Source organism: Arctopsyche grandis, chromosome 8, assembly GCF_051622035.1.
Source record: "Arctopsyche grandis isolate Sample6627 chromosome 8, ASM5162203v2, whole genome shotgun sequence".
Taxonomy (NCBI): domain Eukaryota; kingdom Metazoa; phylum Arthropoda; class Insecta; order Trichoptera; family Hydropsychidae; genus Arctopsyche; species Arctopsyche grandis.
The window spans coordinates 1,684,316-2,837,748 of NC_135362.1; the positions used below are offsets into that span (position 1 = coordinate 1,684,316).

Genomic DNA, 1,153,433 nt, shown 5'->3' on the forward strand with positions numbered 1-1,153,433 from the left:
CTGGACGAAGCACTGGCGGTGCGTGTATCCCTTAATCACCAATAAACGCTGTGAAACGACTTTGGCCTTTTACTTGGATCCTCCACACACCCCTACGCAACGGTATGAATTCGCATTGTGTGAAAATGCTTGTATTAATCGTATTATTGTGATGTATCTGTATTAGTGCACTCATATTTACAAAACGACGCATTAGTGTAATGTATCGTTTTGTAAATTAACATTTTATTATATTTTATACTGGTGAATATTGCTCGATAAATTAATTATATTTTATTAATTTTGTAGTACTGTGGCGGCTCGCTTATACGACATGTGTTCCGACCAAGTCTTCATGGTCAGCTTTCGTGGCGTTACGACCAAAGGAGCCGTTTTGGAGGGAGATCGGCGCCGAGCGCGCGTCCCCGCCTCCTATTCGTTTTCCGCTTCGGTCGAGTGAACATCTCTGTTCGCTACCGAGTTTGTTCCCACCACCGAGTCCCGATCAGCTCAGCCTGGATCGGCAGACGATACTGGAAGTACAGCTTCAGTATACGTCCGGTGAGAAGTGAGGAAATCCTGGTCTTTCTTCGTCGAAGTCAGATCACGTAGTCACGTGAGGAGTGAGGTTATCATAACCTCTCGAACACGTGCGCGCTAATTTCACGACGGACTCCCCCCCCCCCCCCTGCTTATTCTCTGTATTTATACATATATAAAATACAGTCACCATACAAACAGAATTATAACCTGTTTTCATTATTACAATTTCCCCCCTTTTTCCACATCACGCATCCCACGCACATTACGAAGGAGAAAGGGACATAGCAGAGCAGCCGACATCAGCAGAGACCAGACCACCGACGACGAAGGAAGGCACCTTGAGGAAACCAGCCCCGCCCACGCTTACCACGAGCTTCTACAAAACCGACTTCCGGGGTGCTCTCGAGTTGAACATCCCTGGAGTCTGTACATTTGGTCCTTCGATTCCGTATGTCTTCAGAGCTGGTCTTCCAACGTCGTCGAATCCAGGTTGGTCGTAATTAGAATTTTTCTGTTGTTGTTGCTATTTTTTTTGGTCGTCAACGTCCATTTTGTTTTTTCCCGCGTCCATTTTTTCCTTTGTTTGATTTCGTCGCATTTCAATAATGGCGTCTTTGAGTACGCTTAAAAATACGCGGAAAAGAATTCGCGCTCGGTTAACGAGAAACGCGAATCAATTGGGGGACGATCTGAGCATCTTCAAGCTCAGAATCAGGCTCGAAACAATCAGACCATTACTGTCTGAATTCGAAGCGATCCAAGCTCAGATAAACGAGCTGGACCAAGAAGAGGCGCAGGCCTCCGAATCCGTCGTGGACCTATTTGATAGGGAGCATATGGCCGCCTTCGTGCGATGCACCGAAGCAATCAATTTGCGTGAGCCGCAATTGAGCGCTTCACCGTTAGATGGCGCTAACCTCACAATGTCACCTGTACCGCAATCAAATTCGGCAATAAAATTGCCCCGTTTGGAGTTGCCCACCTTCGAAGGCAACGTCCAAAATTGGCCGCTTTTTTCACAACGCTTCTTGGCCGCTATGGCCGGCGAGAGTTCGCAAATCGCTCGGTTCCAATACTTACTAGGAAGCCTAAAAGGAGAGCCCCAACGTTTAGTTGACGGCTTGGAATTAGCTTCAAATTCATTTACGAGCGCGTGGTCCATTTTGGATCAACGCTATAACAACAAAAAAATTGTTGTTCAGTATCACCTTCAGGCATTGCTTGAAGCCGAGCCAGTCGTGAGCAACAATCACGTCAGTCTGCGTCGTCTCATAGATGATGCCAACATGCATGTACGTGCGCTCGTTAACTTGGGCGTCCGGGTCGAGACCTGGAACGAGATTCTGGTGATGTTTATCACCAGAAAACTCGACCGGAGTACACTTCTGCAATGGGAGCTTCAGACTCCCAAGTATGAAGACTGCACGTTTAGCAAAATAATGCATTTTCTAACGTGCCAGTGCCAATCGATGGAAAATGCCGACTTCGTCTTAAAAGGCGAGTCGAATCCTCGACCAAGAACCATTACGAATCCGAAGGCAGCAGTTCTGCATGTGAGGAGGGAACGCCCCTCCTGCATCAGTTGCAGCGGAAGTCATTCTCTGCTAGCGTGTCCATCATTCCGCCAAATGAGCGGTGATGAGCGTAGGTCGAACGCCATAAAACGTCGACTATGTCTCAACTGCTTGAGGCCAGGGCACATAGTTCACGCGTGCCAAACAAAGCAGAGATGCTTCAAATGCGGTCATGCCCATCACACCATGTTACATGACTCAACTCCATACCAAACTTCGCCTTCAAATAAGGCCAAACATTATCGGAGCCCCAAGAAATCAGAGAACGCCAAACCCGTAAAATCATCGTTGGTTTTACACTCGGTGAGACGCGTATCGCCTTCTCACGCCCGAACTGTCCTGTTATCCACCGTGGAAGTACAAGTTCGCGGCGGAGATGGGCGTTCGCACAAGGTTCGAGCATTGTTAGATAACGGCTCCGAACTCAACCTCATCTCTGAAGACTTAAGAAGGCGACTCGCCTTAAAGTCGAAAAGGATGGACGTCAACCGGGTAGGAATAGGTTCAAATAGGACGTCCATTACTAGTGGCGCGGTAATTCGAATTCTACCGCGCATCCCCAATCAGGGCTCCAGTGTTGATCTCGATTGCGCAATCATGCCCGAGATCGCGAATCAACTTCCATCGCGCAACGTGTCCGAGATTCGGAGCCATTTGCCGCTTCATCTCCCCCTTGCCGATCCGTCATTCGATATTCCCGGTACAGTGGATATGGTGATAGGCAGCGACGCCTATCATGCGATGTTACGCAATGGCAAACGTACCATTTTAGTTCCCTCCAAGTCACGCGGTGACAGAGGAGGACGCATCGCGATGATGAATACAGCTTTCGGCTGGATATTGGGCGGCTCTCTAGAAGCGCCCACAGTTTCAAGCGATTCTCGGAATTGCCATCACACAACGGGTCGTGATCCGTTATCTTGTTTTGGCGCGAGACGTCCAGTCAAGACAGTTACGCGTCCCCTGGACGAATCGCGTATTTACGCGGAACGAAGATTCCGCTTGCCGAAGCGCAATGTACCCGCGCCCTTTAACCCTCACATCTTTCGACCTTCCCAACCCAGCTCCCATAACTCCTGGCCAGTTCCTAGTTGGCGCACCACTAGTTGCGCAACAGCAGGAGGATCTGGTCGATCAACCCGGTGCGAGGGTTCTACCACACCAGCACATGCAGCAGCGGCCCCTGGCAGACAGGGGCACAGGAGTAGGTCCTACTACTCCTCCATCAGCAACACCAAGCGAGCAGTCCGGCGAGTAGCTCGACTGCCAGTCGAGCAGCACTCAGTGAATTTGTGCAACGGTGTGGCGAACGTTCATAACGTCCCACATTAAAGTTGGCGCGTTGTTTGTATCTGTGTTGTGGATTCAGTTTATGTGTTTTAACTTAAGTTTTTGAGTTGCTTTTCTTTTATGCTTCTCTTGTTGGTTTGATTGGTGCTTTGTAATGGAGCTATCAGGATAGATTGGGACATGAAATTGGACGTTGAACAATATTGTTACCTAGCATTGGTGTTGGTTATTTGTTGGTGTTTTGGTTGTTTGTTTGTCTATTTTTTGTTTGTTTCTTGCCGGCTTAGTCAGCTGCTTATGTAGGATGGGAAACTGACGGTGGACTAATGTTATTTTGTTTGCTGACTGGGTTATTTTGTTGTGTTGTTTTTTATTTTGTTGTTATTTTTTTGCTTATTTGCTTGGTTTTTGTGTATTTCATTAGTCGCTTGTGCACCATTAATTCTTGTTTGTTTTGGAATTCGATCCTCTGACTTCCAACGGGGGGAGTATGTTCCGACCAAGTCTTCATGGTCAGCTTTCGTGGCGTTACGACCAAAGGAGCCGTTTTGGAGGGAGATCGGCGCCGAGCGCGCGTCCCCGCCTCCTATTCGTTTTCCGCTTCGGTCGAGTGAACATCTCTGTTCGCTACCGAGTTTGTTCCCACCACCGAGTCCCGATCAGCTCAGCCTGGATCGGCAGACGATACTGGAAGTACAGCTTCAGTATACGTCCGGTGAGAAGTGAGGAAATCCTGGTCTTTCTTCGTCGAAGTCAGATCACGTAGTCACGTGAGGAGTGAGGTTATCATAACCTCTCGAACACGTGCGCGCTAATTTCACGACGGACTCCCCCCCCCCCTGCTTATTCTCTGTATTTATACATATATAAAATACAGTCACCATACAAACAGAATTATAACCTGTTTTCATTATTACAATTTCCCCCCTTTTTCCACATCACGCATCCCACGCACATTACGAAGGAGAAAGGGACATAGCAGAGCAGCCGACATCAGCAGAGACCAGACCACCGACGACGAAGGAAGGCACCTTGAGGAAACCAGCCCCGCCCACGCTTACCACGAGCTTCTACAAAACCGACTTCCGGGGTGCTCTCGAGTTGAACATCCCTGGAGTCTGTACAACATGGTCGAGTTTGGTTGCCTTCCTGCGAGTGGGAACCAACTCGGCTGGGTTCGGAGAGCCACTACTCACTCTGCCTTTAGCTGTCATATAATAAACACGTGCATTAACATGCCAGTTGTCTCATTCGTTCATCCTCCATAGTACAACATATGAATGTACACATGTATATACAAATTTTGTTTTGAACTTTATCATTTGCATACATTTGTATGTTTATTGTTCGACATTATAATTGCACGATTTATTTAAATATTATATGAGTTATTGATAAATTTGGCCCAAATCAAATATGCAACTACAAATAGTTAAATAGGATAAATGCTGTGACACGATTTTGGCCTTTTACTTGAATCCTCCACCCACCCCTACGCAACAATATTATGCAATTAACATCGTATATGAAAGCGGCAGCTAGCATTCGGCAATAGCATACGCATACGCATACGCATACAATATTGCCTAGTTATGGAAATGGTACGCGTGTTATTGAAACAAGAAATGTATTCAAAAGGGCGCTGCTATTATTATAACATTTCTCTGCGAAAACCAATTAAATCGGCGGCTCCTTTTAGCGGGTCTACCTCACGGGACCGAAAGTGAAAAGGTCGAAAAAGCAAATATCGGAAGGCAAAGATCGAAAATCGAAATATCTTAAGTCGAAAGATAAAAAAAAGGGTGCATGGTAAACGGTACTATGTACATATGTATATATATTATATATCAGTGGCATGCGGTGAAATTATATGTATATATAATATATATACATATATATAATATGGGTCTACGTGACGAGACAGAATGTTAAATGGCAGAAAACGCAAATATCGGAAGGCAAAGATCGAAAATCGAAAGATCTTAAGTCGAAAGATAAAAAAAAAATGGTGCATGGTAAACGGTACATACTCACTTAATTTGCGCGAGCAGGATACAACAGGAACAAGAGAAACATGCTTTTCCTCCCGTATTTTGCGCGCGCACATTTTTTTTTGATCTTTCGACTTAAGATCTTTCGATTTTTGATCTTTGCCTTCCGATATTTGCGTTTTCTGTCATTTAACATTCTGTCTCGTCACGGTGACCGATATAATATATATCAGTGGCATGCGGTTAAATTATCTCTCTTTTTGTCATAAAGCCTTGTTTAAAGTGCACGCGCAGGATACGGGAGGAAAAGCCTCCTCTTATTCCTGTTGTATCCTGCTCGCGCAAATTAAGTGAGGATGTACGACGGGGGGGAGAAAGAGTTTTACCGCACGCCACTGATATATATATATACTAACCGTTTTTCATATATATGCATGATAAACGAATATTTTCGACATTTTCACGGTCACCCTGTAAGACAGGGAAGGTATGTTGACCGTATCCCGGTCTAACGAAACACGTGTTGTCTAGTTTGAAAGAGGATCATTTATTTTCGTTCAATTTGGTACAATGGTTATTGTATGTACGAAGAGGTTTCTTCGGAGATGTGATCTGTTTAAACTCCAGAGGCTCACTCTGCCGGTGGAGGTTGCTGCGCTGCTTTATAAACGTTTTGGGTTGAAGTGTGTCGTGTGCACATCTTTTGTTCTTGGTACTCGCGCTGCCCTAGTTATGCTGCGATCGTGGTTTTATGGGTTCATACGCCTGGACGTAGTTCGTGGTTTTTATGGGTTCAGTGAGTTCTTCCTTTGTTTCCAAAACACGTGTATAGAAACACGTGTCGACCTTTTGACGAGGCGAGCGTGTGCCATGCGTTAATGACTTTCCTGGATATGTGTCGCAGTGACCTGATGAGATCATTTCAGTTGTACTATATGCCTACAACCCCATTATGTATATAGCTTGTGTCACATTTTTTTTAAATATATTCATATTTATTGTATAAACATTTTAGACAGCGAAGCTAGGTATTTTCCCTGGTAAACGGATTATTGCTCAAATTGCGATCGCGCGCACGACAATCGTTGCCACAAAAATTGCGAATACGGAATATCTGGCACTCGAGTTCTCGTTTGTACAAAATTTCTTTTTTTGGTTTTTGGTTGCCAAATGTTCCTTGATCGAGATTTTAGTGACGTGCGCGAGATCGCTATTTGCGGAATAATCACCGAACCATTTTCCCTAGTAAATGAGTCATTAGAATTTGGTCGTATATTAGCGTGTTAAGTGAGCTATACCACTTTTTGTTCACTCAATTGCGCTCGCGCACTATATTAAACTTTAATATTTTTCGACGCATACATATTAATTAACACCGAGAGAGCCTGTCGACCCTTGTGTGTTCATAATAGCGCACACATTCATTACTAATCGATAGCAGTATTTGCTTTCAACGTCAGTTGGTAGTTTGTTAACATGTCAGTCATAGATCTGTTGATTTTCAGGTAAGCAACGAATATTTTTAGTTGTATTTTTAGTAAAAACTTCACATTAAAATGGAAAGCGCGAATCGTTTGATAGACAATTCTATTTCTAAGCGCCTGCTGCAAACATAACCCCATTTTTTTAGGTGGCCAACTACTAGTTCCAAAATATTGAACGTCACAGTAATTGGCCACATGCCAAATTTTTTTATTTTATTTGTATGCATTCATATAGTACTTAATATGCAATTCTGTTGTAATTTTAATTTGACGTCTTCACTTATAGTAGGATCTCGACTAGCCAGTTTTTTAAACTGACATTTTAATCTCTGTTATAAGAAAACCGATGAAGATCAAATGAAGAGGTAAAACGATAATACATCCAATATCAAATTATATATGACATTTCAGTAAGTCAACACTTTAGGTTAAGGTTTTATAATCAAGAATTAACAGTTGGTGTTTGGCCTCTGCCAATTACTGTACCATAAACTATACTGAACTTTTCATAAGTCATTGGCCGTGCTTAATTTGTTGACCACTAAAATTTTAATTTAAAAAGCAATAACTGACATTACTAAGTACCTTCTGTACCTTCTATACAGTTCCCTTTAACTATGAACTGATCATTTATGTATTATTTAAATCCTACTGGCCAATAACTATAGCCCTATATCATTTTCAAATAGTCTATATATTATTCTTGTAATCTTATAACTTATTTTACAGTGGAGTCTCGAATATCCAGGCATTTTTAACCAACACTGGAATACAGATAATGTTCAGAATGAGGATCAGATTGATAAAATGAATCACAAAAAAAGTAAGACTATATAAAAGAAGCATTGATATTGGATTATATTTGATATTCCAATAAATCAACTATTCCATTTAGATCTTATAATCAAGGCCACTGTTGGTATTTGGCCGCTGCCAATTACTATAACAAACATTTTATGTAGATGTATTCAAAAGTATATGACGGTTTGGTTGAACTTTTTCTAAGACATGTTTTTTTTTAATTTTTTCAGGCCTCAATGCTGCAAACTATTTTTAAAAAAATGCCACAATACAATGAAAATCAGCTTAAAAAAGCACTACAAGAAGTACAGATTGACGGTGCATCTCTAAGAGCTACTGCCAGAAAGTACAATATCCCTCGAGCTACTTTACAATTTAAATTGAAAAAGCCCACGGCGAGGAGTCGGCCCGGACCAGAACCCTTCCTAACAACAGAACTAGAAGACTCTTTAGTAAAATGGCACGAGGATATGGTCCGTAAAGGGTTTCCTAGGAAGAAAGAAGACATTATTGATTCTGTTCAAAAGTATTTGATCGACAAACCTTTGGAGACTCCCTTTAAAAATAATCGACCGGGTCGAGGATGGCTGCGAATTTTCTTGAAAAGACACCCCAACCTCACCGAAGCTCGTACGAGTCTTGGGATTACTGAAAACGACATACGGAGATGGTACCGGGATGTCATGGAATACTTGCGGGAAAATAGTTTCCAGGACACACTATTAGACCCTACGCGAATCTTCAACGCTGACGAGACTGTATTCCCGACTTGTTCAGACACTGGAAGAGTATTCGCGCCGACCGGATACAGAAATGCATATGCCAATGAAAACATCACCGTTTTGTTTACTTTTTCAGCAGACGGTAACGTCTGCCCTCCCTTATTGGTATATCCTTCCAAAAGCATATCGGAAGCAATTCCCAATTCCGTGCCTGATGACTGGTGGTTTGCTCAAAGCGAAACAGGCTCTGTTACTTCTGATGTTTTCAATGAGTTCATCACAAACATTTTCTCACCGTATTTGACGGAGCGAAATATCAAAAGACCAGTCATTCTATTCATAGACGGTCATAAAAACAACATAACTTATCAACTGAGTGTGCTGTGTAATGATTTGGAAATTATTTTGGTAGCTCTCTATCCGAATCCAATGAGGATTCTGATACAGCCTGCCGATTTGAGTGTTTTCAACGTCGCTGAAAAAATATGGAGCGATGCACTGAAAGAGTTTCAGGATGAAAATGCCGGAATAGTAGTGACGAAGGTCTCGTTGGCCGCTGTTCTAAAAATGTTCCTAGACAGTGCCGCACTGGATTCTTTTGTACACGCCTTCCAAGCGTCCGGACTATATCCTTTTGATGCAAACGCTGTGGATTATTCTGAATGCATTATACGGATAGGTTCTCCGGAGCTGACACTCGCAAGAGATCACATGTCGTTTGACGACTTTTCAAGAATCGTAGGTCAGGAAAAATTGCAAAAACTTGAAACTCTTGATATGGCGTTGGCGTGTTCTGATGACCTAGTTTTGTATAATCTGTGGAAATTCTTCAATCCAACTAACTCCAAAAATTATCTAACAGAGAATCAAACGCAGGTAAAGAGAAAAAAAAAGCATTATAATAATAGTAGATTAAGTAAAAAATACCAAGAAACAATTCATAGTTTGGAATGTCTAGCATCTATATCCAACACCAATATATAAGTACCAGCCGTAAATACAAAACATCCCTGCGAGGCCCAAATGGAAGAGAGAAGTTCGAAATTCCACTCATACATCACACACAATTATAAAAATAATGATGAGCGCAGGTTACCAGACAGATAAGTTCAAATATCTCCAATAACCTACGCTCACTGAGATGTAAAATATCACATTTAGGCACGTCAGCAACGATTTCATTTAGAAATCGGATAGTTCTTGGAATAGGAGCCATCCGATAAAGGACTGTGTGAGCAAGAGGTACAACCGTCAAATGATGATGTCTACCACGCACATAATTATTTATGCAAAGACGATCTGTCCAAATATTACTTAGTTACTGTGGTTCATTATTAAATCGAAAAAATGCTACAGTTGTTGCCCATTGTATAGTTATTAGCCAAATAATGTATTGCTATCGAATAGTAATGAATAAAAGCACCATTGAGAGCACAAGAGGATCTCATTTTTTATTTTCAATCCAAATTTCCAATAAGTATACACTGGTCAAGAACTGTAGCATTTCCTGAATAGGAAATAAGTCAATTACAGATATATTATTATAAGATGGAAGGCTTTGACTGTTGCCCGACCTGTGGAAACTAGGTTGAGTTTTTAAAAAGATCTTTATTTATGTTAATTATACAAGTATTATTGTATGCGAAAGAGGCCGTTGCTCGACTTCAGAGCAGTAGACTGGCTGAACTCCAGAGGCTCACGGGCGCCGGGGGCTGGTGCGATAGTTTATATATTGGTTGAGCAATGTCATCATGCTTTCGGGAGTTCCTACGGGCTCGAGGTTATTCTTTGTGTAGATGTGCCTCAAGGTTGCTTGCGGTATGATGAGATCATATGCTCTCGAGAGTTCATACAGACTCAAGGTTGTTTATCTAGATCGAGTTGAATTGTGTCTATGCCCTTGGTGCGAACGAAGTATGTATCTATTCTACAGGAAGGCGATGGTGCAATCGCACGGCTTGTGTTTTATGATTATCGACCTCAATTCGGAATAGTACAAGCTGTGCTATATTCCTACTTAATAAAAATTAAAAACTAATTTATAATCATTGTTATTTGAGTGAAGAAATCTTCCATGAACTATTTATCTTTTATAGGTTGGAGTAACACTTCAATGTCAGCAAGAAGAAATCAATCTAAAAAATGAGATAAAGTGTCGACTATGTCTCTCTTCTGTACCAGCCTTATCGTCTGTTTCCATATATGACAGTCCTCATTCATTGCAACAAATTTGGAGATGCTGTCAGTTACAGGCCAGTTAACTTGTTTTGCACTGCTGTCAATTATTTGTGTACAATGTATGTAATATATGTATATTGATTGTTTGTTTTATTTTATAGATGAAACAAGATGATTCGTTACCAGGTGCAATATGTTTGTCATGCGATTGCAAACTGGAATTCTTCACAAATTTCAAGAATGTTTGCATTCAAAGTGATAAAAATCGAAGAAAGAAATTGTCAACGGATATTAAGACGGAAGAAGTTTTACTAGATGATTTAATTTGGGAGGATAATATGATCTGTTCCCGTAACTCTGCAGCTAATGACAGTCAATCGAGCAATTTAGAACCGAAGAGAATCGCTGCATATGAAATCATAGATTCTTGTTGTTCCGAAAAGACAAAATACCCAAACATTGGTCCTTCCGCATGTAATAAAAATGATATTGGAGAAAATTTAGTGGTAATTTCATAATCTTTTCGCTTAAACTCATTGTAAACGTACATTTATATGTATTTTAATTGTTTGGTTTATCTTGTAGGTTGATGGGGATAATATTCAAAGCTGTTACGCTGAAAAAAACATGCAAATAATTGAAATTTCACCAAAAGAACATTCAACGGAAAATAGAAAATTTGAAATTGTTAATAATTTTGAAATCAAATGTGAATACTGTCAAGAAAAATTTTTTGATAGGTCCGAATTTAGATTGCACATTTTGATGCACTATGAAGAAAAATCAAAAAAAAAACACAACTGCAAAATCTGCTTAAAAGTATTTAAAAACAATCTAAGTCTCATACATCATATGAAACTTCACCCTGAAAAAATACAGCACAAATGTAACATTTGCTTACGGAATTTTTCACATAAACACATTTTATTAAAGCATAAAAAAATTCACATGGAGGGGAAAATATACACCTGCGACCTTTGCCTAAAATCTTTCGCATCTAAAATCTTCTTGGTGAAACATATGCGAATTCACACTGCCGAAAAAAAATGTAAAATCTGCCACAAATCGTTCACAAAATTATACAATTTGAAAATTCATATGGAAATTCACGCTAGAGATAAATCACATGATTGTAAAGTTTGCTTGAAGTCATTTACGAGTAAATTAAGATTTGTCAAGCATATGAATGCTCACAGTGAAAACAAGCCACACAATTGCTTAATTTGTAAAAAAACATTTTCATTGGAGTCCGAACTAGTCAAACACACAATTACGTGTGGGAAATTATTCAAATGTGACATTTGCTTGAAAGGTTTCAGATTCAAGCAAGTCTTAGTAAAGCATATGATCTCTCATACCGGGGAAAAACAGTACAAATGCGACATATGCTCAAAATCTTTTTCATACACATCGTCTCTAAACGCTCACATGGCCAGTCACACATTTGATAAGCCGTTTAAATGCGACGATTGCTCGAAATTTTTTAAATCCAAACCCAATCTAGTCAATCACATAAGAACTCACACGAATCTTCACAAATGTAGCATGTGCTCAAAATCGTTCACGGCCAAGTCCACCCTAGACCAACACATGAACACTCACACGGGGAAACAGCCGTACAGTTGTGACCTATGTCCAAAGTCGTTCATATACAAATCTAGCTTATTGCTCCATCGGAGACTCCACACTGGAGAAAACTTGCACAAGTGTACCATCTGTGCAAAATCTTTCACTGTAAGGTCAAAGTTGATTTTGCACATGAACATTGTACACGCAGGAATAAAATCGCACGAATGCAATGTTTGCTTTAAGTTTTTTCAATTTAAAGCCCATTTACTGGTACATATGAGGATTCACAGCGGCGACAAACCGTACAAGTGTGCCATCTGCTCAAAGTCATTCAGATACAAAGACATTCTAACTGATCATATGGACTCTCATAAAGATGAATCATATGAGTGTGGCGTTTGTTCGAAACACTTCACGTCAAACAGATCCTTGAAAATACATTCAAAAATCCACTTGATGAAACCACACAAGTGTGAAATGTGCTCAAAATCATTCATATACAAAAACAAACTAGCCAGACACATATCTACGCACAATAAACTCAAACTGTTGGTATGTGACATATGTCCAGAGTCTTTTTCGTCCAAAAGCAAAATGGTGACACATCTGAAAAAGCATGCTGTTAGAGAATCTTTCGAATGTGATGTGTGTTCGAAATCGTTTGCATGTAAAATCAACTTGCAGACGCATATGAAAATTCACTAGTCCAAATTTTTGCTAGATGAGCATATGACTGTTCATTCGAGGGAGAAATCTCACACTTGTGGTATATGTGTGAAATCTTTTGTATATAAAACTTGTTTGCGGACACATTTGAGTAAACATCATCATGACGTGGATTATATTATATAATAAATAATTATATTATATGACAAAGTACAAGCATTTGCAGCTGCAACCAATTATTAGAACTACATATGTATGTATATTAGACACCAATACATTGAGAAAATTACTAAATATTTCATGCATTTACAAAGCTTTTTCTAGAAAGAAAAATAAAAATTGATATCCTTAAATATTTTAATATATACTTACATACATATAAACCTTATATATTGTGTGAAATACATATTTAAAACATACATATACTGTATTATTTTGCATGAAGATATACGACTTGGATTTGTCTTGAGATATGCTCGGTTATTCTCCAACCCCTTTTCTTCTCGCTTGCTATTCAACTCGTTTGTTAGAAGTAAGCTAGAGTATAATGCGATTGTGTGGAATCCGCATGAAGCAAATTACTCTATAAGAAAGAGTATGGGTACTACTCATATGTCTACCTTACTCCTTTCCTTTTGGGCATGCTTGGGTATAATTCCCTTGAACTTCGGAGAAATTTCACATTAATTCGTTTCGTTCTCCGACTACTGCATGGTAATACGTCATGCCTGTTGTTGCTGGAACAGTTGGGACTTAATAACTATGTGCGCGGTAGACATCATCATTTGATGGTTGTACCTCCTGCTCGCACAGTTCTTTTTCGAATGGCTCCTATTCCAAGATCTATTCGACTTCTCAATGAAATCGTTGATGCCGTGCTGAATGCGATATTTTCCACCTAAGTGAGTGAAGATTGTCAGATATTGTTTTAACATATTTATCTGGTAACCTGCGCTCATCATTATTTTCTTAATTTGAATGTGATGTATGTGTGGAATCTTAATCTACTTTCTTCCATTTGGGCCTCGCTGTGGTTTTATTTTTATTTTATTTTACTTTTTCTTTTTCTTTCTCCTTATGTATATTTTTAGGTACTATTTTTTTTTTCATTGTGAAACTAAGAATAGGATTTGAGGATTTATTTATTTGATTTTTATACCTCTGTTTATTTATTATTTTTCTTGTTTTCTGTTTTATTTGTTATTGGATTGACGATGAAGTATGAATTTAATGTATGTTGCTTCGCGGAGTGAGCCATGTTCAGGCTTCTGAAGCTCACTGGTGTTGGTTCTGTTGATCAGGCAGTGCGACAGTTTCTGTTTCAGTTATATACGCGGTCGCGTGTAGTTGTCCTAGTCTAGGGTTGTTCTGCTTGATTAGAAGTGCTTTTCAGAGGGGTAACGGGGGACATATGCGTGACGGGGGAGTATGCGTGTGTATTGACATCGATAATGAATAAGTGCGCGATGCGATATATCCCTACACCAGTTTCCAAATTATTGACCAAAGCAGTAAACTCAAAAATATGAAATCTTTACTCAAAAAAAATATATTAATTGCGGAATAAATAAGTGTCACAATTATTAAACAGTTGAAAAGCAAAATTTGCGCAAATATTCGAAAGTGAAAGAGCAATCGTACAATGGACGTGTTTGAAGGTGTTATGTTGTGCGGAGGTGTCAACGCGGGCGGCGGCTGTCAGTCAGTGATGGTGCGGCTACGCTCGTGTTTGGGTCTGTCACTTTTTTCGCGGCTTTAGACCGGATTTAAAAGCGCGAACACGTCATGGGACTTCTGCTGTCGCGCTTCCGGGTGAGACGCCCCCCGCCACCCCCACCCCTCCCCACCCCTCCCCTCCCCATCCCAACCTCGCGTCCCCAGACGGGCTTCCTTTATTTTTAGCCGCTCCACTTTCCAACTACATCTACCCTTTCAAATGGATATTTCCTACTGACTGTTGTTGTTGTGCTGTATTGTATTGTATTGTATTGTATTGCACTGCATTAGATTGTATACGATTTGCATTAATAGCATTTTCGCAACGTGAGATATGAATCATTTATTTGTTGATGAAAAAAAATCGCACGAACGTTTCCTATACAATTATCATAATTTATTTCAGACGACAGAGAGGATGTCAACACGTTAATATATATGTTAAAAATATTATATTTTTTTATAAAATAACATTTATACGAACGACTGCTAAAATTTTGATTTTTCAAATGATAACAGATAAGAAATGTATGTAGTTTTAAAAGAAAACTAGTTTTTGGTCAAAATGTAGATGGAGATGTACTAGTTCTGATTATATATGTACATATGTATTGAAACATAAAGAGAACAATTAATGAACGGTCATTAACTTTTGTAGAAATTTCAAAATACCAGAATGGTATATAAATGATAATGAATGATGAGTAAACTAATGTTTTCAGTTGATGCTTTTTGACAAATGGTCCATGACGAATAATATAACTGATTAAATACAGACCTAAACAGTATTTTAAATCTGTATAATTCATTGAAAACTAATTCAAAGTTTCAAGGCTCAAATGCTAAAATGCTAGTCGTTTTATTTTTCGTTCGTCGCAATTGTTTTTTTAGTAAAAAGTGGCGTCATTTACTTCGATCAACCAAATTGATATAAATTCCGAATAAATTGTCGTATCAATTCGCTTTTTGAATTTTTGAATATCTAATAAATGATAAGCATAATAACTACATAGATTGATGATCGATTCGAAAGTAAACAAAATACTCGACAGGACTTTGATCAAAAAGTGATTCAACAACCGTCAATTTTCAGATTGCACAAGAAAGAATCGTTTTCATTATCGTGACACATTAGTGTAATATAATAATTGCAGTGAATGTCATTCGACATATGTATAAACATGATTGTAAACGTCTACGTACTTTCTGTCGAAAAATTGTACCGAGCGATGAATGCATCGTTGAATATCAATTTTGGAATAGCATTAGCACGAATTTTTTCCATTTCCATACAATTCCCGAACGAAACGCCGCACGCATAATTTATTCGATTGCATTTTCAGCGCAAAAAGACCACTTTTCAAGTGCTCGAAGAGTTGGAGAAGGAGATCCGGTCCATAGAGCAATATGGCTACAGCACGGAGGCGAAGAGGAGACGTGTCGTCGGCACTCTCATGGCCGTCTCGATAGGCCTTTATGTACTGTCTGTGATACTTTTTTACTTCTACTTTCGATTGACGAGCTGGAAGGAGATTTTATTATATGCGACACCTCTATTAGTGTTCCCGGTTGTGTAAGTTACATTAATATATATATATATATATGTATATAAGATTTTTGAACTCGATAAGGAAACTTTGCTTTGATCATTGAAAATAATATTTGCTACTTAAAAAGCGGATGTTCGCTACTTACACGTGTATTACAATGACCAAAATACGAAACGACAACGATCAACGCTTCTCTCTACTGGATTCCTTCCTTTTTACTCTTCGGCTTGCGACCTTCGACCTTTGCTTCGACTCTACGACCTGCCATCATTATTCATACGTAATACGGATTATATTAACAAAATACCAAAATACGAACCAGCTTTTGGTTAGGTTTTATTTATTTAAGATTACATTTCACTAATGAGACTATAATTTCACTAGTGAGAAACAAAAGTAAACACTTTTGACAATTGACAGTTGTCAATAGCGGAAGACTGCAATGTTGCCAATTTTTGTGTCTATTCTAATGCTAAAATCTATTTTTTCAAATGATCGTTTCATATTTTTTATTTTTCACTTTATAACGCCAAAATATTTTATTCGTTGCACAATACGAGATTGTTCAATGCACCGAAAATAATGCAAATTTTCAATGCACAAACATTTTTTTTAAGATGCAAAGTATTTTACTCAATGTACAGTTATAAATCGTAGCCAAAATAAATTTGAAATTTTTATTCAAAATAGGCACGCTTCATTTATAAAAATGAATAAAACACGGATAAATATGAATAAATTCGGTAATGAAGACATTAATTTATATTCATCAATGAATTGAAGAATTTTATATAGTGACATTTCTTCTTTCGAATATGATTGGTTTAGATATTTAATTTCGTGAAACAAATTCATCCCTTATATATATGTATGTATACATACATATGTTTCAGCGGTATTTTATACAAAATACAATTCCAAATAACCATTTGCACCAGTTTTACAAGTTTTATTCGTGAGTCGTTGATATTTGACAGTCAACTTCCTGCGTTCCTCGTAAATTATAATATTTTACAATCAGTATTGTTACTTCGATTAGAAAAATTAAGTTGAATATAGAATGCTTTATAAGTTCAAAGAATGTCAATTATTTTTTTTTTATATTTTCAATTTAATAATCAAAAAAGAAAAATGGGGGCGCCTCGCAGCGCCCCTTGTCTATGGCGCCCTAGGCACTTGCCTAGTCTGCTGCACCTTTGAGCCAGCCTTGGTTAGGCCTGTCTAATCTGCGGACATCGTTGAAAATCCTATTTAAATATTTGGAGTTACATATTTGATTTGCGCCAGATTTATCTATAACTCACTGATATTACATATATACATATTCACATATAATATTTAAATAAATCGTGCAATTATAATGTCGAACAATAAACATACAAATGTATGCAAATGGTAAAGTTCAAAACAAAATTTGTATATACATGTGTACATATGTTATACTACAAAATTAATAAAAGTGAATAAAATAGAATTAATTTATCGAGCAATATTCACCAGTATAAAATATAATAGAGTGTTGATTTACAAAACGACGAGTGCACTAATACAGATACGATACAATAATACGATTAATACAAGCATTTACACACAATGCGAATTCATACCGTTGCGTAGGGGTTGGTGGAGGATCCAAGTTAAAGGCCAAAGTCGTTTCACAGCGTTTATTGGTGATTAAGGAGATACACGCACTGGCAGTGCTCCGTCCAGAATGTCTAGATATGGTCTAAGTATCTCCTTATAAAGGACAGGTCGCTCAGGGCATCTTCGACGTCCGGTTACTTCCCCATTGTTTAGTCACTTCTTCGGCGTTGTCAGCTCTAAGAAATCCACGGGAATGCGACCGAGTTACCGCCGCTAAGTGCATTCGGGGGTCTCTCATTGTTAGCCGACTTGCACTTAAGCCTGGAGATAATCCTCGAAACCAATTATAACGGCGACTTCTTTTAGCATACGCTACAATACAAACATCATCCACAGTGACATCTATGGAGACGTTTTTGCAGCATTTTATTATAGAAATTATTAAAAGAAACGATCGACCTGGAGTCATAAACCAAGGTCTGGCCAGCAGCGGGACTCGAACCCATGACCACAGTCAAAACAGAACGCTAAAATGATTTGTGTTGCATTATTTTGCGTCCGATTGACCGTGTTTTATCAACCATGCATTACATTCTTCATCCAAATAATTTACTGTCGTAATAAGTTTCGGATATTCTTGGCAACCTGATTTTATTTATGGATGATGCTCAATTTACCATTAAGTTTATTTATAGTGCAAGTTGATTCGGGATAGTAATTGAAAAAGGAGATGTTCATTTAGCAATGGAAGTTTTCAATGCCGACCTGAGGATTTCCGGAAACCCAGTATGTACTGTCTGTTTACGTGTGGTTTGACGATGCCGAGTGACGTAATTATAGCGAGCCATTTTTAGATGGAGAGTGTTCGATTAATTAATCGCTTAAATGATAATGACTTTCACATCGGCTTACTTTCACTGGTGTTTTGCGCTCCGTGACAGTCGTCTCTTTTTTTTTATTCCGTATTGAAATTGAGTAACGGTATTGTTTGTGAATTTTTAGTGATGTTGGATTTTTTGCGTGGGATTATTGCACCCGTTACAAATGACCGATTGAAATTGCAACGTAGAGAGTTTAAGTGGTTTTTTGGAAAGACGTTCTTTCCTTCGATTCGTGCCTTCTCCTGTACTTTACTATTTCTATTAATCCAACAGTATTAACCCTTTGCCCGCGTCACCAAATTTAGCGAACATGCCCTGTACGCGGCTGCTTTTTTGCGGATTTTGTTATCTCGTTTTCGACTATAAATATAGGTTGTAATATTTTTTTGAATTTTACAACCTATATATATTTTTTTTGACTACTGCCATCTATTGAATTTGGTAAAGTATACATTTAGTAATATTTTCAACCAAGTTATAAAATTTTAACACAATAGACGGCTCTTATACCGGTTGGAACTTCCAAGACATCTATGCGTGTCTCGCGCGCTGAGGGCATGTTCGCTAGGACATGTATAGTAGTCGTACGCGGTGGAAAGGTTAATGCATATATTAAATATTATTTTTAGTATTGTACTTCTACGCGCCGGTCTTAGCCGATACTACGAATGGAAATTACACAAAAACAAATCAAAATTGATCGATATGAGAGCCGAAAAGAAAAAAATCTTAGAAGAAGTCATGGACAAAGAGACTTATAAGGTATTGCAATATATGGAAATATTTATTTTTAATTTTTATACATTTTTGATTCCGCTATATATAATTTTCTTTTTATTTTCAGTTCGCTAAACAAATTTTAGACAAATTTGGCGAACCAAAAGACACTGTTCTCGCGACAGAAACTCCTAAAAAATTACTCGTTCACGCACCATCAACCGCCTTAGGTACATATTCATATTACCCGGTTACATTACACGTTATGTTCGGTATAATTAAAGAAATATATATGTCTTGCAGTTTCAGTATCACCAGCTCAATTGCGACAGCGGCAAGTTGGAATGATTGCTAACGTAAACACGTTGAACGCTTCTAGTGCTCTAATGCCGAGAAGTCCGTACGGTCCGAATACACCGTCATATTCTAACGAACTCACCCCGATGAAGGTCGGTTATGAAGACAGCGTCGTCTTTAGAATGTAGATTGATGCAGTTTATAATTTGTTTTTTATTATTCACGATAGCGGAATCAATTGCCGAGGCCTGTATTGCCCGCCGGCGGAGGTGCTTTTGATCGTCTCGTAGACTATCTCGTCGGAGATGGTCCTGGAAGTCGATTTGCACTCATTTGCTCAAAGTGTATGGGACATAATGGTATGTGTTATACAGGGTGGAGACAATATTAGTAACTTGATGTTTGGTTTGTGTGTATATTTTCTGGTCCGTTTTGCAGGCATGGCGCTCCCTGAAGAATTTGAATATTTATCATATCGATGCGCTCATTGTCGGTGGTTGAATCCGGCGAGGAAGCAGAAGCCGAAAGCTCCTCCACTAGTCACTACGCCGATACGGACTCCGTCGGTTCCGATAAAAGGTTTTTTGCTTTATCTATGTATGTAGTAACAATAGACGAATTGTTATTTTTAGACGAATTTGACTGATTCGAACTCAGAATCGATCACTGATCCGTTTTCATAATCTAGAAAAAATCATGTCTGTGTCAGTGAATTTTGGGGATTTTTTGAACACCGTTAGTCCCGTCGAACTGAAACTTAGTATCGGTTACTGAAATTCTTATCGATACTATGTAGATTTTTTTCAAATTTTTAAGTTGACCGGAAATGGTATGTCCCCTTATACATAGGTGTTCTCTTTTTTTTTATTTTTCAATATAATTATCTCCCAAACCGCAAACCGAATCAGACTGAAAACTTTTCGCATGTATGTAATAGAAATTATAAATTTTATACACTAATATTTTTTGAATATTTTTACCTGAACCGGAAGTAGTACTTTCACTCTAGAGAATCGAGGTTTTTTTATGTTTTTCTCAGAAACCCTTTGGTTGATTGAACTGAAATTTCATATCTAGAAGTTTAACCCTTTGCCCGCGGCAATAAATATAGCGAACAAGCCCTGTACGTGGCACCTTTTTCGCGAATTTGGCAATCGAGTTTTCGACCTTAAATATAGATTTTAATATTTACTCAAGTAACCAGATATGTTAATTAACACATAAAGTATTATTTTAAACAATAAAATACATAATATATCTCGTAGTTTTGGCTTAATTGTCAAATAATCATTCTTCATACAATTGAGACGTATCGTCGCCATTGTTCAACAGACGTGACGTCACATAAACGTGGTTTCAGTATGTTTCCACAAAAAACTAATTTTGACTGGTATATATTCATTTTAAGCAAATTGAATAGATGGCATTCAACTCTCAGTAATATATTCAACCAATTTTGAACCTTAAAACAGTTGAGATAGGCACATATAAGGCTCAAAATCCCGTGCAAAGTTCAGAAATTCTATGGAAGACAGCCGCGCTACAGACTTGTCGCGCAAAGCTTCCATAGAAGACGGCAGCGGGCAAACGGTTAAGCTTAATACCAAGTTATATATAAAATGTGGTTAGCATCCGTCAACCGGAAGTGGCAGTTTACTCTTTTTCGATTTTTCTTCCACTATATTTTTCGACCCCTTAAACATGTGTAGTCTTCACGAAAAAATTCAAGTATAATTCTTGTATCAATGTGATGAAAATAAAAACAAATCACTTAATTAAATAAATTGGAAGTAGTATTTTTTTCCTCTTTAAATAAGTCAAAAATGTTGCGACCACACTATTCTTTCCACACCCCTGAATGTATCAAGCTGAAAATTTACATTTGTATTCTTTATGTACTAACTTAGAGCTGATTAGGTTTTGGCCAGAATTCGTAAACTGGAAGTAGTAATTTTTTTTAAAACAATATTTCATTATTTTATTTTGACCTTTTAAATTATTTTTATTTTCTTGATATTTTATGTGTATAATAATTATAGTGATTTTAAGTAATACAAAAATTTTGAACAAAATCCGACTATCAGAAGAATAACTTTTGTCTTGTGTGAGTTTCCTCATATTTGTGCTCAATTTGTATCGGAAATGCTCTCACAACCAGTATGTGTGAACTTTTATGTATTTTTAATCATCGAATTTTATTTTGCGACCTTCTTACATTCCTCAAATGCATAGATAAAGTCATGGGTTGGTCACTTCCGAATTTTTTAGTTTAGTTTTACAATTTCACGGTCGAATGCATGGTAGAATCGGTGTGTGCGGTCAGCTGGCCGATGTGCATTCCAGCGTTAAATCTAATGTGGTAATGCGATATTTATCTGTAATTGTATCGTGCGGTCATCTAGCATATATATGTATATGAATAAATATATTTTTATTATTGTAAATGAAATTAGCATAACTATATTTTATGTTTTTCAGAGAAAAATGTAAATAGCAGTTCCGACAGTGACTGCAGTTATGATGATAAAAAGATTGATAAAGGTATTTTTTTTTTATTATTTATTATATAATACTCCATCTGTTTTTTATATAATAAAATAATTTGAGAACTAAATTTTGACGATTTAAATGACGATCTTCAATGCTTCAAACTAAATTTATTTACTTTATATATGTACATATGTATGTATATACCAGGAAGGCCTAACAGGTAAACCCCAATGCGCCTTCCTGGTCAATTACAAACAATGCTGCATTTTTACATACCTCCTTTACGTTTCACATGGCTTTCGTGTTAGTGGTCATTTTTATCTCTTATCCGATCGTTTTCATACTTTGCCATATTGTTATTACATATAAAGGCGCTGAACTGCGAGACGCTGAAAAACTCGTAATTTTTTATGTCCATTTTATAAAATAATTTAATAATAATTTAATTTAATTTAATAAAATAATTTAAACGTCCATTTTATAAAATAAAAGTGCATTTAATAAAGCAATTTAAAAAAGTTTCTGTACATTACAAAAAAATTGTGCGCATTTCTAAGTGACGGATACAGATTGCATTAGAAAGTTTGCTTTGATCATTGAAAAAAATATTTGCTACTTAAAAAGTGGATGAAATGTGCATTAAAATGACAGATGAACTGTACCGGTAACGGTAATTGGACTATTCGTCACATTGGGGTGGTCACAAAGACAATTTTTGCCATGAAAATCGCGAATACACAATATTTGGCACTCAAGTTCTCGTTACTATGATAGTTATCGTTAGTATGATGGACTTTTCGGCTGCCAGGTGTTCCGTTATAGAGATTTTAGTGACTTTGTGACGAGTAATTTGTGACCAGTAATCACCGAACCACCGGTAACGTCGCGTATTTTGCTATTGACAACTGTCAACTGTCAAAAGTGTTTACTCTTGTTTCTCACTAGTTAAATTATAATCCCATTAGTGAAATGTAATCTTAAATAAATAAAACCAACCCTAACTTAACCTAACCAAACCATAAATAAATAAAACCTAACCAAGCGCTGGATTATATTAACAAAATACGGCAAAATACGAACCAGCGTTTGATTAGGTTTTATTTATTTATGGTTTGGTTAGGTTAGGTTAAGTTAGGGTTGGTTTTATTTATTTAAGATTATTTTTTACTTTTCTTTTTTTTGTATCTTAATTTTGTGCTTTTGCTATTTGTTATATCTATTAATTTTTTATTTTATTTTTTGTTTTCTCCCTCTCTTATTTTATTTTATTATTTATGCCATTGTGGCGCATTAGGTTCTTCCTGTAATGCCACAATGGTCAAAAACGTTAAATAAATAAATAAATTTCACTAATGAGATTATATAATTTCACTTGTGAGAAACAAAAGTAAACACTTTTGACAGTTGACAGTTGTCAATAGCGGAAGATTGCAACGTTGCCACTTTTTGTATCCATTCTAATGCTAAAATCTATTTTTTTTTAATGATCATTTCATATTGTTTAATGATCACTTTATAATGTCAAAATATTTTATTCGATGCACGATACGAGATTGTTTAATGCACCGAAAATAATGCACAAACTTTTTTTTTTTTTGAGATACAAAGTATTTTTCTCAATGTACAGTTAAAGGTCTGTTCATACCTAGTCGGCACGTACCGACTTCAGCAGGTATCCGGCCTTACGAAAAGTATTCTTTGGTACATTTTGTATGGGTATGTTCATATCAACCGTCACGTTTACGCCACGGCAGGCTTACAGCCGTACCCGACATTTCCTGTTCATACCTTACAGCAACATCCGTCAACGTATCGTATCCGTCTTTTTGGCCATCGTGGAGATATACACGCGAATTACGTGCCATGAGTCTGCCGCTTTGCTGTTTTGGACCAATTATCGATAGTGACCGTTGACAGCTGTTCAATCTTTCGACATGGTTTTGGCGCTGACAATGAATTTTTGACAATGCTTCCTTAAATTTTGTAGATTTTTTGGTGATTTATGTTTTTATTTTATCCAGTATTGTTTCAAATTGGTATCGGTTCATACGGAAATATTAAAAAAAAAATTGTCCATCATCCACAAGCTCCTTATACAGTGTCCAAAACTCTCCTTCGGTTTTTCTATTTTTTAACATGGGATGCACATCAAAACGCCTCCGTGCTTTTTTATTGCCTTCTTGAGCTTCTTCTTCCAACAACAACGCGATTATAAATAATTTTTCGTTCGATAAACGCCGAAACATTTTTGCTGACTTGTATTCTGACGCGTAGCTACGAATGCACGTGTGTGCATTCATATTGTAAGTACTCGACAATACGACGTAAGCAATATTGCGCCGTATCGTCATGGCCTGCAATGTATAAGTAAGCCGATTTTGCCTTGCACTCGGCCAAAGTGCTGTGAACGTGACGTGACCGCGACGTGTAGGTAGATATGAATAGAAATGTAATAAAATGACATATTTGAAACGGAGTCGTGCAGTGCTGAAGCCGTGCAGTGCTGTTAAGTATGAACAGACCTTAAATCGTACCCATTTTTATTGTACATAAGTCATACTCAAATAGTGGGTAGGAAGGTTTTCAGCCAATTTAATGGAGGAACCATTTCAAACATTGAAATCAGAAAAATTGGCAAACCCTGATAGGAAACAATCGACTTGGAGCATTACAGATAATAAACTCAGAATAAATTATTTTCAATCGAAGTCAACTCACGGGATCAAACCTGGCGACCTCTCAGTGCTAGGCAAAAGCTCAACTGAATTTGAATCAATGATTAATTGTTTTTGTTTTGTTTCCATTATTATATTTGCAGTCGACTCCGACACTGACGTTTCCGTAACTCAAGAGGAGGAGACCCAAGAAGAAGATGCTCAATCGACGGAGACGGAGACGGCCGACGTAGTTAAAAATGGCGAAGTCGTCAAAGACGAGTCGGCCACCGTCGATTGAACTCGTCGACGGAACATGCACGTGCGAAAATGCGAAGAGCAGCTAAAAAACTAATCTTCGATAACAATCGGCTAATATGAAATTTTTACTGCCTTGAATATTTACATGATAAATTTTATACGTACTTTTAGTTATTCCTATTTTTTAATTATTATTTCGTGGCTTTGGTTTTGAGGCTTTACAAATGTACATTTTGTATAATGAGTCATTTTTTTAAATGTTTAATTATTTATGCTTTCGCTTTACTAGTTTGTATAACCTACCTCATCGATCCGAAGCGCACGCATCCAGTGTACTTATCCTTGCTCGATCCGGTTCTGATCGCTAGTCTTTTTTTAAGTATTGCCTGTACTTATACAAGGACGTCGTGTACAGTTGTAAATTTTAAGGACCGGCTCTCGACTTTTGGCAATATTAATCGTATTTTATAGATATACATACATATATTTATGAATCTCAAACAATTTTTCGTGTGCCTTAAATGAAAATTATACTTGTTACCTTTTAGACAAATCAGTCAAAATAATCTTTTCGCTTCTCTTTTATACGGTACGTTTAATTTTTATACAATGAATGTTATTTATTATTAAAAAAAATGTATTTATATGAACGTTGAATGTGTCCGAGGCAGTCATGACAGATCCCTGTTGGTAAATTAGATTAAAATGTATTCGAAACAGAATCTTCAGGCTCGTCATAGCTGTTAGTGTCATCGCATGACTGCCTCGGTGTGTTTCGTTTTATTTCTGAATCAATTTAAAATCATATCTGAATGACGTTATCGCTGTGCAATTAGATATATGTACATACGGAATGCACTATGATTTTTTTAATTGTAAATTATCGTCAATTAGCGTAGCCGTTGGACGTTTTCGAGCTGAACATTTTTGCAATTGATTCGTAGTACACTCGGTAGTAGTGCCAAAACTGTTTTTATCCTATTTTAGAACGGCTTGTATGTATTCGGTCAATATTAATGATATATATATATTAAATATATGCCATGATATGGTCAACATTATAATATTATCATAATTTAATACTGACCGAATGATAAGAGCCGTTGTTTGTTTAAATCCAACCGATTTCGGGACGTTTTTAACTATAAAATATATTTATTTTACACTGTTCCGATTGACGTTCAGATCTTTTATACACGTGAATTGTGACAACGTTTTTGAATTATGCTATGCATTTAATTCACCTTATTTTAGAATGTGTAGACTAACTCTAAACGCTTTATATGTGTATGAATACGCGAACGTGTATAAAGTGCTTTAATTAAAAACAAAACATTGTTACACAATAATGCCATTTGTAAATCGGTTTTGTAATTTAATATATAATTATAATATAAATAATAAATTATTTGTTTTTAAAAAATACGCATATTATTGACTAGATATAAGTAAGAAGGTGAGTCGACGTCTATAATGTTTAAATATATGTAGTCGACTCGCTCTTGTGTCATATGTGAAGTTTACTATTTACATTTGTGTTCATTTTTTATGACACATGTCAGTTCTTTTTGGCTGTTGACGTCTTTCTCCAGTCCGATCTGACTGCCGTTCTCATTCACACAGTAGCAGTCATTCTTCCAGCATTGGATTGGATCCCAATTGCCGTTTGGACAGCACTTTGGCAGTTTGTGTGTACCGTTGGTCGACATCAGCAGATGCAAAGTCCGAGCGCAATCTATAACGTGTGAGGATTATTTTTTTGAGGTCACAACTTCGATTGTAATTTAAAGTATTTGTACAATACAATGCACTGTTGAATACTTACTGCAATTCATCTCGTCTGCTGCAGGACTCTTGATTTCGGCAGAATAGTTTTCAATTGGTTTATATTCAGGTGTTACGCATACTTTTCTGAAAGGTTTCAATATGTTTTACTTTTTAGTATTCGATATATTAGCTCAAAGATATTCTTTGCGATTCTGAGAACGTTGATATATCGGCTAATAGGGTTAAGATGTATAAGTTTGAGGCTTAAATGCGACTTGTGTGAGTCATATTTTAAGCTTAGGTATGTTTCTATACAATAGAAGCCGGGGTGCTGCAAATCAAATGACTTTTATAATGATAAAATAGATAATTAGTTGATAACTTCAAGGGTACAAAATTGGCGACGATGGTCTTTAAAGTCTATAATTTGCAATAATTCATCATCTACTTCTTACATTCTTCTCTGTTCAAAGCAATCTAATACATTTTTCTTACTCATTCATCCACATATAAGTATGTAGCTCGATTTTTTTAACTGAAATATGTTTATTTTATCTTTTAATTTATACCAGGAAGGCCTAACAGGTAACCCCAATGCACCTCCCTGGCCAGAAACGTTGTATATTTGATACAAATATTATTAGTATTATACAAAGTACATAAATACATATCAATTAATATCCACAGAGACATCTATGGTCAAATTTGTAAAGTTGCAGCATTTTATACAATTCAGCGAAATTCGAAATTGCTGAAAACTCGAGATTTGGGTAAGATAGCCAATTTGTTGGAACCGTTTCAATGAAAATCAGATAAATTGGCAAACTCTGATAGGAAACGATCGACCTGGAGTCACAAATCCAAGGTCTGGCCAGCGAAAACCAGTGGGATTTGAATCCGTGACCACTATATGCTAACCACTGCTGGTTTTAATAAATAATTTTCTATTTAAAGTTTCAAGTCTATTAAATACAGATGAGTAAAAATTAAAATTATCAGATAAACTGATGATGAGACGTGGCAATCCTTCAAGAACGCCTGAACAGAATCATTGGCCTCTTCGAATTTGTCTTATGATCATTAGCGAGATGCATAATTCTTGATATATAAACTTGAAACTGAGGCAAAGAATGACTTTAAAGTGTGACCAATATTATTTCTTCTATTATGAAACATAGAAGCATTAGAAAATTGACAAACTTAATCATTAGGTTCAAAGTAATCTTACACTTTACAATGAGAAAGAGCAAAGAACATACAAATAGGATTCGGTAGGTAATGTGCATCTTTGCTGAGAAATATCTATGAAAGATAAAGTATATATCTATACTCGTATTAGTGTTTATTTACCTGGTTCCGTTGATTTGAATCTTGGCGTAGTTTCCATCGGCTTGGCAGTTCGCCAATGGATATCCCAAATGTTCAAAACCTTCGTGCTTATTCTGCATTACCACCTTTAACATTTCATATCTTTCGTCCTCGCACGGTTTCAGATACTTATCTGGATTCGGTTGCATGTCACTGTTGTCTGGAAATATTACTAAAATTACATAAACAGCTTACAAGTAGACGGGACTTTGGAATCGATACACTTACAGCACGGTAATGTTGTCAATGATTGGACCTCTATGTCGATCATGACATCACTAGATAAAGCTCCCGTGTCCCGATGAATGCAGAAACATCTACTTTCAATGCACTGTATCCGGTCGAACGAACCGTCCGGGAGACATCTCGTTCCTCCGAATGTATCCGTGCCGACTAGTTCTTCCTTCTTGTCTAGTTTCCTGGAGCAAGCTGCAATGATAAAACAGTCACGAACAAAGTTACATGTTTTACTTGTCGCAATATGTTCGTTACAAATACTTACGACACATCATCCTTTGACCGATTGACTTTTCGTTGATGACTTCACCGAATATTCGCTTTCCTTCCGAATTTGTGCAGAAACATCTGAAGAAATCAGAACATGATATGAATGTTATATATGTATGTTTAGCTACTGAGAATAGATCTTGGTATGATAATTATAATAAATTGTTATTGTGATTTGAAATCTAATTGGTAGTTATAATATTTGATAGGTGCTATAATATTTAAAGAATAGATGTTTGGAGCTAGGTTTGATAGATATTTTTGTGATATTATACTCATACTGTATACTGCGCTACAGTGCTCAATCTATTTAGTGGTTTGTGTATTGATAAACTGCAGAACGTGCAGAATAGAGCAATGCGTGCAATTTTGAATGTGAGGAAACGTAAGAATGTAAGAAGTATTTTAGATGAATTGAAATGGTTGGACATTAGAAATATTCTTAAATTAAGCACTTTAAAATGTATATACATATAAGCTAGATAAGAATCTATTACCCAAATATTTTAATAATCATATAGTTGGGAATAGAGATATACATAATTATAAAACGAGAAATAGGAATAAATTAATTATAGGTAGAGTTAAGAAAGCTAAAACTGCAGGAGGTGTTTTTCACAGAGGTGTTCAAATGTATAATGCCCTTCCTGAAAGCATTAGAAGTGCTAATAACATTGATGCTTTCTTGAAGGGTGTTAATGGATACCTTTATGGAAGATGATTTGTAATTTTAGTTGTTATTTTGTGTTATATGCATTAGCAGTTTGCTATATAAATAAATAAATACGAATCTCTTGAAAGATTTATATATGTAATTTGTAAATGTGTGAGGTTATAAATGGCTCCAACTAAAAAATTAATCAAAAATGCAAAACTTTGGTTTCATACGCTAAACTCTTCGATCATATTTAATCAGAATTTTATAAGTTTTGCGTTTTTCTTAAAATAGCTCCGAAAAAAGACTATTAGTTGGTCAACGTTCAAGAGTGTACCGATTCGTAAATATATCAATCTCAACCAATACTAACGTTTGACCAGGTATGCATACTACAGGTCCAAAATTTCCTTCACTGTCACAAGTCGGCTTTTGCACCAAGAATCCAAGCGTGCCACTCTCCCTTTCTTCATCGTAAATATCTTGAGATTGGTGACAAAGAGAGTCCACTGCAAAATCAATCCAAAATTAGCAAACGCTCAATAAAAACGAAATGAACACCAAGCAAAACAATAAATCACTTCTCGTGCATCGCGGATCGTCAGGCAAATCCTCGCAGTACAATTCCGGTCCGCAAATGTTTCCCGACGGAGGAGTTCCGAGACCACCCCGTGTGCACAGATCGTTTTCAACTATAAAATATGTGTTTATTAGATACATTGTAATAGCACGGAATTAAAAACGGTGTTTTTAATACGCACATAAATTTGATATGCAATATGGACAACAATTGCAAAACGTCGGAGATAATATTCTCACTCCCGAATGTGTTGAGTTGCTTATGTCACAATCTGCTGAAGTTGCTTGACATTTACCGCTAGATACGAAGTCCTGTAAGATGGTGTGATTTTCATTTCGAAATTTGTAATTTAATTGAATGACAGGAAACAATCAGATGTTATCTAATTGTATGATAAAGTGTGATTCATAATGCATTAATTTAACCCTTTGTTGCCAAGGCATTTTGAAGTTTCCCTGTTCAGGGTTGCCAGATTGTAGATTTGATTACGCAATACTTCTTTCGAGGTATCCCTGTATTGTAATATTTTTAACTTCACAATTACTAATTTATAATATTTATTTCTTGATAGAATTTTCAAATATATTTTTTGTTTATGTTTTCTTACGCTAATAAATAAATATTTGGTTTATTTTTTATGATTTTTGTCAGGTTTCACTATGATGTTTGGTGTTTTCCAATATTCTGGGAAATATCCAGTAACATTGAGTTTATTAATATTCAAATAAAACTTTACAAACTAAATAACACAAAAAATATTTTCGACACCTGAACTGACTACTCTTACTCAGTAATTAGAAATGTTTCGTACTTGTAACATCATCAATGACTCGTTCGGCAGTTTGCAATCAACAATTTATCATAGTTTGGCAGCAAAGGGTTAATGAAAAGGTATAATATTGTTACTGTTTATTTTTAATATCTAAATCTTAAGAGAGCTGGACACCAGCGCCTTGTCCATACAAACGTATTAGACTTCTCCCTTCCTCAATTATGGCACTAGAGAAATTATTTTTTAATATGCTATGGATATCCACCATTGGGTTGCATCTATTGTTTTATTTGTTTTGATTAGTTATTTTTTATAGGAGCTAGGAGCCGCCAAACATCTATAAAATCGCCTCTTTTTTACACCCACGAAAAGAGTCCAGCGTGCTTATTTAACGGTCGATTTAAAAAAAATACGCGCACAGATGCATAGAAAATATCTTTCTCATACCGATGATGAAATTTTTTTAAAAATTGGTCCAGTTTCGGAGGAGGAAATTGGAGAATACGAAACCTCGATTTTGTCGATTTAAAATACGACAGTTGCGCTTATATATATATATATATATATATATATATATATATATATATATATATATATATATATATATATATATATATATATATATATATATATATATATATATATATATATATATATATATATATATATATATATATATATATATATATATATATATATATATATATATATATATATATATATATATATATATATATATATATATATATATATATATATATATATATATATATATATATATATATATATATATATATATATATATATATATATATATATATATACATATACATATACATATATACATATATATATATATATATATATATATATATATATATATATATATATATATATATATATATCGAAGAAAGGAACGGCAACAAAATTAAGGTTTCTGGTGTACAGCCCTCTTAATTAATAGTTAAATCAATTTAACTTTACCTCACAATAGTCAGAAGAACACAAGAGTGCTTTGGCAACTTGAGCTTCCGTAGAATGTAATTGAAGAATCACAATACCAATCAAAATGCATAGACTTCTAACCCTCAATGACTCCATGTTGAGAGAAGCATTAATTATAACCTATAGTAAATAATATTAAAAACACACCATTGAAAGATAAACGTCGTAGTTCAACAAACGGTAATGTTCTAGTAGATGTTTGCTCAATACTTGAATTATTAGTATGTATTTTAAACTATTACATTTCACAATAAATAAAGAAATGAAACGTGAACACTTTGTACAAACAAAACTTACGTGGATTGTTCAGGCTTAGTCGTCGTGCTCTCAGGGCTAATTAAAACTCTTGGAAAATTAATATGACATCAAACATGTTATCGCTCGATAAAAATAATCTTATCTTGAGAGAGGTATTCTGAAAAAAATGGCTTTGAACGAATCGCACAAACCATTGTGCAAAATGTAATAATACAATAGGTATATAAAACGTTATAAAGGTACATACATACGTGCAAAAGTAGATCAAGTCTTTACACTAGTTTGTATTTGTACAAGGTGTTGGAATTACATATTACACATCATATAAAATGCAGTACACTTTTCAAGTGTATTAGTGCATTAGTTTTTAATAGTTGGTCATACATGACTAATTGTAGGTATATTTCAGAACTATTTTTTTTATCTTATACCTACTAGAAAGCTGACGTAACGATTTTGATGAAATTATTCTTATTACACTTTTCTGGTTTAAAAAATAGATTGTAATAATTAGAGGTAGGATAGCCAAGGTGCCGCTCATTGTTCCATTGTTGTCAATCATTTGTAAAAAAGGTTCGGCGAACCTTTAAAAATGCATTTACAACATTTGAACAATACGCGGCACCTTCTGGGTCCGGGCTTTAGTAATAATTTTCAACTTTGGGAAATCCCATTTGGGCCCAAATGAACAAATTCAACCCCTTATGAACTAACGTGCCATTGCATAGCCCAGAGGTTGGCAAACTTATTAGTCAATAGAGCCAAATTTCAACAGCACAACGATTGAGATTTCTTTTAAGAGCCAAATTTCTTCAACTTAACTATATACATATGTAGGTAGGTACACTGTTTATTAAAATTAAAGTTTTAAATCTTAATTAAACTACAGGAACACTGAATAAAACTCGATATCATACTTAATAATAATCTTATTTATTAATAATAATTTTATTTTACTACCGCCATCTATGTATAAAATTAAAGATTACATAGAAGTCATCCAGATTTAAAATTTTCGAACTTCAAACGCGTCTTAAACGATATTTTATCTCTATCGTAATGGCGGAAGATCCATTTACTTATATTGATGACCAAAATGAGCAATATGGCAAAGTATGAAAACGATCGGATAAGAGGTAAATTGTCCTCTAAATTGTAATCGTAAGTGAAACATAAAGAAGGTTTGTAATAAAAATTAAATTGTAAGGTATCCATAAAATTAGATCATGACAATAATTGACAAACACCTAATGTAGACAATAGGGTTTGCTTCTTCTTGGAAATTGTTGTAGTAAGTCAGGTTTATATTTTAATATCACGCACGATTCTAGGTTTTCAACAATAAGACAACTTTTCAGTTTACTTTTGATAAGGTTCATGCTTGAAAAATATTGTTCACATGAATATGTAGAACCGAAAAGTGAAAGAATAGAAATGCTAGTTTTTTAAACCGACCATATGAGTCACGAATACTATTCCAGGTATCAAAAATCATCATGTCTTCCTTCTCCAGACCTATCAAAGCAGAACACTTGTGCTGTGAACTAAGTTCACATATTTTTTTCTCCAATATTTCCATATCGACACAAAGACGTTCAAATTTAGAGCGCCATAATTATTTGTTTTTTAAATCCACCAATTTCATTTCAAAGATTCCAATGTCAACATTAAAATGGAGAAAAATTTAAATCTGTTACAGTTGCATTAAGAGGTTTTTTACCAAGGAGCCGCAGTTTGCTGACCCCTGCTGTAGGCGAACTATCGTGAAAATGTAAATAAAATTCTGTATTTTTATTCTGTTATCGCAGACAGATTGAATTCAAATTTGACAATGAATGATTTTATCCTAAATACATACAACTCAAACTAAATAAGTAATACACCGTTGAATCTATGTCTGTCTGTTGAAAACCTATACGTACTGAAACATTATCAAAGATAAATGCAAAAAATTGATTAATATAAAAGCTGAAAATACCTGAATTAATATTATTACGTACACCGCCGAGTAAATGCAATCGGATTAGGCCGAGTAGCATCCCAGAAACTGTGTGACCATTATAATTGGTTTCGAGGATTATCTGCAGACTAAGTGCAAGTAAGCTAAACAATGGCCACCGAATTGGCGTAGTAAGCGGCACCCAGTCCCTTCTCAGAAGTGACCGATAGTGTGGGACTGAGTGTCGTGGAAATACATATCGGGGTACATGCCTAAACAATAGGGAAGTAACCGTACGTCGAAGATCTTTCCTTTATAAGGAGGTAATTAGGCGATATCGAGACATTCTGGACGAAGCACTGCCAGTGTGTGTATCTCCTTAATCACAAATAAATGCTGTGAAACGACTTTGGCGTTTTACTTGGATCCTCCACCCGCCGCTACGCAACAATATGAATCTAAAAATCAATTGATTTTTTCAAAATTTCGTATACCTTCAGCCTCTTTCATCTTTCAGATATTCATAATATAAAATGTACAAGCTAGCAGTAATTTTTGTCGATGACATAATTGTAAGTGTATTTTAAATAATTAAATTCATATTTATATTAAAGTACATTAAAAAATGTGCTATTTTACAAGTATCAGTTGAACAATCAAGTTGTGACAATAAAGTGTGATAAAGCGAGCTATGAGCACTGTTTGTATGTTGATAAGAGGTTCGTTCTGTATCGTAAAGACTCTCGAATCCCTAGTTGTTTTTCCGATAAGAAAAAGACCTGTATTTTTATTCTATCCTCTGTGTAATAAATTTTTAACATTTGTTTTAAAATTACTGTTTAATCATGGCATAGAGAAGAGGCTGATGTATGTACGCATTACGCTCGCTCATGTGCACTCAGCAAATATTTTGACACTCTTTCCGACGACTTCATTTCATATTTAATTTTAGAATCCAAAGCAGACATTGTGTACGATATGCATTTAGAATTTTAAGCAGTAGAATAATTTAAAATATTTTCAATTTTGCTGCCGCTAATGGGATGCGTTTTTCTTTATATGAATTCAATTAGATTTTTCGAAGAATATACTTAAAAATACAACAAATTACTATTATATTCATCTACATATTTTAAATATTATCATTATGTAATGAGGTATGTACATCAAATATAGCATTTCTACGGTGGAAACCTGGTGCTGCCTAGAGATAACAAAGACATTAAAAATGAGCAGTGATAATGATGTGGTTTCAAAAACATTAAAAGCTATTAACTTGTTCTTGTGCAGTAAATATATCAAAGTGTAATATTTATATGGTCAAAATGAGTATTAGAATATCTGTTAAAGCTTTATCTTATAGTCTAAAATGGTAATTGGACTATTCATCACATTGCGGTGGTCACAAAGACAATTTTTGCCATGAAAATCGCGAATAAACAATATTTTGCACTCAAGTTTTCGTTAGTATGATAGTTATCGTTAGTATCATGGACTTTTCGGCTGCCAGATGTTCCGTTATAGAGATTTTAGTGACTTTGTGACCAGTAATCACCGAACGGTCTAAAATATGTCTTTTTTATTTCAGTTCTTTCTTAGCCTTGGTAACTTTCTTGGATTATTTTAAAACATTCACATCGATTGTTTTCCAACCACTTCTTTTATTAAACCTATATCTCTATAGGGGATGAACGAATTAGACGACTGGCATGTTGATGCACGTGCTTTTATTATGAGAGCCAGAGACGGAGTGGGGTAGCCACTCTGAACACAGCCGAGTTGGTCCCAACTCGCAGGAAGGTGACCGAACTCGACCATGTCGTATAACGAGCCGCCAAAGAAGATTTAGAAATATTATTTTATTTTACATACATATATGTATACATATACCAGGAAGGCTTAACAGGTAAACCCCAATTCGCCTTCCTGTCCAATTACTAAAATCGCTATACAATTTTTAGAATAATTTTAACAAAGCATCATAGAGGCATCTATGGATAAATTTTGACAATTTTTTGATCAACTTACATTTTCGGACCAATTCGAAATTTTCGAGCCAGTTTTATACGAATCAGCGAAATTCGAGATGCCGAAAACTCGAAAATTGCGCGAAATGGGTTAAGGTTGCCAATTTATTGGAACCGTTTCAATGAAAATCAGATAAATTGGCCATCTCTGATAGGAAACGATCGACTTGGAGTCACAAACCAAGGTCTGGCCAACAGCTACTAGTGGGAATCGAACCGTGACCACTCCGTCTAAAGCATTATATGCAGTGCCGGTTTTAGGGGGGGGCTGGGTCGGGCGGCGCCCAAGGCCACCAAATAAGTTAGGACGCCGCATGATGCCCCAAAGGTGCTTTAAAATTTAAAATTAGAGCGCCAAAAGCCATACAAAATTTTATATTAGAGCGCGCAAGGCGAAAGTTTTTTCTAAGGGTGTTTAAAAAAAATTGCCCGAAGTTAATATGGAATTTCTAACAAAAAGAATTTACTATTCTTTTGACGTGACATTGGATTATTATTTTAAATTATTGTTAAAATAATAAACATTCTAAAAGAAAAATAAAATAATAGACATAATGAGAAATCAAGAATAAACTATTAATTTTAGTTTGCAGACATTCACAATGTTTATTAAACTATCGTTGTGCCCCGTTAAAATTTCAACGGGTGGTTTCCCCCCCCCCCTTGGCACTCCCCCCCGGCGCTCCCCGGCGCTTGAAATCAAAATCTGTTTTTTCGAAATCCCCATACTGTTCCCACGTTCTGCCATATACATACAAATATATGTACATATTTACATCGCGTGTCTTTATTTATATATATATATATATATATATATATATATATATATATATATATATATATATATATATATATATATAATATTATTATATAGGTATATACCTTAAATGTGAATCTTATATATGGATGTAAAATTTTAATTCTATACACCTAACAGTTTTGGTTGAAAAACGTCGAAGAAAAGTAAATTGATAAAATACCTAGTCCCGGTTGAAAAAAATATGGATGAAAGCAGGATACAAGAGGAACAGGTTGTTCCTCTTGTATCCCGTTCATGCACATTAAGTAAGCCTGTACGACAAAAAGAGAGAGAATTTCAGCGCACGCCACTGGTACATACATATTTGAAAACCCCTCAAGTTCAATCTGTTCAGAATTTGATCCCTAAATCCATAAAACAAAAGGTACGAGCAGTTTTGATCATCGTTGAGCACATTGGCTTTGCGTAGAGTTGCACCACAGTGCAAATTATAGGTCAAAAGTACCTATACAATGGGTCGTAAATCGGTCTTCATGGGTTTTCGTTTCGGAAGCGTGCTTCTTTCGCTTCTCGCATAACTTCCACCAGTTAATCGCAAAAAGCATATTCAAAATGTCGGACCGAAAATCGTTATCGATATAAAGTGCAAAGAGTTACATACATACGTCAAGGCTTTCAGACTAGTCACAGTGAATACAGACTGAAGACGCACTTTGTACTCTGTATAGAAAATAATGTTTTAAGTAGAGCACTCTGGCATTTCTCAGAAAATTACAATGACTACTTACAATAGTGTTTAAAATACCGATTTTGTTCTCAGGTGATAATTCATGAGTTATATGTGTTTTTATTTTTACTTTATCTAGCAGAACTTTTAACAATTTATCTTTAACCAGCAGAATAGACTAGTGGGTAGCATATAATGAATAGCAAATCCCACTAATTTCTCCTGGCCAGACCTTGGATTTGTGACTCTAAGTCTATCGTTTCCTATCAGACTTTTGCCAATTTATCCGATTTTCATTGAAACTGTTCCAACAAATTGGAAACCTTACCCCATTTTCTCGCAAAATCTCGTCTTTTCAGCAATCTCGAATTTCGCTGGATTGTATAAAATGCTGCAAATTTACAAATTTGACTTTATGGATGTTAATGTAAATGTCTTTAGAATTAGTCATCAAATTTAGTCATCTATGGTCAAATTTAGAAATTTGACCATAGATGTCTCTGTGGATATTAATTGATATGTATTTATGTACTTTGTATAATTCTAATAATATTTTAATGTTTCTGGCCAGGAAGGTGCATTGGGGTTACCTGTTAGGACTTCCTGTTATAAATTAAGATAACATAAAATAAAATCTACATACTTTGTAAGTTTTGTGAAGGTGAGAAAATTTGACCTCGAGATTTTGACTGATTTGAACTTGGTTTCTAGAAAATGGATGTATGTACATAATCCGATCACCATATCATTTACGTACCATACCACATTGAGTGGTATGGGACGCCACGTTCCTGGCTTGTAAACAGGGGGTGTTCCCCAAACCGAATTCGGGTGTAGTTGCACGTACAGAATGCATATGTTTGGGAGGTTGCGCGTGTATGCATATCCATATGCCACTGACAAGTTTCTCTTACGTTTATTTATAAATGGGATTCACCGTTATTGATAAATACAAGAATAAAATATCACCGAAAACACTTCAGGGGGTGATTTTTGGAACTGTGTACCATTTATATCGGCTAGAGTTTTTTCGCATGTTTAAAATTCTAACAAAAAAGACGTACCACGTACTACTCAGTGTGCTTTCGCCCTTAATTCGATTACAATGAAACTTTTTTCAAATATTTAAAAAGACCAAAAATGGTAAGTTTTTTCTATTTTCAAAAATCGCTAAATGGATTTCATTGAAACTTGTGTATATACATTAATGTGAATGTACAAAATAATAGGTATGGCTAATTTCAGAAATAGTATTTTTTTAATATTTTTATTTATTTAGTCTACTTTTACTTTTCCTCCATTACTATGTATATACTATTCGTAAAAAGTTGACTCAAAGTTGAAAATATCAAATAAAAGGTACCAACTTATTAATGATACTCCAATTATTTATGTTATATTTTATTGCAACTACATATGTACATACATACATTTATTAGATGCATACTTAAATGAATATAATAAGACGTTGTTAAGGTTAAGTAATTAAGAAATTAACAAGGTCGTTGGCCATTTAGATTTTGATTTATTTATTTAATTATTACATTTTATACCAGGAAGGCCTTACAGGTAAATCTCAATGCGCCTTCCTGGCCAATTAATATATATATATATATATATATATATATATATATATATATATATATATATATATATATATATATATATATATATATATATATATATATTTACAAAAAAAATAATACCAAAGTGACCCCAATGCATCACTGTGGTTAAATATATCTGTACATAGTTGGTAATATAAATAAAAATAATCAATATGTTGATTCAGCCCTAATATATTATTTTAATCCAAGTGCCCAACAACTGTAGTGTTTCCCCTAGTAGTATATTAATAATCGAATGATGCTTTCAGTTTAATATGAACTCTGTTATATGTATAGGTACATACATATGTATATGAAGACGGTAGATTAATACGAAAAAAATACAAGGAGTTTGAATTTGTAATGTCGTTCTACCGCTGTAAAAAATGTGTGATGCATTTCTCATGTAAGTAAGTAAGAATATAAGACGTACACATTTGTTCTATTCATCGGTATGAAAATATACCAGGAATTCTGAACGTTCAGAGTACTTGTTGCCACAGGTGTTTCCACCGTTTGTTTGCACAGACGCTCGGAACGGATGCTTTTTGCATGGGTCGGGTGTGATGATGTTCCGACAATCGTCTATTATCATCATCAAGGCATTTCACTCGACACGACGGTATAAAGGGTTAAATAAAACGTACAAAATGGTGGCGTACAAAGCTGTTACTTAACTTAGATTGGCAACATTGCGTGCATATATTGACAGTTTTATTACATCTTATGTCGCTGTAACTTTCTACAATACACCCAATGAAAGATTTATTAATTCGTAGATAAATTTGAAGGTTAAATCTGGGCTCATCTAAGGGTAGTTGGTGCCTGGGTGCAAATCCAAAATTTGCGCCCTCCCCCCCCAAAGATAAAAAAAAATAATAATAAAAAAAATCAAACATTGTTTATCACTTCGCTTATCATCAGAATATATATTTTATTTAATAGAGATAAAGTCGTTGTGCACGTAGTCGGATAGCAAACCATTGGTGTGATTTCAAACTAAATATATAATATATCCTTTTACTAAATCTAATATATAATTTCGAAAGAGACTTTGTATGTAAGTTTTGGTTCGTAAAATCCGTGACATTATCACTACAATACAAATTTTCTATGATGACGATATCGATATCGACAAACCAGCAGCGTGGTCTAGTGGTGAGTGTTGAATTCTTTCGTGCATTATGTCACGGGTTCGATTCCCACTAGAGTCGTTGTTGGCCAGACCCTGGTTTGTCGAGGTCAATCGTTTCTTCTCAGAATTTCCAATTTTTCTGATTTTCATTGAAACGGTTCCTGTAAAATTGGCTTTTCCTTCCAAATTTTCCGTTGCAAACCTTGAGTTATTGTTATATCTCAGGTTTCGCCTGATTTCTCACCATAGATGTCTCTGTGTTTGTTTATTGAATGTAAAAAATCGTATTGTTACATGAAAAATGTTATTGAACGTATTTATACGATTTTTCTAATATCTGACCATAGATGTTGGGTATTGTTTCGGTTTACATGTGTGTGTAATTGGCCAGTAAGGCGCATTGGGGTTTACCTAGTATAATATAAATAAAAATAAAATATCGATTTCGATTTCGATTCCTTTTTCAGTTCCGGATCCGGATTCCTTTTTCAGATCCGATTTGCGATCCCCTGTTTCGGTTTTGATTCCCGATCCCCGTTTCATTTCAGATTCCAATTAATTATTAATATACTTATTGTAACTTTATTTTAAATCATGTATCAATTTGTTTCCGAAACCACCCGTTGAAATTTCAACAGGCACAACACTAGTATTTTATATATGTAATTATATTTTAATTTACGAAATGTTTACGACACCCATCATATCGCGTCAAATTTTCGCTAACAGAAATAATAGATATAATATGAGGGGGGCGGCATCACAACGTGCGTATTTTTGTGTATGCACAAAAAGAACATTTCACCCTATTATTCAAAATTGAAGGGCTTTCGTAGTTATATATTTATATTATATCTTAAAGTAATATACTTATTAACTGGTCTAACTCTATAAATACTTAAATTATTGACAATTTAATTTTACTTTCAATCGAATTAGTTATTGAACGTGTATACATGTCAATGTGCATTACATTTCTGCCAACGCTGCTTTTTTTCCATACTTTTGCACACGAAACGTAGACTTTGGCAATGTTGCGAATTTATTAATTTTTGTTTAAACCTTTGTTTTGGCGTTTTGCCAACAAGTCCATTAGCCTTAAATACGTCGATAGGCGTTGTATTTTGAGTATGTAAAAAATAAACAAAAAATACTACCCTCTAAGCCTTTCCAGGCAGCATTGAAAAAAAATGCATTGAACATGGGTGGTGTAATCCGTGTCAAAGTTTATAAAGACTGGTTTACAACGGAATTTTTGAATTTATAACCATAGCAGAATTTCTCGATGTAAATCCCTAACTGCTGAGTATTTTAGATTGTGGCTTTGCATTTAAATTGTGAGCATTACATTTTAACAACAATGAAGAAGATGGAACTAGTTTTGGAAAAATATATTCATTAATAGACTTATTTTGTTTATTTTATAAATGTTGCAAGATATATTAGAGTCTAAACACACCTTTACAAAACTTGAAATCCTCGGTGGTAGTTATCTAGGGTTTATTTGGATTAGCTACAATTTTATACCTGCTTTCTAAATAATTCTAGTTGGAAATGTTGGCGAAATTTTCAGCGTGGCAGAATTTGCAACAGAAAAGACGTCAGCACTCAAAAGGATTAACGGAAGCTGTCGATATATTTTTTTTATATATATTTTTTTAAAATGGAGCTTGGCGCCCTTGGGATTTGGCGCCCGGGTGTTCTGCACCCTCAAATAACCCCTTAGAGCGGTCCTGGGTTAAATGTTCATCCTGCCACACTTAACAATGTGACAACCACACTCAGTATCCCCCATTTTGATCGATGTTTGATCGTTACACGAACTTACATATAAACTATCCAATGACAACATTTGTATTTTTCAGTATGGAATAAATTATTGTATCATGTTTATCGAAATTTTTCGATCTTACTTTTATAGTTATGCACCGGGGAAATTAATATATGTATGATCCAGTGTGTAAGATTCTTGCTGGAATCCGAGTAGACATCTTCAGGAGTTTCAGCAGCTGTCGTAAGCAGATTCGTCCATAAAGAGAGCAACTCCATGACAGTGCTTGTAAATACTATACTGTCGACGGATAGCTCTCTTCATTAACGAATTTTCGCCATGTTCTTCGGTTGTTCTTCGCGTTTGCAAAACGGCACCAAGCAGACACCACGGTTGTTTCACTTTCAGAACAATTCAATAGGTAGACTAGTTGAAAAATAAGTCACGAACGAAAAGAACACAATTTGGTATGAGAAACCGCACACTACATATTTCTAAACGCTCATTTGCATAATTATGGCGAATGCAGATTGTAACAGCGAAACGAATTTTCAGTATTTTTCTTTAGAAAATGCTTCACGTGTTACAGCGCTTTTCAAACATCACCCACAGGCGCTTTACACACTTGTCAAAAATGATAATTTTCATGCCCCATTGCGGGCAACTGGATACTGTTGCATGTTTATGTAATGTAATGACACGTTTTGTATTCGACCTGAAATGGAATATACATTTTAAAAAATCTGGAAGATCTCCCATTCTATCATGATAACATGTTGGATTTCTTCAATCTTCATAAATACATATATGAAGTAAATATATTTTTTGGATCGGGTGTGTACAGTTATTGGCCACTTTACAACTTTTTATGCCCTTGATGATGCTTAATACTATTTAGTACTAGTTTAGGCGTAAGTGAATTGTTTTAGTTCTAGTGGCTAATAACTATTCATAGTATGGAAGATGCTACAGGTTTCAGTCTGTAAGCCTAAATATGTATTATTTTATTTTATTTCATAGAACATGAATACTCGCCTTTATAGATCGTTCCAAAGCAACGAGTGCACTTATACGGATACAATCCAATCAATCAATATAGATAAGCATTTTTATACAATGCGAATTCATATAAACATCCACAGTGACATATATGGAGAAGTTTTTGCAGCATTTTATAATCAAATTGGAGAACCTCAAGACGCTGAATAACTTGAGATTAACAAGAGAGATTTTACAGGAACCGTTTCATTGAAAATTATAAAAAAATTGACAAACTCTGATAAGAAGCGATCGACCTGGAGTCACAAACCAAGGTCTAGCCAGTAGCGAGACTCTAGTGGGAGTCGAACCTGTGACCACTCTGCTCGAAAGCATAATATACTAACCACTATTCTACGGCGCTGGTATACCGTATAGCTATTGAAACATTTATTTTTAAAAATTTATTCGCCAACAAAATTTTATTCGTTATGTCGTAGAGAGAGTATGCGATTTCGTATGAAAGACAATTTGGATATCATTATCGTCCAAGTTCATATATAGAAATATTCAAAATTTGAAACGAAGTAAAGGTATGATGATGTGTCCATTTTGAGGATACCGTTTAAATTAAATTAAATTAGATTCGGACATTTGAGACGCGTCAAAGGGTAGGAGCGTACATCTATTCTAAGCGAGTGCATGCAGCATACAGTTTCTGGTCACGTGCCGCGGCGTTAGGGCCAACAAAAGCCATTATGGTCGACAATGGGTGACAAATGGCCGGTGTGGCAACTGTGGCCATTGTGGCCGCCGCAGCCTCCTCGCAAATTCATCACTCGCATAATATCGACGACAACACGACATGACACGACACGACACGACAAATACACAAATGTCAATTTCCAATTTCAAGCCGCTGAATTATTTATGCGCTTTCGAACGGCCATTTCTCTCCCGTCAATCTTTCGCCGCACCGAAGGAAAGATGGCCGCCGCACGGAAAGACAGAGAGATGCAAACGTCATCCATCAACGATTTTATTATTATTCAAATGGCTGAAAACGACCTATATGTGTTATATTACACGTTGAATGAGTGCATGTGAACGAACGTAGACGTATTCGTGATTATCCACTCAACATTCCCGAACAAGATGGCCGGCTACGTGCTAATTGGGCACTACAACAGATCAGACCAAACGGCAAACAAATGGACGCTTATTAGACGTAGCCGTCGAACATCAAAGCTAAAAGAAAAATCTATTTTATATTAGTGTTCCGACATCAAATGATTCCGTCTCAAGGGAAGAAAAAGAAACTTCGACGAACAAATTATAGGGATCATTTTGTTTTAGCAGATTCATATCGCTTGGCGATACTAGCGCCAATTTCCAATACCAATTTTGTATATTGAACTTAACAGTTCATATTCAAAACCAGATCCAATTCAATGTATAAATATATTTACAGTAAATCGGACTCAAACTACCATCAGATTATTGTAAGTTTATCACACAAATTTCAGCTTATACATAATATAATCAGGGGCGGCTTGTGACTTTAAAAACATATGAGGCTCGAGGAAACTGAAGCCGCCCCCCCTGCATATATATTTTTTTCAAAAAATCGAACATAATATATTTTTAGTTAACATTTTATGCAATAAAAATGACTTTTTTTAAGCAAATTGTTGACATCGTACATAATGTGTTCTAAAAAATAAAAATGTATTTAATAAAAACCATTTAATGGTGAACATGACATACATATTGTGGTTACACATGAACATACATACATATTGCAAAATATAGTCGAAATGTCGAAAAACATTGACGGTGTCGTGTATTTTTCAAATCACAGAAAATATAGACGACCGGGGCTGGCGTATTCTGCCCCAAAGAGGCCTTTACGCAGCCAACTAAGAGCCACTCTCTGTATTCGAAAATACGGATCATTACAGATACGGAAATATAGAAATACGGATCATACCTCGACTGACTTTCTACATTCTTCACACAGTAGCAGGCAAACCAAAGCTGGCGACCACGGGACCACGGCAGATAAACGATTGCCCCGGGCTGAATTACAAACCGGTTCTACTCAATGCACGATATAAAGAAGCATTTGTTGGCTCTTGATGAGTTACCCGTTGAGACACAAAATTTCTTTTATTTTTCAGTTGGGAGAAATGTGTATGGGGCAGTGCCCCATTTGCCCTTAAAGACGAGCCGCCTCTGAATATAATCAACTACACAACGTAATATAAAATCAAATGGAGTCTTGAGTCCGATTTATATTATATTTGATTGCTGTTTACCAAACTGATACATTTAGTCCAAAATAAAAAGTTCTATTTAGTTGGAACTTCCCATTATTGTCACAAATCTGCATTCGTTGATTGTTCAAAAAGTATATATGTATACATATTGAAAAAGTATTGTCTACATATATAGGAATGCGGGGCATCCGCTCTAAAATCGCCAGACAAACGAACGACAGATTAACAGAACGGCTGCTTTAAATGCAATTCTCGTCTTCTCGAATGATAGATTGCACATCAGATGACGGGTAACCTTTCTATGTGCACAGATGCAATTATTAAAATGGTAATTATTAAAATTGAGTTGGATCTTTCAGGCGAGTTTAATAAGGCAAGATTCGATAAGTTCCGAATCTGTGCACATCGAAAGGTTACTCGTCATCTGATGTGCAATCTATCATTCGAGAAAACGAGAATTACGTTTAAAGCTGCCGTTCTGTTAATCTGTCGTTCGTTTGTCTGGTGATTTTAGAGCGGATGCCCCGCATTCCTATATATGTAGACAATACTTTTTGCACATCGAAAGGTTACTCGTCATCTGATGTGCAATCTATCATTCGAGAAAACTAGAATTACGGTTAAAGCTGCCGTTCTGTTAATCTGTCGTTCGTTTGTTTGGCGATTTTAGAGCCGATGCACCAAACCCCATATATAGATATGTTCTGACGCCTTGGGGAACCGTATCAACCACTACAGTAAAAAATTATAAAATAAATATAAAACAACTGTAGAATTGGAACTCAAAAGTTTCACGCTCTGCTGGGAAACCGACTGAAGTGAACTGAAATTAAACTTTCCATGTATGTATGTAGCTTATCTAAAATTCAACAAAACGGTCGGCAAAGGTAAACATGAAGACAGTGTTTATACAAACATAACTACGATATTTAATTTTTTTTATTTTATAAAATACACAATAGAAAATGCGTTGAGAAATTTCATTACATTGACCCTTTGACGACCGCTACACCATGTTCATAAAACGTAAGAAGACTTTTGGCGGTTCAGAGCGTGTTTTAAAATTTAGTCTCGGACACTATTTGAGAAACACAACCCCGTCTAAAATCCAGATTGAACGAGCAAACACCGTTCTGACAAATTAAATGTGTAACTCTAACAGGCGATACACGATCTTGGATATGTTTACGCACGTTTCAATGGTCGCTTTAAACGGGTTCTTCGCATCTTAAAAAATTGTCGGTCAATTTACAAAATTTTGTGCGACACTTTCTACAAATAAATCGTTGTGAGAAAACACAATTGACGAAAGCATCAACGCAATAAAGTTGAAAAACTTTCCATACAATATATGTAGATGTGTCGCATTTCACGTTTCGGAAGTGTATATATGTATGTACCTAAATAGAGACATAAATGGATTTAGTTTTGTTAAAAGGAACCATTCATAGCAACTTCATGATCTTGTTTATACGAAAACTACCTAATTAAGTTAATGAGCAACATTAAATTGTTGCTTGTCTCGCCTACTATTAGAAAAAGTACTCATAATTTTGCACTTTTAAAAATAAAAATAATAAGTGGTTACCGTTTTTGAAAATTTCATCCTTTTGAAATCACACATATCGTATTGGACTACAACTTATGAACAAATTGTATGTATATGATATCCATGAAACTTTGTTTGAAACTTTTTATAAATTTTTAATTTCTTTTATTTTACCCATACAAATAAACTTTCTGTAAATATACATATATATACATATATGCAAGGTCCTATATGGCATTTTTCGTACATTTCATTTGTATTTTTATATTTATTTAAATCTACATATGTATTGGTGAGCCTGGTTTCACCAATTCTCGTTAAATGAACTCTCCGTTTCTATACTGTTTTATATAATTTGTATGTATGTATGTATAATTAATTAAACATTTTTCATATACTCCTAGTACAAAGCCTACGAGACAAGTATAGAAACGAGGAATTCATTTAACGATAATTGATGTTTCGCAGGGGTATGTACATACTTATGAAATCTACTGTGTATTAAACCCGAAATTAATGTATTTACTTTACGTACTGCAGCTTGGTAAAGCAGTCTCAAAGACTTAAGAAATTTTAGAAGTGACAAATTAACATTAATAAATATTATATATGTGTATATAAATATATAAATATAATTAACAATATTATCATCATTGGTTTCCGTTTTTATAAAAAGAAAATTTACACGTAGCGGGAAAGTATTCATCATCATCGCCATTCACAGTCATTCGCCATCCACTGTTGGATGAAGGCCTCTTCAACCCGTTTCCCTTCGTCTGTATTTTTAGCAACTCTCATCCATCTCATCCCACACATTTTTCTGATGTCATCCACCAATCTCCCCTGTGGCCTTCTTTGCACCCTTTACATTCTCTCAGGTACCATTCGAGCACTTATTTCGCCCATCTATCATCCGTGTCCTTACTCTCACCATTACATTAACCACCCGTTGTCTTTTTCAATCTTTCACGTGTTGCTTTTGTGTGAACGAGTTTAAAATACAACCACTCAAAAGCAATATTGATTCAATGCTTTAAATAAAGTTTCTGACAAATATGAGACATAATAAAAAACAATTTACTACACATTTCACGGAAAACATGTAACATGAAGTGATACATTTATGCTGCCACTTGTTATACTATATGACACTTAATTATTTTATAACTTGTTCGATTTGTTTGGATCGATTTAACTGGATCGGTTTTTTTGAACGGTTATCATTATTGAATTGCAGATAAAACCTTGTGAGTATGCGCTTTATTAACTTAACCGATTAGATTTTATTTTACTGTTCTTAGATAAGGTGCTAAAATTTGTTCTCGAATGTGCCGTTCAAACTAAAAAAGGAAAATTAGTATTGTTTCTGTGCATAATTGACATAGTAGGATAAGGAAAAACCTTCATGCCGAACGATAACGACTCTATAAAAGCGATATTTTCAACAAATTCTGCAAAACTATTATTCTATATATGAAAGTAGTTCATATTGTAGTGGTGGTTTTAATCGATTTTCGTATTCCATTGTAAAGAAAACTGCGTTTGTTAATTTCAAAGCGGCTTTTATCGTTTTCGTTGCGCTGATTATAATAATAATGCACAAGATAATAATCAAATAAATAAAACATGTCGAAATTCTTCAGTGCATTTTTCACTGGGTTGTCCTTGAAAATTTTGATCGAAAAATAAATTACCATTTCTTGTTAGATTTTTCATAGAAAGTCTTCATTTAAATTTCATTAAATTTTTCACTAAAATGCATCTTGTTTGAAAGAATTCGTAAAATTACTTCTGATGCCGATCAAAGTTTACAATTTGCGTCAAAAAAGACTACATGATTTTTTTTATATCTATGTATATATTTTAGTAATCGATTTAATGTATTATATACATATGTATACATATATATAATATATAGTAATCGATTGAATGTTGCTTTAAATCCTGCAAAATTGATTTAAATAAAATAAAATGAAGCCAGTAGTATATTTTTTTTATATAAACATTCAAATGCTATAATTTGAAAATGGTAACATTTGAAAACTCGCTAATGACCACAAATTTTAATAAAACATGTGTAAAAATAAAATCATGATTAAATATATCAATTGAGTCAAATATAGAAAAAATATCGACTTAAATTCGTATTAATTTTTTGAAACCGAATCTATGTTTTATTTTACTATTTTTTTTTTTTAATAAAATAAAATTAATACTAACCATTTTAATATAAACATTCATATTTAACTATGAGAAAATTATAACATTTGTAATAAATAGATTTTTTAAATATAGTGAACATTCATAATCAAATATGTATGTATATGTAGGTACAATAAGGTGAAGTCAATAAAATATCTAGATATCTAATATATGCATCATTTCGAAAGAGACTATGTATGTATGTAAGTTTTGGATCGTAGAATCCGTGACGTTAAATTTAATAGAAAACAAATGAATATTCAAATAAAATCAACTATTTACTATTAGATTAGCCATGTTTAAGCGATTTATATTAAAAATATCGAGCAAAGCCGGGTAAAATCACTAGTCTAATATATAGTAATTTTGAAAGAGACTTTGTATGTATGTAAGTTTTGGTTCGTAGAATCCGTGACGTTAAATTTAATAAAAAAATAAATGAATTTGAATAAAATAAAACTATTCAAATAAATTTAATAAAATGTTTACTATTAAATTAGCCATATTTAAGCGATTTATATTAAAAGTACCGAGTGAAGCCGGGTAAAACTACTAGTATTAAATAAAATATCAACTTTAAAAGGCAAATACCTATGCATGCATGCATAAGGGAAGAATTGAACCGTCATCAGCATAAATACGAATGGTTTAAGAATGGACATAATTTTATTGTATCTACAACATAGTAAATAGTAATACAAATAAGCGTCATAAAAGCAATATTAAAGTTTATCAACTTAGCGACATCACGTGAGAGGCAAGTTGAAAAGAGTCACACACACACACGTGGCGCCAAAACTATCAAAGATGGACGACTTACCGCCATTTCAGAGAGTTGCAAACGTGTAGTGTTTGAATAAAGGCGGGCGTCGGGAAAGTGTCGCCGCCCCTGTGCAGAGTTGAGTGAGTGTTCTCGCGCCGCCCCTGTCCTCTTTATAGAGCTCGGCACGCAGTGACGTCACGCAGAGACTCAGATAACAAGTGTACGGTGTGTACGGTGTGTACTAGCTGTAAGTGTACCTGTCGCCTTGCACGCCACTGCACTACACCGGCGACACCTGCCGCTGCCGAATGCTCAATAACACTGAACCACTCGACACCACACTCGAACACCACACGTGACAAAACACTTCTCTTCGACTCTTTTATCACACCGTATATACTCACCTGTTTACCTGTTTGTGTGTTGGTGTGTGTGTGTGTGTGTGTGCTTAATGATTGTGCTTTACTTGAGAAACAAGAGTGTATGAAAACAAGAGGGCGCCCATACAATGGGTTCCACTGTGAAAGATTTTCAGAGGTAATGGTGTTATCGCTTCTGTTTAAAATTATGATGACTCTCATCAGCGATATCGCTCGACTGGTTTAATGACTTGATACAATATCGCCAAACGATGAACAAAGTAAAGCCTTGTATATGTTTCAGTTGAAGTTTATCTTCCAGTTGTAATATATTTTAACTAGTTGGAATATATTCAGCATAACCAGTGCCGATTTTAAGGGGGGGCGGCGCCCAAAGGCGCTGAGTAAGTTAGGGCGCCGCACGATGCGCCAAGGCACTAGCGGATCCAGAAAATGGTCAAGGTGGGGGCCATTTTGGAATTGATTTTTATTTTCATCACATTGATACAAGATATATGCTTAAATTTTTTCGTGAAGATCACACATGTTTAAGAGGCCTGGACACCAGCGCCTTGTCCATATAAACGTATTAGACTTCTCCCTTCCTCAATTATGGCACTAGAGAAATTATTTTTTAATATGCTATGGATATCCACCATTGGGTTGCATCTATTGTTTTGTTTTTTTGATTAGTTATTTTTTATAGGAGCTAGGAGCCGCCAAACATCAATAAAATCGCCTCTTTTTTACACCCACGAAAAGAGTCCAGCGCGTTTATTTAACGGTCGATTTTTAAAAAAATACGCACATAGTTGCATAGAAAATATCTTTCTCATACCGAAGATGAATTTTTTTTTAAAATGGTCCACTTTCGGAGGAGAAAATAGGAGAATACGAAACCTCGATTTTGTCAATTTAAAATACGTTTTATCTAGTCGAAACGCAACTGTCGCATTCACTCAATATATACATTCACTCAATATATATGTATATCGAAGAAAGGAACGGCAAAAAAATTAAGGTTTCAGGTGTACAGCCCTCTTAAGGGTCGAAAAAAATAGTGGAAGAAAAATCGAAAAAGAGTAAACTGCCACTTCCGGTTGATGCATGCTTACCAAATTTTACACTTAACTTGGTATTAAGCTTTAACTTCTAGATATGAAATTTCAGTTCAACAAACCAAATGTTTCTGAGAAAAACATAAAAAAAACCTCGAATCTCAAAAGAGTAGTAAAAATATTTAAAAAATATTAAGGTATAAAATTTATAATTTATATTACATGTAAAATATTTCAATCTGATTCGGTTAGTGGTTTGGGAAATAATTGAATTCAAAAACTTAAAAAAAAGAGGATACCTATAAAGAGAGGTACCATTTTCGTTCAACTTAAAAATTTGAAAAAAATTTACGTCGTGTCGGTAAGAATTTCAGTAACCGATACTAAGTTTCAGTTCGATAGGACTAACGTTGTTCAAAAAATCACCAAAATACACCTGCACACAGACATTTTTTCTAGATCATGAAAACGTAATCAGTGATCAATTCCGAGTTCGAATCAGTCAAAATCTCGAGTTCTCGAGTAAATTATGACAATTTGAACAGCACGAACAGTTACTTTCATCCAGCATTCAACTAAGCCCCCCTACCTGAAAGGGTAGTGCAGATATGCAAAAACAATAAGGGGACTTGGAACTAAAATATATTCGTAAAAATATAAATATATTGTAAAAAATATGCATATTTAAATATGAAAAATCAAAATTATATATGAAATTGAATTCATCCAAGGCTGGGATTGAATTCATTCAATTCATTGAATTCAATTGAATTCATTCAAGGGGGTGCCATAGCACCCATGGCACCCCCTGGATCCGCCAGTGCGCCAAGGGCGATTTAAAATTTAAAATTATGTAGAGTGCCAAAGGATTTTTTCAAAACAGCATAATTTAGAAGTATTATTTTATTTTATTTTATTTTTTGCATAGATATATACCAGAAAGCCTTGACAGGAAGACCCCCAATGCGCCTTCCTGGACAATTAATTACAAACAATGCAGCATTTTTTTATTATTACATAAATCACTGTATTTCCAGAAGCTAAAGAACACGAAATAACAATTAATTAATTAATTAATACATAATTAATCCATTGAGATTAACCTAACCTAACCTAAACAGTCCCGGTTTTAGTGGGGAGCTGGGTCGGGCGGCGCCCAAAGGCGCTGAGTAAGTTAGGGCGCCGCTCAATGCGCCAAGGGCGCTTTAAAATTTAAAATTAGATTGCCAAAGGATTTTTTCAAAACGGCATAATTTAGAAGTATATTTTTATTTTATTTTATTTTTCGCATAGATATATACCAGGAAAACCTCAATGCGCCTTCCTGGACAATTAATTACATACACTGCAGCATTTTTTTTATTATTACATAAATCACTGTTTTTCCAGAAGCTAAAGAACACGAAATAACAATTAATTAATACAGAATTAATCCATTGATTTGATCCAGAATTAATGATTTGATCCAGAATTAATACATAATTTTTAAAAATTATACACACTATAAATACAGAAGATTTAAGGCGGTCGGTGGAGTAGTTCCATCCATCGAACATACAATGAAGAATGCAAATGAGAAGATGCAGCAGCAAGAAGACAATTAGGCGATAAAAATATAAGAAGACGTAGAGAGGCCGCTCTCATCCTGAGAATGGCTTCAAAGTGAGGCACATGCCCTTCCACAAATATTTGCCACGCGCTGCAGCTTCTGGGTAGCCCGAAGAGAGCACGGTAGCAGTTGTTGTATTGTACCTTTATCTTCCTCATCGTCTCCCACTTGTATCTGGTCCATAATTCACCAATATATGGACATAAATAATTGTCTCTTAACCTCTACACTGGAGTGGAAAAACCGTCTAGCCAGCATATTTGCCCTTACACAAATAGCTCTTCTTTGTCTTCCGATGTCACGGTCATCAGAGAGATCCTCCGTCAGCAGGTGTCCCAGATACTTGACTTCCCTAACGGTTTCAAGATTACGCCCATATAAAATAATGTTGGGGACGAAATGAGGACCTCGACCGTATCGGAAAATCAATACCATGGATTTACTCGTATTATACTGTATATTATGTTATGCAGCATAACGCGAGTAAACTTCCAGGAGAAGATCACCATGTCATCCGCATAGCTGATGTGGTTACTGCATATTCCTCGTATGAGGCAGCCAACTCCAGTCTGTCGAAGGCGATATGAAAGTTCATCCATGTACAGGTTGAATAAGCCAGGAGACATTGACCCACCCTATATAATAAAATAATCGAATCGGTTTCTACAAATGCGTAGCGAATAAGTGGTTAATTAACGAATACCGTTTATAAACAAGTGCTTCAACTTATTCTTATCTTACATATGCATTGGTACATACATACAAATATCGTTTTGTATGTATGTACAACTTCTCATATTTTTTTGCTTTTACTAATATGTCTTTCGAGCTAGAACAATTTGTACTTTCAACTTAATATTGCAATTACTCTACCTGATTTTTTTATAGAATAGCACTTTTTAACAGATTGAGAACCACAGGGGCAGACATTTGAACTGGATTGCTTCGAATGTGATAATGAATACGCACACCTCTGCTACCATTACCGTTAAATATTGGTAGGTTTCGACTTTTGTCACAGTTTTCAATTAGGTATATGCCTAATGTAGTAATTGATTGTCTAATTTGGGTAAACTGTTGTAATTTTTGTACCAAATCTCTTCTCAAGGATATTTCTTCATACGCAAAAAAAAACATAAATTAGCAAGGTAAAGTGCAATAGGTGCGAAGTATGCATTCTTTAAATATTTAAATGTATGCGACAAAATTGTGAAGCGTTTAATGATAATTTCAAAGTTTGTATAAGGACGGTGGAAAAACAAATATTCATGTGATTTGTTTATGGCCGTAATCGTCGCGATTACGGCCCGCGTATAACAATGTTGACACAGAAACGCGGCGCACATGACGACAACTAATAACTTAATATTTTAATTATGCCACTTGTTGACAATACGACGGAAAGCATATTACTCACTCACGAGTATCGGCGATTCGTTACTTGGTTTACGGACGGTCGTAAAGAGTCAATTCGAAGGGTGCATGGTGCGTGGCGCGCCATTTATGCGTGAGCGTTAATGTATTTCGTCTTGAAATCTATGCAGACGATTGCACGGCAATGTTTGCTTTGGAACTACAGTTAAAACTGTCATGTCTGATTGTGAGACAGACGCAGAATCAACACGCAATGCTAAAGCTTATCGTAAAATCGGAGAGGCAAATTTGACGCCATTTTAAATGTAATACAGTTGTTAGCTAGTGTATAATTGTTGGCCACTTGAACACAAATAACACACTAGCACCGGTTGGGCATTTAGTCGGAGATAGAACCACCATTGGTTGCACGAAAGGCTATATTTCTCAGTAACAGAATACTTTGCTTATGATTAATTAGAAAACTCTTGTTCCGTTTTTTCGAGAGTCTCTATTGCCTTGTTTCTAAAGTGTTCCAAAATTTGAATGATAGTTTCTAAGATGATTCAATACAAAATGCCTTCCCGCTTGTGATCTATTCAAAAGATGGACACTTTTTTTATAGTTCGACTATTTATAGACCTTCCCATTACCGTACAAATCAAGTTATGAAAAAAACATGGTTGACAATAGTGAACTATTTTTTGTGCATAAAGCATCGTCCGAATGCCGCCCTTGAGTCATAAGTAGTCTTCGGCGGTGGAGCGTGCTTTTTACAGGAAAGAGGGCGTTTTGCGGCTATTTTTGAGGAAACAGGGCAAAATACAAAGCTAGAGAGCAAAAAAAAATGAACAATGGTGTGCAGGGTCGCACCGGCCTATGGTCATAAGTAGAGTACGGACCCAAAGCGCGCCGCTCATTGTTCAATTGTTGTAAATGCTTTGTAAAAAAGGTTCGGAACACCTTTAACAATGCATTTACAACATTTGAGCAAAGAACGGCGCGCGTAAGTTATGACAAATTTATTACTTATATACAGAGATCGGGTGTCAGGATTCTTTTATGCACAACAAATGGTTCATTATTATCAATTACAAGTCATAAGTAAAGCGCGGCGCGACCGTGCTATTTTCTAGGAAAAAGGGCAAACTACGAATTTAGAGGGCAAAAAAAAGGTTGGTAGTTGAAATTGACAATGGTTGACACAGTCTCTAGTCATAAGTACAAAATTTTTGTATGAACCTAGGGCACATGTGCCCAAGGTGACACGTATACAAATTTTGCCTGCATGCGAACGATTTACAATTTTGTCAGTTTTATTTTATTTTACATAGATATATACATGGAAGGCCTAACAGGTAAAACCTAATGCGCCTTCCTAGACAATTAATTACAAACATTGCAGCATTTTTATTACATAAAGCGCTGTATTTCGAGAGGCTGAAGAACAATAAATTAACAATTAATTTATTAATGAATTAATCCATAGATATATCTATGGATTTAGACTTATTTTTTTTAATTTAGTACATAAATTTTTTATACATATATTGTACATAAATCAAATTCAGATATTTGTGACATAGCGGGTAGGATGGTTTTTGCCAATTTGATGGCAAACTCTGGTAGTAAATGATCGACTTGGAGTCACAAATATCCAAGTCTGACCAACAATATTAAAGATTAGCACGGGACCAAACCCGGTAACCTCTCGGTGATAAACATAAACGCAACCACCAAACTATACTGCTGGCTAATATATACAGAACTTCGTCAGCAAACGAAGAATAAGAAATAATGAAAATTCCAGAAATCTAGCGATGGCAATATAATCAATTTTATCAATAGACGTATGATTATGTACCTACATTCATATGTACGTATGCTTATGAGTTGTTATTTTCTGAAATGAATTTTATAAAATCCAGTTTAAGAAATATAATATACATATATTGACTGATGAAACCAGTTGAATATGAAGCAGATATAAAGCACTTGGCTTTAAATTAACAAAGATATCAAGATCATCAATAAATAATTGTTGCGTATTTTTGAGTACTTGCATTTTTTAAGGTTTTATTGAAATTTTAGGTTTCAGATTATTTTTAAAAGTATTTTCATTTATTATATTTTCAGTTGTATTTCTAAGTTCATTTACAAAAAATTACACAATTTTTGAAGATTTTTTTTCGTGATTAAAAATTTTTTGACACGCCTGACATTCAGATAATAAATATTTGGAAATTTTGGCGCGCGAACGTAAAAAGCTTCGCCACCAATGGCTAAGAACTTGATTTTTGAGAAGATTTATTACGTACATATGTATTTATATCTTGACAAACGTCAACACGTCTTTCAGTGCTTTATACAAGGGTTTTCTTATTGTAAACAATTTTTGACCTGTTTCTACCGAACCGATTTTCTTGAAATTTTATTACCTACTTATTAACAAATTTACAAAATCTTTGAACCGTCAGCGATAGAAAACAGTCATATTGTATAAATGGTATCTGTTTAGGTACTTGGTTACCATATCAATTAATCAGCACACATGATACATTATAAAAAAGTGAATATGTTTAAACTATTATTTAATTTTACTGAAACTTGTCCTTAAAAACAAGAAATAAATTAAATTATATGTAATTATATTCAAATTTACAATATATGTATGTAGCTCTTGTAAGATAAAGAGTTTTATTTGTCAATGTGACAATTTTATCTAAACTCCCATACCAAATGACGTAATATTTTTTGGCCATACTTATAGCCCTTGTAAATAGATATTACTATCAAAATACATACATACACAAAAAATAAGTATTTGTGTATATGTACATACATACATATGATGTAACATAATAATTCTCGGATTTAAAAAATAATATACTTTGAGTTTGAGTCAATGTAGATTATAGTAGAAACTGAAGAGCCGTGTGTTTTAAATAATATGCAAAGTTTTTGAGCAAGTTGTTTGGGCCAAAATGTAACAAGTGGCATTGAATATGAAAATAAGCTATTTGTGGATCAAGTATGTAAACGTGAACACGAGGGTCACTTCAATAGCTAGCACACGATTCTCAATGAAAAAACACACCGTAAAGAATATAATGTTGTTGATAACAATTAACGAAGCAAGGTGGGATGGGATGACATATTTTTGAATTATTTTTTTTAGTACAATATGTACTTTGCTATTCCTTCAGATTTTTATTGACTTGCCACATTATCTTATAATTAATAACATATTGTATGCAGCATCATTAGTCATAGCACTCAGTGCGTCGGTCTTTATGTCATTTATATATGTATTGTTATTAATGTTGATTTATTCAGACGTGAAATTTTAATAAATTTTCATGTCTTTTATTATTTTTTTATATAATTTTAACTTGTTAAGTTAATCAAATATATACTTAACTCTAAAATTATATATATATATATATATACTTAACTTACATTTATGCAATATCATTCACAGAGGTGTCTCCTCGCATCTCGCAAAAATGCATCCACGGTCTTAGAAGACCTGATACACTCAGGGAGGGCATTGTACATGACTACATGAGCACACCCCTGTGAAAGACCCCACCAGCTGTCTTCTTTTTTCTTACTCCATCTACAAATAAATTATTCTTATTTCTAGTGTAATAACGGATATCGCTATTTCTTATTATATAATCCTTAAAATACTAATGTAGGTAATAACTTATGAACAAAAGACAATGTACTAAGATTTAAACTATTTCTAATACTGATCCATCCCAATTCATCTAACATATGTACTTCTAATATTTTTATATCTACCAACATTCAAAATACCTCTCATCGCTTTATTTTGTAATTTTTGTATTTTTCCTAAAACTTGGCCATTAAACATGTTAAGCACAGTGGCACAATAAACCACGTGTGGCAAGACATTGTATTATAGACTAAAACTTTACTTTTTCGACTTAAAATATTTCTTAACCTATATAAAACACCACATTTTCTAGCCATTTTTTAATTTTATATTCAGCATATACCTTAAAATTCAATCTCGAGTGTATGAAATAAATATTTAAAGATAACAGAAATATCATTTAAGAAATAATTGCAATTTTCTAACATCATTTCCATAAGAATTGCAGATACGTTTTTGATATTGTTTTTTTGTTACAAATACGTTTTTCCTATTATATAATACTTAAAACACTGGCATCAAAATAAGAACATTCTATTAATACATACTAACTGTATTAAGTCAACGGCCTGAAGTTTCACTTTAAAAAAAAAGTAGATGTTTTAAAGTCACAATGGAAGTAAGGGCGAAATCACACACGGCGGGCCGTGGTACATGTTTTTTTTTAGATACTTTAAAGCGTGCGAAATAAATGGGCATCCCTTCATGCGATACCCAGTACATTCATGCGATGCCCGGTACACAGCGTCAAAAAAAAAGACCCCCTGGGTGTGTTCGGTAAAATTATATTATTGTATTTATCCTTACTTGACAGTGATCGATAACGGTTTTAAGACATATGTATAGGAGAACTTGTCAACGTACCACATACCCGATGCAGTGCAAACGATCGACAAGCGCCAGACAGACTGAACCACAGATTAACGACACGTGTACCTTATGCGTGCGCACTGCTCGCACTTACACTAAGCGAAATCTACCCGAAGTCCCGACATACCTACCCTGTATACGTTCTGTGCTTCTGATACTTAAGTTCCGAATTTTGCCTTATTAAACTCGCCTGAAAGATCCAATTCAATTTGAATAATTACCTTTTTAATAATTGCATCTGTGCACATCGAAAGGTTACTCGTCAACTAATGTGCAATCTATCATTCGTGAAGTCGATAATTGCGTTTAAAGCAGCCATCCAGTTAATCTGTGGTTCAGTCTATCTGGCGCTTGTCGACCGTTTGCACCAAACCCCACATACCACATCCCGCGCTGTGTGATTTCGCCCTAAAACTTTCGGCGTGCAAAGGACCAGAGACTACATCCGTAACACTTTCAAGTCGATAATAGTAATAAAATTTTACACTTTCAAACTTAATAAGTATGTCAATCAACTATTGAATATTATACAACTGTTATTATTACACAACTCAAGCGTTCGATACATCCGACCTGACATGCTAGAGATTGTCGAGCTGTCGCATACATATTTTAGTATCGTTGGAAGGCTGTCGACCTCTGCTTTATCGCAGTACCTATGTATACTCGAATGTACGTATACTACATATATATCACAATATAACAGAACCGGTCTATTGTTGAGGTCCTTTTGTGTTGGGTTTTGTTCCTGATTGGATAATTCGTACATAACATATGTATGTGTGTTGATTTCACGTTTTTAAGGCGACCCTTTCAAATGATTGATAGTGGATTTTGATAGTAGAATCGAGTGCGTGCGTTTGCCGGCCCCAGTATATTTTTGAATTCCATCAGCTCGACTCCTCGAAAAGTGAGTATTCTTCACTATCGAAAGTGAAATGACTAAATATATGTAAAAAAATAATAAATAAAATGGCGGCCATTTCACTGGCAACTAGTTGATCAGTGAAATTTAATGTTTATTTATTTATAATGTTTATTTTATGTATTCAATAAAATATTTAAAAATTCTCTACAGGTTTATATGAAAAATTTGAATTGTGTAAATTATTTTTAATTTAAACTATTATGTTCGATTGTTTTCCGATGAATGTTTGAGGTTATGCGCGTATTAAAGATTTGCGCGACACACGTCATGCTTTGGCAAAAACGTTTGATTACACCGGCATACCTGCCGCACATATGATATACTTTAAAACTTAAATTAACAATAATGCAAGATTTTTTTGTAGTAAAAATGAATGATATATCGGAAATATTTTTTATTAAATTTAATTTACAGTACTGATTTAAGCGCCAATCCAACTATATGTAAACGCTATTACAAGAACCTTTATATGACGGGTTGAAAACCAGACTGGTACAAGTGACATTTTTAAAAAAGTATATAATAATAGCATTTCACATATGCTATTATTTTAGCACTTAAACCAGCTTTTTTTTTTAAATGTCACTTGTACCAGTCTAGTTTTCAGCCCGTCATATGTACTCCATACAAATTCAGCCAACAAAATAACAAAATAACTTTTAAAAGCAGACTCATATTTGTTCTAGTCTCATTAAATAGAATTTTTAGTATAAATACGGAAATATTAGAATAGGTCATTTACACAGACAGATGGATAGACCGGTATCGAACCGTCGTTGGGTACTAGGCGCTGTGTTGTATGGATGGGTAGGCAACGTTTCAGACAGGCCGGATGAATCCTAACCGGTGGATACATCCGGCCCGTCTGAAACATTGCATACCCACCCATACAACACAGCACCTAGTAACCGGTGCAGACACGGTACCGGTCTAATACATCATGCCCGTGTAAAGGGGGACAGATTTTGACCAGGGCAGCATTATTTTGGAGCGAGGCAATTTGTCAATTGGTAACACATTATATCAATTGAATCATATCTAAAATCTAGCGGAAACATAACAAATATGTTCTCTTCTTCCATTCTCAACCTAAATATGTCCTTGAAACATTTTTATTTATTTATATAGCAAACTGCTAATACACATAACACAAAATAACAAAATAATAACAAAAAATTATAAATCATCTTCCACAAATGTATCCATTAACACCCTTCAAGAAAGCATCAATAAAACTATGAATGAAAACATCAATGAAACATGTACTATTTTTTTTTAATCAGTCAAAGGGAGAATTTTGGCTAGAACGCTAATATTAGATATCCATTGATTTGGTATTAGTAATTACAATTTATATACCGTTCTCTTTTTTTAAAAATAATTTTAATTTTATAAATTACTAGTTGTTTTACCCGGCTTCGCTCAGGATTTGTAATATAAATAAATTAAACATGGCGAATCTAATAGAAATATTCATTTGTTTTTTTTATTAAATTTATTTGAATCGAAAAAAAAATCGACTCCTCGTCATAGAAACTTTGACTTGTTTACGATTCCCAACCAAAGTTACTTATAAACATATATATTTACAAAGTCTCTTTCGAAATAATATATTAGATAGTAACTGTGTGAAAAATATAGTTCGGCTAAAAAATGCTTATTTTTTTCATTCGGCTCCCACGTGGCTCCAACTCTTAGATATGACTAAATTTGATTATATAGAAATTTAACTATAATTTTTTTTAATTATTTAATCTGATACCAACAAAGTATACCAACCCTTTTTAATCCTCTCAGACTCCGTACAGATATTTAATTCTTTATACACAAATAACACGTTATATAAATTTATTGCTAAAAAGTTTCATTTTAAGATTATTTTTAATATGACATTATTTTTGTTGTCAATTTACTTTTATATTGCTGATAAAGTGTCACCTGATATTACATATACGACCTGATAAATCAGAACACGAATTTCATTTATCGCACTCAACGTTATCCCAAAGTATAACGTTTAATCCACAACAACTTTTGCCAAATTATTTGTAATTGGAATGATACAAAATTCAATTACTGTTTATAGGCAATCATGGCGAATCTTTTGAAATCAAGCTTTACACTCTCTAACGCGTTCAACAGTAGCAAAATTCTCCTATGCAATGGAAGAATAGTCCAAGAAGGGAATAGAATCAACAATCAAAGGAACTATTGCTGTTCACCTTCCAAAAATGTCGGTTTCATCGGATTGGGCAACATGGGACATCATATGGCGTCACATCTCATGAATAAAGTAAATACATAAATCTCGAATACTTGTCCAGTATCAGATTGTTTATATTATATATTCTATTTTTTATTTTACAGGGATTTTCATTGACCGTGTTCGATGTTTCAAAAGACGCCACAGCTGCCGTAGTCAAGAAAGGAGCCAAAGGTGTTAATTCTTCATCAGAAGTCGCCAGTTCAGGAGCTGATTGCATTTTCACCATGTTACCCAATAATGAAATAGTTTTAAATGTGTACTGCGGAGAAAACGGTCTGATTTCTAAAGTAAAATTAATTATAGCCTTATCACTACACCTTATCTTATCTTGACTTCGAAGTAATTTATTTTACTGTTTAATATTTATTTTCAGGCAAAAAAGGGTGCTTTTTTAATTGATTCCAGCACTGTTGATCCTAGTGTTGCTAAGGAAATAAGTGTCGAAGCTGAATCTAAAGGAGTGCTTTTCGTTGACGCCCCAGTCTCCGGAGGTGTCGTCGGAGCTCAAAATGCCACACTCACATTCATGGTGGGAGGAAAAGAAGAGTATTACAAAAAAGCCATTCCTTATATTGAACCAATGAGTGCGAAAATCACCCACTGTGGAGACGTTGGAGCTGGATTGGTGGCCAAAATTTGCAATAACATGTTGTTGGCCATTTCTATGATCGGCACAGCCGAATGCTTCAACTTGGGAATTAAGTGAGATTAGAATGATTTATTTTTAGATGTCGTAAGTAATGTAATAAATTAAATTGTATTTTTCTTTATTGTAGACTTGGTCTTGATCCTAAAGTGATGATGGGAATCATCAACAGCTCCACTGGTCGTTGTTGGTCTTCTGAAATCAATAATCCTGTTCCGGGTTAGTATTATACATATATAATTGTTTATTTTGTATCTCTAAGCTTTGCACCGAATTTTATATATAAAATACTTCTTTTTCAGGGTTAATGGAAAAAGTTCCTGCCAGCAATAATTATCAAGGAGGTTTTCAATCGAAATTGATCTGCAAAGTAATTCATTTTAATATATCTTTTTACGCTAATTAATATGAATTTTGATGTATTATATTTACTTAAAATTTTAAGGATCTTGGTTTGGCAAATGCAATCGCAACAAAATCTCACACTCCAATCCTCATGGGCGGACTTTCCCAACAAATCTACTCTACATTGGTTAACCAAGGCTACGGAGATAAAGATTTTGCTGTCATTTATGAATTCTTACAGCAAAAGCAACCAAAATGAATGAAATAATTAAATGTTGGTGAATAGGAATATTAAAACCAATTTCAACATTACTATAATGTTGCTCTACAAAAATATTTTATGTTTATTTTATAGGGCATATTTTTTATATCTGATAAATATTGATATCTTCCATGTAAATAATAATATTTGTGTATAAATTAATTATATACATAGGTTTTTTATAATAAAATTGTACATAAACTTGCATATTGCCTTACTGAACTAATACTATTTTAATCGGCTTCAAAAAAAATTCAACTGTGGACCGACATCCATTAACCAACTACCATTTCAACATTGCATATCAAATTGTCTTTATAAAAGTTATACATACTATCAAATGTAGTTGTCGAGTTGTCGACGAGCCTTGTTCTTAAATTTTGCTTATCTTTCATTTATAAGTAAATTTACATCACCGAAACAGAACATTATCTAATTTGCAGAGTTTGAATTGCTGAACTGAATGACGAATATCGGTATTATAAAACTAATAAGGTGATCATTTGTACTGGTTTTATTTTACCAGTACAGTACTGGTTTTTTGAGATATCTGTCCTGGCAGAATCCTCAGGATTGGCCTGTTTATAAATACATATTGAAATCGATTTTTTTATTTTCATAAATGAGCATTCATGAGTTTATTAATGTTTTTAATATAACATTATTTTGACAAAAATGTCATGGTTTTGTCACATAACCTAAAAACATAAAAAAACGGTCACTAACGAAAACCACATGGTATTATTTTAATCGCTTTAACCAGGGCTGTGTAGTCGTTAAAAGAAACGACACCGATTTTTAAAATTAAAAATTAAATTCCTGTAGTATAATATTATATATTGAGCTCATGTAAATCACTAACTTTTAATTAAACGGTTTTTTTTTTCATTTAATATTTCGTGTTTCTTATTTATATTTTATATTACATATATTATTTATATTTACATGTAACTAACTGATAAAAAAATATACGCATTTGTTGTACGGATTTGTCAAATATCGGGCATCTTTTCAATTCGACCTAAACATGAGAAAAATACACATCTAAAAAGACTGTGACATTGAGTATAGGAATTAAATATTTATAGACATTATTTATTATTTGAATCGCTCGAATTTGTTAACGACTTCGAAACAAGCCGAAAAGTCACAACTCCATTCCGATTCCGATCCCCAACCTTGACTTTGACGCTTTTTTTATGTTTCTTCTTTTTGTTATTTGTCAAGCCGTAGAGGGCGCGCTCGACTCACTAAAGGTGAACATTCACAAAACAATGTATTGAGCGATAAGTAAGGTGACCATATGTCCCGTTTTGTATGCGCTGCGTTCGTCTCGTCGTTTTCGACTATATATAATATTACACTAGTGGTTTTACCCGGCTTCGCTCGGTATTTGTAATATAAACTTCTTAAAAATGACTAATCTTATAGTAAACATTTTATTAAATTTATTTGAATAGCTTTATTTTATATAAATTTATTTGAATACTCATTTGTTTTTTTTATTAAATTGACTGTCACGAACAAACAAACATATATACTAATTCTCTTTCAAAATTATATGTATACCAGAATCCGGCACCTGCGCCCTTGGAGCCGTCGGTGACTTTATTTGAATCGAAAAGAAAATATATCGTCATAAAAAATTGCCTGTTTAAAAAGTCACGAACCAACAATACATATATACATACGGTAATTGGACTATTCGTCACATTGGGGTGGTCACAAAGACAATTTTTGCCATGAAAATCGCGAATACACAATATTTGGCACTCAAGTTATCGTTACTATGATAGTTATCGTTAGTATGATGGACTTTTCGGCTGCCAGATGTTCCGTTATAGAGATTTTAGTGACTTTGTGACGAGTAATTTGTGACCAGTAATCACCGAACCATACATACATACAATACCGGTCTCCCTCACGGGACCGAAAGTGAAACGCCCGAAAACGCAAATATCGGAAGGCAAAGATCGAAAATCGAAAGATCAAAAAATAGGGTGCATGGTAAATGGTACTATGTATATATAATATATATGAGTGGCATGCGGTGAAATTATCTCTCTTTTTGTCATACAGCCAGTGGCGGCTCGTGGATAAGATATCTGGGGGTGCTGCGGTTGATTAAAAATAAAAAAAATGTTTATTTGGATTATATTTTACTATTAACAACAAAATTAAACATTATATGTATTTTATTTCATTAAAAAATTGATTCTTCTGTCTTTTTTCCATGAAAAAAGGTCTATCACCTTTTCGTTAAATTTTTCACTGTTCATAATCATTTTTTTTTCAATTGACAGCATAGACAAAGCCGTCAATCTTTCTTGAACCATTGTGTTTCTTATACATATATGTATGTATGTCTTTATTCTATTTATTGGTGAAAAACACCGTTCTGGCTCAGAGGTAGTTTTTAACTTTTTAAGTTTTCTTTAATTGAAAATGCATCGATATTACTAGATTGCAGCTTTTCTTGAAAACACAAAAGGTGCAGAAGAAAGGAGGAAAAGTTAGGAGCGTGTCGAGCGCGCGCGCGCACACGAAAAAAGAAATGTGTACTGTTGGGAGTGCAGTGCGGACCAAGCTTCTAGCTGCCCCCGCGCCCCTCCTTCGCCCACTCGGCATATTCCATCGAAAACCGTACTGCACAAAATCATAAATGATACCTCACTTTATGATATTAGTACCGCGATTTATGATCATTATTGGATGTATCGGTGTACGGGCGAGCTTTATACAAGCTTAAATAATATTGATATTTTTATATAATATACCTACATACATTTATGTATATAATAATATTAAATTTTTCTCAATTTCCTTGGGGGTGCTGCAGTACTGCAGTGCGTATGGACGAGCCGCCACTGCATACAGCCTTGTTTAATGTGCGCGCGCAGAACACGGGAGGAAAAGCCTGTTCCTCTTGTCCCTGTTGTATCCTGCTCGCGCAAATTAAGTGAGTATGTACGTGATTATGTACCGTTTACCATGCACCCTTTTTTTATCTTTCGACTTAAGATCTTTCGATTTTCGATCTTTGCCTTCCGATATTTACGTTTTCGGGCATTTCACTTTCGGGCCCGTGAGGGAGACCGATATAAATATATAGATGTATAACCCATTTATATTGTAGGAATCTCGTCATAGTCATCGTCATCGAAACATTCGAGAATATTCCGCAACAACAAACCACATTCCTTGCGGAACTCACATTCATCAAAGCAGTTACTGCGACGCAGAATACATTCCCGAAAACCAGACGTCGCACACCTGCAACCATTATATTAAACTCAAGCGGAACGCCCCTACCAGTCGAGTGGAACCAAAACGGTCGAAACACGCCGCCACCATTAAACTACATCGAGCGGAACGGCACCAATCATTCCAGAAAATTCTACGCCTCGACAAAAGTGCATTCCTCGTTTACGCATCAACAACCACTTCCATCAATCATTCCAGAAAATTCTACGCCTCGACAAAAGCAAATTCCTTTCTTACGCATCAACAAACCACCACCATCGATCAGGTGATTCCAGAAACACTATAAAAGGAGGTACAACCCAAACAACGCCAGTCGACCCACAGCAGCAAGAGTCGACCCACAGCAGCAAGCGTCGACATACAGCTCCTGACCAGCCACCACTACACTACGCGGACTTGGAAGATCAACCAGCCGGACGAGCACAACAGTGTTTCGTTAGGCCGGGATACGGTCAATACACATCGCTACCCCGCCTACATTGGTACTACCCCGACGTGATCTACGCAACCTTCTGATCATTCAACAGCGCTGTCAACACGTACCTACCCCGCCTACAATATGTAGATAACAATATTATAAGGATAACTACAAACATTATAAAGAGTATAAAATATTTTACTTTTATAATAATCAAAAACAGGGAACATACGAATCGGTTCGGCGATTATTGGTCACAAAGTCACTAAAATCTCTATAACGGAACATCTGGCAGCCGAAAACTCCATCATACTAACGAGAACTTGAGTGCCAAATATTGCGTATTCACGATTTTAATGGCAAAAATTGTCTTTATGATCACCGCAATGTAACTAATAATCTAATTACCATACGAATCAACACTGAGAAATATTATATGTCGGAAACAAGTCGGAAAGACGTTGCAAGATGAAATATTTTAAAAAATAACAAACTTTTTATCAACAAAATATCACAATATTAATTGTTAAATCTACCCACATACGACAAACTGCTAGAGACTCATCAAATGTGTATGTCAATGGCCACCTTAACTAGCACCACGCCACTACTCAGTAGTCAGTACTCACTACAAACTCAGCTAGACTCAGGCACTGTTCGACAGGACCTCGTGGTTTCGTCCGTTTGTCGCGTGATACTTCTCAGCAGATTCAAAATCAACAAGAGTATTTATATTATTGTAAACAATGAGTGAATTCGATAACACGGTTCAAGGGCGACATGCGATTGCTATATTGAAACGCATCTATAACTTTTACAAAGAAGATTTACTGTGTAACGTTCAACTGGTAGTCGGCGGCAACAGGTAATTATTATTCAAAATAGAAGAATAATTAATTTAGGAAATCACAATCACATTTATTCGCATGTGAATCGTACACGTGCTTAACAATACGAAACTTGTTTGAATCCCGTGTACATTTCTGCATAATGGGATCCATTGAGTCATCCGGGACGTTGTCCTGGACTTTGACCCATTTACGAAGAGATAGTATACCAGATTTGGTGCTTCTATAGGTAGGGTTATGGTATGGTAATATTATTTTCAGAGTTGATGGTGTTATCGCTTCTGTTTAAAATTATGTATGATGACTAGAGACCCGTATTTTGGGCTTCTATTTTTGTCAATTTTAGCATTTTAGCGTTTTAGGGCATTAAAAATGATCAATTTAGCATCTATTTTTATGAAGAGTTTAATTTTAAATATTTGGTCTAACCTGTCATGACACTGGTAAAAATGAAATGCTTATATAAATTTAAAATTTGAGTGATTTTTGTGTAAGACAACAGACATTCTTGAGTGTGCTTACTATTTTGACTATACCACTGACACATACAATTTTGTGTTTTATTTCAGATTTCCAGTACACAAACTGATATTAATGTCGAATAGTGATTTGTTAAAAACTAAACTAAATGATACGAATAGTGAAGTAATTGTGGAAGACAGTCATGAGATTCAAGTGGAGTCTGTAAAAAAGGCAATTAAGTATTTTTACCTGGGTGAAATTGGTAAGAAAAATTTCGTATACAATATATGTACATATGTATGTATAATAGCACACTCTCAAGATATAAATATTCAGTTTTAGATATGAAACTACACGAAGTAATAAACATAATAAAATTCTCCAAAATGATTCAAGCGGATGAACTCCAGGAATATTGCTTGGCATATCTCGAAAGAATGATAGATAGTGAAAATTTCCTTTTCATAGAAGAATATGCAAAACAAAATGGTTATTTGCGATTGCTTGAGCAGGCAAAGATTTACATTACAAACAATTATTTAGAGGTAATTCAAATTATGCGAATTTCGTTCATTTTCAGACAGCTGATTCATATTCGATATATTGTTTTATTTTTTTCAAATTAATTTGATTATGTTTTATCGTTTCAGATAATTCAAGGAGAAGAATTTCTCAATATAAGCTTTGATCGAATGAGTGAATTATTACAATCAGATGATTTAAAAGTGATAACAGAAGAACAGGTGTTTAACGGTTTGGCGTTATGGGTGCAAAAGGATTCTGACTGTCGAAAGAAGTATTTAAATACCTTGCTAAAACACATCAGATTGCCATTATTACCTATAGAGGTATTTACCATTTTAAAGGGCGAATGTACATCTGTATAATATAATAAAATCCAAAACAGTAGCAGCAGTGAGCACTTAATTTCTATTAATGTAAACATATTTTCAGTTTTTACTAAATGAAGTAAAGCCACTCTGCCTTGATTCAGTGTATTGCTCTCAGATATCGTGGGATATTTTGGAATGGTATCAAAAACCAGAAAAGAGATCGTATTTAACCTTGAATTCTAAACCTCGAAAAAGTACAAAACAAACTATGTTAATTGTGGGTGATGACTCTACTGAAGTAACTAGCATATAATTTGTGTTAATAATATATAATTAAAAATACTTTGTTCAAATTATGTATAACATCAAAATTATCGGTGAATTTTAGATTTCTGATGAAATTGAAACTTACAATCTCAATGTCGAAAAATGGTCTCCATATTATAATTTAAACAAGAAAATTACGTCTTTCGGAGCTGTGGTATTGGATCACAAATTAATAATGATTGGTGGTGAATTTTATGGTAAAACCACAAATAGGGTAATACATAATTTTTTAAACCATGTTCTATATCACATTATTTTTATACATATTATATTAAGTATAAAACCATAGGTATGTAGTTTGGATCTTGCCACGAAGCAAACTTCAGAATTGAAAGCTATTCAGAAAGAAAGAGAACGTTTTGCAGCTACAGTAGTCGATGGTCATGTTTTCATATTCGGTGGATATTACAATAATAATATAAACACACTGAACTCCGTTGAAAAGTTAGTTATTTTTTTGTAGCTCTCATAATATATCCATATAATGATAAAAAAATTTCATTGTGGCTTGTTTCAGATATGATTTGGTTTCGAATACATGGACTTATGTTGCCCCTATGTTGACGGCACGTTGCGAACATGACATATCAGTAATCGGGAATGAAATCTATGCCATAGGAGGATACGATGGTGTAAATTATTTAAATACAATGGAAGTCTATGACATACGAAGTAATAATTGGACTATCGCACCATCATTTATAGAAAAAAGATGCGCGCATGCCGTAAGGATATATACTTTTTACTTTATCTATGTACGTAGTAAAAATAGATGAAGTTTTGTGATCATGCGAAAATTCGAACTCGAGATGTTGACTGATTCGAACTCAGAATCGATTACTGATCACGTTTTCATGATCTAGAAAAAATGTGTGTGTGTCTGGATTTTTGGAGATTTGTTGAACAACATTAGTCCTATCGAACTGAAACTTAGTATTGGTTACTGAAATTCTTATCGAGATGACGCAAATTTTTAAGTTGACCAGAAATAGTACTTTCCCCTTATAGGTGTCCCCTTTTTCTTAAGTTTTTGAATTCAACTATCTCCCAAACCGCTAATTATAATAATAATAAAATTTTTTTTACATGGAATAGAAATTATAAATTCTGTAACCTTATATTTTTTAAATATTTTTACCTGAACCGGAAGTAGTACTTCTACTCTAGAGAATTGAGTTTTTTTATGTTTATCTCGGAAACCTTTTGGTTTACTGAACTGAGATTTCATATATACAAGTTTAAGCTTAATACCAAGTTATTTATAAAATTTGGTAAGCATCCCTTAACCGGAAGTGGCAGTTTACTCTTGTTCGATTTTCCTTCCACTATTTTTTTCGACCCCTAAAACATGTTTATTCTTCGCGAAAAAATTCAAGTATAATTCTTGTATCAATGTGATGAAAATCACTAAATTTAATAAACCGGAAGTGAGATTTTTTCCTCTTAGAAAGGTCAAAAATGTTGTCGCCTCGATTCTGTCCACACCCCTGAACGAATCAAGCTGAAAATTTATATTCGTATTCTTTATGTACTAACGACCTGCTAAAGTTTTGGTCACAATTCGTAAACCGGATGTACTATTTTTTTTAAAAACAATATTTCATTATTTTATTTTGACCTTTTAAATCATTTTAATTTTCTTGATATTTATTGTGAAGATCAAAAATCAAAAAGTCAAAAATGTTGTGCCCACTACTCTGTCCACACCCCTGAACATATCAAGCTGAACATTTATATTCGTATTCTTTATGTACTAACTTAGACCTGCTAAAGTTTTGGTCACAATTCGTAAACCGGAAGTAGTATTTTTTTTAAACAATATTTCATTGTTTTATTTTGATCTTTTAAATTATTTTAATCTTCTTGATATTTAATGTAAATAATACCAATAGTAATTTTAAATTTTTGAAGAATTTTTTTTATTTATCGTAAATGTTGTTCCTAATAATCTAGTCTTTTTAATTTATGTGAATGTCCAATTTTTCGACTGTCGACTTTACGCGTTTAGTAACGTTGAAATTCTTACAGAAAAGATGCATTTTTTGGTGCTAGTTTAGTATGCGGTCTACCTGCACATTTCTGCTTTAGTGTGGGATCTACCTTCACATTTTTACTTTAATATGCGGTCTCACTGTATCAGTTCTCGCGTGTGACACTGAGACTGAATAACAACCTAATCTTAAATTAATAGGGCCAACCTTAACTTAACCTTATCTATCCTGACCCTTAAATAAATAAGTGTTGGCTACTAAGATATGTTTTTTTTTGTGAAAATATTGATGAAATAAAACTTAAAAAACATCTTAGCAGCCAACACCTATTTATCGGTCAACAGGCAACACCGGTCACAAGTAGCCAACACCGGTCAGGATAGATTAGGTTAAGTTAAGGTTGGCCACACACAACTTGTTTGTCACACACATGTCCAATTTTCCGATTGTCAACTTAACGTATTCAGTGACGTTGAGATTCTTACAGAAAAGGTGCATTTTTTTTATACTTTCCAGGCTGTTGCATTGGGAGACTATATCTATATTATTGGAGGATTTGACAAAGGAACGTGTCCTAAATCAGTGGAGCGGTTTAATATAAAGTCTAAAATCTGGACACGTGTGGCTGACCTTCCCAAAGTATTGAATGGACACAGGGCAGTTGTTTTCAATGAAAAAATTGTTTGTGTTGGTGAGTTTCTAAATCGTTTTGATGTAGCAATGCTAGAAGTACATATATAATTTCAATTTTATATGGTACTAGTGTTTTATCCGGCTTCGCTCGGTATTTGTAATATAAATCGCTTAAACATGGCCAATATATTATAATAGTAAACATTTTATTATATTTATTTCAATAGTTTTAAATATTCATTTGTTTTTCATTAAATTGAACGTCACGGATTTTACAAACCGAATAAACAAACAAACATACTTACATACAAAGTCTCTTTCGAAATTATATATTAGATATTCGTTTTGTTTTCAGGGGGCCAAGGCTCTAGAGCAGTGCTGGAATACGATCCCAGCATTGACAAATGGACTGAACGTGAAAACATTTCAAAGTCACGAATTTTTTTTAATTTGTTATTCGCTCCATCAGAACTATTTATGTAAGAGTGGATAATTTTGATTTAGTATTAATTTTTAACTCTAATGTTAATAAAAGTTATGTATTTACATATATAAAATCCTTTTTTTCTATTTGCACTTGTTTTTATTAGATAACTGTTACCCTTCCTGTTCGTCTCAATCAATAAAAACAATTAGCAAAACTTCTAAGGTAACGTATTTACATAGGATATATAATACATATGTACAAGAAACTATTATTTTTAAATACAAATACTTGGGGGGGGGGGGGGTTGAGGGCCCTAAGGGTTAAATTATTTAACCTTTAAAGTGGGTTTTAATACTAATACTGTTGCGTGGACGTGAAGAGGGGTTTCCAGGATCGGAGAGAAAGACACATTATTGTTGTAGAAGTGGTTTATTCGTCTGTACTCGTCAGCTCTCTAGTTCCGAATGCTTTCCAGTTCGAGAGCGCCCAATATTTATACTCATCGGGCGCAATACATATACAGACATAAGCGAGAACCTATTGGTCAATGAGTCGCGCGATCCTATTGGCCCAGGATTCCATATACATTCTATTGAAGCCATTTTGGCGCAAACGAGAGATAAAATGATCAGCGCTAGTAAAGGTCCAAGAGTGCCACTCACCTAATATCTATGTTACAATACTATTTTCCATCTGGTGTAAGATGAAACTTGGGTAAAACGCATATGCTTTTCTTTTCACATCATAAAAATGTTATACTGTCTGCACGAAATGCTGTCTGATCGAGAGGCAGTGTCTCTTCATACAGTGGACAAAGTATGTATAATCCTATACTTATTTATGAATTAATAAAATAAATCATTCTGCAGCAGAATTAATACAAGTTATATTGGTCTTGCTGATATAAACATTGCTTTTGCTACCACTTCTGTAAAATCTTGATAAATTTAAAATTCTGGTAAGTTTAGCTTCAATAATTAGCAATATAAATAATACATTGTTAGTTGCTTTTTTTGAAATTCATATTTAAAATTGCAATTAAATTAATAATGTAATTGTATTTTCTTTATATATAATATGTATACATACATATATCTGAAGATCAATATTTTTTTATATAGAATATTTTTTCAATAAACACGACATCTATTATCAACATTTTGTATAAGTATTATTCAAGGCCAATTACGAACATCGATCACCAAACATTACAATCATCATAGAGACACCTACGAACAATTTTTTACAGCCTTTTTAAATATTAATAAATTAGGAGATATTGTTAAATCAAATTTTGCTAGAAATAGTACAAGATTGGAAAATCGTTCCACTGAATTACGAGGTGAATAACTAATACCCCCAATGCAACAAGCCTGCAAGTTGCAACAAATTGTATTTAGTCGAGACATTTTTAATATGGCATTGATCATAGGAGATATTCAACACAAAATTGATAATCTCTAATGTGAGAATATAAGGGATGCATTTTAAATAAATTCAGTAAAAATCATAATTACAGCAAATTCGCTTCTAATGTGTTTCATAAGTGGAGCGACTTTCCATTTATTTTCTTTTATATTATACACTTCCATCGTGTTTAATTTAGTTTTAGCATCATTCCCTCCAATAACATAAATTTCCGTTCCTATTATTGCTATTTCGTGATTACTACGGTAGTTTAACATGGAATCTACTAAAGTCCAAGTGTTGGAAACCGGATCATACCTGAAATTAAAAAAAAATTGGTAGCTTTTTGTCAATACGTAATTAAAATATCGCATTAAGGACTCTATGAATTTGTATTATACATACTAACCTTTCAACACTCATCATAACCCTGTCTTACTCCATAATTTTGTCCTTCCACAATTAACATCGTGTGTTTGATATAATTTCGCGGTTTTAAAATTATCCAAGGTAATGGCGAATTAATTTGATGGTTTTAAAACAATTCTATCATATCCCATACTATTTGACAAGATAATGAATCTGAATTTACTGTCCATTGTTTTCGTCGGATACGAGAGACAATATTCCTCGAGTTCATGCTCCTGAATAATTTTGGAAATATTGATTATGTTTACCACTTGATCTAGTTGCATGTCTGAAACAAAAATTTATGTCATGAGATATATGTACATATGTACACAGAGAGATATAATATTAATAGAAGTGGCTTTAGGTGTGCTTTTGATATCAAGTGACATTCTGTCCACGGACAGATCTTAATAATTTTAGCATCAGTCGTATTTGACGCTTGGTGCTCGACGTATGTCCGATAAAAACTTCTCTGTTTGTTTATATTACTCGCAAGATGGGCAAGCATCGGTAAAAATTGCACAATGCATTCAAAAACAAACAAATAAACAACATGGGATACATTTTTTTAAGTAAATTGATCCGATTGTATTCCGTGCGATGTAGGGTATTTATAAAGACGTACCGCGTAAAATTGACAACAATTATTTATTCGTAAGGGCCCCTCTATTCTTATTACATTTCTCTGTATGTACATATATCTAATATATAATTTTGAAAAGACTTTGTATGTATGTAACAGTCTTTGGAAACTTTGTAAACAAGTTAAACAAGTTTCCATGACGACATGGGGACGGGGGCGAAGGCCCGGGGCGCGCCAGGGGCGAAGTCCCATGGGGGGTGAAGGCCCCGGGTTGAACGCTGGATTGTAACTATAAGGGTGGAATCACACAGGGAAGAATGGCACGTCTTGTGCTTCGCACCCCGTTGTGGGGGTTCTCCTACATTTCTTCAAATATGGGACTATTACCGATCACTGTCAAGCAAGGATATATACAAGGATACAATTTTACCGAAAATACTCCAGGGGGTGATTTTGGTACGGTGTGTGCTGGGCGTGCCATGAATATGCGCTGAACATGCCACATTTTTTTCGCATGTTTAAAATGTGCCACGTTCCTTGCTGTGTTTTTACCCTAATACAAACTTGAATAACGATTTCCTCGAAATGTGGCTTAGGGCCTCATTAATCTGAAATTCAAAAAATTAAAATAAAACTAACAAAATGGGTGCTTAATCTGAGCTTTTGGACGAAAAAGTATGAAAAAAGATTGAGTGAAAATGTTCCCAATTCGAATTCGTGAATTGGGAAAAATTTTGCTTACTTCGTTGAATCATTCGACTTCGCGAATTTGGCGTTACATATATGTATGTACACGTTCAAAAACAAACATGTTAAAATATTTTACGTGAAATTTACTTTGTGAAAGATCTACCTATATTTCATAGTTACTACGATAACTATCATAGTAACGAGAACTTGAGTTCCAAATATTGTGTATTCGCGATTTTCATGACAAAAATTGTCTTTGTGACCACCCCAATGTGACGAATAGTCCAATTACCATTTCATTCGCGATCGATTTGTTGCCAATTTCTGCTAAATGTATGTACAACCATAAGTACGTATGTATGTATTCATAAAAATAAAAACCCTGTAAATAGAGACATCTATTTGTAAAAAATATATATATGTAAATACTCAAACTACTCGAAAGATGTCTCGAATATAAATATATATTTTAACAAAAATTGTGTGAATATTTTAACATACGCGTACACTTTTTGATTTGGGAAATGTTCATACTTGGAATAGCACGAGCAACAGTGTGGCCCACTTGAGTTTATTTATTTTAGCCAATTAAATGCATACATTTTATTCGAAACACTGTTAACAGTGCAAATATTTAGCCTAGCAGCATACTTTGAAACAAAACAGGTGTCCACTTCGATGACTGCTCTATCCAATTGATTCGTAATCAGTTTTCTTTGGAATTAAACACACTCGGGACGTGTTTTAATTTTAAAATATATTCGTGAATCGTAAAGAAAATCTTATTAAGTTCGGAATTGAATATTATTTATATATATGTACATATTATAGAAGCTACTATGGAGATCATTGGTTAAACACATAGATATAATATGAGTCATAAATCAATATTACATTCAGAATACGGGAGTAGTTTCAAAATTGATTTTTATAATTTATTATTACTCTCCAAATTGAGACGTGCTCCATTTAAAATCAAACAACGAACAAGAGTTTTTGGGTTTTAATTGGCGTTCACAAGAAGGGCTGTTAGACCAATGATGTGAAGCTCCATAGTGTCTTCGTTAACGAAATAGAGTATAATACTAATGGTTTATTTTTCAGACAATGAACTTAACTTTAATAGACTTATTTATATTCTGTGGTGGGTTTTTTATTACTTTGTACTTATATGGTTCAAGAACTTATGACCATTTTAAAAACAAAGATGTAAAATGTGTAAAACCTCCTTTGCCATTCTTTGGAAGCGGTATTTGGGTTTTTCTAGGAATAGAACATTTTCAGGATTTTATATTGAGATGTTACAACACATGTAAAGATGACAAGTAGGTTTTATTCCTCACAATAAATATCAATCTAGGCCATAGTGATAAATCGACAGTTGGTTTCTAATGTTAAGCCCAATCTTAGACAAAAAATACTATCATTTGACGGGCTGACAACCAGACTGTTACAAGTGACATTTAAAAAAAAATCTGGTTTAAGTGCTAAAATAATAGCATATATGAAATGCTAATATTTTAGCACTTAACCCAGCTTTTTTTAAAAATGTCACTTGTACCAGTACCGTCATTTGATTGTAATTTTAAGAGTTTAATTTCTACCTTAGCTGTCAACGTCATTATTGCGACGGCTTTTGTAGTAATGAAAGATAGTAACACACCTATGTAGTTATTTGAACATTTTTCCATATATTAAATAGATATTTGGGACTGTTTGAAGTGCAACGTCCCATAATTTTGATAAAAGATGTTGAAATACTGAAATTAGTAGGAATCGAAGATTTTGATTCTTTTCCTAATCATCGTAGCATTATATCTGAAGAAATCGATCCATTATTTGGAAGCGCTTTGATATCTCTAGAAGGTAAGTTCATTTTATTAATATAAAGTTCTTCATAAATATTATATTTGTTTGTGATTATTTTTTTTTTGTAATATTTTAAGATCAAAAATGGCGAAATATGCGTGCAACTCTAAGTCCAGCCTTTGCGAGCTCGAAAATGAAAAACATGTTTGTATTAGTAGAAGAAATTGCAAAAGAGTTTTCTAACTTTTATGTAGAACAGTCTAAAAATGCAGGTAAAATAATGGTCATAAAATCCTTTGATGACAATATTAATTGTATCTCAAAAACTCAATACTAATACTTTTAATAATAATTACAGTTGATAAAACTACTGAGATTGAAGCCAATGATTCTTTCATTAGATACACTAATGACGTTATAGCTACATGTGCATTTGGCATTAAAATGAACTCCATGAAAAATACAGATCATAAGTTTTACAAACTTGAAAAAATCGGTGGATGGTTGCTGATCAAATTTACACTTTTAATTTACTTTCCAATGCTAGCAAAGGTTAGTTTTCGGTTATTATTATTATGATTTTGAAAAAAAATTGCATTTAAAATGATCAAAAACTTGTATTTAGTTTTTCAAGATGAAGTTTTTCCCGAAAAAAGTAGTATCTTTCTTTAGAAATCTCTTACAATGTACGATGAAAAGTCGAGAAAAAATGGGCATAATTCGTTATGATCTCATTAACATATTGATGGAAGTTAAAACGGGATCCTTGAAACACGAAGAAAGTATAGACGAATCCTCTGAAGCTGGAATTGCAATAGTAGAAGAATCGATTATCGAGAACGAAGTCGTAACCAAAAGTAAGTATAATTATCAAAATACATATAAAATTCTTAGAATGAGAGCATGAGAGACTGAGAGACTACATGAAGTCTGTGTACACTTGCTGAAAAGAATCCTTGCTGAGTTTTTGTTGTGTAGTGTAGTATGATATTGTTACGTACACTGCCGAGTAAGTGCCATCGGATTAGGCCGAGTAGAATCCCAGAGACAGTGTGACCGTTATAATTGGTTTCGAGGATTATCTGCAGACTAAGTGCAAGTAGGCTAAACAATGGCCACCGAATTGGCCGCTATTGGTCCCTTCTCAGAAGTGACCGATAGTGTGGGTGTCGTGGGAATAAATATCCGGGTACATGCCTAAACAATAGGGAAGTAACCGGACGTCGAAGATGTCCTAAGAGACCTGCCCCTTATAAGGCGGTACTTAGGCGATATCAAGACATTCTGGACGGAGCACTGCCAGTGTGTGTATTTCCTTAATCATCTATAAATGCTGTGACACGACTTTGGCCTTTTACTTGGATCCTCCACCCACCCCTACGCAACAATATTTACTCCCTTGACTTCTATTCGATGACTTCTGATCTGCTTTATCCATCGGGTCCTTTCCAATCATTGATTGTTTTCTAGAATGGAATGATGATGAACTGGCAGCACAGGCTATGACATTTTTCCTGGGTGGATTTGAAACAACTTCTACGCTTATCATATTTTTCTTCTATGAAATGGCTCGCAACCCAGACATCCAAAAGAAGGTTCAGGAAGAAATTGACAACCTTATCAACGAGTCTAGTCATGGCATCGTTTACACTGACTTGATGCAGTTGAAATATTTAGATATGGCAGTTTCGGGTAACAAAAGTTTTATTAAATCAAATCAATATTATTTTTCATACAAAAGGGAAATGTTTATTGGTTTTTCATATTTAGAAACATTGAGAATGTGGCCTCCAATACTTATTACTGATAGAGTTTGTGCCAAAGATTATACACTGCCACCTGCTAATGATGCTAATGCCCAAAATTACCAGGTATATTCGTCATCATATTCAAAAGTATTACAGCACTTCTATAAAAACTTATTGCTTTTCAATAGATAAAGAAAGGCGAGAGTATTTGGATTCCAATTTATGGTTTCCATCATGATCCAAAGCACTTTCCAGAACCGGATTGTTTCAATCCAGAGAGATTCTCCGTTGAGAATAAATCAAATATTAATCCAATGACATATTTGCCATTCGGTATTGGACCAAGAAACTGTATAGGTACATACTTACATGATGCAACAGTTATTTAAAATTTCACAATATGTATGTAGATGTCTGTGAAATTATTTTTGCAGGATCTCGTTTCGCTTTATTGGTTGCAAAGTTAATTATTTTCCACACATTGGCAAAGTTTGAGATTGTGGTAACGAAAAATACTCAGATACCCATAATACTGACCAAGACTTCAACAAGCTTAATGAGTGATAAGGGCATGTATGTTGGATTGAAGCTTAGAAAATCTTAATTCTTACACACAATAGAATTATTTAAAAATAGTAGTGCATCATGAAAATGCACATGCAAAAAATACACGATGGTTTGATTTTTTTTATTATATATTAATTGCTTTTTATAAAATTGAGTGTAATTGATGATAGTAATGGTATTTTTATTTTTTATAAACTGCATTCCTCATTTCAAGCATTTTATTTACAGGCGGACCTCAACTTTCGCACATTCGACTTTCGCACAATTCGCTATTTCGCACATTTTTAAAAAATCGTTTTTTTTTTTTTTGGTGATAATGCAAAAATGTTTGTTTGCGTGCAATTGTTTCCCTCTCCTCCATTCCCTGTCGCACTATGAAATGCGTATGAACGAGCCCGTACTGTGAAAAGTGTTACATCCTGCACGGCATAATGATGGATGAAATGGAGAAATCTTTGTCTTATTGAATAAGTGACCAAAATCAAAAAACTTCAACAGTTCAAGCTAGAGCTCTTAGTTTGCATAAGGATTGGAAGGATAGACTAAAAGAAGATTCTAACACGGTGTTTCATGCAAGTCACGGCTGGTTTTCAAATTTTAAAACAAGATATTCTTTACACAATATTAAATTCACTGGAGAATCAGCTGATGCGGATGAAGATGCTGCAAAAGACTTTTTTTGTTCATTGTCCAAAATTATTGAAGATGGTGAATATTCCTCTAGTCAAATATTTAATGTAGATGAGACTGGTTTATTTTGGAAGCAGATGCCTAATCGTACATTCTTATCAAAGGAAGAATCAGTTGCCCCTGGTCATAAACCTTCTAAAAACCGATTGCTTCTTGGTGGAAATTTAGCTGGTGATTTAAAATTGATGCCAATGTTAATTTATCAAGCAGAAAATCCTAGAGCATTGAAAGGGAAAGATAAAAAATTGTTTCCAGTCATTTGGAAATCAAATAAAAAAGCCTGGGTTACTGCTTTAATATTTAAAGATTGGTTCACTTCACATTTCGTACCAGCAGTAAAGCAATATTGTGAAGTTAATAATTTACCATTTCAAATATTATTAATCTTAGATAATGCTACAGGACCCCCAAAATCTCTACAAAATTTATATCCAGAAATCAATGTTGTGTTTCTTCCCCCCAATACTACGTGTCTCATACAACCCATGGACCAAACAGTGATAGCTACGTTTAAACGATATTATATGAGGTCGATAATGAATCAGGCCATCAAGACAACTGACATGGAAGGTGGGCCCACATTAAAAGATTTCTGGAGGAATTATAACATATGGAACGCAATAAACAATATTGGAGACGCGTGGGCTGAAATAAAAGAGTCAACAATGAAAGGTTCATGGAGAAAACTATGCCCACAAATGATGGGTGATATAAATTTTGATGAAACTCCAGAAACTATCACACTTGAAATAGTCCTCTTAATGAACGAACTTAACCTAGATGTTAACATTGAAGATATTAATGAGATGATTGAATGTCATTCTGAACCCATGACCAATGAATTTCTAATGGACCGGCAAGAGAACGAGAATGATATACATATTGAAAGTGAGGAAGAAGAACCAGAAGAAATCATTAATACCTTAACTATAAAAAATATGAACGAAGCTTTTACGCGTCTCGAAAAGTTTTTGAACATTATGGAAGACTGTGATCCCAATGGAGAACGAATATCTCAAGTACGTAGGGCTATTCATAAGAGTACTGTCTGTTACAGAACTCTCTATGAAGAAAAAAAAAATGTCATATTCAACTAACTCTTGACAAGTTCATTACGAGATTATAATTTGCCGTGCCTGAATGCGATCTTTTCCACCTAAGTGAGTGTAGATTATCGGATGTTATTTTAACATATGTATCTGGCAGCCTGCGCTCATCATTATTCTCTTAATTTGAATGTGATGTATGTGTGAAATCTTAATCTACTCTCTTCCATTTGGGCGTCGCTGTGATATTTTTTTTACTATTTTTCTTTTGCAGAATGTAAAACTAAGAATAGGATTTGAGTATTTTATTTACGTATTATTTTTCTTTTGTTTTTATTTTTTATTTTATCGTGTTTTTCTGCTTTTGCTTTTTTGCTTTTTATTTTATGTATTTACTTTACTTTTTAATGTACATATATAAATAATTTTTATTTAATACATACATTTTTTGCTTTTTTTTTTACATCCCTCAACTTTCGAACATTTAACTTTCGCACACATTTTCAGGAACCAATTGTGTGCGAAAGTTGAGGTCCGCCTGTATAAACTGCGAATTTTCTGTCCCTGAAGTATTAGCAGAAAAGCATGATTATCAACTTACTTAACTTAAATAGATCAAATAGACATGTACTATGTAACGTATTTTTGATAGCATTTTGCTTAGATACATATGTGACCTATATACATACATATGTATCAGTGGCGTGCCGTGAAATTCTCCCTGTTTTTGTCGCACAGCCTTACTTACGTGTGCGCGAGCAGGATAAAAGGGGAACAGGTGACGTCATACTGAGTCCTCCCCCACACGTAAGTAAGGCTGTGTGACAAAAACAGAGAATTTCACCGCACGCCACTGCTATATACATATGTATCTTATCGGTCTCCGTGATGAGCCAGAATGTTAAATTACAGAAAAGACAAATATCGGAAGGCAAAGACCGTATTAATGTGCGCGCGCAGAATACCGGAGTAAAAGCCTGTTCCTCTTGTTCCTGTTGTACCCTGCTCGCGCAAATTAAGTGAATATGTACCGTTTACCATGCACCCTTTTTTATCTTTCGACTTAAGATCTTTCGACTTTAGATCTTTGCCTTCCGATATTTGTGTTTTCTGTAATTTAACATTCTGGCTCGTCACGTAGACCTGTATCTTATGGAGGTGTAATATTAATATTCTATTTCCCCATTCGTTGCAATATAATAATGTTACATATCATTAAATTGTGTGCAAAGCAATCTTCTTGCAAAACAGGAAAATAATTTATTATTATTAAAAATAAAAGAGGCATTTGTGTACCTACATATGTATGTATGTATGTAAAGCAGTCAAAATAAAATTATAATGTTACATTGTTACGTAAAGCAAAACATTATCATTTCAATATTACATTTATCAAAAGCGTTCAAAGAAGAATAAAGGGTACAACAACAATAACAAATATTTCAGAAGGTAATTTATTTTCGATAAAAGGTCAACCGTCCGATAACCTTTTTGCTTTAAAAGATTTAAATAAATATTATCAACATGCGCGACTTATCCATGTGCAAGCGTAAATAGACCAAAAAAATAATCAATGGGAAACAAAAACAAAACGTTTAACCAGTTTGTGGTAAAAATATTTTCGATTCTTGGAACGAAAATAATAAACTGTAACATCAATTACGTAGTGAACACTAATATTGACATTTATTATTATTTACAACATTATTATGTATAAATAGATTCAATGTTTACATATGCAACAGAAGGCTAAGCTGAATTATTTAAAAGGGGGGAATAATATATTTTTTTTAATTTTATCATCGCAAACAACACAGTTGTTATTGAAACATTACTTAGATTGAGAGGAGTTTATTCATCATTAGTTAATCTATTTATCAACCAATTATAGTTTTGCTGTGACGGCTACTCACCTCCATTGTTGAAAAGTGGAATGTAGATGAGGCACAAATCTTCTAAGACTACTATCTTTTTAGCTAATGAATAAAATTAAAAAAAAATAATAATGAAACAGATCAACTTATAGTAAAGAAAGTTTCAATTGTAAAAATTACTATTAAGTCATAGGCTGCCATTACCTACAGCCACTGCCCTTTGGGAGAAGTTAAATGGTGCATATTTTCGAGAAATTAGTAAATATGCACATTTTGAAGTGAAGAAAAATTACGTATTAATAGAAAAATTTGAGTGCGCGCATTACACACTCGTCGATCCAACCCGTTGACCCGTTAGAAATGATGAACGTATGTGTGTGTGTGTCTTCGTGGATGTGTATGTGTGTAAGCTTCTGCGTAGCGCATTATAAATCACGATACTTGTCCACGCGTCCGCCACAAACATACCCACATATGTACATACATATTATTCCTTATATTCAATAACTATTGCATACCTGATAGCATCACAATCTATATACATATATAAAATTGAATGTCTGTCTGTGTGTCTCGTATAGGCTCCTAAGCCACTCAATCGATTACAATGGAACTTTCAGTATTTGTTGTATACATGTCCGGGAAGCTTACTGTTAAAAAAACCTCATAATTATAATATTCGTAATTACGATTTTACCGACGCGAAAGTTTGAAGCGCAATTGTGTAGTCAATGTGTTCGTTGGTTACCATGTTTCCAGTTGGTTTATTACGACACGGCGTTGAAGAGACGTTAGTTGAGCTGCAACCACCACTTGAAAAGGGAACGGAAATTGCATGCCTTATTCTGGCATTGCAAGACATGCCGGGTTCAGCTAGTTATATATAAAATATTTCTATTTATGATTGTAAATCACTTTGTCCTGCATGTCCGTCATTACTGATATTTTTTCTTGTACCACCAACCATCAACCGCATACCACAGGTTGGGAACCGCTGCTGTAGATGATGATGATGATTAGAGGTAGGACCGGAAGCGTGCCGTTCTTTGTTTATTGTTCGTTGTGCATTGTTCATTTTTATGATGAACCTTTGTTAAAGGTTCGCCGAACCTTTTTTTATTGTACTTGTTCAGACTATGTCTGATGATCGGCTTTTGTGGCCTTACGACCCACGATTTGGCCGATATATTTTTGTGCTGGCCACCCTGACAGCGGTTGGCACACAAACTGACAGTTGTCAATAGCGGTTTGGCGCGTAAACACCCCGTTTTTACGGGGCGCACCTCGCCACCGAAATCACCAGCTAGAGGCTGGTGAGGGTTGTGACGATACTTGGAGACCAGCTCCAGTATCCGTCCGGTGTGCACCAGAGGAAGCTTGGTCTGTCTTCGTCCAGAAGGCAGACAACTGATCTACGCGTGGCTAACCTCAAAGGGCACGCGTGGTTACTTTGTTATTCCCCCCCCCTGCTTATTCTCTGTATTTATATATATATATAAAATACAGTCACCATACAAACAGAATTACAACCTGTTATCATTATTGTATAATTTCCCGCCTTTGTCCTGTATCACACTCCCTTACGCACACTGTACGAGAGAGAGAGAGAGAGAGATAGACATCAGCAGAGACCAGACCGCAGACGACGACCTGTAGATCCCTTGGAGGAGACCAGTCCCGCCCACGCTTACCACGAGCTTCTAAGAAACCGACTTTCGGGGGTGCTCTCGAGTTGAACATCCCTGGAGTCTGTACATTTGGTCCTTCGAAAGAGCCGGATTTCTTCCAGAGCTGGTCTGTCAACGTCGTCTAATCTAGGTTGGTCGTAATTAGCATTTTTCTGTTGTTGTTGTGATTTTTGGTCGCCATTTTGTTTCTTTTCCCGTGTCCATTGTTTATTTTTGTCGTGTCCAAAATGGAAGCACTTCGGAATACGCGGAAAAGCATTCGCGCTCGGTTAACGAGAAATGCGAACCATTTGGAGGGGGATCTGAGTATTTCCATGCTCCAAATCAGACTCGAGATAATTAAACCTCTGTTGTCTGATTTCGAATCGGTCCAAGCTCAGATTGACGAGCTGGACGAAGCGGAGGCTCGGGCCTCCGAGTCCGTCATTGACGAGTTCGAGACGGAATACTTAATCGCCCTCGAACGATGTATGGAAATGCTCAGATTGCGGGAGCTGCAACTGAGCGCGTCGCCGGTAGGTGGCGCTGCCGTCACGATTTCCGCTGTATCGCAATCAAATTCGGCAATAAAATTGCCCCGTTTGGAGTTGCCCACCTTCGAAGGCAACGTCCAAAATTGGCCCCTTTTCTCACAACGCTTCTTGGTCGCTATGGCCGGCGAAACTTCTCAACTCGCCCGTTTCCAATACTTGTTGGCAGTCCTAAAAGGAGAACCCAATCGCGTAGTCAGTGGCTTAGAGTTATCTGATGATTCCTTCTCCCGCGCTTGGTCCATTCTGGAGCAGCGCTACAACAATAAAAAAATTGTTGTTCAGTCCCACATTCGCGCAATATTGGACGCGGAACAAATTGCGTCCAATAGTTACGCAAGTTTGCATCGCTGCATAGACGATTTTAGCATGCACGTCCGTGCACTGGCCAACTTGGGCGTTCCGGTCGACACTTGGGACGACATTTTGGTCATGTGCATCACTAGGAAGCTCGATCGATACACGGTTCGACAATGGGAGCTTCAAGCGCCAAAACATGAGGAGTGCACATTCCACAAACTCATCGAATTTCTGACGCTTCAGTGCCAATCGATGGCAAATGCCGACTTCGTCTTAAAAGGCGAGTCGAATCCTCGACCAAGAACCATTACGAATCCGAAGGCAGCAGTTCTGCATGTGAGGAGGGAACGCCCCTCCTGCATCAGTTGCAGCGGAAGTCATTCTCTGCTAGCCTGTCCATCATTCCGCCAAATGAGCGGTGATGAGCGTAGGTCGAACGCCATAAAACGTCGACTATGTCTCAACTGCTTGAGGCCAGGGCACATAGTTCACGCGTGCCAAACAAAGCAGAGATGCTTCAAATGCGGTCATGCCCATCACACCATGTTACATGACTCAACTCCATACCAAACTTCGCCTTCAAATAAGGCCAAACATTATCGGAGCCCAAAGAAATCAGAGAACGCCAAACCCGTAAAATCATCGTTGGTTTTACACTCGGTGAGACGCGTATCGCCTTCTCACGCCCGAACTGTCCTGTTATCCACCGTGGAAGTACAAGTTCGCGGCGGAGATGGGCGTTCGCACAAGGTTCGAGCATTGTTAGATAACGGCTCCGAACTCAACCTCATCTCTGAAGACTTAAGAAGGCGACTCGCCTTAAAGTCGAAAAGGATGGACGTCAACCTGGTAGGAATAGGTTCAAATAGGACGTCCATTACTAGTGGCGCGGTAATTCGAATTCTACCGCGCATCCCCAATCAGGGCTCCAGTGTTGATCTCGATTGCGCAATCATGCCCGAGATCGCGAATCAACTTCCATCGCGCAACGTGTCCGAGATTCGGAGCCATTTGCCGCTTCATCTCCCCCTTGCCGATCCGTCATTCGATATTCCCGGTACAGTGGATATGGTGATAGGCAGCGACGCCTATCATGCGATGTTACGCAATGGCAAACGTACCATTTTAGTTCCCTCCGAGTCACGCGGTGACAGAGGAGGACGCATCGCGATGATGAATACAGCTTTCGGCTGGATATTGGGCGGCTCTCTAGAAGCGCCCACAGTTTCAAGCGATTCTCGGAATTGCCATCACACAACGGGTCGTGATCCGTTATCTTGTTTTGGCGCGAGACGTCCAGTCAAGACAGTTACGCGTCCTCTGGACGAATCGCGTATTTCCGCGGAACGAAGATTCCGCTTACCGAAGCGCAATGTACCCGCGCCCTTTGACCCTCACATCTTTCGACCTTCCCAACCCAGCTCCCATAACTCCTGGCCAGTTCCTAGTTGGCGCACCACTAGTTGCGCAACAGCAGGAGGATCTGGTCGATCAGCCCGGAGCGAGGGTGCTACCACACCAGCACATGCAGCAGCGGCCCCTGGCAGACAGGGGCACAGGAGTAGGTCCTACTACTCCTCCATCAGCAACACCAAGCGAGCAGTCCGGCGAGTAGCTCGACTGCCAGTCGAGCAGCACTCAGTGAATTTGTGCAACAGTGTGGCGAACGTTCAAAACGTCCCACATTAAAGTTGGAGTCTTTAATTTGTGTTGTGATTTAGTTAAATGTGTTTCCATTTAGTTTTTTTTTGTCTCCTGTTTGTTGATTGGTGTTGGTAGTGGAGCTATCAATGCATGTGGGACATGTAACGGCTTAACAATATTGTTACCTAGCACTGGTGTTGGTTTTTTGTTGTTTTTTGTTTGTTTGTTTGTTTACCTTGTTGGTTGTTTCTTGCGGGCTTAGTCAGCTGTTAATGTACAGCGGGACGATTGACGGTGGACGAACCTTTGTTTTGATTACTAATTGTGTATTGTTTGTCTTGTTTGTTGTGTTCTTTTGTTATCTCATTTGTCATGTTTCATTAGTCTCTTGATTAATTCATTTGTTTTGGAATCCGATCCTCTGGATTCCAACGGGGGGAGTATGTTCAGACTATGTCTGATGATCGGCTTTTGTGGCCTTACGACCCACGATTTGGCCGATATATTTTTGTGCTGGCCACCCTGACAGCGGTTGGCACACAAACTGACAGTTGTCAATAGCGGTTTGGCGCGTAAACACCCCGTTTTTACGGGGCGCACCTCGCCACCGAAATCACCAGCTAGAGGCTGGTGAGGGTTGTGACGATACTTGGAGACCAGCTCCAGTATCCGTCCGGTGTGCACCAGAGGAAGCTTGGTCTGTCTTCGTCCAGAAGGCAGACAACTGATCTACGCGTGGCTAACCTCAAAGGGCACGCGTGGTTACTTTGTTATTCCCCCCCCCCCCTGCTTATTCTCTGTATTTATATATATATATAAAATACAGTCACCATACAAACAGAATTACAACCTGTTATCATTATTGTATAATTTCCCGCCTTTGTCCTGTATCACACTCCCTTACGCACACTGTACGAGAGAGAGAGAGAGAGAGATAGACATCAGCAGAGACCAGACCGCAGACGACGACCTGTAGATCCCTTGGAGGAGACCAGTCCCGCCCACGCTTACCACGAGCTTCTAAGAAACCGACTTTCGGGGGTGCTCTCGAGTTGAACATCCCTGGAGTCTGTACAGTACTCTAGCTTTGTGAATAGACCCAAAACGCCGTGTTTCCTGGAAAAAGCACGCTCTCTATCCGCCCTTTAATGATGATTAAAGGGCGGATAGAGAGCGTGCTTTTTCCAGGAATCAGGGCGTTTTAGGTCTATTCACAAAGCTAGAGTGCAAAAAAAAGATTCGGCGAACCTTTAACAAAGCACCGCGAAATATTTAACAATGAACGGCACGCTTCCGGACCAATCTCTAATGATGATGATCAACTTACGAACGAGGTGCAAGAACGTATATAAGTCGACGAATACCTACATATATACATATGTACTAGGGGTTTTACCCGGCTTCGCTCGGTATTTGTAATATAAACCACTTAAACATGACTAATCTCATAGTAAACGTTTTATTAAATTTATTTTAATAATCTTATTTTATATAAATTTATTTGTTTTTTTTTTTATTAAATTGACTGTCACGAACAAACAAACATATTTACTAAGTTTCTTTCGAAATTATATGTATACCAGAATCCGGCGGCCCACCCCGGCGACCCTCGGGCCTTTGCCTCCGGGGCTTTCGAATCCTTTGAATCGAAAAAAAATCGAATGGCTACGTCCACACTACAGATATCTACACCCGATATTTAGGAATTTTTCCATAACCAGTTCCTAAATAGCAACCACAGGTTACAATATGTACTGTTGTTGTGAAAATGCAATATTGCAATAATAAAAAAAATAATCGAAAGCGTGCAATCTAATAAATAATTTCGAAAGAGACTTTGTATATATATATGTAACCTTGGTTGGTTGGTTCGTAAACAACAGGCGCGGCTCGTGCATAGGAACTGCGGCGCTGCAGCACCCCCAGAAAAATTACAAAAAAATCGCATTTACAACTTATATTTAGATATATTTGATATTCATTAATAATGATCATGTCAAATATCTAATCATTCTTATTTAAATTATATTCACAAGTTGTAAATGTATATAAATGTGATTTTTTTGTATTTTTCTGGGGGTGCTGTAGCGCCGCAGTTCCTATGCACGAGCCGCGCCTGTTGTTTACGTACCAACCAACCAAGGTTACATATATATATACAAAGTCTCTTTCGAAATTATTTATTAGATTGCACGCTTTCGATTATTTTTTTTATTATTGCAATATTGCATTTTCACAACAACAGTACATGGCCGTGATTGGAATACGCACGACTAAGCCAAACGTCACATTTAAAATGCGCGCTATTTGAAATGAAATGTACGCACGCGATTCATTGAAACACGACTGCGACGTAACTTTTGAATACATGTTACTAACAAATAAAATGTCGTTGGGAATGGGAACGTACGAATGACAGATCACAGATGAGCGATAAAAGCTGTTGCGAGATGACAGTTGGCGCGAGTGTGTAAGTGAGGGGGTGTGCCTGAGTGTGTGTGGAGCAGAGTCAGAGTACAGTACAGCACGGAGCAGACGTCACAATCTGTGGCTTGTATTGTAGCTCTTTTGATAAGGTTTTCGCCAACGATCTGGTCAGCGATCGAAGCAGTGGCGTGTGTCGTTCCGAATGTTCTAGTCGTGTGTTTCGATCCGTACTTTGACCGGCTCCAGATCTACACATCACGTGACATAACCTCGTTTCGTATCTCCCTCTCTTTCGCACACATGAACGGTGTACGGGAATTGCTGAAACAGATAGCTCACGGTAAATTCGTTTTGTATTTATTTTTACAAATCGGTAACGTAGCTCGCTGTGTCTGCATGTTGATTTGATCGATTGATTTGAAGTGCGTGCCTCTTGTTAGTTAGATTGGATATAAGTTTAGGGCTGCCAGTTTATTGATATCCAAACCGGGACATTTTAATTGTATTCCCCCCCCCCCCTGCTGGTTTTTTTGTATAAAGCGTAAACTATACAAAATACATTTAAAATCCTTCCATTTAGAAACTAGTGTTTCCTTTCTTTTTTTCCAGTTTGTTTAGTTATTTTAATATTAAATGAAATTAATTACATATTGCCAAAGAAGATTGAAAATCGCTTTTGTTGTTTTTTTAACCATAGATGTGGATCTTTTTGTAGTTTCATAACTGCGGAGGGTCGGTATTTCTGAATAATGAAAGGTCAATAAGCAGCTATCGAAAACTGGGATATTTGGCTGTCTCAAAAGGTCACTTAGGGACACCGGGACGAGAGGCTTGAAACTGGGACGCCTGGCAGCCCTATATAAGTGGGAATTTTTCCTCTTAGAAAAGTAAAAAATGTTGTGACCACGATTCTTTCCACACCCCTGAACGTATCAAGCTGAAAATTTGTATTTGTATTCCTTATGTACTAACTTGGAGCTGATAAGGTTTTGGCCAGAATTCGTAAACTGGGAGTAGTATTTTTTTTTAAATGTAACGACAGGTTTTACGCGCGCTGATCTGATCTCGCGGTGGTGATGCAGAGGGCGTTTACGTCGTTCTTCTTCCAAGGGTCGGGTTATATGGAAACGTGGACTAACCTTGGGATACAGTTATATATAGTCGGGGAGGTTCCTGACTGCAAATCGTCTCATTGATAACAGCTTCCTCGTGGTCGGGAAGCTGGCTCTGCGGTCCTCTCACGGCTGAGGTTTCTCCGGAAACGGCGTGAGGAATACAGGGGACGTTGGGCTGGTACTCTTGGGAGGGAGTGATGCTGTACTCGACCTCACAGCGGTTCTTCAGCAATATGGTGGATCTCTGGGCCCCGTCTCCCCCTGGAGACGTGCACAGGAGAGATCTTTCTTCGTCGGTCGATGCGCGCGCGCCTATAAGGCTTTTTCCTGTGTGGCCACTCGAAATAAAGGGCGAGTGTTGCCCTATGGGACGATGGGGAGAACGTCGCGTTACAAAAACAATATTTCATTATTTTATTTTGACCTTTTAAATTATTTTTATCTTCTTGATATTTAATGTGTATCATAATGATAGTGATTTTAAGTAATATAAAAATTTCGAACAAAATCCAACAGCCGGAAGTGGAACTTTTGACTTGTGTAAGTTTCCCTACATTTGCGCTCAATTTGTATCGAAAATGCTCTCACAACCGGTATGTGTGAATGTGTATGTATGTTTAATTGTCGAATTTTGTTTTGTGGCCTTCTTATATTCCTCAAATATATAGATAAAGTCATGGGTTGGTCACATTCGAATATTTTCAATTCTGTTCTATTAGTAAACAATTGCTAAACCAGTGGGCTACATTGTTTTACAAATTTTCAGGTTGGTTTGATTCCGGTTCTCAAATAGAAGTTCTGAGACGATTGAAAAGTTCATTGGGTCGATTAGTTTCGGTTCGAACTGGTTTGCATTTATGTTTCATCATAAAAGGCGCCTTTTATGTTTCATCATTTCATTGCGTATAAAACGTATAATAAAATGGCTCAAATTATTACTTTCATAATATTTCAATCTACACTATATCACACTGAACTATTTTATTCCTTACCACAGCTCGTCTTGTTAAATATGCTGAAAATCAAAATTTGAGCACCACTATGATAACATACGCTATTAATAAACGTATTTTTCCAAAACTAGTTCCATCTTCTTCGTTATTGTTAAAATGTAATGCTCACAATCTAAATGCGAAGCCACAAGGCGGGTAGTATTGTTGTTTATTTTTTATTACATACTCAAAATACAGCATTCAAAGGTTTAAGAAGCTCCATTATTTGATTTTTAAATGCTTTTTATTATTACGAAATTATGTTCACAATACATCTTTTATATCTAGTTTAATAGCTACTGATCTACTGATCATTTTCTATTTTACAGTTTAATTTAATTTGGTTAGTAATCATAGTATTATATTATTCTAATGTTAATGTACAGCATAATAGGAAAAAGAGCTCAAAAACCTATTTACAATTCTTATAAATGTTCATAATACATCTAATACATAATATTAATTAAAGACTCTAAAGTTGATGATCTAAAGCAGATTGTGGTGTTTAGGTAATCTGTGTTTTATACCTGAAGGGTATAGACACTTTGTTGAAATCACCGAGACTCTTCACAAGTGTGTTAGTATGGTTATTAGTGATTCTGTCATAGAAGAAGCTCCATTAGTATTCCAATAACTACACCAAAACAATTTAATGGAAGGTAACTTATTTTTATAACCAATAATGGTAACTCTGGTGTTGATCAGAATTTGACGTATACTCAATAGAGCGATTTCAAGCCGGTTCAGACCAATTGATACTGATTAAAGGTTCAAAAAAACCAACATGTTTTATTATTATGACAGCATATTTTATTCTTATGTATATGTCAATACGATTTACACGATTTCAGGTCCTGCGTCCAGTAAGGCCAGACTAGACATATTCAAACGAGCTCTACACAATGAAAAGCCGAACATCGCACTGGACAAATGCCTCTTGGTCTCCAAAGTGACCCGATATGAATTCGAACAGTCAGTATATTCAAGTTCTAAACTCAAAAATAATTAATATATCTCGTGAAACGGCGTCGTCGAGATTTGCAGAATAATATTGTCATTAGATAACGCGGGGGAGTGAAAATATAATACGATTCATATTTCAATGCGTTCATTTTGACCTCCTTATCTAAAGAATGAACGCTGTAACCGTTTCTCTAAATATACCAATCGATCATTAATTCTATATTTGAAGTTGTTTGTATTGCATTTAATTGATCGTTGTTTTTTTTTTTTTTGCAGAAACCGCCATCAAGGTTCGAGCAATACGCAAATCGAAGAGTTGATACGGCGTCGAGGCTCCGACTATGAAGCCCTCATCCACTATCATAAGATGCAGAAGGAGTTCGAACGTCGGGTTCAAACTGTTTTAACAAATTTGGGCGCCGATGTTAAAGTCGTCAATAGGTCAATATTAAAAAGAAAATTACACCTCAATTGACGTTTAAATTTGTATTTACCTTTTCGAATTTGTTCACAGACTTACATACAGTCCGTCTATGATCGATTGGTGTGACGTCGTCATACCTTGCGGTGGAGACGGCACGTTTCTTTTAGCGGCATCGAAAGTTAGAGATTCCCGGTAATTTAAAATTTTCATTTTAGATATATTTTTAAATTAATTCGTCCCAAATACCACTCCCATTTGTGATTATTGACCTAATAAATATGTAAAAGACGATATAGTTTAGAATAGGTCGCGACCCAGCTGACCTACTTAACAGACTAACACAGCTGGACAGAGAAAGTAGGATTAAAAATTAACGTAGACAAGACCAAACTAATGTTCAATAGTTATTGCATGCCTGATAGCATCTCATTAGATGACAAACCAGTAGAAGTAGTAAAAAATTATTTATATTTAGGTCAAATAATTTATATGTCCGGTAGTAAAGGTGAAGAGATAAAGAGACGTATGAAATTAGGATGGAGTGCATTTGGACGAATGAATGTTGTTTTTAAATCAAAAATGCCCTTCTGTCTGAAGAAAAAGATCTTCGATAAATGCGTTTTGCCAGTGATGGCGTATGGATGTCAAGCTAGGACACTGAACGCCAAGATGCTACACAAAGTTCAATGCACTCAAAGAAGTATGGAACGCTGAATGTTCGACATAACGAGGAAAGACAGGAAGCGGAACATGTAGATAGAGTAAAGAGATTGAAATGGCAATGGGCGGGCCACGTGGCTAGAAAAATGGACGAAAGATGGACAAAAGAAGTGCTTGAATGATAACCGAGGGAATGCAAAAGGGTAAAAAGAAGACCGCAGGGAAGATGGGTAGACGAAATTAGGAAAATGTGTGGGGTGAGATGGATGAGTGTGGCGCAAAACAAAAATGAGTGGAAGCTTGTTGGAGAGGACTTCATCCAGCAGTGGATGGTGAATGGCTGTAGATGATGATAATGATGAGGTTTTGTCGAAACGTACTGATTCGAGCGGTAAATGATTGTAAATTGAGTTAAAAAAAAGGTTTGTATGGGATGATGCAAAAGCGAGATAAAGAATGGACAGCGCATCACTCCATCTCATTCGCTTTCGAGCGATGAGCGCTTTAGAACAGTTCTATTTTATTTTATGTCTAGAACATTTCGTATTTTAATTTAAAATCATTTGCCGCTCGAATTGGTACGTTCAGATAATAAATAAAAAATATTTGAGGTGGAAAACCAACCTTTATAAATGTGATCATGTGAAAAATTAGCTATTTTTGTAAAACTTGCACATTCTTTTAAACGCTCACATCTCTTAAACAAGAGCAATCCAACACAAATTATTGTCATATTCGAATTCAGTGGGTCAAACTTAGTAACGATTGATTAGTCTCCGCTCCAGTAAGTAAAAACGGTCTAAATTATAACTTATACTATTGAACAGGCGATTCTTGTATGATTTTTAATTTCATATTGAAAACTGGCTCAAAGATCTTAATGAAATGACTCTTTTCGAACCTAAAAAACATGATTGAAATAGGTTTGACCTCGAGAAGACTCACATTTAGATCGAAGCAAAGTTTAATTGGTCTGTTTTTGTTTTGTTCTGCAGGAAGCCTGTTATAGGCTTTAATAGTGATCCCAGCCGAAGTGAAGGTCGTCTTTGCTTGCCGAAATGGTGCTCTCATGAACTCAAAGAAGCTTTGGAAGCGATTAAAAATGTTTGTTTTAAAATGTGACCACTTAACATAGACAATTTTATGTGTATTACATTCCGTTTTTACATCATCAGGGTAAATTTAAATGGTTACATCGCAGTCGAATCAGAACGACGCTGTCTAGTGATGAACGTCTTCGTTCGGGTATCCCGAACATTCCCATAGATTTGCACAAACCGATTCTTCCGAGGTAATTACAAGTTTGTGTATTTATTTAAGTCTAATGACGTGTACATTTATACATATTGTAAAAATAAATCCCCACTGTATATCGTTATCTCCATGTGCAGGTACAATGTTTGCGAAACAAACAACAACTTCTCACAGAACACCGAGATTGCGAATAATTCGTACGGAATTGAACCGTTGCGCGAGAGTGAAAATCCCAACCGGAACGATCGCGAAGAACATATAGATAGAAATAATCAACCTTGCATATTTAAACGAGTGCTTCCGTATCTCGCACTCAACGAGGTACTTTTTCGTATTATACACTTTTGCTTTTATATTTCATTATTCATTTAAAATGTTAACCCTTTGCTGCCACACAACGATATATTCTTGTTTGTAGTTTAGTTTAACACGGCCGAAAGCTTTGTTGATGAAGTATGAAAGGATACAAACTTTTCTTATCACTGGATAGGAATCGTTTGTATTTGTTTTATTAGAATATAATACTTGAGCATCATTATTATTAAAAATATTACAAATAATAAAATTTGTATTATATATCACAGCCATAAAATGGTTTAATCCTGAATACACACAAATAATTAAATGATTTAAATAAGCTACCATCAATAATATATAAAAAAAAAAATGTCTTACCTCGTAGAAAAACTATAATCGTGGAATTGTGAATAAGAACACTGCTGAGATGAATTTAAGTTCGAAAACGTAATGAACTATGAAATATTTCCATCTATCAAAGTTTTTTACAGTTTTAGGTCTTCGTCCATTACTAAATCTCAAAACCACCGCTAAGTGCTGTACCTTTTTGTGTTGTTCTGTAAGAAAGTTTGGGTATACACATTTTTTTTGATCTTCCATAGAAATTATACTTAATGTTTTAAATAACATATTGAAAATATATCGGAAATTAAAAAGAAATAATAATAATTGTTAGTTTTGAGGAAAAATACATTAATTAAAGAAAACCGTAAAAAGCCGGTTGATCGAGCTTAAAAATCCGGTTTTCTGTTCTATGAATACTGGTCAAAAAGCCGGTTTTTCGGTTTCTACGTCGAATAGACGATCTGTGCGGAAATTTTGGACAGGAACTTTCAAAACGCCTCGGCAGCAAGGGGTTATGGGTTGATGACATTCAAAATTTCACATAATCTTCAACAATTACAGGTTTTCATAGGTGAAAATGTGTCAGCACGCGTGAGTCACCTACAGTTGACCATCGACGAAAGTTCAAAGCCGACTCGCACCAAGTGTTCCGGTCTCTGTGTGAGCACCGGAACAGGCTCCACGTCTTGGCACTTGAGGTGAATAGAATCTCGAATAAAATGGCACGCACGCAAATGTCGTGTTGAACTTTGTAATTTTTTACATGCAGTTATCGGCAATTTTTCAGCATTAACTGTCTGCTGACCCAGACAGTTACGGAGCTGGTGAATTTGTGGTCGGAGAGAACAGGACGAGCTCCTCCTGCAACGGAAGAAGCTCAACTGTTAACCGAAGACTACAACAAAGGCCTCATATTTCCTCCGGGTATGTATTGAAATGGACGTTCAATCGAAGTTTTATTTGGTGATGTAATCATTCGTTTTCTTTTAGATGATAATATGTTGGCGTATACGGTGCGCGAATTGATCTCGGGCGATGTTTGGCCATCTCAAAAGGATCTGAGACCGAGGGGATTCGCAAACAACATCCTCGTGAAGAGTCGGTGCGTCGATGCAGGCTTGGTAATCGACGGTGGATTATCTTTTCCGTTCAATGATGGCACGGAAGCGTTCCTCGAAATAAATCCGGAAGATTCGCTTAAAACTATCGCTCTCGATGAATGATTTTTTTTGTTTGTTTATGTTTTGTTTTTGTACTAAGATAATGTTGACTTTTATTTTGTGATGTTTTGTATATTTTTTTTTTGTTATAAAATTATTCATTAGAAATTCGACTATTAGGTTTATTAATTTGAGTATCGCAATGCTTTAATGTAATATATGATAATTCTTATCTATGTGTAAATATTGACAAAAATACTGCAATGAAATTTATTTATTAAATTGGTGTTGTATTTATTTTTGACGATTTAGAGTCGCGTTTTGAATGGCTTGCCATTCAGATTGTTATTATATTTACGTTAGCAAACTGTCATTTTGTCAGTAATGTAATTCAATGTAGATTTTAAAAAAAGTAAGACATTTTGATCAAATTTGAAAGGGTTCGTAATAAGAATATATTGGCAATTTGTATTTTTAAGAATATGTTAGTAATTTGTATTCTACTCAACGCTGAGATTTGCATGATTATATATCTGCCCCTATCAAATAGTAAACTTGTATTCATTTCACAAAGAAAAATATATAATGCCTGCTCTTCACATTGGCCGAGTCTCGACAAAAGTTTTTGTCATAGTGTTGTTCGATCTTTCTCTATTTGTAATGATTTGTCAATAACGACATACCCAGAGTTTTCACTTACGGTGATGATAGAGAATCAGACTTGGTAGTAGAATTGGAAATGTGAAATGGGAAAAATTGTTTAATACAAAGAAATAATAATTGAATATTCTTAACGTTGTGTTTTTTAGCATTGCTAATATCGTTAAATAAACTGATTCAGGATCTTAGCTTAGTGGTTAGCGTATAATGCTAACTGAGACGTCACGAGTTAGAGCCCTGATCCAGTGTTGCTGGCAAGACCTTAGATATGTGACTCCAGGTCGACCGTTTCGAATCAAAGTTTGCCAATCTATCCGATTTCATTGTTGAAACAGTTCCAACCAAATTGGCCACCTACACTAATATGTCAACATTATATATGTACATACATATGTGGTATGAATCCTGGCAGATAGTGCTGTCAGGGACCACGTTTGGGATGTGGCGGGCGAGGTAAAGACCAAACACGTGCGTTTTTCAGTTATGTTGTGTATTATAACAATACAGGCGATGTGCAGGACCGCTAGGAGTGCAGGTCTAACTGCTACTGGCGTTTAAATCTCTGCCCCTTTCACCCCTTCCCCACGATCAGTCATCATCCCCATAACACACTCTATCTCAGCCTCTCGTCCAATCTCAACCCTACATATGTATATATAGTACTGTTGCGTAGGGGTGGGTGGAGGATCCAAGTAAAAGGCCAAATTCGTTTCACAGCATTTATTGGTGATTAAGGAGATACACACACTGGCAGTGCTCCGTCCAGAATGTCTTGATATGGTCTAAGTACCTCCTTACCTAAGGACAGGTCGCTCAGGGCATCTTCGACGTCCAGTTACTTCCCCATTGTTTAGTCACGTACTCGGATGTGCAATCCCATGGTTTGGCGTTATCAGTTCTAAGAACTCGTCGTAAATGCGACCGAGTGCCGCTAAGTGCATTCGGGAATCTCTCATTGTTAGCCGACTTGCACTTAAGCCTGGGGATAATCCTCGAAACCAATTATAACGGCGGCTCCTTTTAGCATACGCTACAGTACATATTGTTTCGTAGGGGTGGGTGGAGGATCCGAATGAAATACCAAAGTCGCTTTACAGCATTTGGATAATTAAGGAGGTCCACGCGCAGCCAGCGCTCGTTCCAGAATAATCTGATATGGCCTAAGTGCCTCCTTTTAAAGGCCAGGTTCCTCACCACAGCTCCTCGATCCTTTTGTTTATCTATTGTTTCGGCACGCTTTCGCGCTCAGTTCTGAGAATTCTACCCTATGGATAATCCCTAATGCTTTTAACCGGCGGCTCTTTCCTACGCTACAATATGTACAAAGATGGCCATAGGTGTCGCCTTGGGGGCAATCCCCTGATGACACCTTGGTAAAAATAAATAAATCTTATAGGGAAATTTTGGTAAGTGGTAATAAATGAAAATTCCTTAGCTCACTCGTTCAGTTTTATTAGCAACGTGTCAGTCCATTGGCAATAATACATATTTAAAATTTACATAGATAATTGATCCCAATACTATTATATACATATGTACATATGTTATACAGAAAAAAGTTTTTTAAACAAAGAACTTGATTAAATAAAATATAAGTATAATATACCTATATGTATGTATATGTGCATGTATTTATTTGTTTAAAAGATTAAAATTAGACCCTGGTGACTTTATAGGTTGCCTAACATAAAAACAAAACACAATGTTAACCGTTTGCCCGCGGCCGTCTTCTATGGAAGCTTTGCGCGACAAGTCTGTAGCGTGGCTGTCTTCCATAGAATTTCTAAACTTTGCAAGGGATTTTGAGCCTTATATGAGCCTATTTCAACTGTTTTAAGGTTCAAAATTGGTTGAATATATTACTGAGAGTTGAATGCCATCTATTCAATTTGCTTAAAATGAATATATACCAGTCAAAATTATTTTTTTTCTGGAACCATACTGAAACCTTGTTTATGTGACGTCACGTCTGTTGGAACAATGGCGACGATACGTCTCAATTGTATGAAGAATGATTATTTGACAATTAAGCCAAAACTACGAGATATATTATGTATTTTATTGTTTAAAATAATACTTTATGTGTGTTAATTAACATATCTGGTTACTAGAGTGAATATTAAAATCTGTATTTAAGGTCGAAAACTGGATTGCCAAAATCGCGAAAAAGGTGCCGCGTACAGGGCTTGTTCGCTATATTTATTGCCGCGGGAAAATGGTTAAAAATAACAAGATAGAGAACAATTCAACATTAATTGCTATCACATTGAGAAGGAATGCGATCGACACATTCCGGAGCCCACAAACGGAGCTAGTTAACTAATAAATAAGAACAACAATAAAAAGGAAAATGAATACAACCTATTCTAATATCTATCTGTACGTCATATTTAAAGTACTAACTTTTATTGTGTTATATATAATATATACGCTTTGATACATAACATATATACTCTTTAAATAGTCTATCGATATTCTACTTCTTATATACAATAACGTTCTATTATTGTTTTGTCACGTTATTTCATTTGTACAAATCTGCTGATTTTTTCTAGTATTGGTTATTCTTCATACATGTTTGCTCGACGGCGTCTCGCTCTTTCAACTGCGGCGGCTCGTTCTGCTAATTTTTGTTCGTCGGTTAACTTTTGTCGATGACGTCGCTGTCTTTCAGTCGCAGAAATACGGTGTGCTAATTGTTGCTCTTCGGACATTTTTTCTCGACGACGTTTCGCTCTTTCAGCCGCAGAGGTACGTTCTGCTAATTGCTGTTCTTCAGATAATGGTTTTCGACGACTTCGCTGTTTTTCAGCTGCAGAAGTAGACTGGGCTGAGGGTTGTTCTTTGGTTAACTTTTGTCGGCGACGTCGTTGTCTTTCAGCTGCAGAGACACGTTGTGATAATTGTTGTTCTTCAGTCAATTTTGCTCGACGACGTCTCGCTCTCTCCGCTGCAAAGGTACGTTGTGCTAATTGCTGTTCTTCGGATAAATTTTGTCGACGGCGTCTCGCTCTTTCAGCTTCAGAGATGCGTTGTTTTGATTGCTGTTCTTCGGATAAATTTTGTTGATAACGTCGCTTTCTTTCAGCCGCGGAGGTACGTTGTGCCAATTGTTGTTCTTCTGATAGCTTTTGTCGATATCGTCGCTGTCTTTCGGCCGCAGAGTTGCGTTGTGCCAGTTGCTGTTCTTCGGATAAATTTTGTAGCCGACATCGCTTTCTTTCGGCTGCAGAGTTACGATGTGCTAATTTTTGTCTTTCTGATAATTGTTGCCGATAGCGTCGCTGTCTTTTAGCTGCAGAAGTACTTTGTTCTATTTGTTGCTGTTTAGGTCGCTCGGGCCACAGGATCAAACACCAGGTAGACCGCCTCGGTTCGAATACGGGGGCCACATAGGAAGATGAAGGTACGTTTTCTTGGTGTTGCCGCATACTTTCTGCAAAAGTATTGTGTTGTTAAAACAGTTGCTTTTCTATTAGCACCCCAAAGATCAACTTTTTCATCCACTTACATACCATCAGCGCATTCAAGTCAACCATAAAAACTACATATATATTTTATTGTATGTAATGTCAAAATATAATATGACAATAAGTGGTATTATAATTCAAAATTGGGAATAAAACTTTCCATTAATCTTTTTTCAGCAATTCAAAAACTGACAAACAGTATTCCTATTGCTCTGGAATGGCTGTTCAAAGATTTTATTCGAAAAACTTGATTATACGTACTTGATTTTTTTATTTCATAAAACTGGTATTAACACGATGGTGGCCGCCGACTCATATTTGTATCATGTTGGGTGCGCAACGCTTACTGGCCGCTGGTACATATATGATTTATGACTGTGCAAACTGTATCAGTCCGCTGATATATTTTTGTATCAAGTTTTCGTCAATCGTTTGTGGCCGATGATATAATTTTGTATCACGTTTTTGTCAAAAACGAAAACGTGATACAAATATATATCAGCGGACTGAAAAATATATTCGCGCGGTCGTGAATCATAATGTATCAGCGGCCAGTAAGCATTGTGCACCCAACATGATACAAATATGAGTCAGCGACCACATAGTGTTAACCAGTTATTTTTTTATTTCGATTCACAAAAAGAAAATATTTCCGTTTTTAGTCCTTTGATATTTATTAGTATCCTTTTTGAAGAAATTTACTTCATTATTCTTGATATATAACTAAACAAAAGCTTTTAATATTATAAAACAATATTCTTTATGATTTTTAAATGATACTAACATTAAAAAGCTTTCATTTGAAAAAAGATATTAATTTATGCCTCGAAAATAAATTTACATACTATGTTATAAAAACTGAAAATTGTAAGCCAACCCATTCATCTCTTCATCATAACTCTTATTCCATCACTGATTTTGAAAAGAATTTTTTTCTTCATTTTTGTTCAATAAATAAATGTAGTTTAGATAATTGAGAAAAAAAATTCCCGACAGCTAAACGCAATTTTCTATTCCTTCAATAATCATCAATTCTTTTTCAATACTACCTGTATATATATATTAATCAGCAAACATTAGTACATGTTTACATATGTATGTATATGTAATAGAAAGCAACAAAATGAAAATGAGCGAAATATTATATTGGAATTTATATAATTGAAGTAAATCAGGGCTATCGCTAAATTAAAACAACTTTAAATTACATATTGAAATAACATTAATACATATTAAACTAAAAAAAACATAGATAAAAAATGACTGTTATTGAAAGAGATATGGTTCACAAATAATTGAGTCGACATTGAAAACTGTTATCAAGTGACGTATAAAGTTCAAAACAAGCAAATTTACTATCGATAATGAGACAAGACTATCTATTTGGCTAAAAAATTTATTTGTACAATATTTTCCCTGGATGAGATCTTACATGGAGCACAATATGAATTTTTTTGATAATTAATTTTAAGGTTCGATTCAGACTGCATCGAACACATTTCATATGAAGTTTTTGGTAATGTATGAAGTGAAATTTTTTCAATCACCTTTTGTTTCTGCTCTGTTATTATACGGAGTAGCTTCTTTTCTACATATCTATAAAATAAAACAAATATACCGTTTTAAATATTTTTACGGAACAATGAAGTCACTTTACTGGCGAGTTTATGTTTTCAAATTAAATAGATGTTTTGCTTAGAAGTATTGAATACCTGTTCTTTTACGTCGTTAGCAACAAGGGACTCTTCTTCCCACACCAAGTCCTCCAGGAAAATGTTTTCCATCTTGATATCTAAACGATCACTTAGCTTCAGTTTTGATGTTCTGTCATTTTGAAGGCAAACGTTCCGAAAAGTGCTGAGCAATTCCAGAGTGTTGTCACAGGACATGCATATCGTGTTTGGCATTTTATCATCTTTCTCAACCTGTAAACGAGTATGGTTTAGATATGATTAGGGTTACATTGTTTTTGGGTATTGATGTAAGATAAACATATTAAGAATTGAAAATATGGGACAATTTTAAGAAATTGAGAATACAAGACACGTTCTATAACCACCCATATATATGTATATATATGTATGTATTTAAAATTATGAAAACAAACTAACGCATATTAAAATCAATTAATTTCGAGTGCATATCAAAATACAGAATATCAATATTTGAAATTGTGCAAATCCAGAATATTCTAATTAAGAATAAGTTGTCATAGGAAGAGGGGCTGAAATCACCCACTCTACCCACTGGCTGGTCGTCCTTTTATTACTATCTTAACGAACGCCGAATTTCCAACATTATGATACTCTAAATTGGAATATTCTGCATTTGTACATGTTTTCACCGCCTACCCATTTTTGTGTCGACTTGTCCGGTTACCTCAATTGGCAACCAAATGACAAAGGTTAACCGACCTGCAGTTGACAGCAGGTCCAAATGCGTTGTGCCAATGGATGAAGATTGTCATGGATGGAGACGGTCGCAGCAGGACGAAGGCAAAGTCTGCACTCCATCGCGAAAAGCAACGCAATGCGAAACCGCTGCAAGAAACCACCTTTGCAAGACGTCAAAATGACGTTTACGTCTTCTTCTTCTTCTACTCTATATTTGGCCTAAAACACGCAGTTAACAGTTTATAGAATCTAATGAAAAATTAACAAACAATATTGAATTCAGAGCTGTAAAATCGTTAAAAAATCATGGCTCGGATTCTTACCTTTCTCCACAATTTGACTTCTACTTCTGCGATTTAAAAAATATATTTTTTCACATTTTTCTTCTTTTACATGTAAGACCATTTCCAGGCATGTATATAAATACATAGTCTTATTTTCATCCTCGAATACGATGAACGTGTAAATTATTGACTTTCTTATTATTTAGATTTTTTATTTATGAAGACACAAATACACGAAACCAATAAAGGTCTGTTCATACCTATCCAGCACGACCCGTATCCTGCAGGTGTCATGCAAGTGCCGATAGTATTCTTTAGTACATTCTATATGGACGCGCATGAATGCGTAATTGCGCATGCGCGAATGGAGTATGAATACGTCCATATAATGTACCAAAGAATACTATCCGCACTTGCATAATACCTGCAGGATACGGGTCGTGCTGGATAGGTATGAACAGACCTTAAAATGAACGCATTTATCAAATATCGGTTCTCTCCTTAATTTAGTAACTACGTACATAATAATAACGTTATTCAACCACTAATAATAATCTCTTAACGTATTACATTTATTCATAATTATTATTTTCTAGATTTATTCGAACCATTTTTCTGTACACTCTATTAAAAGTACATACTTTTTCAGAGTATTTTACTAGCTTTTATTGTGTTATATTTTTTATACCGGAGAAATGTTATATTAATAGAAGGGGCTTTAGGCGTCATATTGTTGTCGAGTGACGATTGTCCACAGACAATCCTAAATAATTTTAGCATCAGTCGTATATGATGCTTGGTGCTCGATGTATATCCGATAAAAACTTCTCTATTTGTTTATATTACTCGCAAGATGGGCAAGCATCGGTAAAAATTGCACAATGCATTCAAAAACACACAATAAACAACATGGGATACATTTTTATAAGTAAAATGATCCGATTGTATTCCGTGCGTTGTAGCGTATTTATAGAGATGTACCGCGTAATATTTACAACACTTATTTATTCGTAAGGACCAGTGCCGGTTTAAGGGGGGGCTGGGTCGGGCGGTGCCCGACGGCGCCAAATAAGTTAGGGCGCTGCACGATGAGCCAAAGGCGCTCAAAATTTAAAATTAGAGTGCCAAAAGCCATACAAAATTTTAGATTAGAGCGCTAAAGGCGAAATATTTTTCTGAGTGTTTAGAAAAAATTGCCCGAGGGCGCCATTGGGTGTAAGGTCAGCACTGGTAAGGACCCTTCTACTACTATTACATTTCTGTTTTATACGCTTTAATATATTTATGGACATTCTTTAAATAATCTATCGATATTCTACCTTGGATATACGATCCATTATTTTTTTTCACTTATTTCATTTATACAATGCTGCTGATTTTTTTTTCTAGTATTGGTTATTAGATAACTTTCAGTTAAAGAGACACGTTGTGATAATTTTTGTTCTTAGGTCATTTTCGCTTGACTAAATCTCGCTCTTTCAGCTTCAGAGATGCGTTGTACTAATTGCTGTTCTTTGGATAAATTTTGTTGAAAACTACGCTTTCTTTCAGAAGCAGAGTTACGAGGTGCTAATTTTTGTCTACCAGATTATTGTTGCCGATAGCAACGCTGTCTTTTAGCTGCAGAAGTACTTTGTTCTAATTTTTGTCTATACATACCTTTCTTTATACGGCTTTTCGCTATAACTTGTTGTGATATACATAGTTAAAATGTCAATTGCAGTTTGCTGCTGGTGCACTGCAGAATAGACAAAATGCAGACAAAATAATTTTTTTTTATTCATACTTAATTGACTTTCTCTAGGCTTACCAACTTTTCATCGGGCCCTGCTTTTAGGGACGAGAGTATAAATCTTAGAAAGTATCTAGTAGTTTGTTTTATTCTAGAAGTTAATTTTTACTGGTATGGGTGTATTTACTCTTGCATACATTAAAGAATAAAATGAAATCAATTATTATTAATAATGTTAAACTAAATCGAAATTTCCTCTGATCAGTAAAATATCCTCCAGATATGAATTTTAGGCATGAAAATGAACCGAACCGAAACGAAAAAAATATCGGTTCGGTTTTAGTTCCATTCAAGTCAATAAAACAAACGATATATTTTTTAGACTTTTATTAGAATTCATTGAATTTTTAAAACTCTATAACCATTATGGTTTATATAATCTTTCACCTCTTTCATAAAAATTTTCAACTCCTAATTTTCTTTGGTTTGATTTAATGTAAATTATCCGGTTGGCTTCCATTTTCGAATATAAGTCGACAATATGTATATTGCTGAGTTAATTTCCCCGCATTCAAAATAGGATTAAATGATTCACGCACTGAAAGATGAAAACCATAGTATTGCATTCGAGTTACGTACTCTTTTTCTTATGATTCTTCCCTCAGTGCGATCCTCATCATCTATGTACCTTAATTCAATGTCAATAACCCAGCCTTTTTCACCATGGGGAAAAATATAGGATGCGTCATTGCGTCTAACGTCGGAAACAGGATGCCAATTGGTTTAACTCTATTCTATTATATTTTTAATATATGTAAGTGAAAAGTGCTACAATTACAATGAAGAAACCAAATATAGACTTCACTGAGAGGATTAGTGAAAAAATCTAATAAAGTTTTTGGTGCTTTTTCTTCAGCTAAAAAAAAGCTTCAAATAGCTTTAGAGTGCATTCTATTGCTGGTGATACTGATAGCCACCTAGTTTTTGAATGTGAGAGTAGATTTTAATATTCAATATTAGCAAAATCACAGAAATCTTTTAGTCTTTCTGTTCTTACGGTGTCTATTCCGCGTCTGCGTGTAATGAATCATTCTGAGTATGAGAAAATTATCGATTCAAGATAAATTGATTGATGCTTAATACTCATTTTTTGTCTCCCTTCTACACATAGTTCTCCGGAAATTATAAGACAGAGACAAATACATAGTTCATTGTTTAATATTGCTGCAGTGTTTACCAGACTGTCTGGTCCAGACATCGACTTTTTGTTTATAGTTAATGTTAATTCTGGGTTGCAAACTTCTGTAGCAATTTAAAAAGTAGTAAACCGAGACATTCGGGACACTGGGACACGAGATTTAAAACTGGTGACAATCCCGATTAATCGGGACGCCTGACAACCCTACGTATATTGTTCCTCAGTCATGTTGGCTCGACGACGTCGTTCCCTTTCAGCTGCAGAGGCACGTTGTGCCAATAGTTGTTCCTCTGACATGTTGGCTCGACGACGTTGTTCCCTTTCAGCTGCAGAGGCACGTTGTGCCAATAATTGTTCCTCTGACATGTTGGCTCGACGACGTCGTTCCCTTTCAGCTGCAGAGGCACGTTGTGCCAATAGTAGCTCCTTTGTCATGTTGTCTCGGCGACGTTGTGCCCTTTCAGCTGCAGAGGCACGTTGTGCCAAAAGTAGTTCCTCTGTCATGTTGTTTCGGCGATGTTGTGCCCTTTCAGCTGCAGAGGCACGTTGTGCCAAAAGTACTTCTTCTGTCATATTGGCTCGACGACGTTGTAACCTTTCAGCTACAGACGCACGTTGTGCCAATAGTTGTTCCTTTTTCCTGTTGGCTCGACGACGTCGTTCCCTTTCAGCTGCAGAGGCACGTTGTGCCAATAGTTGTTCCTCTGTCATATTTGCTCGACGTCGTTTTTCCCTTTCAGCATTAGAGGCACGTTGTGCCAATAATTGTTCCTCTGTCATGTTGGCTCGACGACGTTGATCCCTTTCAGGTGCAGAAGCACTTTGTGGTAAACGATGTTCCTCAGTCATGTTTGCTCGACGTCGTCGTCGACTTTCCGCTGCAGAGGCACGGTATGCTAAAAGTTCTTCCTCAGTCATGTTTGCTTGACGTCGTCGCCGACTTTTAGCTGCAGAAGCACTTCGTGCTAAACGTCGTTCTTCAGACATGTTGGTTCGAAGTTGTTGACTTTCAGCTGTGGAAATATTACATGTTAATTGCTGCTCTTCAAATATATTCTCTTGAGAAAGCAGCACATTATTCTTTAATATTCGTTAATATAACTATTATCTGTGACCCGGCACTGAAAAAGGAATCCTGATTCGGAACTGAATAAGGGATCTGGATCCGGAACTGAAACAGGAATCCAGATCCAGATCTGAAAAAGAAATCGGGAACCGGAACTGAAAAAGGGATCCTAGTCTGGAAATGAAAAAAAAGGGACCGGGATCTGGAATTGAAACAGGAATCCGTATCCGGAACTAAAACGGGAATCGGGAATCGGTTCTGAAAAAGGAATTCGGATCCAGATCCGGAACTGAAAAAGAAATCGGGAAACAGAACTGAAAAAGGGATCCTAGTCCGGAAATGAAAAAAAAGAGAAACAGGAACCTTTTTTGAAAAAGAAACAGTAAATACGAGCATTCGGAAAAATATACGTTACGCATCTGTTGCTGTTATAAAATAAAGTAAGGCGAACCTTTCTAACAATTCGCATCATGGAATGAACAATTTCTTTTTGCCTAAAAATTTTAAACATACAAATTTATTTGTACGATATTTCCCTGGATGAGATCTTTCATGGAGCACAATATGAAATTTTTTAGTAAATTTAAAACAAAATTCACAGCTATGTGACTTTTTCCTATTTGGGAAATTCATTTTAAGGTTTGATCCGGACTGCATCTCATAAACACATTTCATAAGTTTTTAAAAACGTATCAAGTGAAATTTCAGTATCACCTTTTGTTTCCGCTTTGTTATCACACGGAGTAGCTTCTTTTCTACATATCTATAAAATAAAACAAAAAAATGATATCACTTTACTGGCGAGATTATGATTTCAAATTATATAGATGTTTTGCTTAAAAGTATTGAATACCTGTTCTTTTATTTCGTTAGTAATCGAACTCATTTCATATGTTATTTCATGAGTTTTTAGTAACGTATCAAGTGAAATTTCATTATCACCTTTTGTTTCCGCTCTATTATCACACGGAGTATCTTCTTCTCTACATATCTATAAAATAAAACAAACATACAATATATTTTTACATAAAAATTGGAAGTCACTTTACTGGCGAGTTTGTTTTCAATTAAATAGATGTTTTGATTGGAAGTATTCAATACCTGTTCTATTATGTCGTTACTAACAGGGGACTCTTCATCTTCCCATATCAAGTCTTCCAGGAAAATGCTTTCCGTCTTGATAACTAAACAATCACTTAATTTCAGTTTTGATGTTCTGTCATTTTGAATGCAAACGTCGCGAAAAGTACTAAGCAATTCCAGAGTGCAGTCACATGACAGACATATCATGTTTGGCATATTATCATCTTTCTCAGCCTGCGAATGAGTATGGTTTAGATATGATTAAGGTCACCATGTTTTTGGGAATTGTTGTAAGATAAACATATTAAGAATTGAAAATATGGGACAATTTTAAGAAATTGAGAATAGAAGACGCGTTCTATAACAACCCATATATACATATGTATTTAAAACGATGAGAACAAACTAAACCATAATAAAATTAATTAATTTCGTGGGCATATCAAAATACAGAATATCAATATTTCAAATTGTGCAAATTCAGAATATTCTAATTAAGAATAAGTTGTCAAAGGAAGAGGGGCTGAAATCACCCAGTCTACCCATTGGCTGATCTGCCTTTTATTACGATATTCTAAATTGGAATACTCTGCATTTGTACATGTTTTCACCGCCTACCCATTTTTGTGCCGACTTGTCCTGTTACCTCAATTGGCAACCAAATGACAAAGGTTAACCGACCTGCAGTTGGCAGCAGGTCCAAATGCGTTGTGCTAATGGATGAGAATTGTCATGGATGGAGACGGTCGCAGCAGGACGAAGGCAAAGTCTGCACTCCATTGCGAAAGGCAACGCAATGCGAAACCGCTACAAGAAACCACTCATGCAAGACGTCAAAATGACGTTTACATATTCTTCTTCTTCTTCTTCTACTCGATATTTGGCCTAAATCACGCAGTTAACAGTTTACAGAGTCAAATGAAAGCTTTAAACGGTTCGGTGATTACTGGTCACAAATAACTCGTCACAAAGTCACTAAAATCTCTATAGCGGAACATCTGGCAGCCGAAAAGTCCATCATACTAACGATAACTATCATAGTAATGAGAACTTGAGTGCCAAATATTGTGTATTCGCGATTTTCATGGCAAAAATTGTCTTTGTGACCACCCCAATGTGACGAATAGTCCAATTACCCTTAAAACAAACATTATTGAATTCGGACAATCGTTAAAAATCATGACTCTGATTCTAACCTTTCCTCACAATTTGATTTCTACTTTCACAAGGTAAAAATTGGGTCTTTGAATTTTAAGAAAAGGAGACGGCACAAATCCTATGTTCGAAGATAGTCGTCACTGAGGAAAATAATCCAGAACAATGACCAGAGATATTGGATCAACTGAAGAAGAAAAACAGGAATTGATAAAGAAGTGTGGCGGCTTTATGGCATGGCCGAGTTTCAGTCACCTTCCTGCGAGTTGGGACCAACTCGGCCGCGTTCAAAAGTTGTGTTCCGACCAAGTCTTCATGGTCAGCTTTCGTGGCGTTACGACCAAAGGAGCCGTTTTGGAGGGAGATCGGCGCCGAGCGCGCGTCCCCGCCTCCTATTCGTTTTCCGCGTCGGTCGAGTGAACATCTCTGTTCGCTACCGAGTTGGTTCCCACCACCGAGTCCCGATCAGCTCAGCCTTGATCGGCAGACGATACTGGAAGTACAGCTTCAGTATACGTCCGGTGAGAAGTGAGGAATTCCTGGTCTCTCTTCGTCGAAGTCAGATCACGTAGCCACGTGGTTGAGTGAGGTTATCATAACCTCTTGAACACGTGCGCGCTAATTTCAAGTCGGACTCCCCCCCCCCCCTTTTCTGTCCCCCCTGCTTGATCTCTGTATATACATATATATATAAAATACAGTCACCATACAAACAGAATTATAACCTGTTTTCATTACTATTCAATTTCCCGCCTTTGTCCCGTATCACCCTCACTTACGCACACTGTACGAGAGAGAGAGAGATATACATCGAGCCGAGCCGACAGCAGCAGAGACCAGACCGCAGACGACGACCTGTAGATCCCTTGGAGGAAACCAGCCCCGCCCACGCTTACCACGAGCTTCTACGAAACCGACTTCCGGGGTGCTCTCGAGTTGAACATCCCTGGAGTCTGTACATTTGGTCCTTCGATAGCCGAATCCTCCAGAGCTGGTCTGCCAACATCGTCTAGTCCAGGTTGGTCGTCATTTGCATTTTTCTGTTGTGGTTGCTATTTTTTTGGTCGCCAGCATCCATTTTGTTTTGTCCGTATCCATTGTCCTTTGTTTATTTTTTTTCTCTTCGCGTCCATTTTTTCCTTTGTTTGCTTTGCGTCGCAGTTCAATAATGGAGGCTTTGATTGCTCTTAAAAAGGCACGAAAAGGTATTCGAGCTAAATTAACTCGCAACGCGAATCTATTGGGGGACAATGTAAGCCTCATCGAGCTCAAGGCTAGATTCGAAATGATCAAACCACTATTGTCTGAATTTGAATCGGTCCAAGATCAGATAGACGAGCTGGACCAAGAAGAGGCGCAGGCCTCCGAGTCCGTCGTGGACATATTTGATAGGGAATATATGGCCGCCATCGTGCGATACACCGAAGCAATCAATTTACGGGAGCCGCAATTTAACGTTCCGCCATTAGATGTCGTTACATCCGCTGTCACACCTGTGCCGCAGTCACCGATACCGCAATCAAATACAGCAATCAAATTGCCCCAGTTGGAGTTGCCCACGTTTGAGGGCAACATCCAAAATTGGCCCCAATTCGCACAACGCTTCTTGGCCGCTATGGCCGGCGAGAATTCGCAAATCGCCCGCTTCCAATACTTGTTGGCAGTCCTGAAAGGAGAACCCAGTCGCGTAGTTAGTGGCCTAGAGTTAGCTGACGATGCCTTCTCCCGCGCGTGGTCCATTTTGGATCAACGCTATAACAATAAAAAAATTGTTATTCAACATCATCTTCAGGCATTATTTGAAGCCGAGCCAGTCGCGAGCAACCATCACGTCAGTTTGCGTCGTCTCATAGATGATGCTAACATGCATGTACGTGCGCTCGTTAACTTGGGCGTCCGGGTCGAGACCTGGAACGAGATTCTGGTGATGTTTATCACCAGAAAACTCGACCGGCACACACTTCAGCAATGGGAGCTTCAGGCTCCCAAGTATGAAGACTGCACGTTTGTCAACATGATGGACTTCCTAACGGGCCAGTGCCAAGCCGTGGCAAATGCCGACTTCGTTCTAAAGGGCGAGTCGAATGCCCAACCTCGAGTTGTCAGTGGCCAAAAGGCGGCCGCGTTACATGTGGGAGGGGAACACCCCTCCTGCATCAACTGTAGCGGAAGTCACTCGCTATTAGCATGCACATCTTTCCGCCGTATGAGCGGTGATGAGCGTAGGGCGGCCGCTATCAAACATAGGTTATGTCTGAACTGTCTGAGACCGGGTCACATGGTTCAAGCGTGCCGAACCAAACAAAGATGCGTGCGTTGCGGTCGGGCGCACCACACGCTCTTGCATGACGCAACGGCGTATCAGGCTTCACCTTCAAACAAGGTCAAAACTTCCCAGAGCCCCCAGAATTCGAAGTACGTCAAACCCGTAGAACCGTCAGCAGTTTTACATTCGGTGAGACACGCGACGCCTTCACATTCCCGCACCGTTTTGTTATGTACCGTAGAAGTACAAGCACGCGGTCGTGATGGGCAGTTGCATAAAGTGCGGGCTTTACTTGATAATGGCTCCGAGGTCAACATAATGTCCGAGGACTTAAGAAGGCGACTCGCCTTGAAGTCAAAAAAGATGGACGTCAACCTGCTGGGAGTAGGTTTAAATAGGACGTCCATCTCCTATGGCGCGGTAGTGCGTATACTACCGCGTCTCCCCAACCAGGGCGCCGGCATGGACATTGATTGCGCAATCATGTCCGACATCACGCATCAACTGCCATCGCGCAATGTGTCTGAGATACGGAGCCATTTGCCGCTTCATCTTCCCCTTGCTGATCCGTCATTTGACTCTCCCGGTACGGTTGATATGGTGATGGGTAGCGACATCTATCATGCCATATTGCGCAACGGAAGGCGCACCATTTCCATTCCTTCACGCGGTGACAGACAAGGAAGCATAACCATGCTAAACACCGCGTACGGTTGGATTTTAGGTGGTTCGATTGCCGCTCCCGCATCATCGAACAATGCACGTAGTTGCAATCTCTCACTCATGCGCTCCATCAGAGCATTCTGGGAACTAGAAGAACCGAACACCTCCAAGGTAGGGTTAGATGAGGGTCATCCCGCCGAGCAGTCATTCATACATGGGACTACTCGCGATTCTTCGGGTCGGTTTATGGTCAGACTGCCATTCAAGGCAGACAGTCACTTATTAGGCGATTCACGCACTGCGGCGGAAAAAAGATTCCGTGCGCTTAAGGGCAGATTTGCTCGTAACGAACAATTTCGCAATCGTTACGAGGCATTTCTGCAGGAATTTATCGATCTGGGGCATATGTCGGAGTGCAATTCAGAATCCGTCCCAAATTTCTATCTCCCTCACCACGCCGTCTCCAAAGAAAGCAGCCTCACTACAAAGCTACGCGTAGTGTTTGACGGGTCGGCAAAGTCATCTTCGGGAACATCTCTAAATGACGTTCTCCATGTCGGTCCACGAGTTCAGGACGACATATTCGACATTTTATTACGTTTTCGGCAGCACTCAGTTGCAGTGACTGCGGACATCGAAAAGATGTACCGACAAATCAGGGTACATCCAGATGACCAACCATTTCAACGCATTATCTGGGGTTTGGGTAAAGGGGCGCGAACGTATCAGCTAAACACTGTGACGTACGGCACTGCCTGTGCTTCATTCTTGGCAACCCGTTGTTTGAGGGCCTTAGCCGATGAACATAGGGCGGAATTTCCCGAAGCTTCCACAGTGTTAAGCAGAGACTTTTTCGTCGATGACTTGCTCTCGGGTGCCAGTAGCGTCCAGGAACTCACAAAACTGGCCGAGCAAATTAACTATATTCTGGCTCGGGCTGGTCTCCCTCTTCGAAAATGGGCTTCCAACACCACTGAACCCATCTCCATAATACCCGCTTCCGATCAGGGCACCGATCACTGCCATGTGATCAGCAAGGACGAGACATCCACTCTCGGATTGAACTGGCACACCAAATGTGACACGTTCGCTTTCCCCATCAATCTGAATACAAATGCGCAATTCACGAAACGGAATATACTAGCCCAAATAGCGCGGTTGTTTGACCCACTGGGCTTATTGGGCCCTACCATCGTTCTTGCAAAACAGTTAATGCAAGAACTATTCCGCGGGGGCCTCAATTGGGACGAGGCTATTCCCGAGAGATTAGCGTCCCAATGGGAGATTTTCATATCACAATTGCCCAAATTGAGGGACATAATGATTCCCAGACATGTTTTATTACCTAACCCGGTGAGCATTACGCTACTCGGGTTTTGCGATGCATCGCAAAAGGCATACGGCGCATGCATTTATGCGCTGTCCACCGACCGATTGGGACATCGCGTCTGTAGATTGTTTTGCGCAAAATCTCGAGTCGCCCCCTTAAAGACTTTGACTATTCCCAGATTGGAACTGTGCGGCGCCCATTTACTTCACACATTGGTAGAGCGAGTTAGAGTCGCAATCGCCGTTCCGATTGACGAGGTGATTTTATGGACTGATTCTACCATCGTGTTAGCTTGGCTCAAGGGTGAATCTTCACGTTGGACGACCTTTGTGTCCCATAGGGTAGCCAAAATCCAGTCAATGAGTGGAAAGCATTCCTGGAACCATATAAGTTCCCAGGACAATCCCGCTGATTCTTTGTCTCGAGGATTCATGCCCTCTGAATTACAAACCATGTCATTGTGGTGGAATGGACCCAAATGGATCCTCCAGGACAGGAACACATGGCCAAAGAGCCAGGTTCCCATTGAAGAGCCTCAAATAGAGGCTAAAGGGACGCGTGTAGCCCTAGTCGCTAGTACTAGTGACTGGGAGTTATTATCCCGATACTCTTCGTGGCACACGTTGACCAGAATTACTGCCTATTGCCTACGATTTATCGCGGCGTTGAGAAGAAGGGGGTCCATTAGTGGTCCACTATCGCGTACCGAACTAATCGCCGCGGAAACTAAAATCATCAAGCACGTTCAGTCGCGATTTTACAAAAGGGAAATTGCCCTACTCGAATCAGCGTTGCCAATTCCTAACAATCGCCTGAAGGCCTTACGACCTTTTTTGGATCCAGAAGGTGCCCTACGGGTGGGAGGGCGATTGAGCCACACTCATTGGCAGTTTGAGCGCAAGCACCCTCTGATTGTTCCAGCTAAAGCCCATATTACGGAGTTGCTAGTTAGAGCCGCTCATGAACAATTACTCCATGCAGGCACACAATTGGTGTCCGCCCACCTTCGAGAAAGGTATTGGCTAATCGGGGGGAGAAACACCGTTAGTCGCGAAATTCGAAGGTGCGTACGGTGCTCCCGGGTCATACCGAGACTTCAACAACCCATAATGGGAGATTTGCCAGCATTACGCACTGCCCCGGCACGTCCGTTCCTTAATTGTGGCGTAGATTACGCCGGCCCGATCCTCATCAAGGAGAAAGCGTCCCGAAATCGGTCTTTCCTGAAAGCCTACATCTGCATATTCGTTTGCCTTGCTACCAAGGCTGTTCATTTAGAGGTAGTGCAGAGTTTAACGTCCAGGGCATTTATCGACGCACTGAAGAGATTCATATCTCGGAGGGGGCTCGTGGCTGAGATCTGGTCCGATAACGCCACTAACTTTATAGGAACCGATAGAATGCTCACTAAACTGCTAGCATCAACCGCTCATAAGCAATCGCTACATTCATTTTGTTCTGAAAAGGGAATGAACTGGCGCTTCATTCCACCACGGGCTCCGCACTTTGGTGGGCTGTGGGAGGCCGCCGTAAAGTCAATGAAGCGCCACTTAAAACGCGTCATGGGTAGTACAACCGTAACGTACGAGTCTTTGAATACTCTAATAACACAAATAGAAGCCGTATTGAACTCGCGACCTTTGACCCCGTTGTCATCTGACCCTTCCGACCTAATTCCCCTCACTCCTGGTCATTTCCTAGTTGGTGGGCCACTGATTGCGCTACCTCAGGAAGATCTGGTCGATCAACCCTTAGCGAGGGTGTCAACTTACAAGCACCTGCAGCAGATGTTGCAGCATTTCTGGAAGAGATGGGCCCGAGAGTACGTCACGCTACTGCAGCAGCGCCACAAGAGTGGCTCCAGGGAGTCACCCAACTTGCAGCCGGGGGATATGGTGATAGTCGCCGAAGAAAACGCACCTCCCTTGGAATGGCCCATGGGACGGATCCTAGCCGTTCATCCTGGCCACGACGGAGTGGTGCGAGTCATCACCATTCGCACAGTAAAGGGAGTTATCAAAAGAGCAGCTCGGCGAGTTGCTCGACTGCCTGTTGAGCAACATTCGGTTAATTTGTGCAACGGAGTGGCGAGCGTTCATAACGTCCCACATTAAAGTTGGCGCGTTATTTGTATCTGTGTTGTGGATTCAGTTTATGTGTTTTAACTTAAGTTTTTGAGTTGCTTTTCTTTTATGCTTCTCTTGTTGGTTTGATTGGTGCTTTGTAATGGAGCTATCAGGATAGATTGGGACATATAACGGTTGAACAATATTGTTACCTAGCATTGGTGTTGGTTATTTGTTGGTGTTTTGGTTGTTTGTTTGTCTATTTTTTGTTTGTTTCTTGCCGGCTTAGTCAGCTGCTTATGTAGGATGGGAAACTGACGGTGGACTAATGTTATTTTGTTTGCTGACTGGGTTATTTTGTTGTGTTGTTTTTTATTTTGTTGTTATTTTTTTGCTTATTTGCTTGGTTTTTGTGTATTTCATTAGTCGCTTCTGCACCATTAATTCTTGTTTGTTTTGGAATTCGATCCTCTGACTTCCAACGGGGGGAGTATGTTCCGACCAAGTCTTCATGGTCAGCTTTCGTGGCGTTACGACCAAAGGAGCCGTTTTGGAGGGAGATCGGCGCCGAGCGCGCGTCCCCGCCTCCTATTCGTTTTCCGCGTCGGTCGAGTGAACATCTCTGTTCGCTACCGAGTTGGTTCCCACCACCGAGTCCCGATCAGCTCAGCCTTGATCGGCAGACGATACTGGAAGTACAGCTTCAGTATACGTCCGGTGAGAAGTGAGGAATTCCTGGTCTCTCTTCGTCGAAGTCAGATCACGTAGCCACGTGGTTGAGTGAGGTTATCATAACCTCTTGAACACGTGCGCGCTAATTTCAAGTCGGACTCCCCCCCCCCCCTTTTCTGTCCCCCCTGCTTGATCTCTGTATATACATATATATATAAAATACAGTCACCATACAAACAGAATTATAACCTGTTTTCATTACTATTCAATTTCCCGCCTTTGTCCCGTATCACCCTCACTTACGCACACTGTACGAGAGAGAGAGAGATATACATCGAGCCGAGCCGACAGCAGCAGAGACCAGACCGCAGACGACGACCTGTAGATCCCTTGGAGGAAACCAGCCCCGCCCACGCTTACCACGAGCTTCTACGAAACCGAATTCCGGGGTGCTCTCGAGTTGAACATCCCTGGAGTCTGTACAAGTTGCTACAGCACTTCTTTCTCGGCTGCCAAAATAAACACTCGTGCATCAACAAGCCAGTCGTCTCATTCGCCCTACCTGGTACCACCATAACTGGTGACCCCGACATCGAGCCACGCAGCCTTGATGATTTCAGCACGCCGAGCATCCCAGCCTCGTCAGCACCCCATCCCAAAGCGGAAAAGAAATCCTCCCGCCTTCGGCGCATCTCGCAGGCAATAACCGCGCAAACTACTTGGAATAATTATAATATTGTTTTTTTTGTCAGCAAAAAGCTAACACGGTTCACAGTACGCACTTTTCAGTTTTACTGAATAACCTAGTCACGTTATACATATGTATCTCAATCCCAGACTGGTTGATCCACTTAAAATATTTTTTGGAAAAGAATCTTTTTCCAACGAGGTCTCGAGGAAAAGATACAAGATCAGGCTGGCGAGTATCGTAATTCAAAATGAATTTCCTCAGATTGTTATCATTTTCTGTCAGCTCATTTGTTGTGTCCTCAGTCAGTCAGATATTTTTCTTAAAGAAGGAACTTGATAAATGTGGGATTTTTTGTAAGGATGTTTGGTGGGAAACAAGTAAAACGCAGCTTATACATACAAGAAGAAGCAGTTTATTCTTTTGTTAACAAATTATATGTGTTATCGCTAGCGTCTCCAGCGCAGAACTAACTAGCCAGCGTCTCCTGCGGATGCATGCCAGCCCTCCATCGCATACCACTCATATTAACCTTACATTACATACCACTCATTTCAACCATACATTACGTACCACTCATACAAATCCTACATTACGTATCACCCTTACCACCAGAAATGACTGAGGAAGAAGGGCTAGGATCGGTGGATTAAATCTCGGCAACAGCCTGCATTAAGTTCGCCATCTAAAGGTCTGTTCATACTTAAGAGCACTGCACGACTTCATTTCAAATATGTTATTTTATTACATTTGTAATGAACGGATTTACGCGCGTCTTTATGCAGAGGGCGTTATACGTCGTTATTCTTCCAAGAGTCGAGGTATGTAGAAACGTGGACTAACCTTGGGATAGTTATATATAGGTATATAGTCGGGGAGGTTCCTGACTGCAAGTCGTCTGCGTTGATAACAGCTTCCTGGCTCCGGAAGCTGGCTCTGCGGTCGGGTCACAGCAGCGGGAGGGGGGAGGCAGGAGACAAACTCCGTACTGCCTCGTGTGGACACAAGATGGCGATCTCTGGGCGTCTCTGAAGACGCTCGGCGGAGATGCTGGAGGAAGGTCCGTCCCGGATGGTGGCTGGCTGTCGAGAGAGCGCGTCTCGATACTTCTCGAGGGGTATGGTGTTTGGCGCGGTAAAGTAACTGGTGCCAACCTAAATATTACTACCGCTACCAACTGAAGGGACACTCGGGAGAACGTCGCGTTACATCCTCCCCCTCAAGTTCAGAGGGCAAGCGTCCGGTCTCTGAACTCGGATAGCGCCGAAGCCTAGCATTGTGCAACGGGCTTCGTACGAGGTCTTCCTCTGCGTCGCTTCGGCACGACCGGTGCCGGAACGTCAGCCTCCCTGGCCAGGTAGGGCGTCAGTTCCTTGACGTGGTATTTCCCCACCGTCTCCATGGGAGAGTCGATAGAGGACAAAAGAAAGGTAGTGGGACTCATCACCTTGCTGATCCTATATGGTCCATCGCGTACGGGGGCGAACTTAGCGCTCCGCCCCTTTTTGGCGTGACTGAGGATGTGGGTACGCAGCAACACCAGGTCACCGAGTTGGTAACTGGGGTGGGGCCTCCGGGTTTGATCGGCATACCGCTTGCTGTGGTCTTGCCGCTTCTCAATGGTTTCCTTGGCTTGTATCAAATCGTCGGCCAAGTTTTTCAAGTATGGCGTGATCTGGGGAACGTAATTATCCGCGGCCAGCACCGCGCGCAGGTCATGATGTACGTCCAGAGGCGACCTTAGCTCTCGGGCAAACGTGAGGTATGCAGGGGATTGGTTGGTTGCTTGCGTGATTGCACAATTCATTGCGAATCGGATGGAGGGCAAAGCGTGCGGCCAATGGGAATGCTGGTTCTTCACCAACATCGCGAGCTGAACCTTAAGGTCGCGGTTCTTCCTCTCCGCTGGGTTTCCTTCCAGGTGATATAGCGGCAGCAAGTTCTGTTTCACTCCAAAGGCAAACATGGCCTGTTGCATCACCTCTGCGACGAACTGTACTCCATTGTCGGATATGATTCGCCGTGGTAGTCCGTATCGAAGGAAAATTTCTTCTATTAACACTTTTGCGCACGCCTCCGCGGTTGCGACTGGGAGTGCGAACAGTTCGACCCACTTACTGGCCACGTTCTCTACCAGAAAAATCCAGCGCTCCCCCTGCTTGCCAGCAGGTAACGGACCGAAAAGGTCGATGGCTAGCACTTCAAAACGCTGAGCAGGTACGGGGGTTTGTAGTAGTCCGGTAGGTTTCAGGTTATCCGGTTTGTACCGTTGACATTCCACGCAGGTGCGGACGTAATCAGCGATGTACTTCCGCATTCCCGGAAAGTAATACCGCTGTTGCACCTTGCTGATGGTTCTCGCGGTTCCGGTGTGTCCAGCTGTAGGTGCGTCATGCAGCTCCTTCATTATCGTTCCGCGCATATTGACCGGCACCACTAGTTGAGGCTCCTCCACTTCTACATCGGGGTTGAGACGATAGAGAACGCCTTGAGTCAACAGGTAACCCCTCACCGTCCATCGGATTGCGGTCGCCGGGTCAATGTTCTCCATATCCCGAATGATCTTGGCAACTTCCGGGTCAGCTAGTTGTTCGGAGCGCAGGTCCGTGGCTCCTTGGCGCGGCAGGTCCAACGCGATTGCGCAAATTCCACAAGAATCGGTCGTAGTGGGGTCGCAATTTGGACGACTTAACGTGTCAGCTACTACGTTCGCCTTCCCCGGTGTATATTCGTACTGGAGATCAAACGCTTGTAGTTTAAGTGCCCAACGTACCAGGCGACCCGTCGGGGACTTGAGCGTCATCAGCCACCGCAATGGTTGGTGATCGCTGCCGTAGCCGCGAAATTTCTCCACGGACCACACCACGGCGAGAGCCTCTCTCTCTGTGGTGGAGTAGTTTGGTTCAGCGGGAATCAATAAGCGGCTCGCGTATTCGATGGGTCGCTCTTCAATTCCCTCTCCTTGCAGTAGGAAGGCTCCTAGTGCGTAATTACTGGCATCGGTTCGTAAAACGAACGGCTGTGAGTAGTCTGCTTGAGCTAACACAGGTGCGTGAGTTAACTGGTCCTTCAGTGTCTCGAACGCTTGCTGCTGCGCCGCACCCCACAAAAAGGGTCGGTCCTTCTTCGCCAATTGCGTAAGGGGTTGCGCAATGGCCGAGAACCCGTCGATGAACTTCCTGAACCACGAACACGTTTGCAGGAAGGTTCGCAGGTGTTTGATATTCGTCGGTGGCGGCATTTTTTTAATGGCTTCTACCTTTTCCAGGTCCGGGCGTATTCCTTCCGCCGAGATTATGTGTCCCAGGAACTTCACCTGTTCTCGCACGAACACGCACTTCTCACGATTCGCACGTAAATTAAATTGTCTCAGGCGCTCGAAGACGGCCTGCAGATCGTCCAAATGTTGCGTTAAAGTTTCGGACACGACGAGTAGATCGTCCAGGTACGCCAACAGCAAAACGTCGCGCTTCAGACCGGTCCGGAACCGGTCAATCAATCGCTGAAAGGTGGCCGGCGCGTTCTTCAACCCAAAGGGCATGCGGGTAAAACGGTAAGTGCCATACGGGGTGGTGGATGCCGTTTTGTCTCGATCGGCCTCCTCCACTTTCACCTGCCAGTATCCCGCCTTCAAGTCGATGGTGCTCAGGTAGCAGCCCTTTCTCGTTGACTGCACCAACTCGTCGATCAAGGGGAGGGGGTAGCTGTCTGTTCTGGTGATGGCGTTAATTCGCCGATAGTCCACGCAAAACCGGACGGATCCGTCCTTCTTGGGGATCAGCACTACGGGCGACGTCCATGCGGAGTCGCATTCTTCAACGATGCCGTCGACCAGCATCTTGTCTAGCTCCGCTTTCAGGATCTGTTTCTTTGCGGGCGTGAGACGGTACGGTGGAACAGAGATGGGAGCGCTCGTTCCGGTGTCAATTGTATGCGTCGCATATTCCGTGGGTGCTCCCCCTGGCATGAAAATGTCTTCATGCTGATGAACTGTGGCCTCTAACGATGAACGCTCGTCCGGGCTTAGCACAGCTCCTTCGTCGTCTCGGAGATGGCTGACGGCGGCACACTTCACGTCGGTGCGTCCGTGTTCGTACTCCATGGGGTAGCGGGTCGTTGGGTCACGTCCAAATCCCCACGTGCCATGTTCGTAGTCCATGAGAAGTCCTGCAGCCCTCACGAAGTCCATGCCCAGCAAGGTTTCTCCATTTCGGGCATCCGGGAATATCATGAAGGTGGTTGGGATTGTGCGATGTTTCAGCGACACCTGTAACTCGGCGAGAATCATCTTCCGGGGTCCGCGAACTCCATCGGCCAATTGGATGAGCATCTCTGAAGTATGGAGCACCTGTCCCTGTTGGATCAGCCATTGATGTACTCGGGAACTCGCGACGCTTCGACTGGCCCCGCTGTCGATGACGGTTCGTATCCGCTGGTTTCCGACGTATACGAATAAGACTTGCCGATTGGTTGGTTCCGGTATCTGGCGTGGAAACGTCGCCAGGGCGATGGTTGACAACGCGGCCCCGGTCTTCGTCTTGCACGTGGGACAATTGCTCTTCATCACACCTGGAGCCCCGCACCCGTAGCACGCGATCTGCTGTCTCGTCTGTGCCCCATTCTTCTTCCGACATTCTTCAACCGAATGTCCTCGGTTGTGACAGAAAGAGCACGTTGGTCGAAATCGCGGCCTTTGTTCACCCATTCGTTCCTTTCTCGTGAATGTTCGGTCACTTCCGGCCGCGGGCCTCTCCTTTGTGTCCAGCGCGGGTCTCGAACGGTGTGGAATGTCGTGGGTCGCCTTTGTTCTTGTTTCAGGTACCCCCGTTGGCGTTTCCGCCTCCATCTCTGCGATGGTGCGTGCGCGGAGAATCAATTCTTGGAAATTTGAAACCCTATCTCGGCTCAAACGGGTTCGTAAAAGGGGAGACAGTAGGCCGTATACTATGTCGAGCTGCATCTCTTCGGGGATGCTGTACGGCATTTTCGCGAACAACGCGCGTTTTTGATTGATGAAGAGGTCCGTTGATTCTCCTTCCTGTTGTCTCGTAGCGCTTATTTCGAGAAACAGTCGGTAAGCTGGTCTACGTTCGCCGTAGCTGCTTCGTAGCGCCTCTAGCGCCATGGACCAGGTGGGGATGGAAGGTTTCATACCAACCCACCAAATCGCTGCGTCTTTATCGAGTAGCATAGGCAAACCTCGAAGCACGTCCTCGTCTGGAATTCGGCAACAATGTTTATATGTCTCAATGGCATCAATGAAAGCTTCCACTGATTCCGATGAGTCGCCAGCAAATCGAGATTTGCAACTCGCGAAATTTCCCGCCGCGACCGGGGCAGGTGAAATGACGGGGGGGGGGGAACAGCTGCGGTTCGGGAAGCTATAAGTTGCTCCATCATCAGCTTCATCATTTCCAACAGCATTGCGCCGTCTACTGGAACTGGTGATGGGGGAGTCGACTGACCTTCCGGTGGGGAAGTCGATTGTGAAGAAGACGCGTCTGGGTCTACGTCCCCCGCGGAGCGCAGATTGTACGCTGCGGCCATCTTCGTGATGAGTCGTGAATGGACGAGCGACTTGCTCATCAGGCCCACTCGTTGGGCGCCAATGTAATGAACGGATTTACGCGCGTCTTTATACAGAGGGCGTTATACGTCGTTATTCTTCCAAGAGTCGAGGTATGTAGAAACGTGGACTAACCTTGGGATAGTTATATATAGGTATATAGTCGGGGAGGTTCCTGACTGCAAGTCGTCTGCGTTGATAACAGCTTCCTGGCTCCGGAAGCTGGCTCTGCGGTCGGGTCACAGCAGCGGGAGGGGGGAGGCAGGAGACAAACTCCGTACTGCCTCGTGTGGACACAAGATGGCGATCTCTGGGCGTCTCTGAAGACGCTCGGCGGAGATGCTGGAGGGAGGTCCGTCCCGGATGGTGGCTGGCTGTCGAGAGAGCGCGTCTCGATACTTCTCGAGAGGGGTATGGTGTTTGGCGCGGTAAAGTAACTAGTGCCAACCTAAAGATTACTACCGCTACCAACTGAAGGGACACTCGGGAGAACGTCGCGTTACACATTTCTATTAATGTGCACGCGCAGAATACGGGAGGAAAAGCATGTTCCTCTAGTTCCTGTTGTATCCTGCTCGCGCAAATTAAGTATGTACGTGAGTATGTACCGTTTACCATGCACCATTTTTTTTTATGTTTCGACTTAAGATCTTTCGATTTTCGATCTTTGCCTTCCGATATTTGCGTTGGGTCGTAAGGCCACGAACGCCGACCATCAGACAATTGGTCTGAACAGAAGTTTTCAGAATGTTTCGAATTAAGTCGGAAACCTTTTTTGAGCTTATATGTAGCATCATTTCCGGCACCTGAACATGAACAATGTAATGTTTTGCACAACATATGTACGCAGGTCGCTCAACCGTTGAACTTCCTCTAGTTCCAAAACCATGTCGAAAGATTGAACAGCTGTCAATTGTCAACTATCGATAATTGGCCCAAAACGGCAGACTCATGACACGTAATGCGCGTGAATATTTCCATGATGGCCAAAAAAAAACGGATACGATACGTTAAAGGATACTGCTGTAAAGTATGAATAACTTTTGATGGCTACTGCTGTTTGCCGTACGTTACGGATACGCTGCGACTTACATGAATAGACCCATACAAAATGTACCAAAGAATACTTTTCGTACGGCCGGATATTTGCTAATGTTGGTTCGTGCCAACTAGGTATGAACAGACCTTTACGGGGTCTGCGGACGCGGTAGTTACGCCACTGCAGAGCAAATTTCCGAGAAACACCATCGGTAGGATATAAAGTACCGGTATGGTGATATATTTGGCCTTGTATTCGAAAACAGAATGGCCCGTGCCCCAGCAGCGATCCAATATTTGCACCCATTGAAGCAAAGGCAAAGGATCTGTTGATTGATCTATAATTTTATAAAAACTTCTATCCGGATCTACATTAATCATCAAGTTTTTCAAATTCAATGGATATTCTGGAAAATTTATATAAGTTGTTCAAACTTCGCCTTTGCTACAATATTCGAGGAAATTTTCCATCACATGGTTTTTCATCAGATAAGTTTAGTGACAGACAAAATTGGCATTTAATAGTCATTTCACCACAACTATGTTCCATAAAGATTTCACAAATCACATTTCTATGATGCTGGTTTCTTCTGATTGCTCAACTCAGCTGACTTTCGGCGGTAGAGGCGTGTTGTTCTTCAGTCATGTTGGCTCGACGACGTTGTTCCCTTTCAGCTGCAGAGGCACGTTGTGCCAATAGTTGTTCCTCTGTCATGTTGGCTCGACGACGTTGTTCTCTTTCAGCTGCAGAGGCACGTTGTGCCAATAGTTGTTTCTCTGTCATGTTGGCTCGACGACGTCGTTCCCTTTCAGCTGCAGAAGCACGTTGTGCCAGTAGTTGTTCCTCAGTCATGTTGGCTCGACGACGTTGTTCCCTTTCAGCTTTAGAGGCACGTAGTGCCGATAGTTGTTCCTCTGTCATGTTGGCTCGACGACGTCGATCCCTTTCAGCTGCAGAGGCACGTTGTAACAACAGTAGTTCCTCTGTCATGTTGGCTCGACGACGTTTTTCCTTTTCAGCTGCAGACGCACGTTGTGCCAATAGTTGTTCCTCTGTCATGTTGGCTCGACGACTTTGTTCCTTTTCAGCTGCATAGGCACGTTGTGCCAATAGTTGTTCCTCTGTCAGGTTGGCTCGACGACGTTGTTCCCTTTCAGCGGCAGAGGCACGTTGTGCCAGTAGTTGGTTCTCGGTCATGTTTGCTCGACGTCGTCGTTGAATTTCAGCCGCAGAAGCACGTTGTGCCAACAGTTGTTCCTCAGTCATGTTTGCTCGACGACGTCGTTGACTTTCAGCTGCAGAAGCACGTTGTGGTAAAAGTTGCTCCTCAGTCATGTTTGCTCGATGACGTCGTTGACTTTCAGCCGCAGAAGCACGTTGTGCCAACAGTTGTTCCTCAGTCATGCTTGCTCGACGACGTCGTTGACTTTCAGCTGCAGAAGCACGTTGTGGTAAAAGTTGCTCCTCAGTCATGTTTGCTCGATAACGTCGTTGACTTTCAGCTGCGAAAGTACGTTGTGCTAAAAGTTGTTCCTCAGTCTTGTTTTCTTGACGTCGCCGCCGACTTTCAACTGCTGAGACACGTCGTGCTGCAAGATTTTTTTCAGTCAAATTGGCTCGACGTCGTTGACTTTCAGCTGTGGAAACATAACGTGCTAATTACAGCTCTTCAATTATATTTTCTTGAGGAAGCATGGTTAACAGTGTGTGTATAGTGCACACTGTTAACCATGCTCCATCATTAAATTTAATTAACCAGAATTGGGATTTCATCCGCTTATAAACGGTTTTTTCCACACCCCTGAACGTATCAAGCTGAAAATTTATATTTGTATTCTTTATGTACTAACTTAGAGTTGACGAGTTGATAAGGTTTTGGTCAGAACGCAATTTTATTAAATACATAAAACTTCTTTTTGACCGAATTCATTACACATGAAGATTAAATCCATCTCATTCATTGTATTGTGAGAGATTGGACGTTTGCAAATAAAATCAGTTGTGAACCGATTCAGTAATTAAAATATTAATTAAAAACCTTTCTTGAAAAAGAAACAGTAAATACGAGAATTCGGAAAAATATATGTTACAGATCTGTTTCTGAGATAAAATAGAGTATTCGATTCGATAGAGATTCGCATCGTGAGATGAACAATTTATTTTTGCCTAAAATTTTTAAACAAACAAATTTATTTGTACGATATTTCCCTGGATGAGATCTTTCATGGAGCACAATATGAAATTTTTTAGTAAATTTAAAACAAAAATCACATCTATGTGACTTTTTCCAATTTGGGAATTTCATTTTAAGGTTTGATCCGGACTGCATCTAACACATTTCATAAGTTTTTAAAAACGTATCAAATGAAATTTCAATATCACCTTTTGTTTCCGCTTTGTTATCACACGGAGTATCTTCTTCTCTACATATCTATAAAATAAAACAAAAAAATGATATCGCTTTACTGTCGAGTTTATGTTTTCAAATTATATAGATGTTTTGCTTAAAAGTATTGAATACCTGTTCTTTTATGTCGTTAGTAACAAAGGACTCTTCTTCTTCCCATATCAAGTCTTCCAAGAAAATGCTTTCTGTCTTGACATCTAAACAATCACTTAACTTCAGTTTTGATGTTCTGTCATTTTGAATGCAAACGTTGCGAAAAGTACTAAGCAATTCCAGATTGTACTCACAGGACAGACATATCTTGTTGGGCATATTATCATCTTTACCAGCCTGCAAATGAGTATGGTTTAGATATCATTAAGTATGTTTTTGGGAATTGATGTAATATATTAACTATGTTTTTGGGAATTGATGTAAGATAAACATATACAGAATTGAAAATATGGGACAATTTTAAGAAATTGAGAATAGAAGACGCGATCTATAACAACCCATATATACATATGTATGTATTTAAAACGATGAGAACAAACTAAACCATAATAAAATTAATTAATTTCGTGGGTGCATATCAAAATACAGAATATCAATATTTCAAATTGTGCAAATTCAGAATATTCTAATTAAGAATATGTCTAAGTAAGAGGGACTAAAATCACCCACTCTACCCATCGGCTGATCTGCCTTTTATTACGATATTCTAAATTGGAATACTCTGCAATTGTACATGTTTTCACCGCCTACCCATTTTTGTGCCGACTTGTCCTGTTACCTCAATTGGCAACCAAATGACAAAGGTTAACCGACCTGCAGTTGACAGCAGGTCCAAATGCGTTGTGCCAATGGATGAGGATTGTCATGGATGGAGACGGTCGCAGCAGGACGAAGGCAAAGTCTGCACTCCATCGCGAAGAGCAACGCGATACGAAACCTCTACAAGAAACCACCCCATGCAAAACGTCAAAATGACGTTTACGTCTTCTTCTTCTTCTACTCAATATTTGGCCTAAATCACGCACTTAACAGTTTACAGAGTCCAATGTAAAATTAACAAACAATATCGAATTCAGAGCTGTGGAATCGTTAAAAAATCATGAATCAGATCTTAGCCTTTACCACAATTTGACTTATATTTCTGTGATTTAAAAATATATATATATAGAATTAAAAAAAAAACATATATATATATATATATATATATATATATATATATATATATATATATATATATATATATATATATATATATATATATATATATATATATATATATATATATATATATATATATATATATATATATATATATATATATATATATATATATATATATATATATATATATATATATATATATATATATATATATATATATATATATATATATATTATATATATATATATATATATATATATATATATATATATATATATATATATATATATATATATATATATATATATATATATATATTTTCATAATTCTCTTATTTTATATGTAAGAAGATTTCTAGGAATGTATATAAATAAAGTCTTTAGTTTCATCAACCAATAAAATTAATGTGTAAAATATTGACTTTTTTATTATTTAGAATTTTTTATATATATGTACATCCACGAAACTAATAAATATACATTTGTTAAATATCGCTGCTCTCAAAATTTAGTAACTACGTGCATAGTAATAACGTCATTTAACCAGTAATTGTAATCACTTATTTCACTTATTCATAATAAAATAATTGTCTTCTAAATTACACAAAAACTGAAGCTACTTATTATTGGGTATCAGTGCTATAAAAAAACTACCTGTCTACTTTTCACTCGAATTTTAAATATTTTTTTAAAATTTGTGATGCGTTTTAATACATATTTTATTTAATTAAGTTAATAACATTTTATTCAATTATTGAACCCGAATAAAACTAAAATTAAAATGAATTGATTCAAGTGAGACCTTCATAAATACACCTATAGTTTGCTCATTTATGGTAAATGGATGATTGGGCAAATTGCAATCGCGCGCACGATTTCGTTGCCACAAACATTGCGAATACGAAATATCTGGTACTTTAATTCTCGTTAGTTAAATACTTATAAACCAACTATACAATTAAATACCAACTATAATCACTCTTATTTAGACAACGACTGGTCTCAAAATTTGTAAACACTAAGTTCAGCATAGACCCTGAAGAGTTAATAAACGAAAACCATGTGAAACGTATAAGAGGTTAGTAAAAATAGTATTTACATTACATAATCCCAGGTAGGTTGAAATAAAAGTGAGATTATCGTTGAGAAATGAAAAGGAATTCATATTAAAATCCCTAATTATTATTTTGAATAAAAATACCAATAATTTTATTTTACTACCGCCATCTATGTATAAAATTAATGACTACGAGACGTCACCGACATTAAAAAATTTTGATCTTGAAACGCTTCTTAAACGATATTTTATCTCTATCGTAATGGCGGAGGATCCATTTACTTATATTGATGACCAAAATGAGCAATATGGCAAAGTAGGAAAACGATCAGATAAGAGGCAAACTTTTTCCTGAATTTTAATCGTAAAGGAGGTATGTAATATGTAATAAAAATTTTAATATTCTCTGAAGCTAGATATCGGAACTACAAATTTATTTTTTCAAAGGCGGTACATTACAATTTAGGTTTGGGGAAAATAAACAACAGAAACAATCAAAGACAAGCCAACAAAATCCAAATGGACCCAAGGATGTTCCCCGGTGGTTTGGAGAAAATCCAAGCGACGAAAACTGTCCGAGCAGATGGTTAGGACTACTTTGGATCCTCTTTTTCTTTGCAGGTAGCGATCATCAGAGCTCACTCATTATGAATGGCTACCCTCCTTGACTTTTTCTGAATTCGCAAGTGTGTCACGTCTGTATGGTTTGGCTCTAGCGTGAGACTTCAAGTGGGTAACCAAATAACTTTTTTGAGCAAATGCCTTATCACAAATATCACATTTGTGCGACTTTACATTAGTATGGCATATTTTATGGGTCACGAGGTTAGATTTTTGAGAAAATGATTTCAAACAAATATCACACGTGTGGGGCTTTTCTCCAGTGTGGATTCTTTTATGAACCACAAGTTTGGAACTTGTGAAAAATGATTTTAAACATATGTCGCATTTATGCTGCTTTTCTCCAGTGTGAGATTTAGCGTGTGTGGACAGACGACTCTTGTGAGCAAATGATTTTGAACAAATTTCACATTTATGCTTCATTTCCCTAGTATGGTATCTTCTGTGGATTGCAAGGCAAGATTTGTCAGAAAATGGTTTTAAACAAATATCACATTCGTATGGCTTCTCTGCAATGTGGGTTTTGGTGTGCATAACAAAACTATTTCTGTGAATAAATAGTTTGGAACAAACATCACATTTGTATGGCTTTTCTCCAGTGTGAGATTTAGTGTGTGCAGCGAGACTACTTTTTTTAGTAAATAATTTTGAACAAACACTACATTTGTGCTTTTCCCCAGTGTGAGATCTCACATGCACAACAAGAAAACTTTTGTGACCATATGACTTGGAACATATATCACATTTGTACGGCTTTTCCCCAGTATGACATCTTTCATGGTATATAAGACAAGATTTGTCTGAAAACGATTTCAAGCAAATATCACATTTGTACGGCTTTTCCCCAGTGTGAATTCTTTTATGAATCACGAGGCTACTTTTTTGAGCAAATGATTTGATACAAACATCACATTTGTACGGTTTTTCCCCGGTATGAATTTTCATGTGTCTAACGAGATGACCTTTTTGAGAAAATGATTTTAAACAAATGTCACATTTGTGCGGCTTTTCCCCAGTATGAAATCTCTCATGGATCAACAAACAAGATCTCTTAGCAAATAATTTGAAACATGTGTCACATTTGAACGGTGTACGATTTTTTTGTTGTAGTCTTGATTTGGGCATGCGGCTAGACGTATCTTCGAAATTGAGATTTTCGTTCGATTTGGACTGTATCAAACATATTTCATAAGAAGTTTTAGATGATTTTTCCAATGTAGCTTCTTCTCCACGCATCTGTAAAATATAATAAACATGATAACTTCAAATGTGTGTTTTGCTTGATCAGAATCGTTTCATCAGGGCACTGGATACCCCTTCATTTACCTCATCAGCGATACGAGAATTGCTACAAGCTATCGATTGCGACTCGTTTTCCCAAACTAAATCTTCGAGGAAAATGTCTTCCGTCTTGATTCTCACACTTTCGTTTAGCCTCAGTTTTGATGTTTTGTCACTTTGAAGACAAACGTTTCGAAAAGTGCTGAGCAATTTCAGATTGTTGTCACACGAAAGACATATTGTTCCCGGCAACGATTCTTTTAGTTTAACCTGTAAATGTAAAAGGTTCAGAGACGATTCAGATGTTAATAGGCTAACCGAAAGGCATCCAAAATCTCCAAAATACAGTATAGGGAATCAATCATAGGTATCAAGTCATTGAAGAGTGAGTTCGATGGTTATTTAAGTCTGGAACCTGATGTGGATTCCGACATTAATGACGTCTATATCTGATCATCGGAAGGTACCTAATTGGAACATTTCAAATAGTAATGATGTAGCTCTTGAGCTGCTGGGGGAATCGAAGTCATCTTTGTTCATTCCATTAAGGCTGCGTATAATATCGAGGTCATCCTTTGTTCCCCTGGTATTTAGATTGCAGTTGTATGATGAGCTCATGTTTCTTTGCTTGTGCATGTACATATATATAGGTTGGACGAGGTTGATTTACGGTCTAAGTCATCGATTTATGATGCCTATGATTTACATACAATAGTGTACGACTGGGTTACTTGATTAAATCTTTTAAGGATTTTCACATTCAAACTATTTCGATATAAGCTTAAGTTAATCAAAGTGTACCGACCTGCAGCCGACAGCAGGTCCAAATGCGCTCCACCAATTCCGGTGTCAGTGAATAAGGATGAGGATTTCCATTAATGGAGATGGGCGGAGCAGGACGAAGGCAAAGTCTGCACTCCATTGCAAAAAACACTGAAAGAAACCGAAGGATTCGAGAAACGTCAAACTTGTTTTATTTTTCTTCTTCTTTTCCATTGTTGAGATTTGGTCGATATCACACACAGTTTACGACTATAGCAATCAGAATGAATTTGTGGTTCATTTAATTAACACCTTCAAAGTTAGAATTTCTATTATCTGCACAATATCCCTCCAACTCATTTGAATTCAATGCTGATTTCGTCATTATTTCCAATGTTTCTACGGCAATGTTAGGTAATTAAATCTAAAATTTTAGCTTGAACACCTTCTTTGCAATCAAAATATCTAATGAGGATCAGAAATAACTTTAAATCTTTATGGTTTGAAGAATCCGCGTAAATAGTAATAAGGCGTGTGTTAGTAATAAGGAGATTGCAAATGATGCTATATCTTTTTAACTATTGCCTCAGACATTTGTAAATTTAATTTGATAAATTGTTAAATCCGGGACATTTATCTATGCGGGACGCAGAGTTGGAATCCGGTACTGTCCCGGAAAATCCGGGACCAATGGTAGCCCTATACTAAGGTGAGTTGGATTTTAAAATTAAAAAGTAAGATCTTAGTGGTATAATTGATTATGTATCAATTTAAATTTTGTGCCATCAATGATACTCCCGATGACAACTAGTTTAGGGTTTCGTTGGAATCTAGTGGTCACCTACACATTATTCAAATGAAAGTTTGTGTACTTAATTATTTGTTATAACTAGTCACCGGAGCCTGAGGGGGCCGTGTATTGTTCAAAGGTTGTAAATGCATTGTTAAAGGTTTGCCGAACAATGGATAGCACTGTGACTATCCTACCTCTAGTTATAATTTATTATTTTTGTATAGCACTGGCGAAACGAGTGATTTTTAATAACATAAAATATGGGCGATTTGGGTGATGTTGTTGAGACCAAGCGATCAAGCGATCAAGCGACCAAGCGCATGGTTGACGCTGGTCGCTGTCTGTTCGTCGCGTGGTGTGACGTGTGGAGTGTGACGTAGCCTGCCCAGTGGAGGCCTCCGCGCCCCCTGCGCCTCCGCCCCGCCCTCACCATGTTGGTTCTATTCGAAACGCCGGCTGGCTACGCCATCTTCAAGGTTTGTATAGCTTTCGATTCGACCACGTGCTCTAACCTCAAAATCCGGCTTTCAATTCCAAAGCATTTTTATGTATTCCTAATGAAATTAATTCGCACTTTACACATCGAGCCTTATCATTTAAATATCTATTATTGTGTTTAAATCTCAATTATAGGCTTCCATTAGAAAGTTGGTACAATATTTCGAGGTTAGGAACGCGTCCTCCGTACTAAGTTTGATTGATGTTTATATTTACATTTTGTTTGTTTTCAGTTATTAGATGACAGTAAATTGTCCGAGGTTGACAATTTATATGAAGATTTCGCAACGCCTGAAAAAGCTAGTAAAATGTATGCACTTCTATTCCTTCCATATTCATTAAATTAATTAATTTTTAACACATACTTATTTCGACGTTTTTGTTTCAGTGTTAAATTAAAACATTTCAAAAAATTCGCCGATACAACTGAGGCTCTTTCCGCAACGACAGCCGCCATAGAAGGAAAACTTCCCAAGAGTCTAAAGAAATTCCTTCAAGGCCTTAAAAGCGACGACATACAAGACCAATTACTCGTGGCCGATTCGAAGCTCGGCAGCGCCATTAAAGATAAGCTCGACTTCCAATGCGTTTCCAACACGAACGTGCAAGAGCTGATGAGATGTATGCGGTCTCAGTTAGACAGTCTGTTGACTGGGCTCCCGAAGAAGGAAATGACGGCTATGGCTCTCGGTTTAGCTCACTCCCTATCTCGTTACAAGCTCAAGTTTTCACCGGACAAAATCGACACGATGATAGTCCAAGCTCAATGCTTATTAGATGATTTGGATAAAGAATTGAATAACTACATAATGAGGTGTAGAGAATGGTACGGCTGGCATTTCCCCGAACTCGGAAAAATTGTATCCGACAACATCACTTACGTAAAGACTGTCAAATTAGTCGGCACCAGAGATTATGCGATCAAAACAGATCTGTCCGATATATTGACCGAAGAAGATGAAGAGCGCGTCAAGGAAGCAGCTGAAGTATCGATGGGAACGGAAATATCTGAAGACGATATAACGAACATTCAAAATCTGTGTGACGAGATCATCTCGATCAACGAGTACAGAGCTCATCTCTCCGACTACCTCAAGGCTAGGATGATGGCTATGGCTCCAAATCTTTCAGTTTTGGTCGGTGAACACATCGGAGCCAGGCTCATATCCAAAGCTGGATCGTTGATGAATCTCGCCAAGCACCCGGCTTCCACTTTCCAAATCCTCGGAGCTGAGAAGGCTCTCTTCCGAGCGTTGAAAACTAGAAAGCAAACACCCAAGTACGGTATTATCTATCATGCACAACTCATCGGACAGTCAAGTACAAAGAATAAAGGAAAAATGTCGAGAATGTTGGCAGCCAAGGCTGCTTTGGCGACCAGGGTTGACGCTTTGGGTGAAGATGTCACCTTTGATCTTGGTGCTGAGCATAAAGTGAAATTGGAGGCGAGGCTCAAACTGCTCGAGGAAGGCAATTTCAGAATGATCAGCGGTAGTGGAAAGGCAAAGGCCAAGTTTGATAAATATCACGGAGTCAGGTATGACCACTGTCCTAATTTTATATGTATGTTGTTTAAATATTCAGAGTGTTTTTAATCTGTTTTATTTTACAGTGAGGTTAAACACTATCCAGCAGCAGCTGATTCGACGATTCCGAAGAAGCTAAAGCGAGAACATGAAGATGATGAAGTATGTTATACATATATTTTAACAATCTTTTGTAGTTATTCAATTGTTTTCATTTTTATTAATGTTATTTTTTTGTTTTTTCATTGAAGGAACCATCACAATCTGAGGAAGTTCCCAAGAAGAAAAAGAAGAAGTCAATGACTGGTGCGACTGATGAAGTGAAAGTAGAGGAACCAGAAGTAGAATCGCCTAATAAAAAGAAGAAGAAAGTTAAAGTAGAAGAATCAGTTGAAGAAGAATCACCTAAGAAGAAGAAGGTCAAAGTAGAGGAAGAAGCGACAGAGGCAGTCGAAGAAGAAACGCCAAAAAAGAAAAAGAAAAAAAATAAAACATGAATGAAGGATGTTTAGAATTAAAAAATTGTATAAATCTATGTGTTTTATGTAAGTTAAGATAATATGGAATTAAAGTTTATACTTTTATTCTTTTTAATATTTGTTTTATTTTGATTTGACAATATTCTCATTTTCCATTTCGACTTATGCCAATACCAAAGGGAGCACAATTAAATAAATATTTAATTTGATCTGTTAATTAATATCATTGGGTTTTTTTGGTCATGTAATTTGGACTTTTATAACTAGTAAAAAATGAAAACTCAGTGGCGGCTCGTGAGAACTCATAGGGGTTGTGGTAGTTCGTTGACCATACCGGTGATCAAATGCAGACAAAAAAAAATTAGCATGCATATGTACTATACTGGGAGGGCTGTGGCCCATATAAAATAGCCGCCACTGAAAACCGTCGATAATATTTCGACCGCTACACATTCAAATTAGAGCTAAGGTCTTATGTAGCAAATGACGCTTTCAATAATGATTGGTTTATTATTGGGAACAATTTGAATGTGCATTTAAAAGTTTCTAAACGATACAGAAAAAAAAAATTTGCTACATAAAAAACGGATGAAATGTGCATTAAAATGACAGATGAACTGAATACGAACCGGCAACGACGAACGCTTCTCTACTGGACTCCTTCATTTTTATCACTCTTCAGCTTGCGACCTTCGACACCTACAACCTTAGCTTCGAATCTACGACCTGACATCATTCATATTCATACGTAAACACTCAACAATTGACTGCAATGTTGGCACTTTTTGTATCTATTCTAATCATAGAAGTAGAATGCATAGAATGGTCATTGTTAACAAAAGTATGGTCTGAAAGCGAGCCATCGAAGAGAGAGACGAAGTTTAGCAAACAATGAACAAACTCTGCCGTGCAGAGTTTTTGTAGCAACATTTTTGGAGGCTGAGAGCGATTCTACTTCTATGATTCTAATGCTGAAATCCATTTTTTCGAATGATCTTTTCATATTTTTTAATGGTCACTTTATAATGCCAAAATATTTTATTCGATGATTGTTTACTGCACAAACATTTTTTTTAAGATACAAAGTATTTTTCTCTATGTACAAACGCACTTTTTATTACACTACTTCACTTAACTTAACCTAAAAATACTTCAATCGAGGCAATAAGGTACATTTCTTCAACACTATGGTGACCGCTGACTCATTTTTGTATCATGTTGGGTGCACAACGCTTACTGGATTCACGACTGCGCGAATATATTTTTCAGTCCACTGATATATATTCGTTTATCATCGGCAACAAAAGATTGACGCAAACGTGATACAAAAATATATCAGTGAACTAATACAGTTCGCGCAATCGTAAATCATATATGTACCAGCGGCCACTAAGCGTTGTGCACCCAACATGATACAAATATGAGTCAGTGACTGTCATAGTGTTAAAATATATTTTACAATAAGCTTGAGGCAAATATCGACACTGTAAATCATATTCATTTCACATCTCCATGATGAAAAGTAGTACATATAACCTTTACGGAAATAATTATTTCTATGCCAAGTCTATTTCATACAATTCTGTAAATGGATTGCACAGAATTTCTTTGGTCTACAGATACGTAGTAATTTAGGCCCATTTCTTTCATATTGAAAGTAAGTAAATGTAGAATAAGTAAATTTTCATATTGACAGTATGAAAAATAATAAAAAGGAAGAAAATAAAGTGCTGCAAGGCTTTTTTTATGCAAAAATGAATGGCACATTTATTGTTTAATTTCTGCATAAATGCTATTTCAATTTTATAATTATTCTTAAAACACTCTTATCAATATTATCATAATACAATATGATTATTCCATTATAATTAATATGCAGCATATTATCATCAATATATATTCTATTGTTTATTTAGGTAAACTTATGAATATCAATCGCTTACCTAACCTTTTCATTTATTTATTTATTTCAGTTTATTGTGAATTAAACACAAAAAAAAAATCATACCGCTTGAAATTGAAATTCTTCACTGGTTTTTTGACGAATACCGACATAACATAATACTATCTATATAAGGCAGTGCTTCTCGACCGGTATTTCAATTTGCACATCTAGAAAATAGTATTTATATAAATATGTATAAAACACAAATCAAATAAATGTTGAGAAGCACTGTTGTACGAAATCATGAAAAAAAAATTGACCTAACAGTGAAAAATTGCAATTTAGACCTCATTTAGAATTATTTTTTTATTTTTGTAATTTTATGGTACATTTGGGTGAATTTACAATACAGGTTTTAATATATAACCTTTAATACAAGACGTTGCAATCAAATCGTACGTAATTTCAAATAGTTGATGTTAAAATCTAGCAGATTTAAAAAAACATTATATACAGCCACCTTGTTTTTGATATATACAGAATTTTTTTTAATTTATTAGAATCAAGCGTAGATTTTGGATTGTTGAATCATTTATTCTATTGCTGAAATAAAAATCTATGAAAAATATTGAGAAACAACAAGATGGCTTAATATGAAATTTTTCATCAAATGCTTAAATATATTTTTTTGAAATTATGTACGACAAATCTGTAACATTTTGTATTTTATTTCATTTAGAAATCCTTGGCACGATTAAAATTATTGATACTGCTAAAAATTTATTTTTCCACGTGATCCAATATAAAAATACACTTTGAAAAATATGTCATCAGTCCATATCAATTATGTAACTAATATACTACTAATTTTTTTTTATTTAAAAAAAATACTAAGGAATTCAATTCGGGCATACAAACAGACTGATTCAACGTCGGAAATAAATAAAAATAAAAATTACATTTAAGATTACAATTACAATATGAAATATCACTCGATTATGTTTTTACCGTCCTTTAATACATTTGTTTTATTAAATCAAAGTTTTAAGTACATTGAAGTAGTATAATTTAACTATCGTGGATATGGCACCTTTTAGGCATTATTCAATTACATAAAAACAAAAACAAAAAACCAAAAATTTAAATTCTATTTAAGTACGGTGTAAAAAAAACATGCGTTATATAAATGGTTGCGATAAAAATGAGATAAATTCATACATATTAAAAATATTGCCGACGAAAATATAATGAAAAGTATATAAAACTAAAACTTTATAATATAATAATAATAATAATAAAATTCATTTGTACAATACGTTTAAAAATAAACCTTACAAAATAATCGTACATTTAATAAAAATTAATACCTTAAATACAATAATAATGATTTACAATAAAAAAAAAAGGAAAATAAAACAAGCCTAAAATCTATTCGATTTAAAACAATAAAAATAGAACACAATGAGTCTAAGTTTCATTCATCGTATTAAGAAAAAAATGTGTGTGGTCGTAAAATTGTATTATGCACGAGATTTCATTATATTTTATACCGTTATTAATTAAAACAACATATAAATACGAAGAACCATCATATATACAAATATATATATGAGTCACACTTTACGACAAATTATTCCTAATGAAAAAAGTATAAGAGAAGCTTAACGAGAAAACAAAAAAAACTGGAATGGAAAATTAATACGAATACGAGGAGTATTTATCAATATTTGGTAAAAAAAAAACAAAAACATAAGGCTTGTTTATATATAACGCCGTCAAATCATACAGAATAAAATATAAAAACAACGCGAATTCATATTAGCCGTATGATAAAAGTAATTGTTCATACAAAAACAGAAAAAATTTGTATATAATATTATAAAAATAACAAAAATAAAAATATATCTTGCATTCATAATAAGAGACAAATAAAATAAAATAAAAAAAGAAAGACGTGTATATAATAAGCTGCTCCTTGCGAAAAAGAAGTTAGTATTATGAAAATAAATAACAACCACTTAACAAAAGCATGGCATACTTGAAGAACTTAAAACGTATGAGTTTCATTCTAAAATAAACTAATTAAAAAAATCATCTTAATATATATATAAATATATACAATATACAGCCTATGCATCGGGCAAGAGTATAAATCGAGATAAGTATACACAATGAATGTAAATTAAAAACAATATTAAACGATTGCAATTCTTTTCCACGGTTGCGTTATAAACTGAACACTGTACTTTTGTCGAAACGAACCTGACGGGACAGTTTTCGATACTAACCGGCAACGTGTTAGTAAATAAACCATTCCCGATACTACTTTTGTACTAAATTACGTCTCATTCCATATAATTAGACAGTAGGCAGAGAAATACGCAACTGCTTTTAGCCAGAAAAACATGTATACACAGTCAAAGGTAAAAAATAAAAAACAGTTTAGTAAGATTGTACTTGACCCATAGGGCGAGCACGATATGCACATTGTGTATATTGCGCAGTGCATATTTATAATTACGTATTATCTACTAAAACATATTGAACGTCAACGTTTCATTATAACAAGTATTGTGTGAGAATCGTCGACCAATCAGAATCCAAATCCATATTACGTTTACTGCCTAGCTATATGGAATGAAGTATATCTGTAGCAAAAAATAAAAAAAACTTACTATCAATACGGTGGAAGACATTCTTAAAACCGTGAAATTATCCGAGTTCGGTACATATGTAAAAAAAAATTCAAACCATTTGAATGGCATATAATTAAATTTAAATTACTTAATAAAATAATATACACATACACATTTAAGTTGCCTGAGAATAAAACGAGGAATATTATTCAATATAATATTCTCCGCCTAGTTGGTTAATCGTAAAGCTGAGGATGTTATTTCATTTTTTAAATGGAACGGTGGCATTTCAAAAGGACGCATCCTTGACATCATCACAATTAAAAATCAATGGAACAATCATATTTAAACCGAATAATGTTCACTTACTTTTTAAGAATAATATATATATATATATAATAATAAAAAAAAATATCTAAAAGTTCTTAAACACTAAATTTTAATATAAAAATTGCAGTCTATATATATATTTATATATATATTGTTTTTTTTTTTACAATTTTTTTTCACATATCCCCACTGATCGTCTGATTGCATCCGCATCTACGTATGGTCACAATATAAATATTTGTTTCGTTTTAATCACCATTTTTTTTTAATTATTATCACACACTGCTTATCACTTTTTATTTTTTAATGATAAAAAGTCAATTCAGTCACGTACGGTACTGTGAAACCTGTCCGCGTGCATCACATTTTGAATAATTGATTTTTTTTAATACAGAAAAGTATCACTGGTTTAAAAATAATTTAATAGAATTAAAATCATCTGATATAAATTAAAAAAAAAAAAATTCATACAGATTTCACTGTAAACCGTGACCTATTTTATAAGAATATATATATTTTTGAAATTGATTCACTTCACTTTATATTTTTTTTCATTTCAATAATAAAAATCTCTATTTTTACAAAATATACTTCGATCTCTTTTTTTTTTCACATTTTTTTCTGTTTAAATTCTATAACGAATATACCTTCCTATACATGTTTATTTTTATTTATTTATAAAAGATATTTATTGAACAGTGTGGTGATGCGACAGTACGATCTGTTATAGGCGACAGTAATAACCATCGGATGCGTGATGAGGAATATTGTGTGCGATGTGAAGGGGGGGCGATCGTTATTGTGATGGTGGTGGTGGGGGACCAGGCGGCGCGTGTGACATACCAGCCGGTACCGAACCCTGAAAAATCAAAATCAAAACATTAGTTATATATAATACACAATATTTACAGCATATAATATCCGACAAGCTGGATTATAGTGATTATAAATGAGACCCTAAGCCGAACCGAACGGGTATTTTTTTCAGATCGGTAAAATTAATATATATATATATATACTTTGGGAATGATAGAATTAATGGGCAAACATACAGAAATGTATATAAAAAATGTTTTTGAAACTTTTAGAAATAATAATATCGATATCAAACAAATCTAGTCTGTTACAACAGATAATGGAGTTAATATGATCAAATTTGTTGACTTGTTAGAAACCGAATAGACGAAGAAAACCAGATTATTATTAATAATGAAAGAGATTATGAAGCACATATGCTACCTTCCATTGACAGCTGTTCTTTCCCTCATCTTATCGAAATAAAATGTGTGGCACATACTTTACAATTAGCAATCCAAAGATTCTGACGAATTGATAAGGTTTTGGTCAGAATTCGTAAACCGGAAAGTAGTAGTTTTTTAAAACAATATTTTATTATTTTATTTTAACCTTTTAAATTATTTTAATCTTCTTGATATTTAATGTGTATAATAATTATAGTGATTTTAAGAAATGAAAAAATTTCGAACAAAATTCGACAACTGCAAGTAGAACTTTTGTGGAATTTTCCCTACATTTGCGCCCAATTTGCATCGATAATGCTCTCGTAACCGGTATGTATGTCTAATTATCGAATTTTGTTTTGTGACCTTCTCATATCCCTCAAATACAAAGATAGTCATGGGTTGGTCATATCCATAAAATAACGGGTCCCTGGTTCATAATTGAATATGCATTACATTCTTCCGAATAGTGAAATATACAAACATATATTTGAAATTGAGAAAAAGCAGTAATTCAACAATCTGTCATACTGAAAATTTCACTGTTTCAGTACTAACTTATTACACACATATCGTATTACAATCTAATTTACATACACACTAATCCAAATTAGCATTATCATTGTTCAGACGAGTCGTAGCGCACACAAAGCGAATGTATGTAATTCGCATATTGAAATATACAGACTAGTGTTATCAATTACGTGTAATCGGTTTGTAGAATCACACTGTAAACTGTTTACTAACCGGCATTGTCGTGTAAGGTAGAGGATGTGAATGTGGGTGGGGGTGTGACAAAGGCAGCTGCTGTAATGGAGCACCGAGTTTGTTTGGACCGTCTTCCGCTTTCTCTTCCTCGCGTCGTTTCAAGCACGCTGCTTTGGGGTTTAAATTTCGTTCTAAAACAACAACAACAAAAATCAACAATAAAACACTCTACACACATTGAATAGTATTGACATATAATCGGTGAATATAATACCTCTAACTTGTTGTTCTAACGTCATGATGACTTCCACCGCCATATTGAGAATTCCAAGTTTGGTTTGCGGCTTATCACTCTTCAAATGCGTCATGCACATTCTTCCTAATTCCTTTAGCGCTTCGTTTATATCTCTTATCCGTATCCTGGACAAAAATATTACATTAAATATTACGCCGATGAACCGTCGAAGAATCCGGTACAAAAAAAAAAGAACTATAATTACGGTGCACGTGCAAATCAAGCAATATGTAAGTATATAATCATGCAACGAAAAATAAATAAAAACGTAATTGAAATATACTCAAATTGTGTAGATTTTCTTATTTATTGAGTATACAATATAAGCGTCCCAAGTAATCTCTCGTCTAGATCACACTGCTGCTTATAAATTGAAAAGTAAAAGCATAACAAAACGCACGTTAACGTGATAGAGTTAGTGACATATGTAAATACGAGATTACGTATTTCATTACAGGAATAAAATCAAATTGAACGAAAAAAAATGTATGTTATTAATAACGAAAATGTTCTAAAATGTGTCGTAAATTCGTACCTTTCTCTCGCGTTATTTGCCTGCCGTCTCTCTTTTTCTCTCTCGGCTTTTGCTCTTGGATCGAGATCACAATCCTCGCCCTCGTCCGCACTCGAACAACTGCGTAAATGTGCAAACCAAATAGTTTCGTTTAATACTATTGTAGTCGCTACGTAGAATTATCATATTAGCTAACCATCATTATTATTATTATATATCCCTTACTCGTATGTATTCCAAAAAATATTTCTAGACGATTCGCATAAATGAATAATAAAAAAAAAAAGAATAACTCATTTATCAGGTAAATAGATAGCCTATTCAATACTGATTGAATAAGTTAACTATTGAAGTTTCGGAAGCTTTATCTATATTAAAAAAAAATCATATATATAAAAGCAAATTAACCCTTTGAATGCTGAACAACGCCGATTAGCGTTTTGCCAACAAGTCCATGAGCCTGAAATACGCCTATCGGCGTTGTATTTTGAGTATGTAAAAAATAAACAAGAATACTACCTGCTAAGCCTTGACAAGCAGTATTGAAAAAAAATGTATTGAACATGGGTCGTGTAATCTGTGTCAATGTTTATAAAGACTGGTTTGCACCGGAATTTCTGAATTTATAACCATAGCAAAATTACCTGAAGGAAATCCCTAACTGCTGAGTATTTTAAATCGTGGCTTAGCATTTAGATTGTGAGCATTACATTTTAACAACATTGAAGAAGATGGAACTAGTTTTGGAAAAATACAATCATTAATAGACTTGTTTTGTTTTTTTTTTATTGTTACAAGATATATTAGAGAGTCTAAACACACCTTTACAAAACTCGAAATCCTCAGCGGTGGTTATCTAGGGTTTGTTTGGATTAGCTACAATTTTTATAACGGCTTTCTAAATAATTATAGTTGGAACTGTTGGCGAAATTTTCAGAGTGGCGGGCTTTCAACAGAAAATACGTCAGCACTCAAAGGGTTAAGACAATAAATAAATCAATATATACGGTGATGTATGTGTGTGATTTATATCAATGCTATTCAATATGTGACCAAAATATGAAATCAAAACTGCTAGCATGATTTTGCATCAGTCTTACGACCCAAAATCTTGCTTCATTCACGGCTTTTCAGTCACACATCAAATTGGTAATACATTCTCTTTATATTATAGTATATAGAACTGAATTGTTTCTACGCCAAATTTGTTTGCCAAATGTAAAACAGTTCTAATTATAAAAAAAGTAAAATTTCTAATTATTTTTATTTTATCTGAGCTATTTATTGTCTGCAATAAGCACCCCTGCGAGAAAATATCCACAATAAAAAAAATAATCTGGGACTGTTATAAACTTGACTGAAAATAGTTTCTTATTGCATTATAACGTACAATTTTAACTATTTAATATTTTTTTTTACTGTTTCTTTTTTCACAGGAGTCTGGGATGTTTGCTTGTCGGGTTTTTTGAAAAACATCGCTAGTAAATATATAAATAACAGCTGAAATATAACTTCACCTCACGGTTAAAGAGTTAAATTGTACGCTTATTAAACAACATAAAACAGATACATACAAATACTAATTGATGATGATTATGCTTATTAGAAAAATATGTATATCGCAATAATAGAAGAGAATGAACCTTTCAAACTATTATGTATTATCTACAGCTGAAATATTTCAAAATGTATGAATTGAAAAAATTAATCAACATACTCTACATATGTATGTGGAAATTTAAATATCATTATTAATGAAAAGGCATTACTTCCTGTTATGTGTATATAAATGTATGTATGTATTATTAAACTTAATAATTGATTGCTATCACACACTTTTCACTCACCTTAGAACGCTCGACGAAGGAGTGACAGAGAGAAAGAGAGGCGGCAGACTTTTTAAGGAGTTAAACAATAAATGTTTATATATAAATCAATATATATATAGACAAAAAATGAGGAACGATAATGAAACAATGATATGATGAAACGTTAAAAATGCAACATGATTGCAAAAAAAAAAATAAACTTCATCTCAATTTGATTATTATTATGATCTGGAAACAAAACATCAATGTTGCATTTTTTATTTATGCAAGTGCGTTAATCAATAGCACGAATCGTATATGAAGGTGAAAAACAACCTGTGGATTAATATATTTTAAATATATGAATTATTCAAAAAACATTGTTAAAAGTCAATTCCGTTGAAATTCCATGCACTTACATATCATACAATATAAAGCAATTATAATACGTATACCGGAAAAAAAGCGATACAAATCTACTTTAAATAAACGAAAATTAGGAAACTACTTTCATAAATCAAAATAACTAACAAATTATCAGATGCAAAAAATACAATGAACCGTTTAATGTTTACTATAATAGTGTTTGAGCAAGTTGTACCTGAATATGCACACCGAATAGTGTAATTACAGCCTGTAATACAAATATAGTTACTGAATGAGTAAAAAAAACGTGAATCTGTATATGTTACGAGCTGTAATCACATCAAAATGGTATTATTGTACTTCAATATGCACACCGAATAGTGTAATTACAGCCTGTAATACAAATATAGTTACTGAATGATTAAACAAAACGCAAATCTGTACATGTTACGAGCTGTAATCACAACAAAAAGGTATTAGTATCAAGCGGATGATTTGAAATAATAAATTTCATATAACCGAGTGTAATTACAACATGTAATATAAACGTTTACTTGGAACGGAATCCAATCACATTTTGTGCACATTACAAACTGTAATTACATTCGTTTAAAGATAAATATTATACCAAGTGATGATCGGGTAAAAAAAAAATACACCATACATAGATTTACAATAATGATCACATTTAAAATCAAATCAAATACACAATAAATTACATTCAATGGTATGTAATTTAACATTAAAAATGAATCTTTTTGATCATTATTAACTACGATACAACTTGCTCATATGATTGTATATTGGGAAATGAATCGATCGAAACAATCTACAGGTATTATTTTGACTATATATATATACTGTAAATTAAAAATAAACAGGAGTGATATGAGAGTGTACACAAACAACAAATGGGTGCATGCGGATGTTTAAGAAAACAAATGATCGAAAGGCATGCAACAATGTCGATACTGATTATATTCACCTCTCCCTGACGTTGTTCGCCTGCCGCCTCTCCTTCTCCCGAGCCGCTTTAGTGCTGGGATCTCCACCATCATCACCCTCATCGGCACTCGAGCAACTGCCACCATAACTATACAATGGGCCATAACAAACTGATCTTCGTTTCCAAAATACTTACACACTAAGACTCGACAGTAATATTACTTTAAAATCAATTATTCAATTTTCAAAAAAAAATCAGACCCAAAATGAGTTTGGCGAATCGACTTGAGAAGTTCAAAAATTTATTACAATTAATATGACACTTATTTGAACAGCAATATTCTTTGGAATGAGACTTTTATTAATTTAGTCAGCATTTTTAATTAAATTATTATCAATAGTGGAATCGGTAGGGATGAAAATATATACAATTTTTTTACAATCCGAATCTCTATTGACATCTGAAGTCTATTCTCCAAGTGAGTGATACATCAAAAGTTAATCAATTTCGTGTTAGCGAAACATTCATTAACCAATCTTTCTTAAATAAATACAATATTTAGCTTAGTAATAAAATGGATTGGCTTAAAGTAAAAGTTTTTTGTAAAATTATATTAAAATGAAATTCTTTTAGCTATGATTTCGTTTGTAACAATTTCCACTATAGTTAATTTAACAATGCTGACCAAATAAAAGGGGCGTTTAATAGAAAAATTACATTGAGTTATGCAATTTTTCCATTGCCCGTCCCAAATACAAGCCTAATGAAAAAATAATACGAAGAAAGCCTTACTATCTTCTTGATCGTTTGGGTGGTGGTGGTTGTGCTCGAGGAGTAGGTCCCGTCGACGACGACGAAGGCGCTGACGCTCCTGGTGGCGTACCTTCAACTACTTGTTTATTAAGTTCTGAACCTGACGAATCGGGTGGTTCTTTACGTTTTTCTGTAAAGGTTCAATAAAATCAAAATTAAATCCCACATAAGGCGATTCAACGATCACACATTTTAACTATTTATATAAAATAATTTGGAAAAAATAAATAACACTATATAATCTATTTTTGATATGTATGTATGTACATTCACGATGAGCTTACTAGAATTTGCTGAATGTAGCCTTTCAATTTTTACAGGTACATCAGTTACGGATTGTGATTGAAGATGATGAGCAGAAGGCACTACTCCGGGGTGAAGTCGACCTGTCACAAACATCAAATAATCTCATCATGTAAACTTTACTACGGCCAATATATCCTCAACGATTTTTTTGCTATCTAAATCATATTGGAATGGAGAAAGAAAAACACAAATATGTCTCGGCTTTAAAATAACCGTTGACCTGTCGTTTTAGAACTGAGCTGCATTAATTAAACGATCGAATATTGAAAATTACCAGCGGGATGAGGAGCAGAATGTAAAGGTGGCGGAGCTGTTAAATCTGGAGAATATTCGGCTCCTAATAATGAAAGTCCTATTTGTGATTCGGCGTGATTTCTTAATACGTTAATAGCGTCGTCCAGTCTCTCTTCCATACGTGTTCCCTGAAAAATAATTAAATAATTATTTTAAATATTAAAAAATATATATTTACATATTGGGTTACCAATTGAAAAAACTGATTAAATTTTAATGAGCAGTACAGTTTTAAAGTCATCGGAACGAATGCCAGTCAATGTTAATAGAAATTAATTGAATTGTGTAAAATGAAATTAAAAAAAATCATGCAAATTATGATATTGAGGGCGAATAAAAAGTAAATAATAAAATAAAAAAAAACAGCAAAGCGAATATACTTACTATAACTTCGGAATGATCTCTCAGGTACCCAATAGCATCATCGAGCCTCTGTTGTTCGGGGGCGGTGGACTTTAAAATAAATAAAAACAAAAAAACCATGCAGAAAAACGAAAAAGGAAAAACCAACAAAACATACTTCATATGTCTAACCCTTAAAATTAAATTATTCCGATAAACTTTTAATGAAAATATTTGATTTAAAAAATAAATCGTCGATTATTTAAAAAATCTTTAACATACGTTATAAAATTAACAAAAAAAGTATATATTAATAAATCATTTTAAAAGCCATGCATAATGTTCGTCCATTATGAGATGTTCAAAAATCAAATATTAAAACTTATCACAAAAAATGGCACTTTGTGATTTGTTTATATTTACGAAAATTATTAAGTAGCGAGCCTTCGATTAACGAAGCAACCGATACGGAGATATAACACGTATATAGAGAAACAGTAATGTGAAAAAAGTTTCTAAAAACAGGTTGCAAATCAATCAAAAGCTCGCTACAGCTGTATAAACTGATTCGGCAAATCAAAATGGAAAATTACCATTAAATGAGTAGAGGGGGGTTGTGAAAAGTGTCCAGGAGCACCATTACTCAGTACGAGACCGTTAACTAATTGTGGAGGTGCAGCAGGGGCTCCCGCCGCCGGAGACGATAAACCACCACCGACGACCCATTGTTGATTCTGAAATTCATAAATTAAATCATCAACCAATATATATAAACTGACACATGAAAGAAGCTTCCAATGTTTTTGCAAATCCTACTCCTTCTGAAGGAATCGAATTCAAAAAAGTTTTTCCATGCTTAAAACTTAACCTAACTCACACTTTTTAAGTGCAATAAACAACGTATACTAACTTGTGCTTGTGTATTGGCAGGTGAAGGCTGGTGTGAAGGTAAGTGTAAGTGTTTTACGTATTGCTGTTGATGATGGTGTTGCTGAAGTGGTGGCGGACTGTTTACAGGTGTGGACGGATTCGAGCCATACGAAGATATACTGTGTTCACCGCCTCCGCCGCTACCAGGGTATATCTAAAATCGAAACAAAAATTTATTAATAAATTCACGTTCACAATGGCAATCAAGTTGCATTGGCAGTTTAGTTCAGTCTTACGGCTTGCAGAGACGATTTAGTCAGGATATCAGGCGCTGGCGACGGTTGCCCGCCGCCTCTGAACGAAGACATCGGTGGTAGCGGTTGCTGTGGGGGAAGATCGCCGCCGAGCGCTTCGACCACTCCGTGTCCTGGAATTCCTGAAATTCAAAGCATGCGAAAGTTGTAATATGTGACATGCAAACGTATGCAAGGTTAAATCGATCACAATGTTTTCGGCTTATCAATGCATTCTACATGATTGATAAATCATATTCACTTTTCATCATACTGATTGATAGGCACATTGTAAATGTCACTGAGAATAAATATAGATGGAGAAGTGTAAAAGAAAAATAGCCATATTGGTTGCTAAGCTGTTACACGTATGAGAGTGAATATGATAAATTATGGAATTTATTTCAATGCGATCCTGTCAAAGGAGTATATTAAATTAACGTACAAAGCTAGACTTTTTCTCCGAATTTCGATTGCTTCAAATTTTTAATATGAAGATCAATGGTTTTGTGAGAACAAGCCTTCAAAAAATAAGAAAAGAAAAAAATAGCATTTACAAATTATTTCCAAGATTTCCTGATCACTTTGAGGCGATGAAGTTTAACAACGGACAAATACTAATTAGTTTTAAATTCAAGAAAATATAATGATATAAAATGGTGCTGTAAATTTAATTTAAAAAACTGTTTAAATGATTCAGAATCGAATTAGGTCTATTCTAATTTAGTATTTATCTGATAAAAGAGAGTCTACTGTGTTTTCCGAAACATGACTTGTATTGAAAATTAACCTGGTGACATTGTGTAAGGATCCTGTTGAAGGTATGAGTTTGGCGGCTGATATGCATGATAAGGGATCCACTCGTCCTGCGGAGGTCCTCCGTCTTGGCCGCCAGCTCCGCCGGCACTGTAATATCCTCCATGTTGGTAGCCCCCGTTGCCGCCTCCGGCTGCGGCACTCTTCGGTGAAGAATATCGTGAGGGGGAATCCTGACCGAATTCATCTGATCCATACTGAAAATTGCAATTACAAAAGCTGTTACAAATATGATTCTTTCGAATAATTCCTTACAATCGTCATAAATGATATAAATTAAAAAGATGCTATCGTAAAAAAAAGATAAAGATCACAAATATTATTGTGTCCTTCGCTTTTCTTTATATTCATATACGATACAAACGAAATTTAATAATATAGGCGTTTGGGTTACATTAGAATATAACAATAAAGAAAATAAATCTTTCAAAACATCCCTTATTCGTATTTGCTTACTAAGGGAAAGAAAAAAAAAACAATATAGAGCAAAACAAAATTCGGAGCACACATTTCTCCGATCAAGCACATATAACAAAATAAAACAAGGCACTAGATTTTTAATATAATATTCAATATATAGTTTGTGGCAAACAAAAACATTGAAGCAAATATACATATAAAAAATCATGAAGTGCCATATTTAGTACTACCCTACATACAAATTAATATGGCAACCAATACATGTAAGATTAATTTTTGGGGCAAACTTGTCAAGGCAAAGGCGAAACAAGTGTTTTCCATTGTTCGTTTAATTTCTATTAACGTGTATACGTAATGATAAACACATGTAAATTATAAAGTTAATTTTGAGGTTAAAAAATAATATTTTTATTGAGTCATGGGCAAACAATGTTATAAAGCTTACTTTTGCCCTAACATTAATTACTACGCATAAAAAATTTAATTATTCAATAAAATAAAAATGACACTTTTAATACAATTTTGAAGCTTGATAAGTGCTTGGAGTAAATATTTTTTAAAACGTGCGTTTGCTACAAAATCACTCAAATATACAAAAATTAAACATGTGATAAAAAAATTAAATATATGTATGTACGTAATTTAATTATGGTGTAATAAAAAAAAAAAAATAAAGAAGCAAATTTTTTGATCCAAAACGGTTTGCCCCAAAGTCACTTCACGGAAAAATGGCAAACACTTAATAGACAGAAAAATTTACCCCTCGTAAGTGCATATAATGCAAAAATAAACGAGGATCCCTTTCAGCGTGCGTCAGAACCTTATCCATGAAACTTTTATAGAAAAACGGAAACTGCTCCTGCATCAAACTTTGTATTCCAAAATCAACAGGCACACGTTCGTCAGCATTTTTCGCGACGTTTCTTTTTGAAGTAATCTTTTTCCTGGGCATCGACACACTCGTTTTTTTGACAGAACTTTTCGACGTGCTGGGATAAACTTTTTGAACATTCGCGGAAGGTGGAGTTCGTTTGGGTAGTTTCACAGGCCGGGATCGAGGATCGTCATTGTCTTCGCTGTCGGTGACGACGATGAGACCAGGCTCCATATTTCGATATGGACGACTTTTTACAACCTAACCGCGTTGTTGCAAATGACAAACTGACCTTTAAAAGATCGCAAATGGCGATAAGTGAACGTGAACAATACTCGAAAAAATAGGGTTTTTTAATACCTAGCCTGGGAATTTCCCGAAAGTGTCGACGTGTTGTGAAATACCGAAAACGAAAGGAAAAAAATGGTCAACTACATGAAGATTATTCGTGTTGCTCGAAAACTAATTGACTTCAAATTGATTTTACGTAAACAATTAACTAGCTTTAAAAACCCAATGGCCTTTTTTTTTTGACTAGTAACTTTATTTGAATTTTATCAGTTTTGATCACAATATCCATTCTATAGAATTAAAAAGTCACGTGTTCAAAAAAGCACTTCACGTCAAATTAAGAACCAACCGTCAGAAAAGCATTAAAAATTATTGTCCACATTAAATATTTACATTACAAAAATTGTGTATACCTGACAAATCTGAATCACTAATTAGTTTAGTAATTACTATGACGAAAACGAGAATCGATTCACAGCATATTCATTCGTGTTGGGGCAGGTCAAGGCTCAGATAAAACCCATCGACAGATCTGTACGAGCCCACCGATTCTCCCCCGTTCGAATTCACAACAAAGACCCAACCAACACGACCGATTGAACGCACGAAAGGAGAAGAGTCGGCTACCTGCGGCATCTCGATTATCCGGCTTCGAGATGCGGAAATTGATGATTAGTATGTATGTATACGTGTGTAAGTTTGGCAACGTGGATCGAGAGCTGGTGCAACAGCTGTCGTTCGCAGCAACCGACCCATGCGAGAAGAGGACGCGGACGACGACGCTTGACCCGGCCTAAACATTCAACGGCGAATTGAAAACAGTCTACTAATGCAAATCGAGCAATGGATAAAATGGAGCACACCGAGGGATCGGCTTGATCTCTTTTCAAACTAAAAAAAAGTACTGAATTTTTATATTGCGGTATGAAAAATTGAAAATTATGCACATGGAAAAAAGCGGACATAAAATGCCGTATATTTCTGTGTTTAGTGAATGAAATATAGTAAGACGGTTTAAAATCGCGAATTTTTCGGTGACCAGTTTTATCCGCTCACCTAATTTTCTATAGCACATGAAAAAATGATGAAGTTACGTATTTCGTTTACATGGTTATTTATAGGACTATACAAATTATTGAAATAAAACTTCTTTACGGACAGTAGTGAATTGCTTTGGTCAGAATCACAAGCTTTGTATGAAACTAATTTCCCCATGGGCGTCATTAGGAAGGGGGGGGGGGAGGCAGTCGCCCCCCATTAGATTTGAACGGGACTATCCACGTTTTATAATGTATTATTATAAATTAAAATACTAGAATACTAAACCAATAAACCAAATCTCTTAATAGATTTTTTAAAATTATTTTACCAGTAGTTTTATTGATGAAAATATGATTAAAAAAAATATTTTTTTATATAATACCCCCCCCATTCATTACTGGTCAAAATTTTCCCCTTTCCCTCTCTGTCCAGTGTGTGTGTAAATTTTTGCATAAGGAAGTTGTACTTCTGTAGTGTGAAGGCGCAAATGCACGGCATGCCTAGATTAACTCCACCTGTGAATGGGCGTGCCTTTATGTCATTGTAAATTCGTACGATATTATTTCGATAAGTTTCTCCTACATTTTTTCAAATTTGGGAATCACCGATATCGATCACGGTCAAACCTATGTAAATAAAAGACAAATATATCACCGAAAACACTCCAGGAGGTGAGTTTTGGCCTGGCTTAGTTCAAGCGTGCTAGCGTTTTTTTTACATGTGCAAAACTATCAAAAGAAAAAACACATGCCGCTTACTGCTCTGTGTCTGTGCCCTAACTTATTGATAAGTTACCAAATATTCTAGTTATTCCAATATCGAAGAAGTATGCTTTAATATATTTAGATAAAGTTAAAAATTGTCCTAATCCGGTACATATCGAATCGAATCGACTCTTCTTTAGGTCCAAAAAATATTCCAATACACAGATTTAGAATATTTTTTCCAAATCTAATATTTTATTTAAGTACATAAACTGGTTACAGAAATAGTCTTTTTTCGCACTTAATTAATAAGGTCGGGTAATCGCACGCCCCTTACTCTCGTCACGTATCGCTATCTCTCAACCCATCTAATCACGTTTAAATTAACACAGTCGTGTTTCATTTTCAATTCGCAAGCTTCAATTCTACCGTGCGCGACCTCACACGTGAATATTTGATTGGAAAGCGTCATTCAAGCGAATAGATCAAAGATGTTAGTATTGTTGCTGAGCGAGAGATAATCTCGACTTTATAGCGATTCAAAGGCTATGTACCCTCACAAATAGATGTAGTTCTAGGTCGAAAGCATTTTCGCACTTACATTGTCGATTGATCCGTAGAGAAGATACATAGCAACCCTCCTCGCGAATACGAGGCCAACCGGTATACGTATACTATAGCATACCCCGAAGTGAATTACCGTGTACTGATGAATATTTTATTGGCCGATAGCGTATACCTATCTATGGCGGGTGCAGTAGCGGTCAACCTTTTAGGCCGCACCGAAAATTCTCAAAGTGGCTCAGGTTCGAAAACGAAATCACGAAATGACCCATCACGAAACTGCGATCGATCACAATGATAATGTGTAATAATAATTTCACCTTCTGGCCCAATTAATAATTTAAAAATCCGCATCGCCGCGGCCGATTCTATTCTTATAATATATATAAACAGATACTTCGACTGGAAAAGGGACAGTATTTTTTTAATTATGATATGAAGTAGGCTAACGACTTGTCTTATTCGGTGAATAGTATTTAATTGGAAAATCAATAAAGAAAATATTCGATTATTAGAATTATAGATCCAAAACACGTCGACAGGGTTGCCCAATGATGTTATCTGAAATAAATGATTAAATAGCGACCAATTAACATTATAAAAAATCAAATATTGGATAAATTTATAAAATAATTTACCAATTCATTTTTTATTTTATATTTTGAGCGCATCGCTTAATCTTACGTATAATGTTAATAATCAGTTGAGACTTATTTTTAGCTGATTTAAAAATCAAATATTCCAATAATATAATACATATATAATCCTCCTTCTAATAGTAAATTACAAAAAATAGCTTTTTTTTGTAAGCTTTCATCGTTTGCCCAAAACTACTATATTTGTAAAAATTTTCCTTCTCGTACTAGACAGGAAGTATCCGGTAGATTAATCGAAATCGATTGGCAGAATATCAGTTCCTCGAAATACAGTAGTATAAATATGTAGGCTTCATTCAAATAATTGACAAAATTTATCATATCATTATTTCTACTTTATTTATACAATACTAGTGGTGCTAATCGGCTTCGCTCGGTAAATGGAAATTAAATGAAAACAATGAAAAAAATATTTTATTAAATTTATTTGAATCGAAAAAATGAATATTATTTAACGACCGACCAATCACAAACATCTTTGACCGATCCAGCCAATCAGAAACGACCTTGACGACAGCCAATCAGAAACAAATTACAGACGCCGTTTCGGTTTCATATATAAGATTGTTTTCTTTTTATTATTTTCAATTTTTTGTTTTATTTTATTTTTAATATTTTTCTTTTTATTATTTTCAAATTTTATTAGACGACAAGAAAAAAACTACAAACTGACTAATATTATTTTTATAATTTCAAACCGTTAGCTGACTTTCGTACAAACGAACAGTATGTACTTACTAGTAGCTAGAGAGAGGAAAGAGGACGTCCAACTTATGTTTTACGATTTAATTTCGGTAATGGCGTATGATACGCCACCCTCACCATCCACCCTCGACGTATACTCTCTCTTCCTCTCCCCCCACCCACCCCCTCCCGCGAACGAGCAAAAAGGTTTTCTTTATAGTGTATGTTCCGCCGCGCTTCACTTAGCAAAATTCGTATACTACGCCTATGTACGTACTATCCACATATTAAATATTACATGGCATTAATGTTTAAGTAAATATAAATTCGAAATTAATAAAAATAAAAACAAATTCACTCACATACACACATTACACATTCACAATGCAAGTGATGAATAATAATTAATTGACAGGGGTACCAAATAAAAATTCCATTTATCCTATATAGTTTCCAAACTATAACTGATGGGTCAGTCAATCTAAAATTCGGATCATCTGAAATCCGCGTGTGCAAAATTTCAAGAAAAAAATTGCGCATACAAAAATGTCACGCTAGATAATAAAACATATATTGTTAATTGAACTTACATATACTGTTAATTTCGTCCATTTTTAAGCTACGTGACCCGCACATTGTCATTTAAATCTCTTCACTACATCCACTATATGTACACCATAGAATTAAAAAAAAAGGAATTACGAATCAATTCATACATTTAATACGAAGTAAAAAAAATCACGAATGCACTCGTATTGCATATCTTGTTCAATATTTAACACTACCGCACGATGACGAGTTTACACACTAATTCGTTTATTGTTAGGTGTAATAAATATGGAATGCAAGACTAATTTAACTGACTAGATTTGACAATCTGTAACACAAACACACTGTAAGTAATTAATTGATTTGCATTAGGCGTTAGTTCGTTTGCTGTAATGGTGCGTTTACAACAAGCGAATGACCGAGCGCCGATCGCTTTCGAACCGAACTAACGAGCGCCGAACGCAAACGACTACAATCATCACCAGTATCTAGTCATTCGCCATCACCTGCTGGATGAAGGCCTCTCCACTCGTCTCTGTTTTGCGCAACTGTCATACATCTCACCCCACACATTTTCCTAATTTCGTCCATCCATCTTCCCTGCGGTCTTTCTTTTACCCTTTTGCATACTGTCGGGTACCATTCTAGCACTTCTTCTGTCCACATTCTTCTAGCCACGTGGCCCGCCCATTGTCATTTAAATATCTTCACTCTATCCAAATATCCACTACCTTTGTCACACTTCTCACCCACGTATTCCGTTTCCTGTCTTTCTTCGTTATGCCAAGCATACAACGTTCCACACTTCTTTGAGTGCATTGAACTTTGTGTAGCAACTTGGCGTTCAATCCCCAAGTTCCACATACATACGTCATCACTGGCACAACACATTGGTATGCGACAAACAACGAAGGCCTACCCCCAATTGGCGAAAAAGACGCGCTCGCTCCGATCGCAGACTGTGGCGAGTAGTGGGGGGGGGTGGGCCTTCGTAGACGAGATGCGACTTGAGGTCCTTTTATTTCTTCTATGAAACTACCGGACATGTCAATTCATTGATACAAAAATTCTATTGATAACTGGGTTACCTCGATAAAATAAACGAATTTTTGTTATTAATCTACAAGAATATTCGAAATATGTGGAAAAATAAGTGGAATTTTATTTCATTCTTTTAATTTAATATATTACCCCTATTAATTCAATTCAGATTCGTGTAAATATGAGTAAATACTAGTACGAACTTTTAGCGCGCAATTTTACCGATTTAAAATTCAGCACACTTCCAATGAACCCTTTCAAACGAAAAAAATAATAATGTGGCCAAAACACTATCCCAATAAACATGTTTCAATAGAAAATACTCTATATAAAATAGTATTAACAGTGGGAATAAATCCCAAGTGAAAATACGTACTTTTGACTTTTGATTTGAACCGGACGACTACTTAGAGAGATTTGAAAGCTGAAAAGATAAAATACCCGACTATAGATTCCAATATTCATTTTGAACAGGAAATAGACATTTAAATTCGTCATAATAAAATGATAATCACAATACCATGTATGTATGTACACATATAAAATAAATTAAAAACGAAAAACAACATCGACAAAAATTCATACTCCGAAAACAACAACTTGGAGAACAAATGACAATATTAATATATTAAAATAAAAAAAACACAAGTGCATAAAAAAGTGCAACCAACGTCGCATACAAAACGTAAAATGGAAACATCACATGCTAGGTGTGTTAAAAACAAAACAAAAGTGCAAAAACAAAAATTGTCAGTGCGAACAAACGAACGAACGCACGAACGAACGAACGAACAAACGAACGAAAAAGACACAAAAGCAATTCAAGACAAGACAAGACAAGACAAGGCGGGACGAGAGACAAGAGACAAGAGGAGGGAGGGAGAGAGGGAGGGTCGGTAGTCACCCAGTGTGGGGGCACGTCTGCGGGGGCGGCGGCGTCGGCAGCGGGGGCGTGGGGCAGCAGATGGGGCGCAGCGGTGTGGGGGCGAACGCCCGCTCGGCCCGCGCACCGGAAGTACGCAGCCTCTGGACCGTAGCCGTTGTTCGCCGGCGCCACCGCGTACTGCACACCAAGCAACACTAACATCAAACACCAACAGAAACACCTACCACTTACCGCCTACTTCCATTTCGGGAGGTAGGACCTGGCTGACTTTCAGCACCTCTTTTCCTAACCCAAAACACCTCACGACTCATTCCTTGACAATTGAGCTTAGATCAGTCGAAAATCATGCCAAGCGTACTACCAGTTACAGGCATTCGGCGAACTTGCGTGTGTATTTGAAATGCCAGTGGGGCTCACCTTTGAATGATGACCAACGCTGATCGGCGTTTTGTCAACAGGTACATGGGCCTGAAAAACGCCGACAGGCGTTATATTTTGAGCATGTACAAACTAAACACGAATACTACCCGCTAAACCTTTGCAGGTAGCATTGAAAAAAACTAGATCATGAAAACGTGATCAGTAATCGAATCAGTCAAAATTTCGAGTTCGAATTTTCGCATGATCACAAAACTTCATTGCATTTGTAAAAATGCATTGAACATGGGTCGTGTTAAGGTCTGTTCATACCTAGTCGGCACGTATCGGCAGCAGCAGGCAACCTGCAAGTACGGACGGTATTCTTTGGAACATTCTATATGGAAGCGTATGAATGCGTCCATATAGAATGTACCAAAGAGTACTGTCCATACTTGCAGGTTGCCTACTGCTGCCAATACGTGCCGACTAGGCATGAACAGACCTTAATCCGTGTCAATGTTTATAAGGACTGGTTTACACCGGAATTTCTGAATTTATAATCATAGCATAATATCTCAATGGAAATCCCTAACTGCCGAGTATTTTAAATTGTGGCTTGGCATTTAGATTGTGAGCATTACATTTTAACAACAATGAAGAAGATGAAACTAGTTTTGGATATATGCATTCATTGATAGACTTTTTTTGTTTACTTTATATTGTTGCAAGATATATTAGAGAGTCTAAACACACCTTTACAAAACTCGAAATCCTCGACGGTAGTTATCTAGGATTTGATTGGATTAGCTACAATTTTTATACCGGCTTTCTATTGGAAATGTTGGCGAAATTTTCAGCGTGGCGGGCTTTCAACAGAAAATACGTCACAGCTCAAAGGGTTAGTTCACAATCGCCGAATGCCGCAATCTGGGATCTGGCTCACTGCATTTTAAGTGACTTGAACGAAAGTCGAAAGATCGAAAAGAATGTATGCATGGTAAACGGTACTATATACAACCTGCTCTTCATATGTATACATGGTAAACGAACTATTTCACACATCATCATAAAAATTGCAATTTTTTTCGATTTTTCGACTTTCGTTCAAGTCACTTTCGATACAGTGACGGCCACCGCGCAATCTGCTACTGATCGGTCGTTATTACACGTGTGACTTTGTTTTGCCGTGTTCTAGCATGTTTGTCAGTTGTCTGCGTTGAAATGCGTCGTTTATTGCGATGGACTAAATTAGATGTTTCTCTAAAATTGGAATAACAATATCGCTTTTGCATATTTCAAGGGTTAAATAATCGAGTTCCAGCGTAGAAAATTTGCACAAAATCCAACCAGCATTAGCAATTCGAAACGAGCAGGTAATTTAAATGGGTCATTGTATAATGCATGTGCAAACTTTTCAGCGAAGAATATCGAATTAATGATGGATATCTCTGACATACACGTCTCATACAGCTTTCAAAACGAAATTACACAGTTCGAAGCATTTATCGTGCGATTGCGAAATACAGAAAATGTGCAATTTCACATATTATATTTGCATCGTATTATCGCAACAACTAAATAAAACATACGAATATTCAATTACATATATCCATAGAAAGTTCCACTTTTGAACTTTCGATTCAATTTATTATTCTAATTTATGCAAAATAGGTATATTAAGCCGCGTGCACAGTGAAGCGACTAGATTATTTTTTAATTTTGCCAGTGTCATTACTAGAGGTAGGACCGGAAGCGTACCGTTTATTGTTCAATTGTTGTAAATGCTTTGTAAAAAAGGTTCGGCAAACCTTTTTTACATTGCTTTTTTACTGCATTTACAACATTTGAACAATAAACGGCCACCTCAGGGTCCGGGCTTTAGTCATTACAGAATCACTCCAAGTCGTCACTATGGCTATTATGTACTTCAACAAACGCGTCGCGTCACTCTGCTCGCAGCCTTGGCAATCATATTTAAGTAACTATCACATTTAAACTGCTTGGAAAGACGACAATTTTTAAATAGTAAATTGGATTTACATAAGTATTAGACGAATCTAACCAAAGTCTTACCAATACACAGAAAATCAATCTGGCCTGTTCGGTTGTACAGTGTCTTATCTATATAAAACATTTTTATCTCACGATGACGTTTAGCACTGTTCGAAAAAAAAAATCTATGTGAAAAAAATCCTCTCTTATACATTTAAAAAGCTTGTCCAATAAAATTAATAGCATACGCCTTCGTGAGATAAAAATATTGCAATAATATGATTGTCTCGCACGCAATGCCTCTTATAATAGTAATTTAACACCTAAAAACCTGTCATCGTTAATCAAATTGAATGATTGAATAATGTTGTCAACAAAATACGTATTAAAACAAAATAAGACCACACAATGTTGCTGAATTTGATAAAAAAAAATATATATATACATGTACATTCGTGGGAAGTTTAGGTGAAAATTCAAAGAATTTTATGTAAACGACCACCCAAAAACAGAAGTGCATAAAATGGGATAAATTTAAAGGCAATTATGTCGAGAACGTGACGATTTACTTCAGAGACGTCTCATCCACGCCGAGGAAAACGGTTTTTGCAAAAAGAAACAATAACGAATGGGAACATTTAAAACTTGTACAACTGTTTTAATTGAGTTACACAAGTGTCATTAGGGTGTGTGCTAGAGGGGAAGAGGGGGAGGTCATTTGTAGAAGGGACTCTGGAAACAGATAACTTTGCGCGCAAATTACCATATTCGTAAATAATAAAGACGACGAGCATAATTTTAATGTTACTAAAACAAATATTGTAGTTTTCGCCGACAGAGTTTCGGATTTATTTCCGCGACTCATTTAGACGAAATAATGATATAAGTTTACACGAAACGACGAGGAGAAACGGAAAAAGTAACAAATATACGAAGAGGAAAAACCGAAGTCAAGAGGAGATATGAAATAAATATTACGGAAAGAAGTGGAAGGAGTCGCTTCAACCCTTTTGAGAATTCTCAAGGGAAAACTTTATCGGATATTAAACAAGCGCTGAGATTCTGAAACTATTCTCTTCCAATATTGCATTTTTTAAATCTATTATTAAAACATATGCGAGATAAAACTAAATAAAAGCTTTTAAACAGTATGTGAACATAAATGTGACGGCATGAAAACACTGTTCGCATTGCGTCGATCCACATCATTGCCAAAATTTGGTATTTTAACCTTATTTTGAATTGGAAATATATTTAAACAGTAAAAATTTAGACGTAAAAAAAAATAAGACATACAAAAATGAATCACAGGTTAAATTATTTGAAACATACGAAACCAAATTGTAATCTATCAAATGTAGGGACAATTCTTACCTACAAATCAATATCGATATAATACAAAGTTAATATAACGTAAATCTAGTGAAATAATATCGAAATCATACAAAGTTTTAAAATGAATAAAATAATAAATAAAAAGAAAAAACTAGAGACGAAGAGAGAATATTACATATAAGGCGAGCTTATAATAAGAGAGGCGAAATCTACACGTTAAAAGGCAGAATGATACAAGAATAATGCGAGAGGCAATAATTCTTAGGCAACAGACTATGGGGAGGAAAAGATGGGAAAAGCCTGTTCCGGGGGAAAACTTCTGCAAAAGTTTTGCAGCTAACAAACTACCGAGATAATGGCTACGGAGGGAAAGAGAATAACAATATAAAACTCGAGACATATACACACACACTCACACACATACACAATATAACAGGCATATATATTTAGGAGTTTATATATCGTTAAGTTAAAGTGGCGGTTAATCTCTCATTAACTAAGCGGACGTAATGCCATTTTATTCGCAGCTTATATGTAATATCGTCTCGAGTTTGCGGGTTATGCGCCAGTTTACCTCATTTATTGCCCGCACAATTCCACATAAAAACCAAAATTTTGATCCAACTTGACTACACTATAAAGAATATATGTATAAACAGTATTGTTCGAAGCTCGGATTCGCGTGACGTCACGATCAACGCAAAATCGTCAAGTTGTCAAATTTGAGCTTTTAACAATTAGAAAACAAATCCTTCATCACATACATATGGGGCAAAATATCGAAAGTAAAAAAAAGCAACACATCTCTGTACAGGCAAAACATTTTATAAGATAGTAGTCAACTTACATCAACGTGTTGACAACTTGTTGTCTGGGTTTTAAATTTAATGACATATTCTTTTAACATCAGATATTATAAACTTGAAACATAATAATAAAAAAGTTTTAGCAACAAATGTTCCTCACTAAATATTTAGTACACAATTTTGGTAGCAACATATTTCATTAGGCACACTCCTAATCGGGTTTCAATAAGTCACTTTTTTAAGTATAATATAAAGGTATATTCACATTCACATTCATAACAGCATTAGCCGACAAAATCTATTCATACTATACAGCAGTACATGTCACCGTAACGTATCAAGCAAAACCTTTGGCCACTGAGGAAATATTCACGCGCGACGTCATAGTGGCGAGTGCACGCGTACTAACGAAAGTGCGCATATGAATATTTTCGGAAACGTTATATTACGACAGTACTGACTCGACGATACGAGAAGAGCAATATTGCGCCGTATTGTCGCGCTTTGTAATGTATATGTAAGTCAATTTTGCCTTGCATCCGGCCAAAACAATTCCGAAATGTGAGTTGCTGTAGTATGAATAGAAGCCTTCGGTTACGTGAGCTGCTGTACTGCTGGATAGTGTGAATAGACCTTAAACCGTCCCATTCACGAAGGCCTACCCCCCACTCCCTGAAAAACATGCGCACACCAGTATAAAGTACTAACCGTTGCATTTGCACACCTTGACTTAGGAGTGGGGGGAGGGGGGGCGAGCCTTCGTAAAAGAAACCTCTAGAATCGTATTTGCTTTAAGTATAACATAAACAAATGCAACAAAAAGGATCCAATCCACTTAGTAATAGTAGACCACAAAGTAAATTAGTTCCATCTTGCAAAACTCCATGATAAACTCGATTTTGACATGTTTAATTACATCAGTTCTATGATTAAATCGGTCACAAAAAACCGAGCACAAAAATCGTGGTCACGAAAGAATACACTAGACTTTTTTGCTTTTCGGGTTTTTTGTGATCGATTTTCATCAATTACATTTATATGCGCTTAAAATTATCCTCTTAAAAAAAGTAAAAAAAAAAACTACACTCACCATGCCATTGTCCATTCCACCATAGGGAGACTGGAATCCTGACTTTTCTGTGACTGAAACAATAAAATAACAAACATTGATTACTATGTACATCGAATAAATACCCCAGATACGATAACAATCTTCCACCAAGCGGAGAGATAATCACTACACGCTCACAACAATAGGGTGAAACTTGAAATTAAGTACACACACATACATTAACAAGAGGGGGAGGTTTTGTCGTTGCAAAACGCACAGAGGAACCACTGGAGCATTATATCACATATATAATATAATATCAGCGCACACATCGATCACTCGCCGGAAGAATTGCGGTATAGCCAACAACAATGTGCGAAGGACAATTAATTGAATCCCCTACCGGAGTGTGTAGTCGCGAGGGGGTTAACTAGTAGTACCGGGCGAATCCACCGACTAGTTACAGACTCCATAATAATAGTAGTGAAAAAAAAATGTACCCACTCGTAATAAATATGTCAAATGAAAATATAAAGCGGCGGTTGGTGGGAATCGCACAATAGCTTGGGCTAAACGTCGTTACAGAATCGAGCGCGTGGAAGGAGCGTGCCGAAGGGGTCAAAACTACCCCTGCTCGTTTACTATAGCTGATGTCAATATCTAAGGCAGAATCTGACGGGATCCTGCAATTACAAGTTTTGAAGTGAAGCTTCAAATGGCATTACGGTGGTCATAACGAAAAATTAGTTTCTACAAATTTCTCCTACATTTCATTATTTCGACAGGTTTCTCCTACATTTCTTCAAATATGGGAATCACCGTTATCGATCACTATCAAACATATGTCAATACAAAGATCCAATATCATTTAAAACATTTCAGGGGGTGATTTTTGGCCTGGATGCCATAGCATAGATCAAACTTGCTATCGTTTTTTTACATGTACAACACTATCAAAGGAAAAAAAACAGGTGCTCCATACTACTATGTGTCTGCGCCCTAACAAATTTACTATTCGCAAAGTTGTGAAGTTTTGTTGCGAAAGAATTTTCCTCCAGTGATTTCCCGGCGCTTTAACAATTAAAAAAAATATGGACTATGATTTCCACATAGAACCATCTCGACAATTGAGATGGTTTCATCTCGCTACTATTTTCAACAATTTTCATTTCCTACATTTATTTTATAATATTCAATGTGTAACTACTAGTTAGTTATTTAAACACGATGCAATCTTTTTAATAACTAACTGGTGGTACTACCCGGCTTCACTAGATAAATGGAAATGCAGTCTAGTAGTGAGAATAATGAAAGAAATATTTATTTGTTTTTTTATTAAATTTATTTGAATCGAAAAATATTAATATAATATAAATACATATAAAAACGGACGCGATGTGAGTATGTGTGTGGGTATGTGATAGACCGTGGACACACAGCCAATCAGAGTCAAGTGGTCGAGGAGACGCGGGGCAGTGGGGGGGGGGCATCATGTGACGTCATACCGAGCGATTACAGGCATATGCGACGGGTGATACACACACACACACACACATTCATCCATCATTTCGAACGGGTTGGATCGGTGAGGGTGTAATGCGCGCACTTTTTATTACGATTAATATTACGTGCACGAGCGCGCCTATAAATTACCTTACATTATATTTATATACAAATAACTTTTAATTCGTGTCTCAATTCCTTTCCAAAACCACACGTTGAAATCAACGGGCACAACACTAGTATTATATAACGAGCGACCAACCAAAAACGTCTTTGACCAATCCAGCCAATCAGAAACAAATTAGACGCCGTTACGGTTTTATATATGACTAGCTGAACCCGGCATGCGTTGCTATTTGTCGGAAAAATGCACGCAGCGAACACATTTGACATTATTCAATTTTTATTTCTGTCACCGTAACAATGCACGTCGCGACGCGAAAACATTTGAAATTATTGCGTTGCAATGCCACTCATTTCCGTTTTTCTCGTTTCCGTTCCCGTTTTTGGGCAATTTTTTTTCACAGTAAGCCTCCCGGACATGCATACAACAAATCCTGAAAGTTACATCGTAATCGGTTGAGTGATTTAGAAGCCTATACGAGACATACAGACATTCATTTTTTAAATTTATAGATTACAATAATTAACCTCGCATATTTTGCATTATTTGAATTTAAAACATTTAAAAAAAATTAATTGGACGCTTGACGTCCAGAGCTCAGTGGCTGGCCGGTTCTTTTTATCACAGTAATGAAATTGTCAAATGGTAATAAAAGTTAATACTTCTTTCATGCGCCTTTTTATTTTATTACAATCTTTACCCTAGGGATATGGGACCCTGAGTTTCGTCAATGCGTCACTATGACCAACGGTGTACAATATATGCATACATACTACAAATAGCAATCAGCGAACGCGATCGAAATGAAAAATGTCGAATAGCGCGACTCGACGACTTGGGAAACGGACCTTAGCTTTTTTAGAACAGGTCTAGTCGTGGAAAAGGTTGACGACAGCCGTCACGCCGATCGACCGGTCGCTTTTTTGAAAAGGGGAATCTCCCGAATACGTATGTGGCCGTAGTTTTTCCCATGCCACTTATAAAATTGGGTCACGTCAAACGAGATTATGCGCGCGCGCGCGTGCGTGCCCTCTCTTACCCCATCCCCTCATCTCACTCGCTCGCTCGCCTACATAGCAAATGAACTCGCAAAATTATGCACCGTAATAGGAGGAAAACTTTTTTAGACACCTCTGTCTACCCCGGGGCGTAATTAGCGCCAATAACGGGAAACGGCCAAGTGACCGCGGCCGCGGCGACTGGCGAGAAAGTGGTCAAAGCCGTTTATGGTGGTTAGTGTTTGACCCCGTGACGGTTATGCAAAACCCTACTACATCCATTTGCGGCGGACTCTCGATCATCCGGATTACTAGTGAAAAACTTCAACTTTCAATTACAACAACTGTTATTCTTTTCTATATTTTCAGGAGGAATGTTGCCCTTGTCAAGTTTTTGTTTGCTTTATTTAGAGGTTTTATCTCGTGTCAGTCTATTCTGGCGGAGATTGGCCATCATGTTCTGGACTCGTCATCGTCCCCTATTTCATATTCCTCTGACAAGAACTGAGGCATATCTCAATTCACCATTTGTCACAACTCTCGTCATTTGCTGCACCGCTTCCTCAGTTAAGGAGGTCGCGACCAATTGGAATAGTTGAGTTAGTTGGATTAGTTAAGAATTTTTATCACGTTTATTTATTTTTCTCTTTCTTTTCTTCTATTTATGTATTTTTACTTGAATTTTCATGTACTTTCTTCCATTATTAATCTGTTTAGCACACTCGTCGCTTTGGAGCAATCTGTTAGACGAGTGTGCATGATTATTTGATGTATAATAAAAATAAAAAATAAATATATTAGGTGGACCAGAAAGAAATCGCGTATTTCATGACCTGTTCCGAGTGCAGTTTGTGTCTAGATACGCTGAGGTAAGCGTCTCTATAAGATTTTTTTTTAACATCAGACATTGTATGCTACTTTTTCTCGACCAAGGCTTGAATGCCAGCAAAATCGTTGATGAAGCGCTAAAATAGTACGTAGATGTCAATTTTGGTTTCACAGTTTGAAATCTAAAAGATGCACTTAAATCTGGACAACCCTCCAATTTCATGGTAACATATTGTGATCCCTGGTCCAGTCAGATCCTCGATTAATCATTGACGAATTATCGCAGAGAATCAAATCCCCATGGTCCACTGTATGTATAATTACATTGCGCATTGGCAAAAGGAATAGAATAGGAATTTGGACTTAATTGTGCAATTTCTTTCTGGTCCCTCTAATATTATTAAACGTGTAGTTTATTGTCTCAATGCCAAACTTTGTATTATTTCATTTATTTTTAAAAAGACGTATGTTTAGAAACTTTCCAACGATGTATTACAAAAATGCCTTCCAAACTTAAATCACTTTCAGATGATATAAGATTGAAAAGAATGAATCTATACACTTTGGAGACGAGAAGAATGAGAGGTGATCTAATTGAAGCCTATAAAATAATGACCATTACAAGTTTCATATGATAAGCCTTCTTACGTTTAACAATAACAATTCAAAAAGATATTTACTACAAAATAATTATAGAATCTTTCTTTTCAAATAGACTGGTTAAAGTTTGGATTAGTTTATCCAATGAATTAGTAACTTCTAGTAACTTGAATCTTTTTAAAAATAAACTTAATAAATGGGTTTTGTAATTCTTCCCAACTTTAAGTTACATTTATCTTTTATATTTTCTCTTGTTTATTTTATTTTCGTATATTTTGAATTGTTAATATTTTCTTTTCCATTTTCTTTGTCCATCGGCTTACCCAAATATTCTTAAATAAAACTACATACTTTGTACTCTCGCACAAACGCATCTGTTATAAGCATACGGGAACTGAACGAAAATCTTTCTTACACAAAAACCACTAGAGTTAGTACGTTTAGATAAAAAAAAAATATATTGGGATAGAAAACCAATCCTTATAAACGTGGTGAAATAAAAAAGTGGGCAAATAAACGCAAAATAGCACGGAGAAAAAATCCGTAAAAAAAAAAAATATATTTTTGACTTTTAAAATTCGCTAGACAATTAATTATAAGTATTTTAAAGCAATGAAATATTACAATTAATAGGAAAAATATCTATTGATTCCAATACTCACTTTGAGCGTAACAATCCTAAACTTTGAGTTAAAGACCGCAAAAGCTAAAAAACTGTAAAAATCGCGGATTTTTTTAAACGCTCATATCTCGTAAACGATCACCCACCAACAAAAATCAATATCATATTCGAATTCAGTGGGTCAAACTTAGTAAAGATTGGTTAGTCTCCGCTCTGGTAACTCAAAAACGTGATTTTTTGTTGCTCAGTGTAATCAGTCACGGATAAATCGTAATTTAACCATACGTATGTCTTATTTTATCAATAATAAAACACGTGTTGTTTTAAATGATTCAAAACAGTTTCAAAATTAATAAGAAATCGATAGTAGATTAGTATCGAAGATTGGGAACGCATTATACTAAACAGCGGTCTACAACCATTATGCAGTAGTGGTGCAATTGTAAAAAATTAAATATTAACCCTCCGAATGCTGACGAACGCCGATCGGAGTTTTGCCAACACGTCCATGGGCCTGAAAAACGCCGATAGGCATTGTATTTTGAGCATGTACAAGGTAAACAAGGATACTACCCACTAAGCCTTTACAGGTAGCATTTAAAAAAAATGGATTGAACATGTGTCGTGTAATCCGTGTCATTCATTTGTCATCTGAAGTTATAACTAAAGCCCGGACCAAGAGGGTGCCGCGTATTGTTCAAATGCTGTAAATGCAATGTTAAAGGTTTGCCGAACCTTTTTTACAAAGGATTTACAACAATGGAACAATGAGAGGCACCTTGGCTATCCTACCTCTAGCTATAACTAGTCACCGGAGCCTGAGGGGGCCGTGTATTGTTCAAAGGTTGTAAATGCATTGTTAAAGGTTTGCCGAACAATGGATACCACTGCGACTATCCTACCTCTAGTTATAACCATAGCAGAATTTCCCGGTGGAAATCCCTAACTGCTGAGTATTTAAGATTGTAGCTTGGCATTTACATTGTTAACATTACATTTTAACAACAATGAAGAACATGGAACTGGTTTTGGAAAAATACAATCATTAATAGACTTCTGTTGTTTATTTTACATTGTTGCAAGATATATTAGAGTCTAAACACACCTTTACAAAACTCGAAATCCTCGGCGGTAGTTATTTAGGGTTTGTTTGGATTAGTTACAATTTTTATACCTACTTTCTATTAGATTTCTAATAGATAACTCTAGTTGTAAAAGTTGGCGAAATTTTCAGCGTGGCGGACTTTCAACAGAAAAGACGCCAGCACTCAAAGGGTTAAGCAGCAGAAGAAGGGTGGGGGGGGGAATCAGCCGTTTCAAATTTTTGATACGAAAATTATAAGCCCATTTCACATTCATTGTAAAAGTTCAAACACTAGGACGTTCTAGTCATATAATTACACCCCCTCCCCCAATATTGAGAAAAAAAATTAGAAGATTCACCGTGCGTGACCTCGCATACATCCGATTTAATTTGATTAAATAAACACAAATTCAACTTAACTACATGGAACATTTCCTTGAATACTTTTTATAACATGTACGTGCCACCTGTAGTTCCCCTACGTGCCATTATTGGCATCAGCGAAAGATCTCAATGCATAATAGGTTGCCGATCGCCGTTCTAAGCCACATACATACATAGTTCTCAATCAAAATGAAAAGATAATTTTCAGATACGCGTGAAAATATATCGAACAGCTGCGTCCGTTGGAAACGAAAAATAAACACACTATCATTAACTTGACGTTTTTGAAGAAATTATGATTCGATAGATAATAACAAACGGCGATCTCGACACTGAAAGAATTACTGCTATCGAGAATCGTAAACAAGCAAATACTGCGTACGCTCATTTTGAGAAATTTCTTACAAAATATCAAGGCGTGTTTCCATACATTTTGACATTTAATTAAAAAAAATTGCATGCGCAGCATGCTTTATCCTTTCCTACAACAATAACCAAATACAAATTATACACGATAGAAGCTTTAAAACTTAATTGTAATTAGGTTCTCGGATCAACTACATACAATGTGTAATGTTTACATTAATTTCCGTGATCCAAACAAAGTTTGGACGAATTATTTATTTTTTTACATTGCCTGTTGAATGAACGCCATATGACGCCATTTTTTTATGTTATTCATTTACAAATTAAAACATTACTTCAAATGCCTTTAACGCGTGAGGCCACGTTCGACATTTCATTTCAATGAAACCTATAATCTTTAGACATTAAACACCCATGTTCATCTGTCGATTGAAATCGAAGATTGTTCATCAAAACCATACATACCGCTATACCGCGCCTTTGGCTACCATTGAACTCTAACCTCAAAACACAAGCGTAAAGGATGGTTATCGCAAATAAACCACACCAGTATTATCAATTTGAAACATCCTATACCCACAAGTATTAATTCTTTTGGAAATCACGAGGAGCAAACATTCATAATACATTTATTTAATAACATTTTATTATATTTCGAGTCATACGGACACTTTTGGGAATATTTCGAAACGCTATATTTTGGTAATATTGCGTTTTTCACATTTGTAGAAGACACATTAATCGGATTGTTTTCTGAAATTATATGAGAATTATGTAAAAAAAATTGATTGCCCAGTTCGGCACGTATGGTCCTGCTACAATTGGAATTCGATATATAGTCATAACGAGACTTAGACGGCCAGGATGCTTTAACCCACAAAAAATGGTTCACTACTGTTAATTTCTAAGCAAAACCATGCTATTTTGCTCTCTTGCTTTGAACACTAATGGAGCGGTCTTTTTTTATTGACAAGCATTTGCTGCATGCTCATTTCGATTAATGTTTGAATTTCAGCATGTACGAAAGACGAGATATTCATAGGGTTGCGCAGGTGACATTTCGATGTACATTGATGATTGGCAATTCTTAAAATGGAGTTGGATCTTTCTGGCAAGTTTAAAATGGCAAAAGCCGAGACAAAAGTATGAAATGAGCATGCGGCCACGTGGTTTGCAACCATTTGTAGCGGAGTGAAATTGACAATGGTGAACCCATTTTTTTGTACAAATAGAAACCGACCGCCGATCCTTATTCATAACTGACTGTCACAAAGTTAAAGTGTCTAGTTTGACATCTTTGAAGTACCTCCTACCTAAAACCTACTGTGGAGTATATCGCCACGATAAATTATCCAATCGAGGCAAAGTTAAGCAAAGCTCGCAAAGGCTAAAGGCGAAATCACACAGTGAAGAACGGCACGTCATGTGCTTGTCTCCCCGCTGACGGCGATCAAGCACAAGATGTGCTTGGGGTCGTTTCTTCAAATGTGGGATACACCGTTATCGACCACTGTCAAGCAATTATACAATTTTACCGATTGATTTCGGGACGGTGGGCGCCGGGCGTTCCATGAATATGAGCGAGGCACGGCCCAGTTTTTCGCATGTTAAAAGTATCTAAAAAAAAAATTCACGTGCCACGTGCACCGCTGTGTGTTTTCGCCCCAAGTCTACAGTTGAAGCTCTGCCGAGAAAAGAGCGAGCGGGTAAAAAATAGTTCGTAGCGGCCTCGCTGGGTCAACTGATCAGTTACGAGTTTCGAGCTGAGCGAGGTAATCATTGTGGTCTTGTAACTTTATATAAACTATATTTTTCATTTCCATCCCCACTCGTCTTTAGATCAGATATCAAACGCATCTCACCAAAGCCAGCACGTGGAAGCTATCCATACCGAATATTCCACCATAACAATAAACAAACACAGCGAAACACACCATGGAAGCTGGAGAGGATAGGGGGGGGGGAGGGAACGAGAGAGCGACAAAAAAGGGACACCGCCTAACCAACACCGGTAAAGCGGACGAATGAGTGTGTGTGTGTGTGTGGCCACCTTTATATCCCCCGATATCCACACACAGTATTAAATAAGAGACAAAACGTCCCGGGGGAATTACGCACTTAAGTTCATTAAACGCAAGGGCCAGTATCGCCGGGGTGCCGTAACGGTACAAGAGCGCGTGGCTGGCACGCGACAATGACCCTTCTGCCACAGCGCAGCGCGGCCTCCTATGGTCTGCACTGACACAGACCCGAACGGCAGGCAGCTGCTCTTTTCGAGTACAACTTTTATGGGTTAATTCGTGTTTTTTTTTTTTTGCTTTTTTTGCTTTTTGTGTGTGTGTAAGCCTCTTCCTCGCTTAGCTTACTCGAGAACTCGAATGGAGCTTGTGTGTATAATATAATAATATACGTACATTGTAGGTGAATGTGAGGATATTTTGCCTCCTGCTAAAGTGAGAAAGACGAAATCTTAATAAGTCGTTCTGGATTGTTTCAATGAATCGATTTCGCTGGACTTCAGTCCAAAGTTGATACAGAAAATATTTCTCAACGGTCAAATTGAAATTATACTACATATAAATGTAGAGGATTGCCCAAGTTAATTAGGGACGGGAATTTACCGGCGAGCTGAATTTTTTTGGCATATAATATATGACTAGAGAGAGGCTTTTGAGCGGAGCAATGTCCTTTGTGGACGGGGAAACTTGCCAATGGGGCCGTATTGGTAACACATTTTATAAACTTAATAACATCTAAAAGCTAGAGGAAATATAACAAACAACGTTCTCTTCTTCGACTATCAACCTAAACAAGTACATGGTCTTGTTGAATTTTGATCCTTGCGGTTCATAGAAAGTCCATTGATTTGATATTAATAATTCCAACCATAATAATGTTCCCTTCCTGTTTAAAAAAACAATTTTAATTAATAAATTATAATAATTACTTGAAATATATAAAGCAGTTGCCTAGATCTGCCCCTATTTTTTAACCATTGCACTGACCAGACTTAGGCGGCGAGGATGCTGTCATAAAATAACAATAGAACTCTCCATTGTCCGAGAAAGCAGGAGAGCAAATAAAAAAGGGTTGACAATTTTTTTACCCGTCGAAAATCGTGTCCGCCGGTTTCTTCTGATGGCTAGAGATAGGCGGCTGAGTTGCCGCCATAAAATAACAATATATCTCTCCATTGGCCGAGAGGACAGTGGAGAGATATATTGCAAAAAAATGGTTGACAATAGAAATTGACAATAGGGAACCACTTTTTTAGCCGTCGAGCATCTTTACCGCCGGCCCTTACTGATGACTAACCAGCCATGTATCTGGTAATGATTAAAGAGCGGCGGTCAGGTTTCCGCCATAAAATAACAGGAGCAAAAAAAAATGGCTGACAATATAGTGAACCATTTTTTTAGCCTTCGAGCAACCGCCGTCCCTTAGTAATGATTAGAGGTCGGAATCTGAAGGGGCCGGAAACGTGCCGCCTATTGTTCCATTGTTGTAAATCCTTTGTATAAAAGGTTCGGCAAACCTTTAACAATGCATTTACAATCTTTGAACAATAAACAGCCCCTTCAGATTCCGGGCTCTAGTAATGATGCCCAAAAATCGGCGTTGGGACAAGCTTTTTGCAAAAAAAAAAAAAAAAATAGTTCACTATTGTCGATGTTTTTTTCCTCTCTTGCTTTGTTAACTACTGGAGAGCACCAAGCAGACTCCGAAGACTAATGATGACCCACTGAAAAATTCCACAATCTCACAGTCCAGTCTGCCTCTGTTAAAACTATTGAAAATTATAAGCGAATAGTGTTTCTTCCTACTTACTTTTTGGAAATTAGCGTACCTATAAGTCATATAAAACTAGTGTTCGGATATGGACTGACAATCAAGATTATTGATGAGCATGATCCATGTGAAAAATATAAAGCGTAGTTCTGTCAGAGCAGGTTCAATTTCTACTTGTAACATTCGACCAATATATTCGGCTGTTCACAGCATGGAATATTTGTATTAGCCAGCTAAGGTGTTCTGACTAATATGAATCGAGTTAACTCAAGGCAAATTATGCCGCATTAACTCAAGACAAATTATGTCCAGAATACAATTCAGAACAACATTTAAGGAAAGTTTCAGACCATTGTAATAAATTACGACACAAAGACATCACCTAAGGAGTTAAAACGGCAACAACATAGGCCCTTTTAAAACCAAACAACATGAACACTTTCTCTTCTCGCGTCAATTTCCTTAAACAAAGTTGGTGTATAAGTCATGGATACGTATGTATGTACGATTGTGCGCAATCCTCGTTCATACCAAGACACGATCTCATACAATATTTTACACAACGACATAAAACACAAACAATGTCCACTGGATGAGTTGCGTTCTGACGTCTCCCCCACTGAGATGACGTGCGTCATCCGTAAACTAAACGCAGTCGCCATCTCCCTCTCTCTGTATCTATCTATCCATAACAAAAATAAAAAAAAACTTACAAAACAAAAATTCGACAGCACGTGAATCGTACGCGACACGAGAACGTACACGTGAATGGTACGGGAAAAAAATCCGTATAAATTATATCACTCTTGACGATGAGAACGCCAAACCGCTCCCGACCACGTGTACTTGTATACTTAAAAACCAAGTCTCGAAATATCATAGTGAATCATCGCGCAAGCTTTCATTCATAAGTTGGACTTCCTAAACACGCCAATTGGTAATGTGCAATAGCACAACGTAAGGCCATGAGGAAGCGCATGATCGTAATACCGAAATAGGACCGTTTGGAACCGGGCCCGTAAGAAGCGAATAGAAAAATACATATATACCTAATAAAGTGAAGTCGGTAGAGCATTCCGGATAGGATTGAGAGGTCCTGGATTCGCACCCTGGGGAAAGTCGAAAAAGTTTAATCACCGTTCAAGAAAGTAGGACCGCATAAGTACAACAAAACGTCACATGTTCACTAGGATTGATCACAGATTTACATAGTTCAGTGAAAAAAAAAGATCTAAAAATTAACATATTGTAACTACTAATTCGAAAGCTCAATTTTTGCAGATTTAAAATCTCAAAAAAATGTATTCATATCTTAAAAAACACATTTCCTATAATGTTTTTACAAATTATATTACACACAACTTCCCCCCTCTTTAATAAACCCCCATCCCCCTTTCCAAGGAGACCGAGAGACCAAAAAGCTGCCTTGCTACCCGTTTTCACAAAAAGGCCTGACCAAGATTATTGTCAAGTCTTTCGTAGGATCTCCGACTACGACATTTATCGTAAGAAGAGACCCTCCGAGAGAAAATATACGTCATAGTTAAAACACTGCCAACAAAACGTACAATATAATAACGAATCAAGAAAAAACCTGTATATATACTGTTTACTACGAATGTTTCCTGAATGAATACTTATTAAATTAATGAATTAATTAATTTTCCTATTGATGTTTTACATTGTATATACTTAGGTAGATATGTAGTTTTTACTTATAATAAACCCGATTAAATTTTCATCGGGTCTATCACTATATTAATCGAAATTGTTTACGTCACACCATATAAAATATACGTAACGGGAATTTTATTTATCGAGGTTTTGAACCAAACAATTAAATAAAAATATTAAAAGAATCAACCGTTAAAATTCAAACGGGCACACTAGTTCACATATAAAAATAAAATATACTATAATTCATACAAAAACTGATTCAATTTTAGAGTTTTTGAAAACCAGCACCGAACACAACAAGGATCACCCCACCTGAACAACTGTATTATGAGCAAAAATCCCATTATTGCTGAGCTATGAAAAATCGCCACAACAGACAAATTTCTACATGATTCTTTAATATGTACTACCATTAGTCGTTTATTAAACGATTTCGGTTAGCATATGATCGGTAATCATGTGGTTAATCGTATCGTAATTATTGGCAATCTGACAGTTTTTTAAAAGACGATGAAAAACCACCAAACAAAGATACCGACTAGCTCCAAACGCGCTCACCGAAATAAATTCCACACAGTTTGTAAAACGCAGCTCGTTTTAGGCTAAAATAATTAGCGATAAGATACGCAACAATTGAAAGCGAAAAAAAATACCACAAACACACAAATCACGTTAATCGGACACACAGATAAAACAATCCTTATTTCATAACATTCGATTGTTTCAAACGGAAGACGTAACACACGTGTAACTTTCATTTGCGTTAATGTCAAAGCCAAATCAAACCCAACCCCTACAATACGAATGTTTGGGAATTCTATGAAACATTATAAAAGCCTTAAAAAAACCGCAAAATAACATTACAGATACGTGATTTACTCACATTAAAATGAAACTGTCATTATATATTTCCTATATATTATAAATTATAATCGGCCTTGGGATTCAACGAGTATGTGGAAACGATAAGGACAATTGCATATTAGAAGTATCACTAAACTGATAAAAAAAAAACAAACCAAAAAATATCAACTATTTTAGCAGTAATATTGAGTAGAGAGTATTTAATACAGAAACCTTCCGAAATATTTATTAAATTTTCCAGTAAATTATATAAAATGCTAGTCTTCTTGAAAACAATATTAATCCATACATAGTGCGAGTTCATTCGTATCAATCTTATGTGATGGCGTGCAGTCTACTAGTGTCATTTACAACCTAAGATTATTTTATCCGTTATAAAAAAAATAGAAAAATTTAGTATCAAACTCAGAAAACGGCAATAAGATTGAATCTCGAAAGGGTCGAAATGTTTATACTATACTTTATTAGAAATACGTCATCAATTAGTTATTAAATTGACTTTCTTATTATTATCGTTATTTATTATCATTATTTTATTTGTTTTTAATCTACACCAGGAAGGCCTAACATGTAGCCCCAATGCGCTTTCATGGCTAGAAACATTGTAAATTTTGATATAAGTATTACACAAAGTAAATACATATCAATTAACACCCACAGAGACATCTATGGTCAAATTTGTAAATTTGCAGCATTTTAAAAGATTCAGCGAAATTCAATAAATACATATCAATTAACATTCACAAATACACCAATGGTCAGATTTGTAAATTTGCAGCATTTTATACAATTCAGCGAAATTCGAGATTTGCGAGAAAATTGGAAAGGTTGCCAATTTGTTGGGACCGTTTCAAATTAAAATCAGATAAATTAGCAAACTCTGATAGGAAACGATCGACCTGAAGTCACAAATCCTAGGTCTGGACAGCAGAAACCAGTGGGATTTGAACCCGTGACCACTCTATGCTAACCACTAGTCTATTCAGCTGGTTATTATATATTATTATATTTATTTATTGTATCATTCATATGCGTTATCTATATGTTACAGTGAAAGCATATTTCAAGTGAAAATATATTTTCACCAATTCAAGCAGTGAAAATGTATCAAACAATGAATTTACAACGTTTAACTCTATAAATTTAACCCTAACAACCCAATATTAAATGAATAGGGCCAACCCTGAAAATGTAACTGGTTATGATTTCACTGAAACGTCAGTAAAAATATATTTAAACTTGAAATATAATTTCACTCTATTCATTGCTCTATTCTCTATATCGTCTGGAATAAAATATATTATTATTATTATTATTAATTAATTAATATCCTAAACACTGTTATTGTATTAAGCGTACCTTCTACCATTTCTATCACTCAAACACAGATTACCTCCACCTGGTAATTACGAGTAAAATATAATTTAATTTATAAGAATATTTATTTATAAAAGAGCCGAACAAATAAAGCAATAAATGACTTTGCCTATGTGCAAATAATAATAATAAAAAAAAATAATGAAAATAACTTTAGAACCTGTTTGTGTATATGTGAATGAAAAAAAAGGTCGAAGTCCGTTGGTGGGGTTATAGCAAGGGGTTTGTTGAGCTTTCGAAGAAGATTTCATACGTTCATAGAACTCGTTTGTATATCCAGTTGTACTCAAACGGTGATACCGTTCGTAAATCGTCTGATAAGACAGCGCTTCGCAACCGACGTGTCGCGGACTCGGTATACGTATTACAATATTATACAAAAACGAAAAAAACGTTTCTAAATTACACATAATATTCTATTACGATTGAGTAAAATTCCGATTTCGGTCGATGATTTCACCAGTGTTTAAATGTACAAATCTGCATACATTTGCATTTCGACAAATCCCATTTATTAATTCATTCATTCATGGGACGCTCAAAATCTTGAAAATAAATTTAATTACACCATGTAATCACCTAGTAACATAATGTTTATGTTATTACAAGTTAATTACACTTGTCCATACATGCGGCTTAAAAAAACACGACTTTCCAAATAAGGCAAAACCCGTCCCAAAGTGGCGACACCTCGTACAGATGAGTCAAAAACTCAAGGTCAAACTTTTACAAGACAACAGGAGTACATATATATTTTTAATTACAGGTAAACCCATTTTTTGTACATGCATAAATACTAACAATTCCATAAACACATACCATATATGGACAAATTCAATAAACAGCAAATTTTTGCGAGAAATATATACATTTTTACAGTGTATGTTGGTGGGTCGCATATTTATAATCAAATTTGCGAGAACACGGGGATAGGTTGCTAATTTTGGTGGAACCGCTTCAACAATTAAAACATGTAAATTGACTACGAAGCTCTTTTTTCTGTAAATTGATGGTAAGCTCTGATACGAAGCGATCGACCTGGAGTCACATGCATATATCCAAGCTCTGGCTAGTAGCATCAGGCCGGGGATTGAACCCATGAACCCTACACGCTAACTACTGAGCTACGCTGTTGGCTATGAAATCAAAATAGACCAATTACTTTCATTTAATATATCGAAATATTGTATCATGTGAAAATCGACAATTTGCATTTCTTAAAACTTTCATCCGCCCAAGCGACGCCGGGTAATTCATAAAATATACTAAAAATCCCATACTTCTAAATATCTTGCAAAGTTTGATCTATATAACAATGCGACCTTGTATCTTTTAACAACGTCGAGCCATAGACTATGGAAACACACCTTTAGTAAAGATTATATTTTATTTTTTAATTTTAATTTATACCAGGGAGGCCTAGCAGATAACCCCAATACGCCTTCCTGGCTAGAAACATTTTACATTTGATACAAGTATTATTAGTATTATACAAACATCCACAGAGACATTTTATGGTCAAATTTGTAAATTTGCAGCATTTTATACAATTTGAGATTTGCGAGAAAATGGGTAGGGTTGCCCATTTGTAGGAATCGTTTCAATGAAAATCAGATAAATCGGCAAACTCCGATAAGAAACGATCGACAAACCCAAGGTCTGGCCAGCAGAAAACCAGTGGGATCTGAACCCGTGACCACTATGTTCAAAGCATTATATGCCAACCACTTCAATCAGAAAATCGAGCGCCGTACTACACCAGACTATATTCGGTTAGTACACATGTTTGGTGTTGTGTACGTATCCAGCAAGCTCTGGGATAGGGCGAGTTTCGCCGACACCCAGCACAATCAGAGTATCAGCGTATACCCAAGAGTTCCTCCAAACATACAAAGTGCAAAACAATCGAGCATCATCCCGACACGAGTGGACGAAATTACAGATACACACACTACACACGGACAAAAACGGCAGTAGCCATTTAAACAGGTTTGAGTGACCATCCACCATCGGCGAGCCGTTGCTTTCGCGAGAGAGCAGGTGGTGGTGTGCCGAGACCCAGAACTCGTACGTACATAGTAAGAGTTTCGGCACGGGATTCGCACGGCAAGGCCACCGCAGCATACCGTGACTAGTTAAATGACACCGGAGAGGTTAACATTCTGAGAGGGTGTTTCTGTGGGTGTCCACCGTTCGTAGGTGTTGGTGTTTACCTGTTGTCGGTGGCTCGGCTCGAGGCACCAGGTGCGACCGAGCTGACAGCCACCACCTGCCTGCCCTGCGCCGACCCAGAGAGCGAGAGAACCCGCCCCGACAAAACAAACCCAGATTTCAGCTCGACGCAGATTCGCCAGACCCACCCCGGACACAACAGGTAAAGAATGCTGCCATCCATCCCTCGACCACGTACATACTTGATTCCGGTTTAAAAGAGGTTATTCCGTGTTCAGATTACTACTACTACCGGATTTACTTCAATGTCAATAAACGAGACACCTTGTCCGTAGGTAGGTGTGTTTCGGGTTCGATTCGAATGTGTTTGAAGAAATGTGAACGATAAGCGAGTCTAATTAGAATCGAGGCACGTACAACACGAGGTTTATGTTATAATAATTAGTCACCGGAGCCTGAGGGGGCCGTGTATTGTTCAAAGGTTGTAAATGCATTGTTAAAGGTTTGCCGAACAATGGATAGCACTGTGACTATCCTACCTCTAATAATAATTAGAGGTCGGAATCTGAAGGGGCCGGAAACGTGCCGCCTATTGTTCCATTGTTGTAAATCCTTTGTAAAAATGGTTCGGCAAACCTTTAACAATGCATTTACAATCTTTGAACAATAAACAGCCCCTTCAGATTCCGGGCTCTAATAATAATATAGAGAGTAATAATACGTTTCTCAAACTTCTGGAGTGGTGGAGGTGCAATGCAATGCCTGGTTGTACGAAAAATGTTTCGTGTTTGATTTTATTCAGTTGAAAGCTAGTTTGAACTTCTAGCTAGAATGAGGTATAAGCGTGTGTAGTTCTTACGATTGCGGAATCAATTCGTATGGTATTCATCGAACATACTAATAAATCATACCACTTTTATGGTGGTTTGTACTAAGAATCGATGATTCAAATTCAATATAAGATCAAAGGTAAACATTAAACGTCTACCGGCAGTTTTAAGATCAGCTCTCAGATTTATAGTTTTTCCGAGCGAACTTTCCATAACAACATAAACGAAAATAAGAATATTAAATTGGTGTTTTCCAAACGACATTTGTCAGTGTACATATTAGTTAATCGCGAGATTGACAACATCATTTGTAATTAAATAGATCTAAAAAGCTTTTTTAATCGTGAATTATCATTTTTAAAAAAATGACGATTTTTATAAAATTTTCATCTCTGGAGCATTCTATTTATATTTAAACGGTTTAAATAACAGGCTAATTAAAAAAAAAGACCATAGTATAAAATTTTTATGATCAATTCGGTTATAGTTAGGAAAGTAATACATAAATAGACTAGTGGTTAGTATATAATGCTTCGAACACAGTGGTCACGGGTTCAAATCCCACTGGTTTCTCCTGGCCAGACCTTGGATTTGTGACTCCAGGTCGATCGTTTCCTATCAGAGTTTGACAATTTATCTGATTATCACTGAAACAGTTCCAACAAATTAACCATAACGACTAAATTCTAAACCAGGCGTTGTGAAGATCTCAATTCTAAGATCTCAACTTGAAAACCTTCACAACAGACGCAGTTGTACGTCAAAGCGAAACCCAACCTACACAAACACAAAAGTGAAATTTAAAAACCCACCAATTTGAAGCAGTGCACCCTCGCGACCTCGGGGTCCCACCGACCCCATAGTCACTTCCGCTCTTCCCCAACCCCCACCACGGTTAAAATCACTACAGAAACGACCCGAACACACATTAACAAAAAAAAAAAACAAACCCCACTATACGGTATCTCCCCCGCGAGAAGTAGAGACACGTATCGACCAATAGGAATCCGATAAAGAGAATAATATACACACACGTATGTATACATATATATATACACATATATAATACGAGGTACTTCACAAGTATATACAAATAAAATATTTCTGTCGAGGCAATTATTGTTGACGACGACGACCGTATTATATACATTATGCACAAATTACCGGGTCGACTTTATATCGCCGATAAGTGGATCGTATCTCGCGATCAATAAAACTTAACGAACGAGCTGGCGGTTTGAGGAGCGGTGTAAACTATCGCAACCCCCCCCCCCCCCCTCCCCCCCCCTAATATATACTTTATATATATTTATTTTGAAATTTCGCTACAGCGATCCATTGTTCTTCGCCTCTTGAAATAAACAGCTGACCATTTGCAGAGAACGTCGACATTATGTGGGGGGGGGGGGGAGAAAACACGAGCCGTATTGCAACTGTGGGACGCGAAAATGTCTTTGAAAATAGGATAATGATTTATCATTGTAAATATTTAGCTTTTGGTAGATGTGAAAAGCATGATCGGCGGATGTTTTGAGTGCAATTCGAACACATGTCCTTTGACTGATGAGTAAAGTATCTTTTCTCACAACACACAAATCAACCATTAAAATATAGCCACTACACATCCTAATAACAAGGCCTAAAATCGTATAAACAATCATACATAACCAGCAACGTCGACTAGTGGTTAGTATATATGCTTTCGAACATGTCGAACAAGTCACGGGTTCGAGTCCCACCGGTTGCTGCTGGCCAGACCTCAGTTTGTGACTCCAGGTCGATCGTTTCTTATCAGAGTTTGCCAAATTTTATCTGATTTTCATTGAAACGGCTCCGACGAATTGGCAACCTTTAGGGCGAAAACACACAGCGCGGGATGTGGTATGTCGACAAGTTCTCCTAAATTTCTTAAAACCGTTAACGATCACTGTCAAGCAAGGATAAATACAAGGACACAATATTACCGAACACACCCAGGGGGTCTTTTTTTGGACGCTGTGTACTGGGCATCCTATGAATTTATTCAAGGGATGCCAATTTTTTTCGCACGTATAAAAGTATATAAAAAAAGCCACGTACTACATTCCGCCGTGTGTTTTCGCCCTTACCCATTTCTCGCAATTTTCGAGTTTCAGCATCTCGAATTTCGCCGATTCGTATAAAAATGCTGCAAATTTGTAAATTCATAAATGTCTCAAAAATTTCGAGTTTTTCAGCATCTTGAAATTTGACGAATTATACAAAAAAAATGCTCCGAAAATGTAAGTTTATCACAAATTTATCCATAGCTTTCTCCAAATATGATGCTTTGTTAAAATTGTATATCGATGTTGATAACTGACCAGGAAGGTGTATTGGGGGTTACCTGTTAAACCTTCCTTGTATAAATAAATATATATATATATATATATATATATATATATATATATATATATATATATATATATATATATATATATATGTATATGTAGGTATGTAATAAATAAAATAGAATACAAGGCCCGTCAAACAAAAAGTAACTTTTACCACCGAGTTTTTGATTGCGAGTTGCAAAGGGGCGGTAGAAAGCCACGTTTGGATAGCAAACTATCGTCGCTTCGATCTGACAAAAGATTCCGATGTAATTTTTAATGAATAAACTCCTTTAGCGTCATGTCGAAGACATTAGCTTACTTCAATGTTAGCTAGTATTGGTATATCGCTAAAATATCAAAACGATCCAAAGAGTTGGGGAATGGTTCAAAATCAGATCACAATTTTTTAACTTGCAGGAATTTCATGGAACTTACAAAGTGAAGTTAATAAAAAACCATGTGAACTGTATAAGAGGTATGTAAAAAACAGAAAAAAGGACTCGCCTGATCTTTACATGGCCGTTGAGATTCGGAATATTTTCAACTCGATTCCAATACACGGCGTAACTTTCAATCCACCCAAAGCAAAACAAAATCACTCTCTCATCAGAAGAACACATTGCTAGGTTCACTTTCAATAACTTCCATCATCCGAGCCAAACAATGACCGAAGTGTTTAGCTAACCAACAGCGTGAAGCTCCATATTGTCTGCACAGACTTTGTCCACATAATCGGCGAAAGATCTCACACGGAAGCGGGTTCGAACATATAAAATTAGTCACTCATTCAAAGGACGACGATGATTCACCGGACAGTTTCCGGAATTTAATAAACTCGACACCCAACTTGGGTATACGTACACTTATTATTGTACACATATTTCGCTGGTATCTCTGGTTCCCCCTCACGTGCCTCATATATTTATATATATATATATACATATATATGTATATAATTGATAATGTCGTATTTATACGACGTACACGACCTGTGATACTGTGATACGGGAAATAGGTACTATTTTCATTGCAATCTAATTTCGTGTAAAAACACACATACATGCACACACTATTTATTGCATGCATTACTGTATCGATTCAATAAGATCATGTTTAGTTATGCGTAAGTACATTATCACCGGTTAGGACTTCCAAGGTCTAAAAATTGAATGGTACATATATAAAAATAACTCGTATGCGTATTTATTTCCCTCAAGTCGCACATGATTGTTGATTTCATTGTGCTGGTGCTTTAAATCGACGAAGTAGGGAAGATAGAACGATTGAGTTAAAGCTGTATTTAATCAGTCAATGATTTTGTAAGTAAAACTTCTTTGGCGAATTGCTTTTATGTCACGGAAGTTTCCGACGCTGAAACATTGCACAAAACTAGAAAAGGATCCTGCAAAGGCGCCACCAAGACTGCCCTCCACTTTTTTAAATAGCCTCACAAACCTGCGGCGTTTCTTAAAATGATGTCTATGTAGATTTTGCGTAAGGAAGTTTCACTTTTAAAGTGCAGTATTTATTTTATTCAATTTAAGCCAGAATCCGAACCCATAACCTATTTTTGAAATTTTATGGTTTTTCTAATATAATGTAATAATTGGTTTATATCAGTGGTTAAAGTATTACAGATAGGTTTTTGAGCTATTTTTCCTATTATGCTGTACATTAACATTAGAATAATATACCATGATTACTAACAAAATTAAATTAAAATTGTAGAATAGAAAATGATCAGTAGATCAGTGGCTATTAAAAAATATTGTGAGCATAATTTAGTAATAATAAAAAACATTTAAAAATCAAATATCAGTGGTTCTCAAATTCTCAAATGTCCTGCGGGCGCAACAAATTTTTCTTGGGTGTGATTTAAAATTAATGATGTTTTATTTACTTTTTTGATATTTTATTTACTTTCACGATATTTTTACTAATTATATATATAAAAAAAAACATATGCGCCATAAGCCATATTTATAAGCAATATCCATAACAGTGCACGTAAGACTAAATTTAATGTCAAAAACAACATCATCCAAACACTTTTATATTTATTTTATTATTTTATTTCAATCGATAATGTACATTCGCATTTACATATCATTCCCAAGCGACGAGTGTACAGATACAATACAATTAATACAAGCATGATTATACAATGCAAATTCATACAAATTGACGAACCTCAAGAAGCTGCATAACTTGAGATCGGAAAGGAAGTGCCAATTTTACAGGAACCGTCAGAAAAATTGGCAAACTCTGAAAGGAAACGCTCGACATGGAGTCACAAACCGAGTTCTGGCCAACAGCTACTAGTGGGAATCGAACCGTGACCACCACAATGTTCGAAAGCATATATGCTAACCACTAGCCCACGCTGCTGGTTATGTATGTTCGTTTATACGATTTTAGGCTTTGTTATTAGGATGTATAGTGGCTATATTGGCATGGTTGATTTGTGTGAAATGTTCGAAAGCATACCTAACGCAAATACGCTAACCACTAGTACACGCTGCTGGTTATATAAAAAAAAGTCTTTCTAAAATTTGTATGTAAGTATGTTTGTAAATATGTTAGTAGTATTTTTGTTTGAGAAATTCGTGAACAAAACAAAGTTTCTATGACGACGATTCGATATATATTATTTTTTTTGATTCAAATAAATTAAATAAAAAACAAATGAATATTTACTATTAGATTCGCCATGTTTACGCTGTTTATATTACAAACACTGAGCGAAGCCGGGTAAGACAACTAGTAAAGATATAAATAAGAGATACTTTTTTTTTCAGTTTTCTTAAAGATTTCATCCAAAAATACTGATAGAATATAATTTTTCATCTACCTTTTTACCTATTGAACACAATTTTTATATTTTCTATTTTTATTGAAATTTATGTCACCATGATGCCATTACGGATTTTAGCCTTGAACGACACCCATGGTATAAAGCGTGTAGGTTAGGACAGTTTTACCAATTCGATGAGGAACCGTTTCAACAACGAAATCAGATAAATAGGCATACTCTAATAGGAAACGACCGACTCGGAATCACAAATATCTAAGTCTGACCAGCAGCACTGTAGAACACATTCTCTTCAATTGAGGTCAACCATTGGCTCGAACCCGGGAACCTTTCGGTGGTTAGCAACGCAACCAACATTAAAAAAATCCTCCAATACAGACATAGCACATTACTCATTAATTTCATGATTAAATCGACAACGTTTAAGAAGATAATTGAACTTCGACACAACAGAGCTCAATATTAGGATCGGAAATTGTCAACAGCGACTAACTTTTTTTAATAATTTCGAACAAACCGAACTAAAACAATAAACCGAACATTTCTAAACTCAATACCACATTCGATTCGATCTTGCATATCGAATAAACACACACACACATCCGAACAAAGGTATGACGAGAGTCATACTTTGAGGAATTCCTTCGCGCTTAGGTATGTCGTGACGTAGACCTCATTGACGGAGACGACCGACAATGACATACCTAACAATAAAAAAAAATAAAATTAGTCAATAACAGCGAGATTAACATACGCTCGAGTGGACGATTTTGCTACAGATTACGACTGCAACATAATGAGCCTTTATCTGCCCGACTAGTTCGTATCGTATTTCGTTCAAAGCTACCCATACTTGATTTGGCAAAAATGATCCAAAATATACTAACAATACGAAAACATCTACACACCGAGTTGGGCTAATGAAAATTGGGCCCTTTTCGAATGAGCTTTCTATGCATAATGTCGAGGTCGACGGATTTACAAATAAAGTTTCCATACATAGGCATCTTGTCTAGGTCAGTGCACGTCATCATCATCATCATCATCATCATCATTTACAGCCCTCACCATCCACTGCTGGACGAACACTCCGCTTCCAATCGTTTCTGTTTTGCGCAACTCTCATCCATCTCACCTCACACATTTTCCTAATTTCGTCCACCCATCTTCCCTGCGGTCTTCTTTTTACCCTTTTGCATTCTATCGGGTATCATTCTAGCACTTCTTTTGCCCACCTTTCGTCCATTTTTCTAACCACGTGGCCCGCCCATTCCCATTTCAATCTTTTCACTCTATCCACTACCCTCGTCATACTTCTCACTAAGCTTCGGCGCGACCCTGCGCACCATTATTCATTTTTATGGTGAATCTTTTTTATTGCTCTCTAGCTTTGTAGTTTGCCATCTTTCCTGGAAAATAGCCCGAAAACTCCCCATTTTTTGTTCCAAAAGCACGCTCCACCGCCGAAGACTACTTCTCACCCACGTATTCCGTTTCCTATCCTTTCCTCGTTATGCCAATTATACAACGTTCCATACTTCTTTGAATTCATTGGACTTTGTGTAGCAACTTGGCGTTCAACATCCATACGTCATCACTGGCACAACACATTGATCGAAGATCTTTTTCATCAGGCAAAGTGGAATTTTTGATTCAAAAACCGCATTCATTCGTCCAGATGCACTCCATCCTAATTTCACACGTCTCTTTATTTCTTCTTCTATAGTCTATACTACCGGACATACCTATCATTTGACCTAAATACGTAAATTAGGTAGACCCTAAGGTTGGTTACCACAGACCGTTCCAGGTTTGCGACATTTTTCAGTGGTCCAAATGCACTCCATCCTGACTTCATACGTCTCTTTATTTCTTCTTGTTTACTGCCGGACATACATATCTATTAATTGACCTAAATACATACGTAATTAGGTTAACCATAAGGTTCGTTTCCGTAGTCCGAGACGCAATAGACCGTTCCAGGTTTGCGACAAACAACGGAGGCCTACCCCCACTCATCGGAAAAAAACGCGAACGCTCCGATCGTAGACTGTGGCGAGTGGTGGGGGTGGGCCTTCGTAGACGGGATGCGATTCGGGGTGTACCCGAGGTCCAGGAGTTTGGAGGTCCAGGTCCGGGTCGAGAGCAGCCGCCGGAACAGAAAGTGGTCCATTCGAGTCCGCACGCCCAAGGCCATTTCATAACCAACTTAACCGCTCAAGTGTCTTTCTCCTCCGACTCGCGTTCACACACACACATGCAGGTAAATTTTTGGATATGTGCACACTTTTTTCTTAGGAGATAATCTACTTTTTATGGCGAAGCGTGAGAATTTTACGTCTTACGCGACTCCTTGCTCCTATTCTCCTCGTATGGGCGGGTCGATATACTTTCGTCCAAATGTTTCTAATTGCATACATAATATGTATGTATGTACGTGTACGATAAATGAAAATATTCATTTATGCAATCAGTTCTATCAGAGTTGCAAAAATTAACGACTAAACTACTGCGATTAAAAATTGAGTGGATATTATTTTAAATTAAACATGATTTTTATGGTAATACATATCTCTCCGTATTCAATGCAAAAATGCTATCAAATCAATCATTAGTCTCATTTCAATGGTTTCGAATCGCGGAACTTTACCTAATGCAACCGATTTATGTGAGTAATTTTTTGACATTTGCAATATTTACTTTATCTATGTACAAAGTATCAATTGTGATTGTGAGAAAATTCAACTGCGAGATTTCGACCGATTTGTATTTAGTATCGACCATTGTCATGTTTTATGGTTTTAAAAAAAATGTACATGTGCCTGTATATTTTTTTTGGCCTGTATTTATTTTGTCGGTAACTTTGTTTGACTTGGTCAGTAAATAGATAATCAGTAATTTATTTTGTTGGTCATCAACTTATTGACCATTTATTGAAAAAAAATTTACTATTTAATTCAATTTGCCGTAATTTTTATAAAGACAATTTTATTTATAAACAAATCAAAAATTTATAAAAAAAAAAACAACGACACATCAATCATTAAGCAAATTTAAAAATATCTTTAAAAAATGACATGAAAAAAATTAAATTGCATGTAAACATTCACCAAGTTTAAAAGTTAAAACACCATTTATGTGGGTTGGTTCCATTAGGTAAAACTATTGTACAACCTTACGTATGCAGTGAAGCAACATTTTAAAAGACGTTTAATAAAATGCTTATTGCAAAATATATAAATAAAAAAGGCAAAGTAACTACATTCAAAATTGGGATTGATTAATATTTCCAATTGGACTTGTTACTGAAAATCACAAAAAAATAAAGAGTAGTGTGTTTTGGTATATATTTTAATCGAGTGTAAGAATCTCATTCAAAAGTACACTTTTTGGAAATACAATAGACAACAGATGGGACGAAACAAAAAGTACTTTTTAAACTGACAACGTATTTCTAAGCCCGTCAGACGAGACCAAATAAAATATGTCACAATATTTATTATATATTCATAGAGAGAGAGAAGTAATTAGACCATTCCGATAATATTAGAATCAGAATATCTTATATTTTACTTTGTTTGTTTACATATTGAATGTTTTGATGATCATTCCTTCAATATGTTCTAGGAGTCATAAAGCATAACTTATTCAAAGAAGTGAAATACAGATACATCCGTCTATACAAATACAAATTTGTCATATTGAAAGCCTGCATCGGAGCACTGGCAGCCGCCGAGCAATAAATTCGACACTATGGCAAAAGCTATGCAAATAGTCGCCGACATTAATTATAATTGTGCGGACTCGTCGATGGTATTTTACGTCAAATTAACAATCAACATTGACACAGTCGAAAAGTAAACACAACGACGACATATATAAGTACGAATTGGTGGTAATTGTCATCGAATCGACAGATCGGAAGATTGCACAGTACATACTGCATGGGGAGGAAAAGTGTCAAATGGAACATTGCACAATGTAAATAGTCGTCAGTATGGAGGAGAACATTGCGCAATGTCGCGTAAATGTATAATATATAATGCATATCGAGGAACGGGGATTGGAGAGTGTGGTGTGTGTGTGTGTGTGTGTGTGTGTGTGTGTGTGTGTGTGTGTGTGGGAGACCTAACCTACACGGAGTCGATCGTCTGCGAGGAGTGAGTAGTGAGTGGTGAGTGGTGAGTGGTGAGGAATGAGGAATGAGGAGTGAGTAGTGCGGAGTGTGGTGGAGAACAAGTCGAATTTGAGTGGCGTGTCAACGTCAGTGGCCGACGGGAGGGGAGGGGAGAGGAGGAGTGGGGCGGGGCGGGGGGCAGGCGTGTGTTCCGAGGAGCGACAGACGAGGACGTGGACGTGGACGTGGACGTGGATGTGAATGTGGACGAAGATGTGGAAGAAGACGAGGACGAGGATGTGTCCGTGGCGTGGGTGTGGGGCGGGGTGGGGCGGGGCGGGGCGGGTGAGACCAAAACAAAGGCGAGCGGCGGGGCGGCGGGGGCGGGGGCGCGGGGGAGTGAGTGGGGGGGCGGGGGGGCGCACGCGGCGGGGCTCCGACTGACCTGTTTGCTTGTTGGCGATCTTGTTAAAGCAGTTCTGGAACACCTCGTACAGGTGCATGGGCTCGTCATCGCTCGTCGCCATTTTGAGCCGGACTGCCGCGGCCGCCGAGGTGTTGCCACACTGCGCAGCTCGCCACTCGCCATCCGCCGCTCACCGCTCTACGCTCGCCACTCGCCTCGGTCTGCAGATTGCTCGGCGCCGCGTGTGGCAATACTGACTCCCGTTGCACAAGCGCGCGCTCTGCCTTGTGCAAATCTGCGTTCGTGCTAAATTTTCGCAGTCCCCCCCCCCCCCCATTATTTATTTATTTAGTGTGTTACGGTTTTATTGATTACAAAATTGATAGTGAAATACAATTATTAGAAGATTTTACCATTTTAAAATTTTCACATACGGTTCGGTGATTACTAGAGGTAGGACCGGAAGCGCGCCGTCTATTGTTCCATTATTGTAAATGCTTTGTAAAAAAGGTTCGGCAAACCTTGAACAATGCATTTACAACATGTGAACAATGAACAGTGCGCTCTGAGTCCGCTCTTTAGTGATTACTGGTCACAAAGGACTCGTCACAGAGTCACTAAAATCTCTATAACGTAACATCTGGCAGCCGAAAAGTCCATCATACTAACGAAAACTTGAGTGCCAAATATTGCGTATTCACGATTTTAATGGCAAAAATTGTCTTTATAACCACCGCAATGTGACTAATAATCCAATTATCAAACGCAGTCCCCCCCCCCACCCCCATTATTTATTTATTTAATTTGTTTGGCAAATTTACAGTTTTATTGATTACAAAATTGATAACAAAATGTATGTAATTATTATAAGATTTTACCATTTTAAATTAACAATAATAATGATAAGTTAATAATAAAAATAATAACCTAAATTATATGCAGTTATAACAATAATAAACTAATAATAATAATTAGATTCAAATTAAACAAATAAGTACTAAATTAAATAAGATAATTAGAAAAAACACAAAAATAAAAAATTATAAAAATATTAAAATTGAAATAGGAAATCGTAATATTGAAATGAAATTTTAGCGAGTGGATAATTTAAAATATATCCAAATTTATCGATTTAATATTTTAGCTAGCGATTTGTTCCTGTGAAGACGTCTGAAATAACAGTTCGGTGATTATTCCGCAAAAAGCGATTTCACGCACGTCACTAAAATCTCGGTCACGGAACATCTGGCACCCAAAAATTCCATTAATCCAAATGAAATATTTTACTAACGAGAACTCGAGTGGCAGATATTCCGTATTCGCTACTTTTGTGAAAATTGTCGTGCGCACGATCACAATTTGCGCAATAATCCGTTTACTAAAAAAAGTATAGTATTTTTGGTAGCTTTCGATTGATAAGAGTTTTTTGGTGCCAAATGTTTCGAGATCGAGATTTAAGTGATTTTTTGCGCGAGATCGCTTTTTGAGGAATAATCACCGAATCAAAAAAACAGCTCTAATAGAACACTCGTTGAGAAATTAAAACGCTCAGACCTCAAAATGCATTAAGAATAATGCAGTTGTAGTTTCATTTAGGAAGGTTGCAACGGGAAACGAACCTTATTTGATAATGACATATTTTATACCCAAAGAAACAAATCTCCATATGTATTGTAAAGAATAAGTTTTCATTTTAAAAACGAATGACCCCTCAGAATCAAATATAACATTTGCTGAATTCTGTATAAATGTTAAATTTTATATTTTTTCCAGAAAAAGTACCCCTTCCTTGAAAAATTCCATGTTTGTCTGTTTTTTACTATTGCCCAATAAATGTAATTTACAATTAATTTCACATGCGTAATGATATTTATTTTGAAAATTATATTCAAGAGATATAGATGCTGAAATTTAACACGATGTATTTGCTCAGATGTAAAAACAGTATTGGAGAAATCACTATATTTTATTTAAAATCTTCTTGTGATACTGATCTCAACATGTTTTAAATTTGAATTTTGAAAGCAAGACGACTTTTAATTTAAAACAATTGGTAATTGGATTTTTAGTCACATTGTGGTGGTCACAAAGAAAATTTTTGTCATTAAAATTGCGAATACGCAATATTTGGCACTCAAGTTCTCGTTAGTATGATGGACTTTTCGGCTGCCGGATGTTCCGCTATAGAGATTTTAGTGACTTTGTGACCAGTAATCACCGAACCAAAACAAATATAGACAAAATGATAATATGGGGGATGAAAGAATGAGATTACTGGCATGTTAATGCACGTGTTTTATTTATGACAGCTGAAGGCAGAGTGAGTAGCTAACTTCGAACACAATCGAGTTGGTCTCCACTCGCAGGAAGGTGACCAAACTCGACCATGTCGTATAGCGAGCCGCCACAATAAAATGATATTTCAATGTTGAAAACAACCTCACTAAAAAAGTATTTTTTCGCGCTCGTCTTTTGAAAACTTTGAAACATTTGTATTCGAAGCAATGTCTTTAAAGTTACGTTAAAGCAATTCGATCTATTTCGATACCAGTACATCGTATACATTAAGGTCTGTTCATACCTAGTCAGCACGTACCGACTTCAGCTGGTATCCGGCCGTACGGAAAGTATTCTTTGGTACATTTTGTATGGGTATATTCATACCAACCGTCACGTTTACGCCACGGCAGGCTTACAGCAGTACCCGACATATCCTGTTCATACCTTACAGCAACATCCGTCAACGTATCGTATCCGTTTTTTTGGCCATCGTGGAAATATACACTCGAATTACGTGTCACGAGTCTGCCGCTTTGCTGTTTTGGACCAATTATCGATAGTGACAGTTGAAAGCTGTTCAATCTTTCGACATGGTTTTGGCGCAAATATTTAAAAAATATTTTAAAAATTTTTACGGAAATATTTAAAAAAATTTTGTCCATCATCTACAAGCTCCTTATACAGTGTCCAAAACTCTCCTTCGGTTTTTCTATTTTTTAACATGGGATGCACATCAAAACGCCTCCGTGCTTTTTTATTGCCTTCTTGAGCTTCTTCTTCCAACAAAAACGCGATTATACATAATTTTTCGTTCGATAAACGCCGAAACATTTTTGCTGACTTGTATTCTGACGCGTAGCTACGAATGCACGTGTATGCATTCATATTGTAAGTACTCGACAATACGACGTAAGCAATATTGCGCCTGTAAGCGTGACGTGACCGCGACGTGTAGGTAGATATGAATAGAAATGTAATAAAATGACATATTTTAAACGGAGTCGTGCAGTGCTGTTAAGTATGAACAGACCTTTAATTGTATTCAGCTGGAATAGAAGTTAGTGGTATATCCATTTCATAATGTATAAACTTAATTAAGATTACACATTATGACTTTAAGTATTCTAAATTTTGGCGCACCGAGCAATCGCTCGAGTCATTCTAGCCACGATTTGGCACTGTAAATATACTAGCGTATTGTGAAACAAAATGAACGATAGAAACTCAGATGACGCAACGTCATTTGCCACTTACATAATCCGCATAAGTTTAAAACTCGCAAAAGTAACTAAACGGTAGCAGGACATAAAACAAAAGTTGACGAACGATTTAAAAATAGCGCGCGAATTTTAAACCGCGCGACAAATCGCCAAAAGGGAAAATGTGCAATTGACAATTGCACATTCTCGACAATTGGCGAGCCTGGTCTATAGTGTTTATGCGCATGTGAATGTGTATGTGTGTGTGTATGGGAGCAGCCAGAGGTTGCAGTGACGTTTGGCGCATAGTCAGGGTTCGGGGCTGAAGGCGCCTCGTCGCCAAGCGGATATGTTGTCGCTCAACTCGCACAACCAGGTGAGTTCCGGTCGGCTCTGTCGACTCCCTATCTCACTCCTATCTTCTATCTGGACTGTCATCGAACAATGTGACAATGTGACGTATTGCAGGTGGTGTGCGGCCTGAGCCAGGTGTCTCGACACCTCGCACTCTTCAAATCCAAAAAGCGCGCGGTCGGCGAGAGGAGAGCCGCCCCCGCGCCCGCCTCCGCCGCGCCGCCCCTCTCGCTGTGTCCGGAGAGTCTGGCGGAGGCGGCCCAGCGATGCAGCGGCCCGCTCTTCGCAGACATGCAGCGAGCGCTCTCGTCGCGGCACCCGAGCGAGCACCTGAGCGAGGCGTGCGACTCGGTGTCGCCGTGGTCCGTCTCGCACGTGTCCCTGCACTCGTTCGCTGATAACAAGAGGTATGGGGGATGGGGCCGGAGGTATTCGCCGCTGGCCAGCGCGCTCAGGGACGCCCTCCACCTCGTCGACAGGCAGCTGGCGAGGCGGGTTCACGTGCGAGGTTTCAAGACGGACAGGAGCGTGGTGGCCGAGATGGACCGCAACCCTTCCATGTGGCTCCGACTCAAGAAATCGATGGGTTTGTATACTATACTATACAATTAACTATACGCATACACTCAGTTGTATAATAAGAACGATTCAATTTGACCTGAACATATACACATACGAACTTACTTTTCAAATTCATCCACATATGTAAATGTGTACCAATAAAACAATTGCGACTTCGTTTAAGATTTGGGATTTGATACTCAAACTTGCTTTTGGCTAAATTCATCGGTTCTAAAGAGGATCAATTTATCAAGGTGACTCGTAGATTTGTGAGCAGCGTAATTCACAAAGGTCATTGAAATACACAGATAGAGGATTTTTCCTCATACAAACAAATTGTTTGATATATTTTGTGAAATTGAGTTATGGATTGCATTTTTTTTATTCTATTCGAATTCTATCCGAAAGGTATATGTAAGATTCATCTCTTTAAAGGAATACACGGTGCAGACGCTTAAACCTTTGAATGCTGACCAACGCCGATCGGCGTTTTGCCAACAAGTCCATGGGCCTGAAAAACGCCGATAGGCGTTGTATTTTGAGCATGTACAAAGTAAACTTGAATACTACCCGCTAAGCCTTTCCAGGTAGCATTGAAAATGGGTCGTATAATCCGTGTCAATGTTTATAAAGACTGGTTTACACCGGAATATGTACATTTATAATCATAGCAGAATTTCCCAATGGAAATCCCTAACTGCTGAGTATTTTAGATTGTAGCTTGGCATTTAGATTGTGAACAATACATTTGAACAACAATTAAGAAGACAGAACTAGTTTTGGAAAAATACATTCAATAATAAATAGATTTATTTTGTTTATTTTATATTGTTGCAAGATATATTTGAGAGTCTAAACACACCTTTACAAAACTTGAAATCCTCAGGGGTAGTGATCTAGGGTTTGTTTGATTTAGCGACAATTTTTATAACTGCTTCCTATTGGATTTCTAAATAATTCTAGTTGGAAATGTTGGCGAAATTTTCAACGTGGCAAACTTTCAATAGAAAAGACGTCAGCACTCAAAGGATTAATAAGACTCGATGCGCCGAAACGAACTGCCTTTTGGTCGCAGCGTTACCCATAATACCAACTTAAACATATGTACACTCAACCTATGCATGCCAACTTAATCATTTATACATGCACTCTTTTGGACTTCTAAACTCAATCTTACACAGTGCCGGTTTTAGGGGGGGGGCTGGTTCGGGCGGCACCCGAGGGCGCCAAATAAGATAGGGCGCCGCATGATGCGCCAAAGGCGCTTTAAAATTTAAAATTAGATCGCCAAAAGCCATATAAAATATTCGATTAGAGCGCCAAAGGCGAAAGTTTTTTCTAAGGATGTTTAGAAAAAATTTCCCTAGGGCGCCATTGGGTGTAAGGCCGGCACTGATCTTACATTCGTGTAATTAGTGAGAAAATCATTTTATTAATAAAAATCAATCAATACCTCAAGGTCGAATTTTCTCACCATCACAACAGTCGATATTTCGTATATGTATGTAGAAGAATTAACAATACAGTAATCTGTGACAATAAAAATAGTAGTTGGTATTTATTTCTCAAATAATAAACAGTTTTTATTTTCAAAATCTTTGAATATTCATTCTAAATTATGATTAAATATAAAATTGAACTTTCAATATAGTTCCAATATTTAAATTAAATTAAATGAACACATTCATAATTATAATAATCGTTTGATTTGACTTGAGTGATGCCTGATATATAATTGGTTAATAAGACAAATAAGACACAACTAGTCCAATATTGATGAATAAAATTACCATAATAATATATTTTAAAAATATTTTTTCCAAATCTAGAACTTTTTAGAATCGTTTTTAATCTTAACCCTTTGCCCGCGGCAATAAATATAGCGAACAAGCCCTGTACGCAGCCTTAAATACAGATTTTAATATTTACTCAAGTAACCAGATATGTTAATTAACACAAAGTATTATTTTAAACAATAAAATACATAATATATCTCGTAGTTTTGGCTTAATTGTCAAATAATCATTCTTCATACAATTGAGACGTATCGTCGCCATTGTTCCAACAGACGTGACGTCACATAAACGAGGTTTCAGTATGGTTCCACAAAAAAACTAATTTTGACTGGTTCATCTATTCATTTTAAGCAAATTGAATAGATGGCATTCAACTCTCAGTAATATATTCAACCAATTTTGAACCTTAAAACAGTTGAAATAGGCGCATATAAGGCTCAAAATCCCATGCAAAGTTCAGAAATTCTATGGAAGACAGCCGCGCTACAGACTTGTCGCGCAAAGCTTCCATAGAAGACGGCCGCGGGCAAACGGTTAAAATGCAGTACGATAGATAGAACTCCAGACATGTATTTATATTTATAGACGATCTGTTCGTTTTAAGTATTCCGTATGAATTCCAGGCATCGGTGCTACGAAACCAGGAGCTGTACCTTCAGATATTGTATCCCGCATAGAACGCATCATATTAAACGATGAAGGGCAACACATTAAACCAGAAGACAAAGACCGTGTCAAAATAGCCTTCGCAGAGGGTTACATGGCTGGTAAGATCGAAACGACCAGCAAATTCACATACAATATATGAAAATTTCTTCTATAAATATAAAATGTCTTTCAGGTGCAAGTCCCGAAAATCGGAAGGGCGCAAAGACGACAAAGTATTTAAAATTGGTGCAACAGTTCTTGACCATCATCATATTCCTCGCCATTTTTATCAGCCTTATGACTTCTGCCAGTGGATCGGCGTTCAGGTATTTCCGTCTCTTTATCTATTGTATTGATATTGGACAAATATGAATGTTTAGTTAAACTACGGCAGACCGAAGTGACCTTCGCTTAACATTCTGAAATGGGTGTTCTATACTTTGTATATTTTATATTCATCGGTCAAATTAATGTTTCAGAATTCAATTAGGCAATCAAGTCGAAGTAGATCCTGAAGAAATTTCTGTAACTTTTGAAGATGTGAAAGGTGCCGACGAGGCTAAGCAAGAATTGAAAGATGTGGTTAGTATTTTCATCATATATTTTGCTTAGAAGAAAAATTTCACATGAGAACTACTGATCTAGAAATAGGGCAAACGTTTGAAGTTTCCCTTTGAATCCCTTTTCACATCAACGGCAGCTGGAAACGTTTTATCGATGAAGTATGAGCTATTTTATCAGTTCAAATTGAAATTTGAGCAATGTTAAAGAACCATAGTGGTCTCATAAAAAACAGGTATGTTCTTAAAAGAATACAGTCTTTAGACCGAAATAGTGAAGAATTAATTACACAGAAATGTATGTAGACGTTTCGCCCTATCTTATTGAAGATTCGTATTTGAATTGCTTATTTAAAATAATCGTTTCAATTATTCCTGTGTAATTTTTCATTGCTTTAATGCGTGCTTTAAATACTTTCGTCTTTTTAGAATGTTCAAATGAAAAAAACTAATGTACAAATTTCTTTGCAAGTTAGACGGTAACCACAATAATAAATTTTATATACAATGTGTTAATTTTTTAAATGTTAATCAATTCATCAATAACTATTGTTATCGCCGATAAAATATCATCGCATGGGTTATGGCATATTATGCTATTAATTTTAATAAAATGAAATGGAATGTGTCAGCCCTGAGTTCGATCCGCACGTGGTCGTATTTTTTTTAAATATATTTAATTGTTTAGTATGAAAAAAAAATGGTAAAAACTACCTACATATAAGCAATAAACACCAATAGAATAATTAATTAATTTTCAATAGATGGCATGGTAGTAAACAGTATATATAGAAGTTTTTTTGTTGATCTGTTATTATATTCGTATTATATTGTACGTTTTGTTGGCAGTGTTTTAACTGTGACTATAATAGAAACGACTATTATAGTACGGCGAGCGTTTTCTTACACAGAATAGCGATATTATATATATGATATGATAAAATCAGAAACTACTGGACGGTATTCTTTCCAATGAATGGCGATTAAGTATATCTGTTTGATTTTAGGTTGAATTTTTAAAATCTCCAGATAAATTCTCATCATTAGGTGGAAAGTTACCTAAAGGTGTACTATTAGTAGGCCCTCCCGGCACGGGAAAGACTTTATTGGCACGTGCCGTCGCCGGAGAAGCCGGAGTTCCATTTTTCCATGCGGCCGGACCCGAATTCGACGAAGTCCTTGTCGGTCAGGGTGCCAGAAGAGTTCGGGATCTGTTCAGTGAGTCCGAATCCGTCAATCCTGATATGATGATTAATTTCCTACATACATATTTTCATTCGCCGTAACATTACAGAAGCGGCCAAAGAACGAGCGCCGTGTGTCGTCTTCATCGACGAGATAGATTCCGTCGGCGCCAAGCGTACTAACAGCATTCTTCATCCATATGCTAATCAAGTAATGAAAGATACCTTCGATGAATTCTTCCATTTGAATGAATGTGTGTGATTGACGGGCTTGTTTCTTTTTTATTTCAGACTATAAATCAGTTGTTGTCAGAGATGGATGGGTTTCATCAGAATGAAGGTGTGATAGTGCTCGGTGCGACCAATCGAAGGGACGATCTGGATCCGGCTTTACTGCGACCTGGTCGTTTCGACGTTGAGGTGAATGTTCCTACTCCGGACTATTCGGGACGTAAAGATATATTGCACATGTATTTGGAGAGGATATTGGTGAATACCGATGTAGATGTAGAACTCTTGGCCAGAGGCACCACTGGATTCACTGGAGCTGATCTGGAAAATTTGGTTAATCAAGCTGCTTTAAAGTGTGTTTTTTTTTTTTTTTTGGTACTTATTATTTAATTGTTTGTAGGTTATGTTGAATAATGAGGAATTGTTGTGTATTTTAGAGCTGCTATGGATGGAGCTAAGACAGTTACTATGAAATATTTAGAAGCTGCTAGAGATAAGGTTTTAATGGGACCTGAAAGAAAGTCAAGGTACTTTATTTCATACACATACTATATAGATAAGTAGAGCCCAATTGACACACTTTCAAGTATTGAATAGTAGAGAAAGAATTGGGAAGTAACAACTAGGTTTATGATTCTAAAGATCTATCACTCGGAATTCCTGTAATTCTCGAATCGTTAAACTGTTCTTCTTCTTCACGTGTTATGTCCTCCCAGAAAGTCGGCAACTAGATTTCCCATTCGCACTTTATGGCTGCTCGGAATAGTGCTTGGGTGCTGAGGCCGTACCACTGCCGAAGATTATTTAGCCAAGATATTCTCCACCTGCCCCGACTGTGTTGGCCTACGATTTTCCCCTGGATTATTAGGCGCAGGAGATCGTATTTCTCGTTCTGCATCACATGTCCAAACTATTCCAATTTACGCCTATTCACACTTTTGAGCACTTTGACATGCTTTCCCACCAGGGCCAGCACCTCGGCATTGGTACGACGCGCCATCCATGAGATTCTCAGCATCCTTCTATATGTCCACATCTCAAAGGCCTGTAGTTTTTTGCAAGTGGCATCTGTCACGGTCCATGCTTTTGTCCCACACAGAAGGATGCTGAAAACGCAGAAGTCTAAGTCGGAGTGCTATACTGAGATCACGTATAGCACTCTGACATTTATCATTTTTAAGAATGCAGCTCTTGCTTGCTCCACTCTGACGCGAATTTCCTGTTTACTTTCACAAGTTTCACCCAGATAGCATCCAAGCTATCTGAAACTATCTACTCTTTCCATCACGTTGTTGTCAATTTTTATTAGAGAGTTGGCCGTATTGTGCGTCGACTTTTTTTTTACATTCAGTGTCAACCCCGCTCTAGAGTTATGCACAAAAATTGCTTCCAAGTCGTTGAAGTTAGTGATTAGTGGTTAAATATACACATTGTTCTGTAATGTGTAAATCTTCTATAAACTTCTCCATACAACAAGCTCTATTACTTCTATAGATCGTTCTCATTTGTATCTGATTCCAGTAATATAAGGTTCCCTCTCCTAACACGATTTGCATTTGGGGGACTTGCATCTTCTATATATCTTATACTTCGATAATTAATTAATTTCACACAATCTAGGTTGCCAGACGAAGAGGCAAATTTAATAACGGCATATCATGAAGGAGGACATGCCGTCGTAGCGTACTTTACTAAGGTATATTTAACTCATTATGTAATAATACATAAACCAGTACATGTATAAAACGCTTGATCGATTCACAGGAGTCTCATCCTCTTCACAAAGTAACAATTATACCGAGAGGACCCTCACTAGGACACACCGCATATATTCCGGCTAGTGAACGGTACAAATTATATACATATGTATACAGAAAAAATCATTCGCTGATACATAATACAGTTTGATATATTATCGGAATTGTATTTCAGATATCATGTCACCAAACAGCAATTGTTGGCTATGATAGATACGATGATGGGTGGCAGAGCGGCCGAAGAGTTGATCTTCGGACCTGATAAAATCACTTCTGGTGTGTATTGTGATGTTGAATTTTCATTGTGTGTACATAATTTGATTGATTTTTTTTATGTAGGGGCTTCGTCCGATTTGAAACAGGCTACATCGATCGCTTCTAATATGGTTCGAGACTGGGGGATGAGCGAGAAGGTCGGTTTAAGAACGTTAGAGTCTTCCAGAGGCGCTTTCACGTCCGGTGAAACTCTCGGACCCAATACAAACGAAGCGGTGAGTTGAAAATTTTCATGTGTATATAATCATTGTCCTGTGTTATATTCACGTTGTGTTATTGTTAGGTGGATGTTGAGATTAAGAGAATTTTGACGGAGAGCTACGAGCGGGCTAAGAGTATATTGAAAACGCACTCGAAGGAACACAAGGCGTTGGCCGAGGCTCTGATGAAGTACGAGACCCTGAACGCTCAGGATATCAAAGCTATAATGGCCGGTGAGAAGCCGTTGGGCGAGTCGGCGCCGGTCAGGAGTAAGGAGACGATCCCTACTCCCGTAACGCCTGTACCTGCAGTAGTCGGTCCCGTGCCTGCATAATAATAATGAATTAAAGACACTAACTAAAAGATGTACATTAATAATATATTATATATTATTAGCAAAGAAACGCTTTAGAAGCAATTTTGTTATAATTTTAATTGTTTGGTTTAAATATATTAATGCCATGCTGAAAAGTTCAATTTTTGCTTTTTATTTATTTATTTACTTTATCTGAAGATTTTTGGAAACGGATGAAAAATTCAAATTATTAAAATAATTGAAATCATTGTTTTCATACATAACCTAAAAAGAGCTTCGTCAATGGTCGTTGGTGTGCAAATTTGATGTTTTTTTTTAAATGATGAATTTCTTTGATGTAAAGTTTTGTAGCTATTATTTAGTATGAACTTTTCTACTCTTCGAAAGCTAGCGATAGATTTTCAACGCCATGTTTAATAAGGGGGTTTACTGATTGCCCTTTAACCCTTTGTTGCTGACCAATGCCGATTGGCGTTTTGCCAACAAGTCAATGTGCCTCGAAAACGCCGATAGGCTTTGATTTTGAGCATGTATAAAGTAAACAAGAATACTATATAACCATAGCAAAATTACCCGAAGGAAATCCCTAACTGCTGAGTATTTTAAATTGTGGCTTGGAATTTAGATTGTGAGCATTACATTTTAACAACAATGAAGAAGATGGAACTAGTTTTGGAAAAATACATTCATTAATAGACTTTTTTGTTTATTTTATATTGTTTTAAGATATATTAGATAGTCTAAACACACCTTTACAAAACTCTAAATCCTCGACGGTAGTTATCTAGGATTTGTTTGGTTTAGCTACAATTTTTATACCAGTTTTCTATTGAATTGAATTGAAAGTGGAGGCGCCTTTGGCGCTCTAATCTAAAAATTTGTAGGGCCTTTGGCGCTCTAATATTAAATTTTAAAGCGCCTTTGGCGCGTCGAGCGGCGCCCGAACTTATTTAGCGCCGGCGAACGCGCGCCTATAAATTACCGTACACTATATTTATATATAACATATTGTGACGATCGGTTTGTTCGCGCTTAAAAAGGCTCCCACGTAGAGGGCGCGGAGGGCTAACAGGTGTCCTTCCAGGTGTGCGTGTTTAGGTAAACCGTTGACTGACCTGGGATATGTCGTAGGATCGTAGAGTTCTCCTGATTGGATGCTCGTCGTCTAAATGCAGTGCAGCAGTACCAACTGGCGATCGGGTCACGAAGTCTGTCTTCTAGCGTAGATAACGAGGTCCTTCTTCAAACCGCACGTGGTTTGAAGGCTGCGTAGAAGAGACGGGGGCAGGAGATGTGATCTCCACTACGTCCAGCGAGAGGGGTTACAATATAACTTAAATTTAATTCGTGTATCAACTCCTTTCCTAAGGCACCGGTTGAAATCAACGGGCACAAGACTAGTATTGTGCATATACAGATATAGTGCATAATGGGATGTAGTGTGAAAATTACATAAAGAAAATAGCAGGAAGCAAGTGTATAATGTATTAATTTATTTTCTAGTAAAGGTTTACACAAATAACAAAAAAAAAAGTAATCAAATACAACAATATATCATGTTATATATGTACAGCCGTTTATATAGTCTTGCCGTTATAATTATATATTATAATAATGTATAAAAGGAACAAATTTGTGCAATCGACACGAGTGCTGCCACACCGTCTTTTCAGCATATCAACTCCTAACAATACCCGTTAGAAATTACAAAAAAAAAATAAAATAATAAGAAACATACAACATACAACCTGTCGTTAAACGAATCAGCGACAGCAAAATTTTTTTACATCAAACCGTCCGTAATTTGGCAGCCACAATCATCTCACACTCAATCAAACTCTATTTACAATCGAACGGCAAAGCCTTCTTTCAAATACAACGATTTTTAACACAGATTTTGGCACGCATACGAAACGTATTCGACACACACACACACACACCAGGTACATTCAATACCTTCCATACTAAAATCCGAGATCGAAGCTACGTATAGTAAACATGTAAATTGCAACAATCTCCACACAACGATGACTGTACGTATCATAATAAAAAATATATATGTATAATATATATATATATATATAAATATATAAATTACCCCCCAAAACAAAAAAAAAAATACTTTCTAACTATAATATCTATACAAATTAATTTTAATAAATTCAATGAGCGTTAAAAAATGACACAATATATACATACGTATATAATGTGTCGTTATGTGCTGCAGCTTATTTATTTGCACATTTATTATTACAAAATAAGCTATTTTTCAACGGACAGTATGAAATTGTAGACCGTTTGATCTTCGAAAGCAGCGACGAGAGATATTGTGCTACTATTTGAAATGCCAGTGGGTTTTACTGATCGAAAAACGTGGTGGGAGGTCTTCAGCACCACTAGCCATATTATTCGTCAGCCCGTTGCGGCAAGTATCGGTTATGAAACAACCGTCATAATACTGTCTGTTAAAAGATAGCTCAAAACTCACAATGATTCGTTTTTAACAAGTGAACCATCGGAGACAATGGAAACATTCAAATGGAATATACAATGTTACAACCGATTTTTGAAATTGCTCATTTCATGAAAATATCAAGATTATTCGGTCATATATATATATATGAAAAATTTTCAAGATCATATTATGTAGTTATTAATTATTCAAATGAATCACTTTTGGCAAGTTAAGTTGAAATGAACTGAACATCACTATGGTTAATCGACAGATAATGTTATATAGTGAAATGTCATTTGGTTAACTTCCGAAAAAATATCACAGGAGGCGCCACTATCCGCATTGCTTAGTTCAAGAACTAAGCAATGACTTTTTACATATTTAAAGAAATTATTTTTGACAAATTCGTGAAAAAATCATTCTTTTTATATCGCTCATTTCATGAAATAAGCAAGACAATTCTTGCATATTTTATGAAATCGACACACACTTTTGAGAGATCAAAAATTCATGAACTATGCATTTTTTAGACATTTGAATGAAATGAGCAATTCCTGAATGAAGTGCAACATATACACATATATAAAATTTAGAAAAATTTACAACTAAATACATCCATCACATAAAATATGCACATTTCGATCCGCAAAAATACAATGACAAAAATTTACAATACATTTTCATCACATACATATACATATAATATAAAAAAGCCTAATATACATATCCCAGGATACGTTTCCGAATGCTGAAACGTCCGCGACCGTAAATTCCATAAATTCCGTACGTAAGGCAGACGATGAAGCGTTCGAATATTAATTTAACATATAATATATATGTATATACACTAGAGAATTTTATACGGGGATTTTTGGCCGCACGTAAATTGCATATATTCTACCGATTATGACAATTTTTTCGCGTACGCTCGCGCCCTCGCGGATATGTGTATCGGCTCCGACGGTCAGACAAGGGTTGCGTACGAGTCGGTGCGACGTCGCCGAATCCAATCGAAGCAAGAATCGAGCAGTTCCAGGAAGCATCAGTGATCCAACTCGATCGGAGGGTCCGGCTCGGCCGCCGGCTGAGCCCCACCCTCGACGTTCAGAGTAGGATCGGCAGTCGCCTCGGCTAAATTAGTCACCGACTTGCTCTTTAAACACTGAAAATCCACGTGTCGACTCTTGGCCTCTTCCTTCTCCCAAGACATGTGGATGAACGGACGTTGGACGTAGTTGTAGATTACTTCTTCGCGTCCGCAAGCTCGCTTCTTGATCTTCTCCTTGTACGTCGGATATCCTTCGACTCCTAGGCGTATCTTTTTCAGGCCGCGGTCTTTCATCACCTGCTTGGCCACGTCTCTGTTTTCTATGTAGCGGAAGAAGCGATACAGGGGAGTGGATAGGACCGTGTCTAGAGACTCGTCGCCGATCTGAGGTGGGTATTCTTTGTCCCAGTCGACGGAGTCCTCGTCGAGGAGTATCACCACGTGGCATTCCCTGTCGCCGAGCAGGGCTCGGTCCACCATCAGCGGCACGATCAGCTCTTCTAGGAAGCGTTCGAATTGACGCCGGGCCCCGTCGTTGCTCAGCTCGTGCAAGAGGCCACGGAGGTTCTGGCAGCGAATGGTTGAAGCGTCGAACGGTATAAGGAGGTAGTCACAGGCTTCTTTCAACTCTTGGACGGATACTGCTGGAGGACATCTCACAACGCCTGATAAAAAGATAAAACATTTAATTAGTAATCATGATTTTTATATATTGCACCATAGTAAATACATAATAAATAAATTAATATTTATACACATATTATTGTTCAATTTACATGGTCAAGCGATTTTAGAAAATTTTATGTTCGCACTGTAAACAACAACTACCCATAGTGTTCAAATGTTTTTGCAATGTATTTTATATTTGTCATTTAAAAAAAAAAAATCATCTTCTCTCCAATTTTCCTACTGAATAATCTCATTCCAAATTTTTTAGCATGGGGAGTAAATCATTGTCACTTTTGAAACGAAACGCTTTAACTTAGTGAGTAGCATAATAGCAGTAGAATAGCAGTGGCGACACCTATCGTTTTGTTTCGAAAGTTCAACTAATTCCTCTTGGCCTCTGACTTTCTGATGCGCGTTCGTATTCGCACAGATAGGGCGAAGGGGTGAGATGTGTCGAAGTAATCTAATATATAATTTCGAAAGAGACTTTGTAAGTATGTAAGGTTTGGGTGGTAGAATCAAGATAAAACCTGTATATATATTGTTTGTGTCGACACTTCCTCTTGGAAAATATACAATCATTTAGCGCCATCTATTGAATCTAATATATAATTTCGAAAGAGACTTTATAATTAAGGTTTGGGTGGTTGAATCAAGAAAAAACCTGTATATATATTGTTTGTATCGACACTTCCTTTTGGAAAATACATAAGCATTTAGCGCCATCTATTGAAAATTAATTTAATTTTAATAAATTAATTCATTTTTCTATTACTGTTTTATTTTTTTTATATGTAGGTAGGTAGGTAAAATATTTACTATTATATTAGCCATGTTTAAGCGGTTTATATTACAAATACCGAGCGAAGCCGGATAAAACAACTAATTTATATCATCATTCACAGCCATTCGCCATCCACTGTTGGATGAAGACCACTTCAACACGTTTCCATTTGCCTTTGTTTTGAGCAACTCTCATTCATCCCATCTCAAATATTTTTCTGATTTCATCCACCCTTCTCCCTTTCGCCTTTTTAAATTCTCTCGGGTACAATTCGAGCACTTCTTCCATTCGTTCTTCTAGTTACGTGACCCACTCATTGTATTTACTCTCACTATTACATCAACCACCTTTGTCATACTTTTAACCCACGTATTCCGTTTTCTAACTCGCCTCGTTATGCCAAGCATACACCGTTTCATACTTCTTTGAGTGCACTGGTTTATTAAAAACTCTATTTTTCTATGGTTTTTTCCTTTGTTTAAAAAATTTACCATATATTCTCAGCTATAAGACTCAATTTTTTCTTCTCTAGTTGTAGCCAACAATTCGGATAAAGTGTCGATTCTTCAATATGTAATAAGCTTTAATAAAAATTTCTAACAGCTGAAAGTATAGAGAAAAGATTGACTTGATTGTATCATTGCATTATATATTCTAGAAAATCTATGGACTTAATTTACCATATTAAAAACTCTTTTTTTCTATGCAAATACAGCAGGTTACCCAATAAGGTTAGAATCTACGTGTTAGTTGATGAATAATGCAAAAACTATCCCTCATGAATATTGAATACATACTTCACATGATTCACGGTTCAGCCGACAAAGAAAAAGTGCTTTTGCATTTATATACACGATACTAAAAAAATTGCATGAGGAAATTGTCTTTATTTAACATACTCATATCGCGTCCTCGAAGCGCAATAGTGATAAGTCCACGAATTGACTAAATTGAGTTATTAAATCAGTCTTGTTCCTGTATTTATATTCTAACAAAGCAAACTGGTGAAATTTCAAAATAAAGTCCATTTGTTAATTTGCAATACAATATACAAAAGTTCAATTTCAGATCACGCATCAATTCCTTTCCAAAAACTGCTCATAGAAATATCAACGGGCAAAAGATTAGTAGGAAATTAAAGCAAATAGAAAATGCTTTCAACTGATTTCATGAATTCATTCCCTTGCCCGGTGTTGCTGGTCAGACCTTGAATATACGTGACTCCAAGTAAATCGTTTCCTATCAGAGTTCGCCAATTTATCTGATTTTCATTGAAACAATTCCAATAAATTGGCAACTTATCCCCGTTTCTCGCAAATTCGAGGTTCTAGCATCTTGAATTTATCGATTATTATAAATATGCTACCCACTTACATACTAACAAAAATTTGTATTTGTAATTAAAAAATGGGTTTAATATTCAGGCAAAGAAGAAGTAATATAGAAGTATTGAGGATTTTATGAGGCTTCGCCATTATTTAGAAGAGAATAGCAAAAATAGCGATGGTCAGTCTGATAAAAATATGGAAGAACCGCTCTATTATAAGAACGAAAACCCTGAAAAAAGAGAAAGGGGCATTCCAGGTGTGTTCGAAATGTGGTGTTTCAAAACGGATGTGTGAAAAGCAAGCAAGAAGACAAAGGATTGGAGAATAACCTAGCATATCTCGAGACAAATAAATCCGAGTCAACGAAAGGAAATGTCAGCATATTGAAATAATAATCATATAAATCCTGGTAGATAGCGCTGTCCAGGACCACGGTTGGGTTATGGCGGGTCTAACTGCCACTGACGCTTTCATCCCTGATACTTTCATCTCCTCCCCACAATCAGTCATTATTCCCATAACATCCTCTTTCTTAGCCACAGCCCATATATTAGCTTCTCGTTCAATTCCAACTCGGATACCTATTTCAGATTCGATTTCGGATTCCTATTTCAATTCTGTTCCTATTACCGCCGTCAAAACCCGTCTCGTGAAGTCTCGTTTTTTCTGTCTACATTTATGGATTCGAGACGTGAACTATAAAGGCGGCAGATAGACAGAGAATCGAGACCTTCGAGATGTGGTCCTGGAAGCGGCTGTTGCGTGTGCCTTGGATTGACAGACGAACAAATGTGTCCAACCTTGAGGAAATAAAAATCAAGGATAGACTGTGCACAATTTGTCTGAGACGTGTGTTAAAGTTCTTCAGTCATATTGCAAGAAGAGGTGAAGAGAGCCTGGAAAAGTTGGTTGTGGTTGGTGGCGTGGAGGGCAGACGAGGCAGAGGCAGACCTCCCGCACGCTGGACTGACCAGATATCTACAGCGATGGGCTCTTCCATAGTGGCAAATCGTCGTCTGGCCGAATCCAGAAACGAATGGAAGCAACTAGTTAACCAGACATCGTGGTCACGATCCTCAGTGATGAGGCATATGACTTTAATATATATATATTGCAATTCTGATTCCTATTTCAGATCTGGTTATGACTTCGACTTCGATCTTCGAAGTGAATAGGGCCAACCCAACCTTTAGATAAATAAATGTTGGCTGCTGAGATATGTTTTTTTTAATAGATACTGACCCTAACAACCCAATTTTTATTTATTTATTTAATAGTTTTGGACCATTGTGGCATTACAAGAACCTAATGCGCCACAATGGCCTATATTTAACAAAGATATAAATACAAGTAAAAAACAGAAAAATTAGAAAGCAGAAAACATGGTAAAATAAAATAATAATAAAAAAAAAAGTAACAAAAGGAAATAATACATCATTCAGAGAGAAAAAAAATAACAAAAGTGTAAAAATTAAAAATAAAATCCACAAATCCCATTCTTTGTTTACACTGAACAAAATTAAAATAGTATATAAAAATATACAAAGAAGAAAGAAAAAGTAAAATAAAATAAAAATAAAATCACAGCGAGGCCCAAATGGAAGAGAGTAGATTAAGATTCCACTCATTCATCACATTCAAATTAAGAAAGTAATGATGAGCGCAGGTTACCAGATAAATATGTTAAGATAATATCCGATAATCTACGCTCCCCAAGGTGGAAAATATCACATTCAGGGACAGCAGCAACGATTTCATTGAGAAGTCGAATAGCTCTTGGAATAGGAGCCATTCGAAAAAGAAGTGTGCGAGCAGCAGGTACAACCATCAAATGATGATGTCTACCACGCACATAACTATTAGGGACATAAAGTCCCAACTGTTCCAGCAACAACGGGCATGACGTATTACCACGCAATAGCTGGAGAACGAAACGAATTAACGAGAAGATCTTAAATGATTAGGGCCAACCCTAATTAAACCTAACCCTTAAATAAATAAGTGTTGGCTGCTAAGATCTAAGGTGGGCGACGCGCTATCATCCAACTGTAAAAAATTATAATTTATTTGATTTTACTTGTGATTTAAATTATTTAACTTGATCACTTATTTAATAAATTAGTGATCATTAATCTTAATTTTTAACCGATCATTTCAGTTATTCCACCAAATAATTAGTTCCCTTTGTTTATATATGTTTATTAACCTTTGAAGGATTGGAGCGTTGAGATCGAACGAGTGTCCTGAACCGGGGTCGAGTAAGACCCAAGTATTTTTTAATCCAAATACAGCTTTTCTCAATACAAATGGATTCAATATATGTATATCTTATTAATCATTTTATACATCAACATAAAAAGTTTTAGTCCTATAGCATGTTTTTGATTATTTTTGTATTCAAAAATAACGACAAGTATGAACACGCAAACGCATATAGGTAAGGCTAACAGGCGACTACATGACTCAATAGCCACGCGCCAAAAGCGACGAAAACAATAGCTTACGAAAATATAGCCGTTTCTTTCTCTTGCATTGATTCATCGATCAACAAGAATATGCAAGCTAACAGTCAAAAACGTGACTTATCGCTACCGCCTTTAAATCATACTCTGGAACGTATAAATTTATTTTCTTACGATGTACCCTCTTTCTAAATCATACAAAATCTATTAAAATAAATTTCTTGTGGTTCATTTTAGGAATAAAATAAATATAGGGTGTATGTATAGCTTTGAAAAGCACATAGTTATTACGAAAAACGTAAAAATTGGGGCACTTGCAAACAATTGGGTGCTAGTTTAGTATGCGGTCTACCTCTAAATCAGTGCTACTCAAACTATGGTCCGCGGCCCAGTACTGGTCCGTGTACCAGTGGTAGCCGGTCCGTGCACAAAGTAAATAAAAAATAGCTTGTTATAATGTACATATTAATTAATTTGGAAGATAAACTAATTGATCTGACTACAAATGAAGAATTAAAAGTGTTTTGAAACCACAACTTCACTTGCGTCTTTTTAGATCAAATTGAAAGCAGAATTCTTCCCAGATATGTAAGAATATAGACTGAAACTCTTTTACCTTTACGAGACTGGTTTCTCAACCATTAGTTTAATAAAAACAAAATATCGTAATAGTGTAAATATTCATGATCTATTACGTGTGGAATTAATTGTCTTTGATAAAACCACGACTGGATAAGTTATCTAATAACTAACAAGCTCATTTCTCATTAGTTTTTTTTTTTTATTTTCATTTTTCATCTTTGTTTAAGTACATACAATATGATGTATAAATATTGTACTTCTTTGAATTCAACAAAATAAATTTTACTAATATTTAATATTATTTTTATTTATTATATGAACAAATTTTCACTCATATTCGTATATAACTTTTTTATTTAAAAATATGATGTTGGTCCGTGAGAATTACTGAAAAATATATGCTGGTCCGCTAATTGAAAAAGTTTGAGTAGCACTGCTCTAAATCGACTATTTTTTTTTATTTGTATCGTAGCTCTTTTCATTTAAGATTTAGTTAAGAGATATGTATCGTTGTTAATGTACAAATAAAATTTAATTTGTAATAATTGTGTATTTTTTTCGCTATAAATGTAACTTTTAATAAATGTAAGGGCCAACCTTAACTTAACTTAACCTATTCTGACCCTTAAATAAATAGGTGTTGGCTGCTAAGATATGTTTTTTTTTCTGAAATTTTATTTCATCAATACTTTCACAAAAAAAAAAAAAAAAAACATATCTTAGCAGCCGACACCTATTTATTCAAGGGTCAGGATAGGATAGGTTAGGTTAAGTTAAGATTGGCTCCATTCATTTAACACTTTGCCCGTGCCAATAAATATCATGAACAAGCTCTGTACGTGGCACCTTTTTCGCGAATTTGGCAATCGAGTTTTCGACCTTAAATACAAATTTTAATATTTACTCAAGTAACCAGATATGTTAATTAACACATAAAGTATTATTTTAAACAATAAAATACATAATATATTTCGTAGTTTTGGCTTAATTGTCAAATAATCATTCTTATACAATTGAGACGTATGGTTGCCATTGTTCAACAGATGTGACGTCACACAAACGAGGTTTCAGTATGGTTCCACAAAAAAACTAATTTTGACTGGTATATATTAATTTTAAGCAAATTGAATAGATGGCATTCAACTCTCAGTAATATATTCAACCAATTTTGAACCTTAAAACAGTTGAAATAGGCGCATATAAGGCTCAAAATCCCGTGCAAAGTTCAGAAATTTTATGGAAGACAGCCGCGCTATAGATTTGTCGCGTAAAGCTTCCATAGAAGACGGCCGCAGGCAAACGGTTAAGGGTCGACCTTAACTTAACTTAACCTATTCTGACCTCTGAATAAATAGGTGTTGGCTGCTAAGATGTTTTTTTTTTTAAGTTTTATACTTTCACCAAAAAAAACATATCTTAGCAGACACCTATTTATTTAAGGGTCAGGATAGGTTAGGTTAAGTTAAGGTTTGCCCTATTTATTTAAGATTAGGTTGTTGGGGTCGGTATTATTCAGTGTCAGTGTCAGTGTCACACGAGACAAAGTGAGACCGCATACTAAAGTAGATTAGTGCAGGTAGACCCAATTGTATGTGACTGTTCTTACCTAAACAAATAAATAAAAGAAATAAATGAATTGAAGAGGAAAAAAAATGGTGCAATAGATAGTCGAGTTGTGGTATAGTAGTACCGGTGCGATAGTAGTCGAGGAGCGCTCGGAAGAGTACAGCAGATATCCCATCGGCGACTTCGAACTCGCCCCGGCAGTTCTTCCGGGCGAACTCCAGGCCGGAGGTGAACATGCGGCCCAGCATGGTGTTGGGTTTGGCGGCCAGCAGCGCCACCGAGCACACGAACGGGGTGCCGTCCACGCTCAGCACCACTGTGTCCGCGGCTCCGGCTCCGACTCCGACTCCTGACCCCCCTCCAGCTCCCACTCCGCCCACTCCCACCCCTCCGAGAGTGCAGGCGGAGAGCGCGAGGGGGTGCGCCGGCGGGGGAGACAGCTCGGCCCGCGCCACCCTCCTCGCCCTCCTGGCCGAGCAGCCGCCCCCGCCGCCACCGCCCCCGCCGCCTCCACCCCCGCCACCCCCGCCACCCGCCCACTCGCGACTGCCCTCCGTGTCGCTGCTGCTCTCCTCGAGGCCCGACATGCCCGCCTGCACGGACTGCGCCCGCCGCCTCACCACTGACACCTTGCTGCAGCAGTGATTCATCCACCGTCTACCTTCTACCTTCTACCGTCGCGGCCGTTCTCGTCAATGGCCCACACACACCACCGACCACCGACCACCGACCCCACACTCGCAGTCGCACTGACGAGCCGATCGCACCGATTCCAGACAATGGCCGAAAGCGACACAAACAACAACTGACACTGCCCCTACCAACTACCACTACTACATTTAGCCACAAGTACGGCTCGATGTTTGCGTTTGTTTATATTTAACACCGAGAGGCTGCCGGGTTCGATCCCGTGCTAAGCTTTATAGGGGGGCTAATGTTTTTGGACCGTTTCCCAGCCTATGGAAATTCAGTTGAATTTTGAAGAGAATCTTTATTACTCGATTAATACAGGTGTCCGAGCCAAAAACCCTCATGGCCGTTGGTTGTCCTCTTACGGCTTCGGCTTTTGTTTTCTCTCTTTTACTCTGATCATCTGTCAGTCGCTCTAGAGTCTCCCGTGGGTCCGGCACCCGGTGATCCCGGCGCGGACCGCCAGATGCAGCGTCCCTCGTAAAAGCCGGCCTTGAACTAAGGCAGGCTGGCCCCGTGATCCACCCAAGCGATCACGGCGAGCGCTCATTGGCATCATAGAAGTCCTCCGAGGAGTATGGTTTATTCCATAGTGCACGGCCCGAGTGCACGCTCGACTTGAGCGTCGGGCGGGGCGGAGCGTGCAGCGTTCGTGTCAAACACATATAAACAGATGCGAGCGTCCTGAGTGGCAGGCCAGCGGCGCGGCGGCAACAGCATGCGTGTTTGCACGCAACGCTAAACGCTCCGCTGCACGCTTTTTCACTCAGGCCGTGCACTTAGTCGTACCACACCGACTATACTCGACCACGTGTTCGACCCAAGCCTCGAACACGGCGAGCTCTCAGACGCTCAGACGCTCGTGAGACTCCGACCGAGAAGGTCTTGGCGTGACTGGTCTACCCTTCCTGACCAGCCACAGCCTACTCGATCCACAGCCTCCGCCATAAAGGGGCACAGGCGCCGAGAAACTCCCCGGCGCGCCATCTATTCATAATAAAAACGAGATCATAACCGTTAATCTTTTGTATAATTCCCCCACCCCGCACCGTTCCAAAGCAAGCTGATCGAGACGACGACACATCCACAGCCACTGGTCACCCATACATATACACACAGTACAGCTCCTGCAGCTATTGTTCACGAGGAGTATGGCTCCGTGATCGACCCTTACTGATCACGGCGAGCTCTCATCACTGACATTCAATAGCGACTCGTGAGATTTCATAGTGGGGGGGGCTGCAGAGATTATTCAGGCTGTAGTAGCTCGTTAACCAAACCGGTGATCGAATGAAAACAAAAATAGCTTGAATATGTACTATACTGGGAGTTCTGCAGCCCACGTGGATGACAAAAATAGCATGCATTTGTACTGTACTGGGAGGGTTGCAACCCCGCAGCCCATACGGACGAGCCGCCACTGCTGGCATTTTAGAAGGCCTCCGAAGAGTTTGGCTTCTCCCGTAGTCGACCCGTACTGACTACGGTCAGCTCGTAACGGCCAACCGAGAAGGCCTGGCTCCGTGTACGACCCGAACTGAACACGGCGAGCGTGCTCATCCACAGCCTCAGCACTAAGGGGGCAGAGGCGCCGAGCGTACTCCCCAGCTCGGCATCATACAACAAGTTATCAATAAACGAGGTCATAACCTAACCGTGACTATTTTCTAATTACCCCACCCCGCACCGTTCCAGGACGAGCTGGTCGACAAGCCGACGACGGACACAGTCGCTGATTCATCCACACCCCTCCCCCCCCCCTGCAGCTATACGAAACAATATACATATTTCCCATACGGTGCTAAAAAAATTACCCATGCGCCGATGGTGTCGACTCTGTTGACATTTAGAAATTTGTGATTTTAAAGTCGGATAAATATGAATATTTAAAAAGGCCTCCACCATCAAATATACCAAACAGATTCAATTAGTAAAAAAAAAAAATAATAAAAGTATTGTCGACGTCAGTATGCAGTTCGAATTTGTTGAGGATACTCATTTTTTGCTTGTTACTCATATTAGCTTCATATTAATATTCATGTTAGCCTTCAAAATGGACAATAGAAAAAAGCCACTGTAGCTATAATACTCACGATTGCGTTGAAAACATAGGAGGATCCAAGAGGGAGGTGTTATACCCCCACCTTTTTTTTTTATTAATATCCACATTATGGATGCCTATAGAGACGAAAAAAATCTCTTATTTGCCAATTCGGACCAGAACTAATGCGCTCGTTAATTTATTTAGACACCATTCAGCTACCAAAACTGCTGTCCGTTTTTCATAACATTTTCATTGCCTCGTACAATTTTATCAATCAACATCTTACGTCTCATAAGTAGTTATTTGTTATTATTTTTTTTTAAATCATCAAAAAGGCAATTACCTGTTAAATTTTCCAGATATTTTTTTATTTCAAATAAAAAAAGACAAAGGGAAAATACTGTGACCGACGAGTGTATGAAAACTGTTGGATACTTAAATTTTAAGTTAAATAAAAAAAAACTTATTCCCTCAATAATGCTTTTGTTTACTGCTAAAAAATAGCAATATGTGAATTTGAAGTAAATTGTACTGTTTTAATACAAATTGGCAACTAATACAGTGTATCAACTATATTATTATGCTATTTTTATAATAATTTCAAAAATTAAAATTTTGAATGGAAAATTTAAAAAAAATTCTATAATGAGTATGGTACTAAAGTATGATACTTGGACCAAATTCATCAAACACGAAAATGTGTTTCTTCGATGTCAACATTGGCAGGTTTGTGACATTTTTATCTATTTTTACGAATTGTTTCGACTGGTATTGTAAATAATATTAAAATAGAATACATTTGAAGACGTGTTGTTTTATTAATGGTGTATTGTTTAATCAATATTTACTTTAAGGTTTCTAACCTCAAATTCGATGAATTATTCTGTGATAGTCAATTTGTGACATATGTAAGTAGGAGGGAAGAATATTTAAAAAATGTCCGATAGAAAGTGTGAGTTTGACGAGTTCCGGGATCCGGACTACATCGTCACTGTCAAGATCGAGAAGGACGATACCGAACCATCTCCTGAGAGAAGATCTGAAAAAATTAAGACAGTAGTCAAAAGGGAATTTCAAAATGAAATCGAAAACAAGCAAGAATCACTGTTAATTATAGACGAAAGGTTAAATTTAATGTTTATTTAGTCGTAGTACTCTCGGTGACATTTCATTGCAATATGTGACGAAATGATAATTATTTTTTCAGATTGTTAGAAGCGAGAAAATTATTTCATAGATTACGCTATGCAATAGTCAACAGTTTTTACAATTCGAAAAAGTTTGAATTGACTGACGATGACATCAAAAAGGAAGTTTCATTCCAGACTGACCCTGTAGCTAAATCAGAAGTAAGTTTTTTTGTAATTTTTAATTTTTGCATATTATATTATATTTATTCGATGAACTAATTGCAGATTCATTCTTTGCTGACCAACGATCAAAAGAGAATTCATCCGGCCGTTAAAGATATACTTTCAGAAAAATCGACTGACGATATGCTAGACTTACTCGCCCAAAGACCTCTACGTAAAAGATTTAAGCATGACGTAAATTTCTTCAATTCATATAATCAATCTATTCACAAATGGCATAAAAAATAAATACAAATTAATGTTATAGATTTCTGGACAGCATGTAACTATTGCGATGGACTCGAATGTAGAATCGCTGCGGCCGTCAAATGCAGAGCCGAATGGAATTAATACCTTTGACCTGACGATAAAGCAAGAGAGGCTTTCGAGTAGTGATAACGATGTCGTCAAATGTGAATTGAAAAAGCCGATGTATGTAGAGCCGAAAGGTTTAGATAATAACGTTTTAAAGATTGATTCCAGTAATAGAAATAAACAAAAGCAAAAGTTCAGAATCATCATAGGTAACGCATAGCATACATTCTTTAAATATATATAAATTTTGTATAAGTGCTATTGAGATTTAATATTTTAGGGAACACTTCCAAATACATTGAACCACATTCCGCACAAGAACGCATCACTCATCGTTGGCTGCTCTACGTACGAGGACCTCAGTCTGATCCGGACATCTCGCACATCTTAGACTATGTCACCGTTCAATTGCACGATTCTTATATTCCTCATAATATTATCAAAATAAAGTACGTTCGATTTTCAGTCGGCTTTCGATACTTTTGCCTTATTTTTTCATGTTTTAAAAGTAATGTTTCATCGATTGCAGGTCACATCCTTTTCATTTGTCACGTAGAGGTTGGGGCGAATTCCCAGTGAAGTTGAGGTTGCATTTTAAGAATGAAAAGCTCAATAAACCTGTTAATCTACTTCACAATTTAAAATTGGATAGATTGCATACCGGTTTACAAACATTAGGTAAGTTATTTCCGGAGATGGGATGGTGTTTTCGATTTTTTTTTTTGCCATAAAATTTCCATTCCTATTGGCTTTATTAAAACAAGTAGTTATCCTAATCGTCGTAGAAGTTTATTATTATTATTGCTAGGTGATTCTCCAACCCCTTGTCTTCTCGCTTGTTAGAAGTAAGCTAGAGTATAATGCGATTGTGTGGAATCCGCATGAAGCAAACTACTCTCTTATTATCGAAATAGTGCAAAAAGCATTTCTTCGTTTTCTATATAAGAAAGAGTATGAGTACTACCCATATCTCTATCCTACTCCTTTCCTTTTGGGCATGCTTGGGTATAATTCCCTTGAACTTGGGAGAAACGTCTCGTTAATTCGTTTCGTTCTCCAGCTACTGCGTGGTAATACGTCATGCCAGTTGTCGCTGGAACAGTTGGGATTATGTGCGTGGTAGATATCATCATTTGATGGTTGTACCTCCTGCTCGCACAGTTCTTTTTCGAATGGCTCCTATACCAAGAGCTATTCGACTTCTCAATGAAATCGTTGCTGCCGTCCCTGAATGCGATATTTTCCACTTCGCTGAGTGTAGATTATCGGATATTATTTTAACATATTTATGTGGTAACCTGCGCTCATCATTACTTTCTTAATTTGAATGTGATGTATGAGTGGAATTTTAATTTACTCTCTTCCATTTGGGCCTCGCAGGGATGTTTTGTGTTTGTAGCTTGTTCTTATTTATTGGAACAGGCTGCAAGTGCAAGATATTCCCTTATTTGTATTTTTTCTTATTTTAAATTTTAATTACTATAAAGTTTTTTATGATTGTGTTAAATGCTCTGGTCAAAAACGTTAAATAAATAAATAAATTTATGCAAAAAAATAATTACGAAAGTACTAATAAATTATCTCTATATTTTATTATCATAAGCTCATAATTTATAGTCGAAAGCTCACGTCTAGTGATCCAATATTGTTTGAATGCATTTTCCTCGACTTGATCGTACTCACATTGTACATATATTATCTATTTTAGGCGGTGAAACTGTCGTCGATGTTTGGCTTTACACCGACGAATCTATGCTTAGTAAAATTGGATCCGAAAGCGAAAAATCAACGGAAGAATATCAAAAAAATGGCACTCCTTATAAAACGATAGATCGGCCCAGTGATGAGGGTGCTCTAACGATGGATATAAAAACGGAAGGCTTTGACGATTGCATAAAAATAAAAGACGAACCGATGGACGTCGACGACGACTACGAAGATGGCGTTTTCAACGACGACGAAATGTTAGAATTCGATCCGAACAATTACGATAGTAAAACCTGTGATACGTTGTATAGTGATAGAGACTTGTTAGCCTTAAGTAGTAATAATTTCGTGCTCAAAAATCTGAGCAACGTCCGCTGCGACGAATCAAACTCAAATTCCGTAGACACAATTAGCCTAGTTTCGATTAAGAACAACGCATATTCTAATCCCGATGTGAAACTATTGAAAGACATCTATAACGATCATTGTTATTGTAATGGCACGAGCTATTCGGTAGACCTCTTGGATGCGTCGAAGGCTTCTTCGGTCGAAGCCAACACGATGCTAGAGCTGAACAGGACGATCGGTTTCGATCAGATCATACATTGGTACAATAATTTCAATCTGGGCTATGCACTAGACGACGATATTACACTCGGCATCGACAGAATAATCGAGTTGAATAAAGTCGTCGTCGAAAAGGTGTCTAATATCAAGGTCAAATCTGCTGACCTCAAGTTGAATTTGAAGAACATCACCGTCTTGAATAAAGTAATCGTGTCTTTTTATATGAAAGAGTTGTCTTCGATCGTGTGGAGTGGTGGCAAGGGAAGTCCTGACGATGTAGTCGGAATTGTCAACGTGCTGCGTGACGTGCATTCGTTTAATGAAATGTTTGTCAGTTTGAAAGTTGCCAAGAGTAGTGCTGTTGGTAAAGTCATAAGTAGCATTGAGAGTATGGTTCAGGATATGTCCAAGATAAGAGATGTTAGGTGCTTCGTGAATATGATGATGAAGAGGATGCCGATCGTTGATAAGTCGGCTCGCTCTACAGAGTTTCAGCAGTTGTTTCCGTATGCCGTTGAAAGTGTGGATAAATTCTTCTCGCTGCATCTAATCAAAAGGAGAAACTTACAGGTAATTTAACTTATCCACGTTAGATTATATTGACTTAAACATTTTAAATGCATATTCCCATATGGTATTATAAGAATGGTGTGTATTTAATTGATCGGTAATTTATTCAGCTTTTGATCAACAAAAATAAATAAATTGTCAGTAAATATCTCGAAATTATCAGTGAGTATTCTAAATGATCAGTACGCTGTGATCAGTTGTCATATACATTTGATTAGTTATTAAACTAAATAATCAGTTATTAAACCAAAATGATCAGATAATAAAATGAAACGGTGGATGATTATTATAAGATGATCAATAATATCAGTTAAAAATGATCATTTCATTTTGACAGCCAGAAAATCGTCAGTGTTGCCATGTCGCATTATGGATCCTAGTATAAAAAATCGGTAAACGAACTACTAGTCATATGTGAACCAGTCACAGGACAACCGGTCGCTCTAGATCGGTCACACCTGAAAATAAGTCACGAAAAAACTGGTCACACCCAAAAATTCGACCAATATTTAATTTTTGGGTGTGACTAGTTTTTTCGTGACCAATTTTCGGGTGTGACCAGTTTTAGTATGACGGGTGATCACGTGTGACCGATTTATAGCGACCGAAAATCCTGATGAATTTTGCCACTTAGCAATATTCTTTTAATAATCTCCCCCCTCTCCGTTTTCTTCTCTTCGGTCCTTTTCCTTCGCTCCAGATTCAGATCTCGCGTGTCTGTTGACGTTTACCCAACCTAACCTAATCTTAAATGAATAGGGCCAACCCTAACTTAACCTAACCTAACCTGACCCTTAAATAAATTAGTGTTGGCTGCTAAGATGCGTTTTTTTGTGAAAATATTGGTGAAATAAAACTTAAAAAAAAATAATGTATTTGGATGGATATTACGGTGTTTGGACTATGAGAAGAGTGGGAATGGACAGTAGCGGGGCGACGCGCTGTCATCCAACTGTCAAAAATTATAATTTCACTGAGAGAAAATCCTTTTTGATCAGTATTTAAATGAAATACTGATTTATTTACTGATAAAAAAGAATTATTCACTGAACACAAAAGAATAATTTACTGATCTTTTATTATATTCTATTGATCATTTAGAATAAGTTACTGATCAAGTTTATAATTGATTACCGATAAATTTTTCATTTTTTTACTGACCAATTTTGGAATTATAAATTAACCAAATAATTTTTTGCCTATAAGAATCGACTAATTTTAATCTTTCAGTGGACGAGAGCTAAAATGATCCATGAATTCATGAAAAAGTGTTTCAACACAAACGCTCCGTCGTCGATTTGGACTACTAAACAGATCCTCATCTTTGGACAGTACCACGGATATTTTCCCGTAAGAGAAGCTGACGCTTCAAACCCTTCAAACGACGATGTCCACATATTGAACGGCGACATCAAAACCGACGAGGAAAAGGTTGAGCTCAAAGAAACGTTCAGAAATTCTCTGGAGATCAATACGAAGACGGTGTATAGCGATTTTGAATCCAGCTCACACCGAGTGAAGAACGACCCGGCCGACCAAGCCCACGTCAGATCTAATAACACTCCATCGAACGATTTTTGCTACATATCGGACAGTTCCGACGATGAAATCGACATATGTGACGAACCTGATACATTAAATACCAGCCCGGAAAATAAAAAATCGAATAAAATACCCAAAACGGTATATGACATGTTGCCGATTGAAAATTCCGACGATAAAATTCTATGCCAATACATTGAACAGACGTGTTCGAAGCTGGGCATCGTTCTTCGGAATCAGAACATCGGTCATAATTATGTGTGCGGGTGAGTTGTCATACCACATATACATACGTTTGTTGGTTTGAAGTACACGTCTTGTATTGATGTGTTTGGTTTTATTTCAGTTTGGTTCACAAGTTGATTCTATCGGCCGCCAAGAGTTTCATCGAAGACGTCGTTCGAAGATCGCTCGCCGTAAAAACGACATCGTCGAAGACTGTCAACGACGTTAAAGAAAGTGTAGCCATGCTTGATCCGAGTCATCCGGGTGCTGAAGTAGTCCCAGAACATTCTGCCGAAGATAGTAAAGAAAATGTCGCAGACGAGTCGGCTTCGTGTAGTGTTCCGATAGTCGGTGGAAAAATATGGAAGTCGTAAGTATTGTACACATAACACTATTTAATAATAACAAAAAATCACGGTTTTTACTTACTGGAGCGGATACTAATCAATCGTTACTAAATTCGAATATGACAATGATTTTTGTTGGTTTCTTCTCGTTTATGAAATGTAAGAGTTTAAAAAAAAAAGTGCAATTTTTACAGGCTTTTTCAGTCTACAACTCAAAATATACATAGTATTGCTGTGCCAAAATGGAGTATTGGAATCAATTGTCAGATGTTTTTGCTATTGATTGTGATTTTTTATTGCTTTAAAATACTAAAAGTCAAGAATATATATATTCTTTTCTCAGGCTATCATGCATTTATTGCACCAGTTCTACATATATTTACAAAATTTGTTTGCAATCTTAGTATTTTATCTGAACTTACTAATTCGTGCTGTAAATGATTTTAAATTACAATTTAAAATGTTCTAGACGTGCGCTTATCGCTCGTAAGTGAGAGTGAGCGAGTGGGATGGAGTGATGCGCTCTATATTCTCGTTCTTGACATGTGCTTGTATGGTTATTATTCTTGGCTATATCCTAGTGTATTCCTATTAGGGGCGTTAGGCTTCAACTCATTGGAGTCTCGTTGTGTTATGTTTCTGGGAAAGCACTTTTTTAAGCTATTAAATGGGATAGTACACAATCCTCAGGTTGTTAATGAATTAAAGTTTTATGCACCTAGTAAGTTCAGGGACCTGAGGAATCGTGATTTGTTTTCTCCTCCTGTGGCTCGCACAAATATGCTGGCAACGTTTCCAATATCTAGAGCGATATATCTGCTCAACCGGGTTGCTGGTGAAATTGACCTCTTCAATGTAAACTGTGCTAAACTGGTTGAGTGGTTGTTGAGCAACGCCAGTGGTTGATTTTATCAATTATAAATGTCGAATGATTTTTATATCAAGGAAACAGGTTGTTATTATTATAATTAAGGTTATTATTATTACGATGTTATGATTGTATGACTGGCCACGGTGACGCGTTAGAGCTCTCTGTAATATCACTGTGGCTAATATGTATTATTTAACTCAATTTAAAATCATTTACCGCTCGAATTAGTGTTTTAGTTTAGATAATAAAAAAAAAAATTATTGAAATCTTTATAGACATGACTAAGTGGAAAATAAGCGAAATAAGCTTATAATATTACGGAAAAAAATGTGAATTATATTTTTTACTTTTAAAATTCGCTAGATATGTAATTAATTTTAAGTATTTTAAAGAAAGAAAAAAATCACAATCAATAGAAAAAACATCCTTCTATTGATTCCAATACTCACTTTTGGTACAGAAATATTCGATTTTTAGTTGAAGATTGCAAAAGCCGAAAATCCGTATAAAATTGCGCATTTTTTTAAACGCTTGTATAAGTTAGGGCGCCGCTCGATGCGCCAAAAGCGCTTTAAAATTAAAATTAGAGCGCCAAAGGCCCTACATTTGTACTCGGCAAATTCTATTCAAACAATTTACTGGAAAAAGCCAATCTTAAAATTAAGCTCACCGCGAGTATTATTAGCAATGAACTTATTAATTTAAAAGCCTTTCATTCATTGTATTAAATTTTATAAAACAGCACAATTTACAAGAATTATATCCAAACATTTGGGTTTCTATGCTTTTGCTGACACTGTCTGAACCTGTAGCAAGGTCCCAAGGCCGGGAAAAAGGAGGATCTCATAAACGAGAAGCCAACAAAAATCATTGCCATATTTGAATTTAGTGTGCAAACTTAATATATGTAGATTGATTATAAGTCTCTGCTCCGGTAATTTTTTTTTGTTGCTCAGTCTAATTGAATGATAATTCGATGTTTGATTTCAGAAGTGAATCTAATAATGTGTCGGATATTTCGCTGCGGCATATATTCGAAGCGTTGAAGTCTAGGAAGGAGTTTGATCTCGTGACGAACTTTGGTCTTGGACAAGAGTCATCTCATTATACGGGACAGTTGTGAACGTTTATTTTTTTATTTAATTTAAATTGAATATTATTGTTATTTATTTAAGTATTATTTAATGTGATAAATGTGTGTAGTGATGTAAATTTTTTAATATGAAAAAATATTTCGGTACCACGGTATATTTAGCATACGAATTTATTTTACAAACATTGCTAAGTATATTGCTCTTTCCTAAACGGTACCTAACAATTTTTTGTTATGAAATATTCGGGGTGGATCTGCCAATTACTTGCAAGCAAGTTACTGGAGCCCTTTCGGCCAGTAGCTGTCCAATACATATGTATGCATACCCACTTTTATACTGACCACTGTGAATACATAAAGATGTTAATTTTTTGATTATAACTTATTTCATTGATGATCGATTTTAAATTGTCATAAATTTTAATAAAATAAAAAAAATGATTGGGAAGGGGTACAGTTGAAAAATAAAAATTTTCACTAAACTTTATTATGTACTAAACTTTTACAAAAAATACTTTTACCTAAACAATCAGTCTAAACTTCCATAAAATGTCTATAAAAATAAATTATTTGTGACCAAACTGTGAAATAATTTTCTAAAGCAGATTATGGATCTGCCCGAGGCTGTCGTCATGGAATGACATTAATAAATAACCTGATTCTAGAAGTCAGTTTGAAGACGTACAGTCGTCGTCTTAGCTAGGGTTTGCATTGTAATACTGTTTTTACATGGTTTTATTTAGCTTGACATATTTCTACATATTTGTGTGGGTCAAAACTTGCGATCGAATTTTGACCTACTTTAGTTAATCTGATTTTCTTGAAGTTTTAAATCTTAAAAAGTCGTGTTATATAAGGAATTGCTGTATGGTAAATCGGACTCAAACTCGCATATAATATTTATCAACCGTTGACTTGAGTTCTATTTACCGCATATTTTCATCAAAGATTAAGCTCAGTACAATTCGATATGAGCTGTAACTATTGCTAGATCTTTGGTCTACTCCAAAATGGTGAAAGTACAGGTCTTAAAATGACGCAAGATGATTTTAAGATTCGTCTTTTATACATGTATAAGTTTTACGGCAGTGTAAATCTGCCATATCTAATTATGTACCTAACGATAATGAAAATACACCTTTTGGTACAAGCGTTAAAAAATAACACATTCAAGGCAGATTTTACAACAATTGGCATATTTGATTATTTGTCATAAGAAATAATTTATACGTACGCCTTCTAGACAATCTACACTAAATATTCTACTTGCACTCGAACTTCAATATGGAATCCAACTGCTTTTCAGCACCATCGATGTTTCTCTGTGAACTCATATACGATATTTGCTTTTTGAGATTGTCAATGAGGAGTGCTTGCTTCTTTACTGCCGTCTCATAGGCTTTTTCCTTCTTCTCCGCTGCTCTAATGCTCGAGATCGACTCTTCCATTTGCTTTCGAAATGTTTCCTGCGCCTCCTGCCGAATGAAACAATCGATATTTTAATAATTTCTAGCGAATTTGTATTATAAAATGATGTTTTTTGTATTGCAACCTTTTCATATTGCTTGCAAACGTTGATCGTTTCTTTGAGGGTAGCTATTTCTTTTGTAGCCCTTGATAATTTGACTTCTGCGTTCGAAATATCCTGGGCTGTCTGCTTTGTCGTCTTGATTAACGACTCGTGCTCATTTTTGACCGAGCGACTCTCCGTCTCATTAGCCTAGACGTGCAAAACAATCCCATCATTATAAAATGACAATTTTGATAGACAAATCAAATAAAAATCAAATTATAAAAAATTTCAATGAAACGAGTTTTGGTTTTTTTTTAGCCGTAGTGAGAGATAACAATACCTGAATTTTTGAATTTAAATTTAATATTTTTTCATCTTTCTTGATGTTTTGTGATTTCAGTGTGTTCAATTGTGCATTTAATTTCGTCTTCGTCTCCAAAAGTGCTTGGTTGTCTTTAAAAAGCTTATCACACTCTACCGTCTACATCAAAATGTATACAATTAATTGATTTTCCTTGACAAAATTAACAAAATAAACAAAGATTTAGGTCACTCGGCTGAAAAGTATATTGACAATTCATTATTTATAGTAACTGTTGTTATCTACCACTATTTGTCGTAAATGTTGCCTGTTATTGAAATTTCAAAACACTTATCGGCCGACTGACATTACACACTTAAATAAAACAAACATACTTTTTTCTTTAGACTATCCTGACAGCTTCTCATGTCTTCTTGTAAAGAATCGATCTTCATCTTCAAAGCTTTAACGCACTGATCGTTGATTTTAGAAACATTTTCTACCTGATGAATATCAGCGTACTTAGATTTCGCTCCGTTCTTTACATTATTCTGTACGACGAATTTGTTACTGAGAAGATTCCTAACGATATAATCGGATTCTTCCTGACGATCGATCATACCGTTTATTCCGTTCGTGTCGTTGGCCTCGTCGTTGTCTCCGTCGTCGAACGAGGAATCGTTCAGATCGTCCACGCTGGCGAAAGTCAACGACGATTTGTTCTTCTCTGACTCGCCAATGGGGAAAATGAATTTGCTCTTCACCTTGTTTTTAGTCTGTATGAATGCGTCGAAGGCTTCATTCCTGACGGAGCTGTCGTTCAGCATCACGTCTGTATCGGTGCAATTCTGTTTCGTGTCATCGAATGATTTGGAGTACTCAAAAGTTGCGCTTTCAAAATCGCTGCTAGATGCCTTTGCTTTTGAACTCGCTCTTCTCAATGTTTTGAATGATTTATTCTCATCGTCGCTTTCACTCTCTGATTCTATCTAAAAAGTCAATTAAAATTATAGTTCTTCATCATACATCATACAAGTAATTTAAAATGGTTTGAGCCAGCAGTATATCTCGGTAGTTGCGTTAATGCTAACCACCAAGAGGTTCCCGGATTCAATCCCTAGGTTGACATCGATTGAAAATAGTCTATTCGGAATTATTCCTACAGTGCTGTCGGTTAGACTTGGATATTTGTGACTCCAAGTCGATCTTTTCCTATCAGAATTTGCCAATTTATCTGATTTCATTATTGAAATGGTCTCCCATCAAATTGGCAAAACCATCCTATCCACTATTTGAATATGATTCCAAACTTATCCACATGTACAAACATAATACCATATATGTATATCGTTTGGTTTATCAATTATCCCTGGTATGGAAAAGAGTGAGAAATGTAAGAATTGGATTCAATACATCAGCTGATTATCCACTGTGAGTATTAGAGGGTGGATTTGAAATGAAGGGTGCTTTTTTATATCCGGATTGACATTAAATCTATATACATATAAATTTAATTGATTTATAATTCTAAATATTTCAATCTGAAAAGCTACCGAATTAATTATTTCCTGTATAACTTGATAATATAACAAAATATACCTGAATTCATAAAACAAAATTTTATCCCGGATACTTACATAAATCTATGTTTTAATATAAATATTTGTATTGTAAATTTACATAGTAATATTTAAACTCACCATAAGATCATCAGCAGTTTTCAGAAGAGCCAAAGCTTTTGACATCAACTGTTCATTGAGTATGCGGTATTCAGTGACTTTGTCGGTGAAATCTTTACCCAACATTTTGCTTATTTTTTTCTAAAATTAATAAAAAACCTAATAACATATTGTTTGTTATATTAGAATAATTTTCCAATTATTTATATGAACGTTGATGATTTTCGTTATTTACCTTGAAATTAAATTACAGCAACAACGAGCCCAAGGGCAATCAATGGGCAAGTGAATGTTGCGCTCTTCGGTTTCTATGGTAATATATCTTACAATGTATGTAATGTAATGTTGCCAGCGGCTAAAAGTGTGACATTTTCTCTTTCTAATTTTATTATGTCGAAATGCAATTGATTACGCCGAGAAAACGTGTGTAATAATGTGTTAATGCGATCGAGAGCAGAATTTGCATTGTACGCATATGCCTTTTGTTGCTTTGTTACATAGCAACGGCGGCGTGCTGACTCTGTATCACATCATTTCTGGAATGCTAATTGAGCCATAATTAAGTGCTAATTAACTCGACTTGTGTGTTGCAGTTTCTTTATCTTATATATAAATATATTTTTTTTACGCTAAACCAAGCATATTTATTACCAAACAACAGGATGTATGAAAACAGAATTGATAATAATAAAATACATTTATTAACAGATCATTTATCTTTTAAAACAAATTAGACTTTTAAATACATTGTTTGCTGCACTAGCAAAAACGTGTATCGAATTGACGAGTCCTTGTTAGAAGTTTTTAATTATAACCATTTTGTTATAAGTGCTGGTTGTTCAAGATATTTTCGCCAGTCAATTTTTATATACAAGGATAAACATTAGAAAATATATATTTTAAATAATATTTAGAGGAAATAAAGGGACTTATGAACTGAGGATGGAGTTCATTTGGACGAATGAATGCCGTTTTCAAATAAAAAATGCCACTGCCTGAAGAAAAAGACCTTCGTTCAATGTATTTTGCCAGTGATGATGTATATATGTGAAATTTGGACATTAAACGTCAAGATGCCACACAAAGTCCAATGTTCTCAAATAAGTACGGAAAGTTGTGTGCTTGGCATTACAAGGAAAGACAGGAAGTGAAATTCGTGGGTGAGATGTATGACAAGGGTAGTGGATATAGTGAATAGAGTAAAGAGATTGAAATGGCAATAGTTGGGCCGCGTAGCTAGAAGAATGGACTAAAGGTGGCCAAAAGAAGTGCTAGAATGGTACCCGAGAGAATGCAAAAGGGTAAAAGGTAGATCGCAGGGAAGATGGGCGGACGAAATTAGGAAGTTGTGTGGGGTGAGACTGATGGGAGTGGCGCAAAATATAAACGAGTGAAAGCGTTGTGGAGAGACCTTCATCCAGCAGTGGATGGTGAATGACTGTTGATGATGATGAAATAATTACATATTTTATATACAGAAGGTTTATCGGTAAAGAAATTGGATAACATATTTAAATGCGGTCGTGGAGTTATATTATCAAATCAAAATCCAAGTCGATCGTTTCCTATCAGAGTTTGCCAATTTATCTGATTTCATTGTTGAAACGGTTCCTCTATCAAATTGGCAAAATCCGTCCTACGCTATGTCACCAATATCTGAATTTGATTTATGTAAAAAATTATGTACAAGTTTAAATCCATAGATGTCTCTATGGATTAATTAATAGTTAATTTCGTGTTCTTTAGCATCTCAAAATTCAGCGATTTATGTAATAAAAAATGCTGTAATTGGCTAGGAAGGCGCATTGGAGTTTACCTGTTAGGCCTTCCTGGTGTATATCTATGTGAAAATAAAATAAAAATATAATGTGACTATTTTCAAGTAAATTAAATACAGATTATTTCATAAGCACATAAGCAGAGGTAGGCGTTCGGACGATGCTTTTCGCAGAAAAAATGATTCACTATTGTCAACCATGCTTTGTTGCTCTCTTGCTTTGTGAATTAATGGATAAGTCTGTTGTTATTTAAAGAGCACCAAGCCAACGCCAAAGTCTATAGATATGTTTACGTATAATTATAAGCATTGGCTGGCTTTGCTCGTGTGGAAGTAAAAACGGAACTATCAGAAAATTTTGTCGTGTAAGCTAAGATTACCATAAGATAATATACGAATCTTAATTGAAAACTTTCATATTGTAAGAGAACAAACATTCATCTGAAATTCTATTCTTTAGCGTATTTCTCGGGGTTCGGTGATTATTGGTCACAATGCGCTCGCCCAAAAGTCATTAAAATCTCTATAACGGAACATTTGGCAGCCGAAAAGTCCATCATACTAACGATAAGGGCGAAATCACAGATCGCGGTATGTGGGATGTGTAGAGACACGTATTTTGGGCATCTATTTTTGTCAATTTTAGCATTTTCATTTTGCATTTTAGCGTTTTAGAGCATAAAAATTTTTTAATTTTAGCATCTATTTTTATGAAGAGTTTAATTTTAAATAATAAAAAATTTCGATGAATTTTAATAAAATTTATATACATATATACAATTTAAAGACAACACAACAATTAAAAAATAATATAAAAAATCAAAAATGTTTTGGAATTAAAATTTCAATGAGAAAAACATGAATATAAAAATATAATACCAATTAAAATTTATTAAAACTCAACATGGAGCATATTTCTACAGATTCTTTTTTGAGATTTGTGCGACGATCGGTAACAATTATATTGTATTTACTAAAATACCTTTCAGCATCCACACTTTTGTCTACTATTTACAGTAGTAGACAAAATCAGTTGCTTGGTTTCGACAGGAAAAACACCGTCTATGGTAAACTGCAAGCTCTGTTTTATCCCCTCAATTTCTTTACATAATAAATGGGCAAAGGGATATGAAGACCCTTCTAATTTGTCTATTAATTTTATAAATTTTATGCAAATTTCACTTTTGTTTGTTATTTTAGCATATTTTACGAATTTAGCATCAATTAAGCATTAATAGCAAAATGCCTAAAATACGTGTCTCTAGGGATGTGGTATGTGCGACGTTTTTTTTTAGATAGTTTTAAACATATTTGAAGAATTTGTCGATACACCGTTATCGATCACTGTCAAGCAATTTTACCGAATTTTGGTATATGTATATCACTGTCAAGCAAGGATAAACACTAGTATAAAATTTCAACGAAACATCTTGTGTTTCGTTTTGAAATGTATATACCACATGATAACACGTACACCATATTTGTTCTGTATGTTAACTATCTAAAAAAAACGTCCCACATACCGCGCTGTGTGATTTCGCCCTAAGTATCATGCTAACAAGAACTCGAGCGCCAAATATTCCATATTCGCGATTTTCATGGCAAAATTGCCTTGTGACTAATAATCCAATTACCATTTCTCGGTTCTACTTTCATCATAAAAAATCTGATTACAGCGCATTAATTTTTCCTCAATGTTATTAAGTCCTTTTGTCCAGATCATCGTGTCATTGCAGAACTGCAATAAGTGTATTATATAATACATTAATTGTTTGTTTTTAGTCAGTGTTGCAGGTCGTGACTCATGATAGCGAGCTAGACGCAACTGTTTGCGCGCATCCCATACGATTGTATCGATTCGAACTTGTTTACTGTGTTGAACTCCATAGTTTCTCTGCGAAAATGCTCAGTGCAGCCTCGTTATGTATAGATTTGGCCGATTATCTGCCAGAAGTCGAAAGTGAGTATGCAAATCGATCTGAAAGAGTGAAAAAAGTCATGTAGAGACATTTGGTGCTGGAAGTGAGCGCCATTTGTTATTTGTTATTGTCAACAGCTGGGCGATAGCAGCGCCGTCTGCCAACACTGCACAGGTGACTGCGAACAGCTGTAGCGCGAGTTGCCAACCATCGGTTTCGTTGCGTGCCGTTTGACAGCTTTAGTGTTGAAGTTCATGAGTTTGGAGTCATTTATGTTGCGACGTTCTTTCCGATTGGCGTTTGTGTGCTGTTTCGTTTCAGTGGTTGATACACGCGTGGCTAATATTATGCTGCATTCGAATTTTCCTTTGAAAGTCATGGAAAAAACCAAGTTGGAGAAAAGTTTCAGTCGGCGAAGACTACATGTTAGCTTGGTTGTGATTATCTAAATATGTGATTCTTGATATTTGGTACATTTTAGCTGACCAATAGGAATCGTGTATTTGCCGTGAAATTTTAAATGTAGCGATGAAAATCTGGCGATAGTTTTATTTTATACTAGTGTTGTGCCCGTTGATTTCATCTATATCAAAAGCTGAGCTAAGGAATATGATATCTACGTCGTTAGAGAATTATATGGATGTGGATTTGTCACAGGTCTGTTTTTTGTTCTCGATTTATAATATACTAGTTGTTTTACCCGGCTTCGCTCAGTGTTTTTAATGTAAACAGCTTAAACATGGCGGATCTAATAGTAAATATTCTTTTGTTTTTTTATTAAATTTATTTGAATCGAAAAAAATATAATATTCAACCAATTGAATTGTCGTCATAGAAACTTTGTTTTGTTTACGAAGTTTCCATCCAAAAATACTTACATACAAAGATAAATTGTAACAATTAAATACGTTTAAAAGTATTCTAGTCGGACGTGGTTTCGGAGAGGAATTGATACACGAATTAAAAGTTATATGTTATATATAAATATGATGTAAGGCGCGTAATTTAATAAGTAATTTATAGGCGCGCGCAGGTATTAAGGTCTGTTCATACTTATCCAGCAAGAACCGGCAGCATCAGGTATTCTGTAAGTATGGACAGTATTCTTTGATACATTCTATATGGACGCATCCATACTCCATTCGCGTTTAATCGTAAAATGTTGAGTGAGCGCATTATACGCTCACCGATCCAACCCGTTCGATATGATGAATGAATGTGTGTGTCTTCGTGGATGTGTGTATGTGTTACCCGTTACTTGGCCTGACGTCGCACATGTCAAATGCTCCACACCCCCACTTCCCTGCGTCTCCCCGACCACTTTACTTTGATATGTTTCTGTGACTCTGCTTGGCTGTGTCTCCACGGTCCGTCACAAACATACATACACCCCGTCCGTTTTTATATATAAGTTTATAAACTGGAACAGACTAAAAATTGTAGGTTTAAATATCTAAGAAGTGTCATTCGTTGGCGAAAGTATGATGAAATTTCCCTGAATGTTGGGTTTTTGACATTTTATGTTATTATTTTTTTTGTTTTCAATTAATATTCCAAAAAATGATGTTCAAGTATATACACAAACGTGATGAAAAATGTCCACCACTTATAGTTCTCATATTATACGGAAAATATTTTTTTATTATTTTAAGTTCTTTGTCAATAGAAGTGCTAACCAGTATATATACCTATATATATTCGGCGTTTCATGCGAGGTTTGTACTGCTTTCCAGCGTTTTGTGCATCTTTATTTACATTTTGGACGCGTAGAACTTGTTTCGAGAGACGAGGTGATCGACCCCATTTTGCAGAATCGTACAGGAGATTCGAGCGAGTTTCAACGTGCATGTGCACATACAGACACAGACATCTATTCAAAATGATAATAATACCCCAATCGTCATTCGGAATTTGAGTAATCTTCGAATATTCACTTTTCATTATAAGCAACACTTAACAACAAGTGCGATAGAACGAACGATCCAATCGGCGAACATACATATATATTCAACGCAGTCGAAACGCGAACAAAAGATAGAAGAAAGAGCTTCTTCTGTGACGAGCAATAAAAGTGTGCGCGACCCCTGCCGTATCGCGCAACACAAACAAGAGCGTCCATGTTTCTGTTTTGACAGCTCTCGATCACATATCGAAACGAAACGTCTGAAAATGGCTCGCATAGTGCGAATATTGATGGAGTATGTTTGTAAATGGTCTATCGAAGGGATGAAAGGTGATAATTAGGGGTGAAAAGCATCGAAAGGGCGATCAATCGGGAGTTTGACGTAGCGCTAGAGAGGGACGGAGAGATGCGATGTGGCGGAGGTGAGGCGGGGGTAGGGTAGGGGAGGGGGTGTAGTGTCAGAGCGAGAACAGCTGACGGCTCAGTGTGCCGCTGCGAGTGGTCGGTGGCGGTCGTTTCGTGTGTCGGTGTTCGGATGATGGCGGCGCCGCGCGCCAGACTCAAGCGGCTGCGGCTGCGCCCCCGCTCCCGCCCTCACCCTCGCCCCCGCCGGCCGCACGCCCCCGATCTGCGCCCCCCGGCGGACACCCGCTTATAGCCCCGCCTGGTCGCCTTCGCCCCCCGCCGCTCCTGCGCCCCCCACGGTTAGTTCTTTGTCTCCGTTCTACCGCACGCTCACACCCACACACCCACACACCCATACACACACACTCACCCGTCGTGCCAAATCGAAAAAACTTTGACCAGGACATGGAGGTGTTGTGCGCTGTTACGGCCCGTTCCGCACACACACACACACACACCTCCAACGGTCCGTTTTCAATTTTCGATTTGGTCTGCGAAAATATCTGATTACAATTCGACTCCTTTTTATCACTGATTACTATTGTGTTATCCTTTTTAGTTGTTTATTTATTTTATTTTTCCACCTGTGTGCGTTCGCTCGCACACTTTGCAGTGTTGCGTTTAGGACTTCGGTTACAAAATGGCTGCCCTAAAATATCTGTTCTTTTGTTTTGGTTTTAAAACAGCTGTATTGACAAAATAGGTTTCAATATATATGTGTATATGTTTATAAAAAAAAAAAACAAACGGTTGCAACATTCTGGGTACAGTTAGTTGGACGATTTATCGCTCGTAGACTCTTGGTGATGGTAGGTAGTCGGTACAAGGTATTTAATTTCAGAAACCTTCGTTCACCCCGTCTCTTTTGTCTAATCTTTTTACCGCATGTTCTGGTCGTTGTCATTTTCACTCGTTCTAGTATCTCAGTTCTCATCCACGTGTTTAGCATAGTGTTTCGACGAGCATACCATGTTCCATACGCTTCCGATTGTTATAATTTATAAAAAAAAAAACAGTTGCAACATACTCGGTACAATTAGTTGGACGATTTATCGCTCGTAGACTCTTGGTGATGGTAGGTAGTCGGTGCAAGGTATTTAATTTCAGAAACCTTCGTTCACCCCGTCTCTTTTGTCTAATCTTTTTACCGCATGTTCCGGTCGTTGCCATTTTCACTCGTTCTGGTATCTCAGTTCTCATCCACGTGTTTAGCATAGTGTTTCGACGAGCATACCATGTTCCATACGCTTCCGATTGTTATAATTTATAAAAAAAAAACAGTTGCAACATACTCGGTACAATTAATTGGTACGATTTATCGCTCGTAGACTCTTGGTGATGGTAGGTAGTCGGTTGTAGGTATTTAATTTCAAAAACCTTCGTTTACCCCGTCTCTTTTGTCTAATCTTCTTACCGCATGTTCCGGCCGTTGCCATTTTATTATTATCTTTTCACTCGTTCTGGTATCTCAGTTCTCATCCACGTGTTTAGCGTAGTTTCGATGAGCATACCATGTTCCATACGCGTCTGATTGTTATAATTTATAACATGGTATGCTCATCGTGTCGATGAGAAACAGTATCTGATATATCATTTCGAAAGAGACTTTGTAACTAGGTATGTAGGGTTTGTTGGGAACATCGAAAACAAATCAAAGTTCCTATGACGACGATAACGATATCATTGAATATTATTATTTTTTCGATTCAAATAAATTTAATTAAAAAACAAACAAATATTTACTATTAGATTGTTTTGCCATGTTTGTATTACAAATACCGAGCCAAGCCGGGTAAAACCACTAGTTACTTTATAAATAAGGATAGTCAATTTCTATTGTTAACCTTTTTTTTGTTCTCTAGCTTTGTAGGGACAATAGTAATGAACCGTATTTCCTGGAAAATAGCACTGTCAAATCAATTGCATTGCTCGATCAAAGTTGGGCGATTTATTTGGCGATTAGTCGCAATAAAATCGCTAGCTACGATAACAAATCATATAAGCTGTTTTTACGGTCGATAAATCGGAAAGATTATCGTACCGTCTGCGTGTTCTTTGTGCACCACGTGCTCAAAACGTTTCTGTATACCAGTGGTAGCCACGGGAGCCGTGAACCTTTTTTTCGACTAATAAAGGACGAATACCAGTCATGAATTTGGTATTGTTCTTTTGAAAGAATAGTGAAAAAAAAGGTTCACGCCCAAAATATAAACTTCGCCAAAAATGGCTCTCGTGGCCATTACTGATTCATAAGATTTTTCATTGATTTATCGGTTTATTCCTTACGGCCTTTTAGGTATATAAGCCCACTTTAAAGGTCAATGAAGTCAACTAATAAAACCCTCTACATGAAGCCACCCTTCCCTCCCCCCAACTGAGAGATTCTTTCGTCCTTTTAGGTGCACACAAGCAGAATCGTACGTGGAACATGTTTTTTTTTTAGATAGTTTGCATATGCAAAAAAATCGCTAACACGCCTAATCTATGCCGTCGCGATCCTTGGTAAAACTCACCCAATGGAGTGTTTTCGGTGATATTTTATGCTTGTATAACGGTGATTTGTATAGGAGAAACTTGTCGAAATAATAAAATCATACCGAATTAACAATGATATTTATTTATTTATTTAATAGCAAATTGCTAATGAATTATTTCACAATTGACAATTTCAAACTTTAACAACTATATTATAAAACATAGTTAACAAAATTAACAAAACTATTAATTAGTAAACCTAAAATAATATAATATAATTAAACATAAAATTTATTAAACTTACGTATATAATTACATATATAATATGAAGAAACGCCCTTCCTAGCTGGAAACCACGAGCACATCTATGCCGCACGATTCAGTGTGTTTGCGCCTGTTCAAGCCTTTAAATAACTTAACTTAGGAATAGATTTGTATTATTTTTTTTTGTTTTTAATAAAAATCCTTTTTAATTTCGTATTTAAAAATATATATTATACAAAAACGAGGCATTGATTGAGCAGTATGACTCGAGTTTGACCATGTGAAAGTCAGTATGTATGTATATTATTATCATTGTGAAAACAAATGTTTCCACAATGATAATAATATACTTAGTGCGCATTGTAATCAACGTAGGTAAATATAATATACATAAAGTGCGTTCGAATGAATCATTTTACCTGCTAAAAGGAACCAACACGAATGATAAATATTTTTACGACCACTCAATAAGAAAATTGCCGCCCCTCATTTGCGCCGCCCTGGTGCCGCTCGTCCGCCTCGCACGGCCCTGCGCGTTCCGCATTGGCCTTGAAAGGCGTTTAAGGGTTGCGCCAAACATTCGCACGTCGATTAAAAACAAGCTCAAGTGTCAACGAAACAAAGTCAGCTGATCAAAACACACTCTTCGCCGACGACCTCGACTATTTATACGAAGTGTACCACACTGTGTGTACTATACACGAGCGATCAAAACACGCTTGTTTTTTTTTAGTTGTGTTTTGATAAATTACATATGCACGATATGATATGGAGCGGCTCTCGTCTTGTGTTACATCATTATTATAGCGTTTGTTTGTACAATTGTCAATGAGAAGGCGGTCGATAGTTCGCGGCTGGACCTTCGTCTGCGTCCGCTGGAGTATGCGGTCTACTCGCATATGTACACATGTACATGTACGCTCGGTTATCCAAGTTGAATTTAATCCGCGTGCGAAATGATGAACATGAATGTGATTATGTAATGGGTCTCCGATTCGTAACTCGTATGATTTTTATTGTGTGATATCATCTTTTTTTTCCGGCGTTGCATTTCCGCGTATTGTGTTTAATGTGTGCGGAAAATTTATCGCCGATTTGGAATGTTTGGAAAGAAACGCAAACGTTCGAGTGGACTGATTGCAGAATTGACGGGGTGTGATTGTATGTACATAGCAGTTTTGAATTTGATCGGATAAAACCGAATATGGAAATTGCGCTCACTATATAGAACCGGTTATTGCGAATATGTATAGAAAATTAGGTGCATGAAAAATGATCAAATGATTTTCGTGACCGGTATATTTTTATATATTTATCAGTTGGAGTGAGACGTCACTGGCACGTTCATCGATGACGTCACGCTTTTTCAAAAGTTGCGTTTGGTTTTGGCTCGTTTTGTTGTGACCTTTAAGAATCGAATTCCCTTATTTTTTTCGAATATTTAGATTTTGATTTAGTACTTCATACATATGTATACATTTTTATAGTTTAGTTGTTGGCAAGCTATATATTTCGAGAAAATTATATATTTTTCACAAAAAATTATTTACGGAGCATGAGAAAAGGTGTTATGAGTAAAGCGCGGACCCAGAGCGCGCCGTCTATTGTTCAATTATTGTAAATGCTTTATAAAAAAGATTCGGCAAGCCTTTAACAATGCATTTACAACAATGTTCACATGTAAATGCATTAACAATGCATTTACATGCATTAACAATGCGTTTACATGTGAACAATGAACGGCGCGCTCTGGGTCCGCTCTTTAGTTATGAGTAGAGATCGGCGTTAGATGGATGCTTTTCGCACAAAAAATGGTTGATTATTGTCGATTTCTTAGAAAAACCATGCTTTTTTGCTCTCTTGCTTTGAACACTAATGTATCGGACTATTTTTATTTGCAATTGCACCAAACCGTAGCCTAAGTCTAGTTATGAGCAAAGGCCGGCTAGTCGGAAATGGTTTTGAAAATAACAATAGACCGTTCATTAGAGAGCAAAAAAAGCCTGGTTTTTCTAAAGAAATTAATAATAGTGCCCCTTTTTTTCTGTCAGAAGCAACTAGCATTAGCCGAAGTCTGATTGTGAGCAGAGATCGGCGGCCAGGATTTTTTTCAGCACAAAAAATGGTTCACGATTGTCAATGTTTATAAAGACTGGTTGACACCGGTTTCTGAATTTATAACCAAGGCAGAATTTCCCGATGGAAATCCCCAACTGCCGATTATTTTAGATTGTGGCTTGGCATTTAGATTGTGAGCATTACATTTTAACAACAAAGAAGAAGATGCAACTAGTTTTGGAAAAAAAAATACATTCAATAATAGACTTATTTTGTTTATTTTATATTGTTGCAAGATATATTACTAAATTTAGAGGTAGGATAGTCACAGTGCTATACATTGTTCCATTGTTGTAAATCCTTTGTAAAAAAGGTTCGGCAAACCTTTAACAATGCATTTACAACCTTTGAACAATACGCGGCACCTTCTGGGTCCGGTGACTAAATATTAGATTCTAAACACACCTTTACAAAACTCGACATCCTCGGCGGTAGTAATCTGGGGTTTGTTTGGATTAGCTACAATTTTTACACCGGCTTTCTATTGGATTTCTAAATAATTCTAGTGGGAAATGCTGGCGAAATTTTCAGCGTGGCGGGCTTTCAATAGAAAAGACGTCAGCACTCAAAGGATTAATAAGACTAGATGCGCCGAAACGAAATGCCTTTTGGTCGCAGCTTAAGGTCGAAATACCAACTTAAACATATGTACACTCAACCTATGCCTGCTTTCTATTGGATTTCTAAATAATTCTAGTGGGAAATGTTGGCGAAATTTTCAGCGTGGCAGGCTTTCAACAGAAAAGACGTAACGAACAAATGGATGGATTTCAACAATAGTAAGAATCATCAGTAAGCCGTCCATTCAATTATTATTCAAGAAACACTATATGTAAAAGGAAAGGGTTACTTGGAAACGGAACGAGATCGAGAGAGAGAGACATATGCATATTGTGATCTCTTTATTGGCTTTGTTCGTCGGAAAATTCACCGTGTCGCCTAAATGGAGTGACACACGCTACCCGGAAGTGTCGACGGCCAACTCTCCTAAAAAAAATTAAAAAAAGAAAATGAAACATGCGAAAAGCGCCAAACATCATTCCACGACACGGCGATGACGTGAATCGCATCCTGATTTTTTGGACGGGATAATGCTCTCCCTTTGTGCGCGAGGGGGGTTGGCTGTCGGCCAGGTTTGCTCGCGCGAAATAGGTGCATTCGCACCCAAAAATAATGTGCATCAATTTGGGATGACCCGCGGTCGGTGCACGCGCCGCCTCTGGACTCCCCTCCCCTCTATCTCTCTTTCTCTTTGGTCAGTGTTGTGTTTCTCCGTCGCAAAGTGTTTGTGGCCAGCTCGGTCTCGCGATTGCATGTTACCCAGCGGTCATTTTGTGTGTATGTTTGCGAATGGAGACAGTCGTACGTGGTGAGTGAAACGGGGTTGTTTCATTTACGAAGGAAGGCTCACCCCCACTCCGCGCAAAGTTGCGCACGCCAGGATCGCACACTGAATGCTGCCTTTGCGCATCTTTCCGAGAAGTGGGGGTCGGTCTTCGTAAACGCATCGACCTCTCGAAATTGCTTACACTCTATACGTTCTATGCAAGTGTTTATTCAACCACTATTAACCAGGTGCACGCATTCGTGCACTGTGAGCACCGTTTGAAAAAACTGCGCGATCGAACTACCAGTGTGATGAAATAATCGTTCTATATATATTTTTTATTTATTTTAACAATCAATACAACAGCGGCTTGACATTGGTAGCCCCAATGCGTCTGTGTGGTTATTAAACAAATATATAATACAAGAATAACAAAGATATATAAAGCATGTAAGAAATATGTATGTATAATAAAAAACAAATAAATTATAGTAAGCAATAAAGTGTTCGACCAACTCAACATAACTGGCATTGAAGAGAAGTTAAGTAGTCGAACAGCTCTCGGGAGGGGCGAGTTCATGAGCATGTTTGTTTTGGCCCTAATGGGCAACAAGATGTCTTGTTTTCGTAAAACCCTATGATTTTCCGGGGCTAAAAATTTTAGCTTCTCCAAGATAGGAGGAGTGTGAATCTCTCCCCTTAATAATTTTATGAAATGCTTCCCAAGATGTCTTCGCTTTGCCATGGAGTTTGAAGCCCAAAGATCCCAAGACAAAGGCGCTAGGAAACAGATATGGATAAAATCCAAATGTCTTCATATATTATTGATGATTGAAAATCTTTTAGTAAGTTTTGATTTGATCTATCGAATTATTTTGGTCTGTAGAAAAGAGTTTTTCTCATTATGTGTGTTTACATTTTTAAAACAGAAGATGAAACAATTTGTAGTTCGTCATATTTAAAGGTAGGAAAACAATGAAAGGGTTGAAGTACATTTCGCTGACCGGATACTGTGCTAACGGACTTTTGGCTGAATTAAATTATTAATTCTTTAAATTTATTTTTTATATGAAAAAAAGATTTAAATTAATCCGAAACGATATTTTATTTTAATTTTATTTATCCCTTTTTCATATGAGAAATAAATTTAATCAGTTCATTCGGCCATATGTCAGTTCATAAATTTCATTCGGCCAAGTGTCCATTCAGTCAAATGTCCACGAATGAAAATTTATCAATTGAACGAAGTGTCTTTTCTTTTGGTAAATGGACTATTTCGCACATTAAGATCGCGAATACGGAATATCGAGTTGTCGTTAATATGATAGTTCGCGTGGATGGAATTTTCAGGAATGTTTCCTCGATCGAGATTTTAGTGACATGTGCGAGATCGCTTTTGCGGAATAATCACCATATCCTTTATTTTACTTTGCCATTTGATTGTCTTCTTCACGAGTGGTTGATTTGGACAATAATTAATTTAAATAGGCTAATAATAATACACGGTATAAAATATTGAATGCGGTAATTTTTTTTTAGTAAAATATAATGGTGTACGTGAATAAAAATCATAAACCAATAAGCAACAACATTGCAACAACTGCAGATTAGGAGGGTTTGCGTGCAACGGAAAACTAATAAGCACACGTATTTACCGTTTTAAGAGGGGGAGGGGGGATTTGATCTTTTCATGTATGTAGTACATATGTAGGTACTCATGTGATTTTTTTTCTTTATATTTATGCCACGAGCATCATACTAAGACCTCACTTGTTTCCAACGAGTCTTTGGGCCTGAATCATCGCTTTTTATTGAGTGCCGCCTTCCGAAAATCTAGAGTGAATCACCTGCTTATAGTTTCACCACCATTGCTGTATACGCGTGACGTCACACTCTGACAGGTCCTACATATGTATGTCGGAAGCGCAATCATAACAAACCACCCACCCACCCATCTCAGATCCACTATTGTGTGTGTCCAGTGTCATGTATTGCTCGATGTCTATTATCCCCAATCTATAATTACCTATGAAAGGGGGGGGGGGAGGGAAGGGGGTGTACAGCACGTTGAACTCGCCTATACGTATATACACACATTTGCAATCGGCTCATCTTTGTCCGCGCACTGATCTTGTTGGTTTTTTGTCAGTTTTGGAAGCTTTTTCTGCAGGGTGGGGTATGTGCAGTGGTGTAGTCGGGGCAGGTCGCCGCCCTGGAACTTCTTTTTGAGCCAGGTTGCCGCCCTGGCACTTCGATTGGTATGCAAATTGTTTTATGAGTAAAATTAAAAAATATTTTGGCTAATATTAATAACACTCGAGAAGAATAAGAGGCGACTTAATCGAAGTCTTTAAAATAATAAATAATCATCATAATTGTCTTATGTCCAAACTCATTGCGTTCAATGAAAACACTGATATTAGAGGTCACACTCTCAGACTCCAAAAAGAAAAATCGAACAAATTTATCAAATTGATTCCTACTTTTCAAACAGAGCGTTTAAAGTTTGGAATAATCATCCCAACAATGTAGTAAATTCTGAAAACCATAATATTTTTAAAAATAAGCAAGAAGTCTTTCTTAAACTTCGTAATTCTTCTTTTCCAATATCTTTTCTATTTTTTTGTTTTCTTTTAGTTATTATGTTACTTATTATTATCAGGTTTTTAGAAGATATAAAAAACATCATAATTTCAACAAGAATATTTGAGGGGTATAAAAGCAAAGGTGCGTATGTCCACACATAGGACATAATAGTACATAGGCACTTTTGCTTTTATACCCCTCATTTGTTAATTAGCATTTGATTTTTTTTATAAACATTTGAACTACCAATATTAGGATACATATTTGTTAAGTGATGAAAAAAGAGGGGGGGGGGGGCGTCATAAAAATTAAACACCGCCCTGTTTTTTTTTATTTAGCACTACACCACTGGGTATGTGTATGTGTGTATTCGTGCTCTGGGTATATTCATATGTATGCATCTGTCTCTGATGTGTTTGTGTGATGTAAAAAATCTACCTGTCATGATTTATTTGCGTGCAAAAAATATTTTTCGTTACAGGTGTTTGTGTGCGCGCGATTGTGTTTTTCCTGTTCGTCTTCGTATTTTGCTTTGTGTCGATTCTGTTGGTTTGTCGTTTCCTACTTTCTCTACTTTTCTTCTCGTGTTGAATTCAAGGTCTTCAAATGAGGCCATCGTCCTTTTTTCAGTTTAGTTTTTCATTACATTTTGTTCGTAGCATTTTTATCATTTACATATACATAGTATTCCATGTTTGATATAATTTAATAGATACAGAAAACCGCCACATGCAGCGTTTGGCAACATAGATGAAATTACGTACTTTAATGCTATGCAAATCTATAGTTTTCATTTTAAGAACATCTTCCAAACAATAACTTTTATTTACCAGCCCAAGCAACGCCATTCAGTTTGGATACTATTCCTCAAAGCTTGTATGATTAGTTACATGTCACTTTTAAGGTCCAAACATGTGAGTTTATTGTATGCTACAATATTTAGACGTTCGGTAGCCAGTAGTAAAGTACATATTTGCTTACTTATTTTGAGTCTGAAAAAAAAATGTACTGTCCGACATTTTTTTCTCTTGTTTCGTGGTAGAAACGTCTGGGGTGCAATGTTATGTATGTATATTGCCACTTTATAGAAGTGTTCGAGCTGATGGAGCTCGTCTCGAGCTCAATTCCAAAACTTTAACCCGCAACCGTATTAAGCGGTTCAAGGTCAAAGTTATTTAATGGGATTGTTTACACAAGCGAACGACCGCACATACACACGTAAGGTATGGATGTGGTTGATCATATGATACATAGTAATAGGTTGGGGGTGGTCGCTCTCGGGGCCAACGACACTTCTAAGTTTCCCCCGAAAGCGAAGGTACAAAGCAGCGAAAGACGTGCGCTGCACCCAGAAGAAAAGTGGAGGAGGAGTAGCTGCAGCAGCAGTAGGAGGATGAGGAGGAGGAGGAGGGAACGGTGAACAACCAGGCCAGACGGTGGAACAAGCTCTTTTTTGCACCGGAGCAAAGAGGAGATGGAGGTCGGCGAACCCTGGTGGGCGAAAGCAGTCTCTTAATTCGCGAGAGACAATCACGGAACGGGGGACGCGCAGATCGCCCGGAAAGCGCGTCCGGATTTTCAATCGAACCACTAACGAACGGTGCAAACTAAGTGGAACGACCACGCGTCCGTCTCTATCTGTCCGCTCGCCTCGCGATGAATCATCAAACGAGTTTCAATCCACATTATAGAAGAAAAAAAAACATCGAGATACTTTCAAATTTGAAACCGCATAAAAAAGGTTGACAGCCTCTGTTAGGTGTGAGGTGTGCGTGCAGACCAAAAGATTTGGGATTGAGCAAACAGTTTTTACTGTTTCATTCGTATCAAACGTTCTGAGGCTTTGTACAACTCTATACGCGAGTGACGTCACGTCATATGCTTTAGTGTTGAGCTGTGGCAAACCCAAAAGTGTAATGTCAAAGTACATACATATATTCACACGATACTACTATGTAAATACTTGCATAAGCCCTTTAGGTTTCGTAGAGCTTGTAGGCGTTGATATTACTCAAGTACACACTGCTTTAACTATCCACTACAATATCGTCACATTTACAGTAAAATGCATTAATGTATACCTATTTTATTTTATTTTTATTGTTACAAATCAATATACACTCGCCATTACAGATTTGCTCCAATGCGACGGGTGTACGTTAACGAAATACAGAATACATAAACAATCAGAAGTCAGAAATACTGTAATACATACATATACAATCAGAATATATAGCATATAACAATTAATCAGAAATAATAATCATAGAGACATCTATGGATTATTTTTAGATTTTTTTTGTATACAATTTTTATACATATAATAAATACGAAATTATAGAGATGTCTATAGAGATATCTATAGATTTCAGATTACTGTGTATAATTATTACAAATTATACACAGGCAGATTTTGTGACCAACAGGATTAGATCTAATACCAATTTTCAGGAACCGTTTCAGCAATGATCAGATAAAATTGGCAAAATCTGGCGAGGACTCGATCCTTTGACCTCAGTGGTGCTAAATATATACGCTACCACTAAGCCAAACTGCTGGCTAAACTATTTGTTGCATGTTTTAGTTTAATAGAAAGCGTCGATGGAATTCGAGCGCCCGATATACGCAATAGTCTTTCCCGTGTTACAGATTTGTATTAAGTAATATTTAAAATCAGTAATTAATAGTTTGTATAGACAGTATGACAACGCTGTCTACACATTCGAAAAGGCAGTTTCTGTGTTGCAAACCCTATCTATTCAAACCGAAGGTCGTCTTCCGCTTGTCGTATTTTGGACCTTCGTATCATAGCAAATATTAGAAACAATGTTTGGTTATGTGGAATATCTTATTCTACGTATTGTGCTTTTGTTTTGTCAAGTTTCAACAAGCTCAAAACCAATCACACTCGTGGGTCATACACCCAGTCTGTCGTGCAGTTGTAACCGAGAGAGTACAGTATGCATTATGTTCCGGATAACCCGCGAATCGAACAGATCTGACATCACGCGGCGCAGCATCGTGCGGAGTACAACTGCGGATCGACGCTAGTTTAGGACCTCCTAACCCATCACACCAGGTAATTTTCGCCAGTCGCTCGTTTTGAATTATGGACCGAAATTTGTACACACGGTCGGTTCGGGTTTTGGGGTGTCGTCAATAATATAGTAGAGTACGTTCGTTCGTTGGCGTTTAAAAGGTTGATACACCCTCAGTTCGTGCACAGTTCGTTCATCCTCTTTCTCTCTCCAGCCGTGTTTTTGGCTCTTGGATTGATTTTCAGTCGGTCAAAAAGTTCAACGCACACACATTGAATGAATGCCCTCTCTAAAACTGTGACCGTCGCTAACCCCCTACTTACCCGCCTCTCGCACACTTGGCCAATTTCGATTCAATTTCGCACACGTCATCGTTCGGTGGCTTGCTTGCAGAAAAAAAATGCTAATACGTTCGAGTACAATGACCACGGTGTCGATAAGTGCAATTATATATATATATATATATATATATATATATATATATATATATATATATATATATATATATATATATATATATATATATATATATATATATATATATATATATACATATATGCATTTATTAAGATTTTTTCGTTGATGTTATACAGCATCCCGTAGTTGTCGGTTTGTGGGCGAAAATGAACGGTACCCGCAGGTATCTATCTAATTTGCTTCCGCAATTTCAGACCTTAGAAAGTTTTCGCCGCTTTTTTTCGCCGTATGCCAGCTTTCCACTCGGTGTAATGATGATTTTGACGGTCGCTCAACCTGTATTGCTTGTTTTGGATTAAAGTTCAGTCTTTTCCAATTTCACCCATCGTCCGGTGAGTGGTTTTGTAAATTCTAATGTATGTATTTAAAACCGTTTAACTATTCACGATTTTTTTGTATTTCGCTTATCTTATAAGAAATCGTACGTGGTTTTCGAAAGACCTGAGTAGTTTGTCCTTACGGAATGTTATTTTTACGTTGTAGTTCAGTTTATTCAAATTTGAAAGATTAAACATACGCATATATATGTACAGTAGCGGTTACGAAAAGGTGTTCACCTCCAAAAAATCGATATTTTGTTGAATACATATATTATATGTTTTCTAATATATTTATTGTACATTCATATTTGAAATCAATGTATTTATGATATTTTTAAGTGATTCAAACTTAAGTATAATTATATATATTGAAATTATCATCATTCTTGTGATTTTGGGGAAAAAATTCGTAGTTCAATGAAAAATTTTTTTCTGCCAAACTAATTTATTTATCTAAAAAATTTAACTTAGATTATATTAAAAATTACAATAGCTATACAAAATACACAATTTAATATTTAGTTGGGCCTCCTTTATTTTTTAAGACTGCTTTTATTCTTCTAGGCATCGATTCTATCAGATTTTTTAGGTAATCATCCGATATTTCGTTATACCACACATTTTCCAGACTTGAATGCAGTTCTCGTTTGCTACTGGGCTTCTTATCATTGATTTTAGAACCCATTATGGTCCAGAGATTCTCGATAGGGTTCAGGTATTGACTATTATAAACATTATAAACATTATTTCCTGTTTTTAACTATTCGGTTCCCCTGAGGGTATTATTTTAAAATAAAACGAACATTCCTGCTGGCAGCTAAATGATGTCTTGCTTATAGGTTATAGGTTTCCTATAAGTTATAGGAAAAACAGTAATTGCAAACAGTCTTAATGAATGGGCATAGCAGTACTTAAATTCCATAAGTATTCATTGCAGTTATTTATTTTCAAAAGATGCGAGAACAATATCAGCTTCTTGACTGGCACTCGTCCTCATTAGTCGAAAAAAAGGGTTCACGTCCAAAATATAAACTACGCCTGAAAACAGCCTACTTGACGAACGCTGCTCTACTCTAAGGGATTCTATGATCAGTAGAGTACGGACCCAAAGCGCGCCGCTCATTGTTCAATTGTTGTAATTGCTTTGTAAAAAAGGTTCGCCAAACCTTTAACAATACATTTACAACATTTGAACAATGAACGGCACGCTGGTTATCCGGGCTTTAATGATCAGAATTCTCGACAGTGATTTTTAGGTTTTTGAGGCATTGTAATCCTGCCCTAAGGATCGTAGCCTACTGAATTACGCGCGGTGGTGTTTCATAACTTTTTTCTTGACCGCATCTCTCTCGATATTCCCATTTGAATACGTACTACGTGGTCGTAAATTCGGATCGCGCAAAATCTGCTATAAATTAAATACCTCGCACATACATAGTTGTCAGATACATATATTGTTTTGTTAACTCACGCGGTCTACTTTCATATTGTAATTCGGTTGTCGCCACCGCTTTGTGTTGTCCCACCGTAACGTGGATTGTCTCCAACACACGCACGTATACTAACACTCTTTCGGATCCGATAACGGCCTGCTTTTGTTATCCTGGGTATATATGTGCATATGCATACATTCGTATGTATGTGCTGTGGATCTCTTCTCAAGTTTGTATGTATGTATGTGCGGTGTTGTGGTATACGCGTCTATATATCTATAAAGAACGGGGCTTTGTCCGCTCGTTGTGTTATCTGCTGCTCTCGTCGAACCTGGGTCGTTTCTGGGTCTGCTCTCCGTCGTGTTAACGACCCGGCCCGTCAATGACGAGCCCTGCCATGTTGTCCCCCTCGGGTCGATTAGCTCGGACGACGATAATTCGTACTCTTGTCTTTCGGAATGGAGATTGGTGACGGTTGCATTTTTGAGCTCTTTTTTATTTAGCGAGAGGAGTCAGTCTGGACTGGATGTGAAACCAAACGTTTTGGTAAGTTCGTCAACTTGCGCTTGTCCTCTGATGTTTCGATGCGCTATCAGTGTATCGCTCGGTAGATGACGGATGAGGGTTGTCGCAGAGGGGAGAGGGGCTCAATGATGTTTCCAGTATCCCTTCTAACCTCCCTGTATCTTTTTTGGTAGCCTTTCTTCAGACATCCTCAAAATGCGCCTCCCTCAACTTAACTGATATGTCTTAATGGGGTCTTCCTCACGGAACCGAAAGTGAAAAGGTAGAAAAAGCAATTATCGGAAAGCAAAGATCGAAAATCGAAAGATCAAAAAAAAAAAGAGTACATGGTAAATGTATATCAGTGGCATGCGGTGAAATTATCTCTCTTTTTGTCATACAGCCTCGTTTAATATGCGCGCGCAGAAACGGAAGGAAAAGCCTGTTCCTGTTGTATCCTGCTCGCGCAAATTAAGTGAGGATGTACGACGGGGGGAGAAAGAGTTTTACCGCACGCCACTGATATACATATATACTAACCGTTTTTCATATGTATGCATGATAAACGAATATTTTCGACTTTTTCACGGTCACCCGTCTTAATACATGCAGGATTTGGGGCAAAACACATAGGGAAGAACGGCACGTCCTGTGCTTGGCTCCCCGCTGTGGGGGGTCTCCTACATTTCTTCAAATATGGGATACACCGTTATCGACCACTGTCAAGCAAGGATAAATACAAGGATTCACTTTTACCGAAAACACTCCAGGGGGTGATTTTGGGACGGCCCGTGCTGGGTGTGCCATGAATCTGTGCAAGGCACGCCACATTTTTTTCGCACGTTTAAAACTCTTAAAAAAACCATGTGCCACGTTCATCGCTGTGTGTTTTCGCCCTTGCGACTTAATTTTTCCCATCTTATAACATTCCTTGAGAAATGTAACTTCTACTGTCTAGATCTCGTTCTGAGACTTTGTATTTTAATCGAAATTTTCTCAAAACTTCCCTCCCCTTTCTCCCATTACTGCTTCTTTATTACATGTATGTATCTTCGCGTCACTCCATGTTTGACATTTTGTGACTTGTTGCTTCTAATTATAAACAAAACTGTTTCTAAACAGAGCATTGGAGCAGTCAAAACGTTCAAATGCGGAAGTGTTCCGCTCCAACTCTGCTCCGGCTTCAATGTGGTATTCCAGGCTCTGCTCCCGTTACGTATTCCGGATTAAATATATGCATTTTGAAACCAGTAACTGGAAGCTGTAATATGGCTCGTATACTAATTTGTCGAATGTTACTAGAGCAGTCAAATTTTAACGCTCCACTCAGCTCCAGTGTCTACCCAGAAGATTTTATCCCGTCGCGTCGTTCTTAGCTCGGTGGGTTTGTTTTAAAAAGGATTGTGTACATTTGACACCGTCGACTTTGTTTTTTTTTCGACCGCACAGGATGTCGGTGGTGGTTGTGGGGTGGTGGTGGGTGCACAATATTAATTTGTATTGTTTCCGTTTTTGTGTGGTGCTCCTTGTTTGGTTGGTGTCGTATCGTTTGCTCGGTTGCGGTCGAGATTCCATCAACTCGTCCGTTTTTAGATTCCGTAAATAACCGCACAAACTAAATACGTATTAAAATTTATCAAAAAAAGTGATGCTCCAAACGTCGAATGCTCCGCCGAGTTGAATTTCAGCCAGATGGTACCCACTGAGAGGTGTTTGTTTATATCAGTTTCTGATTTTACATATTATTGCTTATATCGATGCTCACTTCAGCTCGCCTTGAACATTCTAATACTCGGCGTGGATTAGATAACTCGATTATTTTAACCTTTAGATGTAATCGTTCTGGTTTAGACATCTGTCACACTGTGCGTCTGACTAGAACTGCTCGAACGAAATTAATTTGTATGTTTTTCAAGGTTGATAAAATCGGCTGATATGACTCGCCGTTTTATCCCGAAAACGCACGCTTGTAGTTTTGGTATGTTTCCAAAAGTTTCTCGCGGAATTTTGGTTCTTGGCAATGTTTGTTTGTTTTATTTTTTCGTCACTTCCTGGAATTTTCGGTTCATTCGATTTCGTGTCAGTTGTGTTTTTGTTATTGTTTATTTTCTGTGAATAGAAAAGTCTCGATTATTCTGCACGCTTGTATGACGTCACAGACGATGAAATTGGCTCATCTGTATGATGTCGCCTGATGGGTGGTGGATATTACATTCTAAAATGTGTTTATTTCGGGAATGCTTCCTGGGATTTCGAAGCGAGGTTTATTATGCCGAGTATATTCACGATTTTCCTACTCAGACTCACTCACACATCTCACTCACCTGCTATCCAAAACTTTTGTTATAAATTCGTGAAACATTTGGTCTTTTGAAAAACCTACTCTATGGATCTACGCAGCACTGACTCAGCCCACACTAAAAGTTATCGCACCGGTGTACTCCACACATTTCACAATGCGTTCGTATCTGACCAGCTGGAACTTATCGACGTAACCTTGAAACTTCTGTAAGGAGTGTCGTAAGTCCATACGAAGGAGTGTCCAGGGTTACCGTGTGCAAAAGTTTAATACGATTCTCTTATCGTGCTCCGTACTAGTCTTAAACGGGCCAATGTCGTCTTATCTACATATTGTACTTACATATGTAGTTCATCAAAGGTCTACATATTTGTGTGAGATTTTGCATATTGAATTGTAAAGTGTGCTAAACCTGAACCGAAGCTTTCGCGATGACTTGGTATAAAAAAAAACTTGTTATAGGACAGATATTGCAGATATTTAGGTAAAAAAACAAAAAAAAAGTTACATATAAGTAATGGAGCAAACACAGTAACTAACGAGTCATATTCAACAAGTGTCTGTGTAAGCATAACATCGTGCATAGAAGAATCCTCGATTTTCGAGGACTACACCATTCGTTTATGCAACTTAAAGTCTGACCCAAAACTTTTCAGCCACTTCAACCTGTTAGAATCTTTGATTGCTTATATCTGAAACTTTTAGTTAATTGGCTAAAGTGCTAGTATACTAGTTTCATAATAAACTGGCAGCAAAATAGTATGCTAACTTCAATTCAAACGTTTACAAAAATCATATTCGGTAGCTCGATTTGTCATTGGCCCTATTAGAATCACACTGCCATCCGATTATGTGCAAGTGACTCTGCACGAACTACTTTTTGGTTTAGTTCTCTTTTTTTTCATTTTTTTTTTGTTGCCATTTGCCAACTTGACACAGATTCGACAAAGCGCGTTTTGAAACTAGCACCGTTTTCGCAGCACATATTATTATTATGTTACGTCTTGTGAGGGAACACGCCTCGGTGGTATCCACCATTACACTCGATAGCACTTTTACAATCTAACTTGGCCCAGTTACTGAATTAGTATCAGGGCTGATCAACCGCGTCACACGCTGGGAATATTACCCAATCTTTGCATCCATAACATCCACTTTCCCCTCGTCCGTACGCACGTAGTCCATCGCGAGCTGGTTTGCCATATTAGAATGTATGCGTTTGAGACGGGTTTACGCTTGTTCTTTGGTTCAGGTGTCGACGCCTAAAGGTACGTTTGGTTTCGTGTCCGTTTTCGGACGAGACCGTCGCGATGACTCATGCTAATTGTAGATGGCGATCGTGCAATTATCCAGTTACATATTTCAGTTACTATGTTGGTGAATTGAGTCTATTCATACTATACAGCAGCGCACGTTCTGGCCGAGTGCAAGGCAAAATTGGCTGACATATTGCTTACGTCGTATCGTTGAATCAATATTGTCACAATATTGCCACTATAACGTCACAGTGGCCAAATAAAACCGATATTGCTTGATATGTTACGGTGACATGTACTGATGTATAGGATGAATAGATTATGTCAGCTACTGCTGTTACTTAATGTTACGTCTACGTCTCGTTAGACCTCTTGTTCGAAAACACAGCAATGCACGTGGCACGTGGTACTTTTAAATTAGATACTTTTAAACATGCGAAAAAATTGGGCTGTGCCTTGCACATATTCATAGAACTCCCAGCACGCCCCGCCCCAAAATTACCCTCTGAAGTGTTTTTGGTAAAATTGTATCCTTGTATTTATCTTTGCTTGTGAGTGATCGATAACGGTGTATTCCATATTTGAAGAAATGTAGGATATCACCCACAGGGGGGAGCCATGCACACGACGTGCCGTTCGTCCCTGTGTGATTTCGCCCTAAATCTGTCCATACAAAATGTACCAAAGAATACTTTTCGTACTGTTGGTACGTGCTGTGCTAGCATACATATGTACATATAAAGACCTTTAATGGTATTTTCCGTAACGCTTTATCATTATGCCCAACTTTATCGTGACACTATTTTGCCAAATGTTGTAGGAGACGGCGTCCTATACCGATTCCATGACTTTACGACTTTAGAAAATAAATCATTAACAATCATAAGTGGTGCAATTTGTGAAAATGGACTGCCAATGGGTACATGACTCAAAAAAGGTTGGGAATCGCTGGTCTATATGATTATGATTCAATTCAGATCAACTTCCTGTATATGATTCAAATTGTAGCCATCTCGATCGCTACTAAATCAAAATTTGAGACAATTCTGACAAAATTAATACATTTCAATTCGATCTGGAAATACAAAGCTAACACCTGTCAGTCGTTACCACCACTTACCATTTGTCGCTTGTATAATAATTGTATCACGTATAGACAAAGTCTACGAGCGATAATCGTCTCGATTAGTTGTACATCTATTTCCTCATTGCTATGTATGTAGATACATACATAAATATTATAGCTCAAGTCTCGAATGGGCTAACAATTGAATGGTATGACATGTACATACATATGTAGCTCTAAGACCTCTCATCTTTTGCAGTGTTTCGCTTTGACGATCATCATAGGACGATTCTCGTTAAATTGGCCAGAGCTTGATCGGCGATTGTGCGAACGGTTGCGCAATGCTTGAACCAACGTCAGTCAGTCAGTCAGCCTTGGTCTCTTTCCGCAGTTGGTGCTCTTAGTAAATATGGGTGTTAGTTCAGTTAGTCGGTTAGTAGTAGCCAGTTGGCATGTGGGCCCTTCGGTCCAACCTTGTCCCTATTTCTCGAATCTCTATGATCATTGTTTCCACCGTTGGGTTGTGCAACGTTCCACCGGCCAGTTGCCAACCGCATGCGAGCGCATATGTATATTTTGCACTTTAACCCGGTGAGCAGGAAGTGGCATCTCGTGTGAGAAGGTGTGTCGCAATTAGCAGATATGGAACGAGGTTGACAGGTAGCCAAAGGGCCACGTCGCGTTTGTGAAATCCTGAAAAAAAAATTTATTAGCGTCAGAGCTGTATTACTCGAACACTGTCAGATCCTTAGCATTTCAATATTGGTAGGTCAAAGTGGGATTGGATTGTGGATTAGGTTGAAGTACAATTTGTCATATGCCTTCTATCCACTATTAAGAATTAAGGTTTGTACAGAGTTTGATCTCGATATGTTAAAACAGGCGTGGAAATGTAATAAGGAACAAACTGATTATTCTGATGAATTTAACAAACTGGGTATTTCAATGCTTATGTGTGTACATATGTATGTAATTTTATTATCAGCATTAGATATCGGAATTGTGCGAACGTGTGCATATTTTATCTGTTGCTTACCAGCCGAGCGTTTTCTTTTGTGTAAAAAGCAGGTGATTTCACTTTAGCTCACTCGTCGAATAGGTCAATTTGCAATTTGTGAAAATCCATGGATGTGTTGTATTTTAGTTTTAAATCAATTCTTGTAGAAGACGTTCTTTTTTGGGGCTTTTGATTAATTTCGAGTACATACGTTCATGTGGTCTGAAGAAAAAGACCTTGGATCAGTGTATTTTGCCTGTGTTGATGTGTTGCTACACAAAGTCCAATGCACTCAAAAAAGGATTGAACGTTGTGTGCTTGGCGTAACGAGGAAATGAGGAATGAGTGGGTGAGAAGTATGACAAGGGTTGTGGATAAAGTGAAGAGATTAAAATGGACGTAAGGTGGACAAAATAAATGCTAGAATGGTACCCGAGAGAATGCAAAAGGGTAAAAGGAAGACCGCAGGGAAGATGGGTAGACGAAATTAGGAAAATATATGGAGTGAGATGGGTGAGAGTTGCGCAAAACAGAGACGATTCGAAGCGTGTTGGGGAGGCATTCATCCAGCAGTGGATGACAAATGGTTGTAGACGATGATGATGATGATGACATACATATGAGCCATTATATTTGGTAGAAGTCCACTTTTCTTCATTTCGAAAAATATCTCGCAAAACATTAAATATAATATTTTGCGTTTAACAATATTTCAAAACACCGGTAGCCTTTAATACGTTTATTCCGCTTTTCCGAAATTCTGGGCATATTGAATTAAAATATATGATAACAGTTTGTGAATGACGTCAAAAAGAAATATTGTTTTTGGAACTGAAAATTGGTCTTTTGCCACTTTCAAATAAAACGCCTCATATGTTGATGTTTCGTTTTATATTTTTGATTGTTTATTGTAGCATTAAATCACTATGTTGTGATTCGGAGTATGTATATATTTGCAATTATACGGTATTGAAAAAAATTGCACTTATCTTTCGATTTGCACGGTGTAAAAATCGTGCGAATTGAGGCATGAAATATTGCGGCAAAATATGTCGTAGTTTAGTCATTGAGATTATAAGTTCAATCGGACTTAAATATAAGCTTGTTCTGACGCATTTCGTACGTGGCGATCTCGCACACGACAACCGCTGATTTCTCGTTAGCGTGATAGATTACGCGAATATCTCTCGGTGGGTGGAATTTTCGAGTGCCGGATATTCCGTGTTCGGGATTTTCGTGACGTGCGAAATTGTCAACGAACCGAATGTGTCGATTGTCTCTCGCGTATCAATAACCATACAATGTGATGCTTTGTAATCATTGTATGCCATGCTTTGTAAGAATAATAATTAGTTGGCCTGGTATACAGGCAAACTATAGTCATTTCATTAGTACATATTTAATATAGTGTAGGTATGTATCACTGTTCGGTACAATTCGGTGACTTCAAATTTAATGATCACAAAGCATCACATTTTACGATTATCGACACATGTGAGATAATCGACGCATTCATTGCGATATTCACATTATTCTTTGAGATATTCACATTCTTTTTGCTGACTCTTTCAGTATTTTTAGGGCTAAGGTGAAGAAGCTAATCTGTGGTTGATTTGTTTCTTCACCTTTCATTGTTTTTGTTTTTCAAATATCATTCATTGTTTTTTTTAATTTTGATATATTTTTGTAATTTTTCTTTTTTGTTTTCTTGTATTACCATGTGGTGCTCACTGTACATGGAATATTATATGTTTATTTGTATTTATTATTATTTTTTTGTCTCACTATACTGCTTTCTTTTTTATATTTTACTCTGTATGTGTGCCAATTTAAATAAATAAGTTATACTTGAAATAGAAATATGTAAATTTAATTTGATGAATCAAACATTGACTTCACATGACATTCTTGAGAGTCTGAATGATCGAGCAGCTAATGAATTCGATACGCAATCTTAATATAATTTTCAATAAGCCTAATTTTGACCTATGACATGTTATTTGCCCTAGCGAAAATCACGGCCATTTTCGGCTGCGACGTGTACAACAACTCCGGCCAGCAACACGTTTCGCAATAATAAACGCTCGAAGCGATCCACATTATTGTACATTTTTCATTTTCGTACAACGAACGAACGGTAAATTTTCATTTTCACAATACTATACCGAATACGTATAAATAACAATTCATACAATAGTCAATTCGTACGTCGAAATATCATATACTCGGTGTAGAGACGGCTGAAGAAAACGAACACTCCCGTGACGCGATCGCGTGTTTATAAACTTTACCGTTATTGAGTGAGACACGTGTGTGTGCGTCTCGCTCTCGCGCGCGCGATTCGCGTATTGCGCCGTCTCGCTCGCACACTGACACTGATGCAGCACGCGGTTTGTTTATCCAGGACAGCTGATTCTCCGACGAGTTGTTAAGGCGCGCTCGCACTCTTCCGATTTATTATTTTTTGATTTTTGTTTGTTTGTTGCAATGCAGGTATGTATGTAATTGTCGAAGGTCGGTAACTTCGCATTGCGATTGTTGTTGCATCATGGAAAAATTGCGCTTTCACTTTTTGAACGAACGCGCTAATCGCTTCTAATTGAACGAAAAAAAATATATATGTAGGCTCACCTGGTCGGTCGTTCACGTTTTTTAATTTGATTTTAGATATTATGAAAGTGTTAGTGTTAAGTAGAACTTAGATCGATTTTATATATGTATGTACCTATATAATACTACTGAACCCGGCCCGTTCCCGTTTCTCGATGTGTTTCGATAAGTGAATGTTTCAGTTTCAAATTAATACTTAACCCTTACACACCCGACTTTTTATCTTTGGATGAAAAAAAAAATTTTTTTGTACATTGCAATTTACAAATGGTCAGTACAAATGTACAAATTATCTTACCAAAAATTTTAAGCAGTTTATAAAGTCTTGAGATGAAAAATAAATAGTAATAATAAATTTAACTTAATTTAAATAAACACAGAGATCGCAATGTCAAAATAACGCAAAAAAATGATTTCTTTGCAACAAAACTACGAAAACAAATCTGACAGACCGGGATCCGTGCGCTCGGGCCGTAACATCGTTGACAAACTGTCACGTTACTCAGTTCTCGTACGATTGATGGCAGCACTGTCAATGGTAACTGAATGAGTTAAATAATACGTAAACTAGATCACAAAAAACATTCAAATTACTGTACATTGCAATGTACACTGGGACTGTAAGGGTTAATAATCAAATTGAATTACAGTAATGATAATTTGGCGGAAAAACGCAGGCGGCGAACACGTTTGAAATTATTCAATTGTTTCTTTACTTTACCCTAATAGCGCAGGTGACGGCGCGAACACATTTGAAATGATTGCGTTGCAATGCCACTCATTCCTGTTTTCTCGTTCCCATTTATTTTTTACAGAAACCATCGCGGGCATGCACACAATAACTCTTGTAAGTTTCATCGCAATCGGTTGAATGGTATGGGAACGCATCCGTGACAGACAGAAAGACAGACAAAATTGATGTACATACATGATGGGCATTAAATGCCAAAATCCGAGTATGGAATATTGTACGCTTGGTAAAATAAACACAGAAACACAAGTATAATATGTGGTTACCAACAGAGAGATCCGACTATCAGATTAGAACTTTGATTGAAAAAAATCGCTAGTTATTATTTTGAATTTATATATATGTAGTACATAAATATGTTCATATTTGGGTAATCATTGCACTATGGTAAACAATTTAATATTGAAAAAATAATAGTTACCATAGTGGGGCGACTCAAGAGATTTGAATGACACTAGACACTATAGGGGGAGGTTGACGGATAAACATATTTTCATCAAATGCTTGTAGGTATACATTAATTTGATTTATAAAATACAACTTTTTTAACTTATTAAAATTATTTTGGTCTGTACATACTCGGATGGTACTAAAACCAGTTAAAATTATGGAAGAAAGGTCACAAGTGAGGTGGTTAGATGAGGTAAGGAAAATTTGTCAGGGCTTTTCTAGTTGTCGAAACAAAAAAAAGCTTTGGATTTTTCATATTTTATGACACTTGTGTTGGAGAGTAAACTTTTGACTCGTTGGCCATTTTTCTGTTGAATTGAATCTGCTTTCTCTATCAAAACATTCAAATCTATCAAATACTTCAAAGAAGAACCCGATCTAACCCAACTCGACTAAAGCTCCACCAAAGACACGCGAGATTCTAAAAAAAATATACATTCTAATAATTTCATCATCGAATGTTATGCGACTTGGTATTTGCGAATTTCGGCCATTGCCAATTTTTTTCCGTAAACAAAACCACGTGATTTTATTATGCAAAAATAAAGACAACACGCTATAGGAAATCGAGCTGCAACTGCGGTCAAAAGCAGAGTCATTCGAGATCGACTCCAAGGATTATCACGGCTGTCGTGGATCAACTACGTGGACAAGATGGACAATTACGCAGTCTCGTATCGAATCGCGATTTCTCCGATGGCTAGTTGAGTTATTAGCCAGTTGTTCGATCAATTTCTTTTTCCACGACATCGATCTCAACACTGCAGGTAATGGTGGAACGATCGGTGATCTGATAAAAGCACCTTCGGAGTTTTGGGGTTACACGAAAGCGGCGACAAAGGACTTGGCTGTTGACCGATTAGAGGGTAAATAATAAATAATGTAGGGCAGGGGAAATTTTATGCGCAAGCAAAAAACAAAGGGCGCAGGAAACCACGAAAATAAAGTTAAAGTAGTACCTACAAAAACGATAAAAAAAAGGAACCCGCGGGCAAACAAAAAACAGTTCCCGAAAACCTGTTCTCACTTTGAGAGTGAAAAAAAAAACTATTCTAAAAAGCAGACGCACTGAATGTGCGAGAACGGATTTACAATCATGCGATATACGCGTTAAAGTTTTATAATTCGTCATTGTGAACAATGGCCGAAAACTCATTAGGCAAACTGAAAGAACTACCATAAAAAAGAGCCGCAAAACATCAATTGAGTGTAATAATTAGAGGTAGGATAGCCAAGGTGCCGCTCATTGTTCCATTGTTGTAAATCCTTTGTAAAAAAGGTTCGGCAAACCTTTAACAATGCATTTACAACATTTGAACAATACGCGGCACCCTTTGGGTCCGGGCTTTAGTAATAAATAGTCACCGGAGCCTGAGGGGGCCGTGTATTGTTCAAAGGTTGTAAATGCATTGTTAAAGGTTTGCCGAACAATGGATAGCACTGTGACTATCCTACCTCTAGTAATAATACATATAAACTCGAAAGAAAAGGGCCAAATGATTTTTTTATGATAAAAGTCGTTGATGTAACTGACGTTGTTGCAAAGAGCATACTGCTCAAGTTGTGCTATTTGAAAGTTGTACCATTTGAGAAGACCCACCCCCACCCTACGGAAAAGATGCGCACGCTGGAATCGCGTATTGACTGGTGCTTTTGCGCACATTTTCTGAAGAGTGGGGGTGGACCTTCATCAATAGATTTTGCTTTGCTAGCAATGTCGATCATCTCTGAAAAGACTTCATCAAAGATGGAATTGAAATTTACGCATGCAATTCCCGTTTCCGAGTCGTGGTAATCTGACTTATCCAACGTTTTACTGCGGAAAAACGCAGGGGGCGGACACATTTGAAATTATTCAATTGTTTGTTTATTTTACCCTAACAACCCAGGTGGCGACGCGAACACATTTGATCGGTTGAATGGTATAGGAATGTGTACGTGACAGAAAAACAGACAGACAAACATTGATTTTTGCTAACCTTTTCTTACTTTCACTTACGATTACTATTAAGGAAAAATTTTGCCTCTTATCCGATCGTTTTCATACTTTGCTATATTGCTCATCAATATAAGTAAAGGTGTCATCCGCCATTACGATGGTGAAAAATAATCGTATTAGACCCGTTCAAAAATACTCCCACGAAGATCTGCCTGACGTTAATCGCCAAAAATGTTCGGTCGCATTGTTCGCCTACTGCGATCGCTTTGGTTTCCTCTTGCTGTATATCCCTTTTCGCCGTCATCTAGCTATGTCAGATTTTAATTGCTTAAACGCCTATAACTTTCTCTTTTTCACTCTATATTATAAAATTTGCTCTATAGATTCTCATTATCTCATATATATTTTTAGGTCACTCATATTGTTGTAAATGTTGATTGTGATATAATTATATACATATGTATATAGATTTAATTTCAAGTTAAAGTTTGGACCATTGCGCAACAATGGTCGAAAAATACAGATATATGAGAAAAATAAAAATATATACCAGTCAAAAAATACATTTATACATACATAATCATAAAAAAACAATATTATTATAATAATAGCCGATAAAGTAAAAAATATCAAATAATAGAATACAAATTAGGGAGTGTCTTGAACCTATAGCCAGCACCAATATATAAGAACCAGCCGCAACTACAAAACAACCCTGCGAGCCCCAAATGGAAGAGAGAAGATCAAAAATCAACGCATACAAAATAATGATGAGCGCAGGCTACCAGACAAATAGGCCAAAATACTCTCCGATCACTGAGGCGGAAAATATCACATTCAGGCTCTGTTTTATTACATTGAGCAGTCAGATAGCTCTTGGAATAGGAGCCATTCGATAAAGAACTGTGCGAGCAGGAGTTACAACCATCAAACGATGATGTCTACCACGCACATAATTGCTTTACATCTTCATTCAATTCTTAAACGCAGAGTCGTAGCACATTGAACTTTCATACCGAAATTTGTAGCCTTGATAGTTCGGACATCGGCCCTTTTAGAACCGAAACGTAGTCACAGCATGAAAGGTCTCATGCGCAATTACGAGATCAGTGGCGCACTACTAACAGTGAAACAGTCAATAAAAGGGTCACATAACATAATTAACAGAGGAGGCGTCGCGTGTGGGCGACACGTGTCTCCCCAGCACAAGACACAACACAACAAATCTAATTATCACGGTTATAATCAAAAAATGTGTCGGCCATTTTGCTCCCAACACTGACTGATCTGAGCTAATATGAACGTGCATATAATAAATGCAGGCAAAATTTTGCTGTGGGATGTGCAAAGAGCACGATTTTGCCACGTGTTCTTCTGTCGACTCGAATGCGTTACGAAACACACGCCGACAGGCAGAGATAGACGCAAACACTCGACCTAAAAATGAGTCGGAGCTCATCATCATCGTCATCATCATCATTGTCGTCGTCGTAGTCGTAGTCGTTGTTTCCTAGTGGCGTCCGTTCTTTTTACATAATAAACTGACTTTAATGAGTGCACAGATCTGTGTGTGTCTACCTACATACATACGCACATATATAAACGTGCCTAGTCTATGTATGATATACCTAATACAATGCCAGGAAAAAAAATTTCCATTTGCAAAAAAAAAAATTGGCAATGTTTAAACGTTGCTTACGCACGTTTAGGGTTCAACGTTCTTAATTTAAATGATCCTAATGTGAAATATTTTTTGAGCAATTTTAAATCTGATAATCTGGATGTCATGTTCTGATTCTACAGTATAAAGATGTTTGTTTATCCGTTATGTAAGTCTATAGTTTTCCATTTAGGTCGAACAAGTTTAGTTTCTCAAGGTACTTGTAATTTGTATCTTAGACAACTTTTGGAATGGGTCGGAGCTTTACAAATAACTTTTACTAATTACTAACCCCTTCTTAGTTCAGAATCGCGTTTGTCGTCTGACGAAGTTTAGGTTCCTATCCGATCGTTTTCAAACTTTGCCATTTTGCTCGGTTTGGTCATCATTATAAGTGGAAATGACGTCCGCCACTGCCATGGTGAAAAATAATCGTAGTAGACACGTTTGAAAATACTGCATCTTCGTTCACGGTGACGTCTATCGTCCACACTGTCCCATTTTTCCACACTGTTCTGATAGTTTTTTCCCTTTTTGCCCCCCTCTCGCTATGGCAGATTGAGCACTTTGCCATACTCATGATTTTTAATTGAAAAAAAAATTTAATTGACATTTTAAAAATCAATCGGATTGTGGAAAGGTCGGAGTCGCAGCCCTGAGATGAAATTTTGAAATTTCGAAATCGCATTCATTTATACATACAAGAGTTCGACTTGACGTAATTTCAATCTATTAAGTAGCAATGGTTACAAGACCAAGTTCACCGTTTTGGTTTTATAAAATAAATAGAAGAAGAAGAAGAAGCAAGACTAGGAAGTGCCGAAAGTGAAAGAAACGAGCGAGCCGTCAAACGGAAAACTCAAATGGAGCGAGTTTCATAACTCGAACACGGTCACGATTTGAAAGTAACTAAACCGTAGAACAAACCGCCATTTTGTCGCGGATTACGAAAATAGCAATAATAATAATGGTCATAATTGCAATTTGCTTCTCATTTCGCCTGTGTGCATTATTATGTTATACTAGTATTACATATATACACCAGCAGTCACATAAAACGGAACGCTTGTGAATTTTACGACTTCGAGGTCATTAAAGGATTATCCCTTTATGTGTAGGGTTTTTAACGACCAAATATTCTAAATATGATTGTTTTCAAAGATTTGAGTTCAGTTTAGTGTGGGTTTTCGAGGAGAAGGCATCAAATTCGAATTTTAACACGTCAACATGAAAAAACGAGCTCAGTTATCATTGCAGAAGAGTGTAAAAATCGCGACATTGGCGAGTTCAGGATTTTCCTTTCGGTCAATTTCCAAGAAAATGGGATGTTCTATATCGACTGTTTCGAGAATACTGATAAAAAAAAGAGAATCTGGAAGTTTTGATCGTAAGAAGGGGACCGAACTGAAAAGATGCACATCGGAGAGGCAAGACCGTGTAATAACCAGATTATCTTTACAGCAGCGATTCAAAACTGCTGTAGAAATAAGAACAGATGTATCTTCACAATTTTCCATGGAAATCAGCGACTCAACAGTAAGAAGGCGACTCAGAGAAGCTGGACTGTACTGTCGGAAAGCTGCAAAAAAACCACTACTAACCAAGAGAATGAAAAACAATCGATTGGAATGGGCGAAAGCACATGAAAATTGGAGTCCATCAGATTGGCAACGAGTGATACTTTCCGAAAAATCAAAGTTTAACCTCTATAGTCCTGATGGTTTTCCGTATGTCCGAAGGAAAGTTGGCGAAAGGTATAATGAAAATTGTACCCTTAAAACTGTTAAGCATCCTCCATGTCAAATGGTCTGGGGATGCTTTTCGTACCATAGCATTGGACAATTGGAGTTTCTACAAGGTGCCATCGATGGAAAAAAATATAAAAAAATTTTAGAAGAAAGCTTTGTCCCATCGATGGAAAACCACCTTTCATATACCGATGATATAATTTTTCAAGATGACTCTGCCCCTTGTCATCGAGCTAAATTGGTGAGTATTCATTTTATTTGATAGCATTGAATATAAATTATAAAATTTCAATCAAAAAACTGATTTTTTTTTTTTACTTTTTTTTTGGTTCGGGACTATTTACAAGAAATGGGTGTAAAGACACTACCATGGCCTGGCAATAGTCCCGATTTAAATCCAATCGAAAATTTATGGATGGGTATCAAGTACAGGATAAGGAAGAACAATGTTACTACTCTTAAATCGTTGAAAGAAATAATAGAAAAGATATGGTACGAAGACTTCCCAATCGAAAATTTAAAAACTTTAGTAGATTCCATGCCAAACCGAATAAAAGAAGTTATAAAATCGAAAGGAGCCGCTACAAAATATTAATTTCTTTTTTATAAGTTGTAAATAATAATATGTGACTGTTATAAAATTAAAAATGTATATGTATAGTGTTATTTTCATTTCAAATTTCATTTAACCGTGAAGTCAACGCACGGTCGTAAAATCTGCCCTCCATTAAATTTCTCCCCAACTCATTTTTGTCAACTTTTTTTTTTCACGTTTGGTATTACACGAATGCACTATGGTACAACCTATCATTTAAATGACTTTTGGTTTTGGTTTTATATAAGATTACCGAAATTTCACGCAAAAACGTGTTTCGCGTAAGCGTTCCGTTTTATGTGACTGCTGCTGTATGTACATATGCATACGAGCGAGATTGTTCAATGTCGAATGCATAATAATGAATATATCGTAATAATAATGGCGGTCGTTGAGTAACGGGCTTCCTTCGCCCGTAATCGAATCGTTACTCAACCGAATTATAATGCCTCGTTCATATAGTATGTATGTACGTGGTGTTTATTGATATGCACGTGTGTGTATTTTCGGGTGATTCCGGAAGTCGGAAAAGTGCGTGCTGCGTGCGTCATACTTACGAAAAATTGCGTGGTTGTGGGAAATTTAATTTTTCTCATACATGTATGTATGTTTCAACCTTAAAGGGTTTTGGATCCGTTATGGTTTCCGTTTGTTATTTTATTAATTTTACGAAAAATCACAAATTAAGTAAATTTTTGCCAGATTCGTGAAATCGGCAATGCCCGTGCTGATGAATTCACGAATTACGCAACGTGTTGCACATATTGTGAATTAGACAATATTCGATATGGAAATGTTTTATTAAGTAAGCTTTGTGATATTTTGTACCGTTTAGAATCATAGCGACATATGTATGTACGATGTAAATTCCATGCTATGTAGGTATGTACTTTAACCAGCAGAATAGACTAGTGGTTAGCATATAATGGTTCGAACAATGCGGTCACGTTTTCAAATCCCACTGGTTTCTGCAGGCCGCACCTTGGATTTGTGACTCCAGGTCAATCGTTTCCTGTCAAGAGTTCATCTGGTTTTCATTGAAACCAGATGAAAACGGCCAACAAATTGGCAACCTTACTCATTTTCTCGCAAATCTCCAGCAATCTCGAATTTCGCTGGTTTGTATAAAGTGCTGCAAATCTACAAATGTGACCATAATTATCTCGTGTGGATGTTAATTGATACGTATTTACTGAATTTCTCTGAATTGCTTAAAGATGCCTGCAAATTTACAAATTTTACCATATATGTCTATGTGGGGCTAATTGATTTGTATTTACTTTGTATATTAATAATAATACTTGTATCAAATGTACAAAAAATAAATAAATAAACAAGTATTTATATGGAGTCGACGACAGAGGGCCGCTAATCGTGAATACAGTCGGACGTATATGAGCCACTACTTATTCATAAATTTGTGAAATTTAGAAAGAGAAAGATGTACCTATACATATATAAGTATACATATATAGTCGCATTGCGATCGCCCAAAAGACAATTTTTGCCATGAAAATCGCGAATACGGAATATTTTGCACTCGAGGTCTCGTTAGTATGATAGTTGTCGTTAGTATGATGGGCTTTTCGGCTGCCAGATGTTACACTATAGAGATTTTAGTAACTTTTGGTCGAGTGCTTTGTGACCAATAATCATCGAACCATATAATTCGACTTAGTTAAATTAGTCGAATATTGATCTCGAGTAGAATGAATGCTAAGATCATTCCATTTACGAAGTCCCACCCCCCCACTCTTGTAAGAGATGCGCACGTTCTGAGCGTTGCTTTTGCGCACCTTTTTCGAGGAGTGGGGGTGGGCCTTCGTTAATAGAGAATGTGAGTTGCGTATATGCACATGTTACTATAAGAATTAAAATAAAATCTACTGAAGAAGCTCAAATGTTGTTCACTTATTGAGATTGTACACGTTTTTTACCATTTTTGGAATCGAGCCACGAACCCGCACCGTGCATAAAAGTGAAATTCAATAGGCAATGATTGTGATGTGCAATGTCGCGTTTTATTGCCGTGCTGTTTGTTACAAAGGCGATGAGACCTAGACCGAGGTCAACTATCAACTTGCCATTAAACCGTTTTATGGCGACGTGTAACTCGTTTGCTTCTCATCGATATCTCTTTTTTTTTATTATTATTTCACATTACGCACGAGTACTCGACTAGTTTGGAAATTATGAGATAACACGTACTAAACATGATCCACTTCATTTATTTTTAGGCTTAGTGCTATATTCCAACGTTCAAACTTGCTGCTTTACCCGAAGTGTATTCCTATTGCTTTCCCTTACTTTCGACATACTCATGTACCTATAGGCAGTGGTGTAGTGGTAAATAAAAAAGAACCAGGTCGGTGGTTAATTTTTACGACCCCACCCCGCTTTTTTCCTTACTAAAAAAAAATTGTATCCTAATATTGGTAGTCCAAATATTTATAAAAAAATCAAATAATAATTAACAAATATTCTTACTTGTTGAAATTATGATGTATTTTTTTTATATTTTATAAAAACTTCCATAATACATCCTCTTCAACATCTTTGATTTTGCAAAACTCGTGTATGTGTGTCAACAGCAACATTTGCTTTTAGCAATGCTAAAACCATGTAGAGTATGTATACATACATATGTCAAATATCAAATTTTAACATGTGAATTTAAAGATGACTATTCATTTAAGCTGAGTCCCCTCATTTTATGTATCCTCAAGTGCGTATGGTCAATAGTTCAAAGAATGGTTTCTTTCGAAGTTGTAGATGGTTTTAGATTCAATAAAGTTCATTAAACGTCTTGAATGTGCTCAGATTACTAATCGATTGTGGTCATCGAGTTTCAGAACGAGAGTCTGCTCACAATATTTGGAATAAAAAATTTTGTAAGAAATTTTAGTCAAAATATTTTTTAATTGTACTCGAAAAACAATGTTTATATCAATCAAAGTTGCCAGGGCGGTGATCTGGCTCAAAAAGAAGTACCAGGTCGACGACCTGGCCCGACTACACCACTGCCTATAGGGGATGTCCCATTTTTTTTTGTTTCCACTACATACGTACAATTTTGTTTGTCCAATATGAAAATCTACAGTTTTGAATTTAAAATCGCCAAATTTGCTATAAAGTCTCATGGGGTTCTAAGTTAATTGCTCGAAATATAAGTTCTTCGAATGTCAATTGCTCGAAAAAAACATTATGAAATATAGACTTATGTAAAAATATTCACACAAGTCAATAAAAAACACCACAAAGCAAAAATATATAAATAAATAGCAAATTTCGAGCAATTACATACGTTCGAATATTTACTGAATACCTTATGCAGTATAAATTTGCTCGTTGGTAGGGTCAAAATTTGCGTATTTTTTTTTTCAACTTTCATTGTACTGCTTTAACTTAACCCTTTGAGTGCCGAAGTAATTTCTGTTGAAATTTCGCCACGGTAAAAATTTTGCCCACGTTTCCAAATAGCATTATTTAGAAATCCAATAAAAAACACGTATAAAAATAGTAGATAATCCAAACAATACCTAGATCAGTACGGGATTTCGACTTTTGTAAAGATGTAGTTTTAAACTCTAATATATCTTGCAACAGTATTTTTCCATCTTCTTCATTTTTGTTAAAATGTAATGATTATTAAAATTAATAAAAATCGGTCGCGTGACATGTATTGGAAAAATACCGCTATAATTAATAAGTGATGCTTCTTCCAATAATCACCTATTCGGTTCAATCTGATCGTTCCCATGTGCAACAAGAGACCATGCCACAATCTAAAATAGTCAGTAGGGCAGTAGGGGATTTACATTATCGCGTGAGCCAGTTGTCGCGTGAGTGAAATTTTGTGCGCGTAACGCCGTTGAATGAAAGGTCCGCGAGCCAGTTGTCGCGGAACCTACTGTATGTATAAGTGGAAATATCAAAGTTGCTGCTTTGCAAAGGTTTGTCTATTTCATCATGTCTTATGATTAGACACCGGACCCACAGCGCGCCGTCCTTTGTTCAATTGTTGTAAATGCTTTGTTAAAGGTTCGCCGAACCTTTTTTTGTAAATAGAGCCAAACCGCCCCGATTCCTGGAAAAAGCATGGTCTTTATTCGTAGTCTTCTTATGATTATCATCGGAATTAACAATAGTTCCATTTATTGCGGTCATTCATACGTTTGTCGCAATACTCACTGTAAATCAGCAAACTTAGGCTTACTAATTATTGCTGTAACAAAGCGTTATTTTCACTCTATTCTGCAATGATATAAAGTAATCTTTAATTTATAGCAGTATTTTTTTCTTATCCTCACGAACAGACCCAACTCCATGTCAAAGCTGTCAGAATGTAAAAACTTATTATGAATCGTATTCGCAGTCTGTTTCGTAGCTATCGAACATAATTAATTCGTCGGTGAGTCACGGGATATTCTGGCATTCTTAGATTATGATTAATCTTATTACATTTGAACGTGTCTTTATTTCAATATAATTAACTGTGCGATAACATTGCTCTGTGTTTTATTACTTTATGCGATACGATTAAAATAGACATAACATAACATAATATCGTAGACCCAGAGAGATAGTGCCATAGAAATGTCACGATTATTCGTTGATATCAATCGTAATTATTTCACCGGAGAAAAAATTGAATTACATATTTGTATGTAGTACATATGTATGTATATGTATGTATTATCAGTGCCGTGCCAAATCAAAAAAACATAATTTACGGCAGCCATGTTTTTTACTTTATCTTTTTATTTTTCTACTGGCAATAATCATAATACGTACGTACATATAATATGTATTCTATTATATCATCTAATATGTATTCCATTGTATCATATAATATGTATTCTTATATAGTATATGCATTAATATGTACATACGTATGTGATTTATAGAGTCGAAGTCAAACGTTTAATGTTATCAAATTTTATGTAATCGATGTTGAATGACATCAGTATTGACGCTATTTTGTTCTTGTCGTTCATTGTTATCAAAGTCAATGTTGATTTTTTTTAATGTAATCAAAGTTAATTGTAATGGAGGTTCGATTTGATGTAATTAAAGTTTATTGCAATCGACACGCAGCGTTATCAATTTTAATCGACTCGATGTACTGTTATCGATTCGAATGGATCCAAGGTTTATTAATGTGATAAAATGTTAAATCGTAAAAAAAAAACGTAAAATCCACTCGCACATCAGGCAATGGACAGGTTAGGTTTGTGAGATAAATCGCAAATAGGGGAGGCTATGGGAAACCTTCCCAGTGTTTCACTCTTACTCAACGGCAGTGCTGGTTTTAGGGGGGGGGGGGCTGGGTCGGGTGGCACCCGAGGGCGCCAAATAAGTTAGGGCGCCGCTCGATGCGTCAAAGGCGCCTTAAAATTTAAAATTAGTGCGCCAAAATCCATACAAAATTTTAGATTAGATCGCCCAAGGCGAAATTTTTTTCTAAAGTTGTTTAGAAAAAAATGGCTCTATAAATTAAGGAACCCCAATGCGCATTCCTGGCCAATTATTAACAATTTATGTCAATTTAGAGAGCATCATAGAGACATCTATGGATAAATTTGCATTTTTGCAGCATTTTACAAGCCAGCGAAATTCGAGATGCTCAAAAAACTCCAACAAATTTGTGAGAATTTGTTGGATTTGTTGGATCCGTTTTAATGAAAATCAGATTAACTGGCAAACTCCGATAGGAAACGATCGACCGGGAGTCACATATTATACAAACTGTGTTGCCAACAGCAACCGGAGGAAATGAACCCGTGACCATTTGGTTCAAAAGCATTTCATGCTAACTTTTTTTACACTAATTTATTTTGAATGTCGATCAATATTTTTCATCTCTCACATACAGTGGAATGTGTACGAAATTAACTGTACGTGAGTTTACATACACAGTGACGCTAAAAGCGCGACGCGATGCGACCTGGCAAAAAAGAAACAACTGTTATCATTTGCTAGGGTTGAAACTACTTCGTTCTTAGCGTTATGAGACCAAGCACACGTGTTTATAATTACACCCGTCATTTTTGACGGGTCGGTTCGCCGTCGTAATTAGCACGAGATTTGATCGATCGCGCGCCGTCCTTTTCCCGGACTCGTTTCTTCAAAGTGTAACAAATTAATTTGTGTGTTTATATGCTAGTGGGCCACTTTCACTGTGACCTCAGAGCTCACTTCTCACTTCTTTTTTGCATAATTGCATTGCGGAAAAAATGTGCGTTTGCATGTGCGATTGAGTGGCGAGGTGAAAGCAAAGTAAATTATATAGGTTTCGTTAGTTAGTTGCAAAAGCGAGATTGCTCAAAAGGTACGTAGTTGAGTCGCGAATGTTACTCGTGGAAAATTAATTGCGAGAAAATTATGATTTTTCTCGAGTGCCGTTTCTTTAGCTCGCTCGATTCGAATATGTGTCACTTTCACTGTTCGTATCAGAACGAACGTCGATAAGTGATTCCAGTTTTGCGATCGATTCTAATGGTTGCATTATAATATCTATTGGCGTTGATGCTATTAGATGAGTGATTCTATTATGTGGAATTAAAATCTTTTTTTTTTTAATTTGAATTGGGTTTCACTTTTGACGTGCAAAAGCGTTATGCTGTCAGTTTGATTAGTGTCGCTTTTCGTTGTATGTATTTCAATAGAAAGTTCGCAGTGTATTGAGTTTTTAAAAAATGGCGTCAATCTAGAAAAGTCCAGTAAAAAATCAACGATCGACACTTTCTCGTTACTTTAATTGCTTTAAGCAATGCTCAGTGCTCGTTTCGGAGTAGGTATTGGTAATTTCCTGATCATGCCCAAGATATCCAAATTGTGGTATTTGATATTTGTTAGCTCTTTTGGAGATTTGAGATTTATATTATAGTAGTGTTGTGCCCGATGAAATATCATCATGGGTTATGGCATATTAAGTTATTAAATAATAAAAAAATAAAATAAACGTGTCGGATCTTTGGTTTTTCAAATTGTACCTTGTAGTGTAATTTTAGCCACACATACCTCAGTCCAAAGTCTTACGGTTTTTTTTTTAATTTCATTTTTAAAGATTTTAAAGATCTCACAGTTAATTCCTAATACTGCCTAAGTTAAAAGTGGGATGTCAGTTATTATTTTTTGTTTGTTTAATGTTTATTCATTAAATAAATATTTATTAAATAAATAAATAAAAACAAATATAACCATCTGTGTCAACAGAAAAAAAATATAATAGAGGCACCAAGTTTTCAAAAATTTGTCGAGTAGGAAAAACTGATATTTTTTTTGTATTTAAAATAATAACAAAAATTTTATTAAGAGGTAATAAAATTTTTTAAAAACATGCCTGTTTATTGCCCTTTCTTTTAAGATATCACTCATGCAGATGTCTTGCCAATTACCAGAATTAAGGTGTAAAACCTAATTGAGGGAGCGCGCCGAACAAAGGGCGTCATTCACATTCTATCTTCTAAAATACATAATTTGGAAAGAGACTTTGTATATATGTATGTAATCTTCGTTCGTTGGGTCGTAAATCTGTGACGTCATCGAACAAATAATTCGATTTTTCTCGATTCAAAGGCAGCCGCGGGGGCGCAGGCGCCGGATTCTGGTATACATATAATTTCGTATACATATAATTTTTTTATAAGAGTCTTACTATATATGTATGTATGTTTGTTTGTTCGTGACAGTAAATTTAATAAAAAAAAAACCAAATGAGTATTCAAATAAATGTTTACTGTTAGATTAGTTATGTTTAAGCGGTTTATATTACAAATACCGAGCGAAGCCGGGTAATACAGCTAGTGTCAAATAAAACAAAAATTTTGATAAAATCATTTATTGTTTGTGTTAAAATTTCGATTTAAAATACATACTAGAGTCCTTCGTCTCACTTCCATGATGGTAATTTTACAAATTTCGTCGCCTTGGGGGTGATCTGTAATAAAATAAAATAAATAAATAAAAATAAAACATGACGGCCTACCCCCACTCTTTACCAAAAGCAACAGTCAGTACACTATCCTTACTTCCTCGTAGTGGGGGTGGGCCTTCGTAAGTGGAACAAAACTGATTTGTTGAGATACATTCTTACACGTTCATAGGTATACCCAAAAAGGAGACCCGAGACCCGTTAGCTCACTTCCTGGAGGACAGGCCTTAACCGGGTCACATCCGGGTCAAGGCTCGCGCTGAACACACTCCACAGACCAGAGAGTACCTTACGCCCTTTTGCAATCGATACGATGCCTATTTTTCAATCGGGATGGGCGCGGTTTTGACGACATGCCTAATTTGGCCCACCAGCCTTTTACCAGCCCACTCCATACATACATGTGTACTTAAAGTCTGCCACTTTCGAATTGCTTTTTTTTTGTCTTCTTGCAGTATCGAACACTTTTTGACCCAGGTCGTGTTTGTTTTATTTATATTTCATGTTATATCTATACTCGAATCGAGCCGAGATGCTGGAGTGTCGTCGGTGCTTATCTGACCTGATTTTGGAATTGGGTCAGTGGGAATGACGTCGGTTTTCTAGGTTGAAAGGGAAAATTTCGCTCGTCACAAAGGGTCGTTTGCGCTGGGTCACCCTTTCCGTTTGGGTATACATTATATGTAGGTCAATCCACATGATACGGTTATATTTAAAATACTTTTTTAAAATTTAAATAAACTAACATATTGTATTGAATTTTTATGCGATAAAATATTCATAAGGGTTTCGTGAACAGCGACGTGTCGTGATAGCGAAAGAGTTGAATTATGTATACACACCTGTATAAGATTTATGTATGTATGGTGTATTGTTAAATTGGTGCGATAAAAATTCTTATCAACTACTTAAGAATGTTGCCCTTTATTACTGTTAAATGTAATTTTTCTACTGTTTATTGTGACTGGCAACTCAAGCAGAATGTTTACTATTAGGAGCGTGACGTCACCGCGGTGCGTAAGTGTTCTTAGGAAGTGTAAGTCTATTCTTAGAAACGGTTTAGTTAGTGGTTAGCATATTCTGCTTTCGAACAGAGTAGTCACGGTTCGATTCCCACTAGTAGCCGTTGGCCGGACCTTGGTTTGTGGCTCCAGGTCGATCGATTATTTTTCCAATTTTTCTGATTTTCATTGAAACTGTCTCTGTAAATTGGCATCTCCTTACGAATTTCTCTTGCAAATCTCAAGTCATTCAGCGTCTTGAGGTTCGCCAATTTTTATAATAAAATCTCTCCATAGATGTCACTATGTATGAAATTTTTGTATGAATTCGCATTGTATAAAATGCTTGTATTGTATCTGTATTAGTATACTCGTCACTTAGGGGCGATTCGATTAAAGGCGAGTTCGATTGAAATAAAATAAAATAAAATAAATTGGTCATCAAAGTGTTCGTTGAAGCAATTTACATAATAAAGAAATGTGGTTCTAATGCCGGACATGCAGAATTCGCCAAATATGCCAAACGGCTACCACCTTAAGACTGATATGGTACATTTTTCTGAGTATTTAGTTGTTCTCGGTACAACAAATAAATATTTGTTTAGGGCCGGGCCGCACCGTGCAACTTTGTCGGCCGACTTGTTGACGTAAGTTCACAGCATTATGGTGTGTCTTTCAATACCAGGTTGCAAACTTAGGAAACACGATTTTACTTTGATTGATTAATTTATAAACGTACGATCTTATCTAATTTTTATTCGCGGCAGATGAAGCCTATTTTTATGGGAAAAAATTTTTTGTTGTTGATAAAAATGAAGTTGTACTGGATTATAACCAAATTTGCAGCATTGTAAATGAATGCGCTAAAAAATGTTAGTGAATTTTTCTCACGAAATATTGCCCACGCGGTAAAATGTCCTCAAGTTGAAATGTTCACGTTGAAATGTCCGGACACGTTTAAATAGTATATTTACAATGTTTTCTGAGCTGACAGATCTACGATCGGATACTTTCTTTAGTTGTCACTCTACTTCTGTGTGATTTCAGTCTTTTAAGGCCTTGTTATAGAGAAAGTAAGGACTATTGATTGTGCTTTGCATTTATATGTCTATTTTGGTAAAAACCGCATACATACATACACATTGAAATGGCACCAATCGTATTATTTGCTTTACGTAATTTGATTAGATTCTTTGTATGTAGGATTTTGACACGTGTATGTCAATGGAATTTTTTTCTTGTTATTTTCACTGTAGGTACTAGTCGACGTAATATTTGCACTTGTAAGGTTAGAGAGAGAGAGCGAGTAAACGCGTCGTCATTTCTCTTTGCGTAATCTTGTTTCGTTTTGAACAGGAAATAATATTGATTTGAAAAAATGGCAGCAGTAGTAATAATAACAGTAATAAAATTAACAACAAACACACTTGCGCAAATGTTTCAGGTTTGCTCAATCGAATGCCTGAAAAGGATGATGAAAAGAAATAAACGTATCCCAACAGCTGGTCACACATATACCGAGGAGTTCAGTGTAAACACAGCATTGTAGCTTCTATGTCGACATACATATATATGAATATTTTTGCAGATTTGTTCTTCTGGAAGATGGCACAATGGGACGTGTTTGTTATAGTTCGCATGAAATTATATTATCGAATGTGTGAAACTTTCACGTTCGATGGAAGCGTTGAGAATCACTGGCGATTGTTTCGTCTGTATGCATATAATTGGTGTGTAAATTTTGATTCAAGTAGAGATAAGGCGAGTTAATTATTTCGGCTGGGCTGTTACTTGTTCGCGACAATGTTCCATAATGGTTTCCAGCTGAGTAGGGCGTTTCTTCGGGTCATTATTATTTCGACAAGTTTCTCCTACATTTCTTCGAATATAGGAATCACTGTCAAACCTATGTCAATACACGGATAAAATATCACTGAAAACACTCCAGGGGCCTAGGATTCTTGGCCTGGGTACCATGGCATACATGTGCAAAACTATCTAAGAAAAACGCGCTGCGTACTTCTTTGTGTGTCTGCGCCTTTATAAGCGTGATTTTTATGGTTATGATTTTTTGGGTTATAAGTAGGGATTGCAATACCGGTATATCGGTGTACCGGTTTACCGGTAAATTGGCAAAATTTCGTAGACTATTTTATCGCGAATATAGTACATATACAGGCATATTATTGCATCACATTAAAAATCGATATAAATGGCGTATTGTGGATTGTCTCGAATTTCTTTATTTTCATTATTGAATGTGGCAATTTCAAATTGATAAATACACTGGCAACACAGACTAACCAAATCGTAATAAATGTGATACGATTGTTTCAATTATGATTGAAACTTTCAAATGGTCCAAACTTTAAATAAGTAAATATTATTGTTTAAAAATAAATAATAAAATTTATTGATTACTAAGAATTTACTTTAATGCACCTGAGATTTATTTTTGATTATTTTGGATTCAATCTAGGTTTTTAGAAAAAATAACCACATACAATTATATAATCCACGAAAAAAAATTCTTTTCATTTACCGTTTGCCGGTTTATTTAAGTAGTGTTTGTAAGTCCAACTGAAGTTTATTTGCTAATAAATTCATCTTCGGCGCATTTTATTTTGTTATAAAGAATGTATATAAATAAATAATCACTTTATATTATATTATGGCATAGGATTGTGTGAGGATATATTATAAATAAATGTGTATATTAAAAATACGAAATACAATCCACTCAAAGAAGTATGGAACGCCGCATGCTCGGCGTAACAAGGATATATAGGATACGGAACACGTGGGCTAGAAGTATGACGAAATAGTGAAGAGAATGAAATGGCAATGGAAGAATGGACGAAAGTTATACAAAAGAAGTGTTTGAATGGTACCCGAGAGAATGTAAAGGGCCGAACGGAAGATTATAAATTAGAAGTGTGAGATATGAGTGAATTCCTCGCGCAATAGTTGAGCATTCGAAATAACAAGTGCGATTAGGGGCCGAACTTGCTCTTCAAACCTGGCCTGACCCGAATCTGACCCAAATACCGCTCGGCAACACGAGATTGACCCATTTTTTGCGGCTGCGGCGCATGTGCAGTCTCACAAGCAGTTCATTTTTCAACATGCACTTCACACCCCTCATTCGATTCGTCACCCTGTCCATAATCAAAGTACAATGCGTGTGTGTATTTCGCGATAAAAAACTGCCGAATTTCATATTTTTATCGCGCATATGGCGTAATCTTTGAATTAAATCTCTTTGTTCTTGCGTAATGGCGGCGCACTTGGTTTTTTTTTATGATTCACAGCTCGTATGGCGTTTGCCAGGTTTTCGAGACAGACAGCTTGGCGCGCGCTATACTCAGAAGAGATCGAATTGAATTATGTATGTGTGTACATATATATACATGATGTAAAATTTTCCACTGAGAGGTTTCTCCAGTCCTTATGGGTGTTGCCGAGTGTGTCATGTTTGAAAATTAATCACGACTTTGACTCAAATGTTGGAAATGACGTTCTGTCGAAAGTAAAATAAACTGTTTTGTCGGTGATAAGTCAGCTTTTGCCGAAAATTAATACGACATTGTGATTGTCCTTATGCGTCACATCTACGGTGCGTTTGCGATTTTGCTTCTTTTTTTGTTTGATTTGCTTTGGAAAACAAACGGGTGGATAGAAAAATGGTGTAACGAAATGTTGCATATACGAATGTGCGTTCTGATCAGCCCACCCACTCCTTTGTAACGCTGATTTGCGTTTAGTCATTCCGTGACGTTTGTTGACGTCGGGTTTACAAGTTGGTAGTTTCGCTTTGACCGTGCGCGATCTCACTGTTTTAAATTCACTTTTTACTAAACGAATATGTGAGATTTTCACAAGGCTTTTCTATGGTTCACTTCGCCAACGATTCAGTGTATATTCCGACAATCTTCCGATCGTTTTGAAACTTTGCCATTTAGCGCGGTTTGGTCAACGATGGAAAACTTAAATCGATTCCGATAGTTCGATGGTGAAAAATAATCGTAATAAATACGTTTAAATTTCCGTCATATGTTTTATATATGTATTTTATATATTATATGTTTGACAACCGTCTCGTTCTCCGACGAAAGGGTCTCTCAGACTGTATTCGTTGGGGGGGGGGGGGGCATCATATCGAGGGCTTTATTGGTTGACTTGATCGACCTTTATTGAAGTGGACTTATATATGTTTGACTTTCCGCTATCCTCTCGTTTTGTCAGATTTTAATTGTTTAAATATAGGCATTTATCTTTTTCGCACTATCTTATAAAATTTGCATTATAGGCTCTCGTTATCTCTCATATACATTTTTACTTCACTAATAGCATAGGTTATACAATGAATGTTAAAATGTTTATATTACAATTCGATATTTGTGTTATGACCAAACGCCGAGATTTCATTGTTGACTTTTACATATGTCTGATAGTCGAAGTTTGTTTACAACTCTCTGACTTTTATTAGCTTTACTTTTATTCACTCTGTTAGTTCAGTAAAATTCCTGCCCGTCAAAAATTTGGGATCTGATTTTGAACCACGTCCACTCTTTAGATCGCTTTGATATTTTGTCGAAATACGAAGGGGGAGGGGGGGGGGGATTAGCTAACATTGAAGTAAGCTAATGTCTTATTTATTTATTTATTTATTTTAAACAGACCATTGTGGCATAACAGGAATTCCTAAAGCGCCACAATGGTCAAAAAATATAACACAAAAAAGAAAAAAAACAAAATAACAATTAAACATAAACATAAATATGAAGCTAGAAGAGTTAAATCATTAACAAACTCTTTAAAAATTACATTGTGTCAGATCGAAGCGATGACATTAAGTGTCAGATCGAAGCGGTGACAGCTAGCTATCCAAACGCGGCTTTCTACCGCCCCTTCACAACTCACTTAACACTTGCCTTACTATTAAATGTGTGCTTTAAGTTAAAATAATGCAAAACCTTCGAGGTTAATTATTTTTATTAGCTATTAAAATCATTTTATCATGTATTAAACGTCGAATAATATGAAATAAGTGCAAGAAATTAAATAAATAACGGCTGAAGCAGAGCCGTCACTCCGAGGCGGATATCATTAGCGTGGTGCGTACTGAATTTCCCTTCTCTCTCTCTCGCATCTATGAGGCAAGTTTACAAGGGGCTTCTCGTGAATATAATTATATCAGTTGATATTGATGAAAGTTTTTATTTTGGAATGCCATAATTCGAATCATAGAGGTTTTGATGAGGAATATATAAAATATGATGACCCTATATTCAGTATATTTGGAGAAATGAAACAAAATATAATTTCTCATGCTTTTGACGAGTATAATCGAAGCATATGTTCAATGTATTTTTAATCAAAATATTGTAGTAACATTTGTGGACTTATATTTCAGTTATGATATTTTGGATTTTAAAAAAAAAAATTCAGTTCTGTTGATTAATCAGTTTTAACCAAAGGTCGGTTTTCGCTTAGTATACATATGTATGTATAATCATAATGAAAAAGTGCTATAAAAATATAACCTTTTAAACGACCGTTTCCAAACGAAACTTTTCGGGAAAGAATTAAATTTTCATACAAAACTCTCTCACAAAGCATTTAAAATTCTCAAACGGCCACCACCTGCCAGTAAATTTAAATTTCATTTGTAGACAAAGCTTTAAGTTGTTTATCGTTAATAAAAAACAGTCACGTTTAACACAACTGTATAAGATTGACCTTTAATCAAAGACTTTAAACATGTAAATGTTTATTCTGTATTATACACACGCAAGTGAAATAATATACGAATACTTATTCCGATAGCGATAATTCCTATCGGCCATTTCATCGAGATATATGTATGTATGTATATCAAAACCTGTACGTTTCTACTATCGTATTATGACGCAATGGGATATTTGTATTACCGGTAAATATGAAATGCGACTAGCACCTTGAACGTAAACCGGGTGATAAGTGCGTATGATTTAGCGTGACGGTTTTTTCCTACATATGTGGTTATTCACTGGTGATTTATCTGCGGGCGTGTCTCTCGTAGGATTTCCGCCTACCACATACACTACGAGAGGTAATTCCGAATGTCAAAACTGCAATTATATTTTGTTTCGAATCTTATCGATTCGCAGAAAGGCTCTAAAAAAGATAAGATTTTATGTAAACAGTCACTCTTTAGATTTATTACACAAATTTTTGAAAATACTTGTTAATTGTTCAATATTATCAATAATATCAATGCTAATTGTTCAATATTATCTCTGCGTCAGTAGGCATGTTTATAAACGCGATCATATGAAAAACCTGCCACGGAGTTAAGTGACATTTGCTACTTTTTAGATGTGTGGGTTTCAAGTTTTGACCTTTTGAGCGCGAGCCCGTTGTTTGGATTTATGCCGTCACGATAATACGTTTGATTGTTGTTTTCTTAAACAATTGTATAAATGCGTTTCTTCTTTCTTCCGCCATGTTATGGTTTTTTAAATATAATTATATTTAATTGTTTGTTTACTTTGTAGTGTGCCTGTAGTATGCGAGCTGTGCGCTTGTATGATTAATGTTCTGTTCATTGTCAATATTTTTGACAGGATTGAGCGTTTAACAATTATTCAAGTTTAACAAATTATGAAAATATTCTAAGCCGTATGTGCAATAATCTACCCGATATATCGATCGTAGACACTGCTATTCGTATTGTAGCTAGCAATTTTATTACGTTGAATTCAGATACATATGTACATATAAATTGTTTGAGACGTATTTTTTCGGACAAGGAACTAGATTTTAGTTAAGAAAAGCCTCAGAATTGTCAACAAAAACGTTTGGTCTTCGAAACACATACCTGTTTCCTACTACCTACCAATTTGTTAACTAGGAGCGATAGATTGCTCAATTAATTGCGAAAATATATTGCTCCGCTTTTAGGCCCTATGGTTGGAGTATTTATAGGAAAAAAACATTTCATTCGCTTCATATTCGTACATTTGAGTAATAAAACTTTGTCGCTATGGGGGAAATATTTCCGTTTCTAATCAATGTATTGTAGCTAGAATTTTTACCACGCTTAGTTGAAAGACAAATCACCCAACAATGTTTGAGCAGTTCGCACAAACATATAATGATCAAGATACAGTTGACCGAAGAATTGTTGAAAAATGTTTGTTTTTTGAAAGACGTGTCAATTACTATCTATTATTTTGTTACGAATTCGTAAACCGGAATTATTATTTTTTTTTAAAACAATATTTCATTATTTGATTTTGACCTTTTAAATTATTTTTATTTTCTTGATATTTAATGTGTCTAATACTGATAGTGATAGTGATATATATAAAAAAAATTGAACAAAATCCGACAACCGGAAGTAGAACTTTTGTCTCGTGCAAGTTTCCATACATTTGCGCTCAATTTGTATCGAAAATGCTGTCATAGCTATTAGTGTTTCATAATGCTGCCGGTATGTGTGAACGGTTCAATATAGAATTTTGTTTTGTGACCTTCTTATATTCCTCAAATACATAGATAAAATCATGTTACTACCTATTATTTTGTTGTTCTTATAATTTACTGAACAAAAGCTGAATAAATTACTGATCAATTATACATACACTTTACTTACGTCATCGCAACGGCGTTGCTTGATTGTATCCTACGTTTCATTCATATTATCAATAAAGTAATTGTCATTTGTTGAAAACCCTCACATGAGGCCACCATCCCGTATAAAATATCCAATAGAATAGCGTCTAAATGGTGCAATCGCAGATTGAGTGCGAAAGTGTAATAAATTTGACATTCGCACAGCTTTGAGGTTAACCAGAGGTGGCTCGCTCTTAGTCTGTCCCACGAGCATAGCAAGCGATTCCATCAGCTGATCAGTTTGTTTTTTATTTGGACGCGAGCCGCGTTGGCAGACACGCAGGCCGACATGTTGACATTGTGACGTCACGCGAGACTGACGTTTTTTGACGTGACGTATTCTCGCCTCATCTCGGTGCTGTCAGTCGAGGGGTACAAACGAATCGTCGTCATGCCAAGCTCGGAGTATATTTACCAGCTCGCGAGCATTTTGCCACTGCAATCGGCGACAATTTGTTTGCAGACTGCGGGACCATTGGCACATGGTCAATTTTGGCTCGAGAGTGCGAGCCCTTGAATTTTATCAACGCCCCGTTTATAAATAGACCCCGACGCGATAATGGATATTTTCCAATTTGCAAATTTGGTCGAAAATGAACAAGCAATTCTGAAAAAGATCTGCTGGTTAGTCGTTCGGAAGAGTGTATAGTGTGTGGGCAAAGCTTACGAGAGGTAAATCGTCTTGATAAGTTGTGCAACTGCTTGGAAGAATAGCTCACCAAAAATAATAGGAATAAACATGAGAAGTTTATTATTATTCTGGCGGTTGGAATTGCAATACCGGTTTATCGGTAAATCGTCAAAATTTCGTCATCGGTAAATTTAAAAATTTACCGGTAATTACTGGCTATTTAATCGCGAATTAAGTACATACATACATACATATATAGGCTTATTATTGCATAACATAACATTATAGGTAGAAATGACGTATTGTGGAATAGGTTGCCTGGATTTTGTTTATTTTCAGTATTTTATTCTTAATTATTTACCATTCAATCTAGGTTAACGTTTTAAGGAAAAGTTATCACATACAGCTATGTAATCCACGATTTTTTTTATTCATTTACCGGTAAATACCGGTACAAGGAAAAATTGACGGTAAATTACAATCACTAGGTCTAAATTAGGATACCACGAGATACTATAGTACATACATATGTCAAATTTAATGGTTTTAAGTTGGAAACTGTGGATTTGAGCTGCGGACAAACATCCATTCTTCTACCTATTATGCAAACAAGCGATAAATCATAGCGATAAGTAGTACAACTGTTTGAAAGAATCACACCCTAAGAAACAATGTTAGAAAATAAGCATTAGTCTAGAAAATAGGCATTAATTAGTCCTTCAAAGAACTGCAAAAGTTGTACGACTAGCAAGATGAATCACATTGGTACATTACTAGTGCCCAAGTTTACATTAAGAAACTTATGAAAACAAGCAATATCTTATTTATTTTTTAGTATATTCTTCGTTACGTGTCAATACCACAGACCTAACTTACTGTTATCTTAAAATCGTAGCTCGTTAAGAACTGTCTTTTAGTAGAGAAACAAGCTAACAACAACTTCTAGTGTGTACACAAAAGTTGGCCAGCAAAAAAAGTAGTATTAGAAATCCCCTCTCCACGTTCGTCGGTTACCAAACTGTCTAGTAGAAGGTCGCGATGTCTGCGTATTGCGTATCGCAACTATTAACTCAAAATTAGCATAATGCTAAAACTGAAGTTATTGTAAATTATGCAGGAAGTGTGTGCGCTAGCCAGTAGTTCTTTGTTCTGCTACTGGGTGCTAATCTGCGTCGCATTTGCTCAACACGCATTATCTATTATCTATGTATGTACTTGCTGCACGTGTTTCAGATGTTTCGTAGCATACAGTTGCTCATGTATGTCTCCTAGTCAATTCGTGTTTCCTTATATTTGTATGTATCTACATACATGCGATAAGGATGAGGTTTTCAAATTGTCCTGGAGCAGTGCTCCTTGGAACTTTTGGGTCTTTGCAAACACATCCATACATATGTTCATAATGTACATAAGCTCGATTTAAATCTTACGATTCATTTTGTTTGCTTTGACGGGTTGATGCCCTCATTTGAGGGCCGTTGAAGAAAAAATCTTTTTATGAATTTTTATGCTAGTAGGCAGTATAAGAATGAAAAGTCGTCTCTTTCGGAATTTCGTCGATGTCGACTGATTTTGTTTTGTTATCTTTGTTGAGAAACCCTGCCATGAGATACGATCAATATATGTGTGATAGTAGAAGCTTTTTTCTTTTGTCCACAGTTTCAACTGCATTTGGTTTCATCCTTTTAGCACTTTGGTGTTTATCGATTTTTTCACACCCCAATACACGAACGACCTTCACCCCTTGTCGTCAAATCCTTTTTCCTCCTCTTCCTCAACCTCTGGTCGTTCCTCCTCCTCCTCCCCCCATGAGGTTGGGTTTCGAGCTCGACAAACTGAGGAATCGAACCGTCCAAGACTAAAAATATCCAGATTGCGGTGGCCCACACGCAAACTATCAGTTACTAAACAAATTTGACACTCAGTCATTGTGTAGTAGGAGCAGGACAGCCCAAAAAAAAGCACACGATAGAAAGAGTCATGCGAGTTTGTTAACCCCAGCTAGTACTAATGGGACGTATGGTACAATTATTGGACGGAAAAAAATGATTCGATGTTTTTTTTTGCTAAAAAACTGGAATTAAATTGAATGAATTGATGTTTTATAGTCTATTAAAGTTAAGTTGAGCAACATTAAATTTAGAATTTTACGTGTACCATGTACGAGTAGGTATATATGTATGTATGCAGGCCCGAGCCTACCATATGTACAAATGTGTGCAACGCACACAGGCGGCCGAAAGAAATGAGAGTCGACAAAATTATATTCCTTAAAAAATACGAAACAAGACATCATACTTTTTAAAATGCATTTAGATTGTCTTGTTGTAAACTTGTAGATTGTTGTTGTAAGTTACAACTTGTAACACATCCGAACTATAATCCGGGGAAATAGCGGGATAGCAGGTATAACTTTGGTCCGCTTAGAGCTAGGTACATATTTTATGTTCTAATATCTTTGCGACTGCCAGATGTATTTCTTCAAGGATGTTGAGTATTGGTTGGTCATCGAAAGAACAATGTCCTAAATGTGGGATTTGGGGTAAAAACACTGCATTTTCACGAATGAACTTGAAAACGTTTAGGGCGAAAACACACAGCACGGAACGTGGCACGTGGAACATCGACAAGTTCTCTTACACTTCTTCAAATATGGGATGCACCATTATAGATCAAGCAAGGATAAATACAAGGATACAATTTTACCGAAAACGCTCCAGGGAGTCATTTTGGGACGGTGCGTGCTGGACGTTCCATGAATATGTGTAAGGCGCGGCCCATTTTTTTCGCACGTTTAAAACTATCTAAAAAAAAACATGTGCCACGTTCATCGCTGTGTGTTTTCGCCCTTAGTCTCTCTTGTCGTTTGGTTCTGATCAGAACTAAACGTTTTTGGTTTTTGTCTGTTTTTCTGGTTATTTTTTATCCCCGAATTAATATGATTTATACAAATGCTGATAAAATTAAAGAGCGGCCGATTTAAGTTTGCACACAGGCGGCTGAACTCGTAGGCCATATGAGGACGCGTATACTGTTTTAGTTCTAAAGAACTTAGTAGTAGTTGTTGTGTATGAAAGTATATAATAATTTATGCTTGTTTTTTTTTTTTGTTTCCAGATGCATAGTTGCGAATTGGTGGTGACCCCACCGGTCCAGGGTGCTGCCCTGCTGGTGGAGCTGGGCACCCTCATCATCGAAGGTCGCAACTCCAAGCCTGGCTTCACGTTCAGGACTGGTCAAAATGTGGAATCGAACAACGTCAGCGAAGATAGGAAGGAATCAGAAAGTTTTGCGAACTGCGACGTGGGCAGAGGCGCCTTGCCCAAGAGGCCAGCGACGAGCTCGTCCAACGCGGCTCATCTGTCTCCAGCGAAGAGGAACCGAGATCAGGAGGGTCAGCCAGAACCTGACGAGGACTCCAAAGCTGGTCTCGAAGAATTGCAAGCCAGACTGCCGAAAGGGTCGCACAAGAGATTACAATTCTACAATGAGGAGGCGGATCCTGGAAAGGTACACCCAACTTTTTTTTCACATCAGCTATTTATGTAGTTAGTGGCCATTGAGAGTGTCATTATTGAACGAATGTTTGTTTCAGATCGCATCAACTAGTAAGGTGGTGGAAAACTTGTCAGTGTACGAGATGAAAGCGAGACTTGCCAATGGTGGTCCTTTGCGTGGCCGTGCAGATGCGTTGTGGCGTGACCATACGCCATTGTGCATCGAGGTGTTGCTCGCACCAGATTGTGGAACATGTCGAGGTCCCCTTTTGCTGCTTGAACGATGGACTATGTCTGTCTATTCGAGAAGGTAATCTATCTGCACTCTCAACTACCAACAATTCTACATACTTTATCGAAGTGTATATATATAGATGTGTAGTTTCATTCCGCTACAAATCGCTGCAAAACACGCGGCTGCATGCTCATTTCGATTTTGGTATTTTTCGTTTCAACGAAATTTGCGACTGTTTGACCGCATGTTCACTCGAACTTTTATCGATGTCGAACGTATGGATGTCTCTTTCGCACGCATATATTTTACTGTTCGCACTTATGCGAACTCTGTCAGATTCCCAATACACCTCTCCACTCATCTTGTGATCCTGATACTTTTGTCTCGACTTTTGTCTTTTTAAACTTGCCAGAAAGATCCAACTCAATTTTAATAATTGACAACCATGAATGCACATCGGAATGTCATCTGCGCGACCCAATAAATATCTCGTCTTTCCTACATGCTTAAATTCGAACAGTCGCGAACTTCGTCGAGACGAAAAATACCGAAATCGAAATGAGCATGCAGCCGCGTATTTTGCAGCGATATGTAACAAACCCATGTAGTTTTGGTAGAGACAATTCATATAAGAGGTACGTCATGACCAGTCGATGCTTTTCGCACAAAAAATGGTTCACTATTGTCAACCATGCTTTTTTGCTCTCTTGCTTAGTATATTAATGGAGCGCTCTATTGTTACTTGAAAAGCACCCAGCCAACGCCGAAGACTAGTCATCAGTGGCATCGCTAGGGGTGGTGTCACCTAAAATATATATTTTTTTATGAATTATTAATATTTGTTAATTGTTATGACGAGAAGCTAAGCTCACGCGTTGTTTCTGGATTGCGTCTCCGCCTGACTGAATCAGTTAACCTACTTACCTTTAGGTTCATATACTGATTTCTCAGGAATTCGAACAAACGCCAATTATGGATCATATTTGATGTTATGTATGTATATGTAGCTGCACCAGACGAATTTCGCGGTAGCTGTATAAATACAGAGAGCTGTTATACATAGCTGATAAATACAGAATATGTCGAATTAGCGGTTTTCAATTTGAACAATTCGGTGCTACCCCAAAAATGGTATCACCTGGTGCAGACCGCACTCCCTGCATGGGCCTAGTGACGCTACTGATGAGATGTAATGTGTATAAACGTTTATCGCATTGCGGTTGTTTTGTTCAACATCTTCAGCTTAGCATATGTATCAGAATATACCAAATAAATTTTTCCTGTCTTGAGACCACCCATTTGAACGATGACTAATTTAACATCAACTTGCTCATGAAGTTGCTCGCTCAGTTAAAGTACTATCGTTAGAGTAACTACATATGTATGTATGTACATATGTATGCAGTTAATAGTAGACATTTTTTTATATTTACCTAACTTTGGGAAAATACTTTAAATCTTTTCAAAACAATTATGATTATGGACATTGCATGGTTGTTCGTATCCCATCGATCAAGTCAAACTTAATGGGGGGGGGGTATTACGCTATCAATACGGATCGTGATTCTAGTATCGCGGATTTTAACAGTTCTACAAAATGGTCTAATTGTTACCTTGATTGATTGAATTGTATTAAAATAAGCATAAATATTAAACTTTAATGATGTGCGTTTATTTGTGTCCACTTTTATTTACTCTGTTATTTTTAAATTTCAGGACACAAGACTCGTCCTGTCACATAACATCTCAGTGGTTATTAAACGCTGTAAGATCTCAACTGCACTTCTCACAAATATCCGCATGGAGTGCAAAGCTGAAAGAGGAGGAGTTGGTCAAAGTTCAAGAACACCAGGCCAAAGTAGCGAGAGACTTGTCACCGTCGGAACGTCAACGTAAACTCAGCCGAGAGACGTGTAACTTTAAAAAGTACGAGTCTAACTGTGACCACGTCGACGACGAGCCTTCGAAGGATACCAGCTGTGACAAACTGCGCAAACTGAACGTTTTATACAATCTTAAAATACCGGACGAGACGTTCATGTCGGTGACGTTCCAGTGCCAACCGCTGAAACACACGTTTCCAATAACCGACATTGGTCATAATGTCTACTTGGAAGTACGACTTGAGAGTCTGCCGAGGATTGAAGATATACCGTTGGTCAATTGCGTGTGTGGTTTGAGGAGTAGTGATGTGCCGAGCAGAAGGAAGAGTAGAGACGAGCCGACTTTTACCGAAGATCTGTTGGCGAAGAAGCTAGCCGTAGCTTGCAGTCTGGCTAATAAGATGTCGAAACATTTGAATTCATCTACAGATAGTGAGGATCTGAAGAATCGTTCCAAAGGGTCTGCTTTTTGTACCGATTCGGGTGTCATCAACTCCGACATGGGATGTACGAGCGGTATAAGTAGAAAGTTTCCTTTGTATTCGTCGCCAAATGTGACCGAATTCGGTTATCACTCATTGTCTTCCAGGGGTTCGACTCCAGAGCGGTCTGATCTGAACGATTCGGGATTCTTCAGTACGAAGCCGGAAGCAAAGTCAGAGACGACCGATTTGTCGGCGACTAACGACGATCCATATCAGTACACTGGAGTTTCGAACAATCAAGTGCCTTTGAACAAACTTATCAGTACAGATTATTTATTGGTCGATGACAGGATGCAGACCGCTTGCAGGCAGAAGGGAAAGCATCGGTGCAATTGCGACGACGAATCTGACCAAGGCGCCTCGAAGGACCAGAACTTGCAGAGTAATGTCGTTTTGTTTAATACTAGCAGAGAAGATTATTTAGGCACCGGCCAGAAAGTAGCATCGGACGAGAAGAAAATCAAAGAAATGACGAGATATTTGAGAAGGCAAAGGAAGGAGGCCAGATTGAGGCAGATGAAATCGAATCAAGAATCGTCTTCAGTCCAGTCGAAGAGTGAAAAGAAAGTACGCACATTCAGCTCTTCGGAAAACTCAGACGGAAGAAGCTCGCCGGAACTCGTCCACTACAATAGCATCTGTCATGGTTGTTTTTGTAAACATCAAGAGCAACAGAAGCATAGCTTCGAATGCACCGATAGTACTCCAAAGGATAATTTACAATGCACAAACAACGGCGAGAAGCATGCAGAGTCTAGCAGCAGCAGCAGCAGTAGCACAACGTCCATTCCGATTCTACAAGCGTCCAAATTCGATCATGTGAACCGATTCGGCTGTTTCAAAAGCACTTTGCGTGCACCTAGAGAGTTCTACTGTCTCAAACAACAGCAAAACATGTCCGACTATGCCAAGTTTTATAACAAATGCAACAACAACGAGAGTCCGCCGGACTTTCACCGATGCTATTGTACAGTGTCGAAGATCGCCGACGACGATTATCGTCCGTCGACTAAAAAATTGATCTCAAGCGCGACCCAAACGGACGATATGCTGTGTGAGTGCGGCAAATCCCTCGTTCCAAAGTGTTCCGAGTGCACCAACAACACACCTGACGACGTGTACTGGAAATCTTGCGAGGATAGTGCCCGTGTGACGATAAAGCGCTCCGACGCCAACCACAACCTGGCCGCCGTGAGTAAGTCTAATTTGCTGCTGGAAGCCATCGTGCGAGCTCAGAAGGATCGTGACGACGATTCTGACAAACTTAAAATGGGTCATGACAAGAAAGTGATCGATTACAATTGTGATAATAGTGTTAATATGTTAAATAATTGCGAGTGTGATAAAAATATAGTATATTCAGATAGTCTTAATGAACCTAGCTGTACAAAAGATTCGCTTTCTCCCTTAATCGATAGTGATAACGACGATATTTATAAAGATGCTACCAATACAATACAGAAAGGTGATGCAGGTGTTGCATCGCCGACAAGTACAGATCTCAGCGTTTTACTAGAAAATAATAATAGTGATTTTGAATCAAACTCACATATGAAATATCTCAGCCGCAAGGAGAAACCGCCCGACTACGACGACGCCAAGCAGGATTTTGTAATCAAAAAGCCAAAGCTCAAAAGATCATCTCAAACGATCGATAAAATAAATAGAATAATGTTAGATCGAAGCCGACAAAAAACACAAAATATATTTTTAAATAGCGAAAACGGGAACACTTTAGATCGGAAACCATCTAGCGGTGATACCGACGACAATAATACAACTTCACTGTCGAACGACGACAGTAAAGATGACGATCATATTATACTGTACGAGAAGGGCGACTACGGGAAGTTTGGAAAGATCGTCGAGAGCTCGTCCGACCGTGCTCTCATGGGAAAGCTGAGCGACATCAAAAAAGAAATGTTCAACTACAACGTGTCCGGATTGAGCTTCTCGACGAATCTGCTGGATCATTCAGCCGTGCCGTCTACATCGGAGATGGACAAGTTCAGGTATAGATTGGACTCTGCGGCTTCCATGGTCTTCCATTCTAGGACTGGATTGCCGTTGACGTCTAGTCCCGCTCCACTCAGACGAGGAAAATCGTGTTTCGACTATGACAGTTCCATCAACAGCGTGTCAGGAATCAAAAGGTAAATTTGTCCTTTCTTCAAACTCGGTAATCAAATTTAGATTAGTTATTCAATCAGTTTTTGGCAACATCTGATGGTTACTGGTGAATTGATTTCGAGCAATTTACCCAGGACTACTATAAATGAACTAAATAATATTGCTAGTGGTGTTTAAGTGAACGAGTATGAACCAATAAGCCCCACTGGCATTTCAAATAGTGTTCCCACACATTCATAAACTCAATTTTGAGCGCCAGAAACCGATTTTATGTTCGCCAAATGCTTTTTAACCAGTTAATAGTTCAAAATTTAATCAATTTTGTATATTTTTACAGCGCCTTGTATGGATTGAGTAATGGTGATTTGGAAACACCGGACCCGAATCCAGCTTGGTCGCCGGGATCTAGTCCGGGGTCGCCGAGCCACGCTCACACCGAAGCCTCCATCTTCAACTACAACGTCACACCAAAAACTTTAAACCAACCGTTGCCAGTTTTGAATAGGTCTAATAAATTCCGACACGGCACTAGTAGTGGACTGTTAGGTAAAGTTTTACATTTTTAATTTTCCATTTATGCTTAATAATACACATCTTTAGCATTATATATTTAATTCGTATCATTTTGATATTTTTGATTGTAGGAAGCTTTGAGGAATCTGTGTTGAATGGCAGATTAGAGCCAGCTGCAACTGTAGCCGGTTTCACGGCTGAAATTGGTGCATCCGGAGAGTTTTGTCCATCACACTTGACCGTTCCCGTTACCGTGTTCTTCTACTCTTTAGGCGACAACACCACATCGTCTCCTTATTTGGTAATTATGTAGTTAATCGCGACTACTTCTCATCAGATTATTCTAGTCCAGCGATTACAATAAAAATTAAATATGAATATACAAGTTGACAATAATACTCAATGCATCACATTTATCTTGGAACATACAAATAATATAGTGTTGCGTAGGGGTGGGTGGAGGATCCAAGTAAAAGGCCAAAGTCGTTTCACAGCATTTATTGGCGTTTAAGGAGATACACGCACTGGCAGTACTCTGTCCAGAATGTTTTGATATCGTCTAAGTACCGCCTTATAACGGATAGGTCGCTCAGGGCATCTTCGACGTCCGGTTACTTCCCTATTGTTTAGGCATGTACCCGGATATGTATTCCCACGCTATCGGTCACTTCTGAGAAGGGACCAATAGCGGCCAATTCGGTGGCCATTGTTTAGCCTACTTGCACTTAGTCTGGAGATAATCCTTGAAACCAATTATAACGGTCACACAGTCTCTGGGATGCTACTCGGCCTAATCCGATTGCACTTATATCGCTCGGTGACCGATCGGCGGTATACGTAACAATAGTATATCTACCTGAAAGAAACCCCACCTAATCACGACAATCGTGACGCAAGCTGGACTGAAGCACATCGCCGACGCCGTTGCCTTTGCAATTATTTTGACAGTTCACCGTTTCGTTTCAGGGACACATCAATTTAGGAAGAAAGGGCTACTGCGTACCGCGTGCCGGCACTATTCAAGTGACCCTCTTCAACCCGCACGGAACGGTGGTCAAGATGTTCGTTGTGATGTACAATTTGGAAGACATGCCACCTCATTCGCGTACGTTCTTACGGCAACGTACTCTATGGGGCGGCACGTGTCTCCGATACCTCATCCACCTCAGGTTATTATACACTTCATTTAAGTTAATATTTTCTTCCAGCTAAGAACCGAGCCACACTGGGTGATTTGCGAGTGATTTTGTTACCCAAGCGTAGTTGCTCGTGGTCACCCAACTTGGGCAACCAGAAGCGACCAAGAATCTACTCAAAAATACGACGATACAGTCAAAAGTGTTCATAGTTTTTTCACTACTGTGGCACCGCGCTGGTCATTCAAGCAATAGAATTACCATGACCAGACCAAACGCCGGCAACCCATCACGCTGTTTGGGTGACTTTATGGTGTGGGTAACCGGTGAGTTGCCTGGTGTGGCATGCTCTATTCAACTGTATACAACTGTATACATATGAAGGTGACTTTCAGGCTGAACATTTCTTCAAATATGGAATACAGCGTTATCGATCACTGTCAAGCAAGGATAAATACAAGCATACAATTTAACCGAAAAAGGTCCAGAGGGTTATTTTGGGGCGAGGCGTGTTGGGCGTCCCATGAATATGTATGTGCATGGCACGGCTCATTTTTTTCACACACCGTTGTGTGGTTTCGCCCTTACCCGGTATGGCATGATTTATAATTCTATATAAGCTTTATAATTCTATGTATATAAGCCAGCAGCATAGCTCGGTCGTTAAGCTTCTGCTTAGCGTCGAGACGCGCCGGGTTCGATTACAGGGCCGGGCCTCGAATGAAAATGAATTTTTTTCAGAGAATGCTGTTGGTTAGACCTGGATTTGTGACTTCAGGTTGATCGTTTCCTATCAGAGTTTGCCGATTTTCTCTGATTTCATTGTTGAAACGGTTCCCGGAAAAAATTGGCTAAAATCCCTCCTATACAATATGTCACCTATAATTTGTGATTAATTAATGTGCAATAAATAAGTTTGTGTACAAATTGATAGATGTCTCATTGATTTGCGAGTTCTTCAGTGTCTCGTTATTCAGTGACTTATATAAAAAAAATGCTGCATTGTAATTGTAATTAGTAATTGGCCAGGAAGGCGCATTGGGGTTTACCTGTAAGGCCTTCCTGGTATATATGTAAAAAAATAAGTGATGTGTGGTTGTTCTTGTGCGATATTCATGAACAACCATATCGTTCTCCGACGAAAAGTTCTCTTAGACTGTATTCGTCGGGGGGTGGTGGCCTCATGTTGGGGGCTTTAAGGGTCGAATTCCTTGACCTGTAAAGATGGCTTAGTAATTCTATATAACTGTATACATATGATTAACAAAGTCACCCACCAAGTTGCCTGCAACTTGCAGGGTGCCCGGGTGATTTGCAGGCTGCTAGTCACCCAGTGTGGCCTTTCTCTAAATGCAATTTGACAGAAACGAACAGAAACAGAAACAGAAACCTTTCCCTAACTTAATATTCAAATTTTAATTGTTTCTAAATATGTAATAAATATTTAAATACTAAATATATAAATACTAAATATGTACTATTTTGTACATATTTAAATACTAAATATATAAATACTAAATATGTACTAAGTATTGTTTGCGTATATTAATAACGCAAGTTGATGCTTCGGAATTGATTATATGCTCAAAAAACAACAAAATAGTTTGCCGTGATCTGATTATCAATTACTCTTGAAATTGAAGCAATTTTTGATGATGACGTTCCACTGACTAGTTTAAAGAAATGTTCTTAATATGTATTTTCGTTTTGTTTCGACAAAATGCCTGTTTAAACATATCGAGCAAATGTTTCAAAGTATGAATACTAATATCGAAGCATCTTGGATTCCAGATTCCTGTCGTCGAAATCTGGCAAAGTGTACCTGCACACGGACATCAGGATAATAGTGTCGCGCAAGGCGGACCTGGACACGGCAGCGGCTCACTCCCTGTCGTCGGCTCTGGTCGCCAACTCGAACAGCAACTGTGATAAAGGCGAGCTCGTCAGCAAGGGCCGTAAGTCCAAAGTGGAAACGGGCACGTTTCGCAAACGGACCATCGACGAAAAGTGCAATATCGAAGCTAGGAAGCTGAATCGGTCGAACGGGTGCTATGAGCTGTCGGCCCATTGCCCCGTCGACGACCTCACCAAGTTCAAAAGAGATCTCAATCAAAACAGGCAGACATTCCCGGTGAACAGTGCGCCCGGTCTACCCTCGGCCGTCACCAACGAGCTGTCGTACGAGCTGCGCAGCTTCACCTACGGACCCGACAATCCCAAATATTCGCCTCGATGATATGTACATTATTTGTGTTTCTGTTTCATGTGATACGATAGTCTCTCCTTTCGCTTGGTAATACATACATACAACATACATATTATATACCCCTAATACTGTCGAACCTGCAATACTAATCTGTCAAATACATCTGAAAATATACCAATCACGAGCACAAATGTACATATATATGAATTTTGTATCATTATGTGTGTCTAGTGGGGCGAAATAGTGTTGCGTCGCTTCACTATGCACGCGACCTCAATTTAAATAGATTCACTCCCCTATATACTATTGTGTATAAACAAGCTTCGGTAGATTGTGGCCGTTCATTTTAAAGCGCAACCTATAGCGATGAAGGTAACGTAATATTAAAATTCGTCAAAATCATAATGCGAGTGAGTTTAAATCAGGCCCAATCTTAGATTAAAACGTGTGGTAAATCGGACTTGATTATAGTCATGCAATTACACGAGTTTGTTTGAATTTAAGTTGATTTTGACAGCGGTCTAAGGATTGAGTCTGATTTACCAAAAGTGTAAGACTAAGAGTAGGCCTGCTTAAGCTGTCATCTGACGCGATGAAAAATTGATTTTACTTATTCTTCATTTCGATACGCAATCTATGGAGTAATATTCAAATCTGTCAAAATTGGACAATCGTAATTTGGTGAGATTTTATATCAGGCCCGATCCTAGATGAAAACATGTAAAATGGACTCAAACCCCCATCTGATTATAGTGATGTATTTATATGAGTGTGTGTTAGAATTATTATATATGTCAGTGTCATTTTGTCAATCACAATGTACAATTGAGTCCAATTTACTAAACTGACAATTCTAGGATCGGGTCTGTCCATGCTGTGTAAAGAATTGCTACCGAAATAATATAGTAATCTTGGACTATTTCATGGGTTGCGTTATAAAATGTATGATTTTTTTACCATATCCCATCATTGCGAACCGAAAAGGTCTGTAATTTGCACAGGCAATGTGATGTGTTGACGAAAATATATAAATCTACTTATGAAATATAATCAAAAGCACTAGAATAATAATATGCATAAATGAGAGCAATATTTATAACGAGAGTATTTGATATGATTTTCGACATTATGAATGTTATATTAAAAAATATAAAGTTTGATGCTTGAAATTTAGCAGCTATGGATATATTTATGTATGTATATGTATATATATTTATTATTTTTATAATTTACGACTTTGTGTAAAATATATTTTACCTGCGCACCGTATTTTTATTATTGTATATGTGACTTTTTTTTTTTGTTAAGTTAGTTATATATGAATATTTATATGTACATTGTATGTATTAAAATTTGTATATACAGTATAAACATATGTACGTACAGATGATATATACATACAACGTAAAAAATTCTTAGACGTTGTATAAATGAAATGGAATTAGAAAGAAAAAAGATAGAACTTTCGTCATGCTAAGATTTGGCTTAATATTATTACACTGAAAAATCTTTAAGAAACGTATTAACGTATATGATGGTTGATTTAATTTTTTAAATTAAAATTGCCTTTTGATCCACAAAAACTGGATATAATTCATGCATAGTAATTGTTAATTTGTTTCTTTTTTTATATACTGATTTTATTTTGTGTCAAATAAAGTTGTATTATTTTATTATTAAAATATTTGAAATTCGGAATTTATTTTATTTTATTTTCATTTTTGATGGATTATTTTTTACGGGAGGTCGTCTTCTTGTCTGAAACAAAGCCTGATCCTGGCTGAAACATGTGGTAAGTCAGATTCATACGAATGTGATTTCATTATCTATGAACAATCAGCTGTTAGATTGAGTCTGACTCACCATGATAGGTCTAGGAGCAGGCCTAATGTTATATCTATGAAATATATGTTTCAATTTACATTTTTGCAAACGATTAATTTAAATAAATTATTTATTGACATACAAGACAATCAGTTTTATCAACGGTTCGACGATAATTATAACCTAAAAATTGTATCAGTTCAAAAGCGAGCAGTATTTTGATTTAAAATGTATTAGATAGGCTATAATTTCAATCATGATACACACAGGTTGTGTCAAATAAGCAAAATATTGCAATTGGTATTTAATATAAAATAAAAGTATTAGCCGACTTAAATTATGATTGATGTTTTATTTCACTAACATAATTGTTTGAAAATGATCAAGAAAATATGATTCAATACTATATTTATGAATATATATATTGCTTATTTGAAACATTGTATATATGTATGTACATATGTGTGTATGTATGTATAAATTATACATATTTATATAGTCAAATATGCTATGTACATGCATACATATATATAATGTTTTCTCAGCAATAAGATATCAATTATAAATTCATATTCGTCGTTGTGTAAACATCTACATATATTTTTGTACAAAATAAATTAAATATGATATTTTAATTGTTTGTTAGTTCGGTAGGCTGTTTTAGTCGTTAGAAGCATGTTTGTGATTTACCAATTATTATTGTAATAATTACGCGGCTCGTTTGCCTTAAATTATATAACTTTGACTTCGTTTCCATGTTCTAATTAAACTGTCGTCCATTTGAACTCATCATAATCATTAGACCGATTGATCGTACAGTCGTCCAAACGCCACTATTTATTGAATAATACAAATATGCTATACTTTGTTTTATTTTTGATACATATCAAATTTTATTCAAGTCGACAACGTTCGGTATATAGTTTGGCGTCGATGGCGAGGGCAAAATTCAATTTTAATTACGTTTTCGCAATGTGTTTTGAAAATTTGCTCGCGGGATTGACGCCAGATTTGTGCACGGCACAACATTTTAAATCAAAAACTTACAATCAGTGAGAATTAACTTATAACACACTATAAATTGTTGTTTTAATATGTATATTTCGTTTATGTCTATATTCAATTATTCATCGTATAAATTATATCTACATATTATATATATATATACATATATGCACAGCTGTATCTATTATTATAATATAATACATATATAGTATTAAGAATATTTATCTATATACAAAGAAAAAAGTATAATACATATTTAAATATAACAAAAATATAGAATATTATTTTGACTATATAATATAATATATGTATAATATATTTATCGAATATAAAATGATGAAAAATTACTAAAAAAAGAAACAAATATATAAAAATAAAAATTGAATGAGTATCTCAATTAGTGTCTCAGTTGTACAAGAATCCTGAATTAATAAATGGAAAGTGAATAAATTCTATGTTGTTTCATTTATTACCATCTTGTGTTGGTGTGCAAATTAATCATAATAATGGAGATTTTGATAAGATGATAATTTATTTATTTTATGCATTTAGGGAGATGGCCACAAATAGCTTTTATTCCGTTGAAAAAATAATAAATATTGAAGAGTATTCAAAGGTAAGTGGAGTCAGGTCGAGGTACAAGAAAACACGCAGGCAGGTTCCAGGTCTTTATTGCTGCTCGTCCGGTGGAGGTCAGGATCCGAATGCCACCGTTCGAGAGCGCACCATACTTATAAATATTCAGCGCTCAGCGCATACACGTTATGACACGTAAACAAGTATAGTCATTGGTCAAGGAGTCGGGTGCAGCCTTTGGCCGCAACGCCCGACTCCACCATTGGTCGGCGTCACCATGACGTCACCGGTCTACGGGGCGTCTCTCTATGTAACGTTACAATATAGAAAAAAATGGCTGAAAATAAAGCACATGGAAAACAAAAAAAAACAAAGATGAAATACGCAATATTGGTGTCAGGCCCGGCCTGAGAGTATATCGCGCCCCTAGGCAGATTATTAATAATAATCGCTTTTATTCCAGACGATGAGGAGAATAGTGCAATCCCCAACGCCCATCTAAATAATATATAGATAATAAAAATAAGTATTGAAAAATAGTAAACAAAAAATAAATAAATAAATACATAAGTAAATATATTAATATTACTGATAATAAATAATAGTAATAATAATTTAATGTCTATTCAAGGCGGTCGGTGTAGCAGTTCCATCCATCGAACAAACAATGAAGAATGCAAATGAGAAGATGCAGCAGCAAGAAGACAATTAGGCGATAAAAATATACGAAGACGTAGAGAGGCCGCTCTCATCCTGAGAATGGCTTCAAAGTGAGGCATATGCCCTTCCACAAACATTTGCGACGCACTGCAGCTCCTAGGTAGCCCGAAAAGAGCACGGCAACAGTTGTTGTATTGTACTTTTATCTTCCTCATCGTCTCCCGCTTGTATCTGGTCCATAATTCACCAGTATAGAGGCTAGTACAAAAGGACATAAATAATTGTCTCTTAACCTCTACACTGGAGTGGAAAAATCGTCTAGCCAGCATATTTGCCCTTACACAAACGGCTCTTCTTTGTCTTTCGATGTCACGGTCATCAGATAGATCCTCCGTCAGCAAGTGTCCCAGGTACTTGACTTCCCTAACAGTTTCAAGATTACGTCCATCTAAAATAATGTTGGGGACGAAACGAGGACCTCGACCGTATCGGAAAATCAATATCATGGATTTACTCGTATTATACCGCATATTATGTTCTGCAGCATAACTCAAGCAAACTTCCAGGAGGCGATTCAGAGCTGACGGAGAAGGCGCCAAGATCACCATGTCATCCGCATAGCTGATGTGTTTACTGCATATTCCTCCTATGTGGCAACCAACTCCAGTCTGTCGAAGGCGATGTGAAAGTTCATCCATGTAAAGGTTGAATAAGCCAGGAGACATTGACCCACCCTGTCTAACCCCGCATTTCAAAGAAGCGGAATCAGAGTATGAATTCCCCCAGCGTACATGGCTGAACTGATTCCGGTGCCAGGATGCTAAAAACCTCACGATTTGACTTGGAGCTCCACTTTTTAAAAGTTTAGACCAAAGTAGATCATGATTCACTCGATCGAAGGCCTTGGATAAGTCTAGAAAACAGGCGTATACGGATATAATAAAAAATGAATAAAATTATAATTTGCAAAAGGAACATGCTATCGTGAAATATCTATATACATATATATAAAAATGAATGTCTGTGTGTGTGTGTCTCGAATAGGCTCCTAAACCACTGAACCGATTACGATGGAACTTTCAGGATCTGTTCTATGCATGTCTGGAAAGATTACTGTGAAAAAAACAGGAAAAAACGTCTTAATAATAATATTCGTAATTACGATTTTACTGACGCGAAAATACAGCTATCCCGCCTTCGAGTGTGACAATAATCGCGCCACGCCTACCTCGCACTTGAATGTACTAACCATTCAGGGCTTTACCACAAATACACAGCGGATGGCCCAAGTCAACAAATATATCTATACCTACATATATATAAAATTGAATGTCTGTGGAACGGGAACGGGAATTGCTCGCGTTATTGTGATCGCATTGCAACGCATGCCGGGTTCAACTAGTATTATATAAAAATCATAAAATTAAATTTATAAACTATATTTCATTTAATTTTATATTGAATTTTAAACTTTTACAGTATCATATTATATTATATTATATTGTAAGTAGACTTTTGTACATTTAAGTAATTTTCCAAACCCAAATTATCTATTTCTATTGATATCTCAATTGGTAATTGGTAATGGCATATGATAATAAAGATAAAATTAAGTTTAATATAAAATGTTTTATAACTTCAAAGAAAGAAAAAGCACGTGCCATATCTGCTGTAACCCTGAGCCGGCCCTGAAGTAATCTCTAATTTTCTCTATACTTTAAGGCAGCAGTTTCCAAACTTTATGCTACTACGCCTCCCTAAAAAAAATTTTTTTCCGCGCCCCCCTACCTTTTATTTTTTCATAGATATAATAATATAGACACGTTTTAAATAATAAACCTTTATTTAAAAAATAATACTGAACACTACAATAGACAGAATAATAAAAAGGTTTTGCTATAACATACATTTATACGAACACGTATATTTATTTTTATATTAAATTACTAATTAAACTACATCTAACACATGTTGTTTATTGGCACAAAGTTTATCAAATCTTGGGGGCAATATGGAGAGTGCCACTCGTAACTCCTTTTCGACTATTAACCTGGTTCGATATTTGGTTTTCATTGCAGCTAGTGCCGAAAAGCCCGTTTCGCATAAATAAGACGTTACAAACAGTGCCGGCCTTACACCCAATGGCGCCCTCGGGCAATTTTTTCTAAACACCCTTAGAAAAAAATTTCACCTTTGGCGCTCTAATCTAAAATTTTGTATGGCTTTTGGCGCTCTAATTTTAAAATTTAAAGCGCCTTTGACGCATCGAGCGGCGCCCTAACTTTCTTGGTGCCCTCGGGCGACGCCTGACCCAGCCCTCTCCTAAAACCGGCACTGGTTACAGATGGTAGAAGCACTTGCATTGCTTTGCAATACAAAGATTCATACTCTCCACTAAGATTCATCCAAAATTTAATTATGGTTTCATTTTGAAACTTTTGTTTTAGTGAGCTATCGCATGATAATTCTATCAATTTTTTTTTTGATGGTTGTCAGTTCGAATTCATCTTCTTCATTGTAGTTAAATGGATTCTGTATACACAAAAACTTTGAGAAATCAAGGTCTTTGAAATAATTGGAAAAATGCAGCACTTAACCATCCAAGTGCTCAGTAAAAAGATTTTTACTCGCTTCAATATTGGCTGTGGCCCAGAAATATTTGGAAAGTGAAAACATATCCAACTCATTCTTATTTAAATTTGATTTCCATAACATCAACTTTTTAATGAAAGCTTTTACTTTGTCTTTTTAAACAAGTGGATGTATTTGTAATCCCTGCATTGAATTATTTAAACCGCTCAATTTTCCAAAAATTTCAACCAAATAGGCAAGTTTAACAATAAAATTTTCGTTCGTCCACAAATGTGCCTCTTCATGTTAGTTTTTTTCGTGAAAGGTTTCTAATTAAATGTGTATATAAAAATGAAAGAAAAACAAAAATGAACATTCATGTAAAACTACGTAAAACTATTTTTATTTTAAATCTTTATATGCACAGGTTAAAGGGTGGATAAAATGTTATTAAATAAAATAAAACTCCTCAATAAATTTACGTTTCGATTAAAATTATTATTAATAAATACACGATTGTCGTCTTGGATTTATTTGTGCTAATTTGTCAGTAAACTCATTTTAGCCCGGAGCTAATACATATTTCAATTTGCTTTTCTCGTATTAACACGACGTAAAAAAATATAAAAGCTTTGATTAATTAATTCTTCATTGTTATGTTTAATATAAAATCCTAGCAGATGTAGCCGAGAATACAAAAATAATGGCGCTAAAGCCTTTAAGATAACATAATTATAATATGTATATACAAAAATAATTTATAAATATATGTAGCTTGTAAATTCGTAAAATTCACTATATTACATTTTGTTTAGGGGGAATGAAAACTGTTTTATATGAGAGTTAATGCTGGAAAAGAAATGTAAATAATTCATCTTTCATTCCATTCCATGACTTTTTATAGAGGCCTAAAGTAAAATAGACAATATGACAAAAATAAAAAGATAAACAAATTAAAAAAATTAGGTCTGCTAAATATATTGATATTTTTGATAAGAAAATATATAATACGATTCAACTGTCAGAATTTTCGGAATTTACCACTCAACTGGATACATATGTATGTACATACTACGTAGACATATATTATTTCTAAATGCACGCATAGTTAAAGAAATAGTGTAATTTAAAAAATAAAAAATCAATGATATCATTTTGGAATGCGTTTCCTGCTAAAAATTTTATATTCCAAAATATTTTAAGGAACGTTTTTATTTGTCTATTTTAGCTTCGGGTCCTAAAACATTCTGAAATATTATTAGCCTTGGTAAACAAAATCTTTACCGACTGAATCTTTGATTTCCAGCCATTAATAATATACATATGTCACATTTTATTAGCTAAGACAAACTTGTCCTTCACCTCTTTTAAACAATAAATTGACCATTTTGAAGAAAAATGAAACCACATTGTAGCCGCCCTTTAATTATTACATTTTAATAAATACACGATTGTCATCTTGGATTTCTTTGTGTCAATTTGTCGGTAAGCTAATGTTTTCCCGGAGCTAATACATTTTTCAATTTGCTCCTCTCAGATTAACACACGGGCCAAATTTCCGATTCCTTGGAATGAATTATTTTATTGAACTTTTTATAAGGAAATTAATAAAAAGCTTATTTATATATGTATTTAACTAGTGTTGTGCCCGATGAAATATCATCGCATGGGTTATGACTAGTCACCGGACCCAGAAGGTGCCGCGTATTGTTCAAAGGTTGTAAATGCATTGGACAACATAAATCAATCAACAAATGACTTTTCTTTAAATCACAGACATGATATTCCTTGCTATAAAGTATGTAAAACTTTACAAATAAAAATCATGAACTAAAATTATAATACTTTTTCAACTTGTCTATTTTAAATAATTCAGTAAAATTTATTCAACAGAATAAAATTGCTTTAACATAAAAAAAAAATGATAAACTAACCCATAGCCACGTTGAAAAGATTATAATTACTACAAGCACTAAAAAGTAGTACAAAAATGAAAATTGATGTATTTTATATTACATTCAAATTGCAGTCCAATTGAGTCACAGAAATGGACAAGTTGCGATTGGTGGTGTGAATTATGTAGAATGCACTTAATTAGCTAAAAAAATAAGTATCGATTTCAATAAATATTGTTGCCAAATGCATTTTTTTATTGGGTCCCTGTGTGCGACGTTAAAAATATGAAAGCTTTGAATAATTATTTCTGCATTGTGATGTTTAATACAAAATCATAGCAAATGTGGAAATTATGACGCCAAAGCCACAATATAATATATTATATATGTCTTAACATAATACGATTATAATATATGTATATAAAAAAATACACTGTCTTGTAATTTCGGTAAATTCAATATATGTATGTATTACATTTTTTCAGGGGAAAATAAAAGCCGGATTTATAGGTAAATATTTTTTTGAAAGAGAAACAAATTAAATAATTAGGGCATTATAATTACATCGTTTATTTGACATTTCGCCAATTATTTTAAACTGGTCGTTTACTGGGTCGTACTCCTGTACTGCTTCCGAATCATATCCCCCTGAAAAGACGGAGTCAAATTAAACAACCGATTTCAGGAAACAATTGATAAAAATATGTATGTAAGTGGAAACCAACCAAAACAAATTATCTTTCCTTTATAACATACTGCTTGAAAACAATAATTTTTTACAAGTGAATCTCTCATTGAAGTCCAGGTGTCACTTCGAGGATCATATCGTTCCACATTACTAAGATGAGAAGAGCCATCATATCCACCTATGCAATAGATGTAGTCATCAACTACGACCGCCTAAAAATTGCAATAAAACAAAATCAACAGACATAAGAACTTCTACCGGCTCGTGCAAAGGGTACTGCATCAACTTAGCCAATCGGGCTTTTGTGTGACAGGTAAATGGGAGTCACAACAAGACATTCCCCGATTGAATATTTTTGACAAAACGTACACAGACGAAGTAATAATAGGAATGTAATTAAAGACGTAATTATTGCTTATAAAGTGTTTTATTCTGGACTGTGGAGTCGTTATAAAAAAGCACGACTTTGATTCCGACTCCGATGTTAAAAAATTAAAAATGTAAAATTAAATTTATTACAATTTTTTCCCCACTTCTAAACTTTGGGTTGATTTCGAATACCAATACAAGATGCTGCATATACATATTATACATTGTACATATGAAGAGTAAGCTAATTTTTATTAATCATTTAATTACATACTTTTAATTAAGCTTTTTTACAATGTTTTATTTATGAATACACAATCGTGTGTTCTAATGTAAGTACATATATGATACTAATAAAAATTATGCATTGGTGTAGCGGATTTGTTAAATATCATATCTTTCCTCAATTTGACCTAAACATGAAAAAAAGACAAAGATATAAATTGTCTCGATATGTACATACATGTATTCACTCTTCACTCGTACTCATCTTAGTTAATAATTTAATATTTATATACATACATACATACATACTTGTAATAAATAAATTTAATATAATAATATTTAATTTATCAAATTTACAAGATAGTGTAATAATTTGTTTTTTCTATTTATTATAATTTTATGTTAAGACTTATTATTATAATTATATAATATATGTATGTATTATATTGTGGCTTTGACGCCATTATTTTTGTATCCCCGTCTACATTTTCTGCGTATTTTTTATTAAAGATCGCATTGCAAAATTAATTATTAAATAATGCATTCATATTTTTCTCCATCGTGTTAATCTGAGAAGAGCAAATTGAAAAATGTATTACATAGCTCCGGGAAAAAATAAGCTTACCGACAAATTGACACAGAGCTATCCAAGATGACAATCGTGTACATATTTTATAAATACATACATATAATATTTAAGGGCCTGTTACGTCGTGGTTTTTTTTTCTTATAAATAGTCAAATTCTTATAAAATGTACAAAAGTGATGAAAAACTGATTTCACAGAGGTAGGTGGTGGCAAATGGTAAAAGTGCAATTCTCCTTTCGCCAGCTCTGGATAAAGTTCTAATTGTGTTCACCAGAATTGTTGTCCAGTTTTTCAAATTCTATTTGGATACGTGCATTGACTCAGATTTCAATGAGATCATCTTTTATTAAATCGCTGTCGTCCTAATCTCGCAGCTATAATACATAAATATATACATTCGTTCTACTGAATTTTTTTTTTCAAATTTTTAAAGAAATTGAAACTCGTTTTATGTATGTATATGCGAGTTAAAGTTGGAAAGAAATGTAAACAATTAATCTTTTTGCATGATATTTTTATAGGGGTTGAAAGTTAAAATACACAATACCATACAAATAAAAAGAGAAACAAATTAAAAATTTAGTTATGCAATAATTGTATCATATTGAAATCATCGTATTGGCATTTCGCCGATTATTTTCCACTGGTCATTTGCTGGGTCGTAATTTTGTACTGCTCTCGAATTACTAAATCCCCCTGAAAAAGACGGAGTCAAATTAAACAGCCGATTTCTGGAAATAATTGATAAATATATGAATGTACATATGTAAGATTAACGTGTAGACCAACCAAAACAAATTATATTTCCATTGTAACATATTGCTTTAAAGACAATACATTTTACAAGCGAATCGCTCATTGAAGTCCAGGTGTCACTTCCAGGATGATATCTTTCAACATTACCAAGAAAAGAAGAACCATCATAGCCACCTATGCAATAGATGTAGTCTCAACTACGATCGCCTAAATTTGTCATGTCTATTGTGTCTGTGTCTGTGTACAAAAGTTTCAATTCAAATCCATTGAGCGGCTTAGAATATTAAAATGAAATAATATACCAACTTATATGAAGAGGCACTACTACTGGTTGATTTACAATTTTGAAAAATAATAACTTCATAACAGTTAGCATTTACATAAATGACTAACATAAAGTTTAACGATATAGTGAAGAGATTGAAATGGCAATAAGTGGGCCACGTGGCTTAAAGAATGGACGAAAGGTGGACAAAAAAGTGCTAGAATGGTACCCGAAAGAATGCAAAAGGGCACAATGGAGACCACAGGGAAGATAATTTGACGAAATTAGGAAAAAGTGTGGGGTGAGATGGACGAGAGTTATATACGTAAAATAGATACGAGCAGAAGCGTGTTTGAAAGACTTTCGAATGGTTGTAGATGATGATGAATTGTTGTAGATGAAGATGAATGGTTGTAGATGATGATGAATATTGTTGTAGATGATGATGATGATATATTAATATTTTGTATGTAGATAAAGTGTTATGAAATAGATAATTAAAGTTATTGCATACCTCATTAGTGCTATTTCCATTTAAATTAATTCCGCCAAACATAATTACTCTTTATTTAAATATTAAGGCCGAAAATTCCGTGATATTCATAGTAGTTTTAATTGATTTGCTCCATGAATTTGTCATTGAGATATACACTTCTATTAAATTCTATTAAAAAATATTTAACATTTTGTATTAATAAATAATTGAAAAAGTGAACAATGGAATGGAAAATACATTTACATTAGGATCACGACCCTTAAAATCAAAACTTTTTATGTATATTTCGGCATTCGGCATTCATTAAGCTCAAAGAAGATCTTTTTTCGGACATTTGGTGCCACTTTAACGTCTTGAACTCTGAGAGCCACTATAGTGGCTTTCGGATATTCGGCTGCCAGCTCGGAAAGCCAGTATAGTGACTTTGTTAAGCGGCTACTTTGGAGCTTTATTTTTAATATTCATTGGCAAATTTTTGAAGGTTTTATTTTACAATAGTGTACTTAAAGGATACGAGATGCTAGAAAATGTATAAATAGGATAATTACAGTAAAGGACTAGCGTCTATATTGTTTCTAAGAATATTTGCATTCTTTACCTGCTTCTACATTTTAGTGAGAAATAAATATTTTCTTGAAAAAAAAATATGATTCAGACTTACTGCTGAAAACTTATCTAATAAATATTTATCAATATCTTCTGTGTTTCGAGAGACTTGATTGTTGTCCCTACATAGTCTCTAAAAACGAATAACAATTCTTCTTTAAGTTCGTCGAGTTGCAAAATTTCGGCCAACTCCTATCCTCAATTCTGTAAAGAATTCACTCATAAAATTGAACAGCAGGAACAATTACAAAATTCGTCAATTGAGAAATTCGTTTATTCTCACCCAAAGTGCCAGTATACAGAAATTCGAAAACCTTGTCCACAGATTATTTTCTAATTCCATCGACGCAAATCTCCAAATCTCGTATATCCATATTTTGATCAAGTATTGTACTAAAGTAAAGGCTTGCACTGTACAAGATTGACTTGTAAGTGTGATATCTAAAATTGCATTACCAACTAATTTAAGCCGCTTCGTTAGTAGGTATATCCCGCGTATTATATAATAAATATAATTAATGCGTTGAAAGTTTTCACCTTTTCTGCAAAATAACCAAATCGATATTAGAAAACATTCCTTGCGTATAAAAATTAAAAAAAAAAAAAAAAATTACTTGAAATGTAACAGATAGGTTTGTGGGTGTGATATATAAAATTGCATTAAAAATTGAAACCCTAATAAAATAAATAATTATAGTATAATGTTTAATTTATATTATTAATATTAATAATAATAGTATACAGTTTAATTTATTTTATTTTAATAATAATAGTATAATGTTTAGTTTATTTTATTTGAATAATAATAGTGTTACGTACGCCGCGGATTGAGCGAATTGCACTTAGACCAACGGATATCTGTTATCGGTTAACTAAATGCATGCACTTACTTACAAAGATTATATCTGGACTCTAAGTGCATTTAGGCTAAACAATGACCGTTATTAGTTATTTCTCAGAATCGGTACGGGAAGACCCAATGTCTTGGAAATACGTAACTATACAACAGGTAAACAGATTAGGCGTCCTGAGAGATCTACCCTTTATAAGGCGGTACGTAGGCGATATAATTCATTCTGGCAGTGACACTGCGTGTATCTCCTTAATCATCAATAAATGCTGTGAAACGACTGTTGGCCTTTTACTTGGATCCTCCACCCACCCGTACGCAACAATAGTATAATGTTTGATTTATTTTATTTTTATTTTTTACATACGTACATATACATATACCAGGAAGCCTAACAGATCATATATGTACATATGTACATATACATATTTCAGGAAGCCCAATGCGCCTTCATAGACAATTAATTACAAACATTGCAGTTTTTTTATTACATAAATCGCTGTATTTAGAGAGATGAAGAGCCCAAATTAACAATTAACATCTATGGAATTAGACTTGTACATATGTACATTTTTACAACCATGCACAGACACAAACATTAGTGTTTTATATAGTAGATTATATATGTATTAACAAAATAAAATTCTTATATATATAAAAAAAAATCAATTTATTAGACTATCTTGTAATTTCGATAAATTCAGTATATGTATGTATGTATTACAGTTTGTTCAGGGGGAATGAAAGCTGTTTTATAGGTAAAATAGCTGTATTTCCCGGCTTCGCACGGTATTTGTAATATAAACCGCTTATACATGACTAATCTAATAGTACACATTTTATTAAAAAAATGTTTTTTTTATTTTTTTTCCTTCTCGGGCTTCGCCCACGGTGCTCCCTGAGCCTTTGCCTTCTAGGGCTTCGCCCTCGGCGTCCCCCTGAGCCTTTGCATGCGCTGCACCCCATGAGGCTGCGCTCCCTGTGGCTTCCCTGGCGGGGCCCCATGAGGATACACCCCTTGCGCCCCCGCGGGGACTTTGAATCCATTGAATCGTAAAAAATCAAATCGGCGCCTATGAATTGAAAAAAAAAATCGAATCATTTGTTGATTTTTCAAAAAATCGAATCATACGGTTGAACGAACGAACGAACCAAGGATACATGCATAAATACATATATACAAAGTCTCTTTCCAAATTATATATTAGATGTTTTTGTTACGGGGTCTAATGTAAAAGAAAAACGCAATACCATACAAATGAAAGAGAAACAAATTAAATAATCAGGGCATTATAATAATGTCGTTGTTTTGGCATTTCGTTGATTATTTTCCACTGGTCGTTTGCTGGGTCGTACTCCTGTACTGCTTTCGAATTTGAACCCCCTGAAAAAGACGGAGTCAAATTAAACAATCGATTTCAGGAAACAATTGATAAAGATATGTATGTAAGTGGAAACCAACCGAAACAAATTATCTTTCCGTTGTAACATACTGTTTGAAAATTAGCATTGTTTACAAGTGAATTGCTCATTGAAGTCCAGGTGTCACTTCGAGGATCATATCGTTCCACATTACTAAGATGAGAAGAGCCATCATGTCCACCTATGCAATAGATGTAGTCATCGAATACGACCGCCTAAAAATTGCAATAAAACAAAATTAACAGACATAAGAACTTAACATATGTACATACATTGTACATATGTAGAGTAAGCTGATTTTTATTAATCATTTAAGTACATACTTTTAATAAGCTTTTTTAAACCGCTTAAACAAGACTAATCTAATAGTAAACATTTTATTAAATTTATTTGAATAGTTTTATTTTATATATATTTATTTAAATACTTATTTGTTTTTTTTTTTATTAAATTGACTGTTACGAACAAACATATATATGTAGTAAGTCTCTTATGATGACGTCAGAACAATATACTGTCGATTATTAATTAAATTGACGAAAAATACATAGGTACATATGTACATACATACACAAACTTTAGTGTTTTATATAGTAGATTAATACATATTACGCATTGGGTAAACTGCGGCCCGGGCAAACTGCGGCCCGCTGAGTATTTTGGTGCTACCCGCGAGCAAAATTCAAAAAAAGTTTTCTTTTTTCTGATCGTAAAAAAATTTGTCGATTTGTTAAATGTTTTATCGTTTCTGACATAAGATACAATTCAAATTGGGGCCAAACTAGAACTTTAATGAGCAATTATCATCAATATTAGAACCAATCACATGGTACTCGATAGCTCTCGACGAAAGTAATGATCGAAAAGATACCGCAGAGTAATTAATTTTCATACGCCGATGTAACTCTAAATTTGAAATTATTGAAGAGCTTTTGTCATTGGAATCACTTAAAGATCAAACAACAGGAGCTGATATTTTTGAAAAAAATTTTAAAAAGTACAAGATGACAACTGTGCCATTCGTCAACTCATGCATGCCAAATTAACTATTCATACATGCATTATTTTAGGCTAGCAAACTAAATCTCACATATGTATTATGTAAAATTATTACGCAAAAAAATAAATGCAATGTAAAAGTGAAACCAAAGTTGGAGTCACTTGATTTTTTAACGATTCCAACTCCAGCGAAATAGCCACGACTCCATGACTCTGACTCTGCGCCTTTAGTATTGTTTGATTTTATTTCAACGCGAAAAAAGCTTTTTCTTATTTTGTTGGAATAAAAGTTTAAACTTACAGATAATAAACTTATCGCCCTTTTCATCGGTCTCAAAGTCTTCCATTTATTTGTTTTCGGGCTGAATGTTTTAACAGAATTTAGACGACTGCTACCATTATACCCACCAAATACATAAATGTCTTCTTTATAGACTACTGAGGTGTGATTATATCTACTATCATTCATGGGGGCAACTTTTTTCCAGCTGTTTTTAACGTAATCGTATCTGAAAACAAAGCGAGAATGATCATTACTAAAATTTTAAAATAGCACTAAAATTTATAGCAAAATTCACTCACTCTTCTACGAAGTTTGAAGCACCGAATCCGCCAATCACGAAGATTCGGTCACCAACTACAGCTGCTGTTGATTCCGATCTTTTACAATTCATTGCTGCTAATTTATTTAGTGTTCTTGTATGAATATTAAACGAGTGAACCTGTAAAAAAATAAATTTGTCATGCCTATTGGTCTGTGTGTACAAAAGTTTCAATTAAAGTAAATTGAGCGGTTTAGGAGATTAAAATAAAATAGTAGACCTACTTATACGAAGAGGTAAAACTTGTTTGACTTAAAATTTCGAAAAATAATTACTTTATTACGGTAAACAATTATGTACATGATTGACTAACAAAAATTTTAATTAACGGTGTTCAAATTATCTCTAACAATGCAATTTAAAAACAATAAAAACGAATCAGTGATTGATTCTGAGTATCAGTCAAAATCTCGAAGTTGCATTTTTATTTTTACGATTAGATAATAATACCATGTATGTAGATAAAGTGTTATGAAGTAGAAAATTGATATTATTGCATACCTCATTAGTGATATTTCCATTTGCATCCGTTCCGCCAAAAATAAATACATTTTTTTTAAATATTACTGCCGAAAAATTAATGATTTTAAGAGTAGTGTGAAATAATTCACTCCATGAATTAGTAATTGGGTTGTACATATCTATTATACCCGATATCTGAAACAGAGTATTTAGCATTTTGTAAAGATGTTAATTAATAAATGAAAAAGTGAACAATGGAATGGAAAATACATTTACTTCGGAATAATATCCCCCTAAAATCAAAACTTGTTTATGCATATTTCGGCATTTGGCATTCATCAACCTCAAAGAAGATCTCTTTTCGGCCATTTGGTGCCACCGTAAGGCATCCAACACAATTGAAAATGGAGATTCCGAATCGGATTCGCAACACAGTGACCTCACTTCTTCCAGTAAAAACTTTAAAAGCAAATGATATACGAATATTAAAACATCAGTCAACTCATATTAAGATGCAGGCAAAAATAAAAACCCAACCGGAACATCACAAAGGGGTAATCGAATATATTTCATCAGAGAATACAGATCTTTCTTCCTATTGTTCCAATCGTATTTAATCCACTTGTATAGTCCTTTGAACACCTTAGTTTCTGATGATTCTTGCAAATCATCGGATAAAAGCAATTGCTTCACATTCTCAACAGACAAGTTTAAGTATTTTTCGTGGCTTGTTATCTTAAAAAAATAAAAGTTGATTTTACAAAAACAAATACTTTTACGGAAATAAATATTTTCTTAATAAAATAATATATGGTCCAAACTTACTTTTGAAAAGTTATATAATAAATATTTGTCAATATCTTCTGTTTTTTGCGAGACTTGATTGTTGTCCCGACATACTGTCTCTAAAAACGAATAACAATTCTTCTTAAGTTCGTCAAGCTCCAAAATTTCGGCCAACTTTAAAATATTTGCCACCTGTTCTATTGTCATTTCTGAAAAAATTCGCTCATAAAATTGAACCGCAGGAATAATTAAAAAATTCGTCAATTGAGAAAATCGTTTATCCTCACCCAAAGTGCCCTTATACAGAAATTCGAAAACCTTTTCCACAGATTCTTTTCTTATTCCATCAACGCAAATCTCCAAATCTCGTATATCCATATTTTGATCAAGTTTTGCCCTAAAGTAAGGGCTTGCACTGTACAAGATTGACTTGTGAGTGTGATATCTAAAATTGCATTATAATTTAATCTAAGCCACTTCGTTAGTAGGAATATCCCGCGTATTATATAATAAAATAATTAATGCGTTGAAAATTCTCACCTTTTCTCCAAAATAATCAAATCGATGTCGGAAAACATTCCTTGCGTATAAAAATTTTGCATCGATTGCATGTGGGAGAATCCATATTGCATTTGTTTTTGATGATCGTTGTCGGTCATTTTCAAAATTGGGAATTGGCAAGCAAAATTACTAATTTACTAAAACGAAATAAGGAAGGGAAAAACTGAAAATTATAAGTTGCATGTGGGAAAACGCGTGTCGTATTTGTGTTTTAATATTACGTAGTATAATTCATAGCATAATTTTTATCAATGTTTTGTTATATAATGTGTAAAATCTAAATTTACTTCTACATATTTACGTGCTTACCTTTGAGTCTCCAAGTCCATAATATTTTGAATCCGCGTCCTTCGCGTTTTATATCAATTTATTGGTAAATACGATAAGAAAAATCTATCACGATCTAACTGATTTTTCAAACCTTAATTTATTTTTCAATTCGATACATAATTGGCAGATATCGGACACATATTTATCTAGATAATTTATTAAAAATTCAATAATTCAATTCAAAAATTCAATTCTATTGAATTTTTAGATTAGACATGTCGATAATGGAAAATGGCGAAGTCTGGGAAAATTTCAAAGATGGTGGCAGTAAAAAATACTATACATCTCCAAAAAACTGCACGTGCAGTTTTTGGAAATCATACATTGTTAATTGTCGCCATATTTTATTCGTGCGGGAGGAACGAAAAGTCGACGCATTTCCTGAGGAATGTTTTCATCAAAGATACAAAAATCAAGATATTGAAGTCGAATTGATTCGAATTCAGATGAAGAATTTCTCAGTAGTGATGGTGAAAATCAGAAACCTTTAAAGGACAATGGAAAGTTTAATATGACATTCAATGCCATTAAAAATTTAGCCGACATTATCTCACATCACGGTACGCCATCATTCTTAAATTATATGGAAGAGTTAAAAATGATAGACAATAATTTCCGAAATGGCTTATCAATCTTCAACCAAACTCAACATACCTTAAAAACCAGCGCACAAAATCAATCACAGATAGAAATCGATCGAGACACGGCAATGGAAAATTCACAAGAACTTAAATAATACAAATGCGTTTTATATGAGACCATCAATAAACCCAATATAAATTTTAAATTTAAGAATAAAATCAAAAGCAAGGGTAGTTCCAAAACAAAAACCAAGCAAACAACATTTAATCGAAAATTAAAATAAAAAGGTAATATTGCCATTTTTTACTAATAAATTTGTACTTTGATAAGATTTAATTTGTCCTTTGCTTTTTATTAATTTAATATTCGTTGTGTGTTCGTCTATTGGCAATTTGAACAATTAACAACTGACATTATTTTTTACAACTTTAGTCTAAATCACCAAAAATTGGATTTTTATTTATTTTTGATTTTTGTAAACTGTCTTTTATAAAACAAATATACTTGATTTATTATTGTAATATTTTATTTCTAAATTTAATCCTAAGTATATAAACTCCCAAAATATCAAGTCAAGATAAAGTTACATATGTACCTACATATGTACAAATGGTCAGTAATTTGTCCAAAATTTCACTGTGATATTATGGCAGCAGTGCAAAGAAGCATTAAATAAGTGAGATTGAATTGAATCTAGTCTTGAATACGGTTTTTGAACCGTTTTGTTGACTTTTAAAATGTCAACAAAACTGTCACTTTCGCTGTCAAATGTTGCGGTTTTAGATTATGTGCAACGGCCGAAGGAAAAGTTTCTTAATCGACTTTAAATTTCTAATTTATAATTTATTAATCTTAAATCCTAAATCTTATAATCTTCTTATGTACTATGTAATGTATGTACAAATAGCCAATAATTCGTCGATACTGTATGCACAAATAGCCACATCCATTTCTTAATCATTCCGCTAACTATCTATATAATTGTATGTATGTTCCTTTGACTTGAAATTTCTACTAGTGTTTTGCCCGTTGACATTTCATGTGGTTTTGAAAAACAATCAAAATTTATAAACAAAAATAAGAATTTTATTGAAAAAAAAATTACCAATATATGTAAGTAATACCGAAACAGGAACAAGAGCTAAGTTATTAATTTGAATATACATGCGTATACTGAATACATATTATTTTTTTTATTTATACCAGGAAGGCCTAACAGGTTACCCCAAAGCGCCTCCCTGGCCAGAAACATTGTACAAAGTAAATACATATCAATATATGGTCAAATATGAACCCGTGCCTTTGTTCAAAGCATTATATGCTAACCACTAGTCCGTTTTTTTGGCTTCGGATGAAAAGCTTTCCTACTTGTTCTAACATCACATCGTCATCGTCATCACCCAGCCTTGAAAATATTCCATCGATGACTTCAAATATCAAACTCCGTAGTCCTTTTCGTAAAAGTATTGATGCGAATAACAGTTGTGAAATACTAATACAAAATATTTAATCTATTTAATGAACCTGTCACATTAACTGTCACATTTTTAATACGATACTATTACATTATTTAAAAATAAAAATGTTATTCAAATTAATTTTTATACGAAAATGACAAATGACAATGCTTACTCGTCTTGCTTAGAGAATTTCCGTCATAGTTTTCGGAGACAAATTTAAACACTTCACAATTTTGTTCGATTTTTTCACCGCAAATATTATAAATTTATGACGAATAACGGACGACCAAAACTTCGACTTTTTAGTTACTGGGTAAGCAAGCAACAATTATGCAAGTTCATATCAAACAAAGATCAAGTAAAAATAAAAAAAAAAACAACAAATTGGGCAATATAAAAGATTTTTGAACAAAAGAAGGGTAACTTTTAACGAAGTGATGGCTAACGTACTTCACTGCTCGAGATAATCCATTAAAATATAAATATAATAAGTAGAGGTAGGACCGGAAGCGTGCTTTTTCTAGGAAACAGGGCGTTTTGGGTCTATTTTCCAGGAAACGGGGGAAACTACAAAGCTATAGAGCAGAAAAAACGGTTCACCATAAAAATGAAAAATGCACGGCGAACAATGAACAATGAACGGTGCAAAGTGCCGTCGGTCCTTGATAATAAGATAAATCTGCTCGTTATATAATATTTCCACTCGTGTATATTTGACCGTATTAGTAGAATGTACATTGTACTATTTATATACATATGTACATCAGTGGCGTATATTGGGTGTGTGCTAGGTGTGCGGCGCACACCCGTGAAAACCAAAGACCACATAAAGTAGTATTTTAATACAAAATAATGTGTTGTTGTATAAACAGGCATTGATGTGTATGGTGTATTTACCGCGTGCGCTAAATGTATGGTGTATGGTGTGGTGTGCAGTCTGCAGCGTGTTGTGTGATGTTAGATGTAGTTTGTGCGCCGCGACGAGAGAATACCTATGCCGTGCAGCAAATTGGTGGGTTTGGTTGGAGTGTGCAGGCGGATATTCGCTTGTATAGGTTTGTTCGCGATATTAAGACGTACGGTGTGCTACGACTTCAGAGCACCGCGCACCGCACCGCACCGCACCGCACCGCACCGCACCACTCGGCAATTGACCGAATGCGATGCGACACGTGGTCTCGTACTTTTTCGCACATTCGTATTTTTATGGTCATATCTCAGTCATACCTCTAATAACTAATAATGGCTAACAGTGTTCAAGACATTTTAACTATTCCGTTTTCAAATAGAAGTTTTGAGATAAAATTAAAAATAATTAAATATGGGAAACCGTGTCCGTCTCTTCCAAATTTATCCAGTTTGCATAAAGAAAAAACAAAAGTTTACACTAGACATTTTTGCGTTTCAAATTATAAAAAATTCGAATGGATTACAGGCTGTGAAATTCGATCCAAACTTTTCTGCTGGCCATGTTTATTGTTCTCCAAAGATATTAATGTGTGGAACAAAGAAGGATTTGCTGATCTCAACCATTTGACAGCAGCACTGAAGAAACACGAAGGATCGCAGGCACACGTTCAATCATTTCTTTCCATACAAATGTTTGGCAAACAACGAATCGACGTATTAATTGACAGTCAACGTAAAGCCGAAATAAGTCGACATAATGAACAAGTAAATGAAGTAGAGATGTTTTAAAACGAATTATTAACGCAATAATCTATCTAGGAAAACAAGAACTGTCCCTGCGAGGTCACGACGAGTCATGTAATTCCGTAAACAAAGGCAATTACATTGCATATCTAAATGCTCTTCGAGAATATGATTCTGTTTTAGATACTCATTTAAATACTGCTACTACCTTTCGTGGTACTTCTCCAAGTATACAAAATGACATAATCGAAGCAATCGCTCATGTTATTAAAGTTCATATAAAAAATGAAGTAGAGTCAGCAAGTTTTGTTGCTATTATTCTCGATGAAACTTCAGATATAATGACAAAATCACAGCTCTCAACAGTTTTACGTTTTGTATGTAAAGGCAATGTACATGAACGGTTTATTAGTTTTACAGACGTTAGTGCTGATAAAACATCTAATGGTCTATTCCGTCACGTGGTGAACATAGTTGAAGAATTTAAAATTCAAGACAAATTGGTTGGACAGACTTATGATGGAGCAAGTGTAATGAGTGGACACGTAAATGGTTTGCAATCCAAAGTCCTCAATGCTTATCCTTTTGCTCTTTTTACACACTGTTATGCTCATGTATTGAATTTAGTATTGCAGCAAGGTCTTTCTGATATTAAAGAAAGTAAATCATTTTTTCAAACTTTAAATGGATTGTCTACATACTTTTCAAAATCTTCCAAAAGAGTATTCGCTTTACAGGAATTTGTGACAAAAAGACTTCCCTCTGTAGCACCCACAAGGTGGAATTTTACATCTCGTTTAAGTAGCACAGTACAACAATACAGAAGTCAATTTACAGATTTTTTTCGACATGTTATAGAAAATTGTGAATTATGGGACACAGATACTGTTATAAAAGCACGAGGGTTTTTAGGCTTTTTAGAGGATTTTCAAACAATTAAACTTCTTCAAATTTTTTCAAAACTGTTTGGAATAACTGATGTTTTGTATAACATTCTTCAATCTAAATCTTCGGACGTTTTATATTGTTGTAAAAAAATTAATGATGTTTTGCAGCAACTGAAATACGAAAGGGATAATAATTTTGAAATGTTATGGAATAATTATTTAAATGAAAAAAATGATGATCATGATCGTAGGCCACAAAGATTAAAAAATTATTCAGAAGTAGAAGATAAAACTTCATTTCGTCAATTATATTTCAAAATAGTTGATAGCATAATCGCACAAGTCGAATGTAGATATTCTTCACTTTCCAAATTAGAATATTTCCACCTTCTTTGTAATGATAAATATGACGAATATAAAGAAAATTTTCCAAATGTTTTAATTAATAAATTAAAAGATTTTTATGGATCACTGTTTGATTATATTCGATTGAAAAACGAACTCATTGTGCTATATTCCAGCTCTGAATTTTCAGAGAAACCTGTTCATGAATTAATACAATTCATGACAAAAAATAACCTCAAATCTGGTTTTAAAGAGGTGTTTAAGCTGGGAGAATTAATATTAACGATACCAAGCAGTACAGCTTCAGCAGAACGTTCTTTTTCGGCGCTGAAAAGAATAAAAACTTGCTATAGAGGTACGCAAGGTCAAGATAGATTATGTGGCCTTAGCTTAATTTCAATAGAAAAAAAGTTATTGGTGGAATTAAAACAGAAAGACACATTCTATGCAGACGTGATTGAAAAGTTTATGTCTCAGAAACGTCGCATTGAACTTATGTATAAATAACTAATAAATTAAACATTTTTGTAATGCAAAACGAGTATTTTTTTTTAATTGCTAATTTTATACCCTATGCCCTACGGCATACACAGCACACCCGGTATTAACACCCACCGTCCGCCACTGATGTACATACAATACACATATGTACATATGAATGTTTTACATGTTTAGGTATTGGTTACAAAATGGACCGATGTATATCGAATATAATATATCGAAGATACATTAGTTTATCTAAAAAATATCTTAATTTCAATGAAACGATTCGTATCATATTTGTATAATATAGTATTGTTGTGCTCAAAGTGAGTATTGGAATCAATAGTCAGATGTTTTTCCTATTGATTGTGATATTTCATTGCTTTAAAATACTTATAATTAATTGTCTAGCGAATTTTAATAGTCAAAAATATATTTTTTTTACGGATTTTTTTTCCGAGCTATTTTATAATGGACCGAAAGAGAGACGGGGTTGAAAGTAACAGTTACTTTCGACCCCGAGTTATTTGTTACTTTCGACCCCAAACACGTTTTGCAACTTTGTGACCATTTGGATGAAATACCATCAATGATACGCGTAATTGGCTTATTATAATCGATAATAACATCATGTAAGTATTGATTACTATTAGTTCAATTAAGGATCTTGAGATTGAACCATTTTGTCACAAAAATACAAAAAATCAAAAAACTTACTTGTGTTCCAGAAAAACACAAATGTCGCTCGCCACACGTTTATTTTGGTTACCTGACAACTTGTTCACAGAATTTCCGTTAACCGAGGACGTGCTCCAGGCATTACGTATACGGCCATCTCTTTCTCAGACTGCCCGTTCACCGATATCTCGTTTACTGACGCAGCACTCCAGGCATTACGTATGTGGCCATCTCTTTCTCAGACTGTTCGTTCACAAATATAAAATAAGTCGTTCGCGGAACTCGAATAATTTTTTTCGGCTTTTCCCATAATTAAATTATTACACCGTTTACGATTCGCAGATGACTATTCAGCGCAATATCAATTTTTTCATAAAGTTTTAAATGCGTTTTCGAAAATAATTACTGTATTGAAATTGTCGGTCATGTCTACATGATAATTTCATAAATGAGAATAAATATATTTGATACTTTTGTGCCTTGAAAAATTACGCAAGCAGGGTTTGTCAACTAAGGCCGCAAACCAGGCAGAATTTTTTTTTCCAAATAGTTTTTTAGCTATCCAAACTTTTACGTATGCAGAGTTTCTAAACTAAGGTTCGCAAATCATTAAGGAAAAATAATAATTTAGATTTTAAACGGAACATTAAATATGTCGATGTCCGTCTGATCGGCTCTATGTTTAAACAATAAATAATCATGTAGTGGTATTGTAATTATTTTATATATACTTTCTATTCAATCTTTCATATGGAAATAATTATTTATATGTTTAGAACGAATTTTTAAAATTCTTTTTACATTTATTAAAAAAAATATTTGAATAATTTATTGTACGTAAAACTTTCTCGTATTAACACGACGTAAAATAATATGAAAGCTTTGAATAATTAATTCTTCATTGTGATGTTTAATAGAAAATCCTAGCAGATGTGGCCGAGAATACAAAAATAATGGCGCTAAAGCCTTTAAGATAACATAATTATAATATACACAAAAATAATTTATAAAATTATGTAGCTTGTAAATTCGTAAAATTCACTATATTACATTTTGTTTAGGGGGAATGAAAACTGTTTTATATGAGAGTTAATGCTGGAAAAGAAATGTAAATAATTCATCTTTCATTCCATTCCATGACTTTTATAGGGGCCTAAGGTAAAATAGACAATATGACAAAAATAAAAAGAGAAACAAATTAAAAAAATTAGGTCTGCTAAATATATTGGTATTTTTGATAAGAAAATATATAATACGATCCAACTGTCGGAATTTACCACTCAACTGGATACATACATACATACTACGTAGATACATATTATTTCTACATGCACGCATAGTTAAAGAAATAATGTAATTTATGTCAATGAAATAATGTCATTTTGAAATGCGTTTCCTGCTAAAAATTTTATATTCCAAAATATTTTAAGGAACGTTTTTATTTGTCTATTTTAGCTTCGGGTCCTAAAACATTCTGAAATATTATTAGCCTTGGTAAACAAAATCTTTACCGACTGAATCCTTGATTTCCAGCCATTAATAATATACATATGTCACATTTTATTAGCTAAGACAAACTTGGCCTTCACCTCCTTTAAACAAGAAATTGACCATTTTGAAGAAAAAAGAGACCACATTGTAGCCGCCCTTTAATTATTACATTTTAATAAATACACGATTGTCATCTTGCTCCTCTCAGATTAACACACGGGCCAAATGCCCGATTCCTTGGAATGAATTATTTTATAGAACTTTTTATAAGAAAATTAATAAAAAGCTTATTTATATATGTATTTAACTAGTGTTGTGCCCGATGAAATATCATTGCATGGGTTACGGCATATTAAGTTATCGAATAAAATAAAATGTTCGATTCGCATCGCGGTCTATTTTTATTATATACCTTTAAAATATAATTAATTAATATTTGTATTTAATTGTATAATATGAAAAAAATGGCTCAAAACCGCGTTAAATTAAATAACCGTTATGTATTTTTTATATGGCGTGACGTAAACAATTTCTAACCAGTAATATAGTGAACCTTAAGTTGAACTTGGTTCTAAAAGGAAAACTTTTTTTTATAAATTTGCTTCATTATTCACACTACTAAAGAAGCTATAATATATTTAATATCAAAACTCCGCAGATTTTTTTTTTAATTCGACAACATAAATCAATCAGCAAATGACTTTTCTTAAAATCACAGACATGATATTCCTTGCTATAAAGTATGTACAACTTTACAAATAAAAATCATTAACTAAAAACATAATTCTTCTTCAACATACATATCTACTTTAAATAATTCAGTAAAATTTATTCAAAAGAATAAAATGCTTTAACATAAAAAAAAAAATGATAAACTAACCCATAGCCACGTTGAAAATATTATAATTACTACAAGCACTAAAAAAGAAGTAAAATAAAGTAAAAATGAAAATGATGTATTTTATATAACATTCAAATTGCGGTCCAATTGAGTCACAAAAATGGATAAGTTGCGATTGATGGTGTGAATTATGTAGAATGCACTTAATTAGTTAAAATAAGTATCGATTTAAATAAATATTGTTGCCAAATGCATTTTTCTTATTAGGTCCCTGTATGCGACGTTAAAAAGTATGAAAGCATTGAATAATTCATTCTGCATTGTGATGTTTAATACAAAATCATAGCAAATGTGGAAGAGGATGCAAAAATAATGACGTTCAAACCACTATATGATATATTATTTATGTATTAACATTATAAAATTATTATATATAAAAAAATCAATTTATTACACCATCTTGTAGTTTCGGTAAATTCAATATATGTATTACATTTTGTTCAAGGGGAATGAAAGCCGCTTTATAGGTAAATGTTTTTGTTACGGGGTCTAATGTCAAAAAAATACGCAATACCATACAAATGAAAGAGAAACAAATTAAAAAATTAGGGCATTATAATGTGATCGATGTTTTGGCATTGCGCCAATTATTTTCCACTGGTCGTATGCTGGGTCGTACTCCTGTACTGCTCTCGAATTTTCTCCCCCTGAAAAAGACGGACTCAAATTAAAAAACCGATTTCAGGAAACAATTGATAAAAATCTGTATGTAAGTGGAAACCAACCAAAACAAATTATCTTTCCGTTAAAACATACTGCTTTTAAACCAAAATCTTTTACAAGTGAATCGCTCATTGAAGTCCAGGTGTCACTTAGAGGATCATATCGTTCCACATTACTAAGATAAGAAGAGCCATCACGTCCACCTACGCAATAGATGTAGTCATCAACTACGACCGCCTAAAAATTCAATAAAACAAAATTAACAGACATAAGAACTTCTACCGGCTCGTACGTAGGCATCACTGCATCACCTTAGCCAATCGGGTTTTTGTGTGACAGGTAAATGGGAGTCACAACAAAACATTCCCCGACTGAATATTCTTGACAAAACGTGCACAGACGAAGTGATAATAGGAATGTGATTAAAGACGTAATTATTGCTTATAAAGAGTTTCATTCAGGGCTGTGGAGTCGTTATAAAAAGCACGACTTTGATTCCGACTCCGATGTTAAAAAATTAAAAATGTAAAATTAAATTTTTTACAATTTTTTCCTCCTTTATTATGAATATATGTATATATATATATATATATATATATATATATATATATATATATATATATATATATATATATATATATATATATAAATATATATGTATATATATATGAATATATATATATATATATGAATATATGTATATATATATATATATATATATATATATATATATATATATATATATATATATATATATATATATATATATATATATCATCATTTACAGCCATTCGCCATCCACTGCTGGATGAAGGCCTCTCCAACACGCTTCCACTCGTCTCTGTTTTGCGCAACACTCATCCATCTCATTCCGCACATTTTCCTAATTTCGTTCACCCATCTTCCTTGCGGTCTTCCTTTTACTCTTTTGCCTTCTCTCGGGTACCATTCAAGCACTTCTTTTGTCCACCTTTCGTCCATCCTCCTAGCTACGTGACCCGCCCATTGCCATTTCAATCTCTTCACTCTATCCACTATGTCCACTACCCTTGTCATATTTCTCACCCACGTGTTCCGCTTTCTGTCTTTCCTCGTTATGCCAAGCATACAGCGTTCCATACTTCTTTGAGTGCATTGGATTTTATTTAGCATCTTGGCGTTCAGTGTCCAAGTTTCACATCCATACGTCATCACTGGCAAAACGCATTGATCAAAGATCCTTTTCTTCAGGCAGAGTGGCATTTTTGATTTAAAAACAGCATTCATCCGTCCAAATGCACTCCATCCTAATTTCATACGTCTCTTTATCTCTTCATTTTTACTACCAGACATGTCAATTATTTGACCTAAATATAAATAATTATTTACTACTTCTACTGGTTTATCATCTAAGGGGATGCTATCAGGCATGCAATAACTATTGAACATTAGTTTAGTCTTATCTACGTTAATTTTTAATCCTACTTTTCTACTTTCCCTGTCCAGCTGTGTTAGTCTGATAAGTAGGTCAGCTGAATCACGAGCTACTAAAACTATATCGTCTGCGAACCGAAGGTGACTCAAAAAGCGACCATTGATGTTTACTCCGGCTGTATCCCAATCCAAGTTCCTGAAAACTCCCTCAAGCACCGCATTGAATAACTTGGGCGAGATTGTATCTCCTTGTCTTACTCCTTTTCCTATGCTAAATCTATCTGTACCCGAAAAAATTTTAACCGAAGCTGTGGCATTCTTATATATTGCAGCTAACAGTCCCACATAGGGTTCCGGCACTCCCTGTGTTTGTAGAGCGTTAAGTACTGCATTATGACTAACTGTATCGAAGGCTTTCTCATAATCGACGAAACCTAGGCACAATGGCCGTTGATATTCGTTGGCGCGCTCGATTAGTTCGCCAACTACTTGGAGGTGGTACATTGTGCTGAAATTTGCCCTAAACCCTGCCTGCTCTATAGGTTGGTTCTCGTCGAGGATATTCTTCAGCCTATCTGTAATAACCTTCGTGAAGAGCTTGTAGGCCGCTGAAAGTAAACTAATGGGTCGGTAGTTCTTGATATCGCTTTTGTCGCCTTTTTTGTGTATTAAAATGATAGTTGCGTTATTCCATCCTTCTGGTATAGCTTGGTTCTGGATGCATTTGCTGAAAAGCCTAGCTAAGATATTAATTAGGGGGGGGCCGCCACATTTTAGTAAGTCAATGGGAATATTATCTTCCCCTGGGGTTTTACCGTTTTTTGCAGTTTTTAGCGCGGCCTCTACTTCGCTAGGCAATACTGCAGGAACCCTTTGGCCGTGTGTCAATTTCGGAGCGGGAAATTGACCGTTGTTGTTCTCGTAAAGTTTTGCATAGAACGTATAAACTCTGTCTATGATCTCTTCTCTATTCCTAATTATTACTCCGCTCTCTGATCTGATTGCGATCATTTGGTTTTTGCTTAAGAAAAGATCTTGTTTGCACTTTTTCAGGCTACGGTTATTCTTAATGGTATTTTCGATTAGCTTGCTGTTAAAATCCCTGACATCCCTGACTATTCTCTTCTTAATTTCCTTATTTACTAGATTGTATTCTTGCTTATTATTATCCCTATCTAACTTCCTTTTATTCTTAATTAGATTTTTGGTTTCCTCTGAAATTTTACTTAGCTTAATCTGTTTCCTGAGTCCAAATAATTTCTTACCTGTTGAGGCTAGAACCGAACTAATTACAGTGTTCAATTCCTCGATGTCTGCTTCTGGGTTTAATTTCCCGTATCGATTTCCAAGTTCGAGTTCGAATTCCTTTTTCCTAGACCTTAGTTGAGCGAAATCTGGAGAGTTACTGCATCCTTTTATTAATTTCCTACGTTCGCAATTTATATTAATGGCCATCCTGGCACGGACTAATCTGTGATCGCTACCTATATCTACTTTACTTAAAACACTAACGTCTTTAACGGAGTGCAGGACATTTGTTAGGATGAAATCGATTTCGTTTCTGTCTCCTTTAGGACTCTCCCAAGTCCACTTATTGTTGGTGTTTTTCCTGAAAAATGAATTAGTGATAAAGAGCCTGTTGTGTTCTGCGAATTCTATGAGGCGATCGCCTCTGTCGTTTCTTTGGCCGGTACCAAAATTGCCTACTGCTCTTTCTGTGTTTGCCTTTTGTCCTATTTTTGCGTTAAAGTCGCCCATGATTATTTTAAAGTGGTGGCGGCTATTATCGTATGCGCCCTGTAGTTTTTCGTAGAAGTCTTCTATTTCCTCGTCTGGGTGGCTAGATGTGGGGGCGTACACTTGGAAGATTTGACAAGTGTACCTGCTCGAGATTCTTAATACTACATAGCATATACGTTCCGATATGTCGTTTATTTCTATAATATTTCTTTCTATTCTCTTATTGATAAGAAACCCTACTCCTCCTATTCTACCATTTGGTAGCCCTCTCCAGTAGAGACAGTTACCACTTTTTAGGATTATTTGGTTTTCCTGTTTTCGTCTTACTTCGCTAAGTCCTACTAAATCCCATTTGATACTTTCTAATTCATTCTCTAATGCAAGCACACTTCCTTCACTCGATAACGTTCTTACATTGTACGTGGCTAAATACAGGTTTCTATTAGCTAAGCTATCATCCATTGTCACTCTTACCTTGTTGGAGGTTTGGATATTATTTTTCTCGCATTTATCCAAGATGTGTTGAGAAAAAGGCGGTACTTGAGAGAGATTTCCATTCAAGGAGTGAGTTCTTACCGCCATAGACTCTTCTCTGTGGTCAGCTTTGACAGATAGTCATCCTAGGTATCACTTGGATCACTTATGAATTATTACATGCCATTTAACAGGGTTACTTTGTAAGTGAAAGTAGTTAGTTATGATAATAATAGATTAGCAATTGTTATACTACTTTTTTACAGATCTTTATCGTGAGACGCCTCTTTGGAGACAACGGATTTATATATGTGTGAGTGCGGTTTGCAATTTAATATTTTAATAATAAATTTAGTAAAGAATATAAAATTACACGAATTACTTTGATATAATTTAAATATGAGAAAGAAATGATAGACAGTTGGGAAACACTGTTTCTGCTTGTTATTAAATAAAGTTCGTTAAAAATTTTGCTGGAAGCAATTATGTGGAAGATTTATTGCTTCTGTGGGACAAACTATTGACTGACGGGAAAGGACCTTATTTTTTGTATTCAGGTAGGGAGATATTACGAATATACCCCGGCCGTATTGGCTTTGCACAGATTTTAGACACAAACAAAAAAAAAAAAAAACTAATATGACAAAATTTTACGAATTCACTGATATAAATACGCTTTACGACCGATCTGCTGATTATTTTTACACTTAAATTATACTAGGATGCAATTAGTAAAATAAGTGAGCGGATGGTTAAGTTTTTAGATTTAATTTCGTGCAATAGCCGGGTTTAAGCGAGTAGTAGCGGGGAGAACGCAGAGCACGTCTTCCCCGCATGACACGATAGACCGAACTCATATATATATATATATATATATATATATATATATATATATATATATAAATATATATATATATATATATATATATATATATATATATATATATATATATATATATATATATATATATATGTATATATATATATATATATATATATATATATATATATATATATAAAACTATACGAGAACAACAACGGTCAATTTCCCGCTCCGGAATCGACACATGGCCAAAGGGTTCCTGCAGCAAAGTAGAGGCCGCGCTAAAAACTGCAAAGAACGGTAAAACCCCAGGGGAAGATAATATTCCCATTGACTTACTAAAATGTGGCGGCCCCCCCTAATTAATATCTTAGCTAGGCTTTTCAGCAAATGCGTCCAGAACCAAGCTATACCAGAAGGATGGAATATCGCAACTATCATTTTAATACACAAAAAAGGCGACAAAAGTAAAACTAAATTATAAATATGTACTATTGATCATTATTACGAAAAAAAAAAAATGCAATGTAAACGTGAAACCAAAGTCGGAGTCACTTGATTTTTTAACGATTCCAACTCCTGCGAAAAAGCCACGACTCTATGACTCTGACTCTGCACATCTGGTATTGTTTGTTTTTATTTGAACGCGAAAAATTATATATAAATTTTTGTTAGAATAAAAGTTTAAACTTACAGATAATGAACTCGTCGCCGTTTTCATCGGTCTCAAAGTCTTCCATCTATTTGTTTTCGTGCTGAATGTTTCAACAGAATTTAAACGACTGCTACCAGTATACCCACCAAATACATAAATGTCTTCTTTATAGACTACTGAGGTGTGATTATATCTACTATCATTCATGGGGGCAACTTTTTTCCAGCTGTTTTTAACGTAATCGTATCTGAAAACAAAGCGAGAATTATCATTACTAAAATTTTAAAATAGCATTAAATTTTATAGCAAAATTCACTCACTCTTCTACGGAGTTTGAAGCACCGAATCCGCCAATCACGAAGATTCGGTCACTAACTACAGCTGCTGTCGAAGCCGATCTTTTACATTTCATTGCTTCTAATTTATTTAGTTTTCTTGTAAGAAGTCTAATCGAGTAAACCTACAAAAAATTGTCATGTCAATTGAGTCTGTGTGTACAAAAGTTTCATTTAAAATCCATTGAGCGGTTTAGGAGATTAACATAAAATAATAGACTTACTTATACGAAAGGGTAATACTTAAAATTTTGAAAAATAATTACTTTATTACAGTTAGCAATTATGTACATGATTGACTTACAAAAAGTTTAATTAACGGTGTTTAAATTATCTTAAAACACACGCACATTTTTAAAAACCATTGAAAATGTAATCAATGTTTAATTCCGAGTACAGATAAGTACATTCAAAGTTTATTACAAATTCTCGAAGTTGCATTTTCTTACGATTATGTAAAAGTAATTTGTATGTAGATAAAGTGTTATGAAATAGAAAATTGATATTATTGCATACCTCATTAGTGACATTTCCATTTGTATCCCGTCCGCCAAATATAAATATTTTTTTTTTCAAAATAACTGAAGAAAATTGAGTGATTTTAATAGCAGTGTGAGATAATTCACTCCATGAATTTGTTATTGGGTTGTAAATATCTATTATACCCGATATCTGAAATGGAGTATTTCACATTTTGTGAACATGTTAATTAATAAATGAAAAAGTGAACAATGGAATGGAAAATACACTTACGTCACGATGAGATCCCCCAAAAATCAAAACTTTTTTATGTATATTTCGGCATTTGGCATTCATCAAGCTCAAAGAAGATCTCTTTTCGGGCATTTGGTGCCACCGTAAGGCATCCAACACAATTGAAAATGGAGATTCCGAATCGGATTCGCAACACAGTGACCTCACTTCTTCCAGTAAAAACTTTAAAAGCAAATGATATACGAATATTAAAACATCAGTCAACTCATATTAAGATGCAGGCAAAAATAAAAACCCAACCGAAACATCACAAAGGGGTAATCGAATATATTTCATCAGAGAATACAGATCTTTCTTCCTATTGTTCCAATCGTATTTATTCCACTTGGATAGTCCTTTGAACACCTGAGCTTCTGATGATTCTTGCAAATCATCGGATGAAAGCATTTGCTTCACATTCTCAACAGACAAGTTTAAGTACTTTTCGTGACTTGTTATCTTAAAATAAAAGTTAATTTTACAAAAACAAATATTTTTACGGAAATAAATATTTTCTTAAAAAAATAATATATGGGCGAGACTTACTTTTGAAAAGTTATATAATAAATATTTGTCAATATCTTCTGTTTTTTGTGATACTCGTTGGTTGTCCCGACATTCTGTCTTTAAAAACGAATAACAATTCTTCTTAAGGTCATCTAGTTGCAAAATTTCGGCCAACTTTAAAATATTTGCCACCTGTTCTATTGTCATTTCTGAAAAAAATCGCTCATAAAATTAAACCGCTGGCACAATTACAAAATTCGTCAATTGAGAAATTCGTTAATTCTCACCCAAAGTGCCCTTATACAGAAATTCGAAAACCTTGTCCACAGATTCTTTTCTAATTCCATCATCGCAAATCTTCAATTCTCGTATATCCATATTTTGATCAAGTTTTGCCCTAAAGTAAGGGCTTGCACTGTACAAGATTGATTTGTGGGTGTGATATCTAAAATTGCATTACAAATTAATTTAAGCCGCTTCGTTAGTACATATGTAGGTATATCCCGCGTGTTATATAATAAAATAATTAATGCGTTGAAAATTCTCACCTTTTCTTCAAAATAATCAAATCGATGTCGGAAAACATTCCTTGCGTATAAAAATTTTGCATCCATTGCATGTGGGAGAATCCATATTGCATTTGTTTTTGATGATTGTTGTCGCTCATTTTCAAAATTGGGAATTTGTAGGCAAAATTAGCAATTTACTAAAATGAAAAAAGGAAGGGGAAAAAACAAAGAGTTGAAATAATAAAAAAATAACAAAGTTGCAAGTGGGAAAACGCGTATCGCATTTGTGTTTAAATATTACGTAGTATAATACATTGCATAATATGAAATTAATACTCCAATACTATAAAATATTATCCTAAAAGTTGATTTATGATAACATATTGTACAGTTTTATTTTTTTAATGAAATTTCTATATACATATTTTAAGCATATGATTACATATTGTAGCATATATGTACTAAAAATTATTACATATTGTAGCATATACTACGCCGGTTAAGTGCAATTGGATTAAGCCGAGGTGCATCCCTGACACTGTGCGACCGTTATAATTGGTTTCAAGGATTACTAAGTGCATGTAGGCTAAACAATGGTCCCCGAGTTGGCCGTTATTGGTCCCGTCTCAGAAGTGACCGATACCGTGGTATCGTAGGACCGAATGTCGTGGGAATACATATCCGAGTACGTGACCAAAACAATAGGTAAACAAATCAGACGTCGAAGATGTCCTGAGAGACCTGCCCTTTATAAGGCGGTACTTTGGCGATATCAAGACATTCTGGACGGAGCACTGCCAGTGTGTGTAACTCCTTAATCACCAATAAATGCTGTGACACGACTTTGGCCTTTTACTTAAATCCTCCACCCACCCCTACGCAACAATATTATATTTGTCGAGCATCAAATAAATTAAATAGTTAACAAAATTTAAATGAATTAATAGAAATTTAAAATCGAATTATGATTTTTATGAATGTTTTGTTATATAATGTGTAAAATCTAAATTTACTTCTGCATATTTAAGTGCTTACCTTTGAGTCTCCAAGTCAACAATATTTTGAATCCGCTGTCGTTCGCGTTTTATATCAATTTATTGGTAAATACGATAAGAAAATATCTATCACGATCTAATTGATTTTTCGAAGCTTAATTTATTTTTAAATTTGATACATAATTGGCAGATATCGGACACATTTTTATCTAGATAATTTATTAAAAATTCAATAGCAGCCTTTGCTGCTATTGAATTTTTAATCATTTTGGGATGCGATTAAATAACGTCATTTTCTGTTATAAACCAAAATATTTTACAGATTTGATCACCTGTTGCAACCCTGCAAAGTAAAATCCAAGTTATTTGGTCCAAACTATTTAATCCAAGCTACTTGTATCGTGTCAACACGGAATAAGGTGGCCATCAAATTTCTTACAATTCTTATGTCGTAGCAAGACAGAATATGAAATTATATTTCTTAAGGATGTGACTATTTGTACATACAGTATCAACGAATTATTGGCTATTTGTACATGCAGTACATAAGTACATAAGAAGATTATTAGAATTAGGATTTAAGACTAATAAATTATAAGATTAGACATGTCGATGATGGAAAATGGCGAAGTCTGGGAAAATTTCAAAGATGGTGGCAGCATAAAATACTATACATCTCCAAAAAACTGCACGTGCAGTTTTTGGAAATCATACATTGTTCCTTGTCGCCATATTTTATTTGTGCGGGAGAAACGAAAAATCGAAGCATTTCCAGAGGAATGTTTTCAAAAAAGATGCAAAAATCAAGATATTGAAGTCGAATCACGAATTGATTCGAATTCAGATGAAGAATTTCTCAGTAGTGATAGTGAAAATCAGAAACCTTTAAAGGACAATGGAAAATTTAATATGAAATTCAATGCCATTAAAAATTTAAGAATAAAATCAAAAGCAAAAGCATCTTCGATACTTTATGCACAAATAGCCACATCAATTTCTTAATCATTCCTCTAACTATCTATATAATTGTATGTGTGTTCCTTTGATTTGAAATTTCTACTAGTATTTTGCCCGTTGACATTTCATATGTGGTTTTGAAAAAAAATCAAAATTTATAAACAAAAAATAAGAATTTTATTAGGAACAAGAGCTATATTATTAATTTGCATATACATACATGCGTATACTGAATACATATTATTATTTTTTTATTTATACCAGGAAGGCCTAACAGGTAACCCCAAAGCGCCTCCCTGGCCAGAAACATTGTACATTTGATACGAGTATTATTATACAAAGTAAATAAATATCAATTACATCCATACATCTATGGTCAAATATGAACCCGTGACCACTTTGTTCAAAGCATTATACCACACATTTTCCAGACTTGCAGTTTGCAGTTTCCAGAATGCAGTTTGTGTCTGCATGCTTGTACGTACATACTTGTATAATGCTCAAGTATGGCTACGCCAAATTAAAAACAGTCAAAATAAAATATAAGTGCTGACCGTTAAATATAAAATACCGATCAAACGATTTGGCCATGTATTATAATTACTGCCCGTTTGTCTACCAAACACTGCTTGTTTATTTTATTTACAGACCATACATACATGTAGTATAATAATTAATTTAATAACCTACAAAAGGCATTTGAAGCTGTCGGCTAATTAAATACCGCATATTCAAATTATTGTCTTAATCAAACACCAAACTTTTTGTGGCCTGTATTATTATTATTTAAAAAATGCAAATAATTGCCCATCAAACAAAATTCTTACGATATTAGAAAAATTTTCCTTTAAGTGACATTTTTGTGGGTATTGATGAATTTTCAGTGTAAATAATTTTCGTTGAATGTAATCACTTGGATTACATGAAATATTCTCTTATCACATATCAACATATGAAATCAACTTACTTTCAAAGAAAAGCATTATATTACCTCGGAGCACACACATATATAAGTAAATTTAGATTATATAACAAAATATTGACGAAAATTAGAATTCAATTAAAAATGCATTTTAATTTATTTTGCTTCACTCAATCAATTATGTTTATCAAAAAAATTCGATAATGAAACATACGTACATAGACGCTTCAATCAATCAATTATGTTTATTGAATACTTATGAAAAATAAATTAAAAATAGATAATGAAACATACATACATAGACGTTCACGAGCTATGAGAGCAGTTTCGTACGCACACAATAATATACCGGCTATGAGAGCATTTTCGATACAAATTGAGCGCAAATGTAGGGAAACTCACACAAGATATATGTTCTTCCAGTTGTGGGATTTTGTTTAAAATTTATTAGTATATAAATCACTATATATACATATGTATGTATATATTATACACTTAAATATTAAGAAGATAACAATAATTCAAAAGGTCTATCTCTAGATCTCGTAGTTCGGATTCCATTCCGTAGCATCCTTTAATTTAACAATAACGTTACAATTAGATCAAGCTTTGTAAAAATAAAGGACCGAAAATCCGAAAGAGAGACGGGGTTGAAAGTAACAGTTACTTTCGACCCCGAGTTATTTGTTACCTTCGACCCCAAACACGTTTTACAACTTTGTGACCATTTGGACGAAATACCGTCAATGATACGCTTAATTGGCTTATTATAATCGATAATAACATCATGTAAGTATTGATTACTATTAGTTCAATTAAGGATCTTGAGATTTAATCCATTTTGTTACAAAAATACAAAAAATCAAAAACCTAAAAACACAAATGTCACTCGCCACACGTTTATTTTGGTTACCTGACAACTCGTTCACAGAATTTCGTTAAAATAAGTCGTTCGCGGAACTTGAATATTCTTTTTCGGCTTTTTCCATAGTTAAATTATTACATCGTTTACGATTCGCAGAGGCAATTCTCGAAAAAATTGGACTATTCAGCGCAAAATCAATTTTTTCAATAAGTTTTAAATGCGTTTTCGAAAATAATTACTGTATTGAAATTGTCGGTCATATCTACATGATAATTTCATAAATGAGAATAAATTTATTTGATACTCTTTGTGCCTTGAAAAATTTCGCAAGCAGGGTTTGTCAACTAAGGCCGCAAAACTTTATTTTTTAGCAGGGTTTCTAAACCGGGCAGAATTTTTTTTTCCAAATAGTTTTTTAGCTATCCAAACTTTTACGTATGCAGAGTTTCTTAACTAAGGTTCGCAAATCGTCATTATGAACTTTGCTTTTGATAAAAAAAGGGAGAATCTTTGGTTTTCGATTTTTAAATAATGCATGTATAAATGATTAAGTTGGCATGCATGAGTTGAAGAATGCCACAGTTGTCATCTTGTACGTGTGACACTTAGACGAACACTATCGTTGTGGCGCTCCGCCGAGTAAACAACATTTTAGGCCGCCCAACGAATCTCATTTACTGTACCACCTTTGTCTTGTGACAAACAGATCTTACACATACACATGTATGTATGCAGTGACGGACTGGGACTGACCCAGGATTTAAAAAAATTCCCCCCCCCCCATATAACAAAATTTTCTTCTTTCCACCACGCTAAAAATCAAGGGTAAAAAATAAATAAAATTTAAAAAAAATGGGAATAAACAAATTTAGGTACAAGAAAAGTTGTACCTAAATTTTGTCCTAGGTAAATAGAATGCATCATAAAAGAATGCGGCATAAAAGCGGCTTTTATTTAGAGTTCCGCAAAAAATATTTCTTAAAAAGAGTAAAATCTTACGTATGGACGGATTCTAGACCAAGGTTCGCAAGCTCAAGGATTCTGCTATTCATATCTAAAATGAGCGCGTATACGTATGTATGTATTGACGTATTTATCGGACATTGATTTAAATTATCGTGCATTTCAACCAATTGAAAAAAGATACATTTGTTGTTCGTACTACTTAATCTTCGGGTCTGCATATTCACGCTTACCCTATTTAAAATATACGAATAATAACACTTATTCCATAATTTGAAATATTATATGCATTACTTCGTAACGTCTACGATAGTTCGTTTACGACCGTTGCTACACAGACCTGTCGTTCACAGCCATTTCTTTCGGAAAGGTTGCTCGAAAGCGGTACCCACACGGGAAAATTTGGCTATTGTCGCAACCCACTATGGACAACTCGCTACTGCGATACCCACTCAAACCGGGTTGACTTGTCGCCCGTCCCCACAAACTCTCGTATGCGCAGGTAACAAATTTGACTGAAATACTATTGTCCCAATCGCCCATCCCCACCTATCGCCTTCTACACAGCATTGAAAGTTCAACTGAAATACTTTTCGCACTCGCCGAAATTTTTCCCTAAGGCATACATATATGAACACGTGAATTTTTGTTTGTTTTATCGTCACTTGTTTGTGTGGTTTATAGTTAGCCGAGTATTTTTATGGTAGGATACTATAATACTAACATATGTACTTACTACTTTTTTATATTTTTTATTCGATTTTACATTCTAGTTGATTTTCAATTTTGTATTTTAAACAACAATTAGCGGTGAAATTAATATCAGCCAAATATCATCGTATCGTGTCCAGTGGCTCGGCATTTGGGGTGTCTGGAAGTAACCAGACTGATTAAAATATATTACATTGGAATACGATTATTTTTGTTTTTTCTTGTTGATTTCTCAGTGGTGCATTTTTATTTTTATACCTGCTATGACCGATAATTGTTCATCGTACGGCGGCCCATTTTTTTTCTTTGCAAAAGCTTATCTCAAGACAGATCTTTAAGGATGCAAACACAAACTTTATTTTAATTGAAATATGAATGTGCTTTTAATGAATGAAGAATTAGCTGAACCCGGCATTAGGGATCCCAATCGAATATTCGAATATTCCAGTATTCGAATTATTCGTCTGATTTTTCAGCCATTCGTTATTCGAATATTTCATCAACTGTTCGAATATGATTCGTGTGTATATTTTTTTATAAAATAAATACACAAAATCAATATGGAAAGACGATTATGAAGAAAATTAAATATGTAATGGAGATAAATGTGATGAAAATGAAGATAATGAGGAAGATGAAATGTCTACATGAGAAGAAATGGATTTTTATTTATTAAATACAGAAATGTTTGAAAAAAATCACTTTTCGATCGATAATAATCTCTACGAAATTTTAGAAAACATCAGAAAAATAAATCGAATATTTAAGAAGTCACCGGCGAAATATACATTTTTAGAAAAAATCATAATGAAAAAAGAAAATAAAAAATTGAAATTATTATTGGATGTAAAAACGAGGTGGAATTCAATGGCAACTATGATAAGACGATTTATTCAAGTTTACGAAAGTGTAAACATAGCACTAAAATAATATAATTTCAATACTGTTTCTAAGAATGAAATTGATATTTTGAAAATTTTAATTGATGTTCATACTCCCGTTGAAACCACAATCAAAGAATTAAACAAGAATAGTGCATATTTAATAACAGCAGAAGGAGTTTATAAATTTTTATGTTATCTTTTATGTGTGCATTTTAGTTTTATGTTTTTTTTTAATTTTCTTAAAATTATGTATTAATTGTAATATATTATATATAAATATAATGTAATTTATGATGAGTAAATATGTAATTACCTTTTTTTTAATTTTCAAATATATTCGAATATTCGAATAGCTCTTGATTTACTATTCAATATTCGAATAGTTGAAGTCGACGAATATTTGGGATCCCTACCCGGCATACGTTATAAAGTTATAATGCCACAATAACGCATGCCATTCCCGTTCCCGGTTCAACGATTCAAAAAAAATTCAACGATGTCGATATCGTAGTCATAGAAACTTTGATTTGTTTTCGATGTTCCCAACAAACCTTATGCACATAGTTACATAAAAAGTCTCTTCCCTGGGTACTATGTAGAACTCAAGTTATCAGTTTTGGTTCAATTTTCAACATTACATAATTGTCATCTTAAAAATAATATATACTAAATAACCTACTCAAAAAATAAAATAACTCGGTACCGGTATTAGCTTGAAAAATAAGATTAAATTCGAATTTTATACTTTTTGTTAGATTAAATGATCATTATTTTTCAAATGTATGTATTTATTCATATATATGTAAGTGGTCCACGGCATTTAAAATTATAAATGAAGTGATCCGTAAATTCCGAAAGGTTTACCATCGCTGCCCTTACTCAAGTGTAGGTATGCTGTGTTATTTTTAGTCACCAGAGCCTGAGGGGGCCGTGTATTGTTCAAAGGTTGTAAATTCATTGTTAAAGGTGTATCGAACAATGGATAGCACTGTGACTATCCTACCTCTAGTTATTTTACTTTACTTTATTACTGTATTAGTTCAGAGACAATTCTAAGAAATTTTAGGTAAACAAACCTTGCAACGAAGCACTTACATACTCGTTCGCTGTTCGCTGCAAATCTCGTCATGATAATATCATTTTGAAATTTTATGATAAAATGCAAGATTCAAACAGCAATCAAATCATATAAATTGATTAAATAATTCAAGTTCAAATGATAAAAGTTTGGAAATATAAAAAAGTGGATAAAATTGTATTACAATAAGTGATACTTACTTATTCATAGATCTGACACGAGTTTCAAAAAATATTTAACACTTCTTATACAAGTTATGTATATGCACTTACATTACTATTATTATAAAAATAAATTACAAATAAATTAATCACACAAGTAAGCCTGAACGTCGGCGGACGAAAATACTAAAAATAATGGAAACATTGGAACAATCATTGTTATGGTTTTTGATAGACTTTGGACATTTTGATAGATTTTGAACCAAATTTTGCTTCGAAAATTTGCAAATAATAAAATGTATACAAGTTTATAATTTTAAAAGTTATCGGTCATAGCAGGTATAAAAATAATGCAACACTGAGAAATCAACAAGAAAAAACAAAAATAATCGAATTCCAATGTAATATATTTTAATCAATGTTTAAAATACAAAATTGAAAATCAACTAGAATGTAAAATCGAATAAAAAATATAAAAAAGTAGTAAGTACATATGTTAGTATTATAGTATCCTACCATAAAAATACTCGGCTAACTATAAACCACACAAACTACTGACGAGAAAACAAACAAAAATTCACGTGTTCATATACATATGTATGCCTTTCGGCGAAAAATTTCGGCGAGTGCGAAAAGTATTTCAGTTGAACTTTCAATGCTGTGTATACGGCGATAGGTGGGAATGGGCGATTGGGACAATAGTATTTCAGTCAAATTTGCTACCTGCGCATACGAGAGTCAGTGGGTATCGCAGTGGCGGGTTGTCCATAGTGGGTTGCGACAATAGCCAAATTTTCCCGTGTGGGTACCGCTTTCGAGCAACCTCTCCGGTCACCATACAAGATAACTGTATTTTGTACATAGTTAAAAAGAATTACGTTTTTTTACCAATATACAGAAGAAATAACTAAGATAAAGTTACAAATAACGAAGTGATGATTAGAACAAACACGTATGTCGCAAAATTCACAAGCGTTCCGTTTTATGTGACTGCTGGTTTATATATATATATATATATATATATATATATATATATATATATATATATATATATATATATATATATATATACATATAATTCAATGACATCTGCAATACGATTAAAAAGTTTTTTTTTTATTTAAATAAGTAAATATTGGATACGGTTGAGAACCCCTGTCATTTATATTAATTTAATAACGCCCGCGATGTGTACGATAAAAAGTAGATTATTCATTTGAAATAAAGTAAATAAAAAGAAATAAAAAAGAATATAAACTAATTCAATGTAATCTGCAGTTCATACGCTTAGAAAGTTTTTTTTTTCAATTTAAATACATAAATATTGGATACGGTTGAGAACCCCTGACATTTATACTAATTCAATGACATCTTAAAATGATATTCAATGAGTCAAAATGACATTCGCTTAAAATGTAATTGTTCAATTTAAATAAGAATATGTTGGTACGGTTGAGAACACCTTTAATTTATAATAATTTAATAACACCCGCGATCTATACGATAAAAAGTACCATATACATCGATAAATATAATACAATAAAAAGTTACTTTTGCCATTAAAATAGGATAATTTAGGATTTTTGAACATTTTGTCGCTTGAACATTATTTCCGTTTACATTTTGTCGCGGGTACATTTTGTCGCGTGAACATTTTGTCGCGGGTACATTTTGTCAGTGCACTAATTTTCGGGTACATTTTGTCGTTGAACCGTATGTTTATATGTATATGTATATGTGTATGTACATATGTATATGTGAATATATATATATATATATATATATATATATATATATATATATATATATATATATATATATATATATATATATATATATATATCAGTGGCGTATATTGGGTGTGTGCTAGGTGTGCGGCGCACACCCGTGAAAACCAAAGACCACATAAAGTAGTATTTTAATACAAAATAATGTGTTGTTGTATAAACAGGCATTGATGTGTATGGTGTATTTACCGCGTGCGCTAAATGTATGGTGTATGGTGTGGTGTGCAGTCTGCAGCGTGTTGTGTGATGTTAGATGTAGTTTGTGCGCCGCGACGAGAGAATACCTATGCCGTGCAGCAAATTGGTGGGTTTGGTTGGAGTGTGCAGGCGGATATTCGCTTGTATAGGTTTGTTCGCGATATTAAGACGTACGGTGTGCTACGACTTCAGAGCACCGCGCACCGCACCGCACCGCACCGCACCGCACCGCACCACTCGGCAATTGACCGAATGCGATGCGACACGTGGTCTCGTACTTTTTCGCACATTCGTATTTTTATGGTCATATCTCAGTCATACCTCTAATAACTAATAATGGCTAACAGTGTTCAAGACATTTTAACTATTCCGTTTTCAAATAGAAGTTTTGAGATAAAATTAAAAATAATTAAATATGGGAAACCGTGTCCGTCTCTTCCAAATTTATCCAGTTTGCATAAAGAAAAAACAAAAGTTTACACTAGACATTTTTGCGTTTCAAATTATAAAAAATTCGAATGGATTACAGGCTGTGAAATTCGATCCAAACTTTTCTGCTGGCCATGTTTATTGTTCTCCAAAGATATTAATGTGTGGAACAAAGAAGGATTTGCTGATCTCAACCATTTGACAGCAGCACTGAAGAAACACGAAGGATCGCAGGCACACGTTCAATCATTTCTTTCCATACAAATGTTTGGCAAACAACGAATCGACGTATTAATTGACAGTCAACGTAAAGCCGAAATAAGTCGACATAATGAACAAGTAAATAAAAATAGAGATGTTTTAAAACGAATTATTAACGCAATAATCTATCTAGGAAAACAAGAACTGTCCCTGCGAGTTCACGACGAGTCATGTAATTCCGTAAACAAAGGCAATTACATTGAATATCTAAATGCTCTTCGAGAATATGATTCTGTTTTAGATACTCATTTAAATACTGCTACTACCTTTCGTGGTACTTCTCCAAGTATACAAAATGACATAATCGAAGCAATCGCTCATGTTATTAAAGTTCATATAAAAAATGAAGTAGAGTCAGCAAGTTTTGTTGCTATTATTCTCGATGAAACTTCAGATATAATGACAAAATCACAGCTCTCAACAGTTTTACGTTTTGTATGTAAAGGCAATGTACATGAACGGTTTATTAGTTTTACAGACGTTAGTGCTGATAAAACATCTAATGGTCTATTCCGTCACGTGGTGAACATAGTTGAAGAATTTAAAATTCAAGACAAATTGGTTGGACAGACTTATGATGGAGCAAGTGTAATGAGTGGACACGTAAATGGTTTGCAATCCAAAGTCCTCAATGCTTATCCTTTTGCTCTTTTTACACACTGTTATGCTCATGTATTGAATTTAGTATTGCAGCAAGGTCTTTCTGATATTAAAGAAAGTAAATCATTTTTTCAAACTTTAAATGGATTGTCTACATACTTTTCAAAATCTTCCAAAAGAGTATTCGCTTTACAGGAATTTGTGACAAAAAGACTTCCCTCTGTAGCACCCACAAGGTGGAATTTTACATCTCGTTTAAGTAGCACAGTACAACAATACAGAAGTCAATTTACAGATTTTTTTCGACATGTTATAGAAAATTGTGAATTATGGGACACAGATACTGTTATAAAAGCACGAGGGTTTTTAGGCTTTTTAGAGGATTTTCAAACAATTAAACTTCTTCAAATTTTTTCAAAACTGTTTGGAATAACTGATGTTTTGTATAACATTCTTCAATCTAAATCTTCGGACGTTTTATATTGTTGTAAAAAAATTAATGATGTTTTGCAGCAACTGAAATACGAAAGGGATAATAATTTTGAAATGTTATGGAATAATTATTTAAATGAAAAAAATGATGATCATGATCGTAGGCCACAAAGATTAAAAAATTATTCAGAAGTAGAAGATAAAACTTCATTTCGTCAATTATATTTCAAAATAGTTGATAGCATAATCGCACAAGTCGAATGTAGATATTCTTCACTTTCCAAATTAGAATATTTCCACCTTCTTTGTAATGATAAATATGACGAATATAAAGAAAATTTTCCAAATGTTTTAATTAATAAATTAAAAGATTTTTATGGATCACTGTTTGATTATATTCGATTGAAAAACGAACTCATTGTGCTATATTCCAGCTCTGAATTTTCAGAGAAACCTGTTCATGAATTAATACAATTCATGACAAAAAATAACCTCAAATCTGGTTTTAAAGAGGTGTTTAAGCTGGGAGAATTAATATTAACGATACCAAGCAGTACAGCTTCAGCAGAACGTTCTTTTTCGGCGCTGAAAAGAATAAAAACTTGCTATAGAGGTACGCAAGGTCAAGATAGATTATGTGGCCTTAGCTTAATTTCAATAGAAAAAAAGTTATTGGTGGAATTAAAACAGAAAGACACATTCTATGCAGACGTGATCGAAAAGTTTATGTCTCAGAAACGTCGCATTGAACTTATGTATAAATAACTAATAAATTAAACATTTTTGTAATGCAAAACGAGTATTTTTTTTTAATTGCTAATTTTATACCCTATGCCCTACGGCATACACAGCACACCCGGTATTAACACCCACCGTCCGCCACTGATATATATATATATATATATATATATATATATATATATATATATATATATATATATATATATATATATGGGTAGGTGTGTATGTATATATATGTATATATATGTATTTTTATATTTATGTATGTATGTATGTGTATTTGTGTATATATGGATGGTGTACATATATGTTTATATAATTGTCTTTGGCCAGGAAGGTGCATTGGGTTTACCTGTTAGGCCTTCTTGGTGTAAATTAAATAAAAAAAAATAAAAAAAAAATAAAACAAAATAAAATAAATAAATAAAATTGCTTTAACATAAAAAAATGATAAACTAACCCATAGGTGTGAAAGCCACGTTGAAAAGATTATAATTATTACAAGCACTAAAAAGTAGTACATAAATGAAAATTGATGTATTTTATATAACATTCAAATTGCAGTCCAATTGAGTCACAAAAATGGACAAAAATTGGTGGTGTGAATTATGTAGAATGCACTTAATTAGTTAAAATAAGTATCGATTTCAATAAATATTGTTGCCAAATGCATTTTTCTTATTAGGTCCCTGTATGCGACGTTAAAAAGTATGAAAGCATTGAATAATTCATTCTGCATTGTGATGTTTAATACAAAATCATAGCAAATGTGGAAGAGGATGCAAAAATAATGACTTCAAAACCACTATATGATATATTATATATGTATTAACATAATAAAGTTATTATATATAAAAAAAATCAATTTATTACACTATCTTGTAATTTCGGTAAATTCAATATATGTATTTCAGTTTGTTCAAGGGGAATGAGAGCCGCTTTATAGGTAAATGTTTTTGTTACGGGGTCCAATGTAAAAAAATACACAATACCATACAAATGAAAGATAAACAAATTAAAAAACTAGGGCATTATAACAGATTCGTTGTTTTGGCATTTTGCCAATTATTTTCCATTGGTCGTTTGCTGGGTCGTACTCCTGTACTGCATTCGAAATAAATCCCCCTTAAAAAGACGGAGTAAAATTAAACAACCGATTTCAGGAAACAATTGATAAAATATGTACATATGTAAGTGTAAACCAACCGAAACAAATTATCTTTCCGTTATAACATACTGCTTTAAAACCAAAATCTTTTACAAGTGAATCGCTCATTGAAGTCCAGGTGTCACTTCGTGGATCATATCGTTCCACATTACTAAGATGATAAGAGTCATCATCACGTCCACCTATGCAATAGATGTAGTCATCGACTACGACCGCCTAAAAATTGCAATAAAACAAAATTAACAGACATAAGAACTTCTACCGGCTTGTGCAAAGGGTACTGTATCACCTTAAACAATCGGGTTTTTGTGTGACAGGTAAATGGGAATCACGACAAAACATTCCCGGACTGAATATTCTTGACAAAACGTGCACAGACGAAGTAATAATAGGAATGTAATTAAAGACGTAATTATTGCTTATGAAAAGTTTCATTCAGGGCTGTGGAGTCGTTATAAAAAAAGCACAACTTTGATTCCGACTCCGATGCTAAAAAATTAAAAATGTAAAATTAAATTTTTTACAATTTTTTCCCCACTTCTTAACTTTGGGTTGATTTTAAATACCAATACAAGATGCTGCATATATGTATATATATATATATATATATATATTATACATTGTACATATGTAGAGTAAGCTGATTTTTATTAATCATTTAATTACATACTTTAAATTAAGCTTTTTTTCAATGTTTTATTTATGAATACACAATCGTGTGTTCTGATGTAAGTATATGATACTAATAAATATTACGCATTTGGTGTAGCGGATTTGTCAAATATCAGATCTATTGTCAATTTGACCTAAACATGAAAAAAGACAAATATAGAAATTGTCTCAGATACATGCATTCACTCTTCACTCGTAATCATCTTAGTTAATAGTTTAATATTTATATACATACATACATACATATGTATGTGTAAGATCTGGTTTTGAGAAGAAAAGGGCCGGGCAGTAAGTGAGACTCGATGGGCAGCATAAAATATTGTTTAATCGGCGGAGCGCCACAACGATAGTGTTCATCTTTAAGCGTCACACGTACAAGATGACAACTTTACCATTCTTCAACTCGTGCATGCCAACTTAATCATTCATACATGTTAATTATTTTAGGCACGAAAACTAAATTATAAATATGTACTATTTATCATTATTACGAAAAAAATAAATGCAATGTAAATGTGAAACCAAAGTCGGAGTCACTTGATTTTTTTTACGATTCCAACTACAGCGAAAAAGCCACGAATCTATGACTCTGACTCTGCACCTCTGGTATTGTTTGTTTTTATTTGAACGCGAAAAAAGCTTTTTCTGATATTGTTAGAATAAAAGTTTGAACTTACAGATAATGAACTTGTCGCCGTTTTCATCGGACTCAAAGTCTTCCATTTATTTGTTTTCGTGTTGAATGTTTCAACAGATTTTAAACAACTGCTACCTTTATACCCACCAAATACATAAATGTCGTCTTTATAGACTACTGAGGTGTGCTTCAATCTACTATCATTCATGGGGGCAACTTTTTTCCAGCTGTTTTTAACGTAATCGTATCTGAAAACATAGCGAGAATGATCATTACTAAAATTTTAAAATAGCACTAAAATTTATAGCAAAATTCACTCACTCTTCTACAGAGTTTGAAGCACCGTCTTCGCCAATCACGAAGATTCGGTCACCAACAAATAAAGCTGCTGTTGATTGCCATCTTTTACATTTCATTGCTGCTAATTTATTTAGTGTTCTTGTAAGAAGATTAAACGAGTAAACCTACAAAAAATGTCATGTCAATTGAGTCAGTGTGTACAAACGTTTCATTTAAAATCCATTGAGCGGTTTAGGAGATTAACATAAAATAGTAGTAGACCTACTTATACGAAAGGGTAATACTTAAAATTATGAAAAATAATTACTTTATTACAGTAAACAATTATGTACATGATTGACTAACAAAAAGTTTAATTAACAATGTTGAAATCATCTCTAAAAACACACGCACATTTTTAAAAACCACGAAAATGTAATCAATGTTTAATTCCGAGTACAGATAAGTACATTCAAAGTTTATTATAGATAAATCAAATACACGAGGTTGCATTTTCTTACGATTATGTAAAAGTAATTTGAAAGTAGATAAAGTGTTATGAAATAGAAAATTGATATCATTGCATACCTCATTAGTGTCAATTCCATTTGCATCCCATCCGCCAAATATCAATACTTTTTTTTTATGTATAACTGCCGAGAAATTAGTGATTTTAATAGTAGTGTGAAATAATTCACTCCATGCATTAGTTATTGGGTTGTACATATCTATTATACCCGATATCTGAAACAGAATATTAAACATTTTGTAAACACGTTAATTCATAAATGAAAAAGTGAACAATGGAATGGAAAATACACTTACATTACGATTACGTCCCCCAAAAATCAAAACTTGTTTATGTATATTTCGGCATTTGGCATTCGTCAAACTCGAAGAAGATCTCTTTTTGGGCATTTGGTGCCACCGTAAGGCATCCAACACAATTGAAAATGGAGATTCCGAATCGTATTCGCAACACAGTGACCTCACTTCTTCCAGTAAAAACTTTAAAAGCAAATGATATACGAATATTAAAACATCAGTCAACTCATATTAAGATGCAGGCAAAAATAAAAACCCAACCGAAACATCACAAAGGGGTAATCGAATATATTTCATCAGAGAATACAGATCTTTCTTCCTATTGTTCCAATCGTATTTAAGCCACTTCGATAGTCCTTTGAACACCTGTTCTTCTGATTTGCAAGATGTCATCAGTGATGACACTTGCAAATCATCGGATGACAGTAATTGCTTCACCTTATCAACAGACAAGTTTAAGTACTTTTCGTGACTTGTTATCTTAAAATAGAAGTTAATTTTACAAAATAATATATTTTTACGGAAATAAATATTTTCCTAAAAAAATAATATATAGTCCAGACTTACTTTTGAAAAGTTACATAATAAATATTTGTCAATATCTTCTGTTTTTTGTGAGACTTTTTTGTTGTCCCGACATACTGTCTCTAAAAACGAATAACAATTCTTCTTAAGTTCGTCAATCTGTAAAATTTCGGCCAATTTTAAAATATTTGCCACCTGTTCTATTGTCATTTCTGAAAAAAATCGTTAATATAAAATTGAACCGCAGGAACAATCACAAAATTCGTCAATTGAGAAATTCGTGAATTCTTACCCAAAGTGCCCTTATACAGAAATTCAAAAACCTTGTCCACAGATTCTTTTCTAATTCCATCAATGTAAATCTCCAACCCTCGTATATTCATATTTTGATCAAGTATTGACCTAAAGTAAGGACTTACACTGTACAAGATTGACTTGTGAGTGTGATATCTGAAATTGCATTACAAATTAATTTAAGCCGCTTCGTTAGTACAAAGGTATATCCCGCGTGTTATATAATAAAATAATTAATGCGTTGAAAATTCTCACCTTTTCTTCAAAATAATCAAATCGATGTCGGAAAACATTCCTTGCGTATAAAAATTTTGCATCCATTGCATGTGGGAGAATCCATATTGCATTTGTTTTTGATGATCGTTGTCCGTCATTTTCAAAATTGGGAATTGGCAAGCAAAATTAGCAATTTACTAAAACGAAAAAAGGAAGGGGAAAAATATAAAGTTATAAGTTGCAAGTGGGAAAACGCGTATCGCATTTGTGTTTAAATATTACTTATTATAATACAAAGCATAATATAAAATTAATACTCCAATACAATAAAATATTATCCTAAAAGTTGATTTGTGATAACATATTGTATAGTTTTATTTTATTAATGAATTTTTTATAAATTTTAAGCATATGAATTGATTACATATTATATTTGTTGAGCATCGAATAAATTAAATAATCGATTAAAATAAATTAAACGGCATTTAAAATTGAATTATGATTTTTATCAATGTTTTGTTATATAATGTGTATAATCTAAATTTACTTCTACATATTTAAGTGCTTACCTTTGAATCTCCAAGTCGACAATATTTTGAAGCCGCTGTCGTTCGCCTTTTATATCAATTTATTGGTAAATACGATAGGAAAATATCTATCACGATCCAACTGATAACGACTTTTTGATCCTCAATTTATTTTTCAATTTGATACATAATATTGGACACATATTTACCTAGATAATTTATTAAAAATTCGATAGCAGCAAAGAATCATTTTGGGATTCAATTGAATGACGTCATTTTCTGCTATTACCCAAAATATTTTACAGATTTGATCACCTGTTGCAACGCTGCAAAGTAACATCCAAGTTATTTGATCCAAACTATTTAGTCCAAGCTACTTGCATCGTGTCAATACGGTATAAGGCGGCCATTACAGACACTCACACAGAAACAGTCACACACACAATATTTTTTCTAGATCATGAAAACGTGATCAGTGGTCGATTCTGAGTTCGAATCAGTTAAAATATGCTTCAAATATCATTGCGGTTGAGCACAATATCTGCGACACAATACAGTTCATACCATTTCCATAATATTTTTGTAAAAATAATATTTTCAAATAAATTTCTGCCAGCACCGTAATCCCGGTATTCAGACTAGTTTCAGCACCGGGATTCACGGTACCAGAAAACACCGGGATCCCGGGATCCCGGTGCTCGGGATCCCGGAATTGGAAGCCTTAAAACCAACCAAAACAAATTATCTTGCCTTTATAACATATTACTTTAAAGCCAATATCTTTTACAAGGAAATCGCTCATTGAAGTCCAGGTGTCATTTCCAGGATGATATCTTTCAACATTACTAAGAAAAGAAGAACCATTATAGCCACCTATGCAATAGATGTATGTATGTAGTCGTCAAATACAACCACCTAAAAATTGCAAAAAAAATAAATTAACTAATATAAAGCGTCTTCGGGTTCGTGCAGAGGGGATTGTATCACTCCGACTCCGATTTTAAAAATTTTAAAACACAAAATTAAATTTTGTGCCCACTTCAAATATCTCTGGACCAGGTACCAAAACAGGTAATGTTCCGACTTAATTTGACGTATTGCAATAAGCTGTCGGTTCAATGCATTTGTTAGATGGTAACACTGATGAATCGAGCATGAATCGATTTTACTAAATAACTAAACTTTTTAAATTTAACTACATATTTTCTTTCAATATTTAATATATTTTCTACTTTATAAATCATGCCAAAATTCGAACTCGAGATTTTGACTGATTCGAACTTAAAATCGATCACTGATCACGTTTTCATGATCTAGAAAAAATGTGTGTGTGTCAGTGTATTTTGAGAATTTTTTAAACAACCTTCGTCCTATCGAACTGAAAAATGTGTATGAGTGTGTGTAGCTTTGTGTCTGTTAGTATGTGTCTGTGTATTTTGGGGAGTTTTTGAAACTTATCGTATCGGTTACTGAAATTCTTATCGAAACTATGTAAATATTTTTCAAATTTTTAAGTTGACCGGAAATGGTACCTCCCCTTATATGTAGGTATCCTCTTTTATTTAAGTTTTTGAATTCAATTATCTCCCAAACCGCTAACCAAATCGAACAAAATTTTTTTTACGTGTAATAGAAATTATAAATTTTATAACCTAATATTTTTTAAATATTTTTACCTGAACCGCAAAGTTATTTGACTCTAGGGAATCGAGGTTTTTTATGTTTTTCTCAGAAACCTTTTGATTTATTCAACTGAAATTTTATATCTAGAAGTTTAAGCTTAATACCAAGTTATGTAAGATATTTAGTAAGCATCCGTCATTCGGCAAGTGGCAGTTTACCCTTGTTCGATTTTTCTTCCACTATTTTTTTCTACTCCTTAAACATGTGTGCTCTCCACGAAAAAATAGTTCTGGTATCAATGTGATAAAAATAAAAAAAAATTACTAAATATAATAAACCAGAAGTGGTATTTTTTCCTCTTAGAAAGGTCAAAAATGTTGTGAACTGTGAAAAAAATGTGCCACTATTCTGTCCACACCATTGAAGTATAATGTATAGAATAGTCATTCCTAACAAAAGTATCGCTTAAAAGCGAGCCATCGAAGAGAGAGACGGAAAATCAGAAGAGAGACAAAAGAGCGAGGAAAAAAAATTCGTGGAAGTGATCGTCCCTTACAACAACTGGACAAAACAGCTGACATCTCCGGGCACACGGATTTTTTGTGGCAACATTTTTAGGGGCTGAGAGCAATTCTATGCATACATACTACTTCAATGTAGGTAAAGTAATAATTAAAGAGCGGATAGAGAGCGTGCTTTTTCCAGGAATCACAGCATTTTGGGTATATTCACAAAGCCAGAGTGCAATAAAAAAAGGTTCGGCGAACCTTTAACAAAGGTTCGTCATAAAAATGAACAATGCACAACGAACAATAAACAAAGAACGGCACGCTTCCGGTCCGACCTCTAGTAATAATAACTGTTTTTCAATGAGTGAGGCTGGTCCGAACATGTAGCACGTGCACATACAGATGTTCGGACTTTGTCGAACTAAACTACCACACAATTTCACTAGTAGAGCCTATTTCAAAGAGATCCTACTGCTACAGAGATCCTACTGCAACTGAGAAAAACAGCCGAAATCTCCGTCTGCACGGAGTTTTAGTAGCAACATTTTTGGAAGCTGAGAGCGCTTCTACCCATTCTACTTCAATGGTCCACACCCATGGACGTATCAAGCTGAAAATTTATATTTGTATTTTTTATGTACTAACTTAGAGCTGATAAGGTTTTGGTTAGAATTCGTAAACCGGAAGTAGTATTTTTTTAAAACAATATTTCATTATTTTATTGGTTGTGACTATTTGCAGGTACTATATCTGCGACAGGCGCAAAGCCTTCTGCGCATGCGCGAAGGCTTTGCTTCCGAAAGAACTTCCGAAAAATAATCCGATTATAATTTCTAACATTTAATGTATGTATGCTAGACTTGTTTAATCAATCGTTCATTATACATGAGGCAAATAAATTTCGATTTCAATTTTGCACCAGAAGAAGATCCACGAAAGGGAAAAGGATGGATACGAAATCCATTTTTGCCATGGAATGATGATATATCACCTAATTTGGAAGATAAACTAATTGATCTGACTGCAAATCAAGAATTAAAAAAAATGTTTTGAAACCACAACTTCACTTGCAGGCTTTTGGATCAAATTAAAAGTAGAATTCCCATATATTTCTGAACTTTCAGTGAAAACTCTTTTATCATTTGCATCAACTTACCTTTGCGAGACTGCTTTCTCAACCATGAGTATAATTAAAAAAAAAACATCGTAATAGTGTGGATATTTATGATCCATTGCGTGTGGTATTGTCTTCGATTAAACCACGACTGGATAAGTTATCTAATAACAAACAAGCTCATATGTATGTATGTCTCATTAGTTTTTTTTTATTTTAATTTTTTATCTTTATCTAAGTATATACATATTGTACTTCTTTGAATTCAATAAAATAAATTATTGTACTTCTTTGAATTCAATAGAATTCAATAAAAATAATTACTACTTAGATTTTATTTTATTTTTATTTGTTTACAAGTTTTCAACCATATACATATGTATATAACCTTTTTATTTTAAAATATGATGCCGGTCCGTGAGAATTTCTGAAAAATATATACTGGTCCGCTAGCTGAAAAAGTTTGAGTAGCACTGATGTAGGTATTATACGTTGTATATGATAATAATTTTCTAATAATTAATAATATTTGCTAATTTGGATTATATTTTTTACTCTACGTCACTTTACGAGTTCGAACTAAATTTTAAGAGGTTTAAAACAAAATTTTAACAATAAACACGCTGACAGTGACAGTTCATGCGCATGCGCAGAAGGCTTTGCGCATGTCGCAGATATAGTACCTGCAAATAGCCAATAATTCTCAGATATAGTACCTGCAAATAGCCAATAATTTGCAGATATAGTACCTGAAAATAGCCAAAACCTATTTATTGTTTATTATTTTTATTTTCTAGATATTTAATGTGTATAATTATTATAGTGATTTTAAGCAATAAAAAAATTCGAACAAAATCTGACAACTGGAAGTAGAACTTTTGTCTCGTGTAAGTTTCCCTACATTTGCGCTCAATTTGTATCGAAAACGCTCCCATAACCGGCATCGAATTTTGAAAATGGAGATTCTGAATCGAATTCGTAGCAAAGTGAACTGACTTCTTCCAGTAAAATCTTTAAAAACAAATGATATACGAACAGTATAACATCAGTCAATTCGTAATAAAATGCAGACAAAAAAATAAAAATTCCAACCGAAACAGCACAACGGGGTAATCAAATGCATTTCATCAGAGAATACAAATCTTTCTTCTACTTGACAAATTTAGACAGTACTTTCAATATCTGATCATCGGATATCAGCAATTGTTTCACATTCTCAACAGACAAATTTAATAACCTTTCGTGGTTTGATATTTTAACAATACAAGTTGATTTTATAAAAACAAATATTTTTACAGAAATAAATATTTTCCTGAAAAAGAAATATGATTCAGACTTACTTCTGAAAAGTTATCTAATAAATATATTCATAAATATCAATATCTTCTGTGTTTCATGAGACTTCATTGTTGTCCCGACATACTGTCTAAAAACGAATAACAATTCTTCTTTAGATCGTCGAGTTTCATAATTTCAGCCAACTTTACAATATTTACCACCTGTCCTATCCTAAATTCTGTAAAGAATTCATTAATAAAATTGAACCGCAGGAACAATTACAAAATTCGTCAATTGCGAAATTCGCACTCAAAGTGCCCTTATACAGAAATTCGAAAACCTTGTCCACAGATTCTTTTGACGCAAATCTCCAAATCTCGCATTTTCATATTTTGATCAAGTATTGTCCTAAAGTAAAGGCTTGCACTGTACAAGTGTGATATCTAAAATTGCATTACAAATTAATTTAAGCCGCTTCGTTAGTAGGTATATCCCGCGTATTATATAATAAATATGATTAATGTGTTGAAAGTTGTCACCTTTTCTGCAAAATAATCAAATCGATAACGGAAAACATTCCTTGTGTATAAAAATTTTGCATCCATTGTATTTGGGAGAATCCATATTGCATTTGTTTCCGATGATCGCAATCGCTCGTTTTCAAAATTAGGAATTTGCAAGAATTTACTAAAAAGAAAATAAAAACGGGGAAAAATAAAAATGTCGTAAATTGCAACCTATATAGTTGTCTTAGGACATAGCATAATTTAAAAATTAATACTCCAATACTATAAAATATTATCCTAAAAGTTGATTTATGCTAGCATATTGTAAGTTTTATTTTTTTAATGAAATTATCGTATATTTTAAGCATACGAATTGATTACATATTATATGTATTTGTTGAGGATCAAATAAATTAAATAATTGATTAACACAATTAAAATAAATTAATAGGCGTTTAAAATTAAAATAAAACACATTTTTTATATAATGTGTACAATCTAAATTTACTTGTATGTACATATGCCCCAGGATAATGTACATAAGTGTTTACCTTTTAGAGTCTCCAAAGTGGTTAGCGTTTTATAACCAATTTATTGGTAAAAATGATAAGAAAATATTATGTATCACGAACTGATAACGACTTTTCGAACCTTAATTTATTTTTCAATTGGATACATAATGTATAGATATCGACACACCTAGATAATTTATTAAAAATTCAATAACAGCAAAGAATCATGTCGATATGCGATTGAACGATTTCGATTTCTGCTATAGATCAAAATATTTTACAGGTTGGTCCAACATCAAGTTACTCGCCCATACTATTTGGTCCAAGCTACTTGCATCGAGTCAACACGGTATAAGGTGGTTTATAATTCCGCTTATTATCTATTATATACTATAATTGTATGTATCTTTCTTTGACTTGAAATTTCTACTAGTGTTTAGCCCGTTAACATTTCATATGTGGTTTTGAAAAACAATCAAAATTATAAACAAATAAAAAGGATTTTATCCAAAAAAATCTATTTATATAATTGTATGTAAGTTCCTTTTGCTTGAGTTTTAGTTGGCCTGAAGCCTAGTGTTTTGTCCGTTGACATTTCATGTGTGGTTTTGAAAAATAATAAAAATTTATAAACAAACAGGAACAAGAGTTATATTATTAATTTGCTTATACATATGTATGTAGAATACATATTAATAATAATAATTATAATAGCTTTTATTCCAGACGATAGGGAAAATAGTCGATCCCCATCGCCCATATAAATAATATATAGATAATAAATATATAATTTCGAAAGAGACTTTGTATGTAAGTATGTATGTAATGTTGGTTGTTAATCGAAAAAAAAATCAGTTTCGATATATATTTTTTTCGATTCGAGTAAATTTAATAAAAAAACAAATGAATATTTACTATTAGAATCGCCGTGTTTAAACTATTTATATTACAAATACTGAGCGAAGCCGGGTAAAACAACTAGTATAAAATAAATACAATATTATTTAAAAATAAAGTAAAAACAAAGAAAAATAAATAAATAATTAATAATAATAATAATATATAATAATAAGAATAATTAATTAATTAATCAATTTAATGTCTATTTAAGGCGGTCGGTGGAGTAGTTCCATCCATCGAACATACAGTGAAGAGTGCAAATGAGAAGATGCGGCAGCAAGAAGGCAATTAGACGATAAAAATACACGAAGACGTAGAGAGGCCGCCCTCATCCTAAGAATGGCCTCAAAGTGAGGCACATGCCCTTCCACAAACATTTGCGATGCGCTACAGCCCCTAGGTAGCAACTGAAGTTGTTATATTGTACCTTTATCTTCCTCATCGTCTCCCGCTTGTATCTGGTTCATAATTCTCCAGTATAGAAGCTATTACAAAAGGACATAAATAATTGTCTCTTAACCTCTACACTGGAGTGGTAAAACCGTCTTGCCAGCATATTTGCCCTTACACAAATACTCTTCTTTGTCTTTCGATGTCACGGTCATCAGAAGATCTTCCGTCAGCAGGTGTCCCAGGTACTTGACTTCCCTAACGATTTCAAGATTACGTCCATCTAAAATAATGTTGGGGACGAAATGAGGACCTCGAACGAATCGGAAAATCAATACCATGGATTTACCCGTATTATACCGCATATTATGTTCTGAAGCACAACTCGAGCAAACTTCTACGAGTAGGAGGCGATTCAGAGCTGACGGAGAAGGCGCCAAGATCACCATGTCATCCGCATAGCTGATGTGGTTACTGCATATTCCTCCTATGTGACAACCAACTCCAGTCTGTCGAAGACGATAGGAAAGTTCATGCATGTACAAGTTGAATAAGCCAGGACACATTGACCCACCGTACTTCAAAGAAGCGGTATCAGAGGGACACGGACAATTGGGCGCCCAGGACGATCGGTCGACCAGTGTTACTCGCCACTGCGACAACTGGACGACGAGACTGGCGGGCACTGCGTCAATTGGGCGCCCATCGCACTGGGCGATCGTCGACTGGGCGATGGCGACTGGGCGAGCTGGGCGCGTGGGCGACCGCCGACACGGCCCGCTGGTGAAGTGGTCGCCAAGCTTACGTAAACTCTGCGTTTTGCAAGGAACGACCGCGACCGTCTCCGTTATAGGAATTTCCGATGCACTGACAAATATTCTACCTACATACATATGCTTTATACCGCTTTATTTTTCGTTTCAGTTTTACCAATTTTTCGTAACAACACGAATCATACTATTATTTTTTTTCGCTATATTATATTACATTTGCTGGAATTTTATATTAAACGTACTTTTATAAATACATGTGTAGCACCTTTTCACAAAAAATAATTGTAAGATGACAAATCATATGTACCTACATATTCTCCAAAATAATATAAAAGAAAAATGATCGATTGAATCTTTCGCGCAGTGCTTTTAGTTTGTTTTCAAACGGACACACTTTTTTTTCTTTTAAATGTTATATTTCAGTTTTATCAATTGGATAAATTCACACTCTATTCTCAATTTTCTCAACACTGTATTAGTTATACATAATTACAAAATATTTTCTAGTAGCGATTCTCAAAGTTTTCAAGATTATATTTTTTTTCAATGTTGAAATACGTTTACGAAAAAAAAGCGCATACTTAAATTCGTTCGCGGAGCTCGAATAATTTTTTTCGGCTTTTCCCATAATTAAATTATTACATCGTTTACGATTCGCAGAGGCAATTCTCGAAAAAAATAGCTTTTTAAAGCAATTTTAAACATCTCCCGTTCTATGGTGATTGAGCCACAAAAAATCACGTTTTTTAGTTACCAGAGCGGAGACTAACCAATCTTTACTAACTTTGACCCACTGAATTCGAATATGATATTGATTTTTGCTGGTTGGTGATCGTTTACGAGATATGAGCGTTTAAAAAAATGCGCGATTTTTACAGTTTTTTGGCTTTTTATTTTTATTTTATTTTACATATATACCAGGAAGGCCTTACAGATAAACCCCAATGCGCCTTCCTGGCCAATTACAAATTTACAAATTACAATTCAGCATTTTTTTTTATATAAATCACTGAATTACGAGACACTGTAAAACTCGTAAATCAATGAGACATCTATTAATTTGTATACAAATTATAAGCCAATTTTAAAAATAAAATATCAGTGATCTTCGTTGAATATAAAATACTGATCAACCGATTTGGCCATCTGTTATAATTATTGCCCGTTTGTCTACTGACACTGCTTGTTTATTTTATTTACAGACCATATATGTAGTATAAATAGGCTACAAAAAGCATTTGAAGCTATCGGCTAATTAAATACCGCACATTCAAATTATTTTACTTTATCTATGTACGTAGTAACAATAAACGGAAATGGTACCTCCCCTTATAGGTATCCTCTTTTGTTTAAGTTTTTGAATCCAATTATCTCCCAAACCACTAATAGAATCGGACTGAATGTAATAGAAATTATAAATTTAATATCCTAATATTTTTTAAATATTTTTACCTGAACCGGAAGTAGTACATTTACTCTAGATAATCAAGATTTTTTTATGTTTTTATCAGAAACCTTTTAGTTTATTGAACTGAAATTTCATATCTAGAAGTTTAAGCGTAATAGCAAGTTATGTAAAGCATCCCTCAACCGGAAGTGGCAGTTTACTGTTGTTCGATTTTTCTTCCACTATTTTTTTCGATCCCTTAAACATGCGTGTTCTTCACGAAAAAATTCTGTTCTGAAAAAAAAGTATAATTCTGGTATCAATGTGATGAAAATAAAAAAATCACTAAATTTAATAAACCGGAAGTGGTATTTTTTCCTCTTAGAAAGGTCAAAAATGTTGTGGCCACCATTCTGTCCACACCTCTGAACGTATCAAGCTGAAAATTTATATTTTTAATTAAACACCAAACTTTGTGTTACCTGTATTTAGAGGTTGTGATCTCGCGACGAGATTTCTCGAGAAATTTTGATTCTCGTTTCTCGAGAATATTTCATTGTGAAATTTCGAGATTCTCATTTCTCGAGAATATTTTATTATGAAAATTCAAGATTCTCGTATCTCGAGAAATCGTTTATTAGAATCTTTTAAATAATAAGAATATTTTAGATTTATCACTCCATGTTTTGTTCAATGAACTGATTGATTTGTATACTCGTAAATAACTTTGTGAAGTATTGTAATATATGTATATATAGATGGATATTTGTCCGGTAATTTATTATTGGGTCATCATATAAGTACATATACACATGTCACAACGAAATCGCACCATTTTTAAGTTACATTTATGTGCATGTAGGTACTAGTTACTAGTGGGAAAGTATTCGGTTTCATACTCAATCCCGTTTTTCCCGTTTCCGTTCCCGTTTTTGGGCGATATTTTTTCACAGTAATCTTTCCGGACACGCATACAACAAATCCTGAAAGTTCCATCGTAATCGGTTCAGTGGTTTAGGAGCCTATTTGAGACACACACACAGACATTCAATTTTAATTGACATATATAGATTTATTCGTGTATTTTTTCCTTAAATATTAATCAATTTATAGTCAGTATTTTAATATGCACAGATGGTCAGTATTTTTATTATTTGTCCGGTATGTCCAATATTCTGCAACATAGCAACACTGGGAATTTTATAAAATTCGTTGTTACAAAATGTTATTTTTACTATTTTAAATTACTTTTGTATATTTTTATTTTCTTTTCATGCCTTCCTTCTTTTGTAATGTTTTTTTTCTATATAATTTACTTTTTCTATGCAAGGTTCTATTGTATCTCTCTATATATTTCTTTCATCATGTCTTTAATAAAGTTTTAAGCCCCTTGATATAATATATGTTACATATGTAGTGTTTGTGTCATTTTAATGTTGTCGATTTTATATGCTAAAAAAATCAATTCACTATATTAAAAATTATACTCGAGAATTCTCGATAATCTCGAGAAACTACGAGAAACAAATATTTCGAGAAAATGAGATTCTCAAATCTCGAGATTCAAATATTCCGAGAAAATGAGATTCTCGAATCTCGAGAATCAAAAAAAGTCGAGAAATCACAACCTCTACCTGTATTATTATTATTATTTAGAAAATGCAAATAAGCAAGCTCATCAAACAAAATTCTGACGATATTAGAAAATTTTTCTATTAAGTGGCAATTTTGCGAGAATCGATGAATTTTCATTGTAAATAATTGTCCAAATTCGTAATCTCTTGGTTTATATAAGACATCCGCTTATCACTTATATACCTACGCCAAAATACATATCAACATATAAAAATCAACTAACTTTCAAAGATAAGCACTTACATTACCTTGAAGCATACAAATATAGAAGTAAATTTAGATTATATAACAAAATATTGATGAAAATCACTTTTGTACGCACATTTCGAGAGCATTTTCGATACAAATTGGGCACAAATGTAGGGAAACTCACACAAGACATATGTATGTTCTTCCAGTTGTGGGATTTTGTTCAAAATTTTTTATTATTTTAAATCACTATACATGTATATATTATACACATTAAATATCAAAAAGATAACAATAATTTAAAAGGTCTAAATAAAATAATGAAATACTGTTTTAAAAAAAATTACTACTTCTGGTTTACGAATTCTCCACAAAACCTTATCACCTCTAAGTTAGTACATAAAGAATACGAATATAAATTTACAGCTTGATACATTTAGCGGTGTGGAAAAAATCATGTCGTCACATTTTTGACTAAGAGGAAAAATCCCACATTGATACAAGGATTGTACTTATTGTGAAGAATTCTCGTGAAGAGCAGACAGTTTAGGGGATCAAAAAAATAGTGGAAGAAAAATCGAACAAGGATAAACTGCCATTTCCGGTTGACGGGTGCTCACCAAATTTTATATGTAACTTGGTATTAAGCTTACACTTCTAGATATGAAGTCTCTGTTCAATACGGCGAAAAGTTTTCGAGAAAAACATAAAAAACCTCAATCTTCTGGAGTAAATAAGTACTACTTCCGGTTGAGGTAGAAGTATTTAAAATCTAAATTACATCTAAAAATTCAATCAGAATTGGTTATTGGTTCGGGAGATAATTGAATTAAAAAACTCAAAAAAGAGGACACCTATAAGGGAAGTTACCATTTCCGGTCAACTTAAAAATTTGAAAAAAAAACTACGTCGTATTGATAATAATACGCGCTTGCTGTAGTCACGCGCGAAGCATTGCATTTTTTTGCCTAAAGTCTCTATAGACTCTATTTTAGATTTTATATAATATTATTTACTGTTTTTTTATTTATTTATTTTTTTGGGAAAATTAACAGTTTATTAAATTAATTAAATTACATAAATTGATAAAAGAACATAATTATTTTAAGAAAAACCATTTAGAATTTTCGCATATACGTAAAAAAAAGAAAAATTTAAACATTTAAAATAAAAAACAAAAATAATAATACAGTAAGATAAAAAGAGAAAACAAAAAAAAATAGAAATAACAATATAATATTAATAACAAAATAATAAAAATAATAAAACGAAAACAGTATGATAGAAATAATAAAATAATATATAATAAAATCTCCCTCACGCCGAAATTTGCTTTCGCGTTTGCTCAAAGCAATAAATCTTATATTTTATTGGTCGACGAACTCTGGCTCCCAAAAATTCTAAAGTTATTTCTATACTGAATGCAAATAAAGTAACTGTTGGGGTTTTATACTCTTTAGTATTTTATATAATATTTTGATACTAAAAATATTCAATTGTAAACCACACTCACAATATATGCATATATAAATCCGTAGTCTCCAAAGAAACATTTCACGTTAAAGATCTGTATCATTCTTAACGAACTTTGTGTAATGGTACACATGATCCCTGTTCCTCAACTATCTTATAGTTTTTCATAGTAATTCATTTTAAATTAACCCTTGGAGCTTTATAATCTTTATTATATTTCATTATTAAAAAATTAAATGAAAAGCACATCCACATACATACATATATAAACCCGCTGTCTCAAAGAGGCTTTTCACGTTAAAGATCTTAAAAAGTAGTATAACAATTGTTAATCTATTATTATCATAACTAACGACCTACTCTATTAAATGGCATGCAATAACTCATAAGTGATCCAAGTAATACCTAGGATGACCATCCGAAAAAGCTGATCACAGAGAAGAGTCTACGGTCGGTATGACTCACTCCTTGAATGGAATTCTCTCTTAAGTACCGCCTTTTTCTCAACACATATTGGATAAATGCGAGAAAAATAATATCCAAACCTCCAACAAGGTAAGAGTGACGATGGATGATAGCTTAGCTAATAGAAATCTGTATTTAGCTACGTACAATGTAAGAACGTTATCGAGTGAAGGAAGTGTGCTTGCATTAGAGAATGAATTAAAAAATATCAAATGGAATATAGTAGGACTTAGTGAAGTAAGACGGAAACAGCAAAACTAAATAATCCTAAAAAGTGGTAACTGTCTCTACTGGAGAGAGCTACCAAATGGTAGAATAGGAGGAGTAAGGTTTCTTATCAATAAGATAATAGAAAAAAGTATATTAGAAATAAGCGACATATCGGAACGTATATGCTATGTAGTACTAAGAATCTCGAGCAGGTACACTTGTCAAATCTTCCCAGTGTACGCCCCCACATCTAGCCACTCAGACGAGGAAATAGAAGACTTCTACGAAAAACTGCAGGGCGCATACGATAAAAGCCGCCAAAGACAAATACAGAAAGAGCAGTAGGCATAATAATAATAAGCGAGAATACAATCTAGTAAATAAGGAAATTAAAAAGAGAATAGTCAGGGATGTCAGGGATTTTAACAGCAAGCTAATAGAAAATACCAATAATAAGAATAACCGTAGTGCAAACAGGATCTTTTCTTAGGCAAAAACCAAATGATCGCAATCAGATCTGAGAGCGGAGTAATAATTAGGAATAGAGAAGAAATCATAGACAGAGTTTACACGTTCTATGCAAAACTATACGAGAACGACAACGGTCAATTCCGCACTCTGGAATCGACACACGGCCAAAGGGTTCCTGCAGTATTGCCTAGCGAAGTAGAGGCCGCGCTAAAAACTGCAAAGAACGGTAAAAGCCCAGGGGAAGATAATATACCCACTGACTTGCTAAAATGTGGCGCCCCCCCCCTAATTAATATCTTAGCTAGGCTTTTCAGCAAACGCATCCAGAACCAAGCTATACCAGAAGGATGGAATAACGCAACTATCTATTTAATACACAAAAAGGCGACAAAAGCGATATCAAGAACTACCGACCCATTAGTTTACTTTCAGCGGTCTACAAGGTCTTCACGAAGGTTGTTACAGAAAGGCTGAAGAATATCCTCGACGAGAACCAACCTATAGAACAGGCAGGGTTAAGGGCAAATTTCAGCACAATGGACCACCTCCAAGTAGTTGGCGAACTAATCGAGCGCGCCAACGAATATCAACGGCCATTGTGCCTAGGTTTCGTCGATTATGAGAAAGCCTTCGATATAGTAATGCAGTACTTAACGCTCTACAAACACAGGGAGTGCCGAAACCCTATGTGGGACTGTTAGCTGCAATATATAAGAATGCCACAGCTTCGGTTAAATTTTTTTCAGGTACTGATAGATTTAGCATAGGAAAAGGAGTAAGACAAGGAGATACAATCTCGCCCAAGTTATTCAATGCGGTGCTTGAGGGAGTTTTCAGGAACTTGGATTGGGATACAGCCGGAGTAAGCATCAATGGTCGCTTCTTGAATCACTTTCGGTTCGCAGACAATATAGTTTTAGTAGCTCGTGATTCAGCTTACCTACTTATCAGACTAACACAGCTGGACAGGGAAAGTAGAAAAGTAGGATTAAAAATTAATGTAGATAAGACCAAACTAATGTTCAATAGTAATTGCATGCCTGATAGCATCCCATTAGATGATAAACCAGTAGAAGTAGTAAATAATTATTTATATTTAGGTCAAATAATTGACATGTCTGGTAGTAAAGATGAAGAGATAAAGATACGTAAGAAATTAGGTTGGAGTGCATTTGGACGGATGCATGCTGTTTTTAAATCAAAAATGCCACTCTGCCTGAAGAAAAGGATCTTTGATCAATGCGTTTTGCCATTGATGACGTATGGATGTGAAACTTGGACACTGAACGCCAAGATGCTAAATAAAATCCAATGCACTCAAAGAAGTATGGAACGCTGTATGCTTGGCATAACGAGGAAAGACAGAAAGCGGAACACGTGGGTGAGAAGTATGACAAGGGTAGTGGGCATAGTGAATAGAGTGAAGAGATTGAAATGGCAATGGGCGGGTCACGTAGCTAGGAGGATGGACGAAAGGTGGACAAAATAAGTGCTTGAATGGTACCCGAGAGAATGCAAAAGAGTTAAAGGAAGACCGCAAGGAAGATGGGTGAACGAAATTAGAAAAATGTGCGGAATGAGATGGATGAGTGTTGCGCAAAACAGAGACGAGTGGAAGCGTGTTGGAGAGGTCTTCATCCAGCAGTGGATGGCGAATGGCTGTAAATGATGAATGATGATATATATATATATATATATATATATATATATATATATATATATATATATATATATATATATATATATATATATTATATATATATATATATATATATATATATATATATATATATATATATATATATATATATATATATATATATATATATATATAAATATATATATATGATATATATATACATATACTATTGTCGATTTGGGTATCACTTTTGATCCTCAGCTCACCTTTCACAACCATATCAAAAAAGTCGCTGACGTTTCCTTTCGTCGACTTGGATTTGTTTTGAGATATGCAAGATTATTCTCCAATCCTTTGTCTTCTCGCTTGCTTTTCAATTCGCTTGTGAGAAGTAAGCTAGAGTATAATGCGATTGTGTGGAATCCGCATGAAGCAAATTACTCTCTGATGATTGAGAAAGTGCAAAAAGCATTTCTTCGTTTCCTATATAGGAAAGAATATGGGTATTACCCATATCTCTACCCCACTCCTTTCCTTTTGGGCATGCTTGGGTATAATTCCCTTGAACTTCGGAGAAACTTCTCATTAATTCGTTTCGTTCTCCTGCTCTTACGTGGTAATACGTCATGCCCGTTGTTGCTGGACCAGTTGGGGCTTTATGTCCCTATTCACTATGTGCGTGGTAGACATCATCATTTGCTGGCTGTACCTCCTGCCCGCACAGTCCTTTTTCGAATGGCTCCTATTCCAAGAGCTATCCGACTTCTTAATGAAATCGTTGCTGCCGAGACTGAATGTGATATTTTCCACCTTAGTGAGCGTAAATTGTCGGAAATTACTCTAACCCATTTATCTGGTAGTCTGCGCTCATCATTGTTTTCATGATTGATTGTGATTTATGAGTGAAATTTTGATTAACTCTCTTCCATTTGGGCCTTACAGGGATGTTTTGTATTTGTAGTTGTTTCTTACATATTTATTGAAACTGGCTGTAGGTGCAAGGCATTCCTTATGCTATATTTTATTTGATATTTTTACTTTATCTGTTATTATAAATGCTATTTTTTATGTATGTATGGATGTATTTATGTTTATGTTTAATTGTTATTTTGTTTTTTTTCTTTTTTGTGTTATATTTTTTGACCATTGTGGCGCTTTAGGAATTCCTGTTATGCCACAATGGTCTGTTTAAAATAAATAAATAAATAAATATATATATATATATATATATATATATATATATATATATATATATATATATATATATATAAATAAATAAATTAAAAAATTATTGCATTATAACATGATCGTTTTTTTTGCGTCTCGCTAATTATTTTCCAAACGTCGTTTGCTGGGTCGTACTTCTGTACTGCTTTCGATTGAGATCCCCCTGAAAAAGTTGGAGCCAAATTAAACAAAACAGAATTCAGGAAACAGTTGATTAAAATATGTATGTAAGTGTAAACCAAACAAAACAAATTATCTTTTCATTGTAAGATATTACTTGAAAAGCAGCATCTTTTACGAGTGAATTGGTCATTGAAGTCCAGGTGTCGCTTCCAGGATGATATCTTTCAACATTACTAATACAAGAAAAGCCATCATATCCACCAATGCAATAGATGTAGTCGTCGACTACGACCACCTAAAAATTGCATACATATATGTATTTTTATTTTATTTAAAAAGGCTCACCAACAATGTACATACATTACACAATATATTCTTTACATATTTATGATTCTGGTATATATGTAAATACATCACTTATAGGTGTGCACAACATTATTTAAGTATATTACAAATTATTTTTAAATGTTAAACAATTAATCTAGAATACAGTAGAACAAGTAAGACAACAATGATAATAATAATAATAATAATTCGATTACAATAATAATAATAATAATAACAATTTCTTCCTAAACATCATAATGGAATCACTAAAAATATCTTTATTACATCTTTCAGAGTTTACTTCATTATAGGTGCTACATAATCTTGCAATAGGTGCATTTAATCCGAGATTAGTATTCCAGACAGGGATATGGAAGGTTTTAGTTAAGGTGAATCTAGGGTATCTAAAGGGTATGGAAAGCGATATATGATTTACGATGTCAGTACTATCAATAATTAAATGCTTTGTGGAGGAACGTTAAATCAAGCAAGGTACGGCACGATTTTAGGGACTGCATTTTAAAAAAATTTAAACGTTGGTCATAAGGACATCTGTGTGATATTTCAGGAGAAGTAAATGCTAAGTGCTTCGTAAACGAGCGTTGAATTGATTCAATGCGCTGTGAATGACGGCTATAGAATGGGTTCCAAACTATACTAGCATACTCGATGTGACTTCGCACTAACGCATTGAGTAGTACAATTTTTGTTTCAACTGAGCGAAATTCGGTAGTATTACGTTTAAGAAAACCTAGCATTTGAAGGGATTTCCCAATAACATGATCCATGTGAGAAACAAAGGAAAGTCGCTGATCAATTAGGATCCCAAGGTCGTGGACTTCTTGCATTTCCTGTAGAAGTGCACCATTAATTGAATAGTCAAATTGTAAGGGTTTCTTTTTACGGGTAAATTTTATATATTTTTTATTTTATTTTACATATATACCAGGAAGGCCTTACAGGTAAATCCCAATGCGCCTTCCTGGCCAATTACAAATACAAATACAGCATTTTTATTATAAGTCGTTGAATTGCGAGACACTGAAAAAACTCGCAAATTAACGAGACATCTATGAATTGTACATAAATTTTTATTGTAGATCAATCAAATTTTTCAAATAGTGGTGACATAGTAGGTAGGAAGGATTTTTAGCCAATTTTTTTTCCGGGAACCGTTTCAACAATGAAATCAGAGAAAATTGGCAAACTCTGATAGGAAACGATCAACCTGGAGTCACAAATCCAGGTCTGACCAACAGCATACTCTGAAAAATTCATTTTCATTCAGGGATAGAACCCGGCACCTTCTTGACGGTAAGCAGAAGCTTAACGTCCGAGCTATGCTGCTGGCTTATATGATAACATTTGGTGATATTTATTATTATTTTATTATTTTTATTTTACATATATAACAGGAAGGCCTTACAGGTAAATCCCAATGCGCCTTCCTGGCCAATTACAAATACAAATGCAGCATTTTTATTATAAGTCGTTGAATTGCGAGACACTGAAAAAACTCGCAAATTAACGAGACATCTATGAATTGTACATAAATTTTTATTGTACATCAATCAAATTTCAAATAATGGTGACATAGTAGGTAGGAAGGATTTTTAGCCAATTTTTTTTTTCCGGGAACCGTTTCAACAATGAAATCAGAGAAAATTGGCAAACTCTGATAGGAAACGATCAACCTGGAGTCACAAGTCCAGGTCTGACCAACAGCATACTCTGAAAAATTCATTTTCATTCAGGGATTGAACCCGGCACCTTCTTGACGGTAAGCAGAAGCTTAACGTCCGAGCTATGCTGCTGGCTTCATATTTCAATATTTAAACTCATATTGTTTGATTCGCACCACGACCAGACTCTATTGAGATCTGATTGCAATTGTTTACATGATTTAGTCGAAGCGGTGATATATAGCTTTAGATCGTCTGCAAAGAGTGCAAACTTGGAGTGTTTGATAACCAAACTGATATCATTGATAAAAAGTAAGAATAGAATGGGAGCAAGATGGGATCCTTGCGGTACACCAGAGGTAGCATAACAAGTGTGTGATTTATAGCCGTTGGTCATTACTATTTGCGACCCATTACCAACGTAGGATTTAAGCCAATTTAGAAGAGATCCTTTTATACCAGCCGAATCTAGTTTGTTAATAAGTATATTGTGATCGATTTTATCAAAAGCACTTTTAAATGGCGTGCATTTCTAGACCTTTATCTATATATATATATATATATATATATATATATATATATATATATATATATATATATATATATATATATATATATATATATATATATATATATATATATATATATATATATATATATATATATATATATATATATATATATATATATATATATATATATATATATATATATATATATATATATATATAGGTATACTTACTCTTCTACGGAGTTTGAAGCACCAATTCCGCCAATCGCAAATATTCGGTCACCAACTACAGCTGCTGTTGAGTACGATCTTTCACAATTCATTGTTGCTAATTTAGTTGGTGTTCTTCTAAGAAGATTAAATGTGTGGACCTGTAAAAATAAATTTTTCATTTCTTTTGTGTCTATGTATACAAAAGATTCAATGAAAATACAATGAGTGGTTTAGGAGATTAAAATAAAATAATAGACCTACTTATACGAATTGAAGCTTATGGTCGCCTTAAAATTTTGAAAAATAATTAATTTATTACAGTTAACAATTACATGATTGAGTAACAAAAAGTATAATTAACGATGTTGAAATTATCTATATAAACACGCACACATTTTTAAAAACAATGAAAATGTAATCAATGTTTAATTCCGAGAACAGTACATTCGAAGTTTTTTATACATAAGTCAAATCCTCGAGGTTGCACTTTCTTACGATTATATAATAATACTTTGTATGTAGATAAAGTGCTATGAAATTACTGCATACCTCATTCGTGCATCTTCCATTTGCATCCTCTCCGCCAAATGTAAATACTTTTTTTTTAAATATTACTGCCGAAAAATTCTTATAAATATTAATAGTATTGTGAATTGATTGGCTCCATGCATTTGTTATTGGGTTGTACATATCTATTATACCCGATATCTGAAACAGAATATTTAACATTTTGTAAACATGTCAATTAATAAAAAAAAGTAAACAATGGAATGGAAAATACACTTACATTAAGATCATTTCCTCCTAAAATCAAAACTTGTTTATATATATTTCGGCATTTGGCATTCATCAAATGCAGAGAAGATCTCTTTTCGGGCATTTGGTGCCACTGTAAGGCATCCAACACCATTGACAATGGACATTCTGAGACGGATTCGCAACAAAGTGACCTCACTTCTTCCAGTAAAAACTTGGAAAGCAAATTATATACGAATATTAAAACATCAGTCAACTCATAATAAGATGGAGACAAAAATAAAATCCCTACCGAAACATCACAATGGGTTAATCGAATATATTTCATCAGGGAATACAGATCTTTTTTCCGATTGTTCCAATCTTATTTAATCCACTTGGAGAGTCCTCCGAACACCTGCTCTTCTGATGACACTTGCAAATCATCGGATGAAAGCAATTGCTTCACATTCTCAACAGACAAGTTTAAGTACCTTGCGTGGCTTGTTATCTTAAAATACAAGTTGATTATAAAAAAACAAATATTTTTACGGAAATAAATATTTTCATAAAAAATAAATATAAATAATATATAATTCAGACTTACTTCTGAAAAGTTATCTAATAAATATTTGTCAATATCTTCTGTGTTTTGTGAGACTTGATTATTGTCCCGATATACTGTCTCTAAAAACGAATAACAATTCTTCATAAGTTCGTCAAGCTGCAAAATTTCGGCTAACTTTAAAATATTTGCCACCTGTTCTATCCTCAATTCTGTAAAGAATTCACTCATAAAATTGATCCGCAGGAAAAATTACAAAATCCAGCAATTGAGAAATTTTGTTATTCTTACCCAAAGTGCCCTTATACAGAAATTCGAAAACCTTGTCCACAGATTCTTTTCTTATTCCATCAAAGCAAATCTCCAAATCTCGTATATCCATATTTTGATCAAGTTTTGCCCTAAAGTAAGGGCTTGCACTGTACAAGATTGACTTGTGGGTGTGATATCTAAAATTGCATTATAAACAAATTTAAGTCGTTTGGTTAGTACATCCCGAATATTATATATTAATATAGTTAATGCGTTGAAAGTTTTCACCTTTTCTTCAAAATAATCAAATCGATGTCGGAAAACATTCCTTGAGTATAAAAATTTTGCATCCATTGCATGTGGGAGAATCCATATTGCATTTGTTTTTGATGATCGTAGTCGTTCATTTTCAAAATTAGAAATTTGCAAGCAAAATTAGCAATTTACTAAAACAAAATAAGAAAGCGGAAAAACAAAAAGTTATAAGTTGCAAGTGGGAAAACGCATATCGCGTATTTGTGTTTAATTATTACGTAGTATAATACACAGCATAATTTAAAAATTAATATTACAATACTATAAAATATTATTGTAAAGGTCTGACCGCATTATGCGGCCGTCGACTGCTGCAGCACGACACGACATGGCATAGTTAATACATAATGCAACTCTGCTGTTAATACATAATGCAATGCAAAACCTGTGACACGCTGCCGTGTCGTGTCGCAGGTGCATACTACGGTCAGACCTTAAAAGTTGATTTATGATAGCATATTGTACAGTTTTTTTTAATGAAATTTCTATATATTTTAAGCATACGATTACATATTATATTTGTTGAGCATCAAATAAATTAAATAATTGATTGAATTGTGATTTTTTTAAATGTTTTGTTATAAAATGTGTATAATCTAAATTTACTTCTGCATATTTAAGTGCTTACCTTTGAGTCTCCAAGTCGACAATACGTTGGAGCCGCTGTCGTTCGCTTTTTATATCAATTTAGTGGATAATACGATAAGAAAATATCTATCACGATCCATGTGATAACGACTTTTTATACCTTAATTTATGTTTTTATTGGATCTATTATGTACGGATATCGACACATATTTACCTAGATAATTTATTAAAAATTCAATGACACCAAAGGATTATTTCGAGATGCGATTGAATGACGTCGTTTTCTGCTCTAACCAAAAATATTTTACAGGTTTGATCACCTGTTGCAACGCTGCAAGTAACATCCAAGTTACTCGCCCGAGATACTTGCATCGTGTTAACACGGTATAAGGTAGACATCAAATTTCCTACAACTTTTATCTCATAGCTAGACTGAATATTAAATTATATTTCTTAATCATTCCGCTAACTATCTACATATATAATTGTATGTATGTATGTTCCTTTGACTTGAAATTTCTACTAATTCATTTTTTTTATTCAATCAATCAAAGTACACTCGTCATTACAGATCACTCCAATGCGACGAGTATACTATACACATCAAGAAATTATATATATATATATATATATATATATATATATATATATATATATATATATATATATATATATATATATATATATATATATATATATATATATGTATATATTTTCAATACATAATCATTACATAATTCGAAACCATAAATGAAATATACGGCCAGACATTTTTATTTTACATACATATATACGGCGCAAGGACCATTGAATTAATTTTAACAATTAATTAAGTACAGAATAAAACCATTGAGATATTTATTGATTTTAGATATTGTGCACAATTATTACAATTTATACACATAATAAATATAGATGATTATTGAGATATCTATAGATTTAGATTTTGGGCATGATTTTTACAAATTATACACAATAATACATAAGATTTTTTGTGACAACAGGAAAGGATTTATTTGCCAATTTGAGGAACCGTTTCAACAATGATCAGATAAAATTGGCAAACTCTGATAGAGAAACGATCGATTTGGAGTCACAAAACCCCCAAATCTAACCAGCAGTTTTGGCGGATCGAACCAGTGATCGCATTAAGCCAAACTGCTGGCTAATGTTTTGCCCGTTCACATTTTATGTGTGGTTTTGAAAAATAATCAAAATGTATAATCAAATAAAAAGGATTTATTTTTAAAAAATCCCAATATAATACCCAAACAGGCACAAAAGCTATAATATAAATTTTCTCATACATATTATGTTCATATCAAACATAGATCAAGTAAATATAAAAAAAAATCAATAAATTGAGCAATAGAAAAGATTTTTGCACATAGCGAAGCATAACTTTTAACGAAGTGACATTTGACATACTACACTGCTTCAGGAAACCCATTAAAATATAAATACTTATAAAAAGATAAATCTGCTCGTTATATTTCCACTCGGGTAGATTTGACCGCTTCAGTAGAATGTATATACACGCATATGTATACATACAAATGTATGTTTGTACATTTGTAGTTATTTTTTTATTAAATGGACTGATGTCAAAAAATCTTTTAAAATTTATTATAAAGTACCCATTTTATATTATTTTCAATTAAAATTATCATCCTTATTTTATAATGATTTTTAAACAAAAATAATTCTGAAATCAATTTAAAACTGATAAATTATTATTTTTCGTGGTATTTCCTCAGTAACGATCTACAAAAAAATCTATATATTATAAAAGATAAAATACCCGACTATAGATTCCAATATTCATTTTGAACAGGAAATTAACAGATTTTGAGAAATCGACCGAACAACACCAAGATATAGAAAAATCGCGCGTTTTAAAAAACACATATACATATGTATCTCCGAATCTCGAGCCAATCAACACTTTTTATTACCAGATTCGTGTTTACTGGGCATAGATCTATAAGAAAAGTTATATCTCGTATCTCTGAACCTTTTTTCGTGTCGAACAGTGTTATCAATCGGAGTCGCTTCATAGCTTTTAAATTAAATGATCAGTAACTGCATCAGTAGTTGCATGAATTTGGAAAATTAGTTGCAAATATTTGTCCAAATTCGTAATCACTTGGATTACATGAGATGGATTATATGATTATACTCTTATCACATTATATGATTATGGATTATATGATTATACTCATCACATTATATGATTATATGACTATATGACTAAATACATATGAACATACATATGTACATATATATATGTAAATGTATATATATATATATATATATATATATATATATATATATATATATATATATATATATATATATATATATATATATATATATATATATATATATATGTACAGTGGCGGACTGGCCATACAAGCGAACATGCCCGATGGCATGGGGGCCCCACTATCTTTTAGAAAATATGGGCCCTCAGTAAAATTAAATAACTTTTTAACTACTTCACGTGTGTAAAAATTTATAGGATATTGCACTTTGGGACCTAAAGTTTGGATATTTCAACAAAACAAATTTCTTAGGACATACACAAACAACTAATACCAGCTTTAACAGCGCAAGGATCGGTTAACTTTTTTTATTAGGCTCGAAATGTAAGTTTCAACATTTACGTGGGCCCTTTTGCCGGGCCCATTTCCAACCTCAAGATTATGTATATACCAATATCTATGTAACGACTACCTACTGAAATAAAAATGGGAATAAACGAATTTCTGTGAATAATATAAACTGAATTGCTTAAAACAATTTTGATAGGACAATTCATTATCAACCAGCAATTTAAATTTACTTCATACTTTCAAAATAACATTTGATTATACATACTTCGACGATATAGTAAGTTTTAAATACACAATTTTAAATAGTGGAAGAAAAATCCGGTAAACTGCCAACAGGAGTAAACTGTCACTTTCGGTCAACGGGTGTTCACGAAATTTTATATGTATATCAAGCATTAGAAAATTAAAATTTTCATATTTTATAACTCAATAAGGTGTATGCAAAAAATATTTTCCATTTTTATTCCGATATAAAAAAGATTTTTTAAAAAAATATTCAATTTTGCATTCTTACCTAGGACAAGGGTTAAAACTAAATATACAATGTAATTTATGGATCTATTTGGCTTTTGCCATTTTTCTTGTACCTAAATTTGTTTATTCCATTTTTTAAAATTCCATTTATTTTTTACCCTTGATTTTAAGCGTGATGGAAAGAGGACAATTTTGTTATATGGGGGGGGGGGGGACAAATTTTTGTAACCCCGGGGGCCCCCTTTGACTCCTGGCATGCACTGATTTCAGTCCCAGTCCGCCACTGTATATGTATATATATGTATATATATATATATATATATATATATATATATATATATATATATATATATATATATATATATATATATACATATACATATATATTAACTGAATTAAATTAAAAATGCTTTTTAATTTATTTTACTTTTAACAATCAATTATTTCATTTTTAAAAAACCAATCAAAAATATAATTATTCACGTTTAAATTTCATAAAAAAATATTTTTACAAAATCTCATAAAATATTATTATAATATAGAAATTTCATAATTTTTTTTTATGATATGCATACGCATTTTTACATTGGTGTTCGCGTGCCAAAATTTTCAATTTTCGCTCGGAAATTCCCGACCAGTATGTGTATATGTATAAAGTAATAAAACTACGTTATTTTGGATTCAATACACGTATTTATCCAGTGTGAGTGTATTTGTTGATGTGATTGATTTATATTTGTCAATAATGATTAGAAAGCGTAGTGCTCTGGTGGGATTTGAGAACAATCTATTTGTTTGCATTAAATTAGATTGCTCGGATCGTATTTTTCAATCAAGAGCTTTGCCAACTCCGAGCTTTGAATAGTAAAAAAGACCTCTAGAAATACGTAGTCCACACTCTTCGGATTCTAAAACAATTTTTTATAAAAAATGAGTTTCTTTATGACAAAATTTTAATATTGTTTTTGACATATGAAATAGAAATATCTCAAAATAAAACAAAACGGTTGGCAATCACCTTTATACAAAACAAGTGGCGGTACTCGGCTTCGCTCGGTAAATGGATATGAAATGAAAACCATGAAAAAAATCTTTACCATTTTACATATTATGCAGTCTACCTTAGCATGCGATCTACCTTTGAATCGCAGTCGACTATTTTTTTTTATTTGTATCGTAACAACGACCTGTTTAATATAATTTTTGTTTTTTATAGGGCCAACCTTAACTTAACCTAACCTAACCTGACCATAGATGTAGAATAACCTAGATATGCCATTACATACAAATTTCGTTGGAAATCTTGTCACCACTAACTGAGGGGTGCGGGGGGTTTAACTAGCGGGGAAGTGGTGAAAAAAAAGGACGGGACCGTCCAGCAGTGGTTGGCAGTGGTGAGCAACCAGTTTATGTACATATGTACATCAGTGGCGTATATTGGGTGTGTGCTAGGTGTGCGGCGCACACCCGTGAAAACCAAAGACCACATAAAGTAGTATTTTAATACAAAATAATGTGTTGTTGTATAAACAGGCATTGATGTGTATGGTGTATTTACCGCGTGCGCTAAATGTATGGTGTATGGTGTGGTGTGCAGTCTGCAGCGTGTTGTGTGATGTTAGATGTAGTTTGTGCGCCGCGACGAGAGAATACCTATGCCGTGCAGCAAATTGGTGGGTTTGGTTGGAGTGTGCAGGCGGATATTCGCTTGTATAGGTTTGTTCGCGATATTAAGACGTACGGTGTGCTACGACTTCAGAGCACCGCGCACCGCACCGCACCGCACCGCACCGCACCGCACCACTCGGCAATTGACCGAATGCGATGCGACACGTGGTCTCGTACTTTTTCGCACATTCGTATTTTTATGGTCATATCTCAGTCATACCTCTAATAACTAATAATGGCTAACAGTGTTCAAGACATTTTAACTATTCCGTTTTCAAATAGAAGTTTTGAGATAAAATTAAAAATAATTAAATATGGGAAACCGTGTCCGTCTCTTCCAAATTTATCCAGTTTGCATAAAGAAAAAACAAAAGTTTACACTAGACATTTTTGCGTTTCAAATTATAAAAAATTCGAATGGATTACAGGCTGTGAAATTCGATCCAAACTTTTCTGCTGGCCATGTTTATTGTTCTCCAAAGATATTAATGTGTGGAACAAAGAAGGATTTGCTGATCTCAACCATTTGACAGCAGCACTGAAGAAACACGAAGGATCGCAGGCACACGTTCAATCATTTCTTTCCATACAAATGTTTGGCAAACAACGAATCGACGTATTAATTGACAGTCAACGTAAAGCCGAAATAAGTCGACATAATGAACAAGTAAATAAAAATAGAGATGTTTTAAAACGAATTATTAACGCAATAATCTATCTAGGAAAACAAGAACTGTCCCTGCGAGTTCACGACGAGTCATGTAATTCCGTAAACAAAGGCAATTACATTGAATATCTAAATGCTCTTCGAGAATATGATTCTGTTTTAGATACTCATTTAAATACTGCTACTACCTTTCGTGGTACTTCTCCAAGTATACAAAATGACATAATCGAAGCAATCGCTCATGTTATTAAAGTTCATATAAAAAATGAAGTAGAGTCAGCAAGTTTTGTTGCTATTATTCTCGATGAAACTTCAGATATAATGACAAAATCACAGCTCTCAACAGTTTTACGTTTTGTATGTAAAGGCAATGTACATGAACGGTTTATTAGTTTTACAGACGTTAGTGCTGATAAAACATCTAATGGTCTATTCCGTCACGTGGTGAACATAGTTGAAGAATTTAAAATTCAAGACAAATTGGTTGGACAGACTTATGATGGAGCAAGTGTAATGAGTGGACACGTAAATGGTTTGCAATCCAAAGTCCTCAATGCTTATCCTTTTGCTCTTTTTACACACTGTTATGCTCATGTATTGAATTTAGTATTGCAGCAAGGTCTTTCTGATATTAAAGAAAGTAAATCATTTTTTCAAACTTTAAATGGATTGTCTACATACTTTTCAAAATCTTCCAAAAGAGTATTCGCTTTACAGGAATTTGTGACAAAAAGACTTCCCTCTGTAGCACCCACAAGGTGGAATTTTACATCTCGTTTAAGTAGCACAGTACAACAATACAGAAGTCAATTTACAGATTTTTTTCGACATGTTATAGAAAATTGTGAATTATGGGACACAGATACTGTTATAAAAGCACGAGGGTTTTTAGGCTTTTTAGAGGATTTTCAAACAATTAAACTTCTTCAAATTTTTTCAAAACTGTTTGGAATAACTGATGTTTTGTATAACATTCTTCAATCTAAATCTTCGGACGTTTTATATTGTTGTAAAAAAATTAATGATGTTTTGCAGCAACTGAAATACGAAAGGGATAATAATTTTGAAATGTTATGGAATAATTATTTAAATGAAAAAAATGATGATCATGATCGTAGGCCACAAAGATTAAAAAATTATTCAGAAGTAGAAGATAAAACTTCATTTCGTCAATTATATTTCAAAATAGTTGATAGCATAATCGCACAAGTCGAATGTAGATATTCTTCACTTTCCAAATTAGAATATTTCCACCTTCTTTGTAATGATAAATATGACGAATATAAAGAAAATTTTCCAAATGTTTTAATTAATAAATTAAAAGATTTTTATGGATCACTGTTTGATTATATTCGATTGAAAAACGAACTCATTGTGCTATATTCCAGCTCTGAATTTTCAGAGAAACCTGTTCATGAATTAATACAATTCATGACAAAAAATAACCTCAAATCTGGTTTTAAAGAGGTGTTTAAGCTGGGAGAATTAATATTAACGATACCAAGCAGTACAGCTTCAGCAGAACGTTCTTTTTCGGCGCTGAAAAGAATAAAAACTTGCTATAGAGGTACGCAAGGTCAAGATAGATTATGTGGCCTTAGCTTAATTTCAATAGAAAAAAAGTTATTGGTGGAATTAAAACAGAAAGACACATTCTATGCAGACGTGATCGAAAAGTTTATGTCTCAGAAACGTCGCATTGAACTTATGTATAAATAACTAATAAATTAAACATTTTTGTAATGCAAAACGAGTATTTTTTTTTAATTGCTAATTTTATACCCTATGCCCTACGGCATACACAGCACACCCGGTATTAACACCCACCGTCCGCCACTGATGTACATGCACTGAAGTTTTATTTTTATTATAAATTCATTTTATTGGACACTCCGCGTGACAGTAAACCAAACCAAACTTCCACAAGGATCAATTTTAAAGCTGACACTTTAATATTTACTTCATTGTTTGTAGTTTTAAACTTAATGTCGATTTCTGAATTTCCTTCACCTGTGGCAGAGGTTGTCGACCGCTGTTCCCTCAGTGCATAGAAACCTACATACATCGCGCCAATATTTCATTATATGTTAAAATACTACTGTAATTGAAGACATTATATGTATATTAATTCTTACATATGATATGTGATGCCATCCGCCTTTTTATGTTTTCTTGAGTAATTGTAACACAATTTCACTAAACACGTTGGCATTTTCGAAAAATCTCAATCGACCTTCCCACTTAGAAGCTAACTAGCTACTGAGAGAGAGTGCATGGTCTGTACTATTTTTGTGTGTGTGCATGGTCCAACAGGGTGATCGGCTTAGAGCCTAAGGGCGTATTTATGGTATTCCATATCTATGAACCTGACCCTTAAATAAATAGGTGTTGGCTGCTAAGATATCTTTTTTTTAAGTTTTATTTCATCAATATTTTCCCAAATAAAAACATATCTTAGCAGCTAACACCAATTTATTTAAGGGTCAGGTTAGGTTAGGTTAAGTTAGGGTTGGCCCTATGCATTTAAGATTAGGTTGTTAGGGTCGGTATTATTCGGTCTCACTGTCACACGCGAGAACTGAGTCAGTGAGACCGTATATCAAAGTAAAAACGTGAATGTAGATCACATACTAAAGTAGATACATATGTGAAGGTAGACCGCATACTAAAGTGGCACCAAGAAATATTCATTTGGTTTTTTTTTATTAAATTTATTTGAATCGAATAAAATTAATTTTATTTAACGATCGACTAATCAGAAACGATTACAGTCGTTGCAGTTTTATATATAAGAATTGTTTTAATAGCTCAGTTCCAGGGCCGTGCCATGCTATTATATAGTGATGTGGCCGCAATATTTATTGAATAAAAATAAAATATGTACTATAAATAAATGATCTTCAAGATAAATTACGTTATGTATCCCAAATTCTATGAAACCTTAGCGTGTTTTAAATTATGTGTGCCAAAATAACTTAATTAATTTGTATCCGAATACAGTTGTAGCTCTGAGAATTTTATTAACACCCAGTGTTTATGTAGCTAGTGGGGAAAGAAGTTTTTCCAAATTAAAATTAATAAAATACTATTTAAGAAGTTCAATAAGCCAAACAAAACTTAGAAATCAGTCATTAGTTTATATTGAATCTACATTAGCTGCCACTCTAGACTACACATCCCTTTGAATTTGACGAATTTGCTAAAGCTAGAAGGGAAAAACTATAGTAGATTGTTGTGCTTGATTGTCGTAGTTGATATCATTATTTTTAAGTAGTATATATTTTCAAAATAAAAATAGTGTTTGTACATTTTGTGCAGTTTTTTTAAATCACAATTGAAGAATCGAAGACTTGCATCATACAGGTAGACTTGAGTATACCTGCCGCACGGCCCTGCTCAGTTCAATCAATTTTTTTAAGTACTTTTGGATGTATGTGGGTTTTTTTATTGAATATACATAATATGTATTATGTATTGGTCGTGAGGAAAAAAAATGATAATGGTCTGAAGCTCCATGGCGTGAAGCCTTCGAAAATGAATTTGAATTTAATGAAACATTAAATAAAGCTTGAGATTTTAAATGATATCCTAAAAAGAAATGTATACCCGAATGTTGAATAATTTCAGCTAAATCCGACTCTGTACAATTGCTCCCGTACAAATAAGATATTTTTCCGGGACAATAAATCCTACCTACCTTTTTAAATTCAGTCGCTCTCGGGATGTGCTTCTGTTAACAAGTCCTCGTCTACACATCGAGTTTAATTTAATATACATACATCTTATTAAATACAGTACTATTTGGGTATTGTAAATGTTGGATATGGAAGAAATGGAATGAGGTATTTAATAAACCAATTTTATTAAATTTATCTACCTATATATACATATTTCCTTTTTGCAATCAAATATTTTTAAAAATTTTCGTATTAGTACACTTTCATTATAATACTTTATTGGATTTTGAACGTGAATATTTTGTATCAAAGTGGACCAAGTCAACAAATCATATAAAATGTATCACGATTCATTATGTGCCACTGTAAATTTAATAAAAGCTTAATCTTATGATGTGATAACAAAATTGTGTTTAAAAATATTTCCAATACGTATATATATGTACATTCTAATAAAAAAAAACCACCTTTTAACCAAATCTTATATTACATTACTTATTTTTTATTTACATTACAATATTTGTATGGATTATGCATTTCTGTAAATGCTATATTTTGAACAAATTTCTGGAAACCTTCAGAAACACACCGAATTATGTACAGTACTATGTGCATATGTTACAGTGAAATTGTTATTGTCAGTGAAATTATAATTTGGGTGACTCAAGAATATAGTGAGTACGGATTTAACAATTTAATTACAAATTCACTTCTTAATATCAGTGATAATTAATTAAATTAATAATTATAATTCAATAAATTCAAAAATATTAACAATGTAGAGTGTTTAAATAACTTGAGGTTTATTGATTATTGAAACGAGTGTTTAGAAAATTTTGAAATAAGCAAATCGAAATCAGGCGTCGGCTGATTTAGATTTTGATTTTGATTTTTTGGCTGCGCGTCGAAATCGACCAATATGTGATTATTAAGAAGATGTTTCGGGTCAGTGGTATTTTCATTTTAAAACAGTCTTTTAATGAATGGTAATGTAACGTAGATATTCAGTGATTGGTGCTCGTCGACCACTGGTTTACTAGCGCAAATCACCTGATCTCGCGTTCACGTATAGACGAGCCGTATACAACAACCAATAGGGTCTTGCGACCCATCAACCAATGATCTCTCTGTACGGAAAGTACCCGATGGGTTTAAATATCCGGCGGTTTTGGTCCGTGCTTCATTCGGAGCTGGCAGGTATATAATAAACTATATAATAAACTATCTCTACCACTACTGATGCTTCTTTCACTCCGATCTTGGAAACCATTCTACACGTCCACGCTACATTAGTGTCAGACAAGTGAAATCTTAACCCGTTAACTCAAGTGGGTCACTTGAAATTGTCAAATGAGTCACTTGGTGACCGCGGGTCATACATATGTATGTAGGTTGCCGATGCCTTAAGAGGGCTGGACACCAGCGCCTTGTATTGACACAAACGTATTACACTTCTCCCTTCCTCAATTATGGCACTAGACAAATTATTTTTTTAATATGCTATGGATATCCACCATTGGCATGTTTCTGTGGTTTTATTTTTTTGATTGGTTATTTTTTATAGAAGCTAGGAACCGCCAAACATCTATAAAATCGCCTCTTTTTTACACCCACGAAAAGAGTCCAGCGTGCTAGTATAACGGTTGATTTTTAAAAAAATACGACCACACAAACATAGAACATATCTTTCTCATACTGATAATGATGTTTTTTTTTAAATTGGTCAAGTTCCGGTGGAGAAAACTGGAGAATACGAAACCTCGATTTTGTCGATTTAAAATAGGTATTATCTGGTCGAGGCGCAACTGTCGCATTCACTCAATATATATATCGAAGAAAGGAACGGCAAGAAAATTAAGGTTTCGGGTATCCAGCCAGCAAATTATAATAATGTCTTCTTCTATGTATTTCGACGATAATGTGTGTTTCATTCAGTTTGGGGTGAATTTAAAAGCGTCATTCGGGTCGTCGTAATCAGTAACGTTATTTTAATAGTATTTCAATAGCAAGTCATCATCATCATCGTCTACAGCCATTCGCCATTCACTGCTGGATGAAGGCCTCTCCAACACGCTTGTACTCGTCTCTGTTTTGCGCAACTCTCATGCATCTCACCCCGCACATTTTCTTAATTTCGTCTACCCATCTTCCCTGCGATCTTCCTTTTACCCTTTTGCATTCTCTTGGGTACCATTCAAGCAACTCCTTTTTTTTTGTTACATTTTATACCAGGAAGGCCTTACAATTAAAACCCCAATGCGCCTTCCTGGCCTATTACAACCAATACAGCATTTTTATTTTACAAGTCGCATATATGAATTGTACATAAATTTTATTGAACGTTAATCATACTCAAATAGCGGTGACATAGTAGGTAGAAAGGATTTTAGCCAATTTTTAATCGGGAACTTTTTTAACAATGAAATCAGAGAAAATTGGCAAACTCTGATAGGAAACGATCGACCAGGAGTCACAAATATCCAGGTCTGACCAGCAGCTATAGATATACTCAGAAAATTTCTTTTCAATTGAGGTCAGCTCATGGGATCGAACCCGGCGCCTCTCGGTGTTAGGCAGAAGCTTAACGATCGAGCTATGCTGCTGGCTTTTGTCCACCTTTCGTCCATTCTTCTAGCCACGTGCCATTTCAATCTCTTTACTCTATCCACTACATATGTCCACTACCCTTGTCATACTTCTTACCCACGTGTTCCGCTTCCTGTATTTACTCGTTATGCCGAGCCTACAGGGTTCCATACTTATTTAAGTGCATTGGACTTTGGGTAGCATCTTGTTCAAGTTTCACATACGTCATCACTGGCAAAACGCATTGATCGAAGCTGTTTTTACAAACCTCCTTTACGTTTTTATTCAGGTAGAGTGGCATTTTTTATTTAAAAACAACATTCATTCGTCCAAATAAATGCACTCCATCCTAATTTCAAACGTTTTTTTTATTTCTTCTTCTTTACTACCGGATATGTCAATTATTTGATCTAAATATAAATAATTATCAACTACTTCTACTAATATAAATTTATTACACTGTTCGACACGAAAAATGGTTCAGAGACGAGATATATGTGTTTTTTAAATGGTGCGATTTTTCTATATCTTGGTGTTTCGTTTATTTTATCGAGGTAAGCCAATTATCAATAGAATTTTTGTTATTAATCCACAAGAATAGTATGTGGAATTTTATTTAATTCTCATATAAAGACAATTTAATATATTATCCCTATTAATTCAATTCAGATTCGTGTAAATACGACTAAATAATAGTACGAGTTTTTAGCTCGAAATTTTACCGATTTAAAATTCAGCACACTTCCATTTTATTACTAGATTCGTGTTCACTGGGCATAGATCTATAAGAAAAGTCATATCTCGTCTCTGAACCAAAAAAAGCACTCATTTGTCGAACAGTGTTATTGAATCATAAAGCATCCTATAAAATAATCTTAAGTAGGTATTTCACTATCATTCAATTGTAAAAAATTATAATTTCACTAATAGGTCCCACTAAATATGTAATTTTCGTAGATAAAATATCCCAGTGAATGTTTAATTTGATATGAATTCACTGAAACGACAGTGTTATTATAATTTCACTTTAACATATATGTATACTGTAAATATGTACATAGATACCTACATATGTACAAAAATCTAAAAAAAAAGTTGTGTTAGTTCACTTATACAAACTAACCCATTCTCGAAAGGCGATAATTCAAATTGATAGCATAAAAGCCTTTCACTGATAACGCCGCCATTAGTATTATATTAATAAAGCAAACTCACCCCATCCTTTCAGACGAGTCAAGTGGATACACAATTTATCTTGAAGTGTAAACTAAACATCACTCAACATGGAGTGTAAAATCTTTATTTGCATCTTCGCCATTATGCGTTCAGTGCTTGCGAGCGGCAACCATTTGGCAAGCAATGCCGTCACATATAAGATGGCTTCCATCAGACGGCAAATGGACGCGAGTTCTTGCGGCTATGGTGGCAGGCTCGCAGATTGCGAACAATTGACGAATGCTTGGTTTGCCGTCGTCAACGACGAAGCTCTGCGATTTAATATCCTGGCTTCGGAAGTGGCGTGGAAGACGGCCGTCGGAAAAGATGACGATGAGACGGAAGGTGAGGCCGTCGCCATTGGTGCGGCGAGATCAAAATGGCGGGAATACGTTTGCGAGCAAGCCTCCACTTTTGTGGATTCCATATTGAACGGATCACAAAAACGTCAATTGTACTTGCTGTGCAGAGGAGTTTCGTTCACCTTTAAAGAGACAAAGTAACTATTTTCATTATGACCAATAATATTATATTATGCAACTTATGAAATTAACAACATTAAGGCAACTTATAATGAATTTTCACTGTATTTGTCAGTGTGTAAACTATATTAAACACTAGTTTTGTGTTTCCTCTACCTAACCTAATCTATCATATCGTTTCCTACCCCAACTAATATTATATAATAATTTTTTGTATCTTAATTTTTTGCTTTTTTTATTATTACTTACATACCTCCTTTACGTTTCACTTACGATTAAATTCAGGAAAAAGTTTGCCTCTTATCCGATCGTTTTCATACTTTGCCATATTGCTCATTTTGGTCATCAATATAAGTAAATGGATCCTCCGCCATTACGATGGTGCAAAAATATCGTGTAAGACGCGTCTGAAATTTTCCCGGCGAGATAGTAGGTGACGTTTATCCACCGTTTGTTTATTAGTTTTAAACATAGATGGCGGTAGTAAAATAAAATTATTGTTTTTTTTATTCAAAATAATAATTTTATATACAAATTATAGAAGAGGTATGTTTTTAAAAAACTTTTTTTTGTTGTATTTATTAATTTTTTATTTTATTTTTTGTTTTCTTCCTCTCTTATCTTATTTTATTATGTAGACCATTGTGGCGCATTAGGTTCTTCCTGTAATGCCATAATGGTCAAAAACGTTAAATAAATAAATAATATAAAAAATTCCATTATAATACTTATCAAATTTAAAAAAATATATTGTTTTTATAAACTACTAGCTGTATTACCCGGCTTCGCTCAGTGTTTATAATATAAACCGCTTAAACATGACTAAGCTAATTTAATTAAAAAAAAAAAAAAATTAAAAAAAAATTTAAAAATTAAAAAAAAAAATAAAAAATAAAATAAAAAAAAAATCAAAAAAAAAATTAAAAAAAAAATAAAAAAAAAATAAAAAAAAAATTAAAAAAAAATTTTTTAAAAAATCAAAAAAAAAAAATCAAAATTTTTTTTTGCCTTCTAGGGCTTCGCCCTCGGCGCCCCCCTGAGCCTTTGCCTTCTAGGGCTTCGCCCCTCCACGCCCCATGAGCAATTGCCGTTTAGGGCTTCGCCCCCCTTAGTTAATGCCTTTAGGGCTTCGCCCCTCCGCACCCCCATGATTAAATGCCGTCTAGGGCTTCGCCCCCCTTAGTTAATGCCTTTTAGGGCTTCGCCCCCCGCGCCCCCAAGATTAATTGCCGTTTAGGGCTTCGCCCCCCTTAGTTAATGCCTTTTAGGGCTTCGCCCCTCCGCGCCCCCATGATTAAATGCCGTCTAAGGCTTCGCTCCCATGATCAGTTGCCTTTTAGGGCTTCGCCCCCCACGCCCCCAAGATTAATTGCCGTTTAGGGCTTCGCCCCCCTTAGTTAATGCCTTTTAGGGCTTCGCCCCTCCGCGCCCCCATGATTAAATGCCGTCTAAGGCTTCGCCCCCATGATCAGTTGCCTTTTAGGGCTTCGCCCCCCGCGCCCCCAAGATTAATTGCCGTTTAGGGCTTCGCCCCCCTTAGTTAATGCCTTTTAGGGCTTCGCCCCTCCGCGCCCCCATGATTAAATGCCGTCTAAGGCTTCGCCCCCATGATCAGTTGCCTTTTAGGGCTTCGCCCCCCGCGCCCCCAAGATTAATTGCCGTTTAGGGCTTCGCCCCCCTTAGTTAATGCCTTTTAGGGCTTCGCCCCTCCGCGCCCCCATGATTAAATGCCGTCTAAGGCTTCGCCCCCATGATCAGTTGCCTTTTAGGGCTTCGCCCCTCCGCGCCCCCATGATTAATTGCCGTCTAGGGCTTCGCCCCCCTTAGTTAATGCCTATTAGGGCTTGCGCCCCATGAGGCTGGGCCCCCCGGGCCCCCTACGGGGCCCCACGGGGCTGCGCCCCTTGTGGCGCCCCCTTTTGAGCCCCATGGGGCTGCGCCCCATGAGGCTGGGCCCCCCGGGCCCCCTTCGGGGCCCCACGGGGCTGCGCCCCTTGTGGCGCCCCCTTTTGAGCCCCATGGGGCTACGCCCCATGAGGCTGGGCCCCCCGCGCCCCCTTCGGGGCTTCACGGGGCTGCGCCCCTTGTGGCACCCCCTTTTGAGCCCCATGGGGCTGCGCCCCATGAGGCTAGGCCCCCCGGGCCCCCACGGGGCTGCGCCCCTTGTGGCGCCCCCTTTTGAGCCCCATGGGACTGCGCCCCATGAGGCTGGGCCCCCCGGGCCCCCTTCGGGGCCCCACGGGGCTGCGCCCCTTGTGGCGCCCCCTTTTGAGCCCCATGGGGCTGCGCCCCATGAGGCTGGGCCCCCCCGGGGCCCCACGGGGCTGCGCCCCTCGTGGCGCCCCCTTTTGAGCCCCATGGGGCTGCGCCCCATGAGGCTGGGCCCCCCGGGCCCCCTTCGGGGCCCCACGGGGCTGCGCCCCATGAGGCTGGGCCCCCCGGGCCCCCTTCGGGGCCCCACGGGGCTGCGCCCCTTGTGGCGCCCCCTTTTGAGCCTCATGGGGCTGCGCCCCATGAGGCTGGGCCCCCCGGGCCCCCTTCGGGGCCCCACGGGGCTGCGCCCCTTGTGGCGCCCCCTTTTGAGCCCCATGGGGCTGCGCCCCATGAGGCTGGGCCCCCCGGGCCCCCTTCGGGGCCCCACGGGGCTGCGCCCCTTGTGGCGCCCCCTTTTGAGCCCCATGGGGCTGCGCCCCATGAGGCTGGGCCCCCCGGGCCCCCTTCGGGGCCCCACTGGGCTGCGCCCCTTGTGGCGCCCCCTTTTGAGCCCCACGGGGCTGCGCCCCTTGTGGCGCCCCTGGCGGGGCCCCATGAAACTACTCGCTTTGCGCCCCCGCGGGAGTGAATCCATTGAAACGAAAAAAACAAATCGGCGCCCATGGATCGAAAAAAAAAAAAAAATCGAATCACGTGTTCGATGACGTCACCGATCTACGGACGACGACGACGAAAACGACGAAAACGACGACGACCAAGGATATTTACATACAAAGTCTCTTTCCAAATTATAGATTAGATATATCAACAAAATTAATATTAAAATTTATAATAATTGATTTTATTTTTTAGGAAGTTAAATAAAGTATTAAATGAGATGCAAAATATATATACTACTTCAAAAATTTGTATTAATGTCAATGAAAATACAAAAAATCAAAGCAGTGCAGATAAAATTAAGCATTATTTATTAAAGGTATTTAATATAATTTTAAGCTACTTTAACAGTGTTTCGAATCTCTGGTGAATTATTCATAACTTTTTTTTTATTTTAATAAAACTTCATGGTTTAATATACATACATACATGATTTTGAACAGATACAGTTTGAATTGGAAAGTCAAAATCAAAATATACCCACGACAATTCTTGACAGTAAGTTTGAGAACAATTTCAATAGACCAAATAAGAAAAAAGCGTCAGATCTTGCTGTTTGGAAAGCTGCACTGCTATATAATAATAATGGTGATTTGAAAGATATGGCATGCTTTTCTGGAGAGCCTGATCTCGAAAGACTCATGGCCAACAGTAGAAGAGAAGATGTTCTCAAGTGGATCTGGCTTGTTTGGAGACAAGCCGTCGGTCCTCCGACGAAACCTTTATATACTGAAATGATAGATGTCGAAAACAAAGCTGCTCACAGAAAAGGTATTAGAATACTTTTGATAGTTGTATCAAAGTAAATATGATATAAATACATATCAAAGTAAATCTGGTGTATATATTATCTTAGGCTATGTAGATGTTGGTGAAGTGTGGCGGGAGGAATTGGAAATTGAAAACTTAAAACAGTTGACTGATGAATTGCTCGATGATGTCAAGGAATTGTACCAACTCTTGCATGCCGTAGCAAATTTTTTTATAAAGAAAAAGTATCGAATTGGTGATGAGAATGTCAAGAGTTATATTGAAGCTCATCTCACTGGTAATATGTGGGGACAGAATTGGGAAAATATACTGGATATGATATTGCCGCTGCCTAAGAATATGGATTTGAATTATATGATTCAAAGAAAAAATTGGACTTCGCATGATATGGTAGTGGAGAAAAGTTTATAAATGAATATGAAATGCTATGCCTTTTTAAATGTACTACATTTTTTTTTAGGTTAAGCGTGCCGAAGACTTTTATGTATCTTTAGGTTTTCCTTGTATGACTGAAAAGTTTTGGAAGTATTCATATTTTGGAAACGATGGTCGTAAATCATCCGAGGACGATGAAGTTAAGTGTCATGGAACTGCGGCTAATATGTTCCGGAAAAAAGACTACAGGTTTGGTTAGATCAGTACTGTGAATATTTTTTGTAGAATTGCTTTAGAAGATATATATGTACTTTCAGAATGATATATTGTGCTAATTTATCTGTGGAAGACTTTTATGTAATCCACCATGAGTTGGGACATATTCAATATTACATGGCATACAAAGATAACTTACCGACACTATTCCTGGTATGAAAATATGTACATATAATACAATTGGATTATTAATATTTTAGTATTAATGTTGTATATTTTTAAGGATGGAACTAACTCAGCATTCCAAGAGAGCATTGGAGATGCCGTAATGCTGGCCGTTATGGCACCACAACATTTACTAAGATTGGGGCTCATCGAAAATGAATCAGTATATATTTATCCAAATCGAATTAAGAACAGTGATAAAATACAATTTGACGATGTTTTACTGCTGAGACAAGGCTTGTCCAAAATTCCTCAAGTGCCGTTCGCTTACATTATCGACAAGTACCGATGGGAAACGTTCTCCGGACAGATAAAACCCCACGAATACAATGCACAGTTTTGGAAATACACAATGAAATACCAAGGATTGGCACCACCTAACGGATTACAGAGGGGTGAAGAATATTTCGACGTTGCTGCTAAATATCACATTCCCGATAACACTCCGTATGTGCGGTGGGTACACAGTGTGAACTTGGAAAAGTTTTGTTTGCAGGGATTTAATAACACATTCGAAGGTGATTTTTACAGATATTTCCTGAGTAGCTTTTTGCAAATGCAGATATTCAAAGGCATGTGTCAGTTGAGTCTGTTTGGCAGTGTTGACCCTCAACGGAAGTTGCCGATGCCATTGCACCGTTGCGATGTGTACGGTTCAAAAAAAATCGGTCCAAAGCTGAGGTACGTACATAGGCATAGTAGATATAATTTGCAGTTAAAATGTTATGTGTATCTAATTTTGGAAAATTTATGTTAAGGGAGGTGATGTCAAAAGGAAGCTCGGTGCTTTGGTCAGAAGCGTTATTCAATTTGACTGGAGAGAATACTATTTCATCTACAGCTTTTCTAGAGTATTTTGAGCCGTTGAAGATGCATCTTATTCAAATAATTGAAAAATATAATATACCCGTAGGTTGGTAAGGTTTATCCGATACTGAAAATATTGGTTTCTTAAGTATATTATTAAATATTTAATGATAAAATGTAATATGTATGTATATGTAGATATGAGAATAATATTAATGTGAATCCTTTTCACATTTAAATCAATGTCAAAAAATGAATTTAGCATTATAGCAAAATAAAATGTCTTACTGCAAATTACACCTTATGACTAGAGGTAGGATAGTCACAGTGCTATCGATTGTTCGGCAAACCTTTAACAATGCATTTACAACCTTTGAACAATACACGGCCCCCTCAGGTTCCGGTGACTACTTATGACACAAATACGCATAAAGGTCTGTTCATACCTATCCAGCACGACCCGAATCCTGCAAGTATCCTGCAAGTACGGACAGTATTCTTTAGTACATTATATATGGACGCGCATGAATGCGTCAATGCGCATGCGCGAATGGAGTATGAATACGTCCATATAATGTACCAAAGAATACTATCCGCACTTGCAGGACACCTGCAGGATACGGGTCTTGCTGGATAGGTATGAACAGACCTTAACACGCATAAAAATGTTAGTTTTAATCAATTATAATTGATATTTGGCACTCTATTAGTGTATTTGAAATGCCAATTGAAGTTTTTGGCTGGCCAGAGGTCTTTGACTGATTAACCAATTAATTTGCTAAAAAAAACTAGCTCAATATAACCTAATTTTTTTTATTAATTAGTTAAAGAATCTAACCTAAAATTAAATTATTTTTTTTAAGATCAGTGAACTACAAGATGACCATAATTAAATTAAATTGGTTTTTCAGACTTAAATGTGTAGATTATTGATTATTACAGATTAATGCCAAAGTCATATTTAATTTTTTAATTTTTAATAACAAAATTTTAATTACATATATATTATACAGTTATTGAATAAGTATAAATTTACAAATAGTACATAGTAAAAATACATCCAAAAAATATTACAAATAAATTTGGAAAGATGGCAGAGGCCACTGACTGTAGACGAATTTTTCTCCGTCGAGTATTATTATCAACAATCTTCCTTTTTGTCAAATCCTCCCGTTTCAGCACACTGAAATCTTCAGGTAATGTCGTGCATTGACTTTGGAACCAACGTCTGGCACCGGTTGCAGAATCACCCGCCAACATACATAATTCAAATTTAGACGACTTTTCATCAACAGCACTCTTTAACTCGGCATTATCATCAAGATTGATTAAAATCTGCCGCTCGTTGTACAATATAGTTTTCGAATAGATCATTTTGTTCTCCGTATTTCTAATGACAACATGAAAGTCAGCAAGATCTTTGGAAGTCTGAACGTACCAGCGAATCAATATGGAATCTTGCGAGCTGAAAATTTTGATAATTTATAATTAAATTAATACTCAAACATTATACTGTGTTGTGATGAAAGACTTACAAATGCACATCTCTGAATACCAGATCAGCTTCAATATTGTAATCGGCAGTAGAGCTAACAATGACACCGGTCTTCTTCTCCAACTTTTCTCTGACTGCTACATTTTCAATACAATTTAGACGGTCGTCCGTCACCGATAAGAATTGAGCATCTTTGAGGGTCAGTGGTAATGCACAGATTATATCTGAGTATATCAACTCTGAAGAGTCCTTTTTTGGTAAGCGGTTCAAGAAGTGTTTCAGCGGCCTGGTGAAGCAGTCGCAACTCAACGGATTGCCTAGAAGTATTCATACACAGTATGAAAATAAGCTGATCAAGCAAAAAACTTTGACTTATCTTACAAAAATTATGACTTACCTCCAAAATGTACCTGCAAATTTTTATTCTTCATTTTATCCACCAATTCGTCGTCAAAATATTCCAAAGTATTGTTGCGAACATCAAGAATAGTGAGATTGGGAGCTGCATGTAAGTGATTGATGGGTAATCTTAGCAGAGCATTGTTGGAAAGGTTTATAATGTTTATATTTGGGGGTAGTCTAAATAATTCTGAAAAAAAAACGTAAGAAAGCATTAGACGAGTTTGATATTAGCCCTAAACTTTCGCCGTCAAGAGATAACTAGTTTACATATGCCCGCAGAAGTCTATCGTATGTGCTTAGCCAAATGTTATATACGAGCCATTACTATTACGAATAATTTGCAGGTGATCACATAGCTGCAGAAGTTTAATGTGTGCTGGCCGATTAAATACATAACGTATTTTATAACATATACATATAATAAACTATCGGTATTAATGGACACACTATTGCCCACATTAATCTGTTATATCAAGGTGTAAGTATGTAATAAAACTTTTAAAAGCATACCTTTATCAGAAGTCAAATCATTCAAGCCATTATTCGACAGATCCAATAATCTCAACGAAGTCAAGTTACCTATAACATCTAAAAATGAAAAAAGCATATATGTATATAGTAAAATCTACAAATTTACTTTATTTTAAAATAAAATAATGTAATGCAACTACTCTTTCTGATGTCGTTCAAAATATTATTTGATATATTGAGAACTTGAAGCTTTTTTGTGCCGAACATTAAATCTGATGTTATAACTGGCATTACATTGTGACTCAAATCTATTTCTTTTAAGTTATAAGGAATATACGGATCGCTGGGGAACGATTTTCTACCGATGAAACTGATTTTATTATAGCTCAGATTCACCTGAAATTATACACATATGTTTATAAGTATTAAGCCTGAAATGTATATGTACATTTAAATGAAAACTAAAGCACTTACCCGGTCCAACGACAAGCAATCGTCTAACAATCCATTAGTTTTATTTTCGATTCTTTCGAGATGATTTTGCGATAAATCCAATGATCTATAATGATATTATTTCTATACATATGTATCTGGAAGACTTTATAAAAGTTAAAGAACTTACCTCAAAGAAACCAATCCAAAAAATGCTCCATTTGGAATATAATAAATGTTGTTATTTCGCAAAGAAAGGGCTAAAAGTTGAAGTAAACCATCGAAAGCTCTGATGCTGACGTTATTGATTTGATTATCCGACAGATCCAAATCAAAAACGATCGGCAGTCTACCGAATGCGGCTTTATTCAATGACGTGAGATTGTTTTTCTAAAAAAAAAAATGGTACATGTTATAAATTGTTATTTACATATGTATATAAATTGATACAAATAGTCAAAATGATATACATACGTACATTCAACTTAACGTATTGCAAAGAACTGAGCGGACTGAGAGCTTCCCACGGAGGTTTCGTCTGAGACGTACCAGTCAAAACCAAAGTTTGCAGGGTGAGTAAACCTCTAAAACTCTCAGAAAACAATCCACCAGACAGTGGATTATAACTTAAATCCAATTTCAGCAAAGCGTTCATAGTTGGCCAAGTGTTTGCTGGTATTTCAGATATGTTATTGTATGACAGATCAAATTCTCTAAAATTTTCAGTTAGTTATTGCATCATAGTAAACGTTGTATATTATTTATTTATTTATAGTAGTTTTGGACCATTGTGGCTTTACAGAAAGAACCTACATAATGCGCCACAATGGCCTACATTTGATTATGAAAAACAGAAATATATAAAATAAAAAGAAAAAATGCAAAAGCAGAAAAACATGATAAAATGAAAAAAAAAAAAAAAAAAAAACAGAAAACAAAAGAAAAATAATACATAAGAAAAAGAATAAAAGTGTAAAAATCAAAAATGAAATCCAAAAATCACATTCTTAGTTTCATATTAAACAAAAGAAAAATAGTACATAAAAATGTACATAAGGAGAAAGAAAAAGTAACATAAAATAAAACAATATATAAATAAAAATAAAATCACAACGAGGCCCAAATGGAAGAGAGTAGATTAAGATTCCACTCATACATCACATTCAAATTAAGAAATTAATTATAAGCGCAGGTTTCCAGATAAATATGTTAAAATAATATCCGATAATCTACGCTCACCAAGGTGGAAAATATCACATTCAGGGACGGCAGCAACGATGTCATTGAAAAGTCGAATAGCTCTTGGTATAGGAGCCATTCGAAAAATAACTGTGCGAGCAGGAGGTACAACCATCAAATGATGATGTCTACCACGCACATAATTATTAGGGACATAAAGTCCCAACTGTTCCAGCAACAACGGGCATGACGTATTACCACGCAGTAGCTGGAGAACGAAACGAGAAGTTTCTCCGAAGTTCAAGGAAATTATACCCAAGCATTCCCAAAAGGAAAGGAGGAGGATAGAGATATGGGTAGTACCCATACTCTTTCTTATAAAGAAAACGAAGAAATGCTTTTTGCACTTTTTCGATAATAAGAGAGTAGTTTGCTTCATGCGGATTCCACACAATCGCATTATACTCTAGCTTAATTCTAACAAGCGAGCTCAAAAGCAAGCGAGAAGACAAGGGGTTGGAGAATAACCTAGCATATCTCAAGACAAATCCAAGTCGACGAAAGGAAACGTCAGTGACTGTCTTGATGTGGTTGTGAAAGGTGAATTGAGGATCAAAAGTGATACCTAAGTCGACCATAGATTCCACACGCTTCAACAACACGGATCCAATGGAATATCCGTGACAATAGAGTGAATTTGCACGTCCATAACTCATAATGGCACATTTACTAGTATTCAGTTCAAGCCCTAAACTGGAACTGAACTCTAAAACAGCGTTAATATCCGCTTGAAGGAGAGAGGCTTGCCTCTCATCCTTAACAGTAAATAATAATTTAACGTCGTCTGCAAACAAGAGACATGAAGCATTGCGTAGTACTTTAGGGAGGTTATTAATAACTATAGTAAATAATAATATATAAACTACCATATTTACCCTAAACTGATAGGCATCATGAATATTTTTTGCAGCATATTATGACTAACATCCATGTTCCGACAACTCGCCAAGTTTGAAAGGGCTCCACGAGACACGTCTTTGAGTAAATTATGAGACAGGTCCAAGTTTAAAACGGTGGGTAAGGTGCCGAAAGTTGGAGGCTTTATTTGCTCCATCATATTGTGGCTCAAATTCAATAATCTAAATTTTTGGTTAAAATTTACAATGCATAAAATAATTTATATATGTACTACATGTGACAAAAATATATACCTCAAGGAAAATAAGGGTTGAAAAACTGCACTGGCTATTTCTTTTAGCTGATTGTGTGAAATATCTACTGTATGAAGTTCGTATAGTTTCGGAAAAGTGCTTTTGGGTATTGTCGTGATAGCGTTATATGAAACATTCAATATTTTCAAGCCGGTCATATTTTGAAGTGGTACCTGTTGAAAATTGAAAATTCAAGTCTCTCTTCCAATCTCATTATATATGAATATACATACATTATAAAGGAATCGAATCCATACTTGATTCAAAGCTGTCAATTGATTGAAGGACAGCAAAAATTCAGTCGCATAAGTCGTAATGTCAAACGCTCTCGGCACAATTTGCGTTAAATTATTATGCGACAAATCCAGCACTGTAATATTGGCACAGTTTTCAAATGATCCCACTTCAATTTTTGATAATGCATTATGCGAAATATTTATATTAGTTAAGTACAGATTTTTAAACGACTGCTTTTGTATTTCAGTAATTTGATTTTCAGACACATCTATTATCTAAAAATGTAAATAATATGACTAAAATTATGTCTACAATAATAATTTTGCATATAAAGGACTGTATTTAATTGGTCAGTAAGTTATAATATTAGTCGATGACTGTTTGCCTATTTGTCAAAATGATTCTAAAATCAAACTGACCGATTATTGTAATTTAAATAGTACACTGAGTAGCTGTTAATATTTACTCAAGTAACCAGATATGTTAATTAACACATACAGTAATATTTTAAACAATAAAATACATAATATATCTCGTAGTTTTGGATTAATTGTCAAATAATCATTCTTCATAATTGTATGAAGACGTGACGTCACATAAACGAGGTTTCAGTATGGTTCCACAAAAAACTAATTTTTGACTGGTATATATTCATTTTAAGCAAATTGAATAGATGGCATTCAACTCTCAGTAATATATTCAACCAATTTTGAACCTTAAAACAGTTGAAATAGGCACATATAAGGCTCAAAATCCCGTGCAAAGTTCAGAAATTCTATTGAAGACAGCCGCGCTACAGACTTGTCGCCCAAAGCCTCCATAGAAGACGGTTAAAGTTTATGACCATTTAATTTGTTGCTTAATAAAGATATTTAATACCTCCACATAATTCAATTCGCTGAACATTTGAAAGTCAATTTTCTTAATTTTGTTTCTTGCGAGATCTATCGTTCCGATGCGAGTCACCGATCCAAATGTACCTCGACCGACGTCTGAAATTTGATTGTCAGATAGATACAACCGTCTGCAATCGAACAATAGTTTAAATTATTATAATATAGAACAATCAACAATGAACAAATATAGAATCAATTACCTAAGGAATCGCATTCCACGGAAACTGTTTGTATCCAATCGTTTCAATTTGTTATGGTTCATATGTAATACTCTTAGAACTGCATTTCGAGCGAACATACCACTAAAATAAAATAAGGTTAAATAAAAATGAAGATAATATTATTAGCAATTGGAAAAAATGTGAGAAAGCTTCTTACCGTGGCAGCTCGGCGAGATGATTGTGAGAGACATTGCACCATGAAAGTTTTGTAAGATCGGCTATATGTGAACTGTCTAGCTTAGTTATATTATTGTAACTGAAATAAATTACAATTTTTATAATTTTAACTTTAAAATATACAATAAAAAAAATCAATAATGCAATACCTTATATCCAAGACTTCAACATCTCGAAGACCTTTGAATTGATTTTTTTTCAGTGCCACCAATTTGTTTCCATGAAGGTCTAACGTTTTTAATTTTCTCAAAGGCTGTAAGATATTATATATAATAAATTAAAATAACATCAGTATTAAATAAAGTAAAAACGACGGTGTATTTTGTGTAACAATTACTTGAAATGATTCCACAGTTAACTCGGTCAAATTTCCATTGATTAAATGAAGCCTTTCTAACTTTCCAACACTTGAACTATCGGCGAATATATCTTTATCTAAATTTTTAATAAAATGTTGATCAATGTATAATATTGTTAAATTTCCAAGAATCTGTAATTTTAAATACCACATTATTATAATATAACTTACAAATGAATGTCATTGTATATATTTATTGAAAATGAGCATACCTTGAATGCTTCCTTTGGAAAAACTTCAAGTTTTGAATGAATCAAATAAAAGTCTTGCAGCGTTTTGTTTACACCCATAAAAGTCTCTTCTTCTATTTTAGCAATGGGTGTGTTTTCTATTTTTAAAATCCTAACTTTAAGCTTGTGAAACAACGGTCCGTACAATCTCGCTATATAAAAAAACAACTAACATAAATACATATGTGAAATGTTAAATAAAATCATTAACAACACATTAAGACATGCTTCTAAAAAACTTCGATACGAACCTATGTTACAGTCACTTATAATGAGCTGTTCTATGGGCATTTTCAACGATGCTAGATTACTGAGACCAATGCTAAGAGTAGCAAGGCCGCTGTTCATGCAAGTCACATATAAGCCGGAGTCGGTTCCTTGGTCGCAAACGCAAGGATGCAATAATTTCATCTATAGAACGGTATAAAGAAATTAGTCACTATAGAATAATTGTAAATGATAGAATTTCAACAATATGTCACCTTTTCTGGAGTCGGGGGACATCTGTAGAGTGGTCCGGGTGGTATGTATTCGGCACAACATTGTGACTTCCAATAGAGCAGCACAAAAACAAATATTGACCACAGATGTTTTGTATAGAATAAACTCATTTTATTATGACCTTTATTTTATACCTACAATAAATCAACGGCACTTAGTAAACGGTCCGATGACCTTTACGTATATTTGTTTAGTGTGAATGTAGACGATTATTTTTCTTTCTATTGTATAAAATATATAAAATTAAAGATAGCCTTAAAATAAACATTTTAAATGAATACATTATATACGTATGTATGTATGAATGGGTTTGAAATATGACCGCTCGTCGACGTTTCTTTAGTAAAAGCCGTATAAAAACCTTGGTTTTCAACGATTGCTAAAATCCAATCATTGACAATATTTGATATACATAAAACCACAATAGAAACTTTCACTATTTTAAATTAATTATAAATCTTATATGACTAAGATAATAGAATCTTATAAGAATTATGGAATTATGAAAACGTTCAATTGTTACAAATAATCTAAGAATTATAGTCAAATTAGTATTTACATATTGAATCAGCCTCAAAGACAGCGTATGACAGTTCCTTGTGAAGAGAAAGTTCTTTACGAACAAGGCCATCAGTCAATAGCCAGCTGTACTGGTCTAGAACGCCTGTCAAGGAAACAAAACTGTCGTCTGTGCAATTTTTCAACATTTTCTTTATTTAAATAATGTTTTAGACATGTTTTCATTAAAAATCCTAAATGAAGGAAATACATTCATAATGAATTTATATATATAATTTTTTTTTAGATTTTAGACTTAACATCGAATTTGATTTATTAACGAACTTGTTACAGTTTCAATGCAATTCACAATTTGAGTGCTTTCTGAATTTCTCCTGTTGTCCCTGTAGACAAAAATGTCCTTTAAGAACTTTCCATCGATCATTAATTTTGTTTTTAACGGATATTTTTGTGTGAATTGGCCGTTCTGTCTTTTTAATAAAAATTGTCCTGTTTTTGAAAAAAAAATGCCTCGATATCGAGTTTGGGGGAAAATATTGAAATTTTTAGCTGTGTGACTAAATACGTGAAGGAGTTTCTTCAACAAAATTATTCATTATTAAATGGTCAAATGGGTAAACGAATTATTTCACAAATTGCGATCGAGCACACGGCAATCGTTGCCACGAAAAACGCGAATACGGAATATCTGGCACTCGAGTTCTGGGCTAAGAATCGAGACCCCCGAATTTACTAAGTAGTCGGTAACGGCACTCGGTCGCTTTCCGCTAGAGTTCTCAGAACTGACAGCACGAAACCGTGGGACTGAGTGCCTTGGACCGTGGGACTGCATATCCGGGTACGTGCCTAAACAGCCATACACCCGATTGCGCCCCCGGGCAATTTTTTCTAAACACCCTTAGAAAAAACTTTCGCTTTTGGCGCTCTAATCTAAAATTTTGAATGGCTTTTGGTGCTCTAATTTTAAATTTTAAAGCGCCTTTGGCGTATCGTGTGGCGCCCTAACTTATATAGCAACCTCGGGTGCCGCCCAACCCGGCCCCCCCTAAAACCAGCACTGTGCCTAAACAATGGGGAAGTAACCGGACGTCGAAGATGCAGTGAGTGACCTGCCCTTTATAAGCAGGCACTTGGGTCATATCAAGGCCCCCTCATAAAAACCCCCAGTGAGATCAAACTCACGTTTTATCAAAGGCCCATCGACATCCTGAAGATGGGTATAGGCTAAACTAGGATAGATATATATCTAAAACCATAACTATAAGTTAAGTTAACCAAACTACTAACATAGAAGTATAACCGCTAAAAACAGAATTAACCATACTAATCTGTAACAGTATCCAGTGGCGGCTCGTCCTAATGGGCTGCTGGGCTGCAGCCCCTCCTATAAAATTCTAAAATATATGTTTAATAATACATTTAATATTTTATTTATTAATGATATTTTTTTATTAGTTGGATGGACGAACTATTGGGGCCTTCGACAGAGTAAATATTACTTACAATATCACCCATATCCAAAAGGGTGATATTGTAAGTAATGTTGACCGTTTCGAAGACCCCACTAACTTGTATGGTGACAGATGAATTAAAATGTTGCTGTACTGGCTGTAAAGTTTTACAGCGCCGCCCTGAACGCCACGCAGCCCGGAGTCTCGGAACGAAAAAGAGAAAGAGCTATTTGCAACTGCAGATAGCTCTTTCTCTTTCACTCACTCTGTCGTTTTGGGCTGGATAGTCGGCAGCCTTCGCCTGTTAAACGACATTCATCTGTCAGTTTGTGTAAGATTTCGCGCGCTTGATCTTACATTTGATTAGTTGAATCGCACGATCACAGCTTTATTCGTTTTCGTTACTCTTAATTGGTTGTGTACGAGCCCTCATCAAATCTTCGGTGAGTCGTTTTCATTTCGATAACAGCAAACTTTTTTCAAATCTGCTTAATTTTTTCTCGTAATTTTTATTTAAATATATTAAGATTTTTTTTTCTTTCAAAAATGGAAGAAAAAAAGAATTCCTTTAACAGACCTTTAATGGTGTGAAGCGACTTTGGCCTTTTATTTGAATCCTCCACCCACCCCTACGCAACAATACTTTGTAATATCGAGAGTTTTATTATTTAAGTAGAAAACTAAATTAGCCAATGACCTTGGCATGTCCCACAACTATTAATTTTAAGTAGTAGTAATATTAATTTTGAAAATAAAGACGCTTGTTGTGTCGAAGAGCAGTGAGCGATGGTCGTGTTGTGTGGTGCTACGGTCACGAATGCAACTAGCTTTTTTGCAGTTTGACAGAAGGAGTGAGATGGTGATCGGTGGCCGCTGATTGCCGGTTGCCGATCGAAGAAATGGAGAACAGATGGGGTCGCGTCGACCCTGAAGGGGAAGAGAGCGAACGTCGCCACTTCCACGATGTCTTGTCGGCCTTCAAGAGCTACAAGTAACTTGACACCACATCCTTCACCACTGTCTTCGAAGGTTATGTATTCGACCGGCGTCTATTAACATGCTCGTATATTTGCAGAGGTCACGCTCTTAAACGCGTCTCCAAAACGGATAGGTTCATGTCGACCCTCTCGCATCGTCATCAAGAGTATTTGGAAAAATACAAAGAGGCTTTGAGTCAAATCAAAGAGTGCATACGTCAGAATGATATTGTTGTGAACAGTATAATAAGCGACGCAACGGCCATATTTATAAATGTGCCGAGTTCAAAGATTAGCTTGCCGGAACACAATGGTGATGATTTTGAGATGTCCGATAACGAAATTAACAATGGACAGGAATGTAAAAACATTTCCGACAAACCTAAAAATGAGGACATCGAGAAGGTTTCAATTTTAAATCCGTCGATTATGTAGGATTTTTTTTATTTTTTTATTATATTGTTTATATTATTTTTCAGGTACAGTCCGTGTTGAAACAGTTTGTCCGAGATTGGAGCTCCGACGGCGAGATCGAAAGAAATCAGTGCTACACACCGATTATAGACGTAATCCAAAAAGAATTTCCAGATCCGAGGTAAACCTTTTGATGATAATAAACGTTCACATTTCATTGAATCAAAATGCATATTTGTGATATTTTTTAGGGGTATTACAGTTTTGGTGCCCGGAGCCGGTCTCGGTCGTCTCGCGTACGAAATGGCAGTACGAGGCTACAGCTGCGAAGGCAATGAGTTTTCACTCTTCATGCTCTTCGCCAGTAATTTCGTTTTGAATAAGTGTCGTAAGGTGAAAATTTTTTTTGACCTTTAAATATTTCTTAATGCCCCTTCCCGCATCACCTCGTCAATTATTTGATGACATCCGCGTTGGTCTTCAGCGGATGCGGATTCTTAAATCTTCTTCTTCTCAATGCCTTGTCCGCATCTGGACGTTGGCGACCACCTCGTCGATTATTTGAAGATATCCGCATCGGTCTTCAGCGGCTAGGAACAGATCTTCGGCGTTCATATCGGTCCACATGCGCATGTTTCAAAGCCAAGACAGCTTTTTCTGCCAATGCATTTTTTGCCTTCTATTTTCCCCATGGTTATCAAACGGAGAAATTCGTATTTTGGACCCCGTATCATGTGTCCGAGGTGCTCCATCTTTCTCCGCTTGATGACAGAAATAAGTTTCCTGCCTCTCCCCATCATGCCGAGTAATGTCACAGTCCCATAACACAAAGTCAATACAAAGTAAAAACACAAAGATACACATATGTACAGAATCCAAAAAACATACATGTTTGGGTGCCACTTTAGTATGCGATCTACCTTCACGTTTTTTACTTTAATATGTGGTCTCAGTTCTCGCGTGTGACAGTGAGACTGAATAATACTGACCCTAAAAACCTAATCTTAAATGAATAAGGCCAATCCTAACTTAACCCAACATAACCTGACCTTAAATAAATAGGCGTTGGCAACTAAGATTTGTTTTTTGTTTGAAAATATTGATATAATAAAAGTAAAAAAAAAGATATCTTAGCAGCCAACACCTATATATTTAAGGGTCAGGTTAGGTTAGGTTAAGTTAGGTTCACATATCTACTTTAGTATGCGATCTACTTTCATGTTTTTACTTTAATATGCGGTCTCAGTTCTCGCGTGTGACTGAATAATACCAACCCTAACAACCTAATCTTAAATGAATAAGGCCAACCCTAACTTAACCTAACCTAACCTGATCCTTAAATAAATAGGCGTTGGCAACTAGGATATGTTTTTTGTGTGAAAATATTGATGAAATAAAAGTTAAAAAAAAAAATAGATGTCTCAGCAGCCAACACCTATATATATATATATCTATATATATATTTAAGGGTCAGATTAGGTTAGGTTAAGTTAGGGTTGGCCCTAAAAAAAACAAAAATTATAATAAACAGGTCGTTGCTATGATACAAATCGACTGCGATTCAAAGGTAGATCGCATGCTAAGGTTGACCGCATAGTAAAGTGGCACCCATGTTTGATTATATGAAATCTATTTCATGCGATTGCATTAGCAGGTCAATGGCCATAAAATATATCCATGGGCGCATCAGTACGTCAATAACTTGACTTGCGAGTCCCAAATTAGAGAGGTGAAGTTTCCCGACGTGGATCCGTACGAAATCGTCAATGCCGAGTTTTCGATGACTGCCGGAGACTTCCTCAAAGTGAGTGGTGTTCTTCCACTACCAATCAAACACATGCATTGTTGTCTTTTTTTGTTGTTATTGATTTGTTTCCTTTTAGGTGTACGTGGATCCCGACAAGTGGGACTGTGTCGCTACATGTTTCTTCATTGACTGCGCACCCAACGTGATTGTGTTCATCGAGACTATATTTAACGTATTGAAACCAGGGGGTATTTGGGTCAACCTCGGTCCGCTATTGTATCATTACAGGTCTCGATATACATATGTAGTATCCAATAGTCAATCGATACTTTCAGAATGCTCTCCTATATAAATAGTAAAGGCGTATTAAAGTCACAATGAGACCATGAATGTTTAAAGGCGAAAACACATTGAAATGAATGGCGCGGCACGTCTCCATGGCTTTCAGTCAAGAAAGGGCGTTCCCAGTTCATTGTTAATTCGTACGATCTTATTATTTCGACAAGTTTCTCTTACATTTCTTCAAATATGGGATTAACCGTTATCAATCAGTGTCAAGCTTATATCGATACAAATACAAAATATCGCCGAAAACACTCCAGGGGGTGATTTTTGGGACTGCATGCCTCAGGAATGGCTAGGCATGCTTGGATTGTTTTGCAAAAACAAAAAAAAACACGTGCCGTGTGCCTCTCAGTGTGGTTTCGCCCAAAGTCCCTGTTTAAGTAGTTCATATTATCATAATGTTAATGGCCTTTTTTAAGTTGACTTGGTTTGCCAAACTCGTTTTAAAAAACAATACTTCTACTTCTTATGTTATTTCACATCTTTCTTATATATTTATTTATATAATTTTAATACATACTTCTTTTTTTTTAATTTAATACATACTTAATTACAAAACTTCAAAACTACATATACACTAAACTTATATGCACTGTCCCTCACAGAGGTGTCTCCTCGCACTCGACTTCGACTTAAAGTTATTAATGAGGGTTTTATTTTAAGGGGAGTAGGGAGGGGCAATAGATTTGTAAATTTTAGGGGCGCCCACGAGTTTTGGGGACTTTATGCTTATGACTGTTCTTCGTGACTCGTCTGTCACACACGTCTTTGTATTGAAAGTAAGGATCGAAATACCGAAAGTACCGATAGCGTTAGTATCGGTATTTGACCGAAAATAAGCCCTTTGGTAATACCGGTATTAAAAAATTAAACACCGATAGTATCGATTTTTTTCAAATTCATACATTTTATTTGTCGAATACGATATCTACATGGCTAAAAACTACGAAAACGACCAATGCGCATATTTTTATGATTCATATTACATATATCTTTGTCTGTAAAATTGTTTTGATTTTTACTGTTTTCCGATACATATCGTTAAATACAATGGTCAGCAACATTTTCGGTATCGCGGCCTCCTTACAAAGTGTCTCAAGTTCGCAAACCTTTTCAATTTTAATTTGAATACAAAAATGCTTACTCCAAAGTGCTGATTATTCTAAATTATATAACGTGATAAAATATATTATTTGGTACATTTTTCAGTACGATTTATATGTGCATATACAATGATGACACGACAGTGACTATTTTTCTAATTAATGTATGGAAAAAATATACAATTTTTCTTTCAACAACAACTAATTCCCCAGCTGATGGTTGATTCGTTTGCATCTCTTTTTTTTTTTGTTGTGAAAATATTGATGAAATAAAACCAAAAAAAAAAAAGATCTTAGCAGCCAACACATTTAGTCAAGGGTCAGGTTAGGTTATGTTAAGTTAGGGTTGGCCCTATTCATTTAAGATTAGGTTGTTAGGGTCTAGGGTATTTTCTTCGCTGCTGACGATATTTTGATAGAAATGCTTCGAGAACATTATGGAGTGGCAGGAAAAAATTAAAATTATAATAAACAGGTCATTGCTACGATACAAATAAATAAAAATAGTCGACTGCGATTCAAAGTTGGATCACATGCTAAAGTAGCACCCAGTTTTGTTACCGAATATCATATATTTGAATGTGATCATCAACGTACATATGTATAAATGTATACATGTGTATGTACTAAGCTAATTTTATAATTCGACAAATTTTTGCCCCGGGCGTCATTTACTCTTGCTACGCCACTGTTCCCAGGTTTTAGAAGGAAGCTGGTCTGTCTTAGAAATAAACACTGACAAAATCATACTTGCAAATCTTAACTTTCAGCAAAAGGACATAACATATGGTAAACGGATTATTGCGCAAATTGCGATCGCGCGCACGACAATCGTTGCCAAAAAAATCGCGAATACGGAATATCTGGCACTCGAGTTCTCGAGAAACTCGATTGATGGAGTTTTTGGGTGCCAGATGTTCCGTAATCGAGATTTTAGCGACGTGCGCGAGATTGCTTTTTGCGGAATAATCATAGAACCATTATATACATATGTATATGTAGTCATGTGCATGTGATTAAGAAATTTTTAATATAAAATCAATTTAGAAGAAACCTCACTAGAAAAAAAATGGTAATTAGATTATTACGCACATTGCGATCGCCCAAAAGACACTTTTTGCCATGAAAATCGCGAATACGGAATATTTGGCACTCGAGTTCTCTTTAGTGTGATAGTTATCGTTAGTATGATAGACTTTTCGGCTGCCAGATGTTCCGTTATATAGATTTTAGTGACTTTTGGGCGAGCGCTTTGTGGGCAATAATCACCGAACCGTTCAATTCCAACCCTACATGTATATACTATTAAATGCCTTTCAATTTGTGAAAAAGTCAAAATTATTCGTGTTGAAATATTATGTTCAGTATTCCGTGCATTGACGTCTATTCATTTGATTCTGAGAGCATTCCGATCGACTTTGAAACATCCCATATAAATATCTTTGACTTAGAAGTGACGATGTTTGAATTCTTACAGCGACATGGCAAACGAAGATAGCGTGGAGCCGCCCTTTGATATTTTGTGTGATATAATCGAAAAGACTGGCTTCGTAATGGAGGTCAGTATTCGTTCAGTATAAGTACGCATCGAATATCAGTAAGCCAATATTAAAGTTGTCTATGTGCATTTCAGTTTCGCAAGACGGGTGTTAAGACAAGATACGCTCAAAACCCAAGATCGATGCTTCAGTACGAGTACGACTCTGTGTTTTTCGTTTGCAGGAAGCCCAACAAAATTAGAAATGCCTAGCATGTTTATATTAACTATTCGAAATTAAAATTTAATCTCAAGTTTATCATCAATTCCCCTTTTTGTTACTATTTATAATTATATTAATTTTATTAATTAAGGTTCTATTATGTAAATTTTTATACAATTTTATACCTTCGTTGACACACCGGTTTTTTTTTGGTGGAATGTATATAAATACTGTAATTTGATGTATTGTGAGAATACTCGAAATAATTTTACCTCTAGTTTATATATAAGTGTATATATGTATATATAAATAAATAATGATAATTAACATGTAAGTAAAGTGAGGTTAGGTTAGTATATATATATATATATATATATATATATATATATATATATATATATATATATATATATATGTATACATTTGTATATATAAATAAATAATGATAATTAACATGCAGGTTAAGTTAGATTAGGTATATTAATATTAATCAATAAATATTAATAATTAACATGTAAGTTAGGTTAGTTTAGGTATATTATTCAATAAATATTGATAATTAATATGTAAGTTAAGTTAGGTTAGATATATTAATAAATAAATATTGATAATTAACATGTAAGTTTGGTTAATCAACGTATGCTGTTGCATACACGCTTATTATACATTACCTATATTTTTTCAACGTATTTCTTTTAATAAATTACATAATATTAGGTATATTTTTGGTGTTTTTTTATATATTGTTTTAACACATTCTTGGATTTTCTAACCTGCATTTAAAACCTTTCAATTGGAGAACACGCATATGTACAAATGTGTGCAACGCACACAGGCGGCCGAAAGCAATGAGAATTGAAAAAATTATATTCCTTAAAAAATACGAAACAAGACATCGTTCTTTTTAAAATGCATTTACAAAGGTTGTCTTGTTGTATACTTGCGGATTGCTGTTGCAAGTTACAACTTGTAACACACCCAAACTGTAATTCTGGGAAATAATGGGATAGCAGTAGGGATCCCAGATATTCGTCGAATTCAACTATTCGAATATCGAATAGTAAATCAAGAGCTATTCGAATATATTCGAAAATTAAAAAAAAAAAAAATTATATGTATGTATGTACTAATCATAAATTACATTATATTTATATATGTAATACATTACAATTAGTAAAATATAATTTTAAGAAAATTAAAAAAAACGTAAAACTAAAATACACATACAATATGACATAAAAATTTATAAACTCCTGCTGTTATTAAAGATGCACTATTTTTGCTTGATTCTTTGATTGCGGTTTCAAAGGGAGTAAGAACATCAATCAAAATTTTCATAATACCAATTTCATTCTTAGAAACAGTATTGAAATTATATTCTTTTAGTGCTATGTTTACACTTTGGTAAACTTGAATAAATCGTCTTATCATAGTCGCCATCGAATTCCACCTCGTTTTTACATCCAATAATAATTTAAATTTTTTATTTTCTTTTTTCATTATGTTTTCTTCTAAAAATGTATATTTCGCTGGTGACTTCTTAAATATTCGTATTATTTTTCTGATATTTTCTAAAATTTCGTAGAGATTATTATCGATCGAAAAGTGATTTTCTTCAAACATTTCTGTATTTAATGAATAAAAATCCGTTTCTTCACATGCAGACATTTCATCTTCCTCATTATCTTAATTTTCATCACAATTATCTCCATTACATATTTAATTTTCTTCATAATCGTCTGCTTCTTCGTCATCACTCTTTTCATATTGATTTTGTGTATTTGTTTTATAAAAAAATATATACACGAATAATATTCGATTAGTCGATGAAATATTCGAATAACGAATGGCTGAAAAATCAATATGAAATCAATCGAATATTCGATTTGGATCACTTCGATCCGCATAGAGCTAGGTCTCTTATATTTTATTATCTGTGCGACATGTATTTCTTCAAGGATGTTGGGTATTGATTGGTCATCGAAAGAACAATGTCCTAGATGTGGGATTGGGGGTAAAAACACTATATTCTCACGAACGACCTTGAAAATTTTCAGTCTCTAGTCCTGTTAAGAGCTAAACGTTTCGGTTTTTCTGGTTAATTTTTATTGTGATTAAAATTTTCAACACTTATACCCCGGATTTATATGATTTATATTATAAAAATGCTGATGAAATTAAAGAGCGGCCTATTTAAGTTTGCACACAGGCGGCCGAACTCCTAGGCACGGCCCTGAATAGACATGTCCGGACATTTCATCACGGTGGCTTTTTATCGCCGTTACATCTCACTGACAGATTTCATGCAAATATTTTGTTCGAAAATTTTTGTTGCTGTATAATATAGTTAAAAAAAATAGTTGCATCCAAGTTATCCCTGCGATGAAATGTCCTAAAACCGACGTACCATAGTTTTAAAAGGGTTTTTTTATTATTTTATTTATTTATTTTTATTATTCATTTCTCTTCCGATCGCTTTAAAACTTTGCCATTTTGCGGGGCTTGGCTTCCGATAGAGATTTCAATTGTGTCGGTAGTGAAATATAATCGTAATAAACATATTTAAACATTCAAATATCTCGAGACGATGACGTCTTTCGACTACGTTCAGGTTGTTTCCCATGCATATGTAGGAATATAGCACAACTTGTACTATACGAAACTAGGTCGATAATATCACCTATTTCCCTCATTGAACTCAAGCTGTACAAATGACACCATCTCAAAGTCCAATTTTCTTATGATTAGAAGACTTCAGGTATAGACATGTATAGTCAATGCCCGCTTTAAAGGTCATTGAATTCGACCCATAAAGCCTTCAATACGAGGCCAACACCCCCCTATACAAGACTTCATGTATAGACAAAGTAAAAAGGTAATGGTATTGTAAAAGTTAGTTTATTGTTCTTGATACGTCGACCTGCTAGCTCCAAATGAAGCACTGACCAAAACCGCCTAATATAAATCCAGTAGGTACTCGGAGAGGTCATTGATCTATTTTAGAAGACCAAAATGAAAGTGTGAAGGATAGAAGAGAGACTGTTGCTCAAAATGGGGAAGAATGGTAGTGGGTGGTGAACGTCTGCAAATAATTTTACAATTTATCTCCTTTTTACAAGTTTTTATTTTTAATGATGATTGATCCTAAATTGAAAATGTTCGTAAAGTATACAGTGTTTTCAGTGGGGCTGGCTAACTGCTGTTGTTGATTACTGTTTTCATTCTTATAATGTGTGTATATATCTACTGGCATCAATCAAATTAAATAATGTTAATAAATATTACAAATAAAAATCAGCTATGAAAAGTTGATTTTATCACTTTATCAGTTTCGAAACTGTTATTCGAACGGAATGCATTACTCAATGCATCAAAATATGGCTTTTCCTTTGCGCAAATGTGATAAAATGTAAAGGCTGCAAACTAATTCGTATAGCGCCATCTATGTACGAAATTATAAACTATAAAGTCTATCAAAATAATATATAGATGAGGTTAATAAATTTGGTTCATAGCTCTGGTATAGTTTCAGTATAACGTTTTAATTTTACGACGGCATATTTAGCAGTGGTGACCCTTCCGGCATAAACTATGAGTTGATGAAGACTCGAAAAATGAACTCGTACCAAAGAATTAAGATTAGGAGTGGCGGTAGACGGTTTCATAAGCTCCTCCCACGAATCTCACGCGTATTTGTCCAGTAAACCGTCTACCCCCACTCCTAATCTTAATGCTTTGGTACGAGTTCATTTTTCGAGTCTTCATCTACTCGGAGTTTGTGCCGTAAGGTGGACCTATTTTGCAGGTTTTAAATATGAGAAACAAGTACATGTAATATATAGTGAAAGCCCGCCTTTACACGTGCAGGATGGATTAGACCGACAGCCGTGCCTGCGCCTGGTACTAGGCTCAGTGTTGTGTGGGTAGGTATGCATAATTTTACACGACCCGAATGAATAGAGGTAGGATAGCCAAGGTGCCGCTCATTGTTCAATTGTTGTAAATCCCTTGTAAAAAAGGTTCGGCAAACCTTTAACAATGAATTTACAACATGTGAACAATAGACGGCGCGCTCTGGGTCCGCGCTTTACGGATGAATCCACCGGTTGTGGATTCATCCGGGACGTGTGAAACAGTGCATACCCACCCATACAACACTGAGCCTAGTACCCGGCGCAGGCGCGGTGCTGGTTTAATCCACCATTCACGTGTAAAGGTGGCAAACAGTATTATTGATCAATAACACTGTTCGACAAATGACGACTTTTTTTTGGTTCAGAGACGAGATATGACTTTTCTTATAGATCTATGCCCAGTAAACACGAATCTGGTAATAAAAAATGTTGATTAGCTCGAAATTCGGAGATATATGTGTTTTTTAAATCGCGCGATTTTTCTATATCTTGGTGTTGTTCGGTCGATGTCTCAAAATCTGTCAATACTGAATATTGGAATCTATAGTCGGGTATTTTATCTTTCATTTTTAGTACTTTTCAGCTTTCAAATATCTCTAAGTAGTCGTCCAGTTCAAATCAAAAGTCAATAGTACGTAATTTCACTTGAGATTTTTTCCCACTATTAATACTATTTTATATCGAGTATTTTCTATTGAAACATGTTTATTGGGATAGTGTTCTAGCCACACTATTTTTTTCTTTAAAAGGGTTAATTGGACGTGTGCTGGATTTGAAATCGGTAAAATTGCGAGCTAAAAGCTCGTACTATTATTTACTCGTATTTACACGATTCTAAAATTGCGAGCTAAAAGCTCGTACTGTTATTTACTCGTATTTACACGATATCTTAATATAATTAATAGGGATAATATATTAAATTTTCTTTATATGAGAATTAAATAAAATTCCACTTAGAAAAATCATATTTCGACTATTCTTGTGGATTAATAACAAAAATTCTATTGATAACTGGCTTACCTCGATAAAATAAACGAATTTTTGTTATTAATCCACAAGAATACTCGAAATATGATTTTTCTAAGTGGAATTTTATTTAACTCTCATATAAAGAAAATTACTGGGCATAGATCTATAAGAAAAGTCATATCTCGTCTCTGAACCATTTTTCGTGTCGAACAGTATAATTATATACATCATATGTACATGTTGGATATGTACATTGATGGAGATTTTCTTGAAAAAATACTCAGTAGTGAGATAAAAACACTTAAAATATGTAGAAATATTAAAAAGAAATAGTTAAGAAATATCAGGTAGGATTGTTTTTATTTTTTTTTTAAATAAATAATGTAGGAGATCACATTACAATGCTATGGATTTGTTTATAAGTCCTCGTAGGGCGATCCGCAGCGCACGTTGTAGAACTGATCGCAGACTTGGAACTGCTCGTTGAAGAGTGTGCCGTTGGTGCACAGATTCGAGGAGACCAGCTTCTCTTGTATGCACAGATGGAACGACTGGAACGATAAATTCAATCCAATCAGTCCAAGTAAATGCTATCGTATGATACGATATGATTTGCGGTTTACCTGACAGCCAGACTCGATGTCTGCAAACAGTCCCCAGTGTCTTCCGAGGCACGAGAATGTGGTTTGAGGTACTTCGTGGTGGGTGGGATACAGTGGTGGGTCGTGGGGTAGGTGAAGATCGTGGTAAGCGTCATAAGGTTCGTGGTACGGGATTATGTAGTGTCCGCACAGCACGCTGGAAAATACTGTAATAAAAAATACAATTATAAAAAAATGTTTTTTAAAAACATACCTCTTCTATAATTTGTATATAAAATTATTATTTTGAATAAAAACACCAATATTTTTTTTTACTACCGCCATCTATGTATAAAATTAATGACTACCAAACGTCACCGAGATTAAAAATTTTCGGACTTCTTAAACGATATTTTATCTCTATCGTAATGGCGGAGGATTCATTTACTTATCTTGATGACCAAAATGAGCAATATGGCAAATTATGAAAACGATCGGATAAGAGGTAAAATTTTTCCTGAATTGTAATTGTAAGTGAAACGTAAAGGAGGTATGTAAAAATTGTTAGCATGTGGCGCCATAGTCTCGCCTATAGCACGCTTTCGTACAACACGTCTTCCTATAACACGTGCGGTGCTTCCCATATAACACGTTTTCTTATGACAAGTTCCATCAACTATGTATGTATGTACATCTAATATATAATTTCGAAAAATACTTTGTAACTACATATGTATGTAAGGTTTGTTGGGATCATCGAAAACAAATCAAAGCTACTATATACTTTTTTTCGATTCGAATAAATTTAATAAAAAAACAAATGAATATTTACTATTATATTAACCATGTTTAAGGGGTTTATATTTCAAATTACATTACAAATACTGAGCGAAGCCGGGTAAAACCACTAGTGTAATATATAGCTTGATTTTATTTGTATAATTTCTATATTATTGAAGTGTTACATATCTTGTAATGATAGTGGTTTCTTTCTAATACTTGGAGATGCTCGCTAGCTGTCTCTTTCGCAATTTCAGAAATAAGTCAGAAGTGCTTTGCCTGATTTTTTTTTAAATATAATATATTAGTCGAATGTCAATGTTTAAAAATATTGTACAGTTTGTAATCGGTTTAACCCTCCCTCACCGAAGTGGGGTATGCAAGTGCTCCAATTTTTACGTTTTTCATAATAACTATGTGGTTTTCAAAGCTATACGCCCTATATTTCTTGTATTCCTAGAATGCACTACAAAAAATTTCTTTTAATACATTTTGTATGATTTAGAAAAGGGGTGCATTGTAAAAAAATACATTTATACATTTCTACGTTCCAACGTATGATTTAAAGGCGGTAGCGATAAGTCACGTTTTTGACTGTTCGCTTGCATATTCTTGTTGATCGATGAATCAATGCAAGAGAAAGAGACAGCTATATTTTCGTAAGCTATTGTTTTCGGCGCGTCGCTATTGAGTCATGCAGTCGCCTGTTGGTATTACCTATGCGCGTTTGCGTGTTGATGCTTGTCGTTATTTTTTAATACAAAAATAGTCAAAAACATGCTATAGGGCTAAAACTTTTTTATGTTGATGTATAAAATGATTAATAAGATATATATTGAACCCATTTGTATTGAGAAAAGCTGTATTTTGATTAAAAAAATACTGGGGTCTTACTCGACCCGGTTCGGGACACTCGAAGCTCCGTCCTTCAAAGGTTAAAAGTATGAGTCAAATGAAAAATTATGGGGACAATTTTGTAAATGCGCATTTATCGTAAACATTTCATAAAATTTGTGAGTTAAAAAAAATATCATTTAAAAACATATATGTATATACATATATATATATATATATATAGGATCCGGATGTGAAGGATTCCATGTGAAAAGCGCAGATTCAGTCAGTACTATTTATTATAACATGTCGTCCGGCTTGTTCTCCAACAAGTGACCATAGCCACACGCATCCGGTCTCTCCCATGCATACCACACACACTTTATCCCTAGCAGTTTGGCCAACCACACATACGGCTCGTTTAAAAATCATTCCTATATATATAATATCGCTATCTGTCTCTACGAATCGTAAACAATGTATGCCGCGAATATCAAAAGGTTGCGTGGCGCTACTGGTTTCAATTGAGTTGGCCTGTGGTGCCCTTCGTTGGCTTGGTGCGTACGCACCATAATAAGAATTGACAAAAATGGGCCCATGGCGTGCAAAATTCGCCCATTATCGATGTGACACCGATTAGTCCGTCTAGCCGGCCGTGATTACATCGCCTTTTAATTTGTGGTCTTATACGCATTCGTACATATGTACATATGTAGGTATGAGCGTGTCGAAATTAATTCGGTTATGGCAATGGCGCCGAAAGAACGTCGATAGACCGTGTTGATTTTTTTCCACGATTATTTCTAATGATCTACTTGTCATATTATACATATGACCGGTAGCACGACGCGGTGGGCGATTAAACCGTTATGATTATTATTATCAAATACTAGAATGTAAATATTACTTATGGATATGTCGGGTGAAGCCGGGTAAGACCGCACGCGTTGAATCGTTTCATTTTAAACAATTCTCGTTATGGTATGCGTCGACTTCAAGTCCACTAATAAATTCAAATTTAATAATTTCTATATAAAAAACATGAATTTAAATTACATTATAAAAAAAATCGTTGAATATATATTTTGTACATATTTTGATGTGTTGTGGCCAAAGCCAATTGTCTCCTCCGTCTCAAATTTTTACTTTATTTTTATTAAATTGATTTGTTACTTACATTTCATATGAATGAACAATAATGTAATAAATTGGGTTACATGTCAATTTTTAGTAATTTTTTTTAATTCCTTGAATTTTTTATATTTAACCTTTGAAGGACGGAGCGTCGAGATCTAACGATTGTCCCGAACCGGGGTCGAGTAAGACCCCAGTATTTTTTAATCAAAAAGCAGCTTTTCTCAATACAAATGGGTTCAATATATATCTTATTAATCATTTTATACATCAACATAAAAAAGTTTTAGTCCTATAGCATGTTTTTGACTATTTTTGTATTATAAAATAACGACAACGTTTGTTCGCGTTCGGTTTTTTCGTGTGCGTATTTATCATTTGATCCATGTGTATATGTTTGTAGATAGTTCGGTCATTATTTTTTATTATTTAACTAGCTGAACCCGGCATGCGTTGCAATGCCAGAATAAGGCATGCAATTCCTATTTCAAGTGATGGTTGGAGCTTAACTAACCTCTCTTCAATGCCGTGTCGTCATAAACCAACTGGTAACGTGGTTACCAACGAACTCATTTCCTTGACTACACAATGGCGCTTCAATCTTTCGCGTCGGTAAAATCGTAATTATGAATATTATTATTAAGAGGTTTTTTCACAGTAAGCTTCCCGGATATGCATACAACAAATCGGTTGAGTGTTTTAGGAGCCTATACGAGACAGACAGACATATTATATTTAATTAATTTATTATATCCCTAAAACTCCATATATTGAAAGTCATTCACGCGAAATATTGTACTAACGAGGACTCAAGTGCCAGATGTTCCGTGATCGAGATTTTGATGACTTGCGCGAGATCGCTTTTTGCGGAATAATCCGTTTACCGTATGTACATAGATATACAGACAGCACATATGTACATATGTATAGGCATATAAAAAAAAGATAAAATATTCAGAAAGCTTCTCTTCGTGTCTAATTTTACCAATCTCTACTCTTCGTACATAAATATATACATACATATATACATATATATGTGTGTATAATTAAAATGAAAATATTAGCATATGTTTAGTTTTAAAATTGATTTTTATCTGACGGCGTCGCACGCGAGCTTGTTACGAATATACATACATACATACATATATATAAGTATGTACTTATTGAGTAACGAAAATTCGTGATTGATGAATTGAAGCTGTAATGTAACAATTCGTGATTCGGGCAAATAACTTTTAGTTTTTTTTTTTAAGTTTTAAAGATTACATGCGTGCCTCGAAGAATTCTCACACTTCCTTAAATGGAACGAAGTGGTTCATCTTAAGTGGATTATGCATTTGAGACGTAATGCTGTTGCATAAATGGTTGCACTGTATTTAATGAGTCAAGTGCTATGTCTCGTTTCAGCTAAATTGACAGTAGGCAAACCTCTAGCATACTTTATTTTTTATAAATCGGAACGTTTTGACTGAGCAATCGACAGGAATCGTGTATTTTTCATCTGACAAATTAACTAAAATATTCTATGAGTTTGAGTCGAAATTCTAAATTAAAGATGGCTGACTTTCAATGAAGTGGTTATCTAATATATAATTTTGAAAGATACTTTGTATATACATATATGTATATATGTATGTATGTAACCTTCTTTCGTAGACGACACATCCGATTTTTTTTTTCAATTCATAGGTACCGATTCGATTTTTTTCGATTCAAAGGATTCAAAGTCCCCGAGGGCGCAGCCGCCGAGGGCGAAGCCCTAGGAAGCGAAGCCTCTGGGAGCGAAGGCTTCGGGGGCGTAGGCGCCGGATTCTGGTATAAATATAATTTCGAAAGAGACAGTATATATGTTTGTTTGTTCCTGACAGTCAATTTAATAATAAAAAAAAACAAATGAGTATTCAAATAAAGTTATATAAAATAAAACTAATTAAATAAATTTAATTAATTTTTTACTATTAGATCAGTCATGTTTAAGCGGTTTATATTACAAATACCGAGCGAAGACGAGTAAAACCACTAGTAAACTAATAATCAAAGATCGGTGTTGAGACGATGCTTTTCGCAAAAAATGGTTCACTATTCGTAATAACTAGAGATCGGACTGGATGCGTGCCGTTCATTGTTAATTGTTCGCTGTGCTTTGTCCAATTTTATGAAGAACCTTTTTTTTTCACTCTAGCTTTGTAAATAGACCCAAAACGCCCTGATTTCTGGAAAAAGCATGCTTCTTATCCGCCATTTAGTAATAACTATAGCAAACCATGCGTTTTTGCTCTCTTGCTTTGTACATTAATGGAACGGTCTATTGTTATTGTAAAATGCACAAGTCAACGCCACAAGTCTAGTTTAAATCTATTCAAGTTATAAAATAGACGTCTGTCGTCAATTTCGATGGACTTTTATGATATTTTCCGTCATTTTTGGCGAGAAAATGGTTTTCAATAGTGTTTATATAATAATAGAAAGAGTGAAATACACAGATTACCTAAACACAATCTGCTTTAGATCGTCGACTTTTGAGAGTCTATCATTAATATTATGTGTTAGATGTATTATGAGCATTTATAAGAATTGTAAATAGATTTTTGGGCTATTTTTCCTATTATGCTGTACAACATTAGAATAATATAATACTGTGATTACTAACAAAATTAAATTAAAATTGTAAAAAAGAAAATGATCAGTGGATCATTAGCTATTAAAATAGATATAAGATGTATTGTGAACATAATTTAGTGATAGTAAAAAGCATTTAAAAATCAAAATACACATTTTTTTTCCTTCATTTTTGACAAATGCCAAGTTTAGTTAACCTATAAATTGCTTTGTTATTGAACTTTGACGGCAACTCTATATAATAATTATAAAAAAATATATATATTTTCAAACCAATTTGAAGAGTTTTTTGTAATTTTTTAAATAAATATAATATATCCGAAAATGAAAACGCCAGTATAGTATATTTTTTTAACCCGACCACAGCCCAGTACTTTCGCTAATATTAAACTTAATTTTTTTTTATACATTTAATAATATATTGAACAAATGTTTTCAGTAGAATTTGTCGTCTCTTTTGATGATAGATTCGTTTTAAATATCGGTTGGAAATTGTTTTAAACATATCCATTGTAAAAGTAATGCGCTCTACAGTAAATAGTACGTACATACATCATACATCAATAAACATATACATAATACATAATAATGAAAAATTAAAACTTACAAGCGATGACGAGAACGGCCAGTGGCGTCCCGACCATTTTGAATTGTCAATTATTAATTTATTAAATTTAAAAATATGTATTATTTGAGTGTAGCAGTGAGCACTGTCAATATCGAACTGATCGAATTGGCATCAAAAAGCCCCAAAAGTAACGTTCCCTTCTCTCGGTCTCCACCTCGATGGTGAGGGTAAGAATTCTTCCATTCAAAACAGTCAACTGTTTATTCCAAGTATGCAATCTGATATTAGAAGTGATAAATTATAATAATTCAAACTTAGACGGTTCGACGGTTGATATTTCGTTATTTTTTTTGTATTTACATACATAAATAGGACAAAAATTCAAACCATTCTTACCATGTACTTTGTTTACTTTATGATTATACATACTTATGTACATATATGGTACAGTCGAAGTGTATTTTCAGTTGTAATATATTCCTACTAGCGTTTTAGGTCATTCGTTTTTTTTTTACATAGATATATACCAGGCAGGCTTGACAGGTAGACCCCAATGAGCTTTCCTAAACAATTAATTACAAAAATTGCAGCATTTTTATTACACAAATCACTGTATTTCGAGAGGCCGAAGAACACGATATTAACAATTAATTAATTAATTAATCCATAGAGATGTTTATGGATTTAGACTTGTAGATATTTTTTTACATATCTATATATATATATAAAATTGAATGTCCTGTCTGTGTGTCTCGTATAGGCTCCTAAATCACTGAACCGATTACGATGGAACTTTCAGGATTTGTTGTATAAATGTCCGGGAAGATTGCGGCGAAAAAAAAACACCCAAAAACGGGAATGGAAACGGGAAAAACGGGAATGAGTGTCATTGCAACGCAATAATTTCAAATGTTTTCGTTTCGCGACCTGCGTTTTTAGGTAAAATAAACAAACAATTAAATTATTTCAAATGTGTTCACTGCCTGCGTTTTCCCGACAAATGGGAACTGGAACGAGAACGGGAAGGGGAACGGGAACGGTAACGGGAATGAGAACGGGAACGGTAATGGGAATTGCATGCGGTATTGTGGCATTGCAACGCATGCCGGGTTCTGCTATGTAGGATGATTTTTGCCAATTTTGAGTAACCGTTTCAACAATGAAAATCAGATAAATTGGCAAACTCTGATAAGAAACGATCGACCTGGAGTCACAAATCCAAGGTCTGGCCAGCAGACAGCAGACAGTGGGATTTGAATCTGTGACCACTTTGTTCAAAGCACTATATGCTAACCACTAGTCTATTCTGCTGGTTATTATAAACTCAATATCGAAATATGTAAATACAAAAATACCTTCATCAAACTTTAATATATTTATCATCCCTACATATTTTTCAATATTTCAAATACTTTTCTTAGAAATCATATATGCAAAACCGTTTTTTTAAATAAAATATTTGTTTTTTATAACCTCAATTTGTATACAGGACAAAACTGTCATGCTTTCGATAAAATCAGATAAATTGGCAAACTCTTACAGAAAACCGTGGACCTGGAGTCACAAATTCAAGTTCTGGCCAGCAGACAGTAGACAGTGGGATTTGAACCCGTGACCACTTTGTTCATAGCATTATATGCTAACCTCTAGTCTATTCTGCTGGCATACATATGATATTCAACCACCCCTACTTGCTCGTGGGTCTTCTATTACTTCCGCTTCATAGTTTTGAACCATGGCAAAAACTAATTGTTAACCAACAATAAAATTTTTGAAGGTTTACTATCCGACAGAGTTGCTGCTGTCCTTCTGATTTCCTATCGATTTTTTTCTATTGCTTTCCTTTTTTTCATAAATATACTTCTTCCCCCTATTTTCTTTGAATTGTGTTAAAAAACGTGTCCTCATCATCTGTGTATATGATTAGTTGTACGCTGATAGACATGAACGAATATAGTAATTGTTGATTCTGAAGATCAATTTTACAAATGCCATCATCTGCTTAAAATTTTGATAAAATTAATATTTGCAAATTTTAACTCATTGCCAAGAATATATAGTCATTGTTCGCGCATAGTATTGGTTGATTGCATAAGTTTGTGCCCGATTTTCATACAAAACAATATTTTTTTTTCATCTGACATTATAAAGAAACAAACCTTATTACTATTATTTAAAGGGTCTCTCAGACTGTATTGGTTTGGGGGGATGGTGGCCTCATGTAGAGGGCTTTATTGACCTTTAAAGTGGGCTTATTATTTAAAGTTGATTTGAAAATAAGTCGAATTATTCGTGTAAAATGTTTTTAGTCATTTAAAATACATATGTAGATGAATTGCCCGGAGTTTGCTTGGACGGATGAAAATTAGCTCATTATAGCTCATTGCTCATTGCTGATATTGCGAGGAGATGAGTCTCGTAATAGCTGAGTTCGGCCGTCGCTATAACAATGACTAGTATGCCGATATATTCATGCTCTATGTAAAATATATTGTTTTGTGTTTTGAAAGTTTCAGCAACACCTGAAATACAATCCTTTCTAATAAAAACACCGCGGATTATCATAAACAAAATGAACTGTGAAAACATTGTACATAATTTGTGACGCAACACTGGCGTTCTTTTTCTTATAAATGGTGGCCGATAAAGCACGTGCTACACAAGGTTTTTTCTCTTAGATATATTATATATTTATACATAAAAAAAAATCAAATCGAACCACTTCGAAGATTGTTTACGTTCCAAAACGCTCACCGAACTGGGTTAACATTCGTCCAAGCATTATTACACACTATACGTGCCACTGACAAAGCTCATAAATCCAACATTCTGTAATTTATACTAAAAACTTAATTATTGACTGACTGCACCAACATTGTCATAAATTAAAATTTGTGATCTTTTAGCAAACGCTTTGTTAGTTAAGTCTCACGCAAGAATTTATCTGCAGACAAGTCTTTGGCTATTTGTCGATCGTAGTTCGACGGATGAAAGTTAAAAGAAACAATTTAACTTTGAATGTGTGTTAGTGAATTCAAAATTACCCACAGCGCAGTGCACTAGAAGATCTATTGCATACCAGTAGAGAGGTCGCGGGTTCGAGTCCCGGCCAAATTTGTGTTTTGCGGTTATTTAAGCACAGATCGACCGTCTCCTGTTAGAATTTTCCGATTTTTCTAGCTTAATATTAAATTAGCCAGCAGCATAGCTCGGTCGTTAAGCTTCTGCCTAACATCAAGAGGCGCCTGATTCGATCCCATGAGCTGATCTCGATTGAAAAGAATTTTTCTGAGTATATCTCTAGTGCTGCTGGTCAGACCTGGATATTTGTGACTCCCGGTTGATCGTTTCCTATCAGAGTTTGCCAATTTTCTCTGATTTCATTGTTAAAACGGTTCCCGATTAAAAATTGGCTACAAATCCTTCCTACCTACTATGTCACCACTATTTGAGTATGATTAATGTACAATAAAATGTATGTACAATTCATAGATGTCTCGTTAATTTGCGACTTTTCAGTGTCTCTTAATTTAGCGACTTGTGTAAAAAAAATGCTGTATTGTTTGTAATTAGCCAGGAAGGCGCATTGGGGTTTACCTGTAAGGCTTTCCTGGTACAAAATGTAATAAAAAAAATAATCATTGTGACGGATCCAATAAAACAGTATCACCCTCTTATTTTCTCACAAGTTCAATTTATTAGCATCTCGAATTTATTGAATCTTATTACATTTTTTTAAATTTATACCAGGACGGCCTAACAGGTAACCCCAATGCGCCTTCCTGGCCAGAAACATTGATACAAGTTTTATTTGTATTTTAAAAAGTAATTAAATATCAATTAACACCCACAGAAACATCTATGTATGGTCAAATTTGTAAATTTTCAGCATTTTTGTTAAACAATTCTGCGAAATTCAGTAAATACATATCAATTAACATCCACATAGACAATTATGATCAAATTTGTAAATTTTGCAGCATTTTATACAATTCGAGATTGCTGAAAATGATTGCGAGATTTGCGAGAAAATGGGAAAGGTTGCCAATCTGTTGGAACCGTTTTAATGAAAATCAGATAAATTGGCAAACTCTAACAGGACCTGGAGTCACCATCCAAGGTCTGGCCAGCAGTACATAAGTAAGTCTATGAAATAAAGTCTAGAGCTCATCTCTTTTAAGGGTCTATCGCAAGGTCTTCGACAAATTTCCAGGTTTCGTTCCAAATTTAAACCAGAAACTAAAGCCTGGACATTTTTAAAAAAATACAATATGAAATTTCATACATTGCCGATAGCATACGAATTATGCAAAAGAACAAGAAAGGTGGGCGGGTATAATCCGAATCGTCAACGGAACGTGCTATACAATTATTCGAACTACATACATACATAAATACATATATAGGCATGTATATAAAGTTGAATGGTCAATATCCATCATGCAAAGATTACGGGTTGTCCATCCACAATTTATTCGTCGTCAAATTTGCACATTTTTTGCGATATTTTACTTTCAGATTCGCGCAAATCTGAAAGTATTTATAAATTAGGTACATTAAATACACATGTATATTCTGAGGCGGATTACTTGTATATGTATGTATATTATAAATGCTCGATTTAAATATATGCTAATAAAATTTGCATTCCTCGATATACATAAATGTATATATTGACGCAATTGTTTTTTTGGGTGAACTGTTGCAAAATACGGTCCGTGTGTGGAATTCGTGTCATAATTATGAAATTAATAATGCATAAAGATTGAGAAGTGGTGTTTATATTATGTATGACAAAATCGTGTCCTTCTAATACTAATTGTCGCCGTTTAATCGGTCTGTTTTTGCCATGGTAAAATTCGTCTGCATGTCTTGAATGTGCCGTTTCTGTACATAGTCACCTGTATTCATATACCAACTAACTGTACATTTTTATAAAATCCATTTTATTGTACGCATACATATATGTACATGTGTTTAGGTTCGGTGATTATTGGTCACAAAGCGCTCGCCCAAAAGTCACTAAAACCTCTATAACGGAACATCTGGCAGCCGAAAAGACCATCATACTGTAGCATATGCTAAAAGGAGCCGCTGTTATAATTGCTTTTCGAGGATTATCTCCAGGCTAAGTGCAAGTAGGCTAAACAGTGACCACCGAATTGGCTTAGTAACGGCACCCGGTCCCTTCTCAGAACTGACAGCGATAGCGTGGGACTGAGTTCCATGGGAATGCATATCCGGGTACGTGCCTAATCAATAGGGAAGTAACCGGACGTCGAAGATGCAGGGAGCGACCTGTCCTTTATAAACGGGTACTAAGGCGATATCAAGGGATTCTGTACGGAGCACGGGCAGTGCGTGTATCTCCTTAATCACCAATAAATGTTGTGAAGCGACTTTCGCCTTTTCATTTGGATCCTCCACCCACCCCTACGCAACAATACTAACAATAACATACTAACGAGAACTCGAGTGCCAAATATTCCATATTCGCGATTTTCATGGCGAAAATCGTCTTTTAGGCGATCGTGATGTGAGTAATAATCCAATTACCAAGTGTTTGATTTGAACTTATATATATGTAGAGATCGGACCGGAAACGTGCCGTTCATTGTTAATTTTAAGTTGTGCAATAAACAATTTTATGAAATTTGCTATTTAATTAACAAATTTCAAAAAATTTACTATTTAATTAACTTTTTTTTTATTTTACGATTTTTTTTCATAGCTTGTGTTTTAACATTTGGCACAACGTGAATTACAAAAAAATAAGAGGTTCAATTAATAAGAGGTTAAATTAATAAAGGAATTATATTTGTAATAGAGGCGAAACAGAGGTTTGTTTTTGTTCTTTATTTTTGTATTGTTTGTTTATGTATTGGATGGGCTGCAATAATGGTTCTCGGAGAGATGCACTAAATTGCACTGAATAGTAGCGCAGTTTCGAGAAGTCCTAATTTTCAAAGGCGCTCAAAAATAACTTACGCAATAGAATTCTTTGTATAATACTTATAATATTACTTTATATTATATAATACTTATATCAAAATGTACAATGTTTCTAGCCAGGAAGGTTTTAGTTTTTTATATTGCTTTTTCTTCAAGCATATATTTTAAATCTTAATTTGCGTTTATGTTTAGCACCGAGAGGTTCCGGGTTCGATCCCGAGCTCTTTAAATACTACTGGTCAGTCCATTGTTGAGTATTTTGTATGACTTTTTTACGGTTGTTGTCTTTGTAATGTTTCAGGATGTGGATTGTTTGAGTCGTTATGCTCGTTCTCGTATTGCTTGAATGGTGCTCTTCCCATTCTCAGAAGTCCTGGGTTTAGGTGTATTATGTATGCACAATAGATGTACAATCAGCAGCGTGAACTAGTGGTTAACATACAGGCTTTCGAAAATAGTGGCCACAGGTTCGAGTGCCACTAGAGTCCCGCTGCTGGCCAGACCTTGTGGTTTGTGACTCCAAGTCGATCGTTTCTTATCAGAGTTTGCCAATTTAACTGATTTTCATTGCAACGGTTCCTACAAATTGGCAAAAATCATTCCTACCCGCTATATCAGAAATCTCCGAAAGTAAAAAAATTATGTACAAGTCGAAATCTACAGATGTCTCAATGTATTAATTAATTAATTATTAATTTCGTGTCTTCAGCCAAATACAGCGATTTATGGTAATAAAAATGCTGCAATTTATTATACTTATATAAATAAAGAAAATCTATGCCGATTTAATACGTAGAAGTATTGAACAAGTTCATGTACGAATTTAAACTACCCTAGTTTATATTGCTTATACATATAAATTATACCATTCAAAGTTACTAGTCGTTGTTTAGATCAATTTTTTAGTTCTACATAGAGTGCGTTAAGACAATGTGAAAACTTTCACAATTGCGTTGCTGGAATAGAATTTTATTTTTGGACTTTTTTTCTAATCTCAAATCCATTTAATGAATTGTTTTTGTATAGATAAGTACCCACTATACATATACATACAAGGTATTGATGAATGAGTGACACAACTGGGTCAAATGTAGGACGGTTCAAAACTATATATAGACAATTGGGGATTGATCTATGTGCGTTTGAACCGACACAATTGACCGTAACAGTCGTTGTCAAACTTTTATCGCAAAACATTACTTTACAATTAAAAACAGTTTAGTCAATCGACCTCGCAATCTCACCTAATTGGGCTTGCGACTGCTAACATTTTCGACTCGGAAAACTCTTCAATTTTATATATGTACGTTTTATATGGTTTTAAGAGTTAGCAAAAAACCTTCAAAGCGAATTTATCCATTCAAATAAAATCTACGGTCTGCAGTCAGCAGTAGGTAAGTAGCCAGCAGTATGGCTTAATGGTAGCGTGTACATATGTTTAGCACCAAGTGATCAGTGGGTTCGATCCGCCATACTGCTGGTTAGATTTGGGGGTATTTGTGACTCTAAATCGATCGTTTCTTATCAGAGTTTGCCAATTTTATCTGATCATTGTTGAAACGGTTCCTCAAAATTGGCAAAAAATCATCTTTCCTGTTGTCACAAATCTTCTGAATTTATTGTGTGTATAATTTGTAAAAATTATGTACAAAATCTTAATCCAAACATGTCTCAATGGATTAATTTTGTAATTAATTGATTAATTAATTGTTATTTCGTGTTCTTCAGCTTCTGGAAATACAGTGATTTATGTAATAATAAAAAATGCTACATTGTTTGTAATTAATTGTCCAGGAAGGCGCGTTGGGTTCTTCCTGTCAAGCCTTCCTGACTAATTACAAACATTGCAGCATTTGTTTTATTATACAAGTCGCTGAATTACGAGACACTGAAAAACGAGCCATCTATGAATTGTACATTAATCAATCTCAAATAGTGGTGACATAGTAGGTAGGAAGGTTTTTAGCCAATTTTTAATAAGGAACCGTTTCAACGTTGAAATCAGAGAAAATTGGTAAATTCTGATAGGAAACGATCTACCTGGAGTCACAAATATCCAGATCTGACCAGCAGCACTACAGATATACTCAGAAAAATTATTTTCAATCGAGGTTAGCTCATGGGGTCGAACCCGGCGCCTCTCGACCGAGCTATGCTGCTGGTATATATCTATGTAAAAATAAAAATAAAATAAAATAAAAAAGTGAGGAAGTAGATAAGATACCTAATTGACATTTTATCATGGAAGCCCTCCAAAATTCTTCTAGGATTTAAATCAAAGTACTGCGGGTATTATACCAAATTTGGGAAACTTCAATTAAAACTGTGAACTGGTATAGTCGGCAAACATATAAAACTAGCGTTTTGTCCGTTGAAATTTCAACGGGTGGTTTCGGAAATAAATTGATTCATGATTAAAAATAAAGTTACAATACGTATACGTAATAATTAATCGGAATCGGAACTAAAACATAAATCGGGAATCGGAACTGAAACAGGGATCGGTATCTGGAACTGAAAATGGAGTCCGTATCCGAAACAAACCAGACCAGACAGCTTTACATAAAAGAACTATGTACAAAATTTTATACAGATACAAGTATCTCAATGCAAAAATTTCGACCAAATGTGGGCGAGTTTCCAAAGACTTTCGTAAATAAAGAATGAAAACATTTTTCCGAGCTCTAGAGGTTGACACATTGATTTTCAGTGGATTTTTACTATAGATAAAACCAAATTTTCGTGGGCGGGTCAATAGAAAGCCGCTGAGTGGTCGAATTAGCCACGAATAGTTACATATGTAGCCTTATATGTATACCTATATTACATATACACATTATGTTGCCTTGGGTTGTCAATCGCCACTGACACCTGTATAACAATAACCGATATATAACACATAACCGATCGCACGCTGCGATAATGTGACTTAAGCGCTGTCTTAATTAGTTCGGTTGTAAATGTGTATATACATAAATATATACAGCATGGTTCGTAAGACGCGTATCGAATTAATTCGTACCGAAATTATGTTGTGTATATTATGTTATTAAACTAACGTGTTCTTCCGGCCCTCGGGCAATCAAAGCTTGGAGCGATTAATTCACGCAGAACTGTGATTGATTGATCGAAACATAAAAAAGATGATAAATTATTTTTTTTAAGATTCGGACGTGTTATATTTGAAAAATATATAAGGAGTGTCAAAAACAAAAAAAAATGGAAAATTGTTTGAAACTTACCCAGAAGTTTTCTCATATGTACTTGATGCCCAGTTCATTCACGTAACTTCACCATAAGACAATTATCAGAATTACTCATCACGAAATAAATATGTACAGTTGCTTAGAAAGTGAATATTCAGAAGTTTATGTTGTTTTTTAATCTACCAATAATAGTGGCGTGTATTGAAAGGTGTTTCAGTAAGTTAAAAAAATGTTTAAAGCCTACAAAAGAAACTCTATCGGACAATCAAGACTGAATATACTGTCGCATTACTGGCCATTGAACATAAACAAGTATCAAAAATAGAACTTATTAGTGATTACGCAAATATATGATTAAGATTAAGCAAGAGAGAAAAAACTTTAAAATATGTGAGCTGATTTACTCTATTATTAGATAATGCATTAAAGTATAAATATAATAAGTAGAGGTAGGACTGAAAGCGTGCTTTTTCCAGGAAACAGTAAATTTTCAATAGATGACAGTAAATTTTCAGCCAAACGGAAAGATTGGCATCAATTAGTATATATATATATATATATATATATATATATATATATATATATATATATATATATATATATATATATATATATACATACATATGTAGAAGTTTTTTCTTTTGTTATTATATCTTCGTATGCGTTGTAGCAGTGACGTACATATGTATGTATGTCGAATCGAAACGACTATTATAGTACGGCGAGCGTTATCTCAGACAGACAGACAGACAGACAGGCAGATGGAATAGCGATAATGTACATATATTATGTGCAAATATGTAGTTTATTGTGTGCATATTTTTACTTTATCTATGTACGTAGTAGCAATAGATGAAGTTTGGTGATCATGTGAAAATTCGAACTCGAGATTTTGACTGGTTCGAACTCAGAATCGATCACTGATCATGTTTTCATGATCTAGAAAAAATGTGTGTCTATGTATTTTGGGGATTTTTTGAACACCGTTAGTCCTATCGAACTGAAACTTAGTATCGGTTACTGAAATTCTTATCGATACGACGTAAATTTTTAAGTTGACCGGAAATAGTACCTCCCCTTGTTGGTGTCCTCTTTTTTTAAATCTTAAGAGGGCTGGACACCAGCGCCTTGTCCATACAAACGTATTAGACTTCTCCCTTCCTCAATTATGGCACTAGAGAAATTATTTTTTAATATGCTATGGATATCCACCATTGAGTTGCATCTATCGTTTTATTTTTTTGATTAGTTATTTTTTATAGGTGCTAGGAGCCGCCAAACATCAATAAAATCGCCTCTTTTTTACACCCACGAAAAGAGTCCAGCGTGCTTATTTAACGGTCGATTTAAAAAAAAATACGCACATAGTTGCACAGAAAATATCTTTCTCATATCGATGATGATTTTTTTTTAAAATTGATCCAGTTTCGGAGGAGAAAATAGGAGAATACGAAACCTCGATTTTGTCAATTTAAAATACGTTTTATCTTGTCGAAGCGCAACTGTCACATTCACTCAATATATATATCGAAGAAAGGAACGGCAACAAAATTAAGGTTTCGGGTGTACAGCCCTCTTAAGGGTTACAGTTACGTATTTTTGCATGAGGGCCCAACATTTCTAGCTACGCCACTGACTTTGAGTATCGAAGCGAGAGCGGGCCCCCCCAAATCACCGGATGTGGAGAGGAATTAAACCAAGCTTAACATTACACCGAGGCATGTGGTCGTGATCGTGATTGGCAAAGATTAAAAGCGAATGTCAATCGAATTAATGAAGGATGTCAATCGGCTGGATCTGCTGAAAGGTCGCAGCCGTTCTACATAGTGGATCAAGGTGTTCTCGTGTGTCCCTTCGACACATCAGAGGGCGCCACTTACGCGAGATTTGGCAACCTGTCCAGATACGTATCGATACGCATTCCATATCTCAATCTAACAATTTATGGAGACACACCGTGGGGGGACCTTGGCGTCAGGTCGGCCAGGTCACGACTTCCCCCAGACCGAAATGTCCGATTTCAAAACAAGAAAGAAATTGGTCTGACTGATCTAAAACGCTGATGGAATACATAGTCCACTTGTTGGGCAACGTTTCAATTAGAGGCAAGAGTGCCCCCGTGGAGAGAGACCGTGTACTTTTCTATGCGCTTGATTGAATTAAGTGTGGTACCGACCGGTGCTAATAGTGTTTTAGCATTGGGACTCTTGTAGATAATGGCTTTCGACGAGGTAATCTAAGATTGTTCTGTTAATAATTATATTCTGAATTCAAAACAAAAAAAAATCCGTTCCAAATTCGACTTTCAATGCTGTTTTGAGGGTTATCTTATTCTATACATGCAAGATAGATTTTTTTTTTATTTATTTATTTATTTAAAGTTTGGACCGTTGTAGCATTACAGGAATTCCTAATGCGCCACAATGGTCAAAAATATAACAGAAAAGACAAGAAACAAAATAATAAATTAGACATAACAAAAACAAAACATATATATACACAAACAACTAAAAATAATAATTATTATTATTATATATCGTTTATCGTCTTGAATTCATTCTATGTTTACAAGGTTTTTGTATTTCGTAATATTCTTTCTCGATTATGATTTTCAAGTTATGAATTCCATAAGTCCTCACCAGATAGAGTTTTAAAATTTGTCATCCGGACTGACCGAAACCAATCACGACAAGCAAATAATACACCACCACCACGTCGATCTACTCTATCGCGACGATGCAGCCTCCAGGAAGAATCAAAAAGTTCAGCATCAAAAAATGATGAAGTCAACCATGTTTCCGTTAGTGCTACCATATCATCACAAATATGTAGTAGAAACGGCTGAATTAAACGCAGCCAGCTTTGTCCTGACACCTCGTGCATTTTGGTAATAAATTACCAATTTTCGGTCTCCCAGTTTGGCGCGTGACTTTCTTTGAGACAAGAAATGGCAGTTTTGATTGAGCCAACGGAGGTTGAGCCAATGGAGACGAAACGGAAGAGGAAGCAGAAGAAGAAGCCAACACATTCACAACAGAATCACGACTATCAGGACCATTTGAGCAGGCAGATGTAGGAGAAGAGGCAAACATCGACGTCACTGTTATTATTTTACATATATACCAGGAAGGTCTAACAGGTAAACCACAATGCGCCTTCCTGGCCAATTACAAACTATGCAGTAAGGTATTCTGGTTTAGGTTGTCCATCAGTGTAGTGTCTGGTCAAAAGGCCATTGTCGCAATTGGGATAGTCAAGGCACAAGGCTGGGAATAAACCAGCTGGAAATTCGCGAGCATAGGTAGATGCTGCGAAGCAATCAAGATAGCCTTGAAATTATGTTTTTCTTTTTTTTTTTATACCAGGTAAACCCCAATGCGCCTTCCTGGCCAATTACAAACTATGCAGCATTTTTATTACACAAACTTTTTTATTACGAAAACTCGAAATGATCGAGACATCTATGAATTGTACATAAATTTTATTGTACATTAATCATACTCAAATATTGGTGACATAGTAGGTCGGAAGGTTTTTAGCCAATTTTAATCGGAGACCGTTTCAACAATGAAATCAGAGAAAATTTGCCAACTCTGATAGGAAACGATCGACCGGGAGTCACAAATATCCAAGTCTGACCAGCATCACTACAGATATACTCAGAAAATTTCTTTTCAATCGAGGTCAGCTCATGGGATCGAATCCGGCGCCTCTTGATGTTAGGCAGATGCTTAAGAGGGCTGGACAGCAGCGCCTTGTCCATACAAACGTACTATACTTCTCCCTTCCTCAATTATGGCACTAGATAAATTATTTTTTAATATGCTATGGATATCCACCATTGGGGTGCATCTATCGTTTTATTTTATTGATTAATTATTTTTTATAGGAGCTAGGAGCCGCCAAACATCTATAAAATCGCCTCTTTTTTACACCCACGAAACGAGTCCAGCGTGCTTATTTAACGGTCGATTTTAAAAAAAATACGCCGATAGATGCACAGAAAGTATCTTTCTCATACCGATGATGAAATTTTTTTTTAAAATTGGTCCAGTTTTGGAGAAGAAAATAGGAGAATACGAAACCTCGATTTTGTCAATTTAAAATACGTTTTATCTGGTCGAAGCGCAACTGTCGCATTCACTCAATATATATATTGACATATATTGTCACATTCACTCAATATATACATACACTCGATATATATATCGAAGAAAGGAACGGTAACAAAATTAAGGTTTCGGGTGTACAGCCCTCTTAACGACCGAGTTATGCTGCTGGCTAATATACTAGTTGTTTATATACTACTTATATATGTATACATATATACTAGTTGTTTTACCGGCAACGCTCAGTTAGGTTCTTAGCATTAGGTTCTTCCTGTAGTGCCACAATGGTCCAAAACGTTAAATAAATACATATCTGTATTTGAGAAATCTTTCGCAATACACATATTTTTTTAATATGAGTAGTTTTAAGAAGTTCGGGGAAGCAGAATCCCGAAAGCGAAAAAATAGTCAAATTGTGAGTTCATCGAAATTGACTAAAGCTGACAAATTTATCAAAGCCTCTACTGACATAGTGGAATCAAATCCTTCAGCAGTTTTATCATAAAAACAAACTAGCTCTTCTTCGAGCAATGCAAATGTAATCGAACCAACAGTTACGGATAAAGGTCTGTTCATACCTATCCAGCACGAACTGGCAGCAGCAAGTATCCTGCAAGTACGGACCGTATTCTTTGGTACATTCTATATGCCAGCGGCGTGGTCTAGTGGTAAGTGTTGTATTCTCTCGTGCTAGAGGTGCCGATTTCGCTTCCTACTGGAGTCTCGTTGTTGGCCAGACCTTGGTTTGTCAAGGTCGGTCGTTTCATATCGGAATTTATCAATTTTTCTGATTTGAAACGATTCCTGTAAAATTGGCTTTCTTATCCAATTTTCTATTGCGAAAAACCTAGAGATATCTCTTAGGTTTCGTCAGATTTTCTCCATAGATGTCTCTATGGATGATTATTGAAATATATGTAAATATTTCGTATTATTTCAAAAAATAAATATTGTTATAATTCGTATTGTTTACGACGTTTATATTGTTTGACCATAGATGTCAGATGTTATTTCCATTTCTTTGTATGTTAATTTGTATGTATAATAATATATGTATTATATGATGTATCGATTCTTAATCTGTTTAGCACATTCGCCGCTTTGGAGCAATCTGTAAGGTGAATGTGCATGATTAATTGAAAAATGAAAATAAATAAATAAATATGGTCGCCAGTCGACGGACAAGACGACAGAAATTAGTAGGGCCAACTTGATGCAAATTGTTGCGGAAATTCAATCGACTGATCCTAGCCCTTCTTCCTCAGTCGTTTCTGGTGAAGTGGTCGATTCATTTCTGAGGTTCCTTCTTCAAAAAAAATATCCAACTGACCGGGGACAATACAAATGAGTTGACAGAAAATAATAGCAATCTGGGGAAATTCATATTGAATCACGATACTTGCCAACCTGATCTTGTATCTTTTCCTCGAGACCTCGTTGGAAAAAGATACTTTTCCAAAAAATATTTTAAGTGGTCTGGGATTGAGATAATGTGGCTAGTTTATTCAGTAAAACTGAATAGAGCGTACTGTGAACCGTGTTGGCTTTTTGTTGACAAAAAAAAAAAAACAATATTATAATTCTTCTTGGCTTGAAGGGATTCATGAAAAATCTCAAGTAAACACCAAATCTTTGCGGAAAAATCCAGAGACAATTGAAGAATATATCATTAGAATTGCAAAGTCATGTAAATTATTGGCGTCAGATCATATTAACATTGGCTAAAAGTAATTTGGCATTTCGAGGACATCAAGACAGTTTGATATTTTCTAACAATCCTAGTAATTTTCTATCTTTTACAATATTTTGGCAACCTATGATCCACTTTTGGAATCATTGATAGCTACACATAAAGCAGGTGACTTATTTGAGGATACAAAAATACAAAATGCGGAAGAACAGATTTTTCTACGTAAAAAAGGTATGTATTATTATTTTGGAAAGTTATTTTGTTGTAAGGTAATAATATGTGTATAAAGGGGGTGGGGTCCTGGAATTCACGTTACGCTACTGCGTATAGATCATATTAAAATAGCAGAAGCAAATGGATCAAAAATATAGTTCTGACTCCTAATCATTTTAAATAATCTATTTTTAAGAACAGTGAGTCAGTTTCAGTGCCGGAATTAAAACCAGAGCCATCGTGTGTTCACATATGTATGTATGTATTAAATAGGAACTGAAAATTACAACCTCAAAAAGGATGCGTATTTAAAAACAAGCCATATTTATAAATAAATTTTATTTTGATTTTTTATTATATAAAATACATCAATGTTTAAAAGATACAGTAAATTCAAATTAAAACTGTCTTTTCCACACATTCAATTTATCAAATTTCAATGTTCATTTGTTTCGTATGTAACTATATTTTTTTTATTTAAATTTAAACTAAACTCTACCAAAAAAGAGGAACAATAGAAAATCTCATTAAAAACTCACACAATGAGTTTCAAAATATACGAAACGTTTATTTATAATAAATGCATGTGTTTCTTCCTGATGTTTTATAAATTTTATCACGAATTATTATTGGCCAATAGTCAACTTTCCTACGTACATATATATAAATACATATTTTTAATTACAAAATTTGTTACATACATACATTAATACATATATATGTATATAGTTCGTTTTTTTATATTACATACATATATATATCTTATAATAAACTTGTTGCAAATAACGATAAAATAATGGATATTATCGCATAGCTCGTCGAAGCTGCTTTGCTTGCTTTGGTTGAATGGTCGTGGTGACCTATTTCGTTCTCCCTTTCCTTCTGTTTGATCTTCTGTTCCAGTCTCTGTTTGAGCAATTCCTCTTGTTGGGCTATGTTGACTGCCTGTTCCACAGTCCTCATCAGTGGGAAGTTGGTGTTGCTTCGTGGATGTATGACGATGGTCAAATCGCCATCTTGAACTTTGTAGGCAAAGTTGTCGTGTTTTGGCATTAGCTTATCTGCAGGATCATGAACTGAAAAAAAATACACAAATGAGCCTTTCATTATGAAGAATTGCATAAATTGATAGACTGTTTCTTTAATGAAACAAGTTGATTCAAAACTTTTATAAATCAAATAAACAACATATTACAGGAGACTCGAAACATTTAGTAGTATCGTAACGTGGAAACATGAGAGAAAGTATCCACTGTCTAAATGGATTCGTGGATGAACAATAGAGACCCCGGATTAGGCTAACGGGACTCAGTAAATGACCGAACAAAGGATACCCAGGAGTTCTCACAGACCTGGGCGAGTGACTCGCCGGGGTAGACCTTTAAGAGGGCTGTACACCCGAAACCTTAATTTTGTTGCCGTTCCTTTCTTCGATATATATATTAAGTGAATATATATATTGAGTGAATGCGACAATATATATCAATATATATATATATATATATATATATATATATATATATATATATATATATATATATATATATATATATATATATATATATATATATATATATATATATTGAGTGAATGCGACAGTTTCGCTTCGACCAGATAATACGTATTTCAAATCGACAAAATCGAGGTTTCGTATTCTCCAGTTTTCTCCTCCGAAACTGGACCAATTTAAAAAAATTTCATCATCGGTATGAAAAAGATATTTTCTATGTTTGTGTGCTCGTATTTTTTTTTAAATCAACTGTTAAATAAGCACGCTTTTCGTGGGTGTAAAAAAGGGGCGATTTTATAGATGTTTGGCCGCTCCTAGCTCCTATAAAAAATTAATAATCAAAAAAATAAAGCCACAGAAACATGCCTATGATGGATATCCATAGCATTTTAAAAATTTCTCTAGTGCCATAATTGAGGAATGGAGAAGTGTAATACGTTTGTATGGACAAGGCGCTGGTGTCCAGCCCTCTTAAGTGCCTAGACAATAGACACATTAATGGATCGAGGAAGCTGTGCTGGGCAACTCGTCTTTTATAAGGAGGTACACACCCATCCCTTACGCACGCACTCGCCCAGGTCTGTGATAACTCCAGCGTATCCATTGTTCGGGCACTTACTGAGTCCCGTTAGCCTAATCCGGGGTCTCTATTGTTCACCCACGAATGCACTTTCGCAGTGGATATTCTCTTTCAAGTTCCCATGTTACAGTATTATCTTCAGGATCGTTTGGTCCAACTGAAATCCTTTACGTGAAAAATTTTATGGAGATAATGATCAGATAAATCAATAACAGAGTAATAATGGATGAATACAGTGAATTAAATTTGTTTGCATACGATCTAACCAGTTTAGATGATTAACTAGAGGAGTTTTGGGTAGGTACAATTATGTAGTATCACATCAGCGTAAGAGAACCATAGCTGTGTATCTTTATTGACAGGTTATTAATCTGCATGGAGTTAAAGCAATTAATATGATTTCTTAAGTATATAGAGCATCAGACCCATGTGATGGAAACGTTAATTCTCTCCACTAAGAGGTCAGAATTATGATTTTCTCTGAACGCTCGAGGAAAACTTGCCAAAGAGGTTTTTAATAAAATACCGGCAGGTAAAGGACCGGTTGGACAACCCAATAGAAGTTTAAAGTTATAATCAAATAAATCGTCTCGAGTGTAGTACAGGCATCGTAACGTAGACCATATTTGGGTTAAGCAAGAAGAATATTGTAAGTACCGGTATTCATATCGAGTTCAGGCAGGACCTCCTTGAAGTACGGGTTTCTTCTCAACTCCTTCAAACTGTTATAGAAGTCGACAAAAGTATCTGGTTCTGGAGTACAATCTCCACGGAATTCGTCAGTGTCGATACTCCACACCATCACACCTCGCAACTTCCTGCTGACGGCGAACCTAAATGCAAAACGCACATTAAACACCACAAAAACCAGACAAATTCAAAAACCAAAAGCCGAACCAACCTGACTTTCTCAGCGATGGATCTCTGATTGTCGTAAGTGATCATTTTATCTCCATTGTAAGCGTATGGAGTCTTGGAGCGATCGTCCCAGGCTTGTACCCAACCTGATGTAGCATTATTCAGCTCTACACAAATCTGTACACAAAGCATAGAACTTACATAACTATTCAAACACATTTGAAAGTAATCCTGATGAAAGTATATGTACATACTTCATTGTATCCTACAAATCCTGCTTCTTTCGTATATGGTCCCTTAAATCCGGCAGGTTGGACTTTGGTGATACCCATTTGAGGAACTTCCGAGGGAGACACGTCGTCTAAAGCTGGCTGCTTCAAAAACGTACGTCCGTATAATGGAAGTCCCATGACCAACTTCTCAGGCGGTGCTCCCAATTTTAACATATAGTCTATTGTGAAAGCCTGAAAGTTTAATATTAAGAAGTCTTAGCTATATGAAATCTTTGTCATATTCGGCTTTATTCTATGCAGAGGTGTGTTCTTTCGTTAGTGTTGTTTTTAAGTCCCACTTTATATTATACATAGGTTTCTTACCACACTGAGTGTATCTGCTTCGTTTTCTCCGTACAGTGGAGCATTTGATCCGACGACTCCATCCCAGGATCCGTGGTAATCGTAGCACATCATGTGTATCAAATCCAAATATTTCGACAGTTGAACTACGTCGTAAGAGACATCTATCGTCTCTTTGCTGGCGCCCAGGGCAGCTGTCAGTATCATATTGTGTTTGCTCAATTCCGTTTTGAGTTCCTGGAATATGTGAATACATTAAACGATGATTGTTGAATTCAGGAACCTAAAGGTAATCGGCCTAGTTTTACTATAAAAAATCTTGGGATGCATTTTTACGTTTAAGTTTTGCCTTCGAACTTTGGTCCAAGCCCAATGATTAAAACGACGAAATTTTGATGTAAATGTGTAAAAGTAAAGCTGTGCGCTAAAATGCAAATGTTTAGTATATTATTATTCAAATGGCAAAAGTCAATTTTTTTATAGACACATCAGAAGAATTACGTAATAATAATATAACAGGAAACGTTGCATTTGAATAATCTGAATAAGGAAAATTAAAACATATATTACAAACTCACATATCAATATTGTAATTTGAAAAATTTAGCAACAGTCTTTTACTGACCGAAAAATAGATACATAATCAAACATTTTAAAGGTCCATTCATACTAGCACAGCACGTACCGTATTCTTCGATACATTTTGAATGGACACGTTCATGTCTAACGGAAGCAAGTAACAGTAGTAGCCGACAAAATCTATTTATACTATACAGCACCGTAATGTATCAAGCAAACCCAGTTTTCTTTGGCCACTGTGGAAATATTCACGCACGACGTGATGTCATAGTGGCGAGTGCACACGTACTAACGAAGGTGCGCATGCGCATATGAATATTTTCGGAAACGTCATATTATGATAACTTTGACTCGACGGTACAACGCAAACAATATTTCACCGTATCGTCGCGCTCTGTAATATATATGTAAGCCGATTTTGTCATGCACTCGGCCAAAACTTGTCTGAACGTGCTGGAACCGTGAGGTGCTGTATACTATGCATATAAACTGTCGTTTACGTCAGGTGCTGTATACTATGCATATAAACTCTCGTTTACGTTAGGTGCTGTATACTATGCATATAAACTGTCGTTTACGTGAGCTACTATGTTGTGCTGTAGTCGTGAACTGCCGGATAGTATAAATATACCTCAAATCGTTCCATTTACGAAGGCCTACCTTCACTCCCTGAAAAAGATGCGCACGCCAGTATAAAGTAATAAGTTATTACTTTATCTTTTGATCTGATCTGATCTTTTGTTATAACAAAAGATCGGCGTTCGATGGATGCTTTTCACACAAACATGGTTCACTATTGTCAATTTCTTAGAAAAACTATGCTTTTTTGCTCTCTGGCTTTGAATACTAATGCTATACGGCCTATTGTTATTTGAAAACCATTCATGGACCGTCGAAGACTAGTAATAACCAGATTTCGGTGACCAGGATGCTGTAACCCCCAAAAAATGGTTCAGTATTGTCAATTACTATTGTCAACCTTTTTTTTGCTCTCTTGCTTTGTAAGACAATAGTAATTGACAACAGTGAACCATTTTTTGTGGGTTAAAGCATCCTGGCCGCTTAAATCTAGTAATAACCATAGCATTTGCACACCTTGAATTAGAAGTGGGGGGTAGGCCTTCATAAAAGAACTTCTAGAAGTGTATTAGTTTTAGGTATAACACAAACAAATGCAAAATGGATCCAATCCACACAAAGAAAACTTAGTAATAGTACATTTAATGGGTCCACAGATGGCATATCTATATATCGAAAAGATCGCTTTATATGGTATTTGAATCATCAGTCAAAATTTCCAATTTCTCACGAATACAATGCTTTATCTATTTATTTTATAGATAAAGCAAAAAATAGACAAGTTTACACTACGAACTTTGTAGAAAGATCTTAATCTAATATATCTAATATATGTATATAATTTCGGAAGAGACTTTGTAACTATGTAAGGTTTGAATGGGAGCATCGAAAACAAATCAAAGTTTTTATGACGACGATATCTCGTTGAATATTATTTTTTTTTCAATTCAAATAAATTTAATAAAAAAATCAAATGAATGTTTACTATTAGATTAGCCATGTTTAAGCGGTTTATATAACAAATACCGAGCGAAGCCGGGTAAAACCACTAGTTACATATAATGAGACTAAAATTAAAATTAAATTAAAACATTTGGCACTCTAGTTTGTCGCTCAGATCGATAAATCATCTCAATAAGTTGTACAACTAGTTGGACGACGAATCGCATCGTCTGTGAACTCATTAACGGACTTTTAGATCAACTTGTATCATTAGAAATTGATACAAAATACAGAAATATAAAACAGCAATTAAGAAAAAAATCTCAATTTTCTGTGAACTACATACATACATGCATATGTACATATCGTGACAGGGAAAATGCACTCGAGATAGTTGCACTTTCGAGACATCCAAACTTTCAAAGATGCTCAAGGAGAACCAACTCAATAGAATTCCACAAAAAAGCGTCAAGGGGTATTTGAATATTATTTGAGGGTACCAGCCTTTTTTTGTGGAGTTCTATTGCGTAAGTTCTTTTCGAGCGCCTTTAAAAATTAGGACTTCTCGAAACTGCGCCACTATTCAGTGCAATTTAGTGCATCTTTCCGGGAACCGTACATATATAGCTTTATAGACAAAATACCTTGACTAAAGATACGAAATTTTCCTTATCCTTGGGACTTCCACCTCTCTTAGATGGATACTCCCAATCCAAGTCCAGACCGTCAAAGTTGTACTTCCTAGAAAAATCCACATTATCAATATGACCCTTCTGACTCTGCACAGACCATTTTCACACAAATTATGAACATATGTATGTACATACCTCAAAAAGGCAACAGCAGATGTTACAAAGATCTGACGCTGGACAGGATCTTCAGCCATTTTGGAGTAGTTGATGGAACCCTCGTTCCATCCTCCAATAGCCAGAGTGACCTTCAGGTGAGGATACCTCACCTTCATATTGGTCATCTTCTCGAAACCACCTTTGCCATAGTCGTCCTTCAAGTCTTGCCATGGATCTATTGAATATAAAAATACGCTTTTATGCACAAGAATGACTTGTGAAATTGACTTGAGGACTTTAAGACATACCCAAAGATTTTATGGTGTTGGAAGAGGAGTTCAATCCAGCGAAGGAATACACCATGTGGGTGCACAATGATGGATCCAGATCGTCCAAACCAAACTGTCCTTTTTCCGGCCTGTAGACCGCCCACGTCGCCACGTAGCACACCACGACTCGATCATGACTTGGTCCTTAAAAAGAAGTTAACACATTCAACTTAACGATGGTGTTCATATCGTGTTGCGGATCTAACGGATAGAATTGGACTTTATACATTTATAATGCGACCCACTTGCTTGTACAGTAAACTAGGAAGTGCAGAATTCAAAATTAAATTAGATACATTATTCATTGATCAAGATGCTGTAAGAAAATTAGCTTAATACATAGATCTACCATTTATTTTTATAAACAATAAACTTCTGACTTTTTATAATGAGAAAATAAATATCGAAAGTAATTCGCAACGAAGCAAGGTTAGTCATAAGTTCTTTAATGAATATACAATGATGATTTCAAAGTTCCAAATATGTTGTTGACAAAATTTGAGTCGCTTTATATACAACAGATATGCTCATATCAAAAATTAATTAATTAAATAAACGAATTTTTGTTATTAATCCACAAGAATAGTCGAAATACGATTTTTCTAAGTGGAATTTTATTTAATTCTCATATAAAGACAATTTAATATATTTTCTCTATTCAGATTCGTTTAAATACGAGTAAATACTAGTACGAGCTTTTAGCTCGCAATTTTACCGATTTAAAATTCAGCACACTTCCAATTAACCCTTTTAAACGAAAACAAAATAGTGTGGCCAGAACACTATCCCAATAAACATCTTTCAATAGAAAATACTCAATATAAAATAGTATTAACAGTGGGAAAAAATCCCACATGAAATTACGTATTTTTGACTTTTGATTTGAACTGGACGACTACTTAGAGAGATTTGAAAGCTGAAAAGTACTACAAATGAAAGATAAAATACCCTACTATAGATTTCAATATTCATTTGGAACAGGAAATTGACAGATTTTGAGACATCGACCGAACAACACGAAGATATAGAAAAATCGTATGATTAAAAAAACACAAATATCTCCGAATCTCGAGCCAATTAACATTTTTTATTACCAGATTCGTGTTCACTTGGGCATAGATCTATAAGAAAAGTCATATCTGTCTCTGAACCATTTTTCGTGTCGAACAGTGTAATCTAAGTGTGCAGAAGTCCAAAACGAAGTAGATGTCAATCCCAATAATTGTTACAATAAACAAGTGGTTCCTGAGAAAGCATAATTTTTATGTCTGCTCAATAAATAAAATACATATCGCTCACAAAAAAAAATTTATATATATAATATTTGTCACCTGAATTAGTCTCGTTTTAAACGTTAAAGTGAACGCACTGCTTTCATAGTTCTTAAGTGTATTTTGGTTTTAAAACTATGGAGTTTTCATCTACAGGTATGTACTATTTTTTTGCATAATTTTAGATTAATATTAATAACTATTTAGTAGTAGTATTTTTGATACAAAGTTAGAGAGTCATTTTTATCAATAATTTTAGATATTTTGTATTGTATTGGGCCAAAACTTTTTATATACGCATATGTTTGGGCTGGCATATTTTTTATATATTAATTATAAATTAAAGTATTCAACCCATATAAAATTATTTAAAAATAAAATGCAACTTTGTAATTTTCAACCAGTGTGCCAATTGTCAATTTCAACCAGTGTGCGGTGTATAAAAGTATGCAAAGAGAAAAAAATTATGAAATTAAATTAGAATCGCAAATAAAGAAAGGCGAAAGTTGCTTCAGTAATTCTCTATATATGTACATATTTTTTTTATTCAACCAATCATACACGCTTGTCTAACGGATTGCTCCGACGGGACGAGTGTGCTATATATAATAGATTAAGAATTATATATCAATTATTTAAACAAGTACAAGTACACTCATTTATTAAGCACGACATCTATGGTAAAACGATTAACAGCCGCAGAGACATCTATTGACAAATTTTTGCAGCATTTTCTAATCTGAATAACTCGAATTTTTGCGAAAGGGTTAGGACATGGTTGCCAATTTGTTGGAACCACTACAATTAATTCAGATAAATTGGCAAACTCTGATAGGAAACAAACGAACTTAGAGTCACATATTCAAGATATGACCAGCAGCATACGGGATAGAACCCGTGACCACACAATCGAACGCATTAATATGCTACCCATTGACTTATGCTGCTGGTTATATTTTTTATTTTTATTTTTATTTTATTAATTGAAAAATCAACAGACAGGATGTACAGAGATAGGTATAAAAAACACAAAAAGTAAATAAATAATATATGTAACACCCGAGTCCAATAATAGATTTTTACAAAAATGAAAAAGATAAATATAAGGAAAACAAATTAAAAAGTAAAGAATAAAGGCATGACAAAATATGTAGTACATTGCATAATTAAACTATAGTATTAAAATAATTGGAAAAGGTTATAAGATAGAATATAAGAAGAAATTGAAATTTACAAATATAAAAAACAAATGAAAAAGGTAAATACAAAATAAACAAATGAAATGGAAAGGAATGAAAGCTATAATATGATTAAATAGCACATTACATAACTAAACTAAAGTATAAAAATAATGGAAATATTGGAAAAATAGAATAGAAGAAAAAATGAATCAATCGGTCAAGATTCTCTTGATGTTAGACCTGAATTGATGTAGGGAAATACCAAACAGATCAACCTCATTCAGCTCTCCGTTAAACATACGATAAACGCGCTGCAGATAAAAATATTTTTGGGAATTAGTATTGAAAGGATCAAGTGAAAAGAGTGCAACGCGTCTAGGGTATCGAACTGGGATTCTGAAATTAACCTTATTCAGTAAATCAGAACAATCAAGGAAACCATTTATGAGCTTAAAGAAGAATATAGCATCAGAATGTCGTCGCCTGACAGAAAGATTGTTAAAAGAAAGGATTTTTAAAATGTCGGAAACAGTAGAATGGGTATAGGTAGGAAAAAGGTAGCGTAAGGATTTAATAAATTTAAGTTGAACTTTCTCAATACAATTAATATGGGATAAATAAAAAGGTGACCAGATAATTGAGGCAAATTCAAGGTGAGACCTTACAAAGGAAAAATAAAGTAATTTTAGTACGTAAGGATCATTAAAGGGTTTTGTTGAGCGGAGTAGGAATCCAAGAGATTTAAATGCTTTGTTGGTAATATGTGTGTATGTACATACATATGTATACAGCAAATCTGAACTCAAAAATTTCTGTTAGCACCTGTTATAATATTATAAAGCAGTTTGAGAACAGTAATAATAATTAAAATTTAAAGTAAAAAAAAATTAAAAGTAGAAGTATTCGAATCCCACGATATCTTTTAGAGATATGGCGTATGCCGTTAGTTTTGAATGAAACAATTATGTACATAAGTATGTATATTTTGAGAACCATTTATGTGCGGTTTTTCCCGTTTTCTTCAATGTGCGCAAATTTTCATATTATGTAATAATTTTCGCGAGTGCGATTTTTTCTAATTCGAACAGTTTTTCAACAAAATAAAGAATTTCAAATATAATATGTACATATATAACATAGCTCAGTAGTTAGCGTGTAATGATTTCAACTGAGGAGTCGTGGGTTCATTCCCTGGCCCGGTGTTACTGGCCAGATCTTGGATATATGTGACTACAAGTCGATAGTTTCGTATCAAGAGTTAGCCAATTTATCTGCTTTCATTGTCGAAACAGTTCCACTAAATTCTCAACTTATTCCCGTTTCTCGAAAATTTCAGTTTATATTATAGCATCTCGGATTTATTGATTATTATGAGAGATCGGCGTTGGATGAATGCTTTTCAAATAGCAATAAACCGCTCCATTAGTGTTCAAAGGAAGAGAGAAAAAAAACATGCGTCTTCTAAGAAATTGACATTAGTGAACAATTTTTTGCGCGAAAAGCATACATCGGACGCCGACCTTGGATTATTATACAATAAATATGCACTCAAAGAAGTATAGAACGCTGTATGCTCGGCATAACGAGGAAAAACAGGAAGCGGAATACGTGGGTGAGAAGTATGACAAGGGTAGTGGACTTAATGGATAGAGTAAAGAAATTGAAATGGCAATGGGCGGGCAACATGGTTAAAAGAATGGACGAAACGGTGGACAAAATAAGTACTAGAATGACACCCGAGAGAATGCAATAGGGTAAAAGGAAGACTGCAGGGATGATGGGTAGATGAAATTAGGAAAATGTGTGGGGTGATATACTTATATGGATGAGAGTTGCGCAAAACAGAGACAAATCCAGCAGTGGATGGCGAATAGCTGTAGATGATGAAGACGCTGATAATATACTTATATTGCATTTGAAATGCCAGTAGTGTTAATTAATTAGATTATTGTTTTTTTACTTTATCTATGTACGTAGTAACAATAGATGACGTTTTGTGATCATGCGAAAATTCGAACTCGAGATTTTGACTGATTTGAACTCAGAATCGATTACTGATCACGTTTTCATGATCTAGAAAAAATGTGTGTGTGTGTGTGTGTGTCTATGTATTTTGGGGATTTTTTGAACAGCGTTAGTCCTATCGAACCAAAACTTGGTATCAGGTACTAAAATTCTTATGGACATGACGAAAATTTTTTTCAAATTTTTAAGTTGACCGGAAATGGTACCTCCCTTTATAGGTGTCCTCTTTTTTTTTAAGTTTTTGAATTCAATTATCTCCCAAACCGCTAACTGAATCGGATTAAATTTTTTTTACATGTAATAGAAATAATAATATCTATAACCTTATATTTTTTAAATATTTTTATCTGAACCGGAAGTAGTAGTTTTACTCTAGAGAATCGAAGTTTTTTATGTTTCTCTCAGAAACCTTTTGGTTTATTGAACTGAAATATTATATCTAGAAGTTTAAGCGTAATAGCAAGTTATTTTTTTTGTATACTTGTATTGTTATTTTTGTATATCTATATGCATTTGCAAATTTAAAATTTGGCTATGCAAAGAAACTTTAGAAGTTGCACCGCAGCCGGTGGAAGCTGCATATAATTGTATTTCTAAAATGTTTGGAATTGTTAGTTCTTATGTACAAAAAAATGATACGAAAACATCCAGAGTTTCAATTTATTTTTTGATTCATACTTTATTACCGTTCTGATGTGCGATTTCGGTAGACCGCGTGATTTATCATCATTCAGATTTCAACCGACTGTCGCCTGCGGTCGTTTATAACTTTGTACGATTTGCGGTAAACATTGCAAATCTTTAGTACAAATCCAATACGAACTCATTTCACAAAAAAACCATAACAGGTGATGCGACACGTTAATAGAGAAAGTCATCTATTATAATATTTATCACAATGTTTTCGTGCAACAAATTACACGTATGCCGGTAATGAGCGTGTCTGCGACAAGTACGACAGTAATGTCTGCCGTGAAACGACCGTCGTCTAATTACTGAATTTTCCACGGCTCGCACACCGGAAAAGTAATCAGGCAGACGTTGAACGACCCCTGGAAAAGTTTGAGCATACGCGGGGTTTCCGATAGCAAGGAAACGAGGACCGTGACAATGGCAACGGCGATGACCCAATTGTCACGGTTGCGAGATCGCCAGATTCGCCTCTCAGGCCGTCGTAACAGTACTTGCGAAACAGGCCTTTTCAAACGGGAACCGTTACCATATATTATTGCTCATGGTATATGCAATTTTTGAGCAAAATGTGCCTTAAACCATCGTACGCCTTTTGCGTTAACGAATTGAGTGAATTTTTAGGCTCAGATTACTTTATCAATCAGGTGTGGTTAGCGTCGAATAGTCGTGACTCAATTAGTCGATTATGTATTATATATGCTCGGTATATACGGAGTGAATCGTCTCGAATAAGAGGTGATCAATTTTTCATAAAAGACCATATGCCGTTAAATTTGTCGGGAAATATCGGTTATATTTTTTAGTAAATGTCAACAATGCATACATATTGTTAATTCCAATTCAGATATGTAGGGCGTAACAATATTAATTCAAAGTTTTGTCGTTTAAAATGACGGAAACCAAAAATACTTGTACATTACTACAATGCCAATTTATAAAAAGAATATGTCACAGTGAAATTATAACAGCAGTGAAAATATATTTTCTCTGACAATTCGGTAAAATCATAACTAGTTACATTTTCAGGGTTGGTGTTATTCATTTAAGATTAGTTTGTTAGGGTTGGTATTATTTAAGGGTTAGGTTAAGTTGAGGTTGACCCTATTCATTTAAGATTGGGTTTTTAAGGTTGAATTTATAGAGTTAAACGTTGTAAATTCATTGTTTGATACATTTTCCCTGCTTGAATTGGTGAAAATATATGTTCACTGTAACATATATATACATACATAGTAAAAGATTACATATGTCAAGAAAAGCCATTCGTCAGATATGACGGGTAGTAATTTTTAAGCTTTTAAATGGTTACTCTCATTTTTTTTAAATAATCGTGTTAAAAGACCTGCATAAAATGCTAATTACTATTATACCATTTCTACGTCAAAATTGTTTTCAGGATATTATTATTTTTGTACTTTTAAAGTCGATAAATTTGATACAAGCTGTATTTGTAAATTTGATACATACTTAAATATTACAGACTTGCCCCTCTCATGTCGCGGACATTTCTTCAAAACTGGTTTTTCATCAACGATAAGACGCTCCAACTCCACTGACATACTTTCGCATTCGAAATTCACTATAAATATGACCAAAATACAAAATGGCGTGTGTTTTTAAAAAAAAAATCCATTAAAGTTATTAATTTATTATACAAATGTATGTACATTCGAGTGGTACATATTATATTAGCGAGGAGAGTTCAATGCGCGAGTACTATTCAAACCCACCGTTTGCACACGTACTGTTATTTTAGCAACACCGTGCTATAATAATGTCGTAACGCATTTATTAATTCGATGATGCATTAGAAAGGATACAAATCGAATTTAGGTTACGATTGGCGTAGATTTTTTTGAGCCAGTTTTGAAGAACGTGCGATTAAAAGCCGAAAACCTGACATACGAATGCGTTTTCATTTTTAAAGTTTATGCTAAGAAAAAATGTTTCTCCCCGTGTATACATACATGTCTGTTATAAAGGCAAAATTATCCAGGTGAGGAAGAAAAGATGATAAATACCATCCGTCACTTGTGACGTGAGCTTAAGCTTCATACAATGTATATTATACGGACAGAAATTTGGTTATAGATATGTTTGTACAAGGATACATATATTATATGTATCATATTTCCTGGAAATCATTTTTGTGTCAGCGTTTTGGAATTCCATCTAAATTTCAAATAGCCTCAGTAGGAACATTAATCCAAGGATGAAGGTGTATTTGAGGTTTATATTAATGATTCTTGCTCTATTAGTCTACATAAGTTATGTAGATATACATATCGTAACGGGAGCATTTCTCTTCAGTATTTATAAATCTGTTTTTCAGATGTTTTTACAGAATTTGTCCGTCATTTTTAACGGCAGCGTATTATAGAAAGAAGCTAGACAAGAAAAACAACAAGATTTCAGTAACTTCGAAGCGTATGTTACCTTGAGCACAATAAAACGTGATTTGAATTTGAATGTGATTTCAGAATCTAATATTCACATTTAACTACTGAATCAAGGACTTGGAATGAAATCGAAAACTATTACACTTTAAAGACTAAATTCCGACGGAATTCGAATTGTTTATAGTCGTTTTTAGCAGTAAAAGAAAATTAATTCCAAAATACGTACCCTTTTCATACAAAAGAATACGTGCTCGGAATGCCAACGTCATTCCTATAAATTTGAACAAAACAGATCCCAGACTAGATTGTAGGGACGTATTCATTCAAAGTCTCTCACGGATATAGATACCTATTTGAAATCTTAAATTTTTAAATGCTTTTTATTATTACTAAATCATGTTATAGCATCTTATATTCTTTTTAATAGCTACTGATCTACTGATCATTTTCTATTTTACAATTTTATTTTATTTTTCTTATAGTATTATACTATTCTAATGTTAATGTACAGCATAATAAGAAAAAGAGCTCATTATCATTTTTAACAAAACAGATTCCAGACTAGATTGTAGGGACGTATTCATTCAAAGTCTCTCACGGATATACCCATTTGAAATCTTTTTAATAATCAGGCCTTGAAAACAGACCCTAATAATTATAAATAAGCAGCAACCACCACAAAAATACAACCGCCCAGGGTCAAATCGAAAACAACACCAACCTGTCATGCTACTAACATCGACGGTCACAAGTGAAAGGCAAATCGCAGCAAAGGCGACCCCGGAAACGGCAGAAAAACCCGTCGGGAACATGATTAATCCACCGGGAATTGGTGCACACACAACGTGAACAACACGTCAACGGGAATCGTATGCACAAAACGTCGACATCCAGTGAAAAAACGTCGACAAACGAACCCGATCAACGGATGACACGACCGGTCGACGCAAAGTGAACGAGTCGAGAGACGCCCGAAACGCGATTTGACATTTACCGGTCGAGAATCGAACGAATGTGCAAGCAAAGTTGATCTTTACGCAAGCCGTTGATAAGGGTCGATGTCCGTCAGTGCGCGTTGAATGTGTAGCGGTTGGTGAAAGCGTGCGATTATGCGCTTTGCGCGAGAGTGCAATAGTGTCGATTTTTGCGTGATAAACAATCCCGCGTATTTTGATTCCGAAATTGAATTGCCGTCAGAGTTCATAATGTGCAACAATCGTTCTTTTGATTGTGTCTCTTTTCTGTTAAGAATGTTTTTTTGTGATTGAAATTGATGTATATTTTTGTGATTGAAACTGAATCTAATAAGACGAAAATTAACCCTCCCTCACCAAAGTGGGGAATGCAAGGGCCCCCATTTTTACGTTTTTCGCAATAACTATGTGGTTTTCAAAGCTATTCACCCTTTATTTCTTGTATTCCTCGAATGAACTACAATAAATTTATTCTCATAGAAGTTTCCGTCATTTTTGACGGAGGCTTTATTGCTGGAGTATAAGAATTTTTTCGAATAGGTGTCGATATTTATGCTGCATTTTGATGCAAAAACAAATGGTATCAAAGTAGCAAAAAATAGAAATGGCGTGCGTCATTTTAAACGCAAGAAAGTAAGAGCAGATGGTATTGAAACCAAAAAAAAATTGAACAGCAACATGCGAAATATGTATATATGTAGATGATTTTGCTAATAGAATAACAAGGAATATCACAGTGATTAAATTTAAAAAATAAACATGGTGTTTTAATTTCTTTTCCACTAATGGTTTTTTTTCCAATCAATCAGTCTACATTATATATTTTATATTTTCATAAAACATTACTACTTAATTATATGTAATTTTTTATTAAATTGACTCTTAACATTACTATTATTTCATTAAAAGTATATACAAGCCTGGCTTTGAATTCACGTCGAATTATTAGATTAAAATTTTATTTATATATATTATTTAAAAAACAAATTTTATTGTTTAATACCGGATCTTTATCTTTACATGTGATAATCAAAGCCATCTATCGGTCCGTAATAAAACTATTATACATATCTACATATGTAGTTTCAAAATATCAATATAAAATGAAAATAAACAGTGAACTAACCAGTTAAAAAAATATTGATCGGTCTAGTAATTATTACAAAATTACAAAATCATTACGACCGGACATACATATGTTATCATACATATGTAGGTTGAGTCATTTAATTCAAACGAAGTAAACAGACACATCACGAATTGACTAATCACCAATTTGTTCACCAAAATTATGACGAACCCTGCTTTCGAATCAATTATTCGTGTGATATGAACATGAAGGTTATTTTAATGATTGGGCATAAAAATAATGACGAATCCATCTCAAATTCGTGGTAAAATATTTTATCAATTTAAACATACACACATATAAATACATGTTATATTCAAGATAGACACCAATTAAAAATTACAAATGCATATTTATATAAACAAATACATATGTCATTGAAAATAAACTTTACATACCTCTGAGAACATTTTCCATATTTTATATGAAAGAAATGTGAAATGTCTTGAAAAACAACTTTGACAGCTGAGTGCGTTTGAGGTTATGTTACGTGAGTTTTTTAATTATATTTCTTTAGCACATACACATGTTAATTGACGTAAGTTCGACTTATTTATTATGCACAGACGATTCAATCATTTTGAAATTTGTCTTGTTTAGTAATAATTTCAATAAATGGCAACACGCGAACGCTCTCGCACTGCAAATACGTTTCACTGATATGTTTATAAGGTTATTTCTATTTTTTATTTTGATTTGATGACAGCTGATAACGTTTAGGCTATTCGTGAATGAGTCACACTGTTAATCGTAAATATATACGTATACTATAACAACTGTATACAATACGGGAAAACACCTGTACGAGGTACAGTGGCGTGCGGTGATTACAAGGTTTGTATTAGTGTTTTTTTTAAACAGTAATACACTAATATGTAACATATGTATAATTCTTTCTTTTTAATGTGCACCCCTTTTAACCACTTCATCGCTACACGTTTTTGTATATGTTACAGCGAAAGCATATTTCAAGTGAAAATATAGCATATTTCACTAGTATAAATATATTTTCATCAATTCAAGCAGTGAAAATGTATCAAACAATGAATTGACAACGTACAACAACGAATTTACAACCCTAACAACCCAATCTTAAATGAATAGGGCCAACCCTAACTTAACCTAACCTAAACTAACCCTTAAATAATACCAACCTAATCTTAAATGAATAAAACTAACCCTGAAAATGTAACTGGTTATGATTTAACTGAAATTTCTGTGAAAATATATTTTCCCTGCTGTTATAATTTCACTGTGACATATATACATTTATCGAAAATATTTGAAACAGATTTTTTTCCACCTTTATTATGTATTTTCAAAAACTATTCATAGATGTCGTTGTAAAGAAACCTAAATTAATGTAGCTTTATCGTTGTAGCAACTATGTATGAACCTACAGTCGGGCGCGTGGGAATTTCGAACCTGGCTCAAACACCCACCGGTGGGCGCACGGCGATGAAGTGGTTAAAAAAAATCTAAATTTAACCAGCAGAATAGACTATTTTTTAGCATATGTTCCTTTAAAGTGGTCACGGGGTCAAATCCCGCTGGCTTCTGCTGGCCAGACCTTGGATTTGTGAATCCAGGTCGATCGTTTCCTATCAAAGTTTGCCAATTTATCTGATTTTTATTGAATCGGCTCCAACAAATTGACAACCGTACACATTTTCTCACAAATCTCGAGTTTTCAGCAAACTCGAATTTCGTTGAATCGTATAAAATGCTGCAAATTTATAAATTTGACAATAGATGACTCTGTGGATGTTAATTGATATGTATTTATTTTGTTTAATACTAATAATACTAGTAGCAAATGTACAATGTTTCTGGTCAGGAAGACGCATTGGGGTTACCTGTTAGGTCTTCCTAGTATAAATTAATAACTGTTTCATTAGCATTTTGACTGTTGTATGTGTATGTTTATTTATTTTTTGGTTTTAGGGGTATCCCATTAGGCACATCACTTGTATATTTTCATAAAAAAAATAAAAATATATATACATATATAATAAAAGATAACAGGTCACCTTAAATCAACACTATGGCTAACTATGTACATATGAACACATCCAAACACATTATACAATGTAGGTGTACAGATATCAGATACAAACCGCAAGCATATATATGTATATGCTTACAAAAATCAACAAATTCGGACTGGCCGAATTGCTGATTTTATTGGAACCGTCACAATAGTTCAATTTCATAAATTGTCAAACTCTAAGTGGAGACGATTGACCTGGATTTAATATCCATCCTGATTTCGTCAGCAGTAATCATCGAGTAAATTGAATAAATTTTGCGATTCCGGCCTGGATTTGAACCCATGACCTCTCTTACTGTTAAAAAATCACTTGACTTGTGAGCAATGTACATATGTATGCTGTGGCTTAATATATATGAGCCGTTATATTTGAATATGGCTGAAGTCCAATTTTCAGTTCAAAAAATACTATTTCTGTTTGAATTAATTCAGAAATTGTCATCACTTATTTTAATTCGATGTGTCCAAAATCTCGGAAAAGCAGTCTAAGCTAATTACAGGCCATTAGTATTTTTAAATATTGTTAAACGCAAATCATTATATTTTAAGTTTTGTGAGATATTTCTCGAAATTAAGAAATGTCACTTTCAAATATACATATGTATGTACATAGAACATTATGCGTTTAAAAAAAGTCCACAAAAAGTATTGTTAATTACATTAAAAGTATTTACATATATACTTAAAACAAAACAATAATTTGAATAGGTATTTAATTTAATTTATTTGAATTCAATCAGACCGGAAACTGCTTACTCTCAAACTATTCAAATATACGAAACTGAAAGTGTTAATTTTATAGACTTATAATTAATAACAGGTATTGGGCGTATCAAAAAAAAAGACCATGTTTATAAAAATGTATTAAATGACCTTGTGTAGTAGATATAATGTTAATATTTATAATATGTGTGTATATACAAAATGCTGATGGGTGTGTAACCGTTTTTCTGCGATGATTTATTCAAATATGCGAAACATTCCGACAGGGCACTCAACCAGTTAACTGTGGCGACAAATTGTGGAATATGTAATGTGTGAAAAGCCGCAGCTAAGCTGAATAGGAAGAGTATAAAATCCACTTGTACAATTTAAAATGAATGACATAATGTGTATTAAATATGTCATTATGTATTATGTATTTAGGATAATTTATACAAACTAAATACAAGACCAAGTGTTGATTTTGCGTTATTTTGCGCGTGCTCGATATAAAGCTGCGAGATTTGTCTGCAGATAAATCGGCAGAGAAGTCTCTAGCGATTTGTCTGTCATGGCGGTTTCATAAAAACCTTGTCTGCTAACTGATAATTAAAGAGCGGACCCAGAGCGCATGTTGTAAACTCATTGTAAAAGGTTTGCCGAACCTTTTTTACAAAGCATTTACAATAATGGAACAATAGACGGCGCGTTTCCGGTCCTACCTCTACTGATAAGTAAAGCCCGGACCCAGAGCGTGCCGCGTATTGTTCAAATGTTGTAAATGCATTGTTAAAGGTTTGCCGAACCTTTTTTACAAAGGAACAATGAGCGGCCCCTTGGCTATCCTACCTCTACTGATAAGTTAGCAAGTTACAAGTTTTTGTTCGCAACAAAAAGAAATTGACACAAAATAACAGCTAATTATAAAAATATAAAAATCTGTTTAAATCGTGAAGGAAGAGGAAACTCAAAAAGGAAGTGAGACAAAAGGACTCTAGCATGCACAATAAATTGACATTTGAACATAAGCAATAAACAATTTTAACAAAATGTTTTCAAAACGGTGTATCCCATCTTCGTTATCGATCACTGTCAAGTAAGGCTACAATTTTACCGAAAATGGTCCTAATGGTCGTTTTGGTATAGATCACTGTCAAGCAAGGATAAATACTACCATACAATTTCAACGAAATAGGTATGAAACGACGCGTTCAACCGCGTGCCATGAACGTCACTTTTTTTCTATATGTTTAAAACTATCTAAAAAAAAACCACGTGCCACATGCACCGCTGTGTGATTTCGCCCTACTGCTCCCTCAATTGGGTTTTTATACCTTCCTTCTGATAATTGGCAAGATATATGCATGAGTGATATCTTAAAAGAAAGGGCAATAAGCAGGCATGTTTTTAAAAAGGTTTGACCTCTTAAGAAATATTTAGTTCTTTTTTTAAATGCAAAAAAAATATCAGTTTTTTCCCACTTGACAAATTTTTGAAAACTTATTGTGCCTCTAATAGTTTTTTTTGTTTACATAGATGATTGTATTTGTTTTTATTTGATTGAATAAACATTAAAAAAACAAAAAAAAGTGAGTAATATACCACTTTTAACTTGGGCAGTATTTATTTATTAGGAAAATTTACAGTTTATGTTATGTTACATAAATTGATAGTAAAAAAAAACATAATTAATATTAGTAATTAACTGTGATATTTTGGTGTTTTTATTAAAAATCTTTAAAAATAAACCATAAGACTTTGTACTGAGGTATGTGTGGCTTATAATGTTTTGAATTATATGAGCTATCAACCCTTTATGGCTTTGCACTTAGCTTCATAACACCCTGTATTTAAAATTTGTAACGGCGAAGCATTGATTTTTTGCCAATATTTGTCATAGAGACAATTCTCTCCTAAGAATTCAGAATTTTTGATTCAGCCTCTGATAACTGGCTTACCTCGACAAAATAAACGAATTTTTGTTATTAATCCACAAGAATAGTCGAAATATGATTTTTCTAAGTGGAATTTTATTTAATTCTCATATAAAGACAATTTAATATATTATCTCTATTAATTCAATTCAGATTCGTGTAAATACGAGTAAACAATAATTCGAGTTTTTAGCTCGCAATTTTACCGATTTAAAATTCAGCACACTTCCAATTAACCCATTTAAACGAAAACAAAAAATAGTATGGCCAGAACACTGTCCCAATAAACATGTTTCAATATAAAATAGTATTAACAGTGGGAAAAAATCCCAAGTGAAAATATGTACTTTAGACTTTTGATTTGAACTGGACGACTACTTAGAGAGATTTGAAAGCTGAAAAGTACTACAAATGAAAGATAAAATACCCGACTATAGATTCCAATATTCATTTTGAACAGGAAATTGACATTTTAAGAGATTGACCGAACAACACATATACATATCTCCGAATCTCGAGCCAATCAATATTTTTTACTACCAGATTTGTGTTCACTGGGCATAGATCTATAAGGACAGTCATATCTCGTCTCTGAAACATTTTTCGTATCGAACAGTATTATTTGAATTTCAAATATATTTTTGTTACGATTTACTCTAGAATCAGGGCTCTTCAAAAAGCACGGGCCCCAAGAATTTATATATATAAGTGATCATTATATGTATGTACTTATCTGTTGTAGGAATATAATGAAGAATAGTAGAAAAAAGAAATAGCATTTCCTTTTTCAATTTACTTCATTTTTAGATGGCGATGGTAAGTAAAATCTTTAGGCAGAACAAATAATACGATTTTTTTTATAGCTTAATATATTTATATAAAAAAAAAATAATATTCACACATAGAGTGAATACTATACTAGGCAGTATATTACTAGACGTATAGAAAGATATAGAAGAGACAGATTTTTTACACAATATGAATAAGTAAATGTTGTGGTAAAATCATAATTTAACAGAATGGATATCCTGGGCAGGCGGCTGCTGGTACTCCAGCTGGATATTGGCGAGTTGCGAATCCTGGAAGGGGTTCAGATCCTACACCCACGTTGCAGAAGGGATAGTTGGGGCAAGCTGCTGCTGGAACACCAGCTGGGTATCTGAAAACACAAACGTCAGTGTTAATTGCTTGCAGAATGAAAGTTTAGGCATTTTTGGACTGTCGATGAAACTTACTCGGTTCTGAAAGCAGTTAATGGAGCTGAGTGAGGTACGGCAGTAAGGTATTCTGGTTTAGGTTGTCCATCAGCGTAGTATCTGGCCAAAAGGGCATTGTCGCAATTGGGATAGTCAGGGCACAGGGCTGGGAATAAACCAGCTGGATATTCGCGAGCATAGCTAGATGCTGCGAAGCAGACGATCAGGAAAGCCTGGAAATTAATTTTTATTTTTAAAATTGTTTTTATTTTTATTTTATTACATTTTATACCAGGAAGGCCTTACAGGTAAACCCCAATGCGCCTTCAAGACATCTATGAATTTTACATAAATTTTACTGTACATTTATCATGCTCAAATACATAGTTGTGACATAGTAGGTAGGAAGGTTTTTAGCCAATTTTTTAATCAGGAACCGTTTCAACAATGAAATCAGAGAAAATTGGCAAACTCTGATAGGAAACGATCGACCTGGAGTCACAAATATCCAGGTCTGACCAGCAGCACTACAGATATACTCAGAAAAATTATTTTCAATCGAGGTCTCAACTCATGGGATCGAACCTGGCGCCTCTCAGTGTTAGATAGAAACTTAACGACGAGCTACGCTACTGGCTAATGATGAAATGCTTTACCATCACTTTAAATAAAAATATTTTATACAAATTCAAACCTACCGATAATAATTATGACTTTTTTCTATTTGGATCTATTTTAATTAAAATGTGAGTAAAACTGGGTTGACACGATGCGAGTAGCTCGGACTGAGTAGTTTAGACGTATAACAAAACTTTCAGAAACGTTTGGATCACCTGTTGCCACGCTGCGAGTAACGTTAAAATTACAAGCTACTTGGTCCAAGCTACTCGCATTGTGTCAACCCAGTTTTACCCCAATACAAAAATTTTACATTTCAATTTTTTAAGTTGCTAATGCGATAAGTTAAATCCCTAGAGTGATTTCACTGCATAATTTAGAATCCTTAACCCCCCCCCCCTCCTCCGTCCTAAAAAAAGTTTTTATTTCTAAGCTTTCTCAACAGCCACGAAATAATTAAGTAATTCACAAACTGGATTTTATTATTTAATAATTATTATATAATATATTTTATGATAAAATTAATTATAACCGTTCGCTTGTACAATTGAATTAAATTTTTCTAAAATATTATGCATTTTAAAATGTATAGTCATCTTTTGAAAACCTGACTCAATATTCGTAATCGATTTAAAATTGATACGAAATAGATTTATATTATATGTATTACATAGATAAAATCTAATATATTATTTCGAAAGAGACTTTGTATGTAAGTATGTTTGTATATAAGTATTTTTGGTTAGGAACATCGAAAAAAAAAAAAAAAAATTCTATGACGACGATTCGATATATACATACGTATGTATTTTTTTTTTATTCAAATATATTTAATAAAAAACAAATGAATATTTACTATTAGATTCGCCATGTTTAAGCTGTTTATAATAAAAAATACTGAGCGAAGCCGGGTAAAACAACTAGTGTATTTATAAAGCTGTCATATATGTATGTATGTATATATAATTATATTATTAGTTTTCATATATATCTATATATGTATTTTCATATATATGTATATGTATATGTATGTATGTACATACATACATAGTTTTGTTTTTTATTGTGTTTTATTTTATTTCCATCTTATTGTATACTTTTTTCTTTTTTTGTTTAGCCATCCATAGTGACGACTTGGAACTACTATGTAATGTCATTATGGCAAAATTGTAATAAATAAATAAAAAATGAATTTAAACAAAATAATAAATATTATAACATATAATGTTTACAAATTGAATCGATGTGAAAGTTTTAATTGTATTATTATTTTAATCAGACTATTTCCGATCTAGACAATGGTCTATGATTGTTTACACAATAAAAAAAAATACTTACAGCGACGAATTTCATGTTTGGTTGAGTTGCTTGTGTATCGATTGAGTGATCAATGTCGTATCTTCGGCTGTACTGTCCCATTTGGTCTAATGCTCGACCTATTTATACGTGAGATGCTGTGCACGTAAATTGAGCTATTTGATAGATAATGTTGAACGAAACATATCGCCAATAGAAGATCACCGGTGAGATCCAGCGGTACTCAAATGGTGGCCAGAAAATGTCACTTTTAGCTCACCCAAACTCGAAACTTCGAATAGAAAAGCTCCAAATTAATATAGACTAACTATTTTAGTGGCGTGTTTATATGTACATGCATATACCTACACACCCGGTCGACCCCCTATAATGTGAGCGATCTCGTTCACAGGGATCTCGTTCACAGCTTGCAGCTGAAGAGCCATTCATTGGGAAATATTCTTTGGGCTTGCTTCGCTGGTCTATAAAGACGCAAACACACTGAATCGTACGGCACGGGCACGTTCTTGGTCTCCTGTGATGAAAAACGTCTCACACCGCATGGGCTTTTTTTCGGCAAGTTTCTCCTACATTTCGTCAAATATGGGAATCAGCGTGATCGATCACTGTCAACACAAGCGTTTCTGCTTTGTTTGCCATAACATAGGTCAGGCGTGCTAGCGATTTTTTACGTGTGCAAAACTATCTAAAAAAAAAAACACGTACCTCTCTGGTGAATAGGGTCTACTAAATAGGGTGACCGTAAAAAAGTCGACAGTGAAAAAGTCGAAAATATTCGTTTTCTATGCATACATATGAAAAACGGTTAGTATATATGTATATGTATATCAGTGGCGTGCGGTAAAAGTCTCTCTCCCCCCGTCGTACATCCTCACTTAGTTTGCGCGAGCAAGATACAACAGGAACAAATGGAACAGGCTTCTCCTCCCGTATCCCGCGTGCGCACATTAAACAAGGCTGTATGACAAAAAGAGAGATAATTTCACCGCATGCCACTGATATTTATTAAATATACTTAATACCGTTTACCATGCACCCTTTTTTATCTTTCGACTTATGATCTTTCGATTTTCGATCTTTGCCTTCCGATATTTTCTTTTTCGACCTTTTCACTTTCGGTCCCGTGAGGTAGACCCGTCGAAATACGCAGCTGTGACTTTTAGGAATGTTGGTTTTTTTTTATTAAAATCAATTTTCATAACCACTTTATAGAACCATTGAATTTATTTATTTAGCGTACTTGGTGGAGGTGGCAAAGCCGAAAGACCCAAGGGGTTTGGCTTATATATAAATTAAAAGAGAAAAAAAAATAGAACAATAAAATGATGGATAAAAGAAAATTAAATAAAAGAAAGAAATGAAAATATTGGAAAAGAATTATAAAAAGCATTTTTGTAATAAAAATATTTTTATCCAATTTTCGGTATTTTAATTTGAACTTCTTTCAATCTTCAATCAATCTTACACATTCAATATTACACATTCAATCTTACAACTTTTCCTAATAAAAATGACAACTGTGACGCTTTTTTTTAAATTAATTTTCCACGAAGTTTGATTTTACTTTACATAATTAAAATTGGTCTTCATTTTGAAAATAATTCCTAAAATCAATTGAAACTGAAACTAAACACTTTATTCGCTAAAATAAAATAAAATAAAAATCCAAAAATCACCTCTACCTCTAATAATAATCAATTGTTATTGAACAGTGAATTTAAATAATCATTCAACGTTGCGCTTTCTCCGACAAAAATGTTCACGAATGCATCACATTTGGAAGTCAATTTCCAATCATTTAAATTTAAAATAGGATTTCATTCGCTTACGTACACTTTATTTCAAATTCAAGAATACAAACACAGAAATTTTGATTTATTTCGTAAACTGTAATTGATTACAAAATTATTCGACAGTCGCAACAAAAGCGTTGACAGTTTGAAAAGCTCCAGTTATCAAATTACAATTTGTACTGCAATCTCGAGCATCGCTTTAAAATAAATCAGATATAAATATGTATTCAAACGCGATAGAAAACGCACTACTTTAATATAGAATAACTGTCAATTATCGCACTCTTAATTGGAGTCGTTAAATCCAAATCAATCAAACGACATTTTTATTTACATCATTGCCGATTTGAATGGTTATTATCACCAACGAGAGGGCTCGGATTTTAAAGTCGTTCCGCGATCAAAACTAATGAATAATTAATGTATGAATATATAACTAATTAAATATTTGCCACTCCCTTCACTGCAAAATAAACTCGTTCAGTTGTCCAGGACGAGACGACCTCAAAGTTACATACGTCGATTATTATCAGGTATAGTCAAGTGAATCGCCAAAATTTAATTCAGTTTTTATAGGTAGGTTTTCATGGTGTCCGGACATGTACCCCCTGGAAATATACCCCCAGGACACATATCCTCGGTCAAAAACCCCCTGTCATTAACCCCCCGTACAAATAACCCCCGCCATGGATAAAAATTATTTTAAAAAAGTAATAAATAATTAATAATAAAAATAGTAATAAATAAGAATAAATTAAGCGTGGTAGAGCATATTTAATTTCAATTTATTGTTTGTTTGTGGTATAGCCCTGAATGGTCAGCACATTCGAGTGCGAGGTAGGCGCGGCGCGATTATTTTCACACTCGCGGCGTTAGGCGTTAATAAGTTGCCGTATTTATTTTGCCACCCCATTTTGCGCCCATTTTGCCACCCTCTCGCTATGTCAGATTTTAATTATTTAACGCCTATAACTTTTTATTTTTTCACTATATATTTTCATGGCAAAGATTACAGTAAATCAGTCCCGTGTTATATTTTTGTCGTATAGCCTTACTTAATGTGCACGAGCAGAATACAAGGGGAAGAGCCTGTCAGAGAAATGTAATAATAATAGAAGGGCACTTACGAATAAATAATTCTTGTCAATATTACGCGGTACGTCTCTATAAATATGCTACAACGCACGGAATACAATTGGATCAATTTACTTATAAAAGTGTATCCCATGTTGTTTATTATGTGCTTTTGAATGCATTGTGCAATTTTTACCGATGCTTGCCCATCTTGCGAGTAATATAAACAAACAGAGAAGTTTTTATCGGACATCCATCGAGCACCAAGCATCAAATACGACTGATGCTGAAATTATTTAGGATTGTCTGTGGACAATCGTCACTTGACAACAAAGCCACTTATATTAATATAACAACTCTCTGGTTCTACTTGCATCCTGCTCACGCACATTAAATAAGGCTGTACGACAAAAAGAGAGATAATTTAACCGCACACCACTGGTACCATATGTACATATAAAAACTTTGGAAGATACTCTTCTTCGAACAGTGGCCCATTCAGCTCATATTCTACACCAGCCTTCCTCAAGCATTCGATAGATAAAAAATTCGCGTGATGTTTTTTAAATTTAACATATTGAAATAAGGATAATATAATATTTTATTTATGATAATATAAAAAAAATCAAAATCATGTTTTGAAAATTATCGAGCGCTCCCATTCTCCCATTCGAGTCCCGATTTGTTGGTCAGTATGGAGTTGTTGGCCAGTGTAGAATTGTTAGCCAGTGTATAGTTGTTTTTAAGGTTATTGGTCGCCAGAACAATGACGATACACTACCCACAAATTGGAGACAAAACAATACATTGCTATCAGTTAATAGTGAACGGAAACAGCAACGAGGGCCCAAAAAGTTTTCGGTAATGTCACATGGCTCATAGTTTTTAAACCTTAAAATCAAAATGGCCAACAACTGTGCGTTCCCTGTAAAACCGTTATAACGGTAAACATAAATATGTAGATAACTCTTGTATAATTTTTTGAATATACATATGTATATTCTTAGAAGGGAGCCTAAAGTATGTTTTATTTATTAAATTGGCAATTCGATTTCCGCATTAATTTAAATTATTGCATCACACCTTAACCGAATTAATTAGGTTTAAAATCCGATCGCCAGAGTCTCAGTTGAAATCTCATGATACATGAAATTGAAACGAGTTTGTAACGGTATACAATTGCAGCGTTGCAATATACTGAAATATAATTCACTTTTTCATATTCGATAATTTATACACACATTCAGTTGAAAACGCATTATTTATCGTATACTTCTTTGTGACACTCGTTACACGTGTTATTTAGACGTGTCAATTACTCTAATTGTCTGAATATTGTCAACTCTAAACGATAAGTCAGGTGTCGGAGAGACCTCATATAAATTATATTTAAACGTGCATATTTATTATATATGGAATTTGTATTCATTCGAGTTCCAGATTCATAATTAATAATTATTATACACAGTAGGCGGCAGTAGCTATTATTTTAGAACGCTACTTCTTATGTAATTTATGTGAAATATTTGTATTTACATATGTATGTATGTACATATGTAAGTGCTATGTCTATTTTTTTTTTATTTAAGTGCAAACTTCTTTCAGCTTCTTTACTTCTTTAACTTCAAGTTATTTTTTTTTTAACTTGTATGAATGTTATCAACTCAACTGTTTCACCCATTTTATAATGAGGCGTACGCACTAAGCCAACGAAGGCAAACTTAGTTGGGACCAGTGACGTACAAAATATCGAAATAAAAATTAAATTAAATATCAAAATTAAAACTATATTTATTACATTAAAATTAAAATTAAATATCGAAAGTTAAAACAGAAAATGCACTATTTAAATAAATTTTCGAGATTGAGCTGAAATTAGATCATCAACAATCATATACAGGTAGTCCTCGACTTTTTTTTTTAATTTTTAAATGATTTTTATTACTACTAAATTATGTTCACAATACATTTTATATCAATTTTAATAGCTACTGATCTACTGACCATTTTTTATTTTAGAATTTTAATTTAATTTTGTTAGTAATCATAGTATTTTAGGAAAAAGAGCTCAAAAACCTATTTACAATTCTTATAAATACATCTAATACATACTATTATTCTAATTTTAATGTACAACATAATAGGAAAAAGAGCTCAAAAACCTATTTACAATTCTGATTTAAGATGTTTTGACTTACGATCGATATAAAATCAAAGATTCTCCGAAAATAATTTTTTAAAAGTCGCTCTTTAAAACATATTTCGTAAAAAAACGCCACTAGATTAGATTAATCATAATTTTGGAATACTGCCCTTTTTACATACCTCTTTTATACTTCACTTACGATTATAATTCAGGAAAAAATTTGCCTCTTATCCGATCGTTTTCATATTTTGCGATATTGCTCATTTTGGTCATCAATATAAGTAAATGTATCCTCCATCATTACTATGGAGAAAAAATATCGTTTTAGACGCGTTTGAAATTTGATTTTCTGAAAAGTGCCTGACGTTTATCCAGTTTTTAATTTTAAACATTTATAAAAAACTTTTTTTTTTGTTTATATTAGTGTAAATTCAAAATTATCTAAGACTTTTTCACTATCCAGACACTTTTCCCGGTAGTTTTTAATTGTCTGCTCTAACTTCGGCTTACTTTCACAATAAGGAATTCCTACATTTACCCTTTTATCAATAATAAAAAAAATCATCCATCGGCAATGGTTGACTTTTAAGCGCTTTTAACGATCCAATTTGAATAATATTTAAATTATTTTAATAGGATGGAATCAAACGAAGGATGTTGATTGCTGATATATGTATGTATGAATAAACATTTGATCCAGTTGTCCGGTCGTTATGTAAAAAAAAAATACAATATGATGGCCACCACGCCTCTCATGATGCTTCAAGCGAGGAAAAAAAGTAATCTTCTAATTCTGTATTAAATGTCAAGGCAGGCTAATTTTTTTCCTTCCTTTAACTGTCATTATAAATAAACGTGGACATATTTTATAAAATAGATCAACATTTGGTATTTTAATGCAACTCATGATGCAATTCCTGATGCGCGATGCGTGAGCGTGATTACAAGCAGGATTCAACGCGCCAAAGTGACGCTCACGCATCACGCAACTTGAGAAAACGTCAGATTCGACAAAAATACGACAAGGATAAGATTTGAAATGTCGCAATAAATAAAACAGTAGCATAGGTAATGCGACGTCCCACACGAATGTTCGATTTTGAAAAATCGCATGTTTTTTTTTGTCTCCGGCTTGCTCTGATTATCATATTGACACAATGCATTTTTTTTAATGTAATCAGACTACATTTTTGCCGATAGATCGATCAGCGACCGGTCGGCCTTGTCGTGCCAAGTCTTTCTTCGATGGTATGTGCCTTATCTGAACTTTTTTTTTGTCTATCATTGATTTGTAGGTGTTGCGAGACATCTACATAAGTGTCTTCCGTCTCTGGTAAGTCGATGCAAGATATTAAAACCGATCTATAACAGGAATAATACATATGTAGTATTCGGAATTACCAATAATTAATAAATAAATCATGATTAATAGAAATTTTATATCGAAAGAAAAAATCTAATATATGTACTTGCGTATTTAACTGTAAAACTTTTCCAAATTAATTCAAAACTCAAGGCAATTGCTTAGAAATTTCATCTTGTTCCGCATTCATTTAGTTAACGCGTGTAGTTTTTTTTATATGTAAAAATTATCTACGCATTATTTATATATTTTTTTTAATGACATATATATTGATTATTCGACACGTTCAGTTCACATGTTGACAATTTTCAATACGAAATTTCGTCCATACAAAGACAAAAGATAACAATGAATATTAATCAAAACAAATTTTAAATTACACATGTGTATTGTATTTCGTATGCCTAATAAAAAAGGAAGCAAACCTAACAGGAAAACAGATAATATTTGAGATGCAAATTTCAAACATGACATTTTGATTTTCTTTAGTTTAAATTAGCTCAGTTTTTTGCCAATGCATGGCAATTCTACACCTAGATTTTCGGTTACAAAATAATAATAATTAAAATGCTCCTGTTCATTACTTACTAGGTAATTGAATTTTAATTTTTATATTAGAATGTGTAGTATTTCAATTTACGTGGCCAATAACTATATACTATACACTGTCCAAAAACTGTAGAGTTGGCCCTATCTTTGAAACTGGAAAAACAAAACGGGTGAAATACGGTTTTTCTATTACATACATAGGTACATATGTTTCTTTTATATGCAATGTTTTATTATTATATATCTGGATTCTGGAGATATTAAAAAAATGATTTAAGTACAAATAATTTTTAGAACCAGAAAATATATTTTGTTGATTTTTATATATTGTGGAAACATGGCTTTGCCCTAGTTTGTACATATGTACAAATTTGTGCAACGCACACAGGCGGCCGAAAGAAATGAGAGTCGAAAAAAAAATATTTCTTAAAAAATACGATCAAAACATCGTCTTTTTTATTGTTTTTTTATTACATTTTATACCAGAAAGGCCTTACAAGTAAACCCCAATGCGCCTTCCTGGCCAATTACAAACAATACAACATTTTTATTATACAAGTCGCTGAATTACGAGAAACTGAAAACTAGCAAATTAACGAGGCATCTCTGAATTGTACATATGTACATTTTTATTGTACATTCATCATACTCAAATAGTGGTTCAACAGCGAAATCAGAGAAAATTGGCAAACTCTGATAGGAAACGATCAACCTGGAGTCACAAATATCCAGTTCTGACCAGCAGCACTACAGATATACTCAGAAAAATTATTTTCTTATACAGAAGCTTAACGATCGAGCTATGCTGCTGGCTAATGATGAAATGCTTTACCATCACTTTAAATAAAAACATTTTATACAAATTCAAACCTACTCAGAAAAATTATTTTCAATCGAGGTCAGCTCATGGGATCGAACCCAGCGCCTCTCGGTGCTAGGCAGAAGCTTAACGACCTAGCTTTGCTGCTGGCTGTCTTGTTGTATGCTTGTGGATTGCTGTTGCAAGTTACAACTTCTAATACACCTGAACTATAATTCGGCAAAATAACGGGATAGCAGGTATAGCTTCGATCCGCATAGAGCTAGGTCTTTCTATTATCTTTGCGACATGTATTTCTTCAAGGATGTTGAGTATTGGTTGGTCATTGAAAGAACAATGTCTTAGATGTGGAATTGGAGGTAAAAACACTATATTTTCATGAATGAACTTGAAAACGTTCAATCTCTTTTGTCGTCTGGTCCTGTTCAGAACTTAACGTTTTGGTTTTCTGGTTCATTTTTTTTGTGATTAAAATTTTCAACACTATAACCCCGAATTAATATAATTTATACAAATACTGATGAAATTAAAGAGCGGCCGATTTAAGTTTGCACACTGGTGGTCGAATTCCTAGGCGCGGCCCTGGAACAAGGTGATTTATATTTCCATGTTTTTATGTATCTATTTACAAACAAGCACTAAGAAATTATTCACGGAACCCGTTTAAATTTCTGTGGAACCCAGATTGAAATATTTATTAAAAAAAAATTATACATACAAATAACGACATAGCCGCGAATGAATGTGTTTGGATCCGAATATTAGCTGTCAAATATTAACATCAGTGAAATCCGTATGTTTTGAATGATGGATAATGTCTATGCATTCGGCGCTGAATGCATCGTCTTCATTCAAACCGAGTACACATTTCCACCTTCGTTTAATTTCTCTCACTGCAACAACCATTTTAAATGTTATCCTTTCAGGTTTGCGGGCTATGACGATGTCTTCACGAAGATCAATAACCTGGCCGACCCTCGCTATACCCTCACCCATTTCTTACCGATAATCTCCATGTTCGATTCTTACTTTGCCTCTGAGTTTATTCTGGTGACTTCCATCGGTGGATGGCTTAATTCGATGTTGAAATGGTCTGTTTTCTCACTAGCATATCGTATATTAGAAAAAAATGATTTTAATAATCGGATATGTTTTCAGGATGTTGATTGAGCATAGGCCATATTGGTGGGTACGAGAGACCCATTTCTACGGGCCAATACGTTCTAATAAGCCGTTGCTGAGATTGGGTCCACAGACGTGCGAAACGGGACCCGGATCTCCGAGCGGTCATGTAATGTTTGCTGCCATCGTCCTAGCATTGATCTCTTCTTGGATTTCAATTATACTCTCGCAGAAGCAAATTCTATCGTAAATATATTTTAAAGTTTTAGTATTATATTATATTTGATACGAAATTACTGTGATTTGTTTATGTTTTATAGAGTTTTTATGCAAAAGATAATCAAGAATGTTTTATGGGTAATCATTGGAGTTATACTAATCCTGGTTACAATTTCACGATTATTCATTGCTACACATTTTCCTCATCAATGTTTGATTGGCGCTATATTTGGTAATTGTAAAAATTAACATACTAATTTCATTGCTGTCGATGGTAAACAGAATCTGACGCAATTTGATTTCATACATACATATATATGAAATAAGTTATAATTTATTTTTTATTGTGTGCATATTTCAGGATTCCTCACTGTTTATTTCATTTCGACTTTTTGGATGGAACCTTTTATGGGAATCGACAATAATAAATTAGTCAAAGAAAATCCCAACTTGTATAGAAAACATCTTAAGCTAAATATTTTATTTAATCTGTCGAATGTTGTATTTTTGGTCGCAAGTCCGTTCGCTTTGTACTGGGGACAAAAACTCTATGGCTTCGACCCTCTTTGGAGTGTTAAATTGGTAGATATTTCAACCACATTATGAAATTGTACGGCAATCATTCAATTTTATATTGTGTTAATGATAAATTTCAGGCTTTTAAATGGTGTCCGGCTCCGGAATTCGTGCATTATGATACGACTCCGTTGTATTCCTTTGTAAAGGCTACTGGATCGGTCCTCGGATGGGTGTTGTGCTCTACGCCATCTATAAAAAGGTTATTTTCATTTAATAATGTACCATTAAATAAACAATGTACTAATTATTTAATGATTAATTAATATATCGTCTGATACAGCTACAGGTACGATTCCAAGAATCGATCGATGGTGCTTGCCGCCTTATGCGCGCTCGTATTTCAACAAGTTTTCGCACAATGGCAAGAGTCGATCTCCAGAGAGGATGCTGTTTACTTTTATTTGGCAAATTTTTTCGCCAATGCTGTGAGGCCACTGTTTTTCATCAGGATGCTTCCTTTGTTGACGACGGTCGGCCAAAAGATCAAGTCGAAGAATAGAAAGGGACCGATGAACGATGAGGCTTCTAATAAAAATAATTAACTTATAATAAAAACAACTGACTTATGATTTATTTTTAGTACAAAATTTATTCTGAATGTGTATCGATACTAGAATATAAATAGGGAATGTGAATCTGCAGAGGTGTACAGTTCATGACTTGAATTGCACGAGGCCCGATGTGATATTAACCAAAAATGGCTAAAATGTGAGGATATGTGACGATTGATTTTATTTATTATAAATTAGCTCGAAATTGCGCAAAATGAATTTGTATTATTTTTGTTAGTACGTGTACGTATTTTTTGTTTGACATTCCATGTTTGTACTTGATTTATTTTAAAATTCAGTATAACTTAGTGGATTTTCTGTGAGGATTTAATATATTTTATAATTTATTTTTCGTTTGAATTATAACCTAAAAATTTTAAAGTGCAGCTGTCATAGGATTTGGTCGCCATTTTTTTTATCTGCTATATACCAGCAATACTTGGAAACGAAACAATAAAAATTAACAGCCGAAATTTAAATTAAATATTAAATCTTGTCAAATACGACAGACTTTTATTTTCCGTTTTATCCCTTTAAGTTATGAAAAAATATATATGGACGTCTGAAGAATGTTTCTTACAGATTGAAAATGCGAAATATGCAACTTGGATTAGGTACGATAAAGGTAAGCGGATTATTGCGCAATTCGCGAATACGGAATATCTGGCACTCGAGTTCTCGTTAGTACATTATTTCGCGTGTAAAGCTTTCGATTGATGGAGTTTTTGGGTGCCAGATGTTCCGTGATCGAGACTTAAGTGGCGTGCGCGAAATCGCTTTTTGCAGAATAATCACCGAACCACAATAAAGATAGTAAGAATATCGGTAGTTGTGCGACGTACACTATCAAAAACCAATTATTACGCTTTGTTGCGACGGTTCGGTGATTACTAGTCAAATGTGAACCGGTCGCTCTAGATCGGTTACACGTGATCACCCGTCACACTAAAACTGGTCACATCCTAAAATCGGTCAACCAGTTTTCTCGTTACCGATTTTAGGGTGTGACCAGTTTTAGTGTGACGGGTGATAACGTGTGACCGATCTAGAGCGACCGGTTGTCCTGTGACTGATTCACATATGACTAGTAGTCCGTTTACCGTTGCGACATCACGCTTCGACCTACATTGTCATTATTCGCGTGCATTTGTGAAGTTAGTACATCGTTTTCATGAGAAATTTCATGTATTTTATGAATTACTAGTTGTTTTAACCGGCTTCGCTCAGTGTTTGTAATATAAACAGCGTAAACATGGCGAATCTAATAGTAAATATTCATTTATTTTTTTATTAAATTTATTTCAATCGAAAAAAAAATAAAATTCAACCAATCGAATCGTCGTCATAGAAACTTTGACGAAATTATATATTAGATTAAACTAAAATTTTATTTATTTTATTAAAGTTTCAATTAAATTAGGATGAGATTATAAAATTTGAATTAATCAGTAAAATATATTGCAATTTTCAAGCCAGGTATTGTTTTTAAATTTCTTTTTTAATTTTGCATTCTCGTCTAAAATATTGCCAAATGGGTCTACGATAGGGCTGCCATACGTCCCCGTTGACAGGGACATGTCCCAGTTTCGAGGTCTGTGTCCCGGTGTCCCAGTCCGAGAGTCATTTGTCCCCGTCAATTTCAAAATTTAGACATTTAAAAAAATTATTCAATTATTTATTAATATCTATCGAACAAGACCTTTTGAACCAAGAAATCTCAGGATGCACTCTCTATACTGTGGTCCTAAAAGGAAAGACGTTTACACGTCAAAAATTGTACCCACTTAATATCTAATATGGATACGCGCGCGCATATTGGCAACACTGACAACGAGAGCGGCGGATGCCCACTGCCGGCCACTGCCCAATTTCGCCAGCTGGCAACACCGACAATGACACTGACAAGTACGAAGCGCGCGCAGTTCGTTTACTGTCTGCTGATAATATCCGTTTGTTCTGTTTGTTTCTGATCGAAGAGGACTGATATTTTGATGTAAGTTTTTCAATACATAGATATATAATAATTTTCAATAATAGTAAATATCTAGGTAATCAAGCAACCCAGGCATACAATAAACTGAAAAAACACATGGACATTACGACGACACAAGTAGAAGCATTTGAAAAAGATGTAGAGAATTTTTACAACGTTGGAATTAATTATTTGGCAAAGTGGTCAGTTCCACTGGCGAAATATGATGTTTTTTCATGGATGCTTCTCCATGAAGTACCCGAATGGGAACATGTTGAAAAAACTATTGCTTATTTAAGTGAAATGGGAATATTGTTCACGGATTCAATCTATGAGGAAGTAAAGTATATGAAGTCATTTATCGAAAATAAAAAAGCCGAAGAATGGAAAACGAAAGATGTGCATGATAAATGGTTATACTATTTCAAAAAAACTGAAGAGACAAAAAGAAAAGCTAATCTACTGAAAATGTGCCAATACTTGTTCGCCATCCCACCGCACAATGCACATGTTGAACGTGTGTTCTCATTAATTAAAACTCAATGGACAGATGAGCGCAATTCGCTTTCTATTGACACAGTAAAAAGCATAATTCAATGTACTTTAAATTATAAAATGTCATGCATTGAATTCTATAATGATATAAAAGGGGAAAAAGAGTTACTTCAAAAAACGAAAACATCGGAAAAATATGATTGGGCAAAGAAGAGCGATGATAATGAAGTCACGGAAATCAGAGAAGAGTGAAGGCGATAGAAGAATAGGCTACTGTACATGAAATATAATGTTAATGTAAGGTTTCATTTAGTTAAATTTATTTGAATCGTCCAATTATCAATATTTATTTATTTTAGATTTGGTACAGACGCTTCCACAAAAAAACCTATTATCAATCTTAAAATTTTTCTTTCAATTCAATTTTTGTTTAGTTCCAATTACTTGTTGAAATGTTGTATATTTTTTTTATAATACAGCTATGAATATCGATAAAAATGTTTTGTTTTGTTTGTTTTTTTTTTATTTTTTTTTAGGGGGTTGTCCCCGTCGGTGTTCCGACACTTATGGCAGCCCTAGTCTACGAGGATGAAAGGAATGAAATGTCGGTATGGTTTAATGCACGACTATTCAATGTGAAGCCCGTAAAGGAAGTAAAGTAGTAGCCACTAACATGATCCAGTCGGTCCCAACTCACAGAATGACGACCAAAATTCGACTTTTGTGGGCTAATAGGGTTCCCATATATCTTATCATTAAATGTCAATTTCATTTGATGCTCGTTTTCATACGCTGTTTCTTAATTGTTTACTAACCGAAATAGTGTTTCTAGATTCAGGGATTTCATAATGAAATTGGAATTGGATTATAGGAATCGCATATTGCATCACTTAACATCAGTTATAGGAAGCGTCTTGCGTGTCATCCAAATCCTTTGGCGTATGGTGTGCTAAAGAAGAAATTAATGAATAGATTTAAAAAACAGCTTTTGATAAATAATAATTAAGTCCTATATAAAGGACAGTGTAACCAAATGAGAGATATTGTCCACACGATAAAGCACCAATCAAAACAAGTAATAAAATTCGAAGACTGATCTTAGGTAAAAAATAAAATATTGAAATGCATTAATTTCTTAGATTTTAATATAGATATCATCTATCGACAGTGATGATGCAGTGAAACGTAATAATTGCGAAGGGTGCGTCGTTAAACTACATAAGAATTGGAGTATCCACATAATTCAGTTGTATATATTTTTAATTCCGTTAAGCTAAGTATTAATGTAATTTCTTCTACTGAGGAGAAATATTATTTATACATATCGCAACGGAGATGCAAAAATTCAAGAACTTTTAAACGGCGGGACAGTTGGAAATCAAAATATCAACGCGGTATTATTAATTTTAAAATTGTCTTAAATGTATATCTGAATATGTACATAAATTTCCAATTTTGAAATATTTCTTGGCATTTTGCTGTACCGTAAGATATATATAAAAAAAAAATAGTTTCATGGAGTAAATAATTTATTTATTTGTCGTTTTCCATGTGACGTTATCGAGGAGTGCCAATTTGTCGTCCACGAGTTTTCAACTGCTACGGCCTCGTCTCGATCGAATCGGCGAAGGACACGTCAACGGTTAAACGCTCATCTTTCACAGAGTGATATGGAATAAAGTCGCTACAAGTGCGAGAGTGAGTGTTGCCAGGTGGCAGGGCGAAGTGGCGGCAGTGGAGTGGCAGCGAAGTAACAGTGAAGTGAAGTGAAGTGGAGTGGCAACCCCGACTCGAAAGCCGTCCGCGTTGTCGGCCATGTCGGAGCGCGGTCGGCGTGGAGGGGGCGGCCGGGGGCGTTCGTTGGCGGGCGGCTGCGGGCGGGGCGCGGGCCACTGATCGGCCCCCCGCTCGGCTCCCCTCCCCTCCCCCCGCCCCACCCCACCGCACCCCTCGCCCGGCGCGGGTGAGGCGGAGCCCTACTGAGAGCGGAAGCGGAAGCGACACCACCACACAACCACACAACCACACATCCACCACACCACTACACCACTACACCACTACACCACTACACCATGAGCAAGCTGTCGTTCCGGGCGCGCGCGCTCGACGCGGCGCGCCCCATGCCCGTCTTCCTCGCGGAGCACCTGCCTGACCTGCCCGACCACTCGGCCATCAGCCGCGCCGTGCCCGCCATGCCCACCGGCATGGAGAAGGACGAGGAGTGTGTGAGTGCCCCCCCCGCCCCCCCCGCCCCCCACCCTCACCCCACGACCCCCCCCCCGACCCCCGCACCCCTCCGCCTCCTCTCACCCCCCCCCGCCCCGCCCCCGCGCAGCTGTCAGGCGGCGGGGCGCGGCAGTGGTGCCAACTGTTCCCCCTCGCAAACAAAAAACACACCGATGACTCACTACTGATAAACAATACCCACATGCCTGATGCTGCTACTACGACTACATCCACAACCACAACCAAAATATCAATTAATGCTTGTAAACAAATCGGCCACGCTTCGTTTCAATATGCATACACACGCAAAGTGGAATGTTTCATTCTTGTTTTCGGCCTAAATATATATATATATATACGCGTGTAAACAAATACTTGGATGAAAACAAATGAACGCGCGCTTTTTTTTTTCGAAGTTCGTTTGTTTCGAGCGCCATTTTTTTATTTAAATTCTGAAACGAATGCGCGCGTGTATGTAAATACGTCGATGTAAATGAAATTTCATCGTATACTGTGCTTGCGCATTTTGAAATATCTAGTATGTACAATGCAGAAGAAAATAAATGTGCAATTTCACGTTGACTCGGATGTAAAATGCAAAATCAGAAGTAGCCTTTATTTATTTCGTTTCATGTTGACAGATAGATAAATATCAATGTCGAATGTGTGTTGTTGAAAAGATCGGAAAAGTGAAAGAAATTTATATAAAATACTAGTGGTGCTACCCGGCTTTGCTCGGCAATGAAATGAAAACCATGAAAAAAACTTCATTTGTTTTTTTTTTTTTTTAACTAAATTTATTAGAATCGTAAAAAAATAATATTACTTAACGACCGACCAATCACAGACGTCTTTGACCAATCCAGCCAATCAGAAACGACTTATAAACACATTTCAGTTATATATAACGATTAGTACGAATTATTTGAATCAACCCTTTGAGTGCAGAATAAAGTCATGTAATTTATTAATTATATATTAAAATCAATCAAATAGTAATAGTCAAGTTAATAGTCATTCTCTGCTACATTTATAATCGCCTTCAGAATTAAATAGAAATTAATGAAAGTTGAATGAAAAGTCTACTCTATTTCTCGTATATATTCACATTGTAATAGTATTCAGATATATCCATGTAGTAATAGTATTCAGATATATCCACATATATATAGTAGCAGTATTCAGATATATCCACATCTCACACGTAAAAGCTGCGTTTTTTCATAAAGACGTAGGATAAATCTGTACCTCACATTTGAGAACCGTACACACTTCACACCCAAAGAGCTAAATATAAAATGTTTAATTTAAACTTAAAAATACTTCACTTACATGTAGATAAGAACAAAACTAAGTTTTAAGATTTTTTTGCAATAAAACCTATTAAATAGTAAATATTTATTGTTAGATTCTATATATAGTATTGCAATTCTGACAAAAATTTTCGATTGAGCTAATTTCACTCCATTTTCGGTTAATTTTATATTACATTAAACCTGAATGGGACATTAATTTGGAAAAAATTTGATTCATGTCATTAAAATGACCGTAAATACGAAAACCACAAATCGTCAAGTTCATTGGCCCTATATAGACAAATTCTTTCGGTGTTCCTTGAAAATTATATTTACAATTTATACAATCGGTGACTGATGCCTTTTTTATTATGTATCTACATATTCTAAAAACGTTAACATTAAAGATTGATAATTTTTTTTAATAAATACCTTGTCTTAAACCGCTATTGATGGACCGATTGCCGAATGTTTCAGGAGCATCATCTGCAGCGAGCCATATGTGCGGGACTAATAATTCCCACACCAGAAGTCACCGACATGGCGGACGCCGCCGCTTATGATCGTCTCTACCCCTCCGACTATCGCATGCCGAGGCAATTAATACACATGCAACGTGAGTATCGACGAAACAAATCGTATAATGCAATACGCGTACAACATTCGATGATTCGATTTCGTTTGTGTGCAGCTTTAGGATTAGAGCAAGAAGTTCCGGATTACGATATGGATTCCGAAGACGAGCATTGGCTGAGAAGACAGCATGCGGCAGCTAACGGAAGAGCTTCTGAATTGACAGGCACTTTTTTTGTGTTTTTGCTGTATTCCATACGTTCGGTTAACGAGTGATGTTTTGTAGTAATGTCTTGTTTGTCGATTATTACAGAGATAAAGTTCGAGGAGACGATAGAGAAGTTGGAACGCGGTTCCGGTCAGACTGTGGTGACGCTGAGGGAAGCGCGAGCTCTCGTCGGAAGAACGGGCCTAGCCGATCACATCTTGCTAGCGGTTTATGATTATTGGCTCAACAAACGCCTGGCGACGCAACAGCCGCTGTTGTTGGCCGTGCGTACGGAGCCGAGACCTGGCGCGCCTCAGGCGAGTCCGTATCTCGCCTTCCGTCGGCGAACCGAGAAGATGCAAACACGCAAGAATAGGTTCGACAAATTGTACTGGGTTTTTTTCATTTTAACCCTTTCCGGACACAAAATCTTTTTTGGCTTGTATTCTGAAACTCTTCCCCTTCTCTAGGGTGACAAATCTTCGGTGCATTGGTTACGCTCCTTGTCTATACGTCTATATATATATATATTTTCTGTCTTAATTTATTATATATCACTGCTTACGATAAAAATTTCAAGTTAAATATTATCTTGAGTGGTTGTAAGGTTAATATGCAAACATACATAGGTACGTATGTGTGGTTCTGTTCTGCAAATATTTCTGTATGCAATCGTCATGCATAGTAGAATGTTGATTGAAATGAAACTATTGAATATTACAGTAGAGCTAACAGTGCAGTGTTTTCCAACTTGCGGGTATGCAAAACATATTAGAAAAACTTACCGATCACCAGTTCTGATCTTCTTGCGCGCAAATTGTTAATTATTTTCGATTCTTTGACCCTTCGAATGCTGACCAACGCCGATCGGCGTTTCACGGAACTAAAAAGCGCCGATGGGCGTTGTTTTTTGTGTATGTAAAAGATAAGCAATAATACTACCTGCTATGTCTTTCCAGTTAGCATTGAAAAAAAATGCACTGAACATGGGTCGTGTAATCCATGTCAATGTTTATAAAGACTGGTTTACGCCGGAATTTCTGAATTTATAACCATAGCAGAATTTCTCGATGGAAATTCCTAACTGCTGAGTATTTTAGATTGTGGCTTGGCATTTAGATTGTGAGCAGTACATTTTAACAACAATGAAGAAGATGCAACTACTTTTGGAAAAGTACATCCATTGATAGACTTCTTCTGTTTATTTTATATTGTTGCAAGATATATTAGATAGTCTAAACACACCTTTACAAAACACGAAATTATCTAGGGTAGTGATCTAAGGTTTGTTTGGATTAGCTACAATTCTTATACCTGCTTTCTATTGGATTTCTAAATAATTCTAGGCGGGCTTTCAACAGAAGACGTCAGCACTCAAAGGGTTAACTAAGCGTTTCCTATACCTATGCGATCATGTTGAATATCGACAAAGACAGTCGATAAAATGGAAATATTGTAAACTGAATGATTGCCTCAAGTAGATTGGCAGTACGTATGCCTGAAAGATTTCTATGGCTCGTATTTAGAATCGACGAGCGTTATTTACTTACAGAATCGACCACAGTTTTTTCTATTATAGTCGATTCGATATAGCGTGATATTTATGTCAACCAAGCATGCTGTCACATTCGGGCAATATTTTGTAACACTAAGGACGTAAATAATTTCTTTATTTTTCTTATTTAACTAGATTGTGTTATTACAGTATAATTCAATGCAAGGTTTTTAATAATATTACTGTAAGTTTTGCTGTCCATAACATGACATTGACAATTACTTTTATCGTCTAAAAAATATAAATTTCCATTCATATAAACTATATAAATATTCCATAAATAAATGAATAATATCAACAACTTACGTATTTTATATTAAAATTGTATTTATGTAAATATTTCAAAATACGAAACAAACTCAAAACTAACAAAAAATGAAAAACAAATTCTACTGACCGCTCTTCTTGACCAAAATGCAATGCGAAACTGAAATGAAATGTGATAGGACATCGCGGGTCGAGTAGGGGGTGAACGTAATAGCATTTACATTTTACGTAAGTCTGTATATGACTATAAGTATGTAAAGCAAGGATTTAAATATATACGAGCTCTGTAATCACAGCTGTGGGGAGATATTTAGGGGCTGAATAAATTTTGAAATATTCGAATGGATCAGTGAATAAAAATACCTTTTATCTTCTTTTCAATTGTATGATTCAAAAATATAAAAATTTTTTATTTCGATACTTATATTTATATTTTTAAAATGCTTGAAAATCTATTATAATATATGTATTTATATTGGTGAATATATATATGTAAGTAGACGACTCTTCTGTAGTGCATTATAGATAAAAAAGTCGATCGAATGTAGCTCTACGACCGGAAAGGGATAGCTTGATTTATTTGTTCAATTGTGCGTTTTTATACTAACCCTTTTTTTCCCCATTTATTTTTGTGCAGGAAAAACGACGAGAGCTCGTACGAAAAGATGGTGAAATTACGGCGAGAGCTGACGACAGTGATGTCGATATTAGACCTAATCCGACAGCGAGAGTCTCTGAAACGAGAGGGTGTCCGTGTGGCCACCTCGTTGCTCGAAAAGCGTTATGGAGCGAGAGACTTCAGCGGACATTTGCTGGCCGAAGCCACCGCTGCCAGGTATATACATAAATATATAATAAATGTGGTTTCGATCGGTCGAATCGACTCGATTTTGACTCGGTTTGATGAATTTTCAGAGCTGCCGTTGCGCCTACGTTATTAGTACCTCCTTTCTCCACTCACCATCGTCCTCCGGTGGACTCGGCTGCCAGACAGGTAATGTCACGCATATTATGATATTTAATTAATAAAAATGGGGTCGAATTCTATATTCTATAAATGTGCGTATTTGATTTCAGAGAGAGAAAAGACAGTACAAAAGGCGGAAACACCGACACCATTCTACTCTCGTCCAGTCTCATACGGTCCATCACGGTAATCTTAACTTCTGCTTATAAAATAATTTATAAATTTATATAATTGTTTATATTGAATTGAAAAATATGTTTACGCTTTGTATTCATCGTGTTTCAGGTGCGTCAGGGTCGAGTAGTTCGTCCGAAGTGGAGACGGGTGAAACGAGTACAATTTTACCACTCGACACTTCGGGTCCGTTCACCTTTCGGCGAAAGCCTGGTTGCCAATATCACATGGTGCGTTTTGCTCTTCGTCGATTGTTTTCGACCGTTTTTCTGCCGATTTTTGTGTATTTATTTTAATCATTGCTATTGTTTTTATTATATAGCCCAAGAGTTACGATGCGTCAGAACAGGTTCCGTGGATGATGGATAGCAGTAAAGAAAATACGTATCCTGGCCAACCAGAGGCGAAACAGAGGTTCTTTATTTTTGTATTGTTTGTTTATGTATTGGATGGGCTGTAAGTATAGAAAATGGTTCCCGGAAAGATGCACTAAATTGCACTGAATAGTACCGCAGTTTCGAGAAGTCCTAATTTTCAAAGGTGCTCAAAAATAACTTACGCAATAGAATTCCACAAAAATAGGTTAACACCCTTGGATAACATGCAAATACCTCTTGACGCTTTTTTGTAGAATTCTATTGCGTTAGTTCTCGTTTAGCATCTTTGAAAGTTTGGATTTCTCGAGGTGCAACTATCTCGAGTGCATTTTTCCGGTCACTATAGATAATATATACATATATGGGATTGTCTTTTTAAATGAAGATGAAGTGTAGTATTCTATAAGACATGTTTGAACTGATGGAAGGTATGAGCATACTGTATTTTTTATTCAAATATATGTATAATGTATGTATGTAAATCAACAAATTCAAATTGTCGCTCTACAATGAAGCCCTGAAAATACAAAATTCATCTTTCATTTATTTAGTAATAATCTGTGGAAGTGAATTTGTTTTGTCAGATTATTTTCAGTGTATGAATAATTTTACTGTCGTACTAATGGTGGTGATTAATGTGATTTTCAGATATGTATTGGCGTCCATCAACTATCCGAAGCCTCGTTGTTTGGGCTTTGTGCGTCGGAGGATGGGTCGTGGTGGTCGAGTCATTCTCGACCGGCTCAGCGGCCCCAACTCGGACGAGCGGCTCTGGGAATCGCTGGGCTACACGGTGACCGACTCCCAAGACCTCCGGTCGGCCCCCGAGTCGCCCGTCTCGTGCCACAACCGCTACAGTCATTCCACAAAGCCTAACAACACCAACCCGCTGCTTAGTAAAGTCGAATGCGAAACGTCGCGATCGCCCGACCTCAGGTTGAACAGAGCGTCCCAGTCGGAAGTGAGATTGAAAGCGGACGCGAGCAGTAGACACTTTACGGGTGACGTGACTTTAAAGATTGAGGACATGGAATACAGTGATAGTGATAAACTCTCGAGGCTGGATCTGCCCGACATCGTTTCCAACGTTGACGGGTCGACCAGCGACAGTGATAGCTTAAGTTCTTGTGACGGACACGATTATTACGATAGCAAATTTAGTTTTAAGGGTAGCGGCGGCGCTTCCCTCGATCGGGGCAGGGCGTTCAGGAGATTCAGGAACAAGCGGCTCCGATTGCGGGAAGCGAGAAAAGCGACCTCAAGCATGTACCAGGAGGATATGAAGGTGATGACCGAGCTTCTCGTCGCGCGCCACTTGAAGATGTGCGAGCAGCGAGTGCCTGACATAAGCTCGTCGTGTGTCGACAATTTCCTCAAGGATGTGTGGGGCGATAGGTGCGTTGTTGGAGGATTGTGTACATTTATATATGTAATTAGAAAGGGTACGAGAGAATATCCAAATATTTATATGTATTTACAACGTTAAAGTTATCGGTTTTAATTATTAGCAATGATGAATTTTAAAAATATTCTTTGTGAGTGGTGAATTTTTGATGTATTCTACATAAAATGGTTGATTTAAAATCAGATTGATAGTCATTAATTAACTGATTGGCAGACCGACTGGAGGGGCCCACTATTTTCAATTTTAGTTTAGTCTAGTCAAGTTTATCGACCATTTATTATTTAATTGCCAATACATTTTTGTTGAAATGAATGTATGTAGTATTGTGAGTTGAAATCATTATTATGTAATTTGTCATTGTAATTTTTAGTATCAACTATTACCAGTATCAGTTTTTCAAAGTTTACACTATGATTGTTCCATTTCGTGTTATATTATGAAAAATAAAGTTACCTTCAATTTTTCCAGGTTACACTTTAAGCCCAAACCGCCAGATCCCGACATCGATTTACCATCGGCGACGACGAATCGCGACGAAGACGTTGAGCAGTTGAACGAGCACTCGTCGATAGCGGTGCATGTGCGCCTCGCGCTCCCCGACTTCCACCAGCCCCCGTCGGATTTGCTCTTCAACGACGCGTCGCCTTTCGTCACGTCCGAGTTCACCTTGGCCGACATCTACGGCGACTCCATAATAAACCCCAACCCTGACTTCGATCTGAGCATGAACGTTGACGAACAACGCTCCAAATCACCGACGGGTTGCAACGACGTTGGCTGGAGTCAAACCAATGGACCGATCAAGCTAGACAAGACTTTCAACAATAGCATGGATGTGGCGGAAAACAGCACATTCAAGGCGGAACTGTCGGAGAACTCGAGCTCGAATCACACTAGCGTTTTTTTATCATCCGAAGGAGGTCCACCGTCGGCGGCCAGCGTCAACTCTGACATAGTCACATTCTGCTCGGCGGAAGAATCCAACCACGAGGCGACGAACGGCGTGATCTCCGAATGCAACGATTCCAACGGCAGCGACAAACTTCGACAGGTCCAAAAGAAAAACGGCAACGGTCTAGCGAACAAATCAAAACCCATCGTAAACTCCATAGAGAATAGCTGTATAGCGACGCCAACTGTAATCAAAGTAGAACCTCTATTAAACAACCAGAAGGTGTATTGCGAGAGACCAGCGAGTCCTTCGTTTCCATCACTGTCGGCTTCGCCTCAACCCCGTTTAATTTCGACATCGCATCCGACCACCATCCTCTCGTTGGACAAAACTGGCAATTCAATCGTTCAGCTCCGACAGTCCAAAGTCAAACAGGTGCTCAAAAGCGTGCTGACTACGGACGGAGCTGATGGTAAAGTGCGGACACCTTTAATCGTCACTCAAGGGGGTAGTCCCGTACGGAAGGCCGGCGATGCGTTACGCGTGCGAGGAGTCGAAGACGTGGTGACAGCGTCGGGACAACAGCAACAGCTGGTCACGCTCGCGATGACCGATTCGTTCAAACTGAGGGTGCACGGCCATTTGCCAGGCGGCGCTACCGGAACTGCTGGCAGTTCCACTCACGATCTGTTGGGTCTCGTGCATCAGAAAACCCTACCGTCTACCACTTTACCTAGAGACGGTAAACAATAGCGAATATTTTTTAGATTCTGCTTGTTCCGGCTCGAGGTGCTAATTATCTCGTTGTACTTTTCAGGAATACCTGGTGGCGCTCGTCGTGCCGTTGTTCAGGTGGCTGGCGGGGCGGGGCGAGCTGTGAGAGTGGTTCATGCGAGACCTTTATCCGTGTCGCAGAGATCACGGCTGTCGATTGCGCCAGGAAATTTGCAACTTCGCGGTCTCACCAACCTGTTTCAGCTGCAAATGAGACCGGCGCCGCACAGAAGAACGTAAGCTCGCATACTTGCTGATCTTTTAGTCGATGCTTATATTTGTCATACGATAGGGAATGCTCGAAAATTTTACTCGTATTTATTGTATACTAGAGAGGTCCGTTTTTGATCATAAATAATGCAAGAGATCTTTTTCCAGTTTTGTTCTGATAATAAATTTATTTGTCGTTCAAAACTTCTCAATTTGGAATACATACATATTAGTTAAATAAGCAGTTTATTTAACGCTTTACGCTTTTAGAGGTTAAGTTAGAGGTCTAGTCTGATTCAACTACTTACGTATTTAAATCTAAATCATTGTTATCATTGTTAATTGTACACTTATATAGTCAAGACGCATTGCCGATTCAGAGTATTCAACAAATATCTAATCGGTAACAGTAATGTTGTCACTGATGAGCATATACATATATACTTATATAGTAAATAATTAAATAATTATTTATATTTAGGTGAAATAATAGACATGTTCCGTAGTAAAGAAGAAGAAATAAAGTGACGTATGAAATTAGGATGGAGTGCATTTGGACGAATGAATGTTGTTTTTAAGTCAAAAATGTCACTCTGCCTGAAGAAAAAGATCTTCGATCAATGCGTTTTGCCAGTGATGACGTATGTATGCGGAACTTGGACATTGAACGCCAAGATGCTACACAAAGTCCAATGCACTCAAAGGAGTATGGAACGCTGTATGCTTGGCATAACAAGGAAAGACAGGAAGCGGAATATGTGGGTGAGAGTAGTGGACATAGTGGATTGAGTTAGGAAATTGAAATGGCAATGGGCGGGCCACATGGTTTAAAAAATGGACGAAAGGTGGACAAAAGAAGTGCTAGAATGGCATCCGAAAGAATGCAAAAGGGTAAAAGGAAGACTGCAGGGAAAATGGGTAGATGAAATTAGGAAAATGTGTGGGGTGAGATGGATGAGGATTGCGCAAAACATAGACGAATGGAAGCGTGTGGGAGAGACATTCATCTAGCAGTGGATGGTGAGTGGCTGTAGATGATGATGATATACTTATATTGCATTTGAAATGCCAGTAGTGCTTACTGATTAGACAGTATGGAGTGAGATATGTATATTTTGATGTGACAACTTTTATTGTTTCTTCTTTATATACTTGTGTTGTTATTTTTGTATATATGTATTTTCAAACTTTAATTTTGTCTTTGCAGCGAAACTTTAGAAGTTGCACCGCAGCCGGTGGAAGCCGCAAGCGTAGGTAGTGCTGCGGCGGGAGCAGGCGGAGATGCGGGTCCAGCTCCGTCTGGTCCGGCTCCTGCTGCTGGTCCTCCGCCGCCGCCAGGGAAACCGCCACCACCTCCGCCTCCACCACGCAAAGGACAATCATCGTTACCCATGGAAGTCACGTGATGCAGGGCCCCAGCGCATTAGCGATTTTACCCCCACCACCGAAACTTTAGCCAATCTACACATCACAATATTTTTAGAAATATCTTTCTGTATTTAAATACGCAATGCGTCTGAAATGAATGTGAGCGGCGCACTCGAAGCCGTTAAACTTTATTTTCCAATAGAGTGAGAGCCGCCAATAGTCGGTGCAGATGTGAACCTCGCATGCAAGCGAACGCGTCGACCGACTCTTCGTTTCGAGTGCGTCGATTTGTTGTACTCGATATGTAATTCGTTCAATTTTGCAATGAGACTAATTCTATTCAAACGAGTCTTGCTGAATTTATTGCTCTATTATATATTTTTATTTTATTTTTAAGATCTCAACGCTTTTCTGAATTCGTTTTTGTTTTCTTTTTTTTAATAATATATCGTAATCGCACTGGTGAATTCACCTGTGATGTAAAACGGCAATGTCCTCCATGATAAGTGGTTTTAATATTTTTTTATCACATTTTTTTAAGTTTTGTACTAATTTTTTTATCAAAGTATTATCAAATTTTAGATGGACATTGCTCGATATCATTTTTATTATTTGTGATTTTTTGAACAGTAAACGCGTACATACATGTATACAAAATCTTCAATTTGTGCCGCAACTTATGGTAGTAAAGTTAACACTGAGAGTCGTCATATCATCGGTTGCGTTTCATATTGAAGGCAGCGTATACATTTATATTATTATATTTATATATATTCAAAGATGACTTTTAGCAATATGTGCAAAGTAAAAATGTAATAAAACGAATACATAAATAAATAAATGTTGATCAGAGATAAAAAAAAAAAAAATTAGCAATAGATTTTCCCGCGACACATGTAAAATTGTACGTAGGGAAACCAAAAAATTGCCAAGTGGTTATATAATGTCATTGTAGCATGCTTTACACATGTAACTAGTGTAAGGGGAAAATGATACGGATAGTTTTTCCATGTTTCTTGCTCTTATTATACGCCCTACGCTAAATACATACATATATTATATATAAATATTTTTAAGCCGATTTTCGCTCCTTATTAAACAAAAATTATATATGTATAGCTGGTTGCGCATAATATTTATATACGTATATTTTTCAATATTGATTTTTTTTCATCCATTCATTATACGACGGCCTGTCGGATAAGTTACACTTGATTACTTCACGATATGTGTTTATTATTTGTTGGGTCATTTGAAAGTGTTGACCGTGGTGCCTATTTTAAGTCACTTTATAACACTCTATTTAATAGTAGTCTTTTGTGTTGAAATGAAGATAAAACTTTCAATGTAATTTATTTGTAATTTGGTCAATGCAATTTTTGACCGGTTAACCATTTACTAATTTATTACCGCTGGTATTATAATGCTTTGGTTATGTATTACTTAAGCAGTATGCCATGTCGGTTATAAAAGTACAACTTCATTGTGACTTCTCCACATACGGTCGATATATTATGACCAAATACGCGGTAATTTGAATTTCTCATTTTGCTATGTTGAAGTCGGATATCCAATATATATTTTTGTTTTATTTCTTACAAATAGAAGTTGAACATTGTACGATATATCTACCATTTATTTTAGAGGTTATAAATCGGTCATCGTGCTATTGGCCGATTATACTGACCGGTTCTTTTACGTTGACGGTCCCGTATGCTTTTTTTTTTTTTAATATTGTGAGAAAATTAAGTCGAACGTCTCCGACGGCCTCTCCTAATGTTATATATTTATATTATATTAAAACCGTATCATCTTTTCCGCTGGAAATTATAATATGTATATGAAAAATAATATCTACTATATATATACTAATAATAATTGTGATGTATTTTGTATTCTCTGAAGTGGCAGGTGGATCAAAGGGTTAATCTTAATGTTTGCGTTATGAATACTATCTAATAATGAATAATAATGTGAACCTGCACTTTCTTGTGGGCTTGTTTCTTCTTGAATTTGGTAAAACAAAATTTGTTATCGCACGGTGCATATTATATTTATTTATTTGCACGTACGTATCACGTACGTGTGCACGCGTGCGGTCAACGAACAAAAACAAAAAAAATGCGAAAAACGAAAATGGTTTAAAAAAAATGTGATTACGCTTAGAGTCGATGTGTATTCATTATTAACAATTGCTGTTTACAAGGTATAACAATATAATGGTCATAATTTAATTACTATTTAATTGATTATCATATATAGAGCGAGGATGTTGTTTTTTTTTTCTTGATGATATAAATAGAAAGAGAGAGAGTGACGAGATGGGGGGTTTTCAATAATTATGTATGTAAATATATATTATATATATATAAATATGTATTTAAATACGCATTTTCGCACACACACACACACACACACATCCGTGTGTGTGTGCATGTGTATATTTAAATATGTATGTATGTATATATTTTGTGCGCGTACGTATGTGTGTACACGTATTTATTTAATCGTCGTCGTCGCCGCCTTTTGTGAAGGTGGCGAGCGTTCGTTCGCTCTCGTCGTCATCATCATCATCATCGTCGTCGGCCGATGATTCTAAAACTCTAGACGCCGCCGTCTGTTGTATATCGTTCGAGGTGTTCCCCTCAAATGGAGACATGCTGAGGCCGATCGGCGCTGCCGTCGTACAGTTGTAAATATTTCACGTTGTTGTGATGGCGGCGGCGCTGTCGTGATCCGATAAGTGATAAAAATAATAAATATAAAGACAGACTCGTCTCGTTTCATTCGTTCCGTTGCCGTTCGCCCGTCTCCACTCCGCCTAGAGTCTTCGGTGTGTGTGGGCCCCGTCTGCCGGAACGAGCCTCCCCGTGAATGTTTCGCACGTTTGTGATGTGCTCATTCCGGCCGGTTGCGTTTCCTACTGAAGACTCTGCTATCCATCTCCTGTGAATTTTCCGTATTTGTCAGTCCTTGCCGATGTTTTACCCTGTCGCATTTTCAACCGTCGTCTCTGTGTGATTGTCAAATGGTTTGCATATAGTGTTAGTTTTGACATTTTAATTATAAAGCATTAAACTTGCAGTATATGTACACTAGTTGACAGTGCAGCAGTTTTTTTGTATTTTTTTTTACACCATATAGGGAGAAAGGTTAAGTATTAGATGTAATCAAAATTATGGAGAAGAGGGGAGTTTGAACGCTTGGTTTACCCCCCCCCCCCCCTTAAAACGAAGTAAAATATCTATATATTATTGTCTACCTTAAGAGGGCTGTACACCCGAAACTGGACCAATTTTTAAAAAAATTTCATTATCGGTATGAGAAAGATACTTTCTGTGCATCTATCGGCGTATTTTTTTTAAAATCGACCATTAAATAAGCACGCTGGACTCGTTTCGTGGGTTTAAAAAAGAGGCGATTTTATAGATGATTGGCGGCTCCTAGCTCCTATAAAAAATAATTAATCAAAAAAATAAAACGATAGATGCAACCCCAATGGTGGATATCCATAGCATATTAAAAAATAATTTCTCTACTGCCATAATTGAGGAAGGGAGAAGTATAGTACGTTTGTATGGACAAGGCGCTGCTGTCCAGCCCTCTTAACCCTTTGAATGCTGACTGACGCCTATCGGCGTTTTGCCAACAAGTCCATGAGCCTGAAATACGCCGATAGGCGTTGTTTTTTGAGTATGTAAAAAATAAACAAGAATACTGCCCGCTAAGCCTTTCCAGGTAACATTGAAGAAAAATGCATTGAACATGGTGTAATCCATGTCAATGTTTATAAAGACTGGTTTACGCCGGAATTTCTGAATTTATAACCATATTTTCATCAGAATTTCTCGATGGAAATCCCTAACTGCTGAGTATTTTAGATTGTGAGGATTACATTTTAACAACAATGAAGATGGAACTAGTTTTGGAAAAATACATTCATTAATAGATTTATTTTGTTTATTTTATATTGTTTCAATATAAAGGTAAAGTATGGTGAATACGAGATTTAAAAGTGCCTAGTTTTTTTTGAAATTCTATTTATCGAGGTTTCACTGTGTTGGCTGCACTGTGGCAATCCAGAACACAAATCAAATAATTTATGTGTTAGCAAATGTATCCTGGTCTGGGTAAGTTGCAATTTGGCAATTTTCACCGTGTTGACTTCATCGACGTAATTAATTGTTAATTTCAAAGGTAAAAAGCGAGTAATGCTATTGATTAGAATTATTTTAAAGCTAATACATATTAAGTAATGCTATTGATTAGTATATATATTAGCAAAAACAGTAATGGACACACAAGGCTCCCACTTACAAGTTTAGTTGTATACTGCATGTGTCAGTTTCAGATTTGTGATATTCCTGGATAGTATTACGTTTGGATGTTTTGCTAAATTGAGCTAAACCTAAAGTATTTTTACAAGGTTTTTATTAATTTCATTACATTTAACCTTATAGGTATAACTTTAAAAAAAAATTGTAGGACCTAAATGTTAAAATAAATCAATGGCAACACTTTCACTAAGTGTTTGCTTCTGAAAGTCGCTAATTATTTGCAAGAGTATTTAAATAACTTATGCTACGTTCTTTGGCGTTGGATGAAAATTACGAGTATTTTATTTTTCAGGAAAAGAAGAAATTGCATTTCAGGTTAGTGTTGACTTTGTTTTTTTAATAACTAAAAATTGGATTGTTTTTTCCGTGAAATTAAAGCCAACTTGTTATCACTGGGTATCATTTATATCCTCCACGAAATCTTTCACACTTTTTAGTAAAATTTTATTCGTGAACAATCAAAGCCGTCGCGATACCTATTATGATATGTTAATTAGGTTTTATTATATTTATGTGTGCTAAATTAAACTCATTCCAACGAGATAAGTATGTAAAGTATTAATCATATAGTAACTCTTCGAGTTATAAAAACACTAGTTTTTGACCATTTATACTTCAATGTTAATAATTGTAAGTGAAAGTAAGAAGAGGCATGTAAAAAAATAAGAGGCTTACGAGATTATTGAATATTTTTTGTGCCTACGGAGGTGCTCTGGTTTACTACTAATCGATACCAATGTATATAATATAAAAAAATAATGGCCGACAATTAGTATTTCACTATATGAGAATCGGAAAACGGATTATATCGCGCACATGACAATTGTTGCCACGAAAATCGCGAATACGGAATATTTGGCACCAGAGTTTTCGTTAGTATGATAGCTCGCATGTGTGCCTGTCGATGGATGGAATTTTCGGGTGCCGTATGTTCCATGATCGAGATTTTAGTGACGTGTGCGAGATCGATTTGTGCGGAATAATCACCGAAACATGAAAATCAATTAAAAAAAGCCTTCATATAGTAATCAAGTCAAAAGTATGTATGTATGCGCATATATGTACATACATATACATATAATTGCTTCGACTTCAGACGCCGTCGTTCACCATAAGAACAATTGGTGAATGAATAATTTATTTTGTACTATCTGAGCCCGGCATGCGTTGCAATGCCAGAATAAGGCATGCGTTTCCCGTTTCAAATGATGGTCGGAGCTCTACTAGCGTTTCTTCAACGCCGTGTCGTCATAAACAGATATAAAATATCCAGCAGCATAGCTCGGTCGTTAAGCTTCTGCTTAACACCGAGAGGCGCCGGGTTTGATCCCATGAGTTGACCTCGATTGAAAATATTTTTTCTGAATACATCTGTAGTGCTGCTGGTCAGACTTGGATATTTGTGACTCCAGGTCGATCGTTTCCTATCAGAGTTTGCCAATTTTCTCTGATTTCATTGTTGAAACGGTTCCCGTTTAAAATTGGCTAAAAATCCTTCCTACCTACTATGTCACCACTATTTTAGTACGATTTATGTACAATTCATAGATGTCTCGTTAATTTGCGAGTTTTTCAGTGTCGTAATTCAACGACTGCATTGTAATTGTAATTGGCCCGGAAGGCGCATTGGGGCTTACCTGTAAGGCCTTCCGGGTATATGTACATATATGTAAAATAAATAAATAAACCAACTGGTAACGTGGTTACCAACGAACACATTTCGTGACGAGCGATCGTGTCAAGGAGAAGTGGGGGGGGGGGGGGGGGTTGTGTGGAACGTCTGATATTGCGCACCTGATTGGAACGGGTAACGTCAGCGTCAGATGCGCGGAGCATACACGTATTCACAAAGACACACACACACGTTCATTCATTATTTCGACGCAGGTGAACGGGGAGCGTTTTAATACGTGCGCGCGCCTATGAATTACCCATATTTACACTATATTTTTATATAAAACTTGCTGAAGACAGCATACGTTGCAATGCCTGAATAAGGCATGCAATTCCCGTTCCCGTTTCAAGTGATGGTTGGAGCTCAGCTAACGTCTCTTCAACGCCTTGTCGTCATAAACCAACTGGTAACATGGTTACCAACGAACACATTTCTTTGACTACACAATGGCGCTTCAATCGTTATGTAAAATCTTAATTACGAATATTATTATTGAGAGGTTTTTTTTTTCACATAAGCTTACTGTTTTTTTCACAGCTTAGGAGTCTATACGAGACAGACAAACAGACATTCAATTTTATATATGTTACACCGAATCCGTGAAATTGTCTATTACACGCATTCAACAAGAGAATTGGCGAATGCGTCAAAAATGCAAGCATGTTGCCCAGTTCACGGATTCCGTAAATTCTTTGGCGAATGCGTGTATTCGGCAAGAATTTGTCTGCTCAAAGCATGGAGTCGGCAAATAGACAGCAGCGCACCGGTGTTGTTTTTTAGAACTGGACAGCGTGGACAAGTGTCAAAGTGACAGCTGAATGAGGATGTTTAATTTACATATTATTATGTATAATATGACTACATACATATGTTTCGATCATCTCATATGACTTATACATAAATTAATGCCATTTTTATACATTTTGATCAATATTTAAACAGTGAAACATATGTATGTAGTCATATTATACATAATAATATGTAAATTTAACATCCTTATTCAGCTGTCACTTTGATACTTGGTTATAATATAACACGCTGTCCAGTTCACGCATTCGGCAAAGAATTTACGGAATCCGTGAACTGGGCAACGTGCTTGCATTTTTCACGCATTCGGCAATTCTCTTGCCGAATGCTTGTAATAGACAATTTCATAGATTCGGTGTAACATATACATATATATTATAGATTTAAATCGATAGCTCTACAATGAAGACTAATAAAGAAGGATATAGAATGTGACGTCACACGCTTTGTCAGTAGATCTTATTTTTTTTAGAAGATCAACTGGTGCCGATAGTGAGCTTGTTTAATTTCAGCCTTGAAAATGTTGCTGCAAGATTTAGCATCGCAACAAAGGAGTGCAATTTTTTTTTTTGTATGTTTCTATTATATTGGTGGTGTTTGTTGTCTCGAGTCGACGAGGCATGGTAACAAGAAGCGAGTAGGTGTAAATCACGTTCAACACTGTATAGAAGTTACCGAATCGAATCCTGGTTTGCGGATGCACACACCGTTAGAACAATTTCACCTGTTTGCGGCCGCGCGCAGGTGTGCTGTGAACGACAATGAGTCTTATCTCGGTGTTGGTGGACAGGGGAGCTCAATTTCGATCGAGTTCAGCTCCTATTCCTCTTTGCAGATTGTGTCCAAGTGCTGATAAGTTGTGTCATCATCGAGATAGGTGATTTGTTAATGGAAAAACCATCATTTTCACCGGTCTCTTGTGATGCAACTTTCATTTTCTGTATTGAATACGCTTTTTTCTAGCGTACACTTTTATTCCTTCTTGGATGCAATTTGAGCACTTCCTTTGTCAATTCATATCATTTTTGATCACGTTTTTCATGGTTCGGTGATTATTCGGCAAAAAGCGATCTCGCGCAAGTAAGTAAAATCTCGATCACGGAACATCTGGCATCCAAAAACTCCATCAATCGAAAGCTAACCATGCGAAATATTGTATTAACGAGAACTTGAGTGCCAGATGTTCCGTGATCGAGATTGCGCGAGATCGCTTTTTGCGGAATAATCCATTTACCGTTTTTCATATATGTACATGTGTACCAACTAGCCAAATTATTTGAAAATGTTTCTTGAGCGGATGGAAGTTGAAAAAAAACAGCTTTCCAAAACGTAGCTACATCCAAGTTACATAGAGTGCTATGAGAGTCTACGAAATTTGTCGATGTCTTTGATTTTCATAAGCATTAGTCTTTATTTAGTAGATAGATTTGCCATTTCTATGACAGTTAGTAATTTATGATGGTTCACGTGTGTGATATCACTTCAGTAGTGGGAGCCAAGGCTTGCCCGAATAGACCTCACGCGAATCCATTGACTTGACTGGTGATTTTTGCATTGTGCGTAAATCCTTATAAACTCTTCAAATTAACCTAAGGTTTACTATATGTTTTAGCAGTTTAGCTACATGTGTAGGCATTTGGCAAGAAAATTACATATAATAAGCAGACTTAGACATTGACTTGGTGCTCGTCAAATAACATTAGACCTCTCAATTACCGTACAAAGCAAGAGTATGATGAAAAAATGAAGCGCATGCGAGTGGTGCCTTACCTTGTGGGAAATATAGTGTTAAAGACAGAAAACCAAAACGTTTAGTTTTGAACAGGACCAGACGACACGAGAGACTGAACGTTTTCAAGTTCATTCATGAAAATATAGTGGTTTTACCCCCAATCCCACATCTAGAACATTTTTCTTTCATTTTGATTGTGAGCATTACATTTTAACAACAATGAAGAAGATGGAACTATGTAGGTTTGGAAAAATACATTCATTAATAGACTTCTTTTGTTTATTTTATATTGTTGCAAGATGTATAAGAGTCTAAACACACGTTTACAAAACTTGAAGTCCTCGGTGGTAGTTATCTAGGGTTTGTTTGGATTACCTTCAATTTATATACCTGCTTTCTATTGGATTTCTAAATAATTCTAGTTGGAAATGTTGGCGAAATTTTCAGCGTGGCGGGCTTTCAACAGAAAAGACGTCAGCACTCAAAGGGGTGAGGAATATATTTTTTCTACTCTCATTTTTTTCGGCTGCCTGTATGCGTTGCACACATTTGTACATATGTAAGTCGCGGCCCTGGTTACTTCTATGTATATACCAGAGAAATGTTATTATATTAATAGAAGTGGCTTTAGACGTCATATTGCTGTCAAGTGACGATTGTCCACAGACAATCCTAAATAATTTTAGCATCAGTCGTATTTGAAGCTTGTTGCTTGACGTATGTCCGATAAAAACTTCTCTGTTTATTTATATTACTCAAGCATCGGTAAAAATTGCACAATGTATTGAAAAACACGCAGTAAACAACATGGGATACATTTTTATAAGTAAATTGATCCGATTGTATTCCGTGCATTGTAGCGTATTTATAGAGACGTACCGCGTAATATTGAAAACAATTATTTATTCGTAAGGGCCTTTCTATTATTATTACATTTCTCTGGTATATACATAATATTTCGAGTGACACTTCTACAGTTGTATGAAGCGTTTCTATCGTCTTCCGAGGAGTTCAATTGGATTGAACACCTCTGGTCCTGTTCCATCTCCACCTCGACAGCCACTTTCCAGCGAGCTGGTGCCAGCAGCTGGCCAGTCCATCGGTGGACGAGCTAGCGCGTATACCGGGTTCCTCCTCCTACGTACCTTTGAGGTAACATTTACAACAAAAAAAAAATAATTCAATTACTTCAACAACCCCTTCTGAACCCTTCAATTACACAAGTCCCTCGACCGCAACAGTCGCAACCGCGTACCACTTTGTGTGCCTACCCACTAGGATTGTCGCGACAGGAAGACACTAATACAACAAACCGGTAACCGGTAGGTAAGACTTGAGACAGAAGTATACAGAGACGCTCCTCCACTCGGGAGAGCCACTCCTTAAAATCCTCGTATTTCAGACACTCAAGGCTCAAAAGAGAAAGGACTCGGCGATTTATCATTACCATCGTTTTCATTGTTGTATTTTTCTCGTTTTTTTTCCCCCTTCATTTGTGTCATTCTTCGGTGCCGGCTGGTGACAGTCGTGGTGCAGATTCCTCGTCCGTGTCCAGAGACGAATCACGGTAAAAAAGAGGCGTAAAAGTCATCGGACTGGTTGATCGTTTGAAAATGATTTCAGTCCGTTCCGAGAGTGGAAGCGGCGATCGCGCGTTTGTCGACAAACCAGCTTCTTTTGCGATTGTACCTTATTTGTGGCGACGACGACGCCTTTCTAAATTTGTATACTTGTGTATACACTTACCCGTTGTTTTTCTGAGTGGTACTGTACCAAGATTCGTATGTACCGTGTCGTGATTCCTCCTTTGAAGATATTTGCACAACGTGTGTGTATTTGTGTTGGTTAAGCCACCGCGCTGAAACATCCTACCACTCTTGTATGTATTTCATTTCAATAGGCTTTGTAGTAGGCAAACTCTAAATCTAGACACTTATTTGTCAACAAACTTTGTAACAAACATCTAGCATACACAAATTTAAAATTAAGCAATTCATTACGGCCAGAACGTCAATATATACTGATCAATAGAAATCGCGTATTTTCCTCCCTATTGTTTTTTTTTTTAATGCAATTTGCTTAATATTTCAATTTTTCTTTGTATTATAATATACTGTATAAATTTTTGGCGATAAATTGAGTGTATTATATATTTTTCTTTTAAATATTTCATAATAAAAAAAAAGAAATAAAACACTCGTGTCCAATTGACTATATGTATTTATCAAAGTGACTCATATTCGCGTCAGGTTTTAAAAAAATGCACTAGTTCATATCAAATTACACATTTCATAAAAAAAAAGTAAGTAATAGATAACTATTTCAGTTTGAACATATCTACAGGGGTATGCGGTGCATGCGGGCCTTTTGAATTTATGTTTTTTAATATAAATACTAGACATTTTTTAAATAAAAGTCTTGGAAGTCAAGTTATAACTTTGTTAAGAAGTGGGCTTAATGCAACAGTGTCTATTAATAAACAGTTTTTGGATTTGTAAATTTCAAAATATAATTCTATGGAAAGTGAATTCGCTGAAGTGTACACTTCTTTTTTTGTATTTCACTTTGCCGGTTACTGTCGTTAGTGTAGAACGAACTGAACAAAAAAATGAATAAAAGACCATAAAATAAATTAGATAAGCCAACTCGGACTCAGTGAATTAGCAATATTTTCAATTGAACATGAAAAAGCTTCTAAAATGTCTTTGAAAAAACATGAACATAATTGCAGAATTTTCGACTTTTGAAGGCGAAGAAAAGGAATATTTAAATTATACGAGCTAATTATCAACTTAATTTTAATAAATAAAAACTACTACTGGGGGGGGGGTCTTTTGCTAACATTTGCTTGTAGCCCCTGTTTACATGTAACATAATACGATATTCTATTGCCGTAAATTTATATTTATACGTTTAATGAAAACACTAACGATTAAAGCTTAATTCATAATTAATATGTTTTTAAAATTAGTATGATATACATATATACAAATGTAAGTAAATAAAATTGGTTAAAGTCTACATGCAAAGAAGGGACCAAGTCGAAAACTTACAATTGTTTTAGCAATTTTATCAATACGTCTAATCCAAAGAGGGAGAAGTGTTCAATTCTTTAATAGTGGCTAACCTGCTTTTGAAATTATACATTGTTCAATTCAACAATCGACACGTAACCTTGGAAGCAGACTGTAAAAACAGTTTTAGCTCATTTATTGCATTAAGATTTATGGAAAAAACTATTTAGCATCATTATGAACTAATAGGTACGCTAACATACATTTTTGAATACCATTTTTTACGTAAATAATTGAATTGCATATAATTTCATATGTGAAATAGTTAATAAAGCGCTATCTTTTTTGTCTATCGCATGCAAATAGGCTACGTCAGACGCAGATAAAATATACAATTGACACTTGGTTTAATTATGGGCTTTTTAATGAAAGGAATAATAAAATTTATTTCAAACATATTTACAAATATACGATAACTAACACATATCAATATATTCGACTTCATCCGGTCCAAAAGCTTTGGCTGTTTCTATTGTCAGTTGAACAAAATATGTTAATTAATATTAGATTGGAGTTTATTTACTATACATTATATGTATTCGCAAATAATTCGTTTTCATACATTCATAACTTTTTAGTTCAGTGATATTGAATATTTTATATTTAGATTATATAAAATACTAGTGGTTTTACCCAGCTTCGCTCCGTATTTGTAATATAAACCGCTTAAACATGACTAATCTAATAGTAAACATTTATTTGAATAGTTTTATTTTATATAAGTTTATTTGAATACTGATTTGTTTTTTTTATTAAATTGACTGTCACGAACAAAAAAACATATGTATATACTGTCTCTTTCGAAATTATATGTATACCAGAATCCGGCGTCTGCGCCCCCGGCGGCTGCATCCTCGGTGGCTGCGAATCCTTTGAATCAAAAAAAATCGAATCGGCGCCTATGAATCGAAAAAAAATCGAATTTTTCGTCTTTACATACATAAATATATGCATACATACATATATGCAAAGTCTCTTTCCAAATTATATATTAGATACCTCTATACATTTTACTATGGTGAATTTAGCACGAGAGAAACGCCCGAAAATGGCTGAACTTTCAAAGGTCAATCAGTTGCCGAGTCCAAATAATCATTTACTTCATACATATAGTTTTTAATGTTCGTTTAATGAAATCAATTTTATCCCCCAGAAGTGTATTTTATTATGTTAATTCTATTGAGAATGTTTTAAGAAACAAATAAGTTTGTGTATGGTGAAATTGGAAAAAAAAAACGAGAGGGGGAAATATGCTTCTTTTTACTAGTGCGAATTGTGAAATAAAATACGCCGTTGTGAGATAAAATCACTATGTACACAGATATACATTTGACTACCAAAATCTTTGCTCAGATTAACATTTTTACCTACATAATAAAAAAATTGCTTTGATAAGTTTAAATTAAATTAAATTTCGTATTATCGGGGTTATTTAATTGCTCTAAATAAAATACAATTGAGTTATATAAATATCAGTACTTTATTTAAAAGTATATGCTTGTGTGGTGCAAATTTTGAATTGACATAATCTGATAACGTTTGAAAATCTTCGACGACAGTTCGACGTTTGGTCGTAAGCTCGCGAAATTCGGCCAAAGTTGAACCCGTTCTTTTTTTTTTGTTGTTGTTTTGAATTGTCGGCCAACCGGTTTCGTACGGCTGGCCGTCCGTGTTTATTCTTGCAATTTCAATTAAAGTTTATTATTTGGTTGAACAGTGAGACAGAGGCGGCCAACCGGGTCGGTGGTGCGCGTCCTTCACTCACCTCCCCTTAGACGACCCCTGCTGGACCTTCGCACCGAGAGGAGAGACACCAGACCGGTGAGTTTTGCACACTCGACTCGCTAATAATAATAAACTACCATGTTTATGTACGGACTCACTTCAAAAACGAGGTAATCGCGGTACACAGTAATGACCGTGTTTGCTTATGATTTTATCCGTCATTAAAAATTACCCACAATTGTACGAGAGGTATATTTAAAAAGAGGAATGTCAAGTACGTGTGCAATTGTACGAATGCGATTTGTCTCATTGGGAAATTCCATGATTACTCTATGCGAAATTATGGTTGGTTATCTTGGCCTTTGGTGATTGGACTGCCTGTCGGAACGGTTATATTTGGACCAAATTAGACTACGTGCATATTGGGGTGACGCGATATGAAACGACCGACTTTAATCGAACAATGGGGCAAACATATATTTATTTCTACATATGTATATATGTATATGCCAGGAAGGCCTAGTAGGTAAACCCCAATGCCCCTTCCTAGACAATTAATTACAAATATTGCAGCATTATGCAACATAAATCGCTATATTTTTACTCTTCTTAGTTCGGAATCGATTTTGTCGTGTGACGAAGTTTGGGTTCTTATCCGATCGTTTTCAAACTTTGCCATTTTGCTCGGTTCGGTCATCAATATAAGTGGAAATGACGTCCGCCATTACGATGGTGAAAAATAATCGCAATAGTTTATTGTCGGACGTCTATTGTCCACATTGCTGGATTTATCCACACTATTCCGATCGTTTTTTTCCCTTTTCGCCACCCCCTCGCTATGTCAGATTATTATTGTATAAACGCCTGTAACTTTTTCTTTTTTCACTCTATATTTTGTACACTACAATTGAAAATACTGCATCTTCGTTCACGATGACGTTTATCGTCCACACTGTTCTGATCGTTTTTTCCCTTTTCGCCCCCCTCTCGCTATGACAGATTGAGTACTTTGCCATACTCATGATCAAAGTTTACGGAGAGAATTGGTGATTTCTCAATTAGGTTTTTTTTTTGAATGGCTGAAGAACACAACATTAACAATTAATTAATCCTTAGAGACATCCATGAATTCAGACTTAATGGGATACTTAATAGGAATCTCAGGATATTGTACATAAATCAAATTCAGATATTTGTGACATAGCGGGTAGGATGGTTTTTGTCAATTTGATGGAGGAACCGTTTCAACAATGAAATTAGCGATGCGGTGCAAACAATCGAAAAGCGCCAGACAGACTGAACCACAGATTAACGACACGTGTACCTTATGCGTGCGCACTGCTCGCACTTACACTAAGCGAAATCTACCAGAAGTCCCGACATACCTACCTGTATACGTTCTGTGCTTCTGATACTTTAGTTCCGAATTTTTCCTTATTAAATTATTAAAAACTCGCCAGAAAGATCCAACTCAATTTTAATTATTATCATTTTAATAATTGCATCTGTGCACATCGAAAGGTTACTCGTCATCTTATGTGCAATTTTTCATTCGTGAAGTCGAGAATTGCGTTTAAAGCAGCCATCCAGTTAATCTGTGGTTCAATCTGTCTGGCGCTTTTCGATCGTTTGCACCAAACCCTGAAATTAGATAAATTGGCAAACTCTGATAGGAAATGATTGACTTCGAGTCACAAATATCCTAGTCTGACCAGCAGCATTAAAGATTAGCACGGAATCGAACCCGGTAACCTCTCGGTGCTAAACATAAACGCAACCACCGAGCCATACTGCTGGCCAAGTATATGTATATGTATAGACGAGCCTGATACGACAGAAAGCGATGAATTTTCATCGAGCTACTTATGTATTTAGAGACGCTTATAGAAGAAGGAAAAACTATCTAATAAATGTTACCTCATTTACGCAATGCAAATAGATTTAAATTCAAATAAATTCATCACTATTATGTATAAGTAAAAAATATCCAATAAAAACCAAACAATGGAGCTTTGATAAGAAAGGCCGCGTGCATAGTGACGTGACGCAACGCGACACGACAGTTAATGACGCCATCGATGTTTGACGCTACAACGATGATATGTAGTCCTTTGTTTGAATTTGATCGATAGTGAGTTTTCACATTGATATTTTAAACGGTTACAAATGTGAAATTATACTCAAACTTCCGACTAATTGTACTGTAGTCGATAATATTTATTTATTTATTTTTAATCTATACCAGGAAGGCCTAAAAGGTAACCCCAATGCGCCTTCCTGATCTGAAACATTGTACATTTGATCAATCTATTGACACCCACAGAGACATCTATGGTTAATTTTGTAAATTTACAGCATTTTATACAATTCGAGATTGCGGAAAACTCGAGATTTGCGAGAAAATGGGTATGGTTCCCAATTTGTTGGAACCGTTTTAATGAAAATCAGATAAATTGGTAAACATTGATAGGAAACGATCGACCTGGAGTCACAAATCCAAGGTATGGCCAGCAGAAACCAGTGGGATTTGAACCCGTGACCACTCTGTTCAATGCATTGTATGCTAATCACTAGTCTATTCTGCTGGTTATATAAAATAATATATATTTATTAGTACTTTCAATGCAGGTGTGGTTTTTAAGGTACAAATGTACGTACATATATATGCGGTTGACAATCAGCTGATTTATTGAGTCCGTTAAATTGACAGCTCTAGGAACAGGCCTGTGTTGGCTATCAAAGTCACTAACGCAGCAGCTTTGAATACTCAAACGTACATATTTCCAAGAATGTGTATCCAGGATATGTTAATTAACCTTCCCGGCTTAACACGTTATCGAAGAATTATTCAGTTATCATTATTAAGCATAAAAATTGCATGACACATTCTCTCATACGATCGCGATTTTTTGCTGAAAAATGTATGTAAATTCACACTGAAAAAAAAAATCATGCAAATGCTAGTGCGCTGTTAAAGTCACGAAACCGTTATTTTGCATCGCTCTCACTCCGACAATACACTAATCAAAGACTCTGTAATAATATTGTGCAAATAATATTTTTTTGTACCCAAAGCCCATCTTTTATATTTGCGCATAAAATAATTTCGTTTTGGTTTTTTTTTTACCGTCTATGCAAATTTTCCGCATTACTCTGCAAGAAATTCTTTTAGACAATTGATTATTCATTCTGTAAATATTTATAAATGCATAATACGTCGTATTATTGTTTCGTCGGAGACAATGTGCACAACTCTCTTCCTCCACATATATTAAATTATATCTACAATATAGGTTGCGGTGAATGTGAGTAAAATGTATGCACAAAGCGGCCATTATGTGTGCACTTTCGAGCATGCTTCCATTTGCGCGAGGCGCCGTGTAAATTAAGTTCACTTCATAATATATAGTCGATACGTGTAGTGGACTAAGCACAATGACTATTAACTACATATGTACATATGTAGATAAAAGACTTTGCATTTAAGAAATCAAAGAATCGTTTAAAACTTCCCCCTTTCAACCCACCACTTGAATTTGCATTACAAGTTGCAAGTTTAGCGTTTTGTATGTTAATATGTGGGATTTAGTTTTCCTACCTAGAATAATACATGTATGAACGATTGGGTTGGCATGCATGGATTGAGGAATGGTTAAGTTGTCATCTTGTCATGTGGCGCATTAGGTTCTTCCTGTAATGCCACAGTAGTCCAAAACTATAAATAAATAAAATCTTGTATGTATGTGCTTATCCAAATACGATTTCTCCGGCTTCTTTATAAGGAGCAATATGGGTTTTATCCATATTTATTTCATTCAGGATTTGTCATGGGTATGGTCGGATACACTTCTCTTGAACACAGGAGGAATGTTGCCCTCGTCAAGTTTTTGTTTTCTGTATTTAGAGGTTTTATCTCATGTCAGTCTATTCTGGCCTTCATGATCCGGAGAGTTTGATCTGGACCCGCCATCGTCTCCTATTTCATATTCCTCTGGCAAAAACTGTGGCATATTTTAATTCTCCCATTCCTCGAGGCCTCCGTTTCTCAAATTCACTGAATGGTACTGTTGCGTAGAGGTGGGTGGAAGATCCAAGTAAAAGGCCAAAGTCGTTTCACAGCATTTATTGATGATTAAGGAGATACACGCACTGGCAGTGCTCCGTCCAGAATGTCTTGATATGGTCTAAGTACCTCCTTATAAAGGACAGGTCGCTCAGGGCGTCTTCGACGTCCGGTTACTTCCCCATTGTTTAGTCATGTACTCGGATGTGCAGTTCCACGCTTTGGCGTTGTCAGGTCTAAGAACTCCACGGGAATGGGACCGAGTGCCGCTATCGCCGCTAAGTGCATTTGGGGGTCTCTCACTGTTTAGCCGACTTGCACTTAAGCCTGGAGATAATCCTCGAAACCAATTATAACGGCGGCTCCTTTTAGCATACGCTACAGTACCATTGACATTTGTCATATCTCTTTTCATTCGCTGCACCGCTTACTCGGTTACGGGGGTTGCAACCAACTAGAGCAGTTAATAGTTGATAATTTCAATTGTTAACTGTTGACTTGGCTGTTATATTATTATTTATTTTAAGAATTCAACCAGATCCTACATATGTATGTATGTATATACATATTACATTTTTTGTTTTGGTTTTGTGTTTATTATTGCTTTGCTATACAATGCGCTGTTGCCGAAATTTTTTTATTGAGAAACATTTGCACTCAATTATTCGTGTTTTTTTACTATAAAAACAGACGGCTTTGACCATGTGTACGATAGAAATTTTAATTAATATATGAAACAACCGTGTAAATGAATCTGCTTATGGGAAATCGTGTGAAGTGAAACAAATAGTGTTTGGCGAGAATGAGCTCTACTTATACATATGTACGTATATTAGTTCAAAACTATTTATATTATTCGAAGTTACGCTGTATTGAAGATCGGTAATAAATATGTTTAATCCAAGATGCTATAAATTATAAAAAAAATGTTTTAAGTTTGCGTATCAGTAACCAACAATTTGCCATTGGTACGTATGTATGTACATTCTCTTTAGAGATTTGAGCTATTGATGTCCGCTAATTGTTCCGAGGCAACGTAGGGTTTATGATTGATATGATTAGTGTTGTTTTTAGAAAGAAACTTGGTTTAGGTAGGTCACGACAGTGTTGCCAGGGTCACGTAGCACACAAAGCAAACGCTCGCTGGTAGGAAAAAAAGAAAGTTAAAACGGCAACGGAACAGTTGGAAACAGAAACAGTTACGGCACTGCTCCGGTGGATCAACTGATGAAAACGAGAACTCGTCATGTGGAAAGCTTTTCATAAATTGGTAGTTCGTCCAAATAGTTGAAAATGCATGCGTGTGCATATTTATCCATAACTCGTTCGACCTTGAGCCTGTATAATATTATTCCAAATGCAACGTGCAACTCTTCCATGCGTGATGGACGAGTTTCCACTCTACATCGTCCGGAACGTACAATTTGTTAATTGTATGAAATTATCATACGCGTAGGTCATGCTATGATCAAACGCAGAAAGAGTTTCCAAGAAGCACTGCATTGCTGAAAGACAACGAGGAACCCACGGCGGGTGTGTCAGTTCATACGGCATGGACTTGGTGAACCTGTTTGAATTGACACAGAATAGTGTAGTGATGTCTGATGATGATAAAATCTATGCTTGTAATAAAAGCGACGAGATTGAAATAGGAACAGCTGGGGTCAGAAAGTTATCTGGGGTACATTTTTAGGATTAAAGTGGGTTCCGATAGTTCTCTTGGAAGAACCTTAACTAGATTTAGGGCTTTGACCCAATATTGGATGAGGGAGTTGAAGAAGAGGAATAAGTAAGCTAGTGAGTGGAGTGGTTACCAGTAGACATCAATCCAGAGTACAATAGAAAGGGGTGCGTTATATACGGAGGTAGAATGCTTGGAATAAGGAAAATAAATTGAAAGAGAAACAGTTGAAGGGGGGGGGGGGGGGCAAACTGAGCATTTGCCCAAGGGCAATAACTGACGGAGTCATCTGATATAAATGGAATGGACCTCGCAATGGCCTTCAGGTAGATGAGAAGATTCGGAGAGGTGGTAGTAGTAGTGGTTAGCAGATTTATAGTAAAATAAACATAACTACATAAGATAATATGTTATAGTTACGAAGAGATAGAATACATGTATGCTTCGAGTAATGAAAAGGGATCGGAAGTTAGTGTTACGAAGTGTAAACTATGTAGGTTGTTGCCATAGCAAAGTGAGTAGTATACTAGATGGGTAAAGAAATGCTTGAATTGTATCTGAAAATAAGTCGACAAGTCCTTCATTCAGCTATGTAAGATCAACGATATCACTTCTACTTTTGTCTGGTCCAGATCCCTTTATGTTTTTATGAAGTTGTGAATTAGATCTTCTATATTTTTATCCACTCTTGCTTGTGCTTTTTTTCACTGCTTCATCCCGCATATCTACTGCTCATGTTTCAGACTTATTTTTATTTTATTTTTTTATTTGATTATATACATATGTATATACCATGAAGGCCTAACATGTAAACCCCAATGCGCCTTCCTGGACAAGTATAAACAATGCAGCATTTTAATTACATAAGTCGCTGAATTACGAGACACTGAAAACTCGAAATTAATGAGACATCTATGAATTGTACATAAATTTTAAAGTGGTGACATAGTAGGTAGGAAGGTTTTTAAACAATTGAATGCAGAAACCGTTTCAACAATGAAATCAGCAAACTCTAGCAAACGATAGGAAGTGATCGACTGAAATATTCAAGTCTGACCAGCAGCATTACAGATATACTCAGAATAAATTCTTTTCAATCGAGGTCAACTCATGGGATCGAACTCGGCGCCTCTGGGTGTTAGGCAAAAGCCCAACCACCGAGCGATGCTGCTGGCTATGGCTATGAATATAATATCTTAGTTAACCAATAGAAATCGCTCATTTTTCCCTACTGGCAAGCTAAATGTGTCAACATACTACATAGTCAGCAGTACGGCTCGGTGGTTGGGTTTATGTTTAGCACCGAGAGATTACTGCTGGTTAGACTTGGATATTTGTGACTCCAAGTCGATCGTTTCTGATTTCGAACCATTTTTCGTGTCGAACAGTGATATTGATTCTGATTTTGAGACCTATTAAAACCAGCTTAACTATAAAAGTTATGATTTTAATTCTAACTGTCTGTTATGATTTATCAAAGTCATAATCCTATGCAAAAAGCAGTCGACGAATCCATCGCCAGCTCAACATTATTTAGTAGAGCAAAAGTTTCATAACAACCGGTAACCGGTCCGGATTTTTTCCGTTCAAAATTTACCGGAATCGATCGACGCAAGCGAGCCGAATGTGTTACAGATGAAAATCATCGTCATCGAAGTCTCGCCTTTTCTTAACACTCCATTTACATACATATTGGCAAAACGAATTGCACGTTGCCAAGGGAAAATATTTATACCCAATGCAGTATATAATGGGTAGATACGGCAATGTACGTCCATATGTATGTGTATACTTTCCGTCAGATATAAACTGGTTGAAGTCAACTCGGGGCAATCACCCGCTGTAAATTGTGCTGTAAAATGTGTATACCTTTGCCGTGCTTACATACCTCAACTCTTCACAATCTCGAGCGAAACATGGGTTTTCGACTTGACTTGATCGACTTCTATTTTCATCTTTCCTGTTTCTGTATGTCGTGCATTTCTTCCACCTGTCGAGCAATTAGAAGATCAGCGTCGTTCGGAATTACTGTCGACATTGCTTTCGTTCCATCTGACATATCTCGGATGAGGTGTAACCAGTTTGTTAGATAAGGAAACGTTCCGGCTGCTTCTATATACATACATATTTATAGAGCTATCAATGAGAAACTGTCAGCTATGCCCAAAAGTGATGAAAAAAGTCACTGCTGTGATAAAAATAGGTTATTATGAACATGCTTTGTAAAACTTCTTTGAGTGCTGACGTCTTTTCTGTTGAAAGCCCGCAATGCTGAAAATTTCGCCAAAATTGTAGCGAACCCAAACAAACCCTAGATAACTACCGCCGAGGATTTCGAGTTTTGTAAAGGTGTGTTTAGACTCTCTAATATATCTTGCAACAATATAAAATACACAAAAGAAGTCTATTAATTAATGTATTTTTCCAAAACTAGTTCCATCTTCTCCATTGTTGTTAAAATGTAATGCTCACAATCTAAATGCCAGGCCACAATCTAAAATACTCGGCGGCTAGGGATTTCCATCGGGAAATTCTGCTATGGTTACAAATTCAGAAATTCCGGCGTAAACCAGTCTTTATAAACATTGACACGGATTACACGACCCATGTTCAATGCATTTCTTTCAATGCTACCTGGTAAGGCTTAGCGGGTAGTATTCTTGTTTACTTTTTACATCCTCAAAATACAACGCCTATCGGATTTTTCCAGGCCCGTGGACTTGTTGGCAAAACGCCGATCGGCGTTGGTCAGCATTTAAAGGGTTAACACATTTAACGGTAGATAATCAACGTCAATACAGTTGAAATGCTGAAACCATTTCACGAAACTAATCCATCCCTGTCTTCTCATAGGGAAGCTCTATATAAATCTAAAGAGCGGACCAACTTTGCGCAGTTTATTGTTCATTGTTCGCCGTGCTTTTTTCATTTGATGAACCTTTTTTTATGCTCTCTAGTAGTTTGCCCTGTTTCCTGGAAAAAGCACGCTTCCGGTCCTACCTCTATATATAAAAAAACGACCTCATCTATAATAAAACGACCCTTCGGACCGTTTTGACGAACGACCCCTCGGACCGAATTTTACCGAAAATGGTGCGAAGGGTCGTTTTGTTATAGATCACTGTCAAGCAAATATTAATACTACCATATAATTTCAACGACGAACGGTCGAATGTATCCTTTTCAAAGGGCTATACCCAGAGAAATGCTATTTTATTAATAGAAGTGGCTTTAGGGGTCATATTGTTGTCAAGTGATGATTGTCCACAGACAATCGTAAATAATTTTAGCATCAGTCGTATTTGATGCTTGGTGCTCGACGTATGTCCGATAAAAACTTCTCTGTTTGTTTATATTACTCGCAAGATGGGCAAATAGTGTGGCTAGAACACTATCCCAATAAACATGTTTCAATAGAAAATACTCAATATAAAATAGTATTAACAGAGGGAAAAAATCCCAAGTGAAAATACGTACTTTTGACTATTGATTTGAACTGGACGACTACTTATAGAGATTTGAAAGCTGAAAAGTACTACAAATGAAAGATAAAATACCCGACTATAGATTCCAATATTCATTTTGAACAGAAAGTTGACAGATTTTGAGACATCGACCGAACAACACCAAGATATAGAAAAATCGCGCGATTTAAAAAACACATATATCTCAGAATCTCGAGCCAATCAACATTTTTTATTACCAGATTCGTGTTCACTTGGCATAGATCTATAATAAAAGTCATATCTCGTTTCTGAACCATTTTTCGTGTCGAACAGTGTTATTATTACATTTCTCTGACTATACCACGTACGCATCCCACAAACCCGACATTTTTTCTATATGTTTGTGATTTCGCCCTTATGCTATTGCACATATGTTATCAATAGACTACTGATAGAGAGCGTGCTTTTTCCAGGAATCGGAGCGATTTGGCTCTATTTATAAAGCTAGAGTGCAAAAAAAGCTTTCGGCGAACCTTTAACAAAGCATTTACAACAATTGAACAATAAACGGCGCGCTTTGGATCCGGAGTCTAGCTATCAAACATAATTTTTGGCATATGTGTGTTCGCTATGAAAAGCCACAGTTTCCAAGTGAGCACCATAAAATTTGGTATACTCGTGGTACCCACGGTACGGTACATAGTCCATACAAATGTACTATAAAAGAGTCATTGATTTTGAACTCTCAAATGTGTGTGATGTGGTAATAGTCATCATAGTGTGTCGCACTCAAAGTCCGTTGGTTTTGAACCCACCCGTTATCGTGTGCTCTCTTTCTGTCGCAACGTGACCTCATACATCCATCTCGCTTTGTCGCCTTCTATCGCCGCTTGCATCCTTCACACCGGTCGCTCTCTCTTTCTGTAACTTCTATTACGGAAACTTTCTATGAACTAATGATTCCATTGGATGTTGTGATGTGATTTCGTTTACAGTTCCAACGCAGTGACTCTCAATACGCTCTATCGAAGCAAATTAATATTCTCGAAAAAAAACAACAATTGAATATATCTAGTATTTTGTAAAAATTTCATTAATCGACCTGTGCGTTAGAGATAAATAATACATTAGATTGTGTCCGGAATTCTAATTTTACCATAACGACACGTACGGCCATTTACAAATAATGGATTTCCGACAAAAATTGATGAACGGAGCGATAGCAGCCATTATTATTACGTTTCGGAAGTGCTGCCTGATATTTTGGTCATTTTTAAGCAAGTGTGCCGTATTAAAACTGACTGTAATACTGTTAAGTAATACTGATTTTCATCTGATTAATCTTCCACTCTTGAAACGACGAAGAAAGTCTTTTATGTGTCTAATCATTGGGTTATCCGTTCTGTAATAGTGTGCTTATACTTCTGTCCTTAAAATGTTTTTAGGTTAGGTAAGGTTGTGTTTGGAATCTTTTTATTTCGTTCTTACGTTTGGGGCTATATTTTATTGAAGATGAATGCTTTTTATATATATCTTACTTCTGAAAAGCTTTTCATAATTAATTACGTTAGGTTATGATTGCTATTTCTCGGGCTGAGCAACAAACTACTTTAAATTTTGGTAGGTTAGATATAATATTTTGAATGGAAAATTTTATTGAAATTCAAGCTAGATATGCTACTTTTCAAAAGTATGTATTATAGTCTTTCACTCTCGAAACGATGAAGAATGTCTTTCATGTGTCTAATCATTGGGTTATCCGTTCTGTAATCGTGTGCTTATACTTCTGTCCTTAAAATGTGTTTAGGTTAGGTTAGGTTGTGTTTTTGGAATCTTTTTAATTCGTTCTTACGTTTGGAGCTATATATTCCTGAAGGTGAGAGATTTTTATATCTATCTTACTTCTGAAAAGCTTTTCATAATTCATTACGTTAGGTTATGATTGCTATTTATCGAGCTGAGCAACAAACTACTTTAAATTCGGTTAGGTTAGATATTTTTAATGGAAAATTTTATTGAAATTCAAGCTAGATTGGTTAGTTTTCAAAATATGCATTATAGTAGGTTAGTTTTGGTTAATTTACATTTTTAAAGTGTAAAGTATTTTTTCTGTGCATCTAAATTATATATGTAGAATGCGTGAGTCATTTTTTAGGTTAGGTTCAATAGTATTCACGCTGAATAGTTTACATATATTTAATATTGCAAATGAAATGAACACCCAGTTTATTGTTTCTGATCAAGCATGTATCATATGAAGTTGTGTGTGACATGTCATCACGTCGATCTAACTGTAAAATCCTGAATGTCGGTTAAGTTTGGTAGTGTTTCAAATTAAGATCCGGGAACTGACATCTAATGAAACTAACAAAACATTTGTAAAAAATGTGTGTAGCACTTTAAGTAACCATGTGTTTAATTTTCGGTGTAACCGATGTTCTTGGGAGCGATCGCTGAACCAGTATTCGTGTATGTAAAACTGGATTTTGTGTTTTTCATGTTAGGTTAGATTCATGTAATACTAATTAAAATTTCCAGGTTATGTTATCTTGGATGTGTTTTGAAGTAAGGATATGTTTGTTATTTTCAGGTTAAGTTTTGTATAATCTATGTATGTTGATATCAAAACAAACATTATTTAACACGTATTAGATTCCATAACTAAAAAACAACGACATGTATAGTATACCTCACACACAACTATCTAATTTGCATTTAATACATAATCGAAGAAGGATGTGTGCGTGTGTGCGTGTGTGTGTGTGAAAATAGAAAGCACGCACAGTGAAATTTTCGATATTAAAAAATTGCGTAAGGTTTTGAAAATCAAAAGTGTCATTTCCAGCAAGCGGCTGCCTGCTGATTTCACTGAATATGTGTTCAAGGGCTCGTTTGGTCATGGCCGTAAATTTGCCTCCGCTCCGACTGGTTCTCGCCGTATTAAAATACAGTTGTGATTCGTTTTGGCCATTTTCGACCAGTTTAGCATGCTAATCGATGACAAGCGGGACTTGGCTAGAAATTCTTCACCGGCTAATTTCATTTTCTTACCATTATTTGGTCACCGATTGTTACCGCAACTTTTTTTCTCTTTCTCACCGCTCGCTCGCACGTTGTCGTAAACTACCGGCTAATTTTCACACGTGATGTGAAAAAGTTTTGCGAGTGAAGAGCGTTCTATCTTTGTCTTCATTTTGTTGTGACTTTTTTAATGCACGTTTGATCTATTCACATTTAAACTTTAGAGCAGTGATTCCCAACCGGCACCGGTCCGTGAAAAATACATTTATTGAAAATACATTAACGTGAACAATTCCGGGCAAACACTAGAACAATTCCGGGTAATCCAGCTTCTACTACATGCATATATAGTTTTTGGGTCTACCTAAAGTGAAAAGGTCGAAAAAGCAAATATTGGAAGGCAAAGATCGAAAATCGAAAGATCTTAAGTCGAAAGATCAAAAAAACAGGGTGCATGGTAAACGGTACTATGTATATATAATATATATGAGTGGCACGCGGTGAAATTATCTCTCTTTTTGTCATACAGCCTTGTTTAATGTGCGCGCGTAGGATACGGGAGGAAAAGCATGTTCCTCTTGTTCCTCTTGAATCCTGCTCGCGCAAATTAAGTAAGGATGTACCTCGGGGGTAGAGAGAGTTTTACCGCACGTCACTGATATATATACTAACCGTTTTTCATATGCATGGTAAACGAACATTTTCGACTTTTTCACGTTCACCCATAGTTTTTCTCTTGCATTACTGGTCTGTAACATATTTATCCTATTCTCAGTGTTTTGAAGATTGAGAAACAAAGCTTTAGAGCATTTGTGATGTTTTAGTGATTATTTCGCACATGGAGATTTTGCACACGTCACTTAAACTTCGATCATGGAATATCTATCACTCAAAAATTCCACTCACCGAGAGGCATGCACGTGAACTATCACACTAACGAGAATTCCAGTGCCAGATATTCCGCATTCACGATTTTCATAGCAAAAATTGTCGTATGCGAGGATGCCATGTGCGAAATTTTCCGTTTGCCATTTGTTATATAATAAATTGTTTTCTGGACTCACTTCTATTGGGATGTATTGTTTACTTAGTTACTCTACATGATCGGAAAAATGCACTCGAGATAGTTGTACTTTCTACAAACTTTCAAAGATGCTCAAGAAGAACTAACGCAATAGAATTCGACAAAAAAGCGTCAAGGGGTAGTTGTATGTTATCCGAGGGTGCTGAATTTTTTAAATTATATTGCGTAAGTTCTTTTTGAGCACCTTTGAAAATTAGGACTTCTTGAAACTGCTATTCAGTGCAATTTAGTCTATCTTTCCGGTAACCATAGGCAACGTGTGTATATTTTTTTTATATTTAGAGGAAGAAGACTCATATTGATTAGTTAATATTTATTATTAAGAATTTTGTTTTATGAATGTTACCTGGGTGGAGCCCGTCTTTAATTTTGGTTTTCAAGTTGAGATTAGAACGTAATTATACATTGTTTTTGCTAAATAATGTTCCGCTCACTTTTACTTTACTTCCCTTTTCGCTTTTTGCTATTCCTTTTTTTACTCTTTCATACTTTCTTCTCATTTCTTCTTTCATCATGTTCATCTATTTATAGCTTTTTAACTTACTTTTTGAAAGTTTCAATCAAATTCTAAAAAAAAAGTATAAAAAACAATATAACCTAAAATATTACAACCTAAAAATCTTCAGGAACATATGAAGAAAATGAAGTAGCTGACCACATTTTTGTTGATAGGCAGTCAATACTCCATCATACATATAATACAGTAATGACAGTATAATTTAATCGAATCATTATGGAAACGATTCCAAAATGGCGACACTTCTTCCCCGTTCTTCGCGTTTTCTCCGGTGATAATTTGCGGCCATGGCGCCAACGGTATATCTTCGTCGGCCATTCGCTGGGCTTTTTAATTAGTGGTGTTCTTCGCCCCCACCTCCCCCATTTCCTCTGACCATAAACGGTCGAGCCGCGGAAGTGAATGCTTTGAAAGAGAAAACTGACCTTGCTGGTCATTATTATTATATACCACCAGGTGGTAAACGCGCACGACTCGGATCGATGGGTCAACTATTTGAACCGTTCGGTACGTTAGACGAAAATGAGCAATGAGATCAAATCTGAAATACAGTCATCGAGACGGCCACCACTCAACAAACGATCAATTTATCATTTTGTGACTGTTGATGTAACTGTTGTCTTACTAGGTCTGATTGGTGTCAATTCCACTTGAGAAATACAATATACAAATTGGTTTAATTAAATTTGCTATGATTGCTTTTGCAAAGCATGTAATTATTATCGTCGGCAATTAACGTATGAAAAAAAAAAACATTTGCAAAAAAGTTGTCAGACTTGAATTTGTTCAATCGATGTTTTTTCTTCAGTCTTCCGCAGACGATTTGCATTATTTTTAAATATTCTAACTTAAATGATTTTTTAATCAAATATTTAGTATGGATAGGTACATATGTCAGATTTTAAAGATTTTCAATCAGTACTTCTGAAAGGATTTTTTTCATAGACATTTCTAACCATGTTGATTTGGATTTGAACTATAAGAAAAAAAATTAAATAAAAAAATATAATTTAACTAAAAATTTCTTAAATTATTAAAATATGCAGCTTGTGACCTCTAGATGTGAGTGATAATTGCGTATTTAATTCAATTGCATCAGTAATACTAACTTACGATATCTGTAAGGAGGTGTGACAATGCACATTTTTAATCGACGATAAGTGACACACCATGCATTTATGTATAAGTAGTTTGTATGGCAAAACATCGTGATGTATAATTTACAGCCTGTTTTTTTCCATTTTTGTTAGCTTTACTGTACTCTGCGAACAAAGGAATACGATATATTGATCCAAGTATCTATCTACCAGTGGCGTACCGTAAAAATCTTCCCGTTTTTGTATCAAGTCGGGATAGTGTACTCGTATTTATATATAGCACACCCGGTTGACCCCCTACGGCTCTTGACACCCGGAATTTCCTCACGCATCAATTTCCGTGTTTTTATTCTTTTAAACACTTTAAACTCTTGTTGATCTTGTTTGCATTACAAAACTGCGATAATCTGTATGTATGTATGTAGTATTTGTGAATCAAATTGATACAGCCTATAAGCATAATTTTAAACTGCAGTTCAAAAAGATAGATCTGATCAAAATACTGATTTATCACAATGCTATTTTCAAAAACATACAATATGCCTACAAACAGAGATATGTAATAATAATATAAGTGACTTTAGGCGTTATACTGTTGTAAGATTGCGGTATGGCTATCGCCATACTTAATTAGTTTCCACCACAATTGTGTTTGGTGTGCATTATGCAACTTTTAACCCATCTTGTGAGTAATATGAACAAATGTTTATCAGACATGTGTCGAACATCATACACTAAACAAAACTGTGGCGGAAAATAATTAATTATGGCGATAGCCATACGGCAATAGCCACTTCTTACATTTCTCTACTTACAAATGCAAACTAAATATATAGGATGTGACTCGGTTGATCAGAACTTACAGAAAACTGAATCACATTGTCTGTGTAATATTTTTCTGGTACACTATTACATAAAGTTGGCGGACGTTTTGCTTGTTTTTTTTTACTATGACAGCTCTAATTCAAAAATTAACACTCTCAGTGCTCATTATTTAACCTTATCTCGCTCTGAATCAATTTGTGACGCAACTGTTCACCATTGTGGACGACGAGGATAACATGCGATGCAATTTTAAAAGCGAAACCACTCTATTTGTTATGCGCATGCGTGCCATGAATTATTTATTAATTTAATCAAAAATCACGCACTCTGCTTTGCACAGTTTCATATGAGATTCCTCCTCCTTTTTTGTATTATTTAGTTTTTTTTTTGTTTTGCAACTTTCGATGGCCACAACAAAACAAAAACATCCGCGACCTTGACTACACATGACCTGCTACAAATTGGCTCGTTTGCATTTCCCTATCTTCATTTTATACATATGTATATCTGATGAAATCGACCCAACTCAACCTTTTTCACTGTGTCCAAATCTCGCATACTCATCAGATGAGTCTTCGTCCATTTCTTTCCTTTTTTTTGTATGTAGTTTTGACCGACTTTTGAGCGTTTATTGGCGTAAAAAATAAATTGCTTGCTTACTTATTCAAATATACATACCCACACAAGACAGACAGAGATCACGTATGATGATTTGGCTTTGAGCGTTTTAGTCGGCGGGTTTGTACCGCTCGTTTATTACCGTTAAGTGTTTGCGACAATATCTTGTCTGCTGGCGAGATAGTTGCTCTGCAAATATGGGTCGTGCTCTGTGATCTGTGGTAGCTTTGCTGCACTTCCACTCCAAAAGATTTCACGGTAAAAAGCTTAACAGTGTTGTTTTACCTTAACTGATACTAATTGATCTTCGGATTCTTTCAATTATTCTATGGATCTCAGCAAATCCAGCCGTGCTTTTTTCTATACTCATTCACATGTGCTATATTTGCTGGTGGTTAGATAATTTTAAGCACCAAGAGATCCGGGCGTCTCAAGTGCTCATTAAAGTCCACTGAGTACTCTTGGGTCGTGTAAAAATGTTTACGCACATCGCTGTTGGCAAAAGATATTGAAGAGTTCAGTAAGGAAGCGGTTGCTGGGATGTCAATTGTATCCTACGATACATATGTATGTAGTAGTGTGACCAAAGAATCTCAATTGAGATGATTTAGCTGAGATAGCACATCTAGTTGATTCCAAGATATCCAAAAGAGTGTGATCTATGAATTCCAGGCGTCATTTTTGTCGATTGAGATGCTGTAGATAGGATGTCGTTTTTGCTGTAGGCTTCTATGTACAGATAGTATTCTAGATGTCTTAAAGTGTCGTAGATATCAACAGGAGTATGACACAGAAATCCCAAAAGCAATTTTATCCAATTGAAATGCTGTAGCCAAGGTGCTATTTCTGTTCCAGGATTCCAGGTGTATGCAAGTCTTAAATATGTATTTGTAGGAATGTGACCCAAGAGTTTCAGACTTCACTATCTTCTTGTGATGTACCTACACATGCTTTCCTCGCATCCCTGGTGCAAATTTGATTGTTATTGGTCTTCTTATAGTTTTGAAACATTGTTAGAAACTTATTGGTATTGTTTCTTCTGTGCTATACCTGTCAAGAAAACTTATTGTGTGAAGTTTCATGACTTCCTTCAAACCTATGTAGCTCCACACTCGGCGTTTTCCCCCACAACGCTGGACACTTTCAGTGAGCACTGTTGAATTCACAAATCCAGTTCCATCGCTTCGAATTCGAATGTCAGTTCTTGACTATTTGGCATGATCTCACGACCATCTTCTGGGATCATTGCACTTGCGAGGACCTGATGTTTTCACGTAGCAATGCGCGTCCTCACTTCATGGTCGACCAAGTAATACACTCCTCACTGTCATCGAGCGGGAAGTTGCATAACAAACAACTACATATGTACATACACATGAACAACCGGTTTCGCCAAATTTCGCACGCTCTCGGAAAAAATTTGGTTAAAAATTAACCATAATTGTACCCGCTGGGTGTGGTCGGACACTCCTCTAACTAACGTGCATACACATATGTATACAAGTATAGCAACAATAAGCCTAATTTTAGAAATGAGCCAATTCCGCTCTTAATCACAAAGGAGATTTAGTTGTGTTTTTGCAGCGATGCAAATTTGATGATCTGTGTGTGGGTGCTGTTGTTGCAAATTGTTGTCGCTCGGACAAGTGTGGTTCTGGCTCGAGGAAGACACGAGTGCAGCATCAGCTCCGGTGACGTCACACTTTCAAGGTTGGCAGCTTTTTTGCTGCTCGGTGGCTTGTTGTACAACAAAAGTGTAATAATCCGGCGAGCAATTGCGCTATGTGTTATGGCCACTGCTGTACAATACCTGTGAATATTATTATCATACGAATATATTATATATGTATGTACATCCGTATTTTATTTAGTGATGAATTCAAAACAGAAGTCGTCATTCATGAAGGCCTACCCCCACTCCATGGAAAAGATGCGCATAAACCATGTTCAGTACATGATCCTAGCACGCGCATTATCTCTGTGGAATGAGGTGCGCCATCATATATGACACCAGAGGCGTCGTTTCAGCTTTTCCCAGGGGGGGGGGGGGGACAAAATTTTTGACCTGTAAGGAATGACTTTCTAGGGGGGGAGGTGTATTATATTAAGAAGATGAGTGTATATGAATTTTAACTTTTTCTTTTAATAATTTTTTTATTTATATATTTTTATCAATAAAATTAATAGTAAAATAATTTTAAAGGATAAACGAGTTTTACACATATCTTTCAAAGCAAGACAAACAACAAAACAAAATATATTCGGGAGTTAACATTTTTTTTTCATTTTTTTGACAGTGTTCTAAAGAATTTCAATAGTATATTTTTGTTGGTTTAGTATTTTAATTCAAATTCATAATAATATTGTAGCGCAGGCAAAAAAAGAGCCGCCGTTTAAATTGGATCCGAGGATTATCTCCCTCCGTTTAAAGTGCATTCGAGGGGAACAATGGAGACCCCCGGATTGGGCCGAGTAGCATCTCCGCTATTTCCCAGAATCCGGACGAGCATGAGACGGTGCGTGCCTGAGACCGTGCCACCATACGTGATGAAACAATAAGTAAACAAACATGTCGAAGAAGATGCATTGAGCGACCTGCCCTTTATAAGCTGGTACTTAGGCCAAATCAGATCATTCTGGAAGGAGCACTGGTGGTGTGTGAAACTCCTTAATCACCCAAAAAATGCTGTGAAGCGATTTTGGCCTTTCATTCGGATCCTCTACCCACCCCTACGCAACAATAAATTAAACAACGTGGATATTCACGTTCAAATCTATGGGGGGGGGGGGCAACTGTTCCAAACCCAGCCCTCCCCAAATGACGCCCCTGCATGAAACGATCTCTAACCATCTTAAATAATAACGATAAAAATAAGAAATGGAAATAGATGATAGCATAAAAAATTCGTTGCTTTATTTTAATTTATTAAGAGTACTCCCAAATTTTATCATGTCATGTTTCGTATAAAATGTTTTTCCAAGACTTCTCAGTTGGTAGTAACCGAACCTAACCTAACAAGATGTCGCTTAAGTATCACACTTCAAGTAATTTGAAGCAGTAATTTGATTACATTTACTTTTGACAGATTATGCCATTATTTGTACCGCTGTATATCATCTCGATGTAGGTGTGTATCTTGTTATTTTGCTATCTAAACATCCAATTTATTGTGTGAGAACTGGGACATAACCGACGAGCGACCTCTTTGTCAGACTCTAGCAGTGCACGACTTCTAAGTACAGATTGAGCTGCGGTTGCCATTTCATGTCAACTATTTATCCACAAAAAAAAACTAAAAAAAATTACTCTCCCCTTTGATGATTCTGGTCGCGTTTAAAATTTCTAGGTCAGATATATGTATGTATATACTAAGTGCGTTTAATTCTATTATAGTATGTTACTTAGCGATAGCGAGACAATGCAACACACCTGACCGAGGTTTATTACTATTACGAACTCTCATTAGCGACTCGAGACACGTGCATGATATATAAATATATTGTACAACTACGTGTACTATGAACGACGGCGCTTTGAATTATTTATAAATTTAATTGCGCATAGTATCGTATTATTATTGGATTAAAAAAAGTTTCTAATAATCGCTCGTCTCTTTTGCGAATTTCGGCGCGGCCGCGAAGCCGGCTATTATGGCCAAAATAATTGCGCGCGTTATTCGCGAAACACAAACGTCAAAACAACAATGGTGTTCTCTTTTTCGCTCAAATGAGTTCTCGTTAAAAATTATATTTCGTCAAACAATATAAATAGTGAAAGTGCGTTTTCAAATTGTATTGAGTGTGTACGCACACTCGCACACTTAAAATGAGTATTGGTCGTTGGGTTTTTCGCTTAAGGCCAACGATAAGTCCGTCCGTAAATTGGTCGCCAAAATGTACGGAGAAATCAAAATGGCGTCTTTGTTTACTTTCCGATTTAAGGTTAATTCATACTGGATTGACCTTAAACACAGCACAGACCGGCAACTGCACACGTAAACAGCAGTACGAAAAGTATTCTTTGGTACATTTGATATTTATTTATTTTTTACAATTTCGCCATAGTGACATTACAGATTAGCTCCAGGTCGTCACTATGGCTAATTTATTACAAGACATTGAAAACTCATAATTAATGAGACATTTAAATACATAATTATTACATACATACACATGTAAATCGAAACAATACCCGATATCTACATGTGGTCAGATATTACAAACATCGTATAAATATGATTCATAACATTTTTCATGTAACAATACGATTTTTTAAATTTTGATAAACAACCACAGAGACATCTATGGTGAGAAATAATTTCATTTCATTCACAAAATTCATTTGTTTTTTTTTTTATTAAATTTATTTGAATCGAAAAAAATATATATTAAACGATATCGATATCGTCGTCGTAGAAACTTTGATTTGTTTTCGATGCTCCCACCCAAACCTTACATACAAAGTCTCTTTCGAAATTATATATCAGATTCATTCATCCATCAAATCGGAAAATGTATGCTAAGATGCCATTTTGATTTTGTTTGTATGAAGATTTTTATGAAGATGCCATTTTGATTTCTTGTAATTTAATAGATTAAAATTAAACATTGTTCATTTGAAGGCATCAAATGGACATTATTTCAGTGGTAGTGCTCTTTTGTATAAATATTTAGAAAAGTAAAAAACCGTTCAAATTCGTTTATTTTAAAAATATCAGCTTCGGCGCACAAAAAATATCTCAAATACATTTTTGAAAAATCAACCGTGAAGCCAAAAAAATTGAGAAACACTAAATCATTTATTCAATGACAAGTCAAATTTTTCTTCAACTTAGTGTAAAATGAATTGTTTTATATATGCTACTATATAAATCACGACCTGTTAAAGTTATTGCGACGGCCTCACACCAATTACATTATTTTCGACGCGTTGAACTGATAAAACTCATACGCGATTGAAAGTCTTAGACATAGTCACAACGTTACAACTGTCAATTGTTTGTGACAGCAAAAAGTTCCAAATTACTTATATAAAATATTTATGTGTTCATTTTTTACTTTATAAGTATAATATATAATAATTTACTTACCTATATGATTTCGTACTTTCACCGTCTATGTACATAAGTACAGGGCGGCGCCTAGGAATTCGGCCGCCCGTGTGCAAACTTAAATCGGCCGCTCTTTAATTTTATCAGCATTCGTATAAATCATATTAATTCGGGGTATAGTGTTGAAAAATTTAATCAAAATAAAAATTAACCTGAAAAACAGACTGAAAACCAAAATTTTTAGTTCTGAACAGGACCAGACGACAAGAGAGACTGGACGTTTTCAAGTTCATTCATGAAAATATATTGTGTTTTTACCCCCAATTCCAAATCTAGGACGTGGTTCTTTCGATGACCAACCAATAATCAATATCATTGAAGAAATACATTTGGCAAGCTACAAAGGTAATAATATTAGAATATATAATTTCGAAAGAGACTTTGTATATATGTAACCTTGGTTGGTTGGTTCGTAGACAACACATTCGATTTCGATTCATAGCCGCCAATTCGATTCAAAGGATTCGAAAGCCCCGGGGGCGAAGTCCTCGGAGGCGAAGTCCTGAGGGGCGACAGGGGGCTGCCAAATTTTGATATACATATAATTTCGAAAGAGACTTAGTTTATATGTTTGTCTGTTCGTGACGTGTTCGTCAATTTAATAAAAAAACAAATGAATATTCAAATAAATTTATATAAAATAAAACAATTTAAATAAATTTAATAAAATGTTTACTGTTAGATTAGTCATGTTTAAGCGGTTTATATTACAAATACCGAGTGAAGCCGAGTAAAACCACTAGTAGAACATAAAAAACCTAGCTCTACGCGGACCTGCTATATTTCCCCCTCATTTCATTCGGCCGCCTTTATATTTGGGCCGCCTGTGTGCGTTGCACACATTCGCACATATGGTAGGCGCGGCCCTGCATATGTGCATTAGCCGCAACATTCAACATTCAGTCTCGTTCTTCGACGAAAGGGTCTCTTAAACTGTATTCGTTGGGGGGGGGGGGCTCATGTTGAGGGCTTTAAGGGTCAAATTCCTTGATCTTTAAAGCGCGCGTTAACATTCAATCGGGGAAAACTTTTATAAATAAGCGTATCAGTAATATGAGCGCTTTTTATATCATATTTCAGACAACTGTCAAAGTCAAATATACGCCATTGTACAGCTTACGTTAGTTACGCATAAGGTATACATATGTAGGTTATTTTGATGTAATTTGGATCATTTGGGTCATAGCCAGCAGCATAGCTCGGTCGTTAAGCTTCTGCCTAGCACCGAGAGAGGCGCCGGGTTCGATCCCGTGAGTTGACCTCGATTGAAAATAATTTATTTTGAGTATATATGTAGTGCTGCTGGTCAGACTTGGATATTTGTGACTCCAGGTCGATCGTTTCCTATCCCAGTTTGCCAATTTTTCTGATTTCATTGTTGAAACGGTTCCCGATTAAATTGGCTAAAAACTTTTCTACCTACTATGTCACCACTATTCGAGTATGATTAATGTACAATTCATAGATGTCTCGTTAATTTCCAGTTTTCAGTGTCTCGTAATTCAGCGACTTGTGTAGTAAAAATGCTGCATCGTTTGTAATTGGCCAGGAAAGCGCATTGGGGCTTTCCCGTTAGGCCTTCCTGGTATATATGTAAAAAAAATATATACATACATATATATTTTAAACGATGCATTCGTTTCGCGTGCATTGTTCATTTATTGGAATGGTTAACATATGTGTATAATAATACAATTGCCGATAAACGATCGAAGATTGTCGAAACTATTAGAGAGGTATTCGGCACCATTTGATCGAGCGCCATTTTATTTTTTGTTTCATATCATAGATACCTAATGACGAGTGCATTTATTGCCCAGTTTGCGCAACGACGATTACGATACCGTCTGAAAATCTGTTGCAATTATGCAATGGCAATTGGACGGCGTGTGCCCCGAAAGAAAGAAAAAAGTGCAGCCGCCATTTTGTTACCGTTCGTTGCACCGAAAGCGATCGATTCGCGGCCATAGCCACATACATACATAGAATGACAGTTCCAGAGCGTTTTCAAAACGGTGCGATTTCACCGCACAATAATGGCTCGACTAAAACAATAGACCACGTCCGGTTTACATCCAGGTCGAAAGCGCGATGCAATCAAAGTGCAACGATTGAAATTGCTGCAATTCCTCCATTCAGCCGTGATATAATAATAAATTGCTAATTTTACAACACGAGACGACGGCCTGTGACTTTTGATGATTTCTTGAGATTGTTCACGACGAATTGTTCTCACTAGAATGCACCCGGGAAATGTATTTAGATATTGTTAATAGGAAGCTATGGAAATCGTTACCGTTAGTGGTCATTTTGAATTTTTATATTAAATAATAAGAACCATGTGAAGTTTTCAGAACCTTTTTGCGTCATTGATGGTGTTTACCAGTGGTGTAGTCGGGCTAGGTCGCCGCTTTGGTACTTCTTTTTGAGCCGGGTCGCCGACCTGGCACTTTGATTGATATAAAATTGTTTTTCGAGTACAATTAAAAAATATTTTGACTAAAATGTCACATAAAATTTTGTATTCCAAATATTGTGAGCAGACTCTCGTTCTAACACTCGATGACCACAATCGATTAGTAATCTGAGCACATTCAAAACTTAAAGGAAGTTAAATGAAATTTATTGGCTTTTTTTTATCTAAAACCACCTAAAAATTCAAAAGAAAACATTATTTGAACTATTGGCCATACACACTTGAGGATAGATAAAATGACGGAACTCAGCTTAAATGAATAGTCATGTCTAAATTCACCTGTTAAAATTTGATTTTTTGACATATGTACATATGTACATACATGGTTTTAGCATTGCTAAAAGCAAATGTTGCTGTTGACACACGAACACGGGTTTTGCAAAATCAAAGATGTTGAAGAGGATGCATTATGGAAGTTTTTATAAAATATAAAAAATACATCATAATTTCAACAAGCAAGAATATTTGTTAATTATTATTTGATTTTTTTTATAAATATTTGGACTACCAATATTAGGATACAACTTTTTTTAGAAAGGAAAAAAGCGGGGGGGGGGGGGGTCGTAAAAATTAAACACCGACCTGGTTCTTTTTTATTTAGCACTACACCACTGGTGTTTACTGATTGCGATGTATTATTTTACAGTCAATTGGTATGTGATAAAGTGACCAATACACTGGTCAACAACTAATGTTTACCCCATATTTTGCAAAATTGATGAATTAGTTAAAATTGTGACCGATCCATTGATTCGGCTCATCCATCACCGATTTCATGTATTCGGCAAAGTTATCACTAGAGGTAAGATAGCCAAGGGGCCGCTCATTGTTCCATTGTTGTAAATCCTTTGTAAAAACGGTTCGGCAAACCTTTAACAATGCATTTACAACGTTTGAACAAAACACGGCCCCCTCAGGCTCCGGTGACTAGTTATCACAATCACTTTGTAGTTTGAGCCCTATTTATGATATGTTTTCGTCTAGGATCTGGCCTGATATTTGAGACAAAATGGCGTCGCTCTTGAACTTAACTAATTTGACGAATGCTATCAAACAAAATGGCGGATTCTTTGAATATTTTTGGGGGTATTGGGTGTAATTTTGCCGCTGCGAGTGCTAGGTGTCTCCGAGTGCGAGTAATTCGAGCGTTTCTTGAACTTTTGTCCCATTTGGAGCGGGACCGGTCATGTCGTGACCAAACAATGGGTGTTTTCCGAACCCCATTGTGTGTTGCAAATGTGATTGCCGCGCATTCTAGGCACGTTCCACGGTTTTGTTTATCGGCCATGTTGTTCGAGTTACCTCTGCTCCCCCTCTTTCTCTCTCTCTCTTCCTCAAAAGGATTACCACCGTGCTTAATTTAGTGAACGATTACGCTTCTTTAGATGTGCTCGGTTTATAAACAAACCGCATCTCTTCATTGACAGATTGACATCAATCGTTGAATAGAATACGAGGTGTCAATGAATTGACACACACGTGTTATCTGCGTAGTTAGTTAATATACATATACATACATAGATATCTTGAATAAAATAGAAATCTCTTTTACCTTTTTGAATATTATAATATTTATTTTAATTAATATTTTTTTTGTATTTCAGAGTGTCAGGCTTCTTCCAATTTAAAACTTCCAACACCTTATAGACTTGGAGAAAAAGGCCTGAAAAAAGTGAGTCCGATACCTTTCATTATAAATACAAACTCACATTGATTTAACATTAAATATTTGAATCCTACTTGTAAAACCGGTTCGACGACAGCATGCTAACCGGTTAACCGGTTCGCGGTTCACAGCTCATCACAGATATTACTCGGTTGATTATAACGAAACGCAGAACCAATTCGCAACAAGCAACTGTTCGATTAACCGGTTCGCATAAAAATATATTTAAAATGTGGCCGTTTGTTACTTTACTTTTACTAAAAATTTGGCAATTCAACGGATTTTACTTATACTTGCTAACCGGTTCGTCAAAAAAGTATGATCGGAATGAAATCAATCGTTCAACGTCCAATATGATTACTTTGGTTGACGGGTTCAATGCAAAAATGTCTTTAAAACGGTTGCTAATTTAGTTTAAATAAAAACTGACGAATAGACCGCATTTCGAATTGACCGCAGTTTTTATTTAGTTTAAATAAAAACTGACGAATTGTAATCATTTTCCAACTAAATGATAAATGGATTGTAGGCGACTAACCGGTTCAACACCTTAAATGTGTTGAAAATCAACAGATTATAAGTGCAAACCATTTTTTAATTAAAGTTCATGATCTGTGACTTGAATCGATGTATTTTATTGAAATTCTAGACCGATTTACAAAATATCAGATTAACCGGTTCGAAAATTTTTTCATATAGAATTTTTCTCACAGAAAACTCTTACAAATGAATTTGGCTTATCCATACATTCTAAAGGCAAAGACACACAGAGGTACGCGGTATATTTTTTTTTTGCATAAATTTGCAGATGTAAATTTGTGTGGCTATTATTTTATTGTTTGGTTTTTACTGGCTTTTGAATTCGTCCGCAAAACATATTGAGAGATTAGGCAATTTCATATTTTCTTTAAATTTAGAGTATCGTCTTCTAATCAAAGTTACAGTATTGTTATGTGTACTCGTATTTCAAAATCGTTATTCTCGTGTAAGTCGAAAACATGACGGTTTATGAGAATTTTTATAAATCGAAAAATTTATAAATATTTTAAGCGCCTTTTCTTTTACGGCGCCTGTGTGTGCCAAACACTTCGCACATGCCACGAGCCGGCTCTAGCATTTATATATGCAATAATTCTGAAATATGCAGGAGATATATCAATAAATATTTGACTAGTTTTGATGTCTGATGACCAAAGGGCGGATAGGAAGCGTGCTTTTTCCAGGAATCAGGGCGTTTTGGGTCTATTTACAAAGCTAGAGTGCAAAAAAAAGGTTCTTCATAAAATTGGACAAAGGATAGCGAACAATTAACAATGAATGGCACGCTTCCGGTCCGATCTCTACTGATGACCAGACTTCAGTGACCAGGATGCTTTTACTGAATGGTTCACTATTGTCAACCTTTTCTTTGCTCTCTTGCTTTGTAGGACAATACTAATTGACAATAGTGAACCATTTTTTGTGGGTAAAAGCATCCTGACCTGTCTGCTGTTGACCCACTGGAAAATTCTCCGATTCCCGCCGACTCTTCCAAGTCAGTTGAAACTGTGAACACTTATCACTTACACTTACATCACTAACCACTTACAAGAATAGAAAACGCAATTGAAGGAATGTAAACTATTACAAAGCCACGTAGTATATGTATATGCATACTGACTATTAGCAGAGAAGGACGTTTCGTAAGCAAGCGGCATGTATTATCCGTCTGTACGAGTTCGGTTTGAATTGTGACCGTTTTCTGACATTTTATTCGCGTGAAAGTCACCAAGTCATCATCGTATGCATACCTTTTTAGATATAAGACGGGGCGTGATCGGAATAAGCCTCAGCACTTACTTTCCACTTGGTACACAATCGGAATCGAGCCCGAAACTATGCAAATTGCAACATCATCCGTAGATTCCTACACGACTGAATTATGTAGCTACGTGCACACCGAATCGTACGCCATGCGCGTGCTCGTGGTTTCCATCGGTGAAGGGCGTTTCGTCAATTATATGTGTATATATTTTTTTAATTATTCAATCGATCATGTACAGTACAGTCATACAGATCGTTCCAAAGCGACGAGTGTACTTAAACAGTTCAAGAAACATACTAAAGAGCCAGCAGCATAGCTCAGTCGTTAAGCTTGTGCCTAGCACCGAGAATTACCGGGTTCGGCATCCCATGAATTTTTCTGAGTATATGTGTAATGCTGCTGGTGAGACTTGGATATTTGTGACTCCAGGTCAATCGTTTCCTATCAGAGTTTGCCAACTCTCTCTGATTTCATTGTTGAAACGGTTCCCGATAAAAAAATGAGTATGATTAATGAACAATAAAATGTATGTACAATTCAAAGATGTCTCGCTAATTTCCAGTTTTCAGTGTCTCGTAATTCAGCGACTTGTATAATAAAAATGCTACATTGTTTGTAATTGGCCAGGAAGGCGCATTGTGGTTTACCTGTTAGGCTTCTTGGTATATATTAAAAAAATATATAAATACATAATTATTATTATATAAGACAGGTATTTATACAATACGATAAATACAAGAATTTATACAAATGTGAATACAAAACATATATACATACATGTATATGGAGAAATTTTTTGCATCATTTTTATTATAAATATGTAGATACCGGCGAACCTCAAGACACTGAATATCTTGAGATTTGTAAGAGAGATGGGCAAGGGGATGCCAATTTTACAGGAACCGTTTCAATGAAAATCTGTAATTGGCAAACTCTGGTAAGAAACGATCGATCTGGAGTCACGAACCAAGGCCTGGTCAGCAGTGGGACTCGAACCTGTGACCATTCTGCTCGAAAGCATAATATTCTAACCACTAGTCTACGCTGCTGGTTGAGTTGATTGTTAATTCGTACGATCTTATTATTTCGACAGGTTTCCCATACAGCGTATACACTCGCATAAATATATACAAACATAGCATTTTTTGCTCTTCATAATTTTGAAACGTCTGTATATTGATATGCATTTATTTAGATACTTTGAGAGCTTAACATTTTAATATGATTAAAATCGCAAGCCTCTCGGCCCAAAACTCAATTCGACATTGGCCTCTTTAAATCAGAATCAGACTCAGATATTTCCTAAGAACCTGCGATTGTTTTTTTTGAAAACGTGCAAAATTGCACTTCCCGTCAATGCGGCGAAAAAGCGCTCGGCTTGCGTTCCGGTCGGCAACGTGTTAGTTAACACCGTACGTGTCGATAATGAAGGTCGTCAAAATAAATAAATATTTGATGATACAACACACACACACACACACCTTAAATGGAAAATGAACACTTCTTCTTCAGTTTCAGTTTCACTTTTGAATAACACACAGACGGACACTTCCGTTTGTAAATATTATTATTTTATCATATAAATATTCGCATACAAATCGCAATATTCGGTGTACATACATATGCATTTGCGATAGTGGAAGTAGCCTCGAAATTATAAGGAAGTGCTTATAAATTATATATTGATCTAACATTTGAATTTGACTAATAGTTAATGAAGTTTTATGTAATTTATTTGTTTTGTATCTCACCGAGGGTCTTCCACTCTTGGTTTGAAGTTCCTATATTTGTGGATTGGGAATTAATTCTGCTCGTCTTTATGTACATACGTATGCATACAGTATTTTGTATTGAATTTTCCTGTATGTACTTACATGGTTTTATTTAAATAAATAAATGTATACATAGATCAATGGTTCTTGTGTGAAACTAGTGTTGTGCCTGTTGATCTCAACGGGTGGTTTCGGATAGGAATTGATACACGAATTAAAATAAGTTATATGTTATATATAAATATAATGTAAGGCAATTTAGAGGCGCACGTTATAATAGAAAAAGTGCGCGCATTACACGCTCGTCGATCCAACCCGTTCACCTGTTCGAAATGATGAATGAATGTGTGTGTTTGTATATGTGTACGCTCCCGCGCATGCTTAGGCGCATCCGACGCTTAAGTTACCCGTCGCTCGGCCTGACTTCGCTCAGCGCTCAATATCATGAGTTAGTTGTTGGTTGACGCGTCTGCCACATACCCACATACATCGCGTCCATTTTTATATATAATATTTTACTACAGTAGTAATCTAATAGGAGTGATTTAAAACAAAAGCTTTTTTATACTCTTCATTTGTAGGGGGAGAACAACTCTAAGTGAAGAGGATAAAAGGGAGGACTTAGTTCAGAATTTAAGCAAAATCGTCTAGTAGCCGCATGCCTTAGTTGCATTTTTGAATCATTTACGTATATAGAGATGTTATCGTATATATGTAGATAATTGTATATAGCAAGTTATACAATGTCCATTCAACAAACTACATATGTGTTTCAATTATGACTATAATCTTGTAATCTTTCCCGTATTTATATGCACGTACGATTTACGTGAAGTAAACTTAACGTGTGAACGCACCCGGAATAGCTATGACGATTATGTATGCACGTACGATCAGATAAGACACTGGCTTATCTCTGCCACTTTGAACTGAATACTGTTTTACAAATCCATCTCTCGCCGCTTTCTGTGGGGCTTTTTCAACTCTCGTTTTGGTCTCACGCCTTTCTGGGCTTGGTGCTCGACAGGTTTCATTCAAGGCCGCCACATTCGTCTGTCCTTCTGTCCTTGAAACGGTTCAGTTTTTGTCTCTCACTGGTGTTTGGTCGCTTTTCGACGCTTTGTTCAGGTTTCTTGCTTTTTGGGTGCTGATGATGGACTGGTTTCACTTAAGGTCGTTGCACTTGACTGTCTTTCTGTCCTTCTGTAATCATGTTTTAGTCCTCACTCATTATTGTTTGATGCTCTCGCAATTTGGATTTTTTTCTTTTGAAGGTCTCTTTTAATTAGGGTTGTCAGATTTCATGCAAGTTAAACCGGGACACCCCCCCCTCCAAAAAAATAATCAGATCTTTGACTTTTCTGTAGACAATCTTTGACTTTGCTATAGGCAATAATTGCTATAGTAATAGCCACCTGGTTTTTGAATGTAAGAGTAGACTTTTATATTCAATAGTGTGCGAAAATTATCGATTTAAGATAAATTGATTGATGCCTAATACACATTTTTTGTCTCCCTTCTACACATAGTAAGACAGAGACAAATATGTAGTTCATTGTTGAATATTGCTGCAGTGTTTACCAGACTGTCTGTTCCAGACATCTACTTTTTTTTATAGTTTATGTTAATTGTGGGTTAAAAACTTCTGTAGATATTTAAAAAGTAGTAAACCCGGAAATTTGGGTGTCCCGACAAGTTTGTTCGGGACACCGGGACACGAGACTTAAAACTGGTGACAATCCCGATTAATCGGGACGCCTGACAACCCTATTTTAAATACCCCTTGTTTTATGATCTTCGAGTCATTTTAGTCCTCCGAGTGTCGAAAACTTTCTCTGGTGAACCCTCAACGTCAACCTTCAATGAATTTGGAGTACTCGTTGTTTTGTGCTAGTACTGATAGACTTATTTCCTTTCAAGGATACGTTCACGTCTTCGGGGAGTTTCGCTTTGCTCCTTCATAACATAAATTTTGTGTCGTTTTTCCAAGATTTGTTGTGTTCGTTTTTGATTTCGGTGCTGATGATGGACTGGTTTCTTTCAAGGTCGCCTTAATTGTCTGTCCTTCTGAAGTCCGTGGTTGTTCTTCGCGTGCCGTTCCATTCGTCGGCCTTCGGAATGCTAACTCGCCAGTTGGTTTCTATTGAAAATTCGCTTTCTACTCGCTGAAAGCGCAAAAAAGTGCACGCGAGCTAACTTTGTATCTACCTACACCCAAACGACCAGATCCTCGTTGGTCCGAATAAGCGGTTCGATCCAATAGTTAATCGGATAAGGTGGTGACGGAGTGTTACAGAACTATGACCCATCTCAGACTTGACGCAACTTTAGTCTGATGTGGTACATGGGAACTGTTTCGGGGAACAAAAGAGTGTTTCGCATTTTTTGGGACAAACAATTACAATATTGAAATGCTGACACGTGGGAAAGTTTATCAAAACACAATATGCTTCTACTGCTAACTAATATGCTTTTTTTTAATCTGATGTGTGGTACAGTCTTCTAGTTACAACCTACATACATACACATTACAGCCTACTGCAGTAGCATTCTAGGTAGAGCCATTGTTCTATACAGAGATTAGGTCAGCAGGGTTGATTGCTATTTTTATGAAGTATGCAGTTTTAAGAAAAAAACACAAAATATCACTTTGAATAAACTGCTGTGCTCGAAACTGAATATGTTTATCTACATAGATAGTTCTCGAATTGAGAAGTGCACTCTAGACACTTCTCAATACAAAGAACACCGGCAAATGAATGTAGTCCAATTGGCAACAAGCTATCCAACATTTTTCTCTTCTTATTGATTAATCTACAAGTCTTTTTTCTCAGTATTTAGGTCTAAAACATACAGTATTATTATCCCTCTAATGATTACTAGTAAAAATCCATTAAGTCTGCCTTTTCCCCTACTTGTATTTCCAAGTGTCCTGTATTTTCAAGAACTTCTATTATTCTTCTATAAATTCTAGTCTATTTTGGATCAGCTGAGATGTTCATTCTTGACATTTCCCAACACAAAGGTCTCTTCTTTTCTCAATCATAAACGACCAGATCTACTTGATCATTTTTAAGTTTTTGCTTTTTTAAAAGATGGGACTTAAATCTAGACAAGATGTGAAAATAAACCTTAGTTAGTAAAAAATTTAGTTGAAAAGTTCGATAACTTTCACTTGGCCTCTGACGTTTTGCTTCGAAGGGTGAGGGGTGAGAGTCGTGGAGGAGAAGGGGAATGTCTCGAGGCAAAGATAATAAATGCGTTTTTAGCATGACCTTCATTTGCACATGATTTCAATTTTGCATCCCTATTATCTTGGTGTGATCAGAGTCCTATTTCATCTGCCAATTTCCTTTGCTGTCACATTCATCCGTAGAATATACTCTAGCTAGTTCAGTTGATGAGTTTTCAATGAAGGGGAAAAAGGGAAAAAAATGAATCAACAAGGAAAAAAGCCACACAATAGTTATATTCTGTAATATTGATGTACGTATTATATAATGGAATACATTCTACTTGTTAAAAATAAATAATTAAGTTTGGATACAAAACAAAGACTCTTTTATAAGTTGTTTTTTTCAATTCGTTTTCCTCAATTAAAAATCCTTTCGTGTCAGTCTAACGACCAGGATCATAGATACGAGAAATAAATTATACAGACACAATGTTCATTATTGATTGTTATATGAAACACATGAATATTTATCGCATGGACTCGTGATCATCGTGAATATACGTAAATCAAGGATTGCACATATTTATCGATTGAAAAATTGATTATAATAATACAAAACACAGCGGGAAGCTTGCATATAAATCACTAGAATCATGACGTGTAATTTACGAGCTCGATTTCCCCAAAAGATCCATCTGATTTTTATCAACAGGATATCTCAAACCGGTCGGGTTGATAGACGAGGTCATCCAGAGTAAATAATATGTAAAAAGAATACTTCTTTTCATACTATACAGCAGCGTACGTTATGGCAAGCTTTGGCCGAGGCAAGGCAAAATTGGCTTACATATGTACACATTACAGAGAGTAACGATACGGCGTAATCTTGCTTGCGTCGTATCGTTGAGTCAATATTGTCACAATGTGACGTTTCCGAAAAATATTCATATGCGCATGCGCACTTTCATTAGTACATGTCTGTTACTAAGAGTTGGCGCGTTCTCGTACTTGCACAGAAGCACACAAAAAGACAGAGCGTCTTTTTATTATTGCTTTTTATTTTATTATAATGCAGTGTGACTGCATGCTATACACCTATTCACCGACACAACACAAGCGCATTTGTTTGCGCCAACTCCCGGTAACAGACCTGTACGTATGCACTCGCTACTATTTCCACAGCGGCTAAATAAAACTGGTTTTGCTTTGTAAGTTACGGTGACATGTACTGCTATATAATATGAATAGATTTTGTCAGCTACTGCTGTTACATCTACGCCACGTACACATTATGGAACATATTATATATGTGTTTTTTTTTTTTGTGTATTATTTTCATTTTTGATTTTTCAATTTATTAATTCTCAATTTTTCAATTTTTAATTTTTATGTACAATTTTTTAAATGTTTTATTTTATTTGTTTTTCTATTATTGTTGTTTTATTTTTTCTTATGTATTTGATCTTTTATGTATTGTCTGGCCACAGTGTCATATTGGGGTGACCTGTAAAGACTCTGTGGTATACTTGTATATTAAAATAAATAAATAAATAAATATGAATGTTTCCATATAGAATGTACCAAATAATACTCTTCAAACTGCCGATTACGTGCGTTGATGGTCTGTGTTGTGCCAGTATGAAAAAAACTTTATTTAAAAAAATTTTGTGGTTCTAATTTTAAACTGTAAATTTACACTGCGAGCAAACAAAGCAACCCACATCTTTATGCTTGCTCAAAAAGAATGATAATATGTAAAAAATCGACATTGACACAACAAACTACAAAAGTAAAGCTATTTGACAGAAAACCTTTAAATCTAAAATACTTGACAGAAGTAAACATATGTATTATATACTGCTTAATAAATAGGTTAGGTTAGAGGTAGAGAGATGGTAAGGAGAAAGAAGAGGCAGAAGGTTCCTAAACTTATCCTAATTCCTAATTCCTAACTTTAGTTTCGTGTAACTTTCATTACACGCAATTCACCGAAAAAGTTGGGAAAACGAGTCGTGACATATTGCAAGTTTGGTAGAACGAGTAGAGTAGTAAAATTTCCAGCTATCCCAAATCGATTTGTTTTGTTTCCCCAATTTAAACCGATTTCCATTAAAAAACAACGTATACTATTCTATAAACTGAATAGTTTCTAAACAGTACACAATGAAGCGATTGTACAATATCGACGTATCGTTTCGCGTCGCGTCGAGTCGCGCCAAGGTGCCAAATCGATTGATAGATTTTTCTTGGCATTGAAATATGTGCATATATTAAATGCCAAAATCTTTTTTGTTGCATCAAGAACGGAATTATACTTGGTAATTGATGTTTTCACTAGTGGAACACGAATCCATAAGACTATGACCGTTTTTTTTTTGTTTGAAATTTTGCTTTCTATGAGGATGAATCATTCGATTGTTAAGCTGTTGAATAAATTTGTTTCTTTCATAGTGCTGTCATTCTTGAGGCGTGTATCTTTGGATTATCTTAAATTGGTCCGGCATAATTAGTTTAATACTATACAATAAAAGCTGAAAAGATTTGGAGCTCGAAATTTAAGGTTATAATGAGGTCGGTAAAGTAGGCTGCATTGTTACCATGACTCTAGCTATGCATGTAATTTATTAAACTACATATGTATATTTAAATCAACAGGTGAGTTTTTTTCAGGTTTAGAGTGGAAGTATCCAAGTGGTTAGGCTGTCAGGGATCAAAATTATGAAGCATGTTGCTTTTCAATGCCAAAATGGTGTCAATTTCATATTTGACACGAAAATTGACATTGAAAAAAATGACAATAATTGTTTGTTTAAAGTCAATAAAGAATAGGAAGAGCGTTTCGAATTTGCCGTCATATTTACATACTAAATTTAATTTAGCTTGGCAGTAAATCACGTTTGAATCGTTTCTTTTCATTGGTCGACGAGCTTTGCTATATTTTTTTAGCAAACGCTAATACGTGATAGCTATTTTTATGTTTTTTTTATTATATAAATTTTGGGGTTTACCTGTTAGGCCAGGAAGGCCTAACAGGTAAACCCCAATGCGCATTCCTGGCCAATTACAAACAATGCAGTATTTTTATTACACAAGTCGCTGCATTTCGAGACACTGAACGAGACATCTATGAATTTTAACTTGTACATAAATTTTATTGTGCATTAATAATACTTAAAAAGTGGCGACATAGTAGGTAGGAAAGTTTTCGGCAATTTAATCGAGGAACCGTTTGAACAATGAAATCAGAAAAAATGGCAATCTCTGATAAGAAACGATCGCCTTGGAGTCACAAACATCCAAGTCTGACCAGCAGCATTACAGATATACTCAAAATAAATTATTTTCAATCAACTCACGGGATCAAACCCGGTGCCTCTTCTTGCTAGTCAAAAGCCCAACCACTGAGGCATGCTACTGGCTATGGCTATGAATATAATATCTAAATTAACCACTAGAAATCGCTCATTTTCCCTACTGGTAAGCTAAATGTTTCCACATACTAAAGAAGCCAGCAGTACGGCTCTGTGGTTAAACATAAAGTTTAGCACCGAGAGATTACTGGGTTCGTTCCCGTGCTAATCTTTAATACTGCTGGTTAGACTTGGATATTTGTGACTCCAGGTCGATCGCTTCTTATCAGATTTTGCCAATTTATCTGATTTTCATTGTTGAAACGGTTCCTCAGATTGGCAAAAATCATCCTACCTGCTGTCACATATATCCGAATTTGATTTATGTACAATATGTACAAGTCTAAATCCATAGATGTCTCAATTGATTAATTAATTAATTAATTGTTAATTTCGTGTTCCCCAGCCTCTCGAAATACAGTGATTTGTGTAATAAAAATGCTGCAATGTTTATTATTAATTGTCTGGAAAGGCGCATTGGTGTCTACCTGTCAGGCCTTCCTGGTATCTATGTAAAAATAAGAATAAAATAAAATATTTAATTTCAGTAGGCTTTTAAAAGATACGCGATTACTATTAATATAAGGTGGGTGGTCACTAGTAGAGGTAGGATCGAAAGCGTGCCGTTCTTTTTTTATTGTTCGCCGTGCATTGTTCATTTTATGATGAACCTTTTTTTTGCACTCTAGCTTTGTAGTTTGCTCTATTTCATGGAAAATAGACCCAAAATGCCCTTTTTCCTGGAAAAGGCACGCTTCCGGTCCTACCTCTAGTCATTAGGGCAATCCCAAATAACAATACACGTTCCAACAGTGTTACCATACAATACAAGCTAATATTAACCATAAGTACATATATTGTCCCAATGACCATAGCTGTTGTTCGGAATATCTTAGTTTACCAATAGGGATGGCGCATTTAGTGAAATGAAATATAGGCATCTTCTGTTTACGAACTTGGACCTGTTTTTGGTTGCAATTTTGTTTTGTTGCCATTGAATTTTATTACTGTAGTAAATTTATAACAAGGTTGAGGGACAAATTAGTATCGTTTATATCTTTGTCTTTGCAACTTGGAGCAATTTCTCTCAAATAGACAGATGTGACAACTTTAGTTTTTCAGATCCAAGCTCACTGACGAATCATCCTTATTTTTCTTCCAATTAGATTTGCTCACAATTAAAGTTTTGATCTAGTTTAGACACGTAGTAACGGAAACGTGTCGTGAAAGGATTAGGGATGTGATGTAACAGTAATGACGGACGCTTTTGAGTCCCCAATCTCAGACGTTGGCCAGAGATGCGGTCTAAACGTCCCAGGGTCCAGCCATTATCCAATTGTGTGCGACTTGGGACACACATCCACGTCAGGACAATTCTCTTTTTAACCTCGTTTGTTCGAAGCCGCCAGCCTCACCCGGGGGACAATCTCTACAATTTTGTGGAGCACGTGTTGTGCACTATCTGGCAAAGGTGACCAAGAAAACGACCTAAGGTCATTAGCGGACTGTGATTGGTCGATAAAATTTTAAGTTCACACGTTAGAACGGTGTCAACACGGTGTCAATCCCCCCGTGAAATAATCGATAGCTTTTATTGTGATTATTCATATTTTATTACAGCCGTGACCTGAAGGCTCATTCATTTGACAGTTGAAAGAACTGTCTTGTTGATATGAAAATGACGAATGTATGTACATACATAGGTGAACCGGTTTGATTGTTGACAAATCATTATTTGTATCAAATACATACAATAAGTCAGCACTAAATTTCATCTTAGAAGAAAATTCATTTTTTCATACCTCCTATTAGCTTCACTTACGATTACAATTCAGGAAAATATTTGCCTCTTATCCGATCGTTTTCATACTTTGCCATATTGCTCATTTTGGTCATCAATATAAGTAAATGTAAACCGCCATTACGATGGAGAAAAAATATCGTTTTAGACGCGTTTGAAATTTGAATTTCTGAAAAGTGCCTGACGTTTATCCAGTTTTTAGTTTTAAACATAGATGGCGGCAGTAAAATAAAATTATTGGTATTTTTATTCAAAATAATAATGACTAGCCTCTTATTACTTCGCTTTCGATTATTTCGTCTGACGAAATTTGGGTTCTTGTCCGATCGTTTTCAAATACTGCCATTTTATCGGTTTGGTCATCAGAATGTGGAAATCAAATCCGCCATAACGATTTTGATCTAGACCGCCTAGACTAGGACACAAGACGCACGTACAAACACAGACACGCAAAGTGCTCAACGACGAGCATCTCGCGTGAAACTAAATGAAACACCTTGTGCGTCCACGTTCGTCTGTGAGCGCCTTGCATGTCTTTACCTATCGCATCCTTAGTTAGAACGCAAAATAATACGTAAATTTGCTGGGCAAAGTTTAAAGTAAACCACTCACTGAGCAATTTGTCAATTTATTGCCCAACTAATTTCCCGATTGATTGACCAGTTTTCTGGGCAACTAAAATTGATGAGCCTTTCTTCATTTCAAAATACAATCAGTCATATGAAAAAGAGTAGTTCAAAGCTAGACACAGTAAGGACGCAGACACACAGAGTGGTATGTTTTTTTTATAGTTTTGCATATTCATAAAAAAAACGCTAGTACGCCTGATCTATGACCTGAAGTGTTTTTGTATTGACACAGGTTTGACAATGATCCCATATTTGAAGAAATGTAGAAGAAACTTATTGAAATAATAAGATCGTACGAGGTAGCAATGACATAAGACACGCCTATTCATAGCCGGAGTCTATCTAGGCATGCCGTGCCGTACGATTCTGTGTGTCTGCGCTTTAACCACTTAATCCCCACGCGTTTGTAGAAACCGATTTAATTATTTTATTATATGTGCTTAGTGCCAACCCTTGACACTACTTCTTGAATATATAGCTTTCAAATCTCTCTAAGTAGTCGTCCAGTTCAAATCTAAAGTCAAAAGTACGTATTTTCACTTGGGATTTTTTCCCACTGTTAATACTATTTTATATTGTTTATTTTCTATTGAAACATGTTTATTGGGATAGTGCTATGACCACACTGAAGTGTGCTGAATTGTACCACCATTTATAAATGATTGTATTTCATGAAATTTGTTTTTGCAAGTGTAATTATATAGTATTTGTATGGTAAGGAATGTGAATACAGGATAGACGCAATAGATCAAAGCTCAAAACAGCTCAAAGTTTAATATATTTATCTGCTATTTTGTCATACTTCATACTCATTGATAAATGGTTTTAATAAAAACACAAAATTTCAAAGTACATATAATACATTTTTATTTTTGTACATATAATACAATACTAATTAAATCTCCTTTCAAAATAAATTTAATGATATTCTTGTGCTTGTTTTGAGGAACATAGATTTTTAAAATTTCGTTCAAATCATGTAAGATGTACCCTTAAGTCTGGAGCTGCATTCAATCTATTTCTATATTTGTTATTATTAAAATATATGAAGAGAAAGCTATCTCAACCAGTTCAGTGCTAGTAAACGGCGACAGAATTTTAAGCGCTATGTCAGAAAATTGTTCCGGGGTAAAAACGGGAAAAAAACCTCTTAATAATAATATTCGTAATTACGATTTTATAGACGCGAAAGTATGAAGCGACAGTGTGTAGTTAAGGAAATGCGTACGTTGGTAACCAACTTGCGCGCACACATGCCAACCCATACATTACGTACCACTCATACCAACCTTACATTACGTACCACTCATAACAATCCAACATATATATAAACATCAATGTTTGTCTGTCTGTCACGTATGCGTTCCGATAATTTAATATAATTTAATTTGATTATTAAGTATTAATTTGAAATTGAAACATTCACTTATCGAAACGCATCGAGAAACGGGAACGGGGGCGGGAATTGCATGCGTTATTGTACGATGAAACTTTCAGGATTTATTGTATGCATGTTCGGGAAGCTGTGCAAATAAATCGGCCAAAAACGGGAACGGGAATTGCATGCGTTATTGTGGCATTGCAACGCATGCCGGGTTCAGCTAGTTAATTATTTAAAAATTATTTCTATTTTTATGATTGTAAATTATTCATTCCTGCATTTTCCGCCATTACTGATTTTTTTTCGAGTACCACCAACCATCAACCGCGTACCACAGGTTGGGAACCGCTGATATATGTAATATTATATGAACGTCTATGCTATATATTTATGTATCTATGTATGTATTTGAACCATTCAAACTATATGCATGTATGAACACGGACTATTATTGACGTTCTCAAATTGCAAAGATGATGATCAGCGTATGGTGTGGCGCAAGAAGTTGACCTCCTCTCGGCACATCATATAATAATACACTCACCTCAAACTCGCTTATCATCCATGGTGTCGAAGCGGTCAAGGTGACTTCCACAAACACAAATAGACAATCTTCAAAACCAATTATTTGTATGCTTTGTGCTTTTGAACGGAAACTAAGCGTACCTACATACATATTTTATAAATAATAAAAAGCTTATAGAAATAGAGAAGTCGACTCTGTCGGATAGCAAACCTTCAAAAGTATTTATTGTTGGTTTTTATTATTACGAAATTATATTCACAATACATCTTATATGTATTTTACAATTTTAATTTAATTTTGTTAGTAATCAAAGTATTATATTATTCTAATGCTAATATATGGCATAAAGGAAAAATTGCTCAAAAACCTATTTACAATTATTGTTATAAATGCTCATAATACATCTATTACATAATATTAATTAAAGACTCTCTAAAGTCGACGATCTAAAGCAGATTGTGTTTAGGTATTCTGTGTGTTATGCCTGAAGGGTATAGACATTTTGTTGTAATCACCGAGACTCTTCACAAGTGTGTTAGTATGGTTATTAGTGATTCTGTCATAGAATCTACTGGTTAGTTTGTTAGTAATGTCTGTAACAAACGGAATATTATTTATGGCATGCAGTTTTTTCTAGTTAGTATATATGGGTGTATTATAAATTATTTTTAGGGATATATTTTGTATTGTTTGGAGCTTGGAAAAGTTAGTATTCGAGGCGTTATTCCATACAGGTGAAGCATAGGTTAATAATGGTAATATGAGCGCGCGATATAATTCTATTTTATTTTGAGTTGATAAAGAACTATGGCGATTAAATATTGGGTATATTGAGGATATACCCCGCATCGCCTTGCATTTCGCTCCCTCAATATGAGGTGCCCATCTCATTATTTTATCGAACGTCAATTAGTTTTTGCCATGGTTCAAAACTATGAAGCGGATGTAATAGAAGACCCACGAGCAATTAGGGGGTGGTTGAATATCATATGTATGCCAGGAGAATAGACTAGTGGTTAGTATATAATGCTTTGAACAAAGTGGTCACGGGTTCAAATCCCGCTAGTGTCTGCTGGCCAGACCTTGGATTTTTGACTCCAGGTAGATCGTTTCCTATCAGAGTTTGCCAATTTATGCCAATAATTTGCAAAATCTCGAGTTTTCAGCAATCTCGAATTTCGCTGAATTGTAAAAAATGCTGCAAATTTACAAATTTAACCATAGACGTCTCCGTGGATGTTAATTGATATGTAGGTATGATACTAATAATACTTGTATCAAATGTACTGGCCAGGAAGGGGCATTGGGGTTACCTGTTAGGTATTCCTGGTATAAATTAAATATAAATAAATATTTTTGTAACAACTTATTTTGACATTTTGTGTACGAATTTTTCTATTACTAATGTAATAAACTATTCAACTTTTAGTGTTTATTTTTCGGATCGAAGAGAGTCAATGGAATGATGTTTCTATTCTTTAATTTGATTCCTGAATTGCTCAATATGTAGTTATATCTTCTATTTTTATTATTACTGGTTTTATATTAGTTTCACTTCGTCTCACGGTATGGAAACACTTCCTAATCTCTTCCGATCGCTTTGAAACTTACCATTTTGTAAGGTTTAGCTCCCGATAGAATTTCAACTGTTTCGCTAAGACGTTAGAGAATTTTAATCGGCATCAACATGTTCAAAGTTCCAGATATTTTCGAGAAGGTGACAGCCGTCGTGGACGATGTTTTGACTTTCCGCCCCCCACTCGTATAACTTTAACTTTTTCACACTATCTTATAAAAATTGCATTATAGGCTCTCACTATCTAGCATAGATATTTTTACTTCACTATTAGATTATATAATGAATGAAAAAAAGTTTGTATTATAATGTCGATATGCATGTTATGGACAAACGGCCGCTCGTATTCCGCTTATATGTATTTACGTCTCGCTGCTCGTTGTGGTCTATAATTGTTTTTAATTCAAATAGATTTTTTTTTAAATTTTTAATTGTAAAATTTCGATGAAATCGAAAGTAAAAGATGACATCTTGGGCGACAAAAGATATGCAGTTAAAATCGTATAAATAGCACTTTTATAATACAACGTTGAAGTCACATTGAAATGAAAGATAGAAGAGGCTTGTAAAAATAGACTAAATTTCATCAAAAAATCTTATTCAATTGCAAAAAAGTCTTAGCTGTAACAAAACTAAAAGGTTTAGTTCATTGTTCAATAATATTTTGGGTCCTTGAAAGGCCAAAACAATATATGTGATTCAGCTCGTCCATACGGGCTGCACAGCTGCAGCCCTCCTGGTATAGTACACGCATGCTATTTTTATTATTACTAGCCTCTTCTTACTTTCGATTTTTTCGTCTCATGAAATTTGGTTTCTTATTCGATCGTGTTCAAACTTTGCCATTTTGTTCGTTTTGGTCATCAATATATGTGGAAATGAAGTCCGCCATTACGATGGTGAAAAATAATCGTAATAGACACGTTTGAAAATACTCCATGATCTTTCTCGGTGACGTCTATTGTCCACATTGACATATTTGTCCACACTGTTCCGATAGTTTTTCCCCTTTCGCCACCCTCTCACTATGTCAGATTTTAATTGTTTAAACGCCTATAACTTTTTCTTTTTTCACTCTATTTTATAATATTTGCTTTATAGGTTCTCATTGTCTCTAATATTTATATGTACATACATATATCTATATATTTTTAGTTTTATCTGTCATTGTCCCAGTATAGTACATATGCATGCTATTTTTGTTTGCATTTGGTCAACGAGCTACTACAGCCCACTTTATCTCTGCAGCCCCTCCTACTGGGAATTTTCATGAGCCGCCACTGATATACTAGCCTATGAGCGATAAATCGTCTAGATAAGTTGTACAACTAGATGGAAGTTATATGAAATCATTTGTAGGTCAAAAACAATCGACTTATACTTAATGACTGCAGGAAAAGGCCGAATATGGTACCCAGAACTTTCGCTGTGTCTACCAACGTATCTATTGCACTTTCAGACAATGTCTTGGGGCTTGTAGTTGTTTTCGAGCAAATTTCAAGTAACCGGTTCAGACTTCTGATGGAATCTACTCGGCTTGAGAACACCTTGACCAGGCCATGTTATGGTGGGGATTTATAGATGTGTATAGAAGTATATAGTAGTTGGTGCTGCCACTGCATGACCGACAATTGAGCTGTCATTAGTTGATCTGGCGACCGGCGACTCAATAGAGGCTATATCCGCTCCAGTGTTGCATTATTATTGTCGTCGTCGACGGAGATCTGTCGCCGAATCTGCTCGTTTTTAGACCGCAGATTATCTGGACGCAGAAAAAAAGTAGGTAACCTCGAAATTTTGTAGACGAAGAGGCGTGAGCGAGCGTTTGAACTCCAAATCCATTCAAACTTGACGAAGGTTAAGCTGCGGTATTAACTGGAGTAACAGTTTGCGTTTTACTTGTGTTGGTTTGCTCCGTGTCATGGGAAGGACAGTGCAGTGTATTGGGAAGCATTCTGGACAGGACAGAAACTAAAGAAGATCAATACAAAAGTGAGTAGAAGGTGTTCATTTTGTATTATCAATATGGTGTATGAAGGGTGCGGAGATGTCTTGGGAAGTATTATATTATAGTTTATTTATTCATAAACAGACAAAATGAAGGAGGGAGTGCATACATACAAAATATGGTGCTTAGTTTGGTGTCTGTTCGATCATGTCAAGTATTTTGTGGAGAAACTTTCCGTAATATTCTGGAAAGGTGCGAAAGTTAAGAAGAAAGCAAGTATAGAATCGTATTAACACTTGCCGCACTGTGATGGATAGCTAGTGACCAGGACGTATATTTTATTTTATTTCTCCAAATATACTGAATGAAGAGACTTTATATTTTATATAATCACCATCAAAGCCTTTATGATTCGAATTATGTCATTTCTAAATAAAAACATTTATCAATACCAACAGAATTTATTATTTTCGCCTCACAGATGCAAGAGAGAGGCAAGCATTCAGTGCGATGCACTCAACGGGCAGTTTGTGAATGATATCCGGCATGGAATGACAGCTCTGTTTCAGCCGTTATTTTATTAATTATATTATTAACATTATTCAACGTTTTAATACATGATAAAACGATTATTACAATAATTACCCTCGCTGAATTTGTATTATTTTAACTTAAAACACACATTTTCAATTGGACGCTTGGAGTCCAACACAATTGCAAGCGGATTTTGACAGTGTTAATGTCTTGAAAGTATTAGGAAGCAGTGTTCTGGAGAGAACGATGTAATGTTATATGTAGGATTTGGTTTTTAAACCTTGGCATGCTTGGGTCGAGTGTATGTTTGAGTTGGTATACTGAGTAACGCCGTGACTAAATGACAGTTCGTTTCGGCGCATCCAGTAATAAATATGGTTTAAAGTGCTAAACGAGTCTTATTGGCCTGTACCACGTGTCCCTTAATTTCGAAACTTTTGATATTTATGAAATATTTAGAATAAATTTCAAAGATGGGAAGTACATATATGTAACATTGTATGGACTTTCTAAATTGATCAAAATTAATCAAACTATACTTCTCATTCCATCTCGCAGTCTTACTAACTTCTCAATTTTGTTCTTTAAACGTCGTAGTTGCCTCGAATTTGGTAATGAATTTTTATTACTTTTGGATAACTGTCGACAACCTTAATTAGAATTGGGTCAATTTGATTCCATATTCATTCGTCGATACCTGTCAATATGAATAATGGAAAAAATGGACCAATTTTTACATTATTCAAAAGTTCATATCATTTCAACGGCACGAATGAAACAAGTAGGATCCATTTAAATTGACTTTGAATTGTCAACTGTCATTGTTAAAGCAAAACAATGAACCTTTGCTTGGAGCATCGCGTTTCCACAAGAATTGACATCTCACTTGACCTTTTTTTGATAAATTCAAGTCTGAAAGTCAGCCGCCTTGAAAAAATGTATTGCAGGCCGTTTCAGACGTTGCACAAAAAACCTTGGTCTTTATTATACCATCAATTATCGCTATATGTATACCACAGCACTGTGATGGTGTCCATGAGTAAACAAAACGGTTTACATCCGCTAATTGTGATAAACTATCTATCGTCTGTTGCCACGATAGCGTTGGGTTTTTTTCTCCCCATTTCAGAATCATAGTATTGTATATCAGAGGTGTATTCCCTTATCAATGCTCCAATGATGTGTGTATGTAATTACCAGTTTCCGAAATGGTTTAATTCGAGGAACTGTCGTATTTCACACGAACAAATGATTAAGTTGGCGTGATTGCGTCGAGTTTACATTGTACATACGAGTATGTTTAAGTTGGTATGCTGCATGCTGCAAGTCTCAATGGACCGTACCACGTGTCCCTTCAGAATTGAATCCTGCATAAATACATATGTATGTGAATTTTTATAACTTACCGCTTGCTTATCCCATTATGAACAGCAAGAAGATCTTCTCGTTCACGTTACAATAAGATAAATATAATTATGTAATTGTGGAGGGATCGTGACTGGTTTTAATGTTGTATCTATTATCCGATTGACGTACATACATACATGTGTGTTATGATGATGTTTTTTAATTGCTTATTTTACTTCTCGGTACGTATGGGTGTTATATTCTATTTTCGTTACGTGCAGACTACCTACATATAAGTGAAACGTATATTTTTTAATCATTTGTTATGAATTCTGAGAATCAATTTGCAAAAGTCGAGTTGTAAAATAATGCATCCGGCTGGTAGTTTTATTAGTTTTGTTTATTTCTCTCGTAAAGATTTTTAGATGGTTTTAAATTGTTTGGATAAGGTTTCAAATTATGAAACCCTTTTCAAAAATCATAATAATTTTATTACTTGAGTGATGAAAGAATAATGCGTTTAGTTCGCAGAATTTTGATTGCAAAATTAATGTATCTTTATTGTAAAGTTGCACATTTGATTTTGAAATTGAGATAAAGTTTGTTTAACAAACAATTATCTCCGGTTTAGTATCTTCTTGTTACCTTCTGAAGCAAACTTAATTAATTTCAAGTATTACTTCAAATTATTATGGTACTCTTAAATGTTGGATTAAAAATGAATTCGCTAGTAAAGCAATTTGGAAAAAATTCTCTCCACTTGTAGTATTTTTCCATTGACCTTGAGAAAAAAACAGGTATTTGAAACAATACGCAACGATAGAAGGCTTATTCATACTGTCACAGCACAGACCGGCAACTGCATATAAACAGCATGTCCATAAGCTTAAAATGCGTATCAAACAGATTGAACTTGTATGCATGTGGACTTTCAAGTTGACTTATGCTAGGAACATACTCGAAAGTGCGGCACGGGACGTGTACGTGGATTCCAGCTATGAGAGGCGTATTCTCATGTCATTATTAAAAGTCTGTTTATACCAGCACAGACCGGCAACTGAACGTAAACATCCGTACGAAAAGTATTCTTTGGTACATTCTATATGGAAATATCCGTAATGTGTACATGGCGTAGACTTAACAGCAGTAGCCAACAAAATCTATTCATATTATACAACAGTACATGTCACCGTAACGTATCAAGCAAAGCCGGGTTTCTTTGGCTACTGTGGAAATGTTCACGCACAAGCACATAGCGGGTGCACGCGTACTAACGAAAGTGCGCATGTGCATATGAATATTTTAGGAAACGTCATATTGGGAAAATATTTAACCAACAGCGTGGCTCGGTAGTTGCGTTGGTATTAAGCACCAGGAGGTCGCCGAGTTCGATCCCGTGAGCTGACCTCGATTGAAAAGAATTTATTCTGAATATAATCTTAAATGCTGCTGGTCAGACTTGGATATTTGTGACTCCAAGTCGATCGTTTCCTATCAGAGTTTGCCAATTGATCTGATTTCATTGTTGAAGCGGTTCCTCCATCAAATTGGCAAAAACCATCTTCCCACTCTGTCACCACTATTTGAATAAGATTTCAAAAATGTATTATCTATAACATGGATGTCTCGCTAATTCTTATATATATATATATATATATATATATATATATATATATATATATATATATATATATATATATATATATATATATATATATATATATATATATATATATATATATATATATATATATATATATATATATATATATATATATATATATATATATATATATATATATATATATATATATATATATATATATATATATATATATATATATATATATATATATATATATATATATATATATATATATATATATATATATATATATATATATATATATATATATATATATATATATATATATATATATATATATATATGTATATAGTATTTGTATTATGCTTATATGTCTGGTCATAGTGACGCGTTAATGTATTATGTTATGTTATTGTGGCAAAAATATGTAAATAAATAAATATTGGCAATATTGATGATACGACGCAAGCTTGTGTTGTGTCAGTGAATAGGTACATATATAGCATGTTGTCACACTGCATTAATAAAATAAAACAAGCAATAACAAAAAGATGCTCTGTCCCTTTCGCGTGCGTCTGTGTGAGTACGAGAACGCGCCAACTGTCAGCAACAGACCTGTACTAACGAAAGTGCGCATGCACATATGAATATTTTTGGAATCGTCATATTGTGATACTATTGACTCGACGATACGGCGCAAGCAATATTACGCCGTAACACTTATACGCGTAAACTTTTTGTAAGTTGTAAATGTAGAAAAATAGATTTTATATTCAATATGTGTTGATATAATGTTTACGTTGTCAAACTTTTCAAAACAATCGTTTATACACATGTCGTGACGTACTTCCTGTACGAATACCAAACCGTGCAGAAATTATAGAAGTTTACACTTAAAATCTAGAGTGAAAAAGAAAAAGTTATAGGTGGTTAAGCAAATAAAATCTGAAAAAGCTAGAGGACATCGAACAGCAAGCAGATCGAAGTAGGCGAACAATGCGACCGAACATTTCGGGCGATTAACGTCAGGCATATCTCCGTGGGACAATTTTCAAACATATCTAATACGATATTTTTTCACCATTTATATTTACTTATATTGATGACCAAAATGAGCAATATGGCAAAGTATGAAAACGATTGGATAAGAGGCAACATTTTTCCTTAATAGTAATCGTAAGGCGAAGTAAGAAGAGGTATGTAATATGTAAAAATAGTTCGATTTGATAATGTTTTTAAAAATTTCCATCACATTTTTCTTAGTTACTTATTTTAAGTTGAATTGTCTGTTATTTTCAGTATGGCGTTTTCTCATTGCCTCATTTGAGGAACAAAATTAATTAATTTTAATTTGTAACAAAAATAAATTACAGCAGTAACATCTCCTCATCATCGGAGATGCTTGATTGATCAATTGATTTTGAAAAAAAAGGCTAAATTGATCAATCAGCGATTGTAAAATGTGCACACGCGATGTAATTATAATATAACGACACGCATATCTCGAATGCATACCAACTCTCATTTTATTGCCATCATCATACATACATACAACAATACTTTCAATCGACTAAATGTTATCAGCACAGTGTGCAAGGCCCTGTTCGAATCATCAAATGAGAGGTGTAATTTTGAAAATCATCACTCTCGTCTCGGTCTGTCTTCGCCGAGACGAATAATCATGACAATGCGCTCAATTACCATTTTCTCACATTAGAAACGGGAACTGTTTCGTGTCAATTTTGCTTCTTTTTTTTATTTTCTTCTTCTTATTGAAGTGTGCGACAAATCCGTCGATTTTCTCACGAGAATCAAAAGAAGTGTTTTGCGCAATCTTTTTCGCTATTTATTTCTCACCGTTTTCTGCGTCGATCGGTTATAATATTTCCTGTTTGGTTATCCAACGCGGTTTATTAATGCCAATCTACTACGCTGATTGTAAAAATAATAAATGCATAGGAAGTGTGCGAGTGTTGGTTTTTGCGAAAAACGTGATTTTTGACATTTATCGCGTTTGTTTTGTGATTGTCTCCTCGTTCCGAGAAATCAGCGTAAAAATAATGATTAGAAGTGAACTACTATAATAGTAAACAAGTTTTATTTTTATTAATAATACTGAAATAACAACCATTCGAACAGGTTCTTTCAAAGAATGGATTTTTAAGTGCGTTTGAAGTTTTGTTATGTATGTTCACACGAGGCAAAATTTTACAGGAAAACTTTCAATGCTTGGAAAAAACGTATTCGTTTACATATTTACCAAAACAAAACAAACTTGATGTAAAATAAAAAAAAAACACGATTCGAACATATCTTCAACCGAGGCCGTAACACAATACTAGATTTGACAACGACGTTTCAGTGAAATCATAACCATTTACATTTTCAGGGTTGGTTTTATTTATTTAAGATTAGATTGGTAATTATTTAAAGGTTAGGTTAAGTAAGGGTTGGCCTTATTCATTTAAGATTGGGTTGTTAGGGTTAAATTTATAGAGTTAAACGTTGTGAATTAATTGTTTGATACATGTTCACTGCTTGAATTGGTGAAAATATATTTTCACTTGAAATATGCTTTCACTGTAACATATATAAATATGTATTTACCAGGAAGCCCAAACAGGTAAACTCCAATGCGCCTTCCTAGCCAATAGGGATTGCAATACCGGTTTACCGGTTAACCGGTAAATCGACACAATTTCGCGATCGATAAATACCGGTAAGTTTTAAAGTTTACCGGTAATTACCGGTGACTGTTTTATCGCAAATTAAGTATATAAACACGCATTTAATTGCATAATATTACATTAAATGTCAATGCAAATGGCGTATTGTTGATTAAGTTTTCTGGAATTTGTTTATTTTCGGTATTAAATGTGGTAATATTAAATTGATAAATTCACTGGCAACACAGACCAACCAAATCGTTAAGATGGTTGTTTCAAATTATGATCGAAACTTTCAAATGGTCCAAACTTTAAATAAATATGTAAATATGATTGGTTAAAAATAAATAAATAAAATATATTAATTATTAAATTTTAAAAATATATTTTTTTATTTATTTATTGTTATGAATTTACTTTTAATTTTTTTACTTTTAAAAGCATTTATGACATTATTTATCTGTGGTATTATTTTTAATTATTTATGATTCAATCCAGGGTAACGTTTTTAGGAAAAGTAACCACATTTAGTTACATATGTAGTCCACTTTTTTTTTTCATTTACCGGTATATAAAAGTATACTGATAGTAGGAAAAATCATTTACCGGCTTATGAAATTTGACGGTAAATTACAATCCTTACGTCGATATACAATTTTTTTTAACAAAGTATCATAAATACATCTATTGGTAAATTTTCTGATAAACTAACATTTTGGGAGCATTTCTTTTTATATAAATCGTTAAATTTCGAGATGCTGGTTGCCCATTTGACAATCAGAAAAATTGGCAAACTCTGATAAGAAACGATCGGCCCAGAGTCACAAACCAAGGTCTGGCCAGCAGCAACCAGTGGGACTCGAAACCGTGACCACTATTTTCGAAAGCATATATGCTAACCACTAGTTCATGCTTCGGTGGGTGCTTTTCAAATGACAATAGACCTCTCTATTAGTGTTCAAAGCAAGAGAGCAAAATGGATGGTTTTTTTAAGAAATTGACAATGATGAATAGTCTTCGGCGGTGGAGCGTGCTTTTTCCAGGAAAGAGGGGGTTTTGGGACTATTTTCCAGGAAACAGGGCAAACTACAAAGCTAGAGAGCAAAAAAAAGGTTACCATAAAAATGAACGATGGTGCGTAGGGTCGCGTCGGCCTATGATGATGAACCATTTTTTATGCGAAAAGCATCCATCGAACGCCGATCTTTGATCATCATGTCTAGTGTATGGTTTTTTTCTCTCTTTGGTGCTTATATATTTTAGTGTTATCTATTCTCTCCGCAATTTCTCTTCTTTTTGGAGTTGTAAAATTTTGTAAAATATGGTCTAAATTACATACTTTCGATATTTTTGATCATTTGTGACGTTCTATGTATTGGGTGTAAAATGCTAGATTTACATTTACATTCGAACTTGTCTCTATTTCAATGTTCTGCGTTGTAAATCTAGTTATCCACTGGCAGCGGTGTTCCACTTGCCTATAAGTGGTAGTTACAACAACATAGCACTGACCAAAGAAGGGTAATGCGCATTATTGACCAAAAAATGGGGCGGATGAGCGAAGGTCAAAGTGGTGAAAACAAGTCGCAATATGGGCGGATCGAGTGCCACCGATTGGGTGCAACTGCCTCTGCGATTAACCACATGGCTTTAGATATCAAATTTGCACTCGTTGCAACTTCACAACAATTAGAACGCAACACTATTTGTTGTGGCAATCGCAGCATCGGCTGGGGCAGACGTGCTCGGGCTGTAGTTTGACCCAGACGTACATACCAAGTACATATCTTGAGTGTGGTGATAAAACGCGTCGATGCAAGGGCCAGGCGCTTACGCTCTTACGCCGATTGTCTCTAGTTAGTATTTTTCATTACTATAATACTCAATTATCAATCCAATTTGTAGCTCAGCATCCAAAAAGGTCAATTCGAAAAAAAAGTTAGTGGAAATGACGGTGGATTGAAACGAGATCTACTACTGTGTTTGCCTGAAACTTGTATCAGGGAAGCAGAATAACGTATTGGATGTAAAGTTCATATGTAATTTGGGAAAAGATAAGACAGATTTTTGCAAATAGATATTTTTTTCAATACCTACCGTCATTCACAATCACATCAATGTTATTGTTACTTAATTTGACAGCTGGCTGTAGATCCATTCCGGAAAAAAATAAGTGATTTGGCTGATATTGATTTGGTTTGAGTGACAGTGTAGCTCACTAGTTAAGCGATCTATTCGGTTTATCGTTGATACGAGAATGTCTATCGCTGCTGTCAGATTCTGTATAGGTACAAAATCCTCCTGTTAGGATTGTCCAATTTATCTAACTTAATAGTTGTGACGGTTCCAATAAAATCGGCCCACTCCTACCTTTCGCAAATTCAACTATTCCGAATTTGTTGATTGTTGCAAGCTTACATTTGCTTGCCGTTTGTAATCAATATCTGTATATCTACATTGTATAATTTCGATTTGTACGTGTGTCTATCTATGGCGACCTGTCATGTCGTTATGGCTAATTGATTTTAAACATGTCATGTTTTTCGAGTTCCAACCAAGGAACCAAACGATTAATTCAAATGCCTACTGTCAGCATTTGGACAGTTTGAACTAATCCATCATCCAGAAATATCCAGAGTTTTCCAATAGATACCTTTCTACTAGCGTTTCCCCTTTTGGTACGTGCGCATAGCTTGGCTCAGCCAGCTGAATTGAGAACTTTCAAATTTTACAGAGTTTACAAACTAATACTGAGGTATTTTCATATACATATCTACATTCTTCGTTACTTCCACCTCTGAGAAACTTCATATCTGTTGTCTGCACTCTTGACCTGGCGTTGACCAAACTGGATCTGAAATTGATTCATTAGACACAACTCGTTATCTCGTATCAAGTGCTCGGTGAGTTTTTGATACTAGTTGTTGGCTTATTGTATCGATTAGATTCAAGTGGCCAATGACTATACCCCGATCGAGAATTTTTTTCTTATATCGATCAAAATTTCAACCAGGCACTAATAATTTCGCCTATTCGAAATATTTATAATTTTCTGTATGTAAGTAAGTATATTTAGTCTTAAGTTGACTTAGAATTTTAAACATAATTAACATATTTTTTATGCGTTTTGTTAGCTGTGCAGGCGCGTTAAAACGCCGTCGTAATTTAAACATGGCCGTCAAACTTAAGGAGGTTATGTACGCTCTAATTTGCATAAATGTAATATAATGGTAAAAAAAAACTACACGTCGCAGCTAAACAAACAAAATGAACATGCATATAATAGTAATGAAAAAAACACATGCCTCTTTCAGTTCTCTGAATTGGAATTGAATTACTGTAATTTGTGTTATCGTTGGCAAAGGTCTCGAGCGTCTGCACAGTTTGTTAGTAAGTAGCGCTTACTTGTTCGTTTGTTTGTGAACTTTCTACTTTTCCGAGCGCGAATGCAACTGTCGATTTCATGAGTCATGAGTCGTGTGACTTTGAAAATACGTGTGTACATGATCGTTTGTGAATAATCGAGCTAGGACTGTTGCAGCGAAACGACATATTTTATTCGCCATGAGCGGATCGCTTGGTAACCATTTTGCAAATTTTCCTTCTAAAAATCTATTCAGAGCTAATCCGTGAAAGTCAATTTACTTAATGTTTTTCGATTCTGAGAAAATGTTTTTAATTTTCCTCGTTTATTTAAGTAAATATTTTTAAATTAATTCATTTTATGTAAAAAAAAAAGCAATGTCAAATAACTTGTGATCATTTTTACAGTGTTTTTATCCCGCGACGGCTTAGTTTGTCTTACAATTCGCATTAAAAAACATATTGAATAAGTATAAAATTATGGTTTTGATTCGTTTTCCACAAAGTGAAATTAGTTGATTACTTAACTTCGCATTGGCTCCGATTTCGTCTTTCAAAACCTAGTATTTTTATTTGCCAATCTATAAACTATTTTGTAATAATTTAACCGATTGAAATACTTAAAAAAAAATCAATTTCTAGCATTGATGATCATCTTAAGTGAAGGTTATGTTTATCCGTAAATTACAAGCACTTGTTAAAAGTCGACAAATTGTAAGAACACAAGTCGACATTGTTGTAAGAATCGAATCGAGTTTCCTCAGAGATGAACTTGCTTGTATTGTAGTCCATACACATCTGTACATTCGTAATTGAAATTTTTGATTTGCATTCGAGTGCAATGACTCTTTTGAACGTATCTGTATACGACGCCCGTAGCGCGCATAATATCGCAGATGACTAAATCACAAACATTTACATTCAGAACAATGCAATACGTAGAGTAGTAGCGGTGAAATGGCACGATTAACAATGGAAACTTTCATTATGAATTAATTGGGTTCAAGTTTAATCGTATTCGATTATATAAAATTCGTGTCTGTGTATTTTTATAATTTTAAGCATTGCATATTATACATGTCAATATATTCATATATTTCAAGGAATAATACATGTATATATCAATCATTCAGTGTAATTTTAATAATAAACATGATTTTGTCGAATATATCTAATCAATGTTTCACAAAACTATGGCTCAGTCAAATATAGACTAAAAAAGTCACAATTAAAATTTTCGCCCATTATTTTTAACTTTATTTTAGTTGATGATATTGTTTTATACAAAGTTAGTGTTAGTGGATGCAAAAAGGACAAGTGTAATTCCGAAAGTTTCACTCGGAATATTTTCGAGAATGTTTGTTTTACATTTAAATCATTCTTCTCATCTTTCAAATGGCAAATAAGAACCAACCAATAAAAATACTATTTTGACTAACACAACTTTGTAAATCTTTAACAGTAATATGAATAGTATAATTTCGAATCTGTATCACCAATTTTTTTACGTTAGTTACGATGGACAGCATAAATTGGATCTTATCTGCAGAATTTCAATTTTTTTAGTTACCAATCTACGTATAAGTGTAAGCATGGTAATTATAGCTAGTATATTATATTGCATCATATAAAATGATTTATTTATGCGAACAAACTACGTCGCTCATAATAAGTTTAAAAAAATATATAGTAATAATAATATCGACTAATGTATGGGAACTTTACGCTTACTCATACACATACAAAGCGTGTGTGGTGTCAGGCTGTGCTTTGAACGGGTGCGCCAATATTCAAATGACCGTTCGTTTGTAATCGATTTTGCATCGAATGCACTCTGATTTACGGTCTATAATCGCGTGTGACTTGGTCAAAGCGGCGTGCTTTTTTTATTGTCGCGAAGTGACGTTTGATTTGCGCACGCTAAATTTATCCTTCAATAACTGCGCGATAAGGGTCATAATTGCATGTATAACGAGAATAGTCAAGCGTAGCAAGCGCCGATTAATCTGACGCGCATTTTAAATTAGGCCGTATTGCATATATACATACAGCTTATTTTCGATTGTTCGCATTATCAAAACTTTTTATTTTGTTCTGTTGTCTATTTGACGTTAGTTTGAATGATTTTAATGATGTTTTTAGATCATTTAAATACACTTAATTACATGCTCCAGTTAACTATTATGATTCTTTTTTTATTACGTGAAAAGCTTGTGTAAGTAATTTTTTTCAAAAAAAAGCTTTACTGAAAATTTATAGGAATATTTTCCTTTTGAGTGTTTAGTAGTGATAGAGCTTTAAGTTTTATTTGCATAAATAGCTTATTAATTAATACAATTTTGATTGTTTCAGCTGGGAGGATGTCGACGTTGCTGTTTTGGCAGGGACGAGGAGGACGAGGAGTGAACGGAGCTGCTGCAGGAGCAAATGGAAATGGACCTGCTGGCCGAGCTTGGCTCCATGCACCTGAATTATTACTAAAAGGACATGTTGCTTACCTCGTTAAGGTAAATTCATACAATATTATATGTACATTTCATCATATTTTTAACATTTAGATTTCTGTTATCAAGTCAGTGGGTGTCTATTCCAATGGGCGGATGCCCGCTATCACCGTACAGATTTTTATTGTAAATACATAAATTAAATGAAATCCAAATGTTTTGTTTTCAGTTCTTGGGTTCGACGGCCGTTGAGCAGCCGAAGGGCATCGAAGTAGTCAAAGAGGCAATTAGGAGGTTACAATTTACACAACAATTGCGCAAGTCAGAACCTGGTGCAAAGACCAAAAAGGTTGAAATTACAATTTCAGTGGATGGTGTAGCTATACAGGTAAAAACTGATTCATATATGTAACTACTTTGATATAGAAGACAGATGTTAGTATCAAAAACATACGTAGAATCAGACTAAATGACCACACCAGACAACTAGATACCACCGGACTAGTTAAATACCATTAGTTATTTATTTATATAATTTTAGGTAGTTAGCTTATTTAATACAACTTCTATTTTTAATCAAATATTATACATACCCAGTTACTTAACTTATAAAATTATATATATATATATATATATATATATATATATATATATATATATATATATATATATATATATATATATACTAAACTTATATGCACTGTCTCCTTGCACCTCGCAACAATGCATCCACGGTCTTAGAAGACCTGACACACTCAGGAAGGGCTTTTTTTTATATGAGCACACCTCTGTGAAAGACACCATCAGCTGTCTTCTTTTTCCTTACTCTACCTACAACTAAATTGTTCTAGTATAATAACTATGGATATCACTATTACTTAGGTAATAACTTATGATCTAACTTATAAACAAAAGACAATGTACTACGATGCAAACTATTTCTAATACTCATCCATCCCAATTCATCTAACATACTTCTAATACTTTTTAATCCAACATTCAAAATACCTCTCATAGTTTTATTTTGTATTTTTCCTAAATCTTAGCCATTACACATGTTAAGCACAATAAACCACATGCGGCAAGATAATTGTGTAATAGACTAAAACTTTACTTTTTTACTTAAAAAATTTCTTAACCTATATACATACATACATAAAACACCAAATTTTCTAGCCATTTTTTAAATTATATATTCAGCATGTACCTTAAAATTCAGTCTAGAGTCTACGTAAATTAACTATTTCAATAAGTGTATCATCAATCTTAACTTCATTAAATACACTTTTACTATTCAACCACATCATTTTTGTTTCATTTACATTTAGCTTTAATTTATTTTCACACAACCAATCACTTACATAATTTAATTCTTTACATATTTAAAATTTCAGACATTACATCAACATTATTATCTATTATATAATATACTATAATATAAATAATAAGGGTCCCAATTTAGACCCTTGCGGCACTCCATAAGGTGTTTCTAATTCAACAGATAACACCTTATCGATTTTTACTATTTGCCGTCTATTATTTAAATATGACTTAAGCCATTGATTCTTAACTTATATACTTTATCTAATAAAATACTCCTATCTATTGTCTCAAATGCTCGTTTAAAATCTTAAATTTTATTTTTCCATCATTAAATATGCATTTATTGTGATTTCAGGAACCACGTACAAATAATATACTTCACCAGTTCCCCTTACATAGGATATCATATTGCGCCGACGATAAAGGAGCCAAGAAATTCTTCTCATTCATAGCAAAAGGTGACGCTTCGTCGGCGCCGAGCTCAGTCAACGGCGACTCCGACTCCAATCACAACTCCTCAATCACGAACGGCTCCACAAATGAAACGCACGAGTGTTTCGTCTTCATATCCAACAAATTAGCAGCCGAAATCACACTCACCATAGGACAAGCGTTCGATTTGGCATACAGGTACTGTACTACATCCATCAAAGAATGATATTATGTTAAGTCATATGTATGTATTTAAATTTGTGTTCATTTTAGACGGTTTTTGACTGAGAGAGGAAGTGCAGCAGATGCGGCAAGAGCACGTGCCCAAGCTACAGAATTCCAGGCTCGCACTAGAGAATTAGCTACTTTATTAGGTAACGTTGCCAACGACCAGCTGTCGGCTTGGCTCACAAGGAAAAACATAAAAAATGCCACCGATTGGCAACCTACTGGAGCTGATTTGGGTAAATTAGTTCATCTTTTCTTATTATAATGTTGTAAACGATTTATTATTGATGTTTGATATTTTCATTTTAGGATTGGATATTAACACTCCACCAAATTCACCCCAAGATAATTCAATTATACCGGCTACGCCGCCACTTTATTCTTCTAGGTATTGATTTTTTATTGTGATTGAGTGATATAAAGATAATTTATACCATTTGGAATGCTCTCCTATAATAATGATTAATTAAATTTTAAAAGTTTGGGTTGAATTTCATAAGTCTGGGATACAAAGTTTCTTATAGATCTGTCAGTTTTAAAAACGGACTCAAATAACAGCTGTTGTGACGTGAAGTTGTTGCAATTATGACCACCATGTTCGCATGGCGTTGCAGTCAGTAACGCTTAGTATATATGTAATATTGTGACGTCAGACTATGATGACTTATGTTACAACAGCTGGTATTCGAGTCCAATTAGAACAGCTGGTCTCCAGCTATACTACATACAGCCTAGTAAAGGAGAAGTTGTTGACTTGTCTAGGGCCAAAATCAAACTGAATTTTAGGTTTCGAGTAAAATAAATACAGCAAGTCAGGGCAGAATCTGCTATTCGACTTGAAATGTTATTATTTGGATTCGTCAGTTCCGTCTTTATTTCATAGCTGTCTAATTTTGCAAACCAGACATCAGATCGTTGCAAAATTCTTTTGGATCTTTTTACAAGCCTCTTATTATTACATAACATCTTGTACAAATAGCTCAAGTTTCACTGACAAACATTTGACAGTTGGTTTCTAGACATAATACTGGATCTATCTTGATCTTACTCGTTTTAGTTTTTAAAACATCTGTATCTATAGGTACATACTGTATATATAAACATAGGGTTGCCAGATTTCTTCCGAGTCAAACCGGGAAAAAATCAACAATATTAGACCACTTAGTTTTTTCCTCTCCCCGTGATTTTGGTTCACTTGGGCTGCCATGTAGCTTCTACTTAATTTTTAATTTATATTACATAAGAAAATAAAATCAACAAATTTTGACATTAATTATTTATTAATTTGAACAAGAACAGTCAAAAAATTAAACGAAAATATAGACGCAGGAATAAAAACAAGTTTAAACATCAATTTTTATATTTTTACAAGGCTTTTATTAGCTTCACTTCGCCCTTTAGTACACCTACATTTTTCCGATCGGTTTGTTTTTTTTTTCATTGGATTTGGCCCTCTGCAAGCCTATTTTTAAGTACATAATCATACATTTGGAAACAATTGTAATCATAGTTTTCAATGCGCTGTAGAATACTTTAAAATACATCAATTGAAAGTACATATATCTCTTTCGTCAGTCCATTGAATCTCTATTAACAAGAATATTCTCTCCACGCTACCATTATGCCCTGGAATGGAGAAAATATACTCACACATGGGATATTGTTCGGGAAATTCTATTTTTATTTGCGAAAATATAACTACCCATTTTTCTACAGCTATTTTTCCATTCCAATTTTTTTTTTTTTTTTTTTTTAAATACATATGTATATGTATATTATTTATTTTATTGTCACAAATCAATACACACTCGCCATTACAGATTTGCTCCAATGCGACGGGTGTACGTTAATGAAATACATAAACAATCAGAAATCAGAAATACAGTAATACATACATATACAATCAGAATATATAGAATATAACAATTAATCAGAAATAATAATCATAGTGACATCTATGGATTTCAGATTACTGTATATAATTAATACAAATTATACACAGGCAGATTTTTGTGACAACAGGATTAGATTTTTTAATACCAATTTTCAGGAACCGTTTCAGCAATGATCAGATAAAATTGGCAAACTCTGATAGAGAAACGATCGATTTGGAGTCACTAAACCCCCAAATCTAACCAGCAGTGGCGAGGACACGAACCTATGACCTCAGTGATGCTAAATATATACGCTATCATTAAGCCAAACTGCTGGCTTTTTGGACATTTTCATTCCCTTTTTAATATATTTTTAATGAAACAAATTGATTGAACAAATACGAGTATGTGTCATTTGTTATAATATTTTTCGTATCCAAATATGCAACTGTTTTTTCAATATCTAGCCATTGTGCTATTTTTTTTCCAAGCTCATCCAGGAAAACGGAATATTTTTTTAATGGTATTGTCCATTGTTTCAAATAATCTGTCAATGTTTCTTTGTTACTTCTTTATTAAATCCATCAATCTGTCCCTTTGAAATTGCTTAAAAAATATGTATAATAGAAATATTTGAAAACTGGGATTTTTGGGCGTCCCAAAAGATTCCTTCGGGACACTGGGACACAAGACTTAAAACCGGTGACAATCCTGATTAACCGGGACGCCTGGCAACCCTATATAAACATCGTTTAAAAGGGAGAGCATTTAGATGTCGTAAAATTAATTCATAGAATTATTTGTGTATTATTATTATATTTTATGTATTTTTTTCCAGTAATCATATAACAGATTTGATGAATGATAGTGTAGATCTGTCAACGCCCAACAAAAATCCATCAGTCGGAACTAAATTAGAAGGACTTTTGCTGAACTCCGATTCAGATAGTGGTTAGTCAAAAAGCTAAGATATAAATAAAATATTTATTTTGACACGTAATATTATATGAATTGCATTTTTTTATTTCAGATTTTGATCCACGTGCAGCTGAAAGTGATCCACCAGCGATTGCCCTTAGTCCAAACAGGTCTAAGCCAACAGCGTTACAAAACGGCACAAGTCCACCTCCTCTATGTAACTATTTTCAAATTAAACTTAACTTTCTGCTATATTGACTCGAGAGGTTTCCCCAATGCATCACTATATCTAAACATGATATACAGTCGCGCTCAAATAAAACGCAACACTAAAGTAAAACGTGTTTTTTAGTGAAATTTTGGTTATCTTGCGCAAAAACAATACCGAAAGTTATTAAAATGGTAGATTATATCAAAGTACGTCAGCTAAACACCAATCGTTAAAAAAAGGTCACAAAAATGGGTTGGGGACAATTTTAACGGGAGACAGGTTTTCCAACCAAGCGCTTTCTTCACGGTTGAATACGATTTGAGATAAAAACATTAGCTTGTATAAACATTTTTAATTTTATTTCAGTTACATATTACCATTTACAAATTATAAAAAATAAATTAATATTTTTTTATACCTCCTTTTGATTCTATCATTGCTTTTTTCCACTAAGCATTAAACCTATTAAATAATTTAAAATCTCGATTGAAAAATCTTCATACCACACTTTTTCTATTGTTTCTTTTAATGATTTGAAACAAGATACATTGCTTCTGCTTATTCTATATTTGATAGCCATCTATAAGTTTTCAATTGGATTTAAATCGGGACTATTCCCAGTCCATGGTAGCGTCTTGACTCCCAATTCTAATTATAAAATATAAAAAAAATATATTATGAAATAATCTTATCCATATTATGTACATACATTGTAGATTAGTTACATTGCAATAATCTGCATAGTTATATGATTAATTAAAAATTTAATAAATTTTCAGTGGCACCTCCTCCAAAAGTGGCTAAAAGGCAGAACCTTCCGCAGACCAACGGCAATTCCGTACCTATTGTGCAACAAAATGGTAGCGATCTGTTTGGTTCCAGCCCGTTCTCCCCAATGACTGGTCAGAGTCCATCCATCGTCAACCACAACACTTCAGGATCGTCTCCTAACTACAATCTGAGCGATTTCAACACTCAAGCGTCCATATTCCCGCCGAGCGTACCGTTGAATGGAGGCTTCTCGAACGGAACTTCTGGAATGGTAGGCTTTGACCCGTTCGACACGGGAAAGTTCAACTTGAACGGTGGTGGAAACTACAACGGAATGACGAATGGATTCAGCAATCCCATGGGGAATGGATTCAGCAACGTCGTAACGAACAATGGGTTCGGAAGTACATCCCCGTTCGCCGAGAAACAAAACGGCTCGGTGATACTCGACAGCAGCTTCACCGGATTCTTGGATAAAAGAATCACAGAAATGAAGGTTAATATAATTTTTTTAACACTTTTATTGCCTTAAAGGCAAAACCTATCAAATGGAAGCTGCGGTTATTGGTCACTTTGATTTTAAAATAAAGAAAATAAGAACCATCTGACATTTTTCACCGTTCCTTGGACTACCATAACTCTGTTCATGTAGTTTATACTGATTTCCAGAAAGCCTTTGATAAGCTAAATCGTATCATATTATTGAAGAAAATGCCTGCTTATGGCTTTCTTGACAGGTTGGTGCAATTTTTCAAATCATATCTCATGAATCGTCAACAGTTTGTCGTCTTTGGTACCTCTCGCTCCCGTATCTATGTCGCTGGCTCAGGAGTTCCCCAACGCTCTAACCTCGGACCCTTGCTCTTTAATTTATTTGTCAATGATATTGGTAAGCACTTGATCAGTTGTCGTTTTTCACTATATGCGGATGATTTAAAGCTCTATTTGAGTATAGATTCTGAACGTTCTTGCGAGCTTTTACAAGAGGATTTAAATGCTCTTCATGCTGGGTCGTTAACTAACCGATTGCCTCTTAATGTCTCCAAATGTAAGGTAATGTGTTACTCTAGATCTAGTAACTGTGAATTGAATCTACTGTTGATCTTGGGGTTGCTTTTCAGAGTGACCTAAGGTTCTCCAATCACATTGATTCTGTGTGTTGCTCAGCTGCAAGGATGCTAGGGTTTTTTTTTTCGCAATTCTCGGCATTTACATAATCCGATTGTTCTGAGGCTGCTGTACAATGCTCTGGTGAGAAGTATCATGGAGTACGCCTTTATGATCTGAAGTCCTTCAGCCAAAACTCAGTCTATTAAACTTGAACTTATAACCAAAGACGCTTTCTCCGACTTCTTTATAAGGAGCAATATGGGATTTACTCATATTTATTTCCTTCAAGATTTGTCATGGGTATGGTCGGCTACACTTCTCTTGAACACAGGAGGAATGTTGCCCTCATCAGGTTCTTGATTTCTATATTGAGGTTTTATCTCATGTCAGTCTATTCTGGTGGAGATTGACCTTCATTCTCCGGAGAGTTTGATCTGGACTCGCCATCGTCCCCTATTTCATATTCCTCTGGCAAGAACTGTGGCATATTTTAATTCTCCCATTCCTAGAGGCTTCCGCTTCTTAAATTCACTGGATGGTGCCATTGACATGTGTCATATCTCTTTACATTCGCTGCACCGCTTCCTCGGTTACGGGGTCGCGACCAACTAGAGCAATTAATAGTTGACAATTTCAATTGTAAACTGTTGACGGTTGTTATATTTTTATTTATTTTATCTTTGAGGATCTTTTATGTCACCATTCACTACTGATTGATATTGAAATTAGCGTTAATGTATTGAATTATTTTGTTTCGAGGGGCCAATAACTATACACTGGTCAACGATTGTACAATTTTCCCTATTATAATTCGACTTTTATTAAAATTTAATGATTATGTTTTCAGGACGGATTCAGCAGAGGTCTTGTCATTGGCAACGAAGATTTTTCAGTAGAATCACTGGACCCGCTTAGAAAGAATTGATCATGTATACAGAATGCTTTGAATGCTATTTTATTGTGATAATAATCAGACACTACACAATAGATAAAAAAAAATTTAAAAATGATTAATTAAGTTTGCAATAGTAGAATAATCAAGTGTGTAATGTATCGGAGCGCGTTCCGTTATGGAACGCACTGTTATGATGACGCTGATATCAATAGTGAGCGTCAATTGTCAATGACTTTGACCATTTTACATAGTATTTTGTCTCTGCAAAAATTGTGCCCCACGCGTCTGTACAACCTAGTTGTCTAAATTGAGCCAGTTTCATTAAGATAATTGCATAAATGCGGACTTAACCTAACCCAACTATAGCAAATTGTGATAGCAACACTCCATGATAGTTAATTGGTTTACATTAAACGTTTATTACTATATTTAATAAGGTCTGTACAACATGATACGGGCAGGTACTTTGATATGATATACAAAGGGTTCCATAATTACATTTGAAAATACATATTGCGTGTAAGTGAGGAAAATTTTATATATTTCGTTTCATTCAGTTTTATACAGGCAATGCTAATATGCATACATATATAGGAAATTCTTAATTTCAAGCTTTACATATCAAATATGCAAACAAAATTGTATGACAGTGATTTCATAAGTATGCATTTGATTTATGATGTAAATATTTCAATGGTGAAATTGAATTGTCAAACATATGTATATTAATGTTTGAACATCAACCATCTAGCTTTATAATAATCATTTAAACATCTTAATAATGAAATGAAAGTAAGCGTTTTTTTTATTTCAGTACACAAACGAAGCTGGCTCAATTTTGCTATGACCATGGATTTGATGATGAATTTTAATGCAACAAAAGACAGTGTGCTTTCTAGATTGCGGAGTAAAATGTAAATTAAATACGTACATTCCAATCTATATATATATAGGAAAAATTAAATATTGTATATTTATATGCTAGATTAATTATTAAGTTTGTGCGAGGAAATTGAAAAAAAAAATGAATGTCTCTTTATAAATATACGTTCAAAAGCCAATTACATATATATGTATATTTAGAAATATATACGAAATGTTTACTTATTGTCATTTAAAATTGAAATATTGTTTGCGAATTGGCTACGCTTAGAACGAGGTGGTGTTAACGGAAGGCCATTTATTTGACAAGCCGCAGCGAGGCTAGGGGGTTTTAGATCTGATGAAAAAGCTGTTGAGACGGTAAAATATATAATACAAACAAGACAACTTTCATTATATCATATACATATATTATATTATTATTATATAAATAATATTTGTAACCGTTTCAGTATTTGAAAGTGTATCGGTTTTTGAAATGAGTATGATTTAAATAGGATTATAGTGTGTCATTATTATTGTTATTATATATGTATATGTATACCTTCTTTTCGTTGTTGTATAAAATGAAAGACACGAAGTTCGCTGATGATAATAATAATGATGTGCATGTATGATACATAAATTAGCGTTTAAGTAATAGCCAAATGTATTGTATGATAAAGTAATAAAATTTAAAAAAATAATGGGATTATTGTAAAATTTTAAATATTATATATATATACATATATATATATATGTATACAAGTAAATGAACGATAGATATGTATGTATATGCATATATATTTTTACATTATTACAAAGTGAAAGTGTTATTTTCTATACATGATAAATGAAATATATGTTTATATTGATACAATGACGTTTTACTTTATTTGTTTTTGATTTTTCTACTTCTGAATGAGTGCAGATCGAAATTTCAGTCATCTGTGGGATCTGGTTAATGCTAGTTGATGATCTAGTAACGAGAAATTGTTGAAAGTGAAACAGTTGGGTGAGAATTGAGGGGATTTAGTGTAGATTAAAATAGTACCAACAACAACATGAGATCAAATAGATTAGGGATTGCAATTTACCAAATTTCAAATATCATTTATCGGTAAATGGTAAATAATTTCTCCCATTACTGGTATACCGGATTTTACTGGTAAATGAAAAAAAGTGGATTACATAACTATAAACCTCCAGTGAATAATGTAATATAAGTACATAAATTTCATTCGTAATAATTAATAATCATAGTTGAAACAACCGTTTTATCGCATTTATTACGACTTGGTTGGTCTGTGTTGCCACTCTTAAGCATGCGTCAGTGTAGCCACTCTTGATTTCAGTGTAGCCAATTTTATTATAAAATGGTCACTCAGTGTATCGAATTTGATTATAAAATGCTGCAAAAATTTCTCCATAGATGTCACTGTGGATGTTTGTATGAATTCGCATTGTATAAAATGCTTATGCATATGTATATTGATTGTGTTGTAATTATGTTTAAATGCACTAGTCGCTTCGGAGCGATCTGTAAAGGCGAGTGTTCATTTTTTATGAAAATAAAAAATAATAATCATAATAGAAACAATCGTCTGATCGCATTTCTTACGACTTGGTCGTTCAGTGCTGCCACTCTTAAGCATGCATCAGTATAACCACTCTTACAAATGCATCAGTGTTGCTACAAGAGAACGATTATAGTAAAAATGCTTTTTAGACTATAAGCTTCATCCCGCACAACTTTTTTGTCATTTTTGGACATTTAATACTGAAAATAAATAAATACTACACTACCTAATCAACAATACGCCATTTGCATCAAATTTTAATGCAATATTATGCCTGAACATGTTCCCAATTCGCTATGAAATAATTTCTGGTATTACCGATGACGAAATTTTGGCGATTTAGCGATAAGTTGGTAAACAGGTATTGCAATCCGTATTCTAGATATGGTAAACGGACAATCGTTGCCATGGCACTCGAATTCTCATTAATGTGATAGTTTGCGTGGATGACTCTCGGTGGGTGGAATTTCGAGTGCCAGATATTCTGTGATCGAAATTTTAGTGACGTGTGCAAGATCGATACAATGGTGTTTTTAAGTTTTGAAGACTTGGACTACATTAGTTAAAGAAATGAAACGATTACATTTTGTATAAGTATTGTTTGTTTTTTTTTTATTATTTATCATAATATCTTCAACATCATAAATAAGTCCAAGAACAACAATTTTCAAATTACGATTTGATTATACACGCATTTTTAAATAATCTGTTTGTTGCCTTCAATATATATGTAATTATAAAACAAGTAAGATTCTCAAACCGTTGCAGCGATTCACTTAAAAATATTCAAAATTAAATCAAATCGATAAAAAAATAATGCTCTTTTATTCGTCGACAATTCAAACGAATACGTATACAAATATATGATACAACAAAATAAATATTCATTTTTTAATACATACCATTTCAAAAGGAATATTATTCAATAATATACAATAGTATAAGATGAGAATAGAATGTTACGAATTAAATAAATCTACATACAAGCAAACTTTTCCAACGGATCGACGAAGATGGCAAAAAAATGGCAACGTTCAAAAATTAACCCCTTCCACTGCTTTATATGTCATTTATTTGTATTTAACACTTACATTCTAAAATTTTCATATATATATTTCATAATATTAAAAGGACTTTACATACATTTCATATACACAACTTTGCGAAACGTTCAACATAATAATATTAATAATAATAATAATAAACAACTTTTAAATATAATATAATATAACAAAATCAACAATATTTGGATATTACTAATAAAAATAACACTAAATAATGATAAAAATAATCATCAAATCTCAATTCTATACAACATTACAGACGTACTAAATAAAATACTGATAAATACGTAATATATAGTAATTAAAAAAGCAAGTATTTTCAATGAATACTTCAGAAGAACTGATTTGTAAAATTTTAATATACATTTTTCACAAGAAAAGCACGAGTAGAATATTGTCGATGTTATTATGTTTATATATTTGTATATAATTTATTTAAATATACGTAGTATGTGTGTGCAAATTTTGCCGATAAATAAAATGCCGTCATTTCAAGGGATTGGAGAAAATGCGTACGGAGAGATTTTCCTTGGTTTCTGACACGTATATAAATTAAATACTGCATTTTTTTTTTTTGGATGGATGAGGTCACTTAAACGGTGAATCTGGTTTCCGAGCCGTCGGCGAGCGTCAGTGTGGCCTGCCGAGGACCCGACCAAGTCAGACGAGCTAGCCGAGCTGGACTGAGCCGAGCCGCATCGGCCAACGGCGCAGTGCTGTAACACTTGACGCACCTGGTCTGCGGAGCTCCGAGACCGAACATACCTAGATAAAAAAAAAACCAATGACAATTGTATGTTGCTGATGAATTTGAATTTGAAATCATAGTTAAGCGTACCAGTGGTGGTCTGCCAGAAGCTGAGACGATTCTCATTGCAAGAGTAGGTGACGAGGTGTTTTCCGTCGACGCTGAAAGCACATGCGCTGACCGGTGCTTGGTGAGCCGTCAGAAGTTGGCAACGTCCATGTCTCAGCTCGTATAGAGCCACTTGACCGCTGTGGCTTCCGACTGTAATCAGATCATCATCAGTTTGTACTCAATGCATGTGTATAAGATAAAATATTAGAGGTGCTACTTTAGTATGCAGTCTACCTTTGAATCACAGTCGACTATTTTTTTTTTATTTGTATCGTAGCAACAACCTGTTAATAACAATTTTTGTTTTTTCCTGCCGCCCCATAATGTTGTCGAAGCATAACTACCAAAATATCGTCAGCAGCGAAGAAAATACCGACTCTTAAAAACCTAATCTTCAATGAATAGGGCAAACCCTAACTTAACCTAACCTAACCTGACCCTTAAATAAATAGTTGTTTTTTTTTTCATCCATATTTTCAACATATTGTTGCGTACACACACTGGCAGTGCTCCGTCCAGAATGTCTTGATATCGCCTAAGTACTGCCTTATAACGGATAGGTCGCTCAGGGCATCTTCAACGTCCAGTTACTTCCCTATTGTTTAGGCATGTACCCGGATATGTATTCCTACGACACTCAGTCCCACGCTATCGGTCACTTCTTAGAAGGGACCAATAGCGGCCAATTCGGTGGCCATTGTTTAGCCTACTTGCACTTAGTCTGGAGATAATCCTTGAAACCAATTATAACGGTCATACAGTCTCTGGGATACTACTCGGCCTAATCCGATTGCACTTACTCGGCGTTGTACGTAACAATATCTTAGCAGCCAACACCTATTTATTTAAGTGTCAGGTTTGGTTAGGTTAAGATAGGATTAGCCAATTCGTTTAAGATTAGATTGTTAGGGTCGGTATTATTCAGTCTCAGACAGTGAGACCGCATATTAAAGTAAAAACGTGAAGGTAGATCGCATACTAATGTGGCACCTTATTACATATCTAAATATACAAACCGGAAATTCTTCTCGTAGCTGGACAATGAGATACTTGATTATACCGGCATATGGCCGGGAATACGTCACAAAGGCCTTTGCTCTTCAGATGAGACTGGTCTACGCAGTGCAACACTATATCCATTACCTAAACAAATAAATAAACATCAAATATCTCGAAACCATTATTTTTCATATTATATTGTCGAACTTAAACAGACCTCTACTAAAAGCTCTTGAACTTCTGGCAGCTGCCGATCGACGAGCAACTCTATTCCTCGCAGTACTTCAGCACGAGATCGGTGAAGAGCACCACCTCCACCGGGTGCAGCATTAGCGTTTCCGCCTGCAGCTCCTCCTCCTTGAGCGTTGTTTGAACCACCGCCGCTTCCACCACCACCGACAGTTTGTTGAGCAGCCGAACGAGCCACTTCCCGGGCCATTGTCGTGATGAAAGCAGCAGGTCTACACATCAAATCAAATCATTAATAAATTATATATGTATATATCACATTGAAAATAAACACTAGAGTCAGAACAACCTGGCAGTTGCGATGAGGGTGAGAGCGTGTCGAGCCGTCCGGCACGAGTCTGCTTGAGGAGTCAACGGCAAACCGTAGGTCATCGATGGCACTAATTTATCAGCGTCACAGCACATATCCAATAGTCCTAGAGAATTCAGATTTAATTGTAATAGTTGTAGCATGAGGGCTAACTATGTATATACATTTCTTCAGCATGAAATACTATTTATGGGTATTTGCTTACTGGTACAAAGAACACTGTTCGACAAGAAAAATGGTTCAGAGACGAGATATAACTTTTCTTATAGATCTATGCCAGTAAACACGAATCTGGTAATAAAAAATGTTGATTGGATCCAGATTCGGAAATATGTGTTTTTTAAATCGCGCAATTTTTCTATATCTTGGTGTTGTTCGGTCGATGTCTCAAAATTTGTCAATTTCCTGTTCAAAATGAATATTGAAATCTATAATCGGGTATTTTATCTTTCATTTGTAGTACTTTTCAGCTTTCAAATCTCTCTAAGTAGTCGTCCAGTTCAAATCAAAAGTCAAAAGTACGTATTTTCACTTGGGATTTTTTCCCACTGTTAATACTATTTTATATTGAGTTTTTTCTATTGAAACATGTTTATTGGGATAGTTTTCTGGCCACACTATTTTTTGTTTTCGTTTAAAAGGGTTAATTGGACGTGTGCTGAATTTTAAATCGGTGAAATTGCGAGCTAAAAGCTCGTACTAGTATTTACTCGTATTTACACGAATCTGAATTGAATTAATAGGGATAATATATTAAATTGTCTTTATATGAGAATTAAATAAAATTCCACTTAGAAAAATCATATTTCGACTATTCTTGTGGATTAATAACAAAAATTCTATTGATAACTGGCTTACGTCGATAAAATAAACGAATGTCTATACGAGACAGACAGACAAACACACAAACAGCGAAACAAACATTCAATTTTATATATATATATATATATACATAGATATGATATAATATATTGTATATTATTTCTTACCGAGCAGCACTTTACTGACATCTAAGTAGGGCTCCCAAACGGTGAATCCGCGTCCGAGTAAATCGACCGCGGCCCTTCTCAATGGCGTATGAGCCGGCAGCCGAGTGCTTCCCGGAGCCAGGACCAAGTGTGCCAAAGCCAGAGCAGTCAATCGGGATAGACTTCCGTGTCCGACGCCAAAACCTACAAGAGTTGAGGGGCGGCGTTAAAGTTTGAATGAATGAATATTCTGGTGATATATATGAAATGCAAAGGAAAACATAAAACCTATAAACGTATGAAACATAAAAGAAAGAAAATAACAGGGAATATGCAATCACCTTCGACTACAGAATTTTTACGACGGACATCATCGCCGGTGCGTCTCTTATTATTGGCCGCTCCTGGGTTAGTATATAAACAAAATTAAAATTCAAAAACATAATAAATGTCAAATCAAAAGCAAGACATACATACACACACACACACACACTCGATAATAACAAGCATTTGGATAAAAATATATACACATATAGGTGCGGGACGGGTCGTACAAATCATACACATTTAGCGGTCGGCAAAACAAAAAGATGATAATGTCGGATTCAAATAATTCGTAAAGTACCCTCGCTGGTTATGTCTTGTCCAAACTCGGCTCCAATCACTCCTAACAGTACGACGGCTGTGGTCTGCTTTCGTTTTAGTTCGGCCATTGAATATGGTTTTCTGATGGCTTCCTCTTCTTCCTCGTCTTCCAATTCTTCCATCTGAAAAAAAAAAAACGCTGTATTAACTACTATAATATTCAAAATAACACTATATACACATGTATATTTAGGAATGGTAATACTGAGAGGGGGAAAAACCCTTAATTGAGGGTTGGTAGTATAAAATTGAGCTTAAAAAATATATTATTTATTTATTTGGAAAATTTACAGTTTATTAAGTTACATAGATTGATAGTAAAAAAAATATAATTATGTTAAGTAAACCATTAATAATTTTCACATATAGGTAAAAAAAAGAAAAGCTCAAACATTTAAAATAAGAAAAGAGTAGGAAAATAAAGCACATGGAAATAAGGAACATGGAAAGTACACAGAATAAAATATAGCAATGTAATAAAAATAAGATAAATTGTAAAACGTAAATAGAAATTGGCAATTGATGAGTACGTAGTGATAGACGTGTAGATATCCAGAAGCATAACTATCAGCAGTTATGCGTATATGAATATAAATATACACATACATACTTGCATCCATAGAAGCGATACGGAATTACCGAGCAAACCATCACTCGTGATACCAATTGAGTTAAAATAAAATTAATAAAGCGAATTATATAGTTTTTTGGCAAGTATTTGTTCATAATATAATAATAAACAATGATTTAGATGACAATTGACAATAGAATTGAAAATAAAGTGCGTTTAGAAATATAAGAAAGAACCAATAATTAATAATGAAAACAAAAACCATAATATATGGGCAGAATTGATAGAGTGCGTAAAGATAGACGTATAAGCCTACATGCGTAGGTAAGCATAGACATATGTATACAAATGAACATGCATCAATAATTATAAACAAAGATATAGAACTATTGTTCAAATAATAATCATTGATGGCAGTAAATGAATCTGAACATATATTAACAAAGTGAAATATGGAATTAACCAGTTTATATTCTTTAACAATAATATTAATATTAAGACAATAATCAATAATAGAAGTGAAACTATAGTTATAAATAGAGCAAAAAGTATGGAAGAAATTACAGTAAAAAATGTAATTGCATGTACAAGTATATGTAATTATAAATGAAGATATAGAATCAATTATCAAACAACAATTATTGATGATAGCAATTGAATTGAAATAAGTATTAGTAAAATAAAATATGGAATTAGTTAGTGTATATTCTTTGATAATAATATTTATATTCAAATAATTATTATTAATAAAAGTGAAAATATAGTAAAAAATATGGTGGAAAATACAGTAAAAAATAAAGTAAGAAATGTAGATATAAAATATAGAGAAGAGAATAACAGGATCGGTAAATATAATTATCACATAAAAGAGAAGGTAAGAAAAATATAAATAAAAAATTATAATTGATTGCTTATTCATTGAAAAAATATTTATGTAATCTTTTTTAGGTCGTCCAAAGTCTTTATGTGTAGAATCTTTGAAGTGGAGTTTTTTCTTAAAAGTATGTTTGAATTTCTTACCCAGACGTATTGAAACCCCTTATCTTTAGCATAGGATTTTGTTTTGGTCAAAAGTTGTTTATTGGCAATGGTTAATTGATCATTTATGTAGATTTTGGTATTATCAACACCAACACCTATATCATTAACTGTGAGATTCTTGTGTTTACGGGTAGTCGCAACAAAGTCTTCTTTAATATATCTATTGATTAAGCTCACTACAAGTAGTTTATCCGAAGTGCGGGTGGGAACTCTTGTGATATAATTAATTTCTGATTTTGGAATATTACAATTTACAGTTTTGGAGATCGAGTCAAAAATATTAAAGACGTTTTCATTATTTTTACAAGGGATTCCTTTTATTTCAACATTGTTGAGCCTTAATCTCTGTTCATTGCTTGCGATTTTATTTTGTAATACATCAACAATATTCTGAAGTGACTCAATGTCTTTCACTTTATCCTCTACTGCACTTATCCTACTTTCGGCCTCAATAATCTTTGAACTGTTAAATTCACATGTTGCTTTGAGGTCGCTAATATCAGTTTTTATCGTTTTTATGTCCTCTGCAAGCGACGGCAGGCATGATATGTTACGTTTGATATCAAGGATCTCCTTAAGTAGTGTACCCAATGACGGCGAAGGTGACTCGGTCAAAGACTGAGGACTTTGTGGATTACGGCATCGTGGACACTTCCATGTAGCCCTTTTAGTAGCTCCCAATCTATTGTAGCCGCCTTCAGTAATTTTGGCACAATTAAAATCGTAATGCCTCTTACAATTAGCACATTGAACACCATTAGAAAATTGCGTTTCACAAGATGCACAACACTGCATGATTGCCAAATTGAATTGAACTAAAGGTTGACAATCTATGAAATTCACTGTGCGAACGAGAATGTATGGACTACCCACTTGAAACTTGAATTTATATTTTTTGTAATTATTATGAGTATATTGAGTATATTTTATAAGTACGAATTAAAAATAGCACAATAGGAACAAACTTTGTTGACAGATTATTTTTTTTTTTTTTTTTTTTTTTAAGACCGTTTAGGTACTTTAATTAAATATTATTTATGGAAGAGCTAATAACGGTGCGAATGCGTCATCGATCGACAACGAACGACGGCGAACTGATTATTTCAGTGTTTATAAAATAAGATTATTTTTTCATAATATTTTAGTTGCAGAGCACTATTTTTATAAAAATGAATAGTATTAGGGATTGCAATCCACCGTAATATTCTCCGGTTTACCGGTTTTTAATGGTAAATGAGAAAAAAATTGCACGGATTAGATAACTGTATATGGTTACTTTACGTAAAAAAAAAGGTTAACTTAGATTGAATCAAGAATAATTAAAAATAAATCTCAAATGAACAATGTCATATAAATACATAAAGTCCATTCGTAATAACCAGCGGCGTGGACTGGTGGTTAACATATTATGCTTTCGAGCAGAGTGGTCACGGGTTCGAGTCTCGCTAAAGTCCCGCTGCTGGCTAGACCTTGATTTGTGACTCTAGAGTTTGTTTGGATTAGCTTCAGTTTTATATACCTGCTTTCCATTAGATTCCTAAGTAAATCTATTTGGAAATTTTGGCGAAATTATCAACGTGGCGGGCTTTCAACAAAAAAGACGTCAGCATTCACATGGAAAAAATAGCAAACGTTCTCTATATACAAAAAAAAATGATGTTTTTTTTTAAATATCTTTACTTTCGAATATAAATCAAATTCGATTTACTTTGTAATGATGTGATTGATTTATTAATCTTAGTTGACACTGTATATCGATTGCTCGGTGCACAGATACAGATCTATTTTATCTTTCCATTCTATTGTAATTTGAAAGTATCTAAAACAAAAACACGTCCCACTCGGTGTGTTTTCGCCCTTATTATTGCCATCAAAATTCTGTATTATGTTGTATGTATGTATAATCCATTGATTGGATTCATTTCGATTATCATTTGAATGTAATTTTGTTATTCTCATAACAAACATGTTTAAATTTAACATATATTCACTCATTTATGCAATTATATTGTGTGTCCAATCACTACTCCATAAAACTTGAAATAATTCCTACCAGTTTTGAAATATTGCACGTTAAAAAACATACTTTTAACATACTTTTATAACCTTTTCCAATTATTTTAATACTATAGTTTAATTATGCAATGTACTACATATTTTGTCATGCCTTTATTCTTTACTTTTTAATTTGTTTTCCTTATATTTATCTTTTTCATTTTTGTAAAAATCTATTATTGGACTCGGGTGTTACATATATTATTTATTTACTTTTTGTGTTTTTTATACCTATCTCTGTACATCCTGTCTGTTGATTTTTCAATTAATAAAATAAAATAAAATAAAATAAAAATAAAAATACTTTAAAAGGTAGATAAATTTTCAACTGGTATACATACATATATAAATTATGTACCTTATAGAAAAAACTTGAACTATCTCAGAGCATCTACAAACTTAAATGTCTCAAAACATAAAAAAACTGGATCTAGTGATCTAGGGTTTGTTTTGCTTAGCTACAATTTTTATACCCGCTTTCTATTGGATGCCAAAATAATTCTAGTTGGGATTACAAATCTTTATTTTGAACACTCACTTTATCTTGGGTCTGCTGCGGAGCCGTAACTTGAGAATTGATCGATTCACTCTGCGTATAGCACGGCAAATACTGTGCCCAACTGTCGACGAGCGCCTTACGACCTTTCGGCGCCAATCTGTCGCACAAAAACACGTTAGAAACATTCTCAGACATAAAACGCCACAACAGAACGAATCCGGCACACGAACCGGGCAAGTTCGGCGAGCAGCAGAGCTTGCGCCGCTTCTCTCACTTCCAAACACTGATGCTGCCAACGGCGAGCCATCATCTCCACTTGAGGCCTCTTGAAATTCTTAGATCCTACAATCAAACACTTGTATTATAACATATCCAAGGATAAATACTTCTGTGCAATATAATATTGCAATAACTAACCGGCACTGATCAACTTATCGGGTAATAGGACGCAGTGGAGTGTAGCTAATAGTGACCATCCTTGTTTTATGTGAGCTTGTTGTTGACCGAAGGCTTCCTCCCGCTCTTCTTCGCCTTTGGACCAGGATGAGACCGACGCTCTGCCAGATGTTCTGAAAGTCGAAGGTCGATTCACCTCGAAGTCGTATTGGGTTGTGTTTTAATTATTTATTTAAGCTCACCTGTGCATCTTTCGGTTGAACTCTTGCTCAGGAATGAATGTCGCATTGTTCATAGACATGAGGGTGTTCGCCAAGGCTATGATAGTCAGCAAGTGATTAGACGTAAGAGTCGTACTCAACTCCCAGTGTAAACGAGCTGTGAATATCCTGAAAATGGTCAAATGTTAATGGCCGTATAAAAATGTATAAGACATTCAATGGATGGTTCTAGATTCAAGATTTAAGTTTGATTTGAAATTAGGAATTTAACTAAAGTAGTCTTAGTATATAAGGAGTAATACTGAGGCAAAGAACACTAACCTGGTGAGCATTTCCTGCCGGACCATTTCAGGAGGTAGAGACGCCGAACTGAACCCGGTCTGTGGCGGGATCTCTGTTGGGATTGTATCAGGAGCCAGAGCGTTCTGCCAAGTCGGCAACTGAACCGACATCTGTCCACCTTTCGACAGCACACCGAAGCTGACTGGTACCTATGTATGTAAAATCCAACTATTTATTTATTTATTTTTTACCAGGAAAACTCCAATGCGTCTTCCTGGCCAATTATAAAAATCCATAAACAATTTATAGAGCAACTAGCTGAACCTGGCATGCGTTCTAATGCCACAACAACGCATGCAATTCCCGTTCCCGGTTTTGGGCGGTTTTTTTTTTACAGAAACCATCACGGGCATGCACACAATAACTCATGCAAGTTTCATCGCAATCGGTTGAATGGTATAGGAACGCATACGTGACAGACAGACATTGATTTTTACATACATACATACATACATGTATGTTTACTTGAGGTGTGCGTGCATTCGCACGGCACATTTCAGGTATTATGTTCTAACGCATGCGCGCTTTATGTGTTCATGCGTTGTTGTTTATTTTGTACTTGGTTATGTACAGTGAGGTTTTTTTATTAGAACAGTGATGTGCAGTTGTTCTTTTGCGATATTAATGAACAACCGTCTCGTTCTCCGACGAAAGGGTCTCTTAGACTGTATTCATTGGGGGGGGGGGAGGTGGCCTCATGTTGAGGGCATTAAGGGTCAAATTACTTGACCTATTAAAGCGGGCTTAGTATGTATATATATAGATTTTACAGAGCATCGTAGAGACATCTATGGATAAATTTGAAAAACATTTTTGTATTTTTGAAGTATTTTATAAATAAGCAAAATCGATATGCTGAAAACTCGAATTTTGCGAGAAATAAAGACAAGGTTGTCAATTTGTTGGAACCGTTTCAATAAAATCAGATAAATTAACAAACTCTGCTAGGAAACGATCGACCTGGACTCTGGGCAGCAGCACCGGCCAGAGATTGACCTTTCACTTGAAATGCATTCAACTGAATGTGACCATTCAGTTGAAAGCATTACACGCTGACCACTGATCTATGCTGCTGGTCAGTAATGATATGCATCAAACAAGTGTATATATAGTTAATATAAGTAATATACCATAGGTCTGAGTAGGCCCAGCTTAGTCTCGCAAACTCGATCCAAATCAGGATCCAAGCCCCACGCGTGCAGGAGGGAGAGTAGTATTTGAGCTATTTCCATGGAGTGGCTCGGTTCGACATTGGCTCCGGTGCGTCGACTGCTTCCTGAACCTTGAGCGTCCAGGTTGTTTGCTGTAACACAATTCAAATTTAATCAATCAAGTTCTACAGCTCTGTGAAGAGGAAAAATTTAGAAAATAGGGGATGAATCCAGTGAACGGCAGCTATGACATTTTAAGTTGTTTAGAGGAAAAAAATAGCTGAAAGCAGGGTTCTACCCGCCATCTACTTGACGCAAGTTACAATCCCCACTACTGAAGTTATGTATATCACACGAGATTTATAAATCAAGCTGATTTGATTCAATTTGGCGCTAATCGAAACCCCCATCACTGACGTCAAGTATGGCTTAACATACGATTCAAGCACGGCTTAACCCTTTTGAGTGCTGACGTTTTTTTTGTTGAAAGCCCGCCACGCTGAAAACTTCGCCAACATATTCAACTAGAATTACTTAGAAATCCAATAGAAAGCCGGTATAAAAATTGTAGCTAATCCAAACAAACCCTAGATAACTACCGCCGAGGATTTCGAGTTTTGTAAAGGTGTGTTTAGACACTGTAATATACCTTGCAACAATATAAAATAAAAAAAGTCTATTAATGAATGTATTTTTCCAAAACTAGTTCCAACTTCTTCATTGTTGTTAAAATGTAATGCTCATAATCTAAATGCCAAGCCACAATTTAAAATACTCGGCAGCTAGGGATTTCCATCGGGAAATTTTGCTATGGTTATAAATTCAGAAATTCCGGTGTAAACCAGTCTTTATAAACATTAACAAATGTTCAATACATTTTTTTTTCAATGCTACCTGGAAATGCTTAGCGGGTAGTATTCTTGTTTACTCTATACATGCTCAAAATACAACCCATATCGGCGTGTTTCAGGCCCATGGACTTGTTGGCAAAACGCCGATCGGCGTTGGTCAGCATTCAAAGGGTTAAATTTCACTTTCATTCGATGTTTTATCGCATTGTGTGCAAAAACGATGCTCCACTAGCATTTCAAATAACCGAAGTGTTGCCAGTGTAATAAAAATAAAGCGCGTTACACACAGACAGGGGGGCAAGTTTTGAATCTAGTTACTAGCATGCGAGTCATCGTCAAAACGGCTTTATATAGTGCGAGCTTTTGGAAGCAGCTCGCATGCTCCTAGCAAGTAACTGGTGCGTTCTCCAGCTCATGCTCCAAGCTCCTAAACGAATTGCGGAAACAATTTGAGCGATTGATAAATATAACGTTCCAAGGTTTGTCAATGATGACCGCATTCTGTTCCCTGGTGAAAGCTCGGGTACGTGACTTTTGGACAGAAACATGCGTGAGCGGTTTGTCACAGTTTTACGCGGCAATGGCAAGGTGAATCGGCTCAATGTCAATTTTACGTCAAATGCCTCAAATTTCAACTGAACTTATCGAAGATTGCGAGCTGATGAAAGCGAGAGAAGAGTCTAGGATAGAAAGCGGCAAAAATGCAAAGTAGAACACAATACGTTTGAATAGTATGAGAAGGACATTTAAGTGGTCCTGTTTTTTTTTTATTCAAATACCCACAGTTTATATACGAAAGAAATACGGAAAATTGAGTCAGTGGTGGTTCGTTTGCACAATAGACAGCACACACACTTGCCAGACCATGAAGTTTGTGGTTAGTATTTTTATTTAATTGATGTTCTTTTGGTTAGAAGTGGATTTATATTGATGTTGATTTTCAGGTGGCTTTGCTCATTATTGGACATGTGCTCTATGCTGATGCTCTTTATAGGATACCGCCAAAGACTAGTCAAAAATATCCGATCGATGTTGGAGTAAGTATTATAGAATAATGAATTTTCGTAGGATACATGGATTTGAATTTTGAAAAAATGTTGAATGGAACATACTTTTTAAAGTGAAAACTTCTTTACGCGCGTTAGAGTTTATGAAACAGATCACGTTACGAAACGTTGCACGCCATCCTCTGCACCATTGAGTTAGAGTGGCTCCCTTATCCTTGATATTTACCTCAAAAACCTAACATATTTCTTATCCAGAATATTTAACAAGCTAATTATGTGTAATTATATGTTCGTCAATTTTTTATCAAAAAAACCAAATTGGCAATTTTGTTAAAACTTTTTATATCCCGTATTTCCTTGACATTCACTTGAAAAACCTAACTTATTTCTTATCCGGCGGATTTAACAAGCTAATTATGTGTAATTGTATATTTGACAATTTTTTTCTCAAAAAACCAAATTAGCAATTTATCCAACACTTTTCATATCCCCTATTTCCTTGACATTCACCTCAAAAGCCTAACTTATTTCTTATCCGGCGTATTTAACAAGCTAATTATGTATAATCGTATATTCGTCAATTTTTTCTCAAAAAACCAAACTGGCAATTTTGCCGAAACTGTTTACATCCCCTATATTTCCAGTCTAAAAATTATAATGAAATGAAATATGTGTTCTTTTTATTTATGGATCATAATTTAACTCGCATATAAACTAGCGAAAATTTGTATTCCAAAAAATTTGTAAAATTTTGCCGCCAATTCACACAATCGCTAAAAAGTCTGAAAATGGCCATAGCCATAAGTTTTGATTCCAAAAAGTACACATTCTCCAATCATACAAACAAAAAAAAAAAAACAGAACTACATATTTATTAGCTTCACTTGGTTTTTCATATAAATTCAACAAAAAATAAAGTAGGCAATAAAAAAAAAAAACACCATTTTCACATTCACATCAAAAGAACGTGCCCGAATTGAAAATTTCCGTTTGTACATTCCGTCACACGTCGAAAACCGAGCACGTCTCCGCGAGGTCGAGGTCAAGAACTTTCTGCAACCACTCACTCACACACTCACACCCAATTCGAATTTCAGCTCACGAGCTCCGAACAGAGACCATCAGCCCTGAACTCGATCCGGCGATACAACGAGGAAAAGTCAATGTACGACCGACTGAAGAAGATAGCCTACAAGCCACAGACGATACTACGCTACTATTACCATCCACGGGAGGCCATGAGATTCGACTACCAGGCTTTGGTGCCGCAAACGAACGACTACACACCCGTCATCTACAATCCCGGACTATGGAGAGGCAATCACGGCTACGGCTTCAACGAATGGGGCGGCCAAGGAATTGTATAACGCAATATTAAAATAAACCATTATTTATAACTGCTTGTATTATATTACATACGTCTGTTAGAATCTGCACCGTGTCCTTTGAAGCCGACGCTTTCGGCCTTCGCTTGAAGTTTCGTCTGCACGTTTTCGGCTCCCTCCTTCATCTTGGCGAGGATACCTGAACGAAAAGTTCAACGGTTGTAATATCAAATTAACGAAACTCACCGGCTCTTAGGTTTAGTACAGACCGTGTTTGTCTTTCTCTTTGAGAATGCGTTCCATGTCGCCGGCTTTGTCTTTCACCCTACCGAAGAAGTCTATCCCGTGAAAGACATGTTGCAAAATTCGAACAATGCCACAATGTATTTTAAAGCAACGGAGACAATCAATTAGCGTATAATCAAAAGCGGTTCTGACCTGATAGCTTCTTGGCGGCGTCAGGACTCGCCGATTGGGTGAGAGCTGCCGCTTTGTTGTACTCGGCACTTGTTAACAATCCTGCTGCCTGAATAGACAATATAATAATATATATTATATACAGTCGAAGTGTATTTTCAGTTGTAATATATTCCGACTGGCGATTTAGGTCATACATATTCGAATACAATTCAACTAGTAAATTATATCGCTACAAGCACGAATACACTTTCAACAATGTGCGCCAGTTGTAATATAACAGTTGAGTTTTGACAGCTCTGATGTTCAAAACAAAAATGGGACTTTCCAACTCAATTTATGAATCAAGTGACGTTTTCACAAAAACCTAACCTCTCCATCTAGTCTGGTACCAACTTATAGTTGAACTGTATTTTCAGTTGTAATATATTTTTTTACCAGTTGGAATATAATTCGCCATATGAATCAACTTATACGAGTTAGACGGAATATATTTCACATAATAAAATATGAATACATAATTTGATTTTCATTTTGGTCAACATGGTAAAGTTCTAGTAATTCATGGTGAGTAACTTCATATACATATGTATACTTACTTCCAAACTGGCGGGACTCATCGCCGAATATTCTTCGCTGAGCAGTTCAACGATCAAACCTTCGATGTCGAAGAACAATATATGACTTTCAGGATCTAAAAACAAAACTCATAATAATCATACATTCAGTGGGTGAAAATGTAGACTATTAGACAGAGACACACCTTTCGGATTCGCACGATGCGGCTGAATGGCGAGCGGAGCCCGACGATTGCGGGAAGCCAAGCCGGCCCCACCCAGAGCTCGTCCGGCCTGCTGCAACTGCTGCAGCTGATGCAGACCACGTTGAGTCGCGTGACGAATCGCCGAGAGATTCCGATGCCTCAAACCCCTAAAATGTACAATGTTAATAAAACCACAAACACAACTATGTATATATAAATTCCCGCAAAGAGCTAACCTGAAGAAGTGAACGGCAGGGTTGGCGAGACCATGGGAATCTCCACCGCCGGCCAAGGTACCGGCTTCTATGGCAGCCTCGTCGCAAGCTATGAGAACCTCCTCGGCGATCATGCCTGAAATCAACACACCAATATTGAGATTATAATATGCTAATTTTATTATTATAAGAATGGAAATACAGAAAAATATATAAACATGACATAAAAATTCTTAACTGCACAAACTAACTCAACTGTTCTAATTGGTCGCGACATCCGTAACAGAGGAAGTGGTGCAGGAAATGACGAGAGATGTGACAAATGTCAATGGCACCATCCCGTGAGTTTAAGAGAAGGAGGCCGTGACGAATGGGAGAGTTAAGATATGCCGCAGTTCTTGTCAGAGGAATGTGAAAATGGACGTATGTCGAAAATGGCATATTCTTATTGATCGATGAATCAATGCGAGAAAGAGACAGCTATATTTTCGTAAGAAGATATTGTATTTGTCGCTTTTGGCGCATGGCTATTGAGTCATGTAGTCGCCTGTTGGCCTTACCTATGTGCGTTTGCATGTCGATGCTTGTCATTATTTTTTAATACAAAAATAGTCAAAAACATGCTATAGGACTAAAACTTTTTTATGTTGATGTATAAAAAGATTAATAAGATATATATTGAACCCATTTGTATTGATCATTTGCAAAAGCTGTATTTAAAATACTGGGGTCTTACTTGACCCCGGTTCGGGACACTCGCTCGATCTCGACGCCCCGCCTTCAAAGGTTAATAGTATATAATATGTTGAATGTTTGTACTGACCGTGAAGAACTCGATCTAGATGTCCCGTGTCCATTTGCCAAACATAGACACTTCCATCGGAGCATGCGATGACCATGAAGTCATCCAGCGGTCGCCATTTGATGGATACAATGGGGAATAAGTGTCGGGATGCAAGAGTTACGCATTTCCTTTCGCTTAAACCTAAATGAAAAACGGTTCATTATTTCATTGGTATACACATATGTGGGATTTAGTTTTATAACCTAAAAAAATGCGTGCATGAATGATTAAGTTCGCATGCATGAGTAGAATGAATGACGAGGTTGGTAGCATGTGTCGTAACAGTTTAGACCATTTCAGCGCTCCACCGAGTAAACAATGTTTTAAACGACGAGTCTTCTGACAACCAGATCCTACACATATATGTATATAACAAGCCTATATATACGTTAAAAGTGGACTCGACAAGATTGGTAAACGGAAAATTTCGCACGTGGCAATCTAGCACACGACATTGTTGTCTCGTGCTAGCTCATTGTTGAAAATCTCGAATACAGAATATCTGACACTCGAATTTTCATTAGCGTGATAATTCGTGTGGGTGACTCTCGGTGGGTGTAGTTTCGAGTACCAGATGTTCCGTGTTCGAGATCGCCATGTGTGAAATTGTTACCGAACCGACAAGATTATTAAGTATAAAATTTCACTTCATAATAGGCATTAAATAGCCTACAATAAATAGCCAAGTCAGGCTAACAGGTCTATGCAAGCAATTCAACTATGTTTTGACTTTCAATTTCAACTCGAAAGTTGTTTGTCGAAAATGTATATCTACTCACTCAATAAACACACGCTGTGATCCGACGCAACTGAGCAGATGCATTTTTGTATCCTCGCCTGCAAAGTAAGCACGTTTAAGCATATAAATAGTGCATTTTTCATATTGTAAAAAATTATAATATTCTAAACATACACTGCAAGCGTCCGGTGGCACCAGCAACTGCTGAACTTCTCCAGCATGCACGCAAAATCTATGCAACAAAGTTCCGGCGTACAAATCCCACAGACATACGGCAAAGTCAACACCCCCAGATAGTAAATGAGATTTATCATATCTATAATATAGAAAAAAAGCTTAGTAAATCTTAAAAAAAATAATAATATTATTTAAGGAATTTATCATATTCCATTACCGTTGATGAATATGATGAGGATACAACAAGCAGTTGACTCTTCCACTGTGGCCGAGCAATAGCTGATGGGGCGGCCAATCTAGAAAAAATAAAGTCGAAGATCAAAACAAAATGGCGGAGCTTCTAGTTTCGAACGCTAGTAAAAGTTTCGACTTTTAACATACCGTGAAACTGTTGATGGGTGCCGTGCAGCAGTTGCAGCATTACGGTGTGCGTGGCTGGTACGATGACAATAGAGCCGTCTTCTCTGCCGACGACCAACCGACTCTGTCCGGCGAGGTATACGGAAGCAGTCAATTTGATTTCTGTATAAAAAATAAAACATTACATAACTATATACATACATACTATTAAGTGAACTTGCCAAAGTCAAATACATCATTCGTTCATCTGCAGTATTGATGTCAGTCAAGCCCAGCATGACATAACTTGTATCACCACATAAATAACGCCACATGCAAGCGATTTACTTGCGTCTGTGTAGACGTGTACTCGCCTAGTTCCTTATACATGTTTTCCAGCATATCAAAATGATTGAACGTATGTGCATTCATTTTGTACCTTCATTGTCAATTTTCAACCTAACTAGTAGGAACACACTCAAAAGTGCGGCAAGAGATGTGTACGTGGACTCCAGCTGTGAGAGGCGTATCCTCATGACTTTACTAAAGGTCTCTTTATACTAGCATAGCACAGATCGGCAACTGCACGTAAACAACAGTACGAAAAATGTTCTTTATTACCTTCTATATGCACATATTCATATGTAATGTAGTGTAGACGTAACCGACACTATCTATTAACTAGTGTTGTGTCCGTTGATATTTCAATTGGTGGTTTTGGGAAAAGAATTGATACGTGCATTAACTAAAAGTTGGATGTATAATAATAATAATAACAAACAACAACAGTTGTAATCGAAATCGAAAATAAAATCGATATAATGGCTCTTGATAATTGTAATATTTGTTTACACACATACACCCAGCCGGCCGGCAATTTTTTCTAAACACCCTCAGAAACAAATTTCGCCTATGGCGCTCTAATCTAAAATTTTGTATGGCTTTTGGCGCTCTAATTTTAAATTTTAAAGCGCCTTTGACGCATCGAGCGGTGCCCTATCTTATTTGGCGCCTTCAGGTTATAAGTTATTAGGATTGCTAGCAGTTTTAAAAAATAGGACAGGATTGCTAGCCTGTTGGTACCGTTTCCAATGAACTCTGATAGGAAACGATCGACCTTAGAGTCACACATCTAAGGTATGGCCAGCAACAAATCCAGGAATAGAACCCGTGACCACACAATCGAAAGCATTACTTGCTAACCACTGATCTATGTTGCTATTATTATTAAAATATAAATCAAAACTTGAATCACCAGTCATATAATTTTTGTGAAATTTTTCGCTACTGAACAAATCATTTGAATACCTGTTTCGTCAATGTGATTCAATTGATCTAAAATTCCGACTGGTCCTGGATTCATCTCGGCCCACGCCAGATTCAAGCTGATGTTTATCGTAGCAGCAATGGCTGTAAAAAACACATATAAATGAGTACTTGTTATGAGCTTCATGAAAGTTCCAATTCATAACTTGAATACCTGGGGGCCTTTGAGGCGGCGGAGTAGACGGCTGAGCTTCCGGTACAACCCACACTGACACGACACCTTCGGAATCACCGCGGAGGAGCAGAAGACGACGGCCCTTACCGGCAGCCGTTGGGCCGCTACCTCCACCGCACATCTTCATCGCAGGTGGACATGAAAGAGTCTACAAAGCAAGATCCATATAAATTTTACATCAGACTATTTAAACTATTTAAAAGTTTTGGACCATTGTGGCATTACAGGAAGAACCTAATGCGCCACAATGGCCTACATAAGATAATTTATAAAGTAATAAAAATACAAAGAAGGGAATGTCTTGCACCTGCAGCCTGTTTAGCTACAAATACACAACAATCCTGCGAGGCCCAAATGGAAGAAAGTAGATTAAAATCCCACTCATACATCACATTCAAATTATGAAAATAATGATGAGCGCAGACTACCAGACAAATAGGTTAAAATAATATCCGATAATCTACGCTCACCAAGTTGGAAAATATCGCATTCAGGCACATCAGCAACGATTTCATTGAGAAGTCGAATAGCTCTTGGAATAGGAGCCATTCAAAAAAGAACTGTGCGAGCAGGAGGTACAATCATCAAATGATGATGTCTACCATGCACATACTTATTAGGGACATAAAGTCTGAACTGTTCCAGTGACAACGGGCATGACGTATTACCACGTAGTAGCTGGAGAACGAAACGAATTAATGAGAAGTTTCTGCGAAGTTCAAGGGAATTATACCCAAGCATGCCCAAACGGAAAGGAGTAGGGCAGAGATATGGATAATACTCATACTCTTTCCTATAAAGGAAACGAACAAATGCTTCTTGCACTTTTTCGATCATCAGAGAGTAATTTGCTTCGGGCGGATTCCACACAATCGCATTATACTCTCGCTTACTTCTTACAAGCGAGTTGAAAAGCAAGCGAGAAAACAGAGGGTTCGAGAATAACCTAGCATATCTCAAGACAAATCCAAGTCGACGAAAAGAAACGTCAGCGACTGTCTTGATGTGGTTGTGAAAGGTGATTTGAGGATCAAAAGTGATACCCAAATCGACCATAGATTCCACACGCTTCAACAAGACGGATCCAATGAAATATCCGTGACAATAGAGCGAATGCGCACGTCCATAACTCATAATGGCACATTTACTAATATTAAGTTCAAGTCCTAAACTGGAACTGAAATCTAAGACAGTGTTAATATCTCCTTGAAGGAGAGAGGCTTGCCTCTCATTCTTAACAGCAAAGAATAATTTAACGTCGTCTGCAAACAAGAGACGACATAAAGCATTGCGTAACACTCTAGGGAGGTTATTATTAACTATTGTAAATATATTATATTATATTTACCTTATCTCCAGGTTGAGCTAGTAGACCATACAGGACGGGATTGTCCGTATCCACAGAGGGACTGTGAAAGCCTTGGTTGTCGGCGATGCTACTACGGAACGAAATAGAATATATTCAAAACAGAACATAAAGATATATGATATAACAAAACGCGTACGAAAACAATATACGACGTACATAGTAGTAGTGAAGCTGTTTTGTTATTTACTGTTTTTTTTTGTATAGGATGAAGGCTGGTAAGTTGTGGTTTTACCATTGCTGAACGAACACTTTATACTGGATCTCATTTATGTACATATGCTTCCGATCATCTCCTACCTACCATTTTATTTTATTTAAGAGCATTTTTATTTTAGTTTAACATCGCGATAAACTGAATAGAATATACAATGTTCATAGTCACCGTTACGAGTGTGTGTTAAATCGGACAAAAACCACAATCTGATTTGATCGGAAGTCTTACCCGCCTTCACCTTATCAAGCTCTTATCAAAAAGCGTTGACGTTAAGCTCACCACCATTTAAAGCTTATGATATAATATATTTAATATAATGTACTAATTAATCAGGGAAGTTTTAGTTTAGAAGCGTGCTGTTATTATAATATGAATATATTTGAAATGTAATATATAAGTATAGTGAATTTACAAGGATTGTACGACAGCTTTACTCGGCTTGGCTCTAACTGGACCAATATTGAAATATAATACACAATTAGGTAGTTTAAGTATTCAGAATTCGCCGTCAAGTCTGTTTGTGACCAATCGGAGAAGTTGAGCTGAGATCAAAAACATGGTCAAGTTTGTAGTTGAAATTTTCCAGTATAAATTATATGTTTCATTTGAAATTTTAATGTATGCAAATCAACCATTATGTGATATATAGAAAAGCGACCATCTTGTTTTTTTTTTTAGGTTATGTTAAAAATCACAGTTCTGGACATTTGTTGACGAATATAGAATTTATAACAGTTGTTATAATTCGAAAGTAGCCCAAATGTTTATACAGACATTGGTCCTTTTAGAATCAAGCAACAGGATTAATTGATTATACAATTACAATATACGGGATAGATTGAGGCCGTCACATAAGAGCGACACAGTCAATAACGGGCCCAATAGTAGACGATAAACATATGGCAAATCAGATTCAAACATATGATTTTGAAGTCTTCTAGTAATGATGAATCTACGATCGAGCCCGCCTGACGGCACAGCAACAGCCTCATATAAGACTACAAAGTATATATGTATACGTGGGATAAACAATAGGTGCAAATGACGACAATGAAATGATTGATGAAGTTGAGAGACACATGCAGAAGCTAAATAAATATTCACTATTTGAGGAATTCAATATTATATAGCTACGTTTACACTGATGGTATTACTGCCAGTCTGTATCGGTGAGCTTACGATTGAAATTTGAAGTGCCAGTGGGTCTATTTGATTATTTAATCTAAGATTCGTTTCTGATGCTTGCGAGCGTGATATAGAACATTCGCTGGGGACTCATGGAACATTCAGTGCCACTGTTGCAGCCATCAAAAACGAACTTTTGCCCAATATTTATTAATTCATGTACTAGATACTGTTTATGTTTCCGTAGATTGGTAGTAGTACTGACCGTGTGAACGGAACCTGAACGTATGATTTTATTTCACTTATACGGCAAGCAAAAGCACAGTAAAGCAATGCATTATTTATTAGTGTTCTGACCTACTGACGGCGCGGCCCTTCAGCTTGCTATAAAAAGGAAATTAACAAAATAGATAAAAAATAGTGAGCGATTTAAAAGAAACTATCATACCTATTTTCAAGTTTGCAATTCAAAGTTTCGGCACGTTCCAATATAAATTTAAAAAAAAAAAGTGCGAAACATTGAAAATTGCACATAATAAAGTTAATACATTTTATTACATGCTGAAAGTGTATTGTTTTTTATTATTTTAATAATTAAAATACATTAGGAATGCATATAAAAATATATATTAACACGTCAACTGTATTTCTAGCTTAATTAAAAACTGGCGTATAAAAACTGGAACACTATGTAAGCTTAGTAACTGTTGAGTTATTCATATTGTTAATAATAATAGTTCATGTTAATCAAAAAATCATTAATCAATCAAATTATGTTTAAAAACAAGAGCGGCAAAATTCATGCATAAGAATTTTTAAATAATCACATATATCGACGATCAAAAAACATTGTCAAGATAAATGCAGCGTTTATCAACGTATTCAGTTCCTATATATATATAGGTTTTTCATTCCAAATTGACCTTTTTCATTTCAAATTCTTTCAATTGACATTGAAAAGTATTTAAAAAGTAAATCACATATCAATTTGAAATGAAAAAGGGTCAGTTTGGAATTAAAAACCTGTATATTACATACATAAGTTATGAACGATTTAAAAAAAATTAAATAGACTTTGAAAAACATTGCCCGCTATGAATATTTAAGCGTTTTCGATAAACTAATCTTTGCATAGTATTATTGACTCGCACTGAAGCTGTCACTTTGACTCTCATTTTACATCTAGCCCAAATTTATAGCAGTCAAATTGAGAACTAGACTTTAGACTGCTAGTATATATTGCAAATATTTTAATAGTTTATCGAAAAGTTACTAAAACATTCGTCCCACAAGTATTATTATTATAATGAAAAAAAAACGGAATGGCGATACGGATAAAACAATGATTTATGTGAGTGCAGAAAATCAAGAAAAAAATTCCGACAACCGAGTGTCTCCGTAATTTCCGTCGCAAATAATTTCTATCACAATTTAAAGATCCTTACTTTGCCGGAAGCTTATACATGTATCCCTTGCCTTCGTCGGACCAAACTAGGATCCTGTCCGGAGATAGGAAGTCGCCGGACATCCAACGCTCGCCGACGGGAGCGTTGATGGAACACAGCACGGAGAAGTCACCTGCAAAAAAATCAACTCATAAACGTATTGTAGATTTTCAAATAAGCCAATGGACTCTGCCGGGTTTATTTTAAGACCTGCGTCGTATATCTGACAGTATTTGGCGCAGACGACGAGGACCGTTCGCTGGTTGTGAGCGCAGCAGTTCAACGACAGCGCGTTGAGGCATCGGATCTGCTTAGATTCGTTCTCATATATGGGCTCGGCTGATTTGTTTTCGTGGCCTAGCAAAGACCAGACTTTAACAGTTCCGGTGATTGTTATCGCCAGTACGACATCGTCTTTCCTTGAAGATGGCCGTAGAACCTGAATATAAAAGAAACAGTGAGAGAAAGAAAACATACATGTTACAGTCCAAATGTTCACTCCAGTCCGTTCATGAACATACTACATAGTTTGCTCAAACAGGAACTATTATTTTTAGTTTGAGTGCCACAATATGCGTCCACGAGCTACGCGACGATTCACTGTCAAAGCTTGGGACTACCCCTCAATACATCATCGCTGTCGAATCTGCTATTCACTTCGAGCAGAACTCGGTATCAGATTCAGGCCAGCACCACATACATCAGAGCGGATGGATCACAACCGCAAAAATTTCATATTTTGTATTTGAATTTATTTTTTTATAAGATTATAATTTTTCTTTGTATCGTTAGCACTAGGGGTGAGCACAGTAGGGGCCCTACGATATGGTCGTGTTTGCGACTACTTAACTTCACATTAAACAGTCGTGTTTAAAACATACCGACATTTCATTCCTTTTGCACCCATAGGTGTCGCATAAAACTTTAGACATAAGTATTTAGAAGGGAAATCCTATGAAAACCACATTACAAAGTTGCTATAAATCCCATTTCCATTTATTTTTTTGAAAATTGCAACCCATGGTAAGCATACATACATAGAGGATGAGGACAAACGATTGAAAATACTTAAACTTATACTAATATATTGTGCATGAATAAACTAGTTCGTTTGACAATTTTTTTTTTTTTGTATACTACATATGTATTTATTTATAGTTAGTTTTGGACCATTGTGGCATTACAGGTAGAACATAATGCGCCACAATGGCCTACATTTGATAAAGAAAAACAAAAATAAAATACATAAAATAAGAAGCAAAATTGCAAAGGCAGAAAAAACATGTATATGTAACTGGCTAAATTGATTTGCGTATGAACAAACTAGTATGTTCATGAACGAACAAAATAAGGATTTTGAAATAAGAAATAATAATAACCAATAAGAATTTCGATTAAATTGAGTTAATCAACCGTTTTCGAGTGTAAAAAGGTGATTTAGCTGGGTCTCGAATTCTAAAAAACTCATTTAGGTGATCAAACAATCAGAATGTTCTCTGCAAATTTATTAATAATAAAATAAATTTAAAACTTATTCACATGTATGAACCCAATCTTTTCGTTTTTGAAGTTGAACACACTCCATCTTCCGAGTATTAATGATATAAGCTCTCGATCAATATTAACTGAATGGCTAACCCGTCAAACGATAGTTAGTGCTTAAACATTTAATTCTTATTGAAATTTTGACTTTTGTAGATATCTCTACATATATGTAAATTTTCAGAGTAATGAAAGTACGACAATTGTATTACCCAACACATTTGTACGCAAATGTAATTACTAAGCCGTACATTCTCCCTCTAATTAGTAAATTGCCTGTATGACATCCCATACCACGTTTATATTTCATGTCAACCAAAAGTCAACAAATATGAAAGTGGACACATTTATTCGATCGCTACTGTATACACGATTAATACAACGTCAATTTCAAAACATTCAAAACACTTACATGAAGAGCTGATATCCAATCTGGATGAACTTTAGAACTGAGCGAGAACAAAATCTCCAACGAGAACGGATCCATGATCAGAATTTCAGCATAGTATCCGTTACAGAATAAGCGTAGATCGTCAGAGTTGCACATATGATAGGCCTGCATGACAAACAAGACAGACAGTTGATAAAACGCCGAACGCCGTCGATATCGTATCACATATCGTCGAAACGAACCTGAATATTAGTATGAACTTGAGGTAGTTTGACGTGTTCCCGACATTTGCCGTCGATCAGATCCCACGTGCACATCTCCCCGGCCTCCGACGAGCTCACTATGAAGTTGTTATCCTGAAAGTACGAATTGAAATGCTAAAATCCGTCCGACGCGTGTTTGGCTTACGGTTCGACGTGATGTATTCTATTGACTTGGATTACGGAAGCTCTGGATAAGCAGAGCACCGGCGCCGAGTGGCCGACCAGCAGACACCGCGGAGTCATCTTCAGCGTGTCGGGGTCCACCTGCCATATGCATATCTGTCCGTCGTAGCAACCAGTGACGAGCGTTTTCTGGTCCCGCGACAGGAACACGGACGAGATGCAGTGGGTGGGTGCGTTCTTGCCCCACAGCACGACTGGCACCACCAGGTTAGTGCCCGGCATTTTTAAAGTGCACTGAAATAATACCAATTTGAACATATATCATTATACGAACGCATCTTTGAACATTTCGTGAAGTCTATTGTGGAAAGAAACGGTGCTACTTTAGTATGCGATCTACCTTTGAATCGCAGTTGACTATTTTTTTTTTATTTGTATCGTAGCAACGAAATGTTAATTACAATTTTTGTTTTTTCATGCCGCCCCATAATGTTGTCGGAGCATTTCTATCAAAATATTGTCAGCAGATACATATCTCTTAACCAAATCTTAAATGAATAGGGCCAACCCTAATTTAACCTAACCTAACCTGACCCTTAAATAAATAGATGTTAAAACATATCTTTCTAAGATATGTTTTTTTGTGAAAATATTGATGAAATTAAACTTAAAAAAAAGATATCTTAGCAGCCAACACCTATTTATTTAACCGTTTGCCCGCGACCGTCTTCTATGGAAGCTTTGCGCGACAAATCTGTAGCGCGGCTGTCTTCCATAGAATTTCTGAACTTTGCACGGGATTTTGAGCCTTATATACGCCTATTTCAACTGTTTTAAGGTTCAAAATTGGTTGAATATATTACTGAGAGTTGAATGCCATCTATTCAATTTGCTTAAAATGAATATATACCAGTCAAAATTAGTTGTTTGTGGAACCATACTGAAACCTCGTTTATGTGACGTCACCTCTGTTGAACAATGGCGACCATACGTCTCAATTGTATGACGATTATTTAACAATTAAGCCAAAACTACGAGATATATTATATATTTTATTGTTTAAAATAATACTTTATGTGTTAATTAACATATCTGGTTACTTGAGTAAATATTAAAATCTGTATTTAAGGTCGAAAGCTCGATTGCCAAATTTGCGAAAAAGGTGCCGCGTACAGGGCTTGTTCGCTATATTTATTGCCGCGGGCAAAGGGTTAAGGGTCAGGATAGGTTAGGTTAAGTAAAAATTGGCCCTGTTCATTATTCAGTGTCAGTGTCACGCGCGAGAACTGAGACTGTATATTAAAGTAAAAACGCGAAGGTAGATCGCACACTAAGGTAGATATGTGAAGGTAGACCGCATACTAAAGTAGACCCGAAGAAACTTTATCGAAAGCGAGACGGTTTTATCCTGTATGGTTAGTGAGTGTATAGTGAGGTAATAAAAAACAAATATTTTATTTAATAAAACGGTTTTGCATATTTGATTTCTAAGAGTATTTGAAATATTGAAAAATATGTAGGAATATCGATAGATATGTATATTAAAGTTTGATGAAGGTATTTTTATTGTATTTACATATTTCGATATTGAATTTGTAATAACCAGCAGAATAGACTAGTGGTTAGTATATAGTGCATTGAACAGAGTGGTCACGGGTTCAAATCCCACTGGTTTCTGCTGGCCAGACCTTCGATTTGTGACTCCAGGTCGATCGTTTCCAATCAGAGTTTGCCAATTTATCTGATTTTCATTGAAACGGTTCCAACAACTTATCCATTTTCTCGCAAAATCTCGAGTTTTCAGCAATCTCGAATTTCACTGAACAAAATGCTGCAAATTTACAAATTTGACCATAAATGTCTCTGTGGATGTTAATTGATGTGTATTTACTGAATTGCTCAAAATATTGCAAATTTACAAATTTGAACGTAGATGTCTCTGTGGATATTAATTGATATGTATTTATGTGTTTCTTTATGTATAATACTAATAATGTTTGTACCAAATGTACAACGTTTCTGGCCAGGAAGGCCTTCCTGGTATAAATTAAAAGATAAAATAAAATAATATATTTTTTTAATAATAGCTATAACAATTTTTTTGAAAGATCAATGAAAAATTTTGCCTTTAAAACATTTCAAGGTCGTATTAATTTATTTTTTAAGGCTTAATAAAATTACAAGTATTACACAATACTCGAGGTTACAATTTTTTGATTTTTTTGAAATTATTCTTGGAAGCATTTATTTGATATGTCTAAGCGTTCGTAAACAAGCAATGAAAAGTTTTATTGAGCGGCTATTACGAAAATCCATTAACTGACATATGTGTCATTTAAAATTAAGATATGAATGCTATTAATTACACATTTTCACTATATGTACGTATTCGGAGAGAATTAGCGTTCTAGGTGTGTTTAAACTTAATAAAAAATGTATATAATATAATAAAATTAAAAAAAATCTAACGACAAGCTGTTATTTAAAAAAACACATTCACTCATGTATGCATTGTGAATATTGCGGAATTATTTTCAATCATATTTTTTATATAAAAAAAAATGAATTATTGATATTTTTGTACGTAAATGTAAAAAAATACCTACATACACGTACTACAAAATTTGATCTTGAAATGTATCGCAACGACGAAACAAATTTATTGCATGCGCGCAAAGTCGTCAAAAACGAGGGTAGGAGAGTAAGAGTAAGAGTAAGAGTAGGAGTAAGTTGGACGTTGGCAATTCGATCGATGAGGCGAAAGAATGCGTCGAAAAGACATTGAAAAGAACAATAAAGCGTGTGATGTGTGACATAAGTGGCTTCCGCTTCGAGATGCGATTCAACGGCGGCCAACGGAACGAATCGTTATGTCAAATTGATTTATGGGCAGAGTGTAGAGTGTAGTGGAAACAATGGGCCCCTCGTTGTGAGGGCGAGGCGAGGGGCGTGGGGGGCGGGCGGGGTGGGGCGACGGGGCGCGCGCTCACCGGGGCTGGCGGGCGGGGCGGGGTGGGGGCGGAGGCGCGGGGGGCGACGCGAGGACGAGTCGGGGAGCAGCGCCAGGGAGACTGAGCGCTCTGCGCGCCCGCTCTCCGCTCGGTCACTTGACAACCGGCGCGGCAACTTCACCACATCAAACATATTGACATTCGACTTGCGCGCCGCCTCTTTTGCACGCTCTGCAACTTCCTTGTGCGTCTTACTTTTCTCATTTTATTTATTTGCCGCGTCCTCGCATGCGCGTTGTAGTAGGTAATATTGAATGATTTTGGAAATTTCAAACAGTAATCTAAATGTTATGCCCACTGTGTGTATAAAAATGCTTGTGTAAGTATGTGTGGGCAAGGCCGTCGAGAATGAAACCGGCCCCTGGGAAACATTGATGTCTGGGACGCCTCGTGGACAAGGTTAGCAATGCAGCATGTAAAGGCGTTACAGATGCTCTGGAATATCGGAGCGGTATGTCTTGCGGCGACCGATGGTGACGCAGACCGTAGCGTGTGTAGGAACATTCACCGTCAGGTCGAAGCGCATTGGCTACGTCCACACTACCGATATCTACACCCGATATTTAGGATTTTTTCCATAACCAGTTCTTAAATAGCAACCACAGGTTGCAATATGGGAACTGGATATGGAAAAATTCATAAATATCGGGTGTAGATATCGGTAGTGTGGACGTAGCCATTCAGTACGCCGCACGTCGAACCAAATTATGTTCGTTCGCCGCACGGTCCACTACAAGACATACCGCTCCGATATTCCAGAGCGTCTGTAGCGCCCTTTAGGGTAACACATTTTGAGAGGCATCAAACGAAGAAAGTAAACTAAAATCATAATATGAGGAGCTCCGCATTTGTACAACTCGAGTGAAATAGGTGATATCATCGACCTAGTTTCGTAATAGTACAAGTTGTGTTATATTCCTACATTGCGATCACACGCACGACAATCCTCGCCACAAAAATTGCGAATACGGAATATCTGGGACTCGAGTTCTCGTTTGTACAGTATTTCGCGAGGGTAGTTTTCGATTGATGGATTTTTTGGGGGAGCTAGATGTTCCGCGATCGATATTTAAGTGACGTGCGCGAGATCGCTAAGTGAGTGCATATTAATTATTTTTATTATAATTTTTTTTTTTCGTTTCTATAATATTTTTAGAAGAGGCGCTATTTTGAATTTCGCCTAAGGGTTGCACGTTGCTGACTGGCTGATTAGTCACATTGCGATCGCCCAAAAGACAATTTTTTCCATGAAAATCGCGAATATGGAATTTTTGGCAGTCTAGTTCTCGTTAGTATGATATATAGTTATTGTCCGAGCCAAAAACCCACATGGCCTATCGTTCACATGAAGCCAAAACAAGAAGCCAAAAACCCACATGGCCTATCGTTCACATGGCATGGCATATCGTTCAGTTATCGTTAAGGTCTGACTGCAATATGCGTCAAACGAACGATCCGACACTTCACAACACTGTGCGACAATATTAGGTAAACCCCACTTGAACAACAGCGATGCGACACTACGCAGTAAATTATGTCAATCATTCGTTCGGTACCTCGGGACAAGATGGACGAAACGGACGCTATTATAGTATCTTTGATATGCGAGGAAGAAGAACAATCGAGAAAAACTAAAAGATTATTACTACATGCTATTTCAAAGTCACGATATGAAGAAGTAGAATAATTATCGCAAGGCAACCCCCACTCAACGACCTTGCATCACGTCGCGAACGACACCTTGCGTCAAATTTGGTCGAAAAGTCAATGTCTCATACAATTTCACACAGACAATATTTGGTCGCGTACTGTTGTGTCGGATCATTCGGGTGTCGCATAGTGCGGTCAGCAGTGGCGGCTCGTGAGAATTCATAGAGGGGGGGCTGCAGAGATTAATCGGGCTCGTTGACCATACCGGTGATCAAATGCAGACAAAAATAGCATGCATTTGTACAATACTGGGAGGTCTGCAGCCGTGCAGCCCATATGGACGGTAAAAATAGCATGCATTTGTACTATAGACGAGCCGCCACCGGCGGTCAGCCTTCAGTATGATGGACTTTTCAGCTGCAAGATGTTTTGTTATAGAGATTTTAGTGATTTTTGGGCAAGCGCTCTGTTATTGTATATCTATGCATGAACATAAAGATGAAAAGAAAGAAAACAAAAGAGCATGGCGGTTCGCAAGGGTGTTAGGAGTGAATCGTAGGTTGTGCGATGCCGCAGTGTAGATCGGTCGTGTGGCGGCAGTGCGACGCGGCTGTGTCCGTGTGTGGACGTGCGTCAGACCGGCTCGCGTGTGGTGCGGTGCAGTGTAGTTTCGTGACACCCGGCTCGGCACCGACATCGACACCGACACCAACACCGACAACGACAACGACAACGACAACGACAACGACAACGCGACGACACTCGTCTCAACGTCACTTGCACTCGTCTCGACCGGTCCGGTCCATCTTTTCTCCCTCGGGAAGAGAGCGGCCGCCGCCATGAACAAGACGTGCGCGCGTTGCAGCAAAACCGTCTACCCCACTGAAGAACTCAAGTGCCTCGACAAGGTGACCACTCTTCTCTCTCGCTCGCACTCACACCCCCACCCACTCCCCCAACCCGTCTCGCTCCCGCACACGTGTTGCTTCTCATCATCTCCATCTCGGTCTCGTGCAGCTGCAATCCGTGCATTACCCTTGGCAATTGCCATTTGCCATTTGCCATTTACCATTTACCATTTACCATTTACCAGTTGGCAACAATGCCCACCAATGCCTTCACTTTTATTATATCCTTTTCCTTTTTATTTACATTTTTTTTACCATTATTATTTTGATCCTGTGATTTTCCTCGAAACCTACATACATACGTATCACTTGCGCAAACTTTTTACTATTTTCATTCATTTTTTTATTTGTATACTCTGTCTCTTTCTAACACACACACACATGTTTCGGGTTATTCATTCATATATTTCATTCATGACGAAATACACTGCTCGATTCTTATTTATTATTTATACAAATATAGTACGTATTATCCAGGGTTGTCGATTCGACATTTTCTCACAGTTTGACTTTGACTTAAACCTTTGAATGCTGACCGACGCTGATCGCCGTTTTGCCAACAAATCCATGAGCCTGAAATGCGCCGATAGGCGTTGTATTTTGAGCATGTATAGAGTAAACAAGAATACTACCGGCTAAGCCTTTTCAGGTAGCATTGAATAAAAAATGCATTAAATTTGTATTAACCATTGAAGTAGAATGGGTAGAAGCGCTCTCAGCTTCCAAAAATGTTGCTACAAAAACTCCGCGCAGACGGAGATTTCGGCTGTTTTGCTCAGTTGTTTGTTAAGCTCTGTAGCAGTAGGATCTCTTTGAAATAGGCTCTACTAGTGAAATTGTGTTGTAGTATTAGTTCGACAAAGTTCGAACATGTGTATGTGCACGTGCTAGATGTTCGGACCAGCCTCACTCATTGAAAAACAGGGCCGTACACCGTATTCTTTTTTAAAACTAATTATTACTTTGTCTACATTGAAGTAGTATGCGTAGAATTGCTCTCAGCCCCTAAAAATGTTGCCACAAAAAATCCGTGTGCCCGGAGATATCAGCTGTTTTGTCCAGTTGTTGTAAGGGACGATCACTTCCACGAATTTTTTTCCTCACTCTTTGTCTCTCTTCTGACTTTACGTCTCTCTCTTCGATAGCTCGCTTTTAAGCGATACTTTTGTTAGGAATGACTATTCTATACATTATACTTCAATGGTATTAACCCTTTGAATGGTGATTAGATTACATTTGTATTAACCAACGCCGATCGGCGTTTTGCTAACAAGTCAATAGGCGTGAAAAACGCCGATAGGCGTTTTATTTTGAGCATGTAGAAAGTAAACGAGAATACCACCCGCTAAGCATTGGAAAAAAAATGCATTGAACATGGGTCGTGTAATCCGTGTCGATGTTTATAAAGACTGGTTTACACGGGAATTTCTGGATTTATAACTACGATTCAAAGCTTGCGCCCCTGTCTGTGTGTAACGCGCTTTATTTTTATTACACTGGCAACACTTTGGTTATTTGAAATGCTAGTGGATCATCGTTTTTGCACACAATGCGAGAAGACATCGAGTTGAAAGTGAAAGTTAACCCTTTGAATGCTGACCAACGCCGATCGGCGTTTTGCCAACAAATCCATGAGCCTGAAATGCGCCGATAGGCGTTGTATTTTGAGCATGTATAGAGTAAACAAGAATACTACCTGCTAAGCCTTTCCAGGTAGCATTGAATAAAAAATGCATTGAACAGGGGTCGTGTAATCCGTGTCATTCAACGTTTATAAAGACTGGTTTACACCGGAATTTCTGAATTTATAACCACAGCAGAATTTATAACCCTAGCTGCCGATCCCGCTCAAAATTTTAGTCAATTTTGGAAATTAAATAATGAAAATAAACAAATTCCAGACTACATAATCCACAATACGCCATTTGCATCTACTTTTGATGCAATATTATGCCTGTAGGTATATTTGATTCTATCTAATAATCTGTTGTTGCCATTGAAAAAGGATTCAAAGGTTGAAAAAGTATACAATTAAAGGTTGTCAATATTCATACATTTCAATTTCACATTAACCATTTGAATGCTGACCAACGCTGATCGGCGTTTTGTGTACAATAAGTCCATGAGTTGCATTTTGAGTATGTAAAAAATACACACGAATACTACCCGCTAAGCCTTTCCAGGTAGCATTGCAAAAATATGCATTAAACAGCATTGTAAAAAATGCTCTCGAGATGCATTCGAGAGACATTCAAACTTTCAAAGATGCTCAAGGAGAACTAACGCAATACAATTCCACAAAAAAGCTTCAAGGGGTAGTTGAATGTTATCCAAAGGTGCTGACCTTTTTTTGTCAAATTCTATTGCGTAAGTACTTTTTGAGCGCCTTTGAAAATTGGGACTTCTCGAAACTGCGCTACTATTAAGTGCAATTTAGTGCATCTTTCCGAGAACCGGATTGAAAATGGGTCGTGTGTAATCCGATCCAAAAAGATTCCATTCTTGACCAAACTGCGCAAAATGGCAAAGTTTCAAAACGATCAGAAGGCTGTAAGACATTGATGCTACTTTAGTATGCGGTCTACCTTAGCATGCGATCTACCTTTGAATCGCAGTCGACTGTTTTTTTACATACCTCTTAGCTTGCAAACGATTTGGTCGGGAGGCAAAGCTTGGTTTTTTATCCGATCGTTTTCAAACTTTGCCATTTTGTTTATTTGTATCATAGCAATGTTGCCGCATAATGTTGTCGAGGCATTTCTATCAAAATATCGTCAGCAGCGAAGAAAATACCGACCCTAAGAACCTGATCTTAAATAAATACGGCCAACCCTAACTTAACCTAACCTAACCTGACCCTTAAATAAATAGGTGTTGGCTGCTAATAGTAGTTAAGCGTTTGATTTAAATAAAAAAAATTCACTCTGACTAAAGAAAAAGATCTTTGATCAATACGATTTACCAGGGATGACGTATGGATGTGAAAAACTTGGACTTTGAATGCCAAGATGCTACAGAATGTCCAATACACTCAAAGAAGTATGGAACACTGTATGATCAGCATAACGAGGAAAGACAGGAAGCAGAATACTTGGAAGTATGACAAGGGTAGTGGATATAGTAGATAGAATAAAGAGATTGAAAAGGCAATGGGTGGGTCACGTGCCTAGAAGAATGGACGAAAGGTGAGGAAAATAAGTGCTAGAATGGTACCCGAGTGAATGCAAAAGGGTAAAAGAAAGACCGTAGAGAAGATGGGTAGACGAAATTAGGAAAATATGTGGGGTGAGATGGATGAGAGTTGTGCAAAACAGAAACGAAGCGTGTAGGAGAGGCCTTCATCCAGCAGTGGATGGTGAGCGACTGTAGATGATGATGACATGCAACTAATAAAATTTTCTCAATTTAACCTGAACATGAGAAAAAGTCAAATGTATCTCAGATTTGCATATTTTTTATAATTAAAACACAAATTGAATTATTTCATTATGAAATGTATGTATTTAACTTATCTGATATATCGTCCAGCTTTGTATGTTTTGAGATAATCAAATTTTTAGTTGTAAATGCCTCGGATAATTCAACTTTTTGCTATACGGTAATTTATGTATACCAGTTCATTGAAAATGTATCAACCTTTTAAAGTACGTTTTTTAAAGTGTAATATTCCGAAACTGGTAGGAATTATATCAAGTTTTATGAAGGAGTGATTGGACATACAATATAATTGCATAAATAACCGTCTGAATGTGGATATGTTACATTTAAGCATGAATAAAAGTTGCACCATATATTTTCTTGAAATGTTTATTATGAGAATGATAATATTACATTCAAATGATAAAAAAATCGAAAAGAATCCAATCAATGGATTTTACATACATACAACATAATACAGAAACACACCGAGTGGGACGTGGCACGTGGTTTTTTTTTTAGATGCTTTCAAATTACAATACGTAGAATGGGAAAGATAAAAAAGTGAAAACAAATTTAATCTAATCAATAATAAAGCATATAAGTATAGTATGTATGTAGCGAATTAATAATGGATCTGAAGATAATGTAAAAGATATACTCAGATACTGATTGTATTGTAAAAGGCCCCCGATTGAAATGAAAGTCACATAGACAAGTGTTATTCAAACTGGAGAGGAACGTCGTGTCCTATTGGAAAGACCTTCACGACAGAGATTTACCGAGTGTTAAAATCAAATATCAAACCCACACGACGAATTCATACATCTTTAAAATCACAATACATGCAATTTTGTGAATGCAATACATGTTCGAGATAGTGAATACAAAAAACCATGCGATAAATATAACATTTCACTGATTAGATTGCGTGCTAAAAACAATATGGTGCATTGAAAAAAAATCTGTCGTATCCAAACGGTAAACTTTGACACTAGCGTTTGATTGATATTACATATGTATTTAACCCAGATCTAAATTCCAATGAAAGTAAATGCATAATATTCATTGTCGTTGCATTTCAATGTATGTACATATGTATATATGTTGAAATTTAGGGTGGGTCAGATTAACACTGAGATGTGTCAATTTTCAGCCAATTTGGTCTCCGAGGCCGTATCGAGGAGGCGGCCACTTTCACCCGGGCTCAGTGGACCGAAATTCGCGTTTAGAATCTTAATCAGCTCATTACGGTGAATAGAAAACGACTGTTGTTCTGTTCTATGATTTGTATGCGTCAGGATCGAAGGAAGTTTGGATTTTTTGCTTATTGTTGAGTATTTTTACGGTTGTTGTCTTTGTAATGTATCAGGATGTGGTTTGTTTGAGTCGTTATGCTCGTTCTTGTCTAGTTTGAATGGTGCCCTTCCTATTCTCAGAAGTATTCGGCTTGGGTGTACTATGTATGCACATTGTGTGTACAACCAGCAGCGTGGACTAGTGGTTGGCATGGTTCGGTGATTATTGGTCACAAAGCGTTCGCCCAAAAGCCACTGAAATCTATATAACGGAACATCTGGCAGCTGATTTCTATCGATAACTATTATAATAACGAGAGCTCGAGTGCCAAATATTCCGTATTCGCGATTTTCATGGCAAAAGTTGTCTTTTGGGCGATCGTGATGTGACTAATAATCCAATTACCGGTTAGCATATATGCTTTCGAACAGTGGTCACGGGTTCGAGTCCCGCTGCTGGCCAGACCTTGTGGTTTGTGACTCCAGGTCGATCGTTTCCTGTTAAAGTTTTCCGATTTTCTGTTAAACTGTTCCTGTAAATTGGCATCTCCTTTCCCATCTCTCTTGCTAATCCAGAGTTATTCAGCGTTTTGAGGTTCGCCAAGGTTTTAGCATCTCGAAATTCGCCGATTCGTAAAAAATGCTGGAAATTTTTCCATAAATTTGACGGTTTATTTATTTTATATAATGCTTTGAAAATGTAAGTTTATCAAAAATTTGTCACAATTTATACATAGATGTCTCTATGATGCTTTGTTAAAATTATTCTAAAAATTGTATATCCATGTTTGTAATTATCGAAAGGAAGGAAGGGCTTACTTGTTAGGCCTTCTTGGTATATATGTGTGTAGTTAGTTCCTGTTTGCGTGATTTCCATTATTCCGAAGAGTAGAAAATCAAAAAACTGAAAACCGAATTCAAAAACTGTATCATAGAAGTAGAAAGCCTTACTGGTAACCGAAAAAATATCTAGAGAGGATATTGGCATACTAAATAGGACCTTTTCTAGAGATCTCCTTTATGTTAATATGGCCTAAATATCTTCACGTAATTCAACTTTCGACATTTCTCACACGAAATTGTCTCGTGCCCGTTCGGTCGATGACGTCATGTCAACTAATGTCATTTTGAATATTTTTTCGCCCTTCCGTGAGTGGAAGCAATCTAGGTATTCGTTTAGTTTAACGGATCCACGGTCAAAAACCAAACCAAAAACGCTTCGCTTAGGCTTTCGAGTATGGAGCCGCTAAACTTGACAAGTACCTCAATTTTCATCTCATTTCAGCTAACTTCACAGTAGAATACGCAATTCTTATCGTTCAGCCAAAACTTTCTGACCGATAGGAATAAAGATCTAGAAATAAGGTCTGGCCAACGGTAAATGGATTATTTCAAATGCTAATTAACTTTTCAAGTTAATTAGCATTTGATTTGATTTTATTATAAACTAGCTGAACCCGGCAATGCGTTGCAATGCCACAATAACGCGTGCAATTCCCGTTCCCGTTCCACAGACATTCAATTTTATATATATAGGTATATTTGTTGACGTGGGCCATCCGCAGTGTGTTTGTGGTACAGCCCTGAATGGTCAATACATTCGAGTGCGAGGTAGGCGTGGCGCGATTATTTCACACTCGCGGCGTGATGCGTTGAAGGCGGGATATCTTTACTTTCGCGTCAGTAAAATCGTAATTACGAATATTATTATTATTAAGAGGTTTCTTCCCACAGTAATCTTCCCGGATATGCATACAACAAATCCTGAAAGTTCCATCGTAATCGGTTCAGTGGTTTAGGAGCCTATTCGACACACACACACACACACACACACACACAGACATTATTATATTTATTTATTTAATTTATTATTTTAAAATAATAACAACAATAAAATGACCAGTGTGACCTGACAGGTTGCCTCAAAGCGTCACACCGGTCTTACAAAAAAAAAAGAAAAATATAAAGAAAAAGCAATAAAAATTCCAATCATTCATCTCATTCAAATAGTCTCGTATTGAATCTCAAGAAACTAACCAGCTCATCAACATGACAGTTGAACAGGTCAAAATGCTCATCAATCACATTAAGGAACCGGATAGCCTCCACCAGTGACGAGTTCTTGAAAGTAGACGTTCTTGCAAAGATAGGTTGAAAGAGTCGTCGATTACGCAGCGCTCTACCGGTCTCAGGAGCCCAAAACTTAAGCTCTGATAAAATCGAAGGATTGTCAACAACTCAATTTAAAACTCCAAAGAAGTATTTGGAAATGGCAACAATCCTTCTAGAAGCCAAAGAATTAAAGCCCAAGGTACCTTGCAGAAACGCTGTGGTAAACAAATACGGATAATACCCATACTTTTTCAAGTATAGGTATCGTAGAAATTTCTTCTGGACTCTTTCTATCAATAGAGATAATTAAATTTCAGTAGGACTCCAAATTACAGACCCAAACTCCAATATGCTCCGGACAAGCGAACAATAAAGTAATAATATATATATGAAAAAAGCGGGGGGGGGGGGGAAGAGTGTTGTAAAAATTAAACACCGCCCTGGTACTTTTTTTTATTTAGCACTACACACCACTGGATATACATACTCGGAATAAATTCTTTTCAATCGAGGTCAACTCACGGGGTCGAACCCGGCGCCTCTCAGTGGTAGACAAAAGCCCAACCACCGAGCCATGCTGTCGGTTATGTCAAACAACATTTTGTCGTGGATCGACATGGCATCGATGACGTCACGAATCCGATACGGCACGTGCCATTCCGAGAGAAGACCTTGTCCTATAGATGGCGGTGTCGATAACACGCCTAAAATAGAACCGATCTGACCTCATCCCGCCGCTGACACTTTTTTTCCATGGGTTGCGTTTTAAAGTGTACGAGCGGGGGAGGGGGCGCAGCCAATTAGAGTGTCGCTTTGTATGCGGACTTTCACCTTCGCATGCGGCCGGCCATGCGACGTAGACCCTTTCCCTTTCTACCGTTTGTCGTATACGATATCGGATATGATTTATATGCTTTCGGAATTAAAACCGAAAAAAGTGGACTAAGTCTGATTTGTTATTCGCGTATTCGATACGCATCGGACAGACGTTGCGCGGGCGTTTCGGTCGACGTGTCTTTCCTACCAAATTGGCTTAATTATTCGCTTAGGCCGGGTTTTATGTGTTAACGTATATATATATATATGTGTGTGTGTGTGTGTGTGGATGAGTGAGAGACAAGTTGTTGAGATGATAAAAGTGTTGCGAAATGATAAATGTTGTCGGTCGGAATGCGTATATTCGCATTCTTCGAACGGTGAGAGTTGTGATGTAAATGTTGGGTCATGTTTATGGTCTTGTTTTGTCCATGGGTGTGATGCTGTTTGTTCCGATGTTTTTTTTTTTGGAACGATTGAGGTCTTTAATTGGTTCTGTGGTGGAAAGATGCTAAAATAGACGATTGCGCACACGAAAAATCCGCATTTGGACTAATGAAATTGGACGTTTGGAAATATGTATGACTCTCCTTGTCTGCTTTTAGGCGGAAATGTCTGTTCATTTTTTGCCATTTGGAAGTTTGCGAATTCGATAACTCACCTCTATTTTCACACACGCACGTACATTAGCGTGAATCACAATTAAAATAACAATAACACTCGAAAAAACCGCCATGTCGTAATGAAGTTTTCAATTCGTACGCAATTTAATAAAATAATAAAACCGCATCGCTTCCTCTTCGGTGTGAAATTCTACGAAAAATGATTTGATAATGTTTGTTTTAATTTTTCTTTATTAATATTACGACTACTGCCGTGGTGAAGTGCCCTGCTTCGTCCAGTTTGTAGAATCGTGTTGTCTTGTAATGTATTATTAGAGTGGGAATTGACTATTTTTTCGATCAAATTTTAATGGAAGCTAAGAGTTTATTTACTTTTGTTTTATTAAGTTTATTTTCATTCATAATTCGCCTGCAACTTACATACCAGCGGCGTGGATTAATGGTTGACATATTATCCTTTCGAGCGGAGTGGCCTTGGGTTCGAGTCCCACTGGAGTCCCGCTGCTGACCAGACCGTGGTTTGTGAATTGAGGTCGATCGTTTCTGTAAAATTGGCATCTCCTTTCCTATCTCTCTTGCTTATCTCAAGTTATTCAGCATCTTGAGGTTCGCCTTTGATTATGATTATGAAATGCTTCAAAAATTGATCCATTGATGTCGCTGTGGATGTTTGTATGAATTCGCATTATGTAAAATGCTAGTGGCTATCATATTATGTTTCGAGCAGAGCGGTGACGGGTTCGAGTCCCACTAGAGTTGTCCCACTGTTGGCCACACCTTGATTTTTACTCTGGTTCGATCGTGTCTTATCAGAGTTTGCCAATTTTTCTGATTTTCATTGAAACTGTTCTTGTATATTGGCATATCCTTTCCTATCTCTCTTACTAATCTCGAGTTATTTAGCGTCTTGAGGTTCGCCAATTTGATTATAAAATGCTTCAAAAATTTCTCCATAGATGTCACTGTATGTTTATATGAATTAGCTTTGTATAAAATGCTTATGTACATATATGATTGTATTGTATCTGTATACGTGCATTCGTCGCTTTGGAGCGATCTGTAAAGGCGAGTGTTCATATTCTATGAAATAAAATAGAATAATACGTTGTATAATACGTCAAATATTATGTCAATATTATGTTATAATATTATGTAATAATACGTCAAACTTACATCACTCCAGCTGGAGGTTTGAGTTGGTTTACTGTGTTTTCTTCTGAAGCAGTATAGATCAGTGAGATTGAGAGCCTATTATGGCACTAAAAATTGCTTTCACTGGTACTTTACGGTGTTTCTTCTTATATTTAGACATACATATCTATAAAACCGCTGATGTCAGTTATGCAGTTACCGTAAAATCTCATATAAGATATTATACAAGACTGATTTACGGACTGGGATGCATACTTTTGTACCATACTTTCTGAACAACAGAAGGGAGCAGGTTTGTAAATGTAAGAGCATCCGAAACATGCACCCAAAACTTTTTTATTATAGACTGATTGCTCTGCCTACTGAGCTACTGCCGCGGCCGCACGCTGACCTTTGCTTTTTTTTTTGTTCGTATGTGGAATTGTGGTACTTTTTACATACCTCCTTTATTCCTGGTACAGATATTTTAGTGTAGCATTGTGACGATCCGGAACGGCGTACCGGCGCCGACGCCCGCATGATGTCACCTCCTCCTCCTCCTCCTCTCGCATTTAACTCGATTATCGTCGACCAGGGGCTTCCCTGCTCTGGGTCGCCGTCCCAATGTCCATTTTTTAATTATAGACACTGACACCCACTGGCGACAGATAGCGTTTTCCGTTTTGATGCGATAGAACGTTGCAAATTTCGACCGTGAAATGGTTGCATCGCTGAAAGGAAACGTGAGCCATTTTCAGCTTCCGGTGATGCGGATTGAAATTCAGCTCTGGCAGCTGCTGTGAAAGCGTCAACTGGAAGTGGTTATCGAAGATTGGATGAATGTTGGCAGTTGCGATGATTAGGCTCGTTTATTAACCGTGCCGAGTTCTGTGATATGAAATGTTCTGGGTAATACCCAAAACCCACTGGGTGGGGTACCATTCTGCAGAGTTCAGCTGCCTTCTGAAAGAATCGACGATCATGATTATGTCAACGGTAATTAGTGTATGTCATCAGTGTTTTGCCCGTTGATATATCAACGGTTTGAAGGGGTTTGAGGTTGCTTCTGTAAGTTGCTTTTTTTTCCTGAAAGTAAACAAGGGTGCGTGTATTGCCAGACGATTCTCGATCTGGAGTGCAAGTACAGCTGCCATCTTTAGATAGCATCTGAAGAACTCGTGTAGTCGTTTGTTGGTTTGTGGTCGTTGCAAAAACAATGGCGTATCCTCGAGGGCGTTATTCGACTCTGGGAAATGACTCTTGTAAATACATTATTTGTCCATTTCCTGTACTGATCGGCTCTCGCTTGCGAAACGTCCTACACGAAACGCATCAGTTCACCCGTATCTTTGTTGTCTTCGTCTGGGTTCTATGCCCTGCCACTCGGTTCCAAAACGACCGTTGTCAAACTGTCTAGTTTGGAGAAAGTCCGTTTGTCTATTCTTCACGCATACGTATGTTTGCAGTTGATAAGAAGTTTATGGCTTTTACATGTGTGTGAAGATATTGAGCTTAATTTGGGCCGTCGAACTGACTGCTAAAGCAGCTTAGAAAACATATAGTCAATCAGCCTCAAACCATCGACCGATGAAATTAACTTTTCAGTGACTTCAATCAACTGTTGGTTTTATTCCTATTTAACACATGCTTTCGGTTGGTTTTTGAGAAAGAAATTTGGTCCGGCCGCATCGTCTCTACTGGCTTAACTAGGAGAGGGAAACAGAGGTCAATGCTATGCATAGCGTTTTTAAAGTGTAAAAACTTCTATAGCAGCTATAGTGAAATTATGCAGGAAATCGTCATTATTATGACGATTCGGCACTATTGGGCTAAGGCGCAACACACAGAACGGTACGCGGCAATCGCATCGTCTCTACCGGTTCGGCGATTATTCCGCACAAAGCGATCTCGCGCACGCGGATTATTGTACTAACGAGAACTCGAGTGCCAGATGTTCCGTAATCGAGATCGCTTTTTGCGGAATAATCCGTTTACCGTCTCTACAATTTTCAAGAATTAAATATGAGAGGGAGACAGATCAATGCTATGCATAGCGCTTTTAATATGTAAAAACTTCTATAGCAGCTATAGCGAAACCATGCAGAAAATCGTCATTACTAAAGGCCGGATCTACAGCGCGCCGTTTATTGTTCAATTGTTGTAAATGCTATTGTTCAATTGTTGTAAAAGGTTCGCCCAACCCTTTTTTTGTACTCTAGCTTTGTAAATATAGCCAAACCGCCCCGATTCCTGGAAAAAGCACTGCGTCTATCCGCAGTCTAGTCATTACTAGAGGTAGGATAGTCACAGTGCTATCCATTGTTCCATTGTTGTAAATCCTTTGTAAAAAAGGTTCGGCAAACCTTTAACAATGCATTTACAATCTTTGAACAATACGCGGCACCTTCTGGGTCCGGTGACTAGTCATTACGCATGCGCACTGCTGTATTAGGCCGCGGACACACCGAGTTGTACGCGTCACTTGTTTTTTTAGATAGTTTTGCACATGTAATAAAACTTAGCTAGCACGCCTGATCTACGCTTTGGCAATCCAGGCCAAAAATCACCCCCTGATTGTTTTCGGTGATATTTTTTATCGACATAGTGATCGATAACGCTGATTGCCATACATATTTGAAGACACTTGTCGAAATAAATCATTCATATTGCGAGCGGTTATGAAATTGCGAGATTGCGCAACTGGCGTCGAAAGATTCGTCGAAATTTAGAAAGGAGAATATATTTTCGCATCAATTATTTCGTATGACAACAATAAACGAGATGCGGAAGCGTCGTTTTTTGCATTATTCATTTCGCCCACAGGGGTGTAGTGTGCGATGCGAACGCGATGGCATCTGGTTTTTTGTTGGTCCTCCGATTGGACGGCCCTCTCTCGCTTCGTGTCCATTTGAATTCATCATCATCATCGTCAGCTGTTTGTGAATCACCATGCGTTTTTATATATATATATATATATATATATATATATATATATATATATATACCATAATTCAAGGGGCCTCAATTGCTCGGTGGATGGTACTTTTCGGCGAAATGGTGCTTTTCCAATTGGCGTCACGCCACTGTCGCTCTCTATCGAAAATCATCAGTGATCAGTGTGTGCTTGCTTTCCTCTGACCTTTTGATTGATGTTCGATCGGCGAATGTGTGCTTTATGTAGTCCGGTGGGTCAGGATTTCCGTACGTGGCAAATTTTACAATTCAATCCCTTCATGTTGAGTGCAAATTTCAATAAAGGAAGGACTACGAAGTTTCTTTGCACTCTTGTTGCTCAAACTGTTTTTACTGTTGTTCAACATTTGCTGCCTCCTTACACACTTGTTCCTTAAAATTCTTTTGCTCACACTTTCGTTGCTCGAATTATGTTCGCTCTCGTTGCTTAAACTTTTACTCGAAATTATACTTTGACAATTTTTGTTGCCTTCACATTTATGTTGAGGAAACTTTTGCTGCTTTTCCATTATTTTGAGAAAAATTGACATGTTATTATTAAGGATAGGTGCGACCGTGCTATTTTCCATAAAAGAGGGCAAACTACAAAGCTAGGGAGCAAAAAAAAAAAAGGTTGGCCATAGAAATTGACAATGGTGAGCTCATTTTTGCACGCTGATCTGTAGTTATTATATTCTGCATTTTCGTTATCTTTCCTTTATATTATCGTTTTCCTATTACCTATTCCTTTATATTATCGTTCCTTAACTTTTTTGTTTACCCTCCCGTTGAAAAAAAACTTTTGCAAATTATTGCTCTTTTATTGCATTATACCCTTGCCAAATTTTTGCTGAAACTTTTGTTGCTTTTATGTATACTGTTTTTGAGAACTTTGGCAGATATCTTATGTTACGCAAATTTTAGTTGCCTTTGCACTTACGTTGCCTGAAATTTGATGCCTTTGTATTCTCGTTGCTCAACTTTTTTGTGTTTACCCCCCTATTGAACAAATTTGGCAAATTATTGCTCTTTTATTGCATTATATCTTTGTCAAATTTTGTTGCGTTTATACTGTTTTTGAGCAATTTAGCAGATCTTGTGTTAATAAGCAAACTTTAGTTGCCTAAAATTTATTGCCTTTAATTCTCGTTGCTCGACTTTTTTTGTGTTTACCCCCCTATTGAAAAGATTTGGCAAATTATTTCTCTATTGTTGCATTATATCCATTACAACTTTTTTGTGTTAACCTCCTCTATCAAACAAATTTGGCGAATTATTTTACTTTTGTCGTGCAAACTTATACACTTTATTGAGCAGCTACATATTTTACATTTTCTTTGCCTTTATATTCTCGTTGTTTAACTTTTTTGTGTTTACCCCCCCCCCCCTATTGAACAAATTGCTCTTTCGTTGCACTTGTAAAATTTTGTTGGCTTCACATTTTTGCTGAAAATTTTGTTGCTTTTATACTCTTTTTCAGAAAATTTGGCAAATTGTTTTCCTTGAGTTGTGCAAACATTTGTTGCCTTTACACTTTCGTTGCTGAAACTTTGTTGCCTTTACATTTTTGTTGCTCTAATTTTGGCGACTGTACAACATTCTCGTTGCTCAACTTATTTTTGTGTACACTCCCGTTGAACAAATTTGGAAAATTACTGCTCATTTGTTGCATTATATCCTTGTCAACTTTTGTTGCTTTTACATTATTTTTGAGCAAATTTGGCAGATTATTTTCCTTATGTCGTGCAAACATTTGTTGCCTTTGTATGTTCGTTGCTCAAACTGTATTGCCTTTACATTTTTGTTGCTCAACTTTATTGTGCTTACACTCCCGTTGAACAAATTCGGCAAATTTTTAGTCTGTTGCTGCGCAACCTTTGTTGCATTATACCCGTATCAAATTTTGTTGCCTCCTCATTCTTGTTGAGTTAATTATACTATACATACTTATGTTTCGCAATCTTTGTTGCCTTTATTATCTTCTACCTTACTACCTACTACCTTTTGAAAAACGGCAACCTATCACATCCTTCATATTGTTGTCTCTTTAACATTTAGTTGCCTTGGTAAGCCTTTTTGCGCATACTGTCTGACCATCATTTTGACATATACACTCGTTCCATACCTTCCTGACCTCCAACATTACAATACGATGATAAAAATCGACCAAAACTGAATATAGAATTATTCATATCATTGTAATCAAAAAGTACACCGCAACCGAAATTCGATGTAATCATTGCATGCAAATATTATCAAATTTTAAAGGTTGCGGTTGTGACACACCCTGTCTTAATAAAGCGATAAGATTGTGCCTGTTTATTTTAAAAAGGAAAGTTATACAACGAATCTAAATTAAGGCAAACTTGAATATATTATAGCGCATACCCGTTTGGTATGTAATGTATAATGTAATATACGACACGCATACAGCTACCGAGAAACGAACAATGCATACATAAGGTGACAGAATCGGTGAATCTCGGATGAATCAGCACAGCACATATGTAGATGTCATAGGAAGTAGTAGTATTCTATACTTTATACTCATCTGTGTATGTATTAATATATAAATACAGATTTTTTGTATATTAATCAATAAGCCAAAATACATCTATGGACAAATTAGATAATAGTAATAATTCGAGAAATACAAGTGCATAGTATATTTTTACTATATCAATAAATTTGAGATGCTATACGCTCGAATTTGCGAGAAACAGGATAGGTTGCCGATTTTGGCGGAACCGTTTCAACACTGAAATCAGATAAATTGGCAAACTCTTGTAGGAAACGATCGAGCTGGAGTCATATATCCAAGGTCTGAGCAGCAGCGTGGACTAGTGGTTAGAATGTTATGTTTCGAGCAGGGTGGTCACGGGTTCGAGTCCCACTTAAGTCCCGCTGCTGGCCAGATCTTGGTTTGTGAATAGATGCGCACGTCGCGATCGTACATTTTCTCAGGAGTGGGGGTGGGCCTTTGTAAACGAAACAAGCTTTATGTGCAAGTGCAGCTTTCTTTATAAATGAAACAACATTTCAATCGTTCCATATTAGATAACTTGATGAATGATCTCTTGACCATTTCGAGGAATCGTTTCGGATTAGTGAGTCGAATAGGAGGAATGAAAAAAAAAAGTGTAACGTTCGCCGTCGTGTGTAATTGGTTGTGATTGTCCGAAATTTGTAGACGGGCGTATGGTTAGTCTACTATTATACTACATGTGTATGCATGTCCTACGTTCAGCGTAAATTGTGGAGAATAATGGTCCCGTCTCTAAATGTGTGTTTCCTTCGGGATGTGCACCGATGAATCATAAAAGCAATAACATGTGTCGTCTGCATGTTGAGAAGCGGCAGAGGAGCAAAAACATACAAATCAAATACAAAAGAGGGGAATGCTCACATCTACTTGTATAAATGCTACTGGTGGTAATTATCTGTTGCCTTTCCTCGTGTGCTGGAATGGCCATTTTCAAATGGTAGGCCAGACTCCAGTGTTCAGCTGCTAACTGATTATATGACATTTAATGTGTCGTTATTACACTTAACCCTTTGAATGCTGATCAACGCCGATCGACGTTTTGCCAACCGAGTCCATGAGCCTGAAACACGCCGATGGGCGTTGTATTTTGAGCGGTAAACGGACTACTAGTCATATGTGAACCAGTCACAGGACAACCGGTCGCTCTAGATCGGTCACACGTGATCACCCGTCACACTAAAACTGGTCACACCCTAAAATCGGTCACAAGAAAACTGGTTGACCGATTTTAGGGTGTGACCAGTTTTAGTATGACGGGTGATCACGTGTGACCGATCTAGAGCGATCGGTTGTCCTGTGACCGGTTCACATTTGACTAGTAATCACCGAACCATTTTGAGTATATACAAAGTATACAAAAATACTGCCCCCTAAGCCTTTCCAGGTAGCATTGAAAAAATGCATTGGACATGGGTCGTGTAATCCGTGTAAATTATTATTAATTGTTTTTTTTTTTTTAATTTATACCACGAATGCTTAGGGCCTTCGCGCCTCCGTCGCACTGGGGGCTTCGCCCCCCGACGCCCAGAGGGCCTCCCGCGCTCCGGGGTCGTCCGACCCGGCCACCGTGGCTGGAGGACACTCGGCGAATGCGACAACGCTTGACGCCCCCCCCCCCTCCCCCACTACCACGCTTCCCGGGGTCTCGATTACTCGGCTGTGATTGGTTCCCCATACTGGTTTATCGTCCGTCACAAACTTTCATACATACATATTTAGCGACAGTCGGTTTTTATATATATTTATATTATTATCTAGCGAAGTTTAAGTAAAAATTATTTTTTTTACACATTTTATCAGTTTTTTTATTTTTCTACATTTTCAAGGATTGGTTTTCTATCTCAATATTTATTATTTTTTTTATTGATATGTTCTACGCTCATTGCTCAAGACTAAAATCCTTTATTGCTTTAAAACACGTATTATTAATTAATTATCTAGTGAATTTTAAAAGTCAAAAATATACTTTTTTTACAAATTTCTTCTCTAACTATTATGTATTGGGTCAGTTTTATATTTCACTACGTTTACAAGGATTGGTTTTCAATCTCAATATTTTTTTATTTATCTAAAGCGTACTAATTTGAGCGGTAAATGTCGCATTTTGGTCACAATGAAGCTGAAGTCTTTTATAAAACGTATGTCTATTTAGAGTTTTTCTATATGGTTTCTATGAGTCCTTGAAAGACCCTCTACTTACTACGCCTTCGAGCGATAAGTTGTGCAACTAATTACCACCACTAAAATTCAATAATGCTATATTTATGTTAGGAACAATGAATGCATTTAAACCTGCAAACCATGTAGTTGTCGGACCTCTACGTATCCAAAATCGTCACCTCGTCTGTCCATATCCAGTGTTAAAAGTGATGCCCGTATACGTAACGTTCTAGAAAACGACTGTTGCTTTGTACCATCTGTTTATCTCGACTGTTACATAATTAGATTTTTTTCTCTCCGTAATGTGTGTCAGCGCTTGGGTTTATTTGTCTTAATGTAAAATATGCATATTGCGTTTACGATAATTTTATTGTTTTTGCCCGCAGGTATGGCACAAAGGATGTTTCAAATGTCAAGAATGCGGCATGACCCTCAACATGAGGACGTACAAAGGATATGGAAAGTTACCCTATTGCGAATCGTAAGTGAAAATAAAAATACATTCTTTGAGTAGTCTAATCTTCAATGTCAGGACTACTCTGAAAAGAAAACATAACAAACTAGTGGTTGCGTATTGTGCTTTCGAGCAGATTTTATTTTTATTTTTACATTGATATATACCAGGAAGACCCCAATTCGCCTTCCTGGAAAATTAATTACAAAAAATAAAAAAACATTTTTTATTATTACATAAATCACTGTGTTTCCAGAAGCTGAAGAATTAATTACAGAATTAATCCATTGAGACATTTATGGATTTTAGATTTGTACATAATTTTTCAAATTGTACATACAATAAATACAGAAGATTTGTGACAACAGGAAAGATGATTTTTTGTCAATTTTAAGGAACCGTTTCAACAATGATCGGATACAATTGGCAAACTCTGATAAGAAACGATCGATTTGGAGTCACAAATACGATTTGGAGTCACACTGATCACTTGGTGCTAAACATACACGCTACCATTAAGCCACACTGCTGGCTAAAAATATGTTTATGTTCACGGGAGTCCCACTAGAGTCCCGCTGCTAGCCAGACCTTGGTTTGTGACTCCAGGTTGATCGTTTCTTATCAGAGTTTGCTAATTTTTCTGATTTTCATTGAAACGGTTCCTGTAAATTGGCATCTCCTTTCCTATCTCGTTTGCTAATCTCGAGTTATTCAGCGTCTTGAGGTTTGCCAATTTGATTATAAAATGCTGCAAAAATTTCTCCATAGATGTCACTGGATGTTTATATGAATTCGCTTTGTATGAAATGCTTATGTATATGATTGTATTGTATCTGTATAAGTGCACTCGTTGCTTTGGAGCGATCGGTAAAGGCGATTGTTCATATTCTATGAAATAAAATAAAATAATATACTGTATCGGACTCAAACTTACATCACTTCAGCTGAAGGTTTGAGTTAATTTACTGTTTTTTCTTCTGAAGTAGTATAGATCAGTGAGATTGGGAGCCTGTTATGGCACTAAAAATGTCTGTCACTGATACTTAGATACGGTTTTACTTAGATTTTGTTTTAAATAAAGTTTTTTTTTTTTACGAATTTAACCTTTTCTTATGATACATCTGAAGACTTTCAATGTAATGTTTATTTAATAAAAAAAAAAATATGTTCCAGCTAATGTTTACGTTTTAAGGTTTAAAATATAGTTCTATTTCTACTGACGCATGGTATAAGTTGAAAACGGTTTACATTCATATGTAAACTGTTATATCTGTAAACAGTTTTGCATATTTTTTTCCGTTTGAAATTTGAATGTGCTCTAACAGGGCCAATGTCAGATTGTGATTCATGATAGAAACGGAAAATGAAACTGAATGTTTTTTTTTGCAATAGCGTTATGTCATTTTGACTGGTGCAAAACTCAATACAAATCCCGTCTTCTTACATGAGGTCCGATCTCACATGACTGAGGATCGTGACCAACATGGACTTTCGGAGTGCTGCGCACCATCGTCTTTCAGTTATCGCATTCCTTGGATAATATTTCGGCCTATACCGGTCAGCTCTCGTATCGCATAGTACGTGCTCAGCTTCTTTTTCTTGGAACACTGCCCAGAACTATAATATTTTCCATACTTTCTGGTCCTTTCCGGACGTGTCAAACTAAAGTCTTTCCTTGATGTCCAGCTTTTGAAGTATTGAGACGTGTGTACGATGTTCAGTCAATAGTCCTCTCCAGAACCAAGTCCCAAAGGAGTCAATTCATTTTCTTTCTCCTTGAGGATCCACATCTCCGCTTATATGGCCTATTTAGCTTTCTGGATTATTCTCTTAACCTTTTTACAAGCCTCATATTAGGATGCTTTCGTTTTTTTTTCGTAGTGCCTCATTATAGCAGTCGTGCGTCTCATTCATAAGGATTGTGACCATGAAGTTTTTTTCCTGATTAGTTGTATCCATTTATTTCTGGATTTGGCCACATGGAGGGCTTGTAGAAGCCTATAGAAGAGCCTGTCGCTGCTCGTATTTGGTCGGTTCAGCGTGTCTAGGATATACCTCTTCGTCTTCGTGTTATGTATCTGAAGAATTGGAGAATGCGTCTCTGGCACGTGGACATTCTGTCTTTGATCTTGATTTCCTCAAGAATTCGTTCGCATATCGGTCCACTGGATTCTTAGCATGTTCTTCCAACACATCTCAAAAGCGTCCATTCTTCTTCTATCTGCTGACTTCATTTTCCAGGTCTCGGCTCCATATTTTATTTTATTTTATTTCATAGAACAAACACTCGCCTTTGCAGATCGCTCCAAGGCGACTAGTGCATTTATACATATACAATACAATCAATCAATATATTATACATAAGCATTTTATATAATGCGAATTCATACAAACATTCACAGTGACATCTATGGAGAAATTTTTGCAGCATTTTATAATCAAATTGGCGAAATTCAAGACGCTGAATAACTTGAGATTAGCAAGGAGATGCCAATTTTACAGGAATCGTTTCAATGAAAATCAGAAAAATTGGCCAACTCTGATAAGAAACGATCGACCTAGAGTCACAATCCAAGATCTGGCTAGTAGCGGGACTCGAATCCGTAACCACTCTGCTCGAAAGCATAATATGCTTACCACTGGTCCATGCCGCTGGCTATAGACAGACATATAGGAAAAATAATACTTATATACTAGACTTTTGTATATATGTATCATTAGCAAATCTTAAATTGTTTATTTTTACCAGGGAACTGGCATTAAATTTTATATATAAAATACAAAGTTGAAATGAGACCGAAATTTAATATGTAACTGAAGATCTTAATGTAAGAAATCCTGTACCATTTATACATAGTATATAAATATTTTAAAATACATCCAGAGATGAAATGATTGGAAACTGAAGAATCTTCGTCTATATTTTATCATACAACCTCTCGGGGAACCACTTTCTGGAAGATCTGATACCGATCTCTACAGAACCTTAGAACCATTGACTAAATTCCTAAACAACTTTTCACAGGGAGGTTAAAATTAATAGAATAAAAAATGGTTCATTACTTCTGACTCCTTGGACCCAGTCCTTAGTAGCCATCGTTAATTTCCACAGTTTGGACTATGATGTACAAAAATTTATGAAATTTCTAAATACATGTGTATATTCTTGAGTTCTCTTATTTGTGTTTTTTTTTTGTCCTATTTATAACTGCTCCATTGTTCAATATTGTTTTCAGACACGTTCCGAAGGTGAAACCCACAACAATGGCCGAAACGCCCGAATTAAAGAGGATAGCTGAAAATACGAAAATACAATCGAACGTTAAATACCATGCTGATTTTGAAAAATCAAAAGGAAAGTTCACTCAGGTATAGACTCATAAATTTCTCAAATCATTAATTCTTCTTTGGTACGCACTAAAAATGGAAGTTTTATTTAAAAGCATAGTGAAAGATATGTCTGTATTTTATAGTTGTCTCGGTAGATGTAAAATATAAATAAAATTGTGCATATGCATGGTTTGTATTTATTATTCTATTGAACGTGTCACATAGTGTGGCTTACATCGATTCACATATTCTATGCATTAATTTATAAATATCCAATGTTGCCGAGTCCACATATTATATGGGATTTAAACAATCAAATTGCGAACGTTTTGTATATATATATATATTTTTTTTTTTGAACGTTCCTGATATTGTGACAAACTTTTTTATATATATACTTTAACACATGTACAAACTAGTAGATGTCATATATATAATATAATATGTGTGTGTGTGTTGTTTAAAGGTTGCCGACGATCCAGAAACGCTCCGCATAAAAGCCAATTCGAAGATAATTAGCAATGTTGCATACCACGGAGACTTGGAAAAGAAAGCAGCGATGGAAAAGCAGAGGATAATTGCAGACAATGGTGAACTTATAGGTATCATGGATGTTCCGACGTTGTAAATTAACGTTTAAGTATATACATTTTGCTTGAATACCCGTATTGCTAGGTTCAATCTTGCTTCTTGTGATGTTTGTGAGGTTGTTTTTTTATTCACATACATGTATACGACGAAAATGCATTCGTTACGTTAACTAATTTTAATAATTTGAATTGTACTCAATGTTAATGGATTTTCGTTGTATGCTGAAGGTATGTATAATATATAATATGTTTACAATCATCATATCACGATTGCACTGGTCATCTATATTGTGTTGTGTGTTTACAAGGTGGATTATCTAACATGGGATTTGCATTTTGTGTTAACTTTATGGGATTTTAAAATAAGCACGACGGTTCGCATGCTAATTTTTTATACAAGTCTGGACAAAACATATATATGGTAAACTCTACTGGCATTACAGTTAGTTTGATGGCTGATTTTGGAATTATCAATGATTTTATAGCTGATGTTCTACCTGTTATGACTACCGTTCGACATAAATTTTGCTACCTCTTCTTTATTTTTTAAATTGATATTTTACCATGATGCCATTACGGGTTTTGTCCCAGAGCCATACCTATGGTATTAAAATTCTACATATGAATTTATAGAGTATAAATTCAAAATTGTATTCATATAGTGGTGGCTAATAGTAGGTAGGATGGTTTTGCCAATTTGATGAGGGACCGTTTCAACAATGAAATCAGATAAATTGGCAAACTGTGATGGGAAACGATCGATTTGGAGTCACAAAGCCTGACCAGCAGCACTGAAGAAATAATCGGAATAAACTCTTCAATCGAGGTCAACGCCGGGCTTGAACCCGGGAACCTCTCGGTGGTTACCATTAACGCAGCCACTAAGCTATACTGCTGTTTTCTTATTTTTGTGTGGCATGAACTACATATGTATTGTTTTTTTTAGACAGCTGTCTCTTGACACTGTCACGGCTGAAGTTCGAATGAGGAAATCAAAATGCCGAATCTATATATATAAAATTGAATGTCGGTTTGTTTGTCTGTCTGTCTCGTATAGGCTCCTAAACCACTCAACGGATTACGATGGAACTTTAAGGATTTGTTGTATGCATGTCCGGGAAGCTTACTGTGAAAAAAAAAACCTCAACAATTAATTACAAACCTCAAACATTATTAACCGACGCGAAAGTTTGAAGCGCCATTGTGTAGTCAAGGAAATGTGTTCGTTGGTAACCACGTTACCGGTTGGTTTATGACGATACGGCGTTGAAGAGACGTTAGTTGAGCTCCAACCATCACTTGAAACAGTAACATGAATTGCATGCCTTATTCTGGCATTGCAACGCATGCCGGTTTCAGCCAGTATTTAATAAAAAACTTGACTTTTCTAGGTCAGACGCTGGCATACTACTACATTCACGTTCTTGTGGATATGAGTTCGGGAAGTTTCATATTGCCTTTATAAACGTATACGACATTTGATTATTAATTGGGGAGGTATCTCCCAACTCAATAATGATTTAATGGATCAGCTGGGATGTTTCCAGCTTCGGGAAGTAGATTCAATCGATCCTAGGGTGGAACCCTCCCAGTCGTGGAGGTAGTTTTATTTTTGTACGTAGAATATTTACATACATGCTTAAAAGCAGTAGATTTTTTGTAAAGCTGAGGTATAAAACCGGTTCTTATCGAGCCGTCATCTATTGGACAAGGTGTAGAATACGGCTATGCTAGTAATTTTTATTCGCTAAACTGTCATTTTCACTCGTCTTAGGTCTTTAGACTCTCTTTCCATCATCACTGAAAATTGCTCTTCAAATATATAGATGTACCTATGTATATAGAAATACATAGTTTTTCTAGGTCCAACGATGTATCTAATTACTATGGGGAACTACCAGATGCCGAAATTAAATATTTTTTCGGTCTATGATCGGAATCAACGCCGGTGGTGTATTTTCTATAATACATTTGTCTTTCAATTTGAATGCACACAGACTTGCCGACGACGGACAATTATCACCTGCAAATCGACAGCTATGCCTCGGAAATGCTGCCTCCTTCAATTCCACCGCCTGCGATTCCGGCAATACAACAGCATCAGTCGAATTACTCGTCTCAGATGAGCTCGCCGAAGATGCCGCCGACGATGCAGCAACAGCAACAGATCCAGTCGAACGTCCAAAACTCGAACGAAGTCCACTACAGGCCGACGAGCGTGCAGAAGAAGAACGACTACCTCAATAGCAACAATTACAATCCTCAGTCGTACGCCAACCACAACCAGCCGCAGTACAACGTGAACCCGGCACCGAACGTTCAGATCTCCAGCTATGCGGCGAATGTGCCGCAGAACTCGATCTACGACGAGTACGACAACCAGAACGTCGACACTGGCATGCAGCAGAGGAACTACACGCACAGTTATGGAGAACAGTATGGGTATCAGGATAGAAACGTGATGCAACAGCAACAACAACAGCAACAGCAGCATCAGAGGATCGGCAGGATCGCCGACTATGATCCGATCAGCGATGGACCTCGCAACTCGCCGTTACCTCCGAGACAAGGAGCCACCGTCGTCTACAGTAGTGCGCCTCAGCAGCAGCAGCAGCACAACTATCATCATCAGCATCAACAACAGCAACAGCAGCAACAACAACAACAACAACAACAGCAACAACAGCAGCAACAACAACAACAACAACAACAGCATCATCAAGCCAATAACGGTAGAATAGGTGAGGTTTATATAACGACATAATGCATGAATCATATATATTAATAAAGGTATCTATTTTATATATATATATATATATATATAAATTTAATTGCCTTGATATATTATATACATATATACTGAAGTAGTTTCAAAAGTTTAATACATTTTTTGGTGTATTTGCAATCGAAGAATTATTTCAAACGATTTCAATTTCATTCTAATAAAATGTTGTATTCAAAAGCTCAAGCTTTGTTCATAGTGTCGAAAAATACTACAAAATTTATTTTGGAACATATTGACTAAAAAAGTAAACTAGGCTTCAAATAATTTTCCAATAGCATATAATCCGGTCCTACTTTTATCGATGATAGTCCTTCTATAGCATTAATTTAAGTTGGTTTTATCGCGTCGCGCTAATATGTACCTAAATTCAACATTACTTTGTATCGTTATCACTAGGGGGAGAGTACTGTAGGGGCCCTACGACATGGTCGAGTTTGAGTCACCATCTTGTAATTTGGGACCGATTTGACCATGTTGTTGAGCTACTTTACTTCCTTCCCGCCTGTCATATTAAATAGTCGTGTCTACAACAATTCCGTTGTCTGACTCCCAACGTTGTAATGTTCTTAATATAGAAATCAAAATGTTCAATTTAAAGACTAATAGGAAGCTACATTTGACAGCTTCGTGATCTGTGCTTTTGAACTTATAAATAATATTGTGAGTGGTGGTCAGATACAAAGCGAATGCTTCGGATTAATTATTTTATTATAGTATTTTGTTACATACGTATATTATAATAGTGTAATGCGACATTATGCCGATTTTGTATTACTTTTTAAACTACTTTACTCAAAATGATTGTTTTTATGTCAACATGTACATATATTAACTAACACCCATTGTATTGCTTTGTGTGTGTGTGTGCTTTGTTTAATGGCTTTGAACAATTAATAAGGTAGATCATGATGAGTTTTGTATGTAGGTATAACCCTTTGGATGCCAAACGATGATATATCGTTATGGGATTAATATTTTTTCACGGCTGTAAAATAAATTACACGTCAAACGTCAAAACGACATTTAATGTCATTTAACATCTCTAAAATAGCTCTCATGACAGAATCAGCATTCGCCCGGCAAATCAAACGTCAAACGGGTTACCAGTAACAAAAATAAAATTTGACAGTTCCATTTTCACTAGGTAATCTTAATATCTTAGCAGCCAACACTTATTTATTTAAGGGTTAGGTTAACTTAGGGTTGGCCTTGTTCATTTAAGATTAGGTTGTTGGGGTCGATATTTATTCTTGTCACTGGCAACCCAACTGGCATTCTTTTTATTTGCCGGTTATATTCGGTTAAGCTCAGCTCAACTGAAATTAAAAATAAATAGGCGAGTTAAAAACCATATGCTCTTGACTGCTGGAACAACAAAAAAATGACACAGCTGAAGAAGGGTCTTTTATCTCCGACTTGGTACTCAAAAGACGATCGAAATGTTTCGGTGAAGGGTTTAATGTGTTTGTGCGCGTTTCAGGTGGACATCACAATTCTAATTCAGGCTCTAGATACATCGGTTCTGTAGCCGACATGGATCCGTTGAACGATGTGTATAGCTCGATCGCCGGACAGCCGCCACCCCAGCAGCAGCATCAGCAACAGATGAAGGGAAATTTAAACAGCGGTATCCCGGGGGTGAGTGTCCAGTGCGCCGATTGGAGCAAATCAGATATTGTATTGTGTGATTTTAATGCCTTTACATGTTTCAGAGGGTTTACATGGCGATGTATGACTACGATGCGACCGATTCGGACGAGGTGTCGTTCCGAGAGGGCGATCTGATCACGAACGTGTCCTCAATAGACGAGGGGTGGATGACGGGTCGCGTGCAGCGCACCGGACACACGGGAATGTTGCCGGCGAACTACGTCGAAATAGCACAAATCTAATCATATACATACATATATACATAATGCGTGACCTGAATCTATTCAATTTTCAAATGTATCATACGTGACGACAAAATTCTAAAGTTCAATTTAATGGAAAAAAAATATACATCAGCTTTATGTTCTTAATAATATTTTGTGTATTCGACGTAGTGTGGTGAATATATAATATTATATATTTTTATATACATATATTAATTATGTACGGAAATCAGTGCCTAATCTTACCAGTTTTGCCTTATATGAAAAAAAGGTTGTTAAAATGAAAGTATGTGGATCTTAAATAGTAATTTTTCAATATACGTATATATATATATATATATATATATATATATATATATATATATATATATATATATATATATATATGTTTACATATGTATATTAAATATAAATGTAGGAATACATTACGAGAGTATTTTTTATATATATTTTTTTATAATATTATTATTATTAAAAATGAATTTGTTAAACGATCGTCAAATGTCACAATGTGATGCCGTCACTGTAGAATAACTAGTTATGATGATGAGTGGAGGTTCAAATTTGGAGTATGTGGAAGGGGACTCGGTATTAGAGATGATCTGTCATTCTATGGTTGTTGCGGCCTCACACAATGTAAAATATATTTCAAACGACATTTGAGAATTTTGAGAGTGAATGTTGAATCATGATTTAATAATGTAAATACATGTATATGTATATCTTTATATATATTAATTTGATTATTATTTATTGGTTAATTTTCTTTGAAAAATATATACAAAAAAGAAAACAATATAAGTAAAAAAAATAAACGAACTTTAACCGGGACCATTCATTCATTCATTCATTCATTCAGCTATTGCATTTTTTTAATCTAATTTTTCGTATTAAAAAAATCATTCCTATTTCTTTTAATTTCATTCCATTTTAAATCCGCAGTATATTATAATACTGAGAGCTTCCAATTAATAATTATATTATATCAATATATGAAAGTGGCCTAAGGATATATATGCGATGTAATATTTTTATACTGTGTGTGTATCTTATTATATACAAATAATAATTAAATAACATTTTCACACTTATTATAAAGATTTTCTTCATTTTATATCTGCATTTGTTTAAAAATATTTTTGATAATAAATGTATATGAGATATTTTTGTATGCAAAATGCCAAAATGTATTTTTCTCTCTTTCTTTCTGTAAAATATAACTATTTTTTTTCAAATTAGTTTACGTAATGTTTTTTAATTCTCGTTAATTTTATTTCCTCTATAAATAGAATGTTTTATTAATTTTATTCACCGTTGATCATCAGCATGATGCCTTCGAGGCGTGTGAAACTAGCCGTATTGAGGACATGTTGTTAAACTACGAGGAAAACAAGTGCTCTATCCTTATGTTTTATGTTGACAATTAATTTCTAATTAAAAGTTTGACCCTCTTGAGCCAACTTGTTCGTAGATAGCAAAACATGTTTCCCCGCTACGTTGTTATTATATATAACATTCAAATCGTGAACCTTAAATGTTTGCTTTATTTATCGCAAATATGTTGTATTTTGCAGTTTGGAAATTCCCAACTTATATCTACTGTACTATGTTATTAAAAAACGATATCTATACATCTGATAATAACACGATTGAGCCAATATCAATATTGTTGCTTGTTTGTAATCTATTTTTATAAACAATAAATGTAATTTTCATGAAATGTGTCTTACTTTATTGCATTCCCACTATCCTTATCCTCGTCACTTTCAGGCTGGGGCTGTAGCTTGTTGATGGACGTTCACAACTATCCAAATATATATTTGAATTTATATAAATGCAGTCCATTTGGGGTTTCATCTATCAAAAATATCAACATTTGACATCTTTAAGTCAAAATTAGCAACGGGTTTTGGTTCGGTGATTATTCCGCACAAAGCGATCTCGCAAACGTCACTAAAATCTCAATCACGGAACATCTGGCACCCGAAAATTCCATCCATCGAGAGTTACCCACATGAACTATCATACTAACGAGAACTCAGTATTTTATTTTATTTTTTACATAGATATATTCTAGGAAGGCCCCAATGCGCCTTCCTAGACAATTAATTACAAACAATGCAGCATTTTATTATTACATAAATCACTGTATTTCCAGAAGCTGAAGAACACGAAATAACAATTAATTAATTAATTACAGAATTAATCCATTGAGACATCTGTGGATTTAGAAAGATGATTTTTTGCCAATTTTGAGGAACCGTTTCAACAATGATCAGATAAAATTGGCAAACTCTGTTAAGAAACGATAGATTTGGAGTCACAAATACCCCCAAATCTAACCAGCAGTATGGAGGATCAAACCCACTAATCACTTGGTGTTAAACATACTGCTAAGCCATACTGCTGGCTAAAAGTGACATATTCGCGTATTTACCGTTCTTTTTCTATGCTTAAAAACTTTTAGTCCGGTCAAATTAGACCAAAAAGTAAGCGTGAAGGTACATAAATTCACAACAAGCTGAAAATGAGTAAAATTGTTCAAAACATAATTATAAATGACATGTCAAAACTCGTCATCATTCTGATACCTGGAAAAAAATTTACCTGAGGTCAAAGGTCAAAAATGTGGGTTTTTCACGATTTTCAGCAAAACGGTAAGTTTTATCATAAAATTACCTCAGACAAAAATTGTAGATCATAAAATGTATTAATACTTTTTTTCCCAAGAGCCACCGTTTCTGAGGTATAACGATTCAAAAAGTTGTAATCGTCATAATATACATTAGTACGCCACGTTTATTCCAGCGCATGAGTATTACTGCAGCATTTCAAGATGAAATAGAGAAATATTTTGAATATGAATTGGCTCCCTACCCTTTATCTTTGTTTGATGACATCGGGGTGCGTAAAACACAGAAGTCTGCTATTTACGATTGTTTTCAAAAGGTAAATATTGATATTAACAACACTAATACGACGTACATCATTGACGGAGGATACTACATACTACACCGCGTTGTGTGGGATAGCGAAGAAACATTCAACGTTATTTTAGATAAATATGTTCCGTACGTACGTCAACATTGCACGAGAAATATTAAACCTACCTACCTGCTACCTGCTTAGATAAGTATCGATATGGATGTTTCGTTAAAAACACTCGAAATAAAAAACAAGTGCAATTAGCTTGCCTTCCTCCAACCTCAGCTGCTGCTCATCAACATCTTTTTCGGGTATATTACCAAGTTCAAGTGTGGCTTGGTTATCAGCTAGACCCAAAAGACTGGGGTTGGAAGTTGGTCAACAATACATTAGAATCAATTCACACTTTACTCCCACCTGCGCCGGAAAAACTGCTTAGAACTATTTTTTGCAACTGTAAAAAGGGATGCAGTGCTAAATGTGGTTGCAAAAAACTTGGACTGTTTTGTTCTCTCGCATGTACAAATTGTCAAGGCTGGTCGTGTTCTAATGTTGAATCACCAACAGTAGAGGATTCGTTTGATATCAACGAGGAGACATGCGATACATCACTTTTTGCGCAATTTACTTACACCCAGAATGAAGAAGAAGAAGAAGAGGAAGATCAAGAAGAAGAACAAGAAGAAGTATTTGAAGATTATGAATAAATTCCAAAATTCAAAGTTCCAAAATTCAAATCTTCTAATTATTTCATTATAAAATTATTTAAAAACACATTGAAAAAAGTTTGTGACCACTATATCGTTGTATACAATGACGCACATGATGCAGCGTACAATGATGCAGCGCACACAACACAAATTTGTGCTCTACTAATACGAAGTTTTTGGTCACAATTTTACCGGTTTAAAATTCACCACACATCCAATTAACCCTTTTAAACGAAATCAAAAAATAGTGTGGCCAGAACACTATCCTAATAAACATGTTTCAATAGAAAATACTCAATATAATATAGTATTAACAGTGGGAAAAAATCACAAGTGAAAATACGTCATTTTGACTTTTGATTTGAACTGGACGACTATTTAGAGAGATTTGAAAGCTGAAAAGTACTACAAATGAAAGATAAAATACCCGACTCTAGATTCCAATATTCATTTTGAACAGAAAATTAACAGATTTTGAGAAATCGACCGAACAACACCAAGATATAGAAAAATCGCGCGATTTAAAAAACACATATATCTCCGAATCTCGAGCCAATCAACACTTTACTACCAGATTCGTGTTCACTGGGCATAGATCTATAAGAAAAGTTATATCCCGTCTCTGAAACATTTTAAAAGTCGTCATTTGTCGAACAGTGTTATTATCATTATGCATTCTTGAATTAAATATCTAAGCTTTGCAACTACATTAGGGCGGTAGAAGTAGTTGGAAAAGATTTATATCTAGGTCAAATCATTAACATGTCCGGTAATAAAGAAGAGGAAATACAGAGATATATAAAATTACGGTAATTGGATTATTAGTCACATTGCGGTGGTCACAAAGATAATTTTTGCCATTAAAATCGCGAATACGCAATATTTGGCACTCAAGTTCTCGTTAGTATGATGGACTTTTCAGCTGCCAGATGTTCCGTTATAAGATGTAAATCCTATACTATAATATGTATAAACATTTATTAAACACGACATCTATTGTCAAACGATTAACAGCCATAGAGACATATATAGACAAATTTTTGCAGCCTTTTCTAATCAGCTAAAATCGAGATGCTGAATAACTCGAATTTTTGCGAAAGGGGTGGGACAGAGTTGTCAATTTGTTGGAACCGTTTCAATGAAAAATCAGATAAATTGGCAAACTCTGATAGGAAACGATCGACCTTGAAGTCAAACATCCAAGGTCTGACTAGCAGCATACGGTATAGAACTCGTGACCACACAATTGAAAGCTTTACACGCTGGCCAGTGATCTACGCTGCTGGTTATAAGTAACTAATTGATTTACCCGGCTTCACTCAGTATTTGTAATATAAACAACTTAAACATGGAAAATCTAATAGTAAATATTTATTTATTTTTTTATTAAATTTATTTGAATCGAAAAAAATATATATCGAATCAAAACCATATCGAATTGTCGTCATAGAAATTTTGATTTGTTTTCGATGTTACCAACCAACATTACATACTTACAAAGTCTCTTTTGAAATTATATATTAGATGATATGCATCAAACAAGGGTATAAATAGTTATCATAAGTAATTATATTGATGACCAAACCGAGTAAAATGGCAAAGTTTGAAAACGATCGGATAAGAACCCAAACTTCGTCAGACGACAAAATCAATTCTGAACTAAGAAAAGGTTAGTAAAAAAAGGGTACTACTTTAGTATGCGGTCTACCTTCACATATCTACTTTAGTATGCGATCTACCGTCACATTTGTAATTTAATATGCGGTCTCAGTTCCCGCATGTGACACTGATACTGAATAATACCGACCCTAACAACCTAATCTTAAATGAATAGGGCCAACCTTAACTTAACCTAACCTATCCTGACCCTTAAGGTCTGACCGCACCATGCGTCTGCGACACGAACGGCGGTGTGCGGCCAAATATTGTTTGTATGAAATTGTATGAGATATAACGCACTATGCGTCACGCGACAGAGTTGCCTTTTGTATCAACTTTGCCGTGTTGTGTCGTATTGCAGCAGTCGACGGCCGTATAGTGCGGTCAGACCTTTAAATAAATAGTTGTTGGCTGCTAAGATTTTTTTTTTTTTGTTTTATTTCATCAATATTTTCACAAAAAAACACCGCATACTAAAGTAGCACCTAAAAAGGTATACCGTAGGTCTGAGTAGGATCGTATAGATCCAAATCAGTATCCAAGCCCCAAGTCACACATTCAAGGTCTGGCCAGCAGCAAACAGGATAAAACCTATGATAATGGAACACATGTATGAACAAAATTAATTGTAAATAGGTTTTTGAGCTATTTTTCCTATTATGCTGTACATTAACATTAGAATAATATAATACTATGATTACTAACCAAATTATATTAAATTGTAAAATAGAAAATGATCAGTAGCTATTAAAATAGATATAAGATGTATTGTGAAAATAATTTCGTAATAATAAAAAGCATTTAAAAATCAAATGAACAAAATTGGAAAAAAAGGCAATTTGACTATAATATAATTTGACTATATATAATTTGCTAGATTATTCTCCAACCCCTTGTCTTCTCGCTTGCTTTTCAACTCGCTTGTTAGAAGTAAGCTAGAGTATAATGCAATTGTGTGGAATCCGCATGAAGCAAACTACTCTCTTATTATCGAAAAAGTGCAAAAAGCATTTCTTCGTTTTCTTTATAAGAAAGAGTATGGGTACTACCCATATCTCTATCCTACTCATTTCCTTTTGGGCATGCTTGTGTATAATTCCCATGAACTTCGGAGAAACTTCTTGTTAATTCGTTTCGTTCTCCAGCTATTGCGTGGTAATACGTCATGCCCGTTGTTGCTGGAACAGTTGGGACTTTATGTCCCTAATAATTATGTGCGTGGTAGACAACATCATTTGATGGTTGTACCTGCTGCTCACACAGTTCTTTTTCGAATGGCTCCTATTCCAAGAGCTATTCGACTTCTCAATGAAATCGTTGCTGCTGTCCCTGAATGTGATATTTTCCACCTTGGGGAGCGTAGATTATCGGATATTATTTTAACATATTTATCTGGTAACCTGCGCTCATCATTACTTTCTTAATTTGAATGTGATGTATGAGTAGAATCTTAATCTACTCTGTTCCATTTGGGCCTCGCTGTGATTTTATTTTTTATTCATATTTTGTTTTATTTTATTTTATTTTTTCTTTCTACTTTGTACATTTTTATATACTGAAGAGTATTCAGAGGTAAGTGGAGTCAGGTCGAGGTACAAGAAAACACGCAGGCAGGTTCCAAGTCTTTATTAGCTGCTCGTCAGGTGGAGGCCAGGATCCGAATGCCACCGATCGAGAGCGTACCATACTTATATCATAGAGCGCTCAGCGCATACACGTATTATCATTGGTCAAGGAGTCTGGCGCAGCCATTGGCCGCAACGCCCGACTCCACCATTGGTCGGCGTCACCATGACGTCATCGGTCTACGGGCGTCTCTCTATGTAACGTTACAATACTATTTTAATTTTGTTCAGTGTAAACAAAGAATGGGATTTATGGATTTTATTTTTGATTTTTACACTTTTGTTATTTTTTTTTTCTCTCTGAATGATGTATTATTTTCCTTTTGTTACTTTTTTTTTATTATTTTATTTTACCATGTTTTCTGCTTTTGCTTTTTTCCTTTATTTACAGTTTACTTGTTTTTATATCATGTTTTTATATATTTTTCAAATGTAGGCCATTGTGGCGCATTAGGTTCTTTCTGTAATGCCACAATGGTCCAAAACTATTAAATAAATAAATAAAAAACTATAATTTAATAAATTCAGCCAGACTGTGGAAAAATAGAGTAAAAGTCGGAGTTACGTTTATTTAATGACTCTGATAAATAGTTTTTCCAAAAGTGGGAATCATTTTCAAGTTAAGAATCGTATTGAACCGTTTTCGATATAGAATATCCACTTTGTCGAGTATTTTTTCGCTCCCGTTTTGAAACTTGACCATTTACGTGTGATTTATTGAGTTATGAACGACGGCGTCCGAACAAAACCCAATTAGTGGTGGCTTTTAGCGGGGGCGAAAGGCCTGACCACCCCTCGGGATGGCTCCGGTCCGCTCCGGTCCATTGTCGTCCACTCTGATTGCATTATCGCTAGATTGATACGCACAGACCTGAAATTGTCCGCCGACCTGAAATACTATGCTTACTTTAGCTACGTATGAAAATATCAAAGGGTGCCCCCCATTTTTTCATTTTAATTTCCACGCTTTATATTTTTTACTAGCTGAACCCGGCATGCGTTGCAATGCCACAATAAGGAGTGCAATTCCCTTCCCGTTCTCGTTCCCATTCCACAGACATTCAATTTTATAATTTTATATTAGCCAGCAGCATAGCTCGGTCGTTAAGCTTCTGCTTAGCGTCAATAAGGTGCCGGTTTCGATCCCTGGGCCGGGCCTCGAATGAAAATGAATTTTTCAGAGTATGCTGTTGGTCAGACCTGGATTTGTGACTCCAGGTTGATCGTTTCCTATCAGAGTTTGCCAATTTTCTCTGATTTCCTTCCTACCTACTATGTCACCACTATTTGAAGTTTGATTGATGTACAATAGAATTTATGTACAATTCATAGATGTCTCGTTAATTTGCGAGTTTTTCAGTGTCTTGTAATTCAACGACTTGTAATAAAAATGCTGCATTTGAATTTGTAATTGTAATTTGTAATTGGCCAGGAAGGCGCATTGGGATTTACCTGTAAGGCCTTCCTGGTATATATGTAAAAAATAAATAAATATAGGTATAGGTAAAAGTCGGAATTCTCGACAGGGCGGACCAGAGAAATGTAATATTAATAGAAGTGGCTTTAGGTGTTCTTTTGTTGACAAGTGACATTCTGTCCACGGACAGATCTAAATAATTTTAGCATCAGTTGTGTTTGACGCTTGGTGCTCGACGTATGTCCGATAAAAACTTCTCTGTTTGTTTATATTACTCGCAATATGGGCAAGTATCGGTAAAAATTGCACAATACGTTCAAAAACACACAATAAACAACATGGGATACATTTTTATAAGTAAATTTATCCGATTTTATTCCGTGCGATGTAGCGTATTTATAGATACGTACCGCGTAAAATTGACAACAATTATTTATTCGTAAGGGCCCCTTTATTCTTATTACATCTCTCTGAGACGGACCTCTAGGCTCGGAGCGAGGCTCGGACGACCCGCTCCTTCCTGTGATTGGCTACTCTTTGCGATGCCAATAGTATTGCCGTGCCCTGAATTAACTCGACTTTTACTTGATGAAATACTCCGACATATACTGGCTGGTTCGCATATAATTTCGGACGGTTGGGCAGCGTACGGAAATATTCTACATATTCCACAAATTCATCTAAATATGAATCAAAACGGGCACGCGTTGTGCCAAATTGACGCTTCATCTTTCTTTTCACACGCATCCACATATTTTCCACATTTTGCGTATGTCATTATTTGGATCTATCATATGGATCCACGAAATTATCCTAGTGAACCACTTTTACCGGAATTCGGTAAAAGTGAACCTAGCTGAACTAGCTGAATCCGGCATGCGTTGCAATGCCACAATAAGGAGTGTGAATCAATGTCCATCAATCGTCCATCAGTCGAAATTCACTCGCGCGAAATATTGTACTAACGAGAACTCGAGTGTCAGATGTTCCGTGGTCGAGATTTTAGTGATGTGTGCGAGATCGTTTTTTGCGGAATAATCCGTTTACCGGATCTTCCTATGTACATATGTGGCAACTAAATAACGAAACTTTAAAATGATTGCTAATCACCAAGTATAATTTTAACCAGTCTTGTGTAGAATTTTATTAGAGCTTTCGAGAAAATGAATTCAGTGTTTGTTTTTAATAATTGAAATGGTTCGGTGATTATTGGTCACAAATCGCTCGCCCAAAATTTACTAAAATCTCTATAACGGAACATCTGGCAGCCGAAAAGTCCATCACACTAACGATAACTATCATACTAGCGAGAACTCGAATGCCAAATATTCCGTATTCTCAATAATCCAATTACCAATTGAAATACATATATAGAAATATTTTTTTGTAGAAAAGTGATCCTGATTTTGAATTTGAAAAAATGGCCACCTTAATTTGTTTACACAAAATATAAGAGGTATGTATGTACACACATACGTCATAATAGATTTGGGGAATATCATGATAACGGTCATTTTAAAACCCGTTAAGTGTAAAGGTTTCATTTGTGTTCCCTTTTCGCCAGACGCTTTCAAAATTGATTATGACACAATTATGAAGCGCGCTTGAAAGATGGGGGGAGCTTTCCGCCCACTTGTCATCCCCCGAACCACCCTCAAGTGGACTATAAATGGGGCAGCCGGCAGCAGAAAGATCACAGTCGACCCACGACCACAACAGCTCGTAGTCAACAAGCTTAACTTTAAAGTGAGGTAACATAATATAATTTCTATACATTGTTTGAGATATTAATGTACTTATTTATTTGGGCGCAGTTCTTTAGCAAAGATGGTGTTCGGACAAAGAGTAATGCTGAAAACGACGGTTTGTCTTCTGATGGCTTGTCTGCTTGTGCTAGCCTTCACATCAGGCACTGAAGCCACCTACAGAAAACCTCCATTCAACGGATCCATATTCGGAAAGAGGGGTAGCCCTGGAGGTTAGAAAACTTTATACAATATTACTTGTTTAAGTATGTTGTTGGTTATAAATGGTAATATATTTTTTACATTTTTACAGAATACGACACAGCTGGAAAAGCCTTGTCCGCAATGTGCGAAATCGCAAACGAGGCTTGCCAATCTTGGTTTCCCAACCAAGAAAACAAGTGAAACGACACATCAGCAACGATCCCGGCTCTCCAACATCATTTAAATAACAAACTTCAAAACGATACACTTTTATTTAGCACTAATTAACATTGTATTTAATCTTGTGGCTGGAAATTATTGTGATTTAAAATTTGTTGAGGGGGAGTATACAATATTATTATATAAAACCACCGGCTAAGTTTATAAAGGATCAACGAGCAATCACGGCTGAAGCGACAATATGATTCCGTATTATTTAAAATGAATAATTGTAAGCTATGTATAAAAAATGTAAATCCCTCGTATATGTTATTTTTTTATTTGTTTATGATTTTTTTTAATGGTCGCATTTTTTGCGATTGGTATAAATTGATGCTCTTTAGTTGTACTAAAATAAAATAAAGGAATCGAATAAAATAGTTTCAATTTGACAGATGTTTTTATGATTTGTTTAGAAACGATTATTTTATATATATAATATGTTGTATTATTTATAAATATGGGTTTATTGACATTCAAATAAATAATATGCATAATAATTGAAACATTTTAATTTTTATACATGTTCCTGATAATATTTTAAGCTACATATACATATATAAAAAATGACCCCTTACACGAAAACCATGTGAACTGTATAAGAGGTAAGTAAAAAATATAAAACAAGGAAAAGTCCAGTCTTTTGTTTGAATTCAGATTTTCATAACACCTACTGCATACAATCGGCAAATACAAATAAATTACTTTTATGAATTTCATTGTTAAAGTGAATATTTCATTAATTTACTTATAGATAGTATGTAGACAAATAAGGTGGTAATTTTGACGTCAATTTATTAAAATTATGTTCAAATACGACTATATTTGAAGAAATAATAAATGTAAATACCTATGGTACGTGATAACAACCTTTTTATTGATTATTTTTTAATGTAATTACGGATTATTGCGCAAACGACATTCGTTGCCACGAAAATCGCGAATGCGGAATATATGGCACTTGAGTTTTCATTAGTATGATAGTTTACTTGGGTGAGTCTCGATGGATGGAATTTTCGGGTACCAGATGTTCCAAGGTCGAGATTTTAGTGACGTTTGCGAGATCGTTTTGTGCGGAATAATCACCGAACCGTAATTACAATCAGATTTCACTGCACACGTTGGCATTTTCGAAAAATAGCAGAAAAAACAATCTCACTACGGTCAAAGAACGACTACTGGGGCTTATTGCTACCTTGGTTTGTACGGCATACGTTGGATTACTTCTTTTGGGTCCAAATTCGGTGAGTGAGGGCGCATCTGTACTTATTATTAGTCTTTGGCGATGGATGGATTCTTTTCGCACAAAAATGATTCACTTTTGTTAATTTCTTATAAAAACCATGTTTTTTTGCTCTCTTGCTTTATATACTGATGGAGCGCTCTATTCTTATTTGCAAAAGCATCCGAGACTCGCCGCCCTTTACTTATTATATTATACATTACATTTACATACTTATCGATGGTATTTATATGTATATAATGTTAGTAAACTTCCAATTAAGAGTGTACATATGTATAAGAGTACGATTTCAAGCACACAATACTTTAAATACAAGTCGTCAAATATTATAGACCAGGTTAATTATGATGATTTCTCCATTTTCATACGTACATATGTATTAGAGATTATTATTAAATATTTAAAAAACGATACAACTAAACACATTAATCAAATATATGCTTTATTTGTTTGATTTTATCATATTATTATATGTATAATACAATAGTTCTAATGAAATATTAAAAATATTATTTTGTAATTTTTAAGTTGTAATTATAATACAAGCCTGTTAAAATAGCTCATATATATATATATATATATATATATATAAAAAAAAGCTAATATAGCTAGCTAAGGCTCTAGCCTGGGTACCCAGAATTAGAAGGTGGGGGGCGACGAGCTGGGCATACATTTGTATACATATGTTACAGTTGAAGTGTATTTCCAGTTGTAATACATTTAGACTAGTTGAAATATATTCCATCTAACCTGGTATAGTTGAAGTGTATTTATAGTAGTAATATATTTTGACTCATTTGAATATATTCCATCTACATAACCAACGTAAATTGATTCCTATGGCGAATTACATTCTATCTGGTCAAAATATTACAACTGAAAATACAGTTCAACTATAAGTTGGTTCCAGGTTAGATTGAGAGGTTAGGTTTTCGTGAAAACGTCACTCGACTAGTAAATTGAGTTGGAAAGTCACATATTTGTTTAGAACACATTCTTAGATGTATCGTAATACTTATTTGTAATATCTACCAAATATTATTGAATTGCATTATAAAGCATTTGTAAAAACATCAGAATTGTCAAAACTCAACTGTTATATTACAACTGGCGCACATTGTTGAAAGTGTATTTGAGCTTGTGGAGATATAATTTACTAGTTGAATTGTATTCGAATATGAATGACCTAAAACGCCAGTTGGAATATATGTATTACAACTGAAAATACATTTTGAAAATACATATGTATGTATGTATGTATCTAAATACATCCATACTAAAGAATTTACAAAAAAATTCTACTGAGTGAAGGGAATATTATTGACTAAATACATTGATTTTGGTTTTTAAATGCTTTTTATTATTACTAAATTATGTTCACAATACATCTTATATCGATTTTAATAGCTACTGTTCTACTGATCATTTTCTATTTTACAATTTTAATTTAATTTTGTTAGTAATCATAGTATTATAGAAAAAAGAGCTCAAAAACCTATTTACAATTCTTATAAATGCTCATAACACATCTAATACATAATATTAATTAAAGACTCTCTAAGGTCGATGACCTAAAGCAGATTGCATTTAAGTAATCTGTGGACTAAATAAATGGACCTGGATTTGCACTTTAAAAACAGATATGAACCAAAATATTCAGAAATTGCACGAAATCAACAAAAAATAAATTTGATGGTTTAAAAAAAGATTAAAAGTAAAATACAATGTGCAATTTCGAAAAAAAAAGTAATGAAATAACCCACTAAATTTTATAATGAACGTTTCAGTTGGGTAAAAAAACTTTCAGATTATTATGAAAACGGAAAATAGGTTTTTCTGTTTTTATTCGGCTTCAGATAATAATGACAAATTCCCTTGTGACGCATTTCTATAATATTTATAATAAATTGAATACACAAAAATTAAAATGTTTTCCAAAAATCCTAGCTTGGAGGCCCATTTCCAGATAAGGGCATGTCTTAAAATATAAAAATATTATTATATTATAATTATGACACATTCCCAAGTGAAATAGTATTGATCTCGACGGCCAATTTCTCTCAGACGTACAACTAACACAATCAGCGAACCAATTCCAAGCCATGATAGAATCCATTCCCCGGAGAACACCGCCGAGTATAAAACGACATCTCCGCACCACCATAGTCACAGTCGATCAAAGGCCTCCTCAGCAAGTGGAGATTACAGTTCTAACTCCACTACCAGATTCTTCTATCTCAACAAAACTACAATGTTCGCTGACAGAATCATGCTGAAGACGACTGTGTGCCTTCTGCTGGTGGCGTTGCTCGTGCTAACGCTATCTTCGGAAGCCGAGGCCACATACAGGAAACCACCCTTCAATGGATCGATCTTTGGGAAACGTGGAAATCCAGCGGGTGAGAATTTGTCAATGATTAATGGTCGATGGAAAACTATCAATCTTACACGTTGTACTTTTTTATTTTATTTAGATTTTGATACAGTCGGTAAAGCTCTGTCGGCCATGTGTGAAATTGCGAACGAGGCGTGCCAATCTTGGTTTCCCAGCCAAGACAATAACTGAACGGATTTATTATTGACGACGATTCTGGATCCTCGATGAAAAATATATTGAATCGACTGACATTTATTGTACTTCTATTTTTATTTATAACAATTCAATAACAAGCTAATATTTTACATTTTGTTTTACAATTGTTTAGCATGTTTCATTAATTTTAATATAATATTTCATGTGAATATATTGTTTCCTTTGTTTTTCATTATTTAATACAAATAAAAATATAACAAAAATACCATGTAGATTGTTTTTTTTATTATTTTACATACAAATTCTTCTTTCTTGGTTTATATGATACTGTTACGTACACCGCCGAGTAGTTGCAATCGGATTAGGCCGAGTAGCATCCCAGAGACTGTGTGACCGTTATAATTGGTTTCAAGGATTATCTCTAGACTCTAAGTGCATGTAAGCTAAAAAATGGCCACCGAAGTGGCCGCTATTAGTCCCTTTGCAGAAGTGACCGATACCGTGGGACTGGGTGTTGTGGGAATACATATCCGGGGACATACCTAAACAATAGGGAAGTAACCGGACGTTGAAGATGCCTTGAGCAACCGACCCGTTATAAAGCGGTACTTAGGCGATATCAAGACATTCTGAACGAAGCACTGCCAGTGCGTGTATCTTCTTAATCACCAATAAATGCTGTGAAACGACTTTGGCCTTTTAATTGGATCCTCCACCCACCCCTACGCAACAATACGGTCAATGTTCACGATAAATTCGGTTATTATTAACAACTATTGATTAATGTGATCAATAATAATCATAATAAATGTTTAAGCAAATCTAATATAACTAAAACTTTCATGGAACGATTTCCTTGTGCTCAACCAGGGTTGCCAGATTTTCAAAATCACAGATCGAGATATTCACTATTTCGAACGATCAAAAAAAAAGTTAAAGAATTAATGAAGAAATTAAGAAAAAAATATTTGAAATTAAATTATAATGTACATATATAAATAAGTACATACATTCATATATAAATTATACATACACTATAAGTATATATGTATGTATGTAGAAGAGAACATATAAAAAGTAGTCACTTAATAATCCACAGGAATCAGAAACAGTTAATAAAATATATTGGATACAATTACAGGAATTACATTTTGTTTTAAATGCAAAAAATTATGCAATCGTTTTATTAAAAGTTTTTTAAAATATGTTCGCCAGCTTTGCTTGATAAAAATGTTCTAACGTCATTACAATTGCATTAATTCAGCTTCTACGGTTTCTATCAATAATCTGTTTCTCTCCATTCTCCAGATTGTATTCATTAGACTAAATATTATTTCGCAAATTGCAATGGAATGTAGAATTGAGAGGATGTGGGCCACAATTTTATATATATTATCGCAAGCGGAATGATCTTTAAAAAATATTATCCATCTCTCATACATTGCTTTTTTTCGTTTGCTTCAGTAAAAATTTGTTTAATAAACAGACATCTTTAGAGAAGGTCAACATTTCTAATAATATAAAATAATTTTGCTAATTCTTCAAATAGGGACGTCTGACAACCCTGTGCCAACTGTAATCAACGGCACCAATAATATAAAGATCATTTATTATACTGAATTATTATTTCAATTATGAAACGTAAATGTACTCATTATTAATGTTTAAATATTATAATATTTTCTTATCCGGTAGTCTTATATGAACAATTTTTTTTTTTTATTCGAGGACATTAACACAAAATTAGATTATTTTATGGATTTTTGTTTAAAACAGCGTTAAAAACGACGCACTCTAATCAGAAAATATCTAATAATTAAAGAATGATCTCTGACTTGACCCGTCGATTATTTACAATATTCATTTTTACTAAACAACAGTTATATCGTGACTTAATAGCGCACTTGACGCATATCCAATCCTTTATACAATAAATAAATCGGTAAGTGTAAATTTGTATGAATCGATTTTTTTGCGATATGTAATAAAAACACTTTCAAACGAAATCATTGATATTAATACGAGCTTTTTTTTATTCGTGTGAATATAAATATGAAGTTAGACGTAGTTTTACGCAAATGACCTAACCTCACTTAATACCCTTTAAGCATATAAGCTTATTTTGAAAGCGGTGGAAGTCCAATTTTCAGTTCCAAAAACACTATTTCCGTTTGACTTCATTCACAAATTATTACCACTTCTTTTAATTCGATACATCCAGAATCTCGGAAAAGCAGAATAAACAGGCCAGGTAGTTTTAAATATTGTTAAACGACAAACATTAAATATCAAGTAGATAAAAATAATTTAAATGGTCAAAATAAAATAATTAACATTTGTGATAAGTGAAAAATGTTGTGACCACACAATTTTTTCACACCCCTGAACGTATTGTTGCGTAGGGGTGGGTGGAGGATTCAAATAAAAGGCCAAAGTCGCTTCACAGCATTTATTAGGTGATTAAGGAGATCCACACACCGCCAGTGCTCCGTCCAGAATCCCTTGGTATGGCCTAAGTACCTGCTTATAAAGGGCATGTCGCTCAGTGCATCTTCCTCGACACGTTTGTTTACCTATTGTTATAGTCACGTACTAGATACGCAGTCCCAGGTCTCGCGCTGTCAGTTCTGAGAACTCTAGCGGGAAATGACCGAATGAGGTTACCGACCACTAAGTCCATTCGGGGGTCTCTATTGTTAGCCGACAGTACTTTAACCTGGAGACAATCCTCAAAAACCAATTATAACGGCGGCTCCTTTTAGAATATGCTACAGCATCAAGCTGAAAATTTATATTTGTATTCTTTATGTACTAAGAGTTGATAAGGTTTTCGCCAGAATTCATAAACCGGAAGTAGTCATTTTTTTTTAAAAAAATATTTCATTATTTTATTTGATGTCTATAATATTTATAGTGATTTTAAGTAATCCGACAACCGGAAGTAGAACTTTTGTCTTGTGTAAGTTTCCCTACACATGCGCTCAATTTGTATCGAAAATAGTTTCTCATAACCGGTATGTGTGAAAGTGTATGTATGTTTAATTATCGAATTTTGTTTTGTGACCTTCTTATATTCCTCAAATACATAGATAAAGTCATGGGTTGGTCACAAGTAATGTTTTCTAATATAAAGATTCATGAAGCTTTGTATGTCAAAAGTGACTCGTGAAGGTATGATATATTATTAGAAATTATGCCAAATTAAAATATTCCTAAAGCACTTAGATGTCAATAAAATAATTTCAATAATAAACAACAAAAAAACTAAAAACAACCATGAGATAGATAACGATGTATTATATTATAATTTGCGCAGCAAAAAATAGCAAATTGGAAATTCCTATCAATTTATATTACTATGCACTGTATAATAATATAAATACATTATGCTAAATAATGACATTGAAATTTTGATTTGCATATATGTAAATATGTACGTACTGAAAAGTTATATGATGTTTCTATTGATTCTGACCGAACTCTGGTTCAATCGTAATTCATGCCAGTTTCCAAATGATTTATCAACAATATTATGTTATATTAAAATGTAACGTAATACATTACTGCTGTACTACCAATCTAGACATGCAAATTTATCAATTGCTTTTGATCATGCAGTGATATATTAAATTAATGTAGCCGAAGCGCGATTCAAATGTAGTGTGTGCTATGCAATGGTGAGTAATATATGTTGTGTTTGTATAACATTGTAAGTATTTAAGATCATTGGAATTGGATCACTAATATAGGTTTTATAGGTTCAAACAGAAGCCAATGCCTAGGAATGACATATCACATAATTTTGCAGTCAAGTTGTCTTCCACAAATTTACTTTTCATTATATTTTATATGCTTAAGAAATATAGTGCGATTAAATTATGTATATACAGTAGTGTAGTGTCGGAGTGCTGAAATTTTTCGAATTTAATTGATTTTTCAAAACATTTTTACTAATTACTAACCTCTTCTTAGTTCAGAATCGATTTTGTCGTCTGATGAAGTTTGGGTTCTTATCCGATCGTTTTCAAACTTTGCCATTTTGCTCGGTTTGGTCATCAATATAAGTGGAAGTGGCGTCCGCCATTACCATAGTGAGAAATAATCGTAATAGACACGTTTGAAAATACTGCATCTTCGTTCACGGTGACGTCTATCGTCTACACGGTCCCATTTGTCCACACTGTTCTGATCGTTTTTTCCCTTTTCGCCCCCCCTCTCACTATGGCAGATTGAGCACTTTGCCATACTCATGATCAAGGTTTACGGAGAGAATTGGTGATTTCTTAATTAGATTTTTTATATATTGTCTTAATTTTATAAACAAAATATAGAAGAGGTTATTAATTTTTGAAATTTTGTGATAGTAAAAACATATAAATATTAGATATTATAAAGGTTTTTTTAATAATAAATTTAATATTTGTATAATGTAGCGAAAAAAAGGCGTCTATTAGGAGACTGTTTTAGATCAAGGAAGTATAGATGAGTGTTGGAGAGGACGATAAGCACTGTGTTTATTTAATATGTATTGTAAAGTAGTGATTTCAACAGGTGGCTTTCAACTGTGTTCACATAATGATAAATTCAATAAGAAAAATATCCTATGTATGTGCCGATGCGGTGCAAACGATCGACAAACGCCAGACAGACTGAACTACAGATTAACGACACGTGTACCTTATGCGTGCGCACTGCACGCACTTACACTAAACGAAATCTATCCGAAGTCCCGACATATCTACCCTGCATACGTTCTGTGCTTCTGATACTTTAGTTCCGAATTTTTCCTTATTAAACTCGCCAGAAAGATCCAACTCAATTTTAATAATTGCATCTGTGCACATTGAAAGGCTACTTGTCATCTGATGTGCAATCTATCATTCGTGAAGTCGACAATTGCGTTTAAAGCAGCCATCCAGTTAATCTGTGGTTCAGTCTGTCTGGCGCTTGTCGATCGTTTGCACCAAACCCGTATGTGCATGCCTGGTTGGGATATAACTTAAGCTAATATCTTCTAAATGTCATAAATTTTCAGAATACGATGAAGCAGGACGCTACTGTATATATTGTGATCTTTGCTATCGTCTTTCAAGCGACTAGTGCCCAGACTACATACAATATTCTTGGTAACCTGTACAAAGTCATTGTCGACCAGGAGATCACCGATATTCCTCAGCCTCAATACATACAATACGCAAACGAAATCAGAATCATAAATCGTTACATTTACTACATGAAAGATTTCACAAAGACGAACGATCCTACCGTTAGCCATACAAGGAAAATGACTAAGCGTTACAATGCACCGAAAGTGTTCATGAACAGATTCGGTGATATAATGGACGTACAAGAAGGTCGTATTTATTTCACATACAGAGAAAAATCTTACGAGGTATTTCTATACATCCCATTGTATTAATTAAGTTAATATTTACAAAATGTATTTGTCTTATTATTATTATTCCAGGTGATTACCAAAGACAACTGTAAAACGACGTACATAACCGGCAGCTATCAAAATAGTATATGCTTTCTAATGTGTAAAACGTCTTCCGAAGGGAATCAGCAGAGGTATCTGTTTGGATACGATTCTTCGAAACCCAATTTAGTGGAGAATCGAGTGAAGACGGAGGAGTTGAATCTTTTGGGTGATGATTTGATCACTGTTGATTTTAACGACAAAACAGGCAACATTGCTTTAGCGGCGAAGACAAGTAACGGATGGAAGTTGATGGTGTTGGAGTACACGAAAGGAAACGAGTCTGGAGATGAAGCCGTAATTACGTCTACGGTAGAAGTGATCACAACCGAACCAGTACCGAAGACTACGACCGCTACGACTGAAAATACACCCACTACGACTACAACTACGGCTGAGAAGATAGCTGAAACATCTTCTTTAGCCTGGAACTACGACGACATAGAAGTGACCACGAGAAGGACGACAGCTCGTCCTACTGTAACGTTTACAAATTCCTCAAATGCTCAAAGTAATGTTGGAGTAGTCAATGACGACTTTCACGAAGTTTTGGAAGGAATTATAAATAAAATAATGAGAGCGCACGAGTTCAACGTGAACCGTCACACAGGCCTTTACAAAAATCGCAACAAAATGCTGGAGAGGATTTTAGAAACGCGTCAAATTAAGGTGAACAGTTTACAGACGAAAGACATCACTCAAAATTACATTGATGAATTCAAAAAGGTTGTGACAGTGAACGGAAACACTCTGGAGAAAGTCCATGTTAATAGTCACAAAGGTAAAATAATTGTATATCTAATCTATAATGTTATATCTAAATACACTGTTCGACACGTAATATGACTTTTCTTATAGATATATGCCCAGTAAACACGAATCTGGTAATAAAAAATGTTGATTGGCTCGAGATTCGGAGATATACATATGTGTTTTTAAATCGCGCGATTTTTCTATATCTTGGTGTTGTTCGGTCGATGTCTCAAAATCCGTCAATTTCCTGTTCAAAATGAATATTGGAATCTATATTCGAGTATTTTATCTTTCATTTGTAGTACTTTTCAGTTTTCAAATCTCTCTTAAGTATGTAGTCGTCCAGTTCAAATCAAAAGTCAAAAGTACGTATTTTCACTTGGGATTTTTTCTCACTGTTAATGCTATTTTATATTGAGTTTTTTCTTTTGAAACATGTTTATTGGGATAGTGTTCTGACTACACTATTTTTTGTTTTCGTTTAAAAGGGTTAATTGAAAGTGCTGAACTTTAAATCGTTAAAATTGCGAGGAAAAAGCTCGTACTAGTATTTACCCGTATTTACACGAATCTGAATTGAATTAGTAGGGATAATATATTAAATTATCTTTATATGAGAATTAAATAAAATTGCACTAAGAAAAATCATATTTCGACTATTCTTGTGGATTAATAACAAAAATTCGTTTATTTTATCGAGGTAAGCCAGTTATTAATAGAACTTTTGGCGAAGGCTCCGGTTATTTATCCAGTTATTTTTTTCCTTTAATCTAATGATATATAATTTCGAAAGAGACTTTGCATATATGTAACATTGATTGGTTGGCAACGATACATTAGATTTTTTTTCAAAGATTCAAAGGATTTGAAGTCCCTGGGGGCGCAGGCGCCGGATTCCGGTATACATATAATTTCGAAAGAGACAGTATATATGTTTGTTTGTTTGTGACAGTCAATTTAATAAAAAAAAAAAACAAATTAATATTCAAATAAATTTATATACAATGAAACTATTCAAATAAATTTAATAAAATGTTTACTGTTAGATTAGTCATGTTTAAGCGGTTTATATTACAAATACCGAGCGAAGCCGGGTAAAACTACCAGTATTTAATAAAAATATTTAAATATTTTTATTAAATACTAATACTAGTATTTAATAAAAATATTAATACTAGTATTTAATAAAAATATTAATACTAGTATTTAATAAAAATATTTGACGATCGATGTTTGTAATTGGCCTTGAATAATACTTGTACAATGTTGACCATAGATGTCGGTCAGTAGAAATGGGTGTATATCTGTACAAATAAATAATTATTAAACGTTGTTTTACTATTTTTCAGAACCGACAGTTGGAGACAAAAATAGAATAAAAGAGTTGGAGGATGAGGTGCAAAAATATAAAAAGGAGGCAGAAAGATACCGAAGAATGATTATGACGTCATCAAGAGTGGACATTGCAGAAGAAGATAGACAAGATTCAACAGGTTTCTCTCTGTCCAATATACCCTCATTACAATTCATATCAGCGTTTGAGCTGCCGACAGAAAAGAATCAGTGGTATGACTACTCGTGTATAAAAAATGAAATGTTAAGATCCCAAAAAGCGGAGACCGATGACGATGACGGTGATATTAGATTCGAATATAGTAGGTAATTTTATAAAATAATATATACTTACCCAATTTTTCATCATATTCAGCAAATTATATACATATAGCTTATCATATTTTAAATTATATTTACATATATTAAAATCACATTGTACATTTTATTATATATTTACCTACATACATATTTGTTATTCCTTGACGTGACAATTGATTGAATTTGTTCTAACCGGTGTACCAGATATCTGCTACTTTCTCTTTATACAATTCAAGGTTTTTAGTGATTAGGTTAAATTGATCACATTTCTATTTTAACTTCAACCGGGCTATTTAAGTAAGGTACGATTTAACCGCGCATTGAGAAAAATACTTTGTATCTTAAAATAAATGTTTGTGCATTAAATAATTGCATTATTTTTGGTGCATTAAACAATCTCGTATTGTGCATTGAATAAGATATTTTGACATTATACCTATAAAGTGACCATTAAAAAATATGACACGATCATTCGAAAAAATAGATTTTAGCATTAGAATAAAAAGTGGCAAGTTGCAGTCTTCTGCTATTGACAACTGTCAAAAGTGTTTACCTTTGTTTACGTATTACATATGAATGATGATGTCAGGTCGTAGAGTCGAAGCGAAGGTCGCAAGCCGAAGAGTAAAAAATTAGGAATCCAGTAGAGAGAAGCGTTGGTCGTTGTCGGTTCGTATTTTGGCCATTGTAATACACATTTAAGTAACAAACATCCGCTTTTTAAGTAGCAAATATTTTTTTCAATGATCGAAACAAAGTTTCTACTGCAATCTGTATCCGTCATTTGGAAATGTACACAATTTTTTGTAATGTACAAATTTTTTTTTAAATGCACATTTATTTTATAAAATGGACGTTTAAATTGTTTCCTTTAAGTAGATGTTAAATTAATACGCTACCCGATTTCATTTAACGCAGTCCATTAGAAATCCTAAAAATTAACTTAACCTAACCTGATCCATTAGATATATACTCGTAAAATGTAAAATTAAAAATAAAATTCAATATATTCGTGTTTTTGAAAATCACAGTAATTTACAAGGAATAAAATAAAAATAAATACGAGCACGGATAAAAAATATTTATTTGCGATACAAAATATTAATCTAAGAAAATTAAATTAGCTATCTAAACAATGAGGTATTAACGTAGACAGGCTTACACAAAAATATTAAATAAAAAAAATGCAATCAATTTTTTATTTGGTATAATGTATGTATATAATATGTATCTAGACATTTTTTTTAATTTTTAATTATCCTTTTTATTATTATAAAAATTAAGCAAGTCATATTTTTTTGAACCGGATGAAGCAATAAACAAACTAAAAAATCAAAACTAGATAAACTATAGATTCAGCATCATTAAAGTGATTCGAATAGACATTGTTGGTTTAAAGTAATTATAAAACACAAAATATCAACAGTAATTTGTCCAGAAATGTAACCTTCTTAATACAAATATATGTATGTACACATAAATAAAATATACACACACAGAGTGTAAAATTGTCTGAAATATTAGCAGGCACATTTAAAATATATAATATAGATCAAACGACAACGTTGTCTAAAACCAGTCAAATGCAAACTTTTTATGCAATACACATTAAAAAAGCTCGGACATTTTACACTCTGCATTTATTAATATGCAAAATAAATCGATAAATATACATATGTATTAATAAATGTGATAAGTTTACACAGTGAGCATAATAAAAACATTTTATGAGAGTTAAGAGCGTAATATTACTTTAAATTTATATGCATCTACGACACAGTCGCCATTGAGTTCGGTATAAAATTATTTACAAAAATATATAACGGGTCAACAACACCAGAAATTAACCGACAAGACCCGTAACTAAGCCTTAACTGTACAATAAATATTATAATACATATACATATATATATATTAAAAAAAAACATAGCCTCACTCCCGTTGATTTCAACTCTCACTAATACAATATAATCGATATTAATATACAAAATGTAATAAAATCGACCGATTGAATGAAAGTTTACCAAAAGCACCAATAAATTCATAACGGTGGAACTTTTCAAACCCTATTATACCAACGTTCCGTCAGCATGTTTCTCCCCGACAAAGACCCTCAACGTGTCGAGGAATTCGAACATGGCCGACGAGAAGGCCACGTCTAACACATACTGCGGAATCCATCCTGAAAACACAAAGGACGTTTTTTTAAATATACACATTTGTACAGTTGAATATCCTTTCGGAGACAAAAACATATAAAAATGTACAAAAATACTATGCTATGAATAAAATTACATTAACCCTCCCTCACCGGAGTGGGGTATGCAAGTGTCCCAATTTTTACGTTTTTCGTAATAACTATGTGGTTTTCAAAGCTATACACCTTATATTTCTTGTATTCCTAGAATGAACTACAAGAAATTCATTTTAATAGATTTTGTATGATTTAGAAAAGGGGTACATCGTAAAAAAATACATTTTTACGTTCGAAAGTATGATTTAAAGGCGGTAGCGATAAGTCATGTTTTTGACTGTTCGCTTGCATATTCGTGTTGATCGATGAATCAATGCGAGAGAAAGAGACAGCTATATTTTTGTAAGCTATTGTTTTCGTCGCTTTTGGCGCATGGCTATGAGTCATGCAGCCGCCTGTTGGCCTTACCTATGTGCGTTTGCATGTCGATGCTTGTCGTTATTTCTGAATACAAAAATAGTAAAAAACTTGCTATAGGACTAAAACTTTTTTATGTTGATGTATAGAATGGTTAATAAGATATATATTGAACGCAATTATATTGAGAAAAGCTGTATTTTGATTAAAAAATACTGGGATCTTACTCGACCCCAGTTCGGGACACTCGTTCGATCCCGACGCTCCGTCCTTCAAAGGTTAAAAAATGAATGGATATAACATGAAAGCAAAATACTAGGACTTGAGATAAACAGACGGGAAACTAAAGTTATGATGGTAGATCGTCATGGTAAGGATCTTGAAGTTTTACACGAGTTTATCTACATATCTTTATTGGACGACAAGGGGAGTGTGATACTGATATAAAAAGGTGGCGATAAGCTCCATGTTGAAACTGAGCAAAATTTGGAAAGCCCGGGGCATCCAAATTAGTTTTTTGGTCTTCCTCGTAGTTCTATACGGAGTGGAGATATGGACGGTGCAAGCTCGAGAAAGCTGGTCACGGGTTCGAGTCCCACTGGTTGCTGCTGGCCAGACCTTGGTTTATGATTCCAGGTCGATCGTTTCCTATCAGAGTTTGCCAATTTATCTGATTTTCATTGAAACGGTTCCAACAGATTGGGAACTTTTATCCATTTCTCGCAATTTTCGAGCTTTTCATCATTTCGAGATTTGACGATCTATATAAAAAAAAGTGCACCGAAAATGTGTAAGTTTATCAAAAACTTATACACAGATGTCTCTATGTTGCTTTGTTAAAATTGTATATCGATGTTTTTAATTGGCTAGGAAGGCGCATTGGGGTTTACCTGTTAGGCCTTCCTGGTATATAAACATATGTATGTACAATGTAAAATAGAGTAAATAAATGAAATATATGATAAATAAACAAACCTTTGAGATCGCATCCCATCAACCACTGAACTTTACATTTCGCTCTGTCGCCGGTATGCATCGGTGCAACCGGTTGAATGGCCCAACAGCTAATCTTATTTTCTCCTCTGAAAAAAATAAAGCTTGTTTTTGTACCAAATCAATCAAAAAAAATTAATATATAGCACAGATAGTGATTAAAACAAATTGAAATTATAAAATGTTTTACAATTGTTTAATTTTTAAAGTTTTTCTTTGACAGCTGTAACCAGAGAAATGTTATAATAATAGAAGTGGCTTTAGGCGTTATATTATTGTTAAGTGAAGATTGTCCAAAGACAATCCTAAATAATATTAGCATCAGTCGTATTTGATGCTTGGTGGTCGACGTATTTCCGATAAAAACTTCTCTGGGCAAGTGCATCGTTAAAAGTTGCACGATGCATTAAAAAAACACACAACAAACAACTTTTTTTTTTTTTTTTTTTTTTTTTTTTTTTTTTTTTTTTTTTGGGTGCCATCTTATCGATTCCCGATAAATCATCACCAGCGATATCGTTGCTCTTCAGATCATGTACGGGCACTACGGAATCATCACTCCGTCCCCAAAATTGTGAATTGGGCTTCTGAATCTCTCACATTCAGAACACCAATTCGTGAGGCTTTTTTCGCTTTAAACGCCTCTGCTGGTGAGTTGTGTCCAATAGCTGCAGCGCTTCTATGTTAGGGTGACGGTGCAGTCTCAACTCGTGCCTCCCGGCGCATTCTCGGATGACTTCTTTTACTTTTTTGATTTTAAGGTCCTTGTGGATCTCTTCATTTGTGACGAAGCGATATGCATCGGTGATAATCCTCAAAAACTGGTTTTGACATCTTTGCATTTTTTCGATATTGGATGGCTTACTGCATCCCCACAGTTGTATGCCATATGTCCATATTGGCTTCACGATTGCCTGGTATATCAGTTTTTTGCATTGTAGGTCTAATTTGGAGTGTCTTCCTATTAGCCAATGCATTTCTCTTTGTTTAATTCGAATCTGTTCTATTTTTTTTTTAATGTGATGCCTCCACGTAAGCCTTGAGTCAAGATGCAGTCTTGGATTCCGTTTATGAAAGTCTGAGTGCTGACACTATTTCGTCGCAGTGCAAATGTGACCTGCATTGATTTTAGCTCGTTGAGTTTCATTTTCCAGTCCTTGGTCCATTTGCTGATCTTGTCCAGTGCACGCTGCAGGCGTTCAAATGCTTCCTCCTGTGACTCGCTCGATGACATAATGACTGTGTCATCTGCAAATGTTCCAATGAATGTCTCTTCGCTTGTCGGGATGTCAGCAGTGTATATCAGGTACAGTATAGGCCCTATTAAGCTTCCCTGTGGTACTCCTGCAGAGGCTGTGAAAAAGTTAGAGAATGCCTCCTCATGAGCAACTCTGAATTTGCGTCCGGATAAGTATGATTCCAGTAATTTGACATAATTTCCAGGTAATGACTTGCTGATTTTGTGGATAAGTCCTTCGTGCCATACCCTGTCGAAGGCCTGTGAGACATCAAGAAATACAGCCGGACAATACTTTTTTTCCTCTAGCGATTGCTCTATTTTTGAAATAACACGGTGCACTTGATCGATGGTAGAATGTTTCGACCTAAATCCAAATTGGAAGTCGGGAACATCGATTAAGGGCTTGAGTCTTTTTAATAATAGTTTTTCGAATAGCTTAGAGATCGCAGGCAACAAGGATATTGGTCTGTATGATGTTACTTGTTCGGGTGACTTTTCTGGTTTCTTCAACATTATGATTTGAGCAGTTTTGAAGCACTCTGGCACATGCCTGAGCCGGAAACATGCATTGTATAAGTATGTTAGCATTATAATAGCCTTTTTCGAAAGTTCCTTGAATAGTCCCGGTGAGATTTCGTCAATTCCAGGTGCCTTTTTAGGATTTATGTTGTCATCTATTTCTTTAGCTACTTCCATAGGGGTGACAGTTTTGATTAGTTGCTGTGGTTGATACATTGGTGTATAATCAGCATCAGATTGAATATTGTGTGGTTGGAATACTGTCTCTAAGTGTTGTGCAAACAGCTCAGCTTTTTCTTTGTTGCTTCTTATCCACTCTCCTTGCGCATTTTTCAGAGGTGGTATTTGTAGAATTGGTCGTTTGAATTTCCTAGTTGCTTTCCATAGTGAGTGATTTTTATCAGCTGCAGGGCCCAAACCTTCCAAATATTTTTCAAAACAATTTTGTTTATGCTCTTTAATAAGTCGGTTAACTTTGTTACTTATGTGGTTAAATTCTCTTTTGTCTGCAATATTTCTGGTTCTTTGCCATATTCGTCTTGTTCTACGTCTTTCTTTTATCAATTGTCTAATTTCCATGGGGTAATTAATGATTTGGTCTGGTTTTTCTTTTGGTACAGGTGTAGCTTCTTTCGCAGCCTCTCGTACATAGTCAATAAAATTTTGAGTGTGTAGTTCGAGATCTTCTATAGTTTTAAGTTTCACTATTAAATTTATTGATTGGTCTAGTTTTTTCCTGAACATATCCCAGTTAGTGCGTTTATTTGTCAGGTTCTGTCTCCTTATTCTTTTAATTACCAGTGTGCTCAGTGTCATTAGCACTGGTGTGTGATCAGAAGTAAGGTCCTCTATTCCTTCGACCTGTGGTTTGGGGCTATTCCTTTGGATATAAAAAAGTCAATTAAATCTGGTACCTTTTTACTGTCGGTCGGCCAGAAGGTTGGTTTTTGTGAGGAATGATACTCGCACGAGGAGCTCTGAATCGCGTATAGAAGGTTGTTTCCTTTACCAGGAGTTATAAGTCGTGATCCCCAAGCTGTATGTTTAACGTTGTAGTCTCCTCCAATAATAAATCTTGGCCCAAGGGAATTAAAGATGTTTATAAATTGGTATTTTGTGATGGTATGCTTTGGAGGACAATATGCTGCAGCAATATTTAAGTCAGCATTGCCATATTTAATTGTGATGATAGTAGCTTGCATGAATGGTTCTCTGATATCTTTTTGTTCGAAGTGCTGGATATTTTTTTTGATTAAAATAGCAGTACCACCGCGAGCTCGTTCACTAGGATGTGTTGTCCAATAAGCCGAGTATCCGTTTATCTTTATGTAACTTCTTTGTGAAAAGTGTGTTTCTGATATTAGTGCTAGATCGATGTTGTTTGTCTTTAGAAACACTTCAAGTTCATGGACTCTCTGATTGAGTCCGTTTGCATTCCATGTTAATATGCGTAGGGAATTATCTGTCATTTTTATTATGTTTACTTGGTGATTTGCACTGATTTTCAATTTTTTCCACTCTGGTTATGAGCCAGTTGAGTTGGTGTTTTATTTCAGTTTGAAAGTCACATAGCAACTGCATCATGCCACCGATGGTAGGTTCAGTTGATTTATTTTCCTGCCCGATATCTTGTTTGCTTTTGTCTGCTTGGGACTTAGCTGCTTCACTATATGTTTTGTCCACAGTTGTTTGTTTATCAACAACTTCAATTTGATTTTGTTGTACGCGTTGTGTTACTGTTACCTTTTTGGGTTGTGATGCTTTTATCTTTTTTTTATAGACCTCACACCCCCTGTAGCTAGCTGGATGTCCTTGCTGGCCACACAGGGCATAAGTTGGGGGAACATTTTTCTGCTTGTTGCATTTTGTTGTGTGATGGTCTGCGGCACATTTGACGCATTTAGGTTGTCGATTGCAAAAATTTTTTGTATGCCCAAGTTGTTGACAGTTTGTACACTGAGGGATGTCTTTTACTTTCATTGGTGGTTCAATTGTTACTCTGCAATGTAGAAGTTCTTTAATACCATATACTTCTTTACAGTTTTCTTTTGGCACCAGGTCTACAAAAAATAGTGGGAAATGTTTTATTTGTCTTTCACCATCGGTTGTAAATTTCTTCATAATATTTGCCACATTGGCCACTTCGTATCCTTTATCTTTGAAAGAATCTTTTATTTCATTAACGTCTGTTGATGGCGGTAAACCTCTAACAACCACTCTATAGCACCTTTCATTCTTGAGTTGATAGGTGTGGTACTCTAGATTGTGAAGGGGGTTTTCGTTGTCTTTACATTCACGTTGTTTTAAATCATTTAGTGTTTTTTTGATTTTGCGATAATCTTCTTCGGTTTGTGTAGTGATTTTGATACTATTATTTGAAATTAATTTAAATTGACATTGAATGGGTGGTGTTTCTGTTGTTGATAATAGATGAGCTCTAAACTTATTGAAGTCAATAACATTGCTCACATAAATAGGCGGTGGAAGTGGTTGTTTGTTAGGTTTATTGGTTTGCTGTTTTTGTGTTTCTTTCAGGTTATTTTGCGGGGAAGATAATACTTTATCTATTTTTCTTTTTTTACTTCTTTTCTCTGCATTTTGGCTAAGTTCATTTTCAAGTTCTTCTTCATCCGTGTGGTAGTCTTTATTCATATTGTCAAGACTTTTGCTCCTATTTAGAATAGATGTAGAAGGCCTGGATTTTTTTTCCATTATTTCAATTCTTTTCTTTAAATCGGTTATAGTTATCTCATATTGTTTGCATCTGATTTCATATTGTTGGCATAGATGTGTAAGTTGATCATACGGATCGTACTGCTGCGCCAGAGGCACTGGATTATCTGTGTTCATTTTTCAGAACGGGTGCAAAACTGTGCCGCGCCGGTAACAGCGCGGCAACAGTTTGATTTTGTTGTTGTATATTCACTTATTATATTATATTATTGCAACTTTAAATTTTATTATAATAATTATTATATATTTATAAAATTTATAAATGTTATATCGAACGCGATAAGGCGATAACGCACATCGACCGATTGCAACCGTGTACGACGACGAACAAACAACATGGGAGACATTTTTATAAGTAAATTGATTATTTAAGTAACATATTGTAGGCGGGGTAGCGATGTGTTGACCGTATCCCAGCCTAACGAAACACTGTTGTGCTTGTTTTATTAAGTTTTATTGTTTGCCTATGGTTGTACAAAGGTATTATATTTGGGCAAAAGAATGTCGTTCAGCGGTCTCTGGATATGGTAGAGTGTCGCTGGCTCGGCATTCAGCTATGTTCAGAAGGTCTCTGGATGCGGCAGTGTGTTGCTGGCTCGTTGTTCGGCTATGTTCGGAAGGTCTCTGGATACGGCAGTGTGTTGCTGGCTCGTTCGGCTGGTTGATCTTCCAAGTCCGCGTAGTGTAGTGGTGGCAGGTCAGGAGCTGGATGTCGACTGGTCTGCTGCTGTGTGTCGACGCTTGCTGCTGTGGGTCGACTGGCGTTGTTTGGGTTGTACCTCCTTTTATAGTGTTTCTGGAATCACCTGACCCATGGTGGTGGTTTGTTGATGCGTAAGCGAGGAATTTGCTTTTGTCAATGGGGTGGACTTTTCTGGAACGATTGGCGCCGTTCCGCTCGATGTAGTTTAATGGTGGCGGCGTGTTTCGACCGTTTTGGTTCTGCTCGACTGGTAGGGGCGTTCCGCTTGAGTTTAATATAATGGCAGCAGGTGTGCGTCGTCTGGGTTTCGTTCCGCTCGAGTGTGAAGGGTGGATCATTCTCGAAGGATTTGGCGATTGATTCCAAGAAGTGCACGGGTTGTTTACGTGTGTGAGTTCTGCAAGGAATGTGGTTTGTTGTTGTGGAATATTCTCGAATGTTTCGATGACGATAACGATGACGAGATTCCTACAATATTATTCAATTAACATCTTAGTTTGACAGTTTTTAAAAGAGTCATGGCGATCGCCTGCATTCTACATAACATTTCAGGGGTGGCACCAGAGAAATGTAAAAAATATTTTTAAATAAATGTAAAAACATTTCTCTTGGTGGCGCCGAATACTCAATTATATTAATAACCAATTATTTAAGTTTAATTGATATAAACATCTTTGATTTTATAGTATACCTATTTTTGTTGAAACTATACATTACACGTTAATTTAAGAGTTCCCAAGGACAGACAAATACAAAAAAGTGGATAAAAATAATCCGCCAACTGAGACGTACCGCGTAATATCGAAACTAATTATTTATTCGTAATGGCGTTTCTATTATTATAACATTTATCTGGCTGTAATCTATTATATGTACATATTCTAGTAGAATTTATCATAGAACGCTACACAATTGCAGAATGCAAACAAATCCTTGAATTTCATTATTTTATTCGGTCAATGAAGTGGACGGTTATTTCTTTCGGGCCATGTGAAAATTATATTATGGTTACTTTTTCATTTCAGGCCATCTCCATGGCAATAATCCACAGTCAATTCACGCTCTCAATGCTAACATTGAAACTAGCTAACATTGAAATCTAATATACAATTTCGAAATAGACTTTGTAAGGTTTAATGTAACTATGTATGTATGTAAGGTTTGGTTGGGAGCATCGAAAACAGAAAGTTTCTATGACGACGATATTGATATCGTTGAATATATATATTTTTCGATTCAAATAAATTCAATAAAAAAACAAACGAATGTTTACTATTAGATTAGCCATTGCAAATACCGAGCGAGGTCTACATATATTTTCGAAAAAGTGATTAAAAACATCAAGAAAAAGGTGACTTTAGATGATGTGCTACTCAACATGATCCATAACGGAGTAAATATTATATACGTCTTGTCATAATTCTTTGTAATTGCATTCATAAAAACAAATCTTACACCTATTACTGAAACAGCCTATTTTTGTATATTATGTAAGACGACAAATTATCATAGATTGGATTTAAAAAAAAATATATATATATATACAATACTATCTTAACACATTGATGCATCAGGTCATGTGAGTCAAAAAATCGATTAATCTTATTAAATCTGAAAGTCATCTGTTTGATTACATTAAATAAGTATGATTGATATCATTTTTCTACCAATACATTGTTGCAGCTCATTTTTGATAGTAAATATCAAAATCTACATATCTTCTATACACTGGGGTAATAATTGCGCATGCGCACGCAACACACTGAAACAAATGTATACAAAAATAGCATACATATGTACTATACTGGGAGGACTGCAGCCCATATGGACGAGCCGCCACTGGTATGTTCGCAATTGATTAACAAAGGAGCAATAAGTTTAATAATGCGATTTTGAATTATTACACAACTATGTATGTACATATATGTACAAAACTTTATTCAAACCAAGCTGGGTATGTTCCAGTGGCGGCTCGCGAGAATTCAAAGTAGGGTCTGCACAGCTGAATCGGGCTGTAATGGTTCGTTGACCATACCGGTGACCAAATGTATACAAAAATAGCAAACATATGTACTATACTGGGAGGGCTGCAGCCCGCAGCCTATATGGACGAGCCGGCACTGGTATGTTCGTAATTGATTAACAAAGGGACAATACATTGAATGATGTGATTTTGAATTATTAGCTAACTATGTATGTAGAAAACTTAATTCAAACTGAGCTGGGTATGTTCCAGTGGCGGCTCGTGAGAATTCAAACTAGGGTTTGCAGAGAGGAATCGGGCTGTAGTAGTACATTGACCATACCGGTGACCAAATGTGTACAAAAATAGCATGCATATGTACTATACTGGGAGGGCTGCAGCCCAAATGGATGAGCCGTCACTGGTATGTTCGTAATTGATTAACAACGACACAATAAGTTGAAAGATGCGATTTTGAATTATTACACAACTATGTATATGGTTGTATGTACAAAACTTAATTCAAAAAGCTTTGTATGTTCCAGTGGCGGCTCGTGAGAATTCAAAGTAGGGTTTGCAGAGAGGAATCGGGCTGTAGTGGCTGGTTGACCATACCGGTGACCAAATGTATACAAAAATAGCATACATATGTACTATACTGGGAGGGCTGCAACCCACAGCCCATATGGACGAGCCGCCACTGGTATGTTCGTAATTGATTAACAAAGGCTCGAATGTTGAGAATTTGTATATGAATAGCCGTATTCTTATACACACATTTGATTTAGAAAGTTCCATCAGTTACCTGATATACTTCTTAGTTGGCGGATAGCCTGGATATTCCACCGACGTGCCACAGCTGATGAACCTGTCCCCAATGCGCGTATTACGTCTAAGGTTGACAAAATCCCGGGGTTTTATAGCGCCTCCGCCCCCTCCGGCCGTCAGCTGATATGTAATATCAGTTTCGTGGTCTATTCTCTGAAAATCACACAAACTCCGGTCGATCTGTCCATATCGAGTAAGTACATTTTTGAATAACGGTATACCTGTATCAGTTTACTCTCCAGGATCGTGGGATTCCACTTGCTCACCTCCTCGATTCTTTGGGTGAACTCTTCGTACAGAAATTCGGCGGGACATTCTACGTAGCCCTGAAATATAATAACAATGTTAAAAATACAAACCATGACTGTGAACACACTCGCTTGTCAAATACAAACTGTGACGTAGACTAGAATTAGCAAATATGTACATATGTAAAATCAACATATTATTTTTCGACACGGAACTTCTAAATAATATGTCACCTTTGAAATTGCCTTAAGTTTGTATCTCTCTATCGCATATACATATATAATCTATCGTTACTAAGTTTGATCCACTGAATTTGAATATAATATATGAATGTTTAAAAAATGGGCAATTGTTAACAGTATTTTGGCGATTGAAATCTTTAACTCGAAATCTAGTCTTGCTGTCCTAAAAGTGAGTATCGGAATCAATAGTTGCATGTTTTTATATTGATTGTGATTTTTTATTGTTTCAAAATACTTATAATTAATTTTCTAGCGAATTTTAAAATTTAAAAAATATATATTTTTTTCATATATTATGCATTAATGGGCCAGTTTTATATTTTACTACGTTTACAAGGATTGGTTTTCTATCTTAATATATATATTTTTTTTAATCTAAACTTACTAATTCAAGCGGAAATGATTTTAAATTACAAACTTTATGAGATATTCTAGGCGGAGCGCTCGCTTGAGAGTGAGGTCAAATTAAATTATTTAAATTAAATGTTGAATTAAATGTCATTTGAATTAAATCTGAGATCCTCGCATATTGTATTAAAGCCGTTTTAAAGGTCAACAAAGTCAGCCTATAAATTATCACCACCCCTCAACGAATACAGTCTGAAAGACTCTTTCATTGAAGAAGGAGACAGTTGAAAATAATATGATGCATAAAAATTACACTTAAGGGCGAAATCACACAGGAAGGAACACGGCACATGATATTTTTTACACACCTTTACACATACGAAAAAAATGTGGTATGTGGTAGTACATATTCATGGCACGCCCAGCAATCACAGTCCCATAATCACCCCCTGTAGTGTTTTCGGTAAAAAATTATCCTTGCTTGACATTGAGCGATAAGAGTGTATCCCATACTTCAAGAAATGTAGGAGAAAGCCCACAGCGGGGAGCCAAGCACACGACGTGCCGTTCTTCCCTTTGTGATTTCGCCCCAAATCGTCGGATGGAGCAATAATGAACAGAATAACCAGTTTTCCTGTTGATTACAGTCAGCATCAACAGATCAAGAACAATAAACTATTCCCTGTACCATATAATAGTGACACCAATGAAATAAACGAATCTTTGTAAAGCGGTGACCCTGATATTTTCATTTCAGCTGGAAATCTTAGGCTAAGGCGTATGTAGTTCTACACAGTAGTATCTTTGATGAATTCTCACCGTCAACAGGAAGAGGTTTCCGTACTTGTCCGAGTTCATCGTCTGTACGACATCTTCACTCTGGGTGCCCCTTTTGTATTCGTTCCAACGGAGAGAAGACAACAGCGACAGAACATTCTCCAGACAATCTCCGGCTTTTTTGCGGTACTCCTCATCCTGAAAATACACCAAAAAAAATAAAAAATTATAGACACATAAAATCAGTCACCGATTACATCTTCACAATCGACTCACACTCAATACGACGGGATTGAACGCTTTAGGCTGAGACCAAGGAAACAAAGTGTGCAACCATTTTTCGATGCGAGATCCTTTCTTTTCTTTCATCTTTTCTATTACGGCTGCATTGTTTCGGTCTTCGTTGAAAGCCTCGCCCTCTTTCAAATCAATCTCCACTTCCTCGGTGCCGACTTTGATTATATTCGACATGTTGGTCAAATGTCGAGCATTGATTACGTTAAAAAAGCATTCTTTGTACGCGACGAAGATAAGGAGATATTAATCGCGACGACTAATCGGTACGACCGCATGTGAAGCAACTGGTTTGTAAACGCCGGAAAAGAGTGATATAATTGAATGCAACGCTCGCGTGCCCACCACAACTTCTCAAACTTTACACGGCAATAATATATCATATTAAATCAACTCTTTTAATACTAATTTCGAACAAATTTTGACGCTATATTTATTTTATTTACTGTCGGCGAAAATTGTCAAATTTAAAGCTGTCTTTATGCGGGCACTCAATTTTTGGAGGCGTCGGAAGCGCAGGGAGGCGAAGCCCCCAGGGCGTCGGTGATGCACAAAATGTATCACTTCGTAATTCGTGCATCAATTTATTTCCGAAATCACCCATTTCGCTTTCGATTCTGGTTTCTAGAGGTGCACAAACACACACACACACACACACACACACACACACACACACACACACACACACACACACACACACACATTAATTCATCATTTCGAACGGGTTAGATTGCTAAGTGTATAATGTGCCACTTTTTATTGCGATTAATATTACGTGCGCGTGCGCCTATAAATTACCTTACATTATACTTATATTATAACATATAACTGTATTTTTATTCGTTTTTCAATTCCTTTTCGAAACCACCCGTTGAAATCAATGGGCACAACACTAGTAATATATATAAAAACGGACGCAATGTGGGTATGTATGTGGCAGACCGTGGACACACAACCAATCAGAGTCAAGTGGTCGAGGAGACGCGAGGAAGCGTGGTAGCGGGGAAGTGGGGGGGGGTGGAGCGTCATGTGACGTCAGACTGAGCGACCACCCGAAAACTGAAAGGCTGAAACCACCCGTTGAAGTCAACGGGCACGACACTAGTAAACTAATAAATACTACCTCTTTTTTCGAAAAAATGGGATTCTTTCCATGCACCTCTCAAAATAGCTTGGGATTTAAAGGGTTAAATACAAAAAAATTCAACAGTTCAATAAAATCCTGCAACATCAATACTTAATTGATCTAAACTTTGTATTTATACAAATGAAAGTACTACAGAATGTCGATTTAGCTCAAGTTCAAAGTTCAAATTACGCTTAAGTAGTATAGCAGTTAACAAGCTAAGAAGAGATATGTAAAAATGAGGACGAATCGACAATTGGTCAGTTTGTATTTATAGAAATATTAGTGGTTTTACCCGGCTTCGCTCGGTATTTGTAATATAAACATGGCCAATCTAATCTAATAGTAAACATTTTATTAAATTTCATTTGTTTTTTTATCAAATTGAACGTCACGAATTCTACGAATCAATAATAGTTACATTGGTAATACAAAGTCTCTTTCGAAATTATATATTAGACTAGATGTAGTTGTCAAAAGCGTTAAGAAACTCAGTGATAAGAAAAACTCTCATACATATGTATGTTAAAACATAATATCGCTATTCTGTGTGTCTGTGTATGTATCTGCGATAACGCTCGCCGTACTATAATAGTCGTTCCGATTCGACATATATATGTACGTCACAGCTAAGCCACTGTCAACAAAATGTAAGAATATAATATCGAAAGTAAAAATTTCTATATATACTGTTTGCTACCGATGTTTCCTCTAGGCAAATTAGTCTCTGAGCATTTACTGCCTGCCATCTATTGAAAATTTATTTAATTAATTTTTCTATTAGTGTTTTATATTGTTTATACATATGTAGGTAGGTAGGTACTTTTTATATTAAACTAGCTGAACCCGGCATTCGTTGCAATGCCCGAATAAGGCATGCAATTCCCGTTCCCGTTCTCGTTTCAAGTGATAGTTGGAGCTCTACTAACGTCTCTTCAACGCAGTGTCGTCATAAACCAACTGGTAACGTGGTTACCAACAAACACATTTCCTTGACTACAAAATGGCGCTTCAAACTTTCGCGTTGGTGAAATCGTAATTACGATTATTGTTATTAAGAGGTTTTTCCCGGTTTTTTTTTCACAGTAAGCTTCCTGGACATACATAAAACAAATTCTGAAAGTTCCGTCGTAATCGGTTGAGTGGTTTAGGAGCCTATACGAGACACTCAGACAAACAGACATTCAATTTTATATATACATATATGTAGGGTTGGAATTGAACGAAAGGCTGATGTATGGGCTATGGCTGAGAAAGGGTTATGTTAAATGTTACGACTGATTGTGAGAAGGGGATGAAGAGGGGTAGGGATGTAACGGTTAGTCGCAGTTGGACCTGTGCTCCGCGCGGTTGGTCGTTGGAGCGGAGGTTGGTTAAGCCTCCGCACGTATCATCTTAATAAACAACATGACTGAAAACGCACGAAAAAACCGCCACATCCCAACCGTGGTCCTTAACAGCGTCATCTGTCAGGATTCTCTGCCACATACATATATATCGGAATGATTTTTAAACGAGCCGAGCCGTATGTGTGGTTGGCCAAACTGCTAGGGATAAAGTGTGTGTGGTATGCATGGGAGAGACCGGATGCGTGTTGTTATGGTCACTTGTTGGAGAACAAGCCCGACGACATGTTATAATAAATAGTTCTGACTGAATCTGCGCGTTTCACTTGGAATCCTTCACATCCGGATCCCATATATATATATATATATATTAAATTAAATATATTTAAAAGGTATTCGAAAAAAATACGACCGCGTGCGGATCAAACACAGTACCGACACATTTCTTTTAATTTTTTTTTAAATTTAATAACTTAATGTGCTATAACCCATGCGATGATATTTCATCGGCTACAACACTAGTCCTATCATAATATTGCATTTGCTAGTCTTGGGGTAAACTGCAAACAACGAATCACTTGACGGTCAAAAGTTAACATTCGTTGGTGAGGATTTTGAGGATTCTAGCTGTTTAGACGTTAGTATACAATTATTAAGCAGCAATAACCTGAACGGAGGCGGTCAGCGGATGATTCAATATTTTCCTGCCGAATATGGGACTGCCGCTAGGACTGTCCCGAGGGCTGTAGTAGTCGGCAATGCTGTTCACGTCACTAATGGCTCCGATCCGTCTGCCTCGCGATACAACCGGTTGATCTATAAACAGAATCCATTTCGAATGAATTAGACATCAGATCGAATACATCAAAGGATAAACGTTCAAAGGAAACGAACCGACTGATTCGAAGATCTCCCTGGCCTGCAACTCGGAAGGCAGCACTTTGCAGTCGAGGAACCAAGCTTCGCTCCAACACAGCGAGAATGAAGCCAGAACTAGAAACACCTCGAACACCGGCTGAGCTGTCTTTGTCCACTGAAACGACATATTGCGAGATCGTAAACAAAACAAAAAAAAAAAATAACATATGTATATATCGGTAGAATAAGCACTTACGTCAAACATAAACACTTTGGCGATGAGAAACGCACACGTACCACTCGTCGTCAGCTGAAATGTGATTGAAAATCGACGTAAATGAAACGTTTGAATGTTTTTATTAATGCAAATGTTGGAAACCTATGACCTGATACAGGTTAAAGTTTACTGTAATTAATTATGATATTTTGTCCAGTCACAGAGCGTACAGTTGACATGTGATAAGCCGTCCAGAGATTACATTGATCTGACTGTTGTCAATGTTCAATGTAATCAATCACCGTACAAAATGTTGCACAGGAAAAATATATGTAGATACAATGTAATTAAAAAGCATATTCTTCACGTTAGAAAGTGTTGAGTCGTTGAAAATCGAATGACTACAAATAAAATGTTTATTTTTTTACTTAATGTGAATAACTTTAATGAATAGAATCGCTAAATAGCGTGTATTTGTGACAATAGTGGTTCATCAATACCCAATGTATGCAGAATTGAGAATAGAGATGGCAATTTATCGTCAAATTCCATTTACCAGTGAATGGTAAATAGTTATTTCCGGGTATAGGGTTTACCCGTTTTTTACCGGTAGATTAGATAACTATATGTGGTTACTTTTCTTGAAAACGTTAACCCAGATTGAACCATGAATAATTAAAAATAAATCTCAAATGAATAATGTCATATAAATATTAGGTATTCCCTGAATTAATGTCATTTTTGTAATATGCAATTTTCACTCGGTCTCTTTCGGTTAGTTGGCAAGTGAAGACGTGTCTTGTGTTATTTTTTTCTTCTTCTGGATTCGTTGCGTTCCTTTTGAACGAAAAATATCTTTTGTACCCCATACACAAAAAATTATTATTTTGAATAAAAATAACAATAATTTTATTTTACTACCGCCATTTATGTATAAAACTAAAGACTACATAGACGTCACCCAGATTTCAAATTTGCAAACTTCAAACGCGTCTTAAGCGATATTTTATTTACTTATATTGATGACCAAAATGAGCAATATGGCAAAATATGAAAACGATCGGATAAGAGGCAAATTTTTTCCTGAATTGTAATCGTAAGTGAAACGTAAAGGAGGTTTGTAATAAAAATGATAAGAGACGTGTCCATCAGAAGCTCATTTAAGGAGCAGTATGTTATTGTTGTTTCATGCGAAGTGACGTAAAGGCTTCAAAATTCATTTGCGACATATACGGAGATAACTGGATGTAAGGAAGTGCCAATGTTGGTTTAAGAAATTTCAATCAGGCAATCTCAGCTTGGATGACGAGCCTCGAAGTGGACGGTGCATTCAAGAGGATTAAGCATCTCTAAAGGCGGATAACGAAGCAAATTCAATTTTGACTCTTGATGAATTATCGCAAATCCAATGTTGACTCTTGATGAATTATAAATAATTAAAAACTTTAGGTTTAGGTAAAAACGACATAAATTCCAGGACGACCTAATACATAAAGTCCATTCGTAATAACCAGCGGCGTGGACTGGTGGATAGCATATTATGCTTTCAAGCAAAGTGGTCACAGATTCGAGTCCCACTTAAGTCCCGCTGCTGGCCACACCTTGATTTGTAACTCCAGGTTTTAATACATGCGCGCGCCTATAAATTACCTTACACTATATTAATATATAACACTAGCTGAACCTAATTGCCAGAATAAGGCATGCAATTCCCGTTCCCGTTTCAAGTGATGGTTGGAGCTCAACTAACGTCTCTTCAACGCCGTGTCGCCATAAACCAACTGGTAACGTGATTACCAACGAACGCATTTCCTTGACTATACAATGGCGCTTCAAACTTTCGCGTCTGTGAAATTTTAATTGCGAATATTATTATTAAGAGGTTTTTTTCTCGTTTTTTTTTCACGGTATGCTTCCCGGACATGCTTACAACAAATCCTGAAAGTTCCATCGTAATCGGTTGAGTGATTTACGAACCTATACGAGACAGACAGACAAAAAAACAGACATTCAATTTTATATATACATATATATAGATAAAACTTTATTTTAATTCGTGTATAAATCCCTTTCCGAAGCCCCACGGTGAAATCAACGGGCACAACACTAACAACACTAGTCTACTGATAAAAGTCTGCCGATTGCCAAAATAATCAAAATTATTTGTGCTACATATATACGTACATACATATGTAGATGTAAAATTTAGTTATGTAAATTATTTTAATTATCACTAATATAAAATATCTTATTAATGAATATAACAAAACGGAAATTCACGTCAGTCAAAAATAAACGTGACCTTTGATATGTGATTAGTTCGGTGTTTTTGTTTTCAACAGTAAAGGTATGTAGATCGCAATTTTAACCCTCAAACGTGATACAGATTGCTATAAAATAGCATACAGATTGTACCTATGAATTATTTTCTACATCTATATGCATACATATTTGCATTCACGTGTTGAAATACCACTATCTGAAAACAGTTACGATGTTAGTATTAAATATTGACACACGGTTTACATGCGAAGCGAACTTGAAGCAGAGTAAAAGATTGTTATTAATGACAATATGTATACTCACTGCAACCACGAACCAGTGGTTCAGATGAATGGCTGCGTAGGCAAGCAACAATATCACAAATCTAAATACGGCCACGCCGACCACATCGATCAGCGAAGTGGGAAAAGTATAAGCGAGCACTTGAGTCTTCCACATGTTCCATATGGAGTCACCGGTTAGCTGAAACGAAAGCGAGCATGTATGTTGTGATATTAAAATGCACACTGAATGACATTTTCCGTTGGAGTCATCTTTACCATGACGCATATCAACCAGATCAGCGAAGTGAACAGCATGTCGAAAGTGCAATAGAGGCAGAAGAACCGTCGTACTGAGGACATTCGTCCATTTCTCCGCCAGCCAGCGGCTGCTTCTTGTGAAGCCACCAAGTTGATGGAATGACTGTGACCTGAAATTCAATAATTTTTTTTTTAATTCAAATCCCAATTAATTTAGAATGTCTAGAAAGTTGTTTATAACATTTTATTTAATTTAACAGGAAAATAAAGAAATAAATTAATAAAAAACATCATTGACACTATGGTGGCCGCCGACTCATATTTGTATCATGTTGGTTGCACGACGCTTACTGCCCGCTGATACATATATGATTCACGACTGCGCCAAATGTTTCAGTCCGCTGATATATTTTTGTATCACGATTTCGTCGATCGTTTGTGGCCGATGATATAATTTTGTACAATTCACGACTTTCAAGTCCGCTGATATATTTATTTTATGACGAAAACGTGATACAAAATTGTATCATCGGCCACAAACGATTGAGGGAAACGTGATACAAAAATATGTATATCAGCGGACTGAAACAGTTGGCGCAGTCGTGAATCATATATGTATCAGTGGCCAGTAAGCGTTGTGCACCAAACATGATACAAATATGATTCAGTGGCCACCATAGTGTAAATGAGTCGAAAGACCCGTATTTTTAGCATTTTGATACAAATTAACAGTGCATTGATGCAAATTTGAGCAAATGTATTTTTCAGGGCTGTCGAGTCGGCGTTGTTAATTATATGGCCATATCAAGGCGAACAGATTGGAAGACACGGGACGAACGCTTATTAAACGTCAGGAAGGTTTACGGGCCCCGTTTTTAAAACGCGTTGTATACGATATTTTATCTCCAACGTAATGGCAGACGATACATTAACGTGTATTGATGACCAAAATTAGCAATATGGCAAAGTATGAAAACGATCGGATAAGAGATAAAAATGACACGAAAGCCATGGGAAAAGTAAAGGAAGTATGTAAAAAAAACTAGCCGATTCTGATTTTATTTCCAGAGACGTTAGAAAAATTGGCCTATTCGTCGCATTGGTTGGTGAAATTACGACTCTATTCAGTTGGATTTAGATGGACATTTTTTTAACGACTGAAAAATAGATTTTTCGCTAAAATTAAAAAAAAAATAGATGCTAAAAATACAGATTTTTAGAACAATGTCTGCTGAACCTATTTTTACTTTATCTTTGTACGTAGTAACAATAGATGAAGTTTTGTGATCATGCAAAAATTCGAACTCGAGATTTTGACTGATTCGAACTCAGAATCGATCACTGATCACGTTTTCATGATCTAGAAAAAATGTGCGAGTGATTTTCGTAGCGGTGGTTATCCTGGTAGCAATTCACATTTCGGATGTAACCCATTTACCATGTAAGGGGTCGAAAAAAATAGTGGAAGAAAAATAGAACAAGAGTAAATTGCCACTTCCGGTTGAGCGATATAATGAGCGAATATAGTGAGCGATTTTCGTAGCAGCGGTTATCCTGGTAGCGATTCACATTAGGGATATAATCACCGAACACCCTTAAACACGTGTGCTCATCATGAGAAAGTTCAAGTATAAGCCTTGTATTAATGTGATGAAAATAAAAAAAAAAACATTAAATTTAATAAACCGGAAGTGGGATTTTCTCCTCTTAGAAAAGTCAAAAATGTTGAGACCATACGTTTTTTTCCACACCCATGAACGAATCAAGCTGAAAATTTATATTTGTATTCATTATGTACTAACTTAGAGTTGATAAGGTTTTGGTCAGAATTCGTAAACCGGAAGTAATATTTTTTTTTAAAATAATATTTCATTATTTTATTTTGACCTTTTACATTATTTTTATTTTCTTGATATTTAATTTGTATAATATTTATAGTGATTTTAATCAATGAAAAAAATTTGAACAAAATCCGACAACCGGTAGTAAAACATTTTGTCTTGAGTAAGATTCCTTGTATTTGCGCTCAATTTGTATCGAAAATGCTCCCATAGCCGGTACGTGTGAACGTGTATGTATGTTTAATTATCGAATTTTGTTTTATGACCCTTATATTCCTCAAATATAATACATAGATAAAGTCATAGGTTGGTCACACCGGAATTTTTTTTCTTGCAAAGCATATTCACGTCCAGAGAAATCTCAAGGATTCGGAAACTCGTCTTTAGACATTAAAGATGCATTTACAAATCTCAATGATTTATTTTTGGCTTCGGCTGTGAGCAGGCTTCGCAATAAAAAATACAGGTTCCATCTATGTATATACATAGTCACCGATGAAGTTCAGATAGAAGAATATCTGCTGAAAGACACTCTCTAATACCACCAACAATTGTCACGTGAAATGCTAAGAATACTTTCCAGACGCAGTTATAATGAGTAAACAATTCAATAATCGATCTTACTTAACAGTGGCCGGTGTTGTGAGAATGACGAGGAACTACCATAGAGATTTTGAGCAGCTTCATACAATACATCGGGATCCATTTTTAAATCTGATCTGAAAAATATCAACAGACATATTAAGATTTAACGTGTTAACAATATGAACGTAAAATGCATAGATTCCAGCTGATAAAGAACACGATATTGGTTGCTTATCAAATATCGGCATTAATCATCAATGCAACAGTAACTAAGTTTTTGAATGATTCATAACATTTTGTACTAGCTTATAAATGCGATGATTTTTTTTCTATTCTTAAATATAAAATAGATCAAATTATTAATTTGAAAATAATATAATACAATACAATGACCCTTATGGGTATATGACCCGCGAGATACAGCACATAGATAAGACTAGTTGTTTAGAATGTATTGGAATAATATGATATGTATTTCAGTTCTCAAACAAAGACACATGCTATGAAAAATATTAACAATTTGCATAAAATAAAATGATAAATTATTTAAATAGTTCAATTTCAAAAATTAGTAACATTACTATGTAATAATACTAATCGAGTCGGATTACATTGTATTCATATTTTCATTGTATAAATAATAAAGATGTATATTGATGTAATTATGTATAAGAATTCAGCATATGCACGTTTATGTATACACACAGAAGATATTAAAATTAAATAATATGTATTTCCACATTTTCATACAAATATACATACATACATATATATACAAGATTGAAATCGATCAAACCAAAGTAAATAGAAAATAAATAAGGTAAGTGGGGAGTAAATCACTCACAGGAACGACGCACCAGTAGTGAATATAATCGGGCGAAATATAGCGGGATAGTTTGGTGGTCTATTTGTGTATGGTATCTTGTAAATAACGATGGTGGCCACACAAAAGAAGGTGCGTTAGAATCGAGCTAGGCATCGTTTGAGAAGTCCTGGCTTCTGATTCGAGGAGTTTTGGTGGGCTGTCATGGGGGCGCACTGGCGGGGGGCGGAGATCCCCTCGTCGAAATGCTGGAGCGTTCAATCGGTTGCTGTCACTGTGAAGCCCCCCACACTCGGCCCCGCACCTGTACGTAAACAACTGTCAAAGTGATTGTTGGCCGTAGGGTGTTGATTGCCGACCAAGTGCGAGGGATTTTTCTTATTTTATTTATGCATTTGAGCGTTTATTTTAGTATTAAAAATCTCCAGGTGTTTTATTTTAATATTATCATATTGTGATTAAGTAGTATCTGGGATATAGTTAGTTTTAAAAAATAAAAAAAGTATATCCTTTTCAACGGGTCTGAGAATACTTTTTAGATGAAGGCAGCATGGCCTGGGCATCGGGGGGGACAGCCATGGCTCTAGCCCAGGGGCCCGGCGCCGAGATCAAATGAAACTTGGAAACAATCGAGAAACCTAAAAACAATCAAGATCATGACTTTTATTTGAAACTTGTGAAAATATGTGATAACATAACATTTATCAGGTGATCCTCAATCTTATTACTCCTTAACGTGTATTGTGAAAAATATTGATGAAATGACTTTTAATTTCAATTTTGAAACATATTTGGAGGGGGGGTTTAGGATCTGACCGCACTATGCGTCTGCGACATGAACGGCAGCGTGCGGCCAAATATTGTTTGTATGAAATTGTATGAGTTGAGTTTTGTATCAACTTTGCCGTATTTTGTCGTGCTGCAGCAGTTGACGGCCGTATAGTGCGGTCAGACCTCTAAGCTTGCTAGCCTAAAGATCCGGTTTGGGATGTGTGGGCCATGGAAGCAAATAATATAAATAAATTGGCGGGCCATGGGAGTAAATATATATTTAAAAAAAAAAAATTATATATTATCTTCACTTTACTTCAATCAAATTGGATTCTCTAATTGCCATAATTGAATTAAAATAATCTAAATTCCGTAATTCATTAAATTAAAGAAAATAATATGTAGGCGGGGTACGATGTGTTGACCGTATCCCGGCCTAACGAAACACTGTTGTGCTAGTTTTATAAAGTTTTATTGTTTGCCTATGGTTGTACAAAGGTATGGTATTTGTGGGCAAAAGTATGTCGTTCAGCGGTCTCTGGATATGGTAGAGTGTCGCTGGCTCAGCATTCAGCTATGTACGGAAGGTCTCTGGATACGGCAGTGTGTTGCTGGCTCGTCCGGCTGGTTGATCTTCCAAGTCCGCGTAGTGTAGTGGTGGCTGGTCAGGAGCTGTATGTTGACTGGTCTGCTGCTGTGTGTCGACGCTTGCTGCTGTGGGTCGACTGGTCTGGTGCTGTGTGTCGACGCTTGCTGTTGTGGGTCGACTGGTCTGGTGCTGTGTGTCGACGCTTGCTGTTGTGGGTCGACTGGTCTGGTGCTGTGTGTCGACGCTTGCTGTTGTGGGTCGACTGGCGTGGTTTGGGTTGTACCTCCTTTTATAGTGTTTTTGGAATGCTTGGTGGAAGTGGTTATTGACGCGTACGAAAGGAATTTTGTTTTCGTCGAGGCGTCGAATTTTCTGGAATGCTTGATGGAAGTGGTTATTGACGCGTACGAGAGGAATTTTGTTTTCGTCGAGGCGTCGAATTTTCTGGAATGCTTGGCGCCTTTCCGCTCGATGTATTTTAATGGTGGCGGCGTGTTTCGACCGTTTTGGTTCCACTCGACTGGTAGGGGCGTTCCGCCTGAGTTTAATATAATGACTGCAGGTGCATGTCGTCTGGGTTTCGGGAATGTAGTTTGTTGTTGCGGAATATTCTCGAAGGTTTCGATGACGATGACGACGACGAGATTCCTACATGGCTCTCCGGTGAGTGTTAACGATGTGTGTGATTTTGTGGGAATCTTGATGTGTTGGAGTCTATTGACTCGATGGCGTCGTTGTTTGTCCGGTTGTGCTGGAGAAAGTTGTCTCGACAGCGGGTCTTGTGTTGCATGCCGGTCCAAGTCTTGTTCTCTACCAGGTTGCTTATTTTGGGCGAGCTGCGTTGGTAGTGAAGGTTTGCGATGGCTTGGATGGTGCTGTTGTGCAGGCTGCTGTGTTCTGCGTGGAGTCATTCGCGTGACTGTTTTGCTGGTTGTGCTGGAGTTAGTTGTCTCGGCAGCGGGTCTTGCGTGAAGAACGTTGGTTGACGAAGTGCGTTGAGTGCTAGTCTTCGTTGGTTGTGCTGGAGTTAGTTGTCTCGACAGCGGATCTTGCGTGAAGAACGTTGGTTGACGAAGTGCGTTGAGTGCTGGTCTTCGTTGGTTGTGCTGGAGTTAGTTGTCTCGACAGCGGATCTTGCGTGAAGAACGTTGGTTGACGAAGTGCGTTGAGTGCTGGTCTTCGTTGGTTGTGCTGGAGTTAGTTGTCTCGACAGCGGATCTTGCGTGAAGAACGTTGGTTGACGAAGTGCGTTGAGTGCTGGCCTTCGTTGGTTGTGCTGGAGTTAGTTGTCTCGACAGCGGCTGTGTTGTGTTGGAGCTAGTTGGCTCAGTGGCGATTTGTTTCGCCGTTTGTGCTGGAGTGGGTTGACTCAACAGCGGGTTGTGTTAGTAGCTGGTCCATATGTACTTTCACACCATGTTACTGTTTCGGTCGTTACAATGGTAGTGAAGGTTTGTGTCGGTCTGGACGGTGCTGTTGTGCAGGCTGCGGCGTCCTGCATGGGCTCATCGAGGTGATGAATCATCGAAGGTGTGATGAGCGGTGCTGGCGGATCAACAGTAGTGGATCCATTTGGTTGTTGTCTCCGGGTTGCGTCTTGTTGTGGCGAAAGCTGCGGAGTTGTTTGACATGGTCACTAGTTGTGGGGACATGTAGCGGACTGCGTTTGAAGTCTGCGTTGAGGGTTGCGTTGTAGACTGCGTTGCGTGAAGTCTGCGGTTGCATGAAGCTTGCGGTTGCGTGAAGCTTGTGGTTGCTCGAAGCTTGCGGTTGCGTGAAGGCTTCTGGCTGTTGCCTTGTCGTGGCGTTTGTTGGCTGCTTTGTAGGCTGCGCTGTGGGCTGCTATGTAGGCTGCGATGTGGGCTGCTATGTAGGCTGCGATGTGGGTTGCTATGTAGGCTGCGATGTGGGCTGCTATGTAGGCTGCGCTGTGGGCTGCTATGTAGGCTGCGGTGTGGGCTGCTATGTAGGCTGCGCTGTGGGCTGCTATGTAGGCTGCGATGTGGGCTGCTATGTAGGCTGCGATGTGGGCTGCTATGTAGGCTGCGATGTGGGCTGATATGTAGGCTGCAATGTGGGCTGCTATGTAGGCTGCGATGTGGGCTGCTATGTAGGCTGCGATGTGGGTTGCTATGTAGGCTGCGCTGTGGGCTGCTATGTAGGCTGCGATGTGGGCTGCTATGTAGGCTGCGCTGTTGACTGCTGTCGTGGCGGCTGTTGGTTGTTGTGGAGGCTGCACTGTGGGCTGCCGTGTTGACTGCGCTGTTGACTGCTATGAAGGCTGCGTAGTTCTAAGATGGGGTCACCAATGTAGGCGGGGTACGATGTGTTGACCGTATCCCGGCCTAACGAAACACTGTTGTGCTAGTTTTATAAAGTTTTATTGTTTGCCTATGGTTGTACAAAGGTATGGTATTTGTGGGCAAAAGTATGTCGTTCAGCGGTCTCTGGATATGGTAGAGTGTCGCTGGCTCAGCATTCAGCTATGTACGGAAGGTCTCTGGATACGGCAGTGTGTTGCTGGCTCGTCCGGCTGGTTGATCTTCCAAGTCCGCGTAGTGTAGTGGTGGCTGGTCAGGAGCTGTATGTTGACTGGTCTGCTGCTGTGTGTCGACGCTTGCTGCTGTGGGTCGACTGGTCTGGTGCTGTGTGTCGACGCTTGCTGTTGTGGGTCGACTGGTCTGGTGCTGTGTGTCGACGCTTGCTGTTGTGGGTCGACTGGTCTGGTGCTGTGTGTCGACGCTTGCTGTTGTGGGTCGACTGGCGTGGTTTGGGTTGTACCTCCTTTTATAGTGTTTTTGGAATGCTTGGTGGAAGTGGTTATTGACGCGTACGAAAGGAATTTTGTTTTCGTCGAGGCGTCGAATTTTCTGGAATGCTTGATGGAAGTGGTTATTGACGCGTACGAGAGGAATTTTGTTTTCGTCGAGGCGTCGAATTTTCTGGAATGCTTGGCGCCTTTCCGCTCGATGTATTTTAATGGTGGCGGCGTGTTTCGACCGTTTTGGTTCCACTCGACTGGTAGGGGCGTTCCGCCTGAGTTTAATATAATAACTGCAGGTGCATGTCGTCTGGGTTTCGGGAATGTAGTTTGTTGTTGCGGAATATTCTCGAAGGTTTCGATGACGATGACGACGACGAGATTCCTACAAATAAATAAAGGAGATATGTAAAAAGAGTCGAAGTTGGTTGATTTTTTATGACTCCGACTCTGCTTGACTCTAACTCCACAGCCCTACAATTTATTGATAAATATGTCGAACGATTATTTTTAAGCTCGCTGAAGATCGATGAAGTCGACCCATAAAGGTAAACAGACTATTTCGCAAAAAGTGATCTCGCACACGTCACTAAAATCTCGATCACGGAACATCTGACACTCGAGTTCTTGTTAGTACAATATTTCGTGTGGTTAGATTTCCATATATGGAGTTTTTGGGTGCCAGATATTCCGTGATCGAGGTTTTAGTGACGTACGCGAGATCGCATTTTGCGGAATAATCACCGAACCACTCATAAGGCCCCCAACATAAGGCCACCCTCCCTTAACGAATATAGTATGAGAGACCCTTTCATCGGAGGTTCGATGATTACATTGCAAAAGTGAATCGCTACCAGGATAACCGCTGCTACGAAAATCGCGTGCGCGGATCTCACGAAAATTCAGCGTACAGAAACATTCGCGCAATATCATTTGCGTAGTTATCCTGGTAGCAATTCACTTTTACGATGTAACTCGTTTACCCACGCAAATACGTGCATACAATACGAATTTAAAATAAATAAAGAAAAACCAATATACATAAATAAAAAACAATTATAATAAATTTAAAAAAATGACGCGTGGTTCGAAATATCTAGAGAAATGAGAATTCGCTGCGTCATGTTGTTTTGTAACAATAAATTTTAAATGAATATACTAAAACAATTCAAACTGAGTACTTTTTGACAATATGCTAGCGAGCATTGCTCAAATCAAACGCCACCATTATATGTACATAAGTGTGTAAAACTTTTATTATTATTATCGCTTTTAAAACGGTAAATTCAAAATATTAAGAGTATGGCTATTATTTTATTGCTATTTATAAACCTTACGACTTAATTGCATAGTAATCATGATAAAAAGTTTATTTTTTTTAACTAAAATAAAAATCTGAATCAAAACTATTTCTGAACTTTAAAATCCTAGTAGTGATTTTAAAACATATTCAAGGTTTTAAAATTTAAATACAAATGTATTGACAAAATATTTTATTCAACCGTAGAGACATAATATAACAAAAAGGAATATATTAAAATATTTCAATCAAAATTAAGTACATTATTATATTACTATATCTATGTATGTATATTAAAAATCACACGAGAAATTAACTTAATCTGATGTAACATGTATAATATCTTAAATAAGTACAAATATATTATAATTTAATTTAAGATCTTGTTGCATTGGCTACACGGTTATCAGGTGGGGGCTGACCACAGCAGCATGAAGACACGGCTCCGATGGAAGCCAGAATTAAGCACAAGCCGTCCATGGTGGTTACAGCACCACCGATCATTTCCCTCAAATTTCCACCTCCCCATCCAGGATCAGTGCAGAGTAGAGTCAACAAAGCTCCGCATGACAAAAGTGATAGGATTGATATCACAATATAACCTGAACAAAATTTACAATACATTACAACACCAAAACCACAGAAATGTATATGTATGCTAAGATATGAAGAGATCACCAACCAGATATGTAATTTCTGTTTGGAAGTAGTCTATCAGTGCGAGTTCTAAGTCCGAGCAAGCCGAGAAGGAAACAAGTAAAGCCCGATAATACGCTTATGTCTAAGTAGTACTGTCGTCCCACCTGAAATTTAAAATTATTGTTAACATATGAAGTATTGATTTTATTAGTGATTGATGGAATCTATAAACTTACCGTATACATCATGTAAAAGCTCAAAGCTGCTGCAAGACCTCCGCAGAGAGCAAGCATTGCAGCTGCCAATACCAAAGTGGCACACCCAGGAGTTGCACTCCACCTCTTGCTAGAAAATACAGTGCCATCTGAATAAATAGAACTGACGCTCCTTCTTGATATCATTCTATAAAGCAGATCAAAGTTATTTATTATACATGTTTACATTAAAATAATAGGCAAATTTAATAAAAATAATTACCTGGGTGATATAATTGCCGTGCTTCTTGTATTTAACATCTGCTGATTATAATTATCTCTGATTTTATTAAAATCTTTATTGGCTTCCATGTCGTAACTTCTATTTGATTCTCTGCTAATATCGAAACTTCGTTCCCTCACGTAGAAGTTGGGTGGGCCTTGTTTTCTGGGACTCATTTCATTGGGGTTTACGATTCCATAGTTCAACCTTTGTTGAGCTCTAGGACTTATGGACGAGTTTAAGTTTGTATTCCTCCTGGGAAGGGGAGGAGAAGCCAAATTGGCGCAACTCTTAGATGAGTTCAAAATCTGCTTTGGAGTGCTTGAAAGTATGGGTTTTGATGGAGTGACCATGACATTTCTGGAATTCATTTGAGACCTCAATGACGGTGAACTAGTGCACGATTTGAGTGGACTATGAGTCAGTACTTTTTTAGGAGTTGCTAAAAGTTCGTGAAGCTTTTGAGTAGCTTCTAGATTCTTGCGCGACATTCCTGGTGATGTTAAATGAAACGTGGGAGGACTTGCTTGATTGTTTACGTTCGCAACTATTCCATCCTCATCGTCGGAAGGTATTATAGCATATCTATGAATTTTTCCATTAACAGCTCGTACTATTTCTGTAGGGATTTCTTTGCACTCATCCTCGCTGTCTTTGTCCACATTGTATTCCACTGGTTCAGTTTCTATAATTCTCTTCTTTGAAGGTGAATAGTCATCGTAGTCATCTGGTATTTCAGCATACCTGTGCTTTAAAACCCTACTGCTTATCACCGTCTCTTCTTCCGCGTTACTATCAGTTCCGTCTTCTGATTTTGTCTGTCTAACTTTATACATTTCTAATTCTTCACCGCGACTATAAGCACTTTCATTCATCGAAGTATTCATTGCGTTTCTTCCGTTACGTTTGGTGGAAGTTTTCGCTTTTTGGTTTTCGATTCTGATCAAAATGTGTCTGGAAGGCTTTGGTCCTGGTTTTGGAGGTGGTTCTGCTTCGTTCTGTTGACTAGTATTGGCATAAGTTTTGGCGTGGACATTCCGTAAAGGGTTGTCCGAAATGTCTGTCCTGACTCTTTGGTTTCCGATCTGGCTGCGGTACTCTTGGTGTGGAAGAACTTTCCTCGGAGAATTGGCACCGAGCGGTGGGATTCTTTTGCTCCTCAGAGACGCACTCTTCGAATGGGGAGATGTGGTGATTCTGGGTGATACACATGGTGTTTGCTGAGTGTAAACTACTTCGCTCTGAGCACAAAATGCGGGATTTGAATAATATTTGTAGGTGATTTTAGGTGAATCCATGGTGAATGTTTATAAAATGAAGTTTGGATCTGTAATAAAAGCGAATAAACTTAACAGTCGAATGAAACTCAACATTCAGTGAAGCAGACTTTGTTTCTTTAGGGGTGTGCTTTGAACCATAACTATGGAGCAGTGACTCTTAATTTTCTAGTAACAATATCACTTTAAAGTAGCAAGTATTTCTATTTGTATATTACTTTAATTTTACTGCATAATAATTATAATAATTCATAATAATTCTTTGTGAATTTAAAGCGGCTACAAGCACATAAAAAAATATGATCATATTAAGTAGTATTCAATAACGACTAATTTTATTTTATTGGAATATCTTTGGAATGAGCAAGAAATATGCATTTAAAAAGTTAACTATCACTATAATTGCTAATTTAGTTACATAAATAATGTAATTAATGAGATTTAAAATTTATTAAATTACGCAATAAAAGAAATTACGTTTTGATACGCCTTTTAAGTTTTATCACTTAAAATATTCATAATAATATGAAAGATCACTCACAGATTCAATGTCAGACTGGATTCATGACAATACCAGACGATGGAAGACCAGGATCGTGCTTTAGAGTTGGTTTCCAACGGAAGAAGTGATGTAACCGCCACAATTTCAAACGCAGTGTGTTTACAATGGAGGATACAGGGGGAAATCGGAAGTACCCACCAATAAAGCCAGTGGCGTGCGTATGCATTTTTTTAATATGAATAATTCTGGAGGACCAAATTTTAGATTTGATTTAATTAACTTAATAATATTTGGAAAGGCGGAAAAACAGGGTTGCCGAAAGGGGAAAAATTAAATTAACAAATGACTACATTAAAAAAAAACTAACCAAAAACTGACTGAAACCAATAATATAATTTTAGAAAGGCTTTTTCAATTAAAAAATAAGCTTTCTATCAACTTAAGACAGTCTTGATTTGATATTTTTTTTATATCTTAAATGTACGTAAATAGCCAGCAGTATGGCTTTGTGGTTGCGTTTATGTTTAGCACCGAGAGATTACTGGGTTCGCTCCCGTGCTAATCTTTAATATTGCTGGTTAGACTTGAATATTTGTGACTCCAAGTCGAGCGTTTCTTATCAGAGTTTGCCAATTTATCTGATTTCATTTTTGAAACGGTTTCTCCATCAAATTGGCAAAAAATATCCTACCTGCTATGTCACAAATATCTGAATTTGATTTATGTACAATATGTAACAATCTACATATATACAAGTCTAAATCCATTGATGTCTCAATGGATTAATTCATCAATTAATTGTTAATTTCGTGTTCTTCAGCCTCTCGAAATATTGTGATTTGTGTTATAAAAATGCTGCAATCTTTGTAATTAATTGTCTACGAAGGCGCATTGGGGGTCTATCTGTCAGGTCTTCCTGTTATATATCTATGTAAAAATAAAATAAAATTAGCGGTTTTTTTCTGCCTGCGGCACATGCTTTTTATCTTCATAATTATAAGCATGTACAAAAAGGAGAATACTTTATTTAAAACATTCTAAAATAAACCTCCTCCCTACAAGGAGAGCCTAAAATGATTATTTTTCTAGGATCCTAGTTCGCTTTCAATGTTACTGAGCTAATGTACCCAAGGGTTTAGTTCTATCGTTAAAATAATAGTAATAATTAGTCACCGGAGCCTGAGGGGGCCGTGTATTGTTCAAAGGTTGTAAATGCATTGTTAGAGGTTTGCCGAACAATGGATAGCACTGTGTCTATCCATTGTTCTATCCTACCTCTAGTATCCTACCTATCCTACCTCTAGTAATAACAAAAACAAGAACAGAAAAATAAAAGTATTTGTTTAAAAAAAATAGTTAAATCAACTTGAATTCAATAATAAAACCCATCGTCATTTCTAAAATTAATGAAAATTGTAAAAAATGGAAGTTGATCTAAAAATCATCTAAATCGTGTCAGAAGCTATAGCAATGAACGTCAATTTGTATGGAAAATAAGAATTCACGCACCGCCACTGTTTGATAACGGCCAAACGTTAACTTGTGGGGAGTTTTTTCTATAGGGGCGCGTGCGCAGCTGCCATATATGCTATCTCGTTCTTAGCCATATAATTCATATAATGATATTTCATTCTCACAGTTTAAATAGTGCATTTTGTGTATCGCCATTTCTTCAACACACCTGAGAGGTCGCGTGCCCCAGCACATGGCAGATAGTACACAAAAATTATTTAAAAAAAAAATACGTACAATGAACGTATCTCAAATACCAATATCAGATTTTGATTGATAACAATTTTGTACCATTAGCAAATATTTAATTTTATTGAGTATTTTAGAAATGATGCTTCTCTGGTGGTATCGTATTGTTTGCTTGAGAGTTCATAATCAAAGATCAAAGTTGGGACATTTTTTTTGCACAAAATGGCTCACTATTGTTAATTACTATTGTCAATCATGTATTTTTGCTCTCTTGCTTTGTAAACTAATGGAGCGGTCTATTTTTAATTGACAAGCACTAAGCCAATGCTCAAGACTAGTTATAATGGGTACAGTTTTCTTAGAAATGGTAAATTTCTTAGAAAAACTACCAGTGTTAAAAGCAAGAGGGAAAAAATGCTTGTAAAAATATTTCTAAGAAATTGACAATAGAGCGTGAAGCCGAACCCACGTGTAGCTGATCTTTATTATTATTTTTTTTTACAATTTCGCCATAGTGACATTACAGATTAGCTCCGGGTCGTCACTATGGCTAATTTATTACAAGACATTGAAAACTCATAATTAACGAGACATCTAAATACATAATTATTACATACATACACATGTAAATCGAAACAATACCGGACATTATGATCAGATATTACAAACATCGTATAAATACGATTAATAACATTTAACATCCACATTGACATCTTTGGAGAAATTTTTGCAGCATTTTATAACCAAATTGGCGAACCTCAAGACGCTGAATAACTTGAGATTAGCGAAAGAGATAGGAAAGGAGATGCCAATTTTACAGGAACCGTTTCAATGAAAATCAGAAAAATTGGCAAACTGTGAAACGATCGAACTGGAGTCACAAAACCAAGGTCTGGCCAGCAGCGGGACTCTAGTGGGCTTGGAACCCGTGACCACTCTGCTCGAAAGCATAATATGCTAACCACTAGTCCACTCCTTTAAAATCTAATTGGCCAATAACTACTCACTGATCGACATATTCCTATATGTATGTACATGTCTGGTTTTATAAATTGGTATTATTATAGTTTTGCTCCATCAGCTTAATCGTGAAGATTTAATTATGTTTTTTTTAGATTAAGATCTATCAGGGCAGTTTTGTTTTAGTGGCCAATAACTGTAGCTTTTTGCTCGGTAGTATTTACATAAATATAAATATACACTTATCTTTTGTAGTGTGTAAATAAATTTACTAAAAGTCTAAAAGTGATGAAACAATTGAAGTTATCATTTGCCCTTGTATAATATGTATGTTTTTGTAAATATAGATTGTTGCAGACATACACATGTACATCATTAGTGTTTAATGTGTCTATTTATTTATATATAGATGACGATAATATGTCTCTACATAACTCGTATTATTTATACATATTTGACTGATAACTGAATAAATGGGTAATTATGAAATTATTTTAAGACATGTAATGTTTTCGTTGACAATAAATATACCTAAGGGGGCTTACACGCGATGTATGTAGATAAGTCAGGTGAACATAAAAGTGAACCTATTAAAATTACTAGTTTTATATATTCTTTGTTATAATAAAACTGCAATATGAGACAAATCTAGAATAATGCACTGGTTGTTGGTTTTGGTGAGTGGGGGTGGGCCATGGTAAGTGAAACATTTACTGTAGTTTAAGCAGTTCCTGCATCAAATTGACAAAAACCATCCTACCCACTATGTCAACACTATTTTAACGTGCTGATTGTGTGCTGACGTCTTTTCTGTTGAAAGCTCCAACATTTCCAACTAGAATTGTTTAGAAATCCTATAGAAAGCAGGCATAATAAAAATTGTAGCTAATCCAAAAAAACCCTAGATCACTACCGCCGAGGATTTCGAGTTTTGTAAAGGTTTCTTTAGACTCTGTAATATATCTTACAACAATATAAAATAAACAAAAGAAGTCTATTAAATGAATGTAGTTTTCCAAAACTAGTTCCATCTTCTTTATTGTTTGTTGTTAAATGTAATGCTCACAATCTAAATTCCAAGCCACAATCTAAAATATTCAGCAGTTCCATCGGGAAATTTTGCTATGGTTATAAATTCAGAAACTCCGGTGTAAACCAGTCTTAATAAACGTTGACAAATGAATGACTCGGATTATATGACCCATGTTCAATGCATTTTTTATTTTCAATGATACCCGGAAAGACTCAGTGGGTAGTGTCCTTGTTTACTTTGGACACCCTCAAAATACAACGCCTATCGGCGTTTTTAAGGGTCATGGACTTGTTGAGAAAACGCCGATCGGCGTTCGTCAGCATTCAAAGGGTTAATAGACGTTGACAAATGAATGACACAGATTACACGAACCATGTTCAATGCATTTTTTCTCAATGCTACCTGGAAAGGCTTTAGCGGTTAGTATGTTTGTTTACTTTGTACATGCTCAAAATACAACGCTTATCGGCGTTTATAAGGCTCATAGACTTGTTGGGAAAACGCCGATCGGCGTTGGTCAACATTCAAAGGGTTAACAAGTGAAAGTGACTATACGATGTATGTACATATGTATATATTGTAAGTTCTTACTACTTGCATATAATGTAACCCTCATAATGATTAGTTAATCATGCCTATTATTGGAACTGTCACTTTTTTAAGAAGACCTCGACTACATACATATATTTAACTTACCATTTCTATAGTTGTATATTAACATAATTATGCACGTAGGTGTATAAACGTCGTCGTACAAAACAAGTCCCCATTACGACACACTTGAAATATTCAATATCTGGAAGTGCTTTCTTCGAATCCGAACACTCTGCGTCGGAGTGCGTTGAACTTGCTCCATGACCCCACACTTGGAGCGAGCTGATGCTGCACCAGGAGCAGCGGCGATCGACCTTTCAACCGGTTTCCTCGCCTCGAGCTTCTGCTAGCCCACCGGTTAGAAAGTCCAATTTCACTCGCCACAAAATAAAGGAGAGTCGTAAATTTTAACCGAACCGAAAATGACCGTTAAAATGTTTTGATACAAGGCTTTCGATTAGGCTAAATTTCACTTCGAAACAACTCTGCGGATAAAAAATAAACACAGCAGACGGATATACATACATACATAGTAAATGCGGGTACAGAGATAATAAAACACGTAATTTTGCGGTTTAATCACACGCATAATTTGTGCGTATTCTACCTCGCAAAGGGAGAAAGTGATCTGACGAGCAGCTGTTTTTGACCGTTATTTCATGGGCTGTTATAAAGCAGATCATGACAATTTCATTCGTCAAGTATTAAATACACCTTTAAATGTTTTCTATGATACCACGCCTTTACTGTTTATTTAGAAAGCTTGCAAAAAAGACATGTCTAATTTTTCCGGTCTAGTACTCCATCAAGTGTATATGTATGTTGTACTTGAAACGTTATGATGCTGAGCTTGTGAAAGTTCGATGAATTGATGAGTTACATTATTATAGCTTAATAGCGAGTATCAATCAAGCCATTTTTATTATTATATGAAGTAGTTTAATCCAGAATGGGTAAATTCGTAGTAAAGAGCTGTTTCCGGACTCTGCGACAGCATCCAGCAGCAGCGTTTGTAAGGGCGAAAACACACACCGATGAACGTGGCACATGTTTTTTTTACGTGCCTTGCACAGATTCATGGCACGCCGTCCCAAAATTACCCCCTGGATTGTTTTCGCTAAAATTATATCCTTGCTTGACAGTGATCGATAACGGTGTATCCCATATTTGAATAAATATAGGAGAACTTGTCGAAGTTCCACGTGCCACGTTCCTTGCTGTGTGTTTTTGCCCTGAACCATCTCGCGTTTTGAGACCCTTCTTTTTCCCCTGCGATATTTTTTTCATTATAAACATTCTTATATATAAGCCCACATTAGAGGTCAATGAAGTCAACCAATAAAACCCTCTACATGAGGCCACCCCCCCTCCCTTCAATGAATACAGTCTGAAAGACCCTTTTGTCGACGAACGAGACGGTTGACCGGCAATAGCACTAGAGTAACTGCACATCACTGTTCTATTAAAAAATGAGGTTTGTAAAAAGGAAACACTGCAGTATAACTCTAAAAAAAAATTTATAGAGAAAAAAAGAAAAATGTACAAAAAACATTCTTATCTTGATTTATCATTATATTATAGCATGTAATGCTTTCAATTGTGTAGACACGGGTTTTGGAGTATTTCATCAGGTAAAAGTCAAGTTTATTCACGGCATGGTAATACTTGAGTCCTCGCAAAAAGCAGCAAATCACATGAAGGAGCGGGTCCGCCTTGTCTAGAAACCCGACTTTTACCAACATTTTCAACACTTCATATGTATATCAGTGGCGTATATTGGGTGTGTGCTAGGTGTGCGGCGCACACCCGTGAAAACCAAGTAGTATTTTAATACAAAATAATGTGTTGTTGTATAAGCAGGCATTGATGTGTATGGTGTATTTACCGCGTGCGCTAAATGTATGGTGTATGGTGTGGTGTGCAGTCTGCAGCGTGTTGTGTGATGTTAGATGTAGTTTGTGCGCCGCGACGAGAGAATACCTATGCCGTGCAGCAAATTGGTGGGTTTGGTTGGAGTGTGCAGGCGGATATTCGCTTGTATAGGTTTGTTCGCGATATTAAGACGTACGGTGTGCTACGACTTCAGAGCACCGCGCACCGCACCGCACCGCACCGCACCGCACCACTCGGCAATTGACCGAATGCGATGCGGCACGTGGTCTCGTATTTTTTCGCACATTCGTATTTTTATGGTCATATTATTACCTCTAATAACTAATAATGGCTAACAGTGTTCAAGACATTTTAACTATTCCGTTTTCAAATAGAAGTTTTGAGATAAAATTAAAAATAATTAAAGATGGGAAACCGTGTCCGTCTCTTCCAAATTTATCCAGTTTGCATAAAGAAAAAACAAAAGTTTACACTAGACATTTTTGCGTTTCAAATTATAAAAAATTCGTATGGATTACAGGCTGTGAAATTCGATCCAAACTTTTCTGCTGGCCATGTTTATTGTTCTCCAAAGATATTAATGTGTGGAACAAAGAAGGATTTGCTGATCTCAACCATTTGACAGCAGCACTGAAGAAACACAAAGGATCGCAGGCACACGTTCAATCATTTCTTTCCATACAAATGTTTGGCAAACAACGAATCGACGTATTAATTGACAGTCAACGTAAAGCCGAAATAAGTCGACATAATGAACAAGTAAATAAAAATAGAGATGTTTTAAAACGAATTATTAACGCAATAATCTATCTAGGAAAACAAGAACTGTCCCTGCGAGGTCACGACGAGTCATGTAATTCCGTAAACAAAGGCAATTACATTGAATATCTAAATGCTCTTCGAGAATATGATTCTGTTTTAGATACTCTAAATACTGCTACTACCTTTCGTGGTACTTCTCCAAGTATACAAAATGACATAATCGAAGCAATCTCTCATGTTATTAAAGTTCATATAAAAAATGAAGTAGAGTCAGCAAGTTTTGTTGCTATTATTCTCGATGAAACTTCAGATATAATGACAAAATCACAGCTCTCAACAGTTTTACGTTTTGTATGTAAAGGCAATGTACATGAACGGTTTATTAGTTTTACAGACGTTAGTGCTGATAAAACATCTAATGGTCTATTCTAATGGTGAACATAGTTGAAGAATTTAAAATTCAAGACAAATTGGTTGGACAGACTTATGATGGAGCAAGTGTAATGAGTGGACACGTAAATGGTTTGCAATCCAAAGTCCTCAATGCTTATCCTTTTGCTCTTTTTACACACTGTTATGCTCATGTATTGAATTTAGTATTGCAGCAAGGTCTTTCTGATATTAAAGAAAGTAAATCATTTTTTCAAACTTTAAATGGATTGTCTACATACTTTTCAAAATCTTCCAAAAGAGTATTCGCTTTACAGGAATTTGTGACAAAAAGACTTCCCTCTGTAGCACCCACAAGGTGGAATTTTACATCTCGTTTAAGTAGCACAGTACAACAATACAGAAGTCAATTTACATATTTTTTTTCGACATGTTATAGAAAATTGTGAATTATGGGACACAGATACTGTTATAAAAGCACGAGGGTTTTTAGGCTTTTTAGAGGATTTTCAAACAATTAAACTTCTTCAATTTTTTTCAAAACTGTTTGGAATAACTGATGTTTTGTATAACATTCTTCAATCTAAATCTTCGGACGTTTTATATTGTTGTAAAAAAATTAATGATGTTTTGCAGCAACTGAAATACGAAAGGTATAATAATTTTGAAATGTTATGGAATAATTATTTAAATGAAAAAAATGATGATCATGATCGTGGCCACAAAGATTAAAAAATTATTCAGAAGTAGAAGATAAAACTTCATTTCGTCAATTATATTTCAAAATAGTTGATAGCATAATCGCACAAGTCGAATGTAGATATTCTTCACTTTCCAAATTAGAATATTTCCACCTTCTTTGTAATGATAAATATGACGAATATAAAGAAAATTTTCCAAATGTTTTAATTAATAAATTAAAAGATTTTTATGGATCACTGTTTGATTATATTCGATTGAAAAACGAACTCATTGTGCTATATTCCAGCTCTGAATTTTCAGAGAAACCTGTTCATGAATTAATACAATTCATGACAAAAAATAACCTCGAATCTGGTTTTAAAGAGGTGTTTAAGCTGGGAGAATTAATATTAACGATACCAAGCAGTACAGCTTCAGCAGAACGGTCTTTTTCGGCGCTGAAAAGAATAAAAACTTGCTATAGAGGTACGCAAGGTCAAGATAGATTATGTGGCCTTAGCTTAATTTCAATAGAAAAAAAGTTATTGGTGGAATTAAAACAGAAAGACACATTCTATGCAGACGTGATTGAAAAGTTTATGTCTCAGAAACGTCGCATTGAACTTATGTATAAATAACTAATAAATTAAACATTTTTGTAATGCAAAACGAGTATTTTTTTTTAATTGCTAATTTTATACCCTACGCCCTACGGCATACACAGCACACCCGGTATTAACACCCACCGTCCGCCACTGATGTATATGTATTTCTCACAAGGTAAGATTTTTGCACTACTCTAATGCACTTCATTTTTCTATTAATATGATTTATACAAATGCTAATAAAATTAAAGAGCGGCCGATTTAAGTTTGCACAAATGGGGACCGAACTCCTAGGCACGGCCCTGCATATATTGACACCTGAATACTTATTTGAACTGAAAATTAAAAGTAGTTTTACGAACTATTGGCTCAAATACAATAGTTAGTTAAAATACAATTTGTTAAGGTACGGTTTTCAAATCAAACAAATGGTTTTAAAAAGGTTAGGAATCGCTGTTCTAGTACATAGCCGTCTAGCTTGTACGACGCGTGTACGTATACATATCACCGTCATTTTGCATGTACATACATAATATATAATCATTTTGATGAATGTTCACATGTATTGTGCAATTTTCGAGGCATTCGAGATGCGCTCACGTTTTCATGCATTGAAACCATTGTTTAGAGCAGTACAATGACGTTCTAGTGGCAGCTAATTATCCACATTCTATACTGAAAGTGTATTTAGAATATTGAGGTTTTTCTGTTATTTTTTTATGAACCAAGTATCGAATGACTTAAGTGTCTGTGCGATGTGGGACGCTTTAGAAGTGTCACACAGTGTCGTGGAAAAAAATAGAAATTGTTTTAAATTAACATAAATATCCCAGTGTGCGAGCGTGGTGTGGCTTTCACGGCCACCACGCGGACGACCGCAACAACTCTTCGGTTATTAAATCACACGATCTGGTCTGGTCTGGTCTGGTGTGGTCGAAGAGAGGAAGTTCCCAGAGACCGGTTCTCGCTTTGCAGAACTGCTTTTAACGCACGTGCATTACTACATCGCAATAATAATTGTTGTCACTCTTCCGTTTCCCGCGCGAGCACTTTTGAAACGGTCATGAAGATTCGACACCGAAAAACGAGAAAAATACTAACTATTTTTTTTACAAGTCGTGTAGAAATGTATGGTTTTGCCAAATTTGGAAGTGTTGTTTCAAAACAATCGGTTTTGAGGAGGGTGTGTTGAAGTTTTCGCAGGAAGGAGACACCGCAATGGTACTTATTTTATTACGGCAACAGCGTTCACCTCGCTGTAGACAGATGTTATCAATGCTTCAATTCTATAAACATTAAAGGTCTTTATTGTGAGTATAAGTTTTCAAGTTTATCTTCGCAGGTGGTCCTCAATATTGAATGTGTCAATGTTGTGATTGTTTGATGTTTTATGTAGATTAGATATCACACGACAAATTATGTCAAGTTGTTGTGAAATAGTATTGACGTTTAAACTTTCCGCTGAAATTATCAGTAATTTTACAGTACCATTATTAAGAGATAAGTAAAGTTCGCTTGCGATAACTCGAGTCGACAAACGCACAACAATTGCATATGCTATTTTACTCGAAGAAAACTCAGTAGGGGTTCTATTGTAGATGATTCTATTTATGCAGAGTGGTTCAGACATTTGTTAAATAGAATCCTGTTGGGTTTTTGACGTTTAGTGTAGAATAATTGCCACTTAGCATACAATTAATAGGTGACCGGAAAAATGCACTCGAGATACATATGTATGTAGTTGCACTCTGAGACATCCAAACTTTAAAACATGCTCAAGGAGAACTAACGCAATAGAATTCCACAAAAAACATCAAGGGGTATTTGTATGTTATCCGAGGGTGCCTTTGAATCTTTTTTTGTGGAATTCTATTGCGTAAGTTATTTTTGAGCGCCTTTGAAAATTAGGACTTCTTGAAACTGCGCCACTATTCAGTGCAATTTAGTGCATCTTTCCGGGAACCCAATTAATAATACCCCTACTAACACAATGCTCAATTTCCTCAGAAAGATTCCTAAGCATAATCAAATAAGTCGCTTGCATTTCCAACATATTGAAACAATTTGTGCAAATGTACGCTTGTACCAGGTTGACACGATACGAGTGCACTCAGATCAAGTCCACTAGTTTGGTCATTCGGACGTTACTCGTATCGTTGCAACGTCCGAATAACGTATGACAAATATCCGAGTGATAAAATTAGCGTACTCGATCTGAGTACACTCGTATCGTGTCAACCCGGTATTAGTACATTTTGATGACATATTTCTATTTAAGAAGACCCAATATTTCGTTTTGTTCTTCAGCTACTACGTGGTAACAAGTCATGCCCGTCGTTGCTGGAACAGTTGGGACTTTATGTCCCTAATAATCATGTGTGTGGTAGACATCATCATTTGATCATCATCAGCTCGCACAGTTATTTTTCGAATGTCTCCTATTCCAAGAGCTATTCGACTTCTCAACGAAATCGTTGCTGATATTTTCCACCATAGTGAGCGTAGATTATCGCATATTATTCTAAACAATTTGTCTGGTAGCTTGCGTTCATCAATATTTTCATAATTGAATGTGATGTATGAGTGGAATTTTGATCTTCTCTCTACCATTTGAGCCTCGCAGGGATATTTTGTATTTGCGACTGCTTCTTATACATACATATATTGGTGCTTGCTATAGGTTTATTACATTTATTACTATTTATTACATCCAAGTCGGAATTTTAGTTTAGGATTAAAAAGGGCGCGTACGGGGTAGAGAGAGTAGGACCGTTTCGCACTCCTTCTACTCTCAATTACAGTGCTAATATCATGAGAAAATATCGGCGTTAGGACGATGAGTTCACTATTGTCAACCATGCTTTCTAGAATAATCTAGGGGGTCTATTGTTATTTGACAGCCAGCCAACGTCGAAGATTCATGAACAGAACTGCACCATCGTCACATAAAAATATATATGTATATATAAAAAAAATGTTTTTTAAAAACTAACCTCTTCTAAATTTTGTTTATAAAATTAAGACAATATATAAAAAACCTAATTAAGAAATCACCAATTCTCTCCGTAAACTTTGACCACGAGTATGGCAAAGTGCTCAATCTGCTATAGCGAGAGACGTCACCGTGAACGAAGATGCAGTATTTTCAAACGTGTCTATTACGATTATTTTTCACCATGGTAATGGCGGACGTCATTGCCACTTATATTGATGACCAAACCGAGCAAAATGGCAAAGTTTGAAAACAATCGTATAAGAACCCAAACTTCGTCAAATGACAAGATCCAATTTCAATGATCTTAAATACTCACAATGTTATACGAACACATTATATATATTACTCACCATTGCATTGCACATACTACATTTGAATCGCGCCTCGGCTACATTAATTTAATATATCACTGCATGATCAAAAGCAATTGATAAATTTGCATGCCTAAGAACAGTAGTACAGCAGCAGTGTACTACGAGTAAAATGGCAAAGTTTGAAAACGATCGGATAATAACCCAAACTTCGTCAGACGACAAAATCGATTCTGAACTAAGAAGAGGTTAGTAATAATTGGTAAAAATCAGCGTTGGGACGATGAATTTAGCACAGAAAATGGTTCACTAATATCAACCATGCTTTCTACCGTAATGTAGGGGTCTATTGTTATTTGACGAGCAGCCAGCCAACGCCGAAGACTACTCATGAACAAAACTGCACCATCGTCACATAAAAAGTTTCAATTCAAAAAAAGGTTTTGTATCTAGCGCAACGTACTAAAATCGAAGCATCACTTATCTAGACATTATAATGTATTAATTGCTCAATTCGAGTCACGTCTTACAAAGTGTGTGCATAAAATAATCACGGAGCGGATTTAGATATTTAGCTTAGCAACACCTGGAACGACTTGCACTCTCTCTTTCTCTGCACAACAAAGGAACGAGATCGTGACTCAACTCAAAGTGCCACCCTCGCCTCCAGCTAAGAGTAACTGAGTGCAACCAGTGTTACCCAGTCGTTGCACCAACGACCACAATCTAACTCTGGTGCCACGAGGAAATTGCCTTCTAAATCTGTCTGCTCTTGACACACAAGTGATATGTGCTAGTGGTGGTGGTGGTGGTGGTGGTGGTAGTGCAAAAAATCCTCATTGCAATTGAAACGTGAGTCTAATTCGACTATTTTAAACAGCATCAATCAGATCAGTCTCCTTCTTAGGCGAGCATAGCTCCTACTACTCGGCACATTGTTTGACCTTTTCATGACTTAACTTAAAATGTCATCTATAAACCGCCTACTTGGTTGTGCACTTTTCTCGTTGGAAGTGTCTTCTATTTTGTATCAGGGTCAAATGTTTCAATATTGTAAGGCCTGTGTATCAAATAACGCGAAAAGGTCACGCCGTGTAAAGGTGATTTGTGTGATCAATTTTTCATCTAAAAAGCGATTAATTAATACAAATTTTTCATCTCACTCGCTTACAAGTGCTTGATGGGATTTATGTGTTTTTAACAATAGATAGCTTCTGTGGGACAAGGTCTGACATCCAAAAATATGATGATAAGCTATGAAACTTGCATGAAAGTGGAAAATTATATTTTTATGTCATTTTTTTTACTGCACTTCTGATGTGAGAGAATACATAAATGTCAAAATAATGCCAATAAGTAGTTCAAATTTCTCAATACTAGTTAGATCTAATATATAATTTGGAAAGAGACTTTGTATGTACATATGTAACCTTCGTTCTTTGTATGTAAGTCCCCGGGAGCGAATACTCCGGGGGCGCAGGCTCCGGGGACGCAGGCGCCGTATTCTGGTATACATATAATTTCGAAATATGTTTGTTTGTTCGTGACAGTCAATTTAATAAAAAAAACAAATGAGTATTCAAATAAATTTATATAAAATAAAACTATTCAAATAAATTTAATAAAATGTTTACTATTAGATTAGTCATGTTTAAGCGGTTTATATTACAAATACCGAGCGAAACCGGGTAAAACCACTAGTTTCATATAAATCAAACTTATATTAACCTGTTAATTGTTCAATTGACTGTTAATTGTCCACTCGGTACACTTGTCTGCCGTAGGGTCACTAGCTACGATATTTGTATCTATTCTTGTAGATTTTTTTTGTTGGATAAAAGATTATTTTATCGAATATACTTTTATATAACACTAGCCCACGTTGCCCAGCATTGACTGGCATTTCTGATTTTCCATTAGAAAAAAATCATTGAAAAGGCTCTTCGAAACCCGTTTAAGATATAAATTAGAGTGCCGTGTTATACTAAATTTGGCGATCTTAAGTTTAAAATTGTGGAATGTATAGTGGACATATGTACATATATAAATATGTAGGCATACAGAAAATAATTTAACCCTAATCCGGATTAGGTGCATTAGGTGATTAGGTGCATTAGAGGCATGTGGATTAATCCTAATCCACATGCCTCTTAGAATTTCAATAACTCAATTATAGAAAAACATTGGTTAATATCCTTCTAATACTTTATTTCTTCTAACCTTTATTGACTAATTACCTTAAATATTTATTATAATAAAACATTGTATACGTTCGTTAGAAAAAAATAAAACAAATTTTTGCAACGCCACCTGATACAAGAGTCCATTAGACCCACTAAGGCATTGAGTACTATAAAATTATGCATTTTCTAAGTTCTGCTGCATTTAATTGAATTCAATGATAAAAATAGTAAAAATGAATGAAGAAAAAAAACAAAATTATATTGTTTCAGATATTTGGGATAAAATAAACGAATATTTTATATCGATATATAAGAATATTTTATATCGATAAATAACCTTATATTCGATCATCAATTAATTTCATTCATATAATTATGAGTCGGAATGAGCTTTTGAATGTGAATTTCGACAGTATGTTATTAAAAACCCGATAAATTTGGAATAAAATTTGGTTATTTAATTATGCAAGTTTACCATCAAAAGATTGCATGAAGAAAAATACTAAGAAGGTTGATTATCGCGGATCTAACGTGAGACAGTATTTTAATTTAAATAGATAAATAGCTTTTATTTTTAATGATAAAAATAAAATAATATCCCTATAGTATAGAACTAATTCATATCTAAGTCTAAATTTACACATCTTTTCCAAGCTGCCATATATTATTTTGAATTAAAACACATTTTATTTAATCAATATATGTAAATCATATCATGACTTTTATCCATTTGCGTTAGAAAATTGTAGTATCCGTAATAAGGTTAAAACAAAAAATCTGTTTTGATAATGTGAAGTGTTTGGCAATTCATTGTTTGCTCGAATCAGACAAAAATCTGTACGGCAGACAAATTTTTCGATAGATTGATGCGATTTTTAGTCAAATTCTACTATACACAAAGATATGTCATAATCATCTAATTTTTATCAAATGAAGCAGCTTTATAAGCTACCACTGCATCTACATAGTATGCTTATATTAATTCCCACTTACCATCAACTTTCTTCATTATTGTCTAGAATCAGAAGTAGAATAAAAATATTCATCAAAACGTTTGAAATGACTAAAATTGTAATGGATAAAGAAAGATATATCTGAAGTGCGTGGGGTTGTAACCCAGAATATAAAAGTGTTGGAGAGGCCTTCAACCACTAGTTGATGATAGGTGGCAACAAATATAATGATAATTATCAGAAATACACTGATAGTTATCAAAAAGTAAGGGTTTTGCACATAGGTTTGATTACAGAACATGGTCCTTCAAGCCGGATCTCTCACTGTATATACTACAATATAAAGACACTTATGTTCCATTTGCTACACATATGCACTAAATCCATGTCACGACAAGGATGGCCAGTGTTTTTCGTGTACCACTGGCACACTTGACCGTTGAACCGTGAATAGAATGGTCAATCGGCGTGTGTCGTCGATCGTGCATTGTCATTTTGTCAAGGAAGTGATCTTGAAGGACAAACGCAAATCACTTCCCGTGCGCCAAATTCAACTTTCTTTCGACATTTAATGACAATTTGTCTTGTCTTGTATGTGCAAAAAATAAAAACAGAAGTAGCGTTTTAACAGCTCGAACAATCCGCTACCTATAACGGTCGCTCATTTTTCTGGTGGTACAATCTAATTAATCATCGACGGGTCCCATCATTAGGCGATATTCTCGAAATTTGGCACAGTGACCTTTTGGTCACACTTTTAAATTAGCAAAATCGACACATAGCACAAATTAATTTCAATCCGAAGAAAGCACGGCACAGATTCTACTGTGAAAGAAGTTAGAAAGTTTTCGAATAAGAAACACTGAAAATGTAGACATTTTATTAGCAAAATATACATATATTTAGACAGACGAATCATTGAGATTTTGTAATATTTTTTGTAAGTAATGATTTGTCAAATTAGAATGTAAAATCTATACAAATTTTCTGACACAATCTTTCATATTATAGTTAATGCCGGGAACATACAGTTGTTTTACCCGGCTTCGCTCAGTATTTGTAATATAAATCTAATTGAATAAAAAAAAAAAATAACATTCAACCAATCGAATCGTCTTTATAGAAACTTTGACTTGTTTTCGATTCCCAACCAAAAATACTTACAAACTTATACCAACACGCAAAAACTACAAATTATGAAAAAGCCAATTTGCCGAAACTTTGAAAGGCCGTGTGTAGGGTATTGAAACTACTTTAAATAATATTTTATTAGTTTATTACCTGGTCTTCGTCCATAGCTAAATCTGAAAGCCAACACTAAGTGCTGTACCTTTTTTTGTTGTTCAAAGTAATATACGCCTATTCAAGAAGATAGTTTGAATATACACATTTATTTTGATCGTTCATTGAAATTTTAAATTCATAATTGTTAGTTTTGAGGAAAAAAACATTAATTAAAGAAAACCTTAAAAAGCTGGTTGATCGAGCTAAAAAAGCCGGTTTTCGGTTTTTTGAAAAATGGTCAAAAAGCCGGCTTTTCAGTGTCGGATTAAACCGGCTTGGAAGCCCTAATGCCGAGCATACACCGTTGCATACTTCTTTGAGTGCATTATAGATATAATGGATTTAAATGTGAACCACCTACATATATTACATATATTCTAATTCATTTGGCTTGAAATTTGGATATCGATTGGCAAACTTCAGTCACATTTGAAGCAGCTAATATGCCAGTACTAGACATATTCTCGACTAATACTGGTATACCTTTTCAAAATGTACCAGTCGTGATTTGAATCGAGGATAATATGAACTGGAATATGTACTCGTATATATGTATGTACATATGTATGTATATCAGATCGATAACATCATAGGTAGGTAATACTTTTTTCCTGTGACAAAAACAAAGGTGACCATGTCAGCCGGTTAGTTCGATATAACTGAATCTACGGAACTAACTGGACTTGATCAAGTTGACCAAGAACAGGTCTAGCTCGCTACGTCCACCGTTACGCGTGCTCTAATGACGATTAATTAATTAATGGTGCATGACTCGTCTGCGATTTATGGACAAAACCTTTCATAACCTTGTCCACCTTATGTGTACAATCATAGCTTAGCTATTATATACTATAAAATGGTACTTAAAGACGAAATGGCGCAACTGGAAGTCAAATACAACGATGGAACTCGTTAGATCACCTTGAAATAATTCATCTTGGAATCTTAGATGAGCCCTTGGACTCTTGGGGTCTGTGACTTTTGACCTGCATGTTGTGTTTTCCATTTCAATTCTGCTCCTTCTTGTCTTCAATGGACCTCACAGCATAGCAGCAGCAGCTCTTTTCTAATATATGCACAAATGTACACTAGTAACCAGGTGCACGCATTCGTGCACTTGATACAATCTGAGCACCGTCTAAAAAACATCGCAATGTCACATATGTATATATGTAGGTATACGAACAATCAGTGTGATGCCACTTGGCATACTGCACATGCGCTTTGTAGGTGTAACGTCTGTACGAACAGTGTGATGAAATAAGCATTTTATATAATATGTTACAGTGAAATCATATTTCAAGTGATAATATATTTTCAGCAATTCAAGCAGTGAAAAAGTATCAAACAATGAATTTACAACGTTTAACTGTATAAATTTAACCCTAACAACCCAATCTTAAATAAATAGGGCCAACCCTTACTTAACCTAACCTATCCTAACCCTTAAATAATACCAACCCTAAAAATCTAATCTTAAGTGAATAAAACCAACTCTGAAAATGTAACTGGTTATGATTTCACTGAAACGTCAGTGAAAATATGTTTTTACCTGAAACATAATTTCACTGTGACATATACGAGTATGTACATATTAGGATATATGAAACTTTCCTGCGTCATCATTAAATGAGCTCTAAATCTAACTTTATTATATAATAATAACCAGCAGAATAGTGGTTAGCATATAACGCCGTGAACAGAGTGGTCACGGGTTCAAATCCCACTGGTTTCTACTGGCCAGACCTTGGATTTGTGATTCCAGGTCGATCGTTTCCTATCAGAGTTTGCCAATTTATCTGATTTTCATTGAAACGGTTCCAACAAATTGGTAATCTTATCGATTTTCTCGCAGAATTTCGGGTTTTCAGCAATCTCGAATTTCATTGAATAGTTTAAAAATGCTGCAAATTTACAAATCTGATCATAAATGTCTCTCTGTATGTTAATTGATATGTATTTACTTTGTATTATAATACATAGTATCAAACGTACAATGTTTCTGGCCAGGAAGGTGCATTGGGGTTACCTGTTAGTCCTTCCTGGTATAAATTACGATTCAATTCGTGAAGGACCTTCACTACAGGGACACGTGGTATAAGCTAATGAAACTCGTTTAGCCCTTTAAACCAAATGTATTGGTCGATGCGCCGAAACGAACTATCGTTGCGGTCGCGGCGTTATGCAGCATACCAACTTAAGCATACACTCGACCCAAGCATGCCAATTTGATCATTTATGGTTTATGCAAAGAGATGTCCCGAGATCTAAATTTGTTAACTTAAAACATTACTGATCTTTGTAGCGAGATGATCTGAAGGTCGACGACTCAAAATAGTAAGGTGACACGTGTGACACTAATTTCTGGTTTTTTATAGTCAATGTCGGAGCAACAACCACAGGACAACCAAACTCTGGGTCATCGCAGACCTTGTCCTCAAACGAGCGGTCACTTTAACAGGTTCTCCCGTTTGCAAAAACCGGGTTTTTGTCAACTGATGGATCGGCGAAGAAAGACACAATGGCGACTCATTCTTCGCGCCACTAATGAATAGAATCATTAATAAAGCGGGACAAAAAAAGGACAAACCATTTGTTTTCAAGCGCTTTTGTGGCCGAAAATGTTTGCAGTGCAAAAAAAATTTAACCGCGACCGTTATCGATGAATTTCAAAAACAGTCCACGGCTTCAACGGTCATTTGTTTTGCCGTCAAAAGAAGTACACCTTGGCATGGTAATTTAATGATGAGCATACATAATACGTACATATAACTTACTGGCAGTTAATAATAATCATTTTTGACTGTTCAATGTCACGTTGAGTAAATCGCTCGGGGACTTGACAACTTTATGTAATCTTGTTACAATAACTGAATATATTACACATCTCAGCATATGAAAGAAATTAGAAGTATTGCTCGAAGCTAATTTGATACAATTTCGCCATATTTTTGCAATAATGGGTTGCTTATGGAAGTATTTCAAGTCCTTGACAACGTTTTATGTAATATACAATTAAAATACGATCAGGATATATTCCTAAATGTATCATTTGGTCCAAATTTCTTTTCGACAGAATCAATCTGAAGTTTTCGTGTGTGGACTTTTGGCCGAATGGACACTTGGCCGACGGACGCTAGGCTGAACGGACATTAAACCGATGGATTTTTGACTGAACGGACATTTGGCTGACGGGCTTTCGGCCGAACGGTCATTATGCTGGTTATTTTTTTATTTAAAAATACATGGGGAAGGCGGCAAAGTCGATAGACCCACGGGGTTTGACTTAATATCCATATATATATATATATATATATATATATATATATATATATATATATATATATATATATATATATATATATATATATATATATATAATTGAATGTCCGTTTGTCTGTCTGTCTCGTATAGGCTCCTAAACCACTTAACCGATTATGATGAAACTTTTAGGATTTGTTGTATGCATGTCCGGGAAGCTTACTGTGAAAAAAAACGGGAAAAATCCTCCTAATAATAATATTCGTAATTACGACTTTACAGACGCGAAAGTTTGGGGTGCCATTGTGTAATCAAGGAAATGTGTTCGTTGGTAACCCACGTTACCAGTTGGTTTATGACGACACGGCTTTGAAGAGACGCAAGTTGAGCTCCAACCATCACTTCAAACGGGAACAGGAACGGGAATTGCATGCGTTATTGTGGCATTGCAACGCATGCCTGGTTCAACTAGTATATAATAAAATTAAAACAAAAATATTCATAAAAATAATAAGATAGAAGTAAACATGAAAAAAAAATACGAAATAAGTGAAAATACCAGAAGATAAAAAATAATAAAAATATCTGATTGATTCGATTGATAAAAAAGCGTCAGATATTCCATGATCGAGATATTAGTGACTTTTCCTGAACTTTCTGGAACAGAATCTGTGCTAGTGCAAAGCCACTTCTTGAATTTTTTTGAATTATCCTGTACAGTATTACAGTTTTCAATTTAGAGCCACCAAATTTGGTGTACTTTCTTGTAACTTACATCATGTGATTGTAGGTCAGGTGACTTACATATATACAAAATATTCTGAAAAGGTTCAAATATTCAAATTTTTGTTTTACTAATTCCTTGAAAATCGAATTTGTTCGAATTATATGATGTTTGATCAATGTTAGGTTGGTATTTGTGTGTTCAGCTTATCGATGTTGGTAGATAGATAGATAAGCAATGATGTGCTCGTTTATATAGTGGTAGAATTGGGTAATTTCATTCCATAAAATAGTCACCCCACCTAATTTTTAGACAGAATTAGGTGGGGTGAGAAATTTCCAAGAACTTTTTCAATAATGTAGGATAGTAAATATGTACATCCTAATCTACAAAAAATAATGTATGTACAAGATAAATTTCAACAATGGTTGAAAATGTTGCCAATTAAAGTACACCAGGGCCAATTGTATTTAACATTCGCATTGGAAAGGTGTAACTGTATCGGATTTTGATCCAAACAGTTACAGATTGAGACGGGCTGAAATTTTTCGATGCCGTTATTGTTATTATGAAAGTTCACGCTTTATTACGACGAATTTTTGATAGTACGAAATTGTTCCACATTATTTACGATGCTATTTCGCCAAATTGCCGACATATTTTCACATTATTATTATTGTATTTTGCATACGTGCACAGTAAAGTACACGCAAATCTCGTAATGGGAATAGCGTGACCACGCTGCGATTCTCATGCAATAATTTTTAAACGTACGCAACTCTTCGTTTTATGAAACACACACACACTTCATGGTCACACGATTTCAATCGAATTTTATTTAGCACCTCCGACTTTTGACAATTTATTGTTTTTTTAGCTTTTAAGTAGCGTCATTTAGTGAGATGATGGAACTTTTTTAAGCTGACCGTGAATACATGCAGTGGTGTAGTGCTAAATAAAAAAGTACCAGGTCGGTGTTAAATTTTTACGACCCCCCCCCCCGCTATTTTCGTTACTAAAAAAATATGTATCCTAATATTGGTAGTACAAATATTTATAAAAAATCAAATGCTAATTAGCTTGAAAAGTCAATCAAAGTGGTCTGAATAAGGCTTATTATTTTTTGCAATATAATAAAATATGCAGTTCTGAAAATTTTGTTAGATGTTTCGATTTTTCAAAGGGTTGTTGTTGGGCTGTTTTTAAAATATTTTCTGCACTCAAATGAGCATTTGAGTGAAGATACGGTTGCAGTTACCAAATGTTAAAACGAGAGTCTGCTCACAATATTTGGAATACAAAATTATTATTTAATTGTACTCGAAAAACAATTTTTATATCAAAGTACCAGGGCGGCGACCTGGCCCGACTACACCACTGAATACATGTATCTATGTACATACATACCATACATATGTTGATGATCCATGTTTTTGATAGTTTAAATGACAACTATCAAACGAGCGTCTAATTCCTTTAGAGTAGACTGCTCTTTTCTCAATGAAGGTAGTATTTATTTATTTATTTTGGCACACATCTAATATATAATTTCGAAAGAACTACTTTGTAAGTTTGTATCTTTGGTTAGGAACTTCGAAAACAAAACAAAGTTTCTACGACGACAATTCAATTGGTTGAGTATTATATTTTTTTAGATTCAAATAAATTTAATACAAAAAATAAATGAAGATTTTTTTTCACGGTTTTCATTTCATTTTCATTTACTAAGCGAAGCCGGGTATCACTACTAGTCCTATATAAATCTATGTAATTTGTATTTTTTTGGTGAAATCATACAAAATCAGATAAAATCAGCAATCGACATTCACAGCTGGAATCTATCTAGGCATGCCATGCCGTACGATTCTAAACGTGTGCGCCTTAAAAGTTTTTCTTTATCCATAAATGTTCTATGTCAAAACGATAGTCGTCTTTCCTTTGACTGATGCTTCAAAACTTTCGGATTTTCCGTGTGAACTTGGTCTTATTACATATAACGATATAACCTACATAAATCTATTGTCTTTCTTTCATTATAAAACTTAACGTGAAATGTGTGCTACTAATTGATTGATTGATTGATTGAAATAACATTTAACTATTAGAGTAATTTTAAAGAATATCCTTGAACAAGTATTTTGTAATCATAAATGTAAACCTACATACAGGTTTATTTATATTGGACCTCCAGCACATTCTCCCCTCGTACACAATCTTCTAAATGGGATCATTCTAAAAGAAAGGACAACTGATTTATTATATTTAGGATATTCCAAAATTACGAAGATGTTTGAGAGGTGAGTCATATCTGTATGGATATACGTAAGCTCTCAAAAGCGTATTGTCGTAGATCCTTTATTTATTTTACGTTTAAGTTTGGCCCATTGTGGCATTACAGGAGTCCCTAATGTGCCACAATGTTCGAAAAAATAAAAATATATATGTACATATATACACAGAGAAAGAATACATTTATACATAATCATAAAAAACAATATCATTATAATAAAAGCAGATAAAGTAAAAAAAATCAAATAATAAAATACAAAGTAGGGAATCTCTTGCACCTATAGCTAGCACAAATATATAAGAACCAGCCGCAAATACAAAACATTCCTGCGAGGCCCAAATGGAAAAGAGAAGATCAAAATTCTACTCATACATCACGTTCAATTATGAAAATAATGATGAGTGCAGGCTACCATAAAAATAGGTTTCATTAATTTCCGATAACCTACGCTCACTGAGGTGGAAAATATCACATTCAGGCCCAGCAGCAACGATTTCATTGAGAATTCGGATAGCTTTTGGTATAGGAGCCATTCGACAAAGAACTGTGCGGGCAGCAGGAACAACCAACAAATGATGATGTGTACCACGCACATAAATATGAGGGATATAAAGTCTCAACTGTTCAAGCAACGACGGGCACGACGCATTATCACGTAGGATCTGGAGAACAAAATGAATTAGTGAGAAGTTTCTCGGAAGTTCAAGGGAATTATAACCAAGCATGCCCAATAGGAAAGGAGTAGGGTAGAGATATGGCTAATACCCATACTCTTTCCTATACAGGAAACGAAGAAATGCTTTTTACACTTTATGAATCATTAGAGAGTAATTTATAACGACGATTAGGCTTTTGTTGATAATATGTATGTACATTGGAATCGAACGATCCGAGCAAAAACCTAGACCGTAGCTGAAAACCAGGGATGCAATAGTTGCTCGATAAATCGCTCGTGGCATTGCCTGCTATGGTAATTACCATAGCATGAAATTTGCCGAGAGACTTATCAGTAGATTAATTGCCTTGTCTTTGGTCTCCCTGATTTCTAACCCAAAGCTAATAATGATTTCGTCTCGCACTAGCACTAGGACTTGAGTTACGTATCCTGCATCACTCATGCTGCTGCTACTATGATTAGGGCTGCCAGATTTATTCTCTTCTTTTTTTATTGCTTTTTTTTAAACAAGGATGTGGATCTACGATGAGATTGAGATTCGTGCATTTTTTGCAATTTCATAACTGCGGGACTTTGGTATTTCTGATCAATGAAAAGTCAATAAGCAGCTATCGAAAAGCGGGACATTTGAATGTCCCGAAAGATCCCTTCGAGACGCCGGGACGAGATGCTTGAAACCGGAATACCGGAACGCCTGGCAGCCCTAAGACCCGGGCCACACCGGGCAACTTTGTCGACCGACTAGTTGCGCGACGAGAAAAACTGTATGGAAATGTGAGCGACAAATAAGCTGACGGGTGTGGCATATCCCATCTAACTGCATACATTGGTCTGGTCACACTAAAAAAACTCGCTCGCAAGTTGCACTGTGTGGCCCGGCTCTAACTATGATCCACTGGGATAATTGAATTCTACTATACATAGGCCGACTTCAAAAATGCTGTATTTTGCTCCTCATCTCCGCGCTCCAGTTCCAGGCTCCGCTCCAAATCTTCTCAGTAAAAACAAATAGCGAAATATCTTAATCGACAGAGACGTAACGTCTTTCAGTTCCGGTGGTTGGACTTCTCACGCGGATCGAACCGTTCGGTTCGGAGCGTGATCGGACCCGTTCGTGTCCAATTAGTAAAACTTTGTCGGCGAGACCATTGTTCTGGGAGGACCGCCGAGCCATGGCATGGGATGGTGGGCTGATGATGGTGATGACGAAATGCCGTGGGACGCCCGCACTCCCGGACTTGCGACACGACTCCGACACGGCAAAAACGTGACGCAATCGGGCGTGATGATAACCAACTGCACACAAGTAACAATACATGCACACAATGTGCTTCGGTTACTTTCGATCGGCGAGAAAGACCTTGCAAACCCGTGGATAGCATGGGTGCCCATTAAGTTTCTGTGTGTGTGTATCCAAGTGGGCGCGATGAACTTTTAGACATGGGCGATAAGTTCAAACGACAAGGCGCTAATGTATTTGCGATAATCCTGTAATCCTGATAATCCTGTAGATATCCACTGCCTCCAGGATGGGGGCTAACCTTGCTTCTAGCCCAGGCGTCCTGTAATAGGTGAGCTAATGCAGGTACATAATATAAGCCCACTTTATAGGTCAATGAAGTCAACCAATGAAGCCCTCTATATGCACACACACGGGTCTACCTCACGGCACCAAAAGTGAAAAGTTCGAAAAAGCAAATATCGGAAGGCAAAGATCGAAAATCGAAAGATCAAAAAAAAGTGTGCATGGTAAACGGTACTATGTATATATAATATATACATATGTATATCAGTGGCATGCGGTGAAATTATCTGTCTTTTTGTCATACAGAATTGTTTAATGTGCGCGCGCAGGATACGGGAGGAAAAGCCTATTCCTCTAGATCCTGTTGTATCCTGCTCGCGCAAATTAAGTGAGGATGTACGACGTGGGGGGGGGGGGGGGGAGAGAGTTTTACCGCACGCCACTGATGAAAAACGGTTAATATATATATATATATATATATATATATATATATATATATATATATATATATATATATATATATATATATTGCTGTCGGTTCCCTCATCACTGAGGATCGTGACTATGATGTGCGGTCAACCAGCTGCCTCCATTCAGTTCTAAATTCGGCCAGGCGAAGACTTGCTACCGTGGAAGCGCCCGTCGCTGCAGATACTTGGTCAGTCCAGCGTGCGGGGGATCTGCCTCTGGCTCTTCTGCCTTCGACGCTACCAACCACAACCAACCGCTCCAGGCTCTCCTCACCTCTTCGTGCAATGTGGCCGAAGAACTGCAATATACGTTTCAGGCATATTGTTGACAATCTATCCTTGATTTTCAATTCTTCAAGAATAGACACATTCGTGCGTTTGTCGGTCCAAGGCACGCGCAGTAGCCGTCTCCAGGACCACATCTCGAAGGCATCGATTCTCCGTCTATCCGCCGCCTTCATGGTCCACGTCTCGACACCATAAAGGCAGACAGAAAAAACGAGACTCTTCACGAGACGGATTTTGACAGCAGTTGTAATGGCTCTATTCTTCCAAATCTTCGTTAGTTGTGACATTGCCGATTTTGCTAATGTAATCCGGCGCCGTATTTCCAATTCGCTGCCGCCGTTGTTAGATATGAGTGACCCCAGATAGACAAAATTATCAACCACATCTATACCGTTTAAAGCTGAGTTGTTGTTTTGCAGCTGTTGGTGACGGTCAATTATCATAATTTTTGTTTTGGGGCGGTTTATCTGGAGGCCAAGCACATTACTCTCTGTCTCAACACGACGGATCAGTTCGGCCATTTCTTCATGATTATTAGCTATGAGCGTTGTGTCATCCGCATACCGAAGATTGGATAGTTTTTTTCCACCAATGGACACTCCACCCTTCCAACCATCCAGTGCTCTACGCATTATATACTCTCCATATATATTAAATAGGTCTGGAGATAATATACACCCTTGCCTTACTCCACGTTGTACTCGAAAATTTGTCGAGTTTAGCGAATTGATTCGAACTACTGCATTGTTATCATTATACAAGTTATGTATTATCTTTACAAGATGCATGGGGACTCCCATGTCCAGTAGAACTTTCCACAGATAGTCCCAGTTCACAAAGTCAAAAGCTTTTTTATAGTCTATAAAACAAAGAACGGCTGGAGTTTGAAACTCCCGACATTTTTCAATGAGTTGACGTATATTCAGTATTTGTTCCCTCGTCCCTTTGCCTTTTACAAACCCTGCTTGTTCGTTCGGTATTTGCCATCCAAGGTAACTGCTCAAACGATCTTTAATTATATACAGCAATACTTTACTAGAGTGCGATATTAAGGCTAAGGTCCTGTAATTCTCGCATTTTTTTGTAGATCCTTTCTTGTGTAAGGGAATGAATATTGAATTGACCCAATCTTTCGGCCATACTCCGTTTACCCAGATCTTGTTGCACATATTACATAGCGCCTTTATCGCAGTTTCACCAAGCTCTTTCAGAAGTTCAGCTTGTATACCATCGCTGCCAGGAGACTTTTTACATTTCAGTTTCTTTATGGCATTTACAACTTCAGATGTCAAGATGTCAGGCTCCCTGACATCATCAATTAGGGAAACAATTGAGGTCGACGAACTACCACTGTACAATTCCGAACAGTATTCTTTCCATCGGTTGAGTATCACATCAATATCTGTAAGCGTGTTTCCAAATTGATCATCTATTGTCCAAGTTTTGGGTGAAAATTTTTGAGTGACGATTTTTACTTTGTGAAAAATATCCCTTGCCTGATTCTTTAATGCGTGTTTTTCTATCTCCTCACATATGTCATTTATATATTTAGCTTTATCCCGCCTACAACTCCTTTGAATATCTTTATGTAATATTGCATACCTTTCAAGATATTCTGTCGATGTTATGCCAGTTTGTTTAAGTCTTTTACGTTCTTTTATCTTAACCCAAGTTGAATCAGAGATAAAAGACTTACGATGTTCATTTTGCGGTGTTTGATGTTTTCTGGCATACCGAATTATGAGATCTTTAAAAATTTTCCAAGACTCTTCTACATCTTCATTAGGATTTATTTGGAATTCTGCATCTTTTTCTCTGATTACATTGCCAAAATTAATTACATCATCATTGGTGAGTTAAATTGCTTTATTTTGATGTCTTTTAATCATTTTCAATTTCAGTCGAAATTTAGCAACAAGTAAGTTATGGTCCGATCCGCAATCTGCACCTGGATATGTTTTGACGTTATGTATCGATGATTTCCATCTAGAATTTGTTAATACATAATCGATTTGGTTGCGGTGACGATCCCCAGGAGATATCCAAGTGTACAATCGCCTAGGATGATGTTGAAACCAAGTATTCATAATGGACATTTTATTTTCAATGCAGAAACTTATAAGTTTCTCTCCTCTCTCATTTTGAATACCCAATCCATATTTACCTACTATGTTATCAATGTTGCTATTATTACCGACTTTGGCATTAAAATCACCAAGAATGATGGTCATTTCTTTGTTTGAGATATTTGACAATGTATCGAGTAGTGAAGCATAGAACGCATTTATTTTAATATCTTCGGCATCTGCAGTAGGAGCATATATTTGAAGGATGTTTAGTTTATACGGATGCGTGTTGAGTTTTAAGTGTATAAGTCTGTCACTTATGGGGTTGTAGCCAATTAGTGCACTGGTTAATTTAGATGCTAAGATCACCGCGACACCGCTATGTGACGAATCTTGGTTACCAGAAAAATATATCGTATTTCCATTTGAAGTTTTATAATGGCCGTTGTTCTTCCAGTGCGTTTCCGAGATTCCGAGTATATCTAGCCCATGACTGTACATCTCTTTCTCAACAACCAGTGTTTTCCCAGGATTCAGGAGTCCTCTAACGTTCCAAGTACCTATTTTGGATTTGTTCCGTAAAGTTTCTCCAGTCGCATATTTTCCACATGATGCCTGGTGAGTCACATGCATGTGGCCAGTAGCCAATTTCACACCGTGAGACCTGGAACCTCGAAGGCGCCGGGTGTCAGCCGGAGAGTCAGACTTCTTCACACTTTTATTTTTGTACATCATAGTTATCTTGGGAGAATACTGCAATATATATATATATATATATATATATATATATATATATATATATATATATATATATATATATATATATATATATATAATATTAACCGTTTTTCATATGTGTGCAATATAAACGAATATTTTCGACTTTTTCACGGTCACGGTAAGGCTGCCAGGCGTCCCGGTATTCCGGGTTTGTCCCCAGTGGTGTCACCCTCATGGTTTCCATGGGTTTCCGGAAACCCGTTATTTAATCTAAAAATTCATATAATTTTGTCAAAAATTATACAAATCTTGATTTTATTATCTTAATCTTGTAAAAGTGCATTGGACGAAAAAAGAGATGTATATATGTACATAATTTCAAAATAAATAAATGAAAAAAAAAATGGAAACCCGTTGTTCCGAAATTGGGGTGACACCACTGTTTGTCCCGGTATTCCGGGTTTGTCCCGGTTTCAAGTCTCTCGTCCCGGCGTCCCGAAGGGAACTTTTTTGGACAGCCAAATATCCCAGTTTTCGATAGCTGCTTATTGACCTTTCATTGTTCAGAAATACCGACCCCCCGCAGTTATGAAACTGCAAAAAAATTCACGAATTTCAATCGCACCGTTATTAAAAAGCAAGAAAAGCGAGATTTAGAAAATCTTTTTTTTTTTCAATCTTTGGTAATATATAATTAATACTAAAGGAAATACTAGTTTATAAAAGGAAGGATCTTAAATGTGATTTGTTAAGTTTTTTATCATTCTTGTAATATCGTTGGCCGTCACTGGATCGAAAGTGACTTGATCGAAAGTCAAAAAACCAAGTTTTTCCACGATTTTTATAACAATATGTGAAATAGTCTTTTACCATGCATACATATGAAGAGTGGGTAGTATTACCATACATATTAAGTACCGTTTACCATGCATACATTTTTTGCTTTTCGACTTTCGATGCAGTGACCCTGACCCTTGTAATATCTGTGCCTGGGGGGGGGGGGGATACAATTAAAATGTCCCGGTTTGAATATCAATAAATCTGGCAGCTCTATTCTGGAATCAACTATTAGTTGAATAGTAGCATCCAAGGGAACATATGTAGGTTCCCAAAACACTGAAAGAAACTCTATTACTTTTAGTGACTTTTCCTGGGCTTTCTGGAACAGAATCGGCACTGGTGCAAAGCCACCTCTTGATGTAATGTAATGAGAATGTTCCGATTAATTGCAGGTATCGTGGACCGAGATCCAATCTAGACTAGACAGATTTGTGGAATTTTGTTGGCATCTTCATAGATCAGGCTCAGTTCCAAAGTTTTTTTTGTGATAAATTGTATTAGATCACTTTTGTGATTAAATTTTTTCTATAAGTGTAGCATTGATATCCTAGATCTTAATACATCAAAGTAGACCCAATTACGCCATTGGGTCTGAGCTAAAGTTTTAGCATCCTGGATTTCAGCAAATATGAAAAATCATCAACATAAATAGTGTATTGGACTTTAACTCGATACACAGTCTCAAAATAGATAAAAAAAATCCATTACAATACGTGTGTGTGCTCAGCTGTGGAAGTTCATAGATATGTACGTAGTTGCTAATAAAAATACATCACATCACGCTCGAACTAAATGGTTCTGATTAAAAAGCGTATACGCAACAGTGTTTAGATGGATTTTCAAAGGCGTTTTTTTTTTCAATCAGACACGCAAATGGTGTTTGTTATCGTCTTATTTATAATTAATGTGGCAGTTTAGCAGAACTCGAGTTGAGTTATTGGACGGATTAGTAAAACAAAAAACAGTAATATTAATGCTCGAAACGTTTTAGGCAACGTTCCAGATTAATATTAATAAAAATCATGTACAATACAAAGCTTACCTTTTCGCTCCCCTTTAACAATACATGGTCGATAATTTAAGTTCTTGGGCAGATGTCAACGCACTTTTCCACAGCGGATGCGATTAAAACGATCGTGCATTTCAGAAAGCATTGATATTCAGAAAGGGCGAAAGTTGTAAACGTCTAAAATGGGCACAGACTGTGTGCCGTGAATTAGAAATGAGATGCACAATTCTGCATTCGATCACGATGCTATGTTCGTTTCCTCTGGAAGCCATGTTTTTTCACAAACGTCAACATTCAAATCAAACGACTCGGTACAAAATAACAGTGCAGTTTACGACCATGTTTCAACTACTTATTGTTTGATAGCGAGGACCTTAGGGTCATACATAAATTACTTGGCACGATGATTTGAGATGTTTTTGACCTACCTTCCTCCAGCGTACGCTCATTTGCGACAACAGGGCCGCGCCTAGGAGTTCGGCCGCCTGTGTTCCAACTAAAATCGGCTGCTCTTTAATTTTATCAGCATTTGTATAAATTATATTAAGCCAGCAGCATAGCTCGGTCGTTAAGCTTCTGCCTAACACCGAGAGGCGCCGGGTTCGATCCCATGAGCTGAACTCGATTGAAAAGAATTATGTAGTGCTGCTGGTCAGACCTGGATATTTGTGACTCCAGGTCGATCGTTTCCTATCAGAGTTTGCCAATTTTCTCTGATTTCATTGTTGAAACGGTTCAGTGTCTCGTAATTCAGCGACTTGTATAATAAAAATGCTATATTGTTTGTAATTGGCCAAGAAAGCGCATTGGAGTTTACCTGTAAAGCCTTCCTGGTATAAAATGTAATAAAAAATAAATAAATAAAAATATTAATTCGGGGTAAAGTCATGAAAATTTTAATTATAACAAAAATTAACCAGAAAAACAGACAGAAAACCAAAACTTTTAGCTCTGAACAGGACCAGACGGCAAGAGAGACTGAGGTTCATTCTTGAAAATATAGTGTTTTTACAACAACAGTATCCCAAATCTAAACATTGATATATGTTTTTGAGGAAGTCACAGCGAAATTCAAAATCGAAAAAAGTAACAATCGAATTCATGATCATGCTCATCATTATTTATGGACATATATAATAACATCGACAAAAACCGCGCATCGTGATAAAAAGCCATCGTGAACGTATTTTTTTATTCTTCATTTTATTTGTTCTCCTTTCAATTTCAATTATTTGTTGCAATATGATGTCGACGAAAAATTCAAGGTTGTCGATGATGCGACCCGATGACCCGTTCACGACCCATCATTGAAATATATGAATCGGAGACCATGTGCTACTCTCGATTGAATTCTGTTCATTACTCATTAGTATGATTGGGATGAGGAGGGGGGGGGGGGGATATATAGTAATTGGGAGAGCCGGCTCGTGGCGTGTGTGAAGTGTATGGCATACACAGGCGTCGTAAAATAAAGGCGCCTCAGATTTTCGAAAAATGTTATAAATACTGCGATGACCAAAGAAAGAAACATTAATACACAAAATTTTTCACGTCAGAATAACGATCTGATATATTATATTTAGAAACCATCTTAGCAACAGTTAAAAGCTTTTGTTATTTTCAATTTTTTTTACAACATTACAAAATATTGTTAGATTTCTATTTTCCTTGGTGTGTGTATTGTGTATTTTTTATTTTATATTGCAATTTATTTTTGTAGTTTATTGTGTATTTGAATATTTTTCTTAGACGCCAAAGGCGTAAAAATTCATGAGCCGGCTTTAGTCATTGGACATATACACTAATATAATATCGCTATTCTCTCTCTGTGTGTGTATCTGCGATAACGCTTGGCGTACTATAATATAATAGTCGTTTCGATTCGACATACATATGTACGTCACAGCTAAAACACTGCCAACAAAGTGTACGAATATAATAACGAAAGAAAAAAACTTCTATATATGTACATATATACATATACTGTTTGCTACCAACGTTTCCTCTAGGCAAGTCTCTGAGCATTTAGCGCCATCTATTGAAGACTAATTTAATTAATTATTTTTTATATTGGTGTTTTATATTGTTTATATGTACAATTAAATATAAATATATTTAAAAGGTATTTGAAAAAATTTCAACCGGTGCGGATTAAACAAGGGACCGACACACTTCTTTCAATTTTTTATTTATTTAATAACATAATATGCCAATACTAGGGTTTTCAGGCGTTCCGATTAATCGGAATTGTCACCAGTTTTAAGTCTCGTGTCCCGGTGTCCCGAACAAACCTCTCGGGACGGCCAAATGTACCGGTTTACTACTTTTTAAATTCCTACAGAAGTTTTTAATTTAAATTATGTAACATAAACTATGAAAAAATTATGTAACATAAACTATGAACAAAATGTCGATGACAGATGAACGAAATAGACTTTCTGTGGATACTATTGAAAGTATTCTAAAATGCATTGAAAACTATGATTTAAATTGTTGCCAATTAATGTATGATTATCTAATTACAAACAAAATACTCTCGCAAAAGGCTAAAATCTAATGAAAAGTATAAAAAAATATAGATTTTAGAAACCTATTTATTACAAAAATTGTATTTTTTTAAATTTTTTATGACTGTTTTCGTTCCTATTTAAGTAATTAATATAAAGGGGGGGGTGGTGTCCCGGTTTGACTTGCATGAAATCTGACAACCCTAGCCAATACCCATGCGATGATATTTCATCGGGTACCCAAGCATACACTAATGTCAATTAACTGCATAATAATGGGAATTGACAGCTAAATTATTTCAAAGTTCTAAAGTTTTTTTGACATTCTAATATTTATAAAACGACTATTGCTATATTTATATTTATAAAACGACTATCCTCTCTTCAAATAGAGTAAAATCCTGGCGAGCTGTGAGCAGGAACATCATCGAGGGAATAAAAGGTTCTTAGTAGCGTCAGTTGGCCAATAACTGTAAACTGGTGTTTCAACTGCGATCTATTTTTTTACAAGGTTTTTTCTTAGTTTTTTATGCTCACACCTAGACTTGTTGAACTGAAACTCAACAAGTCTACCGTTGAACTTTATCCGAGTTGATAGATAGGGCACGCCTCGTTTCATGACAATGACTTTCCTCTCTTTAGTAAGTATCAGTAAGTAGGCATTGTACATGACTAAATGTGTATATATGTACGTGAAATATTGAGTCAAGGTGATAGTCAAGAAACCCCGTCAGACAAAACGAAGGTCGCCGCATTGAATCCGGCAACGAAACGCGCTAATATCGATAGACAATAGTTTTATTTGGATTATTGTATGTGTATAATTTTTGCGGGGTAAAAAATCGATGACGCTTTGCAAATTTTTTTTGCAGTTACAATACAAGGAAGTTAAAAATGGTATGATGTCATCAAGTATCGGATATCGTGGATCGCAAAGTGTGAGATGAGTTTTATTTTTTGCGCCCTGTTTGTTAAAAGTCACGAAAAAATTTCAATTTAAAAATGATCTTGTGGATGTTCTTTTATTTTTCGCCTTTGTTGGGTTTTTAATTAATGCGTGAATATATACAAAGTTCTCATGTTTTTTGGCTTCAGTGTTAATGTTACAAGGACAATGTATTGAAGGAGCATCAAAATGTAATGCAATCAGATAAATGCGTCATACAGTGACCATATTTTTTTGGAGAAAATGAAGGATATGTTGAAGCTTAATAAAATATATATGTGAAATGTTGAAGCTTGGCTATGAATAAAAAAAAAACCATTCCTCATCTAACATTTCATTAAAAAAGATTTTCAAAATCATAGGACATTTTTCCAGTTATTTTATACAATACGATTATAATGGCTTAAAATAGTTTTAAAATTATGTCTAAAGCTGGTAGAAGAGTTAGTCATCGTGTTTTGCTGCAACCAAGCAGATGTTTATATTGAACCTTTGCATCGTCACATTTTCTTTCAATTGTTCCACTCTCATTATATAAATGTAGAAATGTGAATAAATTTGTATTAATATCACTTCAATATACGTACATATGTACATATATTGGAAGACAATCAACACCACTGCTTATGCAGTTGTTAGATATGTGGGCAGCACAAGTAATGCCTATCAATTTATGGCTACTTGATTCTTGCATTTTAAAGAAAACATTATTTTTTTCTTTTCTCTGAGAACCACCAAAAATGCAGTTGGTATTGTCAGCACACAAAGCATTCATTAAAAATTGTGATTGTTTGACGCAATTTTTTGAGGGTGTGCCGTCGAGGTATTAAAAGGGACAAAATAAAGGACAAAGGGACAGGTCAAAATAAAGGACAAAAGACAAAATAAAAGGACAGATCAGGGAAATAAAGGACCGTCCTCTTAAGTAAATGACGAATGGTCAGCGTAGTCAGATAGAAAGTTCATTTTGAAATCGAGAAACCGATGTGACTTTTTTAAGTGTACACACATAAATCTTGACCCAAGAACATGGAGCCTCTATTGGTCATGGAGGACTACCTTTTTGCTGTTTTTATCTATATTTATTATACCTTACAAAGACGAGATATTCCATGACCACGCTTCGCATTCGTCCACTTTGAATGACAATGCAGGATTGTCAAATTTACCTATTAAAGTGACGATTGAATATTTATGACATCAATGTAAGTCGATCGTTTTCTGTCAGCGTTTGCCAATTTAAATGATTCAATTGGCGTTACAGTTCCTTTAGAAGTTGACTCATACCTTCCTATCATTGAAATCATTTTCTGATTACACTGTTCGACACGGAAAATGGTTCAGAGACGAGATATGACTTTTCTTTTAGATCTATGCCTAGTGAACACGAATTTAGTAATAAAAAATGTTGATTGGCTCGAGATTCGGAGATATATGTGTTTTATAAACCGCGCGATTTTTCTATATCTTGGTGTTGTTCGGTCGATGTCTCAAAATTTGTCAATTTCCTGTTCAAAATGAATATTGGAATCTATAGTCGGGTATTTTATCTTTCATTTGTAGTACTTTTCAGCTTTCAAATCTCTCCAAGTAGTCGTCCAGTTCAAATCAAAAGTCAAAAGTACGTATTTTCACTTGGGATTTTTTCCCACTGTTAATACTATTTTATATTGAGTTTTTTCTATTCATCTAAGTCATCATTTGTCGAACAGTGTTATATTTCAATTTGACAATGGTACATGTGAATTTACATGTTTGGCCATAGTGCCGATTTTGATCTACCTCTCATGGCACTATGGTAAATATGAAACAAAAAACGTGTTCGTTTATAATGTTTTCCAAATAAAATGATGTCGAAATGAACTTTATCGTTACAAACATGTTAACTGTTGAAAGTCTCTTGATTAGCGGAAATGTCGAAAAGTTTATAGTCATCACTGATAAATCATTAGATTCTGCAATAATCTAGTTCTACTGTGTTGTAATTATGGGGCTGGTAATCGTAGTAGGTTTTGCAAATAACAATAGACCGTTCCATTAGTGTTCAAAGCAAGAGAGCAAACATGAGTGGTTTTCGTATGAAATTAATAATACTGACCCTTTTTTGTGCTAAAAGCAACTGATGTTAGTCCAGTTGTTATAGTTATTAGCTAGATGAGAAGCTTTACCAATCCATTTTTTACCTTCTATTTTTCCCATAGTTATCAAACGGAGAAATTCGTATTTTGGACCCCGTATCATGTGTCCGAGGTACTCCATCTTTCTCCGCTTGATGACAGAAACAAGTTCCCTGCCTCTCCCTATCATGCCGAGGACAGCTTCATTTTATATTTTTTTGGTCCACGGGATCTTCAGCATACGCCTGTAGCTGGTCCACATCTCAAAAGCGTAGATGCGGCTGATCATCTTGGTCTTCAGAGTCCACGTTTCACATCCATGTAGTAACACTGTCCATACGTAGCTTTTCGCGAATCTCAAATGCGTACGAAGATTGAGATGCTTGTTTGTAAGCGCCGCCTTCATTTTGATAAATGCTGTTCTAGCCATCTCGATTTTCATCTGGGTCCATCTTTTCATTCAGCCAGGTACCCAGGTATTTCAATCTTTTCTCTTTCTAATACCTCTCCATCCAACGTTAGATCACCGGTGTCTATTTGCATTATATCTACTATCCTAAATAATTAGCTAGAAGTATTATAGAGTTTGAAAGCATTTTATTGTAGTTCCAATTTGCAAATATCGTCGTCCAGATGTCTGTATCTAGCTGGCCGATCATTATCTGATAAAAAAAGTTAATCGGCCTCTCTATTGTGACTAATTCACCAAGCTCAAGTATACCGAACAGTGTGCCAGTACTCTAGCAAAAATTGGACCAATTAATTAAATTGGATAGGTGTAGGTGTTGCAATACTAAAATTTCAAACGGAAACTAAATTTAGTCTTTCAACAATATGAAGAACTATCTTGAATTGGGTGCATTAGCGGGAAACTTTTTTTGCAATGCATTTCTTGGAGTTCACTCCCGTGTGTTTGTAGCAGTCATTTATCTCCTGAGACTATTTTGAGTGACAGCTGTTGCTGGAGATATTTTTATTTTTAAAATGCTTGTCTATCAAAGGGGGCCACGATAAATTAGTTCTTCGTTTAAATTAACTGTTACCTCTTCAGTGATCAGTGTATTAATAAACGTTTGAAAAGCATTAAATTTTATGTAAAAGGTGAGGGAAATGCAAAAGTTTTTGGTCAGCGTATAGTTATTGGCCACTTGAACTATATAATAAAGAAGTTTTTTTGTATAAATCGTCAAATTTCGAGATGCTGAAAACATCCGAGACATTTATGGACAAATTTGCAGCATTTTTATATGAATCAGCGAAAATCGAGATGCTGAAAACGAGAATTGGGTAAAGATTGCCAATTTGTTGGAACCGTTTCAATCAAAATTAGATAAATAGGTAAACTTTGATAGGAAACGATCGACCTGGAGTCACAAACGAAGGTCTGGCCAGCGGCAATTAGTGGGACTCGAACCCGTGACCACCATGTTTGATAGTATATATGCAGTGGTGTCACCCCAATTTTGGAGCAACGGGTTTCCAATTATTTTTCGATTTATATACATATGTATATATTTTGAAAAACGGTCTTTTCTCTTTACCTGCTGACTGTAACTGACTGTGAAATTTAATGTGAAGTTGTAAATAAAAATAAAAAATTAAAAGAAATGTATCGGTTCTGTGTTCGATCCGCACGTGGTCGAATTTTTTCAAATACCTTTTAAATGTATTTATATTTAATTGTTTAATATGAAAAGAAATGTTAAAAACTACCTACCTACCCACATTTAAACAATATAAAACGCCAATAGAAACATTAATTCACTCATTAATATTAATGAAATAAATTTTCAATAGATGGTGCTAAATGCTAAATGACTTTGCGCCGTCTATTAGCCTAGAGGAAACATTGATAGCAAACAGTATATGTATGTATATACAAGTTTTTTCGTTTGTTATTATAATCGTATTATATTCGTACGTTTTTTTGAAACACGAACAGAATAACGCTATTATATATACATATGTTAGACTGCGGAGAGCGAGCGTGCCATTTCCAGGAATCGGGGCGGTTTGGCTCTATTTACAAAGCTAGAGTGCAAAAAAAAGGTTCGGTAAACCTTTAACAAAGCATTTACAACAATTGAACAATTAACGGCGCGCTTTGGGTCCGCACTCTAATATATGTCTAGCTGAACCCGGCATGCGTTGCAATGCCACAATAACGCATGCAATTCCTGTTCCCGTTCCCATTCTCGTTGCGTTCCCGTTCCCAATTGTGAGAAAAATGCAGGCAGCGAAAACATTTGAAATTATTCAATTGTTTTTTTTTTTTTATTTTACACTAACAACGCAGGTCGCCACGCGAAAACATTTGAAATTATTTTGTTGCAATGCCACTCATTCCCGGTTTTCGAGTTTCCGTTCCCGTTTTTGGGCGATATTTTTTTACAGTAAACTTTCCGGACATGCATACAGCAAATCCTGAAAGTTTCATCGTAATCGGTTGAGTGGTTTAGGAGCCTATACGAGACACAGAGACAAACAGACATTTATGTTTATTACATACCTCTTCTTATTATATATATGTATATCTATGTATGCAGTGGTGGACTGGGACTGAAATCAATGCATGCCAGGAGTCAAAGGGGGCCCACCCAGGGTTAAAAATAATGCCCCCCTATGCCCCCCCCCCAAATTACGTCCCTGAAAAAAATGCACAATATTTTCAATTAATGTTAATCGAAAATCGGGATTTTGGGAAGGGGGCCCCTATCCTATATTTCTATTTACATGGATGTGTCTAGATTAGGAATAGATTTTATATTCGGAAACTGTTTAAAATTGTGTATTTAAATCTTACTATATTATCGAAGTATAATCAAATGTTATTTTGAAAGTATGAAGTAAATTTAAATCGCTGGTTGATGATGAATCGTCCTATCAAAATTGTCTTAAGCAATTCAGTTTATATTATTCACGAAAATTTGTTTATTCCCATTTTTATTAAAGTAGATAGTTGTTACATAGGTATTGGTATATACATAATCTTGAGGTTGGAAATGAGCCAGGCAAAATGGCCCACGCAAATGTTGAAACTTACATTTCGAGCCTAATAAAAAAGTTAACCGATCCTTGGGCTGTTAAAGCAGGTATTAGTTGTTTGTGTGCATATATCGTAAGAAATTTGTTTTGTTGAAATACCCAAACTTTAGTTCCCAAAGTGCAATATCCTATAAATTTTTACACACGTGAAATACATAGTTAAAAAGTTATTTAATTTTACTGAGGGCCCATATTTTCTAACAGATAGTGGGGCCCACATGCCATCGGGCATGTTCGCTTGTATGGCCAGTTCGCCACTGTATGTATGTATATAGATACTTAAAATCACAGCAGGTAAGAAACAGGTTAAGTTTGTGAGGTAAGGAGAAGAAGATGGAGAGGTGGTAAGGAAGGATGCCCTCCTCATCGTACTACATAATTTAGTTACGTGGAATATTTCAGCTTTACAAATTTTTGTGACCGCGTCATCGAGTAATGTCATAGGATATTTATTTTTTAGCTTTAAACACAAACACCTGTGACGTTTTCTTTATTCTTCACTATCAATAACGCGAAGAGAATGACAGGAAAGCTTCAACAATAGCTTTAGCAAAAAAATATTATTGAATTATGTAGTTCGATATTTCTTCGCGGTATATGAAACGCCCCATTATATATTTGTTTCAAAACACAAAACATTCATATTATTATGTATTTGTTAATGGATTACGTTGTTACGGCCAAAGACATTTTGTATGCCATATGCAAATGCTAATTTCAAAATGGCGGGTTGTTTTTGACCGTTAGGCAGCAGTTGAAGGTTGAAGGATTTTCAAAATTTAGTTCGAGGGTCTGCAGAAGACGATGGCGAGGGTCGCAGGAAGTTGGTATCTGGTTGGTAATGATCTCGCCGTTCGTTCGGCCGTTGAACGAAAACGAAACCGGCCGTTGCGCCCCTCCTACGACACCTCAACTTTTTCTGCATCGGCACCACTCTGCCGATTGACATTTCACGACGGGCAATTTTGTTCGCGATCGTGACATATGTACGTATGTATGTATGTCGGTATATGCGAAAATGCGAAACAGCTAGCAGCGACTGTTGGATTTTAAATTGTTACAATTTCGCGGTGCATTTGTTCTTGGCAAATCGGTGAAGGATATGGAAATAAATCATGTGATATTTTTATTAGTAACTGTAATGTATTGTACTGTTTTTATTATAACTAGCCTCTTATTAGCTCGCTTTTGATTTTTCGTCTGAAAAAATTTGGTTTCTTATACGATCGTTTTTAAACAAAACTTCTATTTGATAACTGGCTTACCTCGATAAAATAAACGAATTTTTGTTATTAATCCGCAAGAATAGTTGAAATATGATTTTTCTAAGTGGAATTTTATTTAATTCTCATATAAAGACAATTTAATATATATCATCCCTATTAATTCAATTCAGATTCGTGTAAATACGAGTAAATACTAGTACGAGCTTTTAGCTCGAAATTTTGCCGATTTAAAATTCACCACGCTTCCAATTAAGCCTTTTAAACGAAAACAAAAAATAGTGCGACCAGAATACTATCTCAATAAACATGTTTCAATAGAAAATACTCAATATAAAATAGTATTAATAGTGGGAAAAAATCCCAAGTGAAAATACGTACTTTTGACTTTTGATTTGAACTGGGCGACTACTTAGATAGATTTGAAAGCTGAAAAGTACTACAAATGAAAGATAAAATACCCGATTATAGATTCCAATATTCATTTTGAACAGAAAATTGACAGATTTTGAGACATTGGCCGAACAACACCAAGATATAGAAAAGTCGCGCGATTTAAAAAACACATATATCTCCGAATCTCAAACCATCAACATTTTTTATTACTAGATTCGTGTTCACTGGGCATAGATAAGAAAAGTCATATCTCGTATCTGAACCATTTTTCGTGTCGAACAGTGTAATTTTGTGAAAAAATGACCAAAATCTCATCATCACCGCCCTAATTATTTTAATCTCAACGAAGAGCTTAAAATAATTAGATATTTTTGGATTTCGGAAATTCACTCTTTATTAAGTGCACAAATGTGTGCACCAGGCCACTAGTGTACACACATTCTGTTAGTCACATTTTCTACAACCCTCATTGTATTATAACTAGTGGCCTGTGTGCACATACTTGTAAAATATCGCAATTCGGATCAACGGAATTTGATTGGCCGACATAACAAAATAATAAATTAAAAACGCGATTTTTTGTTTAATTAATTACATTTTAAATAATATAAATGTGAACTAAGAGACATGCATGCGCAAAGCCCACACTATGCCGCATCTCTTTCCACGATATACAAATCCAAGGGGAGAAAGAGAGACGGAGCATGTTAATGGACATTCACACGCACGTTTTTTTAGATACTTTTAGACATGCGGAAAAAAAATTATTCATATTCATGGCACGCCCGGCACACATCTTCCCAAAATCACCCCCTGGAGTGTTTTCGGTAAAAATTTATCTTTGCTTGACAGTGATCGATAATGGTGTATCCCATATTTGAAGGTATTTCATATTTGAATCTTTTCTTGACCGTAAAATAAATAAATAAATAAATGACTAATATGTAAGAGAACTCCCACAGCGAGGAGTCAAGAACACGACGTGCCGTTCTTCCCTGTGTGATTTCGTCTTATGCCACATCTTATTCTACGATATATGATTCCAAGGGGAGACAGAGAGACGGAGCATGTTAACGGACATTCACACGGACGCACGTGCATTAGATAATTAGGGCAAAAACATACAGCGATGAACGGCACCCCGCGTGCATGGCTCCTCACCGTGGGTGGTCTCCTACATTTCTTCAAATATGGGATACACCGTTATCGATCACTGTCAAGCAACGATAAATACAAGCATACAATTTGACCGAAAAAGGTCAAAGGGGAGGGGGCGTGCCGGTCATTCCACGAATGGCCGGCACGTAAAGGTAAGTAAAAGTGAGTAAAGGGTGAGTAAAGGGCTGAAGACAACCCTCGACCATTGTACTCGTTCCTCGTAAATTCATCACTTCTGTGACACCTTCATTATGACTCCTTCGTTTTCACATGATATGTAATAAATCTAAAGAACAAACGACTAACCAGTAGAGATAAGACACACCTAATTTTGTGCAAGTGCACCATTGATTAATGACATACGTAGTTAATAAATAACACTATTATATCCACCACACCCATGCACTGACTAACCAAGATTGTCTTCAACACATTCATTGTTTGCTAAAGAGTATATAAACTCAATATTGTTAGAATTTAAGTTAGTCCGTAATCAACTCTTGTACCGAATATTAAAATAAATTATTTTTTTACTCAACCGTTCGTCTGCAATTTTTTATTCGTGCCATGAACGTGACATTTTTTCTACATGTTTAAAAAACTATCTAAAAAAAACCACGTGCCACATTCACCGCTGTCTGATTTCGCCCTTATTATATTCGACGATAACATACCCCTCCCTCCGATTTTACATAATGTGTAGATGACCCATTATTAATTTTGTTGCCTTTTTCCAGTAAAAAAAATAAATTTATCCATTCCAGCCGGCAGCATAGCTAGGTCGTTAAGCTTCTGCCTAATACCGAAAGGCACCGGGTTCGATCCCACGAGCTGACCTCGAATGAAAAGAATTTTTCTGAGTATATCTGTAGTGCTGCTAGTCAGACCTGGATATTTGTTTACCTGTAGAATGTTTTTGTGCTCTCGATGATGCTGCTTTTCAACACTAACTGACAGTAAGCAGTGTGGACTAGTGGTTAGCATATATGCTTTCGAACATAGTGGTCACGGGTTCGAGTCCCGCTGGTTGCTGCTGGCCAGACCTTGGGTTGTGACTCCAGGTCGATCGTTTTCTATCAGAGTTTGTGAATTTCTCTGATTTCATTGTTGAAAAGGTTCCCGATTAAAATTGGCTAAAAACCTTCCTACCTACTATTTGAGCATGATTAATGTACAATAAAATGTATGTACAATTCATAAATGTCTCGTTAATTTGCGAATTTTCAATGTCTCGTAATTCGGTGACTTGTGTATTAAAAATGCTGCATTGTTTGTAATTGGCCAGGAAGGCGCATTGGGGTTTACCTGTAAGGCCTTCCTGGTATAAAATGTAATCTTCTATATATGTAAAAATTAATGTGTGTGTCTCGAATAGGCTCCTAAATCACTGAACCGATTACGATGGAATTTTCAGGATTTGTTGTAAATGTCAGGGAAGATTACTGTGAAAAAAAAAACGGGAACGGAAACGGAAGAAAACGGGAATGAGTGTCATTGCAACGCAATAATTTCAAATGTGTTCGCTGCCTGCGTTTTTCCGACAAATGGGAACGGGAACGAGAGTGGGAACGAGAACGGGAACGGGAACGGGAAATGCATGCGTTATTATGGCATTGCAACGCATGCCAGGTTCAGCTAGTAAAACATAAAATAATGCACCTTCATTCTATCCGCAAACAAAATGGCGACCCGATCTGATCCACGAAAACTGAATTGTTTCATTGTTTGACAGCCGATTTTTCAACGGTGGTTCGCGTTGCAACCGTCCCGTCCCACACATTCAGAGCCACTGATCGAACGGCATTCCTCGTGTTCTCCAGTGCATTAACATTTGTAAACAGTCAGTTCTTGCCTGAGCGTTGCCGTGAGGAGTCGTCATTAGTTTCCGCTGTCGTTGTTGCTTTGTCTGTTTCCAACACACCTGCGTGTGCTTCACAACTGTGCCATCGTTGTGTGATAATTAGTTTCAATTTCTAACATTGTTCTTGATTCTTGTGCTGGAGATAGCCGTACATACCGGACACAAGTTGCATCGTTGCATGTTGACTTTGGTGAGTACGGCCATCGATTTTTATTTGTACATGTGTTCCAGAGGAAGTGTGTGTGTGTGTGTGTGTGTGTGTGTGTGTGTGTGTGTGTGTGTGTGCGTTGATTGATGATCACTGGGATGTTGCAGTGTTGTTTATTTGGGGTGTGGATGGGAATGGCGGCTGCTGATCGACTTCGTATTAATAATAAAAAACTTTTAATTATCTAAAGCATAATAATATTCTGTGTGATCTGGGTTCAAATTGATATTCGGTTCCTGTTTTTATTTTTAATTAAAAATTGTTTCAAAAGTGACATCCCTAGCTGCTACTTACATAGTTTAGGGATGCCACATTTTAGCAGTTTAAAAAGCCGCCCTTTCTGAAATTTTTATATATATTATTTTTGTTTTATAATATAGTATTATATGTAGACTGATTTTTAAAATTACATTTTTATATTGTAAGTTTATTCCGAACACACAAATATCTTGAAATGTATTTGAAATACAGACACATTTTATTGAAAGATATGATCTAACTGTGAATTTGTGGTTTGTTTATGAACGACAATTTAAAATATTTTTCTTTGGTTGCCGCCTTCCTTGCTTATGTTTCTGGTAGTCAGGGTTGCCAGATGTCCTTTTTTGAGATTCTCTTAAGTTTAATTAAAGAAGTGTAATGTATAAAATATGTTTAAAATACTTAATTTTTGGAAAAAAATCTCTATTGAAATAATATTGATTTTCCGGAGCAGTTATGTGATTTTTTTTTACTAGGTTTATATTAGCTTTGATTTTTAAATGCATTTTATTATTTTCTTTTTTATATATTTTAATAGCTAGTGATCTACTGATCATTTTCTATTTTACAATTTTAATTTAATTTTGTTAGTAATCATAGTATTATATTATTCTAATGTTAATTTACAGCATAATAGGAAAAAAAGCTCAAAAACCTATTTACAATTATTATAAATGCTCGTATACATCTAATACATAATATTAATTAAAGACTCTCTATAGTTGACGATTTAAATATTATACATATATTAGCTTCACTTCGTCTGTTAGTATGGACAAACTTCCTACACTTTTCAATTTTGTTTTATTTTAAAAATGTCTTAAAATGTTTTAAAAATAAATATATGAAAAAAAAATTAAATTAACATTCTCAGTTCCGGTGCACATTACAATATACATTAACTTTATCGCCTATAATTTGATGCTATTTTCGATTTATTTTCACTGGTTGTTTTCGTGTACCACACTGTACACTACATATATGATTGAGTTTTGTCAGTGTTTTCATGTAACGTGCAAGAATTGGAGTGAAAACACACTGAGTGGTATGGAATATGACGTTTTTGGCTCCACGATGTGACAGTGGGTGTTCCCGAATCGAATTCGGGTGTAGTTACACGTGCAGAGTGCATACGTTTCTCCTTTATTCTTCAAATATGGGATTCACTGTCAAGCAAGGAAAAAATATCACCGAAAACACTCTAGGGGGTGATTTTTGGGACTGTATACCATGTATATGGGCTAGGGGTGCTGAGTTTATTCGTATGTTTTAAAATATCTAAAAAAAAAAAGCACGTACCACGTACCTCTCCGTGTATTTTCGCCCTTATGCTATAGGACAATTCGCCGCCTGGTCACACCGCTCCTGGTACGCCATGTCTATTTTCATTTTTTTGTTGTCAAAATGTCGATTATATAACATGCCGTATTTTCCACAAATAAATTTAGAAAAATATTTTTCATGCCTCTTCAATGTACTAAATAAAAAAAATCTAAATTCAATGTATCTCAATTGAAAACTGTAGGTTTGCATAGCAAATACTAACAAATCGTTATATTTTATATTATTTAATTAAAACGTGAAATGCGCCACAGGCGAAAGTATTTGCATACGAAATGTAATGCGCTGATTTATTTTTATAAGCACTACTGATATATGTACATATCTAATTTAAGTAAAAATATAATTTTATATGTATGTCTAAATTTACATACATTTAAAGCGTTATTCGTGTTAAAAAATGTTTTTTTTTTTCAAAAACAAAGAAAACTTGTTGCATTACTAATGCATTTACATAAATAATGGATTCATAATTAATAGAATCAATGAACTATTTTTTTGCTCATATTATTTTTGTTGATGTTTATCTTTACGAATTATTTAAATGATTACAAAAATATGTTATAAAAACCGTGATTTTATGCATAGTTATGTAATTGTAGTATAATAACAAAAACATTACATATTTTATCACACTCGATAAGTTTGTGTTCAAAGTTTATCGACACGTACATATGTATGTACATGTACGTGCATACATTTACTCGCATATACAATGTAAAATAATATAATACACACATTCACCGACTTCTCACATTGACCAGACCACTAGATTCACTTTTATACTTACCTGAGACGAATCAGGACTATAAATAGAAAATGTGTCTCACAGAATTACAAGCAAAATATATTATTGTCGAATTTAACGATCGTCATTACTGAAATTTCGCACAAATAAATACCCATTTCATAGGATGTGTGTGTGTAATCGTTGAAATTGCGAGGGAAAAACCGAATTTTTCTCGATTATAGGATTTAATAACGTTTTAATGTTTCATAATAAATATTTTTAATGATTATTGCCTTGCATAAAAACGTGTAGGATTTATTGTTTGTGGAAACCTTGCCCCCTTCTTGATCGTGCCGAAAAGATGACGTTGAATAATAATTTTTCTCACGATTATTATTTGATGATTTTATTTTACGTGCATCATGTGTGCGATCAAGATGAGTATTTTTATATTATTATAATACAATGCCAGGAGTATTTTAATTTAGTACACACTCAATATGAGGGCTCTCAGGAAAATCTCACAGCTCGACTCGTGAACCAAATACATATGTATACATACATACGTATATATAAATACATACTATAGTTACGTTCGTGTATCCACTTTTAAAAAGTTAACTTGTAGTGTCAACAACTACTGCCTACTCGATCAAGTCGCGCCTCCCACCGCTTTATACGTTCAAATTTCAAACTTTCCTGGCAAGTTTGAAATTTGAACGTCTATTTATATTATAGAAAAAAGTGGGGGGAATCTTTTTTAACTTTTGACTCTCCCTTTTTTTTACGCCACTGATTGGATACGTATGTAGATCATCATCTACAGCCACTCACCGTCCACTGCTGGATAAAGACCTCTCCAACAGGCTTCCAATTGTCTCTGTTTTGTGGAACTCCCATCCATCTCATCCCACACATTTTCCTAATTTCGTCTACCCATCTTCCTTTTTCTCTTTTGAATTCTCTCGGGTACCATTCTAGCACTTCTTTTGTCCATTCTTTTCGGACCGCCCATTGCCATTTCAATCTCTTTACTCTATCCACTATACCCACTACCCTTGTTATACTTCTCATTCACTTATTCCGCTACCTGTTTTTCCTCGTTATACCGAGCATACAGCGTTCCATACTTCTTTGAGTACATTGGACCACACTATTTATTTTAGAAAAATAGCCAAATTTATATTTATGAAGACTCACCCCTACACCATGGAAATGATGTGCAGAATCGTGGCCATTGCCTTTGCAAAACTCTTCCAAATGGTGGGGGTGGGTCTTCGTAAATGGAATTGATATTTACTAACAATCGTTCAATTGTCATTGCTTTCAAACTTTTCCATCACGTAGTAATTTTATATTCAAGACGCTTTTAGAGTGTAGCAAAATACATAAAACGCTTTATTCAATCATACATACATATGTACATATGTATTTTGATTTCGTGTACCGGTCGATATTACAGTTACCGATATTACCGACTGGGATGAATTCGTTATTGCCTTGTCTTTTTGGTCATTTGAGATGAAAAGTGTCTGGTTTTGAATGCTTCGGCTGGGTCAAACTCGTGTGTCTTCATAATGTAACTCATCTACGGTCTTTTAGAAAGGAATTCGTTCACGTAACTGCCGTGAAAATGGTTTGTCTTACGTTTTTCTTTTCGTAACGCTCTTGATGATTTACATTTCACCTTGCCAGCTGTCCGTCCACTCGTATGTCAATTTCACTGCTAGTCTTTTCAATTATGAACGCTTTTTGATTCGTCAGACCGACGTGCGCTGCCAAATCTCAATGTTGACTTATTTATCGGGGCAATGTTGGAATGCTTATTGTCAATTTTGACATTATTCATAGTTACAGACCCGCATTGTGGGGCATTATATGGGTATTGTCCTTGCTAGACCTTCGCATGATCTCATCATAATCTATTCCTATCTGTAATATGTATGTACATACATTGACATATAGTTTTGTACCTAACAATATATGTAGAAACATTCTACATAGCTTCTTAGTTAGAGTTTATATAAAATATTCCAATATTGAACACAAATCCTTTTTGAACGAGCTCAGTTCTTCAACAGGGAAGTTGAGAACTCCTAATCTTTTGAAACACACACAATTTACATATGTACATATATTCACATTACATTTCCCCTCTTTTGTTTAAGATGTCTTTTTCTGCATGAGACTTAAAAATATAATGAAATGGTTTAAATGGTCAACTATAGTCGATTCGATGTAGAAGAACCGAGCATGCTGTCCCATTCGTGCGATGTGTTGTAACATTGTAAGGACGTAAAATAATTTCTTTATTTTTTTTTAAACTATTTCTTATTTATCTATATTATATTATTATAATATAATTTAATGCAAGGTCTTTAATAATATTACTGTAAGTCTTGCTGTCAATAACATGACGTTGACAATTACTTTTATTGTCTATAAAATATAAATTACCATTAATACGTATTCCATAAATAAATTAATAATATCAACGACTTACTTTTTTATAACAAAATTTTATTAATGTAAATATTTCAAAATACGAACTCAAAACTAATAAAAAATAAAAGTAATATTCTACCGACCGCTACACGCACGAACAATGTTGTTTTTACTGACCAAAATGCAGTTCGAAACTGAAACGAAATGTAATTGGTCATCGTATGTAGGTCGAGTGGAGGTTGACCATTCTATTTTTGACATTTATCTTCATAAAAAAACATTAAAATCTCAATGAAGTTTAGGTAAAGTCTTATTGAACCCTGATTGAAGACTGTGGACCTCAAACATGATTGTTTCTGATATTTTTGATAACAAGGCAATATTTTGTCATTTTTATGTTTTTCTTGCGTACGTGAAACGAGTTTTTACTCCTTTTTCGCGATTAAATGTCACATACCGCATTATCTCTTGGGAAGTCAGTAGATCAGATTTCAAGGCAAGATTCGCATTTTGAATTCAATACTATGCGTGAACTTACCAAATTGCGCGTGGGTAGATTTTTTGCAGTGGAAAAACACTGGTAATATCCCAAAACGAAAATTCATAATTGGAAGAAAGAGAAAGTGACATTGGCGTGCACATTACAATGTTATATCACTCGAAATTTTTCATTTTCGTAATATCCCAAAGCAATTACTGGCTAGATATTGTTAAGACCTTATATGTATTTTATCCATTATCTTCTAATAATCTGAAATGAAAAAAATAAATAAAAAACAATTACTTGGAGTATACCTGTGCGTAATCATAGGAACAGGTATAAAAATACCCTTCCGACCTTTCGAGATATACATATCTACCTTCAAAGTACCTGATTCTTAGAAAAGAAACACGCTCAAGCCATGGAGTTCAAGTTTTGATTTATAAATTATTCAACGAATAGCTGTATGTATATGTGTATATGTTCATCTTTATCCAGACTATGATTAGTGCCTACAATATTATGTATTTAATTTCTGAATATTTTATAAGACTGGTTTTCGGGGTCTGAGATTGTTTTGTAACCGTTGTAATAAAATACGTACTTTTTTGGTTGTGTAAAGAGTAAAATATATGCCTATATAAGTTATAAGACGTATTGGTTGGAGTAAGAACTTTCTGACAATATCTTGAGATTTCATCTCCAGGTGAATCTGTTCTGGAACATCTCAAGTCCTCTTAACTACTACATAATTCCACGTCATTAAAATTCCTAGACCTTAACGTATACCTTTGGGTTTTGCATTGAATGCTTTTTTTTAAAGATACGTTCTTCTGGCACCCTCAACCAGGGCAACAGAGATTTGTTATACTCCCTCTATTTTAAGCCTTTCTTCTTTTTCACAAATAACATATTTGATCGTGTTCCAAAGCTTTGAGCAGAATGTTCGTTTCTGTGGAGTTTTCAATTTAATTGCCATTTACAATTTTATCAATAGAGATGGAATAACTTATTTTTTAGTAGTTGTAGAATAGATGCCACAAGTACTACAGTTTTTTTACCTCTATCAGTTCCTTAGCTGGAATCTATGTAGCTCTAAATTTAAATGGTTTCAAATTTATGTTGGGACGTTGATCAAACAAGCTTGTAAGGTAATATGATGCTTTAAAAAGTAATTAAAATTTTTTTTTTTTAAAAACTAGGCTTTTCTATGTTTTGTATATAAAAATATAAATCTTGTAAAATATCGCAGATCGGTCAGCGACGGCAAAGTTTCAAAACGATCGGAACACTGTAGGAATGGATACTGCATCGTCAGCGAAGTGAAACATAGAAAAGTCTAGTAAAAATAGGAGCATGTCTTGAATCCAAACACTACACACAATAAGATTAACCGAGTTATATTGAGACTGCTACTGATTCGAAAGATGACGAAACTACGAACAAAGAAAGCGACAAAGGTCAAAATTCAATGGCGCATTAGTTTTGCTCTTCGTCAGAAACTGTTGGGTACCATTTTCCCACGTGCAGAGACGCCTAGTCGATGCTCCAGTTAGCCAGTTCTGTTATTCAAGCGATATTTACATTCGATAAGGACAAACCGAGAAGTGGGACACGCACAAGTGAAGAACACACGGCTTTAATATCAAAAGCAACTGCTCTATCGAGATATCTATGTAATTTACGACTGATCGTCACGTTCTCAACGTCTCGCTGGATTTATCTCCACGATCGGACCGTTGATGTAACCTTGGCTCGAATGTTACATACAGCGGTCCCGAAGAATGTTACATCCAGCGAGTCAATGTCCTCGAGAAGAATTCTAACGACAATGATAAGAACATATTATTCATCGGCTATATTATATGAATACCTAATGCTAATGCGTTGGGTTTTGTGTCCAATACTAGCGGGATCAACCGGATCTTGTCAAGTGTCGACAATGCTTGAATGTATTTGTTGGTTCAGCTGCGGTGACTCTGCTTTCGACGTGCTGTACCAATAATAATTGCCGTGGTGCAGACAAACGGAAGTTCGCTTCCACCAGTGTGGGTTTCAATCGTTTAATTTATGGTATTTGAAAACCTTGAACTCTCACATGCTGGCAAAATCGTGTGTGTTCATTATAGTTTTCTTTTATAAATGTCTATCAATCAAACGACTTGTGGCAGTGTACGTCACGGTTGCCAGCTGAAGATGACATGTTTATAAGTACTTATTGTTTGCTCTATTCTAGTTACATTCAACTTTTCTTGTTTTCTTTATCAAATGAGGATCATCATCTGCTGCATTCAAAAGTATTTGATCTACTCCTACCTAAACCCACTCAAAATCTTTTCGAATATACATACATAGAATAGACTCACTCGAGCTTGTCCTTTATTCCAACCTTTGAGACCTAGCATTAGATCACTTTATCAATCTTTTGGAACATCTAAAATGATTCTATCAGTGGCGGCTCGTGAGAATTCATAGAGGGGGGGCTGCAGAGATTAATCGGACTGTAGTAGTTCTTTGACCATACCGGTGATTAAATGCAGACAAAAATAGCATGCATATGTACTATACTGGGAGGGCTGCAGCCCTACAGCCCATATGAACGGCAAAAATAGCATGAATTTGTAGTATACTGGGAGGGCTGTAGCCCCGCAGCCCATATAGACGAGCCACCACTGCAGTGTCTATAATTATGCCGAACACGTTTTGGGATAATAGCATTTTTTAGATTTACTTCCAGTCCTTTTAATCATCCTTCATTTTTTACTATTCCTACATATCCTGCATCTAATCTGTTCTACAATTGTACTCAAGTTCGTCCACTTCACTTTCCTTCTTTTATTTAGCATATTTTTGGGTACCATCCGGTATTTTATATTATAATATTATTCTTCATGTTTAGCTACACCCAATTCTAAAGCAGAAAATGCTCCCCTTCAATTCAATCTTGTCTAAATGGTATGCTTAAAATCTAGCTAGGTATTATTGATCGGACTATAGTCACATGTAGCTATAACCTCCCCCTCATTCATAGAAAATGTCAATGAGTATCAATTCAATGTAATGTTCAGTTGTATTGAACTCGTACTTGAGTCATTTTGAACATCGAAATATTAACATTAAGTTGAAATATCGAAAAATTCCTACACAAGTTGATGGAAAAACTACTTATTACATTGCTTATATTGAGCTTGGGATTTGGGTTTTTCATTTTGAAGACATTTTTTCTTATTGTGTTATGCTTTCGCTAATGTACTTGCAACGAAATTCATTTAGTTCGATCAAACAATATAAATTTGACGGAACCGTTTTAAATTAACAATCGGCGAAACCGGAGCAGTGGAGCATTTAAAATTTTAGCACTTTGCTCAACTCGAGCTCTGCACAGTACCAATAATGCTATACATACTTCAGTCTTTAAATATTTGGGATTCATGTGTTTTGGGTATTGTATTTTTCTCTTTTTGAATAAAAAAATCATGTAATATAATACAATTTTAATTTTTTAACATAACTTTACAGAAAATGGTCTATAATAAATACTCTACAATGCAAAATCAAGAATTCCTTGTACGTATCGTTTCTTCATTACTTTTCACATCCAATTAACTTCTGGGCTTCGTTCTAAAACAATACATACATACATATATCATTATCATTGGGATACAATCATTCAGAATGCAACTATGAGAAAAACCCATAAGAGGATTGCGCTTCCAATTCATCTCCCCCTTCTATAGAATCGTTTATTATTCATATAATACCGTTATTCTGTGTGTCTGTGTAAGATAACGCTCGCCGGACTATAAGGGCGAAATCACACAGTGGTGAATGTGGCATGTGGTTTTTTTTTTAGATAGTTTTAAACATATAGAAAAAATGTGACGTTCATGGCACGCATATGCATGGCACACGGTGGAACACATCGTCTCAAAACGACACTTTCGACCTATGTCGTTGAAATTGTACGGTAGTATTTATAATTGCTTGACAGTGATCTATACCAAAATGACCCTTAGGACCATTTTCGGTAAAATTGTATCCTTGCTTGACAGTGATCGATGACATTGACGTCACATTTTTTCTATATGTTTAAAACTATCTAAAAAAATCCACTGTGTGATTTCACCCTAATAGTCATTTCGAATCGACATATGTACGCCACAGTTAAAACAAAAAGTACGAATATAATAACATATCAACAAAAAACTTATTATTGAAAAACTGCATAGTATTAACAATGGTGGATTTTATGGATTAAATGGTTGTTGAAAGTGAAAGCTCTCAATTGAGGGTTGTAATAAATGAAATTTAAAGTAAAAATACCTGAATTAGTTTATAAATCAACATCAACGAATCAACTGAAGTTTTGCACCCGGGTTCCGATTGTCCATTTTGCACCTGAGACCCTTGAGAGACAGCTCTCTTGCCCCATCCAGGTGTAAACGTCAGTTGTGCCGTACATATGGCTGCCAAGCACAGCAACAGGGCGAAACTTGTGTAACGAAGCATTTTGTTTTCTGAAATAATGTAATGATTAATACATAGGAAACAATCGATTATATCGAATTTTTGTTTGTATTTACCTTGTTAGGAAAAGTAGTGTTGTTTGGAGGCTTGCTGCAACTGATACACCATCGAATTGGTCCATGTCTTTTATAGTAGCAGGATCTTATACGTGTGATTAATTATTGTAGCATTGAAAGGGTTTCTCGACGGAAATTAATAAGAAGCCAAAAGCATCTATTCGATTGTCTATTTTTAAATGTAAACCTGGTCTGGACAATCTTTTCACAATTCTGAACTAGGGCTTCCAAGCCGGCTTACACCGAGACCATTTTTCATAAAACCGAAAACCGGCTTTTTTCGCTCGATCAACCAACCGGCTTCAACCTTAAAAGGCTTAATGTTTTTTTCCTCAAAACTAACAATTACGAATTTCAAATTTCTATGAATAATAAAAAAAAAAAGTGTATATCAAAAATTTCTTAGGGAATAGGCGTATATTTCTTTGAACAACAAAAAAAGGGACAGCACTTAGCGTTGGTTTTTTTGATTTCAGTAATGAATGAATACCAGGTCAAAAACCAATAAAATATTATTGAAAGTAGTTTCAATAACCTACACAAGGCTTTTCAGAATTTCGGCTAATTGAGTTTTCTATAATTTGTAGTTTTTGCGCGTTCATGTATAAAAGTATAGAAAACGTTATAGTTAGTTGTTATGAATTCGTTTCTGAAAATTGGAATTCAAATTCATCTCCATAGTGTTCTTATTCACTATTCCACGATTACAGATTATTTTTCTACGAGGTAAGACATTATTTTTTTAATACATTCTTGAGAGTAGCTTATTTAAATCATTTTATTATTTTTGCGTATACAGGATCTGCCATTTTATGGCTGTGATATATGTACATATAATACAAATTTTATTATTTTTAATATTTATAACAATAATATATAATAATGATCTTATGAAAGTTCATAATGTTTATAACCCAATTCAATCTATACGCAATTATTTTTTTGCATAATATTATATAATATAATATAATAATTAAATATAATTAAAAAAATCTTAATTTTCTGAAACCGGTGAAAACCGGTCAACCGGTTTTTTCTTGCGGACGGTTTTTTGGAACCCCTTATTATGAACATTTTGTCGTTGAACTTTCTGTCCGGGGACGTTTTGTCGTGGAGCTCTGGTGTAGATACGCTCACAATCTAACAGTCTGGTGACAGCTACCTCTGTCACCAGATGTAGCTGTAATGTAGTACCAGATGTACATACATATATACATATGTACATAATATACCACTCAAAATTTATCAAGCGTCACACATTTCCTCCATGTGATAAGAAAGCATATGCTGCTTGCATGGGATAAGCACGTAATCGCATAACACACATATAATGCAATTCCAAAAGTAGACGATTAGCAGTTGCTCGCGTGACCCAGTACGCCCACGCTCAGCCAGAACAATGTTTGGATTACATTGATTTAAAAGGCCCGACCGTGCGATTTGCGTTTTTATTCGCGAGAAACGAGAACGAAAGTGAAACAGAAGAAAGTGACGGCGGCCGCAAAGTCCAAAAAACGGACAAACAGGAAAACGTCCAAAATGGCATTTTGGCCATTTTTCTAACGTACGATTATAAGTGTCAAAGAAGAGAGAAAGCGGCTCCGGAGCAAAAAAAAAAAGAAGCAATAAAAGATTAGAATTTCAAATTCGACTCGGAAAACCGCAAAATTGAAAATTTGCGGTCTGCGTATTAGTTTTTGAAGCCAATGGCTTGAGTTCAACCAAATGACCGACCTTGAAAAGCAATTGATTTGATTTTTGGACGAGGTAAACTAGACATACTGCCCCAGGGCTCGAAGGATTGGTAGGGGCTCAGGAGGCTCTTGCCCATGTACCACTTGTCTTACAGAACTTAATTGTAATGGGTGGGACTTCGTGAGCTGGCAGGTGTAAGTGTTGCGCAAAACCCATAAGTTGTACTCAAAATGTTATGATGAATCAGATTGAGAGCTAATGTAATAGCACTTGATTAGTCCAAATCCAATATTCTAAATTCTTGTTCTCATTTCCATTCCAAGGTTATATATCTGTGTTTACATATTTTTGTTTAAATTCATGTGAAGCTAATTTTGGCATCTTCTGCTTTTTCAACTTCTAAACCTTGTTTCAGTTAACATACTCAAGATTTTGTTTCTTATTTGTTCGTTACGAAACTCCAATTACACTTTATTGGTCAGTTAAAATGTTCTGGCCAAAAGGAATCTTTTTATAATACTTTTCTTCCCACTGTCAAGCTAACTGAAGTGAAGTAGAAACTAATCTCGCTACTAACAATAATTGTTTTTCGAAAAATGTATTTTTTTGACCCCAAAGCTCTTTTTCAAATCAGCTAATTGTTTTAGTTGAATTTTATCTACATAGTTGTTCAACTACTGTGTTTAAAACTGATTAGGTGCTATGTAAAATCATACACAGTCATAATAAATATTTAATACTTAGACAAAATTATGCCTAAATCTACTAAGATTGGACTTTTACTTCTATACTACTGGAGTCAGGCCCAGCCCGAGAGTATACGGCGCCCCTAGACAGATTGATTACAGCGCTCCCCCCCCCCTTTAATTTTCAAACAATAAATTTCATGAAAGTTCTTGAAATTTTATGTTGTAAAATAATATATTAATTAAGACAAAAACAAAAAAAAATAATTTAAATTTTTTAATCAAAATAGGCACGACTTATGTATAAAAATTAATAAAATAATACAGATAACTATGAATAAATTCGGTAATGAAGACATTACCGTATTTTATTCAACAATGAATTAAAGAATTTTATAGTGACATTTCTTCTTTATAGTGAATTTTATAGTGATATTTAATTTCATGAAGTAAAACCATCCCTGATGTACATATATATTTATGTACATATGTTTCAGTAGTATTTTACAATTCCAAATTACCATTTCTACCGACGACAGTTTGCTGTTTTACAAGTTTTATTCGTTAGTCGTTGATATTTGACAGTCAACTTCCTGCGTTCCTCGTAAATTATTATATTTTACAATCAGTATCGTAACTTTGAGTAGAAAATTTAAGTTGAATATACATAGAATGTTAAGTTCAAAGAAAGCCAAATTATTTTTTCAAATTAATAATCAAAAAAGAGAACAATGGGGGCGCCTCGCAGCGCCTCTTGTCTATGGCGCCCTAGGCACTTGCCTAGTCTGCTGTACCTTTGAACCGCCCCTGACAGGAGTTTACGTTTTAAGAACTAACCCTTTTCCAAGCACGTCATAGGCTATGACGTGCTTGAACCGTAGCATCGATATGGCGATATAAGTGCTAGCGATTCTCGAGATGCTTGAAACCATCGATTTTTTACTTAACTTTCCATATTTTTATTGAAATCGATGACCCAATCATTTTTATTTTTCATATATACCTAGGGCGAGAACTCTGAATATATTACATATCATTTTTCAATAAAAATATATCTTTTAGAAGAAGAATAATAAGCTCTTCGCTGGAGTGTTCAATATGAGGTAAAGCAAACATATGTATACTGAACTATAGAAACCATGTCTCATAAGCGTCTTTTTTTTTGTCGATGATTCATTTAAAGTTTTAGGAAACACTCGAGCGTATATCCATGTTTGGACCATAAGAAGTTATGGAGTCATAAATACGGAGTCACGCTGCCAGCCACGAAAGCAAATGGCAGTAGAGATCACCGATTAAAAACGTTTGAGCATTGACGAAACGTTGTGCAGTAAGCAGATTTCCGATAAGCAGGCGAAGGTTGAATGCAACACTGTCTTGGGGCGAAATTTTCAGAACCTTTTATTATTGTATCGTATATATTGCTGTCAGCGTGGTTTTGAAGTATAACTGGAGTCGAACTGCTTTCGCAAGCTGCAACAAACACAACAATGGCCAATAACAAAGCAGTTGACCAATGAACTGGCTCATTGCTCACTGGGTTCTGGCAACCTATACCCACACTGAGCAATTTTCAATTTTTGATGAATTGGTCGTTGCTGAAACTGTTGCTGCTGCTGCTGCTACTGTTGCTACTTCTACTACTACCACCACTTTCGATTTCTCACAGCGAAACCGAATATGAGTGAAACTCGTGAGAACTGGCTCGACGAGCAGACCAGAGCACTTTTTTCGAGTAAAACAAATAAATAAATGGAAATTAGAAGCGTGTTGTGTATACGACGCGTGTTGTGCTGTCATTGTCTTCATGTTTTTTCTTTAAGTGTTATGCATGTACTCCTTTTGGAATTAATTCAGCCATTGTATCCATGCGACAATGGTGCACGCTGGATATTTATTTTGGTACATCTCGAGTGTTTGCTATCTCGACAGTCGAGCTATTGTCTGGCTTGATGATGGGTGTTTTTTTGTATTATCTGTCAATGTCAACGTATCATGACGGTTTCGGATTTAATATTCCTAGTAATATCCGTGATTATGTTAGATTCCGTTTCATTAACAAAGGCCCACCCCCACTTCTCGGTAAAGGTGCGTAGAATCAAGTATCAGAGTGTGCTAATTTATCTGATTTCATTGTTGAAATGGTTCCTCCATCAAATTGGCAAAAATCATTGCTAAGTCACAAATGTAAAATGTATGTACATGTTTACTAAATCCATAGATGTCTCTGGATTAATTCATTGATTAATTTCGTGTTCTTCAGCCTCTCGAAATACAGCAATTTATGTAATAAAAAATGCTGCAATTTTTTAATTCATTGTCTAGGTTTTACCTGTAAAATAATAATAATATAAAATCGGTGCTGTATGGCTAACTTTGGAATTGATTTTGTTCGTTCATGGTATCATTCGAGAATCATTTCTTAACCCTTTGAATGATGACCTGTGCCGATCGGTGTTTTGCCAAAAAGTCCATGGGCCTGAAACACGCCGATAGGCGTTATACTTTGAGCATGTACAACCAAAAGTACTACCTGCTAAGCCTTTTCAGGTAGCATTGAAAAAAAAACTGCATTGCACATGGCTCGTGTAATCCGTGTCATTCATTTGTCAACGTTTATAAAGACTGGTTTACACTGGAGTTTCTGAATTTTAACCGTAGCAGAATTACCCGATGGAAATCCCTAACTGCTGAGTATTTTAGATTGTGGCTTGGCATTTAGATTATGAGCATTACATTTTAACAACAATGCAGAAGATGGAACTAGTTTTGGAAAACTACATTCATTTAATAGACTTGTTTTGTTTATTTTATATTGTTGTAAGATATATTAGAGAGTCTAAACACACCTTTAGAAAACTCGAAATCCTCGGCGGTAGTGATCTAGTTTTTTTTTGAATTAGCTACAATTTTTACTAACCTCTTCTTAGTTCGGAAACGTTTTTGTCGTGTGACGAAGTTTGGGTTCTTATCAGATCGTTTTGAAACTTTGCTATTTTGCTATTTTTAAATGACGTCTGTCATAACTAGTCACCGGACCCAGAAGGTGCCGCGTATTGTTCAAAGGTTGTAAATGCATTGTTAAAGGTTTTGCCGAACCTTTTTTCCAAAGGATTTACAACAATGGAACAATGGATAGCACTGTGACTATCCGGTGTCTAGTCATAACTAGTCATCGGAGCCTGAGGGGGCCGTGTATTGTTCAAAGGTTGTAAATGCATTGTTAAAGGTTTGCCGAACAATGGATAGCACTGTGACTATCCTACCTCTAGTCATAACGATGGTTAAAAATAATCATATTAGACACGTTTGAAAATACTGTATCTTCATTCACGGTGACGTCTATTGTCCACACTGTTCTGATCGTTTTTTCCCTTTTCGCCCCCCTCTCGCTATGGCATGATATTCAAGTTTTACGGAGAGAATTGGTGATTTCTCAATTAGGTTTTTTTATATACATTTATTTTTTATATATCTTAATATTATTATACATGCTTTCTTTTGGATTTATAAATAATTCTAGTTGGTAATGTTGGCAAAATTTTCAGCGTGGCGGGCTTTCAACAGAAAAGATGTCAGCACACAGAGGGTTAAAAATATATTTAAATTTGATATTAAAAAATTTAGTTCACTCTTTTGCAATTTTTTTATATCGAGGCAGTTGCGATAAAGTGACAGTTCAATCTAAGATGTCCTAGTGTGAGTGTCGGATGTTAGTTATGAAACTGAAAAAAATATATAATACTTTTCCGTCATCTTATCAGATGCATCGACGCTTAACCTCAATATCCTTGTAATTGGTAATTAACAAGACTACTTTTTTATTTCGATGCGCATATAAAAAAGTAAACTCTCACTAATAACAAAACCACGCATGCAAAATATGACATTTAACATCGAGACCGGAATGGAAATGAAGAGAAAACATACTAGATTCGGAAGTCTTGGACAGTTCAGTCGCATGCGAAATTTAGCACGTTGCATTATTAGATATTAGCACGTGTAAAGATTTCACTCCGGTTTGCATAATACGAGGTGTCTACAACGTGTGTAAAATTAGTCTCAAGTCATGTTTTTACATCACAAAAACAAAACTGTTCGGACGATATACGCGTATTGTCGAACAATGTCGACACGGCCCGCGTGTCACAATCATGCAAATTTTACAAATACGTACACATGCTTTTCATTTTACTTTTTTTCCATTTTAATTTTTGTGTAACGAATGCATACATCATGCGTGAACACTTTTCTGGGGGAAAAAAATCATCTCATATACGCCACGGTTAAAAGAGCGTGTCCGAAAAATTGCTACTTCTGATTGTGAGGTCTTATGTAAGGCTAATGTGCAAGGAAGTGCATTTACGTGTGTAAGTATGCTCGCGTATAATTCATTGTGTAAAGAGGAAATTATCCAATTTAACATGGTGGGCCTCGTGTGTGCGACCGCCTTTATAATTGTACGGGAAACGATGCAATCGTTGGCCGGCGTTCAGTTATTGGCCGCTCGTATTTTGATTGTGACATTAATGATAATGTTTTTGTGCTCTCGATGATGCTGCTTTTCAACACTAACTGATAGTAAGCAGCGTGGACTAGTGGTTAGCATATATGCTTTCGAAGCGTGACCACTATGGTCACGGGTTCGAGTCCCACTGGTTGCTGCTGGCCAGACCTTGGTTTGTGACTCAAGGTCGATCTTTTCCTATCAGAGTTTGCCAATTTATCTGATTCTTATTGAAACAGTTCCAACAAATTGTCAATCAGCATGTCGAATTTCGCTGATTCGTATAAGATCAGGGTTGTAGAATAGCTGGTGCGCACCGGTACGGCGTCCCGCCACCTTTTATCGGCACCGGTACGCGACCCGCCATAAAAATGACAAAAATCAAAATAGTATTAAATTTTAATTTTTTCGAAAAGTTTTACCACTTTTGCAATATTATTCACCCAAGCTCGATGACACGGAGCGCTCTCGTGCATAAAAATTCTGTCAGGATCAAGGATACCACCAGGCTTAATGTGAGGCACCAGGTCTTTAGCACATTTAAATATTGGCAAAATCGGGCGTACCGGCACCTAAAAATTTAGATTATCCATAGATGTCTGTACGATACTTTGTTAAAATTATTCTAAAAATCGTATATTGTAATTTGAATACTCTCCCAAATACTCACCCCACACGTATTATTGCTAGCATACATATGTCTATTTGAAACACACGTCTTTACAAATCTCAACATTACTCTATTTTTCTACTAATGATAATTGTCAACCCCACAAAGTTCTTTATTACGAACGTATGTTTGTCTTTCCAGATTTCAAATTAGTATTGTCTTAACCCCACGCACATTATTGCAACAATGTGTATTCGAAACACACGTCTTTACTCAATTCTCAATGTTTTTCTATTTTTTAAAGTAGTGATAATTGTCAACCCCACAGTTCTTTATTGCAAACGCATGCTCTTTTCAGATTTAAAATTACTAGATATTGTTTTAACTCCACTTTTAACCTTTGCCATGGTCTTACGACCATTATTTATTGACTTCTCCCCTCGCATACTTATTACTTAAACCCTGTAATTCACACATATGTAAAGACTTAAGTTTTATTACTTCTTCCTCCATATTGTTATTAAAATACTTTTATAGGGGATGGTACGAATGAGACGATTGGCATGTTGATGCGCGTGCTTTTATTATGGCAGCCGAAGACGGAGTGAGGTAGCAACTCTGAACACGGCCGAGTTGGTCCCAACTCGCAGGAAGGTGACCGAACTCGACCATGTCATATAGCGAGCCGCCACACTTTGTTTCATAATTAAACTCAAGTTATATTCAGATTTAGATATATGTATCCATGCTCTGTGATTGGTTGATTTCCAACCAGCACATTGAATAAATACCGCTGTCAACCCTTCATTTATTTACTTGTGGTAGCACTTCGAGACTAGTTACTTGTAATACAAACTTGTACATTAATCTCGTTTATACTTACTGCTATTTAAAGAATATAATCATTTGACAGAATCTGTGACTATAATATGCTTGTAATTGGCCAGGAAGGCGCATTGGAGCTTACCTGTTAGGCCTTCCTGGTATATACATATATGTATAAGTGTGAAAAAATAAAAACAATACGCTTGGATATCATAACACGATGGCTTGACCATCACTGGAAGTTTAATTAGAAAAGATAATTATAGCTATAAAAATCCCCCTCTCTCTTTACTTTGTTTGCCGATAAGTCCTGCTTCTGTAATATAATTCGAAATTTTAAATATGTATTGGTCTAGGTATAGACTTTCTACTTTTCAATACACGATTAGTGTTATTATTCAAATTAAAGAAAATATATACCGGAAAGTCATTAATAGTGTATATAGTAAAAAGGAAACCGGCGTAATCTGACACATACAATATTCATTAGCGAATTTATGCTCGCATAAAGTGTTATTTATACGCGAATAAAAAATGAAGAAGAAAGCATTTTACGTCATTCGATCAAAAAGAAGAGAAAACTTTTGACAGGTTGCGTTCGAATTAGCGATGTAAAAAAAGCGACATTATGGCGCAACGTAAACATTGTGCGATAACGCTTAACGAAAACGAGAATGATGACACATTATTTTTTCGATACAATAAACCCGTACTTGTATGCTCGTAAAAAGTTATGCTTACGGCCGCAACGGCCACTGATTTTATTGTCATAAATAAGTAACAAAACTTTTATCGAGCATGACTTTTTGAGAATAAATTTTGATGACTTCCTTATTAATTACTATAGATATGGTTGAATACATGCGTATCAGATTGATAATCATTTGGTTTTGAGAGGCCAAAGGACACCCACTGAATATTCCTTCCTGTTTCTGTTTACGTGTGAAACAACAGAATCATTTCAACCAAGTGGCATAGGGCATAGGTGGTCCTATGCCATTCCAAAACCATATAATCATTTCTATGTTGAGTCATCACGATTCTTGATGTATCAGTACCAGGGTCAATAGTATATTCGAGGCCCAATCCGTATTGAAAAAATATGTACTCAATTAATCATTATCCCACTGTTAATGCTATTTTATATTGAGTATTTTCTATTGAAAGATGTTTATTGGGATAGTGTTCTGGCCACACTATTTTTTGTTTTCGTTTAAAAGGGTTAATTGGAAGTGTGCCGAATTTTGAATCGGTAAAATTGCAATAAAGATATAGAAAAATCGCGCGATTTAAAAAACAAATATACCTCCGAATTTCGAGCCAATCCACATTTTTATTACCAGATTCGTGTTCACTGGGCATAGCTCTATAAGAAAAGTCATATCTCATCTCTGAACCAAAAAAAAATCGTCATTTGTCGAACAGTGTTATTTAGAAACCCAATAGAAAGCAGATTTAAAAATTGTAGCTAATCCAAATAAACCCTAGATAACTACCACCGAGGATTTCGAGTTTTGTAAAGGTGTGTTTAGACTCTCTAATATATCTTGCAACAATATAAAATAAACAAAACAAGTCTATTAAATGAATGTAGTTTTCCAAAACTAGTTCCATCTTCATTATTGTTGTTTACATGTAATGCTCACAATCTAAATGCCAAGCCACAATCTAAAATACTGCATAAAATAAATGCAGTTAGGGATTTCCATCGGGTAATTCTGCTACGGTTATAAATTCAGAAATTCCGGTGTAAACCAGTCTTTATAAACGTTGACAGATGAATGACACGGATTACACGACCCATGTGCAATGCAGTTTTTTTCAATGCTACCTGGAAAGGCTTAGCAGGTAGTACTTTTGTTTGTACATGCTCGATATACAACGCCTATCGCCGTTTTGCTGGCCCATGGACATTATTGGTCATCATTCAAAGGGCTAAGTGTAATAACGACATATTAAATGCGATGCGGTGCAAACGATCGACAAGCGCTAGACAGACTGAACCACAGATTAACGACACGTGTACCTTATATGCGTGCGCACTGCTCGCACTTACACTAAGCGAAATCTACCCGAAGTCCTGACATACCCATCTTGTATACGTTCTGTGCTTCTGATACTTTAGTTCCGAATTTTGCCTTATTAAACTCGCCAGAAAGATCCAACTCAATTTTAATAATTACCATTTTAATAATTGCATCTGCGCACATCGAAAGGTTACTCATCATCTGTTGTGCAATTTTTCATTCGTGAAGTCGAGAATTGCGTTTAAAGCAGCCATCCAGTTAATCTGTGGTTCAGTCTGTCTGGCGCTTTTCGATCGTTTGCACCAAACCCATTAAATGTCATATAATCAGTTGGCAGCTGAATACTGGAGTCTGGCCTACCATGATTTCATACTGACTGATCTTTCTCGGAATAGGCCTGTCTTGTCTGTTAATGTCATTCAAACGTACACATTTTGATCTAATTTGTTCATTTGGCAAATTGTGAATTCGAAGAATCAATTTTTTCTTGTAATCATAATCAGACAATGTAAAATCGTTTTATCATTATATACCTACCTATGTCATTTTGGTTACACCAGTTATTATTTTTTTTGCAACGACATACCAAAGGTGTGTTTAATTTGAAATTGTCACGACCATTGTTTTTTAGACACATATAAATTATCCATTCCATCACGATTCCTTCCAGTTGTTAAAAAAAAATTAGAACAATTTTCCCCACATAACGAGTATTATATTGCATGACAGTTGAAATAAAAATTGGTTTTTAAATATAAATATAGATTGATTTTTAAATATAGAGTCGTCCTATAATTTAAGCAACCGTTAAAAATCGCTATAATATTCTGCAAAGGTCATGCATATCTCTAATTGGGATTGATTGAATGATTGTCATGGGTCAATTGTTTTTGATTGGAATAGGACCGTTGCTAGTTTAATCATCACCATATCGGAAGAGTTAAAACCGTTACTCGTGTGATCTACATATTATTGTACTGAGACTAATCATTGTTTTGTTTTGATTCCAGATGATCCATGCAGAACTGTTGATCCTTCGAATATGAACGAATAGACGTGGGCTATCTAAACTTGTGAACATGGAGCACATTTATACCATTAAAGTGAAAAGAAAATTCGATCCTCGTGACCAGTACCCTTCGGAGCGGCGATACTCTGCCTCAACTGTCTTCGGCTTTGCCTGGGTTCACTTAGCATTAGGATTCACAGCTTTTCTTTTAGCATGCCTGGCTCTGTACAATCCATCCACTGTTAAAACTCTGGTTGTAGACATACCACAAATACACCGCAATGCGCAGAACGAGCCGCAGATAGTGCACGAGAAGATAACCCTTCAATTGTCAAATGATACTTTGGAAATTGCCACCGTTGAGAATACAATAGTTGACAATGACGTGGACTTATCTTCAGATAAGTCTACTAGTGTTGATTTTACCAATGATTATATACCGTCTTTGGTAATAGCTCCGGCTTTGTTGGCTTTGGGTGGTTTTGTAGCTGGATTTGCTGCCATTGTAGCTTCCCGCAGATGGTATATCGATCACAGCATCACCTGGTTCTTTTTATCTTCGGTATTGTCTACTGTACTTTCGCTGACTAGTGTTTGTATTATAGCGGCTTGGGTGGCTGATACTAGTGAGATCGGCATGAGCCTCTGCGACTATTTCTCTGATGGTAACTTGTTCGGTAAGGTTCACATTGAGGCAGACACTGTATCAAATAGTGAATCTGAGAATTCTACACTTTTCTACGTGATCAAAGTGCCGATGGATGACTTGAAAGCGCACAAGATTCCGCTGCTCGGCGAAGAAAGCAATCAGAGTAAGACTAGGAAGGTTTTATCTATCAATATTCTGATTGCAGCTTGTGTGGAATTGCTCTGGTCTTTGTTGAGCTTGAAGATAGCTTGGAGTGGTATGAGGTCTGATTATCCTGATGATGAAGCTTTAAATAACAGAAGGAATGGTGGAACAATGCATGTCATTACTGAGATCAAAGGTAATAATACGAAGCATCTTCCAAAGAACACAAAAATATTGCCTCCTCAGCCGGACTTGATTGAACACTATCCAAAGAACAACAAGATAAAAAAATTCTTTCAGACTCAACAAGAAAACGGTGGATTCTTCTTACGTACAAATCAAACTGAAAACGGTGGTCTGACGGTGATTGGTGAAAAGAATGATAATTTTCCTCAACGGGAAAGCAATGCCGAGTACAAAGAAAGAATGATGAACTTTCTGAACAAGTGTGCAGCCAGTGGAGGCTTGGACCAAATTAGCTTATCTCCGTCGGATATTGAAAACATTCCATATGGAGATGAAGAGCCGACTGTTATCGGGAAAGTCTTGGACCAGAATGGTATTGAGCGGAAGCTCACTACTATAAACTGGGGAGATAGACACGACTACACTGTATACGATCAAAATACGCTCGATCTTGAAAAAGTCTTGAGAGCTCGACTGCAGACAAGCATGCAGAAGTCAAACGAAGCTCAACGTGAGTTGGTCTTACCAGATATGGACTCGTTGGAGATGAACGACAATGCCGATGATAATGAGAGATTTTATCGTGCAACGATTTCAGAACACACCGACACCGATAACGAAGAGTCAAAAGAGTTGAATTGAACGTAACGACAGTTCGTCTTCAAACTTTGTACAAAATATACCATCATTGATGGTGTATGTTAATTATATGAATTTTTTTTAAATATTTTATTCATATTATACATTTGTAATTGAAGAACGAAATCCACCAATTAATTATAAACGTGAAAGTAAGGGAGACGCTATGATAGTCGTCGGCTATTGTATAGTTGTTGGTCATTTGCATTTTAAATTTAAACCATTTGACATTACCGAGAACCCTTTTTCGTACAATACTTTTGTCGCTTCCGTTCATTACTAACTGATAGCAATATAGCAATTGGCTTTCGTGTATTGTTTTGATTCAAATGGCTAACAACTGTAACAATTCCTTACCTGTTTTGTAAATGTAAATTGGATGCGTAAACATAATCGAATAGCAAGCATCGAATTTTAATCTAGAATTGTGTCAACTAAAATATTTAATAAAAACTAGTCTATTTTTAATCTAAGTTACGCATTTTTCATTTCGTTTGATTTTTAGGTTATATATATTTTTTGAAAATCTTGTATTATTTTACAAGTATTATGATATAATTGGCATTGTACGAAAAGTTCTATTGGGGAATTTACATATACAAGTGTGTGGCAATTTGAAATAAATTGTAGAGTTAGTGCATATTACCTTAAACGTTTTAACTTAAATATTTTGCATGATATTGGATGTTTGGCGTAAATTTCCCTTTATTTTAATTATTCTTTTTTGCGTAATGCATATTTACCGTTATTATTTTAAAATTCAAGGACACATTGTATCATACACTTATACATAGAATGATTTGTATACATATATAGGAAAAAATTGCACTGAATAGCTTGTTTATTTTAACGGTAAATATTTTTATTATATAAGTACATAAACGTATATTAGGATTAATACCAATAAATACTAAGCATAAAAATGTGAACTGATAGTCAATTAATAATGTATTTTTTATGAATTATAAATAAAAAATTTCCTATTTTTTATGTTTCATTTATTTTGATACAATTTATGCTTACATGCAGTAAATCTCTTTCAGGTTATGAAATTCTTATTTACCTGCATTTAGGATTTCGATTAATTTTGGCTGTTAGTAGTTTTTAGGCCTCTCGAGTTAACCTGTTAAAGCTAAATTCATCGTTTGAAGAAACATTAACCAATGCAATGGTGTTAAGCTTTATATTTAGTGGTATACGGGGGGGGGGGGGGGGACGGGGGGACGTTTATATTTAAAATGTATATTTTACATTTCTAATCGACTATTGAATGAATTCGCGACGCTGGACAATGACCAAATTGAACAAGCGTCTCCACAAAAAATGTAGAGCAAAAGACGACCCTTGTACGTGTCACAACAACCTTAATGCACCAGATGTTTTACTTGTTCAAAATTACACTGGGCTTATCGTCTTATCCAACACTCATCTATACTTCCTTGATCTACACATGTACATATAATTGGCTGCACGCAGTCTCCGCATACACTCACATACAACTTCTATAAACATATAAATATATAGAATTAGAAGTGTTAGATCAATTTCAAAGGGCAAATTATAATAATTATAATAGAAAAAAAAATAGTTCTTGTTTTTGAATCTTACATGGAACTTGAGCATCAATTTGACGCTTTTGTTATACGTTTTTCGTACTTTTGTAAACATTTGGCCTTCTTATTAATCTTTTAAACGGCGACTAATTTCAAATGTCAATCTTTCATTACTTTTTCTAATACACATACCAACAAGTTGAATCAATAACAATTAGCGTATTACAAGCATATACTAAACTTTACATATGTACTATTTCTCTACTCAGACCAGATTGCAAAGAAAATGAGTGGTATTTTTGATTTTTAAATGCTTTTTATTATTACTAAATTATGTATGTTCACAATACATCTATTTTAATAGCTACTGATCTACTGATCATTTTCTATTTTACAATTTTAAATTAATTTTGTTAGTAATCATTATTATAATGTTAATATGTCCAGCGTAATAGAAAAAAGAGCTCAAAAACATATTGACAATTCTTATAAATGCTCATAATACATCTAATACATAATATTAATTAAAGACTCTCTAAAGTCGATGACCTAAAGCAGATCGTGTTTAGGTAATCTGTGTGTTATATACCTGAAGGGTATAGACATTTTGTTGTAATCACCGAGACTCTTCACAAGTGGGTTAGTATGGTTATTAGTGATTATGTGATAGAATCTACTGGTTAGTTTGTTAGCAATGTCTGTAACAAATGGAATATTATATATGGCATGCAGTTTTTTCAAGTTAGTATATATGTGTGTATTATAAATTATTTTTAGGGATTTATTATGTATAACTTGGAGCTTGGAAAGGTTAGTATTCGAGGCGTTATTCCATACAGGTGAAGCATAGGTTAATAATGGTAATATGAGCGCGCGATATAATTTTATTTTATTTTGAGTTGATAAAGAACTATGGCGATTAAACATTGGATATATTGAGGATATACCCCGCATCGCCTTGCATTTCGCTCCCTCAATGTGAGGTGCCCATCTCATTCTTTTATCGAACGTTACTCCTAAATATTTTATTACTGACTGCCATTTCAGACTTTCTCGAAAATGAGTGGTATGAATAGTGTCGCTTTGCATATAATTTATAAACCATTTATTTATCTACACAAGCTGCTAGGATCACAAATATTCATCGTGGCAAGAGACAGAATCGAACCTAAGACAAAATGGCTCATACCATATGTGATATTACATATTGTAATATCTACATATGTAACGATCAAGACTGCCTTGAATTCTTCAGTAGAATACAGCAAAATATCTTCAATAACAATGCTATTCTATAAAATGTCGTAAATTGTCTCAGCAGTCGATTCAACCACTACGTGGATATTAGATATTTATAATTATAAACAAACGGTTAAATTGATTGAGATGTATGACCGTTTGCATGCCAACATGTTGCATATAAAATTTTACATAGTAAATGTCGCACTTCACGTTGCGTATTGTATTTTGATGTGTGCTATATTGATTTGCCCCCTCTGTTACGAAGGCTCAGTCGAATATGGGGGTTACATATTCATGATGCTTTTGAAGGTCGACGTGACGTTAGTACTATTCGTGATGATGAATCTGTTGGTGCTGTTTCAAATGAGGCTCTTGAATTGTCGGCTCGCTTCCAAGTACGCCATAATCTTAAAATCCAACCCGTTCTTCGTTCAAAATTTTAGCCCGACTATGCATGGAAATGTTAACGTCAAATCGATGAAGAGAAAATTCTTTAAACTGGCCATGCTATTGAAAATGTATTACACTTGAATAGAATTCATGAAAGGTTTTGTATTGAAGTGTCTTACCATATTTTAAAGTTATGCTTTTTCTATATAACTACATATTTTGTAGATTAGATGATGTTGTTACCCGTTGAAGTATTCATTGGTTTTGTTACGTCTGTAAATCACTTGATACTAAACATCTTCTCAGTGGTAAGTATATATATAAAATTAAAAGTATTATGAAAGTTACTCGTACGCAGGAACTTTTTGACTTTTTAATATAAATTACACTGAGCAACAAAAAATCACGTTTTTGAGTTACCAGAGCAGAGACTAACCAATTGTTTTTTAAGTTTGACCCACTGAATTCGAATATGATAATGATTTTTTTTGTTTGGGTCTCCTTTACGAGATATGAGATTCAATTTACAATAATTTGTTTTGTATAGTCAGACCTAACTGGTTGTCATCGTTCTAGATTTACTCCAATTCATATGAATAAATATATTAATTTTATCTTTACTTTATACCAGGAAGGACTGACAGGTAGCTCTAATGCGCTTTCCTGGCCAGAAACATCGTACATTTGATACAAATAATATTAGTATGATACAAAGTAGATAAATACATATCAATTATTATCCACAGAGACATTTATGGTCAAATTTGTGAATTTGTAGTATTTTGTATAATTCAGCAAAATTCGAGATTGCTAAAACTCGGGATTTTGTGAGGAAATGCCAATTTGTTGGAACCGTTTCAATGAAAATCAGATCAATTGGCAAACTCTGATAGGAAACGATCGACCTGGAGTCACAAATCCAAGGTCTGGCCAGCAGAAACCAGTGGGATTTGAACCCGTGACCACCCCGTTCAAAGCATTATATTCAAACCACTCGTTTATTCTGCTGATTAAATCAAATAACAATAGCATGAATTTATTAATAATGCATATTTACTGTTGTCTATCACATGAATATATTTGATAGCTTACTATCAAATTCTGAAAAAAATTATATATATTTTAACCCTAGTACGGATACTAAAATTTTCTAACACAAATGGATACGTATATCGGCCTGATTTTTAAATGTTTTATTGTTGATTTATGGTTTTATATGAGGAATAATTGAGTAAAAAAATATTATTTAATTTTGATTTTTAAATGCTTTTTATTATTACGAAATTATGTTCACAATACATCTTATATCTATTTTAATAGCTACTGATCTACTGATCACTTTCTATTTTACAATTAAATTTAATTTGGTTAGTAATCATAGTATTATTTTATTCTAATGTTAATCTACAGCATGATAGAAAAAAGAGCTCAAAAACCTATGTACAATCCTTAATTGAATGTAATAAAATGCAACAGAACTTTGAAAATAGATAATCCCATTGTAAGTGCCCTACGCCATAAAATGTTTTATTACAATTAATAAATATGGTGATTTGTAAATAAAGGAAGTAGAAGCTTATTAACCATTTTTTTCTATAATTAAATTTTTAAGAGGTGAGCGAGTCGATTAGACCCATCTTTTCCGGATTAGGGTTAAATATGACTTGTCCAAGATTTCAGGACAAACCTTAGTTAGCTCTTATGGAGGACGTTAGGACCAGGGATTTTGAAAATATAATAGTAGATTTACTATTGAAGTAGTGTAATTTGAAAACCACTCATATGCAAGCTATGTACAAACATATGTTGTTAAAATCATACATAGTAAAATTCAATTATCGTAAAAAGGTTCAAATTAATTTGATTGTATTTATTTAATAATTTTAATTTTCCATTAGAATTAATTAACTAGTGTTGTAATTTGTAATTATAGTTATATAATTTACGGAGCTTCTGTATTGTGTTAAGTATATAAATTGGTGCAGCATGACAGTTAACGTTGGATATCATGTAATTTTTAAACCGTTTATATACTTACATGAGCTGCTGGGATGTCAAATATTCAACATGACAGGAAGAAATGTGATAGAGCGAAAAACAAAATGGACGATGTTATATATCGTTCTTCATGTGATTGCTTCCGTTTATTCAGCCGCAAGCATCGTTGAGATATTCTGCATTAAATATGTTGACTTACCATTGTTGTCGAGAGTCTTCTACATCATGTCACATGTTAACGTTGTAGTAGTATCAGTTTATACGTGGTTGGTAGACATAATCTTTAATTATTGTGAAACAGTCAAACTGATTGATTCTATCAATCGTGTTAAAGCCGAAATATCCATCGTCAAATGCTATACATTCAATGTTGCATTACACTCGGCATATTGCATTTCTATGTTTTTCATATTCATTACCTCTTCGTTTTTCACTGAATGGTTTGGGTTCGTCAGCTATATATATGTAATGTTTTTGAAAGATGATATAGCGTTCGTTCGATTGATGATGATGAACCTGTTGGTGTTGTTTCAAATGAGGCATTTGAACGATCAACTCGGCTTTAAATTGAACGTAACTTTGGAGACCAATATATTCATGAAACAAAATAAAGGGAAAGATATAACAATCCAAGACGTCAGTATACAATTTGTGCAGAAAGAATTTTTTAAGTTGGGTGATATCATGGATAATATATTATGGTTGAACAATATTCAAGTTAGTTATTCGTTACATAGTAGAAGATAATTTTTAAAATTATGAAGTTAATACATCAATGATTTTGTTCATGTAGCTAATTCTATCACCGCTGAACATATTTATTGGTTTTGTTACGTCTGTAAATGAATTAATTGTGGCCATTGATTCGATAGTGAGTGTTAAATATAATATAATCATATACATGTGTATTTATACAGTGCCGGCCTTACACGCAATTGTGCAATTGTTCCCATAGAAAAAAATTATAAAAATTGGATTACCATCCTCCTTTTTCCGGGTTTAGGACCTTGCTACAGTTTCTTGTAATATAATTCTTGTAAATTATGCTGTTTTATAAAATTTATTACAATGAGTGGATTAATTTTACCTTGAACTGTATTTGAAAGAAGGGCTTTTCAATTGATAACTTTTCATTGCTAATAATATCAGATTTTGAATTCTCGGCGAGTTTAATTTGAAGATCGGCTCTTTCCAGTAGATTGTTTACAAAATACAAAAACCCCCACATCTTTGAATATTCGTTTAACTGCTTAAACCTAAGATATTTTTTTAGGAATATAATTACACGTTATCAGTTAGAATCTTCCATAAATATATTATAGCAGAAAATAGTGTAAAAAATCTTTGGAGAATATCGAAAAAAGTATGCGATGTTACAAAAGATTTCGCAGCGTCGTATAGATTTGAATTGTGGCTGCCACTGGAAAACGTTAATTATAATACAAAAAGGAATGCGCCTTCACCCAATGAATATAATTTGCCGAGTACAAATGTTGAGTTTAGAAAGTAGAGGTGCCTTTGGCGCTATAATCTAAAATTTTGTAGGGCCGTTGGCGCTCTAATTTTAAATTTTAAAGCGCCTTTGGCGCATCGAGCGGCGCTCCAAATAATTTTGCGCCCTCGGGCGCCACCCGACCCAGCCCCCTCCTAAAACCGGCACTGTATTTATATTCATATACATATATCCAGGGCTTTCTTTGTTTTGTAACAGCGTTCTGGCATCTTTTTTCATAGTATTTTTAATGTTTCAAAAGCAATTACATAATGATAATTCACATTTACATATGTAATTCGTTTAAATAATAACAAATTATGTCTTTAAATATAATATTTTCTTTAGTTAAACCTTCTATTCTTTTAAAAAACCCTGTATATATGTATGTACATAAATGTTACATACAATTTGTGAAATGGCTCATTTGATGAACGTCGAAAGCCCGTTGTATTTTTCATGAATTTGTCAAAAGTATCTTTTTGAAAGAGCAATTTCATAAATGTTTGTAACATACACATTTATAATATGTATGTATATACGTATCAGTTTAATATGTGCATTAAATTAATTTCCAGGGGATTATAAGCTTGACTCATATTTTGCTATGGGCCACTCATGATGTGTCGTTTGTTGTCGGAATAGCGACTTTATCCGAATGTTTAAAATATGAAGCTCATCGTACTGAAATGATATTGTTGAAGAAAATGTTGCAACAATCAAGTATGTACCTTTAAAGATACTGCTAAATATAGTAAATATACATATCATATACATATATAGTTTTTTTTAATTTATTTAAGGCGATGTTTCAAACAGTGACATTAAACATTTTCTGAACTATCTGAAAGATAGAAAATTTATTATACCCGCTGGCGGTTTTTTTATATTGGACTATTCTTTTTTGTTTGATTATTTTGGTGCATTTGTTACATATACGATCATAATGTTGCAATTGGCTATGTGAATGCATTGATATTAGTATTAAAATGTACATATGTGTTAATTTTATGTTTTAAACTCACGAAGGCGTGTTTTAAAAATTCTATAGAGACGGTTTTAAATTTTTATTTTATTTTATTTTATCGTTACAATCAATATACACTCGTCATTACAGATCGCTCCAATGCGACGAGTGTACGATAACGGTCAGAAATACAATAATACATATACAATCAGAATACATAGCATATAACAATTAATCAGTACAGAAATAATAATCATAGAGACATCTATGGATTATTTTTAGATTTTTGTGTACAATTATTATTACAATTTTTATACATATAATAAACACGAAATTATAGAGATGTCTATAGAGATATCTATAGATTTCAGATTACTGTGCATAATTTTTACAAATTATACACACAGATTATGTGACAACAGGAAATGATCTAATAACAAATTTCAGGAACCGTTTCAACAATGATCAGATAAAATTAGCAAACTCTGATAAAGAAACGATCGATTTGAAGTCACAAAACCCACAAACCTAACCAGCAGTTTGACGAGGACACGAACCTTCGACCTCAGTGGTGCTAAATATATACGCTACCAGTAAGCCAAACTGCTGGCAAAATGTATGTATAGGAAATATGTTTGTACTTTGTAACTGTTTTAGTGACTAATAATTGTAAATATTTTATACTAGTGGTTTTACCCGCCTTCGCTCGGTATTTGTAATATAAACTGCTGAAACATGGCTAATCTAATAGTAAACATGTTATTAAATTTATTTGAATTTTCATTTGTTTTTTTTTTAATTATTAAATTTAACGTCACGGATTCTACCACCCAAACCTTACATACAAAGTCTCTTTCGAAATTATATTTTACTAGTGGTTTTACCAGGCTTCGCTCGGTATTTGTAATATAAACCGCTTAAGCATGGCTAGTCTAATGGTTAACATTTTATTAAATTTATTTGTTTTTTTATTTAATTTAACGTTACGAATTCTACCACCCAAACCTTACATACACACATACAAAGTCTCTTTCGAAATTATATATTAGATATATTGATTACAATCATGGAGACTTTTTTTGTGGGAAGTAAATTCGCTCCCTTTACTATGTAGTAATCTTGACATAAAATACGCCTTCATGAGAAAACATGTGAATGTTTACATTTGTAAATATGAATATGTGTATTAATATTTTAATATCAACTACATATATGAAACATACGTAATAAAAAAGTTAAAAATGAATGTCCTTGTTTGAATTTTGACTCCTACAACTTCAAAAATCGTCTAAGGTACAGAGTGGACACTGAAAGAATGAAGGGTTCGATAAAGTGATAACTTGTTTATTTTTATTTTCTTTTCTACAGGTTATAGAGCATTCCTTGGAGATTAAAATGGTTACGTATAATGCCCAGAAACGAGTAAAACTTATTGGGTTTTTCTATTCCAGTGAAAGATCAATTACACTGTTCGACACGAAAAATGGTTCAGAGACGAGATATTACTTTTCTTATAGATCTATGCCCAGTGAACACGAATCTGGTAATAAAAAATGTTGATTGGCTCGAGATTCGGAGAGATATGTGTTTTTTAAATCGCGCGATTTTTCTATATCTTCGTGTTGTTCGGTCGATGTCTCAAAATCTGTCAATTTTCTGTACAAAATGAATATTGGAATCTATAGTCGGGTATTTTATCTTTCATTTGTAGTCCTTTTCAGCTTTCAAATCTCTCTAAGTAGTCGTCCAGTTCAAATTAAAAGTCAAAAGTACGTATTTTCACTTAAATCGGTAAAATTATGAGCTAAAATCTCTTACTATTATTTACTCGGATTTACACGAATCTGAATCGAATTAATAGGGATAATATATTAAATTGTCTTTATATGAGAATTAAATAAAATGACGTCCGCCATTACGATGGTGAAAAATAATCGTAATAGACACGTTTGAAAATACTCGCGTCATATTTCTTGGTGACGTCTATCGTCCACATTTATCGCCCTCTTCTTATTTCTAAGCGCCTCAGTGGTGCTTAATATATACGCTACCATTAAGCCAAACTGCTGTCTAATTATGTACGGCAATTTTCCTGCGTAACGAATTTTCGTGCGACAGGTGATCCGCGCGAGCGATTTTCGTAGCGATTCACATTTGGGATGTAATCACCGAACTGTAAAGTTTATCGTCGCCCAAATTTCTTGCGCACACTTTTCACTAGCCCGCTCGTCTTTCACCCAGTTGTCGCGTACCATAATCATATGTAAACAAAAAATTGTTTGTATTAATTTGTAAAATAAATTTCACATCGTGCTCGTATTATAATTTACGCTGATGTAAATTATAATACGCTGAATAAATTAACTAGCCATAGTTAAATCATACTAATGTAATTGATAAACATAATATGTATATTTATATATACTTACGTCAATTCTCTCGGAGACGATACACACACGCACAGAGAATTTCCACAAAATGAAAGAAAACGTTGCATATAATGCAATTTTCAAACCTTTCATCTACTTGCACGAACTGTTGGCTTGTCAAGTATTCAATATGAACGAGAGAAATGTAATCGAGAGAAAAACAAGATGGACAATATTATACGTATCGATCCACGTGATTGCGTCCATTTTAGTCTCCGGATCCACTGCAATGAATTATTTCATAAAACATAACTATTTATCGTTGATGGCGAAATACTTCCACACCACTTCATATATTAACGTGATGATTTTGGCCGTTTTGACTTGGCTATTGGACTTCCTATTCAATTATGAAGAATTTTCGAAATTGATTTGCACGATCAATCGAGTGAACGCTGATATATCCTTCAATACATTCTACATCTTGAACATCGCTCTCCACGTGTCGTCTTGCATTCTAATGTTTTTCATATTCGTCACCACCTCGGTGGATTCGGGATGGTTCAAACCTGTCTGCTATTTGTACGTCATGTTCTTGAAGGTCGACGTGAGCTTGATTCGATTTGCGGTGATGAATCTGTTGGTGTTGTTTCAAATGAGACATCTGAACGATCAGCTCGGCTCCAGGTTGAACGTGACTTTGGAAACTAGTCTGTTTATGAATCGCAGAAGTGAACGGCGAACTGGGTTCGAAGATGTCAGTGTGAAAGCTACGCAGAAAGAATTTTTTAAATTGGCCGATACCATGGACAGTATATCGTCGTTGTACAAAATTCATGTTAGTTTTATAAATTCAGGGTCGGCGCGTCGTGTTTTTCTCTCGTGTGTGCAATTAATGTTTGAAAATGTATCTTTTAAGCGCCCCTTTCTTTAGAGCGCCTGCGTGCATCGCACACTTCGCACACGCCACACGTCGATCCTATTTATAATGGTTGTGGCTATTTGCAGGTACCATATCTGAGAATTATTGGCTATGCGCAGAAGGCTTTGCGCCTGTCGCAGATATAGTACCTGCAAATAGCCAATAATTTGCCGATATATTACCTGCAATTAGCCAATTATTCGCAGATATAGTACCTGTAAATAGCTAATAATTTGCAGATAAAGTACCTGCAAATAGCCACAACCATTTATAATATATGCACATACATTTATTGTTTTATAATTTATGTTTATAATAGATTGCTTCGTTTTTGAACAGTTAATTTTATCACCAGTCGACATCTTCATCGGTTTTGTTACATCTATCAATAATTTAATAGCAGCTTTCAGTTCTATTGTAATTTTTCTATTCAATATATATGTATGTATTACGTATATGTATAATTTATATTTTTTGTTATTACTTTTCAGGAATTTTTAAAATGCAGTCGTATTGTATTTTGGACTATTCACGATTTATCGATCATTCTTGGAATTACTACGTTATGCGAATGTCTCAAATATGAATCTCATCGTACGGAATTGATTTTGTTGAAAAAAGTGCTTCAACAATCAGGTAAATGCAATTATGTTTAATATAATAATATAAATGTTATAATATGAATAGTATTCGATATTAATTTTTAGGCGATGAAATCAACTATGATGCCAAATTGTTCTTAAACTATTTGTATGAAAGAAAATTTTTAATAACGGTTACAGATTTTGTAACATTGGATTATAAGTTTTTGTTTGAATTTGTCGGAGCCGTTGTCTCATACACAATCATTCTAATGCAATTCCCCGAAGGTCAACGTCATTTAACATAAGCTATTTTCAAGAACATTTTAAATCTTTATTGTTGAGTATAATAAATAAATCCGAAATTTTGAAATTTCCATACAAAAACATAACATAAAATGCATATTAATAAAAATTGAGGTTCAGAATTCAATGACTGGCATTCAGATTTTATCTGTCTAAAATAAATGTTATAAATCTTTGTCATTATATAGGTTTTTCATTACATATTGACCCTTTTTCATTTCAAATTAAACCTTTTTCATATAAAATTTACCCTTTTTCATTTCAAATTGACATTAAAAAATTGACATGATAACTTAATCATTTATAGATGCACTCTTCTGGGTTTGAATTCTTAGGTAATCCTACACATATACAAAATAAATCATATTTCCGAAAAATAGTAATACTCATACAGGTTTTTCATTCCAAATTGACCCTTTTTACTAGTTTCAAATTTTCATTGAAAAGTGGTCAATTTTAAATGAAAAAGGTTTGATTTGAAATGAAAAAGTGTCAATTTTTAATGAAAAAAGGTCAATTTGGAATGAAAAACCGGTATGAGTATTACTATTTTTTGAAAATATGATTTATATTGTATATACATACATACATATGTATTTTACCAAAGTATTCAAATCCAGAATAGTGCAATGTATGTATGATGAAGTTAGCATCTTTGGGTAGATTGTACGCTTAAGTTAGTATTTTTTGTAACGCCGCGACCAAAATACAGTTGGTTTCGGCGCATCGAGAAATAAACATGGTTTAAAGCGTTAAACGAATCTCATCGACTACTTGCACCACGTTTAGGCATTAATAATACATCAATTAATATTTAATAATAAATATTGCCTACAAATTAATAATAAAAATATCTTAAACTCATTTTGCAAGCATATAAATATATTTTTTGTGCACACTTTCACTAAATCAAGTGAAACAGTAAAAAGTATATCAGCGATCAAACATTGATCGCTGATTTACTGTATCATTCATTGACATCATTATAATCTGCAATGTATTTAATTCCCCGCAATACATATATAAAATAAATTAGAGAATTTCGCACTTCTTCTTCTTCGTTTTTGGCTTAATTGAAGCGGCTTGGATTGCTTCGTCGAATACATTCTCTACTCCTTCCTGAAGTCAAATAAGAAGCTAAATAAGTATTATATCAAAATTTATTTATTTAAACAGATATTTTTTAATTTAATTATTTTATTTTATTTGTTTAAACAGATATGCACAGTGCTTTTATATCCGGAAGGGCTTACTTTACAAATTTATCTGAAATATTTGTGCATGGTAGAAAGAAATGCCCCGGAGACTTTTTCATAAATTGTATTTATTTAATTGTGAGTCAAAAATAGGCCATCTCGAAATAAAAACACTGTACTGTACATGGATTCTCAATTAATTTAATACAAAACTGACCTGCGTTAAAGCCGAACATTCAACATATTTAACTGCATTTAATTTTTTGGCCATCTTCTCCCCCTCTTTGGATTGAATGCATTTATCTTTACTATTTTTCAAATTTTTTTTTTCTTCACTGGGATCGTTCCTTAGATCCGTCTTAGTGCCCACTATTATAAATGGAGTTCCAGAACTGTAATGTGTGATCTCTGGTACCCACTGTGGCATATATTTGTTATCATTTTCAATGCCTTATTTGAATGGGTAAAATTTAGCATTTTACATTTGAAATGTTCGGAACCTGATGGTGAAACACCGTATTTTTCAATAAAATTTTCTTGATCTTTGACAAACTTTGTTCAACGATGCTCCAATGACATAAACCCATCCTAAAAGTCCTTCTTCTCAAAATTTGCATATAGACATATATAGTATTATGTGTACTATAGTTTTTGGTATAAGTTAGAAAAACGACTTTTCCCACAATAAATTAAAATTTTTCCTGTTTTTTTGTTTACTTAGTTCTTTCTAAATAAATCAAAAGTATTCTACCTTTATCATTTGACCCTTGGGATGATAAGTAGACTTTTCTATAGACAAAATGGACTTTGCCTAATTTAATAGAGAATAATCAATCAAATTCTATTGTTTTATATAATTTTGAATATATGAATAGTTTTAATTGACATTTACATACTTATATGGACATTATACAACCATGTCAGGTTCAGAACATTTCGAAAGTGACAAAGAGGCTCACCCGACTTTTAACACTTTCAAAATTAAGTGAACTTATGACGCTGAAGCAGATTAGAAACACATCCGTGTGCCGATAACTCAACGGTCTTAATACATCGTAATCTGATTGCCCTAAAATGAGATACAAATTTAAATCTTTTAATTACAAGTCATTTCTAATTTAGTCATTAAGGGCGAAATCACACAGGGAAGAACGGCACGTCGTGTGCTTGGCTCCCCGCTGTGGGGGTTCTCCTACATTTCTTCAAATATGGGATACACCGTTATCGACCACTGTCAAGCAAGGATAAAATTTTGCCGAAAACACCCCAGGGGGTGATTTTGCAAACACCCCAGGGGGGGTTTTTGGAAAGTTGCACTAAATTGCACTGAATAGTAGCGCAGTTTCGAGAAGTCCTAATTTTCAAAGGTGTTCAAAAAGAACTCCACAAAAAAATTCAATAGAATTCCACAAAAAAATGTCACGAATGCACCTCGTTCCTTTTGATTTAGTTTTTATTACCAATTGCTCTGCAGCCTCTTGACATTTGGTATGTTAGGGTGGAACGTTCTCGACTCTGTCACAGTTCTGGTTGATTTGGTTCTCCGTATGTTGTGGCGTTTTAATGTTGTTTGGTTTTTCAGCTGCAAGATGACGTCAATGGTTGAGCGTGGAAATCTACATATCCTCGGTCGGAATAGATGGTTCGATTTGATTGGGATAAATCGGGATTCCTACAGACCTATTCATTTAAGATAAGGTTGTTAGGGTCGGTATTATTCAGCCTCACTGTCAGACATGAGAGAACTGAGACAGTGAGACCGCATATTAAAGTAAAAACGTGAAGGTAGATCGCATACTAAAGTAGATATGTGAAGGTAGACCGTATATTCAAGTGGCACCATGGAGTGTATGTATAATGATTTGTTCAGGCTAGAGGCTTATCGCAGCATAAATAAGTTGGAAATTAATGTAGCAAAATGCTCCTGCATAACCTTCACCAGAAAACTATGTCCAGTTGACTTTCCTCATTCAATCAACGGACATAGACTCACAAGGGTATCGGAAATTAGGGATTTGGGAGTCTTTTTAAACTCTGATCTATCCTTTAGTAAACATATTGAAAATGTTGTAGCTCGAGCGTCGAAGGCCCTCGGGTTCGTCATCCGGTCCTCCAAATGCTTTACTTCTATTAAATCATACAAAATATTATATTGTGCATACGTAAGAAGTATTGTTGAGTTTGCATCCCAAGTTTGGAACCCAGAGTACTCTGGTGCAAGAGACAGATTGGAGCGCATTCAGAAGAGATTCTTGAGGTACATCAGTAGCCGTTTTGGATTATCCTATACTTCCTATGAAGATGCTTGTAGGTGTCAGCATCTACTTCCACTTGTCATAAGAAGGGAGATAGCTGACATCTCAACAATTTTGAACATCCTTAACGGCTCGATCGACTGTCCTCAATTATTGAGCAGACTATCATTGCGTGTGCCAAAAAGAATGACTAGATGTAATGAGCTCCTTTACATACCTAATACTTTTTCTAATTATGGAAGAAGCTCATTCATCTGGCGTGCAAGCTCCACCGTCAACACACTAATTTTAACAATTTCTATGTTTGACTTATTTAATATTAATGCTATACAAGCTAGAGTGATTATTGCTAATTTGTTTTTCGATGATTAATTTTATTGAAAATTTACGATTGTGATTATGAATTTTTATTTTGATGTATTTAATTGTCTTTTTGTTTTTTGTTATATATTATATTATTTTTATTATTTCATAATTTTTATCATATTATTATTCTTATTATTTCGATATTTTTATTATACTGTTATTTCTATTTTTTTTCTTTTTGTTTTCTCTAACTATCTTACTCTATTATCATTTTTGTTTCTTATTTTAAATGTTTGAGCTTTTCTTTTTTTTTACCTATATGTGAAAATTATTAATGGTTTACTTAACATAATTATGTTTTTTTACTATAAATCTATGTAACTTAATAAACTGTAAATTTTCCAAATAAATAAATAAATAAATAATGAATCATGATAGTTTAAATTCAATATATATGTATGTAGGTAAATATGCATACCTGCCGTATCATGCAAGATGAGGTTGAATTGCTTTCCTGCAATCGTCACCATCACGTCATATGTATCGAAAACAGTTGGAACGTATTCATCTACTGGAAATTTATTTTTGGTATATCTCATCAACAGTTTCGTTTTGCCGACTGCACCGTCTCCTACTAGCACACATTTGATTGTCCAATTCAACATTTTCGATGTTTTTTTTAGGTTATGTCAATTTTACATATTCTGGAGTTGATTTGATTATGAAACACACGTGATCTTAAACTATCCCTAATTATAAAAAAAAAACCGGTAAAACAACATGATTTTGTATAGAATTTTATATGAGGTAGCTATCTATGGTTATGACAAACTTGTTTGTCTGAAAACTTTCAAGGAATCGTAACAATTTCGATGGACAAGACTAAGTATAATAGACGAATAATTAATATGTAAAAGTCACAAATGTATAATTAATAGTTTCATTAATTTTATGAATATCCAGAAATTCTTCTTGTTTGTTTAATAATTGTACTGTATTGCACTATGCTACACTATGAAAATTGATAATTCTGCACCTTTTGTCTAATTGCTGTTGTTTATCTTATCATCTTCTTAATCTTATCGTTTTGATATTCATCGTTACATATACATACATATATACGTTGGTATAATGCATTGATATAATATATGATGAATCAATCTTTAAAAAGCTTCACGTCAGTATATTACATATACATAATACGTATGTAAGTAATACAATTGAGTTAAAAATATTTACATATCTATTGAAAATATTAACTATTATATTATAGCTAGTCATGTTACCCTATATCCATTTAAATGGATATAATATGTAATTATATGAAGAAATTAAATGAACATTACACATATACATTCATACATACATATATACATATATATATATATATGTACAAGTTGTATGTAGGCATTGCAAAAATACCGGAATTTCTGATACCGGTATTTCTTTTTTAATTAATACATTTTTAATATTAAAAAAAATTGCTTTCGACACACTGAGTACCGCTTGCATGTTTCAACATGTTTATTGAAAAATACGTCAAAGCCAAACATTGAAATATACAGGATATTCGGGTACAAAACTGTGAAGTTGGTACGTCCCAGGTGTATAAAGGATTATAATGTTTCGTAGAAACTAGTGTTTTTTGTGTGATTTTGTTTTTTTTGTGCAATTCCGACAAAAGCTTATCAGATACAAACGAAGTTTCAACCATCTATTGGGGAATTAGTTATTGTTGAAAGACGAATTATATATTTTTCCATACAATAATTAGAAAAATAGTCCCAGTCGTGTCATCATTGTATATATATATATTTTATACATATATATCGTACTGAAAATGTACCAAATAATAAATGTATTTTATCACATTTTCAATGTATGGACTTAATTGAAAAAAAAACCGCACTTTATAGTAAATTTTTTTTATTCAAATTAAAATTAGAAATGTTTGCGAACTTGAGACACATTGTAAGGGGGCCGTTTTTAAATAGGTTTTTGAGCTCTTTTTCCTATTATGCTGTACATTATTAACACTAGAATAATATAATACTATGATTACTAACCAAATTAAATTAAATTGTAAAATAGAAAATGATCAGTAGATCAGTAGCTATTTAAATAGATATAAGATGTATTGTGAGCATAATTTCGTAATAATAAAAAGCATTTAAAAATCAAAATCAAAATCAAGGGGCCCTCGATACCGAACATTGTATTTAACTATATGTATTGGAAAACAGTAAAAATTAAATCAATTTTACAGACGTGTGGCGTGATAAAATAAAAAGAGATCGAAAACAATTTATAGAATAATAACTCGCTAATATCGCGTATGAAAAATATATACGCATCGGTCGTTTTCCTAGATTTTAGCCACGGAGATATCATTTTCAACAAATAAAATGTACGAATTTTAAAAAAATCGATAATATCAGTATTTATTTTTTAAATACCGGTATTACCAAAGGCTTATTTTCAGTCAAATACCGATACTACCGGTCTTTATCCAGAAGTAGATGGTGAATGGTTGCGAATGGTAATGATACATGACTGTTACTTTCATATTTACTAAAATCTTATACATCGATTTTTGTAGTGCTAATTCTGGGAAATTGAAGGCAAAATTCGTTATCAGTAAACTAACGATCATATCAGATCTTATCATACATAGCAAAATATATATTATACACCATATAACGTGTTTCCAACAAGTAATTTTAATCTGTAGACTTGACTACATCCAAAAGTAAGCACCTGGTAAAAAGACACCATCATTTTTTAAATATTAATTATATTAATAAATCCTTCAATATAGCAATATTCTAATATTGCTTATTTGCAAGTACATATGTATATAATAATTTAAGCGGTAATACTATATTTATATAGAATGACTTAATTTAAAAAAAAAATGATATTTAAATTGTAATTGGATTATTCGTCACATTGCGGTGGTCACAAAGACAATTTTTGCTATGAAAATCGTGAATACACAATATTTGGCACTCAACTTCTCGTTAGTATGATGGCCTTTTCGGCTGCCTGGTGTTCCGTTATAGAGATTTTACTGACTTTGTGACGAGTCCTTTGTGACCAGTAATCACCGAACCATTTAAACATTTATACCCATTTTTCGCAATTCATCTTTCTGCTGTTATTACATATTTTACATTTATTTAAAGCAAATTCGTTGTTATCAAACAATATCATTTTGAAAATGAACGACTACGAGCATCATGCACAAATGCAATACGGATTCTCCCACATGCAATGGATGCAAATTTTTTACACTCAAAGAATGTATTGTGATGTTGATTTGATTATTAGGAACAAAAGGTGACAGTTTTCCAAGAATAAATTATTGTAAAATTATTAACTGAGCGATTTTAATTCAATTTGAAATGCGATTTCAGGTATTCAACGCATAAATGCATTCTGCATATGGCAAGTGCATTGTTTAGACAAAAATTAGAACAAAATACGCGGGAATTAGTGATGGATTGTGAGGGAATTCGGCAAAAATCTTTGGTCAAGGCTATTGAGTTTTTATATAAGGGCACTTTGGGTGAAAAAAAAAAGATTTTTTTAAATGATTAGTATTTTTATTAGTATTAGTATTCCATCTGATGTTGTATTATTTTGGTTTTTTTTTACAGAATTAAGAATTGACGAGGTGGCCAACATTGTGAAGTTGGCAGAATTGTGGCAGCTAAATGAGCTTAAAAATTATTGTTACTCATTTTTAGATAGAGTTTGTCGAGAAAGCAGAACAGTTTCGCAAAGATTCGAAACAATTGACAACTATTTCTTGAATAATTTTTCAAAAGTACTTTTAAAATTTTATTTTTGTTCAGAAAAAAAATACTTGTCTCTGTTTTTGCTAAAATAACTTATAAGTTCAGTTTTAATTTTTAAGATAGTAAATCATGAACGGTTCCTAAGCCTGCCTGTTGATAATATGGAACGATTGTTGCTATCCAACGACTTACAAGTGTCATCAGAAGAACAGGCATTCAAAGGACTATCTCAGTGGATAAAACATGATTGGGTCAATAGAAGGAATTATCTGTATCCACTGTTGAAATGCATTAGATTACCCTTTTGTTCTATTTCGGTTGGTATTTTTATTTTTTAATCTGTATCTGATAAGTCGATTGTACAGTTTTAATGTTTGTGTTTTATTTACTTTAAAGTTTCTACTGGAAGAAGTGACGTCACTTTGTTGCAAATCTATTGAAGAAAATCAATTTTCAATACTGTTGGACGCCCTAAAGTGGCATCAAATGCCAGAAAAGAGATCTTCTTTGACTTTGATGAATTCTCAATCCCGAAATAAAAATAATCAAGTTTTGATTTTAGGAGGAGACTCTCCCAATGTATTTACATCATATCATATATATAATATCACTATTCTGTATGTCTGTGTGGGTGTATCTGAGATAACGCTCGCTGTACTATAATAGTCGTTTCGATTCGACATACATACATATGTACGTCACAGATAAACCACTAAACCAACAAAACGTTCGAATATAATACGAATATACAAATAACAAAAGAAAAAACTTCAATATATACTGATCGCTACTAATGTTTTCTCTAGGCTGAGAATTGCCGTCTATTGAATATTTATTTAATTAATTAATTTTTCTATCGGTATATTGTATATTGTTTATATGTAGATAGGTAGGTAGTTTTATCTTTTTTTTTCATATTAAACCGTTAAATAAAATATATAGTGTGCGGATTTAACACAGGACCCACACATTTCTTTTATTTTTTTTTATTTAATAACTTAATATGGCAACACCCATGTGATGATATTTCATCGGGTACAACACTAGTATATTATAATATTATTTTTCTTTATAATTTTCTTATTATAATATTATTTGTTTAATAACATATATACATACATACATTGTATGTATGGTAGAGAATCCTGACAGATGACGCTGTTCAGGACCACGGTTGGGATGTGGCGGTTTAGGTTAATATCAAAGACGTGCGTTTTCAGTCATGTGCGGAGGTTTAGCGACCAACCGCACGGAGCGCAGGTTCAACTGCGACTAACCGTTACATCTCTACCCCTTTCCATCCCCTTCTCACAATCAGTCGTAACATACCCTTTCTCAGCCATAGCCCATACATCAGCCTTTCAATTCCAACCCTATATGTATGTGTTAATTGTTGAATGACTTGTTTCAGATATCTGGTTTAATCGAAGCATATAATCCAACGACAAATTTATGGACGGATTTCTTTAAAACTGATATAAAAAATACACTGTTTTCAGCAGAAATATTTCAGAACACTATTTTTTTGTTTGGTGGATGGAATTTCAATGAAAAGAACATTAATAAAGTATGTATAAACGTACAAAGTTTGGGTGTAGAAATAGGATAAATGTTACTTTTAATGAAAAAGCTTTTCTAAAGACTGTTGTTAGACGTGAAATTAGATGAAAATGTTTTCGATACATATTTACAGGTATACTCAATAAATCTGCTCACAAAACAATTGTCTGAATTGTCACCAATGAAAGAAAAAAGGAGCAATTCAACAGCAGCTATAGTTAATCAACGAATCTTTGTTATTGGTGGAAGTAATAGTGTCGTAAATGCAATGAACACCGTAGAAGAGTGAGTAAATTAGATGATCTTTTACTAATTATTTGCAATGATTTTTTACATGCACTTCATATTGAAATTTGTTTTTATTTTACATTTCATTTCAGGTATAATTATGTTGAAAACAAATGGAATAGTGCTGCCTCCATGAATGTTAAAAGATATAATCATGCTTCTGTAGTTTATAACGATAACATTTATGTTTTCGGTGGGCATAATGGTAAAGATATTTTAAATTCAGTTGAAGTATATAACACGAAAACAAAAAAATGGAAGATATTAAAGCCGATGGAATCCAAGAGAAAGGAGCTAGCTGTAATCGTATAATTTTATTTATAAAATAAACATAACAATTGGTATGTTGAGATTATAATTACGTTTTAAAATTATTTTAGGCTGTTGTTATCAATGATTCAATCTATTGCATAGGTGGGTCGAATAGTTATTCTACGATTTCTGAAGTAGAAAGATATGATCCGAGGAGTAATACCTGGACTAAAGTGAAGAATTCGCCTAAAAACGATCATGAGCTTCGGGCAATTAGTCACAATGGGAAGATTATTTGTTTCGGTGAGTTCGCTTATGTTTGTTCAATTTTTGTATATGTATAATCTAAATTATTTCCTGTATTTCATTATTTAATTCAACATTACTCTTTAAGGGGGAGAATTCTCAAGATCAGTGCAGGAGTACGACCCTGAAAACGACCAGTGGAGAATAATCGGTGATATGCCGAAAAAGCGACCATTTTATAATGCGTTGATTGCGGATCTAAATCTATGAGCTTTTTTTATTTAGTGCAATTTACAGCCAATTTATCCTTTATATTGATTTATTAACCAAATAAATATTCATAACTGAGAATGAGCTTTTTTAAATTTCTATAAATGTTGGAAATGATAGTTCAAAAATTAATTTAAATTAACATATGTAAATTACGCGTTAAAATAGGCTATGAATGAAATTTTGATAATTCCAATTAATTACACTGAGCAACAAAAAAAAAATTACTAGAGCGGAGACTAACCAATCTTTACTAAGATTGGCCCACTGAATTCGAATATGATATTGATTTTTGTTGGTTATTGATCGTTAACAAGATATGAGCGTTTAAAAAAATGTGCGATTTTTACTGTTTTGCGGTCATTAACTCAAAATCTAGTATTGCTGTGCTCAAAATGAGTATTGGAATCAATAGTCAGATATTTTTCCTATTGATTGTGATATTTCATTGCTTTGAAATACTTATAAATAATTGTCTAGCTAACTTTAAAACGCAATTTTTTAATTTCACCACGTTTATAAGGATTGGTTTTCTATCTCAATATATTTTTTTTTATCTAAACAGACTAACTCAAGCGGTAATTGCAATTTAAATGCTTTCGTTGTGTATACGTTTGTAACGCGAAATGTGTTGGTGCAAACGAGATGGCTGTACGCCGTGAGGTGGATTACATGCCATCTCGCCAAAAAAGTTAGTAAAGATTGGCTAGTCTCCGCTATGGTATCTCAAAAAAGTGATTTTTTGTTGCTCAGTGTTATTATATAGTTCCGGAGCATGTACATATTTGACAAATCTAATTTTGTCTGTTCATAAATATATAATTTACCTATTAACTATTTTTATATTAGGTAGTAGCAGAGGTAGCTCGTCTTTAAGAGCAACCGGGGCACTGCTCCACACACATTTCTCCCAACCAAAAAATAAAATAAATTTAGTTTATTTGGTGACTCATCAATAGTTAACAAATGATTCTATAGGAATCTCGTCGTCGTCATCGTCATCGAAACCTTCGAGAATATTCCGCAACAACAAACTACATTCCCGAAACCCAGACGATATGCACCTGCAGTCGTTATATTAAACTCAGGCGGAACGCCCCTACCAGTCGAGTGGAACCAAAACGGTCGAAACACGCCGCCACCATTAAAATACATCGAGCGGAAAGGCGCCAAGCATTCCAGAAAATTCGACGCCTCGACGAAAACAAAATTCCTCTCGTACGCGTCAATAACCACTTCCATCAAGCATTCCAGAAAATTCGACGCCTCGACGAAAACAAAATTCCTTTCGTACGCGTCAATAACCACTTCCACCAAGCATTCCAAAAACACTATAAAAGGAGGTACAACCCAAACCACGCCAGTCGACCCAGAGCAGCAAGAGTCGACACACAGCAGCAGACCAGTCAACATACAGCTCCTGACCAGCCACCACTACACTACGCGGACTTGGAAGATCAACCAGCCGGACGAGCCAGCAACACACTGCCGTATCCAGAGACCTTCCGTACATAGCTGAATGCTGAGCCAGCGACACTCTACCATATCCAGAGACCGCTGAACGACATACTTTTGCCCACAAATACCATACCTTTGTACAACCATAGGCAAACAATAAAACTTTATAAAACTAGCACAACAGTGTTTCGTTAGGCCGGGATACGGTCAACACACATGTACCCCGCCTACATTGGTACTACCCCGACGTGATCTACGCAACCTTCAGATCATCCAACAGCGCTGTCAACACATCGCTACCCCGCCTACATTGGTGACCCCATCTTTGAACCACACAACAGTGTTTCGTTAGGCCGGGATACGGTCAACACATCGTACCCCGCCTACATTGGTGACCCCATCTTTGAACTACGCAGCCTTCATAGCAGTCAACAGCGCAGTCAACATCGCAGCCCACAGCGCAGCCTACATAGCAGCCTACATCGCAGCCTTCATAGCTGTCAACAGCGCAGTCAACACGGCAGCCCACAGTGCAGCCTCCACAACAACCAACAGCCGCCACGACAGCAGTCAACAGCGCAGCCTACATAGCAGCCCACATCGCAGCCTACATAGCAGCCCACATCGCAGCCTACATAGCAGCCCACATCGCAGCCTACATAGCAGCCCACAGCGCAGCCTACAAAGCAACAGTAACATGGTGTGAAAGTACATATGGACCAGCTACCAACACAACCCGCTGTTGAGTCAACACACTCCAGCACAACCGGCGAAACAAATCGCCACTGAGCCAACTAGCTCCAACACAACACAGCCGCTGTCGAGACAACTAACTCCAGCACAATCAGCACAACGCCTGCACAACAACATCGTCCAGACCACCAACCTTCACTATCAACGTAGCCTAGACAGAATAAGCAACATGGTAGAAAAGAACAACTCGGACTGGTACGCAAAACGAGACCCGCTGGCGAGACAACCGACTCCAGCACAACCATCGAAGACCAGCACTCAACGCACTTCGCTAACCAACAGTCTCCACACAAATTCCGCTGTCGAGACAACTAACTCCAGCACAACCAACGAAGACCAGCACTCAACGCACTTCGTCAACCAACGTTCTTCACGCAAGATCCGCTGTCGAGACAACTAACTCCAGCACAACCAACGAAGACCAGCACTCAACGCACTTCGTCAACCAACGTTCTTCACGAAAGATCCGCTGTCGAGACAACTAACTCCAGCACAACCAACGAAGACCAGCACTCAACGCACTTCGTCAACCAACGTTCTTCACGCAAGATCCGCTGTCGAGACAACTAACTCCAGCACAACCAACGAAGACCAGCACTCAACGCACTTCGTCAACCAACGTTCTTCACGCAAGACCCGCTGCCGAGACAACTAACTTCAGCACAACCAGCAAAACAGTCACGCGAATGACTCCACGCAGAACACAGCAGCCTGCACAACAGCACCATCCAAGCCATCACAAACCTTCACTACCAACGCAGCTCGCCCAAAATAAGCAACCTGGTAGAGAACAAGACTTGGACCGGCATGCAACACAAGACCCGCTGTTGAGACAACTTTCTCCAGCACAACCGGACGAACAACGACGCCATCGAGTCAATAGACTCCAACACATCAAGATTCCCACAAAATCACACACATCGTTAACACTCACCGGAGAGCCATGTAGGAATCTCGTCGTCGTCATCGTCATCGAAACCTTCGAGAATATTCCGCAACAACAAACTACATTCCCGAAACCCAGACGATATGCACCTGCAGTCGTTATATTAAACTCAGGCGGAACGCCCCTACCAGTCGAGTGGAACCAAAACGGTCGAAACACGCCGCCACCATTAAAATACATCGAGCGGAAAGGCGCCAAGCATTCCAGAAAATTCGACGCCTCGACGAAAACAAAATTCCTCTCGTACGCGTCAATAACCACTTCCATCAAGCATTCCAGAAAATTCGACGCCTCGACGAAAACAAAATTCCTTTCGTACGCGTCAATAACCACTTCCACCAAGCATTCCAAAAACACTATAAAAGGAGGTACAACCCAAACCACGCCAGTCGACCCAGAGCAGCAAGAGTCGACACACAGCAGCAGACCAGTCAACATACAGCTCCTGACCAGCCACCACTACACTACGCGGACTTGGAAGATCAACCAGCCGGACGAGCCAGCAACACACTGCCGTATCCAGAGACCTTCCGTACATAGCTGAATGCTGAGCCAGCGACACTCTACCATATCCAGAGACCGCTGAACGACATACTTTTGCCCACAAATACCATACCTTTGTACAACCATAGGCAAACAATAAAACTTTATAAAACTAGCACAACAGTGTTTCGTTAGGCCGGGATACGGTCAACACACATGTACCCCGCCTACATTGGTACTACCCCGACGTGATCTACGCAACCTTCAGATCATCCAACAGCGCTGTCAACACATCGCTACCCCGCCTACATTGGTGACCCCATCTTTGAACCACACAACAGTGTTTCGTTAGGCCGGGATACGGTCAACACATCGTACCCCGCCTACAATTCTTTATCCCGCTCAACACGCGTTGAGCAAAATAGGCTCATAATTCAGTTCGGGGCAGTCGCTTATCTGCTGTGGTCCTGTGCTCGCCAGCTTCAGTTTACATGCTACTCTGGCACTTGCTAGAGGCACTGTGTAGAATGTAGACAGTCAATCGAAGCGGAGAAAAAGATCCGTATTACCATATACAGAAGGTCGCTTTTAGTTTGCTGCGTTAAAGTCTCTTTGGAGCAGAATACGTCTGCCCCGGTCGTTTATATTGTTACGTATACTAAAAAGAGCCGCCGAGTAATTGCGATCGGATTAGGCCGGGTAGCGTCCTGAGAGACCGTGTGACCGGTGTAAGTGGTTTTAAGGATTAGCGACAAGCTAAGTGCATGTAGGCTAAACAATGGCGACTGGGTTGGCTGGTATTGGTCCTTTCGCAGAATTGACCTGTACCGTGGGAGCGAATGTCGGGGGAAGACATATCCGTACGTGACCATAACAATAGGTAAACAAATTAGACGTCAAAGATGTCCTGAGAGATCTATCCCTTATAAGGCGATACTTAGGCGATATCATATCATTCTGGACTGAGCACTGCCAGTGCGTGTATCTCCTTAATCATCAATAAATGCTGTGAAACGACTGTTGGCCTTTTATTTGGATCCTCCACCCACCCCTACGCAACAATATTCTCTATACGATTCGAAAAATACACGACACCTTCAACGTTTTTCGACATTTCAACTATATTTTAGAAGGTATGCTAAAATTGTCAATCACAATATGACAATTTTATCATTAAATATTTTTTATTTATAAATTTTTTTGCTTTTTCAGAACACATAGTGAACGAAGTCGATAATTTGTTAATAAAAATCATTTTCTTTACATACAATGTCATTAAAAATATATAAATTTCATTTTTTGAAAAAAAAAATATGTAGGAGGAAGGGGGGGGGATTAAGTCTTCTCGTTCCCCACCTGTTTTTAAAGTCACGAGCCGCCCCTGAGTATTAGTAACATAACTAGAGGTAGGATAGCCACAGTGCTATCCATTGTTCCATTGTTGTAAATCCTTTGTAAAAAAGGTTCGGCAAACCTTTAACAATGCATTTACAACCTTTGAACAATACGCGGCACCTTCTGGGTCCGGTGACTAAACATAACAGGTCATCTCAATATATCACTATGGCTATACATATAAGCACCAATTTAGTTTCAATCGAATTGAATTATATGTTTATTTGTCATTTCGATGAAATTTCGATGTAGATACTAGATAATAGATAATAATCATTTTTCGATGTAGATACTAGAAAAACCATTAAAAAAATAATAAAATGGAACGTTTGTTATAAGAGTTTTAGTCTTAAACGACCATCTATGAATATTTTATATTATGCATACAAACACCGATTTCATTTTGTACTAATGTGTTATTTGTTTGATTATGTAATAAATGTTCATGTCAATAACATTCACTCAATGAAATTCATTATTTAATTATTCGACTGATAAAATCAATAATCACAATAAGTGCTGTCATTTTAATATGAATAACAACCAAAAAATTGATGATAAATTCATTGGAATAATGGAAAACGCCGCATACCATGCAATCTTTAAACCTTTCATTTATCTACACGAACTATTGGGTTCTCAAGTATTCAACTTAAGAGAAGGAAATGTAATTTATAGAAAAACCAAATGGATTATGTTATACATTTCATTCCACGTAACTGCGTCCATTTACGTTTCTGGAAGCACCGCGTTGAATTTTTTCACAGAATATAAGTATCTATCGTCTGTAACGAAACTTTTCCATAGTTTATCATATACGGTGGCGGGGCTTATGGGCGTTTTAACGTGGATATTAGACATCTTATTTAATTACAATGAATTTGTAAAATTGATCGGTATGATCAATGGAGTGAATGCTGACCTACCTGTTAAAAAATGCTACATATTGAATACGGTTTTACATGCCACATATTGCACTGTGGTATTTCTCATATTCAACACTTCCAAGACTTACTCAGGGTTGTTTGAATTTGCTAGTTACTTTTATATAGTGATTTTGAAGATTTATCTTGAATTTATTCGATTTATAATGATAAACCTAGTGGTATTGTTTCAAATGAGATATTTGAACAACCAGCTCAGCTGCAAGTTGAACATAACTTTTGATTCTAATTTATTCATGAATCGGAGTGAATATGAAGGAAATAAACAGCCGGCTATATTTAAAGACACCGATATAAAATGTGTGCAGAAAGAGTTTTTTAAATTGGCCGATATTTTGAATAGTGTGGCGTCATTGTATAAAATTCACGTTAGTTTCAACTTAAAAATTCTAAAGAATTGAAATCGATATTTTTTACATATATCATATATATAAATGATAATATAAATGATTGTGTTTTTTTTTAATACTAATATGTAGTTAGTGCTATCACCTTTGGACTTATTCATCGGCATCGTTACCGGTATTAATCATTTAGTAGCGGCTATCGATAAAATGGTTAGTAAATTTGTTATTTCTAAAATGTATCATACATATTTGTAAGCATTTAAATTTATTTTCAGAACGTCTTAAGCTTTAGTAATAATATGTTATGGGGTTTTCATGATATGTCGTTAATTATTGGTATAACGACCCTGTGCGAATGTTACAAATATGAATCTCATCGTATGGAAATGATTTTGTTAAAAAAAATGCTTCAACAGTCAGGTAAATGCAATTGTTTTCAATATAATAATATAAATTGTATAAAATGAATATTATTGAATATTAATTTTTAGGCGATGAGATTAATTATGATATTAAATTATTTTTAAACTATTTGCAAGATAGAAAATTTTTAATATCAGCTAGAAATTTTGTGACTTTGGATTATAAATTTTTATTTGAATTTTTTGGAGCCATTGTCTCATACACACTGATTATAATGCAATTTCCTGAAGGTCAACGTTATATTTGATAAAATATTATATGTACAATGAATAATTATAAAATATTATAAGTACATAATTGACAAATATAAACAAATTGCTTATTTTTTAAAACTTTTCATTGCATGCAATTTTAAAACCCTTCATATACCTACATACATGCACTCGTGGCTTCTCAAATATTCAATATTAAGAGGGCTGGACACCAGCGCCTTGTCCATACAAACGTATTACACTTCTCACTTCCTCAATTATGGCATTAGAGAAATTGTTTTTTAATATGTTATGGATATTCACCATAGGCATGTTTCTGTGTTTTTATTTTTTTTGATAAGTTATTTTTTATAGGAGCTAGGAGCCACTAAACAACAGAAAATATCTTTCTCATACCGATGATGAAATTTTTTTTTAAATTGGTCCAGTTTCGGAGGAGAAAACTGGAGAATACGAAACCTCGATTTTGTCGATTTAAAATAGGTATTATTTATTTATTTATTTATTAATAGTTTTGGACCATTGTGGCATTACAGGAAGAACCTAAGGCGCCACAATGGCCTACATTTAACAAAGATATAAATAAAAGTAAAAAACAGAAAAATTAGAAAGCAGAAAACATGGTAAAATAAAATAATAATAAAAAAGTAACAAAAGGAAAATAATAATATAATTAAAATAGTACATAATGTACAAAGGAGAAAAAAAAAGTAAAATAAATCAAACAAAATATGAATAAAAAATAAAATCACAGCGAGGCCCAAATGGAAGAGAGTAGATTAAGATTCCACTCATACATCACATTCAAATTAAGAAAGTAATGATGAGCGCAGGTTACCAGATAAATATGTTAAAATAACATCCGATAATCTACGCTCCCCAAGGTGGAAAATATCACATTCGATGAATATATCGAAGAATATATGTACATATATATCGAAGAAAGGAACGGCAACAAAATTTCGGGTATACAGCCCTCTTAAGAACAAAAATAACATTATATAATGAACAATGGTAGGATGAGCAATGACAGTCATAGTCCATTTGTTTTCTCTGACCCGTTTTGACTCCGGCTTGCCGTTCCCACGAAATGGTATCATCGGCCTTTATTGTGTCGCAGATTTTGTGCTCAACTGCAATGATAGTTGTAGCATATTTTGACTGATTCGAACTCAGAATCGATCACTGATCACGTTTTCACGTGTTTCTCTGTGAGTGTCTGTATGTGTGTCTGTGCGTCAGTGTATTTTGGGGATTTTTTGAACACTATTCTTCCTATCGAACTGAAATTTAGTATCGGTTACTGAAATTATTATCGATACCACGTAAATTTTTTTTCAAATTTTCAAGTTGACCGGAAATGGATCCTCCTATTACTCTTTTCTTCTCTTCTCTTTTTTACTAGCCTCTTTTCAGCTTGCTTTCGATTTTTTCGTCTGACAATATTTGGGTTCTTATCCACACTCTTCTGTTTCCATGAATAATTACTAGACGGTACAAACTATTTGCAAAAAACGAATCAATGAATCAAAGTGATGCTTTTTACTTTATTTGATTACATTAATGAATGTCTTTTAATTAATCTTAGAAATCTAGAAATTAATGTGAACCGAAAATTTAAAGAATGTAGCCAAACTCTCAAAACAAGAAAGCCAATATGAGGAGTATTTTTTTCGTAAAACATCGGGAGAGTTTCCAAATGCAATTGAACGGTTTTGAAATATGAAAATATGCAATTGAACATTTTTTTCCTTTTTTTTGTTATACATTTGATTTCCCGGGATCCCGGGATCGGAAATTCCTAGCAGCGCAATCCCGGTGCTGAAGTAATCTTCCGGGATTGGAAGCACTAGTACGTATGTAATAATAAAATTACAAATTCAATTCTCAATGTCAGTGAATTTGTAATTCAAACTCTAATGCACTATGCAATAGTGCACGTCGTACTACCAACCCTAACTCAACCTAACCTTAAATAAAAAAAATCGATTCTAACTTCACCTAACCTTATATTATATTATGTGATTGCTTACTTTTCTCGTCCCACACACGCAGAATAAAAGAAAAATTTTCTTCTTTCCATCACGCTAAAAATCAAGGTTTTTACCCTTAAATAAAAATTTTCAAAAATGCACGAATCAAAAATTAAAAGTGCAATTATAATCAAATGTTATTTTGGAAGTATGAAATAAATCGCTGGTTGATGATGAATCGTCATATCAAAATTATTTTAAGCAATACTGTTGCGAATTGCTTAAAACAATTTTGATAGGATATATAGATAACCATGAGGTTAGAAATGGGCCCGCGCAAAAGGGCCCACGCAACTGTTGAAAACTTACATTTCGACCCTTATAAAAAAAATTAACCAATCCTTGGGCTGTAAAAGCAGGTATTAGTTTTTTGTGTATATCGTAAGAAATTTGTTTTGTTGAAATACCTAAAGTGCAATATCCTGTTAATATTTACACACGTAAAATGGAATAGTTAAAAAGTTATTTAATTTTACCGGGGCCCACTTGCCATTAGGCAATGTCAAATAATCAATTATTGGAAGGAGGTTGGCTCGATTTATATGTTAGGTTAGTTAAGTTAATTTTGATTTATAATTATTAATCAAATTTACTGGTAAGGATTAATAATAACCAGATTTATCACATTGACCGTAATATATTCATATTATAATTAAAGAGCGGACCCAGAGCGCGCCGTTCATTGTTGACATGTTGTAAATGCATTGTTAAAGGTTTGCCGAACCTTTTTTACAAAGCATTTACAATAATGGAACAATAGACGGCGCGCTTCCGGTCCTACCTCTAATTATAATATATCATCATCTCTATAGCCATTCACCATCCACTGCTGAAGGCCTCTCCAACACGCATTCCCTCGTCTCTGTTTTGCGCAACTCTAATCCATCTAACCCCACCTATTTTCATGATTTCGTCTACCCATCTTTCCTGCGGTCTTCCTTTTAACCTTTTGCATTTTCTCGGGTAATATTCGTTTGTCCACCTTTCGTCCATTCTTCTAGCCACATTCTTCATGGCCCGTCCATTGCCATTTCAATATCTTTACTCTATCCACTATGTTCACTACCCTTTGTCACACTTTTTCTCCACATGTTCGGTGTTCCGCTTCCTGTCTTTCCTCATAATGCCAATATATATATTGCTCAATTAATCATTTTTCGATGTACATACTGGAAAAACCATAAAAAAAAATAATAAAATGGAACGTTTGTTATAAGAGTTTTTTTCTTAAACGACCATCTATTAATATTTTATATTATGCATACAAATACCGATTTAATTTGTACTAATGTGTAATTTATTTGATTATATAGTAAATGACTATTGTCAACAACATTCACTAAATTAATTTCATTATTTAATTAGTCAACTGATAAGATCAATAATCACAATAAGTGTTGTCATTTTAATATGAATAACAACCAAAAAATTAATGAAAACTTCATTGGAATAATGGAAAACGCCGCATACCATGCAATATTTAAACCTTTCATTTATCTACACGAACTATTGGGTTCTCAAGTATTCAACTTAAGAGAAGGAAATGTATTTTATAGAAAATCCAAATGGATTATGTTATACATTTCATTCCACGTAACTGCATCCATTTACGTTTCTGGAAGCAGTGCGTTGAATTTCTTCACAGAATATAAGTATCTATCGTCTGTAACGAAACTTTTCTATAGTTTATCATATACGGTGGCGGGGCTTATGAGCGTTTCAACGTGGATATTAGACATCCTATTTAATTACAATGAATTGGTAAAGTTGATCGGTATGATCAATGGAGTGAATGCTGACATACCTGTTAAAAAATGCTACATATTGAATACGGTTTTACATGCCACATATTGCATTGTGGTATTTCTCATGTTCAACACTTCCAAGACTTACTCAGGGTTGTTTGAATTTGCTAATTATTTTTATATAGTGGTTTCGAAGATTTATATTGAATTTATTCGATTTATGATGATAAACCTAGTGGTATTGTTTCAAATGAGATATTTGAACAACCAGCTCAGCTGCAAGTTGAACATAACTTTTGAGTCTAATTTATTCATGAATCAAGGAAATAAACTGGCGGCTATATTTAAAGACACTGATATAAAATGTGTGCAGAAAGAGTTTTTTAAATTGGCCGATATTTTTGATAGTGTGGAGTCATTGTATAAAATTCACGTTAGTTTCACTGTGAATGTTAAAGAAATGAAATCGATATTTTTTTACATATAAATGAGTGTTTTTTTTTTGTAATACATACTTATAGTTAGTGCTATCACCATTGGACATATTCATCGGCATCGTTACCAGTATTAATCATTTAATGGCGGCTATCGATGAAATGGTTAGTAAATTTGTTATTTCTAAAATGTATCATATTTGTAAGTATTTAAATTTATTTTCAGAATGTCTTAAGCTTTAGTAATACTATATTATGGGGTTTCCATGATTTGTCGTTAATTGTTGGTATAACGACCCTGTGCGAATGTTACAAATATGAATCTCATCGTATGGAAATGATTTTGTTAAAAAAAATGCTTCAACAGTCAGGTAAATGCAATTGTTTTCAATATAATAATATAAATTGTATAAAATGAATATTATTGAATATTAATTTTTAGGCGATGAGATTAATTATGATATTAAATTATTTTTAAACTATTTGCAAGATAGAAAATTTTTAATATCAGCTAGAAATTTTGTGACTTTGGATTATAAATTTTTATTTGAATTTTTTGGAGCCATTGTCTCATACACACTGATTATAATGCAATTTACTGAAGGTCAACGTTATATTTGATAAAATATTATATTTACAATGAATAATTAACTGTATGTTACATTACGAAACAAAAGCTTGGACATGTACTACAAAGAATTGACAAATATAAACAAATTGCTTATTTTTTAATTACGTATGTATATAATATTATATGAAATCATTGACGGTTATTGAAATTTATATTTAGTATATTCATAAATAATAAAAGTTTTATAATTATCAATTATTCGTATGTACATACATATGTACATACGAATGCATATACCTTCGATAGTTAGCACTTATTTAATTTGTAAGAAAATGTAATTTATTAAATGTATTAGCGAATGCATTGTGTTTTCTAACAATAAAAAATTGCTGCAATTTGTTAATTGAATGTATGTATAGTTTTTGAATATATTAACTTAATCGACTACAATTTTTATATTACTTGAAATCACTATCAGTATTATACACAATAAATATCAAAAAGATTAAAATAATTTAAGAGGTCAAAAAAAAAATAATGAAATATTGTTTTAAAAAAAAATACTACTTCCAATTTACGAATTCTGACCAAAACATTATCAGCTCTAAGTTAGTACATAAAGAATACACATATAAATTTTTAGCTTAATACATTCAGGGGTGTAGACAGAATCAAGGCCACAACATTTTTGACCTTTCTAAGAGGAAAAAATCCCACTTCCGGTTTATTAAAATTAGTGATTTTTATTTTCATCACATTGATACAAGAATTATACTTGAATTTTTTCGTGAAGAACACACATGTTTAAGAGGTCGAAAAAAATAGTGGAAGGAAAATCAAACAAGAGAAAACTACCGCTTCCGGTTGACGGATGCTTACCAAATTTTATAAATAACTTGGTATTAAGTTTAAACTTCTAGATATGAAATTTCAGTTCAATAAACTAAAAGGTTTCTGAGAAAAACATAAAAACCTCGATTCTCTAGAGTAAAAGTACTACTTCCGGTTCAGATAAAAAGATGGTTATAAAAATTATTACTTCTATCACCGATTTAGTTAGCGGTTTGGGAGATAATTGAATTCAAAAACTTAAAAAAAAGAGGATACCTACATATGTGTGTATAAGGGGAGGTACCATTTCCGGTCAACTTAATAATTTGAAAAAAATTTACGTCGTGACGATAAAAATTTCAGTATCCGTTACTAAGTTTCAGTTCGGTAGGACTAACGGTGTTCAAAAAATCCCCAAAATACACAGGCCCATAGAAACACACATTTTTTCTAGATCATGAAAACGTGATCAATCAGTAGAGACACGTGTCTTGGGCATTTATTTTTGTCAATTTTAGCATTTTCATTTTGCATTTTAGCCTTTTAGGGCATCTATTTTTATGAAGAGTTTAATTTTAAATAATAAAAAATTTCGATGAATTTTAATAAAATGTATGTACATACATATATACAATTTAAAGACAACACAACAATTAAAAAATAATAGAAAAATTCAAAAATGTTTTGGAATTAAAATTTAAATGAAAAAAACAAAAATATAATATCAATTAAAATTTATTAAAACTCAACATGGAGCATATTTCCACAGACTATTTTTTGAGAATTGTGCGACGATCGGTAACAATTATATTGTATTTACTAAAATACCTTTCAGCATCCACATTTTTGTCTACTATTTACAGTAGTAGACAAAAGCAGTTGCTTGGGTTCGACAGGAAAAATACCGTCTATGGCAGGCCAGGGCAAACTTTTTGGATGAAGGGCCACATTAGAAATTAAAAATACTATTTTTAGATATACAATATTTATTATCGTGAAAGGAATTAAAACATTTTTTTTTTAAATTTCATACCAAACAACAATTTAATTTGACGAATGAAACTGTTTTACATTTTTAACAGTTTTTTTAATTTCCGCAAATTTGTAGTTTCTTATAATTCTTAAAAATGCTTGTAAATTTTCATCTATGATGCTTGATTGTAAAGATTTTTTTTTGATATTGATGATTGAAAATGTTTGTTTACATATTTAGGTTGATCAAAAAACCACCAACAGTTTTTGAGCAAAATCTCTAAGTTTGTCGAATTTTTCCGTATTTTTTTTAAGGGCGTTGTAAAATTTGCAAATTTCTTCATAACGGTGTATGTAATTCCCTTAAATCAGCATCCCACTGTAAATATATAATCTTAATTTATAAGTCCGTCGATACACTATCAATATATATTGCAATTGATCTCGTATAATTGCCAAGCCTATCTCAATTTTTCGGAAATCGCCAAATCTTCATGGAAACTCACCACTTATATCGTTGATAATTTCACCATAGTCTTCAAATGTATTTTCTGGTATCTTCAGCAATTTCATGGTTAAAAAGTGGTCTACCGTAGTGGTCTACGGTCGTAGTTTTAATTTAAATGCATTCAAACTTTTCACCATATCATGGACATATAAATTTTCCCCTTGGAACACTGTGATGAAAGTATTTAAATGTGTCACGATGTCCAAAGTAAAAGCAAAATCACACAGCCAGTCATTATCAGTTAATTTGGGAAAGTCGATAATATTTTTCATTTCTAAAAATAGAACGATATCTTCTTTTGTATTTCATACTTGCCGAAGTATTTTTCCTAGGCTAAGCCATCGAATATGATTATGATAAATAATATCTGTGAAATCAGATTTAATAACTTGAAGAAAAGCAATGAATTGTCTGTTTCAAGCCACTCGATCGTATTAAATTTACAAGTTTAATAATATAAGATGTCACATGTTCAACTTTTAACACATTTTTGCACAATACTTGTTGATGTATAATACAATGAATAATAATTAAATTGTAATCAGGACAATTTCCGCAAATTTATCCTGGATTTTCTTTAATGGTCCAATATTTTTACCGGTCAAACTTGGTGTTCCATCAGTTGTTATTTTTTTAAGCAATTAACAACTTTTTCAAAAATATCAGCTCCTGTTGTTTGATCTTTAAGTGATTCCAATGACAAAAGCTCTTCAATAATTTCAAATTGAGCTTTATCCGCTTATGAAAATTAATAACTGTGCGGTATCTTTTCGATCATTACTTTCGTCGAGAGCTATCGAGTACCTTGTGATCGACTCTAATATTGATGATAATTGCTTATTAAAATTTGTATTCTAGTTTGGCCCAAATTCGAATTCTATCTTATGTCAGAAACGATAAAACATTTAACAAATCAACAAAAAATTTTTAGATCAGAAAAAAGTAAACTGTTTTGAATTTTGCTCGCGGGCCGCACCAAAATACTCGGCGGGCCGCAGTTTGCCCAGGCCTGGTCTATGGTAAACTGCAAGCTCTGTTTTATCCCCTCAATTTCTTCACATAATAAATGGGCAAAGGGATAGGAAGACCCCTCTAAATTGTCTATTAATTTTATACATTTTATGCAAATTTCACTTTTGTTTGTTATTTTAGCACCTATTCGCATATTTTACGAATTTAGCATCTATAAGCATCTATTCCGAATTTTAGCATCAATTAAGTATTAATAGCAAAATGCCCAAAATACGTGTCTCTAGTGATCAGTGGTCGATTCTGAGTTCGAATCACACTTCTGACCCACGTATTCCGCTTCCTGTCTTTCCTCATAATGCCATATTGATCATATTGCTCAATTAATCATTTTTCGATGTAGATACAAGAAAAAACCATAAAAAAATGGAACGTATGCTATAAGAGTTTTAGTCTCAAACGACCATATATTAATAATTTATATTATGCATACAAAGACCGATTTCATTTGTACTAATGTGTTATGTAATAAATGACTCAAGTCGACAACATTCACTAAATGAATTTCATTATTTAGTTATTCGACTGATAAAATCAATAATCAAAATAAGTGTCGTCATTTTAATATGAATGACATACAAAAAAAATCTCGAGTTTGAATTTTTGCATGACCACAAAACTTCATCTATTGTTACTACGTACATATATAAAGTAATTAATGATAATTTTATTGGAACAATGGAAAACGCTGCATACGATGCAATCTTTAAACCTTTCATTTATCTACACGAACTATTGGGTTCTCAAGTATTCAACTTAAGAGAAGGAAATGTAATTTATAGAAAAACCAAATGGATTATGTTATATATTTCATTCCACGTAACTGCATCAATTTATGTAACTGGAAACACTGCGTTGAATTTTTTCACAGAATATAAGTATCTATCGTCTGTAACGAAACTTTTCCATAGTTTAACATATATGATGGTGGGGCTTTTAAGCGTTTCAACGTGGATAGTACACATCTTATTTAATTACAAAGAATTGGTAAAATTGATTGGTATGATCAATAGAGTGAATGCTGACATACCTGTTAAAAAATGCTACATATTGAATACTGTTTTACATGCCACATATTGCACTTTGGTATTTCTCATATACAGCACTTCTAAGACTTACTCAGGGTTGTTTGAATTTGTTAGTTATTTTTATATAGTGGTTTTGAAGATTTATATTGAATTTATTCGACTTATGATGATAAACCTAGTGGTATTATTTCAAATGAGATATTTGAACAATCAGCTCAGCTGCAAATTGAACATAACTTTTGAGTCTAATTTATTCATGAATCAAGAAAACAAACGGCGGGCAATATTAGAAGACACAAATATAAAATGTGTGCTGAAAGAGTTTTTCAAATTGGCCGATATTTTGGATAGTGTGGCGTCATTGTATAAAATTCACGTTAGTTTCACTTTAAATGTTAAATAAATGATATTGATATTTTTTTACATATAAATGATTGTTTTTTTTTGTAATACATACATATTTATAGTTAGTGCTTTCACCTTTGGACATATTCATCGCCATCGTTACCACTATGAATCATTTAATAGCGGCTATCGATAAAATGGTTAGTAAATTTGTTATTTCTTAAATGTATCATACATATTTGTAAGCATTTAAATTTATTTTCAGAACGTCTTAAGCTTTAGTAATACTATATTATGGAGTATACATGATTTGTCGTTTATTATTGGTATAACGACCCTGTGCGAATGTAACAAATATGAATCTCATCGTATGCAAATGATTTTGTTAAAAAAAATGCTTCAACAGTCAGGTAAATGCAATTGTTTTCAATATAATAATATAAATTGTATAAAATGGATATTATTTTATATTAATTTTTAGGCGATGAGATTAATTATGATATTAAATTATTTTTAAACTATTTACAAGATAGAAAATTTTTAATATCAGCTAGAAATTTTGTGACTTTGGATTATAAATTTTTATTTGAATTTTTTGGAGCCATTGTCTCATACACACTGATTATAATGCAATTTACTGAAGGTCAACGTTATATTTGATTAAATATTATATTTACAATGAATAATTAAGTGTATGTTACATTACGAAACAAAAGCTTGGACATGTACTACAAAGAATTGACAAATATAAACAAATTGTTTATCTTTTAATTACGTATATATATAATATTATATGAAATCTTTGATGATTGTTGAAATTTATATTTAGTTTATTCATAAATTATAAAAGTTTTATAATTATTAATTATAAGTAGTACATACATATGTACATACAAATGTATATATATACCTTCAATAGTTAGCACTTATTTAATTTGTAAGAACATGTTATTTATTAAATGTATTTGCGAAAATTCTGTTGTATTTCAGTTCTGTTGTATTTCATCTGATAAGATCTTTGACACGCACTTTATCATAAATAATTGAGTATAATCTAATAGCACAAATCAATTAGTCTTGAATGATGTAACTGTTGAATAAATAAATAAACAAAATACGAATATCATCAGACGAAATTTGATATTTGTATAATTGGTGTTAGTTCAGTCATATACGTAAACATGATCGATTTTTAGTCCATGTTCAAAACAACGATATCCTACAATTTTTGAAGTATTTGACTCAAAGATAATTTGCAATCTTGGCCGGCAGTTTTTTAAATTTTCCTTGGATTGTGAATATGTACCTACATACATACATATATATTCATTTGAATTTGTATCATCTGTTATTTCTAACACTATTCTAATTTTGCAATCAACATAATGTAATATCTTTATGTTCACTTATATTAATTAACTACTTTAGTTGATTCCATTAGTATATTAGGGAAAGAAAATCGAAATTTAGATAAAATTAAACATTGACTTTCCACAAATGGGAGGTAATGTCAAAAAAATACTGAATCGTTAGCGAGGTGAAAGATAGAAGAAGCTTGTAATGACTCATGTTCCCGACAAAAACTTTTCATTGCATGCAATTTTCAAACCCTTCATATACCTTCATGAGCTCGTGGCATCTCAAATATTCAATATTAAGAACAAAAATGACATTGAACCAAAAAATATAACGTATTTAATATATTCATCATTTCACATAATCATTTATTTATACAATGCAAAAACATTGATATTTACTGACTTTGTGGAAGATGTTTCAATGTCTTTTTTAAGTAAGACATTCTATGGCATGGAATTCGTAACCTTATTTATATTGATTATACCAACGTGGGTAATAGACTTTTTATTCAATTATAAAGAATTGGTGCAATTAATGAAAAATTTCAATCATGTCAAAGCTGATATTTCACTTGAAGAATTATACACAATGAATATAAAAATTCATTCATTCTGTTTTGCAATCATTTTATTTCTATTTTTTTTTTATATTCTATTCGTGAGACGTTTCGACATAACTTGTCATGCTTATTTAATTTTACTTAAAATTGACATCACCATAGTGAGATTTGTGATGATGAGTCTGTTAGTATTGTTTCAAATGAGATTTTTAAATGATCAACTGTGTTATAAATATGATTTAACAGTACAAACCAATCCATTTATGAAACAAAATAAACGAAAAGCTCTCTTCAAAGATGTTACTATCAGAAGTACGCAAAAAGAATTTTTTAAATTGACTGAAATCATGGATACCGTACTATCTTTGTATAAAATTCATGTCAGCATCTACATACATATACATATACTGATTTTATTGTAATAGTACTTTTAAAATTTACCATTAACTGTTATCTGTCTTGTTAGTTATTGGTATCGCCGATATTTGCATTTATTGATATCGTAGCTTCCGTCAATTTTTCCATTTTAAGATTTGGTTTACAAGTAGGTATCAGTTTTCCTTTTTACATTAAGGTTTTTTTACATTTAATGTAAGTAGAACTATTTTCAGGAATATTTCAAAACTATCTTTTCATTTGTGTGGTTGGTTCACGATATCCTCTTGGTATTCGTTATATTGTGTGTAAGTGAATATCTCAATTATGAATCTCATAGAACCCAGGTTATATTGATTAAATTGATGCTTCTCCAGTCAGGTATTTGTCACATTATACATGTATTAATGTCATACGCATTCTTGTGTTGGTTTTAAATTGAAAACATTTTAATTTTAGATGACTTGCCGAAAGATGATGCTATATTGTTTTTAAATTATCTTAGAGAACGGAGATTTTCAATATCGGCTTGCAATTTTTTTCCATTGGATTTTTCATTCTTGTTTCAGTTTGTCGGAGCTATTGCTTCCTATACTATTATCACAATACAATTTACATACTTTTATGACAATTAAAAAAGAGATTTTCAGTTTTTCTACTATGTTATTAAATATATAAACAATAAAGGATTTAGAAAGAATTTTTTGAATTAACTGATACGTTGTATTTAGTACATACTATCTATATTTAAAGTTCATGATGGTATTTACATACTGGTATAATTATAATAACATTTTATAATTTATCATTAATTGTTCATTCAAAACTATGAATAAAAGACTAATAAAAATATACATAAAATGTTTTATTGAATTTAATTGATATGATGTATAAAGTACCTATCTATCTACCAATGTACTATCGCTATTTAAAATTCATAGTGGTATTTACATACTGGTTTCATTTTAATAGTAATTTAATTTTAATTTTATTTATTTTTATTTTAATCATTAAGTGTTTTTTCATTTATGAACGTAATGAAAATAAACCAAAAATGTTACATTTTTTTAAGTGTACAGTGAAATTATAATTTCACTTGTGAGACTATAATTTCAAGCTAAGACTCAATCAGTGAGTAGGTACGTATATAATAATAAAATTACAAATTCACTCCTCAATGTCAGTGAATTTGTAATTCGAACACGGAGACCCTGGCCAGACCGCTCAACCTGCGAACGACTTGGTTGACAGGGATTGTTGCTTTGAAGTTGCATAATGACTGATCCCATACAAATTGTATCGGGCCACGTTCTGCAACATATCGGTCTCTCGGGTAATAAAGTCCGTTGAAGGTTGATATCAGTTGCAGCTGGACATGGATTTTATGACCTGAGCGACCGACACGATCCTTCAAAATGTATAGTGTTGTATTGGAGTGTGCCACACTCAGCGACATTGGCTGCGACTCCATATTGAAAAAACTTGTCAACGCACTCCGATTCATGCAAATTTCGAACTATGTAGACGAACGTTTTACCAACGAGAATTATGTATATAATAAAATGGATTCAACACCACACCGTGAGCAATCTACGATATGCCTCTATTGTATGAATGCTCAATCTATGAGATAATTTCTCAATTAACAATTGCTCAATATATGAGGTAATTGAACTAAAATTTGATTCAGATATAATTTATTGCACGTAATTATGTTAGCTTCAAATATCTTCGCGGCGCTACTCAGATAACTATTTGAGAAACGGATTTTGTAACGACTTTGAAATTTTTTATCCTATGAACTTTCAAATAACAATCGATACAACTAAAAGTTATATCAATTGATATGTTTCAACAAAATAAAAATCTATTTTAAATATACATATATGTAAATACTTGAAAGAAAATAATCAATAGAACGTAATACTAGTTAGTAAAAATATAACGTTCGTGTTTAAAATAAAGATACCAAAAGTTTGTTAGATCTATCGAGTACAATAAAGATTAATTTGAAATAACAACAATATAACAATGGAATTTGCCGGAGATCGAGGAAGAAGAGTCGAACTACAAATAGTTGGAAATTAAAAACTAATTTTTATGGTTATTGTGTTTACCTTTTAAGGTCTGTTCATACCTATCCAGCACGACCCGTATCCTGCAGGTGTCTTGCAAGTGCGGATAGTATTCTTTGGTACATTATATGGACGTATTCATACTTCATTCGCGCATGCGCATTTACGCATTCATGCGCGTCTATATAGAATGTACCAAAGAATACTATCCGCACTTGCATGACACCTGCAGGACACGGGTCGTGCTGGATAGGTATGAACAGAAAATTAAAATTAAAAATATTTTATTTTTATTTTTACTTAAAAACATTAAAAAAAAACAAAATTAAAGAAAAACGTTTCGAGTTTACGGTATTAACACCTAAAAATTTTCGAGTGCTAAAGGTTGATATGCCAACACTCATGCGATGATATTTCATCGGGTACAACACTAGTCATATACCTATGTATATCATGGCCCCCACATCCCAATCCGGGCCCCTGGGCTAGCATGCTTACCCCCCCCCAAAATTTAAATATTGAAATTAAAAATCATAAATATTTTCCACAATACACATTAAGGAGTAATAAGATTGAGGATCACCTGATAAATGATAACATATATTTTTGCAAGTTTCAAATAAAAGTCACGGTGAAAAAATAACAGCTAAGGTATCACCGAAAATTTACTACTTGAACATAACTACCAAGTACGAAGATGAAAGACACTTCTCAAATTCGTAACAAATTAAATAAAAATGAATCTCAGTGCTGGGCCCCGGGCTAGAGCCATGGCTGTCCCCTGATGCTGTGGCCATAACCCATATATATGTATTTTTATATCATATTGAGTCATATAACTAGTAAAAGTAATCAGTTATGTTCTATTCCATCTGATAAAATCTTTGACATGCACTTGAGCATGACTAATTTAGTATAGTCTAATAGCACAAACCAATTAGTCTTGAATTATGTAACTGTTGAATAAATAAATAAACAAAATATGAATATCATCGGACGAAATTATTATTTGTATAATTGGTGTTGGTTTAGTCTAATACTAAATTTTACAAATTGATTAAAATCGATTTTTACACCACGTTCAAAACAACTGTATCCTACTATTTTTTAAGTATTTGAACTAAAGATAATTTGCAATCTTGGCCGGCAGATTTTTAATTTTCCTTGGATTGTGTATATTTACCTACATATATATTCATTTGAATTGGTAGCATCTGTTGTTTCTAATACTATTATAGTTTTGCAATCAACATAAATGAATTGCAATAGGACTTTGACTGCTTCAGCGAAAATGCAATTTTTCTCCTTTATGTTCACTTATATTAATTAACTATAGTTGATTCCATTAGTATAATAAGGAAATAAAATCTAAATTCAGATAAATGGTGATGTCAAAAAATACTGAATCGTTAGCGAAGTGAAAGATAGAAGAGGCTTGTAATGACTCATGTTACCGAAAAAAACTTTTCATTGCATGCAATTTTCAAACCCTGCATATACCTACATGAGCTCGTGGCAACTCAAATATTCAATATTAAGAACAAAAATAACATTGAACCAAAAAATAAAACGTATTTATTATATGTACTATTTCACATAATCATTTCTTTATACACTACAAGAACATTGATAATGATTTACTTAGTGGAAGATGTTTCAATGTCTTTTTTAAGTAAGTCGTTCTATGGCATGGAATTTGTAACCACATCTATATTGACTATACCAACGTGGGTAATAGACGCTTTATTCAATTATAAAGAATTGGTGCAATTAATGAAAAATTTCAACCATGTCAAAGCTGATATTTCACTTGAAGATTTTTGCAAAATGAATATAATATTTCATTCATTCTGTTTTGTAATAATTCTAGTTCTATTTTTTATTTACATTTCATTTGTGAGAAGTTTCGAGATAGCTTCTCTTGTTTATTTAATGTTACTTAAAATTGACATCACCCTAGTGAGATTTGTGATGATGAGTCTGTTAGTATTGTTTCAAATGAGATTTTTGAACGATCAACTGTGTTATAAATATGATTTAACAGTACAAACCAATCCATTTATGAAACAAAATAAACGAAAAGCTCTCTTCAAAGATGTTACTATCAGAAGTACGCAAAAAGAATTTTTTAAATTGACTGAAATCATGGATACCGTACTATCTTTGTATAAAATTCATGTCAGCATCTACATACATATACATATACTGATTTTATTGTAATAATAATTTTGTATAGTTTATCATTAACTGTTATCTTTCTTGTTAGTTATTGGTATCGCCGTTATTTGCATTTATTGATATCGTGGCTTCCGTCAATTTTTCCATTTTAAGAATTGGTTTACAAGTAGGTATCAGTTTTCCTTTTTACATTAAATTTTTTTTACATTTAATGCATGTAGAACTATTTTCAGGAATATTTCAAAACAATCTTTTCATTTGTGTGGTTGATTCACGATATCTTCTTGGTATTCGTTATATTGTGTGTTAGTGAATATCTCAATTATGAATCTCATAGAACCCAGGTTATATTGATTAAATTGATGCTGCTCCAGTCAGGTATTTATCACATCATGTATTAATATCAAACGCATTCTTGTGTTGGTCTTGAATTTAATTAATTTTTATTTTAGATGACTTGCATAACGATGATGCTATATTGTTTTTGAATTATCTAAGTGAACGGAGATTTTCAATATCTGCTTGCAATTTTTTTACTTTGGATTTCTCATTCTTGTTTCAGTTTATCGGAGCCATTGCTTCCTATACTATTATCACATTGCAATTTACATTCTTTTAAGATAATTAAAAATAGGACTTTAAGTTTTATGTACTATTAAATATTTAAACATTAAAGGATTTGTAAAGAATTTTTTGAATTAACTGATATGTTATATTTAGTACCTACTATCTATGGTATTCACATACTGGTATAATTATAATGAAATGTAATTTTATAAATTATAATTAATTGTTCATTCATAATAATGAATAAAAAAGTAATGAAAATATACCTAAAATGTTTTATGCCTAATGTATATACATATTACAGTTGAAGTATACACTTCAAGTTGGAATAAATTCCGTCTAACCTTCACAAGTTGATTCATATGGCGAATTACATTCTAACTGGTCAAAATATATTGCAATTGAAAATACAGTTCTATTATAAGTAAGATGGAGAGGTTAAGTCTTCGTGAAAATGTCATTCGACTAGTAAATTGGTTTTGAAAGCCCCTTTTTTATATTGAACACATTCTTAGAGCTATCGCAATATGGTACTCATTACCTTTTTTCGTAATACCTAGCAAATATAATATTAATGCATTATCGGTTTCTAAAGCCTTTCTAAAAACATCAAAGCCATCAAAACTCAACTGCTATATTACAACTGACGAACATTGTTGAAAGTGTGTAGGCGGGGTACGATGTGTTGACCGTATCCCGGCCTAACGAAACACTGTTGTGTGGTTCAAAGATGGGGTCACCAATGTAGGCGGGGTAGCGATGTGTTGACAGCGCTGTTGGATGATCAGAAGGTTGCGTAGATCACGTCGGAGTAGTACCAATGTAGGCGGGGTACGATGTGTTGACCTTATCCCGGCCTAACGAAACACTGTTGTGCTAGTTTTATAAAGTTTTATTGTTTGCCTATGGTTGTACAAAGGTATGGTATTTGTGGGCAAAAGTATGTCGTTCAGCGGTCTCTGGATATGGTAGAGTGTCGCTGGCTCGGCATTCAGCTATGTACGGAAGGTCTCTGGATACGGCAGTGTGTTGCTGGCTCGTCCGGCTGGTTGATCTTCCAAGTCCGCGTAGTGTAGTGGTGGCTGGTCAGGAGCTGTATGTTGACTGGTCTGCTGCTGTGTGTCGACGCTTGCTGCTGTGGGTCGACTGGCGTTGTTTGGGTTGGACCTCCTTTTATAGTGTTTTTGGAATGCTTGGTGGAAGTGGTTATTGACGCGTACGAAAGGAATTTTGTTTTCGTCGAGGCGTCGAATTTTCTGGAATGCTTGATGGAAGTGGTTATTGACGCGTACGAGAGGAATTTTGTTTTCGTCGAGGCGTCGAATTTTCTGGAATGCTTGGCGCCTTTCCGCTCGATGTATTTTAATGGTGGCGGCGTGCTTCGACCGTTTTGGTTCCACTCGACTGGTAGGGGCGTTCCGCTTGAGTTTAATATAACGACTACAGGTGCATGTCGTCTGGGTTTCGGGAATGTAGTTTGTTGTTGCGGAATATTCTCGAATGTTTCGATGACGATGACGACGACGAGATTCCTACATGGCTCTCCGGTGAGTGTTAACGATGTGTGTGATTTTGTGGGAATCTTGATGTGTTGGAGTCTATTGACTCGATGGCGTCGTTGTTTGTCCGGTTGTGCTGGAGAAAGTTGTCTCGACAGCGGGTCTTGTGTTGCATGCCGGTCCAAGTCTTGTTCTCTACCAGGTTGCTTATTTTGGGCGAGCTGCGTTGGTAGTGAAGGTTTGTGATGGCTTGGATGGTGCTGTTGTGCAGGCTGCTGTGTTCTGCGTGGAGTCATTCGCGTGACTGTTTTGCTGGTTGTGCTGGAGTTAGTTGTCTCGGCAGCGGGTCTTGCGTGAAGAACGTTGGTTGACGAAGTGCGTTGAGTGCTGGTCTTCGTTGGTTGTGCTGGAGTTAGTTGTCTCGACAGCGGATCTTGCGTGAAGAACGTTGGTTGACGAAGTGCGTTGAGTGCTGGTCTTCGTTGGTTGTGCTGGAGTTAGTTGTCTCGACAGCGGATCTTGCTTGAAGAACGTTGGTTGACGAAGTGCGTTGAGTGCTGGTCTTCGTTGGTTGTGCTGGAGTTAGTTGTCTCGACAGCGGATCTTGCGTGAAGAACGTTGGTTGACGAAGTGCGTTGAGTGCTGGTCTTCGTTGGTTGTGCTGGAGTTAGTTGTCTCGGCAGCGGGTCTTGCGTGAAGAACGTTGGTTGACGAAGTGCGTTGAGTGCTGGTCTTCGTTGGTTGTGCTGGAGTTAGTTGTCTCGGCAGCGGGTCTTGCGTGAAGAACGTTGGTTGAAGAAGTGCGTTGAGTGCTGGTCTTCGTTGGTTGTGCTGGAGTTAGTTGTCTCGACAGCGGATCTTGCGTGAAGAACGTTGGTTGACGAAGTGCGTTGAGTGCTGGTCTTCGTTGGTTGTGCTGGAGTTAGTTGTCTCGACAGCGGATCTTGCGTGAAGAACGTTGGTTGACGAAGTGCGTTGAGTGCTGGTCTTCGTTGGTTGTGCTGGAGTTAGTTGTCTCGACAGCGGATCTTGCGTGAAGAACGTTGGTTGACGAAGTGCGTTGAGTGCTGGTCTTCGTTGGTTGTGCTGGAGTCGGTTGTCTCGACAGCGGGTCTCTTTTTGCGTACCAGTCCGAGTTGTTCTTTTCTACCATGTTGCTTATTCTGTCTAGGCTACGTTGATAGTGAAGGTTGGTGGTCTGGACGATGTTGTTGTGCAGGCGTTGTGCTGATTGTGCTGGAGTTAGTTGTCTCGACAGCGGCTGTGTTGTGTTGGAGCTAGTTGGCTCAGTGGCGATTTGTTTCGCCGGTTGTGCTGGAGTGGGTTGACTCAACAGCGGGTTGTGTTGGTAGCTGGTCCATATGTACTTTCACACCATGTTACTGTTGCGGTCGTTACAATGGTAGTGAAGGTTTGTGTCGGTCTGGACGGTGCTGTTGTGCAGGCTGCGGCGTCCTGCATGGGCTCATCGAGGTGATGAATCATCGAAGGTGTGATGAGCGGTGCTGGCGGATCAACAGTAGTGGATCCATTTGGTTGTTGTCTCCGGGTTGCGTCTTGTTGTGGCGAAAGCTGCGGAGTTGTTTGACATGGTCACTAGTTGTGGGGACATGTAGCGGACTGCGTTTGAAGTCTGCGTTGAGGGTTGCGTTGTAGACTGCGTTGAAGGCTGCGGTTGCGTGAAGTCTGCGGTTGCTATGAAGTCTGCGGTTGCTATGTAGGCTGCGAGGTGGGCTGCTATGTAGGCTGCGATGTGGGCTGCTATGTAGGCTGCGATGTGGGCTGCTATGTAGGCTGCGATGTGGGCTGATATGTAGGCTGCAATGTGGGCTGCTATGTAGGCTGCGATGTGGGCTGCTATGTAGGCTGCGATGTGGGTTGCTATGTAGGCTGCGCTGTGGGCTGCTATGTAGGCTGCGATGTGGGCTGCTATGTAGGCTGCGCTGTTGACTGCTGTCGTGGCGGCTGTTGGTTGTTGTGGAGGCTGCACTGTGGGCTGCCGTGTTGACTGCGCTGTTGACTGCTATGAAAGCTGCGTAGTTCAAAGATGGGGTCACCAATGTAGGCGGGGTACGATGTGTTGACCGTATCCCGGCCTAACGAAACACTGTTGTGTGGTTCAAAGATGGGGTCACCAATGTAGGCGGGGTAGCGATGTGTTGACAGCGCTGTTGGATGATCAGAAGGTTGCGTAGATCACGTCGGAGTAGTACCAATGTAGGCGGGGTACGATGTGTTGACCTTATCCCGGCCTAACGAAACACTGTTGTGCTAGTTTTATAAAGTTTTATTGTTTGCCTATGGTTGTACAAAGGTATGGTATTTGTGGGCAAAAGTATGTCGTTCAGCGGTCTCTGGATATGGTAGAGTGTCGCTGGCTCGGCATTCAGCTATGTACGGAAGGTCTCTGGATACGGCAGTGTGTTGCTGGCTCGTCCGGCTGGTTGATCTTCCAAGTCCGCGTAGTGTAGTGGTGGCTGGTCAGGAGCTGTATGTTGACTGGTCTGCTGCTGTGTGTCGACGCTTGCTGCTGTGGGTCGACTGGCGTTGTTTGGGTTGGACCTCCTTTTATAGTGTTTTTGGAATGCTTGGTGGAAGTGGTTATTGACGCGTACGAAAGGAATTTTGTTTTCGTCGAGGCGTCGAATTTTCTGGAATGCTTGATGGAAGTGGTTATTGACGCGTACGAGAGGAATTTTGTTTTCGTCGAGGCGTCGAATTTTCTGGAATGCTTGGCGCCTTTCCGCTCGATGTATTTTAATGGTGGCGGCGTGCTTCGACCGTTTTGGTTCCACTCGACTGGTAGGGGCGTTCCGCTTGAGTTTAATATAACGACTACAGGTGCATGTCGTCTGGGTTTCGGGAATGTAGTTTGTTGTTGCGGAATATTCTCGAATGTTTCGATGACGATGACGACGACGAGATTCCTACAAGTGTATTTGCGCTTGTGGAGATATGATTTACTGGTTGAATTGCATTCGATTTTGAATGACCATATTAAAATTAAAAACCGTCAGTTGGGATATATGTACATATTAAAATTGAAAATACACTTCGACTGTAACATCTAATTAACAATTAATTATACTGTCCAAGTTTTCCTGACAATTCAATCAATATCGATATATCCAGTCATAAAAAAAATACAAATTCAAACAAATTGAAAACACATTGGTATTCAATTTTTATTTTTATATAATATTTAAAGTTTCACGTTTTTATTAGAATTTATTAGATAATGTTGTTAATAATATTGACAAATCAGTGTTGTGTTGTGTATGTAATAACATAAAACTAGAATTTGGTTTAATTTACCGCCATCTATTGAAAATTGGTGTTGTATATTGTTTACATGTACATAGATAGGCTAAATATGAATATTAAATTAAATATATTTAAAAGGTATTTGAAAAAAGTTCGACCGAGTGCGGATCGAACACCGGGCCGACACATTTTTTTAATTTTTTTTATTTGATAACTTAACTCTTAGCAATCTAATGCCGCCATAGCGGTGGCATTGAGGTTTGCCTTTTTAAGGTCTATTCATACCTAGTCGGCATGAACCGACTTCAGCAGGTATCCGGCCGTACGAAAAGCATTCTTTGGTACATTTTGTATGGGTCTGTTCATGTTATCCGTCACGTATGGCAAACCGCAGTAGCCAACATTTTATGTTCATACCTTTACAGCAGCATTCCGTTAACGTGTCGTATCAGTCTTTTTGGCCATCGTGTAGATATACACGCGCATTACGTGCCATGAGTTGAGCATGAGAATAATAAAATAAAGCTAGAATTTAAGAATTATTTTAGTTGGGATTAATTATTCCAGCAGTTCACATTTAATTGAATAAAAAAACTGGCTTTACCGCCTCCCCCCTCTTAAAAATAAAATAAAATTTTTGGCATTGTTTTTAAAAACAACTATACCTTAATTACATTTCAAGTCATAATCGCTAAGAAAGTGCTCTATTGAAAAGCAAACTAAATTAAATTAATTACTATATAAGCAATACTAATTGCGCAAGCTCTCCCAAAAATATTAATCAAAAATCAATAATCATAATATTAATTTGCACATACATACATATGTTAGATTAGTGTAGTTTCAATTATTTATTTTGTTCGTTGTGTGTCCTCTAGCACCATTTAAATGGAGTGCAATATAAATAATAGAGCTTTTAATGTTATTTATAAACCGTTTATACTCCTTCACGAGATGATGGCATCCCAAATATTCAACATCAGAGGGAATTCAATAGAACCAAAGAGCAAATGGTTTATAATATATATGCTCCTTCATGTTACAATTGCTTTGTACATTACATCTATAAAATTTCTGGAAAATATCTATTTTCAAGATTTTGTTGCAACAATTACTATGATATTTTTTGGCATATCATACTTATTAACTGCAACTATAACAATTTCTACGTGGCTGTTAGATATTCTATATAATTATAAAAAAACGAAAGAATTGATCGCATTATTTAATAATGTCAACGTAGAAATATTTCCAACCAAATTATATGCAATTAATGTCGGATTGCACACCACTTTCTGCTTATTGATGTTTTTTTTAATAACTAATTCCTACTGTGTTCAGAAAAGTTTGGATAAGAGTGTATATGTATACGCTATGTTTTTGAAAATTGACATTACTATTGTAAGACTTTTGACGATGATCATGTTGATGCTGCTGCAAATGAGGTTTTTAAATGATCAACTGTGTTCTAAATTTGATTTGACAATACAAAACAACCCATTCGTACAACGAGGCGAAAGGAAAGTCACATTTGAATATGTTAGTATCAAATCAACGCATAAGGAATTTTTTAAATTGGCTCATATGATGAACTTGGTGTTGTCTTTATACAAAATTCAGGTACATTTGTTTTCTATGCTCTTAGACCAATGGGATATTTTGAGCTCATTTTATTCTTATTGTACATAAAGTTACTGATCTTACCGATGGATGTTTTCGTTGGATTCATACTCTCTGTTCATCAGTTCATAGTACACATACATTCTTTGGTGAGTGGACTCAATTGAGATAGGGATGAATGTCAATTCAATATTTTTCTAATTTAATATTGAAACATATTTTTGTATTGTGTTCGTTTATTAGCCTACATATATTTATATCGTTTACTTGATTTATTTAGAACTAATGGAAGATACTAGACTATGTACATATGTATTATAGCCAAAGAGACAGAATAATAGACTAGTGGTTAGCATTAAATGCTTCGAACAAAGTGTCACGGGTTCAAATCCCACTGGTTTCCATTGGTCAGACCTTGGATTCGTGACTCCAGGTTGATCGTTTCCTATCAGAGTTTGTCAATTTATCTGATTTGTATTGAAACGGTTCCAACAAATTGGCAATTCTGTCCTATTTCTCTCAAACTTTGAGGCTATAGCTTCTCATGATTTTTTGATATTTAAAAATGCTACGAAAATTTATCCAGATATGTCTTTTTGATGATTGTATTTAATGTTTGGTGAGTAATGTTTGTAATTAGCCTTTAATAGCGCTTATGTACAATATTGATAATAGATACCGTGTTAATAAAATGGCAACCTTACCCATTTTCTTGCAAATCTCGAGTTTTCAGCAATAAAATGTCGCAAATTTACAAATTTGACCATATATGTATGTCTCTGTGGATGTTAATTGATATTTATTTACTTTGTATAATACTAATAATACTTTTATCAAATGTACAATGTTTGTGGCCAGGAAGGCGCATTGGGTTTACCTGTTAGGTCTTTCTGGTATAAATTTAAAAAAAAATCGCCGTATTATAATAGTCGTTTCGATTCGACATACATATGTATGTATGTACATTACAGCTAAAACATTGCCAATAAAACGTACAATATAATATACGAATACAATAACGAAAAAAAAATACTTCTATATATACTGTTTGCTACCAATGTTTCCTCTGGGCTGATAGATGGTGCTGAGCATTTAGCGCCATCTATTGAAAATTTATTTATTTTTTCTATTGGTGTTTTATTTTGTTTATATTTAGGTAGGTAGGTAGTTTTTACCATTTTCTTTCATATTAAACAATTAAATATAAATATTTAAAATATATTTGAAAAAAGTTTGACCGCGTGCGGATAGAGCACAGGACCGGCACATTTCTTTTATTTTTTTTTATTTACTACCATAACTCCCATGCGTTGATATTTCATCGGGTACAACACTAGTGTACATACATATATTTTACAAATAAATTTTGTTTTAATTAAAATACTTAAATTTTAAATTCGATGATTGTACCTTATTTATAATAGTGATTGTACTTTAGACGGGAAGGAAAAATGCTATGTACATATGTATTTTCCACAATGGACTTGCGCAGTATCAAGTAAACGCTAACTAAAAAGTTTCAATTATTCGAACATACTATAAAAAGTATTCAAAGGACCTGTTTGTTTCATTCATCACCACTATATTTGATATTTCCTTATGAATGTATTTTTCTCATGAAATATTGTAAATAATATCATTTGATTTTTCAGAAGTCATTAAGTACGATTTATAGCACGATATGGTGTGTTCACGATTTAATTTTTCTAATAACTATTATGACGCTGTGCGAATATTTAAAGCACGAATCCCATCGAACAAAATTAATATTGCTAAAACTGATGTTGGTTAAATCGGGTACGTTTGCTAAATCATAATTATATATTGTGTTATTTGTTTTAAGATTAATTAAAATTACTTTCTGTTAGAGCACGTTCAAAACAACGATATTCGATTGTTTTTGAAGTATTTGGATGAAGAACACTTTGTAATCTCTGCCAGCAGATTTTTCACTTTGGATTATTCGTGGTTATTTGAATTCGTGGCGTCTGTCGCTTCATATACTATTATAATATTTCAATTCTCTTCAATACATTGATTGTTTATAATATTTCAATTCTCTTCAACAATTGATTCCATTAAATTTTAATATATTTGCCTCTTAATGTCTCCAAATGTAAGGTAATGTGTTACTCTAGATTTATGTAGATCTATGCCTGATCGTACCTTATAAACGTAAGCATTCATAGATCCATAGTATTTCATTAAACATTAAGTTCATAATATTTTCTAAATTCACACTATTCCTAAATTTAGTGCCCCCCCCTATGCTCCCCCCCAAATGACGTCCCTGACAGTGGCATATTTTAATTCTTCCATTCCTCGAGGCCTCCGTTTCTCAAATTCACTGGATGGTGCCATTGACATTTGTCATTCGTTTTATATTGAATACATTTTAATTTTAGATGACTTGCCGAAAGATGATGCTATATTGTTTTTAAATAATCTAAGAGAACGGAGATTTTCAATATCGGCTTGCAATTTTTTCCCATTGGATTTTTCATTCTTGTTTCAGTTTGTCGGAGCGATTGCTTCCTATACTATTTTCACAATACAATTTACATACATTTATGACAATTAAAAATGAGATTTTCAATTTTTGTTTTCGTTTTATGTCCTATTAAATCTTTAAACAATAAAGGATTTGGAACGAATTTTTTAAATTAACCGATATGTTGTATTTAGTACATACTATCCCTATTTAAAATTCATGTTGGTATTTACATACTAGTATAATTATTATAACATGTAATCATATAAATTATAATTAATTGTTCATTCATAACTATGAATAAAAAAGTAATGAAAATATACCTAAATTTTTTTATGCCTTGAAATGTATATATTACATTTTTACATTTGAAGTATACACCTCAAGTTGGAATAAATTCCGTCAGCTTTATCACAAAAAACTTCATCAGCTCTAAGTTAGTACATAAAGAATATAAATATAAATTTTCAGCTCGATACGTTTAGGGGTGTGGACAGAATAGTGGGCACAACATTTTTGACCTTCGAATAAGAGTAAACTGCCACTTCCGGTTGAGGGATGCTTACCAAATTTTATATATAACTTGGTATTCAGCTTAAACTTGTTTATATATATATATATATATATATATATATATATATATATATATATATATATATATATATATATATATATACATATACAGAGTTTACACGTTCTATGCAAATCTATACGAGAACAACAACGGTCAATTCCCCGCTCTGGAATCGACACACGGCCAAAGGGTTCCTGCAGTATTGCCTAGCGAAGTAGAGGCCGCGCTAAAAACTGCAAAGAACGGTAAAACTCCAGGAGAAGATAATATTCCCATTGACTTACTAAAATGTGGCGGCTCCCCCCCTAAATAATATCTTAGCTAGGCTTTTCAGCAAATGCATCCAGAACCAAGCTATACCAGAAGGATGGAATAACGCAACTATCATCTTAATACACAAAAAAGGTGATAAAAGCGATATCAAGAACTACCGACCCATTAGTTTACTTTCAGCGGTCTACAAGCTTTTCACGAAGGTTATTACAGAAAGGCTGAAGAATATCCTCGACGAGAACCAACCTATAGAACAGGCAGGATTTAGGGCAAATTTCAGCACAATGGACCACCTCCAAGTAGTTGGCGAACTAATCGAACGCGCCAACGAATATCAACGGCCACTGTGCCTAGGTTTCGTCGATTATGAGAAAGCCTTCGATACAGTGAGCCACAATGCAGTACTTAACGCTCTACAAAAACAGGGAGTACCGGAACCCTATGTGGGGCTGTTAGCTGCAATAAATAAGAATGCCACAGCTTCGGTTAAAATTTTTTCAGGTACAGATAGATTTAGCATAGGAAAAGGAGTAAGACAAGGAGATACAATCTCGCCCAAGTTATTCAATGCGGTGCTTGAGGGAGTTTTCAGGAACTTGGAGTGGGACACAGCCGGAGTAAGCATCAACGGTCGTTTCTTGAGTCACCTTCGGTTCGCAGACGATGTAGTTTTAAAAGCTCGTGATGCAGCTGAACTACTTAACAGACTAACACAGCTGGACAGGGAAAGTAGAAAAGTAGGATTAAAAATTAACGTAGATAAGACCAAACTAATGTTCAATAGTTATTGCATGCCTGATAGCATCCCATTAGATGATAAACCAGTAGAAGTAGTAAATAATTATTTATATTTAGGTCAAATAATTGACATGTCTGGTAGTAAAGATGAAGAGATAAAGAGACGTATGAAATTAGGATGGAGTGCATTTGGACGGATGAATGCTGTTTTTAAATCAAAAATGCCACTCTGCCTGAAGAAAAAGATCTTTGATCAATGTGTTTTGCCAGTGATGACGTATGGATGTGAAACTTGGACACTGAACACCAAGATGCTACATAAAATCCAATGCACTCAAAGAAGTATGGAGCGCTGTATGCTTGGCATAACGAGGAAAGACAGAAAGCGGAACACGTGGGTGAGAAGTATGACAAGAGTAGTGGACATAGTGGATAGAGTGAAGAGATTGAAATGGCAATGGGCGGGTCACGTAGCTAGGAGGATGGACGAAAGGTGGACAAAAGAAGTGCTTGAATGGTACCCGAGAGAATGCAAAAGGGTAAAAGGAAGACCGCAAGGAAGATGGGTGAACGAAATTAGGAAAATGTGCGGGGTGAGCTGGATGAGTGTTGCGCAAAACAGAGACGGGTGGAAGCGTGTTGGAGAGGCCTTCATCCAGCAGTGGATGGCGAGTGGCTGTAAATGATGATGATGATATATACATATATTAAATTTCAATTCAATAATCCAAAAGGTTTCTGAGAAAAACCTCGATTCTCTAGAGTAAAAATACTACTTCTGGTTCAGATAAAAATATTTAAAAAATACAAGGTTATAGAAATTATTATTTTTATTACATGTACAAAAATTAAGTCCGATTTAGTCAGCGATTTGGGAGATAATTGAATTCAAAAACTTAAAAAAAGAGGACACCTATGTATAAGGGGAGGTACCATTTCCGATCAATTTAAAAATTTGAAAAAAAATTACGTCGTATCGATAAGACTTTCAGAACCATTTATGTTTTAGAACCTCTCGGTGCTAAATAAAAACGCAACCACCGAGTCATACTGCTGGCTAATATACAATTAATTAATCAATATCGATAGTTCCTGTCATACATACATACATATATGCGCAGAGTGCCTAAAATTATTTAGTTCATTCTTTGTGTTTCCTTTAGTATGACATGTATAACTCGTCGCTTTGGAGCAATCTGTTAGACGAGTGCGCTTGATTAATTGATGTTGTATAATAAAAATAAATAAATATAAGATGGAGCGCAATCAAAATAATATAGTAAATTTAGCTTTTAGCGTTATTTATAAACCGTTTATATTTCTTCACGAGATGATGGGATGCCAAATATTTAATATCATAGGGAATTCATTAGAACCACAAAACAAATGGATTGTAATATATGTGCTGCTTCAAGCGGCAATTACTTCGTACCTAATATTTGAAAGTATACTAGATATACTCGATTCTTTTGAAACAATCGCAATGATATTTTACTTGACATATTATTTATTAATGACAATTCTTATAATTTTAACATGGCTATTAGATATTCTATGTAATTTTAAAAATACCAAAGAATTAATCACAATATTTAATCACGTCAATGCGGAAATATTTCCATCCAAATTATATGCAATCAACTTCGCATTGCACACTACGTACTGTGTAGTGATATTATGTTTATTTGCTTTAAACGTCTATGTTGTAAAAGGTTTGGAATTTAGAGCATATATATATGTTTTGTTTTTGAAAGTCGATATAAGTCTTGTAAGACTTATAATGATGGTCGTGCTGGTGTTGTATCAAATGAAGTTTTTAAACGACCAACTCTGTTCTAAATTTAATTTGACCGTAGAAAATAGTCCATTTGTTCGCCAAACGGAAAGAAAAGACATCACATTTGATAATGTCACTGTTAAATCAATCCAAAAGGAATTTTTTAAATTGGCTGATGTCATGAGTTTGATGTTTTCCTTATACAAAATTCAGGTGAATTCGTTTTCCACGGCTTCCAACATATTCACAGATATTTTTTTTATTTATTAATTAGTTTAATTGTATATTATAATAACAGTTATTTATCTTACCAATGGATATCTTCATCGGATTGATTCTGTCTATCAATCAATTAATACAAAACATACATTCTATGGTGAGTAAACACACTCAATGAGTTGGGGATGAATATTAGTATTATTTTACCTCAGTTTGATTTTTAATCACATATTTGTATTATATATTGGTTTATCATCTAGTTTTAATAATAATAATCATAATAAGAGCCGATTTTAGATGAATAGTTAGTATTTTTAGCACTAGTGTGAGATACTTCAAAAATGCTTGTTTAATAGCCTGTTTTAAATAGAGTTTAATTTTTCAGAATATGATAAGATTGAGTCATAGCCTATTGTGGTGTGGTCATGATTTACTATTCCTAATAATTATAATGACGATATGCGAATATTTAAAGTACGAGTCTCATCGAATGAAATTGATATTACTAAAATTGACATTGGTTCAATCAGGTACATAAACCAGATTGTAATTCTTATGACATTAAAGTGATTTTCAAATAACCAAATTTATTTTTAGAACACATTCGAAACAACGATATCCTATTGTTTTTGAAGTATTTAGATGACCAACAATTTTTTATCTCAGCTGGCAGTTTCTTCACTTTAGATTATATATTCTTATTTGAGTTTGTATCGGCTGTTGCTTCTTACGCTATTATAATGTTGCAGTCTTCTTAAATGAATTAATAGATAATTAAATAAATAAATAAATAGATAATCCAAGTAAAAGAAACATTATTATTATTGACAATACAAATTATGTAAATTAAATAATGATGACTTAGCAGGTAACAGGTAAAGGTTATTTTTATATTAAAAACATATATGTATCTACATTTTTAATCCATAAATGTTCTAATTTAATTACTTACAACTTGTTTCATTCATTTTACTAATCAAATACTTATACACTTCCTCTGTTGTCAATAATGATGATTAAATTACTTAGACAGGGTGTTATATTCAAATTTATGGATTAAAAACACCCTATTGAAAAGTGCAGTCAGAAAAGCCATGAATATTCGAAACAACGATATTTTCTAGAATAGCGTTGAATTCTGTGCAATTTTTGCTCGCTTGTCAAACATTCAACTTGAGAAGAAATACAATACTAGAATGGAAAAGCAAATGGATTTTATTACATGTCATACTTTATGTGATCTTCTCTATTTATGCCTCCGGAAAATTCATATAAAAAGAGTCTTCTAACTTCCAACGGGTCAATTTTGTCTAAATTCTTAGACACCATAACTTATATAATCGAAACCATTGGAGCAATATCAACATGGCTTTTGGGTGTTTTTGTAAATTATAAAGACATTAGATTGAATTAAATTTTGCTGACGCTAAAATACCGTTCAAAAGATTGCTTGTATTAAAAATTGCATTTCATATTATCACTTATTTTGTCATGTTTTTGTTATTCTTATTATATGTTTTGTTCGGTAGCGGCCTTGTGACCGGTAGTGACCGGGTTTATGTAACAACATTTATGTAATGTAACTAAAAATTGACCTATCGATGTTGAGATTTTTGATAATGATTCTGTTGGTGTTGTTTCAAATGAGATTCTTGAATGATCGGTTGCGATCTACGTATGTAGGTTTAACTGTTTGATGTTTATGAGAACTAAAATACGGAGGAAGGTATTTGGAGATATTCATGTTAACATTAGAATAATATAATACTATGATTACCAACCAAATTAAATTAAAATTGTAAAGTAGAAAATGATCAGTAGATTAGTAGCTATTAAAATAGATATAAGATATATCTTAGAACATAATTTCGTAATAATAATAAAAAGCATTTAAAAATCAAAATAATACACAATTTTAGGTGAATTAAATTTTATTTCGATCAAGACGAGCTTTTTTTACTACGTAATAAGTCTTCTTTCGCATTTTCGAAAACATTTTTTTTTATAAATATGAAATTTGATAATCCCCGAGATTTCTTAATATGAATTTCGAGATTTAGAAATATGAAATTTGAGAATTACGAGTATGATTTAAAATTCAACACAAAAACACTCCACTTCACTTGTTTCAATTGTCGATCACTCTTTTATTTTATTTAAATTTAATTCACAAGTTATGTACGCACGAGCGTCGCCCGTGATCAGAAATTTTTTTTCAATAATGAAATTATAATGAAAAAGTGTTTTGTAATGAATGTTTGTGCATTCTAAATATTGTGCGAAGAAATGAAGATGAATATGGAGCTTGAACTTATGGCGTTAAGATGTCATGTCAATTTAGAAGGTGCGTTTCGTCTTTGAATATATAAAAAAAATATGTAATAACTTTGGATATACATATATATTTAAATATTCTTTTTTTTTTGTATTAGAAAAGGTTTACGAGGTTTCGAGAGGACTACATGTATTTATCCGTAAGCATTTATATTTGTTTAAATTTTTTATTTATTCTTTTTTTATTTATGTACATAAATTACATACTTATCAATCATTTTATCTTCATCAGAATTGTTTAAGTTTTAATTAAGGATTTGGAGGATTATAATCAATGTATATATTTTGCATAATAAATAATGAAATTTGAAAATAGCGAAAACTTAGGTATACTAAAATGTATGTTTACTAATTATTTTAATAAAATTTAACATTTTAATGAAAATAGAATATTTACAAAATATATATTTTTAACAGAATTAAACATACACAAGTTATTGCATTAATTGTAGTCGAATCGATCTAGCATGAGACTTACGTATGTACGTAAAATGTACATGCAATCGCATTCACCCCCCCACTCGATCCGCGATGGCCAATTACAATTCGTTTCAGTTTCGCATTGCATTTTGGTCGGTAGAATTTAACTTTTATTTTGTTAGTTTTGAGTTGGTTTTTCGTTTTTTGAAATATTTACATTAATAAATTTTTTGTTAATATTATTAATGGAAATTTATATTTTTTAGACGATGAAATTAATTGTCGTGGGCGAGGGCAAAGCCCCACAGGGCAAAGGCTCAGGGGGCGCCGAGGGCGAAGTCTAAAAAGGCAAAGGCTCTGGGAGCGCCGAGGGCGAAGCCCTAAAAGGCAAAGGCTCAGGGGGCGCCGAGGACGAAGCCCTACAGAACAAAGGCTCTGGGGGGCGTTGAGGGCGAAGCCTAAAAAGGCAAAGGCTCTGGGGGCGCCGAGGGCGAAGCCCTACAGGGCAAAGGCTCTGGGGGGCGCCGAGGGCCAAGCCCTACAGGGCAAAGGCTCAGGGGGCGCCGAGGGCGAAGCCTAAAAAGGCAAAGGCTCTGGGGGTGCCGAGGGCGAAGCCCTACAAGGCAAAGGCTCAGGGGGCGCCGAGGGCGAAGCCCTACAGAACAAATACTCAGGGGGCGCCTAGGGCGCAGCCTAAAAAGGCAAAGGCTCTGGGGGGCGCCGAGGGCGAATCCCTACAGGGCAAAGGCTCTGGGGGGCGCCGAGGGCGAAGCCCTACAGGGTAAAGGCTCAGGGGGCACCAAGGGCGAAGCCTAAAAAGGCAAAGGCTCTGGGGGTGCCGTGGGCAAAGCCTAAAATTGCAAAGGCCCTGGGGGCGCCGAGGGCGAAGCGCTACAGGGTAAACGCTCTGGGGGGCGCGGAGGGTGAAGCCCTACAGGGCAAAAGCTCTGATGGGCGCTGACGGCGAAGCCCTAGAGGGCAAAGACTCAGGGGGTGCCGAGGGCGCAGCCTAAAAAGGCAAAGGCTCTGGGGGGCGCCGAGGGCGAAGCCCTACAGGGTAAAGGTTCTGGGGGCGCCAAGGGCGAAGCCTAAAAAGGCAAAGGCTCTGGGGGCGCCGAGGGCAAAGCCTAAAAAGTCAAAGGCCCTGGGGGCGCTGAGGGTGAAGCGCTTCAGGCCAAACGCTCCGGGGGGCGCCGAGGGTAAAGCCCTACAGGGCAAAGGCTCTGGGGGGCGCCGAGGGCGAAGCCCTACAGGGCAAAGGCTCAGGGAGTGCCGAGGGCGCAGCCTAAAAAGGCAAAGGCTATGGGGGCACCGAGGGCGAAGCTCTACAGGGCAAAGGTTCTGGGGGGCGCCGAAAAAGCCGGGCAAAAATTTTTTTTGTATAGGTATAAAAAAAGCTTAGTTACCTACCTCTGTCCAAAGAAATCACAGTTGGAAAGCATGTGTAAAAAAACGGAGATTACAGTCTCCCGCTGTCAAGCAACAATTCGCTTGTTTAAGAAAGTTTGAGAACTATATATGCTTTCCAACTGTATGAAATCAATATATGCTTTTCCTAAATATTAGGATATGGAATTATTACCATAAAAATATTTTTTATTCTACTAGAAAATATTCGTTTTAACTTAAAGTAAAGTTTTCTTTATTAAAAATGTAAGATTGGGAACCAGTGATACAATTATAAAAATTTTAGAAAACTTAAAAATTATATTGGTAAGTTTTTTAAGCCACTGAATTCGAATACGATAATGATTTTTGTTGGTTGATGATCGTTTACGAGATATGAGCGTTTAAAAAAATGCGCGTTTTTTACACTTTTTTGGCTTTTGCGGTCTTTAACTCAAAATCTAGTATCGTTGTGTTCAAAGTTAGTATTGGAATCAATAGTCAGATGTTTTTTCTATTGATTGTGATTTTTTACTGTTTTAAAAAACTTATAATTAATTGTCTAGCGAATTTTAAAAGTCAAAATATATATATTTTTTACGGATTTTTTCTCCGTGCTATTTTGCGTTTATTTGCCCACTTTTTTATTTCACCACGTTTATAAAAATTGGTTTTCTATCCCAATATTTTTTTATTTATTTAAACGTACTAACTCGAGCGGTTTTTGCGTAAGAAAGACTTTCGTTCAGTTCCCGTATGCGTATAACAGAAGCGTTTGTGCAAGCGAGAGCAAGCGAGATGGCAAGTCCATCGCTTACGCGCGTGTGGTGGGACTCTCGTTCCAAAATTCCAATATCAGTCAGCAATAAGAATATTCATACTTGTTTTATTTAATAGCTGCCATTGTTTCTTATTCAATTATCTCATTTTAATTATCCAAAAACGAAGAAGTTTTACAACTGCGAATTGATATCACAACATAATAACATAGCTAAAAATAATGAGTATAATAAAATTCAAACCAATTATATTATGTTTACACAACGAAATTGAATTCATGGTAAACATTTCGAGTGATTAAAATTAAATTTAACCATTGCATTGTTGACTTCTAATCGATAAACTCTATTTATGTTACAAGTATATTGCTACATGTATTTGAGCTACTGAAACCGCCAAATATCTTTGTACATTCTAGAAAATGGCAACACATTATGTTGTCAAAAATGATTATGCAATACATGCAATATTTAGACCTTTCGTGTACTTGCACGATATACTCGCTTCTCAAGTATTCACCGTAAGGGACAGCATACTAGAACCGAAGGCAAAATGGTTCAAATTTTACACTGTAATACACATCATTGTGTCTACATACTACACGTTCAAAGCTGCTCTGAAATATTTAACAGGAAATATTACAAAATCAATAATACCGAATATATTCTATGGTAATTCTTACTTAATGAAGTTTTTCATAGCTGTTTCTATCTGGATATTGAATTTATGTTGTAATTATGAAAAAACCGTGGAATTGATTAAAAGAATCAACGACATCAATGCCAAGATATCTTCTAATAAGTGTTACACATTTAATGTAGTATTACACATGTTCTTTTCCTTTTTGATGTTCGTTATGTACATTATCTCTGTATTGCTAGTGATAAAGTCGGGACCATCAGTGTATTTGTATTTTATGTTTTTGTTAGTCGACTTGATATTAGTTCGACTATTGGTGATGAATCTATCAGTGTTGTTACAAATGAAATTTTTTAATGATCAACTCTGTTCTAAATTCAACATAAAAACACAAACAAATCCGTTTATACGCCGATGTCAACCACGTGGTTTTATATTTAGAGATGTAAATATAGAATCAGTTCAAGTGCAGTTTTTAAAATTGGCCGAAGTCATGGATGGAGTGTTATTGTTAAACAAAATTCAAGTTAGTTTTAAATAATCATTAAAAATACATTTATTTATATTACACACATATATAATTGTTTTGTTATAATTGCAGTTAGTATTATCACCGTTGGATAAGTTTATTGGTATTGCTACATATATAAGTTACTTCATCTTAATGGCTGACACTAAAGTAAGTATTTTAAATGTAAATGATTGACACGTAGATGAATTTTGTGTATAATTTTGATATGAAAAATAAAAATAAAATATATTTGGCGAAACTGTCATTAATATTGTTCGTGGTTTTTTTCTTAGCAATATTACAAACTAAGCCTAATGTTATTGTGGATCGCACATCATACGATTTCTATCATTTTATTAACGACTGGATGTGAATTTTTAAAACACGAGTCTCACCAAACGGAGATAATATTGATAAAGTTAATGTTGCTTCAATATGGTATACACATACATAATTTAATATTAGAAACTGTATATTATGCTAAACTTCATATGAATAATTCGTTTTTTTTGTTGTTTTATATTTTTAGATCATATAAAAAACAATGATATAATTTTGTTTTTAAAATTTTTGCGTCAAAAGAAATTTTTGGTACGGGTCAGTAATTTTTTGATTTTAGATTATACTTTTTTGTTGGAATTCATTGCAGGTGTTGCTTCATATACAATTATTATATTGCAATTTTCTTAAAATACATTTTTATTTCAAATTTATATAAATATTTTATATACATATCATATGTATTGTCTTTTGTCATTGAAAAATTATGTTCGATTCTCAAATACATGTATAAAATATTTGAACTACGAGTCTATTTTTTATTTCTATTTATATTGATAGGTCCCTTTTAAGATTTAATATATTTACTATACTACTACATATACATATATACATACATACATATATATATATATATATATATATATATATATATATATATATATATATATATATATATATATATATATGTATGTATGTATATATGTATATGTAGTAGTATAGTAAATATATTAAATCTTAAAAGGGACCTATCAATATAAATAGAAATAAAAAATAGACTCGTAGTTATATATATATATATATATATATATATATATATATATATATATATATATATATATATATATATATATATATATATATATATATATATATATATATATATATAATATATATATATATATATATATATATATATATATATATATATACATTTTATTTTATATCAATTAATCATGCACACTCGCCTAAAAGATTGCTCCAAAGCGAAGAGTGCAGAGAAATGTTATAACAATAGAAAGGCCCTTACGAATAAATAAATTTTATCAATATTACGCGGTACGTATCCCATGTAAAATGATTAATTTACATAGATGGCATATTCAGAAAAATTTGGACCAAAATGATGGTTGACACTATCTTGCCCCGAGCCCTTCAATTATCTTGAATGTTGCCCTCATCAAGTTGTTGTTTTCTATATTTAGAGGTTTTATCTCAAGCCAGTCTATTCTGGCGGTGATTGGCCTCAATGCTCCGGAGAGTTTGATCTGGTCGTGCCATCGTCCCTTATTTCATATTCCTCTGGCAAGAGCTGTGGCATATTTTAATTCTCCTTTCGTCGAGGCCCCCGTTTCTTAAATTCACTGGATGGTGTCATTGACATTTGTCATATCTGTTTTCATTCGTTGCACCGCTTTCTCGGCTACGGGTGTCGCAACTTTTCTTCTGTAATTCAAATTTTTTTTCTTCTGTTCTTAATCTGTTTAGCATACTCGTCCAGAGGTTGACACTATCTTGCCCCGAGCCCTTCAATTGTAGCCGATATGTACATATATTTTATGACTCCCACAATAGAATATGTAGTACAGCTTTCAGACTCGGTATCTGAATATTCATGGTTTTTATTATAACACGAAGACTAAAAAATGATACGATTGTCGTCAAAATTTGTTGATGAAAAAATTCCTCATTTTTGGTATAAATATGTGTGTACCTACATCATCGACAAAAATAAATACAAAGTTAACGTAAAACAGTTCAAATTCTATTTACTAATTCTTATTAATTATTTAAATAAAAAATTCAAATCGAATAAATGTACTTCTATTATTAAACATATGTGAAAAATCGATATCCATTAGAACATTGAGATAATTAAATTGAACATTCTAAAACATTGAATATCCACAGTCATTGTCAAAGTCAAAGTCAAAAGATGCACGCCAGTGAGAAAAACTTTTCACTGCATGCACTTTTCAAACCCTTCATATACCTACACGAAATATTGGCATCTCAAATATTTAACATTACCAAAAAAAATACCATTGAACCAAAAAGAATAACGTATTTTATATATTTACTATTCCACATAATCATTTCTGCATACGTTGGGAGCAAATTATCACTGGTGTACTTCGCCAAAGACATTTCAATGTCTTTATTGCGCAAGATCTTCTATAGCATGGCCTATGCAAGCACTATGGTATTGAGTATACTTACATGGATAATAGACGCTTTATTCAATTATACAGAATTAGTGCAACTAATGAAAAATTTCAATTGTGTCAAAGCCGATGTACCACTATATGAGTTTTATAAGATGAATGTCAAGTTTCATTTGTTCTGCTTCATATTAATGGTTGTTATATTTTTTTATTCCATTACATTCATAAGATATTTCGGCGTAACCAGTTATATTTATTTGATGTTTCTGAAAATTGACATCACTATAGTGAGATTTGTCATGATGAATCTGTTAATATTGTTTCAAATGAGATTTTTGAACAATCAACTGTGTCATAAATATAATTTAACAGTACAAACTCATCCATTTATGGTTCAAAATCAACAAAAGGCAGTATATAAAGATGTATCAGTTAAAAATACACGGAAAGAGTTTTTCAAACTGACTAACATAATGGATACCGTACTGTCTTTGTATAAAATTCATGTTAGCATCTATATATACATATGTAAATTGACTTAATTGTAATAATATTATTCATGATTAACGGTCACATTTATTATTAGTTATTGGTATCACCGGTATATACATTCATTGATATCGTGACTTCATTGAATTACTTCATCTTAAATTTTGGTTCACAAGTTAGTAGTACTTTCATATTTATTTTATATGGATACATAAATATAAAGTTTGTAATTATATATGTATAATTCATTTGGTATTATTTTTCAGGAATATTCCAATACTATCTTTTCTTGTCTGTGGTTGATTCATGATGGACTTTTGATTTTCGTCTTAACGCATATGTGCGAATGTCTCAATTATGAATGTCATAGAACTCGGGTTATAATGATAAAGTTGATGCTAATTCAGTCAAGTTCGTATTCAAATCATAATATATAACATTAACATACTTTTGTTCGATTTAATTTATTTTTATTTCAGACGATTTGAAGAATAAAGACGTCATATCCTTCTTAAATTCTCTAAGTGAGCAGAAATTTTCAATATCAGCTTGCAATTTTTTTACGTTGGATTATTCATTCTTAATTCAATTTATCGGAGCTATTGCATCCTATTCTATAATCATATTGCAATTTCCATAATATGTATGTATATTGAAAATGCGTTTGCTTGTAAATTTACCGTAAATTGAAATTAAAATAATCGTATGATTGATTAAATGGTTTAATATTATCACATATCAAATATATTATTTTAAATTCAATATAACCGATTTTCCTTGTAATTTTTTTTTTAGTCTTTTAATTTATACCAGGAAGGCCTAGCAGGTAACCTTAATGCGCCTTCCTGGTCAGAAACATTGTACATTGGATACAAATATTATTAGTATTATACAAAGTACATATCAATTAATATCCACAAAGACATATATGGTCAAATTTGTAAATTTGCAGCATTTTATACAATTCAGCGAAATTCGAGATAGCCAAAAACTGTAACTGACTACGATATTTGTCGTAGCTAGTCTTATCTATTAGTATGAATGTCTTTTTATCTTTAATTTATTCCAGGAAGGCCTAACAGGTAGCACTAATGCACCCATGGCTAGAAACGCTGTACATTTGATACAAATATTATTAGTATTATACAAAGTAAATAGATACATATCAATACAGAGACATCTATGGTCAAATTTATAAATTTGCAACATTTTAACCAATTCAGTGAAATTCGTGATGGCCGAAAACTCAAGCTTTTGCGAGAAAATGGATAAGGTTGCCAATTTGATGGAACCGTTTCAATGAAAATCAGATAAATTGGCAAACTCTGATAGGAAACGATCGACCTGGAGTCACAAATCCAAGGTCTGGCCAGCAGAAACCAGTGGGATTTGAACCCGTGGCCAGTCTTTTAAAAGCATTACCTATATATGCTAACCATTCGTATATTCTGCTGGTTACTTTTCGTTGAAAAAAACCCTACGATAGACAAATTTCTAAAAAATGTTTCTCGATTTGTCTGCAGACAAATCGAAATCCGAGAATTTCGCTGAAAAGCTAAAAACTCGAGATTTTGGGAGAAAATAGGTAAGGTTGCCTATTTGTTGGAACCGTTACAATGAAAATCAGATAAATTATCAAACTCTGATAGGAAACGATCGACCTGGAGTCACAAATCCAAGGTCTGGCCAACAGAAATCAATGGGATTTGAACTCGTGACCACTGTGTTCAATGCATTATATGCTAACCACTAGTCATTATACGTTTGTACATTTAAAAATATTATTCTTAGAACTGTATCGTTCCTTGCATGACTGACAAAAAGGTTCATAAAACAAAGAATCGCTTGTCAAGGAAAGAGCCGCATCGTCCATATGTGCGAATTTTGCTAATCACACAAAAAACATCTCCGATTCCCTTTCATTATTACTAGATGTGAAACAAAAATCTAAAAGGCGAACAAAATAGCAATTGTTTCTACATGTTTTGCCAGATGTTATCACGGCCGCCATTTGTATTGTTTTGTATTTTGTACTGAGAAACGATTTTCGAATGCAAACCTATACAACAAGGGTGTGGCAAATACACAATAGAATATGTAGTACAGCTTTCAGACTCGGTATCTGAATATTCATGGTTTTTATTATAACACGAAGACTAAAAAATGATACGATTGTCGTCAAAATTTGTTGATGAAAAAATTCCTCATTTTTGGTATAAATATGTGTGTACCTACATCATCGACAAAAATAAATACAAAGTTAACGTAAAACAGTTCAAATTCTATTTACTAATTCTTATTAATTATTTAAATAAAAAATTCAAATCGAATAAATGTACTTCTATTATTAAACATATGTGAAAAATCGATATCCATTAGAACATTGAGATAATTAAATTGAACATTCTAAAACATTGAATATCCACAGTCATTGTCAAAGTCAAAGTCAAAAGATGCACGCCAGTGAGAAAAACTTTTCACTGCATGCACTTTTCAAACCCTTCATATACCTACACGAAATATTGGCATCTCAAATATTTAACATTACCAAAAAAAATACCATTGAACCAAAAAGAATAACGTATTTTATATATTTACTATTCCACATAATCATTTCTGCATACGTTGGGAGCAAATTATCACTGGTGTACTTCGCCAAAGACATTTCAATGTCTTTATTGCGCAAGATCTTCTATAGCATGGCCTATGCAAGCACTATGGTATTGAGTATACTTACATGGATAATAGACGCTTTATTCAATTATACAGAATTAGTGCAACTAATGAAAAATTTCAATTGTGTCAAAGCCGATGTACCACTATATGAGTTTTATAAGATGAATGTCAAGTTTCATTTGTTCTGCTTCATATTAATGGTTGTTATATTTTTTTATTCCATTACATTCATAAGATATTTCGGCGTAACCAGTTATATTTATTTGATGTTTCTGAAAATTGACATCACTATAGTGAGATTTGTCATGATGAATCTGTTAATATTGTTTCAAATGAGATTTTTGAACAATCAACTGTGTCATAAATATAATTTAACAGTACAAACTCATCCATTTATGGTTCAAAATCAACAAAAGGCAGTATATAAAGATGTATCAGTTAAAAATACACGGAAAGAGTTTTTCAAACTGACTAACATAATGGATACCGTACTGTCTTTGTATAAAATTCATGTTAGCATCTATATATACATATGTAAATTGACTTAATTGTAATAATATTATTCATGATTAACGGTCACATTTATTATTAGTTATTGGTATCACCGGTATATACATTCATTGATATCGTGACTTCATTGAATTACTTCATCTTAAATTTTGGTTCACAAGTTAGTAGTACTTTCATATTTATTTTATATGGATACATAAATATAAAGTTTGTAATTATATATGTATAATTCATTTGGTATTATTTTTCAGGAATATTCCAATACTATCTTTTCTTGTCTGTGGTTGATTCATGATGGACTTTTGATTTTCGTCTTAACGCATATGTGCGAATGTCTCAATTATGAATGTCATAGAACTCGGGTTATAATGATAAAGTTGATGCTAATTCAGTCAAGTTCGTATTCAAATCATAATATATAACATTAACATACTTTTGTTCGATTTAATTTATTTTTATTTCAGACGATTTGAAGAATAAAGACGTCATATCCTTCTTAAATTCTCTAAGTGAGCAGAAATTTTCAATATCAGCTTGCAATTTTTTTACGTTGGATTATTCATTCTTAATTCAATTTATCGGAGCTATTGCATCCTATTCTATAATCATATTGCAATTTCCATAATATGTATGTATATTGAAAATGCGTTTGCTTGTAAATTTACCGTAAATTGAAATTAAAATAATCGTATGATTGATTAAATGGTTTAATATTATCACATATCAAATATATTATTTTAAATTCAATATAACCGATTTTCCTTGTAATTTTTTTTTTAGTCTTTTAATTTATACCAGGAAGGCCTAGCAGGTAACCTTAATGCGCCTTCCTGGTCAGAAACATTGTACATTGGATACAAATATTATTAGTATTATACAAAGTACATATCAATTAATATCCACAAAGACATATATGGTCAAATTTGTAAATTTGCAGCATTTTATACAATTCAGCGAAATTCGAGATAGCCAAAAACTGTAACTGACTACGATATTTGTCGTAGCTAGTCTTATCTATTAGTATGAATGTCTTTTTATCTTTAATTTATTCCAGGAAGGCCTAACAGGTAGCACTAATGCACCCATGGCTAGAAACGCTGTACATTTGATACAAATATTATTAGTATTATACAAAGTAAATAGATACATATCAATACAGAGACATCTATGGTCAAATTTATAAATTTGCAACATTTTAACCAATTCAGTGAAATTCGTGATGGCCGAAAACTCAAGCTTTTGCGAGAAAATGGATAAGGTTGCCAATTTGATGGAACCGTTTCAATGAAAATCAGATAAATTGGCAAACTCTGATAGGAAACGATCGACCTGGAGTCACAAATCCAAGGTCTGGCCAGCAGAAACCAGTGGGATTTGAACCCGTGGCCAGTCTTTTAAAAGCATTACCTATATATGCTAACCATTCGTATATTCTGCTGGTTACTTTTCGTTGAAAAAAACCCTACGATAGACAAATTTCTAAAAAATGTTTCTCGATTTGTCTGCAGACAAATCGAAATCCGAGAATTTCGCTGAAAAGCTAAAAACTCGAGATTTTGGGAGAAAATAGGTAAGGTTGCCTATTTGTTGGAACCGTTACAATGAAAATCAGATAAATTATCAAACTCTGATAGGAAACGATCGACCTGGAGTCACAAATCCAAGGTCTGGCCAACAGAAATCAATGGGATTTGAACTCGTGACCACTGTGTTCAATGCATTATATGCTAACCACTAGTCATTATACGTTTGTACATTTAAAAATATTATTCTTAGAACTGTATCGTTCCTTGCATGACTGACAAAAAGGTTCATAAAACAAAGAATCGCTTGTCAAGGAAAGAGCCGCATCGTCCATATGTGCGAATTTTGCTAATCACACAAAAAACATCTCCGATTCCCTTTCATTATTACTAGATGTGAAACAAAAATCTAAAAGGCGAACAAAATAGCAATTGTTTCTACATGTTTTGCCAGATGTTATCACGGCCGCCATTTGTATTGTTTTGTATTTTGTACTGAGAAACGATTTTCGAATGCAAACCTATACAACAAGGGTGTGGCCGTAGACAAGAAAAGTGAAATTTTGTTTACGAGGTATAATTCTTAGAATTAGTTTGAAGCTTACAATATTTTAACTCCACTAAGATGACGTTTTGTTGGCGAAAACGCACGTGCACCGCATGAGCACCCCTGTCATATTATCAAATATCAAATATCATAGTTCTTTTTCGAATGGCTCCTATTCCAAGAGCTATTCGACTTCTTAATGAAATCGTTGCTGCTGAGACTGAATGTGATATTTTCCACCTTAGTGAGCGTAAATTGTCGGAAATTACTCTAACCCATTTATCTGGTAGTCTGCGTTCATCATTGTTTTCATGATTGATTGTGATTTATGAGTGAAATTTTGAATAACTCTCTTCCATTTGGGCCTTACAGGGATGTTTTGTATTTGTAGTTGTTTCTTACATATTTATTGAAACTGGCTGTAGGTGCAAGGCATTCCTTATGCTATATTTTTTTATTTGATATTTTTACTTTATCTGTTATTATTAAATGCTATTTTTGATGTTTATGTATGGATGTATTTATGTTTATGTTCAAATGTATTTTTTTTATGTATAATTGATGAGTATATTATTTTCGTTATGTATTAATTGTTTTTTGTTTTTTTTTTGTGTTATATTTTTTGACCATTGTGGCGCTTTAGGAATTCCTGTTGTGCCTCGATGGTCTGTTTAGAATAAAATAAATAAATAATATCAAAGAAGTTTATTAATTACAAATTTCTCCGAGCTCCTCGAGGCGGGCCTGTACAAGGAATCTTAATAAACTATGACATACATATGTACATACAAATGTATATACATAATAGTCTTTAAATCAGTAGATTGATTTATAATTATGGGTCAGTACATAAATTGAGCCCTTAAATAATTTATGTTTGTAATTATAAAAAACACTGAAAAGAATGATGTAATGATGGTTAAAATATGCAATTACATTAATAACTATATCTATAGTAATCTAATCTACAGTAAAATCCTTTTTTTGTAAATGTAATGACTAACTACATTAGTACACACATGTGCGTTTATTTATGTATATTTTACTCGATTATTTGTCATTTTCATTTGTATTAAAAGCAACAAGCTATATGTATACACAAATCTACTAAAACGTTCACATGCTTGATCGAATTGGTCGTTTCTGGTCTGTCTGAGAAAAATATATAAAGTAATGAAATCTGTGACTAAACATCATACTAACCAAAATATTGCATACAATACAATTTTCAAACCATTTATATACTTGCACGAACTTTTGGCTTGTCAATCGTTTTATATGACCAGAAATGGAGCTAAACCAAAAGGAATTTGGACAAAATTATACACACTGATTCACATAATCGTTTCCATCTACGCTGCAGTCACCTCGTTCGCAAATTTTGTCATCTATACTGACATAGTTTCAGTAATATCAAAGTTATTCTATGGCATATCTTATTTAATCGGTACTATCACTGCAGTTTTCTTCTGGTCATCGGATATGTTTTTCTATTATAATAATACAATTGAACTGACGAAGAAGATAAACCGTGTCAATGCTGTAATATTAATCCGGAAACTATACATGATTAATTTTACATGTCATATTATCTTTTGCAGTTTAGTATTAGTTTTGTTCACGTTTTCTGTATTCTGCGTCAGAGAGTTTGGAGCGATAAATTATTTGTATTTGATCTCATTGAGACTTGACATTACATTGGTGCGATTTATCATGACTTTTGTGGTGGTATTGTTTCAAATGAGATCTCTGAATGGACAGCTACAATCTAAATTCGATTTGAAAATACAAATCAGTCCATTTGTGCTGCAAAACGAGCGAAAAACGACAGTTGAGAACGTTACCATCAAATCAGTACATAAAGAGTTTTTAAAATTGGCTGACATTATGGAGAGAACATTATCATTGTATAATATACCTGTTAGTTATTTGAGTTGTTAAATAGTTAGTAAATACGTATATACATACATATGTAGATAATAAAATACTTGTTTTTATACGATTTCAGATATTGTTGACGTCATTAGATAAATTCACCGGATCGGTTACATTTATAAATTACTTGATTCAAGGCTTCATTTCCCAAGTACCTAATATATTATATGTATTTCATAATATGGAATTTATGCTATATTTGATTGTCTTTCCAGGAATATGTTGCATTAAGTCTAGCACTGGTGTGGTTCCTTCACGATGTATTTTACATTTTCATTTTGACTACTTTGTGTGAGTATTTAAGGTATGAATCACACTTTACTGAAAGATCTCTGGTGAAATTAATGTTGCTACAATTAGGTTTGTGTTATATTATCAATAACTAATGTTGTATTACATAATATGATCCTACATACATGGTGTTTATTTTAGATGATGATCAGCTCGAAGATATTACGTTGTTTCTAAACTTTTTGCATGGTAAAAAGTTTTCAATAATGGCTAGTCATTTTCTGATATTTGACTATTCATTCGTATTTGATTTTGTTGGAATTCTAGCGTCATATACTATTATAACATTGTAACTTTCAATGCAGTCAAATGTCGTTTTATTCCATTTACTATTACCGTACCTATGTATGTACTGCATATGTACTATATATACATAGTACAAAGTGATTAGCATTTAAAACTATGTATGTATAGTTTTAAATACAGATTCATCAAATCTGATTTCATGATACTCTTACAAATTCATTTTTTTCTTCTCTTTATTCAAATTTTAATTCATTTGAGCAATGTTAAGTATTTTATGTATATATGTACATATGTACATATGTACATATGTTCCAAAACTATACAAACTTGACAAATGATTAAATTTAGGAATGAAAGCAATACATTGCCTATTAATTATTTGCAATTAAACTAAGTAAGTACAAATATGTACGTTAATTACGGGGTGTGTTCAAAAAGGTCTCGGAAAATGAAAATCAAAAACGGGAAACTGAATTAATTGCTGTGTTCCGTTTAAATTTAAAATAAAGAAAATTTCCATACGATATGTCTCCTACTTATTTATAAGTATTTCCATTAAAAAGTATAATTGATTCTAAGAATGTTTCTCTTCGCGCAACATCTTGCTTAGATTTAGCTTACCTTTTCGTATGTCTAGGATAATAAATGCCCTAAGATAAGTCTGGGCTATCATTTTTCACTATAATCTTTGATGCTTTCTTAGCCCATATTTAAAAATTCAATTCATATGCATGTACACATAGTGGTTTTATTTTGTGTGACATACAGCCCTGTTTAATAAGTTTTTTTTTAATAATTTGAATCAAACTTTTTCCAACGTAATTTAGCAATCCAAGATGAACATGAATCCTTGTTCGAAAATCTAATGGTAATCTAAATTGAATAACACATCATATGTTATATTTTTAGCCAGCAGTATGGCTTAATGATAGCGTGTATGTTTAGCACCAAGTGATCAGTGGGTTCGATCCGCCATACTGCTGGTTAGATTTGGGGGTATTTGTGACTCCAAATCAATCGTTTCTAATCAGAGTTTGCCAATTTATCTGATCATTGTTGAAACGGTTCCTCAAAATTGGCAAAAAATCATCTTTCCTGTTGTCAAAAATGTTCTGTATTTATTGTGTGTATAATTTGTAAAAATTATGTACAAAATAGATGTCTCAATGGATTAATTATGTAATTAATTAATTAATTAATTGTTATTTCGTGCTCTTCAGCTTCTGGAAATACAGTGATTTATGTAATAATAAAATGCTGCATTGTTTGTAATTAATTGTCCAGGATGGCGCATTGGGGTCTTCCTGTTAAGCCTTCTTGGTATATATCTATGTTAAATAAAATAATATACCAACGTATAGTCTGTCTGAGAACTTTGTTGAACCTCGTACATATTTATTTATTTATTCTTAACATACCATTGTGGCATTACAGGAATTCCTAATACGCCACAATGGTCAAAAAATATAACACAAAAAAAAAAACAAAATAACAATTAAGCATAAATTAATCCATAACGAAAATAATATACTAATCAATCATACATAAAAAATACATTTATAAATACATTTAAACATAAACATAAATACATCCATACATAAACATAAAAAATAGCATTTAATAATAACAGATAACGTAAAAATATCAAATATAAAATATAACATAAGGAATGCCTTGCACCTACAGCCAGTTCCAACAAATAAGAAACAACTACATATACAAAACATCCCTGTGAGGCCCAAATGGAAGAGAGTTAATCAAAATTACACTCATAAATCATTATCAATTATGAAAACAATATTATATGTACATATTATATGAACGACGTTAATGTACTAATATTACGTATGTAAATACGATTTAAAATTCGTTCAAATGGGATTTTTAAATTAAAAATAATCAATAAAACATATTAGAGAGTCATTTATAATAATGAAGTCACGCTAAGCTTGTTATATTTCAAATATCATTCGAAAAATGACGTTCAAATATAAAAATCTCGTTCTAGACAACGACATAGCATATCAAGCAGTTTTTAAACCTTTTTTAAAACTACACGAACTTCTCGCTTCACAAATATTCAACATAAGAAGAAATGCAACTGAGCCAAAAAGCAGATGGTTAATATTGTACGTATCGATTCACGTTATCCTGTCGGTTTTTTCTACGTATAAAACAGCTATGAAAAGTAACATGTATACATTGTCAAAATCGTTCTACGTCGTTTCTTATATAAACGAAGCTATCGTAGCCATCTCCACCTGGTTTATAGATACTCTTTTTGGCTACGGAGAAGTCATAGAATTGATCGAAAGAATAAATAGAGTTGAAGCTACCATTTGTCTCAAAAGATTAAAAATATTGAATATTGTATTTCACATTACTTTTTGCGCGCTCAATCTTGTAATATTAGTATTTTCTGTGTGGTCGAAGGGCGGATTTGAAGTAGCAAATTATTCCAGTGTGATGTTTCTTAAAGTCGATATAACATTGGTGCGTTTTCTGATGATGATTCTGTTGGTGATGTTTCAAATGAGGTTTTTCAATGATCAGTTGTGCTCAAAATTAAATTTAACGACACACTTTCGTATTTTTACTCACCGAAACGAACAAAATGACACGTCCAAGGATGTGGATTTTAAAACGATACAAAGAGAATTTTTTAAATTGGCTGATATCATGGATAGAATATTGTCACTGCATAAAATACATGTGAGTATCGTTTTATATGCAATCTAATTTTGTAATCATATACATATACTGATTGAATCTTTTTAACTAGCTATTGCTGATATTGTCGAATACATTTGCCAACGTTGTTACGTCAATTAATTTCTTAATTAATAATATCTATTCAAAAGTAAGTTGCATGCATAATAGCTTTTAAATAGATATTTCACTGTTTCATACTAATCGTAGTCTTTTTTTCAGAGCTATTTAAAAATTCTACATACTCTGATGTGGTTTTTACATGACACGTGGTTTATTTTATTACTAACGACAGCTTGTGAGTGTTTAAAGAAAGAAGCTCATCGCACTGAAATAATATTGATAAAGTCTGCTTTGATACACGATGTATGTAAGTATTAAGATTAGCATTCACGGAGAGATCTGTTGACAGATAAGTCTGTCGTAGAGTCACTGACTACGATAATTGTCGTAGCTAGTCTTATCTATTGGTATGCATGTCTTTTTTTATCTTTAATTTATACCAGGAACGCCTAACAGGTAGCCCCAATGCACCTCCCTGGCCAGAAACGCTGTACATTTGATACAAATATTACACTGTTCGACAAGTGACGACTTTTTTTTGGTTTAGAGACGAGATATGACTTTGCTTATAGATCTATGTACATACATATGTCCAGTGAACACGAATCTTTAGCTCGCAATTTTACCGATTAAAAATTCAGCACACTTCCAATTCCCCCTTTTAAACGAAAACAAAAAATAGTGTGGCCAGAACACTATCCCAATAAACATTTGTTTCAATAGAAAATTCACAATATAAAATAGTATTAACAGTGGAAAAAAATCCCAAGTGAAAATACGTATTTTTGACTTGTGATTTGAACTGAATGACTACTAAAGATTTGAAAGCTGAAATCATATCTCATCTCTGAACCATTTTTCGTGTCGAACAGTGTTATTAGTATTATACAAAGTACATAAATATATATCAATTAATATCTACATAGATATTTATGGTCAAATTTGTAAATTTGCAGCATTTTAACTAATTCAGCGAAATTCGTGATTGCTGAAAACTCAAGATTTTGAGAGAAAATGGGTAAGGTTGCCAATTTGATAGAACCATTTCAAAAAAAATCATATAAATTGGCAAACTCTGATAAGAAACGATTGACCTGGAGTCACAAATCCAAGGTCTGGCCAGCAGAAACCAGTGGGATTTGAACCCGTGGCCACTTCTGTTCAAAGCATTACCTATATATGGTAACCATTCGTCTATTCTGCTGGTTACTTTTTCGTTGAAAAAAACCCTACGATAGACAAATTTCTAAAAAATGTTTCTCGATTTATCTGCAGACAAATCTCTACGTGAATGTTTCATGTATTTAATTTCGTGGTTTTATTGAACATATTAATTTCAAAACTATTTCTTATGTTTAGATATAAAAAACAATGCGATGTTTGTTTTCTTATTATATTTGAACGAACGAAAGTTTGTAATATCTGCCAACAACTTTGTGACATTGGATTATTCGTATTTGTTCGATTTCGTAGCAGCTGTCACTTCGTATACTATTGTTGTAATGCAATTTGACGAAAAAAAAATGTTGTATAATTTTAACATATGAAAAAATTTGTATTATAGTAATTATTTATGAAATCATGGAAATGTTTTATAAATCAAACATTGTAATGGTGAATAAATGAAATTTGCACACACTTTATTGTTCATATTATGATATTAATCATTTTTTGGCCAAAATTGATAGCAATAATAAGGTAAAATCAGACATGAGAACGAAGAAAATTCTGTGTATTTCTGGTTGGAATTAAAACCAAATATCTACAATCATATGTATGTACATACATACATACATACTCATATGTATGTAGATCTAGATCTATCCTCGATCGTACCTTTCCTTATCTTGCTGGTAGCTCTGAATTGAACTGGTTTGAATACACTGTTGATCTTGGGGTTGCTTTTCAGAGTGACCCAAGGTTCTCCAATCACATTGCTCAGCCTCAAGGATGCTAGGGTTTGTTTTTCGTGATTCCCGACATTTCCATAATCCTACTGTTCTGAGGCTGCCATACAATGCTCTGGTGAGAAGTATCATGGGGTACGCCTCTTTGATCTGGAGTCCTTCAGCCAAAATTCAATCTATTAAACTTGAACTTATCCAAAGACGCTTTCTCTGGTTTCTTTATAAGCAGCAATATGGGATTTACCCAAATTTATTTCCTTAGAGATTTGTGATGGGTATGATCGGCTACACTTCTCTTGAACACAGGAGGAATGTTGCCCTCATCGAGTTCTTGTTTTCTATATTTAGAGGTTTTATCTCATGCCAGTCTATTCTGGCGGAGATTACCTTCATACTCCGGAGAGTTTGGTCTGGACCCGCCATCGTCCCCTATTTCATATTCCTCTGGCAAAAACTGTGGCATATTTTAATTCTCCCATTCTCGAGGCCTCCGTTTCTTAAATTCACTGGATGGTGCCATTGACATTTGTCATATCTCTTTTCATTCTCTGCACCGCTTCCTCGGTTACGGGGGTCACCAGCAGTTAATAGTTGACAATTTTAATTGTTAACTGTTGCCTTGGCTGTTATATATTTTTTTTTCTTCTGTAATTCATGTATTTTTTATTTTGTTTTTAATCTATTTAGCACACTCGTCACTTTAGAACAATCTGTTAGGCGAGTGTGCGTGATTACTTGATATAGATTGAAATAAAAATAAAATATGTACATATATGTATATGCAACATAGATCAAGCTGTTCAATCTAAGAATTCGTCAGTGAATCTACAGTTACAAAAAAATACATTTTATAATGACAGTCCATTATAAAAATACTCAACATAACAACTTCGTAATTGGATTAAGTAAAAATATTATACATCAAATGCTTATTTAGCTTATGATAACAAACATAAATATGGTTAAAATAGCACAACTGTTTCAAGTCTTATATTAAATTTAAAAATAATCAATACAGTGTATTAAAAAACCATTTATATAATATTAATGAAGTAACGTTGAAGGCTCAATTTCAGGCATCATTTGAAAAATGACGATGAAATATAAAAGTCTCGTTTTACATAATGATGTAGCATATCAAGCAGTTTTCAAACCTTTTTTAACCCTGCACGAATTGCTCGCATCTCAAATATTCAATTTAAGACGAAATGCAACCGTACCAAAGAACAAACGGTTCCTAGTATACGTATTGATTCATGTTGCTCTATCGGGGTACTGCTCATGTAAAATCGCTCATAACATTCTAGCATCTAACATGCCCATTATGTCAAAATCGTTCTTTGCCTTGGCTTATATAAATGAAACTGTCGTGGCTATCTCTACGTGGCTTTTAGATGCTTTTTTTGGCTACAGAGAAGTCATAGAGTTGATTGGACGAATCAACAGAGTTGGAGCTACCATTTGTCTCAAAAGATTCAAAGTATTGAACAAAGTGTTTCACATTACTTTTTGTGTATTCAATCTTGCGATATTTGTATTTTCAGTGTGCTTGAAAGGCGAATTTGAACTTGTGAATTATTACTGTGTTATTTTTTTAAAAGTAGACGTAGTTTTGGTGCGATTTTTAATGATGTTTCTGTTGTTGTTATTTCAAATGAAGTTTTTCAATGATCAGCTGTGTTCTAAGTTGAATTTAAAAATATATAATAATATTTTTTCTCGTCGAAACAAACGAAATGAAACGTCAAAGGATGTGGACTTCAAATCAATACACAGAGAATTTCTTAAATTGGCAGATATTATGGAAAGAATATTGTCATTGTATAAAATCCATGTCGGTATTGTTTGATATACACATACATTTGATATTATATTAATAAATTTGTTGAATTGTATTTAATTATATAGCTATGGTTGATATTGTCAAATACATTCGTAAACGTTGTTACATCTGTAAATTTCATAATTATAAATATTGATTCAAAAGTAAGTTGTATGCAAAAGTCAAGTATTAAATATATATTATATGTATTCTGCTTATGGTTTTAGATTAATCACATTACTTTTCCAGAGTTATATTAATGTTTTACATACTATAATATGGTTGTTACATGATACGTGGTTTATTATATTAATAACGACAGTTTGCGAATGCTTAAAGAAAGAAGCTCATCATACTAAAGTAATATTGATAAAATCTGCATTGATGCAAGATATATGTAAGTGTTTAGGTAAGCATTCATGGAGAGATTTGTAGTCTTTGGCTGATAAACAAATAGTTATATGTAGTTTTGTCTTTCGATTTGTCTGCCGACAGATCTTTACTTGAATGCTCTCCTTATTTGAGTTTGTTTATCGTCTTCTCAATAATATTATTTTTAAGACTGAATGTTCTTTTTAGATACAAAAAATACTGATATTCACGCATTTTTGTCGTATTTGAATGGACAGAACTTTATAGTATCCAACAACTTCATCAATCTGGACTATTCGTATTTGTTTGATTTCATAGCGGCAGTCACTTCGTATACTATTATTGTTACGCAATTTAATGACAAATGTTACCTCACAATTTAAGCATATGAAAAAAAATAATAATCACTTGTAATAGAAGAAAGCTTAAGTATACATATGTTTAATATATGTATTTATATAATTTAATTGACTTTCATCTTCATTGAGATGCTCTTTGCACGTGAATCTGCTCAAGAAGTATGATCTGGAATCCTTACACTAAATCTCTATCTATGAAACTTGATCTTATCCAAAGACGATTTCTCAGACTGCTTTATGAGGAGCAATATGGGATTTACCCATACTTATTTCCTTCACAATTCGTCATGGGTATGGTCGGCTACACTTCTCTTGACCACAGGAGGAGTGTTGCCCTCATCAAGTTCTTGTTTTCCATATTTAGAGGCTGTATCTCCTGTCCGTCTATCCTGGCTGAGTTGGGCCTTCATGCTCCAGAGAGTGTGATATGGACCCGCCATCGTCCCCTTTTTCACACTCCTTTGGCCAGAACTGTGGCTTTTAGTTATTCTCCGATTCCTCGTGGCCTCCGTTTCTTATATTCACTGGATGGTGCCATTGACATTTGTCACGTCTCTCTTCATTCTCTGCAACACTTCCTAAGTAATGGAAGTCGTGACCATTTAGAAAGGTTGAGTTAGTTTATTAAATTATGATTTTATTAAGAATTCTTTTTTTCTATGTCATGTTTTTTTTAGTTATCTTTTATTTATTGAATTTGTATATTTGTATATATAATTTGTTTATTTAACTTGAAGTTTTTCCTTTTGTACTTCTTAATCTTTCGTCGCTTTGGAGCAATCAGTTAGACGAGCGTGCTTGATTAATTGATGTTGTAAAAAATAAAAAAATAAAAAAAAAATACAATTACTTATGGTCATTTTTTTTTCGATTTATATACATTTTTTTTCGTCCAAGGCACTATTTCGTCAAAATTTAAATTTAAATTTAAATTAATATATGTAAATTTCAATTTTTACATAATAATGACTTGGATGAAATTTTTTCTTATATATTATTTGAATGTTACAATATTTCAAATGATTATTTATATAATTCCACTAGCTGTTATATTTGAATTCAATAATGTACATAATTTGATTTTTTTACGTTACTAATTTTAATTTTTGACACTTCAAATAAGTGTTCGCAGTCTTACAAAGAGCTTGAAACTTAAAATCTCAAATATAAAGTGAAATGAATTTTAAAAACATAAAATTTTACCATATGTATATAGGATCCGGATGTGAAGGATTCCAAGCGAAACGCGCAGATTAAGTCAGAAGTATTTATTGTACATGATGTCGTCGGGCTTGTTCTCCAACAAGTGACCATAACAACACGCATCCAGTCTCTCATGCATACCACACACACACTTTATCCCTAGCAGTTTGACCAACCACACATACGGCTCGGCTAGTTTAAAAATCATTCCTATATGTATATACATAAAATAACCTTTAGAAGCATAAAACATGCAAATATGTATGTATACTTTTTATAAGATACTAAAATATTGTTGCGTAGGGGTGGGTGGAGGATTCAAGTAAAAAGACAAAGTCGTTTCACAGCATTTATTGATGATTAAGTAGATACAGGCACTGGCAGTGCTCAGTCCAGAATGACTTGATATCGCCTACGTATCGCCTTATAAGGGATAGATCTCTCAGGACATCTTTGACGTCTAATTTGTCTACCTATTTTTATGGTCACGTACGGATATGTCTTCCCACGACATTCGGTCCCACGGTACAGGTCAATTCTGAGAAGGGACCAATAACAGCCAACTCGGTCGCCATTGTTTAGCCTACATGCACTTGGGTCTAGATATAATCCTCGAAACCAATTATAAACGGTCACATAGTCTCTGGGATTCTATTCGGCTTAATCCAATTACACTTACGTGATGTACGTAACAATATTAATATTTTAAATTAATGAATTAATTTAAAAAATGTAGATAATTTATGAATTATATTATTTACAAATTGGTGTAAATCTACATCTATTTGTTATCAAGCTTCTCTTTGACTTTTACTGTAGGAAGAATGATTCCAAGTGCAGACCGCAAAGTCATTGAACAGCGAACAGCTAATTTTGCTTGTGCATACCGGAAAAAAGGTCTTTTATCTTTACCTGCAATGTAATCGACTACGAACTTTTCGAAGTTGTAACCGGGGAAAACAATTATCAAAAACGATTTGTATAATATTTGAAAACAATTATAAAAAGGTTTCCAGAAACCTTTGATTTTTAACCAAACCATTAGGGTGACACCACTGTTTATGGATTTATACAAAAATGCAAATTGTATATAATATTTGTAATATATACAAATCTTTAATCAGTTGATTGAATTATATGTAGATTTTTATTAGTTTATCATGCACACTATAAAATAAGGAATTAAGTATAATAAAAAGATGGGGGAGATAATATAATAAATATTACAGTGGTTGAAATACATATTTCATTTCGTCAAAAGTTTTTATTACTCTCCAGTGAACCCTTTTGCATAATCTAAACTAGTATTTCTAATATACTCGTACGTATTTGATTTACTATACTCAGTTATACGTCCATTTCATCTACAATATTCATTAAAACCTTTATGAAATCCTAATAGGGTTCAGTATTCAATGTCCATTTGAGAAAAATGTGTATATAAAAGAATGAAGCTCGTCTGCAAACATCATACTATACAATATTCAAAATTTCTGGTCGATATGAGAAAAATATACAATAGAAAGAAACCCGTTAATAAACAGCAAAATATTGCATACGATATAATATTCAAACCATTTATATACCTGCACGAGTTGTTAGCTTGTCAATCTTTTAATATGAATATAAATGGAGTTAAACCAAAAGGAATTTGGACAAAATTGTATACATTTATTATTATAATATTATCCATACGCGTTGGAGCCGATGCTACAGCAAGATTTTTCTGCCCCGGGACAACTCTTTCAACGTTATTTAAGCTGTTCAATGCTTCGTTTTTTATGTGTGACATTGTTATTGCAAGTTGGAAGTGGTTCATGGATATGTTTTTCAATTACAAGCGTACAATTGCATTGATGAAGAAAATCAACCGTGTCAATGTTGTAATATCAGCCCGCAAACTCTACATGATTAATGTTACATGTCATATGATCATTATTGCACTTTTGTTTAGCATGTTCCTATTTTCTAAAGCGCTCATCAGTACGTTTGACAAGATCACTTATTTGTATATAATCTATTTAAAAGTCGAAATTACATTGATGCGATATATCATGATTTTTGTGGTGGTATTGTTTCAAATGAGATCTCTGAACGGACAGCTACAATCTAAATTCGATTTGAATATAAGAATTAATCCATTTGTACCACAAAACTAGCGAAAAATAATAACTAATAACGTTAACATCAAATCAGTGCATAAAGAGTTTTTAAAATTGGCTGACATTGTGGATAGCGCATTATCATTGCACAATACACAAGTTAGTTCGTCACAGTTTGTTAATAAATTATATATTGATTAAGAAATAAAGTTGTTTTTTATTATATGATTGCAGGTATTGTTGATAATATTAGAAAAATTCCTTGGATCGGTTACATTTACAACTTATTTGATTCAAAGCTACGTTTCTAGAGTAATATATTATAATTCATAAGGGCATGTACATATGTTATTTAATCAATATTTGATTTTTGATTTCTTACGTAGGCATATTTAATGTTGATTTTGGCATCGATGTGGTTCATTCACGATTTTCTTTATATTTCAATTATGACTACCTTGTGTGAGTATTTAAAATATGAATCGCATTATACTGAAAGAATTCTGTTGAAATTAATGTTGCTGCCAGTAGGTTTGTACATTTTATTATATTACATAAGTAATTTTATATTGAATTATATGAATTAATATGAAATTATTATTTTAGATGATATTCAGCTCAAAGACGTTAAACTGTTTCTGAAATTATTGCACAGAAAAAAGTTCTCAATAATGGCTTGCAATTTCCTAGTTTTTGATTATCCGTTTGTATATCAATTTATTGCAAATCTAGCCAATTATACCATTGTAATATTGCAGTATTAGAATTATGTTGTATGATTTAATATGTCATGTCTTATAATTATTATATAAAACGAAGTGTGTATTTATTATAACAGGGTTATTATATTGTCCATTTCAATATATTTAATGTCTTAGGATTAGTTTATGATATCGGGAAGGTTTTGAATAGGTACATATAGGTACACAAGTCATTATATATAATCATCTACCGGTCGAATTAAAACGTTCAGAAAAAAAAAATAAATATTGAGATTGAAAACCAATCCTTGCAAATGTAGTGAAATACAGAACTGGTCCAATAAATACATGATATTTCGAGAAAATAATGTGTAAAAAATATATACACATGTTTTTGACTTCTAAAATTCGCTAGATAATTAGTTATACGAATTTTAAAGCAAAAAAATTCACAATCAATATAGAAAAAATATGACTATTGATTCCTATACTCAATTTTGGCACAGAAATGCTAAAATTTGAATTAAAAACTGCAAAAGACAAAAATCTGGGGAAATTCGATTGTGTTTTTAGGATTAATCAAGTTACCTTCCAAATAAAAATTCAATATTCATAATTATTAATTGATTATTGCTTAAATAAAGTGCAACCAAAAACTCTTTCTTTATTGATATAACACTTTCTTTATTGATATGAACTAAATAAATAGTTGACGTGTGTTCAAGTGATTTGAAAATATTCATCACTATTATTTATACACTTAAAGTGATACAATGATACACATTAAATGTATCATTTTTATCTATAACTTTAAACGCTTCTTTACGTGTGTCTTGTTTTAAAAAGCTTTCTTTCTCGTTATGATCGAATTCTAATTTAAAATAATATATATAATATCGGTCTCCGTGACGAGCCAGAATGTTAAATTACAGAAAACACAAATATCGGAAGGCAAAGATCGAAAATCGAAAGATCTTAAGTCGAAAGATAAAAAAAAAGGATGCATGATAAACGGTAAATACTCACTTAATTTGCGCGAGCAGGGTACAACAGGAACAAGAGGAACAGGCTTTTCCTCCCGTATTAATGTGTGCGTGCAGAATACGGGAGGGAGAAAAGCCTGTTCCTCTTGTTCCTGTTGTATCCTGCTCGCGCAAATTAAATGAGTATGTACGTGAGTATGTACCGTTTACCATGCACCCTTTTTTATCTTTCGACTTGAGATCTTTCGATTTTCGATCTTTGCCTTCCGATATTTGCGTTTTCGGGCGTTTTACATTCGGGTCCGTGAGGTAGACAAAATTTAAATTAATCATTAACTATTATGTTAAATTGAATTTAATAATTCATAGGAATCAATAAAGGAATAGCCAGCAACATGTCTCGCTGGTTGTGCTTTTGCCTAGCACCGAGAGGTCATCGGATTCGACCCCGTGAGTTGATCTCAATTGAAAATAATTTATTCTGAGTATATTATCTGTAATGCCGCTGGTCAGACTTGAATATTTGTGTCTCTAATTTGATTGTTTCCCATCAGAGTATGCCAATTTTTCTGAATTTCATTGTTGAAACGGTTCCTCCATTAAATTGGCTAAAAACCACCCTACACACTGTCACCACTATTTGAGCATGATTTATGTACAATAAAATGTATGTACAAATTAAAAATTCATTGATGTCTCATTAATTTTGAGTTTTTCAGTGACTTATGTAATAAAAATGATGCATTGTTTGTAATTGACCAGGAAGGCGCATTGGGGCTAACCTTTTGGGTCTTTTTGGTATATATTTATATGTAAATAAAATAACACTTATTGAAAAAAAATCAATAATCCTTGTTGTATCCATTTATTTTGAAAGATACATACATTTGGGGGTTTTGTGACTCCAAATCGATCGTTTCTCTATCAGAGTTTGCCAATTTTATCTGATCATTGCTGAAACGGTTCCTGAAAATTGGTATTAAAAAATCTAATCCTGTTGTCACAAAAATCTGCCTGTGTATAATTTGTATTAATTATACACAGTAATCTGAAATCCATAGATGTCACTATGATTATTATTTCTGATTAATTGTTATATTCTATATATTCTGATTGTATTTGTATGTATTACTGTATTTCTGATTTCTGATTGTTTATGTATTTCATTAACGTACACCCGTCGCATTGGAGCAAATCTGTAATGGCGAGTGTGTATTGATTTGTGACAATAAAATAAAATAAAATAAAATAAAAATGAAACAACATTGTCATGAATTTGCGTACCATTTTATTTTCCTTAACGAACTACTGGCTTCTGAAATATTTAAAATGAATAAAAATAAAGTCTCGACAAATGGCAAATTAATAAGGGCTCAATGATTAACCAAATTTAATGTTTGTTTCTTATGAAAACTACTTATTAATTTTAATAACGATATAAAATTTTTTAATAATACAATAGGTATGATACAACAATATTTGACAACCCATCGTGAATATGAATGCAAATACAAGGTTTAAAAATCAATAAAAAAAAATGAAAAGATTTTATCATCACAATTTTAATATTTTTTAATCAATCAAGTAATAATAAAAGCATTTTCATGTTATGTAAAATAAAATCATGATACTCCACAATAAAACACTCATCCACGAAACACCCCACTCACAATGAAAAACTCATTTCTAAAATGAAACCTGAAACCAAAAAAAATTCTATCGGCGAAATCAACATTGCGTTTCATGTGATATTTAAACCTTTCATATATCTGCATGAGGCGATGGGTTCTCAAATAATTAAAATCCATCAAAAAAATGTAGAACCAAAAAGAAAATGGTTTTTACTATTAGTTTTGTTTCACGTGGTGTACACGTTGTACATCACGATATTAATTGTATATCAATATATGGTTAGTGACAAATTACTATTCTCGAAATTATTCTACAGCATAACTTTCATAATTGTTGCATGTATGGCTATTTTATCATGGCTACAAGATGTGCAAACTTACCATTACAAGTATGCTATTGCATTGATGCATAAATTCAACCGGGTTAATGCTGAGATATATATCTTCAAGTGTTATGCTATAAACTTTGCTCTTCACTTCGCCTTTTGCTTGCTGATCATTTTGATATTTGCAGCCTCTTTGATGTATGTTAGAGGATTCGGAATAAAAAGTTATATGTATTTAGTGTTTTTAAAAGTTGATTTAGCGTTTGCCCGACTCTTCACTATGTTTTTGCTGGTATCGTTGCAAATGAGATCTTTGAACAATCAACTGAGTTTTAATTTGAATGAACAGACTCAAATACCATGCATTGATCGAAATCAACAAAAAGAACTGGAATGTTTCAATATTATATCGATATGGAAAGAATTTTGCAAATTGTCTGATATTATGAATGATATTTTATCAATGCACAAAGCGTATGTTAGTATGGAATTATAAATATGTACATATAATTACAATTCATTCCGAATAATTAGGCAGTATATTTCGATTCACATTGGTAGATGATCGCACACGGTGTCACGACAAATCACTCACGGACCTTACGTACAACGACGACATTACGCGACATCAACGACATTACGCACACGAGATATCGCTCACGTGATAAATCGCTCACGGACATTGCACTCACAGATCAATCACTTGCGTGGCATTTCGCCCACGCGACAAATCGCTCACGAACAATACATTAACAGGTAAATCACTCACGTGACAAATCGCTCACGCGACATTACACTCGAACTCGTACGAAATTATTCGTACTTACAAAATCGCTATTTTTTACACAATAATTATTCCAAAACTCAATCAAACGTGTCGTGATGAATTAACACACTATCCTATCTTAATAAAATATACCCAAACCAGTTAAATCTCAATTTATTCACAAAATACAGAGTTTATTATAAGAATTTTTTTATTATTCGTATTAATAAAGATTTTCGTTAAGTTACAACTATTTTTTAAATTGTTTTTATCCTTGTTATATTCCGTATTGTTTATTATATAAAGTCGTGGGTTGGTCACATCCATTTTTTTTTACTTCTAGTGCCCGAAATTTATACTATATATATATGTACAAATATGACCAGTAGAGTATGTACGTGTATTTTTTGCCCACTGCCTAATTATCAGGATTGAGAAGTAAACTATTTCGTATATTAGTAGTATTAATATAATAATAATCATATTAATTTTTTTTTCCTAGCTGTTTTTGTCACCTATCAATTCATTTATCTCTAACGTTGTATCAATCAACCTTGTGTTGGTGAAACTGAATTCAAAAGTAAGTATTATAATTACTAGAGGTAACATTCCCTTTATGAAGGCCCACTCCCACTTTACGGAAATGATGCGCATGCTAGGATTGTGTATTGATTATTGCTCTTGCGCATCTTTCCCAAAGAGTGGGGGTGGGTCATTGTAAATAGAAGAATCTTTATTATGTGTACTGCCAGTTTGAAGCATTCGCCATCGATATTGATAAATTAAACTGATAGTTTTTATATTAAAATCGATACATATGTTTGGATATTTCAGGAATATTCAAAGTTGAGCTTTTCAACAATGTGGCTAGTGCACGACATAATTTTCATCGTAATGCTAACTAGCGTGTGTGAATATTTGAAGTACGAATCTCACCGCACTAGAGTTATTATGTCAAAATCTATTTTGTCACGATTAGGTGATGTGTGATTTAAATCATAAATAATATTTCTTCAAATCTGTGTTGTTGTATTTATTAAGATTTTTTTTATGTTTTTAGACAATGATCGGAACCCCATACTGGATGATGTCAAGTTCTTTCTTCAATATTTCAGCCAAACGGATTTTTTGGTATCAACTAGTTTTCTAACTTTAGATTATCATTATTTATTTGAATTCGTAGCAGCCGTTGTTGCATATACTATTATTATATTGTAATGTATTTTTTGTGAATTAAATGGTGTTTCTTACGACTTTTTTTTTGTATAAAATTGGTAAATTTGATATATTTTATTTGAGATAATTTAAAAAAAATTGATTTTGTTTATCCTTACTTTGTATTTTATACATACATATATTTTTTACTTGCTCAACACTCATTCTAAATACATGTATGTATTTAAGATGCTCCGTTTTGATTTTAAATATAAATAGTAATTCTAACTACACAATGTTCAATAGCGATTCGGTGCAAACGATCGAAAAGCGCCAGACAGACTGAACCACAGATTAACTGTACGTGTACCTTATGCGTGCGCACTGCTCGCACTTACACTAAGCGAAATCTACCCGAAGTTCCGACATACTTACCCTGTATACGTTCTGTGCTTCTGATACTTTAGTTCCGAATTTTTCCTTATTAAATTATTAAAAATTCGCCTGAAAGATCCAACTCAATTTTAATACTTACCATTTTAATAATTGCATCTGTGCACATCGAAAGGTTACTCGTCATTTGATGTGCAGTCTATCATTCATGAAGTCGAGAATTGCGTTTAAAGCAGCCATCCAGTTAATCTGTGGTTCAATCTGTCTGGCGCTTTTCGATCGTTTGCACTAAACCCGTTCAATAGTTATAGTTATTGCGTGCCTGATAGCAATTCATTAGATGATAAAATAGTAGAAGTAGTAAATAATTATTTATATTTAGGTCAAATATTAGACATTTCCGGTAGTAAAGAGACGTATGAAATTAGGATGGAGTGCATTTGGACGAATGAATGTTGTGTTAAATAAAAAATGTCACTCTGCCTGAAGAAAAAGATTTTCGATCATTGCGTTTTGCCAGTGATGACTTATGGATGTGAAACTTGGACATTGAACGCCAAGATGCTACATAAAGTCCAACGCACCGAGCATACACAGTATGGAATAATGTATGCTCGTCTGAACGAGGAAAGACAGGAAGCGGAATACGTGAGTGAGAAGTATGACAAGGGTAGTGGACATAATTGATAAAGTAAAGAGATTGAAATGACAATGGGTGGGCCACGTGTCAAGAAGAATGGATGAAAAGTAGAAAAAATAAGTGCTAGAATGGTTTCCAAGAGAATTTAAATGAGTGAAAGGAAGACCGTAGGGAAGATGGGTAGACGAAATTAGAAAAATGTGTGGGGTAATAATGGATGACAGTTGCGCAAAACAGAGACGAGTGGAAGTATGTTGGAGACGCCTTCATCCAGCGGTGGATGGTAAGTGGGTGTAGATTATGATGATGAATAATTCTAAACAACTTTACACGAGAGTTTTCTGTCACAAATTGACTTGTAAATAAAATATAATGTTATTTAAAAAAAATCTAGAAAATGCATATACATATGTACTGTACAAAGCACAAAATAATATCATATATGTATTGTATCTGAATATATTAATTAAATTTGCTACATTCAGTATGTATAAAAAAAGGAAAATAAATAAATGAATAATAAAGAAACAAAAAAATATGAGCTTTGATTTTTTAATGCTTTTTATTATTACGAAATTATGTTCACAATACATCTTATATCTATTTTAATAGCTACTGATCTACCGATCATTTCCTATTTTACAATTTTAATTTAATTTGGTTAGTACTCATAGTATTATATTATTTTAATGTTAATGTACAGCATAATAAGAAAAAGAGCTCAAAAACTGAGCTTAATGATGATTAAATTTATTTATTTTGACTGAAATATTGACAAATTCAAATCAATTAATCAATTGGATAATTCTAAAAGCATTTTTGGTTTGCTGTCAATTGAATTTATATGTACTAATGGAGATTGATTGACTGCTTAATAGTGATTCTAATCTAATATTCTTTTATTCTAACAGAAAAAGCACAACAAAATGGAAAAAAGCCAAGACAGTCTAATCAGCTTATTCATAGTTTTCATATGCATATGTTCTTCAACGTTTGTTAGAAGGATTGGACTCACTAGTTACATGTACATTGTGTTCTTGAAAGTCGACTTGACGTTTATAAGACTCTTGATGATGTATATTTTGGTGATGTTCCAAATGAGAACTCTGAACGAACGACTGTGCTCTCAGTACAATGTAACTGTTTCAACTAATGTTTTGGTTGATGGAAATCGACAGAGTGATATGTTTGTCGGTTGTAGTGTTAAATCTGTACAGGAAGAATTTTTCAAAATAGCCGACATTATGGAGAGAATCACATATTTGCACAAAGTTTATGTCAGTATACAGTAATATAACGTTCATATGTTCATATATGTGTATATATATAAATTAAAACTGTTTTAAATAATTGATTTTTAATCAGCTTTTACTTGCTGCTATAAATATGTTCATTACTAATGTCATATCAGTGAACCTTTTCATCGTAGCTGTTGACCGTAAAGTATGTGATATTCGTGTACATAAATTCAACTTTCATATTCTAGTTTATTCATTTGTTATTAATTTATATGAATCTTTAGGAATATCATAAATTAAGCCTCGCCACACTCTAGGCAATTCATGATTTGATTTTCATTATATTGATAACGAGCGTGTGCGAGTATCTAAAGTACGAGTCTCATCGTACTGGAATTATATTGACAAAATCCATGCTGATTCAATCAAGTGTGTATATTGATAATATGTCAGATGATTTGAATAAATATTATATATGTACATAAATACATTAAATCTTTTTTCAGATGATACTTGTCTTCAAAATGATATTAAATTGTTTCTCAATTATTTGTGCGATAAAAAATTTTTGATATCGGTGAACAGTATTATAACTGTAATGCAGTTTAATTCAATTCAAACCTAAATCAGTCAAATATCAATGGATATGGTCCATTTCTACACCAAAATCGATACTTTTAAGCATCGTTTTTCAACACTATCACTTGGATTGAGTTAAATTTTTCTTTATTTAATTTAAAATTAACGCTCTTGGAACAGGACCCATACATTCGAATACTATTAAATATTCACAGATCTGTAAAATAAAAGCTTTGGTGTAAGCAAAGCTCTGAAATGAGACTATCCTATTTTATATAACCAGCAGCATGGTCTAGTGGTGAATGTTGAATTATTTCGTACTTGATGTTACGAGTTCGATTGCCCGCTAAGTCTCATTATTGGCCAGACCTTGAGAGACCAGACCAGTCTAGGTCGATCGTTTCTTATCAGAATTTGTCAATTTTTCTGATTTTCATTGAAACGATTCCTGTAAAATTGGCGTTTCCTTCCCAATTTTCTGTTGCCAACCTTTAGTTATTGTTATATCGCCATATTGCTCACCATAGATGTCTCTGTGGTTGTTTATCTAATATAAAATTCGTATTGTTACATGAAAGCTATTCATCGTTATTTATCGTATTGTTGCGTAGGGGTGGGTGGAGGATCCAAGTAAAAGGCCAACAGTCGTTTCACAGCATTTATTGATGATTAAGGAGATACACGCAGTGTCACTGCTAAGTCCAGAATGAATTATATCGCCTACGTACCACCTTATAAAGGGTAGATCTCTCAGGACGCCTAATCTGTTTACCTGTTGTATAGTCACGTATTCGGATATGTATTTCCAAGACATTGGGTCTTCCCGTATCGATTCTGAGAACTAACTAATAACGGTCATTGTTTAGCCTAAATGCACTTAGAGTCCAGATATAATCTTTGGAAGTAAGTGCATGCATTTAGTTAACCGATAACAGATATCCGTTGGTCTAAGTACAACTCGCTCAATCCACGGCGTACGTAACAGTATTAATACGATGTTTGTAATATATGTATACTGACCATAGATGTCAGATATTTAGATTTACATGTATCTATGTAATAATTATGTGGACCAGGAAGGCGCATTTGGGGATTACCTGTTAAGCCTTCCTGGTATATCTGTATATATGTATGTGAAAATATGTATGTAAAATAAAAAAAAAATTATTATAATGTCGCACGAAGCCATTTACCACTCTTTATTATATCAGATGACTCAAAATTATTCAAGGGTAATGTAGCCTATCTGGTACTCGTTGTAAAGCAATACGAGTATACATATGTATAACAGATTTTCTAAATTAATGACTTTGCGTTGACAAGTGTAACAAGTATTTAAAAGAATAATATGTCTAGTGCTTTAAAGAACATCTATTTCATTATCGTTAATAGTGATCAAAAAAAATATTCAATTGCGCAATTGGTTAACGTTCATTTATTAGAGTACTATATAAAAAAAACAGTCGTGTTCTAGAAAATTATTTCAGGATGAAAAACTTTGCATATGATGCTTTATATAAACCATTCATATACCTGCATGAAGTGTTAGCTTCTCAAGTATTCAGCGTGAAACAAAACAGGATAGTGCCAAAGAACAAATTCACCATTATATATGCATCACTTTTTGCAATCATATCGGCGTATATTTCCGGCAGTGTTTTACATAAATTTTCTAAAAATAACAAATTAACGATAATCTCTAATGTTTTCTACTGCTTATCATATCTGTTAGGAACCACTATGGGCATTTTAATGTGGCTGATAGACGTGCAATTCAATTATAAAAAGACTGAAAAACTAATGAGAAAAATCAATCAATTGAAATTTAAGACAAATTTGATCAAACTCTACTCGTTGAATGTTACATTTCACATTGTTTCCTGTTTGGTGATTTGTTTTATGTTTGTAACCGTTTTAGTTAATGTACGATATTCCAGTTTTATCAACTATTTTTATATATTATATTTGAAAATTGATATCACGTATGTGAGATTTATGATGATGAACATCTTAGTATTGTTCCAAATGAGGATTTTAAATGATCAGCTGCGATGTAAGTTCAATTTAGCGATACACACTAACATTTATATGAATCAGGAAAAAAGACGAATCGTTTTCGGAAATGTTACTATAAAATCAATACAGAAAGAATTCTTCAAATTGGCCAGCATCATGGATAGTATAATGTCGTTGAATAAATTTCATGTAAGTTTTAAAATGTATTTATGATTAATTTAGAACACAAAGGTAACATGTCCATAATATTTAGTAAAGCATACAGATGAATTTTTTTTTGTATATGATATTCAGTGGCTTATCCAGGAAATTTGCAGGGTGGGGCTATTTCTAATTTTTATCAAAAATACACTTTATTTTCAAAAATAAGACGTATATTCAGTTATATTATTAAAATAGAAGGAATATTGATAAATACATACATGTGTATTATAAGGGTGACCGTGAAAAAGTGGAAAATATTCGTTTATCATGCATACATATGAAAAACGGTTAGTATATATATCAGTGGCGTGCGGTAAAAGTCTTTCTCCCCCTGTCGTACATCCTCACTTAATTTGCGCGAGCAGGATACAACAGGAACAAGAGGAACAGGCTTTTTCTCCCGTATCTACGCACGCACATTAAACAAGGCTGTATGACAAAAAGAGAGATAATTTCACCGCATGCCACTCATATATATATATATATATTATATATACATAGTACCGTTTACCATGCACCCTTTTTTTGAACTTTCGACTAAAGATCTTTCGATTTTCGATCTTTCCCTTCCGATATTTGCGTTTTAAACCTTTTCACTTTCCGTCCCGTGAGGTAAACCCGTATTATAAATATACATATATTAAAAAAAATTAAATATCCCCGTTTAAAGGCCGTAGCCGTCTACGCGACCGGTGCTTGTTTCCCATCAAGCTTGTATTATGCTGCGCACGGACCAAACCAACGACGATTTTGGGCCGACGTTTTAACCAGCAGGATAAAACCAGTAGCGTACAAAATATCGAAATAAAAATTAAATTTAAAAATTGAAATTAAATATCAAAATTAAAACTATTATTATTATATTAAAATTAAATTCAAATATCAAAATAAAATTATAATCAATATATTAAAATTAAAATAAAATATTGAAAGTTAAAACAGAACATGCCCAATTTGAATAAATTTTCGAGATTGACCTAAAATTAGATCATCAACAATCACATACAGGTAATCCTCGACTTTTGTTTGTCGAAGATGTTTTGACTTACGAAGATACGCACTAAGATCGAAAAAAATCAAAGAATTATTATTTTTACTTCCCCGTATTGCGCAGTTACTGAGAATATCTCATGTATTAGTATGGGTGACCAAGCGATCGTCGCAATCCGGTGCGTTGTCGGTACATCAATCGAAATTTTTGTCTTCAATTGTTTCTCTCGTCGAAATAAATCAATTAATTAAATCCATCTCAGAGGTAAAATTTATCGGATAATGTGTGATTATTAATTTTATTTTGACGAAAGAAAAAAAACCCTTTGACAAATCACCGACAGTTTTTTTGTTAAATGTTTCATCGACGACTTTTAATAAGAAATAACAACAAGGCTTTTTTCGCTCGTAATCAGAGAAATTATAATATTTCTCTGGTTGTAATGCGTATCGTCGTAATTCAAAACATTGTTGTAATTCAAAAAATCAGCGTTGATCTAATTTTAGCTCAATCTCGCTCTTTAGCTTAATTTTGATATTCAATTTCAATTTTTTAATTTAATTTTTATTTCGATATTTTGTACGTTAATGGTTTTAAAAGTTGGCCCAAAATCGTCGTTGGTTAAATGTTTCCAACGGCCGAAACACAGTAGTATATCGTGACGACTTATAAGAAACAATAACAAGGTTTTTTTTCGCTCGTAATCAGAGAAATTATATTATTTCTCTGGTTGTAATGCGTATCGTCGTAATTTAAAACATTGTTGTAATTCAAAACATCAACGATGATCTAATTTCAGCTCAATCTCGCTCTTTGGCTTAATTTTAAAATTTAATTTCAATTTTTTAATTTAATTTTTATTTCGATATTTTGTACGCTACTGGTTTTAAAAGTTGGCCCAAAATCGTCGTTGGTTTGGTGCGTACAGACCATTACCGTGGTTATGATTATTATATCTCTACAAATCTTATACGCATGCGCACAAGTGAGCTGCCACTCTTGCGTATGCGCATGAATGAGACGACTCTACAGTCGTCTCGCTCGCGCGACAATTGCTCTGGAAGCAAAATCTCCTTTTGCGTATGTATGGACTTGATTCACTTTTTATGTATGGGCTTTCGCTTGATTCGTTGATTGATATTTCGTACTTTACGTCCTAAATTATTATTTATTATGACCTTAAATATACATAAATTGCCAAAGTAACAATGCAAGTGGATTTATCGCCGTTGTTAATTATAATTGCAATTGTTTAGTTAAAAATGCACTAAAAAGGACATTTGATTCTCTACCATATAATGAAGAAGGGATTATTGTTAAGAGCCCAAAACCCACACCAATATTGAATATTCATTCAAAAACGAAATCATATCAAAGACATTTTAATAAATATAAATATGACAATGTTTAGAAGAATAAAATAAAACTAAAAAAAATAAACTGATCGTGTTTTGGACACCATCCTCTGGTTGGAAAGTCACCGCACACCACTGATATGTATATTTTTTTCATATATGTACATGCATACATAGATATGTAGTCGAAAAAGGTACATATAAATATAACAAATACAAGAAATATTAAAAAAAAAAGCTATTGTATGCGGACATAAAATAAAATATTGTTGCCTTTGCTTTCTTAGGGTGTGTTTTAATTTATTTAAAATATTAGCAAAACATTCCAATTATATATTTTTATATTCTATATTCTACATATGCAGATATCATTATCACTTATGAATTCATTCATGAGTTTCATCACGTCTGTACATTATTTAATACTAAGCTTCTATGAAAAAGTAAGTACATTGTGTTATAATTCACTTAATTTCATAAACATACATACATGTATTACAATTATTTTACGTATATTTTTTAGCAATATTCATTGTTGGCCATTAGTTTTCTTTGGTGCTTTCATGAAATAGTTTTTATCGGAGTATTAACAAGCTTGTGCGAATACCTAAAGTATGAATCACACTCGACAGAGCTATTGCTGATCAAATATATGTTGTTACAATTGGGTATGACCATTTTTGACATTTATAATACAAATCATTTAAGTCGGGAAAGTTGATAAAAAAGTATATATTTTTAGATGATGTGCAGAATAATGAAGTGAAGCTGTTCCTGCAATATTTGGATCACAGAAAGTTCCTCATATCAGCTAATGATTTTTTAATACTGAATTATTCGTACTTGATGGATTTCATAGGAGCTGCTGCTTCTTATATTATTATTATATTATAATTCTGAAGCCTTCAAAATGTAGGCTTCAGAATGAAATCACCAGGTTGGTTTTTAAAGGTTAATTTAGGAAACATGGTAAATTTAACTCAAACCTCCAGATAATTGTCAATCTAGCAAAGGGTTATCCTTTTAAAAACCTCAACCCAAACATTTTTACTAGCCCGAGAATATTTTTCTGATTTTTAAAATAAATAATTATTATATCCATGAATTATTATTACATTTAATAAACTATATAAAGTTGGTTTTATATGGCCTTAGCAACTAAATATTCCTGGACTCATCCAAGCTAAAATTATTAAATGGTAATACTGTTACGTACACCGCGTAAGTGCAATTGGATTAAGCCGAGTAGCATCCCAGAGGCTGTGTGACCGTTATAATTGGTTTCAAGGATTATCTCCAGGCTTAACAATGAGATACCCCCGAATGCACTTAGCAGGGGTAGCGGATACTCGGTCGCATTCCTGTAAAGTTCTCAGAACCCACAGCGGTAGCGTGGGACACTTCCGTGGCACATCTAGTATGTGACCATAACAATAGTTAAACAAATCGGACGTAGATGATGCTCTGAGAGACCTGCCTCTTATAAGGTGGTACTTAGGCGATATCAAGACATTCTGGACGGAGCACTGCCAGTGCGTGTATCTCTTTAATCACCAATAAATGCTGTGACACGACTTTGGCCTTTTACTTGGATCCTCCACCCACCCCTACGCAACAATACTAATAAATATTCATATTGATAATGCACATATGTACATATGTATGTATTCGAAGTGTTATTTTATTATAGACACATTGGGTTCCCTGCGAAATATCAATTTTCGTTAAATGAACTTTCAGTTTCTATACTTGTCTCATCGGCTTGGTATTAGAAAGGAAGAGTTCATTTAACGATATAATAATAATAACATACCTAATATATATGTAAGTATGTATACCATGAGTATATAGTATATGACAAGAAATTATAGATTAATATGTTTTATAAAGATAATTTTCATCACACGTTTATTATTAATAATAAATATCTGGAACAAGTAAATGAAACAGAAAGACTTTGCAAAAAATATACAATGTACCCACTAATTCGAAGTTTTTCTTTGACGTTGGTAATGTTTATCCCATATATTACATAAGTACTTTTTTTCGCTGTTGTTTGTCTTGTGTTTTGTTTATTTTTCATTATAAAGATGTTTTCATTACATTAGTAATGTTAATAAAAAAATTTCATAAAAATCAACCTATCAATTTTTAGGGAAATGACAATATACTATTAATTCCATTAATATTGATACTATTTTCATTACAACTGTGTCGTTAAGTACTTTTTTCCCAATATTTTCAGCTTATTAAGTAGGCAGATGTTTGAAAATGAAACACGTGAAGGGAAAATGTCCAAACAAAGAGAAAAACTTTGCCTTAAACGCAATATACAATCCATTCATTTACTTACATGAACTACTAGCTTCTCAAATATTCTCCGTAAACCAAAATACCATAAAACCAAAGAAAATATATATCATAGTGTATGTATTGTTACATGTGACCCTGTCTGCGTATTTAACTGGATTTTTGATTGTTAAACTTTTCAAAACTGGCAAAATGGGCATATTAGTAAATTTATTCCATTTTATGTCTATCCTGGTGACAGGAGCCTTCGCCATTTCAATGTGGTTAAAAGACTCAATATTTAATTATAAGGCTACAGACGAATTGATTAGAAAAATCAATATAATCAATAGGAAAACAAACCTGACCAATTTCTATTGGTTGAACGTTTCGTTACACCTTATATTCACAGTGTTGATGTTCTGTATATTTTTAATATATGGATCTTATGTGAGCTATTTCAAACTAGCTTGCTATTTATACTTGATGTATTTGAAAGTTGACATTACTCTGGCCAGATTTTTAATGTTGAACCTATTGGTACTGTTTCAAATGAAGATTTTAAATAATCAATTGCGCTGTAGATTTAATATAAAATTAAAAACGAACATATATGTAAATCAAAATAAACAAAGTTCAATATCTACTAATTTTAATATAAAATCAATACAGAAAGAATATTTCAAATTAGCCGATGTCATGGATGGTATCTTGTCGGTGTACAATTATCAGGTTAGTTTTACAATCACTGCATTATTTTAAGTATACACACATATACATAAGATTCATTTCTTGGAGACGTGTTAAGGGTGGCTAATAACTCGTTTAATGTTTTAAACTATATTTATTTCTCTATGCACCAAAACGAACTGCCGTGGTGCTAAATAATATATCAAATTAAACATACATTGGGTCATCCAAGCGGTACCGTCACAAATCGCTCACGGACATTACAATCACAGATAAATCACTCTTTCAAACTTTCCGAACATAAATTTTATGGTATTCTATTTACATATTATTTATATCGAACACATGATTGACGACACATTTCTTTTATTTCATAATTAACAACAATTAAAAAAATAATTGCAACTGAACGAAAATCCAGATTAATTCGAAGAATTAAAGAAATCTTATAATAAACTGTACTTTGTTAATAAATTGAGATTAATTTTTTTTATCTGTGGTAGGATAGTGTGTTCATTCATCACAATACGTTTATTTGAGTTTTGGAATAATTCTTGTGTAAATAATAACGATTTTTTGCGTACGAATAATTACGTGAGCGTAATGTTGCGTGATCGATTTGTCGCGAGAGTGATTTATCTGTGAGTGCGATGTCCGTTCGTAACATGTCGTGCACGTAATGTCCTCGAGTGTAAGGTCCGTGAGCGATTTGTCGTGACACCGACCCAAGTATGCTAAATTAATAATTTCTACATACTCTTCTGGTTTTCAAAAACGAAAACTTAAATACATACATCAAATGCTGACTGATTACTTTATTACTGTATTAAAGGTATTGTTGATTCCTTTGAATTCATTCCTGAGTCTTCTTACTACTATATTTTATTTAATATTGTTATACTACAGTCCGAAAGTGAGTGATATATTTTTTTCAATACCTACATATATAAATAAAGAACATTGATAAAATAAAATAAAATTTTCTTCAGGATTATTTTCAAATGATTTACGTTTCACTTTGGTGTTTCCATGAAATATTATTTTTGAGTATGCTGACGAGCATGTGCGAGTATTTAAAATATGAATCTCATATGACAGAGATGATCTTAATCAAAACTATGCTGCTACAATCAGGTGTGTGCTCATTTTCTTGCAGATAAAATACATTCCATATGAAAATATAAAAAATAATTCATAATGTTTTAGACGATGTGAAAAATGACGATATAAAGCTATTTTTGACGTATTTGTATCATCGTAAATTTTTAATATCGGCCTTCAATTTTGTCGCTTTGGATTATTCGTTCTTGTTTGGATTTGTTGCAGTTTTGGCTTCGTACACTAATATTATGTTGCAATACGAAGAATAATCGTGATGTTGTAGTTAATAAATATTATATATTATACATGTATGAATAACCATTTCATTGATTAGGTAACTGTAAAGTGTGCATACATTTATTTAATTATTAATTTATTTAGTTACTTGTTATTTTATAATTTTGACCATGTAATTAATATGATTTATAAATTTTGGATTAAAAATCTTGAATAGGAATAATTGGAGAAAATAAACTATTTTTTTTTTATTTATTCATATGTATTTCAAATATCTGAAGAAATATGTAGAGAAAATTTAGCAACATATGCGTGGTAAGTGGATTCGAATTATTAATGTTTTATGAGCATTTATAAGAATTGTAAATAGGTTTTTGGGATCTCTTTCTTATTATGCTGTACATTAACATTAGAATAATATAATACTATGATTACTAACAAAATTAAATTAAAATTGTAAAATAGAAAATGATCAGTAGATAAGTAGCTATTAAAATAGTTATAAGATGTATTGTGAACATATAATCATATATATAAAGACGGTAATCTGTGTGTGTGTGGGTGTGTGTGTGTGTGGGTGTATGTGTGTGTCCTAACTCTCGCCGAACATAATGAATCAACCAGTATGGGGAACAAATTTTTATTTCTTCATATTTTTCATTTTTTTCATTTTTTCAGTTTTTTCATTTTTTTCAGTTTTTTCATTTTTTTCAGTTTTTCAGTTTTTTCATTTTTTTCATTTTTTCAGTTTTTTCATTTTTTCAGATTTTCATTTTTTTCATTTTTTCAGTTTATTCATTTTTTCAGTTTTTTCATTTTTTTCATTTTTTTCATTTTTTCAATTTTTTAATTTTTTTTCATTTTTTCAGTTTTTTAATTTTTTTCATTTTTTCAGTTTTTTCATTTTTTCAGTTTTTCAGTTTCCCAGTTTTTTCAGGCCCCGGGGTGCCGAAGGCATCGGGGGCGCTGGGGGCGCCGGAGGCATCGGCGGCGCTGGGGGCGAAGCCCCCAGGGTGCTGGAGGCATCGGGGGCGCTGGGGGCGAAGCCCCCGGGGTGCCGAAGGCATCGGCGGCACTGGGGGCGAAGCCCCCGGGGTGCCAGAGGCATCGGGGGCGCTGGGGGCGAAGCCCCCGGGGTGCCGAAAGCATTGGGGGCGCCGGAGGCGTCGGCGGCGCTGGGGGCGCTGGGTGCGGTGCGGCTGCCGGAGGCCGAACACAAAATGTAATTCGTAATTCGTAATTTGTCATTCGTAATTCGTGCATCAATTTCTTTCCGAAACCAGTCGATTCAATATCTCTAACTTTATTTTTATTCGAGTTTCAATTCCTTTTCGAAACCACCCGTTGAAATCAACGGGTCCAACACTAGTTAAGTAATAATAAAGAGCATTTAAAAATTAAAATCAAAAATATTTTATATATATTACATGTATCTAAAGAAAATAAATAAAAATATTTTAATTGCTTTAAAGCACATCTATAAACGCCAGTGGCGTAGCGTGAATTCCAGGCGCCCCCCCGCAAAATATTTTAAGGCGCCCCCCCCCCCCCCACATATTCATATTATTTCCTTACAGCAAAATAACTTTCCAAATTAATAATTCATACCTTTTTTACGTAGAAAAACTTTTTTCTGGACTCATTGGCAAACACGACTATTTTGTTAAAATATAATACTAACCATTGCTAATATGTACGTTAAGACGATGTTGTGACATAGTTGACCTTAAGTAATTTTTAATAAGTTTCAACTTGTGAACGAGCGCTCTGTAGTGGCTACAGTTACCGGAAGCGTGAGGAACAAGATGATTTAAATGACGAATTTAAATTATAAAAATTACAAATGCAGAGCTTTGCCAAATTATGAACACGTTGATCTTCTTTATTTTTACAAGGTTTATTTTCTTTTAAGCACGAACGAAAATCAAGTATCTGATCAGGCAATGATTTGTCAAAATCATTGACATATTAGTTGGCTAGAGACATAGCTTCATGATATACATATGTAAATATATGTAAATCGTCATCTGATAATTGTTTTGCAGGAAAGCGAACTTTGAAACAAACTTTGTAACGTGATACGAACCTTCATTTGCACTTAGGTTACGTTTAGTGCCGCATTAAAAATTGTTCAAAATTTATTTTAATGGATCCTGGAATCGTATATCATGACTAAGTTCATCGAAATGCTTTTAGATTCAATTTTGGCTTCAACCCTAATATTGTTGAAATTGTTACGAATCCTTCAAATTTATTTCTAAAATTACTGATCTCGCAATATGCATCAGTGCTAAGTCTAATCATAGACTGAGCATTGATATCATCAGCGTTTTTTGATTGAAGGAACTTTGAAATAAAGTTGAGAAACTGATGAAATTTTTCATGAAGCACGAGTAGGAGAATAAATTCGAAACGTTCCATTTTCTTTTTTAGTCACTTTTCTTTTGATTGTTCATCATTTCTTTTCCTTTTTAAAATTATTTCTGTAAGAAATTTTAAAACATCTGTACATACATATATGTACCTACATATATATCCGAAGTGCATTAATATAGTCTAATCTGGACGACCAACGAGCAGTGCATAATCTGTTTAAAGTAACTGATGATGAATTTTCCTTAAAACCTTCCCACCTGTTAATGTTGACAGCTAAAAATTTATAAATTTATAAATTTTTACGTTTTTACGCCTCATATAATTTTATTTTATTGTTTTAACACGTTGTTTTAACAAAAATATATACAAGAATAAGAGAGAATTGTCAGCTATATGTAAATACAGAGGTTTTTAAAAAAATAGCAGAGGTTTTTAAAAAAATTATTGCAAAGAAATTACAGAACAAATTAAAAAATCTGCAAAAAAGGCACGCCGCTTTGCGGCGCCCCCCCGCATTGCGGGGTCTGCAGGCGCGGTAGTTACGCCACTGATAAACGCAAATTAATTATTTTAAATAAAATTAATATCCTAGAATTTTCAAATCAAAAGATTTTGATTTCATTACATACGCATGTGATTGAAATACACATAAAATTAGTAATAATATTCAAAATTGATAACGAATTATATTCAACTATATAGATAGAAACAAAGAGTTGAATTAGCGAGAATTGGTGTAACCAGGTCCACCGAAATACATACATACATAATAATAACATACCTAATTATATATATAAGCATATACATATGTACATATGTATACCATGTGTATATAGTGTATGACAAGAAATTATAAGTAAATATTATATCTAATATATATGTAATTTGGAAAAAGACTTTGTATATATATATATATGTATCCTTGGTTCGTTGGTTCGTCGTCGTCCGTAGATTGGTGACGTCATCGAACACGTGATTTGATTTTTTTTTTCGATTCATAGGCGCCGATGTATATATATATATATATATATATATATATATATATATATATATATATATATATATATATATATATATATATATATATATATATATATATATATATATATATATATATATATATATATATATATATATATATATATATATATATATATATATATATATATATATATATATATATATATATATATATATATATATATATATATATATATATATATATATATATATATATATATATATATATATATATGATAATGAATATCTGGAAAAAGTAAATGGAACCGAGAGAACTTTACTTTGCAAAAATATATGTACAATGTCCCAAAAATTAAGAAGAAGTTTTTCTTTTACTTTGGTAATTTTTATCCCATACATTACATATACATACATATACTAAGTAATTTTTTTCGCTGTTGTTTGTCTCGTGTTTTGTTTATTTTTCATTACATTAGTAATGTTAATAAAAATGTTTTCATTAGAAAACCTTTTTAGCATGGCAGTTTATTTTTCGGTTATTCATTTTATTGGTAATCGTTATAATTATCAATCAATCAATTATAAGTGGAAATGATAATTTACTATTCATTCCATTAATACTGATACGAGTTTCATTACAACTGTGTCGTTAATTATTTTCTCCCAATATTTTCAGCATATTAAGTAATTGGATGTTTGAAAATGAAACAGGTGAAGCGAAAATGTCCAAACGAAAAGAAGAACTTTGCCTTAAACGCAATATACTATCCATTCATTTACTTACATGAACTACTAGCTTCTCAAATATTCTCCGTGAACCAAAATACCATCAAACCAAAGAAAATTTATATCATAGTGTATGTATTGTTACATGTGACAATGTCTGCGTATTTAACTGGATTGTTGGTTGTTAAACTATTCAAAACAAGCAACTTAGGCCTATTAGTAAGTTTGTTCCATGTTATGTCTAATCTGGTGGCAGGTGCCTTTGCCATTTCAATGTGGTTAAAAGACTCAATATTTAACTATAAGGCTACAGACGAATTGATTAGAAAAATCAATGTAATCAATAGGAAAACAAACCTGACCAATTTCTATTGGTTAAACGTTTCTTTACACCTTATATTCACAGTGTTGATGTTCTGTATATTTTTAATATCTGGATCTTATTTGGGCTATTTCAAACTAGCTTCCTATTTATATTTGATGTATTTGAAAGTTGACATTACTCTGGCCAGATTTTTAATGTTGAACCTATTGGTACTGTTTCAAATGAAGATTTTAAATAATCAATTGCGCTGTAAATTTAATATAAAATTACAAACGAACATATACGTAAATCAAAATAAACACAGTTCAATATCTACTAATTTTAATATAAAATCAATACAGAAAGAATATTTCAAATTAGCCAATGTCATGGATGGTATCTTGTCGGTGTACAATTATCAGGTTAGTTTTACAACCACTGCATTATTTTAAGTATACACATATTCACATAGGAGTTAAGGGGGGCCAATAACTCATTCAATGTTTTAAACTATATTTATTTCTCTATGCACCAAATCGAACTGTCGTGGTGCTACATAATATATCAACTTAAACATGATATATCAACTTAAACATGACCCAAGCAAGCCAACTTAATAACTTCTACACATACTCTTCTGGGTTTCAAAAACTAAAACTTAAATACATACATCAAATTCTGACTGATTTTTTTATTTCTGTATTAAAGATATTGTTGATTCCTTTGAATTCACTCCTGAGTCTTCTTACCACTATATTTTATTTAATATTATTATTCTACAGTCTGAAAGTGAGTGATATATTTTTTTTCAATACCCACATATATAAATAAGGAACATTGATAAAATAAAATAAAATTTTCTTCAGGATTATTTTCAAATGATTTACGTTTCACTTTGGTGTTTTCATGAAGTATTATTTTTGAGTATGCTGACGAGCATGTGCGAGTATTTAAAATATGAATCTCATGTGACAGAGATGATCTTAATCAAAACTATGCTGCTACAATCAGGTGTGTGCTCATTTTATTGCAGATAAAATACATTCCATATGAAAATATAAAAAATAATTCATTCTGTTTTAGACGATGTGAAAAATGACGATATAAAGTTATTTTTAAATTATTTGTATCATCGTAAATTTTTAATATCGGCCTACAATTTTGTCGCTTTGGATTATTCGTTCTTGTTCGGATTTGTTGCAGTTTTGGCTTCGTACACTATTATTATGTTGCAATTCAAAGCATAACAGTGATGTTGCAGTTAATAAATATTATATATTATACATATATGTATAACCATTTCATTGATAAGTTAACTGTAAAGTGTGCATTTTAATAGTAACTCGTTATTCTATAATTTTGACCATGTAATTAATATGATTTATAATTTTTGGATTAAGAATCTTGAATAGAAATAATTGGAGTAAAAAAGAAAGTGTTCTGTTTTTTTTTATTTATTCATATGTATTTTAAAAATTTGACTACATAGAAAAAATTTTGCAACATATGCGTGGTAAGTGGATTCGAATTATTATTAATTTTGATTTTAGCGGATCAGTTAATCTAAAAGTGAAACTTAAAACTAAAGAAGATCTCGAACTACACACTCTATGAACTCTCTACGAGAAACTGTCAAAGAAGCTAGACTTGGCCCAAAAGAAAAACAGGAGTAAGTAATTTATTACCCCATGGAAATTAGAGAATTGATTAACCAGTAGCGTGGTCTAGTGGTGAATGTTGAATTATCTCGTACTTAATGTTACGAGTTCGATTCCCGCTGTCTCGCTATTGGCCAGACCTTGCTTTTTCAAGGTCGATTCATTTCTTATCAGAATTTGCCAATTTTTCTGATTTTCATTGAAACGATTCCTGTAAAATTGGCTTTTCCTTCCCAATTTTCTGTTGCGAACCTTTAGTTATTGTTATATCTTAGGTTTCGCCATATTGCTCACCATAGATGTGTCTGTGGTTGTTTATCAAATATAAAATTCGTATTGTTACATGAAAGTTATTCATCCTTATTTATCGTATTAATACGATATTTGAAATATCTGACGATAGATGTCAGATATTGCTTAGTTTTACATGTATCTATGTAATAATTATGTGAACCAGGAAGGCGCATTTGGAGTTTACCTGTTAAGCCTTCCTGGTATATTTGTATGTAAAAATATGTATGTAAAATAAAATAAAATAAAATAAAATAAAATAAAGAAAGATGTTTTTTTTTAGACAAGACAATTTTAATAATTACCATTTTAATGATTGCATCTGTGCACATCGAAAGGTTACTCGTCATCTGATGTGCAATCTATCATTCGTGAAGTCGAGAATTGCGTTAAAGCAGCCATCCATTTAATCTGTGTTTCAGTCTGTCTGGCGATTGTCGATCAAACCCATTTCTTGATGTCTCGCAAGCCTTCGAATGGGTATGGCACGATGGACTTATCTACAAAATCAGAAAGTCGTTACCTGGAAATTATTGCAAAAAACTTGAGTCATACTTATCTGAACGCAAATTCATAATCGCCCATGAGGAGGCATATTCTGGCTTTTTCACAGCCATTGCAGGAGTACCGCAGGGAAGTAAGATGGGACCTATTCTGTACCTGTATACACTGCTGACATCTCAATAAGAAAAGAAAAAAAATCCGGGATTAACATCTCTAAAAAAAAATATCTTCGATCAACGTTATTTACCAGTGATGACGTATAGATGTGAAACTTGGATATTGAACGCCAAGATGTCACACAAAGTCCGACGCACTCAAAGAATAATGGAACGCTATATGCTTGGCATAACGAGGAAAGACACGAAGTGGAACACGTGGGTGAGAAGTATGACAAGGGTAGTGGACATAGTGGATAGAGTAAAGAGATTGGAATGGAAATGGGCCGGCAACGTGGCTAGAAAAATGGACAAATGGTGCACAAAAGAGGTGCTAAAATGGTACCTGAGAGAATGCAAAAGGGTAAAATAAAGACCGCAGGGAAGATGGGTAGACGAAATGATTAAAATGTGTGTGGTGAGATGGGGGTGATGTGTGTGTATATACATATGTACATACTTGGGCAATGTTGGGTATACTAATTGTTATTGTAATTGGCTATTGTAAGTAATACTAATGCTTTATAAATATTGGTATTAATGTATTATATCAACATTGAGTAAAAAAAATAAAAGCAATCAATTATAGCGGAATAAAAAAAAATTAATTACATTAATATCAATTTCATTCAATTTGTGCTATTAATTTCTTCTTATACGCCATTGCTTCTTGAGTTTATATAGCAAGTAGATGCTTGAGAATGAAACTCGTGAAAGAAAAAATTCCAAACAAAATGAACAATTTTGCTGTGTACGCAATATACAAACCATGCATTTACTTGCACGAGCTATTAGGTTCTCAAATATTTGTTGTAAAACAAAACTCTATCAAACCAAAGAAAAAATATATTGTAGTATGCATATTGTTACATGTGATCCTCTCCGTGTACACAAGTGTAAATATGGCATTTTTCTTTCTCGCAAGTAGCGAAATTAGCGTATTAACAAAACTGTTCTATGTTTCAACCAATTTTGCGATAGGAACTGTAACAATATCGATGTATTTAAAAGATTTAATGTTTAATTATAAAGCTACAAAAAAAATGATTAAACAAATCAATGCAATCAATAGCAAAACATCTCTGACTTACGAGTATCTCTACCGGCTGAACGTTACGTTACATATTGTATACACAGTGATAATGTTCTCTTTATTTTTAACATCTCTATCTTATTTCAAATACTTCAAACTAGTCTTCTATTTATATTTAATGTATTTAAAAGTCGACATTTCTTTGGTGAGATTTTTGATGTTGAACCTATTGGTATGGTTTCAAATAAGGATTTTAAATGATCAACTGCGCTGCAAATTTAATATAAAATTAAAAACAAACATATTTATAAATCAAAATCGACACAGTCCAATATTGACTACTTTCAGCATCAAATCAATACAGAAAGAATATTTCAAACTGGCAGACGTTATGGACAGCACATTGTTGGTGTATAATTTTCCGGCTAGTTTCACAACCGTTGCATTGTATTAATTAATACATATATCAAATACTTACAGATTATTTTATGGTTATGTTAAAGATATCTTTGACTCCGTTGAATTCATTCCTGAGCCTTCTTACTACTACATATTATCTAATAACTATATGCTGCAGTTTTAATGTGAGTGTCATACATATGTATATTTTTAATACATCCATATTTAAAAAAAGAATATTAATGAAATTACACAAAATTTTCTTCAGGAAAATTTTGAAATGGTTTACGTTTTTCTTTGGTGCTTTCATGAAATATTATATTTGAGTATGATGTCGAGCATCTGCGAGTATTTAAGATACGAATCTCATATGACAGAGATGATCCTAATCAAAGCTGTGCTACTGCAATCAGGTGTGTGTGCTTATTTTGTGCCACATATAATACATTTAATATAAAAAAATAATCCATTCTGTTTTAGAGGATGTGAAAAATGAGGATATAAAGCTATTTTTAAACTATTTGCGCCATCGGAAGTTTCTAATATCGACCTACAACTTTGTCGCTTTGGACTATTCGTTCTTGTTTGAATTTGTTGCGGCTTTGGCTTCGTATACCATTATTTTGTTGCAATTTAAATTTTAAATACAATAATAATGTTATGTTTTTACTTTATCTATGTACGTAGTAACAATAGATTTGAAGTTTTGTGATCAAGCGAAAATTCTAACTCGACATTTTGACTGATTCGATCACTGATCACGTTTTCATGATCTAGAAAAAATGTGTGTGTCTGTGTATTTTGAGGATTTTTTGAACACCGTTAGTCCTATCGAATTGAAACTTAATATCGGTTGCCAAAATATTTATCGATACAACGTAATTTTTTTTCAAATTTTTAAGTTGAGAAATTTTTGAGTATGATTTTATCCGAGCTAATGCTGGGGAGGAAGGGCACGGATAATTTAAAAACACGGATAATCAGAATCATCAAATTTTGACTTGGTTTCGAATATAGTATCATATTTACAACACAAATTTTTGTTTCATAATTTTAATACTAATTATTTATTAAGTAAATCGCTCATAGTTAAGCAGATAAGTGGCCGTTAGTAGTTAGTAATAGGTTTGTACCGTTTTATGACTAATGTAACCACTGGTATCTTTTTCATTTGTAGTGTCACTCTTATTTTCTTCCTCTTGAGAAACAGAAGAAACGATATCTGCATCATCCATGCGTTTAAAACCTGGATCGCTTAAATCATGATTGAGCCACTCAATATTTTTCATACCCACGTTTTCAAAACATTTTAAATTTTACAATAATCCACATATTTCAGAGGTGTATCATTTGTTTCATTCCCTTCAGAATCCACTAAAAGTTTCTACGTCAGGAAGAATCTTTCTCCATGATTGAACAAGTGTTACTGGCTTTAATTTTGACCAAGATTGTGTTTTGTCATTTTTTCCAGAAATTGATCAGGTTGTAATCTTCCTCAACAAGTTTTTTCAGAAGACTTTGACGATAACGACGTTTCATTGATGATATAACTCTTTGGTCCATGGGCTGAATCAAAGATGTCACATTAGGGAGCAAAAATTTTCTAACCATAAGTTTTCAATATACTTTCGTTCAGATGAGAAGGAGCATTATCTATAACAATACTGCTTTCTATGGCAATCCTTTATTTATTGAAATATCTTGCACCTCTGGAACCCATTTCTTTTTGAACCAATCTTCAAAAATCTCCCTGTTCATCCATGCTCCTTTCTGACTATACTAAGGTTTCTTTGCTTTCCCAATCATCAAAAGTTTCATTTCATGAGTTCCTGGTGCGTTCCTGCAACACATGACAGTTATTCTTTCGTTGGACGATTTACATACATACATATGTATGTCCAGGTGCGGACTTTTCTCTCATTGAAGCCAGCGTTTTTGTCGGCAACCACTTCCAGTACAGGTCTGTTTCATCTGCATAATATATTTGATCGGGTTGTAAATATTCTCGAAATTCTATGCAGAATTCATCAGTAATTGAAAATAATTAAACATGCGTATGTTACAAAAAAATTTGCTCTGAATACACGCACTTCTTTGCTGATCAAAAGCGACTGAAAGAATTAACGCAAAAGTAAAAGACATTTAAAAAGGGGACGAAAATCATTTCTGTGTGACATCATTTGTTTCAAATAACCACGTGTTTAAAAAATTAAATAATAAAAAAAAAAATCTATATTTTTCAAGCACAGATAATCCACGCCCGGATAATCGAGAGTTTACCGTAAATACATTTAACAAAGCCAATAATCACTTTCGTCTATTGCTAGTAATACTAATACTTTATAAGTATTGGAATTAATGTATTATATTTACATTGAGTAAAAAAATTAAAAGCAATCAATTATAGCGGAATAAAAAAAAATGTCATTACATTAATATCAATTTCATTCAATTTGTGCTATTAATTTCTTCTTATACGCCATTGCTTCTTAAGTTTATATGGCAAGTAGATGCTTGAGTATGAAACTCGTGAAAGAAAAAATTCCAAACAAAAAGAACAATTATGCTCTGTACGCAATATACAAACCATGCATTTATTTGCACGAGCTTTTAGCTTCTCAAATATTTGTTGTAAAAGAAAACACTATCAAACCAAAGCAAAAATATATCGTAGTATGCATATTGTTACATGTGATCCTCTCCATGTATGCATCTCTAGAGATGGCGCTTCACTTTCTCGCAAGTAGCGATATTACCATATTAACAAAACTGTTCTATGTTTCAACCAATTTGGCGATAGGAACTGTAACCGTATCGATGTATTTAAAAGATTTAATGTTTAATTATAAAGCCACAGAAAAATTGATTAGACAAATCAATGCAATCGATAGCAAAACATCTCTGACTTATCTCTACCGGTTGAACGTTACGTTACATATTGTATACACAGTGTTAATGCTCTCTTTATTTTTAACATCTCTATCTTACCTATCTTATTTCGAATATTTCAAACTAGTCTTCTATGTATATTTAATGTATTTAAAAGTCGACATTTCTTTGGTGAGATTTTTGATGTTGAACCTATTGGTATGGTTTCAAATAAGGATTTTAAATGATCAACTGCGCTGTAAATTTCATATAAAATTAAAAACAAATATATTTATAAATCAAAATCGACACAGTCCAATATTGACCACTTTCAGCATTAAATCAATACAGAAAGAATATTTCAAACTGGCTGACGTTATGGACAGCATATTGTTGGTGTATAATTTTCCGGCTAGTTTCACAACCATTGCATTGTATTAAGTATACATAATATATCAAATATGTACTTACAGATTATTTAATGGTTATTTTAAAGATATCTTTGACTCCGTTGAATTCATTCCTGAGTCTTCTTACTAGTACATATTATTTGATAACTATATGCTGTGGTTTTAATGTGAGTGTCATACACAGAGAAATGTTTTAATAATAGAAGTGCCTGTGCGAATAAATATAGTGTTGCAATAGTACGCGGTAAGTCCCCATAACTACGCTACAACTCACGGAATATAATCAGGGTCATCGCATATTCACTACAGAAATTAAAGCTTTATTTTGAAATAGATTTATTTACAATTTGAGTATATGGTGGTGTTGGGCGTTAGTGGCCAATCCGTTTCTTTTCTCAGTTGGCGATTCAGATTGTTTTTATCCACTTTTTTGTATTTGTCTGTCCTTGGGAACTCTTAAATTATATATATAATTCTTAAATGTATAGTTTCAAAAAAAAAATGTATAATATAAAATGTACGATGTTTATATTAATTAAACTTAAATAATTGGTTACACTCGAGCCAATCAACATTTTTTATTACCAGATTCGTGATCACTGGACCATAGATCAATAAGAAAACTCATATATTGTCTCTGAACCAAAAAAAGTAGTCATTTGTCAAACAGTGTAACCAATTATTTAAGTTTAATTAATATAAACATCGTTCATTTTATATTACACATATTTTCCTCACTTGACAACAATATAACGCCTAAAGCCACTTCTATTATTATAACATTTCTTTGGTCATACATATGTATGTACATTTTTAATACATCCATATTAAAATAAAGAATATTAATGAAATTACACAAAATTTTCTTCAGGACAAATTTGAAATGGTTTACGTTTCGCTTTGGTGTTTTCATGAAATATTATATTTGAGTATGATATCGAGCATATGCGAGTATTTAAGACACGAATCTCATATGACAGAGATGATCCTAATCAAAGTTGTGCTACTGCAATCAGGTGTGTATGCTTATTTTATTGCAGATATAATACATTTAACATAAAAAATAATCCATTCTGTTTTAGAGGATGTGAAACATAAGGATATAAAGCTATTTTTAAACTATTTGTGCCATCGGAAGTTTCTAATATCGACCTACAACTTTGTCGCTTTGGACTATTCGTTCTTGTTTGAATTTGTTGCGGCTTTGGCTTCGTATACCATTATTTTGTTGCAATTTAAAATTTAAATATGTACAATAATAATGTTGCAAAAAATAAATGTATGTATGTTTTTACTTTATCTACATATGTACGTAGTAAGAATAGATTTGAAGTTTTGTGATCATGCAAAATATCGAACTCGAGATTTTGACTGATATGAACTCGTTCGAACGAATGATCTAGAAAAAAATGTGCGTATATTTTAGGGATTTTTTTGAACACCGCTCGTCTAATCGAAATGAAACTTAGTATCGGTAACTGAAATTTTTAATATTTTTAAGTTGACCGGAAATGGTACCTCTTCTTATACATATTTATGTGATTACATAGGTGTCCTTTTTTTTAAGTTTTTAAATCCAATTATCTCCCAATCCGCTAAGCGAATCAGACGTGTAATAGAAATTATAAATATTCTATCCTAATATTTTTTAATATAGTAGTACTTTTGCTCTAGAGAGTTTTTTTTATATATTTTTATCAGAAAGCTTTTAGTTTATTGAACTGAAATTTCAATTTTATGACATTAGAATCGTATTATTATATTTATACGTATTAAGGTGTGTTCATACCTATCCAGTACGACCCGTATCCTGCAGGTGTCATGCAAGTGCGGATAGTATTCTTTGGTACATTATATGGAAGTATTCATACTCCATTCGCGCATGCGCATTTACGCATTCATGCGCGTCCATATAGAATGTACTAAAGAATACTATCCGCACTTGCATGACACCTGCAGGATACGGGTCGTGCTTGATAGGTATGAACAGACCTTTATACATGAGCGATATTGGGTTACCCAATTATTATGTTGTAACTACTACATAATTACTAATGTACATATTAATTATATAATTAAATACATTTTAAAATAAACATTACTAATACTAATACTTAACTAGTCAATATCTATAACCATTTTAATTACTATAACAAATAGGCAATCAAATATTGAAGAATCAAAATAAGATAATCATTTATATAAATAGTCAATTATAATTAAGCTATTATATTTAAGACACTTCAAAACCCAATTCTCTTAAGTTCATTTAGTTGGTACATAATTGTTTTGAAATGGAACATGTACAAGGAAAATGTACTAACAAAGACAATAATTTTGCTTTGCATGCAATATACAAACCATTCATATACTTACACCAACTATTAGCTTCTCAAATATTCGTCGTGAATGAAAATACAATCGAACCAAATAAAATATACAAAACAGTACATGTATTGATACATGTGACACTTTCCGCATATTTAACCGGAAGTATTGTATTTGAGTATTTCGCATATGCCCAAACAGATGAATTAACAAAATTTTTCTATGCCACAGCCAATCTATTGATAGTAGTCGTCGCCATTTCAATGTGGCTAAAAGATTCGATGTTTAATTATAAAGCTACAGTCAAATTAATGACACAAATAAATAAAACCAATGTCAAAACATCTCTGACCAATTTATACCGGTTGAACGTCATTTTCCATACAATATTCTCAGTATTGGAATGCTTTACGTTTATTATAGCTGGGTTTAATGTGAAACAACTCGGTCTCTCTTATTATTTATATTTGATGTATTTGAAAATTGATATAACGCTGGTGAGACTTTTAATGTTGTACCTATTGGTATTGTATCAAATGAGGATTTTAAATGATCAATTGTGTTGTAAATTCAATTTAAAAATAAAAACAAACGTATATGTAAATCAAAATGATCGTGGTCCAATATTAACTACCTTTGATATCAAATCTATACAGAAAGAATATATCAAATTGGCCGATATTATGGGCAGCATATCTTCAATGTATAGTTTTCAGGTTAGTTTCAAAACTATTGTATCATATTAATTAGAATATTGACTGATTGTTTTGTTTTAAAGCAATCGTTAACTCCATTGTATTCGTTCATGTGTATCCTTACATCTACAAACTTCTTGATAATAACATGCTACAATTTGAATGTGAGTGTTTTACATTTTTTTAAACTAATTAAAATAAAGAATATTAATAAAACTATACAATACATTTAGAACTATTTTAAATTGGCTTACATATTACTGTGGTGTATTCGTGAAACACTATTTCTGTGTATACTGACAAGTATTTGCGAGCGTTTAAAGTACGAATCTCACTTGACGAAGACGATTCTTACCAAAATTATGCTGCTCCAGTCAGGTGTGTCCTTTTTTTATTGCATAAAACAATGTCACCCATATGATAATTAAAACAATTTGTTTTGTTTCAGATGATGTGAAAAATGAAGATGTAAAATTATTTTTAAATTATTTACATGATAGTACATTTTTAATATCGGCCAGCGGGTTTATCACTTTGGATTATTCATTCTTGTTTGAATTTGTTGGGGCTATAGCTTCGTATAGTATTATTATGTTGCAATTTACAACAAAATAATTATATTGTATATAATTAGTAGTAAATTGTTATTTAAAATGATTTATTTTCACAAATTCACTATTATGCCGATTAATTGTCAGTTGAAAGTAAAAAAAAATATTTATTAAAATTTTCATGTACGCATGTAGATAGTATTGTTGCGTAGGGGTTGGTGGAGGATCCAAGTAAAAGGCCAAAGCCGTGTCACAGCTTTTATTGATGATTAAGAGGGCTGTACACCTGAAATCTTAATTTTGTTGCCGTTCCTTTCTTCGATATATATATTGAATGCATGTACATATATATTGAGTGAATGCGACAATATATATCAATATATATATATTGAGTGAATGCGACAGTTGCGCTTCCACCAGATAATACGTATTTTAAATCGACAAAATCGAGGTTTCGTATTCTCCTATTTCCTCCTCCAAAACTGGACCAATTTTTAAAAAAGTTTCATCATCAGTATGAGAAAGATATTTTCTGTGCAACTATTGGCGTATTTTTTTTTTAATCGACCGTTAAATAAGCACGCTGGACTATTTACGTGGGTGTAAAAAAGAGGCGATTTTATAGATGTTTGGCGGCTCCTAGCTCCTATAAAAAATAATTAATCAAAAAAGTAAAACGATAGATGCACCCCAATGGTGGATATCCATAGAATATTAAAAAATAATTTCTCTGGTGCCATAATTGAGGAAGGGAGAAGTATAGTACGTTTGTATGGACAAGGCGCTGGTGTCCAGCCCTCTTATGGAGATACACGCCCTGGCAGTGCTCAGTCCAGAATGTCTTGATTTCGCCTGAGTACCGCCTTATAAGGGGCAGGTCACTCAGGACATCTTCAACGTCTGATTTGTTTACCTATTGTTATGGTCACGTACTTGGGTATGTATTCCTACGACATTCGGTCCCACGGTACCATGGTATCGGTTACTTCTGAGAAGGGCCATTGTTTAGCCTACATGCTCTTAGAGTCTAGATATAATCCTTGAAACCAATTATAACGGTCACACAGTCTCTGGGATGCTACCCGGCCTAATCCGATTGCAACTAACCGGCGGCTCTTTTTAGTATACGTAACAGTATCTTAAGGTTTTTACCTTACTAATTGTGAACTACATATGGGCATATGTAATATATTAATTCGATTATATCTATGGATAATTTCAGAATCGAAAATGTCCATTATGGACCTGAATATATTAAGTTCTTTGGCCTTTGAAATGTGCTATTATATAGGACCTATATTATAGGTGATGTCGAATATACATATGTATCTAATATAAATAAAAGTATTATTCCTAAAAAGTTAATTTTCATTTCTCTTCTACATATATTAATGCGAAGTTATTAATACAAATATCATTGCTAATTCATTGTTATCAGTCAATAATTGATTGATTATGAAAATTAAAAGCCCTTCAAAATGCTAAGAAACCACAATAAAATATTCATTAAATTCTAATTTTATTTTCCGATATTAGGTTATTGTTATTAAGACACTTCCCAATCCCAACCCAATCACCCAAAGTTCGTTTAGTGTATAAGTGTTTTAAAATGAAATACTCTAGTGAAAAATGTACAAAGGAAAATAATAATTTTGCTTTTCACGCAATATACAAACCATTTATTTATTTACACGAATTTTTAGCTTCGCAAATATTCGTCGTGAGCGAAAATACTATCAAACCAAAAAATATATATACCATCTTATATGTATTATTACATGTGATTATATCAGCATATGTAATATGCAATCAAGTATATGGTATTCTTACATATGACAAAACAATCACGTTTAAACATATACTATTTATAGTATCTCTTTTGGTGAGAGGATTCGTTGGAATTTCAGCCTGGCTTAAAGATTCTATCTTCAATTATAAACCGACAGTCGAATTGATGACAAAAATCAACGCAATCAATTTCAAAACATCTCTGACGAATTTCTATTGGTTGAACGTTACGTTGCACACAGTATTATCTGTGTTAATAATCATGATGTTTTTCACATATGCATTTTATAAGAAATATATCGATTTTCCGTTCTTCATATATTTCCTGTACTGGAAAGTTGACACAACGCTGGTGAGATATTTGATGTTGAACTTATTGGTTTGGTTTCAAATGAAGATTTTAAATGATCAACTACGCTGTAAATATAATTTAAAATTAAAAACAAATATATATATGAAACAAAATCGACCCAGTGATGTATCAACTTCTCTCAGTATTAAATCAATACAGAAAGAATATTTCAAACTAGCCGACGTTATGGATGGAATATTGTCGTTGTATAATTCGCAGGTTATTTTAAAAACTATTATATTATTTTAATTACATGTTTATAATACTAACTGATTACTTTACACTTGTATTGAAGCCATGGCTAACTCCAATGAATTCGTTCACGGGTTTCGTTTGGTCTTTAAATTTCATGATAATGATATATTTCAGTTCGAATGTAAGTGTCTTAATATTTAATTCCTTAATACCCAATATAATAGAAAATATTAATAAAAACATGTTTTCTTCAGGACTATTTGTTGATATTTTTCTTTTCGTTGTGGTGGTTTCGTGAAACATTTATCATGCTTTTACTGACTAGCATATCCGAGTATTTAAAATATGAATCTCACTTGACAGAGATAATCTTGATAAAAACTATGCTGCTGCAATCAGGTATACATTTATTTTTTATACATTAAATATAATACAACCTAAGATATAAGAAACAATTCATTTTGTTTTAGACGATGTGAAAAATGAAGATATAAAACTATTTTTAAATTATTTGTTACACCGCAAATTTTTAATATCCGCCAACAATTTTGTGCCTTTGGATTATTCGTTCTTGTTTGATTTTTTTGGAGCCGTTGCTTCATATACTATTATTATGTTGCAATAATGTTGCTAATATTAAATTTATTTTATCACAATTCCACACAAATATATGAAACGGCGATTCTTTTTCTGAATTACATGTTTGCATCATACAATTTCTCGATTTGGTTCAGTATTTGTATTTGCTTGATTTTATTGATGTTATTGCTTCATATATTATATTATTGAAGTAATATAATGTGCATATATGTATTTATTTAATTCTTAACATTTTACATTATTTATATAATATCTCTAATTCTTCTTGTTAATGCCTTGTCCGCATCCGGACGTTGGCGACTACCTCGTCGATTATTTGAATATATCCGCATCGGTCTTCAGCGGCTCGGAACACCTCTTCGGCGCTCATATCGGTCCACATGCGCATTTTTTTCCTTCTATTTTCCCCATGGTTATCAAACGGAGAAATTCATATTTTGGACCCCGTATCATGTGTCCGAGGTACTCCATCTTTCTCCGCTTGATGACAGAAACAAGTTCCCTGCCTCTCCCCATCATGCCGAGGACAGCTTCGTTTTATATCTTTTTGGTCCACGGAATCTTCAGCATACGCCTATAGACCCACATCTCAAAAGCTTCAATGCGGCTGATCATCAGATTTCATCATCAGGTTTTCAGAGTCCACGTCTCACATCCGTGTAGTAATACTGTCCAGACGTAGCTCTTCGCGAATCTCAACCGCGTATGAAGATTGAGATGCTTGTTTGTAAGCGCCGCCTTCATTTTTACAAATGCTGTTCTAGCCATCTCGATGCGGATTCTTAGATCTTCATCTGGGTCCATCTTTCATTCAGCCAGGTACCCAGGTATTTGAATCTTTTTACTCTTTCTATCACCTCTCCATCCAAGGTTAGATTCCCGGTGTCTGTTTGCATTCTATCTACTATCATAAATTTTGTCTTTTTTAGATGTATGCGCAGACCTCTTCGATTGCTTTCTTGATGTACACGGTCTAGAGATCTTTGCAGGTCTGCTAAATTTTCAGCGACTAGTGCCGTGTTATCAGCATATGTTATATTGGTGATCGTCTCGCCGCCCACCTTGATGCCCTCCGCCTCTTGGAGAGCATCATGGAAGATGGATTCGGTGTAGGTGTTAAAAAGAGTAGGTGATAGGATGCATCCTTGCCTGACGCCCCGTTCTATAGGAATCTTATCAGTGAATTGATCATCGACACGTACTACTGCAGTTTACGGACTTCTCTGCATCTTTGGAGTAGTGTTTTCATACAGAAAAGGGCCGAATATAATAGAAGATATGATATTAACTCAATATGAATTTAAGTTTAAGGTTTTTTTCTTTTAGTCATGGAAAATTTTAGGCACTTCACAAATGCCACGAGTGGGCTCTATTATACATACATATATGTATATATGTGTTTACAAATGTATATTGATTAAATAAGTTATTATTTATTTATTGATATTGAAGTTTTTGTTCAACAATTATCTTTGAAAGCTTTTATGGTGTCTATGAAACATTTAAAATTTTATTATATTTCACGCTAATCAATATCGATTATTACGCATAGTCATTGAAACTCCAATTCTCACAGGTTCAGTCCTTAAGGCTAGTACACAAAATGACCCGAGAACAAAAAATATGTGCAAAAAGCGAGAACAACATTGCCTTGTGTGCCATTTTTAAACCTTTTATATACCTACACGAATTAATGGCTTCGCAAATATTCAACTGGAGCGAAAACACGATAAAACCAAAGAAGATATATTTTTTGTTGTATGTAACGTTGCACATATCCTTGACAGTATACCTCACCGATCGGGTCATATTATCTATCATTAAAAATAAAGACACACCTAAGCTTTTGAAAGTTTTCTACACATTGTCTCATTCGGTAGAATTAGTGTTAAGCATTGCAATGTGGGTAATTGATTCGCTATTCCATTATAAAACCACAGTTCAATTTATGAGAAAAATCAATGAGATGAATATCAAGATTGGTCTTACCAAATTCTATATGTTGAATGTTGCTATGCATGTTATAGTCTGCCTGTTAATGTCCATAATATATCTAATTACGTTATTTTCTGGGAACAAATTAGGAGGGCAAATGTTTGTTTTTTCATATTTGTATTTGATGTATTTGAAAGTTGACTTAACTTTAGTAAGATTATTGACAATGAACATCTTGGTGTTGTTTCAAATGAGGATTTTGAACAATAAACTGCGTCATCTACTTAATGTAACCATTGAAACTAATGTGTATGTGAGACAACAGCATCAAACAGCAGTATCATCATCAGAGAGTGTTAAATCAATTCTGAAAGAATTTTTTAAATTGGCCGACGTTGTAGAAGTCATTCAGTCACTGTCATATTATGTAAGTTTTGAAATATATATATATATATATATATATATATATATATATATATATATATATATATATATATATATATATATATATATATATATATATATATATATATATATATTATACAAAGTGTGGTGAAAAATAGAGCAAATGGTAAGTAGTATTCAGATGTACATAATTCCATACAACGGTCAATTTTGAAAGATTTCTTGAAAATAATACAGTTTAGATTGGTTCCTTTGTTGGCCTAAAATATAGAACCATCAAATTCAGTACAATCTCATGGTACTCTAACTTACCATATAAATACATATGTATAAATATCTGTAGACTTTGAAAGTCCAGTTTTTACCTTTATTAATAATGATTACAATCAAATAGACGAATTAATGTAGTAGATCTTCATTATAAACCATTGAATATGGTGTCGTATGGTATCGTTTAGTACCATTATGGAAAATTTGAAGTCCACCAAAAGTCAAAATATGCGTTTTTGTAAATCAAATATACGCCTAGAAACCTAGCGACTCATGAATATTTATGTACATCTATTAGTGTTGTAAAATGAATGATATTTTGCAATTTGCATCTACTATTTGATCACGCTTTGTGTTCTTACATAAATCGTAGTATTCGTGGTGCTTAATTTGTTTTCTTTTTTCATACATATAATAACAGTTACCAGTAATGCTTGTAAATACATTAATGAGTATAGTCACATCTTTGAACTTCCTAATACTTAGCCTTAATATGAAAGTAAGTGTGTGACTTTTTTGTTTAATAAATTTTTATACAGCAAAGTGAATAATTAAATATGTAATAATTTTCTTTTAGCAACACCGAAACATAGCAGTTGTTTTATGTTGGCTCCTTCATGATATTTTTTTAATGGGCATGTTTTCAAGTGTGTGCGAATTTTTAAAGTGCGAATCGCACTCGACGGAAATATTATTAATAAAATCTATGTTGCGACAGACAGGTACGTGCGTTTGTTGTTTTATAAAATATTCAATAAATACATACCAAAATCAAAGATAAAATTTATTTTTAGATAATGTGCAAAATAACGAATTGAAATCGGTTTTAAACTTATTGAATCGTAGAAAATTTTTAATATCAGTTGGTAATTTTGTAACTTTAGATTATTCATACATGTTTGAATTTATCGGAGCTGTTGCATCATACACTATTATTATACTGCAGTTTTACTAATACTGAGTGTTTAATTTTTTTTTAAATGAGAAAAGTTCAGAAGATTATGCATTAATAGGTACAGTATATTTCAAAAATTTTGTATACTTATATTTTATTTACGTATACAAGGTCTCAATTTTGTTTCGGGAATCATAATACCATTATAGATAATTTATATGATTCAATTATTTGATATATTATACCTGTTAGGGGTAACGAAATTTGACTAGTATTTGTATAAGCCTTTTTTTTATTACAGAAAAACCTTTCCACACAGATCTTCAATATAAATAGGGAGACCATACGTCCCGTTTTGGCCGGTTCAGTCCCGTTTTTTACGTGCTTTGCGTTTGTCTCGTCATATTCGTAAAATTGTTTGATTTTTCTCCCGTTTAGTCACATTAATTTTACCTTATATATTTATATTATAATACTTTTTTTATTTATAATATTTTTTCTTGTTTTTCCGCATCAATTTGTTTCCCAAAAACAAATATTATTATATAAATATACATTTAAAGATAATATTTGCTTGCGGGCCACAAAAATGCTGGGATTCTTACTACGATTTGGTAAACCTTTCCAGAGTGCATCTCTCTATTACGTAACATTCTAGAATTTTCTTCCATTATATGGAGTTCTACTCATATGACTCATTCATTGAAGATTGGGAGAATCCAAAAACGGTTTCTCAGATATCTTTATATGAAATTATATGGTTATTATCATTGGCTATATCCTAGTGCATTCCTATTAGGCTCGTTAGGCTTCAACTCATTGGATTCTCGCCGTGTTATGTTTCTGGGTGGTTGTGGAGCAACGCCCGTGGTTGATTTTATCAATTAAAAATGTCAATGATTTATCCATCAAAACATAACAGGTAGTAATTATTATGATTAAGGTTATTGTTACTATGATTGTGTGATTAGAGTAATCTGTAATGTCACTGTGGCTAATATGTTAAAAAATAAAATAAAATATTCATTTTAAAGTAACATTTAAATATTTTGTTACATGTTTCTGAATAAAAATCACTTTTTGCTATTATTTTCATAAAAAATAAATTTAAATAACTTTAAAATACAATATTATATTATATTTAATTTATCTTATTTTATTTTATTATTTTAAAGAAATGAAAGTTGTGATGAAAAATATATTACTTATCAAAAGAAGATTTTGATGAAAATTTTCAGTTGTTCATAATATTTGCTGTTTTTTTCTGTTTTCTTTGTTTTTATTTGTTGACTTTAGATGTTTCAGAAAAAATACAGTCTGCATAAAATGTTATATACTGTCTGAAATAAATATACATTCTGAAAAAAAATCATAATTCCTTGCAAAAATTAAAAAAAAAATTGGACGTGCAACACATTTATTTTTTATAGGGGGGGGACATTTTTGTAACTTGTACAATGTACATCTCAATATAATCAATTATTTAATTATAAATTATAGCTAAATATAAAATTATAATACTACCTCATTATCCCTTCAGTTGGCAAAAATGCTTTAGGTTATGGTTAAAATGGTTAGGTTGGCATCCTACTAACCGAACCAACCCCCCCCCCCCCCCCCCCACTCCCCGGAGTTAGATCCCGGCGCGCGCCAGATGAAGCGCTCTCTTCTCGGAAGACTTCCTTCGGAGACGATCAAGTTCCGATCTCCCGTCCCAGATGCTCTTCTCACCGGACTTCCAGCGGCTACAGTCAAGAACTCTCTCCTGTCCCATCATCATCTTGAGAATAGACCCACGAGCATTCGAGCCCAGTAGTACAATTCCTGGAGCTCCCGCCCTCTTCGTACGCAGCTGCCAGAAGCCGTCTACGTAGAGGAAGAACCTCACTACAGCCTGTTCTCCAGCTTACAGCTGTCTGCGATAGTTATGTATATATAATTGGCAACAAGATATCATGCTTTCGTAAATCCCAATGATTTTCCGGGGCCAAAAATTTCAGCTTCTCTAGGATAGCGGGATTGTGAATCTATGTAATTTTACGAAATGTTTCCCAAAAAATAAATCTCTTCTCTTTGCCAGGGAGTTGAAAACCAAGGATTCCAAGACAAAGGCACTCAGGAACAGATATGGATAAAATCCAAATGTCTTTAGATATAAAAATCTCCTTTGGAATCGTTCCAACATTAGAGAGTAGAGGTTGATAGGGAGACCATATAAACATTAGAGTCAGACTCGAGCACACTGCGAACTAATGTACAATATAAGAGACGAATGGCAGTGAGCCCTAGATCAAACGAATTACGGATTACGAATCCAAGGATTTTTGTTGCCCTATCATTGATATTACCAATGTGGATATTGAAACTTCAATTATTTTCGAAGACGATTCCCAGATCAGATATAAATAATTCTCTCTGAAGTATAGAATCATGAAATTTGTACGGATACTTAATGGGAGAACGTGAACGAGAGTAAGAAATGAAATGAAATTATATTTTTCTATTCATTGTGGTGGTTTCGTGAAACATTAATCATAATAATAATTCACGCTAATCAATATCGGTTATTAAGTTTAAGTTGACCGGAAATGGTACCTCGTCTTATTGGCGTCTTCTTTTTTTAAGTTTTTTTTTATTTTGATGCAAAGTTACATACATATAGTGCTATAATTACTTACATATGTACATAGATAAGTATGCTTGTCATAGCTTCAACTTGTTTCGAAACCTTGCTCTGCTGAAATAAATCCGTACATGACTACACATGCTGCAATCTTAAAAATTTTGAAGATTGCAGAAGATGCTACGAAATCCAAAACACTCATTCAGAAAACAAAATATCTATGATAGATCTTTGTATTCAGGGAATATATGAATATATAAACTTTGGTATAGTTTTTTAGTTTATTTCATACACATATGTTAAGTAATACAAACACAAAAACATTTATTTATTTTGATAGAATTGAAATATAATAATAGTATATGAAGCAATAGCTCCGATCAAAGTAAACAGCATCGGATAATCCAAAGCTATAAAACTGTATAGTGATATGGAATACTTTTTGTGATTCAAATGCTCTAAAAGTAATTTTATGTCTCTGGTGTTTTCACAGTCGTCTAAAATAAAGTAAATATTATGGTTAGCATGATTTAAGTTTTTTTTATTAAAAATACACACCCATACATACCTGTATGTGACAACATAGATTTTGTCAAAATAATCTTTGTCATGTGCGATTCGTACTTCAAAAGTTCGCATACACTTGTTATCGTGCTTAAAATAAATATGTCATGTATGACCCAAATAAAAAAATATGTCATGCATACAACAAAACTCAAATGAGAATATATCTAAAAAAAAGGAAAAAAAATCATACATAAAATAAGAACGGTTGGTTGAAATATAATATACATATCGCACACTGGCGAGAATAACGTCACAACTGATAAACCCTTGATATTATAAATATTTTGGAATTCAAGTTCTCAATAATGATTTAATAATAGCGAAATCCATTTTGACAATTTCCAAAAGCCAGAATTCAATTCTCAATAAATGATTACTTGTAATATCTTAATCATTATTATAAAGTTCAAAGTTTATTTTTTATATTAAAAGTGACAAGTGCATTGTAGGAATCTAGCACGACCAATTTAGTACGCGGGACAGATGTGTTGACCGTGTCCCGGTCTAAGAAAACACCGTTTGTGTTTGTAAGAGGATCGTTTATTTTCGTTCAATTGTTACAATGGTTATTGTATGTACAAAGAGGTTGTTGCTTCGGAGAAGTGATCTGGTTGAACTCCAGGGGTTCACTCTGGTGTTTGCGGCTGCTGTGTCACTTTAAATACGTTTTGGGTTGGAGCGTGCCGTGTGCATTTGCTTTGTCTTCGTTTCCAGAACACGTGTGACCTATTTTCAAGGCGCGTGCTCTGGGGTCAGCGTTCCAGGACGGCGTTCGTTTGAGAATGCGAGCGTGCCATGCGTTAATGACTTTCACGTGTTTGGGTATCCTGATTACATCACTGTTGGGTTTCGGTCGTTTTTACGATCGAGTGATGAACTCTTTCTTCTGGAATGGTCGAAGGGTCGTTGCCCTTGAGTTATGCATGTTTGAACAGGATCAATGATGCAATCACTGATTTTGATTCGTATTAGCACAAGTCGTGCTGGATTCCTACAGCATGAAGAAGAAAAACCATTTTCTAGTTATTGAATCATTATAATAAATCCTCCAGTCAAACACTATAAATATGCATTTTTATTTGTGACTTCATGCAAAATTAAAATAATAATGCATAGTAAAATAATGCAATTAATTTACTAGAATTATATTTTAAATATAATAATGCTTGTGTTTGTTGAATGAATGTTTGTAATATTTAAAAATGTCAACGGAAAAACTTATCTATGTATGCAGTTGTCGAATTCATAAGAAAATGGCAATATAAGTAAACTATATATTATATTACATATGTATGTACATACATTCGTAATATGTAATGAAAATGAATGTTAATTTTTGTGGTTTTTGGTATTTGAATTTCAGATATTGAACTTTTAATAAATAAATTTTAATAAATAAATAATTAATAAATAAATTTTAATAAATAAATAATTAATAAATAAATTTTAATAAATAAATAATTAATAAATAAATTTTAATAAATAAATAATTAATAAATAAAAAAATAATTAATAAAAAAATATATATATTTGAAAAACATACATTTGTACTTACTTTAAAACAAATATTTATTATTAAGAAATATGTACTGGTGACGATGCTCATAAACGAAATTAAAGGTATTAATAACATCTGTTGAAAATCAAAACACAATAAAACTATTTCATTTAGTACGAAAGAACTATGAATTGAAAAACTAACTTGAAATTGATATAATGATAATACTCGATCCATGATATCGACCAGTTTAAAAAATTCTTTCTGTATTGATTTAACCCTGACAGTTTTTCCCAATACAGCTTTTCGTTGAATTTTTACAAGACTCTTTTTAGTTATTTTCACATACGGACTAAGTTCAAACGTCATATCGAATTTGAAACACAGTTGTTCATTCAAAATTCTCATTTGGAACAACACTACGATCATAATCATCACAAATCTGATCAACAACAAGTCGACTTTCAAAATCGTCACAAACATATAGGAAGTAATCCCAATTTCCCATTTGTGCACAACACTACTGATGAATAACAAAAATATCGACACCAAAGAAGTAGTGTGAAGCATCACATTTAACAAGTAGCATTTCATTAAAGATGGTGTAACTTTCACACGGTTGATTTCTTTCATCAACTCAATGGTTGCATTATAATTGAACAGTATGTCCATCAGCCATGTTAAAACAATCACAAACGTCACCACCAAATAAGATATCGAGAAGAAAATCTTGGGTAACAATGACACCATGTGTCTAAGTGAAATATAGTATATTGTGACTCTGGTGGACATGTACACGGATGTTAACACATGAATGATCACATATAGAAGAGTCCATTTGTTCTTTGGTTTGATGGTGTTTCCTTCGGCGTTGAATATTTGAGAAGCAAGTAGTTCATGAAGATAAATGAACGGTTTGTATATTGCATGATATGCAAAGTTGTGATTGCTTTGCTCATGTGTGTGCTTCATTTTTACGAAGTCTTTATACTAAAAAAAACTTATATATTCAATATTGATTTTATGGTTAATTATAATTTGTAATAATATTTATTTTAATATTAGAACTTTTGTTTATTCGTACAAACACTAATTAAATAATTGATTTTATATTGAAATGTACATATATACAGTACAAGTTACAAAATTGCTAATTGATATTAAATTTTCAATCACCAATATTCAATTAGCAGACATTTCCATATTCAATATGACAATGATCAATAATAAATTAAAATATATTTAATTAAGTGATTAAATTAAATTTCACATGAAACAACAACAGCACTGCTTCGTTCGCAATACAATAAAAATATTTCATTTTCACAGTCTTTATTAAACAAATTTAAAACTCCCTTTCTTTCGCTCGTCTTTGAATATGGAAATGTCTGCTAATTGAATATTGGTGATTGAAAATTTAATATCAATTAGCAATTTTGTAACTTTTACAATGTACATTTCAATATAAAATCAATTATTTAATTAGTCTTTGTCCGAATAGACAAAAGTTATTATATTTAAGTAAATATTAATATAAATTATAGCTGAAAATAAAATCAATATGGAATATTTACGCGTTTTTAGTCAAAGACTTTTTTTTTGTTAAATGAAGCACACACATAGTCTTTATACAAATAAACAAAAGTTCTAATATTTAAATTAAATATTATTACAAATTATAATTAACCATAAAATCAATATTGAATATATAAGTTTTTTTAGTATAAAGACTTCGTAAAAATGAAGCACACACATGAGCAAAGCAATCACAACTTTGCATATCATGCAATATACAAACCGTTTATTCACCTTCATGAACTACTAGCTTCTCAAATATTCAACGCCAAAGGAAACACCATCAAACCAAAGAAGAAATGGACTCTATTATATGTGATCATTCATGTGATATTATCTGTGTACGTCTCCATCAAAATCACAATACACTATATTTCACTTAGACATATGGTGCCATTATTACCTAAGATCTTCTTCTCGATATCTTATTTGATGATGACGTTCGTGGCTGTTGTAACATGGCTGATGGACATACTATTCAATTATAATGCAACCGTTGAGTTGATGAAACGAATCAACCATGTGAAAGCTACACCATCTTTAATGAAATGCTATTCGTTCAATGTTATGCTTCACACTGTTTCTTTAGTGTCGATATTTTTGATATTCATCAGCAGTGTTTTGCGCAATAGGGAAATTGGGATTATTTCCTATAGGTATATGACGATTTTGACAGTTGACTTGTTATTGATAAGATTTTTGATGATTATGATTGTAGTATTGTCCCAAATGAGAATTTTGAATGAGCGATTGTGTTTTAAATTCGATGTGACGTTTGAACTTAATCCGTATGTGAAAAGAATTCAACGAAAAGCTGTATTGGGAACTGTCAGGGTTAAATCAATACAAAGAGAATTCTTCAAACTGGCCGATATCATGGATCGAGTATTATCATTATATCAATTTCAAGTTAGTTTTTCAATTCCTATATAGTTCTTACATACTAAATGAAATAGTTTTACTGTGTTTTAATTTTCAACAGATGTTATTAATACCTTTAATTTCGTTTATGAGCATCGTCACCTGTATATATTTCTTAATAATGAATATTTGTTTAAAAGTAAGTACAAAATGTATGTTTTTCAAAATTTATTATTTTTTGATTTATTAATTATTTATTTATTAAGGTTTATTTATTAAAAGTTCAATATCTGAAATTTAAATACCAAAAACCACAAAAATTAACATTCATTTTCATAACATATGTAATATTATATAATATATAGTTTAGTTATATTGCCATTTTCTTATGAATTTGACAAGTGCATACTTAGATAAGTTTTTTCGTTGACATTTTTATATATTACAAACATTCATTCAACAAAAACAAGCATTATTATAGTTAAAATATAATTGTAGTAAATTAATAGCATTATTTTTCTATGGATTATTATTATAATGTTGCATAAAATCACAAATAAAAATGCATATTTATAGTGTTTGACTGGAGGATTTATTATAATGATTCAATAACTAGAAAATGGTTTTTCTTCTTCATGCACATGTCACCTTTAATATAAAAAATAAATTTTGAACTTTATCATAATGATTAAAATATTAAAAGTAATCATTTATTGAAAATTGTATTCTGGCTTTTGGAAATTGTCAAAATGGATTTAGCTATTATTAAATCATTATTGAGAACTCGAATTCCAAAATATACAAAATATTTATAATATCAAGGGTATTTCAGTTGTAACGTTATTCTCGCCAGTGTGCGATATTTATGTACATATATTATATTTCAACCAACCATTCTTATTTTATGTCCAATTTTTACTATTTTTTTAGAAATATTCTCATTTGAGTTTCGTTGTATTTTGGGTCATGCATGACATATTTATTATAAGCACGATAACGAGTGTATGCGAACATTTGAAGTACGAATCGCACATGACAAAGATTATTTTGACAAAATCTATGTTGTCACATACAGGTATGTATGAATTTGTATTTTAAAAAAAAATAAAAAAACTCAAATCATGCCAACCATATTATTTACTTTATTTTAGACGATTGTGAAAACGTCAGAGAAATAAAATTACTCTTAGAGTATTTGTACCATAGAGAGTATTCAATATCACCATACAGTTTTATAGCTTTGGATTATCCAATGTTGTTTACTTTGATCGGAGCAATTGCTTCGTATACTATTATTATGTTTCAATTCTATCAAAATGAATAAATGCTTTTGTCTTTGTATTACTTATGTGCATGCATATACATATGTATAAAATGTTTAATGAAATAAACTTAGGAACTATACCAAAGTTTTTATATTCATATATTCCTCAAAGATATAGATCAAATCTTGGATTGGTCACATCCTATTTTTTTATATTTATATTACACAATACGGATACAAAGCATGATTTCACTTTTTACAAAGAACTTCTTAAAAGAGGTATAAAAGTAATGCCAAATTTTACGAATCCATCTTAAAAGAAACAATAAAACAAATCACAGCGTTACGCTTCGAATTTTACGATTTATATTTTGGTTATACAAAATATGAATACATTCTTTGAAAAAAGTGTCATATATGATAAGAATTTTTGTGTTTTTTATATCATTTTTGGTTTTGAGCTTCAGTATGGTTTCTGAATTTGTAGTTTCACATTCTGAACTATTGAATCCGGAATTATGGACTTTATTTTCTTAAATTCAATGAAATAAAATACCATATTTTCGGTTTTAGTCAGATTTGCACTTTGTGATGTTTAATAGTGTATTTTTTTGTTGTAAAATAAACAATTATATAAAGATACATATGTACATATATAGTTTCGTTAAATCAATCGGTCACTCTGGACTAGTGCTTTCAATCACGGAAGGTTACTTCAGCCCTGGGATTGCGATGCTGAGAATTTTCTATCCCGGGATCCCAGTGCTAGCACCGGGAAATCAAATGTATAAGAAAAAAAATGTTCAATTGCATATTTTCATATTTCAAAAACGTTCAATTGCATTTTACAAACTCTCCAGATGTTTCATGCAAAATATACCCCCATATTGGCGTTCTTGTTTTGAGAGTAAGGCTACATTATTTTTTAATAAAACACATCATATAATGTAATTAAATAAAGTGAAAAACATCACTTTGATTCATTGATTCTTTTTTTACAAATAGTTTGTACCGTGTAGTAATTATTCAACGAAACAATCCACCTAATATAAAAACTGCAATTACATTGACTTTATGTAAAAAAAATATCACACATATGAATTTTATTCAATAATTAATTTTTATATAGTTTATAGTACTACATGTCGAAGAGTTGGACATATAAATATTATAATAAAATTTACTTATAATAATTTATTGATAATCTTCGTACAATTAACAAGACAAAACAGAATCGAAACGGTCAGAGCAAACAAATGGACCATGACTGTCATTTTTCATCACACCATTGCTCATATTATATAATGTTGCTTTGTGTTTTTTCCCTTATTATTTTTGTAAAACTAATATTTTTAAAGAATTTTCAGCTAGCACCGTAATCCCGGTATTCAGACTAGTTTCAGCACCGGGATTAAGGTTACTAGAAAACACCGGGATCCCGGGATTAGAATCCATAAGCTTTTTTCTAGCTATGCCACTGATTAAAATATGAAAACAACACTAATTGACAGTAAATTGATTTATTGCTATCAGTTAAAATAAACAGCATCAACAAAGAAGGTACAAATGTACTCCAAAATGTCTGTTTTAAAAAATTAAAGGTTTCTGTTTCTGTTTTAAAAATTCAAATTTCATTAATTACAATGCATTCTTGATTACTTTCATATTGAATATTGAAATTGCTGCTGATTGAAATTTTTTATAGCAATCAGCAAATTTGTAACCTATATTACATCCTCAATATAAAATCAATTATTTATAGTAGTCTTTATACAAATAAACAAAAGTTCTAATATTAAAATAAATATTATTACAAATTATAATTAAACATAAAATCAATATTGAATATATACGTTTTTTTAGTATAAAGACTTCGTAAACATGAAGCACACACATGAGGAAAGCATTTACAACTTTGCATATCATGCAATATACAAACCTTTCATTTATCTTCATGAACTATTAGCATCTCAAATATTCATCGCCGAAAGAAACACCATCAAACCAAAGAACAAATGTACTCTTCTATATGTGTTAATTCATGTGATTATATCTGTGTATGTCTCTGTCAGAGTCACTATCTATTATTTCTCAAGCAGACACTTGGTATCATTGCTGCCGAAGATCTTCTTCTCGATAGCTTATCTAATGCTAACATTTGTGGCTGTTGTAACATGGCTGATGGACACACTATTCAATTATATTGCAACTGTCGAACTGATGAGTAAAATTAACCGAGTGAAAGTCACACCGTCTTTAATTAAATGTTACTCGTTGAATGTGATGCATCACACTGCTTCTTTGGTGACGATATTTTTGATGTTCATCAGCAGTGTTTTTCACAAACAGGAAATTGAGATTATTTCCTATATATATGTAACGATTTTGAAAGTAGACTTGATATTGATAAGATTCTTCATGGTTATTATCGTAGTATTGTTCCAAATGAGAATTTTGAATGAACGATTGTGTTTTAAATACGATGTGACGTTTAAAATTAATCCTTATGTGAAAAGAATTCAACGTAAAGCTGTATTCGGAACTGTTAGGCTTAAATCAATACAGAAAGAATTTTTTAAACTGGCCGATATCATGGATCGAGTATTATCATTATATCAATTTCAAGTTAGTCACATAATTCACAATTTTTCTTTTTATATTAAATTAAATCGTTTGATTGTGCTTTAATTTTCAACAGATGTTATTAATACCTTTCATTTCATTTATGAGCATCGTCACCTGTGCACATTTCTTAATAATAAATATTTATGTAAAAGTAAGTATGCACATACATATGTATTATATATGATTTTTGAAATTTATTACATAATTATACATATTTATAAGCGAAATAGTCCCCTTTCACTCAACCATTCTTGCTTTATATACATATGTACTTGTTTATTTTAGAAATATTATAATTTGAGTCTCCTTATATTTTGGATCTTGCATGAAATATTTCTTTTGGGTACGATCACGAGTGTATGTGAATATCTAAAGTATGAATCGCACATGACAAAGATTATTTTGACAAAATCTATGTTATTATGTACAGGTATGTATCAATGTTAATTTTTAATCTATAAATAAAAAAAAATATTCATCTCGTATATAATCGCTTTATATATTTACTTTATTTTAGACGACTGTGAAAACACCAGAGACATAAAATTACTTTTAGAGTATTTGAATCACAGAAAGTATTCCATATCACCATACAGTATTATAGCTTTGGATTATCCGATGTTGTTTACTTTGATCGGAGCTATTGCTTCGTATACTATTATTATTTTTCAATTCTATTAAAATTAATAAATGTTTTTGTGTTTGTATTACTTATATGTATGTAGTGTTGGGATTGAACGAAAGGCTGATGTATGGGCTATGGCTGAGAAAGGGTATGTTACGACCGATTGTAGAGGGGGGATGGAAAAGTGGCAGAGGGCGCGAAAGGACCGCTATTTTACAGTTAGTAGAAGTTAACCTTCCACTGGGGGCGGTTGGTCGTTAAACCACCGCGTGGTGTCGTTTTAATAAACAACATGACTGAAAACGCACGTGTTTGATCTTCAATTCCACCGCCACATCCCATCGTGGTCCTGAATAGCGTCATCTATTCAGGAATTCCACCCACAATTGGGGGCTCGTCCGGGATTAGGCGGCAGTTTGAAGACCACGTGCTACAATGTATCGGAGGAGGAGGCCGACATCTGGTCGTAGGACGTCGAGAGGGGTTCGGGAGAGGGCGATAGAAGAGCCAGTCGCCAGCCGAGCCAAGCTGACTTTCCAAGACATGGAGGGCGCCGTCCCCATTTTCACCGGAAACGACGACTATCCGGTAGAAAAGTGGGTGGCGCAGATCGAAGAAGTCGCACACTCGGCAGGTTGGGGCAGCATGGAAAAGCTGCTGTTTGGGAAACGCCTGGTCAAGGGGGTGGCCGAGAGGTTCCTTCGCATACAAGATGGGGTCTATTCGTGGGAGAAACTCAAAAGCGCATTACTGGAGGAGTTCGCTCGGATGGTGAGTGGGGCGTCAGTCCATAGGAGGCTGTCCAAGTCGCAGAAAACGTCAGAGGAATCGGTCAACGAGTACTTTTACCGGATGCGGGAGATGGCGAGCGTGGGTTCGATCGAGGATCGCGACCTCATGGAATACGTCATCGACGGGATCCCTGGCAGGTCTTCTATGAAGGGGATGCTGCATGGTGCCCGCAATTTGAAGGAGTTCAGGGACAAGTTGAGCGCCTTCGAAGGGCTGGTGGAAAAGGTAAAGGCAGAAGAAGCAGCCGCAACCGTAGCCACGGCCAAAGCAGTGCCCGCACCCTCAACTGGAGGCGGCTGGAGACCCAAGGCAAGGACGCCGGCACTGATCGACACAGGCAGTGAAGACAACCTCGCCGGCGAGAACTTCGTACATCGATGCGGCATCATCACTAGTGAAAGTGTTCCTGTGGTAAGAGACCAATGTAACAGCTCCGGTGCCATTCGTAGAAAAGCTGCGGAAGGAGTAAGGAGGGCTGATTCGGACTTGAAGGATGGAGAGCAAGAAAAAATCAAAGTGGAACGCGATAAAACGTCAAAACCACGAGTTCCGATCGAGGTTAAGTTGGAACAGAGTCTGCGGAGGGAAAAAGAAGAACGGGCTTCACAAGAGATGTCTGCTCATGCAGAACCCAACGATTCCTGTTCAAGCGAGGCTGATGGAACATCAAACATGTCACATGGTCAGATGGTGAGGACCCCCTTAGAGCCTCCAGCGTCGCCGTCTCGAGCTCATCTGGACTATTCTTCAGTGCGACCGAACACAGAAAATCGATCATCAACCACAGATTCAATTAGGATGAAGAATGATGAAAGTAAGCATCGCAAACCATGTGGAATAGACGTTTCCAATAATGAAGAGGACGGTGTAGACATGAGTGATCGAAGTGAGGACACGGGTAATGGAGGCCTGGACATGGGTGATGGAAGTATGGACGGTGATGGTTTGCATATTGGAAGGCTTTGGGACAACGGAGACATGGCGTTTTCAAATAAAGATGAACCGCCCGATGGTCAATTCAGTAAAGGGTCTCATGGTCATTCGAAGAATCCTAAAGATGAAGATGAAGAAAATGGGAAATATAAAGAAAAAGATATGGATAAATCACCAGAAGAAATAAGAGACCCAGCCAAAATTTCAACACCAAAGGACAATGTATTCACTTTCAAGCTTGGTCGTAGTCAGATTGATGTTACTATAATGGAAAAGAAAATAAGACCATGGATTAAGAAAGGAGTTTTTGGATATATCGGTGAACCAGGAACGATATTGGTCAACTTCATATGTGGCAAGATACCATATGGAAAGCCGTGGGGCGACGGGAGGTCCATCGCGGACAACATCATCGGACAGCCGCGTGGAATCGCGACTGGCATCGGATAGTGTTTAGGTTGTGCCGATTGAAGTGAAGTGTGTGTCAGTGAATTAGAGAATAAGTGGAGTACCCGGAGGGGTTTTAGTTAAGCCTTACTTGATATTTGATTATTGTTTTATTTTGTTAGTAGTTAAGATTTGAAATATTGCTAATGTTTTATTGATTATTCTAGTGTTTTCATGTTTTGGCGAGTGTTTGGTATGTTGAATAATGTTTTAATTTGGTTACATGCCTAGAAGAATATGAGATAATTGTATTGAAATGTAATTCTAGTGATGTTTTAAAATGTGATTTGTTTCCGATGTAAAGGTGTTAATTTTATTGCTATGTATTTACTGTAATGATTTTAAAATGTGATTTGTTTCCGATGTGAAGGTGTTGATTTTAATGCTATGTATTTTTTGTAATGATTTTAAATTGCAATTGTGATGATTTATGTGTAACTTTAATTGTGATGATCTGTGTGTAACTTTTTTGAAGATTGAAACGTGAAAAATTGATATGATACTGAAATATGTTTAAGGTTACTGTGGAGTAAGTTTGAGATTATTGTGGAGTATGTTGAAGACTACTGTGAAGTATGTCTGGGATTATTGAGAAGTATGTCTGAAAATTATGTGTAATATGATTGAGGAATGGCCCGGCAGGTGAGAGAAACCTGAGGGCAGATTTGTGGTCAGGAAAGGCCGAGTTGTAGTGTTGGGATTGAACGAAAGGCTGATGTATGGGCTATGGCTGAGAAAGGGTATGTTACGACCGATTGTAGAGGGGGGATGGAAAAGTGGCAGAGGGCGCGAAAGGACCGCTATTTTACAGTTAGTAGAAGTTAACCTTCCACTGGGGGCGGTTGGTCGTTAAACCACCGCGTGGTGTCGTTTTAATAAACAACATGACTGAAAACGCACGTGTTTGATCTTCAATTCCACCGCCACATCCCATCGTGGTCCTGAATAGCGTCATCTATTCAGGAATTCCACCCACATGTATGTATGTGCAAAATTTTTAATGAAATAAACTTAGGAACTATACCAAAGTTTATATATTTATATATTCCCCAATTTTTTTCATTTTTATATTACACAATACGGACACAGAGTAGGATTTCACTTTTTTCAAAGAACTTATTGTTCTTAAAAGAGTATAAAAATAATAACAAATTTTACGAATCCATATCACAAGAAATAATAGAACGACTCACAACGTTAAGCTTTATATTTTATATTTATTAATATTTTGGTTATACAAACTATGACTATATTCTTTAAAAAAAGTGTCGAGCACGATTAAAATTTTCGTGTTTTTTATATCATTTTTGGTTTTGAGCTTCAGTATCGTTTCTGAATGTGTAGTTTCACATTCTGTACTATTGAATCCGGAACTATGGGCTTTATTTTCAGCTATATTTTCTTAAATTCAATGAAATCCAATACCATATTTTCGGATTCAGTCAGGTTTGCACTTTATGATGTTTAATAGTGTATTTTTTGTTGTAAAGTAAACAATTATATAAACATATGTACATATGTGTATAGTTTAGTTAAATCAATCGGTTTCGGTTTCGTTAAATCAATCAAAATGTTTTTAAAACAAGTAAGTGTTTTTTGTATTTGCATTACTCACTTATAAATATTGTTGTAATAAAATGTATTATTGTTATAAAATGTATTAAGGAACTATGTACATATATGATTTAGAATTTTCTTTTCTAAATTTTTTTTTTTTGTGGTGATTATATGTAAATATATAATGGCTAGTATTTTTCGGGTCAAAGTTTTAATATGATTTTGGTCAGAATTTATATTACACTGGTCAGAATTTTTGCTGAACGGTCAGAATATATATTACGTGGTCAGAATTCACAGGTCTGTTCATACCTATCCAGCACGACCCGAATCCTGCAAGTATCCTGCAAGTACGGACAGTATTCGGTAGTACATTCTATATGGACGCGCATGAATGCGTAAATGCGCATGCACGAATGGAGTATGAATACGTCCATATAATGTACCAAAGAATACTATCCGCACTTGCAGGACACCTGCAGGATACGGGTGTTGGATAGGTATGAACAGACCTTACATCGTTCAGAATATAAGTGGTCAGAATAAATATAAGATGGTCAGAATTTACATATATTCCATGGTTGCAATTTCAATTGAACTGATCAGAACTTATATTAAATGGTCAGAATTTTGTTCACACATGGTCAGAATACATTTTTTCGGTTGGCAATAGCGCTGCCGAAACAATAACACATCATACGAGATGTCATTAGGCTGTCAAGAGTGTGCATCATAACCTACAATGTCAAAATTGTTCTCAGAAATTAATTATGTATTAAATATTTTTATAACATACCTCTGAATGCATTTCTTTAAATGTGATGCAGTAATTAAAAAAAATGTATTTAATGCATATTTTTATGGGTTCGGTGATTACTGGTCACAAAGTCACTAAAATCTCTATAACGGAACATCTGGCAGCCGAAAAGTCCATCTTACTAACGATATCCATCATACTAACGAGAACTTGAGTGCCAAATATTGCGTATTCACGATTTCAATTGCAAAAATTGTCTTTGTGACCACCGCAATGTGACTAATAATCCAATTACCATTTTTATGATAAGTTTCCTATTAAATTTTATTTTTGTGATTGGCAACATTTTTCACATTTCGATACCTATCAAAAGATACCAAAAATATATTATTTTGAATTTGCATTCGCATATTTTCTCGTAATGAATACTTATTTTATATATGTACTATCACCATTAATGGTAAATGTTAATTATAATTATTTATTATTTTTTATTCTGGTCGTGCTACGTTGTAATAATGACCGTCCTAAATTTTTATTCGGTAAACGGACTACTAGTCACATGTGAACCAGTCACAGGACACCCGGTCGCTCTAGATCGGTCACACGTGATCACCCGTCACACTAAAACTGGTCACGAAAAAATTGGTCACACCCTAAAACTGGTCACGAGAAAACTGGTCACACCCGAAAATTAGTCACGAAAAAACTGGTCACATCCAAAAATTCGACCAATTTTTAATCACCGAACCGTATAATATTTTAATAAGAAGAGGTATGTAAAAAATAGCGGGTATTTATTAATTTCCAATTTACAAATTCGATATCTTATCATATCCATTTTATCATATCTCACGGATAATAAAATATTTTCAACAGTAATCTTTGCTTTTTCGACTTGAAAACATTCAAATAATATATCTACATATTGTATATATACATATGTGTATTTAAGTTATTAAAATTGAATCTTTATATTCTAAATTTCATTGTTTATAGTGGTAGCAAATGTCTGGAAATAATTCTACCCTTACTGTGATAAATTCCAAATGCCGAAATGTAAATGAACAAGTTGTAATTGTAGGAGGATACGATTATAGTGTAAGTATAATATATATTATTTTGAATTTATCATTTATTAACCATTTATATATAATATCGTTATTATGTGTGTCTGTCTATGTATCTGAGATAACGCTCGGCGTACTATAATAGTCGTTTCGATTCGACATATGTACATAATATGTACGTTACAGCTAAACCAATGCCAAAAAAACGTACGAATATAATAACAAAATAAAAAACTTCTTTATATATATATATATATATATATATATATATATATATATATATATATATATATATATATATATATATATATATATATAGGATCCGGATGTGAAGGATTCCAAGTGAAACGCAGATTAAGTCAGAACTATGTATTTATTAACACATGTTATCTTCGGGCTCGTTCTCCAACAAGTGACCATAACAACACGCATCCGGTCTTTCCCAGGCATACCACACACACTCTATCTCGGCTCGTTTAAAAATCAATTCTACATTCGGTCATTCCTGACTGTCATTCGCCCTCGGATGACATTCTTCGTCTTTTATACTTTTACAGCATTTCATCTCACATTCTTTTACATTTCATCTTCTACTCTATACAATGTATCATCTTACATTCTTTTAAAACATTTCCTCTATCATCCTCAACAATGTTTCATCTCACATTCTTTTACATTTCATTTTCCACTCTATACAATGTATCATCTTACATTCTTTTAAAACATTTCCTCTATCATCCTCAACAATGTTTCATCTCACATTCTTTTACATTTCATTTTCCACTCTATACAATGTATCATCTTACATTCTTTTAAAACATTTCCTCTATCATCCTCAACAATGTTTAATCTTCCATTCCATAAAATCATCTTATATTCTCCTAAACATGCTTTCAATTGTCACAATTACAATTTAAATCACAATTACAATCATCATCACAATTACAATCATCATCACAACTACATTTCAATACACTTATACATCAATCATTTCACAATTTACATAACAATTACAATTATAACAAATTAATCGTTACACATTTCACTACAAATCAATTTTTTCATTTCAACACAATTCAATCTTCAATAAAGTTACACATAACAATTAAAGTTACACATAAATCATCACAATTACAATTTAAAATTATGTCAAGCAATACAAAACATTAAAATCAATACCTTTACAATGACAAGTTAAATCTTTACATCGGAAACAATCACATTTTATAACATTACTAGAATTAGCAATAAAACATTAAAATCAATACCTTTACAATGACAGGTTAAATCTTTACACCGGAAACAATCACATTTTAAAACATTACTAGAATTAGCAATAAACATTAAAATCAATACCTTTACTATGACAGGTTAAATCTTTACATCGGAAACAATCACATTTCAAAACATTACTAGAATTAGCAATAAAACATTAAAATCAATACCTTTACTATGACAGGTTAAATCTTTACATCGGAAACAATCACATTTCAAAACATTACTAGAATTAGCAATAAAACATTAAAATCAATACCTTTACAATGACAGGTTAAATCTTTACATCGGAAACAATCACATTTTAAAACATTACTAGAATTACATTTCAATACAGTTATCTTATATTCTTCTAAGCATGTAACCAAATTAAAACATGATTCAATATACAAAGCACTTCCCAAAAATACTAGAATAAGCAATAAAACATTACACTTTTCAATCATCAAATTACAAGTAAGGCTTAACTAAAAACCCTCCAGGCATTTCACTTATTCTCTAATTCACAAACGCACACTTCACTTCCATCGGTGCAACTTAAATTCTATCCAATGCCCTCGGCGATTCTCTGTGACTGTCCGAGGAATCTGCCGTCACCCCACAGATATTCTGCTAGTAATTTACCATAAATGAAGTCAACACATATTGGTTCTAGCTCACTGATACATCCAGTAAGTCTTTTCTCAATCCATGGTTCTATTTTCTTTTCCATTGAATTAACATCAATCCGACTACGACCGAGCTTGAAAGTGAATACAGTGTCCTTCGGTGTTGAAATTTTGACTGGGTCTCTTAATCCTTCTTGTGATTTAGCCATATCTTTCTCTTTGTCTTTATGTTTCTCCTCTTCTTTATTCTCATCTTCAGAATTCTTCAAATGACTATAATCCTTAGATCCTTTTCTAAATTGATCATCGGGTGGTTGATCTGTATTTGAAGACGGTATGTCTCCGTAGTCCCAAAGTCTTCCTCTTTGCAAACCATCACCGTCCATACTTCCATCAGCCAGGTTCACACCTCCATCAGCCATGTTCGCATCGTCCTCTTCATCATTGGAAACAATGAGTTTTCTTTGAGCAGACATCTCTCGTGAAGCCCGTTGCTGCAAAGGTCTTTTTCTGTGCAAACCATCACTGTTCACACTTACATCGGCCATGTTTACATCTCCATCGGCCATGTTCGCCTCGTCCTCTTGTGTTGGAATACTGACTGGTTCTCTTATTTCTTCTTGTATTGGAATACTGACTGGTTCTCTTATTTCTTCTTGTATTGGAATACTGACTGGTTCTCTTATTTCTTCTTGTATTGTCAAGACAGTCTTTGTTTTGGTGCTGTTACATTGAGCTGATATGTGCCCAAACTCGTTACAATTGAAACAACGAGTTCCTCTCGTCTTAAACCTACAGTCGGCTGCTAAGTGACCACGTCCACTACAATTGTAGCATCGTGAACTCAGTCTTTCTCGGTTTTCACGGTTTCTCACGGGCCCCGTCACCCTGGGTTCGTCGTCCTCTCTAATTTTCTCGCACTGCGTAATTCGCGTCTTCAGCTCCTTAATAGATCCAGCCCAGCTCAGAATCAATTTTTCGTACTTATCAAACCCAAGTCCACCAATTATGTACGCGATAATCGCCTCTTCCTCAATAAAACTACACTTGGCTGCAATCCCCTTCATCCGGTAGATATAGCTTAAACTGTCTTCTGCTTTTCCCTTTTTCTCTAACCTCAGTTCTCTGTGCACGTCCGCACTATTCAACTGATGGCCAAACTCTCTGGTCAATCGTTCTTTTAATATCGCCCACGTGATTATGCCCGTTTCCGAGTCCAAGAAGTTCTTGGCAGTTCCTTCACACAGCATCCGCCCATACACCAACTGTTGTGTCTCCGTCCAGCCGAGGATTTGCGCGTTTTCTTCGAGGCGCTCAATCCACACTGCAATAGGGCTATTTCTGCCGTTATATTTCGGCAGACCGAAATCAACCTCCAGATCTCGGAAATTGAACTGTGGTATCTCCCTCGTCGTCGTTGCCACTGGCGTCGTCTTTCTCGTCGTGGATATCATCATCGTCGTGTGGCGTGTTCGCTGACGTGACGTCACCGACGTCACGGGCTTCCGCATTCTCGTCATCGCGCGCGCGTCCTAACCTCAACTGTCAAAACTCCGCGTCGTCGTCTGACCGCTTCTGGCTGTCACTCGAAATGTCTTCAGGCATCCCGGACAAAGCCCCCAAATATAGGATCCGGATGTGAAGGATTCCAAGTGAAACGCAGATTAAGTCAGAACTATGTATTTATTAACACATGTTATCTTCGGGCTCGTTCTCCAACAAGTGACCATAACAACACGCATCCGGTCTTTCCCAGGCATACCACACACACTCTATCTCGGCTCGTTTAAAAATCAATTCTACATATATATATATATATATATATATATATATATATATATATATATATATATATATATATATATATATATATATATATATATATATATATATATATATATGTATATATATATATATATATATATATATATATATTGTGGCGGCTCGCTTATACGACATGGTCGAGTTTGGTTGCCTTCCTGCGAGTGGGGACCAACCCGGCTGGGTTCGGAGAGCTACTACTCACTCTGTCTTCAGCTGTCATATAATAAACACGTGCATTAACATGCCAGTCGTCTCATTCGTTCATCCTCCATACTGGTGACCCCCGACATCGAGCCACGCAGCCTCGATCAATTTCAACATGCCGCTCATCCCTGCCTCGCCGAGCCAGGCGGGGAAGCTACCCGCCGCGCCCCCATCGTCATCAACACGCCCATGACAATAAACGAGCAGACACGGCTACCTACCTACCTACCTACCTACCGACGTCCAGCCACAACGTCGATGACAGGTGCTTAAAAAAATGGGGGAGCGAATGAGACGACGATCTTGACAGCTGGATGTGGAGTCATGCGCGATCCACTACACATAGAACGGTCATCCAGCACCACAAGACATACACCACCTCAGCACCATCATCATCATCATCATCATCAAGGCCCCGTCCGTCCCCACGAGCGTCGTCACGCCGAGACGGGCGGTAGCGCTACAACACCTCCACGAGCCACAACGACTCACAGTCCAGCTCGGAGTATCATCAACCACATCGATGCCCCTGCCGCCCCCGCCGCCCCACCAACCGACATCAGCCTCGGAAGAGCGGCGCCGCCGCAGCATCGCATCGCGCGACCATCGGACCACCCACCGTCCTGCTCGCGACGTCACCGCCCTCGAATCTACCGACCATTCAGGGCGGTACACCTATGTACACAGCGGATGACCCACGTCAACATTTTTTTTTCTCCCCACGTAATAATTTTTTCTCTTTGTGTAACAATAATTTTTTTTCTTTTGTAAAATTTGTTTCTTTGTAATTTTGGTATCGCTGATGCTGGGGGGGGGAGTGATGTGGTGGCTCGCTTATACGACATGGTCGAGTTTGGTTGCCTTCCTGCGAGTGGGGACCAACCCGGCTGGGTTCGGAGAGCTACTACTCACTCTGTCTTCAGCTGTCATATAATAAACACGTGCATTAACATGCCAGTCGTCTCATTCGTTCATCCTCCATAATATATATATATATATATATATATATATATATATATATATATATATATATATATATATATATATATATACATATACTGTTTGCTACCAATGTTTCTTCTAGGCAAATAGACAGCGTTAAGGCTCTGACCATATACCGCCATCTATTGAAAATTTAATTAATTAAACCTTTGAATGCTGATCAACGCCGATTGGCGTTCATGTCCATGGGCCTGCAAAACGCCGATAGGCGTTGTATGTTGAGCATGTACAAAGTAAACAAGAATACTACCTGCTAAACCTTTAAAGGTGGCATTGAAAAAAATGCATTGAACATGAGTCATATAATCCGTGTCATTCATTTGACAAATGACATTTATAGAGACTCGTTTACACCGAAATTTCTGAATTTAGTACAACACTAGTATGTACATACATATATAAACTGTTAATTGAACTGTTTTTTTCTATAGATATCTAGTCTAATTGAAGTGTACAATCCAAAGACGAATTTATGGACCGAATTCTTTACAATTACAACAAACAATTCAGTTTTTTCGGCAGTATTATATAAAAATAGCGTATTTATGTTTGGTGGGTGGGATGAAAAAGATCAAGACAACAGTGATAAGGTAAAAAAATATGGCAATTTTCTATATTGTAATATTCGCTTTGTCGATTTCTAATTTCAACCTATTTTTACAAACCTCCTTTACGTTTCACGATTACAATTCAGGAAAAAATTTGGCTCTTATCCAATTGTTTTCATACTTCGTCATAATGCTCATTTCGGTCATCAATATAAGTAAATGGATCCTCCGCCATTACGATAGAGATAAAATATCGTTTAAGACGCGTTTGAATTTTGCAAATTTTAAATCTGGGTGACGTCTATGTAGTCTTTAGTTTTATACATATGTAGATGGTGGTAGTAAAATAAAATTATCGGTATTTTTATTCAAAATAATAATTTATATATCTTAATATTATATACAAAAATAAAAAAGAGGTTTGTTTTTAAAAAACTTTTTTTTACAAGGATATTTTTTGATTAGAAATCACGAAAATTGAATTATAAATTATATTTCGAGTGGTTTTATTATTTCACAAAATCGCTCGTAATCTTTACAGGTTTACTCATTTGACCTACTGACAAAAATGACAAAAGAACTGGCTCCGATGATACAAAAGAGGAAAGATGCTACAGCAGCTGTAGTCGGTAATCGAATTTTCGTAATGGGGGGATATATTGATAGAAAAACAACAAACACTGTAGAAGAGTGAGTGCTTCTTGTTACCATTTCCTCAGCAATTACCATATTGTATTTGGAATGTTTATATTGATTTTTCTAGTTTCGTTTCAGATACGATTGCGTTAAAAACTGCTGGAAAAAAGTTCACCCTATGAATGATAAAAGATTCAATCACGCCTGTTTAGTCTACAAAGAAGACATTTTTGTATTCGGCGGGGATGATGATGATGATGTCTTGAATTCGGTTGAAGTATATAACACAAGAACTAATCAATGGACTATTTTGAGTCCGATGAAAAGCCGGAGATCATCATTTGCCGTAAGCTTGAACTTTCATCTACATATAAAATGATCGCATGTATGTAGCATACAATAGATTTTGTCACATATAAATAATAGCAGATTAAATATCATTTCACATGTAACCTTTTCCACTTTGGCTATTTTTTCCCAAAACCAAGCAGCAGCTCTGGTTAAAATTTAGATTTTTAAATGAAATAAAAATAAGAATTTTGGTTCGTTTTCTATGATATATACTATCTGATAATTCGTGTGACAACTACTGACGGAATTTATTTTGGTACACTTCGCTTAAAAATATTTGCTTTGAAAAAATAAAAAAAAAAGAATTTGGATTCTATATTCAACTTAATGTTCCTACTTGAAGAAACAATACTGATTGAAAAATATTATAATTTACGAGGAACGCAGGGTGTTGACTGTCAAATATCAACGACTCACGAATAAAACTTGTAAAACAGCAAACTGTCGTCGGTACAAATGGTAATTTGGAATTGTATTTTATATAAAATACCGCTGAAACAAATGTATTAAATATAATAATAAATTAAATATAAATAATAAATTAAAAATATGTAAAAGGTATTTGAAAAAAATACGACCATGTGCGGATCGAACACATGACCGACACATTTCTTTTAATTTTTTTTTATTTAATAACTTGATATACCACAATCCATGCGATGATATTTCATCGGGCACAACACTAGTGTATATATAATTATGTACATACATATATAAAAATATTGACACAAATTTTAGGCGGTCGTTGTTGACGATTCCATCTACTGCATAAGCGGGGCGAATGGTTTTATGTCTACTATTGATAATGTTGAACGATATGATCCTGGGAGTGATACCTGGACTGAAGTGAGCGCCTTACCTGATAAAGGTTTTGGACATAGTGCCATCTGTCACAACGGAAAGATAATTTGTTTCGGTGATTTTTTTACACTTACGTTTGTTAAACACCTGAAACTACTCTAAATTATTCAATACAACAATTTGATTTAACTTTTTCAGGTGGAGTTTGGTCAAAAACAGTGCAAGAGTACGACCCCGCAAACGACCAGTGGAGAATCATCGGTGAAATGCCAAATTTTCGAAAATATTATAACGCCTTCGTTACGGATCTAATGCTATGAATAGCTTCTTCATTGATTTTTATAAACTTTTTCTCTGAAAGTCACTTATAATGTTTTTTTTTTTTGATTTATGTGCATTCAAATACAATTTTTTTTATTTAATAACTTTATTATGTACATATGTACATACATACATAAAAATATAGACACACATGCAAAGTTTCATAGTTTCAAGTATATTTCGACTGCCAATTATTCATAAGATTTATAGTAATTTAGGTCTGTTTGTTTATATGTGTTTTATTAAATAATTGCATGTGACTGTTTTTACCTCAATAAATAAATAAATATTTATAACTCATAAAGATTTTTGATTTTGAAATATTCAGTTATCATACTACAATTTGCTGATGATATATTAGTAGTTTGAGTTTCACAAGTTAAGTGGTTCATTTATATATTACATATGACATATTTTCAATTTTATTATGTACATCTTAATATATAATTTCAAAAGAGAATTTGTAACTTTTAGACCTTTGAATATTCAAATAAATTTAAATAAAATAAAACCATTCAAATAAATTTAACAAAATGTTTACTACTACATAGATTGGCTATGTTTACGCGGTTTATATTAGAAACACCGAGCGAAGCCGGGTAAAAACACTAGTATGTATATATTTTAAATATTGATATCACACAATATAGACATTTCTACGATTTTCGACAAAAATTCAAAATAAAATACGTTAAATAAAGTTACAAAAAAAATCACATACATATATACATAACCAAACTTTTTCTTTGGATGTTTCCATAAACGGATTTCATTTCATTTCGAAAAAAAAATTCATCTATTGTTACTATGTACATAGATAAAGTAAAAATATAGTTCTAAAACTATCCCTAAATTGCATAAACTAGTTATATTAACAGAATATTGATTAAACGTTCCAGTTTTATACACATAAATATAACATAATCATACTTTATACTAAGTAAACATCAATTAATGAATTGAGATATTAAAAAATCGATTTTCATCAATTCCGTAATTGGAACGGTTATTCAACGATGAAAAGCTCACAAAAAATACGTTTTAACTCTGTTTCGATTGCCATATACAAACCATTTATATACCTTCATGAAGTTTTAGCTTCTCAAATATTCATTGTAAATGAAATTAATATCAAACCAAAACATAAACTCATTCTATTATATGTAATGCTACATGTCGGTGCCTCGGCGTACGCTTTCGTGGAAGATATTCGTTCATATTTAACAATTGAAAATTTATCCACGATTTCAATAATATCTTATTCTATGTCTTATTTCACAGCAACCTTATTAGCTATTTCAATGTGGTTCATCGATACGCTTTTTAATTATAAGGCTACAATAGAATTGTTGCAAAAAATCAGTCGGCTCAATGTAAAGACTCATCGTAAAATATATGTTATGAATGTAATCTTTCACACAGCATTGTGCCTGTTAATGTGTATCATATTTGTACATAATTTGTTGATCGGCAGCACATTTGGTATTTCTTGCTATGTGTATTTGATGTATTTGAAAGTCGATATAACACTACTAAGATTTTTGATGATTATTATCTTAGTACTGTATCAAATGAGATTTATGAACGAGCAATTGCGTTATAAATACAGAATTACTTTAGAAAATAATCTAAATAATATAAAACACAATCAACATCAATATGTATTTGGAAATGTCTGTGTGAAATCAATACAAAAAGAATTTTTTAAACTGGCCGATATTATGGATAGTGTTCAATCATTATATAAATATCAAGTAAGTTCTAATATAAAATATACATAATGTTAATTTTTACATTATTAAATGTTTTACTCTTAAATAGGTGTTATTGATAGTCATTAACTCTTTCATGGCTATCGTTTCTTCTGTCAACTTTGTCATTTTATCCATCATCGAGAAAGTGAGTGCATTCATTTTCATTCTAGCGCTGATATATGTACATATAAAGTAGATAATTTGACTAAATGTGTCTTAATTTGCTTAAGGTTATTAATCAAACGGATGTGTTACATTCAACATTGTGGTGCATTCACGACTTATATTTTATGATAGCAGTAACGACTATATGTGAATATTTAAAGCGCGAATCACACATGACAAAAGTGATATTAATAAAATATTCGCTTTTGAATTCAGGTATGCGCATTTGAATCAGTTACCGTATATGAAAAAAACTGGTAACTTCAAATGTTTATTTCAGGTGATATGCAACAGAAAGATGCAAATTTGTTTTTGAATTATTTGCAATTTAAGAAATTTGCAATAACAGCAGATAACTTCTTTACTTTAGATTATAATTTCTTGTTTGAATTCCTCGGAGCAATTGCATCTTATTTAATTATCGTTTTACAATCAAATTAATATAAAATGTTTAAATGTGTGCTTTTGTTCAGAGAGATGGTCGTTATCAAACATTCACTGATGACTCATATATATGTACATATGTCCATATATCATGCAAAACTGTATTATTTTAAAATACACATTACTAGAGACACGTATTTTGGGCATTTTGCCATAAATGCTCAATAGATGCCAAAATTCGGAATAGATGCTAATAGATGCTAAATTCGTAAATATGCGAATAGATGCTAAAATAACAAACAAGAGTGAAATGAGCATAAAATTTATAAAATTAATAGACAATATAGCAGGGTCTTCCTATCCCTTTGCCCATTTATTATGTGAAGAAATTGAGGGGATAAAACAGAGCTTGCAGTTTACCATAGACGGTGTTTTTCCTATCGAAACCCAGAAACTGCTTTTGTCTACTACTGAACTGAACAAAAGAAGACAGTTGGAGCTGTGTATCCAAAATGCTGCTCAAAAAAGCGTCTTAAAACTAGACTCGCACTCAAGACTTAATGAGACAAATCTATTCCTCCAAACATTGAGTAAATTATTCAATCCATCTGTGGCAGGTTCAAAATCTAATATTAATGTTAAAGAAACAGTTTTGTTCTTTAGAAAGCTGCCATTGTTTAATGTATTAACAGAGCCTCAATGTTTGAAAGGATATCAGCACTTTTTTAGTCAATTAATGAATATAAAAAGTGGATCCACGCCGGATATATTGCTATTATTGATGGCAACAAAAAATAAATATGAAGAGTTTGGTTGTGCAGCTCTAAAATCTATTCGGTGTCCCGTCAATAGTGTGGATGCTGAAAGGTATTTTAGTAAATACAATATAATTGTTACCGATCGCACAAATCTCAAAAAATAATCTGTAGAAATATGCTCCATGTTGAGTTTTAATAAATTTTAATTGGTATTATATTCATATTTTTTGTCTTTGTATTTTTATATTCATGTTTTTTCTTTGTAATTTTAATTAAAAAACATTTTTGAATTTTTATATTATTTTTTAATTGTTTTGTTATCTTTAAATTGTACATATGTATATAAATTTCATTAAAATTCATCGAAATTGTTTATTATTTAAAATTAAACTCTTCATAAAAATAGATTCTAAATAGAGGCTAAAATTTAACATTTTAATGCCCTAAAACGCTAAAATGCAAAATGAAAATGCTAAAGTTGACAAAAATTAATAACAATACATTATTTTGTTTTTAATTCCGTTTCTTTTATACTAGTGCTTCCGATCCAGGAATATTTCCTCAGCACAGGGATTGTGGTGCTGGGAATTAACGATCTCGGTATCCCGGTACCAGGGCCGCTCTAAGGGGTGATTTGAGGGTGCAGAACACCCGGGTGCCAAACTCTCAAAGGGGGTGCAGCTCCTCGAAAAAAAAATATCGACAGCTTCCGTTAAACAAAAATTGAAATAAATTTGTAACGTCGCCAAAGTCCACATTTTGTTTGCAAAAGTGTGAAAAAAAAGCAGACTTGGAAAATGAATCAAAGTTTCTCTTTCAAAATCTTGATAATTTGTTTTCGAATGAAATAACTTCGTCTAACATCGAAACAATTGTGTTTCCTGCCGCACTCAAGGGGCCAAAGAGCCGCGGTTTTCCGACCCCTGCCATACCAAGTAGGTATAAACTACCCCATAAATTACATAGCGTGGTTATTTTAACAGAAAATTGATTAAGTGTTCCAGTTTTATACATATACACAGTGGCGGCTCGTCCTAATGGGCTGCCGGGCTGCAGACCCTCCTATAAAATTCTAAGATATATGTTTAATAATACATTTAATATTTTATTTATTAATGATATTTTTTTTATTAGTTGGATGGACGAACTATTGGGGCCTTCGACAGAGTAAATATTACTTACAATATCACCCATATCCAAAAGGGTGATATTGTAAGTAATGTTGACCGTTTCGAAGACCCCACTAACTTGTATGGTGACAGATGAATTAAAATGTTGCTGTACTGGCTGTAAAGTGTTACAGCGCCGCGCTGAACGCTGCGCAGCCCGGAGTTTCGGAACGAGAAAGAGAAAGAGCTATTTGCAACTGCAGATAGCTCTTTCTCTTTCACTCACTCTGCCGTTTTGGGCTGGACAGTCGGCAGCCTTCGCCTGTTAAACGACATTCATCTGTCAGTTTGTTTAAGATTTCGCGCGATTGATCTTACATTTGATTAGTTGAATCGCACGATCACAGCTTTATTCGTTTTCGTTACTCTTAATTGGTTGTGTACGAGCCCTCATCAAATCTTCGGTGAGTCATTTTCATTTTGATAACAGCAAACTTTTTTCAAATCTGTTAAACTTTTTCTCATAATTTTTATTTAAATATATTAAGATTTTTTTTCTTTTAAAAATGGAAGAACAAAAGATTTTATATCACAGCCTGCAACTAGTAGATCTTTTAGTTACTCGCGAAAATTTAATCCAGACATTTATAAAAAATACAATTGGTTAACGAGATGTACAGAAAAAAACGCGTTATTTTGTTATCCGTGTCTTTTGTTTAGAAGCGAGTCGCCAGGCGAAGCATCTTGGACGAAAACAGGAGTTATTGACTTAAAAAATTTTTCGGGGTTTTTTAAGTTTTTCGGGGGCTTCTAGAATATTCACAAAATTTCGACAATTCTTTAAAAAAACATTTTCAAACTTCTTCGGTTTTTAAAGGGACATCAAAAACTATTCAAAATGAACTTTGAGATTGTATTTTGAACGTGTGTAGGGAACAAATAAGTGCTGAAATAAAAAAAAGCAACTTATCTAGCTGCTATGGCAGATGAAACAACCGATGTATCGATGCATTATCAACAGGTTAATGTTTTTCGTTACGAATTAGGGGGTTAAGTTTTTGAAAGGTTTTGGGGTTTTTTTTAATCCGCGTCGCGAAACCAGCAAGAACGATTTTTTTTTAGCAATCTTACTGGAGTACCTCCGTATTTTCGAAATCTTCATCGCGTTTGGACGCACCCCTTTAATGGGTGGTGAATTTTGCTAGTTTTTTTTTCAATAATACTTAAATCCACATGTAAGTGGTCGTACGCCAAAAATTGTGCTTATTTTGTCCTGTTATGACATGATAGAATAATTATGGTGACATTTTTTAGACATCTTTTCAGTGCAGCCCCGCCACTAAAAATTATCACGAGCCGCCACTGCATATACCTATAACATAATCATACCTTATGCTAAGTAAACATCAATTAGTGAATTGAGGTATTAAAAAATCAATTTTCATGAATTCCGTCATTGAAATGGCTATTCAACGATGGAAAGCTCACATAAAATACGTTTTAATTCTGCTTCGATTGCCATATACAAACCATTTATATACCTTCATGAAGTTCTAGCTTCTCAAATATTCATTGCAAATGAAAATAAGATCAAACCAAAACATAAACTCATACTATTATATGTAATGCTACATGTCGTTGCCTCGGTGTATGTCTACGTGGAAGATATTTGTTTGTATTTGACAGATGAAAATACGTCCACGATGTCAATAATATGTTATTGTGTGTCTTATTTCACAGAAACTTTATTAGCTATTTCAATGTGGTTAATCGATACGCTTTTCAATTATAAGGCTACAATAGAATTGTTGATAAACATCAATCGTCTCAATGTAAAGACTCATAGTAAAATATATGTTTTGAATGTAATCTTTCACACAGCATTGTGCCTGTTAATGTGTATTATTTTTGTACATAATTTGTTGACCGATAATCAATTTGATGTTTCTTGCTACATGTATTTAATGTACTTGAAAGTCGATATAACATTATTAAGATTTTTGATGATTATTATCTTAGTACTGTATCAAATGAGAAATATCAACGATCAATTGCGTTATAAATACAGTATCATTTTAGAAAATAATCAGTATAATATGAAACATCAACATCGATATGTATTTGGAAATGTCTGTGTGAAATCAATACAAAAAGAATTTTTTAAACTGGCAGATATTATGGATAGCGTTCAATCGTTATATAAATATCAAGTAAGTTTTAATATGAAATATCCATAATGTTAATTTTTACATTATTAAATGTTTTGCTCTTAAATAGGTGTTATTGATAGTCATTAACTCTTTCTTGGCTGTCATTTCTTCCGCCAACTATGTCATTTTAGCCATCATGAAGGAAGTGAGTACATTAACTTTAATTCTAGCGTTGATATAGATATGTATAGTAGATAATATAATCAAATGTGTCTTAATTTACTTAAGGGTATTAATCGATCAGATGCATTATATTCAACATTATGGTGCATTCACGACTTATATTTTATGATATCAGTAACGACTATATGTGAATACTTAAAGCGTGAATCACACATGACTAAAGTGATATTAATCAAATATACGCTTTTGAATTCAGGTATGCGCATTAGAATCAGTTACCTGTGTATGAAACAAACTGAAAAAAATTTCAAATGTTTATTTCAGGTGATATGCAACAGAAGGATGCAAATTTGTTTTTGAATTATTTTGAATTTGAGAAATTTGCAGTAACAGCAGATAACTTCTTTACTTTAGATTATAATTTCTTGTTTGAATTCCTCGGAGCTATCGCATCGTATTCAATTATCGTTTTGCAATTAAATTAATATAAAATGTTTGATTCTGTGCTTTTTTCAGAGAAATGATCGTTAGCAAACATTCACTGATGAGTAGAGACCCGTATTTTGGGTATCTATTTTTGTCAATTTTAGCATTTTCATTTTGCATTTTAGCGTTTTAGGGCATTAAAAATGTCCAATTTAGCATCTATTTTTATTAAGTGCTAAATTTTAAATAATAAAAAATTTCGATGAATTTTAATAAAATTTATATACATATATACAATTTAAAGACAACACAACCATTAAAAAATAATAGAAAAATTCTAAAATATTTTGAAATTAAAATTACAATAAAAACATAGATAAAGTAAAAACATGAATATAAAAATAAAAAGACAAAAAATACGAATATAAAAATATAATACCAATTAAAATTGATTAAAACTTAACATGGAGCATATTTCTACAGATTCTTTTTTGAGATTCGAGCGACGATCGGTAACATTTATATTGTATTTACTAAAATATCTTTCAGCATCCACACTATTGACGGGACACCAAATAGATTTTAGAGCGGCACAATCAAACTCTTCATATTTAATTTTTGTTGTCATCAATAATAGCAATATATCCGGCGTGGATTAACTTTTTATATTCTCTATTAAGTGTCTAAAAAGTGTTGATATCCTTCCAAACATTGAGGCTCTGTTAATACATTAAACAATGGCAGGTTTTTAAAAAACAAAACTGTTTCTTTAACATTATTAGATTTTGAACCTGCCACATATGGATTGAATAGCTTTCTCAATGTTCGGAGGAATAGATTTGTCTCATTTTGTCTTGAGTGCGAGTCTAGTTTTAAGACGCTTTTTGGATACACAGCTCCAACTGTCTTCTTTTATTTACAGTAGTAGACAAAAGCAGTTGCTTGGTTTGGACAGGAAAAACACCGTCTATGGTAAACTGCAAGCTCTGTTTTATCCCCTCAATTTCTTCACATAATAAATTGGCAAAGGGATAGGAAGACCCTTCTAAATTGTCTATTGATTTTATAAATTTTATGCAAATTTCACTTTTGTTTGTTATTTTAGCATCTATTCGCATATTTTACGAATTTGGCATCTATTAGCATGTATTCCGAATTTTAGCATCAATTAAGCATTAATACCAAAATACGTGTCTCTACTTATTAGCTATTTCAATGTGGTTAATTTTGGACACTTTGCTATTAATTAAACATCAATAGCAAAATACGGGTCTCTACTGATGAGTCATACATACATATATATGTAAATCATGCATTATTTTTAATTATTTTAAAATACATATTACCTATTTGTTAATTGACCAAAAACAATAAAATAAAAAGTAATAACAATATCTTATTTTATTTTTAATTCTATTTCTTTATGGAAATACATATGTATTTCCATAAAGCGATACACAATTAAGTTTCCAATTATATACTTAAGAACAAATTAGTAAAACGATAAACATATCCATTTGTATTGTATGTCAATAGTTCCTTCGCTTAAACTATAAATATTTCATTATGTGTACTATATAATTATTACATCAATGTTTCAGTATCCATTGATGGATTAAAACATTTCAAAAATTTACTATTATTCATTTTTGACGGTGACTTCGCGAAAATGAATGATATACAAGAAACATGTTCAAATGAACACAACTTTGCTTTGAATGCAATATTCAAACCATTCATTTACCTGCACGAAGTCTTAGCCTCTCAAACATTTAACGTTGACAACAACATAATCAAAGCAAAGAGCAAATTAATATTCTTGTATGTAATGTTACATATAATTACCTGTGTATACATTTGTATCGATTACATGTTGTGGAATTTGGAAAATAACTTAACAATACTGAAGACAGTATGCTTTTCCTTGACCTATGTATTTACGATTATTGTATCAGTTTTGATGTGGCTAAAAGACACATTTTTTAATTACAAAGCTACAGTGAAACTGATGGAAACGGTCAATAGTTTGAATGTTAAAACACCACTAAAAGAAATCTACGTTTTGAATATCTCGTTACATATATTAATATGTCTGATTTTGTGCTCAATATTCACACTCGTAGCCATTGGAGGTATGTTTTCGCTAAGAAACTTTTACGAGTTTATAATTTATGCGAAAATTGACACAACATATTTGAGATATTCTGTGATTATCATCTTGGTCATCTTTCAAATGAGAATATTGAACGATCAACTCTGTAACAAGTATGGCATAACGCTAAAAACTAATCGATTCGGGTTTCAGAATAAACATCGAGATACATTTAGAAGTGTCAGTGTTAAATCAATACAGAAAGAATTTTTTAAATTGGCTGAAATTATGCATTCCATACAATCTTTATATGGAATTTATGTTAGTCTCATATGTTTAGTATTATTTAATTTAATTTTGTAAGTATTTTGTTATAATTAAAATTTTTGTGTTTAAAACAGATAACAGTATCAATCATGAATTCTTTTATCAACATTGTTGCCTCTACAATATAATCTTCACATTTCTCAAAATGTAACGACATTTTTTAATCATTTAACAGATTAGTGATTTAATATGCAATATAATATTAAATGTAAATTTATTTACTTCAGATTTATTTTTTATATTTGGCTATCACTATATCATGTAGCTTTCACGACATCTACTTGATAATTGTTTTAACGAGTTTGTGCGAATATTTAAGGCATGAACATCACTCGACCAAAGTAATATTGAGTAAAGCTTTGATTTTACAAACAAGTGTGTGAATTTTTATATTTAATATATTATATTTTTAACAAATTAAATAATTTTTACATGTATACATATATCTTTACAGACGATGTGGATGATATAAAATTATTTTTCAACTATTTGTGCGACGCAGATTTTTCAATATCAGCGAATAATCTTTTGACTCTGGATTATTACTTCATGTTGGAGTTCACTGCAGCTATTGCTACGTATACAATCATTATATGTCAATCTTCTTATGATTAAGGTTGTCAGATTTCTGGGACAATTACCCTCTCCGCCCCCCTCCCAATAATATTAGACCAAATTTTTTAAATTTATATTAAGTAATAAAACAAAATAAAATTTAGAAATTTTAATATTAATTATTTATTAATAAGAAGAAAAACAATCATAAATATTTTAAATTATATTTTTTTTATAATTTTCACTAGATTTGGCGTTTAGCAAGAGTTTTCTGTAAATTTGCACTCTCTCTTCGGCGTTTTTACGAAAAAGCTAAAAAATAATAATGTAGAAATAAAGCACATCGTGTAATATTCCGTATCGAGTTAGATAAACCGGTCTCCGTCACGAGCCCGAATGTGAAACACCCGAAAACGCAAATATCGGAAGGCAAAGATCGAAAATCGAAAGATCTTAAGTCGAAATATCAAAAAAAGGGTGCATGGTAAACGGTACATACTCACTTAATTTGTGCGAGCAGGATACAACAGGAACAAGGGGAACAGGCTTTTCCTCCCGTATTAATGTGCGCGCGCAGAAAACACAAATATCGGAATTTGTGTTTTCGGGCGTTTCACATTCGGGCCCGTGAGATAGACCCATAAGCATATTTTATGCTTTCACAAGTTAACGAAATGTATTGTAACGTACGCCGCGGATTAAGCGAATAGAATCCCAGAGACTGTGTGACCGTTCAAAGATTATCTGTAACGGATATCTGTTAACGGATTAACTAAATGCATACCGTGCGACTGGTATAAGTGGGTTTTAAGGATTAGCGACAAGCTAAGTGCACGAAAGAATGATTGCACTTCTCATACCGTGGGAATACATATCCGAATACGTGACTATACAGTAGGTGAACAGATTAGACGTCCTGAGAGATCTACCCGTTATAAGGCGGTACGTAGGCGATATCAGGTCATTCTGGACTGAACACTGGCAATACGTGTATCTCCTTAATCATCAATAAATGCTGTGAAACGACTGTTGGCCTTTTACTTGGATCCTCCACCCACCCCTACGCAACAGTATTATGAACATTTCAAGGTGCATAGAAACTGTATTATTGTCGATATTTTTATCAACCAAATAAATATATTTAAGTAAACATGTATTTGGCTAATGTTTTATTCTCTTTCCGTTAATTTTACTTTTATATTAATTTACATTACATTGGAAAAAAATATCAAACGTGCTTATTTCTATCTACAAATGAGTGTGTACCTTGGATAGTAAATTTTCACATTTTTTATACACCTCAAATCACTCAAATGATACACCTCAGACTCAAATCACCAGCAGCGTGATCTAGTGGTAATTGTTGTATTCTCTCGTGCTAGGGGTCACGAGTTCGCTTCCCACTGGAGTCTCGTTGCTGGCCAGACTTTGGTTTGTCGAGGTCGGTCGATTTTTATCAGAATTTGTCAAGTTTTCTGATTTGAAACGATTCCTGTAAAATTGGCTTTCTTATCCAATTTTCTATTGCGAAAACCTTGAGTTATTATTATCTCTTAGGTTTCGCCACATTTTCTCCATAGGTGTCTCTATGGATGATTATTGAAATATAAATATTTCGTATTGTTACATAATAAATAATGTTATTATTCGTATTGTTTACGATGTTTATAATGTCTGAACATAGATGGCAGGTGTTGTTTCGATTTGTTTGTATGTTTAATTATGTATTTAATAATATACATATGTATTATATAATTTATTGATTTTTAATCTGTTTAGCACATTTGCCGCTTTTGAGCAATCTGTTTGGCGAGTGTGCATGATTAAATAAATAAAATAAAAAAATAACATATTTACTTACATATCTCATCTAAAATACGTTTTCAGTAATAATAATTTTAATTATTTTTTAGTAGCTATCAACCTTTTTATTTTAAAATTTGTACATAGTAACAACACATACATATGTACATACATAAGCATGTAGGGATAATTTAGGTATAAAATCCATGTCTACACTATATACAAATTTGCACAAAGAATATATAGGGCGGGTTAAAGGTTTTGGATCGTTTCCCGGCCTATGGAAATTCAGTTGTATTTTGAAGAGGATCTTTATTGCTCGATTGATACAAGTGTATTTGTATGTACGGCGAATTACGTAGGTGATTCGCTGGAACGAGCCAGGCCGAGTTCCTGAAGCTCGCTGGCATCTGGGGACGATGCGCTGGTTTATAAAGGTGTTGCTTGTAGTTTATAAAGGTGTTGCTGGTTTATAAAGGTGTTGCTTAAGTTGCGTGTAGCTGGGCTGGTGAGATCACGTTCTGGAAGATTCCAACAGGCTCGAGGTCTTCCTTTGTGTTCTATGTTTGATGCGTAGTTGCTTAGCTCCTTGGGATTTCCCATGTACTCATGATTGCGTATCTGGAGTGAGTCGAATTGCCTTTATGGGTAAGCTGGACGAAGTATTTCGGCCACGGCTGACTTTCTTGTACGAGAACAGGATGCGGTGATGTCATTTGTACAGATTAAGTTCGATGAGGGAAATAGGTGATATAATCGACCTAGTTTCGTATGGTACAAGTCGTGGTATATCCCTACAAATATATGCGTATTTGTTTGAGTTGGATTCCAATAAGATTTTTTTTATCCGGCCCTCGATAAATTTCAAAATTCTGAACCGGGCCATTTCACAAAAAGGTTGGGGACCCCAGTTTTAATAAATTAAAAGCTGGAAAGTGTATGTATTGTCATTGAAGACATTTACATAGCAACGATTATTTTTTTTTTTATATAATTATGGCTTTTACCAAGTCAATATGCATTAGTGAATTGAAAAATTAAAAAAACAATTATGAATCATTTGTTTATCGAGACGTTTGACCCACAATGAAAGGCTCACAAGAAAATCGTTCAAACTTTGCTTTGAAAGCAATATACAGGCCTTTTATATACATACCTTCATGAAATATTCAATGTAGACAAAAATAAAGTTAAGCCGAAAAATAAATTGGCTCTGTTATATGTACATAATCTTACATGTTATTACTTCCGTATACGTCTCTAGGCTAGCCGTACTATTTGACATATTCGAGATATTTGACATTCAAAAACTCGACAATGATATCGAAAGTGTGTTACATCATGTCTAAGCTAATAGTGATGACAATAGCGATTTCAATGTGGCTAATGGATTTTATTTTTAATTACAAAGCTACAGTGGAATTGATGAGAAAAATCAATCTACTGAATGATAACGTTTTTCGCAAAGTTTATGCTTTGAATATAATATCTCACACGGTATCGTGTCTGTTAATATTTGTCTTATTTGTAAACTCATTATTGGTTGGCTCGAAGTTGGGTGATTCTTTCTATTTACTTTTGATACATTTGAAAGTTGACACAACACTAGTAAGATTTTTGATGATTCCTATAATAGTTCTGTTTGAAATGAGGATTCTGAACGATCAACTGCGTTATAAATATAACATAAAGTTAAATACTAATCTATATGATACGAAATATAATCAACCTGAACGTGTATTGGGAAATGTCAGTGTTAAATCAATACAGAAGGATTTTTTTTAATTGGCTGTTAATGTTATGGATAGCGTACAATCATTATATAAATATCGAGTATGTTCCTTTAAATAACATTTAAGTAATTTAATATTTTTATTAATAATTATAAGTATGGCATTTTAACACTAGATATTATCATCAGTTTTGAATTTCTTTGTGGAAGTCCTTTCTTATCTAATTTTTTTCATTCTATCCATCACCGATAAGGTAAGTGCACTCATTTTTTTATTCAATTTAGAAAATATAATGAAATATATTTAAATTATATTCAGGTGTATATCCGATCGGTTTTGGGAACATTCTGGTTTATTCATGGTCTTTTTTTTATAATTGTGGCCACAACTGTGACGAAAGTGATATTAATCAAATCTATGCTTTTAAATTCAGGTGTTTACTTTGTTGATCAATAATCTGTATATAAAATATACTATGGTGATATTAAATGCATTTTTTTTATTTTACAGAAGATATTCAAAATAAGGATGTAAAATTATTTTTCAATTATTTGGAAAATGGGAAATTTGTGATTACCGCAGATAACTTTTTAACTTTGAATTATTCTTTCTTGTTTGAATTATTCGCTGCTATTGCATCGTATTCGATTTCCATCTTGCAATTTGTTTAAGTTTAATTTAATATTTAGACGTTCAATCTTTCAAAAATATTTTTTTTTTCATTAAATTTATCAAAACAGTTTTTTTTGAAGGGCGCCAGATTGGGAAAAATATCATATATGTATATAATATCGCTATTCTGTGTGTTTATCTGCGATATCGCTCGCCGTACTATAACAGTCGTTTCAATTCGACATACATATGTATGTACGTCAGAACTAAAACACTGCCAGCAAAATGTACAAATACATATAATAATGAAAAAAAAAACTTCGACCAATGTTTTTGCTACCAATGTTTCCTCTAGGCAAGTCTCTGAACATTTAGCGCCATCTATTGAAAATTTATATAATAAATGAATGAATGAATTAATTTTTCTATTATTGTTTTATATTGTATTATTGTTTTATATTGTAGATAGGAAGGTAGTTTTTACCATTTTTTTTTCATATTAAACAATTAAATATAAATATTAAATTAAATATACATACTTTAGAGGTATTTGAAAAACATTCGACCGCATTCGGATCGAATACAGGATCGACACATTTTTTTTTTAATAACTTTATATGCCAACACCCATGCGATGATATTTCATCGAATACAACACTAGTTTTATACATAATATTAGACATATTATTTAGATATTATTATAATAAAATACTCTGTATTCTCCAATATTATACTAAAACAATTACTCAATTACATATGTAGCTTCTCATATATTCAACACTGTCAATAACACAATCAAACCAAAGAGTAAATATATCTTGTTATATGTAATATTTAAACCTTGTGACAGCCCCAAGGCACTGGCCGTAAAACCATCGGTTGGCTAGCGCTTCACGGGAAGCAATCACTTCCTTCCCGGCCGTCGAAATAAATAGTTGTGCATTACTAAATATGTAGTTGTACCAACACAGTTGTCTCATTCGCCCTACCCCTCCATACACCCAAGAAAGTATGGAACTATGTATGCTCAGCATAACGAGGAGAGGTAGAACATGTGGGTGAGAGGTATGACAAGGGTACTTGATATAGCAGAGAGAGTGAAGATATTGAAATGGCAATGGGCGGGTCACGTGCCTAGAAGTGTACGAAGGGTGGAAAAGAAATGCTGAAACGGTACCCGAGATAATGTAAAAGAGTGAAAGGAAGATGAGTGAACGAAACTAGAAGAATGTGTAGGGTGAGATGGATGAGAATTGCACAAAACAGAGACAAATGGTAGCGTATTGGAGAGGTCTTCATCCAGCAGTGGATGTTGAATGGCTGTAAATAATGATGATGATATGTAATGCTATATTTAATTGATTGTGTTTACACCTCCACAGATAAGACACTGATAAGGTTTCAATTGTGCCAATACCAATACCGATTTCAGTAGGAATTATGAAAACAATTACTAATTGTTTCATTTAAATTTGGGAATGGCTTTTGATATTCTAAGTCTACATAAGTTTTAAGTTTTGTTAACTTATTTAAGTCTGTAAGTCATTAAAAAATAAATAAAATGCTCTAGTACACATATGTTTATATTTAGACAAGCAGAATAGACTAGTGATGCATATAATGTTTTGAACAAAGTGGTCACGGGTTCAAATCCCATTTCTGGTTTCTGCTGGCCAGACCGTGGATTTGTGACTCCAATTTGATCGTTTCCTATTAGATTTTGCCAATTTATCTGATTTTCACTGAAACGATTCCAACAAATTGGCAACCTTACCAATTTTCTCTGAATTGTATAAAATGTCGCAACCTACTGAATTTTATAGAATGCTGCAAATTTACAAATTTGACGATAGATGTCTCTGTGGATGTTAATCGATATGTATATAATTTGTATAATAATACTTGTATCAAATGTACAATATTTCTGGCCAGAAGGGCGTATTGGGGTTACCTGTTAGGCTTTCCTGGTATGAATTAAATAAATAAATAAATTTAAATGAGTTAATTGAAACGACTAGGAATTCTAATGATTTTCATAACGAAAAAAAACATCGTAAAAAAGCGTCTTTAAAAAAAACAGCTCGGTTACATAATTTAATTTCTTCAAAACATATTATTTTTGACAGGTGGTGAATTGACCTCGGCTAAAATAAATGATTTCCAATTACGTTATTTTATATGTAATTAAAACTATTTAATAAATTGAAAGCATTCGTTGTCCAGTGTCACATAGATAATTAGTTGATTAGAAAACGCATTAGAATGAAGTCCATTCTTGAGTTCTAATCTACATAATAAGACAAAGTCAAAAAAATGAAACGTACACACGAAAAATGTATAAGAGTGAAAGATAACTTTGCATATCATGCAATATTCGAACCATTCATTTATTTTCACGAACTACTAGCTTCTCAAATATTCAACGTTGACAAAGATACGATCAAACCAAAGAGGAAATACTTTATGTTATATGTAATGTTACATGTTATTTCTTCAGGGTATCTCTCAGTCAAAGCCATTATGCAGTATTTTACTTTTTTTATATAAACTTCAATGCTGTCAAAATTGTGCTATTGCTCATCATTTCTTATCACATCCATAATGGCTATTTCAATGTGGTTGATAGATATGCTATGTAATTATAAAGCTACATTGGAATTGATGAATAAAATCAATAGATTGAATGTGAAAATATCGCTCACTAAATTCTGCGTTTTCAATGTCACATTTCACATAGTATTGTGCCTGTTGGTGTTTTTCATGTTTTTATTGTCTCTGTCAGCTGGATTGGAATCTTCGCTTGGAATTTGCTACATGTATTTGGTTGTTATGAAAGTGGACACATCGTTTCTGAGATTTGTTTTGATTACTATCATTGTACTGTTTCAAATTAGGATTTTGAATAATAAATTACGTTGTAAATTCGGCTTATCTGTAGGAAACAGTATACATATGGAAATAAATCGATATGGGAATACCTTCAGTGTTAAATCAATACATAAGGAATTTTTTAAATTGATTGAAGTAATGGATGCCATACAATCATTATATAAATATCAAGTTAGTTTCATTTGCATATTTTTTAATTCATTTTATGAATACTGCATACTTTATAATTATGTATCAATTTAACTTTAAAATAGATAACATTATCTCTTATAAATTCTTTCATGAGGATTCTTATGTTTATAAATGTCATAATAAACACAATAATAAACTTCAATAGCAAAGTAAGTGCTTTATTTTGAAATTGAACATGGTTTATAGTAAAATAAATATATAACATACATTATAAATAAAAATTTATTTACTTCAGCTGCATATGTATCAATTGGCTTTCTATCTGTTGTGTAGCATTCACTCTACATTGTTTTTAATTGTTTTTACGAGTGTGTGCGAATATTTGAAGCATGAATATCATTCTACTAAAGTAATACTAACCAAAGCTATGATTTTGCAAACGGGTGGGTACATTTTAATATTTTTTATTACATATACATATCATATTTAGCCCATAGTTTTTGAATGCAAAAATATAATATTAAACACATATATTTTTACAGAGGATGTGAAAGACATAAAATTATTTTTGAGCTATTTATTTGACAACGCAGTTTTAATATCTGCCAACAAATTTGTCACTTTGGACAATTTTTTTATGTTTGAACTCATTGGAGCTCTTTCATCTTATACAATTATTATATTACAGTTTGATCAATGAGAGTACCAGGTAACCATTTTTCATATCTTATTTCACATAAGTTTAAATACCTTTAATAAAATGTTTAAACATTCGGGCTGCCAAGAGGGGGGGGGGGGAAAGCTGGGGTTAAAGTTACCTCGATAAAATAAACGAATTTTTGTTATTAATCCACAAGAATAGTCGAAATATGATTTTTCTAAGTGAAATTTTATTTAATTGTCATATAAAGTTAATTTAATATATTATACGTATTAATTCAATTCAGATTCGTGTAAATACTAGTACGAGCTTTTTGCTCGCAATTTTACCGATTTAAAATTCAGCACACTTCCAATTAACCCTTTTAAACAAAAACAAAAAATAGTGTGGCCAGAACACTATCCCAATAAACATGTTTCAATAGAAAAAACTCAATATAAAATAGTATTAACAGTAAGAAAAAATCCCAAGTGAAAATACGTACCTTTGACTTTTGATTTGAACTGGACGACTACTTAGATGGATTTGAAAGCTGAAAAGTACTACAAATGAAAGATAAAATATAAAGATAATATATAAACCCGACTATAACAAATATAGATTCCAATATTCATTTTGAATAGGAAATTGACAGATTTTGAGACATCGACCGAATAACACCAAGATATAGAAAAATTGCGCGATTTAAAAAACATATATATCTCCGAGTCTCGAGCCAATCAACATTATTTATTACCAGATTCGTGTTTACTGGGCATATATCTATAAGAAAAGTCATATCTCGTCTCTGAAACAAAAAAAAATCGTCATTTGTCGAACAGTGTAATTACACATATGAGCGCAATTTTGTGACAAATGTCTAGTCCCGGTTCTGCCGGGTAGATTATTCATGTGACATGCCACAATTACTATGTTAGAAATCAATATCAATCATCATTGAAAGCTGTTTGCTGTTAGCTGTTTATTCGAAAATAAATATTGAGCCACGAAAAGCCTATTCTTATAAATAAATTCATTAAGATAAGTTCACGAAAATGTTACAAGTACATGAAAGGTCACCAAATGCTGTAGGCAACTTTGCATATCATACAATATTCAAACCTTTCATATACCTTCACGAGCTGCTAGCTTCTCAAATATTCAACGCAGACAAAAACACAATAAAACCAAAGAAAAAATACATTATGTTGTATGTAATTTTTCACATGATCACTTCTGCATACGTCACTTACAGTCTGGTATTAGAATATTTCACATTCGTTCAGGCCACAGTGCTGTCAAAGATGTGTCACTGCTCGTCGTATTTGATCGCGGCAATAGTCGCCATTTCCATGTGGCTAATGGATTTGATATCCAACTACAAACCCACATTAGAATTGATGGATAGAATCAACAGATTGGGTGTAAAAACGTCCGCTACTAAATTTTATATTCTGAATGTAACTTTTCACACAGGATTGTGCATATTGATGTTGTCGATGTTGGTGACTTCCATGTTATCCGGAAGGAAGTTTAGAATTTTGACCTATTTGTATTTGATGTATATGAAAGTTGACATTACACTGTTGAGGTTTCTGATGGTAGCCATGTTGGTATTGTACCAAATTAGGGTTTTGAACGATCAACTTTGTTTTAAATTCAATATTAAATCAGAAACTAATCTATATGCGAAAAAAAACCGAAATATACATAAAGATCAGTTTGAAAGTCTCAACGTTAAATCAATACATAGAGAATTTTATAAATTGGCCGATGTTTTCGACAGCGTCCAAACATTGTATAAGTTTCAAGTAAGTTTTGCCATATATAGAATTTGAGGCATTCTCTATTTTCACTGGTGACTTAATGTTTTGTACTTCAGATATCACTATCACTTCTTAACTCTTTCATGAGCATCATTACGTCTGCGAATTCTGTTATAGTAACACTAAATAATAAAGTAAGAGTATTTTTCATTTTATTTGTACTGAAATACAATATGTACTCAAATAGATATTTGCGTTTTTCAGCTGTATTATCAATTGGTCTTGATTTTATTGTGGCCTATTCACGATATGTTTTTCATATGTGTACTGACAAGTGTGTGCGAATATTTAAAATATGAATTGCACTTGACAAAAGTAATATTGACCAAATGTATGCTTGTAAAACCAAGTATGTATAAATCATTAATAAATAGATAACACTGTTCGATACGAAAAATGGTTCAGAGACGAGATATGACTTTTCTTATAGATTTTTTTATAATTATCATATAAAGACAATTTAATATATTATCCCTATTAATACAATTCAGATTCGTGTAAATACGAGTAAATACTAGTACGAGCTTTTAGCTCGAAATTTTACCGATTTAAAATTCAGCACACTTCCAATTAACCCTTTCAAACGCAAAAAAAAAAAAATAGTGTGGCCAGAACACTATCCCAATAAACATGTTACAATAGAAAATACTCAATATAAAATAGTATTAACAGTGGGAAAAAATCCCAAGTGAAAATACGTCCTTTTGACTTTTGATTTGAATTTGACAACTACTTAGAGATATTTGAAAGCTGATAAGTACTGCAAATAAAAGATAAAACACCCGACTATAGAATTCAATATTCATTTTGACAGGAAATTGACAGATTTTGAGACATCGCCCAAACAACACCAAGATATAGAAAAATCGCGCGATTTAAAAAACACATATATGTATCTCTGAATCTCGAGCCAATCAACATTTTTTATTTCGTGTTCACTGGGTATAGATCTATAAGAAAAGTTATATCTCGTCTCTGAACCAAAAAAAAAGTCGTCATCTGTCAAACAGTTTAATTAAAAAAATACAGTGTAATGTATTGTAGATTTAAATTTGAAGGTATCTATGTAGCTTAGCTTTAAACTATAAATTAAATTATATATAACTTATAACTGAATTATATGGTAAATATTTAATTGTTTATTGCAGATGATATTCAAAACAGGGACATAAAGTTACTTTTGAAATATTTGAAGAGCAGGACATTTTTAATAACGGCCAATAACTTCTTGATTTTGGATTATTTATTCATATTTGAATTCGTCGGGGCTATTGCATCATATTCAATTATTATGCTACAATTTGGCTAGCTAAAATGTGTTTATTTGCATACTTATGATTTTTTTAACAAAGTTAGCAATAGTGATGCATCAGGAAAACCAGTATTGTCACTATGTCAAAAATTGCATTAAAATGAAATAAACTTAGTTCAACTATTTATTGTATTTCTATTTTTTTAAACAAAATTTACAAGTACATGTAGATGTAATGAACGCGAAACAACATCGACAGTGTAAACTAAAACATAATAATAAAAAAATATTTATGTATATAACAACATGAAAATTTACATTGTATAATATAATACTGATACTTTTTAGTTATTTATTAAAATCGCTAATATTTTAAACAACACACACGCCCGCGAAGATCATTCAATACAGCCCTCCCTCCTATAACACGAATATAATTTTCATGTTGTAGGAATACGTGTTATAAGAGGGATGACTGTACATTTTATTTTTACAAATACATACAAACACATACAAACATAAAACTCATGAATTAAACATTTGAAACAGTGTCGTAGTGTTGGCGCACCGACATCTCAGCGCAAACTCAGCGCAACGACAATTCAGCGCAAAATCAATTTTTTCAATAAGTTTTAAATTGGTTGAAATGCACGATATGGTCACCCATTGAAATGCACGATAATTTAAATCAATGGTCGATAAATACGTCAATACATACATACGTATACGCGTACATTTTAGATATGAATAGCAGAACCCATGTATGTAGATGGTCTTGCGAACCTTGGTCTAGAATCCATTCATACGTAAGACTTTTTGGTGTGTATCCTGGTGTGGAAACTCTTTTTAAGAAATATTTTTTGCGGAACTTAGTTGAGAAACCCCGAATACGTAGGATTTTAAAACATAATTTTTGGGGAAAAAATCGAAAACCAAATAAACTTTAAAACTTATTGAAAAAATTGATTTTGCGCCGAATTTTCGTTGCGCTGAATTGTCGTTGCGCTGAATTGTCGTTGTGCTGAATAGTCCATGCGCTGAATTGTCATTGCGCTGAGTTGTCTTGTTACCTGACAACTCGTTCACAGATTTTCCGTAAACCGAGGATGCGCTCCATGCATTACGTATACGGCCATCTCTTTCTCACTCCGTCTGTTCACCAAGATCTCGTTTACTATGCCATTACGTATGCAGCCATCTCTTTCACAGATAGTCTGTTATCGGTGAACAGACTATCTGTGAAAGAGATGGCTGCATACGTAATGGCATAGTAAACGAGATCTTGGTGAACAGACGGAGTGAGAAAGAGATGGCCGTATACGTAATGCATGGAGCGCATCCTCGGTTTACGGAAAATCTGTGTACAAGTTGTCGTGTCACCGAGTTGTCTGCGCCAAAATGCCGGCGCTAAGTTGGTTTGCGCTGATTTGTCGTGCCACCGAAACAGTGTCGTAGTGTTATGGGAAAATACGCTGTAGGGATTCGTGTTATATAAAAGACTACAGGCAAATACACATGCATGGTTGTACACTGAATATAATCATCGCTGGGTTTTGGTTACATAGTGTAGCATTTTTTTTATATACATACATCATAAAAGTGGGATATTTTTTAAACAAAAATCAAAATGTTCTTTCATTGATCTTCAAATAAAAACAATTCAAACTCATGTTGCTCTACACCATCCAAAATTTACATAATTTGATTACAATACACGCTAAGATTACATTACATGCTACAGTGTGTCGGGTTAATGTGCTGGCTCGGCTGCCATAAGGTGAGAAAAGACTCATGTCTTCGTAGTTGGTGTTCCAGCCTATGATGGGCTCGTCTCTGTTCTGAACCCTCAGCCACAACTCTAAGGGCTTGAAGTACTTGACCAAAGACTCGGGAGATATTCTTGACGATCGTCCTCTGGTTAGTTTTCTGATGACTTCCGAGGCCGGACGAGAGGAGCCCGTTTGCAACACCTCGCTACAAAAATTGGGAATAAAACATAAATGAATAATGTCGAAGACTTGATTCACTGTGAATTTGACAATGACCTGAGGAGACGTCCAGCCTCTCGACTGCGATGTAGGTCACATTCGTGCAATGGGCCATTGTGGTTTGCTGCCGAGCATAAATTGTCGAATATTTGAAATTCTAGCACTGTTGCCAAAAAATACTTGATATATTCCTGGAAATAGAGTGTGTAAAACAAATGCGTAGAAAAGGTTAGGTTAGATTCGGTTAGGTTAGGTTACGCTACCTGATCAGATATGACGTGGTACTTTGAACCGGGATCAAAATCAGCTTCAGATCTTGGGATAGGAGGAATGACTCCCTGAAATTTATTAAATGTTAAAAATATTTTGGATATGTTATAAATAAATTGACAAATTGAAGATTTCATAACCTGATATCTCAATTTAAGCTCCCACCATCTTGAATTCATATTAGTGACGCCATCTTGAAACACCTGCCATCTCCACTGAAAAATGTTTTTTTTCGGATTTTTGTGTAAATATATATGTAAGTAAGTATATACTGGAGTGAAAATAAGCAAATAAGAATGAATATATTTTAAAGTTATTGATTTGAAATATTTCTACCACTCTCTCCCTCCCACATTAGAATAACAAACAGTTTAAATAAATAAAAAAATGAAAATAACTACCTGATCAACCATGTAAGCAAATGGCAAATAAGCTATCTTTTCAAGAGCCATTGTAAGTAAAAAGTTCATCGTCACCTCGTAATTATCATTTGTTCTGTAATAAAAAATACATTAGAATGTATAAACAATCAAAAAAATCATACAATATATCTACAAATGATTGAAAATCATCAAACCTATTATTATAAATTCCAATCCTCTGCAAATGAGGTATATTATATACGGATAAAGTCATTGCATTTGCAACAGCTTCGTGAAATGCTGCAATACAAATAAAATTAATACAATGATTTTTTTAAACATTAATCTTAATTTTTTTGTTAATTAACCTGGATTAGCTCCATCTCTGAATAGGTGAATCTGATCCGAGTATTGAAGGTAATATTGAATATGTGCCATTTCATGATGAGTCGATATCAAATCTTGCATCGTTATCTCTGTGCATTGTTTTATTCTAAAAGTTACACACAATATGTTATAATTAAGCTTCGCTTAATTAACATGAATATAAAAAAAAACACGTTTGCATTAATTTATGCTAAATCATAACCTATAATCCATTCTGTTGCAAAAATCCCAGGCACTTGCCGTACATTGTACACTCCTATCTGAGGGTCTGGAGAGCATGGAGGCTCTCCAGAATTCAGGAGGCATTGATTTTAATCCCATTGATGCATAAAACTCTTCGGCAAGTTGAAACATTCTGCAATAATGAAAGACAAAACCATAACCTCAAAATTTTCAATCTTTTTAGCTTAAAATTAAAACTTCATTCCAAACAGCGTAATGATTCATACATTTTTTGCTATTATTCAATTTTAATATCAATACATATTTACATGTGTATATACATTGTATAATAGTATTTACATATATCATACCAGTAGTACATACAAGGTATCACTTTAAATATCAACGTTTCACTGTTTTATTCTGTATGAATTATTTCATATTTTACAATAATTACAAAGTAAAACAACAAACTAATACATGTGCATTTTTTTTTGTTATCTACCATTGTTCTGAAAAGTATTTTGTTAAGACAGACAACGATGAAGATTTTTTTGGATGGATGTGGTGTTAAATTAAGCATCGTAGTGTTTTTTTTTTAACTAAATTGAGTATAGCAATACAAGCAATTACCTCAAAGGTGTAAATCCTTGCCGTAATAGCTCCGGACTCACATCTAAGTTTGGCGTCTGTGGAAATGGAAGCACAATATCAGAGATAGACTTCCAGTTTTGTGCCCACATATTACCTATAAACAAATTAATTCAATTTAATAATTGAAGAGTAAGCATGTCTTATACAATAACTGAATATAAACAGATAGTAGACGACTTGATTACATCTGCCACCTTAATTAAAATTTTTACATATATGTAGACCTAGTAGGCCATTTAAGATGTTTACCGCAGGGACGTCATTTCAGCTTTTTCTTAGGGGTGGCAGCCAAAAATTGGTCAAGTTGATTTTTTTTTATATCGGAATAAAAATGGAAAATATTCTTTGCATACACCTCATTGAGTTTTAAAATATAAAAAAAATAAGCTTATTTTTGAAAAAATAATTATCAAAATATTATGTAAAAAGTCAAAAAATCTTCAAATGGTCAGCAAAACTCGTCCATCAAACTGTGTCACTAAAAAAACTATCAATTAACTTTCTACCGACTGTCTACTTTATCTATGTACATACATATGTATGTACATAATAACAATATTGTATTTTCGGTTCCGTTAATTCTACGAAGGGAAGTCATAAACAAATTACCGTTTCAGTTGTAAATAAAATAAGGTGGACCTTTCTAACAATTCGCTCCACAGGTCGAACAATTTCTAAGAATTTTACCCAAGGAATACCATTTAACAAAACAAAATATGACCTTTTTTTCCATAGCTTTATTGCAGCGATTCTATTTCTGGCCCTGTCTATGCTACTCAAAAGTAACATAACATAACAATTATATTATTTCATTAATCGTTAAATTCTTACTGTTTTCTAAATTCACACCATTCCAAAACTAAGGCATGGCAACTGCCATGGCATGCCCCCCCCAAATGACGTCTCTGGTTTACCGGTTGATTTGGGCCTTAATTAAGGTAGCAGATATAGTCAAGCAATAAAATGGTAATGTATTGGACATATAGAAAGACAAATTGACGATTAATTAATGAAAGAAGTTTAATTTTCAGCCAAGAGAGTATATATTTTAAAAGAAAATATGAAAAGAAAAATAGACAGTGGATTAATGTTTTGAGGAAAAAGTGTAGAATATAGCAGGTAGGCAGGAATGGAAGAGGATTATAGTGAATTTCAGCTATAAATGGTAAATCTGAATACCGAGTAGGTGCGCTGGGATAGGACCATCTGGTCGTACACTTTGTTCTCCGTATCTAACAACGAGTTTTCTTCTGACATAAGTAAACAGTTGCTTGTATAGGGGTTGAAGTTGGTTGTAAACCTCTTGTAGGTTGTCCTGAAAAGATTGCTCTTCGTATTGGGATCTCATCTGATCACCGGCGTCGGTGAAACCTGAGTGGATCATTGGAAATCAAACATTAATATCAATTTCAACAAGCATATGTAGTACAATTGTATTTATAATGTACCGTTCAATCTTGCAGCTTGATTGGCGAGCTGAACGTATCTCATAAACTTATTCTTCAATTTTGGTCCCGTTTTTTCACGGAAACTTCTCCAAACGTATACTAGTTCCCTTTCGATCCTCGAATGAGCCAAAATTCTGGATATTTCTGGATCTAGCTGCATGTCACAATAGCTCTGTTCTTTACTGTCGTACTGCTGTGGGGGATACTGTCCATGAACACTGTACTGATTGTAACTCGAATCCTGACCGTAAATGTTTGAACTTCTCGTGTTCTTTGTATCGTACGTTTGAGAATATCCTGTGTAGGGTCTGTTTTGGTCCGATTCGGTTGTGCCTATTAGTGGTGTACTATGACTAAACGGACATATCTTTGCTGAATTAAACGTCTCTTTCATTTCTGATATCAGTTGATTGATCTGAATGGTATTAGATTTTATGAAGTGGAATTAATATGATAAAGTTAAAGTGAATTTTACAGAAAAAAAGTACTTCTACAGTTTATTTGAACCTCGGCATATTTGTCATCGGGCAGTGCTGCCCTCGAGGATAAGACAATTTTAGACAGCTGACGACGAGCTGATGGATCTGAAAGCTGCTTCCAGCTGAAGGACGCTGCTTTGCGCCATGAAAGCCTCTCTAGCTTATTACCAAGCGTTAACTCTTCGAGCATTCGTCTCCGATTAGTATCGGTGATGTTCGTTACAAACTTCCATTGAGCTGTTGTCACTCTAATGATCAAAGCAATCATATATTAGCATTAAAATACGCGTATATAACTTTAAACACCAGTGTATTTCATGAACCTGTAACACATTCCAGCTGCTTCTCTGTCGTAGTCTCGGAGAAACTGCATTGCTTCTCCCAAATTTGACACAGTTCCCTGAATACATTGATTATTATTATGTACTCGTGTAATCATATCATACACATAAATACTATTATAATTTCTATAAATTTTAAATTGCAATAAATAGAGAAAAAGTGGATTGTAGTGGATTTTAGTGCTTATACTAATCATAGAAAAGTGATAACAATTTTTCATCTAAACATTAACACTTGATTAGATATTAATTAATTTAGTTTCTACAGGACATAGGCTCAATTAAAAATTGGCTTTGAATGCCTCTAAAGTAATATGGTAGTTACCAAATCATAGAATAGCGTTTTAAATGTCAAAAATTTGGGGGTCTACCTCACGGGACCGAAAGTGAAACGCCCGAAAACGCAAATATCGGAAGGCAAAGATCAAAAATCGAAAGATCTTAAGTCGAAAGATCAAAAAAAAAATGATGCATGGTAAACGGTACATACTGACGTACATCCTCACTTAATTTGCGCGAGCAGGATACAACAGGAACAAGAGGAACAGGCTTTTCCTCCCGTATCCTGCGCGCGCACATTAAACAAGGCTGTATGACAAAAAGATAGATAATTTCACCGCATGCCACTCATATATATTATATATATACATAGTACCGTTTACCATGCACCCTTTTTTTTTGATCTTTCGACTTAAGATCTTTCGATTTTCGATCTTTACCTTCCGATATTTGCGTTTTCGGGCGTTTCACTTTCGGTCCCGTGAGAGAGACCGAAAATTTGGATATGACCACAGGAGGATGTAATCTCTGTTGGATTTGTTTTCAATTAGATATAGTATTTTAAATATACTAATTATAACATATATTTAATAGTAAAATATAAGTATAAATAAAAATAAAAATGATCGTCCGGCTTACAGTCTACACTTGTCATTAAAAAGTGATTATAATTTTTCATAAAAGCATTCTCAATAGGTTTTATTGATTTATTTAGTTTCTAGAGGATATGAGCTCGTCATAATTTCCATCAAATGCCAAAAAAATAGTATAATAGTGACAAAATCTTGGAATAGACAGTCAAGTGTCAAAAATTTGAATATGACCGACGTTGAATGTCATCCCCGTGAGTGATTTGTTTCCAACACGCGATTATTCAAAGCGTGCTTCGGCTTATTATATTGATATTATCTTATTCAGATGAGAATCTTTTGTTTATTGCGCGATTACGAGCACGTGCCCGGTTGCAATTTGCAAACATGGCCACGTAAGTAGCACTCGTTTTTATTTCTCGATGGCACACTAATGTCACGCAGGACGTCCTCTGGCTGGTCACCCAAGCGTGGTGCGTCCTTGTGGACTTCCTGATGATGATGATGATGCCTTCTAATTGGGCCAATTTGGCACCTCGACCTCGGTGGCTTTACCACCTGTGACTTATGCTTAGTTTAATCATCGGAATGGAGTTAATTCTTCAAAAGAGTTTCAAAGTGTGAATTTTGGTTGATTAATACATTCTGATTATTTTATATTAATGTGTACTTATATATTAGCAGTGTTGTTATTCAGCAGGTTTCCAAAAGCTTCCGGAAACCTTTTGATTAAAATTTACGGAAACGGAAACTTGGTGTTGAAAACCTTTATGAAAAACTTACATAGATACAAGTTAAATAGTAGCGCATTTATAAATCTTGAGTTGAATTGTTATTAATTTGGTATCCTAGAACTATACAGCCCTAATGATTTAATGAAAAATTGCACTCTATGAGAACCCCATTAACCATAATCCATAAATTTAAAGTAATATCTAAATATATTTCGATATTATTATAATATACATGCAATTTAAAAACTCATAATTTTTGTTTTCATGTTAATAATATCAGGATTATAGGAATATAATAGACTAGTGTTGTGCCCGATGGAATATCATTGTCGAAATCCCGGGATCCCGACGTTTTCTGGTACCGTGAATCCTGGTGCTGAAACTAGTCTCAATACCGGGATTACAGTGCTGTTAGAAATTTATTTAAACAACGTTATATTAGGTCATCCGCTCGAAAATGTTGTTTTTTATACGGATTTTTGAGAATCAATTGTGCTGAAAAAACCTGCCGGGATTGGATGCAATAGTTATGGAAAATTAAGCTATTAAAAAAATAAAAGAAATGTTTCGGTTCTGTATTCGATCCGCACGCGTTCGAATTTATTAATTTATTATTAATTAATATTTTTTTCAAATACCTTTTAAATATATTTAATTTAATATTTGTATTTAATTGTTTAGTAAAACTGCCTACATATAAACAATATAAAACACCAATAGAAAAATTAATAAATCAATTAAATAAATAAATTTTCAATAGATGGCGCTAAATGCTCTGATACTAATTTGCCCAGAGGAAACATTGGTAGGAAACATATGTATAGATGTTTTTTGTTTATCTGTTATATATTCGTACTATATTCATATTATATTCGTACGTTTTGATGGCAGTGTTTTAACTCTGACGTACAGATATCGAATCGAAACCATTATTATAGTACATTATTATAGTTATCTTACACATACACACAGAATAGCGATATTATATGTATATAAATGATTTGTTATAACAAAAGGTATATACAAGTGCACATATTTCTCATGTTATTATTTCCTAGTAATTTTCATTTGTTGTACAAAAATTCAAATTTTATGTAAATATGTATGTGTTTCATTGTTTTGGAGCAGTGAAATGATTTTCATTATTTTTGTGCAAAAGAAGTACACGCTAAAATGCTATTAACTTAAATGAAACATGAAAATATTTAAAAAAAAAAAAAAAAAAAAAAAAAAAATATATATATATATATATATATATATATATATATATATATATATATATATATATATATATATATATATATATGTATATGTATATATGTATGTAGATGCTAAAAATAGGATCATTACTCATATATTTAAATATGCACAAACACAAGAGTCTAATTATCTCGAAACGAAATATGCATATATGACAGGCTACTGTCATTACAATCGACCCGTATGTAAATTTATAATAAAGCAGTAGCTGAATAGTTTAACTAAAATAGTTTTTAGAAGATTTTAGTTGAAAACCCATTGCTATATGGCGTTTTAAAGAAATTGTAGGAGATAAAACGTAAAATAAGCGTAAGTAAGTAAGAAAGGTTTAAATTGCGCCAAATCTACGCGAAAGTTTCCTATTAATCACCGCTGGGAGGCGCGCACGTATTCACGCGATATTGCGTAAATGGAGCGTAAAAACCGAGTCGTTTTTCTACTAGTAGGTTTTTAAAAAGTGCAACGGATATCTACTCAATGCACAAGTAGAGTTCGAAAGTTAATGACCAAATGCAGAAAGCCGTCGGATTTGCAATGAAAATGTACAAAAATCATTGCACAGTGAATCTGCTCTTAATAAATTAAGAGAAAAATTTATTTTTACATCTATAATGTGTAGATCAACAAATAATATGTAGATCAACCGGATGGTGTATTGAAGATTCGAACCAGTTGTAACGAACATTTCGTAAGCGTTGTATTTAACGGTTCGATTGTCATTCAACAGGAAACAGGAAGAGGATTGGTCAAGATTTTCAGTCGAATTATTATTCCGTTTAGGAGAAATCTACACCGAATAAATAAGTGGACGTCGTTATGAAACGTTTCCAAGTCTAAAATAATGATATTGCATTACTTGGTATTATTGTAAACAATTGAGGGTATCTGAATTAGTGTAAAATATACCGGAAGTGGTTGATGACTGTTTGCTTAATACAATATATTGTATTTATTTATTACATTTTATACCAGGAAGGCCTTACAGGTAAACCCCAATGCGCCTTGCAAACAATGCCGCATTTTTATTACAAACGTCGCTGAATTACAAGACACTGAAAACTCGCGAATTAACGAGACATCTATGAATTGTACTCAAATGGTCAAGTCATAGTAGATAGGAAGAGTTTTAGCCAATTTAATCGGGAAACGTTTCAACAATGAAATCAGAAAAATTGGCAAAATCTGATAGGAAACGATCGACCTGGAGTCACAAATATCCAAGTCTGACCAGCAGCACTACAGATATACTCGGAAAAATTCTTTTCAATCGAGGTCAGCTCATGCGATTGAACCCAGCGCCTCTCGGTGTTAGGCAGAAGCTTAAAGACCTATGTAGCTATGCTGCTGGCTAAATGTATATTGTATATAGCTCGGTGGGTACCATTTAATGGATATTGAAGAAACTATTCGATTTTGTTAACGATTATGAAATCCAAATCAGCCATCTTTAATTTATGAGATGAGTCACTATTATTAAATCTTAATTCGTTTAGTTACGTTATGAATTTATGATGTGTAATATATGTATGTATGTACATACGTAGTTGGTCAAAGTGACACATTAAGGAAATCTATCATTTTTCAAGTTGAAAATTGTAATAAAATAAAATCCATTAGGTTTAATTTATAGCAACTCATTATAATAGCCGTTATATTTGGAATTTGTCCAATTTTCAGTTCCAAAAACACTATTTTCTTTTGACTTAATTCACAAATTGTTATCACTTATTTTAATTCGATATGTCCAGAATCTCGTAAAAGCAGAATAAGCGTATTATATGCGACCAGTATTTTACATTTTTTTTAACATTATATTTCATATTTTACAGGATATTTCTCCAAATGAAGAAAAGTGGACTTATGCCACTTTCAATTATAACGGCTCATATGCCCATAATTGAAAGTGGCAATGTAAATAAATAAAATAAAATAAAAATATTGTATTATATTTCGATTCTTTATGATCTTGAAAAGGTTTTGAATCGTTCTGCTTTTTAATTATATTTTTTTATGATTTATATACATTCGTACATGGCATGTTCCAGTTAAAAAAATATTACTGATGACTTTTATGTAAATATGATTTTTTAAGGTAGGTATACATATAAAATTATAATAAAATCGAAATTATAAAAAGATTTTTAGCGCTATGAATGAATGATTATATAATATTAGAACTGAAACTAGGATCTGGATCCGGAACTGAGAAAGTAATTGGAATCTGAAACTGAAACAGGAATCCGGATCCGGAACTAAAACAAGAATTCGGATCTGGAACTGAAAAAGGAATCAGGAATCGGAACTAAAATAAGGAATTCGGTCCCGTAACTGAAAAGAAATCGGGATCTGGAACTGAAAAAGGAATCGAAATCGAAAACGGAATCAAAATCGATATCGATATCGTCTTCACAGAAAACTTGATTTTTTCGATAACGTCACGGATTCTACGAACCAAAACTTACATACATACAAAGTCTCTCTCGAAATTATATTTTAGATAATATGTATATTATTATAACATTTCTTCTTCAAAAAAATAATTTAATTATATTTCTTCAAAACACATGAAATTCGATAGTAAGAAACTCACCGCTGAAAGTTATAATAAGATTTTTAAATTCGTTTAAGTGATGATATTCAAAAGATTCGATTTGAATAAAATTTTTGGTCATCAATCATCATATGACGGGTTAAACAACTATTTGCAGTTTTTAAATGATAATTTGCACATTTTTATATGACAGCAGATATTTTGGAGAAGAAAACTATGAATTTGATTTTGAACCTTATTTGATACAATTTGTTAATCTAAATTTTAACTACATATAATAGTATATACAAATATGTATGTTGTATGGAAAGTAGTGCATTTGAATAGTAAACATATGTACATACCTGTTGAAAATAGTCTTCACATCTTGCGAAGCGTAACAGGATTATAAAGAATATTATACATAAATAATCACAATCTAAACGAGCCATGTTGATACAAACGATTCCTTATTACTTGTGTTTTGAAAGTTTCAGACACATTTTTCGCATATAGCCCTTTCGTAACACCTCTCAACACTAAATTATGGTATGAAATATAGATCGAAACGATTCCAATGATTTGGCAACGGTATTGTCTCGACGTTAAGTAAGGCAGTGCTTCACGACCGGCACAGACCCAAAGACTGAATGTTCTTTTCTCAGTGTAGCGTGAAGAGAGTGTTGAGAACACTTGGAACGTTATATGGGGGGATATTCAGATAAAGGAACTTCTTTTTTGACCATCGACCGTAACGATTAAACAACAACAACAAAGCATATAACACCTCTGATGATGTATCTGCTGTTGGAACGTGGGTGTCTCAATAGATTTGAGAGTTCTGGTTACTCAATGGAGTTTTGGCTACTGTTTGAGATCATTTCGATTCCTCGAGGCTATTGATGTTGGTTTCTATAGTGTTTTTTGAGTACCGAATGCTTTAAGGGCAAAAACGCACTGAGTGGTATGAGACGTCACGTGTCCTCGACTTCCCGCTCTGAATGTAAACGGATTTGGATTATTCGTCCCATTGCGGTGGTCACAAAGACAATTTTTGCTATTTAAATCGCGAATACACAATATTTGGCACTCAAGTTCTTGTTAGTATGATAGTTATCTTTAGTATGATGGACTTTTCGGCTGCCAGATGTTCCGTTATAGAGATTTTAGTGACTTAGTGACCAGTGCTTTGTGACCAGTAATCACCGAACCCTGTCAACAGTGGGTGTTCCCCAAACGGGTGTAGTTGCACGTGCGGAATTCATATGTTTGGGAGGTCACACGTGTATGCATATCCTTATTTATTTATTTATTTTTTACAGTTTCGCCACATTTTTACAGATTAGCTCCAGGTTGTCACTGTGGCTAATTTATTACAAGACATTGAAAACTCATAATTAACGAGACATCTAAATACATACACATGTAAATCGAAACAATACCTGGCATCTATGGTCAGATATTACAAACATCGTATAAATACGATGAATAACATTTTTCATGTAACAATACGATTTTTTACATTCGATAAGCAACCACAGAGACATCTATGGTGAGAAATCTAGCGAAACCTGAGATATAACAATAGCTCAAGATTTGCAACAGAAAATTGGGAAGGAAAAGCCAATTTTACAGGAACCGTTTCAATGAAAATCAGAAAAATTGGCAAATTCTGATAAGAAATGATCGACCTCGACAAACCAAAGTCTGGCCAACAACGAGACTCTTAGTGGGAATCGAACCCGTGACGTTGAGCACGAAAGAATTCAATACTCACCACTAGACCACGCTGCTGCTTATGCAATCGACAAGTTCTACATTCTTCAAATATGGGATTCACCGTTATCGATCACTGTCAAGCAAGGATAAAATATCAACGAAAACACTCCAGGGGGTGATTTTTGGGACTGTGTACCATGTATGTGGGATAGGGGTGCATGTTTAAAAGTATCACTCAGTGTGTTGTCGCCTTGATTGTCAAAAAGAGAGGTCTCCAATGTGTTGGTAATGATTGAGTGCTGTGAAAGTCAAGGAATTGGATCTCACGACATTATTGCACCACTTTTTCTGTTTTCTTTTTAGTGTATGAGTTGATGTTTTTTATGTGATAAAAGACTTTATCAAAGAAAAAGTTGGATCTTTGAATTTCCGCTGTACGATTTACTCTTATGATGCAATTTTAAAATGTTGTACAACGTAATGAATATACATATACATATGTATATTAAGCATACATGGTTATAATAAAATATTATTATCTTCATTTTTCAATTCGTGCATACATACATATGTATATGTATATGAAGACAATTTGAATAAGAAAAATAATAATTCAGTATTAATTATATTTACTGTTTTTTGCCACTTGCCTTTCTTTTTTTGTTACTAATTACTAACCTCTTCTTAGTTCAGAATCGATTTTGTCGTCTGACGAATTTTGGGTTCTTATCCGATCTAATTAAATAATAAACAAATACATGTATATTTAAATATTGTATTGTAAGAATTGGGTAGGCATATTAGTGGTGTCACTTTATTATGCGGTCTACCTCCACATATCTACTTTAGTATGCGATCTACCTTCTCATATTTACTTTAATATGCGGTCTCACTGTCTCAGTTCTCGCGTGTGACAGTGAGACTGAATAATACCGACCCTAACAACCTAATCTTAAATTAATAAGGCCAACCCTAACATAACCTTACCTAACCTGACCTTTAAATAAATAGGTGTTGGCTGCTAAGATACATATATATTTTTTTTTTTGGAAATATTGATGAAATAAAACTTAAAAAAACATATATTAGCAGGCAACATCTATTTATTTAAGGGTCAGGTTAGGTTAGGTTAAGTTAGGTTTGGCCCTTAAATTGACATTGAGTTGATTGATAATTGCTTGTTCTTATTATTATTATTATCATTTATTGTGTGTGTGTGTGTGTGTGTGTGTGTGTGTGTGTGTGTGTGTGTGTGTGTGTGTGTGTGTGTGTGTGTGTGTGTGTGCATGTTTGTACACGTATAATCATGCATACATGTATGTTTACTTGAAGTGTGCGTGGATTCGCACGGCACATTTCAGGTATTGTTTCCTAACGCATGCGCGCTTTATGTGTTCATGCGTTGTTGTTTATTTTGTACTTGGTTATGTACAGTGTGGTTTTTTTTAATAGAATGTGCAGTGATGTGCGGTTGTTCTTGTGCGATATTCATGAGCAACCGTCTCGTTCTCCGACGAAAGGGTCTCTTAGACTATATTCGTTGGGGGGGGGGGGGGTGGCCTCATGTTGAGGGCTTTAAGGATCAAATTCATTGACCTTTAAAGCGGGCTTAGAATTATTATTTATTATTATTATTATTATTTATATATTTATTTTTCTTTACTATTTTTCAATAATGCTTTTATTATCTATATATTATACATATATGTATATTATTTATATGGGCGTTGGAGATTGTACTATTCTCCCTATTATTTTAAGTTATATTTAAGATTAGGTTGTTAGGGTCGGTATTTTCTTCGCTGCTGTCGATATTTTGATAGAAATGCTTCGACAACATTATGGGGCGGCAGGAATAAACAAAAATTATAATAAACAGATCGTTGCTACGATACAAATAAAAAAAATACTCGACTGCGATTCAAAGGTAGATCGCATGCTAAGGTAGACCGCATACTAAAGTAGCACCGACTAATTCCAACCCGACGTGTTATATACATATGTGTATAGGTATATGTATAGTAAATCTCGCTTATTTTTATTATCTGTCGAATCTATTCTTCAGCCAGGATCTGTGTCGAACTTTTCCACACACGTCGCATACAAAAAAAGAGACACGAGATTGTGTGGAGACGTGATGATATGGTTCACGAAGCATAACGTCTAGTGGTGACACGACGCGGGTGAACAACAATAAGCCACGACGTGTCCTCTTTAAAGCAGGCCTTTCAAACCCACCTACCGGAAAAAACACACCAAGGATCAAGTTTCAGCTTTGGAAAGTGGCTGAAACAAGGGGCAGAGTCCATTTGCGACTCGGACATTGCACGCTAAGATGAAAATATGATGTTTTGGCGTTCGTCTTCTGATTCGATTCGGGCTTGGGTGGGTTTGAGAGGCCCTGGAAATTTTCACGACATTGTCGTATGATGTTTGATCGTTTTAATGTTTAGAGACCGATTGTCGAAGAGAAAAGCCTCCGACCAAACTGTCGTCACGCAACCGTACGTGCAAAAATACCCGTTATCAATTAAAAACCTAGCGTTACGTTACGAATAGATGTGTAAAAGTTAAAGAAAAAGAATATATCTTCGAAAATGGAAAGGAAAAACAATGTTGTATGTGTGTGTGTGTGTGTGTTTTAGCACTTGCTGAAAAAGTTAAGTGGGCGAAACTAAGTGCTGGTAAAATGATGATGAATACCTCATACCATGTATATGTAACTGTATTGTAGTTTTTTTTCAATTTATTTTAATAATATTTGTTCATCCTTTTCCCCTAGTATTTTCTGGTTTAAAAGTTCATTTTGCTATACATATGTATTTTGTAACAATACTGTTTGACACGAAAAATGGTTCAGAGACGAGATATGACTTTTCTTATAGATCTATGCCCAGCAAACACGAATCTGGTAATAAAAAATGTTGATTGGCTTGAGATTCGGAGATATGTATATATGTTTTTTAAATCGCGCGATTTTTCTCTATCTTGGTGTTGTTCGGTCGATGTCTCAAAATCTGTCAATTTCCTGTTCAAAATGAATATTGAAATCTATAGTCGGGTATTTTATCTTTCATTTGTAGTACTTTTTAGCTTTCAAATATCTCTAAGTAGTCGTCCAGTTTAAATCAAAAGTCAAAAGTACGTATTTTCACTTGGGATTTTTTCCCACTGTTAATACTATTTTATATTGAGTTTTTCTATTGAAACATGTTTATTGGGATAGTGTTCTGGCCACACTATTTTTTGTTTTCGTTTAAAAGGGTTAATTGGAAGTGTGCTGAATTTTAAATCGGTAAAATTGCGAGCAAAAAGCTCGTACTAGTATTTACTCGTATTTACACGAATCTGAATTGAATTAATATAAGTATAATATATTAAATTATCTTTATATGAGAATTAAATAAAATTCCACTAAGAAAAATCATATTTTGACTATTCTTGTGGATTAATAACAAAAATTCGTTTATTTTATCGAGGTAAGCCAGTTATCAATAGATCTCGTCTCTGGACCAAAAAAAGTCGTCATTTGTCGAATAGTGCAAATAATAAAAAAAAACCAGTGTCTATCAATAGCGAAGATTTATCGTATTGTTATACATGTTTTACACTACAAATTGAACATTTTACAAATCAAATTGAACATTTAACAAATCAAATTAAACATTTTACAAAATCGGGTTAGTAAATAAAGTAAAATAAAGGGTTAGTTCAGGATGAAGGGATTTGATCTTTTGGACTGGCCTGCACAGTCACCAGACCTTAATCCGATAGAGTATTTATGGTCAATTATGAAAAAGAACATAAGTGAACATGAATGCTCATCAAAAATTGATTTAATAAATAAAATAAATGAAGAATGGGCCAAAATCCCCTCATCCATGTACCAACAACACTATGTTGAAAGCATGCCTAAAAAGGTCCTTGCAGTGAGCCTTGCCAAAGGAGGACCCACAACATATTAAATATAATCTATCTAATGCATTTTTAATTAATCCCAATCCTTATTTTATTTAAAATTCCGTTTATTTAAAAATTTTGAGAGATTTTCAGGGATGCTTCAGACTTTTTTCCAAGTCTGTATATGTACATATATATGTACATACATACACCAATTCATACACTAATGCTTAAAAATATCATACTTAACTTCAAACCAAACTTGATTTATTTAAACTTGAATCTTTAAGAAAACTGCAATAAGATAATTGAGTATGATGCAATAGCTGCGATGAATTCAAATAAGAACGAATAGTCCAAAGTCAAAAAGTTATATACTGTTATTGAAAATTTCCCAAGTTGCAAATAATTCAAAAATAATTTAGCATCCTTGTGTTGCACATCGTCTGCAAAAAACATTAAAAAATAACATCATGTTTCATATAGTACTTACTGGTATCTGATTAAAAATGAACAAAATATATACCTGCATGCAAAAGTGTAGATTTGATTAGTATCACTTCGGTCAAGTGTGACTCATGCTTTAAATATTCACATATAGTTGTCACCAAAATCATGAAAAACACGTCGTGAATGCACCATGATGTTATGAAGACTAATTTACAATACATCTGAGGTAAATTAAAAGCATTTGATTTTACATTTGGGCTTATTTTCAACGTTTGAATGATAAAAGTATCAACCTACTTTCTTGGGAATATTTAAAATGAGAGCATTGCCAATAGTAAGGACGGCCATGAACGAATTCATAAGTGATAATAACACCTGTTTAATCACAAAAACTTTAATATATGGCGGTGAATGCTTTAAATATCATAAAACAAAACTTACTTGGTGTTTGTATAATGAATGTACGCTATCCATAACATCGGCCAATTTTAAAAATTCTTTATGTATTGATTTGATACAGATATTTCCAAAGTCATCTTGACTATGACTATGTTTAGTATTTTGTATTTTAGTTTTTAGCTTTATACTGTATTTGTAACACAGCTGTTCGTTTAGGATTTTCATTTGATATAGTATTATGATAGTAATCATTAAAAATCTTATCAGTGCTATGTCAACTTTTAAATACATCAAATACAAGTAGTAAAAATATCCAAATTTAACACCACTCAACAGATTATCTGTTAATATAAAAATAATCAAAAAGCACGACAACGTATGTAAGACCATATTTAGAGCGTAAACTTTGCGATTTGATTTAATATTGAGTAGATTAATTTTTTGAATCAATTCTATTGTAGGTTTATAATTATAAAGCATGTCGATAAACCACGTTGAAATTGCCAGTATCGTTGCAATTGCATAAGACATACAATAACACACTTTCGTGATCGTGGACCAATCTTTGACTGCTAAATATTTCAGAATGACATCACGAGAGTTATATACTGAAATAACAACATGTAGCATTACATATAGCAATATTGATTTATTTTTTGGTCTGATCTTGTTTTTGTTGATATTGAATATTTGCGACGCTCTAGCACTTCATGAAGATACAAAAATGGTTTGTATATTGCGTCGAAAGCAAAGTTTAAATGTATTTCTTGTGAGCCTTTCATGGTAGCCCAGCCGTTTATATAAAGTGATGATTTAGATGGGTTTTACCAAATTTTCAATTCACTAATGGGTGTTGTCATAGTATACGCCATGACTACATAACAAAATAAAAGCGTTCAACCATTGTATTAATGGATTAAAATAGCTAGACAATATGTATTTACATATTATCAATTTTGACAGAACTGTCTATCATGTTTGAAATTTCAAATGCCGATTACTTCAACCACTCACAACTTATTGTAAACTTATTTAGAAATATGTAGATCCAGAGGTCAAAGCGTTGATATTTGAAATAATAACAGTGCCGGCCTTACACCCAATGGCGCCCTCGGGCAATTTTTTCTAAACACCCTTAGACAAAAATTCGCCTTTGGCGCTCTAATCTAAAACTTTATATGGCTTTTGGTGCTCTAAATTTAAATTTTAAAGCGCTTTCGGCGCATAAAGCGGCGCCCTAACTTACTTGGCGCCCTGGGGCGAGGCCCGACCCCCCCCTAAAACTGGCACTAAATAATAATATATATAAAAACGGATGCTATCTATGTATGTTTGTGGTGGTGGACGCGTCGACCAGTATGGAGATTTCAAAAAATATATATGTTGTGTCTAGAGATATTTAATAAAATAAATGCGAATGATGCGCACAACCAAAAAGCGTGAAGTGGTCCACGTGGACTAAAACATTTGACCAATTAGAGCAATGACGATACATTTTGACCAATGGATGCACTATAAGCATCCGCTGATGTGGCGTGACGACCAATCTTGTTAAGGAGACTTGGGGAAGTGGGGTAGCGGGGGAAGTGGGAGGGGGGGTATGTAGAGCGTCTTACATGTGCTCCTGATATTAAGCACCTGACTGCGCTGCACTCAGATGCACTGCGTGGGAGCGTACACACATAAACATATCCACAAACACACACACACATTAATTCATCATTTCGAACGGGTGAACAGGTTGGATCGGTGAGCGTGTAATGCGCGCACTCAACATTTTACTATTAATACGGGCGCGTGCCTATATATTACCTTACATTATATTTATATATAACATATAACTTTATTTGAATTCGTGTATCAATTGCTTTTCGAAATCAACGGGCACAACATTAGTTTTAAATAGTAGTTGAAAACTAATACTTTTATTCGTATTTTTGTGAAAAAATATGATTACCTTATATTTACATACATATGTATGTATGGTAAACGGATTATTCGGCAAAAAGCGATCTCCCGCAAGTCACTAAAATCTCTATCACGGAACATCTAGCACTCGAGTTCTCGTTAGTACAATATTTCGCGCGATTGATGACGTTTTTGGGTGCCAGATGTTCCGTGATCGAGATTTTAGTGATTTGCACGAGATCGCTTTTTGCGGAATAATTACCGTATGTATATGTTACAGTCAAAGTGTATTTTCAGTTGTAAAATATTTCAACTAGCGTTTTAGGTCATTAATATTCGAATACAGTTCAACTAGTAAATAATATCGCTAATATACTTTCAATAACACTGTTCGACACGAAAAATGGTTCAGAGACGAGATATGACTTTTCTTATAGATCTATGCCCAGTAAACACGAATCTGGTAATAAAAAATGTTGATTGCCTCGAGATTCGGAGATATATGTATGTGTTTTTTAAATCGCGCGATTTTTCTATATCTTGGTGTTGTTCGGTCAATGTCTCAAAATCTGTCAATTTCCTATTCAAAATGAATATTGGAATCTATAGTCAGGGAATTTATCTTTCATTTGTAGTACTTTTTAGCTTTCAAATCTCTCTAAGTAGTCGTCCAGTTCAAATCAAAAGTCAAAAGTATGTATTTTCACATGAGATTTTTTCCCACTGTTAAGAGGGCTGGACAGCAGCGCCTTGTCCATACAAACGTACTATACTTCTCCCTTCCTCAATTATGGCACTAGAGAAATTATTTTTTAATATGCCATGGATATCCACCATTGGGGTGCATCTATCGTTTTATTTTTTTGATTAATTATTTTTTATATGAGCTAGGAGCCGCCAAACATCTATAAAATCGCCTCTTTTTTACACCCACGAAACGAGTCCAGCGTGCTTATTTAACGGTCGATTTAAAAAAAAATACACCGATAGATGCACAGAAAGTATCTTTCTCATACCGATGATGAATTTTTTTTTTAAATTGGACCAGTTTTGGAGGAGAAAATAGGAGAATACGAAACCTCGATTTTGTCAATTCAAAATACGTTTTATCTGGTCGAAGCGCAACTGTCGCATTCACTCAATATATATATATTGATATATATTGTCGCATTCAGTCAATATATACATACACTCAATATATATATCGAAGAAAGGAACGGTAACAAAATTAAGGTTTCGGGTGTACAGCCCTCTTAATACTATTTTATATTGAGACAGTTAATACCCACTGTTAATACTATTTTATATTTTATATTACAGCACAGCGCCAGTTATAATATAACAGTTGAGTTTTGACAGCTCTGATGTTTTATTAATGCTTTAAAATTGAATAATGCGTTAATATTTGCTAGGTATTACGAATAAAGGTAATGAGTACCGTATTACGATAACTCTAAAAATGTGTTCCAAATAAAAATGTGACTTTCTAACTCAATTTACTAGCCGAGTGACGTTTTCACGAAAACCTAACCTGGTACTTATAGTTGAACTGTACTTTCAGTTGTAATATATTTTGACCAGTTGAAATGTAATTCGCCATATGAATCAACTTACGTGTGTTAGATGGAATGTATTCCAACTATTCAAAATATACATATATACCAGCAGTTTGGCTTAATGGTAGCGTATATATTTAGCACCATTGCGATCGATGATTCGACTCACCAAACTGCTGCATTCGACTCACCAAATCTTTTCTCTATCAGAGTTTGCCAATTTTATCTGATCATTGTTGAAACGATTCCTGAAAATTGGTAATAGATAATTTCCTGTTGTCACACAAATCTGTGTGTATAATTTGTAGAAATTACGCACAGAAATCTGAAATCTATAGATGTCTCTATAATTTCGTGTGTATTATGTGTATAAAAATTGTAATAATAATCTAAAAATAATCAATATGTATCTATGATTATTATTTCTGTACTTGATTCATTATTGTATTCGATGTTTATTGAACGTACTGTATACGTTTTCTGACCGTTCTCGTACACTCGTCGCATTGGAGCGATCTGTAATGACGAGTGTATATTGATTGTAATAAAAAATAAAAAATAAAAAAATATCACAGCTGAAAATACACTTCAGCTATAACGCTAGTTGGTATCAAGTTAGATGGAATATATTTCCAACTAGTCAAAATATATTACAATTGGAAGACACACTTCAAATGTAATCGGTTTTCTTATTCGGAAGTCAACGACGGGTAAAAAAACTACAAAGTTTCAATATATATATATGTATATGTTTATTTTCGAGAGGTATCATTATTTTAAAATACACATTTATGTATTTTGAATCTTCAAAATACACATGTATTTACAAATAAATATATTTTTGTGTATAATCACAGCGAACCGTCATTTTTTTCTTTTTTTTTTATATTCATCCTCTACGACAAACAATGTGAACATACAATTTGAAGCTACACGTTGAAAAGCACTCCATGTATATATATGTAATATATAAATAATAAATATATATACATATATACATATGTGATACAAACGGAATAATTTGCGAATGCATTACATATGTGTATATGAAATTTTTTAATAATATTTTCATATATAATATAACATTTTTTTTTGGTGTATGTAGTAGTACAAGATCACAAACTATTTATATTTTATTAAGTAATAATAAAATATAAAATTAACTATGTATTAATCAACTACCTGTTCTAAACGGCCTACAGTTTTAACTCAGTTAGAGTTACTTACTTTGCATATACGTTGGGAATGCACTTAAGATGAGCATTTACGTGGAGATTTATCTACAGACAAATCGGCAAACAAGTTTCCAGCAATTCGTCTGTCGTAGCAACTTGCCGACATATTTATAAGGGTTCACAACACAATACAATCTGTAGGGTGATCCTAGTTGATAGTGATAGTCTTTCAACGGCTCAAAATATTGTTATACAATGAACCAGTTATTTATGCATAATCTTATTACTTATTTAAACAAGATGTTTAGAAATTAAATCGAGAAAAACTGTGATAAACTAAAATCTCTCTGTAAATACCCACCTTTCTGAACGTTCAACAACTTACATAAGTTTTGCTTTACTTTAAGCATAATGAATGAATATGTTTGTTTATTTCTTGTCTATTACACGTTCAAAGATATGGTGAATTCAATATTTTTGTATTTCAAATAAAAAGTGGAAGTATTAAAAATATTGAACGTTTCGAATGATTCAATGCGTTTTTACACTATTTATATATAAATAAACAAAGCCAAATATTGGCTACAAACATTTACAACATCTAAATATTCATTACAATTACAACAGTGTGTGTTTGCGTATAGAGTATGCACTTTATAGAGTCGCATTTACGATTGACTTGTCAAATTATGAAAGCTCAGCGCGACTCCATCATCAGTTCATACGCAATTATAAGTAAGTATGTTATAATATAATATATACACTCTCATAACGTATTACATATGTAAAGCCTCAATCGCCTAAGTAATAAACATGGATAGAATGTTACTGCGTGTAAATAATATGCGTTTTGTTACATCAGATACTCGCGGACTCTGGACGGACACTAACAATGGTGAACTATGTATATGTGTACATTCGACCTGTTCGCAATGTTTTAAAATACTGATTTATTATTGACAATGTGCGTATACACTAATATTGCATAATAGAGTTGCAGTTTTAGAGGCTCACGTACAAAAACTCCCGGGCAACGCCGTGCAAATGTACTTTCTGCTGTACAATTCAATAGTTTTCAATATGGAACGGCCAAATTTGATGTATACTATTTTACGGTGCCCTTAATTAGACCTTAGATGTGTTTTTAAAGAGCTTGGAGTCCAGGGTTGAAAGGCTCCCATACAAAAACACTCAGGCAAATGGGTTTGTCTGTTTGTTGGTTTGATTTTAATAATAAGAGAGTGATTAATAGTAATAGAGAATTGATTTAGAAGGATTTAAAACTCTTTGAAGGCTTATTTTCCAAATTTTATCAAATAAAAAACGAAAACCAAAGGAAAATCATTCACCGAGCAAAGCTCGGAAATGCTCGGCGACACCGACTAGTTATATTTTATTTTATATCAATTAATCATACACAGATTGCTCCAAAGCGACGAGTTTGCTAAACAGATTAAGAACAAAAGACAGAATACATGAATTACAGAAGAAGAAAAAAATATGACATTAAAAATTCTTACAATAAATAAAAATATAACAGCCAAGTCAACAATTAACAATTGAAATTGTCAACTATTAACTGCTCTAGTTGTTCGCGACCCCCGTAACCGAGGAAGCGGTGCAGCGAATGAAAAGAGATATGACAAATGTCAATGGCGCCATCCAGTGCCACAGTTATTGCCAGAAGAATATAAAAGAGGGTACGATGGTGAGTCCAGATCAAACTCTCCGGAGCATGAAGGCCAATCTCTGTCAGAATAGTCAGACATGAGATAAAACCTCTAAATATAGAAAACTTTTTGTTCATGGTTTATCTACCACAGCTCATTTTAAGCCTAAAATATACGTATACTAATGGATTCTGGAGAGCTATTAAAATAGTTCAATTATTTGACTGTAGTGCCCGGCATACCATAATCCAAAATTTGTTAAAAACGCTTTATTATAATTCGAATTGCTTAAGATAATGGTCACTGTTTATATAATTTTTGACCTTAGCAACGTGTTATTACATGTACATGTATATATATACTTTTACCCGGTTAATGCCGGTCATATCTACTATTATAGTTATATATCTATACATGTACATAGATTATGCACATTCACCGCATACGCACATTGCCCTTAATTAAAATTAATAATTATATATACAATATACATTACATATTATGTGTGTGGTGTTTAAACTATGATAAACTATGTATTTAGCGATCTTCAGACTTTTGTTTTAGAAATTTTTCTCTGCTATTTAAAACGTATAAAATCAACTAGTAGTGAGTGTTTTACTATTTTTGCGGTATTGCTAAATTTCAATACATTTATGTATATAAAAAAAAGACTTTAAAGAGAGAGAGAGTGTGAGAAAGAGAGAGTATTAAAAAATGTTTAAAGTGATATGCTTTTCTGTAGTGTAGTGTAGTGTGTAATGACGATTAACAATATTGTATTCTTTTTATTTATATATAATAATAATATCTTGTTACATAATAAATAGAGTACTATACATTTATTTTTTCTTCTAACATATAGTCAACCACATTTTCAATATATATATATATATACATATATATTATATGTCACTGAACGCTATTATCAAATATACATCAATTATAATATAATATGTATAAAATAATAATGCGGACTCTTTATTTCCATTTTCTTTTAATTTAAACGTCAAAAATATATACAATCCCTAACGTTCATTTTACATCATATATATATAATATAAATATTATGTATCCCGCTATACGCTAGAATTCTAAGACACAATATCAAAGCGTTTTTGTTTAAAAAAGAACAAATGGCTATAAACAGCGGACGAATTTAACATTGGACATTATATTTTTTTCGTACTTTATGTCTACGCACATAGTATGTATATCACATTAGACATAAACTAACAAGACATATTTTTTTCTTTTAAAGCTGCACCTGATCAGCAACATCACCTACGGGAACAAATCGCATTTTTTTTTAGATCAAAAACAGTATATTTCACGAAATCGTACTCAATCTGCAATCCAAGAGTCATATACAGCTCTCATGAGCAGAACTGCGGCTAGGGATTGCAGTATCGAAGATACTGATACCGGTAGTATCAGTATTTGACCGAGAATAAGCCTTTGGTAATACCGATAGTATCGATTTTGGTATATTTTATTTGTCGAAAACGATCGATGTGTATATATTTTGCATACGCGATATTGAGCGAGTTATTGTTTTCTATCTCTTTTTGTTTTATAACGCCACACGTCTGTAAAATTGTATTAATTACTACTGTTTTACGATACATATCGTTAAATACAATGCTCGGCAACAGTTTCAACATATGTCTAAGTTCGCAAACCTTTTCGATTTCTTACTAAAAATGAATTATCGATAATACCGGTATCGGAAATTCCGGTATTTTTACAGTCCTTAACTGCGGCCTTTAAAGCTTATAAAATGATTATGTCATTGTAAATGTTGAGTCAACAAATAAATTAATTAAACTGTATAAGGTCTGTTCATACCTATCCAGCACGACCCGTAACCTGCAGGTGTCATGCAAGTGCGGATAGTATTCTTTGGTACATTATATGGACGTATTCATACTCCATTCGCGCATGCGCATTTACGCATTCATGCGCGTCCATATAGAATATACCAAAGAATACTATCCGCACTTGCATGACACCTGCAGGATACAGGTCGTGCTGGATAGGTATGAACAGAGCTATAAGCGTCGAGTCAAGAAAAGTTTGAATTGTTTACAAAATTGTTGAGTTCATGACAAAAAAAACTGTTATTGAACTTGTTTATATAAGTAGATTTTGTATGCGAATTTGATATATGAAAAATATAGCATGCTACTATCTACCTACATAAAGGTTAGCAATTGCTTTTGATGACTGTAAATGTAAAGGTTTGTTTCTATTTAGTAAGATGATAATCCGCATCACTGCGCCATAAACCTTCTAGCGTTACTGGAGCATTTTTTTAAAACTATAACCATTTTTTTCCACTGTGAACATTCAGGCACACGGCATTTCTGGTGAATATTATGGCATACTGCGACCAGAGAGATGTAATAAGAATAGAGGGGCCCTTACGAATAAATAATTGTTGTCAATTTTACGCGGTACGTATCTATAAATACGCTACATCGCACGGAATACAATCGGATCAATTTACTTATAAAAATGTATCCCATGTTGTTTATTGTGTGTTTTTGAATGTAATGTGCAATTTTTACCGATGCTTGCCCATCTTGCGAGTAATATAAACGAACAGACAAGTTTTTATCGGACATACGTCGAGCACCATGCGTCATATACGACTGATGCTAAATTATTTAGATCTGTCCGTGGACAGAATGTCACTTGACAACAAAAGAACACCCAAAGCCACTTCTATTAATATTACATTTCTCTGACTGCGACCCAACATCGCACCAAATTAAAACAAACCTTAACACATATCCTATAAGCGAATAACTAAAAGATTTATTTTAAAATATATGACCAGAACTATTTCACGAATTGATTTTGCGTTGATTCGACTCGTGAAATAGACTCATTTCATAATATGTTCACTGACAAAAATTTGAATAATGTAAGATGCGGTTTGCTCCCGGTAAAGTCGGTGCCAATGTTTTATAGAACAATATGCATTTGCAAAAAACCTACTGCTCGAAATCGTTTCGTCGTTTTGGTGTTAGTCAGGAATATGATGAAAATACTCATCGCAAAGGTAGAAAAAGTGGTTTACTTTATTTTTATCTTTTTAATAATTTAATTGACTAGATTTGTGGACCATTTTAATTTTTTTTCTTAGGGACTCTGATGCGTACGCTTAAAACTCACACAACATTCAAAAACGGTTTCAATTGTGATCGTATAATATATCATATGTAATATAAACTTCCTGCAAGTTCAGACAAGCGTATAAACAATGTCAAAAAGTTGTATGGGATATTCCAAAATATGTACATATGTAACATATGTAATTCAAAATATTTTAAGCTCGAGATCGTCTCGATAGATTTTTACTCTTCATCAAATAAGTAGTGTATTTATTAGCAAATAGCAAATTAATACAATATTCTAATATTTAAAATGAGTAACTTTTTACCAATTTGACTACATATAAAGGTCTGCTCATACCTATCCAGCACGACCCGTATCCTGCAGGTGTCATGCAAGTGCGGATAGTATTCTTTGGTACATTATATGGACGTATTCATACTCCATTCGCGCATGCGCATTTACGCATTCATGCGCGTCCATATAGAATGTACCAAAGAATACTATCCGCACTTGCATGACACCTGCAGGATACGCGTCGTGCTGGATAGGTATGAACAGACCTTAACTCTCCAATGAATATTTCTTCGCTACATCAGCCCATGGCTTGGGTTCGATTTAACATACGCTTTCATTTACTAGGTAATAGAAACTGACCTGTTAGTAACAAAATCATCGCAACGACCTCGATTCATCCCAAACAACAATAAATTGACTTTTATACATATACATATTTGTCTCCAGCTTTAACAGGATTTAAGAATTATATAATATCTATATTAACAATTTAAATTTATTGTACACGATTACAAAAACATTCAATAATATATATTTAATAATACACTTTTTTTAATTTATTGTACTAATTGTCATTTAACACGTACATAGGTATAATAATAATAATAATATATATTATAAAAGCTTCTCTAATAATAATATAAAATAAATAATATATTACTCTAATTTCTCGTAAATACGTAAAAATTTGGCACCAGTGCCTGATGATGATGATATTGATAGTATAATAGTAGGATTTGTGCTAACATCTCGGAAAGAACCTCAAGAAACTTTTGTTACGTTCCTGCGGCGGGGAATTCAACATCGGAGCTTGATTTTTGTGAGTGATATTTATCTGAAAACCATCAAATATTACACATCAAATATAAATCAAACATCTAATATTCCAAACACAAAAGCAAACAATACCTGACATGGTGGTTGCATCCACGGTTCACCATCTATTTGCATCGGCAATGTTTTTCTAGTAATTATCGTGACCGATTTGCATTGTGCTAAACGTTGACCTGAAGATCTCAGACCTGAAACGAACCCCAAAGTAAAATAAAAATCTACCGCATATATCTAAAAGTTAATATTGAAATACTGACCCGTTCTCACTTGCCCCATATGAAGACAGTTCTCCAAGCCGATGACTTCTATCATCTTATCTCCGATATCTGAAATACAAATAACGTATTAACGTATCAATTGAGACGCATTTATAATGTGAATTATGATTTTGATTACCTTGGACAGCTTGAGCTAAGCAAACTTCTTGTCCGGCGTTGGTTCTTGAGCGCGAACGGGATCGAGGTCTCCTCGGAGGTGGATCGCCCCAGAGATTTGATCCGCCATGTGCAAAAGGAATGTTTAGAAGTGCAATACCTTGAAGTCTGGACCCTTTCGATAAGTCAATGGAAACTCCGTCACACTGCAAGTACACGGAGTGACATCAGTCGGCGACAACTTTGAATTATGCATATTATATATGTGTTATATTATAATAATACAAACCACGATGTCGATGTGTTCTTGAAGATTTTTACAAGACGCGGCAAATTGTTCCGTGGTTGCATATTCAAAGTACCAAAGTTTGTTTTTCATCCGTGAGCTGAATTTGTTGGGATTTTTCTCACGCTCCACGTGGAACTTCACGCAGATTGCGGCATCCTTTAAAATTTACGTTGATGTGAAACTGTATTAAATTACTATTTATATACATAATTAGTTACATATTGTAAATGTATAATAGCTTTACTTACTACACCGATAGAAAAATAGTTGTTGATTATGTTGTACGGGGCCGTGGATGGAGCGATGCCAGGACATGACTCTGATGGAGTAGAAGGCACTTCACTCTGAAAATAAGTCGTTTTCATTTACAATTTGCTGAGGTTTATGTATTGAAAATTGATGCTATGAAAATAATATATGAAATATTTTCAACCGACGTACATAACCTTAAAATTAAATTGTATTACTAAACTAATTATCATCAAACTTGACTGGCACTTACTTATAAAAGTATTTTCAGTAGTGTTTATGTTTGAAAATACTTCTAAATTGGCTCACATTCATATAAATGTTCCAATTAATTAAAAAAATCAAATGTTTAAATATTCAATTGCCACAATGTTTTTGTAAATCTAAATTCACTCACGGCATCAGCATTTATGACGTCGATCTGCCACCGATCTAACATAACAACACTAGATTTTTCAATCCTATCCAGAATTTTGTGAAGCGACTCTCCTTCGTATCCTCCACCCCAACGGAGACAACGAGCCAAGTCATTTCCGGTACCTAGCGGGATAACACCAACCGCCGGTTGAATCTCTAGTTGAATCTTATCTATGAAAAGCATAACCTTCATATAATATCAGTGCCTCAAATTCTATAATGAACATTGTCATCTAATTGAAATTACCCATAGTCTCCAAAACCCATCCGACGGTTCCGTCTCCTCCGCAACAAATTACCCTAAAGTTTTGAACGTCTTTGAACATGGAAAGACCTAAAAAGATTAAAATGAACTTATAACCCAATATGATATCATATCATACAATATAAAATATAAAACATATTATTTCAAACCTTGAGTTGGACCACCTTTGCTGAGATCATGCACCTGTCTCGGATTGAGTATATATTGGAATTTTCGCATGATTCTTGCACCCTGTCTTCCACCACTCTTCGGATTGACGAACACTAAGAGTGGACAGCTTCCTTGGGGTACGGTGCATACTTGGAACGTTGACGGTGAGGGCCGGAGTGCTGAAGTCGTCGCCGAAGTAAGCGGCATGGAATATGATGACACCATACTACAATTGACCTGTTTGCAATGCAAAAGCATTATGAATTACACACATTAGATCAATTTTAGTAGTTGATGTTTGAATTTTTACCTCTGAAGGAGTTGGGGGAGGTAGAGAGCGTTGCCGATCTAGAACACGAGGACAGAGAGCAGTTGGGGGCAGTATATGTATAGCATGAGTACCCAAAGTGCATTCGTTCTTTATTCCACCGCAACACCTGTTGTGAACCTGAAAGATAAACCTTCACTAAGGTAATTCTGGAGATAATGAACCACAAACTTGAAATGACTCATAATCTTTACACGTAGTAAGCTCGTATTATATATCTGCGTTATTGTTGATGATATTCTTTTGTACATTTTAGCTTCTTCATGCACTAGCAACTTCATAGTGTCGTAATAAATGAGGTAAAATTTACTGTAGAGTACACTCACCAATATTTGACACCATCGGCACCGCATGCCAGATATCCCATTGATGCCTTTAACAGGTGCCCGACATCTTGCACAACGACCTCGACAGTTTCCCTCTACCCAGTGATGTCTTATTCCAGTGCCAGCACCAGCTTGACCAGCACTCCTGACTCCGGCATGCGTCTGTATGCAGTTTGACGGAGCCCGCTGCACGCAACGCTCATGCACAGTGTACTTGCAGAAAATGCAACACAGTCCCTTTTTACCCAAGCCGACAAGCTTACTCAGGCAAAGGTTACAATAGGCAGGCCTGTTGAAGTGCTTCAAGCGCCAAGCATGCTCTCCATCTCCGGCAACACTTGTATCAAGTCCGAGCAAAACCAACAACGGAATAGTCGTTAAGCTGAAAAGATAATTTGGAAGCATATATTAGACTATTGTTATTCATATCAAACAAGTTGGTATGTTATGATATCAGATTTAAGCTAAAATAGTCATATTACCCTCCTCGTTTCCATTCTTCAAGTGAAACTGTACCGTCAGCATCATAGTCTATTTCGATCATCATTTCCTTTAATATCTAAAATATACAAAACGTCTACTTATTTAAAATAAAATATCTGGAATATCTTGCTCGATTAAGGGGGATAAGCTTACATTTTTTAAAATTCATGTTAATTAATTTATTAAGCTTTTCATTTATTTTCAATATTAGAATTTTATCTCTGATAACAAAGCAAGTAGATAAAGGCTGTCAGGCAACATTATTTAAGTTCATAGGGATTTGAGCTCAGAAATGTAGCCTCCTTAATGAGTTTTGCCAAAGTTGACATCTATTTTAATGGATTTTTTTAGACAAAATTTGTTTTTTTTAGAAGTTGTTGGGCCAGTTTTCGAGATAAAATTGACAAATTTATCTTTGGCACAGGATATAAGGTTTAATAGTTTAAATCTTATACTACATATATAAGATATGTGTATAGAATACTTATAATTTTGAGAATGATTTATTTTTAAAATGAAACAAAATAATTTGAATTCAAGTATTATTGTTTTAACATTATAATACAATACCGGTCTCAGTTCAGATACGTCCCATCCAAGATATTCAGCCACGGCCATCATTTGGTTCACTATGCAGTCCATCTCGTTGGTGTCGAGGACTCCGTTGGCGTCCGTGTCGTACAATCTGAACATGACTACGAAATGAAATCATCTGTTATGTATTTGATATTTTACATTAAAATTAGATATTTGAATATATTGTATGCGTTCATACATTCCAATTTGTCTTCTGGTCTTCCAGCTTCTAATAATGATAAATAGCATACTATGTCTTTCAATGATATTCTCACGGTGTGTACATCCAATGTGGACGACTTTCTGACAAAATTTTTGATATCTGAAATATAATTACATTAAAAGCTATTTACTATCGTATTTATAGTAGAACTAGTGTTGTGCCCGATAAAATATCATCGCATGACTTATGGCATAGTAAGCCAGAGAAATGTAATAATAATAGAAGGGCCCTTACGAATGAATAATTGTTGTCAATATTACGCGGTACGTCTCTATAAATACGCTACAACGCATGGAATACAATCGGTTTCAATTTACCTATAAAAATTTATCCCGTGTTTTCTATTGTGTGTTTTTGAATGCATTGTGCAATTTTTACCGATGCTTGCCCATAAACAAACAGAGAAGTTTTTATCGGACATACGTCGAGCACCAAGCATCAAATACGACTGATGCTAACATTATTTAGGATTGTCTGTGGATAATCGTCACTTGACAACAATATGACGCCTAAAGCCACTTCTATTAATATAAAATTTCTCTGTATTAAGCTATTTATTAAAAAAAAAATGAAAAGAAATGTGGCGTCCTGTATTTGATCCGCACGCAGTCGTATTTTTTCAAATAACTTTTAAATATATTTAATTTAATATTAATATTTAATTGTTTAATATGAAAAAAAATGCAAAAACTACCTACCTACATATAAATAAACAATATAAAACACCAATAGAAAAATTAATTAATTAAATAAATTTTCAATAGATGGCGCTAAATGCTTAGATACTTATTAGTCTAGAGAAAACATTGGTAGCAAACAGTATATATAGAAGTTTTTTTGTTGATCTGTTATTATGTTCGTATTATATTCGTACGTTTTGTTGGCAGTGTATTTATGTGTGTCGAATCGAAACGACTATTATAGTACGGCAAGCGTTATCTCACACAGACACACACACAGAATCGTGCTATTATAAATGTATATGAATTTATAAAAGGGCATGAAAGTTTAAATTATGTATTTTCACACATTATATCAATTGACAATTTTATGTAATAATTTGGCAACTCTCATATAGGTTTTTTTTTATATTTATAGTTTTATATAATTGAGGTTGAATAAATAACATTGTAAAATTAGATATATTTATCCCGTTGAATAGTGTTTTTAAGTTTTAAGAATATAATTCATTGAACTGAAGACTGAGTATGTAAATTGAAATTAAACTAAAATAAATTCTTAATCTATAAATCTACCCAGTAGCGACTTAAACTGAAGCTGGAGATCACGGGATAACGGCAGATAAGCAACTGCCCCGAACTGAATTACGAACCGCCTCTGATTACCACGTGGTGAACGGAATAAAGAAACACTTGTTGCCTGTTGACGAGTCACAACAATACACAAAAATTATTTTCATTTTTGATTAGGAGAAATGTGTGCGAGGCGTGCCCCAATTAACCTTAAAAACGAGCCACCCCTGCATCCACACTTATTTATTATTGACGATGAATGTTTGTTTGTTTATTCACTATGAAATATCTATCGAGCGACGCTGGGCAAACCGGCTATTCATCGATATAAATATTATAATCAGTATATTTATATATTTCCCATACAAATTCAAAATTCAAAATGGCCGCCGTGTATATATAACCGCTTTGACGGTTTATTTTAGGCCTTAGGGCGTAGTTAATTAAAATTTCCGCAGCCATACTTGTGTAATTGCGTAAATACAAATATACGTATTACGTATGTATGTATATATTTATAAGACGACGATTCCTTGAATTTCATTCTAATAAATTAGCAATTCCTCGAATAATAAAATCAGTCGTATATTTATAATTCGCTGAATGAGCCATTTGTTTAAAAATAGCTCAAGTTTCTAAGAATGAGTCATAGATTGAGCCAATAGTGAAAATTGCTTGTATAAAATAATCAAGTATTATATACAAAATACATGTACAAATGAAATTACCTTCATATTTTCCATTATTAACTAGTAAGGAGTTGTTGGACTTCCTCGATGAGTTCCTAGACATTTGACTATGGTTTGGACTGCAGTCTGTCTTTTTACTATCTATCACATCCTGGCACGAGTAGCTGGTCTGCATCACTGTCAACACGGGATGAACGCTTCCTGAGAAGATCATATCGACCATTGATATCGTAAATCGAAACCATCGCAAGCGAAGTTTCCAAACCAAGATATTATACCAGTTCGGGATCTCGACACAGCATCCGAGGAGTCGCTGCGATGATGAGTCAGGTGTAAACGCTCCGTGAGACCCTGGAGTCGACCGACGAAACCCGAGGAGTGAGGAGTCGTAGACGACTTCTCGGGTTCGCCACCAGGGGAAATACCAGTCGTCTCCGCGTTTGAAGGTCGACGCACAAACGATAAGAAGAGATGTCTGAAATAATGCAAATGTTAGTCTGATCAATACTATAATTCATTCCGTAAACCTAGGCAATGGGCAAAATGTGAGTGTATAAGTATACATCCAGCAGAACAGACTAGTGGTTAGCATATAATACTTTGAACAAAGTGGTCACGGGTTCAAATCCCACTGGTTTTTGCTGGCCAGACCTTGGATTTGTGACTCCAGGTCGATCGTTTCCTATCAGATTTTGCCGATTTATCTAATTTTCATCGAAACGGTTCCAACAAATTAGCAACCTTACCTATTTTCTCGCAAATTTCAAGTTTAAAGCAATCTCAAATTTCGCTGGATTGTATAAAATGCTGCAAATTTACAGATTTGACCATAGATGTTAATTGATATGTATTTACTTTGTATAATACTAATAGTGCTTGTATCAAATGTACAATGTTTATGGCCAGGAAGACGCATTGGGGCTACTTGTTAGGCCATCCTGGTATAAATTAAACATAAAATAAAAAATAAAATGTATATGGGCCAGTGGTGTCGCGTTTTTTTCGCATGTTTAAAAGTATCTAAAAAAAAAACACGTAACACTCAGTTTGTTTTCGCCCTTCTGATCGTCAAAAAATAGTATACCTTTGTTAAAAATAGTTATACCTTTTATTAAAAACAAATAAGCTTAGACCAGATATAAAACCTACAGAGTCTAATATGTTTTTTTTTTTTTGAAAAGTTCTTCAGCTTCCACTTGGCCAAAGCTAGCATCACTCTGGCAAAAAAAACAGTTTTGAATAATTTATTTAATAGCACTGATCAACAAAAAATTACGTTTTTGAGTTACCAGAGTGGAGACTAATCAATCTTTACTAAGTTTGACTCACTAAATTCGAATATGATAATGATTTTTGTTGGTTAGTAATCGTTTACGATATGAGTTATTGCTGGTTGAGTTAGTACGTTTTGATAAAAAAATATATTGAGATAGCAAACCGATCCTTATGAACGTGGTGAATTAAAAAAACTGGACAAATAAACGCAAAATAGCACGGAGAAAAAATCCGTAAAAAAAACATTTTTGACTTTTAAAATTCGCTAGACAATTAATTATAAGTATTTTAAAACAAAAACAAATCACAATCAATAGAAAAAACATCTGACTATTGATTCCAATACTCACTTTGAGCACATCAATACAACATATATTTTGAGTTAAAGACCGCAAAATCCAAAAAACTATAAGTATTTTTTTAAACGATCACTAACCAACAAAAATCATTATCACATTCAAATTTAGTGGGTCAAACTTACTAAAAATTGGTTAGTCTCCGCTCTGGTAATTTTTTTTGTTGCTCAGTGTAATTAGATGTCGTCGAAGTTGGATATCATTTTAGTAGCAGTCCGTGATGATATGTACGCACTGCGCAATATGCATTCGTACTTCGCACGTTCATTGTGCATATTTGGTATTGCACTCGCTTATATATGTATACGAGCTACAAGCGTTCACAAAAGATATGCTCAGATGTCTTCTGATCAATAGAAATCGCATATCTTTTCGCTTACTACTGTGTGGATTGAATTGTGGTTGAGTTGTCGAAACTTTTCAATCAACTCGTGCGTTTTGTTTTTGGAATATTTACAGTGTTGTTGCTCGATTTTTCTGATTGGTTCCGCGACTACTTCAACATGTCCTTTCTAATAAAAGCAAAAAGGGAAAGAAAAAACCCACAATCAATCTCACTGGAGTAGACTTGCAGCCCCAGGGAGATATAAAGGGCATACACCCTCAGACATGATCGATGATGAGGAAAATAAGCTCGAGAGCGCATATAAATAGAGCAAAACCAATGAAACAAAAGCCCTGTGAAGATTATCTATGGAGGAAAATATAAAAAGAAACTCGCTTTGAAGCTATATATTTTTTATTTATTTTTGGTTTGTCTTTGAAGGTACAAATAGTAATTGAAAAATTGTGATGTAAGAGCGTTGGACTTTTTGAACCCACTACATTTTAGTTATGAATTCAATTATATAGGCGAACCATTATTTTTCTGCTTACCGGACTACGACAAAATACTCAATCGCTTATTTTTTCCAATCAAATAGTAGTACTAGGGATTGCAATTTGCCATCAAATTTAATTTACCGGCAAACGGTAAATAATTTCTTCTATTATCGGTAAACAAATAACTATTTGAGGCTATTTTTCCTAAAAACGGTAACCAACATACATATATAGATTGAACCGTAAATAATTTAAAATAAATCTCAGGTAAATAATGTCATATCGTATATAATAATTGTCTATTGCGTTGAGGTTGTGTGAATGTTCGTTTACATGTTCCGTCTCTCTTTCTCCCCTTGGAATCGTATATCGTGGAGAGAGACGCGGCATATCACTTCGTTTACATGATTGGCCGACAAAAACTTAATCAAAAACTTAAAAAAATAATTTAATTTTAATTATGTACACACAGCCCACTAGTAATACATAAAGTCCATTTGAAATAATTAATAATCATAATTGAAACAACTGCCTGATCGCGTTTATTACGACTTGGTTGGTCTGTGTTGCCACTCTTAAATACGCATGAGTGTAGCCACTCTTACGAATGCATCAGTGGTGTTACAAGAGAACTGTCAAACTGATCACTGTCAAGGCTCACCGTACGCTACAACTTATTACAATGAGTAACTATTAAATTGCAATAGAATGTAACGCTGTATGCTTGGCACAACTAAGAAAGACAGGAAGCGGAATACATGGCTGAGAAGTATGACAAGGGTAGTTTACATATATAGTGGATATAGTGAAGAGATTGAAATGGCTATGGGCAGACAATGCGGTTAGAATAATGAATTAAAGGTGGACAAAAGAAGTGCTAGAATGGTACCCGAGAGAATATAAAAGGTTAAAAACAAGACCGCAGGAAAGATGTGTAGACGAAATTAGGAAAATGTGTGAATGAGAGTTGCGTAAAATAGAGACGAGTGGAAGCATGTTGGAGAGGCCTTCATCCAGCAGTAGATGGTGAATGGTTGTAGAGATGATGATATCTTATTAGTATAGAGCGAGCGGCGAGAATCTAGAGAATCCGAAGTCCAAAAATGCTTTTTGGACCAAAAACTTAATCGTTTTGAACATTTAATACTGAAAATAAACAAATTCCAGACTTCTTTATCCACAATACACCATTCGCATAGATTTTCAATGCAATTTATCTGCACATACTTCGCGATAAAATAATTTCTGGTAATCACCGTTGGTAAAATTTTGGCGATTTACCGGCAAATCGGTAAACCAGTATTGCAATCCCTAAGTATTACCCTTTTTTGACCATCATCATTAGACACCGGATAGTCACAGTGCCCTCCATTGTTCCATTGTTGTAAATCCTTTGTAAAAAAGGTTCGGCAAACCTTAAACAATGCATTTACAACCTTTGAACAATACGCGGCACCTTCTGGGTCCGGTGACTAATCATCATACAATGGACAATGGTTACAATAACGAGCCAATTTCTAAAGAACCATTCCGACAATTAACCACTTCGTCGCCGTGCGCCCACCGGTGGGCACTAGAGCTAGGTTCGAAATCACCACGCACCCGCTAAATTAATATCGGTTTCTCTACAACGACATCTATGGAACGCGAAAGAAAGAACTACTGAACGTCCAAATGTGCTAGAAAGAAAACACACTGTTTTCGTTACCTTTTTGGTAACCATTGCAGTTAATATCATTGTTGACTATGCAAGTATGTATGTAAATATGGTGTGACCGTCACCGGACCGAATGTTAAAAAGTCGAAAATGTTCGTTTACCATGCATACATATGAAATACGGTTAGTATATATATGTACATATATCAGTGGCGTACGGTAAAAGTCTCTCTCCCCCCCGTCGTACATCCTCAATTAATTTGCGCGAGAAGGATACAACAGGAACTAGAGGAACAGGCTTTTCCTCCCGTATCCTGCGCGCGCACATTAAATAAGGCTGTGTGACAAAAAAAGAGATAATTTAACCGCATGCCACTCATATATATTATATATACATAGTACTGATTACCATGTACCCTTTTTTTTGATCTTTCGACTTAAAGATCTTTCGATTTTCGATCTTTGCCTTCCGATATTTGTTTTTTCGGGCTTTTCACTTTCGGTCCCGTTTATATGAAATATGCATACAAGAAAAAATATTTATAAATAAGAAAAAGAACATGTAAGTATGTATAGTAGGTTATATCTTGGGAAAATAGCAGATGCTGTACAAAACGTCGATAAATAATCTAATCCGATAATATTTTGCGCTTGGGAAAATATTTATTTTTTGTTAGGTAGGTAGTAGGTATATGTACATATACATATATATATATATATATATATATATATATATATATATATATATATATATATATATATATATATATATATATATATATATATATATATATATATATATATATATATATATATATATATATATATATATATATATATATAGGTGGGTAAGAAAATGGGTCAATCCTTCGAAGTGACGACTCTCTCGGCCGTTTCAGTCAATGGGGAACTAACTCATCATGGTGTTTACGTTTCACGGTATTTTTAGCGACAAATATCATGGGAAACGCGATACCTGTAGGAGCACTCCGAGTAAACACAACTGGCACAACTAATGGGTTTCGAACAACCTTCGCTGGATTTGCACTAAGCTGGATATATTGCACGTAAGCGCATTAAGACGGAAGAGTGGACCAAGTCCTACACAATTCTAGTACCCTCGTTTCGTTCCAAACATCTTTAATTTAATTTTTAGTATTATTTGATGATTTAGGCAAGGAACGGAGGGAAATTTTGAAAACGTCGAGCAAAAGAAAGGAAGAATTGGAAACTCTCCATAACTTTTCAATTAAGCTGGCCGGAGAAGGCTTTCGAGTAAAGAACCGGCAGAGAGATATTTGGGAAGAGCAATTGATGAAACTTAGTTAAAAAGGGTGAAATTCGGTTTAATATTGTAAAGTGGGATCAGAATAAAATCTTCTGAAGGAGATGTTAATACTTCAACAGTTTAGGGGCGAAAACATACTGAAAGGCACGTGTTTTTTTAGATAGTGTTGCGTAGGGGGTGGGGGTGGAGGATCCAAATAAAATGCGAAAGTCGCTTCACAGCATTTATTGGTTGATTAAGGAGATGCACGCACAGTCAGTGCTCCGTCCGGAATGCCTTGGTATGGCCTAAGTACCTGCTTATAAAAGGCAGGTTGCTCCCTGCATCTTTTACGTCCGGTTTGTTTACCTATTTTTATATTCACGTACCAGCTATGCATTTCCGCGGTGCGCAGTCTCACGCTGTCAGTTCTGAGAAGGGACCGGGTGCCGTTACTACGCCAATTCGGTGGTCATTGTTTAGCCTACTTGCAATTAGCCTGAAGATAACCCTCGAAACCAATTATAATGGTCGTACAGTCTCTGGGATGCTACTTGGCCTAATTCGATTGCACTTTCTCGGTGGCGTACGTTACAATTTGTTTGAATTTGTACACAGTTAGCCATAGTGTAGATTTAGTGGATGGTCTTGAAAAAAAAATATAATAGATGTGTGACAAAACTATTAACTTGCGAAAAATTTCTGCACACTTCATTGGACAGCAGAGTGGATGCATACATTTACCTAGTCACGTACCGGATATGCAGTCCCACGGTCTCGCGCTCTCAGTTCTGAGAATTCTAGCGAGAGTGCCGTTACCGACCACTAAGTCAATTGGGGGGCTCCAATGTTAGCCGACTGCACTTAAGCCTGGAGATAATCCTCGAAAACCAATTAAAACGGCGGCTCCTTTTCGCATATGCTACAATAGTTTTGAAGGTGTAAAAATAACGCTAGCACGCATAATGTTTCCTGCGGGTTTCCACCGAGTCCAAAAATCACCCCCCTGGATATATTATCCATTTATTGACAGTGATCGATAAAGGTGACTCCCATATTTGAAGAAATCGTACGAATTAAGAATGAACTGAAGGAACGGTGACCTCAGCTGGAAGCCACGAGATCTAAAAAAACCACGTGCCGCGTGCCCCTCAGTGTGTTTTAGTCCTGAAGATACTGGGCAAATATTTTTTATTGTGGATCGCTTGCATACAGCAGCGTATATATCATATGTTTATTTACACATTTATCTATTCCTCTTCTCTCATATTTACATATGTACATCCACTTGAATGGAACACGTGATAGAAATAACATATTCAAACATATTTGTTTGAGTTAACTCTAATTGCAGAAGCACTTTTCCAAAGGAATTCGCGATATGAATTGGCTACATACCAATTAAACCAATTATTCATACATACAAACATATAAAGGATGTTTCATAAGAGGTTTGTTTTTTGAATTGGCAACACTTTTTTCAGTTACCAATTTTACAGTTGACAGCTGATTTGTGCTCAGTTTGGTTTGCCATTTCATCATGAATAGACTAACGCCAGAGCAACGCTTGCAAATTGTGAAAATTTATTTGGAAAATTGTGGTTCGTGAAAATTACCGTGCTACGCAAACTATGTCCATTTTACGGTCGTGAATTTGCCTCCAAGATCGTGTGATTAAATACCATTGGATTATTTTCTGTGAGGATATGTGAAGTCGCTAATCAACGCCGATAAACCAGAGACGATGGACGATTTGGAAGCCTTCGCCGCGTTATTGCCGATATACAGCTCTAGCTGCCGGAAAAAGTGGTCGAAAATTAGACTTCCAGATTGCGCTTTATTCCTGCCTAATATAATTGCCTGATATCATATTTAAACACAAATGGAATAGCATAATCTTTTAATAATGACAATACCACGGCCATTACCATGATTTTGAGTTCTATACCTCTAAAAAAACACCCTTTACATTATGTTGTATTTAAGCTAAACATCACTATTGAAACAGTAAAAACTAAAATTAGAAGTGGGTAAGCCACTTTGAGAAGCAGCAGTATCGTACTTGAAGCAGTAATGAGAAAATTTTGGAAGACTTCTGAAGTGTTCCGAAGTTTGACTTGGTTCACTCTTCTATGCGATAGGCAGCTAACTTCGATTGTATAAGCGCACAATGGTACGCCGAAATAGAGTTCACTTTTGCAACTTTAAAACGTACCCAATTAAGCGAGTCGGTGGGTGGTTGGGTGGGAGTGTCGAAGGGGTGGGGATGGGGGGGACCGTTTTAGATTTACGAGGAACTGGATTTAGAGCACTCGCCACCAAGTTTTCGCGATATATCGATCGATGACGTCACGCCGTGGGGAGGGTTGGAGATGTGGGCGGTTTTGGACCAAAACTCTCCGTGGGCGGAATATATCTGACACATCTCCCGACCAACCCTCTGAAATCTTAAAATAGTATCCGGATAGTTTCTGGGGGGGTCCTCTATCATTAGATCGCTCTCGATGTGGGGAGGATTGCGGTGAAAGTGTTGGGTTACTATCTGAGAGTTTGGAATTATTAACGAGCTGGGTGCGAAGGAGTTCAAACCTTGATAGTTCATCGGGAGTTTTGACGTCCAGGAACGTGTCCAGGAATCGACGGAAGCCCTCATAGTCGATGTCCTGTGGAAGAAAAAAAAACATTAATATTTCGCTTATTATTTCATTCATTTCCTTTGATTTCAGAACACATTTTTAATGAGATAGACCTACTCCCTTAACCCTTTGAATGCTGACCAACGCTGATCGGCGTTTTGCCAACAAGTCTATGAGCCTGAAATACGCCGATAGGCGTTCTTTTTTGAGTATGTAAAAAATAAACAAGAATACTACAAACTAAGCCTTTCCAGGTAGCATTGAAAAAAAATGCATTGAACATGGGTCGTGTAATCCGTGTCAGTTTTTATAAAGACTGGTTTACACCGGAATTTCTGAATTTATAACCATAGCAGAATTTCCCGATGAAAATTCCTAACTGCTGAATATTTTAGATTGTGGCTTGGCATTTAGATCGTGAGCATTACATTTAAACAACAATGAAGAAGATGGAACTAGTTTTGGAAAAATACATTCATTAATAGACTTCCTTTGTTTATTTTATATTGTTGCGTAGGGGTGGGTGGAGGATCCAAGTAAAAGGCCAACAGTCGTCTCACAGCATTTATTGATGATTAAGGAGTTACACACACTGTCACTGCTCCGTCCAGAATGACCTGATATCGCCTACGTACCGCCTTATAAGGGGTAGATCTCTCAGGGCGCCTAATCTGTTTACCTGTTGTATAGTCACGTATTCGGATATGTATTTCCACGACATTGGGTCTTCCCGTACCGATTCTGAGAAATAACTAATAACGGTCATTGTTTAGCCTAAATGCACTTAGAGTCCAGATATAATCATGGAAGTAAGTGCAAGCACTTACATAGTTAATCCGATAACAGATAACCCTTGAACGGTCACATAGTCTCTGGGATTCTATTCGCTTAATCCGCGGCGTACGTAACAATATATTAGAGAGTCTAAACACACCTTTACAAAACTTGAAATCCTCGGTGGTAGTTATCTAGGGTAGTGAGTGATCTAGGGTTTGTTTGGATTTGCTACAATTTTTATACCTGCTTTCTATTGGATTTCTAGATAATTCTAGTTGGAAATGTTTGCGAAATATTGAGCGTTAGCGTCAGCGTTTCACCGACAGCACTCAAAGGGTTAAAGGCGGTCGGTGGAGTAGCTCCATTCATCTAAGATTTTTTATTTTTATTTTTTACATACATATATACAAATATACCAGGAAGGCCTAACAGGTAAACCCCAATGCACCCTCCTGGTCAATTACAAACAATTCAACATTTTTATTACATAAGTCGCTGAATTACGAGACACTGAAAACTCGAAATTCACGAGACATCTGCATATTAAAAAATAAATTCTCTAGTGCCATAATTGAGGAAGGGAGAAGTCTAATACGTTTGTATGGACAAGGCGCTGGGATCCAGCCTCTTAAGCATACACTCGGCCAACTTAATAATTTATACAAGCACCCACCCTTCTGGGTTTGAAAACTAGATATTTTGTCTGAAATTTATGTTCATATTAAAAGTTCATTTGAAAAAGCCATCAGGTAAATGTGCAGACTTTCACGAACTTCTCAATAGGTATAAATTGAACTTGATAAAAGACATTCTAAGGCTTTCACTTCGCAGCAGTTAACATTTGGAAACTTTTCCCCCAACAATACACATTCATATTTGAATTGAGAAAGCGATTCGCTTTTACGAAGTTCGCAAGCGCTCCGAGCCGCGCCCCACACATTCATAAATATATAATTGGCACCCTTGCAGAAACCGCACACACAGCGACACAACGCGACGTGAAACAACGCGACACGAAAAGCCGTGACAAATTACTATCATTGCATTTTTATTTGCATCGTAAATTATGATAAAAGATCGCCATCTGTGTACAGAGTTTTTGTCACGGAGGGCCTAACGTCAAGAGGGGCCTTAAAATGGCTGTATACCCGAAACCTTAATTTTGTTGCCGTTCCTTTCTTGGATATATATATTGAGTGAATGCGACAATATGTATCAATATATATAGATATATATATATATATATATATATATATATATATATATATATATATATATATATATATATATATATATATATATATATATATATATATATATTGAGTGAATGTGACAGTTGCGCTTCGACCAGATAATACAAAATCGAGGTTTCGTATTCTCCAGTTTTCTCCTCCGAAACTGGACCAATTTAAAAAAACATTTCATCATCGGTATAAGAAAGATATTTTCTATGTTTGTGTGCTCGTATTTTTTTTAAGAATCAACCGTTAAATAAGCACGCTGGACTCTTTTCATGGGTGTAAAAAAGAGGCGATTTTATAGATGTTTGGCGGTTCGTAGCTCCTATAAAAAATAGCTAATCAAAAAAATAAAACCACAGAAACATGCCTATGGTGGATATCCATAGCATATTAAAAAATAATTTCTCTAGTGCCATAATTGAGGAAGGGAGAAGTGTAATACGTTTGTATGGAGAAGGCGCTGGTGTCCAACCCTCTTAATTAAGACGTTCGACTTAATCAAGATCGAGACAAAACAGTTTCCATGTGCGCTCAGTCTTACCAATTTGCTTGTATGCACGTTTCAATCGTAACAACTTCAAAGGCGACCATTGAACTTTCTGACAGTTGCAAAATACGACCCCTCTCGTTGAAGACGCAATTTTCGCACGAACCACTTAAAAACAGCCGCGCACAACAATAAGTGAACCGGCTGTTCGCACAAAAGGCAATCGCGGGGAAGAGGAGGAGACGGGGGATTAAAAAGGGATCACGTCGGCGATCGTGCTGATTGTGGCCAAAAATACTGCCCCATACCCATACTTGATTCCGTATTTTAAGCGCGCTTGAACACACCGGATTCTATATCGGAATTGTAATCTTACAAAGGTGCAAGGCCGTCGTCATGACGTCTTATGGTATCCCAACTTAGCCAGCCTTAGGTTGCGTTTATGTTTAGCACCGAGAGGTTCCAGGTTCGATCCTGTGCTAATCTTTAATACTGCTGGTCAGACTCGGACATTTGTGACTCCATGTCGTTCGTTTCTTATCAGAGTTTGCCAATTTATCTGATTTCATTATTGAAATGGTTCCTCAAATTGGCAAATATCCTACCCGCTATGTTACAAATATCTGAATTTCATTTATGTACAATATGTAAAAAAATATGTACAAGTATTTATTAATTAATTAATTTTTAATTTCGTTTTCTTCAGCCTCTCGAAATATAGCGATTTATATAATAAAAAATGATTTTAATTAATTGTCTAAGAATTGGCGCATTGGGTCTACCTGTTAGGCCTTTCCGGTATATTTTATGTAATGCTGCTGGTCAGACTTGGATATTTGTGACTCCGGGTCGATCGTTTCCTATCAGAGTTTGGCAATTTTTTCTGATTTCATTGTTGAAACGGTTCCTGATTAAAAATTGGCTAAAAATCCTTCCTACCCACTATGTCACCACTATTTGAGTATGATTAATGTAAATATTACAATAAAAATGTATGTACAATTCATAGATGTCTCGTTAATTGTCGAGTTTAAGTCGGAAGGTTTTTACCCTATTTAGGGTAAAAACCTTCCTACCTACTATGTCACCACTAAATGATTATATAAAATATGATTAGCCAGCAGTTTGGCTTAGTGGTAGCGTATATATTTAGCACCAACGAGGTCAAAGGTTCGAGTCCTCGCCACTGTTGGTTAGATTTGGGGGTTTTGTGACTCCAAATCGATCGTTTCTCTATCAGAGTTTGCCAATTTTATCTGATCATTGCTGAAACGGTTCCTGAAAATTGGTATTAGATCGAATCCTGTTGTCACAAAAATCTGCCTGTGTATAATTTGTAATAATTATACACATTAATCTGAAATCTATAGATATCTCTATAGACATCTCTATAATTTCGAATTTATTATATGTATAAAAATTGTATACAAAAAAAAATCTAAAAATAATTCATAGATTTCTCTATGATTATTATTTCTGATTAATTGTTATATGCTATATATTCTGATTGTATATGTATGTATTATTGTATTTCTGATTGTTTATGTATTCTGTATTTCGTTAACGTACACCCGTCGCATTGGAGCAAATCTGTAATGGCGAGTGTATATTGATTTGTAACAATAAAATATGAAAATAAATAAAAATGAATATAAATGAATGTCTATGTGTGTCTCGAATAGGCTCCTAAGCCGGGAATGAGTGTAATTGCAACGCAATAATTTCAAACGCTGCCTGCGTTTTTCCGACAAATGGGAACGGGAACGAGAATGGGAACGGGAGCGGGAATTGCATTATTATGGCATTGCAGCCCATGAATGGTTCAGCTAGTGTACAATAAAAATTTATGTTCAAATTCATAGATGTCTCGTTAATTTCGAGTATTCAGTCTCATAATTCAGCGACGTATGTAATAAAAATGCTGCATTGTTCGTAATTGACCAGGAAGGCGAATTGGAGTTTACCTGTTAGACCTTCCTGGTATATTTTTATATATGTATGTATGTAAAAATAAAAATAAATATATGAGGGGGTGAGAGGGAGCTTTAAAGATTTTTCTTTAACTTTCATACACGCACAAGTAATGCCGGGCAAAGTTTAAAAATGCCCAGGTTATTTTTAAATTAGTCATTTACTCATGTTTTATTGAAAAATTTGTGAAAGATTGGACCGTGACGGAGATTGGTACCGTTACCTTATTTTTTTATTTTTTTTTTTTTATTTCATACCAGGAAGGCATTACAGGTGCGCCTTCCTGGCCAAATTACAAACAATACAGCATTTTTTATTATATAAGTCGCTAAATTACGAGACACTGACTTAAACTCGACAATTAACGAGACATCTATGAATTGTACATACATTTTTATTGTAATATTTACATTAATCATACTCAAATAGTGGTGACATAGTGGGTAGGAAGGATTTTTAGCCAATTTTTATTCGGGAATCGTTTCAACAATGAAATCAGAGAAAATTGGCAAACTCTGATAGGAAACGATCAACCAGGAGTCACAAATCCTGGTCTGACCAGCAGCATTACAGATATACTCAGAAAAATTCTTTTCAATCGAGGTCAGCTCAAGGGATCGAACTCGGCGCCTCTCAGTGTTAAGCAGAAGCTTAACGACCGAGCCACGCTGCTGGCTCGATATTTTAATAATGTACTGAAACGATCAAAGTGTAACATGAAAACCTGCAGGTGTAAATTTTATTGCATTATTATTAAATTTATAGCATAAATGATTTCGCCGTTCATTTTCGATAAAAAATCTAAATGCGGACGAACGCCGTAAAGCGCGCGAAAATGCGTCGCAGGCGAACGCCTTTAACGGCCATTGCCACGCTCTCGTGACTCTCTCCCCTTTCCTCTCTCCCCGAATCCCATTCCATCTCTTTATTACGACCCTCTCACTATTTTCAGAGATGTGTAAAATTTATGACGCGGCGTCGAGATTACGACGCCTTAATAGAGACGCGATTCCCGCGCTATCGTGAGACGTCATAAAGGGAAAAGATTTTATGGGATGGGGTGGGTGAAGATTTTCATCATGGACGCTCGTAGGATTCAGTTTAGTGCTGTGACGTCAGAGCGCATCCTTTAAATCGGCGACCGTGATGAAATCCTTTCCTTTCGTTCGGTTGAATGCCTTTATCGCATTTTTTATTGCAATGTTTGTTTTAAGCTTTGTATATGGAAAGGGTGGTGCAGTTTCCACTCCCATATTAAAAAATGCTGTACTTTTCGAAAAACTAATGGAAATAAAAATATTTTTATATTTAAAAATATGTGATACTATGCATTTTGTATTTCATTTAATGTATTTTTACCATTATTATGTTTATCATATTTAAAAAATATATATGTTTGTATGTACATTATTATATCCCCGATTCATGGCCACGCTGTTCTACAGCGGTTTCCAAACTTTATGCTACAACGCCTCCCTAAAAAAACTTTTTTTCCGTCCCTCCCTACCTTTAATTTTTTAATAGATATAATAATATAGACACGTTTTAAATAATAAACCTTTATTTAAAAAAAAATACTGAACACTACAATAGACAGAATAATAAAAAGGTTTTGCTACAACATAAATTTATACGAACACGTATAATTATTTTTATATTAAACTACATATAACACATCAAAATTTAATGCGAAGGATGTTGTTGTTTATTGGCACAAAGTTTATCAAATCTTGGGGGCAATATGGCGAGTGCCACTCGTAACTCCTTTTCGACTATTAACCTGGCTCGATATTTGGTTTTCATTGCAGCTAGTGCCGAAAAGCCCGTTTCGCATAAACAAGACATTACAAACGGTAGAAGTACTTGCATTGCTTTGCAATACAAAGATTCATACTCTCCACTAATATTCATCCAAAATTTAATTATGACTTAATTATGAAACTTTTGTTTTAGTGAGCTATCGCATTATAATTCTATCAATTTTTCTTTTTTGATGGTTGTCAGTTCGAATTCGTCTTCTTCATTGTAGTTAAATGGATTCTGTATCCACAAAAACTTTGAAATATCAAGGTCTTTGAAATAATTGGAAAAATGCAGCACTAAGCCATCCAAGTGGTCAGTAAAAAGAATTTTACTTGCTTCGATATTGGCTGTGGCCCAGAAATCTTTGAAAAGTGAAAACGAAAACATATCCAACTCATTCTTTTGTAAATTTGATTTCCATAACTTCAACTTTTTAATGAAAGCTTTTACTTTGTCTTTTTGAACAAGTGGATGTATTCGTGATCCCTGCATTGATTTATTTAAGCCGCTCAATTTTCCAAAAATTTCAACCAAATACATAGGCAAGTTTAACAATAAAGTCCACAAATGTGCCTCTTCAAGTTGGTTTTCTTCAAGAAAGGTTGCTATTTCTTCTTTGAGTTCAAACACCCTTTGAATCATTTTTGCACGAGATAGCGAACTTCACAATAATACAAAAGTGAGGTATAATTAGCTTCCATATCAGCAAACAGCTTTGCAAACTGCACATTGCGCCTTTGCAAACAGAGCGTTTGCAAAGGATAATTTTTTTTAGGAATTAAATGTATATATAAAAATGAAAGAAAAATAAAAAATAAACATTCATGCATTGAATTTTTACTGCTAAACTACGATATGAAGTTTTATTTATTTGTAGATATTATGGTATGAAAATTATTTTTTTATTAAAAAGTTTTGGTGCCTCCCCTTGGAAAACCGCTGGATTAGAACGAACAAATTTAATAAATCATTTCGAGGTACCAGTGGCGTAACTACCGCGCCCGCAGACCCCGCAATGCGGGGGGGCGCCGAGGCTTGGGGGGCGCCGCAAAGCGGCGTGCCTTTTTTGCAGATTTTTTAATTTGTTCTGTAATTTCTTTGCAATAATTTTTTTAAAAACCTCTGTTATTTTTTAACCTATTTGCATTTTGTTTTATTGTATTTACATATAGCTGACAATTCTCTCTTATTCTTGTATATATTTTTGTTAAAACAATAAAATAAAATTATATGAGGCGTAAAAACGTAAAAATTTATAAATTTTTAGCTGTCAACATTAACAGGTGGGAAGTTTTTAAGGAAAATTCATCATCAGTTACTTTAAACAGATTATGCACTGCTTGTTGGTCGTCCAGATTAGACTGTATTAATGCACTTCGATATATATACATATATGTACAGATGTTTTAAAATTTCTTAGTGACTAAAAAAGAAAATGGAAAGTTTCGAATTTATTCTCCTACTCGTGCTTCTTCAAAAATTCTTCGGTTTCTCAACTTTGTTTCAAAGTTCCTTCAATCAAAAAACGCTGATGATATCAGTGCTCAGTCTATGATTAGACTGAGCACTGATGCATATTGCGAGATCAGTAATTTTAGCAATAAATTTGAAGGATTCGTAACAATTTCAACAATATTAGGGTTGAAGCCAAAATTGAATCTAAAAGCATTTTGATGAACTTAGTCATGATATACGATTCCAGGATCCATTAAGAGAAATTTTGAACAATTTTTAATGCGGCACTAAACGTAACCTAAGTGCAAATGAAGGTTCGTATCACGTTATTTAAACATTGTTTCAAAGTTCGCTTTCCTGCAAAACAATTATCAGATGACGATTTACATATATGTACATATGTTGATATGTATATTTTGACAAATCATTGCGAGATCAGATACTTGATTTCCGTGCGTGCTTAAAAGAAAATAAACCTTGTAAAAATAAAGAAGATCAACGTGTTCATAATTTGGCAAAGCTCTTCATTTGTAATTTTTATAATTTAAATTCGTCATTTAAATCATCTTGTTCCTCACGCTTCCGGTAACTGTAGCCACTACGGAGCGCTCGTTCACAAGTTGAAACTTATTAAAAATTACTTAAGGTCAACTATGTCACAACATCGTCTTAAAGAATTAGAAATTATTAGTATTAAATTTTGACAAAATAGTCGTGTTTGCCAATGAGTCCAGAAAAAAGTTTTTCTACGTAAAAAAAGGTATGAATTATTAATTTGGAAAGTTATTTTGCTGTAACGAAATAATATGAATATATGGGGGGGGAGGGGGCGCCTTAAAACAATTTGCGGGGGGGCGCCTGGAATTCACGCTACGCCACTGCGAGGTACCACATTTTATTTTTATTTCAAATATGCCATGCCATGCAGGGCCACTGAGAGGGGGGGGGGGGAAGCTGAGGTTAAAGCTCCAGGGCTCGGACTACTTGAGGGGCCACGAGTTGGGACGTTCGACTGATCCATATTGATATTTTATCTCTTTAATGCTAAATGTTTATTATTTTTCGATCCGCGCATTCTTGGTGTCCATGTGAAATCGTACCTGTTATATCATACTTTCTTATTCGATTATTTCAAAAAATAGAATTTAACATGTACATAGGTATTTTTCTAATAGCCATAAGAATTTTTATTTTTGGTTTGTCATAAGGCACGGAATTATTTTTCCAGGACCCGGGATTCCTCTCGGTGGCCCTGGTGCCATGACAGGTTGCCTCAAGACTACATTATGACTATGTTTAAAATAAATATAGGTTTCCGTTGTGTGCATCGTGAGAAATCCGAAATTCGCAAAATTTGAAACACGTTTGGCCATAGCGCATAGGAAATGTGTCACTCCAGGCTAACGCACGTGGATATTCGTTCGTATATTCATATGTTCGTGTGTGTAGGATTTGATTTGTGAAGGGGCACGTGGTAAAGGCCAGTGAAATTTATTAAGTGCTTTAAACATGTTAATTATTCGATGCGCCGAAACGAACTGTATGTTTGCTGTGGTGTTGCGCAGCATACCAACTTAAATATATGTACACTCGATGCAAGCATGCCAACTTAATAATTTATACGTACTTGTAATACAATCAGGTCCAAAAATAATAGTAGTCCGCCAGATGTTAGGGAAACAATTAATTTGGGTAGGTTCCCAAACAATTTATTAGTTAATACAGGGAAAGGTCTCACTTCGTCGACACAGTTACACAATGTGTAGTATTTACGAGTAGGTAAGTGCGTAGTGGCTGTTTAATATTCCGGTCGTAGTTGAATAAAGTTTGAACGACGCCGGAAGTGACGTAAATGCGTTACGGAAGGGATTAAGGGAGAGTCAAAGGCACTAAACAAACGACACGTCAGTTAAATTAATTAACGCGGTGTCAATTAAACCAGCTCGGACAGACCGTAGCCAACAACATGAACATTCTCCAGTCAAATTTCGAAATACATGTCGTTTCCCGAACTTGTAAACCTTGTAAATCCACTTTTAGGCGACGTTTTTGATACGTCAGCTTTTGTCATGTGCGGATTTTTCATGTGCGTAGTTTTTTATAGTCGCATTTTTAGTAGAACGGTTCGGTGATTACTGGTCACAAAGTCACTAAAATCTCTATAACGGAACATCTGGCAGCCGAAAAGTCCATCATACTAACGATAGCTATCACAATAACGAGAACTTGAGTGCCAAATATTGCGTATTCGCGATTTCAATGGCAAAAATTGTCTTTGTGACCACCGGAATGTGACTAATAATCCAAATACCGTGTAGAACCAACTATTTTGGCATGCTCCAAAACTTATTCAGCAAATTTATCTTAATATCGTATATAATTTTAGCATGTGGGCTCACTGTACATGAAATATTATATTTTTATTTGTATTTATTATTTTTTTGTCTCACTATACTGCTTTTTTGTTTATATATTACTAGCTTTATTACCCGGCTTCGCTCGGTGTTTGTAATATAAACCACTTAACCCTTTGACTGCTACAACAACGATAAATCGTTGTTTTGAAATCGGCGAAGATTGTTACGACGATCGTTGTTGTCGTCATTAATTGTCGTATTTCAATACTTTCTTTGAGCCGCCAGCGCATCAGTGGCACGAAACATTTTTTTTATATTCGTATTTATATTTATTTTTCAATCAAGCTTTATAAATATTTATCAATTTTTTAAATAAAAGCTCTTCAATTTCGGATTCATCATCAAAGTAAATTTTGGGTTCGTTGTCAATGTCATATAAGGAGTTATTACTTAGGAATTGATTATTGTCGATAAATTCATTTTCAGAATCAGTAGAGCTGCTGATTTCCTCGGCGAGGAGCTATTATTTCGCTTTCGTCACTTTCACTGTCCGATATCATTTTGCAGAGTTAAAATAAATGGCAAAAAACAATAGAAATCCGCTTTCAATTATATAGGTCACGAGACGTCACGAATTCGTGCAATCAATCAAATGCAACTGAAATGCATACAAAATGTTTATGATACATGTTGAAAAATTATTTGATTATTAGAAACTTCGCATCCTTGTGTGTCTCGCTCACATGTACACAATTAAAACCAAGAAAGAAAGAGAGAAAGACCGCTACCTGTTTCGAATATATCGCATGTTGTAAGGATACATCGATGTCTAAAGATAGATTATTGAAAAAAATAAAGCGTCGGAAAACAATCGTCAAAACTTATTTAGTGTATATATGTATGTAGGTATCTCTTTCGCACGCACGCATGTAAAAGCAAGACAGAAAGAGAGAGCACGAGTCCACAACTGCTTCTTAAAAATGTATATAAAGTATTTTAAAAATTACGCGCGTTCGGCGAAGTAAGTATGTAAAAAAAAAATATAATTTTTTTTTTTCAAAATAATTACAAATGCTAGCATTTTTCGCTTGGACATTGAAAAACCTCGTAGCAGCCAAAGGGTTAAGCATGGCTCATCAAATAGTAAACATTTTATTAAATTTATTTGAATAGTTTTATTTTATATAAATTTATTTGAATACTCATTTGTTTTTTTTATTAAATTGACTGTCACGAACAAACAAACATATATACTGTCTCTTTCGAAATGATATGTATACCAGAATCCGGCGCCTGCGCCCCCAGAGCTTTCGCCCCGTAAGGCCTCGCCCCGTAAGACTTTGCCCCTCTAGGGCTTCGCCCCCAGGGACTTCGAATCCTTTAAATCGAAAAAAATCGAATCGACGCCTATGAATCGAAAAAAATATATATAGAATGTGTCGTCTACGAACCAACGAACGACGGTTACATATATATATATATATAAAGTCTCTTTCGAAATTATGTATTAGATGAATAAAAATAAATAAAATAAGAAAATACATATGCGTCAAACCTCAAACCTTTCGACAGGGAACAGGACGTTCCACTAATTATGTATATTCACACACACACATTCGTACCTACATACGTACATATTGTACAAAAACAGGGAACCAATCTAAAATTTGAAAAGGTCCCTCGAGGTGTGACGCAACCGTTCGGGCCCCAATGAATAGATTTGTAAGATGACGTGCGCGGGGGCGGTTTATACAGTTGAATAAAACACGCTGTTTAAAGGACTCCCAGGGGTTTCAACGGGGTCCCTTTCATCCCCGGGTCCCCTCTATTTAAAGGTCGACGCGCGCGCGTGTTTACGTCATTTCGCGTTATATAGCCGCCATTGTTACGGCCGGCCATATTGTCGTGGCCGTAATTCGTAATAAGCGACCACCAGAGACAATGGACCGCTCCTTCCGATCATCCGGGAGCTCTTCATTGTCTATGGAACTCAACCCGAAACGCCCACTCTTTTCGTTCGGTGTCCGTCTTCCACGTCTCGGACAAATGATCCGTATAACGACGACACTGACGACTTAAACAGATCGGGGTGGGATGATAGGATGAAAAACTAAGAAGGGGGTAGCAAAGGGGTTTATAAAAGGGTGCCTTTCAATTGCAATGCATATATATATATAGACAGAATAGGGCGGGATAATTAAGCAATTAATAATTTCATTGAAAATTAAATATTCACTAGATAATAAAGCCTCGGCGTTTAGTTACTGTTTATTTGTAAAGAGGTCATCGGTTCAAATCCCGGCCTTAAATTTGATTACGAGTAAGTTATAAAATCCAGATCGATCGTCTCCTTTTTTTTTTTGATTTTTCCAATTTATTTAACTAAATTGTTGTGACGGTTCCAATAAAATCAGCATCCCCTTCCTCTCTCTCTCTCTCTCTCAACTTGTTGATTGTTGGAAGCATACGCATGTTTATTTTATTTTATTTTATTTAAATTGGCACACATACAGAATAATATATAAACAAGAAAGCAGTATAGTGAGACAAAAAAATAATAAATACAAATAAAAATATAATATTCCATGTACAGTGGTAATATAAGAAACTAAAAAAGAAAAATTACAAAAACATATCAAAATTGAAAAAAAAACAATGAATAACAATGAAGGTGAAGAAGCAAATCAACCACATATTAGCTTAGCCCTAAAAATACTGTCAAAGAGTCAGCAAAAAGATCGGGACAATCATCTAAACCAGCGTTTCCCAACCTTTTTTGACTCTTGTACCACTTGGTAGTACATAACGCTAAATTGTACCACCATTTAAAAATGATTTTGTCTTATTTATTTGGAATTCTGTTTTTATATGCTATAATTTGAAAGTTCAATCAAGTTCTCCTTTTCCTTGGTAGCTGTCCGAAAATGTTCATTATCAAAGGGGTTTGAAATCAAATTCTTTCCTTCTTAAGGTTTGGGGAAGCACTGCGTAAAAGACGATTTCAGTTCTATTAAATACTCAATTATTTTTTTACGTATATCCCGAGACATACGACTCTTGTTTTCAGATAATAAATTATGTAAAGTTTCAAATACTTCAGTTTGATCATTTTCGATACATAAATTCCAAAACTCTAATTTTCTAATCATATGTACTTTCAATTTTATCTACAACATTAAAGATTATTATCGAACTGTTCTCAAGTGTCAAATTCAAGTTATTTATTATTTAAAAATGCACTCCAAAATGCCGGATCTGAGGAAAACGTACCGATTGCCAGATTATCGATCATCGACTGTACATATTGACGTCGACTATGACTAATTAAGATAATGTTTATTAATTACTAGTTATTTTACCCGGCTTCGCTCAGTATTTGTAATATAAACAGCTTAAACATGGCGAATCTAATAGTAAATATTCAATTGTTTTTTTATTAAATTAATTTGAATCGAAAAAAATATGGTATTCAACCAATTGAATTGTCGTCATGGAAATTTTATTTTGTTTTCGAAGTTCCAAAACAAAGATACAAACTTACAAAGTTTATTTCGAAATTACATATTAGATATAAAACATATTTCTATTTTTATGATTGTTAATCATTCATTCCTGCATGTCCGCCATTACTGATTTTTTTTCGCGTACCACCAACCATCAACCGCGTACCACCAAGTGGTACGCGTACCACAGGTTCGGAAACGCTGATATAAACCATCATAAAGACGGCATATACGTGCGATTGCACCATTAAAAGAAGTGTTATTACGACAAATTGGTGGATAAAAAAGATTTTTCATCTGGTGAATCGGGCATTAACGTTAAAATTAATTTCGTTCAACACACATGTGTCAAGGATACCATTAGCAATCTTGTATAAAATTAACAAATCAGAAACCCTTCTGCGCTGAGACAAACCTGCGATCTTGAAAAAAGAGAGTCTGTCATTATAAGATGGTAACAATTTAACAAGATCAGTCTTATGGGATAAATGGCGCAGAAAACGCTTCTGAATTGTCTCTAAATGATCTACATGTGTATGTCAGATTGGTAATAAGGCAGATAAATTAAATTAAATTTTATTATTTATTTTTACGAACATATATAAGGCCTAACAGCTAAAACCCAACGCGCCTTCCTGGCCAATTACAAACATCGATATACATTTTTTTGAATTAACAAAGCAACCTAGAGATATCTATGAATACATTTTGACAATTTTTTGATATATTTATACTCTAGGAACATTTTTTCCAAGATGCTGAAAAATTTGAAATTCGCGAGACATTTATGGACAAATTTGGCAGCATTTTTATACGAATCACCGAAATTTGAGATTATGAAAAATTTAAAATTGCGGGAAATGGACAAAGATAAATTGGCAAACTCTGATAAGAAACGATCGACCTGGAGTCGCAAACCAAGATCTGGCCAGCAGCGGGACTCAATCACGTGACCACTCTGCTCGAAAGCATAATATGCTAACCACTAGTTTATGCCACTGGTAATATATGTATGTATATATATGTACATATATTGCCATGACCAACCATACCCTTGGATTTTTGCGTGCGCCCAGTGGAATAACGTGGTTTCAAGTGTCAACATGTCTGCAGAAGCGCCCGTCGTTCTCTCTGCTAGTGCTTGTTTGTTTTATATCATCATCATCATCATCTACAGTTTTACTTTTACCCTTTTACATTTACTCGGGTACCATTCAAGCACTTCTTGTGTCCATTTTTCATCCATTCTTCTAGCCTCGTAGTCCGCCCATTGCCGATTCAATCTCTTTACTCTATCCATTATGTCCACTACCCTTGCCATACTTCCCAGCCGTGTATTCCGCTTCCTGTCTTTATTAGTTGTGCCAAGCATACAGCGTTCTATACTATTGCAATTTATTAGTTACTCATTGTAATAAGTTGTAGGGTGCAGCTAGCCTTCTGACAGTTTGACAGTTCTCTTGTAGCACCACTGATGCATTCGTAAGAGTGACTACACTGATGCGTATTTAAGAGTGGCAACACAGACCAACCAAGTCGTAATAAACGCGATCAGACAGTTGTTTCAATTAAGTTATTAATTATTGCGAATTAACTTTAAGTACATAGTACGTGTTCCGCTTCTTATCTTTCCTCGTTATGCCGAACATGCAAGAGTCGTAAAATAACGTTGTAACTGCATTCGCGGACAACGTTATTCCACATTTACATATTGTTTTGTTTACAGTTTGGTAAAATTTTGATTTTTGCGCGTGTATGAATATATATCTTTCGATTTAAAAGAAACGTTCGTTTTTCTTAAATACTGTAGATTACAACTTTTGTTAGTTACCACCTTATTCGTGGCACGTATTCAATTAATAAAAAAGGGGATTCATGCATAATAAACTGGCATTATTGAGAGTATGCTGTATAAAGTAATAACTTTGCATTATATATCATTGAAGTGGATGCAAAAGTTTTATCGTGTTATTTTGCCCAAGTTTTTGACAAGATTTTGGAACAATCTTTATATTGTATGAAACTTTCTGTCGATACTTATCCTTTTATCTCTTTGCGCATTATAAGATAAAAAATTTGCATTACATACTCGATTAGGTTCGATTATACGGGATTGCCGCCGTTCCGAAAGTTCCCTCGCATTTTTCTATGGGCTTTCGAACAAAAGAGGGCCGAAACTTTCGGGACAAATTTCACGTACAGTTTGGGCGCTTCTGTCGAAATTGTTCTGGCGAAACTTTATATATATATATTTTATAAATATTGGATTGGAATCGATCGTGTGAAACGACCCTCATGCATACATATAGAGAAAATGAAGTGAGCCACACGGCTTATCCTCCTGTCTATCTGCGATTGGACAGAGTGAGTGACGGGTTCATTACCGAGAGTTATCTTGATTGATATATCTCCACCCGTACGTTTGAATATGAATATACAATCGATACTGGATTATATTTTGAGTGTATAATTTATGTTGAATGCTTATATTATGATACATCATCGAGATTGATCAAGCCTTTCTGTTGAAATAAGGAAAAGTTAAAAATGTCAGTATATTAATGATAAGTTTTTGACCATTTTTCAAAAAACTAAAAACCGGCTTTTTTGTCTCGATCAACCGGATTTTTAAGGTTTCCTTTAATTAATGTTTTTTTCCTCAAAACTAACAATTATGAATTTCAAATTTATGAAAGATCAAAAAAAATGTGTATATCCAAACTTTTTAGGGAATAGGTGCATATTTCTTTGGACAACAAAAAAAGAACGACACTTAGCGGTGGCTTTGAGATATAGTATGGACGAAGACCAGGTATAATAACATCTATATATGTACATATATAAAAATGAATGTCTGCCGGGGAGTCTCGAATCGGCTCATAAGCCACTGAACTGATTACTATGGAACTTTCAGGATTTGTTGTATGCATGTCCGGGAAGATTACTGTGAAAAAAAAATCAACCAAAAACGAGAACGGAAACGGGAAAAACGGGATTGAGTGTCTTTGCAACGCAATAATTTCAAATGTTTTCATGTTGCGACCTGCGTTGTTAGCTAAAATAAAAAAAAAACAATTGAATTATTTCAAATTTGCTCGTTGCCTGCGTTTTTCCGACAAATGAGAACGGGAATTGTTATTGTGGTTTCTGTAACATAATTTCTCAAAATATAGGTTCCTCTACTGCAAAGACAACTTAAACAAAATCAGAGAGTTGAAAACAAAGATTAACGAGCAGAAAAACGTCAAAGCTTTACCGTTAGCGTTTTGGCCATACCACGCATATCGAATTATTAAAATTATAATATAAACATTTTAACATTCATTACATAACATATTAATGAAGTAAAAATATAAATGAGAGCCTATAATGCAAATTTTATCAAATATATGTAGTGTGAAAATGATAAAGTTATAAGCGTTTAAACAATTAAAATCTAACAAAACGAGTCAGAAAGAAAGTCAAAAGCCAAAGCCGGTTATTGGCAGTGGATGATTTATCACATTTTACAAAATTTCTGGGTTCTTAAACGTGTTTATTACGAATTTATTTCACCATCGACTAATTGAAATCTCTATCGGCGGCCAAACCTCGCAAAATGGCAAAGTTTCAAAGCGATCAGTAGAGTGTAGGCAGATTGTCAGACCAATTGACGAATTGAAACTAAATAAAACCCTGTTAAAATAATATAATATACTGGTGGCCTTGGTGTACTAAATAATAAGTGAATTTTCAAAATCCACAAAGTGAAAAGATCACTCACCCCGAGCTATGTAATTATAGAACTGTTTGTATTTCATCTTTGAAACTCAATCAACGAACTGCTCAATACGGTGACGCACAAGAGAATTACAAAAACAAATAAAATATAACAAAATAATACGTCAGCGCATGCGCATTGTCGGTATAACGTCTGTCTGGACCAACAATCGTCAGCCACTTCAGCGTGAAGCGTGTCGAAATAAGCCTTTATATAATAGGATAAAAGAATAGACAACTGCATATATTACAAAAAAAGCTTTAGTTCAGAGCAAAAAACCTCAAATCTAAAATTAGACGTTTGAAAATAGACAACAGCCACGTTATTTGAATATCGAAGCCGATTCGACACGACTTAGCTGTAATGCCTGGTTCGAAATTGATACTCGCCACTAATAGGTAGGGTCGATTAGGTCGGATACGAAGCTCCTGGGTACAACTGCGATGTAAATTGAATTACAATTCGCTAATGGCTTTTGCATATATTAATTGGTGGCGTTTCACCCCCTGCTTGACTGCCTCGCGTAACAATTACTACGCTACGCTCCATCGTTCGAGCGTAACATTCGACCAATCTCTCTCTCTCTCTTCCTCCATTACGATTTATGACGCTCGATTTACTCCTTGTCTCCTGCAAATCAAACTAAACGAGGTAAATTAGTGGTTATCGAATTCTCGTACTGTACTCTACACATGTACATTATATTGAAACGTGGGAAAATGAGAGATAGAGAGTACACACTGTCTAATTGCATTCGTAGGTGAACAACAGATACCCCCGGATTAGGCTAACGGGATCAGAATGACAGTTTTGAAGTGTGTTCCCAGTCATTAAATTAGATCGCAACATAAAATTCCAATTAAACGGGAAAAAAATAAATGAAATGTTACTATTGTAACATACGCCGCCAATCGGATTAGGCCGAGTAGCATCTCAGAGACTGTGCGACCGTTATATTTGATTTCCAGACTAAGTGCAAGTTGGCTAAACAATGGATGGACGGTTGATAGCGGCACCCAGCCACTTCCCACTAGAATTATTATTAGATAAAGCGATAGCGTGGAACTGAGTGGTACATGCCTAAGCAATAGGGAAGTAACCGGACGTCGAAGATGCAGGGAGTGGCCTGTCCTTTATAAACGGTTACTTAGGCGATATCAAGGCATTCTGGACGGAGCACTGGCGGTGCGTGTATCTATTGAATCATCAATAAATGCTGTGAAGTGACTGTGGTCTTTTATTTGAATCCTCCACCCACCCCTACGCAACACTATAATGTACAATTAGCACATTTTATACTGGCACACTTGGTATGATTAGTCTTGTCAATTACGACTAAGTAGTGTTCTTTTGAACTGACTCCAAGGTGGATGTGTGTCGATCCGTCAAATCGTCCGCCATTTTGGAGGATTGAACCTCGTAAATATGAATAATTACCACGCAATAAAATTTTTATACCATCATCATGACTTTGATTCGTCCTGAGGGACGTTACAAACATCGGTCGTGAAGACACGGCATCTTATCGATGACTTGGCCCCTTGACCATGTGGCGATCATCGGACAATCGGATCTAACCTGCAGCTTCCATAAGACCATCCCAAACATTGGTCCCACGAACCGGATAGCGACTTACGACCGTTTCCCGATTTGTGGCGGACCACGTGGAGCTCAACAAAGGATACGCTGGAGTTCTCATAGAGTGGGTGTGACTTGCCAGACACAATTAACAGACAATAGACACATTCATGGATCGGGGAAGGAATTCTGTGCAACTCGTTCTTTATAGAGGTACACACGGTATATCAGATTATTCTGGAGTGAGCGTTAGTTACGTGTGGACCTCCTGAATCCTTGATTAAATGCTGTGAAGCGACTTGAACCCACCCCTTTAGCAATATGATATATATATATATATATATATATATATATATATATATATATATATATATATATATATATATATATATATATATATATATATAGGATCCGGATGTGAAGGATTCCAAGTGAAACGCAGATTAAGTCAGAACTATGTATTTGGACATGTTATCTTCGGGCTTGTTCTCCAACAAGTGACCATAACAACACGCATCCGGTCTTTCCCAGGCATACCACACACACTCTATCTCGGCTCGTTTAAAAATCAATTCTACATTCGGTCATTCCTGACTGTCATTCGCCCTCGGATGACATTCTTCGTCTTTTATATTTTTACAGCATTTCATCTCACATTCTTTTACATTTCATCTTCTACTCTATACAATGTATCATCTTACATTCTTTTAAAACATTTCCTCTATCATCCTCAACAATGTTTCATCTCACATTCTTTTACATTTCATTTTCCACTCTATACAATGTATCATCTTACATTCTTTTAAAACATTTCCTCTATCATCCTCAACAATGTTTCATCTCACATTCTTTTACATTTCATTTTCCACTCTATACAATGTATCATCTTACATTCTTTTAAAACATTTCCTCTATCATCCTCAACAATGTTTAATCTTCCATTCCATAAAATCATCTTATATTCTCCTAAACATGCTTTCAATTGTCACAATTACAATTTAAATCACAATTACAATCATCATCACAATTACAATCATCATCACAACTACATTTCAATACACTTATACATCAATCATTTCACAATTTACATAACAATTACAATTATAACAAATTAATCGTTACACATTTCACTACAAATCAATTTTTTCATTTCAACACAATTCAATCTTCAATAAAGTTACACATAACAATTAAAGTTACACATAAATCATCACAATTACAATTTAAAATTATGTCAAGCAATACAAAACATTAAAATCAATACCTTTACAATGACAAGTTAAATCTTTACATCGGAAACAATCACATTTTATAACATTACTAGAATTAGCAATAAAACATTAAAATCAATACCTTTACAATGACAGGTTAAATCTTTACACCGGAAACAATCACATTTTAAAACATTACTAGAATTAGCAATAAACATTAAAATCAATACCTTTACTATGACAGGTTAAATCTTTACATCGGAAACAATCACATTTTATAACATTACTAGAATTAGCAATAAAACATTAAAATCAATACCTTTACTATGACAGGTTAAATCTTTACATCGGAAACAATCACATTTTAAAACATTACTAGAATTACATTTCAATACAGTTATCTTATATTCTTCTAAGCATGTAACCAAATTAAAACATGATTCAATGTACCAAGCACTTCCCAAAAAATACTAGAATAAGCAATAAAACATTACACTTTTCAATCATCAAATTACAAGTAAGGCTTAACTAAAAACCCTCCAGGCATTTCACTTATTCTCTAATTCACAAACGCACACTTCACTTCCATCGGTGCAACTTAAATTCTATCCAATGCCCTCGGCGATTCTCTGTGACTGTCCGAGGAATCTGCCGTCACCCCACAGATATTCTGCTAGTAATTTACCATAAATGAAGTCAACACATATTGGTTCTGGCTCACTGATACATTCAATAAGTCTTTTATCAATCCATGGTTCTATTTTCTTTTCCATTGAATTAACATCAATCCGACTACGACCGAGCTTGAAAGTGAATACAGTGTCTTTTGGTGTTGAAATTTTGACTGGGTCCCTTAATCCTTCTTGTGATTTAGCCATATCTTTCTCTTTGTCTTTATGTTTTTCCTTTTCTTTATTCTCATCTTCAGAATTCTTCAAATGACTATAATCCTTAGATCCTTTTCCAAATTGATCATCGGGTGGTTCATCCGTATTTGAAAACGGTATGTCTCCGTAGTCCCAAAGTCTTCCTCTTTGCAAACCATCACCGTCCATACTTCCATCAGCCAGGTTCACACCTCCATCAGCCATGTTCGCATCGTCCTCTTCATCATTGGAAACAATGAGTTCTCTTTGAGCAGACATCTCTCGTGAAGCCCGTTGCTGCAAAGGTCTTTTTCTGTGCAAACCATCACTGTTCACACTTACATCGGCCATGTTTACATCTCCATCAGCCATGTTCGCCTCGTCCTCTTGTGTTAGAATACTGACTGGTTCTCTTATTTCTTCTTGTATTGGAATACTGACTGGTTCTCTTATTTCTTCTTGTATTGTCAAGACAGTCTTTGTTTTGGTGCTGTTACATTGAGCTGATATGTGCCCAAACTCGTTACAATTGAAACAACGAGTTCCTCTCGTCTTAAACCTACAGTCGGCTGCTAAATGACCACGTCCACCACAATTGTAGCATCGTGAACTCAGTCTTTCTCGGTTTTCACGGTTTCTCACGGGCCCCGTCACCCTGGGTTCGTCGTCTGGTGTTTCACCGGCCCCACTTGAATCGGAGTCAATGGGCTCTGCTTGAGCAAGCATTTCTCGTTCTTCAAAGACGAGCTCTTCGTCATCCCACTGGAACTCTTCTATCAGCTTCTGCTTAAGGATAGTCCATGATATAATTATCCCTTCTGAATCCAGGAACATTCTCGCTGTTCCTACGCAATATATTCTCCCGTAGACCAGTTGCTCCAGGGGCGTCCAGTGGAAGAACTTCGCAAATTCTTCCATGTGCTCAATCCACCGGCTGATTGGCACACCGCCAATCCCCTTAAACCGTGGCGCGTAAGTCTCGAATTTGTCTCTGTCAAAATATGGCACTTCGTCTTCTTCTTCCTCTTCATCGTCGTCGTCATCATCTTCGTCTAAGTCCGCGAACCTCTGCATCTCCACGACAGTTAGCCGACGTAAAACTGACGCTGACATTGGCGCTATCGTCTTGGATATCATCATCGTCGTGTGGCGTGTTCGCTGACGTGACGTCACCGACGTCACGGGCTTCCGCATTCTCGTCATCGCGCGCGCGTCCTAACCTCAACTGTCAAAACTCCGCGTCGTCGTCTGACCGCTTCTGGCTGTCACTCGAAATGTCTTCAGGCATCCCGGACGAGCCCCCAAATATAGGATCCGGATGTGAAGGATTCCAAGTGAAACGCAGATTAAGTCAGAACTATGTATTTGGACATGTTATCTTCGGGCTTGTTCTCCAACAAGTGACCATAACAACACGCATCCGGTCTTTCCCAGGCATACCACACACACTCTATCTCGGCTCGTTTAAAAATCAATTCTACATATATATATATATATATATATATATATATATATATATATATATATATTTATTTATTTTAAACAGACCATTGTGGCATAACAGGAATTCCTAAAGCGCCACAATGGTCAAAAAATATAGCACAAAAAAGAAAAAAAAAACAAAATAACAATTAAACATAAACATAAATACATTTATACATAAACATAAAAAATAGCATTTATAATAACAGATAAAGTAAAAATATCAAATAAAATATAGCATAAAGAATGCCTTGCACCTACAGCCAGTTTCAATAAATATGTAAGAAACATCTACAAATACAAAACATCCCTGTAAGGCCCAAATGGAAGAGAGTTAATCAAAATTTCACTCATAAATCACAATCAATCATGAAAACAATGATGAGCGCAGACTACCAGATAAATGGGTTAGAGTAATTTCCGACAATTTACGCTCACTAAGGTGGAAAATATCACATTCAGTCTCGGCAGCAACGATTTCATTAAGAAGTCGGATAGCTCTTGGAATAGGAGCCATTCGAAAAAGGACTGTGCGGGCAGGAGGTACAGCCAGCAAATGATATATATATATATATATATATATATATATATATATATATATATATATATATATATATATATATATATATATATATATAAATATATATATATATATATATATATATATATATATATATATATATATATATATATATAAAGAGACGTGACCGATGTGGATATGTGACTATGTGTATGGCATACGCGTGGACACACAACCAATCAGAGCAAAGTATTCGAGACACGGGGTAACGTGGTAGTGGGGAAGTGAGGGAGTAGGGGTGTGGAGCGTAACTTATAGGCACGCTCGCGTGCCTATAAGTTACCTTACTAAATATTTATATTATAACATATAGCTTTATTTTAATTCGTGAATCAATTCCTTTCCGAAACCACCCGTTGAAATCCACGGGCAGAACCTAGTCATAAGGTAATTTCAGTAGACTGGGAGGCTTCCACTCACGGTGTCGATTTCATTTCTTTTTTATTTGTTTATTGGTTTCCATGATTTTATTACGGGTTTTGCCCCTGGGCTACATCTTTGATATGATATTAATACATATGTATTTAAATTTATAGATTACAAATTTTTGAAATCATATTCAAACAGTGGTGACGTAATGGATAGGATGATTATTCCCAATTTGATGGAGGAACTCTTTCTACAATGAAGATCAAATAAATTGGAAAACTCTGATAGGAAGCTGGGAGTCAGAAATATTTTATTTTATTTTTATTTTACACTAGGAAGGCCTCACAGGTAACCCCAATGCACCTTCCTGGCCAGAAACATTATACATTTGATAAAAGTATTATTAGTAGTATTCAACGTAAATTCATATCAATCAATATCCACAGAGGAATTTATGGTCAAATTTGTAAAATGGCATCATTTTTATACAATTCAGCGAAATTCGAGATTGCTGAAAACTCAAGATTTGCGAGAAATGGGTAACGTTGCGAATTTGTTGGAACCGTTTCAATGAAAATTGACAAATTCTAATAAAAATACGATCGATCTGGGGTCACAAATCCCAGGTCTGGCTAGCTAGTGGAATTTGAACCCGTGACCACTTTGTTCATTATATGCTAACTTTGCTATTTAAGTATCCAAATATCGAAGTCTGACCAGCAGTACCACAGATTATACTCTGAATAAATTATTTTCAATGGAGGTCAGCTCACGGGATCGAAACCGGTGACCACTCGGTGCTTAGCATTGACGCAATTTAGTGAAAATCCTTGACGATGCAAAAATTTGCAGTAGTTTGCACCACTTGAATGGACCTATGGACCTATACAGAGATTTATTTAGACTATTTTTTATGTGGACTGCTAGTAGCTCATGAGGATGGCAACATTTATTTATATCCAGAAATAAAGCCACACACATCTTTCCAACTATAAATTTCGACTATAAAACATCCAGCAGTTCTCTCTACTAGAATGGACCCACTTAGACTAATAAACAAACGGTATAACCTTTCTACGGCCTTATTTCAAGACGATATCAATATATGTATTTAACTCGACTAGCAACCCTTTGCTGGGGAGATTTCTACTTTCCACAGCATTTCCATACAGTATAGGTAAATAGTGTACGTCACAGTTCTTTAACCTTTATACGGCACACATTATCATTCGAAACTATTGAATAAAACATCAGCGCAATTGCATAGTGCGAAAAGATACGAACCTGCACAACGAAAAGGTCAAAGTGATAGTTTTCAAGGCCGTGACACTTTTCCGTTTAACCCTCCGTATTTGAACGGGTCGAATTTATACCCCTAGGGCAGGGCAGGGCAGGTAATTTATTCGGGCCGCTATCGGTTAAACGTCTGGCACAACCCTGATTATAAAGACAACCTATCTCCATCGACCCCCTTCCCCCTCTCACCCCTACCTCCCTCCAAGCCATTTTGAACCCTTTGAAATCGACCCCTTTAATGAAATCATCAGTCATATCGAACTTCAATATGTTACATATTGCGTCTTTAGAGCTCATATATAATAGCTGTGACCTAAGACCCAATTAATTGCCTGGGGCCTCGTTTTAAAATAGGACGCCATTTTGAATTCATTTAAAGTTATCTTGAGTACAATGTGGATTCGAAGTAGTGGTTTTTTAGCTGAAGTCAGGGTCGAATTTCAAACTAAGAGTAGCAGAAACACTATTTCTACGTTGTCTCATGTTAGGTTTAATTAAGGACAGGTCTTATATTTTACAAATTTGATAAAAAACGAAAGCAAGAATGAAACTGAATTGTGGAATTATCACATTTGTTTACAGGTTCTAAGGACGCGATATGTGCCATTCTACCGTACCTTATGTATATGTTATGGCATTTATGTGTGTTTTATTAAAAATTCCGCCATTAATAAGACACAGTGGCGCCACTGTCGCTATATATCACCGTCGTGACATAATATTTATGTAGATATGTCATATGTATGTACATACATAAGTATAATATGTAAAAAATTCTTTGACATTTCGGGAATGTTTAATATGAAAATTTCATCAATTCCGCCAGCTCACCTTCGACGGGAATTTCTAATTACGTATTATATAAATCTAAGCGGGAATCGTGGGGTATTTTACTCGGGGCTGCCACTTTATATAATACCCTACATTTATTTTTTTTAATATGACAGTTTTTATGTTGAAACTTATTTATGTACTTATATTCATCTTTTATATTAAATTCTCAATTTTCGCATAAGTTATACTGAAAATATAACTGCTCATTTATCAGACTAGATATCATTCGGATCAGTGGACGCCTCTTTTTGTGATACAGTGCAACTCTCAATGTCACGTAGCATTGAAAGTATAAAACGATTCTCAAAAGTAATTTTGTTTCGACTTCATAATATATTTATTTATGTTTGTAGGAGTTCCCAATGCGCCACAATTGTCGAAATTGTAACAGAGAGAAAAAAATACATATAAAACAATAAGCATTATATAATAATAATAGCAGATAAAGTAAATAAACAGAATATACATCGAGCACCAATATATGTACATATAAGAACCAGCCATAAATACAAAACATCCCCGCGTGGCCCAAATCGAAGAACGTATCACATAAAATTAAGAAAATAATGATGAGCGCAGGCTACCAGACAAATACGTTAAGATAATCTCCAATAATACTCTCTGTGGTGAAAAATATCACATTCAGACACAGTAGCAACGATTTGATTAAGAAGTCAGGTAAGTATTGGAATAGGATCCATCCAATAAAGTGCTGTGCGGGTAGGATGTGGAACCATCAAATGATTATGTAAGTTCATACATACATACATACATACATATATGTACATACTCTTTCTATGAATGCAAGTATATATGTACATATGAATCACGTTTGTCCTACATTCCGTTTCTTTAGAATATCAAGAATGGTTCATATTTCAAATCAATCATATTTCAGAATTATTGTTTTTTAAAGTTCTAAAAATCAGGCTAAATTGTATAATTGAGAAAATTTATACCTGCCGGAATCGAAAGGTGTATTCCGTTTACTCGATGATTACCATTGTCATCAAAGTTTATTGCTGATGGCAAGATCTGGATGTATATTATAAGTAAAGATCGACCGTCTTCTGTTTAAAGCTTTCCAATTTATGTCTTGTCTTGTAATGTCTTGTAATATCTTGTAATGTCTTGTTATGTCTTGTAAGTCGCTGAATTACAAGACATTGAAAACTCGAAATAAATTTTATTGTACATTACTCATGCTCAAACAGCGGTGACATACATAGTAGATAGGGAGGGTTTTAGCCAACTTTTAATCGAGGAACCGTTTCAACAATGAATTAGAAAAAATTGACAAACTCTGAATAGGAAACAATCGACCTGGAGTCACAAATATCCAAGGCTGACCAGCAGCGTTACAGATATACTCAGAATAAATTCTTTTAAATCGAGGTTTACTCACGGAATCGAACCCGGCGCCTCTCGGTGATAGGCAAAAGCCCAACCACCGATCCACGCTATCAAAAAAGGTTCCCGATCACTAATTCAGATCAAGAACGTATTTTTTCGACAAGTTTGGACTCCGCCCCACCCCACCCCACCCACCCACACCGTAATCGGCAGGTCTGACGAAAGCTCTCGCAAGATGCTTTTGTACACTCGTACGACCTGTTGATAGCGTCAATTTGCGAAACGGTTAATCACATAACATCCCCGCACCAACACGTTCGCGATTCTTCAATGCGGAATTAACGACGGGGAAAAATCGCCAGCAGCACTAGAGTTCCAGCAGCCACTTAAAGGTCGAGTATGACGTCACGGTTGGCTATCCCCACCCTCCCAATCATCCCCCTCGAGCCGTAATACCATCCCCCCACCCTATCCCGACGGTATTCCATAACATAAACATCCCAAAGGGCAAAGGGCACAAACATTAGGGCAGATTACCGAACGACGGGAGTGGTATGGTGGTGATATTCGAAAAGGACCGAATTACACACGCGCGCGTACGTAAATAAAATGAGTTAAGTCGCGAAATTTTGCTGCAAAGTCGAAACTTTCAAAGTCAAGCCCAACTTTCGTAACGCTCGCTCTTATTGTATTAGTGCGAGTGGCGCTCGAGCTATTATTGGCGGAGATAAATTCGATCTGGGTCTCTATCTAAAATGAAATATGTAGTATCACATTCTTACGGAATACCGATCTAAAGATAGACATTTAAAAAACTCTACTTTATAAAGTCTACATATAACTTATAACTTAGAGCCTATGTAAGTTATAAGCCTAACCATACTAAACTATAGTAGCACACTTGTGAAGAGTCTCGGTGATTACAACAAAATGTCTATACCCTTCAGGTATAACACACAGATTACCTAAACACAATCTGCTTTAGGTCATCGACTTTAGAGAGTCTTTAATTATTATTATGAGCATTTATAACGATTGTAAATAGGTTTTTAAGCTCTTTTTACATACCTCTTATACAGTTCACGTGGTTTTCGTGTTAGTGGTAATTTTTCCTATTACGCTGTACATATTAACATTAGAATAATATAATACTATGATTACTAAAAAAATTAAATTAAAATTGTAAAATAGAAAATGATCAGTAGATCAGTAGCTATTAAAATAGATATAAGATGTATTGTGAATATAATTTAGAAATAATAAAAGCATTTAAAAATCAAAAATCAAAGTTATAAGCTTAAGTCTTGGGCTGTAGATGGTTTTTGGAAAGTATCGGAGTCTCGGGTCAAGGATTACCATATGGAAACGCTCAAGCAATGCCGATCAATCTTATTTAGTCTTAGGTGAAAAATTACCATACAGAAACCTTCGGGAAACGCTGTACAATCTGTTTATCTTACTCTAACTCAGAGTCTGAGGTCAAGGATTCCTGTACTATGACGCTCGAGCAATGCCGGTCAATTTCTTTAATTTTTAAAATGTCTCGTTTGCTCTAACGTACATTAGAATATAGACTGTTTTTAGAAGAGATTTGAGTCTGAGGTAAAAAATTTCTAGTCTAATTTAGACTGTAGTCGTTTTTTAGGAAGGGATCGGAGTCTGGGGTCAAAAATTTCCATACGAAAATGCTTAAGAAACTTCAGGCAATCTGCTTGTCTGTTAAAATATATCGAGTTACTCTAACTTAGGCTGTGGTCGGTTTTTGGAAAGGAACTGAGCCTGGGGTCGAGAATTCCTGTATTATAGCGACCAAGCAATGCCGATCAATCTTTGTTTGACGTTTAAAATGTCTCGTTTGCTCTAACTTAGGATGTTGACTGTTGTTATGCATTGCATCGGAGTCTGGGGTCAAGAGTACCTGTAATATAATGCTACAACAATGCCGGTCAATCTGTTTGACTTTTAAAAATGTCTCGTTTACTCTGACTTAAGTTGTGGATGGTTTTTAAAAGGAATCAGAGTCTATAGTCAATAGTTCTCCATACTAAATTTGCTTCTCCATACTGGAAAAACTACATTGTTTTTGAAACTTTGATACGCCCCAGTAATGCTAGGAAACTTGACGTTTTTTTAATGAAAAACTATAGATTTTAATTTGGAACTACCAAATTTTGTATACATACATTTCACCATACTCTAACTTGAACCGTAAACGGTTTTTAAAAGGCAACAGTCCTCCAAACAAAACTTTCCAGATATTTTCCATTTCATTTCTGAATTAATCGATGCCAAATTGAAATTTCAAATCAAGCATAAAATGTATGATCAATTCAATGAAGGTTGGTCGCATCGCGTCGCCCCACTGCGCATGCATGACATTTGCCCGATAAGTTGTCCGCAAAGCTTAGCCTCAAAATAAGCCCTCAAAGCAGATAACTTCATAATGGGTTTATTAAATTAGTTGATAGGAAACTTTTAATCCAATATAAATGAATATTAAATGTACATATTACGGTTTTGAGATATTGCTGAATTTGCCGGTGTATAACCTTCTGTGAAATGGACTACATTAATAATAAACTATATTGATTCACTAACATTACATATCCAAACCCAACAGCCACAATCAACTGATGAATTGGAAAACATAAGGCCACTGTCCCAATTATGCAAATTTACCATAACTGTCTCAATAAAAGATCGAACCTCATAAGATTGCCCTGAATAATATTTTATATCACCAAATAAGGACCATTGAACTCAAATATGATGAAAATTTACCATGACTGTCTCAAATAAACGATCGATCCTAATAAGATTGAATTATACTGAATACTTTTTTTATAACACCAAATAGGGTCCATTGCACTCAAATATGATGAAAAAAGTGCAGAATATGAAAAATTATATACTTAATTTTCCGACAAATAAATAGTAGCTTGAACTAAAATATATTTTTTTCAAACGACTACCCAAATTAATGCAAAGATTGTAAAATTTTATTATATTTTGAATTAGCCAATATATAAAAATGTCAAAAATAAACAAATTTTCTTACTTTTAGTACGGAAAAATTAGAGTTTTCCACGAAAATTGGTCAATTTTAGTCTATTTTACAAATACATATATAAAAGTTTGTTATATAAATAAATTATTTAAATTAAGTATGTACTGTTATGTACCTCGCTTATCAATGTAGTTCCCACAATAATCACATTCATACACGTGAGTAACAAGTTCATTAAAATTCCTGTAAAGGGATCGTCAGATACGATAGGAGTGCCGGACTTTGCCCAACCCAAGAGATAAAGAAATCATTTATATAGATCACGATTCGATCACATTAGTCAGTCATCAGCATCGAGACTCTGAAAGTGGTAGTCATCACCATCGAGACTCCGAAAGTGACAAATGATTAATATCAACCCCGCAAGTGACGGTCAGCACAGCAGCAGAAAAAAGTGAACCAAAGTTAATTAGTGAAACAAAGTTCTACGTATCTCATTTTAAATTCATTATCGTTCCATAATTAAATCTGTAGTTTTCGAATATACATATCTACCAATAACATAAATGTAACGTCTTTGTCATAATAAAGAAATTTTGGTTTGTTTACCAAGTAATTAAAAAAATATATAAACTGCATTTTGGAACATGACAGTACATATGATTTTTATTTTACATAGATATATACCAGGAAGACCCCAATGCGCCTTCGTGGACAATTAATTACAAATAATGCAGCATTTTATTATTACACAAATCACTGTATTTCCAGAAGCTGAAGAGCACGAATCAACAATTAATTAAATAATTAATTACAGAACTAATCCATTGAGACATCTATGGATTTAGATTTTGTATATATTTTTTACAAATTATACACACAATAAATACAGAAGATTTGTGACAACAGGAAAGGATTATTTTTGCCAATTTGAGGAACCGTTTCAACAATGATCAGATAAAATTGGTAAACAAACTCTGATAAGAAACGATCGATTTGGAGTCACAAATACCCCCAAATCTAACCAGCAGTATGGCAGATCGACCCCACTGATCACTTGGTGCTAAACATACACGCTACCATTAAGCCAGTATATATATATATATATATATATATATATATATATATATATATATATATATGTATATATATACTGGCTTAATGGTAGCGTGTATGTTTAGCACCAAGTGATCAGTGGGGTCGATATATATATATATATATATATATATATATATATATATATATATATATATATATATATATATATATATATATATATATATATATATATATATATATATATATATATATATATATATATATATATATATATATATATATATATATATATATATATATATATATATATATATATAGATTCAGAACAACTAGAATGAATTAACGCCTAGCGAGCACATATGCATATATGTACATACATACATATGGATACATACAGAGTGTTCCGAAACTAACGACCCTTGTCTGACACACACCCCACACCCGAATTTAATAGAATTCATACGTCGCGAAATGTATCATCGTCGGAATATATTATTATACAAAGTTGGCGTATAATCCCCATAGGGGCGTTTGAGTGGTGGTTATCGCCACTCTTCTCCCCCGCCCACCACCCCCAACCCTGCCATCATCGGGGGATAATTTCAATTAGAGTTACGCAGTCCTTTCACCCGGTCATAATTGGATTTCGAGGAAGGACGACACTTTGGAGAGTGTCGAGTTCGATACACGGCGATTATGTCGATGATACGATAGCTTAACTTGTCTCCCAATTGACCGTCGGTAATTTAATCCACTCCGAGTTGTTCGACGGTATTATTTGGCAGGACTTTTGATCGAATTTTGCAAGAGTTTGTTTTGGCGGGAGAATCCATCACCCACGTGGTCAAAATAGTGGTGATTCATTCATCTCTATGCATCGTTGTACGTACTGATAGCCAGGTGCATGAATTCGTGCATTTTATAATAATTTGTATATAAAATTATTATTTTGAATAAAAATACCAATATTTTTTTTTACTACCGCCATCTATGTTTAAAACTAAAAACTGGATAGACGTCAGGCACTTTAGAAATTCAAATTTCAAACGCGTCTTACGTGATATTTTTGCACCATCGTAATGGCGGAGGATCCATTTAATTATATTGACCTAAGTAGTGGTTTGTGTATTGATAAACTGCAGAAAGTGCAGAATAGAGCAATGCGTGCAATTTTTAATGTGAGGAAACGTAAGAATATAAGAAGTATGTTAGATGAATTGAAATGGTTGGACATTAGAAATAGTCTTAAAGTAAGCACTTTAAAGTTTATATATAAGCTAGATAAGAAACTATTACCCAAATATTTTAATAATCATATAGTTAAGAATAGAGATATACATAATTATAAAACGAGAAATAGGAATAAATTAATTATAGGTAGAGTTAAGAAAGCTAAAACTGCAGGAGGTGTTTTTCACAGAGGTGTTCAAATGTATAATGCCCTTCCTGAAAGCATTCTTCTTCTTCTTGTTAATGCCTTGTCCGCATCCGGACGTTGGCGACCACCTCGTCGATTATTTGAATATATCCGCATCGGTCTTCAGCGTCTCGGAACAGATCTTCGGCACTCATATCGGTCCACATGCGCATGTTTCGAAGCCAGGATAACTTTTTCCTGCCAATCCATTTTTTTCCTTCTATTTTTCCCATGGTTATCAAACGGAGAAATTCGTATTTTGGACCCAGTATCATGTGTCCGAGGTACTCCATCTTTCTCCGCTTGATGACAGAAACAAGTTCCCTGCCTCTCCCCATCATGCCGAGGACAGCTTCGTTTGATATCTTTTTGGTCCACGGAATCTTCAGCATACGCCTATAGACCCACATCTCAAAAGCTTCAATGCGGCTGATCATCTCGGTTTTCAAAGTCCACGTCTCACATCCGTGTAGTAATACTGTCCAGACGTAGCTCTTCGCGAATCTCAACCGCGTATGAAGATTGAGATGCTTGTTTGTAAGCGCCGCCTTCATTTTTACAAATGCTGTTCTATCCATCTCGATGCGGATTCTTAGATCTTCATCTGGGTCCATCTCTTCATTCAGCCAGGTACCCAGGTATTTGAATCTTTTTACTCTTTCTATCACCTCTCCATCCAAGGTTAGATTCCCGGTGTCTGTTTGCATTCTATCTACTATCATAAATTTTGTCTTCTTTAGATTTATGCGCAGACCTCTTCGATTGCTTTCTTGATGTACACGGTCTAGAGATCTTTGCAGGTCTGCTAAATTTTCAGCGACTAGTGCCGTGTCATCAGCATATCTTATATTGGTGATCGTCTCGCCGCCCACCTTGATGCCCTCCGCCTCTTGGAGAGCATCGTGGAAGATGGATTCGGTGTAGGTGTTAAAAAGAGTAACTGAAAGCATTAGAAGTTCTAATAACATTGATGCTTTCTTAAAGGGTGTTAATGGATACCTTTATGGAAGATGATTTATAATTTTATTTTAAATCATTTTTTTGATTTATATTGTATTAGCAGTTTGCTATATAAATAAAAAAATATTGATGAGCAAAATGAGCAATATGGCAAAGTATGAAAACGATCGGATAAGAGGCAATTTTTTTCATGAATTGTAATCGTAAGTGAAACGTAAAGGAGGTATGTAATATAAAATACATATAATATACACCTAAGAGGAGCGACACGTTGCGAAATTTTCACCCGTAGTCTTGCCAGACACCGCCATATTGTAAACGAGAATATATTAATTTAAGAGACGCCATGTTGTATGAAGTATGGCGGAAACTCAACGCTCGCAACGGGATATTCATAATTGAAAAACGGGACACGGAAAATGAGCGGAGTAGGTGACAAATTGACAATTTGTCATCCGACGGTTATCTTCATTCCCTTTTTCGCGACGTTTCTAACCACAACACTGTTCTCTACCCCCACCCCCCCTCATCCCCCTTCTCGGGTATTATTCAGGGCGATTTGTCGACTCGGTTGTAAAATAATTACAGTTCCATTTGTCGCCTTTCTTATCAACCGACGATTTTCTTTCCACCACCCCCCCCCCCCCCACACAATTTCGTTTCAGACTTTCCAAGTTTATGAGTCGTCGATAAGTATTCGCAATAACTACTACTAAAGGTATTTAAAGCTTTAATTTACGTAAAAATCAATTTCGGCTCCCGTAAAATTTATAGTAAAAGCGTTTACTGACGATCGTTCGTTTTTATTACTAAAGCGTATAAAACCGTAACTCGTATACGTTAACCACTCATATGATAAAAGTGGTCACGAAAAACCCGAACACGAAAATAGCGGTCACTGAAAATTGCGAAAGATGTCAGAATCAAGAATCAATGACTCACTATCAACGTTTACTCTAATTACTTTATTATTTATTTATTTATTTTTTACATGTATACCAGGAAGGCCTTTCAGGTAACCCCAATGCGCCTTCCTGGCCAATTACAAACATTGCAGCATTTTTTTTTATTATACAAGTCGCTGAATTACGAGACACTGAAAAGCTCGCAAATTAACGAGACGTCTATGAATTGTACATAAATTTTATTGTATTACATTAATCGATCTCAAATAGCGGTGACATATTAGGTAGAAAGAATATTTAGCCAATTTTACCGGGAACCGTTTCAACAATGAAATCAGAGAAAATTGGCAAACTCTGATAGGAAACGATCGACCTGGAGTCACAAATATCCAGGTCTGACCAGCAGCACTACAGATGTACTCAGAAAAATTCTTTTCAATCGAGGTCAGCTCATGGGATCGAACCCGGCGCCTCTCGGCACTAAGCAGAAGCTTAACGACCTAGCTATGCTGCTGGCTATATGTATATATTTAGTAACAATAGATGAAATTTTGTGATCATGCTTAAATTCAAACTGACTGATTTGAACTGAGAATCGACCATTGATGCGAAACTTTTCACTTTCACTTTGATAAGACTAACGGTGTTCAAAAAATCACCAAAACACACACACACACACATTTTTTCTATGTCATGAAAACTTGATCAGTGATCGATTCTGAGTTCGAATCAGTCAAAATCTCGAGCTCGAACTTTCGCATGATCATAAAACTTCATCTATTGTTACTACGTACATATATAAAGGAAAAACAATCAAAATCGTAATATAAGCTAAAATTTCAAAAACAAATTTTAGTCCAACTGTACAAATAAATTTGCATTTCTACCCCCTTCCATTTTAATTCCACCTTCTTTGAAGACATAAAAATGAAAAAAAAACTTATCCATTGAAAATACATTTCCCACTAATCTCCACTCTACTGAATCATCTTCATCTCCATCCGCAAAATCGCGAATAATTTTCCACCTTTCATTGCAAACTGCAAACATTACTTCATACCGTGTTACAGTAGTCATGTCACACGTTACAAACACGTTACGTCACTGTTCTTCGATGGCATCTCTCGTACGTACCCGAAAATACATCATGTCTCGACCTTGATCTATCCGATGCTGGAAAACATCCATTTTTCTCACACGGTCAAGAAAAAAATATATTATTATTATTAATCATATTTTCTCTAGCATGAAAATCGCTCCATCAAAACGCATAAAAACAAACACACCGCGAGCGCGAGCCGGCTTCTAAATTTACGAATTCCAGCTTTAGAAAGAGAGGAAAAATAAATATAGATATACATACATATGTATAATATACTTTATAGGATACGAGGCTCCTGGAATCCCTGCAAAATGTATACAAGTAAGATAAATTGTTACATGCGCCAGGGTCGGTATACAAGCGGTGTACACAATTTCGCGTGTTCAGTTTTATGATGTAGTTGTGGAGATTACGAATTGATTTATGCCAGTGTATGAGTTGCAAATTAGCACAATGGGATGTCATAGCCCTCCCTTAATCCCTCCCAACGCCTTCCCCTCGTGAAAAGGACAAAGTTCGCGGTTCGTTGAAGAGAAACAGAATGAGAGGCGGTGGTATAAATCAGCGGGAATAATGGGCGACAATTTGCGAGCTCATGAAAGGGAAAATTGTATGGTAAGGGTCCGGGGTCAATTTTCACGTATCAATCACGAGACACTTGTTTTAGTAGCGGGAGGGTTGGACCAAAATCTTATCCCCTTTCGAGGGTGCAATAGACCCTTCGTATAATTTTTTTAGGACTATATATGTAGGTCGCAAGTGGACAAAGGTTATACCTATGAATTTATATGGGTCGAAATACTATTGAACGGGCTTACGAAACGCGTTTTTATTGTTTGTCAAATTTACAGTTAGATCAATACACACACACAAATTCAAAAAAGTAAAGATCCAGTTACTAATTTTAATGTGCCTACAATTTTTCACACATGAGCCGTTATAATTAAGTCCACTTTTCTTTATTTTGAGAAATAATTCGCAAAACATTAAATAAAATAATTGCGTTAACAATATTGTAGCATATGCTTAAAGGAGCCGCCGTTATAATTGGTTTTCGAGGATTATCTCCGAGCTTAAGTGCTGTCGGCTAACAATGGAGACCCCCGAATGGACTTAGTGGTCGATAACGGGACCCAGCCACTTCCCGCTAGAGCTCTCAGAACTGACAGCTCTAAAGCGTGGGACTGCATATCTGGTACGTGACTATAACAATAGGTAAACAAACGTGACGTGACAAGGAATATGCGCTGAGCAACCTGCCCTTCATAAGCAGGTACTTAGGCCATACCAAGCGATTCTGGACGGAGCACTGGCAGTGCATGGATTTCATTAATCACCCAATAAATGCTGTGAAGCGACTTTGGCCTTTTCTTTGGATCCTCCATCCACCCCTATGCAACAATATTTAAAACTACTGATGGCCTGCAATACGTTTATTCTCCTTTTCCAAAATTCTGAACATATCGAATTAAAAAAATTTATGACAATTTGTGAATTAAGTCAAGCAAGGTAGTGTTTTTGGAACTGAAAATTGGGCTTCCGCCACTATCAAATATAACGGCTCATTTAATGTTTTACACATTTTTTCCGTAATATCATGAGCTAATTTCGCTAATTTTTCACTTTATCGCGTTTATAAAGATTGGTTTTAGCCAAAATCTATAGAAAAAACATTCGACTATTGACTCAAATACTCACTTTTGGCACAACAATACAAAATTTTGAATTAAATAGTGCAAAAGCCAAAAATCTGTAATTGCACATATTTTTTAACGCTCACATCTCTTAAACGAGATTAAACCAACAAAATATTGCAATAAGATATTTGCGATAAGGAATACCTGAGATTGGTATCAGTACAATGTACTGGTACACTCCAATGTCACGACAACTGGCTCACGAACCTTTCACTCAAAGGCGTTACGCGCACGAAATTTCACTCACGTGACAACTGGCTCACGGGCATTACTGAAAGTACCGATACTGGTGGTATCACTATTTGACCGAAAACAAGCCTTTGGAACTACCGGTACTAAAAACTAAATAAATTCTTTTGAAAATCCGCAAACTTGTCAAAATAGCCAGTTGTCGCGTGAGTGAAATTTTGTGCGCGTAACGCCGTTGAGCGAAAGGTCCGTGAGCCAGTTGTCGCGGAACCATACACTCCCTGTTCAATCCCTGGCTGTGCTGCTGGCCAGACCTTGGAAATATCAGAGCTTGCCAACTAAACTGATTTCATTGAAAAAGATCCAATAAATTTGCAACCGAAGCAATCGAAACTTTGGGAAATAATCGACCTTGGAGTCCCACATCCAAGATCAATTGTAAAGCAGTAAGCAGCACAGCCAGGGATTGAACCCGTGACCACACACAATTGAAAGCTTTACACGATACCCATTGATTTATATAGATAGTCAGATCAATGGTTATATAAATGGATTATTTAATAAAAAAAATACAGAATAAGTTCACCCTCATATTCAAAGGAAGGGATGAAAGTGCACGGATAAAAATCAGTGCCGACACGACTGCGGTATTATTCAATATTCAAAGGTTTCAATTTCTTTCCTTTTTTAGGATATATGTTCTTATATCTAACATACATACATACATAAACCCCTTTTTGGAACCCAAACCCCATTTTGAAGATCCGAGCCAAATCCTTTCCCTTCCCAGAAACCAATATTCTTTATTAGCTTTGCCCGAGGCGAAAATACATATTGGTTTTTTTTTCTATTATTATTTACATTTACATTTTGGTCGGCCGCATTGTATACACGCGATATACATATTCTATCATAATAACAATAATAATGATGATTTAATATTAATATTATTTAGTTACTCACTCCATCTGGACTCTGTCCTCTCGATGCGCAGAATTCTTCCAACACCTGTTGGAGCGGATGACTTGAATCTGAAAACATCCATTGTTTATAATATTACATTAATAAATTCCGTTTTTATATTAAACTACAGTTTGTAAAGTGTGTTTTTGTATTAAATTCAAAACGCTTACATTCAGCTAAGTCTTGTAATTGTTGAAACTCTTCTGGCGAAAGTTTGTCCCACCTCATAGCCATATCTATCATCAGCTGAAACAAAAATCAAAGCTATTTATAATATAAGCTTAACAGAAAAATCATATGGTATATTGGACTCATCCTAGACTGTTGCTATTAATTTATCAAATACATATATATTAATCGTGCTGTCCTAATAGATCAATAGTCTGACTTTATTAATTTATCCAATATATATATATATATATAGTATATTAATCGACTGTTCCAAAGACTCAATAGCATTGACTGATCATTCGATCGGGTTTTCTTAATTGTTACTCTTTTCAATTCACTTCAATTAAGCATACCATTCGTTTAATACAATCAGTCGTTGTAGATTTGACTGTTCTATGAGCAGACCTGTTAAATGAAGTAAAATGATCGATCGAATAGTTTAAAGCGTGCGTGATTTTGCGAGTGTCCGAGCATGTTTGATGCTTTTGTTGAGTTAAAAACCCACTGGACGCTTTCATTGATTGATTTCTTGGCGAATTTTCAAACACGCTTTTAAATATAATACATAAAATTGTATATGTATGTACTATATATATATATATATATATATATATATATATATATATATATATATATATATATATATATATATATATATATATATATATATATATATATATATATATATATATATATATATATATATATATATATATATATATATATATATATATATATATATATATATATATATATATATATATATATATATATATATATATATATATATATATATATATATATATATATATATATATATATATATATATATATATATAATATATGTAATATATTATAAAAATACCTGGTGTAGTGTTTGTCAAACCCTTACAATGCAGGGCGTCATACTTTAACATTTGATATCATTTGGATTTTTTTTAAAAGTGATTATATCAAATAACGAAAATTTTGCTCCTAGTTCTTAAAGCAAAAATATTTGTTATTTTTTGTTAAAACGTTTGAATTTAAAACAGTTCAATAATAAGGTACATAACGGCATTAATAACTGGAATGAATGAATTCTACACAAATCTTGCATAAGAAAAAAGTGTAAAAATTCCATACACGAATAAGTCGACAAGATAAGTTTACAAAACATTCCGAATTAAGTTAAACCAATTTGGCACGGTGTCTCTTAAAACCTTTTACTTGTAAAATTCGACTTGTTACACTGAGCAACAAAAAATCACGCTTTTTACTTACCGGAGCGAAAAATAATCTATCTTTACTAAGTTCAATCCACTGAATTCGAATATGACAATATATTTTGTCGGTTTACTCTCGTGTAAGAGGTATGGGCGTTAAAAAATATGTGCAATTTTTACAGATTTTTGGCTTTTACACTATCTAATTCAAAGTCTAGTATTGCTGTGCTAAAAGTGAGTTTTGGAATAAACAGTCAGATGTTTTTTCTATAGATATTGGTTAAAACCAATCTTTACAAACGTGGAAAAGTGAAAAATTCGCAAAATCAGCTCATGATATTACGGAAAAAAATGTGTAAAAAAATATATGTGCCGTTATTTATTTCTAAAAAACGAAAACATATCAAAGACATAGTAAATATGGCAATGTTTGGATGAATAAAATGTAATTTAAAAAATAAACTGATCGTGTTTTGGACAGCATCCTCTGGTTGAAAAGTGACTATATATGTATACTATATATGTATATGTATATATTTTATTTATTTCCAGAGTCAGACTTCGGGAATTTGTCCCCCTCTCCCCCTCATCAGTCCTGAGACTCGCGTATCTACAATTCCTACGTACATACGTTCACATCGGATTATTTCAATACGAGTATAAATACACAGAATCGAAGTCTATAGGATCTAAATTCGTCGAGCGAAATTTAATCATTTGAAGTTGCAGCGAATAAAATAGAAACTTGAATGAAATTTTCTCTATATCGAACTTCAAAGTGTTGCTAAGCATAACGTAAACACCAATACTTTGATTTTTTTATACTTTATTTCTATTTTTTGCCCACGCGTCGATATAAAATGTCTAACTAATAGATATATTTCGGATTAGGCGTCCGATGATAAATTTAGACAAACCTTATTATTATAGAACGCGCTCTATTTCCGGACCCAGTCAGTAAAGAAAACGGTAAAAAATAGCTTTTCCGATACTGAATTTAATCTCTTACGTACAGTGAACCCAATCGACCCGATGCGAAGACTGTATATACATATGTACATGTTATTGAATTCGGTCGAAGTTTTAAAAGGAAATACTAGGAAATATATTCAAAACCTGGATATTTTTAAAAATAAAATGGCACTTAATACATTTTCAAGTTTAAAAACTTACATATTTTATTTTATTTCATGAACTTTCGCCTTTATACATTTCCGTAACCATTTTTCGATTCATCGTCGCTAAAAAAGTTGATTGCACTTGACAAAGTATTTTATAATATCATTAATATTTATATATACAATATGGCTTATGCGGTGACGTTTAATATGATCAGAGTTTTATCTTATCAATATAATGAACGATTAATGTGATCAACTCATGTGGTATAATCCACTTATATGAAATGTTATCAAATGAAAAATGCTAATCAAATCGTATTGCAATCAACGCTTCACATCGTCATAAAAATTAACTTTAATCAAATTTTATTGTGATCAACGCTAAATTTAATTAACGCTAATGTAATCAACACGCAAGTGTGTAATTTAATCGAAATTAATTATTATAATCACAATTAGCGTACGCCTCATTTAATTTAATCACGCAATGACCACTTAATATGATCAAGACATTATGTAATTGAATTTAGATATAATGTAAAAAAATGTTTATGCAATGTTTTATCTATTTTTAATTCTAATTTATTATATTAACCTAATAATGTAGTAATAATCTTTTACAATAACCGTGAAAGAGACATCTAACGTATTGAATTAAAACAGCACACATTTTTAGTTACTTCTCTTGTAACGATTCAATTACAGAATCGCTCCTAAAGAAGTTTACTCTTCAAAAGAATAAATATCCGTATAATTAGGCAGTATTTAGGTGAAATTTGTAACTCAATTCCTATTTAAGCAGCGTTCAATGATGACAGGTGTGTATCTTACTAGCTTCAAAATCAGATCACAAAAATTTACTAAAATCAGATCACAAAAATTTGTGATCTGATTTTGAACCACTTCCACTGTTTAGATCGCTTCGATATTTAACCGAAATACGGAGTTTATGTCTCCAACATGAAGATAGAGGAGTTTAATCAATAACGAACTCATAAAAAAATTACATTGAAATCTTGTGTCAGATCGAAGCGATGACAGCCAGCTATCCAAACGTAGCTTTCTACCGGGGTTAGCTAGCATTTTAGTAAGCTATTGTCTCCAATATGAAGTTAGAGGAGTTTAATCAATAACGAACTCATAAAAAATTACATTTAAATCTTGTGTCAGATTGAAGCGATGACGGCTAGCTATCCAAACGCAGCTTTCTACCGGCCCTTCGCAACTCACATGTTAAAATTTTGAACTTTTTACAAGCCTCTTCTATATGCATTTCACTTCGCTCATTGGTCTGACAACATATGTACATATATTATATCCTACATTCTTCCGATAGTTTTGAAACTTTGCCATTTTGCGCGATTAGGTCAACAATAGATATTCAAATCAATTCCGCCAGTAGGATGGTGAAAGATAATCGTAATAGACACGTTTAAAAACTATGCTACAATTTTGACCATCTCGACGTCTTACGGTGAGTAGCCATATATATTTTCCTTTCCGCCACCCTCTCGTTTTGTCAGACGCCTATAACTTTTTCTTTTTCACACTATATCTTATAAAATTTGCATTACGAGGTTCTCATTATCTCTTATATATTTTTTTACTTCACTCATAGTGTTAATAATAAATGTTAAAATGTATATATTACAATGGTGAAAAATCGATATTCTTGTTATGGCCAAATGCCTCAGGCCCAACTGTTATTGTGACATCTCGCTGTACGAATCGGTCGATCTTTTTGTTGTTGTTTTTTTCATTTATATATTGTCTTAATTTTATATACAAAATATAGAAGAGCCTTGTTTTAAAAAAAACTTTTTTTATTATTAATTATTTTTGATTTTTTATTTCACTCTCATTTACTATGTATGCACCACGCAATATACACGTGCAGTGCACATTGTGCACGGATACGTTCCAGCGACAAACATACATACTTATGACTTTCCGCAAGTTGAATCATTATATAATTTTTAGCATTATTTCCGACACGGCCTGTATACAACACAAACACACTCAGTTATGAAGTGATACTAATATCGGCGTATTGTCCCGCATTGCGCACTCGTATTAAATTATTATTTGCCAAGTATTTCGGAATAACCTTATCAGCGCGAGTGGATTTAACCATACTTACTTACACATCATACATACCTATAAAATAAATACCCACGAAATAAATACACGTTTATTTGTTGTGCTATTTATTTCGAGCGATGATTAAAACCCGAACGTTTTCCAACCCTTCAGATTCGCATATGAGGATGTTTAATCAACTCTGAGCATATACACACACACACATACAATGTCAATACGTGCTATTTGCGACTTGGTTCCAAAAAGGCCAATGTCGAAATTTAATATGTGTCTGTTTGCGCCTCCTCGTTCACTTGTAACATATACTTAGGTTTCAAAATCGAGGTCGTATCTTTTAGACTTTACATACATATGTATGTACATATATATTATATTTGCAATCTTATGTCATATTGACTTAAATATACTTCAAATATAACAAATAATAATTCAACAATAATATTCAATTATAGCAAATAATCTTATACTTCAAATGAAATCAAATCAGTAAATAAAATATTATACTAGTGTTTTTACCCGGCGTCACTCGGTATTTGTAATATAAACCGTTTAAACGTGGCCAATCTCATAGTAAACATTGTATTAAATTTATTTGAATAGTTCTATTTTGTTTAAATTTATTTGTTTTTTTAATAAATTTAACATCGTGGATGCTGCCACCCAAACCTTATATAGTTACAAAGTCTCTTTCGAAATTATATATATATATATATATATATACAGTGGCGGACTGGCCATACAAGCGAACATGCCCGATGGCACGTGGGCCCCACTATCTCTTAGAAAATATGGGCCCTCAGTAAAATTAAATAACTTTTTAACTATTTAACGTGTGTAAAAATTTATAGGATATTGCACTTTGGGACCTAAAGTTTAGGTATTTCAACAAAACAAATTTCTTACGATATACAAAAACAACTAATACCTGCTTTAACAGCCCAAGGATCGGTTAACTTTTTTTATTAGTCTCGAAATGTAAGTTTCAACATTTGCGTGGGCCCTTTTGCCGGGCCTATTTTCAACGTCAATACTATGTATATAACAATACCTATGTAACAACTACCTACTGAAATAAAAATGGTAACAAAACAAATAAAAAAAAATAATATAAACTGAATTGCTTAAAACAATTTTGATAGGACGATTCATCATCAACCAGCGATTTAAATTTACTTCATACTTTCAAAATAACATTTGCTTATACTTCGACGATATATGTAGTAAGATTTAAATACACAATTTTAAACAGTTTCCGAATATAAAATCTATTCCTAATATAGACACATCCATGTAAATAGAAATACAGGATAGGGGCCCCCTCCCCAAAAATTAATTGAAAATATTATGCATTTTTTTCAGGGACGTAATTTGGGGGGGGGGCATAGGGGGTAACTAATAAAATAATCGCTAAAGTGAAAGTGAAAAGACAGTCGGTAGAAATTAAGTTGATAAATTGATAGTTTTTTAGTGACTCAGTTTGATGATCGATTTTTTTTGACCATGTGAAGATTTTTGGAAAAAAATTTTCGCCTGCGGCGCTTTTTTCACTTTTTACATAATATTTTTTTATAATTATTTTTTCAAAAATAATCTTATTTTTTTCATATTTTATTAGTCAATAAGGTGTATGCAAAGAATATTTTCCATTTTTATTCCGATATAAAAAGATTTTTTGAAAAAAAGTTCAATTTGAGCAATCTTTGCCTGCCCAAGAAAAAGCTGAAATGGCGTCCCTGATTCTTTTATGATGCATTCTAATTACCTAGGAAAAGAGTTAAAACGAAATATACAATGTAATTTATGGATCTATTTTGCTTCTGCCATTTTTCTTTTACCTACATTTGTTTATTCCCATTTTTGGAAAAAAAAAATTTTCCCTTGATTTTTAGCGTGATGAAAAGAAGAAAATTTTATTATATGGGGGGGGGGAGACAAATTTTTTTAACCCTGGGGGGGCCCCTTTGACTCCTGGCATGCACTGATTTCAGTCCCAGTCCGCCACTGTATATATATATATATATATACTAGTGTTTTTACTCGGCGTCGCTCGGTATTTGTAATATAATCCGCTTAAACGTGGCTAATCTAATAGTAAACATTTTATTAAATTTATTTGAATAGTTTTATTTTATTTAAATTTATTTGGATATTCATTTGTTTTTTTTTATATTAAATCGAACGTCACGGATTCTACAAACCAAACAAACATACATACATACAAAGTCTCTTTCGAAATTATATATTAGATGTCTACATATGTACATACATTATTTACTTATTTATTTACTATTGTTGCTACCCGGCTTCGGTCGGTAAATGGAAATGACATCTGTAGAGAAAATTTTGCAGCATTTTATTATAGAAATTGGCGAAACTCAAGACGTTGAATAACTTGAGATTTGCAAGAGTGATCGGAAAGGAGATGCTAATTTACAGAAACCGTTTCAATGAAAATCAGAAAAATTGGCAAACTCTGATAGGAAAAGATCGACCTGGAGTCACAAATCAAGATCTGGCCAACAGTTACTAGTGGGAATCGAACCGTGACCACTCTGTTCGGTAGCATAATACAAATACTATAATATATGTATGTATATAAGAAAATTTGCGAGACATCTATATTAATAAATGATTGAAATCATATTCAAATAGTGGTGACATAGTGAGTAGGATGGTTGTTGCCAATTTGATGGAGGAACCGCTCCAACAATCAAATCATATAAATTGGCAAACCTATCAGGAAACGATTTATGTACTTGAAGTAACAAACATCCAAGCCTGACCAGCAGCACTAAAGATTATACTGAAAATAAATTCTTTTCAATCGCGGTCAACACGCGGGATCAAATCTGGCGACCTCTCGGTGCTTAGTATCAACGCAACCACTGAGCCATGTTGCTGGTTATTTTATTTCACATAGATATATACCAGGAAGGCTTGACAGGATGACCCCAATGCGCCTTCCCGGACAATTAATTACAAACAATGCCGCATTTTTATTACATAAATCACTGTATTTCGAGAAGCTGAAGAACACGGAATTAACATTCAATTAAATTGATAAAATAATTAATCCATTGAGATAACATAGGAAGATTTTTTTGCCAATTTTAAGGAACCGTTTTAACAATGATCAGAAAAATTGGCAAACTCTGATTATACATATGAATAAATCGTGTCGGTTATTGCTGTTACCAATACGCCACGCACATATTACGAAACATAATGTTACGCGATCGGATGTAATTGCGATCGGATTAGGCCGGGTAGCGTCCTGAGACACCGTGTGACCGGGATAAGTGATTTTAAGGATTAGCGACAGGCTAAGTGCAAGTAAGCTAAACAATGATTGCACTTCCCAGAATTGACCTGTACCTTGGGAGCGAATGTCGTGGGAAGACATATCCGTACGTGACTATAACAATAGGTAAACAAATTAGACGTCGAAGATGTCCTGAGAGATCTATCCCTTATAAGGCGATACTTAGGCGATATCAGGTCATTCTGGACTGAGCACTGCCAGTGCGTGTATCTCCTTAATCATCAATAAATGCTGTGAAATGACTGTTGGCCTTTTACTTGGATCCTCCACCCACCCCTACGCATCAATATGATATTAGGTATTGTTGATTCATTTTTAGTTAGAAAATCATATACATTATTTCATTTAAACGCGAAATCGGATTCAAAGTCACTCGATTTCTTACACATATGTACATCATCATCATCATCATTTACAGCCATTCGCCATCCACGGGCCTCTCTAAGACGCTTCCATTCGTCTCTGTTTTGCGCAACTCTCATCCATCTCACCCCGCACATTTTCCTAATTTCGTCCACCCATCTTCTCTGCGGTCTTCCTTTTACCCTTTTGCATTCTCTCGGGTACCATTCAAGCACTTACTTTGTCCACCTTTCGTCCATTCTTCTAGCCACGTGACCCGCCCATTGCCATTTCAATCTTTTCACTCTATCCACCATGTCCACTACCCTTGTCATACTTCTCACCCACGTGCTCCACTTTCTGTCTTTCCTCGTAATGCCCCGCATACAACGTTCCATACTTCTTTGAGTGCATTGGATTTTTTGTAACATATTAGCGTTCAGTGTCCAAGTTTCACATCCATACGTCATCACTGGCAAAACGCATTAATCGAAGATCTTTTTCTTCAGACAGAGTGGCATTTTTGATTTAAAAATAACATTCATTCGTCCAAATGCAATCCATCCTAATTTCATACGTCTGTTTATCTCTTCATCTGTACATATACAAAATTCGATGGACATGCCTAAAAATATCCACTCTTCGGGATTAAACGTGCGTACGTACATACATAATTAGTTTAATTAGTGGAAAACAACATTACAGGAGTGGATTGTAAATTACTCATCCCGCCAGAGACTTGATTAAGCCGGCTAATTTAGTCTCGGCGCTCGTGTACATAAACTTAATATAAAGTCACGGTTTAACCGCTTAATTTAAAAGTTTGGCCACTTTAATACGAGCCGAGTATACTCTAACGTATTTACGTACTATACATGCATACATACAAATGTATATAAACGAATGCGTGATAATGCGTCGTTTACATCGGCGTGTCGCAGATAACGCAAATGCTAATATTGATTATAATATTATACTTTCATTGTCTATTGTGCGATATCGTTCCCCCTTTGTCGTTTTGCTTATAAAAAGAAGTACCGTATAAATGTTTTAATTGAGCCTTTCATTATGCAAATTAAATAAGTAAAGTTTTTTTCCCACAAATTCTATTGTATCACTAAACATGGAAACTATAATATATATATATATCGGACTAGTGGTATTACCCGGCTTCCCTCGGTGTTTGTAATATAAACCGCTTAAACATGGCTTGTGTATGTAATAGTAAACATTGTATTAAATTTATTTGAATGGTTTTATTTTTTTATTACTAGCCTCTTCTTATTTTGATTTTCAATAATTTAAAACCACCAAATTTATATAAATTTTGTAGTATTATGTTGATTTAAAAGCATCCTACATAAAAGTCGAGACCCATTTCATTGTAATTTTTAGGTCAGAAACAGGTATGTTGAAAAATAAACAAGATTTGCTCATTTAATTAATAAAAATGTGGGATTTAGCTTTATAACCCATAAAAAAGCATGTATAAATGATTTAGTTGGCATGCATGAGTAGAATGAGTGATGAGGTTGGTAGCATGTAATGTGACAGATAGACTGTTGTTGTGCCCCGCCGAGTAAATAATGCTTAAAACTGCTCAACGAGTCTCATTTTACTCTACCACCTATGTATCCTGACAACCAGATCCTAATTACATACATACATACATACATATAAGAAAAATAAGTAAAAAATCCAGACGATTTAAAACGAATGGCCGCCAAGTTTGCCATTTTATTTTAAATTAGAAATTACATCTTTAAGAAAATAAAAAAATAGCGTTGAATAGAAAAAATCCTTTTCTAATTAGTGAATGTTTTAAAAGTTTGGTTTTTTCTATCAAAAAAGGAGGAAAAAAATATATTGTAAAATGCTAGTTCGACTTGCGTGGGTTAGCATTCTTGAGAGTGGCGCATTCAGCAAACGAAGATAAACTACTTCCAATAGCAAACTAATTGCGTATTCCCAACCCGTTCGTCCCCACCAACCCCATTCCAACTCCATTCCCATGGACGGACAGACGGACTTTTGCATAATTGCGCAATTGTCGCACACCTCCGCGAAATAAAGAAAGCGGCTGATTGATGGCCTCAGAAACGCCGACAGAAGGAGACAAAGGCAAATTAAATTCACCAGAAAGGGTGGCTGGCAGGGAAGGTGTTAACGTGGCGTGAAATCGCCTGACAAATCGACCGGAACGTTTTAGACAGGTGTCGCCGCAGTTCGCAATTCGTATTACGCGCTTGACGTGACCGCTAATCGAGTCTCCACTCTCAATTCAATACATTCATATGAGAACTATTCAGTTTTTTTTTCGAATCACCTTAAGATTGAAGTCTTCTCTACTCACAAAATTCAACTTCAAAATCAAGGTTGAAAATTTTTTTACTAAAAAAAAATTTGGTTCAAATATCTATTTTATCAGAGCGTGGGATAGTGTTTAGGATATTATGCTTTCGAGCAGAGTGATCACGGTTCCCACTAGTAGCTGTCGGCCAGCCCTTTGGTTTGTGACTTCAGATCGATCGTTTCCTATCAGAGTTTGCCAATTTTTCTGATTTTCATTGAAACGGTTCCTGTAAATCGGCGTCTCCTTTCCAAATATCTCTTGCAAATCTCAAGTTATTCAGCGTCTTGAGTTTCGCCAATTTCTATTATAAAAATGCTGCAAAAGTTTATCCATAAATGTCACTGTCGATGATGTTCGCATTGTATAAAATGCTTGTACTAATTTATTTTTATATTTTATCTGTAATACATTTACATAGTACACTAGAAGCCTTGGAGCGATCTGTAAAAGCGAGTACACATGTTCGATTAAAAATAAATAAGTGCATGAAATGAAAAAATCACGACTGTGCCCAGAGCCTTTAATAATAAATAACGCGGCACGTGTTTTTTTGTAAATTATTTTTTTTTCATTTACTTCTTTCTGCTTCCAACTGGAAAGGGCGTAAATTCAGTTCATTGTTAATTCGTACGATCTAATTATTTCGACAAGTTTCTCCTAAATTTCTTCAAACATGGGAATCACCATTATCGACCCATGTTAAACCTACATCAATCCAGGGGTGATTTTTGAACTGGGTGCCATAGGAAAGACTATGCGTGCTAGCGTTTTTTTACATCTGCAAAACTATGTAAAAATACGTGCCGCGGGTCTTTCTTGCATTATTGTGAACCATATATGTATGTACATACATATGTGCCAGTTTTGGGGCAATCAGAGCCCTAAATTGAAGGGCTCTCATGCAAAGACGCTCGCGCAGTATTGAACAAGTATTTTTGTCCGATTATTTCAATATATAACAAATTTGGAATAATATCTCACAATATTACAAATTGGGCCGTGGCCAATTTGTGGATCTGTACTCAAGGTGTTTTGTACGAACTTTCACCTTTGCAAGAAATGCCGATTTATATATATAAATTTAATATAAATTGATTCAAAATTTACTGAAACATTATTCAAATACTGCACACACGGCTGTTTATAACGTAGCATAGATAAACTCAATCGGAAAACACTCCCGTGTGCGATTAGCTTTGCAATTTCCTCGGCTCACTTCCGGTTCAAGTGAGTCGCGATCGCATTTTCATACAAGTTAGACTGTATAGTGTGTTCAGTCCAAGTTCGGCGAATTTAAATTCAGGTCGTTTCGTTTAAAATTTCAATTTGAAAGGCGCATAATTAGCCTCATTGTCCCACGATGTCTCCGCGGCTAATTGGACAAGCTTGCCGAATCGATATCAATTCACTCTTTTTACAAAGTATAGTGGGTTTCAATCGCATGGACTAAATCTGAAGATGGTCGTGTAGGTGTTGGCTTATTATATACATACATATTTATTCTGTTTTCAAACCCAGATGAGTGCATTTATACATTATGAAGTTGGCATTCTTAGATTGAGTTTATGTTTAACACTTTTCACACTGTGATGGATAGCGAGTGACCAGAACATTTTTTTATTTTATTCCTCCAAATATACTGAATGCAGGGTCTTTTTATTTTATTTTTTTTATTATACATATACATATGTATATACCATGAAGGCCTAACAATTACAAACAATGTGGCATTTTTATTACATTTTTACTGAAGACTCCAAATTAACGACATATCTATGAATTTTAACTTGTAAATAAATTTTATAGTACAATGATCATATTCAAATAGTGGTGACATAGTAATGTCATAGTTTAATTGAGGAACCGTTTCAACAATGAAATCAGAAAAATTGGCAAACTCTGATAGGAAACGATCGACCTGGAATTACAAATCATGGTCTGGCCAGCAGCAACCATTGGTGCTCGATCCATTGATCAGCGTGTAAAAAACACCAATAGATCGCTCCATTGGTTTTCAAAGTAAAAGAGGAAAAGAGCACGGTTGAAAATTTTTGTGCGAAAAGCATCGACCAATATTTGCTCATCACTCGTGAAGAAGTTAACGAAAGAAAATTTAAAAAAAATCAGAACAACAATCCATAAACGACCAAACGATGTGAGAGGCCTATTACGATTTTGGAACTCCAATCGAGCACAAGTTCGAGATCTGTCTCCGTTCCACTATCAGCGGTCGTTAATCTGTTGGCATTAAGTCGACAGCTTATGAAGTCGTAAAAATAATGCGTTATCTCTTGTGGTGGCTCCTAGAGCACCTTATCGCACAATCACGGCTCGAGTGCCACTCGTTGGCGATAACGAACAGTCTCCAGAATCCCAACTATCGAAGGCTCGAGATGAAACCCCGCAAAACTCGAGCAAACTCGAATCTCAATTGGAGAGTTGATGCCTAATGGAAATTCACACCATATCACGTATATGTATTTACATATACATATACAGAGTGTGTTTAATCCATGAACAGATCAAAAAATAAGTTCTAAAACTGTCAATATTTACACTATAAATACATAGGTATATATGTATAAGTCGGACGAGTTTTGATGACGTGTGTAAATTCGCACGAACGTAACAACTAGGTTTTGTTTATCGGTTTACTGGAAAACCCGGCAAATTTCATGTAATAATACATTTACATTAAAAATACTGTGCTATGGATTCTACCAATGTAAATATTTTAAAATGAAAGATATAAAGAAATGCAAAAAATGTATTACAGATATTTTTAAAATATACTATCATCATTGTTTACCATCAGTCGTTTACCATCTACAACTGCATGTTCATTCCAACATCACACTTCCGCTCTTCTCTGTTCTGCACTTAACCTTTGAATGCTGATCAACGCCGATCGGCGTTTTGCCAACAAGTCCATCAGCCTGGAAAACGCTGATATGCGTTGTATTTTGAGCATGTACAAAGTTAACAAGAATACTACCCGCTAAGCCTTCCCAGGTAGCATTGAAAAAAAAATGCATTGAACATGGGTCGTGTAATCCGTGTCAATGTCTATAAAGACTGGTTTACACCGGAATTTCTAAATTTTTAACCATAGCAGAATTTCCCGATGGAAATCCCTAACTGTTGGGTATTTTAGATTGTGGCTTGGCATTTAGATTGTGAGCATTACATTTTAACAACAATGAAGAAGATGTAACTAGTTTTGGAAAAATGCATTCATTAATAGACTTCTTTTGTTTATTTTATATTGTTGCAAGTTATATTAAAGTGTCTAAACACACCTTTACAAAATTCGAAATACTCGACGGTAGTTATCTAGGGTTTGTTTGGATTAGCTACAATTTTTATAACTGTTTTCTATTGGATTTCTAAATAATTCTAGTTGGAAATGTTGGCGAAATTTTCAGCGTGGCGGGCTTTCAATAGAAAAGACGTCAGCACTCATAGGATTAATTACAAATGTTTTCCATATTCCCATTCCACTTTTATAAGGCGCAGACAAACATAATCGTGCGGCACGGCATGCCTATGTCGACTGCAGCTGTGCATAGGCGTGTCTTATGTCATTGTTAATTCGTACAATCTTATTATTTCGACAAGTTTCCCCTACTTTTTTTCAAACATCACTGTTTCATCCATTTTTCAAACATCACTGAGAATCACCGTTATCGATCACTGTCAAATATATGTCAATACAAGGAAAATATATCAACGAAAACACTTGGTGGTGAATTTTAGCCTGGCATAGATCAGGCATGCTATCGTTTTTGCAAAGCTTTTCTATGTTTATTCTTTATACATACATACATAAAAAATGTTGATTAAAATACTAATTTGGAGTCAGTCCGCTGTAGGAAAACACTTAAAGTTAATTTAGTTAAGAATACACCCAGTTAAGGTAAAACGCACTTGCTGTCCGTTTCACCCCATCTCGACCAATAGCATTTCGCACGTATAATGATCTATTGTATGTACGAAATACTATAGGTCTAGAGGCGGTGTAAGAGACAAGATGTACGTTTTTCCTAAGTGTCTTTCTACAACGGACCAACTATAGTAGGCAATTTCATCACAGAACCTAAAAAAATAAGCCGGGTAAAACCTAGTGGTTTTACCCGGCTTCGCTCGGTATTTTTAATATAAACCGCTTAAGCATGACTAATCTTATAGTAAATATTTTATTAAATTTATTTGAATAGCTTTATTTTATATAAATTTATTTGAATATTCATTTTTTTTTTTATGAAATTGACTGTCACGAACAAACAAACTTATATAATAAGACTCTTTCGAAATTATATGTATACCAGAATCTGGCGCCTGTCATCGAAACTTTGACTCGTTTTCGTTTCCCATTCAACTATATGTAGTTACAAAGTCTCTTTCGAAATTATATATTAGATACTCATCCAAACCGATGATCATTGAAGACCTCTCATTTGTTAGTAAAACTAAATAAAACTTGAAGACCTCTCATTTGTTAGTAAAATATACTGCGAATTTGGTTCACATTTCAGATCCAAACAGAAAAGTTTGAAAAGTTTATTCGATTTCATCGATAGTTTCTTGGCACATCGGGATTTGTTTATTTTATCCACTCCACATTCATTATTACAATTTCATTATTTCCTTACTTTCCATTTCATCCTACCCATATCGATAGACAACAGAAGACAACTAAAGACATATCCTTCCCATGATAATACAAACCAGACAACAACAAAAAAATAAAGAAAGGCCACGAAAAAGTTCTCAAAACAACGAGGTTCCACTTTCCCTCAAGTTTCGCAGTATCTATTGCGACATAGCATTAGCACTTTTATACGCATAAACTTTAAGGATTGATCTATAAATACCATTCGAGAATACGCACCGTTGAAATGAATGATAAAATACACCCGGGGTTCACACTCTCAACTTATCAGCAACAACACCGAGTTTCAATTTCCCAAGTGTCCCGACCCGAGAGTTTCCTACGTATACGATATTCGAGTGTGACGCACGCTACATACATATGTACATATGTATATGCATATAAATCACACAGCACACGTGTCCTAACAAATTTCTTTCGAGATCGAACGCATCGACATGTTTCCATAACATCCACATGAGACTGGTAACTATACGAGTAGGTATACCTGGGTGGGTATGTGAAACTCCCACTGGTGAATCTATATTTGCCATACTCTCGCCGAATCATAATTATCGTAATACGCGCGATTGCGTAAACATCCAGTTCAAAATACGCTCTCGTTCCAAAACAAAAATAATAATATTTGAATGGGGGAATCTTGAGTTGATAGTTGGAAATGAAAGCTTTGTCTTTCTAAGAATTGAAAAATGAGTTTCAATATCAAAGTGTAATATTTAGAATCACAGAAAACTTCGACTTTAGTTAAACTTGCAATACTTTTTATTACTAGTTATTTTGCTTATATATTAATGGATTTTTTGGTCAATATTAACCCTTTGAGTGTTGACGTTTTTTCTGTTGAAAGACGGCCACGCTGAAAATTTCGCCAACATTTCCAACTAGAATTATTTAGAAATTCAATAGAAAGCAGGTATATAAATTGTAGCTAAACCAAACAAACCCTAGATAACTACCGTCGAGGATTTCGAGTTTTGTAAAGGTGTGCTTAGACTCTTTAATATAACTTGCAACAATATAAAATAAACAAAAGAAGTCTATTAATGAATGCATTTTTCCAAGACTAGTTCCATCTTTTTCATTGTTGTTAAAATGTAATGCTCACAATCTTAATACCAAGCCACAATCTAAAATACTCAGCAGTTAGGGATTTCCATCGCGAAATTTTGCTAACATATTCAACATTAATGTTTTCAGATTTTCACCTTTAAAAAGTTTGATATAACAATGAATGTTATTCGATCATAACACTGTTAGACATGAAAAATGGTTCAGAGACGAGATATGACTTTTCTAAAAGATCGATGCCCAGTGAACATGAATCTGGTAACAAAAATTCTATTGATAACTGGCTTGCCTCGATAAAATAAACGAATTTTTGTTTTTAATCCACAAGAATAGTAGAAATATAATTTTTCTAAGTGGAATTTTATTTAATTCTTATATAAAGACAATTCAATATATTATTCCTATTAATTCAATTCAGATTCGTGTAAATACGAGCACGAGCTTTAAGCTCGCAATTTTACCGATTTAAAATTCAGCACACTTCCAATTAATCCTTTTAAACGAAAACAAAAAATAATGTGGCCAGAACACTATCCCAATAAATATGTTTTAATAGAAAATACTCAATATAAAATAGTATTAACAGTGGGAAAAAATCCCAAGTGAAAATACGGACTTTTGACTTTTGATTTAAACTGGACGACTACTTATACAGATTTGAAAGCTAAAAATTACTACAAGTGAAAGATAAAATACCCGACTATAGTTCCAATATTCATTTTGAACAGGAAATTGACAGATTTTGAGACATCGACCGAACAACACCAAGATATAGAAAAATCGCGCGATTTAAAAAACACATATGTATATCTCCGAACCTCGAGTCAATCAACATTTTTTATTACATATTCGTGTTCACTGACCATAAATCTATAAGAAAAATTATATTTCGTCTCTGAACCAAAAAAAAGTCGTCATTTGTCGAACAGAACAAAATACGTTCGGTAATATTTCTGCTTTCAGAAACGGCACATACATATGTATAAGTACATATGTACATATACATATGTATATATAATTTCCATATTTCTATCTACTTTAGTTCGGAGCTCGCGTTTTAACACTTGGCGGTGCTCGAACGACCGAGAAAAATAAATATTTACGAAAACCGTTTTTGCAGCCGGTTAGTTTACGACCGGACCGGTTAAGAGTCCATGTCGGTTCATCAGTCTATTTCGATGACCCCTTCGACACCTAAAAACCCATAAACACTTGTGTAACTCCAATTAAACCCCCGGACACTAAAGAGTTTACGATTACTGCTGTTACGTTATCCTCGCATATGAACATACATATGTACGTGCAATTTACGTACTCGAGTATTATTCCACACATTAGTTAACGTTTAAAAATTTGATACACACTTTATGTATGGCAGTGACGTCAGTACAAAAATCCAGTTTCAAAGATTCATTCGAATATGGCCGAAAATACGTATGACGATATACATATGTATACATAAGTTTAATATAGTTATTCAAAAGCTATGTAATATTTAATTTATTTGACTAGCCAATATATCCAGCTATGCGCGGGTTACCTATTCTTCGGATATATTACAAGAAATTCACATGGTAAGTTAAAATGAAAAGTCGGCTATGCAAGTTTGATTAAATTTGATTTGATTATTGACAATTTTAGTGGACTTGTTACTCACGAATGAATGAATGTGAGAAAGTGAATTTGATTGTTGTGGGAACTACATTGATAAGCGAGGTACATAACAATACCTATTAGGTAAAAAAAGCAATTTGTCAAATTAAAAATGTTCAATTAAAAAATAGCATGCGTCGCAGGTAAAATGTTTTTACGGATGTTTGAGAAAGCCTGGTGTAGAATATGAGTTTAATGGGCCACTGTTGGAAGAAGAGTATCTTCAAAAGTCTTCATATGTACATACATACATATATTGTTTGTATTCATAATAGATTGACATCTTTATGAGTGATAAGTCAGGGTTTCTCAAATTAATCATTACTGATTTATTTGATACGTTCGCTGAATTCAAATATTCTCATCAAAATGACACGCAAGGCTAAACAATTTTTAAATTTACGAAAGGGTGTGGAAATATTGAATTTTTCAAGAGAAGGATGTCATGAAAGCGAGCTGACTTCCCATGCCCTCCCGCTCATTTCGAGCCCTGCATATACATGTGTATATATATACCAGAAAGGCCTAACACTTAATCCCCAATGCGCCTTTCTGATCATTTATGTATAATCATCAATAAACAATTTATAGACCATCATGCAGGATTTTATTAATATTTATTGCATAAAAATCTAATGCTGTGAGAAATAGAACAAGGTTGCCAATTTGTTTATTTTATTTTATTTCAATTAATCATGCACACTCGCCTAACAGATTGCTCCAAAGCGGCGAGTGTGCTAACAGATTAAGACTCGATAAATTATATATTACATATCTTAAATACATGATTATTACATACATACACATGTAAATCGAAAAAACACCTAACATCTATGGTCAGACATTACAAAAATCGTAAACAATACGATCAATAACATTTTTCATGTAACAATACGAATTTTTACATTCAATAATCATCCACAGAAACATTTATGTAGAAAAATCTGGCGAAACCTGAGCTATAACAATAAATCAAGGTTTGCAATAGAACATTGGATAGGAACAGCCAATTTTACAGGAACCGTTTCAAAGAAAATAATAAAAATAGGCAAATCTGATAAGAAACGATCGACCTCGACAAACCAAGGTTTGGCCCAACAACGAGACTCTAGTGGGAATCGAACCCGTGACACCTTGCACGAAAGAATACAACACTCACCATTAAACCACGCTGCTGGTTGTTAGAAACGTTTCAATGAAATCTGATAAATTTTCAAACTCTGATACGAAAAAGAAGGACCTGGAGTCACATATGCAGCTAGGGACTGAACATGTGACCACTCAGTTTAAAGTACTACACGCTAATCACTGATCCATGCTGCTGGTTTTATGAATGATTGCATCGTCCGCGCTGAACCAGTCTAACACTGAGTATCGCAAACATATGGATGCCATCACATTCGTCTATTTTTGAACCATTCTAATTTTTGGTTAGACTATAATATGTACATTCAGCGAGTTCTTTTACTTCTCTGATACATCGAGTTTCTTAGAGTGAAATTTTCGGAAAAAGAAGCCGAAGAATTGCCTCGCGACACAGCCAAAACAGAATGGTTCACTTGACTTGAGACAGAATTAGTACCCAACGTCGATAAGTCACAATAGCAGTCGAAATAAATACTCATTATATTGGAATTGGTTTACTTTCGCGCTTAACGATTTGTCCGTACTGTGGAAAACCCATTTTTCTTAATAAACGTCACCGCGGCTGTCTTCGAGCGAGTAAAAAGGGATTTTCCGAATTACCCCGAGAACGAGAGAGATGGGTAGGATCAATTCGTCAAATTTACCCCCCCCCCCCTCCCCCACCTCTCTTTCCGTTGCAAAAACGCTCTTCTGTGAAAATTCGCGGCGGGGAAAAATCGCCATTCTGCAGCGCGAAATTGTCAGCGTGAAAGTTTAACGACGCCATTAAATTCACTACGCTTTCAAGTCGAGCTTTATGGTTTTCCAGCGATTTTCATACGCCTCGAGCGTCATACAAGCTCGAATGTATGATATTATATTATAAAAAAAAATTGTATATAATCCGGTCGTTGACGTGTTAAAAGACCACCGTTGAATAAACGATATTATCATTTATGTTTTTCCGAATATTATTTATCGAGCTGCAGCTCGAGATAAAATTTAAATTTTTTGAAAATGTTCTTGATAATAAATTTCCTAACTAAATAAAACCAACAGAAAAGACTAGTGGTTAGCATATAATTCTTTGAACAAAGTGGTCATTGGTTCAAATCCCACTGGTTTCTGCTGGCCAGACTTTGGTTTGTGACTCCAGGTCGATCGTTTCCTATCAGAGTTTACCAATTTATTTATTTTTTACCTATACATATACCAGGAAGGCCTGACAGGTAACCCCAATGCACCTTCCTGGCCAATTACAAACATTGTAGCTTTTTTTTTATTATGCAAGTCGCTGAATTGTACATAAATTTTATTGTACATTAATTAATCTCAAATAGTGGTGACATAGTAGGTAGGAAAGATATTTGCCAATTTTACCGGGAACCGTTTCAACAATGAAATCAGATTGGAGCCACAAATATCCATGTCTGACCAGCAGCACTACAGATATACAAAATTATTTTCAATCGAGGTCAGCTCATGGGATCGAACCCGGCGCCTCTCGACGCTAAGCAGAAGCTTAACAATCGAGCTATGCTGCTGGCATCTGATTTTCATTAAAACGGTTCCAGCAAATTGACATTTATGGCCCATTTTCTTACAAATCTCGAGTTTTCAGCAACCTTGAATTTCAATGATTTGTATAAAATGCTGCAAATTTACAAATCTGACCATAGATGTCTCTATGGATTTTAATTGATATGTATTTGTACCTTGTATAATAATACAAATGTACAATGTTTCTGGCCGGGGAGACACATTGGGGTCAGTGGCGTAGCTAGAAATTTTGGGCCCTGATGCAAATATTACGCAAGGGCCCCTTGATATTTTTTTTAAATACGAAATGAAATATGTTTATGTACATATTTTACATAATAAATATTTATATAATAGAGAAAATAATAAAATATTTTAGAAATAATCTCACCAACTTTAATTTTTCTTTCTTGCTTTCATAATCACGAATTAAATTTTTACTTCTAATTTTGCCGCTTATTTATGTTCAATGGCCAACAATGCAAAATTATTTTGTCTTGATTGTTCGATAGAGTTTCTTTCGTTGTTTTTAATCATTTTTAATTTACTGAAAGATCTTTCAATTCTCGCCACTGTTATTGGTAAAGCAAAAAATAGCATAAACACTACATAAACTTCCGAATTTTCACTTTCCAAACAACTTTATTTTGTTATAAGTAAATATGAAAATTGTTTTATGGTCATGTTTTCAGTGAAATTGTTTTTCAATTTCTCGAAAATCACAACACTTGAAAAACGTAACACAAATTTAAAAACTTACCTATGTACTTAATAGTATTGATATTTAAATTTGTAACAATAATAGCTCTATAGTTATCCTGTTTACTCAAAATCATAAGAAATTTTATATGAAGTTCAGTAAATGGTCGTAATAAATTATAGTATGTACATATTGTTGATGTTTAAATTATACCATTAAATTGATTATCTTTATTAATTTTTTTTTCTTTAATACTTTACTGAATAAATTCCCTAATTTTTTTTAAATAAATATAAAAGATGATATTAATAATTTAAAATAAAATAATAAAGAATCTAAATCCCCCCCTAAAAATAATATTCTAAATATTATTCTCATAAATATATTTATGGTATCCGGTAAAATTGTTCGAAAACCAATTGGTGGAATGGTATATTGCTCGAAAACGAAATGTACATAAGGTGACCATATTTCCCAGGACTCGAAATGGGACGCTCAATATATGTTGCACGTCCAAAAGTTTTATAATGCTTCCCTCAACTAACCATTAAATATTGTCAAAGATTTATAATTGTTTTCAGAATGTACAATTCTTGTGTACAGGGAAAATAGAAACAAGATAATATTTTACGTTCATGCGCCGCAAGCTGATTTTTTTCTGAAACGTGTAATAAAGTAACAAATAAAATTACTAAATTTTGATTTCTTTAATTTTCATTTTTGTTAAACAATATAATTTTTACTAGTACGCACATTTCTTTAAAGAAAATGAAACAATATAAAATGTTTAATATAATATAATATTTTATATTTCCGTTATTAAAAAAATATTATCACGAAAATAATAGCATAAAGCGATTTTTTTATCTGAAACATGTAAAATGACTAATATAACAAAATATTTAATTTTAACTTTAAAATTAATATATTGTATGTACATATGTATGTATATACATATGTACACAAATGAATATTTATATAATAATATTTGTTTTTGGTAAACAAATTCGTTTGAAGGAACAAGGAAATATAAAATATGTATGTATTATAAAATCCTTCTGTACATCAGTACAATTTTACTAACGGACACGGGACGAACGCAAAGTACGTAAAAAACGGAACGTTTGGTCACCTTAATTATACTTAACCAGCAACATGTGGTCAGCGTGTAATGCTTTCAACTAATTGATCATGAGTTCATTGTCTGGCTTGGTGTTGCTGACCAGGGAATGAACCCATTAGACATATGTGACCTCAGATCGATCGTTTTTATATGAATTCATTGAAACTGTTCCAAAAAATTGGCAACCTTTCCTATATTTCGCAAAAATTTGAGTTTACAATATCCTCGAATTTGCTGACATATAAAATGCTGTAAAATGTTTACTAAATTTGTACATAAGATGCTCTGTAAAAATAATCTCTGGTAACCAGCAGCGTGGACTAGTGGTTAGCATATTATGCTTTCGAGCGGAGTGGTCACGGTTCGATTCCCACTAGTGGCTGTTGGCCAGACATTGGATTGTGACTCCAGGTCGATCGTTTCCATTCAAAGTTTGGCAATTTTTATAATTTTCATTGCAACGGTCCCTGTAAATTGAAATTTCCTCTCCAATCTCTCTTGCAAATCTGAAGATTCGGCAATTTCTATAATAAAATGCGACAAAAAATGTATCCATAGATGTCCATAAAATATACATCCATATACAAATGTATAAAATAAAATAAGCAAAAGTTTGAAAAAAAAACAACGAAAAAAATCCAAGGTCACGCACGTTAAAAGTGTTAACTTTTAATATCCGATATATTCCCCAAAGAGACAAAGCATTGAAGCACTGTTTATATACAATATTGAACGTTTCAACTGATATACAATAGATTCTATACATGTATATTGAATGTCAAAACAATCCATTGACACATTAAACCCCTACAATCTTCGCATTGAACTTTAAACGGATCGATTTTATACACAGCGGCAATAAAAATCAAACGCCAGTAATAAATTTTGTTTTTATTTTTACTACGGGCGGAAAATTCGTGATGGCTTTCGCTTGCGAAAAAAAATCGGCCTAGTTGTTTGATGTTTCCAAAATTTTTGTTTGCGCAGAAGGAAATACGTGGCCTCTCGGATAAATATTGATACATATTTATAGTATACAGGACGTCTTGATAGTGTCGTACATGAAATAATTTCCAATCACAAAACTCTATGATCCCAAAATCGCATTTGGTAAAATATTTTTCTGTACGGAAAAATATTCTCAGAAACCTAGAGACTTTTTTATTGTGGGAACTGTAACTACCTTTAGATTTCGCTAATCTAGATCATTAACTATGAAAAACTACTTTTGTGCCCGTTGATTTCAACGGGTGGCTTTGGAAAGGAATTGATACACAAATTAAAATATACATAGTTGACTAATATATAATTTCGAAAGAGACTTTGTAAAGTTTGATGTATGTATGTATGTAAGGTTTGGTTGGTGGTGGCGATATTGATATTTCCTGTTTTGGATTCATTAATCAGTTCCATATTCGGATTCCTTTTTAAGTTCCAGTTCCGAATTCTATTTTCATTTCCAGTTCCAAATTCCTTTTTTCATTTCCAGATCCGGATTCCTGTTTCAGTTCCAGATCCCGGTTCCGTTTTCAGTTCCAGATCCCCATTTCTTTTTCAGACGCTTTTTCAGATTGTTCCGGATCCAAATTCCTGTTTCAGTTCCGGATCAGGATTATTTTTTCAGTCACGGCTGTGTATGTGTAATTCATTTCCGATTATCTGACATTCATTTTTTTTTCAATTCAAATAAATTGTAAAAAAACAAATGAATGTTTACTTTTAGATTAGCCATGTTTAAACGGTTTATATTAGAAATACCGGGCGAAGCCGGGTAGTACCACTAGTATGTTATATATAAATATAAGGTAATTTATAGGCACGCGCGCTTATTATTAATACTAAAAAGTCGAGTGCGATCATTATACGCCCGCCGTTCGCCCACGTTGAAAAGACGAATGAATATAAGTGTGTCTTCGTGGATGTGTGTATATGTGTACGCTCCCGCGCATCTGACGCTGACGTCACCCGTTCCAACTCAGGCACTCAATATCAGAAGCCAGCCAGTCAAACATGTCAGACAATCCGGTCCCCACTCCTCAAAACTCCTGGTATTCTAAAATTTGTTTTTTTTAATACTTGTCCACGCACTAGCCACATACCCAGATACCCACACACATACATTGCGTCCGTTTATATTATTTTATCTTAGTTTTATTTTATTTTTTAGTTAGTTTATTTTATCCTAGGCTAGGATTGTAAATAATGTTTTGATCTAAAGTTTCGTGATTAAAATGCAAGGCCCTAATCGACGGTACTTAAACGCCTAAACTAAATTTCTCAATTAAATCTATTCAAAAGTTATTTTGTTTTTCATGAAAAATCGACAAATATTTACACAGATATTTGTTGATACAATTATACTATATTAGAGTAGTTCATTTACGATACGGAGACGTTGTAGTAATTCTTACTAGGGATGGCCTCACCTATCGATTCTCAAAGTTACGTATCACTTTCAAGACATCCAGCATGTATGTAGTATGTGCGTACATGTGTATGTGCTTATGTGAGGAAAAATAGGAGTTTTCCGATAGTTTTTCACTAGTGTGTCTATTTACGTTGGATGATTTCGGCACACACTACTTTCTGCCTCCAAATGATACCAATCGTTCGTCACATTGTGATGTTTATTTGCGCTGGCTCTCCAATCAACTGGTTCCAAAGGGACTACCAAATCCTCCCCTGCCCCTCCTCATCCTCATCTACGTGTGTGTGTGTGGAAAGAAATGTGTTAACGGTTTCGATCGTTTTTCTCGCCAGGCGAACGCTTTTCTCGGAATTTTTTTTTTTGCCTAGTTCCTTTTTGTTCAATTAACGTTTGACCCCTTCTCCAACTGACGCTAATAGATTTTAGTGGAAACAATTTTCGGTAGATGATTTGAAGAATGGGAAAGTTCACAGGGTGGTTCAAAGCTGTCGTCGTCTATGTTTTTGTAAATTTAAAATAGATTCGATTGATTCTTCCAACAAAATGAAATTACGTGTGTGTATATATATTTTACTAGGACTTATATAGTGGTACACAGATTACCTAAACACAATCTGCTCTAGGTCATCGACTTTACAGAGTCTTTAATTAATATTATGTATTAGATGTATTATGAGCATTTATAAGAATTGTAAATAGGTTTATGAGCTCTGTTTCCTATTATGCTGTACATTAACATTAGAATAAGATAATACTATGATTACTAATAAAATAAAATTAAAATTGTAGAATAGAAAATGATCAGTAGATCAGTAGCTATTAAAATAGATATAAGATATATTGTGAACATAATTTCGTAATAATAAAAAAGAATTTAAAAATCAAAATCAAAAATATAATGGTAAAAATTTTACAGATGTCTATGGCAATTTAACATGACATATATATATAATATTGCTATTCTGTCTGTGCGTATGTGTGTCTGTCTGTCTGTCTGTCTGTCTGAGATAACGCTCCCCGTACTATAATAGTCGTTTCGATTCGACATACATATGTACGTCACAGCTAAGCCACTGCCAAAACGTTTATACGAATACAATAACAAAAGAAAAAACTTGTATATATACTATTTGCCACCAATTAATTAATTCATTAATTTTTCTATCGGCGTTTTATAATATTTATATGTAGGTAGGTAGGAAGTTTTTACCATTTTGTTTTCATATTAAACAATTAAATATGAATATTAAATTAAAAAAATATAAGGTATTTTAAAAAATATCGACCGCGTGGGGATCGACCACATGACCAATGACGCACTTCTTTTATTTTTTTTTTATATTTCTTTTATTTTAATGAATAAAATAATATGCCAACACCCATGCGATGATATTTCATCCCCTGCGCTGCAAACGATTGCAAACCAAGCGGGCGCATGCTCAATTCGCTGCATGCACATTTCATACTTTTGTCTCTGCTTTTGCTATTTTAAACTTGCTAGAAAGATCCAACTCAATTTTAAGAATTGCCAATCATCAATGTATAAATCTATGAATATCTCATCTTTCGTACATGCTGAAATTCAAACAGTTGAAATGCAATCGAAAGAGCATGCAGGCCGGTGATTTGCAATCTTTTAGACGATAAAAGTAATTTTCAACGTCATATTATGGACAGCAAAACTTACAGTAATATTATTAAAGACCTTGCATTGAATTATTGTGTAATAATATTATATAGTTGAATAAGAAATAATTTAAATAAAATAAAGAAATTATTTAACGTACTTAAACATTGCACGAATGCGACAGCAAGTTCGGTTCTTGAAAGTCTCACACTACATCAGATCATCTACATACAATATACACCCGTTTATTTTTATTATAACACGAAATCTTTGATCAAACATTGTACAAAAGTATTATAAAGATTATTCAAGGCCAATTACAAACATCCATTTAACAATCATAGAGACATCTATGGACAGATTTGCAGCATTTTTATAAATCGGCGAATTAGAGATGCCGTTAGCTCGAATTTTGCGAAAACAGGACAGGGTTGCCAATTTCTGGAACCATTTCAATGAAATCAGATAAATTGGCAAACTCTGATCCGACCATATCTAAGTCACAGTCACATATCCAAGGTCTGGCCAGCAGCAGAGCCGGGGATTGAACCCGTGAGCAATTACTGATCTATACTGATAGTTAAATGAAATATGAAATATTCTGAATATCACATCTAAGTAAATATTGTATTCCAAGCAATTAGAAACAAAATATTTTATATGCCAATTATAAATGCCTCAAATTTATTATATGTATGTACAAATAATCGAAATACATAAAATGAACAAAATTAAATTGAAATGCAAAATATTGGAAGATTGTCAAGAATTAATCCAAATATGTATGTATATAGCTGCTTAGACATTTACTAACTAGAGAAATCGGTATATTTCATACAAAAGATATAATACAATACATATATAAGATTTGACGGCTTATGATGCATTAAATTGCTAAACTTTAAAGTTTTAAAGAACGATCAAAAACTTTCATCATACATATACATATAATCTAGAACCTATGTATATTGTATTATTTTAATAACTATTTCATTTAAAGTGGAACTGAATAGCATTAAAGTGGACTAAAAATCTGACTATACGCTAAAATTATTTGGAAATATATGGTTCTCGTTATGAAAGTTTCAAAATATATGAACATACATTAGATTTTAATACATACAATAGATTTTAAAGTTTGATACTGAATTATTTTAACAAACCTAGCCTAGTCTAGTCTAGTCAAAAAATCTCAATAAATATATGGCCTTTTTTCTGTTCAAATATACATATGTATGTACATATAATCTAATAAATAATTTGGAAAGAGACTTTGTATATATGTATATATGTATGTATCCTAAGTTTGTAGAAATCCGTGACGTCATCGAACAAATAATTTGATTTTTTCCGATTCAAAGGATTCGAAGTTCCCGGGGGCGAAGGCGCCGAAGGCGAAGCCCTAAGGGGCACAGACGTCGGGTCGTACATATATTTTTTTATAAGAGACTTACTAAATATGTTTGTTTGCTCGTGACAGTCAATTTAATATAAAAAAACAAATGAGTATTCCAATAAATTTATATAAACAAAACTATTCAAATAAATGTAATAAAATGTTTACTATTATATTAGTCATGTTTAAACGGATTATATTCCAAATACCGAGCGAAGCCGGGTAATACAGCTCGTTCAAAATAAATAAAAACATGTTTCCGAAAATTGCCAATGAATGTTTAAATTTGGAAATTCATCAAAATCTACATAATGATTTTTTTTTAAATAAAATTAAATTTCTCTACTACAACAACATACTACTAAATATATGTATTATAATAAATTTAAAAAAAAACCCGCCCAAGTATTTATATAAGAATTAATCCAAAGCGAGCGTGCAATACGGTCGAAACGAGGCGTCGAGTATACGCTAAACGTTTTCGGACACATTTTCCCGTGGAAAATCGCGTCTCGAATGTGTGAAAGAGTGGTATCTGGGTGGGCGAGCGGACGATTTTTCCGATGGGAAAATCAGATTAAGTCGGCCGCAAAAGCCTCTAGACGAAAAAGACACTCGAGAGTGTCGTGAAAAACCCCTCCAGTTTTATTCGTCGCCATTATATTAAGTGGACGAATACGACGACGCACGTGGAAAACTCAAACGGAAATATTCCGTGAATGTTTTTCACAAACGAATAGCTCAAATACGCATATAGTAGTATATGGTGGTATGTAGTATACTAGTGTTGTACCCGATGAAATATCATCGCATGGGTGTTGGCATATTAAGTTATTAAATAAAAAAAAAACGGTTCTATCCGCAAGCGGTCAAATTTTTTTCAAATACCTTTTAATTATATTTATATTTAATTGTTTCATATAGGAAAAAAATGGTAAAAACTACCTACCTACCTACATATTAGCCAGCAGCATAGCTCGATCGTTAAGCTTCTGCTTAGCGTCGAGAAGCGCCGGGTTCGATCCCATGAGCTGACCTCGATTGAAACGAGTATATCTGTAGTGCTGCTGGTCAGACATGGATATTTGTGACTCCAGGTCGATCGTTTCCTATCAGAATTTGCCAATTTTCTCTGATTTCATTGTTGAAACGGTTCCCGGTAAAATTTGCTAAATATCCTACCTACCTGCTATGTCACCACTATTTGAGATTGATTAATGTACAATAAAATTTATATACAATTCATAGATGTCTTGTTAATTTACGAGTTTTTCAGTGTTTCGTAATTCAGCGACGAATAATAGAAAAAATGCTACGATGTTTGTAATTAGTCAGGAAGGCGCATTGGGGTTATCTGTAAGGTCTTCCTGGTATATATGTAATAAATAAATAAATATGTATAAACAATATAAAACACCAATAGAACAATTAATTAATCAAATCAATTTTCAATATATGGCGGTAAATGCACAGAGATTTAGCGTCGTATATTTTCTTAGAGGGACATTGGTAGCAAACAGTATACATACATATATAGAAGTTTTTATCGTTTGTTATTATATTGTATACGCTTTACAATAAACAATATAAAACACCAAAAGAAAAATTAAACTTATTAATTAAATAAATTTTCAATAGATGGTGGTAAATTCTCTGCCAAGAGGAAACATTGGTAGCAAATAGTATACATAGAAGTTTTTTCTTTTGTTATTATATTCGTATACGTTTTATTGGTAGTGGTTTAGCTGTGACGTACATACATATGTGTGTGAAATCGCAATGACTATTACGGTACGGCGAGCGTTATCTCAGAAAGACAGACACACAGACAAAATAGCGATATTACATATATGATGATATATCTACATATATATACAATATAAAATTGAATTTCTGTTTGTCTGATTGTCTGTCTGTCTCGTATAGGCTCCGAAACCACTCAACCAATTACGAGGAAACTTTCAGGATTTGTTGTATGCATTTCCAGGAAGCTTACTGTGAAAAAAAAACGGGGAAAAACCTCTTTATAATAATATTCGTAATTACGATTTTACCGACGTGAAAGTATGAAGCGCCATTGTTGTAGTCAAGGAAATGTGTACGTTGGAAGTATTTATATAATAAGAGGTATGAAAAAAAATATAAATCATCACGATTTAATATGAAAGAAATGAAAACCTCATATAAAGATTGGTTATATAAAAAATAAAAAAATCATAATAAAATAATGTAATACGAATTCTAAACAAAACATTTTCAACTTGGTACGTAAAGTATACACATATTAATTTTCAGCTTGATACGTACAGTGATGTGGAAAAAATCGTGTGGTCACAACATTTTTGACATTTCTAAAAGGAAAAAATCCCATTTTGTTTTATTTTCATCCCATTGATACAAGGATTATACTTGAATTTTTTCGTGAAGACCACATATAAATATAATCGAAAAAAATAGTGGAAGAAAAATCGAATGAGAGCAAACTGCCACTTCCGGTTGACGGGTAAAAATACTATGTACTTTCAGTTGAGGTAAAAATATGTAGAAAAAATATTACGGTAAAAAATTTATAATTTCTATAAAAAGTAAAAAAATTTCAGTCCGATTCATTTAACGGTTTGGGAGATAAATAAATCCAAAAACTTAAATAAAAAGAGGACACTTACATATATGGGGAGGTACCATTTTTGGTCAATTTAAAAATTCGAAAAAAAAATTACATCGTATTGTTTAGCATTTCAGAAACCGACACTAAGTTTCAGTTCGATAGGACTAACAGTGTACAAAAAAATTCCAAAATAAGCAGACACGCGTACGAACAGACACACACACTTTTTTTCTAGATCATGAAACCGTGATCAGTAGTGACACGTTTGTGGGCATTTTGCTATCAATGCTTAATTGATGCCAAAATTCGGAATAGATGCTAATAGATGTTAAATTCGTAAAATATGCGAATAGATGCTAAAATAACAAACAAAAGTGAAATTTGCATAAAATTTATAAAATTAAGAGACAATTTAGAAGGATTTTCCTATCTCTTTGCCCATTTATTATGTGAAGAAATTGAGGGGATAAAACAGAGCTTGCAGTTTACCATAGACGGTGTTTGTCCTGTCGAAACCAAGCAACTGCTTTTGTCTACTACTGACCTGAACAAAAGTTTGACAGTTGGAGCTGTGTATCTAAAAGGCTGCTCAAAAAAGCGTCTTAAAACTAGACTCGCACTCAAGACTAAATGCGACGAATCCATTCCTCCAAACATTGAGTAAACTATTCAAACCATCTGTGGCAGGTACAAAATCTAATATTAATGTTAAAGAAACAGTTTTGTTTTTTAGAAACCTGCCATTGTGGACTTAAAAATATGCAGGTGACTGAAAGAGAAAACATTGATTATCAATTGATGAATGAATTGTTAAAGGAGTGTGTATGGGGAAAGGATGGTGATAGTGTGAATGAAATGTGGGAGATAATGTATCGTAATATAACATATTCTAAAAGTAAATGCGTAAAAACCACAAGAATCATGCATAAGCATAAGCTGAAACCTTGGTTTACCAAGGAAGTAAAGGAAAGCTTAGTTGATAAGAATGTTAGTTATAAAAGATATAAAATTATTAAGGCTATGGATGGAATCCAATTAGAAAAGGCTTGGTTAGAGTATAAAAGAAAGAGGAATAAATGTGTGAATGTTTTACGTAATGCGAAGAGGGATTGGCATGAAAGAAATATTGATGGTGCAAAAAAAGATCCCACAAAAATGTGGCGAATAATTAAAACTTTGATTTCCGGGGGAAAAAATGTTTCTTTGAATGAATTAGAAGTCGAGGGAGTAGTATATAATGATAAAGAGGATATGGTTGAAAGATTGAATGAGTTTTACATCAATAGTGTGAATGATATAGTTAATTCAATACAAACAAGGCATAATAGTGTGAATGATGATATTAACTTGGGTTTAAATAAGTTTGAAAGGTTTAAATTAGTGGAAATGGAGGGATTAAATGGTGTATTGAAGGGCATGAAATCAGTTTCTAGTATGGATGGATTGACTCTAGATATTTTAATCAACACTTGGGATATGGTTGGACCTCAGTTACTGAAATTAATAAATGAATCGTTAGAAGTGGGATCCGTCCCGGATGCATGGAAGGTGTCTACTATTGTACCGGTACCAAAGGTTACGGGCACACATAAAGCCAGTGAAATGAGGCCCATCAATATGTTACCGATTGTTGAGAAGATGCTGGAGGAAATCGTTATGATTCAATTGAAAGAGTTCATTAGTATAAATGATTGTTTGGTTGTGGAACAGTCTGGATTTAGAGTGAAACATTCAACAGAAACCGCTATCCAATTGGTGGTTTCTGATTGGATGGAGACGATGGATGAATCTAGCATGGTTGTTGGAGCAGTTTTTCTAGATTTTAAGCGAGCGTTCGAGACAGTAGATAGGAATATTTTATTACAAAAATTATATAAGTTAGGAATAAATGGTATAGTATTAAAGTGGCTTCAATCATACTTAAATAATAGAAGGCAAAGAGTAAAAATTGATAAGGTGTTATCCTCTGAATATGTAACACCTCATGGAGTGCCGCAAGGGTCCAAATTGGGACCCTTATTATTTATATTATATATAAACGATATTGTTAAGGTAATTAAGATGTGTAAAATACATTTGTTTGCAGATGATACATTGATATATATAATTGGAAAGAATGTTGATGTAATGTCTGAGATTTTAAATATAGAATTAAATTATGTGAATGACTGGTTGTGTGAAAATAAATTAAAGTTGAATGTGAATAAAACAAAAATGATGTGGTTGAATGGTAAAAATAAAAATATATTGAATGAAATTAGAATTAATGATAAGTTAATTGAAAAAGTTGAAAATATAAAATACTTAGGTGTATACATAGATTCAGGACTAAATTTTAAAATGCACGCTGACTATATAATAAAAAAAATGGCTAGAAAAGTTGGTGTATTATGTAGATTAAGAAATATTTTAAGTAAAAAAAGTAAAATTTTAGTGTTTAATTCAATTGTCTTGCCACATGTGGTTTATTGTGCCACTGTGCTTAATTTGTTTAGTGGCCAAGATTTAGAAAAAATGCAAAAAATACAGAATAAAGCTATGAGAGCTATTTTGAATGTGAGTAGATTTAAGAGTATTGGAAGTATGTTAGATGAATTAGGATGGATGAGTATTAGAATTAGTCTAAATATTAGTACATTGTCTTTTGTTTATAAGTTAGATCATAAGTTATTACCTAAGTATTTTGATGATTATATAATAAGGAATAGAGATAAACATAGTTTTTATACTAGAAATAAGGACAAACTAGTTGTAAGTAGAGTAAGAAAGAATAAGACGGCTGGGGGTGTTTTTCACAGGGGTGTGCTCATGTATAATGCCCTCCCTGAGTGCGTCAGGTCTGCTAAAAACATGGATGCATTCCTGCGAGGTGCGAAGAGACACCTCTGTGAGGGACAGTACATATAAGTTAATTATAAATTTTAGAGTTAAGTATAATAATTAAGATGTATTTTTTTTTAAATTAGCTTGATAGCTAAAATATATATAAATAAATAAAAAATATAAATAAATAAAATTGTTTAATGTATTAACAGAGGCTCAGTGTTTGGAAGGATATCAGCACTTTTTATACAATTAATAGAGAATATAAAAAGTGAATCCACGCCGCATATTTTGCTATTATTTATGGCAACAAAAATTAAATATGAAGAGTTTGGTTGCGCAGCTCTAAAATCTATTTGGTGTACCGTCAATAGTGTGGATTCTGAAAGGTATTTTAATAAATATAATATAATTGTTACCGATCGTCGCACAAATCTCAAAAAATAATCTGTAAAAATATGCTCCATGTTGAGTTTTAATAAATTTTAATTGTTATTATATTTTTATATTCATATTATTTGTCTTTGTATTTTTATATTCATGTTTTTTTCATTGTAATTTTAATTCCAAAACATTTTTGAATTTTTCTTTTATTTTTTAATTGTTGTGTTGTCTTTAAATTGTATATATGTACATATATAAATTTTATTAAAATTCATCGAAATTTTTTATTATTTAAAATTAAACTATTCATAAAAATAAATGCTTAAGTTGAACATTTGTAATGCCCTAAAACGCTAAAATGCAAAATGAAAATGCTAAAATTGACAAAAAAAGAGCTCTGGTGATCAGTAGAGGCCGGATAGCCAAGGTGCCGCTCATTGTTCCATCGTTACCAACCTCTTTTACGCTTTGTAAAAAAGGTTCGGCAAACCTTTAACAATGCATTTACAACATTTGAACAATAAACGGCACCTTGGTTATCCGGCCTCTAGTGATCCGTGATCGATTCTGAGTGATCGAATCAGTCAAAATCACGTGTTAGAATTTTTGCATAACAACACATACAAAACCATATAAAAACTAATATTTTTCACCTTACAAATCTACAGCTTTCAATTCACATATACATACATAATACAACCAAATGTCTTCATACTTGCATATATATATGCTATTTTAACTAGAACTGTTTATTCCCTTTAAATTTAAATCCCATTTTTTACAGCCTTCACTCGGCCGAGCAACGCCATGCAATTCAGCCTATAATTATAATTTCAATAAAAACACACACCCTGTGCATACTTATTCACAACGAATATATGTATTTATGTACATAAGTAGAAAAGAAAAATGAAATCGTATCTCACTTACGAGTAAACATCTGAAATAGTAACTTTAGCCGCAACATTTATCACACACACACAGTATTATTTCATTCAACGAGAAAATCACATACATAAATCATAAACGTTTATTATCAGAATTGAATAATAACATAATATATAATATTACGATATACACACATCGCAATGTAGGACGCGTTTATATATATGTACATACACGCGACACGTGTCAAATTTAAACATGGCGAATTCCAAACGGTAAACCATAATATGCGGCACATAACATATTTAAATATAGTACACAATGTATTTAAACATATGTTTATAAATATGTTCACACATATTTATATATGTATGTATGTTTATATATACATATATATAAAATACGAACATTCAAAACGACCACGGCACACCAGATGTTCGGATCGAATTAGAAATGCGTGTGTTTTTGTGCAACAGCAACTCTTACAAACGAGCAATATGGACACGTGGAAAATGCGAATTTTCACCGGATGAAAATTCCTCAACCTTATCATAATGCAATGGGAAAAGTCTCACCTGTGATGTTTGTTGATTTAAAGTTGAAAATTTAATTCTTCTCGCACTGATCGGAGAGGTGCATGTTGCACACTGGCACTGATTTGCGTACTTTACACATTTGTCTTTTTGGCTGTAATTTTAATATAATAATTATTAATTTATATTATATTTATTTAGAAAATGTTCGTGTGAATTTAAGTATATGAACATTATAAGATACGAAGCAATTCTGATGTTGGTGTAATAAATCAAATATTTAGTATCAAGGTTTATGTATAATATTGTTTTAATATTTTATTGAAATTAATATTTTAATTATGCACCATATGCTTGAGTGATGCTCGTCTTGGGATCGCAATTTATTTTATTTTATTGTGAATATTATTAATAGATTTATGAGTCGTTTGATTGATGGCATCAATTTGGCACAATATTCGTGTTTTCTTTTTTTCGTTTTTTAATTTGAATCAATTTTCCTTTTTATAGATTTATCTAATGGCTCATTAAGAGCGTTAATTTGATATATAATTAATGTACATACATGATTTTTGATTAAATATCAAACATCAACGGCTGAAAATTTGAGAATAATCATGAAAACGTACCGAAATGTTGAAAATTTGTATTATGATGCATTTAATTGATTTATTGTATTAAAAATGAATTGTTTAATTTTATTCACGACCAAGTTTATAATATTGATATTGAAGTTTATATTTTATTTTATACTAATGGTGCTACCCGGCTATTCTCTGTAAATAGAAATGAAATGAAAACCAAGAAAAAATTTGTTTAAATTTATTTGAATCGCAAAAGAGTAATATTATTTAAAAACCGACCAATCAAAAACGTCTTGGACCAATCCAGCCAATCAGAAACGACTTTGACAACAGCCAATTATTAACGACGATGACGACAGCCAATCAGAAACGAATTATACATGCCATTTCACTTTTATATATACGATATTTACATAAATATAATATTTATTGAAAACTCACTAAATGCGTGTGTATTTTTTTTTTTTAATATAATAAATAGTACATAAAAATTAAATTAAGTCTAATTTTTTTAATCATCTGATATATAGAATGAAATTGTACAAAGTATATAAGAAAAATATATAAGGTTTAATTTAAAAAGTTAGAATTTAGTTGATTTACATTGAAAAGTTAGAAAATAAAATTTATTACTAACGTGTTTATACATACGTTTATTTAAAATATTATACATTAAACCGAAAAGGCGTCTATAATTCGTTCCCGATTGGTTAATTTGTCAGTCGTTAAATAATATGAATTTTTTTCGATGCAAATAGATTTAATAAAAAAAAAATAAAGATTTTTTTTTATGTTTTTCATTTAATTTCCATTTACCGAGTGAAGCCGGGTATCACCACTAGTCCTATATAATATTAATGTCCTGTTTAAAAGATTTAACGTGTGTTTTTTAAGAATAATAAAATTGTTTTGTAACAAATTTATACGGCTTAAAAACAAAATGAAAACTTAACGACAAATTTGAAACTAAATACGATATTTCATATTTTGTATTATATGTACATCTTTTAATATAAAATTTCGAAAGAGACTTTTTATGTAAGTATGTATGTATGTAAGGTTTGGATGGTAGAATCCATGACGTTAAATTCATTTAAAAAAACTAATAAATGTAAATAAAATAAAACTATTCAAATTAATTTGTGTGTAATAATATATGATACTAGTGGTTTTACCCGGCTTCGCTCGGTATTTGTAATATAAACCGCTAAAACATGGCTAATGTAATATCATGGCTAATGTAATATAAACATTCATTTGTTTTTTTATTAAATTTATTTGAATCGAAAAAAAATAATATTCAACAATATCGATATAGTCGTCACAGAAACTTTGATTTGCTTCGATGCTCCCACCCAAACCTTACATAGTTACAGTCTCTTTCAAAATTATATACATATATACAAGTGTTTTTACCCGGCTTCGCTCGGTATTTGTAATATAAACCGCTTAATAATGGCCAATCTTATAGTAAAAATTTTATTAAATTTATTTGAATTGTTCTATTTTATTTAAATTCATTTGTTTTTTTAATAAATTTAACCTCGTGGATACACCCACGCAAACCTTACGTAGTTACAAAGTCTCTTTCGAAATTATATATACATATATATATATATATATATATATATATATATATATATATATATATATATATATATATATATATATATATACACTAGTGTTTTTGCCCGGCTTCGCTCGGTATTTTTAATATAAACCGTTAAAACATGGCCAATCTAATAGTAAATATTTTATTAAATTTATTTGAATACTTTAATTTAATTTAAATTTATTTGAATATTCATTTGTTCGCTGACGTCACGGATTTACAAACCAACAATAGTTACATACATACAAAGTATCTTTCGAAATTATATATTAGATTAGATAATGGTAATAAACACTGACGAATGTGAGAAAGCATCGAGATGACGAGACGGCAGATCACATGGCGAATTTGTTATGAATGCGTGTGCGTTTGAAGTTGGCGCGCCGGAAATGCGATTCACGATTCGCGAGCGGCGGGCGAGAGCGAGGGGGATGCAGCGGGCGTGAGGGTGTGAGGGAGATGGAGAGAGCAGAGCAGAGCAGATGGGGGGGGGTGAGGTGAAGAGTAGTGCAGGAGTGGAGGAGTGGAGCAGTGGAGTAGTGGAGCGACCCACGTGTCGGGTGTGGCGGGCGGCGGTCGACTGAGGCGGCGCCGGCGCCCGCCCAGGGGCGACACACTAACACTCACCAACACGCGTATCGACCGCTGACACCGACACACCACACGCCACACACAACACGGTGACCACGCTCTCTCACCCCGGACAAGGGACACCCCCTACCTACCCTTCTACAGGGAAATATCCTCTACGGTGGTTTGCCGTTGTCTCCCTATCGTCGTCTCAAGGCAGACCCTTCGCATCGTGCACTTAGGGCCAATTACTAGAATGTGTGGATGGTCACCAGGGCCGGCTCAAAGTTGCAACAGCCTAGGCACGTGTCTAGGGGCGCTATAAACAAGGGGCGCTGCGAGGCGCCCCCCCTTTTCTTTTTTGATTATTTAATTGAAAAAATTAAAAAATATATTTGACTTTCTTTGAACTTATTTTTGCATACATATTTTTGCGTACATATGTATAAACCAGGAAGGCCTAAGAGGGAAGCCCCAATGCGCCTTCTTGGCCAATTACAAACAGTGAAGAAATTTTTTATTTATTTTGTTAGGAAATTTTGCAATTATTAGAAGATAAACAATTTAAAAAATTTTCACATACATGTATGTATGTCGGTTAGAGAAAAAGAAAAATTTAAACACTAAAAAAAAAAAAACAATAAAATAGATGCAGTGATAGTGGTAAGATAATAATATTGATAATAATAAAAATAATTACAAAGACTATAGTTGTAACAACAATAAACTAATAATAATAAGTGTATTCTAAGTGTAAATAAGTAATAAATTAAATAAGATAATTTATTACAAATATACTCGGAATAATTTTTTTTCAATCGAGGTCAACTCACGGGATCAAACCTAGTGACCTCTCGGTGCTAAGCAAAATCCCAACCATCGAGCCATGCTGCTGGCTATAAAACATTTTATATTCAACTTAATTTTTCTACTCGAAGTTACTATACCGATGTAAAATATTATAATTTACGAGGAACGTAGGAAGTTGACTCAAAAATCAACGACTCACGAATAAAACTTTTAAAACAGCAAACTGTCGTCCGTACAAATGGTAATTTGAAATTTTATTTTATATAAAATACCGCGGAAATTTATATTTATAGTAGGAATAGATTTACTTCACGCGAAATATTGTAATAACGAAAACTCAAGACACACACACACATTTTTTCTAGATCATGAAAACGCGATCAGTGATGTATTCTGAGTTCGAATCAGTCAAAATGTCGAATTCGAATTTTCACACGATCACAAACTTCATCTATTGTTACTACGTACATAGATAAAGTAATTAATCAAAAAAATTCGGGTGTGACCAACCCATGACTTTATCTATATATTTGAGGAATATAAGAAGGTTACAAAACAAAATTAGATATTGAACTAATAACTATGATAGCGATACAAATTGAGCGCAAATATATGCAAATCCTTGCACAAGACAAAAGTTCTACTTCAGGTTGTCGGATTTTGTTCAATTTTTTTTTATTATTTAAAATCAGTAGAAGTATAATACTTCACACTAAATACATACACATTAAATATCAAGAGGATAAAAATAATTTAAAAGGTCAAAATAAAATAATGAAATATTGTTTTAAAAAAAAATACTACTTCCGGCTTACAAATTCTGACCAAAACGTTACCAAATCTAAGTTAGTACATAAAGAATACAAATATAATTTTTCAGCTTAATACGTTCAGGGGTGTGGACAGGATCCAGGCGACAACATTTTTGACCTTGCTAAGAGGAGAAAAACCCACTTCCGGTTTATTAAATTTAGTTATTTTTTTTTATTTTCATCACATTAATACAAAAATTATACTTGAATTTTTTCGTGAAGATCACACATGTTTAAGGGGTCGAAAAAAATAATGGATGATAAATCGTACAAGAGTAAACTCCCACTTCCGGTTGAGGTATGCTTACCAAATTTTATTCATAATTTTCTATTACGCTTAAACTCCTAGATATAAAATTTCAGTTCAATAAACCAAAAGGTTTCTGAGAAAAACATAAAAAACCTCGATTCTCTAGAGTAAAACTACTACTTCCGGTTCAGATAAAAATATTTAAAAAAAATAAGGTTATAGATATTATTATTTCTATTACATGTAAAAAATTTTATCCGATTCAGTCGGCGGTTTGGGAGATAATTGAATTCAAAAACGTAAAAAAAAAAGAGGACACCTATAAGGGGAGGTACCATTTCCGGTCAACTTAAAAATTTGAAAAAAAATTTCGTCATGTCTATAAGAATTTTAGTACCCGATACCAAGTTTTGGTTCGATAGGACTAACGGTGTTCAAAAAATCCCCAAAACACACAGACACACACACACACATTTTTTCTAGATCATGAAAACGTGATCAGTAATCGATTCTGAGTTCGAATCAGTCAAAATCTCGAGTTCGAATTTTCGCATGATCACAAAACTTCATCTATACTTCATCTATACGTACATAGATAAAGTAAAAACAATCAGAAAACCAAAACGTTTAGTTCTGCACAGGAACAAACGACAAGAGACACTGAACATTCTCAAGTTCATTCATGAAAATATAGTGTTTTTACCTCCAACCCCACATCTAGAAAATTGTTCATTCGATGACCAACCAATGCTCAACATCCTTGAAGATATACATACATCTGACAGTCGCAAAGATAATTATTATGTAAAAGGCCTAGCTCTAGCCTTTCCCCGAATTATAATTCGGGTGTACAAGTTGTAAATTGTAACAGCAAAATCCACAAGTATACAACAAGACAACATAAATGCATTTTAAAAAGTACAGTGTTTCATTTCGTATTTTTTAAGAAATATTTTTTTTCGACTCCCATTGCGTTGCACACATTCGAACATATGATAGGCACGGCCCTGGCAGGAATCACCCCAAGGCGACACATATGGTCAGATTATTTTTTTATGAGGTTTTTACTATAGTAGAACCGATTGCACTTCGCATTGCATTTTGGTCCAGAAATACAAAATTGTTCGTACGTATAGCGGCCGTTAGAATTTGATATTTATTTTTTGTTAGTTTTAAGTTCGTGTTTCGTATTTTGAAATATTTACATTATTAAAATTTTATTATAATATTCGTAAGTTGTTGATTTTATTTATTTGTTTACGGAAGATGTATATATTTTTTATTAATGTAAATTTATATTTTTTAGACGATAAAAGTAATTGGCAACGTCACGTTATGGAGAAGCAAAACTTACAGTAATGTTATTAAAAACCTCGCATTGAATTATATTGTATGTACACACTAATATTAAATGTATAGTTAAATAATATTTAAATAAAAAAACGACTGAAGATCCGCCTCCACTCCTCCCGGTTCTGTGCCAAGTTAAAGGCAACATTAAGGGACGATTCCGTCAATTCCCTGATTTGTTCAGACCACCTCTTGGGAGACCATCCTCTCAATGCCAACTTCTCTAGACTCTCCATATTCTTCCTGCTCCGCTACAAATGGTTCCAAACCACGCGCCCGCATGCTCATTTCATACTTTTGTATTGGCTTTTGCCATTTTAAACTTGCCAGAAAGATCCAACTCAATTTTAAAAATTGCCAATCCTCAATGTACATCGAAATGTCATCTGCGCAACCCCATGAATATCTTGCCTTTCGAACATGCTGAAATTCAAACAGTCAAAATTCAATCGAAATGAGCATGCAGTTGTGTGGTTTGCAACCATTTGTAGCAAACCCCAGGAATTGGAACTGAAATCGGAATTGGGAATCGGAACTGAAATCGATTCCGATTGATATGCAATAGCTCTACCAGTGCACTATGCTGTAGCTACGATGGGGTGTGCTCGCCTTCTGATAGATCGTGTCGGTTACTCCTGTTACACGTACGCCACTTTTATATTACGGAACATATTTTTTATTTTTTATTATTACAAATCAAATCAAAAACTCGCCATTACAGATTTTCTCCAATGCGACGGGTGTACGTTAACGAAATACAGAATACAGAAACAATCAGAAATCAGAAATACAGTAATACATACATATATAATCAGAATATATAGCATATAACAATTAATCAGAAATAATAATCATAGAGACATCTAAGGATTATTTTTATATTTTTTTTGTATACAAATTTTATACATATAATAAATACGAAAATATAGAGATGTCTATATAGATATCTATTGATTACAGATTACTGTGTATAATTATTACAAATTATACACAGGCATATTTTGTGACAACAGGATTAGATCTAATACCAATTTTCAGGAACCGTTTCAGCAATGATCAGATAAAATTGGCAAACAACTCTGATAGAGAAACGATCGATTTGAAGTCACAAAACCCCCAAATCTAACCAGCAGATGGCGAGGACTCGAACCTTTGACCTCAGTGGTGCTAAATATATACGCTACCACTAAGCCAAACTGCTGGCTGAATGTGTCCATATAGAAAGTACTATAGAATATTTTTATTTCTGCTGTTTACGAGCAGTTGACGGTATTTTCTGTATTTTTGGCCCTCACGACTTCAAATCGACATCTATGTACATACATATGTACTTGAAACCAAGCCATTAAAAAGAACACTGACCAGAACGACTAAAGTATGTAAAGTGGGTTTTGCGGAACGCTGACGCCACTGAACTCAAGGCGTAACTCACGATCGATTTGAAAAGTACGCCAGGGAAAAGTCTCACGCCCCGTTAAGGGCTCGTCACAACCCGTTAGAGAGTTGACAGCCCCTGGCTCGAGGAAAATACGTACGTAATTGCCGTCGTTTTGTTTACCCATAGGTCGGCAGACGCACGTTCGGTAAATACAATCCACTACATACAGTGTGTGTAGTGAGGCCGATACACTTGCACGCATTTTGTATGTTTGTCTTGTAATTATCGTTAATCAGGATGTTGTACTTCAAAGCACGTTCCTCTGGCTTTAGCCGTGTTTGCGACGTGTTTTAATACATATATTAATTTGACCCAATTCAGGGTTAAGCTATGTTCATACTATACTTTGTGCACGTTTATATTCCGATGCGAAGTTTCCGACGAATCTATGTATATATGTATGTATGTATCTATATGTATACTTATGCAACTAATGAAGCAGGTCAAGTACAAGTACTTTCGCACGGTGCAAGTACTCAACTGTAGATAGAGATGTTAAGTTTTCTTTTAGTGTCGATATTGATCAAGTTTCAAGACACTTGCACGTCTGTTAATGCATGATTCAAGTAGAAATCCAGAATAGTATGTATGTAAATCTCCAGAATCAGGCATGAGTCCCAGAAGTCTTAACCCCCTTCTTTCATCAACCCAATATATTTATTTTTCTTGTTTATTACAATTTTGCTATCGTGAAATTACAGAGTAGTCGTATCCATAGTGACGACTTTTTTTATCTAAGTAGTCAACAGCTTTTTTATCTAAGTAGTGAAAGCATTTTTCAAATGCATATATATTTTCACCAATTCAAGCAGTGAAAATGTATCAAAAAATGAATTTACAACGTTTAACTCTATAAATTTAACCCTAACAATTCAATCTTAAATGAAAAGGGCCAACCCTTACTTAACCTAACCTATCCTAACCCTTAAATGACACCAATCCTAACAATCTAATCTTAAATGAATAAAACCAACCCTGAAAATGTAACTGGTTATGATTTCACTGAAACGTCAGTGAAAATATATTTTCACTTGAAATATAATTTAACTGTGACATAGACATACAATGTTTGATCTTAGATGTAAAAAATAAAACATGTGTATACCTGTATACACAAATAAAATAAAATAAATGTTGACCGCAGTTTTGCTTACATAATGTTTAAGTTGAAAGAAAAACTTAAAAAAAAACTGGATCAACTAAGCAAAATCTGTCTTAAAAGCATACACAGGAGTTACAAGGTACGAGAGAATAGTTAGATTTTTCATATTTACGTAAAAATGGTTAGCTTTTAAACATGCACTGCACTAAAAAGAAAGTTTAGGTCTAGTAGATCTACCAAACTTATCTACATTTGTAAATATGTTGCCTGGACATCAACTTTTTAAATCAAGTCAATAAGCCTACGCATAGTCTACTTAGCACAAGTCACGTCGCGTCGTGTGCAATGCTAACCATGCAAGTTTTGATAATTTTGACCTTTTGACATAGGTTTTTGAGCAGAAAACTTCAAACGAAGAGTTGCAACAAGTTGAAACGCATGACAAATCGTCTTCTGATAATTTATATGATACATCGAACACAATGGGTTTTATATTTTATGGTAACTTCTGTCTACTTTTTCTCTTACACTATAAAGCTTGATACTTGTGCTGGGATATCCATATATTATTATGAAAGTTTGTAAGTGCGCAAGCCGAAAGAGTTGAAGATGATTTTCAGCTGAAACGCAGCGCAATTTAATTAAGTTTGTCTACACGAGATATAGTGAGCGAGACAGAGAGAGAGAGAGAGAGAGAGCGTGCTAAAGAATTTTGCAATGAAATTTTAAATTAATTAAACTCGAAATTAACGTTTCCCACGTGCGGATTCTTCATGCGGAAAAATTACCAATTTGCGGAAAATTCGCATAGAGTTTTCCCGAATTCGTAGTCTGTAATTTAGATTCGGAACTCGCGAGTTTCGAACTTGCAAAACATTACTGCGGCTAAATTATGTCCGTCTGGATTATTCTGCGCGTCGTGTAGTCTTAATTTGCCGATACTGCCCATCGTTTGATAAATTTGCGACATCCAAAAAGTTCTATTTAAAATTCGACCTCGGCAAAACTTATTTGAATGCTCATTTCAATATTATGTTAATGTACACGCAAATAAGACTACGTGTGGACAAGATACAATACTGGCGTATGTTCGAGCAAGATGCAAGAGCCATGTATTAACATATTGTAATGTAGAGATTGGGTAATTGGTGCTCGTGGTACCAACTGGTTTACCATCACCAATCACGTGATCGCCCGTTCGCGCCAAAAAGACCTCGACGTATGAACAAGCTGTATACAGCAGCCAATAAGATCTCGCGATCCATCAACCAATGAACTATCTATGCTGAGAGTACACGCTATGTATATTCAGCGGTTATGTTCCGTGCTTATTTCGGAGCTGGTTCATCGATGGAACAACAATAAACTACCTTTACCATTACTCGCTGCTTCTTTCCCTCCGATTATAGAAGCCCCTCTACACGTCCACGCTATGTACAATATTGTAAATTATCTTAGAAAGATAAATGCAAGAGACAGTGTTTTGGCAAAAGTTCCAAAAGGATATGCTTTGTACACGTAGAAGTGGTGATAGCTCTGATGATATCAAAACTTCACACTTGAAGAAAAACATTCATATCAAATATGTTACTTCACAGAGATCGATCATTCCGATCCTGGAAACCCCTCTTCACGTCCATGCTACAATATAATACCATCTGGACAAGTATATAGAGACAAGTCTGGACGCAGAGAAATGTAATAATAAAAGCATTGCCTATAAGCCTCATAGTGTTGTTATATTGCGGTATGGCTATCGCCATACTTAATTAGTTTTCGCCACAGTCTAGTTTGATGTGCCCAAAGTACCCAACTAGTGAGCAATATGAACAGATGTATATCAAACATACATAGAACACCAAACACAACTGTGGCAGGAAATAATTAAGTATGGCGATAGCCATACCGTAATCTTATAACACTGTGACGCCTGAAGCCAGTTCTATTATTATTAAATTTCTCTCTCTGGACATGTCAAAACCTCTCCGAACGTGTCACGATAATGGCAGTTGGTTTTTTTTTTTACCTACCACCTTTAAAAATTATTTATTATATATTAAAAATCAATTATTCCCTCTTCAAAAACTTCTTTACCGAGCAAATCTTTCCTTCTCGATATTATTTATCTATTTTTCCACTTAAACTAGACTAAATATTTGCCTAAACTTTCATTTCCCCTATTTTGGCATAAAATTTAAATGGGATCTTGCCTTTGAAAAAAAAACTTATTTTGGAGGTTAAATTACTTTTTCAATTTGTGAAATTTCAATATCCTGCTTTTATACACGCACGTAAGACTGTGCGAGCGGGATACAATTTTACTAGCGTGTATTCGAGCAGAATGCAAGACACGTCCATGTGAAATGGGGAGGCATGGTTTGAGAGCTACAAAATTAGACCATTATACCAGTGACGTGCCGTGAAAATCTCCCTGTTTTTGTCGCACAGCCTAACTTATGTGTGCGCGATCAGGATATACGATGACTCGGTGTGACGTCACCTAGTGCCCTTGTATCCTGTTGGCGCAAAAACAGGGAAATTTCCACGGCACGCCACTGCATTATACATTCATATGTGTTGCAAATAAATCAACCTTTCAACTCTCTTTTCAGTCTTTCAATATTTACATATTAACATGCGAGAGATTTATTACGATTTCAAAGTCGATGTTTTTCCACTAATGCTTACATTCACGAATAGACGCAATCCTACGTCAAAAAACGTTCATTCATACAAAAAAAACGTATGCTAACTTATCAGCGAAAAACATCAGCGTAGTATCTGCAATTTTAATTATAAAGCGTCGTCCACACGCGTCGCATCTTTCGTATTATACAATACTAGTGTTGTACCCGATGACATATCATCGCATGGGTGTTGCCATATTAAGTTATATGGCAACACCCATATATTTAATTGTTTAATATAAAAAGGTAAAAACTACCCACTTACCTACATGTAAACAAAATAAAACACCAATAGAAACATTAATTAGTTGATTAATTAATTAAATTCCAATAGATGGTGGACAATTCTCTGCCAAAAGGAAACATTGATAGCAAATAGTATATCGGTCGTTTTGGTATAGCGAAAGTATATGTAGATCACTGTCAAGCAAAGATAAATACTACCATACAATTTCAACGAAATAGTGTCATTTTGAAACGACGGGTTCCACCGTGTGCCATGAACGTCACATTTTTTCTATATGTTTAAAACTATCTAAAAAAAACCCACGTGCCACATACACCGCTGTGTGATTTCGCCCTAATAGTAAGACGAGGATTATCTCGGACAGGTTTTTGGGTCACTGCAAGGAAAATGACTTGATAGAAAGTCGAAAGATGGAAAAAAATAAAATCGATTCGTCGACTCGTCGTTAATGTAGGTCGACGTTATTTATCTCTTTCATAATAGTATAACCCTGGCACATGGTAAATATCTTTCAAATCTCTAACCGCGACCTACGTTAACGACGAGTCCACGAATCGATTTTAATTTTTTCCAACTTTCGACTTTCCATTAAGAGGGCTGGACCCCAGCCCCTTGTCCATACAAACGTATTAGACTTCTCCCTTCCTCAATTATGGCACTAGAGAAATTATTTTTTAATATGTTATTTATATCCACCATAGGCATGTTTCTATTTTTTTTTTTTTTTTTTTGATTAATCAAAAAATCAAATAAATCAAAAATCAATTAATCAAAAAAAAATAGAAACATGCATGGTGGATATCCTTAGCATATTAAAAAATAATTGCTCTAGTGCCATAATTGAGGAAGGGAGAAGTCTAATACGTTTGTATGGACAGGGCGCTGCGGTCCAACCCTCTTAAGTCACTTTCCTTGCAGTGACGGCCACCGCTCAGACAGATAGACAAACAAACAGACACACAAACAGACACACAGATAGACAGAATAGCGATATTATATGTATATGTATGATATTGGCTGTGGTATATATTTATGTAATTACAGTGCAAAATTCGCACGTCGAATAAATTATGCAGGGGAGTGAAAGTGAAGGAGGCTCCTCGCCAGGGGTAATCAAGACTAGGGTTGACGAGTATGCTCGCGAGACTTGTCTCGGCCAATCAAGCGAGGTTGGAGTAGTGTGTACGTCGCGTTTATGACGACAAAGGGTTAAGCGGGCACACAAAAGAACAAGCCTTTACGTAATCCACTAGACGAAAAGGTAAGGGTTCTTACATATACATACGTAAGAGTGTGTGCATCCACTCTGCTGAATTTTTCGCAAGTTAATAGTATTGTCACATATCTATTATATATTTTTTCATATGTGCCATAGTACCATACAGACCATCCACTAAATCTACACTATGGCTAACTGTGTACAAATTCAAACATATAATAAAATTTAGTTACATAGATACTATAATTGGACCGATCATGATTTATTTATTTTTTTACATATATTACAGGTAACCCCAATGCGCCTTCCTGGCCAAATACAAACATTGCAGCATTTTTTTTATTTATTATGCAAGTCGCTGAATTACGAGACACTGAAAAACTCGCAAATTATTGAGACATCTATGAATTATACACAAATTTGATTGTACATTAATGAATCTCAAATAGTGGTGACATAGTAGGTAGGAAGGATTTTTAGCCAATTTTAATCGGGAACCGTTTCAACAATGAAATCAGAGAAATTGGCACACTCTGATAGGAAACGATCAACCTGGAGTCACAAATATCCAATCCTGACCAGCAGCACTACAGATATACTCAGAAAAATTCTTTTCAATCGAGGTCAGCTCATGGGACCGAAACCAGCGCCTCTCGGTGTTAAGCAGAAGCTTAGTTTTTAAAAAACTTTTTTTTTACTACAGTTTTTATAGATTATCTCGTGATACATTAACTACAGTTAATGTACTACAGTTTTAGGTTCCTGGGATCTTTTATTTTTTTTACAATTTTCATCCAGCCGAGCAACGCCGGGAAAATTCGAGTCGTTACATAATAGTTTAATCTGTAACTATTAACCAGGTGTGCATTCGTACAATTCATAAATATTCGTCAGTTGATAGACTGCGCGTGCACATTGTCGGTGTGCCAATCGGTGTGACGAATTGAGCCTTTTATTTTATTAGGATTTTCACTGAAAAGTCGCTCATATATTTTCCAATGCAATGCACACTCACTCAACCCACTTCTCACGTTCACTTTTGCAACGTGTGGACAAAGCATATGAATCAGTATTAACGAGAAGGCAAATTCGGACTGCTTTCCATGCGTCTGTTTCGCTCTTTCTCACACGATCGGATCTAAAATAGACAGGGACCAAATCAGTGGTTTTAAAACTGTTTACCTTGGCGATTACGAAGTGATTTAAAGTACGCTTCTTTATCTGCATATGTATGTACATACGTCGTAATATCGTAGATTAGTTTCGTCCAGTTTTCGGCGGCTGAAAAAATTGTTAATTCCGTTTCAATTTATATGCAAAACATTCCAGACGCTGCGGCGTACATATGTATACACATGTGTACTTTCTAAAATGAAAATAGACAAAAAAACGAACCAAGTAAATTAAAACGCATCGAAAGTAAATTTCACTGAAAGACAATGACTTCATCGCCTATTTATTGGCGATCGTTGTTAAATTCTATTGTACATGTTTTTCAATTGACTTTTTTTTTTATTGAAAGATTGAATCAAATTTGTTATATCAACCTTTTTTTAATGGAAAAAAATTAAACTCGATACATTGAAAGTTTTGGAGAAAAATATGAAAAGCCAAGGAACTCAAGAGTTCTATTTTTTAAATTAAAACGCATCGAAAGTAAATATCACTGACTTTATCGCCTATTTATTGGCGATCGTTGTTAAATTCTATTGAAATCGTTATATGTTTTTAAATTGACTATTTTTTTTATTGAAAGATTAAATCAAATTTGATATATCAATCTATTATTATGGAAAAAAATGAAACTCGATACATAAAAGGTTTCGGAGAAAAACATGAAAAGCCTCGAAACTCAAGAGTACTATTTTTTCATTTCTGATTGAGAAAAAAATTCAAAAATAATATTTTCATAAGTTCATCTTATGTTCTTATTAGAGATTACAATACCGATGTATTGGTTTATCGGTAAATGGAAAAAAATTTGTCATCGGTAAATACCGATAATTTCTTAATTTACCGTTATTTACCGTAAACTACATATTTTGGCGAGAATTAAGTACATATACAGGCATATTATTGCAAAACATTACATTAAAGATCGATGCAAATGGCGTATTGTGGATTGGGTTGTCTGGAATTTGTTTATTGAAAGTAAACTTCAAATTGATAAATTTACTGGCAACACAGACCAACCAACCAAAGTAAATGCGTTCAGACGGTTGTTTCAATTATGATTGAAATTTTCGAATGGTACAAACTTTAAATAAATAATCACGATTGGTTAAAATATCTAATATATAATTTGGAAAGAGATTTTGTATATATGTATGTATGTATCCTTCGTTCGTAGAAATCCGTGACGTCATCGAACAAATAATTCGCTTTTTTCCGATTCAAAGGATTCGAAGTTCCCGGGGGCGTAGGTGCCGAGGGCGAAGCCCTAGAGCTCCGCCCCCTAGGGATCGCAGACACCGAGGGCGGACAGACGCTGAGGGCGGAGCCCTAGGGGGCGCAGACGCTGAGAGCGGAGCCCTAGGGGGCGCAGACGCCGGGGGTGTACATATAATTTTTTATAAGAGACTTACTATATGTTTGTTTGTTCGTGATAGTCAATTTAATAAAAAAAAAACAAACGAGTATTCAAATAAATTTATATAAAATAAAACTATTCAAATAAATTTAATAAAATGTTTACTATTAGATTAGTCATGTTTAAGCGGTTTATATTACAAATACCGAGTGAAGCCGGGTAATACAGCTAGTAAAAAATAAAAATAAAATTTATTTTTTATTACGAATTTACTTTAATGCCATTATTATATGACATTATTCACCTGAGATTTATTTTTAATTATTTACGATTCAATATAGGCTAACGTTTTTGGAAAAGTTACTACATACATACAGTTATCTAATCTACGATTTTTTCATTTACCGGTAAATACCGGTACACCGGTCGTAGGAAAAATAATTAACCGTTTACCGGTTTATGAAATTGACGATTAATTCAATCCCTAGTTCGTATGTTATGTGTAAAAAAGTTTCAGCTTAATCCAATAGGAGAAATCACGAAAAGTCTTAAAACTCCGATTACCGCTTCCGGTTGACTTAAAAATTTGAAAGAAATTTACAGTGATTTTTTTCGAAAACACAGTGTGATGTGAAAACACAATTATCTGCACACATGCCACTCGTATGTAAATAAATATGAAGGTGGATAACGCCTGGGGAATGTGTATATTTTTTATTTAATATAAAAAACAATGACTTTTATTATTTTCGGATAAATAATTGAGTGCATTAATAAACTATATCTGTCATATGAAATTATTTCACTGAAGTACAATTTATAGCGAAAAGACTCTTGAGTGGAACTGTACGAAATGAAATACAGAAATAAAAAAAAAAGACTTGTCGGTATTTTTAGCGCAATTTATCATTCTACGGGCTGATTTAAAAAGTGAAAAAGCAAGACTTGATTCATTTCTTCGTCGGTAAACTTTCTGTGTTTTTCAGATAATTCTTTCTTCATAGTCGTATAATGTTTGTTTATACACGTGTACAGATAAATCACTCACAACAAGCGAGCTCGTTTTGTTTGTTAACCCTTTCAATTCCGACACTAAAATTTATTTTAACCCTACAACATCGTTAGCTCGCCGTTTTTTTATATAAATGTTTTGAATCAAAACCGCCGACTCAATTAAAATATAATTATTATACAACCTGTTGCTTGTTCGGTTTCGATGCTTTATACGAGCTTTTGTTTTTATGCATAATACGAATCTGATTATTTTTTTACGCGGTCGATACGTTCCAGAGACAACAGTTTACAAAGCTTTTTTTTAGAACGACATATATGTACGTACATATATATATGTAAGATATATATGTAATTAAAAAAACGATAAATATGTATAGTTTTTATTGTGTATTATAACTAGAGATCGGGCCGGAAGCGTGCCGTTCATTGTCAATTATTCGCTGTGCTTTGTCCAATTTTATGAAGAACCTTTTTTTTGCACTCTCGCTTTGTAAATAGACCCAAAACACCCTGATTTCTGGAAAAGGCACGCTTCCTATCCGCCTATCCTATTTAGTTATAACCGGTAAATGGTAAATTTCGCACATGGCGATCTCGCACACGACAATCGTTGCCTCGAAAATCACGAATATGGAATATCTGACACTAGAATTCAGCTGGCCAAACTTGGATATTTGTGACTACAAGTTAATCGTTTCCTATTAGGGTTTGCCAATTTATCTGATTTCATTGTTGAAGCGGTTCCTCCATCAAATTGGCGAAAACCATCCTACCCACTATGACACCACTATTTGAATATGATTTCAACAAAAAAAGTATTATCTATAGCAGCGTTTCCCAACCTGTTTTGACTCGCGTACCACTTGGTAGTACATACCGCTAAATTGTACCACCATATAAAAATGATATATTTCATGAAATTTGTTTTTGTAAGTGTAGTTATTATATATAGTATTTGCATGGTAAGGAATGTGAAGACAGGATACACGCAATATGTAGATCTGTTTTGGTAAGAAATTTTGTGGAAAAAAAGTTATTTGCGGAGTTACAATTATAATATGCTCAAAGTTTAATATATTTATCTACAATCTTGTCATACTTCTATTATTGATAGTAAAAATATTATTGATGGTTTTAATAAAAACACAAAAGTACAAAGTACATATAATATGTTTTCTTTTTATTAAATCTCCTTACAAAATAAATTTAATGAGATCCTTGTACTTAGTTTATTTAAATTTGGTTCAAATGATGCGAGATTTACCCTTAAGTTTGGAGCTGGATTCAATCAATTTCTATATTTGTCTTATTAAAATATATGAAGAGAAAGCTCTCTCAACCAGTTCAGTGCTAGTAAACGACGACAGAAATTTAAGCGTTATGTCATAAAGCTGTTCATATTCTTCACTAATACCTAGCCAAAAATAAATAACCTTATTTATTTCGAATTCAGTTTTTAAATGCTATAATTTGAAAGTTCAATCAAGTTCTCCTTTTGGCACTGCATAAAAGACGATTGCAGCCCTATTAAATATTCAATTATTTTTTTCACGTATATCCCGAGACATACGACTCTCGTTTTCAGATAATAAATTATGTTAAGTTTCAAATACTTCAGTTTGATCATTTTCGATACATAAATTCTAAAAATCTAATTTTCTAATCATATGTACTTTCAATTTTATCTGCAACATTAAAGATTATTATCGAACTGTTCTCAAGTGTCAAATTCAAGTTTTTTATTTATTGGAGCGTGAACGCGGATTTAAAAATGCATTCCAAAAACCATGCCGGATCTGAGGAAAACGTATCGATTGCCAGATTTTCGATGACACCAATGCGCCTTCCTGGAAAATTAATTACAAACAATGCAGAATTTTTTTTATTTCATAAATCACTGTACATATTTCTAGAAGCTGAAGAGCACGCAATTAGCAATTAATTAAATAATTAATCCATTGAGACATCTATGGATTTTAGACAATTTTAACCTTTGAAGGACGGAGCGTCGAGATTGAACGAGTGTCCCGAACCGGGGTTGAGTAAGACCCCAGTATTTTTTAATCAAAATACAGCTTTTCCCAATACAAATGAGTTCAATATATATCTTATTAATCATTTTATACCTCAACATAAAACAGTTTGTGTCCTATGGCATGTTTTAGACTATTTTTGTATTAAAAAATATCGACAAGCATCGACATGCAAACGCACATACATAGGTAAGGCCAACAGGCGACTGCATGACTCAATAGCTACGCACCAAAAGTGACGAAAACAATAGCTTACGAAAATATAGCTGTCTCTTTCTCTCGCATTGATTCATCGATCAACAAGAATATGCAAGCGAACAGTCAAAAGCATGACTTACCGCCTTTAAATCATACTTTGGAACGTAGAAATGTATAAATGTATTTTTTACGATGTACCCCTTTTCTAAATCATACAAAATCTATTAAAATAATACTAATAATAATAAAATAATAATACGATAAATATAGGGTGTATAGCTTTGAAAACCACATAGATATTACGAAAAACGTAAAAATTGGGGCACTTGCATACCCCACTTCGTTGAGAGAGGGTTAAGGAACCGTTTCAACAACGATCAAATAAAATTGTCAAACTTTGATAAGAAACGATCGACTTGGACTCACAAACACCCAAATCTGACCAGCAGTATAGCGGGCTCGAACCCAATAATCACTTGGTGCTAAACATGGGTCTACCTCACGACACCGAAAGTTAAAAGGTCGAAAAAGCAAATATCGGAAGGCAAAGATCGAAAATCGAAATATCTTAAATCGAAAGATCAAAAAAAGGGTGCATGGTAAACGGTACTGTGTACATATATATAATATATATATCAGTGGCATGCGGTGAAATTATCTCTCTTTTTGTCATACAGTCTTGTTTAATGTGCGCGCGCAGGATTCGAGAGGAAAAGCCTGTTCCTCTTGTTCCCGTTATATCCTGCTCGCACAAATTAAGTGAGGATGTACGACGGGGGGAGAGAGAGTTTACCCGCTAAAAATACACGCTACATACACTGAGCCATACTGCTGGCGTTGTACTTTGTATAATACTAGTAATATTTGTATCAAATGTCCAATGATTCTGGCCAGGAAGGCGTATTGCGGCTATCTGTTAGGCCTTCCTGATATAAAATAAAAATAAAACTCGTGGTAGCATTTCAGCTGTCAGACAAAGCTATCAAAATCGTACGGAAAGCTGAATAAATATGAAATCGTATATGAAGACCACTAGTAGGCCTGAGAGTTAGGCTCGTGACGTCACACTGTGAGTCCAAAGCATTATTTTTTGACCCCGTTTAGCGCGGTGAGAGCGTAAAACGGTAGCGGACTGGTTTTAATTTTTTTGTCGAGTCCGACCTTCACACTGAGGTTCATTGTCGGGCAGGTGGTGTTGGATTGTGGCCTGGGGGCGCCACAATCGCCCGTCGAAGCGACCTTAATGCAGTCCGTGGAACGAACGGTGACGAAGCGCAAAAGTGAAACGAACCGATATAAATAAATAACAATAATGGTAATACACATATCTATACATCCGTATATGTACCTAACATAATAATAAAAACAACTTGCCAATTTCTCCTCGTTGGAACGCTTTCGTTTCTGGCCTCGACATTCGGATATTTTTAATATAAAACTTATACAGTAATAGTTTAAGGATTTATAATTTTTGATGTTCGCACCAGAGCACCGTCCATATGTGCAAATTGTGCAAATGACACGGCGGCTGTCCACGAACCAAAAAAAATCCTCGGGTCCCCTTTCATTATATTAAGTATTGTTTACTTCGTATGTATGTATCCTTCGTTCGTAGAAATCCGTGACGTCATCGAACAAATAATTCACTTTTTTCCGATTTAAAGGATTCGAAGTTCCCGGGGGCGTAGGCGCCGAGGGCGAAGCCCAAGAGCTCCGCCCCCTAGGGATCGCAGACACCGAGGACGGACAGACGCTGAGGGCGGAGCCCTAGAGGGCGCAGACGCTGAGAGCGGAGCCCTAGGGGGCGCAGACGCCGGGGGTGTACATATAATTTTTCATACGAGACTTACAATATGTTTGTTCGTGACAGTCAATTTAATAAAAAAAAACAAACGAGTATTCAAATAAATTTATATAAAATAAAACTATTCAAATAAATTTAATAAAATGTTAGACTATTAGATTAGTCATGTTTAAGCGGTTTATATTACAAATACCGAGCGAAGCCGGGTAATACAGCTAGTTATTACTATATGTGAAACCAAAAACTAAAAAACTATCTAAATGGTAAAAATATAGAGTGAAAAAAGAAAAAGTTATAGGCGTTTAAACAATTAAAATCTGACATAACGAGAGGGTGGCGAAAACGGAAAAAATGATCGGAATAGTGTGGATAAATCCGGCAATGTGGACAATAGACGTCACCAAGAACGATAATGGAGTATTTTCAAACGTGTCTATTACGATTATTTTTCACCATAGTAATGGTGGACTTCATTTCCACATATATTAATGACCAAACCGAGCAAAATGGCAAAGTTTGAAAACGATCGGATAAGAACCCAGACGAAAAAATCGAAAGCAAGCTAAGAAGAGGCTAGTAAAAAAGTAGCACGGGTTCAAATCCCACTAGTTTCTACTGGCCAGGCCTTGAATTTTTGACTTGGAGGTCCATCGTTTCGTATCAGAGTTTGCCAATTTATCTGATTTTCATTAAAAAACGGTTCCAGCAAATTGGCAACCTTACCCAAAAATCTCGCAAAATCTCGAGTTTTCAGCAATCTCGAATTTCGCTGAATTGTATAAAAAGCTGTAAACTTACAAGTTTGACCATAGATGTCTCTGTGGATGTTAATTGGTAAGTATTTACTTTGTATAATATTAATAAAACTTGTACAATGTACAATGTTTCTGGCCAGGAAGGCGTATTGGGATTACCTGTTAGGCCTTCCTTGGAAAAAAAAAAAAAAAATATATATATATATATATATATATATATATATATATATATATATATATATATATATATATATATATATATATATATATATATGTAAATATAAATATATCAATCTATGTACACTCATCATTACAGATCACTCTAATGCGACGATTGTACTATACAGATAAAAAAATACACCAAATCATATGTCATGCATCTACGTATGGTCAAACATCGTATAAAATACAATCAACAAATATTTATACAAAACGAATTTTTATACAATAATCATCCATAGAGACATCTATAGAGAAACCCAGCGAACCTTGAGATATAATATAGTAACTTAAGATTTTACGAGAGAAATGGAGAGGGAAAGCTAATTTTACAGGAATCGTTTTCAATGAAAATCAGAAAAATTGGCAAACTCTGATAGGAAACGATCGACCTGGAGTCACAAATCCAAGGTCTGGCCAGCAGCAACCAGTGTGACTCAAACTCGTGACCACACTGACCATAGCAAGATATGCTAACCACTAGTCCATGTTGTTTGTTATAAAACACCAATAGAAAAATTAATTAATCAATTAAATAAATTTTCAATAGATGGCGAGCTGAAGATTTTCTTCAGTCGAGGTCAACCCGGGGCTTGAATCTGAAAACCTCTCGGTGGTTAGCATTAACGCAACCATCGAGATATGAGTCGTTATATTTGAAAGTGGCGGAATTCCAATTTTCAGTTTAAAAAACACTATTTTTGTTCTACTTATAATACAAATTGTGTTTGATATGTCATAATAAAGGTATTACAGGCCACGAGTATATTTAAATACATATTGTGAAACGTTAAACATTATATTTAATGTTTTATGGAATTTCTTGGTGGTTTCTAGACTCGACAGCCCTGTCAATAACTTTTTTTTGAAAATTAGATCCATATCTTGAAACTGGCAAAATACTTGTGGTGTTTAAGAAAACTGGACCTCAGCGCCTTGTCCGTACAAACGTATTAGAATTCTCCCTTCCTCAATTATGGCACTAGAAAAAATATTTTTTAATATGCTATTTATATCCACCATAGGCATTTTTTTTTTGATTAATTAAAAAATCAAATAAATCAAAATATCAATTAATCAAAAAAATAAAAAAAATTGAAACATGCCTATGGTGGATATCCATAGCATATGAAATAAAGTAAAAATTAAAAACAAGGCGCTGGGGTCCAGCCCTCTTAAACACCACTAGTATTTTGCCAGTTTCAAGATTAAAGCAATTTTTTGCCTATTTCACGTATTAACTAACTTCACGAATTCGTGCACATATAATCATACATATACATACATACATATATGTATGTACAAGGAATATAAAAAAATTTGAAAACAGTTATTTTAAATTTATATGTCAAGCCAAGATGGCGTCTACGAGAAAGGGGAACAATAATAAATTATTATCATTGTGCTAAAGCGCGACACTTAACACTCGAATATGCCAAATCACAATTCGCACAATAACGGGAGAACCACTCGGCTGAAAAGGCAAAGTCGTTTTGTGCAAAACAACCGAAAACAAAAAACCGGAACCGGTTGTCGAGCATTTGCCGGACCGTTACTGATCCTCCCGATCAAATGTTGCCATTGTACAACCGATCAGTTCAATTTTAACACGCACACACACACACATTTACGTTCTCGTTCGGTTCAGTTGACCCAGTTTCGATATTTGCATCGCAAACACTTTTTGCTATCGATGCTCTCTTCGAACGAACGGGATTTGCATATAGCCGGTAGCTTGGTATTGTATATAGACTTCGCGTAGACCGCGTACTACAACCGGCACGGATCGCATCTGGAAAGTGGGACTGGTACATCAAAGTCCCGGAACCAGCAGTTAACACGCTCATAATGGCTCAAAGACGAGTCGCCAATCAATCATTTTGCTGTAAACCGCACTAAAATTGTACCAAGAACATTGCTCAATTTTATGTTTTGTATTTTCACTCAGTGCTCCTCAAAATTACATTTACAGATACACTGATTTTTTTAAGTAAAAATTTCTACGAGTACGATTAAGAGCAAGAACGTTACGGAAATATTTTTCAACCCTTTGAACGCTGACGAACGCCAATCCGCGTTTGCCTGCAAAGTCCATAAGCCTGCAAAATGCCGATAGGTGTTGTAAATTTTGCATGTACAAAGTAAACAAGAATACCACCTGCTAAGCCTTTAAAGGTAGCATTGAATAAAAATGCATTGAACATAGGTCGTATAATCCGTGTCATTCGTTTGTCAACGTTTATAAAGACTCTCTTACACCGGAAATTCTGAATTTATAAGCAAAGCCGAATTACTCGATGGAAATCACTAACTGCCGAGTATTTCTGATTGTGACTTGGAATTTAGATTATGAGCATTACATTTTAACAACAATAAAGAAGATGAAACTAGTTTTGGAAAAGTACATTCATTAATATACTTGTTTTGTTTATTTTACATTGTTGCAAGATATATTAGATAGTCTAAATACACCTTTACAAAACTCGAAATCCTCGACGGTAGTTATCTAGGGTTTGGATTAGCTACAATTTTTATACCTGCTTTCTATTGGATTTCTAAATAATTCTAGTTGGAAATGTTGGCGAAATTTTCAGCGTGGTGAGCTATCAACAGAAAAGACATCAGCACTCAAAGGGTTAAGGAAAAATATTTTAAGCATATGATTTTAATGATATTGTAACGTAGAGGTAAATAATTGATGCTCGTAGACCACTGGTTTATTACCACTAATTGCCTGATCGCGTATTCGTGCCAAAAAGGCCTCAACGTATACCAGGCTGTGTACAACAGCCAATAAGGTCTCATAAGGTCAATAAGTCATCGACCAATTAACTATATGTGATGAAAGTACACACTATGTATAAATATTCGGCGTATTTGTTCCGTACTTCATTTGGAGCCGGCTGGCCGACGGATTAAGACCAAAAAACTACCTCTACCACTACTCGCTGCGTCTTTCACTCCGATTTCGGAAACCCCTCTACACCTCCAAGCTACAATATTATAAATTATCATAGAAAGCAAAGTGCATGAAAGAAGAAAGACTGGAAGATGCAAAATCTTCCAAAAACAGTGGCTTGTCAGAAGTTCCAAAAGTTCTTTATACACGTAGTATCAAAAGTGCAGATATGTAACTCTGATGATCTCAAACCTTAACACTTGAAGAAGAACATTGAGATCATACATGAATATTACTTCACAGAGGCTGTTTGCTTGTTAAAACGAGCACTACCTTACAATTGCCACAATTACATATGTATGTTGTTGAACTCATCAAATGACTATTTACTTTCTATTACTTCCTCTTCAGAAGACAACGACACACCACTAGAGTGCCGCTCACTTTACGACGACAAACAGCAAAAGCATTTATATACAAAGCGAAGAGCCAACTCTTGAAATCAAGTACATAGGCTGTACGCAAAGTTTGGGAAACTTTGAACCGAGCAGACTTCAATTTCAACTTTATTGTTTTTAAAGCGATAAATTATGCTCCGAAACCTCAAATTATATTATGTATATTAATCTTCCCGCTCCATTCGCAATTCGCATGACCCATTTTGCAATATACATATGTACTCATATAATCACTTCCTCGGGAGCCATTCGCTTATAACAATAATTTGAATAGAACACAAGACTTAGTATAATACGTACGTACGACTAGGACACCTGACCCACTTTAAAAGTCAGAGTACTTTCTTTGAGCTCTCGGTGATGTCATATAGACCCGCTCACCTGATTGGTCACGGTGATTGGACAGAGATGTTCAACTTTCCGCCATTTTATTTTATTTACGTCCTCATAGAGCCGGGGAAAAAATTGTGACGTACATATTTAGAAGTACTTCTAGTCGCTGACTGTGCAAATTCTGTCTTACAATCAAAAGTTTCGGATCAATAGTTTCAAGTGAACAGATACTAGAGACGTGGTGGTGTAGTGGTGTAGTCCTTGTTTGGCAGTGTTCGTCACAATTGTCAAAGTTCAAAATTGACATTCGCATGGATGAAGAGATCCGGCTTTAATACTGTAATCTAATCTTATCTTTAGCAATTGACTAGTTATTTCTAATTGTATATATCAGTTTCAATTGGCAAACAATGTCCTATGTGTATTAGAATTAGCATTGATTAACTTGACTGAATCTTTTGGCATTATGAAAGCTTCAGCGCCATTTTTCTGGGTTGCATTTCGGTGAATGCATGCATGCAGCCGCGTCGTTTGCAACGATTTGTAGCGGAGCGCATTTTGCTTAGCATGTTGAAAGATAAATATTGTCGATTGCATTTTGATTGAGGTTGATACTCTTCTGTAACTTCTTCTGTAATATAAACTGAACTTAACTCATTCAATATGTATATGGGAAATTTCCAAGTCTTTTTAAAATAATTTAGGGTTACGTGTTTTGCCATTAAACACATACACAAAGTTTATTCTTGAGATTGCGGTGGCTCGCTATATGACATGGTCGAGTTCGGTCCCCTTCCTGCCAGTTGGGACCAACTCAGCCGTGTTCAGAGTTGCTACTATCACTTCGTTTTCGGCCGTCATAATAAACCATCGTGCATTAACAAGCCAGCCGTCTCATTCGTTCCATCCCCTAAAAGATCATGTCTCACTCCTCATTACCGGGTTGACACGATGCGAGTAGTTTGGATCAAGTATCTTGGAGTGGATATCAACGTTCAAAAACGGTTGGATCACCTGTTGCTACGCTGCGAGTAGCTTCCATGTTACCCAACCAAGCTAATTGGTCCAAGCTACTCGTATCGTGCCAACCCGGTATAAGACTCCAGTCGGACCACACATCTTATTTATACCCAACAAAATCAAAGATACTTCAAAATTCAGATTATATCGAGGTTAATTTAACACATTTGACTGACTTGGGTTGCTATTCACCATTTTGGTAAAGGCGACCTTTATTGTTGACATACCTATATAGGTAAGTTTATCAATTTCGATTAAGTCGATTGGATCGGACCGGTGACGTTACATACAAGTGATTTACTTTGCATCTGTTTTAATTGCAAGTTTAAAATTTAAATTTAAACGCCTTTCTCACACCAGTATTGATATTGTTTATGGGTATGGATATGGCCACGGGAACGTAAAGAAGATCTTTGGAGCTCGACTTGGAGTCACAAACCAGAGTCTCGCCAGCAGCGGGACGCTAGTGGGACTCGTACCCGTGACCACTATCCACGAAAGCATCATTTATTCACTTATTCATTTATAGTTTTGGACCATTGTGGCATTACAGAAGGAACCTAATACGCCACAATGTCCTACATTTGAAAAAGAGAACACAAAAATAAAATACATGCATAAAATAAAATAAAAAAAGCAAAAGCAGAAAAACATGATAAAAAAATAGTTAACGAAAAAATATACATAAAAATGAAGATAAGGTGAAAAAATCAAATAAATAAAATCCTGAAATCCTATTCTTAGTTTCACAATGAATATAAAGTGAGTATAATATTTATTTAAACATTAGTTTGGACCATTGTGGCATTACAGGAAGAAGCAAATGGGCCACAATGGCCTCCATAAGAAAATAAGAGGGAAAAATAAAAAAATAAAATAATAATAATAGTAATAATTCATAGATTAAAATGAAATAAAAGGTAAAAGCAGAAATATACTATAAAACAAAATAAAAATAGTACATATAAAATCACAGCGAGGCCCAAATGGAAGAGAGTATATTAAGATTCCACTCATACATCACATTTAAATTAAGAAAATAATGATGAGCACAGCTTACCAGACAAATATGTTAAAATAATATCCGATAATCTACGCTTACCAAGGTGGAAAATATCGCATTCAAGCACTAGTAGTTAGTATGATATATGCTAACCACTAGTCCACGGCGTTTCTGAACTTGGTTTTCAGTATTTTAACTATATGCCATTAATGATTCGAACTGAAATTTCTACTTTTCACAGTTCAGACTTTCTACAGAACATATTTCTCCTGGCTTAGCGACTTGCTTGTGTGCAGAAAGTCACCTGCATCGTCACCTTGCTGTGTCCGTGCACTAGCCTGACATGCTTCGTCACTTGCGTCATGTGCGGCGACCTTGAGAGAAAAACTGTATTTTTCCAAGCTGACTGCACATGTTCCACAATTTTCGTGCACAATAGCCGAGTCACGAGCTAACGAGGAGTATATACATACATACATATATGTACACACCATGCCGCCCGTGACTTTGCGAAAATTCGTCGATATAGAAAGTGGCGAATTAACCGATTCGTTTTGACCGGTTAATTGGAGTCGAGCTGGTTACGCGGTTGAAAACGCCTGCAATTAACTGTCAGAAAGAAAGTACGTGGTGGCAGTTCAAGTTCTTTGTCAGTTCTCGGCCGGCGGGTTTGCTTCTACCACGCGTTCAACTCCATTCTCTTGGCAACTTCTCCGATTATAATTATTACCTATATATATATATATGAACATACATATATATATACATATATTACATTCGGTATAATATATAGGTAGTATAATTCGAGTGTTGAAAGGTGTACGTTTGTGTTTTGCTCGGTCGACTTTTCACCGTTATGTCTTCTTCCTCTTATCGTTAAATCGCTCTGCTCCTCGTTTAACGGCGTCGCATCGACTACGAATTAAACGGTTATAATTGTATGTGTGCGTGTGCTCGAGAATTTTAATATCTGTGTGAAACCTGCTTTAGTATTCAGACCTTTCCATTCTAGAAGCCCTACTTGTCTATTATATGAAAACATTTTGAATTTCATCATGTATGTAAATATAAACCTTAAAATGCTTGGCTTGGTTTGAAATACATACATACATGCAGTTATACATTGACCGGGATGTGTTTGAGTCGTATTTTTTTTTAATTTTAAATATACATGCATGTCCCTTAGAAGTACAAAAAATTGTTTGTACTTCTGAAGGACATATCATTATATAACCAGTGGTGTAGTCAGGCCAGGTCCAATTACTTCTATTTGAGCCAGGTCGCCGCCCTGATACTTTGATATAAAAATTGTTTTTCGAGTACAATTAAAAAATATTTTTGCTTATATTTCATATAAAATGTTGTATATCAAATATTGTGAACAGACTATCGTTTTAATATTTGGTGACTACAACCCCTCACTCAAATGCCCATTTGAGTGCAGAAAAAAATTTAAAAACAGCCCAACAACAACCCATTGAAAAAATTATAGACACTTTGAATAATGCCGAAATCGAATCATCTAACAAAATATTCAGAACTGTATATTATATTGCAAAAAATATTAAGCCTTACTCAGACCATTTTGATTGACTTTTCAAGTTAATTAGTGTTTATATATTAAGTACGGGGGAGGGGGGTCGTAAAAATTAAACACCGCCCTGGTACTTTTTTATTTAGCACTACACCACTGTATATAACAGATACTTTAATTGATTATTTTTAACATGCTTAATAATATTAAAGCCATTGTGGAAATTGCACATTCCTTCAAAGACCCAAAATGTGTGTCTTTAAAAGTCAATGAACTTCACATTAATAATAAACAAAGGTACCATTTATCGGCCCGGCAAATAAAAAGAATGGCCCTCTCTAAAATAGCTCGCACGACAGATTCGGTTTTCGCCCAGCAAATCAAATGTCAAATGGGTTGCCAGTAACAAAAATAAAATTTGACAAAAATAAATACCGACCCTAACAACCTAATCTTAAATGAATAGAGCCAACCCTAACACAACCTAACCTAACCTAGCCCTAAATTAAATAAGTGTTTAAAAACCCAGTGAAAATGTAACTGGTTATGGTTTCACTGAAACGTCAAATTTTAGTTTTGTTACTGGCAGCCCGTTTGACGTTTAATTTGCCGGGCGAACGCCGATTCTGTCGTGCGAGCTATTAATTTGACATTTGTCGTGTAATTTATTTTACAGCCGTGCCAAAAATATAATCCCATAAATAAACACATTTGACTGGCTCGGATTGCTAAGCGCCATTTTGAATCGAATCTAATTAGTAAATGTGATTGTTTACATTTTTAATTGTTGACATGCGTTTATCATTTGCAATATTAATTTTCGAGCAAGTCAATTGGACAACACGCGGTCTACTTCACATTAGTAATAATTTATTAGCACCACTAGTCTAATCTAATCATGTAGTGCTAAAATTATGTCAATTAAACGTTTTGGTCGATCTATAAATAGATCCTAAATGGCTTGTTTTTGTTTGGTTTATTATTGAATAAAATCAATAGCTGAACGACCGTATTTTTCCTTGAAGGAAAGGTCCTTCAGATTCCATTCGTTGGGGAAAGGGAGGGGGTGGCCTCATTTTGATTATTTTAAAAGTAAACTCCTTAAGGCAATCTCCTTAAAACATATAAAAGTATACTTTTATTAGTAGGCAACTACACTTAAGATAAGAGTGACAATTTTAAAATACGATGGTCAAAGTTGTACAAAGTGTTGATCCAATTTGTACAGCACTCGATCTAATTAACACGCTAAATAAACAAACGCAACCCACAGTCCGTAGTCTGTGGGTTAAAAAAAAAAGTGAAACGTAAACGTGCGACTAGTGCACGATACAAGAGTGACACAAATTATCCACGTGACCCTAATCTATCCACGAGATTTTGTTCGAATTCTTCTCCCGAGCATTTGCTTGCACGCGAATTTTTCCCAAAGTCAAACTGTCATCCTTACTTGATTAGGTTCCGTAGTGGCACCGTTACAAAATAGTTCAACTGGAACCAACCGAAGAATTAGAAATGAGCCTTTTCTGAGGATAGTCAACTTACTCAAAAGTTACCTATCTACATACATACATACATTCTACATATGTAAATATCAGGGTGAAAATCTTGCTACTTTTATCGCAAACCACTACTTACGTGTGCGCAGGATATATAGGGATTCGGTATAATTCACCTTTTCCCCTTGTATTCTACTCTCGCTCATGTACATATGTAAGTAAGGCTGGACGAAAAAAGCAGGGAGAATTTCTCCGCACGCCACTGATACATATGTATTTCTATGACTTGAAAGATCTGCACAAAGGGTACTAAATAATATTTCGCCACTTCGCTATTAACATTCAAGTCAAATTCAAATTTTTAATTACGTAATCCAAGGACTTTGGGACTTCAGCATTTGAATTTTTTAGTTAAATCGTTATTTTTGACTCATTTGTAGCTTGCGATCCATTTATTATATTCAAGTTAATTTAAAAACCCCAATGAGTTTATTATCTCTATATTTCAAACATGTATAGACATAAAGCCATCAGTATGGCTCGGTGGTTGCGTTTATGTTTAGCACTGAAAGGTTACCGGGTTCGATCTCGTGCTTATCTTTAATGCTGCTGGTTAGACTTGGATATTTGTGACTCCAGATCGATTTATGTGCAATGTGTAAAAATGTATGCACAAATCTAAATCCATAGATGTCTCTATGGATGAATTCATTAATCAATTAATTGTTAATTACGTGTCCTTCAGCCTCTCGAAATACAGTGATTTATATAATAAAAAAAATGCTGCAATGTTTGTAATTAATTTTCTAGTAAGGCGCATCAAGTTTCCCTTTTAGGCCTTCCTGGTATATATCTATGTAAAATAAATAAATAAATAAAAGTAAGTCGCCACCCTCAATAAAATAAGATTAGCCTCCACAAAGATAAAATTTCAGCAGCATAATGAAGTATACAAGTATCATTAGTACTGAGACTATAAAATAAAATACCTAGGTGGACTGCTAAACTTAATCAGTTTAAACGTTTATTGTTAAATCTCGTCACTTAGGTAGGAAAGTTTTGTTGTTTTTTTTTATATACTCGCATGTGTAATTTTTAATTGAATTTATTTCGAAGAATTATTATCTCCTTAGAACAAAAAGCTCACACGGTTTTTACAAGCCTTGTTTCATTATCATAGATCGAAGAATTTGCCAGGAAGAAGTTCATCGGTGAAAAGTCCACCAGTGCTATTGGTGTAAAGTCCGAACGTTGTGATTGTAATTTGGTGTTGTGATTTTGATTTAGGGGTGGCTGTGGCTATGTGGATGAAGTTTTGGAGTAGGGGCTGGTGAGGGGGCCATGCCCAGGGGGCTGCGCCCCACCAGCCCCCGGCGCGGCGCTGCGTGTCGTCTACTCATCGTGCTGTTCGTGTTCGTGCGTCACACGTGCGCCGTAGAAGGTAAGTTTTCACGCACGTACGCCCCTCTCCTCACTTTCTTTTCCGCGGAGCGAATGTATAACAATGCCCAATATTTTTCTTCGTTCATATGCGTCTTGCACCATCAATGTGCCTACATGCATTTGAGCAAATTGTAAGTTTGGCCTAGTGAACTGTATAATTGTCACTTTAGAATGAGGTTCTATGACAACTATTGCGTTGGATGTGTGTCAGTGTCTCCATTGTTTACTTAAATCGTTAGTACTCTTCATTTTTTGACAAATGTTACAAACTATCATAGTGAAGTTCAATTACTTAATAATAATCTATATCTATCTATACATACATATAAAAATTAATGTCTGTGTGTGTCTCGAATAGGCTCCTAAACCACTGAACCAATTACGATGGAACTTTCAGGATTTGTTGTATGCATGTCCGGGAAGATTACTGTGAAAATAAAACGGGAAAAAACGGGAACGGAAATGGGTGTCATTGCAACATGTTCGTTGCCTGCATTTTTCCGGCAAATGGGAACGGGAACGGGAATTGCATGCGCTATTGTGGCGTTGCAACCCATGCCGGGTTCAGCTAGTATATAGTCTGTCTGTCTGTGTGTCTCGAGTGGGCTCCTAAACCACTGAACGATTACGATGGAACTTTCAGGATTTGTTGTATGTACGTCCGGGAAGATTACTGTGAAAAAACCTCTTAATAATAATATTCGTAATTACGATATTACTGACGCGAAAGTAAAGCTATCCCATCCCGCCTTCAACGCACTCACGCCTACGCCACGAGAACGGGAACGGGAATTGCACGCGTTATTGTGGCATTGCAACGCATGCCGGGTTCAGCTAGTAATAATATATATAAAAAGAGACGCGATGTAAATATGTATGTGTGTATATTTGTATGTTTATGGCAGAACGTGGGAACAGTATGGAGAGCCAATCACAGCTGAGTATTCGAGAGGCGGGGAAGCGTGGTAGTGGGGAAGACGGGGAGGGGGGTGTGGAACATAACTCGCATTTGCGATGTTCGGCCAACACATACACACATACACTTACTCGCGGGTGACGCACGAGGGCGCCGGGGGGCTACCGACTTTTGCTTCAATTCCAGTTCCCATTTTTTGCTTCAGTTCCGGATCCCGATTACTGTTTCGGTTCCGAACTTAGGGACCAATAGGAATTGAAATCTACATAAAGTTTGTCTACAGACAATGTAAATGAAATGTTTTGAACATTTAGTTTTGTAGACATTTACATAGTGTAAAATATTTCATAATTACAATACTATTGTGGTGCTTATTATTTTTATTTTTTTATTACATATGTACATACATTAAAGTGCCATGACAGGCATTACTCCAAGACAACACATATGTTTGGATTATTTTTGTACATAGAATATGTAGCGGCTCTACGACATGGTCGAGTTTCGGTCACATCCTGCGAGCTGGGACCAACTCGACCATGTTGCTCGCCACTGATCTACTTCCTTCCCAACCGTCATAATAAACAGTCGTGTGTATATACACACCGTCGTTTCATTCCCTACGCCCCCATAAATAAAATAGAGACATCTACATATAAACAATCAACAATTTTTTTGATACACAACAAATTTTTGAGAAATACATTATATGGGTAGCATATTTTTATAAGATTCGACAAATTTGAGATTCTAATAAGACAAACTGAGGGGGAGGATGCCGATTTATTGGATCCGTCACAACAATCAAGCTAGAATAATCAAAAAATTCTATGAGGAGACGGCCGATCTGTGAATAACCACAAGATCTCGCCAGCAGCGTATTTGGCTGGGACTTAAGCCCACGACCTCTCTACTGGTATGTAATAGCTCTACCAGTGCACTACGCTGTGGCTATTTATTTTCTAACGCATAAAAAGTTTCTACCATAAAAGCTCGAATTGTTGTAGATCCACTCCTTTTGCTTCCATAGAAGATTTATTACATCACACACTAAATGTATGTAGATTAGTTCACAGATTTACAACTGCCTTGTTTCCATTAATTTTAAAGTCAAGCACTTCAATGGGAACACACTTCTTCGTCTTCATTGTTCGGGTTTTCTCAAAGTTATTTCCGCGAATAACCACGATTTGCTTGTTTTCAACTCGTAGCCGTGTTAACAACGGTTCAAACGTCAAACATTTAAGCAGTCCTCCGAATCCTCATTAAAAAGTTTAGCCCGTCACTTGTTGGACTTTGACACTTGCGAGGAAAATCTCGTTGGTTGTTTGTGCACGCCTGAAAACACTCAAAACTGTTGAATTTCGACCGGGTTGGGTGTATGGAAATAGCTCGCGACGAATCAAATTTTGCTACGCCCAGCGCGGCATCACCAGAATAATTGCATAGAAAGTGTCCGAGACACACTGAAAAAAACAATTTCATAACCTACATCGTTAAATCAAACGACTATTACATATTTTGAAGGTCGCCAGCTGCGTTTTCCTTCGGGGCTGAGAAACTGGGGCAAGCAACCAATCAGCGTCCGGGGCCCGTGAAAGTCAACGGACCACAACCCGGAAGTGAACCTTTAATCGATAAATCAAAATCTTCGATGGAGTTCACCACGATTTGCACACCCGAGATACCACTGCATCTTAGAGGAAAAACCAGCCAAACCTTACACGACATGAAGATTTTACAAATGTACTCTGGCGTCCAATGAAGACAAGTATACGTCGAGCACTGCCTGCTGAACGTCCTCTTTATGGCTTCCAATCCCGGGATCCCGGTGTATTCTGGTACCATGAATCCCGTGCTGTGTGAATACCGGGATTACGGTGCTGGCAGAAATTTCTTTAAAAATATTATTTTTACAAAAATAATAAGGAAAAAACCTAAAACAACATTTTATAATGAAAAATGGTGGAATGAACAATGACAGTCATAGTCCATTTGTTTGCTCTGATCCGTTTGGACGCCGGCTTGCCGTTTCCACGAAATTGTATGAAAGGCTTGAATTGTGTCACAGATGTACATCACGTTTCATTTTCATCTCACCAAAGGACGGCGATAGTGTAAATGATGCGATGCCAATTTTGGAGAGAATGTGAAGACGAAGAAGATTGAAATCCTAGTTCAGGACTCGGGAAATGGACGGGAGTGCATGGGAACGCCGCTTCCTTTCGTGAAATCCAGAAATTTAGCTCTCCCTCTCGTGAAAAATATAATATTTCCGTACCCTTTCGAACACTTAAAATACCATTCAACCTTGCATGTCACTCTGATGAGAAAAAAACTCATCTCACACAAAGATGTCAAATTTATTATGAATACATAATATTTATATATATGTATATATACATATGTAGGGGAGAAGTACCATGAAATGAATATTGTTTTTTAACAATAGCAACACTGCAAAACTCCGAAAAGGACGGCCCTTTCCTGGAAAAAAAGCAAAGCATCCTGCTTTTGAAATTCGGGTTTCTTAGATTTATTCTATTCTTTGATATTTCTATTCTTTCAAATATTGAAACAATTAAAAGTTTTGTAAAATTTTCTAATTTTTTTCATTTCACTAAATAATATTGAAATGTTATGGTCAATGTTTAATAAAAGTTTATATCTTAATGATATTGTTTTAAATATTTACCGATAAATATAAATTAGATAGAACGAAAATACGACATTGTAAACGAAACACACACATAAACAGAAACAAATTTTTCACATATAATTTCAATGGCCCTTTCATGGAAGGGGTTTCCACGAAAGGGCCAAAATTATTTTTTTAAATCCTCTGCATACGAAACCGTAATAATAACAGTGTTCGATACGAAAAATGTTTCAGAGACGAGATATGACTTTTCTTGTAGATCGATGCCCAGTGAACACGAATCTGGTAATAAAAAGTGTTGATTGGCTCGAAATTCGGAGATATTCGGAGATGTATATGTCTATATCTTGGTGTTGTTCGGTCGATTTCTCAAAATCTGTTAATTTCCTGTTCAAAATGAATATTGCAATCTACAGTCGGGTATTTTATCTTTCATTTGTAGTACTTTTCAGCTTTCAGATCTCTCTAAGTAGTCGTCCAGTTCAAATTAAAAGTCAAAATTACGTATTTTCACTTGGGATTTTTTCCCACTGGTAATACTATATTATATTGAGTATTTTCTACTGAAACATGTTTATTAGGATAGTGTTCTGGCCACACTATTTTTTGATTTCGTTTAAAAGGGTTAATTGGATGTGTGGTGAATTTTAAACCGGTAAAATTGCGAGAAAAAAAGCTCGTACTAGTGTATACTCGTATTTACACGAATCTGAATTGAATTAATAGGGATAATATATTAAATTACCTTTATATGAGAATTAAATAAAATTCCACTTAGAAAAATCATACTTCGACTATTCTTGTGTATTAATAACAAAAATTCTATTGATAACTGGCTTACCTCGATAAAATAAACGAATCGTGTTCACTGGGCATTGATCTATAAGAAAAGTCAATTCTCGTTTCTGAAACATTTTAAAAGTCGTCATTTGTCGAACAGTGTAATTTAAGATGTTTTTTTATCAATTTCCCTTCCTAAAAGTTATTTTTGTTTAGTTAATATATTTTTGAATTTTAGATTGATTAAACGGTATTTATGAATCGATTTATAAAAATGGCCCTTTCATAGTACTTCTCCCCTACATATAAAGACTATTAAAGATACTCTTCTTCGAACAGTGGCCCATTGAGCACATATTCTTCCCCCGGACTTTTTAAAACATTCGAAAAAAAACTCACACCATGAAACACTCACAATTTTCACTCAAAAATTCATATGATTCCCAATCAGGTAGATATTTGAAGGAATGTTTCTAAGGTCTCCCCCCCCAAATCATTGTTATTTAAGCAAGCCTCAACGAATCTGAAACTGCAACCAAGACTACATATTTCCGATGAAGATTTTTTTTTTATTCTTTCAGGCATACACAGTGTTTTGTCTTCCGACTACATCAGCTTAATCGCGAAGTTTACATCATAGGTTCAGTCGAATATCTTTGCAAAGCACTGTCGTAAGTTTGCGGGCTTGACAATATGATGCCCTAAATACACCACTATCACACTTCCTGGTTTCTAGATCGAATTTCACATCCAGTGCCGGCTTTGTGTGTTTTCACAAATTTTCACATATGCCCGCCTAGACACGCAGAGAGAGAGAGGGAAATAGAGACAAGAGCCGGTTTTCTAAAATGGAAAAAGTGCAGTGTCGCCGGCAAAAAAAAGTGGTCGTTCGTGTGCGCGTACGTGCGAACTGTAACTATTACTATACCTATAATATTACCCTAACTGGAGCACAGAAGGGAAAGTAAACGCGTTCTAGAAAGTCCAGCGCCAGTTCCCATCCAACCCATTATTCGACCGGTATGACCTGACCTGCGATTCTCGTCAATTTTTACAAAAATTTCTAAAAAGCAAACATTAATTTTCCGCCACGCTCTTCCAGAGCTAGGTGACCCCGTTTTAATTGCTCGCCAAAAACAGAAGCGATCGTCTTCGGTGAGAGCGTGACAAATGTGACTTCAATGCGTGGGTACTCTTAGTATATCGAAGCTCAATTTCAGTTCCCACTCGTTTTCACTCTGAATATATTACATACATACAAATATGTAATAGCCCAATTCCATCTGTTTGTTTTTACTAACGCTATTAGATACAAAATACGATATAAAAACCAGAGAAAAAAACTTTGCCCTGGGTAGGTCTCGAACCCGTGATCCTCCTACTGATAACTCGAATGCGTCATCGTTGGGTTAATCACGGATTAGAATTCGGCTGTAAATTAATAATATATGCTTTTTCCTTACATTTGTATACATATATATATATATATATATATATATATATATATATATATATATATATATATATATATATATATATATATATATATATATATATATATATAGAGAAATATTTTAAAGACCTTGCATTGAATTATATTGTAATAATATGTATTACATAGTTGAATAAGAAATGACTATAAAATTCTTCAATTCATTGTTGAATATAAATTAATATCTTCATTACCGATTTTCTTCATAGTTATCCGAATTTTATTCGTTACTTACTAGCCTCTTCTTACTTCACTTACCTTCTCTTAATTACTTCCTCTTCGTCTGACGAAATTTGGGTTCTTTTCCACACTCTTCCGATCGTTTCCGAAACTTTGCCATTTTGCTCGGTTTGGTCATCAATATATATGGAAATCAAGTCCGCCATTGCGATGGTGAAAAATAATCGTAATAAACACGTTTGAAAATACTCCATAATCTTTCTCGGTGACGTCTATTGTCCACATTGCCGCATTTTTCCACATTTTTCCGAACGTTTTTTCCCTTTTCACCACCCTCTCGCTATGTCAGATTTTAATTGTTTAAACGCCTTTAACTTTTTCTTTTTTCACTCTATATATTATAAAATTTTTATACATAAAACGTGCCTTTTAAATTTATTTTTTGTGTTTTTGTCTCAATATATTATTCGTCAACATAAAATTTCAAGAACTGTCATGAAATTTATTGTTTAAAAATTTAAGGGGGGGGGGGCTGAAACCAATCTGCCTAGGAGCGAGCCATATAGGAACCATATACCCTCGGGCCGGGCCTGGCTGGCGGTTCGGTTCAATCAACCGAGCTATATAATAAATTTTCATTCAATTAGATCAAACGTTATTCAGATCTGTATGTTCGTAGAAGTGTATGTCTCAAGTCTTGTTCGTATTAATCTCAATTCACATTACATAATAAATTGTTGCTCGACTATAAGCAGTGTTTTCTTCTGCAGGAATTCTGGGATTGGGCGCTCGCCTGGTGCAGGGTGCTCTAGGTTTACCCCAATCATGTGTACATTCGGGATCACCACGGGCATGCTCGTTAGCACTAGCATGCTGGATGCGAGGAGGAATACGTGCCCCAGGATGCGGAGACGGTTGGCTCTTCTCGTGCTGCGTGCTCGATTCACCAAGTCCAGACTATTCAGAACTTCAAGACAACTTCATACACAAGTAAAACTCTAAGACATATTCACTCCACATATTAAACTCTGGAAAATTCAGAACATTCTTACCTGAATTCAGTAGTCTAAGCACAATTGCTATCCTCATCTAGCCCTCCGCAAGTCGCAACTTACAAATGGGACCCATTAGAAGACAAACACATCTGGCGCAGAAGGACGATGATACCTAGCAACGTTTTCAGGCGTAGAATAGACGATGACTATGATGAAGTAAATCAATCATACTTTGCAATCTCAATAAGAAATATGCATCAAAAAATATTAATTTGTCAACAAATTTTAGGAAACCGACTGTGGAGTTGCAGGAGGTGGAGCATCAGACAACATTCTCCAAAAACGCATAATAGGGGGGAGAGCAGCACAGTTTGCAGAATTTCCGTGGCAAGCTCACATCAGAATCGGGGATTATCAATGCGGTGGAGTTCTAGGTATTTATTGTTATTATATACACCTGATTTTGGGGATGTTTCAAAACCATTTTAACAGATATCATATTAAAGATGTGTACAATTCAGTCTTATAAAGTGTTGGGTGTAGAGGAAAGGAACCGACCTGGAATGGTGAAGGATGAGTTAAGGTGGGCATTCTGGTAGAGATTTGTCCGCCGTAGACATATTTCAAAGGGTCAGTTATTGCGTCTTTAACCCTTTGAGTGCTTAAGTCTTTTCTGTTGAAAGTCCATCACGCTGAAAATTTCGCCAACATTTCCAACTAGAATTATTTAGAAAGCCAATAGAAAGCAGGTATTAAGTTGTAGCTAATCCAAACAAAACCTAGATAACTACCGTCGAGGATTTCGAGTTTTGTAAAGGTGTGTTTAGTCTCTCTAATATATCTTGCAACACTATAAAAGAAACAAAATAAGTCTATTAATGAATGTATTCTTCCAAAACTAGTTTCATCTTATTCATTGTTGTTAAAATGTAATGCTCACTATCTAAATTCCAAGCCACAATCTAAAATACTCAGCAGTTAGGGATTTCCATCAGGTAATTCTGCTATGCTTATAAGTTCAGATATTTCGGTGTAAACCAGTCTTTATAAACATTGACACGGATTTCACGATTCATGTTCAATGCATTTTTTTTCAATGCTACCTGGAAAGGCTTAGCGGGTAGTATTCTTATTTATTTTTACCTACTGAAAAAACAACGCCTATCGGCGTATTTCAAGCCCATGGACTTGTTGGCTAAACGCCAATCAGCGTTGGTCAGCATTCAAAGGGTTAAGGTGGGCATTCAAGCAAAGATTTGTCTGTCATAGACATCTTTCGAAGGGTCAGTTATTGCGTCTTTAGGCAAATGTCGTAGCCATGAATATCACATTTAGAAGAAAGCTCCCCATGTAATGAATTACACAGAAGGCTTATATTCTTATTATGATTTTTTAGTGTCCCGTTGGTTCGTGGCAACTGCCGGTCATTGTGTCCAGCGAGCAAGAGCCAAAGACATAGCAGTCTGGCTTGGCGCTCTTGACACTAGGGCTCAAGCTCCTCCAGCTGAAAGACACAAGTCAGTAACTTACTTAAAATTACATCATACGTATGCTTTGAGATATACAACACAAAATAGTTACAGGGTCAGCCAGAAGATAGTTCATCCGCTGTTCAGATACAGGATAACTCAACCGGACCGTTACGACTTGGCATTGCTGCTGCTATCGAGGCCGGCAGTGCTCGGGACACATGTGCTTCCGGTATGCTTGCCAAGTCCATCGTGGAACTCCTTAGAATATAACAATGTGGGACAGGTATGGATCAGATCAATATTTGAGATATGTTGTATATGTATTTATTTACCTTGAGGGAATGTATTTTAGGAGTTAGGAGACAGCGGAGATTCGGAATGGGGATTCAACGGTCCATTGGCGGGAAGGACAGCTCTCGTGGCAGGATGGGGTAGCACAGGACATGGATCTGCCCCGAGAGGCACTCATAGACTTAGATCGGCTATTGTTCCTATACTTAGTAAGTGATAGAACTCAGGTCATTCATTGATTAGATTTGATTCTAAAATGTGTCAATTAATTAAAAAAAAATACTATGTGCAGGCACTGAAGAATGCATCATGTGGCATAGGAGTAAACAAATATCAGTGGAAATTCACTCGGAAATGATATGTGCAGGACACTCAGATGGACACCAGGACGCTTGCCTCGGTAATTCAGTTTCTTCAATGATCAAACGTATTATATTGTATTAGGTGAAATTTAAACTATTAAACTTGCAGGCGATTCTGGAGGTCCATTGGTGATCATGAAGGATGGACGGTACTATCTCGTCGGGATAACCAGTGCAGGCTTCGGTTGCGGAATCGATCACCAACCCGGCATTTACCACAACGTTCTAGTAACCAGTCCTTGGATAAAACACATCATATGGAAATGAACATATCTACGAAGTGATTAATATAGTTTTGTTTTATTTAACCAATACAAATAATAAAGAGACATCTTTAAACTAATTTCATATAAAAAAAAAAAATCATAAAAATACGTAGTAATTTAAAAAATTATTTAAATTACTCATGATCTCGTTAAGATGTAGTGTACATATTTATTTATATATAAAATAAATACAATCTACAAATTTTACAGGCTTTTTTTTTTAATATATTTTATATAAAAGATATATCATTAGCAGACTGAATTTATTAAAAAAATTATCAAAAAAAAAAAAACAACAAATTTCATAATAAAAAATACCAAATATTGATTAAAACTATTGACTAAATGAAAATTACAATAATACTATAACAGAATGTACAAAACGTATTCAGAGATTTTATGCAAAAAAATACGTTCAAATAAAATCTTTTTTTCTTCGAATGATTAAAAAAAAAAGCTATACATATTAACGTTTATGTACATAATTGACTTAAACAATAGAAATTTTTGCACTATTAAATATATACGAGATGGTCGGTAGAATAGCGGCATATCTAATGGTTAAATTTTAATATTAGCAAAAAAAAATCATCGACCTATGGCAATTTTCGGTCAAACATTTCGAAGGAAACAGTTACTTACCATAATTTATAATATATTTATATAGTCCGGTATATATTATGCAAAAAAAAAAATATATATTACAATTTTCACATAAAAATGAAGCAGATGTCTTATCTATTTCCGTGTAAAAACCTATCATACATAAAATATTTACAAATAAAGGCTATCAATTATACAAAATCATTCCTATATACACATTTTGAATAATATTAATTAAAAAATACATTATTAAAATTAAGTATAATATACAGAATCCCCTTTGGGGTCCCCTTCTTGGTCTTCATCGATGATAGTGAACTGCTGCTTATGATCGTCATCTATGATAGTAAACTGTTGTTTATTATTGTCATCGATGATAGTAAATTGCTGCTTATGATCCTCGTCTATGATAGTGAACTGCTGTTTATGATCGTCATTTATATCGTCAACTAACGCGTACCGAACTTCACCTTCAATGAGATGCATAGAAGCGTCTTCGACGGTATAAAGCAAACCCTGCTCATGCTCGGAGCCATCCAGCAGCTGAATATGAACTTTAGAATTTTTACCATCGACGATAGTTCCATCGACATACTCCACAGTATCACATTGCATTTCAGAACTACAAAAAAAAAAAACAAATAAATAAAAATAACAAGCAATTTCAGCTATAAAAAATGATACGATTTAACTGTACATACATTGAGAAAAATACTTTGTATCTTAAAAAAAATGTTTGTGCATTAAAAACTTATATATTTTGGCATTATAATGTGACCGTTAAAAAATATGAAATGATCATTCGAAAATATAGATTTCCGCATTAGAAACGATACAAAAAAATGACAACATCGCAGTCTTCCGCTATTGACAACAGTCAACTGTCAAAAATGTTTAGTTTCTCACTAGTGAAATGTAATCTTAAATAAATAAAGGTTGTGGCTATTTGCAGGTACTATATCTGCGACAGGCGCAAAGCCTTCTGCGCACGTTATTATAATAGATTTATATCATTTAGCTAGTTCGTGGCTTGTACTTGTATGTAGGTATTATACGTTGTACAATATGATAATAATTTTCTAACAATTAATAAGATTAACTAATTTGGATTATATTTTTCATTTTTAGTTCGAACTAAATTTTAAGAGGTTTAAAACAAAAATTAAAAAGGAAATAAATACAAACCCTTGAACGTGTGCATTGATATCAGTCTCGTATGTATATTCTAAAATATTAGCCGACTCGTCTTGACGGAGAATAGCTTCGCTCTCGTCTTCGATAATAACGTCTTCCAATACGAGCATATTTCCAGCATCGTTCGTCGCCAAATCGCCGGTTATAACCTCGGCGCTATCAGCGTCCGTTATTATTTTCAACGATTCTTCCAAAGTATCGATGGGCTCTCCGTCAATTTCCAAAATGATACACTTTTCAGGATGCTGAAAAAAATACACAACAAAAATATCAACGACTGCCGAGAGTGAAAATCAATGAAAATTCACGGATTTACACCAACCTTAGCTTTGATGTGCGATTTGAGATTGGTATAGACGTGGAATAATTTCGGACAATGAGGACAATTGTGTCGTTGTTCTCCAGTGTGTATCAAGCGATGATTTTTCATAGCGTTCGACCTCCGGAAGGCCACTCCGCAGATGTCACATGGGTATGGCCTTTCTCCAGTGTGAGTCCTTATAACAAGTACAGACGATTAGTTTAATTTAGTACAAATGCTAATACATATGTACAAATATATTGGAGAAATGTGACAAACCTGTGATGTTCGTTTCTTCGACCTTTCGTACGGAAAGACATTTGACAGAACTCACAAGGGAAGGGCTTCTCACCCGAATGACATCTCTTATGATTTTCCAAATCAACGCTCGTGAAGAAGTTTTGATCGCAAGTGCGACAAGAATATCGTTGCTCTCGCAAATGTACACGTCTGAAAATAAATAAAAGGAAAAAATTTAAAAAACTGTGACCCATCTTTTTATTTAATTTTACAGAATTGACCGAACAGCTTTTGTCCAACTTCCGAGATCAATTTATAATATAATAATACTTTGCGCCAAATACATGTATGAATTTCATAGAAAAAATCTAAACCGTAACCAGCAGCGTGGACTAGTGATTAGCATATATGCTTTCGAACACAGTGGTCACGGGTTCGAGTCCAACTGGTTGCTGCTGGCCAGACCTCCAGAGTTACAACAAATTGGAAACTTTAACTCATTTCTCGCAATTTTCGAGTTTTCAACATCTCGAAATTTGACGACTTATATAAAAAAAATGCTCCGAAAACGAAAGTTTATCAAAAAAATTTCCATAAATGTCTGTATGTTGCTTTGTTAAAATTAGTTTGGTGATTATTCCGCAAAAAGCGATCTCGCGCACGTCACTAAAATCTCGATCACGAAACATCTGGCACCCAAAAACTCCAGCAATCGAAAGCAACTCACGCGAAATATTGTACTAGCGAAAACTCGAGTGCCAGATATTCCGTATTCGCGATTTTTGTGGCAATGTTTACCGTTAAAATTATTCTAAAAATTGTATAACGATGTTTGTAATTGGCCAGGAAGGCGCATTGGGGTTTACCCGTTAGGCCTCCTTAGCATATATAACAGTATGTAGAAATAGATTGTTTAAACTCTGAAGCATCAGGAAGAGCTCATACGAATTCATAGCATAAAATTATAAAATTAGCCTATCAGCAGTGATATAACAATTAAAATCTCAAATTACTTCAGCCAAAAACATCTGATTCCTCTCGCAGTTCTCTGTAGAACTGAGCGGGCGGCACAGGAATACCGAATGCGCATCAAAACGTCAGAGGCCAAGCGAAAGTTGTCGAACTTTCCAAGCCAACCGATAAACCAACCACTACGACTTATTAGGTTAATGCGATCAGGTTAAACAAGCTAACACTTCAAACTTCAATGTAAAAAAACAGAAAAATACTCATGACGCATAAGTAGACTAACGAAGGTGACCTTTAAAATTGGACAAGGCCTACTCAAGCAGCTCATACAACACACAACGACATACTTATGATGAGTTTCAAGTCCGGTGCGATGATTGAAACTATTTCCGCACAGATCGCACACGTAGATATCTCCATTATGCGACCTAAAAGCATACAATGCGTTTTAACAAATCGTTAATACACATATTATATACATACATACATACATAAAAATCATATTCGATTCAATACCTCATATGGCCGTCCAGTCCGACTTTTGTCTGATACATTCGATCGCACGAGGTGCAAGCAAACGGACCTACACACACAAAAATAATAAACACAATAAAAAACACCGCATTATACGAATCGTCAAAATACATTAAAAAAAAACCAATCAATACCAGGCTTATTTTTTTGCTCTATCAAAGACGGATCGCTGTGCACTTCCAAACGATGCTTCGCCAATTCTATCCTTTTATTGTATCCCTCGCCACAATCGGCACATTTGTAACTAGTGCTGAAAGTCAAAAAAATAATACACGTCAGATCAAAATAATTGTAACGTACCTTAACAGGCTATGAAATAGTAATTACTTGGCGCCTTTTTTGCAGTTTATAGATTCGGCGTGCACTTTCCGACGATGCGAATTTAGCAACCAACTATTAATGAAATAAAAAAAAATATATATATAGTCTCATTACATAATATCAAACACCGAATACATAACACAAACAAACAACAATAAATACCTATCGGTGAATCTGTCTCCGCATATTTTACAATTGAAATAATATGTATTCTGACTGTGTTTGTGCCTTCTGTGCACTTGAAGGTACGTCCAATGTAAAAATGTTTTACTGCAATGCTATAAAAAAATATATATTGATATATTGATAAAACGAACACTGCGACTGAAATATTGAAATTAAATATGTGCGATAAGTGCAAAGTTACCTGGCAAAGGAAATATTTAATTACTGGAAAATTTTCATGGTTGGTGACGTCGTTTGGATTCTTCTCTTTGTCTTCTTCTATGTTTAACTTGTAAAATCCGTGCGTCGTTTTATGCGAAGTACATCTGCAAACACCGTAAAGAAAAATTATAATACATTGGAAAAGAGAAACTTAAATCTTGCCTCTGATCACATTGAGCGATAAAAAAAAAATGACCGGAGCAGAGACTAATCAATCTATACTAAATTTGACCCACTGAATTCAAACATGACAATGATTTTTGCTGGTTTAATCTCGTTTATGAGATGTGAGCGTTTAAAAAAATACGCAGATTTTAACAGATCTTTAAATGAAAATCTAGCATTGCTGTTCCTCAACACTTTGAATGCTGACCAACGCCGATCGGCGTTGTGCCAATAAGTCCATGGGCCTGAAATACGGTGATAAGACGTATTATTTGGGTTGTATTTTGAAGTAAACAAGAATACTACCCGCTAAGCCTCTCCAGGTAGCATTGAAAAAAAAATGCATTGAACATCGGTCGTGAAATCCGTGTCAATGTTTATAAAAGACTGGTTTACACCAGAATTTCTGAATTTATAACCATAGCAGTATTTCCCAATGCAAATCCCTAACTGTTGAGTATTTTAGATTGTGAGCATTACATTTTAACAACAATGAAGAAGATGGAACTAGTTTTGGAAAAATACATTCATTAATAGTCTTCTTTTGTTTATTTTATATTGTTGCAAGATATATTAGAGTCTAAACACACCTTTACAAAACTCGAAATTCTTTATGGTAGGTTTTAGGTTTAGGTAGGTTATCTAGGTTTTGTTAGGATTAGCTACAATTTTTATACCTGCTTTGATTTGTTACAATATTTTCTCCTTCAGAAACTCTACTAGTAAAAAAGCATACCTGGCAAACGTAGAGAATGCAGCTTTGCAAACATTGCATATGAAAGGATTCCTCAATCCATCGTGAGACAATCTGTGTGCATTGAGCGCATCCTTCGTATAATAATTCCTAAAAAAAAATATATCAAAAAAAATAAACATCTCGAATCAGCAAATAGTATAGCATATATATATATATTTACAATAATGATAGTGAAACCATACTTTTCGCAATACTCGCACCGATAGACGACTTTGATCTTAACGACTTTGATGAAAAGTTTCGAATTTTCGCTCAACTGCGACATGAGTTCGTCTTCGGTGAAAATCTGACTGTTCCTCACCAACGTCATATTCTTCACACCCGTTTCATCCTTTATTACATTGGAACTGTCCAACAGCTCATTCTGAAGCTCGGTGATCATGGCCGAGGTCTCCGAATCATTCACAACGTTCTGATCGGCCATCGGATCCACGTTCTCGAGCAAATCTTTTATAGTGCCGACTCCTTCGAGCAGGTCTTTGACGCTCTGTCGATTTCTGGACTCTTCGTTGATCGGCGCGTTATCATCGGGCGCGACGGAATGGTCTTCCAAGATCTCTCCGACAGTCCCGTCTTCAGTCAGCATGAGCTTCACGGCGCCCACTTCAGCAAGAAGCGCCTTCATCGAATCGTCTCCACCGAGCATTTCACTGGCGTTCTCATCATTCTCATCTTTGACCTGTATGAGGGTGGTGGTTTCCGTAGTCATGCTGACTATTTCGTTGTCTGCCAGCGTTTCATTGACTATATCGTCGACGGTAGTCTCCAGACGAATGGAAATCTTAGGGGGATCGTCGATATCTATTTCAATGAATTTTTTATCATCCGAAGACTCAAAAGCGCTCAACAACTCTTCATTCTCATTCGCCAATACGTAATTGCGGCAATCTTCAGCGTTGAGAATATGAACCTATAAAACAACAATTTTGTGTTAGATAATGCTTAAAATTATCCACTATTATTCATAAAATCAAATAAAGAAACTGAGGACATAACGGACTAGCAATTATTCATCTACAATTTCAGACCTGATTTTAGTTGAAACCATAAGGACAGCTAAACCACTGCCAAAACGTATATATGAATACAATAACAAAAAAAAAACATCTATATATATACTAATTGCTACCAATGTTTCCTCTTGGCAGAGAATTTACCGCCATCTATTGAAAATTTATTTAATTGATTAATTTTTATATTGTTTACATGTAGGTAGTTTTTACCATTTTTTTCATATTAAACAATTAAATATGAATATTTTTTTTATTATTTAATAACTTAATATGCCAACACCCATGCGATGATATATCATCGGGTACAACGCTAGTAAGGAAAATAAATATAAGAACTAATTAGACAAACTATCTTTCGATCAGTTGGATATTTAAGTTCTTTAAGAGCGGGCCTAAGTTAGATGACAATATTTATAATCCATTATGAGACTCAATTTTAAGCTCTGATGATTCAATAAAAAAAATGTGTTGAATTTACCTCAGCGTCAGCAGCATCTTTGAAAGCCATCTTGCAACATTTACACACGAGTACACAATTTTCCACCGGACAAGACACGTGCGCGAGTAAATGCATTCGCAGACGAGATCTTCTATTCAAGAATTTAAGACAAATGTGACATTGGAATGGTTTTACCTAATATAAAATTGAAACTAATTTAAAGTAAACGAAAACAAAATACAGAAACAACATTTCATATACGATTCGAACGTAACAATACCGTCAGATGTGTGATGTTGTGCTCTTTCAGATTGTGTATATCGTAGAATTGTTTACCGCACTCTTGGCACTGATACGACTTTGTGCCGTGAGTGCGAGAGTGAGCTCTAAGAGCCGACCTGAAGAATAAAACACAAATTCAATAAATAAAGATCATAATTACATATGTTACATATATAATGAAACACAATCAGAGACGGCAAATGTAACGATTTTAAATGCAATTCCGTCACCGCATGCGATACAAATGAAGGTGCCACTTTAGTATGCGGTCTATCTTCACATATCTACTTTAGTATGCGATCTACCTACGTTTTTACTTTAATATGCGGTCTCACTGTCTCAGTTCTCGCGTGTGACATAGAGACTGAATAATACCGAACCTAACAACCTATTCTTAAATGTATAGGGCCAACCCTAACTGACCCTTAAATATATAGGTGTTGGCAGCTGTTTTTTTTTTTTGAAAATATTGATGAAATCAAACTTTAAAAAAAATATATCTTGGCAGCCAGCACCTATTTATTTAAGGGTCAGGATAGGTTAAGTTAGGGTTGGCCTTGTAAAAAACAAAAATTATAATAAGCAAGTTGTTGCTACAAAAAAAATAGTCAACTGTGATTCAAATGCAGATCGCATGCTAAGGAAGACCACATACGAATATAAATGAATAATACCGAAGATGGAATTGTTTTGTGCATCCGGGTTCTTCACACACGAAATCAACATTGTGCTCATTGTTTATGTGATCGAAAAGTTCGGCCTCCGAAGTAAACTTACGCCCCGGACAATCTTTACAGACCATTTTCCTCTCGAGCAATTCCACCTGGTGGAACGATCTGAAAGCATGTCAACACAAAATTGAAAAACCTGAATATCAACACGTAAAACGGAAGTAAAAAAAACAGTGAATCTTCACACCTGTGATAGACCAATCGTCTACGAGTAGTGAACGTTTGACCGCACAGAGCACAACGATAAGCGCCACGAGTTCCTCGCAGTTTCTCTTTAGGTCCGCTGCATACGTGACTACGCAACGTGTTGTGACTATCGTAACAGCGTCTGAAAATATTAAAAAAAATGTTTTATCTATAACTCAACCAACACGCTTGATGAATAAATAAACAATAATACGTACAAGCATGTGCTGCATTTGAATTTCCTAAATTTAGGTTTCCGCCCTCGTCTCTTCTGAATTGATTTTGATTCTTTTACGGTATCGCTGTCTTCGGACACTCTAGCGGCTTCTTCCTCGCCCTCGTCCAACAGCCACTCTTCGTCACCAGATACCGTAAAATCAATTTCCTCAACTTTATTGACCTGCTCTGAAAAAACAACTCCTTTTTTATCCAGAAAAAACAACTTTTTTCATACTATTACAATCATTAACTAACCTAACACGATAACCCTTTGGTTACCGAGACATTCTAAAGGTATATGTGCAAGATTGCCAGGCATTTCTTTTTTCAACATTGAAAATATCTAGTATAATGCTAATATAGTGAGTTCTGAGAAAAATGCGAACAATGGAACGGATTTTGCAAATACTGAAAATAAATACCGAAAACGATACGGCGTACTGAAATTTGGCTAAATTTAAAGACTTCAGGGTGTAAACATCGTTTCAATATTATTATCATCATCATACCTGATTTCGTTAACGATAAGTACTTTATTTTAATTATTTCTTGTAATTCTCTTAAAAAAAATCAGTTTTATTCTTGACCGAATATAAATATAGTTTTCATTATATTTTTCGGAAAACTACAAAATTCTATAATAATAACGATAGTAATAAAGGGACACAAAATCACATATTTGCTAAATATGCCGATAATATTGGTATACCTCTGCATTAAACTAAGATCGGCATTGGGGGATAAGTCTCTCAATGCTTTAGTGTTTCTAAAGCAGTGGTTCTTAACCTGGGTTCGATCGAACCCCGGGGGTTCGGTGAGTCAGTCTCAGGGGTTCGGCGGAAATTCAGCAGAGCCAGGTTCAACAGCAACTCTTCAGAACAACAACGCTCTCAAAATTGATGGTGTCAACATATGGTAAAGTACCCTGTTATTGCTAAGAAAGCTCTGGAGATTTTCATACCGTTGGTTACTACATATCTTTGCGAGCAATCGTTTTCAAGGATGCTGGACATAAAAAAGAAGAAAAGGAACAGACTTTGTTGCGAAAATGACACGAGAGTGGCACTCGCCAAGGTGAAGCCGCGCATTTCTGAACTAGTCTCTGAAAGGCAACAGCAGAAGCCACACGGATTTGCAGTAAATATTCATTATTATGTTTTTGTTTTTGTGTGAAAATCATGTTTTAATGGTTTTGTTCTTTGAACACAGTGATGTTGATGCACGGTTCATTTTGTGCATCAGTAAAATATATACCTACATATGTTTTGAATTTGAAAAAAATCATATTTTATTTTTCAATTAAGAAGGGTTCGTTGAATGTGCATATGAAACTGGTGGGGTTCAGTACCTCCAACAAGATTAAGAACCACTGTTCTTAAGTATTATTATGTTAAAAATTTTTTGCTATATTTTTGCATTATGATTTACTGTATTATATTTGTATTTGTTTATATGTTTTTAATCACCTTCTATATTATTTTTCGAGAATTGTATAATGAAACAAAATATAAAATAAATAAAATTTGAATTTAAAATCTGAAAGGTTTTGATTTTGATTTTGGACCCGGATCCATCGGGTTTTCAGAAACCCTAGTCCTGTTCTAACCAGATTTTCACCTGAGGCAGTCATTTATTTATTTATTTTATTTATTTATTTTTATTCTAAACAGACCATTGTGGCATAACAGGAATTCCTAAAGCGCCACAATGGTCAAAAATGGTCTCCTACGAGATCACATGTCCTGCCCCCCCCCCCCCCCCCCGTATCTTCTACCCAGCCACGAGGACCACGTGCGGTCGAGCTTCAGTTGTAGCTGGATAGCTCCTGAAAGCTCCCGTCCTCGTCATACGACACGTCCAAGTCTTTTTCTTGGTGCTTTTCAGTATTCAATAATACGTTTGATTTATTATTACTGTAAGATTTAGTTTTAAGTCTAGACGGAATGCATATATGAATGATTAGTTTGAAGGATGACTAGAAGAATGGTTAAGTTGTCATCTTGCATGTGTGACGCATAACGAATGCTTAAATTGTTGTGGCTCCGCCGAATAAACTGATAACGAGTCTCATTTTACTCTACCGCCTATGTCTCCTGACAACCAGATCCTACATCAAATCATATTTTCCAAAAAGAAAAATGTTTCCAGCCCATACCGAAAGACTCCTACCTACCCAGTGATTATAAAATTACTCATTATATTCGCAAATGTGACACCGTCAACGCAAAGGGTTAAGTAACATTAACAAAATTGATATATGGACAAAATCATACTCGTATCGTCATCTTCCGCATCCTCCTTCGCCTCAATATGTTCATCAACTTCATCCTTCAATTCGATCGACTCGGCCTTCAACAACTCAACAAACTCCTCCGTTTCCGTCACATTTTCGAAATCCACCAACGTGTCGTCCTCGTCCAACCACTCCTCCAGCATTTCCACGTCGCAAACTTCTTCATCGTCCATTATCTCCGGCTTGATCAGCGTCGGTGTGAGGACGCCGCCTTTCTTGGGCCGTCCCGGTTTACCTTTGGGCTTTGGCGTACCGTCCGGTAGCATCGACGGAGATTTGGATTTACGGTGATCGTTCTTCATATGCTTCTGGAGCTCGCTATATGTTGTAAATGCTGAAAAATAAACGCAAGATATCGATTAGTATTTGAAAATCATGTATAAGTGTCAAATCTTGTCGAATTTATTTATTTAAAACTAATTTTGTAAGTTCTTCACACGACGGTTGGTATTTCAACATTTTTGAAAATATTTTTCTTTTGAAAATTTGATTATTTGACCCTCAATTATAAATTAGTAACTGAACCCGGCATGCGTTGCACTGCCACAATAACATGCAATGCCCGTTCCAGTTTCTCAATGTGTTTCGATAAGTGAATGTTTCAGTTTCAAATTAATCTAATATATAATTTCGAAAGAGACTTTGTACGTTTATATCTTTGGTTTGGAACTTCGAAAACAAAACAAAGTTTCTATAACAACAATTCAATTGGTTGAATATTATATTTTTTCGATTCAAATAAATTTAATAAAAAAATAAATGAACATTTATTATTAGATTCGCCATGTTTAAACTGTTTATATTACAAATACTGAGTGAAGCCGGGTAAAACAACTAGTACTTAACAATCAAATTAAATTACAGCAATGATAATTTGTCGGAAAAACGCATGCGGCGAACAAATTCGAAATTATTCAATATTTTGTTTATTTTACCCTAACAACGCAGGTGGCGAACACATTTGAAATTATTGCTTTGCGATGCTACTCATTCACATTCCCGGTTTTAGGCGATTTATTTTTATAGAAACCATCGCAGGCATGCACACAATAACTCATGTAAGTTTCATTGCAATCGGTTGAATGGTATAGGAACGAATACGAGACAGACAAACAAACATTGATTTATATATACACCAGCAGTCACATAAAATGGAACGCTTGTGAATTTTACGACTTCGAGGTCATTAAAGGATAATCCCTTTATGTGTAGGGTTTTTAACGACCAAATATTCTAAATATGATTGTTTTCTAAGATTTGAGTTCAGTTTAGTATGGGTTTTCGAGGAGAAAGCATCAAATTCGAATTTTAACACGTCAACATGAAAAAACGAGCTCAGTTATCATTGCAGAAGAGTGTAAAAATCGTGACATTGGCGAATTCAGGATTTTCCTTTCGGTCAATTTCCAAGAAAATGGGATGTTCTATATCGACTGTTTCGAGAATACTGATAAAAAAAAAGAGAATCTGGAAGTTTTGATCGTAAGAAGGGGACCGAACTGAAAAGATGCACATCGGAGAGGCAAGACCGTGTAATAACCAGATTATCTTTACAGCAGCGATTCAAAACTGCTGTAGAAATAAGAACAGATGTATCTTCACAATTTTCCATGGAAATCAGCGACTCAACAGTAAGAAGGCGACTCAGAGAAGCTGGACTGTACGGTCGGAAAGCTGCAAAAAAACCACTACTAACCAAGAGAATGAAAAACAATCGATTGGAATGGGCGAAAGCACATGAAAATTGGAGTCCATCAGATTGGCAACGAGTGATACTTTCCGACAAATCAAAGTTTAACCTCTATAGTCCTGATGGTTTTCCGTATGTCCGAAGGAAAGTTGGCGAAAGGTATAATGAAAATTGTACCCTTAAAAATGTTAAGCATCCTCCAACTCAAATGGTCTGGGGATGCTTTTCGTACCATAGCATTGGACAATTGGAGTTTCTACAAGGTGCCATCGATGGAAAAAAATATAAAAAAATTTTAGAAGAAAGCTTTGTCCCATCGATGGAAAACCACCTTTCATATACCGATGATATAATTTTTCAAGATGACTCTGCCCCTTGTCATCGAGCTAAATTGGTGAGAATTCATTTTATTTGATAGCATTGAATATAAATTATAAAATTTCAATCAAAAAACTGATTTTTTTTTTTTACTTTTTTTTTGGTTCGGGACTATTTACAAGAAATGGGTGTAAAGACACTACCATGGCCTGGCAATGGTCCCGATTTAAATCCAATCGAAAATTTATGGATGTGTATCAAGTACAGGATAAGGAAGAACAATGTTACTACTCTTAAATCGTTGAAAGAAATAATAGAAAAGATATGGTACGAAGACTTCCCAATCGAAAATTTAAAAACTTTAGTAGATTCCATGCCAAACCGAATAAAAGAAGTTATAAAATCGAAAGGAGCCGCTACAAAATATTAATTTCTTTTTTATAAGTTGTAAATAATAATATGTGACTGTAATAAAATTAAAAATGTATATGTATAGTGTTATTTTCATTTCAAATTTCATTTAACCGTGAAGTCAACGCACGGTCGTAAAATCTGCCCTCCATAAAATTTCTCCCCAACTCATTTTTGTCAACTTTTTTTTTTCACGTTTGGTATTACACGAATGCACTATGGTACAACCTATCATTTAAATGACTTTCGGTTTTGGTTTTATATAAGATTACCGAAATTTCACGCAAAAACATGTTTCGCTTAAGCGTTCCGTTTTATGTGACTGCTGCTGTATATATATAGATAGATGAATCTCTAAATTGTATAAGAAAATAATAATTATTTAAATTCTTCCTTACAAATGTACCAGCTTACGTGTTTATTTTATTTATAGGTATCAGCAAATTAAGTGCTTACCGTAGGCGCATAAAATGCATGGGAAAATAGCTTTGCCCGGTATTTGATGACACAGTGCATGGTTTACGGCCTGCATCAAGCGTGTGAAAGAAGTCGAGCACATTCTGCAATTACAAACAAAAATTAAACACCCGGAAACCCACGATCATCGATTCCACATACGAACAAAATCTTTACCTGCAACTATATTTTCCCTTCTTTTTATTCTTCATCCAGTCTAAATTATCTTTACTAGGCATATAGTCGTCGTCTTCATCGTCGATGGGTTCCCTCTTCACAACACTCTCCAAAAACGTCATGTGACTATCGTAATCGGCCTCTTTCTTGATCGGCTCATCGTTCATCAGCTTAAGGAATTTCTTGGGCGGCCTGCCTCTAGGCTTCTTTGCGGGCCTGACTAAATTGGAAAACTTCTTATCGAGCCCCATCGCTTTGTGAATGCCGCCAACAGCTTTCGAAATCTCATCTTTGACCGCCTTCTTGCTAGGCTTTGCGGGGACGAAACTCTTGTCCTTCCTGACGGTCAGCAAATCGTTCATGTCGGTCTGGTTGAACACATCCTCCATGTAATCATACACACCTTCATTGTCGATATCCTCATAATTGGCGGGCAAAAATCTGGAATCGTCCAGAGACACGGAGTTGAAGCTTTCAGATTTTTGCGCGCTTTTCGATATATAGTTGCCGATTTCGTCGACCGACTCCTGACACGCTCTGATATCGAGATCGGTCATCTTCGGAAGGGCGATGATGGGTTGGCGAACGGTCCGTTTCAGCATGGCTAGATCAAATGAACTCAATCTGGAATTTTTCTTCTTTACGTCAGCCTTTTTGTTAGGCACGACTTCGTCCTGTTTGAGCTTTTTGATGCCTAAACTTTTCTCCATTTGACGCTTGGCGAAAAATGAGCTCTTGCTGACGTCTTTCAAGTCGTTGGAAAAACTAGAATATTTCGTAGAATACTTTGACTTTTTATCGTTCGCTTTGACTTTCGTCTTCGACTTGGTCTTTAAATTGTGTTTATGCATAGCTTGCCTTTCGTACGCATACTTAGAACCGATTTTAGTTTTAATCTTTGTCTTGCTCCCTAAATGACCGTTCTTCAGATTGCTTTTAGTGGGGGTTTCATCCGACGAATCGCCCAACACGTCCAAGAGCTCTTTCGTCGTATATATTTGCTCGGTATCTTCAGCGACGGGCACAGTTAACGTGTTGAATATATCGTCGACCCCCAAATCGTCGTCGGCCAGCCGCGCTTTCTTCTTGGGTGGCAACATTTCTAAATTTTCCAAGTCGTCGATGTCCTCTTCTAGAGAAGAATCTAAAATTTCCAAATCGACAATACCGGGCTCATCGCTGTCCTCTTCCAAGTATTCTGTCGGAGCATATTCTTCAGACTCGTAGCCAACAGTCGACTCATTTACAATCAGGGGCGGTTTCTCTTCTTTAACGTCAAATAATTCTTCTTCGTCTTCGGCGAGGTATTCGATTTCACCAAACTCCTCTTCTTCCTCCTCTGCACTCTTCTCAGCTTCTTTCTCTATTCCTTTATTCATTTCGGCTTCAATTAGAAACCTATATATGTTATCCTTCAAAGAAACTACCTTGCCTTCGGTTATGTCCGTCAATTGAGGTGCATATCCCAAAATTTTTCTACAATTGAAAAAGAAAACTTAGTTACATAGTATATGTAAATATTTTAAAATACCCAAATATGACTGAAAGGATGGCTTACTTTGCTCTCTGCAGGAACGATCCGAAGTCATCATTCGGTTTCACTTCAAGATTTGTATCTTTGCCTGCATTGTCTTCGAGACACAGCGTAAGCGTCATGGCTTGACTCTTTTGGTTCTTCATCGTGATTTATGCAATATTACTTTTGCGTATTGAAAAATACTGAAACCAAACAAAATTACAAGCTTATAGTACATCCATAAATCAATATCAAAAGTTACAAAATTCTAAGAAATAAAATACGCGAGTGTTATATTTATAATATTTTCAATTATTCAGATTGTTTATAATCAAAAATTGATTCGTTTGATCAAATAAAATTTATACTGTGGGAAGTAGGCGTTCTTTAAAAAAGAGTCAATACTAAATACTAAATAAACAAATTACACAGCGGCAACACTATCGTATATCAACATTTAAATATAAACATTAATTGTGTGTTACTTTGATATCGATGCAAGCAAAAATCACCGTTGATGGTATGAAATGTGCAACAATAATGGTCAAAATAGCTTGGAGGCCGCATCAGCACGTTTGAGGTTAAATTAGGCGTAGACAGCGCGCCAATCCAAAATGGCGGGCGAAAAGTGAATTAAAATTTGAAAAATAAATATTCATTTGTTTGGCGAATGTTGAGGTTATGATGTGTACCTGAAGGGGTCAGCTGTCAGGTGCGGCGGCGGGGGGCATCTCGCGGGGCTGAGCTTCGAGTCGCGGGGGGTGCGGGGGTGGAGAGCGGGTGCGGGGCGAGTGGGGCGCGTTTGACACGTTGACGAGGCGGGACAATGACGAGCGGGGCGGAGCGTCCACTCTGCGGGGAAGCGGAAAGCGGGGGCACGGGGGGTCGAGGGGGGCTCCCAAACGTCAGTCGTCAGTCGGCAGCACGGCAGCACGGCAGCACCGCAGCACCGCAGCTTTTCGGCCAACGCCGCTAGCGTGTGACGCTATAACGGTAGCAACGAGTGACTGAGCGCCGAACGCCGATAATGCCGCGAGCGAACTAGGCGTCTCCACGCTCCCCCACCGCTCCGTTCCAAAATGGAGACGCGCGCGTCATCCGTTCCAATTGCATATGAATTCCGGGGCCCGCGCTCGATACATTCGAAAACGAATTCACGCCTACCAATATGGCCGCCTTTGTCTCTAATCCCGATGAAATTCGTGAACGGGTGGCAGCTCCGAATCGCGTCTCGCGATAATGACCTTTGCGCCACCGTTGCGTAAAGTCGAATATCGATTGTAGGCGTGTCGGATTCGGTTACCGACGCGCAACGCGATGACATAAAAACCGAAAACTGATTCTATCGTCGTTTCGAGAATGTACATTCGCTTAAACCGGGGCTGTCTGGGTCGTCGGAGTCGAAATCTTTAAAAATTCGAACGACTCCGGCTCGAACTTTGCGTTTAGAACGAATTTATTTTCTACAATGTACATATGTACGAATGTTGAATTTCTAAAAATTCACCGATAACCAATGTATGCCGACACGGTGAATCTTAATCTTTTTTCTCGTGCTTAAGTCGGTAAACGAATTATTCCGCAAAAAAATTGTCAGACGAAAAAGCCAAAGTAAGCTGATATGAGACTTGTAAAAAAAAGCGATCTCGCGCAAGTCACTAAAATCTCGATCACGGAACACGGCACTCGAGTTCTCGTTTGTACAATATTTCGCGATGGAGTTTTTGGGTGCCAGATGTTCCGTGATCGAGATTTTAGTGACTTGCGTGAGATCGCTTTTTGCGGAATGATCACCTAACCGTTCAAGTCAAATTGAGAAGATGCTCTGTATTTGACAAATGCTTACATAAACGAAAAATAATAGCGAACCATTTTTTATGGGTAAAAGCAACTTGTCCGCCGATCTCTATTCATCAGCTCACTTAATATTACAACACTAAAGGCGAAAACATATTGAGATGAACAGCACGGCATATCTTTGTGGCTTCCAGTCAAGAAACGGCGTTCCCAATTCATTATTAATTCGTACGATCTTATTATTTTAAAAACTACATTTCTTCAAATATGTAAATGTTATATATAAATATAATATTTCTTCAAATATTAACCGTTATCAATCACTATCAAGCTTACATCAATACAAGAACAAAATATCATCGAAAACACTCCAGGGGGTGATTTTTGGGAGTGCGTGCCTCTTTTTGGGGATGGCTAGGCGTGCTTGGATTTTTTTTCATGCTAAAAAGTATCTAAAAAAAACACATGCCGCGTGCCTCTTAGTGTATTTTGCCTCAATACTCACTATATTTAGTACTCCAAAGATATTTTAAAACAATGAGAAAAATATTAATTATTTTATACTACATTTTTTAATAATGAAAATAAAAAATGCTGGAAATTAGAATTTGTATGGGAATTATTGAAGTTGAAATCTTTTTATTTCAACTACTCCGCAATACTGGCTTTATACTTTTTACCTTTATTTTATTTTCATTATTTCTCTTCTCCGTGTACTTATTGACCGCCTTTTTTATCAATAATGCCCGCTTTTCAAATTTGTCCCATCCCTTGACTCAAACCCGCGCACAAAATAATGCACAATGCATGTAAACATACATACTTTTTTTCACGTTGGTCAAGTAACGATGAATACCACCGTGACAAAGTATGGTCGCGTTTTTTTTTTGTGCTCAAAAGTTCTACTTTTACCTTTAGACACACCCGATTTTTATCTACATTTTACTTGCATTATTGTTTTTATTTTTGTTTTTTTCTATAATATATTTATTGGCCACTTATTTTATTTATTTATTTCTGACTAAGAATCAGTGGCCACAGTAAAAATTTGGCCACTGATTCTCTTGTCATTGTCAACTATAAAGACACTAGCAAAATATATTTTAAACTATATTGTATATGCAGGTGGTAGCTCTGAATCGCGTTTCGCGATAATGACCTTTACGCCACTATTGCGTCAAATTGAATATTGATTGCACTCTTTTTTGATCGAACTACAGACGTACGACACTACAAAATAATTCAAGAACCGAAATATTTTTCAGTAAACGAAATCGTATACTTATGTACGTATGAACTTCTTTCAATTTTTACTGAGATTTTTCTCCATGCACACAAATGAGTTTATCAATTAGCAAAATATTATCGCACGTATGCAAGTTTAACTCACCGCGTATGATTATTATTATTAATTACTAGTGTTGTACCCGATGAAATATCATCGCATGGGTGTTGGCATATTAAGTTATCAAATAAAAAAATAAATGTGTTGGTTCTATGTTCGATCCGCACGCGGTCGAAGTTTTTTCAAATACCATATATTTAATTTAATATTTATATTTAATTGTTTAATATGAATAAAATGGTGAAAACTACCTACTTACCTATATATAAACAATATAAAACACCAATAGAAAAATAATTAATTTAATAAATTTTCAATAGATGGCGTTAAATGCTCAGAGACTTAGCGCCGCCTAGAGGAAAAATTGGTAACAAACAGTATACATATATAGGTATAGTTTTTTTTGTTATTATATTCGTACGTTTTGTTGGCATTATTTTAGCCGTGACGTATACAATCAAAACGACTATTATAGTACAGTGAACGTTATCTCAATTATACAGACAGACACACAGACACAGAATAGCAATATTATATATATCATATTTTTCGAAACAATTTTAATGAAATGTTTATCGATCTTTCGTTTTGTAAAATCAAAATTTTATTTTTTATTTACAAATTGGAATATCCAAAATACAATATATTATATATAAAAATCACTTCCTCTTCTTCATTTGTCTCTTTTGCCTTTTCTCTTCTCTCATCACTTCCTTGTCTTTCATAGATCTGTACAGTTTGTAACCGAAAAATACTGGAACAAAATTAAATATTGAAACATTATAACAACACAAATAAAGCAGCTCGTATAAAAAATTATCAACCCAAAACGATAACTAATGCGCCGATGCCGATCAAAATCATAAATATGTTAACATCGCTATTTTCTTCTGCTATATCCACGGCCACCTGTTCTATTAGCCATTGCAACTCTTTCATTTTTGCCACGAAATTATTTTTTTGTTCGGGATCCACATTTTCATCTCTGATATTACGATAATATTCTACATATGATTTCAGTTGATTGGCCAACGTGATTAATTTCCCATCGGCGCTTCCCAATTTCGAGAAAATTTCTTTTAAGTTGAAGACAAGCGTATTGGAATTTTCGTTTGCGTTTTGATTATAAGATGAGAGTATATTTTTTAAGCGCTCACTTTCAGATCCGATAGCATCGAATATGCCATTTAATGCGTTTAATTTTTCAACACTATCCATAGTCACTTTTAAATTTTGACAGTCGATATGAAAATGAAATGAAAACAAATGAAATTCGAATAAAAAATTCAAATCTTCAAGCACGAGTACAAAATTCAACGAATGCTGAATTTGGATCACTAATAATAATCTCAAACAAAACATCAATTTGAATTAATAATCAGCTGTTTTATCTTGAAGATAACATACTCGATTTTCTCAGTGTGTCTCAAGCTTTTTCAAATAAGTATGTATATACATACATAGAAGTTTTATTCAAACCGTGAAAAATGTTTTGAGGGATACTTATCTACTATACACAGTTCGTTCATACAAAAACCGGTTTGGTTGGAGTACTGCAGTACCTCAATCCCTATGCACGATTCTATGCACCTGTTCCCACCTCAAACTATAAACGTTGGCATCAGTAATTAACACTGCTTATAACAATCTCTATATAGTGGAGAGTAACATGATTTATGACTAATAACATATTGGTTATAAAATATCTAAATGTACTAAATGCAATTTGAGGTATAACTAAGAGGCATCCAACATATCGAATATCAGTATTTAAAGATAATAAAATACAAAAATGTTAAAATTTAGAATATATTACAAGCAAAATGGAATAATATAAGCGTGCCACCTGAAATGCTGTCACATACATATGTATGTACATACAAATGTATCAGTGGCGTGCTGTGGAAATCTCTGTTTTGTGATTGCACAGCTTTACTTGCGTGTGTGCGAACAGAATAAGGGCGAAAACACATAGAGATGAACGGCACGGCACGCGGTCTTGCCTTCGAGTCAAGAAAGGGCGTTCCCAGTTCATTATTAAATTCGTACGATATTTTTATTTCGACAAGTTTCTCCTAGATTTCTTCAAATATAGGATTAGCCATTATTTTATTTTACATAGATACATATATGTATACCAGGAAGGCCCAACAGGTAAACCCAATGCGCCTTCCTAGACAATTAATTACAAACATTGCAGCATTTTGTTTATTACGTAAATCGCTGTATTTCGAGAGGCTGAAGAACACGAAATCAACAATTAATTAATTAATCCATAGAGACATCTATGGATTTAAACTTGTACATAAATTTTTACATATTGTACATAAATAAGATTCAAATATTTGTGACATAGCTGGTAGCATAGTTTTTGCCAATTTGATGGAGGAACCTTTCAACAATGAAATCAGATAAATTGGCAAACTCTGATAGGAAACGATCAACTTGGAGTCACAAATATACAAGTCTAACCAGCAGCATTAAAGATTAGCAGAGAATCGAACCTGGTAACCCTTCGGTGCTAAACATAAACGCAACCACCGAGCCATACTGTCAATCACTGTCAAGCTTATATCAATACAAGGACAAAATATCACCGAAAACACAACAGGGGGTGATTTTTGGGACTGTGCCCCATGAATATGTGCTAGGGATCCTGCATATTTTTCGCATGTATCTAAAAAGAATCACGTGCCACGTGCCTCTTTGTGTGATTTCGCTTTAACGTCGGTGACGTCATACCGAGTCTTCTTACATATATCCTGCTTGCACTCACGTTAGTAAGGGCGAAATCACACAGGAAGGAACGGGGCACATGGTTTTTTTAGATACTTTTAAACATCCGAAAAAAATGTGGCATGCCTTGCACACACCGTCCCAAAATAGCCCCACTGGAGTGTTTTCGGTAAAATTGTATCCTTGTATTTACATATCCTTGCTTGACAGTGATCGATAACGGTGTATCCTATATTTATTTATTTATTTGTATTTGAAGAAATGTATGAGAATCCCCACAGCGGGGAGCCAAGCACACGACGTGCCGTTCTTCCCTGTGTGATTTCGCCCTAAGGCTGTGCGATAGAAACAGGAACTTCTATGGCACGCCACTGGTATGTACATATGTATGTATGCATTTCCGAACCAAATCGCACAATGATAACAAAATACTCACAGAAGGACGTATGACGTCACACACTAGATACATATATCATCATACATAATCTATTCGAAAGACAGTATGTTATTGAATATTGTTTATTTATTTGAAGACTCACCGAAAATAGACGCGATTAGGAGTAGGAACGGTAACAGTATTAGGGCTTGAGAGGTCCAAGGCTGTCTCTCTGGCATGAGGGGATCTCCACTCAAGAGGGCAGCTCTCAATTCTTCTTTTTCTTGATCACCCAAGCCCATGGTGTCCAGCATGGCTAATAATTCATCCTTCGTGGGCATTTGAAACGGTTGATCACTGCCTTCAGAAGGCATTGGAATCCCACTTCCAAAATCATCAAAGCTTTCTTTGACACTTTCGACCGCGTCTTTAGCCATCTCAACCACTTTTTCGCTCGCCATTTTTCAGATACGTTAAGTGTAATGAACAGTGCGAGTGAATGAGTGATGCTACGTGTAAGTATTTTACGAATTTAGTCCGAGCGATAATCACAGCTACAACCCTGAAACGACTTGCACGATATCGATAGAAAAATGGACGCTTATTTGTTGAATTTTGTAAAAATTATTTTTATAGACTGTTGAGTTTTCGAGTCAACATCTGTGAACCTTATCGGTATTGTTTGTTCGCCGTGTATATTGAATAGTGTGGGGTCAGAATGGTGTATTGCCGTTTGTTAATTCGGTCAATAGCAGGTAATGGTAAATATAATTGGTGATAAGAGGCGTCATCGGAACTGCCACGATTACTTTCGCGCTGGTTGCGTGGAAGTTTTTCGTTGAGATATTGTTGCTGTTATCTGTTAAAGTAATCTGTTTTGGCTCCTGTTACATAATACAAACGTGGCTCAATCATTAATTATTCAAGTGAAGCTTATCAAGATTGGGTTTAAAAACGTCCACAGTGCACCCAGAAGTTTGAATTGATATTGTAATTTGACATTACAAATGCTACGTAATGGGTGCGATGAAGGTCAATTAAGTGGTAATGCTGTATGTCAATTTAATGGTGCCAATTGTAAATCTATCTAATAAAGTTGTGTTCTATAAAATCCAGGCTATAATAGTTGCCACATTCATATTGTTAATGCTTCTGTCGTCGAAGTGTGATAATAATATTTAACAGATAAGCGAATATCGCTATTTTATCAATGTTTGAACATAAACTACAGCTAAGCTATTAAGTATAAATTATGCGTTGACTTGTGCATTTTTAAACACATGTTAACTCAGTTGTAGTCAATTTCGATAAATATACTGAAGCCCCTGTCAATTAGTGGGGTACTGTCTATATATCATATATATTTAATATCGCTATTCTGTGTGCCTGTGTGTGGCTTGTAATTTTTTGATATTCCAATTTGTAAATAAAAAATAAAATTTTGATTTTACAAAACGAAAGAGCGATAAAAATTTCATTAAAATGGTTTCAGAAAATATCATATGTATAATATTTTTCCTTTGTAAGGTCTCACCTTGAATTTGCCTCAATTATCTGGTCACCTTTTTATTTATCCCATATTAATTGTATTGAGAAAGTTCAACTTAAATTTATTAAATCCTTACGCTACCTTTTTCCTACCTATACCCATTCTACTGTTTCCGACATTTTAAAAATCCTTTCTTTTAACAATCTTTCTGTCAGGCGACGACATTCTGATGCTATATTCTTCTTTAAGCTCATAAATGGTTTTCTTGATTGTTCTGATTTACTGAATAAGGTTAATTTCAGAATCCCAGTTCGATACTCTAGACGCGTTGCACTCTTTTCACTTGATCCTTTCAATACTAATTCCCAAAAATATTTTTATCTGCAGCGCGTTTATCGTATGTTTAACGGAGAGCTGAATGAGGTTGATCTGTTTGGTATTTCCCTACATCAATTCAGGTCTAACATCAAGAGAATCTTGACCGATTGATTCATTTTTTCTCCTATTCTATTTTTTCAATATTTCCATTATTTTTATACTTTAGTTTAGTTATGTAATGTGCTATTTAATCATATTATAGCTTTCATTTGTTTATTTTGTATTTACCTTTTTCATTTGTTTTTTATATTTGTAAATTTCAATTTCTTCTTATATTCTATCTTATAACCTTTTCCAAATATTTTAATACTATAGTTTAATTATGCAATGTACTACATATTTTGTCATGCCTTTATTCTTTACTTTTTAATTTGTTTTCCTTATATTTATCTTTTTCATTTTTGTAAAAATCTATTATTGGACTCGGATGTTACATATATTATTTATTTACTTTTTATTTTTTTTATACCTATCTCTGTACATCCTGTCTGTTGATTTTTCAATTAATAAAATAAAAAATAAAAATAAAATAAAATAATATCACTATTCTGTGTATCTGTAGCTCTGTCTGTGTATCTGAGATAACGCTCACCGTACCACGATAGTCGTTTCGATTCGACATACATACATATATACGTTAGCTAAAACACTGCCAACAAAATATACGAATATAATAACGAAAGAAAAAACTTCTATATATACTGTTTGCTACCAATGTTTCCTCTAGGGAAATAAGTCACTGAGCATTTTGCGCCGTCTATTGAAAGTTTATTTAATTAATTAATAAATTTTTATATTGGTGTTTTATATGGTTTATATGTACATAAGTAGGTATGTAGGTAGTTTTTACCTTTTTTTCATATTAAACAATTAAATATAAATATTAAATTAAATATATTTAAAAGGTATTTGAAAAAAATACGAATACGTGCGGATCGAACACAGCACCGACACATTTCTTTTAATTTTTTTTATTTTATAACTTAATATACCACAACGCATGCGGATATTTCATCGGGCACAACACTAGTAATTTTATAATACTGTTGTAATAGATTTAGTTATAAAGTCAGAGACTAGTATCTATGGATGTTGAATAGGTTTCCTAATAGTAATTGTTTCATTTTAAATTAACATGTTTTGTATTTATAATGTTCTAACTAGTGGTGTCATAAAATTATGATAGTTGCAAGTTTCCAACAAAAATTAAAAAAATATATTGCAAGGGTAAAAAATAAAAACTTTTGAAAAATATGAAATTTAAACTACCCGTGATTGATTAAGACACAGGCAGAAAAAAAACTGACAGTACAACAAAACATTTCGAATGTTGTCAACATGAGATGTGCAAGTGTTGCTAACATGTATTTTTTCTGAAAATAATATATCAATATTTAATAGCATATCAGAAATGCAAATATCAATATTTAAAAGCACATGACTGACCAATTTTAAAGTAAAAAAAGGGATAAAATAGAAAACGATGGAACGTATGTGAAATATCTAGATATATCCAGACCTCCCATTGAGATCCAAAAATATGCCAACAAGAGAGACATTGCAGTCGTTGACCACTTATATTGGAATAAAAGATTAACGCGAATTGACTCTAAACTATTATATTGCCACCAATGAATATTAAAAAGGTACACTATTGATGATACAAATATGGGGTATGGGATATGCAGTAATGTCAGAGGGCTTTTATTTACATTTATTTTATTTCAAATCCAAGAGGCCAGGAACTTTAAAATTACTTCAAACGACTTTAAATATTTGTAGGGAATAGCAAAAAAAAATCAAGAATAAAAATACGACATCGATCAATATATGTACTTCGAGCCATCCCTCAACACGTGCCAAAAAAGGTAAACGAACTATTTCGCACATTGTGGTCGCGCACACCACAACCATTGTCACGATATTGCGAATACGTAATATCTGGCACGGAGTATCTATCTATATACGGAATATCTCGTTAGTATGATAGTTCACGTGGTTAACTCTCGATGTACGGAATTTTCGGGTGCCAGATGTTCTTTGATTAAGATTTTAGTGATGTGTGCGAGATCGCTTTGTGCGGGATAATCACCGAACCGTCAAAAGGATGACCTCGAATCTCCACATGGAAGCAAAGGAACAATTCAAGCAACAATTTGATACGCCTAAATTACGACCTCTTCGATATCCGATTTAAAGATTGAAACACTCCCCAGTTTTAACTTAATGGTCCACACTACCGATATCTACACCCGATATTTACGAATTTTTCCATAACCAGTTCCTAAATAGCAACCACAGGTTACAATATGGGAACTGGATATGGAAAATTTTGAAAATATCGGGTGTAGATATCGGTAGTGTGGACGTAGCCTCAAATTGTCAGTAGAGCACAGTTCAACCAACCACGATGAACTCATATCAAACAACTTCACGCGCTTATAAAATTAATGCCTACATACACATCTACTTATACCGATATACGCACAAATGTGTCCATTTTTGGGGTAATCAAGATCAAGGACAGGCTGTCCATGATCTACCTGAGACGCATTTTTCAGTTCTTTGGTCACAAATCACGTAGGAGAGACTGGCAAATTTGGTTGTAGTCAGTGGTGAGGAGGAAAGACAAGAAAAAGGTAGATCCTCGACACGGGACTGACCAAATACGAGCAGCGACGGGCTTTTCTATAGTGGCAGCTCTTCATATGGCTGAATCCAGGAATAAATGTTAACAGCTTATTAGGTAGAAAACTTTTAAATGAATGAGACACATTAGTGGCGTCGCTAGGGTCGCTAGTCATCTGGTGCGGTAAAACAATTATGTCTCCCCCCCACTCTATCAAATTCCCCGTGGAACTTCTCTGAGTCCTTTCGTTTTAGACTATGCAGATTTTTTTAATATTTATTTTAGTAAATTACATTCATCGTTTTTAAGAACCTCTAAAAAAATGATAAACACGTGTTTTATATATTTAAAACGTGTTAAGTCATCAGTCATCACACATTTATTTTCTGCAAGAATGTGAAAATTCCCAATTTATTTCCGGGAAAAACGTTTTAGTTTATGAGGTGTATGTTTAATCCCTATTTTATATTTTTTCCCGTTCACCTCTAATTTTATTTACAACTTAACTGACAGTTTTGTCATTGCAACTGACAGTTGATCAATCGGGGTGAAGTGTGTGAAGGGACCTTGATATCCAGTCGATGGATCAAGGATTGATTGTTTCTGGATTGCCTATCCGTCTGACTGAATCAGTTGTGGTGGCTATACGACATGGTCGAGTTTCGGTCACCATGGTTTCGGCCATGTTAATCTGTTGCTACTTTACTTTCTTCCCGCCCATCACATTAAACAGTCGTGCCTTAATAATTCTGTCATTTCACTCCATACGCCTCATACAGTTAACCTTCTTACCTTTAAGTACATACACTGATTTCTCAGGAATTCGAACAAAAGCCAATTATGACTCATATTTGATGCTATATATAGCTACCCCATACGGATGCCGCAGTAGCTGTATGAATATAGAAAACTGTATATATACAGAAATTGTAATGAGGCGTGTAGCCGCTCGAGGACCATACAACGAATGTGCCGAATTAGAGTTTTTCAATTTGAACAATTTGGTGTCACCAGTTTTAAGTCTCGTGTCCCGGTGTCCCGAACAAACCTCTCAGGACGCCCAAATGTCCCGGTTTACTACTTTTTAAATTCTTACATAAGTTTTTAACTCAGAATTAACATAAAATATAAACAAAAAGTCGACGTCTGGACCATAGTCTGGCCAGACAGTCTGGTAAAAACTGCAGAAATATTCAATAATGAACTATATGTCTCTGTCTTATACTTTCTGGAGAACTATTTGGTGAAGGGAGACAAAAAATGTGTATCAGGCATCAATAAATCTATCTTGAATCGATAATTTTCTCAACACTCAGATTGATTCATCACACGCAGACGCGGAATAGACACCGTCAGAACAAAAAGACTAAAATATTTCTGTGATTTTGCTAATATTGAATATAAAAATCTACTCTCACATTAAAAAACTAGGTGGCTATCACTATTACCTGCAATAGAACGCACTGTAGAGCTATTTGAAGCTTTAAAAGCTTTTTTTTAGCTGAAGAAAAAGTACCAAAAACCTTATTAGATTTTTTTACTAATCCTCTCAGTGAAATCTCTTTAGTTTCTTCAGTGTAATTGTAGCAATTTTCATTTACATATTATATATTAAAAATGGGTTTGGTGCAAACGATCGAAAAGCGCCAGACTAACTGAACCACAGATTAACTGGATGGCTGCTTTAAACGCAATTCTCGACTTCACGAATGAAAAATTGCACATCAGATGACGAGTAACCTTTCGATGTGCACAGATGCAATTATTAAAATTGAGTTGGATCTTTCTGTATAGTTTAATAAGGCAAAATTCGGAACTAAAGTATTAAAAGTACAAAAAAAAAAAGTAATTAAAAAAGTATTAAAAGCACGAGACTTCGGGTAAATTTCGCTTAGTGTAAGTGCGAACAGTGCACACGCATAAGGTACACGTGTCGTTATGTGGTTCAGTCTGTCTGGCGCTTTTCGATCGTTTGCACCGCATCGATTAAAAATAGAAGGGGAAAAAAACTATAGATATTCTAAATATTATCACTTCGATTGAAAATATCTTTAGAAAAGTCAAAGAACTGATTTTTTTTTAGGGGGAGGGGGGGTGTCCCGGTTTGACTTGCATGAAATTTGACAACCCTACACATAAAGGTCTGTTCATACTTAACAGCACTGCACGACTCCGTTTCAAATATGTCATTTTACTACATTTCTATTCATATCTACCTATACGTCGCGGTCACGTCACGTTCATATCACTTTGGCCGAGTGCAAGGCAAAATCGGCTTACTTATACATTACAGGCCATACGGCGCAATATTCATATTGTAAGTACTCGACAATACGACGTATCGTATTGTCGAGTACTTACAATATGAATGCATACACGTGCATTCCTAGCTACGCGTCAGAATACAGGTCAGCAAAAATGTTTCGGCGTTTATCGAACGAAAAATGATGTATAATCGCGTTGTTATTGGAAGAAGAAGCTCAAGAAGGCAATAAAAAAGCACGCAGGCGTTTTGATGTGCATCCCATGTTAAAAAATAGAAAAACCGAAGGAGAGTTTTGGACACTGTGTAAGGAGCTTGTGGATGATGGACAAATTTTTTTTTAATATTTGCGCCAAAATCATGTCGAAAGAGTGAACAGCTGTCAACTGTCACTATAGATAATTGGTCCAAAACAGCAAAGCGGCAGACTCATGGCACGTAATTCGAGTGTATATTTCCACGATGGCCAAAAAAACGGATACGATACGTTGACGGATGTTGCTGTAAGGTATGAACAGGAAATGTCAGGTATTGCTGTAAGCCTGCCGTGGCGTAAACGTGATGGTTGGTATGAATATACCCATACAAAATTTACCAAAGAATACTTTTTGTACGGCCGGATACCTGCTGAAGTCGGTACGTGCTGACTAGGTATGAACAGACCTTAACTAGATTAATTATATTTAGGAAGACAAAGTGGCCAATGAATGTTTCGCTTAATAATCTTCCATTTAATTTAAAAACAAATTTAAAACGTCAGTGTGTATTTTTAATGCTGTAATAAAAGCCTACGCGGTATTTTATGCAAAGTGAAATAAGTAAACGCCCCGAAACACAATGTTGGTGGCAGTGTTGGCAAGTGACACGAATGCTGAGGTAGTGAGTTGGCGACACTGCTTTGAGACACGTCGAGCTGTCAAATCGCCGAAATGGACGGTAGCTTACTAGTGAGTCATTCTTACTATATTTCAATTGAGCTATACAATTACATGCTCGTATTTGTTTTAATTTAATATTCTGGCGTATAAATTTTTGCTTAAAAATCTTATATTTGTATTTTTCTAAAATTTCATTTAACCTAACTTTTGCGTGTTCTGTGTACTTGATATGTGAACATCGTGTTTCAGGAGCCTACGCTATATACCGTCAAGGGTATGGGAATTTTGGACAACGATGGAAACAGAATATTCTCCAAATATTACGATTCGGTCGTATTTCCCACTATCAAGGAGCAAAAGGCGTTCGAGAAGAACCTCTTCACTAAAACGCACAGGTTTTTTTCACTCTCTATATGAACCTGTTGGTAATGTATTTTGTAGAGTTTTATATTTTTGTGTTGTTTCAGAGCGAACGTGGAAATTATAATGTTGGACGGACTTACCTGTGTCTACAAGACAAATGTTGATTTATTCTTTTATGTTATAGGCAGCTCACATGAAAATGAGGTGAATATTATCATAAGGATTATTGTCATATTTGTAAGGAATCGGATTGTGTCAGTACACAATATCTTCTCTAAATTGAGGTGACCATTCGTACTGATTTTACCACGACAGTACTGGTATACCTTTTTATATCATAGATGGATACATATACAAATTCTTCGGCGAAAATTATGTCTCTTACAAATTAGTCAAATTTTGTTTCCATTTATCAGGAACAGATGTACTAGCCGACGGATTTATTACTTTGATGAACAATATATAGTCCCGTGATGAAACAAAATTGAATGTTGAAACCTTAAAATGTTTGCTAATCACTTATGTAGTATCATTTTAACCAGTCATTAGTAGAATTTTGTAAGAGAATTCAAGAAAATTAACGAATTTTTTCATAGATGTGCGTTCATGATTCTTTAATCTTCGTTTTAAATGATTGAAGTATTTAGAAATGAAAGAATGCCCTGGTTTTGAATTTGGAAAATATGGCCACCTTACTCTAAATGTATAGATGTATTTAATACTTATTATACAATACAACCTGAGTTGTCTGGATTATATAAAACAAATCTCACAAACAATATATGTACATATATCTCGTGTCCAAGAATATGTAATTCAATGTGTTTTATTCAAAAGGGCGTGTAAAATTCTCAGAGTAGTCTATTTAATCATTTGAGCGATAAATTACAATCCCTAGGTATGACTTAGGGACCGGGTTCTCTTTTTACAAGGCTATTCAATGTTTTACTCCGCTAATCGTTCAGGCAATATTCCCACATTCTTCAGATCGGTTTGAAACATTGCCGTTTTGCGCGGTTTGGCCACCGATAGAAATTTAAATCGCTTCCGATAGTTCGATGGTGAAAAATTATCGTAATAAACACATATAAAATGCAAAAATTTTGGAGACGATCACATTTATGTAGGATAGTGTTTAATCCCCTCCCCTTATATCCCTTTTTTAACCATAGACAACAATTTTCATGATTTTTACAAGGCTCTTTTATTTACTATAGACAAATTAGTATGTTCATGTATGAACACTAAGACTAACATATATGTACATTAGAATGTGCCTGTAAATAGTGTATATATATATATATATATATATATATATATATATATATATATATATAGATGGTTTAATACACAGATATTGTATGTCCATTTTTTAATTTGTATCGAATTTTAAGTGTGTAGATGGTAGCTGGAATAATTCAGGTTTTTTATTTTCAAGGTTTCGTTGAAAACGAAAAACCTGAATTATTCCAGGGTCTACAAAATTGAAATTTGATACAAATTCATAAATGGACATACAACATCTGTGCACTAAGCTATCGATGTAATGTTTTTAAAAATAAGCCTATTAAAAAATCGAAAGATTACATATGTATGTACTTCGAACTCATCCTTCAACTCAAACATTACTAAATCTTATTAAACCAAACCTTCTACCATTCCAGCTAATACTGATGTCCGTACTGAACGGCCTCTACGAGTCCGTTAGCCAAATTTTGAGGAGAGGCGTCGAAAAGCGTGCCGTATTAGACAATATAGACTCGGTGATGCTGGCCGTCAACGAGATATGTGACGGAGGGTGCGAACACTCAACTTTGTCCTTCAAACAATCAATACTATCGCAATATACTTACGAGTGCTTCAACTGTTTCAGGATAATTCTCGACGCAGATCCGATATCGGTGGTGAGCCGGGTGGCTCTGAAGAACGACGACGTGCCTCTCGGTGAACAAACAGTCGCTCAGGTACGTACCGAGAACAACCCTAATCGATCAAAAGTCGTACGATACTCACCACTCCTTAATTTCAGGTGTTCCAATCGGCGAGGGACCAGATAAAGTGGTCCTTGTTGAAATGATCTTCGTGATTCTCTCTTATGAATTTAAGTATTTATGCAGTGGATGAAGGACATGTAAAATGTGTGAATGTTCTTTTGCATTTTTGATGTGTAAATCATATATATATATATATATATATTAACTATAAATACAAAAATATTCCGTACGAGTCCACGAGCTATATATGTATGTAAATTGCTAAGTTACTGCGGCACTTGTTACATGAATCGTTTCCCGATATTAAAGTGCATCATTCCAATGTTTTGTTGTTTTGAATAAATTGAATCGAATGCTTACGAAATATACACAGTGTGTGCATTTATCTTATCAAAAATGTACTGCCAAGTAAATGCAGCAGCCCTTCTTATTATATTAGTATTAAAAATAAAATATATCTTTATCTATATGTATAAATAAATATTATTTTTAATTACACTTGTATTATGGTTTCAATTTTTACGTGTATCTAGAAATGTTTGAAATACACAGTTAAAAAAAAAATCATGTGTTGTTTTCTTCGGTAAACGGACTACTAGTCATATGTGAACTAGTCACAGGACAACCGGTCGCTCTAGATCAGTCACACGTGATCACCCGTCACACTAAAACTGGTCACACCCTAAAATCGGTCACAAGAAAACTGGTTGACCAATTTTAGGGTGTGACCGGTTCACATTTGACTAGTTATCACCAAACCGTTTTCTTTATGTATGATGATAAATGCCAGCAGTATGGCTCAATGGTAGCGTGTATGTTTAGCACCGAGTGATCAGTGGGTTCGATCCGCTATACTGCTGGTTAGATTTGGGGGTATTTGTAATTCCAAATCAATCGTGTCTTATCAGTTTTCCAATTTTATCTGATCGTTGTTGAAACAGTTCTTCAAAATTGGCAAAAAATCATCTTTCCTGCTGTCACAAACCTTCTGTATTTATTGTGTGTATAATTTGTAAAAATTATGTACAAAATCTAAATCCACAGATGTCTCAAGAAGGCGAATTGGCATCTTCCTTTCAAGGTAAATAAAATATCTATACTTGAGGCTTGCATCAATTCGCATATTGGACTTATTGATCTTGTGAGTCGAATTTATCATGTGATTTCAATCCGACTGGGCCTGTTCTATCTTACAGACGATGTATAGATAATCTTGGATTGTTCACTTACAATTAAGAGAACCTGAAGGTTTCGGTCATATTCTAATGACTTTCCGATGACAACTGTTTTATAATACGACAAAATGAAATAGATTTGATAGTATAGTGGACATACTGAAGTTTTTACTAGTAGTTTTATGAAATAGAATTAATGAATATCTTTTTGATATACTAAGATGGGAAGTTAGTTACTAAAATTACATAAATACAAAGTCAGCAGTATAGCTCGGTAGTTGCGTTGATGTTAACCACCGAGAGGTTCCCGGGCTCTAGCCCTGAGTTGACTTTGATTGAAAATAATTTATTCCGAGTATTTCTGCAGTACTGCTAGTCAGACTTTGATATTTGTCACAAATTAATAGTTTCCTACCAGAGTTTGCCAATTTATCTGATTTTATTGTTGAAACGGTTCCTCATCAAATTGACAAAACTATCCTACCTACTATTTGTATATGATTTCAAATTTATATATGATCAAGTTTAATACTATAGGTGTCACTTGGGGTGCAACCCCTAATGGTATCATGGAAGAAAAATATTTAACCACTTCATCGCCACGCGTTTGTAAAAAACAATTCGATTATTTTATTGTTGTATGTGTTTAGTGCTAATCCTTGACATTACCTCTTGAATATATCACAAACTAACAATTTCATTAGTATCACAGGACATTTTTAGATGTCACTGTGAAGAAACCAAAATTAATTTTGGTTCATGTCCTTAAATACGAAGAAACGCATGCGTATGGCGATGAAGTGGTTAAAATATTACAATTTTTCCTTTTATCTTGAAAATTGACTAATAAAATCATGATGAAATTTCATTTACTATCCTTTTCAGACTTAAAAATGTAACCCAGTTGTATAATATAAACCTGTTAAAGTGAATGAGAGTTAAACAAGTTTCACTGTCATTAATTTTTAGAATTATCAAGAGCCATTATATCGATTTTGATGACAACTGTTGTTGTTTGTTATTATTATTATACATTCAAATTTTATTTAATGCATGTATCAATTCTTTTTACGAAAACACCCGTTGAAATAGCAACGGGAACAACACTAGTGTCATAATGGCGATCGTAGTGTCGAGAGGCCATACGACCGCCCACTCAACATTCCCAGCGACGATTATCTAGCTAGCGAAAAAAAATATGATCATATTAATAATTAATTTATTAAGAATGTATTTTTAAATTAGCTAGATAGCTAAAATTATATAAATAAATATTGAATAGGTTTTTGAGCTCTTTTTCCTATTATGCAGTGCTGTATTAACATTAGAATAATATAATACTATGATTACTAACAAAATTAAATTAAAATTGTAAAATAGAAAATGATCAGTAGATCAGTAGCTATTGAAATAGATATAAGACGTATTGTGAACATAATTTCGTAATAATAAAAAGCATTTAAAAATCAAAAAAATAAATATAAATAAATATGTATGTGAGAATTCAAAAAATGAGGCCCAAATAAATCACAAAGACGTTTAAAATTGTTATATTTTTTTATTAATCATTCATTCATCATACTTCGTTTATAATTAAAATTATATATAATATAATCATTGTAGTGTCCATGTCTCTTAACTTTTAATTAATAATAATAATAGTACATAATAATAATAATAATAATATATATATATGAGATAATTCTATGGCAATATATATTATATATATAATATAAATATTAGTGCCTTCATCATTCTACATAAGACACGGTGATTGTAGACACGAATATTGTCTCTCGTCGTCGGTGAAAAATACATAATAATTTTTAATACAATTTCATTCGGTGATACAATTTTTTTTGCAAATGTAATACATCATGATGAATGTGCGAACGTAAAAAACGACAATTTCACTAAATTTCATTTAAAACAAACCATATTAGACGTTCATTACGTACACCAAATATATATATATATATAATTAATCATATACGTAGGTATAAATTTCATTTCAATATTATTTATATATATACACCGTGTTATATCCAGATTAGATACATACATACATTTATAGCGGATAATAATAAAATAAAATAAAAAATGCAATCACCATCTTTGTCATCGTTCTATTTACTTTGTAAGAATGTTTTTATTTATCTTGTATATATATATATATATATATATATATATATATAGCTATTATTTATAGTGTAGTAAATAACTAAAACTAAGTAAGTACTGTCCGTTACTTGAATAAAGTTGTCGGTTAAACATATATCAATATTTCTGTGCAGATTTCGAATATGAAATGATACGCACAGTATATATGTAGGAAAATGCTCGCCGTTTCGAAAGCGAGCTTTAAAATGCTTCAAACGAACGATTCCGTAGCTGTTTAAGATGGTCAGACTTTCATGTGGCAATTTTCAATATGATTGCCAATTGTTTTAAGAGCGAGGCTGATTTAAAATCTGTTTTTTTTTTTTAATTAAGTTGAAAATTAATATGAGAAATGCCACGAGCTTATCTCAAATTGAAATATTTATTGCAATCAATAAAGTAGACTGTGTTATATTATTTTTCCTAGTCATCTGCCGTGTCTTGAGATTAGGTATCGTCCGTCGGAAACATCCTATATATATAATAATACAATTGAAATAATAAATACATAGCTGCAATGACTAAGCGAGATATACTTGTTGCGGTACAAAACATAAAAAAAATAATACATAATTGTGTCACATACAATATATATTGTATATATAATATAGATGTACAATCACCTAATTTTCGAGTGGTTACATTTTCGTTGCTTCTTATACAAATGAAGAATAATATAAACCGAAACAAGAAATAAAACATACACACATCTATACATGTTTATATACAGCGTGTCTCGAAAGAGTCGTATATCTGATATAAAAGGGTCGGATGAGACTTTTCTGAGACGCAGTACATTTTCAATGTGGCCGACTTCAAAAGCGGGCCGTTACACTTCTTAGTGGACCATGAGTTTTAATTTAATACAAAAAAAATATATATGCAAGTGTTTTATTTATTTTTTTTGTCAGCAGCTGATTTTAAAAATATTGCACTATTGAAAAGTCGACCGTCGAAATGGTCAAAGTTTCATGTGCCGCATGTGAAAGATTTTCAGTATGAAAATAAAATAAAAATAATTCCGTCGGGCCTAAATTTAATATTTACAATTATTAATAAGGAAATGATATTGAAAAAAATGTATATTTTTAAAATCAGCTCGTATTGTTATTAAAACTTTTAGTACAAATACTACGTTAGACGCTATCACTTACATACTAAAAATTAGAAATTATACGTATATATATATATATATATATATTGATACTATAGTAGTATATAATTTACAATTGCCGAAACATTTACAATTTGTTTACTAATTAAAAAATAATATTTTTTTGCACATGACTCCCAAAAATAAAAGCATATTAATCTTAAAAAAAAAAAATTAATAATAAACATTACTAAAAATGTTTTAAAATTTTTTTCAAGGCCATTCTAATTTTATTTAAAAAAAAAAATCGGAGAATAGATTACAATTTATCCAATAATATATTGAATTCATTATATAAATTGACGTAGAAAACTGGCAAGTGAGGTTTTTTTTTTTAAATCGATTATTATCATTAATAATAATATATTTAGGCCACATGCTCGTTCAAAAATGCTGTTTGATTCTTTTGTATACAATAACACAGTTTTAATTAATAAATAAATAAATCTTAATTAAAAAAAAAAGATTTTTATACGAAAAATATCACAACATAGTAAAATTGTCATTGAATTAATACAAAAAAAAAGTCGATTAAATATAAATTAATAATAAAATGAAGGAATTAATAATCAGACGGTTCATTACATCACATCACATCGTTAAAGTAACTTGTTCAGTCGGTACGATTGACAAGAATTGTATAGGTTTTTTTTTTAAATAAAAAAGTATAAAGCTGCGCTTGTAGACCATTGGAGAAAATTGTAGCTTTGAATATACATAAAAGTACAATTTGCTCATAAGAAACAACACATAGAGAGACGATTTAAATACAATAGTGAGGTAAAAACTTGTTTAAGATTAAAAAAAAAATATCATATCAAATATCACATGAAAATATATTTAAAAGGAAGAATAAATAATAATAATATATAGGGCAGGAAATAAATTAAATTAAATATCGCAGATCTTGTTTTATGTAATCGTTGTATTTTTATACATATAATATAAATCTTTAGGCCTTATTGTTGTTTTTGTACATATTTCACACTTTGTGGATTTGTCCTATTTAACTTGTATATTGCACGCTCCCCACCGCTGTCCTTTGTCAAGAATCGGCATTGAAAGTTTCACTCTTATCGTGTGACCGCACACACGCCTGATTTTTTTTTAATTTTGAACATAAACAAACACGACGTAATAAAATTATAAAAATATGCAACACACATTCTTATTCGCATTTGAAAAAATGCTAACGACACATTATGAATTATGCAAATTTAATATAATTCAAGAATTGATTATAAGTGTCAAAAAAACAAAAAAAAAACATCAAAGGATATAAATGCCGAAATGTTCAACGTGAACTCCCACAGTTTGAGGAGTGTGCGACTTTTATTTTATTTATTTTTTAATAACACGTGTATCGAGGATAGCCGCGGCGTTAAAAGAATCGGTACCGAGGCAGAATAAAAAATAAAAAATAAAAAATAAAAAACCAAAAGCAGCAACAGTTCCGATGCATTGTTGTCGTATTGTGTTGGGTTAAATTGGTTGCGAGAGTAGTCGTCGGGAGAGTCCGGTCAGGCAGCCGTAAAAAAAAAAAACAATACCCATAAATGCGGTGAAACAAATGGCGACTTTTGGCCTGCGATACCTGTGCGAGAGAGACGGGCACAGCCTCTGCTAATTGCCGCTAAATGAATAATGACGCCGCGGATGGAACGGGCGCGCCTCCCTCCCCCGCGCCAGACGCACTTTTTTCCCTCTCGAGCTAAAAATACACTAAAAAAGTTACGGATTTGTGATCAAAATGGTGTATTGTAGTCTACGCAATGCTGCAAGGCAAGTTTGACGCCGACCCTAGCTGCACAATCGATGGTGAGACTCGATAAATAAAATAAAAAAAATCAGACGCTATACATTGCTAGTTTAGATTCCTCTTCAAATTTGGCAAATTACGTTTGCATAAAATACGTAAACAAGCCATGTTCCCCGCAATAGATATACTTAATAACCTCCCAGCCCAAAAATATACTACCAAAATTACATATTTGTGAACACAGTGGTGTATCGTAGTCTACGCAATGCTGCAAGGCAAGATTGACGCCGACCCTAGCTGCACAATCGACAGTGAGACTCATTAAATAAAATTAAAAAAAATCAGACGCTATACATTGCTAGTTTAGATTCCTCTTCAAATTCAGCAAATTAATTTTGCATAAAATATGTAGACAAGCCATATTCCCCGAAATAGATATACTTAATAACCTCCCAGCCCAAAACTACACTACCAAAATTACAGATTTGTGAACAAAGTGGTGTATCGTAGTCTACGCAATTCTGAAATGCAAGTTTGACGCCGACCCTACTAGCTGCACAATCTACGGTGACTCATTGAAAAAAAAAAATCAGACGCTATACATACATTGCTAGTTTAGATTCCTCTTCAAATTTGGCAAAATACGTGTACAAGCCATATTTCCCGCAATAATTATACTTAATAACCTCCCAGCCCAAAAATATACTACCAAAATTACAGATTTGTAAACAAAGTGGTGTATCGTAGTCTACGCAATGCTGAAATGCAAGTTTGACGCCGACCCTAGCTGCACAATCGATGACGAGACTCATTAAATAAAATAAAAAAATCAGATGCCATATATTGCTATGTAGTTTAGATTCCTCTTCAAATTTGGCAAATTAAGTTTGCATAAAATACGTAGACAAGCCATATTCCCCGCAATAGATATACTTAACAACCTCCCAGCCCAAAAATATACTAAAAAAATTACGGATTTGTGATCAAAGTGGTGTATCGTAGTCTATGCAATGCTGTAATGCGAGTTTGACACCGACTCTAGCTGCACAATTGACAGTGAGACTCATAATTTATTTTAAAAAATCAGAAGCTATATAAGGCAAATTAAGGTTCCTGTTCGAATTTGGCATATTATGTTTGCATAGAATAAGCAGAAAAGCCTTCTTATTTGCAACAGATATTCTTTCGTAATCAAATTCTATGTCTAAATCAAATGTTTTGGAGAAGTTTTGACACAACCTCTATTTGTATAATCAACGGTGAGATTCATAATATATCAAAAAAATTCAGCTATTAAATAGGGCTCTTCAAATTTTGTACACAAAACGTCGGTCAATCTATTTTTTCGCAACAGACGTACTCTTTTTAGCTCTCATTCTAAAAATACACTAAAAAAGTTACGAATCCGTGATCAATACTTTGAATTTTTGTCTGGGTAGTGGTATGCGGTAAGTTTAACGCCGACCTTAGCTGTACAATCGACGGTATATCAACTTTCAGAGTTCATCTAATTTCAACGGCAGGCGCAGATTTTTTCCTTCAGGTCTAAGAATAGACTTAAAATGTTTGTGGTTTGGGATTAAAAAGATGTATTATTGCATGGACAAAGATAGAGAGCAAGTTTGATACCGACCCTAGCTGTACGGTCGACGAAATGGAAACAAATTTTGAATCTATGGTAAATTTGTATGCGCTCATTTGGATGATGACCGACAGTTGTTCATCATATAAAGTGGGTTGAAAGTAAGATAGAAAGAAAAGGAAACCAATCAAGTATTCATACTATGAATTGAATCCCCCCAACTCATTTTCATCTCTCGATGTTTGAAACCTGACGAAAATTTTCATCGGAAAAACTTGGAAACAATGCGCGGAAAATTTCATCAACCCTAGCATGAAATTCAAATTCCAGACAAATTAATATTTATTTATGTATTATCATAATCAATAAATGGCGTTTCAGGTGAAAATTTGAAAATGAAATTTGTGCGATCCGACATTTTATCGCAAATAAACAGTGGAGGTGAAATTACCATTTATGTATAATCAGAATTAAATCGTAAACGCTCGAATTTAATTGAAATTTAGAATTATTAAATAAATCACATGCTTCTTATAGTCCACCCGCTGTCGGAAAGCACTTTTAAGGCCAATTTTTCGTTTTTGCTAATATTTATCCTGTATGATTTCGCTACAGTCGATAAGACGTTTTTACACTCCAATATAAAAAGTGATAACACTTAATACTACCATAGTTGGTCCGCTGTAGAAAGCCGCGAAATACTATTGGTTGAGAGGTGGTGTAAGGGACAGCATGTACATCTTTTTTAAGTGTATTCCTACAGCGGACCAATTATAGTAGCAGTTTTTTTAAGTGTAACATATTGAAATGTAAAAACTGCTTAACGACTGCAGCGAAATCATACAGGATTAGTATTAGCAAAAACAAAAAATTGGCCTTAGTATTAAAAAGTGTCTCCCTACAGCGGACCAACTATAGTAGTAGTTTTTTAGAGGTTGACCCATTTTATATTGGAGTGTTAAAACTTCTTAACGACTGTAGCGAAATCACACAGGATTAGTATTAGAAAGAACGAAAATTTGGCCTTAAAAGTGTCTCCCTACAGCGGACCAACTATAGTAGTGGTTGACACATTTTATATTGGAGTGTTAAAACTTCTTAACGACTGCAGCGAAATCATACATGATTAGTATTAGCAAAAACGAAAAATTGGCCTATGCGAATGAATTTACCCACAGACGAACTAACAGTTGGTTTCAGATCAGTATATGTTTTAAAGCATCAACCCGGACAGAGCCCGGGCAACGCCTGGTGACTCAATTTTAGTCAATTAGTAAAAAAAATCAACATCCCAACCTCCGCTTCGATATAAAAATGGTTTTTCCCTCTCCATTAGGTACTAAACTACACCTACACCCATTAAAGCATTTGAGCTAATCAATACCAAATGAATAATCGTTAAAGATGACAGCTTCGAAAATTATAGTAGACATTTGCCTTTCTACGTATATATTCGAGCATATTCAAAAATTTGCCTAATTTATTGACCCAACCCACGCGCTGGAATATTACTCTGCGAGAGGTAAGGAAAAAATGTTTCGGAATTTTTTCCTATGTATGTATGTAGTACAGTACATACAAGGTTAACCTATCGGAACTTTGCATTATGTGGGCCACGACTTGGTGCAAAATATCCGTCGTTAAAAAGTAACGGGGTTGGTTGGAATTAGTGGTGTATAGTTTGCGAGAGCATGATGGGTGTGCGAGGTGGGTTGCCGGTACATTTGACCCCCTCAGGCTGGGTCTTATCGTCTCGAGTCAGTGGGTAGGAAACCATAATTCGGAGGTCGTTCAATGGGGCATGGAGAGGACCCTCGTGGTAGATGGTCCGCATTTTAGCGACAATTAACTCTTCGTTTGCCCAATGGCACAAGTGGTGATCGTCGTAGTTCAAACTGTCGACATCGGAGATGTTCCAGAAGGATCCACGACCCAAGAGAAGGAAGGACCCAAGACGTTTCGTGCAACTCTATTTGTATGGGTCGGATTATTTTTGCAGAATTATTGCTGTGTATGTGTGGATTGGTTCTTTTTTGCAAAACTACGCCAGTTTGGACTACGAGAGGGTTTAACGCCTACGAGCGAGGTTTCGTGCAAATGTTTTTGTTCAATTTCAAATTTTTTTGTCAATTATATGGGTTGGATCCTTTATGCAGAAATACGTCAGTTTGAAATATTAAATGTAATAAAAGAAAAAGTAGAATGTCAAAGCGAGTTTATAGTTTGGTGTTTTCGTCTAATTATATGTACATTAACCGTTTGTATGGGTTGGATCTTATTTGCAGAAATACATCAGTTTGAGCAACAAAAGAGTAGAAATGCTACGAGCCATATTTCATGCAATTGTTTTCGTACAATTTCAACGCGAATCAATAATTTGGTGTCTTCGTCTAATTATACATTAACCGTTTGTATGGGTTGGATCCTCTTTGCAGAAATACGTCAGTCTGAGCAACAAAAGAGTAGAAATGCTACGAGCGATATTTCATGCAGTTGTTTTCGTACAATGTCAACGCGAATCAATAGTTTGGTGTCTTCGTCTAACTATACATACATTTACCGTGTGTATGGGTTGGATCCTTGCTGCAGAAATGTGTCAATCTGAACCACCAGAGTAGAAATTCTACGACCGATGTTTCACGCAATTATTTTTGTACAATTTCAAAGCGAATTACTAGTTTGGTGTCTTCGTCTTATTATACATTAACCGTTTAAATGGATTGGATCCTTTTTGCAGAAATACGTCAGCCTGAACAACAAAGGAGTGGAAGTGCAACGAGTGATATTTTATGTAACTGTTTTTGTACAACGTCAAAGCGAGTCAATAGTTTGGTGTTTCGTCTGATCAAATGTTCGTATGAGTTGGATCTTTATTGCAGAATAATTGCTCCGTTTGTGTGGGTGGATTGGATTCTTTATGCAGAAATACGTTAGTTAGAAACACAAAAAGGACGAACTCGAATGGCAAAGAAAGTTTAATTGTTTGCTGTTCTTGTCTTAACAAATATTTCTCTGTTTGTGTCAGCAATAATAATAATTGATCATTGTGGGTTGGATCCTTTGTGCAGATTTACGACAATTTGAATTGCAAAAGGATGAAACTCGCGCGAGTAATGGTTCGTGCAATTTTTTTTTTCGCCTTCATTTCTCTTTCGCTCTAGTTAAATATTGCTCTCTGTGTGTGGGTTGAATCTTTTTTGCAGAATTAATAAGAGTAATCGAATTTGATGAATCTAGAATTATTTAATTTAAATAAAAACCTTTTCTTTCTCATTGCTCGAATACGGTTTGGACAGCGTGGACAAACTTCGGCACAGCGTGGACGACCACACCAAAAAATAAGAAAAACCGGGAAAAGAGCGAAACCATGGGAAATGAGAGGGGGGGGGGGGGGGCGCGAAAACGCGAACGCACGCAAATACGGCAGGAATCGGCTTTATTGACTTAATCGGTTAATAGAATCAACCGCTCACTCAAATCAATATTTGAGGGGTGGGGGAGCGGAGAAAATTCGTAGGGAGAGAAGGGAGCGAGACGAGAGAGAGAAAAACACCTGTATCACGTTACGACGCGTCGAAATCGTCAAAAATCAATATTTATTTTTATTATTTCCCTCCCCCCCCTCCTCCGAAACTTTTCCGGACGATCGATAGGCGTCTTTTCCGGAAAAACCGGTCGACAAGTTTGATGTAATAGGTTTGCTTATACGGCAGTCCGTGTTCACACGTGCAAACTGTGAAGTGTAACGCAAAAGGGCGTAATATTGGGAATTACTACTGCGTCACAATACTACGCGGATTATCAAACTGTGTTCCGCGAAAGACCTAAGGATGTCGTTCCCCTCCCCTCAGCCCCAGTTGAGGGATTGATCTTAGAATTAAGATTTTTTCTTAATTTCGTGATAGATTTGACAATTTATGTCTGTCTTTGAACATTTTTGACACCTGGCTTCCATCTGTCATTAAAAAAAAAACAAACAAATCGAAAGTTTCAATTCGAACTTCTAGGGCTTTGGACTTTTCAACATTCTGGCTCATTTTTTAGAGCGGTTTGCCAGTTATGAAATAATATATATATAAAATAACGGAAGGAATGTGTGTGGGTATGTTTGTATGTGGGTATGTGGAGTGCATCCAACAGGAATTGACATTTCAAAAAAACAAATATTAGAATCAATGTGAAATTTTAGGTGTAAGAATATGATTACGACTTCTGTATTTCGGTTAAGACTCGGTTCGGTTCTGGCTTCAGTTCTACAATTGTTGTTATTATACATATAATTTTATTTTAGTTTATTTAGTTTGTGTGGGTGTATTTTAGTTTGTAGGGTGTGGTTTATGTATCAATTCCTATCCAAAACCACCCGTTGAAATATCAACTGGCATAAAACTAGTAATATATGTAAAAACGGAAGGATGTGTGTATGGGTGGGTATGTGGTAAATGCATCGACAAGTTGACAATAGGATAACCTATAAAGTCAACATAACATTAATTATTCAATTGTGCCCCACACATATACCATTTTTTTAAAATAAAGCTTTTAGTAAATTGATCAAAATTAGTAAATCATCGATCACCAAATATGTATTGTTTATATATTGACTTATTTTTTTGTTATTATAAGCCGCGGCGCATTTTTTTTTAAATTATTTTACGATATTAACAGATGGTGGAAGGTGAAATTGCAAGTTTTGCCAGTATTTGTTAAAAATATATATAAGAAGTAACAGCGCGATTGAGGCTTAAATTTGGAAAAAAATGTTCCGCAGCCGAAAAAAGTTAAAAAATCGCAGCATAGCATCAGACGTGTGCGCGGGTAATATTTTGATTTACATTCTATTTTCCATTTTAACGGTCGCTAATAAAGCGTTCACTTTAAAGACAGAGCGTAAAAAAAATGATTGAATCGCGTCATAACGAGCTTTGGGCGGCTGGCTAGGGGTGCACGGGGTTGAAATACACATATCGCGAGCTTTCGTATCATTAACGCCCTCTGGCGAGAGAGGGGAGTTTGGGGTCGGGATTTTACAGCGCACACGCACGAGCGTTTAATACATTTTAACGCCTTTTCGTTCGTCGATTACGGTGGTAAATTATTATTTTAAACGCGTACACGAATCAACTTTACACGAAAGTCGGGGCTCGTTTGTACACACTTTAGTTTTATGTCGGATCGTATGTAGGCGACGATTGAAATCAGACCGAGTGCTGGAAGGGTTGACGTGGGAAGTTTGATGTCTTAAGTCTCCCGACAGATTGTCGGAAGTCGGACTAAATTCAGGTCTATATTAACAGTCGTTTAATTGGGTCTTAGCATTCCTCCTTCATATTTATAGGATCTGATGACGTTCGACGACAATATATTGAAGTTGGATGTTGACCTAAAATCTTTTCTAAATTGAACGGTTGAAATTTTTGAAACAGTCGTCTGATTGTATGAATAAACAGATAAACAGTTTAATTGAATTAAGTCTTAGATTTCCACCCTCACGTTTTACGATAGTATAGTGGTTTGAATATGCGCCGACAAATTGTCGGAAGTTGACTTTTTTCTAAATTAGACGAATATGGTTGCAAATTTTAAAGTCGTTAAATTTTACTCCAAAAAATTGTCGAAAGTCTGACTAAATTGAGGTCTAACTTAACAGTTTAATTGAATTAAGTCTTAGATTTTCGTTCTCCCGTTTTCCGATAGTATAGTGGTTTGAATATACGCCGACAAATTGTCGGAAGTTGATCCAACTTTTTTTCTAAATTAAACGAATATGGTTGCAAATTTTAAAGTCGTTAAATTTTACTCCAAAAAAATTGTCGAAAGTCGGACAAATTTTAAGTCTAAATAAACAGTTTAATTGAATTAAGTCTTAGATTTTCGACCTCACGTTTTACGATAGGATAGTGGTTTGAATACGCGCCGACAAAATGTCGGAAATCGGAGACAGTCAAAGATAGAACAAATTGAAGAAAACAAATTTGAAACAACTGATAAAAAGTAACATGCTCAATAGCAAATGCTCAAAAAATACTCGGTTTGATCGTAGGATTATTTTTTGATTTTTTTTAGTTTTATGATTTTTTTTTTTATTCTATATTAAATCAAATAGAGTATTTAAAGAGCATTTCAATTCGGATGTGCTACCAGTTTATCGCTAGCTTTAATAAACGTTTCTATTCACGCCGACAAATTGTCGGAAGTCAGACAACATGAAAATCTCAACCATTTGTATCATCTGTTGAAGCAAATACGAACATTTCGATCGATTGCAAATTTTCCAACTCTTAGATTTGTTTCTATTCTATTCATACTCTTAGATACTTGAAATTTATTTAAAAGATGAGGAACGAAACTTTGGGGCACTTGTTTCGAAAGGAAGTATTGTTTGGTTACACCGCAGATTAACCTACTCACATTTACTAACTTTGACGTATAAATTTAACCAAGTTCACCAAGAAAATCATCAGTAGACAGAACTTTTTCCCACACACCTACCGAAAGACTGAATGCTTTTTAAAGTTATAATCAAACATGTCCAAAATTGCAAACACTAACGAACTTGGATGGCTATGATGTAAGCCATTACTAATTATATTAAAAAAAAGTTTCGGGACATATGTACTTATTTTAATACAAAGATGTTGGATATGAATTATAAATTTTGAGCGATTTGAAAATAATGAATATAAGGTATCTTTATATTGAGCTGTGGCAATAGCAAAGTGGGTATCAATAACAGTGAGCTGGGATTATTGGGGAGGTAAGCCGATTTGGGAAGTTCCTTAAATGTCGGATAATAAGGTAAGCGATACACGAGGTCACACAATACCTCAAAAATATTATAGTTGTAATTGCATTACCTCCAAAAGAAAGAACAAAACACATATTACTTTTGGAGTAACCTTTGTTCCAAGAACAGTTCTCGACGATACGGCACACACAATATAGACGCGACAGTGATATATAGGTGTTAATGGAATCGATATTTCTCATTGGGGAAACAAAAAAAAAGGAAAAAAAAAAAAACCAGCTACGGATCATCGAGGCTCAGGAGTGAAGATGTTCGGCACGCGAGCCAGAATAAGCTGTGAATTCGCGCTCGTAAAACAACATTCTTATAATGTCGAGGGAGTCTGCGAGCAAGAAAGAGATGAGATGAGATGGGAAACGCACGATTCTTACCAAACATTCGCACTGTGATGGAAGAACAACAAAGACCCAGGTTCTCTCTCCTCCGATAGGAAAGAATGCAGTCGTAAAACTGTGGGGAGAAGTGGGAGGGGGACTTTGCCGAAGACGACAAAGGGGAAAAAATGAGAAAGTTCCAGACTGTGTGCTGTGAAAAAAATTATCCGATCTTAAGTCGGTAGGTGGAGGAGCGACTTTTAGATGTCAAGGTTGGGTTAGGTTTGAGCTCAGTTCGCAAATTCTGCCAAAACGTTGGCTCCAAACGAGTTCGACTTGTTTCAGACCCAAATTGATTGAAATGTTTCAGCTGTAGTTGGTATATTGCCGGAATATTTCGAACAATGTCACATTTCAAAATACTGTCAGGGGAAACGGGGGGGTGGGGGTGGGGTGGTATATTATGCTAAAAAGATTAAAATGTTTTCAGAAGGAATTCTAATTCGGTCGATCCATTAGTTTGTTATGGTTTTGTACGCGTTTAGAAACGCACGCAAGCCCCAAGGAACGGGAAATTCGGCGAGTCCAACACGAAACTTTTTATCACGAAGCGATCATACGAAAGATCTTCCGATATTAAACTGTCCAACTTTTTGCAGAATAACTGCCAGTAAGAAAATGTGTTATATGGGGGACTTTCATGTTATTAAGGGGGGGGGGGAGGGGGATTACTATATATCAAATAATAAAATCGTACAAATACTTATTTTTTGGACAAAACTTGAACATGCGGCGCATTTTTATAGTGAATGAATAATTTCTGCTTAAATTTGAAGTCTAGTTGCGTAAAATGTACATGCTATCATCGCATTCTCCCACACTCGACTCGCGATGACCAATTACATTTCGTCTCAGTTTCAAGGTCAATAAATACAGCATTGTTTGCGTATAGCGGTCGGCAGAATTTGACGTTTATTTTTAATTCTTGTAATAGCAGTGCCTGGGGGGGTAGGAATAGGAAATGTCCCGGTTTGGATATTAATAAATCTGGCAGCCCTATTCTCACAAACATCGTTTTCAATTTTAGCAAGAAAACCGGACAAGTGTCAGACGCCTTTACAAAGAGGACTTGTATGGTGAAACCCAGACGTCTGGTAGCCCTAGGTATGGGGTTAAAATTGCACATTGACCTATCGACAGTAAACCCACGAACGTGGCACTGTGAAAAGGGACACGTGGAGGGGAAAGGAAGCAGGGAAGGGGAGGAGAGAACCACACGCGGAATGGTGTGCGTCCGGCCTAATGGCGTTCGGTGTGCCGAGGTGTCATGAATTAAAAAGAGCCGTAAAGATAAGGAGCGTGCAAGAGGGACCCAAAACGAGACAGACCCACAAGTGCGAAAGAGAGGACCACAACATCGCTAAAAGCATTCCTCAGTTTTGAAATTTGGCACCCGCGTTACGGAAGTGCCCAGATAATAGGAGAGTTCTCTCGGTCAATGGCGACTCTTCTTCTTTTCGTGATCTTTACTCTTTTTTTTCCGGCCCCCTCTTCCACTTCTTTTTATTATGCGTTTCGGTCTGTTATCGATAATCTGTTGTGGTCTATGGCGGACGGGACCGTGTCGGCCATTCCCCGTTGTTTCGCCGCTGTGGAGGGGGGAGATGGCCGAACAGGTAAACGCGGTCGTAAACAAGCGAATGACGTCCATAATCGCACACGCCGACACGACTAGAGATTCTCTACGAGCTGGTGACGTAAATATGTCGAAAAATTCGCCCCCAGCTACTTCACTAGCACCACGTCCACGAGATGACTATATTTCTCGAGCGATGAAAGAAAGAAAAAACCAGCCATGTAATTTGTACACTACAGAAGTGAAACCTCATTGGGCAAAATCTACATACACACCGCCGGTCGGCGTTTTGATAACAAGTCCATGGGCCTGAAAAACGCCGTTAGGCGTTGTATTTTGAGCATGCACAAAGTAAACAAGAATACTGCCTGCTAAGCCTTTCCAGGTAGCATTGAAAAAAAAATGCATTGAACATGGGTCGTGTAATCCGTATCAACGTTTATAAAGATTGGTTTATATCGGAATCCCTGAATTTATAACCATAGCAGAATTTCCCGATGGAAATCCCTAACTGCCGGGTATTTTAGATTGTGGCTTGGCATTTAGATTGTCAGCATTACATTTTAACAACAATGAAGATGGAACTGGTTTCGGAAGAATACATTCATTAAGACTTATTTTGTTTATTTTATATCGTTGCAAGATATATTAGAGAGTAACACACCTTTACTGAACACAAAATCCTCGGCGGTAGTTATATTGGGTTTGTTTGGATTAGCTACAATTTTTGTACCTGCTTTCTATTGGATTTCTAAATAATTCTAGTTGGAAATGTTGGCGAAATTTTCAGCGTTCAACAGAAAATACGTCAGCACTCAAAAGGGTTAAGAAACAGGTTAGGTTTGTGAAGTAAAACTTAGCCGCCTAATGTGCGCGCGATCTACTTGGCGCATGACGCTATTCCTGACATCGAGTATGTACTTGTATGATGTGAATTTGAAATTTGAAATCAACTTGTCATCTGCAGTATATTTTTTTAGCTCAAAATACAAACTTAACTTAGCTATCTACATACTTTAAAGGCATAACGCAAGCAATGGAACAGTGGTCAGCATTAGCACGCAAGTACGTGGCTTGCATGATCAAATAATTAATAACCTATTGTATAAGCCACTTTAGAGTCGTAAAACTTTTAAAGTTCCGGCCGTAACTCAAGAGTGTCGCTAATTGAAGCGAAAAGATAAAGAACAATAAATAAAATCCGTGCGCGAAGGGAACAACCGTTAACACTTTTACGACCGGCCCACGCGAATCCGAGCCGAGCGCACACGATCTACTCGTTTTTGCGTCCTTCACCATCGAACAATACGCGAGAATCATTCCTATTGTATTTTTAGAAGATTAAAACGCCGAAAAATAAAGAAGTGGCGTGGGGTGGGGGAATGAGAAGTGCTGCTGAAATTTATAAACGTTGCGTAAAAAGATAGGGAACCCAAAGCAAAGAAAAAAAAAAGAGAAAGAAGTGAAGTGTGCGCGACCGTAGAGATCAGAGGTTCTATTTCGGTAACATCAAAGACCGGGCCGCGTCAATTAAGATGGCACGGGATCAGAGAGCGGGACCGGGAAGCGCCGGGCGAGGGGAGAGGTTGAAGCCTTTCCCGCGGGACTTCCCCTGGATATTTCTGGCATATTACACGCGTCGATACCTACCAGGCGCGAGACTACACACGCTACTGACAAACTTTAGAGTGATTGAGTGTTCAGTCTTGGGTCGTCACTAATCGACTTGGAAAGCTGACTAATCTTCGAAATGAACTGGAATATACTTCTGAAGCCTCGAGTGTATACGCTTTTTGGTCAATTTAAGACCAATAAGCGAAATGCAAGCCCGATTCGTGATAGTTGTCAAAAAAAGAAGTTGAAGCACTTGACTAGTTTGGCTCCAGAATATGCTTGAGATTTTTGAACAGAAATTCATTGGAAGATGTACATATAAGACTCAAAAACATCTGGATTGTGAAGTACAAAATCTAAAATCCAATAACCTAGTTTGGACTTGTCATGGAATGTCTTTTTTTCTAATTAGTTGTTATTAAAATCTGGATTAAGGTAATGCTACAAAAGTTTGCAAATAACTTCACATTATATACAAAACAGTACTCGGTACTTTGATCAAGAAGTTTAGAGCCCATTAATTCTATGACATATTCTGGACTGTCCTAATTTGAATATAGTTGTTCGTATTCACACTTGAGCTAGGGATGTGAAAAGGGTTTGGTATACAGTCATTTAGTATCCACTTTGATCATGGATCCAAAGACAGAAGTTTAGAACCATCAATTTATACATGGTCAGGTGTCTTTACATAATTATAGGTGTTCTTATTCACAATTGAGCTAAGAATGTGATTTTGGAAAAGTATCCAGAAGGTTTGATATACAGTAATTTAGTATCCACTTTGATCATGGATCCAAAGACAGATGTTTAGAACACTCAATTTCTAAATGGTCAGGTGTGTCTTGAATTGATTCTAGATATTCTTATTCACACTTGAGCTAAGGATGTGATGTTAGAAATGTATAGAGGATTTAGTACACGGTAATTAAGTTTCCACTTTGATCGTGGATCCAAAGACAGAAGTTTAGAATCATTAATTTCTACATGGTCAGGTGTATTGACTTAATTCTGGGTGTTCTTATTGATATTTGAGCTAAATGTGATGTTACAAAAGTTTCCAGAGGATTTGGTACACAGTACTTGAGAATCCATTGTGATCCTAAAATCCAAGTTTTAGAATATTCAAATTCCGTGACATGTTTTGGAATTTCGTGAGATCTTGGTTTTTGTCAAATAAATTCAACACAACGAGAGATTACAGATATTCGTAAAGCTTTGATCACGAGTCTATACATCAGGAGTAACCCAAGATGTGTCCCTCGAGGTTCGGAGATTTAAAGACCCTTGATTTATAATCGCAACGTCGGGTGTAAATTTTAAACGTTATCGCATAAATAATTTGGAGCAACACATTGCATATGTAAAAAAATCGCGAAATAGACATTCTAAATTCGATTTATACAGACCTGTCGAAACAGGTAGTATAAATCTGCATAATGAAATAAACCTATCGCTTACGAGAGCATGAAATATTAGTTGTTCTTCTGCGTCCGCGAATAGTTCTGACGAGATAATTAGCAATATTAAATTATACATCTATTTCGGCGATTCCCAACCGGAGGTATGTAAACAGTATTAATAATGGTGGAAAATAAACATAAATAACATTGATTGATTGTTGTTGTCTCTGACAAACGTTGAATGCGACGGTTTGCTGTGTCTATTCCTGTATCTCGAATAAATCGGAAAAAAATTAATTTAATAGAATATGGGGGGGGGGGGTGGTGAGGGCTTATATAATTACAAAAAAAAACTATGACGGGTAATTTTTTTTAAAATTGGGCTACAAAAAAGGTTGGAAACCGCCGACCTATTTTTCAAAATCGAACTAGTGTTTTTTCTTTTGTTATTTTTAAGGTGTGAAAAAAATGTGTATATTTATTTTTTTGCGAATATCCCACGCGAACTTGATGCGATCATGTTTAAAATGTCAGTAATGAAATGAAAATTACATAAACGATGCGCATACAATAATTAATTATCGGTCAGAAATAGAATTTACAATAAAAAGTGACACATAGTATAAAAAAGTTCAAAAAACTAATAAAAAATACTAAAAATATTGTTTTATCCATTATGGCATATCTTGCGCGCATACTAATTTACATGAATATTTTAGCAATATTTATACAATAATACCATATCGTATTATAAAATCAGCCGGTTTTTTACGGCATTTAATTTTTGTCAATTGCATTTATATTGTAAAATAACGATCGAACCAAGCGATAACAGAATTAATAATACGGGAGCGAAATTTCACGAAAGACCACATTGAAAATTAAGCAAATCCTTGCTGAGATTTGGAAATTATTCACCATAGAAGACACACAAGAAGGTTCTGGTGCTTAAATTTTACACTTCATATGATAAAATATCAAATATGGACCTAGTTAAATTGATATATCAAGAAACTGTCGCGGAAATTATATCGCTGGCACTTCTAGAGATGTAACTTTGGAAAAGTTTGGGTATGCTGATGGGGCCCAAGGGATCATATTTTTTACAATATTGTTGAAACTGCGTGTTTGAAATGAATACAAAAACGGTGGAGAATTAGTTACATATATCTGATCTCTAGACATGGTCCTGGTATATCAAAATTGGATCAGTATGCTCATCCTGCGAAATGCAAAGTTCCTTGGTTACTGTCTTTCTTACTTGGTTAAGTCTTTTTGCTTCTACGATGCAATTTCAGTATTTTGATCTATAGTTCATGGGTAGATATTTCATGGGTCACGGCCACAGGTAAATTGCTGCTATTTGACAAGTTTAAATCAAATCTTCAATGGTTCAGGAGGTCAATGGATGTTGTATATGTAGGTAGAAGTGGTTGAATTTGAAGCCAGATTCTAACGAATAGGACATTGTCTTTGAAACTTTGTTGTATTACACAATTGGTCAAAAATTAGAGAGCCATGATGATTTGAGTGATTAAATCAGTGTTGACGGGGTCAAGGCGATACCGATTTATACCGGATTGACACGATGCGAATAGCTTTGACCAAGTAGCTTGGACGAGTAACTTGGCTGCCCGAAACGTTAAAAAACAGTTGGTTCACATATTGCCACGCTGTAAGTAGTCCAAGCTACTCGCATCGTGTCAACCCAGTATAAATGCCATTTCATTAGAAGTTTCACAAAAATGATTTACAACAGTGAAATTTTACCGTGGCGCAACAATAAATGAAGTTTTGTGATCATGAAAAAATTTGACATCGAGATTTTGATGTCAAATTTAGTAGTCAAGTAGTCAAGTCGTATTTTTATACTTTCATACCGGGTTGACACGATGTGAGTAGATTGGACCAAGTAGCTCGGACGTCCAAAACGTAAAAAAAACGGTTGAATCACGTCCAAGTTACTCGCATCGTGTCAACGCGATATTAACCGATTATTGACCTTACTTGAGAAGTACTTACATTACAATTTGACTTTCACTCTCTCAAATTTGTGCAAAAACAGGAATTTAATAAAATACGAAGGTATATCTATGTATAAAATTATTTTTTTAAATTGAAATTTTTTGATAGTATGAAAATGTCCGATGTTTGTTTTTTAAAGTGTACAGAAATTTGTAGGCAAAAACCAATAAAAGAAGACCTAATATTTATCGCCAACTACTACAACATAATGTGTATGTAAATATTATGCAAAATTAAATTAATAATTCACAATAATAACGACCGAGCCGCGTCATGTTCCGAGCGCCATTTTGGTTGATCGAGTGCGACTGTCATTCGCTAATGTTTTTTAACCTAAAAATATTGACGCGTATTCCTTTCAATTTTGCATGCTTAATTAATAACGAAGAAAATATGCGTGAATTTCTAAAGAAAAAAAAACATACAAAATATTCTCAAGCATATCCGCATAGTATTAATGAAAACGCGCGATCCAAGAATGACAATAAAAATTTCAGAATAATATAATAATAGAGTGGTAAATTTTAAAACGAGCCTAACGAATTGAATTATGCTTGGAATGACGCGTCCCAAAATCCCGCATAAAATTACAATGATTGATTAAGCGATGAGCCGCGTGTGAACCGAGCTTTACAATCGCACCGAAAGTAAAATGCGACTCCATAACCTCAAAATACTGTACGTGTGTATTATAATAATTGAAATTTAATTACGCTCGTGTGAAAATAATTTGGGCTGCGTGTGTACTAGGCCTAATTTGCTAAGGCCGGTTCCACACACGATCGAGCGGCCGATAACAATTAATTAATTTTGCACGTCAGAACTTATGATGAGTGCACACGCAATAATCGGGAACGAACTGATAACGGCGATGTGCAGTTTAGTTCAAAAAGGTTCGATGTAACGAAATGTTTTGCACCAATTGCACGGTTCGACATGCTTCTTTTGCGCATGCGCTTTATTCAAGACATCACATATTGTACAACGTTTTGTTTATTTGCAATAACTATTTCTGACAATTGTTGAAAAGAAAAATAAAAATTGATCAAGGATAGATTTTTAACCTACCTACTGATAGGTTACTGAAAATAAAATGTTATAGGCGCGTTTAAACAATTAAAATGTGACATAGCGAATAAACGATTAGAACAGTGATGAAAAATAAATGCGCCAATGTGGACGATAGACGTCACCTAGAAAGATTATGGAGTATTTTCAAACGTGTCTATTACGATTATTTTTCACCATCGTAATGGCGGACTTGATTTCCATAAACATTGATGACCAAACCGAGCAAAATGGCATATTTTGAAAACGATCGGAAGAGTGTGGAAAAGAGCCCAAATTTTGTCACGACGATAAAATCGTTAGTGAAGTAAGAAGAGGCTAGTAATAAAAATGAGTCAAAATCACAAAACTTTACCTATACATTTAAATCAACATGAGGCCTACTTACTGCTACAATCATCATTAATATGACGTCACAACTTCAACTTCTTCTACAGAGTCAAAATCTTGGCTCACACGATTGAGTCTTCGTACGTGACATCTTAAGCCTCAACACAAGGCATCGCTTAGGTCTCAAATTGCCAAAACCGAACCGTGCGAATATTGTTCTGAAGTGCCGTCCGACACGCAATCGACATGGCATCTGACAGCAATTCTTTTTCCATTTTCATTCTAGCCTTCAGATCCCCAGAGTCATAAGTACGTACGAGTTTTAACCCCTCGTCCAGGTATAATGCACGTGTGTGTGTGTGTGTGTGTGAGTGTGGGTTTTTAAGCATTTCAACGACGCAAAAATCTAGAAAGGGACAAGTTTGCACAATCTGGCTTATCTGCACGGGATCGTACATTTCCATATCGACCGTTTAATTAGTTTTCATTGTTGTAAGAGTGGTTTGTAGATTTTTTTTTTATCATGCTCGGCCAACACTCGACGCCACTGACCGTGCAGACGTGGCCAACTTGCTATCCTAAGCTAAATATTTTTAATATACAGTATACTCCCGATTATACGTGATTTTGAACGACTGCCTCGTGTTAGCAAACTCTTGATAATATTTAATACACGGATATCGACTTATATTGACCAAAACGAATATAGGAAAAGTTATCAAAAATCCTATTAAATAATATGAATTACATACTAAACATTCACATAAGATGCTGATAAATCGTATGAATTTCATAAATTGTGTTACTAAAGTGTAAAAGAAAGAGATGCAAAAACGAAACTGCTAAAATTTAAATAAAAACATGTTAAATTTTACGGGGTCTCTAATAATTATAGGTCGGCTTTGCCTGGATGCTTTTGCTAATAAAAATTTGACCACTTCATTAGTGTTCAAAATAATAACAAAAAAGTATAGATTTGGATAATTTGGATAATATAGAAACGGATAATTTTAAAATTTTCATAATTAGCACGGATAATCGGGAGTATACTGAACAATTCGACCAAATTTCTAATTTTTTATCTTTTTTTGGAGATTTCTCTCTCCTTTTTACATTATATGTATTTTTCCTTTCACGATCGCCTCATTATGCTCCCGCTTTTCCAGAAAGGAAGCGATATACCCGACGATCTTTTGATTCTGATGTTGTTTTTTTTTTTTTGGATGGGTCGGTGGTGTGCGAGAAGCAAGTAGAAAGAACGAAAGCAAAGCAAGACGAGAAAAAAAGTTGGGATTTTTAACGGCGATTAATAATTCATCCAATACGCAAATGTACGGTTCGGATTTTTCCGTCGACGTTGTGAATGCGCTCGTTTTTGGGCATCAATCATTCGCCGAATCAATGGAGACGAAACGAATGCTTAACATTTTTATTTATTTTTTGTTGCCGTTTTTATTTATACGGCGTAATGAATAATGCGATTCGCGAGGTGCAATCTGTACATCTACTGTCTGCGCTGGAAAGTTTCAGCAACAAGTTGCCACAAGATGGAAGAAACGCCTCGGATTCAAGCATCGCATCTCTTGGGTCAAAATTCGTATAACAATAAGTCATTCGATCAATACACCCAAATTCTCCATACAAATGCTCCAGAACATTTGAGCAACAGGCGAAGCAAGCAACCGACTTTGATCCAGACCCAAACTGCATGAGATTCGTCGAATACCTTCCAAAAAAACAGCACTCTCAGCCAATGACTAATTCGGGCCCACTGAGTAACATTATGACATTGCAATTCGTCATTACGCTGATAACGAGTTAAAGACGATTCACAATGGTGCTAGTTTCGAAATGAAACCATTCATATTCAAGTCGAGAACAGAAGTACGCATAATGGGTATTGATTAGCAAACGAATTTAGAATGAGGGAAACAAAAACCTGAATTTTCTACATTTGTACAATACGAGATATTGATATTCTAAATTGTGACTACCTATTGTAAAAATTCTAATAAAAAAAATGTTACCGTCACCATAATTAGGTGAACTATAGAGTAGGGGGGGTGGGGGGAGGTTGCTTTATTTTTTTTATTTGTAGTACCCAGTAATTTTCTAACGAGCTAATAAGAGAGCAAACGTAGCAGCCATATTACCCGTATGCTACGACGTCATATACTTGAATTTCAGGCCTAATATTTTAGAAGGGCTTCGATTCATAGGGGAAACGCTTACACAGTGTATAGTTATTGGCCACTTAGATTTAAATTTTAAAAATTAAGAACCGTCACGTCAGTTAGTAGTGAACGGGAGTAGCATCGAGGGCACAAAATGCTCTCAGCAATGTCATACGATTCTTATATTCAAATGGGCAATGACTACATAAACTGGCCAAGGACCGTAGAGATATCCCAAGATAATAACCCACACCTAAGAATGGGTGACGTCATTCTATACAGGTCTAACATGAATATATCAGACCAATGAGCGCTAGTGTACATTACCTTTTCACCATTATCGATGTGCAGTTTCGACTGGATAGATTCGCCCATTGATTTTATGGTTTGTAGCATTCAAACGAGGCGATGAGATCTCTAATGAATTTTAATGATTCGACGTTTCGCGCGCCCGTCAAATTGAATTCTAAACCACTGAATAGGACTAATCATCAGAAATAATGTCGGGTTCAAAATTCGAATAAGTTACACGCACACACAGACACCAAAGCTGGTATTTCTCGGTCGTTTTCAACACAATGGACGTCCAAGCGGGGTGTAGTGAAATATGAAACAAGAACGAGAGAAGAAAAAAACAAAAACAAAAAAATTGATATCTCATCGGAGTGGCTCAGAGTCTCCCGAGACTCCACTCCTAGAGTAGAGATTAAATCATTACGCTCGGTACAATGCCGTTAATTAATATATTTTTTGTCGGAGCTCGAAGTCGAAGAATGTACGCACACGATTGGAGAGAGGAAGAGAATCAAATACGACACACTCTCGATTATCCGGGCTGATTGTAGCGAGAGGCACGAATAATCCGGAATATTGACTTTTAATTTGTTTTCAAATACGATAAAATATTTCTAAGGATGTTGAGTCGAAGTCGTGACTTTTTAGCGTGAACCAGAGATGCTAAAATCTATTCTGATTTCACATTTATTTTTCTACTTAATGATGTGTTTGAACAGTGAATGATCAATATCCAATGTATACAGATCTGAAAAGCAGTTTTATCTTTGACTTTTTGTCTCTATGCCAGCAGTTTTAAGCAGTTTTATCTTTTGTCTATACCGGGTTGACACGATGCGAGTAGCCTAGACGAGTAACTTTGACGGCCAAAACGAGGTTGCCATGCTGCGAGTAACGTCCAAGTTACTCGCAACGTATCAACCTGGTATTAGGTGAAATTGAGGAAAGGGCCGAAATTTGACAAATCTGTTTAATGAACTATGAGTTATAAGTATAGCTAAAACAAAGAGAAATTTAATTCTAGCTTAATAATTTACTATATGCAACTTTTATTCTAGAGATATTCAAAGATTAGCCCCATTACTCATATTGTTCGATGAAATTACGACTGTATATAGGGACTTGGAAATCGTCATACAAACAGGAACAAGAGCCAATATACTTTTTAATTAAATATTAGTCGGATTTTTGAAAAATTTAGAAACATTTTGAAGTAGGTGTCGCGTTTTTTCTCGACTTGACTTTTAAGTTGTTACTGTTATTAACTTATAAGGCTCGTAAAGTTATAATTAGATCGACATTTAAGCCTCAAGTTCACTTGAATCCAATAAATCGGCATCTGCAAATAATTCCTAGTCCTACCGCGGTTAAATGAGTTATATTGACTATTTTGGACCAATATTGAGTTGCTTCATAGATAGCAACCAACGTCATTATCTAATATATAATTTCGAAAGAGACTTTGTAAGGTTTGGGTGGTAGAATCAAGAAAAAACCTGTATATATATATATATATATATATATATATTGTTTGCTATCAATATTTCCTCTTGGAAAATAGTGCCACGAGCATTTAGCGCCATCTACTGAAAATTAATTCTTCTATTACTGTTTTATATTGTTTATATGTAGGTAGTTTTTACTAAAAGTCAGCAAGAGGCCAGTTCAACAACGCTGTCGATGAAACAACTCCTTGATCCTTGCACGAATAATCGAAAGTAGACTGTAATACACCACCAAAAGGAGAATAAAAAGATTGAGAGCGACTATTTCGTAGTCGAGACTGTCTGAGTGGGTCCCCGAGGTGGTATATAATCCCCCCCATTCCCTTCCGGCTGTTTGTTGGACACACTTCAAACCAATATAACAATTGTCCAAGCCCGGCTACTACTACTTCTACTACTACTACTACAACTAACCCTCAAACCACCCCCTTGACCCACCCGGTCGGTCGGCTAGTAAGCAAATTATTGTTGACGGAGGGGAAACGTTCAATTTTGAATTGGCCATTGTGGCGAACGGCGCTCGATTGACCAAAGGCCGGAGAAAATACTCTGCGGTGGTCAATTGTAATCGTATGGAGCAATGGAAATGGTAATGCGCCCACTCAAAGATGGTATCCAAATTAGGGCGAATTTTGACCAATATTAGGATATATCCAGCATGCCAAATGTTACCAGAGATGAACCATCAAAATGTTGCATTTAGTCGTGAATTATTGAAGTAAAAATATACGTGAGAGATAATGAGAGCCTATAGTGCAAATTTTATAAGATAAGAGTGCGAAAAATATAAAGTTATAGGCGTTTAAACAATTAAAATCTGACAAAACGAGAGGGTGGCGAAAAGTCTACTAGCTATCTAACGTCACCGTTTCCAAAAATTACGGAAATTCAGACGTGTTTATTACGATTATAAATCACCATCGAACAATCAGAATCGATCTAAATTTCCATCGTTGACAAAACCGCGCAAAATGGCAAAGTTTCAAAACGATCGGAAGACTGTGGGAATAGATACTGAATCGTTAGCGAAGTGAACCATAGAAAAGCCTTGTAAAAATAGGGTTACCAGACGGTATCCTTGCTAAAATTGAAAACGATATTGCTAGGAATATCAGTAGTATGAAGCTACGATGTTCTGTCCACATTGTTTGGACAAGGACTTTGCTTTATTAGTTGAATCGCCTGGCTTTATTCGGGTAAGTTAAATTCAGATTTTGGAATTTGTAGTCTTCAGTTCATGTGAGTAACAGGAGCATTATGTAGTAAACCAAATTTGATGGTTCTAAATTGAAGATATGCATAGCTAGTTTTATTATATTACAATGATCCTTTAAAACTTTACATTCAAACCTAGCGAAATATATTGTGAGTGCATATTTTCAAGTCTAGTTCTTAAGTATATTGGTCATAAACATTTTAAGTCCAATTACGCAATCAAGTTGATAAAGACCAGTAACAGTATATTCTATTTATATATGGGAATAGACCTAGACTAATAAAACATTTCATGTGATAAAATATAGCAAAGAAATTTTAGAGTTCCGAAGAAGGAATACAAGTTTTATGGTTTAATAATTCAATACTAAAAATCGCAATTTTACTGATTTGGGAGATGTTGACAGTCTTCACGTTTAGCATGCTAGGAAAATTCTATATATGGATGTGGATTATCGTAATTATGTTTGACTCAATGGTTAAAAGTATACGTGGAAAAGTGAAACAATAACCTGCGCCAAAAATTTGACCGATTATGTGCTAAAGGACAATTAAATTGCTACCTTTATTAGTGGTAATTTGCGATTTTTGCAAAATTGCAGGCTATCGAGCTCTTCAATTACACACCGATTTACATAGTTAAAATTTAATTTGAAAAATTTCCACGTACATACAAAGGCGACACGTCAAAGAAATTATTTTCCAACGTTTTAAGTTTTCTAAGCAATAAATTAAGCATTTTAAATACTAATAAACAATCGTTGAGGATATTGAACTCGCTTTTTTAAGATAATCAATGATGCCATAAACCTTTTTGAGATCATTTGAACGACTTTTAAGGGGGCCAAAATTTTCAGAGAAGAACTGGAAAAATAAATCTTTTTAAAACGTCCAGGTATTATTGGTGGGAAAACATTACAGTGTCCCGATTTAAAGAAACATAATCACGTTCGACGATATTTTCGAAATTTCAAACGGTCTCTTATATTACGATTAAAAACTGAACTGCCAAGATGCATCCGAATTGCATTCGTGTCATGGAACTGAGTAGACGGTCTAAGTCCACCCGGAGATGGACTCAAAATAGATTAAACCTGTACAAATTAACGGACGTTCTAATCCTTCGGGCTCAAAACGACGAGGCTAAAGGGACGTCAAGGAAACTAGCCGTAATGCCTAAATGTGAGTTAAAACCGCGTGGCTAAATGGCGAATTATCGTCGCACGAGAGAAATCTCTCGATGCAAAAAGTGCAAAACGTATCATTGCTACAAAAATTATTGAGAAGACAAGAATGTGAAGATAACGAGCCGAGACAAATCGGCAGCAGTCGTGTGGCCAATCGGTGAAAGTTTCCCGAAAGATGTTTTGGCACAGTCAAACACCACGTACATACTCGTGTTTCGGAAAACCTATTTACAGTTGGTTCAAAACGAGACACGCTTGTTATCCAGATCAGTGGTTCTCACGTGAAATTTTACCGTGACTTCATAATTGACAGCAACCGTCCTTGAGAATAACTGTAGATCTAGATACTTTCGGTGTGTGATTTCTTCTAAATTTATGAAATAGTTTGAACAACTAGTTAGCAAAACAGAGAGCTCAGAGTTCTAAATCAGCTTGAAAACTATAGGAAGATCGAAATGTGCAAATTATGCCCAACGAGGAAAAGTGCAATTTAAGTCAAAATAAGAATGTCAAGACGCGATCATATTATGCAAATGGGAACAATAGTTCGTTTTATAGTCGAAATAAAACTAATGTGTGGGATAAGTATATGAGTAACATCTCGCTCGAAGGACTAAAACCTATAAATCGAATCTTCATTTATTTTATAACCTTTGAGACATGGTTTATACCTCATTTTATATCAACTTGACAATAGAATTGCCATTGGTCAGCTAAAATCTTCTGCGTTGTGTTTTTAGAAGTTCAAAAATGAACTAGACGACCAATATGAATAGTCTTCTAGAGTTTACTTATTGCCTAGGTAAATAAAATGAGGTATAAACATAAAGAAAAAGCGAAAGTATTTTTTGAGTTTGAATTATTTATATTGAAAAAAATCTTGCTCGAAGGACCAAAATCCACGAAACGAAATTTTATATCGGCCTAAATTTTTTATATGACTTTCGAAAACGGAATTAAACATGGAACAAAATGTGATAAATCAAAATTATAAACGCATCTCCTCACTTTTTTGGGTTTTCGACATACGTAATAAGATTATTAGTACTGAACTATTAGTGAAATAAAAATATATATGAGAGATAATGCGAGCCTATAATGCAAATTTAGATATAGTGTGAAAAAGAAAAAGTTATAGGTTCGGTTATCATTGGTCACAAAGCGCTCCCCCAAAAGTCACTAAAATCTCTGTAACGGAACATCTGGCAGCCAAAAAGTCCATCATACTAACGAAAACTCGAGTGCCAAATATTCCGCATTCGCGATTTTCATAGTAAAAATTATCTGTGACCATCGCAATGTGACTAATAATCCAATTACCAAAGTTATAGGCGTTTAGGCAATTCAAATCCGACAAAACGAGCGGGGGGCGGAAAGTCAAACATATAAGGCTACAGGCTAGTGGCAAAGGGTTAGCTGTCACCGTCTCCAAAACTTTTAGATTCTTAAACGTGTTTAAATCGAACTAGCGGAAGCGATTGAAATCTCTATCGGCGTCCAAACCTCGCAAAACGGCAAAGTTTCAAAGCGATCGGAAGAATGTAGGAGTTTTATCAGATTGATCGAATTTGTGAAGTTAATAAAAACCTTGTAAAATAAAAAAAACCCCTCATCAATACTTCTAACCGTTCGGACCAAAGCAACAAAACCAACGATTCAAAAGAGGCAGATTGTGATGAAAACAAGCTCAAACCAGACCCAGACAAATATGCTTCGGATCGAGATTAGCACACCCAATTTCGACATTCTATCCAAGACAACCCTACGTTTCTGACCCACCCAACAACGGTCAGAAATCATTCAAGCATCTGGCAACGGCACAAAAGGAAGTGTCGCACTTTCGCAACATTTAATACTCCATTGTTCTACTGACGAAAAGACCTACATAGACTTTTGCACTAATTATTGCATTTCAACACGAACCACTTGAAAATGTGGGTCGAACGCAAAATTTTCAGATTCTACATAGAATCATCATCATCATCATCAGCTGCATAAATACTCGCGACACCTAGCAGGCATTTATTTTCACACATCCGGTGGCCGAGATGATGCGTTCGTGTGTATTTATTATACACATTCACTTGGGAAATATGCACATCTGGGGAATTCGCCGAGATTCGCGCTTCGAAAGTGAAACTATTCGAATCGCCTGAAGGTATTTTCGCGGAGTGCTAGGTGTCGCCCGGGTTCATTAACATATTGAAATTTATAGGTGCAGTTCGAGAATTGTTCGAACACTTGATATGCATTTCCGAATCACGCCAGTCGAAAACTTACACTGCGATGTACATAAATGGGACAGGTCGGGCACTGACGACAGTGCCCGATCGAAAACTGAACCGTGGATGTTTATAGAACGAAGTTTTAGAATAATTATGAAGTATATGAAATTTCTCTTTAATATTTGGGTAGTAATGAAAGTTGAAAGAATAAACTGTAGATTTGCATATCAACCAAACTAATATAGATAATCAAAATCAAGGAGCTTTAAAATAAAAAAAATCGGCCAAATTCACTTTTTTTGGATTATATTCCTCTATTATTGGTTTATATGCCTGGGGCTGCTCGGATGGGTTTAAGTTAAAAAAAGAAGCAAAAAACATTGATCTTCTTCAGAAAATTTTGTAATCTACGTTCTAAACTATAGTACAATGAAATAGTAAGCAAAATTAGGTGGTTCAAGCTTTAAAACTATAGATTTTCAATACAACTTCCATTTCGAATTTTGAGCATCTCAATGTAATTTTTACTCAAAAGATCAATAAAAGCTCGTTTGTTGGAACTAGAGATTTTAATTTATGACAGTCAATAAAGTGATAGACAATAGTGATAACTACATACATTAGTTTTATTCAACTAATGAAGATTTACTTCTCAAAGGAAGTGTTGATTTTGAAGATACAAATTGTCAATAATCAAGGAGCTGAAGTGAAAATTCCTGAAAGACATCCTTAAAAGGTCAAAATTTGTCAACCATATTGCAGAAGACAACATGAAACTATCGGAGAGTAGATAAATTTCACCAAAACGAGAAAGAGATCAAAAGATCAGTACATTGACCGGACAGTGTCGTCAGTGACTGCATATTTGGAATTTATTTATGAAGAATACTTAGTATTGAAATTAAAATCGAGACTCCATAGACCAGATATGCAGCCAGCAGGTGTTGTTTCTCACATTTCAATCATTACCGTTAAATGTTACTCATCAAATCATCAGGTCTACATTGACATGAATATAATTACATTATAACGACATCTGCTTTGCATCGGATAGACGTTTGATATCATGTTATGTCGTCCGCGGACAAGATTGCTGACACCTTCTATTATTGTTATTATTATTATCATCATCACAATGAATGCTCACTGTTTCCTGTCATTATTACAAATACAATACAATGTATGGCGATGATAAATTCAATTGTCCGTTTATGATTTTTATTCATAAATTCTTTCAAACGGAGATAGTAATATGTGAAAATAACAATGTACATTTGTTTACAGTGAATCATTCGAAAGTGTGTATGTTTTTATGTGGATAATTGTCATGTAAATGACGTTTTAATCTCAACGAGATTGGGAAATGAGTGCTTGTCAATTATGGAGTAAAAAGATGCTGAAAAAGTTGGGTGGTTTTTGTTTAAGCGAATGGATAAACCGTCATCAAGATAACAGATGCATTAGGGTACTTGAATTCCAGAAAAATAATGATCATTAAATAAGTTGGAGCAAAAAAATATAGAGTTATTGGGTGCAAATGGGACACATTTTAATGGATTCGCATGTCATTGTTTCAAATATGGTGGAGAAAATTGACGTATTTTAGAATAAATTCAGGAATCGAATAGATAATCCATAGGACAAACAATTGTAACGAACTATCATGAGAAATTCTAATTCTAATGCAAATAAACCATGAACATATTTTAAGTTTGCCTCAAATTAATTTAACATTCAGCTCAGCTCTCTACAACTAGGTGCAAATTTGCCCCAAATGTGTTCTAAATTTGCTCCAGATTAACCGAATTTGCTATATTTACCCCACAAAAGAACCAAATGCCTCAGATTTACTTTGCCCTAGATCAACCATTTGTGACCTAAATTTACTTCAAATTGACCAAATTTGCTACAGTTGCCCTCATACATGAACCAAATGCGCTTCAAATTTAGTTTGCCAACCATTTGTGTTTTAAATTTACGCTAAATTCATCAAATTTGCCCCATAGATGAACCAAATGCCTTTACTTTACTTGCTCTAAGTTAACCAATTATGCCCTAAATTTGCGCCATAGATGAACCAAATGCGCTTCAGATTCACTCTGCCCAAAGCCAACCATTTGTGTTTTAAATTTAGTACATTTGCCCCATAAATGAACCAAATGCGCCCCAGATTTTGCTACATTTACCCTATAAATTCACTCTGACCCAAGTTAACCACACAAGCACCAAGAAGTTTTAAATTTGAAATGCCTCACATAACGATTGTCAGTAATCAAGCAAAAGTTAAAGTCAAATAAATAATTAAAACAACCAACAATGCATAGAACCGTCGAAGCTTAACAAAAAAAAAAAAAAAAAGTAAAATCCATAATCTACAGTCAATGTAGATATATTGAAGTAAATTGATCAGTCATTGAAATTAGTATCAGACTGAAGATGATGACGAGTGAACGAATCGAACCAGGACAAATACACATCGTAAAATATGTACAAAACAAAGACAACGATCACAGTTTTCACTCACAAAAGAAGGGAAAGATTGATAAATAATGATAATATATAAAACACGGGCAGACTCTTAATCCTACTATCGGCACATTTAAAACATATCATGACTCTGTCCGCTTAAATATCTACGGCGGACGAATCACAACGATGATTATTATTACACGCTAAACATAATAATATAAAATATATAATACAAATATATCCCCCCATTCGTCTTCAGATCGGATGATCGATCGTGATCATTATATATTTTTTTTGCGTTCATTAAACTTTAAATACAGTCGGGTCACGTTATCATTAGTTATCAAACATATCATATTTATGACCGTGTCTTATATAGAGCGTACTCGTCGAAAAAACCTAGAATTCACCTAGAACTTACTTGGCTAAACTTATAAAAAAAAACAAATTAATTATAATTAATTAATTTCACCTATTTATACATTACATGTATGCCCCGTGAGGGTTCGTCTGCCGTTCAAAGTTTTTTTTTCACCGTCGGTGCATGGTTTCCGGTCTGGTTTTGCTCCGGGCGAGGCATTCTTCAGATACGAGCCGTGGATTTGGACCGTTCTCATCGGTAAGTACGAGTTTAGGATGTGGTGCCGTTCCTGGATCTTGACGCTTTTAATCGACGGTGAATGTCATTGAATTCATAAACAATTGAACAATCGTTTTTTTTAATCTCAGTACAGATAAGCCATGTCAATATGACGAAGAATGTTTTCTTTTTGTTTTAACAATGTTGATTATACTTTAAAGCCAGTCGATGTTCTAATTTGAAATATTATACGCACACTTGTTTTTGAAGCATTTATGAACCTCGTATTGTATGAGATTCGTGGAAAAAGATCAGAATTGAATAGCTCTTTTTGTTGTTTTGATTTGAGATACATATTGTATATAATAACAAATATCATATTTATCTCAAATTTGGATTGTTATTAAATTTGAGATTCATAAATATCAACAGTTGATTGAAATGATTCACACATACGTATGCTTATCTCATTGTTAAGAAATTACAGATTAATTTATACATGATTTCAGAATCAAATATGAAAAATTAAAGCTTTCATTTTACAAGTCGATTTGTATGTAGACTAACTATTATGAGATTCGAATATGGTACAACTCAAATGCACAATATTCAAATAGACATGTCGTTCTTTCTTGTTTTTTCACATTTTTAATATTACAAGTTGATTTGAATGCAACAGATTATCATGAGATTCAAAAATATACAGCTATTACTCGGATGTTCTTTGTTGTTTACATGTTTTTAACGATGCAAGCTGATAGAAATGTAACAGAGTATCATGAGATTCGAATGTACAGCAAGACTCCAACAGACAATCGCGCGTTCTTTATGGTTTCATGTTTTTAATATTACAAACTGGTTTGAACGTAACAAAGATTGAGATTCGAACAAACAGCACAACTCAAATGTACGATATTTGAATAGACAATCACATATTTTTTCTTCTGTAACATTACAAGCTGATTTGAATGGAGCAGATTATCGTGAGCTTTGAGTATACAGCATAACTCACAATAGATATATTGTTCTTTCTTGCTTAACATTTTATTGTGCAAATTATCATGAGATTCGAACATGACTCAAATGTACGATATTCAAATAGGCAATCACATGTTTTTACACATTTGACATTACAAGCTGATTTGAATGTAGAAGATTATCATGAGATGAAAGTATACAGCACGACTCAAATAGACACATTGTTCTTTCTTGTTTAACATCATAGCCGGATTTCACGAGATCTGAACATACAACATGAGTCAAATGTACGATATTCAAATAGCCAATCGCATGTTTTTACACATTTGACATTACAAGCTGATTTGAATGTAGAAGATTATCATGAGATTAGAGTATACAGAACGACTCAAATAGACACATTGTTCTTTCTTGTTTAATATCATAACTGGATTTGAAGTGGCAAATTATCACGAGATATGAACATACAACATGACTCAAATGTACGATATTCAAATAGGCAATCATATGCTTTTGAAATTACAAGCAGATTATCATGAGAGTTGAGTATACAGCATGACTCAAATAGACATTTTGTTATTTCTTGTTTAAATGACTGAAATGTACGATATTCAAACAGGCAATCGATATTACAAGCCGATCATGAGATCCAGTCGACGACTAAAAGCCCGCCGAGCACAATTAAAACTCGACGTACGAGCTTCGACGCAGAATCACAGACAGAGTTCGACAAGAACGGGTCCGAATCCACGAGGTACGCCCGGAGCAAAATCCGACCCTGGAAACCTGCAACGATACCACAACAACAAACACACCGTCAATTAGTCTTTTAATTTATACAAACACACACACACAAAATCAAAAAGACAAAAACGGCGACGACCCCACACGGCGAAAATAAATAATAAATGTGGTATAATCATCATAGTAAATGCAATATTTTTATATATATGTGTATATATATAATCATCACCTACTGCGACGACGGCTCACCCGACGATGGCTTCTTTCTTCACCGTCACACAAAACACAATTCACTTTATATTTATCTATATATATATATATATGATGTATCCGTAGAACAACGCACACACACACGGTATAATATATATATATATATATAGGTTCCGTCGGAGCGGACATCGACTATATAGAATTATTTACATGACATATTATAATACAGAGTACGTGCGCAATATAATACTGTGGAATATTTTCGACGTCGGGAATCACACAGTGTTGAGAGTTCACCGCGACAACGAATAGAGGACGACGATGAGGATGGGCAGCACCAGCGGCAGCAACGAAGGGCGACGGCTGCCCGAGAAGGAGAGCTCCTCGCTTTTGAGCACGTCGTTCAGTGACTTCTCGGGCTTGGGAGTCTTCTTGAGGAAGGACTTGGGGGTGGTGGAGGTTGATGTGGTGCGGGGCGCAGTGGGAGGGGGCGCAGGCGGCGGTGGGGCAGGGGTGGGTGGAGGCTCCTGCTGGCAGCACACCCGGAAGACCAGCTTCATGTTGTGAGTGGAGCACCAGCCCCCGATGCGCCGGTGCAGGTCGTCCTTAGTGGAGGTGCTGATGAAGTAGTAGTCTCGGCCGGGGAAGAACTCCAGGCCGCCAGGCTGCGGGCTGAAGGGCCGGAAGGTGATGGTGAAGAAGAGGAGTTTGTGGGGCTTGTCGCAGATGGCTATGACCCTAGGGTTGGGGTTGGTGATGCGGCAGGTGTCGTACTCCTCCTTGGACACGTTGTAGATGATGTACTTCTCGGCGTTGTCGTCGTTCTTGTCCGGCGGGTACATGGGACAGACGATGTTCACCTGGTCGTAGTCGAACTGAGGGTTGCCCTTGTTCAGGTCGAACACGTGGTCCGTGTTGTCGATGCGGAAGATGCTGTTCGTGGTGTTCCAGTTGATGTAGAAGATCTTGCCGTTGGCGGCCGCCAGGTCGAAGCAGAAGCCGAGTACGAGCAGCAGGGGCGCGGCGGCCGCGGCCGACTTGGATCTCGAGCTGACTTGCATCGCCATTGCCATTGCCGTTGCCGTTGCCACTGCCACTGCAATTGCAACTGCACTCGACTCTCATCGAAGATCTGCTCTCATCGGAGACGGAGTGGTGTAGACGGAGACGGAGACGGAGACGGGACACGACACGCAATCGCACAGTACGATACACGACCGGGCGCACTCGTCGCCTTTGTGAGACCAGCAGCGCCACCCGCTCCGCGCGCCCGAATGCCGAAGCTCAAGTATGCGCGCGCCGAACGCCCCCCCGTCCCCCCACCCCCCACGCGCTCGCTCCCCCTCTCCGTGGCCGCAGCCGTGGCGTGCCGGAGCAGGGGCGCCAACTGCCCTCAGAGTGCGCCCCGAACTTCCCTTTTTCCTTCTGACTAGATGGTGATTGGACTATTCGTCACATTGGGGTGGTCACAAAGACAATTTTTGCCATGAAAATCGCGAACACACAATATTTGGCACTCGAGTTCTCGTTACATAAAAATAAATTAAAGTTGAATGTGAATAAAACAAAAATGATGTGGTTGAATGGTAAAAATAAAAATATATAGAATTGATGATAAGTTAATTGAAAAAGTTGAAAATATAAAATACTTAGATTCAGGACTAAATTTTAAAATGCACGCTGACTATATAATAAAAAAAATGACTAGAAAAGTTGGTGTATTATGTACATAGATTAAGAGGGCTGTACACCTGAAACCTTAATTTTGTTACCGTTCCTTTCTTCGATATATATATTGAGTGTATGTATATATTGAGTGAATGCGACAATATATATCAATATATATATTGAGTGAATGCGACAGTTGCGCTTCGACCAGATAAAACGTATTTTAAATTGACAAAATCGAGGTTTTGTATTCTACTATTTTCTCCTCCAAAACTGGACCAATTTTTAAAAAAATTTCATCATCGTTATGAGAAAGATACTTTCTGTGCATCTATCGGCGTATTTTTTTTTAAATCGATCGTTAAATAAGCACGCTGGACTCGCACGCGATTTTATAGATGTTTGGCGGCTCCTAGCTCATATAAAAAATAATTAATCAAAAAAATAAAACGATAGATGCACCCCAATGGTGGATATCCATAGCATATTAAAAAATAATTTCTCTAGTGCCATAATTGAGGAAGGGAGAAGTATAGTACGTTTGTATGGACAAGGCGCTGCTGTCCAGCCCTCTTAAGAAATATTTTAAGTAAAAAAAGTAAAATTTTAGTGTTTAATTCAATTGTCTTGCCACATGTGGTTTATTGTGCCACTGTGCTTAATTTGTTTAGTGGCCAAGATTTAGAAAAAATGCAAAAAATACAGAATAAAGCTATGAGAGGTATTTTGAATGTGAGTAGATTTAAGAGTATTGGAAGTATGTTAGATGAATTAGGATGGATGAGTATTAGAATTAGTCTAAATATTAGTACATTGTCTTTTGTTTATAAGTTAGATCATAAGTTATTACCTAAGTATTTTGATGATTATATAATAAGGAATAGAGATAAACATAGTTTTTATACTAGAAATAAGGACAAACTAGTTGTAAGTAGAGTAAGAAAGAATAAGACGGCTGGGGGTGTTTTTCACAGGGGTGTGCTCATGTATAATTCCCTCCCTGAGTGCATCAGGTCTGCTAAAAACATGGATGCATTCCTGCGAGGTGCGAAGAGACACCTCTGTGAGGGACAGTACATATAAGTTAATTATAAATTTTAGAGTTAAGTATAATAATTAAGATATATTTTTAAATTAGCTTGATAGCTAAAATATATATAAATAAATAAATAAATACAATGATAGTTACCGTTAGTATGATGGACTTTTCGGCTGCCAGATGTTCCGTTATAGAGATTTTAGTGACTTTGTGACGAGTAATTTGTGACCAGTCACCGAACCGACTAGATATGTGCCGACGGGAAAAACCCCGTTTTATTCCCGGCAATAGACCGGGGTTTTTCCCTGGCAGCTTTGGGCGGTGGAAATTTTGGGAAAATTGAAAAAAAAAAAATGGGTAAAAGTCGGAATTCTCGACAGGGCACTGCAGCCAGCTAGGCCAGTGGTTCTTAACCTGGGTTCGATTGAACCCCAGGGATTCGGTGAGTCGATCTCAAGGGTTCGGCGGAAATTCTGCAGAGCCAGGTTCAACAGCAACTCTCCAGAACAACAACGCTCTCAACCAGTGATGTAGTCATTGATGTATAATACACTAGATGGGCCCAGACGTGTTATTTTGGTCGGAGATCTTGTCTTCACTAACTGAGGGGTGCGGGGGGTTTAACTACCGGGGAAGTTGGGTTTTTTTCCCTACGACGCAGCGGTACCTACCTACCTACTAAGAGAAACTGTGCATGCGTCATGTATTTTGCATGCGCCAAATGGGAGACAAGTATAACACGTGAGGGCGGATCTAGTGTATTATACATCAATGGTAAAAATCGGAATTCTCGACAGGGCACTGCAGCCCCTAGGCCAGTGGTTCTTAACCTGGGTTCAATCGAACCCCAGGGGTTCGGTGAGTCAATCTCAGGGGTTCGGCGGAAATTCAGCAGAGCCAGGTTCAACAGCAACTCTTCAGAACAACAACGCTCTCAACCAGTGGTGTAGTGCTAAATTTTAAGGTGCCGGTACGTTCGATTTTGGACAATTTTTTTTCAAATTTTTTTGTACAATTTTTACAATACATGCATTTTTACATAATTAATTTCGACTGTACTTAAATGACTCTAAGGTCGAAAACGCTACATGCCGGAAGGCTCTTCTTTGTCAGTACTTTAAAAGATGATTTAAAAGTATTTTTCGGTGAGAAGGTGGAAGCCCAACACTTTACCGGGAAAGGAAGCAAATGGAACAAGGAATTATTTTTTAAAAGACTATTCCTCTTGTTCCTGCTGTATCCTGCTCGCGCAAATTAAGTGAGTATGTACCGTTTACCATGCACCATTTTTTTTTGATCTTTCGACTTAAGATCTTTCGATTTTTGATCTTTGCCTTCCGATATTTGCGTTTTCTGTAATTTAACATTCTGTCTCGTCACGGAGACCGCTTTTTCAGACGGTCCTGTTTACATTATAATAAAGTTTTGAATGACATTGATATATTTTCCGATACATTGGCTATTTTCTTTTGTGGACGAGTATGCCGCGTCTCTTTCCACGATATATGCATAGGAGGGGGAGGCTACGGGGGCGCCGGCCCCCCTTAATGATAAAAAATAATACATATTTAGAAAAAAACCTAAGATCAAATTTTAAACTTTTTATTCAACACCTCGTGAAATGGTGATTTTTCTTTTAATAAATAGACAAAGAAATTATGAAATAAATTTGAAAGAAAAACAACTTATAGATTTAAGTCCACAACAAAAGCGTCGTAATAATATCGTGAATTTGGAATTTTGCCGATGATTCTCCACTGATCGTTTGCGGGGTCATACTCCTGGATTGGACCTGAATTTTCATTATCTGAAAAATGGAAAAGCCAAATCAAATTATTGAAGTGATTTCAGGAAAATATTACAAATTGAGTATGTAGTACATGTAATCGTAAACTCACTGAAACAAATGATCTTTCTATTGTGACAGATTGCACTTCGTCCAAAATGATTAACAGGTAATGCTCTCACTTCAGTCCAGGTGTCTCTTCCAGGGTCGTATCTTTCAACACTTTTAAGTGCCAAACGACTAGAACCACCAATGCAATATATATAATCGTCGACAACGACCGCCTAAAAGTCACAACAAAATTAAATTCATGGATATACACAAAATGCTTTGAAAAGAATACCTTTTCGTTCAGTTAACTAACTTACATATGTAATTTATTTAGTTTATTTTATTTTATTTCAATCGAACATGTACACTCACCTTTACAGATCGCTTCAAAGCGACAAGTGTACTAATACAGATACAATACAATACAATAATACAATCAATACAAGCTTTTTATACAATGTCAATTAATACAAACAACATACACAGTGACATCTATGGAGAGATTTTTGCAGCATTTTATTATAGAAATTGACGAACCTCAAGACGCTGAATAACTTGAGATTGCAAAGGAAATGCAAATTTACAGGAACCATTTCAATGAAAATCAGAAAAATCGGTGAACCCTGAAAGGAAGCGATAGATCTGGAGTCACAAACTAAGATCTGGCCAACAGCTACTAGTGGGAATCGAACCGTGACCACTCCACTCGAAAGCATAATATGCTAACGACTAGTCCACGCTGCTGGTTATACATGTATGTACATATGTAGTTGGACAAACATTAGTTGATTAAACTTCAACAAATTAGTTTTATTAAATTAACGATATTTTTTATGTTTCACTTCGCTAATGATTCAGTCGAAATTCCTACATTCTGACGATCGGTTTGAAACTTTGCCATTATGCGCGGTTTGATCATCGATAGAAATCTAAATCGCTTTCGATAGATCGATGGTGAAAAATAATCGTAATAAAGACGAGTTGCCTTATGTGTTTGACTTTCTGCCACTCACTTATCTTGTCAGATTTTAATTGTTTAAACGCCTATAACTTTTTAGCAATGATTATGATTTAATTTCGTTCCAAAGTGAAACGTCGAACAATGTTGAATTAATAAATAGTAAATACGAACATAATTTGGATGTAAACAAAAAAACTATTTCGAAACTAGTGTTGTGCCCGTTGATTTCAACGGGTGACTTCAGAAAGGAATTGATACACGAATTAAAATTAATTTATATGTTATATATATATACATATATGTAAATAAAGTGTAAAGTCATTTATAGGCGCGCGCGCGTATTAATTCACCCGTTCGAAATGATGAATTAATGTGTGTGTGTGTATCTTCGTGGATGTGTGTATGTGTCACCCGTCGCTCGGCCTGACGTCGCAGATGCCTGTCGTCACATGAGGCTCCACCCCCCCCCCCATTCCTCGCTACAACGCTTCCCCGCGTCTCCTCGACCACTTGACTATGATTGGCTGTGTGTCCAAGATCAGGCACAAACCCACATATGTACATACACAAATCGCGTCCGTTTTTATATATATTTACTAGTGTTGTGCCCGTTGAAATTTCAACGGGTGGTTTCGGAAAAAAAATTGATACACGATTTAAAATAAAGTTACAATACGAATAGTAGTTGAGCGCATCGGAATTGCAGCAGGAATTGGGAATCGGAAATCAGAATTGAAACAGAAATCGGGAAGCGGAATTGAACCCGAATCTGGATCCGGAACTTAAACAGGAATCCGGACCCGGAACTGAAAAATGAATCGGGATCAGGAACTGCAAAATGAATCAGGATCCGGAACTGTAAAGGGATATTAACTTTTTGGTGCTTTTTCAAAATTCTTTAAAAGAAAAGTTGAGGAAATGCAGAAGTTTAAATAAATTGCTTTCAGAATTAATTAATTACGGGAAATTCTTGCAAATATACAGTTCTAAGCTCAAGATCGAAAGATTATTGTATTGTCATTTTCTTAATATTTAATATTTTTCGCGATTATTTCACAAATGAAACTTACAGCAAACGATGATCTCTTCCATTTCATCGGACTTAAGATCTTCCACTGATTTTTTTTTGTGTTAAATACTTCAACCGAATTTAAAAAATCTGGGCCATTACATCCACCGAATACATATATGTCTTCTTTATAAACTACTGACGCGTGGCAGAATCTTTTACTTTTCATGGAGGCAACATTTTTCCAACTGTTTTTGACGTAATCGTATCTGTAACGTAACGAATAACAACTCTTTTAACATTCAAAATACGTCACGGAGATAACAGGAAATTAAAGCAAAATTCATTCACTCTTCAACGGTTTTTAATTCCTTTATATCACTATATCCTCCCATTACGAAAATCCTTCCGTTGACTACAGCTGCTGTTGAATAGCTCCGTTTCTCTATCATCGGTGCCAATTGTTTTAAATCTTTTGTGAGAAGATCAATCGAGCAAACCTTTAAAAAGCACGGGCGATTTTACATAATATTATCATTTTAACTGTAATTTTAATGACTTGATTTTCGTAAAAATTGAAATTCGGAAAAACTTGTGCGATAAAAATGACAGTGAAATATTAAATTTTATATTAATTCTTAATTTTTCAAATTCAACTACATTTATATATACGTTTAAATTTTATATCTTACTGCAGATTTTCTCTAAGGAAAAATGAATTTTTTCATTAAAAAATGAATGAACATAAATTTTAATCACTTTTTAATTTTCAACTGAAGAATCAATTTATGTTAATATTTTTTGACAAACGAAGAAATGCGCAAATGCGAATATCAAGAAGTTGAAAATTGTAATATTTGCTTACCTTCGTATTTAAATCTTCTTCAGAATTCCACCCTCCAAACATAAACAAGTTGTTTTTAAATATTACTGTTGAAAAACTATTTTTTATATCGGTTTCAACAAAATGGGTCCATGAATTCGTCGTTAAATTGTACGCATCGATTGTAACAGACATCTAAAATAAAAATAAATTCAACAGTTCATATACATACGAAAGAATACGAAGGGAAAAATCGAAAAAAATGTTGTTACGCCAAAACTGTCTCCTCCTACAATTAAAACTTGTTTTTTTTTCATTCGGAATTTTGAATTCATCACAGGAAGAGTAGATCTCTTTTGTGGCATTTGATGCCATTTTAAAGCATCAAACAGCAACTGACTTCCTTCGACGGATTCGCAACAGAGTGACGTCACTTCTTCCAGTAAAAACTATTAAAGCAAATAATACGTGAATATTAATATTAACTCTGCGATTGATACATCATCCGATGCAGTAAAAATAAAACACCAACCGAAACAGAGCAGAGCGAAAACCTTATACATTTCATCAGTGAATACAAATCATTCTTCCTATTGGTCCAATCGTATTTGACCCACTGAGATAGTCCTTCGAACACCTGCTCCTCTGAAGACACTTGCAAATTATCAGAAGATAGCAACCTTTTCACATTATCAGCAGACATCTTCAGAAACCTTTCATGATTTCTAATCTTAAAAATCAAAGCACTTTTAAGCAATTTTTGCAAAAATGAAAGCAGATAAATAATATTCGAACTAACTTTTAGAAAATTATTCAGTAAGTAATCGTCAATTTCTTCATTTTTTTGGGTAACTTGTCTGTTGTCTAGACATACTGTCTCTAAATATGAATAACAATACTTTTTAAGCTCATCCATTTGCCACATTTCGGCCAACTTTACAACATTTGCGGCTTGCTCTAGCCTTAAATCTGTAAAAACAAAAATTTATACCAAGAATGGTAAAAAAGCTCTTCGGTTAAGAAATATATTTTATCTTACCGACTGTGCCCTGATACAAGAATTCGAAAGCCTTGGTTATTGATTCATCTCGAATCCCTGTACAATCCAACACTAATTCTCGTATATTTTGGTTAAGTTTCGTCCTAAACAGTGGACTCGCTGCATGTAGGATGGACTTGTGAGTCTTGTATCTAAAATTGCATTAATCAAATTAAAATCAGTCGATATTATAATAATTAATGCGTGGAGTTTTTTTTTAACCTTTTGTCTCTGATAATTAATTCGATGTCGTAATACATTCCTTGCGTAAAAAGCATATGCATACATTGCATGTGGTTGAATCCATGTAGCATTTGGGTCTGACGATCGGAGTCGTTCATTTTCAAATCAGATTTTATTTCAGAAATGGGATCTACGAGAATTGATTAAAAATTAAATGATTGCATTAACCAAGTGCTTAATTTAAATATCAGATCAACAATAGTGTACATGTTTTAATGGTGTTTATAATTTTTTTAGTATCATTACTTTGGCAACATACTTTTTAAACAGACGTTCCCATTTTTAAAATAAATTATCTTAGTTTCACTTTTTATCTTATATTTTTTATTGCTCTTAAAACGTTAAGATTCCATTTTAAGACATTTTGGCTGACGTGGCAAAAAAAACTAATAAGTAATAAATAATTTTTAAAATCATAACATCAATAAACACCACACAAGTTAGTAAATCTCCGTAAAATCGAAGCTTACAAGGATCTAGTCAAGACGTGTTTTTTTTTAATCTGGCATATGATGCTTACCTTTGAATGTATTCAGTCGACCAATCGATGATAACTGTTGAAAATGTAGCGTTATTCGTGAAATATATATTTTGATGCGTATGATAAGAATGTAACTGATATGATATTATATGATATACTATGTAATTCAATTGATAACGACGTCGTCTTATAATATAACTCTTGAAAGCGCATTAACCACACTATTAAAAGAAAAATGGCGGATCTCATTTTGAAAGTCATCGACAAATACGTTAGTGAAGGAAACAATCCACAATTGCTTACATAAACATGCATGATTGGCATATTTGTCTGGAAGCCTGCGGTCATAATTATTTTCATAATTGGATGTGATGTAAGAATATATAAGAACCAATATATAAGAACCAGCCGCAAATATAAAACATCCTTACGAGGCCCAAATGGAAGAGAGAAGATCAAAATTCCACTCATGCATCACATTCAATTATGAAAATAATGATTAGCGCAGGCTACCAGACAAATTGGTTAAAATAATCTGTGATAAACTACTCTCACTAAGGTGGAAAATATCATATTCATAGCAATATCAAAATATCATAGCAGCGATTTAATGGAGAATTCGGATAGCTCTTGGAATTGAAGCCATTCGATAAAGCCATGTGCGAGAAGGAGGTACAACCAGTGGCGGACTGGGACTGAAATCAGTGCATGCCAGGAGTCAAAGGGGGCCCCACCCAGGGTTAAAATAATTTGTCCCCCCCCCCCCCCATATAACAAAATTTAATTCTTTCCATAACGCTAAAAATCAAGGGAATTTTTTTTTTTTTCAAAATTGGGAATAAACAAATTTAGGTACAAGAAAATTGGCAAAAGCAAAATAGATCCATAAATTATATTGTATATTTCGTTTTAACCCTTGTCCTAGGTAAATATAATGCATCATAAAAGAATGCGGCATAAAAGCGGCTTTTACTTTCGGTAGAAAACAATCAGGGACGTCATTTCAGCTTTTTCTTTGGGGGCAGGGCAGGCAAAGATTGGTCAAATTGAATTTTTTTTTTTAAAAATCTTTTTTATATCGGAATAAAAATGGCAAATATTCTTTACCTTATTGAGTTATAAAATATGAAAAAATAAGCTTATTTTTGAAAGAGTAATTATAAAAAAATATTATGTAAAAAGAGAAAAAAGCGCCGCAGGCGAAAATTTTTTTCCACAAATCTTTACATAGTCAACATTAATCGACCATCAAACTGATTCTCCAAAAAACTATCAATTAACTTAATTTCTACCGACTGTCTTGTCACTTTATCTATGTACATATGTACGTAATAACATTAGATAAAGTTTTGTTTTGTTTTTTTTCAAAGCACATAGCAGCGATTATTTTATTAGTTACCCAAAAGTAACATACATAAGAAATACACGTAGCATTCATAGATCCATAGTATCTCATTAATCATTAAATTCATAATATTTTCTAAATTCACACTATTCCTTAATTTAGGCGAGTGCCCCCCTATGGCCCCCCCAAATTACGTCCCTGAAAAAAATGCATAATATTTTCAATTAATGTTAATCGAAAATCGGGATTTTGGGGAAGGGGCCCCTATCCTATATTTCTATTTACATGGGTGTCTCTAGATTAGGAATAGATTTTATATTCGGAAACTGTTTAAAATTTTGTATTTAAATCTTACTATATCATCGAAGTATAATCAAATGTTATTTTGAAAGTATGAAGTAAATTTAAATCGCTGGTTGATGATGAATCGTCCTATCAAAATTGTTTTAAGCAATTCAGTTTATATTATTCACGAAAATTTGTTTATTCCCATTTTTATTTCAGTAGTTAGTTGCTACATAGGTATTGGTATATACATAATCTTGACGTTGGAATAGGCCCGGCAAAAGGGCCCACGCAAATGTTGAAACTTACATTTCAAGCCTAATAAAAAAAGTTAACCGATCCTTGGGCTGTTAAAGCAGGTATTAGTTATTTGTGTATATCGTAAGAAATTTGTTTTGTTGAAATACCCAAACTTTAGGTCCTAAAGTTGCAATATCCTATACATTTTTACACACGTGAAATAGTTAAAAAGTTATTTAATTTTACTGAGGGCCCATATTTTCTAACAGATAGTGGGGCCCACATGCCATCGGGCATGTTCGCTTGTATGGCCAGTCCGCCACTGGGTACAACCATCAAATGATGACGTCTACCACGCACATAATTATAATATTAGGGATATAAAGCCCCAACTGTTTCAACAACGATGGACATGACTTATATTACCACGTAGTAGCTGGAGAACAAAACGAATTAATGATAAGTTTCTCCGAAGTTCAAAGGAATCACACAAGCATGCTCAAAAAGTAAGGAGTAAAGTAGAGATATGGGTAATTCCCATACTCTTTTCTATATAGGAAACGAAGAAATGCTTTTTGCACTTTCTCAATCATTAGAGAGTAATTTGCCTCATGCGGATTTCACATAGTCGCATTATACTCTAGCTTGCTTCTCACAAGCGAGTTGAAAAGCAAGCGAGGTGACAAAGGGTTGGAGAATAACCCAACATATCTCAAGACAAACCCAAGTCGACGAAAGGAAACGTCAGCGACTGTCTTGATGTGGTTGTGAAAGTTGATTTGAGGATCAAAAGTGATACCCTAATCGACCATAGATTCCACCACTTCAACAAGACGGATCCAATTGAATATCCGTGACAGTAGAGCGAATGTGCAATCTAATACACAATATTAATTAAAGTCTCTCTAAAGTCGACGATCTAAAGCAGATTGTGTTAAGGTAATCTGTGTTTATGCCTGAAGAGTATAGACATTTTGTTGTAATCACCGAGACTCTTCACAAGTGTATTAGTATGGTTATTAGTGATTCTGTCATATAATCTACTGGTTAGTTTGTTAGTAATGTCTGTAATTAACGGAATATTATTTATGGCATGTAGTTTTTTCTAGTTAGTATATATGGGTGTATTAAAATTTATTTTTAGGGATTTTTTTTGTATTATTTGGAGCTCGGAATGGTTAGTATTCGAGGCGTTATTCCATACAGGGGACGCATAGGTTAATAATGGTAATATGAGCGCGCGATATTATTTTATTTTATTTTCAGTTGATAAAGAACTATGGCGATTAAATATTGGATAAATATTAGTACATATGGGTGTATTATATAATATTTTTAGGGAGGTATTTACTTTGTATAATAATACTTGTATCAAACGTAGAATGTTTCTGGACTGGGAGGTGCATTGGGCTTACCTGTTACATCACAGGTCTTCCTGGTGTAAATAATAAAAAAATAAAAACAAATATCTGCTCCTACCACGTCATTAGCACGGTTAATCGGGACTATGCTGTAATGCTCGACGAATCGCCAGGGTCAGCGAAAAATATTTTTATCGCGGATGAGGCGAATGTGATGAGTCATTTACGACTCTCGAGGATAGACAATGGCGTCTTTCAAGTTCGCAGGTGGGTCCAGGTGAGCGCACAAGTTCAACAATTGTGCTCAGTTTCGACATCACAGATCACGAGCCGATATTGAGCGACGTTGCGATACGACAATGATATCGGATCCAATCTCTGGACCGTTAATATAAAATACCTGCCATTCGGCCTTTTCACTGTATTTTTTTTTGTGTGGATATCCTACTATTTAGCAGGGCTGCGGAGTCATAAAAACTGTTCGATTTTGACTTCATATTGCATTTATTTTATTACTTAACTAGCTGAACCCGGCATGCGTTGCAATGCCACAATCACGCATGCAATTCCAGTTCCCGTTCCCATTTGTCGGAAAAACGCAGGTAACGAGCACATTTGAAATTATTACGTTGCAATGACATTCATTCCCGTTTGCGTCCTCATTTTTTGGCGATTTTTTTCACAGTAATCTCCCCGGACATGCATACAACAAATCCTGAAAGTTCCATCGTAATCGGTTCAGTGGTTTAGGAGCCTATACGAGACACACAGACAGACTTTATATATTTAGCACCACTGAGGTCAAAGGTTCGAGTCCTCGCCACTGCTGGTTAGATTTGGGGGTTTTGTGACTCCAAATCGACCGTTTTTCTATCAGAGTTTGCCAATTTTATCTGATCATTGCAGTTCCTGAAAATTGGTATCAGATGTGCCTGTGTATAATTTGTAATAATTATACACAGTAATATGAAATCTATAGATACCTCTATAATTTCGTATTTATTATATGTATAAAAATTGTATACAAAAAAAAAATCTAAAAATAATCCATAGATGTCTCTATGATTATTATTTCTGATTAACTGTTATATGCTATATATTCTGATTGTATATGTATGTATTACTGTATTTCTGATTTCTGATTGTTTATGTATTCTGTGTTTCGTTAACGTACACCCGTCGCATTGGAGCAAATCTGTAATGGCGAGTGTATATTGATTTGTAACAATAAAATAAATAAATATATAGATAGAAAATATGACGTATATGAATAGTGAATCACTAGCGAATGTGTGGGATAAGTTTACAATGAGCTCAATTTAGGGCGAAATCATACAGCGGTGAATGTGGGACGTTCTGTTTTTTAGGTAGTTTTAAACATATAGAAAAAAAAATGTGGCATTCATGGGACGCGTATATGGGATTGCTTGACAGTGATCTATACCAAAACGACCCTTTGGACCATTTCGGGTACGATCGATAACTGTGTATCCCATATTCAGAGGAAGCATTGGTAGCAAACAGTATATATAGCGGTTCTTTCTTGATTCGTTATTATATTCGTACATTTTGTTGCCTGTGTTTTAGCTGTGACGTACATACGTCGAATTGAAATGACTATTATAGTACGGATAGCGTTATCGCATACTGACACACACACATAATAACTTCTTTATATATATATATATATATATATATATATATATATATATATATATATATATATATATATATATATATATATATATGTATATATGTATTATTACCTTATTTTAGCTATTGGATAATATATATTTTTTTAATAATTGAAATATACATATGTAATTCATATTTTGATTAGTTTGCGATATTTATTATATGTAGTTATTATATTGCGATATTTTTGTATCAAATTTGTTTGATTATTTTGAAATTTTTGAGTTTGCACAAATTTGCGAATGTGTATTTACCTCTTTAAATTGGAGATAGCATTTATGACATAAAATGTACATACATATGTATTGTAAATTTGAAAAAAAATAGGAATTCTAAGATATTGATAAGAATCGACTTCGGCTCAAAATTTCATAAGCTGATAACAGTTATTTTTTAAAATATGATACTACATAAAAGAACTGTTGATTTGCCGTTGGGATTATTGATTTAGATTGTAGATAAAAAAATAACTTTGTTTATCTGTTTATAAATACATACTTTATCTAAAGTTCACGATTACAGTAAAGTCATATTTTAGGGTGACAATATAGAGCTTTGCTCGGAAAAGAGGTGAATTTTACAAAAATGTTTTATGGTGAAGTTTTATTGTCTCAAGATCAACAGGGCTCTTGCTTAAGCGTGGGCCTAGCTTTCACCTTGCATCCTGCTAACACACACGCAACACGCTTTCAGTTCGCACGCAGTCATACTTGCACGCATAAGTGTCACCTGTTGTAGAGGTAGTTAAATCCACCAACTGAGTTCTCCCCAGTCCATTTCATTAGAAATTTGAGACCAGAAATGGGGGAATGAAAAGTTTCACAAAAATCGTTAGTCTAACTTTCGAGATAAAATTGACAAATTTTATAAAAAAAATTCGTATGTGACCAACCCATGACTTTATCTATGTATTTGAGGAATATAAAAACGTCACAAAACACAATTCTATATTGAACAGTACAGACACAATCAAAAATACCGGCAGCATTATGAAATACTAATAGCTATCACAGCATTTTCGATACAAATTGCATAAGACAAAAGTTCTACTTCCAGTTGTCGGATTTCGTTCAAATTTTTTCCATTACTTAAAATCACTATCAGTACTATACACCTTAAATATCAAGAAATTAAAAATAATTTAAAGGGTCAAAATAAAATAATGAAATATTGTTTTAAAAAAAATATTACTTCCGGTTTACGAATTCTGACCAAAACCTTATCAGCTATAAGTTAGTACATAAAGAATACAAATATTAATGTTAAGCTTGACGGGTTCAGGGGAGTGGACAGAATAGTAATCAAAACATTTTTGACCTTTGTAAGAGGAAAAAATCTCACTTCCGGTTTATAAAATTTAGTGTTTTTTTTTCATCACATTGATACAAGAATAATATTTGAATTTTTTTGTGAAGAGCACGTATCTTTAAGGGGTAATTGAATCGGACTGAAATTTTTTAGATGCAATAGAAATTACAAATTTTATACTTTAATGTTTTAAAAATATTTTTACCTCAATCGGAAGTAGTACTTTTACTCCAGAGGATCGAGCTTTATTCTCGGAAACCTTTCTGCGTATTGAACTGAGATTTCACATATATATAAAATTAAGCTCAATACCAAGTTACATTTTTTATTCTTAGAAAAGTGAAAAATGTTGTGACCTTGAAAGGAAAAACATTACAAACTTAAAATTCGACACAAATGCATAAATGGACTTACAATATCTATGCACCAAGCCATCGATATAATGTAAAATATTTTAAAATTACGACTAACGCTAACGGGTAGACGTTAGGGTACATAGCGGATTTTTGAATTGGAATTTGAAAATTTGTCATAGTCGGAAAGTTTGTTATGTGTCATGGGAATCCTTTAAAAATAAAAAAAATTCTAAAAAAATATATTTGCACTGCCATCAGCTTATTTAAGTTTGTGAAAATTGTAAATTTTACTGATTTCCCCAAACTTTGTTACAAATGATTATGTACATATGTAAGTATATATGTACATATGTATTTGCACAATGGGCACGTTAAACGCTTTCACGATTTCCGAGAATAACCATCGGTAAGCAATAACGACTCACCTTTTTCTCACCTGCGAAGAAGCACAGTCACATTTTCGTATTGTATATATTTAAATTTTTGCATAGTAACCTTCATATAACAATATAGCTTACTGGTTAAGCGATTTCTTTCAAGTAGAGTAGTTGTAGATTATTTTTTTCGATTTCCTTGACGATTACAAATGCAAGTCTATCGTTTCTACTAACTATGATGCGGGAGCGTATTGCAATATATGCATACGTATGTATGATTTAGTCATAATCGATCAAAATATAAAATAATCTCATATTAAGTAAATAGTAGACGTGACAAAAGATGTTTAAGGAACATCGATAAAGATTCAGATCTTTACTCAAAATAAAATAAAATTATATCGCGCGCTCATATTACCATTATATGCCTCGAATACAAACCTTTCCAAGCTCCAAATAATACAAAATAAATCCCTAAAAATAATTTATAATACACCCAAATATACTAACAAGAAAAAACTGCATGCCATAAATAATATTCCGTTAGTTACAGACATTACCAACAAACTAGCCAGTAGATTCGATGACAGAATCACTAATAACCATACTAACACACTTGTGAAGAGTCTCGGTGATTACAACAAAATGTCTATACCCTTCAAGTATAAACATACATTACCTAAACACAGTCTGCTTTAGATCGTCAACTATAGACAGTCTTCAATTAATATTTGTATTAGATGTATTATGAGCATTTATAAGAGTTGTAAATAGGTTTTTGAGCTCTTTTTCCTATTATGCTGTACATCAACATTAGAATAATATAATACTATGATTAATAACAAAATTAAATTAAAATTGTAAAATGGAAATTGATCAGTAGATCAGTAGCTATTAAAATATATATAAGATGTATTGTGAACATAATTTAAAAGCATTTGAAAATTAAATCAAAAGATCTTCATTCAAACAAAGTTTCAGATATTTTTTCGTACCTTAGCAATATAAAAAAAGATCCCATGTGAGGTTTTCTTAATGTATAATTATTCCATTTATATGATGAGGTAAATTGAAAAAAATAAACTGCTAAAGACGTAGCTTGAATTAAAAAAAACCTTCAAATATCGGTAAAGTTTACCGATTATTTTAACTTAAATGGGCTGACGGCAGTGCAAATATATATTTTAGAATTTTTATATATTTTTTTACGGATTTCTTATGATACAGAACGTCTTTTCCAACTAGATGTGTTTCCAAATTCCAAAATTCGCTGTTTTCAATGTACCCCAATGTCTGTAAATTATATTACGTTACTGATACCTGTACTGATCTTTGTACAGTAAATTGTCGACGAAACGACAATTTATTACTACATACAAACATATATATATATATATATATATATATATATATATATATATATATATATATATATATATATATATATATATATTTATATATATATATATATATATATATATATATTTATATATATATATATATATATATATATATATATATATATATATATATATATATATATATATATATATATAACTAAAAAACTGACAATTTGTTCAGACAGCTCCTGAGACTGAAGTTTCGACATCTCTTAGGTATCTTCGAGACTTTCAATTTTACGACGGTCCAGCCGGTAGGAATGTTTATGAGCCGTAATGTGCATGTATGATTTTGAAATATGTTCAAAAAATCGTAAAAGGGAATATTGTTTACTGCCTTCGGTGTAGTCCGTTCTTTACACTTTGTATTCAGAGGTTCTTCGAGTTCGGTGTAAATCCTCCGAGGGAATCAACATTAACGGTGTATGAACCGATTTATTATTATCAATTTTATGTGTATTGTTTTTATGATTTTGTGTTCCTCTTTGGACGTAAAGCTGCATCTATTGGCGAGTGTACGTGGTAGTCGTAATAGGAGAAAAATCAAACTAAAATCGCTATATTTAGCTTTTGTACACTGATACATGTTTATTTTCTATATTAGTAAAATAGTATTGAGGCATATTTACCTAACTCTACATATATGAGATTCCAATATTATATTCAAATATTGATGGAAGGTGAATTTTAAAGGACATCTGCGTCATTTTATACTTTGACAAATAACAGTTATGCACGTCAAAAGAATTTGCCATCAAATAGGGAAAAACATTGACATCCGTTTTAACACAACACATTCTCGGTTAAAACGTGAGTTTTGCGGTTAACATTTTTCACTCATATTTTTCCATTGAATTATCGAAATGTGACATTAGATAGATACTTAACATTTTAACTCTTTCGTTTTTTTTTAAAATCATAAATAGTTACTCCACAAACAAGAGTTTTAAGTAAATATCAGTGAATGGTCATTATAGCAATACATATACATTTTTTATCATCATCATCATATACAGCCATTCACAATCCACTGCTGGATGAAGGCCTCTTCAACACGCTTCCACTCGTCTCTGTTTTGTTCAACTTTCATCCATGTCACCCCACACATTTTCCTTATTTCGTTTAGCCATCTTCCCTGCGGTCTTCCTTTTACCCTTTTGCATTCTCTCGGGTACTATTCTAGCACTTATTTTGTCCATTCTTTTAGCTACGTGGCCCACCCATTGCCATTTCAATCACTTGAATCTATCCACTATATCCATTGCCCTTGTCATACTTCTCACCCACGTATTCCGTCTTCTGTCTTTCCTTGCTATGATAAGCATACAACGTTCCATACTTCTTTGAGTGCATTGGACTTTGTGTAGCAACTTGGCGTTCAATATCACATCTAATGCTAACTTCGTAGAAATCCTTTTTGCTTTCTTTCAATCAGAACTGTTGGAACGTGTATTTGGGACTGTCCCAATGACAATCTGCCATATAGTCATCATCAGACTTAGGACGGTTGCTTTTGGCACAAAAAATGATTCGCTATTGTTAATTTCTTAGAAAAACCATGCTTTTTTGCTTTGAACGCTAATGGAGCTATTTTGTAAAAGCATCCGAGACTAGCAGTTCTTTAGTCATCGATAGAGGTAGGATAGTCACAATGCTATCCATTGTTCCATTGTTGTAAATCCTTTGTAAAAAAGGTTCGGCAAACCTTTAACAATGCATTTACAACCTTTGAACAATACGCGGCACCTTCTGGGTCCGGTGACTAGTCATCGACATAATGACTAGTCAACGGCAACGTTGATCTATAACAGTGTTACCCAACCTTTTTTTTGTGCCATGCCCAGTGAAAGTGAAAGTTTTGTATGTTTAATTTTTTGTAGTAATTAATTTAATTTTAGTAATTAAATTAATTATTTTTTTTATTTTTTAACTGTCAACTGCAATCAAGTCAAATATCTTTGATTTTACATCAATACAGTCAGCCTCCGTTTATCCATCTACATATATATAGAATTTGCAGTGGATTGTGTTTCTACCATAGATATAGAATCTATATCTACATATATTATTCTATATCTATGGTTTCTTCATCTTAAGCCATCTAATCTATTCTATTACTAACAGCATTATTGCTGAATAGAATTTATTTGACATATTTTTCATCTATTTATTTCCATAAATTTTTTGAGTAAAACTGATATTTAAAAAATGATAGTTTAAGTAAATCCTTCCCTATAGGATGATTTTTATCTACATAGATTTACTACTGCTTTCAGAGAACAATGAATTTATTGTTGATTTTTTTCAAATTTCTTTTAAATTGTTAAACGAATTCAGAGTATACTTCACACAATTGCTGTATTTCTTCTTCAAATGCGTTTCAAGATTACCTTTTTTCATAAATTAGTTGGTCAGTGTTTGTGCAACAGATAGATATAATGATAAACGAACATCATGCATAGTAAACGAAATGAATGATTTGCCCCATCAAAACATACAAATTGGGAAACATCGATATATAGTTTGAATTAAAGTTGGCACCCAAGCTTTTTAGCAATTGTCTGTTTTATTTGAAAATTAAATTAATTTAAATTTTAACTTACAAAATATCGATTCAAGCATGGCTCAATCTACCCCCTGATAATCGAGAGTGTATTGAATATTTATTGTGTTTAAACACATGTTGTATCATTTAATATGAATAAAATGTTTTGAGAGTTATTGTTTTTTCAGCAGTCGCTGACTATTCCATAAAAAGGAACACATTTATATATTTTATTCTATCAAATTTTTATAGTCGTTAAGTTCATACAATACTTTACGTATATGTATGTAGAAAATAGCGTACTAACTTCAATAGTTTTATGTACATACAGCCAAAGAAAATACGGTCAATGCGAACGTTTCGTATGCAGAATTATATAATCCACAATATCAAATTTATAAGTGAAAATATTTTATGATTTCAAAATTATTTATTTATTTTTCGCCATTTAAAAAAAACCGCAATCTATCTATGTACATATGTATATAGGATAATAAAATATACTGTACGTTTCGATAAAATCAATAGATGTTCTTCGCAAATGCTGGTAATAACTACTTGTTTTTAATGCACTTTGAACTATAATTTTGTTTAATTTAATATCTAAAAGTCTCATCAGACATACATACATACATAAATACGTTAAATTGCTATACGATATTTTACACGCGGATATGATATATATTTGTGAAAATTAGGTCGTGTTTACATATCGCGCATACACTCGTATACTATATGTACATATGTTTGCATTCTGTAGGAAAAACATGAAAGCGTTTTCCTTATTTTCCGCGAGTTTATTTTCCTTTATCATCGGATAATAATATTTCGTACGCAGTTAACTTCTAACCCTGGCATAAATTAGCTACGGAGATGTTAATTAAGTCAAAAATAACAATATTAATTAAGACAGTCGCTATCCAAGGAACTGGTTCTTGGCTGAATTCATTATTGAGTATTTATCTGCGAAAATGGCACACAGGTAGGTTTCCGAACTATCTACGCAAATATTATTACAGATAATATAATATATACATATATTATATTATCTGTATACATATATGTACATATATAATATGTGTATACATATATGCATAATATATGTATCATAGCGTGCATTACTTAATATTACCTTTAGGAAACAAAGCTGATAATAAAACGAAATAATTAGGGAGATTTTTGACATACATATGTAGACATACATATGTATATATGAGCTGTTATATTTGAAAGTGGCAAAAGTCCAATTTTCAGTTCCAAAACCACTTTTTCTGTTTGACTTTATTCACAAATTGCTATCAATTATTTTAATTCGAAATGTCCAGAATCTTAGAAAAGCAGAATAAGCGTATTACATTCCACCAGTATTTTTGAATATTATTAAACGCGAAACATTATATATAATGTTTTGCGAGATATTTCTCGAAATGACGAAAAGTGGACTTATGCCTCTTCTAATTATGACGGTTCATAAATATGTTCATTATTCGCAGCCTTAAAACATCAAATGAGGCTACAAATGAGTTTTCCTATAGTCGAGATATATTTGAAAATGTAAGATTAACTCGTTTAATAATATAGCATACGTCCATCCCATCCCACTTAATCTTCCATTATTTTATTCTAGTCTTTTTTTGTCCACCGTTTGTCCATTTATATGATCAAACCCATTCTCATTTCAATCTCTTCCAATCTTTGTCAACCACTCTTGTCATGCTTTTAAAGAATGGGTTGCGTCTCCTGTCTTTCATCGTTATATCGAGTATTCAGCGTTCCATGCACAATTGCATTGGATTGTGTGGAAAATTCTGGCATTCAATGACAAAGTTTCGTCATTACTAAAGGTAGGATAGTCACAGTGCTATCCATTGTTCGGCAAACCTTTTACAATGCATTTACAACCTTTGAACAACACACGGCCCCCTCAGGCTCCGGTGACTAGTCATTACTATAGGGCGACTAGTCGTAGTTGGTTTTGTAAGTAACAATAGACCGTTATATTAGTTCACAAGCAAGAGATAAAAAAGCATGGTTTTTCTAAGAAATTAACAATAGCGACCCTTTTATGTGTCATAAGTAAAGGTAGGACCGGAAGCGTGCTTTTTCCAGGACACAGGGCGTTTTGGGTCTATTTTCCAGAAAATAGAGCAAATTAAAAAGCTAGAGTACAAAAAAAAAGTTCATCATAAAAATGAACAATAGCGACCCTTTTATGTGTCATAAGTAGAGGTAGGACCGGAAGCGTGCTTTTTCCAGGAAACAGGGCGTTTTGTGTCTATTTTCCAGGAAATAGAGCAAACTACAAAGCTAGAGTGCAAAAAAAAGGTTCAATGCACGGCGAACAATAAACAAAGAACGGCACGCTTCGGGTCCTACCTCTACTTATGACTAGAGGTTGGACTGGATAAAATAGACCCAAAATGCCCTGTTTCCTGAAAAAAGCACGTTTCCGGTCCAACCTCTAGTCATAAGGATTGTGTATTGATAAACTGCAGAAAGTGCAAAATAGAGCAATGCGTGCAATTTTGACTGTGACGAAATGTAAGAATGTTTGAAGTACATATGTTAGATGAATTGAAATGGTTGGATATTAGAAATAGTCTGAAATTAGCACTTTATATTTAAATTTGTATATAAGCTAGATAATAATCTATTACCCAAATATTTTAATAATCATATACATACATGGTTAGGAATAGATGTACATAATTATAAAACTAGAAATAGGAATAAATTAACTATGTATAGGTAGAGTTAAGGAATCAAAAACTGCAGGACGTATTTTCCTTCCTGAGAGGTGTTAGTAACAGTGGTGCTTTCTTGAGGGGTGTTAATGGATACCTCTGTGGAAGATGACGTAATTATATATGTAATTTTAATAAAATGCTATGTTTGGAATTATATTATATTATTTTAGGGTTACTAATTATAGTTTTGTTAATTTTGTTAACTATGTTATATTATACATAGTTGTTAGTTTTAGTTTAAAACTGTCAATTGTGAAATAATTCATTAGCAATTTGCTATTTAATAATAATTAAATAAATAAGAATCCATCGACCCTCGAAGACTAGTCATTACCAGAGATCGACGGCCAGGTTGCTTTTATGCACAAAAATGTTTCATTATTATCAATTCCTTAGAATAAACTTGCTTTTTTCTAACCTCTACTTATTATCTCTTATATATATTAAATAATATCTAAAAGCTGGCGGAAATAAAACAATAATCGTTTTCTTATTCCACTATCAACCTAAACATGTCCTTGGCACATGCACTATTTTTTTTCGTAATTCGTCAAAGGGAAAAAATTAGTACTCGTGGTTCATAAGATTTGGTTCATAATATTCATCCCCTTCTTGTTCATACAATAATTTTAATTTTAATAATTAACGATAGGAATTTTTACATTCAATAAACAACCACAGAGACACCTATGGAGAGAAATCTGGCGAAACCTGAGAGACATATAACAATAATCCAAGATTTGCCACAGAAAATTGGAGGGGAAAATCCAATTTTACAGGAACCGTTTCAATGAAAATCAGAAAAATTGGCAAATTCTGATAAGAAACAATTGACCTCGATAAACCAAGGTCTGGCCAACAACGAGACTCTAGTGGGAATTGAACCCGTGACACCCTGCACTAAAGAATACAACACTCACCACTAGACCACGCTGCTGGTTAGTAATTGATAACAGTGAATCATTTTTTGTAGGCAAAGGCAACTTGTCCGCCTGTATTTGGTCATTACTAAGGGATGGATACTCATTAGGGCAATGACCAGAGATCGGCATCGAAGTTGCTTTCATGCACAAAAAATGATTCAATATTTTCAACCTTTTTTTTGATCTCTTGCTTTGTAGGACAATAGTAATTGACAAAAGTGAACCATTTTTTGAGGGCAAAAGCAACTTCGACAGCGATCTCTAGCAATGACAAATAACAATACACGTTCCAACAGTTATGAAAGAGCAAAAATAAGGTCTCCTACGAAGTTAACGATAGCCAAAAGCATATTGCCCTAATCACCAAACTTCGACAGCCGTGATAGTTTTACCCACAAAAAATGGTTCACTATTGTCAACCTTTTTTTAATCTCTTCAACCTTTTGTAGGACAATAGTAATTGACAATCTAATTAAGTTTGCTAATCACTCTCTGCTGTCTAGTCTTTACTAGCAAAAAAGATTCGTCAAAAAACGTCGAAACCGACTTTAAACCAAAAAGGCACAAATGGTTCTATCCACGATCATAATCATAACCGTAGAAGTTGGCTGCTTAGCACTAGTTTATAATAAAAATTCGGCTTGTTCGTAATTAATTAGCACACCAATTTGAAAGAGATGAGTCCACTCCACTCACGAGCAACCGAGAGCCGGAATGGTACATAATATAATACATTTATTGCTTCATGATATGCCGGCGTGAAAAGGTTCTTTTGAAACTACACACATGCATACATACATTGTACGTTTGTTATTTTCCATTTTGTTTTTCTTTTCGTGTTTCATTCTAGAAATGTAATTAGCTTTACCTGTCTTTTGTTTGACTTTTGCATTCTTCGCCGAGTTTCACGCTTTTAGAGCGCGTTCCAAAAAAACAAAACAAAAGTAAATAATATAAAGAAACGTGTATGTGTGTGTGTGTTCACACGCGAGATGAGAGGAAGCATTGATCTATGAAAAGATATCGGTTGTATAGAACGATGCTTCTCAAATTTTGCTCCAACGAATGGAATCGATTGTGGAATTGTTCCAAACAATGGAGCCTGTGTTTAAGTGTGAAATGTTTTTAGCAAAAATATATATATACGTACATATGTATATATGTGTGTGTGAATATATATTTTTTGATCATTTCACAAGTGGCAATTTAGTATTAAAGTTGCAGTGTTTTAGGTAAAGATATGATGTTTTAAATCAATACAATTATTATCAAAGACCCATAGTATGTAGGGTCGATAATATTCCAGTTATGCCGATCATAGAGATCGTCACCTACACAATTTGTTTTGTAGCTACATAAATTACGCCATATTGAAAGATAAAGATTCGGACCATTTCGAGATCACATTGAATTAAAAAAACTTGACTTACGGTTTATATTTAAGGCCTAACAATGTTTGGTGTGAGATGGATGAGAGTTGCGCAAAATAGAGACGAGTGGAAGTGTGATGGAGAGGCCTTCATCCAGCAGTAGATGGTGAGTGGCTGTTGATGATGATGATTTAGTTAATTTATTAATTAAATTTATCACTAAATGGAATTATAGAAATTTATTTTTTTCATAAAATAATGACTGGTGGCACTGATGGTATGTGTATTAATTCTCTTGGAACAGCAAGAATAATATAAGTATTTAAAACTTCAAACAAAAAGATCTCTCAAGTGAATCAATTTGTTTGAGCAATTTATCGCGACGATCTATCGTGCGACAAACCATGTATGTAAGTACTAGATAGTAAGTCTTTCAATGACTCAAAATATTAATAAACTACAGACCAGACGTTTTAATTTTATTGGGTTAGTACTATTTTGCAAATAATTTCATCTACTAAATACATAAATGTTTTTATTTTTGTTTTACATAGATATATACCAGAAAGACCTAACAGGTAGACCTCAATGCACCTTCCTAGAAAATTAATTACATACATTGCAGCATTTTTACTAGTTACTCCACAAACAAGAGTTTTAAGTAAAGATCAGTGAATGGTCATTATAGCAATACATATACATATGTCATCATCGTCATCATATACAGCCATTCACAATCCATTGCTGGATTAAGGCCACTCCAACACGCTTCCAATCGTCACTGTTTGGTGCAACTATCATCCGTCTAACCCCACACATTTTCCTAATTTCGTGTACCTATCTTCCCTGCGGTCTTACTTTTACCCTTTTGCATTCTCTCGGGCACCATTCTAGCACTTCTTTGGCCACCTTTCGTCCATTCTTCTAGCTACGTAGCCCACCCATTGCCATTTCAATCTCTTCACTCTATTCACTATATCCACTATCCTTGTCATACCTCTCACACACGTATTCCGCTTCCCGTTTTCCTAGTTAAGCCAAGCGTACAACGTTCCATAATTCTTTAGGGCGAAATCAGACATCGGTGAATGTGTGACGTGTTTTTTTGAGATAGTTTTAAACATATAGAAAAACTGTCCCACATTCACCGCTGTTTAATTTCGCCCTTAAGTGCATTGGACTTAATGTAGCAAATTGGTGTTCCTAGTTATGCCGATCATACAGCGTTCCATAATTCTTTGAGTGCATTGAACTTTTTTTATCATCTTGACATCATTAAATGTGAAAAAAGTAGCACGGGGGAGACATCGGAAAATAAAAACACATAAACTTAAACCTCGCGAGCACTTTTTTGACATCCTCGACTCCTCGAGTGACCTTTGTAACACATTGGGATAGATGATTTGGAACTCCTTCATATAGAAATATTTTAACATCCACATGTTTAC

General features: G+C 34.9%; 60 protein-coding genes and 4 long non-coding RNA genes across 135 annotated transcripts; 31 read left to right on the forward strand and 33 right to left on the reverse strand.

Moving 5' to 3' along the window:
* Positions 1-3,777: 3,777 nt before the first annotated feature.
* LOC143916224 (uncharacterized) lies at positions 3,778-88,003 on the forward strand. The gene is made up of 2 exons (XM_077437219.1): positions 3,778-4,382; positions 84,628-88,003. The coding sequence occupies exon 2, from the start codon at positions 84,918-84,920 to the stop codon at positions 87,207-87,209; it is 2,292 nt and encodes a 763-aa protein (XP_077293345.1). The 5' UTR covers positions 3,778-4,382; positions 84,628-84,917; the 3' UTR covers positions 87,210-88,003.
* On the forward strand, positions 6,322-13,208 carry LOC143915379 (uncharacterized). Of its 5 annotated transcripts, none has more exons than XM_077436002.1 (7): positions 6,658-6,882; positions 7,148-7,226; positions 7,591-7,684; positions 7,893-9,260; positions 10,481-10,636; positions 10,724-11,068; positions 11,148-13,202. In XM_077436002.1, the coding sequence occupies exons 4-7, from the start codon at positions 7,899-7,901 to the stop codon at positions 12,834-12,836; spliced, it is 3,552 nt and encodes a 1,183-aa protein (XP_077292128.1). In that variant the 5' UTR covers positions 6,658-6,882; positions 7,148-7,226; positions 7,591-7,684; positions 7,893-7,898; the 3' UTR covers positions 12,837-13,202. The 5 variants fall into 5 exon arrangements, with proteins under 5 accessions (XP_077292126.1, XP_077292128.1, XP_077292129.1 ...); XM_077436003.1 differs by having other exon boundaries at positions 6,667-6,882; positions 7,148-7,271; XM_077436005.1 differs by having other exon boundaries at positions 6,672-6,882; positions 7,151-7,271.
* On the forward strand, positions 14,463-26,283 carry Lnpk (zinc-ribbon metal-binding protein lunapark). The gene is made up of 9 exons (XM_077437267.1): positions 14,463-14,609; positions 15,857-16,086; positions 19,158-19,290; positions 19,373-19,475; positions 19,549-19,694; positions 19,772-19,901; positions 19,981-20,121; positions 22,021-22,083; positions 24,851-26,283. The coding sequence occupies exons 1-9, from the start codon at positions 14,583-14,585 to the stop codon at positions 24,985-24,987; spliced, it is 1,110 nt and encodes a 369-aa protein (XP_077293393.1). The 5' UTR covers positions 14,463-14,582; the 3' UTR covers positions 24,988-26,283.
* LOC143915612 (uncharacterized) lies at positions 16,729-870,754 on the forward strand. Its single transcript, XM_077436321.1, has 3 exons — positions 16,729-16,949; positions 868,680-870,399; positions 870,553-870,754. The coding sequence occupies exons 2-3, from the start codon at positions 869,015-869,017 to the stop codon at positions 870,752-870,754; spliced, it is 1,587 nt and encodes a 528-aa protein (XP_077292447.1). The 5' UTR covers positions 16,729-16,949; positions 868,680-869,014.
* LOC143916239 (uncharacterized) lies at positions 26,298-31,955 on the reverse strand. The gene is made up of 10 exons (XM_077437261.1): positions 31,899-31,955; positions 31,581-31,721; positions 30,006-30,135; positions 29,826-29,936; positions 29,618-29,753; positions 28,585-28,667; positions 28,311-28,511; positions 28,065-28,242; positions 26,773-26,858; positions 26,298-26,682 (listed from the first exon to the last, which is right to left on the reverse strand). Exons 2-10 carry the CDS (start codon positions 31,695-31,697, stop codon positions 26,471-26,473), a joined length of 1,254 nt encoding a protein of 417 aa, XP_077293387.1. The 5' UTR covers positions 31,698-31,721; positions 31,899-31,955; the 3' UTR covers positions 26,298-26,470.
* On the reverse strand, positions 41,718-50,101 carry LOC143915583 (uncharacterized). Its single transcript, XR_013260918.1, has 3 exons — positions 50,063-50,101; positions 49,654-49,973; positions 41,718-42,540 (listed from the first exon to the last, which is right to left on the reverse strand). It is a non-coding gene; the product is annotated as an uncharacterized LOC143915583 (long non-coding RNA).
* On the forward strand, positions 58,865-63,866 carry LOC143916243 (putative 3-hydroxyisobutyrate dehydrogenase, mitochondrial). The gene is made up of 7 exons (XM_077437268.1): positions 58,865-59,437; positions 61,542-61,748; positions 61,823-62,008; positions 62,095-62,423; positions 62,498-62,586; positions 62,670-62,737; positions 62,813-63,866. The coding sequence occupies exons 2-7, from the start codon at positions 61,548-61,550 to the stop codon at positions 62,969-62,971; spliced, it is 1,032 nt and encodes a 343-aa protein (XP_077293394.1). The 5' UTR covers positions 58,865-59,437; positions 61,542-61,547; the 3' UTR covers positions 62,972-63,866.
* On the forward strand, positions 66,550-72,322 carry LOC143916228 (kelch-like protein 5). The gene is made up of 10 exons (XM_077437231.1): positions 66,550-67,521; positions 68,074-68,228; positions 68,303-68,511; positions 68,617-68,814; positions 68,921-69,097; positions 69,188-69,340; positions 69,416-69,570; positions 69,644-69,851; positions 71,634-71,808; positions 72,106-72,322. Exons 1-10 carry the CDS (start codon positions 67,403-67,405, stop codon positions 72,231-72,233), a joined length of 1,677 nt encoding a protein of 558 aa, XP_077293357.1. The 5' UTR covers positions 66,550-67,402; the 3' UTR covers positions 72,234-72,322.
* Positions 73,246-75,460, reverse strand: LOC143915755 (kelch-like protein 7). The gene is made up of 3 exons (XM_077436553.1): positions 75,432-75,460; positions 73,994-75,186; positions 73,246-73,902 (listed from the first exon to the last, which is right to left on the reverse strand). Exons 2-3 carry the CDS (start codon positions 74,008-74,010, stop codon positions 73,665-73,667), a joined length of 255 nt encoding a protein of 84 aa, XP_077292679.1. The 5' UTR covers positions 74,011-75,186; positions 75,432-75,460; the 3' UTR covers positions 73,246-73,664.
* On the forward strand, positions 75,783-80,166 carry LOC143916231 (cytochrome P450 9e2-like). Of its 3 annotated transcripts, none has more exons than XM_077437239.1 (10): positions 75,783-76,038; positions 76,373-76,593; positions 76,971-77,134; positions 77,215-77,349; positions 77,436-77,629; positions 77,703-77,934; positions 78,548-78,769; positions 78,848-78,948; positions 79,014-79,182; positions 79,260-80,166. In XM_077437239.1, exons 2-10 carry the CDS (start codon positions 76,376-76,378, stop codon positions 79,427-79,429), a joined length of 1,605 nt encoding a protein of 534 aa, XP_077293365.1. In that variant the 5' UTR covers positions 75,783-76,038; positions 76,373-76,375; the 3' UTR covers positions 79,430-80,166. The 3 variants fall into 3 exon arrangements, with proteins under 3 accessions (XP_077293365.1, XP_077293364.1, XP_077293366.1); XM_077437238.1 differs by having other exon boundaries at positions 75,883-76,057; XM_077437240.1 differs by having other exon boundaries at positions 75,928-76,057; positions 78,848-78,927; positions 79,260-79,598.
* Positions 89,405-99,782, forward strand: Nadk2 (NAD kinase 2, mitochondrial). 9 transcript variants are annotated; one of them, XM_077437250.1, is made up of 13 exons: positions 89,945-91,246; positions 91,473-91,618; positions 91,704-91,850; positions 92,208-92,466; positions 92,550-92,670; positions 92,938-93,102; positions 93,176-93,277; positions 94,741-94,849; positions 94,921-95,036; positions 95,137-95,320; positions 96,203-96,339; positions 96,429-96,565; positions 96,632-99,782. In XM_077437250.1, exons 6-13 carry the CDS (start codon positions 93,029-93,031, stop codon positions 96,862-96,864), a joined length of 1,092 nt encoding a protein of 363 aa, XP_077293376.1. In that variant the 5' UTR covers positions 89,945-91,246; positions 91,473-91,618; positions 91,704-91,850; positions 92,208-92,466; positions 92,550-92,670; positions 92,938-93,028; the 3' UTR covers positions 96,865-99,782. The 9 variants fall into 9 exon arrangements, with proteins under 9 accessions (XP_077293375.1, XP_077293378.1, XP_077293373.1 ...); XM_077437251.1 differs by having other exon boundaries at positions 90,030-90,132; XM_077437253.1 differs by having other exon boundaries at positions 90,006-91,618; positions 91,704-91,854.
* Positions 98,891-103,540, reverse strand: LOC143916240 (uncharacterized). Of its 2 annotated transcripts, none has more exons than XM_077437262.1 (4): positions 103,346-103,534; positions 102,644-102,856; positions 102,479-102,527; positions 98,891-100,897 (listed from the first exon to the last, which is right to left on the reverse strand). In XM_077437262.1, the coding sequence occupies exons 1-4, from the start codon at positions 103,442-103,444 to the stop codon at positions 100,023-100,025; spliced, it is 1,236 nt and encodes a 411-aa protein (XP_077293388.1). In that variant the 5' UTR covers positions 103,445-103,534; the 3' UTR covers positions 98,891-100,022. The 2 variants fall into 2 exon arrangements, with proteins under 2 accessions (XP_077293388.1, XP_077293389.1); XM_077437263.1 differs by having other exon boundaries at positions 98,897-100,897; positions 103,283-103,540.
* LOC143916238 (uncharacterized) lies at positions 105,721-109,579 on the reverse strand. Of its 4 annotated transcripts, none has more exons than XR_013260954.1 (5): positions 109,369-109,562; positions 108,706-108,921; positions 108,319-108,367; positions 106,669-107,551; positions 105,721-106,601 (listed from the first exon to the last, which is right to left on the reverse strand). XR_013260954.1 is itself a non-coding variant. In XM_077437258.1 (5 exons), the coding sequence occupies exons 2-5, from the start codon at positions 108,901-108,903 to the stop codon at positions 106,743-106,745; spliced, it is 1,194 nt and encodes a 397-aa protein (XP_077293384.1). In that variant the 5' UTR covers positions 108,904-108,921; positions 109,306-109,579; the 3' UTR covers positions 105,721-106,742. The 4 variants fall into 4 exon arrangements, 3 of the variants coding, with proteins under 3 accessions (XP_077293384.1, XP_077293383.1, XP_077293385.1); XM_077437258.1 differs by adding an exon at positions 108,458-108,595 and having other exon boundaries at positions 105,721-107,551; positions 109,306-109,579; XM_077437257.1 differs by adding an exon at positions 108,458-108,595 and having other exon boundaries at positions 105,721-107,551; positions 109,369-109,569.
* Positions 110,008-116,215, forward strand: LOC143915586 (uncharacterized). The gene is made up of 2 exons (XM_077436293.1): positions 110,008-110,160; positions 110,819-116,215. The coding sequence occupies exons 1-2, from the start codon at positions 110,008-110,010 to the stop codon at positions 116,213-116,215; spliced, it is 5,550 nt and encodes a 1,849-aa protein (XP_077292419.1).
* Positions 123,735-127,547, reverse strand: LOC143916234 (uncharacterized). 2 transcript variants are annotated; one of them, XM_077437243.1, is made up of 4 exons: positions 127,347-127,547; positions 126,654-126,869; positions 126,515-126,563; positions 123,735-125,769 (listed from the first exon to the last, which is right to left on the reverse strand). In XM_077437243.1, the coding sequence occupies exons 1-4, from the start codon at positions 127,443-127,445 to the stop codon at positions 124,730-124,732; spliced, it is 1,404 nt and encodes a 467-aa protein (XP_077293369.1). In that variant the 5' UTR covers positions 127,446-127,547; the 3' UTR covers positions 123,735-124,729. The 2 variants fall into 2 exon arrangements, with proteins under 2 accessions (XP_077293369.1, XP_077293370.1); XM_077437244.1 differs by having other exon boundaries at positions 123,871-125,769; positions 127,284-127,531.
* On the reverse strand, positions 128,107-131,670 carry LOC143915354 (uncharacterized). Its single transcript, XM_077435967.1, has 3 exons — positions 131,459-131,670; positions 130,699-130,923; positions 128,107-130,608 (listed from the first exon to the last, which is right to left on the reverse strand). Exons 1-3 carry the CDS (start codon positions 131,573-131,575, stop codon positions 129,397-129,399), a joined length of 1,554 nt encoding a protein of 517 aa, XP_077292093.1. The 5' UTR covers positions 131,576-131,670; the 3' UTR covers positions 128,107-129,396.
* On the forward strand, positions 132,459-134,826 carry nop5 (nop5 ribonucleoprotein). The gene is made up of 5 exons (XM_077436569.1): positions 132,459-132,684; positions 132,940-133,016; positions 133,095-134,243; positions 134,319-134,394; positions 134,484-134,826. The coding sequence occupies exons 1-5, from the start codon at positions 132,640-132,642 to the stop codon at positions 134,727-134,729; spliced, it is 1,593 nt and encodes a 530-aa protein (XP_077292695.1). The 5' UTR covers positions 132,459-132,639; the 3' UTR covers positions 134,730-134,826.
* da (transcription factor daughterless) lies at positions 139,740-189,624 on the reverse strand. Of its 17 annotated transcripts, none has more exons than XM_077436421.1 (16): positions 189,375-189,548; positions 173,776-173,835; positions 162,468-162,520; positions 149,149-149,371; positions 148,362-148,501; positions 148,106-148,279; positions 147,789-147,929; positions 147,238-147,306; positions 146,834-146,981; positions 146,538-146,639; positions 146,233-146,383; positions 145,480-145,587; positions 142,342-142,440; positions 141,786-141,931; positions 141,551-141,702; positions 139,740-140,421 (listed from the first exon to the last, which is right to left on the reverse strand). In XM_077436421.1, the coding sequence occupies exons 1-16, from the start codon at positions 189,454-189,456 to the stop codon at positions 140,359-140,361; spliced, it is 1,911 nt and encodes a 636-aa protein (XP_077292547.1). In that variant the 5' UTR covers positions 189,457-189,548; the 3' UTR covers positions 139,740-140,358. The 17 variants fall into 17 exon arrangements, with proteins under 17 accessions (XP_077292547.1, XP_077292545.1, XP_077292544.1 ...); XM_077436419.1 differs by lacking the exon at positions 145,480-145,587 and adding an exon at positions 156,903-157,061; XM_077436418.1 differs by lacking the exon at positions 142,342-142,440 and adding an exon at positions 156,903-157,061.
* On the forward strand, positions 192,736-201,396 carry YME1L (ATP-dependent zinc metalloprotease YME1L). Its single transcript, XM_077436437.1, has 14 exons — positions 192,736-193,190; positions 193,283-193,754; positions 196,149-196,292; positions 196,367-196,499; positions 196,653-196,755; positions 197,741-197,951; positions 198,028-198,128; positions 198,209-198,501; positions 198,586-198,675; positions 199,769-199,844; positions 199,913-199,995; positions 200,081-200,181; positions 200,245-200,396; positions 200,465-201,396. Exons 1-14 carry the CDS (start codon positions 193,164-193,166, stop codon positions 200,714-200,716), a joined length of 2,238 nt encoding a protein of 745 aa, XP_077292563.1. The 5' UTR covers positions 192,736-193,163; the 3' UTR covers positions 200,717-201,396.
* Positions 203,950-211,868, reverse strand: mri (BTB/POZ domain-containing protein mrityu). Its single transcript, XM_077436344.1, has 2 exons — positions 211,717-211,868; positions 203,950-204,866 (listed from the first exon to the last, which is right to left on the reverse strand). The coding sequence occupies exons 1-2, from the start codon at positions 211,838-211,840 to the stop codon at positions 204,196-204,198; spliced, it is 795 nt and encodes a 264-aa protein (XP_077292470.1). The 5' UTR covers positions 211,841-211,868; the 3' UTR covers positions 203,950-204,195.
* D12 (YEATS domain containing 2 homolog D12) lies at positions 214,988-223,459 on the forward strand. The gene is made up of 11 exons (XM_077435816.1): positions 214,988-215,052; positions 215,181-215,450; positions 215,534-215,675; positions 215,742-215,873; positions 215,947-216,202; positions 216,274-216,442; positions 216,523-216,671; positions 217,702-218,837; positions 220,068-220,645; positions 220,726-220,974; positions 222,813-223,459. Exons 2-11 carry the CDS (start codon positions 215,263-215,265, stop codon positions 222,943-222,945), a joined length of 3,132 nt encoding a protein of 1,043 aa, XP_077291942.1. The 5' UTR covers positions 214,988-215,052; positions 215,181-215,262; the 3' UTR covers positions 222,946-223,459.
* LOC143915258 (uncharacterized) lies at positions 223,391-224,690 on the reverse strand. Its single transcript, XM_077435817.1, has 2 exons — positions 224,468-224,690; positions 223,391-224,390 (listed from the first exon to the last, which is right to left on the reverse strand). Exon 2 carries the CDS (start codon positions 224,361-224,363, stop codon positions 224,178-224,180), a length of 186 nt encoding a protein of 61 aa, XP_077291943.1. The 5' UTR covers positions 224,364-224,390; positions 224,468-224,690; the 3' UTR covers positions 223,391-224,177.
* On the reverse strand, positions 224,415-226,543 carry LOC143915588 (uncharacterized). Its single transcript, XM_077436295.1, has 5 exons — positions 226,430-226,543; positions 225,125-225,718; positions 224,769-224,909; positions 224,481-224,635; positions 224,415-224,424 (listed from the first exon to the last, which is right to left on the reverse strand). The coding sequence occupies exons 1-5, from the start codon at positions 226,532-226,534 to the stop codon at positions 224,415-224,417; spliced, it is 1,005 nt and encodes a 334-aa protein (XP_077292421.1). The 5' UTR covers positions 226,535-226,543.
* On the forward strand, positions 232,489-292,087 carry atos (atos homolog atossa). Its single transcript, XM_077436438.1, has 8 exons — positions 232,489-232,711; positions 282,670-283,062; positions 283,148-283,359; positions 285,001-287,805; positions 288,120-288,328; positions 288,427-288,596; positions 289,262-289,464; positions 291,223-292,087. Exons 2-8 carry the CDS (start codon positions 282,670-282,672, stop codon positions 291,665-291,667), a joined length of 4,437 nt encoding a protein of 1,478 aa, XP_077292564.1. The 5' UTR covers positions 232,489-232,711; the 3' UTR covers positions 291,668-292,087.
* Positions 274,128-276,697, reverse strand: LOC143915751 (uncharacterized). The gene is made up of 2 exons (XR_013260927.1): positions 276,038-276,697; positions 274,128-275,912 (listed from the first exon to the last, which is right to left on the reverse strand). It is a non-coding gene; the product is annotated as an uncharacterized LOC143915751 (long non-coding RNA).
* On the reverse strand, positions 300,675-310,227 carry LOC143916164 (kelch-like protein 28). 4 transcript variants are annotated; one of them, XR_013260949.1, is made up of 11 exons: positions 310,153-310,185; positions 309,823-309,980; positions 309,570-309,727; positions 309,322-309,491; positions 309,034-309,231; positions 308,773-308,955; positions 308,536-308,691; positions 308,015-308,154; positions 307,734-307,941; positions 302,828-303,001; positions 300,675-300,816 (listed from the first exon to the last, which is right to left on the reverse strand). XR_013260949.1 is itself a non-coding variant. In XM_077437104.1 (11 exons), exons 2-11 carry the CDS (start codon positions 309,939-309,941, stop codon positions 300,707-300,709), a joined length of 1,617 nt encoding a protein of 538 aa, XP_077293230.1. In that variant the 5' UTR covers positions 309,942-309,980; positions 310,153-310,185; the 3' UTR covers positions 300,675-300,706. The 4 variants fall into 4 exon arrangements, 3 of the variants coding, with proteins under 3 accessions (XP_077293230.1, XP_077293228.1, XP_077293227.1); XM_077437104.1 differs by lacking the exon at positions 302,828-303,001 and adding an exon at positions 300,894-301,068; XM_077437102.1 differs by lacking the exon at positions 302,828-303,001 and adding an exon at positions 306,474-306,648 and having other exon boundaries at positions 300,676-300,816; positions 310,153-310,227.
* On the reverse strand, positions 319,025-327,603 carry LOC143916163 (kelch-like protein 15). Its single transcript, XM_077437100.1, has 11 exons — positions 327,561-327,603; positions 326,565-326,722; positions 326,304-326,461; positions 326,056-326,225; positions 325,771-325,968; positions 325,510-325,692; positions 325,273-325,428; positions 324,742-324,881; positions 324,461-324,668; positions 319,379-319,553; positions 319,025-319,300 (listed from the first exon to the last, which is right to left on the reverse strand). Exons 2-11 carry the CDS (start codon positions 326,681-326,683, stop codon positions 319,191-319,193), a joined length of 1,617 nt encoding a protein of 538 aa, XP_077293226.1. The 5' UTR covers positions 326,684-326,722; positions 327,561-327,603; the 3' UTR covers positions 319,025-319,190.
* LOC143916165 (kelch-like protein 24) lies at positions 339,321-343,717 on the reverse strand. The gene is made up of 11 exons (XM_077437105.1): positions 343,695-343,717; positions 343,165-343,322; positions 342,908-343,065; positions 342,658-342,827; positions 342,352-342,570; positions 342,091-342,273; positions 341,854-342,009; positions 341,308-341,450; positions 341,027-341,234; positions 339,716-339,893; positions 339,321-339,634 (listed from the first exon to the last, which is right to left on the reverse strand). The coding sequence occupies exons 2-11, from the start codon at positions 343,281-343,283 to the stop codon at positions 339,525-339,527; spliced, it is 1,644 nt and encodes a 547-aa protein (XP_077293231.1). The 5' UTR covers positions 343,284-343,322; positions 343,695-343,717; the 3' UTR covers positions 339,321-339,524.
* Positions 360,020-365,329, reverse strand: LOC143915685 (kelch-like protein 1). Of its 2 annotated transcripts, XM_077436413.1 has the most exons (10): positions 365,305-365,329; positions 364,650-364,807; positions 364,401-364,558; positions 364,152-364,321; positions 363,858-364,055; positions 363,597-363,779; positions 363,359-363,517; positions 362,828-362,967; positions 360,198-360,557; positions 360,020-360,116 (listed from the first exon to the last, which is right to left on the reverse strand). In XM_077436413.1, exons 2-5 carry the CDS (start codon positions 364,766-364,768, stop codon positions 363,930-363,932), a joined length of 573 nt encoding a protein of 190 aa, XP_077292539.1. In that variant the 5' UTR covers positions 364,769-364,807; positions 365,305-365,329; the 3' UTR covers positions 360,020-360,116; positions 360,198-360,557; positions 362,828-362,967; positions 363,359-363,517; positions 363,597-363,779; positions 363,858-363,929. The 2 variants fall into 2 exon arrangements, with proteins under 2 accessions (XP_077292539.1, XP_077292538.1); XM_077436412.1 differs by having other exon boundaries at positions 362,828-363,517.
* On the forward strand, positions 374,398-384,204 carry LOC143915358 (angiotensin-converting enzyme-like). The gene is made up of 10 exons (XM_077435971.1): positions 374,398-374,530; positions 378,180-378,665; positions 381,715-381,838; positions 381,963-382,290; positions 382,376-382,680; positions 382,751-382,914; positions 382,983-383,094; positions 383,165-383,562; positions 383,638-383,787; positions 383,865-384,204. Exons 2-10 carry the CDS (start codon positions 378,235-378,237, stop codon positions 384,025-384,027), a joined length of 2,175 nt encoding a protein of 724 aa, XP_077292097.1. The 5' UTR covers positions 374,398-374,530; positions 378,180-378,234; the 3' UTR covers positions 384,028-384,204.
* Positions 384,892-392,375, reverse strand: conv (insulin like growth factor binding protein acid labile subunit convoluted). The gene is made up of 20 exons (XM_077435974.1): positions 392,283-392,375; positions 391,705-391,857; positions 391,474-391,633; positions 391,205-391,374; positions 390,972-391,124; positions 390,784-390,887; positions 390,615-390,713; positions 390,437-390,538; positions 390,220-390,364; positions 389,361-389,615; positions 389,104-389,276; positions 388,828-389,031; positions 387,192-387,426; positions 386,904-387,103; positions 386,756-386,840; positions 386,482-386,677; positions 386,321-386,398; positions 385,806-385,997; positions 385,449-385,725; positions 384,892-385,378 (listed from the first exon to the last, which is right to left on the reverse strand). The coding sequence occupies exons 2-20, from the start codon at positions 391,831-391,833 to the stop codon at positions 384,946-384,948; spliced, it is 3,390 nt and encodes a 1,129-aa protein (XP_077292100.1). The 5' UTR covers positions 391,834-391,857; positions 392,283-392,375; the 3' UTR covers positions 384,892-384,945.
* LOC143915513 (carnosine N-methyltransferase unmet) lies at positions 394,486-400,080 on the forward strand. Its single transcript, XM_077436206.1, has 8 exons — positions 394,486-394,684; positions 394,769-395,075; positions 395,150-395,265; positions 395,336-395,477; positions 396,739-396,888; positions 396,968-397,119; positions 399,757-399,838; positions 399,913-400,080. Exons 1-8 carry the CDS (start codon positions 394,593-394,595, stop codon positions 400,027-400,029), a joined length of 1,158 nt encoding a protein of 385 aa, XP_077292332.1. The 5' UTR covers positions 394,486-394,592; the 3' UTR covers positions 400,030-400,080.
* Positions 405,279-411,454, reverse strand: LOC143915597 (U-scoloptoxin(01)-Er1a-like). The gene is made up of 3 exons (XM_077436306.1): positions 411,418-411,454; positions 405,486-405,670; positions 405,279-405,413 (listed from the first exon to the last, which is right to left on the reverse strand). The coding sequence occupies exons 1-3, from the start codon at positions 411,452-411,454 to the stop codon at positions 405,279-405,281; spliced, it is 357 nt and encodes a 118-aa protein (XP_077292432.1).
* On the reverse strand, positions 426,876-443,803 carry LOC143915242 (putative chitinase 2). Of its 2 annotated transcripts, none has more exons than XM_077435792.1 (9): positions 441,579-441,826; positions 433,268-433,432; positions 432,999-433,194; positions 432,816-432,912; positions 430,093-430,308; positions 429,751-429,960; positions 429,540-429,673; positions 429,296-429,471; positions 426,876-427,624 (listed from the first exon to the last, which is right to left on the reverse strand). In XM_077435792.1, the coding sequence occupies exons 1-9, from the start codon at positions 441,667-441,669 to the stop codon at positions 427,311-427,313; spliced, it is 1,599 nt and encodes a 532-aa protein (XP_077291918.1). In that variant the 5' UTR covers positions 441,670-441,826; the 3' UTR covers positions 426,876-427,310. The 2 variants fall into 2 exon arrangements, with proteins under 2 accessions (XP_077291918.1, XP_077291919.1); XM_077435793.1 differs by lacking the exon at positions 441,579-441,826 and adding an exon at positions 443,359-443,803 and having other exon boundaries at positions 426,877-427,624.
* On the reverse strand, positions 448,620-450,933 carry LOC143915630 (uncharacterized). Its single transcript, XM_077436340.1, has 3 exons — positions 450,799-450,933; positions 448,882-449,075; positions 448,620-448,805 (listed from the first exon to the last, which is right to left on the reverse strand). The coding sequence occupies exons 1-3, from the start codon at positions 450,877-450,879 to the stop codon at positions 448,658-448,660; spliced, it is 423 nt and encodes a 140-aa protein (XP_077292466.1). The 5' UTR covers positions 450,880-450,933; the 3' UTR covers positions 448,620-448,657.
* On the forward strand, positions 459,130-461,495 carry G6P (Glucose-6-Phosphatase). Of its 2 annotated transcripts, XM_077435959.1 has the most exons (7): positions 459,130-459,382; positions 459,449-459,613; positions 459,681-459,890; positions 459,965-460,095; positions 460,225-460,445; positions 460,520-460,641; positions 460,723-461,495. In XM_077435959.1, exons 1-7 carry the CDS (start codon positions 459,327-459,329, stop codon positions 460,982-460,984), a joined length of 1,167 nt encoding a protein of 388 aa, XP_077292085.1. In that variant the 5' UTR covers positions 459,130-459,326; the 3' UTR covers positions 460,985-461,495. The 2 variants fall into 2 exon arrangements, with proteins under 2 accessions (XP_077292085.1, XP_077292084.1); XM_077435958.1 differs by having other exon boundaries at positions 459,326-459,613.
* On the forward strand, positions 465,291-477,856 carry E(Pc) (Enhancer of Polycomb). The gene is made up of 13 exons (XM_077437218.1): positions 465,291-465,685; positions 467,459-467,597; positions 467,673-467,780; positions 467,868-468,138; positions 470,222-470,419; positions 470,500-470,578; positions 470,662-470,737; positions 470,837-470,955; positions 471,048-471,139; positions 471,751-472,497; positions 472,976-474,141; positions 474,217-474,409; positions 475,591-477,856. The coding sequence occupies exons 1-13, from the start codon at positions 465,533-465,535 to the stop codon at positions 475,787-475,789; spliced, it is 3,540 nt and encodes a 1,179-aa protein (XP_077293344.1). The 5' UTR covers positions 465,291-465,532; the 3' UTR covers positions 475,790-477,856.
* Positions 485,368-553,465, forward strand: ced-6 (PTB domain-containing adapter protein ced-6). Of its 8 annotated transcripts, none has more exons than XM_077437225.1 (12): positions 485,368-485,454; positions 489,094-489,197; positions 514,645-514,712; positions 544,597-544,751; positions 544,918-545,076; positions 546,367-546,641; positions 546,717-546,907; positions 546,981-547,059; positions 549,384-549,496; positions 549,576-549,680; positions 550,454-550,941; positions 552,403-553,465. In XM_077437225.1, the coding sequence occupies exons 4-12, from the start codon at positions 544,605-544,607 to the stop codon at positions 552,478-552,480; spliced, it is 1,635 nt and encodes a 544-aa protein (XP_077293351.1). In that variant the 5' UTR covers positions 485,368-485,454; positions 489,094-489,197; positions 514,645-514,712; positions 544,597-544,604; the 3' UTR covers positions 552,481-553,465. The 8 variants fall into 8 exon arrangements, with proteins under 8 accessions (XP_077293351.1, XP_077293352.1, XP_077293354.1 ...); XM_077437226.1 differs by having other exon boundaries at positions 485,395-485,628; XM_077437228.1 differs by having other exon boundaries at positions 485,395-485,624.
* Positions 556,413-584,055, reverse strand: Rbcn-3B (WD repeat-containing protein Rbcn-3B). 10 transcript variants are annotated; one of them, XM_077437207.1, is made up of 35 exons: positions 583,902-584,021; positions 580,960-581,205; positions 580,768-580,881; positions 580,547-580,690; positions 578,803-579,031; positions 578,593-578,725; positions 577,505-577,531; positions 575,788-575,878; positions 574,419-574,587; positions 574,247-574,348; positions 572,981-573,121; positions 572,817-572,895; positions 572,597-572,738; positions 572,463-572,520; positions 571,663-571,824; positions 570,861-570,975; positions 570,625-570,791; positions 570,461-570,555; positions 569,883-569,970; positions 569,714-569,782; positions 569,539-569,643; positions 566,241-566,413; positions 565,090-565,259; positions 564,790-564,936; positions 564,569-564,720; positions 564,382-564,493; positions 564,191-564,308; positions 559,966-560,107; positions 559,682-559,744; positions 559,362-559,544; positions 558,352-558,478; positions 558,031-558,274; positions 557,831-557,957; positions 556,794-556,964; positions 556,413-556,720 (listed from the first exon to the last, which is right to left on the reverse strand). In XM_077437207.1, the coding sequence occupies exons 2-35, from the start codon at positions 581,191-581,193 to the stop codon at positions 556,548-556,550; spliced, it is 4,566 nt and encodes a 1,521-aa protein (XP_077293333.1). In that variant the 5' UTR covers positions 581,194-581,205; positions 583,902-584,021; the 3' UTR covers positions 556,413-556,547. The 10 variants fall into 10 exon arrangements, with proteins under 10 accessions (XP_077293333.1, XP_077293336.1, XP_077293335.1 ...); XM_077437210.1 differs by lacking the exon at positions 569,714-569,782 and having other exon boundaries at positions 580,969-581,205; positions 583,902-584,055; XM_077437209.1 differs by lacking the exon at positions 569,714-569,782 and having other exon boundaries at positions 583,902-584,055.
* LOC143916246 (uncharacterized) lies at positions 566,752-570,380 on the forward strand. The gene is made up of 3 exons (XM_077437274.1): positions 566,752-567,989; positions 568,057-568,149; positions 569,217-570,380. The coding sequence occupies exons 1-3, from the start codon at positions 567,846-567,848 to the stop codon at positions 569,484-569,486; spliced, it is 507 nt and encodes a 168-aa protein (XP_077293400.1). The 5' UTR covers positions 566,752-567,845; the 3' UTR covers positions 569,487-570,380.
* On the forward strand, positions 586,130-612,682 carry LOC143916194 (LIM and SH3 domain protein F42H10.3-like). Its single transcript, XM_077437164.1, has 7 exons — positions 586,130-586,480; positions 603,921-604,015; positions 607,225-607,357; positions 607,785-607,920; positions 609,906-610,649; positions 612,174-612,331; positions 612,406-612,682. The coding sequence occupies exons 1-7, from the start codon at positions 586,412-586,414 to the stop codon at positions 612,583-612,585; spliced, it is 1,515 nt and encodes a 504-aa protein (XP_077293290.1). The 5' UTR covers positions 586,130-586,411; the 3' UTR covers positions 612,586-612,682.
* On the forward strand, positions 622,515-623,053 carry LOC143915603 (neuropeptide IMFamide-like). Its single transcript, XM_077436310.1, has 3 exons — positions 622,515-622,654; positions 622,718-622,881; positions 622,962-623,053. Exons 1-3 carry the CDS (start codon positions 622,515-622,517, stop codon positions 623,051-623,053), a joined length of 396 nt encoding a protein of 131 aa, XP_077292436.1.
* On the forward strand, positions 624,075-626,910 carry LOC143915605 (uncharacterized). The gene is made up of 3 exons (XM_077436313.1): positions 624,075-624,091; positions 626,379-626,713; positions 626,789-626,910. Exons 1-3 carry the CDS (start codon positions 624,075-624,077, stop codon positions 626,878-626,880), a joined length of 444 nt encoding a protein of 147 aa, XP_077292439.1. The 3' UTR covers positions 626,881-626,910.
* Positions 628,716-649,051, forward strand: LOC143916229 (uncharacterized). 4 transcript variants are annotated; one of them, XR_013260952.1, is made up of 9 exons: positions 628,716-628,789; positions 631,883-632,239; positions 632,315-633,107; positions 634,429-634,738; positions 645,215-645,373; positions 645,497-645,918; positions 646,040-646,197; positions 646,283-646,515; positions 647,919-648,149. XR_013260952.1 is itself a non-coding variant. In XM_077437234.1 (5 exons), exons 2-5 carry the CDS (start codon positions 631,889-631,891, stop codon positions 647,929-647,931), a joined length of 1,467 nt encoding a protein of 488 aa, XP_077293360.1. In that variant the 5' UTR covers positions 628,716-628,789; positions 631,883-631,888; the 3' UTR covers positions 647,932-649,051. The 4 variants fall into 4 exon arrangements, 2 of the variants coding, with proteins under 2 accessions (XP_077293360.1, XP_077293358.1); XR_013260953.1 differs by lacking the exons at positions 646,040-646,197; positions 646,283-646,515 and having other exon boundaries at positions 634,429-634,734; positions 645,497-645,654; positions 647,990-649,051; XM_077437234.1 differs by lacking the exons at positions 645,215-645,373; positions 645,497-645,918; positions 646,040-646,197; positions 646,283-646,515 and having other exon boundaries at positions 647,919-649,051.
* Positions 635,799-658,152, reverse strand: Start1 (Steroidogenic acute regulatory protein-like). 2 transcript variants are annotated; one of them, XM_077437222.1, is made up of 12 exons: positions 657,854-658,152; positions 657,049-657,143; positions 654,602-654,753; positions 654,366-654,524; positions 651,819-651,872; positions 651,599-651,737; positions 651,372-651,520; positions 647,981-648,136; positions 646,544-646,648; positions 646,300-646,475; positions 638,319-638,425; positions 635,799-636,914 (listed from the first exon to the last, which is right to left on the reverse strand). In XM_077437222.1, the coding sequence occupies exons 2-12, from the start codon at positions 657,128-657,130 to the stop codon at positions 636,802-636,804; spliced, it is 1,392 nt and encodes a 463-aa protein (XP_077293348.1). In that variant the 5' UTR covers positions 657,131-657,143; positions 657,854-658,152; the 3' UTR covers positions 635,799-636,801. The 2 variants fall into 2 exon arrangements, with proteins under 2 accessions (XP_077293348.1, XP_077293347.1); XM_077437221.1 differs by lacking the exons at positions 635,799-636,914; positions 638,319-638,425 and adding an exon at positions 643,265-643,928.
* On the reverse strand, positions 663,433-666,305 carry spdo (sanpodo). The gene is made up of 5 exons (XM_077436365.1): positions 666,188-666,305; positions 664,370-665,696; positions 664,129-664,294; positions 663,936-664,056; positions 663,433-663,855 (listed from the first exon to the last, which is right to left on the reverse strand). The coding sequence occupies exons 2-5, from the start codon at positions 665,665-665,667 to the stop codon at positions 663,629-663,631; spliced, it is 1,812 nt and encodes a 603-aa protein (XP_077292491.1). The 5' UTR covers positions 665,668-665,696; positions 666,188-666,305; the 3' UTR covers positions 663,433-663,628.
* LOC143915740 (zinc finger MYM-type protein 1-like) lies at positions 672,415-674,827 on the forward strand. The gene is made up of 2 exons (XM_077436503.1): positions 672,415-672,479; positions 672,850-674,827. Exons 1-2 carry the CDS (start codon positions 672,419-672,421, stop codon positions 673,521-673,523), a joined length of 735 nt encoding a protein of 244 aa, XP_077292629.1. The 5' UTR covers positions 672,415-672,418; the 3' UTR covers positions 673,524-674,827.
* Positions 678,784-733,629, forward strand: LOC143916232 (uncharacterized). 2 transcript variants are annotated; one of them, XM_077437242.1, is made up of 2 exons: positions 678,784-678,925; positions 731,025-733,623. In XM_077437242.1, exon 2 carries the CDS (start codon positions 731,094-731,096, stop codon positions 732,642-732,644), a length of 1,551 nt encoding a protein of 516 aa, XP_077293368.1. In that variant the 5' UTR covers positions 678,784-678,925; positions 731,025-731,093; the 3' UTR covers positions 732,645-733,623. The 2 variants fall into 2 exon arrangements, with proteins under 2 accessions (XP_077293368.1, XP_077293367.1); XM_077437241.1 differs by lacking the exon at positions 678,784-678,925 and adding an exon at positions 709,597-709,805 and having other exon boundaries at positions 731,025-733,629.
* Positions 718,667-724,264, reverse strand: Akh (Adipokinetic hormone). The gene is made up of 3 exons (XM_077437275.1): positions 724,248-724,264; positions 719,405-719,573; positions 718,667-718,702 (listed from the first exon to the last, which is right to left on the reverse strand). The coding sequence occupies exons 1-3, from the start codon at positions 724,262-724,264 to the stop codon at positions 718,667-718,669; spliced, it is 222 nt and encodes a 73-aa protein (XP_077293401.1).
* LOC143916247 (uncharacterized) lies at positions 735,766-736,134 on the forward strand. The gene is made up of 2 exons (XR_013260957.1): positions 735,766-735,954; positions 736,052-736,134. It is a non-coding gene; the product is annotated as an uncharacterized LOC143916247 (long non-coding RNA).
* LOC143916241 (uncharacterized) lies at positions 738,034-744,701 on the forward strand. 2 transcript variants are annotated; one of them, XM_077437264.1, is made up of 6 exons: positions 738,034-738,541; positions 738,618-738,695; positions 739,895-740,039; positions 743,894-743,991; positions 744,066-744,210; positions 744,282-744,701. In XM_077437264.1, the coding sequence occupies exons 1-6, from the start codon at positions 738,050-738,052 to the stop codon at positions 744,461-744,463; spliced, it is 1,140 nt and encodes a 379-aa protein (XP_077293390.1). In that variant the 5' UTR covers positions 738,034-738,049; the 3' UTR covers positions 744,464-744,701. The 2 variants fall into 2 exon arrangements, with proteins under 2 accessions (XP_077293390.1, XP_077293392.1); XM_077437266.1 differs by lacking the exons at positions 738,034-738,541; positions 738,618-738,695; positions 739,895-740,039 and adding an exon at positions 741,087-743,490 and having other exon boundaries at positions 743,914-743,991; positions 744,282-744,642.
* Positions 744,472-749,302, reverse strand: LOC143916244 (cdc42 homolog). 4 transcript variants are annotated; one of them, XM_077437270.1, is made up of 5 exons: positions 749,051-749,241; positions 748,697-748,967; positions 746,617-746,726; positions 745,875-746,075; positions 745,322-745,580 (listed from the first exon to the last, which is right to left on the reverse strand). In XM_077437270.1, the coding sequence occupies exons 2-5, from the start codon at positions 748,881-748,883 to the stop codon at positions 745,494-745,496; spliced, it is 585 nt and encodes a 194-aa protein (XP_077293396.1). In that variant the 5' UTR covers positions 748,884-748,967; positions 749,051-749,241; the 3' UTR covers positions 745,322-745,493. The 4 variants fall into 4 exon arrangements, with proteins under 4 accessions (XP_077293395.1, XP_077293396.1, XP_077293398.1 ...); XM_077437272.1 differs by lacking the exon at positions 749,051-749,241 and adding an exon at positions 749,255-749,302 and having other exon boundaries at positions 745,323-745,580; XM_077437271.1 differs by having other exon boundaries at positions 745,330-745,580; positions 749,140-749,241.
* LOC143916230 (kelch-like protein 1) lies at positions 749,363-755,466 on the forward strand. 3 transcript variants are annotated; one of them, XM_077437235.1, is made up of 12 exons: positions 750,488-750,757; positions 750,818-750,967; positions 751,404-751,557; positions 751,635-751,786; positions 751,878-752,047; positions 752,138-752,335; positions 752,415-752,597; positions 753,430-753,585; positions 753,712-753,863; positions 753,959-754,166; positions 754,247-754,421; positions 754,513-755,466. In XM_077437235.1, the coding sequence occupies exons 3-12, from the start codon at positions 751,439-751,441 to the stop codon at positions 754,632-754,634; spliced, it is 1,635 nt and encodes a 544-aa protein (XP_077293361.1). In that variant the 5' UTR covers positions 750,488-750,757; positions 750,818-750,967; positions 751,404-751,438; the 3' UTR covers positions 754,635-755,466. The 3 variants fall into 3 exon arrangements, with proteins under 3 accessions (XP_077293362.1, XP_077293361.1, XP_077293363.1); XM_077437236.1 differs by lacking the exons at positions 750,488-750,757; positions 750,818-750,967 and adding an exon at positions 749,363-749,425; XM_077437237.1 differs by lacking the exon at positions 750,488-750,757 and having other exon boundaries at positions 750,931-750,978.
* A 2,215-nt stretch (positions 870,755-872,969) lies between the features above and the next one.
* LOC143916250 (uncharacterized) lies at positions 872,970-882,006 on the forward strand. 2 transcript variants are annotated; one of them, XM_077437280.1, is made up of 9 exons: positions 872,970-873,080; positions 873,624-873,840; positions 874,065-874,342; positions 879,131-879,315; positions 879,480-879,638; positions 880,138-880,286; positions 880,371-880,578; positions 881,322-881,499; positions 881,583-882,006. In XM_077437280.1, exons 5-9 carry the CDS (start codon positions 879,594-879,596, stop codon positions 881,702-881,704), a joined length of 702 nt encoding a protein of 233 aa, XP_077293406.1. In that variant the 5' UTR covers positions 872,970-873,080; positions 873,624-873,840; positions 874,065-874,342; positions 879,131-879,315; positions 879,480-879,593; the 3' UTR covers positions 881,705-882,006. The 2 variants fall into 2 exon arrangements, with proteins under 2 accessions (XP_077293406.1, XP_077293405.1); XM_077437279.1 differs by lacking the exon at positions 879,131-879,315 and having other exon boundaries at positions 873,003-873,080; positions 874,065-874,166; positions 881,583-882,005.
* LOC143916249 (uncharacterized) lies at positions 874,492-877,742 on the reverse strand. 3 transcript variants are annotated; one of them, XM_077437278.1, is made up of 3 exons: positions 875,581-877,742; positions 874,825-875,491; positions 874,492-874,730 (listed from the first exon to the last, which is right to left on the reverse strand). In XM_077437278.1, exon 1 carries the CDS (start codon positions 877,536-877,538, stop codon positions 875,955-875,957), a length of 1,584 nt encoding a protein of 527 aa, XP_077293404.1. In that variant the 5' UTR covers positions 877,539-877,742; the 3' UTR covers positions 874,492-874,730; positions 874,825-875,491; positions 875,581-875,954. The 3 variants fall into 3 exon arrangements, with proteins under 3 accessions (XP_077293404.1, XP_077293402.1, XP_077293403.1); XM_077437276.1 differs by having other exon boundaries at positions 874,825-875,547; positions 875,821-877,538; XM_077437277.1 differs by having other exon boundaries at positions 874,825-875,403; positions 875,581-877,538.
* Positions 882,007-904,117: 22,111 nt separating the features above from the next.
* Positions 904,118-912,469, reverse strand: LOC143915614 (angiotensin-converting enzyme-like). The gene is made up of 17 exons (XM_077436326.1): positions 912,433-912,469; positions 912,356-912,378; positions 912,054-912,236; positions 909,843-910,025; positions 908,569-908,645; positions 908,274-908,493; positions 907,767-908,181; positions 907,498-907,689; positions 906,298-906,412; positions 905,705-905,857; positions 905,484-905,608; positions 905,331-905,415; positions 905,155-905,248; positions 904,894-904,968; positions 904,747-904,821; positions 904,541-904,674; positions 904,118-904,469 (listed from the first exon to the last, which is right to left on the reverse strand). Exons 1-17 carry the CDS (start codon positions 912,467-912,469, stop codon positions 904,172-904,174), a joined length of 2,484 nt encoding a protein of 827 aa, XP_077292452.1. The 3' UTR covers positions 904,118-904,171.
* Positions 912,470-928,097: 15,628 nt separating this feature from the next.
* Positions 928,098-983,101, reverse strand: Dgk (diacyl glycerol kinase 1). The gene is made up of 22 exons (XM_077436327.1): positions 983,032-983,101; positions 982,862-982,929; positions 944,593-944,666; positions 936,905-937,101; positions 936,666-936,827; positions 934,661-934,783; positions 934,456-934,580; positions 933,885-933,961; positions 933,403-933,784; positions 933,059-933,196; positions 932,748-932,985; positions 932,581-932,667; positions 932,314-932,504; positions 931,916-932,011; positions 931,668-931,823; positions 931,401-931,584; positions 931,262-931,330; positions 931,080-931,192; positions 930,918-931,005; positions 928,452-928,525; positions 928,287-928,342; positions 928,098-928,209 (listed from the first exon to the last, which is right to left on the reverse strand). The coding sequence occupies exons 1-22, from the start codon at positions 983,093-983,095 to the stop codon at positions 928,098-928,100; spliced, it is 2,874 nt and encodes a 957-aa protein (XP_077292453.1). The 5' UTR covers positions 983,096-983,101.
* Positions 983,102-1,054,219: 71,118 nt separating this feature from the next.
* LOC143915626 (serine protease 33) lies at positions 1,054,220-1,058,876 on the forward strand. The gene is made up of 10 exons (XM_077436336.1): positions 1,054,220-1,054,268; positions 1,055,127-1,055,225; positions 1,056,260-1,056,479; positions 1,056,583-1,056,700; positions 1,056,774-1,056,918; positions 1,057,881-1,058,001; positions 1,058,068-1,058,198; positions 1,058,328-1,058,456; positions 1,058,540-1,058,647; positions 1,058,719-1,058,876. The coding sequence occupies exons 1-10, from the start codon at positions 1,054,220-1,054,222 to the stop codon at positions 1,058,874-1,058,876; spliced, it is 1,278 nt and encodes a 425-aa protein (XP_077292462.1).
* Positions 1,058,877-1,058,891: 15 nt separating this feature from the next.
* LOC143915311 (uncharacterized) lies at positions 1,058,892-1,075,582 on the reverse strand. The gene is made up of 22 exons (XM_077435881.1): positions 1,074,770-1,075,582; positions 1,074,120-1,074,280; positions 1,072,562-1,074,037; positions 1,072,385-1,072,488; positions 1,069,490-1,069,843; positions 1,067,216-1,067,402; positions 1,066,999-1,067,139; positions 1,066,755-1,066,916; positions 1,066,079-1,066,196; positions 1,065,838-1,065,993; positions 1,064,529-1,065,256; positions 1,064,326-1,064,433; positions 1,063,405-1,063,528; positions 1,063,200-1,063,315; positions 1,063,044-1,063,109; positions 1,062,851-1,062,966; positions 1,062,699-1,062,765; positions 1,062,530-1,062,610; positions 1,061,253-1,061,423; positions 1,060,995-1,061,169; positions 1,060,664-1,060,917; positions 1,058,892-1,060,100 (listed from the first exon to the last, which is right to left on the reverse strand). Exons 2-22 carry the CDS (start codon positions 1,074,239-1,074,241, stop codon positions 1,059,734-1,059,736), a joined length of 5,193 nt encoding a protein of 1,730 aa, XP_077292007.1. The 5' UTR covers positions 1,074,242-1,074,280; positions 1,074,770-1,075,582; the 3' UTR covers positions 1,058,892-1,059,733.
* A 2,187-nt stretch (positions 1,075,583-1,077,769) lies between these two features.
* LOC143915329 (uncharacterized) lies at positions 1,077,770-1,080,902 on the reverse strand. Its single transcript, XM_077435936.1, has 2 exons — positions 1,080,495-1,080,902; positions 1,077,770-1,077,973 (listed from the first exon to the last, which is right to left on the reverse strand). The coding sequence occupies exons 1-2, from the start codon at positions 1,080,790-1,080,792 to the stop codon at positions 1,077,879-1,077,881; spliced, it is 393 nt and encodes a 130-aa protein (XP_077292062.1). The 5' UTR covers positions 1,080,793-1,080,902; the 3' UTR covers positions 1,077,770-1,077,878.
* Positions 1,080,903-1,087,978: 7,076 nt separating this feature from the next.
* zetaCOP (COPI coat complex subunit zeta) lies at positions 1,087,979-1,090,879 on the forward strand. The gene is made up of 6 exons (XM_077436181.1): positions 1,087,979-1,088,037; positions 1,088,218-1,088,363; positions 1,088,436-1,088,535; positions 1,089,996-1,090,129; positions 1,090,205-1,090,295; positions 1,090,361-1,090,879. The coding sequence occupies exons 1-6, from the start codon at positions 1,088,020-1,088,022 to the stop codon at positions 1,090,406-1,090,408; spliced, it is 537 nt and encodes a 178-aa protein (XP_077292307.1). The 5' UTR covers positions 1,087,979-1,088,019; the 3' UTR covers positions 1,090,409-1,090,879.
* A 19,504-nt stretch (positions 1,090,880-1,110,383) lies between these two features.
* Positions 1,110,384-1,113,545, reverse strand: LOC143916218 (uncharacterized). The gene is made up of 3 exons (XR_013260951.1): positions 1,113,449-1,113,545; positions 1,111,895-1,113,409; positions 1,110,384-1,111,621 (listed from the first exon to the last, which is right to left on the reverse strand). It is a non-coding gene; the product is annotated as an uncharacterized LOC143916218 (long non-coding RNA).
* Positions 1,113,546-1,127,226: 13,681 nt separating this feature from the next.
* On the reverse strand, positions 1,127,227-1,128,039 carry Ephrin (ephrin). The gene has a single exon (XM_077437206.1). The coding sequence runs from the start codon at positions 1,128,004-1,128,006 to the stop codon at positions 1,127,227-1,127,229; it is 780 nt and encodes a 259-aa protein (XP_077293332.1). The 5' UTR covers positions 1,128,007-1,128,039.
* Positions 1,128,040-1,131,226: 3,187 nt separating this feature from the next.
* Positions 1,131,227-1,136,113, reverse strand: LOC143915056 (kelch-like protein 28). The gene is made up of 11 exons (XM_077435472.1): positions 1,136,073-1,136,113; positions 1,135,532-1,135,682; positions 1,135,310-1,135,461; positions 1,135,070-1,135,239; positions 1,134,803-1,135,000; positions 1,134,543-1,134,719; positions 1,134,313-1,134,465; positions 1,133,799-1,133,947; positions 1,133,509-1,133,716; positions 1,131,539-1,131,710; positions 1,131,227-1,131,447 (listed from the first exon to the last, which is right to left on the reverse strand). Exons 2-11 carry the CDS (start codon positions 1,135,648-1,135,650, stop codon positions 1,131,326-1,131,328), a joined length of 1,620 nt encoding a protein of 539 aa, XP_077291598.1. The 5' UTR covers positions 1,135,651-1,135,682; positions 1,136,073-1,136,113; the 3' UTR covers positions 1,131,227-1,131,325.
* Between the last annotated feature and the right edge of the window lie 17,320 nt (positions 1,136,114-1,153,433).

Excerpts from the sequence above, each read along its gene's own strand:
- LOC143915379 (XM_077436000.1), top strand. The coding sequence starts at position 7,899 with ATGCTGCAAACTATTTTTAAAAAAATGCCACAATACAATGAAAATCAG. Across the intron at positions 10,637-10,723 it reads GGAGATGCTGTCAGTTACAG|ATGAAACAAGATGATTCGTT; the intron begins GCCAGTTAACTT and ends TTTATTTTATAG. Across the intron at positions 11,069-11,147 it reads ATATTGGAGAAAATTTAGTG|GTTGATGGGGATAATATTCA; the intron begins GTAATTTCATAA and ends TTTATCTTGTAG.
- Lnpk (XM_077437267.1), top strand. The coding sequence starts at position 14,583 with ATGGGACTTCTGCTGTCGCGCTTCCGG. Across the intron at positions 19,695-19,771 it reads ACGAACTCACCCCGATGAAG|CGGAATCAATTGCCGAGGCC; the intron begins GTCGGTTATGAA and ends TATTCACGATAG. Across the intron at positions 22,084-24,850 it reads TGATAAAAAGATTGATAAAG|TCGACTCCGACACTGACGTT; the intron begins GTATTTTTTTTT and ends TTATATTTGCAG.
- LOC143916239 (XM_077437261.1), bottom strand. The coding sequence starts at position 31,697 with ATGGAGTCATTGAGGGTTAGAAGTCTATGCATTTTGATTGGTATTGTG. Across the intron at positions 30,136-31,580 it reads GTTCTTCTGACTATTGTGAG|GACTTCGTATCTAGCGGTAA; the intron begins GTAAAGTTAAAT and ends ACCATCTTACAG. Across the intron at positions 28,243-28,310 it reads ATTGACAACATTACCGTGCT|ACAACAGTGACATGCAACCG; the intron begins GTAAGTGTATCG and ends TAATATTTCCAG.
- LOC143916243 (XM_077437268.1), top strand. The coding sequence starts at position 61,548 with ATGGCGAATCTTTTGAAATCAAGCTTTACACTCTCTAACGCGTTCAAC. Across the intron at positions 62,009-62,094 it reads AAAACGGTCTGATTTCTAAA|GCAAAAAAGGGTGCTTTTTT; the intron begins GTAAAATTAATT and ends ATTTATTTTCAG. Across the intron at positions 62,587-62,669 it reads AATCAATAATCCTGTTCCGG|GGTTAATGGAAAAAGTTCCT; the intron begins GTTAGTATTATA and ends CTTCTTTTTCAG.
- LOC143916228 (XM_077437231.1), top strand. The coding sequence starts at position 67,403 with ATGAGTGAATTCGATAACACGGTTCAAGGGCGACATGCGATTGCTATA. Across the intron at positions 68,229-68,302 it reads TTTTTACCTGGGTGAAATTG|TTTTAGATATGAAACTACAC; the intron begins GTAAGAAAAATT and ends ATAAATATTCAG. Across the intron at positions 71,809-72,105 it reads TGAAAAAATTGTTTGTGTTG|GGGGCCAAGGCTCTAGAGCA; the intron begins GTGAGTTTCTAA and ends TTTTGTTTTCAG.
- LOC143916231 (XM_077437239.1), top strand. The coding sequence starts at position 76,376 with ATGAACTTAACTTTAATAGACTTATTTATATTCTGTGGTGGGTTTTTT. Across the intron at positions 77,350-77,435 it reads AGAACAGTCTAAAAATGCAG|TTGATAAAACTACTGAGATT; the intron begins GTAAAATAATGG and ends TAATAATTACAG. Across the intron at positions 78,949-79,013 it reads CTAATGCCCAAAATTACCAG|ATAAAGAAAGGCGAGAGTAT; the intron begins GTATATTCGTCA and ends GCTTTTCAATAG.
- LOC143916224 (XM_077437219.1), top strand. The coding sequence starts at position 84,918 with ATGGAAGCACTTCGGAATACGCGGAAAAGCATTCGCGCTCGGTTAACG.
- Nadk2 (XM_077437245.1), top strand. The coding sequence starts at position 89,892 with ATGAACGGTGTACGGGAATTGCTGAAACAGATAGCTCACG. Across the intron at positions 92,671-92,937 it reads ACCCGATATGAATTCGAACA|AAACCGCCATCAAGGTTCGA; the intron begins GTCAGTATATTC and ends TTTTTTTTGCAG. Across the intron at positions 93,278-94,740 it reads TCGAAAGTTAGAGATTCCCG|GAAGCCTGTTATAGGCTTTA; the intron begins GTAATTTAAAAT and ends TTTGTTCTGCAG.
- LOC143916240 (XM_077437262.1), bottom strand. The coding sequence starts at position 103,444 with ATGGAGTGCAGACTTTGCCTTCGTCCTGCTGCGACCGTCTCCATCCAT. Across the intron at positions 102,857-103,345 it reads GGACCTGCTGTCAACTGCAG|GTTGAGAAAGATGATAAAAT; the intron begins GTCGGTTAACCT and ends ACTCGTTTACAG. Across the intron at positions 100,898-102,478 it reads TAACAGAGCAGAAACAAAAG|AAAGTATGCGGCAACACCAA; the intron begins GTGATTGAAAAA and ends ATACTTTTGCAG.
- LOC143916238 (XM_077437257.1), bottom strand. The coding sequence starts at position 109,467 with ATGGAGTGCAGACTTTGCCTTCGTCCTGCTGCGACCGTCTCCATCCAT. Across the intron at positions 108,368-108,457 it reads CTAACGAAATAAAAGAACAG|ATATGTAGAAAAGAAGCTAC; the intron begins GTATTCAATACT and ends TTTATTTTATAG. Across the intron at positions 107,552-108,318 it reads TAACAAAGCGGAAACAAAAG|CTGAAAGTCAACAACTTCGA; the intron begins GTGATACTGAAA and ends ATATTTCCACAG.
- LOC143915586 (XM_077436293.1), top strand. The coding sequence starts at position 110,008 with ATGACCAGAGATATTGGATCAACTGAAGAAGAAAAACAGGAATTGATA. Across the intron at positions 110,161-110,818 it reads GTTCCGACCAAGTCTTCATG|CCGAATCCTCCAGAGCTGGT; the intron begins GTCAGCTTTCGT and ends GTCCTTCGATAG.
- LOC143916234 (XM_077437243.1), bottom strand. The coding sequence starts at position 127,445 with ATGGAGTGCAGACTTTGCCTTCGTCCTGCTGCGACCGTCTCCATCCAT. Across the intron at positions 126,870-127,346 it reads GGACCTGCTGTCAACTGCAG|GCTGGTAAAGATGATAATAT; the intron begins GTCGGTTAACCT and ends ACTCATTTGCAG. Across the intron at positions 125,770-126,514 it reads TAACAAAGCGGAAACAAAAG|CTGAAAGTCAACGACGTCGA; the intron begins GTGATATTGAAA and ends ATGTTTCCACAG.
- LOC143915354 (XM_077435967.1), bottom strand. The coding sequence starts at position 131,575 with ATGGAGTGCAGACTTTGCCTTCGTCCTGCTCCGCCCATCTCCATTAAT. Across the intron at positions 130,924-131,458 it reads GGACCTGCTGTCGGCTGCAG|GTTAAACTAAAAGAATCGTT; the intron begins GTCGGTACACTT and ends TTACATTTACAG. Across the intron at positions 130,609-130,698 it reads ATTCTCGTATCGCTGATGAG|ATGCGTGGAGAAGAAGCTAC; the intron begins GTAAATGAAGGG and ends TATATTTTACAG.
- nop5 (XM_077436569.1), top strand. The coding sequence starts at position 132,640 with ATGTTGGTTCTATTCGAAACGCCGGCTGGCTACGCCATCTTCAAG. Across the intron at positions 133,017-133,094 it reads CCTGAAAAAGCTAGTAAAAT|TGTTAAATTAAAACATTTCA; the intron begins GTATGCACTTCT and ends TTTTTGTTTCAG. Across the intron at positions 134,395-134,483 it reads GAGAACATGAAGATGATGAA|GAACCATCACAATCTGAGGA; the intron begins GTATGTTATACA and ends TTTTCATTGAAG.
- da (XM_077436418.1), bottom strand. The coding sequence starts at position 189,456 with ATGGCGACGAGCGATGACGAGCCCATGCACCTGTACGAGGTGTTCCAG. Across the intron at positions 146,982-147,237 it reads GAGATCATTCCGAAGTTATA|GGAACACGTATGGAAGAGAG; the intron begins GTAAGTATATTC and ends ATTATTTTTCAG. Across the intron at positions 145,588-146,232 it reads CCCAAACGATCAAGAAGATA|TTATGGTGGCAGTTGCTCGA; the intron begins GTAAGGCTTTCT and ends CCCATTGTATAG.
- YME1L (XM_077436437.1), top strand. The coding sequence starts at position 193,164 with ATGTTGTCGCTCAACTCGCACAACCAG. Across the intron at positions 193,191-193,282 it reads CGCTCAACTCGCACAACCAG|GTGGTGTGCGGCCTGAGCCA; the intron begins GTGAGTTCCGGT and ends GACGTATTGCAG. Across the intron at positions 196,756-197,740 it reads AGCAAGAATTGAAAGATGTG|GTTGAATTTTTAAAATCTCC; the intron begins GTTAGTATTTTC and ends GTTTGATTTTAG.
- mri (XM_077436344.1), bottom strand. The coding sequence starts at position 211,840 with ATGCTGGGCCGCATGTTCACCTCCGGCCTGGAGTTCGCCCGGAAGAAC. Across the intron at positions 204,867-211,716 it reads CCTCGACTACTATCGCACCG|GCGTTGTGAGATGTCCTCCA; the intron begins GTACTACTATAC and ends TCTTTTTATCAG.
- D12 (XM_077435816.1), top strand. The coding sequence starts at position 215,263 with ATGTCCGATAGAAAGTGTGAGTTTGACGAGTTCCGGGATCCGGACTAC. Across the intron at positions 215,451-215,533 it reads CTGTTAATTATAGACGAAAG|ATTGTTAGAAGCGAGAAAAT; the intron begins GTTAAATTTAAT and ends TTATTTTTTCAG. Across the intron at positions 216,443-216,522 it reads CATAATATTATCAAAATAAA|GTCACATCCTTTTCATTTGT; the intron begins GTACGTTCGATT and ends CATCGATTGCAG.
- LOC143915258 (XM_077435817.1), bottom strand. The coding sequence starts at position 224,363 with ATGGAAGAGTCGATCTCGAGCATTAGAGCAGCGGAGAAGAAGGAAAAA.
- LOC143915588 (XM_077436295.1), bottom strand. The coding sequence starts at position 226,534 with ATGTTGGGTAAAGATTTCACCGACAAAGTCACTGAATACCGCATACTC. Across the intron at positions 225,719-226,429 it reads AAACTGCTGATGATCTTATG|ATAGAATCAGAGAGTGAAAG; the intron begins GTGAGTTTAAAT and ends TTGACTTTTTAG. Across the intron at positions 224,910-225,124 it reads AGGATAGTCTAAAGAAAAAA|ACGGTAGAGTGTGATAAGCT; the intron begins GTATGTTTGTTT and ends ATTTTGATGTAG.
- atos (XM_077436438.1), top strand. The coding sequence starts at position 282,670 with ATGCATAGTTGCGAATTGGTGGTGACCCCACCGGTCCAGGGTGCTGCC. Across the intron at positions 283,360-285,000 it reads ATGTCTGTCTATTCGAGAAG|GACACAAGACTCGTCCTGTC; the intron begins GTAATCTATCTG and ends TTTAAATTTCAG. Across the intron at positions 287,806-288,119 it reads AGCGTGTCAGGAATCAAAAG|CGCCTTGTATGGATTGAGTA; the intron begins GTAAATTTGTCC and ends ATATTTTTACAG.
- LOC143916164 (XM_077437104.1), bottom strand. The coding sequence starts at position 309,941 with ATGACCGACAACGATCATCAAAAACAAATGCAATATGGATTCTCCCAC. Across the intron at positions 301,069-307,733 it reads GGGCGATAAGTTTATTATCT|GCGGTCGTAGTTGATGACTA; the intron begins GTAAGTTTAAAC and ends TGCAATTTTTAG. Across the intron at positions 300,817-300,893 it reads AGGAAAGATAATTTGTTTTG|GGGGATATGATTCGGAAGCA; the intron begins GTTGGTTTCCAC and ends CCGTCTTTTCAG.
- LOC143916163 (XM_077437100.1), bottom strand. The coding sequence starts at position 326,683 with ATGAGCGACAACAATCATCAAAAACAAATGCAATATGGATTCTCCCAC. Across the intron at positions 326,462-326,564 it reads TTGATTATTTTGAAGAAAAG|ATATCACACCCACAAATCAA; the intron begins GTGAGAATTTTC and ends ATGCAATTTTAG. Across the intron at positions 325,969-326,055 it reads TATTATATAACTTTTCAAAA|ATAACAAGTCACGAAAAGTA; the intron begins GTAAGTCTCGCC and ends TTTTATTTTAAG.
- LOC143916165 (XM_077437105.1), bottom strand. The coding sequence starts at position 343,283 with ATGACGGACAACGATCATCAAAAACAAATGCAATATGGATTCTCCCAC. Across the intron at positions 342,828-342,907 it reads TCTGTATAAGGGCACTTTGG|AAATGACAATAGAACAGGTG; the intron begins GTAAGAATTCAC and ends GATTTTTTTCAG. Across the intron at positions 342,571-342,657 it reads TATTATGTAACTTTTCAAAA|ATAACAAGTCACGAAAAGTA; the intron begins GTAAGTCTGGAC and ends TTCTATTTTAAG.
- LOC143915685 (XM_077436413.1), bottom strand. The coding sequence starts at position 364,768 with ATGAACGACTACGATCATCAAAAACAAATGCAATATGGATTCTCCCAC. Across the intron at positions 364,559-364,649 it reads TTGATTATTTTGAAGAAAAG|ATATCACACCCACAAGTCAA; the intron begins GTGAAAACTTTC and ends ATGCAATTTTAG. Across the intron at positions 364,322-364,400 it reads TCTGTATAAGGGCACTTTGG|AATTGAGGATAGAACAGGTG; the intron begins GTAAGAATAACA and ends AATTCTTTACAG.
- LOC143915358 (XM_077435971.1), top strand. The coding sequence starts at position 378,235 with ATGGAGTGTAAAATCTTTATTTGCATCTTCGCCATTATGCGTTCAGTG. Across the intron at positions 381,839-381,962 it reads TTAAGCATTATTTATTAAAG|ATACAGTTTGAATTGGAAAG; the intron begins GTATTTAATATA and ends GATTTTGAACAG. Across the intron at positions 382,915-382,982 it reads TTCCGGAAAAAAGACTACAG|AATGATATATTGTGCTAATT; the intron begins GTTTGGTTAGAT and ends ATGTACTTTCAG.
- conv (XM_077435974.1), bottom strand. The coding sequence starts at position 391,833 with ATGAGTTTATTCTATACAAAACATCTGTGGTCAATATTTGTTTTTGTG. Across the intron at positions 391,125-391,204 it reads TTCCAAAGGAAGCATTCAAG|ATTCTTGGAAATTTAACAAT; the intron begins GTATGCTCATTT and ends TTAAAATTACAG. Across the intron at positions 386,678-386,755 it reads ATTGCTTGTCGTTGGACCGG|GTGAATCTGAGCTATAATAA; the intron begins GTAAGTGCTTTA and ends GTATAATTTCAG.
- LOC143915513 (XM_077436206.1), top strand. The coding sequence starts at position 394,593 with ATGGAGAACAGATGGGGTCGCGTCGACCCTGAAGGGGAAGAGAGCGAA. Across the intron at positions 394,685-394,768 it reads TCGGCCTTCAAGAGCTACAA|AGGTCACGCTCTTAAACGCG; the intron begins GTAACTTGACAC and ends GTATATTTGCAG. Across the intron at positions 395,266-395,335 it reads AAAGAATTTCCAGATCCGAG|GGGTATTACAGTTTTGGTGC; the intron begins GTAAACCTTTTG and ends GATATTTTTTAG.
- LOC143915597 (XM_077436306.1), bottom strand. The coding sequence starts at position 411,454 with ATGGTCGGGACGCCACTGGCCGTTCTCGTCATCGCTT. Across the intron at positions 405,671-411,417 it reads GGCCGTTCTCGTCATCGCTT|TATTTTCCAGCGTGCTGTGC; the intron begins GTAAGTTTTAAT and ends TTTTTATTACAG. Across the intron at positions 405,414-405,485 it reads ACATCGAGTCTGGCTGTCAG|TCGTTCCATCTGTGCATACA; the intron begins GTAAACCGCAAA and ends TTATCGTTCCAG.
- LOC143915242 (XM_077435792.1), bottom strand. The coding sequence starts at position 441,669 with ATGTTCCCGACGGGTTTTTCTGCCGTTTCCGGGGTCGCCTTTGCTGCG. Across the intron at positions 432,913-432,998 it reads TCTGCTGTTGCCTTTTTGAG|GAAGTACAACTTTGACGGTC; the intron begins GTATGTACATAC and ends GGATTTTTCTAG. Across the intron at positions 427,625-429,295 it reads TGAACTCGATATGAATACCG|TTCATGATCCTGCAGATAAG; the intron begins GTACTTACAATA and ends ATTTTTTTTCAG.
- LOC143915630 (XM_077436340.1), bottom strand. The coding sequence starts at position 450,879 with ATGGGACAGTACAGCCGAAGATACGACATTGATCACTCAATCGATACA. Across the intron at positions 449,076-450,798 it reads CAAACATGAAATTCGTCGCT|GCTTTCCTGATCGTCTGCTT; the intron begins GTAAGTATTTTT and ends ATTAATTTCCAG. Across the intron at positions 448,806-448,881 it reads TTAACTGCTTTCAGAACCGA|ATACCCAGCTGGTGTTCCAG; the intron begins GTAAGTTTCATC and ends TTGTGTTTTCAG.
- G6P (XM_077435958.1), top strand. The coding sequence starts at position 459,327 with ATGATGGATAATGTCTATGCATTCGGCGCTGAATGCATCGTCTTCATT. Across the intron at positions 460,446-460,519 it reads CTCTTTGGAGTGTTAAATTG|GCTTTTAAATGGTGTCCGGC; the intron begins GTAGATATTTCA and ends GATAAATTTCAG. Across the intron at positions 460,642-460,722 it reads TCTACGCCATCTATAAAAAG|CTACAGGTACGATTCCAAGA; the intron begins GTTATTTTCATT and ends CGTCTGATACAG.
- ced-6 (XM_077437223.1), top strand. The coding sequence starts at position 540,695 with ATGCAAGGGCCAGGCGCTTACGCTCTTACGCCGATTGTCTCTA. Across the intron at positions 546,908-546,980 it reads ACCTACTGGAGCTGATTTGG|GATTGGATATTAACACTCCA; the intron begins GTAAATTAGTTC and ends TTTTCATTTTAG. Across the intron at positions 550,942-552,402 it reads AAAGAATCACAGAAATGAAG|GACGGATTCAGCAGAGGTCT; the intron begins GTTAATATAATT and ends TTATGTTTTCAG.
- LOC143916246 (XM_077437274.1), top strand. The coding sequence starts at position 567,846 with ATGAGAAGGACATTTAAGTGGTCCTGTTTTTTTTTTATTCAAATACCC. Across the intron at positions 567,990-568,056 it reads GCCAGACCATGAAGTTTGTG|GTGGCTTTGCTCATTATTGG; the intron begins GTTAGTATTTTT and ends GTTGATTTTCAG. Across the intron at positions 568,150-569,216 it reads AATATCCGATCGATGTTGGA|CTCACGAGCTCCGAACAGAG; the intron begins GTAAGTATTATA and ends TTCGAATTTCAG.
- Rbcn-3B (XM_077437207.1), bottom strand. The coding sequence starts at position 581,193 with ATGCCGGGCACTAACCTGGTGGTGCCAGTCGTGCTGTGGGGCAAGAAC. Across the intron at positions 560,108-564,190 it reads CGCAGCAGACCCAAGATAAA|ATGGAAGAATTGGAAGACGA; the intron begins GTGAGTGTTCAA and ends TTTTTTTTTCAG. Across the intron at positions 557,958-558,030 it reads TTCAAGAGCTTTTAGTAGAG|GTAATGGATATAGTGTTGCA; the intron begins GTCTGTTTAAGT and ends TTATTTGTTTAG.
- LOC143916194 (XM_077437164.1), top strand. The coding sequence starts at position 586,412 with ATGAACAAGACGTGCGCGCGTTGCAGCAAAACCGTCTACCCCACTGAA. Across the intron at positions 586,481-603,920 it reads AACTCAAGTGCCTCGACAAG|GTATGGCACAAAGGATGTTT; the intron begins GTGACCACTCTT and ends TTTTGCCCGCAG. Across the intron at positions 607,358-607,784 it reads CAAAAGGAAAGTTCACTCAG|GTTGCCGACGATCCAGAAAC; the intron begins GTATAGACTCAT and ends TGTTGTTTAAAG.
- LOC143915603 (XM_077436310.1), top strand. The coding sequence starts at position 622,515 with ATGGGGGGAGCTTTCCGCCCACTTGTCATCCCCCGAACCACCCTCAAG. Across the intron at positions 622,655-622,717 it reads AAGCTTAACTTTAAAGTGAG|TTCTTTAGCAAAGATGGTGT; the intron begins GTAACATAATAT and ends ATTTGGGCGCAG. Across the intron at positions 622,882-622,961 it reads AAAGAGGGGTAGCCCTGGAG|AATACGACACAGCTGGAAAA; the intron begins GTTAGAAAACTT and ends ACATTTTTACAG.
- LOC143915605 (XM_077436313.1), top strand. Across the intron at positions 626,714-626,788 it reads GAAACGTGGAAATCCAGCGG|ATTTTGATACAGTCGGTAAA; the intron begins GTGAGAATTTGT and ends TATTTTATTTAG.
- LOC143916229 (XM_077437232.1), top strand. The coding sequence starts at position 631,889 with ATGAAGCAGGACGCTACTGTATATATTGTGATCTTTGCTATCGTCTTT. Across the intron at positions 632,240-632,314 it reads ACAGAGAAAAATCTTACGAG|GTGATTACCAAAGACAACTG; the intron begins GTATTTCTATAC and ends TTATTATTCCAG. Across the intron at positions 634,735-647,918 it reads TGATATTAGATTCGAATATA|CTGGAAATCTTAGGCTAAGG; the intron begins GTAGGTAATTTT and ends TTTTCATTTCAG.
- Start1 (XM_077437221.1), bottom strand. The coding sequence starts at position 657,130 with ATGGATCCCGATGTATTGTATGAAGCTGCTCAAAATCTCTATGGTAGT. Across the intron at positions 651,521-651,598 it reads GGAGATCTTCGAATCAGTCG|ATCAACCGGTTGTATCGCGA; the intron begins GTTCGTTTCCTT and ends TTCTGTTTATAG. Across the intron at positions 646,649-647,980 it reads GAAACCTCTTCCTGTTGACG|GGCTACGTAGAATGTCCCGC; the intron begins GTGAGAATTCAT and ends ATTATATTTCAG.
- spdo (XM_077436365.1), bottom strand. The coding sequence starts at position 665,667 with ATGGATTCACCTAAAATCACCTACAAATATTATTCAAATCCCGCATTT. Across the intron at positions 664,057-664,128 it reads GCTTTTACATGATGTATACG|GTGGGACGACAGTACTACTT; the intron begins GTAAGTTTATAG and ends TTTAAATTTCAG. Across the intron at positions 663,856-663,935 it reads AAACAGAAATTACATATCTG|GTTATATTGTGATATCAATC; the intron begins GTTGGTGATCTC and ends AATTTTGTTCAG.
- LOC143915740 (XM_077436503.1), top strand. The coding sequence starts at position 672,419 with ATGCCGTGCAGCAAATTGGTGGGTTTGGTTGGAGTGTGCAGGCGGATA. Across the intron at positions 672,480-672,849 it reads GCGGATATTCGCTTGTATAG|GCTGTGAAATTCGATCCAAA; the intron begins GTTTGTTCGCGA and ends TATGGATTACAG.
- Akh (XM_077437275.1), bottom strand. Across the intron at positions 718,703-719,404 it reads TGATTTATAAACTAATTCAG|AACGAAGCCCAGAAGTTAAT; the intron begins GTATTTTTACTT and ends GTATTGTTTTAG.
- LOC143916232 (XM_077437242.1), top strand. The coding sequence starts at position 731,094 with ATGGAGCACATTTATACCATTAAAGTGAAAAGAAAATTCGATCCTCGT.
- LOC143916241 (XM_077437264.1), top strand. The coding sequence starts at position 738,050 with ATGTCACATGTTAACGTTGTAGTAGTATCAGTTTATACGTGGTTGGTA. Across the intron at positions 738,542-738,617 it reads TATGGTTGAACAATATTCAA|CTAATTCTATCACCGCTGAA; the intron begins GTTAGTTATTCG and ends TTGTTCATGTAG. Across the intron at positions 740,040-743,893 it reads GAAAATGTTGCAACAATCAA|ATTGCTTCGTTTTTGAACAG; the intron begins GTATGTACCTTT and ends TGTTTATAATAG.
- LOC143916244 (XM_077437269.1), bottom strand. The coding sequence starts at position 748,883 with ATGTTGAATTGGACAATCAAATGTGTGCTAGTAGGAGACGGTGCAGTC. Across the intron at positions 746,076-746,616 it reads TTGAAAGTGTTAAAAGTCGG|TGGGTACCAGAGATCACACA; the intron begins GTGAGCCTCTTT and ends TATATGCCACAG. Across the intron at positions 745,581-745,874 it reads AATGTTCGGCTTTAACGCAG|GAAGGAGTAGAGAATGTATT; the intron begins GTCAGTTTTGTA and ends ATTTGACTTCAG.
- LOC143916230 (XM_077437236.1), top strand. The coding sequence starts at position 751,439 with ATGAACGACTACGAGCATCATGCACAAATGCAATACGGATTCTCCCAC. Across the intron at positions 753,864-753,958 it reads GCAATGAACACCGTAGAAGA|GTATAATTATGTTGAAAACA; the intron begins GTGAGTAAATTA and ends ATTTCATTTCAG. Across the intron at positions 754,422-754,512 it reads TGGGAAGATTATTTGTTTCG|GGGGAGAATTCTCAAGATCA; the intron begins GTGAGTTCGCTT and ends TTACTCTTTAAG.
- LOC143915612 (XM_077436321.1), top strand. The coding sequence starts at position 869,015 with ATGTATCGGAGGAGGAGGCCGACATCTGGTCGTAGGACGTCGAGAGGG. Across the intron at positions 870,400-870,552 it reads GATGGTCAATTCAGTAAAGG|TCAGATTGATGTTACTATAA; the intron begins GTCTCATGGTCA and ends GCTTGGTCGTAG.
- LOC143916250 (XM_077437279.1), top strand. The coding sequence starts at position 874,074 with ATGTCTGGAAATAATTCTACCCTTACTGTGATAAATTCCAAATGCCGA. Across the intron at positions 879,639-880,137 it reads ATCAAGACAACAGTGATAAG|GTTTACTCATTTGACCTACT; the intron begins GTAAAAAAATAT and ends TAATCTTTACAG. Across the intron at positions 881,500-881,582 it reads CGGAAAGATAATTTGTTTCG|GTGGAGTTTGGTCAAAAACA; the intron begins GTGATTTTTTTA and ends TAACTTTTTCAG.
- LOC143916249 (XM_077437278.1), bottom strand. The coding sequence starts at position 877,538 with ATGACGAGAATGCGGAAGCCCGTGACGTCGGTGACGTCACGTCAGCGA.
- LOC143915614 (XM_077436326.1), bottom strand. The coding sequence starts at position 912,469 with ATGCGGCATTGTTTGCAAGGCGCATTGGGGTTTACCT. Across the intron at positions 906,413-907,497 it reads TATCCCAGCGCACCTACTCG|GTAATATGTGGGCACAAAAC; the intron begins GTATTCAGATTT and ends ATTTGTTTATAG. Across the intron at positions 905,416-905,483 it reads CAGAGATGGAGCTAATCCAG|CATTTCACGAAGCTGTTGCA; the intron begins GTTAATTAACAA and ends TTTGTATTGCAG.
- Dgk (XM_077436327.1), bottom strand. The coding sequence starts at position 983,095 with ATGGCTATGAGGTGGGACAAACTTTCGCCAGAAGAGTTTCAACAATTA. Across the intron at positions 933,785-933,884 it reads GAAGAATGGAAACGAGGAGG|CTTAACGACTATTCCGTTGT; the intron begins GTAATATGACTA and ends TTATCTTTTCAG. Across the intron at positions 928,343-928,451 it reads TTATCGATAATTCATTTTTA|ACGTGTGGCGTTATAAAACA; the intron begins GTAAGAAATCGA and ends ACAATTTTACAG.
- LOC143915626 (XM_077436336.1), top strand. The coding sequence starts at position 1,054,220 with ATGAAACACTCACAATTTTCACTCAAAAATTCATATGATTCCCAATCA. Across the intron at positions 1,055,226-1,056,259 it reads CTCGAATGCGTCATCGTTGG|GAATTCTGGGATTGGGCGCT; the intron begins GTTAATCACGGA and ends TTTCTTCTGCAG. Across the intron at positions 1,056,480-1,056,582 it reads CAAGACAACTTCATACACAA|CCCTCCGCAAGTCGCAACTT; the intron begins GTAAAACTCTAA and ends ATCCTCATCTAG.
- LOC143915311 (XM_077435881.1), bottom strand. The coding sequence starts at position 1,074,241 with ATGAAGAACCAAAAGAGTCAAGCCATGACGCTTACGCTGTGTCTCGAA. Across the intron at positions 1,067,140-1,067,215 it reads TTCAAATGCAGCACATGCTT|ACGCTGTTACGATAGTCACA; the intron begins GTACGTATTATT and ends TAATATTTTCAG. Across the intron at positions 1,062,766-1,062,850 it reads AGAGCAAAAAAATAAGCCTG|GTCCGTTTGCTTGCACCTCG; the intron begins GTATTGATTGGT and ends TTGTGTGTGTAG.
- LOC143915329 (XM_077435936.1), bottom strand. The coding sequence starts at position 1,080,792 with ATGGCGAGCGAAAAAGTGGTTGAGATGGCTAAAGACGCGGTCGAAAGT. Across the intron at positions 1,077,974-1,080,494 it reads CCTAATCGCGTCTATTTTCG|TATTTTTCGGTTACAAACTG; the intron begins GTGAGTCTTCAA and ends ATTTTGTTCCAG.
- zetaCOP (XM_077436181.1), top strand. Across the intron at positions 1,088,364-1,088,435 it reads CTCTTCACTAAAACGCACAG|AGCGAACGTGGAAATTATAA; the intron begins GTTTTTTTCACT and ends GTGTTGTTTCAG. Across the intron at positions 1,088,536-1,089,995 it reads GCAGCTCACATGAAAATGAG|CTAATACTGATGTCCGTACT; the intron begins GTGAATATTATC and ends CTACCATTCCAG.
- Ephrin (XM_077437206.1), bottom strand. The coding sequence starts at position 1,128,006 with ATGGCAATGGCGATGCAAGTCAGCTCGAGATCCAAGTCGGCCGCGGCC.
- LOC143915056 (XM_077435472.1), bottom strand. The coding sequence starts at position 1,135,650 with ATGAACGACTCCGATCGTCAGACCCAAATGCTACATGGATTCAACCAC. Across the intron at positions 1,135,462-1,135,531 it reads TTAATTATCAGAGACAAAAG|ATACAAGACTCACAAGTCCA; the intron begins GTTAAAAAAAAA and ends ATGCAATTTTAG. Across the intron at positions 1,135,240-1,135,309 it reads CTTGTATCAGGGCACAGTCG|ATTTAAGGCTAGAGCAAGCC; the intron begins GTAAGATAAAAT and ends TTGTTTTTACAG.